Here is a 1,134,861-nt window from a genome sequence, read left to right as displayed (position 1 = left end):
GCGCGCTTGTCTTGCAGTCAGGATGCTGGCAGCGCTGCGCAGGCTGTCCCCTCAGTCTCCGCTGTAATCCTGCGAGGCAGTGCCATTCCCGTCTTACACACCGGAAAGGACTAGAGGAACACTGCAAAGCTGGCCAAGGCAGTTTGCACTGGGAAATCAGCCAGTTGCTTGTTTTTATTGAGACAACTCGCTTTGCTCCTTTCTTATCCGTCCCTTCATTTACTCTTAATGATCTTCAGTCCAAGTAAAGTCCTCAAAATGGATAGTTTTAAACACACTTACACAACACGTACACAATGTCTTTCCTTCTTTCCTTTCTACTCCCAATTGATCCTGTACACCAATATCTTCCTAAAGATGGGATTATGTCACTGTTCTCAAAAACCTTCAACGATGCTCAGTTAACTATCAAATGACTACCAACTTTTAGGAATCCAATATCATAACGTGGGTGCAGCCACTCTTAGTTTTTACCATACCATGAGTTCCAGAGTGCACAGTGGGGAGACGGAAGCTGGAATAAGGTTAGGGTATGCCTAGCCTTACAGGTGCATGAGAGTCAATGATGAGGAACCACTTTGAACTATAGGATGACAAGTAGTAGAGATGTGGGTATAACTGACAAAATCAGTCCTGAAGTCCCTTGGTGGAGGTAGGTGATCCATTTATATCAATGCCCTTTCTTGAGACTGCCTTTTGGGAGGTTGGCAATGGTCATGTGGGGAGTGTTGGAGGCTCTAGGAGCTCTGAGGGCCTCCCTTGATTCCTGCTGTGGGGATACCAGGGCAAGGGGAGGAGCCATTACCTCAGGAGTGTTTTTGTTTTTGTTTTCTTTCATTTAAGTACCCAACAACCTTAAGAAAACAACTATTATTCTTTGTTGCAGACCCTGTGTCCTGTTCATATTCCCTCAGTGCTTACTATTTTCAATATAAATCTGCTTAAATTTCCTCCACCCACATGCATAAAATGTAATGATAAATCAGTGTTTTAGGACTCATATAAACATGTAATTTGTGACAAGATCTACATAAAGGTTGGGGAGGGAAAGGAATAGGGATATAGTTGATGTATACCACTGCAATAAATTGGTATCAAAGCATATGAGATTATTATAGTTATTCGATGTTACATTTAAGGCATGTTGTAACTACAAAGAAAATACCAGAGTATATGCAAGCTCATAGAGACAGAAATTAGGTACGGGTTGCCAGGAGTGGGGGATAAGGGGTGGAAAGAATAAGGAGTTAATGCATAATGCATGTAGGATTTCTCTTTGGAGAGGTGGGAAAATTTTAGGTGATAAAGGTACTGCAGTGTTGTGAATGTGATTAATTCCATTGAATGGTCTGCTTGGAAGTGGTTGAGATGGGAAAGTTAATGTTGTATATATGTTTCCAGAATTTAAAAAAAAAAAATTTTTTAGGAGGTACCGGGGATTGAACCCAGGACGTCATACATGGGAAGCAAATGCTCAACCACTGAGCTACATCTGCTCCCCAATAAGAGTTGGTTTTTTTCATTTTTTTGTTTGTTTGTTTTTAGGAGGTACCGGGGATCAAATCTGGGACCTCGTACATGGGAAGCGTGCCTTCAAACACTTGAACTACATCCACTCCCCTGAATTTTTTTAAAAAAGAGCAGTGAAAAAGACAATGACAAAGGCAATATATGATTCTGGATGAGATCTAGCAAGAAAGGAGAAAAGTCTCAAAGGGATATTATTGGGACATGTAAAAATTTTGAATATAGGCTATGACAGCTTTATATCAATGTTAATTTCCTTGAATTTGGTAACTGCACCTAAAATGGTTACATAAGTGAATATCCTTGTTCTTAGGAAATATACATTCAGTATTACTGTTCAGGGAACATGATGCATACAACCTACATTCAGGTGTTCAGAAAATGGAATAATTGATAGACAGATAGATAGATGGATGATAGAATGATATGGCAAATGTTGCAAAATGTTAAAATGGTGGATCCAGGTATTTGGATAGGAGAGGGGATCAGGGTATGTTAGAGTTCTCTGGATGGAATTTGTATTATTTTTGTAACTATCCTATAAGCTTTAAAATATTTCAAAATAAAAAGTTAAAAAAAAGAAAGAAATGTAGTTCCCTTTACTCATAGAGCATACAATATACTTAGATAACCAACAGTTAAATAATTTTAAGTGTATTAAAGCTCTGGGAACCAGGAAGCACTAAACTTTCTGGGGCATCAAGAAAGGCTGTTCTGGACAGTTAAGTGAATCTGAAGGATAAGTCAGAATAATAAAAATATTACCAAGTGAAGTAGATTATATTAAAAAGGTCCTCAACAATATTTCTGGTCCTACATGCTACTAGAACCTTGCCACAACCCCATCAAGAAATCAAGTCCTGTTAGGTTGTATATATGTTCCTAGAATAAAATTTTTTTTTTAAATCCATGGAACTGCATAGCACAAACAGCTATGGGCTGTCATTACTAGTGCAATTATAAAAATGTGCTTTCATCAATTGTAACAAATGTATCCGACAGTGCAACGTATTAATAATAGGGGAGATAGTGTGTATGTTGGAGAGGTGTATATAAGAACTCTGTATTTTCTGCATGATTTTTCTGTAAAGGTACTTTTCTAATTAAAAAATTAAGAAGAAATTAAGACATTTCCAGATTATAGCTGAGAAAATTCATCACTAACAAACCTGCCTAGTAAGAAATGTTGGAGTCCTTCAGGCAGAAATTAAAGAACACTAAACAGTAACTGGAATCCCTGTAAAGAAACAAGGAGCATTGGTAAAGGAAAACACCTAGGTAAATTAAAAGACAATGTTAATGTAATCTTTTATAACTTCTCTTTTTTCCTATCTTATTTAAAAGACAACTGCATAAAGCATTAATTATGAATCTAAGTTGATGGGCCAAGAGTATATAATATGAAATTTGTGATAGTAACTACATAAGGTGGGGAGGAAGGTGCTATACAGGAGTAAAGATTTTATATACTAGTAAACTTAACTTTGTAGTAATTTTAACCAGATTGTTAGAAATTAAGATTTTTATTGTAATCCCCAGGGCAAATACTACCAAAAAATGCTAAAAAGTATGTAGTAAAAGAAATGAAAAATAATTAAAATAATGCACTAGAAAATAGCTAACACAAAAGAAGGCAATAATGGAGGAATTGATAGAAAATGATATAAGATGCATAGAGCACAAATAGTAAGATGGCAGTAGTAAATCCTTTATCAGAAATTATATTAAATGTAAATAGATTAAACTCTCCAATTAAAAGGTAAAGATTGGCAGAATAGATTTTAAAAGCTCATACAACTGTACGTTTTCTACAAGATACTTTATATTTAAAGACACACATAGATTGAAATTAAAATGATGGAAAAAGATATTCCTTGCAAACCTGAACTTAGGAACTAAGGCATTTAAATTGTAATTAAACACAAAGGTCAATGTGTAAAGAAAAAAGGATCAATTTATCAAGAAGATATAACAATTTAAACATATACACCTACTAACAGAGCCCAAAATACATGAAGAAAAACCTGACAAAACTGAAGAGAGAAATAGATAGTTCTACCATAATAATTGGAGGTTTCAACACCCCACTTTCAATAGTAGGTACAACAATAAGACCGAAGATCAAACGGAATATGAACGGAGTGGATGAAGCTGAAGCAGTTGAGTGCCTGCTTCCTATGTATGAGGTCCTGGGTTCAATCCCCAGTACCTCCTAAAAGCAAACAAATGGGAAAACAGAAACAAAAACTGTCATTGGGGAGCAGATGTAGCTCAGTGGTTGAGTGCTTGCTTCCCATGTACGAGGTCCTGGGTTCAATCCCCAGTACCTCCTAAAAAAAAAAAAAAAAGAATATGAAAGACTTGAGCAACATTATAAACAAATTGGACTTAGCAGATATATATACGAAACATTCACCTGACAACAGTGCACATGGAACATTATCCAGATAGACCATATATTAAGCCACAAAACAAGCCTAATAAATTTTAAAAGATTTAAATCATATAAGGTATGTTCTCTGACCACAATGGAATGAAATTAGGAATCAATAAAAGAAGGAAATTTTGAAAATTCACAAATATGTGTAAGTTAAATAACATACTCTTAAACAATGGGCAAAGTAGAAATCACAAGAAATATTAGAAAACATTTTGAGATTAACAAAAAAGAAATCAGAACACATCAAAAAGTATGAGATGTGGGAAGCGGACTTGGCTCAATGGATAGGTCCGACTGCCTACCACATGGGAGGTCTGCGGTTCAAACCCTGGGCCTCCTTGACCCGTGTGGAGCTGGCCCATGCGCAGTGCTGATGCGCGCAAGGAGTGCCATGCCACGCAGGAGTGTCCCCCATGTAGGGGAGCCCCACGCGCAAGGAGTGCGCCCCATATGGAGAGCTGCCCAGTGCGAAAGAAAGTGCAACCTGCCCAAGAATGGCGCTGCACACATGGAGAGCTGACATAGCAAGATGACTTAACAAAAAGAAACACAGATTCCCGGTGCCACTGATAAGGATAGAAGCAGTCACAGAAGAACACAAAGCGAATGGACACATAGAGCAGACAACTGGGGGAGGGGAAGGGGAGAGAAATAAATAAAAAATAAATCTTAAAAAAAAAGTACGAGATTCATTGAAAGCAGTACTCAGAGGGAAATTTAGCTTTAAACAACTACATTTAACAAGAGGGAAGATCTCAAGTCAATAATCTAACCTTCCACCTTAAGGAACTATACAAAAGAAGAGCTAACTAAACCCAAAACAAAGAGAAGAAAGGAAATAAAGGTTAGAACAAAGATAAATGTAATAGTGTCTTGAAAAACAATAGAGAAAATCAACAAAACCAAAATTGTTTCTTTAAAAAGGTCAACAAATTGACAATCCTTTATCTACACTGAATAGAAAAAAGAGAGAAGACTCAAATTACTAACATCAGGAATGAAAATAGGAATATTATTACCCACCTGTAGCAGTTTGATATGGTTATGAATTCCAAAAGTAGGTATTGGATTACGTTTGTAATCTGGTCTGTACCTGGGCATGATTGAGTTATGATTGGGGCTTTGATTGGGCTACATCATTAGGGAGTTGAATTCCCACCCCTTGGTGGGTGGGGACTCAGAGATAAAAGGCATGGCAAGGTACAGAGTTGGGGGCTGTTGATGTTGGAGTTTTGATGTTGGAGTTCATTGTTGAAGCCTTAAGCTGGAGCCCTGGGAAGTAAGCTCACAGAGGAAAGAGAAGCCAGGTCCAAGAAGAGAGGAACCCTGAACCCAGGAAGAAGCAAGTCCTGGGAAGAAAGGAACCCTGAACCCAGAGAGAAGCAAGACCCTGGAAGGGAGGAACCCAGGAAGCCTGAACCCTTGCAGCCGTCGTCAGCCTTCTTGCTCCAACATGTGAAAATAGACTTTGGTGAGGGAAGTAACTTATGCTTTATGGCCTGGTATCTGTAAGCTCCTACCCCAAAGAAATACCGTGTGTAAAAACCAACCAATTTCTGGTATTTTGTATCAGCATCCCTTTGGCTGACTAATATACCACCCATCTTACAGAAATTAAAAGGATTATAAGAGAATACTATGAATAATTGTCAGTGAATTCTCTATTAATAACATAGATGAAATGAACAAATTCGTAGAAACACATAAACTTCCTACACTGACTCAAGAATAAATAGGTGTAATGACAGATACAGGCCATTATATATCCTGCCATAACCTACAGAATGGAGTAGGAGAGAGCGTAAACTACAATGTAAACTATAATCCATGCTGTGTGGCAATGCTCTAAAATGTGTTCATCAATTGCAATGAATGTATCACACTAATGAAAGAAGTTGTTGGGAAATGGACTTTGGCCCAGTGGTTGGGGCGTCCGTCTGCCATATGGGAGGTCCGCGGTTCAAACCCCGGGCCTCCTTGACCCGTGTGGAGCGGGCCATGCGCAAGGAGTGCCGTGCCACGCAAGCGTGTCCCCCGCGTGGGGGAGCCCCACGCGCAAGGAGTGCGCCTGTGAGGAAAGCCGCCCAGCGTGAAAAGAAAGTGCAGCCTGCCCAGGAATGGCGCCGCCCACACTTCCCATACCGCTGACGACAACAGAGGCGGACAAAGAAACAAGACGCAGCAAATAGACACAGAGAACAGACAACCAGGGGAGGGGGAGAAATTAAATAAATAAATAAATCTTTTTTTTTTTTAAAAAAAAGGAAGTTGTTAATGGGGGGAAAGTGGGAGATGTGGAGAGTGGGACATATGGGAATCCCTTATATTTTTTATGTAACATTTTATGTAATCTAAGTATATTTTAAAAATAAATAAAAAATATATTTCAAAAATAAAACAGAAAGAAGAAATAGAAAATCTGAATATACATATAACAAATTAAAGATTGAGTCAGTAATCAAAAAAACTTCCAATGAAAGAAAGCCCAGGACCAGAGAGATACACTAGTAAATTCTACCAAACATTTAAAGAAGAATTAAGAACAATTATTCAGAGGGAAGCAGATGTGGCTCAATTGATAAGAGTGCCTGCCTACCATAAAGGAGGTCTAGGGTTCAAACCCAGGGCCTTCTGGCCCAGCTGGTGAGCTGGACCACATGAAATGCTGCCACCTTCAAGGAGTGCCATGCCATACCACGCAGGGGTGCCCTCTGTGTAGGGGAGCCCCCCCCCCCCCACGCAAGGAGTGCACCCCGCCCGGAAAGCCACCCAGTGCAAAAGAGCACAGCCCGCCTAGGAGTGACGCAGCACACATGAAGAGCTGATGCAGCAAGATGATGCAACAAAAAAGAGAAACAGATTCCCGGGACCACTGACAAGAATACAAGCGGACACAGAAGAACACACAGCAAATGGACACAGAGAGCAGAAAATGGTTGGCGGGGGGAGGGCAGGAAGGGGAGAGAAATAAATGAAAAATAAATCTTTAAAAAAAAAATCCAATGTCCCCAAAATGCCCCTATATTACACCTATTCTTCCCTCTCCCATCACTCAGAACCTCAGGTGGCCACTACCTTTACATCAAATGATAAGAGTTCTTCCCTTGCTAGAATACTATTAAGTCTATAGTAGAAATAATAATAAGTCTACTTCAGTCCATTGTTCATTCCCCAATCTTGAGGATTTGGGGACAGTGATGCTCACTCTGCTTCTAATTGAGAGAAGACTTATATCCCATGGTGCAGATGGTTGGAGCTTTCCTGCTTGCATTTGCAGACACTCTCCGCTCCTTGGGATGGGTGTTGTCCATCATCGTCTCCATTTTACTTGCCCTGGGTGAGTCCAGTGAACTGAAGAGTAGGTGTTGCAACTCTGCTGAAATTCAGGGCTCAACTGGCACATGGACAGACCAAAGATTTAAGTCTCTGGGACATATATTTATCAAGTAGTTGCTTGTTAGTGCAACATAAGGTAACCTAGTCTATCCTAATATAGCAAAGAGTCTTTAATGTGGCTTTGTTGTGGAGATGTGAATGCAGTTGAACACCCTGAAAAAGTCTTACCTTTTAAACAGTACAAAGGTACCAAGTGATTATTCTGGAAATGAAAGAACAATATGTATAATCGATATCAGTATGTCAACCAATTAAATAATTAACGATTCATGCAATCATAGGTCTTCAGAGCTTGGAGGGATCATAGAGGTCACCAAGGTCAATGCTCTATCCAACACACCACTCTCCAGTCCACCACTATGGATGTGTAGCTTATGTCACAGGAAGCACTGTGTTCCATTTTCCAATAACTCTAATTGTCTTAAAAAGTTATATTTCTATATCAAGCTGGCTCCTTTCTTCCTCTTACTGTAATCCATTAGTTCTGTGAATAAATTAAATTCCTCTTGCGACAAAGCTCCAATGTCCTACCTTCTTCTCCTGGTAAAATATACCCAGTTTTTGGCACTACTCCTCACATGTGCTTTATCCCAATCACTCATCTCTGAATGATTCTCTGTTTTATGAACAAACAGGACTCTATTTGGCATACACTATTCTCTTCCTCCCTTCCAAGCTGGTTGTTGATGGAATGGAAGCCCTACCACAATAAAGCAAATCCATAAAAAATATCTTTAATGTGACAGTCCTCCAGGAGATGGAAACCACATAGAGAAGAATGGCTAATAGTTAGGTCCCTGAATTTTGTCTGCAGGGAGAAGTATTGGAACAATGGGCTTTATTGTATGATTCCAGTTTAGTGATTTTTGGGACCAAGGCAATCTGAAACCAGAGAAGGGAAACCTGCCTCAGGGGATTCCAAGAAACATCAACATGTGTGTAGTTCTTGGAGGGAAATTTCCAGTGATTTCTGGGAACATTAGTAACTTCTGTGCTTACATATGTTTGGTGTGTATAAGGCAAGTGCTTGTTCCAAAGATATTCTTTCAGAAATCGACACAGTGAGTTTTTATTTTTTATCTTTAAAAATGTGTCCTGATTTGTAACAATATTACATGTTATTATAGAAAATTTGGAAGGCAGAAAAACATACATGTATGGAAAGTAAATCCGTTATAACAGGGGCTGCTCTGTAAAATCACAGGTTTAATAGGTAATGTCACACCTATTAAAGGTCATGTTTGATATAATAAAATTATGATTCAAAAGTTATTTTGGCTATGTTCTTAAAATTGTTTAATTGGATTTAGAATTTTGGAGCTTTAACTTTCTACTTTCTACTGGAGTCACAGAATTTTTTTTTAAAGATTTATTTATTTATTTATTCCCGCCCCCTTACCACCACCACCACCCCGCCCCGCCCTGGTTGTCTGTTCTCTGTGTCTGTTTGCTGTGTCTTTTTTAATTTCGTGACTTCACAGATAAGGAAGTCGAGAATAATTAACCCCCTGTCTATTTAGTGGCTAACCAAAATCTCAAAGAAGGTTCCCAGTCCCAGCTGTTTCCAGTGGCCCGTAGGAAATATTTATAGTCATTTCAAGCTCAACATGTCTAAAAATTGAATTTGTCTTCCACCCAAATCTGAGGTTCTTCTTCATCATGCCATTTTTTTAGCAAAAATGTAATGCTATTTTTCCAGTCCACCAGATTTACAATACTGATGCCTCTTTCTCTTCTTCCAAACATTCAAGATGATAACAACTCCTGCTGATTCTTCATTTAAACTCTCTGGGATTCCATCTCTTCCTCTTGTGCCACTTCCTTAAATCCAGTCAACTGGAAGCTGTGTTAATAGAGGAGGCTCCAAATTAACATCCATCCATCTGCCTCCATTATCCACCTCCCCCCAAAAAAACACATCCTCATGCTTTATCAATCCATTCCTTGAAATGTCTGATAGCTCTTCATTGCTTATTGATTCAAATCTAAACTTTTCAGCCTAATGTTATTCTTCTAAAAACTAGTTATTTACTATGTGCCAGGCACCATGTTAGGCAGGAAGAATACAATGATGAATTTAACAATAAAGTAAATAACAATAAGATAAATGTATGGCTCATGACAAGTGCTCTAAAGGATATAAACAGGACCCCATGACCAAAATGACAGAAAGGGTCTACTCTAGTTTCTGAAGGAACTGTAAATTAAAGGGGTCTAAGAGGAAATGGGTGGGAAGCAGACTTGGCCGAATGGATAGGGCGTCCACCTACCACATAGGAGGTCCGCAGTTCAAACCCCGGGCCTCCTTGACCCGTGTGGAGCTGGCCCATGTGCAGTGCTGATGTGCGCAAGGTGTCCCATGCCACGCAGGGGTGTTCCCCACATAGGGGAGGCCCACGCGCAGGGAGTGTGCCCTGTAAGGAGAGCTGCCCAGCATGAAAGAAAGTGCAGCCTGCCCAAGAATGGCACCACACACACGAGAGAAGCCGGCACAGAAGAAAACACAGCGAATGGATGCAGAGCAGACAACTGGGGGAGGGAAGCGGAGAGAAATAAAGAAAAAATAAATCTTTAAAAAAAAGAGAGGAGATGGGGAAAATAACAAAGAGGCTACTGTTGTTGTGTGGTACCAGATGAGGAAGACAATGATTTGGATTATTATGGTGTCAGTGAAGAGAGAGGGAAATGATCATATAGAGACATATTTAAGAAGTAAAAATGATAGGACTTGCTAAAGGAATTGATGTGAGGGAGTGATAAGGGAAAGTACTAAATCAAAGATCATGTCCAATTTTCTGGTTTAAGAAGTTGCATAGATGGTGATGCGAGTTGCTGAGATGAGGAAGGTGAAAGAAGAATGGATTTGGGTTGTTGAAATCAAGAGTTCTACTTGGACTTTACTAACCATATAAGAAAGAGGAGAAACCAGCACTGCTATCTCAGTGATAGTAACAGCAATAAGGAAGCAAGGCTGTTCCTTGTGGCCCCCCTCTTTAAGCCCAGTTCTCTCAGAAGAACCTAACCACTGGCAGCAAATGGTTGATCCTCATCCCAGCTGTCCGAAGAAGCCTTGACTTTGGCCTATCGAACTTACCTTCTGCAGCCTTGGAGAGGTCCTAAGCTTACCTTCTGCAGCCTTGGAGAGGCCCTAAGCTTCTAGGGTGGAAACTGTGGCCCAAGCTTTCTCCCTTCCTAACTCTCCTTGGTTTGAGCTGGAGGGACAGAGAGAATGAGATTTCTCTTGAAGTCTCCATCATCTAGTGGGACTTCCCTCCCCAGAGACTGCCTGTGGGAAGGTAGTCCTGCTTCATGGGAGGGTAGTCCCCTTTCTCCCATAAAGCAGTTCCTTCTGAAAGAAAGGGTTACCCCACAATCCGCTGTTGAACAGAAAGAAGTAGATCTGCCTCTCTCATTTCCTTCACTATGAACACAAAGAGGCAAAATCAGCTTCCCACCTTGTCCACAGCCATCCTGGGACTGAGTCCTGGCATCCAGTCCAGTCCAGGATTGCCAGCCCATAGGAGGTAAGACCTCTGGTTGGATGGCTCCCTAACCCCTGCTTTGTGCTCCCCAAACTCCTGGCCACAGACACCATCCTGAAGTAAGTGTGAGCCAACTTCTAATCATGAGGTAAACCACATATGAGAGACCTGGAGGATGCCCTTGATGGCTACTCTGACTGGGAGTAGACCATGAAGCACCACTCCACTCCTTCGGCCACCACACTGCCAATCTTGCCCTAATGCCATGCTTTACCCTTTGGACACCTTACCCCAACTATCTCAGGACATCTTACCGCTTGGCCTCTGCTGAGTCACACCCAAACTTCTGGCCTAAAACACTTAAAATGATCCCTGGGATCATGCTTAAAATGATGCTTAAAGGATCCCTGGGACGCTTAAAATGATCCCTGGGATCATGTTTAAAATGGTGCTTAAATGATCCCTGGGATGCTTAAAATGATCCCTGGGATGATCCGGGACATGACTGCCCCTGCTGTGGCCAGCCCCTTCCAGAGCAGAGATGCTATGCTGAGGAGGAGAATCTGCCTTCTTCAATCACCATTGTGATCCCTGAGATGACCCACAGCAAGGCTCTGCCCTCTGCTGTAACCAGAGACCTGAAGATACAGGTCAGCTGCCTTCATATGTATTAACTGTGATGTGGAGGTATCAGGGTCCAAGGGGAACAGAGAATAACACAGGGAAAAAATGTTAGGCCCATCCAGACCCTAAGGAGGAATGAGTTGTCCCAGAGCTATGGAGGGATTGGGTGGGGGCAACACTTCACACCCCACCCTCTTCAGAAATGTGCTATCTTTTGGGAGAAAATAAAAAGAGCTCTACTTTGGATATTTAAACTTGAGATGCCTGTAAGTCCTCCAAGTGTAGGCAAATGGATTTTTGAGGCTGGAGGACAGATGAGGGTTAGGCTAGAGATGCATACATTTGGGAGTGAGCAATAGCATAAAACCAAGGGGTAAAGGTTATAGAGACAAAAGAGAAGAGAATCCAGAATGAACTGCTGGGGAATGATACTACTTGAAGTTGAATAGGGAAAGATGGATATGCAGTGAAGAAAACTAGGAAAACTGAGAATTGCTGGTAAGGTGTGAGGAAAACTAAGAGAATATGTCACTAAAGGTCAAGTAAAGCATATCTATCTATTTTTTAAAATTTTAAACTTTATATTTGAAACACTTTCAAACTTACAGGACCATTGCAAAAATGCCACCAAACCCATAAGAGACCTGCAACATAGCCTCCACCCAGATACCCAGATCCAGCAGTTGTAATATTTTGCCACATTTGCCATATCATCTGTATCATTCTGTCTATCTATCTACTTATCAATCTACCCATCTGTCTGTCTATTTATCAATCCATTTCTGAACCCCTGAGTGTAGGTGGTGTACATCATGCTCCTTGAACACTTATTATTGAATTTACATTTCCTAAGAACAAGAATACTCTCTTATGTATTCACCTTAAGTGCAGTATCAAGTTCAAGAAATTTAACATTGATCTAAAGCTTACAGTCTATATTCCAATTTTTTTCACAGGTCCCAATAATATCCTTTTCAGCCTTCTCTCCCCTTTCTTTAGACCTCCTCCAGGAACATATATTTCCTTTAATTGTCATTGTCTCCTCAGTTGATCTTTCTTTTTTTATTGTGGGAACATATATACAACATAAACTTTTCCATCTCAGCCACTCCCAAGCATACCATTTAGTGGGATTAGTCACATTCACTATGTTGCAGATTGATAAATAGACACAGACTGATAGACAAGTCTATGGATAAATAGTAGATAGATAGATAGATAGATAGATAGATAGATAGATAGATAGATAGATAGATAGATAGATAGAATGATATGGTAACTGTGTTAAAATTCATGGATCTGGGTATCTGGGAGCAAGGGGTTATTTTGGAGTTCCCTGTAAAGGAGTTGTATTATTTTTGGAACTGTGCTATAAGTTAGAAAGTATTTCAAAATAAGAAGTTTGAAAATGCTTGTTTAATAAATAAATGCAAATAACAAGCTGAAACAAAAAAGGTTGTACATCACAACTAAGTGGGATACATCGCAGAAATACAAGAATGGTTTCAACATATGAATATATACCAGCAATGAATGATTCAAAGAAGAAATTTACAAAACGTTGTGTATTAGTCAGTCAAAGGGGTGCTGATGCAAAATACCAGAAACTGGTTGGTTTTTATAAAGGGTATTTATTTGGGGTAGGAGCTTACAGATACCAAGCCATAAATTATAAGTTACTTTCCTCACCAAAGTCTATTTTCATGTGTTAGAGCAAGATGGCTGCCGATGGCTGCGAGGGTTCAGGCTTCCTGGGTTCCTCCCTTCCAGGGTCTTGCTTCTCTCTGTGTTCAGGGTTCCTTGCTTCCCAGGGTTCCAGCTTCAAATCAAACTCCAACATCAAAACTCCAACATTAAGAACATTTAACTCTGTCCTTTGTCAGGCCTTTTATCTGTGAGTTCCCACCTACCACGCCCTACTGGCACAAGAGGTTTACATAATTACTTAATCAAGTAAATTTATGAATCCAATAAAATTTAATATGCCCAGAGGAAAAGATCAGTTTACAAACATAATCAAACATTTCTTTTTGGAATTCATCAATAATAATATCAAACTGCTACAGCTTGTAAAATAATAAAATATCTAGTAATAAATTTAACCAAGGATACAAAAGACTCTGTATACTAAAAACTACCAAACATTGCCGAAAGAAGTTTCAAAAGACCTTAATAAACGGCATAACAGCCCATGTTCATGGGTTGAAAGACTTATTATTGTTACTATGTCAGTATTACCCAAAGCAATGTAAAAATTCAGTATAACCTCTATTAAAATTCCAGTGGCCTTTTTTGAAGAAATGGAAAAACCAAAACAAGTTTCTATGGAACTGCAAGGGACCCTGAATAGTCAAAACAATCTTGTAAAAGAACAGGGTTGGAGGACTCACATTACCTGATTTCAAATTCTATTGCTAAATGACAGTAATCAAAACAGGGTGGTACTGGCAAAAAGATAGACAAATAGATTGGAACAGAATTGAAAGTCCGGAAATAGACCTACACATCTACAGTCCATTGATTTTTGACAAGGATGTTAAGTACAAGCAATGGGGAAAAAACAGTCTCTTCAATAAATGGTATTTGGAAAACCGGGTATTCACATGCAGAAGAATGAAGTTAGACCCCCTACCTCAAACCATTTACAAAATTCAACTCAAAATGGATCAAAACCTAAATAGAAGAGCTAAAACTATAAAACTCTTAGAAGATGACATGGGGCAAATCTTCATAGTCCGGGATTTAGCAATGGCTTCTTAGATATGACACCAAAAGCATGAGCAACAACAACAACAAATATAATGGATAACTTTGATTTAATCAAAATTTTAAAACTTATGTATTGATTAGCTTGACTGTAAAAGTGTGGAAATGGATAGAGTTGATGATAACACATTACAGTGAGTATAACTAGTTCAGCTGGCTTATAAATGGAATTGTGGCTGCCAGGGGTATTCTAGGGATGTAAATGTCAATTGAAAGAAAGCTAGAGAATAATCTAGGGACTGAATAACAGTGAACCTGGAGGTGCATAATTGTGGTTAATAGTACAAATACAACAATGTTGTTCTATGAACTACAACAAATATACATCACTAGTACAAGGTGGTAAAAATATAGTGATAAATGGGAAAAAATACAATTAATGTAATTTATGGACTATATTTAACAGCAATATTGTAATATTCTTGCATCAATGTCAAAGAAGGTACTATATCAACACTAAGGGTCAGTAATAGGGGGTATGGGATTTTTTCTTTTGGACTAAGGAAAACGGTACTGGGGTGATGACTGCACAATTCTGTGATGAAAGTGAGAGCCACTAAGTATACACTTTAGATGGAGTGTACAAGGCATGGGACTGTATAACAGTGAATCGTGTAGTGGAAGATGGACTGTGAATAACAGTACCAATATGAGTGTTCTCTCATGAACTATAATAAATGTACAATACTAATAGACAGTGTTAATAATAGGGGGTGTATGGGAAAAACATACCAAGTATATGCTATGGACAGTAGTTAGTGGTAATAGTCTGATTACGTTCTTTTATAATCTATAACAAATGTTCCACAACAATGTAAGGTGTTGGTGGAGGGGTGTTGTATAGGAATCCTGCACATTAATGCGTGATTATTTTATGAGCTTACAAATCTATAATAAAAAAAAGAAAATGTGCATTGAAGGAAATCATCAAGAAAGTTAATAGAGGGAAGCAGACTTGGCCCAAAGGATAGGGCGTCCACCTACCAAGTGGGAGGAGCGGAGTTCAAACCCCGGACCTCCTTGACCCATGTGGAGCAGGCCCATGCACAGTGCTGATGCGCACAAGGAGTGCCCTGCCACTCAGGGGTGTCCCTCAAGTAGGGGAGCCCCACGCACAAGGAGTGCACCCTGTAAGGAGAGCCACCCAGCACAAAAGAAAGTGCAGCCTGCCCAGGAATGGCACCGCAAACATGGAGAGCTGACACAACAAGATGACGCAACAAAAAGAAACACAGATTCCCGGTGCCACTGATAAGGATAGAAGCAGTCACAGAAGAACACACAGCGAATGGACACAGAGAACAGTCAACTGGGGGGGGAGGAGAGAAAAAAAAATTAATAGACAACCTCCAGAATGGGAGAAAATAGTTTTATACCAAGTGTCACACAAGGGTTTAATATCTGTATTAGTCAGTGTTCTCCAGGGAAACAGAACCAACAGAAGGTGTATATATGTGTATATATATATATACACACACACACACATATATACATACATACATATATATGATATTATGAGATTTATTAGATGAATTGGCTCATGCAGCTTTAAGGATGGGTAAGTCTGGGCACCGTGCAAGCTCGGAACTCTGATAAGACTTTTCAATTAATTTCCCAGGAAAAGTTGACTGGCTGAAGTAGAGATGGAAATTCTTCTTTCTGACTACTGAAGTCATCACTTCTCCCTTCAAACGGATTCATTGAGACTACTCTTATTGCTAAAGGCAATCTCCTTTGCTGATTGTGAATGTAATCAGCTATGGATGGTATCACCTTACTGATTATTTAAATCCACAAAATATCCCTGCAGTAACAATCAGGCCAGTGCTTGTTGGACCAAAAAAACTTTACCTGGAGTGTGTTACTTCCCTTGACTCTTAGCTTTTCTGGGATCATAACTGGGACCCAGTGTCTACTCCTGTCATCTTCTCCTTTCAACCTGTAGCCACCATGTGTGAGTGCATCTCCATCAACGTTGGCCAGCCTGGTGTCCAGATTGGCAATGCCTCCTGGGAGCTCTACTGCCTGGAACACGACATTCATCCCAATGGCCAGATGCCAAGTGACAAGACCATAGGGGGAGAAATGACTCCTTCAACACCTTCTTCAGTGAGATCAGTGCTTGCAAGCATGTGTCCCGGGCAGTTTGTAGAACTGGAACCCACGGTCATTGATGAAGTTCACACTGGATTTACCACCAGCTCTTATATCCTGAGCAGCTTATCACAGGGAAGGAAGATGTTGCCAATAACTATGCCTTCAGGCACTACACCTTTGGCAAGGAGGTCATCAACCTGGTTCTTCACATCCAAAAGAATGGCTATTACTAAAAGAAAAATAAATAAATAGAAAATAAGTGTTTAGCAAGAATGGGGAGAAATTGGAACCTTCAGGCATGTATTGTTAGTGGAAATATAAAATGGTGCAGCCACTGTGTAAAGCAATACGGTGGTTCCTCCAAAAGTTAAATATAGAATTACCATTTCATCTGGCAATCACACTTCTAGGTATATACTAAAAGAGAATGAGAACAGGGTCACAATCAGATTCTTGTACACCAGTGGTAATAGTAACATTATTCACAATAGCCAAAAGCTGGAAACAACCCAAGTGTCCATCAACATATGAAGGGATAAACAAGATACTGTGCATACACATAATGGAATATTATTCAGCCATAAGAAAAAATGAAGTTATGAGACACACTGTAACATGGAAGAACCTTGAAAACATTATGCTCAGTTAAATAAGCAAGACACATAAGGACAAAAATTGTATGATGTCACTTATAAGAGATAACAAGAAATTTCAAATTCACAGAGATAGAAAGTAGATTAGAGGTAACCAGAGGAGGAGGGAAGAAAATATGTTTGTTTGTAAAAATAAAAAATAATAATTAAAAAAGACCAATATCCAGAATATACCAAGGAACAGAACAGTGAGCATATAATTTGCTACATTTTGTATGTAAGAAAGGAGTGAAATAAGAATAGAGAGATAGATATTTGTTTGTATTTTCATAAAGAAACCCTGAAAGGATTCATATGCACACACACATAAAAAATACTGGATTGCATTTATTTGTTATACCTCCTTTAGTGTCCTTCAATCTAGAACCGTTGCCCTGTCTTTCCTGACTTTCGTGACCTTTACTTTTTTTTTTTTTTTTTGAGGTACTAGGGCCAGAGATTGAACCCAGGACCTTGTATGCGGGGAGCTGGCACTCAACCCCTGAGCTACATTGGTTCCCCTGAGTTGCTTTTTTGTCCATTTGTTTGTTTGTTTTTAGGAGGCCCTGGGACCAAACCCAGTACCTCCCATGTAGGAAGCAGGTGCTCAGCTGCTTGAGCCACATTCATTCCCATGACCTTCACTTTTAAAAGTATAGGCCAGTTATGTTATAGACTGTCCCTCAATTTGGGCAAAGGACGAGGCAGGTTGTATTCTTTCCAGGGCATCCTAAGAGAAGTCATATGGTTTCAATTTGCTATATAACTGATGATGTTAACTTTGATAATTTTATTAGGGTGACATCTATCAGGATTCCTTATTGTAAAATTACCCTTTTCCCATTTGTAATTAAGAGGCATTTTTTTTAGGGGAGTACATCAAAATAATATAAATTTCCTTTTACTCATCAAAATTCCTATTTCTTTGTTTAATCAGTATGGATTCAATGAATTCCTGTTTATTCAATAGGCATATTGCTATCAATCGGTTATAGCACTATCATTATTTATTTTGGTGCTCAAATGGCCTGAAATTTGGCCTTTTGGGAGTATTTTCAGGCTGGTTTCTATTTCTTTTCTTGAACACTTTCTTACTTTCTGGTGCTACAAGATGTTCCAGGCTCATCTTTTACTTTGCTTGCCCCAACCCTAGAATCAGCTGTTTCTTGAAGGGGTTCTGATTCCTTTGAGTGAAGAAAGTATTTAAAGACCAGGATCTGGGAGCAAGGTATGCTCATTATTATTGGGGCATCAATTATCTCAGACCCTCTCAGTGGTGAGAGCTAGGGAATATAGGGCTGTATGCAAATAAACACACATACACATAACAAAACAGGTCTACACACATTTATATATTTAATCACGAGTTCACACTGATAAATCCAATTTCAGCCCACCATGAGGGTCATTCTAGTTTTCTCACTTTCCGCATTTATTAATATCCTTCTCCAATAGTGAGAGACTTTGCTCTCATTTTCCTTAGTAAGTACATATCTGATCCATTCCCTTGGGAGCACCCTTTTCACTCCACTTGGCCTCTGCTACCTTGTATGGGACACCCCCTGAGTGCATGCCTTCCTCATCTTGGTCAGGCTCAGGACCACCACAGCTTGCCCCCCTTCTTGTTTGGCCTCCCACCTAATAGTTTTTGGATTTAGTTGTTCAAAGAAAGGAAAAGGAAGGGGGGAAAGAATTGTATTTTCACTCTTAATATTTTTAAGCACTTCGATCTAGTCCATACACATCATTCAGAACCTAATAGCTATTCCTATCATGTATTGTCCTTGAATTGTGTGATAACTTTCAAATTGTGCCACCCAAATAAGATTGGGTCTATGCAGACAGCAGGAGTTTTGCATTCTCCTTCTTTGTGTCTGTGAGTGTCTCCAGCCTTTCCCTGAGCTGGGAGACCAGAAGGCTCCTCCCGGGTTCCCTCCTTGGCCTCTGGCTGAAAGTTCCGTGTTGGGAGGAAACAGCCTGGCCACTAGCTCTGGCTGTGCCTGATAGTCTGTGCAGTGTGCCAGCCAGCCCTATCAGTTATTTGCACATGTCCCTGAGGCTCTGGTGGGGAAAAAAGAGAGAAAGCGTTGTCTTTGGGGTCCTCAGCCCAACAGGAGTTTTCCAACACCTCAGGAGAATAAAGTACCCAGCTCAGAAAAAAGATTCAGCCTTCATATTTTGGTTTTTGAGGAAGACAATTTTAAAAGGTTAGTCATATAAGCATTTGACAGCCTATAAAACAGAGTGGATGACTAACAGGAATTACAAAATTGCTCCACCCTTTCGCTGAAATGGCATATTCTTTTGAATGTTTTGGGTAATTTCACAACACTTAGTGCTCACTGGGAACAATCTTCCATCATCAAGAATGGGAATCGGGATAATTATGAATATCCTTCCCATCTCCTTCACTACTTTCCCCTACTTTACTCTGTAACCAGTCTCCTTCTACTTGGTTTTCTCATCTAAGCCTTCATGTCTTAAGAAATTAATTTATTCATATAAATGAGGCAATGTACCCAAACTGAGTAGGAAAAAAATTAAATAAAATTCAATTATACACATTTGAGGCTTGAATTCCAGTAAAACAAAAACATCCTCCTCCCCTTTACCTAAAAGCCTACTAGTATTGACACAATGCCATCTGCTGGCTCTTGGAATCACTGCAGTCACATACTCACCTTATACCCAGGAGTTCCTTTTACCAGTTCTCGTGTCTGTCTGCTCATACCACTCACTTATCAGAACACATTCATTGTGTGCTTACTATGTGACAAACATTATGCTAGATGTTACAAGTGGTACAAGAAAGAATGGCCACTGCCCTGTCATCGCAGGGAAGTTTTAAAATGCAGATTCCTAGACTCTGCCCTTCAAAGATTCTTATTTGTTGGATCTGGAGTGAGTCCCAGGAGTCTGTATTTTAAGCAGACCTCCCAAGTGATTCTGAAGCAGGGAGACTGCAAATCACCCTTTGAGAAAAACTAGAGATGGAGATGCAGACGGTGGAATCTACCTTTGCAGTGAAGTCTGGAAAACACCATAATCAGAGTGTGGTCAGGGGCTGCTAGGGGCACAGAGGAAGTATATCTAATAGACTAGGAAGTTGAATGGAGGAGGCTTCTCAGAAAGTAAGACTTGACAAATTGGAGCTAGCGAGATGAAGAAGGGGAAAAGGGGATCCAGACAGAGGGTATAGCATTGCAAAGGCAAGGGGGCATGAAGCTGCATGGGATCTGCTTCTGATCCAGCAAGCTAGAGCAAAGGGTGAGTGTGGGTAGAGTGTCATTAATGAAGGGCCTGGAATACCAAGCTACTTTATCCTGAAACTCTGGGGAACGTTGAAGCTGTTCAACAGGAGAATGACTTGACCAGATCTGCATGGTAGGGAAAATCCCTCTGTAGCAATGTGGAGGATGCAGGACTAAAGGCAGGGGATCCTTTGTAAAAGAAGTGGTGGGGCTTGAGTGGAGGCAATGGCAAAGAACAAAGAGGAAGGAGCAGATATGAGAGGAGGTAAGGAGGTACAAACTGTCATACCCAATGTCTGAATCATGGGCACGGGCAAGTGCAAGGAGCCTCAAGGATGACTCTAAGTGTTCTGGCTTGGGTGTCAAGATGTTGTCATTTTCCAAGACAGGGCACAAAGAGGGAAGAAGAGGGTGCAAGATGTGATGGGGGAAAGTGTACGAGAGACTCAAAAGGGAAAGAGGAAATGGCATTCTTTTCCAATGTAATTGTCACTGGCCTTCTTTGTCTCTTACTGTGTGATCCTAAGTTTCCCTTAACCCACTGTGTCTTGATTTTCTCATTTGAAAAATATAGATCATAAGAGTATCTACCTCAAAGTGTTGTTGTGGGGATTAAATGAGTTAATACATGCAAGGTACTTGAAAAAGTGCTAGTAAATAATAAGACTCTATACATGTTAACTAATGCTATATTATTTATTGTTTCTATATTATTTATATTGATAGCTATCGCCAGATTGTTAACTGGTTGTGGTACGTTTGGATTATTGTTCCCAGTGCTTCACTCCCTCCATGTTTTAGAATTGACTTTGCAGTAATGCCTAGGCTATTGATAGTATAGACAAAGTTCATCTCCCTGTTTGGCATCCGTGACTTGCTTTGCCAATGCAATGAATGTGACATAAACAGAGGCTTTAACTGTGCTTATGAGGTTTGTCATCCTCTCCTGTGCTTTTGCCCTTTGCCATGGGAAAGCCATGCCCTTGTTAGCTCTGGGGCCAGAATGGTGAGAACCATGGAGCAGACCTGGATTACACCTGCAGGCTGAAACCGAGGGCGCAGCCAAACCTTGTTGCTGTTGTTGCTGTTACACAGCATTATTGCAATGATTTCAAATTAATACACTCATATGAGAAGAAACTCTTCGGCCAAACTTTTACACTAATTCAGAGACCTTTGTGTCTCTGCACTAGGCTCCTTGTAAGCGGCAGAAGCTGCTAGGCATTCTAGATCTCTGAAATTGCACAGGCCTTCTCAGCCTTTGCTAAGAGCAAACATTTCAGAGATTGCCCAACTTGTAGCAACTGAGAAGCTACTTGGGGCGTCTTTATGCCCATGAGAAGAGAGGCACTGAGCCGGAAAGTGGCAGGTGCCCAACCCACATCTTCTTACACCCTTCCTTCCCCTTGACCGAACTCATCTCAGGCCTGTGACCACAGAATGACCCAACAAAGCTAAATTTAATTGAAAGTTTGAAACTTTGGCCAGGGCTGGACTTGAGCGCCAAACCTCCTAAGAGCCGCAGCATTTCCAAGGGAATTTATTGTGTACAATATGCACAGAATTATGTGTTCTTTCCTTTGTTAGGGGGTTCTTAGCTCCCTGTAAAGTTCGCAGTCGTGCTTGACAGCCCGATTTTATTCTGGATGGCAGAGTGGGAAGAGCACTGGGTCAGGAGTCAACAGACTAGCTCTGCTCTTTAGTTGTCTGACATTAAGTCACATAAGCTGGCTGTGCTCAGTTCTCTGTAAAAAAGGTCTCCCCCAAATCATCACCGGGTTGTTGTAAGGATCAAATGAGAAAATGCTCTCAAAACTAAAATGAATATAAGGTCTGTAAACGAAGTGCTTTATTACTGAGAGCATGGAGCAGGAGGGATCCCTCCTCTGCAACTCCGGAACCGAGAGGCAGCCTTTGCGGAGGTGGGGAGCGGGAGCCTCGGGCATTGCCATGTTACACCTTCTATTTCAGGTCCCCTCCTTACCGGTTGCTTTCTGATTTCCCTTCTGGTTTCATATGCACTCCTCTCACTTTCCTCAATTTGGTGGCAGCTGGGTCAGGGATATTCGCAGCAGCTTAGAATTCTCCACCGTGACCTGCAGCCATCTGCGTTCCCACGCAGGGCGCGGATTGCTGCGGGCCTTTCAGGAGGAAGCTGGTGGAGTGTTCAGGGCAGGTTGGATTCTAGCAGCGTTCATCTTTTTCCTTTTTGCTCCATCACTTACTGCTTGCTTAGAAACCATTTCTTGTCTGTTGATGGACGTACTTGGCATTGTTCTCAGGACAAGTGAATTACAAGGCCGAGGCGAAACTGCCCAGAGGGCAGGGCTTGTCTTCGCAGTTCTTCCACCTGCCTTTCTATACAGGGATTTTTCTTCAAAAGCACCAAGAGCCAGGAACCAGATTGTTCTTGATGCTATCCCCACCCCATCCTAATCCCAACCTCTCTGTGTCCCAAGGCATCACTCTTCTGCTACCTGCTAGGACTAATATGATTAATTAACATTTTAAAAGTTATTTTTAGGTAATAGTATCTGATCATGCTAATATACTTGTCTTGTTATCACAATTTTAAAACCTTGAGCCAAAGATGGGAAATGGGGCAATAAAGAGGAGAATTCAATTTTATTTTTTATCTTTTAAAGATTTTATTATTATTATTTTTAATTTATCCTCCCTCTTCTCCCATTGTCTGCTCTCTGTGTCCATTTGCTTCACTGTGTGTTCTTCTGTATCTGCTTGTATTTTTGTCAGTGGCCGCAGGGATCTGTGTCTCTTTTTACTGTGTCATCTTGCTGCATCAACTCCTGGTATGTGCCGTGCCACTCCTGGGCAGGCTGTGCTTCTTTCGTGGGGGGTGGCCCTCCTTGCAGGGTGCACTCCTTGCGCGTGGGGCTCCCCTACGCAGGGGACACCCCTGCGTGGCACAGCACTCCTTGCGCGCATCAGCACGTGGGCCAGCTTACCACACGGGTCAGGAGGCCCTGGGTTTGAACCCTGGACCTTCCATATGGTAGGCAGACAACTCTATCAGTTGAGCCAAATCTGCTTCCTGAGAATTCAGTTTTAAATGGCACAAATTGCCTAAAAAGATTAGTTGTAGGCGGTGTCTTAGATTTACATAAAAGCATGCCCGCGTTTATTAAGAGCCCCGTCTCAGAGACAAGTGAGGCACAGAAAGGCAAAATACTCGCCCAGTCTACACAGCTACTAGTGATTGAGCCAGGCCTAGGACTCAGGTTTTCTCACTTGTACTTTATTACTTTGTCACCTCATTCTGCTGAGAGGGAATATTTATGATATTTATGTTTTTAATTCTCTCTAAAAAGAGATTTGGTATTGAAAAGAATAGTCTGCAGATTAAAATTTTCCATTGCTTTACTTTTTTCCCAAAGTACTCATTACTGCCTTTTGCCCCCACACACTCACTACAGTGAAAACTCCATGAGTGTGGAGACATTGTTTTGTTCACTGCTGTATTCCTAGAATTGTGCTTGACCTCAGTAAATACTTACTGAATCAAAGAATGACTCAATCAACATGGACAATTAAAAGGTGATATTATATTAAATGGAGTTTATTTTATTTTATTTTTTGAGAGATTATATTTTTGGTAAAAATCATATATGCTCATTAAGATTTTTTCAAAAGAAAAGCAAAATACACAAAAAAATCAACTCCAAAACCAGTTATCAGAGATAACCGTTGTGAGCAATTTTACACAAATGGGATTAAACTATTCAAGCTGCTATATATATTCTACTTCTAGTTTTCTGAGTTGTTAATCATAAATTGGTGCTGAATTTTGTATAATGCTTTTTATTCATGTATTGAGATGATCATATGGTTTTTCAGTTTTAGTATGCTAACTTGATGTATTACATTGATTGTTTTTTCTAGGATAAACCCTACTTGCTCATAATATATTATCATTCTTTTATATTGCTGGAGTTGATTTGCTAATATTTTGTTGAGTATTTAAAATGTATTTATTTTTAGAGAAATTTAAGATTACAGAAAAGTTACATCAAAAATACAGGGGGGAGGGGAAACGGACTTTGGCCCAGTGGTTAGGGCGTCCGTCTACCATATGGGAGGTCCGCGGTTCAAACCCCGGGCCTCCTTGACCCATGTGGAGCTGGCCAGGCGCAGTGCTGATGCGCGCAAGGAGTGCCGTGCCACGCAAGGGTGTCCCCCGCGTGGGGGAGCCCACGCGCAAGGAGTGCGCCCGTGAGGAAAGCCGCCCAGCGTGAAAAGAAAGAGCAGCCTGCCCAGGAATGGCGCCGCCCACACTTCCCGTGCCGCTGACGACAACAGAAGCGGACAAAGAAACAAGACGCAGCAAATAGACACCAAGAACAGACAACCAGGGGAGGGGGGGAAATTAAATAAATAAATAAATCTTTAAAAAAAAAAAAAAAATACAGGGGGAAGTGGACTTGGCCCAACGGATAGGGCGTCCATTTACCACATGGGAGGTCCGTGGTTCAAATCCTGGTCCTCCTTGACCTGTGTGGAGCTGGCCCATGTGCAGTGCTGATGCGTGCAAGGAGTGCCATGCCACACAGGGGTGTCCCAGCACAGGGGAGACCCACGCGCAAGGAGTGCGCCCTGTAAGGAGAACCGCCCAGCGCAAAAGAAAGGTCAGCCTGCCCAGGAATGGCATCACACACAGAGAGCTGACACAGCAAGATGATGCAACAAAAAGAAATACAGATTCCCATGCCGCTGACAACAACAGAAGCGGACAAAGAACACGCAGCAAATGGACACAAAGAACAGACAACTGGGGGGGGCGTGGAAGGAGAGAGAAATAAATAAAAATACAGGGGATGGGAGTGAATGTGGCTCAAGCAGTTGAGCACCTGCCTCCCACATGGGAGGTCCGGGATTTGGTTCCTGATGACTCCTGGGGGAAAAAACCCACAAGCAAAACAAATGGGAAAAAAAAAAACAACTCAGGAAGCTGACGTGGCTCAGTGGTTGAACCCTGGCTTCCCACATACTAGGTCCTGAGTTCATTCCCCAGCCCCCAGTACTTAAAAAAAAAGTATAGGGGATTCTCATATAATGCACAATACTCACCCTCCCATATTTTCCCCTATTAATAACATCCTACATTAGTGTGGTACATTTGTTACAATTGATGAACCGATAATGAAGCACTGCTACTAGTCAAGTTCTATAGTTTACATTATTGTTTACATGTTGCACTGTACAGTTTTTAGGTTTTGACAAAATGTATAATAGCCTGTATCTGCCATTGCAATATCATGCAGAGCAATTCCAGTGCACTAAAAATGCTGTATGTTCCATCTATTCTTCTCTCTTCCTCTCCTCAGAACCTCTGGTAACCACTTTCTTAATGTCAATGTTAAAAAAAAAATTGATGTTGCAAGTTCTTCCATTACTACAATACTAATAAGTCTACTTTGGTTCGAGATTGTAGCCCCCCCCCCTTATATTTGTTCATTCCTTAATTTTGAGGCTTTGGGGATGATGTTGTCCACTCTGCTTCAGATCATGAGGGGGCTTAGATTTTATGGGGCAGATGGAAGGAACTGTTTTGCTTGCAGTTGTTGATACGCTTTGTTTTTGGGGTACAGGTGGGTGGGCGTGGGTGGGAATTGTTCATCATCGTGTTTGTTAGTTGTCCTGGGTGAGTCCTACTGGAGAGTGTATTGGCCACAACTCTGCTGGGATTCAGAGCTTAACTGGCATATGAACGGACCAAAGATTTAAGTTTGTTGAGATTTTTTTGTACCTATATTTATGAAGGTCATTGACCTGTGTTTTCTCTGGTTTTGGGAACAGAGTACTGTTGTCCTCATAAAATGAGTTGAAAGTATTCCTTTATCTTCTACTTTCTGGAAGAGATTGAATGGTTTTGATATTGTTTCTTCCTTAAATGTGGAGTAAAATTCACCAGTGACACCATCTGAGCCTGGAGTTTTCCTAGTGGGAAGGATTTTAATTACAAATTAATTTTGTTAATAGATATGGGGGTATTGAAGTTATATATTTCTTCTTGAATGACGTTTGTTTATTTCAAAGAATTTTTCCATTGCATCTGAGTTGTTCAATATACTGACATAAGTTTGTTCATGATATTATCTTGGTATTCTTTTAGTATCTTAGAACTTATAGCTGTATCTCCTTTCGTTCCTAATATAGGTAATTTGTATCTCCTCTTTTTCACCTGATCAGTTTGGCTAGAACTCGATCAATTTGAATTTTATCAATGAACTAGTTTTGTTTTTTCTTTATCCCCCTCCCCTAATGGCTTTTTGTGTGCTGTCTGCTCTCTGTGTCCATTCGCTGTGCATTCTTCTGTGTCTGTATTTATTTTATTTTATTTTCCCTCCCCCCTTGTGGCTTGCTTGCTGTCTGCTCTCTGTGTCCATTTGCTGCATGCTCTTCTGTGTTTTTGCTTGTCTCCCTCTTTTGTTGCATCACCTTGCTGAGTCAGCTCTCTGTGGTGCTTGCGGGCCAGGAGGCTCTCCGAAGCGTGCGGGACAGCTTGCCTTCACAAGGAGGCCTCAGAATGTGAACCCAGGGCCTCCCGTATGGTAGACAGGAGCCCAACTGATTGAGCCACAGCCCCTTCCCAATGAACTGGTTTTTGGTTTCATTGATTTTCTTTATTGTTTTTCTATTTCTTATTTCACTGATTTCCAATTTTATATTTATTATTTCCTTCCTTCTGCTTACAGTAGGTTTCAATTAATTTTCTTTTTTCCAATGTTAAGTTGGAAGCTTAGATCATTCTACTTTTCTAATATAAGTATTTAAAGCTATAAATTGTGGTGTTATGTTTTTGACTGCATTTGCTTGAAAATAGTGCCTAATTTCCTTGTGGTTTCTTCTTTGACTCATGGGTTAGTTAGAAGTGCGCTGCTTATTTTCCAAATACTTTATTATTTTCCAGATACCTTTTTGTTGTTGATTCCTAGTTTAATTCTGTTGGATAAGGGAACAAACTTTGTATGATTTTTTAAAAAATTTGTTGAAGTTTGCTTCATGGCCCTGAATATGATCTATCTTGGTATATGTTCCATATACCCTTAAAAAGAATGTGTATTATGCTATTTTTGTATGGAGTGTTCTGTAATTGTCAATTTATTCAAGTTGGTTAATAATGCTCTTAAAGTTTTCTATTATCTTACTAAATTTTTGTCTTTATGTTCTCTCAATAGCCAAGAGAAAAGTGTTGAAATCTCCAACTATTATTGTGCGTTTGCCTATTTCTCATTTAGTTCTACCAATTTTTACTTCATTTATTTTAAAGTTCTATTATTAGGTGCAAATAAACTTAGAATTTTCATGACTTCTTGATGAATTGACTTTATCATTATATCCCTCTTAATCTCTGGAATATTCTTTTCTCAGAAGTCTACTTTGTCTCATTTTAATACAGTATAGCAATTCCAGCTTTCCTTTGATTGGTGTTTTCGTGATATGTCTTTTCTCATCCTTTTACTTTAGCCTATTTTTGTCTTTATATTTAAAGTATATTACTTGTAGACAGTATGCAGTTGGCTCTTATTTTTAAAATCTAATCTGATAACCTCTGTATTAGTCAGGGTTCTCTAGGGAAACAGAATCAACAATGGATATCTGTCAATAGTAAGAGATTTATCAGAGTCTCTCATGCTGCCATGGGGATGCACAAGTCCGGGTTCTGCAGGCAGGCTGCGACCAGGAGCTCTGATGAAAGTCCAATGAAGATTCTTGATGAGTTCTGGTAGATATTGGCTGTCCAAAGATGAGCTGGGTAATTCTCTCTCAATGCTGGAATTACTTTCCCTTTTAAGGGATTCAACTGATTGAGTTAAGCATCAATCATTGCTGATGGCAATCTCCCTGACTGATGAAACTATAACCAGCTATCTATGATTTACCACTGCAGTGAGGTCAATGGTGACTGAGGTCCATAAATGCCCTTGTATTACAGTTAGCCCAGTGCTTGCTTGACCAAACAACTGGGCACAATTACCTGGCCAAGTTGACACAATAGCCTAACCATCACAATAGCCTAACCTCTGACCTTTAGTTGGTGGGTTTTGGCAATTTACAGTTAATGTGGCAGGTTGGGTTTTAATCTACCATCTTGCTATTTATTTTCTATATTCCTATATTCCATCTGTTCTTTGTCCCCCTCTTTTCCTGCTTTCTTTTGGATTACTTGAGCATTTTATCGCCACTATTAGCTTATTAACTATTTTATTAGATATTTTTGTTTTATTTTTCACACATTTAGCTTATCACTGACTATAGTCAAATGATGTTGTTCCATTCAGGTATGGAGTAAGAATCTTAAAACCATATACTTCCATTTTTCCTCTTCTATTTTTGGAATTATGGTTGTCCTACATTTTACTTTGTATGTTGTAAACTCTACAATACATCACTATTATTTTTGCTTTTAACATTCAGTTATCTTTAAAAGAGATTTTAAAATGAGAAAAAAAACTTTTACCTATATTTTATATTTACCTTTTCTCATTTCCTTTTATAGATCTAAATTTCTGTCTGGTACCATTGCCCTTAATATTTTCTGTAGCACGTATCTTCTGGTGATGAAGTATCTCAAATTTTGTTTGTCTGGAAAGTCTTTTTATCACCTTAGTTTTTGAAAGGTATTTCACTGGGTATAATATTGTAGACTGACAATTCTCTTTCATCTGTACTTTCAGATGTTGCTTTATTGTCTTCTGGATTTCATGCTTTCTGAAGAGAAGTCTATTGTCATTCTTATCTTTTTTTCTCTCATGCAATGTGTCTTCGCTTTTAAGATTTTCTCTTTATCACTAGTTTTCATTTAATAATAATGTGTTTTATGAAAATTTTTTATCCCTTATTTCTTCCTCTTTTTTTTTCTGTCCCCCTACCTCCTCATTTTCTTGGATTCCAAGCCTATGTATTTTGTTATAATTTTTATAGAAAAAGTTTAAATCAGTTTATTATAAATGTATCTAAACCATTACTTTTTACAACTTTCAGGTAAAGTCCAACACTTCATTTATACAAAGTCTATGAAAAGAGGTCAGTAGAGATCATCTGATCTTTTCTTTTTCCATTTTAAAAACAACTAATTGAAGTATATCTTTCATACATGAACACACATAAAAAATAAGAGTGGTGGTTAGGGTAATGTGTCAATTCTGCCAGGCAATGGTGCCTAGTTGTTTGGTTAAGCAAGTACTGGGCTAATTGTAATACAAGGGCATTTCATGGATTTTAGTCATCAGTGAGTTGATTGCATAGAAGGCTGGTTACACCTGTAATCAATCAAGGAAATTGCTATCAGCAATGAGTGATGTCTCATCCAATGAGTTGAAGGCCTTAAAAGGGGAAGTGATTTCAGCATTAAGAGAGGGCATTTTGATCTCTACGTCAGACAGTGAGCATCAACTGGGAACTCATCAGGGACTTCATTGGAGCCCCTGGTTTGCAGCCTTCCCATTGGAATTTGGACTTGTGCATCATCAAGTTGCATGAAAAAATTTTTGTAAAATCTGATACTATTTACAAATATCTTCTGTCAGTTATGTTTCCCCAGAGAACCCTGACTATTACAAGTGTGCAGTAAAAGTTGGCAACTTACAAAACAAGCGTGCATAATATTGTACAGGGCTCCCATATATTACCCCACCACAAATACCTTGCATTGTTGTGAAACAATTGTAACAAATTATGAAAGAGCATTGTCAAAGTATTATTACTAATGATAGTTCCTATATTACATTTGGTATATGTGTTAGTCAGCCAAAGGGGTGCCGAAGCAAAATACCAGAAATCAGATGGTTTTTTTAAAGGGTATTTATTTGGGGTAGAAGCTCACAGTTACCAGGCCATAAAGCATAATTTACTTCCCTCACCAAAGTCAATTTTCACGTGTTGGACCAAAATGGCTGCTGGCATCTGCCAGGAGTTCAGGCTTCCTGGGTTCTTCTCTTCCCAGCGTTCATTTCTCTCCATACTCGAGTCCCACATGGCCAGCTGTAGACTATTGGGTGAATAGCTTGCTTCTCTTCCCAGGGCCTTCTCTCTTTCCTCATGACCAAGCTCCTCTGTGTGCTTACTTCCCGGGGGCTCCAGGTCAAGACTCCAGCATCAAAAATGTCCAACTCTGTCCTTTGCCATGTCTTTTATCTGTGAGTCGCCAAGGGGACTGTCCTGAGAGGCAGGGACTCAACACCGTACTTACATGGCCCATTCAAAGCCCTAATAATAATTTAATCATGCCCAGGTACCAGCAGTTTACAAACATAATCTAATATCTATTTTTGGAATTCATAAACCATATCAAACTCCTACAGTATATTTTTCCCCCAACCTATCCTACTTTTTTTTTGTTCATAAACCATATAATTTATCTAAAGTTTACAATCATTGGTGATCGGTATAATCACAGAGTTGTGCATTCATCACTAATTCAATATTAGAGCATTTTAATTACTAAAAAATAAAAAATAAAACCCACTATCATACCCATATGTTAATGCTACTAATTACAAATCCTGTGGTGTGCTTTCACCATTTCTAATCATTTCCAAACATTTCCAAACAATTTTCACTAATTCCGCCTAGGTGAAACCTCTGTTTTCCATTCTCTAACCACATTCTATTCCCTGATGACTTATATTCTAGCTATTAACTCCATGAGTTTGCTTATTATATTTAGTTTTTAATAGTGAAATCATACAATATTTGTACTTTTGATCCTGGCCTCCAGGTTCACCCATGATGTCTTATGCTTCACGACTTCATTTCTTCTTACAGCTGCATAATATTCCATTGTGTAACTATACACAGTTTGTTCATCTATTCGTCAGTTGATGGACACCTGGATTATTTCTATCTTTTGGCAATTGTGAATAATGTCATTATGAACATCAGTGTGCAGGTGTCTGTTCGTGTCACTGCTCTCAGTGACTCTGGGTACATACCTAGTATTGGTGTTGCCAGGTAACATGGCAGGCCTATATCTAACTTCCTTAGGAACTGCCAATCAGTCCTCCACAGTGGCTGTACCAGTCTACATTCCCACCAACAGTGAATAAGTGTTACTCTTCAATATTTGTAGTTTTCTGCTTTTTTTAAAAAAAATAAAGGCCATACTAGTAGGTGTGAAATGATATCTCACTGTAGCTTTGATTTGCATTTTCTTAATAGCCAGTGATGTTGAACCAGTCTTTTGCCCATTTTTTAATTGGTCAGTTGTGTTTTTATTGTTGAGTTATAGGATCTCTTTATATATAACAGATATTAGACCTTTGTCTGATATGCGATTTTCAAATACTTTCTCCCATTGGGTAAGCTTCCTTTTACCCTCTTCACAAAGTCCTTTGAGGTGCAGAAGTATTTGATTTTGAGGAAGTCCCATTTATCTATTTTTTTCTTTTTTTATTCAAGCTTTGTATATAAGGTTTAAGAGACCCCCACCTACTACAAGTTCTTGTAGATGTTTCCCTATGTTATGTCCTAGGAGTTTTATGGCCCTGGACTTTTTTTTTTTTTTTACCAATAAATTTTATTGATACATATTAATAAAGCATAAATCCATTCAAAGTGTATAATCACTTTGTACACTTTAACTTACACAGGTCAGCTAATATAGCAGCATGAAGATGGTCAATCACCGCACCAGGGAACTGAAAGTGCCTACAACTGCAAGCAGGAGAATTGCATCCATCATCCACATGGAATCTAAGGCTCCTCTCAATATAGAGGTGGAGTGGACATCACTATCCCAAGGCCCATAGAATGGAGGAATAAAATATGGATTAGAGTGGACTTACTGATATTCTATTATAAAACTTTTGTGACTACTAATAGAAGAAATTGTATCATTGATGGGGAGAAAGTGACCACAGTAGTTGCTGAGGGCAGGGAGCGGGAAAAAGAGATGTGATGAGGGGGCATTTTGGGACTTTGGAGTTGTCCTAAATGATATTGCAAGGTCAGATCCTGGACATTATATATCCTGCCATAACCCACTGAATGTACCGGGAGAAAATGTGAACTACAGAGTAAACTATCATCCACCTGGTGCAGCAGTGCTCCAAAATGTGTTTGCTGAGTGCTATAAGTGTGCCACAATGATGGGGGAAGTTGTTGGTGTTGGAGGAGTGGGGTGGGGTGATGGGGGGTATACGGCAATCTTATTTTTTTATAATGTAACCTTTTTTGTGATGTATGTATCTTCAAAAAAATACAATTTACAAAAATGATTTTTGGGTCCCTTTTATACAGAGGATGTAGGAGTGGGGAGTCGAATGGTACTTTTATGCAAAAGGACTTTCTTTGTTAGTTTCTTAGAGTTTTAAGCGTTTGTCTGAATACCAGATAGGCTTTGAATTAACATATCCCCACTTTCCAGGTAAGCTTGAATTAACATATCCCACACATTCTACCTGGATGTAAGTTCGAATATACATTCAGTCTGCATCCTCCCTATAGAGCCTATTATCACTTAATTGGCTTTCTGGGAAGTAGGCATACTTGGATATAGAATAAGATAAGTTTTAATTCATGCACAGGACATATTACTTCCCCCCTTTGATGTCTGCTTAAGGTTGTTAAGCTTTTTAAAAAAGATTTATTTATTTATTTATTTATTTATTTATTTCTGTCCCCTTCTCCCCCCCCACCCCCACCCCAGTTGTCTGTTCTCTGTGTCTAATTGCTGCATCTTTGTCCGCTTCTGTTGTCAGTGGCACAGGAATCTGTGATTTTTTTGTTGCGTCATCTTGTTGTGTCAGCTCTCCATGTATGCAGCGCCATTCCTGGGTAGGCTGCATTTTCTTTCGCTCTGGGTGGCTCTCTTTACAGGGCGCACTCCTTGCACGTGGGGCTCCCCTACGTGGGGGACACCCCTGCGTGGGAAGGCACTTCTTGCATGCATCAGCTCCACATGGGTCAAGGAGGCCTGGGGTAGATGGACGCCCTAACCACTGGGCCAAGTCTGCCGCCCCCTAGGTTGTTAAGCTTTGATATCAGTAGTGTCAGAGTTTTTCTGGACTGACTAGTATGTATATAGAGCCATGAGATGGGTATCTGTCTGTGTCCTTACTATACCATTTATTAGGGTGAGTATCCTGCTTACGAAGAAAGGAAAGAGGCAAGGAAGCATGGTGCATCCTCTTATGAGGAAGGCAATTATTCCCACCAGAAGCTTGAAATTGTCTGCTTTTGACTGACAGTTTCCAAAGGGATTACTTAAATTCCAACCATTCCAGGTTTGTACTGGAACATGAGCAATTTTTACCATTTTGTTTGTAATTTTGATAACTTTTCCAGTGCTGTTTAGTTTAAGGCAGCAATTAGAGAGATTGAACTTTCTGCAACCTCCCCCTATAGCTGCCAGGAGATAGTTTAGGGCAAGACAGTTTTGATAGATAGCATTTCTGAATTTAGTTTGCTGTTGGGTTAGTAAGTTTAGAGCATGGGCAGTTTCATTAGTTATTATTTCTACCACGGCCTGTAAGCAAATGATTTGGTTTAGCATATAGATAGGGGTTTGATGGCCCCACATGCCATCCTCCGCCCAAGTTGCTGGCGCATAGTACTAGATTATATGCTCAGGGGGCCTTTCTTTATTCCCCCAGGTAATGACAGTTCTTTTTCTCTTATGTTTTGATAAACTGGTTGGCTTAGCTTTTCCCCTTCTGCTAAGGGAATGAGGAAGAAGGAGGGTTTTATTGTACTGAGCATAAAGTATCACACCAATTTGGGGGAAGTTCTTGGAGTGCGACTTTCTCACGAATCCAGTACAGACCATTTAGGGCAGTAAAGGAGTCCTTTGCAGTGGAGTTCCATACTGTGATTAATTTGGGAAAAGTACAATTTAGAGAATGAGGTCAGATTCATTCCATGTTCCCCAAGGCTCCGTTGTATTAGCGTGTGATTTTGCAATCTTCTCCCTGCACATGTTAGGTTTCCAACAGATATAGAAGAGTTTAGGCATACCCTTGAAGCACAATGTTTTCCTATGAGAGAAGTTTGCAAAGCTACACACCATCTTGGGGGACAGCTGGGAGGCCAGTTTTGTTATATGGTTGGCTATAATTGTATTTTTTAGTTTCCCAAGGTCATTGGTCTCCTGTATTAGTACCTCCACATATATAGCATGAGGAGACATTTAAGGCTACCCCTACCAACTCAGCTAGGTTTATAAGGAGGTTTTTTTGCTACTTGTGGAATGGAAAAGGGTCTTTCCATTTCTTCATAGAAGGAGTGGAACACAGAGTGGGCTTTACTTGTGAGTGGGTGTTCCTGATACCCAGCCTAGATGTAGGTTCCTGGGTCTTCTCCTTTACCGTCAATGCGGAGGCCCATTTGGACTCCCTGGGTCTGCCAGGATTCAGGGTTAAGGATGGTGAGGTTTAAGGGGTTACACTGACCACATGGATAGTTAGTTGGGGCCATTCCTTTGGTGAAGATGGCTGTTCGTCTAGTTGTGTCTGTGTCCCAGGTGGCTTAGGTGGCTCAGGTGACGCAGGACCAGTAGGGGCAGTAGTAAGCACCTATGTATTTGCATCAGAAGCCCCTCCCTTGGGCTGCACTTTTCATTTGTGGAGCACACAAATACTTATTGTCATGAGTATATTTCTCCTCCCAGTTGAGCCCTCCACAGTCAGTGTTCCATGGTATCCCAGAGTTTATAACCCACATGTGTCAAATAGGAGAGACACTCATTGGTTCTGGCTAGTGACTGGGGTGGAGTTAAGTAGTTCCCCATCTTGATTAAATGCTCTTATTTCCCATTTATGGGAGACTTTTGGGGGCTTGGGGTCAGAGCAGGTTACCTGGCCGGATACTTTACAGACACTGTAGGACAGTCCCTGAAACTGGCAGGTGGTTATATGGCCCTTGCAGGTGTAATGGCTATGATATATTAACTTACTATTGACATGGGCCCCCATTCACACTTCTTGGATACATGGCTTACAGTCTGTGGTGTCAACCTGGTACCAGGGGAGGGTCAGGGCTAGGTGTAGGGAAAATAAGCAAAAGGGGCATTGTAACCGGGATTAAACCGGATTCCTACTCTTCGGCGATGGGTAGGCCAATCAGCTTCTGGGGTGTGATTGGAGCACAGCTTGGTGTTCCATCCTCCACCTTTGGCCATGTGTGTAGAATTTTTCCAAATTAATATGTATTCTATATCTAACCTTTAAGCTCATCGCTACATTCCATTTTACTATTAAGGGAACCTGGCAATATATTGGGCTTCACTTTTCAGGAAGTTTTGGATCACAGAGAGGTTCAAAAAGGGCAGCGGAGGAATACTAGTGTGGGATGTTATTGACAGAGGACACATGGTTGGCAGGGAGTTCTACAGGGCATATATCCAGGGTACATAAAAGTGTTTGGATATTTTCATAGTGGAAACAATTAAAAACAACAACTGAGGGAGTGCTGAGATTCTAGCCAGGGGAGGTCTCTCACAGTCCCTAAAGGAACAGCAACAATCCCCCAAGTGCAATGGCAAAGATGAAAAGAGAATGAAGGTCCAACAATGAGCCCCTGATACTAATGGCTATGTTTGTGAGCCTGTGCACCTGAAATAAGAACAAGGCCTAGAGCAGCAGTGTGCCTAAGAGTTACCTCCTGAGAGCCTCCATGTTGCTCAAATGTGGCCAGTCTTGAAGCCAAACTCAGCATGTAAATTCATTGCCTTCCCCCCAGCATGGGACATGATTCCCGGGGATGAACCTCCCTGGCGCTGAGGGATCACTACCAAGTACCAGCTGATGACGTAACTAGAAAATAACCTTGAATAAAAGGTTCAAATTGGACCAGCAGAATATCTCTGTCTACATATAATAACAGCAGTTAAAAATGCTTTTTGACCTAAATCAAGGGGGAAATGGAAAGGACAAATGAGTTTATATGGCTATGAGTCTCTAAAAAAGAGCTGGGAGGTTATCAGAGTGGTTGCCCTTATGCACACCTGAGCAGAGTCCCAGAGACAGATAAAGTAGATACAACCCCAGGTATTGGTTCTTCTGAGGGCTACAGAGACCCACAGTTTCTATGGTCATGGCAGATGGAGTTCAGTGCCATGTCAGTTGGCCCTTCTTTGGAGTTGGTGTTTCTGTGTGATGGAGCTGGACTCAGATGTGATCTCTTTTCACAAGCCTTTCCTGTTACTTTACCAGAATAGTAGTTGGTGCTGGGGTTTAAGATATACCCATGGGATCTGAATCTCTGGACTGACCATTTAATAGCCAGGTCCTGAGCCTCAACAGACTTCAGCTCCTACACTCTGGTTTATTGGACTTACCCCACTCAGCTAACATGGAGTTGAAGAATGTCAACAACTACACCATGGAGCCAAGAGTGCCTACAACTGAAAGCAGGAGGGTTGCATTCAGCATCCATGCAGAATCTAAGCCCCCTCTTGACATAGATGTGGAATGGACACAACCAATCCAAGGTCCACAGGATGGAGGAACAGAATATGGATTAGAGTGGACTTACTGATATTCTATTCATGAACTATTGTGGTTAGTAATCAAAGAAAATGTGGCATTGGTGTGGAAAAAGTGGCCATGGTGGCTGCTGGGTGTGGGGAATGGGAGGAAGAGATGAGATGTGGAGGCATTTTCAGGACTTGGAGTTGTCCTGGGTGGTGCTGCAGGGACAATTACCGGACATTGTAGGTCCTCCCATGGCCTGCTAGATGGAACGTGGGAGAGTGTGGGCTATGATGTGGACCATTGACCATGAGGTGCAGCGATACTCAGAGATGCATTCAACAAATGCAATGAATGTCTCATGATGATGGAGGAGAATGTTGCTATGGGGGAAGTAGTGAGGTGAGGGGTATGGGGGGGGTTCATGGAGACCTCATATTTTTGAATGTAATATTAAAAAAATGAATTTAAAAAAATCATGAAAGTCAAAAAAAAAAAAAAAAAAGGATCCAGGCATGAAAAGTAGACTGCCAATGAGGGTATCAAGCTGAGGAGAGTGTAAGGTTTGGGAGCTGCTGGGTGTAGTTAGTGTCACTACTGCTGAGTTGACTGTTTGCAAGTCCTGGACCAGGTGGTAGTCCCCATTGACCTTTTTTTTTTTTTTTTTAAAGATTTATTTATTTATTTAATTCCCCCCCTCCCCCAGTTGTCTGTTCTCTGTGTCTATTTGCTGCATCTTGTTTCTTTGTCCGCTTCTGTTGTCGTCAGCGGCACAGGAAGTGTGGGCGGTGCCATTCCTGGGCAGGCTGCACTTTCTTTTGCACTGGGTGGCTCTCCTTATGGGGCGCACTCCTTGCGCGTGGGGCTCCCTTACGCGGGGGACACCCCTGCGTGGCAGGGCACTCCTTGCGTGCATCAGCACTGTGCATGGGCCAGCTCCACATGGGTCAAGGAGGCCCGGGGTTTGAACCGCGGACCTCCCATGTGGTAGACGGACGCCCTAACCACTGGGCCAAGTCTGTTTCCCCCCCATTGACCTTTTTAACTGGGAAGAGTGGGGTATTCCATGGAGACTGGCACGCTTTAGTATGCCTTCATTCAGCAATCTCTGAGTATATAGGCAGACTTTTTCTTGCACTTCATGTGGAACTGAGTATTGCTTTATGCTCACTGGGCTAGCTGTGTGCTTTATTTCAACAATAATTGGAGGAATGTCATGTGCCATCCCGTTGGGTTGCCCTCTGCCCATACTTCAGGTACATGTTCAAAGGAGAGTGGTGTAGCTGTAGATTGGACAGCTTTGCTGAGGCAGAACAGTCTCCATTCCCCCTGCAGAGGAGGGTTAATGCTATTTTCAGAGGGTTTGGTGGTTCCACTGTTAACGTGGGTTGTCCCGTGGTGTCAAAGGTGATCTGAGCTTGTAGTTTAGACAGCAGGTCCTGACCCAGGAGGGGGACTGAGCATTCCAGGAGATACAGGAAGTCATGAGTGACTTCTTTACCCTCAATGTTACAGGTTCTGACTTGGAGGAAGGGCTGCTGGGTGCTTTTACCAGTTGCCCCTACAATGGTGGCTTGTCTTTTTGATAATAGCCTGACTGGCCTGGTCATTACAGAGTATTGAGCCCCAGTGTCGACCATCATATGTATAGTGCAGCCCCCAATTTGGACTCCGACCATAGGCTCCATGGGGCCGAAAGAGTAGGAGACTGGTCTGTCCTAATAATCGTCATCAGCATCCTCTATTCCCGCAAGTCCGATGAGCTGATTTGCAGGTTTTCCTTCTGAGTTTTTGCAAACCCAGGGTTTAGTTTGTGATGCTCCACTTGCTCTCCTGGCTAATGCTTTGGCTGCCTTCTTGGGGGCAACAGGATTGAGTTAGGGCACTACTGCTTCCAGTGCCCCTCCTCCTTGCAGTATGTACACTGATTTCACCCTAGGGGAATGCACCTAGGGGTGCCCACTCCTTGGGGCAGGGGTTTCCCAGTTTACTTTCCTTGACACAGGATTGCTTCTTTCGACTATTGCTGCTGTGAGAAGGTCTGCTTTCTTTTTCATTTTCCAGTTTTCCTCTTTTCTGGTTTCTATATCATGGTTGATGAAATCTTGTTGGCTACCTCCATGAGCTGAGAAATATTCATACCAGCAAAACCGTCTAACTTCTGTACCTTTCTTTGGATGCCAGCCTGTGATTGAACAAAGAATGCTGCATTGACCATTGTTTGGCTTTCAGGAGTGTCTGGGTTAAAGGGTATGTATATATGAAATGCCTCACACAGTCTCTCATAAAATTGAGCCGGACTTTCATTGAGAGTCTGTAGGACTTGGATGGGTCTTTGCCATGTTTACTGCTTTTCAGCTCCCAGCTCTGAACTCTTTGACTAAGGCCCTATGGAAAGTTTCTAGTCAGTTGAGCCCAGTTGTGTCACTGGGATCCCATTGCAGGTCCTCTTCTGGGAACTGTGTGCAAGCATATTGGTCACTGTCCAGGGTTTCCTCAGGTGGGTGCTCTTTGAGCCAGGTTAGATCCCCTTGTGTGATTCACGTTCTATCCTTGAAGTAGAGTAAGATCATGAGGAGTTGATTACAGTCAGGCCAGGTGGGTTCATGGGTCTGTATGATGGACTGGAAGAGGTCTGTCATGGCCTGAGGCTTTTCTGGGTATGGTGGGGTGTGACTTTTCCAGTTAAAGAGGTTGGTGGTAGTTAAGGGTTGGTATACAAATGTTCTTTTCCCCCTTGAATCTGGTCATTGGCGTCATAATAAATTGGAGCTTGGGCTTCATGGAGAGGTAGCTGTAGGGCAGCCCTTCTCCCTGCTGCACCTGTCCCCGGGGCTCCCTATGGTCTGGGTTGTCATCTTTCAGGGACTCTTTCCTGGCTAGTGGTTGGCACTATGCTGCCAGGGGCCAAGATTGGTGGAGATAGTGGTCGGAGAGGTGAAGATGCTGTATTGCTTGGAGAAAGCAGCTGTGATAGTGACTGCGGCAGCAACTGTGGAAATGACTGCAGGGGCAGCTGGGACACACTGCTCAGGGAGGAAGGCAGCGGAGACAGCTGCAGGAGAGCACTGCTTAGGGAGGATAGCAGCAGAGATGGCTGTGAAGGAGTGCTTCTCAGGAAAATTGGCCCATCCCCACTCCTCAGCACTGGTGTGGTAAGAGCAATCGCATAAGGTGGTGGGAGGTCATTTTCATTTGGTCATTTGGTCCTTTTAGAATGGGTGGGCCAGCACTGGATTTGGGGCTTACTTCCTCTAGACCCTTTGCACGGCACTTGTTTGGCCTGGCTCCTGGGACAGCATCTCTGGGCTTTTGTACCAGGCAAATCCTGGCTTCTTGAGTCATACATTTACTTAACCAGGGTGGACTTTGACTCAGCATCTTGCCAGACCTTGATACAGGGGAATTGGTCAGGGTGCCCTGGTTTTCCAGTTACTATGTCGTGGACCTTACGGATGATCCAGGGTCAAAGGTGCCCTCCTGGGTCCAGACCACGCCAAAAGTCGGCCATTCTAATTCACAAAGCATTCTAAGCTTTCCTGGCTGGAACTTTATGCCATATACACCTCTAAGGAACGCTTGGGGAAATTTTTTAGCATACAACCTATCGGGGTCCTACTTTGTGTGTTTCCCATGTTTCTGCCCTGTGTCAACACTGCACAACACTCACTCAGCCTTTCGTTTTGTCTGTCTCAGGCTATGTCCCTCGCAGGAATTTATAGCACCTCTTAGCCTTAGCGGGTCAGTAAAAGCTCCCTATTTGGAAGAGAGTCCCTTTTCAGAGAGGCCCTCCAGACTGCCCTTAACCAGATGAGGTCACCATGGAACCACAGATCGGGACTCCACACTCGCCTCACAGAAGTGTATCTCTACATCTCACTCAGTCTCCACAATCACACGCACACAACCACCCTCCTTCCTTTCCTTTCTCAGACCTAGAGAAGATGGCTTCCTCCCTTCTCCTCAGGAGTACTAGGGTCTTCTTCAAGAGCTGATCAGGCTCCCCTCTTTGCTTTTCAGAATCAGGCTTTTCCTGCACTATGCCCCCAGAGATCTTACCCATCTGGTGTGTGGAGCTCCTTGCTTCATTCTCAGGATTTCTTTTAAACCCTCTGGTGTCTCTGCTTTCTCTGGGAGGGCTCCAGCAGAGTCCACAACCTCTTTCTGGACTAAAAGGAGTCCAGGGGTGCCGAGGGCTGCGGCTCACCCTGGCCCTCCTGGCCTTCTCAGAGTCATTCGAGAGGGGCAATCAACTGTTGCTGCCTCTGGCCTTGTCAGTGAATCCTGGATGAGCCCCCAGAGATACTGTGGCAGAGAGACATCTGGTAATTGCAGTATTGAAGGCCAGGGCATGAGAATCTGAGAAGGAAAATTTATTAACAGCCAACCAGGCTCAGTGGACTTCTGTCCAAAAGAAACCAAGCCTGGAATAGGATTTTTGGGTCCCTTTTATACAAAGGATGTAGGAGTGGGGAGTCAAATGGTGCTTTTATGCAAAAGGACTTTCTTTGTTAGTTTCTTAGAGTTTTAAGTGTTTGTCTGAATACCAGATAGGTTTTAAATTAACATATCCCCCACATTCCAGGTAAGCTTGAGTTAACATATCCCCTGCATTCCATCTGGATGTAAGTTCAAATACACATTCAGTCTGCATCCTCTCTATAGAGCCTATATCACTTAATTGGCTTTCTGGGAAGTAGGCATACTTGGATATAGAATAAGATAAGTTTTAATTCATGCACAGGCCATATTAATGGTGCCTCCTGGGAAGATGCTTTTTTGTCTGCTGTCAAGATGAGCGTGCCAGGTAGATGGCACAGACATAAGACAGAGCAGTCTCCCACTGGTGTGGAAAAGAAGCACAGCTAAGTTCTTACAGTTCATCCGCCTATTTTCCATGACCCCTATTAGGCTTATTACATGTTACCATCTCTTTCATTTCAATATACTTTCATGACAATTCCATTACAAGTTTACAGTCTGATTTAAATAGAATGCTTTTCAGGTAAGCTGCTTCCTAATGATGTTAGGAAGGCAGAATAATCAATGGGTAAGTTCCCTTCAAGTCCAAGATGGAGGAAGTTTGTAAGTAGACTGAAAAGCCATTGATGGAATTTAGACAATTTAGATATTAAAGACCTTTCATTCTAAAGGGTCTGGGTATCCTTGACCTTTTTGCTCCTTTATCACATCTGTATCCATCTTATCAGGGTCTGCAGCATTGTCCATTAAACACAAACTAGACAGGAACATTTTTAGTTCCAAATATATGCCTAACACAGAAGCATATAAGGTAGGTGCTTAAATAATTGCTGAAAGGAAGTGAATTTTCAAATATATATACTTCATCAAAAAAGTTTCATTTTTATAAGAAACAAAAGAAAATGAAAGAGCTAAAGAAATTATATATTAAAAAACTACAGGAGTAGCTTCTATACTGTTGGTTGGTTGCAGGACTCACAATGGCTTCAGTTTATAACATAATGAATGAGTCCCTGCCCTTGGATCTCTGATAGCCTCTGGCAGTGCCATAAAATATTCAGCATTCCGTGTGAAACTTCTTTTCAACTTTCAAAGCTGAGAACTCTTTTATGCCAGCAGCTTCCACTATAAAACAATGACCTTTAGTATTCTTTGTTTCTTCATCAATAAATCTGTGGAAGAGATTTCTGGCCACAGAACTCATAGACTTTTTTGGTTGATGTAGGAGTTTATATTTATTTATTATTGCCTTGTTGATTTCTTTAATAACATCATTAATTTGGCAATAGGTTAAGTGGGTTTTCATGCATGTAGGAGCACCATTGAACTCATCAGAAGTTATAAATGGAATTTCTTTAATATTTCTTTGTTCTTTTGGGAGAATTCTTTGTGGTTGCAGTCTCCTCAACTTTGACTGGTTCCTCACGATTAAGATCTGATTTCTTAATATTGCCCTGGGTTACTGTTACTGGAGAGAAATGGAGAGGAATGTTTCCTTTGAGATGTTGCACATCATAGAGATTCACAGAGTTCCTTGAGTGAATTATTGGTTTGTTCTTGGTACTGAATTTCCAATTCCAATTTATTTAGAATTTCATTTACTCTATGACTTCATCTCCTATTTTAATGTAGTTTTCAAGGTAAGTTCTTGGCCACAGTTTCTTAATGACAGAATTTCTCTAATATTGCTGTTCTTTTCATTAAATGTGAGAGCATAATTTTTCCAGATCTAAAGAGGCCATCCTTTAAGCTGCTTTCTAAAGAATCCCCACCAGCTAAACCAAGCCCTATTCCTCTGCCCTGGGCCAAAGAATGCCTTCTGACTGCTTCCAGCTATCCCCAGCACCACTTTCCAACCTCACACTGTCTGAGAGGAAAGGGCCCACTCGAAGCTGAGGTGTGAGCTGCAGAGACCCCTGTCTCAACCTCAAGTCTGGAATCTCTTCTTTTTTAATATAGGCATTTAGGACTATACATTTCCCTCTAAGCACTGCTTTCACTGTATTCCATAGGTTTTGATAACTTATCTTCTCATATTCATTTGTCTCAAGATTATCTACTAAATCTTTGCAGTTTCTTCTTTGACCGACTGATTGTTTCAGCATGTTGTTTAGACTCCATATATTAGCAAATGTTCCCCTTTCCTGACTATTATTGATTTCCAGTTTCATTCCATTATGGTCAGAGAAAATGCTTTGCCTAATTTCAATCTTCTTAAATTTATTGAGTGCTGTGTTGTGGCCCAACATGTGTTCTATCCTGAAGAAAGGTCCATGAGCACTTGCAAAGAATGTATAATCTACTGATTTGGGCTGCAGTGTTCTGTATGTCTATCAGGTCCAGCTTGTTTATCATATTGTTCAAATTTTCTGTTTCCTTGATCTATTGTCTGTCACATATATTTATTGATGTGAGTGTTGAAGTCTCCAACTATCATTGTAGAGACATCTATTTCTCCTTTCAGTTTTGCCAGAGTGTGCCTCATGTATTTTGGGGCATCCTGTTTAGATGCATTGATATTTATGACTGGTACTCCTTCCTGATGAATTGTCCCTTTTATTAATATATTATGACATTTTGCATCTCTTATGCCTTTTTTGAATTTAAAGTCTGTTTTGTCTGACACCAGTATAGCTACTCCTGCTCTTTTTTGGTTACCATTTGTGTGAAATATCTTTTTCTGGTCTTTACCTTTCGGTCTATTTGACTCCTTGGGACTAAGGTGAGTGTCCTGCATATAGCATGGCTCATGTTTTCTTATCTATTTGGTCAGTCTATGACTTAAAAGATTTTTTTTCTTTTTTTATCCCCCTATTCTCCCAGATGGTTCATTCATCTGTCTGCTCACCTTCTCCAGGAGTCACTGGGAACTGAACCTGGGACTTTCCTCATGAGAGGTGAGTGCCCAATGGACTGAGTCACATCTGCTTCCCAAGTTTATGACTTTAATGGGGGAGTTTAATCCACTAACATTCAATGTTATTACTATAAGGCATTTCTAACTTCAACTGTTTTATCCTTTGGCTTTCATATATCATAACTTATTTTTGCCTCTCTTTTAACCCTTTTGGTTACCCTTTCTGACAGTTTTCACTTCTATACTCTCCTTCAAGCTTCTAACTCTTTTCTTTTCTCCCTTTAGTATTTCTTGCAGGGGTGGATTCTTGTTTATGAACTCTCTTAGTTTCTGTGTATGTGTGAATATTTTAAACTCACCATCATATTTGAAGGACAGTTTCCTGGAAAAAGAATACTTGGATGGCAGTTTTTCTCTTTCACTACCTTAATTATATCATAACACTGCCAGCTTGCCTCCATGCCTTCTGAAGAGAAATCCACACAAAGTCTTATTGGATGTCTCTTGTATGTGATGTTTCACTCGTCCCTTACTCCTTTCAGAATTTTCTCTTTATCTTTGGCATTTGATATTCTGAATTATATATGTCTTGGGGTAGGTCTATTTGGATTTATTCTAATTGGTGTACACTGTGCTTCCTGGACATATATATTTATGTCTTTCATAAGTGTTGGGGAATTTTCAGCCATTATTTCTTCAAACACTCTTTCTGTCCCTTTTCCCTTCTTTTCACCCTCTGGAACTCCCATAATACTTATGTTGGTATGCTTCATTCTAGCATTCAACTTCCTGAGCCCCTGCTCAATTTTTTCCAGTCTTCTCTCTCTTTTCAATTTTAACTGTTCTGTCCTCTATGTCACTGGTTCTTTCTTCCACGATTTCAAATCTGCTTTTGTGTGCCTCTATTGTATTTTTAATCTCATTTATTGTGTCTTTCAAAAATAAGCTCCGTTATTTTTCTATTCAAGGTTTCAATTTTTCTTTGTGCTCACCCAGGATCTTCTTATTGTCTTTCATTTCTTTAACCATGTTGTCTATCAACTCCATGATTTGATTCAGGCGATTTGTATGAACCTCATAGAGTAGTTTTTCCCAGTCCTCTGTCTCATCTAGAGCTTTGATTTGTTCCTTTGCCTGCATCACATTTTTCTTTTTCTTAGTTTGCAATTTTTTGGTGATATCTAGGCATCTGATTTTGACACTGAATTTACTCTGATGTTCGGTTTCTCTTTTCTAGGGATTACTGTTAACTAGCTATGTGCTACTACTCTTCTTTGACTTTTGAGTCACCTTGTTCTATATATTTAGGATTGCCCCTGCTTCACTGCTCAAACCAGGGCTAAGGACAAGTAATGGGGTGCAGGCAAGTTCCCATAGACCTTGGAAAGGAGCGCAGTAATGGCACCTGATTGCCTCTTTTACTTATTTTTTTCTTTTTGTGCACTCTTCTGGTCTGCCAGCAGATGGCGGTCTTTGGCAGACCTCTCAGCTTAGATGCCAAGTGCTAGGGAAGAATGCATTCAGTGTAAGTCCATGGTAGGTGGTGCAGAAGCTATGTCCTCAGGACTAGCCAAGCCACATGTATTAGTCAGCCAAAGGGGTGCTTATGCAAATAAATACCAGGTTTTTATAAAGGGTTTTTATTCAGGGTAGGAGCTTGCAGATACCAGGCCATAAAGCATAAGTTACTTCCCTCACCAAAGTCTATCTTCACATGTTGGAGCAAGATGGCTGCCAATGTCTGCAAGGGTTCAGGCTTCCTGGGATCCTCCTCTCCAGGGTCTTGCTTCTGTCTGGTTTCAAGTTTCCTTTCTTCCCAGAGCTTGCTTCTTCCTGGGCTCAGGGTTCCTCTCTTCCTTGGGCTTATTTCTCTTTCCTCTGTGAGCTTACTTCCTGGGGTTCCAGCTTAAAGCTTCAGCATCGAACTCCAATGTCAAAACTCCAACCTCAAAAACCCTCAACTCTGTCCTTTGCCATGCCTTTTATCTAATGACACGGCCCAATCACGGCCCTAATCATAACTTAATTGCACCCAGGTACAGACTAGATTACAAACATAATCCAATATCTATTTTTTGAATTCATAATAATATCAAACTGCTATACTTCATCCTCTGAATTCTAAAAAGACATTACAGGGAAACGGACTTGGCCCAGTGGTCAGGGCGTCCGTCTACCACATGGGAGGTCCATGGTTCAAACCCCGGGCCTTCTTGACCCATGTGGAGCTGGCCCATGTGCAGCGCTGATGCGCGCAGGGAGTGCCGCGCCACGCAGGGGTGTCCCCCGCGTAGGTGAGCCACACGCGCAAGGAGTGCACCCATAAGGAGAGCTGCCCAACACGAAAGAAAAGTGCAGCCTGCCCAGGAATGGCACCGCCCACACTTCCCATGCCACTGACGACAGCAGAAGCGGACAAAGAAACAAGACGCAACAAACAGACACAGAGAACAGACAACCAGGGGAAGGGGGGGGGGAATTAAAAAATAAATAAATCTTAAAAAAAAAAAAGACATTACAGTATGTAAATATATAAAAAACCTTAAATCAGTAACAATGCAAGTACTAAATCATATCACAATTAATTTAAAGAAGTACAGTTTGTCTTGGGGCAAAGTCCTGTCTGCTATAGACCTCTGAAACTTACAAAACAATTTCTCTGTTTCCAATACACAAATGGACAGGCAAAGGATAAACATTTTCATTGCAATAAGGAGAAACTGGGAGGGAAACATGAGTCATGGGTACTCTACATTTCAGTAAATCTGCAGGGTATCCTCCATTTGATTTCAGTCTAAGAGTCATTCTTAATATAATGGTTTCTTCTCCTTGGGGCCTTATGGGAACCCACCCTTTCAACATGCTTTCCCAAAGGCCATTTTCTTGGTTCTACCCTCATGAAGCATCTGGATGTCAACCAAGCTCCAGACCTCTCCCTCCAAGAGTGTTGGGGTGATTGCCATATCTTACCCAATCTTTGGGTTAGAGTCTTACTCCCCCAGTATAGTGATGTGAAGACAACATTCCCTGTAACCTTTGGCAAACAGGCTCAACCCACTCAGAGCAATGAGTTACCACCTGGCCTTCCCAAACCTTTGGCATACAGGCTCAACCCTGTCAGAGCCAGTTGACCACCCGGTCTTCCCTAACCTTTGGGGGACAGGTCCACCCCTCTCAGACCTGTGGGGTGCTGATCTTAACGACCCTAATCCTTGGGGAATGTGCTCCACCCTCTCTGTACCCTGGGGCAGCAAAACTCTCCCAGAACATCTGACAGGAACATCCACCCTCTTCAACCACTGAGGCAAACTCACTCTCTGTACACATGGGTGGGGTTCCTCTTTTGGCCCAAGGTGATGTCTGAATTCCAGATCTCAGTTTCCATGGTTTCCCTCTTAAAGCTGTTTCTCCTTCAATATTTCCTTTTCATTTACCTTTTAGCCCAAGCTGAAAGTGCTATTGTTCATACAGCTCTCTCAGAAACCTTGTTGGCTTAGCATGCAAGAAGCAGGGGTCAAAGCCATTAGACAATAAGACTTGCCAGCAGTCTTTGTGAGATAACTGCACCTTCAATCCTGATTGACAAATTTCAAGTTTAGTTAAGTCCACCAATGGAGCACTTTCATCTGGGAGTTTGATTTCCAGAGGCTTGGAATTTCCAGAATTAGTTTCTGTTTTCTTTGTGCCTGACTGGTCAGTTCTCAGTATATTTCTCTTGTCTAGCACTTTGCTATAAGCTGCAAGCAGAAGCCAAGCTGCATTCTCCAGGTTGACTCTGGAAATTTCTTCAGCTAAATGCCCAGGTTCACCATTTTCAAATTCTCCCCTCTATGAAACACCAGGAGTTAATCTTTCTAAGTTCTCTGCCACTTTATAACATGGATTGCCTTTCCTCCAGTTTCCAATAATAGTTTCATCATTTATGCCTAAGGCATCATAAAAAGTCTCTTTAGCATCCATATTGCTATTTACAGTCTCTTCAAAGTGCCTTTTCCATCAGGCATTTCTGTATTAGTCAGCCAAAGAGTGCTGATGCAAAATACCAGAAACTGGTTGCTTTTTATAAAGGACATTTATTTGGGGTAGGAGCTTGCAGATAACAAGCCATAAAGCATAAGTTACTTCTCTCATCAAAATCTATTTTCATGTGTTGGAGCAAGATGGCTACCAACGGCTATGAGGGTTCAGGCTTCCTGGGATCCTCCTTTCCAGGGTCTTGCTTCTCTCTGGGTTCAGGGTTCCTTTCTTCTCAGGGCTTGCTTCTTCCTGGCTTCAGGGTTCCTCTCTTCCTTGGGCTGACTTCTCTTTCCTCTGAGCTAACTTCCCGGGGCTCCAGCTTAAGGCTTCAGCATCAAACTCCAGCATGAAAAACCCTCAACTCTGTCCTTTGCCATGCCTTTTATCTGTGAGTCCCCACCCACCAAGGGTTGGGGACACAACACCTTAATGACGTGGCCCAATCAAAGCCCTAATCAAAACTTAATCACACCCAGGTACAGACTAGATTACAAACATAATCTAATATCTATTTTTGGAATTCATAATTATATCAAACTGCTACACCTCACAAACTTTTTTGGAATTTGTTCTTCTTCCTTGACTGGCCACACCTTCCTTTCCTCTGCCTCCTCAGCAACCAACCTGGGGTGCTAGGGAGGATGTTTGAAAAGGAAAATTATCTTTAGCTACCTTGCCTGCTCTCAGTGCAAACAGTATTGTGGTCCCAACTGACCTGGCAGTGTGAAACACCTTCAATGCAGCAGACCAAGTTTGCCAACCAAAATCTGAATTTGCAGTAGACTGTGTCTCTTCCATTCTCTGTTATTGGGGGAGAGGACCCCTGCAACACCCTCAGTCCACAACCACTGCAGTCCTTAGCTGCTATTCCATGGACTGCTTTTGCTTTGAGAGTAGGGGGATGGGTGCAGCTGCCATTTCTCTGCTGCTGCATAGATGTGACAGTTTGAGATTATTCTTGTGATTTTTTTTTTGTGAATCCCAATTAGAGGAAGATTATGTTTGTAAGGTGATCTATTCTTCTGGGTGTGATACCCTTTGATTGTATTAAATTCAATGAGGGGCTCTCACTGATAAAATAAATTTAGGCCTTCTGTTTGGGCTACATCAGTAAGGCATAATGTAGGTTGAGTCCCCAACCCTTTGGTGGAGTGATACAAATGGAAACTCATTCAACAAGACACACAGAACTTTGTCATTTTGCTCTGCCATGTGACAGAAAGGAGAAGTCTCAAACAGCTAAAAGTCTGGGGAGAGATGGACCATTTGCCTGACGGCTTACAACTGACTTTGGGAAGAGAGTAGAGACTGATATCGAAAGTTCTGAGAGACAAGCCCTATTCCAGCCTACAGCTGAGATTCGGGAGAAGCTTGACCTCTGGAGCCTTAAGAGGAAGAAGAGGCCCAGGAAACAGAGACCAGGCAGAGATCAATGACTGTCTTGCTTCAACATATGGCAACTGACTTTGGTGAGAAAGCAACCTTGGGTTGAGCTCTTTAGGGTCTTTTAACTCTAGATTTTTACCCCAAATAAATAACCTGTATAAAAGCCAATAGATTTCTGGTACTTTGCATTGGCACCCATTTGGCAGACTAATACACAGGACTTTTCCAGCCAGTTGAGACTCCTTTACTTTGCCTCTCTCTCTTCTCGGTGGTGTCTCACCATCCCCTCATATCTTGAGTCACAGAGAAGACCTCTAGATAGTTTCCACCTGCCTTCTAGTTATTTTTTTCTGGAAGAGAACTGATTGCTGCCTCTCCAATCATATGTATTTTAGACTTCCTGATATTGTCCCACATTTCAAAGGTCTGTTCCTTTTTTTTTTTTTTCAGTATTTTTTCTCTCTTTGCTTAATTTTTGGACCATTTCTATTATCATGTTTTCATGTTGACTGTTCTTTCCTTCTGCAACATTTACCATTCTGTTAATCACAGCAATGTATCTTCCATTTCTTTCCTCATTGTGCTCATATTTTCCCTTCATCCTTGAACAGATTTATAATAGCTTTAAAGTCTTTGCCTGATAATTCCATCATCTTTATTATTTTTGGACCTGTTTATATTGACTGATTTTTCTCCTGGCTTTGGGTCTTACTTCCTCTTTTTTGCATGCACAGTCATTTTTTATTGGAAGCCAGACATTGCATATTTTCCATGGTTGCATGCTGGATTTTTGTTATATTCCTTAAGAATGTTGGGATTTGTTTTGGCTCTCAGTTAAATGACATGTGGATCAGTATTAATCTAAGTTTTAAGCTTTGTCAGGGCATTTCCAAAGAAGTTTTTATTGTAGGGCTAATTTAGCTCCATCCCTAAGGTAAGATTCCTAAATATTCTAACCTAACATTTCATGTGTTAAAAGGTCTCTCCACTCTGACAGATTGGAAAATATACTGTTTCCTTTCCTGTGGTAGCTCTGTAAATTGTTGTCTACTACTTTCCAATGGTTCTTTCTTTGGACTCAAGGAGTTTCATCTCAGAGTGGTACTCAGCCAAAGGTTCTACCCAGCCCCCTGCAGATCTCTAGAGTTGCTTCTCTATGGCAGCTCCCACATCTCTGTATTCTGTCCCACAAGTCCTAGCTGCCTTTAGGGAGTACAGTTTTCATCTCCTCAACCCAATGGGACTGCAGGACTCTGTTTAGATTACCTCCCTCTGTACTGTGGCCTGGAAAATACCTCCAGGCAGAAAGCTGGGAAATTCTAGAACTTTTCTTCTCCCAGGGTCACATTCCTGCACTACCCATTGTCCAATGTCTGAAAAGAATTGTTTCATTATTTTCTTGGTTTTCTAGTTGTTTATACCAAGAGGGAAATTTCCATAGCTATTAATCCCTTATAGAAGGAATATGATTTTATTTTGTTTTTAAAATATTTATTCAGCTCAAAAGTATTGCTTATTATAAGAAAATTTTAAGAATAGATATTATAATATATGTATAGGATACAAAGATCAAAACATATTGTATTAGTCAGCCAAAGGAGTGCTGATGCAAAATACCAGAAATCTGTTGGCTTTTATAAAGGGTATTTTGAGGTAGAAGCTTACAGGGAAGCAGACTGGGCCCAACAGATAGGGTGTCCACCTACCACATGGGAGGTCCAAGGTTCAAACCCAGGGCATCCTGACCCGTGTGATGAGCAGGCCCATGTGCAGTGCTGATGTGGGCAAGGAGTGCCGTGCCACGCGGGAGTGTCCCCCGCTCAAGGAGTGCGCCCTCAAAGGAGAGCTGCCCAGTGTGAAAAAAGTGCAGCCTGCCCAGGAATGGTGCCACACACGTGGAGAGCTCATGCAGCAAGATGACGCAACAAAAAGAGACACAAATTCTGGGTGCTGCTGATAAGAATACAGGTGGACACAGAAGAACATGCAGCAAACGGACACAGAGAGCAGACAACTTGGGGGGGTGGGGCAGGTGGCAAGGAAGGGGAGAGGAAAAAAAAAGGAAGCTTACAGTTACCAGGCCATGAAGTGTAAGTTACTTCCCTTGCCAAAGTCTGTTGCCAGGTGTTGGACCAAGATGGCTGTGACATCTGCAAGAGTTCAGCCTCCCTCTTCCTCTTGAGGCTCTGTGGTCCCAGCTTCTTCCAATATAAGCTGTAGGCTGGGATATCTCATCTCTCTCCTGGGGCTTGTTCCTCTCTGGACTCAGCTGCTTTGGTCTCTCCACAAGGTCAGTTGTAGACTCTCAAGCTCTCTCTCTTCCTAGGACTTCTGCAGTGTCTATGGAGCCGTCTCTATTCCTCTGTGTTCTCTTGTGTGTTTACTTCCCAGGGTTCCAGCATCCAAAACACTCCAGCTAACTCCTCTGCTGTGTTGCTTTCTCTGTGAGTCTCCGTCCCCTTGGGACATAATGTCCTACTATGTTGCCCAATCAAAGCCTTAATCATTATTTAATTTAAAAAAAAAGTGAAACCTCTGAATCTAATACAATCTAATATGCCCAGGGGAACAAATCAGTTTACAAACATAATCCAATATCTATGTTTGGAATTCATAAAGAATATCAAACTGCTACAGGTATGAAAAGACAGACAGTGAAAAGTATGGCTGCCTGATAACCCTGTTCACCAGCCACCTAGCTCCCTTCCTTCAATGCAGCTATTAACAATTGGTTCACAAAGCGTTCTACATCTTTCTTTTTAAAACTTAATATGTCTTGGAAAAATTTCCATATCAGAATGTGTAGAGATATTTGATCCTTTTTATCGATTGTGTGTAGGGAGCCTAGGCCGTGTTGTGGGCCTGGGTGCCATCACAATGATAAGTCATAGGTGCTGAGTCATGATGAGTCAGGAGTGCTGAGTCATGATGAGTTGGGAGTGCTGAGTCATGATGAGTCATGAGTGCTGAGTCATGGGGCAAGGCCAAGGCACATGTGCCTCCCCTAAATTACCATATCCCTATATATTCCCCCTTCCCCTCCTCTTCCCCAAACTCGTCTGCAGATTGGGCATGAGCCCACACGCTCTGGCTCTCCCAATAAAGTCTCCTGTTTCTTCTGGCTGGTGTTCGTGTGAGTTCGTAGCGCGGTCCTCTTCGCCACAGCTGGTTTGCGGCCCCGCGGCGGTTCCCGGAGCGAGGCAGAGAAGTTGCCCCGACAACCCATATCTCACGCCGGCAGCGTGAGGAAGGCCCTCTCCCCTGGAGGAACCGGTCCCCGAGGTGCAGCCAGCCGGCCGCCTTCAATTGTGTAGTGTTAGTTTAAAAAAAATAAAACAGGGCGGCGGACTTGGCCCAGTGGTTAGGGAGTCCGTCTACCACATGGGAGGTCCGCAGTTCAAACCCCAGGCCTCCTTGACCCGTGTGGAGCTGGCCCATGTGCAGTGCTGATGCGCGCAAGGAGTGCCCTGCCACGCAGGGATGTCCCCTGCGTAGGGGAGCCCCACGCACAAGAAGTGGGCCCCGTAAGGAGAGCCACCCAGCGTGAAAGAAAGTGCAGCCTGCCCAGGAATGATGCCACACACACAGAGAATTGACACAAGATGACGCAACAAAAAGAAACACAGATTCTTGTGCCGCTGACAACAACAGAAGCAGACAAAGAAGAAGATGCAGCAAATAGACACAGAGAACAGACAACCGGGGCTGGGGGGGGGAGGGGAAATAAATAAATAAATAAATCTTTAAAAAAAATAAAACATACGCAGAAAGAGAGAGAGAGAGAAGAGGAGGAAGAAATATAAGACAAGGATGTTCCCATAATCCTATCATCAGAATTTGGTATTTTATTAAATAATACATGTACATGGAAAAAAAAAATGCAAAAATGTATAAAATGAAAAGTGAAAGACTCCCTTTTCACACTGTCAACAGTTTATTGTGTACTTTCTTTTTTTAAAAAATGTTTTAATGCACATAGTACATTAGTTTGGGTTCGCAAGGAAGCAGATACTGACATATATTTGGGTTCAGGGTGTTTATATGAATGGTGTTAGGGGTTGAACTGTGTTCTCCAAAAAGATATGTTGAAGTCCCAATCCCCAGCACCTTAGGATGTGACCTTATTTGGAATTAGGCTTGTTACAGATGGAATTATGCAAGGTAAAATAGGTCATACTAGAGTAGGGTGGGCCCTTGTGTCCGAACAAGAAGAGGAAATGTAGACTCGGACCCAGAGACAGACAGAGAGAGGAGAGAACACAGTGTGATGATCATGGCAAAAAACTCTATGGATTGCCAGAAAGCCACCTCCCAGAAGCCAAGAGAGACTCATGGAACAGATTCTACCTTACAGGCTTCAGAGAAAGGATGGTCTTGCTGATATCTTGATTTTGAACTTGTAGCTTCCAGACCTGTGAGACAACAAATTTCTGTTGTTTTAAGCCATTCAGTTTGTGGTACTATGTTAGCAGCCCTAGGAAACTAAGACAGATGATCCCAGGAAGCAGAGTAAGGGAGAAAGACACCAGGAAAAATCAACAAAGATGAGCTGGTTAACATAGTGGGCAACAGGGATTTCTCCTATTGGCAAACCTCTTGGTAACAATGTAGAATGTCTTGGAATTTTCCCTCCAAATGATAGGAAGTTGAGGCTTTTACCCATTGACTGGCTGGTCCCATTGTTTGAGTTGACCCTTGGGGCTCTAATCTCCCTGCATTTTTGGTTGTGCCGGTGTGTGGACAGCGTGGCATTCCCTGGCTTCTGAGAAAACCCCGAGAGAAAACAGGAGAGATTCCTCAGCATGAGCTCGGGGCTACCCACCATATCCACTAGAGGACCAGAAAATGGCCACAGATGAATTTGTTTCAACACTCCAGTGTTCTATTTTGTTTTTTCAATTTGAATTTGTTGCTAACATTTAAAAATTGGCATATTTTCCTTTAAAGTCCTATTTAAGAGCTTCTCAGAAAACCAGAAGAGCAGGCCGTATTAGGTCTTCATTTCAAGGGAAACAATCAGCTGAAGCTCGGCAGTATCATTCACTCTGTATTCCCCATTGACATAGGAACTAAGTGGGGCCTGCCTCATATCACTGTTGCTGACTGCAGTGCCATTTTCTTACATCTGCCCTACTTTACCCAGTTATGTTACCTGCCTGTCCAACCAAGTCGTTGAGTATTTATTTACTCCTACTTGGTAAGATAAATTGAAGGACCATTTAGGGTACACATAACTACAGACAAACTCAGCATAACTATGACTCATTAGATACAAAATTAAACTCCATAAAAGATCATTTGAAATATTTTATTTATATTAAAACAAACATTGAATACAAACTTTGCTTGAGTTTTGAAGATAAAACATAAAACTTTCAACAAAGTTCTCATTTCATGTATCCCTCAGTTAATTCACTTCAAGGATTGAGGCTACTTCTGTGGAAAGATTGAGAAGCATTGACCTCTTCATAGGATTTTTTTTGCATAGAAATTCCTGGTGGTCAATATAAAGTATTCTTCTACTAAAAACTGGAAATCATGTTTTAAGTAGGGAAAAATCTTTTACATGCTTGGGGAATGTTAATATAAATCACCTCTGCTGTTCGACTTTCTTTTCATCAGTATAAATGACCTTTCTTCCTTTAAGCTTTCTTTTTATTTCTTATTGGTCAACCCTTTAATCACAATTTCTCTTTTGTATCCTCTCCAAAAATCTCCATGTTTCTCTTTGGGTCTGGAAACCAAAACTTGTTAGAAAAGATGGCTTCTCTGTCTCTATTGCCTTTTTCCCCCTTCTTTAATAAAGAAGAACTTGACTGTCCAGCTATAAGGGATTGATAACATACAGGGAAATTCTTTACAGCCAGAAAAGATAAATTAAAATATTTAAAGGCACATGAAATTGCCAGAATAAATCATTGAGTGACAGAAGACTTGTTAAAACACAATAATGTAATATGAGGTTCATTCTGCTAAAATTATTTACTTCCACATTTAAAATATATATACACAAATACATAGGAAAATATAAGCCAAAACATGAAAAATGTTTCATTTAAATCTTTGATCCATTTAGAATTCATCCTAGTGTAGAGAAACAGATATAATTGTATTTTTCTCCACTGCCTACCCATTTATCCCAACAGTATCTATTAAAAAGGTCTTCTTTTCCTTCCTTGATTTGAGATGTCACCTTTATCACATATTAAGTTTCCAGAAGCAACTGGATTTATTTATGGATTTTCTATTCTGTGACATTACTACCTTCTTATTCTATAACCTTTATAAAGCTTTTTAAAATGTATTTTAATGACTGTAGGACTAGTCCCTCCTTGCTGGTCTTCTTTTTTGAGGGTTTTCTCAGATATTCTTCCTTATTTATTCTTCCTAATGAATATTATAATGAAATTGTCTTAGCTCTGAGGCTCTCGTTAAAAAATATGCCCTTGTATTTTCTGAGCTCTCCCTCTGTGGTTCTGTTCCCCATGTTTGCCTAGAGTTTCTTTTTATTTTTTCCCTTAATATTCTTGCTAGGGAATTTGAATTCTACCCCCAGAAAGTTTCTTCTTAGTGTAGGCTTTATCCTGAAAGGTAGCTTCCATTATAGGACCCAGACTGCCCAGCACAATCCTGTGAATTAAAAGTCTGTTTTAATTATCTATTGCTGGGTTATAAATTACCTGCAAAATTGAATGGGTGGAAGAGATGAGATGTGGAGGCGTTTTCGGGATTTGGAGTTGTCCTGGGTGATGCTGCGGGGACAGTTACCGGACATTCTATGTCCTCCCATGGCCCACTGGATGGAACGTGGGAGAGTGTGGGCTATGATGTGGACCATTGCCCATGAGGTGCAGCGGTGCTCAGAGATGTATTCACCAAATGCAATGAATGTCTCATGATGATGGAGATTGTTGCTATGGGGGGAGGAGTGGGGTGAAGGGGGTGGGGGGTATATGGGGACCTAATATTTTTTGAATGTGCCTTCCACAGTGGCTGTATCAATCCAAATTCTATCTCTCTACATCCTTTCCAATACTTGTAGTTTCCTGTTTTTTCAATATTGGCCACTCTATTAGGCATGAAATGGTATCTCATTGTAGCTTTGACTTGTATTTCCCTAATAGCCAGTGATGTTGAACATTTTTTCAAGTTTTTTTTTTGTCATTTGCTTTTGTATTTCTTCTTTAGAAAAATGTCTGTTCGGTCTTTTGCCCACTTTTTAATTGAGTCATTTGTTTGTTGATTTTGTGTATTTCTTGTAGAGTCAGTGTAGGTTGTTTGTGCATTTCTAGGAATTTGTCCATTTCATCTAGGTTGTCTAGTTCATTGACATACAGTTTCTCATAATATTTTCTTATGATCCTTTTTATTTCTGTGGAGTCAGTCATAACTTTCCCTTTTTCACTTCTGATTTTATTTATTCACATCTCCCTTTTTTTCTTTGTAAGGTTTTGTCAATTTTATTGATTTTCTCAAAGAACCAGATTTTGGTTTTGTTGATTTTCTCTATTTTTAAAAGATTCTCAATTTCATTTATTTCTGCTCTTATATTTGTTGTTTCTTTCTGATTGCTTTGGGATTGGTTTGTTATTATTTTTCTAGTTTCTCTAGTTGTTCAATTAGGTCTTTGATTTTAGTTCTTTCTTCTTTTTTAGTATAGGCATTTAGGACAATACAATTTCCCTCTTAGCATTGCCTTCATTGTATCCCGTAAGTTTCAGATGTTGGTGAGCTTTGTGCTGTCATTCAGCTCCCTGCTCAATTTTTTTCCTATTCTTTTTTCTCTCTATTCTCCCTTTTCAATTTCAGCTTTTCTGTCCTCATCGCTGATTCTTTCTTCCATGATTTCAAATATGCTTTTGTGTGCTTCTATTGTATTTTTTTAGTGGTTTCATCTCTCTCTCTCTCTCTCTCTCTCTCTCTCTCTCTCTCTCTCTCTCTCTCTCTAATTCTTCCCCTCCACCTCCCCTGCCCTGCTGTTTTTGCTGTCTGTGTCCATTTGCTGTGTGATCTTCTGTGTCTATTTCTCTTTTGTCTTCTTTTCTCCTCTTTCTCCTCTGGGATTTACTGGGATTCGATCCTGGGGACCTCTGATGTGGACAGAAGTTCCCTGTCAATTGTACCATCTCAATTCCTGGTCTCTGCTACACTTCATCTTGACTCTCCCCTTGGTCTCTTGCTGCATAATTCACTTGTGTGGGCACTCAGCTTGCTGTGTGGGCACTTGGCTCGCCATGGGGGCACTTGGCTCACCATGTGGGCACTCAACTCACTACACAGGCACTGGCTCACTGCACAGGCACGGTTTCTCTTCTTTTTCACCAAGAGGCCCAAGGGATCAAACCTGGGTCCTCCCATATGGTAAGTGGAGGCCTTATCACTTAAGCCACATCTGCTTCCCTCTATTGTGTTTTTAATCTCACTTATTGTGTCTTTCACTCCCATCAGCTCTATCCAAGATTTCAAATTTTTCTTTATGTTCACTCAGTGTCTTCTTAATGTCTTTTATTTCTTTAACCATGTTGTTTTTTAGCTCCATGATTTGATTTAGGGGATTTTTATGAACCTCATTGATTAATTGTTCCCAGTCCTATGTCTCATCAGGAGCTTTGATTTGTTCCTTTTCCTGAGCCATAGCTTCCTTTTACTTAGTATGGCTTGTAATTTTTGGGTGATATCTAGGCATCTGATTCTGATGCTGGGTTTATTCTGATGTTCACTTTCTCTCTATTGCCTAGAGATTTACTCTTAAGTAGCTGTGTGCTACCACTGTTCTTTGACTTTAGTTCAACTTGTTCTAGATATTTAGGATTGTCCTGTTTAACTGTGCAAACTGGGGCTAAGGGTCCAGGAAAAGGTACAGACAAGTTTCCAAGGGACCTTGGAGAGGGGAGCAGTAAAGGCACCTGTTTGCCTCTTTCATTATTATTTTTCTTTCTTTTTTTTTTTTTTTAAGATTTATTTATTTATTTCCCCTTCCCCCGTGGGCCCCAGTTGTCTGTTCTCTGTGTCCATTTGCTGCCTGTTCTTTGTCCGCTTCTGTTGTTGTCAGCTGCATGGGAATCTGTGTTTCTTTTTGTTGCATCATCTTGTTGTATCAGCTCTCTGTGTGTGCAGCGCCATTCCTGGGCAGGCTGCACTCTCTTTTGCGCTAGGCGGCTCTCCTACGGGCGCACTCCTTGCGCGTCGGGCTCCCCTACGCAGGGACACCCCTGCATGGCATAGCACTCCTTGTGCACATCAGCACTGTGCATGGGCCAGCTCCACACGGGTCAAGGAGGCCAGGGGTTTGAACCGCGGACCTCCCATGTGGTAGACGGATGCCCTAACCACTGGGCCAAGTCTGCTTCCCTCATTATTATTTTTCAAGTACTGTTCTGGTCCAGCCAGCAGAAAATGCTCTTTGGCAGACCTCTCAGCTCAGACAATGCAATCAGAGTAACTCCTCAGGTGGGAGGTAGATGTAGAAGAAATATCCAAGGGCTGGCCAAGCCTCACAAACAAACTTTCTTGCAAGCCGTTCTCCTCCCTTGGCTGACCACACCCTCTATCCCTCTGCCTCCTCAGCAAGAGCCTGGAGCAGGAAAAAGGGTAATTTGAGAAGGCAAATTATTTTTAGGTCCCAGCAGACCTACAAACAGTATCAAGGCATCACCAAGCCTCCAAGTGCGTGACCCCTTCCATGCAGCAGACCAAGTTCTCGGTCAAAATCTTAATTTGCTGTAGGCTGTGTCCCTCCCTCCTCGCTTTCTTTGGGAAGAGGACCCCTGCAACTCCCTCAGTCTGCAGCCACCGCAGTCTACAGTGGCTGCAGTCCACACACTGCTTTGCTCCATAGGTGGCAGAATGGGTGCCAGTTGCTGCTTTTGTAGCTCTACTCATGGGATTTTCCAGTCAGCTGAGATGCCTTTCCTTTGCTTCTCTCTCTCCTGGGTTGAGCCCCAGAGCAGCCCTCCAGAAAGTCTCTACTGTCCTCCAGGCATTTTTTCTGGGAGAGAAGTGATCTCTCTGCTTCTCTAATCCTCCATCTTCCCAGAAGTTCCCTCAAAAAGTTTCTTTGAGGTACCAGGTACCGGAGATTGCACTTGGACCTTATTTGTGGGAAGCTGGCACTTAACTGCTGAGCCACATTGACTTCCCTGAGTTGGGTCTTTCACTTCTTTTGTTTTTGTTTTTTCAGGGGGCATCAGAAACTAAACTCAGGACCTCCCACGTGGTAGGTGGGCACTCAACTGCTTGAGCCACATCTGCTCCCACACACCACTTTTTAAACCAGTAATTCAGCTGATGAACAGCTATGTGACCTTGGACAGAACTATTCTCATATTTTTCATATATAAATTATAATGAAAAATAATCTTTTGTAAGATTTTTTTTGGACAATCAGAGATAATCTTCAGTCAGTCCTTAGGCTTACCTATCAGTAGAATTTGACTCATTTAGGCACTCCCTCTTTCTTGAAACATATTCTTCACTTTACTTCTATGATATCACACTCTCCTGGTTTTCTTCCTAACTGAATTTCTTTCTCTGTTTCCTCCTCAAGTCGTCAGCCTCTGAATGTTGGAGAACTCCAGAGCTCAGAATTTAGACCTTTTCTCCTCTCTATCTAAACTCACTCTCTATGTGAGTTTATATTATCTTATGAGTGTAAATGTACTGAAAACTTCTAAATTTATATCTCTAGCTTGGACCTCTCAATGAACCAAGAGCTTGTGCACATAACTGCTATCTTTGCTCTTCCCCTGAATGTTCAACAGACATCTCAAACTTAACTTGTCCAAAAACACAATCTGAATATTCTCTCCAAAACTGTTTCTCCTACAGTCTTCCCAATATCAGTTAATGAAAATTCAGTTTTTCCATTAGCTCAGGGGAAAACTCTCCACTCTCCACATCTAATACATCAGGAGCTCCTAATGGCTCTATATTAAAAATATATTCATGGAAAGGGCCTCTGTGAAGTAAGGCAGCCCAGCACAAAGCGCTAGAGGCCAAATGGGATGAGGAAGACATTCCTATAGGGAGGATCGTATAACCTGGACCAGGAGATTGGCACCTGAGGAGGGTGAGCAGGATATCTACATAGGTAAGTGGCTTGGGTGTGGCGTCAGAGCCAAAAATTGATGAGAAGGTTGTGGGTGCTAGGAGTGGCCCAGCATAAAATGTCAGAGCCAACATTAGGGTGAGAAGGGTGTACACATGTTGAGGGTGGAAGAGGATGGTTCAGCACAGGGTCGTGAACCCAAGTGGAGTGAGAAGAGCACTTGCACAGAGAAGGGGTAGGCAATTGGTGATGGGAGATTGGCTGTATACAGGGTGACTGATCATATAAATAAACACATGGAGGACATCAGTGTCATGTTCTCACCATCAGAGAGAAGATTTACAAATACAAAGAGGGAGAAAATAGAAATCAATCCCATGATGTTATACTGGAATTGGAGATATCAGTGTGAAGTCATGGTTTTCAATAATACTTAGATACAGAAATAAGTGAAAATATGTTTGTGTAAACAAATATATATACATATGTTTACTTTTTACTTAACTCTGTCCTCTGAGAAGTCCTCAAAGTAGTAACACACTAATAGTAATGAGCACACTTAGCTCACAGACCTGGGTTTCTAAATGCCATTTTCTGCTAAAAGGAACCAGGGTGACTTGGAGAAATGGCTGATTGCCAGAAAGCAAAGAAATGCTCAAAAATAATGGAGATATGTCTAGCTTGAAAGAGATAGAGATGCCAGATTGAAAGAGATTCACCTGACCAAATCTGCAATGATTTGAGCATCAAAATGAATAATGATAACATTGGGTTATAATCCATTTAATAAAATAGGAACCCATGAGTTCATACTGATATAAATAATAAATGAATACGTTTAAAGTTTGATGAAGTATGAGATATTTACAAAGTCTCACATTAACCTCTCACAGAATACTTATTAATTACAAGTGAAAAAAGAGTAACTTTAAAGGAGAGAAGCCTGACACACATGACCTTGATCAGATGATCAAATTTAACAACATTAGTAATGCAACACATTGAAATCATATGCCACCTGATAGAACACAAGAAGAACACAGCTCCACTTCTGTGACATTCATTCCAAAGATGTCTAACCTGAATAAAATCATGAGGGAAGAAGAGACACCCCAATCTGATGGATATTTTACAAACTAACTTGCCTGTAATCTTCAAGAGGATAAGGTCATAAAAATCAAGGAAAGGCTAAGTAACTGTCAGATTGAAAGGGAATAAGGAGACATGACAACTCAATGCTTTGTGTGATTTTGAACTGGATCCTTTTACTATAAAGGAAATTATTGGAACATTTATTAATGTATGGATGTTATTTCTCTGATTTTGAAAATTGTATTGTGATTATGCAAAAATGTCACAGTTTGTAACAAATACCTATTAAAGTATTCAGGGGTGATGAGGTTTTGCAAATGATTCAGGTAAAAGGTTCATTGCTCTATACGTGCAAATTTTTTGTATGCTTGAAATTGTTCCGGAAAAAAAATATATGTATATATTCAGAACCCAACTAGTTCTCATTATATGTACTACTTCAAAACAAGCATAAAGCCACCATCATCTCTTGCTTTCATTGTCTAAAACAACAATCATTTTATAGTCTCTTATGGTTTCTGCGGGTCAGGAGTTTGGAAAAGGCTGATTTGGAAGGTTCTGGCTCAAGGGGTTTCATGGAGGTACAACCAGGTGGCTGCAGCTGGAACAGCAAGGGGCAGAAGCACTGCTCTCGTCAAGTGGTCTCCAGACTTCTATGGGTGGTTTCTCCATGTGGATTCATTTGGGCTTTCTCACAGCCTGGCACCCTCAGAGTAGACAGATTCCTTATGTGGCAGCTGAGGGCTTCCAGAATGAGTCTTCCAGTGAACACAGCAAAGCTGCAGTTTTTTATATCCTTGCCTTGCTTGGAAGTCACATGGTATCCCTTCCACTATCTCAGCTGGCCAAAAGAGCTTCAAAAGCTTAACCGGTTTAAAGGGGATGGGATACAGACCTCAAATCATTTTTTCTTTTAACAAATCAATTTTATTGCTACATATTAATTAAGCATAAAATTCATCCAAAGTGTACAATCAATGGTATTCGGTATAATCACATAGCTGTACATTCATCACTTTAATCATTATTAGAGCATTTTCAATATTTGAATAACAATAATAAATAAAAAACACAAAAATTCTTCACCTCTCAATCTCTCTCTGTTTCCCTTGCTGGACATAGCTGCTGTTTCTGGCTATTCTTGTACAATTGTTTATTTATTTATTAAGCAGTTTTATTGAGATATAGTCACATACCATATAATTGAGCCAAAGTATATAATCAATGGCTTATAGTATAATCACAACGTTGTGCATTCATCATCACAAAGAATTTTAGAATTATTTCATTACTCCAAAAAGAAAAACTCCACATCCCTTAGCCTACCTTCCCTAGCTCTATATAACCACTAATCAAATTTCATCTTTATAGATTTATATTTACATTTTATAAAAATATACATTTTATAAAAATATGTTACACAAGAGATTGAGTTCATAGCAACTCAGTCATATGGTATTTATCCTTTTATGTGTGACTTGCTTCACTCAACATAATGTCCTCCAGGTTCATTCATGTTGTCATATGTTTCACGACTTCATTTCTTCTTACAGCTGCATAATATTCCATCATGTAAATATACCACAATTTGTTTACCCATTCATCGGTTGATGGATACTTGGGCTGTTTCCAACTTTTGGCAATCATGAATAATGCCGCTATGAACATCAGTGTGCAGATGTCTATTCATGTTGCTGCTCTCAGTTCTTCTGGATATATACCCAGTAGTGGTATTGCCAGGTCATAAGGCAAATCTATATTCAATTTCTTCAGGAACTGCCAAACAGTCCTCCGCTGTGGCTGTACCCTTCTACATTCCCACCAGCAGTGAATAAGTGTTCCTATCTCTCTACATCCTCTCCAACACTTGCAGTTTTCTGTCTTTTTGATACTGGCCATTCTGATAGGTGTGAAATGATATCTCATTTTAGTTTTGATTTGTATTTCCCTAATCATTAGTGATGTTAAACATTTTTTCATGTGTTTTTTTGCCATTTGTATTTTATTTTGGACAAATTTCTTTTGCCCATTTTTAAATTGGGTCATTTGTCTTTTTATTGTTGAGTTGTAACATCTCTTGATATATCATGGACATTAAACACTTATCGGATATGTGATTTCCAAATTTTTTATCTGATTTAGTCGGCTGCCTTTTCACCCTTTTGACAATGTCCTGTGAGGTTTGTTGCAAAAGTGTTTGTTTTGAGGAGGTCCCATTTCTCAATTTTTTCTTTTGTTGCATGTGCTTTGGGTGTAAGGTCCAAGTAACCACCACCTACCAAAAGGTCTTGAAGATGTTTCCCTACATTTTCTTCTAGTAGTTTTATGGTCCTGACTTTATATTTAGGCCTTTGATCTATTTTGATTCTTGTACAGGGAGTGAGATAGGGGTCCTTTTTCATTCTTTTGTATATGGATATCCAGTTTCCCCAGCACCATTTGTTGAAGAGATTGTTTAGTTCCATTAACATGGCTTTGGTAGGTTTGTTGAAAACCAGTTGACCATAGAGGTGAGGGTTTATTTCTGGATTCTCAATTCTATTCCACTGATCAGTGTGTTTGTCTTTATGACAGTGCCATGCTATTTTGACCACTGTAGTTTTGTAATATGTTTCGGGGTCAGGCATTAAAATTCCTCCCATGTTGCTCTTCTTTTTTTAAATGCTTTTAGCTATTCCCCACCTCTTGATGGGATAAATGTCCAAGCCATATTGTAAAAAGAGCATGTGGCCTTGGAGGTGTTCTTGTGGCTGTCTTAGGAAAATATCTTTGCCACAATGGCTTATAATGTCCTATAAGATCTGGACTCTCAGTGCATTCCTGAGCCCTCCTTCCATTCTCCTCCATGCTCTCTCTGCTCCAGGCACATGGGCTTGCTTACTGTTCTTTGACAACACTTGCACTCTCTTTCCTGAGGGCCTTTGCAGTTGTTGGTCTCTCTCTCTCAAACATTCTACCCCTGATATCTAGATGGGCTCTCCCAGATTTCCTTCAAGTCTCAAATGTCAGCCTATCTAACAATCCTTCCTCTAGCCTATATAAAATAGTAACATCCCTATTCTCACCCTCCTCTCCCCATTTCCCTGATTTATTTTCCTCCATGGTACACATAAACACCTGTCATTTTATATATTTATCTATATGTTTGCTTCTTTATTCTCTTTCCACTGGAATGTAAGTTCTATGGAGCAAGAATCTCATCTGCTTTGCTCAGTATAGGAAATGATGTCTCCAACCAACAGTCAGCAAAGGACCGAGGATCTGCCAATAGCCACATGAGTAAGCTTGGAAGTAGATTCTCCCCAAGTTAAGCCTTGCCAAGACTGGAGCTCTGGCCAACACCTTGACTCCAGTTTCAAGTGAGATCCTGAGCTAGAGGCATCTAGCTAAGCTATGCCTAGATTCCTGATCCACAGAAACTGTGAGATCATAAACATTGATGTTTTAAGCTGCTAAGTTTTGGAGTTGTCATGTGGCAATCTATAACTAATACAGAGCCCTCCTGTGGTAGATTGTTACAATAATGTTCCCCAATGAATTGCACCTCTCAGTATACTGTTGCATAGTCCCCTCACACATTGACGCTGGGCTTGGCCATGTGACTTGCTTTGGACAATGGAACATCGGAAAAGCGTGAGGCAAGAAGATGTTTGAGAAGTGCTTGCACAGTAGGGCTTATTCTCCAGGAATCCTGAGACCACCAGGATATGGAAAAACTCCAGATAAAAGACTATGTGGTGAGAAAGGCCCAGCGGCCTGAGTCCAGCAGTCTAGCTGAGCCTCTAACTAGCCACATGAGTGAGCCTGGGAATGACCAGCAGAACACACACAATCATGTAAAATAATTTAGGCTGTTTTAAGCTACTAAGCTTTGGAGTGTATGTGTGTGTGAGTGTGTGTGTGTTTTATAGCAATAGATAACTGATCCACCTTCTTTCTCTTTATAATCTCCCTTTCCCAGTTCTCATCTTTTAGGATCCCCTTACCTGCTAGTCCTAGTCAAGTCTTCTCATACAAGGCACCCATCGTCTCATTCTCACCTATCTAACTCACGGTGTGAACCAACATATACACTCAGACACATTTCTTGGAAACACACCTATCTTCCTCCATTAGCTGTATATTCTAGAGCTCATCTGCATCCCTTCTTGGTCATTCGTAGCTTGGGCACCCTTTGCTGGATAAAAGTTAACTCAGAATCTATATTAGATTGAAGACTGTGTCTTTACCATTGGAACAAATAAACAGTGGGGAACAGACTCATACAAATGCCTGTGTATGGTGAAATGGCTGGTCAAGGCAGAGTTGTCAGTTTTCCCCCAATTGGGCAGTTATGCTCTCGTAATCAACAAATTTAGCAAAGCTGCAGATAGTTGGCATTTTGCGGGGCCTGTTGATGTGACCGCAACACTTAGCTCCCCTGTGCCACCCCCCCCACCCCCTCCTGTGGCAGGAAGATTCCTCAGCCATTTGTTGTTGGTTTGTTTGAGCATTTTCATCTAAGCCACCCAAGATTTTCCTTCTGAAACCTCAAATGTTTCCAGCTTCAGAGATTAGAAGTACTCTCTCCATACTTTCAGGTTTTCCAGTGTTTCGTAACTTGTATTATTTCAGATTTTTTCATTCTTTCGTCTGTTCTGGTTCTAACTTTTCTAATCCTTTCATTTATGGTTTCTATTTTTACTTAATCCCTTCCTTTGCTTTCCTGGGGGTTGTTTTGGCATTCTTTTTCAAACTACATGAATGTTTAATCCATTTATCTTCATTCTTTGTTCCTTAGTAATTAATATGTATAAGTGATTACTTTTCTATGTACAGCACTGTCTAGTTATTGAAATCTTCCCATCCATTCATCCAGCTCAGATTCACTCCCTGAGCAAGCCTCCTTTACTATTCCTCTCTGAAATAATTTCCATTTCCTCTGAAAATGAAAGTAGTTTTGGACAACTAACTCACTGGCAATCTCTAAATAGGATGGTAGTGTGTTTATTTTCACAGAGCCTTCTTTGTGTCTTAGTATAGCATTCTAGCACCAAAAAAAAAACAGTAATAATGATAAATGGATAGCCTTTCTTGAACACCTAGGGCTGGCATTATACCAAATACTTTACACACATTATTTTAACAACTCCATGCTAATCTTCCATGTCCATTTTACAGAAGAAACTGGTACTCAAATGTTTGCTGAGTGTTTCTTTTCCTAAAACATGCCAAACATTCAGTTTTAGGGCCCTTCCCCTTTGCCTGTGTCATTCTCTTTGCATCTTCTAATTCAGTATTCTGAGTATAATGCCAACTTTTGAAAGCCTTTTTGACCACCCAACCTCAAAATGACCTCCCTCTGCACTTTCACACGTTTTGTTCACAGCATGGTCCACTATCTCAAATTGCTCATTTATATGTTTCCTTGTAAGGATCTGCCTCAGTCACTAGACCTTAAACTCCAAGGAGCAGCAACTGTCTTGTTCACAACGATATCCCTGACTCCCCTTAGAACCGAATTCAGCACAGAGTAGACAACGAAAAACCTATTTATGGTGAATGCATTTCTGAAGGCAAATAATGGAGCCTGAGGAAGAACCAGTAACTTTTGTCAACGTAGAGTAAAACCAACAGCTACTTTTGATTCTGAAGTTGGGCCCTGAGATGGAAGAGCACCCCTCAATAGATGTGTGACTATTGGCCTGAATGGAGTTTCCCTTCCTGTGAAAGGCGGAGAAAGACCCTTTTCAGCTTTTCGTCACCCTTTGTAATTCTTCACATATAAAACTGCATTAAAAACCAGCGTGAAAGCGAGGGAGGGGGAGGAAAGGTCGCTCATTTATTGAGTGCCTGCTGTATACAAAGGAAGGAGCAGTATGGGAGGTTGGGGGTGAGGGATAAAAAGGGTGGTATACGACGACTCAGGGGAGCAGGGAAAATTGGAAAGGCACAGGTGGGCAGGGAAGGGGAACCAAGGGGCGCGCGTGAGCGCCAGGCGAGGGAGGGCGCAGCGGCTTCCGAGGGGACTCCAAGTGAGACGCAGTCTGCCTGCCTGGGACCGGCAGGACAGGTCCTGGCACGAGCGGGAGGCAAGGGGTGCAGAGCGAGTGTTGGGTAGCGCCTGGCGACCGGAGGACGGCTAAGGCTTAGCGAGAGCAGTGGGCGGCCGAGAGCAGGGCGCGGACTGCGCGCAGGTTGCCGAGTGGGCACCGAGGGGGGCGGCGCGGTCTACCCAGCTGGGACTGGGCCGGACGCGGCCGGGCCCGGACGGGAGGGCGAGGAGGCGCGGGGGGAATCTGAGGGGAGGGGGGCACTTGCAGAGGTCGCCGAGGAGCCTAAAGGAGGGGCCTGCGCTGCCGGGCTGGGCTCTGGCGACCAGACGCGCTGCAGTCGCTGGGGGGGAAAGCGGGGGGCACTGCTGCCCCGCCTGAGCGGGCGGGGCGCCCGGGGGGCCGTCGCCTCACTTCCGGGAACGCCTGGGCGCCGCGCCGCCGCCGCCTGCTCCCCGCCCGGGCGCGCCTCCTGGCAGCGCCGCCCGCCGGCGCCCGCCGAGCCCAGAGCCCAGTTGTCCGCGCGGCCGCGGCCTCTGCCTGCGACCATGGGGGCGGCCGCGCGACTGCTGCGCGCGGTTATCTTGGGGGCCCCGGGCTCCGGCAAGGGCACCGTGTCGTCCCGCATCATCACACACTTCGAGCTGAAGCACCTCTCCAGCGGGGACCTGCTCCGAGACAACATGCTGAGGGGCACAGGTGGGAGCCGGGCCCTGCCCAGCCGCCCTGGTCGGGCTTGGCGGGCGGAGGGGCCGCAGTCGGGTGTGCGGGCTGCGCAGGCGGGCGCGGGTGCCTCCCGCCGCCTCCTGGAGCGATCCTGGGCTCTGCTCGCCAAGCCCGGAAACCTCCAGCCGCCGGGGGCAGCTTAGAGGGAGTTATTGGACGAGGGGAAGTTAAGACATGCTCAAAGTTCAGAGAATTAGAGGAAACCACTTGGCTTTGTTGGAGGAGCACAGCCCATTGCAGCCGCTTCTGAGAGTCCATGGAGCTGGGGTTTAGTCTCCACCTGCCCTTGCACCTGGAAAACTGGCGTTAGACCTGCTGGGATTTCCTCTTTTCTCATTTTTGTTGTTGCTAAGGTTTATGGGATCTTTTAATTCCGCCCTTTACCCCATAATCTGAAGTCCGAGTACTAGTTATCGTAATTGACCTTTGGTAGCCCCAGAAATTTATTAGACTGCTAAGTTATTCTTGTGCTAGGTTGTCTCAAAGATTGTTGTTTCTTATGACAAATTCTTACATACCTAAGCGCAAAATTCAGCCAACAAATTTTACGCTTTACAATGGGTGAGCTTTATAGTATGTAAATTATACTTTGAGGGGCTTTTTTTTCTTCGAAAGTATTGATTTATTTTCCAAAATAGAGTCCATTTTGAAATTACTTTAAAAAAATCATAGGAGTAATGCCCGCATAAGGTAAAAGGATTAGAAACAGGACAGAAATATTGTAGAATAAAAAGTAAAATCCTTTTTCTTTCCCTGCCCCAACCTTATTCCTCAAAGGGAAACAGTGCCTTGTGTTTCCTTCTAGAAATGATTATGTACATAGATATATGTAGAGCCTTTATTTTATGCAATATGTAATCATACTTACATATTTTGCACCAGTGTGTTTTCACTTATATCTGGGCTATCTTTTCCACATGAAGATATAGAAATTCCCTTCATTCTTTTTAATATTTGTGTAGGTATCAATTTGCTGAATCCCCTGTGTTTTATTTAACCAGTCCTCTGTTGGTGGGCATTTAGGTAGGTTCTTTTAAAAATATATATTGACATTTAAATGAAAAAAAGAATCCATTATTTTTACTTTGTTTCTTGGAGTTCTTTGGTTCAGCACCCACCATCTCTGGTTTATTATTACTTTTATTTCTTTATCTTCTAACATTGATCTTAAACGATAATAATAAAGTGTTTTGTAGTTAGTTAAACTTTCTCAAAAGGGTAAATTGTTTGACTAACTTGCTTAATGGTCTTGATGTAACAAATTGAAATAGTTAGGTAATACTAAGCAATCTCCTGTACTACAGCAGGCTGGGGCAAGGTTATGCAAAAGCAGGAAAAGATAAAGCAGTCCTTAAGAGATTCTCTGAAAACTAAACTAAGCAATGGGGGCATAAGAAACTTTTTTTTGTTGTTTATTCTTAACAGCTCATGGCATGCCTGCTGTCAACTTGTGCCTGCTTCACAAATTGGAGGTGGGGTGAAAGGAAGTATATGGAAACTGTATTTTCTGTACGGTTTTTCTGTAAATCTACAATGTCTGTAATAAAAAAATTAATTAATTTTAAGAAGGGGAGGGTAGAAGTAGAAAGAGGAATGCAGAGTTCTCCTCTGATGCCCGTCCTATCTGGAATCCTGGGATTTCTGGGCTGTTCTTTAACAAGGAAAACAAAAACCAATGGTGGGGTGTCATGAGATTGCTATTACAGATGTTTTGTATCTCAGGACTAAGAATAAATTCTCAATAAATAGTTGTAATTAGATTGGATCAGATAATCTTTTATTTTAAAAATACTGCTTATAATGTTTTCTGATAATGGAAGTAAGGTATATTTATAAAGAGAAAAATATGTCTTGAGAATGTAGAAACAGAAAATTAAGATTCTACATAAATCTGTCACCCATACTTATAATGAACTCTCTGGCACTTTTCTTAATTTTTTTTTTTCTTTTTTTTTCTCTGTTGCATTCGTTATGTGTATGTAAAATTGTTGTATTCTAAACAATTGTTTATATTCCTTTTTTCTCACTTATTGTGATCACGTTCACAATAAATTTTCATTAAATCTTAAAAATAATCTTTAATTTCATCATGGTGCACAAATATTTAAACGTTTTCCTATTGTTGGACATTGGTATTAACCGTTTTTTTATGACTATCTTTGTATATCATATTTGGTAGCATCTCTAGTTATTTCCTTCAAATAAATCCCCTGGTGTGAAATTTATGCACATATGGAATCATCAAATACTGGTATAGAAAGACTGTGCCAATTTCCTCTCCAACCAACATGTCATAAGCATGCTCTAGTTTCTAACACATGGTTGTATTTTATCACTAAAATTTAAACCACTCTAGCAGCTATGATAAGGACACTGGAAACAAATTGACAATAGCAAATGTAGACATAAGTAACAGTAGACTACTACTGGAGCCCTGCGTCAGGAAACTTGCCTTCTAACATTTAGCCAATCCTCTCATGCAGATGAGGAAACTGAGTTCAAGAGAGGTTAAAGATTAACATTTATTAACAATAATACTTTATACATTTTCTTTTCTTACTCATTTTGCTTTCCCTGGCCCTAATATTTTCCTTCAAAATGAACTTAGCCAGCAACAAGAAAATGGAGTGAGAAGAACAAAGTGACAAAGAAAAGACATAACACGCACAAACAACAACTAATTAATCCCCAAGACTAGACAAAGAAGCTAAGGAACTGATTAAACCTGTCAAGATAAAATGATGACCAGACAGCAACAAAAAACTACAAACCAAACCAATAATCAGGAAAACATGGCTGAATCCAGTGAACAAACTAAAAACCATGAAGGGGAGCAGAACATTGGACAAGTAATTAAAGATCTCAAAACATATATTAGAGACCAACTTAATGAAGTAAAGGAAGAGATTAACAATATGAAGAAAACACTCGGAGAGGAAATTGCAGACATGCACAAAAAGATAACAGATATGATGGTGATGAACACCACAGTTCAAGAAATGAAAAATACACTCTGAGCAAAGAGCAGATTAGAAGAGGCAGAGGAGAAAATTAGCGACATGGAAGACAGTACATCTGAAATCAAACAGATAGTAGAACTGATCGATAAAAAGATAGAAAAAATCCAGCTAGGACTTAGGGACCTGAATAACAATGCAAAATGCACAAACATATGTATTATAGGCATCCCAGAAGGAGAAGAGAAGGGAAAGGGGACAGAAGGGGTGTTGGAGGAAAGAATGGCTGAAAACTTCCCAAATCTACTGAGAGAGATGGATGTACATGTCCAGGAAGCACAGTGCACCCCAAACACCGTAAATCCCAACAGGTCTACCCCAAGACATATACTTGTCAAATTATCCAATGCTCAAGACAAAGAGAAAATTCTGAAAGCAGCAAGAGAAAAGAAAACCATCACATACAAGGGAGGCTCCATAAGATTAAGTGTTGATTTCTCATCTGAAACCATGGAGGCAAGAAGGCAATGGTATGATATAGTCAAGGTACTAAAAGAAAAAAATTTCCAACCAAGAATACTCTACCCAGCTAAACTAGCATTCAAAAATGCCCCCCAAAAAATCAACACAGCATTCTTTAAGGAACTAGAAAAACTAGCTCTGAAATTTATTTGGAAAGGAAAGAGGCCCCGAATTGCCAAAGACATATTGAAAAAGAAAAACGAAATTGGAGGAATCACACTACCTGACTTCAAAACATACTACAAAGCTACAGTAGTGAAAACAGCATGGTATTGGCACAAGGAGAGACACACAGACCAATGGAACCGAATTGAGAGTTTTGATATAGATAGATCCTCATATATATAGTCATATAATATTCGATAAAGCCACCAAACCATCTCAACTGGGAGAGAATGGCCTATTCAGACATGGTGCCTGGAGAACTGGATATCCATATGTAAAAGAATGAAAGAGGATTACCATCTCACACCTTATACAAAAATCAACTCAAGATAGATCAAAGACCTCAATGTAAGAGCCAAGATCATAAAGACTTTGGAAAGCAGTGTAGGGAAGCATGTACAAGATCTTGTAATAGGAAATGGTTTCATGAACTTCACACCAAAAGAACAAATAGATAAGTGGGACTTCCTCAAAATTAAAGGCTTCTGTACCTCAAAGGAGTTTGTCAAGAAAGTGAAAAGAGAGTCTACACAATGGGAGAAAATATTTGGTAACCATATATCGGATAGGAGACTTAAAACCTGCGTATATAAAGAACTCTTATATCTTGAAAATAAAAATATAAACAACCCATTTAAAAAATGGGAAAAAGATTTAAACAGACACTTCTCCAAAGAAGAAATACAAATGGCTAAAAAGCACATGAAAAAATGCTCCAGATCTCTAGCTCTCAGGGAAATTCAAATAAAAACTACAATAAGATACCATCTTACTCCTGTAAGATTGGCAGCTATGAAGAAAACAGAAGACGACAAATGCTGGAGAGGATGTGGAGGAATGGGAACACTCATCCACTGCTGGTGGGAATGCAGAAGGATCCAGCCATTCTGGAGGACAGTTTGGTGGTTTCTCAAAAAACTAGCCATGGATTTGCCATATGACCCAGCAATTCCACTGCTGGGTATATACCCAGTAGAACTGAAAACAAGGACACAAACCTATATATGCACACCAATGCTCATAGCAGCATTGTTCACTATTGCCAAAAGTTGGTATCAACCCAAATGCCCATCAGCAGATGAATGGATAAATAAAATGTTGTATATACATACAATGGAATACTACTCGAACGAATACACTACAAACCCACGTGATAACATGGATGAATCTTGAGAACCTTATATTGAGTGAAGCAACCCAGGCATTGAAGAACAAATACTACATGACCTCAGTGATATGAAATAAGTAAGCCAAAGCTGCCTCAGAGAGCTAGAGACTGGATGATAGGCTTACAGGAAATTGGGGGGCAGAGGAAGGATGTAAGCTGACACCTACATGGGTGAAATCTATGATAAGCTGGAGGTAAGTATTTGTACAAGAAAGGGATAAAATGGGGGCATAGGGTTACCTTTGGGTGGGGCTTTGTGGGTCTGAGGGGGTCTAGGGATGGGAGGATGGGTAATATTGCCCAAGAAATTGGGGGGAGGGTGGGGCAACATATGAACATAGGAGATTGTCAGGTATTTGGTTGAGAGTATAATGCTGAGAAAACTTTTTCAAAAATACAATAAGGAAGGTTACCTGTTTAAGATGCTTAAAGGGGATAATCTGACTCAGGACAGGTTCCTAGGGAATATGTGAATGCTAATTTTGCCAAAGTGGGTTATATCCTTGGATAGAGACCCATATAATGAGAGTGAAGATATACCCACATCCTGGGGAGGACTGATGCCCTCAAATAGAGGGAATTGTATCTCTCAAGAGAAATGGTGGCTCCCAGTGCGTTAGGGCAGTTGAGCATGTCCAGCCCTCAACACTGTTACAATTATCTCTGAATATGGCCCTTCAAGCAATGAAGATTGACTGTCACTGTGGGCCCTAAGGGGAAGGGAAAGAGGTATTGAATAAATGGAACCAATGTAACTGTGTGGGCAATAGAAGTATTCCACAAGAGTATGCAAGGATGGATACAAGACATGTAAAATTACACCAAAAATATATAGGGGCTGATAGGCTAAAATGTAAAACATAAAATAACTAAAAATTTAGAAAATTGTGTAGTCTAAAATATAAACCACAATGTAAACACGAATGTTACCTTGTTTGAAAGCTATTGTCTCAATATCTGTACATCAGTTTCAGTAAATATAGTACAAATATATAAAAAGATTATTGCTGTGGAAGGGAAAAGGCTTTATGTTGGATATGTGGGAGTACTGTATATTGTATATATGAACTACTGTGATCTAAAACTCTTGTGAAGATAAGCTTAATAATTAGAAAAAAGAAAAGAAAAAGATAGGACGTAGACACTGAGGAAAAGACGGAAGTAGTTGCCTTGCCAATTTGCATACAGGGCAACACTTATTGCAGTGATGGAAGGCAAAACATCAGAAACAAAGCTTTTGCATTTTTAAAATTTTTGATACCCCAATTTATTTTTACCTTAATTTTTCCAAATTAATATGTATTCTATATCAAACCTTTAAACTCATCACTATATTCCATTTTACTATTAATGGAACCTGGCAATATATTGGGCTTCACTTTTCAGGAAGTTTTGGATCACAGAGAGGTTCAACAGTGGCATGGGAGGAATACTGGTGTTGGATGTTATTGACAGGGGACACATGGTTGGCAGGGAGTTCTCCAGGGCATATATCCAGGGTACACAAAAATGTTTCGATATTTTCATAGCGGATACAATTAAAAACAACTGAGGGAGTGCTGAGTTCCTAGCCAGGGGATCTCTCTCACAGTCCCTAAAGGAACAACAACAATCCCCCAAGTACAACGGCAAAGACCAAAAAAGAATGAAGGTCCAACAATGAACCCTTGATACTTATGACTGTGCTTGTGAGCCTGTGCACCTGAAATAAGAACAAGGCCTAGAGCTGCAGGGTGCCTAAGAGTTACCTCCTCAGAGCCTCTGTGTTGCTCAAATGTGGCCAGTCTCAAAGCCAAACTCAGCATGTAAATGCGTTACCTTTCCCCCAGCGTGGGACATGACTCCCGGGGATGAGCCTCCCTGGTGCCAAGGGATTACTACCAAGAACCAGCTGATGATGTAACTAGAAAATGACCTTGAATAAAAGGGTCAACTCGGACCAGCAGAATATCTCAATCTACATATAATACCAGGAGTTGAAAATGCTTTTTGACCTGAATCAAGGGGGAAATGGAAAGGACAAATGAGTCTTCAAAAAGAGCCAGGAGGTTATCAGAGGGGTTGCCCTTATGCACACCTCAGCAGAGTCCCAGAGACAGATAAAGTAGATACAACCCTGGGTTACTGGTTCTTCTGAGGGCTACAGAGACCCACAGGTTGTATGGTCATGGCAGATGGAGTTCAGTGCCATGTCAGTTGGCCCTACTTTGGAGTTTGTGTTTCTGTGTGATGGAGCTGGACTCAGATGTGATCTTTGTTCACAAGCTTCTCCTGTTACTTTTACCGGAACTGTAGTTGGTGCTGAGGTTTAATATATACCCAGGGGACCTGAATCTCCAGACTGACCGTGTGATAGCCAGGCCCTGAGCCTCAACAGACTTCAGCTCCTACACTGTGGTTTATTGGACTTACCCCACTCAGCTAACATGGAGTTGAAGAAGGTCAACCACCACACCATGGAGCCAAGAGTGCCTACAACTGAAAGCAGGAGGATTGCATCCAGCATCCCTGTGGAATTTAAGCCCCCTCTTGATATAGATGTGGAGTGGACACAACCATTCCAAGGTCTACAGGATGGAGGAACAGAGTATGGATTAGAGTGGACTTACTGATAATCTATTCATGAACTATTGTGATTAGTAATCAAAGAAAATGTGGCATTGGTGTGGAGAAAGTGGCCATGGTGGCTGCTGGGGGTAGGGAGTGGGAGGAAGAGATGAGATGTGGAGGTGTTTTTGGGACTTGGAGTTGTCCTGGGTGATGCTGCAGGGACAGTTACCGGACATTCTGTGTCCTCCCATGGCCCACTGGGTGGAACGTGGGAGAGTGTGGGCTATGATGTGAACCATTGACCATGAGGTACAGCCGTGCTCAGAGATGTATTCACCAAATGCAATGAATGTCTCATGATGATGGAGGAGATTGTTGTTATGGGGGAAGGAGTGGGGTTAGGGGGGTGGGGGGGGGTATATGGGGACCTCGTATTTTTTGAATGTAATATTAAAAAATAAATAAAGACAAAAAAAAAAAAGAGAGAGAGAGGTTAAAGAATTTCCCCCATAATACCCAGCAGTTAATATAGGACTGGGGTGAAAACCCAAGTCTCCTAGCATCCCAATTTCTCTTTCCAATATGCAGTGTTTCTCAAATTGAGATTCATGAGATAATTTAGGTAGAGAAAAAGTTTTTTAAAATTTATTTCAAATAAAAAAATAGTACACCAAACTGTAATTTTATGGATATTATAGCTAATAATAATAATAATAATAATATAATAAAGCCAAGTAGCTTTAGAGGGAAGTATATAGTAATTAATAGTTAACCTATGGCAGAAGTTGTGAAGTTGACATGTCATTGTACAGAGTTTGAGAAACACTGCTCTGTGGCATAATGTTTCACAAAGACATGACTTTGGATTAGATGGCTGACCTTTTAAACTCATTTGTTCTCATCTGTAATTTCGGGGAGTTGAACTCTATAGGTAATCTTCAAAACATCTGTCAGTTCCCAAGATTCTATACTAACAAAATTTTTATTTTGTACATCCTTTCAGCATAGGAGTGTCTACCTGGAATAATGTTGATGAAAGAGTAAATTACCTTTCTAATTCTAAAAAATGTATTTGGTAATAGGCAATTCATTGACATGGTTTGAAATTCCAAAAAAATATAGAAGGATATTTACTGAAAAGATCCAGAGATATTTCACGCACATAAAACCAAATGTCTACCTATTCTTCCTTCTGTTTTTGTTTTACACAAATTATACAGCATAGGGTATGTACTTTTCTGTACCTTTCTTTTTTAATAAATCAGTTTTACTGATACAAATTAATAAAGCAGACAATTCATCCAAAGTGTACAGTCAGTGGTATTTGTTTAATCACAGTTGTGCATTCATCACATCAATCATTAGAGCATTTTCATTATTTCAGTAATGATAATAACAAACAAAATTCTTCACCTCTCAATCTCTCTGTTCCCCTGCTGTACATAGGTGTTATTTCTGGCTATTCTTGCACAATTATTAATTTGTTTATTAAGAAGTTTTAATGAAATATATTCACATACCATATGATGTACCCAAAGTGTATAATCAGTGGCTTTTAGTATAATCACAATGCTGTACATTCATCACCACAAAAAATTTTAGAACAATTTGATTACTCCAAAAAGAAAAAGAAAAATTCCACACCTCTTAGCAGTCCTTACCCACTCTACATAGTCATTAATCTAATTTCATTTTTATAAAATGAATTATATTTACATTTTATATAAATGGAATCATACAGTATGTAATATGTTGTGTCTGGTTTCTTTCACTTAGCATAATGTTCTTTTTTGTCTGATATTAATATCTTGTAGTAATATACATCTGTTCAGTTTCGAAGAAAGATGGTCTTATATATGCAATTTTATCCTTATTCATGTTTCATATGCGGTTTTACTCTGCTATACAGTCCCATGTTACATTTTTTAGCTTTCTTTTTAGTAACATACATGACAGTCGTTCCCTTTAAACCACTTTCATACCCACATAATGGTACTGCTAGTTTCAAACATTATATGGGGCTTTCACCTTTTCTATTCATTTCCAAAGTTTAACAAACAACCTTTTACCAATTCTGTACAAGTTAACCCTCAGCTTTCCATTGTCTAACCTCATTCTATTTTCTGGTGACCCACATTCAAGTGATTAACTCCATGAGATTGTACAATATAGTTAGTTCATAGTATAATCATACAACATTTGTCCTATTGTGTCTGGCTTGCCTCACTCAGTATAATGTCTTGTAGGTTCATCCGTGTTGTGATATACTTTATGACACATCAATCAGGGGAACAGAATTGAGAGTCCAGAAATAAACCCTAACCTCTATGGCCAACTTATTTTCAAAAAACCTACCAAAGCCATGTTAATGGCCAGCTTGCAGTCTTACTCCACACAGTTAAGGGGAAGAGGAGGGAAGGGCCAACAAGTGTGCCATGAGCTTTTACAGGTTTTAGATTGTGTTTTCTTCTTTTTTTATTTTTAAGTTCAAACTTCTAAAAAAATTTATTTCCCCCCTTCCCCTCCTCCTGCCCTGCTGTTTTGCTGTCTATGTTGTCTTCTCATTTTCTCTCCTCTACGATTTACCAGGATTCGATCCTGGAGATCTCTGATTGAGGGAGAGGTTCCCTGTCAATCGCACCACCTCAGTTCCTGGTTTCTGTAGCACTTCACCTTGACTCTCCCCTTGTCTCTCTTTTGATGCATCATCATCTTGCTGTGTGACTCTCTTGCGCGGGGCACTGGCTCACCATGCAGGGATTCGCGTGGGCACTGGCTCATCATGCAGGCACTCGCATTGACACTGGTTTGGCACACAGGCATGCTTTCTCTTCTTTTTCATCAGGAGGCCCCAGGGATTGGACCCAGGTCCTTCTATATGGTAGGCAGAAGCTCTATCACTTGAGCCGCATCCGCTTTCCAGGTTGTGTTTCTTGATTCAATACTCTTCCAGTTATGACACTCCTTAACTGTTCTCTGGAGTTTTGAGGAAGATGGTTCTGCCTGTTTTTGCTAGTTGTTTAAAGACTCTGTGGGCAAAGAGAACCCTGGAGTGTCTTAAGCTGCCATCTTGGTCGACTGGAAATCTGGTATAGTCCTATATATCAACATGATGGAGTACTCTTCAATTAGTAACATAACTATATTAAATGAAAGAAAAGTATTTACAAAATAATACTTAGTAACAAAAGAACACAAAACTGTATATGTCCAAATTACAATGATTCTGAATATATATAAATAGGTGTGTAAGAGAACATGAGGAAATTAAAATACTATTGCAGAATAGTGATGTAGTTGTGGGTAATATTTTAAAATTGTAATGCATTCTTCAGTGTGTTTTATTAATAAAAATATGATCACAGTGCTAATCTGGTTAAAAATTGAATTGCATTATGACAGCAGCACCTGTTTTAGAGGATTAGACAAATATCTACAATAACATTTAATAGGCTGAGCCAACTTAAAAATAATGCCTATTTAAAATTATTTAAAAATAAAATGGTTTCAATTCTTTATATTCAATTTCTTTATATTTATATATAATTTGGAAAATACAGAAGAATGCAAAGATGTTAAAAGCCGCTCATAATTCTATCACACAGAGACTACTAGTAACATATTGATGTAGAGATTGCCTTTATATACTCTGTTTACACATTTATACTTATATACTTTTACATAATTGAGAATCTAAAATAGGCATTATGGATTGTTACCTCTCTTTTTTTTATAAAAAGTTGGTGATGTACATTTTCATGAGGGGATGTTATATGGAGGGTCCAGTAGGCAACCGGTTCCCAGGGGCTGGAATGATATAAAAGAAATGCATTTGCTGATATTTCTCTCCCCCATCCGCACTGTAGAAATTGGTGTGTTAGCCAAGACTTTTATTGATCAAGGGAAGCTCATCCCAGATGATGTCATGACTCGACTGGCCCTTCATGAGCTGAAAAATCTCACCCATTACAGCTGGCTGTTGGATGGTAAGTAGAGGGGTTGTGAACATTTCAACCAACCAAAATGATGAGTGCTGCTGGCAGGAGAATAAACATTTCATAGGCTAGAATTGGACAGTAAGGGTGGGAAGCCTGAGTTCTAGTACTCATGGCCCTGAGGCCTGAGGCAATTCATCTTCTCTGAGCCCCCCCAAAGAAAACTTATAATGTATGTAGAGACAATGGGGCAGCCTGCTACCCCAGAACAAGGCAGGAGGAAGATGAGTTGAATGTACCCTAATGGCTCCATGTGGGGAGAAGCGTCCTGGAAGCAGTTCTCCCAGCTCTGCTGTTCAGTGCATTCTAAACGCGTGTTTGTGGAGTTGCTCCCAGAAGGTTATCTACATAGCGAGTTCAGTTTGCCTGTCACATCTTTCCTTTTGTTCAGATTTGTCCAACAATAATTCTATTTTATTTTATTTTCTATTTTATTTAATTTTTATGCTATATTAATTGTATTATATTGTATTTTTAAAAAAGGTTTTCCAAGGACGCTTCCACAGGCTGAAGCCCTGGATAGAGCTTATCAGATAGACACAGTGATTAACCTGAATGTGCCCTTTGAGGTCATTAAACAACGCCTCACTGCTCGCTGGATTCATCCAGCCAGTGGCCGAGTCTACAACATTGAATTCAACCCTCCCAAAACTGTGGTGAGTAGTTGTGGTAGAATTGATATGGCCTTCCACATAGTAAACTGTCCCAAGGAGTTCTTGTCTTCGTCTTTCTGAGCTGTTATCACAAGTACCACATAATAGGTTGGCTTGAACAACAGGAATTTATTGTCTCGTGGTTTCAGAAGGTGGGACATTTGGTAATGTTCTGATGCTGACTTGCCACAATCCGTGGAGTTCCTTGGGCTTCCTGTCACATGGTGATGTCCTCTCCTTTCTCTTCTGGGTTCCCACTTTCTCCTCCTTCCTGTGAGCCTCTCCTTAGAGGGCCTGTAGTAATCTGTGTTAAGATCCATCTTGCTTAGTCATTTTTATCATTAAAAAATATCAAGCTTGTTCTGTTGTTTGATGTCAGTCCCTCTGACTCCTGTTTAGGGCCGTGACGATCTGACTGGAGAGCCTCTGGTTCAGCGCGAGGATGACAGACCAGAGACAGTTATCAAGAGACTGGAGGCTTATGAAGCCCAAACGGAGCCAGTCCTGGAATATTACCAGTGAGGTTTTTTGTTTTTTTGTTTTTTTCTTTTCAGAACTTCTCTTGTATGATGAAGCAGTGTATACAGTGGGGTACAGAGTCAGTTTTGTTTTTGATTATCCCTACTTTACAGGTGAAATGCTAAAATAACAGAAGACCCAATTCAGATTGGCCTAAACAATAAAGGAAACATATTAGCTTGTGTAACAGAAAAGTCACCCAGAGGTTTGATCAGAGTCTTGCCATTCTCTTGGCTTTACCTTCCTTTGTTTTTTGGCTTTGTCCTCAGGTTGGCATTCTACATGGTTGCAGATAATTGCCAGGAACAGCCAGGGCTTTACGAAAGTGAGGTTAGGGTTAGGGGTAGGGATCCTTTTCACCAGTGAACAAAGCGCTGAATATCACTACTTGAATAGTCACTGTGGTCAGGGCATGTTTTGCTGCACTGTTTTAGGCCTGGGTTATGCCCATCCCTGAACCAAATTCTGGGTAGGAGAGATTACACTGATTCGTCCACCCCTGCCACTGGGGGTGAGTCACTGTCACTCAGATTCTGCTCTGTGGTGGAGGGAAAGCTGGAATGAATACTTTAACCTCAGCTTAACCTCTGCCTGTTTTCTCCTCTGTAAAATGGGAGTGATAAAATAGGATTGAAAGATTAAATGAGTCAATATGTGTATCTCTTATTATAACTGTGCCTGAGAAATAGTAAACACATATAATTATTAGTATTTTTGTTGTTATTGTTGTAGGCTAAGTATGCAGTGAACTCTGAAGGAATACTCTCCAAACGTTTAGTAGTTATTTCTGGAGTGTAAAATTATAAGGGAGTTGGTGATTCACTTTCTACAGTAGTTGTTCCTCTAATTTTGTGATTTGTATGATGATCCTGGCTCACAGATAACTAGCTGTGTGGCCCCAGGCAAATTATTTAACCTCTGTGCACAAGTTCTTTATCTCTAAGATGAGGGTAATGTTAGTACCTACTTTATAGCGTTGTTAAGGGAATTAAGTGAGATAATCCATGGAAAGACAGCAGTCCTGGCACTGATGAATCACCCAGTGTTAGCTATTATTATTTACTCTGTCAGATACTGGGCTAGGCCTGGGCCCACAGAAATAATTAGATGCAGTCCATGCCAGTCCCCAAGAAACTCACCTTCTGTTTGTGGGTGTTGCAGGGAGCTGGATAAACAACATTCATCATGCAATGTGATAATGCTTATATTTATTAGGAAACTAATTCACACTAGTATACGCAAAAGCAGAATTTATTGGTCATGTAACTTAAAAGTCCAGTGGTTGGTGGTTGAGTCCAGGGGTGTGAACAGTGTCATCATGCCTCAGGCCCTTTCAGCTCCATTTGTTCAGCTCCTGTATTGGCTTCAGTCTATGGTGGGCTCTCCCTGTGTGGCAGCCCCCCAACAGCTCCACCATACATCTCAGTTATCCGGAAGAAAAGAACACCTCTTTTGCCAGGTAATGCCAGCAAAAGCCTTGGGGTTGGCACTCAGCTGTGATCATATCCGTTCTTGGAGCTGGGCAGTGGGGGCAGTTCCACCTGATCCTAATGGACTGAGATTGGTGGAGAGGTGGTTTGTTTGCCAAAGGCAACTAGATGAAGGGAGAACACATTGATGCTGGGCGGATAAAACAACACTGCAAGGCAATTTGTAGAGGTTATAACTAAATGCAGTCGAGTACAGTAGCCCTAGGGCTTTATTTAGTTCTGTCAAAATGCAGGGAGGGAAGTTGGGGAAGCAGCAGAGATGAAGTGTAAGACCCAGGTCACTGTCTTAGGTGATATATTTGTCTTTCTAGGCTTCTCCTGGCTCATGCTGCTGCTTGCCATTAAGTCAAGCTTTTCCTTTTAGCTCCTGCACATAGAACTAGGGCTCAACGTCACCAAAAATTGAAGATGTATTTGCAACAACCTTAGTGATCAGTTGGAAGTTATTTAAGGATGCCGATAGTTATATTGTTTCTAAAACTTCTTAGCTTTGGCACATTATACAGTAATTAGGTCTTTATTTCTAGATGACATGGTGTTATTACTCTTTGGAGGACCAATTGTTGAAGCTGGTTCCATTGTATTATACAGAAATGAAAATGACAAGTCTTTTTCCAAGGTACAGTTTTAGGCTTGAAAAGGTGTCTGCAGTTGTGTCCTCAGTGATTAACCCACTTGTGTGTAAAGTGGCTCTTCAGGGAGCTTACAGGAATTAAGACACTAATTCTCTTGAAAACTTTACAAGACTCCTGTGAATTCAGAAGCTGGAGGGCTTCTTATATGCAAAGAGTACAGTATTTGCATGCTTTTTTCCTTCTTATCAAGAAAACAGTGGGAATTATTTAAGTAAATTTTATGAGATATTTAGAAAGGAATGCTTTTGTCCCCAGTGAAGCTTCTGAAAACCTAGTTAAGAGGATTGGAGAAATATGACTGATCTGTTTTTAGAAAGTAACAAATCAGAGCTTTTCAGTTGCCCTTATGCAGCTTTTGAACCAGTGTGGTGTGTGCCACAAGTGTGTGTGTGCATGCGTGTGCTAAGGGGATTGGAGAGAGCAAGAGGAATGTCAGAATCTCTGGTTTGAAAGGCAGCCCCAGGATTCTGATCCTCCCTCATCCCCAGGCAACTTTAGTAAATAGACTGGCTGCTGTCTGGTGACAAGTCAGACAAAACTCCCAGAGAAGAAATGGAGAAACCCCAGAGGCAAAAGGATAGAAACAGCACATTTTATCCCCCTTTTCCTATAAAATTCAGAAGGGAAGAAGAGAGGAAAAAATAAACCTGGGTGAAAGAAGGATTGACAATTATTAGAAAGCTCTTTTTGCAGATGGGCAAGTGGACAAAGAAAACCCAAGGGAGATTCTGGCATCTGAGAGATACTGGGTTTGGAAAACTTATACTATTATTAGCTGTGATTTAGGCTTTTACTGTATGTGTAAGATGCAGTTTTATCAAAGTAAATAAGGAAAGTTGAGTTTTGGAAAAGATTAATTGAAATGTTATGCATAAAGCACTCAGCACAGGGTTTTACATATATTACATGCTCAATAAATGATAGCAGCTGTTATTTAAGCCAGAGGGCACAAATAAAACTAAAATCTAGGTTTTCTGATGCCTAGCCAAGTGCCTTTCTTTCTTGATCACACAGACCTATATTTATTGAGGCCCCTAAATCCATATTAACATCTATTATAGAATCATTTTGAAAAAGCTCATTAGGAAGACTCAGACTTAAGTTCATTTCTTTTCTTTCTTTTTGTGATCTTTAGGAAAAAAGGGGTATTGGAAACATTCTCCGGAACAGAAACTAACAAGATCTGGCCCTATGTATATGCTTTCCTACAAACAAAAGTTCCACAAACAAATCAGAAAGCAACAGTTTCTCCATAAGGAAAAATCCATGTAATTAGTAAGATGAGTAGAATCCTCTTCCTTTCATTCAGAAGCTCCTTGTCCTAAGACTCTGGCATGTATGAGTTCTTTGAAACTTAGTTTCACTTCTGCTGATTTTATTCTATATACTAAGGATGCACCATATGAGTCACATACAAAGATTTATCTTCTGAAATATTCAAGTATGTTTCACCCAGTTATCTTCTATGGATGTGCAATTCAAAAACATCAGAGATGTCTAAATTTTTTTCAAAATCTTGCAGAGCAAAATTAAAAGAGCAATTTGTAATAATCCAACTTCTGTTCAGTTAAGATGGGTAAGGTTCCCATATTTTTCTTGAAATGTGAAGAAAAATTACATTATACAATTGGGGGAAGGTATCTTATTAGAGGCTTTTACATAGACTGATGCCAAAAAGACATTTCTGGCTCTATGGGATGTGGTATTGACACTATAAAATTCCAGAAAAAGACAATTAGATTTACAGATCAGCTGCACAGAATACAAATTCACTGCTGCCTTTATCTAAGAAACTTACAAGCTGGCCATATATGCTATATTTATTTTGTTGTTAAACATACATTCAGTTTACTGGCAATTTTCAATTTACTGTAAAAATATATCTAGTAGCATTTAGGAAAATTAATATGACTTATTTTCTTTTTAAAATACATATATACTGAGAGATATGATTTATATTGGAAAATGGCTTTTAAGTTACTGGCTAAGCACTGAAGTTGAATGAATTTTCTTGATGAGGAAATGTAACTAAAGTCTTATGTTTTTAGACGTTACTTGGGTTAAGAAACATGTGCTTTAGGATCTACTTGCCAGTTTCTCTTTTTGGTCCAAATGTACAACATACCTTGATGAGTAACAATTTAAAGTACAAGAAAGAAAAAAAAAAAGAGAAAACCCATGTCACAAGTAAAATAAGCACACTTTGCCATTAGGAAGTAGAAATAGGCATACCTGGAGAAAATAACTTTAACATAGCAGTCATAATTAGTAAACAGATGAAGCAATAAAAAGGAGTGATAGGTTAAAAGGGAAAGTAATTTTAGTTTGCTGAAGCAGTTCTTTGTCCCTCATCAAAGAAGTTGAAACCTGCTGGCATTCACTGCCATCTATCTTAAGGGGAAAGAACTGCTTGGTGAGTGTAATCTGAGCAACTATTATTTTTAAATCATTATTTTATGGGCAAAGAGGATGCAGGCTTATGTGTGTGGCTTGGGAGGGGTAGAACTGGTGAGCAGAAACCAACTATCTTAAATGGCATATTTAGCCTTACTTTACTTGGTGCTAAATCAAATGAAACAAGTTCTTGTACAAGTTAACTGCCTTTGAAGATTTGGCCCATTTTACTACAGTCACTTAAAATAGAAATGCCAGGAGGCGGTTCTTACGTATTTGGGGGGAAACACTTATAGTCCTTTTTTCTGATTTTAGTTTTCACTCACTGTTGATCTTTAAAATGGACCAAATGGACCTTTTTAAAAAGGTTGCCGTAAACATTTCACTTTGCAAAACTTTCTGTAATGCCTTGACTCGTTAATCTTTGCTTTCCAAAAATGTTGTGAACTACTCAATTTATGAACTAGCACACTATTTTTATTATTTTACTATAATAAAATAAAATTTTAGAATTGTGGATATTGTCATTGATACTTACAAAGATCTCATTCCATCCCACCTGTTCTGATGTCTCATCACCTTCTGAAATGTTCTAAATTAGTGCTGAAGTTGGTTTGATTTTATGCTATGCTTTTTTTTTTTTAAGACCCCCTCCCCTGGTTGTCTGCTGTGTCCATCCGCTGTGTGTTCTTCTGTGTCTGCTTCTATTCTTGTCAGTGGCACTGGGAATCTGTGTCTCTTTGTTGCGTCTTCTTGCTGCGTCAGGTCTCCATGTGTGCGGCACCACTTCTGAGCAGGCTGCACTTTCTTTCACGCTGGGTGGCTCTCCCTACAGGGTGCACTCCTTGTGTGTGGGGCTCCCTTACACAGGGGACACCCCTCCGTGGCACGGCACTCCTTGCACACATCAGCACTGCGCATGGGCCAGCTCCACATGGGTCAAGGAGGCCCAGGGTTTGAACTGCGGTTCTCCCATGTGGTAGGCGGACACCCTATCCATTGGGCCAAGTCCGCTTCCCTAAGACTTCTATTTTAAAAACAATTGTTTTTATCCTGAATATCATTGCTAAGGAATCCATCCCTCTCAAAAAACGGAGATGTAATGACCATTAAGATTTACGTCATATGGAAATAGTTTGGAGTTTAATGTGCCTTAGTTTCTAGCTAATGAGAAAAGTATCACCTCATTTCCCTGCTTTCTGGAGTGATAGTGATAGCCATAGTTATTTTGGTTTTACTTTTGTTAAGCAGTGTGCTGTGGGAAATGGAAATAGGCAGTTTTTAGCAACAACCAAATTTTACTTCAGATGCTACATACAGTAGCGTTCCAGGAAAATATAAAATAGTTGGATTACTCATAATTTGTGACAAAACTGACCTACATTAGCAACAAATCATTGTTAATTCTAGACCTCAGATTAAATTGCTGTAATACTTCTAAGCAATAGAAAGAATGAATTTTAATTTTGAAACATGCTTAAGTTGTGTCCTCTCAACAAAGTATCTCCAGACACTGGTAAACTGCAGAAATAGCTTTCCCATTTTTGCAGTTCAAGAGTTTAGTTTGGAAGTTATAGTTTAAAATTTTTAAAACACTATCAAGAATAGTTTAACTTTGCTTAACTCTTTTAGTGAAAACAAATATGCTTTGTAGGGACTATACCATTATACCATTTTTGTTGTTGTTGTTAGCTCACTGATGAGCACATATTTTTCCATATTTAGCACTGAGTAAAGTTAAAATTGTCAGGTCAAGTGGCACTTTGATTTTCCCAAAGTATAAATCAATCTGGCACTGTGTCATATTTTTCCAAAGGATTCAAAAGTAAGTGAAGAAAAAAATACCATGCTGAATTATGCTGTTTAAAAAAAACAAGTGAAAGATTGTGGTTATATAATTGGGAATTTTTATAATTTTCATATTCAGAAAAGATCAAATTTCAAACCTTAATTCTTCAAGACATACGATAATGGTTGCAGTTTCATTACTGGATGGTAAGAAATCCAAAAATCAACTTTTATTCATCTTTGTATCATATCTCCACCCCCAGTTAGCTTACATAGTAAGCAAGCAAATATGTATTGGATAAATTAGCTTAGAGTAATCTATGAATTAGTACAGACATGACCATTACAGAGGGGAAATGGATGCACAGAATTTAAGGGCCTTATTAAAATGCCAAAATTTATATATATAGTGCCAAAGTTTAAATAAAAAAACGTGACCTCAACCCAGACAAATGCCATTTCTGTTACACATCAGTTTAAGAAGTGAAACACAGGACTTGTTTTTCAAGTCTAAAATTGAAAACAATAAACTTTTTTTTTTTCCCTCTGAAAATAGCCTAATGGTTAACTTCAGGATCACCTTCCTTAACTTACAATCAATTTTTCCATCCTGTAAGAAAAATCAACATATGAAATACGATTATGTTTTACTTTGGGCAGCTTGTTAATTCACTTTTAAGAGTCTAATCTGAAATAAGAGGAGAACCCAATTTTCCTGAAGAGAAGTGATTATAGGAAATGTGGGGCTTGTTAGGTAAAATTTGAAAGAGCCCACTAATGGTATACTTGGATGAGGATGGTATCCACCTATCCTAGAGTAATAATTTAAAATCAGTATTATTTTCACTATCATTGATAAAAATGAAACTGAAGGAATGGAGTAAAATGTGCCTATTTAATTTAAAAAATTATTAGAGGATATATATCAAATAAAAAAATCTTTACTGGATACTTTGATATCATCAAGATGTTTCATTCATTTGTTTGGACCTTCCATGGTCTGTTTCATTTGTTTAGGAAAAATTGTCCAACCTGAAATATGAATTCTCTCTTTGTTTAGGACATACTTCCTTACTATTTCTTAAGAAACAGAAAACAGAAGATATTTCTCTTGGAAGACTTAGTTCTAAATCAAATAAAGAAAAATAAAAAGATGTCAACCTACTGTTCTTAGTACTAAAGTACTGTAAATAACAAATATGTAAAAGGCACACTCTTTAAGTGAAAATTATGGCAATTGGTTGTTCTCAAAACAAATCTAGTTACTTTCACAGACACTCAAAATATACTTTGAAAGTAAGAAAAAATATATATATAGAGGAAGTAAGATTTGAAAAGATCCCCTCTTAAGGACTAGTGTACTCAGTTGTTGATATTTTCTCTCATGCCAGTCTTCAGTCTCTAACCTAAAGGCAAAATGAAATCCAAAACAATTTGTATGTTTATAGGAAAGTACTGGGAAAAAGTAAAGTTGAAAGATTGGAAAATTATGTTTTAGTAGCATTTTTGAGAAACTGGGGATATATATTCCTGTCTCTATTCTTTAATTAATGTGAAGGGAAAACCAAGTGCTTGCTCCAGAAGAGGAAGAAAAGGAAAAATTTAGGTCACTTCTACAACTAGGTCACTGGTAAAATAAATTACAGGCTGATGAATACTACCACATAAATTAGTCAAACATTTTATTATTAGAGTATATATATCAAAACCACAAAAAGATTTTTATTCTGAAAACCAGGGAGATTGGGATGTTACAGATGAAGTTTTGATTCATAATTCCAGTCCATTTCTATGGGTACTAAGTGCCTGATTAACTTCAATTAGTTAAAATAAGGTGCAAATAAGGCCAAAGTCACAGGTCTGATTTCCAGATGGGGCCCTTAGCATTATTTGGTTTCTCAAATTGAGACATGTATTCCTAATCCTGGTTAGTCATCTTCCAAATAGTTGCTACTAGTCTCAGCGGATACTGAGCCAAAAGATTATGCCCAACACAAATTCAAAGTTCATATTCCTATATGTCAGAAGCTTAATCTTCATATAATAAGGATACCATAATTAGTACTGTCATCTAATTCTAAATGAAACAAGTCATCAAATATCCTGGCATTTTTGAAGTGAATTACATAGGAAATAGTAAAGCTCAGAGGCATACTATGGTGACCAAGCTATAGAGGGGAAAGCCAAATGTAATAAAAGCCTTCATTGCTGATAAGGTCACCAAATTCTTAGAAAAAAGTGGCTGGCCACTTGAGGCATTTAGCTTTATAAGATTTCTCTTGCCTTTTAAGAAAGAGCTACATTAGAGTGAAATAAGTAACAATTATTCTTAAAAACAGATTCTTCTTCCTGTTTGTTCTTATAGGCCATTAGTGTTGTTTTAAAACTTGCTCCTTGAGAGGTACCAGACCATGTCAAGTAAAGACATTGAATGAGCTTGAAGTTTACCTTTTTAAAAAAATCTGTATTTTCCCTTTATTAGCAGATTTGGTTTTGAATCACACAGTTCTATCACTTTTTATATCAGTATTATACTTAATGTTAAAATGCTTACAGAGTAAAATCAACTTCCAGGGAATATGGCCTTGAGAAAACTTTGGGAGTACATTTAATGTCTTTACATCAAATTTATTATAGTTTAGGATTTAACTTATAGTGCCAAAAATACAAATTTAATACTAATATTTTAAGGGAAAAGATTTAAATTTATACCACCCAGCTTAGTAGATTATCAACTAGTGATTTATTGCTTTTAATATGATGAAACACCAGATTTGACAGGTAAATTAGCAGTAGGATACAAGCACATTTTTATCTTTAATTGTTTCTATAGATTAGGACATGTACATATCCATATAAAAAGAGACTGTAGCAGATGCCTCCTAGAATCAACCAGTTCTTGTAAACATTGTATTTGTGCAGATTTTCATACTTTGATTCCAAAATTGAGAGTAAGATTAAAGGCAAATTTAGTAGCCCCCAAAAAAAGTCCAGTTTGACTTCTTGCAACATATGGTACCACTCTTCTCTTCAAAAAAAAAAAAAAAACACAAAAAACAAACAAAAAAACAACCATAAAAACCTAGCAGCACATTACAAAAAAAAATTTTACAAAACGTTTCAGTACTCTTTTTCCCTCCCATCAAACACCAAACAAAAATAAAGTGCAGCACCCATAAAAGTGTCAAGAAAATAGCCAAGTTCTTCCTTTCTTGTAACAAAATAGTACTTGGCCTTAGCAGTCTTAACCAAATTATACAGTGTCCATCATTTTGGGTTCATCATCATCTTTATGTACCACTGAGTTTAAACTGCAGAGAGCTGTATTGATAGAATACTGAAGATAATCTGGATTCTGAAAAAAAATGAAGGGGAAAACAAATATGGTAATCAGTTTTATGCCAGTATGTGCAACTATATATTTAGTTTCACATCCTCTACTTCCCTGCAGTGCAATACAGTGGAAAAGAAGATGAACTTGGGCTAAAACCCAAGAAAACAGAGAAAAAATGGGATATTAACACTTAATCCAAAAATATATAGACAGAATGATATATATGAAAGATAGAAATAAACACTTTTTTTCTAGTTTTAACAAAACTGTGATTTTAATTATTTAATCATACAAAACTATACCATCCATGTGATTATATGTGCTTGGCTACTAATAATTTAATAAATGTGTATTTAAGCCAGCAAAATGTATTTTGAAGATTACTATTTAATTACAACAGTACATACTAAATATTATAACACTTAAATAAAGAAAAAATCCATTTATTTAATAAAATATAGTTATACTCATGGTCTATTTTTGTTATGTAGGGTAACAAACTAGAGTGAGAAACTTGAATCTTTTGAGAGGTGTTTAGACCCACATTAAAAATCAACCAACAATAAAAGAAGAGTTTAAAAAGTGTTATTATTTAAACAAAAGGAGAACTTATAAATGTTCTGTATGTTTCTAAACTAGGAACAGAAAACATAAAAACCATGATTCAATAAATGCAAAATTAAAATTATTCATTGTTAAAGCACCGTGAATACAGACATGAACTCTTAGGACCCAATACTTGAGGGAATTCTTCCAATACAATTTTGTCTACTTGAGTATTCCTGAATATCTGCTAGTGATAGAATTTTTCTACTGTATCACCTAACTTCATGTATGTTTATTTTTTGATAAATGCCAGTGAGGAAAAGAGTCCCATCTCACAGAGAAGCAGCATTTTCAAAACAACTTCTTAGTAAAATACATTTTGTGATTCTTTCATTGTAAACATGAAAAAGCTAGCTAGTTTGGATTTTTCTCAATCAAGTCTTTTTTTTAAAGATTTATTTATTTAATTCCCCTCTCCCCTGGTTGTCTGTTCTCTGTGTCTATTTGCTGCGTCTTGTTTCTTTGTCCACTTCTGTTGTTGTCAGCGGCATGGGAAGTGTGGGTGGCGCCATTCCTGGGCAGGCTGCACTTTCTTTCGCGCTGGGCGGCTCTCCTTATGGGGCGCACTCCTTGCGCGTGGGGCTCCCCTACGCAGGGGACACCCCTGCGTGGCAGGGCACTCCTTGCGCGCATCAGCACTGCGCATGGGCCAGCTCCACACAGGTCAAGGAGACCCGGGGTTTGAACCGCGGACCTCCCATGTGGTAGACAGACGCCCTAACCACTGGGCCAAGTCCGTTTCCCTCAATCAAGTCTTTATGAAGGAAGTGGCACATATAAATGACTGAGGTCTGGGATGCTAAAATAACACTGGATCTCAGCTCTAATCCTGCTTCTACTACTTAGTAGTAATGCCATCCTTAAAGAGAAAATAATTCATCACAATTTAATAAAATTTAAAAAAAAAAGAACAAAAGTAAAAAAATAAAATTAAAAAAAAATTTAAAAAAAAATTGGTTAAACCTAGGGTGACTAGTTTTATACCTCTCTCTCTCTCTATATATATATATATATTTAAAAGCCTTGCTTTAGTCCTCTCAAAAATAAGGATAATGGAATTTGGCTTATTTTACAAATGTCAAAAAAAAAAAAGAAAAGCTAAAGTATTTCCCATATTTAAGCTATTTAAAAATATTAATAACCTTATTATAGTATCTCACTCTCCAAAAATCTTCCAGTCTTTGAAAAGTGTTAAGACCTTTTCTGACCATACAGTCTGCCTTGGCAAATTCCAAAGGTCTTCAGAAGAAAGCTTCTAATTACTCTATTAAGACTAGGCTTCAGTTTTCCATGAGAGAATTTTCAAAGTTAGAGTTGGCCTAGAAGATTGTCCAGAACTCATCTGCCCAGCTCCCTAAAAACTGTCAGGGAAAGAATTAAAAATTCATGGAAAGAATTAAAAACAAAACTAAAAACAACCAAAATACCTAACTTAAATGCACTTAAATTCCACTTACTGCTCCACATTCTCATCTACTAACATTCTCAACTATTGTTCCTCTGACCAATTCTCCCTAAGAGTACATTAAGTGTACCCTGTCCTTTTTGTAGGATATTATTCAACAACAGTCTTGTGGTGTAGGTGAATGAGCAGTAAAGCAGGACAGAAATCCAAGATTAGGGCATTAGCTCTATCACTTACGTTACTTTAGGCAAATTAATCTCTATGAGCTTCAGTTTGTTTATCCATAAAATGGAGCTACCATAATAATAATATCTAGGTGTCACAGAATTTTTTAGAAGACAAAATAATAGAACATATATGTGTTTTGCAACTTGTAAACTGTTATGAAAATGGGATGTTACATGCCAACAAGAAGGACAATTTAGAGGAAACAGACAAATTCCTAGAAACACGTAAGCAGCCTACATTGATGAAAGAAAAAATTGACGATCTCAACAAAACAATCACAAGTAAAGAGAATCAGTCATTAAAAACCTCCCAACTAAGAAGAGCCCTGGGCCAGATGGCTTCATAGGTGAATTCTACCGAACACTCCTGAAAGAACTAATGCCAATGTTGCTTATACTCTTTCAAAAAATTGAAATAGAAGGAACACTGCCTAACTCATTCTATGATGCCAAAATTACCCTAATAACAGAGCCAAACCAAGTTACCACAAGAAAGGAAAATCACAGACCAATCTCTCTAATGATCCTAGATGTAAAAATTCTCAACAAAATACTTGCTAATCATATTCAATAACACATTAAATGAATTATACACCATGACCAAGCAAGTTTCATTCCTAGTATGAAAGGATGGTCAACATAAGAAAATCAATTAAGGTAATACACCATATTAACAGATCGAAGGAAAAAAAATCACATGATCATATCTATAGATGCAGAAAAAGCATTTGACAAAATACAGCACCCTTTCTTGATAAAAACACTACAAAAGATAGGAACAGAAGGAAACTTTCTGAACATGATAAAGGGTATATATGAAAAACCCACAGCTAACATTATTTACAATGGTGAAATACTGAAAGCTTTCCCCCTCAAATCAGGAACAAGACAAGGATACCCACTATCACCCCTCCTATTTAACACTACATTAGAAGTACTTGATTGAGCACTGAAGCAAGAACCAGATATAAAAGGCATCAAATTGGAAAGAAAGAAGTAAAAATTTCACTATTTGCAGATGACATGATCCTATACATAGAAAGCCCTGAGAAATCTACAAAGCTTCTAGAACTTATGAGTTCAGTAAAGTCACAGGTTTTCAATCTGCAAAAATCAGTAGCATTTCTGTACACCAATAATGAGCAATCTGAGGAGGAAATCAAGAAACAAATACCATTTGCAATAGTAAATTAAAAAAATCAAATATCTAGGAATAAATTTAATTAAAGATGAAAAAGACTTATATACAGAAAACTATACAACACTGTTCAAGGAAATCAAAGAAGACTTAAATAAATGGAAGAAAATTCCCAGTTCATGGGTAGGAAGACTAAATATCACTAACATGTCTATCCTACCCAAACTGATCTACAGATTCAATGGAATCCCAATAAAAATCAACACAGCATTTTTTAATTAACTAGAAAAACTATGAAATTTGGAAAAGAGGCCCGGAATAGCCAAAGACATATTGAAAAAGGAAAATGAAAATTTTCTACCTGACTTTATTACCTGCCTTCAAAACATACTACAAAGCTAGAGTGGTGAAAATGGCATGGTACTGGCACAAGGATAGACATACTGACCAATGGAACCGAATTAAGAGTTCAGATACAGATATTCACATATACAGTCATCTGATATTTGATAAGGTCACCATGCCCACTCCACAAATGGTGCCTGGAGAACTGGATAGCCATATGTAAAAGAATGAAAGGATTGCCATCTCACACCTTTTACAAAAATCAACTCAAGATGGATCAGAGACCTAAATATAAGAGCCAATATCATAAAGACTTTGGAAAACAATGTAGGGAAGCATTTACAGGACCTTTTAATAGGAAATGGCTTCATGAACTTCACATCCAAAGCACGAGCAGCAAAAGAACAAATAGATAAATGGGACCGCCTCAAAATTAAAGCCTTTTGCACCTCAAGGAGTTTGTCAAGAAAGTGAAAAGACAGCCTACCCAAATGGAGAAAATATTTGGTAACCATATATCTGATGGGAGACTAATATCCTGCATATATAAAGAAATCCTATATTCAAAATTAAAAAGACTACCCATTTTAAAAATGGAAAAGAGATTTGAACAGATGCTTCTCCAAAGAGGAAATACAAATGGCTAAACAGCACATGAAAAGATGCTCAAAATCACTAGCTATTAGGGAAATGCAAATCAAAACTACAATGACATACCATCTTACTCCCATTAGACTGGTGGCTATTGAAAAAACAGAAGACCACAAGTGTTGGAGAGGATGTGGAGGAATGGGAACACTCATCCATTGCTGGTGGGAATGCAGAAGGATCCAGCCATTCTGGAGGACAGTTTGGCGGTTTCTCAAAAAACTAGCTATAGACTTGCCATTGACCCAGCAATTCCACTGTTAGGTATATACCCAGAAGAACTGAAAATAAGGACACAAACCAAAAATACACACCAGTGTTCACAGTGGCATTATTCACTACTGCCAAAAGCTGGAATCAACCCAAATGCCCATCAACAGATGAATGGATAAAGAAAATGTGGTATATTTATACAATGGGATACTACTCAATTTTAAGAAGGACTACAGTACAAACACATGGGATAACATGGATGAATCTTGAGGACCTTATGTTAAGTAAAGCAAGCTATGCATTAAAGAACAAATACTACATGACCTCTCTGATATGAAATAAGCAAACCAAGCTGTCTCAGAGAGCTAGAGACTGGATGATAGGCTTACAGGAAATTGGGTGGGGGGAGAGGAAGGTTGTGAGCTGATGCCTACATGGGTGAAATCTATGATAAAGTGGAGATAAGTAGTTGTACAGGAAGGGATAAGACGGGCATAAGGATTCTATTGGGTGGGGCGTTGCAGGCTTGAGTAGGGCTAGAGTTGGGAGGATGGGTCAGATGACCCAAGGAATTGGGGGGAGGGCTGGGGAAACAGCTGAATATGGGAGAATGTCAGGTATATGGTTGAAATTATACTGTTGAGAAAATCCTTCAGAAAATACAATAAGGAAGGATCACATGTTTAAGGTGCTTAAGGGAGGGGGCATCTGGTACAGGGGGAAGCTTCTAGGGAGTATGTGAGTGCTCATCTTCTCATAGTGTGTTTTTATCACTGGGTGGAGCCCCATACCATGAGTGCAAAGGTGTACCCCCATCTTGGGGAGGCCTGAAGTTCTCAAACAGGGAATTGTGGCTCACAAGACAACTGGTGGCTCCCAATGGGGGAGGATGATCTAGTGTGTCAAGCCCTCAGCATTGTTGCAAGCATCTGTGAATCTGGTCCTTCAAGCAGTGAAGCTTGGCTGACACTGTGGGCCCTGAGGGGTGGGGGAGAGAGGAATATAATAGATGGAAGTAGGGTAACTGGGGGGCAATGGAAGTGTTCCATAACATCGTGCAATGATGGATATAGGATATATTAAATTTCACCAAAAATGTATAAAAGTCTATAGGCTAAAATATAAACCATAATGTAAGCCATAATTAACTAAAAATTTAGAAATTATACAGTCTAAAATATAAACCATAATGTAAACCAAAATGGAACCATGTTTGGTAACTATGTTTCAGTATCTGTACATTAGCTGCAGCAAATATAGCATGAACATGTAGAAAGATCATTGCTGAGGAAGGGAGAAAAGGGTTTGATATTGGATATATGGGAGTCCCCTGTATTGTATAGGTGACTTTACTGTGATATAAAACTTTTTTGAAGACAAAATTAAAAAAAAAAAAAAAAATGTATGTAGACACCGAGGAAGGAATGAAAGAAACTGCCTTGCCACTGTACATACAGGGGAACACCTATTACAGCGATGAAAGGCAAAACATCAAAAACAAAGTTTTATGATATTTTTCATTTTGTAATACACCAATTTATTTTTTACTTTTAGTTTTTCTAAATTAGTATGTATTCTATTTCTAATCTTTAAACCTATCATTACCATTTCATTTTACTACTAATTGAATTTGGCAATATATTTGGCTCAATTTTTAAAGAAGTTTTGGACCATGGACGGGTTCAACTATGGCAGGGGAGAAACACTGGTGTGGGATGTTATTGATGGGGGACACATGGTTGGGAGGGAGTTCTCCAGGGCATGTATATAGGGTATATAAAATGTTTGGATATTCATTGGGTTTTTTCATAGTAGTTGCACTTACGAATGACACCTGAGGGAATGCTGAGTTCCTAGCCAGGGAAGCTCTGTCACATTCCCCAATGGAACAGCAACAATCCCCCAAGTGCAAGGGCAAAGACCAGTGAAGAAGGATGGTACAATGATGAGCCATTGCTACTGATGACTATGCTTATAAGCCTGTGTGCCTGAAATTTCAACTAGGCCTAGAGCTGCAGGGTTACCTCCTGAAAGCCTCCATGTTGCTCAAATGTGTCCACTCTCTAAACCAAACTCAGCATGTAAACGCATTACCTTTCCCCCAGCGTGGGACATGACTCCCAGGGATGAGCCTCTCTGGTGCTAAGAAATTACTACCAACCACCAGATGGTGATGCAACTAGAAAAAGACCTTGAATAAAAGGGGTATAATGGTAAAGACAAATGAGTTTATATGGCTAAGAGTCTTCAAAAAAGAATCGGGAGGTCATCAGAGGGGTTGCACTTACACACGTCTCGGTAGGACCCCAGAGACAGCCAAAGTAGATACAACCCCAGGTACTGGTGATCCCGAGGGCTACAGAGACACACAGGTTCTACAGTCACAGCAGATGGCTCTGGAGTTCAGTGCCTTGTCAGTGGGCCTTACTCTGTAATTTGTGTTCCTGAGTGTGATGGAGATGGACTCAGATGTGACCTTTCTACACATGCCTCTTGTTACTTTTACTGAACCTGTGGTTGGCACTGGTGTTGGTGTATACCCAGGAGACTTGAATCTCTGGACTGGCCATATGCCAACTGGGCCCTGAGTCTCAGCAGAGTTGCAACTCCTACTCTCCAGTTCATTGGACTTACCCAGGTCAGCTAACAGGGAGGTGAAGATGGTTAACCACCACATCAGGGAACTGAGAGTGCCTACCACTCCAAGCAGGAGAATGGCATCCATCAACCATGTGGGAGCTAAGCCCCCTCTCAATATAGAGGTGGAGTGGACATCACCATTCCACAGTCCACAGGATGGGGAAATAAAAAATGGATTAGAGTGAACTTACTGGTATTCTACTATAAAACTATTGTGACTAGTAATGGAAGAAACTGTAGCATTTATGTGGAGAAAGTGGCCACAGTAGCTGCTGAGGGCAGGGAGAGGGAAGAAGAGATGTGATGTGGGGCATTTTTGGGACTTGGAGTTGTCCTAAATGATATTGCAGGGACAAAGGCTAGACATTATATATCCTCCCATAACCCAATGAATGTATTGGAGGAGAGTGTAAACTACAATGTAAACTATAATCCATGCAGTGCAGCAGTGCTCCAAAATGTATTCACCAAATGCAGTGAATGTGTCACAATGATTAAAGAGGTTGTTGATGTGGGAGGGGTGGGATGGGGTGGGGTATATGGGAACCTCTTATATTTTTTAATGTAACATTTTCTTGTGATCCATGTCTCTTTTTTTAAAAAAAGGCAATTAAAGTTTAAAAATTTAAAAAAAACAAAAAAAAGAAAGAAAATGAGATGTTACTATTATTGCAAGATTTTCTTCCTAACCTCCTCTCAGTTGACAACTTGGTCCCTCAGGTTGCCCCTCAACCTATGCTATATCCCTTAAGCAGTTGATAATCCTTCTGCAGATCTAGCTGAAATTTTATCCAGTCCTTCTCTCTCATAGAAGGAATAGACCAGCATGCTCAAATTCTCCCACCATGAAGAATTGGTCTGTTAGCCCAGATGAATTAGGACTGAACAACCCTGGTAATACCAGTAACTCAAAAAAAGTGTCAGAACTGTATAATTCCAGGTTCCCCCAAAAGTGAGTGCAAGGGATGCCTAGCAGCTGATCTAAGTTGCTATCTGATGTGTATAACAAGAACTTAGTTTTCTCAAACCAGAGACAATTTCTTGATAAGATAGAACTCTTACAATATTTTAATGTGTATCTTTTTCCTCGTGTTTAGAATCAAAGACATCCTTCAAAAGTCTCCTTTGTCCTTTGAATCCATTATGTGACATTCATTAATGTGACATAATGTGATATCTTAAGTTTTTATAGTGGACTTGACAGTGACTTAGACATAAAATTCCCTTGGAAAGGGAATTGAGTTAATTCTCAAGGAACTCAAGAGAAAATCCTCACAAGATTTGAGTATCATTAGTAGCTCATCTGTAAGACAAATACTTACATATCTAACTAGGGTACAGCATTAGTAATTATTTAAAAATCAGACCATTACTGATTATTCTGATTATTTCTTCCTTTGAGAATAATATTTTAGACTGAGTTGAGTACAATCAATTGCCTTACTTAAATTGTTCCTGTGGCCTACAATATATGTAGCTGGAATGTGAAATTATTCAGACATAGGTCAAGGTACTGAAAACCTCTAATTTTTTCTATCACCTTAGGAGGTTTAAAAATACACATAGGGGGAAGCAGATTTGGCCCAATGGATAGGGTGTCCACCTACCACATGGGAGGTCCAAGGTTCAAACCCAAGGCCTCCTGACCTGTGTGATGAGCTGGCCCACGCACAGTGCTGATGTGCGCAAGGAGTGCCATGCCACACAGGTGTGTCCCCCACATAGGGGAGCCCCACACGCAAGGAGTGCGTCCCATAAAGGAGCCACCCAGCGCGAGAAAAGCGCTGCCTGCCCAGGAATGGCACTGCACACACGGAGAGCTGACGCAGCAAGATGATGCAACAAAACGAGACACAGATTCTGGGTGTTGCTGACAAGAACACAAGCGTTCACAGAAGAACACACAGTGAATGGACAGAGAGAGCAGCCAACTGGGGGAGGGGAGAGAAAAAAAAACATATAGGGGAACCAATGTGGCTCAGTGGTTGAGTGCCAACTTTCCACATACAAGGTCCTGGGTTCAATACCCAGCCTTAGTACCTCCCCCCAAAATAATAATACATATAGAGCTCTCCTCACAATGTCTTCTAAGTGAGGCTCCCTCTCTCACTGTGTAGGCAGACTAAAACTGGGTAAAATCTTGGGGCCTGGAAAATGAGAGGTGACTGGGTTTTACTAAAATACTACTACTGGGAAGTGGATGTGGCTCAAGCAGTTGCATACCCATCTACCACAAAAGTGGTCCCAGGTTCATGGTGCCTCCAAAAGAAGACAAGCAAGACAGTGAGCTGACATGATGGGCTGGCACAGCGAGCTGATGCAACAAGATGATGCAATGAAGAGACACAATGAGAAAACACAATGAGAGATACAACAAGCAGGGAGGAGAGGTAGCTCAAGCCACTAGGTACCTCCCTCCTACATGGGAGGTCCTGGGTTCAATTCCTGGTGCCTTCTAAAAAGAAGAGGAGAATACAACAAATGGACACAGAGAGCAGACATTGAGTGCTAACAACAAGGGAGGCAGAAATAAATAAATAAAATAAATCTTAAAAAAAAACAAAAAATGCTACTACAAAGGAATCTAGGAATAGGGACTCTGTAGGTTATTGAAGACAGGGTGGCACCTTTTTGGACTAGTAGGTTATAGACTAAGGTTATTTAATACAAACTCAAGGTAACCACAAAATATTTAAAATTATATAGGGGAGTAGATGTAGCTCAACTGGTTATGTGCCTGTTTCCCACATATGAGGTCCTGGGTTTGATACCTGGTACCTCCTAAAAACAAAACAAATAATGATAAAACCAACTCTCATTGGGGAGTAGATGCAGCTCAGTGGTTCAGTGCCTGCTTCCCATGAACGAGTCCCAGGTTCTATCCCCAGGACCTCCTAAAAAAAAAAAAGTCATAAAATATATACAGAAATGAAAATGAGATAGATATCAGTTAATTACATCATGAAAGATCAACTAAATGCAAAAGAAGACTGCAATTAAAAAAGGGAAAAAAAGACATAAGACATATAAGAAACAAAGGACAAAATGGCTGACATAAGTCCTGTCTTATTAGTAATTACATTCAATGTAAATGGATTAAGGACTCTAATCAAAAGACAGGATAAAAGAGTATGATCCAACTATATGTTATTTACAAGAGACTCACCTTAGACACATAGATGCAAATGTTGAAAGCAAAAGGAAGAAAAAAAATTCCATGTGAATGGTAACCAAAACAGCTAGCATAACAATATGGGACAGAACAGACTCACTCAAAAACTCACATAAGAGGCAAAAAAACCCAAAACCAAACCAAACAATAAAAGGACACATATATTTGTAGAAGGATCATTCCATGAAGAAGAAATAATAAGCAAAAACATTTATGCACAATGCCCCAAAATAAAAGAGGTAAACATTGACAAAACTGATGGGAGAAAACGACACCTGACAATAATAGTTGGAGACTTCAATATACCACTTTCATCAATGGGCAGAACATCTAAACAGGAGATCAGTAAGGAAACTGAGAACTTGAACAACACTATAAATAAATGAGACCAAGGAGACATACACACAATACTGAACCTTAAAACAGCAGAATACACATTCATTCTTCTCAAGCACACATGGTTTTTTTCCAGGACAGACCATATGTGAAATAACAAAACAAGTCGCAATAACTTAAAAAAGACTGAAATTACACAAAGCATCATCTCTAACCAAAATCAAATAAAGCTAGAAATCTAATAATAGACGGAGAGCTATATGGAAGTTTAACAAAATATTCTCAAACAATCAATGGGTCAAAAAATATCACAAGGGAAATCAGGAAAGATCTTGAGACAAATGAAAAAAAAACAAAAACAGAAGATATTAAAATGTTTGGGACATGGGTCAGGCAATGGTCAAAGAGAAATTTATAGCCCTAAAATGTTTATGCTGAAAAGGAAGAGCTCAAATTACAGATTTAACTCACAACTCAAGGAACTAGAAAAAGAAGAGCAACCTAAACCCAAAGTGAGCAGACCAAAGGACATAAAGATTAAAGTAGAGATAAATGAAATAGAGAACTAAAAAAACAAAACAAATGAATAGAATCAGTGAAACCAAAAGCTGGCTCTGTGAAAAGAATAAAATTGATAAAACTTCAGCTAGATTGACAAAAAAGATGCAAAGTACTAAAGTCAGGAACAAAGGGGAGGAAATTACTACAGTCCCCACAGGAATATAAAGGATTTTAAGAGGACATTATGAACAATTTTAAGTCAACAAATTAGATATCCTAGATGAAATGGAAAAATTCCTTGGAGTGCATGCACAACGTACACTGACTCTAGAAGAAACAGATCTTAGACCAATAACAAGAAATTGAACCAGCAATCAAAAATCTCCCAATGAAGAAAAGCCCAGGATTTTACCATTCAAAGAAGAATTAACACCGATACTGCTCAAACTCTTCCAAAAAATTGAAAAGGGAGGAGCACTTCCTAACTCATTCCAAAACCAGATTAAAAAAACCACAAGAAAAGAAAACTAGACCCTCATGAATAGAGATGTAAACATCCTCAAAAAAAATACCAGCAAACTGAACCTAACAGGGCAGTAAAAGAATTATAAGCCATAATGAAGTGGATTTATCCCAGAAATGCAAGGGTGGTTCAGAATAAGAAAATCAATTAATGTAATACACCACATGAATAGAACAAAGAATACAAAACATATGATAATCTCAACTGATACAGAACAGGCATTTGACAAACATCAGGGCCTTCCTGATGAAAACACTCAGAAAATTAGGAATAGAAGGAAACATCCTTGATATGATAAAGGCGATATATGAAAAACCCACAGCTAATATCCTACTCAATGATGAAAGACTGAAAGCTTTCCTCCTAAGACCAGGAGAAAGACATGGATGTCCACTGTCACCACTGTTATTCAAAATTGTACTGAAAGTTCTAGCCAAAGCAATTAACCAAGAAAATGAAATAAAAGACATCCAAACAGAAAAAGAAGTAAAACTCTTCCTATTTGCAGATGACAAGATTTTACAAATAGAAAATCCTGAAAAAAACCTAACAAAGCTACTAGAGCTAGTAAATTAAGTCAGCAGAATGGCGAGATAAAAGATCAACATACAAAAAAATCAGTGGTGTGTCTATATGCCAGTAATGAACAACTGGAAGAAGAAATTTTTTAAAAATCCACTTACAATAGTAACTGAAAGAATCACATGTCTCAGAATAAAGTGAATCAAGGATGTAAAGGCTTGTACACAGAAAACTATGAAATGTTGTGGGAAGATCTAAATAAATTGGAAGAACAGTCCATGTTCATAGTTTGGAAAAATACTGTTAAGATGTCAAATCTACCCAAAGTAATATATAGTAAATATAATGCCAATAAAAATTCTAGCAGACTTCTTTGCAGAAATGGAAAAGCCACTCATCAAATTCATATAGAAAAGTAATCAGCCCAGAATAATTCTAAAACCATTTTGAAAAAGAATAAAGTTGGAAGATTCACAATTTCTGACCTTAAAAAACTTTTACAAAGACTACAGTAATCAAAAGAGCATGGATGGAGTGGGTGTAGCTCAGTGATTGAGCGCCTGCTTTGCACGAACAAGGTCCCAGGTTCAATCCCCAGTACCTCTTAAAAACAATAACAAAAAGAAATTGTGGTGCCTCCTAAAGAAGACAGGCTGGCACAATGGGCAGGCAAGCTGACACAAGAGACATAAGAAGAAAAAATATGAGAGACACAACAAAGCATGGAGTAGAGGTTCCCAGTGCCTACGAAAGAAATAAGGAAGATGAACAGACACAGCAAGTGAAAAACAACAAAGGGGTAGGGAGAAAGAAATAAAATAAATGTTTAAAAAAAGGGGGAGAGGGGAGACTAGAATAGATATTTCTCCAAAGAAGATATTAATATTTAAATGTCCAATAAACACATGAAAAGATGGTCAATGCCATTAGCTAGCAAGGAAATTAAAATCAAAACCACAATGAGATAACCACCTCACATCGACTCGAATGGCTACTATTAAACACCAGAAAATTACAGTATTGGAGAGGATGTGGAGAAATACAAACACTTGTACTTTGTTGGTGGGAATGTAATATGGTACAGCTACTGTGGACAACAGTTTGGCAATTCCCTAGAAAGTTAAGTATTGAGCTACCATATGACCCAGCATCTACTTCTAGGTATACACCAAAAGAAATGAAAGCAGGGACTCAAAAAGTCATTTGTACACTGATATTCATAGTGTCATTATTCACATTTGCCAAAAGATGGAAGCAATCGAACAATCCATTAATAGATGAATGAATAAACATAATGTGGAATATACAAACTATGGAATATTATCCAGGTATAAAAAGGAATGAAGTTCTGATGCATGTTACAGCATGGATGAAACTTGAAGGAATCATGTTGAGTGAAAGAAGTCTGACAAAAAGGATACTGCATGATCTCACTTTTATGAAATAAGCAGAAAATACAAATTCATAAATTCAGAAACTAGAATACAGGTGACCAAAGGCTGGGTGTGGGAGGGGAATGAGGAGTCAATGTTTAACTGGTGTGGAGTTTCTGTTTAGGGTGTAATTAACACCACTGAATTGTATATCTAAAAAGGGATAAAAAGGGAAATTTTAGGTTGTAAGTTACTACACACACACACACACAAAACCCACAGAACTGTACAACATAAAGAGTGAAACTAATGTGAACAGTAGGCTAAACTTATTGTTTTATCTATTCTAACAAAAGTACCATACTAATGCAAAATGTTAATAGTAGGGGGAAATGTGTGAGATTAGGGTATATGGGAAATCTGTACCTACCTTCTGCATGATTTTTCTGTAAACCTGTAGCTATTTTAATTTTTTTTTTTAATGTGAAAGACAAAATAAAGATGAAAAAAAATGCTACTACTAAAATGAGAATGGGCAGGAACTGTTTAATGATTTAAAATAATTATCCTAAGTACTGTAAGACAGACCAGGGTTCTAGCTCCCTCTTCTTTATGACATAAATTCATTCATGCTGGTGACATAGTTTTATCATGATATAATAGCACACTTCGAAGATGCTCAAACGATTTGCCAAATTACAAGAGCAGCTGAGCATCAACTACATTAATATGTGCTAAAAATGTATATCTGGTAGGCAATAATGACATTAGGGGAAAATATTATATAAACTCATGCAGCAGATTACCTTGTTTGCCACTGAGATATATACTTTGGGAAGCTCATTCATCCAAATAAATTCCTGAAGAATTCTACTCAGAATGAGATGTTTCTTCAGGAGTCATCTTGAGGAATTTATAATTAAGATAGCCAACTGGTAACACCTGCCATTAAGAATGCTTAGATCTAACTCATCTCTTCTACATTAAAAGGAGATGGAGGGGAGTGGATGTATCTCAGTGGCTGAGCTCCTCCTTCCCATGTACGAGGTCCCAGATTCAATATCCAGTACCCCACTACCCTCTTAAAAAAAAAAAAAAAAGGAATGGAATTTGGTCTCTAAAATCTAAGAGATGGAGGAGATTCAATGCCAAAAATGGTATGAAATGAAACTCAGGATTATCTTCTGAGGCAAGAATAGTAAAAAAAGGTCACATATATATTACATACAAAAAACAGCAGTCCACTCTCTCTAAGCCAAATTTAGCATATAAAAGCAACAACTTCTGCCCAGCATGGAACATGACTCCCAGGGATAAGCCTCCCTGGCACAGAGGGATTGCTACCAAGTACCAACAAGCAATGCATCTGGGGCGGGGGGAGAAGACCTTAACTGAAAGGGGGAAAAGCTAAAGACAAGTGAGTTTGTATGGCAAAGAGACTTCAAAGTGAGTTGGGAGGCCATCCCAGAGATAATACTTGTGAACATCTCAACAGGATCTCATTGACAGCCAAAGTAGATACTACCCCAAACAGCAAAGCTCCTCACGAATATGGAGACAACCAGACACTATAGTCAGGGCAGATAGCTCAGGAATTTGGCCCCTTGCCAGTGGGCCCTAATCTGGTATTTATGTTCTCCCAGTGTGATAGTTAGAGTCAGCAATAATTTTCTGATGCATGGCTCTTCTGTCCTATTTGAACCTATAATTAATACTAGAGTTGGTAGGTGTACATCCAAGAGACTTAAATCTTTGGGCTGTCCATGTGCCAGCTGATCCCTGAATCTCAACAGAGTTGCAACACCTACTCTCCAGTTCAATGGACTCACTCAGGACAATTAACAGGGAGAGGATGATGGACAAACAAATTACCAAGGAACCAAGAGTGCCTACTACTGCAAGCAAGACAGTCCCATCCATCAGATGTATGGAATCAAAGCCCCCCCTCAATTAATGGTGGAGTGGGCATCACCACCCCAGAGTCCTTGGGATTGGGAAACAAACTATAGACTAAATAAACTTCCTAGTATTCTACTATAGACTGATTATGATTCTAGCAATGGAAGAAATACCATTGTTATGGAGGCAGTGACCCATGGATATTCTGGGGGTTAGGGAGAGGGAAAAACAGGTGTAATAGGGGGTTATTTTCGGGACTTGGGAATCATCCTGAATGACATTACGATGACAGATACAGGCCATTATACATTTGGCTATAACCTACAGAGTCAAATAGGAGAAAGTGTAAACTACATTGTAAACTATAATCCATGGTTGGTGGCAATGTTACAAAATGTGTTTATCAATTGCAATTCATGTACCACAGTGATGAAAGATGTTGTTAATGAGGAAAAATGCAGAGAGGTAGTGAGTGGGGCATATGTGAATCCCATACATATTCTCTGTAACATTTATGTAATTGAAGTATCTTTAAAAAAAAAAAAAGTGGAAAAAAGAAAAAAAAAAAAAAAAAAAGATGCAACTATAACTATGACCCTCAACCAAAAATAGAAATAACTGGGTCCCACACAATAAGCCCCCACCCCCCCAAAAAAAAGAAGAAAAAAAAAAAGGAAACAGCAGTCCAAAAGAACAAGAATTATATGAATACATTTTAAAATATTTACTTTCCAACTTACCTGTGGTAAGGAATCTAATAAACCTATAGATCCAACACCAGAATAGGGAACATGATTCTGATCTGCCATAGGTTGAGAACTTTGTGACTGAGAATAAAGTCTTACTCTTGACTTGAAAGCTTCAAGTTCATTTTTGAATGCTTCAAAATAACCTTCTTCTTCTGCCTAGAAAACACAAACAAAAAAGACAGTTTTTGTCAAGGCTTCTAGACCACACGTTAAGTTCTAAAAAAGCACTTATCAGGTCTGAAGTGGGGAAGTAAAAACAAGGTGAACAGTTTAAATATAGAAATCACAGTGATCTGTCAGATTTGTGAAAATTCTCTGTTTTATAGGTACAACGAATAGTTTGCTCCATTTCCCTCTACTTCAGCAAAAGAAAACAAAGTAGTAAGAACCAAGCCCTTTCTATGCATACATATACAACTAAAACAAAAGAAAGTAAGGCTTTCTCTTGATTCATCTGGATCCTTGTTGGCACCTAAGAAAGTCCTTATTTAACCTTTCAAATTCATTCTACACTCTTCTCATTAGCAATCAACAATCAAGGGATATTCTTAGAACTTTTTAATTTCCCGTCAATTAGTAAGGAAGCACTATTACCTGTTTGTAGTAATTCTTCAAATATATAATCCCTATTGGGAGAAAGTCATGAAAATCAATGAAAACTCAATATTCCATTTCATTATGGAAATATCTCAGTGTTCTAGTTAAGCAAGTAGCTTCTTTTCAACATATGTGAAGAAAAGTGTGTGATGACTTATGCTGAGTGGAATTCTTATGTGTTCAACAGTCACATTAATATAAGCAAAATTCTTGATCCAAAACTCCCTATAAATATTTTCTCTGGAGATACATGATTAACAGCACTTCTACATTAATAGGGTGTAAGATTTAAGTTAAGTGGTGGGCAATATCTTGTCAAATATTTCCTTATTTTCAAAGGGTCCTTTTATCTGAAACACTTTTTCTTTAATGCAGTTTAGGATGTGTAACCAGATTGAAATCTGTAGATTACTTATTAGCTTCAATATCTATCCAAATATTGCAGAAAATGTTGGGTGCTGAAATTTTATCTCTTCATGAATTTAGGAATCATTTCCTTTACTATATTTTTACCATGTCACTTTAATCAATATATGGTACCCACATGGACATACGGAACGTTAGCCATTGTAACCCCAGACAATCCTACTGAAATGGTTATACAACAAACTATTAGAAATATTGAGTGGCAGAGCTGAACTAACTACATGCCTGAGACCTAGGGATCTAGATCTAGAATGATCTGTCTGATTTTCTTTTTTAAATTAAGTAACCTATGGGTGATTTGCTTAATTTCTCTATGCCAATTTCCTCACTTGTAAAATAAGAATAATTTCAAAAAATGTTATGAGGATTTAATAAATTAATCCACATAACATGCTTATTAGAACAGTACTTGTCACAAAGTAAACATACAGTAAAAGTTGTTATTCTTTAATTTTAAAAAAATTAGGAACATCATATTTTGAAGACTATCTACAGTTTTGGCATGTTCCATTGTTCTATTAAGCCCTAGTTCAACTACATCCGTTAATGTAAGATGAAAAAGGAAGTATGGTTTTTACTACCCCTATATGTTAACTAAAAATTTAGAACAGTAAATAGAAACCTGGCTAAAATACTAATCATTTACTCATTAAAATTCTGTTTTGAGAATATTTCCTATTAAAATTGTACTTCAGAAGAATTTAAGGCATTTAAGGTAGGACTACTTGCTGCTCTGTTTTTTTTTAAGTTTAAAAATGTAATTTTTTTCCCCTTGTTTATAAAAGGAAATATCTTCACTGTAGTCATGAAAAATGTGCTTTTATTTCATTTATAATTCTACCATCCAAGTATAACCAATGTTAACCTTTTGGTATATTTCCTTCTAGCCTCTTTTTGTGCACAGCAAAATTTATCATATATGCAAAAGAGCATGTAAAATACATATGTACAGGTTACTGGGGGGGAAAACCTACTATGTATCCACAGAAATTAGGAAATATATTACCAGTACCTTAGAAATCAGTTCCCAATATCATCCCTACTCCTTTCTTCTCTGAGGTTACCACTATCATGACATCTGACTGTATAACTCCTTTGTCTCTTTAACCACTTATGTGTAACAATGTTTAGTTCTGCTTTTTTTTTGAACTTTATAAAAATGGTTAATATTGGATGTATCATTTTATGACTTTTGACTCTCGTTTCTTCATACATGCTATATATTAGTACTTTACCAAATGAATACATCACAATTTATTCATTCCACTGTTATACCCAAATGGGTACTTTTCAGGTTTTTTACTATCAAGAACAATTCTACTATAAACATTGTGGTTTCTAGTATACACATGTAAGTTTCTCTAGGGCAGCAGTTCTCAAACTTTATGGTTTCAGGATTTCTTTACACTCTTAAAAATTACTGAGGAAGTCAATGAGCTTTCGTTTATGTGGGTTATATCTGTCAATATTTACTGTTAGAAATTAAAACTATGGGATTTTAATACAAAATTATTAACTAAAAAAATAAACTCATTACATGCTAACAAATAACATTTTTATAAAAAATTAACTACTTTCCAACACAAAAAATTTAGTTAGAAGGGTAAAACTGTTTTACATTTTTGTCTCTTTAACATCTGATTTAATAGAAGACAGCAGGATTCTCAGACTCTGCTTCTGCATCAATCTCTACTGAATACTCATGAGAGCCTGAGAATAAAAAAGGCATCTTAGTATTATAGTTTTGACTAAGGGCCTCCTGAAAGGTTCTGAAGATCCCCAAGGGTCCCTGGACCACACTCTGAGAACCTATTCTCTAGGGCAGGGATTCTTAACCTTTTTTGTTCCACAGACCCTTTTGCCAGTCATGTGAAAACCACAGACTGTTACTAAGTCCACACTATACTGTGTATTATTTAATAAATATATCAAACTGCACATCCCTACAAGAATTATGTTTTTTTTTAATTTCAGTTCAAGCTCATGGACCCTTTGTTAAGAACCCCTACTCTAGGGTATATACCTAGGAGAATTTCTGGATGTTAGAGGATATACTTGTTGAACTTTACTAGGTAATTTTCCAAAGTGGTTGAACCAATTTGTACTCCCATTAGCAATGAATGAGAATTATTGCTTCACTTCTTACACAATTTAAAAAAATTATTACTGATCTAGTGAGTGTGAAATGTAATTAAACTTTTTCCTAGGCATATCTATTTTTCTTTAACATAGCCAACCGTATCCTGTACGTATAAATATACATTACTTTCTTTTCATTTGACTATAAACATTTTCTCAGATCATTAGAAATTTCTTAAATATAATCTTTAAGGGCTGCATAATATTCTACGAACCACAACTTTTTAAATCATTCCTCTACCTGAATTTTCAGTTTTCCTACTTTTCTTTATGAAAGTCCATTTTTCCCTTTATGAATTCTATACATGAAGGATCCTATTATGTTTTGTTCAACACTATATCCTCAGCATCTGAAATAGGTGTGCTTTGCCATTATTAGGCATTCAATATTTATATTAAAAGAACAAATGATTGAACATTCCAAATTTCCTGAATGCTCATTTGCACAGGTCTCAATTTCACACAGGAGTACAAGCCTCTTATATTGCTACTTTAAATCATGAAATCTGCAATAATCCTCACTTCACTGTAAAACCTACAGAAGTCTTTGGCAGCATGATTGGATGATTTCCTTCCAGGTGTATGGACCAACAAAGCCTCAGCTAAGGCCCTAACCTTCCCATTTAACAATACCAAATAGCTACTTACTTTGGCTTTCTGGAAAAATAAACGAAAACACCCTCTCGGATCCACATTACAGTTTTTGGCCATTTCCATAATAAACTGCATTACAACAGCTTGATGTGCTATTTGTTCCATTAGAGCCCCCTTCTGAAAATAAATAGTTTAAAATTATAAGACATACTTCTGTAAATACATTGAATTGGTAAGCTGATTCAAAATTTGAATTTTTAAAGTACTTTTGGTTTTCGTCCCTTTAGCTTTATCCCAAGTCAAATACTACACAGACATATAAATAGCATATCTTAGTTTTAATTAGCAGAAAGTTGCTATTTGTATTTGGACCAGAGAACTAAAGGGGACCATGCTATTGGCTTATTTAATATTGTGATTAAAGTTTGGATTTTTAAAATATGACTTTCTAATTAGTTAAAAAAAATAAGAAAAAGATTTATAGCATACAGGAACAGGAAAGATGATGGTTGGGGGAAACAAACTAGAAAAAGTTTCTATGTACTAACAGAAGCAACTGAAAAAAAAATCCCTACTTAAACTCAAGTATATCTGAAAACAAAAATATTGTAATTTTACCTAATGTCCTTTACTGTTTTCATTTAAAGTAAAAAATGTAAAAAATAAAAATTAAGCAAAAAATAAATCAGAATTCTACTCAAGGTTTAAACAATACCTGTTCAGCTTCTAGATGAAAACACCATAGAATAAGATATTTAGCAGTTTCTTCACATACAAGGTATGGATGGTCAGACAAAAATCTTTGACTATCATCCCACCGGCTCAACATACCTGTAAAAGGAGAATTAAACCATGAAAGTTGAGTATTTTCTTACTTTCTAAATGGAAGAAATGCTATTTTACAACGATTCTCTTTAAAGCAAATGCATATTACCAGAGCAATATATTAAAGTAAAAGAGTAAATGAAGAGGGATAACATTCTTCAAAATGCCTGGTGCATTGGCAATAGCTTCCAAAATTCACAGAAAGTTTTATTTCAGATAATTAGGCGAAAGTAGGGTGACCAACTCTTCGTTGTCTGCCTGGGATTTTCCCAGTTAAAGCTGAAAATTCTGCAGTTCGGGAATGCCCTCAGTCCTAGGAAAACTGGGTTGGTCATCTTAGGCTAAAGATGATTTCAAGATACACAATATTATTTTTTCAGAGAATAGAATTTTTTTCTATAAGAACGAAGGGAAAACAAGCAAAATCCCAAGAAGCTATACTTAGCAAACTTAAAAGATTCAGAAAAATCACTTAATCTCTAATTTATTAAGAATTGTATAAGATGTTAAAAGCATGGGAAACCAAAGCAATTGGTATTATGACAAATATACTTTTAACCAATTAGTCACAATGTCTGTTTATATATAATAAACACAACAAATACTAATGGATTAACAAACTATAGACATTTAGTGTTAACTATTAAATTTATTTGAAATCTTTTAAAAATTAAGCATATTTGTATGCAGCAGTCATTTTGTTTCAAGATGGCAAATTAATCCAAATGATTTATGTGTTTTCATCTCTATCAGAATAAATAAATTAGGTCAAAAAGTCAATACTGTTCAGGTAATCATGAAAATAGAGTGTTGAGCTTTTAATTTTGTCCTGTCAGCTTTACACTTGAAAAAAAATTCCAACATAATAATGTTAGCTTTAGACTTGTTAGAACTTTGGCTATTACTGAATTGTTCTGGAGATTTTATAAGGTGGTCTTAATAACTTGGCAGTAAACTTTTCCTCTGGACACAAAATGAACTCCTATGAACACAAAATGAACTTCTATGTACTAAAGTTCCACATAAAAAAATGCAAATAAATACAAAACTGTGGGCAAATGTCTTACTGAAAAATATACACATGCAACACATGGGACTTAACAGAAAATAACTGACATATTTTTCCTCTCTTAAAAAATGAGAAAAAAAGCATTTAGCATTTTCTCATAAAGAGTTTTAAATGCTTTATAAAGTTATTTACCCAACACTTTGGATATGGAGATTAGGTGATTTTAAATTCTGAGGAACAGAATGATAATGGAAGTTACTTAAAACTACTCAAAATATAGTTGAAGAGTCTAATGATTTCTGAGGACAAAACTGAAGAAAGTATAACCCTTATTTCTTATACCTAAAGTCATAAATAAATCCTGTGAAGCAATGTTGCCTTAGCTTTCTTACATTTCGGAAGAGGTCAATATTTTCAACTCAATCTACCATCCATAGAGCTTCGCTTCCTCCTATTTACTTCTCCATGGCAGCATCTTGACTCACTGAGGCACCAAAATCCTATCCATTTTGGTTTCTTTTGCAGGAAGGATAACATGAAAGGGTTAGTGACACTTGTAGGGGCCATAAGGAAGGGTGTCATTAAATAGAAAAATTTACCTATTTAATTGAGACAAATTAACACTTGAGGTTGATTATAGCTTTTATTTACCTGAGAAATACTAGTCATTACTGTACTTAAAAAAAATTCATGCTAAATTATTATGAAATTGAGAAGTCTGGTTTATAGGTAGCCCATAGAAAACTCTGGGGAAAGAGTATAGAATTTTATGAATAAAATACTTAAAGATAGTCACATGCCAAATGGAACAGAATATGCTTGAAATTGCTGATGTTATTTTGGAATCTGTGAACAGATTTATAAACAAATGGAGAGTAACAATCTATCATGATGCCTAATAAAACAGACTCTTGAGCTAAATTGCCTAGGTATGAATATTGGCTTTACCACTTATTGGCTATGGGACGTTATAAAAGTTCCTTTAATATCTTTGTGCCTCTGTTTCCTCATCTTTAAAATAGGGCTAAACATTGTACCTTACTCACAGGACTTTATTAGAATTAAATGAGTTAATACACATAAAGCACTTAAGGACAGTGCCTGGCACATTAGTAAATGCTCAATAAATATTGGGTATTATTAGCATAATAATGAACAGTTCATTCAATAAATGTTTATTAAGTTAAATCTTTTGCTTAAGGATAATCCAGTCATTTAAACCAGTCAGCCTTTTTCCCTGAATGCTTTAAAAACCTCCCTCTGACAAATCAAAATATTTTAATAATTATGTGCTATTTCACCTATATATTTCCCTAGTGACTATCTAAATATGAATCCATTCATCAACTCTCACTATTCAAAGGGAAAGCTGTTTATCCATAATTTTATATTCTAAGCAATACTTAAATGATAATATATATTGTACCTTTGGGTACTATTCTTGAATTAAGTAAATGAAATTAAATAGAATATACAGCCTATTTTCTTGATTTTTAATAAAAAGTTTAAAAACAAAGGTTATTTTATGAACAAATGAATTTCATAATAAAGGGGAAAAATCCTTTGTCTTGACATAACTGACGCATGATTGAAATTCTCATATACTGGGGGAAAAAATAATAGAAAAAATATTTCAAGATGCCATTTAAAAAGCTTATTAAGGGAAGCAGATGTGGCTCAAGCGATTGGGCTCCCATCTACCACATAGGAGGTCCAGGGTTCGATTCCTGGGGCCTCCTGGTGAAGGTAAGCTGGCCTGAGTGGCGAGCTGGCCGATGTGGAGTGCTGGCCTGAGCAGAGCACTGGTCTGTGTGGAGTGCTGGCCAGAGCAGAGAGCTGGTGCAGCAAGATGACACAACAAAGAGAGACACAGAGGAGAGACAACAAGAGACACAGCAGACCAGGGAACTGAGGTGGCATAAGAGATTGAATGCTTCTCTCCCACTCCAGAAGGTCCCAGGATCAGTTCCTGGTGCTGCCTAAAGAGAAGACAAGCAGACACAGAAGAACACACAGCAAATGGACACAGAAAGTAGACAGTGAGTGGCAAAAACAACAAGGGGGAGGAGAAATATTTTTTTAAAAAAGCTTATTAACACTGCAAATATAAAAATCATGTTTACCAAATTAACATATTATTTGGGATAAAACAAACCAAACCAAGCAACTTTGAAACTTAACTCCTAACACTTCCCATTAGTGTTTTCACTCCAGCAGTATCAGAATGCTTTTAATTCTCGAAACAAACCATGCTGTTTCATGACTCTGTGTTTTGTTTTGTTTTTTTACATAACTATATTTCAAATTCAAAAAAATAAAATAACAGAAAAATGCAGCTCAGCAAGTTATGGAAACATTACTCCTAAAAAATTATTTCCCAGCACTTTTAACTCCTCTAATTCCAACTAATAACTCATTTGTTCCTCGAGTGTTCAGAAAGATACACAGATGAACACAGATTAGTTGAATGACATAGTCAAGGTCTCCTTATTAATGAAGTGGGGAAAAAAAGCATATTCATATCTCAAAGAACCAAACTCCATAATCTTTTTTTTGGCCTTTGGCAATAATTTAGTACCAACTTTCCTTTTGCTACAAAAACACTACAGAGTTGCTGTTAACCATAGTCCATAAATAACATTATGTTTTTCTCATGTATCACCACACTCATAACACCCTGTAATAGAACATTCCCGTATTAATTCTGTCAACCACAATCCTCATCTACTGCCAAAATCATTGTTATACTCTTGTGCTTTCATATACGCTGTTGCCTTGTCCCCCTATCTGCATGGAGAACTCGCATCTGTTCCTTACAACCTGGTCAGAAGTTACCTCTTCTGTGAAGCATTCACTTTTATTACTTCATTTACTTTACACCTAGCCCACTCCTGATCTCCAAAAGAAAAACTGTTTCATTGTTTGTACACACTTGTTACTGTACTCTTCAAAGATCTACCTGAATTATAGTATATAGTATCATATCCAGAACCTGCCAAAAAAAATTGTTACTCTTATAACCATAAGATAATCACATACTAAGGAAGCAAAGGGGAAAAAGAAAAAAAAAACTAGTTGGGAAATGAGCGTAAGGAAAAAAGATTGTATTTTAGAGTATTGTATAACTATATATTGAATTTTGTTTCACTTCACAGTTTGGTTTGCTCTGTTAATCTTTTATTTATAACTAAAACAAACAAACAAAAAACCCCTAAAAAAAACCAAAACTACAACTATAGCTGTATAATTGTGCCAGAAGTAGCTACACAAGAGAAATTTGTCATCTTTTCTTTTTTTTTTTTTGAGGTATTGGGGCTGGGGGTTGAACCCCAGACCTCACATGTGGGAAGCCAGTCCTCAACCACTGAGCCACATCAGCTTCCCTGAGTTTCCCTGAGTTGGTTTATTCATTTGCTGTTTGTTCTTGTTTTCTCAGGAGGCACTGGGAACTGAACCCAAGACCTTCCATGTGGGAGGCGGGCACTCAACTGGTTGAGCCACATCCACTGCCCATGTCATCTACTTTTTTGATTCCCATTTTATAACTCCATGTTTTGTACATATATATGACACTAAACACTAGAAAAGAAGGAAAAGAAGTAGTAGACTTACCAAAATGTCTGATTTTTTGCTCATATTTCTGCATAAATGATTCTGGTTTATCTTCATCTTCTGTTTCTTTTCTTTTATCTTGATTAATAAAACTCTAAAAAAAAATCACAAATTAAAATCAAATTTTATATTCTAATCTAGTCATCTCTCTCAGATACCAAATACTTAGCAATTCTTTCTAAAAAAACCATAAAATGGGGATATAGTATACTCATACTACATCATTTAATTCATTTGTTAAATTCTTTGCCAAATTTTTAAAAAACTTCCTTGTACTGAGGTTTGGTTTTATTTAAAATTATGTATGTGTGAAAAATTATAGAACTGTCTTATAAATCATTCAGACAAATAAATGAATTAATCTGTTAAATGGAATTTCCCTATCAATGTAGGAATAGAAAGCTTTTATGTGCATAATTCATTTTTGCAATATTCGTTTCGTATAGAATTGTGAAATTCTAATCTTTTGAGTTCTTACTGGAAATTAACTCCAAAATTCAAAGCATATTTACTACAAATTCTCTGTTAAGACATATACCAAAATAGACTTTTGCTACATTTCTAATAAACTTCTTAAGAGACACCAAATGGATAGATCCTTCAACTATTACAAATTTTTACTAAGGAAGTGCTTATTTTAGATTAAATAATTTATGAAACAGACCAAGATGAAGTTTTTATCTAGCCAGAAAAATTGGCAGAATGGTTTCTCAGAACATTCAGTGGTCACATTTATTCACTGAGATCATCACTGCCAAAAATGAAAATCACAAACTAGTTCTCTACCAGTTAATAATCAGAAAGCACTCAAATGTTTATACTTTCCAAATAAAAGCATTTTCCTCTGCCATCTAGACCAGTAATGTCCAACAGAAATGTAATTTGAGCCATAAATGTAATTTAAACATTTCTATTAGCCACATTAAAAATCAAAATCAGATGAAATTAATGTTAATAACATTTCAGTTAACCCAATACATCTAAAATATTATTATTTCAACAGTAAGCAATACAAAATATATATTAGATACTTTACATTTTATGGTACTAAGTCTTCAAAATCTGTTGTATATTTTACATTTATAGCATATCTCAATGTGGACTAGCCACATTTCAAGCTCTCAATATTACATGTGGCTAGTGGCTACTGAGTTGGACAGCTCAGATCTAGACTAGTGCTCCTAATTCTCAAGCTCCCAGATAAACCAATGTTTAATTTTGAGCAAATGACTGAATCATAAATATAGTCCAATTAATTTGTGGTATAAATGTCAGCTATGTTAGAGTCTAAGTTTAAAGACAAAACTAAAAGCAGAGAGGAAATGAAAATACTTGCTTCATGTCTTCTATGTATGTTAAAAGAAGGTCTAAGTTAATGTTATGAAATAAAGAATGGCTTTGGCCATTCCCTCTGGAAGAAAAGATATTTTAAATAGTTTTGGGTTCTAAATGCAAAGCAGAAATAAAATAACACTTAAAAAGACACACTTCTTAGAACAATATACAGTTAAAGCAAATTATTGAGAGAAGACAATTAAGCATGACCAAGAGGGTGGAAAGAAGTGGATGTCAGATAGAGACATATAGTATTACAGGCTGAGAAATCTACACAATAACACTGGTTAAGGATAAGATGAATGTGGATTTAGATGAGAATGAGTTGATTACCCCTGAAACTTGAGGATTCAGTTTAGTTAAAAATAAAAATAAATTAGTAGAAAATGACTGAATTTTATTGTTCCAATTGGTTACAGACTGAAGATTTAAATACTTAAAAAAAAAAGTTCCACATTATATATCTAGATAGGTGTGGATTATGTGGGTTTATCTATTTGTTAAAATTGTACACTTACACGATTTGTATGTAAATTGTACCCTAAAAATAAAACCTATAAAAAAATTAATAATCAAAAAGGATGGTAAGAAGGGAAAGGTATAGATCAAACAAGGATGGTGGAGTGATGGTAGTTGTTGATGTGGAACATGAGATTCAATAAACTGTTGTGTTTTCTTTGCATATGATGGAAATTTTCCATAATTAAAGGCTAAAAGGTCTAAATTTATTTTAGATAATATGTCCATAATTGTTCATTAAGGGAAATGATGATGTCTGAAGGCCGATCCCTATTCTCTGCACAGATGCATTAATATCATCCCTGTTTCTGGTTCAGAGAATAGTAATAATGGATAATATATAAAGTCCATCTATTTTGTAAAGATAGAACCTTTTAGCTTCTATGAATGTTTCCTTAAGCCATTCTGGGAAAATGAAAAAAATTGAATCCTCAAATAAGTGTATCCATCAGCATATTCTTAGACTTAATTATAAATGTTTCTCCATCTCCAAAATAAGCATTATTACAAATTACTGTTCTTTGACATATAATTATATCATTTGATTCTATATTAAAACATTAGTTCATGTAGTTATTAGGCTTTTCCATTTTCCACTTTTCTCAGGAATTTTGAAATCAATTTTTAGAAACCCCAGTTTTCACTGGAAAACAAAGGTATGAGACCCTGACTAGTTTGAGAAGCATGGAATTTTAAAAAGTCCAACCAGGCCACTTTCCTAGACTATTCCCATTAAATGGACATCAATTTCATTCTTAAAGGCATCTTAATAAGGAATATCTCATAACTTTCTTTACCTTTTCTTAGTCTCTCCATCTCATGTAAATTTCTTCCTAATGTTTACTGCACCACTATGTATCAAGTCACTCTACCTACTTTTCAGGTTTTTAAATTAAAGGAACTCTAAAGCAGTAGCCACAAAAGTAAGGGGTACATAAGATAACCCTATGAGATCTGGGGGAAAATATAACTTTAACTGAGATTCTTATCAAATCCTTATAAATTCCCATTTTTGTGAATGTTTTATAATTTACATATTTGTTCAGCAGTACAAATATTTGAGACCTGTCAATTAAAACTGGAGTCTGCCGTGCTAAAGCAGGAATTTTCAAATATTTTGATTACAGTTTAGGTGAAGAAACAGATTTTACATTGTGTCTTACACACACGAGCACATGACCTTAAAACACAAGTTTTATAACATTGATCCTCAGTAGAAATCACTCTGACATTTTCTAATCCATTCTTTTTAAGTTGTTTGGAATGCACTGAATTGTTTTCACAACGTTGGTCATACCCTATAGTGTAAAGAACAATGCTCTAACGTCCACTTCCAGCAATAAATGTTCTATTGACTTTACTACAATTTGAGTCCATTTCTTCTCAGATACAAAAGCCAAAGAATATGGTCTATGTAACCCAGTGAGAAACAGAACACTACTCTTAATAAACTACTAGCTCCTTGGCAAAAGTACTGTACCATTTAATTAAGAGAAGAGTCTAAATTATTTCTGAAGGGTCCTTTGAGTGCTAATGCTAAATCCAGATTACTATCTGGGATTTACTAAACACATACCAGTGAATAAACAGTGTAAAGATTTTATCTGGTAAGTGCATTAGTATTTGATAAATACATTAGTATTACAAACTGATAGCACAGCAAAATCAGAAAGTATTCAATATCTGAGCCTTACCACTTGCCAGGACCCACTCTACATGCTTTTAAGATACTACCTTATTTAATCTTTACATCTTCCCTGTGATATAAAGTATCTATAGTTACTTTTATTTAATAGTTGAAGAAACTGAGGCTTAGAGATGTTAAGTGACTTGCCCAATATCACAAAGTGTTAGATAGCTGAGATTTGAGGCAGGCTGATTCCAGAACCCACTTATATCCAGTGTGCTACACCGCAGCCATATATTTGTATAAGGGGATACTGGTTTTTTTAACAAGCAATTTTCATAAATCTCTATCAAAATTGAGTATTATTTACAGGATTCTGTTGCTTTGCTACTAAATACGCACAACTGGTTTATACAGACATTTTCAACAGTTTATTCTTCTTTCCTTATGGTCCAATAAACGGTCATACCTTATTAAAAACATCCTTGCTAATGGCATCCGTGTTCCACAGACACATTCTCTCTCTTTGTACTAGAGCCTCTTCTTTCTGTCGCCATTCTTCTTCCCGTTGTCTCAGTTCTGATACTGCTGTTTGTGCTTTGGCATGTTCCTGATCCAAGGACTCAGAGTTATGCAATGCTAAGCTACCAAGTTTCTGCTGAGCTTCAGCGAGATTCCATTTGCACGCCACAGAGCTTTTCACAAACTCTTTCTGCTTTTGGCAAGCCAGTTCAATCCCATGGCTATATATCTGGATGGAAAGCAAAAATCTATTTGTAAGAAATAAAGAAGGCAAAGGGTATGTTTGTGCAGTACAGTTCAATTTTCTTTCATTGAAAGGGCTTCTATTCAATGTTTTTAGTACACAGTGTATCCTGCCTCTGTGTAGGCAGTTACATTTTTATATTATAGGCCTTGTTTCATCTACTAGCCTCTAAACTTCTTTGTTAGCCTGCATACCTTCCCCTACAACTAATAAACAATGATAAGCCTAGCAACCAGTAGTGTCTTGCATAGAGCTGGTGCTCCACAAATGTGATTTATGGTTTTCATAATGCTGAAACAGCAGAATAATGAAAACAAAAGCTTAAATCCAACTCTTCGCCTGACCACTCGCCATGAAGAAAACTGGAACTTTAGAATTTCGTTCTGCAAGGTCTTTACTGCAAACCTTTTATTTAGAAGTAATCTCTTCTTGGTTCCTATTTTCTTTCTGAATTATCCCACTCTTTGGTTATCTGAGAAGTTATTGTTGGGAATTTCTATTTATAACTACATCAGACAGAAATGCTTTCATTTAATCCTAATCAAAATTCAAAATAAGCCAAAGTATTAAAATAAAAAGGCACCAACTGGGCCCACCCCAGTGACCGTTTCACACAGAAGTAGTAATCATCTGGTTTAATATTTACTGAACTGTAACACATAAGACCCTGTGATAGGTATTTAAATTCCTTACATTCCTCAGCTCTATAAAACAAAAGCTGCATGGACAATCTTTGATTTCTTAAGCAAGTGTAGATCAGTTTCAAACTACTTGTTCAGAATAATTTCTCTCTAATCTGTTCCCTTACCTGCATCACAACTGACACTGCCTTAGTATAAGCCTTTATAATTTCATACCCGAATTACAGAACTACAGATTGCCTGCCTTCAGTTGTTTCCTCCTAAGCCATTTTCCATTCTACTAGACTTCCTAAAACACAAATCTGATTACTTTACTCATTCTTAGAGTCTTGGGATAAAGTGCAAATTCTGTGCCTGGCATGGTCCTTCACACTCCCACCTGTTAATTAACTTTCTAGACTCAATTCCAGTTACTCTTCTACTTATTTGCTTATTCTTTTGTCCTCACACTGCACTTTCGTTTTGGAATCCCCCTCCCCCTGGATAACTTCTATCATGGTCATCTTTCCAGATTCTGGTGTTAGTCCTCTAAACTCTCTCCTATTTATCTCTTTCCCCACCCAGCTACTTCTGTCATGGTGCTTTTCAAACAGCATTGCATTTATTTATTTACTAAACTATCAACTTCTTGAGGGGCAGGAATTCAATAAATGGAGGATGAATAAATGAATTTCTATTCTATGGAAAAGACTAGGTGGTGGTAAAGAATTTTAAGGCATGATCCTTACTTCCTCACTGAGTCTTCAGGTAAATGTGGATAATGCTGGTATTTAGGTGATTTACTCATTTAGCAGGTTTGGGGCCCAGGCACCACATGGCCATGTCCCCAGCTAATCTAAATATTTAGACCAAGAATAACTAGCTATGCTAGCTATGCTTAAGAAGGGGAAAGAAAAGGAGAAAAATGAAGTAATAAAGTTTGTTTTATAAGAAAAGACAAAGATTCATAAAAATTGCCACCTGGAGAAATGGAAATATCTTTCATTTTCAAATTATAATTTCAAATTACATGGGAGCAAATATTCATTTCTCAAATCAAATACAAAACTGTTATTTTTGAATTCTAAAAATGATTTATGTTTCAATTCTTCTCCACAGACTACCTAGATTACATTGGCCACTTGAGTAAATTATCTAACACCTGATTAAATATTAGATCAATTTTTTTCTCTGACCATAATGGGGTTTTAGAGCGCCATTAAACAAGATTATATTTTAATGAATATAAATTCTAAAAAGGAACTGTTAGCATTATTAAGGCTTACTAATATAATTTTACATGAAAAATTCTCAAGCAAGATCTCTAAGTTACAATGTGCCTTTATTTACATTAATAGGATCTCAGAACTATTAAAATGTCTAGCTTGTTCATATTTGATAAACTAAAGCAAAATTGATTTTTTATTAAATGAGGTATGGGGGCTAAACCCAGACCTTGCCAGTGGGAAGCTGGCATTTAACCATCAAGCCACATCAGCTCCCCCAACACTGATTTTTAAGATTATAAAACGTTTATAAATTGAACTGAACATATTTTTCTTTCCAAATATTCCATTCCCAAAATTTAAGTCTTAAAGCCAACAAGACAAATGAGCCTTTTAAGTAGGTTTGTTATAAACACATGAACTAATGTAGAATTAGTAAGTAATCACTTTGCAAACTTTAACACCACGCAAAGATAGATTTGGCCACATAAAGTCTACAGCACTTTCCAGGCTGGGCAGTGCAGTAAGTCAGAAAAACACTGGACTAGAAATCAGAAGTGCTTTGTAGTTTTAGCTCTGCCACTAACTCAGGAAATCATTTTTAGTGAAAGATAAGGGTATCTATCCACTTCCAAATTCCTTTTAGTTACAGAAGTTTATGATTCCAAGTGCTCAAGTAAAAAAATATTTTTTAAATGACAAGTTTCTCTTAGATTTTGTGATTCAGCCACAATGCACTGAAACTGAGATCTTTTTTCCTCCATATGCCTTTAAAATTGACGACAACAGCTGCTGTGCACCCTTTTCTCTCTGTAACACATTACCGTGCTGTGTTTTGCATATACAGATGACACTACTGATCCATAATTAGTGGGTGACTACTGACCCATCAAATCTTATTCTGTCCTCCTGAAAAATGTCTTGCACTTTCCCAGTGGCAGCCTGGCTGAAGTACAGTCTGTGGTTATGAAACAGCATTTTTCTCTGTGTGAAGCCAACAAAACCCGTTAGCTGGGCATAGGATCGATGGCTTCACACTTACTAGCGAACGATTTAGATCACTCCTCCTATTAACATCTAGCAAAATGAGTTTGGAGAAAAACTACCTAATCAGTTAAGCAACATGGATCCCATTTGCAATACGGCTGGAAGGCAGAAAAACCTATAGTGCGTTTCATTGAACATTTTAGTGTTTACTCTGTAATACTGGAAAACACATTCTGGTTAGGAGAAAAACCAGGACAGGATGATTTGAGTATGTAAGTTCTCCCTTAGATAGGAGGCAAAAAAATCCTAAACGGTCTATCACATTTGGATAGGTTTCAGAGAAAGGCAGGCCTGGGTTGAAACCGCGAGTAGCATCGAGAACCTGAGAGGGCAGTCTGTAGGAAAAGACAAGCGTGTGACTATTGTGTTTTTATTGGCGAAGAGTGACGTGAAGCATAACTAAAGACATAACAACAGTAAAAGGGAAATGGTTATGTCAATAGGAAAGATGTACACCAGCATCAAAAGCAGATTTGAAGAATTTGCTCAGATGTCAAAATCGATGAAGTAGGATCTGAAATCTTCATAAGTCGGAAAGCCAGTGAATGACTGAACTATCAACTATGCACAGGCATGAGAGCCTTTAATTGAATAAAGCGCTCGGATAAAAGCATGCACAAGAGGACAAAAGGTCAATGTTAAAGCGTGAGCCGCCCTAAATCTGGGGCTATCGGGGGAGGGGGTGGGGCGCGTCGTCCAAGAGTGGGGAATCAATCTGTCGAGGTTAAAAAAAAGAGTATGCGTGGAGGTGGAGGTTGGAAACATAGGTCCAATCTCTCTCATCCCCCTCTAGATGATGCTACAATAGCGGGGGAACGGTATCAGGCACCCTGTATCCCAGAGGTGAGGTGAGGACACAGTACAGGGCATAAAAGAAGGCCGGGGAGATAAGGAACTCTGGCGGATTGTCGACGGCAACAGCACCTCCCCATTCTCCCGAAGAACGCTGGTCCCCTCTTACCTGGGCGCCGCCGCCCGGCAGCTGAGTGCAACGGGGGGAACTGGGGGACGCGTCCAAGTCACTCTCTTCCTCAGCCTCACTCTCGGTCCGGGGAAGGTTCCAAGGTCCCGGCGGCGGCCACGGCTGCTCCATGTCCAGCTGCCCCCGGCCCTATAACGACCACTGCCAAGGACCTCGGCGGGTGTGAAACCTGCTGCGCGTGGCCAGCCGCCCCAGCCGGCCGGGGCCGTTACTACCCAGAATCCCTCCTCTCGCCGCGGACGCCGACGCACGTCCACGGCGACTGGGCCTCGGCCCCGGCGGATAGCGGAAGGAGATGGACTCGAGCGAAGCGTCACTTCCGTCTGGGATGGGCGGGGCTTTGTGAGGTGAGCGCGTGGGTTTGTATGTAGGCCCTGGGCTTGGAACTTTTTCTTGTTTAAAACTTTGTTCTCGGAATCCTTTCACCGCTGCCGACTTGAGTCTAATGGCGCGGCAGGTTGGGAATCGTTTGGGAAGTAACTTGTAGTCTAGTTTTCTCTGTGGCGTGAACCGTGGGTCCTGACGCCGGGACGTGCTAGGACCAAGTGTCCACTTTGCATATTGCTTAAAAACTGCAACTCATGCCTATACACTAATACGTAAAACAGTAATTCTGACGCGGGATTGCGGGAGGTAGGAGCATTTGGAAAGGGAGAGCCAAATGTCTTCTCTTCCAATTACAAGCAACGAGAGAGTCCTGCAAAACTTGATTGGGAAGACGAGTACCCCAAAGATGAAGTATTGGTGGAATGAGCACGGGTTTAAAAACTGAAAACGAGAACCGCGAATATCGAATGTGTAAGGGAAGGCTTCATGTATCTCTGCGTATCTCGTTTCATCCTCAAGATTTGTGCTATGATCTTTTTTTTTTGAGAAGAGGAGATAAACCCAACATGTCCGAGGTCACGTTTAAAGGGAAAAGTTAGGATCCTACCCAAAGAGTCTGGTTTCAGAACTTGCACGTTCATCGATTATGCACCCGGCTCCTAATAAGAGACCGAAATAACAAGGAGACGTCCTTTTTTAAATCGCTCAGACTGGCAAAATTTTGTTAATACCGAATGTTGACACGATGTGAGGAAACGCTGTTAGCTAGAATGTCATTTGGGTAAAGTTTTGGGAAGGGAGTTAGGCAGTATCAGAAGCTTCTGTACTCTTTGATTCAGCAATTTCACCACCAGGAAATTATCCGACAGTTAATTTTGCACCAATATCCCAAGATAGATCTAAAAAATGTTTATTGCATATTGGTAGTTTAAAAAAGGGAAACAATCCCATTGCCCGTCAATAGAGGAATTTAAATTATGATGTATTAATGCAATAGGGTATTATCATTCTTTCAAATGAGTAAGGTAGAACTCAGTGTGCTGATAGGGAAATATCTCCAAAATGTATTGAGTTTAAAAAGGTCAAGTTGCAGAATTAAATATATATAGATATTTATAAAATTTTTAAAAATTAAAAAAGATATATATGTGTATTTATGTATGCATGTGTGTATACGTAGAGAGAAGGAGGAGGGGAAGGAAGATAGAAAGATGCTGTTTGTGTAAAAAGTCTGTGTGTTTGTGTGTATGAATATAGAAAATTCATGAAAAGTAAACAGTAAACTTTTTTTTTTTTTTTTTAAAGATTTATTTATTTATTTAATTTCCCCCCCTCCCCTGATTGTCTGTTCTTTGTGTCTATTTGCTGCGTCTTTGTTTCTTTGTCCGCTTCTGTTGTCGTCAGCGGCACGGGAAGTGTGGGCGGCGCCATTCCTGGGCAGGCTGCTCTTTCTTTTCACGCTGGGCGGCTCTCCTCAGGGGCGCACTCCTTGCGCGTGGGGCTCCCCCACGCGGGGGACACCCTTGCGTGGCACGGCACTCCTTGCGCGCATCGGCACTGCGCATGGCCAGCTCCACACGGGTCAAGGAGGCCCGGGGTTTGAACCGCAGACCTCCCATATGGTAGACGGACGCCCTAACCACTGGGCCAAAGTCCGTTTCCCATGTTTTGTTTTGCTTAGGAGGTACAGGGGATTGAACCAGGACCTCGTACATGGGAAGCAGGATCTCAACCACTGAGCTACATCCACTCCCCAATGAGAATTGTTTTTTTTTTTTTTTCTTCATTTGTTTGTTTTTAGGAGGTACTGGGGATGAAACCCAGGATCTCTTACGTGGGAAGCAGGTACTCAACCACTTGAACTATATCCACTCCCCAGTAAACTGTTAATGATTACTTCTGGTGGGTAAGGCTGTGAGTGAAAGTTTCTGGAGATCTTTGCTTTTCACTTTTAGCTTTCCTGTATTGTGCTGTTTGAATATTTTCCAACTATACCTGAATAATTAATTTCAAATAAAAGTTGAGAAGCACTGTGCCTAAACTTGAATTTAGAAGTGAAAGCCACAGGAAAAAATGGAAAGGGAGGGAGAAAAAGGAAAACACTTTTTCCTTTTTGCTTCCATGAAGCCACAGAGTACTTTGAGCAAAGCCTGGTATACAAAGTTCTAAATAAATGTGAAGTGTTGTTGTTGTTGTTACTGGTTTTCCTCCTACCACTGTTACTACTTCTCAGTCTTCTTGGATGTCCCCTCTCCTTCTGGCTCCCCTCTAATATTAAAGTTGCTCAGATTCTGGCCATTGAGGAGGAACTTGCCGATTCCTGTGGTTTTAAATAACATCTGTGTATTGGCAAATCCCAAATTTAAATCTGAGCCCTGATCTTGTCCCAGCGCTTCAGACTCATGTGTCTATCTGCGCACTTGACATCTCTATTTTAATGGCTCATATACATCTTAAATTTAATACATCCAAAAAAGAACTCTTGATTCCACCCCTTCCCCCCACCTCCTCTTCCTGTCTTCTCCATGTCAATAAATGGCATGTACATCAAGTTCAAAACCGAGAGGTCAACCATAAATCCCTCTCTTTCACCTCCTGTATTTAAGCCAACAACAAATCCTATTGTTTTTACCCGTAAAATACATCTTGAACCTGGCTACTTATCTTCAAGTTTACTGCTTCCTCCGTAGTCCAGGAGCTGTGATCCCTCCCCAGGACATCACAGCAGACTTTGATACCTCTTTTCTACTCTTGCTCCTTGTAATTTCTTTTCCACAGAGTTGCCAGGGAGAATTTTAAAGACTCTATAAATCAGATCATGGCACACTGCTGAATCAATTATATGCTTTCAGTGCAATTATATACTTTCAGCTGTGATAGTGAGTCCTGTGGACCCCAGAAAATGTTCTTAAATTGGTCCATTTCTGTGGGTGTGAACCTATTGTGAACCTTTGATTAGATTAGATTCAGGTAAGGGCCTTTTGAATAGAATACTCCAGGTAAGGCACAGCCCAGGGTGGGTCTTAAATCCTCTTACTGGAGTGCTTTATAAAATGGAATTGGAGGAGCAGCAGAAACAGAGAAACCCCCTGAAGCTGAGAGAAAAGGCCTTGGAAATCAGAATCTGAAATCAATGGAACACAAAAGCTGAGAGGAAGCCACTCAAATCAGAAGAAAGCAAGGAGACTAGAGAAGAGATCGGCCTTTTGAATAGAATACTCCAGGTAAGGCACAGCCCAGGGTGGGTCTTAAATCCTCTTACTGGAGTGCTTTATAAAATGGAATTGGAGGAGCAGCAGAAACAGAGAAACCCCCTGAAGCTGAGAGAAAAGGCCTTGGAAATCAGAATCTGAAATCAATGGAACACAAAAGCTGAGAGGAAGCCACTCAAATCAGAAGAAAGCAAGGAGACTAGAGAAGAGATCGCCCACAGCTGCAGCTTGGGGAAAAACCATATTCTCTTGAGGCCTTGATTTGAGCACTTTCACAGCCTCAGAACTGTAAGCATTTAAGTTAATAAATCTCCTTTGTAAAGGCCAACCCATTTATGGTATATTGCCTTGGTAGCCTTTAGCAAACTAAAATAGAGATTTGAACCATTTATTTTCTATTTAACAAAAAGGATGAAGCTAGTTGTTTCTGGGATTAGTTGAGCATTTTCATGATGTCACCAAGGCCCCAGTTTCTTTCAGTCTTTCTTCTTTGCTATTGTAAGTCAGTTGACATTCATTTTTAGGGTTGTTTCCTCATAGTTGCAGAATGGCTGCCATAGCTCTGGCCATTACATCAAAACATGACAGCAACTAAAGCAGGAAGAGAGAAGGGGGCAAGAAGAGCATTATTGTCTTGTGGCTCTTATAGCAAGAAGGAAACCATCTCTCAAAATCTTCTAGTACCTTCACTTTAATACCTTGTTGGCCAGAACTGGCTTAAATTAATTATGATTCATTGTCTGGGGCTGGATGCATTGCTACCCAAACAAACTTGGGGTTCTTACAGCAAGCAAGAAGAGCATAATCGTTGAGTAGGCAGTTTCATTGCCTGCCATACCTATGTAAGATCCCCTGTAGTCTAGTGCCAGCCAAACTCTACAGTGCCATCTCTTAAACCCTCCCTCCCCACCCACCCATCACCCAGTCCCACATCTTTCTTAGTTTGCTCGTTGGCCTCCTTTCAGTTCCTCAAACATACTAATTTCTTTCTTGACTCATTGCCTTTGGATATGCTGTTTTGCCTGAATATTCTTTCTCTCAGTTCTTTGAAAACCTTGCTTGTGATCATTTTTGTCTTATTAGGTCTCAGATCAAATATGTCCTCAAAGAGGCCAACCTTGCCACTGGGTCTAAATTAGGTTCTCACTCCATCTCCAACCTGTAACCTTTTATCTCACCATCCTGGATATTTCCTTCTTAGCAGTCATCACTCTATTATTTATGTTTACTTGTTCATTAACTTTCTTCCACCACTAGAATGTAAGCTCCATGAGGGCAAAGACTCTTCCTTGTTTACTCTTAACTCCTTTTCCCGCAGTGGTACCTGGTGCATAGTAGATACTCGGTAAGTATGTGTTGAATAAATCAATAGGGAACAAATGGGTGGAGATAGGAATAAATAAATGCAGGTTTAAATAAATGCAGGAGAGAGTGAAAAAGGGAAAGGAACGAGGTATATTTGTTAAGAGAACAGGTGGGTATGATTTCATCAGAAATCACCTCATCTTGAGCCATTGCTGACTTCAGGGAATAAATCCTGTCCCCTGGTACAATGGACACTTTTTAACAAGTCTTAGAGCTTAATCATACTCTTTTCTACTTTCTTACATTGGATAATAAATATAATTCCTTGGAAATTGCTCTGGGTCATAAGTTGCCTACTACTCCCATGGACATAGAGCTATCCAGCTGAAACTTGAAGGAGCAAATTGTTTTTTCCAGAATAGAAATTACTTTAAAATGGAAGGATATGGACTATATAATCCAAAATGCCAAGGGCTGTCCTTGTAGAAGGGTTTACTTAAGTATTGCGCCTACAAATGCCAGTAAATCAAAGCACAAGCCAAAGAGTAACATGAGTTTGATTCATGAACTCTAACAATTATGAAACAGATTCCATGTGTGAGGCCAGACTCCAAATGACTTGAAGATTGTTAAAAGCTGTTCAATTGCAATTTGATTCCTTCGTTGGAAGGAATTCTTGATACTTGGGAAAAATTCTCAAGAATTGTGTATACTTAAAGAAATACTAAAGCCTACTTGTTTGGGATATTCATGCAGAGACTGCTCAACTTATAATGCAACGGATTTCCCTCTGAATTAATTGTAAGGTATTGCACTTCAGAATAATTTTCTTAACAGCTTTTGAGGTGAATATTTTCTGGAAGGGAATTTCATAGTGATACCACCAAGAATCCTCTTTGGGCTATTTTAGGACAGAAGGAGGTCCATGTAAGGATATGATTAAAATAAGAAATTTAGTATATGTTAAAGTTTTAAAAAATATTGTGAATGTTTTAAATGCACAAAAGTATAGAATATTACAAAGAGCCCCTATATAGCTGTCACCCAAATTAAACAGTTGTCATTTTCCTACATTTGTTTTATCTATTTCTTTTATCCATTTGCTGGAGGATTTGCAAGCAAAATCTCAAGACACTACATCATTTTCCCATTATATACCTATGTATGCATCTCTAAATAATGTTGATATTTGCCTTACATAACCATGAAGGCATTTTCATATCTATCAAAATTAAATCACTTGGTATTATCTATTTGTCTAAACCATAATCATATTTCCCCCCAATATCCTCAAATTTTCTATTTAAATTGATTTGTTCAAATCTGGGCCTCAACAAAGTCCATATATCATATTTGGTTGTTAAATCTCTAGTATTTTTAAATCTAGTCGTTTTTCCCCCCTTATTTATTTTTTAATACCATTGACTTCTTGTAGACTAACTGGGTTTGTTGTTCTACAGAATGTCTTACATCCCAGATATATGTTTGCTTCCTGGTGGTGTCATTAATATGTTCCTCTATCTTCCATGTTTCCTTTAAATAAAATTAGCTGTACAGCAACACTGTCCAATATAACTCTCTGTGATGTTATCTGCTCTATGTAATTCAATAGCCACTAACCATATGTAGCTATTGAGTCATTTTAAATGTGAGTAGTAAAAGTAAGGAACTGAAGTTTTTGTTTTATTTTAATTAATTTTAAATAGCCACATTTAATGGCTATTTAAACCATGTTGGACAGAATAACACTAGTGGCTTGATTAAATTCAACTTCAATTGGTGTTTTGCAAAAGTACTTTATAGGTGCCCCCAGCTATTACATTGGCAGGCACATAACGTCACCTGTAGTGATGCTAGGATTGACCACTGGATTCATATGATGACAGCCTGATCCCTCTAATGTAAAGTTCCCCCAAAGGATTTGATTTTAGCATTATTATTTTTTAAAAATATCAGCTTAATTCAGAAATTATGCTGTTTGTTCAAACTAGGAAAAGAATCCAACGTGGTTCATTGAATTCTTTTATACATTCATAACAAAAGTCTAACGGGTAAACTATTATTCTCAATTTGTTGGACTGCCAGAAAACTGAACTGTTAAAAGAACATTTTTGAGAAAGACTTTGGAGGAAGCCAAATATAAAAGACAATGTTTCTTGGTCTTGAGGCTGGGTCTGCCTGCGCTTAATAAAAACAATCAGTCATCTGAAAATGTAGTACTACTTAAATAATCCAGATTGTTTCATATGCTTGGGGATTTTTTCTTTTCAGGCATTTATCACAAATGCAAATGATCTCATTTGGAAACTCAATCTGCTGGTGTTATTCACAGTTGCTAATAAATAATTCCCTGGCTCAAAAGATTGTAGGATCTAACATGAGTTTATGGAATCCACACATAAATTATAACTTAGAACAGGACTTTGGAAGTCTTTTTAAAGTCACTGACTACAGCTGCCTTTGGAAAGACAACTGGCTTCATTAAGTGGATATGAATGTGATGGAGGGAAGAGACCAACTTCCCTTACCTGCTGCTGCCTTGTCATATAACCCAGGTATCCCTTTATTTTCCTATAAGAGGCTACAGGGCTCCTTTAGAACAGTGGTTCTAAAACCTGTTTTGACTAACCCTACCCTTTTCAGACAGATGAAAGCTACAGACAGTCTTCCCAGAAAAAATGCTTAAATGCACATGCAGGAAAGGTTGCGTATCATTTCAGGGGGTTTAGGACCTGTGAGACAGCTATGGATCACTGGCTAAGAAATTGCACAGGAAACAAAAGCAGACACATGCATAGATATTTTCATGGCATGTAGCATATAGGATGCAGGCCAAAAAGCTAAAGAAACCAGTTCTTGGTCCTTCCCAGATTTATCATTTTTCAGTTTCTGCTTATTTTAATTTGTTTTCATTCTTGGACTAGATAATGCAAGTACTTTGTTAAAATTTTTTTAAAGTACCTAAAAGTATTCAGTGAAAAGTAAGTTTCTTCTTTACTTCTGAACCCAAGATCCCTTCCCTGGAGGTACCCACTATTACCAGTTTCTTGTGTATCCTAGGGATATTCTAAGTGTCTATGTACTTATCATATTGCCTTCTTTCTCAAATGGCAGCAAATTCTACCTCTTTTGTGCCATGCTTGTTTTTTTCTTAGTCCTATATTTTAGAGATTATTACTATTAATACTTATAGCTCTGTCTCAGTCTTTTTCTATGCAGAATAATATTTCATCATGTGGCTAAATGACTATTTAATCTGATCCCACTTAATGAGCATTTAGTTGGTTAATAGTATTTTTTTAAACTATAGATAATGCTATAGCATATTTCTTTGTATGAAAGTATTCTCATTGGATAAATTCCCAGCAGTGGAATTGCTGAGCCAAATTAAAAATATTTATGGGCATTGTTAAATTGTTCTCCAGAGTAGTTATATATGGTAGACAGAATAATGGGCCCCCAAAGATATCTATGTACTAATTTCTGGAACCTGTGAATATGTTACCTTATATGGCAAAAGGGAATTAAGGTTGCAGGTGGAATTAAGGTTGCTAATCTGCTGATTTAAAAAAAATGGAGATTACCCTGAATTATCCAGATGGGCCCATTGTAATCACAAGGGTCCTTAAAAGTGGAAGATAGAACCAGAAAAATGACAGCATAAGAAGGACTTGGGCCCTATGTGCTGGTTTGAATATGGATGAAGGGAGCCATGAGCCAAGGAATGTGGGCAGCTTCTAGAAGCTGGAGAAGGCAAGGAAACAGATTGTTTCCTGGAGTCTCTGTAAAGGAATGTGGCCCAGCAAGCACCTTAATCTTAGCCCAATCAGATCTGTGTTGGCCTACTGATACACAAAACTGTAAGATAATAAATTTGTCATATATTCAGCCATTAAATTTGTGAAACTTGTTACAATCCAACGACCAATGTATAAGTTCCTGTGTTATGGGTTGAATTGTGTCACCCGAAAAGACACGTCCTAACCCCTAGACCAGTGAATGTGACTTTATTTGGAAATAAGAGTATTTGAATATGTTATTAGTTAAGATGAGGCCAAATTGGATTAGGGTGGACACTAACCCAGTATTACAGGTGTCCTTTAAGAACAGGAACTCTGAATACAGAGAGAGAAGATGGCCATGTGATGACTAAGACAGAGATCCGAAGCCCAAGGATTGCTGGCAAACCACCAAATGCCAGGAGATAGACACTTCAGAGGGACTATGGCCCTGCTGACAACTTGATTTCAGACTTCTAGCCTTCAGAACTGTAAGACTATAATTTTCTGTAGTTTTAAGCCATCAAGTTTGTGGTACTTTGCTATGAGAGCTCTAGCAAACTAAGCTTGTTTTCCCTTACTCCTGCCATTAGTACCTTTTTTTTTTTTTTTAGTTGTTTCCTCCTCTTATAAAAGTATTCCCTTCTACATTATTTGAAAATAAATGTTTGCAAGTTAGTGTCCTATAATTAATTTTTAAAAATGAAAATAAAAATCTTAGCCATAATTATCTGGCTGTCACACTTTTATTCTTTGCTAATTAACTGTGGAAAAGTCCTATTTGGGGCATGTGCCATTTTCTTGGCTGGAGCCAGGATGTGAGCAAGGTGTGCTGAAGTGTCATTTCTACAATGCTGATGTCACTGCTAGCCAAGCTGCACTGCAGAAATCCTCTGGAATTAGAAGTTGTTCAAGAGCTGTTTGTTGCCTCTCATCAGCAACCTATAGGCCTGAGGTTGTGACAGTCCAGTCCTTGAACTGTTTTGCTTGGCTGCCCATGGTGCTTGACTATTTTACATGATGTACAAGATGGCCAGAGTTTTTGTGTATGTAGCAACTTCTACATCTCTATGGCAGCCAGGAGCTTCAGGTTATGTTTAGGGGACATTAACAGAGTATAAATATTCACTCTCAACTCATCTAATATCACCATGGTAGACTTGCAGTATAGCTGTGTTTGAGCCTTTCCCATTCTGAAAATTTTATTTTAGCCCTGATGTGGTGGGACTTCCCCTTTCCAAGGGTTATATTAGCCCCTACAAACTGGCTTGACCATCTCTTTATTTAGCATCTATTCAAAGATACTAATTGAGCATCTGCTCTGCTAGGTATTTACCAGATCTTACAGTTGATGGGGACAAAGAGTAATCAACAATCAAAGGAACAAATGTAAAACTGCTATAGTAATAGTTGCCGCTATAAAGGAAACACATATATTTGTAATAAGGAGATTGGACTTTGTCAGGAAGAACAGAAGAGATGTAAAATGTAAAACTCATACTTTGTACCCTATGTAAAGGGTTCAGAGTCAGGAAAGGAAAAGGCCTAAAACGTGGCTTAGCTAGTGTATTAGTTTGCCGAAGGGCTGCAGATGCAAAGTACCAGAACTTTGTTGGCTTTTATAATGGGGATTTATTTGGGGTAAAAGCTTACATTTCCAAGGTAATGAAATGTCCAAATTGAGGCATCAGGAAAGATGCTTTCTCACCAAAGTCAGCTACTGTTGATCCCGGTTTGTTGCCACATGGTGAAGCAGAATGGCTGCAGATCTCTGCCAGGTTTCAGCATTTCCCTCCTGGCTCACCATCTCCTCTTGATTTGCTTTGTGGGCCTAGCCTCTTGGGGCTTTGTGCTTAAGTAATACTGTAGCCCTCTCTCACCTGGCATAGGGCTTGTCTCTTAGGACTTCTCTCCTTGGGGCTCAGCTGTAGGCAAAACTGGAATCTTTTCTCTTACATGGCTGTTCCTTTTTTTCCTTCTCTCTTCGGCTATGTGAGACCATTTATACCAGACCCAGCAAGGGGGTGGGGACTTAACTTGAGTCATGTCCTCCTGACATAGTCCAATAAAAAGTCCTAAAGCAATCTTAACAGGTAATCTAATCAAAGGCCCCTCAGCTGAATTTAATGCAGTCGAAGGATATCACACTTAGAGGAATAGATAAGTTTACGAACATAATCTTTCTTTTTTGAGATTCATAAAATCTCAAACTGCCATGGTAGAGGTAGGACGATGTCCCTACAAAGGGACAGAGGAAGAATGGCCAGAGTGGGAGGGACACAAGAAGAGGGCACAGCAGTATAGTCCATTATATTAAGATTTAAAACCAGGAAGTGCATAGAATGGGAAATTATGTCTCTAGGGTTCAAGAGGATGTCTATGTTGTAGGAGCTGGTTTGTGATTGGGCACACCTGGCTTCAAACATGGTTGCTCCCCTTGTTAGCTGTGTGGACGGATAAAAGGCTATCTGGCCTCAGATACTGTATCTATAAAACAGGGTTAATAATATTTCCCTCAGAATTAGTGTGCTATATCAATGTTCATAGCAGCATCATTCACTATAGCCAAAAGGTGGAAGCAACCCAAGTGTCCATCAACAGATGAATGCATAAACATAATAAAGAATATATATATACATTGAAATATTATTCAGTCATAAAAATGAATGAAGTTCTGATACATGCCACAGCATGGATGAACCTTGAAGATGCCATGTTGAGTGAGATAAGCCAGACACACAAAGATAAATATTTTATGATTTCACATATATGAGGTACCTAAAATAAGCAAATTCTCAGAGACAAAGTAGATTACAGGTTACCAGGTGCTAGAAGTAGGGGAGGGGAAGTTATTGCTTAATGGGTAGAGTTTCTGTTGGGGGTGATGAAAAGTTTTGGTTATAGATGGTGGTGATGGTAGCACAACATTGTGAATGTAGTATAACTTAATTTTATATTTTAAAGTGGCTAAAATGGGAAATTTTAGGTTGCATATGTTACCAGAAAAAATTTTTTTTAAAAATTCTATACTATACAAAGAATGAACCCTAATGTAAACTATGGCCTATAGTTAATGATGTAATTTTAAAAATATTGTTTCATCAATTGTACAAAGGACAACACTAATGAAAATGTTAATAATAGGGGAACCTGTGTGTATGTCTGGGGGTATGTGAGAACTCTATTTTATGCATGATTTTTCTGTAAACCTACAACTGCTCTCTTTAAAAAAAAGGAAAAAAATCACTGAATTGTATGAATGAAGGTGGTTAAAATGGGAGATTTTGTTGTATATATATACAACGGTAAAAACTTTTTTTAAAAAGAGCTATTCTGGGCATTAAATGATTTACTATAGGGCATTCTTAAGCACATCCTAGCACTTGGCAGGCACCAATAAAGATTGTTTCCTCCCTTCCACAAAGTGTCTGGCCACTTATTTATTTGTCTGTTTTGGATATCACTCCCCTGGATATCTTAGCATTGGTGTTGGTGATGTAACTGAGGGTCAGAGGGTCAAATACCGTTACTAGTGGTACCAGCAAATTGACAAATCCATGCTTTGGATGCTGTAGGTTGCTGGGCACCCATCTGTGTGCCTTAACCTCCTGGTATGTAGTTAAAACACCAGAAATTGGATAAGGACATAATATACCAACCTTTAACGTACTGGTCCAGGAAAAGGGACTCTACTTGCCAAAATGTGTGCCTAATTATTGTCTCAGGGTAACTCTTTGCGCAATTTTCAACTGCATGAATCTCCAAGCAAAATAGTAATAAATGACTCATCACAATTTAGTATTTTATTTTCAAAAACAGCATTTGTTCCTTCCAGATTTTTCAGATTGGCTAGAAGCAGCCACTCCCTCCTCCCCAGTCTTCTTTTTTATCTGTCAAGTGAAGTGAATGCAATTTCCACCAACGGCTAAGAACCATTACTTTGCAGGCCTCCTTTGATGGTTTCATGAGGGTAACTAGCTTTGGCAAATACAGTAACTACCCACTGGAAGCTAACGTAATTCATTGCTTGAGGTTATTAACCCTTAGAAAAGGCTGGGCAATACCATGAAGAGAGAGACAGGCAAGTATTTCTATTGTTGCCAACATGGGACACACAACTTTTAAACCTCATTAGGAATTATCTCTGCATTTCCAGTGAACACATACGTTTAATTCCTTATTACCGAACATGTTTTCCAAACCAAATATAAGGGTATAGGATTTAATAAGTAATGGAGTGAGTGCCTTTAAAGACAGGCCACGTTCTTATTGCAATACAAATTCCAGGTCTTGAGGTAGCATAGGTACTAAAAAGAGATAGTAAGTAAATTATAATGGAGCTATAACTACATTCCACTTTTAGAACGGAAGCTGTGAACTTCAATATAGTGATTGGGGTCATAGAGAGAGTTGGTGGAAGAGTTGGGTGGAAAGAAATCCAGGGATTTTAGCAACTCTCCATCCAGGTGACGCGCCTGTACGAGCCCAGTCCCCTTCTAGAGAACAGCTTGGGAGACCGACACGGGGAATACGCTTTGCAAGCGGAGCCCCGGGGTTGCGCGTGCCCATGCGCCTGCATCCGGGCCTCGCCGGCGTTCCGGGTTAGAAGGTTGAGCGTTTGAGTGTCCATGGCAACGGCGACGCTACCGCCTTCTGGAAGCTTAGATTTCGGCTCCCTTGGTGTGAGACCTGTCTGGGTGGGAGGGACTGGGCTGGGGGTGGGGGTGGGGGGGTTGGCGGGGTTAGGGAAGCTACTAGGAACATTTGCCAAGGGTTTGGGCTAAACTGAGAAATATCGGCGCAAGGCTCAGCACAAAAGGAACTTTTCATTCCATTCCTTTCGCCCACGCAGGAAACGATGCCTCTGGAGGTGGTGGTGGAGCTGCAGATCCGGGCGGTAAGAGAGATCGGGGAACCTCCCCTCCCAGGCCCAGGTCACGCCCCATTTCCCCAGGGTTCCTCTGCCCAGCTAAGCTTAGTGTAGTCTTGGGTCTTTTTCACCATCCCCTTCCCACTTACCACACACACACATAATTGTCTTTGGAACAAACTGTACCTCTGTCCCTAAGATTCTCTGCATAGGGGTCTTCCCGGACTTCCTAACCTGTAATTCAGCTCAGCTTCTTACATTAAAAAAAAAAAAAAAAAAATTAAGTGAAGTTGTTTATTTTATTCTGAATTTTTCTGTTCTTTTAAAATAACCCTGCATTCAGTCCAAGTAGGATATTATTTTCTTCTCCAGGATAAATACTTATGAAAGGATTTTAAAACCCTCTTTTTAAAAGACCAGGCAATAATGTAATTTTTAAAAAGTTCCATCATTTCCTGATAATTTGTCATCTGTATGGACCAACCAAATATCTTCTAACCTTTTTTGGGGTTCTTAACCTTTTTTGTTCCATGGACCCCAGTGCCAGTAAGGTGAAAACCACAGACCCCTTACCAAGTCCACACTTGGAATATTATAATACTGTGTATTATTTAATAAATATATCACACTCGCACCAAAACATCCCCTCAAGAATTTTTTTTTTAATTTCAATTCAAGCTCTTGGATCCCTTGTTAAGAACCCCTGTTAAGCTATTTCCTTAGTGATGCCTTGCTCATTACAAAGGGAAGTTTTTCTGATTATCCAACAAATAGTTCTTAAGTGAGGTGCTGTGGCAGAGTGGCTCCCTTGTTCTTCTTTGGGGTCAGTCATTCCTCTTTCCATTTTCCAGTCCTAACATCTGTAGTTAGTGACAGACTGCTGTACAGCTTTGCTTCCTGTGATAGGCTCCCCTACTGGCAGAGGTTACAAGCACAATGCCAGCAGGATCCTGCTATGGAAAATCTGGTCAGCCTCCTTGATACCAGTCGCAAAATCATCATACATGTGGCTCTGGAACAAAGCTGTTCAGAGTTTCCTGGTTCTGTCCCACTTGCTGACAGCAAATAGGTTCAGACTATATTAAGTCCGAGTTCTCAAAACTAATGAGATGAAGGGATTCTTGAGAAGTTGAATGATAAATTCGTCTCCCTTCCTACCAATGCAAAAATTTATCAAGTTATATCACTTCAACATTATTGGTTAATTTTTTTTTTTTTTTAAAGATTTATTTATTTATTTAATTCTCCCCCCTCCCCTGGTTGTCTGTTCTTGGTGTCTATTTGCTGCGTCTTGTTTCTTTGTCCGCTTCTGTTGTCGTCAGCGGCACGGGCAGTGTGGGCGGCGCCATTCCTGGGCAGGCTGCTCTTTCTTTTCACGCTGGGCGGCTTTCCTCACGGGCGCACTCCTTGCGCGTGGGGCTCCCCCACGCGGGGGACACCCCTGTGTAGCAGGGCACTCCTTGCGCGCATCAGCGCTGCGCATGGCCAGCTCCACACGGGTCAAGGAGGCCCGGGGTTTGAACCTCGGACCTCCCATATGGTAGACGGACGCCCTAACCACTGGGCCAAAGTCCGTTTCCATGGTTAATTTTATTTCACATTTTAAAATGCATTTCTCAGTGTACATTTAATTAACAAATAAATCAGTTTCGTACTCTACAGTACTTGGGATGCTCCAAAAATTGTCAGGTGAATTGGTCTGTGCTTTAAAAGCCCACAAATGCAGGCCCCAGCAACTAAGATGGGGAATTCCAGAGGTATATCCATGAAGCAGAAAGTAAGCCTAATTTTGAGCCCCCCTTTATTCAGACTTGTGGATTCTGGAGAAGGAAATATTGCTTCCACTGGCCTGAATATTGCAGTGTTTAAAAGAAAGCCTCTCCCTCAGGTTAAAACATCACAAACCATTTTGAGCCTCACAGTTTGGCTGATTCAGCAAGTGAAGAGGAAGTCACAGTTCAGGGTATGGTAGGAATGCAAAAGATTTTTTTTTCTTCTGAGTAGTAGGTATACCTCTTTGTGCCTCTAATTCTTCAAAAGTTATGACTTTTAAAAAACCCTTCCACACAATCAGAACCTACTTCTCACAGCCATTTTCTTAGATCCCTATCAGCACCTTTGTATGATAGATCAAAGTCCACAATCCTTTCTATTTATAAAAGCCAAAATAATTGGTCATTAAGATTTTTCTAAGACATCACTTCCACAAGAAATCCAAAGGTTCCTTTTAGGTAGAGCAGCATTTAAAGCACATTCCTTAATGTTCTTATCTGATCAAAGAATAATGAAGAGTAATGAATAATCACTCTTTTGTGATTTGGGGAGGTACCATGGACTAACTGCTTTAAATGTAATGATCAATGGAAACAGAAATTTAGGAGTTATACCTTGTGAATGGTACAGCAGCAGGTTTCTCCTGATGAATTTCAAGTTAAATACTGTAACCTAAAGTGTGCTCTAAACAGGGAAATGGAAATTCCCAATGAAAAACCACAGTATTCAGGGTAATCCTTGTGGTATACGTGAGAGAATTTATACTTACATCAAAGAGAATCACATTTTTCTATTTTATTACCCTCACTGGGGAGCATTATTCCTTATTGAGTAGAGATCCTCGGCAGTGGGTCCCCATTTCCTGTCATACCAGTGGGGAACTCTCAGTTCGCCAGCAATTTAGCTTCTCTGCTTTTTGTAATGTCACATTATTGGTTATCAACAGAATTAAGCATGAGGCCATAGTCTCATCCTTTCCTATGGGTACCTTATATTTGTCCTCTTTTACATGTTTCTTCTCTAAGTTCTTGGCATAGTCTCTGAATGCGAAAGACAGTATTAGAGAGTAGTAGGGGGGGGATAATTATTAAAGATTTTCTTGAGAGTGTAGAGGGATGGGGAGAGAGACAAGTACTATATCTTTCTTCTCTCTACCCAATCAGCAAGGATGGAAAAGACAATTAAAAAAAAAAAAGAAAAAAAGAGAAAACCTTACCAAGAATATCAGGATTAAGAGGAAATCTCCCAGCTGTGTCAACAGACCTTCAGGGAATAAACAGAACTTCTTACTCTTAAAATAGTGTATAAGGGAAGCGGATGTGGCTCAAGTGTGGCTTTCGCCTACCATGTGGGAGGACCTGGGTTCAATCTCTGGGGCCTCCTGGTGAAAAAGAAGAGAAAGCGTGCTTGTGTGGTGAGCTAATGCCCACGCAGTGAGTCAGTACCCATGTGGCAAGCAAGTGCCCGCGTCGCAAGCTGAGTGCCTTTGCTGTGAGCCAGTGCCTGCGCAAAGGAGTCACACAGCAAGATGATGATGTAACAAAATGGGAGATGAAGAGCAGAGTCAAGGTGAAGCACCGCAGAAACCAGGAATTGAGGTGGCACAGCTAACAGGGAACCTCTCTCCACATCATGGTCCCCAGGATTGAATCCCGGTGAATCCTAGAGGAGAAAAATGAGAAGACCAAAAGAGAAATAGATAATGATCACACAGCAAATGGATACAGACAGCAAAAACAGCAGGGCAGGGAGAGGGGGAGTGGAAGAGGAAGGGGGAAATAAATAAATCAATCTTAAAAAAATATTGTATATAACCTACTTCAGGGTAAGGACTGGAATTGTTGGTATGTGACTCATCTGCATATACATTTACAGAATAAAAGATCATGTTTCTTTTTCAATATTTAATTTACAAGTGATTATGTTGGCTTATAGGATTACTACAAACACAAATTCTACTGATGTCAACTTTAAAAAAAACAGTATTATAATCACATCAGCTTGGTTCTTTGCAGTTGTCCTGGAGACAGTTGTTGAATAGAAACTAGAGGGATTTTTTTTTTTTTGCTTTCTGTAATATGGCTGTATTTAGTAATGGCCAGCACACGTTCCAGCCCTCGCAACACATGAAGATGGTGTGACACTGGAAATCCCAAAGGAAGCCTGAAATATCTAAGCAGGATGGCTGCTGGTTTATGGGCATCATCTGGAAGAGAAACCTTCAGATCTCCTGGTGCCATAATCAATGAGATAGTGTCATTGTTGATTCCACAGTACAAAGAGGATGGGAGCATTGTGTGGTGAGAGCCAGAAATAGTCCACTATGCTGTACTGCATGTAGCCCAAGAAAAAGCCAAAAGCCACGTCGGTGACGTTGTGCCGCCCTAGCATGACTCTAGAGAGGCCCAGGATGAAGGCCCACAGTATCACCAGCACCCTCAGAGGAATGGCCAGCACCAGGTGGTTCAGGATGAACCGTGACACTAGCGCGGCCCTTGTGGCATGGCCTGAGGGGAAGGAGTACTTGTCAACGGAGAGGGTGACAAACATGTCCATCTGGTTATGAGCCGGGCGGCGCCTGCGGACCAGCCCTTTGATCAGGGCCACCACCAGCAGGTCCAACAGTAGAGCGAAGAGCAGGTTCATCAGCACCTCGCGCCCGGCCCAGCTGTCGCTCCTGGACAGCGAGTAGAGGGTGCCCAGCAGCCAGAGGATGCCGTGGCCCGAGATCTCCAGCAGCTTCATCAGGGGCCGCACGCTGCCCCAGGACGAGCTCTCCCCGGCGCACACTCCCAGCTTCTTGGACAGCCACAGGTCTATGGCCAGCAGTGAGCGCAGAGCGATGCCCAGGAAGGACGGGTTCAGGTCCATGCGGTCCTCCTCGGGCAGCGGGGATGGGGACGCCTGTGAGGGACCCGACCCGGTCAGGGGGAAGGAGCCGCGGCGGAGCAAAGGGCTCTCGGAGGCGCGGAGCCGCATGCAGGTGGGGTCAGCACCCGGCGCGCGGCTGCTGAGCAGGGACTGGAACTCGAACCTGCCGCCGCCGCCGCCATGGGCAGGGCTGCCGGGGCTGCTGCTGCTGGAGGCGGAGGCGACCAGCGGACGTCCTTCGGCGCTCCTCCGGGGGCTCGGCATTGCGGCGGATAGCCGCGATCCCAGGACCCGGTCTGTCTAGAGAGGCCTCCGGGTCTTGCAGCCTCTTCCGCTTCCGCGCTCGGATGGTGTTGGGGCGGGGATAGGAGTCCGCAAGAGCGCGATTGTGACCTCTGGCGGAGATGTGGCAACAAATGGGAATTTCCAATTCGAGGGAGGAACTGGGAAAGGTGTTGCTGCTGGGGAGGTACAGGTGCGGGATTTCCGGGGGTGGGGGCAATTTGACAGTATCTGTAGAATAATAGGAGAAACAGAGCCCCGATTATTTAAACACACACAAAAACTATTTTCTACTGTCTTTTGTTGATGTCTTTACTTATTTTCTTTTTAAGATTTCTTGCCCAGGGGTGTTCCTGCCTGGCAAACAAGATGTATACCTTGGGGTCTACATCCTGAATCAGTACCTGGAGACAGACTGCTTTCCCCCTGTGTTCCCTATTGTGATTCAGCAGAGCATGAGGTTTCAGAAGGTGATCGAAACATTTTCATTTGGTTTTTTGAAGAAAGTTCTTATATTTTGTAAATTTTCTTTTTAAAAATTACCTGAAGCCACCTCAGCACAGTGTGCAAAACCATAGTCTGCCTGTTGGAGGACTTATTTTTGCATCTCAGGTCTGAGCCAAGTTCTGTCAACCTAATGCTAAAACCCTGGTCAATGTTTTCTATTCTTGGAACTCCCGTGGCACTCTCTTAACTAGAGCAAAGAGCCTTTCTGAGTGTTCTTGGAGGCGTTAGAAGCAGTTGAATTATATTTATAAAAGGGATTATTAGTAATCTAGAGGGTTTTATAAACCTTTTAGACCCAGAAAAATAATGAAAAACTATCAACAAATTAGTTATGGCTCACCTTAAAGCAGAAATCCTGTAGCCAATCCAGAAGGCTTTTCGGATTTACTGTGTTTCCTTAGATCATACCTGGTTTATTTAGATACAATGATAAAGGATAGATTCCATTCTAATGAATTTGATTATGGTATAAATAGCCAAAACGTTTATAAATGGCCAAGTCAGTATTTGATAGAATATTAATTTCATTATGGTGTGGTCATTGACAATGTCTGGAGTGTCTCTTTAGGAATTTGGAGATGGAGTCCATTTTAACCTTAATAAGTCTAATAATTTTTCTTCAAACAATATCACTGAGATGGTTCTTTTGGGGAGGGGGATAAGTATTGGAATGCTCCAGGGCTGAGCATATCACTTTTAAAGGTCTGGAAGTTGGTACCCAGAAATTGGCATCTGTCTGTTTTGACCTGAGGATAGGAGAGGAGATGGGGCTTGATTTTCTGAAGAGTAGGGTTGTACACAGTAGTTTCACAAACCACAGCCTATTGATTTAATAAGGAGTGTACCAAATTGGGTAGATAAGGTAGGCAAGGAATAAATGACTATTACCTTGGAACATATAATCAGAATCTAAAGGAACCTACTTCCCTCCTTTAGATGTTTGTAGTATTGAAATGTGGCTAAAATGCCTTTTTTGTCCCAAGATTTTCCTTTTTTTAGTTTATCAGCTTTGAATTGTCTTCTGTAAAAGACATTTAAAATATTTTTATAAGAAGTCCAAAGATACAAAATCATAGCGGTCCAGAATGATAAATCTGTAAATGACCTTGGGGTCACGGAATTCTACTTCCTTGACTTGTAAAAGAGAGGAGGGAGCATCAGCAGCATACTCCAAATGCTAAAACTCCTCTGTTGCAAGACTGTATACATTTGAGATTACTAGCCAAACATATCAGGGGACCATTTTTCATTTTTAAAAAAATTAAAGTAAATTAAATGCAATTTTGCTTTAGTTTAAATTTTTGGAAAATTGCCCTCTATTGTCTGAACTGTTTGAGGTTCATATTCTAGTTTTCTTCCACTTAGCTCCAGCTTTCTTGTACATATTTCGTTCTCTGGCTGCAAATACTTGTAGAAAATAGCAAATACAGTTTTTATTCCATGGGCCTTTTAGTAATTCAGAATTGAATATTCTAAAACATTTGGAGAAAAATTATTTGTAAAGAATGTATGAGCCTTTGTGTTTGGAATAGTTCCTGTTGATCGCACTTGCAAAAAGCCTTAAACCTGGATAGAGTAAAGGAATGCAGCTACTGAAATGATCTAGGTCCAGAACAAGACAAACCTGTGTTTGCTTGATGAAGTCAAGTCAGTAAGACAAAAGTGGATTACAGGGGAAGCCTCAATTCTTGTCTTTAAAACAGAGTTGGCTTTAGATCAAGAGCAGATTTTAACCATACTTAAATTTTAAAAATTATTTATTTATTTCTCTTCCCTTCCTGCCCCCCCACCACCACCCCAGTTTTCTGTTCTCTGTGTCTGTTTGCTTCGTGTTCTTTCTTTGTCCGCTTCTGTTGTTGTCAGCAGCACAGGAATCTGTGTTTTTTTTAATTGCGTCATCTTGTTGTGTCAGCTCTCCGTGTGTGCAGCACCATTCCTGGGCAGGCTGCACTTTCTTTCATGTTGGGCGGCTCTCCTTACGGGGCACACTCCTTGCGCGTGGGGCTCCCCTACGCGGGGACACCCCTGCGTGGCACGGCACTCTTTGCGCGCATCAGCACTGCGCATGGGCCAGCTCCACTCGAGTCAAGGAGGCCCAGGGTTTGAACCGCGGACCTCCCATGTGGTAGACGGACGCCCTAACCACTGGGCCAAGTCCGTTTCCCCATACTTAAATTTAAGCACCACTGAAATCAGAACTTTAAGACCTGAAAATCTACTGTGAAAACTTTCTGATTCCTAAAGGATTCTGGAGTTTCAGGGAAGAACATGATATGTCAGGCATATCCTAAGCCTTTTTATCTCAAGGACGAAGTAGATTTGGCAATATCTTACAGGTATAACAATCCTTTTCTTGTTCTTCATTGTATATTTGAAACTTATGAATCTCTCTCTTTTTCTCTCTTTCCTGTTTCTGGGATTCTGTTTGGAGTGTGCTGCCAGCAGTTGGATTTTATTTTGTACTACACATTGATAGAATTTTTATTTAAGTTTCTTTGGAGCACAGCCAGTTGCTTGTGAAGTTCTCTCTCTCTATCTCTCGCTCACTCTCTCTCTCCCCCCCCCTTCCCCTACCCCAGTTGTCTGTTCTCTGTGTCTTTTTGCTGCGTCGTCTTTGTCTGCTTCTGTTGTTGTCAGCGGCATGGTAATCTCTTTCTTTTTGCTGCGTCATCTTGTATCATTTCTCTGTGTGTGCAGTGCCATTCTTAGGCAGGCTGCACTTTCTTTGGCGCTGGGTGGCTCTCCTTACAGGGCACACTCCTTGCACGTGGGGCTCCCTTACGCGGGGGACACCCCTATGTGGCAGGGCACTCCTTGCACACATCAGCTCTGCGCATTAGCCAGCTCCACACGAGTCAAGGAAGCCCAGGGTTTGAACTGCAGACCTCCCATGTGGTAGACGTCCCGCCCTAACTGCTGGGCCAAGTCGGCTTCCCTTGTGAAGGCATTTAGTCAGTTAATAATATTTAATGAGTATTCCTTGATGCCCAGCATTTTTCTTTGTCTCAAACTCTTTGAGCTTGATACCAGATGTATTTTACCAACAAACAGTAGGGTTTGGTCAACTAAACGAAGTTTTTTTTTTTAAGCTTTTCATTTTGAAATAATTTTAGACTTAAAGAAATTTGCAAAAGTAGTATGGAGTTCACTATATACTTCATTCAGCCTCCCCTAATGTTAACATCTTGATAACCACAGTACACAAATCAAAACACAGTATTTTGATACAATTCTATTAATTACATGTCTTATTAGAATTTTATCAGTTTTCCCACTAATGTCCTTTTTCTAGTCCAGGATCCAAAAGGATCCCACTCTACATTTAGTGTCGTGCCTTTTTTTTTTACTTTTTATTTTGAAATACTTGCAAATTTACAAGTTACAAAAATAAACAGGGAAGCGGATTTGGCTCAACTGAAAGAGCGTCTGCCTACCACATGGGAGGTCAGGGTTCAAACCCAGAGCCTCCTGACCCGTGTGGTAAGCTGGCCCACACGCAGTGCTGATGCATGCTGTGCAAGCAGTGCCATGCCACGCAGGGGTGTCCCCCGCATAGGGGAGCCCCACGTGTAAGGAGTGTACCCCATAAGGAGAGCCACCCCGCACAAAAAAAGTGCAGCCTGCCTAGGAGTGGCGCAGCACACATGGACAGCTGATGCAGCAAGATGACACAACAAAAAAGAGACACAGATTCCCAGCGCTGCCGACAAGAATACAAGTAGACACAGAAGAACACACAGCAAATGGACACAGAGCAGACGATGGGGAGGGAAGGGGAGAGAAATAAATTAAAAATCTTAAAAACAAACAAACAAACGCTATACAGAGAACTCCAACATACTCCTACTTCCCTAGATACCCAGATCCACCAATTTTAACATTTTGCCACATTTGCTGTATCATTCTATATATCATCCACCTATTTATCCCTATATATCTGTCTGCCTGTCTGCCTGTCTATCTATCCATCCATCCATCCATCCATCTAATCTTCTAAGCATTTGGGTGTGGGTTGTATACCTCATGTTCCTTGAACACTTAATACTGACATGTGCATTTCCTAAGAAAAAGGATATTTACTTATGTAACCAATTTAAGTGCAGTTATCAAGTTCAAGAAGTTTTATGTTGATATAAACCTTACATTTTTTTCACATGTCCCAGTAATGTCCCTTTGAGCTTTGTCTCTTTCCTTGTTAGTTCCCATTCAGGATTGTGTATTCCATTAATTGTTATTGTCATTTTCGTTGCTCTTTTTTTTTTTTTAATCCCCCCCTTGCAGGTTTTTGCATGCTGTGTGCTCTCTGTGTCCATTTGCTATGCGTTCTGTGTCTGTATTTATTTTTTTATTTATACTCCCCCCATGGCTTGTTTTGCTGTCTGCTCTATGTGTCCATTTGCTGTGCTCTTCTCTGTTGTTGCTTGTTTTCCTTTTTGTTGCATCACCTTGCTGAGTTGGCTCTCCCTGGCGCTTGTGGGCTAGTAGCACTCCACGGGCTTGTGGGCTGGGCAGCACTCTGTGGCGCCCAGGCTGTGCAGTGTGCGGCCAAGCCTGCCTTCACAAGGAGCTCCGGGATGTAAACCCAGGGCCTCCCGTATGGTAGACAGGAGTCCAACTGATTAAGCCACAGCTGTTTCCTTTAGTTCCTCTTTTTTTTAAATTGTGGCAGCATGTATACAACATCAACTTTCCTGTCTCAATCGCTTCCAAGCATACCATCCAGTGGGACTAATCATTTGCTCAATATTGTTGTACCCTCACCATCTTCCATTACTAAAAGTTTCTCATTTCCTCAAATACAAACCCTATACCAACTGTGTATTAATTCCATGTTCCTCCTGTTCCCCTGCCCCTGGCAACCTGTACTCTAATTTCTGATTCTATGATCTTGCATATTCTCTGATAGTTCCCTGTAATTACCATGGGACTTAAATGTAATGTTCTAAATCTGTAACAATCTCATTTCTTTGATACCAGCTTAATAAACTTCATTAGCAGTCATAAACTATGTTCCTATACCCTGCCATCATCCACCTTTATGTGGTTTTTGTCACAAATTACATATTTATGTAATATGAGACCCAAACTGTTCATTTATCTTTATATTTTGTGGATTTGCCTCTTAGATCCCATAGAAAATAAAAAGTGGAGTTACAAACCAAAAATACATAGTACTGGAATTTATATTTACCCGTGTTATAACCCTTACTGGATATCTTTATTTCTTTATATGGCTTCAATCTCTTGTCTATGGTCCTTTCCTTGCAACCTGCAGAACTCTCTTTATCATCTCTTGTAGGACTAGTCTAGTGGTGACAAACTCCCTTAGCTTTTGTTTGGGAACGTCTTAATCTCAGTTTTGAAAGACAGGTTTGCTGGATCTAGAATTCTTGATTGGAAGTTTTTTGCCTTCAGCACTTTAAATATGTCATGTCACTGCCTCTTGCCTCCATGGTTTCTGATGAGAAATTGTCACTTCATTTAGTTGAGGCTTCCTTGTACACAATATGTTGCTTCTCTCTTGTGGCTTTTAGAATTCTGTCTTTGGCATTTTACAGTTTTATTATGGTTGTCTTAGATTTGGGGTTTATCCTATTTGAAGTTCAAATGTCTTGATGTGTGTATTCATGTTTTTTGTTACATTTGGGAAGTTTTTGACCATTATTTATATTCTCTCTGCCCTCTTCTCTCTTTTTTTTCTCCTTCTGGGACTCTCACAACACATGAATTTGTACGTTTGACGGTGTCCCATAGGTTCCTCAGGCTGTGTTTACTTCTCTACACTCTTTCTTCTTTGACCTCCTCAGACTAAATGATTTTGTCTTATTTTCAAATTTGCTGATTCTTTCTACTGCCATCTCCAATTTGCAATTGAAATCCTGTAGGGAATTTTAAATTTCTGTAACTGTGCTCTCAGCTCTGTTTGGTTCCTTTATATAATTTCCATCTCTCTTGAATAGTTTCTTTGTGTTCATCTCTTGTTTTGCTGATTTCCTTTAGTTCTTAGTCCATGTTTTCCTTTAGCATTTTGAGAATATCAAGGACCATTTTTAAGACTTTGTCTGAAATGTCCAGTTCTGGGCCTCCTCATTAATGGTTTTGAATGCTTTAATCGTCTCCTTTGCCTGGGCCATCACTTCCTATTTCTTTGTATGCTTGTATTCTTTTCTTGAAACCTGGGCATTTTGATATTTAATGTGTTATTGTTGGGACTTAGATCTGTGGCATCTGTTCCTTAAGCTTGTATCCAGCTAGTTTTTTTTACAGAGCTTTCCTTGAATGACAGGAAATAACAACAATAAAAAGAAAGCACCTTTCCCAGGCTTTGCAGATTGACTTGTGTAAGTACTCTTCTTCAGAGAAGCATGGGAGCCTCCCTGAGTCTTTCTCTTGTCTCGGGCCCATGGTGTGGCCCAAGGACTCTCGTTCCTCCCCCAACTCCCCACGATTTACACTGTTCTAAATGTTCCCTCTTCCCAAGGAAAGTTTCCATGTAGTCCCAAGCACTGCACTGGACATCCTACAGCCAGCAATTCCTTGCCCCAGGCAGCATGACTTGACTGCTCTCCCACAGCGTTCTGTAAGAGAGTTCGGTGTAGAACTGTTTTCTACTTGCAGGGCAAGTTCTGGGACAGCAAGGCCGTCAGCCACCACCAGACAGATTGGGCCAGACATATATGCTCCCAGTATGTGCACGAGGGTTACTTTGCTCCCTGTAGACCTGGGACCAGGGATCCATACTGGGAGTGTGGAGTTGGGGAGGGCCAGCCCGGGTACTATGAGTTCCTGCTGCTTTTAAATAGTCTTTTCCTTGAGTCAGTGTTCATGCTTTTACTGTAGTCGTTTTACTGTTTTCTGGAGCTTTTGGAGAGATGTTTCTGCCAGTTTTTGCTGGTTGTTCAAAACTTCTGTGGGGGGAAAGAGCTCTGAAGTGTCTCACTCTGTCATGTTGATGAAGTTGTAAGCATGTTCTAGATTCAGCTATCTTAGACTTCCTTGCAATTGTTATTGTTATTTGTTGAAATTTTACCAGAGTACCTGTTACATGTGCTGTTGTTGAGTCCTAAATTATTATGTAGTTGGTTTTTATATGTGTTACTTATTTGGAAGAATATGGTATGCAGTTTCTAAAAGTATCATAAATAAAATTTTAAAATTGTATTTTCCCATTTTGCTTTGCAGGTATTTGAAACTGCAATAGATCCTGGAGCTGTAGCAGACATTTTAGAAAGTAGGTATTCTCAAAAAATAAATATGTAAATAAATAAATTAGGAGGCTATTGTGCGTAACTCATAGATATAAAGTATTTATAGAGACTTGAGAGTCTTCAGCACATAAACGGTAATTAAATCTTCAGTGGGTGAGGTGGCCTAGGGAATGAAAAGAAGAAAGACCCAGAGATAACTCTGAAAAGCATGAATATTTAAGAGGTAGATTGAGGAAGACTGAGGAAAAGAAGTATGAGGAGCAACCTCAAAAGATTTCCATCATAATTTTCAAGGCCACATATATTTCTTTGAGCACTAAACTGGTGTATCTCCAGAAGACATCATGGCAATTGGGTATAAAACATCCTCCTTGCCCTATGATGTTTTTTGTGGTTGGCTCTTCTAAAAGTCAATGTAACACCTAAGTTCATCTACTGCATTTATAACATTACTTTCCTGAAAGCAGAAGGTAAAGTGTCTCTCTGGTATGAGTCACATCTGTAAGAACCCAGATTCCCTTAAGCCTCTTTAAATCCAAGAGAAAAATTCAGTATTTCATATTTCATACAAGGATTGGATATTTTCATTTTAGTACCCAATTATTAACCTTAGGTAATGGACTGAAGCATTCAAAGAAGAGGAGAACATCTCTGTAGGCCACTTTTGAGTGATTTACTCTGTCCTTGATATTTAAAGCTAGTATGAAGTATGTTATGCCATTCCAACAGGTAATTAAAAGTTGTAGGTATTTTGTCAAGCATCCTAATTAACTTGTCATGTAGAAAAATGGGATTTTTCAATGAAGTATCTTATAGGTAAGAGCATAGACCCTCGAGATAGACTGCTTGGGTTAAAATCCAGCTATGTCACTGTGAAGTGGTCTGATCTTGCCTATGTTACTGTGCCTTCCTCTTTGAGACTCGGTTTCCTCATTCATAAAAATGGGGCTAATCATTATATTTGACTGTTAGGGCTATGGTGAGAATTAGTTGAATGTAAAGAATTGAGAGTCTGAAACAAATTAATTTTTGCTTCATTTTACCATTGGGGTGATGATTGGTATCTTAGTTTCCTACGGTTTCTGTCACAAAATACCACAAACTTGGTGCCTTAAACAACAGAAATTTGTTGACTTACAGTTCTGGAGGCTAGAAGTCTGAAATCTATAATGGAGAATCCTTCCTTGCATCTTCCTTCCTGGTGGTTCATTGGCAGTCCTTGGGCAGTCCTTTGCTTTCAGCTGCAGCTCTATGATCTCTGCCTCTTTTGTCACATGGCACACTCCCTTATGTCTGTGTGTCCAAATTTCCCTCTTCTTATAAGGACACCAGTCATAGTAGATTAGTTTGGCCTTATTTTAATTAATCACATCTTCAAAGACCCTATTTCCAAATAATATCATATTCATGGGACTGGGGATTAGGACTTGAACATATCTTTTGGGGAGACACAATTCAACTGATAAAAGTTGGCAAGGATATATTTCCCTCTCCCATTTTGGAAACTGAAAATTGCAGGCTGCCGCTGTCTTGGCTTTTAGTTTCTTGGCATTTAAAAATAGTCCTCATACTTTTGGTTGGGTTTTTTTTTTTTTTTTTTGGTTGTTTTTTTTTTCATATGTTTTTGTAAGTCTGCAAAGGGAAAATTTTATTGTATATTTTAAAATGTTTTCATTCTAATATTATTTTGTGGGAACTGCCTTTACTGATTTTTTGATTATGCCATTTATGTTTTAAGTTATCTTTAAATTTTGAAGTTTTTTATTGTCCTTACTGACATTTTTCAAGAGCGTACTGTTTCTAAACATATTTTGAACTTGGGGTATATACATGTTATATTTTTAATCTAATTTGTATAGTTGTATGGCACACTGTTTTAAGCAAGATGAAATTTTATATGTTAATGGAAAACAATTGGATTTTGAATTTTTAAGATGCAAAGTTTGTTATTTTAGTCCTTTATGCATACCTTTTTAAGAGAAAATATTGCCTCAGTTTTGTTAATTCTTTTCTTGTGGGAGGGGATGCTATTTTTCCAACTCAGTTATTATCACTTGTACGCCTTAGTTTTTGGGTTTAGAAATACTCGAGTCTTTGCTCATATGGCGCTTATTTTTATTAATTATTATTAATCATGTAAATGGAACCTTATGACAGTTTCAAACTTAGCAATTAATTAAAAATTGTGACAGTTTTCTCAATTATTAAAGTCTCATTTTTTTCCTTTTCAGGCTTCTTAGCCAGATTTGAGTTAATACAGCTAGTACCTCCAGGTAATGTGCCAGTAAATGAATTTCTAAATAGCTCGATTTAATTTTTAAAAGATTTTGGCATTACAGCATGGGAATGGTATTTAGAAGATGTGCATAATAGGACACACATTTTCTTTTCTTTGTCTTTTTTTTTGGCCAGTCTATAGAATTTGTCCACTTTCACAAGAGTTCAGTAGCAACTATGAGTTTGGTGGCAATGAGCATAACTCAACAGACTCTTGTGACTTTCTATTTTAATAACTTTATCTAGTTATCAAATAAATTTTTTGAGTCCTGGCTCAATTTCTGTTAAGTTTTAGGCCTTTGGCTATGTTCTAATTTGTGGTCTTTGTGTGCGTGCATTATTGTTTGTGTGTATGTGTATGTATGGCCCAAACCAGGGTTGGCAAACTACAGCCCCTGGGCTAAGTCCAGCCTGCAGTCTGTTTCTGTATGTATGACCCATGCGCTAAGGGTGCTTTTAAAATCCACCATTGAAACCTGTGCGATTAGGAGAGTAGATGTAACTTAGTGGTTGAGTGCCTGCTTCCTATGTATGAGGTCCTGGGTTCAATCCCAAGTACCTCCTAAAAGCAAAACAAAACCTGTGCGATTCAGTGGTTTTTAGTGTATTCACAAGGTTTTGCAACCTTCACAGTCTAATCCAGAATTTTACATCATCATAAAAAGAAATAAGAAATTTCTTACCTGCTCCACCGGTTTCAGGCAACCATTCACCTACTTTCAGTCTCTGTGAATTTGTCTATTCTGGACATTTCATATAAATACAATCATATAATATATGTAATTTGTGGCCTTTTGTGTCTGACCTTTTTCACTTAGTATAACGTTTTCAAGGTTCATCTATTGTGTGGCATGTATCAGTACTTCATTCTTTTTATGGATGAATAATATTCCAGTGTGTGTATCTATCACATTTTATCCATTCATCTTTTGGTGGACTTTTGGATTGTTTGCACTTTTTTGAGTTTGATAAATAATGCTGCTTTAATCATTCATGAACAAGTTTTTTTTAATGTGGAAAATATATATATATATATATATGTATATATATACACACACACATACACACACAAAAACACACACACCCAGAAGAGAGATAAACTGAGGGAGATGGAGTGGGGAGAAAAAGGGAGAGACTCGGGCAGGAGAGAGAGACAAGAGACTGAGGGAGAGGGAGAGACTGAGGGAGGGAGAGACTGAAGGAAAGGGAAAGAGAGGAAGAAACTCAGGGAGAGGAAGGAAAAGAGTGAGGGAGAGGAAGAGGGAAGAAGCATCTGAGGAAGAAGGAGGAAGGGACTGAGGAGGAGGAAGAGGGAGGAGGAGAGGGGGAGACTGAGGGAGGTAGGGAGAGACAGATGGAAGGGGAGAGAGAAGGAGAGAATGAGCAAAAAGGAGAGAAAGGGAGAAACTGAAGGAGAGAGAGTGGGGCAGAGAGGCAGAAGGAGAGAGGGAGGAACTGAGGGAGAGGGAGGATGAGACTGAGGGGGAGGGAGAGACTGAGGGAGTGGGGGTGGGAGGGAGAGAGAGAGGGAGAGGGAGGAGGAAACTGAGGGACAGGGAGGGATAGGCTGAGGGAGAGGGAGGGAGAAGGGTGAGAGACGGAGAGGGCTGGCCAGAAGAGCGGGGGAGGTGAGAGAGGTGGAGAGGGGAGGGAGAAGAGAGAGAATCTAAAACTCAAAACATTTCCTTCCTCCTAATTCTCTTTTGTTCTTTGCTATTTCACATTTATGTTTTTCCTTTCCCAAATGAAAATTAGGAAATCCTGCACGTCTAAGGATTTATGTTTTGGTGAACCTATTTCTTGATATTTCTCTGTGGATAGAACACATAGATGAGTAATTTTTATATAAATAGTGTCCCATAGGTTTTCTTCTATTGCTAGCTTTCCATCATTGTATTTTACTATTATATTTCTTTTTTTTTTTTTCTCTCCCCCTTTACCCCCCCCCCAATTGTCTGCTCTCTTTGTCCATTCGCTGTGTGCTCCTCTGTGACTGCTTCTGTCCTTATCAGCCGCACCAGGAATCTGTCTCTTTTTCTTGTGTCATCTTGTTGTGTCAGCTCTCCGTGTGTGCAGCTCCATTCTTGGGCAGGCTGCACTTTCTTTCGTGCTTGGAGGCTGTCCTTATGGGGGGCTCCCCTACGTGGGGGACACCCCTGCGTGGCAGGGCGCTGTGCATGGGCCAGCTCCACATGGGTCAAGGAGGGCCAGAGTTTGAACTGTGCATCTCCCATGTGGTAGGCGGACGCCCTATCCATTGGGCCAAGTCCGCTTCCCTATATTTCATTTCTAAAAGCATAGATCTGCATCATTTAATAGCTATAAGGAATTTCATTAATTTTTATTTATATGTTTTTATAGGCCTATGACTGTTAGGAATATAATATTTTAGGGTTTGCTTGTTCACTCTATGTTGTTACCTGTAATTTTTTTTGTCATCATCAATAGTTATGTATTTTTTCTGTAGTGTTATTATCCTTACAAAGTATCATTAATATTGTTTAGCATTCTTTGTCTTTCATATCATGGTATATTCGGAAAGAATAGATTGCATTGTATCATGTAATTTGGGGTCATCTCTTCCCCAGAAAGGTCCCACTACTTTTCCTTCTTCTAACACTGTGTTAGATTCTCATTCCCCATATCCTAACCAATGCTGGCTGTTATAATTTAGATTTATTATGAATAATGCCACTATGGACATCAGTGTGCAGATGTCTGTTTGTATCACTGCTCTCAGTTCTTCTGGGTATATACCTCGTAATGGTATTGTTGGGTCATGAGCAAGTCTATATTCAACTTCCTTAGGTACTGCCAAACAGTCTTCCACAGTGGCTATGCATTCTACATTCTGACCAACAGTGAATAAGCATTTCTCTCTCTCCACATCATTTCCAACACTTGTAGTTTTCACACTTTTTAATAGTGGCCATTCTAATAGGTGTGAAATGATATCTCATTGTAACTTTGATTTGCATTTCCCTAATTGCTAGTGATGTTGAACATTTTTCATGTGTTTTTTTACCATTTGTATTTCTTCTTTGAACAGATGTCTATTCAAGTCTTCTGCCCATTTTTTAATCAGATTGTTGTCTTCTTTTAAAGATTTATTTTATTTATTTACTTCTCCACACCCTCTCGTTGTTTTGTCTCACTGTGTATTCTTTAGTGTCTGCTTGTTTTCTCTTTAGGCAGCACTGGGAACCAATCCTGGAAAATTCTGGAGTGGGAGAGAGGCACTCAATCTCTTGCACCTCCTCAGCTCCCTGGTCTGTTGCATCTCTTATGTCTCTCTTCTGTGTCTCTTTTTGTTGCATCATCTTGCTGTGCCAAATCTCTGCACAGACCAGCATTCATGCATGGGCCAGCTTTCCTGCACAGACCCACATTCTGCACAGGCCAGGACTCTACTTGGACCAGCTGTGTGGGCCAGCTCTCGGCTCAGGCCAGTTCACTGCACAGGCCAGCTTACCTTTCACCAGGAGGCCCTGGGAATTGAACACTGGACCTCCTATATGGTAGATGGGAGCCCGGTCACTTGAGCCACATCCATTTCCCTGTTTGTCTTTTTATTGTTGAATTGTAACATCTCTTTATATATCATGAATATTAAACTTTTATTGGATATGTAATATCCAAATAGTTGGCTGCCTTTTCACCCTTTGACAAAGTTCTTTGAGATACAAAAGCTTTTAATTTTGAGGAGGTCCAGTTTATCTATTTTTTCTTTTGTTGCTCATGGATTGGGTATAAGATTCATAAAACTACCACCTACCACAAATCTTTAAGATTTTCCCCTACATTTTCTTCTAGTAGTTTTATAGTCCTGACTTTTCTATTTAGGTCTTTGATCCATTTTGAGTTGATTCTTGTATAGCGAGTAAGATAGGGGACCTCTTTCATTCTTTTAGTTATGGATATCCAGTCTTCCCAGCACCATTTATTGAAGAAACTGTTTTGTCCCAGTAATGCAAACTTGGTAGGTTTGTCAAAAAACAGTTGTCTATAGAGGTAAGGGTTTATTTCTGGACTCTCAATTCTATTTCACTGATCAGTGTATCTGTATCTATGCCAGTACCATGGTGTTTTGACCACTGTAGCTTTGTAATATATTTCAAGGTCATGTAGTGAGAGTCCTCTTGTGTTGTTCTTCATTTTTAGAATGCTCTTTGGGTGCACATGCCCTTCCAAATGAATTTGCTGATTGCCTTTTCTGTTTCTGCAAAGTAAAGGCTGTTGGAATTCTGATTGGTATTGCATTCAATCAGTAAATCAGTTTGAGTAGAATTTACATTTCACGATATTTAGTCTTCCAATCCATGAACATGGACTGCTCTCCTACTTGTTTATGTCATCTTTGATTTCTTTTAGCATTCTTACACAGTTTTCTGGATATATGTCCTATACTTCTTTGGTTAAATTGATTCCTAGGTATTTGAGTCTTTTTGTTGCTATTGTAAATGGAATTCTTTCCCTGATTTCCTCCTTAGATTGTTCAGTACTAGTGTACAGAGATATTACTGATTTTTTGCATGCTGATCTTGTATTCTGCCATTTTGCTGAATTCATTTATTAGCTCAAGTAGCTTTGTTGTAGACATTTCAGTTTTCTAAATATAGGATTGTGTCATTTGCAAACAATGAGAGTTTTAACTCCTCTTTTCCTATTTGAATGCCTTTTATTATATTTTTTCTTGCCTGATTGCTTGAGTTAAAACTTCTATCACAGTGTCGAATAGCAGTGATGACAGTGGGTATCCTTGTCCTGTTCCTGATCTTAGATGGAAAGTTTTCAACCTTTCCCCATTGAGTATGATGTTGGCTGTGAATTTTTCATACATTTATCATATTGAGGAATTTTCCCCTTATATTTCTCTTTCAAAGTGTTTTTTTTAAGTCAAGAGAGGATGCTACATTTTGTCAAATGCCTTTCTACATTAATCCAGATGGTCATTTAGTTTTTCTTCCCTTCAATTTGTTAATGTGGTATATAATGTTTACTGTTTTTCTTGTGTTAAACCACCCTTGCATACCAGGAATAAATCCCACTTAGTCGTGGGGTTTAATTCTTTTCATATGCTCTTGGATTCAATATTAAGTATTTTGTTGAGAATTTTTGCATCTATGTTCTTTGGAGAGATTGGACTTTAATTTTATTTTCTTGTATTATCTTTATCTGACTTTGGTATTAGGGTGATGTTGGCCTCACAAAATGTGTTGGGTAAATTTTCCCCCCTCTTCAATTTTTTTTGAAAGAGGATTGGTGTTAATTCTTCTTGAAATATTTGGTATATTTCACCTGTGAAGCCATCTGTGGACTTTGTTGGGAAATTTTTCTAAAAAAGATACTTAGATTACATAAATGTTATATCAAAAATGTAGGGGATTGATTATTTGAGTTCTTGCATTTCTTGTCGAGTCAGTATAGGTTGTTTGTGGGTTTCTAATAATTTGTCCCTTTCATATAGGTTGTCTGATTTGTTGGCATACAGTTCCTCATACTATCTTTTTATGATCCTTTTTATTTCTATAGGGTTAGTCGTAACCACCTCCCCTTCATATCTGATTTTATTTATTTGCATCTTCTTTCTTTTTTCTTGGTTAATCTAGCTAAGGGTTTGTCAATTTTATTGATCTTCTCAAAGAACCAGGTTTGGTTATTTTTAAAAAATAGCTTCTCTATTTTTTTATTCTCAATTTCACTTATTTCTTCTCTTTATTATTTCTTTCCTTCTGGTTGCTTTGGGATTGGTTTGCTGTTCTTTTTCTAGTTCTTCCAGGTGTTCAGTTAGGTCTTTAATTTTAGCTCTTTCTTATTTTTAAATATAGGAATTAGGGCTGTAAATTTCCCTCTCAGTACTGCCTTTGCTGTATCTGATAAGTTTTAATAAGTTGCATTCTCATTTTCATTTGTCTCAATATATTTACTAATTTCTCTTACAATTTCTTCTTTGACCTATTGGTTGTTTAGGAGTGTGCTGTTTAGCTCCACACATTTGCAATTTTCACTTTTCCCATCTGTTACTGATTTCCAGTTTCATTCTGTTATGATCTGAGAAGGTATTTTGTATCATTTCAATCTTTTTGTATTTATTGAGACCTACCCAACATGTGGTCTCTCCTGGAGAATGATACATGAGCACTTGAGAAGAATGTATAATCCACTGATTTGGGATGCAAAGTTCTGTATATGTCTGTTCAGTCTAGCTTATTTATCATATTGTTCAAGTTCTCTCTTTCCTTGTTGATATTCTATCTAGTTGTTCTAGCTAATGGTGTGAGTGGTATGTTGAAGCCTCTAATTATTATTGTAGAGATGTCTGGTTTTCCATTTAATTTTGCTAAAATATGCCTCATGTATTGGTGCCCTGGTTAGGTGAATAGATATTAAAAACTTATTTCTTCCTGGTGGATTGTCCCTTTTATTATTATGGCCTTCCATTATCTTTATAACTTTTTTACATTTAAAGTCTGTTTTGTCCAGTATTAATATAGCCACTCCTGCTCTTTTTTTTTTTGTTACTGTTTGCATGGAATATCTTTTTCCAACCTTTCACTTTCAGCCGGGTTGTATCCCTGGGCCTACGGTGAGTTTCTTGTAGTCATCATATGTATCGCTCTTTTTTTTTAGGAGGTACCAGGGATTGAACCCAGGTCCTCATACATGGAAGCAGGCACTCAACCACTGAGCCATATCCACTCCCCAATGAGAGTTATTTTTTTTGTTTTGTTTTGTTTTTAGGAGGTCCTGGGGATTAAACCTTTAACCTCATGCATGGGATGCAGGCAGTCAACCACTTGAGCTAATCTGCTCCCCTCATGTTTTTTTTAATCCATTCTGTCAGCCTGTGTCTTTAATTGGGGAGTTTAATCTCTTCTCATTCAGTAATATCACTCTAAATAAATGCATTATTTACTTCCACCATTTTATTCTTTGGTTTTCATATGTCACATGCTATTTGCATATGTCTTTTTACTCTTTTGTGTATCCTTTCTGCTAGTCTTGCCTGCTGCACTCTCCTCCAAGCCTCTCTCTCCTGTCTTTTTCTTCTTGGTCTGTACAACTGCCTTTAATACTTCCTGTAAAGGTGGAGTCTTTTTATGAACTCTCTTAGTTTCTGTTTATTTGTGAATGTTTTAAACTCACCTTCATATTTGAAGGACAGTTTTGCCGGATACAGAATTCTCAGCTGGTAATTATTCTCTTTCAGTATCTTAGTCATATCATAACACTGTCTTCTTGCCTCCATGATTTTGATGAGAAATTTGCACTCTCACTGGGTGTCCCTTGTGTGTGATGGTTTGCTTCTCCCTTGCTGCTCTCAGAAATTTCTATTTATCTTTTTTTTTAAAGATTTATTTATTTATTCCTGACCCTTTTTGCTGCCTTTGCTTGCTGTCTGCTCTCTGTATCCATTCGCTGCACATTCTTCTGTCTGCTTGTCTTCTCTTCTCATCTTCTCTTTAGGAGGTACCAGGAATCAATCCTAGGACCTCCAGTGTGGAAGAGAGGCACTCAATTGCTAAAGCCACCTCAGCTCCTGGGTCTGCTGCATCTCTCACTGTCTCTCCTCTGCATCTCCCTTTGTTGTGTCATCTTGCTGTGCCAGTTCTCCGTGGTGTGGGCTGTCAACTCTTTGTGGCATGGGCCAGCTTGCCTTCACCATGAGCCCTGGGAGTCAAACCTGGGGTGTCCCATATGGTAGATGAGAGCCCAATTGTTGAGCCACATCCACTTCCCTCTCTTTATCTTTGACATTTGACTTTATGAATATTGTGAGTCTTAGAGTAGGTCTACTCAGTTTATTCTGATTGGGATATACTATGCTTCTTGGATATTTAAATTCATTTCTTTCATGAGAGTTGGGAAATTTTTGGCCATATTTCCTCAAATACTCTTTCTGCTCCCTTTCCTTTCTCTTTCCTTGTGGAACTCCCATGACACATATGTTGTTGTGCTTCATGCTATCATTCAACTCCCTGAGCCCCTGCTCGATTTTTTCCATTCTTTTCTCTCTCTGTTCTCTCTTCAATTTCAGCTGTTCTGTCTTCTGCATTACTTATTCTTACTTCTGTCATTGTAAGTCTGCTTTTGTATGCCTCCAATGTGTTTTTTTTTAAAGATTAAAAAAAATATATATTTATTTATTTATTTCTCTCCCCTTCCCTCTCCCCCCCCAGTTGTCTGTTCCCTGTGTCCATTTGCTGCATGTTCTTTTTGTCTGCTTCTGTTGTTGTCAGCGGCACGGGAATCTCTGTCTCTTTTAGTTGCGTCATCTTGCTGTGGCAGTTCTCTGTGTGTGCAGCGCCATTCCTGGGCAGGCTGAACTTTGTTTTGCGCTGGGCAGCTCTCCTTATGGGGTGCACTCCTTGTGTGTGGATCTCCCCTATGCGGGGGACACCCCTGCGTGGCACGGCACTCCTTGCACGCATCAGCACTGCTCATGGGCCAGCTCCACACAGATTAAGGAGGCCCAGGGTTTGAACCGCAGACCTCCCATGTGGTAGGTGGACTCCCTAACCACTGGGCCAAGTCTGCTGCCCGCCTCCAATGTGTTTTTGATCTCACCTATTGAATCTTTCATTCCCATAAGCTCTGTTATTTTTCTGTTCATGTTTTCAAACTCTTCTTTGTGCTCACCCAGTGTTTTCTGGATGTCCTTTGTCTCTTTAGCCAAATTGTCTTTCTATTCTTTGATTTGATTTAGGAGATTTGTATGCATCTCATTGATTAGTTGTCTCAAATCCTGTGTCTTACCTGGGGCTTTGATATATTCCTTTGCTTGGGCCATTTCTTCCATTTTCTTAGTATGACTTTAATATTTTTGGTGATGTCTAGGCAGCTGATCATGATGGTGAGTTTACTATGATGGTCAATTTCTCTCTCTTGCATAGGGATTTAGTAGTGGGAGGCTGTGTGTTACTGCTAATCTTTGATTCTTGGTTCAACCTATTCTAGGTCTTTAGGATTACCCCTATTAGGTGTTCAAATCTGGGCCATGGATCCAGTAATGGGTTGCACACCCACTTCCAAGGGTCTTTGGGAGGGCAGCTGTAAAGGCCGGAAAAAGCCTCTGTTAGTTATTTCCTTTTAATTTCTTTGCATGCACTTCCTTGTTCCACCATCAGATGCCCTCTCAGTTCAAAGCCTGGTCAGGGTGTGTTTGTTGCAATACTGACTGCAGCAATGTGACAGAGGTTCCTGTCTCAAGGCTATTCTGAGCCTTACAAATCAAAATTTCTCAGAAACTATTCTTCAGTGTTTGTTAGCAGCCTCTTCCATTTTCTTGGGTATGAAATAATTCTATTCCCCTCTGCATCTTCAATAACCAGTCCATGTTAATAGGGAGGGTGATTGAGAGAGATGGATCTCCTTCATCCTGTGGTGATTCCCAGGGCAACAGTGGTGCAGCCCGACTTGGCCTGGAAGGGCTCATGGGACACAGCAGAACAAGTTTTTGGCCAAAAGCTGAATCAGCCTTAGGCTGTGTCCCTCTATCTCCTGATTCCTGGGGAGGTGGACCCCTGCAGCCCCCTTTGTCTGCAGAGAGAATTCAAAGCTGTCTGCTCTGTGGGTGGGGGAAGGATGCTAGCAGCAGTAGCTGCAGTTTCTACTCACAGCCTTCCTGTCAAGATTGTTTTCCTGTGCCCTTCTCTCTTCTGGGTAGTATCCAACCTTCCTGTAGTGTCCTAAATCCTAGACCATTTTTTCCCCAGGCTATTCCTGCCATCCCTCTAGTTATTTTTCTGGGAGAAAAGCGAGTCCTGTGTCTCTAATCTGCCATCTACCTGGAATTTGAGTCCTTCAGATTTTAACTTCTGGTAAGGTATGAAATTCGTCCACTTCTCTTCATCTCCATCACCAACAAAAATTACCATTAGTGGTCTCACATATGGATTAGGGTGTCACCTTTTCAACTGATCATTCTGCATCCATCCCAGCCTTCTTTAAACCTGTTTTCACTTTGAGGCTAGAGTGGCATTTACAAATTGCAAATCTGTTGATGTCACCTCCTATCTCCATGCGTTCATTGACTGACTCACCACTATTCTTAGGATCAAAACAAAGAAGGCCACAAGGCCTACATGATAGGGTCCCTACCTGCTCCCCTAGCCTTCTTCTATCCCTCATTCCTCCTCTACTTCCTTTGCTCAGTCACATTGGCCTTCTTTCTTCTACATCAGGGCCTTTGCACATGCTATTTATTCTATCTGGTACCTTCCCTTTTCTCTCTACCTAGTTGATTCTTATTATCCTACAGTTCTCAGCTCAAGAGTCACTTCTTCACAGAAGCTTTCCTGTCTTCTTCTATAGATTAAATCCCCATATTACTGGCATTTCTAGCATGATGTACCTCTTCTTTGTCACAGTTGCATCTTTTTATCTCCACAGATGTAGTCAGTTAAATTAAAATAATGGTAATTGATACAGGTGTGATCTTTATTCTTGTCCTGTGTTTAGGCCCCACTGAGTGAGGCTTAGATTACCTGAGTGGAATTAATGGCCCTTGCTGGTAGTTGTAGTGGTTGAGCTGAGTGATGTCTTAGAGGTTTGCCAGGACAGAGCTAATTTAAAGGTTTCCATTTGGAGCATGGGGGACAGAAGGTGAGCCTGGCAGGTTACTGAGCTAAAAGCACAAGAGGCTGTGGAGACTTATTATGAGTATCACAGCCCCTGCCCACCATGGATATCCCAAGGGCAGGTCAGAGGCCTTAAGGGAGTGGAGTTGGCCCAAAAGTCTGTAGTTCTTTCTTCTGACTCTTAGTTCTTATGCAGAGGTAGAGGTAGTCCTCGCACAGAGATAAGAATTCCACTCTCATGGATCTAGGGATGTATCATTACTTTTTTGGATATATAATTATTTTCTTAGGTAGACAGAAAAGAGGGAAAATCAGAGATGCTTCCTTCCAGTTTCTCAGAAAATCTCACTGAACATTTTTCAGCCTAAAAAGGACAGGCTCAAACCAGGGCATTGAGTATTTTTCCATAAGTTATTTTTTTCTTATTTGACCCAGTTTAATGTTCAAACATATATCACTGCTAACAAGCAAGTTATAATTTAGTATGCTAATAAAATAGAAGCCTGCCTATTTTAGTCTTAATTCATTTTACATGAAATTTTTAAAAATTTTAACCTAATACCTAAATATTCTCATTATAAAAAGTTTAACTAATACAAAAGTATACGGTATAAAAATAAAATCAAAGACCTCATTCATTGTCAACTCCTACCAGCTAATTGCTATTAACAATTTCTTTTCTTTGTTTTTAAAGATTTATTTATTTATTTATTTCTCTCCCCTCCCTGCCCCACCCCGGTTGTCAGTTCTCTGTGTCTTTTTGCTGCATCGTCTTCTTTGTCCACTTCTGTTGTTGTCAGCGGCATGGGAATCTGTGTTTCTTTTTGTTGCGTCATCTTGTGTCAGCTCTCCATGCATGTGGCGCCATTCCTGGGTAGGCTGCACTTTCTTTTGTGCTGGGTGTCTCTCCTTACAGGGCGTACTCCTTGAGCATGGGGCTCCCCTACGTGGGGGACACCCCTGCATGGCAGGGCATTCCTTGTGCGCATCAGCGCTGCACATGGGCCAGCTCCACACGGGTCAAGGAGGCCCGGGGTTTGAACCACGGACCTCCCATGTGGTAGATGGACACCCTAACCACTGGGCCAAGTCCGCTTCCCAACAATTTCTTGTGTACCTTTTTATATTGTTCTTAATGTATTTAGTATGTAATGCTATTAGTACAAATATACATAAGTATACATTTTAGGGTTAGTTGAATACTCATGTTCTGCAACTTGCTTTTTTTTTTTAAAGATGTATTTTTTATTTATTTTTCTCCCTTTCTCCCCTTCTCTCCCCCCCCCCCCCCCCTTTTTCTGCTCTCTGTGTCCATTTGCTGTGTGTTCTTCTGAGTCCACTTGCATTATCCGGTGACACTGGGAAACTGCGTCCCTTTTTTTTTTGGCGTCATCTTGCTGTGTCAACTCTCCATGTGTGCAGTGCCGCCATTCTTGGGCAGGCTGTGCTTTTTTCACATTGGGTTCTTCTCCTTGTGGGGTGCATTCCTTGTGTGTGGGGCTCCCCTATGCAGGGGCACCCCTGCATGGCACGGCACTCCTTGTACGCATCAGCACTGCGTGTGGGCCAACTCAGCACATGGGTCTGGAGGCCCAGGGGATCGAACCCTGGACTCTCCATATGGTAGATGGATGCTCTATCAGTTGAGCCACGTCTGCTTCCAACAACTTGCTTTTTAAAATTAATATATCTTGGACTGCTAAATATTTTTCATGTGGCCAAAAATTCCTCTTTGAGAAACTTGTTTGAAAACAGTGATGATGGAGAATATTCAAGCTGGATGCATGAATACTGGTCATAACTCAGAAGTTAATCAGATGCAAATAGGGGCTTTATTAATACTTCTTTTCCTTATGTCTATGATCCTTCAATTTTAGATTATAATTTTAGTGGAAGTTGAATTGCTCAAGATAACAATTTTGTTCAGCTTCAGCTGTATTACTGGTTGACTCATTAACTTATTCAACATATGTTCACTGAGGGTATACTGAGCATGGCCCTACACTGGGCCAATCTTCCTAGAATGACATTGGTGGTACCAGGTGCATGGTGACATCGATGAGCCCCCTTGGTCCACTGGCCCTTGATCTAGCTAATTGGGTAAAAACGATCTGCTTAAACTGTCATGCAGACTGCACTGTTTGGTCAGATGGACCACATTTAGCTTCTCAGGGACCAATTCTTCATTGGCTAGTTAGTTACTTTATCATTTTGCTGTAGATTATTACTTTGTTTGGATATTTTTTTCCTTAGCACTTTCAAACACATTTATTATAGTCAAAAGACTTATTATGGCCATTAAATTAATTATACAAGTACCTCAGATTAGCGTATGGCTTTACTGTTAAAAAATGAGGAAGTCTAATGATTTTGCCCGGAAGTAAAGACCTCCTTTGGGTTCTTTAGTATACAAGAATGGAAAAATGTGAATGAACACAGGGGGGCAGCATAATCCTGTTTGACAGTGAACTTGGTGTTTTCATTAACCTTTTAAATAAATTCTTCCACTTGGGGAGTAAATCATATATTTTCAGTGCAACAGTAAATGTTATTTTAGCATGCAACCATACTTTTTTTTTTCAAATGGACTTTGTTTAAAACTTAAAAAAAATTTTTTAAAAGGTGCTTACATTATATAAACATTACATAAAAAATATAGGGGATTCCCATATGTCCCACTCCCTGCACCTCCCACACTTTCCCACATTAACAACATCCTTCATTTGTTGTATGGTACATTTGTTACAATTGATGAACACATATTGGAGCATTGCCACTAAGTGTGGATTATAATTTACATTATAGTTTACACTCTCTCCCATACAATTTTAAGTTATGACACAATATATAATGGCCTATATCTCTCATTTCAGTATCATCCTGAAAATGCCCCTGTATTACATACACTATTTTTCCCTCTTCCTCCCCTCACTGCCTGCACACCAGTGATAAAAGTTCTTCCATTGCTAGAATAACAATAAGTCTACTCTAGTCCATTGTTCATTCTCCAGTTCTGAGGATTCTGGGATGGTGAGGCCCACTCCGCTTCTAAATGAGAGGGGGCTAACATCCCATAGAGTATATGGATAGGACTATCTTGCTTGCAGTTGCAAAATCTCTCTGTTCCTTGGGATGGTTGTTGTCCATCATCATCTCCTTGTTAGTTATCCTGGGAGAGTCCAATGCACTAGAGAGTAGGTGTTACTCTGTTGAGACTCAGGGCCCAGTTGGCACATGGACAGCCCAAAATTTTGTCTCTTGAACATACAACTGTCAACTCTAGTACTAACTATAGGTTCAAATAGAAGTGGCAGAAGAACCATATGTAGGGAAAACACAACTCGGTCCAACACTTTCATCTTGGGGAACATGAATTCCAAAATAGGATTCACTGGCAGGACACTAAACTACTGAGCTGTCTGCCCTGCCTACAGTGTCTGGATGTCTCCAGAGCCCTCAGGTGGCTTGCTATTTGAAGCATTTATTTACTGTGGCATTCAAGGAGATCCTGCTGAGACGTGTATAAGCCTAACCTCTGGAATGACCTCCTGAAACACTTCGAAATCTCTTAGCCATATAAATTAATTTGTCTTTACCCTTTCTCCCTTTTGGTTAAGGTCTTTTTCCAGTTGGTGTTGCTAGTTGGTGCTTGATAGTAATTCCTCGGTGTCAGGGAGGCTCATCCCTGGGAGTCAGGTTCTATGCCAGGGGGACACATGTATCCTTTCTTAATCAGAGCTTGATTTTATGCTTTGATAGTGATGTTTACTGGGTATCAGCAAGGAAGGAATACTAGCCTCAGATTATCAGGTTTTGAATTCATCTTTTGCCACTCACTAGCATTGTGCCATCAGGCAAGTATCTTAAATTCTCAAAGTCTCAATTTCCTTATCTGTAAAAAGGCAATTAAAGGAGATCTCATATCTGGAAGTACATTTTTAAAACTGATATGTTCTGTGTTAGACATTTTCTAACCAATATAGTTATTAAAATTATCATTTCTCTTGAAATCGCATTTGTTTCCCATTCTAGGGGGGTGGGGTAAGTGGTAAATTGTTCAATGATGCCATTGATGATATCACTGACTGGGCCATTAGCCTATTAAGAACACTGAGCTCTTCCAGACACTTCACTTGGGCTATGAGACTTGTTCAGTGAATATGTTTATTATTTATAGCCTAGGATCTTGCTGTAACACCCCCTTGCTGTGCTGGCATTTTCATACATGGAGCGGCAATTTGCGATCTCCAGAAAATGACATCAACCAGAGAGGTTCTACTGAGGAGCTTCACAATCCTCTCTCTCTCTTTTTTTTAACAGCTCTGGAGATTTTTGGAGATCGAGTCTTAAAGAGGGTAACTAATGTTTACTGAGTGGCTAATGTAAGCAGGTACTTAAGTTATCTCATTTTAATCCTCACAGTTCATTTATTCAGGAAGCATTTATCAATTATCTGCCATATGCCACGGACTTGGGAAGTTACCACTCTTTTGTGAACATCATTGAAATTCAATTTTGAAGTGATATCCCAAGTGGCTTGTGAAAGATGCTGACAATGTGGCCTCTTTTCAGGTGTTATGGTCCTGGCTGGGCCCTGTACTGTTGAACTGCCCTAGGCTCCACACCTTTCTAGAGACACTCCTGCCAGAGATATGTTAATGAACAGGACAAGTCCCTCTTTTCCTGGAACATTCATGGAAGCAAATCATAACATGATTAATATTATGTTGAGGGCAGCGGATGTGGCTCAGCTGATAGAGAGTCCACCTACATATGGGAGGGTTCCGGGTTTGATCCCCAGGCCCTCCTGACCCGTGTGGTGAGCTGGCCCATGCTCAGAGCTGCCATGTACAAGGAGTGCCCTGCCACGCAGGGGCGCCCCCACGTGGGGGTGCCCCACGCGCAAGGAGTGTGCCCTGCAAGGAGAGCCACCCTGTGTGATAAAAGCGCAGCTTGCCCAGGAGTGGTGCTGCACACACAAGAGCTGATGCAGCAAGAAGGTGTAACAAAAAAGAGATGCAGTTTCCCAGTGCCACCGAGGGTGCAAGCAGGCACAGAAGAACACACAGCGAGTTGACACAGAGAGCAGACAAGGGGTGGGGGGGAAGGGGAGAGAAATAAAATAAATCCTTAAAAAAAAAATTATGTTGAAAGTGAAACAGCATCTTGTGATAGGGAGTGGCAGGGAAGGGATGCTCCTATCTCTGAAGAGATACCATTTAAATCAAGACCTTTCATCCCACAGGAGGGAGTAGCCATGCAGGGATCTGGCGAAGGGGGAGAAAGAGTAATAGGGCAGAGCTCTGAGGTCGAGGTGAACTTGATGTGTGAAGGACAGCAAGAAGGGCAAGCCTGATGACATGGAATGGTCAATGGGGAGAATGGTGATAAGTGAAAAGAGGCAATTAGAGGCCTGCTGAGGTAGAGTCTTGAAAGCTAGCATTTTATTCTAATATGGTGGGAAGGCTTTTGAAGGTTGTAGGCAGTTTCTGAAGTCCAAGAGAGAGGTGGTAGCTTGCACCAGGGTGATAGCTGTAAAGATGGACTGAAAGGAACAGATTTTAAATTTATTTTGAAGAAAGGGTCATCAGGGCTTACTAATGTATTGATGTAAGGAGCAAGAGAAAGAGTGGAATCAAAGATGCATCCAGATTTTTGTCTTCAGCAACTGGCTTAATTTCCTCTAATGGGAAGACTAGGAGAACGCTGATTGGGGAAACAATCAAGAGTTCTATTTTGAATGTGTTATGATGAAGATACTGTAAGACATTTGAGTAAAACTTTAAAGCTGAGTAAGATCTCAATAGACTGGGAAGTAAGAAAGGGCATTTTGAAAGGAATAGTATAAGCAAGGAAAGGAAGAGCAAAGGGGAAAATACATCAGTCTATTGTGACTGGAAATGTTTGGGAGGGGAAAAGTGGAAAGAAATGATATTGTGGCCAAAAATACAGAGTACTTACTTTTTACCTTTTGATCCTTTCGTCATTAGAACCCAAACATTAAATGGAATAAGTAGGGGGAAAAATAATCCATTATATCATTCGAGGTAAAGTCAATTTTTTCCTTCAGATGATGTACAGAAATACACCTTTATGAGAATTCTTCTCACAGATATAAAGGCAATCACCAATTAATGTAAAACTACCTCATTGGCTCCACTTACTTTTTTTGATCATTCTTTGTATAGTAGTCACTCTCAGGTGAAACCACTTGTGTGGCACCTCTAGTGTAGACAAGGATGGCTCAAATGGCAGTTTCTCTGTCCTTCAGCTCAATGGTTCTCATTTTGAACCATTGGTTCTCTGTTTGAACCAAGGTGTTGTTTGTGATGAGTATTTTGTAACATCTCTTTTACTGTACTGAAATAATAGTCCTAGTTAATAAATCTACCTTAATTAAATCACTGCAAAAAATCAATACAGTATTCCTCCTGTAATATAAAAGAGAAATAAAAGGAAAGTGATTCATAATAAAATGATATGTATGTAAGTATATAAACCCTGAGCACAATTACCTAGAAGGTGTAATGAAGTATTTAGATGTGACATGATTTTTTAATTGCCAAACAGTTCTCTGGTAAAGATCCAAACAAAATAAAGTACACCCGTTTCTTGATACACATGGTACTTACTTTTCTGGAAAACTCAAGAGTATTTAAAAATCATGCAAAAAAGTTGTTTGTGTTTATATATAAAATTGAGTTAGGTCTAGACTCAGATGATTATAAATATGTTTTTAGCCTGTAAGAATATCTGGTTGGACATCTGGAAGTTGAACAGGATGGGGAAAATTGTTTGATGAGCAGGAATAGCTCGAGCACTGCAGGTCATCTGGCACCCCTGGCTTCTGCCCATGAAATGTCCCCAGAAATCTCCAAAGGGCCCCCTGTGGCACCTCCCCTGCTGAGAATCACAGCTCTAGCTATTCTCTGTGCTATTTGAATGCCACCATCCCTTGATCCGGAACATATTTAACCCCAGTCTATATTAGAAACTTCCTGTGGTCACGTCCTTGTTCCTATTCTATCCCCAGGGGCTGGCCCAGGGTATGTCCTTCATAAACATTTGTTGAAGGAAAGAATGAAATGGCTGGGTGGAAAGATAGATGGGCCTCTTTGTTTTGTTTTGACAAAAAGCCCTTTAGATAGTCTTTTTTTCCCCCCTCTGTTATTACTTAAAAGAACTTTTAAAAATTACCAGGAGGAGAAAGAAGTAAAAGATTCTCCTCTTGAATACCAGATGCTGGGACCAAAAATGCCCATTTTTGTATGAACTCTTCTCTGCCTTCATCTCTCTGAACTTTTATTTTGTTAGACTTGGGAGTATAGAGAAATCATTTTTCAGAACATAATTGTACTTTTCTTGTATTTGTTTCTCCTTTCTTTGTAGTGTGGGAAAAGTTGGCATGCTATGAAGAAAACACACGAGATTTCCTTTTTCCTGAGCCCAAACTGACACCAACGCACCCTGGGACGTGTAGGGAGGTGCTCATGAAGACGGCTGTAGGCTTTCCAGTAAGTGATTTGTACCAGCTGGGCTTTCGGGTGGGAGAGAAATTCTCGGGACCTTAACATTTTATTCCTGAGAGAACGTGATCTTGGGTAGATCTCTTCATTTTGGTTAGTACCCTGTTTTTCTATTTAGTAGCCTTATTTAGAGGTCTACCTCAAGATACCAAATTATACTGGTTCCTACTATCAATCTGAGAGTTGGAGTCTTAGCTTGTCAGGCTAAATCATTGCCGTATGTATAGTTACATAATTATTTAAAAATTGCTTTTTTCTGTTCCTCTTAATGCAGATTAACAGAAAGATTTGATATCATCAGTTTATTTAGTCATAGCTATTGTTTTAGTAGTAATAACAGTAAAATAGAGTAATAATAGTAACAATGCTGCCTCTCATTTATTTTGCCATCCATTTTCCTCCTAACGGTTCTCAAGTTAACCAAGGCAGGTGTTATGGTCTCCATTTAACAGAGAGAAAACTGACAGAGGTTCACAAGTGATATTAATGAAGATTCTTAAAAAGATACAACAGATATTAAGTTGATCTAGCAGTTTTGGTGGCATTATCTGAACTCAAACTCAAAATACTAACATCTGATGTTATCTGCAGCAACTCTGATAATTTTCTCGACTTTTATGTCACTTGGATGACCTCCATTTCAAGGGCAATATGTTTATGCATTATAAAAAGCATATATAATACTGAACTGTTCTTTTCTGTGCCTGCTTTATAAATTGATACTGTTATTATTCAATAAAATTTATAAAATCTATACTTTGTGGGGAGTATTGTGCAGAATGTATCTCCTGCAGGAACCCTGTTTCTATGATGCTTATGATGACAGAGCTTCTAATTCTAGCACTGCAAACAGCAAATATTCCTCAGAGGTTGTCCCAATAAAATTCTAATGACTGTATCTTTAAGGTCTCATTATCTTTGTGGATTTGGTGAATAACACTGAAACCAGTTTTTTTCCCTCAGTTATTTTTTGTGTATCACATATCAGTGGTGCAGAGGAGATGCTCCCTTTTATTAATTTGAGTTATTGGGGTATTGCTCTTCAGATGCTTAATTTGGGTATAAAAACTGGTGAGACCCAGGTGCAGGATACTCCATTATATTAACTTTGGTTTATATTAGTCTTTTTTTTTTTTAAAGATGTATTATTATTATTATTATTATTATTTTATTTCTCTTCCCTTCCTCCCCCTGCTGCCCCAGTTGTCTGTTCTCTGTGTCCATTTGCTGTGTGTTCTTTTGTCCGCTTCTGTTGTTGTCAGCGGCATGGGAATCTGTGTCTCGTTTTGTTGCGTCATCTTGTTGCGTTAGCTCTCCATGTGTGCGGCTCCATTCCTGGGCAGGCCGCACTTTCTTTTGTGCTGGGCGGCTCTCCTTACGGGGTGCACTCCTTGCACATGGGTCTCCCCTATGCGGGGGCACCCCTGCATGGCAGGGCACTCCTTGCGCACATCAGCACTGTGCATGGGCCAGCTCCACGCGGGTCAAGGAGGCCTGGGGTTTGAACCGTGGACCTCCCATGTGGTAGGCGGATGCCCTATACACTGGGACAAATCCGCTTCCCATGTATTAGTCTTCTGTTAAATAAAAGCCACCTACCAACACTAGAATGGTACTCAGCAAAGTATCAAGTCCAAGAGGCACACATTTTTAAAATGCCTTTTCAAGTGTTATCTGTTTAATTTTATGGGCATAAAGAGGAAGAAGAACCTACAGGAATTTGTATTTATAGGATTTATAAATGCAGGTAATCTTCAGAAAAAGGACTTTGAAATACATGGAAAGATCCCATTATTCCCCATGCATTAAAGATGAAGTATTCATTCTTCCAAGACTATATATTTTTTGTTTGTTTTTTCCTTATCTCTTAGATCTTTTTTAAAATTTTAAATAAGCTTTAGATCACATAAATTTTACACAAAAAATGTAGGGACAGAGAGAGTCTGTGACTGCAAGCAAGATAGTCACATCTATCTGCCCCATGGGATCTAAGCCCCCTCTCAATTAGAGACAGAGTGGGCATCACCATCTCAGAATCCTCAGGCTTGGAGAATGAACGATGGACTAGAATAGACTTACTGTTATTCTACTATAGACTTACTTATTCTAGCAATGACAGAACTTTTCTCATTGATATGGAGGCAGTGGCCACTGGAGATTCTGAGGGGAGGGAGAGTGAAAAACAGGTGTAATATGGGAGCATTTTGGGGACATTGGAATTGTCCGGAATGATATTGCAATGATGGATACAGGCCATTATATATTTTGTCATAACTTACAAAATTGTGCGGGACAGAGTATAAACTAAAATGTAAACTGTAATCCACAATTAGTGGCAATGCTCCAGTATGGCAATGCTCCAATATGTGTTCATCAGTTGTAACAAATGTACCACACTAATGAAGAATGTTGTTAATGTGGGAAAGTGTGGGAGGGGTAGGAAATGGGGCATATGGGAATCCCCTATATATTTTTATGTAACATTTATGTAATATAAAGTATTTTTTTAAAGTATATAAAAAATATATAGGGGATTCCCATATGCCCCACCTTCTCCCTCTCCCCCACTTTCCCAAATCAACAACAACCTTCATTAGTGTGGTACATTTGCTAAAATCAGTGAACACATATTGAAGCATTGCTACTAACGATGGACTATAGTTTACATTATGGTTTATCCTGCACAATTTTGTAGTTTAGGACAAAATATATAATTGCTTGTATCTGTCATTGCAATATCATGCAGGACAATTCCAGTGTCCCAAAAATGCTCCCATTAAACTGTAATTTAAACAGTTAATAGATAGAGGATCTCAGTTTCTCAAGTTTTCAATAAAGCAAAATAAAACCAATTGCTGAAGGTTTTTTTTTCATTTTTTATTAGTGAAATTATGAGTTTATCAAACAACCGTGCATAATGTGCGGAATTCTCACATATCCCCCCTCCACCAACACCTGGCCTTGTGGAACATTTGCTACAGATTCTGAAAGAGCATCATCGAACTATTATTGCTAACTTTGGTCCATAGCTTACATTTGGTGTATTTTTTCAATAAACCCCTCTATTAACATCATGCATTAGTATTATATATGTTACCATAAGCACAGCTATTAACATGTCTCTCAGTGAGTAGGTGATTTATTCTAGTGCGCAAGCAAGGAACTGGGAGATTCTTCCCCAAACTAGTTCAAAATGAGAAAGGTGGGGGGAGGCTAGGGTTTTTATAGGGGGAGTAAGTATTGAGGTTCAGATTGTAACTACTTGATGCATTCTGCCATGTGGGTGATGGGAGGGTCTCCTGAGGGGAATGTGAGCAAATTTCTTAATCCTGTGTTACCTTGTGTATGCCAAACTCCTGTTGGATGTCCCGGTTCATAACCTTTTATCCCAGGGAAGCTGCAAATTTCCTGGGCTATAAGGTGCTTCTGTGGTTTTGCTGAGATGTTATCTTATTCCTGACTTTCCTGGGAGTAGAACTGAGAAGGTCTGGTTATTGCCCTAGGAACTAAGAACAAAGAGTAAACTACTAAGATTAGGTTAATAGAAAACCAGTTCAACTAGATCTATTTAAGGTATTTGAGTTTTTCAGAGCTGCTTAAGAAAAATTTTTAATAAGGACATTTTCCAGCTATTATTTAATGCATTATAGTTCATGAGAGAATGCTCCCACAGTTATATTGTTAACCACAGTCCATCATCCACCACATGGTTCACTGTGTTATACAGCCCCATGCCTTGTACAGTCCATTCAAATTGTACACTCAGTGGCTCTCACTTTCATCAGAGCTGTGCAGTCATTGCCTTAGTAAATTTTTGAATGTTTCTCTTACTACAATAGAAAAAAAATCCCATACCTCCCTATTATTACATTTAGCACTGATATAGTACCTTCTTTGACATTGAGGCAAGAATATTACAATATTGCTGTTAACTATTGTTTGTAAGTTATATTAATTGTATTTTTTCTATGTATCACCATATTCTTACCTCCTTGTAATAGTGATGTACTTTTGTTTTAGTTCATAGAAGAACTTTCTCGTAATTTTTCTATTAGACACAATCCTCACCCACTGCTAAATTCACTGTTACACAGTCCCTAGATTATTCTCTAGCTTTCTTTCAATTTACGTTTATGTCCCTGGATTACACCTTTCAGCCACAGTCACAATTATAAATCAGCTGTGTTAGTTATACTCACTACAATGTGTTATCATCAACTCTTTCCATTTCCACACATTTACAATCCACCTAATATAAAAATTCTACATACATTACCAGTTGCTAAAGTTTTTTTTTAAAGGTTTATTTTATTTTATTTCTCTCCCCTTCTCCCCCCGTCCAGTTGTCTGTTCTCTGTGTCTATTTGTTGTGTGTTCTTTGTCCACTTCTGTTGTTGTCAGTGGCACGGGAATCTGTGTCTCTTTTTGTTGCGTCATCTTGTTGTGTCAGCTCTCCGTGTGTGCGGCACTATTCCTGGGCAGGCTGCACTTTCTTTCACGCTGGGTGGCTCTCCTTACGGGGTGTACTCCTTGCGCATGGGGCTCCCCTATGCGGAGGACACTCCTTGCATGCATCAGCACTGTGCATGGGCCAGCTCCACACCGGTCAAGGAGGCCCAGGGTTTGAAGTGCGGGCCTCCCATGTGGTAGACGGACACCCTATCCATTGGGCTGTCTGCTTCCCCAGTTGCTAAAGTTTTAGTAACAGTTGACATTCATGGAATGCTTTCTAAGGAGCCAGGCTCTGAGCTGAGCTCCTTGCATGGATGATCTCCTTCTGTCCTCCCTCACCCAGGGAGGTGACTCCTGTTCTTTCTCCTATTTTATGCATGGGGAAGCCAAGTAATGCTGCCGGATTTTTTCTAGGTTCTTGGCTATGTTACATAAAAGAATTTAAGAACATGCCTGTTGTATTAGTCAGCCAAAGCAGTGCTGATGCAAAATACCAGAAATTGGTTGGTTTTCATAAAGGGTATTTATTTGGGGTAGGAGCTTACAGATACCAGGCCATAAAGCATGTTACTTCCCTCACCAGTCTATTTGGAGCAAGATGACTGCCAACGTCTGTGAGAGTCCAGGCTTCCTGGGTTCCTACATTCCTGGGGCTTGCTTTTCTCTGGGTTCAAGGTTCTTTTCTTCCTCGGGCTGGCTTCTCTTTCCTCTGTGAGCTGACTTCCCAGGGCTCCAGCTAAAGTCTTCAGCATCAAACTCCAACATCAAAACTCCAACATCAGAAACCTTCAATTCTGTTCTTCACCATGCCTTTTATTTGTGAGTCCCCACCTACCAAAGTGCCCTAATCATATTCATGCTCAGGTACAGATGAGATTACAAACATAATCCAGTATCTATTTTTGGAATTCAATAATATCAAACTGCTACACCTGTTAATTAGGCTAGTAGTTTATTAAGGAAATGAGAGAAGAGAATAGAAGTGGGAGAAAATAACAGATTATGGGTCCCAGATACACTTAAGGACTGGTCCAGGTAAAAAAAGGAGAAAAGGGCCAATTTTGCCTCTGCTTTTTAAACCATTAATTATTCCTCGCCTGTCGATGTTCAGAGAAGGGTCCCAGTTGTTTGCTGTTTTGATTGAATACTCCGCCCATCAATTCCCTTGAGGTTGGGGGGCCCAATGATAAAGCCCCTGGAGGATATCCAGGGCTTTTCTTTGATCCAGGAGGAAATCTTGTTCTAAATGAGGGATTCTTGTGGGATTCTTCCAGCAGCCTTTTGGTGGGGGGGAGTCTTTCCCTCAGGCAGGTTCCAGGTGAGTTCATGGCCATATGTTTCACAGCCGTGTTTCTCTGCCAGTTGTCTTCCCTTTCCCTACACTAGCCTGCCTCAGTAGCAAGTTTAAGAAAGGGACTCAGGGTCACAGAACTGGCAAGCAATGGGGAAGGGATTCTCCTGCTGGCTTGTCGGGCTTCAGGATCTGCATTTATTGTCCCTGCACAATGCTCATTCTCTCATATTTATTTCTCTTCATCATCATTTTAGGCAGTGAGAATGAATTATGTGTACAGGTCAGGCAAATCATTTTGTTTATTATCTCTTACTTCATCAATTTGTTAATAATTAGATTTACTTTCCTCCTCTAAAATGTGACTTTTTATTGCATTTCCATATTTTGTTTTATTTTACTTTGATACCTTAACAGCTTTTTTTTCTTTTTCCTTTTCCTGCTTAGGTCAATAATTTTCCCTTTCTGGGATATAATCTGTTCTCTTGTTAGGTGAAGAATGAATATATAAAGTGAAATTTTAAAAGTGATTAACTTTGAGTCAATAATTTAATTTTTTAGCTTTAGTAAAGTGATTCTAGAAAAATCCTGGTGTTAAATTCTTTTTAATGACCTCAGAGTTATACCACCCAATATCCCATTGTTAAGGGAATTGAGCAAGATAGTCTCTAAATTTCAGCTCTGAATTTTTATGCTATGTTAAAATTAGCACTGCAGTGAGAAAGAAGACATGCTCCTTGTTATTATTTGTAGGTCATTGCCAAGAGTGGAGGTGGCCAAGAATATGTTTCAGGATGTGGTTTCCTTCCTGACAGGAGACCCCTTTCTTCCTCTCTAGGCAGTGGATCAGGAGTCTGAATACCCATTTGGCTTCTGTGTGTGTGGTGGTTAAGCATGGAGTTAGACTGCCTTGATTCAGTCCCAGTTTTGTCACTCAATAACAGTGTGACCTTGGGTAAGGTACTTAATTTCTGTGTGCCTCAGTTTCCTTATCTGTATAATGGGACTGATAATTGTTCTTCCTTTACCAGGTTATTGTGAGGGTTAAATGAGATTTTATATATATATATATAGTTTAGTGTAATCCCTGTTGTATAGTTAAGTGCACAATAAATGTGAGCTATTGTTTATTGTGTTGTCACTGAAAGTTAATACTGCCTGTCTATTAGGCAGTGATAAGATGGTACAAGGCTGTGGCTCAAGAGATGACTTGTTCAGGCTCAGGTTGCAGGGCCATGGGTATTCTGGAAGCCAGAAAAATGTTTCTCTCTCACCCAGGCCCAGGGCTTGGCACACATGTGAAGGTCTTGTATTTCTACCAGTAGCGTGGTGAATCATGTCATTTCCCATTCTTTCTTCTTCATATGGCAGTCTTAATAACAGGAGATGAGACTGTGCTGCTGATTTCTTTGTACATTCTTTTCCAAATGCACCCCTGGCTTATCTAACTTTGTGCAGCAACTGGGCCCTTTGTGCTTTTAAACTCAGAAATCTTTTCTGGAGTTACCAGTTTAAGCCTAGAACTCTTGGGGTGTACTGTGCATTCTAGAGGCAAAATAGGAGTTAAGGATGTCGGTTTTGCCTGTGAGGACTTGTATAGACAGTGTGCAGACAAGTACATGGCCAACTGATTAGCTGATGAGAGGTATAGCTCTGGGGTAGTGGAAAGAAGGTGGGCCTTGCAGTCAGGATTTCAAATCCTGGCTCAACCAATGGCCAGCTGTGAGACCTTGGCAACATGTTTATTTAACCTCTCTGGGCCTCTTCTCTTGTGTAAAATAGGGGTAAAACTGTCTACTTTGCAGGCTGTATGAAGACTGAACTACTAGGTCACACATGCCCCTTACCGTACCTGGCACATGTAGAAAGCATGCAGCACACGTCAGCTTCCTTTCTCTCAAGGCTTTAGCTGAATGAAGATCCTTTTTGGAGGTACCTGGAATATAAGTTATATAAGCTATATAAAGGAATGTGAAATATTAGAAACTGGAGGGAGAAATCACTATGGACATGTCTGGAGGAGTTAGGATGAAGCCAGCCTTTAAAGACAGGATTTGAATGGGAAGAGAAGAAAGGGAAGGCATCCCCTAGGGCAAGGAGAGCTTGGCTAAGGGATCTTCTCTGGGGGAGAACAGAGCAGGGGGCTCATGCTCAGAGAGGAACAGGTGAGTCGCTGGGGTCAAATGGAATGTGTTAACTCAATCCAATCCACATTTCTGCCCCTGTTTTGCCATTTACAAGCTGTGTGACCTTAGGAAAATTGCTTAATGTCTGTCCAAGCTTCAGTTTTAGAAAAATTTATTTTAAAAATTACCATACAGTAAGATGGACATTTTTGGTGTACAGGTTTTTAACATATGTACACATTTTTTTTTTCCTGAGGACCCTGGCCTGGGATTGAATCCAGGACTTTGTATATGGGAAGCTGGTGTTCTACTACTGAGCTGCATTGGTTCCCCTGATTTGGTTTTCTTGTTTCCTTGCTTGTTGTATGTTTTTATTTTTAGGAGGCACTGGGAACCAAATCTGGGAAGCAAGTGCTCAACAGCTTGAGCCACACCTGCTCCCCATATGTTCAGATTTTTAAACCACCACCATGTTCAGGAATTTTGGTGATGCCCGCCCAAATCTCCCTCATTCTCTATCTTTATAGGCACTTCCCCCCCACATCCCTAGCCACTGATCTGTTATTGTTTTGTCTCTTTGAGAATGTCCTATAAATGGAATCAGGCAGTATGTGACCTTCGGAGACTGGCTTCTTTAACTCAGCACAATGCCTTTGAGATTCATCCAAGTAATCATGTGTATCAATAGTTCATTCCTTCTTATTGCTGATTAGATTCATTATAGTAGGTATACCACAGTTTATTTGTCCATTTAATTGGAGTACATTTGGGTTGTTTCCAGTTTTTGTCCATTTTTCAGTTTTATTATCTGTAAAATGGGATGATGGAATAATTGTATCTACTTCATAGGATTATGAGAATTAAATGGGATGGTGTTTTTTAGCACATAAGCTTAGCGTCTAGGGTCATGAGCCCTCACTGAATGTTAGTATTTTTATTGTAGGACTTGAGCATTAGGAAACAAATATTTTTATTTTAGCAAATCACTGACTTGATAAAAGATGTACTTCATTATTTGCCAGCAATGTGCAAGACAGATTTTAAGAGCCAGAATGAGCTGAGATGACCAGTAGAAGTTTTTGTAATAGTTAAGGCAAAAAATAAGGATTTTAATCAAGGTAGGAGGCAATATAAACAGTGGATTTGGGATAGATAAAAATGAGATGACGTGTCAGAAGAATCAATAGGACTTGGTGACAGGATCTGGTTGATGATGGAGAAGGTGTAGAAAGCAACTCTGAAGACTTGAACCTGGGTAACTGAAGAATGACAGTGTCACTGGTGGAAACAATGACAACATAAGGAAACCACGCTGAGGTGACAAGTCTGGCTTTAACCTAATGACACTAAATGGATGGATGACAATGTGTAAAAGATCCTTATGAGTTGGAACTATGTGGCTGGAGAATGAGCCTTGGTAGCCATCTGTCTGAGAGAGAGAACTGAAGCCATGATAGTTGAGAGGGTATATAGAGAGCCAAGGAATGAGCCAAGGAAAGTGCCCACAATAGGGGGATCACTGGGGAAGAGGGTCCATTTTTGTTGTCCCAACAACAAAACCAGTAGGAAAGAGAGGGCTGCCAACATGAGGTGGAGAGGAAAAGACAGTGGTTAGGCACAAGGACAGCATAAAGGAAGCTTCTAAGAAGGAAGGATTGATAGATGGTTTGTACAACATATATGCACACTGTACTGTACTTGGCCTTTTTCACTTGATGTACCTTAGAGATTTTGCCCCGTCAACACATAGAACTGCTCATTTTTGTAAGTACCTGTGCAGTATTCCATTGTGTGGAGATCTCATAATTTATTTAATCCTTATTCTATGGGTTTTTACTTTATCTTCATTTTAAAAAATAGGAATAATGCTGCACTTAAGAACTTACTAAATTTGTCATTTAGTATATGTTCATCTGTAGAATAAATTCCTAAAAGTGAAAATTTCTGGGGCCAAGGGTATATACCTTTCAAAATGTGTTAGATTATTCTCCAGAGAAAAAATACCATTTTACTCTCTGCTAGAATATGCAAGTGCCTCCCATTCCCTTTGATATAATGTACTATAAAACATTTTAATGCTTGCCATTGGAGTAGTAAGAATTGCACAGTTTTAATTTATATGGAATCAGTGAAAATTGGAATTGATTTGCATTTCTAATTTTGAGTGAGAGGCATATATTTAAGACTTACTTATATTCCCTTTACTAGTGAAATATTTTTGCTAATGTTCATTGGGTGTTTGTCTTTTCTAATCACTTTGAAGAAGGTTTTTATGTAGTGAGGAAGTTAGCTTTTGTTTTAGGAGTTGCAGATATTTTCCCCACTTTGTCATTTACTTTTTGACTTTGTGGAGTTTTGGGCTATGCAGATTTTTAAATTTTCATGTTTTTGTATTGATCCACATTTTCTATGACTGTTTTATATCATATTTCTTGACTTGAAGGTTATAAAAATGTTTCGGGATTTTTTTCTAGTACTTGTATGATCTTTTAAAAAAAATTTTTGAAGATTTATTTTTTATTTATTTCTTTCCCCTTCCCTGCCCTCCCTTCCCACCCCCAGTTGTCTGCTCTCTCTGTCCATTCACTGTGTGTTCTTTTGTGTCTGCTTATATTCTTGTCAGTGGCACCGGGGATCTGTGTCTCTTTTTGTTGCATCATCTTGCTGAGTCAACTCTCTGTGTGTGTGATGTCACTCCTGGGTAGGCTGCACTTTTTTGTGCTGGGCAGCTCTCCTTATAGGGTGCGCTCCTTGCTCATGGGGCTCCCCTACAAGGGGGACACCCCTGTGTGGCATGGCACCCCTTACGCACATCAGCACTGCGCGTAGGCCAGCTCATCACATGGGTCAGTAGACCCTGGGTTTGAACCCTGGACTTCCCATGTGGAAGGTGGACACTCTATCCATTGAGCCAAATCCACTTCCCTTTTTATTTTTTAATGTTTAAAACTTCAATCCATTTTCAATTTATTTTGGTGCTAAGTAAAAGGCATAGAGTCAACCCTGTTGTTTTCAGATAGCTATTTTGTTGTCCCATCACCAAGTACTGAATTACTCATCTTTTCCTACTAATTTAAAATGTATTGGGAAGCGAAACTGGCCCAGTGGTTAGGGCATCCTACCACATGGGAGGTCCACGGTTCAAACCCCGGGCCTCCTTGACCCGTGTGCAGCTGGCTTGTGTGCAGTGCTGATGCACACAAGGAGTGCCATGCCACACAGGGGTGTCCCCGCGTAGGGAAGCCCCACATGCAAGGAGTGCACCCTGTAAGAACAGCCTCCCAGCGCGAAAGAAAGTGCAGTCTGCCCAAGAATGGTGCCGCACACACGGAGACCTGACACAACAAGGTCAATAAAAAGAAACACAGATTCCTGTGCCGCTGAAAACAACAGAAGCAGACAAAGACGACGACGCAGCAAGTAAACACAGAGAACAGACAATGGGGCGGGCGGGGGAACGGGGAGAGAAATAAATAAATAAATCTTAAAAAATAAATAAAATGTATTGATCATATACTAAATCTCCATGTATATTGGAACAAATGACTTAATCTCTGTTCTATTCCACTAATTCTTGTGCTAGAACCATACTGTTTTAAGTATTGAGCTTTATAAAAAGCTTTATATGTGGTGGGGGTGGCCATCTCCCTCTCCCCAATTTCTTCTTTTTCAAAACTTTCCTGCTCTTTTAGTTTTTTTGTTTTCCCCTTTGAACTTTTTTATCAGCTTGTCTAAACCCCTCTCCCTCTCCTTATCAAACGATCCCATTGTTATTGCATTAAATTTAAACATTAACCTAAGGAGAACTGACCTCTATGATGTTGACGGTTCTTAACCAAAAACATGGTATGCATTTCCATTTGTTCAGGTTTTCCTTTTTATCCCTTAGGAGCAGTTTAAAGCTTTCTTCATATAACTCTTAAGCACTTCTTGTTATATTTAGTCTTGTGTATTTTATTTTTTGTTGCTATTGGAAATAAGGTCTTTTTTTTCCACTGTATCTTCTGCTTGTTTGTTTGTATATTAAATTATTGATTTTTGTGTATGTATTAATTTTCTGATCAACTACTATTCTGAGTTCTCTTGCTGTGTGTAATTTTTTGGATTTTCTTGTTTTCAGTCCTCATGTCACTCTTCTCAATTGTTCTGTTCTAGGAGGTATTCAATTAAATTAGCATGGGTCCCGTGCCAGCCCCTGGCCATTTACAGTAAGGTTCTGTTTGGTGGGAGAGTGGTTTGGGTAGGAGCCATGCAAAGACTACAGGTGTCCACTGCTGAAGCATTTGGGATAGGGTTGATTGGGGTTCTCTAACAGAAAGCAATGAGTGTAGTAAGTAGAACATTCTGAAAGTGGGCTTTGACCAGAGACCATATATAGGGCAATCCCCTGGGCTCAAATAGAAATCAAAATCAGTGTAAAGGGAAGCAATGACAGGAGCTCTTAGAATATATTACTTTATATTTTATATCAGTCAAATGTTAGATGACTGTAGCAGGAGATTGTCAGTGATAGTCTTCTTAATCTACCAGGCCCTTTCCTCATTCTTGGTGGAGGTGAGGGTTCATTGTCACCCACTATATTGAGCATTGCCGAGGCAGAGTGGAAAAATAGGAACCAGGAGGCAGAGGAAAGTCTGAGCACTTATTGCTGCACAATAAACCATTCCCATATTCAGTGACTTATGGGACTGACTGTGGACTGACTGGGAATCTGCTGATCAAGGCTGAGCTTAGCTGGGCAGCTCTGCCTCAAACTGCCAGGGTCATACCTGGGCTTAGCTCCCTGCTGTGGGTTGGGCTCAGGGCTGCTCCACGTGTGTTCATCCTGGGCCCAGGCTGGACAGCAGCAGCTGTCTGGGGAATTCCTTCTCAGAGCAATGACAGGTATTAAAGAGAGCAAACCCCACTTCACAAGCACATTTCTAGCCTTTGTATCATGTCTGCCAAGTCATGGGTTAAAAACATGTCAGCTGTGTCATTACTGGCTGGGCAAGTTACTTAAACTCTCTGTGTCTTAATTTACTCATCTACAAAAATATAATATACTATTAAGACTGATTTCATGAGGTTGTGAGGATTGGATGAGTTAATGTGTGCAAAGCATGTAGGGCAAGGCATGATATGTGGTACACAGTACATAACTGCGAACTCTTCTTAATAGGTACGTATTTTAGACAATACATGTAGATTATGCCAACCACCAAAAGAGCAGTTAGGTTCTTGTATGACTTTAGAGGGTAAAGAAACTGTTTCCAGTAGTTTTACTTGCTTCTTTTTATGTTGTTTTTATTTTATTTTTTAGGGCATTGCTCCCAAAATAGAGTTTTCTACAAGGACAGCCATCAGAGAACGTTTGTTTCTGCATAGAAACAGATTTCATGTAAGTATAATTGAGAAGCCAGTGATAGGAACAATAAGAATTTTACTCACAAATTTAAAGGATTTCAGCTCAAACTTAGTTTACCAAGATTACATGAAATTGCACATAGAAATCTGGAGACTTTTTGCTAGGTTTGACTTTCTATATTCAAACTATTTGTTCAGCCTGATGATCATATTAGAATCAGTATATTTGGCATGTACTCAGTGTGGTGGATGGAGCAGGGTGACCCGGACTAGCTTGACCTAAGTAGGTTGGTCACCTCTTTTGTTGTTCTTGTTCCATGACTTCTACTGTTGATCTTATGAACAATCATGTTTCTGTCTTTGTTTTGCTGATGCTGAAGCTCAGGGGTGAATCTGTGGTCCATCTTTGGTAACTGTGAAGGGCCTTAGCCCATCCATGTGGATTACTGCTATTTTAGTCTTGTTCAACCCTAATTTCTTTCTGTATTTCTTTTACCTTATTATACATAATTTTATAGCCATTTAAAATCCTTTCGAGAACAAGATGGAGGATGAATGAGTGAATGTAATGAATGAAAATACTTTTGAAACAAGGTAGAGTAAAATTAATAATTGAAATAAAATCCTTGTTATCTCAAATCATGCCTGAAGTCCTGGAAAAGAACTTGAAAATAAGGGCTATGGATTAAGGGGTACCAAATGAGAAAATCTGTGTAAAACCATCAGTCCTCTGGGTGTAATAACTTATATAACAGGACACTATTAATTTTAAGAAAGCATCAACTGCATTTTAGTTTCTTCTTATTCTCTTTCTGTTTTTACTAATCTCTCTGATCTGTATGCATGGCTATTTTTTAGGTCTTTCTTTTTCTTCCATTCTGCCACTTTAAGCTTGTAATATTCTTGTTAACACTTAAAAGTCTTTAAGTGTTAATTTCTAAAATATTTTTTTTGTTATAAGAAAAGTATCACCTTCATTTTAGAAAATTAGAAAATACAGATAAGCAAAAAGAACAAAATAAAAATAAAACTTAACAGTAATTCCTACCATCTAGAGATGAGCATGACTAATTATTTTGGTGTATAGCATTCTGTCCATTCACACACACTTATTTTAAAATATTGGGAACATGACCAGAATTGTGGGAAGATGGCATCACACAAATAGGCAGAGCTCAATTCTTTCACAAAAACCATGGAGAAAGAGCCAAAAGTTGTCCAAGGAACCCACTTTGGGGGTCAGCAGACCAGGATGGTGCGAAGGCAGCTGGGGTAATATCCCTGGCTCACTGCCACTGACTGAGAGGGGAGAAGACATCTTCCTTCCTGTCAGCTGTTTCAAGGGAAGGGGGCGTCCCAGGGTTTTTCTTCAGTGAATTTGGCCAGCAGAGCCCACTTTGAATCTCCATACTGCCTCAGTATTAGCACAGTACATCTTTTATAGATGCAAGAATGTTATATTATATCATTACTACTAACCACGTCCATAGGTCACTCCAGCTGTATTTTTCCCATGCTTCTTCACATTCCCATTTTGAGTTAATTTTTGGAAAAGGTGTTTGATAGGGTCCTCTTTCCTTCTTTCAGCTCTAGATGTCCAATTCTTTCAGCACCTTTTGTTGAATGGATTGTTCTGCCTGAGTTGTGTGACTTTGACAGGCTAGTCAAAGCTCACTTGACCATACCTGTGAGGGTCTGTTTCTGAACGATAAATTTGGTTCCATTGGTTTATTTTGTCTGTCTTTAGGCTGGTACCATGTTGTTTTTACCAATATAGGTAGGTATTATGATTTAAAGTACAGAGATGAGGGTTCACTTTTTCTTTTTCTGATATTTCTGGCTATTCAGGACTCCTTACCCTTCCAAATAAATTTAATGATTGTGTTTTCAATTTTTTCTTTAATGCTGGTGGAATTTTTATCGGGATTGCATTAAATCTGTATATCAATTTGAGTAGAATTGACATCTGAGTGATATTTAGTCTTCCAATCCATGAGCATGGAATGTTCTTCCAGTTATTTAAGGCTTTTTTTGTCTCAATTTGACACTGCTACCATTTTTCACCAGACTGAGGCATCCCTCAGGCTGGTGGGCTCGAACTAGTTGGCCCCGGGGGAGTGAGGACGGATATGGAGACTATGCACACTCCGGAGACAGGGTTCTGGACCAAGTCTAACTTTATTACATAGGAACAGCAATTTATAGTTTAAGGCAATAGGGAAGGGGGGCTAGGCGGTATTTGATTGGCAGGGGCGAATATATGCCCAAACAAGGAGAGGGGTAAGCTATGGGGGACGGTTAGGTTGATCACGTAGGCTGAGTTTTTTCACGCCATACTGCTTGATTGGTGGGGATTAAACAAAGGGAGAGGGGCTCGGAGAGGAGGAAGAAGATGTGGTGTAGCTGGACAGGGCTTGGTTGCCATTCTGTCTGACCTCGTGGGCAGCGGCCATTTTGTTTAGCTGTGTGGTTGCCCTAGAGATAGCGTGTCGGCAACTGATAAGCTATGCCTTGTCGGCTGTGCACAGGGTGCTCTTGGACACTTTTATTTCGCCTACATTTTTTAATTTGTTTTAACATTGAGTTACAGTTTTCTGAATACAAGTGCTTTACATCATTGGTTAAATTTATTCCTGACTATTTGAGTTTTATCTGTCTTATTTTCACCACTTTTTGACACTTTTAGTTACTTTCATTGATATAATCTTCATTTCTAGACTCTCTTCCAGGCCCTTCTCTCCTGTCTTTTCTTTTCAGGTTCTAGCACATCCTTTAGTATTTCCTGAAATTCTGGTCTCTTGTTTAGAAATTCTCCCAGTTTCTGTTTATCTGTGAATATTCTAATTTTGCCCTTATTTTTGAAAGACAGTCTTGCTGGATATAAGATTCTTGGCTGGAAGTTTTTCTCTTGTATTATCCTAAATATATCAGACCACTGTCTTCTTGCCTCCATGGTTTCTGGTGAGAAAATCAGCACTTAATCTTATTGGATATCCCTTATATGTTATGCATTGCTTTTCTCAGAATTCTCTCTTTGTCTTTGGCCTTTGACATTCTGGTGAGTATGTGTCGTGGAGTTGGTCTATTTGGATTTTTTTTGGATGGGAGTATGTTGTGCTTCTTGGACAATTTTCTACCATTATTTCTTCAAATATTCCTTCTGCCCCTTTTCCTGTCTCTTCTCCTTTTGGGACACCCATGACACATATGTTTGCATGCCTTTTGCTGTCATTTAGTTCCCTGACATCTTGTTCAATTTTTTCCATTCTTTTCTTCATCTCTTCTTTTGTATATTCACTTTCAGAGGCCATTTCTTCAAGCTCACCAATCCTTTCTTCTACCTCCTCAAATCTGCTATTATATGATTCTAGTTTTTTTAAAATTTCATTGAATGCACCTTTCATTCCCATAAGATCTGATATTTTTCTGTGTATGCTTTCAAATTCTTCTTTGTGCTCATCCAACATCTTCTTAATATCCTTAATCTCTTTAGCCATCTCATTGAATTTAATAAGGAGATTTGTTTGAACATCTATAATTAGTTGTCTCAACTCCTTTATGCCATCTGGGGGCTTATCTTTTTCCTTTAACTGGGCCATAGTTTCCTGTTTCTTGGGGGTGGATTATAATTTTTTGTTGGTGTCTTCACATCTGGCTTACTAGAGTATTTTTCCTGGGTGCAGTTTTTCTCTTTAGTTTAGGGCTTCCTATCATTTCTCCTTTGCTTGTTATGCAGTAGGAGCCAAGCATGTAGTTGGTGCTGTAAGCTGTGGAGGCTCAAGCTGCCCTCATTGCAACAGGGACCAATGAAGCTTCTTTCAACTTTCTCCTTTGCCAGGGATAGGGACAGAGTCACAGCTATGTGGAATAATCCACATGCAGGCCTAGACTGTAGTTGCCTAGAGAGACTGATGAAGCTTTACATCCCTTTCTCTCCTGCCTGGGGTGGGGATGGAGCTGCAGGTGTGGGCAGCAATCTATGCAGTGCAGGTCCAAGATGACCACAGTTGCCCTGGTAGACTTCTTTTTTTTTTTTTTTTTTAAGATTTATTTATTTATTTCTCTCCCCTTCCTTCCCACCCCAGTTGTCTGTTCTCTGTGTCTATTTGCTGCGTGTTCTTCTTTGTCCGCTTCTGTTGTTGTCAGCGGCATGGGAATCTGTGTTTCTTTTTGTTGCATCATCTTGTTGTGTCAGCTCTCCGTGTGTGTGTGGCTCCATTCCTGGGCAGGCTGAACTTTCTTTTGCTCTGGGCAGCTCTCCTTACAGGGCACACTTCTTGCGCGTGGGGCTCCCCTACGCAGGGACACCCCTGAGTGGCAGGGCACTCCTTGCACTCATCAGCACTGTGCGTGAGCCAGTTCCACATGGGTCAAGGAGGCCTAGGGTTTGAACCGCAGACCTCCCATGTGGTAGATGGACGCCCTAACCATTGGGCCAAGTCCACTACCTCCTGGTAGACTTCTGATTTTCAGTCTATGCCAGCCAGAGTTACCTGCAATTACCTATATAGGCTGGTGCAGGGCTCCTCAGCCTCCTCCTTGCCAGAGGGGGTGCTGAAGCCTAGGCTAGGGCTGCAGGCTGACCTGCGTGAGAAGAACGGTTCCTGCTGACACTAAGAGTTTCAGTTCAGCCCGGCTTCCCCTCATACTGGGGGTGGAGTCAGAATGGTGGTTACTGGCCTCTTTCTGACTTGGGCTGGTTCTCGCCCCAGCTGTTTCCAGGGTTATCTCTTAGGCAGCCAAGTCTCCAATTCAGTAGCTGAAATTGGCAACCAACCATCTCCTCCTCCCCTGTTTCTGGGAAATGGAACTTCCAATTCCTGTCACAGAGCAGCTCCTGGGGGAGGCTCATGCCACCCGAGTAGGACAATCACCAGCCTCTGCGGCTTGGCCAGTAATTTCCTGGAGAGGCTGGTGCAGGTCCCCGCAGCTTTCTCCCTGCTGAAGGTAGCACTGGGGCCTAGGCTAGACCTGCAATTTGATCTGGATGGGAAGAAACCAGTCCCCACCAGCACTGGGATCTTCAGTCCACCCCGCTCCCCCTCGTGCCTGGTGTGGAGCCGAGTGTCAGCTCCCAGCCTCCTTCTGACCTGAACAGGCTCAAACCTTAGCTGTTCTCAGGATTATACTGTGCCCCACTGAATTTCCTCATTATAGCTGAAATTGGTGCCCAACATTTTCTTCCTCCCCCGTTTTGGGAAGGTGGAACTTTCAATTCCATCCACGGAACAGCTCCCAAGGCGGCTTGTGCCTCCAGTGGAGGGTGGGCACCGACCTCCGAGGCATGGTGCACTCTACTTACAAGTCTTCTCTGCAGATGGGCAGTCTCCTTCCACTCCCCCAAAGACATTGCAGGATGCTCTTCTGGTCTCCTGGAGCCCCCAAACAGGTGCTTCAGCTAGCTTCAGAGAGGTCTGGGTGTTTGCTAACTGACCTGGAGCAGGAGCTGACTCTAGGAGCTCCTTACTCTGCCGCCATTTTGCTGGTTCTCCCCTGGCCTGATTTTGATAACTTGCCAGGCAATTTTATTATTATTTTTATTTATTTAAGGTATTTGGTTTACATAAATGTTACATAAAAAATATAGGGGATTCCCATATGCCCTACTCCCCGCACTGCCCACATTTACCCACATTAACAACATCCTTTATTAGTGTTGTACATTCATTACAATTGATGAACACATTTTGGAGCCACTAGCATGGATTATAGCTTACATTGTAGTTTACACTCTCTCCCACTCAATTCTGTAAGTCATGGCAAGATACACAGTGGTCTGTATCTGTCATTGCAGTGTCATTCAGGACAATTCCCAAGTCCTGAAAATGCCCCCATATTACACCTGTATTCCCTGACCTCAGAACCTCCAGTGGCCACTGCCTCCACATTAATGATATAATTTCTCCCATTGCTAGAATCACAATAAGTCTATAGTAGAATACCAGTAAGTGCACTCTAGTCCATAGTTGATTCCCCAATCCTGAGGATTCTCAGATGGTGATGCCCACTCTACATCTAATTGAGAGGGGGCTTCAGTCCCATACGGCAAGGCAATTTTTAAAATTTAGAATAAATTTAACCAAATATCAAAGAACTGTGGGAAAAAAATAGGGAAGAGAGAAATTGGCCATCAGAGTCACCAGCATATTTAGATGATTAGACATCTGCAAAAAATTAAAAGCCATTCTAGGAAACAGGAAGAGATGGCCCAGCCAAAAGAGCTAACTGTATATCCTGAAGAGATATAGGATTTAAGACAATTAATCAGTGTTAATCACACAACTCTTCTTAATCACATTGAAGAATTTAAAGAAAGTATGACTAAAGAAATAAAGGATATCAGTAAGACACTGGGTAAGCATAAAAAGCAATTTGAAAGCCTGCAAAGAAAAATAACATACCTTATGGGAATGAAATGATGGATGAGATTCAAAATACATTAGAGGGGAATTGGATATGGCTCAAGTGATAAGGCCTCCGCCTACCATATGGGAGGACCTGGTTCGATCCCTGGGGCCTCCTGGTGTAAAAGAAGAAGAGAAAGCATGCCACATGGTGAGCCAGTGCTTGCGTGGTGAGCTGAGTACATGCACGGTGAGCCAAGTGCCCACGTGGTAAGCCGAGTGCTCATGTGGTGAGCTGAGTGCCAATGTGGGTGCCCACATGGCAAGTTGAGTGCCCATGCAGTGAGCCGAGTGCCCATGTGAGTGCCCACATGGCAAGCCAAGTGCCCACATGGCAAGTCAAGTGCCTGTATGGCAAGCTGAGTATGTGTGCGAGTTCCCGCATGGCGAGCCACTGCCCGTGCAGTGAGCTGAGTGCCCACATGGCAAGCTGAGTGCCTGCATGAGTGCCTGCATAATGAGCCAAGTGCCCGCATGGTAAGCCAGTGCCCACACAAGTTATGCAGCAAGATGACGATGCAACAAAAGAGAGACAAAGGAGTCAAGGTGAAGCACAGCAGAGACCAGGAACTTAGGTGGCACATTTGACAGGGAACCTTTCTCCACATCAGAGGTCCCCAGGATTGGATCCCAGTGAATCCTAGAGGAGAAAGATGAGAAGAGAAGAGAAATAAATACAGAAGATCACACAGCAAATAGACAAAGACAGCAAAAATAGCAGGGTGGGGGTGGGGGAGCGGAGGGGGAAGGCAAAATAAATGTTTAATAAAAAGAAATAAAGTACTTAAAAATACATTAGAGGCACATAAAAGCAGATTTGAAATGCTTGAAGACAGAATTAGTGATTTTGAAGACAGAACATCTGAACTGGAAAAGAGAGGAGGACAGAAAGAAGAGAATGGAAAAAATGGAACAGAGTCTCAGGGAATTGAATGATAATGCAAAACACAATACATTCACATTATCAGTGTCCCAGAAGGAGAAGAAAATGGAAAAGGGGCAGAAAGAATATATTAGGAAATAATGACTTCCCAACCCTTATGAAAGCCATAAATATCAATATCCAAGAAGGACAACACACCCCAAACAAAATAAATCCAAATATACCTACCCCAAGACACATACTACTCAGAATGTTAAATATCAGAGATAGAGGATATTGTAAGCAGCAAGAGCATCATGTGCAGGGGAAACTTGATAAGATTAAGTGCCAACCTCTCATCAGAAACCATGGAGGAGAGAAGAAAGTGGTACGATGTATTTAAGGTACTGAAAGAGAAAAACTGCCAGCCAAGAATTCTGTATCTGGCAAAAAAAAAAAAATGAGGGTGAGGTCAAAGTCTTCAAAGACAAACTCAAACTGATACAATGTGTTAGCAAAAGGCCAGAATTATAAGAGATACCAAAGGGAGTGCTGCAGCCTGAAAGGAAAAAACATGGGTGAGAGATTTGGAGAAGAGTTTAAAAAAGAAGATTATTAGGAAGGGTAAACTAAAGGATAAGAAGACAGACAATAGAATAATATGACAACAGAGAGCCAGAGGATGAAATGGATTAAGTACGTAAGGCCTTTACAGTAATAACATTGAATGTTAATGGCTTCAACTCCCCAATCAAAAGACATAGACTGATAGAATGGATTGAAAAAATATGAACCATCTACATATTGTCTGCAAGAGACCCACCTCAGACATAAGGACCCAGTCATGGTAAAAGTGAAAGGTTGGGAAGCAGATGTGGCTCAAGCAATTGCACTCCCAAAGTACCTCCTAAAGAGGACAGCAAGCTAGTGCAACAGGCAGGTGTGACAAGCTGATGCAACAAGACACACAAGAGGAATAAAATGAGAGATATAGCAAAGTAGGGAATGGAGGTGGCTCAAGCTATTAGACACCTCCCTCCCATATCAAGATCCGGGGTTGGTTCCAGGTGCCTCCTAAAGAAACAAGGAAGATAAACAGACATAGCAAGTGCAAACAACAAGGAGGTGGGGAGAAATAAATAAAATATATCTTTTAAAAGAAGTGAAAGTTTAGAAAGATATTCCATGCAAATAAACAAAACAAAACAAAACAAAAAGAGCTGGTGTAACAATACTAATATTGGACAAAATAGGTTTAAAATGCAAAAGTGTTATAAGGGATGAAACAGGTCATTATATATTAATAAAAGAGACAATTCAAATATTTATGCACCTAACATGAGTCCCCCAAGACACATTAGGCACACACTGGCAAAACTGAAGGGAGAAATAAACGTCTCTATAATAATAGTTGGAGACTTCAATGCACCATTCTAAGTATTGGATAGAACAACTGGACAGAAGATAAAGAAATAAACAGAGAACTTGAGTAATATGGTAAATGAACTATAACTATCATGCATCTGTAGAGTGCTGCACCCCAAAACAGCAGGATATACTTTCAAGTGCTCATGGATCCTTCTCCAAGATAGACCATATGTTGGGTCACAAGACAAATTTAAAAGGATTGAAATTATACAAAAATTTTCTCTGATCATTACAGAATGAAGCTGGATATCAGTAATGGATGGAAAAAGGCAAAATTCATAAATATATTGAGCTCATACAATATATTCAAATGATCAGTGGGTCAAAGAAGAAATTGCGAGAGAATTTAGCAAATATCTTGAGATGAATGAAAATGAGTACACAACATATCAAAACCTATGAGACACTGCAAAGGCAGTGCTGAGAGGGAAATTTATAGCCCTCATTGCTTACGTTAAAAAAGAAGAAAGATGTAAAATTGAAGATCTAGGGAAGCGGATTTGGCTCAACTTATAGAGCATCTGCCTACTGCATGGGAGGTCCAGGGTTCAAACCCATAGGCCTCCTGACCCGTGTGGTGAACTGGCCCATGCACAGTGCTGATGCGCACAAGGTGTGCTGTGTCACGCAGGGGTGTCCCCCCGCGTAGGGGAGCCCCACGCTTAAGGAGCGTGCCCTGAAGGAGAGCCGCCCCCATGCGAAAGAAGTGCAGCCTGCCCAGGAGTGGTGCTGCACACATGGAGAGCTGACGAAGCAAGATGACACCAAAAGAGACACAGATTCCCAGTGCTGCTGACAAGAATATAAACAGACACAGAAGAACGTACAGTGAATGGACACAGAGAGCAGACAACTGAGGGGAGGGGCAGGGGGAAGTGGAGAGAAATAAATCTAAAAAAAAAATTGAAGATCTAACTGCACACTGGAGGAACTAGAAAAAGAACATCAAACCAATCCCAAACCAAGCCAAAGGAAAGAAATAGTAAAGATCAGAGCAGATATAAATGAAATTGAGAACAAAAAATAACAACAGAATCGACAAAACCAAAAGTTGTTTCTTTGAGAAGATCATCAAAATCAACAAACCCTTAACTAGACTGACAAATGAAAAAAGAGAGAAGACACAAATAAAATCAGAAATGAGAGGGGGGATATTACCACTGACACCACAGAAATAAAAGAGATACAAGAGGATATTATGACCAACTGGATGCCAAAAGAACTAGACAATCTAGAGAAGATGGACAAATTTCTAGAAACACACAAACCACCTAAACTGACCCTAGAAGAAGTAGAAGAACTCAACGGAGCAATTACAAATGAAGAGATCAAAACAGTCGTCAAAAACCTCCCAAAGATGAAAAGCCTAGGACCAGATGACTTCACAGGTGAATTTTACCAATCATTCAAAGACAATCTAATACCAATCTTGCTCAAGCTCTTCCAAAAAATTGAATTGGAAAGAACATCACCAGTCTCATTCTATGAAGCCATCACCCTAATATGAAAACCAGATAAAGATACTACAAAAAAAAGAAATTCACAGACCAATGTCTCTAATAACGATAGATGCAAAAATCCTCAACAAAATACTTGCAAACAAAATCCAAAAGCACATTAAAGGAATTATACACCACAATCAAGTGGTTTTTATCCCAGATATGCAAGGGTGGTTCAACACAACAAAATCAGTTAGTGTAATAAACCACACTGATAAATTGGAGAAGAAAAATCACATGATCCTCTCAATCGATGCAGAAAAGGCATTAGTGCTCTTTCTTCATAAAAACACTCCAAAAGTTAGGAATAGAAGGAAGCTTTCTCTAAATGGTGAAGTACATGTATGTAAAACCTACAGCTGTCATTGTACTTAATGGTGAATGACTAAGTTTTCCCACTGAGATAGGAACAAGACAAGGATGCCCACTGTCACCATTGTTATTCAATATTGTGCTAGAGGTTCTAGCAGAGCAGTTAGGCTAGATAAAGAAATAAAAGGCACAAAATAGGAAAGGAAGAAGTAAAACTTTCACTATTTGCTGATGATATGATCCTGTATCTAGAATCCACAACAAAGCCACTAGAACTAATAGATGAGTTCAGCAATGGGGTGGGATCCAAGATTAATGTGCAAAAATCAGTAACATTTCTATACACTACTGATGTGCAATCTGAGGAGGAAATCAGAAAAAAATTTTGATTTATTATAATAGTAACTAAATAAAATATTTAGGAATAATCTTAACCAAGGATGTAAAGGACCTGTATTCAGAAAAGTACAAAGCATTGCTAAAAGAAACTGGAGAAGACCTAAATAAATGGAAGGACATTCCATGTTCATGGATTGGAAGACTAAATATCATTAAGATATCAAGTCTGCTCAAACTGATGTACAGATTCAATGCAATTCCAATAAAAATCTCAATAACCTTTTTTGTAGAAGTGGAAAAACCAATTATCAAATTTATTTGGAAGGGTAAGGGGCCCCAAATAGCCAAAAAGATCTTAAAAAAGAAGAACCAAGTGGGAGGACTCTCACTTCTGGACTTTAAAGCATATTACTTAGCTACAGTGGTGAAAACAGCATGGGGGAAGCAGATGTGGCTCAAGCAGTTGGGTGCCCACCTACCACATGGGAGGTCCCCAGTTCATTTCGTAGTGCCTCCTAAAGATGATGAGCAAGACATGACAGGCAGGCACAGTGAGCTGATGCAAGAAAATGATGCAACAAAGAAATACAATGAGAGACATAACAAGCAGGGAGCAGAGGTGGTTCAAGTCATTGGGTGCCGTCCTCTCACATGGGAGTCCAGAGTTCTGTTCCCAATGCCTCCTAAAAAAAATAGGCAATGAGCAGAGAGCAAGTTCAAACAATGGGGGTGGTAGGGTGGGGTTGGGGAGAAATTAAATAAAAAAAAACTGAAACAGCATGGTACTGGTATAAAGACAGACACATTAAGCAGTGAAACTGAATCCAGAAGACAGAAACAGACTCTCATATCTACAGTCAAGTGAATTTTGACAAGGCAGTCAAGTCCTCCCAGCTGTGCCAGAACAGTCTGTCAATAAATGGTGGTGGGAGAACTGACTACATATATCCAAAGGAAAGAAAGAAGACCCTGTCTCACACCATATACAAAAATTAACTCAAAATGGATCAAGGACTGTATTAGTCAGCCAAAGGGGTGCTGATGCAAAATACCAGAAAGCTGTTGGCTCTTATAAAGGGTATTTATTTGGGGTAGAAGCTTACAGTCAGAAGGCCATAAAGCATAAGTTACTTCCCTCACCAAAGTCTGTTGCCACATGTTAGAGCAAGATGGCTGCAGACACCTGCAAGGGTCTAGCTTTCCTCTTCCTCTTAAGACTCCATGGTCTCAATTTCTTCAAATATCAGCTGTAGGCCGGGATAAGTCTCATCTCTCCCAGGGTTCATTTCTTTCTGGTCTCAGCTGCTCTGCCCTTTCCACAAGGCCAGCTGTAGATCATCAGAGAATGGCTCATCTTTCCTCCTGAGGTCTTTGCCATGTCTATGGAGCCATCTCTATTCCTGTGTCTTCTTCTCCTGCATGTTTACTTCCTGGGGCTCCAGCATCAAAACTCCAACTAACTCATCTGCCTTGTTGTTTTCTCTGTGAGTCCCTGTCCACTTGGTGGGATTCAATGTCCTACTGACATGGCCCAATCAAAGCTTTAATCATTATTTAATCAAGTAAAAGTGAAACCTCCAGTCCAATATTATCTAATATGCCCACAGGAACAAATCAGTTTACAAACATAATCCAATATTTATTTTTGGAATTCATAAATAATGCCAAACTGCTGCAGGGACCTAAATATAAAAGCAACAACCATAAAACTCCTAGAAGAAATGTAGGAAAATATCTTATGGAAGGCATTAGTTTCTTAAACCTTATACCCAAAGCATGAGCAACAAAAGAAAAAATAGAGAAATGGGACCTCTGCACAATTAACACTTTTACATCTCAGAGGACTTTGTCAAAAGGGTGAAATGGCAGCCGACTCAATGGGAGAAAATATTTGGCAATCACATATCTGATAAGGGTATATCCATGATCTATAAAGAGATCATATAACTCAACAATTAAAAGACAAACTACCCAGTTAAAAATTCGGCAAAAGACTTGAAGAGAAAATTGTCCAAAGAAATAATACAAATGGCAAAAAACACATGAAAAAATGTTCAACCTTACTAGCAATTAGGGAAATGCAAATCAAAACTACAATGAGGTATCATTTCACACCTATTAGATTGGCCACTATTAAAAAGTTGGAAAACTGTAAAGTTGGAGAGGATGTGGAAAGATAGGAATGCTTATTCACTATTGGTAAGAATGTAAAATGGCAGAGCCAGTGTGAAGGATTGTTTGGCAGTTCCTAAAGAAGTTGAATATAGACTTGGAATGTGACCTGACAATACCATTACTAGGTATATATCCAGAAGAACTGAGAGCAGAGACACAGATACCTGTATACTGATGTACATAGCGGCAATATTCATGTTTGCCAAAAGTTGGAAACAACCCAGGTGTCCCTCAACTGAAGAAAGGATAAACAAATTATGGTGTATAGACACAATGGAATATTATGTAGCGGTAAGAAGAAATGAAGTTGTGAAGCATATGACAACATGGATGAACCTGAAGGACATTATATTGACTGAAGCAAGCCAGACACAAAAGGATAAATACTGTATGAATGCGCTATTATGAACTAAATATATTGTATAAACTCATGGAATTAATTATTCTAATTAGAATATAGGTCACCACAAAATAGAAGGCACAAACTGAAATGGTATAAAGTTGTTTGTAAATCTTTGGAAATAAATTGAAAGGGTAAAAGCTTATATCATGGTGTTTGTAACTAGCAGTGCTATTATATGGGTATGACAGTGATTTAAAGGGGAAGTCTAAAGTCATGTATATTACTAGAAGGAAAGCTAAAAACTGTAACATGGGATGGTATTTGACAGTAAAGCCTCATGTAAAACACGAATGTGGGTGATATTGCATATATGGCTGTTTTTGCAAAACATAAATGCAAATATACTAGGTAGAAAAAGAGTAACAGCAATGTATGGGAGGGAAAGCAATAGCGAGAATGAGAGGTGATGAGTTTTGTTTTTTATTTATTATAATTATTGGAATGATGAAAATGCTCTAAGAATGATTGAAGTGATGAATTCACAAATATGCACTGAATAGCATTGATTGTACACTTTGGATGGATTTATGCTCTATTAATATGTACCAATAAAATTTGTTAAAAAAAAATTGGGGTCAAACTTCACTTACTATTTTGTACCCTTTTTTCAATCAATAATTTGTGAATATTTTCTTAGTTCCATAAGTGTTCTTATGCGAGGCAGTTTTTCATAGCTTCCTAGAATTCCATTTGGTGAACTACCATAATTTGTTTGGTCAATTGTTTTCCTTATGTTTGGCATTTAAGTGATGTATCAGTTGGGGTCCAGTCAGGAAAACAAGCCACACCAGAAATACTTAGTGTGAAAAAATGGTTAAAAGGGGTTGGAGGACTGAAAGGTAGAAGAACACTGAAGCAGCAACGATGGTAGCTGCAGGAAGGAGCTTCCTCCCCTAGGGCTGGGGGAACAAAGGGAAGGGATTGGGGTGATCAAGAATATAGAAGATTGGAGAGACACTGTAGAAATGGGATCCAAGTCTTTAGGGGAGAAGGTGCTTCCTGGGTGGGGCTGTACTTCAGGTATAGAGACTGCAGAGCTGGGACTCAGACTGGGAAGGAAGGACAGTTTTCATTTTTGATGCTTCAGGAGTCTGTGGAGCTAGACTCAGATCACTGAGGAGGGGGTTCTGGCTGGCTGGTGCTGGTATGTCTGAGGACTAAGTGATGAGGCTAGTTCTGGCATGACGGGAAAAAAACCAACCCTGTAAATTAACTATCTGCTGCCGCCAAGGTGAGGAATGGATATTTTCTTATAACAAGTTCCTTGAAGTAAAATTGCTGGATCTGATTGTTTGCCAAGTCCTCCCTCCCTCCCTTCCTTCCTTCTTTCCTCTCCTTCCTCTCCTTCCTCTCCTTCCTCTCTTTCTTTTCCCTTTTCTCATTTTCTCTCCTTCTCCCTTGGGGGAAGAGGGGAAGAGGTCTGCAACTTTCCCTTAAGCAAACAAATGTCACTGTTGAATTATATTATTCTAACAAGTTATAAATACTAGTGATGATAAGTTGAACTGGAAAAAATTGAGTAGAGAAATGCCCTTTCTTAAGTTCTTTTTTTTTTTTTCGGTCCCCCCCCCCCTTTGGTAGTTTCTGAGACATTCAACTTCTTAAAGTTCAATTCACATAGTTATATCTGGATTGAATTTTGTCCTCTTTTTAAATTTCCTTTAAAAAATTCTTTGTCTCCTCTCTCTCCTCTCTCTCTCTCTCTTTCTTTTCAGGAAGAAATACTTAAGACACAAAGGCCTTTATCTACATCATATGGACCAGTACTCCCTTTAAATAATATAAAGGGGAAGCCAAAGGAGAATAATCTCAACCGGCTGCCCAAAGACCTGCAATTTCAGGCACCCTCTCCACATCCCACCAAGCGTCTCTTCCAGGACCAGCCAACTCACTTGAACTTTGGAAATAATTTCAAAGTATCTGGAGAAATCAAACCTCCATTTGTAGTTAGACATGTGAGCTCAAAATTATTTTTCAGAGTCCCTTGGAATGTTGAGGGTATGGATGAGGAGGAACTGAAGGAAGGTTAAGCCATTGAAAATGGGTAATATTAAATAAAGAGGGAATTCAAATTGAATGACTATGCAAAGCCATGGTACAGACATCTGGATGCTTGACACTATGTTGACTAAACATCTGGATGACTGACTGAAAATTTTACTTCACTCCTAGATATTATAGTTTCTCTGAGACAATCTTAAACCATTAAGTCACGCCAATCCCTAAATACAGAGTTTAGTAAAAAATAACCACTTTTTCATTTAGAATAAATTCCTATAAAGGTAAGATATTGTTATTTCCTTTAATGTAATAATTTCAGAAAAGTTTGACATTAGCATTTTAATGATTGTCACTGAGACTAGAGGGCAATTAATGTTTTCTTCTACTGTGACCACATCCATTGCACCACTAACTGTAATAACCAAAATAAAAAGTCCTTCCACTGGGTAGTGGTTCTCAATCACCCCATTTTTCTCTACAACAAACTAATGAAAAGTCGATCACCAGACTGGATTTAAAAAAAGATCCAATTGTGTGTTTCCTACCAGAGACACAGCTATGTTGAAAGTGAAAAATATATACCATGCAAACTGTAAGCATAGAAGAGGTTGCAAGAGCTGTCTTAACATCAGAGAAAACGGGCATTAAGACAATGTATAAGTTTTTTATGCTATGTAATAAATTGCCACTAACTTAGCGACTTAAGACAACACACATTTATCATCTCATAGTTTCCGTGGGTTGGGTGTCTGGGCATACATTAGCTGGATCTTCTGATTTGGGTTTCATTAGGCTGAAGTCAAGATGTCGGCCCAGGTTGGGTTCTTATCAGAGACTTGAATGAGGAAGTATCCTCTTCATGTTCTGAGGTAAGGGTATATCTTGGCAATCAGAACTAAATCAAGTAAAATTTCAGTGACATAAAAGCCATGATGTATTTTAATGTATGGATCACCAAGACAGTTGTTAGAAGACTTAGATTCCTGGCACTGCCACTAAAATCTTAAGTCTCAGTTTTGTCTTAAAGAGCATGAAAAATTTTGAATGAATGTCCTTTAGGGCTTGTTACAAATGAAAAAAATCAATGATTCTGTGATTTCCAAGGCATGATGGTAGACTCCATAAAACAACAACAACAACAACAATAGCTCATTTATTAATGAGCATCTAATGATGTGCCAGACACAGTGTTTTTACATATCATCTCTAATCCTTAATAAGATGGGCACCATTACTCTACTTTGCATGTGAGGAAACTTAGATTAACTTGAGCATGCTCACACCAGCTGGCAAGTAGCAAAGCTGGGATGAAATCACAATTTCATCTGATCAGTACTACTTCCACCATACCAATCTCCTTCTTGCAACTTATGTATCATCATAGATTAAATTATGTTCATTTCCTAGAGTCATTGCCAGGAAATGCCTATAAAGGAGTCTGGCAGAGAGGACTTGCTCAAAAATGTCAGCAGTGTCAGTCAGCTCTGTTTTTAATTTCTGAGAATTATCGATAGAGTGTGCTATCATAACTCACCATTATTCAGAAGAGCCTGTGAACTGATGGGTTGAAATGCAAAGGCTGGCATATACTCTGTACTAATTTAAAGCTAAAGCTTCAGCAGTTTTAAAGAAAACTGCTTGAGTTTTCTTAATGAGTATATTGCTCAATGGCCATACTTTAAAGAGCAGGAAAAATGTGCCTGCGGGAAGAAGTAATGATATGCTATACTCAAAAGCTCTTAATTAAATTCATTTTAGATATAGCCTCAGGAAGTTGTGGTTTAATTCAATCACATTAGTTCTCTTAGTCTCTAAATTTTTTTTTTTTACTAGAATGGAAGCAATGGAAAATATAGAAAAGTTAAAAAAATTTTGTAAGCTCACTAGCATAAAAAAATCAGTTTTATTTGTTTCAATACATTTTCTTCTACCTTTATATTCATAAGCTTTATTTTTTCCACAAAGTTGCAATTATACTGTATGTACAGATTAGTTTCCCGATATTTTCCAGTTAACATGACATTGAAAGTATTTTCCTATATTATTTCATACTCTTAATGAACACTTCACCATTTAATTCTCCAGAATGTTAGCTATTGATAAGGTTGATATTTTGACTTAAAGTCCCTACTGGTGATGTTTTTGCATTGTCTAGACACAGGATATAAAATAAAGTGTGGTAAGTCTCAAAATCAACGTGATGATCATATGTAAAGAGAACAGAGCTGCTGTTTGCCTAGAGAGTAGAACAGCTGTTTTCTTCATGGTGAACTGGGTGAAAATGTCTGGTAAAGATCTAGCAATTAATTCTTAAACATGGCTCCATAAATGTGCTATTGGTCAGTCTCCATTACTCCATTTGATAGAACTTTACTCCTTGCCATTATGGACTAAACATGAAAATCTTCATAGATTTCTTAGGGAATTAAAACTTGCTTGGTGTTTATTTTTATTTATCTTATTTAACAAATTCTTATATCGTCCTTACTATATGTTAAGCTCTTTTCTAAGTGCTTTATACATAATAACTCTTATTTAGCCAGATTTCCTTATACTATCTTTTTTTGTAAGTAGCAGCACTAAAATCTAGAGAATCTGATGTTGTAAAAGCTGTAAATTCAAAGCAATAAATTTCTTGAAATAGAATGAACCTGCCTTAAAATTAAAAAACAAAAAACAAAAAAACATGAATGAATAAAATAAAACAAAAAACAAAAAACCTCTGACTCTATGCCCTTTATATTCCGGAAGGATTCCTATTTCAAGTATTTTGACCTGTTTACAGATCATGTTGCCAATTTTTCTTTTGGAAAATACAATCAGCTTAGGTAAAATAATACAGTCACCACTTTTCTTCTTGCCTCAAGCATATAGATGCTCAGACTGTAAGGACATGTGGAAGGCTAAAGTGCCCCCTTGTGATAATCTCTTATCTTCAGAGAGGAGCCCACCTAGGCCGGCACCGCCCATTCAGTTTAGGAACATGTAATTCTGTCCTGTTTTAAAAGATTTGAAAATAAAACTGCTTGCCCTTTTTCTGTGCTGGTCGCTTACCAGTTACTAGAATATACTTTATTGTGTCTAACTTTAATTCTGTATGCTCACCTTTAGCCTGTATCCCTGTGTTCTTGCCTCAGTGGAGACACAGTTTCCCATACTGGGCATAACATTTAGCATATTTGGAGACTGTAATTTCAGTTGTTTTCTAACCTTCTCTTTTTTTTTTTTTTTTATATTTTTTTATTGACTTTGTAATAATATTACATTAAAAATATATATGTGAGGTCCCATTCAACCCCACCCCCCCCACCCCCCTCTCCCCCCCCAACAACACTCGTTCCCATCGTCATGACATATCCATCGGATTTTCTAACCTTCTCTTTTATAACCTCATGGCCATGATTGAGGGAAAGAAGAGTATGACAGGTGAGGATAGTACTAGCTATGATGGACTCAAGTCTTATTTCTTTTCTTTCTTCTCAGGTGGACAGTGCAAAGCCCTTTGGTGAGAATATTTCAGAGCATCATTCCCTAAAGACTAAAAGAAAATCCAAGTTTTCAAACTTTCCATTTCCAATGAGAAGAGGTACGTGAGTTTCATGTTATTCATGTACATTTCCTTATGGGAACTACTGCTTCCTATATCCAAATCTTCTTTCATTCTGAGGAATCACTAATTTGAAAACTGTGGGCCTAATTCTCAAGTAGTCTCCAGCGGTGGAGTTTCCAGAGGTGTTCCCACGGAGAACTGAGCAGCTGTCGTTTGTGTTCCCCTGGCAATAGAAGGGGGCTGAGTAGAGCTGCTAACCAAGTGTGCTTTGGCTGGGTTGGAAAAGCAGAGAGCAGCATTGTGTTTGTGGTGTGAAATCCTTGCAAAAGGACCGCTGATAGCCAATAAGTAAGACTTTCTGTTTTTCTGGATGAGAAAGCAGGGTATTGGTGGAGATCAGGAGACATAACATTTGCTTTACCTGATTCCATGTCAGCAATGAGAGGAGCCAACTCTCTTTGAAGCAGTTAGAGTAAGGCAGTGGATCTCAACCTTAGGTCTTAGGACCCTTTTGCATTCCTCAAAATTACTGAGCTTTTGTTTATGTGAGTTTATCTATCAATGTTTAATGTGTTAGAAATTAAAATAATACAAGAATATATAAGCACACATTCTGTTAGCTATCAGAGTAGTGATGTCATTCATATAGCTTCTAGAAAGTCCACTGTACAGTCATGAGAGAGTCAAAGTGAAAAAGACAGATCATTTTTGTGAAAACAGATATGACCTTGCCGATCTCCTGAAAAGTTCTTGAGGACTCCTGGGGAGGTTCCTGGACCATACATTGAGAGTCACTGGGTTAAGGCATGTTTTTGGAGGTTTTTACTTTGTGATTGAAATACATGAACCGTATCAGTAAGTGGTGAAGTTTAGCCACTCCTGAATTTAATAAAATTTCCAGACTAGGAAAGAAATGATGGAAGACTCTTTCTTCCTGATAGGACTAGACCCATACCATCCTTGGCAGCAGGGTTCCCTTCCTTAGCCTTAAAGGTTTATACTTTTAAGGGACTGCCCAGTCTCTTCCTGTAATTTAAGCCACAGTTCTTGGATATTGGAGACTATCTGACTGCAGCCGACCAAGGTCAGAGCACAGGGTTTGAAGCAGAAAGTGCTTCATCACCTCTGACATTTAATTTAAGCCCTCTGAATTGAAAATCACCATGTTGCCCTTAAAAGCAGCACTGTCTTCCCTATTACTTTGAAGTCTTAAGCAACAGCCAAATGTCCTTTCCCAGGGAGGACAAGTCAGACTTCCTGCTGGTTCAGTTATGACACCTTGCTCTCGGCCTTTGTCTTTTCTTTGTCCTGGCAGGTGGAGAACTAAGGCCCCAGAGAGGTGACAGAGTGTGTACGTACAGGTCATGCACCAAGGTTTTTGGCATACCTGCATTTAAAGAAAACATTCAGACCTCTGGGCTTAGATCCTTGAAATGGCTGTAGTTTGTAAGTCAGACCTTTGTTTAGGTCACCTGTCAGCTCATTCATCAAGGCCTGAGGTAAAATAAAGCAGAGCTTTTCAAACTTGAATGTGCATTTGAATCACCTGGGGATCTTGTTAAATTACAGATTCTGATTTGGTAGGTCTAGGTAGTACCAGGTATGCTTCATTTTTAAAATTTTATTTATTTATTTATTTAGAAGTACTGGGCCTGGGGATTGAACCTGGGGCCTCATACATGGGAAGCTGGCACTCAACCAGTGAGCCACATCGGCTCCCTATGCTTCATTTTCAACAAGCTTCAGATGATGCCTGTGTTGTTGGTCCATAGACTGTGCTTTGAGAAGCAAGGGAATAAAGGCAAGCCCCTTCTGAAAGGGAGTGCTTCAAACTAGTAACTAGGGAGGCCACAGGGCAGGGTTTGTGGCTGTAGCTGAAAAGGGCCTTATTGCTGATTCCTGTCCAGCAGGGAGTGCGAGAGAAGAGAGTTTCTGGGACAAGATGGACACAAACATACATGCATGCCCTAAGGATCTGAAAATTACCAGCCTTTAAAATGCCCTTTGACAACTTCCTTCTTACTACCACTGGTATGGGGAAATCAGCCTCCCAGGAAAGGCCCCTTGTCCATGCCTAAGCTCCAGTCACACTGGGAGAAGCTGTGGTGTCTTAGAATAATAGCCTTGCAATACTCATTTCTAAACCTTTTTCAACCTGGAAAAATCCAATTTGGTCTCAGTTTTGTCTATGTGTACTTATTACTTCTGACCATTTTCTGACATCGGATCTATTTACTTATGCTTGCTTAGGATAATAATGATTTACATTTTTGCTGCATTATGTTTCCTTAAGCTCTGGTACATTCATTGTCTCAATTTAACATTTGTGTCTATCTTGGACAAGTATACTTAAGAGTTCCCGCATAAATAGGATCCCATGAAAACCAAATATGTAGTGAATGGCAGAAGAGGCAGAGTATAAGAATTTTATATTAGACCCCATTGCTTTCTTTTAGACTTCAGTACCAGGGCAAATACTAGTTTTCCTGGCTGCTTATATATGCAGTCATTCATAATGTAATGCTCATTGCTGACCCCAAGGGGACAGAAAAATCTATAGATAGAATTGCTGTGACTCAAGAGAGACTTAAAACTGATAGTGTAATTTACAAGGGAGCATTTAAGTTTTTTAATCATTCATTCATTTACTAATATTTTTGTACTGCTGTGGAATAAATGTAACAGCAGTTTTAGGGGTAACTGATAATAATGAATCATTGAAACTCCTGTTCCTCTTTCTTCTAGCTTCTTCTCTTGACAGCCTTGCAGCTAACGTCAAGGTAATTTTAGAAGAATCATTTGTACAGTGATTTATTTCTAGCTTTCTTATGTCAATTATCATGCTTTCTCCAATCAGTGGTGGAAAGGTATATTTCTAGCTAGTGCTGCTTTTGGAATTGGCTAGTTTAACTACAGTTTAAGAGGTGTCCAGACTCCACTGTATACTTTGCTTTGGGGTTAGTTGGCTTGCTCCCCTAGCATAAGCTCTTTTCACTTGAAGGTTGAATCACCAGTGAGGGTGTTTGTAGGCTCAATACTTACTTTATCAGTAGTGATTTTCATTGCTTTTTCTCTAATTGAATATCTTTATACACAGAGGTGATAAGTCATTCACTTGTTCCTGAAGTTTGCTTGGTTTGTCAAGGTGAAGTTTCTAACATGTTATAACATGAGAATACATGTCTGTAAAGAAAAGAGAATACTATGCTTCTTATGCCATATCATATGTGTTGTGTTAAAAATTTTTATATCTTTCCAAATGCAATAATCCCCAAATCCCAAAAATCAAAGTTCAGAGTGTTTGTTTATGCTGACTTGTACATATATGCCAGATGTACAGAATTGTGTCATATATTGTTACTTATTTTTCCCTGATCTTGGCTTCCGAGCATTTTCTCTGCTCCCTTCCCTCTTTTATATGCAGGAGATCCCTGGGGCAGGCTCTATTATCTTGCCCCCAGTTCTCCTCCTTGTCCCATCCCACCCTCAGCTTTAAATTAAGCAAACAAAACAAAACCATAACTAAAGAATAATGCACATTGTCACTCAGGTTATCAAAGAGCCAGATGAGCGGATTGTTTTCAGGAATGAATCACCATCACCTTTAGATTCGAGTAAGTTTGGAAAGCCCTCGCCCAGTAACAGGGATGCCGATTTCTACCCGGAAACTTCATTTGCCACCTCCCAGCAGTCCAGATCTCCCAGCCCTCTTCTGGATCAGCCCCTCCTTGGAGAAAGGTTAGCAGTAAGTGCCCATCTCTTTGCTTGAAGTTTGGATTGGGGACTGGCAAGAGTAAATCCAGGTCACTTTATCAGTTTGCTTTCTTAGGGATATGCAGCTTGCAATACCTTGATATGAAAACATTACTGTCCATTTTAAAATCTATCCAAAAGCCAAATTTGAGCCTTTTCTCTTGCCTCAGGAAGGCATATCTCAGGATCTGTTTGTTGAAAATGGGATAGACAACAAACTTTGGTATAGCTGCTATTTACATTTCATAATTTTAAAAAATAAAGCTTTTGATTTCCCCAGTGTAAAATCACTCACTATAGAAAGTTTGGAAATTAACGAAAAACAAAAAAATCACCCAGAGTCCTACCACCCAAAGACCAACATTATTAACATACAGATGTATTTTCTTTCTCTTTTTCTAGATGTGGTGTCTGGGTTCATTTCCATTGTCACAAATAATAAAAAGAACACCTTTGCATATGTCTTTTTTTTTTTTTTTAAAGAAAAGCCCTGACATGATCATTTTATTTGTGTGTATGCTTCATTTTTAGGAGGTACTAGGGATTGAACCTGGGACCACGCATGTGGGAAGCAGGCGCTCAGCCACTTGAGCCACACCTGCTCCCTTGCTTATGTCTTGAGGGCAGGCCAGAGACTGATGGGATAAAGACCAAACCTTTATTTTCTAAGCTGCCCTCTCCAATAAGGTGACCAGCCAACCTGGTTTCCAGGGACTGTCCCTGGTTTTAGCCCTGAAAGTCCTACATCATAGATTAAATATCTCAACTGTGGGGAAACTGGGACAGCTGATCACCTTGACTCTCAGGAAGTGCCACCAAAGACAATGTTTTTAAGTCAGTTGTTTTGGTTGATAGTACAATTATAAATATGTTCTTTCATGAATTGTAACAAATGTACCACATTGGTGCAAGGTATTCATAATAGGATGGTATATGAGAACTCTGTATTTTATACATGATTTTTCTGTGGACCTACAACTTCTCTAAAAAAAAAAAAAAGACAGCTGTTTTGACAAAAGATGTGCCCACCTGCTTTTCTCTGCATTATTAGTGATGAGAATAAGAAGAGAAATCCTCATATCAAAATAACATGATTGCTCAAAAAGCGACTCATATATATAAATACATCCCCAAACCAAAGTGGTCCTGAAATTTTTTTTTTTTTAAGGAGGTACCAAGGATTGAACCTAGGACCTCATACATGGGAAGCAGGCGCTCAACCATCTGAGCTACATCTGCTCCCCAATGAGAGTTGATTTTTTTGTTTGTTTTTAGGAAGTACTGGGGATCAAACCTGGGACTTCATACATGGGAAGCAGGTGCTCAACCACTTGAGCTACATCTGTTCCCTGGCCCTGAAATTTTTTTTTTTTTAAGATTTATTTTTATTTATTTAATTGCCTCCCCCGGTTGTCTGTTTTCTGTGTCTTTTTGCTGCATCTTGTTTCTTTGTCCGCTTCTGTTGTCGTCAGCGGCACGGGAAGTGTGGGCGGCGCCATTTCTCGGCAGGCTGCTCCCTCCTTCGCGCTGGGCGGCTCTCCTTATGGGTGCACTCCTTGCGCGTGGGGCTCCCCTACGCGGGGGACACCCCGTGTAGCATGGCACTCCTTGCGCGCATCAGCACTGCGCTTGTGGCCCTGAAATTTTAATAGATGTATATATTAAATTTGAGATAGACTGAAAAAAAAAAAAGACAATTTACTCAGTGTTTTTTAGAAATGATAGAGTAAACTTTACATTAAAATGTTTAAATCCTGGATTAATTTGAGGAAATCAAATAGAATGTTTTTTGAAACTATTAAAGCATGGTGAGTTCTTGATTAGTTAATATAACATGGATAAAAATCAGTGAGGAGTCATTAAATCCAGCCTTGACACACAGAGACACCCTTCTCAGCCTGGCCCCCATTCCCAACCTGCTTTTCCTCTTGCTACCAGCCTGGGACCCAGCAGGCTGGCAAACCAGGCAGGGGTATACCCTGGATTTATGGGCTAGAGAATTGGGCTCTCATGCTCCTCTGTCTCTAGGTGCTATGTGATTTCAGACCTCAGTGAGACCTCAGTTTCCTCATTTGTATAATGGGGAAATAGGTCTTGCGTGTGGTGATTGAAGGTCTGTCCTCACACAGCCACAAAATCTTCTTTGCTGTCAAAATGGGGAAAACCCATGGCTTTTGTCCACATGCCTTGCTTATTTATGCACATCTTCCAAACTCCTTATAATTAGTATAGCAAGCTTTTCTGAGGGACTGAAGCAGATGTACACCCACATCACTAAATATGAATGGAATGCACTTAAAAGAAGTACAATCAAAATACAATCAAAGTGAAAGGGAAGACAGAAGAGGAGGATTAATTCCCTTGGGAGGGAGAACTGGGAAAGCCTCAATTCTCCTTCAATAAATGGGTTAGATGGTTTGCACATTCATTCAACCAGTCTTTCTTGAGTATCTGTATGTGGCAGACCAGTGATTCTCAATCCTGAGTGACGTAAGAATTGCCTCCTGTCTACTGAATTAAAATCATTGAGATTGGAACTGGGCATGTGGGAGGGAGTGTAGAATCTCTGTGGTTGAAAGAGAGCTTCATATGGGAACCTGAACTGATAGTCAGTGTGCTAAGCCTGGAATGGAAACACTAACATTTTAGACATTTCTCCTGATCTCTGGGAACAGAACCTGACAGAGAATGTTTTTTAAAAAGTACACAAATACCAGGCAGTGCTTTGTGAATAGCACAGACCAAACCCTATAGGAGTATAAATGAGGCAGGCACAGGCACTTCTAAGATGTTTCATGAAGCAGGTGGGCATTTTCATTGGACCCTGAAAGTTAATGGAGATGAAGAGATGGAGGTGAGAAGGCAGGAAACTGGAATAGTGGGTGCTAAGGCCAAAGGGCCTGAGGAGAACTGAGGAAGCCATGGGAGCTTTTGAAAGGTAGTCATAGGAGCTGACAAATTGACTTTAGAAAGTGACTCTGGCAGCACTGTAGGATGTGTCATCATTTATCTCTGATACGTCAGCAAATTCTATGGGCCTAACATCAACTCCAAACTGATACCTTTGGACCTAATTGGATTCTGCATTTGTAAATAAGGACATGATCTACAAAGACACAGAATAATACGGCCACGTAGAAGCAGATCCCACAAAGATTTTAGAGTGATCACAAAAGCAGGTCCCAGCAACACTAGGTGGCACCAGCAAATTGTCCCTCTTCAAGGTTCTTTTCACATCAGCACCGTTTTAACCAGTCTCCATGTCCCAGGGTCACAGAGGTGCACGCATCCTAGCTAGCTTAAAATGGAAATCAGGGCAGGAAGGAGTTGGGAGCCAAATTTTGGAGTGAGAGTCAGCCCAAGGTTTTAATGGAGGAAGTATTTTAGGTAAAAGATGTCCACTGCCTGCCTCCTTCATTTGCTGTGAATTGTTTTAAAGAGAATGGCAATAGATATATATAGCTCTTGTCTCCCTGGAAACCAGCAGGACATGCTTGTGCCAGAGAAAGCTGGGCTGAATGGGCCTGGCATGGACCCAGAACCACGCCGAGTGGCAATCCCACAGGTGGCCATTAGTGTACTGTACCATACCAACTGGATTATCCAGATGTTCCCATCATTTCCAGTGTTTACAGTACATTACCTGAAGAGAACTATTTCATCCAAATTGCTAATATCCTTCAGGCATCTTTAGAAAACAGTATCCGTGCTTTTCATGATCAAATTGCTATATGCACATATTTGGATATATCTCGGAATTTAGAATTTGGTGCTTTCAGCAAATAATTATTGAATAACCACTGTCGTGGGCAATACCTACTAGGCTAGGCTTTGGGTGTGCTATTGACCAAATAGGTGCAGTCTCTATCTCATGAATATTTCAGTCTGAGAGTAGAGACACACATGAAAACAAATAATGACAAAGTGTCTATTGGGGAAAATGCTGTGAATGAAGAGTAAATGGAACTCCAAGTACATATAACACAGAAGCTGACCTCCTGTATAGGAGGGGATGCAGAAAGGACTTGTCCGTGAAATTGATAATTGAACTGAGACTGGAGGGCTGGGTCGGAGTTAACAAGAATAAGGGTGGGGATTGGGGGCAGCAGCACTCTGGGTAGAGAGGGCAGTATTAGGAATCCCTACAGAAGGGAGAAAATGCTCCCATTTTTGAGGAACTGAAGGGCATGTGGTTAAGTGTGGGTCTGGGTTGCCTAAAGTAAATATAAAATAGACACATAAAATCCTAGTGGTGGAACACTAATGAGGGATGTTGTTGATGTGGGATGGTGTGGGAGAGGGAGGGAGGGGGAAATATGGGAATCCTTTACGTTTTTTTTTTATGTCATTTATGTAATCTACAGCTTCTTTAAAAATAAAAAAAAAAATCTTTTTTTTAAATCCTAGTGGTGGAAAACAATTGGGATTAAGTTTCTTGTTAAAAATTTTTGCATAACATTTTAAAATGTAAATGAAGTATTCATTCATTAGAGAAATATTTGAAAAACACAGTAATGAACAAAGAAAAAAAATTACTCATAGCCATACACTCAAACCAAAACCTAACATCTTGGTTGTTTTTATTATCCCAATGTTTTTTGTATGTGTAGGTTTAATAAAGATTGCAAAGTCACACTATATGTATGTATGTATTATATATATATATACACACACACACCATTTTGCCTCTTGCTGGTTTTTTCTTCTGAAACTATATCATTCCATAGTTGTCATAAATTCTAAGTAAATATCCTTTTTAGTAGCTGTATAATATTCTACCCAGTTTAATCTCTTGAACAGATTCCAGCCTAGTTCTCTGTCCACATGGGAGAAGATCCATGAAAGGGTATGCAGTCTTCTGAGATTCCACAGAGCTCAGCAGCACGAAAGCAAGGTTAGAGCTTATGATAAAACGAGATCTTTTCTGGCAAAAAAAATAATGGGCACTGAGACTTACTGCCTAGTGAAGGAGACAGACATTAATCAAGTAACCATAGAAATCAGTGTAAAATTCGATGGTTACAAAGGAGGGTACACAGTGTACCTGAGTGTGTGATGGGGTATTTGATTTGGTTTGGAGTCAGGGAAGGCTTCCACAAGGAAGAGATCAGAAGGCTAAGGAGCAGCTAACTTGGAGCAGAGCACGCCAGGAGCAGGATCCTGCAGAGGGAGGGAGCTTGGTGCTTTCAAAGGACTGAGAGAAGCCGGTCTAAGTAGCCCAAAGCACATTTCCCTTCTCTTCCACAACACACAGGGATCCCAATCCAGAGAAGAATACAACTGTGCTTGGGATTTGTGTAAAGTCACAATATGGAAGAAAGTTTTTCTAAAATTTAAGTTGTTTTTTACTGACTTTTATGAGGGCCAGGTATACCCAGTACTTAATGTCTACGCCTATGAACAGCATTTAGCCAAGTGTTTTTGTTTGCCAAAGGACTGGTAATGCAAAATACCAGAAATGGGTTGGTTTTTATAAAGGAGATTTATTTGGGGGTAAAAGTTTATAGTTTTAAGACCGTGAAAAGCCCAACTCAAGGCACCGTAAGAGGTGCTTCTCACCAAAGTCAGCTGCCATATGGGGAAGCAAATGGTAGCCAATTTTTGCCGAGGTCTCTGCCTTTCTGCAGCTGTAGGAAACGTGGCACAGGGCTTTCTTCTTCTCTGTCTCAACTGGGCTGCGACTCTGCATTCTTCCTGAGTTCAACTGTAAGCTGTCAGGCATACGGCTCATCTCTCCCTGGGCCTCAGCTCTGAGCCTCTTGGGATTTTCTCTCCTTGCAGCTCAGCTGTGGGTGAAACTGTTGTCCTTTTCCATTGGCCAGATCAAATATGGCAGCTTCCTTTATCTGTGTCTGTGTCTGTCTCTGTGTCTCTGTTTATATCAGACCCAGCAAGTTGAGTCATACCTCACTGACTGTAGTCCAATAAAAAGCCCCAAAGTGATCTTATCAAGAGTATCACATACACAAGAATAGATCAGTTTTAAAACAATCTTTCTTTTAGGGATTCATAAAATAATCTCAAACTGCCATACTAAGTGACCTTTTACCATTTCAAAAGAATTGAAGTGTTAACAGGGCTTCTGGGTGCTGGATTTGATCATACCATGTAGTCTAGTTGATCATGTTGACATAAAACATGCCATGATCATGTTGGCAAATCTTAGAGTTATGAGGTGACACTTATAAATTAATTAACTGGTTGCTCTAACCACTGGAGTGGTGAGTTATTTTACTTCCTCTCTGCAAAATTGTTGGCTTTGTTTTGTTAATATCTATAAGTAAGAAAATCCATTTAAAATATATATATGTATGTGTATGTATATATATATACACACATGTATGTACATACACAAATATTCTTGTATATACATGTATTTTTATATGGCAAACCCCACATATATAGCCTGTATTTGGGATTCTTAGACCTCTTACATGCAAAACTACATGTATCATGGGTTTCTGGGTATCACTGATATAAATTTTAATCTATATTTTTGAGTGTGAAAGATGTTGCCCAAGCAGTTCCTGGATTTGTTTTTGTTGTAGGAAGAGTCTACCTCTGAAGCAAATCATGTCCTTGAAAGATCAAGTTATCCTCTGAAGAAATACTCATTGCATGAACAGAAATATTTTTAAGCTGCTGTCTTACGTAAGTAAATAGCTTAAGTGCTTCTTCTTAGCTTAACTTGCAAAAATAATTTCAGCTTCCTCCGGTTGACATGAAAACAACTAGAAAACATGGGGACAGGAGATGTGACCTAGGAGCTGCGTTCTTAACACAGTATAACAGCGTGTGGGTGGGTCAGCTAGCTCTCCTGCCTCTTCTCTCTCTCTCTCTTTCTATGTGGGTTGATGGTTTAATGTCTATCTCTTTTATTAGAATGAAACCTTCATGAGGGTAAGGATCCTCTGTATACTGTTCACTGCTTATCCAGCATTTAGCATGATACATAGGAATCATATTTAACTTAGGTGAATTCAGTCACACAAAATAGTCTAGTACCCTGACTCCTGACTCAAGAACCTGACTTCCCACCCCCCACCCTGCTGCTGTCCTTGCATAGAAGGTCCTCCACTGTAGTATAGTTACTGTAGTGTGGTGTACTATACAGCATAGCATAGCACAGCACAGCACAGCACAGCACAGCACAGCACAGCACAGCACAGCATAGCATAACAGTTAGTGCTCAGTAATAATAATACAGTTAGTAAATTTTTTTTGTATGAGTGAATGTTGAACAAGGTACCTGGGCAACTCTAGAATTGAGGTATGTGGCAAGTGGTTGGAATCAGGGTGTGACAAGAGAACAGAAATGAAATGCAAGAATGGGCAGTTGTTTCTGAATGTCGTTATTTTCCATCTAATTCCCTTTTCTATCTGTTTAATGTACCGGATGGGCAAATTATTCTAATAGTTCTCTCTCTCTCTCTTTCTCTCTCTCTCTTTCTATACACACACACACACACACACACAATACCAATATACTATATGTTGACATGTATACATCTACAGATGTATATGTATGTAAAATAAATATTGCTTATAATTAGGCCCATGAGTGCTATATGCAGGTTTTTTCCTTCAGTGAGGATATTTCCACTTTAAAAAAATCATTTTTCTTCTTGTTTCTTAATTTTGATTTGTGACTTTTCTTTTGGGTAGAAGCCTGGGAGGTGGGATGTGTTCTCTAGCTCTCTTGTTGCTGCAGGATGTGGCATCTAGCAGCAGCGTGTGGCATCTAGTTCTCCTTGTGGCAGGTGTGGGTGTCTAGCTCTCCTTGCAGCGGGTGCAGGTGTCTCTTTGTCTTCTTTAGGAGGCACTGGGACCCAAACCTGGGCCCTCCCATGTGGTAGGCAGATGCCCAACTGGTTGAGCTACATCCACTTCCCTATGCTATGTATTTTTGTTTATCGATTAATAGAAGGAGAAATGCCCAAATTGGGCAGCCTAGTCAGTCCATCCTTGTTGAGTATTTTTCTTCTCACCTGTGATCATGAGTGCACGTGTTAGTCCAAAAGTGGCATGTGCCTCTTCTGAATGTTAAGCTTCCTAAGAGCAGAGTGATCTCTGAAGATAATGCCATCCGAATCCAGGCAGTTTTCACACTGAGAATTTGTAGCTACATTGTAGGGCATCATCTCTTCTCAGGTAGTCTCCTCTTTTCTCTTCCTAACTCAGTCCCAGAATAATGAAAGCTCTCCCTTATTAAGTGCTTCCTAAGTGCCTGGACCTGGTCAAACCTGTCACATGTATTAAATGAGTTAATATCTAATTCTCACAACAACTTTATGAGGCAAGTACTATCAGTTCCATTTTACAGATAGGGAAACTGAGGCCCAGAAAGGTTAGATACCTTGCTCAAGGTGACTTGCGCAATGAATGGCAGAGCTGTGAATATGAACCTGAGTAGTCTGGCTTCAGAGACCATGCTTTTAACCATTAAACTTTCTATTTCTCCAAACTTAGAGTGTGTGATAGAGAACCCTGGGAAGCCAGAGCAGCTGTGTAGAGGAGAGCCCCTTGGAATTAGAGTAGAGTTGGTAGACACTGTCCTGCCACTAGATTGACACTGTATCCCACTAGTGTCTCCCACTAGGATCCTATGGTGCTGTGTTGTATAGACCCCATTTCCAGCAACATCCAAATAATTATGATCCCTTTTAAATAAGGGAGTGTGGGATGACATGCTAGGTTTTCATTGTCGTCAGGCTCTAGAAAGTACGGTGTGAGCTCATTTGAGCCTTAGGGCACAAGTCGCCCTGCCTAAGCGCTGGCCAGGACTCTACTTTCAGCACAGACTTTGGCCCAGTGGTTAGGGCGTCCGTCTACCATATGGGAGGTCCGCGGTTCAAACCCCGGGCCTCCTTGACCCGTGTGGAGCTGGCCATGCGCAGTGCTGATGCGTGCAAGGAGTGCCGTGCCACGCAAGGGTGTCCCCCGCGTGGGGGAGCCCCACGCACAAGGAGTGCGCCTGTGAGGAAAGCCGCCCAGCGTGAAAAGAAAGTGCAGCCTGCCCAGGAATGGCGCCGCCCACACTTCCCGTGCCGCTGACAACAACAGAAGCGGACAAAGAAACAAGACGCAGCAAACAGACACCAAGAACAGACAACCAGGGGAGGGGGGGAAATTAAATAAATAAATAAATCTTTAAAAAAAAAAAAAAAAAAGAATGTAAAGAATAGCGCACTAATTGCCCATTCTGCAGGCTTCTACTTTAGAACGTTGTGCTTGGTAGATTAAAGGATAAATTCTGGGGCACTTAATTTCTGGTCACCAAAACAGTCACCTAAGCATTTATTAGGTGGTTTTAAAGAACATAGCCCACATAATTACCATTTATGGAACATGGCCAACCTAATTACCAGATGCCACATTTCATTGAATTTCAACATGGGGGATGTGAAGTTACATGAAGTCCTGAACCAGCTGATATGTGGACACTGATGTTAGGGGAAAGAGAAAGTAAGAAAAAAAAATTAGTAAATTCTGTTGTACAAATGGGTTTCCTACATAACAACGATCTCCAACCATTGCTTTGGAATAAGCTCATAGTTCTTCCCTGGACGCTCTCCATACCACCCTCCTCCATCTCCCAGTTCTTGAGTTATGGATTCCTGGTGAGGCAGGAATCCTGGAGGGATGTGTTATTGAAAGTTTTTGTGGTTATATAAAACCCAGGTGACTCTGGCTAGTTGAAGCAGATAGGGCATTTATCAGAAAGATGTAGATTATTTAAGTGAATTGGCGGAAGATCCAAACAATCAGGCTTTGGAGAGAGCAAATTCCAGAGCCATTCTAGAATTTAAGGAGTTCTTAGACCTTCTCTTTACAGCACTGCAAGTAACATAATTCATGTCCCACCATTTTTCAGTCTGTCTTTCCTTTTTTAATTTTAGATTCCCAGTTAAGAGAACCTGATTGTTCTATTTCCTCTTTTTATTTTTCAGTCTGTGGATGCTTTCTTTCTCTAACATTTGTTACATGAAAAATTTTAAACATACAGAAAATTTGAAAGAATTTTACAATGAATTTCCATATTCCTACCAGCTAGATGATACTATTAATACTCTACTTGCTTTAGTACATATCTCTCCATCATTCCGTCCATCCTTCCATCTTATTTTTTTCTTGTATTTCAAAGTGAGGTGCAGCCATCAGTACATTTCCCTCCAAAAATTCAGCATGCATGTCATTAACCAAGAGTTCAATATTTATTTGATGTTCTTTTTTTCTTTTGAGATATAATTTTCAAAAAACAAAATGCATAAATTCATTCATGAGTCCAAACAAATGGATAGATCTATGCAACTCAAACCCCTCTTAAGATACAGAACATTATTATCACCTTCGAAAGTTCCTTAACATTCTTACCAGTAAATTAAAATTCCCATCTCCACCCCCTCAAAGCAACAACCAATACTTTTTTTCCCACCATATAATAGTTTTGCCTATTTCAGAATTTTTTATGTTTTAAAAATCCATTCATTTTTTCTGTATCTATTACTAATTCATTCCTTCTAATTGCTGGATAGTATACTATTTCCTTGTATGCATATACCAGTATTTGTATTTCTCTTCTCCTATTAATACATACCTGGGTTGTTTCCAGTTTTTGAATCTTATGAATAAAACACTTGTGAATATTCTTTTACAAATCTTTTTGTGAGCATATGTTTTCATTTTCCTTGGGCAAATACTTAGGAATGGATTGCTGGTCATAGGTTAGATGTGTTTGGTTTTATAACAAACTGCAACATCTTTTCCCAAAATGGTTCCATTTTACATACCCACGAACAATGTATGGACATTCCAGTTTTTCCACATTGTGCACCTGATTGGTCTTTATAACATTAAGGTAGATTTTTGGGTACAAGTAATAAAATATCAACTAGAAGCTGCTTACAAATAGGCTCTTATTTTACATAACAGGATGTCTAGAGGGTAGGGGTGATTCAGGGTAAATTTATTCAGGATGCAGCAAAAGATGCTTTCCATCTTTCCACCTGCCTTCCTTAGTGTACTGGCTTTCATCTGCAAGTTAGTTCCCTCATGGGACCACTGCAACTCTAGACTTCATGTCCTATACACATGTGTAAAGGCAGGAAGAGGAGTGTTTTCCTTTCCTATTTCAGGAAGGAAACTCTTGCCCAGGCAATACCAACAGACATTTTCTTCAGGTCCCATTAAGGATTATGTCTTATGAATCCTAGTTGCTTGGGAGGCTTGGAAAATGAGTATCTGATATTCTCAGATTCTATGGTGGATGATAGGCTCTGGTGGCAAAGAAGGGTATGAAAATGACTTTTGGGTAGGCAACCAAGATATGTTGTAACCCTTCTTGGGTCAACTAGGCCAGTCAGCTGTGGAGGGCCTCCAGGTGGTTAGCAAGGTCAAGCAGCTGAGACATGACAGCTAGAGTCACTTCCTTAGGTTGAGAAGACAGTTTCTAGAGAAGCATTTGGCAAATGACACATTGGATTTCCCTTATATGTCCCATCCCTGCTTTTCCCAAGAACTCTCTCCTGATTGCAGCACCAATTCCATCCCTTTTGTTACCATTTCACCTATTTTACTGTCAATCAGCTTTCTATACCCTGGCTTCCCTGTCATCTCAAGATTTAGAGGAAGTGATAAAGTACATTCATATCACAAAAAGGTCAGGGATTCTTGAACCAGTGACTCTGAGTCTAATTGTCTTTGACCTGGTAGTTCAGGAAAGAGTGGAAGAAATGGGTGGAAAGGGTTGGAATACACAGACATGTATTTTTCCTTATGCTGGATGGTTTGGGACTTTATACTTTTGTCACAAAACAGATTATCCCTAGTTCTCTTAGAAAATCTGACTGCCTTTATGTCATGATCTTATCTAGTGTTGGAGCTGATTCCCCTGTCTAGAATGCTTTCACTGAAAATCCGCTTCCAAAGATGGGCTTGCAAGGCCCTCCCCTGTGAAACCTCCTAGATCCTTCAAACAGAGTCAAGCCCTCTCCTTCTGCCCCTCACGATTCCACTTAGTGCTTCTTTCCTTGAGGCTTATAGTTAGTTTTCCTTATGAAAACTCACCAAAGAAGGGAATCAAGGGCTGGAAGGGAAGGCTCTGTGAAAGGAGGAGAGGCTGACCAAACTGACCAGTAACAGCCCACTGAGATCTCCATCCCCATGAAGGTCTCACTGCAGTCCCAGCCTCCACCACCATGTCTAGCCTGCAGTAGGAACTATTCCTCTAAACAGAGCAAAAAGCAAACCAACCCTATATATTCTAAGTTCTGACATTCTGGGCCTACTTGGGGCCCTCCTATTCTGATTGGTTACTCACTTTTGAGGAACTTGTAATCTGATTGACTTGTGGGGATTGGCACAGGGATAATGATGTTCCTTCTTTGTCCCAGGAGCTCCTGGTCCCAGCAGAGGCCAACAGACCACAGTGGACAGTCACCCTGCACCCAAGATGCAGGATGACTTCCTGGTTAGCAGTGTTCATGAGCATTAGAACCACCTGGGTATTTGAACACTGCTAATACCTGGACCCCAATTTAATTGCAGTCTCTGGAGTTTTTGCCAGTATTGTTGTTTTGTTTTTTTTTTTAAAGTTCTTAGTGACATTCTGGTGCACAGTTTGAGCTGAATCTCTACAGTAGGCTCTGAGTTCCTCAAGGATGGGGGAACTTGGAATACCCCCCAATGCCATACTGACCCCCTCCATGCTCAAAATTAATTGTTCTGTAAAATGGAATTGCTTGAAATAGATTTAATAGTTTTATCCAGTAACACCTAGCAGTTTTTTGAGCAAGGACTATACTAACTTCTTACAATAAAAGTAGGACATAGATACTGTGATTACCATCATCCTTTTCTACAGAGAAGTCATGCAACTTGCCTAAGGTCACACAGCTGCCAAGATTACGGTAGTGTAAGGTCATTTTTTAATCCCCTGTATACTCAGTCATGTTGATTGTTGCCTTTTTCACAGTACTACATGTAGTATGTGATGTTTCATATTTTGCAGGGAAACAAACAAAAGCTGAAGGAGGATCATGAAGAACTCATTTATTGAATCAACTGACACACCTTTAAAGAAATGAACAGAAATTTTTGTTATCTGTGTTGAGTCACCAGTATCTAACCCCTTTTAAATCAAACCCTGTTTTTAGTCTTTTGTATTCAGGTAAGAGTTGTTGATTAAAGTGCTTGCTGTTTGGGGCTATTTTGTTGTCAAGCTGGGAAATTTGAGTTTTTGTTGGTTTGTGTGTTTAGAGTATGAAATAGAAACTAAAAGTACTTGGGCAACAGATGACTTCTGATCTGCAAAACACTTCTTAGAATTCTAATGAAAATGCCAAGCTGACTTTTCAGGTGTTCACTTTGGGCTGCAGAGGTATTATTCTTAAAAAGTTTTTTTTTCTCCCTTTCATTTTAAAACTCAACTCATATTTTACATGATGTATAAGATGCTACTATTTAAAACAATCTCTTGATAAATATTTCAGAAAAGGACTGTCATCCTGATTTTCTCTTTTTGGTAAATCTGTGTTTTTCACTGTTAGGCTTGATTTGTATGAAGCCCAGTGAAAACCTAGGAAGAGGAAGCATTACATCTGGAGAATTCAGATCTTATTTTTAAAAGTTGAATTTCTATAAACTATTTGTAAGAGGAGACCAGTTTCTTTGGACTATAGTTTGAACTACAAAATGGTTCTCCTGTAAAAAATAACCCCTCCCTTCTTTCCCCCAGCAGTTAACTTTATATGAGGAACAAAACCTTCTTCGCATATTTCTCTAAAGGAACTATTTTAAGTAAATAAACCCTGCAAATATGACTGTCAAAACCAAGTTTTAAATTAGCAGGATGCTTTGAAGGGGAAGGAGATGGGAGATGGGTAACCAGAGGCAGGTTTGTCTTTATGGGCACAGACCCGGAGAAGAGAGGGCCTGAAAACTGCAGCCCTGCCCTTCCTTCTTACTGTAACCTTATCATTTTCCTCTACTGTGTCCCCCAACCCTTTGTTTTTACAAGATTCCGTGAAAAGCAACTTTTCTTATTATGATTACAGGAATCGGTTTAAGTTAGGTAAATTAGGAAAACACAATTGAAAAATTAAAACAGGAAAAATAACCCCGAAAGAAAAACAAAAAACAGCACTGATTTGTCCCCTTCTAAGAATTTCAGCTAATTATATAATACCAAGCTTTCTGAAATCTTTGGAAGACAGATAGTAAGCTTAAATCATGGGTGCTTGTGTTCTGTCTGAAACTATAGTTGTCAGTTTGTTATTTTGAAGTCACCTTTAAGTAGTCATCAAAAAAGACCAAACTTTATATTACATTAAGGCTATGGAACAGTTTTGAGAAGAGGGTCACTTAAAAAGAGGACATAAGTAGTTGAAGGAAATCACTTCAAAGGAATTGGTATCTCCTGTCATTTGTTCATATATATACTGTGACACTCAGTTTTTGTTAATGGTTTGAGTGGAACTCCTTAATTTAATTTAGGGGCAAGACCTTAAATGTCCATACTCACTTAAAAATCATTTTTTTCTCAATCAATCTGCCTGTTTCTCATTTTATAAACTGCTACAACTTATTTAATTTATTCTTATTTCAGCTTTTTATTTCTCGAGGAATTATTGCAGTTTTAAAGTATCATTTTGGGGCCAGTATTGCAGTTGGGATATTTTGCTTTGCAGTATAACTTGAATAATTTCCTGACATATTGGAGTTTGGATTACTTTGGGAAGATCCGTGTCTTTAAATATAATGAAAAAATGTTCCCACTCATCTTGCTCCAGCTTGTTATTCCTTCCTTGACTTTCATTGCCACAGATGTCAAAATTCTGAATCGTATTTTATAAGCATGTTTCCCGGGGTCTGTTTAGCAGAGCTCCCTGGGAAATCCTCTGTGAACAGCTTCCAAGCCATTTCCCTGTGGTCACCAGACTGACCCCAAATTAGCTGAAGAGTGTAGACCCTGCGTTATAAATAAGATGGAAAAAAAAAAGAGAGCAAGCTCAAGCAAATGCAAACTAAAAGGGGGTGACTAGTTTTAAGTGATGTAATTTGAGAGCATCGATGGGTTATGTATGCGAGTTCAGCTTAGCCCCTGAGTGCCTGACCACTCTCAATAATAGCCAGGGCCCCATCAGTTTCATTAAAGAAGCCCTCTGGCCCTGAAGGGCAACCTCAGGAACAGGACGTGCTCTCTGGTCCTTGCTGTGACCAGCATATCTGCTAGGACGGGTTGGGGGGTCTGCTTCCCTCCCCTGACTGGGGGGCCTGTCCCACTACTCTTGGAGACCCAGCTGTCATGGACACAATCCTTTCTTTTCTCTTCCCTGTTCTGAGAGCTCTGCCGACCATAGTAAGAGCTGCAGTCCTCTGACTCCCTTGGGTGGGGACCCTTCCGTCCTCCCCAGTGGCAAAATACAGCAGTGAAGTTACTTTGTGCATCATAGGAAAAGGGCCTATGCTTAGTTTCACCTTCAGAACTAGGGAAATGGGTGAAAGCAGCAGGATTGTGCCAAGGACAAGAGCTTTTCCATCTTTCAGGATGGCTGAGTTGTCAGAGCTTCTTCAACAGAGTGAGGAGCTCTCAGTCTGAAAATTTACCCTTGGGATTCTTTATCTTTAGTGTAATTTGTCGGCATCTTTCTAAGTATATATATATTTTTCTGTTTTCTTATCTTTATTTTTAAAGTTCCCTGTAGCCCACAGTATAGGAACCCTCCTTATCTATCAGTAAGAACCACCTGCTGAGGCTTATTGCTCTCTATGGGTCTCTGGTGTGTCCACACAGCTTGACCTCCTTTCCAAGACCATGTGAGCAAACAGGACAGAGACAGAATACCACGGTGTATTGCTGGTTTTGCTATACACATATATATTTGTATGTAAAAGGATCACATGGATGGGGTGGCTAATTTTCATCCCAATACCCAAGAACCATGGTGGCAGCAGTGAGGGCTACCACGGCCTGCCTCAGAAATGGTCAAGGAAATGCAGGAGTAGCTAAGTCTCTGAGACAACAAAATTAAGACTCAAATGGAGAAGGACAGTGAAGAGAGAGAGAGGAGACCCCTAACCAGGCAGGGATGCTCTAAGATAAGAGAGCCGAAATACACGTGGTGGGTGTCAACCTTCTGTTTATGGCTACTTGGGAATTGTAGCAGTTTGATATGGTTATGAATTCTAAAAATAGATATTGGATTATGTTTGTAATCTTGTCTGTACCTGGGTGTGATTAAGTTATGATTAGGGCTTTGATTGGGCCACATCATTAGGTCATTGAGTCCCATCCCTTGGTGGGTAGGAACTCACAGATAAAGGCATGGCAAAGGACAGAGCTGAGAGTTTTTGATGTTGGAGTTTTGATGTTGGAGTTTGATGCTGAAGCGTTAAGCTGGAGCCCTGGGAAATAAGCACACAGAAGAAAGAGAAGCAAGCCCCAGGAAGAGAGGAACCCTGAACCCAGAGAGAAGCAAGACCCTGGAAGAGAGGAACACAGGATGCCTGAACTCTTGGCAGGCATCAGCAGCCATCTTGCTCCAACATGTGAAAATAGACTTTGGTGAGGGAAGTAACTTATGCTTTATGGCCTGGTATCTGTAAGCTCCTACCCCAAATAAGTACCCTTTATAATAACCAGCAGATTCTTGGTATTTTACATCAGCACCCCTTTGGCTGACTAATACAGGAATGCTTTTGAACCAGCCAATGCATGTCCTCCCATTTAGCTCCAGTATGAGGGGTCATTTGTCTTAAATTCCTCCACAGAGAAGATCAGAATAAGGATAACTTTGGGGGCCTTGGGAGAGCTGTGTTCTTCTAAACACCTTACCATTAACTTTGGGGAACTTGGAATCCCAGAAAAAAACAGGGTAACAGGGTAAAGATTCCCACCTCCCTCCCTCTCTCTCTTCCATTCATCCATTCATCCATTCATTCCTTTCTTTAGTTCCTCAGTTTGCCAGGCACTATATCAAGTGTGTCACATGGGCATTATAATGTATGGGTTAAGATTAAGGATTCTGGGGAAATGGACTTTGGCCCAGTGGTTAGGGCGTCGGTCTACCACATGGGAGGTCCGCGGTTCAAGCCCCGGGCCTCCTTGACCCATGTGGAGCTGGCCCATGCGCAGTGCTGATGCGCGCAAGGAGTGCTGTGCTACACAGGGGTGTCCCCCGCGTAGGGGAGCCCCACATGCAAGGAGTGCACCCGTAAGGAGAGCCGCCCAGCGCGAAGGAGGGAGCAGCCTGCCGAGGAATGGCGCCGCCCACACTTCCCGTGCCGCTGACGACAACAGAAGCGGACAAAGAAACAAGACGCAGCAAAAAGACACAGAAAACAGACAACCGGGGGAGGGGAGGGGAATTAAATAAATGAAAATAAATCTTTAAAAAAAAAAAAAAAGATTAAGGATTCTGGAGCAAGAGTACCTATATTTGAATCCTAGTTCTGCCATTTACTGGCTGAGAGACTTGGGCAAATAATTTGACCTGTGTGCCTCAGTGTCCTTATGTGTCAAATGGAGGTAATACCTTCTACTTCATAGAGTTGTTGTATGCAGTAGATGAGTTAACACATTTAAAATGCATAAATCAGTGCTTGGCATAAAATAGGCACTCAGTAAGTGATAGCTATTATCTCATTTAGCTGAAGAGGTAGAGCTCAGAAAAGCTGAGTGTCAGTTTCCAAACCTTGTCTGTCTTGTCTACAAACCTCATGTTCTTTCTATCACCTCTCAGTCATTACCTAATTATTCCTGAAATCTGGATAATTTGACCTAAAGGTTTTTAAAAAAATGAACTCAGCATTTCATTCTGAACAACAGGGTAACTAAGGTTTCCTGACAAAAGTTCAAACAAGGTCAGCCACTTCTTGTTTGGTCCACAAGGATGACTTCCAGGAACTGTCTGTGTGCAGTTCATTCATTGCTAGAAGTACTGGATTCATGGTGAGAACTCTTCATTAAAGCCCGTTAGGCAGGAGAGGATGTGGCTCAAGCCTTTGAGCTCCTGCCTCCCACATGGGAGGTCCTGGGTTCAGTTGCTGGTGCCTCCTGAAAAAACAAACAAAAAAATGACAACAAGCAAAACAAATGAAAAAAACAATTTGGGAAAACATGTGGCTCAGTGGGTGGGTGCCAGCTTCTCACGTACAAGGTTCCAGGTTCAATCCCCAGTCCTGGTACCTAAAAAGAAAATTAAATTAAAAAAAAATTAAATAAAAACGCATTAGGCATTATGAAAGGGAAATTCAACACAGGTGAATGATGACATCCTTCATTCATAGAGTCATGCGGTGTCCCAGTCCTGACAGTCAGCCAAATTGATTCCACACTCTTACATGATTCTACTTGTATTTATTAAGCTCCCTACTATGTGCTCAGTATTGTGCTGGGTCCTTTGGGTTGGGGAGGGTCTCATGCTAAGGAACATAAGATGCAACCTGTGCTCTCCCAGAGTTTCCAGATTTAACAGGGCAATGGGATGTTTCACTTGTGACTATTAACATGTATTGCTAAAAAAAATGTCTTGCTAAATACCATTGATTGTACAGTCTGGATGAATTATGTGTTTATATGTATTAGTAAAATTGATTTGTTATTTTAAAAAAATGTGCTGCTAGCTCAATGCCTTCAGGACTAGGATTTGTTTCTGTTGAAAGCGGTGGGACTTGAAACAATGGTGAGTGGTGGGGATTGGGGTGAAATGGAGAGTGTAACTCCACCGCCTCCTACCTCCCGCAAGCATGTATATTCTTCAAATCCAACTCCAAAACAAAAGGCTCTGTGGCCATGTACAGCTGGTCTGAAGCTAGACCTTTCTCACAGCCACCAGTTTTTTGACTCCTGTTTAGTAGCATGAAATGATAATACTGATTTGCAGTGAGGTTTTTGGAACTCAGTTTCATTACTTGAAAAATCTCATCTGGATCAATATAAAATAATAATATAAGACAATATTTGATTAAGTACCAAGATGCTGTTACTTCTCTAGGTGCTCTGAAGAGGTAAGCACAATGGGGTCTTGGGGCTAGGGAGTATGTTTTGACGTAAACAGGAGTATGTTTTGACGTAAAGGAATAGAAAAACAAAGTGGAAAAGAGGTTTGGGAAAAGTGAGGTTATTGAAGTATAATGAAGGGTATGTATATGGAGAAGAAGGAAATGCCCTCTGGATATAGCTTCTCAAGTGACTTAAATATTATTCCTAATTAGAATTTTGGGGTGGAAATTTGGGGCTGGGAGAGCAGAGTATTAACCTGGTGGTAGTTGTTTTCAGGATGGTTTGGGAGTGGGTAGAGGTCAGTTTTAGGGAGACTGAGAAAGCCATTGAAGAAGCCTGAAAATTAAGGTATTAGAGCCTGAACTGGGTGGGAGGCTCTTTGTTTTAGCCTGCTAGGCTACCAAAAGCAATATACCAGAAATGGGTTAGCTTTTACAATGGGGATTTATTGCTTACAAGGTTACAGGTCTGAGGCCATGGAAATGTCCAAATCAAGGCATCATCAAGGTGATACCTTCTTCCTGAAGACAAGCTACCAGTGATCCTGGACTCCTCTGTCAATGGCAAGGCACATGGTAGCAACCTCTCCCAGGTTTCGTGGGTTCTAGTTTCTTGCTCCTGTGGTTCTCTCTCTCTCTCTCTCCCACTCTCTCTGTATATCCCATTTATAAAGGACTCCAGTAAAATGATTAAGACCCACCCTTCCACACCTTAAATGGAGTAACCAAACCAAAAGATCCTACTTAACAATAGGTTTACACCCACAGGAATGAATTAGCTTTTTTTTTTTTTCATTGTAAAATAAGTTTATTGGTAATAACCTTTATATATATATATAATTTTTTCTTGATATCTGATGTTCCAAATTTTAGGGTCTTTATATAGGTTATAAGCAGGATCCTTGTATGTAACTGGCATAAAACCCATTATTTGAACCCTCTTGATTGCTTTTGTGGTTTCTTTCTTTTTCTTCCCACAAAGACCTGTTATGTGCCTTCCATAAATGCATCCAGTAAATGGAGAAATAAACTGGGACAAAAGTTATACATTCTTATAATCTACATGCTTTCCATGCAAGATAACATTTTTAAAGAGGTTCCTTAAAAGGATTTCCCATTGGAATGGGCAGATCCTCATGGATGGTCACTTGTTTACTGTGAACACCCTCTTTTCCACAGCACTGTGTAAGTCCTAGAAGCTGTGAGGCAAACAGCAGTTGTTACTAAGTGCATCAACTTTTTCTTCCCTAGGGCTCAGCAATCAGCACCCATAGCTGCCACAGTTCTTTATCCTTTCCTGAATTATCTTTAAGAACATACTTTTCTGGGATCTATACAGCGTCAAATCATTACACTCATAAAGAAGAAAAGGCTGATTAAACATCAGGGGTGGGAAAACGTGGCGATTTTAAGAGTGCTTTAAAATCTACAGGGGTTGGGACGATGGAGTCTGGTTCCTTTAAGAAAGAAACAAGTCAGCTGGCCTGGGCTAAGTTGCAAAGTGAAGGTTAACTAATCATTATGAATGAAGTATTGATTGAGAGAATAATTATCCTGCAGCTCTAAGGACACAGTGGCCTTTTCATTTTCTAGATTCGTATTCTTCATGACACAAAGCAAGATGAGCTCAAAGACTAAAAGAACAAAATAGGAGGCCAAGTAAAACTTTTCTGAGAAGGTGTTTTAAATGGTCTCCTTTTTGGCAAGGGATATAGTGTAGGAAACACTCAGAATGCCTGGTGGGTGAAAGCCATCAGGCAATGGAAGATTTCTCTTTGATTTAGTTTGTTCATTTCCTCTGAATCTTGTTCCTATTGTGATAATATCCTTGTAAATAGGATTTAGAGGATTATCAAAATATACATTGTTCATTCAAGAATTACATGGGAGGGAAGTGGACTTGGCCCAGTGGTTAGGGTGTCCATCTACCACATGGGAGGTTCGCGGTTCAAACCCTAGGCCTCCTTGACCCGTGTGGAGCTTGCCCATGTGCAGTGCTGATGCATGCAAGGAGTGCCTTGCCACGCTGGGGTTTCCCCCCGCAGAGGGGAGCCCCATGCACAAGGAGCCCCATGCACAAGGGGTAGACCCCATAAGGAGAGCCGCCCGGCGCGAAAGAAAGTGCAGCCTGCCCAAGAATGGCGCCGCACACACAGAGCGCTGACACAAGATGATGCATCAAAAAGAAACACAGATTCCTGTGCCACTGACAACAACAGAAGCGGACAAAGAAGAACTTGCAGCCAATAGACACAGAGAACAGACAACTGGGGTGGGGGGTGGGGGTGGGAAGGGGAGAGAAATAAATAAATCTTAAAAAAAAAGAATTACACGGGAAGAGAAAATGCTGAATGCCTAAGGAGAGGCTAAATCTTGGGTCACTCCCCAAGGAGGAAGCACTGTTCATTCAATGGCACCCACCTGATGTTCAGACCAGAGACATTGGAATAAATGAAAACCTCTACAGACCTGCCTTGCAGATGCAAACTTTTTGGAGTCAAAAGAGGGAAGAACTTGTTAGGATCCCAAATTGTAGGGGAAATATGATTTTGAAGATACAATATCCAATTTTGGAAAAAGACTGCAGAAGCAACTTAGGTTGATTCTGGGTAAATTTAGTTTAAAAGGTGGTGGAAAGAACAAAGGCAAACATCCAGTAAGAGATGGAAATAGGGATCTGAAGTTTGGCATGGCAGAAAAAACCAAGGGCAGCTATAGATTTCAAGGATACACATTTTTGGTAATTGTTTGCATGGAAGTGGTAGTCAAAGCTGTAATAATGGATGAGTTTCTACTGGAGAGTGTGAGAAGAGAAAGAACAGAAGAATATGGTGTTCATTCGTTCCACAAATATTTTCAGTGGTCTCTGTGTGTTTGGCATCATCTGAGCCTTGGAAGTTATAAAGGCAAAAGAAAAGTGGTGGAAAAGGAGTGGGGAAGAACCTGGTAATACTTTAGAGGCCAAGGAAAAAGAGAGAGCTTAGCATTAAATATTGCCAACGAATGAAAAATGACAACCAAGAAAACACCTTTAGATTTTGAAAGGACAGTGTTACCTTGGCATTTCAGGAGAGGGTGGGAGTGTAAGTGAGACTGCAGGGGATAAAGGCATTAGCAAATGGGGAGGAAATGGAGGCAGAGCATGTGGACCAATAAGCAGACAAAAATTTTGGCAAAAAAAGGAAAAGAGAAATAGGTTCCAGTTTTTAATTCCCATCCCTGGCTTTGGATCGAAAAATGCTTCTTGAAAGAATTGGGTTTTGAATGAAAGATTTAAATACTGGGCATCCTTTATTTCTTCAGGTGGCTTCAATCTACTGTCTAGTATCCTTTTCTTTCAAACTGCAGAACTCTCTTTAGTATCTCTTGTAGAGCTGGTCTAGTAATGACAAACTCCCTCAGCTTTTGTGTGTTTTTTTAATAATAAACTTTATTTTTAGAGATGTTTTAGACTTACAGAAAAGTTACACCAAAAGTATAGGAAATTCCCATATAACCCTTCCCCTACAGCCACACACATAGTTTATCCTATTATTAACATCTTACATTAGTGTGATACATTTGTTAGAGTTGATGAACCATTATTGAAGCATTGCTACTGACCAAAGTCTATAATCTGCATTATGGTTTGTTGTGTTTTTTTTGTGCTGTATAGTTTTATAGACTTTTACAAATGTATAGTGTCATATGTCTGTCATTGCAGTGTCATATAGAACAATTTCACTGCCCTAAAAATGCCCTGTGTTCCATCTATTCATCCTCCCTCTTCCCTCTGAACCCCTGGCAACCAATATCTTTATGTCAAAGTTCTTCCATTTACACAAGATAATAACTGCAATAACAATAAATATACTTTGGTTCCTGGTTATTACTCTGTCCCTATGTTTGTTCATTCCTTGTTTATCTGGGAAGATCTTAATCTCTCTCTCATTTTTGAAAGACAGTTTTGTTGGATCTAGAACTCTTGTTTGTTTTTTCGCATTCAGCTCTTTAAATATGCCATTCCACTGCCTCTTGCCTCTGATGAGAAATCAGCACTTAGCCTTATTGAGAGTTTCTTCTGCATGAAATGTTGCTTTTCTCTTGTGGCTTTCAGAATTCTCTCTCTCTTTGGCATTTTACAGTTTGATTATAATGTGTCACAATGTGGGTCTATTTGGGTTTATCCTGTTTGGAGTTCATTGAGTATCTTGGATATGCATATTCATGTCTTTTGTTAAATTTGGGAATTTTTGGTCATCATTTCTTTCATTATTTTCTCTGCTTCTTTCTCTCTTCTTTTTTTGGGGGATTCCCACAATGAGTACATTGGTATGCTTGATAGTATCCCGCAGGTTCCTCAGACTCTGTTCTCTTTTCTTCATTCTTTCTGCTCCTCAGAATGGATGACTTCGTTGTCTTCAGGGTCACTGGTTCTTTCCTCTGTCAGCCCCTATCTGCTGTTGAAAACTAGGGAGTTTTAATTTCTGTTACTGTGTTCTTCAGCTCTGTTTTGTTCCTTTTCAAAATTTTCATCTCTCTTTGACATTCTCTTTATATTCATCTATCATTTTCCTGATTTCTTTTAGTTCTTTGCCTGTATTTTTCTTTAGCTCTTTGAGCATATTTAGATAGCTACTTGACTGATTTCCCACAGCATTCTGTAGGAGACCTCAGTGAACTGCCTCAGTGAAAATGCATGCCAAGTTCTCAGACTGGGCAGTCCCTTGGACTACCACCTGACAGATTGGACCAGACCACTATGCTCCTGGTGTGTGCATAACTGTTACCCTGCTCCTTCTGGAACCATAGGCACACAGGCCAGTGTTGAGCCGCTGAAGGTTGGAGGAGGAGCAAGCCAGGTGCTGTGAGATCCTACCCCTTTTTAGTAGCCTTTTCTTGATTTGGGGCTTACACTGTTACTGAAGTCTTTTAACTTTTCTGGAACATTGAAATAGATGTTTCTGGCAGTTTTTGCTGGTTGTTCAAAAGCTGTAGGGGAGCAGAGCCCTGAAGCATCTCCACTATTTTAATTTGAGCCTGTATTAGTCACCCAAGGGGGTGCTGATGCAAAATACTAGATATCTGTCGGCTTTTATAAAGGGTATTTATTTGGAGTAGGAGCTTACAGTTACCAGGCCATAAAGCATAAGTTACTTCCCTCACTAAAGTCTGTTGCCACTTGTTGGGGCAAGATGGCTGCCAATGTTTGCACAGGTCTACCTTCTTCCTCTTAAGGTTCTGTGGCTCCAGCTTCTTTCAGTACCAGCTGTAGGCTGGGATAAGTCTCATCTCTCTCCTGAGGCCTGTTTCTCTCCAGGCTCAGCTGCTCTGGTCTCTTCACAAGTTCAGCTATAGACTATCAAGCTAATGGCTTGTCTCTCTCCCCGGGGCTTCTGCTGTGTCTGATGGAGCCATCTCTCCTTCCTCACATATCTGCTTCTCAGGGCTTCAATATCAGAACTCCAAACTCTGTTCTCTGCTGTGTCTTTTCTCTGTGTATCTCCACCTGGGGATGCAACATCCTACTGGCATGGCCCAATCAAAGCCTTTATTTAATCATTATTTAATCAAGTAAAAGTAAAACTTCTGAATCCAATATAGCCTAATATGCCCAGAGGAACAGACCAGTGTACAAACATAATCCAATATCTATTTCTTGGAATTCATAAACAATACCAAACTGCTATAGGGCCATTTCCTTTTATGAAGGCATTTTGAAGCACCGTATCTTTTTTTTTCCTCTCCCCGTCCCTCCCCGCCCCCCCCCCCCGCCCAGTTGTCTGTGCTCTGTGTCCACTTGCTGTGTGTTCTTTGTGTCCGCCTGTATTCTTGTCAGCGGCACCAGGAATCTGTGTTTCCTTTTTTTGTTGTTGTTGGTTCATCTTGCTGCATCAGCTCTCTGTGTGTGCGGCACCATTCCTGGGCAGCTCTTCCTACGGGCGCACTCCTTGTGCGTGGGGCTTCCCCACGTGTGGGTCACCCCTGCGTGGCACGGCATTCCTTGTGTGCATCAGCACTGAGCATGGGCCAGCCCACCACATGGATCAGGAGGCCCTGGGTTTGAACCCTGGACCTCCCATGTGGTAGGTGGATGTCCTAACCGTTGGGCCAAGTCCGCTTCCCAAAGCACCATATTTTAAGGATTAGGAACACAAACTTTGGAATCAGGTTGAGTTCCAGCTGTGTGAAATTGGGCAATTTACTTAACCTCTCTAAGCTGTGTTTGTCATCTGGAAAACAGGGTAATCCTATCTGTCTAATAGGGCTGTTGAGAGGAATAAATGAGACACATGTGACATATTCAAGGACAAAGTACTTGGTATATGTTAAAGATGATTCTTATTTGTCTTGAAATTTTTTGGCCACTCCAGACTCGAGTTAAAATTTATATTCGGGCACTCCAGGTCCTGGCTCTTTCTACCTTTCAATGCCTCAATGATGCATGATCAAGAACACTGACACTGGAGCCAAATTGCTGTTCTACCAACTAGTTTTTTTATCATGGGCAAGTCACTTAACTATTGTTAAATAAAAATAATAGTGCCTATTTCAAGATGTTCTGAAGAGATTAAATGAGTTCATATTTGTAAAGTGCTAAGAATAGTGCTTGCTACCTAGTAACTTACACAAAGTTTGTCAAATAAATAAAAATGATTTTCCTCCGTGGTGGTGATGCTGTTTTTCCTTCTGGAGTCATAACATCACATCCCTGCCTGCACTCATCCTGGCAGGGGGAAACACCTGACTTGATATCTGAAGCAGTGCCAGGCCAACATTTTAAAAGAAACTTGACATTCATTTGCCTTAGAATCTTATCTTTATGAAAAGTAATTATGACCAACAAAGGGCAGGTGGCAGCTATCTACCTGGAATGAGATTGGAGCAAGCGTTTCCTTAGTGGCAGAAAAACACAAAACTCTACAGACTGAGTCTTCCTTATTTTTGCATCTAATTTTCTCAACAGCTGGAGGTGGCTTGTTATTCTAACTTAACTGGCTTTTCCTGACTGACCAAAGAGTCTTAGGTCCATATGTGATTAATGTGAAGTTGACACATTGTCTGTCTTAACCTCTCTGGCTAAATTAGGAAACATAGGATTTGCTCTGGAGATCTGGGAACTAAAGCCAATTTACCATGCTGGGAAGACAAAAGCAAGTGTTAGGGAAGGCTCAGCCAGCCTACTAGCTGGTATGCTTTTATTCATAACATGATAATGATGAATTAACAAAGCAGCCTTTCACTGAAACCTCCTGAACCTAGCCAGTTTCTTAAAGACCTGGACATTTCTTTATCCTCAGATACACTTTTGGAGAGCCTTTTTTTTTTAAGAGTCCTCAAATCAAACTTTTCTTTTGATCTCTTATTATTCTTGCAAAACTAAACTGATGACCTTAGAAGCACAAGTGTTAGCAGCACGCTCTGGGTTTCTAAGTTCTTGGCTATGTCACATAAAGGATTTTAATGACGCACCATAGGGTAGGCAAAGGAGTAAAGAGTTTATTAAGAAACAAGAAAAGAGACAGTACACACTCCAGACAGAGGTGTGGGCATGCTACAGGGCGAGATGCATGCGTGGGGCCCTGGGGTAGGCCTTTTTAAGGCCTTTCCTCCTCGCTTTTCCCCATATTAAAGAGGGATCCCAGCTGTTTGCCATCCTGACTGGTTGCCTTTCTTTCTACCTTCACCTGTCAGCTTTCAGGAAACCAATAAGGAGGCCTTTTTGTTTGGAGTTATCTGGGTCTTTTTGGAGCCCGGGAGTTTCAAATGGGACCTTTTGACCAGGGTCTTTGGTGGGTTTTCAACTGTAAGGGTTATGGCTTTGTTCTCAAGTACCTGCCTCCCCTCAGGGTTTCCAGGTGGGTCTTGTGTCTATGTTCTGACCAGGGGGTCCCCAGCTGTTACAGCTTTATTTTGACCATCCTCTTTCCCTTTTTCCTATACTAACCTGCCTCAACTCCCCACTCAGTTTCCACCATTATTCTTCAGGGGGAACTGAAGGGCAATAGTTAATTTTCTCTGTAGCTGCTTCCTGCTGGTTAGCGACAGGAGTCCCTACCTGACAGGGTGTGAAACTCTAGCTATTCTATTGAGGATGAGAGAACATGGGTCTGACAGCATGGTTGGAACAAGATGAAATACGTGACTAATGCCTTGTTCTGGAAGGCATTGATTCTGTAAGAAACAAACTTGGTTAGAATTTTGAAGATGCATGGTCCTACTAAAGGGATAAGAAGATGGTGGTAAGTGATACCAAAAAAAGAGAGCCAGGCATGACTACTGGATCACAGGAGAGAAAAGCCAGGTAACTCCAGAGGTTACATCCTCCTGAAGTTGATGGACTTCATCTTGTAGGTTTTGAATGCTGTCAAGGACTATTCCAGAGTAATTTATATAGAAACAGTATTCCTTGAGGAACAGGCAGGTTCCTCCCTGTACCACTGTTAGCATGTTTAAGGCTCTGTGATTTTGCAGCACCACAGTGGCAAGGGAGTCTATTTGTTGTTTAAGGGCTTCTAAGCACAGTTTCTTCTATGCCGTTGGTTAACTCTGGGGAAAGATTGTGGTAGACCTGCTGGGTTTGGTACAAACTGGCAATCCCCATTCCCACTGTGGTGGTTATGCCTAGGACAGCTAGGAGAGGTATGAGAAGAGGCACTGCCCCAGTCATTAAACAATATAGGCAACAACAAGACAAGCATATGGCAAGCAAATTAAAGACAGTACTTTAGAAAGCCATTCTTTTATCTTATAGCCATATTCATTAACTACTTAGAAAATGAATTAAGTTTACCAAGACTTTCAGCATGTTCAGTATCCTTCTGCATATGATCTAGAATAGGTATATAGGTATAGTATTTAATACTAAACAATGCACAAGTTCTTCTTTTTTTTTTTAATTAATTTATTTTTTTATTGACTTTGTAATAATATTACATTAAAAACACAAGTTCTTCTTTGAGCTGCAGTTAATAGATCTAAGCTGCATGTTTGCAATACCATACATCTTGTCTCTTCATGGGATCAGACATTAATGCCAATTGTGTTTGTTTAAGTTCTACTCACATTATTCTGGTACTTATTGCTCCATTGTTTCACTGGTCTGATACATAGCACCCTTTAGTACTATGGAACAGAACCAGTCTGGAGGTAATGTCCATTGTAAATCTGGCCATATTGAACCATCGCTGGCTGCCACAGGAGTCCGAAATAGCAACATACTTTCCATCCACTTCAGTAGCATGTCCAGAGATGTGGAGGCTATTTTAATCGTTTTAGGGATTGTAGTGACTGACCTAGCCAGTAACTCAAATGGAGACGCACCATGCAGGGTACTGGGGGCCTGGGTTGAATGAACAAGAGCATTTGACAACACTGAAGTCTATTATCTCTTTTAATTTTTATTTACTTTCTAAATATTTCCAATATTTACTTTCTAAATATTTCCAATAATTTCTAAATATTTCCAAAGCAATAAATAAACTTAATATAGCACTTTATTTTTTACTTTTACACTTTTACTGTGATGACATTAATTAACAGGTATTTAACTTTAGCAGTACAGGGGGCAAAAACTACTCTTCCATTACTTTGTGAAAACCTAAGACTCCCAAAGGAATCAAGATTATCTCCCCTAAAATGCAGATTGAGGTGGCCTCTGACAGGTTTCTCTGTTATGAAATTACTTTTTATTATCAGTATCAATTTAGGTTCATATTTAATAAAGGCTTCCTGGAATTAGTCATTTAAGTACTTCAGTCTAGATGATGCTTTTACAAACTTCTTGTAATTAACCATAAATTACTTTTTGTTACTTTTTGTTACCAATATCAATTCAGGTTTCTATTTAATAATGGCTTCCTGGAATTAGCCATATAAATATTTCAGTTTAGAAATTGCAAACTTCCTAAAACCAACCATAACCATATAGACTAATTACTTTTACCTTTATATAAGCTTATTAAATTATAGTTAGCAACCAATGAAATTTACCTTTATACATTTAAGTCTTGTTGTACATTCCTCATTCTGTTCTGTGAAAACTAGTCATTTCACTTTAGGACAGATCTATATTTTCTTCCTTAATTTCATTCAACAAAAACTTAAAAATTTTCATCACCTTAATGATTTAATACATATAATGCTAAATTTATATTCTTAATATCCTGTTAATCTAGGGAGAGTATGTCCAAGCTAAATAAAATTGAAATCATTATTGTTTATGTAAGAAATGTTCTTTTTCCTTCCTTCCTTTCTCCACAGGAGGCTAAAACCTCTCTTATTCCTTTACTAAAAATTTAAAATTCTGAATAACCTTAAAAGCATACTGACTCCCAGATTCTGGAATATATTACAATTGTTTAATTTGTATTAATCATAATTTAGAAAAATCTTTCCATAGCTTTCAAGAACTTTTTATTTACTTACTGAAATTTGACAATTGGATTATTAATAACTCTCATTTTAAGGCTGTTAAAAGGTTTAAATTGAAGAATTATAGGACAAACTATGATTCTTAATTCCCTAGACTAGTTGACTTTTTAAAAAAATCTCAATGCTTCCTTTTTTATTGCTTTTTTTTTTTTAAAAAAAATAAAGATAAATAGATCACATAAAATGTTACGTTAAAAAACATAAAAGTTTCCCTTATACCCCACTCCCACCCCCCCCACCTCCCCACCCCCCCTCCTCCCATATCAACATCCCCTTTCATCAGTAAGCCTCATTCATTGCATTTGGTGACTACACCCTGGAGCACTGCCACACCACATGGACCATAGTTTACATTATAGTTCACGTGTTGACACAGTTTTAAGTTAAACTTACATTTTCCTATCTTGTCACACCAAGCCAGTCTCCCATAGCTCTTGCAAAGAGATGGAGGCCCTGGGGGGCTGGTTAGGCCAGTGAATTTAGGAAAAACTTCCTTTCCCAATAGTTTCTATATTCGGATCTCTATATGACTTTTCTATCCTAATGCATAGCTTCTCTAATTTGGGCTCCAATTATATTCACATACATAAATAAATGCTTATTTAGTTTTTAACAGTTTGAAAAGAGCTCTTTTAAGAATTTTCATTTGTTGATTTGATATTATCATCCTGATATATTTTTTAAAAGATTTATTTTTTATTTCTTTCTCCCCCCCCCCCACCCATTGTCTGCTCTGTGTCCATTAGCTGTGTGTTCTTCTGTGACCACCTTTATCCTTATCAGTGGCACCGGGAATCTGTGTTTCTTTTTGTTGCATCATCTTGTTGTGTCAGCTCTCCATGTGTGCGGCGCCATTCCTGAGCTGCATTTTCTTTCATGCTGGGCGGCTGTCCTTATGCGGCATGCTCCTTGCACGTGGGACTCCCATACGTGGGGGACACCCCTTCATGGCACGGCACTCCTTGCGCGCATCAGCACTGCATGTGCGCCAGCTCCACATGGGTCAAGGAGGCCTGGGATTTGAACTGCAGACCTCCCATGTGGTAGGCAGATGCCCTATCCATTGGGCCGAGTCCACTTCCCTCACCCTGATATATTAAAATATACACTAAGCAAATAAGCAGACACAAATAGAGACTTAGACAGAAAAACCCACAACTCACTAATGTTACTTATAATTTTCATTCTCTTACAAGATCGTTTTAACTGTAAAGTAATGTTATATTCAAAAGATCTCTTCGAAGTCTATTTCTGATCATTTTAATCTGCACTGTGGTCATGCAGTTTTTTGCACAAGAATTTCAATTTTTAAATTTAAAAATTTCAATTTTTAACCAAATTGTTTCCAATATTTTAAAGTACAATCTACAATATTTTCCTTTACTTCAGAGCTTTGCTTATTTCCCTTTTCAACTCTGACAGACCTTGGAAGGGCAACACCAATTCCGTTAAGTACTCAAAGAGGTCATCGAAGTCTCAAGGAAAACTGGTTTCTCTCATGACCTGCTGTTTTCAGGATCCCTGTGCTCAAGATGGGAGTCCCCCCCACTCCCCAGTCCTTGGAGATAACAGGACTCCAGCAGCTGCTAGACTGGAAGAGTGGATGTCCAAACCCTAAGGGCCAAGAATTCCACCAGGCAGCAATTTCCTCAAAGGTCACAGGGTCCCACCTGGGTAGTCATGAGCAAAAGCAGGGTTATAAATGCCAGTGGAAAGGCAGAAGACAGGAGTATTTCAAATTTTCCTTTCCCTGATAAGAAGTTGCCATGAATTTAAATGGGAGAATACAGTAGTTACTATCACAATGGTGAGACCAGTCCTGAAACAACAGTAAGCAAAGGGCAAGCTCAGATTAGAATTAGCATCACAATAGCAACCACACAACAAGGGTGAAACTAGTCTTGAAGTAACCATAAACAGAGGTAAATTAGTCCAGGATTACCATCACAATAGCTGAGTTCTAAGGGTAAAGCTCATAATATAGTCACAAAAGAATCATAAGCAAAAGTAAATTCAGTTTAGAATTACCACAATAATAATAGGTATTGCAGAGAAGTTAGTCTCAAAATAACTGTATGCAAAGGTGAGTTCAGTTTAGAATTCACAATAAGTGTAGGCTGAATCCAGCCAGTTTCAGCAATTTCAGATATTACCCTTTTGCTTTTTTATACTATAAAAGCACTTCAGTGATTTTGTCTTAAGTCTTAGTTACAGTTTCTAATAAATTTAGTTACAGTTTCAAAACAAATTGGACACTTGATTATCAACTAAGCTACCACAACTTTTATTACTAACATTAATGTTGCTAAGTTTTCCCATTTTTCCAGCAATTGAACTAATTCCAGTTATGATTTCTTTCATACATCAAATCCAATAGCAAGATAGTATTGAAATCTAAAGACTCATTTTAGGTTACCTTTCACTATTACACAATTTGTAACAGGTGAACCCCAAATCTGATTTACAAGCTGCTAGGCACAAGCAGACTGACAAAAATAAAGTAAGCACAGATTAGAACAGAAGAATTTTGCTTACTTCCTTAGCATAGGGAAAGACCTGACTTTAGAATCACTTTCACACAAAGCACCTAGTGTCCACCCATGGCAGAAACCTCAACCAGAAACCTTCATCTTTGTTACTTCAGGGAAATTACCAGGCAGCTGCTACGCACAGAGCTGAAGTATACAGGGAAGCCAAATGACCAATGACACATGAATTTTGGCTTCTCTAGGGGCTCCATCCCATTAACTACCTCTCACAAGAGGTAAAGTTCTGCAAGCTTTTTGCTGGAAAGATTGGAGTGTTCCAATGGAATTAGCCAGGAACTAGGAGGCCATTCTCCAGGAACTTTATAATCATGAGTTGGAGGCTTACTCCTTGAGGGGATACTGCTTAATTGATGGCTTATTAAGAGGTTTCTTATTCTATGGGAGAGAGATTTATTTAATGGCCTAGATCTTGATTCTCAATATGTTATCAGACTTTGTTTAGGTTCTTGACTGTGCTGCAGAAATGAATTTCAAGAGCACATCGGGTGGTTAAGCTAGTAATTTATTCAGGTAGGGAGGGATGAAAAATGGAAGAAAATAACAGATCATGGGCCCCATATAGAGAGGAAGGGACTGAAAAGTGATAAAGTAGGCTGATTTACAGACTACCACTTCCCATTATAGATTATAAGGCCCAGGCATTACTTGCATGGCCATCATGGCAGAGGAAAAATGACGAGAGCAGAGCATAGAAGTCAGGAACAGGGGTCCAAAGGCAAGAAAGTGTATTCAGGCCTTGTGCCTGCTTTTTGAACTGTTAATTATTACACCCCTTTGCTAATGACAGGGCAGGAGTTCCAACTGTTTGCCGTTTTGATTGATTACCCCACCCATCAAACCCCCTTGAGGGCCCAATGATAAAGTCCTTGGGAAATATTCTGGGCTTCTCCTGGCTTCTGGAGGAAATTTTGTTCTGAATGGCAGAATCTTGGGGAGGGTCTTCCAGCAGCCATCTTGGGGTTATTGATATCCACCTGGACTCTGCCAGGTTCCAGACCCATCTATTGATTCCCTATTTTACTAACTGGCTTCATTCCCCCCTCAGAGAGTTTACACCTTTATTCTTAAAGGGGTGCTGAAGGGAGATGGTCATTCTTCTGTAGCTACTTCTTGCTGATTGAGGTGGTAGGCACTACCTGACAAGGTGTAAAACCCTCCTGCTATTCTATCTCAGTTGCAGAAAGATGGATCTGGCTTCCTGGGCAAAGTTGGATGAAGTCCTCATATGGCTAACAAGATGTTGATTCTGGAAGAAATAAACTTGATTAGAATTTTGAGAGTATATGGTCCCACTAAGAGGATACTGGACCACAAAAGTAGAAAAGCTAGGTGCCTATAAAGGTTGCATTTCCCCAAAATTGATAGGAAACAGTATTCTTTTTCAGTTATTTTATGCTATTTGTTAACTTTATGGAGAGACTGCAATAGATAACGGGTTAGATATAAATTACCAATCAACCCCAGTTTCTATGGTAGAAGAAATGAATCAGAAGAGGCATTGCTCTTTTAGTTAAGCTATAGGAGATAAAAACAGAAGATTTTTTAAAGGGGTGTCCGGTTTGCTCTCCCCCTAGCAATAGCCATTTGGGCTAGAGTTAGAGGGAACAGCTGACTTTGACATAGACACTACTTAGCTTTTTCTCTTGACAAGGTATTTCAGGCAGTCCAATGACTGGCATTCATACATCCCTTCAGATGCTTCTGGAGAGTTGGCACTTTCTTGGGTAGCTGGCTTTATTCAGGGTTAGTGTACAAAGCTGGAAATTCCTTTAACTTTAATACTCTGGGAATGATCAGAACTACAGAGTAAAGTACCTTACATTTTGGCTCAAATTGAGAGTGAGGCTTGTTTTCTTGCCAAGTTTTGATCAGAAACTGGTTTCCAGGTCCTGGGTGAGGAAAGGTTGCCCATGGACCATCTCAAAGGGGCTAAGCTAAAGTGGGTCTTAGCCTCCTCATTTGCTGCTTCCCTTCTGGAGGGAAAATGCTTAGCCCTGGTTGGATGGCATGTGGGTTTGCCAGTCCTCCCCAGATTCTGGAATAAGGGCTAGGAGAGAGACATGGACTACGAATGTTCATTAACTACTTAGAAAATAAAGTTTAGCTGGACATTTAACATGTTCAGTATTTCCCTGCATATGGTCTAGAATAGAAAAGATATCACCATAATCATCAGACACATATCTAGAATAGGATATAGGTACAGAGTGTAATACTAATTAATGCACTACTCAATGCATAAGTTTCTCTTTGAGCAGCTATTAATAGATTTAAGTTCCAGGTTTGCAATACCTTACATGTTATCTCTCCATGGGAGCAGGGCATAATGCCAATTGTGTTTCAATTCTACTCACAATATTCTGGTGATCATTGCTCCACTTGGTATGCTCTTCATGCAGCCAGCAAGCTGCAACACAGTTGACCCTAGAGAGAAACTAGGAAGGTAGTTTCCAGTATTCCACTAGCCTGGTACTTAGCACCCTTTGGCACTATGAAACAGGGCCAGACCAGAGGCAATATCCATTGTACATCTGGCTATCTTGAGCCATCATTGGCTGCTGCAGGAGATTGAAACTGCAATGTAGTCTTCATTGACTTCAGGAGCACAACCAGAGATGTAGTAGACACCTTTATTATTTTAGGGGTCAGTGACCAATCTAGCCAATAACTCAAATGGAAAGACAACCTGCAGTGTATTGAAGGCCTGGTTTGAATGCACAAGATAGTTGGACAATGCTGAAGTCTATCTCTTGATTTCTATACCCTTTTTAATCACTTCCAATGAAAGGTATAACATATCAAATGAATTTTTTAGTTCTTTGCTGCTTCTACACTTTTACCATGATGCTGTTAATTATCAGGTATTTTACTTTAGCAGTAGAGGAAAAACAACTACTTCCATTTTTTAAAAATGAAGATTGAAGATTCCCAATGGAATCAAGGTAACTTTTCATTACCACCACTTGAATATGCACATTGAGATGACTTCCAGACAGGTTTAACTGCTATGAAGTTACTTTTTGCTGTTAATATCAATTTAGGTTTCTAGTTAATAATAGCTTCTTGGAACTAGCCATTTAAATCTTCAGTTTAGAAGATGCTTTTACAAATTCTTTATAATTGACTATAGCCACATAGACTGGTTAATTTACCTTAGATTACAATTAGCAGTCAATGGAATTTACTTTATGCATTTGAAAGAGGACAGATCTACATTTCTTTAACTAAACTCCATGAATTTAGAGTTTTCATTTGTTAATTTAATATCATCTTGATGTATGAAGTTACATATTGAACAAGTAGGCAGACATGAACAGAGTTTGACACTGTTATAGTTTTCATTCTCTTATAAAATAGGTTTAACTGTAAGATAACATTTAAAAAATTTTTTAAAGGCCCCTTTTAATTACTCTAATTTGCACTGTGACCATGCAGTTTTGCACAAAAATTTTGTTCCTTAATTAATGGCTTATAATCAAAATGTCCCCAATGCTTTAATACAATTTTCCTTTGCTTCAGAAGTTTATTTTTTACTTTGACTTTCGCATACCTTTGATGAGCAAGACTGATTCTACATGTATTTACTGAGGCTATTGAAGCCTCAAGGAAACTGGTTTCTCTCATGAATTACTGCTTTTAGGAACCCTGCAGTCAAGGCAGGAGGCCTCCTTCAATCCCATCTTCGGAGATAACAGGACTCTGGTGGCCCCTGGACTGGAAGAGTGGACATTCAATCTTGAGGGTCGAGAATTCCACCAGGCAGCAATTTAGTCCACACTTGAAGCCATGAGAGAAAGCAGGGTCACTAATACCAGTAGGACAGGAGATAGGGATGTCTCAAGTTTGCTTTCCCCTGAGCTATAGGGGTAGAAGCTGTTATGAAATAACCATAAGCAAAGGCAAGGGGTGAGGCCAGGCTGGAAGTGACCATAAATGAAGGCAAGGTAAGTTTAGAATTTACATTTACAATAGTAGGTGTAGGCTAAATCTACCCACTTATATTTTCAGTTATTATCCTTCTGCTGTTTTATAATATAAAGGCATTTATAAATGATTGTAACTCTTAGTTACAGTTTCTAGTAAGTTTTTACCTTAAGGTGAATTGGGCACCTTTATTGACTAAGCTATAAGAATTTGCTAAGTTTATCTGTTTTTCTAGCGGTTGAATTAATTCCACTTGTGATTTCTGCACTAAATCTACTCGCAAGACAGTACTGACATTTAAAGACTCATTTTTAGTTTACCTTTCACCATTATCCAATTTGTAACAGATAAACCCCGAATCTGATTTCCTAGGCACAAGCAAACAGACAAAGTTAAACACAGATTTCAAAGTTGAACTCAAAGTTAAGCACCGATTAAAACAGAAGAGAGAATTTTATATCCTAAGCTTTTCTAGGAATCGATAGCACATGAGGTTTCTTATTTTCCAGGAGAGGTTTAGTAAGTGGTCTGGATCTTGATTTCTATTCATACTTTTTATAGGCACAACTGAGTTCAAGAAGTTTGAGGTATATTTCCTCATTTATTTAAGGAGACAATGTCATGAGGTTTCTGGACCTCAAATTTATTTGTCCTCTTTTCTTTCACTGGTTTAACTGGAATTCAGGGTTTCATATAGAGGTTGCTCTCGGCTATACTGTGGCCAAATGGACCAGTAGTAGGCACATTTTCCTGATTATTGAGAAGATACTCCTATGGGGAGTTCACTGGTATGCTAGAGACCATGCTCATTATTCTAGGAAGAGTGAAGAAGCACTTTTTGGTTGACTGATCTGGTGTCCCAGCATTCTAGTCTGACTAAAGCATTCACCACTCCACATAATTTGGAGTTGATGCTCTGTTGCCAGTGTCCTGAGAATTTTAATTCTCAGAGACTTCCTGGTCTACAGGCATCCCTGTGGGCAACCTAGGTCTTGGGGGATATCTGATGATTCCGGACATCAGAGCAATGCACCCACGCCGAATTGGTGGGAGACATTCTGAGCAGTTAACACAAACCGAGGTGCCTGAGAAGTCTAAGGGGATATTTGGCTGCCCTCTGAATGGAATGGCCCAAAGAATGGGGGCCATTCAGAGTTTACTGCTCTGGTTCTCGGCACCCCCGACATTCCAGAGTCTGAGACTGACGGCATGGTTATCCAAACAAAAGTTCCTGAGTTAAATGTCAGGTAACATTTGTCTGTTCTCTGATTCCTGCCACCTGGGTAATCACAGAGCCCTTGCTGCCAGGCATTCCCAGGGTCATTCTGTACTTGGAGGACAGATCAAATAGATGAGATGCCCTCCAAGCCGAATATTGCTCCCTCCTTGGAGAAGGGGCAGAAAGCTTCTTCCTCCTATCCTTTCAGAAGTCTTAGACGCAGTCCTAGATTTATGACTTTACTATCTAGAAGTTTCCCAGTTATACCAGCCATCAAAAGGCCATTAAGTGGTTAGAGATCAATTGTTGTAGCTAACAGGCCTTGGGGCCCTGAGGCAATAACTTCCTAGCTAACAAAGGCATTTGCAGGTTTAGTTTTTAAGACATTCCAAAGCATTTTAACACAAACCTGTAATGAGAAATTCAGTAGTAGGAAGTAGAAAGGTAAAACATGGGTAAAGATTAATTATGCAAGGGTACCCTGGCCTGTGACCACCCTGGGGAAGGGAGCTCCCACGGCATCCATTTTGGCTCTGCCCGCCACCTTCCGACTTCATCCCCCAGGTAACTGGGTGTGGTCAGCTAGGAAGGCAGCTTGCAAAGGCATGGGCCCACTGGGAGGGGCAAGCCCCCGCTCTTGGCCATTGCCATGCCCCCCCCCAGGGGAAAGGGCTGGAGAAGGCAATGGCAGCCAGACCCGAGGGCAAAGGCACTGGCTTCTAAAAGGGCCTGAAAAAGAAGCTTTGCAGGACCCGGTGCTCTGCTGGGGAACCTCTGTCTTGGCTGGGTCATGATTTGAACCACTGCCCTATGCCTCAGCTGGGGTCAGATCTACCAAGCCTGGGAGTGTGGTGGGACACGGACAATTCCTGTGCCCCAGCCTCTTTCCTCCTGGGATTCCTGTGGGGGCTTGTGGGCATCCCTGTTTAAAATGTATAACCAAAGGAAGGCATTAAACAAGCTGTAGGCCATAGTTTCACTCACCAGCAAGCTCCTGGGCTCGCTCGCCAAATATCTTACCAGATTTTGTCTAGGTTCTTCACTATGCTGCAGAAAGGAATTTCAAGAGCACGCCAGGTGGGTTAGGCCAGTAATTTACTGAGGTAGGGAGGGACGAGAAATGGGAGAAAATAACAGATCAGGGGTCCCAGATAGAGATGAAGGGGCTGAAAATTGATAAAGTGGGCTGATTCACAGACTACAATTTCCCATTGTAGATAATGAATGCCGGGTTTTACTTGCACAGCCATTATGGCAGAGGAAAAATGGCGAGAAGAGGGTGCAGAAGGCAGGAACAGGGGTTCCTAAGGCGAGAGAGTATATTCAGGCCTTGCACCTGCCTTTTGAACTGTTAATTTTTCTACTTCTTTGCTAATGGCAGGGGAGGAGTTCCAGCTGTTTGCTGTTTTGATTGATTATCCACAACACCCCCCATCAATCCCCCGTGAGGGCCCAATGATAAAGTCCTTGGGGAATATCTGGGGCTTCTCCTGCCTTCTTGAGGAAATTTTGTTCTGAATGGCAGAATCTTGGGGAGGGCCTTCCAGCAGCCATCTTGGGGTTATTGATGTCCATGTGGACTCTCTGCCAGGTTCCAGATCCATCTATTGATTCCCTATTTTACTAGCCAGCTTCACATTCACTCCCCTTATTAGGCATGTTGGAGATGAGAGGTCTGGAATGGCAGGTCAGGACCAAGTAAGTGGCTCCCATGTTAAGAAATTAACAACCTTATCTGCCACATCAGGGTCACCTGAAGCTCCTCCTGTTGATGGCTGCAGCGTCATACAGGGAGCCATGCCTGACCTCAGGTCCTTTCTGTCCTCCCCTGGGTGAGGACCTGGTGTCCCTGCAGCAAGGGAGCTTGGGGCTAGGGCCTGCCTCTGCACACTTGTAGCAGTTTCCTGCTGACGTGGAGCCTGGATTCAGGTGGCCCCAATGTGTCAGGGTGCCTTTAATGGCAGCAGCTAAAAGGTGGGCCTATCCCCAGGCCTGCCCCTCCTTACCAACCTTGGTGGTGGGATCTCAATTGTTGAAAACTGCAAAGATTGTTTCTAAATGGGAGTTCATGGAAATTTGGGGACCCAGGGAAAGATTTTGCAGCTCCCTACAGATATCTGAGGCATACTGGCTAATTGAGTTTCTAGGAGAATCTGTTCTTCTCTAGGGTCAGAATCTACCTGAAGGTATTTTTTATTGCCTCTACCAACTTTCCTTGAAATAAGGCTGGGATTTTAGGTTCCCTGAGCTGTTAAATTTCCCTGAGCTGTTACAATTGACCATTTTGATAATGCGCTTCCTCATCTCTTTGCATAGACATGTGACCGCATGGTTTCTGGCCCTCAGATCTGCCTGTCCCCTCCCTCTTACACAGGAGGTTTAACTGGAATTCAGGGTCCCATACAGAGGCCACTCCTGGCTGTCCTCCAATTTGTACTGCGATCACATAGTGTGGCAGGAAAAGATTAATCTCTTCCTTTTTAGACCGTCAGTAGGCAGGTTGTCCCAATTCCTGAGAAGGCACCCCAATGGGGAGTCCGCTGGAATGCTAGAGAAACCACCCATTATCCCATGGGAGGATAAGTGTGTTTGTCAGCCTTAGTGGTATCCCACTCCTAGACCTGACTGAATGGAAACTGTTTGCCACCCCAACATCCCAGAGTCTGGGAACCCTGCTCACGGTCTCAATGTTCTGGGGATCGGGAGCCCAGCTTGCTGCATGTCTCCAGAGGCTTTGAGGTCTTGGGAGATGTCTGGGTCCTGTTCCTGGCCCAAAGGTACCAACCCAGACTTCCTCCCTGGGAGAGGGACTAGCTAGGGATCCTTCTTTCGGCCTGCTTTTGCAGAGGTCTTAGGAAGTGGCCATGAGAGAGAGCTCATTTTATGGCCACTGCCATGGACAGAGGTATGCAGTTAAACCACACTAAGAAGCTAGAGACCACTGCTAAGAAGCTAGAGTCTTGGGGACCTCACTAAAAAACAAAAGAGGGCACTGACAGGCTTTAAAAGCCTAGACTCTGGGAAGTGGTTGTGGCTCAACTGACAGAGCATTCACCTACCATATGGAGGGTCCAGGGTTCAATACCCAGGGCAGTGCTGCCATGCATAAGAGGTGCCGTGCCACCCAGCGGTGTCCCCCACGTAGGGGAGCCCCACACGCAAGGAGTGCACCCCGCAAGGATTGCTGCCCTGTGTGAAAAAAGCACGGCCTGCCCAGGAGTGGTGCCACACACACACACAGAAAGCTGATGCAGCAAGATGACACAACAAAAAAGTGACACAGATTCCCGGTCCTGCATGACAAGAATGCAAGTGGACACAGAAGAACACACAGCAAATGGACACAAAGAGCAGGCAATGGGGCAGGGTGGGGGGAGAAATAAATCTTAACAATAAATAAATAAAATAAAAGCCTGGACTCACCAGTCTTTGTCAGGTGCCAGGGAGTGTTGCTTACCTCCTTGTCTCCTGGCTGGCTTGCCAAATATATTAGCAGAATGCTTGGTTTCTAGGTTCTTGCTTATGTTGCATAAAGGAATTTAAGAGCATGTCTGTCATAGGGTAGGCAAAGGAGAAAAAGGTTTATCAGGAAACAAGAAAAGAGATAGTACACACCCCAGACACACGTGTGGACATGCTACAGGTAAGGCGCGTGTGGGGCCCTGGGTAGGCCATTTTAAGGCCTTTCTTCCTCCCTGTCCCCATATTAAGGAGGGCTCCCAGCTATTTGCCTTCCTGATGGGTTGCCTTCATACCTTCACCTGCCAGCTTTCAGGGAACCAATAGGGAGGTCTTTCTTTTTGGAGTTATCTGGGGCTTCTTTTGAGCCTGGGAGTTTCAGATGGGACCGTGGGCTTTTTGACTGTCAGAGTTATGACTTTGTTCTCAAGTAGCTGCCTCCCCGTGGGGGGTTTCTAGGTGGGGTCTGACCAGGGGGTTCCCAGCTTTATGGCTTTATTCTGATCAGCTGCCTTCCCTGTTTCGTATACTAACCTTCCTCACAAGGACTCTTTAAATGAAAGTTACATTTAGGCACTTGGAGGATGACCAAAGTCATCTTTGAAACTTGCACGCCTTTAGCACTTTGGAGGGGGTGTGTGTGATGATGGAGCTGTGCCTTTCTGCCTGTGGCTACCGCTCAGTCTTTCCCTCACCTTGAAAAACACCTTTCTACAGAGTCCAGACAAGAAAAAGCAAATCCTGCCTACTGCCAGATCCCCACCTCCTCCTTTCTTCCCCTGGTAGCAGACCTTTTTGCCTGAGAAATGCCAGGAGAGGCAACTCTACTTTGCATATCTTCAAATGCCCAGTAGTGAAAAGAAGGGAGGGTGACATCCTGGTAAGCCTAGCTAATAGCTTTCCTGAGTGACAGAGGAATGACAGCTACCCCAATAATACAGTCTGTCAGGAAAAGGCAGCCTCTTGGAGGGAAAAGAGGGGGTTGGGTCTAAATCCTGCCCCTCAGTTCTTTGGTTGACCCTGTATTTTAGTTTCAGTGTACTTTAGCTCATCTTCTGCTGAGCAATGCTTATTGCTGGCAATCTTCTTTCTAGATATCCTGGTTCTGCTCCATAAGGCCAGAGCTTCCCAGCAAGGTCTTCTAGAAACAGTGGGATTTCTCTAGAAGGAGTCACTGGGTTCCTGTCCTCCTTCTCTGCAGCCAGAATAACAAAAGGTATGTTGATACTTATCTGGTCTTTGGGGTCTTCCTAATAGCTCTCCTGAAACTATTATATCTTAGAAGTGGTAGACCAAATGGAGATACGTAAGTAGTGACTCAGTAAATTTGGAGAGACATTTTCCACATCATGCATGGCTCTGGTTATTTCTAGTGAGGAAAGACATGGAGAACCGGTTATGTGGTTAGCTCTTACTGCTTTCTTAGGAGCTTCATGGCATTATTGAGTCTTGACCATTTAGAAATTTTTCCACCCATTTCCATCTACGATCAAGTAACTGCATACTTTTAGGTGCAGTTACCCAACTGACAATAATGTTCCCAAAGAAAATTTAACAAGGCCTATTTCTTGTTTCTATTATGTGGTTTTCACTTGAAAAATCTAGGGGTGTGAGAGAGGGAGGTACATTTCCAACCCTAGAGGGTATTCAAAAGCCCCATGAGGGGACAGAACAAAATCTGCTTCCCGCAGGTGGGGAGGACAGTTTTTGAGATTCACATGAGCTGCATAGGCTAAGATTTGAAAAGCACACTCCATGCCCTATTCTATTTTTCAGGACAGATGCCTGCCGCAGGGACCCAGAGAAGGGGTGTTACCTGAACATCTCCACCACACACAGGCAGCCTAAGCATTTCAAGCCTCTTACTGTATCTCAGGCTCCTAAATAAATGATTGCAAACACTTGTTTTTGTTCGGTCCCCACATGGTACTTTATAAGGAGAAAAGCTTTCAAGTCTTACACTTTTCAGATTAAAATGTCCCATTTTCAGAAAGCGTTTTCCCCTTTATAGAATGGGGTTTGTCTACTAAGTCTCACTAGGCTGGATACGGTTTGCTCTAATAACCCAGCTAGACCCAAGTGATAAGAGCTACATTCTTTAATTACGTCAGAACAAGGGTCCAAAAACACTTGAGCAATTGCAGTTCCATCTCTGGATTACCCATGTGAATAGGGGTGGGGTGGTTTTCTGTGGGGAGAGGGAGACCCTGGCATTTACTAAAAAGATATTATGTGATAGGGTCTCTGCTATGTGCATCATATACATTTTCTCATTTAATGTCTAAAACCATGTTGCAAGGCAAAAATGATCCCCATTTCACAGAAGAGGAAACCAAGGCTTGGATTATTGGCAAGGGTCACAAAGTTGCTAAAAGATCATAGCTATATGCCCTCTCGCTGTGCTCTGCGATCCCTTGCTGGACAGTTAGAATCGTACAGAATAAAAATTCTGTCCCATAAAATCTCCCAGGATTTGGCCAAAGCGCTGTTTTCCTCTTTCCTGTCCCAGCAGGGCAGATTCTTTAACACCTGCAAAAGCCAGCATGGCTGGCAGCCCGCTGCCTGATTATGGGCCAAACACATTTTCACATGGCTATTCTAAGAATGGGGGCTTGTCTTTAACAAAGAACTATTATCCAGTGGGCTCCCAAAGATTTGTTGAAAAATCAAGTCATTTGCCAGGGCTGATAACACTGTTCTTCCGCATGTGAGTAGGATCCTTCGGACAAAACCAAAATCACAATCTTGCTCAGGTGCACAAATCTTCCAAGCAAATGTCTCTAAGAAGTTGTGTTGTTGGATGTTTTCTCCTATGATGCAAGTGTAAGAAACTATTCTCTATTAGTTTGGCTAGATAGTGACAAGCATTTTTATGAGGTGATACTCTCTGGGATTTAGGGAGCTGTCCATTCCTTGTTGTCCGCATGGGATGTCCCAGGCCCGACAGATCCCTGCCAGAGTGTCTGTTTCCTGGACAGAGCTGTGCACTCATCATCCATAGTGACATTTCAGAGGGTAGTATTGGTCTTTTATGAAACCGTCACTGTCATATTGGGATGAGCCTCTCTCCTACTATAGAAATTTTCAGTGAAATTCTACCTTGCCTTTCTATTCATAATGGTTAACAGGATGAATCAGATTACCCTCCCTCAAACCTTGTTTTTTCTTCCTTGAGGTATAAACAGTATTGGAAAGGGTAATCTGTATGTAATCAGAACCAACAGACCAGGGCTCCACCTTCCCACACTCATTCAAATAAGATAAAAGAACAGATAAGATAAAGAAAAGGGCAGGGAAGAAAGAATGAAGGAAATGTTTATTGAGACTGAACTGGAACATTGTTCTCTTAAATGAATTAACAGCACAGTGTGTTAAGAGGCTGGTTACAAACTGACTTCAAAATAAGGATGACCTGCAGGTTAAGAACAGCTCTGCCAACTGCTGTGCCAATAACCAGAGCAACTTGCTGCCGGGGTAAAGCCATTCAGCCCAGGAGAAATTATTTTTCATTTTTACTTTTGGAGGTACCAGGATTGAACCCAGGACCTCATACGTGCAAAGCAGGTGCTCAACCACTGAGCTATACCTGCTCTGCCCAAGATAAATCAATTCAACTTCATTTATCTTTAGATTTATTTCCTATAAACAACACCATTATTACATTTTGAAATTCACATGGAATCAATGTCAATATTTAGGATGTTTATATTCCAATTCAGCATCTTTCTCTGTAGACCTAAGGTGCAGGTGGTTAAGACTGAGCATTTATTGATTTACTTTTCTGATGTCTTTGGCACAATTCCTGATTTCTTAAATATAAAACACAGGTTTAGGTTGGCTATTCAATACTGCAGAAGCATGACTATTCTGCTATCAGTGTGAGTACAAGTTTATGATAGCATTATTTACAAGACAGGAACTGAAGCATAGACTCTAATAAGCTATCTTCATAAATTAGCAGAAGAATGACAAGCAGTGGATTTTAATAAGCAGAGCCAAGAGGACTGGTTAGAACAACCCTTCCTGGAGGAGGAGTCGAGTGTTATACCAAGGAAGAACTTCCCCTGAACCACCAATATCATGTCTTGGGATTTATTCTGAAAGAATCCAAGGCAGGAACATCTCTTTTCTGGTCAGTGTGGCTTGTTTGACCCACAGAATCTAAATTAAAATACAACTTAGCTGGTAGTTCACCACTGTTATTTGGGCCCTGATGGGTACAAAAGCATGAGAACAGTCAAGGACTGGCAGCTTTGGGTATGACTGACTTGGAAGAGTGAAGCCTTCCACGCGGGTCAGAGGTGAGTGACACTTTGTATATAATATTATAGAGATCTTCCAGCAGCTAGAATCTGGAAATTGTACATGAATGGCTAGGCCACCTTGGAGTATCTCTTTCTGCCTGATACACATACGTGAAATGATCAAAACAACACGATTTCTCATTCTGCTGCTCCTAAAAGAGGAGTTCTGATAGTTATTATTCAAGTACAAGCAGAGTTCTTTTATTTCACATTGACAGTTCGATTCTGATCTGTCTGGAAAATTATATGTAAAAAATAAATACACACACACACACACACACCTCACTCTATACTGAACACTGGGTTAACAGTTACCCAATACAGTATCCCAATACAGTACATGGAAAAAGAACCCTTCTCCCTTTCTTCCAAAGCCCATGCCCATCTTAAAGCTGTTATTGCAGAACTGTGTTGTCTGTTTTTTTTCAAAGTAGCTTCTTTGAAATTGGCAGGAGATGAGTTCAAAACAGATAATTTGGCACATTAGCTAGGGGGTTGTTTAGATGCATTATAATCTATAAAAATGTGAGCGGTCAAAGGAAATCCATGCCAATAGAAAGCCTGAGTAAAAATCTGTAACCAATTGACAGTATATATATATGTGTGTGTGTATATATATATAATTTTATATATATATATACCCAAAACTCCGATCTGTGTGAGAAAGCAATTTCTCTTCCACATCTATTGCCTAATTCCAACAGCTGTTACTTTATATACTCCCCAAATTGTCTCTTATAGAATTAAAAAAAAAATTACACCAATTTCCTTTTCACTGATTTTCTTTCATCCTACCCCACCACCCAGACCCAAAAACCCAGAAAACAAAAGCTGAAAATCCAAATATAGAAAATAACCTGGAAGTCTATATATCAAATCAAATATACAATTGGTCAAATATACAATTGGTCATTAGTATTTTCTTTCCTTAGTTAATGTTTTAATTGGCTGAGATGCCTCTGGTGGAGATGTCCTTTGACAGCGGGGTCTCTAGAACTGTGAGGTCTGGGTAAACGAGATGGTGTCGGACTTGTCTACAGCAAAGCCTCCGTTGACGTAGGACTTCTTGGTCTCTGAGTCATCATTATCAAGTATTGTGGATTCCAACGCAAAGGGGTTCACGATGTTGTCCTCAGATGAAACATCCATCTGCTCCAGCTCTTTCTTGGAGAGCTTCTCCACAATGCCTGTACCAAATGCATCTCCAAGGACATTCACCGTGGTCCTGAACCGGTCCCTGGGGAAGAGAGAATGAGTTAGACAGAAAGCCTAGCTTTTGTTTTCCTTCACCACTGGAGACAGGAAATATTAAGAATTAAGCGGATGCAGAAAGTGTTGTGCTCACAACAAACCTGAGCCTCCTTACAGGCGTGGGGCAGTAGGTGGTTCATAACGATTTAGCATAAGTAAACAGAGCACCAGCTCTGCGCTCCTCAGAAATATCAGTGATTCTCCTAAACCCAGCACTTACCTCCCTTAACTTCCTTCCTCTCTTCCCAAAAGAATGTGAACAGAGTCTTCACATATTTTGGGGGGTCAGAGGGAGGGCCAGAATTCAGTGAAGTATTCACTCCTAATCTCTTCCTGTGGGCATTTCCAGATTTTATGGGAACAGCCCTGTGGCTCTCTTATGGCTAAGGTGAGGGCCTTGGATGGTATATGAGCAAGCAGGGAGGTGTGTCTGCTTGTGCCATTGGCTTTGACAGTGCTGAAGATGCCTGGGAAGGGGCACTGATTTTGAACCAGTTGGTTCTGAACCTGTGATGCTAAATCAGGGCTGGGCTGGGTGAAAGCAGCATGTTGGGGCCTTGCCCTGCTCTTCACCTTATTGTTCTGTTGATCTTGTCCCACACCTAACTCCTAACCTTGAGCACTGGAGATCCCTGGCTTTTAAAAATCACTGCTATAAGTTAGGAAGAGTTAATATTTAAGCATGTTATCAGATGGCCTGGTCAAAGGGAAATAAAAGCAGGAACAGATGGCTCATTAGGCAATCTGTGGAGGGAATGGTGACAGACAGCAGATTCCACATGGCAGGAAGCCCGCCTTCCCATCCGTTCATTCCAACTCACAGGAGCCAGTCGACAGCAATGATCAGGGTGACATCCTCGGCGGGCAGGCCCACGGCACTCAGCACAATCACCATGGTCACCAGGCCGGCCTGGGGCACGCCAGCTGCTCCTATGCTGGCGGCTGTGGCTGTGACACTGTAACCAAAACATACCAGCAGGAAAGGAGTCAGACAACGATTTCTCCCTTCCAGGTCCCTGGTCCCAAACTGTTAGTCCTAACAGCTGTCATCCTTTCCCCCACTGGCCAGTAGGAGATTATCTGCTAAGCATCAGTTTTGCCTCATTATAGGATGAAAGCTGAGAGGGATTGAGAGTGTGATGCTACCTCCTTCCTGGGGTAAACAGGGCAAATCACTATAATGTAAGAAAGCAGAGAAGAAACACATGAGAGGCAAAAGAAATGAGCAAAAGAGACATTCAAGAGGAAGGCAAGAGTTTACCAACTGGGGTTTTATGGAAAACTTTATCCACCCATCCATGAATCCCTTCCTCCTAAATAAGTGCCAGGTACCTATCCACATGCTTTCTTCCTCCCTTTCTCTATCTACTCACCCCCAAACCCCCAGTCATTTGTTGAGCACCTAATATGTGCCAGGAATTTCAGTTACTTTGAAGGAAGGGTGGAGGGATAATGGTAGGAGTGGATGGGGAAGAACACTGCAAGAAAGGGCAAAGGAATGAGGCAATGATTAGACAGGCTTTATGCCATTTCTTGACATCACAAGGCTCGGCCTTTCTGGGAGCTACCCTTTCCCGCACTGGATTGAGAAATAGCTATGACTCCTGTTCAAGGTACAAGCGTTTACTCCTGACTGCTCCCTTTTGCCAGTGGATCCACTTTGTGCAAAAGGAAGAGAGATGTGGAATCCAGGAGAAGCCGCCAAATGAACTTTATATCTTTGAGAAGATCCCTCCTGAGCAGGGAAGATATGAGACTTTCTTCTTCCCTTTGGCATGTGCAGCTTTTCATCAGCAAAGTCTTCCTTAGGTCACTCTAAGGGAAACAAAGGCTCTGTAAAGTGCCTCAACTCAGGTGAGCACCGTACTTTTTGGAGACACGTCCTCACCCATGGGCCAATTCACCATGGGTGAAGAAGCGGAGACTGCCAATTTAAACTAGAAGAATCCCTGATTCTATCCACAAATCCAAAAAGTCTCAGCCTTCTTACACAGCTGATTTGTACGAAGCCCATTCATCTGTCCAGTGTGGTATGGCAGACGGCATCTGAGGCACAGTCAAATGCAGCCCAGAGTCCTCTGACGAGTCCGTGTTCCTTCAGTGGCTGTGACATTAATTTAGAGTAAATTTTATTGGCTTTATATCAATTTAGAGACTTCTGGGGCTGTACCAATTTCTCTAAAAGTTTTGGGCGTGAAAAATCCTTCAGATATGTTTTGACCTAAATACTCTGGAAAACCCAAGTTTTCTTTGAACTCTCGTTGACAACATTTACACCTAATACATTGGTGGGTTTTCCTCATCAGAAGTGATCCTTGCCATGCTCCTTTGAGGTCTCTGAGAAGCCTAAATTCTCCATGATTAACCATGTCTCTATAGCATGAGACTGGGATCGAAACTCAAAATCCATTCAGTCAAGGAAAAGTCTGCTCGTGGGCCTTGACCTTGCTTGCTAACTCAGCCATTTGATGGCTTTGGTCTAAAACGCAGTACTATAAATTTTCAGACAGGGAAAACAATCATCATGGGAAGAAAGTTCTTTCCTAGCATTAAGGCCTGGTTTTAGGACAGGCTATTTAACTCAGCTCTCCAAATGTGTAGGGAGCTGGGTTGTGAAACAGTCAACACAGGTTTTAGAGCCAGGCAGATCTGGATTAAAATCCTTGCTCTGCCGTTTTACTAAGAGTGTCTCTATAGGCAAGTTACTTCTCTGAGTTTCTATTCCTTGATTTTAAGATGGGAATAACAATGCTTACTCTGCAGGCCTATTGTGAAGATTAAATGAGGTAAGGCATCCAGCATAGCCCTGGAAATAGTAGATGCTTAAGAACCAATGCCACCTTCAGAAGTTAAGTATAGAATTACTATATGACTTCTAGGTATACACCCAAAAGAATTGGAAGCTGGGACTCAAACAGATATTTGTACACCAATGTTCATAGCAGCATTATTTGCAACTGCCAAAAGACAGAAGGAACCCAAGAGTCCATTAACCATGTGAATTGACTAATTAGCTCTAGGCCCAAAGTTTATTCCTCTACCAGTTAGGGTAAAAAAACTGGTTAGAAAGATCTAGGAAACTGCTGACTAAGGCAGAGGGAGAGAATTCATCATAAAGTGGCAATACCCAAAAGAACTGGCACCTCATACAAATACCTCTTGGAAATGGGGTCAGTGTGGCCTGGGTTCCAAGGGCCAAGGTGAGAAAGGTGGGAAAATGGACTTGGAAGTATAAAAAGAAGCAAAGAAGCAACTGCTGGAAGTGAAATGCTGGGTGTGAAGCTGAAACTTTCTCAAACATAATTCAAGGTTTCGGTTTTAAAATAAAAATACTCTCTGCTGTTCTCCCTACATGATTTGACTCAAGCTCTTTTGGCAAGGGTTTTGTAGCAACTAAGACTTTTTACAGATTGCACAGCATCTGTACAGTTTCCCAGATGATGTGCCAAATGGTCTATTTTGTACTTGTCTTCAGCCAATTTCAAACAAACTGCAATAAATAATTTATGATTTAGGGATGGGGAGGATTTAAAATGTTCTGTATTAGAATATTGTTCATTAGCCTAGCAAACTCTTAATTTTTGTCTAAACTTTTATGCTTGTGCCAAGACTGGGTACACAAGAGTGAATTAACTCTGAAAGGTTCAAATTCAACTTGGAGTAGGTCAAGGGACCCAGTTTAGTCTTAAACTTCTAAGATAAACTGAACTAAGATCTCCAGGTTAACCCTAATCCCAGTCTATCACTCTTAAGCAGTGCAATTGGATAGAACTTCCTGCAGTGATGGATATGTTCTCTTTCTGTGCTGTCCAACTTGGTAGCTACTAGCCACTTATAGCTATTGAGCCCTTGAAATATGGCTGGTATAACCAGGACTGCATACTTTGTGGGATGCCCTGTTTAAAAATTATTAACTGCAGGGCAGTGACAGTAGAACACTGAACCAAGCACAGGGTGTAAGTATGCTATTGCAGAGGCTGCACACCCATGAAGCTGTCTCTTCCAGTCATGAGTGTGACTGAGGGAATGGATTTTTAATTTCATTTAAATAGCCACGAATGACTGGTGGTACCATACTGGACAGTGCTGGTCAAGAGAAACATTTCTGGCAAATGCCATTTGTCAAATTCACTAAGACATGCTCACTACTTGAGCAGGCAACTTTCAGTTCTCATTTTACAAAAATTCTTTGCAGTAACTGACTCCATGGACCACTGCATCTTTGAAAATCTCTGCTTTCTTGGTTTCCATGACACCATGCTTTCCTGGCACTTCTCCCACCTCTGTTCCTTCTCACTCTCCTTGGGCTTCCCCTTCCCAACCTGCCTCTATGATTAGGATTTTCCAGGGCTCAGTCCGTAGTCCTCCCTACTTAGTGTCCCATCCATCCCCAATGTTTACTGAGTGCTAACTATGTACAAGGTGCCTATTCTAAGCATTTCTGCTATTTAATCTTTACTACTTACATACAATGTGGTTATTATTATTATCCTCATTTTTCAGGTGAGAAAAAGGAAGCTTAGAGAATTCAAGTAATGTGGCCAAGGCCACACAGTTTGTAAGTGGTGTAGTTGAGATTCCAACATAGACAAGTGGCCCTTGACCCATGTGTCTCATGACTGCTGTTAAACTGATGACCCTCACACCTGTACCTCTAGTCCAGACCTACTCTTTCCACTGCCAGCTGTAACTCCCCACTGGGGTGTCTTAAAGGCATTTCAAATTCAATGTGTCAATAAGTGTCCAGTCTATCTTCCTACCTAGAGCTGCTTGTCTTACACTAGTCCCTGTTCTGGTAGGCATCATCTGCCAGGCCAGATGCCAGGGAGTCATCCCAGCCTTCCACTGCCCCTCACCCCTCCTGCATTCAACTGAAGTCTTTTGAGTACATCACCTCTCCTTCATCCCCCCCATCAGTGCCTTGATTTAGGCCTTTTAATATCTTACCAGCCTATTGCAATAGTCTCCTAACTGGTCTGCTAGCTTGTGGTCCTAGACCCCATCCAGTCATCTACCATATTGCCAATTTCTAAAATGTAACTCAGTCCAAAATATTCTGTTGTTTACGCTGCTTCCATGTGCTTCTCATACAAAGCCTATCATATTACCTTGCCTGTCCTCATGTTCTCCATGTCGAGGCTTTAAGCTAGCCATAGCAAATGATCCATACTCTGTAAACAGCTTTAGGGTGCATCACATTGCCCAGCCCCTGGACATGCTATTCTGCTATCCAAAATGCTCAGTGCTGCCTTCTTCTCCCACTGAATTCTTCTCTGTCTCTAAGCCTCTGCTAAATTTCCCCCTCTGCGGGGAAAGTTCTCTTCCCTCCTTGGTGCCTCTGTGGCCCTGATACAAACTTCTCTTACAACCCTTATCATCTCACTCAGCCTTAATTTAAATATCTATATCCCTTAGCCACCAGGAGCCCTTTGAAAGCAGGGACTGGCCCTTAGTCAACTTTAAATCCTTGGTCTGTGCCTAGCATTTACTGGGTCCACTCAACTGAGAACAGAGTAATGCCTTTGGTTGACTAGACCCTGAAGAAGAAATTGAGAGGACCCTGATTCCACCATTTTTAATATAGTTGTATTTAATCTTGGAAAAAGCAACCTGCCACTGGGCCATTCTTGATTGCCCTTCACAGACCACTTTTACTTGAGGCAATCCCAGTAATAGTGATGAAAATAAGTGTGACGCCATGCCCCACCTGATGGTGATTATCTGCCCAATGCTCAAATCCAAGTTATTCAACTGTGCAATAAACACAGCTGCCACTGCTTCGTAGAGTGCAGTCCCATCCATGTTGATTGTAGCACCAACAGGTAACACAAATCTTGTGATCCTCTTGTCTACCTGGTTCTTTTCTTCAGCACAGCGGAAGGTGACAGGCAGTGTTGCCGAACTGTGTGATAAAAAGAGAAAGGAACTTAGGATCTAGGAACGTGGTCCTTAACTCCTGCCTGGGAAAACACCTCTCTTCCAAAAACTAAACCAAGAGCCCAAAACCAGTTCAGAAGGTGGCCAAGATTGCCACTGCTCCCAGTTATACCACAGCCCCTTCCTGGGCTGCAAGCCATGCCAAGAAGGCAGGAAATATTCAATAGGACATGCTCAAGGACAGAGGGGCAGAGAATATGGAAGTCATTTCTAGAATTAAAGGCAGCTACAGCTTTTAGAATTAAAGGAAGCACCAGTTGGAGGCAGTGCTTCATCTCATGAGGACAGAGTTGATGAAGGTTGTTCTAAGAGATTTCTTTCAGAAACCCTTCTTCTATTTACCTGGAAGAGATCATGAGAGCCGTCAGGAGAGCCTGGGTCATGCCCATGGCGAATCGGAAAGGGTTCTTCCGTACGACTATGAAATATATCAGCGGGAGAATGACAATGGAGTGGATTGCAAGCCTGCAAAGGACAGAGAGAAGCAACGTCATAAATAATACCACCTCCTCATACTTAATTCTTCCTTCAAATGGCTTTTTCATCTGGGATAGCACTCATCCTTTCTAATCACCCAGTGAGAAGCAGGGCAGGGATAGATATATGTCACCATTCTGCATATAAGGATGTAGAGGCAAAGCAGATGAAGAATCTTGGCATAGCTGAATTTCACTTTCAGAGTTCCCAGGACATGCAACGTCAAGCTGCCAAGACCCTGTGTGTGCTGTTCCTGTATCCAAAATGCTCTTAGCTTCCTTCCTTCTTCTGCTGAATTCTTTCTGCTCCTCTAAGACACAGCTAAACTTCCCTCTCCTTCCCTCCTGGTGCAACTGTGGCCCCCACACAGCCTCATCATGGCCCTTATCACAGCACCCATCCTCCTCCATCCTGTGGACCCGGCCCGCTGGCACCCATGGTCAGGTATCTGTAAGGCAGAAGTCCCTGCTCTTCACAGTCACACTTGGGCTGACCCTCTTCTCTTATTGATTCCTGCCTTTCAAAACTCTTCCCTGTTCCACATGGAAATGCACAGGTTACACAAAACAGCGGGCTTCAGAAATGAGACTGTTTTGGCAGATAGCATGTAGAGGTAAGTAACAAGTTTAAGAGATTACAGAGAAGTTGTGCCAGGCTGATATAATAGGACATGCTCATTCAAAATACAGATCCTGGAGGTCTAGAGAAAGGGTCTTCCAGATAAAGAGCTTGTGACTTAAGAACTATGAGGAACCGACTTAGTCTGCTGTGAGAAACCTAGATAGAGCGAGAGAATAGAAACCAGCAGATTAAGAAGCAAATGCTGTATAATGGACCCTCCCAAATGCAATTAAGTTCCAATAGATGGCCTGATTGCTCAAGTTGGGTGTTTGGGGATATTGACCTGTGGGAGACAAATCAATGCTATTTACTCATTCCCTCTGTCAATATTTCTTAGCACATGTAATGTATCCTGCCCCGAGCTGGGTGTCACGGGACACCATTCATAAATACTCCCACTGTATCTCCCCTCAAGGACTAGGTTGTAACAAACACGCAAATGACCTGTTCTGCTGCTTTCCAGCTTTATGGCTCTTAAAAAACCCACACAATTCCCACTACCCTGAAGATTTCCCAGCACCCTCTTTGACACCCTATGATGCAAGAATGGAAGCGTTACCATCCTCAGCAGTAGGGTTTGAGCCAACCAGCCATCCTACTCTGCTTTCATTTAGGTCCTGCCTAATTTCTTTTAGGCTCGGAGTATGTGGACTCTTCTTACTTGCTGGGTTAGTTTACATCATTCAAGAAGTGAAGGCCAGGAGAGAGGCCAAAAGGGGCTCCAAGTAGGTTTTGTTCATTTTAAAAAATGATTTTTAACACAACCAGTAGAGGCAGTGACAAAGTCTGGTTCAGGTTGTTCTGCCAAGCACTGGCATTAGCACAGTGCAATCCACCTACAGTGCGGCTGTTAAAGGGCAGCCCCTCTCCCCGCTCTCTTATCTCTGAACCCTATCTTTTCTGCACCAGGGAGAGAAGCCAGTTTTCACTAATTGAAACCCAACCTCTCAGAAGCAATCCATTTGATCAAATGAGATTTCTGTTTCTTCTCTCGAGTGTGACATACCCACTCAGGACTGTGGCCATGTAAAGGCCCAGCTTGCGGAATATTTCCCAGTCTTCAACTTCTATGATCTTCCCAGCAATCAGGAACAGAATACCGAGTGGCATGTAACTGGAAAGTAAGCACAACAAAGACACACTTTCATTACTGGGTGCCTCCTTGGGCTGGGATTATTGGGGAAGAAACAAGACAGCACATGCATACTTGGCTTGGCATGGGAGCTTGCCTGGAAGGAGCACAGAGTTCATAATAAAGCTCCTACGTTTCAAGCCTGGGTGGCCGCTGGATCCAGCTTTTAGTACCTGTGTGCACCTGATAACCTACCCACCTGAGCTACCATAATGGGGCAAACTTGGCAAGGACGTGTGGTCATACTGGTGCACATCCCATACCTTTTTCCCACTATACATACATCCTGCCAAAGGGGGCACCTGCCAATGCCACTTCAGTCTGACCCTCACCTCCCAGTATACTCTTACTACACAGACATTTTATTTCCCAGGTAGGAGCATCAGCAGTAGAGGCTGATGTGGTTGCAATAGCTCTATTTATGAAGCTCTTCTTACAGGCTTTGTATTGGGTTAAGTATTTTATGTGCATTTCATGTGGTATACTTCTACAGCCCTGGATGTAGTTTCTATGATCCTTTTATACAGATGACAAAGCTGTGGTTCAGAGGGATTAACTGGCTGGTTTCATGACCCCCTTATGTCACTGTCAATGTCTATACATTGGATTAAATAACACTGAGTGGATTCAATATGAAATAAGTGAGGCACTCGGGTGTCCTTGGAAAGGTGGATTTTCTGGCATCTTCAAAAACAGGGCTGATACTCTGGTGATACCACCTGTATGTTCACCACTGGAGCTTTCATTCACATGGGTTAGTGCCCATATGGTACCAGTTTTAAATATTTTGAAAATCACTTCTATATGTGTTCTAATAAGGAAAGCACTTTGTATTATGATGTGCCAGAAACTCCTTCACACCATTCCTTGTAAAAGTGACTTCTTAGTTGAATGCCTGTTGGGAGCAAGATGATGTCATAGGGCTTTGGTGGAAAAGGTGATGGCTGATATCTAGACTTTTGTTAGCAAACTAACTCTTAAGTACTATGTGGAAATTTTAATAGTCTAGTGTCTTGATATTAAATGTTCTCCCTCTCTAGGATGAGGCTTGGTGAGAAATATAAGCCTCTTCTTTCTAATTTTTAGGGGACAGAGTTGTCAGGGGAAGCAAGAAGGCATTAAATGGCGTCTACTCACCACATAATGATCTGGACAATTTTCATGGTTGCATCATTCAAAGCATTAAAGAAATCCACCAGAATCTGCCCCTTTTCTCCCATTTTTCCAATGACAATTCCAAAGATGAGGCAAAAGACAATCAAGCCCAGAACATTTATGCCATCTGAATACATGCCCACTATTTTGTATTCTTTTGTTTCGTTCTGTGGATCAAAACCAAGAAAATGTATTGGTGCCCGATTATAATTTTGTTAGAGTTCACATGTCCTGAAATGAGAAGACAGGCTAGCCAAACACAATGAAACAGTGATCTACAGTCAGACTCAACAATATTTTAGGAAGTATACTTTTTAAAACTATGCATGTGTGGTGGTTTGTACCACTCTGCACCCCCAAAAACCATGTTCTTAATCTATTCCAGGGGATGTGAACCTATTGTAAGTAGGACCTTTTGATTAGGTTACTTCAGTTAAGGTGTGGCCCACCTCAATCATGATGGATCTTAATCCTATTACTGAAGTCCTTTATAAATAGAATGAAATTCAGATAGAAAGAGAGAGCCACAGGGAGCGGTCAGAAGCTGAAATCAACAGAACCCAGAAGAGAAGGGAGAGGCCAGCAGAGCCACCAAGGACCTTGCCACGTGACAAGCTAAGGGCAAGGATCGCCAGCAGCCAGCCCCATAATGCCATTTGGAAAGAAAGCATTTCCTTGATGATGCCTTGATTTAGACTTTTTCTTCTTCTTTTTTTAAAGATTTATTTCTCTCCTTTCCCCCCCGCCCCATTGTCTGCTCTCTGTGTCCACTTACATCCTCGGTGGCACTGGGAAACTGAGTTTCTTTTTGCATCATCTTGCTGCATCAGCTCTCTGTGTGGGATGCACTTTTTTACGCAGGGCAGCTTTCCTTGCAGGGTATGCTCCTTGCACGTGGAGCACCCCCACACAGGGGCACCCCTGCGTGGCATAGCACTTGTTATGCGCGGCAGCTCTGCACGTGGGCCAGCTCACCACATGGATCAGGAGGCCCTGGGTATTGAACCCTGGACCCTCCCATATGGTAGGCAGACCCACTTCCGCTTCCCTGATTCAAACTTTTCCCAAGCCTCAAACCATCAGTGAATAAATTCCCATTGTTTAACCCAGCCCATTTCATGATATTTGCTTGAGCAGCCCAGGAAACAAAGACAGTATGAAACAATATTACACATCCCTCCCAATTAAAAAGATTATTTTTTACTCCCTCTCTCAGCTGGGAATCTTAGTTTAAAACATTTAACATCCATATTTGAATATTTCTTTTGAAGATTTTCTTATTCTGGAATAACAATTCTGCAGTGTTTTACATTTTTAATAAGAATTTTAGAATTGAGATACTTTTCAGGGTTATTTAACTAATAGCTACATTTGGAATCTGCTTTTAAAAAGATAGGGATTGGCAATGCAGGAAATGCAAAATATTTACCAGTGTGAAAATTCTGGGGATGTTTTACCATCTGTTTTACCCTGATAATTAAGCACAGGAACATTTTTTACTCTCTATGGTCTTATATGATCAACAGGAGTTTAGGACTATAAAATTTAAGACAAAAGTATATCATCTTTGGTCTGAGGATTTTTTCCCAAAGACACAAAGGAAATAATGAGTTATAGAAAGTCTAGCCCATTTCTATATTTTCTGCACTCCTCACCTTGGATGGGAAAACTTTGGAAAAACCTTTTGATTTAAGCGGAATCCTCCAAAAGAAGTAATGCAAATAAAATAACCAGATCCTTACCACTCAGAATAATTTCATCACTTTATCCTGGGTAAAAATAGCATGAGATTTATTGAGAAATTTCGTAGGGAAATGACTTAATCTGAATGGTGCAAACAAGATTTATAAGGAATTGTGTTGACTAGCCACTTGGGTACACCAGTTGTTTTCAAGTAGCATGTGCATACTGCACTGGGTACAGCATAAGATCTTTTTTTTTTTTTAAGATTTTTAAATTTATTTTTCCCCCTTTCCTTCCTGCCCCTCCCCGCCACCCTGCTGTTTTTGCTGTCTGTGTCCATTTGCTGTGTGATCTCCTGTAACTATTTCTCTTTTTTTGTCTTCTCATCTTTCTTCTTTAGGATTCACCTGGATTTGATCCTGGGGACCTCTGATGTGGACAGAGGTTCCCTGTCAGCTGTGCGACCTCAGTTCCTGGTTTACTGCTGCGCTTCACCTTGACTCTCTCCTTTGTGTCTCTTTTGCTGTGTCATCATCTTGCTGCATGACTCGCATGGGCACTGGCTTGTTGTGCGGGCACTGGCTTGCCATGCAGGCACTCACAAGGGCACTTACAAGGGCACTCGGCTTGCCACGCAGGCACTCGGCTTGCCATGTGGGTACTCACGCAGGCACTCGGCTCACTGTGTAGGCACTTGGCTCACCATGTGGGCACTCGGTTTGCCCAGGGGGCAGTTGGATCATCATTTGGGCACTGGCTCACCATGTGGGCATGCTTTCTCTTCTTTTTCACCAGGAGGCCCCAGGGATCAAACCTGGGTTCTCCCATATGGTGGGTGGAAGCCCTATCACTTGAGCCACATCTGCTTGCCAGCATAAGATCTTAAAATTCAGCTGGAGAGAAGACTAACCATAGAAAAGTGTCCGTGATAAGATGATGTGTAATGAACTGCACAGTCAATTGTAATGTGGAAGAAGGACATGAACAAGGACCGGATGGTCAGTGAAGGCTTGAGGACTGGGCAGCCAGGAGATAAAAGCATGTTTCAGAAAAGCGATAAGCAAAGGCAAAAGTTATCTTGCATTCACTGATCTTCTGTACCACTGAGTAATCCTTAACCATCTTTGCTGGTTCCAAAATTAGTTTAAACCCCCTCGTTGAATGCCCAAACACCTTTTTCTTCCCTATTGTAACACTCATCATCCTTCCCATGAAAGCAGATGCCACATCTAATTTTTCACCATTATAACCTCAATGCCAACAGGGCCTGGCACCTGGGGGGTGGTGGTGCTCAGAATACATTTGTGGAACCACACTGCAAGGCAGGGAAAGGGAGTCATTGAGGAGGCAGATCTAGATGGTATAGAGCAGGGTTCTTAACCAGGGGTCCATGGATCCCCAAGCGGTCTGTGGAAAGATTTCAGGGGGTCTGTGAGCTTGAATTGAAAAAAAAGCAACTTATCTTTATTTTCTCTGACCTCTAACTAGAATCTAGCATTTCCTTTGCTTATGAATGTATGTAATAAATTATAGTTGTGTTCATTTTTTATCACATTACCGTTGTTGCATATCTCAAAAAATCGCTTACACTCATCCATACTTTGAAATTACAGTAGTTGCTAGACCCAATGCTAGCTGAATGTCATAAAACTTTCAGCCACTATATTTTGAGAAGGGGTCCAGGTTTTCACCTGCCTAGCACAGGGGTCCGTGGAACAAAAAATGTTAAGAACCCCTGGTATAGAGGGACCCGCCCAAAACTGGGGAACAGTAAGCTGGAAAAAACCAGTGAGAACCCAGGACACTGAGGGCTCAGAACCCAGTCACAGGGGTGAAGGCTTTCTGCAGTAGGAAAGAAGCAGGGAGCCATTTTCATTTGAATTCTTTAGTCTACAAATACTTAAATTTTTTTTTTTAAATTAAGAGCCTCCCTTGCTTTGTGAAGGCAGGAAGAAACATTTGGGGAGAAATGGACTACAGGCCTACAAATACACAACCTACAAATACAATACTTCAGACTCAATCTCCAATTCTGAAACCCTTAAAAGCTCTGAAAGCTTTTTTTAACTTTTATTGATAAATTGAGGGCAAACTCTATCCTGAAGAGCAATAAGGCTATTTATAGTCTTTATTTCTCTGACTTAATAGTTTTCTGCAACTAACTTAATGTCATGAGTTAGTTGCAGAAAAACTGAGGTGCCTGGCTCTGGAGTGTTGCTGCCAGTTCCACTTAAGGGAGTTACATAATATCTAGTACAGAGAATCATGTGGTTCTCCTAGAATCTGAAAAACTCTGCATGATATTTGACCAGAGAGTTTTAGAAAAGGAATTGTGGACGTAAAGCAGTTCTCAGATGTGCCCAGCTCTCTGAGTGGCGCTGTGGAAGGAGGGGCCCCAGGGCTCATCCTCTCCACGTGGTGTTCCCACCTTGCCCTCACGCAGCTCTCAGCCCCTGCTTAAGGCGCAGGGCAACAGGCGTCAAGCAGGAAACAGTACCTTAGAAATTGCAGTTGTCATGACAGCTGTGACAGACTCATCTGTGACGTTCATCGCTGGCTCATTGGGAGGCTTCACTTCTTCGCGCTTGGTTTTGTACTGCACAGTAGAGACAAAATAAAAACAAACAAGCAAACAAGAAAAAAGAGGTTTTTAACTCCGGAGACTAAAGCATAGGAAAATGTCAGTTTGGACAAACAAGTGCCACTGAAGGGTTCCACCTCTGCGCCATTGTTGGCTTATATATCTATTTAATCGTAGTGTGCATACAGCCTTCCAGATGCTTTTTTAAAAACTTTTTATTTTGAAATAGTTTTAAACTTACTGGACAGTTACAAAACTAATACAAACCTATGCAGAGAACTCCAACATATCCCTACCCCGCCATACCCACATCTACCAATTTTATCATTTTGCCACATTAGCAGTTATCATTCTATATACCTATCAACTTATCAATTTTCCGAACACTGGAATGTTCTCTGTAAGTTATGAATACTGCCATGTACATTTCCTAAGAGCAAGGATATTCACGTCTGCAACCACATTAAGTGCAGGTACCAAGTTTAAGAAATTTAACATTTGATAGAAAGCTTACAGTCCAGATTCCCATGTTTTCATATGTCCCAACAATGTCCCTTTGAGCCATTTCTTCTTCCTGATCCATCCAGGATCATGTATTGCATTTAATGGTCATTGTCTCTTTAGGTGCTCTATATTTCTTTCTTTCTGTTTTTAATTGTAGGAACATATATATAACATAAACCTTCCCCTCTCAACCACACCCAAGTATACCAGACAATAGGATTAATCACAGTCACAATATTGTAGCACCCTCATCACCTAATATTACTAAAAATTTCCTATCTTCCCAAACAGAAACCTTACACCCATTTATGCATTGGCCCCCTGCTCCTGGCAACCTGTACTCTTAATTTCTGTCCCTATGAGCTTGCATATTCTTTGATAATTTCTTTGCAGTCACCATGGGGCTTAAATTTAATATTCTAAGTCTATAACTATCTCCTTTGCTTTAATACCAATTAAATTTCAATAGTATATACAAACTGTTTCTATAACCCTCCATCCCTGCACCTTTATGTAGTTCTTGTCACAAATTACATGTTTATACATTATGAGAGAAAAAAAACACTGATTTACCATTACATTTTATGCATTTGCCTTTTAGGTCCCATAGGAAGTAAAATGTGTAGTTACAGACCAAAAAATACAATAGGACTGGCATTTATATTTATCCATGTCATTACCCTCACTGAAGATCTTTATGTCTTTATGCAGCTTCAATCTATTGTCTAGTGTTCTTTCCTTCAACCTGCAGAACTCTCTTTACCATCTCTTGCAAGGCTGGTCTGGTGGTGATGAACTCTCACAGCTTTTGTTTATGTGGGAATGTCTTAATCTAGCTCTCATTTCTGAAGGACAGTTTTGTGGATATAGAATTCTCAGATGGCAAGTGTTTGCTTTCAGCAATTTACATATGTCCTCCCACTACCTTCCTGCCACTGTGGTTTCTGATAAGAAATCAGTACTTAATCTGATTGAGGTTCCCTTTTATGTGACCCATTGTTTCTTTCTTGTGTCTTTCAGAATTCTGTCTTTATCTTTTGCATTTGACAGTTTCATTAAATATGCTGTGGTTTGGGTCTATTTGAATTTTTCCTGTATGGATGTGTATATTTATGTCCATTAAATTTGGGAAGTTTTCACTCATTATTTCTTTGAATATTCTTTCTGCTCCTTTCTTTCTTTTCCTTCAGGGACTCCCACAAGGTGTATAGTGGTATGCTTGATGGTGTCCCACAGGCTCTGTTCACTTTTCTTTCTTCTTCTCTGTTCTTAGACTGAGTGGTTTCAATAGTCTTTTTTTCAAGTTCACTGACTCTTTCTCTCCTAGCTCCCATCTGTTGAATGCTTCTAGGGAGTTTTAAATTGCTGTCACTCATCTTCAGCTCTAATTGGTTCCTTTTCATAATTTTCATCTCTCTGTTGACATGCTCTCTGTATTTATCTATTGTTTTTTTTGATTTCCTTTAGTTCTTTGTCCCTATTTTCCTTTGAATCTTAGGGCATATTTAGGACCCTTTTTAAAAAAGCCTTTTTCCTGGAATATCCTAGAATCCATCTTCTTCATTGATGGTTTCTAATGCTTTAATCTTTGCCTGTGCTATCCCCTTTCTTTGTATGCTTTGTAATTTTTTATTGAAACCTAAATATTTTGATATTTTAAGGTATTATCACTGGAATTAAGATTCTGAGGCATCTGTCCCTTAAGCTATTCAGCTAGTGTTATGACAGGGCCTTCCCTGATTGCCAGAAACTAACAAAAAAAAAAAAAAAGAAGGAAAAATACCCCAGCTTTCCTGGTCTTTTCATATTGACCGGTGGGAGAGCTCTTACAATGAGTTTAGAGGATAGTGCCAGGCCAAAACAAAGGGACCTCCCTGATTCTTTCTGTGCATATGTCTTGGGCGTATGCCAGTGGCCCAAGGAATTCCCCCATTTACATGGATATGAATGTCCCCCCTTCCTAGGAAACAATTTCGTCATGGCTCCGGGCACTGCACTGCATGTCTTACAGCCAGCAATTCCTTGTCTCAGGCAGCATGACTTGACTGCTCTCTCTCAGTGTTCTGTAGGGGGCTTCCGTGAATCACCTTCTATTAATACATGCAGGGCAAGTTCTCGGACGGTGAGGCCCTCATGTTCCCAATAGACATACACACTCCCAGGATGTGCATGTGGTCCCCTGCACCTTCCAGAACTGAGCCAGGACCAAGGATCATACTAGAAGCACAAGTTGGCTTTGTGCGGTACCCATGGGAGGTGAGGAAGGGGCCAGCCAGGGCACCACGAGAAGCTACCTTTTTAAAGTAGCCTTTTTGATTTGGCACTCACCCTGTTACTGCTGCCCTTTACTTATTTTTTTGAGCTTTGAGAAAGATGTTTCTGCCAGTTCTTGCTGGTTGTTCAAAGCTTTTGTGGGGGCACAGGGCCCTGAGGTGTCAAACTTTGGCATCTTGATTGGGGTGGGACCTGTTGGCTCCATTTTTGATGGTTTTTTCCCTGAGGGTTTGGAACCAAAAGTAGTATCAAGAAATCCAAACCGATGACTCCAGCAACAACCACTCAAGAATGTCAAATGACAAACTGATGGAGCAGTAATGTGAAAGTAAGTACAGGCTCACCTGTAGGTGCTTCCACTGAGAGACCACACAGTGAGACCATGGGAGGGAGCCACCTCCGCACTCTGATAAAGGTAGGCACCATAGTTTTAATAAACATCAAGAAATATTTAGCTATTTGGTTGCTCCAAAATTAATCTTTTTAGTACTGTTCACTGAGTAGATTTCTACTGAAGCTCTTTCTTGAGCTCTGGTTCTGTGGGGCTTCAGCATGGAGATTTAAGAAAGAGCTAGTGTATCATTACACCAGGCATTTAAGTGTCATGCCTACCAGGCTTTGCCCACACCAAGAACTTCACAAACAATCACTGTTGCAAAGTCCCCCCACCCCCCAAATAGAGGTGGTTCTGTGCCATGTGGAGGTTGGCAAGGGAGCAATTTAACTGCCATTTTTTGTTGGTATACACAGAGGTCTCTCTGTTCAAGTAATTTATGCAAATGAATACAGCAGTTTGTGATAGACTCAGCTGTATTAAAGCATATAGATAAAAAGGAGAAAGAGGCGTGAAGTAAATGGAGTGAAGAGAGTGTTTTTCTTTCATAGAGAAAAAAATTCATGGCTTTGTTACATTGCTCTGTGAAGTGCCAGCTATGGGGATGTAACGATTGAGGAAAAGACAGGATCCCAGGAATGCTAATCACACCACACGGGTTAGATACTGAATTCCGATCGTTTCAAGGAAAGAGGAGAAGAGACGAGAGCTATGTTCTCACTGCACTGCATCGACAGAATCTAAATTTCTTCAAGAATATAAGGATTGCCACAAAATAGGCACCAGAGTCCACCTTTTAAAATACTTATTGATTGACAGATTCTTGACTTTTCTCCATTTGAGCCTTTTGGGGGAAAATAAGTATAGATTAAAGAGGAGCCGTGTTAACTGAAGGCCTGTACATCATGAAGCACTGGAAAGAAGAGGGAGACAAAACTCCATTCATGGATGCATTTCCTGCTGTCATTTTCGATGGGTTAATTCCATTTCTTAGGTCACAGCAGAAAAACAAAACAAAACAAAACTTATTTGATAATGGGAAGAGGGGGATAGCTCTGGGGCAAAAGAATTAATATTACCTGCTGAAAACAGGCTTGGACAAGGTTCTCAGGGAACATATTCCTGTTGGAGACATGAAAAGGCATGTTAGGGCAAAAAGCGTTTTTGTCATATCCAATGCATTGATGGAAATGAGTGTAATTTCAAGATAGTGACAGCAGAGCATTAAGCCAAGTTTGGGGGCCCTGTGTGACTGCACAAGTCACATGCCCCTGAAGCTGGCCCTGCTGTCAAGACACTTACCTGATCAGGTCTAACATGGCATCCACTGTACTGACTTCAGGGGTACTGCCAGTCCTGTCAATTTCAGCCACTTTCTGGGTGACACCAGGCTTGATGCTCACTACCAGCACGATACCTGTGGCCAAGGACAGCACCCACAGAGGATTAAGAATTTTCCAGGGCACCTAGCACTCTTGGTGCAGCTATCTCAGCACCAGTAGGCATGGTAGTAGCAGGCAATATGGCAATGGGACCCTGAGGACCTGCCAAATGTTGACTCTCAGCTGGGACCTCAGCAGCAGCCTTAATTCCTTTTCCATTTAAATGAATAAGCAAAAGGAACTCTTTCCATTTTTTAAGGAAGGGGTTGCATCTTGGAATTGCTCCCAGAAAACATCTGCTGGCCATACTATCTTTTTTCTCAACTTATGAGCTCAGACTACTTCATAGGTGTTGGGGTAAGAGTGATTCATATTCCTGTCCAGAGAACTTATCGATATCTTTTTGTAACTTCTACCCACAGATCCTGGTTATTCTCCAGAGGGTAGTACAAAACAAGTCTTTTTCCACATGACAGGTCTCAAATATCTGGAAAGCTGTTGTAGGAGAAAAGCATTGCTCTGTATCACTCCAAGGGGGTGGGATTAGGACAAACAGATGGGAGTTACTGGGAAAGAGATTTCATTTGGCTGTAAGAAAGAATTGTCAAAACAGTAGAGTATCTGAAAATGCCATTTTGGCCTTCGGAAGTGGTGGGATCCTGTCACTTGAGGTATGCAAAAAGAGGCAATATGTTGCAGAAGAGACCAAGGCAATGGAGGTTGTTTGACTGCAGAGGAATGAAAGGGAAAAAGTCTGCCTGCCCTTCATTGCCTTCCCCAAGAGGAGAAGGAAATGCTAATCCAAGGAGGCAGGCCTTCAGAATACTGATGGGTCAGTTTTACTAGTGGGAAGGGTCACTAGGCAATAAAGAGACATGACTCCCTCTCTCTCTCAGGGCTGCAGAAAGGATATATATGCCCAGCCAGTGGTGAACTTATAGCTTGCTTTCTCCCTGTCTTTTTTCTTTTTTTCTTCCTTTGCATTTGTCTCCTATGGGAACCTCATGAGGAGATGTGGCTTTGGTTTGAGGCAGGGTAATATCACTACAACTTCACAACTCTGTCCCAAGAACTTCTCATCAATTCATTAAAGTAGGACTGCAAGGGTCAAGCTGGCTGTGCATCCGAGTAATTTCCTTTCTCCCTTCCCAGTCTGGGCATCCATCCTAAAATGACATGCTAGGAAAAGGATGGATCAAGCTTTCGTCGCAAAAGAGGTGCCAAAGTTGTAAGAGCAGCTATATTCTCTTATTAAAACTTTCTACCTCTTTCAAGTTGGATCTATACTTGGCAAAACTCTGTTCAGCTGTTGGTTCTTGGAACTGTGAAATATGACACGTACTGAAATGTTATCTTTCTGGAAACATTTTATAATTATACTCAACTCCACTATTACACACTGATTTCCCAGTTTTAGGATTATATAAACTCTTGGCTTTCCTTTCTTCTACTCAATGATCCTGATAAGACATAGAACTGTCACCCTCTTTCTATTTCTTATTAGAGACATTAATAAGCAGTACCATAGCTGAAATTGAGTCAGTATTATATTTTCTTCACATAAAATGTGGCATGTAGACATCAAGTCAAAAAGCTTCATGGTAATTTGACAGTACTATTTAATGATTAAAAAGCAATGGTGCATTAAAAAAGTCCAATTATTTTTGAATGAAAAGTCACAATTCTATAGAGGAATTAAATAAATTTTACCTAAAATTACAGCAATGACAGTGGTACAGAAATAATATACGACAGCACGCAGTCCTATTTTTCCAGATACATTGGTATCCAGTGCAGCAACACCTGAAAGGGAGAAAAGGCCAATTACATACATTTTTATAAGGTCAGTTTCTAGGACTGATGATTCAATATCCGAGGTGTGAAATAAAAGGCTGAACACTAGTGTCTGCATCTAGCAGGTCTGTCTTATACATTTTGAAAGGATAAGATGCAATGGGAAAAAGAAGCACTTCAAAATTGCAAACAGAGAATTAAGAGATGGAAGCCTCATGAGGCGCAAGCTGCCCTGAAGGCTCACCCTCACTGTCTTGGGTCTGTAGAGTCTTGGCTTTGGTTTTTCTAATGGGCGGACAAGAGTCACAACCAGAAGGAATCTCCCTTTTGCATTTGCTATAAGAACTTTATCAAGATTTTGCACATCACTCAACATTGTTAATGTTAAATCCCTTTTGGAATTTGGTATCAAGGAAAAGTTTATCACTTTATGATAAAAAGCATTTATCACATAACAAGAATTGTGTGGCTCATGATTGTTTCCCTTTCTGCCTTTTCTGCCAGGAAACTCAGAGTCAACTAAAAAAAAGATCTTTTACATGTGATGATAAAAGTAATATGTACTTATTACAAATATCTGGAAAAAATAAAAGCTTACAAAGATAAAAACAAAAGCCACTTCATCTTGTAAGCAACAATTAATACAGTTAATATTCTGGAGAATTGTCTTCTTTTTATCCTTCTTCTTCTCTATTTTACAAACATAGTTAAAATACTTTTATAGTTTTTAATACTCTCTCTTCTTAATCCTGTATTATAAGCATTTTCCCTTCATCATTAAAAATGCACCCTAAGGATAATTTTATTGGTTACACAATCTTCTGTCATGTGGCTGCAACCATAATGTATTTAATCATTCAATCCAAATTTAACAATAAATCAGTAATTTCATTATCCATCCTAACCAGCCTATTTCCTTTTTTTCATGATTTTCAAATTATTTCTACGTTAACCACATTATCATGTATGACTTTTATTGTGAGATGCCTTAAAATTTGTTTGAAAGACCTAATAAATTTTGATTTATATGATAAGGTAATTGAAGACACTTATGGCACATTGTCAGATCTAGTTTCAAATGGTCTTTGGCTGACAGTGACTTAATTGCTGCCTGGACTTGGCAAGGCTGTCTGGACGGCCAAGCACAGCTGTACTAGAGGTGGAAGGTGTATGCTCCTCCTTGGTGGAAACCCTTGCCCTCTAGCAAAGATGATCATATAAATGGAGTTGAAAGATGCTGCTCTCTAACTACCTCTACCTGGAAGGTGGGGCAAATTGAGGAACAACCAAATCAACTTTCAGCAAGCCTTTGTTGGGAGGTTTTAGATTCTACCCTGCCCAATTTCCAAAATGAGAATCTCATTTTGAGTCAAATGGTCTAAGAAAGACAATTTTGAGTCTTCAACACACATAGGTTGTCCCATGACCGTTTGCCAAGCCTACCTAGTAGGAAAAATGAAGAGGCTGTTGCGAGGCAACCCCAATTTAAATGACCAATTTAAATGACTGGGATATTATGCTCCTCATGTTTAACTATACATATTTGATGCCCCGGATAAGTCCTTAAGGAAGCTTTAATCATTATGATGACAGAACAAGTGACTTCTCACTCCAAACACATCATTCCTCCAGCTATTGATTACTCCTTTGGAAGTTAATATTTGGAGAGAAGATGCTGTGGCTTATTTAGCAGCCACCCCAGGATGTTGGTTAAGGGCCCAATTTACCAACGTCTGGGATAAAATTGCATAATTACCATTTGATGGATCTACTGCAACAATTACATCCCAGAATAACCTTGATGATAGCTTCTAGGCTCAGTCTTTGGAAAAAATGCAGGTTGGTGTACTGAAAAGACTTTCTTTTCTTGAGGTAAGACAATTAAAATTAACAACTATGCAAGGAACAACTACAAAAAAATTGAGAGGGACTAAAGGTGACAATTCAGAAACAAACTCTCTCATATTTAGAGCAAATAATATTGCAGATATAAATTTGTTAAGTATATTATATGATTATGAAATGTGCCTTTCCATTTTACACATTGGAACATTATAATAATTATTTATAATAATAATGGTAGGTTAAAAAAAACACAAGAAAATCAACGTTTTAAATTAATTCCAAGGAACCTGTGTAAGTACCTGCCACCCTGACTTAACAGAAGCAGTATGCTCAGATCCACTGGCCTTCTTCAGTAGATGTCCAATTAAAGCAGTTCCCAGCCCTGAAGGTGCTGACAAGTGACAGGTTCCCAGGGCTGCTGCGGAACTGTTCTCTAGTGTTTTGTGCCCTCTCAAGATTTTCTTCCAGCAGTGAAACAAATTAAATCTATGTGGGTAATTGTTTCCAGCATATGTTAATATGTCTTAATTTGTCTTAATGATTTGGCCATGGGCTGGTGCCTCTGCTTCTACTCCAGGACCCAGCTGGCAATAAAATGCTTCATAAAAATGAGATTCTTGGTAGAAATCCCTTAAACAAATAAATGCAGGCAACCGGCTCCTCTCCGCTGGAGTGCAGCAACTAACATGACACTATTTATTTTTCAACTTTCTAATCTACTTCGGTCTTACAATTTCCCTAGATATATCAGAACTTTCCCAAAAGATACAATTATACCTTCCTATGTGTCTAGAGGTACTCCTCTACCTCTCTGGCCCCAAATTCAGGCTCTTGGACAAACATAATGCTTTGCTGGGGGCAGGGATAGTGACCACCAGAGAGGAAGGAACATAATATGCAGGGAAACAGCCTATTAATCTTCAAAAACCTCTATAGTAGGAATGTCGCAGAAATCACAGAAGACTATAAAATGCCTGTCTGAATGGTCTAAACACCACTTTCCAATAATAATAATAAAGATGATAATAAAATAATGACAATAGACACTGCATATTGGGCAACGAGTACATATTAAGTGTGTCTCCTTCAACTTTCCCTATAAGGTAGGCACTTTATCCCCATTTTACAGAGGAGAACGCTATCTAGCTCAGAAAGGCTAAGAAACATACCACCATCATTTATAGAACTGGTTAGTGGTGGAGCTAGGATCCCAACCCAGGTTTGATCCTGAATGCCATATTTTTAACTACTATGTCTAACTCTATCCTGCTGCAAAATTCTAGACCAGCGTTACACACCAGTAAAGAATTTCCTGTGATGAAGGAAATGTTCTATATCTGTGGTATCCACTGCGGTAGCCTCTAGCTACAATTGCTATTGGGCACTTGAAATAATAGCTAGTGGGACTGAGGAAATGAATTTTTAATGGTATTTGATTTTAATTAATTTAAACCTGAATAGCCTCACATAGCTAGTGGCTATCATATGACAGAGCACAAGTCTCTAGATCCTACCAGCCTTTAGTGGGTGCTCAACAATGTTGAAGGAATGAACTCAAGCTTAACTCCATAAAATTCTGTAAAATCTCATTACATTGCCGACGTGGGGCAGGGGAGAGGAAGGTAATAAACCATAACATCTTGGTATGTATCTCTCTCACAGCATTGTCCGTGTTGTTCTAAGGCCTGAGCCTTATTCTTCTCTGGGTCCCTGGTGCATTATAACAAGGTGCTCCATGAATGTTTGTCTGTTGCTTCCCATGTGTCTGAAAGAGCTGCACTTTTTATGGGCAGCCCTCCCCTTACAAACAGCCCATTTCAAAAGTCCACTCTCGTCTCAACTCAGCAGGCAGTCTCCTTAGAAACCACTTTATACATGGTGGTTTGGTTTGATTCCCAGGGAAGCCAATAGAGAAAGCACTTTCACCCATAATAGACCTCCATGTGAGAACATGCTTAACATCTTTGTGTTTCTCAAACTGTTTTTTTGTTGTTGTTATTGTTCCACCTCATCCTGCCTCCCCCAGGGAGCCTTTTAGACATTTTTTTTTCCTAATTGCCACCCCCATGAAATTTTAATATCACCAATAAACTTTATATCTTTTTATGTGCTGTATGTGTTTATGTGTTTTATATAAAAAGAGAAATATGTTTTTGTCACTTGAGAACCCCTTTTCTCCACTTTGGGGGCGTTACTGCCCCTGTTGAGAACACATGGTCTAGGCTCAATGAATGCTGGCCGAGCCAAATGACAAGAAAGGCTGTCATTAGACCCCAACGGCGGTGCCCCTCGAGGCCTCCTGAGGGGAGCGAAACAGCATGACCTCCTAGTTCAAACGTGTGCGGCAGCACAGTGCTTAGTTGAGGCTCTGCTCTACTCAGCCATCTGGGTTGCTTGCTTCCAGCCCACCCTGCCGGCCTGTTGAGCTTAGAAGACCACCTCTCTTTAAAGTCACCTTCCAGAACTCATTTCTCCAGGTGCCACCCGGTGATAGAGGAATGTGTACCACTACCTTACAAAGCTGGAGCGACAAGAGATGCAGAGAAATCAAAGTGTTTAAAAAATATGTGTAGCAGTTTGACAGTAATTGTATTATCTGTCAAATCTAATCATGAGAAACAGGGCTAGCATTTCATTCAGCTTTGTTTTTTATACCATTTTTCTAGTAACTCATTTTTATTGTACTTTATAAATGTTACTGGTCTGTGACAGATTGGAAATGAAAAAACAAAACAAACAAAACTGGATCTTGCCTACAGATCCTCTGCAAAGCCCTGTTGCAGAGATCAGGTACAGTGGCTTCCCAAGGAGCCAGACGTGTCTCCCGGCTGTGGTGAGCAGGAGAGAACTGATGGAGCAGATGGCACCTAAACTGGGTAGAAAAAGACAAGTAGGAATCCAGTTAGCAGTAGGCGCCCTGGGGTGTTCTTAAAGCTAGGGGCAATTTTGAGGCTGGGCTGTGGCCTGGAAACAGATAATAAAGTCCAAGTTTGTCCTTGGAAGTTAGGGGCACCTGCTAGCTTTTTATTTTAGGAAACAGCATTTGCTTTCTTCACCTCAGGAGGAGGCTCTGAGGAGCTGGGGTGCTGGATCCTCGCCCAAGTGGTAAAAATCTAAACTTTTTATAAAAACACTACAAAGGAAGCAGTTGCCAGGGGCTAAACAATAGCAGGTTTTAAAAATAAACACCCAAAGGCAAAAGACTCCTCTGAGAGCTCTCTGATTAAGCTACCACCCACCAGAGAACAAAGTTTTCGTGACAATCTCTCTCCAACTTGCTGTTAAGCTGTCAAAATTAACTCCGCTATTAAGTGGGTTTTTTTGGTCTGGCATTTGACAGGGCTTTGCAGTTGTGAGTGGACACAACATCCAAGAAACTTGCTGTTGCAGAGGAGTTAAAACCCACTTATGAGGATGACACCTACCACTGAACAAGCAGGGAGACCGCGAGCATAGAGGCTCAAATCCCAGCTTTCTCCAGAACTGTTTCTCCATTCATGAAATGGAGGTTCTCAAAATGCCTATACCTCTTTCAGGGTAATGTGAGGAGCAGAATGAGTAATCTTATCTTCCATGGCTATTTTGAGGATTAGAAATAACAGATAGAAAATACCTAATAGAGTGCCTGGAAGTTCATTTAAACTCAGTAAATAGCTTCTTTTACTATTATGGAATGAATTGATATATATGATTTGTGTCACTGAACAAATGGAAGGCACCCAACAAGGTCTGACTCCTTCATTCCCTCACTTAATTCCTTTTGCTGCACAGTCACTAAACAAACCTTTTTAAAAATACAGACCAGGGAGTGGGTATAGCTCAGTGGTTGAGCACCTGCTTCCCATGGGATTGAACCCAGGACCTCCTAAAAACAACATAGACCAGGTCATTTCAGATCCCGTATAATCCTTCAAAGGCACTGAAGTGCCACGGCTAACTAGACCTGCAGGAAGGGCCCCTGCTGCCTCCGAAGGCCCACCTCGGGCACTTCCTGCCTCCTCACCCTTCTCCAGCCCTCCTCTCCTACTTTTTGGAGTGGGCCAAACTCAAGGACTGTCTCTACACATCTCTATCTTGCCCTTCTCTTCATTTGGCTACATTTAAGTCCTTTCTTCTGAGTCCTTCCTTGAGTCCCCAGACTAAACTGGGCCCCTCCTCTTTTCCTCTCTAGGCATCCTGTCCTTATCACATGTCACAATCTTTACCCATGGGTCCATTTATTTAATGCCTGTCTCTCTTGCTAGATAGAAGATAAACTCAATGAGCATAGGCGGCCCAGGCATCTGCTTGTTCACCAGTGTATACCCAATGCCTAGCACCTAGGAAAAGCTCAGTAACTGTGTGCTCACTGAATGAATACCATAGTTATTTATGTGCGGCTGCCTGGGTCCCAGGCCCCGCTCCCGGGCTGTGGCCCCAAGGCAGCAGAATGTTCTAGAATGGAACTCAAGACTCTGTGTCAGTCCCAGGTGCTGCCTTGGGGATCTGTGTGATCTTGGCAATGCAGCTCAATTTCTCTTGAGCCTCCTGATTCTTTACCCCTGAAAATGGAGACAAGGTCCCACCTACTTGCTGCTTCACAGGATTGCTATGAGGATTAAATTTAAAAGCTGATAAATTCTAAACTGCAAAACATGACTTTTATTTCCTAGGGAAAACATGGCTGGATATGCTCTCCGTTTGTTAATCCAGGGCCCAGGGGAATCTCTGCAGTCTGGATTAACACCTCTAGGTGTTAGTTAAAAGGAAGAGAAAAGGCAGAGGGGAGCATGTGAAACAGATTCCTGGTCATTTCACCTATGCTATCTATTTTTCTTAGAAAGGATAATACAAAGATCCTGGGCTATTTGGTCTGTGAAGTTAACAAAACAAGCTGGCCCTGGGTAGAATCAACGAAAGGTCACTTTGTAGCCTGTGTCAGCAGGTCTGCATTTGACATTCAAAACATGGTCTCCCGGCCATTCTGCAGCAGTGCGGGGTGCTGCTTGAACATTTTTAATGCCTCGGAGCTTGGTGGTGTTTGTAGTTGGGACCAATTCTTCAGAAGACCCCAAGAGCTTTTCCTAGGAGGCTTACTGTTGAATAAAACCATCATGCACTCCGTAGGGGATATGACAAACGCAGCCCTTCTCTTCCAAAGTCTATGCGAACGCAATGCTCTGACATCGGCAGCTAGCCAAAGCCTCAGTGAAACTTTTCTGGATTTCTGCCCACATGTAATTATTACTGGGCTCTCTCTTTTGCTTTTCCTTATCCGATAAAGCAGTTAGAAGCTTCTTGAAGGCTGGTGAAGTTTACATTGTTTTCATTTCCAGAATGAATGCATTTATGTGCCCTTGTCTATGTATCACTCAGTTCTAATATTGGCCCTGTAGATGCTCCTTTCTAGAAACTTCTGACAGGTTCAGATAAAAAAGAGAAAATGAACATCACATAGCACTTAAAATGCACTATGACATGATACTATTATTTTCCCAATTTCAGAGTTTTGGAGGAAAAAGTTAACTGACTAGCCCAAGGTTTCAGTTAGGAAATGCCAGAGTCAGGATTTGAACAACTCAAAATCCCAAAAATGCCCCGACACATCAGGATTTGAACCCAGGCAATCTGTCTCCTAAGGCTGTACTCTTAACCACTAGACCAGGGGTTCTTAACCTTTTTTGTTCCATTGACCCCTTTGCCAGTCAGGTGAGAATCACGGACCCCTCACTAAGTCCACACTATACTGTGTATTATTTAATAAATATATTACACCTGCACCAACACGTCCCCACAAGAATGTTTTTTGTTTGAATTTCAATCAAGCTCATAGACCCCTGGTTAAGAACCCCTGCACTGGCCTCTTCTGCTGCTCTATGACTAATACCTGGCCAGCTGAAGCTTGTTCAGGGTGCCCCTTGATAGAGAATGGACAGGACATATGGGTGGAAGTCATTGCTTAACTTGTACTCTCTTGCCAACAGGGTCAAGTCCAGACCCCTTAGCACACAAGGCCATGCAGTGAAGTCACAGGCTCCCTCCACATCCCATCCCTCCTCCCCAAGTCTCCTGCTTTCCAGACCAAGTCTCACTGTTCTCCCAAGAAGCCACAGCTTCTGCTATTTCTTCTGCTTGGAATGCTATCCCCCATTCACCCAATTCCTCTCCCTCCTCAAAGCCCCAGCCCAATGTCCCTTCCAAGTCCTCACTCCCACAAAGCACCGACCAGGCAGCACAGCAATGCAGTCTCTTCTGCTTGCTGAGTAGGGCTTACCTTTGTATTTCATGAGCCTAGCACAGAGCCTGTCACATCAAAGATGAGTGAATGAAATGAGTAAACAGTCTCCTAGGTTCACACATTCAACACACAGGAGTTCCTTAGAATTCCCGCATGGTTTCTCCCTCCTTTCTTTAGAAACAAAATTGGGTTAACATACAGTCCAACAGATCTACGGTCCAGTAACTAGCAGTTTAGACAGAAGGAAGACTCTCATGGCTGATCATCTGGGCTTTGCCAACTTAGGGAGAAACTGAAGCAGGCATTTTATTTATCTCTTGCCACTTTGCATTTTATTTGCATCAGGTGGCACGTTCATTGTGAATACTCCATGTCTTATGAGCTATGGACTCCTTTCTCCTTTGGAGGAAAAGCACTGCAGAAATCAAATTACTATAATAAGTCTTCTGGCTTCAACAGATATGCTCTAACTTGACACACATTTCTTGAAGTTCTTTGGAAATTTGTGTGGGCAAAATTGCTTAGGCCACCTTATTTTCCCAGTTCAAACAAGGCGGGGGGCATCTCATCACATGCTGCAAATGAGGCAAGAGGTTCTTTCATTCCTAGCCTGTATCCTACACTACACTCAATCCCCGGTACCCCCTAAAAACAAACAGACAAAAACAACAAACAAATGAAAAAAAAAACAACAACTCAGGGGAGCCAGTGGAGCTCAGTGGTAGAGCACCGACTTCCTGCATAGGAGGTCCCGGGTTTAATCTCTGGCCCCAGTACCTTAAAAAAATAAAATAAATAAAAATTTAAAAATTAAGTACTGGAAAACCTCTGCCCTGTGGCTGAGATCAAGGTCCACAAATATTGAAATCCTGATGCAGAAGCTGGAGTAACAACCATTTAAAAGTCTGAAGTAAGTTTTTTAAATTCTTCCAGAGTCTTAAATTCATCTTTGGAGAAGTTCCTGACAAATTTCAGTCCAATTCTCAACCAGTCTTGATACCTGGAACGCAAACGTTTCTCACTGAAAGATGGAGTCTTCTGTTTGGTAACGTGACTCGTCACGGAGGTACTAGGACTCCAGGACTCAGTGGCCCCGCGGCAGGGCATGATTTTGGAAAAGGGGGGAGTTTCCTGTGGCTTCGCATAAACGTGAAAGATCATCGAGCTGCCAACTGGTGCTGCCTTAGGAGCGTGTGTGCTGGCTGAGGAGGCATTTGGAGGAAACCAGGGGGGAGATGCGGGAGGGACAGGAACCCGCTTCTCCCTGCTCTGAAGGAGCACGGTGGGCTTGGCGTGCCCACCCGGGCCACTCTCCAAGTCCGAAAAGTCGGGTGGGTAGGCAATAACCCAGCTTCTGCTGTAAGTGTCCTGAAGGCGCCCACGAGGCAAAACACTCCCTTGTGACTGAAGTGGCTGTTCCACGGTGTCGACCATCCCAGGAAGAGGTCGCTCCCGGGTCAGGATACGGAGACCTTCGAGATGGCGCAGGTTTCCTTCTTAGATCCTAGTGCCAGGGTCAGGGAATAGGGTATAGCAAGGCTTGGGACATCTTCCTGTGGAGGGATCAGCTGGCCCCAGCGTCCGGGACGCAGGCTGACAGCTACACAGAGGGGCAGCCCTGATAAGGGACCCGGAGGCTCCAGAAAGAGCTCCATGGGGAGCAACTGAATGTCATCTTTGTGTCTGACCTGCTTCGGTTATCTCCAGACCTTTTAGGAGAGTTTTGTCCCGAGGAGTCTGGTCTCAGTTGTGCTGGGGAGAAATGAGCTCTTGTATCTTAGGATGGAGGGCAAAGTGGGAGGTCTCAGGATAGGGGTGGGGGTGGGGGTGGCAGCGGCCAGACCAGACTCCAGGGGGGGCCCCTGGCCCAGGTGATGGTGACAAAGAGGCAGAGCAGAAGAGGTGGGGACCTCTTCCCAAGCACAACTAAGACAGCACCCTGGAAGGGTGCTCGGGGGACCCTTGGGTAGAGGGTGGTGTTCCATTTCTGTGCTGGTTGTAGGAGGTTCAAGTCATTCTAATGTGGGTATTAAAGAAAATGTGCCATGAATTTAAAAGGACTGGGTGGTGAGAGCTGGACCGCGATGTTCCAGAGCCACAACACTCAGGCATGTCCGCCAGCCATTTTCCCTGCTACTTCCCTGGAGAAGTGACATAAATACAGCTTACGAGCCTAAGTGTTAACGGGGTCCAAGCACAGATATTCCACGCATGGCATGAACCAGTTCCTCAGGATGTGAATTACAGGTATGATTCTGTCCCTTAATGGCTACACAGTCTGTCTTGGAAAATGCCTTGAAGAGATTCTATCTCCTGCGCCCTTTTTTTCCCATCCTTTTAAGCTAATTCCAGATATTGTCATTTCATCCCTAAATAATTCATTATGAATTAAAAAAAAAAAAAGGACATTTTCTTATGTACTCTTTTGCTATTATTACATTTAACAAAATTCTCAATAATTTCTTGAAATGCAGTAGCCAGTCATATTCAAATTTCCTTGGTTAACATGACTTCTTAACCCATCGTCACAGGGATTCTTCCTGATTTAAAAAACAACAACAAAACAGCTATAAAGTATTTCTTTGTCACCAGAAGCTTTGGTGGCAATTTTTCCCCCTACCTGTTAATCTGGCAAGAGAATTTCCTTTTATACAGTTTTACTTGTGACTCTACCTCCAATGTATGTATCCTTAGGGGGCCCATTTAACTCTCCCCAGCTTCCCACAATACACGAATGAAATAAGGCATCAACCTGCCAGATTTATGAAGGTCCTCAAAATGTGGCAACTGATATTCCTGTGTATTTTCCACAACCACCTTCCACTTTACCCTCCTGGCTCTGAGCTGGATGGGGAGGCTGAGAACCATGGCAGGGCTAGGGGAGGGCCTGCACAACAGGGCAAAGGTGGTGCTGGGTGGCAGGGGCAGGGTGCAGAGCTGGGAAGAAGGGACCATAGAGAAGGAGGGGAGCAAGCTCGAGGAGCACAGAGCAGGACCCATCCTGCCTTCTCCTACTTTTATTAAGAAAGGAAGGGGGTGGGGGGTATATGGGCACCTCATATTTTTTTAATGTAACATTAAAGAAATAAAGACAAAAAATAAATAAATAAAAAGAAAGGAAGACAAGAAAATACAAAACAAAACAAAGAAATTAAAAAAACCTTTTCCAGATTTTAACAATAACATGTGTTTGTTCACCTTGAAAATGTAAAGTGGAAAGAGTCATGTTTTCTTATCACCTAGATCTAACCACTAACCTTTTCATTTTGATCCCAACTTTTAAAAATGCATATAAATGTTAATAAAATTGTGTAATCTTTTGTTTAATCTGTTTTATCCTTTCCCTTTATCTGTGTTAGGAACATTTGCACATGTTATTAAATATGTTTCCAGATAAAGTTTGAAATAGCTGCAGAGTATTCTAACTTATGGATATACCATACATTTAGATTGCTTATAGCACAATTACGAAAAATGCTACCAGAAATACCTTTGTACCTGAATCTTTGAACTCAGATTTGATTATTTTTTATGATAAATTCCCAGAAGTGGAAATGCTAGGACAAATGAGCAGAACATGAGCCAAACTGCCCTACAGAACGTCTGTTTCAATTTATACAGTAACCAAAAAAAAAAAAAAGGATGAATATGCCCATCTCCCACAAAATTGCCCACATTGGTATTATTATCTTTTCCTTACAGTCTGATACATGAATAAGGCATTAGTGTCACCATGCTATTTTGTTTGCATCCCTAGAATTTTTGGCCACTTTCTTTGCTCCATGTCAAAAGAATGGGTAGTGGTTCTGCTCTCTCTCTCATTCTCCTACCTGGGGTTTTGGTGAGGGGAAACTACTAGACCTGTGCTATAGCTTAGAAGAGCAGCTGGGCTGTGTGAGTAGAATGCTGAGGGTTGTAAATTATTTTCCTAGATTATTTGCAAGGCTGAGCTAGCACACAAAACACACAGACTGCAAAAATCTCACTAGTTACTGACTGCCAAGAGTTGCACGTATTTTCAAACATCCAACATCACAGAACTAGTATATTCCTACATATATTTTTACCTTTCTAAAAAATTTGACTTACTATACGATTTTAGGATTTGCTGCCTAACTTGGATCAACCTTCTATACTTTCTTCCACAGACATGAAAATTAAATAGTATCACTCATTGGGGGAGTTTATGAACCCTGTGCCAGACTGCATATATGTACAATTGCGAACACTTTTCTTAGAAGAGAGTCCAAAACTTTCATCATGTTTTCAAGAATCCCAAGAAAAGATTAAGAATCTCCAATGTGGACAGAATTCTTAGGGGTCATAAATGCCATACCTACAGGGGCCAGGTAGGCAATATGAATGAGTGAAGTGGGTGAGGTACTAGGCAATAGGGAGTGGTGGGTATTGTGGCATCCTCAAATGCATTTATTCCAACTAAAGGGAGTAGCTGTTTCTCAGTCCCAGACCATTGCTGCATTTGGCAATGTGGGCTTAGTGTCTCTAGATGTTAATTTTTTCAGAAGAAGCTAGAAATCTGGATTTTTCCATAAATCTTCCAAGTTTAAAGCATTGTAATAATTTTTTTCTCTTTATTTTTTTAATGTTACATTAAAAAAATATGAGGTCCCCATATACTCCCCACCCCCCTCACCCCCACTCCTCCACCCATAACAACAACCTCCTCCATCATCATGAGACATTCATTGCACTTGGTGAAGACATCTCTGAGCACTGCTGCACCTCATGGTCAATGGTCCACACCATAGCCCACACTCTCCCACAGTCCACCCAGTGGGCCATGGGAGGACATACAATGTCCGGTAACTGTCCCTGCAGCACCACCTAGGACAACTCCAACCCCCCAAAATGCCCCTACATCACATCTCTTCCTCCCACTTCCTACCCCCAGCAGCCACCATGGCCACCTTCTCCACACCAATGCCACATTTTCTTCCATTACTAATCACAATAGTTCATGAATAGAATATCAGTAAGTCCACTCTAATCCATTCTCTATTCCTCCATCCTGTGGACCCTAGAACGGCCGTGTCCACTTGTAATAATGTAAACAGGCACAAACAGCTGGGCCCTGAGCCTCAGCAGAGTGGTGACTCCTACTCTCTGGTTCGTTGGTCTTACCCAGGTCAGCTAACAGGGAGGTGAAGATGGTCAACCACCACACCAAGGAATCAAGAGTGCCTACAACTTTAAGCAGAGGAATTGCATCCATCATCCATGTGGAATCTAAGCCCCCTCTAGATCTAGAGGTGGAGAGGGCATCACCATACTAGGGTCCACAGTATGAAGGAATAAAATATGGACTAGAGTGGACTTACTGATATTCTACTATGAAACTACTGTGACCAGTAATAGAAGAAATTTTAGCATTGAGGTGGAGAAAGTGGTCACAGTAGTTGCTGAGGGCAGGGAAAGGGAAGTAGAGATGTGTGGGGGCATTTTTGGGATTTTGAGTTGTTCTAAATGATATTTCAGGGTCAGATGCTGGACTTTATATATCCTGCCATAACCCCCTGAATGTACTGGGGGAGAGTGTGAACTACAGGGTAAACTATTATCTATGTAGTGTAGCAGTGCCCCAGAATGTGTTCACTGAGTGCGATGAATGTACCACAATGATGGGGGAGGTTGCTGGTGTGGGAGGAGTGGGGTGGGGGGGTGGGGGGTAAATGGGAACCGCTTATATTTTTAATGTAACTTTTTTTTGTGATGTATATATCTTCAAAAAAATTACAATTTACAAAAATGATGAGGTGGGGGGGTGGGAAGTGTTATATGGGAACCTCCTACGTTTTTTGTTTTTTTTCATGTTTTTTAATGTAACGTTCCTTGAGATCTATTAACTCTAATAAAAAAAAAACAGAAAAAAAATAAACAGGCACACAAGTACTAAATGGGACAAATGGACTGCTGATTTGGCTCTCAGTTTGCTATGCCTAAAAGAAGCCAGGCATTTCAAAACATAATATACAAATAAAACTAAGTAAATGTTCTCTTCTGGTTTCTAATGAGCCAAGGACACCAAGACCATTTACAAAAAGCCCTCCTAAAGCACTCTAGTCTGACTAAAGCTTGGCATCGGGAATGTCAATGGTCAAATGCTACACCTTTCCAAGGAACACAGTTGCTGAATTCAGCAGATACTGGCACCACTTTCCCTCCCCCACTGCCAATTCCAGTGTCTACATAGATCGTCCCAGGGCTCTTCAGTGTCAGTGATGAAAAACGTTCTAGAAGGGGTTGTTTCAAGAGTCCTAATTGCATGGTTACATAAAACCTTGATTTTCAAGCAGGCAATGCTAATGACTGTCCCGCCACATTGTACCTATTAGCAGAATTAGGATAAATACAAGAAACCACAGTATGCACGGATTCTTTGCGATGCCTACCATACCCAGACAAAGGACATTTTGTAAACCATATTAATCTCTATCGACACAAGGGAGCTTCTGGCAATATAATTATCAATAAGGGAAAATCCTTTTCCAATATAATGATCAATAAAGGAAAATCCTTTTCCAAATTCAACTCTATCTTAAGTTCAGATTTTAAAATATAGGCTTTTAAAATATGGTTCAAACTCATAATTAAAACTTTTGCACAGCACCTGATTGCTCGTCATCATGGTGAATTTCCAGGGCAGATATACAGCAAGTTTGGAATTGTGTGGAGTAGAAATGGGTGAGGACTGGAGAACAGAAGGACCCTGCAGGCAGCTGTTGAGAGCTTAAGGGGCGGAACCACGGTGGCTGGGAAACCCAGCAACAACATGATCAAAACCGATGACCGCGTTTTGCCTGTGGTTACTGGCTGACATTTCAGTGATCAAATATGCCTTGTTTTTTCCTGGATAGAGTTTTATTTATAATGTGTTGAAAATGGCATCTTCCTCAGAAAATATCATATGGCTGGAAAATGAAGATTTGGGCTGTGGTGGGCAGGGCTGCAAACATAGCAATGCCACTTTGTGAATGATGAAATATTTCCACTCAAGCAAATAACACACTTTCCAGGTGAGGTGTGTGTGTGTGAGAGAGAGAGACAGAGAGAAAGGGACAGAGGGAGAAATGTAGTGCATTTCATTTTTGCCATAATTAGAAAAAAACAACTTAAGTGAAGGCTCCTTAAATAATCACAGGGAACATCAGTTTTCTCAGGGTACCTGTAATCATGCTGGATATAATTAACGGCAAAATGATGAGTTTCAGCATCCTCATTAGAATTTCTCCAGGAAAAGCAAAGTAGAATTTCTCCAGATTAGAGAACTTGCTGTATTCCCGAACCAAGACTCCTACAGCAATCCCTAAGAAAAACAAGAATTGGGAAAAAGAAAAGAGGAACTTCATGAGTTCTCCTGTATACATTTCTATGGAAAATACAAAAAACATGGACAATTTTTAATGGCAGAAAGAATCAGTTTAGATTATCTCCCAAGAGTATGTAAATTTTAGACTTTTGAAAAAAAATCACATTTTAAAAGGTAACGACTAGGAAAAAAACAACATCATTGTACCAAAACCAATATATTAATTTTGTTTTTACATACCACCTTTATTCTTTGTCGACATGCAGATATTTTACATATTTTATAAGTAACAAATCTATGAGTTTGTATTTTTTTGCTTCACATTATCAAAAATACTCTTTGCTGTTGATGCAACTTTTATCATTTTAATAGCAATGTACTATTCCATTGTCTTTGATATATACCACATTGTCGAACAATTACACTCTTGAATTCTTTCAGATATTTCTAGACAATGACGTGTTTAAGTTTGTCTAATCAAGAGGCTTTTTACGAAGTTTCTGATACTTAGTACTTTTTACACTGAGGATTACAATTATGTGTGTATAGGGAAATGTTCAGTATAAATAATTGTTGTACGTTTTCCAAAAGCTTGCCTTTCCAAGATGCCTAATCCTTCAGTTGTGAGGAGAACAAAATTTAAGGCCAATTTCCTATTATCTGTGGTAATGATGGCTTTGATACCTAAAAATCACAAATTTTTAATATTTCATCTTTAATGCTCTTCCAAATGGCTCTAAAAATGTCTAACTATCCTTCCTGCCTCCCATCCACACATCTTTTTCTCTTAAAAAAAAACAAGAAATAAAATGAGCTGGGATGACTTTCATATCTTTTTTTCCTTTATCGACCCCTGATGGATATGAATAAGACATAAATAATCAAAGAGTGGGAAGATAGGAGGCTATCAGGCATGCTAGTTCAGACTCAGATAATTAGTTTGTGAAAATTCAGTTGTTGGACAAAGATTTCTAGGGCAATTAGGAGATGTTGGTTATAATAAAATATTACAGTTTTCATTTAAACTCAGGAATCCTTCTCATGATGTCTTATAAGATGCATTTTGTGCAGTAACCTTACCATTAGTTTAATTTTATTTTCTTAATCTTATTCTACCTTTGCCTTGATCTCCTTATTCTGCATATTCACCACCAGATTTCTGGGAAGACATTTTAAATCATTTTTGGAACAAAGAGCATATAAACAGATTTGTACACATAAATGTATAAATGTATATATTCTCCAAATTGCAACTAAGACAAAAAACCACACCAAAATTCTAATATGTCTTATTTGGTTCTTATTTTAAAACACAGTATTAGAGGCTCCTGAGTGGGTAAGAACACCAAGGTTTCAAAATGTTTTTAAGTGAATTAAAAGCATGTTGCCCTCACTTCCTACTTCATAAATTGCCCATGTTCAGCTGTTGTATATGAAACATACCTATATGATGCCAAAAGGATACTATGTAAGGCTCAGTGCCTTAAACAGAAAATGAACATTTGCTTTCATACTATTTAGGTGGCTTTACTTTTTGTCAAAGAAACCTCAGTATGTAAAAATAAAGGACATGTGTCTTTGCTAAAAGACGAGCTACAAAAACACTCTGTTGAGGAGCAAAAGAAGCCCATGTGCTCTGATCTTAAGGTTATATTACTAATGAGGAACTGGGCTTTTAATCATATTACCCAAATGAATGCAGGGTAGTTGGAAAGAAAAGTACTTGCTGTTTTTCAACCTTTCAACTGGTATGGCCTTTATGGGACAAATAAAAGTGTTACCACAAGTAGTAATCCAAAAGGAAAGGTGACATGCAGGATGGAAAGGTCACAAATTTAACCATCGACATTTTCTATCCAGCTTGTTCTTGAAGTTGTTTCACTAATTGTATTCCATATTTCTTCTTCTTCTTCTTCTTCTTCTTTTTTTTTTTTTCACTGCAAAGAAGACTATTAAGTCCTGGAAATGTAGGTGGGAGATTCAGAGATCTGAATCCCAGATTCAGAGGGTCCCAGAGATTCACTCTGGAACCCTCCAGTATAAGAAGTGGCTGGTGCTTGCCCTCAGCCAGGAGTTACCCCTGGTAAATCGGGTGTGTTTCTTCTTGGTCTCAAACAATCTTGGAAAAATTAGAGGGAGGATAAGAAAAATCACTGGAAGATTTTCCAGGTTTCAAGATAAGGTCGGAATCTTGCAAGGCACAATTCTTCCCTACCCATTTCCGGAGTCAGAAACTTGGACTGGATGAAGCTACATGGAGAAGACCCCAAAGCCAAGATCAAGAACCTTCCTGAATGTTACAGCTCCATAACCCTTCAACAAGGCCAAAAAAGGAATCCCTAAAGGGAATGTAGCTACCTGCACACCTGCACCCACTCAGCTCCAGCTCGGACCAGGACACCATTCTGGGGCAAGAAGATTCTACACAGCGGTTGCTTCAGAGGAACACTTGTGTTGGATGAGCAGGCTTGAGTTCTAACCTAGTTGTGTGACTTTAGCCATAACTTAAACAGCTTCTAATTACAACTGGTGAGCTCGGAGATATGGGGAAAGGGTGGGGTGACCTTCAAAGGTCCCTTCTTGAAGCCTAAGATGCTGTGATCACTTCTGAACCTTGGTTCTTCAACTTTAAAATGGGATCATACAGTCTCGTTAGCTCAAACAAGGAAGGGAAAAACCCTGAGGGAAGCAATTAAGATCTGTCAGGGATTGCATTTTTAGGGTCAGTTTCAAGTTTAAAAGAGAAGATACACAGAGTATTTGCTAACTTTGTCTCAAAAAACAATTCCAGCACCCTTTGTCTCGGAGTTTCTAGAGTTTTTTTATTTTTTTATTTTAATATCTAAACTTATTTTTTAAAAATATTAAGAAACAATACTGGAAATTCAAAATAAAATTTAAAAGGCACATATAATTACACCAACATATCTCTCTCCCCCATTTTTCCAGGTTCTATCTATTCCTTGTTCTTATGTACATACACAATATACAGTTCTAAAAATTAGCACAAGAATAGTAGTTGAATTGTCTTTGATGCAGATTTATGGAAATAGCAATGTTCCGGTTTTGGGCTATTTGCAGTAAAGAGATTCAAATCTTCTGTGATTTTTAATCAAGGCCCCAGAATAGTTCTCCGGTATAAAGATTAATTTTGGCTTGATTAAATAAGATTTATTCACAAAGGAAAATATTTTTAATTATCACTGAAATAGTTATCTAGTCATGCCATCATGCTTGGTTGGCACTATATTAAGCAAATTAACAATGTGTCTTTTTGCCTTTTGGGAACTAGTCTAAGATGAATACTGATGACCAGAAAATAAAAAGTTAGAATAATTGAACAATTATGAGTAAATGCCTACGTGCATACTGGATAACTGGGAAGGATGGTCCATCTTGTTCTTATGCTGCAATATATCAGTATCTTTCTCTCCCTCTCTGAAGAGCTGAGTAGCTTCACCAATGCAAGCTCGTCACATAAACTTTGACTCAAAAAATGCCTCTGAATCTGTAAAGTTTTTCTTTTTAATTTTAAAACTCTGACAAACGTTTTTACTGTGTGTGGTAAACTGAATTATGTGCCTAAATTTAGACGTGCTCTTAATCTTAATTCACATTACCATGGTGTGAACCCATTGTAATCAGGCTCTCTTGACGAGGTCATTTCTAGTTAAGGTGTGGTCCAACTGAGTGAGGGGTGGTCTTAATCCGGAGTACTGAAGTCCCTTTAAAGAGAACATGGAAGTCACAGAAACTAGAAAAGAGAGGATATCGCTATATGATGGGAGGAAGAGATACAAGCCAAGGAATCCCAAGCACTGCCAGCAGCCAGCACCAGGGCACTACTGACTGAACAAGAGAAAGCAAGCCTTGCCGATATTTTGATTTTGAACAACTTCTTGCCTCAAAACTGTAAGCCAATAAATTCCTGTTGTTTAAGCCAATCCATTTTTGCACGGCATTTGTGGTAACAGCTCTGGTAAATAAGACACTGTGTAAGCAATCTTATCATAGTTCTCCGGAAATAAAAATAGTGCAAAAATTCAACCACAGTTTCACCAATTCAAACACATGTAAAGTGAAACAGTTTTCTTTGCTCCTATAAATAGCACAGTTAACCATCAAAGAATGGCTAACAACTTACTGAGCATATACTATGTGCCAGGCTCTGTGCTAAGTTTGGATTCTCTCATATATTTATATCTAGTTTTAATATAATCATGTTTTTTAAAAGGATGTTTCTTTTAATATTATATCTCTAAGCATTTCTCCCATTTTATACATCTTTATCTTTTAAAATGCTGCATAATGCCACTTTGGATGGACATACTTCTTGAACCGTTAAATATTTAAATCTTTGACAATTTTGCTGATTCTTTAGACAGCCAAAGCAAGGATAAAATATGATGCAAAAGCTTAAGTTATTGTCCCTTTTTGGGTTCAAGGGAAGAAAATTATATTAAAGACATTATTTCTAATATCTAAATTCAAGAAAAAGCAATAACAAAATAACATTTATTAACGTCTAGCTATATACCAAGCACTAAATAAGTGCTAGAGGAGTTGAGGGGGAGGTGTTAAAAAAGGGGGAAACGTTACTACTGCAATAATAATAAATGCTTCCTTTTAGATGAGTCTAAACACTATCAAGAGGAAATGTGGTTTGCCCAGTTTTGTCAATAGTGGTGACTGTTTACATTGAGTCTTCTTTTTTTTTTTATCTACCACCTGCAATATCAATAATTCAGTCTGAGTCAAAAAGAAAGTTGATTGAGTGAGGAGCTGCAGTAGAGATTTAGGCACACAGGGGAACCCCTTTCTCTTTGTCATGTTACAATACTGAAACAGCATCTGTTACCAGATAAAGGAGGGCTTCATCTCTTCCGAGCACTGCTGGATCTTGAAGCAGCTCCTGAATCAAAGGTTACACTTTATTCCGTATCATTATCACATTGAGTCCAAGTTGAGTTTTCAATGCTCTGAAAAATTAGAGGTCTATATCTGAAGTTTTGACAATTCCATTTTGCAGACTTTTGATTATCCACAATATTTTACTCTCCTCCATGCCAGCTATCAGTTTGTTATATTATGGGATGTGGGAGGGAAAAGTTTGACTTTCTTCTCTGAATGCTCTGTCTCCTATTCCCAGCCTCTGCCCCCGACAAAAATCTCCACTTTCTCCTTCTTTCTGTCAGTTCAAACAAAAATACCAGCAAAATAAGGGAAGGTGTCAGGTCACTCAATAGCCATTATTTGTGGTGCATCTGGTAAGATATAAAATAGTCAAGGTAATTTCTCAGCCCATTGGGTCTATATAAATAAGAAAACACATGCACAATATTTTTTAATTTTCTGTTTTATGACCAACTCAACTTAATCATCTGGTAGTGTCCAAAGTCTTCACCTTATGAATTACTCGGAACTCTGAATGGGGCTTGGCCCACAGACCACAAGCAAAATGACTCCATTGTGGTGAAGTATCCAAGGAGATATATACTTTAAAATGAGAGCTGAGAGAGGCGTATGTGGCTCAAGTGATAAGGCCTCTGCCTACTATATGGGAGGACATGGATTCAGACTCTGGGGCCACCTGGTGAAAAAGCAGAAGAGAAACTGTGCCTGCACAGAGAGCCAAGGGCCTGCGTGGTGAGCTGAGTGCCCACGTGGTGAGCCGAGTGACCATGTGGCACACCAAATGCCCACACAGCAAGCCCAGTGCCTGTGCGGTGAGCCAGTGCCCGCACAAGAAGAATCACACAGCAAGATGATATGACAAAAAAGGAGACAAGGGAAGAGTCAAGGTGAAGTGCAGCAGAGACCAGGAACTAGGTGGTGCAATTGACAGGGAACCTCTCTCCACATCAGAGGCCCCCAGGATTGAATCCTGGTGAATCCTAGAGGAGAAAAATGAGAAGACAAAGAGAGAAGTAGATACAGAAGATCACAGTGAATGGACACAGCAAAAACAGCAGGGAGCGGGGTGGGGAGGGGAAGAAAAAAAATGAGAGCTGAATTTTGACTGATGGCAGAGTCTAATTAATGAATTAGACAAAAAAAAAAAAAAAAAAAAAAAATTAAGAATGAGAAGACATTCCAGAAGACAGAATAGTACTGCAAGGCTTGGAGGTAAAAAATCTTGGCACATTTGAGCAACTGCAAGCAATTCAGTATGGGCAATGATTAGGTAGACAGATGGGAGGAGGGACAGGACAAGAAGCTGCAGAAGTAGAAAGAAGCCAGATCATGAAGGACTCCATATACAAGTTAAGAAGTGAACTTGATCCTGAAGGCAGTGGAAAGCCACTGAAGGATTTCCACAGGGAATGATAGAGCTTGGGATCAGAAAGCCATGTGTGAATCCTGGGGCTTGTACAGTGCAGGGCGGCAGGGGAATCTTGGGGGCCATCCTCTACTTTACATCCCCTCCCCAAATCTAACTATGTAGAGTAAAAGCCCAAAGTGACTGGCAAGATCTGTATTTCTTAATAGTAATCTTATTAGAATTCTATTTTATGTATAGAAACTGAATTGTTGATTCTTTGAGAAAGGGATATTATTTGCTTTAAGGAAAAGTTAAAAAAGCATGACACTTGTGCATCTTCCATCCAGACGGAACAAATCTTTTTTAGCGTTTTACCGAATTAACTTCGGATCTTCTTTATCACCAAACAAATCATTACAGTTGAGGGGTCCATTGTGCCTACTCCCAGTTTTAATTTTCCTATGGGTTCCTCTTTCCTCCTTACTTTTAGGCTTACTTGAGGTTCTCCTGAGCCAGTGAGTAGAATTGTCCAGTCTTCATTCCAAGCATAAAGCCAAATTTTAGCCAGAGATCTGATTCTAGCTCCTTGACTCACATGAGCCAAAAGCACATTTATTTCCCATGTGAATATTAAAACTCGAGCCTCTCATCATTAAGGCTTGTAATTGGGTCTAGACCTCAACATCATCTTCTGTCACTCTTCTGGTTTTGAGTTCCCTTCTTATTTCTGGCACACCCGAGGATGTTCCTTTATTTCTTTGGAAGTTGTGTTTGACTGTATATTAATTTGGGAATGATTTATTTTGCATTTCTATGTGTCTGAGATGGTAGGTGAACTGAAACCAACCATATTAGCTCCACCACCAGAAATCTGGTTAGAAGGTTGGTTCAGATTCAGCAGAACCACACTTTGAGTAGCAAAGATATAATTGAGCCTAGCAAGGGCACCAATAAGACCTTGTCTCTAATGGCAACATTCACCTTGACAATGTAGAAAGATCCTGCTGCAAGTCTTAAGCAATAGGACACTGAGGTAGAGGCTCAACTGAACTTGCAAACAAGTTGAACTTGTTCCTTGCTTTAGTCTCTTTGGCTACTAAAGCAAATACAATGCAATGGGTTTGCTTAAACAATGGGAATTAATGAGCTCATGGGTCTGTGGACAATAGAAGTCCAAAGCATAAGGGTGATGTTTTCTTCCTAAAGATTGGCATTCTGGGATTGGCTGCCAGCAATCATTGGTTCTGGGCTCCTCTGTCACATGGCAATGTACATGGGTGGCCTCTTCCAGCCTTTCCCTTCTCTTTCAGGTTCCCTTGATGTTCATCTTCTAGCTGCTCCATCTCTAGCTTTCTATCTGTCTGAATTTCATTCTATTTATAAAGGACTCCAGCAAAAGGATTAAGACCCATCCTGATTGGTCTGAGCCACACCTTAACTGAAGTAACCTTATTAAAAGGTCCTACTGAAAAATGGGTTCACACTCACAGGGATGGATTAAGTTTAAGAATATGTTTTCTGGGAAGCAGACTTGGCCCAATGGATAAGGCATCCACATCCACCTACCACATGGGAGGTCCACGGTTCAAACCCCAGGCCTCCTTGACCCACGTGAAACTGGTCCATGCACAGTGCTTATGTGTACAAGGAGTGCCCTGCCACACAGGGGTGTCCCCCGCGTAGGGGAGCACAAGGAGTGTGCCCCATAAGGAGAGCCACCCAGTGTGAAAGAAAGTGCAGCCTGCCCAGGAATGGCGCCTCACACAGGGACAGCTGACACAGCAAGATGACGCAACAAAAAGAAACACAGATTCCCGGTGCCGCTGTAAAGGATAAAAGCGGTCACAGAAGAACACACAGCAAATGGACACAGAGAGCAGACAACGGGGGGGTTGAGGGGGAAAGGGGAGAGAAATAAATTAAAAAAATAAAATAAGTCTTAAAAAAAAAAAAAAAAGAATGTTTTCTGGCATACATCGCTCCAAACCATCACACTTCCTCTGTAAAGATCCTGAACAAATAACTGTCCTTGATGACTATTTCTCTCCCATTTGTCTACCTTCTTCAACTGTGGTTCCCCCCTTCCTCATTCTGCTTCGGTTTGGGGGTTTCAGACATTCTATAAGGTGAGCAGTGATAAAGTCACAGTTGAGCCTGAATAAGAAAAAACAAGGCTTCAGGCAGACACTACAAAGCTTCCAACCAAGCCACTCGAACAGGCAAACTCATCTTGACAAAAAGAAATGTGTTCCTGGATGATGGGGGAATGAAGATCTGCCCCAGAAGATTTTGTTTTTTTAAAATATATTTTTAATTTATTTTTAAAAGATACACAGATCACATAAAATTTTACATTGAAAAATATAGGAGATTCCCATATTCCCCCTCCCCATACCCCCCATTTTTCCCACATCAACAACTTCTTTCATTAGTGTGGTACATTCATTGCATTTGATTAATACATTTTGCAGCGCTGCTACGTGGCATGGATTATAGTTTACATTGTGATTTACAGTCTCTCCCAGTCCATTCAGTGGGTTATGGCAGGATATATAATGTCCAGCATCTGTCCCTGCAGTATCATTCAGGATAACTCCAAGTTCTGGAAATGCCTCCATATCACACCTCTCCCTGCCTTCAGCAATTCCAGGGGCCACTGTCTCCACATCAATGATATAATTTCTTCATTGCTAGAGTCACAATAATTCTATAGTAGAATACCAGTAAGTCCACTCTAGTCCATATTTTTTCCCAATCCTGAGGATGGTGATGCCCACCCCACCTCTCAACTGAAAGGGGGCTTCGATCCCACATGACTGATGGATGGGACTCTCCTGCCTATAGGTTTAGCCTCTCTTGGTTCCCCCGTGTGGTGGTTGACCGTCCTCAGCTCCCTGTCAGCTGACCTGGGTAAGTCCAATGAACTGGAGAGTAGGTGTTGCAACTCTGCTGAGGCTCAGGGCCCAGCTGGCACATGGACAGCCCAGAGATTCAAGTCTCCCAGAGGTTTTCTTTAAAAGCAATTTTGAAGCATAAGCAATGTTTCCATCCCACCATGGATAAAACTGTGATAAAGTCACCAAACTTCTGCCATGAGGTATCCTCAGCTTCCAGATCAACTTCCATAACAGGTGACGGTGACCATGGCTTGGCTTAAAGTAATGCCATAATTGAGTCTTTAAAAGGCCATTCCACCATTCTATCACTCTAGCTGGCCCAGGATGAAGGGAACATGGTAAGAACAGTGAATTCCATGGGCATGTGCCCATTTCCACACATCATTTGCTGTGAAATGGATTCCTTGATCAGAAGCAATGCTGTGTGGAATGCCATGGCAGTAGATAAGACATTTGGTAAGTCCACGGATGGTAGTTTTGGAAGAAGCACTGAATGCAGGCAATGCAAACCCATTTATGGAGTATGTGTCTATTCCAGTTAAAACAAATTGCTGCCCCTTCCATGGTGGAAGTGGCCCATGTAATCAACCTGCCACCAGGGAACAGGCTGATGACCTTGGGGAATGGTGTCATATTGGCAGCTGAGTATGGATCTCCGCTGCTGGCAGACTGGACACTGAGCAGTGGCTGTAGCCAAGTGAGCCTTGGTGAGGGAAAGTCCATGTTGCTGAGCCCATGCATAACCTCCTTCCTACCTCCATGGTCAATTTGTTCATGAGTCCACTGGGCAATGACAGGAGTTAATGGGGGAAAAGGCTGAGCTTAGCGTTATCCACTTGATTATTAAAGTCTTCCTCTGCTGAAGTCACCCTCTGGTAAGCATTTATGTGGGACACAGATATTTCATATTTTTGCCCACTCAGAAAAGTCTATCCACATACCTCTTCCTCAGATCTCAATGCCACTAATTTTCCAATCATGTTCCTTTCAAGTCCCTGACCATCCAGCCAAACAATTGGGAACAGCCCATGATTCAGTGTACAAATGAACTCTGGCCATTTCTTCTTCCAAGCAAAATGAGCAACCAGGTGTACTGCTCAAAGTTCTGCCCACTGGGAGGATTTGCCCTCACTACCATCCTTCAAGGATGTCCCAGAAAGGGACTGCAGTGCTGCAGCTGTTCAATTTCAGGTGGTACCTGCATATCATGCAAAACCATCTATAAACCAGGCCCAAGTTTCCTCTTCCTCAGTAAACTGATTGTAAGGGACTTCCAAAAGGCCAAAACTGTGGGCTGGGAAAGAGAAGGTAACATGGCAGGGGTGGTGACCATGGGCATCTGGGCTACTTCCTCATGTAGCTTACTTGTGCCTTCAGGACCTGCTTGAGATCCATCTTGTACATACCACTTCCACTTTATTATGGAGTGCTGCTGTGCACGCTCAACATTATGGTTTGGTGGGTGGGACAATAACCAGCTCATGGTAGGCAACTCAGGTCTTATGGTACCTTGATGGCCCATGGTTAAGTGTTCAGTCTTTACTAAGGTCCAGGAGTAGGTCAAAAGCTGTTTCTCAAACGGAGAGTAGTTATCTGCAGAGGATGGCAGGGCTTTGCTCCAAAATCCTAAGGGTCTGCGTTGTGAGTCTCCTATAGGGACCTGCGAAAGGCTCCAGACAGCATTGCTATTTGCCATTGAAACTTCAACCACCATTGGATCTATGGGAGCATATGGCCCAAGTGGTAGTGCAGCTTGCACAGCAGCTTGGACCTGTTGCAAAGCCTCCTCTTGTTCCAGTCCCCAACAAAAACTAGCAGTTTTTCTGGTCACTTGGTAAATGAGCCAGAGTAGCACACCCAAATGAGGAATGTGTTGTCTCCCAAATCTGAAGAGACCAACTAAGCTCTGTATCTCTTTTTTGGTCATAGGAAGGGTCAGATGCAACAGTTTATCCTTCACTTTAGAAGGGATATCTTGACATGCCACACATCACTGGACACCTAGGAATTTCATTGAGGTGGAAGGCCCCTGTATTTTAGTTGGATTTATCTCCCATCATCTCTCACACAAATGCCTTGCCAGTAAGTCTAGAGTCTTTGCTACTTCTTGCTCACTAGGACCTATCAACAAGATATCATCAATATAATGGACCAGTGTGAAGTCTTGTGGGAGGAAGTGACGATCAAGATCTCCGTGGACACTATTATGACATAGGGCTGGAGAGTTGATATACCCCTGAGGCAGGACAGTGAGGGTATACTGCCTTGCCAACTGAAAGCAAACTGTTTCTGGTGGTCCTTACTAAGGGAAATTGGGAAAAAAAGCTTTTGCCATATCAATAGCTGCATACCAGGTTATCAGGGGATTTGTTGATTTGCTCAAGCAATGATACCACATCTGGGACAGCAGCAGTGATTGGAGTCAACACCTGATTAAGTTTATGATAATCTACTGTCATCCTCCAAGACCCGTCTGTTTTCTGCACATGCCAATAGGAGAGTTGAATGGAGATGTGGGAATCACTGTCCCTGCATCCTTCAGATCCTTGATGGTGTCACTAATTTCTGCAATTTCTCCAGAAATCTGATATTGCTCTTGATTTACTATTTTGCTAGGCAGAGGCAGTTCTATTGAATCCCACTTGGCCTTTCCTACCATAATAGCCCTCACTCCACAAGTCAGGGATCCAATGTGGGGATTCCACCAGTTACTGAGTATGTCTATTCCAATGATGCATTCTGGAACTGGGGAAATAACCACAAAGTGGATCTGGGGACCCACTGGACCCATTGTGAGGTGGACCTGAGCTAAAACTCCATCAATCACCTGACCGCTATAAGACCCTACTCTGACTGATTGACTCACAGTGATGTTTTGGGTCTCCTGGAATTAATATCACTTCTGAGCCAGTACCTAATAATCTCTGAAATGTCTGACCATCTCCTTATCCCCAATGCAGTTACTCTGGTAAAAGACTGTAGGTCTCCTTGGGGAAAGGTGGGAGGAAGATTAACAGTATACATTTTCAGCATTTTAACAGGATCCTTCTCCAAGGGACTTGACCTTCTCCTCTTTCAAGGGGCTCTGGGTCTGTAAACTGTCACGAGTCTGGGAATTGATTAAGGGGCTGTGATTCTCTGTGTCTCTATTATTTAAGTTAAAGTTTTGTTCACTTGACCTAGAACTCTTCTGCTTATACAGATCCAGAAATTTAGTAGACTGTCCATTTATTTCACTTCTAGGTATCCCATGATCTATTAGCCAATGCCATAACTCGATGTGACTCAGACCATTTTGAGTGCAGCTTTGAATCTGCCTTTCAATGAGGTAGCCAAGCCCACCTCCTCTTTGGTGATTAATTGCAGATACTTGACTTGTAGTAGCCAGAGATCTGATCATCCCCATAATGTTTAAGGATTCTAATTTCGTTACAGCCCTCCCTACAGTAATATCTGGACTACAGAGAAGGACAACCACAGAGCTCTTCAGCAAAGATGGAATTAGTCTTACAAATTTATTCCTCAGAATCCTGATTAAAGGTATGTCCTCTGGACACTCCTGGGGTGGGTGTCAGGTCTTACATGGTAAATCCATTCTAGCATTCCAATCTATCTAAGCCTTTGAATTCCCTCTTCTACTGTATACCAGGGCAAATCTGACATCTCAACCTAAGACATGCTAGGCCATCTTTTGGTCCATGTTTCAGTCAGCCACCCAAACAAACTGTTAGAGCCCTTTCTAACCTCTTGAGCTACAGTGTTGAATCCAGAATTTTTGCTTAGTGGGCCCATATCAATAAATTCAGCCTGACCCAGCTTTATACTCCTTCTGCCATTATCCCATACCCTTAGTATCCATTCCCACACATATTTCCCTGACTTCTGTCTATATAAACTGGAAAACTCATACAGTTCTTTCAGAGTATAGTATACTTCCTCACACTTTGTATTTCACCTTTGAGGGCTTGTGATTTTAGTCTAGTAATAGGTCTCCAAGAGAAGAGATGTAGTGGGGATGGGTAAGGAGAAGGATTAGAAATGCCTTACAAGCTACTGACCTCAGAGCGTTCCTTTGAATTTTCACCTGGTAAAACAGGATTAATCTTCTCATGCAGGGGTTGGAAGGAAGAGTCCTTGGGCAGTGCATGCTGGAGTTTGGCTGGTACCTGCCTCAGGGCAGGAAGGAGGTCTGGACTCCCTGGGGCAGGCTGGAGACTGGGTGATACAAGGTTGACAGTGTGGTCTCCATAGGGCAGGCCATTACCGGCTTATCTTGTAAATCTCAGCAGAATTTAGGTTTCCAATGCCCCCAACGATATCACCAACCCATATGTCTCCATCCCAGTCCTCAGGTTCTACTCCTTTCTAATCAATGCCTTCTCTATAACCACAGGCACCCTGCGAGGTGAGATTTTAGTTTCCTTTGTAAATCTGCCACTAATAAAATGAGAGTCTGAGTCTGGTTTTCAGATATCTCAAGCCTGTGGCTGCAAGAAACAATATTTTCTTTCAGAACAAACACAGAAACTTTCCCATCATTCATGTGGCATTTAAGTTGCAAATTTGAAGGCATTAGTGCATCTCTTTTTTTGTAACTATATCCAGAGTATCTAGGAGGAGCCAGCCAACATCATTTACCATTGACTCACAAAATTCTGTTAAGGTGTTGAAAACACTCTCACTCAGATCCTTGCTTCTTGTAAGTGTGGAAGTAGGGGAATCCAGTGATGATATTTTGCATATCTTCTTTGCCAACTCATGCCATGGACTGTTAGTGGCCTCTTCCTTGTTGGAAAGGGAGTCATTAGTAACCCTTGAGTTCAATTAGAGTAGAGAGCCAATTGCAAAACTCCCAGAATCACCTCGGACATCCCATGTTTAAGATTCTGTTCCTCAAGAATCACTCCTGGTACCAAGCTGTATTAGTCAGAGTTCTCCAGGGAAATGGAATCAACAGGAGATATCTGTAAATAGTATGAGATTTAAAAGATTCTCTCATCTGACCGTGGGAATGCACAAGTCCAGGTTCCGCAGGGAGGCTGCAAACCAGGGGCTCTGATGAAAGTTCAATGAAGGTCCTTGATGAGTTTTTCCGGGAGACATTGGCTGTCTAAAGAAGAGCTGGGAAATTCTCTCTGAATGTTGAAATCATTTCCCCTTTTAAGGCATTTAACTGATTGAATAATGCATCACTCATTGCTGACGGCAATCTCCCTGGTTGAACGTAGATGTAATCAGCCATCTATGCAGTAAACTCACTGATGACTTAAGTTCATAAATACCCTTGTACTACAATTAGCCCAGTGCTTGCTTGATCAAACAACTGGGCAGAATTACCTGGCTGAGCTGACACATTAACCTAACCTTCACAGGCAGATATGTGATTCATATATTTGACATACACCTTGAACTCACAATATATAAAAAACTCTCACAATTCAAGAATAAGACAAAGTACCTGATTGAAAAATAGGCAAAGGATCTGATTATACAATTTTCCAAAGAAGATCTATTTCAAAAGGCCAATAAGCACATGAAAAGATACTCAACAACATTATCAATAGGGAAATGCAATCAAAGCCATGATGAGATACTACTTCTTACCTGCTAGGATGGCTATGGCAAAAAAAAAAAAAAAAAAGGAAAAACAATATGTGTTGGTGAGATGTGGAGAAATTGGAACCCTAATATATTTCTGGCAGAACGTAAAATGGTATAACCACTGTGGAAAAAATTTTGACAGTTCTTCACAAAGTTAAACACAGGATTACTATGTGATCTTGGTATATATCCAAGAGAATAGAAAACATATGTTAATGTAGAAACTTGTACACAAATATTCATAGCAGCATTATTCATAATAGACAAAAAGTGGAATCTAAATGTCTATCAGCTGGTGAATGGATAAAATGTTACATTTCCACACAATGGAATATTATTGCCATAAAAAGGAGTATAGTACTGATACATGCTATACCATGGATAAACCTTGAAAGCATAAAAAGGAAAAAAGTCAGACACAAAAGGTCACATATTGTATGATCATTTATATAAAATATCCAGAATAGGCAAATCCATAGGTGTAGAAAGTCCATCATTGGTTGCCAAGGGAATAAGGTAGAATTGGGCCCGACTGCTAATTGGAAGGGGATTTCTTTCTGGGGTGATGGAAATGTTCTGGAATTAGATAAAGGTGATGGTTGCATAGCTACAGTAAATATACTAAAATCCAGTGAACTATAAACTTTAAAATGGTGAATTTTATGTTACATGAATTATATCAATTTTAAAATAGCACATGCACACTCAAACTAATTTTGAAAAGGTAGATTATTGAATTAAGTGTGATTTATTCCATTTTAATTGAGTGACAATTTGATAGCTTTTTCATAGGGTAGAAGAGAAGACAACAATGTAGGGAGAATTTTTTTCTTTTTTTAAATTATACTAATAGCACAAAGATGACCAAAGATGTGGCATTTTGTTCAAACTTCCAGTTGGTAGGATATGTATGTATTTATCAAATATGAAGGTCTCACCATTTGAAAATAACTATTTGAAAACCCAAGTGAAACCAGATAGCTCTAAAGAAGATCATCAATTTAAAGAAAAGTTGTGATTACAGATTGTGGTTCATAGCCCACAAAGGAGATGTTTGAAAGCTTAATTTTCAATACAAGGCATAAAAATGAGGCAAAAATAAGCAAGAGAAAACCAGGATTTTTTTGAAGATTGTCTGACTCAAAAATCCCTGGAGGGAAAAAGAAGAAATCAATCTAATAGCTTAGGAAAAAAATCAGCTCAATTCATTGAGTGTATGCCACTTACAACCATTTTGCTAAGCTCTGGAGGGGGGCACATGTTCCTGGTCCTCATGTGATTTTCAGTCTAGACGGGGATCTAAGTTGTATCAGAAATTTCCCTGTGTCAACATGATCGGGAGAGGAGTCTGCTTCCCACTTACTAGGAGTATGGCCCTGGGTAAGCTGCCTAACCTCTCTAAGCCACTCTTTCCTCATCAGACAAAAGGGGATGACAACAAACAACAGTACTTAAGTCACATGGGTATTGGGAGCATGAGGTGAAATAATGAAAGTGGGGGACTTAGCCCCAACCCTGCCTCTCAGGAAGGGCCTCCTGAGTGTTGGCTATGACTGGGTAGCAACAAAAAATGATAACCACAGCAGCAAAAAGTAGAGAGAACAGCTTTCAGAATTATACTCTGGTGTATGTAAAAACTAAATAAGGTTATATAATGGAAAGAGGAGTTGGGAATCTGGATTCTAATTCCATGTCTACCACATAGTTATCTATACAATTTAACCCCTTTGTTTTTGGTTGTTGCATCTCAAAATTTCAATTAAGGTGCCTTAGAAACATCCAGAGCATCAAATGAGAAGATGCATATAAGAAGCACTCTGTGATCTAAACCAATGAATAATTCTTATTTTAGAATGTACTTATTACTTTAAATTGTTTCCATTTCCTTGAAGACCCTTCAAAAATATAGAGATATTTACGGTGTGAAATTTGGAAGCCTGAAGACACACTCCCAGTGGAGGGATGAATAGAAACTTGTACTTAGCCCAGGCAAAAACCCAAGTTTTGTTGATTTCAGCTCAGCTGTTAATTGTTTTCAAACTAATAAACACACAAACACCCGTTTTGGAAATGTGGCAGGAAGGGGATGAGGATCCTAATAGGAGAACGTGATACACGTTAAATAAACATAATGGGCCCAGACTCCACTCCACCATGAACGTCCTAGCTTTGGGACAGAGGGTAAACAGCCACCTCTTTGTGCCTTAGTTTAGTCACCTGTCAAGAAAGAATGCTACCTTACTCAGAGACTTAGGGTGAGGATTAAATGAGATTGAGGGTGAAGTGAGAAGCTCTTCCTCCTTGTCCTCCCTTCAGGGGGGTGGCCCTTCCCTGACACTGCTGCCTTTCCCTTCGGAAGTGCAGGGGCTGGTGCTGAAGGCACCTGCAGAAGCCAAGTGACCTGACATTTTTCATTCTTCCCTGATGGACAGGATGGGACTGGTGGCTCCTTCATCTGAAAGAGGCCTCAGACACCGAAACAACAGGTAGCTGGAGTTGGAACATGGCGTGAGGCCTCCAGCAACATAATTTCCCAGCAAATAAAAGATGCCTTCAAATGGAGCACACAAATACATTTTAAAAACATGTTTAATAAAAGAATGACCATTTCTACCTTCTGTGAAATAACAGCTCCTTGATTACCTGTTCTAAAATAAAAAAAGGAACAAGTCTAATCTAAAGTGTAGAGTTTAACAATGAGATATCATTTCACACCTATTAGAATGGCCACTTATATTAAAAGACAGAAAACTACAAGTGTTGGAGAGGATATGGAGAGATAGGAACATTTATTCACTGTTGGTGGGGATGTAGAATGGTACAGCCATTTCCCTGTGTCAGTTCCTAAAGAAGTTGAATATAGATTTGCCACATGACCCAGCCATACCACTACTGGGTAAATATCCAGAAAAACTGAGAGCCGAGATACAAACAGACATCTGCACACAAATGCTGCATAGCAGCATTACCCATGATTGCCAAAAGATGGAAACAACCTAGGCATCCACCAACAGATGAATGGATATACAAACTGTGGTGTATACACATGATGGCATATTATGCAGCTGTGAGAAGAAATGAAGTCATAAGCATATGACAACATGGATGAACCTGGAGGACATTATGTTGAGTGAAGCAAGCCAGACACAAAAGGACAAATAATGAGTGATTGTGCCATTACAAACTAAATATATTGTGCTATCTCACAGGGTTAATAACTAGAATATGGTTCACCAGAAAATAGAATGAGGTTAGACAATGGAAAGCTGAGGGTTAACTCATGCAGAATTGGTAAAAAGCTGTTTGTTAATCTTTGGAAATGAATAGAAAAGGTGAGAAAGCACAATATAATGCTTGTTAACTAGCAGAGCTATTATATGGGTATGACTGTTTGAATGGTGTATTAGTCAGCCAAAGGGGTGCTGATGCAAAATACCAGAAATTGGTTCATTTTTATAAAGGGTATTTATTTGGGGTAGGAGCTTACAAATACCAGGCCATAAAACATAAGTTACTTCCCTCATCAAAGTCTATTTGGAGCAAGATGGCTGCCGACGTCTGCAAGGGTTCAGGCTTCCTGGGTTCCTAGTTTCTGGGGCTTGCTTTACTCTGGCTTCAAGGTTCCTTCCTTCCTGGGGCTGGCTTCTCTTTCCTCTGCATGCTGACTTCTCAGGGCTCCAGTTTAACTCTTCAGCATCAAACTCCAAAATCAAAACTCCAACATTAAAAGCTCCCAACTCTGTTCTTCACCATGCCTTTCATCTATGAGTTCCCACCCACCAAGGGGTCATAACTCAGTCATGCCCAGGTACAGATCAGATTACAAGCATAATCCAATATTTCTTTTTGGAATTCATTAATTATATCAAACTGCTACAAATGAGAAAGTCCAAGGTCATGTATATGGCTAAAAGGAAAGCTTAAAAATTTAACATGGGACTGTATTGCACAGTAAAACCTCATGTGAAATGAGTACAGGTATTACTGCATATGTAAGACTTTTTCTTTGAAACTGAACAAATGAATGTTAATGTTACAAGACGTTAACATCAGGCAAAAAAACCAAAACAAACCCAACCAACAACAACAACAAAAACCATTATGCTAAGTGAAAGAAACCAGACACAAAGTACTACATATTGCATGATTCCATTTATATAAAATGTAAATATAAACCAATTCATAAAGATGGAATTAGATTAGTGGTTTTGTAGAGCTTGGGAAGGATAGAGGGATTGAGAAGTGACTGCCAAGGGGTGTGGACTTTTTCTTTTTGGAGAAATGAAATTGTTTTTAATTTTTGGGGGGTGATGAATGCACAACATTGTTATTATACTAAAAGCCACTGATTGTACACTTTGGATAGATTGCATGGTATATAACTATATCTCAATAAAAATGGTTTTAAAATGTGCATCTACACAAGGAAAAAAAAACATATGGTTTAAATACATTTCAAGGATTTTTCAATTTACATCGAAGGTGGCAAACGCCTACCAACCCGTGGGTCAGGGCACTAGTGAGAGAAGCAGGCCCGTGGGCTCTGTGTCTGGGAAGTGGCCACTCAGCTCCAGCTAAGTACTGTCAAATGGAAGTGAGGGTCCAGGGTAATTTGTCTTCTGAAAATGTTTCAAGAGAAACTAGGAATCTGGGTCTCTGTGTGGAACCACACAATTAAAAAATGCTAACAAAAGAATACAAACAACTACGAAACTCCATGGAGCCACACCCAATACATTCTGCAAACCAATTAACTCCCTGAACTATCATTTTCATTCTCATTCTCCTTTTCCTACTGAAGATGGTACAGAAACACGTTAAATCAGAGGAGGGGAAGCCAGTCTCCAGTGTTCAGTTGAAAGCAAATATCACAGCAATCAGAAAATGGTTATGATGACCCCATGAAGCCTCCTTGTGATCTTGAGTCCATTCTACAAATGATGTCAGAGGGACTTTTTTGAGCAAAGCACCATGGGGTGAGGACAAAGAGAGGGCGCTGCTCCTGCCACCCGAGACCTTAGCCTCTAGCAGGCAGAACGTGACATGCACCCAATGATAATATTCCAGAGAACATGCCAGCCCCGTAGAAGAGGACACCTCAGAGTTGTAGGAGTTCAAGGGGAGAGAAATTCCCATTAGGTAGAATCTGAGATAGGCCTCTGATGTAAGGATAGGGACTCAACGCAGGGACTGTTGATGGGGAGGAAGGAGAGTGGGAACAACACCCAGAGACAAAGTAGGGAGAGGAGAAATGAACACTTTCAAGTGCCTACTGTCCAAAATTCTTTCAAAATATGTCATTCCATTTAATCATCTTGTTAAAACAAGTCTGTAGTTTACAAATAAAGAAAGTAAAGAAAGAGAATTATGGAAATCTGACCAAGGCACACAGCCAGCCTGGAGACCCAGATCTGTCTGACCCCAAGGCACTGCTCCTTCCATATACAGGTGACATGAGTGTGCTGGTCAGCAGGCTGGCTGGTGCCTGAGGAATGGTTCAGAGACCTAAGACAAGAAAAACTCATTGGGGCATAGCACGAAAGGCTTTGGAAGCCAGGGAGGAGGGATTTCTATTTCTCTGACCCCTGGCTCCCTTCTATCCAACCATGATTAAACTATAAAGCCATATACAAAGATGAGCTGCCAGTAGAGATAATGGGTAGCCACTAAACATGTTTGTGTAGGGGCAGGTGTGTAGGACATATTAGAAAAGGGAGGAAAGCAGAGAGGAGGCCGGGCCTGGGCAAGGAAGGAAACCATAGGGAAGTGAAGAAGGTAAAGGAGGCTCCACAGAAATGGGAGAAATGGGCGGCAGGAGAAGAACGGAGAATGCCACATCTTTGACTTGGGTCACAAAAATCTTTGATTAGATAATAAAGGGGAGGTTTCAGGGCCCGAGTGAGTAGGAGTAGGAAGCAGTTTCCTAATTCTTCTTTCCCCGAGGAGAAAGGAGGTAAGCCCTGTTTGACTTCAATTGCTTGCTCAAATTAAGCGCACCATTCTTGGTTCGGTCTGTCAGGCACAGCTGGTGTGTATTATGTTCAACTGTCAAAATGTTCAGGCTGTTCAGAGTTAAATTTACACTGGTGTCTTCTGGAGGGATGCCGAGTGCCTAGAGCGCACCTGCTTTGGAACCTGGCTCATTCACGGAATTGCAGGTTACTTCCTTTTTCCTTCTGGCAACTCACAAAGGAGGAAGCAGGTCAGCTCTCACCCCAGCATGACTAGCTCTCAAAAAGATCTGAAACTGGAGGTTAATTACAGGGATGTGGCTTGAATTCAGGACATTCTGAAGTGGTTGGAGGGAAGAAACTTTTCTAACCAAGTATTCAAGAGCTCTTTTACTTCAGGGAGAGCACCTGATTGGGGAGGAAGGCAGAGGATCTAATTACTTGACCCGTACTGAAAAAATACAGTAAGAAAGCATCTTTACCCTAGGCTCCCCGCATGGCCAGTCAGGTAGTCTGTGGAGATGGAATGGCCTGGGGGAGGGCAGGGGACTCTGACGGATCAGCAGCTTGCAGGGAGAGGTGAGGGAGAATTCTGGACTGGGCCACCAAGGCTGTCTGGAAAGATGACTCTTCTTTTTCCTAGAGGAGGCTGGAACCCAGAGAAAGAATTTTCAGACAGCAAATTCTGGGGACAGAAACCAGAGGGATGTCTGGAGGAACTCAGCCAGGTTGAGTAAGCTCTCCTTTCCCGCCCCTCCCCCACCCCCCTTCCACGTGGACAGGAGGCTGGTGTCCCCCAGGGTTTTGTCTTCCACCCTCTTGGGCTGCACATTCTCCCAGGGTGATCCTATCTGCTCTCATTGCTTCCATTTCCATCTATATCTCTTGCCTAATTCTGCCTTCCAAGTGCCTGACTCAATATCCAATTAATTGTTTTCTGGCAATCTCTACCTGTATATATACCTCAACATGGGAAAATTAAAGTTACCTTTCTTTTCCCTGAAGACCTGTGATTTTGCCTCCTTGACTTTCCCTTGTGGTATTAAAATATGTCCACACGGTACAACACGAACAGTGAGCCTTAATATACTAATATATTATAATAATATTGTCTCATAATTTATAACAAAGGTACTACACTAAAGCAAAATGTTAAAAATGGGGGTAGGTATATGGGTACTCCATATTTTGTGCATGATCTGTCTGTAAATCTACAACTTCTCTGATAATAATAATAATAAAAGGACAAAAAGAAAGAAAAAAGTGCCCACAAATGCTTTGACACTCTTTCTGTCAGGATATGGAGTCTCTGTCCCTTCCCTAGAACCTGGTGGGCCTTTGTGACTGCCTTGATGAAAAGAGTGTGGCAGGAGTGATGCTGTGTGAAGCCCCAGGTAGGCTAGAATGGGCTGCTCAGTTTCTGGTTTCTCTTGGGATATTTGCCTTGAATCCCTGAGGTGCCATATAAGAAGTCCAGCTACCCTGAAGCTGCCATGTTAGAGAGACCTTATGGAAAAATCAGAGAAAGACAAAGAGAGGGAGAGATGCTGGAGGAGCCCCAGCTGTTTGAGTCTTCTTAGCCCAGGTGGCATTCAAGTGAGTGATTAGATGATTCCAGCTCCAGCCACCATCTCACTGTAACCACAAGAGACCCCAAGAGAGAACCACCTGGCCGAGCCAGTCAACCCTCAGAACCATGAGTGATCAGGATAAGATGATTATTGTGATTTTAAGCCACTAACTGTTGAGAGATTGGTTACACAGCAGTAGACACCAAAAAGTTCTCTATCTCCATAAACTGTGTGGTCACTGCAAACATTTTTGGAGGGTGAAACAGTTTGATAAAGTTATAAATTCTAAAAATAGATATTGGATTATGTTTGTACTCTGGTCTATTACTGGGCATGATTGAGTTAATGATTAGGGCTTTGATTGGGCCATGTCATAAGGGTGTTAAGTCCCCACCAAGGTTTGGGGACTCTCAGATAAAAGGCATGGCAAAGGACAGAGTTGGAAATTTTGATGTGAGCATTTCTGATATGGGAGTTTTGATGTTGGAGTTTGATGTTGAAGTCTTAAGCTGGAGCCCCAGAAGTCAGCATGCAGAAGAAAGAGAAGCAAGCCCCAGGAAGAGAGTACCTAAGCCTGGAGAAGAACACAGAGAAATAGAGATGGCTGCTTAGACATGGCAGAAACCCCAGGGAAAGAGACAGCTATTCACCTGATAGTGACCTTGTAGAGAGAACAGAGGAACTGAGCCCAGAGGAACCCAGGAAGCTTGAACCCTTGCAGATGTCAGCAGCCATCTTGCTCCAACACGTGGAAATAGACTTTGGTAAGGGAAGTGACTTAGGCTTTATGGCCTGGAAACTGTAAGCTCCTACCCCAAATAAATACTCTTTATAAAAACCAACCAATTTCTGGTATTTTGTATCAGCATCCCTTGGGCTGACTAATACAGGGGGCTTACCAGGTAATAGGCTCTGGTCTATGTATTTTACATAATGAATTCTGATTGATCTTCACACCTTACCACAGGAAATGACTCCACTGGGATACCCAGGCAGTCTAGGCTACAAAGTTTTGCCTCTGGAGAAATTCTAGTTGATGTCTCATCCCATATAGGCCCCCAACATTGAAGTCACCAAGTTCTGCAGTTTCTACTTACTAGCCATCTCTCAAATACTGCCTTGGTTCAGGCCCACCTCCCTTCTCACCAAGACTATTTCATCATCCTCCAAAGCCCTTCCTGCCTCCAATCTTGTCTTCTCTAATCCATCCAAAGCCAGAGCAGCCTTTTCAAAGTGCACATCTGGCCAAGCCATTCTCCTATTTAATGGCCTTTCAACAGCTCCCCGACACAGGATGACACCCCAGGTCCTTTGGTCCACACGGCACCAGTCCTGACCCACCTGAGCTCCTGGGTCCAAGTCCGGGGTCCAGCCCCAGCCCAGTCCCAGCACAGCCCCGGCTCCTGGGTTCAGCCCTGGCTCCTGGGTCCAGCCTATGCCAGCCCCAGCCATGTCACAATGCTGCACTGTTTCAGTTCTGCCTTGTCCCATGCCCTCATCTCTGGACCTCTGCACATTGTTCCTTGTTTTCCCACTTTATCTCCTTACCATTTCAGCCCTTTCAAAACTTAGCTCAAGGATGTCTGGAAAGCCTTCCCAACCTTCTCCATGATCCATGTGGCACAGGTATTCCTGGATGAGATAACCAGGCAGGCCCTGGCTGGCGCTGCAGATTTAGAGATAAGAAGTTCTTGCACCTTCATGCCCAACTGTATCCTTGGTGGGAATTATGGCAGCATCAGGCCACAGGAGGCTTTGCTCTTCAGAGATGGGGACACACCAGAGGGTGGGAACTCCCTTATTGTTACACACAGACCACCTCTTACAAACCTGGACTTGTATGCACCAACCTGACTTTGAAGGTGTGTGGGTTTTTTAAAGTATATCTACCATACAGTAAAACTGGCTTTTTTTGGTATACACTTCTATGAATTTCAACATATGTGTTAAAATTCTTATAAACATCACCAAAATTAAGTCCCGTCACTTCCGAAGAATTCCCTCATGTTATATGTTTATAGCCATACCCTCTCCCCTCCCCTCATCTATAACACCTGGCAACCACCAGTCCATTCTCCAACACTATGGTTTTGTCTCCTTGAAAATGTTAAAGAAATGGAATCATATGCTACGTAATCTTTTGAGACTGGCTCATTTCACTCATATATATAATATATATAATGTCTTTGGGATTCATCCAATTTGTTATGTATATAAACAGTCCATTCTTTTTACTTACGGAGTAGATTGCATTTTATGGCTGGGTTGCAGTTTGCTTATTCATTCACTTGTTGAAGAATTTTTGGGTTGTTTTCTGTTTGGGGTAATTATGAGTAGAACAGCTATAAACATTTGTAGACAGTGGTTTTTGTGTAAACATAAGTTTCTTTCTTTAGGGTATGTACCCAGGAATCAGACTGCTGGATCATATGGTAAGCATATGTTTAACATCATGAGAAACCGCCAAACTTTTTCAGAGTGGCTGTCCCATTTCAAAAATTCCCACTGACAATGTGTAAGTACCAGTCACTCCATAGCCTCATCAGCACTTGGTGTTGTGAACTTTTTAAAAATTTAGCCATTCCAATAGGTATGCATGAGCATTTCACCATGGTTTTAATTTGCATTTCCCTAATAGCTAACGATGTGGAACACTTTTACATGTTTATTTGTTATTCATGTAGACTCTTTGGTAAAGTGTCTGTTCAAGTCTTTTCCTCATATTTTAAGTGGGTTGTTTGTTTTCTTACTAATGAGCTTTAAGAATTCTTTATATGTTCTAGATTCAAGTTCAGATATGCTGGATAGGTGATCTGCAGTTATTTTCTCCCAGTCTGTAGCTTGTTTTTTCATTCTCTTAGCAATGTGTTTCATAAAGCAAAAGTTTTACTTTTTATAAAGTCCAATTTATCATATTTTTTCTTTTATGAATTGTGGTTTTGGTGTAATGTCTAAGAACTCTTTTTTAACCATAGGTCACAAAGATTTTTCTCCTATGCTTTTTCTTTTAAAGTTTTATATTTCACTCTTTCATTTTAGATTTATTTTTTGAGTTACATTTTCTATGAAATGTAATACACAGGTTGAGGTTTTTTTTCCCGCAAATGGACATCCAGTTTGTTCTAATACCATTTGTTGAAAAGACTACCCTTTCTTCTTTGAGCAGATTTTGTATCTGTCAAAATCAAATGAGTATTATTTACAAGTCTATTTCTAGGTTCTCTTGTTTCATTGTTCTACATTGTCTATCACTTCTCCAATACTGAAGTCTTTTTAAAAAACACTAAGGTCTTGAATACTGTCTTAAAATAGAATAGTGTGATTCCACCAACTTTTCAAAATTGTTTTAGCTATTCTAGTTTCTTTATCTTTCCATATAAATTTTAGAGTTAGGTTGGCTGTTACATATACAAAAAGTCCTGCTGGGATTTTTGTCAGAACTGCATTAAAATTATAAATCAATTTGAATCTTTACTATCTTGAGTCTTCCAATCCATGAACAGGTAGATCTTCCCATTTATTTAGGACTTTTGTAAATTTCTTTCATCAGTATTTTAGTTTTCAACATACAGATCCTATACATAAACTGTGAAAGTTATACATAATCTTTCACTTTTTGGAGCAGTATTTTTAAATTTCAGTTTCCAACTGTAATTGTCAGAATATAAAATAATGATTTTTGTGTATCAATGTTGTATTCTGCAAACTTGCTAAAATCACTTATTTCTTCTGAAAGTTATTCAATAGATTCTTAAGGATTTCCTATACAGAAAATCATATCATCTGTGAATAGGTACAGTTTTAGGTCTTCCTCTCCAATCTAGGCCTTTTATTCTTTTTCTTACCCTACTATATGGACTAGGGCTCCAGTGAGATGTTGAAAAGAAGTGGTGAAAGCAGAATCTTAGGTGGAAGCAGTCAGTCTTTCACCATTAAATATGACGTTAGCTGTAGATTTTTTGTATTATAGAAGTCTTAAGATTTTAAAGCAAAAATTCAATTGTAGTCCTTGATCAATTTCCTTCCCCTCTCTTTTCCTCTTCAGGTTTTTTTTTTTTAAGATTTATTTATTTATTTATTTCTCTCTCCTTCCCGCCCCCGCCATTGTCTATTCTCTGTGTCTATTTGCTGCGTCTTCTTCTTTGTCCACTTCTGTTGTTGTCAGCGGCACGGGAATCTGTGTTTCTTTTTGTTGTGTCATCTTGTTGTGTCAGCTCTCCGTGTGTGCGGTGCCACTCCTGGGCAGGCTGCACTTTCTTTCGTGCTGGGCAGCTCTCCTTACGGGTTGCACTCCTTGCGCGTGGGGCTCCCTTATGCGGGGGACACCCCTGCGTGGCGCGGCACTCCTTGCGCACATCAGCACTGCGCATGGGCCAGCTCCACATGGTCAAGGAGGCCCGGGGTTTGAACCGTGGACCTCCCATGTGGTAAACGGATGCCCTAACCACTGGGCCAAGTCCGCCGCCACTCTTCAGGTTTTAAAGCAGCTTTTGTCTAAATCAATAAATTTCAAATATGTGTTTAATGTCTAAACAATGCCAAAGGTTTCTCTAATACTAAAACCCACTCAGGAAAGCAGACAAGTACACAATAGAAACAACAGGTAAAAGGCAGGACCTTGTTGTAACTGCCACCACACATTGATTGTGCCTTCCATTGATAGCATGCCACGGGACTCCCAGTCCTCCTTATGCTTCATGTGGCACTGAACCCATAACTAGTTCAGAGGATGGTGGAACAAGGGCGATGAAGATGGCTGAGGTCTGGCCAATCAGACCATCCCATTCCCTCAGCCAAAGAATGTCCTGAGGAAAGGGTTTATGACCCAATCAGGGCTGAGCGAGGCTTATGCTAAAGCCTAGGAGTCTTGTTGGAGCAGATGGGGGTGAGAAATTTTCGCACTTTTGCTGGGCAGGGACCTGGGAAAATAGAACCTTGAATTGTGCTGGCAGCTACCTTGTCATCAGTGGAAACATCTTGCCTGAGAGTAAAAACAACACAGGATTGCTCAGCCTGGATGTTAAGAGGGAACTGGTCCAGATATTGTCTGAACCCCTGAAGCCAGCTGTACCTGAAGCCAGTTGCTATTTCTGAACTCTTAGTTACCCGAACAGTAGATTCTATGTCCGGTATCCTATCTTTCCAGCTTAAGCCTGTTGGAGTTGGATTTTCCATCACTTCCTATAAGAAGAGTGCTAAATTATAGGTGGAAGAGAGAGATGGTGTCACGGATGTTCTGGGTGCCTCTTCCCTCAACCACCCCTGCCCTCATTGCATGGAAGAAAGGCTAGTTGTTTCTGGGAAACAATAACAAACAGTAAAAGGCATTTGCAATTTTATATAGTGCCTCCACGTGTATTAGCTCATTTGATCACAACGATGGATTAGATTTTTTTTCCAAATTCTACTCAATTTATTCATTTTTTAAAAATATGTTACATTAAAAAAAAATGAGGTCCCCATTCGCCCTCACCACCCCCACCCCACCACTCCCCCCACAGTAACACTCTCCCCCATAATCATGTCACATCCATTGCGTCTGGTGAGTACATCTCCGGGCATTGCTGCACCCCATGTCCTGTCTTCTATACCATAGCCCACACTTTCCCACGTTCCATCCAGTGGGCCATGGGAGGACATACAACATCCGGCAATTGTCCTTAGGGCACCACCCAGGACAACTCCAAGTCCCGAGAATGGTCTAGAAATGACTATAAAATGCATCTAAGACAGGGGTTCTTAACCAGGGGTCTGTGAGCTTGAAATTAAATTCAAAAGCATTATTCTTAAAGGGATGTGTTGGTGTAGGTGTGATATATTTATTAAATAATACACAGTAGAGTGTGGACTTAGTAAGAAGTCCGTGGTTTTTCACCTGACTAGAAAACGTGTCCATGGAACAAAAAAGGTTAAGAATCCCTGATCTAAGATGACCACCCAGAAACCAAATTGAATCAAATATGATGAGCATAGTCATTTGCACATTAACACTTGAGGATTTGTTTACTCTTGAAATCTTGGGATATTTCGTGTGTTGGGGGGATTTTCGGCCCCCTTTATTTTATTTTATTTTATTTTATTTATTTATTTTTTTTAAAGATTTATTTTTATTTATTTAATTCCCCTCCCCTCCCCCGGTTGTCTGTTTTCTGTGTCTTTTTGTTGCGTCTTGTTTCTTTGTCCGCTTCTGTTGTCGTCAGCAGCACGGGAAGTGTGGGCAGCACCATTCCTGGGCAGGCTGCACTTTTTCTTTCGCACTGGGCGGCTCTCCTTCCGGGTGCACTCCTTGCGCATAGGGCTCCCTTACGCGGGGGACACCCCTGTGTGGCACGGCACTCCTTTGCGCACATCAGCGCTGCACAAGGGCCAGCTCCACACGGGTCAAGGAGGCCCAGGGTTTGAAACGCGGACCTCCCATGTGGTAGGCGGACGCCCTAACTACTGGGCCAAAGTCCGTTTCCCAGCCCCCTTTATTAATATTGCCTTCATGGACAACAAATGTTCCCTAGAGCATTAGGGTGTGGGTGGGGCACCGTGTGTGTATGTGGGAGGGGAGTGGGGGAGATGATGAGGGAAGGAAGGAGGCAGGGGGAAAGAGAGGTAAGGAAGGACAGATGCAGGGGGTGACAGGAGGAATGAAAGAGAGACAGAGAGAGAATCTAAGCCAAAACTCATAGCTGCTAGTCCTTCCTACTGAGACCCACTACCCCTTTCCCTGGTGCCAAAGCACTGAGAAGGATTTGCAACATGTGTAAGGGCTCATGACTGAGCACTTCAGGCAGTTTCAGGGTTCTGTATCTTAAATTCAACAAGCTCAATCTTCTATTGTTACTGACTTGAGGTTAAATAAGCAACCACACCTTAATCATCTCCATTTAAACAAAGGTAAATATAAACTTTTAATTTTTTTCAAAATAAACAAGCAAGTTAGAGTTTTCATTTTGGCTGGAAAATACCAATATTCAGTGCAGGTGGCAAATGAGTTATGTAAGGCGGCCTGGCTCATTTCGCAGGACCTGTTGCTTCTGAACTGGTAACACAGATCTAGATCGTAATCTCCATTCCTCTGTGGGACTCAGAATCTCTTAGCCTGGCGAAACCTCCAGAAATTCTCTAGGTGTAAGAATGGACCCAGTGATGAGGAAGCCTATTACCTCTTCCAGGTGACAATTAACTTTTGCTAATAGAAAAGTAAAAACCTACCTTCAGACTTTTAATGACCAAGTCTAATATATATCCAAGCAGTTGCTCAAGGTCTACAGGAGCTACCCAGGTAGTCCAGGTAGGCTAACTAAATTCTTGTCATGGAAATAATCTCCAAATAGGGAGAGAAATGGGCAGGATTTGGAAAGGGTATAAAAGGATACCTGGAAAGGAAAACTAGAAATAAATTTCACTAAAACAAATGGAAGTTGCTAAATACCACATCCAAAAAAGGCTAAACCATCCAAGACTGATTCAGCTCCAACCTATGGCCCACCTTTCAGAAACCAGTTCTATTTTCCATTCTCTCTAATGCATCCAAAGCATTCACTGGAGATGAGGCTGGTTCTGCTGCTGGTTCCCGGGGAAGGTCATATCTTCCTCAGTGTAGAAAGATGTTCTCCAGTCTGGGAGCTTCAGGACCACGCTGAGCTCACTCTAAAATGGCTTCAGTGACCTGATCTGCCTTTTTCTGGGACCCCCAAACTAGGAGTAAAGTATGTTTGGGATGATTCAGGTTTAGGTTAGAGTTTAGTTCCTCAGTGTCTTCACTCAAAAGCCCATACAAATGACTGGGTACCTGGGATCAATGAATTGATATAAGAAAGACTTCTTTTCTTCTTCAATGAAGAAGATTTTGTAATCAATCACAAAAATATTTTGGGGCAATGCTAGATGCTAAGAATATGACAGATCCATCTAAGACTACATTCTTAGCCTCTGGAAACATTGGTGAGAGAAAGAAATGTGAAAATAAAGCACTACACATATAGTCATTCCACACAATCCTGAAACAGGATGTAAAATAGGATAAGAACCTCTGTACTCATATTATTATTGTCTCTTCCATCTCCAAGCCCAGGACCATTCTAACTATGGCCTCCTCTGTGAACTCTTTCCCAAATCTACCTCTCTTCTTAAAGATTCATGACAGTTTGTAGCTTTCTTGCAGCATTTACCACATTAGGCTCATACTAGGGTTACCGCTGCCTCTGACAGACTGTGAAGACAAAATACAGACTTCAACTCTACATCTCCTGACAGTAACATGGCTACTTGTTGAATTTAAATTGAGATCCTTCTGGCAATATATTAGGCTTCATTTTTAAAGAAGTTTTGGATAACAGAGAGGTTCAACTATGGCAGGGGAGGAACATGGGTGTGGGGTGTTATTGATAGGGGGCACATGGTCGGAAGGGAGTTCTCCAGGGCATGTATACAGGGTACATAAAAATGTTTGGATATTTTCATAGTGGTTTCAGTTAAAAATGACAACTGAGGGAGTGCTGAGTTCCTAGCCAGGGAGCTCTATCACATTCCCCGATGGAACAGTAACAATCCCCCAAGTGCAATGACAAAGACCAATAAAGACGGATGGTCCAATAATGAGCCCTTGATACTGATGGCTATGATTATGAGCCTGTGCACCTGAAATATGAACTAGGCCTAAAGCAGCAGGGTGCCTAAGAGTTACCTCCTGAGAGCCTCCATGTTGCTCAAATGTGGCCACTCTCTAAGCCAAACTCAGTATGTAAATGCATTACCTTCCCCCCAGCATTGGACATGACTCCCAGGGATAAGCTTCCCTGGTACTGAGGGATTACTACCAAGCACCAGTTGATGATGTAACTAGAAAAAGACCTTGAATAAAAGGGTCAACTCAGGTCAGCAGAATATCTCAGCCTACATGTAGTATCAGGAATTAAAAACTGCTTTATGACTTTGGATAACAGGGGGAAATGGAAAGGACAAATGAGTTTATATGGCTATGAGTCTCCAAAAAAGAGTTGGGAGGTCATCAGAGGGGTAATGCTTATGCACACCTCAGCAGGGTCCCAGAGACAGCCAAAGTGGATACAAGCCCAGGTACTGGTTCTCCTGAGGGCTACAGAGACCCACAGGTCTATGGTCATGGCAGATGGCTCTGGAGTTCAGTGCCATGTCAGTTGGCCCTCTTTGGAGTTTGTGTTCTTGAGTGTGATGGAGTTGGATTCAGATGTGACTTTTCTACACATGTCTCTTCTGTTACTTTTACTGGACCTGTGGTTAGCACTAGGGTTGGTATATACTCAGGAGATCTGAATCTCTGGACAGTCCATGTGACAGCCAGGCCCTGAGCCTCAGCAGACTTGCAACTCCTACCCTCTGGTTCATTGGACTTACCCTGGCCAGCTAACAGGGAGGTGAAGAAGGTCAACCACCATACCAGGGAGCCGAGAGTGCCTACAACTGCAAGCAGTAGAATTGCATTCATCATCCATGTGGAATCAAAGTCCCCTCTTGATAGAGAGGGGGAGTAGACATAACCACCCCAGGGTCCACAGGATGGAGGCATAGAGTATGGATTAGAGTGGACTTACTGATATTCTACTATGGAACTATTGTGATTAGTAATGGAAGAAATTGTAGCATTGATGTGGAAAGAGTGGCCACTGTAGCTGCTGAGGGTAGGTAGAGGGAAGAAGAGATATGATGTGGGGGCATTTTCAGGATTTGGAGTTGTCCTGGGTGGTACTGCAGGGACAGATGCTGGACATTGTATGTCCTGTCATGGCCCACTGGGTGGGCTGAGGAAGAGTGTAAACTACAATGTAAACCACTACCCATGTGGTGCAGCAGTGCTCCAAAATGTATTCACCAAACGCAATGAATGTGACATGATGATGAAAGAGGTTGCTGATGTGGAAGGAGTGGGGTGAGGGGGGTGGGGGTATAGGGGGACCTCATATTTTTTTAATGTAGCATTAAAAAAAAATTAAGGAAAACAAATTGAGTTCCTAATTGATTGCTAAATGAATAGATTTTCCCAGCAACAAGCAATACTTTTCATCTTACATGCCAATTCCATTTGATTAAGAGTGGTTGCCTAGACCATAGTTTTGAGAATTCTGAGGCTGTAACAGAGCTGGCCAGTAAAGTGTGCTATAATCAACTAGTGATCTTGCCATGGGGCAAAATTGGGAGTGGTGCCATAAATACTGTATACCTGTGGATATAAATTAAAGGGTATAGAGTATACAGAAGGGTGATTATTTCAGACTGGGCAATTAGAGAAGGCTATATGATACAGAAAATGGAAATTAGATTCATCTTTAAGGATGGGTAGGATTAAAATTGGTGAAACACATGTGCAAAAACATCAGTTCAGGGAAGTCCAACACTCCCTGGGTGAGCCACAACTAGACAAGTGTGACTACAATAAAAGATCAAATAGACAATTTATATAAGAGAAGAACAGGGAAAAGGACTAAACACTGCAGAATGCCACAAGTTAAGGGAGAGCCAAGAGACAGAAGGGATGGAGCAAGAGGGAGGATAATAAGCTTTACTTGATTACCCTGCAAGAGTGATGTCTGCAAGTTTTGTTGTTGTTGTTGTTGTTTTATCAATTAGGTGTAGTGAAGTTTGCTAGCAAGGAAGTTGCCTTGCTTCATAACCAAAATATCTAAGCTTTAGAGTCAGTCCTAGGTGCAAATCCCTGCTCTGACTGTGACCTCAGCTAAGTTATTTCAGCCTTGTTTCAGTGTTCTCATCTGTAATCTCCCTAACTTATGTGCTGAAGGTCGAATGGAAAACAAGTGTGCATAAAATTCAAGTAGGCTCCCAATAAATATTAGCTATTATGTTTAGACACAAAGAAATAACTTTTTAAAATTTTTTTAGTTTTTGTTTGTATTTTGTTTAGAAATAACTTTTTGAAGGAGAAAATGTGTCTGTTTTATAGACTCATAATCTGAGGAATCTTACATGAAACATGAAGTGGTAAAGTGGTTCTGAAAGCATTTAAGTAAATGAAATACCTACAGAAATTAAGCTAAAACGTTTTATTTTCAAGGAATGGTGAGAGGCTTTCTGTAGTTAGGCATTACTGGGAACGACGCATTGTTTTGTTGACTTAATACTTGACTGAATTATAAGTAACCAGATAACTCTTAAGCAACAGAACAGTGGTAGAAAATAATTTAATTATACAATCTCAACTAAATTCCCTCCTGTAGGAATTTCCCCATTAGTCCAGGAGTAAATGTTACTGTTTTAATCATCTGGGTGTTCTGAATCCAGATAGTTGCCTCAGTGCAGTTATAAGAATAAACACAAGAGTGTGGACACACTTTGAGGTCATTTCTGAAGTGAAGTTCCAGTTCCAAAGGCTACCAACGTTGCTTTAATGTGCAGACCAAGCAGAAAGCCACATGATGCTGGCATCACGACCTGCCTAAAAACATGGAGAATTGCTCTGACGACTGTCTTGGGCACAGTGAGCGACTCTGGGACCAAAGACCCTTTGGCCTGAACACAGTAGAACTGGTGGGAGGGTCCTATCCCCTCAGTGCTGGCTCTGAGGGGCACAGTGCCTCCCCTCTCGGCTGAGGGGGGCCACAGCCTGAGAGCTCACACAGCTGAGAGGTGGAACGGGGAGAGGAACTATCCACGTCTGTGCCTCTGGGACAAGGTCGGTCGCTCACGAGAATGTGCCGGAGTATTTGATGGAGAAGAAATAGTCTACCACTGGTAATGGAACGGGCAGTGAGCAGACATTTTTCAAAGTAGGGTAGTAACATTTCTGGCAAGGAGTGAGTCACTGAAACACTTCCTTTCCATTAACAGAGGTGTTACTGTGACTGTACTAATTACCACAGAGTAGTCTTTGTTGCATTTTAGAGCTGTTTCCTCAGCAAGAATAACAAATTAGTCCCTTCCAAACATATCTACTGAGCTAATCTGTAGCTCTGAACTGAGTTATTGATTTAATACTAGCTGTCTCCAATACTATCCCCTATTGGGAGAGGTAAGTTTAAATTTAAAACAGGAAAGGCCATTTAAAACATTTGCTATGTTAACACTCTGCTCCAGGGTGTTTAAATGGCACACATGATGACATCTAAAATTAGTTCATTTTCTTCGAGAGTGCTTGAGTCCCCCACTGGGTATATGACCCCAGATCGCCAGCGATGCAGGGGATACACAGTTCCCCCTTAGTGGGAGAGCTTCCCTGGCACCAGACAAGTGGAAAACTTCCTTTACAAGCAAGTGAGCACATGTGCATCCCATGCGCTCCCACAGCAAATTGGTAATCCCGTTTATGTACACCTTGCCTGAATTAACCCAGGATTTTTGCCTATTTGAGCTACTACAGCTGCTCCAGATCCTGAATTAGCACACGATAATTTTCTACATAGCACATCCTCATTTGAAGCATCCTTTATTTCTTACGCCTGCTGCTCAAATTTTTGACAGGTGGGTAACTTTGATTCTGTAGTTATATTGTGTTAAATAAAACACTATATCTTAGATCAAGCACCCTCTGACAAGACACGTATCTGTCAACCATCTTCTCTTTTCTGAGTACTGCAACCAGAGACAGACTCTCTTCTTTCCTCCTGTCACTTACATCCAAAGTCCTCCAGATAGATGGCCTTAACTATGTATATACCAACTATGACCTGCAGAACCTAAAACTTAAAATGATTTTAAGATGCATTTTATAATTCTTTTGGGTTATAATTTTGCTTGGAGCTTTTCTTTGATGGGTTTGAGGTATATACTTTGCATAGGACAACCAAAAATCACATCCTTTTCAGTAATTCCCCAAATCTAGTGGGTTTTCATTTGATTTAAAAAACTGAAAGCACCAAGCATAGGCATTCAAAGCCCATTTTTTCCCCCTAATTCTTCAATATATGGAAGAATATATCACTATTTAATGATTCACTTTGAAAGGGACTCCTTCTCTAAGGTATTTAAGCAAGGTGCTTCAGGGCAGATACATGCAATACACACATGCACTCCTGCACACAAACACACACACTTTTAAACCTAAAGTGACTTACACAAATCTAACATTCTAACAACTACCAAATTCCTAGAGAATAGGGAAACCAATTCAAATGATAATTATTTTCCTAATAATACAGTTGTGTCTACAGCATGCTATAAACAAATATATGAATACAAATCTAAATATGATTAAACAAGTAACCATGTATTTTCCATCAGCTTTTCAGAAATATATAAGCACAAAGCTATTTTTTTCTTTGAAAGCAAAAGTCCCCTTTACATATGGACAATTATGCCAGTGTTGTTTTCCTTATATCAAACTGATTATTTATTATGTATTGTGGAAAGAACTGATTTTGAGCATATAGGAACTAGGCTATTTCTACCATTTAAATTAAAGCTTTAAAAGACACTATTATTTTATTTTGTGTTTTTGGAGTATTCTATGCTTCCTGAACATTTTAAATTAGAGACATATGAAGTTCAAATGTATGTTTATTAGACCTCATATTACTGCGGTAATGGAGGATTTATTTAAACAAATCAATTTTATTGGTACATATTAATAAATCATACTATTCAGCCAAAGTGTATAATCAGTGGTATTTGGCATAATCACATGGTTGTCCATTCATCAGTTCAATCATTATTACAGCATTTTCATTATTCCAGTAATAAGAAAAATAAACAAAAAAAAAACTCATCACCTCTCAATCTCTATGCTTCTGCTGCCATTCATAGCCTTTATTCTGTTTCTGTGTCTCTAGTTTATTTGTACCCATATTTTGGATAGATAGGAGCCAAGCAATATGTAGTGCCTTGTGTCTAGTTTCTTTCCCTTAGTATATTTCTTTTTTTTTTAAAAAAAAACCAACAAAACACCCTTAATGATTATTAATATATTACTATATACTACTATCCATAGTTTGTATTAGATGTATTTTTGCTTGATATTAACATCTTGTAAAAATAATGTACATTTGATCAGTTTTAGCAAAAAAGTCTTACATGTGCAATATTACCCATATTCATATTTCACATGAGGTTTCACTATGCCGCACAGTTCCATGTTACATTTTTTAGCTTTCCTTCTAGTAATATACATGACCTTTGACTTTCCCTTGCAAGACCGTCATACCCATACAACAGCACTGCCAGTTACAAACACTATGATGTGCTTTCACCATTTCTATTAATTTCCAAAGATTTACAAACAACCTATTTACCAGTTCTGCACAGATTAACCCTTAGCTTTCCATTCTCTAACCTCATTCTGTTTTCTGGTGTCCTATATTCTAGTTGTAATGGAATATTAATACTGACATAGAACATTACCCTGATAATTGCTCAATCTACAATTTACATCATTATCCCTAAATTACTAATCAGTAGTTCAAATGCATAACATTTGACTCAACTTCAAGATGATTTCATCCTCACGTAATGACCTTTAAACTTCCCTTAGTTCCACATGGAAGAGTTCCTCTGGCTCCTAGCAATGAACTGAGGAATCACTACACAGTTACTGAACTAAAGGATCTTAAAGCTAAAGGAACCTCAGAGATTTTTTTTTTTTGACAAAATCTTCAACAAAATTTATTGTTACAAATTTTTCAAGTATATCAACTCAGGGTCGATAAGCAGGCAGCATATAAACCATTACTTTGTAGTTCTAATCTGAGCAGACATCAATAATCAGAACTTTTGCCTCTGCTACCTACTCAACATAGCACACCAAATAGTTCACTACCTATAAATGGGAGTTTGCCCATGAACAGATCATCCTTGCTCTTCCAAGTAATCCAAACCCCTCCTTTTTCCTGATAAGGAAACAAAAGTCCAGAGAGTTTGAAGTATTAGGTACATCTTTTTTACATAGCTTTTAAGAGTCGGTTTCATTACTTTAAGGTCTCATTTCCAGTGTCTGCTGTTAAGTGTAATTTTCCAGTGCCTGCTAGGTGTAATAGGAATGCTTTTGTCCTTAACAGATTCATAATCTAGCTTTGAGGAGGAGTAACTTGCTAGACATGTATGCTGATTAATATTACTCCATTGTTACTGATAGAGATCAGAGGTGGCTGAATAAGGCTGAGAAAATTTCTGAAGAAAATGGGGCTTGAGGGAAACGGACTTTGGCCCAGTGGTTAGGGCGTCCGTCTACCACATGGGAGGTCCGCGGTTCAAACCCCGGGCCTCCTTGACCCGTGTGGAGCTGGCCATGCGCAGTGCTGATGCGCGCAAGGAGTGCCGTGCCACGCAGGGGTGTCCCCCGCGTGGGGGAGCCCCCACGCGCAAGGAGTGCGCCCGTGAGGAAAGCCGCCCAGCGTGAAAAGAAAGAGCAGCCTGCCCAGGAATGGCGCCGCCCACACTTCCCGTGCCGCTGACAACAGAAGCGGACAAAGAAACAAGACGCAGCAAATAGACACCAAGAACAGACAACCAGGGGAGGGGGGGAAATTAAATAAATAAATAAATCTTTAAAAAAAAAAAAAAAAAAGAAAAAAAAAAAAAAAGAAAATGGGGCTTGAGGTAAGTTTGGGCTCATTTATTCACTCAACAAACAGGACAATTTCTTACTAAGTTTTTGGCTCATAATTGGCTCAAACATTCAACACCAAGTGTATTGAAACTGCACTGGGTCAGGAGCTATAACTTTAGCAAGGAGTAATATAAAACCCATCCCTTGATGGGGGAAGCAGAAAAAATTAGAATATATTATTTTTTTTTAAGATTTATTTATTTATTTATTTCTCTCCACTCCCCCGCCCCGCCCCCCCCGCCCCGGGGTGTCTGCTCTCTGTGTCAATTTGCTGTGAGTTCTTCTGTGACCGCTTCTATCCTTATCAGTGGCACCAGGAATCTGTGTTTCTTTTTGTTGCGTCATCTTGTTGTGTCAGCTCTCCGTGTGTGTGGCGCCATTCTTGGGAAGGCTGCACTTTCTTTCGCGCTGGGTGGCTCTCCTTACGGGGCACACTACTTGCGTCTGGGGCTCCCCTACGCTGGGGACACCCTGCATGGCACAGCACTCCTTGCGCGCATCAACACTCCGCATGGGCCAGCTCCACACAGGTCAAGGAGGCCCGGGGTTTGAACCGCGGACCTCCCATGTGGTAGACGGACGCCCTATCCACTGGGTCAAGTCTGCTTTCCTAGAATATATTCTAAGTTATCCTAGAATATATTCTAAGTTAGAATATATTCCAAATAAAATTAGACTATGACATAATAAATACCAAGTAAATATTGGTTCAACAGAGCAGAGGGAGAGCATAATGGTTAAGAGAGGGACTCTGGACCCAGATTTCCAGGGTTTGAATCCCAGTTCTTCCCTTCACTAATGACACTGGGCAAGTTTAACTCTGTGCCTCCATTTCCAGAGGTAAAGATCAAGTGGGTTAATACATATAAAGCATTTTGAAGAGTACTTGGCACATCATAAGTGATTTAAATGTCTTAGCTATTATTGGATGTGAAACAGGGAGGAGAGGCTGCTTGGGAGATGTAGTCTCCAGAGTGTTACCCAGAAGAGAGGGTAGGTGAGCTGAGTCTTGAAGGATGAGGCAGGCAGACCTTGATGTCATGCTCAAGAGACGTTCTCTCCCGCCCTAAGGGCCATGGGATGCTGCGATGGCTTTATGCCTTGCTGTGATGAGATCAGATCCACATCCTAAAGGTTTACTTCGAGTGCAGTCTCAATTCATAACTCTTAACTCCTCCCCTAATGTCAAGGAACGTGATGTTCCATCCTCTGGTAAGGTCAATCCTCATTTGGCCTCTCTACCCCATCTTTCCTTCTATTCCCCTAGGCCTCCAAAAAAAATCTTGAAAGTTTTCTTGACACTACATTTAGCTGCCATTTTCTCCCATTTAAAGAATGGGGGACCGAAATAGCTTCAAAAGAAAAGTCCTCTATTTCTTCACCCTATTGGGCTTCTTTCCACATCACTCCACTGCAATCTAGGGCACCTTCATCTTCCTTGACTTCCAGGTGACACCCAACACTACTGAACACCCCAATCCTCATGGAGTCACTCGGCCACCTCTCTGTCCAGTTCTTACCTCCTATTACATCATTTCTGATTTCTCCTCTCCGTGCTCCCTTCTCTACCTGGAACACCAATACTGGGGTTGTCCAAAGATGGTTCTTTGCTATCTTCTTCCCTCCATTCATGCTCTCCCAAGACAGGTTCATTCTTTCCCAAAGCTTTAATCACCTCCTAGGTCTGACATGCTCTCTGAATTGATGGTCCACTCCAAACTTCTCTCCTGAGCACTAGGCCTGTCGGCCACCTTTATCGACAACTCCGCACGTCCACGATAAAACACACCATGCTCTTTCCCAAGCTGGTGTCCCTTCCAGTACTCAGAACTCCTTTCTCTCTTGGACCAAACTCAACCAAGCCCTGACAGGTTAACTTGCTGCACACTCCTGTAGCTGTCTTTTCCTTTTTATTCCCACTACTGCTGCCCAGCCCAGGCTCCCACCTCTTCTTGCCTGAACCTGTACAGGAATCCCCCTGGGGGCCTACCTGCTGTGTGAAAACTCTCCTTAGAACCATCTTCATATCCAGCCACAGTAATGAACTTTTCAATAAGGCTCTGATGGGGCCATTGGCCTCCCTGAAGCCCTTCCTGGGGTCTCCATTTTCCGCAGGACAATGTCTGCACTTTTCAGAACAGCATCTGAGGCTCTCCAGAATCTGACCTCCTTTTCAGCCTTGCTTTTATTTTCTAATGTCCTTCAATCATACCCTCTGCTCCAATCGCACTGAGCCACTTAGTGAGAAGGCAGGAAGCGCAGTCTTTGCAGGTGGGAAGAACAGTGAGTCATCCCCATGGACAGAGCCGGGGTGGGACGAGCCCAGAGTGAAGATCACCCTGGCTTACAAGTCTCTGGCAAATCCCACTGCAGCAGTATTCCTCCAACAGCAAACACTGCAATTCAGAGGGTCCTGCGGAGGCAAGAACCAGCGGAGAAGGGGCAACAACAGACCCAAGTGCACCCTATAGAATCCTCACTTCTAACCCCTTAAGTCACTGCATTCAGCCAGACAACCATGATTCTCAGCCAGGTCAACGAGGACCAAATGTCAGCAGTAGAGGAAGATGGAGCAGTCAGGGCCCAATGTAGGGGAAAGAACAGAGGATCAGGGGTAGGAAGAACTGGTGATGCCAATTATCTGAGTGATCCCAAGCAAGCTCCTCATTGCTATGAGTCTCAGTTTCCTCATTCATACAATAGAAAAACAAAACACCTTCTTTATAGTTGCAAAAAAAAAAAAATGGTTTCATTGATTTTTCATAGGCATTCCCTAAGATTTCACACGCCATGATGGAAACAAGACCAGAAAAGTAGAGAATGTAATAAGTAAATATATGGTAGATTAACTACCCTAGCCTCCTAAATACCTCTCTCTGCTTCCACGCTTGCCCCTTCAGGCTGTGGTCAACACAGCAGCCACGTCATGTCCTGGCTCATACAACCACACCATGCCCTGGCTCTGCTCAAAAACAAACGCAATGAATGTCTCATGATGATGGAGGAGGTTGTTGTTATGGGAGGAGGAGTGAGGGGAGGGGGGTGGGGAAAAATGAGGACCTCATATTTTTTGAATGTAACATTAAAAAAATCAAATAAAGACAACAAAATGTAAAAAAAATTATAATAGCAAAAAAACAACAACAACCTTATAAACGTTTCCCATCTCTCAATCCAAGACAAAGTCCTTTCAATGGCTTACAAGATCCTATTGCTCTGCTCTCTTCTGACTCCTCACCTCACCTCCTCCTACTCTATCTCTCCCTCCCTCCCCTGACTGCTGTTTCTCAAACGAGCCAGGATGCTCCCCTCTTTGGGTTTTTTGCTCTTGCCGGTCCCTCTCCCTGCAGCACTCTTTCCCCAGGTATCCATGAGGCTTGTTCCTTCACCTCTTTCCAATCTTGGCTCAACTCTCACCTTCTCAGTAAAGCCCTCTCTGCTACCTTATTTAAAGTTGTACCCCATCCTTTGCTTTATGTTACCCCAAGCACTGATCCTCATGAAATATACTCTATTTTATTTTGCCTTTTTATTCTGTTTACTGTCTACTTTTCTCCACTTAAATATATGTTTCACGAAGACAGGGGTTTTTGTCATTCACTGCTGTGTGCCCTAGACAGTCCCTGGCACACAGTAGGGGCCCACCTCATAACTATTGAATGAATGATCGAATGAATACATGATTTAAGGGTTGGTTACTGCAAGGTATTCCCATGCTGAGCTGATCAGAAACCCAGTGGTACCAGACCTGGGGCCTGCTAGAGTGAATGAGCTTCATCAAGAGCAGAATACATAGCAACACTGCTGGGCCCAAGGCTCTGTGGGGTGAGTTACTGGGCTTGGACCCAGCAGGGGATGTGCCTGCCCTGTCCTCCGGGGCCTCAGACACACACGTCAAAACAGACAGACCCAGAGAGCATCCACCACATCTCAAAATAGCACTGTCAGATCTGCGCTAGAGCTCCAGGGTAGGAGACGTGAGGCTGGGGGAGGGAATCAGTAAGAACGCGAAGGAATTGTTTTAGAGTTTAGACAAAGAAATCTGAATCTGTAAAAATGATGGTTTCTTAGTGGTCCAAAGAAGACGATTTAGAATGAGTAAGCTTGCCAGCAATGTGGTGTAAATAACAACACTCTATTTCATTTCTTCAAAATCCCTAAGCTTGAAATCCCAGGCTTTTCAAATGACTGAAATAAAGCATAACCTGCCTGGAGAAAAATATCAGGCTTATGTCGTGAACGGGCTGAGGTGGCCACGAGTGCTTTATCACCCTTGTGCAATATATGATAATTATTGGGTGACTTTGGGGACCATCGAAGAGATTCAGACACAGGATTTTCACACTTAGTAATTCTGGTTGGACAGAATTCTCATTTGGACAACAAAAATTCCTTCCTCAGAATTTCCGCCTGTGGCATGAGTTGAAAATCAGGCTGTGGGACACAACACAAAATGATTAATTCTTTTCATTTCCTTTTTAGAAAATGAATAACGCTTTGGAGGCTGGTATTTGCCTAGATGCAGTGTGTCACCAAAATACTTGAATCACTCTGGACTATTAAATTATAGGCTGGACGCTAAGCAGAACAGAGAAAGAAACCCAGCAAGGCAGCCTGTATTTCATAAGAAAATATTAATTTTCTCTAACTCAAAGTGTTCAGATTGACCTTAAAATAACATTTACTGAATGCCTATTACATGTCGGGCACATAACTGGGTATTTTCACATTATCTTAATTAACCCCAGTAACAAATAAGGTAATGACTAATATCCTTGTTTTCCAGATGAGGAAACTGAGGATCCCTGAAAATAAGCAATTTGTCTAAATGGTAGAGTCTGAAAGGGCCAAAATTCAAATCCAGGACCCTTGACTCCTGACTCTGTGCTCATTCTTGCTACAGAAGCAGGAAAAAAGCCTACAAGAACTGTAATAAAAACAATGGAAATTGTACTTAATGGTATCCTAGAAAATGCCCAAGTTACTATTTCCAGGGCCTTGGAGTATTTCACAGAAATTTTTAAAACTGCCACCTAATTATTCAATCCCTTCATCTTGTGAATAAGAATTTAAGAAATGTTTAGTTCTAAGCATCTCCTTGTCCATGCAAAGAATTAACATTCACACCTAATAAAGATGACTATTAATTGTATTTCTCCTCCCATGCAATGTGTTGAAAAATCAGGCTTTAAGCTGGCTCAGAAGATTCTGTGTTCCTCATTTCTATAGTCAAAATATTTTAAAGTGTCAGGGCTGCTGAATTATAGCAGGGGCCAAAGATGACAGTGGCTGTAATCAGATGATATTTTGTCAGGATAACTAATAAAATTAAACTGCTACTGCTTCTTTGAGACCCTCATGTTGAAAGGTCCAGGAGGGGGGATGCGTGTGACCTCCTGTGATCTCTCTGGATTAAGGCATTTATAAAAATAAACTTTTATTTTGATGACCTTGTAAGGCTGTATGGATGGACTCAGTCTCTGAGAGAAGTGCTGGAATGGCTCTTCTGATTAAACATGAGCCACGGCTGGCTACACAGATGGAGGTGATTTCTATCTAGGTCCAGCACTCTGGGGGAAGAGGAGAAGAGAGGACTGGGAAGTGCCGGCTGATGGGCACCCTGGAGGTGGTCTTGGCTTGAGACCTCTCACAGTAGAAGGAACACATGCATTGCTGTCTGAAGGAACAAATGACCAGGAGACTTCAGCTGGGCACTTACTGCTCCATGCATTTATGGCTTTTAAATGGTGGTCATCCTTTTGGAGACAGGGGCATTTGTCCAAACACAGGAAAAGTATCCAAATCAAGCTCCTGGGGGCTCACCCACGTTAAACCTGGAGCCAAGAGTCCATCTAATAGCAAAGGCCGTGTCTGCAAAACAGGCACGGGGCATGTAATCCCTTTGGACCCTGAAGATGTATTTGTGCAGATGGTTCCAAAGGCCAGGGAACAAATGTTCAAAATCCTTTCCAAACCAGCTTCTAGTGAATCGGTATGCTGAATACTGATACATAAATCTTGGTAAACAAATGAGTATCTCTGGAAAACCCCATGAAGAAAAAGGCAGGATTATTCCACATCTACAGGCAAAATGCAAGCATAAGGTTACCAATGTGCTCCAAAAAAGACTTAACAATTCATTCTGGACTCAACCCTGAGAAAATAAACAAGACCTTTCCTTCCATTTGGCTAAAGGGAAATAACGCTATGTGGGGTCTATTATTAAAATGTGGTGGGGCAAGATAAACTCTCCCTAAAAATGCCCAAAGCCACTTTACACTTCTTGGGGGAAACAGATTCAAGAAGTGAAGACTTGCCTTCTCTACTTCTCTCTTTTCCTCCCACAAATGATCTCTGCTAAGGCAAATCCAGGTTGTTATTTATTTACTAGAAGCCTGACTTTCCTTTGGACAAGGTTCTTGAGGAGCAAATCTGACAGTGAGGATCTCATTAACTTCTGAGTGTTTTTTGAGGGGTTGGGGGGACCAGGCAACATCAAATATTCTGAGATTCAGAAATAGCAGGTGGAGAGGAGGCTGAAGTGGGGAGGGGGACAGGCCTGTCTCATACCGGTCTTTCCAGCAAACCCAGCTTGTGTTTCCAAAAAGGAAGGTGAGGATTGCCAAAGAGTCCAAATTTCCAAGAAGGTGCACTAGCCTCACCTGCTGGATATGCCCACTTCTGCGAAGGAGACTTGGCTTCAACCCCAAATACGTTTGCCAGCCCAATTTCCAAAGTAGAGAACCTTATCAGAAATCCTGGATCTAAATACGAGTTAATTCGTACAGCCGAGCAATGTCTCAGACATCCACCTAGTCCAATGATCTGACAGGAGTGAATCACTTAAATACACCTTTGTTTAAAAAACAATCAAAGATGAACCAAAATTTATTTTTAAAAGAAAAACCATTGGGAGAGAAAGGAAGCTCAGGAGAAGGGGAACTCTCGGCAGAATATCAGGGTTAGAGAGAAGGGTGTCTGCCTTCTTTTAGTGCCTTTTCCCCGTGACCTCCTGCGGGCAGTAATTGCACACCCCTGAATTCAGGCACGAAGATGGCAGATTTTCAGAGTCTTGGATCGAGCAGTCGCACTAGACTCGTGGGAAGGCACCTTTCCAGGTGCTGCCCAGTGCGAGCGACTGCAACACCCATCACCCAGGCCCGGCCATCCCTGAAGCCAAGGTGCCAATTCCAGTTCGACCGAGAACCCTAAGCCACACACAGTCTCTGCAGGGGCGGCGTGGCTCAGGAAAAGAAGGAAGGCGGAGGGCGGAGGGCGGATAGGATTTTAAAAAATTAAACCATGTTTGCTTCCAGAAAAGAACCGAAGCTACTTGCTTTCTTTTCTCCCCTCCCAAGCCCCCTTGATCATTCTGGGTAAAGCAGGAACCAGCAGCTCGTGGAGCACCCAAACCAGAGTCCCCGAGGAGCTTTGCGCTTCGCAAACAGGAATCGGCGCGCTTGGGGGAGAAACCCCCGCGCGGGGTCAGTGGCCGAGGGGGCGCCGACGGGCCCGGACCCCGTGTGCGCCAGCGCCCTGCCACCCGCGCACCCTCCCACCCCGCACGCGGCCTGGGCGCTGGGTGCGCTTGAGGGTGCACGTGCCGCCCACCCGCCGCGCCGCTCACCTAGCACCACCGCCGCCACGGTGGAGAGCAGCAACCAGTTATTCTTCACGAAGCGCTTGCAGTCGCATCCCTTCCTCGCCGCCTTCCCCATGGCGCGCGCCGGGTCTCCCAGCCGCCGCCGCGGCTGCAGCTATTGTGCGCCGAGCCGGCCGGGCGTGCGGGGGCCGGCGACCCGGGGACCCGAGGCAGAATGCGGGCGCGCCCGGGAGTGGGTGCTCGCCGGCTGCGGCCGCCGCCGCTGTCACCGCCGGGGCCACCTGTGATCGCGCCCCCCGAGCCTGCGCCGCGCTGGCTGCCGGCGAAACCCCGGTTGCTGTGCGTGCCGGGCGCGCCGGGCTCCTCCTGCCACTGCCGCGGCGTTCTGCGAGGAAGAAGAGAAGAAAGAAGGGAGCTAAGAGGAGCGGCGGGCCCAGGGAGACGTGTGGGTGCGTGCGTGGGGCGCCCGCCGCGCGAGTGGAGCCGGAGTGGGAGGGCGCCCAGCGCCGCGGCGGGGGCTGGGACAGTGTCTCCCCGAGCCCTGCGCCCCGCCCAAGCCTGCCCGGGAGTCTCTCGCGCGCTCGCCCTCTCTCTCCCCACCCCTTGCTAGGTCTTCCTTCTCTCCCTAATCCAGAGGGCGGAGCCACTGGCTCCCACGCTTTGGATTTCGTCCTGCCACCCCTCCTACCCACACCAGCGTTCTCAGTGCCGCCACTAGGAGAACGCGGTGCCTTCGAATTGGTAGAGGCTTCGGGTTGGGGAAACTGAGTTCTCTTTCTCCCACGCGCAGCCTCGGATTTGCCAGCAGGCGAAAGCTTGGAGGCTTAAGAGATAAGGAAAGAAAGCGTGCTGGGGCCAGGTCAGGACTGTGTGTGAACGTTCACATGGGGCCTCCGGACCCCTCTGCCCCAAAATTTTATGAGCCCTCCTCGAATCCGGGGAGGCAAGGTTCTATTAAGATTTCTGCCTACAACTGAAAGCAGGAGGATTGCATCCAGTAACCATGTGGAATCTGAGCCTCCTCTTGACATAGAGGAGCAACAGACACAACCAATCCAAGGTCTACAGAGAAAAGGTGGCATTGGAGTGGGAAAAGTAGACATGGTGGCTGATGGGTATGGGGAATGGCAGGAAGAGATGAGATGTGGAGGCGCCTTTGGGACTTGGAGTTGCCCTGGTTGGTGCTTCATGGGCAATCACCGGACATTGTAAATCCTCCCAGGGCCCACTGGATGGAATGGGGGAGAGTGTGGGCCATGATGTGGACCAATGACCATGAGGTGCAGAGATGCCCAGAGATGTACTTACCAAATGCAATGGATGTGTCATGATGATGGGAATGAGTGTTGCTGTGGGGGGAGGGGTGCGGTAGGGGTGGTGGGGTTGAATGGGACCTCATATTTTGTTTAATGTAATATTTTTACAAAATCAATAAAAAAATAAAAATAAATAAATAAATGGAAGGACAGTCTTCACTCATGGAAAAAAAAAAAAAAGATTTCTTTGTGGTCGCACAGAGCTAGGAAGTGTTCCTTGCTAGTGGACCTCTCCGATGGGCCCTCTCAGAATTTCACTGCGCTCCTGGTGGCTTCCTCTGTGGCCGCCACACGCCCGAAGCTCTGAGACGCGGCCTAATGGTTAGGACAGAGAACCTTCTAGGCTGTTCTGGGTTGGTGGCTGGGCCCATACCGAAGGCCCAATGCATTCGCGAGGCAAACACAGGAATTAAACTAGGTTAGCGGAGTCGAATATTTTGCTCTGCTAAACTAATTTTCGAATTCTCCATTTCTAAACTTTTACCCAATTTTTTTTACCCTCGCTTACACAGGCACACCTGAGATATTCCCGGTTGGGTTCCAGACGGCAAAAATAAAGTGAATAACTGCAAAGGGAGTAACACACATTTTTTGTTTCTCCAGTACTTATGAAAGTTACGTTTACACTATTCTGTAGTCTAGTATTTATACAATAATTGCATTATGCCTAAAAAAGTTTATGCCTAAAAATGTGATAGACATGGAGTGAGCACGTGCTGTTGCAAACATGGCTTTCATGACTTGCCCTCCATAGGGTTGCCACCAACCTTCAATTTGTAAAAAAAAACCAACAAAACCACCATACCAGCGAAGCACAATAAAGCATGGTATACCTGTACAAACTCTTCCCTTCCCTTTACCACATCTGGCAGCTCTAGGCTGTCTTCTTTTTTTTTTTTTTAAGATTTATTTATTTATTTATCCTGCCCACCCCCCCCACCCCCACACCCCGGTTGTCTGTTCTCTGTGTCTTTTTGCTGCGTCTTCTTTGTCCTCTTCTGTTGTTGTCAACGGCTCGGGAATCTGTTTCTTTTTGTTGCGTCATCTTGTTGTGTCAGCTCTCTGTGTGGGCGGCGCCATTCCTGGGCAGGCTGCACTTCCTTTCGCGCTGGGCGGCTCTCCTTATGGGGTGCACTCCTTGTGTGTGGGGCTCCCCTACATGGGGGACAGCCCTGCGTGGCAGGGCACTCCTTGCGTGCATCAGCACTGTGAGTGGGCCAGCTGCACACGGGTCAAGAAGGCCTGGGGTTTGAACTGCGGACCTCCCATGTGGTAGAGGGACGCCCTAACCACAGGGCCAAGTCCTCCACCCCTAGGCTGTCTTCTGAACACCTTTCCTAAAGTTAAGTGAGCCCCGCATCCATCTTTTTGCTGTTGTGGAGTCTGCTTTATGGTTGGTTGAAAAATAATCTCCCTGACTACATTTCCTGATGACTAAAATTCCACATTTAGAATTTCATTCCTTTGATTTATGCTGAAATAGGTATGCTTGAAGAGATGATATAGTAAGCTTTATCAATCATGTATACTTTAGTATGAATGGGTTTATCAGCTCCTTTGCAGAAAGTAAATTTTGAGAGAAGAAAGAATAGAGGAATCTCAGTGACACTGGATGCCTGAGGAAAAACTGAAGAAATATCAGTAGTGGGGAAAATATCAAGAAAGAAGAGACAATCATCCTCAGCAAAAAAGCTGGAAAAACCCAAATGTCCAACATGAGGTAATGGTAATTATATTATGGAACTGCTATGCAATGGTACATACATTATGCTGCCAACATAAAGGACGTTTACTAAGTATTTAATGGGATGGCACATTGAGGGAGAAAAGAAATTAAAATGGTATATACGATTGGATTGCAACTATGTAAAACAAACATATTTAGAAAAAAGACTAGAAAGAACTATAGCAAAATTTTAACAATGGCCATATTTGAGTAATTAAATCACATTTGACTCTTTTTTGCTCTCTTTCTGTATTTTTCAGAGTGTCCACCATATTACCATGCTTATTACAGTTGTGTGTGGGGCTGTATTTTAGAAATCAGCAGGCCCTGAAGTGAAAAAAAAAGTGGAAGAACCTAAGACAAAGTTTGTGTACCGCACAACTTTTTGAGGCATAAGACAATGAGTTTGGGTTTTTAGGAGGCGGGGGTTAGGAGTGGAGAAGGGATAGGATACTTAGGTTTCAATCACAGCACCAACACTTACCAGCTGGGTCCCTTAATTTTTGTGTGTGTCTTGGTTCCTCTGTCTATAAAATAGGAATATGAAGAATATTTACTTCCTGGGGTCTGATAAGAACTGAATATGATAATGTGTGTAAAAGGCTTAGGAAATTTCTGGTATACAACAAATATTGTCACTAGTTTTCCTTGAAGTCAACATGGGCAGACATCTTCTAATTCTTTTGTTGCCTGCCTGTCCTGAACATACCCTGAACCCCTTCAGACCCACAAGAACCTTTGCATATTGATCAATATTAATTGCCCTATAGTAGTGCAAGAGACAAGTCACTTATTGCACTTTCACAAAGTCCATATAGTGCACTCTTGCTTTATGCTCATTTAAATTATGCAAGCTTAAAATAATGTAATATAAATAGATGAATGAAGTCTAAAAGTCTAAATATATACACTCATTTTGATGTAGTGAAAATCTCCCAGATTAAAAGCGAAAAGTCAAGAATCACAAAAGTTCAAAGTTGGTGAGCCAAGTGAATTGTAAACTGTTTATGCTATTGCTACATGGCAGTTCTACTTTAGCTGGTAATAAAAAAGAATTAATAAGCAAACACTTATAAAGCATTTATCATGGGCAGGTACCCTTTAATTCATTTGGTCCTCACAACAACTCAGTAAAGTTAGGCATTATTGTTACCTCATAGGGCTTTTTGAAGAATCAAAGGAGATAATGTATGTATCATTATCATCTTTATTTTGTAGCTGAGGTAATTGAGGCAGGGAGAGGTTAAATAACTTACCTAAATTCCCTCCGTTAATAAGAAAAGGATCAAAGATTTGAACCTAGGTAGTCTGCCTCCAGATTTTGTGCATTTAACCTCTAGTATGAGAACAAAGCAGAATTTTTATGGGAAAATTGCTCTTGAGCTATGAGTTTCAAGAACCCATCTCTCCATAGGTAGAAGACATCTTTAGGGTGCCCTGAAGTGCTGTGCTGAAATGGACATTTAATACATTTTGTAGCGAAGTGGTAAACTTCCAAACTCTCTGTCCATTGCTGTTGCTGGCACCTAATTCTATATGAATTCTCTGCCTAAAACAAGAAATTGTGTATGACGCATCCTTGGAGTGGGCGCAGGGACTGGTGGAGACCCTCACACTTAACTTCTATTCTTTTTTACTTTCCTGGCCTATGATGGTCATAGATGCAAATGCTTTTAAATTGGATACGAGTTAAGAGGTGTTTGCTTGTAAGCTCTACGTAAGGGGAACTTACTACTCAGATTCTGAGAGAAAAATTCACTTTCCTGGGATAAGACCTTAAAGGCAAGTGAGCAAGCAATGTAATTCCACTTATCAGTCCCATGGGATCTAACAGAGTGGGCATCACCATCCCAGAATCCTCAAGATTGGGGAATGAACAGTGGACTAAAACAGACTTATTATTATTCTATTATAGACTTATTATTATTCTAGGAATGGAAGAACTTTTATCATTGATATAAAGGCAGTGGCCACCAGAGGTTCTGAGGGGAGACATTGCAATGACGAATACAGGCCATTATACATTTTGTCATAAACTATAAAATTGTGCAGGGCATAGTGTAAATTATAATGTGAACTATAGTCCATGGTTAGTAGCGATGCTTCAATACGTATTCATCAATTGTAATGAATGTATCACAGAAATGAAAGATGTTGCTAATATGGGAAGATGTGGGAGGAGGAGGGAGTGTGACATATGGGAATCCCCTACATTTTTTATGTAACATTTAAGTAATCTAAAGCTTTTTTAAAAATTAAAATTAAAAAAAAAAAGTGAGAAGAATTGTTAGGATTTTTTTTCCCTCCAATAGGTGTTAACATCAGCATTTTTCCAGGTTTCTTAACTTCCTTGATCCTACTGAAATAAACCTTTAGCCAATTCTTATCAGATTACATCCTACCAGTGTGCTTATTCTATTGTTTTGGAACGTTTAAATTACTCTTGAATTTCCTTTATTATTATTTTGTTTCATTTTCTTTTCCTTTTTTATTGTTGACTCATAGACTCTCCTATTAGATACTGAAGATACTTTGACATTGCCACACAAGGTTAAACCAGCAGGTGACAGCTTGGCCTTATATATTATTTGGGATATAAATGAACAAAGCAAAATAAAAGGCATCCAGAAACAAAAAGTAAAACATCAGCTTTTGAACTTCTCTAGCAATAGTTTTCTGTTTATGTTCTACGGTCATAAAACAGACACGGTTGGTGCTTTGTCCTCATTTTGTGGTGATGGAGACAAGTAGTCATAGGGAACCACCATCTCCTTCAGCGTCCCTGGCTGCACAGCCTTTCACGACCAATGGATGGTAAAAAGGATGCTGTCAGCATCTCCATATCCCTTTTTAGCAATTTCATCTTTATCTTTCAATCTTGATCCAGATCCTAAATTGATCTTGGATTTATAAATCAAAGAGTAAAAGAAATGTAATTCATTAAACCTTCACAATAAATCTCCGAGCAGTATTTTATAAAGATGATTTGGCCTGAAGTTTTATCTATAAATTAAATGTCCTTGAACTGTTAGCTCAAAAGAACTTTGTCCTATGGATTTTGTTCCTCACTTCTGACAAACGGAAGAATAATTCCATTTCATTTCAGAATATGAAAAAAAATTCTAGGTTTACTTCTTATACTTCATTTAACTTCTCTGAACCTCAGTTTCCTTCTCTGATGTTACTATTTAAAGTTACAAATACAAAGAGTCAATACATTTTTTAAATATATGAAAAAAATTCCACTTCACTAATACTCAAGAAAACACAAATTTAACCAATATCTATTAGTGTGTCACAGATGTATTTTTTAATTTTTAAATTATTTTTAAATTTTTGTTAGAGAAGCTGTGAATTCACAAAACAATCATGCATACGATGTAGGACTCTCATACACTGCCTCACCACCAACACCCTGCATTGTTGTGAAACACTTGTTACAAATGGTGAAAGAAAATTGTTAAAATCTTACTTAGTCCATATCTTGTGTTTATATTTTCCCCCACAAACCACTCTATTATTAACACCATACATTACTATTGCATATTTGTTATAGTTCATGAGAGAGCGTCCTCATATTTGTACCCTAACCTACAGTCCGTCATCCACCACAGGGTTCACTGTGTTGTATACAGTACCATGCCTTGTACAATCCATCCAAAGTCTGTACTCAGTGGCTTTCAGTTTTATCACAGAGTTGTGCTGTCATCACCTCTTTTAATTTGAGAACGTTTTCCTCAATCCCATACCCTTAACCCTCCTTATTGATATAGAATTTTCTTTGCAAGTGTTGCAAAAATATTACAATATTACTGTTAACTGTAGTCCGTAAGTTACATTAGTTGTATTTTCCCTGTTTATCCCCATATTCTTAACACCTGGTTATAGAAGAATATTCTTGTATCTGTACTATTAACCACAGTACATCCTCATCCACCACTGAAATCTCTATGCTATATAGTCCCTAGATTACCCTCAGGCTTCCTTTCAGTTGACATTTACATCTCTAGACTACCCCTTTCAACCACCATCACATTTATAAATCAAGTGTTAGTTATACTCACTTTACTGTTACCATCAACACTATCCATGTCCACACATTTATAATCAACCTTATTGAAAATTCTACATACACTCAGCATCAGCTCCCCCTTCTCAACCCACATTCTACCTTCTGGTAAACTATACTCTAGAGTTAACCTTCATGAGTTTACTCATCATATTTAGTTCCTATTAGTGAGACCATACAATATTTGTCCTTTGATGTCTGGCTTATTTCACTCAACATAGTATCCTCAAGGTTCATCCATGTTGTCATATGCATCCTGACTTCATTTCTTCTTACAGCTGGATAGTTTTCCATCGATGCATATACTGCATTTTGTTTATCCATTCATCAGTTGACGGACACTTGGGTCGTTTCTGTCTTTTAACAATTGTGAATAATGCCTCTATGAACATCGGTATGCAAATGTCTATTTGCATTCCTGCTTTCAGTTCTTCTGAATATAATCCTAGTAGCGGGATTGCCGGATCATATGGCAGATGTATATTTAGCTTCCTGTGGAACCGCCAAACTGTCTTCCACAGAGGCTGCACCGTTCTCCAGTCTCACCAACAGTGGAGTATTCCTATTACTCCACATCCTTTCCAGCACTTACCGTTTCCTGTTTGGTTTTTTGTTTTTTTTTTTAATAATGGCCATTCTATAAGGTGTGAAATGATTGTGAAAGATATTTTAAAATATTTTAAAGTTCAGTTATAAATGTTTACATTATAAATTGTAAACTTAGAGAATGTGTGGAGGAATGGACAGAGTCACACACTGCTGGTGGAATTAGAAAATCCTATCTTTTCTGAGGACAATTAGGCAATCTGTAATATCTTCCATCAAAAGTGTTCATATTCTTTTTTTTTTTAAAGATTTATTTATTTCTCTCCCTTACCCCCATTGTCTGCTCTCTGTGTACATTCGTTATGTATTCTTCTGCATCTGCTTGCATTATCTGGCAGCACTGGAAAACTGTGTCTCTTTTTTGTTGCGTCATCTTGCTGCATCAGCTGTCTCTGTGTGCAATGCCACTCCTGGGCAGGCCGTGCTTTTTTCCAGACAAATCCACACCTTGCATGCTGTTGTTTTTGTTTTTGTTTTATTCAGGCTCTTTTATTCAATGACAGATCTCCCTCATTTATTTGTTGAAAGGATTGGGTCATATGTCCCATAAAAAATTACACATTCTTAATTTAGCTGATTCCTTCTTGATGGTGGCAGTTAAGTTGTTTCTCTATTCCTACTATTTCCTATAAGCTGGTAGGGGTTTAGAGATTTAATCTTTGGCAAGGCTAAGACAAACAGGGAATTCTGATATGGTCAGCCTGATTCATCTGTAATAAATTTATCATTGACCTTTCACATATAGTGTTAGCATCTGTTGGTGATGGTTGTTTAAGACCATTTTATTTAATTCGTTCTAATCCTTTCATTGCTTCTGAGTACATTTGCTGGAATTCTTCTGTTAAAAGGAATTTTCTCTTATCAACTATTTGGTTACACAAAATTAGAATTTGTACCTAAAAGGGAGGGTAAAAGGAAAATTCTTTCCCTTTATCACTTTTCTTAATAACAAATTGGTGCACTAGCAACTTCCAACAGTAGCTGGTGAGGTTTTTTCTTAGTATTATTATGAACATGTGGATTTATGTTTGATATGTTTCAAGCATGATTCAAACATGTCAAGATTCTTTGACATGCTCAAACTCTTTCATCTTTGGCCAATGAAGTCCCTTCAGTTTGGCTATTGACAACACCATTTGTCTTCAATAGTGTTCTTGTTCTCTGACTCAGCAAGATGTCCTAGGACCATCTCACACATTTCTTGCCCTGGAACTGGAATTAGTTATTTCTCCAGAGAGCCCAGATTCCTTTTAGTGGGAAATGGAGTTTAGAAACTGCAATCTGAGTCATAGGTGACTTATTGCTAGTAGGTTGTCATTATTTTCAGTGGACAGAACTTGGAAATAAATATTTCATAGTAACAGAAAAATAAATCTTGAATTCATACTAGTATCTTCAATTCAAGTTTAAGATTACAGGGCTTTGACAGAATTTCTTTGTTTTATTCTTACTTTTCTTCTCTCTTTGCTTTGAAAATCTTGATTCTTAGAGATATTAATTCAATTACTTATTTTCTACTCCTAAAATATACATATAATAATTTCCTTTTTAAAAAACCCTAATACCAATATTATTTCTAGTAATAGAACCCCTGAATGCAGTTTAAAATGCCTTTGTGCTTCTTTTGTCCCCAGGATATATCCCATTAAGAATGCAAAGTCAAGTTACTGTGTTTAATGTCCCTTGAAATAATTCTATGCCCTGTGTGGTTATGCCAACAATTTGATATACAGTTAGGACCTTATGTCTCCATTTGTTTTTGAATTTTAGAAATTGGTTTAAATATTTTAAAATTTTAAATAATTTACATAGTTCAAAGTCAAAATTGTAAAATATAGCATAGAGAATTCTCACTTTAATCTCCATCTCCTCTATTCTTTTATTTACTTCCTTCTTACTGTAGGTACTGTCAATTAGTGTTTGGTTTATCCTTCTGTTTTTTCCTTTCAGAAAATATAAACAAATATTTTTACTCATATTTTCCTCCTTTTTATTACACAGAAGTGGCATTTCACAAGCCGTGCTCTGTCTTGCTGTTTACATTTAGCATTATATTCTGGCACTTACTCCATATCATGATATGGAGATCTTCCTTGTTCCTTTTCCCGCTGCTTAACACTCCACTGTGTGGATATTGTTATGACAAATTTTTCCTCATTCCATTGAACTGCTGCAGAATACTTTCCTGTGTGAATATACCCATAGTTTATTCAATGAGCTCCTTATTGATTGATGTTTGGTTTGTTTTGGAAATGCTCCTGGGAATAGCCTTGACTTCACTAAGTAGTGTGCTCTTTAAAGACTAGCTTTCTAGGGTGAGGTGGAGTTTAGAGGACTCACTGAGTTGCAGTGTTTGCAGATTTCTGTGGTGAAATACTCCCACCATGGCCACTGTCAAGCTACCAATGTGTATTTACTAAATGTGGAATTGGAAAGAGATGGGCGGTAACATGACGTATAATATTTCTGCCATACAGATATAATAGATGTAAATAATCTCAAGAGCATAGAAAGCAGTAAAATATAGTAAAGGTAGTTAGGAAATAATTAATTTTTATATTTATTACATTTGTTTGTAATATAATTTATTTAATTTTAAGTTTGCATAATTTTATTTTTAAAATGGAACCGTTTAACAACCAGCTCACAAATATTCCTGAAAATTTAACAATAAGCTCTTGAAAGCTGGTATGAGCTGGCACACCAATGAATATACCTGAATAGAGCATTCTTCTGTCATTCCGTGTAAGCTGGTTAGCGCTAGGATCAGCTGCATATTATGGTATGGATAAGGGTCTACTTTTTCCTCAGGGAGAAGTTCAGAGGTAGGCAGTCCAGAGCTCGTGTGGAAGCTCTGCGATCATCAGTGTCCCAGGCTTCTTTGTCCTCTCTGCTCTGCCATCTTAGTGAACAGCGTCATGGTCCCAAGTGGTTGATGGAGTACCAGGCATCAGTCATGTCCATATGCCAGCGGGCAGCAAGGAGGAAGTGAGAAAGGCTAACTGGTGGCACTGCTCAGCTGAGTCTGCTGCCTTTTAGGATATTTCCTGGAGGCTCCACACAGCACTTCTGCAGTTTCCTGGACAGCTCTTAGTGACCTGGTCACACCTAGCTGACAGGGAGTTGGAACGTGCAGCCTTACCAATGTAGATTGCTTCCCCCGAAAAAAGCAGGTGTTTTTGTTTTTTATTTACTAAATGTGATAGTTGAATTATGTACCCCAGAAAAATCCTTGTTCTTAATCTTAATCCCATCCCTCTAGGTGTGAATCCATTGTAATAGGACCTTTTGAAGATGTTATTTTCAGTTAAGGTGTGGCCCAATGAATCCACTTAATCCTGTAAGTGGAGGCCTTGTAAGGAAAAAGCCTCAGATGGAGCTGGCAGCTGGAAGCCAGCAGGAACCTGAAAGAGAAAGGAGAGAAGATCGCCAAGTGACAGAAAAGCCAGGGAAGCCCAGGACTGACGGCCAGCCAGAATGCTAGCTACCCCGGGAGGAAGCAAGCCTTCTAGCCTCCAAAACCATGAGCCAATAGGATTACTGTTGCTAAGCCAACCCATTGTATGGCATTTTGTCTTAGCAACCTGGAAACTAAGGTGCTAAATAAGAAAGAGAAAATGAATTCTGTGTAGGCAACGAGCAGTCTCTACTCCTCCGCCTAATAGAATCTTTCAGGCCCACCCCCTCTGAAAAGCCACCTCTGACCATATCCTCTCCATATTTCATCTCTAAACTCCAGCATTTACTCTCCAGTGATTATTTTGGGTACAATATAACATATTATCTTGTGCCATTATTTTGGTGTTTTGTGTATGAGGCTTCTACTCTAATTTACTTACTTTTACATACAATTCTAAATGCATATAGACAAACTCTGTATTGTACAATTCTTTTTTGTTTCTCTTACAGTTTAAAAAAGATTTTTGAGGTATAAAATGAGATTAGTAAAATGCAGTATACCTGGAAGAAGCAAAGAAAAATAAATGTGAAAGATGAAAAAATATAAAGTGCTACTTACATGTTCCTTCCTTATTTTTTTCTTCCTTTTTCTGGTTAAATGTAAAGGGAAACTTGCACAAGATGAAATGTAAATACTTTATCTTGGCTGGAGGAACGCCGTTTGAAAATTGCCAATAGTTTCAGGAGCTGGAGGTGGAGATGCTGATTTATTTCGGGGTCAGATTACCTCTGTTCTGAATTTATCACCAGGATGGCTCTTTAGCTGTATACATGCAAATTAAGTTATCCTAGCAGAAGTTACATTGGGTTATGGTGACTGCCCTAGCTCTAGTCGTATAGGAAGATAGAGTCATTTCACTCCTCTCCCACACCAGTTGTCATACAGAGTTCAAAGTTTGCAGAGAGGGGATTAGATAGATTTGTATAGGTGCATAAAGGCCTTTTTGGAGGAAAAGGGTCAGGACCCCATCCCTTCTCTTTGAGGTTATAATAATAATGATGGTGATGAAGACTTATTGAGTGAAACACTGTCTTAGTTTGCCAAAGGCTGCTAATGCAAAATACCAGAAATGGGTTGGCTTTTATAACGGGAAATTTATTAGGAGTAAAAGCTTACAGTTCCAAGTCTAAGAAAATGTCCAAATCAAGGCACCATCAGAGATGCTTTCTTACAAAAGTCAGCTACTGTTGATCCTGGCATCCAGCCACATGGTGAGGCAAAATGGTAGCTGATCTCTGCTGAGGGCCCTGCTTTCCCCTCAATGCTCATTGTCTACAGGAACTCAGCTGTGAGCAATCAGGCATCTGGTTTGTTACTTTCTGGGCCTCCTCTCTCCACCTTGGCTGCTCTGCCTTCCCCAAAGCCCAGCTTAGGGTAATCAGTCACATGGCTCATCTCTTCAGCCTTGGGCTTTCTGTGAGCCCAGCCTCTTGAGGGTGTCATGCTTCAATTTCTGTTGCTAGCGATCCTTGAGTCCTCTCTCTGACAAGGCAGGATCAAAATGACAGAGCTCCCTTTTCTGGTGTCTTCTTTCTCTCTGTGTCTCTGTTTATATAAGGCTGCAGTAAGAGGGAGGAGACCCAACCCGAATCATGTCTCACTGGTGTAGTCCAATCAAAAGTGATCTAATCAAGTGACCTAACCAAGGTCCTTTAACCAAATCTAATACTATCAAAGGATCTCACACCCACAGGAATGGATTAGGTACAAAACATAATCTTTTTTGGGAATTCACCAAATTCAAATCCTCACAGATACATTATATGTGTTAAAAATCTGGTGGACTGGAATGGCCCCATTTGAGGTCAGCAGAAAGGATTAAAAAAAAAAAGGCCATTGGGGGAAACTCACAATAAGGGAGGGAGGAATCTACACAATTATTAGGTGGTTGGTTTTTGGAGGACTTGCTTTGAGTCCAGTGTGTAGTGGATACTGGAACCCTTCCAGATTCATCTGCCTTAGCACCATGGATTTGGTGTAGGGAAAATGGTATCATGTGAATGAATTAAAATATGTAATCTTTGGGCATGCAGGCATATTTTGGTATTGAATACCCTGTGGTAAACATGCTCTTGCTTCAGGTGCTGAGTTCCCTATGTTGCCTTGATTTCTGTCATTACTAGGCTTCCTCTTTAGGTACAGTGGCCCTGAGGTTTCTTGGGAACACTAGCGAAAGAAACAAGGGGCAAAGGATACTCTTAGGGCCAACTTGGGCATGTGGGAATGGAGCCATTGTAATTTGAACATTACAAGAAACATGACCTTATTTTTTCCTAAGAAATTAAATATACTGGCTATATTAATAGAAGATACTTTTAATCATATACTAATATTAATATGTTGATAATTCCATTCTTATAGAGAAAAATGTGATACAGAACCAGCTATATGATTTGTAATAGAAATAAAAATAGAAAGTTTACCAAAATTACCATGAGTTAAAATTAATCACAGGGGAATATATTTTGGTAACTTCTTTTTTTAAAGATTTATTTATTTATTTATTTTTCTCTCCCCTCCCCCCCCCACCCCACTTGTCTGCTCTCTGTGTCTATTTGCTGCGTGTTCTTCTTTGTCCGTTTCTGTTGTTGTCAGCAGCACAGGAATCTGTGTTTCTTTTTGTTGCATCATCTTGCTGCATCAGCTCTCCATGTGTGCGGCGCCATTCCTGGGCAGGCTGCACTTTCTTTCGCACTGGGCAGCTCTCCGTATGGGACGCAATCCTTGTGCATGCAGCTCCCTATGCGGGGGACACCCTGTATGGCAGGGCACTCCTTGCGCGCATCAGCACTGCACATGGGCCAGCTCCACACGGGTCAAGGAGGCCCAGGGTTTGAACCACGGACCTCCCATACGGTAGGCGGACGCCCTATCCATTGGGCCAAGTCCGCTTCCCATTTTGGTCACTTTTTAATTGAAATTATATACAGGTACACACATATACATACAGGAAAATGTATAAATCTTAAGTGCATAGCTCAATGAAATATCACGGAGTGAATAGACTTGTATAACTAGTCCCCATATCAAGAAATAGAATGTAATCAGGCACCCCAGCAGGCCTTCGTATTCCCTCTCAGTCACTACTTCTCAAAGGTAATTATTATCCTCTCTATTATCATATATTAATTTTGCCTGTCTTGAATATGATAAGAATTAAATCAAACATTATACTATTTTGGATCTGGCTTCTTTCACTCAACATTATGCTTGTGAAATTCAACCATGCTGTTTTGTAAAGCAATAGTTTCCATTGTATGGATATGCCACAATTAATCCATTACTCTGTTGACAGGCATTTGGGTTGTTTACAGTGTATGATTATTATAAATTGTGCTGCTATGAACACTCTTGAAGGAACCTGTTCTGATTTGAGTCTTTTGTGGACCCAGAAAATTATGTTCTCAGGCTAACCCATTCCTATGCATATAAACCAATTTCTGTGGGACATTTTGGTTAGATTCAATTAAGGCACCTTTGATTAGATCAATTTTTACCAGATCACTTCAGTTAAGGGCCTTTGATTAGTTTGTAGGACCCAGGGTGGGCCCTAATCTTTTTTCTGGAGTCTTATACAAACAGGACAGAAAGCAGAAACACACAGAGAAAAAGAACTGTAAGCTTTTATCATGCCATGTGAGAGAGGACTCTAGGACAGCTGCAGAAAGAAAGACCCAAGAGGCTGAGAGAGAGGCAGGAGGCTGGAATCAGCAGAGCAGCCCAAGCTGAAGAGACAAGGCCTAGGGAGAAAGGAGCCATATGTCTGATGGCACACACATGAGCTCAGGGACAACGTGAGCCTGGAGGAGAAGGCACAGACTGGCCACCATTTTGCCTTGTCACATGGCAGGAGTCCAGGATTAGTGGAGCAGCTGACCTTCAGTGAGACAGCCTCTCTGATGATGCCTTGATTTGGACATTTTCACAGCTTCAGAACTGTGAGTTTATATCCTAATAAATCCCATTTTAAAAGACAACCAATTTCTGGTATTTTTGCTTTGGCAGCCTTTAGCAAACCAAACAGTGCCTTTTGGTGCAATTTGTATGTAATAGGTATACATTAAGCTGTGCTGGGTCATAGAGCATGCATACGTTCAGCTTTATTAGATCCTTCCAGGCAGTTTTCCAAAATGACTGTACCAAACTGCATTTCTTACCAGCAGTGCATGGGAGTTCAGTGGCTACCTAGCCTCACCAATAGTTGATATTTGTAGGGTATTCTACCCTGGGACCCTTCTTGGGAGGGAAGTGCTCCTTCCCCTTAACTGCTGGGAGTGTTGGTGGCTGACAGCTCTCTGCTGAAGCCCTTTCTGGGAATTACCCTCAGGCAAACAGTGATTCCACACCCAAGCTCATTCTCCCTCTACCAGGAGCAGCCACTTGTAATGACTAATCTGTGGTGGTGGTAGTGGTGGTGGTGGTAGTGGTGGTGGTGCTGGTGATGGTGATGATGGTGTTAGGCACTTAGTGGGGGTGCAGAGGTGTGGGGTGGGAATTGGGTTTAAAGGCAATTTCCAAGGGTTTTCCAACTCCAGAGCTCCCATAGGATTGTAAGTTTAACTGAGGCTTCTATTGCGGGATTGATCTCTCTGCCTAGTCCTGCTCCCCTCACACCTCTTAGGTATTATTTCTAAGAGCAGGCCCCAATAAATCTCCTGCATATAATTTTCAAAGTCAGAGATCATGTTTCCTGGAGAACCCAACCTATGATATTGTCAATTTTTTAGAAATTTAATTGTGGCCTGAGTAATTGTATTTCATTGTGGTTTTAATTTCCTTTTCCCTGATGTAATGAGATGGAGCACCTTTTCATATATTTAATAAGCATTTGGATTTCCTTTTTTGTGAAGTCTGTGTCCACATCTTTGCTCATTTTCCTCTTAGGCTGTCCATCTTATTCTTTCCTTGATTGTTATTCTTTGTTGGGTATATGCATTTCAAATAGCTTTTCTCACTATGGCTTGCCTTTTCACTCAATTACCTTTTTCTGATATCCTGAAGTTTTTAATTTTAACATATTCCCATTTATTAAAATTTTCCTTTAAATTGGTACACTCGGGGTTCTGGGTTTTTTTTAAAAATTTATTTCCTGGCTTTTAAGTTGTTCTCAGCAGGAGCATTGGTTTGTTATAAGTTACTCCATTAGAACCAGAAGCAGAAATCCAAGAGGAACGATGATGGGTGCTTGGTATTGCAGCAAGAGCACTGGTTTGGTGGCAGGATTCCTGGGTTCAAGACTTTCTCTGTCGTTTACTATTACAATTGTTAATGACCTTGGGTAAGTAAAGGGACTCTGCTAAGCTTTAGTTTCCTTGACCATGAAATTGAGCTCATTATATCTTAAATCACAATGTTTCTATAGGAATTAAATAAAGTTATTCAGAGTGAAACTGTTTTATGAACTATAACAAATTTTACAAACTTAGCATGGCTCATATTTAATTTCTACAACTATGGATGTTGTGAAGACATGGCAAATGTCTTTTGATCCTAGATTCCTCAACACCTAGCACAGTTCTGAAACATATTGGGATATTAGATATAAGTTTGGTGAACTCAACCAAAGATAATATACACTAATGGTTACAATGTTTACATACCCACTCCAGAGTATATGCATACTATATGCCCAGTAGTTATTGGCACCGCATCTGAATTAATCAGGATCGTGCTGCACAGTTGTTTATCATTTACATGAAAAATGCATACAATATTGTAGTAAATTTCTTCCATTCTTCTTAGAGGATTATTCTCTTTCTGGTCATGAATAGAAATGTGCTGAGGGTGTATAAATGGTGGGAAATCCCCAACCCCCAGGTCTGGTAGGAGGAAGAGGTGGCAAGGATACCTTGACACTAGTAACGCTGTAGGTTGAGAGTGTGATATAAACAGAGAGTCCTAAGAGATGAGTCACTGAAGCATGTCAGCTCACATCTTTTGGCCTTTACAGTTTATGCAAATAAACCTGCTTATAGGAATTAGCTACAATCGTTACAGGTGATAGGTTTTGTATTTTGCCTTAACACCATTTCTGTGTGCTTTCCATCAACCCCGCCAGCACCACCACACATGCATACATATCTCCTCATCAGGTTTTAACCTCAAGTGTGGAGTTCAGATTAGATTAATGTTTCCCTATCTCAGTCTTTTGAATAGAACCCTCACGATTTCTGCAATTTCTACATCTATATACCACCTATATACTATTTACCTAAGATTTTCTTGGAAGACATTTTCTTTTTCTTAAGTGAGCATATTGTAAAAGAAAAGTAATATCATTACCACAAATTGAGGTCAGTATCACTTATCAAGATTATGATAAAAGTAAAAATAGTGAAAACAAAACTATTTTTAAAAATGCTGCATGGAGACCATTGCCTATCCAGGATTCAGAACCCCTGCTCACTTTGTTAAAATAAGCAACAATGAGGGAGGCATTAAAGCCTCCCTAAACTGAGCCGTTACTCTTGATAAACTTGAAAGACTGAAAAAGAAGGGAAAAGGGAGCAACTTCTTTGCTATGTGATTCCATTTTATTTAATGCTTTTTCAGCCTATCACCTAACAGCATGTGGCAGTTGGAAATTATTTTATGAATTCGAAAAGAGAAAGACTGTGTTTGTGCGCTGGTCCACTCCTGTGAGTTTGAGCAACCTTTCCAGTTGGACTATGTCAGTGAGGCGGGACTCAGGTTTAGACCCTGCCCTCTAAAGGGTCTGATAGAAACTGGAGACACACCAGAAAAGAGAGCTCCGCCATTTTTTATGCTGCATGTGACGGAGAGAGGAGGCTCAGGGAGATGAGTCCCTTGGGAGACATGACCCATTTGCCTAAAGGCTTACAGCTGAAATTGGGAAGAAAGCAGAGCAGCTGAGCCTGAGAGAAGAGACAAGTCCTATGCCTGGTTGCCCTCAGGTGAGCTCCAGAGGGGAAGGCAGACACCAGGCAGAGATCGCCTGCCATCTTGCTTCAACAGCTGACTTGGGTGAGAAAGCATGTCTTATGATGCCTTGAGTTGGACTTTTCACTGCCTTGGAACTGTGAGCTTTTACGTCAAATAAATCTCAGTTATAAAAGCCATGGTACTTTGCATTGACACCCCTTTGGCAAACAAAAACTCAGCATCACAGCATCTCGCATATCACCAGTGGAACATGCTTCGTACTGTGGGATACACTGGAGCGGATCTCAGAGGTCTTTTTCAGCTTTCAGCATCAATGGTGTTTCACATATTTCCTCTCCCAAGTATATTTTGTAATTCCTCCCTGAGTACTCACTCCTTCAGTAGCTAATTCAAACTGTCTTTGACTCATACCTCATGTACAAATGACTCCTCTTACTAATGACCTCGCCCACTCTCAGTGAAGAAAGTCACTATGAAAAACACTTGGGAATGTTATGAAGAAATAGAAAAAGGGAAACAAACTGTGAAAAGCAAGAGGTAATTGAGAGATGACTCAGACAAAAGTCATCCTACCTCCTTGACCTATAACATTTTATTCCGTTTCCCAAACATTTTCTTTTCACTTCATTGCATTTCCCATTTGAGATTTATTTAGGTTAAAATAAGCAAATTCTCTTAAAAAGAAGATTCCTCTAAGAGGATTGAGATGGTCAGTCATCCGCACCTTAGTAGAAATTAATAAAAAAATCCAGCTATTTCCTTAACAAATGATATTATCTAAATTGAAGGAAAGGGAATGAAATAATTTTGATAAGTGATATGTTTTATGGGGCTTGAAAGCGTAAGAACTGAGAGGATTGGTTGAGAGGGCGTAGAGAAGTAGAAGAGAAATAGTAAAGGAAGGTGAGATAATCTCAAAGTAAAGTTTAACATAGCTTAACATTTTCTCTCTTCCCCATCCTTACTATCACCATAATTCCTGTTCTAGAGGCCTAGAAGTCCGATTAGCACAGAAAATGATATAGTTCACTTATTTATTAGATTAAGTGAAATTTTATACTCTAGTCTCTCCCTACCATTTGTAAAATTGCTTCTAAGGGAAAATAAATTCTGTGTATGCGACAAACGCACCAAGTTTGCGGCCATATTATTTGGTAACTTTAGGCCTGTTTGTACAGTGCTGTGCACACAATGGGTAATGAAGAAATGCTGTTATTTTTACCTGACTTTATAAATCTCCAGTGAGACAGAAAATGTTCCACAAGAGAAACGTTTAATTTTGAACTTTCCTGTGCCCTTTTGGACCCTTATTAGGTTTCTATGAAGGTAAACGCATGAGTGGTATTGATGGCTTACAAGCAGGTTCTAGGTCGCTGTTCTTCAAACTTTGCAGTGAAGGACAAGGCTTTTTACATTTTTTATTAATTTCTGATCTGTGGCAACCAATCCTAGTATGCAGTTTGTGCCACATGTAACTCAGCATGTAAGCCTGACAACGTCCAAACTGGTCTGTTACCTCACTCAACAAGACAATTTCACTAATCTTGATCTTGCATATTGTGGTAATATCAAATTCCTGTAAGAATTTCTAAAATCTTTGAATTTCTTGGCTTATCTCATCGTAGACTGGTGAAAAGAAGTTTACCAATCAAACTCTTATAAAATGACAAGGTCCCCACAGCCCTGGGAAGTCCTTTTACTGTAATCTAGCAGTGTGGTCACAATAGTCTGAGAATTATTGGTTTGCATCATGAATTTGCCAACTCGCTTGGCATAATCTTGTTGCTATTCTTTTTTTTTTTTTAAAGATTTATTTATTTATTTAATTCCGCACCCCCCCCCCCCCCCCCCGTTGTCTGTTCTCTGTGTCTATTTGCTGCGTCTTGTTTCTTTGTCCGCTTCTGTTGTCAGCAGCACGGGAAGTGTGGGCGGCGCCACTCCTGGGCAGGCTGCACTTTTCTTTCGCGCTGAGCGGCTCTCCTTACAGGTGCATTCCTTGCGCGTGGGGCTCCCCTATGCGGGGGACACCCCTGCGTGGGGCGGCACTCCTTGCGCGCATCAGCACTGCGCATGGGCCAGCTGCACACGGGTCAGGGAGGCCCGGGGTTTGAACCGCAGACCTCCCATGTGGTAGACGGACACCCTAACCTCTGGGCCAAGTCCGTTTCCCTTGTTGCTATTCTTATTCTTTTCAACTGTACCAGACAATTTGGTGGCTAGAGATCTTATTAACTGATTATAATTTTAACCAATTATAATATTTACATTATATAAAAATAATATGTAAAATAATTTATAAAGCACTCTGTCAGGCTAAGTTATAGTGAAGTAACAAAGGACCCTTAATATTGCAGAGCTTTACAACAAACATTTACAACTTATTCATGCTATTTGTTCATTATGGGTCAGTATCAGCTCAGCCCCACTCAATGTCTTCATTCTAGGACCCAGGATGAAGGAGCAGTTCCACCTGGGACACTGATAGTCTTGTGGTAAGGGAAAAGAAATAGTGGTGGCCAAATGATGGCCCTTAAAGCTCTGCTCAAAAGAGCACATATCACTTTCTCTCATTTCATTGGCCAGAGCAAGTCATGTGACCAAGCCTGAAGTCAATGAGGCACAGATGTATAACCTCCCAAAGGGAGGAGTGTGGGGGTGGGGGTGCAGCAAAGTATCCAAACACTTATAACATTTACCCCATTCCTGTTAAAATTAGAGTGAGAGTTGGGAAAGAGTAGAGAGGTATTTCAAGGTATGAGGAATCCATTCTATAACCTAGAAGGATAAAATGACTTTTATTAATTTTAATACCAGCTTGAGGGAAGCTGATGTGGCTCAACTGATAGAGCATCTGCCTATCATATAGGTGGTCTAGGGTTCAGTACCCAGGGCCTCCTGGCCTGTGTGGTGAGCTGGCCCACATGCAGTGCTGCCGCATGCAAGGAGTGCCATGCCATGCAGGAGTGCCCCCCATGTAGGGGTGCCCCATGCACAAGGAATGTGCACCCTGTGCAAAAAAAGCACAGCCTGTGTGGTGCTGCACATATGGAGAGCTGATGCAGCAAGATGATGCAACAAATTCCTGGTACTGCCTGACAAGAATGCAAGTGGACACAGAAAACACACAGCGAATGGACACAGAGAGCAGACAACCGGGGCGGGGGGAATAGAAATAAATAAAAAATAAATCTTAAAAAAAAAAAATTTGAAACATTTTACTCTGTGTTAAAGGCTCTGTAAGGGAAGCAGATATGGCTCAAGCAGTTGGGGACCTGCCTACCACACGGGAGGTCCTGGGTTTGGTTCCCAATGCCTTATAAAGAAGATGAGCAAGACAGCAAGTTGACAAAATGGGCTGGCACAGTGAGCTGATGCAACAAGATGATGCAGCAAGATGATGCAATGAAGAGACATAGTGTAGAAATACAATGAGAGACACAACAAGCAGGGAGCGGAAGTGACTCAATTGATTGGATGCCCCCTCCCACATGGGATGTCCCAGGTTTGGTTCCCAGTGCCTCCTAAAAAGAAGATGAACAGAGAGCAGACAGCAAGTGCAAACAATGGAGGGGGGGGGGGGGAAGGGAGGTGTGTGGAGAAATAAAGAAAATAAATCTTTTAAAAAAAAGCTCTGTAAGATGAATTTGTTCTTGAAATATCATAAGTGGAGGGGGGCAGTGCTTTGGCAGCCTCTCTGGGCAACTTGGTCAATTTCAGCCCACACAACTTAGTTTAATGCCCATACCTGTGGTTCCAACCCCAACCCAGGCAGGGGAGGAAAGTCTGTGAAACTTCATAAGTCTCTCCAGGCAACTACAGGTGGCCTTTGCCTGCACAGATTGGATCACTGCACACAGCTATGATTTTGTCTCAACCCCTGGCAGGGGAGAAAAGTGGGGGGGATTCATCAGTTCCTGGGCAATTTGGGCAGCGTCAGCCTCCACAGCTTACAATACCAGTCACACCCTCAACTGCTTTTCTGTCCCCAGGAAGGGAGAAATGGCAAGAAACAGATGAATACGAGCTGAAAAAAAATTCAGATTGGCTAAAGATGAACTATTATAAGGTTCCAAAATAAGTTGAACCAAGTATCTAAGAAGGACTGTAGTCAAAGCCAATCAAGTATAAAGCCCTAGACTAAAGAAAAACTGAGCCCAGAATAAATACAACAAGAAAGTCAGATAACAGGACATCAACAAAAAACTACAAGCTATACTAAGAAACAGGAAGATATGGCCCACTTGAAGGAACAAACGAAACCTTCAGATGACATAAGGAATTGAAACAAATAATCACAGATGTTTAGACAAATCTTCTTAATGAATTAAGGATATAAAGAAGACATTGGGTGAGCACAAAGAAGAATTTGAAAGCATACATAGAAAAATAGTACATCTTATGGAAATGAAAGACTCAATAAATGAAATATAAAATACACTGGAGGCATATAACAGCAGACTTGAAGAGGCAGAAGAAAGGATGAGTGAGCTTGAAGACAGAGCCTCTGAAAGTGAACTCACAAAAGAATAGAGAAAAGAATGGGAAAAATGAAAAGGGTCTCAGGGAACTAAATGATTGCAAGACCTGTGCAAACATACATGTCATGGATGCTCAGGAGAAGAGAAGGGAAAAGAGACAGAAGGAATATTGTATTTGAGGAAATAATAGGAAATTTTCTAACTCTTTCAAAGAACATAGATATCCATGTCCTAGAAGCACAACATACCCCAATCTGAATAAATCTGAGTAGACCTATACCAAGACACATACAAATCAAAATGCAAAATGCCAAAGATAAAGAGAGAATTCTGAAAGCAGCAAAAGAATAGTGATTCATCACATGCAAGGGATGCCCATTAAGATTAAATCCTGATTTCTCATCAGAAATCATGGAAGCAAGAAGGCAGTGGTATGATATATTTAAGACACTGCAGGAGAAAAACTGCCGGCCAAGAATCTTGTATCTGACAATATTGTCTTTCAAAAATGAGGGTGAGTTTATAACATTCACAGATAAACAGAAACTGAAGGAGTTTGGCACCAAGAGACTAGCTTTGCCAGAAATATTAAAGGGAGTGCTACAACTTGAAAAGAAAAGACAGGAGACAGAGGCTTGGAAGAGAGTCTAGAAATGAAGATTATCAGTAAAAGTAACCAAAAGTATAAAATGATTGCTGAAAATAAGATATTATAGGTAAAATCTAAGGTCAAAATAGGTGAAGTAAGAACTGCTTAACAGTAATAACACTGAATGTTTTGGATTAAACACCCCAATCAAAAGATGAAGACTGACAGGATGGTTAAAAAATATGAACCAACTATATGCTGTCTACAAGAGACTCATCTTAGACTCAGTGATACAAATAGATTGAAAGTGAAAGGCTGGAAAAAGATATTCCATGCATGCAATAACAACAACAGGAACAACAAAGCTGGAGTAGCTATACTCATATCAGATAAAATAGACTTTAAAAGCAAAGCCATTATTAGAGACAAGGAAGGGCCATATATATTAATAAAAGGGGCAATATGTCAGGAAGAGATAACAATCATAAATATATATATACATGTGCAAACCCTGGCAAAACTGAATGGAGAAATAGATGTCTTTACAGTAATAGTTGGAGACTTCAGTGCATCACTCTCATCACTGGATAGAACATCCAGGCAGAGGATCAATAAGGAAACAGAGAACTTGAATAATATGAAAAATGAACCAACCTAATAGATATGTATAGAACATTGCATCCCCAAACAGCAGGATATTTCTCAAGTGCTCATGGATCTCCAGGATAGAACATATGTTGGGTCACAAAACAGATCTCAATAAATTTAAAAAGGTTGAAATTATACAAAGCACTTTCTCTGATCATAATGGAATGAGGCTAGAAACTAATAATGGATAGAAAAAGGGAAAGTTCACAAATAAATGGAGATTAAACAGCACACTTTTAAATAATCAGTGATTAAAAGAAGAAATTGCAAGAGAAATCAGTAAATATCTCAAGATGAATGGAAACAAGAACACAGCATATCAAAACCTGTGGGATGCAGGAAAGGCAGTGGTGAGAGGGAAATTTATAGTCTTCAATGTTTACATTTAAAAAGAATAAAGACTAAAATCAATGACCTAATTACACACCTGGACGAACTAGAAAAAGAACAGCAAACTAACCCTAAAGCAAACAGAAGGAAAGAATAGCAAAGATTAAAGCAGACATAAATAAAATCAAGAAAACAAAAATAGAGAAAATTAACTAAACCAAAAGTTGGTTCTATGAAATGATCAATAAAATTGACAAATCCTCAGCTAGACTGACAAAAAGAGAAAATGCAAATAAAATCAGAAATGGGGGAGGGGGGTGCATTTCTACTGACCCTTCAGAAATAAAGAGTATCTTAAGAAGATACTATGAAAAATTGTATGCCAAAGACAACATAGGTGAAATGGAAAAATTCCTAGAAACAACCTACATTGACCCTAGAAGAAAGAGAAAACTTCAACAAACCAACCACAAGTAAAGAGATTGAAACAGTCACCAAAAGCCTCACCAAAATGAAAAGCTCTGGACCGGATAGCTCCACAGATTAATTCTACCAATTATTCAAAGAAGATTTAATACCAATCTCACACAAACTCTTCCAAAAAATGAACAGGAGGGAATGTTACTAAACTCATTCTATTAAGCAAGCATCCTAATACTGAAGCCAGATAAAGATATTATGAAAAAAAATGCAGACTCATTTCCCTATTGAATATAGATGCAAAAATTCTCAAAAAAACACTCACTAATCAAATTCAATAACGTTAAAATAATTTTTTTTTTTTTTTTTAAGATTTATTTTTATTTATTTAATTCCCCTCCCCTCCCCTGGTTGTCTGTTCTCTGTGTCTATTTGCTGCGTCTTGTTTCTTTGTCCGCTTCTGTTGTCGTCAGCGGCATGGGAAGTGTGGGCAGCACCATTCCTCGGCAGGCTGCTCCCTCCTTCGCGCTGGGCGGCTCTCCTTATGGGTGCACTCCTTGCGCGTGGGTCTCCCCTACGCGGGGGACACCCCTGCGTGGCAGGGCACTCCTTGCGCGCATCAGCACTGCGCATGGGCCAGCTCCACACGGGTCAAGGAGGCCCGGGGCTTGAACCGTGGACCTCCCATGTGGTAGACGGACACCCTAACCACTGGGCCAAAGTCCGTTTCCCTAAAATAATTATTCATCATGATCAAGTGGATTTTATCCCAGGCATGCAAGGGTGTGTCAACCCAAGAAACTCAGTCAGTGTAATACATCACATTTGTTTTAGTTTGCCAAGGGGCTGCTGGTGCAAAGTGCCAGAATTGGGTTGGCCTTTATAATGTGGGTTTTATTTAGGGTAAATCTTACCATTCTGTGGATGTGAAATGTCCAAATCAAGGCATCAGTAGAGATGCTTTCTTAGGGCCTGCCATGTGGTGAAACAAGATGGCCACAGATCTCTACTGAGGTTTTGTCTTCTCCTCCAGAAATCTCCTGTCTCTCAGAGCTCAGCTGTGGGCAACCAGGTATAGGGTTTGTCTCTTACTGGACCTTCTTTCTCATTCTCAGCTGCTCTGCTTTCTCCCCAAGTTCAGCTATGAGCTATGATGCATATGGCTTATCTCTCCCTGGGCCTCAACTCTTTGAGTCCCTTGGGGTTTCTTTCCTTGAACTCAGCTGTAGGTGAACATGGAGTCCTTTCTCTTGCATTGCAGGATCAGATATGGCAGCTCCCTTTCCCTCTGTTTCTCTGTTTATATCAGACCAAGCAAGAGGGCAGGGACTCAACCTGAGTCATGCCTCACTACAGACATAGTTCAGTCAAAAGATTCTCACACCCACAGGAATGGATTAGTTCAAAAACATAATCTTTCTCTTTAGAATCCATAAAAGAATTTCAAACTGCCACAACATCAATAAGTCACAGAAGAAAATTCATGTGATCATCTCAGTTGATGCAGAAAAGGCATTTGACAAAACCCAGAATCCTTTCTTGGTAAAAACAAGCTCTGAAAGATAGGAATTGAAGGAAACTTTCTCAACATGATAAAGGGCATATATGAAAATCTACAGCTAACATTGTACTCAATGGTGAAAGACTGAAAGCTTTCCCATTGAGACTGAGAACAAGACAAGGATGCCTTCTGTCACCACTGGTGTTCAATATAGTGCTAGCAGTTCTAGCTAGAGCAATCAGGAAAGAAAAAGAAATAAAAGTCACCCAAACTGTAAAGGAAGAAGTAAAACTTTCGTTATTTTCAGATTATAGATCCTATGCCTAGCCTCACAAAGCTACTAGAGCTAATAAGCAAGTTCAGCAGAGTGGTGCAATACCAGATTAATGCACAAAAATCAGTAGTGTTTCTAGATACTAGAAAAGAGCAACCTGAGGAGGAAGTCAGGAAAAAATTTCCATTCGCAATAGTGACTAAAAGAATTAAATATTTAGGAATAAACTTAAACGATTTAAATGGAGATTTTTCCACAGAGGAAATACAAATCGCAAAATAGTACATGAAAAAGTGTTCAATATCACTAGCTACTAAAGAAATGCACATCAAAACTCCGAGTTATCATTTCACACCTCATAGAATGGCCACTATTAAAAAACAAAAACAAACAAACAGAACAGAAAACTGTAAGTGCCAGAGAGGATGTGGAGAAATAGGAACATTCCTTCACAATGGTTGGAATGTGGAATTGTGTAACCACTGTGGAGGACAGTTTGGCAGTTCCTCAGGAAGCTAAACATAGAGCTGCTTTCTGATCCACAATCTCTCTACTAGGAATATATCCAGAAGAACTGAAAACTGGGATGTGAACAGACATTTTCACACTGATGTTCAGAGCAGCATTATTCACTTACTAAAAGATGGAAACAACCCAAGTGTCCATCAACTGATGAATAGATAAAACATGGTATATACATGTGATTGAATACTATGCCCCTGTAAGAAGAAAAGATTTATCCATGACAACATGGATAAATCTTGAGGTCGTTATGTTGAGTGAAATAAAGTCAGACACAAAAGGACAAATATTGTATGGTCTCACACTAATATGAACTAAATATGAAGAATAAACACATGTAGTTAAAATCTATAGTATAAGTTACCAGGAGATAGGATAAGGGTTGAGAAGGGTACTGATGCTTAATGTATGTAGAATTCTTAATTAGCTTGATTTTAAAAGTGTGGAAATGGATAGACTTGATGGTAAACACATTATAGTGAGTATTGGTAACACTGCTGATTTATAAATGTGACTATGGCTGAAAGGGGTAATCTAGGGACACATACATGTCATTTGCTAGAAAGCTAGAGAATAATCTAGGGACAGTATAAATAGTGAACTCGGTGGTGTATGAGGACTGTGGTTAATAGTACAAATACAAGAATGCTATATGAACCAGAACAAATGCACATCACTATTATAAGGTGGTAAGAATATGGTAATACATGGGGAAAATACAATTAATGTAGTTTATGGACTATAGTTAGCAGCGATATTGTAATATTCTTGCATCACTGTTAAAGAAGGTACTTTATCAATGCCAAGGGTTAATAATAAGGGGTTTGGGATTTTTTTCTTTTAGACTAAGGAAAACATTCAAACATTTACTGGGGTGATGACTGCACAACTCTGTGATGAATTGAGAGCCACCAAGTGTACACTGTGGATAGATTGTACAAGGCATGGGACCACAGTGGATCATGTGGTGGATGATGGTTAACAGTACCGATAGGAGAGTGGTCTCCCATGGACTATAATAGATGTACAATACTAGTACATGGTGTTAATAACAGAGGGTTTATTGAAAAACTACACCAAATGTAAGTTTTGGGTCATAGTTGCAATAATATTTTGATGTTGTTCCTTCATAATCTGTAACAGTTCCACAAAAATACAAGTTGTTTGTGGAGGAGTGACATAGGAATTTTGCCCTTTATGCATGATAGTTTTGTAAGCTCACACCTTTTTTAATAAAAGAAAAAAATACATCATAAGTGAAAAAAATGTCATGTGGAAAGTGTATCCTTCTCTGTAAGGATTACAGATGATTTATATTAAAAACAGAAACGGCATGAGAATTTATCTATCTCTTTCTAGTATATACAGCTTATTTAAGATTTAAGCATGATTTTAAAGGAAGTACAAAAAGAAAAAAATCCAATCGGATACCAACTCAGCTTATGCCTGAAGTTTCAAAACCTTAGCTTGTAGCATTGTATTGTCTATTTAAAAAAAAAAAATTATCTTGATTTGCAATGGTTCATTTTAAAAGATGAGGATATCACAAAGAGTAACATTAATATTCTGAGACTTTTCAGGTAATTCCTCATTTAAGAAAATAAGATAGGACATCTCCAATGTAGTGAGAGGAATACAGACTGGTCTTAATAGTTTTTAAGAAATTCTTAATTCTCTGTGGATAGAACCAAATTTCCTTTACATCTTTCTTCAAATAGGGCTCATTTTAGCATCAAAGAATTAGTAAGCTTCCTTAAGAACCTATCATACAGCCAAAGAATAATTGGCTCATTTGGGGTTAGAGCTCTTAAAGATTTATTTTTTAATACATTTCAGATTTGGAATGCTTTGTCAGAACTAGAAAGAAAGAAGGACAAATCCCTGCAGACAACTTGCAGACACATAGAGGAAACATCATTTGCCTCTTTCCCTTCCCTTTTTGCCAATGATTTCTTATTTTTCTTTTGAGCTTATATTTCTGTTCCTTTAAGCTCCTCTTGGAATGGCTTTTTCTATTTTCTATTTGTGACATATCAAAAGTATATTTTCCTAAGCACTCCCAATATTTAAGGTCAGGAAAAATAATTATATTGTTCCTATATTGCCAGAATATCCAGCTACACTTGTATTTGTCAGGGTTCAGGAAACAGAACTGATAGGGTATATATATATATATATATATATATATATATATATATATATACACACACACACACATATATAGCAAATATTATGAGATTTTTATTATAGGAATTGCCTCACACAACAAGGGGATGGGCAAGTTCAAATTTCGTAGGGCAGGCCACAAGATGAGAACATCTATGAATTCCCCAGGAGAAGCTGGCTGGCTGAAGTAGAGCTGGAATTTCTTCCTTCTGACTGCCAAAATCATCAGTTTTCTGTTTCAGGCCTTCAAGTGATTGGATGAGACCTCTCTCATTGTTGAAGGCAATCTCCTTAAGTGACTGTAGATATAATCACCTATAGTTGCAGTCAATTGACTAATGATTTAAATCTACAAAATGTCTTCAACCTAATGGTCAGGCCAGGGCTTGCTTGACCAAACAACTGGGCACAATAACCTAGCCAATTTGATACTTACATCACATCTGGTTTTAAATGAATTCAGGGTAACTGGGTATCATAATATAAAAGGCAATTTCTCACAAGCTGTGAGTTAAATATAAATCAGTCTAAACTCAGTAATTAATGGACTCATCCATATGAAACAACAAGTTTAGAATATGTCACAAAGGCATGTTTAAGGCTCATTATGAGTAGACTTTTTATATTTCTATTTTAGAATGAGAAATTAATTATTATCCTGGAGCTAAATTCTGCTTTTCTTGATCTGTTCAGAACTCTGGAAAAAATATGAATTATCTAGTGAAATGAAGAAACACTAAATGCTTCTTAGTTCTTGGTAGTTTTGGGTAGGTGAACAGTGTAAGAATAAGGAATAACTCTTATAAAATTAACAAAAGTAAAATAAGGAAAATCTAGAATTAATAAAGGCACTTATCAGTTTGTGTATGTGTGTGTGTCCACTTATACATGCACAATTCCAGATTTTATGAAATGAAAGTTTCTTTAAATTTGGGAGCTCTTAGGGGCAGCCACATAAGAGTATCAGCAAGAAATGTATCACCTTCAACTATGTGTCCTTTCTTGAGTAACTCCACTCAATATTGAGATTATGGGAGCAAGAAGTTAATTGCTTTCTTGTGTCCTTGGGACACATCACACCACCGACCCCAGGATAGCAGGATATATTCCCTACAGCAGGGGAAAGGTAGATTCTGTAAACAGAAATGAAGATCCATTTCCCAGGATAAGAGGAGATGGATGATGGACAAGAAGAAATAACAGGTGTCATTATTATCCCTTAAATTTGTCCCTTCACCCTTTCTCCCACGGTATCATAATGTGTTGGGAAAATGAGGTGTAAAGAAAAGGGGCTGCGACTTGGATTTAACCACTTGATTTCACCTATAGCTCTCTATAACGTTGAGGAAGTCATACACCCCTTTTTGGGACCTTAGTTTTTTCATCAATAAAACATATAACATAGCAACATACTAAAGTTTCTTTCTGCTTCATATGAGAAGAACCTCTGTGTCAAACTCGGGTGCTGTCCATGGTTCTGCCAATTTAAGAGAATCATTTATTACTACTTAAAAGATTTCCTTCTGATGAATAACCCAAATTAGAGTTTATCATTGTTAAATAGCAAAGTTCTTAAGGCAGAAACTCAAGAAGCCAACTTTATTGGTGTGACAGGGTGCTTTGGAAGGAATCTTTAACCTTGAATTAGGATATAGTGTAATGCACATCTGTGCTTCCGTAGGACTGGCATCTATTGAACCGTCTCCAATTAATAACACCATGGTTTTCCTTTGGTCCATCAATCATTCCCCATCAGTTTATGTGGTTTAGGTAGGGTGGATATAACCTCCCCCTACATGCACACATGCGTGCACACTCAAACACACACACTTTACTGGTCATATTCACAGTTGGGGGTTGTAGTTCTGTTCAGGACTCCAAACTGGGCTGAACAAAGCTGAGAGTCCACCCTGATAATTTGGTGGAACTTTAAAAAAAATACACATATTTCAACTGAGGTTAATAAATGGTAGAATGTTATCTTGGATGTGCTTGAGAAGAAATCTTATGAAAATGATGACAAAATGGGAAAATCAGATCTGAGAAATGGAAAAATATTGAGCTTATGGATTCAGTTTTCTTTAAAATCCATCCTTATATGTATCTGTTTTAATGAATTAATAAATATTTCTTCTTCTCTTCCATCTTCCTCTCTTCTTAAGTCTTCTCTTATTTCCTCACCTGTGATTCATTTTCCTTATTCTCTGCTTAAACTCCACACTTTGAATCTCTCAGCATGTATTTCCTTTCATTTACTGGCCCCCAACTATGTGCAATAGTTGGGGGCCAATAAAGATTTCCTGTGGCTATTGTTTCTAGCTAGACTTTCCTGGGCTATGGTGACAAAGCCTCAGTACCTCTTGCCTGTTGCCCTGTCTAGGCTCTGACCTGTTGCCCAGTCTAGGCTCTGAACAGCACTCAGGAGCAAGCAAGGTGTAATGGAAAGAGAAGAAGCAACACTGACATTATACTTAGGGCTTACACCTCAATTCTACCACCTGTTGTGTGATATTGATAATTCTTTAACTGTGATAAGCTCCCTTTCCCTCTTCTAGATTAGGAATGATCATACTTAGTTTGCAGGGCATTGGGTACAGGACATATGGGATACCAAGGAAAAAATCACATTCCTCCTCTCCATCAACAACTCAGAGATCAGTCAGGGAAATTAACTGAGATTCCAGAACCTACTCTTGAGGTAAGTTATTTGAAGATTAGCCTCTTGGTAAAAGTGGAATTTTAATTAAGCTGCAAACTACTCTGCTTGCTGTGAATTCTGAAATAGCTAAGTTCCTTCTAGCCCTAGAGGCTTTTTCCCCCCAAATCTCCTTTCCTTCCAGAGAGTAGTTGCAACAGAGCACATATCTCATAACCTGTATGAAGGTGTAATACGGCGACATTTTTGGGACTGGGGAATTGTCCTGAATGACACTGAAATGACAAATACAGGCCATTATATACCTTGTCATAACTTTAAAAATTGTGTGGGACAGAGTGTAAACTGTAATCCATGCTTAGTGTCAATGCTTCAAAATGTGTTCATCGATTGCAATGACTGTAGCACACTAATGAGGGATATTGTTAATGTGGGCAAGTGTGGGAGATGTGGGGAGCAGGGCATGTGGGAATACTCGATATTTTTATGTAACATTAATGTAATCTAAGTTTTTTTTAATTAAAATTAAAAAAGAAACTCTTAAAATAAAATAAAATAAAATTTACAACATTTTCCTTTTAAAAAAAAAAAAGACCCTGTATGATCTGATTCTGAACTTTTGTACTTTAGAACAAAGAAAGAAGACACACTCTAAAACTGGAAATGGACCCTGCACTTCTTGAGTGTAGCAGAACTCTGGTGAAGCAGTATTTATAAAGGTTGGTGCTCTAAGTGTAGATGCTACCAATGGGACATGACTTCTATTGTATGAATATTTATAAAAATTGGTCAAGAATTATGTCACAAAGGAAACTTCATTAAAATCGTCAAAGCAGAAACTTTCAGGCTACAATCTCTAAATTAAAAGTTATGAATGAAAGATAAATTTTTAAAAACATTTAACTTGGGGGAAGCAGATGCGGCTCAAGCAATTGGGCTCCCATGTACTATATAGAAGGTCCAGGGTTTGATCCCCAGGGCCTCCTGGTGAAGGCAAGATTGCCCGTGCATCAAGGTCATCTGCAGAGAGAACTGGTGCACACAGAGTGCTGGCCTGCGCAGGTGTGCTGGCCCATGCAGAGAGTTGGTGCAGCAAGATGATGAAACAAAAGGAGACACAGAGGAGAGACAATAAGAGACACAGTAGACCTAGGAGCTGAGGTGGCGCAAGAGATTGAGTGCCTCTCTCCTACTCTGAAAGGTCCCAGGATCTGTTCCTGGTGCTATGTAAAGAGAAGATAAGCAGACACAAAAGAATACACAGAGACTGGACACACAAAGCAAACAGCAAGTGCAAAAAGCAATGGGGCGGGGAGGGGGTGTATAAATAAATAAATCTTTAAAAAGAAAACAGATAACTTGGGAATTGAAAAATATAACAAAACAGCAATCTCCCAACTAATCCTTAAATAAATGAGGAAATATAAACTTTTGTGGTGAGATCTTAGAGGTTATATAACTCCATATACAATTCAACATTTTGTGTGTCTAATCAGATTAAGCTAGACTACAGTAACCAACAGTCCTAAAAGCTTGGGTCTTAGTACAACAAAAGTTTATTTCTACCTCAAGATGTATATCCAGGTAGGCTGGTAGCAAAGTTCATCAGTCACATGGGGTTCTCGGCTATTAGAGACTCCATTTCACCACGGTTCCATGATTGTTGAGGCAGGGACAAAAAGGACATGGTGATTCTCACATAGACTCTTAGACTTCTGTCCGAAAGTGACCTATGTTCCTTCATTCATATTTCATTGTCTAAAGCAGGTGATATGATCACAGCTACTTCAAAGCAGGAGGAGATGTGCACCCTACCTACCCAGGAAGAAAATTGAATTATCTGTGAATTTCCCTAATGGCAACACAAAATAAAGAGCATTAGGTTGACAGTGGGGAGATGGGATTTCTGGCCCTGACTGTAATTCATTATGAGAACTGGCTCAGCTGTGAGAAGTGGCTCAACTTCTATGCTATCTGAAGATGACAGAGCTGATTGGATGCTCTGAGTCTCTGTGCTTGCAAGCGTGGGGCTGGCTTTGCCCATGTGAGTCGCTAGGCTGGACAGCCTCTACTTGTGTGGGTGTTTTGTGAATGGATTTGCTCCTTGGTCCTCAGTCCTAGGCAAACACCAGATGAAAATATCCCTGATTAGAGAATCCAATTAGATCTGCAGCTGGGAAGATACAGGAGAATTTGCCTTCCAAGGCAATCGGCCTTATGTAGGAAGAGGAAACAAGGAATCAGATTAGCACCCTATGGAGTTGGCTTTAGTGATCAGGAACAGTCAGGAAAGCATGACTCAGCTGGAGCACAAAGAACATAGACACAAATAGTGAAAACTAGTGTACATGGAAAAGAAGGACCTAGACATGGAACAGGCTGCTGTCAATGGAGGATAGAGGGCTGGGCTCAGGAGGGAGACTTTCCACAATCTCCCATGCAATGAGAGTCACCTGGGTCCCTGGGAGAGTTCCTCTAGGAAGCCATCTCTGGAGAGAAAATTTCAGCATCTCTTCCTGCAGATCAGCAGTACTTAGAGTTAAAGTCTCTAGAAGTACAGTGAGAGTCCAGATGGGAGAGCAGTAGTCACTTTTGAGTAAGAATGAAGAGTTTAATTTCAATTCAACATCAGCTGGTTGGGGCAAGGGTCATAAACCAAATATTTACAGTACAATGAGGTAAATGGACTAAGGTGTGCAAGGTACTGTTAAGAATATAAAGTGGGAACAGGTGTAACTCAGTCGTTGAGTGCCTTCTTCCTATATATGAGGTCCAGGTTCAATCCCTGGTCATGGTACCTTCTAAAAAAAAAAAAGAATATAGAGAATAATCTAGGGGCTAAATAACACAAAGAACCCAGGATAGAAGAGAATTGTGGTTAATGGTACAAATATAAGAATGTCCTTCCATGAACTAGAACAAATGTATATCACTCTTGCAAAGTGATAAGAATGTGGAGAAGCATGGGACAAAAGAATTAATATAACCTATGGAGTATAGTTAACAGTAATATTGTAATATTTTTGCATCAATCCAAGGATATACTGTATTAATAATAGTGGGTTAGGAAAAATACACCAAATGTACACTTTAGACCTTAGTTAATGATAATAGTCTGATGATATTAGCTCATGATCTATAACAAATGTTCCACAACAATTTAGTGTGTTGGTGGAGGGGTGTTTTATGGGAATTCCACTCGTGTGCATGATTGTTTTGTAAGTTCACAACTTCTCTAATAAAACTATATATTTTTAATAAAGAATATAAAGGATGAATGTATTGGAGGTGGTATGGTGGTGTAAAGACTGTTCAGAGATAATTTCCTAGTGGAAATTAGTTCTGAACCATCTCAAAAGGAAAATAAGAGTTACGCGATGTTCATTGCAGGCATTGGGTACAATATGAGCAAGCAGCAAAGGTAGGAGACTGAGAATTAGTGGCCATGTTTGTGAGAGTTAATGGTCATTTTTGTTGAACCACAAGCTGTTCAGTGCAGCTGGTGCCTAAATACAAGGCAAGAAGTGGGAAGTGAGGTGGAGGAGGAAATGGGGGCTGGGTCATGGGTGGGCTTTTATACCATGAGGAAGAATTTGGACATTTCAGAGGCTACAGATGAGTAGAACATGGGCTTATTTTGACTCCTGGATTTATTTATTTATTTATTTTTTTGTCTGCGTCATATAAAAAATTGAAACATCATTTAATAATTTGGGAGATTTAACATATCAGAAAAATAGAGATTTTTTTGGTCTTTCTAGAAAAAATTTCTAGAAGACCTGGCAACTGTGGGCCTAAACTCTGATATTGCAAAAATTACCTGGAGATGATTATTTAGTCATCCCTTCTAGAGGGGGCCTGTGTATTCCAGTTCCTCACAGCCCCCACTACTCTTTACTGATCCCCTAAGTGGCAGTTTCTGTCCTTCCTTTTACCTGTGTGGCCCTTGTAGTGGAGAGAGCATCTGAGAAGGAGTCAGATACCTGGGTTCAAGGTTTAAGTTGCCCTCAACTTGCTGTATACCATGTGTAGCAGGTCAGTAAGTCTCTCTGATCTTCAATTTCCTCATCTCTGAAATTCAGACAAGTTTATTTCCAAAATCCCTTTCTACTTCATTATTCTGATTCTATTATAATAAAAACAGTAATGAAAATGCTCTAGCACGTTACAGTTTTCAAAGCTTCCATATACATTCCCCATAACCCCTGTAAGAAAAATACTATTTTCCTGGTTGAAGAGAGGAGTAAACTGAGCTCAAAAGAAGCTAAGAAACAAATCCGGTGCCCTTTCTCCCATCACACTATGCCATTATGCTGTGCTTTAATTTCCCTCTTTCTAATGATCCCTTGGGTTAATGCATAATGATTAAAACAATGAAATGTAACCAATTAAGATGTATGAAATGCAACTTCAAGGCAATGGGAAAGATTCCACATGATAAACAGAAATAGCCTTATTTGATTTTAAACCCTCATGTTTTTTTGTAAGATGTCTTGGCATCCTGGGTAAGAAGGAGCTAAACTGAGCCCGTAAGGTTTCGCTTAGTTCTTTTCAGACAATTTACTCAAGCGTAAAACCTTTGAAGCAATTTTGTGATCAAGTCTGAAAACAAGTTTTTAATCTCCAGGTGCAGTAAAGCCTGAAATAGATTGAGGTGGTGTGTATGCAGGGAATGCAAATCTCACTGATTCCATGTAGACCAGGGGGTTGACTTTTCTTACGTGTTCATCACAAAGAGAGAGGCAGCCAGAGTTCTAAAGATGGAATGGCTAGCTTTCTTCATAACTGAGGAAGTAATCAGAATACCAAACTGGGAAGTTAAGTCCAGCAAGCAAATATTTTATTTCAAAAAGAGGTGAATTTGAAGTAGATGGAAAGTAGCAGCAGATACCAAGGGATTATAGGAGTTTGGCTTAATGATTTACATATGAGGAGCTAAGAGCTCATCAGTCCTGTTGATACAGAAAAAGTGTGTGAACTGACAGATAATTATGGTAATGATACTAACCCAGACAGGAAGGCTAGAGGATAAAAACAAGCTAAGCCTTTGATTATATATCACCTCTGATGGGGGGAGAGAAAGGCTTTGCTTAGGTGTCTTTATTACTGTGCATTTGGGAGACAGTAGTTATTAGGATGCTCTTGTGAATTAGGTAAGTGGCATATTTTATTTTACAGAAGAGCCTTTGAACCCCTGAGATGCTGACTGGTGGAAGGGCATCCTGAGCTGAAAGGGAAATGCCAAGATCACATTTCAATTAGCTCCTATCACGTTCTTCTGGTCTTCATTCCAGTGACCCACCATCAGATCAAGAGATTTCTGTTCTTTCCTCCATGGATCTACCTGTTAATCATTTCTAGGACTCATTCTCTGTGGTAAATCACATCACGCAGCTACATGGAGTCAGGTCTCCTTGACTCTATTGTGCAGAAGCTTGGACAAAACCTCTCTACAACCAGGAAATACAAGGGACACAGCAGAACTGTAGAGAATTAACTTGAGGCAGATTAACATAATTTTGGCTTCTTTGAGCCAACCTCTTTGACCCCAGGCTAGCTAAACTATTTCCCTTTGTGCTTGGGGAAAACAAGGACATTTCTGAGTTCCGGTGTGATGGATTTTAGGTCAAAGCTGCTTTCTTTGCGATTACTTGATATCTAAGCTTATGATGCCTTTTTCTCGACCCCACACCCACACCTGGTCTGACCTCTAGAACACATTTCACAAGTGATGTCTCTAACATGGTCCTCCTGATTCCTTTAATTGCATCTTGCCCCCTTTTCCAAGCCTGGTTCTTTTCTTCCCCATCGTTCCTCCCTCCCATTGTAGTCTCCATAAATCGAATAACATTTCTTTCCCTGAATCCTTCTCTCTGAACTTAAAGACTCTGCATCTTTATTGTCTATTTTTCTTCTAGTTAATTTCTAACTCATTATGAATTTTAAGAGAGAGAGACTTCTGGTAAAATTGGAAAAGTAAATTCATACTTTGGCATACTCCCTCTGCTCTAAAATATAGATGTGACAGATAAAATATTAAATCAAACCTCTGTGATTAGTTTTCATAGGTCAAAATTGTCAAATTTTAGAAATTTCATATAGATTATCTTAGAACATAATGGATTAAAAAATAAGATAAATATCCCTGTGTTTCAGAAATGAACAAACAATGTAAGCAATGAGTGGGCTGGAGTTGGAGGCTTGCTGACTGTGAGCGTGGAAGCCTAAGCAATGAGTGGGCTGGAGTTGGAGGCTTGCTGACTGTGAGTGTGGAATTCTGCAGTAGCAGCCCAAAGTTAGGCTTTTTCAGATAAAATGCTCCATGAGAGTTGGAGATTGAAACACTGGGTTATTACACAAAGCCAGGTGCTGGAGTGGGACTCAATGTCTCTTCAAAGAAAGTTAGGACAAAAACAACAAAACTGCTACCAAACAATGCTTGGAGTCTCTGTATCCTTGTAAATGTATGATTAGGAAGGTAGGAGAACACAGACTCAAAAGTTTCACCTGCAACTGAACCAAACTGCTTGCTGACTCCGTGATTTAAGTAACCATAGCTCAATGATCACACCAGGTCAGATTTCTAAAATGTCATTATGAGTCAGTCATGTTCTGGATTGGGATCTGGGGGGCCAGGTGGAGGCAACTTTAAACTCCTGAATGAGGGAAAGCACAGAAGGAAAAAGAGAAAATGAAAATAAAATCCATTCAATTCAAAATAAGCCTGCAAATTAATAACTGCAGATCTATAAAGGAATCTAATAGTGAGAAAGACATGAATTCATTACAGATGATATTAATATTAAAGAATAATAATCTGACAAAGACTTTGAAATATTTATGTGTAAGGTGGCCAAGGAGATAAAAGAAGGCATAAAATCTGTCAAAAAAAATGAGAAATTACAAAACAAAGTTACAGAAATGAAATCTGAAATGAGAAAGAATGAATTAGAAATACTGGAAAACAGAAAAAACCTATAGTTTAGAAATACAAAATTTCATACTTGTAGGAAGAATGAATGAATTGGAAGGTAATACTGAAGAATTTGCTTAGTATGCAGGACAGGGATAAATATTAAAGGGTGCTGAAGAGACAATAGAGATGTGCATATATTAATTATTTTTATAATTTATTTCATTAATAACATTTATTTGGACAATTTTATAACTAATTTACAAAAATTAAAAGTTAAAATTTTAATTTAAAATTTAATTTTTTGTGTTGAAGTATATATATACACCTTCATATATAAATGTATGTATAGAAATTTAATTTAAGGGGGAAATGGAAAGGACAAATGAGTTTATATGGCTATGAGTCTCCAAGAAAGAGTCAAGAGGTCATCGGGGGGGTCGCGCTTATGCACGCCTCAGTAGGGTCCCAGAGACAGCCAAAGTGGATACAAGCCCAGGTATTGGTTCTCCTGAGGGCTACAGAGACCCACAGGTTCCATGGTCATGGCAGATGACTCTGGAGTTCAGTGCCATGTCAGTTGGCCCTCTTTGGAGTTTGTGTTCCTGAGTGTGATGGAGTTGGACTCAGATGTGACCTTTCAACACATGCCTCTTCTGTCAATTTTTTTGGACCTATGGTTGGCACTGAGGTTGGTATAGACTCAGGAGACCTGAATCTCTGGACAGTCCATGTGACAGCCAGGCCCTGAGCCTCAGCAGACTTGCAACTCCTACCCTCTGGTTTATTGGATTTACCCCGGCCAGCCAGCAGGGAGGTGAAGAAGGTCAACCACCATACCAGGGAGCCAAGAGTGCCTACAACTGCAAGCAGGAGAATTGCATCCATCATCCATGTGGAATCAAAGTCCCCTCTCGATAGAGAGGGGGAGTAGACATAACCACCCCAGGGTCCACAGGATGGAGGCATAGAGTATGGATTAGAGTAGACTTACCGATATTCTACTATGGAATGATTGTGATTAGTAATGGGAGAAATCGTGGCATTGATGTGGAGAAAGTGGCCACGGTAGCTGCTGAGGGTAGGGAGAGGGAAGAAGAGATATGATGTGGGGCCATTTTCAGGACTTGGAGTTGTCCTGGGTGGTACTGCAGGGACAGATGGTGGACATTGTACGTCCTGCTATGGCCCACTGGGTGGACTGGGGGACAGTGTAAACTACAATGTAAACCATTATCCATGTGGTGCAGCAGTGCTCCAAAACATATTCACCAAATGCAACGAATGTCCCATGGTGATGAAAGAGGTTGTTGATGTGGGAGGAGTGGGGTGACGGCGGTGGGGGTGATATGGGGACCTCATATTTTTTTAATGTAACATTAGAAAAAAAATAAAGGGAGAGAGAGAAAAAAAAAAGAATCCCCCCAAAAGAAATTAAATTTATATAAAACTAAATTATTTTTACTATTTTTTTAAAAAAGTGCTTAGTGACGCGCTTTGTTTATTTATATATATATTTTTAAAGATTTATTTTTTATTTATCACTGTCCCCTCCCGGCCCCCCCCCAAGTTGTCTGCTCTCTGTGTCCATTTGCTGTGTGTTCTCCTGTGTCCGCTTGTGTTATGGTCAGCAGCACCGGGAATCTGTGTCTCTTTTTGTTGCATCATCTTGTTGCATCAGCTCTCATGTGTGCAGCCCCACTCATGGGCAGGCTACACTTTCTTCGCGTGGGGTGGCCCACCTTACAGGGTGCACTCCTTGCATGTGGGACCTATGCAGGGGCACCTCTGTGTGGCACGGCACTCCTTGCACGCATCAGCACTGCACGTGGCCCAGCTCACCACATGGGTCAGGAGGCCCTGGGCTTGAACCCTGGACCTCCAATGTGGTAGGTGGACACCCTATCCATTGGACCAAATCCGCTTCCCTATTTTTTTTTTTAAAGGTAGCACCCTCTTTTGTTTTATTCCTTTTCTTATTTAACAATATTAATAGCAATCACATTTCTCCATTTCTCTTCAACAGATTTTCTATGGCTAGCAAAACCAGAGGCAGATTTAATGCTAATTCTTAATCCATATTAACACTAACTTTTGGATTATATATTCTACTAACAAACAACTGAGCACCTACTGCATGCAGGACAGCCACTGCTCTAGCACATATGAACAACTTCAGAAACAAAAAGCAGTTTCTCTGATGGGGGTGAATAATTGGGTTAAGAAATTAATAAAACATAACGTAAATGTAAAAAAGCACTTGAAAATATTTCTAGGCATACATTATATGGCAAAAAAATCAGGAAATATATATGTCTTTGGCTAATTCACTTTACCAGCGGTATAACATAGTTCCTTTATTCCCCAGCAGGCCACTGCGGTGGCATCTGGTAATTATACACAGGCAGCTGGTATCCAGTGATGACCTGCACTGGTGAACTTGGATAAGGAGGAGGATATGCCTGAACATATTGAGTTATAGGATTCATCATGGTTGGAGGTTGCATGTAAGTTTCAGTGTTTGGATTCCTCCAAACATTCTGAAATTGTGGTGGAGGAGGAGGATTAAAAACCAAAGGACGTGGCTGCACATGATAAGCACATAAATTTTGTTTCCTGATTGCAGGGCCCAGTTTCAGCTTTTTACCATGGAAATTTATCTGTGATTCTAATATCTTCTGTACATCCACGCCATTATAAAATGAAACAAATCCATAGCCTTTGGAAACACCAGTTCGATCCGTGATTATCTTCACTTCTTTTACTGAACCATATCTAGCAAAGAAACTTCTAATTTCGGTTTTATCCATCCTAACATCAATTCCGCCAACAAAAACAGTGCTTGGCATGATTTTGCCTTCTGGTCAAACATAGCCTTGGCTGGTTGTAGCTGATGAGGATTGAGTGCTGGCCTCTCTGGAGACAGTTGAGTTTGGAGTCTCAGGATTTGCTGCAGACATGATGGCGGGGCCGAGGCGCACGGCCGCGCAGCGGGCCCGCTTCTCTATTTTTAATGTTTAAACAACTCAATCTTTATTGCTACTTCTCCAAAACCATGAAGGGGTTTGAATATATTTCTATAGTAAGTTTGCACAACTCACTTCCCTCTTGCACCCTTCTACCCTGATGCTGTTCCACATCCCTAAGAAAATTCTTCCCCTTCTCCACTTTAAGATACTTTTGTTCTACATTGTGGCACTTTATGATAAAAAGTTAGTTGCCCTTTAGATGGAAGTTGTTCCCCTTTTACTCCTTTTCCAGTTTCTTCTCTACTTTCCCCCATTATTTTGAGTACCCATTTCAGAATTCAAAGAATTTATTTGAGAAAAACAGAACTCTTCTTTTGAGTTAAGATGCCATTGATGGCAGAGGTGATGGTGGCTTGGACGTGATGGTGGCAGCGGTGATGGGAACCTAAGCAGGCAAAGACTGAATTCTCCTTGATGGTAGAGGGAGGAAGAATGTGAATATTATGTTATAATTTTTGTCATATTGTCTACTAACTTGAGATGATATTGTACATATTAATTTGAAACCAACTTTTAAATTTAATGTACTATGAAAATTTCCCTTGTTTTTAATAGTTTGCTGTAACTATTGTTTTCTTTGCATAGTATTCCTTGGTATAGATGTACCATGAATTTTTAATCATTTCTCTATGGTGATTTAAAAATTTTCAGTACTCTACCTAAAGCTTTAATGAACATCCTCATAGCTATATCTGTGTTCATATCTAAATTCCTAGAAGAAAATTATTGGGTCCAAGGGTATATCAAATATAAAAAGTTTTAAAAATAGATTAATAATAATAATAAAGATCTCAGCACTAGTGTTATGCATCACATATGAGCTTTTTCAAGTATTCACATTTATGTCTTATATCCTTAACATAGCTGTGATCCGCAGATAATGTGGGGGCAGGTTTTTATTATAGGTTATTGCCTCAGCTTTTTCTGCAGAGATTTAAATATGAACCTTTTCAGTGGAGTGGTAAATCTGTCTTAATACTAGGCAAATCCAGGATTAGGCAAACATTAGTATCAAAGGACTTTTGTGAGAGGTTGCCTTCAAAAGGTCCTGTGACAAAGATCAGGAGACCCAGAGAAGGCACAGGGACATTCGTCCAGCAGTCTGAGGAGTACTCTCCACCCCCAACAGAGGAAAGTAGGATCTCTTCAGTCCCTGGAAACTCTACCTCTTGATTTGTCATGCTGAGAATTTACCCAGCCTTCCTTGTGTCCGACTCTTGCTACCGAGTTTAATAATCTCATTCAACCCATATTATCATTTGTATTTCTGTGTATGAAATAGACAATGGGGAGAAAGAAGAATGATGGGGGTAAAGAGAGGAGAAGAAGAAAAGACGCAAGCTAAGTAAGTGTGACCTGATATGTGATCATAGAAAGGAGGAAACTTGAAAGGAAGAAACCAAAGTTCTTCAGATTGGCCACAATCAAACCCTTTCAACCAGCTCAAAGGATCTTATCTTTAAACAGTATTTCAGAGAATTGTCTGTGAGAGGCAGAACTCTGAAGTTTGTACTAATGATTACAAACAATCCAAATTCTAGTGTAATTTTGAGTCCAAGTCATACAATTTGGTACTTGTTAGCTTTATTCTGTTTATTTCTTGAATATGAATCTTATTTCTTGAGCGAGATTGTAAACTATCCACGGTCCTGGGTGGTATCTCTTTTGGCTTCTCTCTCTGGTATGCAGCTCAGCAGTTGACCCACAGTGGGTTTTGGGTGGTATCCAATATTGTATTTTCTTAATAAATGCATCAGGATAAAACCCTTTGTTGTCAGGATTTTGAATTTTTAACTTAACTGAATGAGAAAAGTTAGAATGCCATTGGGGGAACTGGCAGGTAAAGTTAGACTCAAACATCAAGCTGCACTGAAGAATTTTAAGAAAGGAGAATTGGCTTGCCTCCAGATCGAGGTGAGTCTTGGATAATATATGGCTTCCGAGGTAGGTTTCTTCACATCCACATATCCATCCATGTGTCCACCCACCCTCCTACTCATTCATCCACCCATCCACCATCCATCCATCCCCCCAGTGAATGTTCATCAAATATACACAACACTGTAATTACAAGTTTTTGGTGTTTGCTGGTTTCCCTGTCTGAGATGACATGCCCCCATTCTCCATGTTTCTTTTTCTCTTTAAATAAAGTCTTAGCTTAGATGTTAGCTCTTCAGAAAAGCTTTTCCTACTTCCATAGAGAGTTTTTAAGTGCTTTTTCCCCACTATGGTACCATTCTGACTTGGACATAACCCCATAAAATAAATTATAATATTGCAGTATAAACACTTGCTTCAAGTCTGACTCTCACTAACTATCCTACTGCCTTTAGCACCAGAACAATATCTGGCACTCAGCAGGTGCTCGCACATATTTGTGGAACAAATGAGTATACACAAGACTATACACATTAAATGTCAGAATAAGGCCCTGGCTTGGGCCCCACCAACTTTGTGATTTCCACTCAACTGCAATTTAAGTAGGGCATCAGAGAATCAAAGCCAATTACTCCAGCAACAGGTGGGGGCAGGAATTCCTGTAGAGAAGACAACCAAAGTCAATGCTTTCAACACAGATGGGTTCTGACAAACAAGCCCAACAGGTTTGCCCCAATTAAGGATCAGTAGCTCTTTGAGGAATGCAGAAATGAAGGCCTGCGAAACACACTTCTGACGTCATGATTTTACCTTTATGCAAATCATTTCTCAATATCCAAATGAGTTGGCAAAAACTGACTCTGACTTTTATCAATGAACACTTCCAGGAATTTTAATAGTTGGCCATAAATCTGCGTGCACGTTAACTGGGAAACTTTTCCCAGGAAATCTCGCTTTGGATTAAGACGAACATTACTAGGGCACCATTTATATGTAGCTCCGTCGTTGAATAATTTTGGGGACATGTGGGTTGAGTAAAAGAATTCTCCTTCGCAGAAATTTACAATCTCCTTAGCAGACACTTACAAGTTAAAAACATCTGAGAAGCAGACTTCTGTGGACTAATCTGAGACTTTCTCTCATTGCTTACACTGTGTTAGAAAATATTCTGTGTTTCAAGCAACAAATTACAGACTTTGGAAATACAAGACTTGTATCTGTACTCCTTGACAGCTTTCAATTGTTCCCTTTTGCCCACTGACCATCCAAATTATAAACCTGGTGTGCAAGGCTTTCCATACTCCAAATCCAACTTATCCTTCTTTTTTTTTTAAAGATTTATTTATTTATTTAATTTCCCCCCCTCCCCTGGTTGTCTGTTCTTGGTTCTATTTGCTGTGTCTTGTTTCTTTGTACGCCAACTTATCCTTCTTGACTTTCTTCCCACAATTCCTCCACACAGTCGTATGTTGGGCCAAACTGAACTGACAAACTTACCAAATCTACAGTGCTTTCCCTGCTGCTATACATTTGCTCATGCTGCTCCCCTAACTTTATTTGCTAAAACCCTATCCTACCTTGAGAATCAACTGTAGCCTTTCCCAATCACCCTCAACTATATATGACTACTTCCTCCTGTAAATACTAAAGGTACTTCCTATATTTTTAAAGCTATGAGAGCTGCCATTGAGCAACTACTATGTGCTGAACTCTGCACTAGGCACTTTACAAAGATGGTTTAGTAAAATCCTTGTGACAGTTATATGGAAATAGGCATTAAATTTTTCATGCGAGGAAACTGAGACTCAAAGAGGTACTGCTAAGGTATAAGGACTCTTGGTTGCAAGTTACACAAACTCAAAGAGGCTTAAGTGAAACAACCACCACCACCAAAAAGAAAGCGAGAGAAAGAATTTATTGACTCACACATATGAAAAATCTAGGGATACTGACTTCAGGCATGGCTGGATCCAGAGCCTCAAAGGATGTCTTCAACCCTGTCTCTATAGCTTTCTCAGTGCTTTCTTGTATTGGGTTCATTCACAGGCTGTCTTTCTCCATGTCATGTTTGGCTCCTGGCATCTCTAGTTTTACATCCTACCTAGCGTAACAGCCCTAGTGAGAACAAGAGAGTCTTCTTCCCAATAGCTCTGGCAAAATCCCCAGGATTTACTTGGACTCAACCAAAATAAATCACATGTCCATCTCTGAAGATAGGGGTTGAAACACTGATTGACACGTGCCCTGAGTCATGGGCCATGAGGATGTGGTCAGCGCCTGGAACTGCATGCATCAAGAGTGAGGAATGGGGAAGCAGATTTGGCTCAACTGATAGAGCATCCGCCTACCACATGGGAGGTCCAGGGTTCAAACCCAGGGCCTCCTGACCCAGGTGGTGAGCTGGCCTACATGCAGTGCTGCTGTGCTCAAGGAGTGCTGTGCCTCGCAGGGGTGTCCGCCGTGTAGGGGAGCCCCATGCACAAGGAGTGCACCCTGTAAGGAGAGCCGCCCTGCATGAAAAAGTACAGCCTGCCCAGGAGTGGCACCACACACAGAGAGCTGATGCAGCAAATGATGCAACAAAAAGAGACACAGATTCCTAGTACCACGGACAAGAATATAAGCGGACACAAAAGAACACACAGCAAGTGGACACAGAGAGCAGACAAGTGGTGGGACAGAGGGGGAAGGGGAGAGAAATAAAATAAAAATAAAAAGACTGAGGGATGGTGGTTTCCAGATATTGTTATAAGTAGAGGTAGAAAGGATGCTTAGCAGGCACAAATGGCGAAGCTCGTGATGATGGGTCCAATATTGCAATTGAGGTATGTCTGACTCCAAAGCTTGCATTGCTTTTAGGATGAAGCACTTGAAAAGGTCTATTTGGAAAACAGCAAAGAAGCAGGAGGGTTTCTGGTTTGTATTATCGTCAGATCCCTAGCATTACCTATGAGACTATAAGTTCTTTGGAAGCAGATAACTCAAGTCCAAACCCCATCATTTATCAGCAGTGTTCCCTTGTATTAGTTAAATAACCTCTCAAAATTTGATTTATCTATAAAATATTAAAAATAATTAGCACTATATAATACTGCAATCAGTTACTATTCTAATTGTGTTACATACCTTAACTGATTTAAGACTCATTACAATCCTAAGAGGTAGGTGCTATTTTTATGCCCATTTTACAAAACAGAACTGAGGCACAGAGAGGTTAAGTACCTTGCTCAGTGTCGCACAACTAGTAAATGGTAGAACAGAGTTTGGATCCATGTTCTTCTATATTTTATGTGTTTTTCCTTGGGTGCTTCTTAGAGTTAAAAATAATTAATATAAAGCACTTCGCATGAGGCCTGGTGCATAATAACTATTCAATAAATATTAGCTATCATTCTTTTTGTCCTTCATCCCAAATGCCCAGTAATAAGTATGTGTCAGATGAATGAATGGAATGGCAATTGCTTTTACATATTAACCATATGTGCTTGCCCGTATTTCCTGAGAGAGATCTTTGAGATGTGACACAGACTGCTAATGCTCACCAATACCTGCGTATCCTTGGAATATTGCTAGACTACATTTCTCACCATCCTCCAATTAGGTAGAGATATGGAAATAATTCCCACCATTGTAATGGGAGCATATGTGAAGTGTTTCACCTCCAGGCAAGGTCATTAGGAGCGGGTGTACCTCTGCCGTGGTGCTTGCTCTTTAGCTGTCAACCAGCTGAACGCAGAGGAAGACAAGGTCCTAGAGCAAGGGTGGGCAAACTACCACCCGTGGGCCGAATCTGGCCTGGTGCTTGTTATCTTAATAGAGTTTCATTGGAACACAGCCATGCTCAGGTGCTTACATACTATGTATGGCTGCTTTCACACTAGAGCCAGCAGAGAACATATGACCCATAAAGCCTAAATTACATAATATATTGCCCTTTATAGAAAAAGTTTGCTGATAGTGACACCCCTTGATAGAAGAGTCCTGAGTCCCTGATTGTGTGAAGAACTACTTGCCACCCCTGAGTCCCCACCACGCCCATCCCACCAACTGCACTAAACTGTGATGGAAGCAAGAGACAAAATTTTAGTGTTCAAACATCAGAACGTTCAGCTTGTTTATTCCAGGAGTTAGCGTAGCCTCACTCATAGAAGTGAGATGTAAACATGTTGAATATTCATGACAACTGTAAGAAATGGAATTAGTTTAGTTTTCACATAAAGGAAAAAAAATATTAATTAATGTAACCTGGCAACCTACTGCCTCACTCTCCTATTCCCAGGTTAAGCATGAATAAAGGAAACCAGGTTAAGCCAGTCCTATAGCTAGTAAAAAGGATGCACAAGAAAGAGCTAAGTCAATACCAATTCAGCACTAAATTCCATTCCTTATTTGGCAAAAGGAGCCAAATGTTTGGAATGTGATGGGGGGAAGTGGTAAATCAATAATTTTTGTGCGGCAAAGTTAGGTTTCTTGGGATAGGCTGTAACATTTGAAGTATCCAATCTATGGAGAAACCGAGGAAGGGCTTACGTGCTAGGCTTAGGGGTATAAAATGTGTCATTTTTCTTTGTTTGGGGCTCCAGCCACATTTTCTGGTTGTGCACCCCTTCTTGCAAGATTGAAAATAAATTCTTTTCTTCTTCACAGTCGGGTGAACCTTATTTTCTTCCAAAAGATTTCTTTCTTAAAACAATCAACAAACGATTGTTCTTTCTGTGATCCATGAATATGTGATGACTCTACTGAGTTCTCCTCTGTTGGTTCCTGATGCTTCTTTTAATTACAGTTGAGTATAAGAGAAATCCCAAGACCTCAAGTCAGGAATATGCTCCACGAAATGAATATCATCAATATCACGGCTACTAAGTTGCTAGTGATTTAACAGGGTGAGTAAGCACCATAGGAAAAATGACCCTAACAATTTCTAAGCACATATTTGGTTGGGAGTGGAGTGGGGATGGACAAATGGAGAGAACTCTATATGGAAGCCCACTCCAAAGTTATAAGAATTGCAACCCAATAGCAGGTATTTATTGATCTTATTCCAGCTTCTCTCTTTGACGAGAAGTTTGTGATATCTTTTGATACCTTCAATGAGGAACCCTAGTAAAAGGAAGCCAGAATGAGATAAAGATGAATTTTCCATGATCCATGGCAAATTGAAAGTGAAAACAGTGATTCAATGAGAGTTTGACTTAAGGGCTATCAGTTTATCCTTGGAGTATATTTTTGGGAGAAGAAAAGCCTAGTCAGTAATCTACATGGTCTCCGGCGGTGGCCTTCCCCTCCCCAGGGGTCAGGAAATGAAGGTAACCACCTGCTAGCTGTTGTTCCTTAGATTTAGCAGAACATAGTGATCTTGGGACAATAAAGCCAGTTATAGATTAACTGATCCTAGCTTACCAGTTTCAGGGAATCATCAAAGTTCAAGTTGGAGACCTGTTGCTCAGATTTTTCTTGAGGGCCCCATCCACGTGTTTTCCGTAGAAGTACAAGCACAGCTGGGTGCTACCAGCAGTGCCGCTTTCCTGCTCATCTCCCATTCTCAACTGGGGTTGCAAATTGGCTGTCCCCAGACCACATTCTTCCTGCAAACATGTTGTTTGACTAGTGTGGTGTTTTAAAATCAGATTTCACACAAAACTCCAGGTTTCCAACTTCTCTTAAAAATCGGAAAATCTAAAAATACGAGGCCTCCGGGCCTGCACTCCCATTTGTCAACAATAAGTTAGAGCTGGAATTAGAACGCATGCGCCCTCCAGCTTGAGGAGGTCCCCAGCACTCTCTCTTCTCCCACCCAGGCCCAGCCTCAGTTTTCACATTTCCTGCCTGACTACTGAAGGGCCCCTCAGCTATCTCCTCTGCTTATCTTGATTTTGTAATGGAAAGAGGACTGAATTTGAAGATAGAAAACCTGCATTGGCATTTTCGATCCATCGTTATGTGACCTGGGGGAAGTCATTTAATATCTCTAGTTTCCTTGTTTATTATAAATGTCTAAAGTCAAAGATGGAATGTTTTGAAGATGCATGAAGTACATGAAAACCCTGCCTTAGTTTCAGGCTCCCTTTCCTGCAGGACCACTTCATCTGTCTCCACACTTGTCCTATTGCACCCAGTCTCTTCATTTCTCTATGCTGTAAATTTTAATGTTCCATTTTATTTAAAAACCCAGGTTGAGTGCTTACTATATACTGGCACGGGGCTGAGGATTCAATGTTTGATGAAAACAGACTCCATCCCTAGCCTCATGAAACTTACAGTTCCTGTGGGGGAGGCAGACACAAATGTGAAACTGCGACAGCGATGGCAAGTGCTATGAAGGAGGTGAGGTTGGCATTGGAGAACATGCGGAGGAGCCCTTGACGATGCCACGGAGGTCTAAGGTCATGTATGTTACTAGAAGAAAAGCAAAAAAAAAAGTATAATGGCACTGTATAGCATAGTAAGACCTCACGTGAAATATGAATATGGTAAAATTGCATATATAAGATCATTTTTCTTTGAACTAATATATTAATACTACAGGATGTTAATATCAAACAAAAAAATTATGGTAAGTGAAAAGAACCCAGACACAAAGTACTACATATTGAAGCAGGCTGGTAAGCTAGGGAATTAATAGATGGATCTGGAACCTGGCAGAGTCCACGTGGACATTAGTAATCCCCAAGATTGATGCTGGAAGACCCCCACTCTCAAGATTCTGCCATTCAGAACAAAGACTTCTTCTGGATGCAAAGAAAAGCCCCGGATGTTCTCTAGGGACTTTATCATTGGGTCCTCACTAGGGGATTGATGGGTGGGGTAATCAGTCAAAACAGCAAACAGCTGGAACCCCTCCCCTGCCATTAGCAAAGGGGTAGAATAATTAATAGTTTATAAAGAAAACCACAAGGCCTGAGCTCGCTCTCACCCCGCTCTCTTGCCTCTGGACCCGTTTTGTCCTCTGTGTGCCACCCTCGCCATTTTTCCTTGGCCATGTGACCACGCAAGTAAACCTGAGGACTTATAATCTATAATGGGGAATTGTAGCTTGTAAATCAGCCCTCTTCATCCCTTTTCACCCCCTTCCTCTCTACCTGGCACCCCTGCTGTTATTTTCTGTATTTTCTCCCATTTCTCTTCCCTCCCTACCTGAATAAATTACTGACCTAACTCACCCGGCGTGCTCTTGAAATTCATTTCTGCAGCATAGCCAAGAACCTAGATAAAATCCGGTAACAATATTGTGTGACTCCATTTATATAAAATATAAATCAATTTATAAAGATGAAATTAGATTAGTGGCTATGTAAAGCGTAGGAAGGATAGAGGGGTTGAGAGGTGACCACTAAGGGGTGTGGGGCCTCTCCTTCTGGAGTAATGAAATTGTTCTAAAATCTTTTGTGATGATAAATATACAACATGTGATTATACTAAAAGCCATTGATTATGCACTTTAAATATATTGTATGGTATGTGAATATATCTCAATAAAAATTCTTAAAAATAAATAAGTATGTAAGAATAGCCAAAAATAGCACCCTTGTATGACTGGGGAAACAGAGAGATTGAGCGGTGAAGAATTTTTTTGTTTGCTTTTTTGTTTGTATGTTTTTTGGTTTATTATTATTATTGAATAATGAAAATGCTCTGATAATGATTGAGTGATGAATGTACAACTATGTGATTATACCAAATACTATTAATTGTGTACTTTGAATGAATTGTATCCTTTATTAATATGTATCAATAAAATTGATTTGTTTATAAAAAAAGAAGAAAGGTCCAGAAAAGTACATACACCATGCTATCTTTTGTGTTAAACAAAAACAGAAGAAAGAATAGGTAGACATTTTGTTTCATGGGCATGAAATATCTCTGGAGCTTTACAGTAAATATCCTTTTCTGCCTTTGTGACAACCAACAGGAAATGGCCTGCGACAGGGCCTTTACTTCTGCTGCCTTTGCTTCATCTGAATTCCTGGGGTTTGAATGATCCCAGAGTTTATGCCAAGCTTGGGTTTCCCACATCATGAACGTCCTGTCACATCATGTGCTATAGGTGTGTGGTGTAGCTTAGAGTCTTGATTGTCATGGGTGACTTTCCTGACCTTCTCCAACCAATGACATGTTTAGGTGGAGTTTAGTTCCACCTCTTCCCCTTCTCCCGGCCCCGGCTGCAGGTGTTAGAGTCCTACTTCCCTTGCCCTCGGAGGAGGCCCATTTCTCTGTCTGAAACTCCATGGCTCCTCCTGGTATCAGCTCCTATTCATTCCTCTGCGTTGACTGGATGCCACTCTCCTGTCAACGCACCTGAGGACTCCCTTCCTTCTTAGCAAACTCGGTTATGTGGAAAATACTTTTGATGCCTTTTATCCAGCATATCTATGTGGCAAGGGGCCTATTTGGGTCAGCTTGGTGGGCTGCGTGGTCAGAAGTGGACTAATAGATTTTTTTATACATATTCTCAAAATTATTTTGTAATGAAGCATGTCATGCTCTTCTGCCATTTTATATAAATCTATACCTTTTGACATAAGGGAGAAAAATCCTGCACCCAGCTCCCATATGGCAATGGACTTCAAGTTTATAGAATATGAAAGTGTGTGTATATGTCTGGGTCCTGAGCTTGAAGTCCAATGCCAGATGGCATCTGGTCTGCAGGAGTCCAGAAAAGACATTTCTTTCTTTTTTTTCATCACACCATCAATATTTTTATATTTTTGTATTCATTATCTTAGAATCATTTTTAATCATTTTGGTTGGCATCTCTTGAGAGATGTCCCTGCAGGTACATACAAATATATGTATATAGTTTTACCTATACTATAAATGTATTCTGTAATATACCTTTTTATATAACAATATTGTGAACATTTTTGTCAAACAATATACATTTAATTTTTTTGTATTTAAAAAACATATTGTGGTAACATCTATACAACACAAACTTCCCATTTAAATCACTTTCATGCCTACAATTCAGTGATATTAATTATATTCACATTATTGTGCTACCGTCATCATCATCCATTACCAAAACTTTTTTATCATCCAGACAGAAACTCTGTACCCATTAAGCAATAATGGCTCTTTTCACCCACCCACACCTCCTGGTCCCTAGTGACCTGTTACCTACTTTTTGTCTCTATGAATTTACTAGTTGTTCTAGGTATTTCATATAGTTAAATCATACAGTATTTGTCTTTTTATGTCTGACTTATTTCACTCAACATGATGTCTTCCAGGTTCATCATATTGCTGCATGTATCAGAATTCCATTCCTTTTAATGAAAATAATATTCCATTGTGTGCATATATCACATTTTGTTTATCCATTCATCTGTTGGTGGACATTAGGTTGTTTCCACATTTGGCAATTGTGAAGAATGCCTCTGTGAGCATCAGGGTGCAAATATCTCTTCAGGAAGGACATTTCTGATCCCCATCCCTTGCTACAGTGTCTCACATTAAGTAGTTGTTCAATAAATATTTGTGAAATGGAACATGGATTGAAAAAATTATCCTTGGAGAAGATAGGGATTCTTGGCTTATCCTTTGTGGTGGATAAAAATTTGGGGATTAGAACAGATCACTCCAGACCCAGAATGATTTATTGTCTCAATATTTTATCCAACTTATAGTACCATGGCATTTCTACTCATTCATAAAACACAGGCAATAACAATGCTGTTTGAAGTTCTTAGGTACATTTTTTATGGGGGATTCTTTTTCATTCAGATATCATATACTGAATATTTACAATGTGCAAAGCAATTTGCCAGATTGATGTGGTTTAAAATGATAATAAGAACCAGGCTCTACCCTCTACTTCTTTATAATCTAATGTCAGGGGAAGAAAAAGTATACAATCGACTGTAATAAAAATAACTACCTTCTACCAAATGTTTTCAACATGTTAGGAACTGTGTTACAAATTGAACATGGGGAAGCAGACTTGGCCCAGTGGTTAGGGCACCCGAGTACCACATGGGAGGCCCATGGTTCAAACCCCGGGCCTCCTTGACCTGTGTGGAGCTGGCCCACGCGCAGTGCTGATGTACGCAAGGAGTGCCGTGCCACGCAGGGGTGTCCCCTGCATAGGGGAGCCCCACGCGCAAGGAGTGCGCCCTGTAAGGAGAGCTGCCCAGCACGAAAGAAAGTGCAGCCTGCCCAGGGGTGGTGCTGCCCACACGGAAAGCTGACACAACAAGATGACGCAAGAAAAAGAAACACAGATTCCTGTGCCGCTGACAACAACAGAAGCGGACAAAGAAGAACATGCAGCAAATAGACACAGAGAACAGACAACCGGGACAGGGAGGGAGGGGAAAGAAATCAGTAAATAAATAAATTTAAAAAAAAAATTGAACATGGATAATCTCATTTAATCCTCACAACAACTCTATGTAGTAGAAACTGTTATTGTCTCCATTTTGCCTTTGAAGAACAGAAGGATTAAGAAACCTACATAAGGTCATACAACAAGAAAGAGACAGAGCCATGCCTGAAATGCAATCATTCTGATTCCAGATCTCAAGGGTTTATTCTGCTAGCACCCAAATAATCTGCAGTGGAAGGTGATGTTCCCCAACCGATTTCAAGCTTGGACTGAGAGCAACAAGAAAGAGTTCAGGAAAGGCTTTATGGACAAGTTTGTTTTTCCAGGGTATTGAAAAGTGAGTGGTATTTTAACAGATAGTGATGGGCAACGAAGGGTGTCCTGGGCTAGTAAACTGCTTGAACAAACAAAGGCAGAGGGACAGAGGAAACATCGTGGCATGTTTGAGAAAGTGCGAATAGTCCAACGTGGCTGAATGTGGGTTGTTTGGACAGTTGGGACTTGAATTTCAGATAAAGGACTTTAGAGTAGGAAATAGGGAGGGGGCTGTGGCATTTCTCTTACTGTCAGTCATTATCACAGTGCAGGCAGTGAACAATTGAAGCCTCTAAAATCGACATAGTCTACTCTGTTCGGAAGCAGCAGAGGAATCTATCTCAAGGAGGGAATTAGATAACTTTAGAAGTTTTAAAATCTGCTCTGATCTTCCAAGGCAGAGCTTCTTAACCTGAGATCTCTGGACCCATGGATGGACTTCGAAGGGTCTGGAACCTCAGGAGATTGTGGGCAAATATTTGTGCTGCATGAACATAAATGCAGCTTGTCTAGGGATATGGTCATTTAATGAGTATGCTGCTTTCTCTAAGGGTTCACAATCAATAAAATATTGCAAACCACTCGTTTAAGGAGAGACTCAGTAACAATACACCTGGGGTCTCCCTTGAGCCAGGAACTGGAACCAGTGTCCTCTTCAGTGTCTTGAAGTTTTGGGACTCTGTGATTCTGCAAAGACAGGACTCAGGGTTTTAAGTTTCAGATTCAAGCAAAACTTTCCACAGAAATCATCTCCCCATGCATTATTAACTTCTGTCCCAGGATTGTAGGTCATGATGGCTAGCAGTGTGAGGTAAAGGCAAATATGGGGGAAATAGGAGGTAAAGGCAGATCTCATCATGGAAGTGTCAATAGCAACTGAATCATTTTTGAATGTCCCAGGAACTTTATAACAGTAATAGGAAGCTGCAATTTCCCGGCAGATCACAGCTCTCTGGAAGTATCCATTGCCCTTTTAGTCCAACCCACAGGAGCCACTCGGCTGCCAAACAGGTTTGACAATGAGTCACTGTGAGGGCAAGGCCTCCAAGAAAAAATCCAGCATTTCCTTCTGTTTTTCATGCCATTTGGAAGCTTTCTGAAGAGGCCCTGTTGTCACTGGGGCAGCTGAGGGAAGGAAGGCTGAAATGTTCAGTGGCAAAAATCAGGTTTCCAGGCAAATCCTTTGATTTGCAGAAATAGTTGTGGTGGAGGCTGGGTTGGTCAGTAGCGGTGTGTTTGTTTGCGTAATAATACCCTTTGATCAGAGAAATTGCCTGTTGTGTATTAGTCAGGGTTGGGGTTGGTTGCATGTGACAGACAACACAGGACAACAGTATCTCTTATGTGAACCAAATTTGGAGATGGGCAGTAGGGGCTGGTTTGACAACTCCATGCGCAGCAGGGACCCAGACTCCCTCCAACTAAGGGTGCTAGTTCACGAGTCCCTTGGGGGAATATGATTCAATCCACAACATGAAGTGCCTGGTAAATAAGAATATGTCTCCAAATCTTTGTTTTTTTGTTGTGGGGGAATGGGAGAGAGGACAAGTAGTCTAATACCATATCAAAGAAAGAGTTTATCTCCTCATTATCTGGGCTCTGGCTCTGGCCTTGAGCAGTAGGGACCCCATGCTCGTGGCCAGTCTTGGATATTTCTGGTGCACTCCCCCCCACTAGGCAGCAACACAACAGGACCACACTGACTTTTTCTTGAAGGGGAAATTCTCATAATGCAAAATGTATCATTTTTAAGCATACAGTTTGGTGGCATTAAGTACAATCACAATGTTGGGCAACCATTCCCTCTGTCTAGTTCTAAAACATTTAATCGAAGCAGACCTCAGACCCTTGCAGTAGTTACTCTGCATTTCCGCCCCCCTCCAGCCCCTGGCAACCACTAATCTGGTTTCTGTCTCCATGGATTGGCCTATTCTGGACATTTCATGTAAATGGAATCCTACAATATGGGACCTTTGTTTTTGGCTTTTTCAGTTAGCATAATGTTTTCAAGGTCTATCTGTGTTGTTGTTGCATGTATTAGAGCCTTATTTTTTTTTATGGTTGAATAATATTCCATTGTATGAATAGAGCACATTTTATTTATTCATTCATTCCTCTGCTGATGGATTTCTACCTTTTGGTTATTATGACTAGTGCTGCTATGGACATTCGTGTATAAGGATTTGTTTGAATTCCTGTTTTCAATTATTTTGGATATATGCCTAGGAGTGGAATTATAATACCTGCTTGTTTTGTTTTCAGGGGTAAATATCTCTACTTCCACTAAATTATTTTTGAAGATAAAGAAAATGATGATCAGAGGCATTAATTGCACCCAGTGACTTGGTGTAGATTGTGAGGGTGGAGGTCCCAGTCATGGGGCGCATCTCAGGCTGTTTCCTGCTGAGCTCTTTCTCACTTGGTCTCTGGTCTACACTCCTGCTTTCCCAAAGTGTATTTCATGTCACACTGGTTCCATGAGATGGTAGCGGAGATTACAAAAATTGGGTTTGCATTCCAAGGTCCACAGGAAGGAGGAATAGAATATGGATTAGAGTGGACTTACTGATATTCTGTTCATGAACTATTGTGATTAGTAATCAAAGAAAATGTGGCATTGGTGTGGAGAAAGTGGCCATCGTGGCTGCTGGATGTGGGGAATGGGAGAAAAAGTTGAGATGTGGGGGCGTTTTCGGGACTTGGAGTTGTCCTGGGTGATACTGCAGGGACAGTTACCGGACATTGTATGTCCTCCCATGTCCCACTGGGTGGAACGTGGGAGAGTGTGGGCTATGATGTGGACCATTGACCATGAGGTGCAACGGTGATCAGAGATGTATTCACCAAATGCAATGAATGTCTCATGATGTTGGATGAGATTGTTGCTATGGGGGGAGGAGTGGGGTGAGGGGGGTGGGGGGGTGTATATGGGAACCTCATATTTTTTTAATGTAATATTAAAAAAATAAAGACAAAAAAAAAAATCGGGTTTATAGGTTAAAGAGTATGGGAAATTCAGTTAAACAAAGCCAGGCAGGAATTTTTACTGTGGGACCGCTCAGATTCTTGGCTGTATTAATAGTAAATCTTCATGAAAGGGAAAAAATACTGGAGCATTTTCCCAATTCCTTTGATCTGGAAATCACTTTCAATTTTTTAATGGAGTCCATGGAGCACCCATGGATGAATGCTGCCTGGATTACACAGGAAACTAGGGAGGTGCCACCCCTCTCTTTCTCTCCCTTTTCTCTGGAGGAGTCTCTGTGCCTCGCTGTTCCCTTAGAAGGGGCACAAATCACCTCAGAAAGGCTAAAGTTAGGTGGCTGAGGAAAGATCACAATATGGTGGCCGAAGTGTTCTTTAATCAGTAAATCTCTAATTAAAAAAATAATAAATCATGAAATGCCTCAATTTCCCATGTGAATGTCCCAGTGACCATGACCCATGACCCATGATAGACAATATTGGAAGTTTGAAGTTACTTGCCAGGGACACGCTCCTGTTTTCACTGAAGCTCTTATTTTCACTGCTTAGACTGGAAATCGGTTGCCTTGTATGCACAGTTCCATTCTAATCAGAGAGGCTAAGATTCTCAGAATTTTAGACTTTTAAGAAGCCTTCGAAGTTATCTGTTCCAAACTCATGCTTTTACAGATAAGGGAACAGAGGCCTGGAGAGACCCAGAGTAAAGCCTGCTTGCAGTCAAGCAGAGAATCGATGGCAGAACTAGTTCTGGAAACTACATCAACTAATTTCAAACCCTACTCTGCATTTTAAAAATATCACTTTAGAAGGAAAAACATTTACATTGATGGTTGACTAGAAATTCAATCATATTGGGAATGTTCTTGTAAGTGGACTTTCTGCCAAAAGTCTTTTGTCTCAACATTTACTAATCCACTTCCCTATCTTCATAAGTGGAATGCAGAAAATGGAATTTATATTTTCTTTAATTATGCACTATCTTGTAGTGGGTCTATCATCTGACCATCAGCTCACATCTCATCTTGGGCTAATTACAGATAGAGACCATGTAAAAAAGAGATTAGTAATGGTTAATGAGAGGTGCCAAACTTTCACTTATTTTCCTGTGGCATTTTAAGTATGTGTGTGTGTGAATGAATAAGGGAACCAAAGGTCTAGAAGTATTTGAATAGTATTAGAGAAGCATCTGATTCCTTTTTAATAAAGATTGGTCTCATGTGCCCTTTATGACTTTTGTGCAGCAATTTAGCTATCATTTGTTATGGGGTATGGGGTTGAACGTTCAGTAAACTTGTGATAGCCTCTAGATAACTCCTGGGTTTTTTGTTTGTTTCTTTGTTTTCAGTTTTTTCAAATTTTAATTTAAGTGCAATGATCCAGGATGGATTTCAGATCTTGTTGAAAGCAGCAACACCCATGGACTGCACATAGTCCTCAAAAGCAGTTATCTGCTCCTCCAGCATATCTGTTCCAACTTTATCATCTTCAACTATACACTCTATCTGAAGTTTTTTATTTCACATCCCACTGGAACTAGTTTAGAAGAGCCCCAGATCAAGCTGTCTGCCTGAATGCTTCTGACACATTCTTCTAACTTTGCCATATCTGTTTCATCATCCCAAGCTTTTCATATCTAGTAAGATGGAAGACTTGGCAACAAGTGCAGGTTTTTTGGTTTTCTTTGACTCATACCATGCAAAGCATTCTTCTCTTAGCTGTTAGTTCTTCACTTTCCTCCTCCTCCTCAGATCCAAAAAGATCAAAGTCATCATCATCTTTACTATCTGTAGCTCTACTTCCTGTGGTATCTTCCACATTCATGGGTCCATATTTGCCCAAAGCTTTCTTTACTCCTGGAAGGCTGGCTTTTTCATTTTCATAAGACTCGATGTGATTATACCAACGTAGGGCATGGTACAAATTAGTGGGTGGCAAGCTGAAGACTGCTTCAAATACTGCCATATCTGCTTGTGATGGCACGTATCACTCAACGTAGCTTTTGACTGCCAAGTAATTGTTGAGCACCTGGAGGCCAGTGGGGCTTTTCAGGTCTCCAAAACCCATGGCAACGGCTGTATCCTGGAACTAGGCAAAAGAGGAAAAATCCAGGCAGCCTACACCGAGTTCTGAGAGGAAAAGCACTATTGGTTTTAAAAAACAAATCCATGGGAAGTAGATGTGGCTCAAGCAATTGGGCTCCCGTCTACCAGGTGGGAGGTCCAGGGTTGATGCCCAGGGCCCCTTGGTGAAGGCACACTGGCTTGTGTGGTGAGCTGGCCCAGGTGGAGTACTGGCCTGTGTGGAGTACTGTCCCATGCAGGAGTGCTGCCCTGTGCAGGAGTGCTGGCCCACACAGAGAGCTGGCACAGCAAGATGAAGGAACAAAAAGAGACACATGAGAGAGAATAAAAGATGCAGCAGATCAGGGAGCTGAGGTGGCGCAAGAGAATGATCACTTCTTTCCCATTCCAGAAGGTCCCAGGATCAGTTCCCAGAGCCGCCTAATGAGAATACAAGCAGACACAGAAGAACACACAGTGAATGGACAGAGAGAGCAGACTATGGAGGGAGGGGGGAGAATTAAATAAATAGATTAATTAACTAATTTTTAAAAAAATCCCTTATATGAGCTTCTTTAATAGCTACTGGGTAGGATTTTTGTGGATTTTAATAAGCTCTAAGAGATGTCTTATAAGCTGCTTCCAGAGAGCTTGGGTGTCATTTTTCATAAAGAAAGAGTAATTTTCATAAAGTTCAAAGAGCCAGGGACAAATGCACAGCTTCCCCTGGATCTGGAGTGGAAAAGGTGGGTGCAGTAGAAGACTCGTGCCCACCAGGAGGCCTTGGAAGGTAAGATTAAGAGGCTGTTTGAAGGCCAAGAGCTGCCTTTACCTATGGGAGAGAGGTAGTTTCACTGCTCCAGGCCATTGAAGGTCAGGGATCTCAGGCTCTGTGACGTCAGGTGATAAGCACTCGTGGATCTCCCTCCAGAACAAGGAGGCACCTGATGATAGTAGGAACTTCCTGTTTGAAAGGCAGCTTTGATGAACCGGCCTAGGAAAGGTTTGGTAGTCAGTAAAAGGGGTGCTGATGCAAAATACTAGAAACCGATTGGTTTTTATAAAGGGTATGCATTTAGGGTAGAAACTTGCAGTTACGAGGCCCTAAAGAGTAAATTACTTCCCTCAGCAAAGTCTGTTGCCACATGTTGGAGCAAGATGGCTGCTGGTATCTGCGAGGATTCAGCCTTCCTCTTCAGGCTCCATGGTCCCAGCTTCTTTTGGTCTCAGCTATAGGCTGGTAGAAGCCTTGTCTCTCTCCTGGGGCTTATTTCTCTCCAGGCTCAGCTGCTCTGGTCTCTTCAGAAGGCCAGCTGTAGAGTCTCAGGCTCTCTATCTTCCTGAGGCTGTGTCTAGGGAACCATCTCTAGTCCTCTGTGTTCTTCTCTTGTGTATTTACTTCCTTGGCTTCAGCATCAAAATGCAAACTCTCCCTCTGCCTTTGTGTTTTCTCTGTGCCCTATTGATGTGACCAACTGAAAACCACAATCTTAATTTAATCAAGTAAAAGTGAACTTCTGAATCTAATATAATTTAGTACACTCAGAGGAACAGACAAGTTTACAATGGATAATCCAATACCTAATTTTAGAATTCATAAACAATATCCAACTGCTACAAAAGGTTGCCCAGAGGTTGGGAGGAGCCCCTGGCCTTCCCTCCAGGGGGCTGCTGCTTCTTCAGGTTGCCCCCCACTGAATGGGTCTGGCATGGCCTACTGCAGGCATTTGATCTCACTGCTGCCTCTGGCCTCTTGTAGCTTTCTGACTTTCTGACTACCTCCAGTTTCCTTTTCTCAGTCCTGTGATTTATTTTTTCTCTAAAAGTAGGGCAAACACAGGGACATGGCCATTAATTAAGAGGTCTGGGTCCTTGGATGCAAGGGGACTGGCCATATACTTGTCCCCATCTCAGGGCCTTTGTCCTATCTGCCTGGTAAATTCTTCCCCTGAATTTCATCCTTTGGACTTCGCCACAAATGTCGCCTTGGTATGAGCTATGTGGGCGGCTGTGTGTTTCTTCATGAATAACCTGGGTTGTGTGTGTAAACTTGCTAAAACTTAAAATTCCAGCAAAAGCCACATGTGCATGCAAACAATAAGAGCTGCAGCTCCGCCTTTCATAACCATGCCAACCACTCCCATCTGCCTAGTTCCCGGAAGCCAATTAAGTGATATAGGGTCTATAGGCTTTGGATATTCAGGGAGGATGCAGACTAAATGTGTTAATTCAAGCTTACCTGGAATGTGGGGGATATGTGTCAATTCAAGCTTATCTGGTATTCAAACAAAGCATCATTTGACTTCCCACTCCTACATCCTCTGTATAAAAGGGACCCAAAAATCCTATTCAGGTCTTGGCTTTTTGAACAAGAGTCTGCCGTGCCCAGCCAGTCATTAATAAATTTTCCTTCTCAGAAATATTCCTGAGTCCTGGCCTTACATACATGATCAATGAATCTCTCTGCTTCCACAACAGCCTCCTGAGAAAGGGCTTCCCAGTACCCCCAGTTTTCCCACAACATCCCCTGGGGTTGACTCTTTATCCCATTACCCCAGTTCTTTGTCTTCAAGTGTTCTGGTCTCTACCTGAAATTCTCTCTGCTATGTTTTTATTTATGAATGGTTTGCTCTGACTTTCCTCACTGGACTAGCAGGCAGATGTGCTATATCCCCGCTGCCTACCCAGGGCCTGCCACAGAAAAGATCCTCAATCAATCAACAATCAATCAATCTATCTATCTATATATAGACACATAGTATCTTATTACTTTTGTGTTTTTTTAATCATCTTTCTTTTTCTTTTTAAAGATACATAGATCACACATAATGTTACATTAAAAAATATAAGAGGTTCCCATATACCCCACTCCCTGCCTGCCCCGACTCTTACCACATTAACAACTTCTTATAGAACAGGATATAGTTTTCCTGGAGAAGCAGAATCCTTGTCTGTCTACTCTAGTCTTGTCTAGTCCACTAGACTAGACATGGAACTCCTTGAGTTGGGGACCATGTCTTCACATTTTCTTTAGAGCACTCAGCACTGTTTGTCATTACAGATTTGTGGATTATTTCTTTAAGGCTTTTTTTCTCTTACTAGGACAATGATTCATAATCATTTTGTGCCATAGTCCTCTTTGGCAGTCTGGTGAAGTCTATAATGTTCTTAAATGTGTAAAATAAAATATATAGGATTATAAAGGGAACCAATTATATTGAAATAAAATCATTGAAATGTTGAAATGCAAATTTGTGATATAGTTATATGTGTGCTTCTTTATTAACACATTAAATAACAAAACCTAGTGGTGAAACTACCTAACATAATTTTTAAGCGATGATGAGGATAATCAGTTTTTTGAGATGTCTGCAAAAGATGTAACATGGTAAGGAAATATCTATGATTTCTATTGGATTCAGAAGCACAGGTACTTCTAATACTGCTGGGGTTTGCTGCATACATTCACAGTAGAATCAAATGCCAAATTTTAATTGGAGGTTAATGAAAATAAAGTTGAAATTTTTTCTCACCCAAGTTTACAGACCCCTTGGAGTTCTAGCCGCAAGATCCCAGGTTAGGAACTCCTGTACTAGACTCTATCATTGAAGTTTGGGTCACCATTTTAACCCTAGTGACTAAGATTTAGTGTATACTCTGGAGGGAGAGAGGAAAGAAGGGAGGGAGGAAAGGAAGGAAGGAAAGAGGAAGGAAGTGGCATTTTTCCTCTGAGCCACAGTTCAGAACAAGCTTGTTGAAGAACTGAGTGACTGAACCCTCCAGGTGGGCACTGAGCTAGTCGTTAATAAATCTGAGAACCTCCTTCCTCCACCAGTTCCATCCAAGATAGGTGAGGTCTTTGTATTCTAGTGCCTCACCCATAGCAGATGCTGAATGCGTACTTGAATTATGAAATGCTTCTTTGGTTGAGAGAGACAAACACCACACATAAACCAATCGGAACAGTCAGTTTTCTCCTTGGGCTGCCTTTGGCTTCCCTTCCTTTCAGTACAATCAGCAGCTTTTGTGAACCACCACCCTTTTCCATGACTCTCCAGCCAACTTTATCATCACCACATGCCCTTGATGAGTTGCCTGGGTAGGATCCCTTTACCTCCCCTGTGGGAAGACAGGAATCTGGCCCTATCATCTGACAGAGATTATTTCAGGCACTCATGATATCAGTATAAAGATCAGCAGTAGGTGGATCCTTGCCTCAAGGTGCCTTATGAGTCAGTATTTACTGAGAGGACTTGCATGAAATAAAAACTCAATGCAAGTGGAGATGATATCTATTCATTATTCAATATTTTTAAAAAATCCCCAAATACCAGCAGGGCAGAAGCTAACATGTATCAAAATTTTGGGAATGCTTTCTAAGATGATTGAAGACAAATGAAAGTTGATGCAAGTGCTATAAATATGAAGGCTCTATTCCTTAATAGGGGAAGATCAACAGCAAATAAATGCAGGTGTAAAAAAACCTAGATGCTATATATGACATTTGGACCTGCTTTGTTGTAATTACACAGTGGAATCCACCTTTCTGTTATCAAATAGCCAAAGTTCTCTGGTGTTCTCCACTCTCTTCCTCCCAAGTTGATTGACTAGCTCAAAGTAATACTACATGTTGACTAGCTATATTGCCCCTAATCACAACACCCCATGAGTAATCGTCTAGGGCTGGAGATAGCTGTCCAACTATATAATCATCTAGTTATCCTCCCTCTTTTAGATTTGTGGGGTGTGTACTTTTTTAGACAAAAGAGTTGAGGTAATGGAATATGGATTAAGGGATGGCAGAAAATGGTATCTCTTCTTTCTGAACTCCATAAAACACATGGCTTATTCAGGAAATATGGCACTCAATGCACTTGTGGATTGAGGATTCTTGAATCACTTCTTCCCCTCCATGTGGGATTAGAGGCCTCCTGAACAAAGGTTCCTCTAAATCTGTTCTTTTCCAACTTGATTGCTCATTGCAGTCATGTGGGAAATAATTTCTTTTTTTAAATCCAAACATGACTTGGCCCTACTCCAGGAGTGTGTAAAAGTTCCCCAGGTGGTTGTATTGAGCAGCCACAGTTCAGGACAGCTGCTCCTTCTTTTCAGTTCCATACAGATGGCTCTCAGCCTGGGGCCCACCCCTTTTGTCTCAAAGAGATTAGCAGCAGCTCAAACCAGATTAGCACCTAAAGGAGGCTTTCTCCCTAATGTAATCAGAAGGACTAAAAGTTTGGAGACTTAAGTGATTTTGTGCAGAAGAGTCATATGATATGAATTTAAGTCTTTAGGCTTTCACTCTGGTATTGTGTTAAGAATAGACTCTGAGGGCAAAGATGAAAGCAGGATACCAATTGTAAGTCTCTTGCATTCATCTGGGTGAGAGATGGTAGTCACCTGAACTAGAGTCATGGCAGTGAAGGTGGTGAGAAGTGGTAAGATTCTGTATATATTTTGATAATAGAGCTCACAGGGTTTCTTGAAGGACTGAATGTGAAGCGAGACAGAAAGGAGTCAGTGATGACTGTAAGGGTTTTTGCGCAAGAAATTGGAGATATTGTTGCCTTCAATTTAGATGGTGAAACAGAATATGTTTGGGAAGAAACATCAGGAGTTCAGTTTTAGACATGTCCAATGTTAACAGGTCAAGGGGATAAGGAGAGACAAGCACAGGATCCAGAACCCAGTTTTGAGCAATCAGCAGGAACAACCCTAAAGACCCAGATTGAACCAAGAATCAAAAATAGCAGTAACACACAGCCTCCTGCCACTAAATCCCAATGAAGGAGAGAGAAATTGAGCAACTAGGTAAACACACCATTCAAATCTGATGCCTAGACATCAGCAAAAAATTATGAGCCATACTAAGAAGATAAGACATGGTCCAAGAAAAGGAATATATCAAAGTCCCAAAAGAGATGCAGGATTAGAGACAACTGATTAATGAAATACACACAAATTTCCAAAATCAAATTAATGAATTAAAAGACAATAGGACTAAAGAGATAAACAACATCAAGAAGACATTGAGAGAGCACAAGTAAGAATTTGAAAACCTAAATAGAAAAGTAGCAGAGCTCATGGGAATGAAAGGTACAAGAGGTGAGATAAATTAGAGATACATTAAAGGCATACAACAGCAGACTCGAAATGAGAGAAGAGAGAATAAATGATACCAAAGAAAAAACAGCTGAAATTGAAGAGAGAAAAGAATGGAAAAAAATTGAGCAGGGACTTAGGGAGCTGAAGAAAAACATGAAACGCAACAACATATGTGTCATAGGAGTTCCAGAAGGAGAAGAGCAGGGAAAAGGGGCAGAAAGAGTATTTGAGAAAATATTAGATGAAAGTTTCCCAACTCTCATGAAAGAAATGAACTTATATATTCAAAAGGCACAATGTAGCCCAATCAGAACAAATCAAAATAGAACTACTCCAAGACACATATTACTCAGAATGTCAAACATCAAAGATAAAGAGAAAATTCTGAGAGCAGCAAAGGAGAAACAAATCATCATATGTAAGTCACACCCAGTAAGACTTAGTGCAGTTCTCTCATTAGAAATCATGGAGGCAAGAAGACAGTTGTATGATACAATTAGGAAACTGAAAGAGAAAAACTGCAGCTGATAATTCTTTATCCAGCAAAACTGTCCTTCAAATATGCAGGTAAGTATAAAATATTCACAAACAAATAGAAACTAAGAGTTCATAGAAAATAATCCACCTTTGTAGGAAAAACAAAGGAAGTCTTAGATCCTGAAAGAAAAAGACAGGAGAGAGAGACTTGGAGGAGAGTTTAGAAGAAAGAATATCAGAAAGAATAACCTAAAGAGAAAAAGACAGACAAAAATAAAATATGACATATGAAAACCAAAGAATAATATGGTGGAAGTAAATAATGCATTTATAGTAATATCACTGAGTGTGAATGGATTAAATTCCCTAATCAAAAGATATAGGCTGATAGAATAGATTTTTTAAAAAATGAGCCATCCATGTTTACAAGAGACTCATCTTAGAGACACAAACCAGCTGAAAGTGAAAGGTTTGAGCCACCTCAGCTACTTGGTTTATCATTTCTTTCATTGTCTTTCCTCTGTGTCTCCTTTTTGTTGCATCACCTTGTTGCGCCAGCTTCTGCATGGGCCAGCTCTCTGTGCAGGCCAGTTTGCCTTCACTAGGAAGTCCCAGGAACTGAACCCAGGATCTCCTATATAGAAGAAGGAAGCCCAATAGCTTGAGTCACATCTGCTTCCCCCATTATGTTTTAATAAAAGAGACAATCCACCAGGAAGGACTAAGTCTAAATATCTATGCCCCTAACCAGGGTGCTCCAAAATACATGAGGGAAACTGGCAAAACTGAAGAGAGATGGAAGCAGATGTGCCTCAAGAGATTAAGCTCCTGCGTACCACATGGGAGGTCCTGGGTTTGTTTCCTGGTGCCTCCTGGAGAAGACAAGCAAGACAGCAAGCTGGCGCAATGGGCTGGTGTGGTGAGCTGATGCAACAAGATGATGCAAGGAGACACAAAAAGGAAACTCAATGAGAGAGACAACAGAGCAGGGAGTGGAGGTGGCTCAAGAGATTGAGCACCTCTCTTCTACATAGGAGGTCCCAGGATCAGTTCCTGGTGCCTCCTAAAGAGAAAACAAGCAGACACAGAGAGCACACAATTAATGGACAAAGAGAGCAGACAGAAAGTGCAAATGAGGGGGGTGGGGATAAATAAATAAAATAAATCTTTAAAAACAAAACAAAACAAAACTGAAGGGAGAAATGGACTTCTCTACAATAATAGTTGGAGACTTCAACACACCACTCACATCATTAGGCAGAACAAATAGACAGAAGATCAACAAGGAAATAGATATCATGAACAGTATGATAAATGGGTTAGACCTAACAGATATATATGGAACATTGTACTTAAATTCAATGGGTTATATATTCTTCTCAAGTGTCCATGGATCTTTCTCTAGGATAGACCACATGTTAGGTCAAAAGGTAATTCTCAGTAAATATAAAAAGATTGAAATTATACAAAGCACCTTCTCAAATCACAATGGAATGAAACTGGAAATCACTAATAGATAGGAAAGAAGTAAATTCGCAAATGTGTGAAGGCTAAACAACACAGTTTTAAATAATCAGTGGGTCAAAGAAGAAATTGCAAGTGAAATCAGTAAATATATTAAGAAAAATGAAAACAAGAACTCAACCTATCAAAACTTATGGGATACGGTGAAGACAGCCTTGAGAGGGAAACTAATAGCCCTAAATGCCTATATTAAAAAAGAAGAAAGAGCTAAAATCAAAACTCTAACTGAAAAATTGGAGAAACTAGAAAAAGAACAGCAAACCAATCCCAAAGCAACAGGAAGAAAGAAATAACAAAGATTAGAGCAGAAATAAATGAAATTGAGAACAATAACAAATATACACACAAAACAAAACAAAATAAAACAAAAAACCAGAAAATCAACAAAACCGAAAGCTGGTTCTTTGAGAAGATCAATAAAATTGACAAACCCCTAGCTAGACTAACAAAGATAAAAAGAGAGAAGAGGCAAATAGATATATTCAGAAGTGAAAGGGGAGGGGTGAAATTTACACTGACCCCATAAAAATAAAAAGGATCACAAGAGGATACTATGAGAAACTGTATGCCAACAAACTAGACAACCTGGATGAAATGAAAAAATTTCTAGAAATGCCCAACCAACTTATACTGATGTTACAAGAAATGCAAGAATGTAATAAGCCAATCACATATAAAGTGATAGAATCCAACATCAAAAATCTCCCAACAAAGAAAAGTCCAAGAACTGATGGCTTCACAGGTGAATTCTACCAAACATTTCAAAAAGAATGAACACAAATCCTGTTTAAACTCTTCCAAAACATTGAAGAGGAGGAAAAGTTACCCAACACATTTTATGAAGCCAACATCACCCTAATATCGAAGTCAGATAAAGGCACTACCAGAAAAGAAAATCACAGACCAATTCTCTAATGAATATAGATGCAAAAATTCTCAGAAAAATACTTGCAAATTGAATCCAACAGCATATCAAAAGAATTATACACCATGGTCAAGTGGATTTTATTCCTGGTATGCAAAGGTGGTTCAACATAAGAAAATCAATTAACATAACAAATTATGTTACACTGCATTAACAAATTGGAGGGGAAAAAACCACATGATCATCTCAACTGATGCAGAAAAGGCATTTGACAAAATCCAGCATCCTTTCTTGATAAAAACACTTAGAAAGATAGGAATAGAAGGAAAATTCCTTAATATGATAAAAGGCATATATGAAAAACCCATAGCCAACATCGTACTCAATGGGGAAAGGTTGAAAGCTTTCCCTCTAAGATTGGGAACAAGAAAAGGATGCCCACTGTTACCATTGTTATTCAACATTGTACTAGAAGTTCTACCTGGAACAATTAGACAGGGAAAAAAATTAAAGGCATCCAAATCAGAAAAGAGGAAGTAAAACACTCACTATTTGCAGATGACTTGATCCTATATTTAGAAAATTCTGAAATGTCTACAGCAAAGCTACTTGAGCTAATAAATGAATTTGGCAAAGTGGCAGAATACAGTATCAACACACAAAAATCAGTAATGTTTTTGTACACTGGTATCGAACCATCTGATTAGGAAATCAGGGGGAAATTTTCATTCACAATATCAACAAAAAGATTCAAATACCTAGGAATCAATTTAACCAAAGAAGTACAGGACCTACATACAGAAAATCACCTATATACAGAAAACCACAAAACAATGCTAAAAAAAAAAAAAATCATTGAAGACGTAAACACATGGAAAGACATTCTGTGTTCACAGATTGGAAGACTAAATATCATGAAGATGTTGATCCTATGCAAACTGATTTATAGATTCAATGCAATACCAATCAAAATCCCAATAGCCTTCTTTACAGGGATAGAAAAGGCAATTACCAAATTCATTTAGATGGGAAAGTGCATCCAAATAGCCAAAAGCATTCTGAAAAAGAAGACCGACATGGGAGGAATTTCACTGCCTGACCTTGAAACATATTACAAAGTCACAGTGGTCAAAACAGCATGGTATTAGCATAAAGTAGACACATTGATCAGTGGAATAGAATTGAGAGACCAGAAATAAACCCTCACCTCCACAGCCAACTGGTTTTTGACAAACCAATCAAATCCATGTTAACAGGACAAAACATACTCGTCAACAAATGGTGCTGGGAGAACTGGATATCTATAGTCAAAAGAATGAAAGAGGACTCTTACCTCACTCCCTGGATAACAATCAATTCAAAATGGATTGAGGACCTAAATATAAAAGCCAGGACCATAAAATTACTAGAAGAAAATTTAGGGAAACATCTTAAAGACCTTGTGGTAGATGGTGGTTTCTTGGATCTTATACCCAAAGCAAGCATGCGCAACACAAGGAAAAACAGATAAATAGGACCTCCTCAAAATTAAACACTTTTGCACCTCACAGGACTTTGTCAAAATTGTGAAAAGGCAGCCAACTCAATGGGAGAAAATATTTGGAAATCACATGTCTGATAAGGGTTTAATATCCATGATATATAAGAGATGCTACAACTCAACACTAAAAAAATTGACCCTATTAAAAAATAGGCAGAAGACTTGAATAGACATTGTAGCAGCTTGATATTATTTTACTTGATTAAGTAACCAGTAGGGCATTGAGTACCTGCCCCTTGGTAGGTGGAGACTCACAGATAAAAGTCATGGCAAAGGACAGAGTTGGGGGTTTTTAATGTTGGCGTTTTGATGTGAAGTTTGATGCTGACACTGGAGCACCAGGGAAAGAGACAGAGCCATTCTCCTGATAGTCTACAGCTGACCTTGGGGAGAGAGGCAAAGCTTAGAGAGCTTCATAGTCTACAGCTGATCTTGTGGAGAAAACAGAGAAGCTGAGCCCAGAGGAAGCCAGGAAGCCAGAACCCTCACAGATGCCACAGTCATCTTGCTTCAACATGTGAAAATAGCCTTTGGTGAGGGAAGTAACTAATGCTTTATGGCCTGGTATCTCTAAGCTCCTACCCCTAATAAATATCCTTTGCAAAAACCAACCAATTTCTGGCATTTTGCACCAGCACCCTTTTAGCTGACTAATACAGAATTTGGTACCAGGAGTGGGGTAGTGCTTTTGCAATTACCAAAATGCTAGAAAAGTTTTATAAATGGGTAAGGGGTATTTCTTGGAGGCATTGTGAGATGCCTGGAAGAAAAGATCTACAGTGCTTTGAAGAGACTGTTGATAGCAATATGGATGTTAAAGAAGCTTTTTGTGATGATTTAGAAGTAAATGATGAAACTTATTGGAATCTGGAGGAAAGGTGATGTGTGTTTTAAAGTTGCAGTGAACTTAGCAAGATTAATTCCTGGTGTTTTATGGAAGGCAAAATTTGAAAATGGCAAGCCTGGACATTTGGCTGAAGAAATTTCCAAAGTAAATCCAGGGAATGTGGCTTGGCTTCTGCTTGCAGCTTCTGGCAAGCTGCTAGATGAGAGAGATATACTGAGGACTGAACTGTTAGGCACAAAGGAAACAGAAACTGATTCTGGAAATTCCAAGCCTTTGGAGAGCAAGCTCCCACAAATGAAAGTGCCCCATTGGAGGACTTAACTAAACTTGGAACTTGTAAATCAGGATTGAAGATGCAGTTATCTCACAAAGACTTGTGGGAAGTCTTACTGTCTGATGGCTTGGACCTTGCTTCTTGCATGCTAAACCAACAAGGTTTGAGAGAACTGTATGAACAAAACCACCGTCAGCCTGGAATAAAAAGGACATGGAAAGGAGAGATTGAAGGAGAAACAGCTTTAAGAGGAAAACCATGGAAGCTGAGATCTGGAATTAGGACATCATCTTGGGCCAAGAGAGGAACCCCACCCATGTGAACAGAGAGGGTGAGTTTGCCCAAGCAGTTGAAGAGGGTGGATGTTCCTGCCAGATGTTCTGGGAGAGTTTTGCTGCCCCAGGGTATGGAGAGGGTGGAGCACATTTCCCAAGGATTAGGGAGGTTAAGGTCAGCACCCCACAGGTCTGAGAGGGGTAGACCTGTCCCCCAAAAGTTAGGGAAGGTAAGGTTGTCAACTCATTGCTCTGAGAGGGTTGAACCTGTATGCCAAAGGTTAGGGGGTATGTTGTCTTCACATCACTATCTTCGGGGGGTTAAAACTCTAACCCAAAGATTGGATAAGGTGTGACAATCACCCCAACACTCTTAGAGGGAGCGGTCTGGAGCTTGGTTGGCACCCAGAAGCTTGATGAGGGTAGAACTAAGAAAATGACCATTGGGCAAGCCTATGGAAAGGGTGGCTTCCCATAAGACCCCAAGGAGAAGAAGCTATCTTCTTAAGAATGACTCCCAGGGAAAGCAGATGTGGCTCAACTGATAGAGCATCCACCTACCATATAGGAGGTTCAGGGTTTGAACCCAGGGCCTCCTGGCCTTAGTGGTGAGCTGGCCCACATGCAGTGCTGTCACATGCAAGGAGTGCATCCTGCAAGGAGAGCTGCCCAGTGCAAAAAAGCACAGCCCATCCAGGAGTGGCACTGCACACACAGAGAGCTGATGCAACAAGATGACGCAACAAAAAGAGACACAGATTCCTGGTGCTGCCGAGAATGCAAGTGGACACAAAAGAACACACAGCCAATGATGCAAGAGAGCAGACAACGGGGCTGGGGGGTGGGGGAAGGGGAGAGAAATAGATAAAATAAATCTTAAAAAAAAAAGGACTCCCAGACTTTGAAATCAAATAGCGGATTCCCTGCAGGTCTACTGAACTGTAGAGAAACCATGACTCATATTTCCCTCCCAGTTTCTCCTTATTGTAATGAAAATGTTTATCCTTTGTCTGTCCATTTGTGTACTGGAAGTAGATGAATTGTTTTGTAAGTTTCAGAGGTCTATAGCAGACAAGGCTTTGCCCCAGGGCAAACTTCTTTAAATTGATTGCAATATGATTTAGTGCTTGCATTGTAACTGATTTAAAAACTAAAAACTGTTTTTTTAAAATATTGTAACATCTTTTTGAAATTCAGAGGGTGGAGTGTAGCTGTTTGATATTATTGATGAACTTCAAAAAGAAATATTGGATTATGTTTGCAAACTGGTCTTTTCCTCTGGGTATATGAGAGTATATTGAATTCAGAGGTTACTTGATTAAGTAATCAGTAGGGTGTTGAGTATCCACCTCTTGGTGGGTGGGGACTCACAGATAAAAGGCATGACAAAGGACAGAGTTGGGGGCTTTCGATATTGGAGTTTTGATGTTGGAGTTTGTACTGAAGCTGGAGTCCCAAAGAGCCGTTCCCCTGATAGTCTACAGCTGACCTTATGGAGACAACAGAGGAGTTGAGCCCAGAGGAACCCAGGAAGCCTGAACCCTCGCAGACATCAGCAGCCATTTTACTTCAACATGTAAAAATAGATTTTAGTGAGGGAAGTAACTCATGCTTTATGGCCTAGTGTCTGTAAACTCCTACCCCAAATAAATACCCTTTATAAAACCCAATCAATTCCTGGTATTTTGTATCAGCACCCCTTTAGCTGACTAATGCAACATTTGTCCAAAGAAGAAATACAAATGGCAAAAAAAAAAAGATGTGAAAAATATTCAACATCAGTAATGATTAGGGAAATGAAAGTCAAATCTATTAATAAATGAGATATCACTTCAAACCTATCAGAATGGCCACTGTTAAAAAGACAGAGAACTACAATGACAGAGGGTGTGGAGAGATAGGAACACTTAATTCCTGTTAGTGGGAATGTAGAATGTACAGCCACTGTGGAAGGCTGTTTGGCAATTCCTATAGAAGTTGAATATAGATTTGCCATGTGACCTGGCAATACCACTACTGGATATATACCTGGAAGAATCGAGAGCAGTGACACAAGTCATCTGCACACTGATGTTCAGAGCGGTGTTATTAATGATTGCCAAAAGTTGGAAACAGCCCAGGTGTCCATCAACCAATGAATAGATAAAAACTCTGTGGTGTATTCATATGATGGAATATTATGTGACTGTAAGAAGAAATGAGTGATAGAGCATATATGAATGGACCTGGAGGACATTATGCTGAGTGAAATAAACCAGACACAAAAGGACAAATACTTTATGATTACACTACTGTGAACTAAATATATTGTATAATATATTGTATGATTCAGTTCATATAAAATGTAAGTAGAAATCAGTTTATAAAGATGAGATTAGATTAGTGATTATGTAGGGCTATGGATGGCATGCTAAAAGTTGTGAAGTTTTTCTTTTTTGGAGTAATGAAACGGATCTAAAATTTTTTGTAGTGATGAATGCATAACATTGTGATTATACTAAAAGCCATTGATCATAGATTTTTTTTTTTAAGATTTTATTTTTATTTATTTCTCTCCCCTTCCCCCCCACCCCGCCCCAGTTGTCTGTTCTCTGTGTCCATTTGCTGTGTGTTGTTCTTTTTGTCCGCTTCTGTTGTTGTCAGCAGCACAGGAATCTGCGTTTCTTGTTGTTGTGTCATGTTGTTGTGTCAGCTCTCTGTGTGTGCAGTGCCATTCCTGGGCATGCTGAACTTTCTTTTGCGCTGGGCGGCTCTCCTTATGGGGCGCACTCCTTGTGCATGGAACTCCCCTATGCGGAGGACACCCCTGCATGGCATGGCACTCCTTGCATGCATCAACACTGTGCGTGGGCCAGCTCCACACGGGTCAAGGAGTCCTAGGGTTTGAACCTTGGACCTCCCATGTAGTAGAGAGACGCCCTATCCACTGGGCCAAGTCCGCTTCCCTGATAATACACTTTGGATAGATTTATGGTATGTGAATATATTGTAATAAAACTGCTTAAAAGTAAATAAATAAGGGAAGTGGACGTGACTCAACTGGTAGAAATGTCCGCCTACCATATAGGAGGTCCAGGGTTCGATCTCCAGGGCCTCCTGGCCCATGTGGTGAGCTGGCTCATGTGCAGTGCTGCCGTGCACAAGGAGTGCTGTGCCATGCAGGGGCACCCTCATGTAGGGGTGCCCCATGCACAAGGAGTGTGCTCCACAAGGAGAGCCACCCCACGTGACAAAAGAGCAGCCTGCCCAGGAGTGGTGCCGCCATATGGAGAACTGACACAGCAAGATGATGCAACAACAAAAAAAGAGACACAGTTTCTCAGTGCTGCCGGATAATGCAAGTGGATGCAGAAGAACACACAGCAAATGGATGCAGAGAGCAGACAATGGGGGGAGGAAAGAGGGGGAAAGCAGAGAGAAATAAAATAAATCTTAAAAATAAACAAACAAACAAAAATGAAATAAATAATTGTGCAATAGCTAGAAATAGCACCTATGTACATCAGGGAAACAAAGAGATTGAGAGGTGAAGAATTTTCTTGTTCATTTGTCTTTTTATTGTTTATTATTATTATTATTGAAATAATGAAAATGCTTTTATAATGATTGAAATGATAAATGCACAACTATGTGATTATACCAAAACATTGATTGTAAACTTTGGATGAATTGTATGCTTTATTAACATGACCAATATAATTGATTTTTAAAAAATTGCCTTGATATTACCTAGCACAGATCGAGGTTCTCAGTGGCTTCTTTTAAGGCCATCTTGGCCAGATCTAGTCATTTGTTCAGGGTGGCTCTTGAGTGACTATTAATAGACGTAGTCATGATTAGAAAATTGAGATGTCTAGTCCAGTGGTTCCCAACTGGGTAGTCTATCCCCTAGAGGCTTTGCAGATAATGTGTTTTTGGTTATAGCAAGAACTGGGGGTGTTACTGCATTTAATAGGCATGCTCCAGGAATACTAGATGTTTTTTCATGTGTTTTGCTTCCTAGGCTGCTCAAAACAATGCCATGAAGTGGTTTCAGCTTAAACAATGGGAATTTATTTGCTTACAGTTAAGAGACCAAGAAATTGTCCAAATTAAGGCATTACCAAACCTATCCTTCTTCCCAAAAACCAGCTGCAATTGATCCTTGGCTCCTTTGCCACGTGGTAAGGCATATGGTGACATCTGCTAGTTTCTTCCTTCTCTCCTGGGTTTCATTGATTTCAGTTTCTTGCTTCCATGGCTTTCTCTCTGTGTGTATTCATTTCATGTACAAAGAACTCCAGTAATAGGATTAAATCTCATTCTGAATGAGATGGGTCACACCTTAAGTGAAGTAGCCTCATCAAAAGATCCTACTTACAATGGGTTTTACCCACAGGAATGGATTCTATTTAAGAACATGTTTTTCTGGAGTACACACAGCTTCATAGCACCACAGGGACCTCATATTTTTTGAATGTAATATTTTTTTAAAAAATGAATAAATTGAGTAGAATTTGAAAAAAAAAGACATAAAAAATAAAATTAATATGGAAATTCAAAAAAAATAAAAAAGAGCACACAATTTGGCTTGGCAACTTCATGTTAAAATTTAATCAACCTGTCTCCCAAGTCTAAAACTGCCCCAGCAATGCAAAGGAATAAAATTTTTCTGTTTAAAAAATAAATAAATAAATAAATAAAATAAAGGTACTTAATGAAAGCAATCTAATAAAAACAGACCTAATCAAAAGATCCCTTAACAGAATCTAATCAAAAGGCTCTACATGCAAAAGGTTTACATGCACAGGAATGGCTTAGCTTAAGAACATAATTTTCTGGGGTCCACAAAAGAATCAACCCATCTCCCACTCCAACAGATTCTAATCAATCCATATCACAAAATACTTTAAAAAAAAAAAAAACAGTGACAACTTAGTTTGGAAAAAAGGAGGAAGCTCATAAAACTCACTCTGAAATCACATGTAAATTGACCTGAGCATGTTATCAGTTATGCAATGATTACCAAGTTTAATGATATCTGGCAAAATAGGAATTCTTACATAATACAGGTGAGAATGTAACATCATGTAACATATTAAGGACAACAATACTTATTAACATTTAAAATGCATATTCCTTATACTTCAATATTTATCTTGTAGATGTATTTATACAATAGCTCAAAGTCGCATATAGAGGAATGTTCATTGCAACTTTGGTTGCCATGAGAAAACAAGAAAACAATGTATATGTCCATCAACAGAAGAATGGCTAGCTAAGTACTGGTACATTCGCACAATAGTTTATGGTCATATGGAAAGAGTGCCATGATATGTTAAGTGTGAAAAGGTGAAGCATGGTATGCATAGTAATTCCGTTTCCCAGCTGCTAAAGTAAATACCATACAATGAGTTGGTTTAAACAATGGGAATTTATTGGTTCACAGTTTTGAGACTAAGAGAAGTCCAAAATCAAGGCATCATAAGGTAATGCTTTCTGCCACAAAACTGTTGTATTTCTGGTGCTGGCAGCTGGCAATCCTTGAGCCCAACTTTTCTGTCACGTGGCATTGTACATGGCAGCCTCTCCTGGCTTCTCAGTTCCATTAACTTCCAGTTTCTGGCTGCTCCCTGTGACGTTCTCTCTATCTGAATTTCACTCTGTTAATGAAGGACCCGTGTATATGATTTTGACCCATCCTGATTCAGTTGGGCCACACCTTAGCTGGAATAACCTCATCAAAAAGTCTTATTTACAAAGTGTTCACACCCACAGGAATGGATTGAGATTAAGAACATGTTTTTTGGAATACATAGCTCCAACTCACCACACATGGTATGAGCTATTTGTTTTAAAAAGTGTATGAATGCATATATCATCTATCTATCTATCTATCTATCTATCTATCTATCTAATTATATATCAGCTATCCAAACACACACATACGCACACACAAACACACAGGCAGGCACTTTACGTGGTTCTAATATGAACAAATTTCAATGACCAAGGTTTAGTTAAATAATATGAATCCCCAATAACATGGTTCAAATTTAAGTTACCATAAATATTAACTATGTGTCATTACACAAAGTACAAACTTCTCTGCTAGCTCTTCAATCCACAGGTCACAGATGCATATCATGATCAGTAATCAATCATGTCACTTCTCTCAAAATCTGTCTGTAATTGGTCACTGAGTGTCTGTCATTCAGCCCATGCACAGACAGCACAGTGTGCAGGTTGTGTTGCCTCTTTGTCTCCCAGTGATAGACCCATGTAACATTTTTAAATTGAAGGAGGTACTTGAATGCAACAAAGAAAAGAACAGTGATAACACAAGATCATAGACAAATCAAGTGGAGTTATAGAAGAAATTGCTGATCTTGGTAATGTTGGTACTGCTGTACTTGAGAGACTCCAGATAAGCAGCCAGAGGAACTGCTTGACATAAATTAGGAAAGTGGTAGGGATAAAAAGGATGAAGATGTCCCAGAGGAAGTGATGCCTTCACATAGGGGAACTCTTGGAGATATTTCATGACACTGAAAGAGTAAAGGATGGAATGTTAGAAGCTATTCCAAATTTAGAAAGGAGCATGACAAATTTTGAGGGCATAGAAAAGATACTCCAGCTCATTAAATTATAAGCTGGAAAGAAGAGTAAGCACAGCTCAAATTCCTCTTGAAAAGTTTTGTTGTTTTTTCTTTTTACAAATAAGACACTTTAATTCTCACTAATGTTTTAATTTATAGTGCAGCAAATAAATAGTTTTCCTAGATTTTTCATTTTCCCCAACAGAGATTTAAATATTTTGACAAAAAATTTTAAAGGTAATAGAACAATTGTTATTTTCCCCCATTGATTATTAAAATTATGTGGCATAGTTTCAGCTTGCACAATCATTTTTACAGTGTAGCACTGCTGTGCAAAGCTAGGACCTATATAAAATACATATATATTAGAAATATGTGCAGATATGAGTATTGTGTGTGTGAAATACATAATGGGAGCATGTACAAGGAATTAAGAGTGGCTACCTCTGAAGAGTATGATGTAGGGAGAAGGACTTAGGAAGAGGGGTAGCAAAGGGAAATTTTTTCATTTTATACCCTTTTGAACTGTCTGACTTTTTCCTTTACCATGTGTTACTTTTCAATATAATATCTAATTAATACCTTTTTCACACAGATGGCTCCAAAAGCAAAGAAGGAAGCCCCTGCCTCTCCTAAAACCGAAGCCAAAGCAAAGGCTTTGAAAACCCAGAAGGCAGTACTGAAAAGCATCCACAGCCACACAAAAAGGAAGATCCACACGTCACTCACCTTCCATAGGCCTAAGATGGTGCTTCTTAGAGGACAGCCCAAATATCCTAAGAAAAGCACCCCCAGGAGAAACAAGCTTGACCACTAGGCCATCACCAAGTTCCCCCCAACCACTGGGTCAGCCAGGTTGAGCCATATTCAGGTAACCAGAACCTGGATAGAAGAGAGGGTCCTTCAGAAAACATAAACTTACACTAAGCAGAGAAGGCTCTTGAAGGAATAGGGAATGAGCAGGTATTCCTGATATTCAGGATAAAATTGACATAAAATCGTCATTTTACACGCATTATCTTATTTAACCCTTAAAGCAATCTATGATGGAGCACCCCAGTATCACTAATGAGACAACAGAAGTTCAGAAGAGTTTCAGCAAAGGGCAGCAACTTGCTCAGTATCACATGGGTGGTAAGTGGTAGAGCTGGGACTTGAAATCTAATTCCTGAAACTGGGCACATATGCACTGAGCCACACTGTCTCCAAGGTGCTGGGCTGTACATATTTGGCTGATTCTTCCTTTTACCAGAAATCTTGCAAACTCAGGATTATCTAATCTAAAATCTGCCCTGCCCTTCTACACTGCCCTGCCCGGTGCTGATCTGGTGCTTGTAATTGTGGACATTCAAGTCTTTTGACCCTTTTGCATTTCTCTCACATGGCTTTGTGACTGGGGTCATCTTGCTTTTTGCCAACTTCACATTCCAATTGGTTCTGAGAAAACCTACATGAGACTTTTAGTGTTTCTCGTTAAAGTACCGCATGTTCTGGGTTTCATTGACTTGACCAAGTCTGCTAAGTCTGCAAATAAGGATCAGCTGGCCACAGGTCTGTAAAGGCAAATGCTGCTAAATTGGGCAGCGTGGAATTCTGTAATCTGGCTGGGTTTAACCCATCTCTGGGTCATCAGAACCTCATTTAGTGAAATCAAGTTTTCTGTTGGATTAAGTTTCATAGGGCCTCAGTTAATTTAAAGAATGAAATAGTATGTTCTTTGGGGGCATTTTAAGTACTGGTTAAAATGGACAGGGGAAGAAGTTACTTACTTGATACAATACTCAGTGAACATGGAGTTCCCTCGCCCACCTACGGTCATGCTAGGTCTGGGTGGTGATGTCAGGATGCTACTGGGGTTCCATCATAATGGGTAGAGAAAAATCTGAGCTCTTTACAGAACTTTCCTTGTTAGAGCATCAAAGAACTTGACAATCTAACAATTGCCCCCATACAGGATAAGTGAAAAAGGATGACACTTTAGGGGTGGAAACTGAAGCTTTCATAGCTTTTGAAATATACATAGCTAAAAAATAACCAGAGTTTAAAATGTGCGGGCTTAGGGAAGTAGATGTGGCTCAAGTGATTGAGCTCTTGCCTACCACATGGGAGGTCCCGGGTTCAACGAGCAAGAGAGCAAGCTGACGTGATGGGCTGGCTTGGTAAGATGATGCAACAAGAGATACAAGGAGGAAAAACATAATGAGAGACACAACAAAGCAGGGAGTGGTGGTGGCTCAAGTGATAAGGTGCCTTCCTCTCACATGGGTTTACCCGGGTTTGGTTCCTGGCACTTCCTAAAAGGAAGATGACCACACAATGAACAGACACAGCAAATGCAAACAATGAGGGGCTGGGGAGAAATAAATAAATGAAATAAATGTTTTTTTAAAATTGCAGGCTTAGAAGGCAACTGTAGGTCTGTTGGAATCTCCTGTGTTGATTAGAGAGGAGATTAAGAGTAAAACCATGAGATTGGAAGAAACTGAGAATGAGCTCATCAAAGAGAGAAGATTGCACCTTCTCCATAACCATAGCAATTACACTAATGGTGTGATTTAATATGGCAGGCACTATATAAGGATATAGCCGAGCACTATCTCAACAATCCTGTCTTGGGATGGGAATGTTAATTTTGTACCCAGGGTCTTTGAGTTAGTGGGTGTCAAATCCAGAACTCAAGCCCATGCCTGATCCTAAATAGTACACTTTTTACTTTATGGTATCTTGACTTTAATACCACAAATAGAGTATCATCTCTCTAATGCATTGTATTAGTTAGGGTGGTGTTAGCTGGTGAAACAGAAAAAGCCTTAACATCATTGGCTTAAATATGTATATATAGAAATTTATTTCTTACTCATGCTAAGTCCAGTTAGCAGGAAGGGGCTAGTGAAGAAGGCTGTGCTCCACACAGATATTCAAGGATTCAAGCTGATGTGGACTGTCACCTTTGACACATGACTTCAAAGTTCACTGTGTGTCAACAAAGGCAGATGGGGGAAGAGATATAGTAGGGTATTATATGGTGAATTTTAATAGGCCAGGCCTGGAAGTGGCATGTTCATTTCTGCCCATAATCTAGTAGCCAAGTTCAGTCAAATGGCTACACTTAACTGCAAGGGAGTCTGGGAAATGTCGAACTAGCGGTGGACACAGGAAGAAAGGGAAACGTGTTTGGTGAATAGCCAGCCAGTCTTTACCACACTCGTGTTTTTATTTTATTATCAGGATTTAAGTATAATAAATAAATGTTATCACCTACTAAGTATCAAATACCATGTAAGTTTTTGAGGCTACAAAAATGACTAAGGCTGAATCTATGTCCCCAAGTCTAGTAGGGGAACAGACGGATGGAGATACACATACATGGGGTGATATGGATGGCATTCTTACATAGACAACTGCTGGAGGCCATTGGTCTCTTGGGTTATATTTGTATACACTGAGATACTTTCTGGTTCAGACTTAGTGATTTAGCTCCTTATGAGAACTGTCTGTTCCAGGATTTGAACACAGGGACCAGTCTAGCATAGCTTTTGCTTGACTAAAATTTTTTAATTCAAGGAACCCATCTGTAGCAGTTTGATATTATTTATGAATTCCAAAAATAGATATTGGATTATGTTTGTAAACTGGTTTGTTTACATATTAGATTATATTGGATTCAGAGGTTTCACTTTTACTTGGTTAAATGATTGAGGCTTTGATTGGGCCACGTCGATAGAATGTTGAGTACCTGCCTGCTTGGTGGGCTGGGACTCACAGAGAAACTGCACAGTAGAGAAGGGAGTTTGGAGTTTTGATCCTGGACCCTGGGAAGTAAACACTTAGAGAAGCAGATACATGAGGAAGGAGAGTAGGCTCAATTGTATACACCAGAGGCCCGGGGAAGAGAGACGAGCCATTTGCCTGATACTCTACAGCTGGCCTTGTGGAGAGAACAGAGGAGCTGAGCCGAGAGAGAAACAAGCCCTGGGAAGAGAGGAATCTAGGAAGCCTGAACCCTTGCAGACATTGGCAGCCATCTTGCTCCAACACATGGCAACAGACTTTGGTGAGGGAAGTAACTTATGCTTTATGGCCTCGTAACTGTGGGCTTCTACCCCAAATATTAATAAATACCCTTTATGAAAGCTAACAGATTTCTGGTGTTTTGTATCAGCATCCCTTTGGCTGACTAATACACCATCTATAGTAGCTATCCCAACACAAAAGTCACATTGTTTATCTCCCATAACTTACTTCCATATTATTAAGCTATCATAGCAAGATAAGCATTCTGCCTTGTTAGGCCTTTCAGTGTGCCTTCTTGGAAGAATGTTCCAAGACCCATAGGTCTGGCTATTGGGGTGGGTGGGTGTGCCCATGGGAGGGTGGAATGAACAAGATATTCTCAGAAAGCCACTGAGGACAGGATAACTCTTTGGAGACTTAGGCAATTTTTAAAGAGAGTTTGACAATCTTTTCTTCTGACACTCATATTAAGATTTTGTGCAGTCTCTTAAAATGTTTTCTGTGTTTAAAGGTCATCTGGAAATGAGCCAACTGATTTTATCTTAATGCAGCCAGGACTATATATCAATTTTCCCAAGAAGTTTAATGACATCTTTTTAGAAAGCATTTTAAAAATTCATTTCATTAGCTTTCTTTTTTTTTTTTCGAATTCTACTCAATTTATTCATTTTTTAAAAAGATATTACATTAAAAAAATATGAGGTCCCCATTCGCCCCCACTGCCCCCACCCCACCACTCCCCCCACAGTAACACTCTCCCCCATCATCATGTCACATCCATTGCATCTGGTGAGTACATCTCCGGGCATCGCTGCACCCCATGACCCGTGTTCCACACCATAGCCCACACTTTCCCACGTTCCATCCAGTGGGCCATGGGAGGACATACAACATTCGGCAGTTGTCCCTGAGGCACCACCCAGGACAACTCCAAGTCCTGAGAATGCCTCCACATCTCTTCTCTTCCTCCCATTCCCCGCACACAGCAGCCACCATGGCCACTTTTTCCACATCAATGCCACATTTTCTTGATTATTAACCACAACAGTTCATGAATAGAATATCATTAAGTCCACTCTGATCCTTCCTCCTCATTAGCTTTCTATGCCTTTCAGAACACACACTGAAAGCTCCTAGGGATGGAGGTTTGTAGAAAACAAGGCAAATTTTTCAACACAAAAGAATGGGTGATGGTGTTTTAAGCCAATTGCTCACAGGTTATTTCTTTGGGAGAATGAGCTGAGAGTTTTTTATTTGTTTGTGTTCTACTAGGTTGCAGAAGAGGAGCTAAGATAGTTTACCATAGGGCATATAGAACCATAAATCAATACGGATTTTCTAAAAATGATGCCAAGTGGAAAATAAAAGTAGAATAGAAAGATGGCACCACTGGGAAAGCTGACATGTCACTAACCCCTACATCTGTGCTTCCCAAACTGGAATGAACTCATTTATTCTCAGGGAATGTTATAGTTTTCTTTGAGAATTTCATACTTTTGTGTTTTGATTTTTATGGCAATCTAGAAAACAATATAAGCACATTTCTCATAACCCAGGGCCGCCAAGAGATTTTCATCTCTAAGATCGTGTTTGTGTTTTCAATCATGTGGTTGCCAAAAAGAGCTTCCAAGTAGAAAGGCATAGGGATGGACCTGGAATCAAAATGGTATATTTGCACCAAAGGCTGAAAGTCATTACAACATACCAAGTGAATGAAGGTTTCACAGTAATTCAAAGGAAAAAAGAGTGTGAGAGAATTGAGTCGTCACACTATAATATTGGGAACATCGAGTGGTGATTCATGCTGACAATATAGCATCATCCCCCATGCATACTAGCACTATGCAAATGGATTGTATCAGTTTTGTCATATTGTTTGCATTTAATTTTGTAAACTTGTTTTCTTACAATTGTATAAGAGCTTAAATGTAAGGAATTAGTAACTTTTAAAAAAAGATTTGTACACAATTTAAGAAAAAACCCCACGCCAGTCTGTTAGAATTTTGTCCCATACAATTACTAAAGCTGGGCCATAGAAGTCTGGGGGCTAAAACTAAAAGAGAAGTATGATCAGCTAAGGAGTTATCTGTAAGATAAAAATATCCCATTTGCTAAGGAGAAGGAGAACTTTTGCTGGCAATTAAACGTAAGTGAAATTTCACCAGGAAGCACCTATGAAAGTCATGCTGAGCAACGGAGGGGTCAGCCTCTTTGACATCCCATAGTCATTAAAACAGAGCTTGACACTATTTCTATATCATCCTTCCATGCAAGACAACAGAGGACACAAGCAAAGGACACAAAGCAAATATACAACTGTTGCTGGCTGTAGGGTTCCAGGGTCTTGGCTACATCACAGGAAAGAATTCAGACTCACCAGGTTAAGCAAGCAAGTAAAAGGGTTAAGGAGAAACAAAAGAAAGTGAGAATATACACCCAAGACTTAGGTGCTGTTGTAGATTTTGATATTAGGTTCAATTATTTGCGTATAGAAAGGCCAGGACTCAGGAATGATTTTGAGAAGGAAAAATGGTTTATTTATGGCTGGCCGGACTCAGGAGCTTTCTGTTTCAATCCCAAGCCCTGAACAAGATTTTTGAGTCCCTTTTATACAGAGGGGAAAGGCCAAATGGTCCTTTTGTTTCAGTTCTCAATAGGCTTGAGTGAGCATATATTTTCCACATCCTAGGTAAGCTTTTAGCATGGACTTCATAATTCTAGATAAGCTTTTAGCACATTTGGTTTGCATTTTCCCTGAATATTTAAAGTTTATAGAGTTTGCATTGTTGAACTGTTTCCTGGGACTGGAGTCGTTGCCATGGTCACCAAGGGCAGGACTGTAGCTTCTTACCATTCCACACCCACAAGTCAGGACAGACGGTTTAGGTTAAGGTTATCTCTGAAGAGACAAAGAGCCTCCCACCCATAGCCCACATCATTTCCCCCCTTATGCCAAAGTTTAACTTGCTAAGCTTTGGCATAATTATTGTTGGAGCTATGAGGTGGATGGCTGTTTGTTGTTTCGATTGATTATTTATCAATTTTCAATGTAGCATCCAGGAGCCTGTTCCTAGAAGTTTAGAAGTTTTCACTCCGGACAGCAGAATCCTGGCGCAGGGGTCCCCCTGCAGTCATCCCGGGGCCACCGGTGCCCATGTAGATCTCCAGCCAGGCTCCAGATCCATCTAGTAATCCTGTTTCACTCTTAAAGAGTTTACACATTTAATTTTAAGGGGCTGCCGAAGGGAGATGATCTCTATTCTGGTAACTGCTTCCTGCCTGCCATGGGCTGTAGTCATTGCCTAACAAGGTGTAAAACTCTATTTTATTTTAACTGGAGGAAGATGGATCTGGCCTTCTGCATGAAGTTGGATGAGGTTTTCATGTGGTTAATAAGATGTTCATTCTGAAAGAAACAAACTTAATTAAAATTTTGGAATACCTGGTTTTAAAAGAGGACATTGGATTACAGAGGTAGGCAAGGTGAGGTGCCTATAAAGATGGCACCCCTTTTTAAAAGCTGGTGGGAACAGTATACATATATATATTTTTAAGATATTTTTAGAGAGAAATTGCAATAGATACTTAGCTTTGTTTTGAAGACGCATTTCAGGTTGTTTAATAATTGGCACTCATGTGCTCTGTTAGATGCTCCTGGTGAACTGGCACCTTTTGGGCAGTTGGTTTCATTCAGGATTAGTGCACCAAGGTGGAAATTTTCTTAGTTTTTAACTGTGGGAGTGGATCAGATCTACAGAATAAAGTTTTTTTTACGTTTTGGTTTTAATAGTACAATTTCTGGTAATATTGACTGTTTAATAGGTGACCCATTATTAGCAAGCAAGCCTCATTTTTGTTACACAGTAGAGTAGTGTAGAATAGTAAGTTGGCTGAGTCTGGCTGAGACTGCCACCTTATTCTATGGACATGTTTAGAAAATGAATTTACTAGGAATTTAACATGTCTAATATACTTCTGCACTTGATCCAAAATAGAAAAGATAGTGTTATAATTATTAGGCATATATTTAGTACAGGACAAAATTACAGCACTTTAATATTAATTAATGTATTACTTAATACATAAGGATTCTGAGTTGCAATTAATAGTTTTAAGTTTCAGGTTTGTAATACTTTACATGTTATCTCTCCATGGGAGCAGGCCATAATGCCAATTGTGTTTAAGTTTTACTTACAGTATCCTGGTATCATGGCTCCACTTAGCATGTTCTTCACACAGTGAGCAAGTCACAGCATCGTTGATTCTAGAGAGAGTTTCCAGTATTCTACTAGCCTGGTGCATAGTGCTCTCTGGCACTATGGAACAGTGCCAGTCTGGAGGCGATATCCATTGTACACTCGGCTGTACCGAGTCATCATTGGCTGTTGCAGGAGCTTGAAATGGCAACGTAGTTTCCATCGACTTCAGGAGCAGAACCAGAGGCTGATATAGCAAATATTTTTAACTGAGGGGTCAATGACCAGCCTAGCCAATAATTCACATGGAGAGGCAACTTGTAATGTATTCAAGGCCTGGTTTGAATGCACAAGAGAGTTTGACAATGTTAAAGTTTATTCCTTGTTTATATATATATTTTAAACAATTTAATGCAACACATCATATATTTAATGACTGTTTACCTATATAATTTTACCATGAAGATAATAGTAGGTATTTTACGTTAGTAATAAAGGGAAAAAACTATTTTTCATTGTTAAAATGAAAATTGAAGATTCCCAATAGAATCAAGATAACTTTTTATTACCATTCACTTAAATATGCACCTTGCAGTGGCTTTCAGACAGGTTTTGTTACCACGAAGTTATTCTTTGCAACCAATACCAATCCAAGTTTTTAGTTAACAATGACTTCTAAACTAGAACTATTTAAACATTTTCAGTTTGGAAGATGTTTTACAAATTCTTTATAATTGACTACAACCACATTGACTAGTTACCTTACATTTAAATAAACTTATTAAATTACAATTACTAACCAAAGAAATTTATCTTTCTTCTTTAGCTTAATTTTATTAACGTGAACTTACAATTTTTATTACTCTAAAGATTTTGTATATATAATGTTAATTTAATTAATGGGTAATTTATAAACTATGGGAGATTATACTCAAGCTAAATAAAATTGAAACCATTATAGTTTGTGCAAGGAATGTTCTTTTTTTTTTTTTTTTGCAGGAAGCTAAAATTTCTTTTTTTTGTTTAAGTTATGAAAATGAATAATTTTTAAAAGCATACTGTCTACCAGGTTTCAAAACACATTACACAATTACCTAATTTGTTTAATCATATTCCAGGAAAGATCTCTCCATAGTTTTTATGGACTTTACTTACTGAAATTTGTCAACAGAGCCACTAATTACCTTTATTTTATGGCTGACAAAAGGTTTAAACTGGGAAATTACAGGGCAAACTGATTATTAATTCCCCAGCCTAGTAGATAGGTTTAATATGCCACACTTAGTCCTGCCCTTAAAACTCTTGCAAAGAGGAGGCCCTTTCCTAATAGTTCCTATAATTAGATTTTTATATGACCTTTCCATCCTGCTTAGTCTAATTTGGGCTCCAGGAATATTTATTCACATATAACTGCATATTTAATTTTTAACAATTTGAATAGAGCTCTTTTAGGAATTTTCACTTGTTAATTTGATATTATTATCCCAATGTATGAAGATAAACACTGAGCAAGTAGGCAGGCACCAATAGAGTTAGACACAGAAACACAACTCATTGATGTTATTTATAATTTGCATTATTTTATATACCATTTAGTTTAATTTGGGTTTTAGAAATATATATTACTTATATAACTGCATATTTAACACCAACAATTTGAGCAAATATGAATAGTTTGACACAAAAATGTAACTTTAATTACTTAAAACTCATTTTTTTACAAAATAAGTGTGACCGCAAAACATTTCAAAGACCCCTGGAACTTTTCTTAATTTGCACTATGACGGTACAGTTTTGCACAAGAATTTTCTTTCTTAACTAATGGCTTGTAACCAAAATGTTCCCAGTGCTTTAGCACCATTTTCTTTTGTTTCAGGACCTTATATTTTACCTTGAATTTAGCAGAATTTTGATAAGCAACAAGATTAATTCTATGTATATTTACCAAGGCTATTTGAAGCCTCAGGGAAACTGGTTTCTCTCATGAATTGCCACTTTTAGGAACCCTGACAGTCAAGGCAGGAGACTTCCTTTTTTTCCCCCAGTCCTTGGGAGATAATAAAACTCCAGTGGTCGTTTAACCCCAAGGGCTAAGAATTCCACCAGGCAACAATTTAGTTTACACTTGGATTCATGAGAGAAAGCAGGGTTACTAATACCAGTAGGACAGGAGCTGTTATGAAATAACCATAGGCAAAGGCAAGGGGTGAGGCTAGGCTTGAAGTAACCATAAATGAAGGTAAGGTTAGTTTAGAATTTACATTTACAATGATAGTTTCAGGCTAAATTCACCCAGTTATAATTTCAGTTATTATCTTTCCTCTGTTTTATAATATAAATGCATCTATAAATGATCTTAACTCTTACAGTTTTCATTGAGTTTTAACCTTAAGATGAATTGGATACTTTTATTAATTAAGACCAAAGAATTTTATGAGTAACAATTTTGTGAAGTTCTGCCTTTTCTTAGAATGGAACAAATTTTCATCTGCAAGTTATGCATTTAATTCAACAGCAAGAGAGTATTGGCATTTAAAGATTCATTTTAAACTAAGTTTTTACCTTTTAACTTGAATTCTTAGGTGCCAGCAACTGACAAAGCCACACATAGATTTCAAAGTGGCACTTCATTCCTTTCTTTTTCTTTTTCCTCTGTAGTCTCACAACCCTGAAGTTCTCAATCAGACCACTGAAAAGGCTATCAAGTGATTAGAGGTTTATTGTTTCAAGCAATAGCCTCCTTTCTTCAGAGGAGTTTACAGTTTTAAAACATTTCAAAGTATTTCTACAGTCTTACAGAGAGAGAGATTCAGAAAAGTAAAGAACCTGGGCAGAATGTAAATGTATTCTGGGCTTTTACACCCTAAGGAGGGAACTTTACTGCATTTATTTTGATTCTGCTTTTCATCCCCTTTACTTCCCCCCCTTCCAGGCAGTTGGGTGCACAACAATCAAATAGGAATGTGGCTTATGAATAGAAGGTGTGGACTCACTGGAAAGGGGCTAGCCACTCCCCCCTTTCCAGTTTTCTGCCAAAATGGGCAGAGAGAACCTACTCAAATTTGGCACCCCTCCCGGGGCCCAGCCACCCTGACAGGGGCAGCCCCAACAAACCTGGGTGCATGGCGCAGGCACAGATGACCTTTAAACCCTGGCAAGGGGGCAGACCAGAGATGAGGCAGCAGAGCATGCGCAAACATCCAGACTCCTCAGTTTTGCCCCATAATTAATTCACCTCCTTGCCAATGGCAAGGGAGGGTTCCAGCTCAATTAAATTCTACCACTTTACATAACCACACAACTCCAACACTAGCATTGAGCTGACACAGACAGAAGCATGAAGGTCACTAATCTGACCCACAAGTTGTATATATACATTTTTCCAGCATGGCTGCCCCCACAGCCATCACAAACCTTAGAGAGAACACTTAACATTTACATCTGGTATAAAGACAATTCATTCGCAATTCAGCACCATAACAAAAGATTCCAGCTAGACCTTTTTCACTGTTTAACTTTATACCCAGACCAAGCTTCACTAGAAAAGCTGATCCATTTTCCTGTAACCAAGTTTTTTAAAATCCTGATCAATTTCCAGGATGTTAGGACTTGAACCTATAAACAACCCTTCCTATTAAAATCAAGCCTCCACTCCTTCAGTGGATATAAGACCAGTACCAGATTCTAACATGTAGTTAGACAAACCCAAAACACCAGACTTTTTCCTGAGTTTTCTCTTTTTTCCAGACCTAGAGAAAATGGCTTCCCCCCAATTTTCTGGGACTACTAGGTGATCAGCCTCCCTCCCTAGCAATTAAAGCTAGGGCTTTCCAGACTGTGCTCACCCGGGGAGTCTTACCTTCTTCCATGTTCGGAGTTCTTTCTCGTTCCCAGAATCTTTCTCTTCAGACCTTCCATTGCCCTTGATTTTCATCAGGAAGATTCCGATGGAGCTCACATCTTTTCTGGATTAAATTTAATCCAGGGGCACCCAGATTTGGGGTTCACCCAAGTCCTCCCGGCTTCCTCGAGGATTTGGAAGGGGCAGCAAAATGCTACCATCTCTGATTTGCAATCCCAGGAGAGCCCCCCCAAAATGTTGTAGAATTTGAGAGAGGTTCAATTATTTGCACATAAAAAGGTCAGGGCTCAGGAATGATTTTGAGAAGGAAAAATGGTTTACTGATGGCTGGCCGGACTCAGGAGCTTTCTGTTTTGAACTCAAGCCCTGAACAAGATTTTTGAGTCCCTTTTATACAGAGAGGAAAGGCCAAACGGTTCTTTTGTTTCAGTTCTCAATAGGCTTGAATTAGCGTGTATTTTTCACATCCTAGGTAAGCTTTTAGCATGGACTTTATACAGTCTAGATAAGCTTTTAGCACATTTGGTTTGCATTTTCCCTGAATATTTAAAGTTTATAGAGTTTGCGTTGTTAAACTGTTTCCTGGGACTGGAGTCGTTGCCATTGTCACCAAGGGCAGGACTGCAGCCTCTTACCATTCCACACCCACAAGTCAGGACAGACAGTTTAGGTTAAGGTTATCTCTGAAGAGACAAAGAGCCTCCCACCCATAGTGCACATCAGTGCCAGCGTGCTCCAGGGTGACCGAGACGCTTGCTGGAGCTGGCCTCCACCTTCCTTCCTCCATGTAAATGGAGACTTGTGAGTTACACATTCTCATTGGTTCTGAGTATGCAGAAGGAGAACTGGAAACCCAACATTTTCATTGGTTCTGAGTGTCTACTGGTCTAAATTGTGGTGGGGGGATGGGTGGATGGATGGGCTTCCCTTTATCTATTATCTTCAGGTATTTGGACTTGGGTGGTTGACTCCTCCCTTGCTGGCCAGCTGCCCTCAGCTGCAGGCTGTTTTGTCTTTATTGTCCTAGTGCTTTCCTACAGGCACTCTTTTCCTCATAGGTCCCTGTTCTAGCCAACCTCACAACTATCTGAACTTTTTAGGTTTTTTGTTTGTTTTTAAATACTTACATCACATAAATGTTACATAAAAGATGTAGGTATTTCCCATATGCCCCACTCCCTACCCCTCCCACACTTTCCCACATTAATAACATCCTTCTTTACTGTGGTACATTTGTTATAATTGATGAACACATATTGGAGCACTGCTACTAAGTGTGGACCACAATGTATACTATAGTTTAAACTCTCCCCCACATATTATGGTAAGTTATGACAAGATACATAATGGCCTGTATCCATCACTGCAACATCATTCAGGAAAATTCCAACGTCCCCAAAAATGTCGCCATATTATTATTTTTTTAAAGATACTTCGGTTACATAAATATTACATAAAAAATATAGGGATTCCCATATGCCCTGCTCCTCACACCTCCCACATTTTCCCACATTAACAACATCCTTCATTGGTGTGGTACATTCACTGCAATTGATGAACACATTTTGGAGCATTGCCACTAAGCATGGATTAAAGTTTACATTGTAGTTTACACTCTCTCCCTCCCAATTCTGCAGGTTATGGCAAGATATATAATGGCCTGTGTCTGTCGTTGCAATGTCATTCAGGACAATTCACAAGTCTCAAAAATGCCCCTGAAATATACCTGTCTTTTCTCTCTCCCTGCCCTCAGAACCTCAGTGGCCACTGGCTCCACATCGATGATATAATTTCTTCCATTGCTAGAATCACAATAAGTCTATAGTAGAATACCAGTAAGTCTACTTTAGTCCATAATTCATTCCCCAATCCTGAGGATTCTGGGATGGTGGTACCCAATTCACCTCTAATTGAGAGGGGGCTTAGATCCAATGGGGCAGATGAATGGAACTATCTTGCTTGAAGTTGTAGACTTTCTTGGTTCCTTGGTTTTCAACAAATTCAATAAAATTATAAATTCCATATGAAATCTTTGTTGGCAGCTTTTTATTTGTCCTTCTGTTCTGCAGACTCTAATAATTTCCTAACTAAAGTACTGTTTGCAGCTAGAAGCATTATTTGGTTGAAATTATCAGAATCTTCAAAGTTTTCCTTATCTAATGAACTTTGTTGGTCTTTTATATGACTACAATCATGACAAAGGCAAACTGAGTCAGCAATATATTATCAGATAAAGTGGTATTCCTGTCTTAATTTGAAGATAGTTTGTAGGGGTATTTTTTTTTAAAACAATGCCCAAATACATGGCACCAATATCAACCTTCCTGTCTAAGTTAAAATTGGAGGACATCGTCATGATGTCCTCATCCCTCTCCCACTCCCACCTCATCAATATGCCCTACTGAGTTTCACCTCTAGAACAGCTCTAGCTTTTGTTTCTCTGTCTTCCCTGCAATGATCCCAGCTCAGGCTACCATGGCCTCTTGTCTTGGGGTGGAGGAGAAAGGAGACTGTGCTCTCCAGGTTCCTGCAATGTCCAGGACCCCAAGGCAACTCCAGTGTGGGAGGTGGGGCTGTGAGGATTGTGGTGGAGGGCAGGGTGTGCACACTTTAATGTGCACACAAATCACCTGGGCAGCTTGTTAAAATGCAGATTCTGATTCCGTAGGCCTGGGGTGGGCTAGAGGGTTGTCACTGCTGACAAACTCTCAGGTGATACTCATGCTGCTGGTGCATGGAGCACACTTAGAGTAGCAAGGGGCTGGGAAATAACCAGTTATGCTACCTCCAGCTGGTATAATGATACAGAAAAAACATTAGCCTCTTGGCAGATGGCATGAGAATTCAAGGACAATACTCCGTGTATTTAATGAGAAGTACTCTGATAAGTCACGTGGGGTTGGGGTGGTAGGTGACTCACCAAGGCACATGTTGAAGTAATGATTATGATCTTTAAACTGCCTTCCCAGAGGGAGGGGTCCCATTAATTTTAAGGCCTTTTTGTCTGTGCATCAGAATGACTGGGGGCATCAGAGTTTGAAGGCAGAGCAGAAATTGCTTGACACAGGAAGAGAGAGGATCCAGGGGGAGATAGAGGCTAAATGGCAGAACTGGAGAAAAGTGGGCCCACATTGGAGAAATGTATAATATAGCTATTTTGAACTTGTTTGCTTGACAACACACTCATGTTCCTTCACTATTTCCATGGAATCTTCTGGATTGCTCATTGATGCTTTGGGCATGTGATTTCTTTTTTCCTCTGCAAGGGGAGAGAGCTTAAAGCGGCAGGTGAGGGGACAGCTCACAGCCAGGCTACAGTAGCCTCAAAGGCCCCTACCAGGCTCTCAGTTCAGCAGCTGGCTGGTGGGTGGTAGGCAGGAGGCTAGGGTGGGACACATCCTATCTTCTTTTGTAGAGTAATATCACTCCCCCGCTAGCAAAATCAGTAATTAAAGCAAAGAGCAATAACAGGTTAGCAAAAACACGGGGGAAAACAAATGACAAGAGAGACAGGAGAATAGGGTGCTTGGGGGAAGGTTTACAGACCCTGGAGCGTTTACCTCGAAAGGAGGAGGCTGCGGTGCAAAGGAAGCCATTGTGATGACCAAACTTCTCAGCTGCGTCCAGGTTTGCTCCAATTGATGGCCTCACACAGCCATAACTCAAGAAACTGAACAAGTGTACAGAATTTTAACTGAAGGTCAATGGAAGGGCTTGAAGAAGCGGTATCCTTGATTCTCCTAAAATTATTATATATGCAAAAATTATATGCATATATATGGATAGTGCTCTAGGGAGAGACTACATAACTTTCACTAAATTCTGGAGGAGTCAGTGACATAAAAATAGTTAAGAATCACTGGCTTCAAAGTAAAAATTAGCTAGAAACCTAAGCCTTTGATCTCACAAAATAATCACAAAGGGGAAAGAAAGAAAACTAGGAATCTGGTCAATAAGAAATTGAAATAATCAGTCCAGGGTTATACTGTCACTCATTAAAATGAATGAAATCTAGTCAGAGGATAGTGAAATTTATATTTCTGTTTAGAAAATTAAAAATGGTCTCCCTTGATAGTACGTAATAGGACTTTATGGTCAATTTTTCTCAATCTCCATAATAAACAACAGTAACAACAACAAAAGTATGAATTCAGACTGTAAAAGAACAAATTGAAATTAGGCCAGGGAGTGGATGTAGCTCAAATGGAGGAGGTCCAGGATTTGATTTCCAGTAACGACTAAACAGAAAAAAAAAATCAAATTAGGCCAGTGGTTCTCAACAGGGGGCGATTTTCCCTGGCAGGGAGCATTTGACAATGTCTGGAGATGCTTTTGGTTGTCACAATTTTGGGAGGAGGTAGAGGCATTACTGGCATTTAGAGGTTAGAGGCCAGGGATGCTGCTGTTAAAAATCCTACAATGCAAAGGACTGTACCTCACAAGAAAGAATTATTTGGCCCTAAATGTCAATAGTGCTGAAGTTAAGAATCCCTAAGTTAGATTAAAAGAGGACTTTTCGGCTACGAGGAATATGAATAACTGAAATAGTTATTTTAGGGGTTGTAAAATATCCTTCTATGAGGTTTTTAATGATTAAGAGTTGTCCCTACCTTGCAAAGCACCAGTCATTTCTGCAGAGGTGAAGGTGAAATCTGTGAAAATGAATCTGACACGAGAAAGGAGACTAGATCTCGTTCATCTTCATGTTCTCATAGTTCTAGCCATGCAGTAGACACTAATAAATACTTGCAGAATGAATACGTATTTTTATGGAACTTCCTATTAAAAAATGACCTGTCATTAATTCAACTGCCTCTAGGGTCAAATGCCTTTCCTGATAGGAAGGATAATCACATTTTATCAAATTGAAATTGTAGGGAAATTTAGATGGGAAGGCAATTGCCTGATCTGGAATTTAGCCAGACTGCCACCAGGAGCCTGCTGGAAAGTAGCAGCAATCCCTAATGAGGGAGTTGCCATAGAAGCCTCTCCAGGAAGCATTTTGGCGTGGGCTTAGCCCCCCTTTGGGAGGACAAAGGTCAACTTCCCAGGCTTCAGTACCAAAGAGGCTTCTGGATTATGTGGGGATCCATTTGCCTTGGCTAGTGGTCAGAGCTGGGCTAGGTTAAGGAGAACCTACCACAAATCTCAGGCTGCACACCAGAGGCATACGAAGGAAGAGGCATTGAAATCTCTCTAACAGTCACATATTTACACTGAAATAGTGTAGCAAGTGAGAAGGGAGAAATAGAAAATCATGTTAGCGCGTCAACAAAATAGTCAGACAACATGTGCAACTCACCTTATTTGGGAGGTCGAATGCGTAATCATGAGTCAATGAATACGTTTCTATTTTACTTGTAAAATAGTGCCTTTTAAGAGAGAAGATGTGATTAGAGCTTAATCTGAATTACTAGAATTTAAATTAATGGGCACAATTTATAAATTTATGAACATGGTCCACATAAAACTCTCAACATTAACCTTTAGTATGTTAGAGATACATTATAGATGCCCATTTTATTCTTAATGAATAATTAGAAAGCACTTTACACTGTAATAAGACATTTTCCAGAGATGTGGTTCTGAATTTTTAAATCAGCCAGTAGTCACCTACTAGATATTCAGTGCAAGAAAAATACTCATGGTGTGTTTTCCCAAGCCAGACTGATTAAGAAGCTAATTACAGTTCTAGCTATTGCATCTGTGGTCTCCAAGCTTAAAGATATTAATAATAGACATAGCTGCATTTGACACTGTTTTGCTATTGCCAAAGTACAGGGAGACCTTTATGAGGTTATAATCTTTTTCATTAGTGGTTAAAGGAATGAAAAGTGTTCTCGCATCTAAGTCTGTTCTCCCTGAAAGCAAATGTAGAGTCAAATGTGCAAAATTGGATTTTCTTAAGGAATGTCAAATAAATGCAATATGCTTCCTTTTCTGAACAACTTTGGCATCAAATATGAAACTCACTTTTTAAAATTGCTATAAATTATTTCTCAGATATAGTTAATCTGAATTAAAGGTAAAACTTCTTCCTTCCACCCACACAACGATACACAGCATCACCAAATTAAAGCTCTAAGGTTTTCCTTTGCTTGTTTTCCAAGATTTGCAACTGTATAGAAATCTTCCATATTTGGAGGACAGCACTTAAAATTGAGAGATTGGAGGCTCAGAACAGCCTCATATTGTTCCTTTAGTCCCTGAGTTAGGGACTTGGAAGTAATTTTTTACAGGTTCACAAAATTGAACTGTGGTCTCCCAATAGAAAGATACAAAAGTCAGAAATCTCATCTCAAACAGTTCTGGGTTATCTGCATTCCCTGAGAAGAATCTAGGTACCCAGGGTTAGCAGCCAAGGTCAATCACAACATGCTCAGTAATAAATTCAGAGTATGGAAAGAGGTTTTCAAAAAATGGCAAGCCATTTTCCTGGGATTCTTTAAAGGAACCAAGTTCAGTGAGTCCAAGTGCTACCCTCTACTGGCTCTCCCCAAAGGACCCTTTTCTGTTCTAGCTCTATGAATAAGATGAAAAATTCACACTCAGGCCCACTGAGCAATAAAGCTCACAGGAAAGACAGTTTTTTAATTAGAAATAAAAAAAGAATCATATTAAAACAGAGTCCTTCTTATATTATTAACAACAACAATAATAAAAAAGGCTGCTGTTTACTGAGATTCTCCTATGTGTGAAAGCATGTTCTAGGTGCTATGTGTACATTACCTCTCGTAAACCTCACTATTATCTTATGAGTTATGATTGTCCCACTTTATTTTTATTTATTTATTTATTTTAAAGATTTATTTATTTATTTCTTCTCCCCCCTACCTTGTCTGCTCTCTTTGTCCACTCGCTGTGTGTTCTTCTGCATCTGCTTGCATTATCAGGCGGCACCAGGAAACTGTGTCTCTTTTTTTGTTGCATCATCTTGCTGCGTCAGCTCTCCGTGTGTACGGTGCCACTCCTGGGTGGGCTGTGTTTTTTTCATACCGAGTGGTTCTCTTTGTGGGGTGCACACCTTGCACATGGGGTACCTCTGCATGGCATGGCACTGCTTGTGCGCAGCAGCACTGTGCATGGGCCAGCTCACCACACGGGTCAGGAGGCCCTGGGTACTGAACCCTGGACCCTCCATATCGTAGGCGGATGCTCTATCAGTTGAGTCATGTCTACTTCCCTGATTGTCCCACTTCATATAGGCAGAAACCGAGGTTCAGGAAAGTTAAGTGATTGGTAAGTGACAGAGCCTGATCTCACACTGGGTTGTCCAATAGCAAACATGAGTTTTTGACCACTGTGCTCTACTGTTTCCCAACACTGTGCATTGTAGTTACTAAGCAGGGCATATACGCAGAAGCAAGCAATAAGAGTAAAATCAAGGCACTCCTTTAAAAGATCAAAAAGATCTTGGCGGCATGAGCTGCCCCAGGAGCTACTCTGTGGCTGGAATTGGAAGCTCCTTTTCCCAGAAACGTGGGAGGAGGAGACGGTTGGCTGCTGATTTTGGCTACTGGTTGGTGGACTTGGCTGGCTGAGATATAACCCTGAGAACACCTGGGGTGTGAACCAGCCCAAGTCAGAAAGAGGCCAGTAGCCACCATTCTGACTCCACCCCAGCCTGAGGGGAAGGCGAGCTGACTGAAACTCTCAGTGTCCGCAGGAACGAGTTTCTTTCAAGCAGATCAGCCTGCAGCCCTAGCCTAGGCTTCAGCCCTGCCTCTGGCAGGGAGGTGGCTGAGGAGCCCTGCACCATCCTATACAGGTACTGCAGGTAATTTTGGCCGGCATGAACTAAAAATCAGAAGTCTACCAGGGCAACTGCAGTCATCTTGGACCCACACTGCATAGATTGCTGCCCACACCTGCACTCCATCCCTTCCCCAGGCAGGGGAGAAAGGGATGTGATGCTTCATCAGTCTCTCTGGGCTACTACAGTCTAGGCCTGCATTTGGATTATTCCACACATCTGTGACTCTGTCCCTACCCCTGGCAAAAAAGAAAGTTGGAAAAAGCCTCAGTGGTCCCTGGCACAATGAGAGCAGCTTGAGCCTCCACAGCTTACAGCACCAACTACATGCTTGGCTCCTATTGCACAACCAGCAAGGGAAAAAGGATAGGAAGCCCTAAACTAAAGAGAAAAACTACACCCAGAAAAAATACTCTAGTAAACCAGATGTGAAGACACCAACAAAAAATTATAATCCACACCAAGAAACAGGTAGCTATGGCCCAGTTAAGGGAATAAGATAAGCCTCCAGATGACATAAAGGGGTTGAGACAACTAATCATAGATGTTAACACAAATCTCCTTAATTAATTCAGTGAGATGGCTAAAGAGATTAAGGATATTAAGAGGACATTGGATGAGCACAAAGAAGAATTTGAAAACATACATAGAAAAATAACAGATCTTATGGGAATGAAAGGTGCAATCAATGAAATTAAAAAAACATTGGAATCATATAATAGCAGATTTGAGTAGGCAGAAGAAAGGATTGGTGAGCCTGAAGAAATGGCCCCTGAAAGTGAACATACAAAAGAAGAAGTGAAGAAAAGAATGGAAAAATTTGAACAAGGTCTCAGGGAACTAAATGACAGCAAAAGGCATGCAAACATACATGTCATGGGTATTCCAGAAGGAGAAGAGAAGGGAAAAGGGGCAGAAGGAATATTTGAAGAAATAGTGGTAGAAAATTTCCCAACCCCACTGAAGGACATAGATATCCATGTCCCAGAAGCACAATGTACTCCCATCCAAAAAAATCCAAATAGAACAACTCCAAGACATATACTCATTACAATATCAAATGCCAAAAACAAAGAGAGAATTCTGAGAGCAGCAAGAGAAAAGCAATGCATAACATATAAGGGATATCCAATAAGATTAAGTGCTGATTTCTTACCAGAAACCATGGAGGCAAGAAGTCGTCTGATATATATAAGATATTACAAGAGAAAACCTTTCAGCCAAGAATCTTATATCCAGCAAGACTGTCTTTCAAAAATGTGGGTGAAATTAGAATATTCACAGATGAACAGAAACTGAGAGAATTTCTAAGCAAGAGACCAGATTTTCAGGAAATACTAAAGGCTGTGCTAGAGCCTGAAAAGAAAAGACAGGAGAGAGGGGCCTGGAAGAGAGTCTAGAAATGAAGATTATATCAGTAAAAGTAACTAAAAGTGTCAGAAGAATGGTGAAAATAAAATATGACAGATAAAACTCAAATAGTCAGGAATAAACTTAACCAATGATGTAAAGCACTTGTATTCAGAAAACTGCAACTCAATGTTAAAACAAATTACAAAAGCCCTAAATACCTGGAAGAACATTCCATGCTCATGGACTGGAAGACTAAATATCATTAAGATGTCAATTCTACTCAAATTGATATACAGATTTAATGCAATCCCGATAAAAATTCCACCAGCATTAAAGAAAAAATTGAAAACATGTTCATTAAATTTAATTGGAAGGGTAAGGACTCCTGAATAGCCAGAAACATCATAAAATGGAAAAGTGAACCCTCATCTCCAGACTTTAAATTATAATACCTACCTATAATGGTAAAAACAGCATGGTACTGGCCTAAAGACAGACACAATAGACCAATGGAACCAAATTTATGGTTCAGAAACAGACCCTCACATGTATGGTCAAGTGATTTTTGACTAGCCTGTCAAACTCTCACAGCTCAGGCAGAACAATCCATTCAACAAATGATGCTGAAAGAATTGGATATCCATAGCTGAAAGAAGGAAAGACAACCCTTATCTCACACCTTACCCAAAAATTAACACAAAATTGATCAAAAAACTAAAAATAAAAGCAAGAGCCAAAAACTTCTGGAAGAAATTATTGGAAAATATCTTCAAGACATGGTGGTAGGTGGTGGATTCTTAAAGGAGATGAGAAGGACTGAGTAGACTACTAATGTTTAATGTATGTAGAAGTTTTAATTAGCTTTACTGTAAAAATGTGGAAATGTATAGAATGGATGGTAACACACAGTGAGTAACAGCTAGTTTACAAATGGGGATGTGATTGAAAATGATAGTCTAGTTACGTAAATGCCAATTGATAAAATGCTAGAGATTAATCTAGGAACTGGATAGCACAGTAAACCAAGAGGTGGATGACAGAATTGTGGCTGATGGTACAAATAAAGAAGTGACCTTTATTAGCTAGAGCAAATGTATATCACTACTGCAGGGTGTTGGGGATGTGGAGAAGCATGAGAAAAACACAGCTGGAGTGACCTATGAACTGTGGTTAGTAGTAATAATATAATATTCTTGCATCTATGTGAGAGATGTACTGTGTTGATACTGAGGCAGTATGGAAAATGTGAGCCAAATGTATACTATGGACATGGTAACAATCAGATGATATTATTTCATCTGTAGCAAATGATACACCACATTGTGGTGTGTTGACGGAGGGGTGTTGTTTGGGAATTCTGCACATGTGCATGATTGTTTTGTAAGTTTACAACTTCTGTCATAAAAAATATATTAAAAAATAATAATTGGTTTTGAGGAAAAACACACCAAATGTAGGATGAAGACTATGATTAGTAGTAAGATTTTGTAATAAACGTCTTACAACAATGCAAGGTATTGGTGGAGGGTTGATGTATGGGACCCCTGTATGATGTTATGCATGTTTGCTTTGTAAGTTCAACTTTTACTATACACTTAATTGTTTATGTATGTTCATATATAAATGATGTAACGATAATAATAATAGGATTGGTTGGGGGGAAATACTTTGTTTAGTAGTAATATTTTGACAATTCTCTTTAATAATTAGTTAAAAAGATTTAAAAACAATATAAGTTATTGGTGGAAGGGTGAGTTATGCGAGGCCTGTATGATGTTATATATATTTGTTTTGTAAGTTCACAACTATTATTGTACACTTATTGTTTATGTAAGTTTATGTATGAGTGATATACTTCAATAAATTTTTTTAAAATGTAAAAAAAAATAGGCAATTCTTGAAAAGGTACCATTTCTGATTTCTTTATTAACTGTAACCTTTGGAAACTAATCACATGAAACTACAAAATTAGCAAATGGGTTGAAATCTGTATATAAAACATAAATTACCTGTAATTCAAACTCTAATTTATTAGTGTCCACTCAATCTTAAAAAAAAAAGTGTGGCTCCAAAGGTAGTCTTATACCATTCTTTTAAAAAGGAAACTGTTCCTTTTAATTTTATACCACCCCCACACCCCAATCTCAAAACACATCATTTAATTGTCTTGGTCATGGACATTTCCAAGATAAGGTTTTTTTTTTAAAGATTTATTTTTATTTATTTCTCTCCCCTTCCCTCCCATTCCCCGTTGTTTGCTCTCTTGTGTCCATTCACTGTGTGTTCTTCTATGCAAACTTGCATTCTCAGCAGCACCGGGAATCTATATCTCCTTTTTGTTGTGCCATCTTATTGTGTCAGCTGTCCATGTGTGCGGTGCCACTCCCAGGTGGGCTAAGCTTTTTTCGTGCAGGATAGCTTTCCTTGAGGGGTGCACTCCTTGCATGTGGGGCTCCCCTATGCGGGGGACTCCCCTGCCGGCATGGCATTCCTTGCGCGTGATAGCACTGCGCATGGACCAGCTCCACATGGATTAGGAGGCTTTGGGTTTCCTATATGGTAGGCATATAGGTTTCCTATATGGTAGGCAGATGCTCTATCAGTTGAGCCACATCCGCTTCCCCAAGATGAGATTTCATATTTCACTCCCATAGCCTCTGGTTGCCAGAAAATCCATGCTTTCCTTTGTTGAAGGAGTTCAGTCCTACTATTGCTGGTATATCCCTTCCAATATTCTTCAACCTCATCTTTGTTTCAGGGGGTATGTTCTCTGGCTCACTAGCTTCATCTTCTTTAAAAACTGCTGCTACTGAAAGGGTTTTGGGAGCAAGAGTTGGAACAGTTTCTTTAGGCTTACTTGATCCAAGTTTGATGGATATGGCTGGTGCTTGCTTTGTCGTCTATCTATGGCAAATCCAAACTTGGAGATCTTTGTAAGTTTTGTTGGGAGGGCTCCAGCTTCTTCTTCAGTTGATCGCTTCTCAGTGCTGCGACTGGAACTTTCCCCTCCATTACTGGAAAAAACAGTTTTTGTTTTCACAGGCTTTTCTGCTGCTTCTTCAGCTCCTCGGATGGTTCCAGCTCGCTGCGGCCTCTCCTCTCCTGCCTTTGGGGCTGCCATTTTCCCGCCTCAGTCTCATTTTCTTTTTGTTCCTATAAATAATGCTGCTTTAAGTAACCTTTACACACACCATTATGCAAAGATGATTTTATTTCTATCAAATTCCCCAGAGAGAGACTGCTGAATCGAGGGATACTTGTTCACTTTAAAAAAACAAATTAAGACCAATATGCAGGGAAGGCAACAGAAGACCTGATTAGGGGAGAACAGTGATTAGTAGTAGATTTTTCCAGTTATTTTACGCTGGCAAATGATGTTTATGTGTAGCCCTGTGTGTTTCCACCTATCACTGTAAGTAGGGATGATTCAAAGAACGGGTTGGCTTTGAGGTGCTATCTTGGGTGATGACAGAAGAAAATGATGGATTCCTGCAGAAACAGAAAGATTTCATGAACAGTGTGTCCCTTCTGTCTTTATTTTAAAAGGCTGTTGTATTTGGAGGTGATCTGGGAGCAATAAGAGAACATATTAAAATCCTGGACCAGATAAAAAATGAGAAAGCTGCAACCCTGTGTCCTCCATTAGAATCTAAGGTTCAGGGCTGTACTGAGAGGTAATTGACACAGTCTCTCAGTCTCCCTTCTCTGGGAGGGGCCACAGACCCCAGCTAAGTCAGGGTGGTAGGTCCTACCCAGACAGGGGCATCTTACAGCCTCCTGAGAAGATGCAGATTTGTGAGAATAATAATAGCCACCAGGTATTGGCAGTGTGTTTTATACCCAAAGCCTCCAAAGGTGCAAACCTCTTTCTGGTTTTCCGATCCTCAGCGAAGATGATTTTTTTTTCAAATTTCAAATGTATCTTTACATATCTGATAGAATAAATGAAACAACTCAACATACACCCACACCCACACTTCTCTTTGCGTGTAAGAAACTTGGTAATGAGGAAGAAACTATTTGAGTATGAAGCTATTGTCTCATGTGACTCAGGCAGAGTGATTTTTCCTTTAACATGGAAAGCTTTAATGAAAATCAGGTCAGGAAAGAGGATTGGTGTTATTAGTTCAAAAGGAGAAGGGTTAAAGCTATATTAAGAGAGCACACTTCTTATGTTGACTAAGCAGGGTAATCTTTGGAAGAAATTCTTTTTCTCACAAAATTTGCTTGCCTTTAAGGACCTTCAGAAGGCAACTGGAGCACGGTCAGTCTGGCACCCTCCTGGTATGGGCCTCCTGGGGACAGAGGGCACCCTGAGGAGGGGGTCTGCCAGTCCCACTGGCATCCAGCTGAAACCCAAGGTTGCAGAACATTCCAGACTCCACAGGAGACTGGGCCCACAGCTCTGTGTCATGACAGGAGAAGAGGTGAGTGAAGGAAAGAGGAACCAGAAGGAAGACAGGGAAGGGCGGGTCCCAAATAGTGGACAAGAAGACAGGAGGATGAATTAGGAAGGGAGGGAGCATTCATGGAGATGCTTCCTAAAAGCCCCCTAACAGGGAGGACTCATTCTCCTTCTGAGGTATAAAGAAGAATCTCAGCTTATTAAAAAAAAAAAAAAGCCCAATTCCTGTTTCTGGCCTTGATGTTCTACTGCTTTGGGACACCTTTGTGAATTTTTTAGAAAAAGAATGATCTTCCCAAGGAAGACGGGGAAGTTAGTGTAAGGGGAGGCAGTCACGCTGTTCTCAGGGGCTCTCGTCCATCCCACATTGGGCACTGGGTGGGGAAGAGCCACCACCCACTGAGGATTCTCCAGCCTCAGGGAGAGCAAGGTGATTCCCCTGACCTCCCGGTAAGGATCTCTGGAGATACCAGGTTCTGGCCAGAAAGGTCAAGAACGCCCATGGAATTAAGCCTAATACCTTTACTGGCAGTGTAAGGCTTTTATGAAGTCATGGATATATACGAACAGTCAGGGGTTTGAACCTTCACATTTACTTACGCTGTTTCCTGCACAGAGTGTGAGTAATTACACCATGTGCATAGTAGGAATTATGGCACACTTCAGCCACATCTCCTGCTTCTTCCCTTCAAATTTTATTCTCCACAGTTAGGAATTTCTTATAATTCCTCAAACACAGCATGCTCTTTCTGGTTTCTATACATATATATGCTTCCCTCTGTATGGAGTGTCTCTTTTCCTTTGTGCAGAATAATCCATACATTTTAAAATAGTTTTTCGCCCAGTTAATAGTGCACTGTACATGTCTAGGTAGTGTTTACGGAATGAATGAATGCCTTCTCATCCTACACTGAGCTAATCACTGTCTTCTCTGTGCTACTTTAGTGCCTTCTATCTGCCCAACCTTTCACTTATCACATTATATTGCCCCAAACAGAGTCTTGATAGCAGGTGCCATTGTTGTTTATCCTGCCAGCATAAGCAGATGAAAGTGAAATGTAGCAGATGTTGATAAAGTTCTTGCTGAATTGATTTGAACCTTTGCTTACTCCACTGCACGAAGGCATCATTGCAATGTCTATCTGCCCTCAAAAGTATGCATATTTATTTTGTGGCGGTTCTGGGCAGAAATCAGCATGCTGCCAGCATCCAGACCAAGATGTACACCTGGCTGGTTATTTGTCAATTTTTAAATTTAGTCTTAATTTATTTTTATGTTTAGAGCAGTTTACAGAAAATAAAACAGAAAGTACCTAAAGACTGGAGTTCCCCTATTACTCCCCCCATGGAGTTTTCCCTACCATTAACATTTTATGTCAGTGTGGTACATTTGTTACAGTTGATGAACCAATATTATTGTAACTATATTATTAACTAAAGTCCATAGTTTACAAGTTTACATTAGGTTTCACTCTTTGTGTTACAGTTCTCTGGGTTTTTAAATTCTTTTATTGTGCTCAAATACATACAACATAAAAGTCCCATTTGGACCACCTTGAAATAACAGTTCAGTAGTATTAATTACATTCACAAGGTCGTGCTATTGTAGAATTTGAGAGAAGTTCAATTATTTGGCGTGTAGAAAGACCAGGGCTCAGGAATGATTTTGAGAAGGAAAAATGGTTTATTGACGGCTGGCTGGACTCGGGAGCTTTCTGTTTCAAACTCAAGCCCCAAACAAGATTTTTGAGTCCCTTTTATACAGAGAGGAAAGGCCAAATGGTCTTTTTGTTTCAGTGCTCAATAGGCTTGAGTTAGCATATATCTTCACATCCTAGGTAAGCTTTTAGCATGGACTTCATATATTCTAGATAAGCTTTCAGCATATTTGGTTTGCATTTTCTCTGAATATTTAAAGTTTATAGACTTTGCATCGTTAAACTGTTTCCTGGGACTGGAGTAGTTGCCACGGTCACCAAGGGCAGGACTGCAGCCTCTCACCATCCCACACCCAGAAGTCAGGACAGACAGCTTAGGGTAAGGTTATCTCTGAAGAGACAAAGAGCCTCCCACCCATAGCTCATATCATTTCCCCCCTTATGCCAAAGTTTAACTTGCTAAATTTTGGCATAATTTTTGTTGGCGCTATGAGGTGGGTGGCTGTTTGTTTTTTGATTGATTATTTTACTTATCAATTTCCAGTGTAGCATCCAAGAGCCTGTTCCCATAAGTTTATAAGTTTTCACTCTGGACAGTAGAATCCTGGGGCAGGGGCCCCCCTGCAGTTATCCCAGGGCCACCAGCACCCACGAAGATTTTCAGTCAGGCTCCAGATCCATCTATTAATTTTGTTTTACCCTTAAAGAGTTTACACCTTTAATCTTAAAGGGGTGCTGAAGGGAGATGATTTCTTTCCTGTAACTGCTTCCTGCTGGCCATGGGCTGTAGTTATTTTCTAACAAGGTGTAAAACTCTATTTTATTTTAACTGGAGGAAGATGGGTCTGGCCTTCTGCACGAAGTTGGATGAAGTTTTCATATGGTTAATAAGATGTTCACTCTGAAAGAAACAAACGTAATTAAAAATTTGGAATACCCATTTTTAAAAGAGGACATTGGATTACAGAGGTAGACAAGGTTAGGTGCTTATAAAGATGGCACTCCTTTTTAAAAGCTGGTGGGAACAGTACATATATATATTTTTCTAAGTTATTTATTTTTAGAGAGAAATTGCAATAGATACTTAGCTTTGTTTGAAGACACATTTCAAATTGTTTAATGATTGGCACTCATGTGCTCTGTCAGATGCTCTTGGTGAACTGGCACCCTTTGGGCAATTGGTTTCATTCAGGATTAGTACACTAAGTTGGAAATTTTCTTAGTTTTTAGCTGTGGGAGTGATCGGAACTACAGAATAAAAGTTTTTTACATTTTGGTTTTAATTGTACAATTTCTAGTAATTTTGACTTGTTCAATGGGTGACTCATTATTAGCAAGCAAGCCTCATTTTTACTACACAGTAGAGTACAGTAGAATATAGTAAATTGACTGAACCTGGCTGAGACTGCCACCTTATTCCATAGACCTGTTTATTAACTGTTTAGAAAACGAATTTACCAGGAATTTAACATGTCTAATATACTTTTGCAGTTGATCCAAAATAGAAAAGATAACGTTATAATTATTAGGCATATATTTAGTACAGGATAAGAGTACAGCACTTAATATTAATTAATGTATTACTTAATGCAAAGGATTCAGAGTTGCTGTTAGTAGTTTTAAGTTTCAGGTTTGTAATACTTTACATGTTATTTCTCCATGGGAGCAGGCCATAATGCCAACTGTGTTTAAGTTTTACTTACAGTATCCTGGTATCATGGCTCCACTTAGCACGTTCTTCACAGTGAGTAAGTCGCAGCATCGTTGATTCTAGAGAGAGTTTCCAGTATTTTACCAGCCTGGTGCATAGTGCTCTCTGGCACTATGGAACAGTGCCAGTCTGGAGGCGATATCCATTGTACACTTGGCTGTATCAAGTCATCATTGGCTGCTGCAGGAGCTTGAAATGGCAACGTAGTTTCCATCGACTTCAGGAGCAGAACCAGAGGCTGATATAGCAAATATTTTTAACTGAGGGGTCAATGACCAGCCTAGCCAATAATTCACATGGAGAGGCAACTTGTAATGTATTCAAGGCCTGGTTTGAATGCACAAGAGAGTTTGACAATGTTAAAGTTTATTCCTTGTTTTTATATATATTTTAAACAATTTAATGCAACACATCATATATCAAATGACTGTTTACTTATACAATTTTGCCATGAAGATAATAGTAGGTATTTTACTTCAGTAATAGAGGAAACAAAACTATTTTTCATTGTTAAAATGAAACAGAAGATTCCCAATAGAATAAAGATAACTTTTTATCACCATTTACTTAAATATGCACCTTGCAGTGGCCCTCAGACAGGTTTTATTACCATGAAGTTATTTTTTGCAACCAACACCAATCCAAGTTTTTGGTTAACAATGACTTCTAGAACTAGAAGTATTTAAACATTTTCAGTTTGGAAGATGTTTTACAAACTTTTTAAAATTGACTACAACCACATTGACTAATTACCTTACATTTAAATAACTTATTAAATTATAATTACTAACCAAAGAAATTTACTTTATTTATTTAAGAGAGCATATCTACAATCTTTTTTTAGCTTAATTTTATTAACGTGAACTTAAATTTATTACTCTAAAGATTTTGTACATATAATGTTAATTTAGTTTATTAGTTAACTCTGGGAGATTACACTTAAGCTAAATAAAATTGAAATCATTATAGTTTATGCAAGGAATGTTCTCTTTCTATCTTTACAGGAAGCTAAAACTTTTTCTTTGTTTAAGTTATGAAAATGAATAATTTTTTTAAAAGCACATCGACTACCAGGTTTCAAAACACATTACACAAACACTTAATTTGTTTAATCATAATCCTGGAAAGATCTCTCCATGGTTTTTATGGACTTTTCTTTACTTACTGAAATTTGTCAACAGAGCCACTAACTACCTTTATTTTTGTTGGAAAGAAATCTTCTTCTGGAAGAAAATAAGGCTCACCCGATTGTGGAGAAGAAAAGAATTTATTCTCAATCTTGCAAGAAGGGGCGCACAACCAGAAAACATGGCTGGTGCCCCGAACAAAGAAAAATGACACAATTTATACCCCTAAGCTTAGCACACACGCTTTTTCTTTTTTTTTTTCCCATAGATTGGATACTTCAGAAGTTACAGCCTATCCAAGAAGATTTAACTTTCCCACGCAAAAGTTTGTGATTTAATCGCTTCTTCCATTACATTCCAACCAATTGAGTGTTTATCTGCTCCCCTTCGTCAAATAAGGAATGGAATTTAGTGCTGATTTGGTATTGACTTAGCTCTTTCTTGGGCATCTTTTATTATTGCCTATAGGACTGGCTTAAGCTGGTTTCCTTTGTTGCTGTTTAACCTGGGAGTGGAAGACTGAGTCAGTAGACTGCCAGGTTACATTAATCAATATTTTCTTCCTTTATGTGAAAACTAAACTAATCTTTGTTTTTTACATTTTATGGCTGACAAAAGGTTTAAACCTGGAAATTACAGGGCAAACTGATTCTTAATTGCTTAGCCTAGTAGATAGGTTTAATCTGCCACACCTAGTTCTGCCCTCAAAGCTCTTGCAAAGAGGAGGCCCTCTCCCAATAGTTCCTATAATTAGAGTTTTATATGACTTTTCCATCTTGCTTAGTTTAATTTGGACTCCAAGAATACTTATTTACATATATAACTGCATATTTAATTTTTAACAATTTGAATAGAACTTTTTTAGGAATTTTCACTTGTTAATTTGATATTATCATCCTGATGTATGAAGACATACACTGAGCAAATGGGCAGACACTAATAGAGTTAGACACAGAAACACAACTCATTGATATTACTTATAATTTGCATTTTTTATATACTGCTTAGCTTAATTTGGCTTCCAGAAATATATATTACTTATATAACTGCATATTTAACCTCAACAATTTGAGCAAATAGGCAGACATGAATAGTTTGACACAAAAACATAACTTTAGTTACTTAAAACTTCCATTTTTTACAAAATAAGTGTGACTGCAAAACATTTCAAAGACTCCTGAAACTTTTCTTAATTTGCACTATGAGTGTGCAGTTTTACACTATGATCATGCAGTTTTACACAAGAATTTTGTTTCTTAACTAATGGCTTGTAACCAAAATGTTCCCAATGTTTTAACACAATTCTCTTTTGTTTCAGAACTTTATATTTTACCTTTAATTTAGTGGAATTTTGATAAGCAACAAGATTAATTTTATGTATATTTGCTGAGGCTATTGGAAACCTCAGGGAGACAAACTGGTTTCTCTCATGAATTGCCACTCTTAGGAACACTGACAGTTAAGGCAAGAGACTCCACCCCCCCTTTTTTTTTCCCAGTCCTTGGAGATAATAAAACTTTAACTCTAAGGGCTAAGAATTCCACCAGGCAGAAATTTAGTTTACACTTGGATTCATGAGAGAAATCAGGGTTACTAATATGGAAACCTCAGGGAGACAAACTGGTTTCTCTCATGAATTGCCACTCTTAGGAACACTGACAGTTTAGGCAAGAGACTCCACCCCCCCCCCCCTTTTTTCCCAGTCCTTGGAGATAATAAAATTTTAACCCTAAGGGCTAAGAATTCCACCAGGCAGAAATTTAGTTTACACTTGGATTCATGAGAGAAATCAGGGTTACTAATACCAGGACAGGAGACAGGGATGTCCTAACTCTTTTCTGGACTATAGGGGCAGAAGCTATTATGAAATAACCATAGACAAAGGCAAGGGGTGAGGTTAGGCTTGAAGTAACTATAAACAAAGGAAAGGTTAGTTTAGAATTTACACTTACAATAATAGTTTCAGGCTAAATTCACCCAGTTATAATTTCAGTTATTATTTTTCCAGTTTTATAATATAAATGCATTTATAAATGATCTTCACTCTTACAGTTTTTATTAATTGTTTTAACCTTAAGGTGAATTGGATACCTTTATTAATTAAGCTACAAGAATTTTATTAGTAACAATTCTTTGAAGTCCTGCCTTTTCTTAGTAATGGAACAAATTCTTATCTGCAAGTTATGCAATGAATTCAATAGCAAGAGAGTATTGGCATTTAAAGATTCATTTTAAACTAAGTTTTTACCTTTTTACTGTAAATTCTTAGGCACCAGCAACTGACAAAAGCCAAACAGATTTCAAAGTGGCATTTCATTCCTTTCTTTTTCTTTTTTCTCTGTAGTCTCACAACCTTGAAGTTCCCAGTCAGACCATTGAAAAGGCTATCAAGTGATTAGAGGTCTATTGTTTCAAGTGATAGCCTCCTTTCTGCAGACAACTTTACTGTTCTAAAACATTTCAAAGTATTTCTATAGTCTTACAGAGAGAGATTCAAAGAACCTGGGCAGAATGCAAATGTATTCAGGGCTTTGATGCCCTAGGGAGGGAACTTTACTGCATTTATTTTGATTCTGCTTTTCATCCCCTTTACCTTCCCCCTTCCAGGCAGTTGGATGCACAACAATCAAATAGGAATGCAGCTTATGAATAGAAGGTGTGAACTCACTGGAAAGGGGCAAGCCGCTCCCCCCTTTCCAGCTTTCTGCCAAAATGGGCAAACAGAACTTACTCAAATTCAGCACCCCTCCCAGGGACCCAGCCACCCTGACTGGGGCAGCCCCAACAAACTCGGGTGCATGGCACAGACACAGATGGCCTCCAAGCCCCGGCAAAGGGGCAGACTGGAGACAAGGCAGCAGAGCATGTGCAAACATCCAGACTCTGCAGTTTTGCCCCATAATCAATTCACCCCCTTGCCAAAGGCAAGGGAGGGTTCCAGCTCAACTAAATTCTACTTTCCATAACCTTACAACTCCAACACTAGCATTGAGCTGACACAGACAGAAGCACAAAGGTCACTAATCTGACCCACAAGTTCTATATATATATTTTTTCCAGCTTGGCTGCCCCCACAGCCATCACAAACCTTAGAGAGAACACTTAACATTAATATCTGGTATAAAGACAATTCATTTGCAATTCAGCACCATAACAAAAGATTCCAGCTATACATTTTTCAGTGTTTAACTTTACACCCAGATGAAGCTTCACTAGAAAAGCTGATCCATTTTCCTGTAACCAAGTTTTTTAAAAAATCCAAACCAATTTCCAGGACATCAGGACTCGAACCTATAAATAGCCTTTCCTATTAAAATCAAGCCTCCATTCCTTCAGTGGCTATAAGACCAGTACCAGATTCTAACATGCAGTTAGACAAACCCAAAACACCAGGCTTTTTCCCGGTTTTTCTCCTTTTTCCAGACCTAGAGAGAATGGCTTCCCCTCAATTTTCTGGGGCTACTAGGGTTCTCTCGGGAGGTGATCAGCCTCCCCCTCCTAGCAATTAAAGCTAAGGCTTTCCAGACTGTGTTCACCCGGGGAGTCTTACCTTCTTCCATGTTCGGAGTTCTTTTTTGTTCCCAGAATCTTTCTCTTCAGACCTTCCATTGCCCTCGATTTTCATCAGGAAGATTCTGGTGGAGCCCACATCTTTTCTGGATTAAACTTAATCCAGGGGCACCCAGATTTGGGGTTCACCCAAGTCCTCCTGGCTTCCTTGGGGATTTGGAAGGGGCAGCAAAATGCTACCGTCTCTGATTTGCAATCCCAGGAGAGCCCCCCCAAAATGTTGTAGAATTTGAGAGAGGTTCAATTATTTGTGTATAGAAAGGCCAGGGCTCAGGAATGATTTTGAGAAGGAAAAATGGTTTATTGACAGCCGGCCGGACTCAGGAGCTTTCTGTTTCAAACTCAAGCCCTGAACAAGATTTTTGAGTCCCTTTTATACAGAGAGGAAAGGCCAAATGGTCCTTTTGTTTCAGTTCTCAATAGGCTTGAATTTGCATATATCTTCACATCCTAGGTAAGCTTTTAGCATGGACTTAATACTTTCTAGATAAGCTTTTAGCACACTTGGTTTGCATTTTCCCTGAATATTTAAAGTTTATAGAGTTTGCATTATTAAACTGTTTCCTGGGACTGGAGTCGTTGCCATGGTCACCAAGGGCAGGACTGCAGCCTCTTACCATTCCACACCCACAAGTCAGGGCAGACAGCTTAGGTTAAGGTTATCTCTGAAGAGGCAAAAAGTCTCCCACCCATAGCTCACATCACTATGACCAACACCGTCCATTTCAAAAACTTTTCTATTCCACTGGTTATTTCTGATTTAGATCTTTCTCTTGAACTGCAAACTTTTGAATAGTTCAGGATCTGAAAGGTTTCTATAAATGCAAACTCTAAAGACTGTGTTTCACAAACATGGGCTTTTTAAGTTTGAGCAGCTGTTGATACCCTGTGGGATCTCCAGCCCAGGTAAGGCCTCTGGGCTATGGGCCATGGGCCGTGACATCCCCAGCATTTGTACAAGAGGGACATTCAGGGCTTCCTTGAAGGGAAAGAGACACCATGAGTGAGCAACCTCAAGGGAGGCAGAGGAGCACAGTGACAAAGAGCATAGAGTTTGGAACAAATCTTAAGTTCAAATCGCAACTCTACCCCTTATTAGATGTGCAACTTGGGCAACTCCTGAACTTCTCCTAGTGCCTGTGATATCATCTAAAAAATGAATAATAAATAATATCTATGACTCAGGGTTGCCATACTGGTTAAATGAGCTCATGCATATAAAACATCCAGTCCATGATTGAGATTCAGCCACTGTTGGATCATTCTATCAAAGTTCAAGCTGAGTCAGGCATTGGTCCTCAGTTGGCTGGAGTACTCTTGCTTTGGTAATGCATATGAGATATTTTTGGGGTTTGGGAAATCTCTGAAATATTTGTTTGCAGCGAGAAGCTGAGGAGAGACTGAAGTACAGGAAATGCAAAAGTTGCAGAAACAGTTTTGCGGTCAAACCGCAGCAAAGGATATCCTAGCTGCTGTCACTTCACTGGCACATTAAACTGGCCCTAAGGTGTGTCAGGAAATTTTTCTTTATTTAGATGTTTGTCATTCTACAAGTAACTTCTCAAAGGCTTAGACATCCATCCTTGGTTTCCGGTTCTCTGCAGGGCAACATGGTGAATTGGGGTGATGCTGACAGGTGAGTTGAAATCATGACAATGACATTTGTGACCCAAAGTGGTATAACAGCATTTCTACTGGGATCAGGTTCCCAACCTGGGTATCAAGGAAGGGAAAGCCTTTTATCTGCTATGCTCTGGACACCAGGGTTCGGGGAGCTGGAGGATGAGTGGGTGAGCATGGGGTGGGTGAGCTGGAGGTGGTGGGGAGGGGAAGACGGATATACAATTCTTGTGGGTAGGAACCAGCTGGTGTCAGGAAGCTCACAAAAGGAAAGGCAGTGTATTTCCTAGTCCTTGGACTTACTGAAAGCTGTGAGACCACAATAAGGTTAGGAGGTGAGGCCGTGTGTGGCAGCTTGTTGTCCAGGGAAGAAATGGCAGTTTCCTTTGTTTTAAAGGAATTAACACCAACAACAAAGAAAGCAGCCGAATGCCTTTGGCAATCCCTTGTTAAAGAATACAAAGTTGATGTTAACAACTTAGACAATGAACTTTACTATCCTTTGGAGTGTCCTCAAAGTTCTTTTCCACTGAAGACAAATCCTGGCTAATTGAAGATAATTGCCTAAAAAGGAGTTTCTGTTTTGACTTTTCTTTTTTCTGGCAGCACCACTATCATTTCCAAAGAGCTCTTGTTGACTGAAACCCAAGGGGCATCAAGGTTCAGCGGCTCACTGCAAGTGTGGGTTCCATAGAGTGAGTGGGAGAAAAATTTACAAATATTATTGACTCGATATTCGAACAGAGTGCTGGGCATTAACCTGTGAACCCACCAAGGCCACAGCTTCCTCAGTACCAAGTGGGGCAACAAATGGGAGTAGTTTGATGGCCTATAGGCAAAATAACTGATCAGCAACCAACGACACACCAACTCCTCCAGCGGATTAATGTGAAGAGTAAGTGAGTAGGGGCTGGCTGCTCACTGGACAATGGGGGTAGTATATGGTTATTTCGGGGAGTAAGTATTATGGAAGAAGAATCTGGAAATTACTGGGAATTCAAGGTCTAACAAAGGTCTTTATTCTAGATAAGGAGGGGAACCCTTTCTACTGGAGATCGATTTATCATTCAGTCCCTCCCCATTAATTGAAATTTAAGTTTCTTAACACAGAATGAGTTTGTTATTAATCAATACTAAAGAATAGACTGATTACCCAGGAAAGCCATTTTTTCCTGGAGGCAGCTACTCAAAAGGAGAGTAAGTTCCTAAGGAGAGTTATAGACCAGATGACCCTTGACAGCCCCTTTGAATCCATAAACTTGGATTTCATTTCCTTTCAACCTATCTTACTGCATTTTTAGTACAACAAGAGATTTGGAATTCAGAAATATTAAATATAGTCAGATCTGAGCTTGTATGCAAATTGCTTTTGGAACACATGCTGCTCTCAACCTGTTAGTGATTCCAAGTACTAAGTAAACAGCTTCTGCCAGAGGGAAGGGTTCTGTCACCTTAGAAATAAAACAATAAATAATTCATGGTAAACCTGAATTTGGTTGCTCATCCAGAAATCAGGAATAATTTAAGTTAATAAAGATAAAGGAGGGGGTGGAGGGTATATGGGGATCTCATATTTTTTGAATGTAATATTAAAAAAATAAAGACAAAAGAGATATAAAAAATAATGATAAAGGGGTAGATGTAAAAGGAAAATTAAAGTTTCAAATAGTTAACTCTAAATGTTATTGAAAAATTAATGGGATTGCAAAAGGTAAATGCAAAAGCAACCTGGGTTTTTCCTTGCAATCCCATTAAGCACTTGTGTCTTAAACTTGCTCTTTGGAATTCCAAAATTAAGAACCTAGTTCAATGAAACCTCATGCTTTCCTCCAAGCCTGAGATTTCAATCTACTGCTTCCTTACACGAAACCTAGTAATCTCAGGACATGCCATCATTTATCCTGAAAGAAGCTGAGTTATTTGCACTGTGTAAGTTTTGCTTTCTAATTTTTTGCAACTCCCTCTTAGGGAGAAAGGCAAATGGGAAGGTGGATTAAAGTACAGCATCCGTGAATCCCGGGAAGGCCAAGTTTGCTTGGTGAGAGGCTTTTCACCAGGCCAGAAATATTAATTAGGTAGTAGTGACACCACCTGGTGTTCCTGGGAATCCTCACTCATTCCATTCCCTGGAAAAACTGACAGATTTTTTAACTGTTTTGTACACAGAGAAAGCTAGAAAAGAAATGGGAAGACCCTAAGTATGAGGGGTTTATCTTCTTTGGAATTTTAAAACCATACATATACCTTCTCTACCTTACCTCACTCTAGAAAGTCTGATTCAGGAAGTTAGAAGGGATGTGAGGTCCTGGCATCTGTATATATTTTGCTGAGGATTTTTGTGTCACTTGGGTTTGGGAGGGATCTGGGGAAAGACTGATTGATAACATACCTGGAGAAGTACTTGAGAAATGAGAGAATCAAAGAACCATAGGAGTTCAGGGTAAGCAAGATCAAGTTTGGCCAAGGGAATTGGAGAGAGGAGGAGATTCTTGCAGGTCTGTGTAAAAAAAGCAGAGGTTTAAAGATAACAATAATAATAAAGACAAATAAGCAGGAAGATATTCCAGGACAGGGGAAAGGCACTTTATCTTCTATATATAGTATTTAGTAATGACCCAATTCACTAATCTAATTTCAGTTTCTATTCTGAATTTTTCTGGCATAAAGGAAATGTTCTCCAACTTGTGCTTTTGCTCTGCAGTGCAATCATTGCATTTCCCCTGATTTTGCCAAGTGTGTCTGTTGGGGTCTGGTCAGAAACACAGAAACCACCCTAGATGTTTCAACTAGAGGGAGTTTGATGCAGGTAATTGGTCTTTCAGGTGTGGAAAGGGATAGAAAAGCTAAAGAGGAAGAAAGCAAGAGAGCTTGAGGAACAAAAAAGGTAGGAAGCACCTACCATCTCTAGGGCTGGAGGAATAAAAGGGAAGAGGAAGCATTTTTGAAGTCCAGGAGCAGGCTCCTGGGGTTCCAGCCAGCCAGTGCCAGAACGGCCAAGGAGGGTGATACCAAACCAAAGCAGGTCCTTGCCTTAAGCACGGAAAACCAGTTCCTGAGACACTGGGGTTTCAAAGTGAGAAAGAGTTTTATCTGTTAGTGCATAGCAAGAAGCTCAGTTGGCCTAAGGACCTAAAAGTCTGTCTTCCCAAGTTTGAGGAGTTTAGGGTTTTTGTGGAATTCACACAGGGAAGGGTGGAACAGTTACCATTTCTATAGAAATAACCATAAACAAAGGTAAGATCAATCTGGAATAATCATCACAATAGCAGGTCCTAGTTTGAAATGACCATAAACAAAGGGTGAGGTTGTCTAGGCTAGTTTCAGTAATTTCAGGTCTTAACTTTTGGCTATTCTATAATATACTGGATAATTTTAAAAGTCTGTATAATGATTCGCTAATCATAATCATTTGCTAATCCTTAACTCTCAGTTACAAGACCACCAAGAGAGGTAGTTACAACAGAAGCTTGCGATGGAGCTACTTCCAGAAATACCACGAACAAGCATGAGAAAGAAATAACTCTCCCTCATTCTACCTTCTGAAACCTCACCATTGCTCCCTCCTGCCAGAGTTTAATGGAAAGAAAGCAAGTAAGGGAGTCTGGGAAATGTAGTTTGTGGATGACCAGCCCAGCAATAAAGAACAGAGAGAAGAGTAGGTGTGGAGCTGAGGGACAACAGGTAGAAAACTGGTACACCAAGTCAAATGAGTCACGATTTACTTCCTTCAGGAAGACAAACACCTCCATCAGAAGTTCATGCATGACTGCTGGCTGGTATTAGTACTAAAATATGCCTTAGTCCTGTGACAGGCACTTAGCAGTTCAGGCCAAGAAAAGTAAAGAATGAAGCCTGTGGCTTTTGGTGATACTATGTGGACATGAAACTCCCCCCTTGGGCTTTTTCCATGTTAACCCAACTTACCTATCCACCCATAAATCTATCTGACCATCTACCCACCAATCCACCCATCCATCCATCCTGTTCCTTTAGTGCATATATTTTTTAAAGATTTATTTTTTATTTCTCTCCCCTTACACTCTCCTCCCTGCCATTGTCTGCTCTCTGTGTCCATTCACTGTGTGTTCTTCTGTGTCCACTTATATTCTTGTCAGCGGCACCAGGAATCTGTGTCTCTTTTTGTTGTGTCATCTTGCTGTGTCAGCTCTCCGTGTGTGCGGTGCCACTCCTGGGCAGGCTGCAGTTTTTTCACATGGGGTGGCTCTCCTTACAGGGCACAGTCCTTGAGCATGGTGCTCCCCTACACGGGGGACACCCCTGTGTGGCACGGCACTCCTTGCATACATCAGCACTGTGCTGGGCCAGCTCATCACATGGGTCAGAAGGCCCTGGGTTTGAACCCTGGACCTCCCATGTGGTAGGCAGATGCTCTATCCATTGAGCCAAATCTGCTTCCCTCCTTTAGTGCATATTATATGCCAGGAACTGTGGTAGGCACTGGGGATCCAAAGAGAATGCTATACAACTCTCCTTAACTAGTTTCCAGGCCAGGCAGACAGTGAATGAATTTGACAGTCACAGGAAATACTACAAGTAAAGACTGCCATTCATTGTTCATACTTTTCAAAGCAACTTCTCATCTCTTATCCTAAAATTCTTGTATTTTATTTTAAAATTTTACTGTGGTAACATATATATAAGATTACCATTTTAACCATTTTTAAGTGTACAATTCAGTAGCATTAATTACATTTACAATTATATTTAGCAGAGTACTCTCTTATCATTTATAATGTTGGGCTACCATCACCATGAGCTGTTACAAAACTTTTTCATAACGCCAAACAGAAATTCTGTACTTTCTTACATATATTTTCATGTTATTGATTTCCCCACCAACAAAATTTTCATGGATTTTTTTATATCAATTCCTTATAAATGTAAGGATGCTCACATTTTTACTGTTTTCTCGCTCAGTGTTCTCTCTTCTTTGAGATGAGTCAGGTTTCTCCTCTGACAAATGCTTTTCCTAAATCTCTCTGACCTTTGTTAACCCCAGAATTTCTACCATCCCGAGAATGCTGTCTGTGGCCTTATCTGTTGTGCTCCCACGAATTTCTTCCATTTTCATAAGGCCTCTTTGGCACTTGGGCTTGTCTGTTTCCTCCATCGTCGTGGCCAATGTCTTTTGTACATTGGCCTTGAAAACATTTTGAGGCTTCAGATGTTGCTGGGTCTCCTTGTCCCCTCACCCTGCTCTTAGGAGGGGCTTGTCTTTCCTTTATCAGAACTTACACTGCATTAAGTTCACATTCTGCCTTCCGCCCATTTCTCTTTTTACTTGGCTTTCTTTTAAAATCTTAATTATCTGCTTGTGTTTGATTGGTGAAGACCAATGTTCCTCAAACTGTGGTCAAGGGTCCACCTACTTCTCTGTCACTGGGGCAACTTGTTAAACATGCAGATTCCTGGGCCAACTCCTGGTTCTACTGACTCATAATCTCTAGTGACAGGCTGGAACTGTGCTTGTTTACCAGGTCCCTCAGGTGCTTCTGATCACATGGAAGATGAGATGCACCAGTAGAAACATGTCTTCAACTCAGATTTTTTGTTCTCCCCTCCTTTGGTGCTTTGAAAAACATTGTGTTTAAGCGTGAACTCTCTTATTCGCAGACTTCCCAGATGGACAGGAAGGTTTTGAAGTTTGCACTTTTTCTTTCTGAACTCATTTTGCTTTGAATCAATCATGATAAAATTTAATACAGGTAAGATGCCATCTAGATTTGAAAAGTTATCCCAGAGTACTCTTATGAAGTAGGGCAGATATTGCTGTCCTGGTGGATAGAGAAGATGATGCTCAGAAAGAGTTAGGGACCTGTGGAAAGTCACACAGCTACAAACTTGCAGGGCTGAGACTGGAAACCAGGCCTCTTCCACAGCCTTCCTGCAATGCAGACCTCTCTTTTGGCTTGGTATCTGTGCTAGAACACACACACACACACACTCTTCATGTGCACATACATACACACACCCTTGCAATGTAACATGATGTATATTAAATATTGGCCTTACTTTCTATCCATATTTTGCAAAACAAAGTGACATCTTTTCTCCAAGAGCAAAAAGAGAATTAAAATTGCCTCTGTCATCACCATAGCCACAGTGAACTAACACAGTTTATTCCCTGAGTGGTGCTGAAATTGCAAACGGGAAGGGATGGTGTACCCTGAAGTGAAGCAAACAGTCACGTTAATTTCAAGGTCTACTGAAGGAGTAGAAAACAAGTCAACTGTCACATCTGGTGAAAATGAAGCAATTGGAGGTTTGGCTCCTGGACCCTGAAATCTCATCAACTCCAAAGGATTTACAAGCATTTGCATATTTACTTTCCCATCTCTAGATAATTTGCACTGAAAGAAGGGACTGATATTGTCAGTCTTCCCAAATGACTGATTCCAAAGTTAATTATATTTGGTTTTACCACATATTTTTATGTTTAGTATTTGAATTTGGGCCTAATTTGTTCTGAGAAATGAATTACTTTTTAAATAATAATAACACGTCAATGAAAACCAGGAAAAATATCTGACTTTCTCATTCTGTCTCTAGATTTAACACTTCCTCCTTTACAGAGCCCATAGAAGGAATGGGTGATCTCTCATTGCACCAACCAAAATTGAATCTCTGTGTATTATAGATATATAAAACTATACACATAATATATAATATATAACACCTATGTATATGTGTATGTGTGTGTAATATGTACATTTGAAATATAATAATTATACTATTTCATAGGATTGATATAAGGTTGTTGGATAAAATACAGAACCCCCAGTTAAATTAGAATTTCAGATAAACAACAAATAATTTTTCAGTATAAGTATGTGCCAAATGCAATTATTCATTGTTTATCTGAAATATTTGGGCAATACCTACACTGAACATTATTTATGGCTTATCTGAAACATTTACTATACTTAGACTAAAAATGTATTTATCTGAAATTCAAATTTAATTGTGTGTCCTGTATTTTAACTTTCTAAATCTGGCAACCCAAGATTGAGGATTAAATGAAATCATATGTGTACTGTATCTGGCACATAGTTAATGCTCAAAAAATGTTCATTAAAATCATTGAAATTATTTTCATAATTGAATTTCTGTGGACCCTTGCAAATGATAATGATTAGCATTTGTATATCACCTCACCATTTCCAAAGCTCTCTTGTATTCATGATCAGTCTGATTTTCTTTTCTTTTTTAAACAAGATTTATTTATTTATTTATTTATTTCTATTTCTCTCCTCCCCCCACCCCCCCCGAGTTGTCTGCTCTCTGTGTCCATTTGCTGTGTGTTCTGTTACTGCTTTCTATCTTATCAGTGGCACTGGGAATCTGTGTTTCTTTTGGTTGCGTCATCTTGTTGTGTCAGCTCTCTGTGTGTGCGGCACCATTCCTGGGTAGGCTGCACTTTCTTTTGCACTGGGCCGCTCTCCTTACAGGGTGCACTCCTTGTGTGTGGGGCTCCCTTATGCAGGGGCACCCCTGCATGGCAGGGCACTCCTTGCTTGCATCAGCACTGCTCATGCGCCAGCTCCACATGGGTCAAGGAAGCCCGGGGTTTGAACCGTGGACCTCCCATGTGGTAGGCGGATGCCCTATCCATTGGGCCAAGTCCACTTCCCAGTCTGATTTTCTTAATGACTGATAACACAAGAAGAAATTGAGCTTCATGAACATAATTTTTACTGACCGCATAGTCTACAGTACGATTAAAATAATTTACTTTATAGAACTATATTTTTGAATGTTAATGTTTTTTCTAATTATTGTTACTATAAATAATATTGAAATGACCAACTAAGCATTTTTTTGCATCTGTATTATACGCAACTTGGATCAGAGATCCTGACTGCTTTGTTCTCCACTGCCCAACCAAAAAGACAGGTCAGCAAATATTTTCTAAACAAATTCCCTTTTCAGATTATTGCTAGACAATTAAAATAATGAAAATAATAAGAATAATATTTATACAATCTTACAATGTGCCTACGAGGCATATTCTAGATGGTTTACATTTACAAATGTAATATGTACATTTGAAATAAAATAATTGTACTGTTTCATAGGATCAATGTAGCGTTGTTGGATAAAATACAGGACACCCAGTTAAATTAGAATTTCAGATAAACAACAAATAATAAGTATGTACCAAATGCAATTATTCATTTTTTATCTGAACTATTTGGGCCATACCTACACTGAACATTATTCATGGCTTATCTGAAACATTTGGACTATACTTACACTAAAAATGTGTTTGTTTATCTGAAATTCAAATTTAATTGTGTGTTCTGTATTTTAATTTTCTAAACCTGGCAACCCAAGATTGAGGATTAAATGAGATCATATGTGTACTGTATCTGGCATATAGTTAAAATGACAGATAATCTCACAGTGTTATGACCCGATTTTATAGATGAGGGACAAAGAAGTTAAGCTATTTCCTCTTCCAATTATTCAACTAGTAAGTGGTGGAGCTGGGAGGCAATCTTGGGTGATCTGACTCCAGAACCTGCAGTGCATTATTTAGCCTCCAGAAGTAAAATCAATGATTCAAAGAACATGCCCATTTATAAGCACCTTGATGCATATTGTCAAATTGCTTTCCATAAAGATCACACCCATTTACGCTTCCATCAGGAATACATGAATGTCTCAACACTCCCTTTCCAGCCCTGAGTACTCTCTGGTAGCTTAAAAATATAATCTAATAGTTTTAAAGTTGTATTTACTTGATTGCAAAAGGTTGAGCTTTCTTTTTCATATAGTTTGGCAAATTGTATTTCTTCTTTTATTAGGTGTCTATTTACATCTGTACCCACTGGTATATTAGGATTTTAAAACATGCTCAGTTGTCATTTATTGTAAATGCTTTGCAAAAGTCAAGTTTGCTTGCCTTTCAGTTTTGTGTTCGAAACTTTGGCTTATGAAGTTTAATGACTGTAGCAGTTTGATATAGTTATGAATTCCAAAAATAGATATTGGATTATGTTTGTAAACTGGTCTGTACCTGAGCATGATTAATTTATGGTTAGGGTTTTGATTGGGCCACGTCAGTAGGATGTTGAGTCCCTGCCCCTTGGTGGGTGGGGACTCACAGATAAAAGGCACAGCAAAGGACAGAGTTGAGCGTTTTTGATGTTGGAGTTTTGATGTTGGAGTTTGATGCTGAAGTCTTAAGCTGGAGCCCCAGGAAATAAGCCCACAGAGGAAAGAGAAGCAAGTCCTGAGAAGAGAGGGCTTGAGTCAGGGGAAGAACAGAGGAATAGAGATGGCTCCTTAGACATGGTGGAAACCCCAGGAAGAGAGACAGCCATTCACCTGATAGTCTACAGCTGAGTTTGTGGAAAGAGGCAAAACCTAGAAAGTGTCATAGTCTACAGCTGACCTTGTGGAGAAAACAGAGGAGCTGAGCCCAGAGGAACCCAGGAAACCTGAATCCTCACAGATGTCAACAGCCATCTTGCTCCAACACGTGAAAACAGACTTTGGTGAGGGAAATAGCTTATGCTTTATGGCCTGGTATCTGTAAGCTCCTACCCTAAATAAATATCCATTAAAAAAACAAACCAATTTCTGGTATTTTGCTTTAGCACCCCTTTGGCTAACTAATACAATGATAAATAAGGGGAAATATATTAGTCTTTCCTTTTGTGATTTCTTCCATTTCCTATGCTTAGAGAGCAGATAGCACCCATATTTCATTTTATTTTATTTTTAAACACTTTTTTTTTAAAAAGATTTTTATTTATTTAACTTATTTCTCTCCCCTTCCCCCCTCCTGCCCCAGTTGTCTATTCTCTTTGTCTATTTGCTGCGTGTTCTACTTTGTCCATTTCTGTTTTTGTCAGTGGCACGAGACTCTGTGTTTCTTTTTATTACATCATCTTGCTGTGTCAGCTCTCCATGTGCGCAGCACCATTCCTGGGCAGGTTGTACTTTCTTTTGTGCTGGGTGGCTCTCCTTACAGGGCGCACTCCTTGCGCGTGGGGCTCTCCTACGCAGGGTCACCCCTGAGTGGCAGGGCACTCCTTGTGCACATCAGCACTGCACGTGGGCCAGCACCACATGGGTCAAGGAGGCCAGGGTTTTGAACCGCGGACCTCCCATGTGATAGATGGACGCCCTAACCACTGGACCAAGTCTGCTTCCCAACACTTTATTTTTTAAATTTATTTTATTTTTTATTTTTTAATTTTTCTCCCCTCCTCCCCACCCCCAGTTGTCTGCTCTCTGTGTCCATTCACTGTGTGTCTTTTCATGTCCACTTGGATTCTTGTCAGTGGCACCAGGAATCTGTGTCTCATCTTGCTGCGTCAGCTCTCCGTGTGTGCGGTGCCACTCTTGGGCAGGCTGCACTTTTTTCACATGGGGTGGCTCTCCTTGCGGGGTGCACTCCTTGCGCGTGGGGCTCCCCTCCGTGGGGGACACTTCTGTGTGGCATAGCATTCCTTGCACACATCAGCACTGTGCGTGGGCCAGCTCACCACACGGGTCAGGAGGCCCTGGGTTTGAACCCTGGTTCTCCTATGTGGTAGGTGGACGCTCTATCCATTGAGCCAAATCTGCTTCCCTGCACCCACATTTTAAACCAGATATTGTCCTCCACTAATTTTTCTAAGGCTCTACCCAGCAAAACCGTTTCGGCCCCTGAAAGCTCTCCCCAGATCCTCCCAATGCGTCAGATGCTTAACACCTAATAAGATGGATTAATTTTGCCTTCTGGGCCTTTCCCTGATGACTTCTTTTCTTCTTAGCATCTTCCCCTGAAAGAAACCCTCTGTTCCTCATTTAGGGAACATTTAATTAGCAAGTTCTAAACCATTTTTTAAAAATTCTAAGAGCCAATCCAACTGTTCTAAAAAGTAAAAGTAAGGTTTGGTATTTTGTCCTGTGTTTTAGCAGATTTCAAAATTTTTTCACTTCTGTGATCTCAGTAACCCTGTAAAGCTCACAGCTCATGTTTTATCTCACTTTCACAGAAGGAGAGTCAGATTGAGAAGTTAAGTATCCCAAGGTCACTAATCTAGCTGTAGGTAGGACTGGAAACTGGTTATTGTAATATCTGCTCCTAAGTTTCTTTTTGGGGCAGAGGGGTGCCAGGGCCTGGTACATGGGAAGCTGGGGCTCAACCACTGAGCTACACCAGCTCCCCATTCCTAAGTTTCTTATAAGTACTGTCACAACAGGAGAGCTAAATCCTGACACTCATTTTTTCGCTCTCAAGTAACATTATTTTCAAAGGTTTTGAAACTGTCCCACTCACAGCAGATTATATATTGTTTGGGTACAGGGAACTCTGTGTGCGTTTGCTTTATAACATGCATCTTTTTTTAATTGTTTTTTTTTTAAGATACGTAGATCACATAAAATGTTACATTAAAAAATATAAGAGGTTCCCATATACCCCACTCCCCATACCCCCCACTCATCTCATATCAGCAACTTCCTTCTTTCATTAGTGTGGTACATTTATTGCATTTGATGAAATCATTTTGGAGCATTGCTACACAGCATGAATTATAATTTACATTGTAGTTTACACTCTCTCCCAGTCCATTTAGTGGGTTATGGCAGGATATATAATTTCCTGTATCTGTCCCTGCAATATCATTCAGGTCAACATACGTTTTTAAAAAGCCAACAAGCTACCATATGCCCTTTCTATTATGTAAAAGCAAACATTCCTTTAAAGACAGGCTTACTGTCCTCCTGAGCTCATTACTTCTCATCCTCACACACTAGAAAGCCAAGTCTTCTGATTATCTTCTTTTGTCAGCCACAAGATGGTACCATTGCACAGCCTAGAGAGAGCATTAGTCAGATACAGGGAATTCAGAGAACTCAACAGAAAGCAGGTTAATTTTTTTTTTTTTGTACACAAATATGTATAGCAGCTTTATCCTTTTTTATATTAAAAGCAGTGTTATTCACACACCAGAAAGCAGATTAATCTTGACTCCAATGTAGCATGAACAGAGAAACAACCTTGCCCTTATATTCTAAAATAGACATAAGTTGTTCTTATTCTTTATTAAAGGTAAAAAGGAAATTTGTATATACTGCAATTTGATCAACCCCTTTTTTCTACACACACTCTCACTCTAAAAAAGATTGTTTGTTCTTCCAGAACATTAAGATCTCCCTCACTTCTTGTAAAGCAGAAATATGTCACTCACTGACATTGGTACTTCATTAGGCTTAATTCAAACTCCTCTTCCCTTCAAACCTGGGATTTGAAATTCAATTCAGTTTTTCTAAATCACAGCTGACTAATAACAGTGTTTTGTGTCAGGAAAGGAAGATAGGGTTTGCATTTCAGATCAAGCAGAGAAGAGTGATCCAAGCATTATTTTAACAGTGAAATGCTGGAAACAACCCAAATGTCCAACAATGGGGGATAGAGTGGCACAATCATTTGAAGCCACACTGTGCAGATAATAAACAGCAAGTTGCACAAGAACATTTCTTCACATGGGAAAATACTCCAGATGAATTGTTAAGAAAAAAAAGTAGACTGAGAAACAGTGTATTCAAGTGTGTGTATGTGTGTGTATGTGTTGATGAGAGTGATGCACAATAAATGAGTTACAGTGGTTCTCTCAGAGGGTAGCTAATTTATTTCTGGGACCTTTGTGTATTATCTACATTTTCTCTAATAAGCCTGCTTTGTGTATGTGAGCACCCATCCAGAAGATGGGAGGGCTCTGCTGCCAATTTAGGATTCATTCTTCTCCCCAAGGTGGGGGAGATGAGAAGCCTTGATTGACAGCCTCATCAGAATTACCCAGAGTAGGGGAGGTGGGGCACTTTCCCAAGAAAGGGATGTCAGGGAGACAGACAGACACCATGCATGAACTCTCCCTGCAGAGGCCTAGCTATCTTAAGAACTTCAAGATGCACTGGAGCGAGATGCTCTTTTAGAGACAGACCAATAATTGACTGCAAGTTCTGTCTGTGCTAGCTCTAGTATTGGCTCTTCAGAAATACGCCCTGAGGTGGAAGTTTCAGGATAGCAAGGAACACAGTGGCCAAAGTCAATCATCAGCCCCTTCCATCTTTTCACTTTGGAAAGGTAGGTAGAGGAGGGCATTGGGGATAGAGGATTTTGCCTATACCAGGACATAGCTTGATAGGAGGGAGGTTGTTCTAAGTCATTTTGTGACTTCCCTTTGAGCGGAAGTACCTGGCAGTGGTGACATCCACACAGAAGGCAATATCACTCAGGCAGTTTCAGAGAAGGCAGGTCCTTCTCTGGACTTTGGTAGCAAAATTAAATAAAAGTGATATGCTTTTGGGCAGAGATTGTTTATATTACCTGTAAGCATCACAATTACCTGTTCAATTTATTACAAGATGTGAAATGTATCAAATGTGTCAAAAAGATGCACACAAGTGGTATAAATCATTCCGTAGTCACAGTTTGAAATGTTCATGTTTTCCCCCAGATAAGGAAAAATCATTAATTCATACTGAGAGTTAGGAAGTCTTTTTAGGCCCCAAAGGATAATTTAGTTGGGGGTCTTGCACCATATTTTATATAATTCAAATTGATTCTTGTGTAAATTTTGCTGTCTCTGTCAGAAATATGACAGTGTGTCATCCAAACAGTGGTTCTCAAATGCAGGTTTATGGATTAACTATATAAGAATGATGTGGAAAAGTTAAAAAAAATCCTCCCTCCACCCCGAGATTCTGACTGGGCAGGTCTTAAGTGGGGGCTGAGATGCCTCAAACTTCCCTGGGTGACTCTGATATGCCTTCAGGTTGTGAGGAGCTGATGCAGAAGCTGCTAAAGCCTCACATTCCACACTGAATGCGGTATGTGATGAGGGGCGTCTGGGAAAGCCATTCTGCACCCCCCAGGCCACAGCATGGTGCTAGGAGAGCCCGGTTTCATGGAAGCAGGCAGTACTTCAAATTGCATAAATCAAAAAACCCCACGTTTTCAAGTGCTTGGAATTTAGGAAAATGGGAGTCACTTCCCTGGGGGGCAGGATCTAACAGCAAGATGAAGTATTGAATAATCCCATTTGTGTTTTTCTTTCTGCTACATTCTTATCTTCTGCAAACGTTTATGGGGCACCTATATGTGCTAGCCCCTGCCTAGGACCCTGAGGTGGATAGAAATATCAGCCACATCCTTGTCCCTCAGGAATTCACTGCTTGAGAGGCTGGGGAAGGAGGGTAGAGTTTCTACCACGACGAGGGGTGGTATCACCCACTGTGGTGGGTGACGGGAAGAATACAGGTGAAATAAGGAAAACAGCACAAGATTCCTTCAAGCATTAGATGAGCTATCATAACGACAGCATCTTCCACAATTCTTGAAGGTATTTTTAGGGCTTCTTGGGAAAATCCTCTAATTTGGCTGATCTGGGTCCCTGCAAACAAATAGAAATTGCAATAAGACTTTTCTTCCTTTTGTCATAAGACTGTCCCCTAAATTGACTGAAGCTAGTAGATTTTAAGATTAAAGCAACTTCCTTAAGCATAGTAGTTGTTATTTAGGTGCAAATGCTGGGTGCTTTTTAAATTGCAGAGTCACTACATGTTCCCTGAGTGCCTCGCTACCCTGTGTTAGCGTCCTGACTTCACCCTGTGGTCCTCTCCCGGCGGTAGTTACCACGACAGGACGGGTCCTCTGGCCCTTGTGGTTGGTGACAGTCCTGGTGGAAGCAGCTGGTGGACTTGCTGTCTCTTTCCTATCAGGGGTAGAGGATCCATCCATGAGTCAATGCCTACCCTCCTGCCTCCAGCAGCGTGCGCCAAGCCCTGAGTGGAAGCGTTGGTTCCATAGAGCTCTTTTCTCCTGGGCTGGGACACTCCCTTCTCTCCTCGCCAGGTTGCCTGACGTTGGTTCATATCCATCAAGGCTGTGTTCCTTGTGTAAGAGGAAAAAGATCCTGTTTTTAATTCCACTTTTTAAAGGACAGTTCAGACTTTAATCCAACCAAAACATGACAAGTGGTAGATACTCATTAAGACTCCCCTTCCTCATGAAGAGCAGAAAACAGGTGCCCTAAAATAGAAAGCTTTTTCCTATTTCCCTTAGTCTCTCATGAGACTTTGTCATGGTGGGTTTGTTGTTGTTTATTTGTTTTTTGTACCAAGTGTGGGGTTGTCATGGTATTTCTAATTTGCTATTTAATGTCATTATAGGTAAAGGAAATATTAAATCTTTCAATTATTAGCATGAATTTTACCGTTCATCTTTACATTGTGCAATACCAGTTTCAAAGGTAAATATAAGAGCATTTAACTTGTAAGCCAAGTCAATGAAATTATCAAATTTGTCTTTTGTAGCCCATACATGACTACATAGTTCATTTTTAACTGAATGGTGGAAAAACTGCACAAAACTAACTCAACAATTTTTTTCATTTTAATTTTTGTTATTAGAGAAGTTGTAGGTTACAGAACAATCATGCATAAAATACAGGATTCCCATAAAACACCTTACCAACAACACTATGCACTGGTGTGGAACATTTGTTACAATTGATGACAGGGCATTTTGATAATTGTACTATGAATAAAAGTCCATGGTTTCTCTTAGGGTTCCCTGTTTGTATAGTATAGGGTATTTCCATGGATTTTTTTTTATCCCCTCCTTGTGACTTTTTGCATGCTCTCTGCTCTCTGTGTCTATTCGCTGTGCATTCTTCTGTGTCTGTATTTATTTCCCCTCCCTCTTGAGGCTTGCTTGCTGTCTGCTCTCAGTGTCCATTTGTTGAGCACTCCTCTGTGTTCTTGTTTGTCTCCCTCTTTTGTTGTGTCACCTTGCTGAGTCAGCTCTCCGCACACTTGTGGGACAGGCAGCGCTTTGCAGCGCTTGCGGGCCGGTGACTTTCCGTGGTGTGCGGGCAAGCCTGCCTTCAGAGCCTGCCTTCACAAGGAGGCCCTGGGATGCGAACCCAGGGCCTCCCATATGGTAGATGGGAGCCCAACTGACTGAGCCACAGCTGCTTCCCTCCATGGATTTTTAAAATCAATTAAAAATTTTTTTAATTGTTTTTTTTTTAAGATAAGTAGATCACATAAAAAATCAATTTTAATGATACATGTGAATAAAGTATACAATCCATTCCAAGTGCATAGTCAGTGGTACTGGGTGTAATCACATACTTGTACATTTGTTACTTCAATCATTATTAGAGCTTTTTCATTATTCTAATAATAGTAATTTTTTAAAAAACAGAAAAAAATCTCTACCCCTTACCTCTCAATCTCTCTATGCTTCCTGTGCCATACATAGCTGTTATTCTGTTTCCACCTCTTTAGTTTATTTGTATAGATGGAGTCAAACAATATGTAGCACCTTTTGTCTCCACCTCTGAGTTCCAAAAAGACATTACAATATTCAAAAAAACCTTAAATCAGTTATAATGCAGGTACTAAATCATATCATGATCAATTTAAAGAAATATAGTTTGTCTTGGGGCAAAGCCCCATCTGCTATAGATGTCTGAAACTTACAAAACAATTCATCTGCTTCCAGTACACAAATGGACAAAGGATAAACATTTTCATTACAATAAGGAGAAACTGGGAGGAAAACATGAGTAACGGTTCCCCCACAGTTCTGTAGTCCTGCAGGGAATCCTCTGTTCGATTTCAAAGTCTGAGAGTCATTCTTAGGAAGATGTTTTTTTCTCCTTGGGGTCCTATGGGAAACCACCCTTTCCACAGGCTTGCCCAAAGGCCATTTTCTTGCCTCCACCCTCATCAAGCATCTGCATGTTGTCCAAGCTCCAGACCTCTCCCTCCAAGAGTGTTGGGGTGATTGCCACATGTTAACCTAATCTTGGTTTAGAATCTTAACTCCCCTAGGACAGTGATGTGAAGACAACATTCCCCCTAACCTTTGGCATACAGGCTCAACCCTCTCAGAACAATGAGTTGACCACCTGGCCTTCCCTAACCTTGGGGGACCCCTCTCAGACCTGTGGGGTGCTGAACTTAACCACCCTAATTCTTGGGAAATGTGCTCTACCCTCTCTGTACCCTGGGGCAGCAAATTGCTCCCAGAACATCTGAGAGGAATATCCACTCTCTTCCACTGCTGGGGCAAACTCACCCTCTCTGAACCCATGGGTAGGGTTCCTCTCTTGGCTCAAGGTGATGTCTGAATTCCAGATCTCAGCTTCCATGGTTTTCCTCTTGAAGTCATTACCCCTTCAATCTCTCCTTTCTATGTCCTTTTATTCCAGGCTGACAGTGGTTTTGTTCATATAGCTCTCTCATAAACCTTGTTGGTTTAGCATGCACGAAGCAGGAGTCCAAGCCATCAGACTGTAAGATTTTTCCAGGTCTTTCCAACATAACTGCAACTTCAATCTTGATTTACCAGTTCCAAGTTTAGTTATGTTCTCCAATGAGGCACTTTCATCTGGGAGCTTGATTTACAGAGGCTTGGAATTTCTAGAATCATTTTCTGTTTTCTTTGTGCCCAACAATTCAGTTCTCATCTTATTTTGCTCATCTAGCATTTAGCTATAATCTGCAAATAGAAGCCAAGCTGCATTCTCTGAGTTTACTTTGGAAAGTTCTTCAGCTAAATGCCCAGGCTCACCATTTTCAAAAATCTGCCTTCCATAAAACACCAGGAGTTAATTTTGATAAGTTCTCTGCAACTTGAAAACATGGATTGCCTTTCCTCCAGTTTCCAATAATAGTTTCATCATTTACTTCTAAGGCAACAAAGAAAGTCTCTTTAGCATCCATATTGCTATCAACAGTCTTTTCAACTCAATCTAGGTCTTTTCCATCAAGCATCTCACAATTCCTCCCCAAAATACCCCTTACCCATTTATAAAACCATTCCAGGATTTTGGTAATTGCAAAAGCACTGCCCCACTCCTGGACCAAATTCTGTATTAGTCAGCTAAAGGAGTGCTCATGCAAAATACCAAAAATTGGTTGGTTTTTACAATGGGTATTTATTTGGGATAGGAGCTTAGAGATACCAGGCCATAAAGCATAAGTTACTTCCCTCACCAAAGTTTATTTTCACATGTTGGAGCAAGATGGCTACCAACATCTGTGAGTATTCAGGCTTCCTGGGTTTCTCTTCCCAGGGCTCGCTTCTTTCCAGTCTCAGAGATCCTCTCCTCCCAGGGCTCCAGCTTAAGGCTTCAGCATCAAACTCCAACATCAAAACTCCAAGATCAAAAACCCTTAACCCTGTCCTTTGCCATGCCTTTTATCTGTGAGTTTCCACCCACAAAAGAGTGGGGACTCAATGGCCTACTGGCACAAGAGGTTTACATAATTACTTAATCAAGTAAAGCTATGAATCTAATATAATCTAATCTGCCTAGAGGAAATGATCAGCTTACAAACATAATCCAATATTTCTTTTTGGAATTCATCAATAATATCAAACTGCTACACTTAGTATATTTCCTTTTTTTTTTTTCTTTTTTATCCTTAATGGGAGATTATTAATATATTACTATACACTATTGTCCCAAGTTTGCTTTGGTGTTTTTGTCTGATATTAACATGTCATAACATTAATGTACATTTGTTCAGTTTCAACAAAAAACAGCCTTATAAATGCAACATTAGCCTATTTGTATTTCACATGAGGCTTCACTATGCTATACAATCTCATGTTACATTTTTTAGCTTTCCTTCTGGTAATATATACGTGACCTTAGACTTTCTCCTTCAATTGTAATTAGGTACACTATGATGTGCTCTCACCATTTCTGTTCATTTCCAAAGATTAACACACAACCTTTTTACCAATTCTTTACAGATTAACCCTTGGCTTTCCATTCTCTAACCTCATTCTTTTTTCTGGTGACTTATATTCTAGGTATTAACCCCATGAATTTATGCAATATATTTAGTTCATAATAGTGCAATCATACAGTATTTGTCCTTTTGTGTCTGGCTTGCTTCACTCAACATAATGTCTCCCAGGTTCATCTGTGTTTTCATATGCTTCACAACTTCATTTCTTCTTACAGCTGCATAATAGTCCATACTGTGTATACACCATGGTTTGTTTATCCATTTATCCATTGATGGACACTTAGGTTGTTTCCATCTTTTGGCAATTGCGAATAACACCACTATGAATGTCAGTGTGCAGATGTCTGTTATTGTCATTGTTCTCAGTTCTTCTGGATGTATACCCAGCAAGGTCACATGGCAAGTCTATGTTCAACTTCTTTAGGAACTGCCAAACCAGTCCTCCACAGTGGCTCTACCATTCCACATTCCCACCAACAGTGAATAAGTGTTCCTAGCTCTCCACATCCTCTCCAACACCTACAGTTTTCTGACTTTTTAATAGTGGCCATTCTAATAGGTGTGAAATGATATCTCATTGTAGTTTTGATGTGCACTTCTCTAATTGCTAGTGATGTTGAATATTTTTTTCATGTGTTTTTTTGCCATTTGTATTTCTTCTTCAGACAAGTGTCTATTCAATCTTTTGCCCATTCTTAAACTGGGTTGTTTGTCTCTTTATTGTTGAATTGTAGCATGCCCATTGAGTTGGCTGCCTTTTCACCCTTTCGATAAAGTACTTTGAGGTGCAAAATTGTTTAATTTTGAGGAGGTTCCACTTATCTGTTTTTTTCTTTTGTTGTGCATTCTTTGGGTGTAAGGTCCAAGAAACTGCTATCTACCACGTGGTCTCTAAGATGTTTCCCTACATTTTCTTCTAGTAGTTGTATTTATTTATTTATTTTTAAATTTATTTCTCAACCCCACCCCTACCATTGTCTGCTCTCTGTGTCTTTTCACTGTGTCTTCTTCTGTGTCCGCTTGTATTCTTGTCAGTGGCACTGGAATCTGTGTCTCTTTTTGTTGCGTCATCTTGCTACGTCAGCTCTCCGTGTGTGCAGCGCCACTCCTGGGCAAGCTGCACTTTTTTCACGCTAGGTGGCTCTCCTTATGGGGCACATTCCTTGCACATGGGGCTCCCCTACGCAGGGGACACCCCTTCGTGCCATGGCACTTCTTGCGTGCATCAGCACTGCGCGTGGGCCACCTCATCACATGGGTCAGGAGGCCCTGGGTTTGAATCTCGGACCTCCCATGTGGTAGGCAGACACCCATCCGTTGGGCCTAATCTGCTTCCCTCTAGTAGTTTTATGATCCTGGCTTTTATATTTAGGTCTTTGATCCACTTTGAGTTGATTCATGTATAGGGAGTGAGATAGGATTCCTCTTTAATTCTTTTGGAAATGGATATCCAGTTCTCCAAGCACCATTTGTTGAAGAGTCTACTTTGTCCCAGTAAAGTCAACTTGGTAGATTTGCCAAAAACCCGTTGGCCCTAAAGGTAAGTGTCTATTTCTGGACTCTAAATTCTATTCCTCTGATCAATATGTCTACCTTTATACCAATACCATGCTATTTTTACTCCTGTGGCTTTGTAGTATGTTTCAAGTTCAGATAGTTAGTGTCCTCTCACATTGCTCCTCTTTTTTAGGATGCTTTTGGCTATTGAAGTGCACTTTCCCTTCCAAATAAATTTGTTAATTGCCTTTCTATTTCAGTAAAGTAGGCTGTTGGAATTTTGATTCGGATTGCATTGAATCTATAAATCAGTTTGGGTAGAATTGACATCTTTACAATGTTTAGTCTTCCAATCCATGAATGTGGAATGCTATTCCATTTAAGTTTTGTTTGATTTATTTTTCTTTTTTCTGTCTTTTTTTGTTTTTGTTTTTTAGTTAGGCCAGTGAAACGAATTTATTGGAAAATGGGGAAAAAGAAAAGAGCTTGTTGAGAAATGGGAGAGGATATAAATATGCACTGAGATTTGGTATGGGCTCCTCTAGGTAGAGAGAGAGTTTTGACTTGTGTAGTCACCTTTTAAACTACTAATTATTCCTCCCCTTGCTAATGGTAAGGGGAGGGGCCCCAGCTGTTATTGGTTACTCCATCAATGGTGGGGGCCAATGGTGAGGCCTTTTTGGAATATCCAGGGCCTCCTCTAAGCCCTGGAAAAAGTCCCAATTGGGATCTCAAGGTTGAGGATAAGGTCTCAGCAGGGTCTTGCAGCCATGCTTTCTGTTGGCTAGCTGCTTTCTCCCTTTCTATACCAACATGCCTCAACTCCCCCCTAGAGAGTCCACACTCTTATTCTTAAGGGGTTGCTGAGGGGCAATGGTCATTCTTCTGTAGTTACTTCCTGCTGATTAAGGCTATAGTCTCTGACTTGACAGGGCATAAACTCTGGCTATTCTATTGAGGTTGAGGGAAGACAGGTCTGACACCCTGATTGGAACTGGATGAAATCCTGCATGACTAATAAGACAATGATTCTTTAAGAAATAAACTTAATTTGAATTTTGAAGCTACATGGCCCCACTAAAAGGATAAAGAAGATGGTGACGAGCAGGCCCAAAAGGGGGCCAGCCATGAAATACTGGACTGTGAGAGTGAGAAAGTCCAGGTGCTTTCAGAGGCTGCATCCTCCCAAAGTTGATGGGAAACAGCATTTTTCCTTGAGTTCTTTTATGCTGTTGGTTAACCCTGCAGAGAGATTGTGGTGACCAACCTCAGTTCCCACAGCAGTGGTTATGCTTAGGATAGCTAGGAGGGGTACAGACAGGCACTGACATAGACATGAACTCACAAAGTCAGTATAGGCAACAACAAACAAGTATATGGCAAACAAAATAAAGACAGTACTGAAGAGAGCCGTTCCTTTATCTTACAGGCACTTTCATTAGATACTAAGAAAATGAATTAAGTTTACCAGGAATTTTAACACATTCAGTATCCCTCTGCATATGATCTAGAATAGAAAAGATATCATCATAATCATCAGGCCTATATCTAGAATAGGAGATATGTATAGCACTTAATATTAATACTAATCAATGCAAAAGTTCTGCTAAAGTAAAATGTATGACCGCATGGTCTCTGGATCTCAGATCTTTCTGTCCTTTCCTTCTTTCTTATATGGGTTTAACTGGAATTCAGGGACTCATACAGAGCCCACTCTCAGCCATACTGTGGCCATGTGGTATGGCAGGAAAAGATTAGCCTCTTTCTTTTTAGATTATCAGTAGGCAGGTTGTCCTAATTTCTGAGAACGTACCCAACAGGGAAGTCACCAGGTATGTTGGAAAAGCCACCATTATCCTAGGGAGGGATAAAACACATTCATCAGTCTCAGGCATCCCACTGCTAGATCTGACTGAATGGATTGCTCGCCAAGCCAGTGCCCAGGAAATTGGGGAGCCCTGCTTGCTGTTCCCACATTCCAGGGATCAGGAGCTTTGTTTCTTGGCATCCCCAGAGCCTTAGAGGACTTGGGTCATCTGGGTCCAGATCCCAGATGGAATGCTCAAGCTGGGCTGACCCCAGGAAAGGGGTTGGCTAGGGACCTTCCTTTTGCCTACTTTGCAGGGGTCGTAGGAGCAAGCTATGTGTGAACATACCTTATAGCCACTGCCAGGGGCTGAGGTCACAGGCCGTAGTTAAACCCAACATTTGATTTCTTTTAACAGTGTTTTTAGGTTTTCTAAATATGGATACTTTACATGCCTGGTTAAATTTATTCCTAAGTACTTGAAACTTTTTCTTGCTATTGTAAATGGATTTTTAAAAAATTTCCTCTTTCAGCTTGCTCATTACTAGTGCATAGAAACAATACTGGTTTTTGCACATTGGTCTTGGTCCATCACTTTGGTGAACTTGTTGATTAGCTCAAGTACCTTTGTTGTAGATTACTTGGGATTTTCTAAATATAAGATCATGTCAACTATGAATAGTGAGAGTTTTACTTCCCTTTTTCCAATTTGGATGCCTTTTATTTCCTTTTCTTACCTAAGTGCTCCTGCTAGAACTTCTAGCACAATGTTGAATATAAATGGTGACAAAGGGCATCTTTTTCTTGTTCTTAATTTTAGAGGGAAAGCTTTTAACCTTTCCCCACTGAGGGAAAGTTTCCGTTGGTTTGTTAATGTGGTGTATTATGATAATTGATTTTCTTATGTTGAACCACCCTTGCATACCAGTAATAAAACCCACTTGGTTGTGATGTTTAAGTCTTTGATGTGTTATTAGATTCAATTTGCAAGTTTTTTGTTGAGAATTTTTGCATACATTTTCATTAGAGAGATTGGTCTGTAATTTTTTTGGTAATATCTTTATCTGGCATTGGTATTAGAGTTATACTGGCTTCATAAAATGTGTTGGATAATTTTCCTTTCTTTTCAATTTTTTGGAAGAGTTTAAACAGTATTGGTATTAATTCTTCTTGAAATGTTTGGTAGACATCACCTGTGAAGCCACCTGGTCCTGGAATTTTCATTGTTGGAAGGTTTTTGATGACTGATTCAATCTCTTTACTTGTGATTGGTTTGTTGAGTTCATGTATTTCTTGTAGAGTCAATGTAGATTGTATGTGCATTTCTAGGATTTTGCCCATTTCATCTAGGTTGTCTAATTTGTTGGCAAAGTTTCTCATAATATCCTTTTTTGATCCTTTTTATTTCTGTGAGAGCAGTCGTAATGTTCCCCTTTCATTTCTGATTTTATTTATTTCCATCTTCTCTCTTTATATTAATATATGAGGCAAGGGTTCTTAACCTTATTTGTTCCATGTGCTCTTTTTAGTCAAGTGAAAACCACAAGGTCAACCACCACACCAGGGAGCCAAGAGTGCCTACAACTGAAAGCAGGAGAATTGCATCCAGCATCCATGTGGAATCTAAGCCCCCTCTTGATATAGATGTGGAGTGGACACAACCATTCTAAGGTCCACAGGATGGAGGAATAGAGTATGGATTAGAGTGAATTTACTGATATTCTACTCATGAACTATCGTGATGAGTAATCGAAGAAAATGTGGCATTGATGTGGAGAAAGTGGCCATGGTGGCTGCTGGGGGTAGGGAGTGGGAGGAAGAGATGTGATGTGGGGGCATTTTTGGGAGTTGGAGTTGTCCTGGGTGGTGCTGCAGGGACAGTTACCGGACATTGTATGTCCTGCCACGGCCCACTGGGTGGACTGTGGGAGAGTGTGGGCTATGGTGTGGACCATTGACCATGAGGTGCAGCAGTGCTCAGAGATGTATTCACCAAATGCAATGAATGTCTCATGATGATGGAGGAGGTTGTTGTTAGAGGGGAAGGAGTGGGATGAGGGAGGTGGGGGTATATGGGGACCTCATATTTTTTGAATGTAACATTAAAAAATCAAATAAAGACAAAAAAAAACAAAAACAAAAAAAAGAAAACCACAAACCCCTTCATAAGTCCACATATATTGTGTATTATTTAATAAATATATCACACCCACACCAACACACTCCACAAGAATAATTTTTTTAAAATTTCAATTCAAGCTCATGGACCCCTTCTTAAGAACCCCTGAATTGTTTGTCAAATTTATTGATCTTCTCAAAAACCAGCTTTTGGTTTTGTTGATTTTCTCCTCTTTTTCTTTTTTTCTTGATTCCATTTATTTCTGTTCTAATCTTTGTAATTTCTTTCTGTTGCCTTGGGATTGGTTTGCTGTTTTTTTTCTAGTTTCTCCAGGTGTTCAGTTAGGTCTTTAATTTTAGCTCTTTCATCCCACCCCCCCTTTTTTTATTTTAAGATTTATTTATTTACTTTATTTTTCTTTATTTATCCCTCCCTCCCCATACGGTTCTCTCATCTTTCTGCTCATTGTTTGCTTGCCTTCTTCAGGAGGCACTGGGAACTGAACCTGGGACCACATGGGAGGCGAGTGCCCAATGACCTGAGCCACATCCACTCCCTGCGGGTTGTAGTGTGTGCTGGCTTGTGGCATCTGCTCATTGTGGCAGGGCTGGCATCTAGCTGGTTGGCAGAGGCAGCAGTGTCTAGTTCATTGTGGTGAGGGTGGCATCTGCTCATCTTCTTTTAGGAGGCACCAGGACCCGAACCAGGGACCTTCCATGTTGTAGGTGGGTGCCCAACTTGTTGAGCCACATCTGCTTCCCATGTTTTTCAGTATAGGAGTTTAGGGCTATAAATTTTCCTCTCAACACTGCCTTTGCTCTATGCCATAAGTTTTGATAAGTTATGTTCTCTTTTTCATTCATCTTGAGACATTTACTAATTTCTCTTATGATTTCTTCTTTGACCCACTGATTTTTTAGGAGTATGTTGTTTAGCTTTCATATATTTGCAAAATTTCCCCTTTCCCACCTATTATTGATTCCAGCTTCATTCCATTATGGTCAGTAAAGATGCTTTGTATAATTTTAATCTTTTTAAATTTATTAACAGCTGTTTTGTGGCCTACTATGTGGTCTATCCTGGAGAAAGATCCATGAACATTTGAGAAGAATGTATAACTGACTGATTTGGGTTGTAATGTTCTATATATGTCTGTCAGCTGTGGCTTGTTTATCATAGTGCTTATGTCCTCTGTTTCTTTGTTGATCTTCTGCCTAGTTGTCCTAGCTAATGATGTAAGTGGTGTGTTGAAGTCTCTCTCCAATTCTTACTGTAGAGATGTCTATTTCTTCTTTCAGTTTTGCCAGAGTTTTTCTCATGTATTTTGGGGCACAGTGGTTTGATGTACAGACACGTATTACTGTTACTTCTTTCTGGTGGATTATCCTTTTTATTAATATGTAATGGCCTTCTGCATCTCATCACTTCTTTGCATTTAAAGTTTGTTTTGTCCAACACCAGTATAGCTATCTCTGCTCTCTTTTGGTTACTGTTTGTGTGGACCCTTTCACTTTAAGTCTATTTGCATCCTTGCGTCTCAGGTGAGTTTCCTACAGACAGCATATGGATGGCTCATGTTTTCTTATTCATGTTAGCCTATTTTTTTATTGTGTTATTTAATCCATTAACATTCAATGTTATTACTCTAAAAGCATTACTTCAACCATTTTGTCCTTTTGCTTTCATATGTCGTGTCTTATTTTTGTCTGTTTACTTTCCCTTTTGGTTACCCTTTCTGATAGTCTTCACTTCAACACTCTCCTTCAAGCCTCTCTCTCTTGTTTTTGCTTTTCTGACTGCAGAACTCCTTTTAGTGCTTCCTGCAGAGCTGAATTACTGTTTACAAACTTCTTGGTTTCTGTTTATCTATGAATATTTGAAACTCACTGTCATATTTGAAAGATAGTTTTGACAGATAAAGAATTCTTGGCTGGCAGTTTTTCTCTTTCAGTATCTTAATCATATTATACCATTGCCTTCTTGCCTCCATGGTTTCTGAAGAGAAATCTGCACTAAGTCTTACTGGGCGTCCCTTATATGTGATGTTCACTACTCCCTTGCTTTTTTTTTTTTTCTTTTTTTTTCTTTTTCAGGATGTTGAACTCAGGACCTTGTACATGGGAAACAGGTGCTCAACCACTTGGGCTACATCTGCTCCCCACCCTTGCTGCTTTAATAATGTTTATCTTTGACATTTGGCATTCTGAATATTATGTGCCTTGGGGTAAGTCTATTTGGATTTACTCTAATTGGAATACATTGTGCATGCTGGTATTCATGTCTTTCATGAGAGTTGGGAAGTTTTTGGCCATTATTTCTTAAAATACCCCTTCTACCCCATTTTCCTTTGTCTTCTCCTTCTAGAACTCCCATGACACATATGTTTTTGTACTTCATACTATCATACAACTCCCTCAGACCCCACTCAACTTTTCCATTCTTTTTTCTCTGTATTCTTCTCTCTTTTCAATTTCAGCTGTTCTGTCCTCTACATCACTGATTCTTTCTTCCATGATTTCATATCTGCTGTTGTATCCTTCTATTGTAATTTTAATCTCACTTATTGCATTTCTCATTACCACAAGCTCTGTTATTTTTCTCTCCAAGGTTTCAAATTTTTCTTTGTGATCCCTTAGTGTCTTCTTCAGGTCTTTTATTTCTTTAGCCATATGTTGCTGTTCAACACCATGATTGAGGAGATTTATATGAACATCATTGATTAGTTGTTCCAAGTCCTGTGTCTCATCTGGAGCTTTGATTTGCTCCTTTGCCTGGGTCATATCTTCTTTTTTCTTAGTATTGCTTGCAATTTTTTGCTAATGTCTAGGCATCTGATAATTACATTTAATTTACTCTGATGTTTAGTTTCTCTCTTGCCTAGGGATGGACTGTTAAGTAGCTATGTGCTACCACTATTCTTTGGTTCTTTGTTCAACTTGTTCTAGATACTTGGGATTTCCCCTGTTTAACTCTCAAACCTGGGCTAAGAAGCCAGTAATGGGGTATAGGCCAGTTTCCAAGGAACTCAGAGAGAGGGCCAGTAAAGACAATAGATTGCCTTTTTTTTTTCTTTCTTATTATTTTCCCCTTCTTTGTGTGTACTTTCCTGGTCTGTGAGCAGATAGCACTCTTCGACAGACCTCTCAGCTCAGGCTTCAAACATTAGGGGAGAATGCATTCATTGTAACCCCATCTGGGTGCGCAGTGCATAGCAATGTCCTCAGGGCAGGGCAAGACTCTCAATCAAACTGTCTCAGAAGTTGCTCTCCTCCCTTGGCCAGCCACACCTTTCCTCCTTCTGTCCTCAGGAACTAGCCCAGGGCAGAGGTGTGGGTGTTTGAGAAGGCAAATTATCTTTAGCTCCCTGCTAGCTCTCAGGGCAAACAATGTGCAGCCTTACTCAGCCTGGAAGTATGCACCCCTCCAATGAAGCAGACCCCAAAATCTGAATTTGCCATAGGTTGTATCCCTCCCTCTTCCCTTTTTTGGGGAAGAGATCCCCTGGAACCCCCTCAGTATGTAGCCATCTGCCAGGGGCCAGAGGAACCAGTGCTGTTTGTGCTGAAGGTGTGGGGGATGGGTGCCAGCAACTGTTGCTGTAGCTTTACTCATGGTACTTTTCCTTCACCCTTCTCTCTTCTAAGTGGTGTCTAGCCTTCCCCTGGTGTCCTAAGACCTAGAAGAGTTTTCCAGATGGTTTTTGCTTGTTCTTTAGCTATTTTTCTGGGATAGAAGTGAGCCCTCAGCCTCTCTATCCTCCATCTTCCTGGAAGTTCCTGCTTGCATAGTTTTAAAATTTCTTTTGTTGTTTCAAGCTGCTTTTGTCTGGAGGACAACTTCTTGGAGGAGGGCACACTGGAGAAGACATTCCCAAGTTAGTTTTTCGCAGCCAAAACAGGGTCAGGGACCCACAAAGATGACACATACCAGCTCCAAAGTGTTTTGGGGAATGGTGCCAAGAGGTTCTCTGATAGGTCCCCAAAGTTGAACTTTCCTGATCTGCCCAGTAAATGCCCTTTAGCTTACTGCCCCCCACAGCCCTGAAAAAGCACAACACCTTTAAGTCTCCTCTGCCACTGCTCCTGGGTGGGGCAGGTGGAAATAATGGCTACCACCACCTTTGTCTGGGGTACATGGAAATAATAGGTGCCCTGAAAATTGGGCCTCCAGCGATTTGAATTTGCTAATCAAAAGCTGTGGTCAGTGATCAGCTGTTTTGGGGGAAGAGGATTTTTAAGTCCCTTTCTGTCATCAGCAGCTAGCCAGTGGCTGGACTCCACATTGGCATGCCATGAGAGTGGGGGGGCTCTGGTAGCCACTGCACAGAGGAGGTAATTTACTGTTCTTACCATAATTTATCAGTCTTTTTCTCACTCTCTTCCCTGGATGCTGTATGGTGTTCTCCTCCCTCCAGAGTTTCAAAATAGTTGCTTCAGACAGATCCTACCTGTTTAATAGTTGCTGTGTCATAGTAGGACTGAGTCCTAGAACTCCTTGCTCTACCATCTTCCCACAATCCTCATCTAACTCAACTTTTCAATTTCATTTCTTCATTTACACACCTTCTGCCAACTCTCTATACCTTTGGCTTACTGATGCATAAAGAAGGACTGAAGTAAAGGAAATTATGGGTGGCTCTATCTTTCTCTTCACTTCTCTCTCACCCTTTTCAGCATAAATGACTGGCTAATAAGGAAGTAACATGAATAAGAAAAGATACAATAGGATTTCTTGGTTGTTCATAATTCTTTCTGTGTTTGAAACAAGTTCTGGTTGTAGTGGTAAGTCTGTAAGTGCCTACTTACTCAGAGCTCAGTGCTGTTATGAACAGAGAAAGCTTATGCAGTTAGGCAGAGGAAAGAATCCAAGAGAGAGGTAGTGGGAACAGAAACATAGTTCAGTTAGTCTCACATTTATTGTGTGAGATGCAGGACTAAGATGTGGCCTGTACCCTTGAAGCAAGGGATCAAATCCTAACAGAAATTTGAGCCAGGCTATAGATTGGAAATTCATTTTGCAGGAAATGGGGAGCCATTGAAAAGCATTAAATTGGGTAGTGTAACGGTAGGGTTGGGAGGGACAAGGCAAAGGGATGTGATCAGTTGGAAGGCTGAAGCAATAGTCTAGTATCTAGCAGATTCTGAGAAGAGATCAGCATGGAGGGGTACATGACAGCATTGGTGGAGTATCCCGGCAGCAAGTTCAGGTAAAGAAAAGTATAGAAACTGCTCTCACTGGGCTGGGATTTGTGGGCAGAACTCCATCCCTAGGGGAGTGTACAGAGCAAAACAGTCCACATACATAAACTTTAGTGAAAGGATTACCACATATGGATTGGAGGAACCTGGAGTTTAGGATTGAGGTGGTGTCTGGTAGAAGAAGTGGGGTGGGGTTGGGGTGTGGTATAGCCCATGAAAATATTAACTTTAAGGATAGCCACAATATACTATTGACATGTATTTAGCTTACAGTCTCCAGTTCTTTTCACTAACTCTTCATTCACAGTCTCCTGCAATTGCATGTCTCTTTTTTGGTTGTTTTTGCTTTCTGGACATAAATATAAGACTATCACTGTTAATTAATTCATTTTAGATAGTTCCAGCTTGTCAAAATCATTTGGGATTCTGATCTGACTGGTAAGCATCTAAGCCAGCTCTTCTGGTCATATGCATATTTGATCAGCATGCCATTATTGTATTATAATCCTAACTTTTAAGATGAGACATGGAACTTGAGGAGGATAATTGCTTGCCCAAGGTGTAACAGTTAGGGCATGGCATAGTCAGGTACCCCTGGGTCTTCTGGCTCTTAGGGAAATGTTCTTTCCACTGCACCTAATTCTCTGAACTTATGGTAAAACTTATGGGAAGAAGTCTTGGGAATACTATAACTCCAACCTGTCATTGTGTAATGCTTTCATAAACATTTCACAATTGATTCTTCTAGTAAGCCTAGAATTGTAATTGTTCTTCTTTTACAGATGAGAATCCCAGAAAGTCAAAGCGTTTTTATTCAAGGTCAGAGAGAACAAACCAATTGCTACGTACTAGTTGTCACGGAGAACAGTTGGTTGGAAAGATGTCTTTCCTTCTTGGGATTCTTAAAACATCTTTCTTTAGGTGTTCTAGAATTATTAAAATGGGAGAAACTCAGCGTCTGATTGGTCAAGATAGTAGAAAATCTTTTTCAATGTGCAAAAATTCCAAGATGAAACCAATTTGGAAAGAAATACAAAACAAGAAAGCATATTAGCACCATTTGGGACTTGATTAGAATCCTGAGTCTAGTTTTCTATCTTTAGAAATACAGAAATTGGAGAGAATTTTCAGGAGAAAAGAAAACATTCTTTTGATATCACGTGCTCAAAATTCTAAATGAAGAGCTTTGAAAATGTCTTTTGACATCAAACAAAATTGCCTTCAGCAAGATTGTTGAGTCCAGATTCACTCTGAATTAGAGCAATGGAATTTTTTTTATTGACTTTGTAATAATATTACATTAAAAATATATATGTGAGGTCCCATTCAACCCCACCCCCCCCACCCCACCTCTCCCCCCCGCCCAGCAACACTCATTCCCATCATCATGACACATCCATTGGATTTGGTAAGTACATCTCTGGGCACCTCCGCACCTCATAGTCAATGGTCCACACCATGGCCCATACTCTCCTCCATTCCATCCAGTGGGCCCTGTGAGGATCCACAACGTCCGGTGATTGCCACTGAAGCACCATCCAGGGCAGCTCCATGTCTCAAAGACGCCTCCACCTCTCATCTCTTCCTGCCCTTCCCCACACCCATCAGCCACCATGTCCACCTTTCCCAATCCAATGCCACCTCCTCTATGTGGACATTGGATTGGTTGTGTCCATTGCACCTCTATGTCAAGAGGAGGCTCAGATTCCACATGGATGCTGGATGCAATCCTCCCACTTTCAGTTGTAATCATTCTAGGCTCCATGGTGTGGTGGTTGTCCTTCTTCAACTCCATCTTAGCTGAGTGTGGTAAGTCCAATAAATCAGATTGTAGGTGCTGGAGTCTGTTGAGGCTCAGGACCTGGCTATCACATTGTCAGTCCAGAGATTCAAATCCTCTAAATATATCTTAAACCCCAACATTAACTGCACCTCCAGCACATTAGCGTGAAAGTCTTATGAAGGAAGATCCCATCTGAGTCCAGATTCATCACACATAAACACCATTTCCAAAGAGGGGCCATCTGACCTGGTAGTTAACCCCATCGGCCATGACCATAACTCCCATGGGTCTCTTTAGCCCTCAAAGGAATCAATATCTGGGGGTTGCATCTGCTTTATCTGTCTCTCTGACTCTGCTCAGTTGTGCATGAGGGCAATCCTTCTGCCAGCCAAGAGCAATGGAATTTGAGAGCTGGAGGAGTCCTTAAAAATCCATTCTAGTCCATGCTTCCATCCTCTTCTTTTTACAAGATTCAGAGAGATGAAGTGGCTTAGTTAAGGTCATACCTCAGATTCTGACCAGTGCTTGGTTTAGATTCTGGGTCTCATGGACTCCTCACTACAGTGTTCTTTCTATTCTCTGTCTTGAGAGGCTCTGCTGCTTTCTGGCTGGGAAAACTCATTAGTAAGGGCTTTCCAGTATGACTTAGTTATTTTCTTTGGTGATATTCAGAATGTCAAAGGAATCCCTTTAACGTGAAAGAAGAAAAACACCAACTAAAACGTGATATAAATGATTATAGGATTACTCATTATTTCAGAATGATCACACCATGTGATGTATTCATTGACAAGATTAAGCAAGAATTGACTGTGGTTAACTTGGGCTACCTATGAGGAAGGATCATGTGCTTTGGAATTGTGCTTGGGTGTAAATTCTGGATTTGACATGCTCTCCATTGTAGCCTTGGCCAACGTATTAACTTCTTTCTGAGCTTCACTTTCCTCATTATAAGTTGAAGACAATAATACTTTCCTTGTTGTATTAAATGAAGATCAAATGAAATAATAGATATGCAAGTACCTAGCCTAACGCTTCGCCCATATTTGGCAATAAATGTCACTTTGCACTTTCTGTTCTAGAATTTGCTACTGATTGAATCTCATTCTCTCAACAAATAAGTCTCTATCAGTGTCTGTGTTGGGTATGGAGGACAAAGAGGGGAACAGCAGGCACAATATCAGCCCTTACAGAGAACATTTTCTAGTGGAGCCGACAGACATTCAGTTAACAATTATGTTTCAGTGTTATAAATTTTTAGGTAAGGAAATTCAGGGAGCTAAGGAAGATCTAGGAGGGAGAGAGAGTCTAGTTTGGGGGAGCAAGGAAAAGTCTTCCTGAGGAGTTAGTGTTTAAGTTAAAACCTAAAGGATGTGTAAGATTTAGCCAGATGAGATGGGGTGAAGTTGGAGAAGGGAAGTTACAATTATTCCAAATGAGGCAGCAGTCAAGTGAGAAAACCTAAAAAGAGTGATTCTTGGGTTCAAAAAATGTAAAGTGATGGGAAACATGGCAGATGATGCTGGACCTGAGGCTTTTTGCTTTCCAGTTGCTTAATATCCTCAAGGCTAGATCAGACCTCAGTTCCCACCAAAGTATTTCCGATGACCTCTCTTTCCCTTCCAGCTTTCCTGCCTATACTTTTGAATGAGACATTTAAATCTTTGAGTTTGTAACAAAGACATTAAATGAAATAGATTTGCTGTAAGATTTTAACAGACTCTATTATATGAATGTAGGAATATCCACTGTACTCTCTCCAATAATATTGGACTAGGAGTCCTGCCATGCTTCCTCATAACTGCAAACACTGCTGGAGCCTAGCCTAAGGAATTGGTACAAGAGGTTATAACCCAGCTTATTAACCTCAAAAGCCATCCAGCTCTTGGGGGTTTATCTTACCTGGTGCTAAGCATTGATCAATGACAGTTTCATGTTTGTATATAAGTATTTTCAGAGCAGAGGAATTAGATGTTATTACTATAAGTAGAGCAAAGATACAAATGGAAAACTAGTGTGTTCAGAAATGTTGCTGAGTGTCTTTTTTTTGAGGATATACTAGAAGTGGGGAGAACCCAATTCTGGATCAAATACATCTGGAAAAGCTGATTACCAAGGTCTCTTTCAATGCTAACTTCTCAGATACTAGGAAACATTTCTTAGGAGTTTTTGCTGCTGCAGCATAAAGAAGTTCTACTCTAAAATTTGTGTTTGATTTCTAAATGGCTTACATGTACTTGAGAAAGTTTAATCAGTTTATTTTAAAAAGCAAATTCATTTTGATCTTTATATCCTAATATCCCCCATTTACTTGGTGCTAAAACAATGAAGTGGTTTAAAACCATCTTTGGTTTATTGATCACCTCTATCCTGGGTAGTTTCCTGGATCAAGGCTATCTCTAAATGATCTTCAATTTAGAGAGTAAATAATGGACCAGTGTCCCCCTCTCCCATCCCTTCCTCTCCTTTTATTTCACCTTCCCCTTCCCCTCTTCTCCTGTCCCTTTGTTCCCCCTTTTCTTTCCTCTGCTCTTCTGTTTTTTCCTTCTGCCTACATCCTCTATTTGCCTTTAGCCTCTTCATCGCCCTCCTTCTAACTCCCTAAATTCTACTTTCTGATGCAGTTTTCTGGAAATTAGGCTCTTTTATGTTTCCCCACCATTCTCCAGCATAATAGCTGGGTTTTCTGGCCAGCTCTCCAGGTCCTGCACAATTGATTATTGTTTGTTTATTGAAGTGATATTCTAAGTGTTGGGTTCCAATCCCTCTGTGTTTTCATGTCCAATTACTTCTTTGCTTGGACATACCTGAGGGCCAACAAATGCTCCTTGAACACAAGAACATTGCCTCTATGAGGTAAGATCCTTTTCTCCCTAGAAGGTAGCAAACACAAGACCATGAGCAACTTTGAGGGAAATTCATCATAAAATCCATTTTTTCAGTGTTGTTTGAAAAATAAGCTTGGTGCTATAGGATTTTAATGAAACTGGTCTTGTGCCAGGATGGAAACTATGTGGTCATCAGCTACAAAGGGAGCTTCAGCTGAGAGGGCTCATTTTGGGATGAAAATTGTCTTCCTGTTTTCTTACTACATCAATGATACAGCAGTTTCTTTTATAATTTCCAGTTGTGTCCAAGCCAGTCAGCAGAAAAATGAGAGTTTCCTTTCCTCTCTAGCTGAGACAATATTCTTTCAAAAGAAAGAAAGATTGAAAGAAGGAAGAAAGGAACAAAGTAAGGAAAAAAAATCCATAGCAAAAGCACATAAAAAATTCCTCCCCAGTCCACTGGTTTCAGGGGAAATAGATTAGTTTGAAAGATACACAATAGCCTGTCATATCTTATCTTAACAGTTGCTTCCTCAGGGTCTTGGGCTAGGGGGAGACTGATGAGCACTCTTTAGTGATTCTATATTGTGTAAGTGAAAGTATCAGCCTTGACCATTTATCTCTTGCTGATTTCTGCTTTACAAGCTAGAAAGAGGATATCAATTGATCATTGGAAGTTCATCTAGATTTTTCTCATTAAATTGTTCACATACTTGATTTCTTTTAGATGGGGAGTAGAGAGAGATAACATTCCAAATTTGCAAAAACAAAACAAAAATCTCCAAAGATTACAAAGTCCTTCCTTTGTCACCAGGAAAGGAATCTCAAATTAAGCTGGAGAATTTCTACTGATGTGCTGTCAAATGTGCGGTTTTAAGATGTAATAAAATAATCACGTTACAGTAAGGTCAGGAAATGTGGTTAAGAGCCTTCACTGACCTCTGGTGCCAAGCCTTTCCATTATGTGTTTGCCAGGTCAGAGCAAGGTCACATCAGGACTGTTTATGGAGTAGTTTGTGTAGGAATGTGGGGATCCGGAAGCCTGGACTTCTACCCAGGATCTATCCCAGAGTTGATGTTGGCACCTTGGGTGAGTCACCCAGGGAGGTACAGGTCACACACCAAAGTGTTGTACATCTAAATCGCCTTGCATGAGGAAACTTGCTGACCCTTGAAAGTGGAAGGGAAGGAGACTAACCATGAAGTCAATTTTCTATGAAGACTGATGTCTTAGTTTGGGTTCCCCAGAAACTCTGAGGAGTGTGCCCTAGGGAACAACTTTAAGGGAATGAGGGGGGCAGATTTGAGCAGAAGAAGAAGTTGAACTGCCATGTAGCCACAGTAAGCGTCAGCTGATCCCACAGGAGCTCTGGAATTGTGTGACCCATCACTTGGGTGCCTTCTTGAGACAAGGGGTCTGGGCCTTTGTATCCTCCATATCTACGAGTCATTGGCTGAAGGCTTCCAACAGGGAGGAGATGTAACCTTGGATGAAGCTACTCCCTTTTGTAGAGGGCAGTGCTTGAAGACGGACAGCTGGGAATGGTCAGGAGCTAATATGCCAGAAGCTGGGGGGAATGTGGGAAGGTACTCCACAGCATCCAATAACAATTGTGTTCATTTTCATGTGTAACTCTTGATTGTTATTGCAATGCAATGTGGAGCCTCCTTTTTTTTTAAATTTTATTTTATTTATTCATTTAAAAAAAAATATTACATTCAAAAAATATGAGGTCCCCATTCACCCCCACCGCCCCCACCCCACCACTCCCCCCACAGTAACACTCTCCCCCATCATCATGACACATCCATTGCATCTGGTGAGTACATCTCTGGGCATTGCTACACCCCATGGCCTGTGGTCCACACCATAGCCCACACTCTCCCACGTTCCATCCAGTGGGCCATGGGAGGACATACAATGTCCGGCAATTGTCCCTACAGCACCACCCAGGACAACTCCAAGTCCCGAAAATGCCTCCACATCTCATCTCTTCCTCCCATTCCCCACACCCAGCAGTCACCATGGCCACTTTTTCCACACCAATGCCACATTTTCTCGATTATTAACCACAATAGTTCATGAATAGAATATCATTAAGTCCACTCTAATCCTCACTGTATTCCTCCTTCCTGTGGACCTTGGCTTGGTTGTGTCCATTCCACATCTATGTCAAGAAGGGGCTTAGATTCCACATGGATACTGGCTGCAATCCTCCTGCTTTCAGTTGTAGGCACTCTAGGCTCCATAGTGTGGTGGTTGACATTCTTCAACTCCATGTTAGCTGAGTGGGGTAAGTCCAGTAAATCAGAGTGTAGGAGCTGAAGTCTGTTGAGGCTCAGGACCTGGCTATCATATTGTCAGTCCAGAGATTCAAATTCCCTAGATTTATCTTAAACCCCAGCACCAACTACAATTCCAGTAAAGTAGCATGAAAGGCTTGTGAAAAGAGATCCCATCTGAGTCCAGCTCCATCACGCAGAAACACCAGCTCCAAAGAAGGGCCAACTGACATGGCGGTGAACTCCATCTGCCATGACCATAGAAACTGTGGGTCTCTTTAGCCCTCAAAAGAACCAATACCTGGGGTTGTATCTACTTTATCTGTCTCTGAGACTCTGCTCAGGTGTGCATAAGGGCAATCCTTCTGACAACCTCCAGACTCTTTTTTAGAGACTCATAGCCATATAAACTCATTTGTCCTTTCCATTTCCCCCTTACTTTAGGTCAAACAGGATTTTTAACTCCTGTTATTATATGTAGACAGGGATATTCTGTTGGTCTGCGTTGAACCTTTAATTCAAAGTCATTTTCTAGTTACGTCATCAGCCGGTACTTGGTAGTGATCCCTCGGTGCCAGGGAGGCTCATCCCCGGGTGTCATGTCTCACGCTGGGGGGAAGGCATTGCATTTACATGCTGAGTTTGGCTTTGAGACTGGCCACATTTGAGTAACATGGAGGCTGTCAGGAGGGAACTCTTAGGCACAGTGCTGCTCTAGACCTTGTTCTTATTTCAGGTGTATAGGCTCACAAGCATAGTCATTAGTATCAGAGGGTCACTGTTGGACCCTCATTCCTTCCTGGTCCTTGCTGTTGCACCTGGGGGACTGCTGCTGCTCCCCTAGGGACCACGACAGAGCCCCCCCCCCCCCAGACAGGAACCCAGTACCCCCCCAGCTGTTGTTTTTAATTGTTTCCACTATGAGTATATCCAAACATTTCCATGCACCCTGGACACATGCCCTGTATAACTCCCTGTCAACCATATGTTCCCTGTCAATAACATCCCATACCAGTATTCCTCCGCTGCCATTGTTGAACCACTCTGTGATCCAAAACTTCCTGAAAAGTGAAGCCCAATATAATGTCAGGTTCCCTTAATAGTAAAATGGAATATAGTGATGAGTTTAAAGGTTAGATATAGAATACATATTGATTTGGAAAAATTCTACATCCTATCTTTTTCTTTTCTTTTTTCTCTAATTATTGAGCTTCTTTTCACAAGAGCCTTAGATCACAGTAATTTATACATACAATATACAGTACTCCCACATATCCGTTATAAAACCTTTTCCCTTCCACAGCGATAATCTTTTAACTTATCATATTTACTGAAACTGATGTACAGATATTGAGACAATAGCTTTCAAACAAGGTAACATTTGTGTTTACATTGTGGTTTATACTTTAGGCTATACAGTTTTCTAAATTTTTTAGTTATCCTACGTTTTACATTATGGTTTACACTATTAGTCTGTCGCCCCCTATATGTTTTTGATGTAATATTACATGTTTTATATCCATCCTTGTGTACTCTTGTGAAACACTTCTTTTGCCCTCACATTTACTTTGGTTCCATCTATTCAACATCTATTTCCCCCTCCTGTTGGGGCCCACAGCGACAGTCAATCTTCATTTCTTGAGGAGCCATGTTCAGAGATACTTGCAACAGTGTTGAGGAGCCTCCTTAAGAAAAAGATATAGAGCCTGGGATGAAGGATATCAATGGAATTAGGTGAAGGCAATTCAAGATTAGCTATTGAGGGAATAAAGCCATCGTTGGTGTCTGTATTTCCTTTTGCCTTGTGCTCCCCTTAATAGTCAGCTCCTTTGCTGCAGGAGCATCCTTCCCAGAAGCACATGTCTAGGAAATGCCTCCTTTTACAGCACCCTCAGAGGCATCTTTGCTTCAACAGGGCTCTTTCTGTGCCAGGTAAAGGCAGCATAACACAATTTTAAGAACATAGGTTTTGGAACCAACCAGGCATTGTTTCAAATCCCAACTCTGACATTGAATAACTGCATAGCCATGAGAAGTACTCAACATCTCTCATCCTCAGTTTTTGTTTCTTTTTCACTTATAAAATAGGGCTAATACTATATACCTCATGGGGTTATGGTATATAGTATTATATTAATATTTGTAAAGGGCTGAGGCTGGCATGTTAAATACCAAGGGCTTGATGAATGTTAGAGTTATTATTTAAATGGAAGTGACAATATTACTAATCATATTTATATTAGTGTTACTAGTCATCAGCACATCTGTCTGAGTCAGTGGGTATGTATTTTCTGGGTGCAAAATTCTTGTGGCTGGGAGCGTGACAGTTTCTCCGAGACAAGAGCATGTTTTTCTCTTACCAAGCAAATGTAGTCGGTCATGCGTTCTTTTGTTGCTGCGCTCAGTCATACATGGATGACGTGTTGAGACACAGAGCTATTTGATGTCAGACTGTCTAAAAGCCAGGGGTTGGTCAGATGCTGAGGTGATGCCGCCAATCTCTCAGTCCACTGCCTCCTTGGGAGCATCTTTCAAAGAGCAACTGTCTATATAAGGTAAGTCCCAACATCAGGCAAGGCACAGATGGCAGAGGGAAATGATAGGGAATGTCATGGCTGGGCTTCACATTTTGTCATTTAAGCTTTTTTTGTGTGCAAATGCTGGTATTCTGTTAAAATGTTTTAAAACTATATATATAAATTCAATATTCATCTCAGCAGGGAAGAAACTAAGAAAACATATATTGGTGCCACTTTTACTTACCATCAAGATTAATTATTTTTCAAGGTAAATATTGACTAAGGTGGAGACCAGGTCAGCATGTACTTCTCTCTCAGTTCGATAATTCTTGATGTTAACTTCAGCACAAATCAATGTCTGCTGATTGTACTCTCAAGAGCCGAAACAGGCAACTCTACCACTGGGAAGAAATTTCAGTTCTAAAATTAAATTAAAATCCCAGTCTTGACATATCGTGGGTACTGTGTACTCCCAAGTTCCTTCTGAGAAATGTTAAATAAAACATTTATTGGGACTGTTGCCCTAGTCACCAATCAAAAGCTCTTATTTCTCCATAGACAGGAGGGAATCATTATAAGGTGGCAAAAGGTGAGCAGCAGCTACTCAGAGGAGTCAGCTGGAAAGATTGTAGGGCTTAGTCTCATTACACGATAAATAACTATCAGAAATCGGTCCTGATCTTTGTCATGAAGGAGGACAAGCAGGTGTATCTGACTGGCTGAGGTCAGTGATTCCAGAAGCAGTTTAGATGAATCCACAAGGTCAGAGCAGGAAAGAGAAAAGGTCTCATGAGCCACATGCCATCTCCAGCCATTCAAGCAGTGGACCCAGTAAGGGGTTGTGAAGAAGAAGGCCTAAGCCTCAATTTACATGTGTGCAGTTCGTGTATGCCTATCTTTGGGCTTTCCTGTACTCTTGGGGTTTGGTGCACACCAGAACAACTGTGGACAACTGACTTTGTTGAAAGGAGTCACTCTCAGCCCTGGAGTATGGTGACTAGGCCCACATACAAAACACAGTGGGTCCTGTCTGGTTGTGGAAGCCAAGATTGACTGGGGGAAGACAGGAAATTCTAAAAATGCGGGGAAGGGGAAATAATCTATACAGCTCAGAAATAAACTTATAAACAGAAACAAAACCAAACAAAACCCAGTGGGGTCCATGGAACCTCCCTTTGGTGAAATTTGCAAGCCTCTGTCTCTACAAACTGTCACCATCTTACTCGATGGGAACATTAGGGGTGGGATTAGTGACCAGTGGGAAGGAATTTAGAGACTCTGCCATCTCATGAACTGCAACCAGCCTGGAAGGTTTTGGATTGAGGAAGTGGAGGCATCAGCAGCAGAAGGGGCCCACCCCGAGTTCTATAGGATGCTCTGGTTATCAAGATTTTGCATGTGTCAGGGACCTTTTACATACATACCTCATCTGCTCAGAATGAAAACCTCAATAAAAAGGGTTGTCTGTGTGGATGTCAGTGACCTGGATGCACGTGTACACACACACACACATGCCCGTCCCTCCAGAAGCATTTGTAAAATGACTACTGTATGGGGTATAGCGGGGCCACACAAACGTAATGAATAGACTGTACACATTTTAAATTTAAATGCGTGAAGTATAAGAGTTATGATGTCAACAGTTTTTCTTTGCTTTGGTCACTGAGGCATCCCCAGCACCTAGAAGTGTGCCTGGCATGTAGTGGGTGCACAATAAATATTTATCGAATGAAGTAGATAGTATTTAACCACCAATAACATCCACATCTACTACATTGCCAATACAAATTAGAGAATTTCACCGGCTGATGAGGGCTTCAAACTTGTGAAGGTATTTGACACATTGTCTGGTATCTGATACTTGTTTACCGAATGAATTTATGTAGTCTAGTTTCTTCTTTTTTTTAATTACGAAAGCAATACTTGCATATGGTAAAAAAATCTGATATTTTAAAAAGACATACAACAAAAAGTAAAACTTCTTCTCTTTCTGGTGTCCAGTCTCACTTTCCACGTATTTGTACTTCATGTGCCTTTCCAGAATATTCTTTGTTTTATATATATATATATATATATAAAAGTATATATATATATACTTTTTTTTACCAAATGGGAACATATCTACACACTGTTCTGCCCTTGCTTTTTTCACTAATAAAATATCTTGGACATCTTTCCATATCAGCACACATAGATATAGATATATGTCATTCTTTTTTTAAAAAAAAGAAAACAAAGGCATAATACCCTTAGTATCTTATTATGTAACATACCTTATTTAATCATCCTACAGTGGTGGAAATTGGGTTGTTTGCAGTCATTTGCTATTCCAAACAATGTCACAGTGAATTGCTTTGTCATGTTTCCAGGACGCCATTAGCACAGAGTCATTGGAATGGTGCCTCCCGGTATTGTGCAAGGCAGCCCTGACCCTATCCTTAGTCATTTGCACACATGTTCAAGCATTTTTCTGTGGGATAAATCCATTGGAGGACAATTGCTGGGTCAAAGGCTATGACCATTATAAATGTTGATAACTATTCCTGACTCTCCCTCAAATCCTTGAATGATGCTAACATAGATCAATTGATGACTTTTGAGGCAGGTATTCCCAAGGATATAAAAGTGAGACCAATTCTACTCACTTTTAAAATAAAACTTGAGAATAAAATATAATTTTTATTTTTGTCTTGCTTGCACAAGTAAATTCACATATACTTAATGATTTGTGCAAGTTAGATAACAAGTTTAGAGTCTTAGTCTTTGGAAACTATAAGATTTAGTGCCAGTGACTATATATCATCTTTTTAAAACTCATTAACATATTTCAACAAGTTCCTGGCATAATGCTTGTGTGTGTAAGTCCAATTTAACCTTTTTTTCACATATGTAATCTTGCAAATGTCGGCAGACATTTCAAACCCCTTAGAAGTTCTGTTTTGATGTTTCTCAGCCTTTGGTACCTCAGCAAATTCCAATTCATCCCTGATGATTTTTATTGCTGTAATAGTCATCCAGTTTCATTTATAAATGAAACAAGTGGCCTTTGATCATGTACTCTTTGCAAAGTCTGATGCACTCTGTTGAATCTGCCATGTTCCCCTTTTGTATGTTAAAAGCAGTAGCTGCACTAGAGACGGCTTGACCTTACCGTGAGAAACAGCATTTTATCATGAAACTTGGCAGAGCCTTCAATTTCCTCCCGTTTAATATCTGTCAGTCATTCCCATTGTCCAGGAAACGTTCTCTCTACTCTCCATGTGAAAGTTGTTATCTCTGGTGGCAGATACAACTTCTCTGGGGCAGATCATCCTTATCCTGTGGCTCACTCATTTGCATTGCTGGATCCCTGTGGAAAACCAATCATGTTCTATAAAGTGTGGCCGGAAAGTTAATGATGCAATAGAAATATGCTGAGTTCCCTCCACCTACCATTAAGTTACAGTTCATTCCCTCTGAATGGTGTGTCAAGCTTTCTGACTCTGCTGCAGGACCCAGTGAGCATAAAAGAGAAGCTGAAATGAAGGAACAAAGTCCTGTTTACAGACTCATAGTGTTGGGCTGGAAGGGACTTTGGGTTGTTTCTACTCATAACCCTTCATTGTAAGGACAAGAAAGCTGGGGGTCAGAGAGTGGAACGGACATGGCCAAGACCACTCAGGCCTTCACTGGTGTCAGAGCTGGAGCTGGACAGCAGATGTGTTAAATTAGCTAATTTAATAAGGTATAATTTACATACCATAAATGCACAGAACCTAAGTATCCAGTTTGATAAGTTTTGATAAATGCATACACCCAGTGTACATATAACCAACACACCAGTGAGGATATAGAACAATTCCTCACCCCAGAAATGTCCCACATGCCCATTTCCAGTTCGAAAGCAGTTTTTTGATTCCTGGTCTAGTATTATTACCTTACTGATCCTTCCATCAATGTATAAGTACACTCATCATTAATTGAGAAGAGCCCAGGGCTAAAAACAGGGGATAGGGGCTCTCATCCCAGTTCTTGTTCAATTAACTGTATGACAATAAATAACTAAATTCCTTGAGTCAGTGTCTGAAGCTATTACAGGATGGAGTATAGGTGGGAAGCCAAATTGTAAAGGCAAAGAGGTTTGTCTTTGGCTCCTCCTACCACTACTTCTGCCCTCTCACACCTCTGGGCTGCTTAGCCCTCCTTCACTCTGTTCCTGTTTTTTCAGCTAGTTACAAACCATTACAAAAGAACTGAAAAGTCCATTTTGAGTCAAGGTATTAGTACCTTTATTCCAGCAAGTGTTTGTATTTAATAGTCATAGTGACATCTACAGTTTATGGGGTACCTACTGTGTATCGGGCATGTGTTCAGTAGTCTTCGTTCACTGCCTAAAGGAACGCCCCTTACAGGGACCCTGCAAGATTGTTCCCATTTTGCATAAGGTTAAGTCACTTGGCCCAGGTCACGCAGCTAATAAGTGGCACAGTTTGTGTTGGAAAACTGATCTGTGCAACTCCAAAGCCAGGACAGTTTTCACTCTGCTACTCTGCCTCAGGGACTCTTGAACAGGACAATTTCTTAACGCAAAGGGATGCTTTGGAATTTGGGAAGCATATGTCTCCTGGAGGGAGAGTGACACTTGACCAGGAAGCTCACGGATGACCCGCATAATCCCAGTGCTGCCAAGAGTTGTTCCAGGACCGCAGTGAGAGAGGCCTGGGAAAGCAGTGTGGGCCGCGCTCCGTAAGGCGCAGCAGATGGATCCTGGAGGGCAAGCAGCTACCACGGGCATTATTGGCTATAGAAAGTGAGCTCCTGATCTGGGTGTATAACTGTTGGCTATCTATTGCAAAAGGAAAGGGATCATCACCCACTAACTCAAGGAGATTGGCAGGTGAGTCCCTTGCCTGCCAAAGCAGTGCCACGTCCTCATCCCTACAGCCTGGAGAAAGGGGTCGTGGTTTAGGGGTGTGAGCTGAAGCTCATTCACAAAGAGAATGTTCGGGAAGTTTTGCCTGAGGAGGACTCAGAGCCTGAGTTTTGGGGCATCTAATTTCATTTACCTTTGCTTGCCATTGTCTGACTTGCAAGTTTAGCACAGCACTCTTTTTTGGGAGGGAAAAAAGCATTTTGCCTATTAAGTGGTTTTCTTAAACCATACAGGAGACTGTGCAGAACAAATCACCTCTACAGCTACACTAAGTACAGGATCATGTAATTCTGAGCATATGCCTCTGAGCAGGGTCAACAGGCCCCAGGCAAACAGCTGAGGTATGTGCCACAGTGTGACTCGAGGGAGGGCTCTGAGTCTGTCTCAAGAGCGTTCTTAGGTCAAGCGCATTCTGGATTAAGTCCCCTTCTTGGTACTTTCTTGACCTCGCACCTGCTGAGAAACACTCGCAGACTAGGAATTCGAGTTCAGTCCGGAGTTTGGTTGGTGACGCATAGGTACACCTGCCTTCCTTTGGCCAATGCCCAGAGGCCCTTCTGGACCTGTCTTAGTCATTTCTGAGCTGAGCTGGGTCCACAAACTGTGGCCCCTGAATTTTTGAAATCCTGGGGCTCAGGGGACTTGATTAGTTTTGATGCTGGTGAGTTCCCACACCTTCTCATCTTTTAAAGAAAGCCGCTGCCTGAGGTCAGAGGCCTGAGAGGTTCACTAACGCTCACCGCATTGCAAGCCGTTTCCTGCGCATCAGGACAATGGCGGCTCTGAGGGGTTGCTTGGCTACCGAGGAACCTGCCTGTGGTTTTGCCCGGGTGGTGGGGTAGAGAGATCTGGTCACCTTTGCCTCAGGAGTTTTAGTTTTTAAAGGTGCAAATTTGTCACAACAGTACACCGCTCAGAGTTTAGCAGAAACAGAGATTGAGTCAAATTATGTTTGTTCACTCAGGAATCAAGACAGAAAGCTGAGTCTTGGGAGGTGGTTGCCATACCCTGGAATGACATAATTTTGTTAACTGGCCTCATGACCAAAGGACTCTCAATTAGCTACCAAAACAATGCGTTGACCATCCAGAAGGGAGCAGACCTCTGACGGAGTGAGAGTATGCTGTAGCCCAGTCTGAAGGTGGCTTCCTACACCTGCTGATGTGCAGAAAACAGGACTTGGTTCGTGCACCATAGGATATGCTTTTCTTTTTAAAGTTCACTAAATCTTATGGTTCACCATCTGAGAGTATTTTTTTTTTTTAAATGCCTTAGTTTCCTAGGGATACAGTAACAAAGTACCACAAACTGGGTGGCTCGAAACAAGAGAAATTTATATTTCACCGTTCTGGAGGTTGGAAGTCTGAAATCAAGCCCCTGAGTTTGCAAGGAAGAATCTGTTCCATGCCTATCTCCTAGCTTTTGGTGGTATTCCTTGGCTTACAGCTTCATTACTCCAATTTCTGCCTCCACATGGCCATTTTCCCTCTGTATATTAATGTGTGTCTGTATTCAAATTTCCCTCTTATAAGGACAATAGATATTGGATGAGGGCTCACCCTAATCCAGTAGGACTTCATCTTAAGTAATTACATGTGCAAAGACCCTGTAGCAGTTTGATATTATTGTATTGGAATCAGAGGTTTTACTTTTACTTGACTAAATAATGTTTAAGGTTTTGATTGAGCCGTGTGAGCAGGACTTTGATTTCATCCAAGGGGACTCACAGAAAAACTGCACCACAGAGAAGGGAGGTTGGAGTTTTGAGCTGGAGCCTGGAAAGTGAACACAAAGGAGAAGAATACAGGAATAGAGATGGTTCCTTAGACATTGCAGAAGCTCCAGGGACAGAGACAGTGCCGTTTGCTTGACAGTCTACTGCTGGCATCATGGAGAGAGCACAGCAACTGAGCCTGGAGAAAATGGAGCCCTGGGAAGAGAGGAACCCAAGAAGCCTGAACTCTTGGCAGATGTTGGCAGCCATCTTGCCCCAACATGTGGCAATAGACTTTGGTGAGGGAAGTAACTTATGCTTTATGACCTGGTAACCATAAGCTTCTACCCCACATAAATACTCTTTATAAAAGCCAACAGATTTCTGATATTTTGCATCAGCACCCCTTTGGCTGACTAATATAGACCCTATTTCCAAATAAGGCCACATCCACAGGTTCTGGGTGGACATGAATTTCTGGGGACACAATTCAACCCAGTACATTGACCAATTCATTATTTTGACCAAGTTACCCTCTCCATCAGAGGGTTGCTTCCCAAAGCCTGTGGCACAAAGGCAAACAAAGGCACAAACACAAGGTGAACTGCCTAACACCATATCTAACCTTTTTTTTTCTTTTTATCACCTCCTCCTCCCCCTCCCCTTCCCCTTCTCCACTCTGCTTTTTTTTTTTTTGCTGTCTGTGTTCATTCACTGTGTGATCTTCTGTATCTATTTCTCTTTTTGTCTTCTCTTCTCATCTTTCTCCTCTAGGGTTCACTGGGATTCGATCCTGGGGAACTCTGATGTGAAGAGAGGTTCCTTGTCACTTGTGCCACCTCAGTTCCTGATCTCTGCTGCACTTCACCTTGACCCTCCCCTTCGTCTCTCTTCCGCTGTCATCATCTTGCTGTGTGACTCATTTGCACAGGCACTGGCTCACTGTGTGGGCACTCAGCTTGCTGCACGGGCACTCGGCTCACCATGTGGGCACTGGCTCACCGTGTGGGCATGCTTTTTTTTTTTCCCTACCAGGAGGCCCTAGGGATTGAACCCAGGTCCTCCCATAGAGTAGGTGGAAGCCAAGTCACTTGAGTCACGTCTGCTTCCCCGTACCTACCCTTTACGGTCTCTTCTGGTCCTGGTCATCTCCCCTCCAGCCAGGTCTATGCCCAGGAAAGCCCAAGGATGGCTGTAGGAAGGAACCACCTTCCACAGAGGCAGCCTACCCCTAGGCAAGTTCATCGGCATGCCCTCCTTGTTACCCTTCTGTGCTCTCTAACACTGGGGATTGGGAAAGTTTTGTGGCTTTACCAGAAGGTGCCTCCCCACGTGTCCAGGTGAACTGTAAGATTTTTAAAAAAATTTTTTAAAGGTACTGGGGCTTGAGCCTGGAACCTTGTACATGGGAAGCAGGCACTTAACTACTGGGCTACACCTGCTCCCCAAGATATTTTAATTGGGAGATCCATGACCAAAGGATCCTTCACAAAGAGCCTAGTGTAATTTTAGCAGTCAGAGACCTATCTCAGGTTTCACCCTCATTCCTGAGCCATATCCCTGCATGACCTTGAGAAAATAGCTACTCACTTTCCTTCCCCTCTCCACCGTCAAGAGGGCATTCCTGGATATTGCCTGAGCTTTTATTGATGTTAGCAAAGTTCAATAAAATGTCTGCATTTTAAAAATTTATTTAAAGGAGGAATAGGGTGGACCGAGAAAAGCTTCCTCTATAATGACAAAAATCTTTCCATCCCGGTTGTGAGTCTAACTTCATGAACACCACAGGTCAAGCTTAAGCTTGAACACTTGCTTTGTGAAAAGGAAGAGATTTTAGAAAATGATCTTGCTTGTTTAACTTTTAATCAAGAACAGCCAATAACTCTCTAGGCCAGGGGTTCTTAACCAGGGGTCCATGAGCTTGAATTGAAATTTTTAAAAAACAATAGTATTCTTGTGGGAACGTGTTGGTACGGTGTGATATATTTATTAAATAATACATGGTACAGTGTGGACTTAGTGAGGGGTCTGTGGTTTTCACCTGGATGGCAAAGGGATCCACGGGAAAAAAGAAGATTAAGAACCCCTGCTATAGGGGTTAAATCAAACTCTTTAGCTCCAAAACAAAACTTAAAGAGAGGCACAACTAGTTTTATTTTTTTTTTCTCCTAATTCAGAATCTTGAATGCTTTTTTAAAAGAAAACTATGCATTCATTTTCTCTGAAAATTACTTCTTTGTGCTCCAGTTTTCTAGCTCAGAGATAAAACTGGATTCTTTGCAGAGGTTCAGAAACTAATTTTTTAAAATCTAGGGCCCATCAGTAAGTGACAGAGAGCCCTTTAGGTACCATTTTATGCTCCTTAGTTCAAGCGACCACAGGATTTAATTCAAAATGAAATCATTTGTTGTCAATAGGCAATCCAAATTACATACTCTTTGCTCTTTTTGCCATGAAAACATCACTAATTCTGACCAATTAAATGGAAAATCATTTTCAATTACTGAAAAGCCTAAATATGAAGGACTTGTAGAGAAAAGATATTATGTTTTTAAGTATATACTCTAATGTTTTATAATACACTTTAGTACTGACCATTTTATAAGATATGTAAAAGATTTCCTTTGCCTCCCAAATCTTGTTTTTTGTTTAAATTTTAGAAATCTAAACAATACAGGACAGTACAAAGAATGATAAACAAACTACTACCCATCATCGTTGTATTATATTTGCTTTTAGTCTTTTTTAAGTTAATGAAGTAAAACATTCAGATCAAGTTGAAATCCTCTTTATTCCCCATTTTCTGTACTATCCCTGCCTCAGAGACAATATTATATTTAATATGTGTCCTTGTAATAGCTTTTAAATACTTTTTATGTATATTTTAAATATGAAGGGAATAATATCTACTATTATGTATGTGTGTGTTTAAAATTACTTTTCTACACATGCCTCTTCTGTCACTTTTACTGAACCTAGGGATGGCGCTAGGGTGGTGCATACTCAGGAGACTTGAATCTCTGGACTGCCCATGTGCCAGCTGGGCACTGAGCCTCAGCAGAGTGGCAACTCCTACTCTCTGTTGGTCTTACCCAGGTCAGCTAAAAAGCTGGGGGGTGAAGATGGTCAACCACCACACCAGGGAATCAAGAATGACAACTGCAAGCAGAGGAACTGCATCCATCATCTATGTGGAATCTAAGCTCCCTCTTGATCTAGAGGTGGAGAGGACATCACCATCCCAGGGTCCACAGAATGGAGGAATAAAATACGGACTTGAGTGGACTTACTGATATTCTACTATAAAACTATTGCGACAAGTAATAGAAGAAATTTTAGCATCAAGGTGGAAAAAGTGGCCACAGTAGTTGCTGAGGGCAGGGAGAGGGTAGAAGAGATGTGATGTGGGGCATTTTTGGGATTTTGAGTTGTCCTTAATGATATTGCAGGGTCAGATGCTGGACTTTATATCCTGCCATAACCCACTGAATGTTCTGGGGGAGAGTGTGAACTACAGGGTAAACTATTATCTGTGTAGTGTAGCAGTGCCCCAAAATGTGTTCACCGAGTGTGATGAGTATGCCACAATGAGGGAGGTTGTTGGTGTGGGAGGAGTGGGTTGGGGGGTGGGAGTATACAGGAACCTCTTATATTTTTTAGTGTAACATTTTTTTGTGTGATGTATATATCTTCAAAAAAATACAATTCACAAAAATGATGTGGTGGGGGTGGGGAGTGGGTTATATGGGAAGCTCTTATGTTTTTGTTTTTAATATTTTTTAATGTAACAGTCCTTGTGATCTATTAACTATAATTAAAAATAAATAAATAAAATTTTAAAAATGTATATAAAGGCCAGTTTACCGTACATATCATTTTTGGTACCCATTTTATAATACTTTTTTTTTCATTCAACATTAACTTATCCATGAATATCTAGTAGTGAATGAGTTTTTGTTTGTTTATTTGCATTATTTATTGCTCCTGAATGATTTGGACTTCCTTGTATCATTTTATTTTATTTTTCTTTGCTTTTTTCCCTCTTCTTGACTTCTATTGAATTGGTGAATTTTTCCTTATTTCCCCTTCTTTCCTCTACTAGCTTGAAAGTTGCACATTCTCTCTCTAGTCCTTTAGCAGGTACCTTAAAATTTTCTTACAAATAACTATTTTTTAAACAACCTCTAAAGTTAACCAATTTCCCTTCCAAACTACACAAAGAATTTAGCACATTTTAATTTTTTTTTTTTAAGATTTATTTTTATTTATTTAATTCCCCTCCCTTCCCCCGGTTGTCTGTTTTCTGTGTCTTTTTGCTGAGTCTTGTTTCTTTGTCCGCTTCTGTTGTCGTCAGCGGCACGGGAAGTGTGGGCGGCGCCATTCCTGGGCAGGCTGCACTTTCTTTCGCGCTGGGCGGCTCTCCTTATGGGGTGCACTCCTTGCGCATGGGGCTCCCCTACGCGGGGGACACCCCTGCGTGGCAGGGCACTCCTTGCGCGCATCAGCACTGCACATGGGCCAGCTCCACACGGGTCAAGGAGGCCCGGGGTTTGAACCGCGAACCTCCCATATGGTAGACGGACGCCCTAACCACTGGGCCAAAGTCTGTTTCCCACATTTTAATTTTATTCCAAACGTCTTTCAGTCTCCCATGTTACTCTTGTTTAGTGTTTTAGTTCTACCTTTTTTTAAACACAAAAGATTGGTTATTATTTAATTAGTTAGTAAGGTAACATATTTTTACCAGGTTTTTGGTTTTTGTTTTCCTCACCATTTCTCTTGAATTCCATCTTTCTTCCTGGCTTCATATTCATTCTTGTTGCTGTTGCTCAGTAGTTTTTTTTTTTCCTTTGTTTTTTTGTTCGTTTGTTTTTTTTTCAGTAATTCTTTTGTTGAGGGACGGTTAACTCTCTTAAGCTTTGAAATGTATAAAAATGTAGGGAAGCGGACTTGGTCCAGTGGTTAGGGCATCCGTCTACCGTAGGGGAGGTCTGTGGTTCAAACCCTGGGCCTCCTTGACCCGTGTGGAGCTGGCCAATGCGCAGTGCTGTTGAGCGCAAGGAGTGCCATGCCACGCAGTAGTGTCCCTGCGTAGGAGAGCCCCACGTGCAAGGAGTGCGCCTAGTAAGGAGAGCCACCCAGCGCGAAAGAAAGTGCAGCCTGCCAAGGAATGGCACCGCACACACGGAGAGCTGACCCAACAAGATGACGCAACAAAAAGAAACACAGATTCCCATGCCTCTGACAACAACAGAAGTGAACAAAGAATAAGACTCAGCAAATAGACACAGAGAGCAGACAACTGGGGCAAGGGTGTGGGGGGAAGAGGAGAGAAATAAATAAGTAAATAAATAAATCTTAAAAGAAAAAAAAATGTATAAAAATGTAATTAAATTACTTTCATTCTTTTTAAAAAAAGAACTTTTATGGTAGTCACGATATACAACTCAAAATTTGTCATTGTATCCACTTTCAAGTGTACGTTTCAATGGTATTAATTACATTCACAATATTGTGCTGTTATCAAAAACACCCATTACCCAAACTTTTTCATCATCTCAAACAGATTCTCTGTACCCATTAAACCATAACTCCATACCCCCCAACCCAACCCTAACTACCTGTAATCTATTCTCTGTCTCTATGTATTCACTTATTGTAAGTATTTCATGTACATGAGATCATACAATATTTGTTCTTTTGTGTCTGGCTTATTTCATTCAACAAGATGTCTTCTAGGTTCATCCATATTATAGTGGTATCAGAACTTCATTTCTTCTTATGGCTGAAAAATATTCCAGTGTGTGTATATACACATTTTGTTTATCCATTCATCTTTTAATGGACACATGGGCTGCTACTATCTTTCAGTTATTGTAAATAATGCAGTTATGAACACTGGAGTACCATCACTCTTGAATGGTCATTTGTGTTGGAATTGAGTTCTGTCATGTCAATTTCTACCCTGAGGGAAGTAGACTTGGCCCAATGGATAAGGCGTCTGCCTACCACATGGGAGGTCCGCGGTTCAAACCCTGGGCCTCCTTGACCCGTGTGGAGCTGGCCCATGCGCAGTGCTGATGTGCGCAAGGAGTGCGGTGCCACGAAAGGGTGTCCCCCGTGTAGAGGAGCCCCACGTGTAAGGAGTGCACCCCGTAAGGAGAAACGCCCTACGCGAAAGAAAGTGCAGCCTGCTCGGGAATGGCGCCGCACACACGGAGAGCTGACACAACAAGATGACGCAACAGAAGGAAACACTGATTCCCGGTGCCGGTGATAAGGATAGAAGTGGTCACAGAAGAACATACAGCAAATGGACACAGAGTGGACAACTGGGCGGGCAATGGGGGGTGATAAATAAATAGAAAATAATCTTAAAAAAAAATTTCAGGGGGTGGAGGGTATATGGGGACCTCATATTTTTTTAATGTAACATTAAAAAAATAAAGACAAAAAAAAAATTTCTACCCTGAACAATTTTCAGATAGAATTAATTCTATTCTGTTACCTGGTGCTTCAGAGGACAAATTTGCTGTTAGTCTGAATTTGTTAATGTTCGTTTGGAGATAATCTGTCTTCTCTTTCTGGTTATTTACATTTTTTTCTCTTAGTATTCTATAATTTCACTACAATGTATCCAAATTTGGAATCATTTTTATTTATTCTGTCCGTTACTCAGTGTGATTTTTATTTATTTATCTTTAAATCTAAAGACACAAGTATTCAGTTCTGGAAAATTTTCATCCATTATCTCTTCATTGCTTCTTTCCTAATTTATTTATTCTATTCTTCTGGAAATATATTGAACTATCTTCTTTATAGCTACTGTGCCTCCTAATGTCTTGCTCATATTTTTAATTCCTTTATTTTCTGTGCTATGTTTGGTGTTATTTTTTCAGCTCTCTTTCAGTTCAACAATTCTCTTTTAAGTTGTTTCTTTTTTATTATTTCAATGAGTGTGTTTTCATTTTTTGGATTTCTACTTGGTTTATTTTCACATTCACTTGTTCTTGTTTCTCGATCAGGGATTTGTATTTTTTGCCTTTGTAATAAGTCTAAAATTTAAAAAATATTATCAGATGTATTATTTCTTTAGCCTGAAAATCTTTCCATCCCACCTTTCAGTGTCTTCTAGGGAAGGGGCTGGGGACACCGATTATTTTTAAAATGACAAAAATCACTTTTATAATCAAGTCAGATTTTGTATAAATCCACAACAAGAAAATAAACTTGAAATGCAGACCTCTCTAAGTGTAGAAAAGCTATCCCAATAAGCCCTAAGTTGTAAACTAGAAGCCAGAATCAGAAAGAAGGAGGCTTTGTTATTTTTGCACTGGGCCTCACAATTTATGTAGCTGGTTTTGGTACTAGGGGACATCCAGAGGAAACAGGAAGAGGAAGTAAAAGAAAACCTGAACTTTTTGGCCTCAGAGCATTATGGGTAGAAGAAGAAACACAGAGGCAGGAGAGGAAGTGAGTGAGAATCAAGAATTCCAATTCCTTATTCTAGGCTTTGGCCCTGGAAGAAGGAGGGTATTATATGATTTTAGAGGAACACCAAAAAAGCAAGGTCTGTAAGTTTCATTTAATTTGGATTTTGGAAGGAAAACTCAAATACCACCCCTACCAATTCATGCCCAAAGAGAGACTGTAAAACAATCTCAAAGAAATTTTAAAATGAAAGTGTTTAAATTTTTTTCAAAGAGATAAAGCATGAGAGGATTGGAAATTTACTTGCATTGTGCTCAAATGAACTGAGAAATTATAGTTTAAGAAAATCCTCGTAATTTATCCAATTTTCATCCATAGTTGCCATCCATATGGAGGTGAGGGGTAAATTCTAAATTTTCCAGTAAACCTCGTCCAGTGAAATAATTTACACAGTTCTTTTAGCTTATTTTCAAGTCTCTTTGTTTAAACATGCCTAGTTCCTCAGATTTCCACCTACTTTCCCCCTTTGCTCTCCAGGGTATTGTGTGGGTACCTGGGAAGGTGCAGCAAATGTGGCTGTATGGTGGTGAAGCAGCACATCTTCACTGGGCCCTTGAAGTGCTCTGAGTCCTTTTTTGACTTCTGCAGCAATGCAACTCTGTGTTTGCCTGGTTCCTGCTCACTCTGGTGGCGCCACTTGCCAATCTCTGAGGCTGGTTAACCTGCAATCTGTATCTCTCACTCTGTTCAGGGTTGGAATTGCCCAACTGCTCTGGACCTCTCTAAGTCTTTCCCACTATATCTAAGCAGTCTAGTCTGGGCTGTCTACCCACAGCCTCAGTGGAAGATCATCTAGCTCTTACGAAGACATACCCTCACCAAAGGCACGATGACTGTCAGCTCAATTGCCTTCCAGATAACTGAAGGCAAACCTGAGGGCCTCATGGTTTCATCTTCTCTCTTCACTGTGAGCTTAGGGTCCTTCTTCATTTTTGGCACCTGAAGATTTCTCTCCTTTCTCTCTCTCTCTCTCTCTCTCTCTTGCTTTCAACTACTGCTTTGTTTAATTTTTTCGTCTATTTTATTCAGCATTTCTATGTGTTTAGAGTGGTGGTTGTGGTAGGGTTTCCACATGTGCTCCCTCTGCCATCTTGCCTGGAAGTCCTGGAATCTTACTTATGCTATTAATTTGCTTTAATGCCCTCTTTTCCAGAGATAAAGGTAAGTACTTCAACTTATTCTCTAAGTAAGTATCATCTGAAATAGCAAAATTTTTGTATGTATTTTTCTTTTTGTCATCTAGGATACAGGAGCATTTTTGTTTTCTTTACAATGACCTTTTCCATTCTTCCTCTCTATTCACCAATATAAATTCTCAGTGGCAATTAGACTGTGTGAAAGGGTGTTATATAGAATGTTCATGCCAGGTCACAAATAAAATTATTCCAATAAATTATTAGGTAAGGAACTATAGTTGCATTTACTATTTTATAAGACCTACATTGGAGAGGCAAATACCAAGTCTTTCTGGATAGTATAACCTAATTCAAGAAATCAGTTTGCATAAAATATTTAAATAACATTACAAGTCAGTGGTTTAGCAAGTGTACATATTGTGCCGTAAAAAACATCTATCATAAACTTCTTGGAAAAGGAGAGCTTACTATTGACTGGAGTGTTCGGTCATGCCCTTTTCAGAAAGGCTTGTCTTCACAGTTGAGGAGTAGACTGGTGGTTATTAGAAGGGTGGTGTTGCATTCTCATGTTATTATTATTTTTATTTTTAAGGAAGTAGCAGGGATTGAACCCAGGACTTTGTACATGGGAAGCAAGTGCCCAACCACTGAACTACATCCACTCTCCAATAAGGGTTGGTCTTTTCATTTGTTTGTTTTTAGTAGGTACTGGGGTTCAAACCCAGGACCTCATATATGGGAAGCAGGGGTTCAACCAATTGAGCTACATCTGCTCCCCGCTCATATTATTTTAATACTGAGTATCGTGGATGTTTTCCTCCTTCAGGTCCTTTTCCATTTAAGAAAAATATTTCTTAGATATTTTCTGATTTTAAAAGTAATACATACATACATGCTTACTGAGGAAAACAGGAGAAATTATAAAGAAGAAAATAAAATGCCATTTAAAATTTTACTCTGCAGAGCCCACTGATAACATTTTTAAAATAAAATTTTATTGACATTTACCACTCATATATGAACAAACATAAACAAGAAGAGTATAGTAAAATTTGTATACTTATAAAATAAACATATCATCATACAGCCCACTGATAACATTTTTTTCTAAGTTGTATTTGCAGATACCCCAGTTTATTTTGATGTATATCCAAATGAATGAAATTACAGTTATCTCAAAGTACACAGAAATTACTTAGATTTTCCTATAAACGAAACACTTACAAAATACCTAATATTATTAATGACCTCAACACTATAAACTATTTTTTTCCATCTAAGCCATATAAAACATATAAAGCATATAAAAACAAATCTGTTTGTCAAAGTGAACAAAAGATAAAAGCAGCAGCATTCAGTATCCTCTCTGGATATAATTAAATTTTCAGAGGCAAAGTGGTACAAATGGGAGCAAAAGAGCTTACTTCCTTATGAATAGACTAAACACAAAAATCAAGAATAATCAAAGATGCTAAAAATTAATTCCATAAATCATTCTCTTTTTCCTATCCTTTCAACATTCAAATATGTGCTGTAGGTGTGTGTGAATTAGAATACTTCCAATCAAGATTGTGAACTCCTATGACTAGGGATATGTAGTCAATAGAATGCCCTGGGGTAAAGAAAGGTAGTATAGTTGAGTGGAGGATATTTGTCCATCAAAGTTATCCATATCAATTTACTGAAGAGATAAATTATTTAGAAGTTTCAGTGTGCTCAGATATTGACTTGATCTTATAGTGATGATGTATTTCATTATTTATTAAGATCATAATTAAGCATATTAGAATGCTAGCTATCACTGGATTGGTACCTTAAGGCTAAACAATGGAAAGAAATTACTGTTATAAAATACACATAAAACCTTATATTTTGTGGTTCTTCTATTTATTTCTTCCATTATTTTTGTAATTGTGGCAAGATAAGAGGTCCAGTTGGTTTAAAAACATTTAATGTACCCCATACTGTATGAATCAAAGATTTTTATTAATTCTTCTGCTAAACACAACACTGATTTCCATCACAATTACTTAAGATGAGAAATAGTAAGTCAACTGAGAAAAAAAATACAGCTGTGGCCTTGAGCTATGAAACATTACTTTAATACACTGATTGAAAAATGTAGAACATCACTGTAAAGTTGTTAATCATTGTTGACCTTGATCAATGAGTGGATGCATCTTTACTGTGACTTCTCCAAAAATGCCTTGCAGCACCTAACACACTGCTGGTACACAGTCTCAAAGTCAGAGCCATTCCCATAATAGGGGTCTTAAATAATAAGCTGTTTTTGTGGATCTTAGCTTCCAAGTAGTTCAACTTTAGCTTCACAGTTTTTAACTTGATTACCTTTGTTATGCAAATCTCTCAGATTGTTTTCATCCATACATAGTATACAATCAAATGTGGCAAAGTCTTCTGTGGTAAACTGCTGGGCAACCTGACGCATAGGAATATTATACTTCTTCATGCAATTTTGCCCTCAGTAATCAGGAGGGTTTTCTGTTATATGTGAATGTTGCAGCACTGTCTATCCTCCAATTATCAGAAATATTTTGATCAGTAACAATTTTTCTGAAAACTCCTTCTTCGATGGGTGATTAACAAATGTTACTCAGACATACAGACAGCAACAACTTAGACACCTTCTCTGCCAACTTCTCAGGTTCAAAGAATGGCACAGAGTCTGATAACATTTTTTTTAATTTTTAAAAAGATATTTGGATTACATAAATGTTACATAAAAAATATAGGGGATTCCCATATGCCCTGCTCCCCATACCACCTACATTTGTTCCCATTAATAACATCCTTCATTAGTGTGGTACATTCATTGCAATTGATGAGCACATTTTGGAACATTGCCACTAAGCATGGATTATAGTTTACATTGTATTTTACACGCTCTCCCACACAATTCTGTAGGTTATGGCAAGATATATAATGGCTTGTATCTGTCATTGCAATGTCATTCAGGACAATTCCCAAGTCCCCAAAATGCCCCCTATTAAACCTGTTTTCCCTCTCCCTGCCCTCAGAACCTCCAGTGGCCACTGCCTCCACATCAATGATAAAAGCTCTTCCATTGCTAGAGTCACAATAAGTCTGTAGTAAAATACCTGTAAGTCTACTCTAGTCCATAGTTCATTCCCCAGTCCTGAGGATTCTGGGGTGGTGATACCCATTCCACCTCTAATTGAGAGAGAGCTTCAGTCCCATATGGCTGATGGATGGGACTCTCTTGCTTGCAGTTACAGGCTCTCTTGGTTCCTTGGTGTGGTGGTTGTCCATCATCACCTCCTTGTTAGTTGTCCTGTGTGAGTCTAATGAACTGGAGAGTAGGTGTTGCAACTCCATTGAGGCTCAGGGCCCAGCTGGCACATGGACAGTCCAAAGATTCAAGTCTCTTAGACATACACCTACCAACTCCAGCAGCAACTATAGCTTCAAATAGAAGGGACTGAAGAGCCTTGTTTAGGGAAACCACAAATGAGTCCAATTCTGCACACTGGGGAGCACAAACTTCAAATTAGGGCCCACTGATAAGGCACCAAACTCCTAGCTATCTGCCCTGACCATAATATGTTGGTGTCTCTAGAGCCCTCAGGAACTCTGCTATTTAGGGTAGCATTTAATTTGGCAGTCAATGAGATCCTGCTGAGACATGCATCAGTGTAACTTCTGGAATGACCTCTTGACATACTTTGAAGTCTCTTAGTCACATAAACTCACTTGTCTTTACCTTTCCCCCTTTTTGGTCAAGGTCTTTTTCCAGTTGCATTGCTAGTTGATGCTTGGTATTAATCCCTTGGTGACAGGGAGGCTCATCCCTGGGAGTCATGTCCCATGCTGGGGGGAAGTTATTGCATTTATATGCTGACTTAGGCTTAGAGAGAGGCCACATAAAACTATGCTAAATTTCAATTTCAAAAGTAAAGCTTCATAAGCACAGTCATCAATATCAAGGGCCCATCAATGGACCATCCTCCTTCACTAGCCATTGCCTCTTTACTTGGGGGATTCTTCCTATTTCAACAGAGAATGTGGCAGAGCTCCCCAGGATGAGAATTCAATATTCTTTTGGTCATTGTGTGACTCTCCACCCACGTGACAGTGCCCCATGAACATTTGAACACCTTTATATGTCTTATATGTATGCCTAGGTGAACCTCCTCCCATGTAATAACGTTTTGATTTTAATAATTTCTTGTCTTTTTCTATGCACATTTGTGTTTTTAAAAAGTAAAAACTGGCATCATATTGAACTTAAATATATTTTAAAATAAATTTTTATTGAAGGATATCAACTAGTAAAATTTGTGAACTTACAAAATAAACATGCATATCATCATACAGGGTTCACATACACCACCCCACCACCAACACCTTGCATTGTTATGAAACATTTGTTATAAACTATGAAAGAGCATTATCATATTATTTCTTTGAACGAGAGCCTATATCATACATGTGGTGTATTTTCCCCCCAACCCACCTGATTATTAACATCCTGTATTAGTATTATACATTGGTTATAATTCATGGCAGAATATTCTCATATTCTGTTAATTTTCCACAACAGGATTCCCTGTGTTATACAGTCCCATGCCTTGTACAATCTGTTCAAATGTATACGCAGTGGCTCTCAGTTTCATCACAGAGTTGTGCTGTCATCACCTCAGTCAATTTTAGAATGTTTTCGTTACTCTGAAAGGAAAAATTCCATACCTCCATATATCCCCCTATAGCTATCTCTTAGAATCGATATATCTTCTTTACCATTGCTGCAAAAATATTACAACATTACTATTAATTTGTCCATAAGTTACATTAGTTGTAATTTTTCCATGTATCACCATATTCTTAACACTTCATAAGAGAACATTTTTATATTTATAGTATTAATCACAATCTTTATCTATCATCGAAATAACATACATACCCTAGATTATTCTCTAGTTTCAATTGACATTTACATCCTCAGACTATCCCTTTCAGCCACAATAACATGTATAAATCAACAGTGTTAGTTATACTCATTATAATGTATTTCCTTCAACTCTATTCATTTCCACTTTTACAATAAACATTAAAAATTCTACATACTTTGAGCATCAGCTCCCATTCTCAATTCACAGAGCTTATATATTTTTAATCTGTTTTTTCACTTATTATCCTAAGTATTTTCCTTTCTAATAAAGGTTCTTCTAAAACACAACTTTTAATGACTGCATAGTGTTCATCATATTTGATTAACCAATATCATATTCTAGGTCATTGTGGCAAAGATAGATACTTAAGTGCATAGGACTCATTCTCACCTTCTTCCTTAATAAGAGAATCCTGATTTTATTTGGCATTATATTATGTCCAGTTAAAGGTTACACTTTCCAGCCTCTATTGCAATAGATATGACCATTTGAATAAATTGTGACCAATGAGATGTAAGTAGAACAGTTTCAGAAAGACTTCTTTGTTTGTTCTTTTTTAATTTAAATTTTTTTTCTTTCATTTTTTAAAGAAGCTTTAGATTACATAAATATTACACTGAAAATACAGGTGATTCCCGTGTATCCCACCCAACTTCCCACATTTTCCCCCATTAACAACATCTTTCATTTCTATGGTACATTTATTATAATTGATGAGCACATATTGAAGCATTGCTACTAAGGTCTATAGTTTACATTATGGTTTACACTTTGCACCACACAATTTTATAGGTTTTTGCAAAATGTATGAAGGACTGTATCTGTCATTGCAATATCATGCAGAACAATTCCAATTTCCCCAAAATGCCCCATGTTATACCTATTCTTCCTTCACCCTCCCCTTAGAACCTCTGGTGACCACTGTCTTTATATCAATGTTACAACTTCTTCCATTACTAGAATAACAATGTTTACTTTAGTCCATAGTTGCTTTCCCCCTTTGTTCATTCCTCAGTCTTGAGTCTTCTGATTGAGAGAAGGCTTAGATCCCATGGGGGCAGATGGATGGAACTGTCTTGCTTGCAGTTGTAGCTATTCTCTGCTTTTTGGGGATGGGTGTTGTCCATCATCACCATTTTGTTAATTGTCTTGGTGAGTCCAAAGAACTGGAGAGTAGGTGTTAGTTGTAACTGTACTGTGATTCAGCACTCAACCAGCATGTGAACAGTCAGTAGATTTAAGTCTCTGGGACATATTTTTAATGCATATAGTGCTAATTATAGGTTCAAATAAAAGGGACAGAAGTACCATGTGTAGGAAAATTATAAATAAGACTAGTTCTGATATATTGGGAAGATAGGTTATCATATATTCCAAGGAAAGATCCACTGACAGGGTGCCAATTTCCTGGGGTTGTTGCCATGTCTATAGTGTCTGTCTAGAGTCCTCAGGGGTACCCCTGCTTGAGGCATCATTCACTATGGCAATCAGTGAGATCCTCCTGAGACATGCATAAGTGTAACCTCTGGAATGAACTCTCAACTCACTTTGAACTCTCTTAGCCATAAAAACTCATTTGTATTTAATATTTCCCTCTTTTGGTCAAGGTCTTTTTCCAAATGCATCACTAGGTGGCTCTTGGTAATAATCCCTTAGTGCCAGGGAGCTCATCCCCAGGAGTCATGTCCCATGCTGCAGTGGAGGGAGGTAGTTGATATGCTGAGTTTGGCTTAAGAGAATCCACATTTAAGCAACAAGGAGGTTTTCAGAAGGCAATTCTTAGGCAATACATATTATTAGGTTAAGTTTCCGTTTCAAAAGAACAAAGTTTGTAAGTATAAGCATCAATAATCAAGGGCCTGGCATATTAGTTTGTTGTCCTTTGCTAGGCACCAGCCCATGTGCTCTAGAGATTCTTGCAACTGTATTAGAGAATGTAGCAGAACTCGCCAGGATGGGAATTCAGTATTCTGTCTGTTATAGTGTGGGTCTCCGCCCACTGAAACAACACCCCATGACCACATGAACACATTCATATTTCATGGAGGCACGCCCCAGGTGCACCCCTCCCCACACATCCTCCACCACCTATACCCCATACCAGTGGATCCTCCCTTGCCACAGTTGTAATCCTTCTGTAATTCAAAACTTCCCTAAAAACAAAGCAAAAAAAATAAAAAATAAAAAAAATTTTTTTTGTATTGTGCCTTTCATCACCATAAGATCTGTTATGTTTTATGTTTTATGTATATCAACAATTTCTTTTGTATGTTTCCCCAGGGTCTTTTTTCCCTTTATTTTCAAAGAAGATTGAATTACAGAAAAGTCACATAGAAGTTATAGGAGGTTCCTGTATACCCCGCCCCCCCACATTTTCCCCTTACATGAATAAGGGGAAACATCTTGCATGAGTATCTATTATTTGTTAAAATTGATGAACAAATATTGAAGCATTGCCATTAGCCATGGTCAGCGGTTTACATTATGGTTTACATTTTGCACTGTACACTTTTATAGGTTTTGACAAAATGTATAATGGACTGTATCTGTCACTACAAGATCATGTAGTACAATTCCAGTGCCCTAAAAATGCCCTGTGTTCCACCTTTTCTTCCCTCCCCTCCCCTGGGAACCTATGGTAACCTCTAAGTTTTGAATTTTGAAGAATAAAGTTCATAGTTACCTGCATTAATATTGAAGGCTTGACATATTAATCTGTTTTCTTTTAATACACACTGCCTATGGTCTCGAGAGACACTTCCCCTCTATTTGAGAAGATAGGAGTACTCTCCAGGATGAGAGTTTAATATTTTCTTGTTCTAATGGTCTGGTGTGGCACCCAGGAACATGCATTTTAATGGGTACACCACTTGAGAAGCACTGATCCAGATACTTTAGAGATTTTATCAGTTGTTGCCTGAAATCCCATCCATCAGCAAATTTCATTGCCTTCCTGCTTAGAAGCCCTTCCAGGGGAGGTGAGCATAGAGGTACAACTGTGCTTGGCAATTCTGCTCTTTCTATCAGTTGATTGACATTTTGTGGCAGTGGATTTAAAGTAATTGCCAAACTTATGAATAATGGATATGATACTTTAGGAATTATTTAATGTATTTTTTATTCCCCTTAAATCAAGGTGCCATATGGCTTCCCTTCCTTTTAATCAATGAGTTTCAGAGCTTCAGGGGCAGGGCAGACTCTGGCTAGAACACCAAAGTCATTGCTTAGCTTTGACTGTCAAATGAAGCTTTTTATGTGTTTTGTCCCCAGAGAGAAAGTTCTGTTGAAAACCAGTCTGCACTGAGAGAGAAAAGGAATTTCTAAATTTCCAAAGCTCCCTTTATATATCATTTATTTCTAATCTTATTGGATTCTTATTAGAGAATGAGGCCTGTAAAACCTCTGCTTTTCAAATTCTCTTGAAGTTTTCTTTGCAGTCAAGTACATGATTGATTTTTGTAATAGGTCTTTCCTTCAATGAATATCAAGTTCTTTAGCTATTAAAACAAAGTGAGTTGATTGTAATATTCAGTTCCTCTATGTCTGTATTTATTTTTTGACTCCTAGCTCTCACTGATGTGAAAGTGTATTAAAATCTTCAACTCTGTATTTTATCAGTTCTTTTTGAATACTGAATATTCTTTTTGATTTTAAATTTCATTTTTATCACAGTAATATTCTTTCTCACTCAAACCATACTCTAATGCTTTAAACAAAACAAGACAACAGAATTCCTTGCCTTGTTCCTCCCATGCCACGATTCCTACTCTCTGAAAGTGGTCACTTGCAACCCTTTTCACACTATCTTCTGGTGGTTATCTCCATATTTTGAAATTACACGTAACTTTGTCTTTATAATTTTAAACATGATATATTGATTTCCTACTTTGAAAAATGGGTTTGGGGAGTGTAGCAGTTTGATATGGTTATAAATTCCAAAAACAGGTTTTGGATTATATTTATAAACTGGTCTGTACTTGGGCATGATTGAGTTATGATTAGGGCTTTGATTGGACCATGTCATTAAGGCGGTGAGTCCCCATGGGGACTCACAGATAAAAGGCATGGCAAAGGACAGAGTTGAGGGTTTTATTGTTGGAGTTTTGATGTTGGAGTTTGATGCTGAAGCCTCAAGCTAGAGCCCCGGGAAATAATCTCACAAAGGAAAGAGAAGCCAGCCCCAGGAAGAGAGGAACCCTGAGCCCAGGAAGAAGCAAGCCCTGGGAAGAAAGGAACCTTGAACCCAGAGGGAAGCAAGACCCCTGAAAGGAAGGAACCCAGGAAGCTTGAACCCTCACAGAAATTGGCAACCATCTTGCTCCAATAAGTGAAAATAGATTTTGATGAGGGAAATAACTTATGCTTTATGACCTGGTATCTGTAAGCTCCAAATAAATTCTCTTCATAAAACCAACCAATTTCTGGTATTTTGCATCAGCACCACTTTGGCTGACTAATACAGGGAGGAATGAGAAAAATGCCTGTTTGCAATCTGTCACACTTAATGTCTAGAAGATGGAAGGAAGGGAAAAACAAGAAGGAAGGGCAATTGGTGAAATACTTGGACCTGGTTCCTCTTCTCCAGGTAGAAAACCACAGTTGTTAGGACAGGTATTGGAAATAATAAGATACATTCAAAAAATATTTACTGAGTACCTGCAAGCTTTCCAGTACCTGCTTGGTGGGTATAACGTGTTTGTAAATTTTGGAAATTTAAAAAAAGTTGGTCATGTCAGAACATATTAAAGGTATGATAAAAGGAATAGATCAAGACATTCCAGAGGAATATCACCCTCATGGATATCCATGGACATCCTTGTGAATTTCACTGATGAGCAAGTTTGTCACTAGTTAGGGGTGGGTCTTGACTTCTCACCAATCTTTGCATCTTGTTTAATACCAATGAGAATGTTTTCTCATTGAAGTCCACTCAAGAAAAGAAGCCACTAACAACATGTCCTTTTCTTTTTTAAAGCAAAAATTGCCATGGATCTTTCAGCAACACACATTAGAGCAGGGGTTCTTAATCTTTTTTGTTCCACGGACCCCTTTGCTAGGTAGGTGAAAACCATGGATTCCATCTGAGAATGTAGCAGCAGATAGTTTCATGACACTCAACATCAGCATGTCTTTAAATTAAATTTTAGGATTATTCAAAATCATGTTTTACAACTTTCCCATAATTTCAACACTTGAAAACCTAACACAGTTCAACATCTGTTCAAATGGTCATTTTTGGCAAACATTTAGAAATTCAAGTTTTCCCACAGCATCATAAAATCATCCCCACCATCCTTACCGACCTTTTTACAGGCAGTTATCCATTGCACTCAGAACACACTGCATCAAAATAAAAATCACACTAAGTCCACACTTTACTGTGTATTATTTAATAAATATATCACACCTGCACCAACACATCCCCACAAGAACAATGTTTCCTTGAATTTTCAATTCAAGCTCACAGACCCCCTGAAATCTTTCTATGGATCACTGGTTAAGAACTCCTGCATTAGAGAGATTTTGAGTGTTGCACTTTGACCCTGGAGTGCATTAGTGAGTCCCTGTTGCAAGGCCAAATTCCATGTGCTGCCTTGACATCTTTGAGCCTCACCTTAGGACTGTAAAAGCGTAGCTATGAGCTCACCTGCTCTCACCAGGTATGTCCCCCAACCAGTGAGAAAGGCTCCCCTCTCAGCTGGACCAGCTGTGCTCCACCTGGTCCTCAACTCGACGGGCTTCGCCTCCCTGCCAGCTTGCAGGATTATTTAAACGCACCAGTCACATCCTTCGTGGAAACACGGGTGGCCCCATGCTCTAGTGACTACAAAGCCTGCCTCCCACAGGCCCTGGTGGTTCCCTCTGCTCCCGAGGGCGACCCCCGGGCGGCTCTACATGGTGTCAGTGTCTTCCTCCCTGGGCTGCCAGTACGTGACTAATAAGCTGCTGCCAGGCCATCTGTCGAGTGCTGTGTTTGGCCATCTCATCCTCTTTAGGGTGGGGGTCCCCTCTTCAATAAAAGGGGAATATGGGGTGCTCAGAACACTCCCCACCACCATCTCTTAGATCTTGGGTTGCATACTAGACATCACCAGGGGCCCAAAGCCTCCGTGTCCTCTGATTTGACTGTGTTGCCACTGTTTGAGGATTTTGCATTTATTTAATCCCAGCCAAAGTCCACTGCAGCTTAGAAAAATCATAGTGGAAGAAAAAGGAGGGAAAAAGTGATTTTTCCAAGGGCTTTGTGTGTGCGTGCATCCAGTGATGCAGTGGGCAGACAAGGGCAAAATGGAAGCTTCCCCTTAGAAGCTTTGGGTCATATCTCCATACTTAAGAATCCAGCGAGGCAGAATGTTTTACCTTAAAAGTGGAGCTGCTTCATGTTGGGGGCATCTGGATTAGGACAAATTTACTGTTATCCCTGCCTTTCTCTCCAAATTCAATTCTGCCAAGTTGCTGTAAGGATGAGAAAATGTATTTAAAGCAGCAGTCATATACTAGGTGCTCAAGAAACCGTTGCTACTGTTAACAGAAATGGGACTAGCAATAGTCTAAGTCAGTAGTTTTCGAAGATATTCTCAGAAGTCCATGGTAAAAAAAAGTAAAGGTAATCATAACTGAGACCAGTCTTTTTACTTCTGACTATACAACAAAATATCCCAAGGCTTGTCCAGGGTAGGCGGTTTATCTGTATAGTTTACCAAGTTCCCAAGGTGACAATGAGGCACAGATGAATGGTTCTCAAGCATGGCTGCATAAATATTCAAATAGCTGGGGAGCATACAGGAATTACAGCTGCCAGGACTACACTGTGTTGTCCACAGTGTTTAAAGAGCTCCTGCTGGGATTCTAATGTGCCACCAGGGTCGCTAAGCTTTGGTTTGTTTCATCACCACCTGAGGTATTGTCAAAAAGCCAAGTTCCCAGGCCCCACTGATGACATTCTGGATCCTAGAGGTGCAGGAATCTGTATTTTACCAAACTCCACAGGTTCAAACTTGGCTGCACATTAGAATCAGCTGGGATAGTTTTAAAAGCACGGATGGCCTGGTCCTATCCCCAGAGATTCTCAGTGAGCTGGGATGGGGTGTGGTCTGCTCATCAAGACTTTTTTTTTATATAGTATATTTTTAAACCCCTCCCTTGCATCTTGCTTGCTGTCTGCTCTCTGTGTATTCTTCTGTGTGTCTGTATTTTTATTTTTATTTATTTCCCCCTTGTGGCTTGTTTGTTCTCTGTGTCCTTTTGCTGTGCGCTCTTCTGTGTTTTTTACTTGTCTCCCTTCTTGTGGTGTTACCTTGCTGAGTTGGCTCTCCACAGCGCATGTGGGCTGGGCGGCACTCCGCTGCGTTTGCCGGCAGGCAGCTCTCTGCAGCATGCAGGCGAGCCTGCCATCACATGGAGGCCTTGGGACACAAACCCAGGGCCTCCCATATGGTAGATGGGAGCCCAACTGATTGCCACTTCCCTCATCAAGACTTTTTTCAAGCTCTCTTGGTGATTTTAATATCCCACAAAGCTCAAGAACCAGTGGGCCTGGGACCAGTAGCATCAACTTCACCTGGAACTTGTTAGAAATGCAAACCTCAGGACCCATGTGAAACCTACTGAATCAGAAACTCTGAAGGTGGGGTCCAGCAATCTTTTTTTTTTTAGGAGGTACGAGGGATCAAACCTGGGACCTCATACATAGGAAGCAGGTGCCCAACCACTTGAGCAACATCTGCTCCCCTAGCAATTTGTTTTAACTAGGCTTGCAGGTGACTGTTTGCTAAACCAGAGGACTAGCCCTTGCCAATTAGCACAAATTAATTAACAAGGATTAATTAAACAGATCAACTGGTTGACAGGTTGGGTTGAGGAGCTAAGTCCAGTCAATTTCAACTGAGACAGTGGGGAAAGGATGGCAAGATGCAGCCTTTGACAAGGGGTGCCCAGTACAAGCCTACTTATCCAGAGACGTCAGCATCAGGGTATGCATGGGAACTGAGTTCTGGGTTTGACCTTGCACATGCTGATTTTTCCTCATTTGAAAGCCTGACCTTACAAAGAGCTCAGCCCACCCTATATTAAGGGCAACTCAACAGATCTTCCCAAGCATGAGTGAGAACCAAACACTAAACACCACTAAACATGTTCAAATTCCGTTTCCTGAGCCCCATGCTAAGAGATCCTGGCTTGCTGGGTGTGGGGTGGACACCAGGAAATAGCATTCTAAACCATCACCCATGGTGATTCTGACTCAAGTGGCATATGAACCATACTCTGAAATATTGGTTTTACGTGCCATTGTCTCAAGGCTTTGTAAGAGAAATGCGTGAGCTTTCAGAACCCTGGTTCGTCTTCAGAAGATCCAGGCTCCTCTGTCAGTATATGGGAAGCCAACCCAGGTCACTGAGTGCCAAGTCCCTGACCCGGCTCTTCCTTCCAATGTCTGCTTCCAAAGCATGACTTTTTAGGGGAGGGAAGCTTTTTTTGGTCATAGGCTTCCCCAGCCCTGTCCTTGCATTGCTGTCTAGCTTTGAAATTCCGCTCTGACATCTTCGTCCTTGCTAAGGAAATTTTCCTATATGAAAACTTCAATTTTATTCCCCTGACACTAACTGCTCATGACTGAGGTAAATCACAGGTGTCAGGAAGCAGCCAGTAGAAGAGGCCCTTTCCAGACAGAAATCCGAAACACTGCACACATTTAGCCTCTAGGCGGCGCCAACCTCTCGGAAAACAAGACAGTTTACGTAAGAGATTGGCAGTCGGAGCGACTGGGTAAATGCCGTTCTTTAAAAATAAAGATGAAACTCTTGGGTAACTTAAACAGGAGCAAATTAAAAAGTAGAGTCAAACATCTATTTCATGAACACAATTCATCCGCTGTCTTTGGTGCTTCAAAATGATACCTTTTCTTCAAATGATAACTGGCATCCTCCCACCGGCTTTAGCTGTGCAGTGACAAAACAGCAGATCAAATTCACTCACTCCAGTGAAGAAGAAAATCCAGTCAGGACGGGCTACATGTGACTCACACACCTGGAGACAGAATTCTTTCTATGTAACCAAATATATAATAAGTCAAGCCTCTAAAGCATGACTCAGGTGTTGAGTTTATCCCCCCATATGTACTGAGGAAGTTCTGTATTGAGGGTCTCAGTTGTATTAAAGATGATGGTTTGGTCCTAGTGAATTCACCAGGAAGTTCTTTGAAATATCCGTTTTCAACAGAGTTTTAAGGGTATGTCTGTACCACGTAAAACGGTCTCCTTTCAAGGGCTTTATGTTCCTGAGTGCTACTACAGAGTCTCAACCTTGCCTTCAAAATGGAGTCTCTTAAGGAGCTTTTAAAAATTCCGAAGGCTGAGGCACACCCTCCAGATCAATTAAGTAAGGATCTCTGAAAGTGGGACCCAGGGAGCAATATTTTTTTTAAGCTCCTGTATTAGTTTCCGAGGGGTGTTTAACAAATTACCACACACTTGGTGGCTTAAATTTATCAAAGTTTATTTCCTCACGGTTCTGGAGGCTGGAAGTCTGAATCAAGGTGTCTACGGGTCTGTGTTCTCTCCGATGCCTCTAGGAAAGAATCCTTCCTTGCCTCTTCCTAGTTCCTGGTGGTGGCCAGCAATCCTTGGTCTCCCGTGGCTTGTAACTGCATCTCCGCAGTCTCTGTTTATCTTCCCAAGGCCTTCTCCCTATGCCTTTGTGTCTCTTCTTGTAAGGACACCATTCATATTGGATTTTGGGTCCACCATAATCCTGTGTGACCTCACCTTTACTACATCTGCAATGACCCTATTTCCAAATAAGGTCACATTCTGAGGTACTGGGGGTTGGGACTTAAACACATCTTTTGAGGGGAAACAACTCAATCCCTAAGTGATATAATGTGTAGCACCATTTTAGTTCCTTTGCTTTCTGTTTGTAGCTCTTTTCTCTCTAGGGTTCAGACCCTAGACTCTGGGGGCTGAACTAATCTCTGAAAAACACACTGTCTACCCCTAATTCTTCTTTCTCCTTGGGACCATGCTTGCTATGCCCCAAATGTTATGTAGATGGATCCCTAATGGGTCATCCCTGGTTTCATGTGCCCGACATGCCTGGACCTATCTGAAATCCAATGGTCCAAGGCCATACCTTGACCTCAAGCTCAGGACCTCACTCCACAGGCCATGACTGGTAGGTCTGAAGGGTACCTCATAGATAGCCTAGTATGATGGTCCCAAACACCAGACTAGAGACTAATTCTTTTCCTGAATGAGATTAATCCAGGGAGTTTGTTAAAATATATATTTCTGTACTCAACTCCAAAAAATTCCATTCAGAAGGTCTAGAAATCTCCGTTTAAATTAAGCTAATTTTGGGAAAACTGATGTAGTCTAACACCTCCAGATCATAGAGAGAATAAACTTTCAGGGGGATGTGACAATTTCAAGGTCATTTGGCCCGTCAGGAGAAGAATTAGGATTAGAATCCAGGTGTCCTGACTCTGACGAAAAGAAGTCATGCTGTGGACAAATACAGTTTTTGTATTCCAAAAATTAGAAGAAAAAACAGACCTAATGATTTCCAACCTTACCAGTTAGACATCAGGGAAAGAGCCAAGCATCCTGGAAAATCAGATGTGGGTTCTAGTCCCTTCTTGGCCACACATTAGCTGTGTGATTTTCAAATATTTTCATCTCTCTGAGCCCTGATTTCCTTATATTTCAAATGGGTCCTTATATTTCATAGGGGTTTGTGAGGATTAAATGATGCACATAGGGACTGGTGTGGATCCTCCATAGAGTACAAACTCAAAATTGGTTGCTACCATTTCTATTATTATTATTATTTTTAAGTTAAATTAGCATTTGTCTGTGGTGGTGATGTAGAAGAAAGATAGCAGAATGATGGCCTGAGAGGCATTCACCATATTCTTTTAGCTTTGTGATGCTGGAGGCCCTTATCCAACTCAGCACGTCTGAGCAAAAGACCTGCAGGAGCCTGAAATTTCTTGATAGATATATTTTTCTGATTATAAATGAAATACATATTCATTGTAGATAATAGAAATGTTCAGAATCATTATAAAACTCAGTCTTTTAATCAAAAGTAGGATCGTACTGTAATATAATTTTGTGTCTAAAAAATTAATATTATATTAAGAGCATTTTCCCAGGTCATTATTTTTTTTATGCTATCATTTTAATAGCTGCACTCTATCCAATCATATGGCTATTTTTATAATTAACAATTTTCTGATTGTTAGACATTTATATTGTTTCCATTTTTGTTACAATTATTAATAGTTTGATGGATGTCTTTGTAGATAAATCTTTTTCTGAGTTTCTGATTATTCGCTAAGAGTTGAGTAATACATTGAGAATTGCTGGGTTAAAGCAAGTGAGCTTTTAAAGATAGGCTGTGTATTGCCGACTTACTTTCTGGAAAGGTGTACCAATTTGTTTTGTTTCATTTTAGGAGGTACCAGGGATTGAACCCACGTTAAGTACCTGCTTCCCATGTATGAGGTCCTGGGTTCAATCTCCAAAACCTCCTAAAACAAAACAATTTACTAATAATGTTGGGTTTTATTACTAATTAGCCACTTGTATTTTGTCCCCTGGCAATTGTCTGTTAATTTTTCTCTTGGAATTTAGTGTTTTCCTTATCAGTTCACATTAATGTTTAAATAAAATTGGAAGATAATTTTGTAAACCTCTCTTTACTGATTGTTTTAATAAGTCTTCAGTACAATTACCAAGTGCATCTATCTAATATCATAAAGCCTTGACCACTAAAGGAAATAATATATACATTGTTGTGGGATTTGGGACATTAGCTTCTGGGCTGCCCCACATTTCCATAAGTGGTGGTGTGAGCTAATGACAGGGTTTGGCATTAGATCAGGGGTTCTTAACCAGGGGACCCCTTGTGGGTCCATGGAAGGATATCAGGGGGTCCGTAAGCATGAATTGAAAAAAATCAACTTATTATCTTTATTTTCTCTGACAGCTAACTGAAATCTAGTATTTCCTTCGCTTATGAATATATGCAATAAATAAATTGTAGTAGTATTTGTTTTATCTGACTGGCAAAGGGGTCCATGGAACAAAAAAGGTTAAGAACCCCTGCATTAGACGGACCTGGGCCCAAATGCTGGTTTTGACACTTACAGGTTTTGTGGTCTTGGTTACGTTATTTAAGTTCCTTGAGTCTTATTTTCCTTTTCCGTAAAATGGAAATTATTATATCTAATTTTTAGGGCTCTTGTAAGGATTCTATGAGATGGTGTTTATATAAACACCCTAAAATATTGGCCACAGCCCTCAGGGTCACGCACTAAAAGCAGTAACAATGATGTCAAGGTACTGAGCACCCTAACCCAGAATTGGTACTGCAGGTGGAGGTGGCCTGGCTGATGAAAGCTTGGCCCTGTGGAGCAACCTCAGTGCCGGGTTACGTCAGCACCAGAGTTTAGGGGCCGTCAGAGGCTTTGGCCAAGGACATCCATTTAGGATGAGAGCCATGGATGCTACATGGCGATGGACAGGTCTTATTTTGAACCCACATGAGATACGCTTTAGAGACTTCCCAAATTAGGGCAGGGAGAAGATTTTGCAGTAGGCTAGAGCCAGAGAGTTTTTATTGCTATGGTGACTCCACTTTAGCACCATATTATATGGCCTATGGATAACAAACAGATGGGGAAATGGAGGCCACAGGGGCACAAGGACTTGCCCAAGATCACACAGCCCACCTTACTTTTTGCTCTTTCTGGTTCATCACTTTATCACCAAGTAGATTTCTCCAAGTTAGCAAATTTTTACCTCAGCTTGGGCATAGAACTGTATTAACTGCTTGCTTCTCTTGGAACTGGATACAGACCTCAAGGATGTGAGGAGGAAAAGATCATTCAGCCCTCTCGCCTTGTCCTCTTAAATCTGGTTCAATGAGGAAGGGAAGGCCACATATCCTAGGGCATTTCAGAGAAGGGCAGGGCAAGTGAGTTCTGCGGCCTTTTGCAAGAGATGGTTCTCCCCATCCCCAGGACAGGACTAAAAAGATCCTGATGTTTTGGGTTTGAACCAAACCCTGAAGCAATGTTGAAGGTGCCCCCAATTTAATCTATGGTGTCTATGGTCCTGCAGGTGAGAGGTCAGAGAGAAGCTGGCTCAGTACCACCCCAGGGCCGGGGGTGAGGGTGGACCCTCACTTTCTGCCTCTGTTTTTCCACTCTTGAAGGTTTTATCTACAAAGGAAAGCACACAGAGCTGAGGTGACACTTCAGATGATTTCAGCAGAAACCCTTCGGTGAGTGGAGTTGTCAGATATTTTTATTTACCAAATCTGGCAATGCTATGAACAACTGATTTACTTTAACGGAACAATTTGGTTTAGCTGTCTACAACTAATCGATCAGTTCCACAGATTAATTGGCTTAGGGCTTCATTTCACTTTGTGGTGTAGACTTTGATCATCACTGGAGCTATTTCTAATTTGTTTCAATTATGAGACTGAGACTCTCAATAAAAACCGTTGGAAAGAGTCTCTGTTCTGTGAACTGTTCACGTGGTCGGTGCGGGTGGCAGAGTGGGCTTGGCTGCCGTGGCCAGCCACGCCATTGAAGCTCGGAAGCAGCAACGGGGCCCTGATGCCTTCCACCCCAGTGCAGACGGCCTTCTGGAGTATCGTGCATAAGAATGAAGGCGGCGGCGTGGAAGAGGGCGTGAGAACATGATGGCAGGGGCAGGCAATCCAGTGACAGCAGCAGCTGACTGCCCACAGACCACCTAGGTAACCTGTCGCCAGATGACAACAGTAACTTGCCCATGACCACACTGGAACAAGGCCCCAGGCAGAGCAAACAGGGCCAGAAAACTGTTCCTAGAGACGAGGCCTGCTGCCGGATGAGCATGCATTTGTACTGCCATCGTCTCCTGACGGGTGGAGGGGGAGAGGGCCCATCCTCTCCTTCCGACTCTCTTTTACAATAACCCACCTTTTCTGCCCATCCGCACTACCTGGAGCTGCCTGTTTCTGCTGTTGCTTGTTCTGAGCTATGCTTCCTTTTTAAATTTGTAGACAGACGGAATGTTGTAACCAGAAAGTTCCTTTTGAGAATCAGGTGGTTTGGGACCTGCCAGGTCCTCACCCTATCCATACGATCTTTTATTGTCCCCTTGACTCAGTTTCTTCACCTGTAAAATAATCAATTTCCACTTCCCAAATGTGAGTGTACTTATAGGAGATCACACGCCCAGTCACACTTGCTGTAACTGTTCATCCTGAGATTCGAATTCCAAGCCCCTGAATTGTGAGACTAGCACGTTGTCTGCCTCGTGAGATGTCACTTGTGTTTCCAAGTGCTCCAGTCACAACAGGAGCCCTAGTCCTCCCCTCCCTGAGGAGGTCCTCAGAGCAGACATGGTGGCAGCATTCCAGGTATTTGAGGATGCCAAGAGGATTCCCAAAGCAAAAGGGCTTTCCCGGTGTTACCTGAAATTCCAGCTTTCGACAAAGCATTACCTGGACATTTGTAGTAGCAAAATTCTCTTGGGAGGATATTACTAATTTGGTGTAGCACCTGGAAGTGATGGGGAATCAAAACAGATGAAATAGGAATGTCCCTCATCTCACTGATACGCAGTTATGCCTAGAGTAGCCCTTCTCAAAGTTCTAAGGGAAATTAATAGACATTACTTGAAAAAGGGTTTCATGGCTGAAAACGTTTGGGAAACATTGGGTTAAATCAAGGTGAACAGGTCTCTTTTCTGAAGACCTTGTCAGAACCTTTAATATTTAAATGTACAACGCGAACTCCTTTGTATATAATATCTCTCAAGCTTATTTGACCAAGAAACCCCCTTCCCTCCCACAGAGCAGGGGCATCACTGTTCAATGGATCAAGCTGGGAAACTAGCCCAGAGCAATATTGAAGGACATGGAACAACATCTTGTTCTGTGACTCTGAACTGCTCAGACGACTAGAAATCTCTTCTTGACTCTTAAGATTATATAATTGGCTGATTCTTAAGCAAATAAAAGTCGATTTTATAAAAGACTTAGTTTCTTTATTTGTAAAACAGGGATAATAATACCTGCTTCATAAGGTTGTTCTGAGGATTGAAGGAGATAGCTTAGAAGCCTAGGCACTCAATGTAAAAATGAACAAGGAGTTGAAAACACTAACAATGAACCAGAATTCTCCTGATCATCACAGCAATAAAGATTTTAAGCAATGAACAGTATATTGCCAATGCCAGAAATATTGATACCTCCATGTCCGGAATACGTAGTGTCTAACGCCTAGTTTGACATATTTACTGAATGGATGAATGGGTGGATGAATGTGTAAATCTACATCTGTATCAAATGCAGTCCACAGCAATAGAGACCTCATGAGGCCAACTCCTGCGTTCATTCCAGTGGCTCAAATGTTACAGCAGTTTCTTTCTATCTCGCTGAACAATCCAGAAGTAGGTAGGCAATCTAGGGCAGGCAGACAGGTCTCTGTCCTGAGAAGTCATCCCGAGACCCAGGTGGGCTGGTCTGTTCTGCCATCCTTCCATCTCTGGGTTTGAGGCTGCCACAGTTGTCCCTGATCTTCAGCTGGCTATTTCCTGCTTATCCTTCAGATCTCATCTTTAATGCTCCAAACTTTGGGAGACCTTCCCTAAGCCCCAAGTGAGTGTTCAGTGTCTGTCTTCTGTGTTTCCATGGCACCCCACATTTCCTCCAGCATAACCTTATCGTACTCTATCGTAACTGTGTAATGGGGGTGGCACTTATTGCTGACCACTCCCACCCAAGTACAGGCTTAGGGATATTTCCTGCCACTCCATCACTCTTCTGGATATCAAGATCCCAGCTTCTGTTTCAAGGGACTAAAGAGTGTTCGGTGCTGTTGAAAAGGGGAGGAAGAGAAATTCAGTAATGGTAATCTGGATTGTCCAGGGCCAGCTGGGCATTCTCCTTTTCTACAGACTTTGGGTGACATGTATATGGCAGTCAGTGAAGGGTCCAATGGGAAGAACAGCTAGCGTGAGCCTTCAGCATAAGTGACCTGCGGTGCTTGCTTGAACGGCAATAAGGGATCTGCAGGCATTGGCTTAGCTCCCTTGTGGTTCCCTGGTGCTTGTGGTGGATGATTCTGAAAAGTCTCTTGGCACTGACTCTACTTTTTCTTAAGTTATCCCATCAGGTCCAGGCCCTCTTCTCAGAAAACCCTCACCTTTTCTCAGGTAACTCCCACCTCTTCTCAGGTATTGCTTCCTCCTTCACCGCCACTTCGCCTTCCAGCGCAGGTGGAGGTTGCTTAGTTTCTCCTGGCTCTTAGACTGGGTCTTTCTCTTTCCAGTCAACTATTGACTTCTAAATTCTGCACTAGTGGTTTTCACTTGCAGTCCTTGGAACAACAGCATTGGCATCACCTGGGAGAATGTTAAAAATTGCAAATCCATAAGGCCCACTCCAGACCTAGCAAATCAGAAACTCTGGTGGGTCCCAGCAATTTGTGTTTTGACAGGCCCTCCAGGCAATTCTGATGTGCACCAAAGCTTCAGAACTACTGCTCTACACTCTGCTGACTTTAGGACCCAGCCTTTTGGTTTTTAAGAGCCACTTCTGCCGGCAAAATCCAGGCATCACATAACAAAGGGTTTGGTCTTATTTGTGATACCAGCTTTAGGAGCCTATGTTGCATGGCAAAAAGTGAATTTTGACCATTACTTTCTACTATCATGTCTGCTAGAATAATTCTGACTCCACTAAGGATATGTGAAAATATCCAGCTGACTTGGGGAACTGTCCTGTTCAAGGAAGTATGAAAAATAAAAACGTGAAAATTAATATTTTAATATACTGTCTCATGACTTTTGTTTAATCATCTGTATGTCCATCTGTACTATAAGTTCTCTGAGAGCAAGGACTCTTGGTCTGGTTCACCACTGTATTACCAACACCTAGCTGTGGTCCTCACATACTTATTGAACAGATGAAAGACTTAATAAATTGTAAGTAGTGAGTTCCCCGTCACTTGCGGTGTTTAAGCACAGGCTGGATGCCTACTGGTGGGGATATAATGGAGGAGGTGGGTCATGTATTGGATGGATGGTTGGACTAGATGGATTTTACAGTTTCCTCCCACACTGGAATGTTATAATTCTTTGATATGGGATGCTACAGAGCCAGCGCATGGGATCGTGCAGTACTTGGCACAGCATCTAGAACATTCTTATTGGTAAATGTTTTATAGCATTTTGACTTTTGCAATCAGGGTTGGGCCCCCAGAAGTCACCTAATTCCAGAAAAGGAAATGATGAAATGCTTGGGAAACATTTTATCATTCAGAGGTACCTTTCTATAGCTGTCCATAAATTTGGAGACTTGCCCTGACTTCAGTATTGGAACACTGATATCAGCAATAAGCTGAAAAGGAAAAGACTAAGAGCCTCAGAGGGAAGAAAAAGGAAACGGCACACCCAAGTGCAAAAGTACCCCTGGCTGGTTTTAAGCATGTCTGGGGCCATGGACTTATAGAACATAACTGCTGAAGTGGACCTCAGAGAGCCTTTGGTTTACCTTCAAGGAAATTGAGGCCCACAGAAGTGCAAACCCGCTTGACATTGCAGAGCTGTTCAAATAGGCAATATATTGAAGAAATGAAAAAGGTTCAGGCCATTTCGTTAAACACTGATACTACTGCCTGGCAATAAGGCAACAACTGGGAGAATCTTATTTATCATCATAAGCCTTTTGTAAAAAATGTTGTTTTAAATAAGTGCCTATACTCCCTTGGCACTGCCTTCACAGGCTGTGGTCCCTGGAGCTTATGAGAAGCAGGTAGGGAACTGCAACCTGCTCTGCCCTGGGAACTGTAAGTGGCAGATTTCTGGTCTAATACAGCAATACTAGTGAACATTTGTGGGATGCTGACCATGTGTCAGGTACTGTTCTAAGTGCTGTATGTGTCTTAACACTCTCAGTCCTCACAAAAGCTTTGTGTGATAGAGACAATCATTATTACCCCCATTTTATAGCTGAGAAAACTGAGGCCCAGAAAGCTTAAGAACCTCGTCCGAAGTCACATAGCCTGACAGAGCAGGATTCCAACTCAGGTTGTAGTGCTCACCTATACATGATCGTGGTTGGTTTCAGGAGTCTGCAGGGTTCCTCTTTCTTGAGACTCAGGACTTGGCCTTTCTAGGTTCCCCACTTCTTGGGGCCCCCGCTGTCAGTGGGCCAGGGTTTAGGCCAGAGCCTCAGTTTACCTGTCCACATACGTGAGGAGATGGGAGGCAAATGGGCAGGTTTGAGACTCCCTGGATTCCACCCAGTACCCCTGCTTTGCTGTGTCTCTTTGAGGCCTAAACACATCTACCTGCTGCTAGTTAGTGGGTACAACAGGTTCTTGTCTGGCTCTGTTCAGCTGGAATCCCAGGTGGAGCTGTGATCAAGTCATTCCTGAGGAGTTGTGATGTAACCCAGACTGCCTGCAGGCCTCAGGGGAGGCCTGCAGAGATCTTTGTTCTCTTGCTTCTGACCTCTTAAGCTGCCAGGTGTGAGTCAGCCTTCGGTCTCTGGGGAGACTCTAGTGGGACGTGACTTAGTGGCCCTGGAGTCTGGGACTAGCTGTATCCAAGGCCCATCAGTGGACTACATGACCAGGAAATCCATATGTGTGCTGGGCCACATGAGCATTGCACTGATAACAGTGATGAGTGGAGGGTGAGAGAACAACCTCAGACATGCTTCCAACATGAGTCATGTGCACAAGGAGGTTTTCACCTTCGTATTTTCCTTTTGTCCAGAATCTTTCTGAATGGCCCAGTTGGTGATGCAATTTCAGTGGAATTGAACTTGAACATCTCAACATGAAACACTTGATTCCATTGGGCTTCAGGCATGTGGGCCATCGATCACAGCCATCTGGTATGCCAGAAGGGAAGTGATAAGGAGGAAGAGGTTAGGCCCAGGTCAGGGGGGGTCTATCTTTCCTGAAAGTTACATACGACATGGAGTGGCTTCTTGTGCACAACCTTTCCCATTAATTATAAAGTGAATGGTGACCCCTGGAGTTGTGCAGAATGGTGACAATGATCGGGCCCCATCTACCCAGCTTCACAAAACCTTTTCACCCCCCTAAGTCCCTCTTCAATATGCCTCTTCTCTCTCTCATCCCAGCTTCCTGCATCTCTCACTTAGACTACTACAGTAACCTCCTATTTGGTTTCCCCTCATCTATCCTGGTTCTTCTTTTCAAAATAGAAATCTGATCCTATCATCCTAGCCTCCTTCCATACTTCCTTCACTCTTTATTCCCCAAACACAACTCTAATGATTCCCCTACCTCTTAGGCTAAAGACCAGAGGTTGAAACTGGTTGCATGCCCAGATAATCTGTCCCCTGCCCACCTCTCCAGAATCAGCTGGCTTCTTTTGCTTTCTTAGCCTATCCATCCTGGCTTTTTGTTCAGGTTCTTGAAACATGCTGTTCCCACTGCCTCAGACAATCCCTTCTCATGCGAATCCTCATCACATCATTAACTCTCACTCATTCTTTGATCTCGGCTCACATGCCACTTTCTCATATGATCTCCTCGATACAATCACGTTGTAACCTCTATATTTATTTAGTGGCTGTCCCTTCCATATGACTCTAAGTTATATACCTTTTTCAGTGCTGTACCACCAGTGTCAGCACTGGGGACTCAATAAATATTGTGGTTGCTCAGGAATGGCTTTGCCCTTTGGCGGGGAGAAGTGAAAACCTTGCAGTCATAGAGGATGGCCATGGATATTCTACACCAACTCCAGCCCCGACCTCCTACCAAACGGCTCCCCAGGTCTTCCTCCTTTGCAGGCATCTCCAGGCTGGACACAATTCCAAGTCTCTCTTGTTCTTTACCCACATTGCAGTTAAGCCTCCATTTATAATGATGTGCTGTAATTGTGAGATCAACGGATGGTATCGCTGTTATCTTGGTATAACGGAGTCTTGAACTGAGCATTGACGTCCAACAATTATCTGCCAAGTCTTTCAAGCAGCTGGGCCCAAGTTAGACATTGCTTTTCTGAGAAACTGAAAAAGTATAGAGAAAGTGCATGCCCTGAAGGAGCACACATTTGAATGGGACTCTGCAGATGATCAAATGCTATGCTGTATATTCAAACTTCATCAAATTCAGAGAAGGGGAGATCAATGTGGATCCAAGTGTCAGAGAAGGTGCATTAGTTTCCTATTGCAGTAACAATAGGATGTATTGTATTAAATGTAGTGTATTAAGACAATACAACTGTACATGTAATATGTTAAAACAACAAACATTTATTCTCTTACAGTTCTGGAGGTCAGAGGATTGAAATGAGACTCATTGGGCTAAAGTCACTTTTGGAAGTGTTGGAAGAATTGGTTCCTTTTGGAGGCTCTCATGGGAGAGGCAATTTCCTTGCCTTTTCAGCTTCTAATGACCACCAGGATCACTCCAATCTCTGCTTCTGCCATCACATCACCTCCGCCGAATCTGCCTCATCCTGTGCCCCTCTTATAAGGATCCCTTTGATTACATTGGACCCACCATCTGGATATCCAGGATAATTCCTCATTTTATGATCCTTAACTAAATCTTATCTGCAAAGTCTCTTTTCCCATATAAGGCAACATGCACAGATTTAGGGGGTTGGGACATAGACATATTTGGGAGGTTTCCTGGAGAAGCATGTCAGCTGGCTGCAATAGTTTTTGGTATTGGTGTGTGGGAATGACATTCTAGATGTGTGCCGCATACTCTGCCCCCAACTTAATGGTAGGCTTTGCAAGATTCTCTTTCTCTTATGTACGATTCAAAAAGCATTTATCTAAGACCAACTCTGAGCCAGGACTCTCCCCAAGGTACCTGTTGAGTATTTTGTCTTCTGCAAGTGCCCAGTAAGTGCTTCTGACCATTGTGCAAGCTCTGGTTCCTGGAAGTGTAGCTGCAGTGTAGAATATTGGCAGTGCTCAGGTCTTTAAAAACTTCACTCACTCGTCAGCATTAACCGGGCATTTCAAATGTAAGGTATTACATTAGAGTTTGTGAATACAGATAACCAAGATAGAGCCCTTGTACTCAGGGCATCTTTTTCTTCTTTATTTCTCAAGCTTCATACCATAAACAGGATTACTTTTATAGTTCATAAAAATAAAAATGAAGCATGGTATTCACTTAAATATTACCACAAAGGAGTTGATTCTGGCAAGTTAAAAGTGTGTCTTGTTTGATTATAGTACTGAAGAGGGTTAAAGAGGGTATATGGAGGTGTCCTTTTTGCTGAAGGTGGATATTTTACAGGTTTGGGATGGACTTCAGGATAATGGAGGGAGACAAGAAGGTTAGGTGGGGGATGAGTTTTGAGGGAAATGGGCCTAGTAGAAATTCCCAGCTGGCTCGAAAGTCAGTCATAATGCTGACTTTAATATGAATTATTAAAAAAAAAGGAAACTAAAGCCCCTCACAGCTTATACAAAAACAACTCAAAATGGATCAAAGACCTAACGGAAAGAGTTAGAACTATCAAATTCATACAGGAAGGCACAGGGAAGTAACTTCACGACCTTGTGTTAGGCAATAGTTTCTTAGACTTTATACCCAAAGCACAAGCAATGAAGAAACAATGGATAAATAGGACCTGATGAACATAAAAACAAAAACTTTGGGCTTTATTATGGAAGTGGGAGGACAATCTACACAATGGGAGAAAATACTTGGAAACCACATATCTGATAAAGGATTAATATCCAGCATATACTAAGAAATCCTTCAACAACAACAGAAGGACAAAAACCCAATAAAAAAAAATGGGCAAAAGACTTGAAAAGACGTCTCTCCAAAGAAGACTTAAAAAGACGTCTCTCCAAAGAAGACATACAAATGGCTAGAAAACACATAAAAAAATGTTCAACACCATTAGGCAACAGGGAAATGCAAATCAGAACCCAGTGAGGTACAAGTTCATACCCATTAAAATGGCTGCTATTTGAAAAAGTGGACGATAAGTGTTGGAGACGATGTGGAGAAATAGGAACACTCATTCATTGTTGGTGGCAATGTAAAATGGTGCAGTCACTTTGGAAGACTGGTAGTTCCTCAGAAAACTGGTATAGAATTACCATATGACCTGGTAATCCCACTACTATGTATATACCCAAAAGATTTTAAAGCAGGGGCTAGAACAGATATTTGCATATTGTCCATAGTTGCCAGGAGATGGAGGCCACGCAAGTGTCCAAAAACTGACTAATGGATAAATAAAATGTGGTACATACATATAATGGAATGCTATTCAGCTGTAAAAAGGAATGAAGTCCTGATACTTGCAACAACATGGATGAGCCTCGGGGATATCCTGTTGAGTGAGATAAGCCAAACACAAAGGAAAAAATATTGCATGATCTCACCGATTTGAAAAAATTGGAATAAGCAAACTCATAGAGTCAGAAACTAGAATATAGGTTGCCAGGGTATCAGATGGGGAAGGGGAATGGGAAGTTGGGCATAGAACATACAGCGTTCTTATTTATAATGATGGCAATGTTTTGATAATGGATGGTGCTGATAGTGGCACACATTGTAAACACAATTAACAACACTGAAATACATAGCTGAATGTGATTAAAGAGGGAAATGTTAGATTGTATATATGGTAAAGAGAATAAATTTTTTAAAAAATCCATGAAACTCTAGTACACAAATAGTGATACCTAAGTTAAAGTATGGTCTTTCAGTGGCCACAGGAGTTGCTGAAAGCAGGGAAAGGGAAGAAGAGGTGTGATATGGGTATATTTTCAGGACTTGGAGTTGTTCTGAATGAGTTTGCAGGGACAGATGCAGGAAATCATATATCCTGCCATAACCCACTGAATGGACTAGGAGAGAGTGTAAACTACAATGTAAACTATAATCCATGCTGTGTAGCAGTGCTCCAAAATGTATTCATCAAATGCAATGAATGTGCCACACTGATGAAAGAATTGGTGATATGGGAGGAGTAGGGGTGGGGGTAGGGAGTGCGGGTCTATGGGATCCTCTTATATTTTTTAATGTAACATTTTATATGATCTATGTACCTTAAAATAAATTTTTAAAATCTATTAAAAAAAGCATGGTCTTTAATTAATAGCACAATTATAAAAATGTGCTATCATCAATTGTAACAGAAGTTCCACACCAATGCAGGATGGTGGTGGTGGGGTGGTATATGCGAGTCCTGTGTTTTGTGCATGATTGTTCTGTAAATCCACAACGTCTCTAATAAAGGAAAACAAAATAAATACGAACTATATGTTGTTTCTCAAATTTTAATTTTTTTCATGTTTGCCCAAATGTTATACTCCAGCACATTTCTCAGAGTTCTAGTCACCACATTAGGGGGTCCTCTAATTTTTAAAGTGGTTTCAGGGGGAACTTGTCACTCATCAAGAACATGCAAACAGCCCTAGAATAGGTTCTGTGCTAGCCTCAAAAGTAAAACATAGATGAGAAAAAATGTGATTTGGTTTGCAGTTTAGAAAGACCAGATTTATGCATTTAAAGGTAGAGTACATTTTGAAGAGTTGGGGCTTTGCAGTCACACTTACTGGGTTCACATCCAAGATGGATTACTTACCAGCTGTGACACCTGGGCAAGTTATTTTATTTCTCATTGACTCCATTGTCTCATCAATAAAATGGGGATAAATTAGTACCTACAAAATCAGGCTGTCGTTGAGGATTAAATTAAAGTATCTATAACATACCTAACCCATAGTAGTTCTTGATAAATATTAACTACCATTCATGCTACCTAATGTTATAGAGATATTTATTAATAGTCTTTAAAGCAAGGTAAGAGAAAAAATGATGACCAAAATAAATTCTTTTTCAGCAATTTGAAACAAATTACCCAAAGCCAAAACAAATCAAGTGACTCACAGAAAATGGTGCAAAACAAATCAAGTGACTTACAGAAAATGGTGCTCACTGAGTCATTGGCAGGCTTCCTGCTTCCTTGCATTTTCCTTAGCAATTTACTTGAATCCTGGAATATGTGTTCAGCTTGACCTCAGTCTCTTTATGAGAAGAGATTTCAGAATCCAAATTGGCTGCCAAACTTCATGTGAAAGGAGGGAAAAGAAGTTGGAAACCTTCAGGAAGAACATTAATCATAATACTTAGGGTGATTACAACTACCATTTGTATTATCCCTTGTAATTGACAAAGAGCTGTTTTACCTGTTTTGTCTTACATTTGCGGTAGGAAGTGTGGGTGCTATTACTATGTCCATTTTGCCGAAGAAAATACTGAGGCTGAAAAAAGTCAAATAACAATATAAGATCACACAGCCAATAAGTGGCAAGGCTCATAACTATATGTTTGTGCCTTCAGAAAAATGCAGTGTCCTATGCTACCAGCATCACTATGAAGGAATTAAAAAAAGACACCCACACTCATAGTTTATCTCAGATAAGCTAAGGGGAGAACCAGCTTAAGAGCTGTGTCCAAAAGGGTTGCTATCAATCCAGCCTTAAGTTAGGGACCCACCAGTCACAGGCAGCTCTGGACCACCACAGCCCTCACCCCTTTCCCAGGGCAGGCCTGTGTCAGAAAGCACAGGACAGGGAGAGGGCAGAGTGGAATGCCTGAAGCCTGTGAACAGGCTGATGACTGACGGTGAGGGATAGAGATAACGAGAGAGAGAAGGTGGTTGTACTACCATGTTCACTTCCTTCCCCAAACTCACTAATCTGAGAAGTCACTCCTCCTCCCCAGTGAAAAAATGAGTAGGGGTGTGGGTGGCGCAAAGGTGCTAAACCAGAGAACCCTGGGGTAAGTGGAAAGGGGAGTCCCCCTTGCATGTTATCAGGTGTATTTCTGACGTGAGCATTTCCAAGAGTTAGATCGTATCATTTCAATATAATAGATAAAGGAACTGGAGCAGAGATAACTCCCTAAGTTCACATACATGGTAAAATGGATTTGAACTCAGGTCTGACTACCAAGCCCATGTTTGTTGCAATACAATAAGAAGAATTTTTGGTTGTGCACTAATAGGCACTATGTAAGGTAGTGTGGGATGACTTAGAGATTGAAGAGATTGTTCCACCTGGAAATCAAGGAAGGCTTCTGGGGGGAGGTAGCATTTGAAGTGGATTTTGGGTAGGATTAAAATACTCAGTGATGAACAAAGGACTCTCTGAGAAGAGGGAACAGTATAAGCCAAAGGTAAGTTGATGGGAAATTATTAGAGTTTGGGGAAGAAGTTTTTCTAAACATGAGTTATGTAAGTGGGAGTCATTGAAAATAAGGTTGAGATGGTATATTGAGGTAGGTACTGTATCAAAGTAGAATGAACATGTCTGAGCAAATGATAAATGTGAGAGGTCAAGAAAAGACCAGAATCAGAACTTATGTCAAGATTTTGAGCCTAGGTGACTATGAAAGAATGATGAGGCATGAAAAAATATGAAAGTCAGAAAGAGGGACTGGTTTTGCAGTCATTTACATGTTTAGTTGGATGTACTGTTTAATAGAGATAAATGCTTGTTTTTATGATTTACTTATTCATTCATTCATCCAGGCAACAACTTTTAATGAACCCTTATGACATGGCATGTTAGGGGTGAGGATTTAATAGCAATCACACACAGACACGTACCTGAGGAGTTCTCAGTCGAGCAGCGGAGGCAAACCCCAGGCAAACAATCACACAAATGTATGACTACTACGTGGAAATGGAGACAAAGGAGACATGCACACTGCTTTGAGGGCCTGTAAGAAATAAGGGGCTCTAACCCAGTTAGGAAGGTCAGAAAACATCTCCTGAAGAAGTGAGATCTGGAGAGTAAGGACGAGGTAACTAGGGTAAGGAGATAAAGGATATTCCAGGCAGAAGGACAGTCACAAAATGAAATGTTATATAGCAATGAAAGTGAATGAATCTCTGCTACCTACAGCTTCATGGATGAATATTGGCAATATAATATTAGGTGAAAAAAGCAAGTTCTAGGAGACTATGTACAGCATAATACCATTTCTATAAAAATTTAAAACAACTAAAACTACTCAATACAATTTTTAGATATACAAATACATAAGATAAAACAAGAAAGGGCAATGAGAGAAGCAGACTTGGTCCAATGGATAGGGTGTCTACCTACCACATGGGAGGTCCAGAGTTCAAACCCAGGGCCTCCTTGACCCATGTGGAGCTGGGCCATGCGCAGTGCTGATGCACGCAAGGAGTGCCGTGCCACGCAGGGGTGTTCCCTGCATAGGGGAGCCCCACACACAAGGAGCTGACACAACAAGATGACACAACAAAAAGAAACACAGATCCCTGTTGCCGCTGATAAGGATAGAAACGGTCACAGAACACATAGAGAGCAGACAACTGGGGGGATGGGGGGGAAGGGGAGAGAATAAATAAAATAAAAAAATAAAGCTTAAAAAAAAAAAGGGCAATGAAAAAAACCCCATAGAATTTGGGTGGTGATTACCTTCAGAAGAAGGGAGGCAGGGGGAAGGAATAGGGAGGTTCACAAAGGAATGTGTAAATTTTTGGTGATGTTCTAGGTAGTGGGGTGGATGGGGCTTCTAAAAATTTCATTGTATTATTTTAAATACATACATAAATAAAGAGGGCCAGGCATAGGCCAATTTTAAAGATGTGAGGTAAACTGAGGATTATAAGTAATCCAATTCTGGGCACCTGATGCTAAAAGAAGGGGGGCAGTGCAGATTATAGGAAACAAAGAATATCAGGATGACTGGAATGGAAAAGTGGAGGTGGAGAAAGATGGGAAATGAGGCTGGAGAGAAGGTGGGCACCAAGGTCATGCAGAACTTGCAGGCCCAGTCAGGCAGTTTGCCTTTTAACCCAAGAGCTATGGGAGCTATTGAAGGGTTTCTAGTAGGAGGCAGACTTCACCTTAAAATTTGCATTTTGAAACAATTCACTCTGACTTCAGTGTAGAGACAAGATTGTAGAGAGGCCAGAATGAACGTGGATAAAGGGTTTAGGAAGCTTTGTCTAGAAGAAAGATGGCGGGAGCAGTGACTAGGGTGGAGGAGGCAGTGGCAGGGACAGAAGTGATCTGTGGTGCTGGCGCTGGTGGGAACGGTGGTGCTAGTGGAGGTGGTAGTCGGGGTGATGGTGACGACAGGGTGGTGTGGTGGTAACAGGGTGGCATTTGTGGTGGTGGTTCTGACGCTACTTGTGGTAGCAGTGATGACAGCAGAGGCGGTAATAGTAGGTGATGACAATGACGGAGGGGGTGGTGCTGCTGATTGTGCCAGTGATGGTGGTGGCTCGGGTGGTAAAAACAGAGATAAATGGACAGATTTGAAGATATTTATGAAGTAAGATCAGTAGGGTTTAAGTACAGATTTGATGTATGTGTTGAAGGAGAGGAAGACATCAAGGATAAACCTTAGGTGTCTGACTTGTCAGTACAGCGAGAATAGTGGTGGGAAGGGAATCAGTTGTTCAGGTTGAGGGGTGCTCAAGATGCCTCTCCTCCTTTCTTCTCACGTACAAATATTCAAGTCCTCACTCAGCTCCCACCTCTTTCTCAACTCCTTTGCAAAGACGCTGATCTCGCTCTCCTCTTTCTCTTCTCTTGGCTAAATGAGAGCTCACGAACTCAAGGTCTTTGTGGGGCCACGCGGTAACTGGAGTGAGTGAAGTCAGCTGGAGGGAGACGTTCAGAATGGTGGGGACTTCAGGGACCTGGAAAGAACACAGGCCATTTAAGGGCTTTGGGCGTGCGGGGTGCAGCTGGGACCCAGTTCAGCTCACCGGGAGGCCCAATGTTGCCAGGTTTTGATTCTTCAAGAGGAGCTAAAAATCATGATTTTTGGGTTTATTAGTTAGCAGCTAATTTAACATTTTAAAAACTCCAATAAGGGCCATTCCTGAAGGCTAAACAAATCTCTATCCCCTTTGGTAGCGAGATTGGAATTTTTATTCCAAGTCATTTGGTAGTGTTAGTTTACTCGTCATATTAATGGTTAAGTACATTTAGATAAACTTATTGTGATAGAAATTTTCTGGTAACATGGCCCTAGTAAGAGGAACCAGCATTTGGATTTTACCAAGATTGGCTATATAGTCTATTTTCAAAGTACCATTTTAAAATTTTTATTTTAAAAAAATTCAAATCCTTAGAAAAGTTGCAATAGAATAAGGAACCCCTATTTATTTTCACCCAGATTCACCAATTGTTAACATTTTGCCATAATTGAGTTTTTTCTCTATTCTACACATGTGTGCATGCGCACACACACACACACCTGAACCATTTGAGAGTAAGTTGCAGACATCATGACCCCTAATATTTCAGCATGCATTTCCTAAGGATGATGACATCCTCTTACATCACCATGATATAGTGGTCAAAATCAGTATTGATTTAATACTCTTATCTATTATACAGTTTATGTTAAATTTTGCATATTTTTTTCTGATCCAGTATCCAGTCCAAATCACCCAATGCATTGGTTGTCATGCACAGTCTGCAACAGTTCCTCTGTCTTCTTTCTTTCGTGATGTTGACATTTTTGAAAAGCCAGCTGTTTTATAGAACGTCCCTCAATTTGATTTCGCCTGATTGCTTCCTCATGATTAGATTCAGGTTATACATTTTTGGCAGGAATGCTAGGGAAGTGTGGCTTTTTCCTTGGTGCATCACATCAGGAGGCACATGATGTCTCCTTGCTCATTTAGGAGAGCTATACCTGCCACATTGCCACACTGTACAGGTTCTTCTCCCTTTTGAAATCAGTAAGTAATCCACAGGGAGATGTTTTGAGACTCTGTAAATATCCTGTTCCCCAACAAATTTTCACTCAATAGTTTTAGCATCCATCGAAGATTCTTGTCTGAATCTATTATTACTACCGATTGCACATTTGTGCTTTTTTACAAGAACATTTCTTCTACATTTATTACTGTAAAGAAGAGCTCCTTCTTCCCCATTTGTTTATTTATTTATTCATATTTTTTGTTTCTGTGTATATGCCTGGATTTTAAAAAATCCAATGTTTTATAATCCATTGCTGTAATTTTGATGCAAAAAATTGCTCACAATTGGCCAGTGGGAGCTCCTTCAAGCTGGCTAAGTTCTTTTGACATATCTTCATCATTTTTTGGAACTTACTTTCTGGCACAAGAATCTTCTGGCTTACTATGTACTTCCCCTGTCCTAGCCCTGGAATCAGTAATTTATCCAAAGATCCCTGCTTCCTTGTACTGGGCAATGTATTTTAAATCTATAATCTTGGCAATAGGTGTGCTCATTGCTACTATGATGTTGTTGACTCTATGTACTTTCAGTGAACAGTACTGGGAGATAAAGATTTTTAAAATTTGTGGGTTCATACTGATACCTCTGATTTCAGTAAAACACCAGAGAGTTCTTCCTCCCCTCCCCACATTCCATAGTTTATCTCCCCTCTCCCATAGCAACTACTCAGGTTCCCTAGAACATCAATATATTAATATTTACTCATCTAAAGCAGGACATTCTTTCTTGCTTGCTCCTTTCCTGATTGCCGAGATGATTTATTTTGATGATTCTCATTTTTAGGTATTCTCCTAGTTAATTTTCTCACATTATAAGAATGTTCAGATTTTTCCAAGCATGTCTTTGCAGAGATTTCACCAGGTAGAAGTACTGTATTAGTATTATTTACCATCAATCATATGAGGAACAATTCCCTTGCTTTGAGGGAGGCTGAAATGGGGATTGTTGGTAATAACTTCCATCTATTTGGCAGTTCACAGTTTACAAAGTACTTCTTTATGCTTACTTCTTTGTTTACTCTTAATGGTTTGAATTCTTTAGGTCCCAGACAAAATAAACAAGAGATAAACCTAGAGCTTTAAGGAATGTTTCACAAAGTAGGCACTCAAATAACACCTGCTGCTTTTTAAAAAGATACATTTAGTATCTATCATTTTAGAAAAACAGATATATAAAAGCTTGAGTAATCCTAAACAATTGATAATATAACATTTTTTATACTCCTATCAGCATTTTTTTGTTGCCATTTTTGTGCCTTCCTTAGATTGATATTGAAAAAAAAAAAAAAGATGCCTGCTTCCTAAACACACTCCAGATTATGGAATGAGTTTAAAGCAGAGGTTCTCAAATATGGATTACTTTGCGAGCTGTGATTGAGGGCTGCTCCCCACACCGATGAACTCAGAGTTTCTAGGGGTAGACATCAGTCCATTTTAAAGCTGCCCAGGAGATTCCAATGAGCAGCACAGTGAGAAAGGCTGTGCTAAAGTTCAGTGAGCGAGGGTTGGGTCACAGGCAAGGCACAGGGCAGCTTGCTCCACGCCTGATTTCTGATTTAAAGACTGGTGCTTAAAGTGTGCAAGAATGTATTTTGATCTTAAACAAGCAGTTAAAAGATATTAAACACATTCTTTTTTTCTTTCCTCAGCCAATATGTTATTAAGCACGATATTTTCTTTGTTTTAAGAATTATGCGATTTTTCACATTTTAATGCTTCTGAATAATGTCATGACCTAAAATTAAGGTGGACTTTTAATTTCGTTTTATAAAGCATTCTTAGGCTATCCCAGAGGAGGTGCTTATACCTCAGTGTGCATCAGATATACCCAGATAATTTGTCACGAATGGGAATCCTGGGCCTGTTGCAGGCCTTTTCACAGGGGCCAGGTAACAAGCACCCCAGCTGATTCTGATTCACTGGGTCATATCACTTGGGAACTTGCTAGAAATGCAAATTATTGGGCCCCACCCCATACCTACTGAGTTAGATGCCCTGGAAGCAGGGACCAGCAATCATGTTTCCATAAACCCCCAGGAATTCTGATGCAAGATAAAGTTTGGGAACCACTGGTTTTGGGGAATACTGCCACAGGCTCCTCGACTTCATTGACGAGAAGAATACCTGGCATAATAAATTTTTAAATCATAGATTTCTGGGTCCTGTCTTAGACCTACTGAATTAAAATTCCCAAGGGGAGAGGTGGTGATCTGACTACTAAGAAGCATCCCAGGTGATTCTTACCTTCAGGCAAATTTGGGAAACACTGAGATGGAAAAGCCAAGGAGTTGCCTCTTTGCAGTTTTACATTCCCTATTTATGGTTTGTCTTTATATTTTAAGCCAGTCTATTAGGTATTTACTGTGAGTGAGAGGTTTTGCATTGTATTGCATTTAAATTTTATAACAGTCCTTTGAAGTGGATACTATTATAAAGCCCATTTTAAAGATGAGAAAAACAAGGTTTAGAGAATTTAAGAAACACACTTAGAGTCAAACAAATAGTAAATGAGAGCTCTGGTACTCAAACCTGGGACTTTGTGACTTCAAAACCTTTGGTCTTAATCTGTTTTAAGGTAACTGCATGCAAACCTTTGTTGAATAGGTTAGTGCAGCCTTGCAGATAAGGACTTGCCTAGAAGTGTTCCATGGTTCAAGATTTAAGAACTGCCATCTGTAATTGCAACCTAGCTTTTCAGCCTTTCTTTCCCCATTTTTTCAACATGAAGTGTTCCCTCCAACAAAGCTGCTTTACTCCTCGTCCTTGACTTCCCCTTACTCACTCCTACCAGGTAACATTTATGATGAAATTCCTCCGTACTGTCCCAGGCCTTTCACTGTTCTCTTGATTGAGGACCGTCTCTTTCCCAGTCTCTACCAGCCTAAAACCTGGCCATGCTTCAAGGCTTTATTTCAGCCTCACCTCCTCCCTGAAGCCTCCCTGACCACACCAAGCCTCAGTGAGTTTTCCCTTCTTAGAACTTCTGTGGATGCTTGGCCTGAGCCTTCTGTTTGGCACCCAACATAAATTAACCCATTTAAGCATCTTAATCTTTCATCTAGACTAAGTTCCTGGAAGGTGCTACTCTGTACCTGGCAAGCAGTGGGAGCTGCTAAAATATCTGTTGGTCTGCAGTGAAGTCAATCCCGACAAAGACCCACAGAGAATGAAGATGGATTTTTAAAGTGAGGAAGACAAATGGTGGGACATTACAGAAACATCTGTAAAAGGATTACACTGACTATCATGTGAGCAGTCATCGAATTTGTTAGATAAATGTAATGATCTTTAGAATTTAGTTTGTAGGAATCCTATCCTCTCTTCCAAACCCAGAATAGGGTGGGGAAATATTTCTCAGTGGGGATAGAAAGAGTGATGTCTGGAGAGGCTGTGGTGGTGTGGTGTAAACTTTAGAAAGTGGATGAGGTCCTTGTTAAAGAGACACAGTCTAAATATTAGAGGGCTATCAAATTTTAAAAATATCCATTGTGGTCACCATTCCAGATGAGATTGTATTTTCTTTTAAAAATGTAATGAGCTTATTTTGGTTCCCTTCCAGACGTTAGGGTAGCAAAGTTTTGTGATCAAATGACTAGAGTTTCTAGCAACAGCATCCTAAGGTAGCATGAGACTTCTGGTTCGGGAGGTCTGCATTCCCCAATAGGGACCCTGAGCGTATCCAGAACGTGGCTGGGGATCTCTGAGCCAGGACCTCTGAGTTGCCACCTACTGATCATCCATAGTACACCTTTTCCTGCCAGGGACTTCCTGTCGTGTGGTTCAGGGCAGTTATCCCAGGGAGGCTAGCCATGGAGGTCCAGGGATGTTCTTTGGCCAGTGGAGAACTCCAGACCCAGCACATTTCACTGAGAAGTTCAATAGGAAGAAGCCACACAAGATGAGCTGTTACGAATGTATGTCCTTTTTGGGGATTGAATCATGTCTCCCACAAAAGGCATCTTATCTTCAAGTCCCAACCCTTGGTCCTGTACTGTGAACCCATTTATAAAATGAATCTTTGAAGATGTTATTAGTTAGGCTGTGCCCAAACTGAATGAGGGGGGCCTTAATCCAATATGACTGAAGTCTTTATAAGCAAAGGAAATTGGACATGGTAAGGAAGTCACAGGAGAAGCAAAAGAACTGAACGTCAATGGAATCCAAATGAGAAAGAAGATGCGACATGTGCATCATTATGTGACGAAAAGCCAAGGAACCCCAAAGATTCCTAGCCAGCCAAAGATACCAACTCCAGGAGGAAACAGCCTTCTAGCTTCTGAAACCATGAGCCAATAAGTCCTTCTTGTTAAGCCAACTCATTATATGGTATTTGTTTTAGCAGCTGGGAAACTAAAAACAGTTTTCTGTAAGAATTTCTCTGAGGAAGAGCGTTCTCCCTTGAGGAAAAATATCAGCAGCCCTGGTGCAGAAAATAATAGAACTAATTTTTGATTGAATGCTGTTAAGGTGAGAGCACTGGTGTTTCTTTGACCTCCAGCTCTTCATCTAGGGAATAGTCATTTCATTCATCCTCTTTACACACTCTTGTTGTAATTTGAAAAATGCACTAGAAGTTGTGATGATAGATGGCTGGGCCTTGTTTTCCCCACCAGGAAAATCCATTCAGGACACAGGGTTTAAGTGTGAGAAACGTCCCTTCTTAAATCCACTGAGATTCACAAGTAGACATTTCCTCCCATGAGGGAGGGGAATGGGATGTTTTCCAGTAGCCAGAAGGGCTACACAGCTCTGTCTTGGCAAATTGGCTTGTAGGAGCTCCCTACTTTTGTCCTAAGAAGTCTTTAATCCCATGGAATTCCATCCCTCTGGATCTTGAAAGGTGAATTTACATTAAAGTGTCTGGGACTCTACTGAGCTGCATTCTCAGGAAGATTTCAGCTAAACTTGAATGAGAGGAAGAGGCTACTGTTCAGTCCAAAGGAATAGTACCAATAGCCAGTGTCACAGTAGAGGCTCTGTGCTAAATGTCGTGCCCAGATCAGCTCATTGAGTCTCCCCACAGCACTCCAAAGTAGGAATATCACATGCTGGTGAAATGAAGGTTGAGGAATTTGCCCAGTGTCCCATAGCTAATGAGTGAGAGCTGAGATCTGAACCTCATGCTGCCTGGCTCCATGATCAGTGCTCCTATCTGCGTGATATTCTGAACCTCTAATGGTGGCATTTCAGGAATTGCTAGTGGAATTATCTTGGAGCTAGAGAAGCTATGAAAGACCCTTCCCCATTCTGCTTCTTAAATCATGACCCTCTGGGATCTAGCTTGCCTTGGTGTCAGGCCAGTTTCCTTTGCTGCCCATGGCTCCCCTCTTTCTTAGACATAGGGGCTATGCCGGGCTGTGGTGGTTAGAGGGTTACTTACTTTCTCTGTGTGTTTGCTAAAGAGCAGCCTAAAGGAGCATGCAGAAAAATTCTAGACTACACTAAATAGCAAAGCAGTATTTACCTGTTGACTTGAACTTGCCATGTGTGCATGTGCACACACAATATTTTTGCATGGAATGGGGAGGCAGAATCAAGAGTAGGGATATGGAAGGAACAAAAAGCTGGGAGTGGCAGGCTGCAACATAAACCAAGACAGGAAGTCTGATATAAAGAGCACTAGATTAGGATTCAAGGGTCCTAAATTCTAATTCTGGTCCCGCCATAAATAATAAAACATTACCAATGATAATAGCAAACATTTAAGAGCTTACAATGTGCCAAGTATCACTGTAAACATTAGATGCGTACTAATTCATTTCATCCTCATGACAATCCGAAGAGATAAGAATTATTCCTATTCCCATTTTACTGATGAGACAACTGAGGCACAAAAAGTTTAAACTACTTGCCCCAGGTCGCACCATCTAATAAATGGTAGAAAGTTGACTTAAACACTGGAAATTTGGCTCATCAATTTAACCATATATATACTATCTCTCAGCTGGCTAATTGGGTCAGTTAACCTTTCTGGGCTTTAGTTTTCCCCATGTACAAATTCATATTTTAAATAAATATTGACTTCCAAGCCTATGTAACACCTTACAGATCAGGTACAAGTGGAAAAGACCCTGTACACAGATAGCCCACACCTCCCATTAACAAAATGTCCACCTGTATTTGACAGCACTGGGGAAGGCTGTGTGAGGAGCTGGCATTGGAACTTCATCTCAGGTTGGCGATTAGTCTGGAAAGGGCATCCCAGGCAGAGATAGAAGCTCAAGAGAATTTGAGGACTCTAATAACTAGCCAATTTTGACTCAAGAACAGGGTATTGGGTAGGGAGTACCTGTGGGAGATAAAGTCAAAGGGGTCAAGATTGGGGTCAGAGCCCAGAGGGCCTTGAATGCCAGGCTTAAGGCATCTGGGCTTATTTGGTGGCAACACAAAATCCAAGTTTTCTCAAGAGGGAGTGAGTCACATCTAGGACCATTAACCTGTCAGCAGCACATAAGTCAAATTCATGTGAGGAGAGACTGGAGGCAGGGAAACCAGCAAGGAGGCCAGAGAAACTGACTGAGAGAAGGGAAGGTCTTGAGTTGGGTAGAGGTACTGAGCAATAGGGACAGATGCCAGATATATTACGAAGGCGGGATGGTGAGGGGGACATGGGGTGGAGGCGGGAGAACAGTGAGCAGGAATGGCTACGTCAGAGGGTGGCGACGGCTTGCAGAGGAAGACAGTTCAGCTGCTGACTGTTTAAGACTACCATGGGGTATCTCAGCAGACACGATTGACTGGAGTTACTGGGTTTCCATGCCTGAAGCTCATGCTAAGGATCACTAGGGAAGTATGATAATGGCAGCTAACTAGTATGTGCCAGGCATTCTGCATGCTCCACCCTACCCCTTATCTCTAATCAACAGAAGAGGACTACCACACGGGTATGTGGCTTCCCCGCACAAAGAGGCAGCACAGCAGAGTGCTAATAGGGCTGCTGGCTCTGAATAAGTGGAGGAGCTACTGACTAGTTGTGTATCCTGGGCAAAAAATGTAACCTTCCACTGCTTCAGTGTCTGCATCTGTAAAATGCAGATGAGGTCACCCATCTCATAGGGTTGTTGTGAGGATTAAATGAGTTAATATATGTAAAATGCCTGGCATGGAGTTAAGTACAGAGGAAGGTTAGCTATTCCTACTGAGGATGAAACTGAGGAGCCGAAAGGTGTAATGATCGGTCCAAGGTCACACAGCTGGGACAGCCAGGATTCAGACCGAGGCCCGCCCAGCTCCAAAGCCCCCTTTATACCATTGTGGCTCATTGACTTGAGAATGGAGCCATGAAACTAAGACCAGAGAAGTGAGAGGATTGTGGGAACAGAACATTCAGGTGACAGGAGAAGGAAGGGGAATATGGGAAGGAATAAGGAGAAAAGAGGCAGTAAAACAAGAACAGAGAACTTTAAAAAAATCTTTTCTATTTTTCTGATCATTAAAGTAAAACAGGCTCATTCTAAAAATCAAAACATCATAGAATTAAATTTCTGCCATCTTACCACCTCTTCTGCTCCCCGATTGGACAACCAGTGCTAAGAGATTTAAGGAAAAACCCCACATAAAATAGGACATTTTAGTGCCATAGAAAGCAGGGTAAGCAATTAAAAAAGGCAGGGGGGATTGATAAGACTGGATACAGGAAAATCAGGCCATGAGGCTCGGGGACTGGGAGGACAGACGAGGAAGTCAGGGCAGGCGTAGGAGTGGGTGATGCAGTCCTGGTGGTTGGGATTGGAGGATATGGGGGTGGGGGCAGTGGGCGTGGAGGGGCTGGACTTGAGAGCTGCGGTGGTCAGAGCCCTTTTTTGTGCTATAGAACTCCTTGGCTTAGTGAAGTTTACCGATCCCTTCTCAGAACAACATTGTAGTTCCTAAAAATGCATGAGGTTACAAAAGGTAACCAACTACATTGAAATTCATTTCTACCATAGACCCCTTGGAATTAAGTATTGTAAGGTTTCAAATCCTCGAAACCTGTCTGCAAAGAAACCAGAAGGTATAGCCAGAAGGTAGAATGGGACCAAATCTCACCCCAGACTAGATTTTTAGATCTTCACGTGAGTTGGGCTCCATAAACATAAAGAAGTTGGGTAAAACAACATGACAACCCCCACTTATTTCAGAAGGAGGCCGGCAGAGTGGAAAGGGCTTTGGTGATTTTAGGTTGATCCAGTCTTCACAGAGTTAAAAAAAAAAGTTTCTCATGACAGAAGGTTCTTGGTATGCTTCACATGCTCGCAAGCTGCTGAGGCGCTTCCTCAGGGGCTGGGTTCCCACCCCTTGTGTGTGCTTCTCCACACTCACAGCCTGGCCGCAGAGGCAGGAGGGGCAGCACAAGTGAGAGTTGTCGCTGAGACACTGGACGTGTTTGGGGTTTAAGTTTGCAAATGATATTCAGAAAATCACCAGTGACTCCCTTTGGACCAGGTAGAGAACAGGAGGCAGGCAGGCAGCAGGCACGGCCCCAGGAGGATTTGAGAGACACCTTGGGACTCATGCATTAGACAAATGAGTTGACTTTTTCCTTATCAACCATTCAATTGGAAACTGGCTGAGTCTGTCTAAAAAGTCATTATTTATATAGTATAGATGGGGGTTTACATCAAATAATTCCATTTACTGTTTTTACATTTTTTTTCCAGGCCTCATGAATATGTCCACGGACAAAGATCTCGCCCGACCCCTCGCCCTTTTCTAGATGTGAAATTATCATACCACAACACCCATTGTTGGAAGTATGACTCTGGGTTAGCTCTCTGTAATGTGAAATGAGAAAGAGTGTGTAGCAGAATCCCGATACGGAAATCCAGACTTAAAAACATTCTCTGATGGTTTGGCATCCTCAGGATAAATTGGTCATCGTTTTCAACAACTCAGATCAAAGCCAAATGCGGTTTGTATTCAGACAGTGATTCAGGGACCATGTCTTATTTGGTTTCTTTGAAAATAGAGCACAGGCATTTTTCCATACCTTCGAGAAAAATGTTTTGGCCGCCAAATTTGTGTATTGTAAATTTTAATGAACCCTAATGCAAAGGTCTACATCTTGTCTCAGATATCTCTCTCGGAGTTATCCCAGCATTCCCAAGCTGAGTTGCTTGTTACAATGATCGTCTCCTGATGTACTGTGAGGGAAAAAAACCCAGGCCAACTGGTAAAGATAAAAAATAAATGAGAATAGTTAAAACGTTTTCAGAAGATTATAAAGCACACATATGGAATATCTACTTTCAGAGTTAAAATGTACATGAATGTGTATGTAAATCAGTCATCCAAATAAAGCTCTGAAATGCACAAAGACGAACTAGAAAGTTTGCCGGCTGTGGTCTTTCTTTCCCCTCGCTTGGATAATTTTCCATAACCTCTAGCCCTCTTCTTTTTTAGCCCACTTTCCACCCTTCCCTAACATTAGAGAGTCAGAATTGCTGTAATTTCAGTAGCCACTTCAGGACTCGTCCTTACTTCACACTTTCAGTGTTACTTCTACCCGCATTAAAATTTAAGTGTTCTGTGTTTCATTTCTACGAGGACTTGCTGGTCAGGGAGGAGCTCCAGGTATAAGTGGGTAATTACTTAAATAACTATTCTTAAAAAAAAAATTAACTCAGAGCCAATTCTGGATTATGATAAACAGATTATGGTTTTTTTTTGGTATTATTTCCTGATTTTGCTTTGTTCACTTAGACTTTGAGTACCCAGTACGTAGAGAACAGGAGCACTGGTGTAGTGGAAATTATAGGATTGTGCAGTTGTAAGTCTAGGGGGGAGGGCATGCACACAAAAGCCAATGTTAAACAGCATGGTGCCACAGAGCAACAATTTGGAGATGATGTAAGCTGATTATTTTAGCTAACGAATGCTTACATTGTACTTTTTGTGTGGTGGACGCTGTTCTAAGTGCCTAACAAATATTAACTAATTTAATCTTCAAAACAAGACTATAAGGCAAATACCATTATTATAATCATTCCTGTTTTGCAGATGAAGAGACAACCACAGAGAGGTTAACTGACTTACCCAGGATTGCTCAGCTGTTAGGTGTGGACCTGGGACTGAATCCCAGCAGTTTGGCTCATGAGTCTGGGCCCTTAAATCCTCTCTGTGTGGCTTCTCCAGTTTTAGGAGACAAGTGCCAAGTGTGGGGCAGAGACAGGATTCTGAGTTTGATGGCAGGGGCCATGCAAGCTGAGCTGAAGAGGCCAGGGGTAGCTTTGTGGCAGTGCTTCTCCACCCTGGCTTCCCATTGGAATCACCTGAGAAGCTGATAAAAAAAAAACCAGACCCACACACACCCCGCCCCTGGGCCAATGAACTCAGAACCTCTGGGGTAAGACCTGGCCAATTGCATGAAAAGCTTCCCTAAGTGATTCTAAAGAGCTGACCCACTGCCAGGAAGGAGGAACTCGAACTGGATCCTGCAGGGTGGGGTAGAGCTCAAGACGCAGGGGAGGGGAGGGTATTTCAGATGGGAGGTGGGGGGTGGGCAGAGGATAAGGGCCCTCCTCTTTATTCTCTCTTTCCCTCTTCTTTCTCCAGCTCACTTCCCCTCCTAGGTCTCTAGTTTCATCCAGCCTCTCCCAGCTCCCATTCCTTCAGTCCTCCCCTCCTTCTTCCTTTCCTCTGTTTTTTCCTATCAAACCATTTACCCTCCTCCTTCCTACATCCTCCTTCTCCTTCCCACCCCTTCTTCCCAGTTCATGGCCTTTTGGTCATTTCCCTCAACCGTGTCCTTCCTTCCTCAAGAGAAGGTGAGCAGTGGCACCATCGGGGCTCTCAGACCAATCCCGTGCCCACTAATAGTGCTCCTGAAGGATTAAGGCCAGGTCTGGGATGTACAGACCCAGTTTCTAAATAATATAATTAGGATTCAGTTCAGTCAAGGACTATGTTCATGTGGAGCCTGGTATAATAATATAATTAGGATTCAGTTCAGTCAAGGACTATGTTCATGTGGAGCCTGGCGCTGTGGGTGAAGGGAGAGAGGAGAGCTAAGAAGGGGCTTTGTTTTCTAATACTGCTATAACAAAGTACCACAGATTTACTGGCTTAAACAACAAATTTATTTTCTTAACAGTTCTGTAGTTCATCATGGTCTCAATGGGCTAAGATCTGTGTGTCAACAGGTTGTTGTTTTTTTCTGGAGGCTCTAAGAGAAAGCCTGTTTGTTCACCTTTTCCAGCTTCTAGAGGCCACCCACATTCCTTGGCTCATGGCCCCTTCCTTCGTCTTCAAAGCCAGCAACATAGCATGTCTCTGACCTTGTCCTTTCTCTGACCCATTCTTCTGACTCTCTTCCACTTTTAAAGACATTTGTGATCACATTGGGTCCACCTGAATAATCTGGATAATCTTCATTGGTCATTTGAAGGTCATTCCATGAAATTGAATAACAGGGGAAAAGCCTTAGGGGCTTGGGAGAGCAGGCAAGGCAGGCTTTGAGGAACTACCAGTAGTTTGGTGTCATCTGGGGGTGTCATTTAACAGGCCATTGTATATACTATTTTTACAACATTCTTTGTTTTTACATTTTGCATATGTTTACCACAAAGCTCATCAAAATATGTTACATAAGCAGTGCCATACGCAGCAGGACAGTGTCACAGCTAACAGCACATGCCCTGGAGCCACAGGGAACTGGGTTCTAGTCCCAGCTCTATCACTTTGCGCATGGGGCCAGTGGGGATTAAATGAGGTCATGAATTCCAAGTACTTTGCTCAGCCCCTGGCTCCTGACAAATGTGAGTTGTTATTATTACCATAACTGAACTGTGCCTTAAGCTGATGGTCTATCACATTCTCCTTAATGTCCACTTCTTGCTGGAAGAAAAACAGAAAGAAAAACGCAACCTTCTAGATAACATCATTATTATCGAGTTCAAATTATCTAACTACTGGGCCCTAGATTCAGTCCAGAATCTAAGAACTCTCTGCCCCTGCCACTTATGCCAACAGCCCCAAATGGTATCTATAAGTAGAGTTTTAAATGACATTTAGTTATGAAACAGAACACAGAAAGGAATGAGGGTGGGGTAAGTGTTCGAGGCTGAACTGAAACTTTCTAAGGTAGGATTAAAGACAAAAGCACCACCAGCAAAAATGAGTGGGTTTCAGAGATGCCCGGGCAGGCACTTCTATACAATTCCTTTCTACTTCTGAATGGCAGCTTAGGAAAATCTTGGAGGCTCTGGTTTATCTGGAAATGAGAAGAAGTCCAATTTCAAAAGGAATTTGAGAATGCATATATTTCTTAATAGGTGCTGAGTTCTGGGGCTACATTTGTTAACCAGTAACTGAGAACATGCAGAAATGGCCTGGCTTTTCAAGGCAGTTGTTTGACAATCATATGCATAAGCTACTCTAGCTGACCCCCAAAGGTTGACCAGCTGGTCTGAAAGGGGGCATTGTGTAATTACTGGGGAAGTGGCATGTCTCTTGCTTAATATTACACTGACCAAAGGGTAGGAAGATCCTGAACAGAGAGCATGAGCCATAACGATGTCACAAAACTTGAAAATATATACCATAAATTCGATTATATAACAGGTGATGAACTCCTTTAAGGGTGTCTTGTTTATTCTTGTACCCTCCAGGGTGCTTTGGATACCTTGGGTACATTTGGAAGTTGTGCATTATTCAGCTTTAAGTAACAGAAAACTCAGAATGGCTTTAAAATTAAAAGGGATTTATTGGCTCCTACAAACGGAAGAGTCCAGAGGTCAGGTGAAGATCAGGTGTGGTTCATTTAGGGTCCTGGCTCCTGTTTTCTGCAAACTTCTTCACTAGGCCCTCTTCAGAATGTCTGCTTTCTGTACAAGCTAGAGGGGAAAACAGTTTTGTTTCCATCTCCACAATACACAGAGAAGGACAGGACACCTCCTCCTGGCTCCCCAGAATGTGTGAGTAAACTCCTTTTTTGAAGCAATCAAAGAATTTTCCTTTGCATCTCATTGGCAAATTGGGCAAAAGCCCGTTCTTGAAGCAATCCCTGTGGCCAGGGGAATTCTGTGCATGGATCGGCTTAGGCCTGGATTTCAGAGTCATTCACTTTGACAAGCAGTGTGAGATTTCTCTCAGAGCCATCAAACTCTTCCCTGGAGCTGGCGCTGGGGCCACTTTCTTCTGAAGCTCCTGGCTGTGTCACTTACCAATGGGGAAGCCCTGGTTGCACATGCAAGCTGGCAGTGTCATAATTCCCATCCAGTCTTTGCAATAGCTCAGGTAGTGGAACCGAGCTCTACGTGGTTCAGTTATAAGTCCATGGTTTCCCAGTAAGTGGCGGACTTGTGATTCCCAGGTTTTTTCATTCTGAAGTCCATATTCCCTTCAATACATCCCCTGCTTGAGTGAATGAACAAATAAATGACTTGCAGAATAAGGGCTTCCTGCCCTGAAAGAGTAAGAGAGTACTGGTTAGTATGGGAGACTGTTTGGCGTGAAGCCTGGCCACATGCACCAAGAGTTATGTGATTCTCTGGGCCTCTATTCTCTCATCTGTAAAATGGAAGTTGTGCTGTGTCCTACCTCATTGGGATGTTGAAAGAATTAAGTGAAGTAATACAGATAATGAACTTGGAACAGTGCCCCAGCTTGAAGGAAGTCACAACTCTTACTCAGAGCTGGTCTCCTTTGAGGGGTAATTGGTCATTTGTCCAGTGGACAATACAATTACACTCTTCCCTGATCTACAGCAGCGAAAAGGGAAAAGAAGTGTTCATGTGTGTGAAAGTCTCCTGAATGCTCTAGCATCATAGGGATTTAGGATTTTTAGAAAATTTCCAAGTTCATTTAAAACCACTTCCAGGTGTATTGGAACTTGAAGTGAGTCGGGGAGGAGGTTACATGCCATGGAATCACTTTTTTCTAAAGGTAATCCCACCCAAAACGTCTTTGTTGTTCTCAGTTATCCCCGGTGGTGCCCTAATGTTGTCCTGCCTCCTTCATTTCCTCTCCTCCCCCCACTTTTTTCACTTTTAACTCACCTTCCTCTCTGCACCCTTATTTCATCTTTTCCTTCTCCTTTCTTCCCTTTTCTCCCCGTCATTTACTATGTTTTTTCTTCTTTTGGTAGATTTAAGAGTGAGATGCAAATGGTCTGGTTCGGGGTGGTATGAAGGAGGTGGCAGGGTCTCAGACAGGGACAGGAGAGGGGGAGGCTTGCACTCCTAACTCTAAGTATTGCCTGGAGACTTTGAATTTTCTTCCCCAAGAAAGAGAAAACACTATTTTAATCTTCAGTTTACAATGAAGGGCCTGGGGACGGGGTGGACATAGAAAGAGGATCTTTCTTTAGAATCTTTCCAAGTATTGAAATGATTACATACATGTCCCAAAATAAATTGTCAATGTTATTCACCATCTCTGAAAGTAGGGGAACAATTCTTTTCTGCTCTCATTAATTAACCCATCAATCCATTAACTAATTAATTAGCACTAATTACTTACTTGTGCCCAGCACTATTGCCAGGCCTTGGAAGGCTTATGAAGAAATGTAAATGATAATCATTGAAAGGCATTTCTGGAACACAGTCATGAATCATCATGACCATACAATTAATATTATAAAACCATATATAAGTGGTTGGTATGGATGTAAAGTGGTAAAGGAGTGGGAAACTAGCTGGCTCTGGAATCTTGTGTATATTTATGGATTTTTTTTTGGTAAGCTCTTTGTAGATGTACCTTAGTAAGTATGTCAAGAAATATACCACCGACTTTTGTAGAATACTAGATGTATCTCAATTGGGTTTGTATAAAACAGGAAGAAAACATTTACCAATCAAAGAAGACTGAGTGATATTGTATGGAGTAAGATATTTGACATTTTGGTTGCTTATACTTGGAGTGAGACTTTTTAGACTGTGACTGACAGTTTTGACCTTAGAAGGGAAAAGAGGTATGATGCTATGAATATAATAGATGCCCAAAATAATTTTTAGAATTTCATCACTGATGTGTAAGCTGGAGAGCTTGGGTTGACTGCATTTGTGGCAAAATTAGTGGAAAGACCAGCCCAAAGGTTTTATTAGGGTCTCAAGCACTGATAACATAATGTGAAATTTGCTGCATTCCTCTGTTTATACTTCTCTCTTAGGAAAGTAAAATGGAAAATTTTTATCCTTAAGTTGGCAAACACTCATCTTTTCCACTGCATTTCTATATAACTGGACTCTTGCCAAATCCCTGGTGTTTTTTTTTTTTTCGTGTGTGTGTATTTTAATAGGCATAATATCACCGGTGCTTTTAACTCAATCTATCTGCATTTTGGGGTTAAATTTTTTTTCTCTCTAAGGACACCTTACTGGGGGTAGGAATCTTTGCAAGTTTGTAAATGATTTGCTGTCAGATCATTCAGATCAACACAAACAACAGTTCTCCTGAAGTTTTGCTGTTAGGATGTTCCCTCTGGGCGTCCACTGTGTTCCATTGCTACAGTTACAAAATTGCAAACATTCTTATTTTATACTCTAGCTTTATGTGGGCAGACATGCAGGTCTATGCCATTATTTCATGCCCTTCTTCTGGTGCTGATTCTTTCACTTGGAATGGTTTCCTTTGCTTATCAATTCTCTCTCCAGTCTTTGAAGTCCAGTTCGGACAGGCAAGGTACTCCACGTCATGTTGTGGGAAATTATTCCTGCCTCCTCCACACTCCCTGCACAGTTAATTATGCTGGCCCAGTATTGATCAGAGATGCCTTGCACTTTATACACCTGCAGTGTGCTCTGCACACATTCAAAGAGCATACACAGTAAAGGTGAGAGAACCCCGGGCTTCTGGACAGGCAAACCTGGCTCTGCTTCCAACTTTCTCTGACTGTTCTCTGAGCTTCAGCTTCCTTGCCTCTAAGTCAGGCATTCATAATGGCCATTTCATACGAATGCTTTGAGGATTAGATGAGATAATGCATGCAACCATTTCTTCAGGGCTTGCTATATTCCAGGCACTTGTCAAAATGATTTATGTAACATTTTCCCATGTACAATGCCTATGACTGTTGATTCCTTTAATCCTTGGACAGAGTAGGTACTCACTGAATATTTCTCAAATGAGTGAGAACTGGACTTGAGCTGGCGACAGAGTCCAGTCTGCTGAGTCAGCTGCCCTGAGTCAGTGGTTGAGGCACATACAACACAAGTCTCCAGAGAGGGAAGATACTGACTGAGCTGCAGTTCCCACCTAGTTGGTTGAAAGGCTGCCAAGGGTGTGATTCCTAAGCAAGATGGGGAGCTCATGGGGAGGGGAGAGTGTTATTTCTGAAAGACACTACTTCCTTTCCCACCGTCTCTCATTACTCTTCCCCTGCCCCCACCCCTGCTGACCAGTTCAGTCCAGGAGAGAAGGAGATCTCATTCTGAGTCACTCTAGGGTTGTATTTGTGTCACTGCATTTTTACTACATCTTATGGAATATAAGGATGTTGAAGATCTACATTCCTGGCCAAGGAAAATTCAACCAATGCACTGTATCTATTTAGAAGTAAAGGTCTTAGGAACACTAGAGGCTCGTGAAGATCCATGGAAATAAAAATGGCATTCCCGCCTTGGGCTCTTAAAAGTGAAAAGAATTTTGGGGATCTCCAGGTTGATGTTTCATGACTTTCTTTCTCAGTGTTTTATTTTCATGAGCTATTGATTCAAGAAGGGTATAGCACTGTACTTTTCCTTTCAGCTAAGCTTTTCCCATCAAGTGGGAAGTTTTGGAAGCTTCAGCAAGCTCCCAAGATACTATTTCATGCATCAAACCATTGTATTTGAAAGGACACATGGGGGACGTTAGAAAGGGTTTCTTTTTTCCAGCTTCTAATAGCCTTGTCTTGTTCCTGGGGAGCAGCCCATACAGCACAAGAGTCTGGATGAACGTAATTTCCCATGATGCATTTGAAGGGTCAGCGTTCCCATCTTGCTTTGCTCCTGATGGCTGGAGTTAATAAGGAGGAGTTTTTATGTGAATGCCAGGCATGTTGCAATAACTAGCCACAATGGAATAGTCATGGCAATTTCCACCACTTGGTTTCTTTTATTTTGTGTGTGTGTGATGTTGCTGTATGCTTTGTTTTCTGAGTATTTTCTTTTTGTGTGTTGGTTGAACCCATTTATTGCCATCTTGAGCTTGGATACTTTTATTTAAAAGGAGTTGAAGAACAGGGGAAAAACTGGAAAACTGACAAAATTATATTTCCTGAGCACATAGCAATTTATTTCTTTCTGTTCACTTCTGCTGATACATAGTCTCATGATTAACATTCTGATAAATTTATGTCCTAAGGAAAAGGGGGCAAAATGCTTTCCCTATAGGGAGTCTTGAAAAGAAGATTCCAGACTTAAGAAAAAGTACTGTGAAAACCTGACTTTTGTGATGTTAGTATCATGGATACAGACCAACTCTAGTAATATTCCTTCTGAAAAAAAGATAAATGAAAATTGCAAAAAAAAATTTTGGTTTCATTTTCCAGGGTAAGTCATTTGCATAGTTGAGGGCTTCAATCTTGACCATGGAATCTATTTCTTGAAAGCTAATTTATATTTGCATGCACAGCCCTAGAATAGAATGTAAGGATTGGTGAAATGCTAAGTATTTTGTGGCATCCTAATGCATTTCACTAATGAGGGTGAATAATCCTCTTACTGCAGAAAAGTCTACCCGGACAGGATATTATGCACATTACATTCATGGATTCCTGAGATGGAAGTCCTAATTCTACTAATTCTACTGCAATACTTATAGGGAACCACTAATAATAAACCTTCTTGGTGACACTCTCTTGGGGGCTCTGATCGAATGAAGCTGAAGGTCACAGTTTACGAGGGATATGAAGCTGAGGATGATGAATTCTTAGCCAGAAAGCTCCACTATTCACTACATAGATGCAAAGGATGCAGGGAATGTGCCTCTACTCCTAGCAGCCTGTGTTCAGAATTTTACACCCTTGAAATGCTTCTATCACCTTCTTCTCTTCTTTCCCTAAACTCTACTTTAAAAAGATGCCAAAGGTATTCTTCCGATCTCATAGATCCAGTTTCGAAGTTGTCCTGTGCACCCAATTTTGTATATCAGAAAGACCCTTTTGCCATACTTCACTTTTTTAGTTTCTTCTCTCTCAGTTTTACTTCTGGGTATATTCTTCTCTTGTACTTCATGATTTGACACCAAACCCTGCCGAATCCTGACACCTTTTCGAGTTAAGGAAAAGGAAACAAGACCAACAAATCAGGCCCAGGACGAAAGTGAAGCGTCTCCCGGCCGTTACGCACCTCTGGAGTTCCTCGACTCCCTGGCGCAGGGGAGCGTGTGCAAGCGCGTGAGAGGGTGACCCGAGCTCGGCCTTCGAATTGGCCAGCCCGGTGACCTGCGAGCCCGCCCCCCCTCCGCCTCCCCCTCCCCCTCCTGCGCTCACACTCAGGAAGCAGCTGGCTGCAGGCCGGCCCTCGCGGCCGCACACACATCCACGGTCCTCGCCCCGCCGTCTCCCTCCCTCCCTCTCTCCCGCCTTCCCTTCCTTGCTCCCCGCAGCCCCGTCCACACAGCGCTGCCCGGGCAGCCCAGAGTGCGGCGCGCACGGGCACCGGAGCCCGGGGCCGCCCCCGCCGCCCCTCCCCGCCCCACCGCGCCGGTGCGCCGCCCGCAGCCGTCCAGGCTCGCACCCGAGTCCCCCGACGGAACCCGCCCCGCAGCAATTAGCCAGCGTCGCCGGGCCAGCCCCCAGCCGCACCCCCCCCCCCCGGGCCCGGGATGAGGATGGGCCGGACAGGCGAGGCACAAAGTCGAAACTCAACTTTTTAAAAACATTATTTGAGTGAGGGAGAGAGTGAGTGCGTGTGTGTAGGGGAGAATGAGCTGATGCCGAGGGTCCAGCCACCCCCCTCCCTCTGCCGCCTCCTCCCCCTGCCGCCGCTGCCCTCGCACACGCGCGCGCACACACGGCACTTGGGCCGGGTTTCCTCGCTTCGTCCCTCGGCTCGGATGGGAGTTTTCGTTTCCGAAGGAGGCAGAGCCCGTGGAGCGCGCGGAAGGATTGGAGCCCCAAGTTACTCCTCGCAAGCGCTGGCCGCCCGCTGTCACTCGCCAGCGCTGGCCGGGGAAAGGACCCGCACGCCGGGCTTTGTTGTGGAAATCCCGGTTACCTGGTAAGTGGATGCCATAGGAACTTTGCTCGCAGGAGAGAAAGGGGAAGAAACCGGGCGCTGGAGGGTGTGGGGGAGTTAGAGCTCTGAGACGCAAACTAGGAATTAGAAATAGTTTGTCCACGCCGAGCCTGTGGCGTTCGCGCGGGTTTAAGCCTACGCGCACCTCCACCCCTCCTTATTTTCTAAAGGATCTCTGTTTATTGAGATGATAAGCAGCCTTCAATCAAGAGTCAGGCAGTGTGCTTGTCAGCCGATAAAGGGCGCAGTCTTTAGATGATGGAAAGGAAACCAAAAGGTTTTAGTTTCTCTAGTTCGGAAGTTTTTGTCTTTGGTTTTTCTTTTAGACTAAAGGGGTCGGAGGGTTTCAGAATCACGCACTGGCATGATGCACGCCACGCACGAGTCCCCTTCGAAGGGAAATTTTGGACAAGTGGGAATCGCTGGGGTGACCTGAGGTCTCTCGCCCATACACTGGTCTGTTGCCTTTTCTAGTTCCACGTGTTTGTGGAACTCCACGAACGCAGTGGTAGTCAATGTGCCTCGTCCAAGCCTGCGTCCCTACTGCCCCGGGAGGTCCTCGGGTTGGGGGTACAGAAGTCTGTCGCGGGAACTGGTCCAGTGACCCGAAAGCGCGCGTCTGTAAATGTAACACTCCTCATTTCAGCAACTGCGCAGGCACAGTCAGAGGCGCACGCACTCCCCACCAGGGTCGTCACCTCGCGTTTACATTTTAATAGGGCCCGACAAAATGTCAGCACTGTTTGGAAAGTGTCTGTCTCGGGGACGTTGTCCCGCGCACGGCTCCAGTCCCTATAAATGATCCTGTGTGTATTTTGAAGACTGCCAGGGCCACTTTCTGGAAAGCGTGAGTGAGCAGTCGCTCTCTCCTAGACACACACCTTGCCCCGAGCGACACTTCCAAGTTACTCACTGGAGCTGACAAGTCACCTCGGGGATGAGAAAGTTACCCAAGTGTCTGGAAAACTTGGCCCTGGCGGATTTGTCATCCTGTGGATGATTCAATTAGGTACCTGGAGGGAGAAAGTTTGGGAAAGGTCGTTTCTGGTTTCACCGGCCCCCACCTCCGAATTCTTTGTGGTATTTAGGAGGTGATTAGTGAAAGAAGACCCGAGGGTTAGGACGCTTGCTCGGTGGGGGCTCCAGGCGATGGGACCGTGAGCTCCGGGGCGCATCGAGGCGAGCCACGGCTTCCCCAGGATCCGGGCCCGGCGGGGCAGCGCGCGCGGCTCCCCGCTGCCCGGGCTTCCCAGCAGCGGGCCAGCGGCGGCGCCCTTTCGGCCCCGACTTACTCAGGACTGGGTTGCACAACAGGAAGCCGGCACGAGTTTGTTTTGTTTTGCTGCGCTCGCTAGCTCGCGGACCAGGCGGAGGATTAGGGGCAGCGGCGGCTGGGGAGTGACCGGATCGCAGCAGCGCGACCCCCACAGGGCCTTGTCGTCTCCGCCCCCGCGACCCGCCTTTCGCTCCACACCAGGGAGCCCAGTGGCCCCAGCCGCCGACTCCAGCCGGCCGAGCTGGCGGGGGAGCGAACAGATAAGGTCTGCGCCCTCCCCCGTGTCGGGCAGGCCCCCTGCGCATCCCTCTGGCTGGAGAGACCTCCGACTCACTGCCCGGTAGTCCTCACCGCCAGCTAGGCTTCTCCGGTGTCAACTTCGCCCTGTTCCCCAGAGCGTTTAAACCCAGGAGGCGGTGGGAGGTTACTTCCGGAATCGTGGGGAGCAGCGTCCGTGGGGACTGGACTCTTAGATTACAAACCTTTTTACAGATAGGAGGGCTCTGCATCCTCTCCTCCGCCGGCAGACGCAGGCGGCCCCCATTTTGCTAGGACCTCCTCCTCTCCCCAGGGTTGGGGCCCGGGGCCCTGGGGTTTTGAGGAGAGGGAAGTTCTCCAGCTCCCCCCAGTGGACCAATTCCCTTAGGTTGTGAGAACGGGGAATCCTAAGTATAGACTATTGGGATCTTGGCGACCCTGTACAGACGAGGAAACCGAGATCCAGAGGTTTTAGAGATTTTACCCAGTGTCTCAGGGCCAGCTGTAGCAGATCCAGAACAAAAGCCTCGTTTCCCAACTCCCTGTCCAGAGGACTTTTCTTGGCCAGAAGGTTGACTCAAGACAAATGCAAAGTCTCATTTCTGTCCCCCCAGAAAGCTTTGATGAGTCATGATTTCTGCCTTGGGAGTTAGCCAAGACGTCCGTTTCCCCTCTGTCTTGTACTCCACTATACCTCCCTTTTTCAAACTCAGCTAGGGAAATTTTTGGTACAAAATTGCTTTGTGCTGGTTTGAATGTTGCTGTATCTCTTCTCTCTCAAAGTTTGCTTCCTGTGGTGATAGGTGAAGTCGGTGGAACCTGCAGAGGTTTGCAGAAAAAGGATCTGCCACATGTTGATTGTTCATGAAAAAAGTCTGGAGTGATTTAGAGACAATAGTGTGTAATGTTAGATGCTATTTTTGCAACTGGAAACATGCTGAAGTCTAAGGATCACCTTTAAATGCACTACATTTTTCCTATGTTTTCATGAGTTGTCTTTGCAACCAGACTAGCCCTAAACTGTCTTTGAAAGGACAGAAGGGGCATATTTTTTCCCCAGTCATTTTCAAAATACCTTTCCTTATTGGTAGTTTGTTAGTTCCTTTCTCTTTTTGCTCAGAGGACTCGGCAAGCCTTGATATTGAGAAGTTAAATCCAATTGCTGTTGTAATTCTGTTTCCTTAGTTCTCACTTCAGGTGAGTTTGGAGACAGAATCTTCTCTGATGCCCTGATTCCACTCAGATTCTTAATAGCAGTTGAGTTTTCCCGGGTTGAATACTTGGGATTGAATTGTTTCCATACAGGAAAGGCAGCTTTTTAAAACTGATAGAATCCACAGTCTACCCAGTGGGTGAAAATCCTAGCAGGCCAGAATAGACAGGGTGGAGAGGTTAATTAATATCAAATTAATGTTTTATACCAGCGCTGCCTTCATTTATATGGCAGAGAGTAGTCTTTCCAGTGTTTAAGAGAGCTTAGTGTTCTTAGTCTGTTTTACTGTTGAGTGTTCTTTCCTGCTGTTGTGTAATTTCCCCAGTATATAGGAGTACTTCTTGAAGGAGATAATTCAGGAAGCAGCATCCTGTACACATCCTTATCACTGGAGAAATCAGTTTCTGTATTTCTGTAATTATTTTCTGTACAGGATATAATTTCCTGTAAAGGAAATACAGGACTTAACTTTTCCCTAATTTTGTTTGGCTCATAGACTCAATTGGGGCTGAAAATAAAATAAAAAACAAATAAATGGCACAAATGAAATCTGGGCATCTAAAAACGTTGCCCTTCTCATTCAAGAAGGATGATATATACATATATAACAAAATCTTTAAAATTACATTGATATGTAATTTGATTAAAAGATGTGTAAGTGCCAAAGTTTCCTAGTTTCTTATTTACTTTCAAGCAGAACACAGAGTTTACTTTCAAGCAGAGTTTACACAAAAGCTACACTTTTCATTAAGATAAAATACCCATGTAGAAAAGCATACGTATCTTAAGCTTGATGATTTTTCAGAGACTGAACATACCAGTGTAACCAGTATTTGGGTCAAAAAAGAGAACATTACAAGCACCCTAGAAACATCTTTACATTCCATTCCAGTCACAGGTTCCTCCAAGGATAACCTCTGTCCTGACTTCTAACCAAATATTTTTGTCTTTTGAAAATACCTTATGTAAATGGAATCATTCAGTATATGCTCTTGGGGCTGGCTTTTTTTCTCTTGACACACCCTTTTAGTGGGCCAAATCATTTGGACTCCTCTTAAAGATGATTGGAGAAGTTTGGCTTGCAGAAATTATTTGGTTTGGTATTATTGAATGTGATAGGATTAAGGAAAAATACCAACAAGCAGAAGGCATATTTTCTACCCTAATGATAGTCTAATTACGGAAACTGACTTAAGTGAAATGTGTAGTGTTCAAACCAGCACAGAGAGAACAGAGGGAGCTCTGAGGAGCTCCTTCCACCATGACAACACAGAGTGAAATTGGCAGCCCCTCTGCTAGTGGCTAACAACTCCTATAACAAAAGAAGGAGTGCCTGGTCTAAGTACTGAACTGAATGTATTCGTTCTTCTGCTTTAGGAGTTTTCATTGTTCACGAGGGTGCCAAGATAAAGGCAAGAATAATGTGTCTGCCCCAAAGAGTGGAACACAGTTTCTTTGCTACTTTTTCCTATTAGAAAAAGGAATAGAGTATGGCATACAACTGTAATTAAGCTTGTTGCGCAAGCCACAAAGCATAGGATTCATGATTGTATGATCATCCTTTACTTATATTGTAATTTATTCAGACAATAAATGATGCATATACTATATAAATATATAATTCTGTATTTCTCTTATACCATATTTTTCAGTATTAAATCTATGTAATATGAAAATGTAAATATAGTTTATGTATTTGAATATATAAACATAATATGAAAAAAAATCTCTCTCTCTATATGTATATCTTAGCTCCCTTAGGCTGCTATCACAAAGTACCACAAACTGGGTATCTTGAAACAACAGTTCTGGAGCTTAGAACTATGGAATCAAGGTGACAGCAGGGTCATCCTACCTCTGAAGCCTTTAGGGTTCTAACAGTGCCTTGTTGGCAATCCATGGTGTTCCTTGGCTTGTGGCATAACTCAGTTTCTGCCTCTGTCACATGGCAGTCTTCTCTCTGTTTATGTTTAGTTTCCTCTTATAAGGACACTTGTCTTATTGGATTAGGGCCCACCCTAATCCAGTTTGGCTTCACTTAACTAGTCATATCTTCAAAGATCCTATTTCTAAGTATGATCACACTTACAAGGCCAGGGGTTAGAATTTGAATGTATTTTTTGGGGGGAAGAGAATACAATTTAATCCATGAGAAGGTATGAAAAATGTAGTGTGAAAAATACAGATATATAGGTTACTACAAAACAACTATGTACGTGTTAAAGTACGTAGCCCAAAATGCAATGAAATTAGAATTTAAATGGAGAAATAAAACATAGTCAAATAACTATAATGTGGAAAGTGATGAGGTATGTAGAACAATGATATTTAACATGTATTGGGTCCTTTATGTACCAGGCACTGTGCTAAACATGTAACATGCATTATCTCATTTGACCTCTACTGCTATGAAATAGGTCCAATACTATAATTATCCCCATCTTACAGATCAGAGACATAGAGACTAAGAGAATAAGCCAAGTCTAAAGTGGGTATTTGCGGTGGTCTTGGAGGGTGAATAGGATCTGGATATGAGGAAAAAGGGGGAAAAAAGAAGGGTGGAGGAGAAGAATCATCCAAATGGACTTGAAGGCAATGAATAGGACAAACAGAAACAAGGATCCAATCTGTTCCACTTTGGGAGCAGAGTCAGGGCACTTGTCTGTAAAATTGGCATTAGGAGGCTCTAGAGAAGTCTGGAGAAGGCTCTAGGCAGTCTAGAGAAGAAGCACGATGGTGGGGCTGTTCTTACCTAATGTGATCTGTTCAAGGCCAAGAACATGAATGACTGCACATTCCCTCAGGTGCAGCAAGCCCTGCTGAACTGCAGATGGGTAGATAGGGTCATGGCGCAAGAGCAGGCGCTGTCCCGGCCTCCTTGATAAGGTGGTCAGACTTTGTGAATATCAGTTATTTCTGAAGTTTCGAGCCAAATCTATGAAGTTTGATTTGTAGGCCTGCTGCATATTGTACACAGAAAAACCAACCAGATGCTGGGGCTATGTAGGAATTCTTGTTATTCTTGTGTGTGAAGAAATGGATTAATGTTTTCCCAACCTTTACAGCATGACCAGTAGATTCCATTTCTGTCTGTAACTTAACTGAGTCATTCATTTAAGGCTTTTTTTTTTTTTTTTAATAAATAGGTTGTCATGTTGGTTTAGGGCCTAGTCATTGTTGTGGATGTTCATACTTCTGCAGTGATGTCAGTGAACACAGTTTAACTTGTATAAAACTTCTGTCTACTGCCAGCTAAAAATAGTTACATTGGTCACTTTTGAGCAATAACTACATTGAAGAAAAGAAATCAGTTACAGGAATGATAATGATTCTTTAATACACTTGACTATTTGATCTTGATGAATGATACATTCTATTTCATTTCTAGACTCTTCCATAGGTGGATGTTTATTACCATTTTGAAAGGACCATGGTTTTCAGCTTTACAAATAGGTATTCATATGGGCTGAGAAGTTATTTATGCATACTGAATGTTAAAGAACACTTCTTATTTGTCACATTTTACCATCTATGTATCTTCTGTGTGAGCTTGGATTTTTTTCTGTTCTTTTTTAAAGAAAAATCTCCCGCCAGTTACTTTTCTTTCATATTTTTTAAGAAGCAGCTTTTGTGTCTCCAACCATGGCCATGTGGTGCTCCCTCTTTGCAATTCAGGTAATTAATTCAGTGGTGACATCATAGGGAATGTGTTCATTTTTCCGTTTCAAATTCCCTTTCTCAGGATTTGATGGCTAACTCATATTAGGAACACATTTTAGAAAACTTAGTTCTCAAAGACAGTTATGCATTAATTTTTCCTTTTCCTCCCTTTAGTCTTCCCTTTGTAAGAGTGGGATTTTATGTCCAGGCAAGGTTCCCTCCTTCCAGTGAGGAAGATCTATAATTGTCAGTCATTTTGACCCTGATTCAATTAGTTGGTTGATCAGTTGTATTGACTGAGGACTTGCACAATTGGTCAACTGGTATCTACTGAGTAAGAAGTACAGAGAAGGAGAGCAATGGTGGTAGGATAGCTTTTATTATTTAATCCTTATTTTCTTATGAAGTTAAAAATGTTGACCTTTTAGATTTATTTTTCTTCATCGCAGCTATTTTTCTGGTACTATTTTTTACATTGGCTATTTAGCTCTTTCTATAGCTACAGCTATTCTTTTTAGGTACCTCAACAGACAATAGTCCAAATACTTTTAAAACACTGGCTTTTGCACTTTTATTTTACTGTAACCCACCATGAATATGTTTTTCATTTTACTCAGGGCACACTGTATGGATATGTATATACAAACATATACACCCATAAATAACTTAAATAAAACAATACTTGGCCGTTAATACATTTGGTATACTCTTTTAGCTTCTATTCTATTGTAATCGGTTCTATTTCATTAAAAATGCTTTTTCCATTGAATAATTGATCGCGTGGATTGCAACCCACAGTTTGAAAAATGTTATTTTAGGAAGATTATTTCATTAACGTTGGATTTAGGAACTTGCATCACATTCATACCTGCATTGGACCAGTGCATGGGATGGCTGCCTTTCTGAACTTGTGTTTGCCTTAAAAATCTTTTGATTCCAAGTTCATTCCTTTTTTTTTGTGATTTCTTGTGACTGACCATGGGAATCCTTAATTATCCCCCCTCTACCTTGCCATTTTTGGTAGACCTACAATTTTCTAGACCTTTCTGTACTCATTGATGAGTTAATGAGTGGGACAAAGTAAATGAAAACATTTGTAAGTAATTACAACTAAAACAGTGACAATTAGTTAGCCAGGAGGATAAGAAAGTTATATAGATGCATTGAAGTGTGGATAGTTGATTTTAAGAGGGATTACTGAACTTTAATATTGCCCTTCAGGAGTGTTTTTCTGAAGATTCTGAATTTCTTCCAGCAATCTCTAATCACTAGCATTGTGTGGAAGGCTCTCAATGCTGCTTGTGATTTTTAAGTTAGAATTGTCTAACTATAGAATAAACTTTTTAAGTGGATTTGGTCATTTCTTCTTTTCCACTCCCTCTTTCCCTTCCCTTCTCTCCTCTTCTACCTCCTGTTTCCTTCCTTTTTCCTTTGTCCTTTCATATTTACTACCCGTGTTTCAAATATCATAGCCATTAATTTAGATTTTAAAAGACAGTGCCAAATATTCTATTCCATAAACTTAGGGAGGATTATTTTCATTTTTGAGAAATTTCATGAAATATAAAAGTGAAAAAAAGTTAAAATTTTGATATCTAATTAGATAGCCAAGGATTTGAGTCCACAGTTAAAACAAAGCTGTGGTTTCTACAGCTGGGATCTATCATGTTCATTATATTATTTTTACTGAGTGGTATTTGGAAAAATGGTCTCGAATCTCTGGAGGGAACACGAGTTTGCCTTCTTATTTTAAATTTATATAATTCAGACCTAACCCCCTTTGATTGCATCTTACTAGTGATTGCTCGAATAACCTCTGTAGATCTTAGTTATCAGAATAAATACATTAACATTCCTAGAATTATCAACATTAGACCTTGGGAGTACCCAAATGAACATAGGGTCTATACACACAAGTAACTGGCTTAACTCTAGGTTTCTGCACCATGTCCCAATAATTAGGAATTATCTTAGCCATGTTTCTCTGTATCTTCTGTTGTATATTCTGTGGGTCTTTCAGTTTCACTGAGAAAGTTATGGACCATAGACATGATCAACTATACCTTGTTGTGGGTTACTTTATTGTAATATAGTATCCTCCACTTTCAATTTAGAAACATGATATTGTACACATCGAATACATTTCCTCTATAATATCCTCCAGCTACAGGCACATGTTTGCACTTTCCTCCTGTTAAAATTGCAGACAAGGATAATTTTGATTTATTGGTGACATCTAATATAGCTGTGTTTATATTGTTGCCAATAAAATGACTTACATGATTGGTTTTTGTTTATACAATCTTTTCTGAGGAATCAGTCACCTGTGTTAGGACAAGGTACATTCTGCTTATTAAAATGAACTCCTGGGATCTAAGAACATTCAGCTCTATCTGTCCTTGATTGAATTGCAAAATATGCTTCACACTGCAGCCGTGCATGAGAATAACTTATATTATGTATCAGTAGGCTTTTCATTTCTATATTCTTCCATTTACAAAAGCTTTAACAAGAGAAGCCTTTGGGAATGGCACGGGCCTATTAACAATCAACGCAGTGATGTTGAAAAGACAGTGTTAATGAAATTATACAATCATTAACCCAAAAGGAAAAAATAAGAAGAATCAATAAAGACTCTATTTTCAATGGCTTAGACATATATATAAGAAGCCAACTCAGTAGCAGTTTGTTTGCCGACCAGTATTTTATGCCTCATTATCAGGTTTTCTATGCAGGGTAAGAAGTGCTTGTGGCATGAGGAATGGAAAATGTAACAAAGGCTAAATGTAGCCTAAGGAAATGAAATGATGTATAAAAATTAATAATTAACTGCCTCATCAGATGAATTATGACTCTAGATGAGTCTATTAATGATATTTACTAAGAAAGGGCTTTTGGATGTAAACAGGCTTTATGGAACTCGTGTTTTTGTTATTTTCTTGAATGAATGAGTTAATGTTGCTTTTTGTTTGTGTAATCTTTTAATCAGGAGAAACAGTGCCTGGAGCCTTGGGTAGAAGGTAGAATCATGATTTTATGTTTTGATTAAAGTTCTGGATTTTCCAGAAAACTGGTCAAATTATTAAATGATTTTGAGCCTTAGTTTCCCTAGGGATTAGTTCCCTCTCTAACCTGACTTATAGGAGTGTGTTTTAAGAGTTTGAAAGTGGTCAAAATGAGAGAATTTATTAACTCTCATGTCAACTCATATAGCAGTATGGACATTTTCATTGTTTCAACTGATGGAGTACTGGAAATCTAAATATGTCAATATGTCAAAAAAATTCAAATATGTATTTTTGGATTCTCCTTTCCTTTCTTCCCTTCCTCCTTTCCTTCCCTCCTTCTTTCCTCTTAGTGGCCTGGGTTAGAGTTGTTGGAAGATGGAGGAGAAAATAATACTAGAGAACTCGAACAAGTTTTTAAATAGAAAAATGCTCTTTCAAAAGAATCCTACCACTTAGATTTTTAACTTACAAGCTTCTGATAGTGATTAGTCATGGTTTTACTTTTTGGCCAAGTAGGAGAATTTAATCCTAAAATTAATTTTTCATCCTAAGTGTTTTCTTCCAGCACTTGCTGGCATGAGAGCCTTCCTATCTTCTCTAGCTTTCATAGAATTAGCTGCTATTTTTGCTTCCAAGTCTACCCAGCTCCTATAGGTTTAAATGTCAGAGATATAAAATCTACATATTATTCTTGACCATAACAAATGAGTACTTTTTTGTTTTATCATATTCCCTGTCTAAATATCTGGAATAAGAGAATTGCAAAAGACCTTAGTGCTTATTGCCAACTTCCATATTTCATGGTTGAAAAAGCTGTAAGTCTAGGGAAGTTATAAATGCTTTGTCAGAAATGGAACTCAGGTATCCTGACTCCTAATTCAGTGCTCTTTTTACGACTCTATGAGGATGTGTCTGCCTTTAAACTTTACAGTTTATTCCTTTTCTGTTTCCAAATATACTTAAAATTGTATCTTGATAGATGGCCTAGATAAAAGTGCTTAAAAACATAATTCAGATAGACAAAACTGAGTTTTAATTTCTGGCATCAAATGCTTAAAATATCTCTTGGCAAAATTAATGTGGAAACTGGCATATTAGGCATCTTTTCACCTATAGTTCTTTTATTTTTGTCTTGAGGCTGTTTTTTCTCACCTCACATACCTTCGACGTATTGGATTTTCTTTCTGGTATTAATCTCTTTACTTTCTGGCTGTTGCTTTTTTAATAGTAAAATTTAAGTACTTTCTGTTGTTGTTGTTTTTACTCTCAACCTAAAGTTATTTAAAAGAGAAGCTCAGTTCATAAAAAAATAAAATAAATATCCAGGCAGGCAGGTGTGAGTGTCTGATGCCTAATTAAGTTCTCAGTGCTTTAATTATTTTTCCTTCTTGCAAAGTCAGTTTCTTAATGATCTAGCCTAATGCTAAGGTACCTACTTATGTTTTTAACCAGATTTTTGATGAGAATTCCTGCTTGGATATAATCTTGCTGCCAAAAATGACTCCCTTGTTTTAAAAACCTGGAAATGGGCACAGTCTGCAAATCTGCAGACACTTGTCACTTGGGCCATGATCTTAGTGACTCATATTTCCAGTCAAGTTGGACAATTACTTATTTTCAATAAATTGTCAGTGTCATGTTTCTTTTGCCATTTTTCGTTTTGTACTGAGTAAGAGCTTTCTTCATAAGAGTTCAAAGTGGTCAGAAAACACTATTTTGTCAATAAGTGAGGCATAGTAGGCCAGTATTTTCTAGCAAAGCACAGAAACATTAAATGATTCTTGCTCACAATCATCTAATGAATCAACAGCCTGACTGTGTAATGTACTCAAGTTCTCCTAAATGGAAAAGGCAGAAAAGACATAGAAATTTTTCCATTGCAGAAATGTTACAACCAGCCTGACACCAAGATCTATTTACTATTGTTTCATAAACAAACTTAAATGATGCAAGTTTGGGTAACCTGGATTTATTTGTTCATTCATAGGGACTATAGTGGAGGGGAGAGCAGGAACAAGACCAGACTTAGTGTTTCCTAGGACTTGATGGCATTCCAAGATTAAGTGACAGATTTTGGAATCCTTAGAAAAACAGAATTGGTAAAAATGAAAGAAACTTGCAATTTTTATATTGTGAATTATTTTTGAAGTTCCTTAACATAGACATACACAGCAAATCTAGTAGGAAGTATAGTGAGTACTTGACTTTTGAAAATTAAGGTATTTTTGCTTTTCTAAAATAATAAAAGAAAAAATACTTATCACAAAGTTAATGCTTTTTTGTATCCTTTCCTCAGTGATTTATGGTTTTAATCATTTGGGAGTTGAGCTGAAAATATCTGTCCAAGGCATTGAGAGATCTTACAGAGGAAGTAGGAATCATCCAATTCAGGATATCTAGTCACTGCTGCTTTACTCTCTGTCCTTATTTCCTGTGTTTGTTCAGCTTCTGCTTCTTTGCATGACTCTAATGTCTTATGAAAGATTACAGATTGTGACCATAGACAGATTATGTCTGTCATTCCTTTGGAGTAGTGGCATCCTCATAGCACTTTGTCACCTCATCGGATACATTTTGGTGAGCTATTGGTCAAGGCAGGGAGGGGGTTTCTGTGATGACTTGGAGGAGTACTGATGTCATCACACGTGGGTGGATGATGATATACTGTGGCCACGTCAGCACTTCTTGGCTCCTGCTCTAGAGGAGATGGAGTGGAAGGCTTGATGGGACTATGGCCACTTTACCATGTGATGCATGGTAAGGGTACAGCTTTAGAAGAGCTGTTCTTTCCTCAACAGTTCTTTCCTTTCTCTGGGATCTTACTGGAAGGTCACTCACTGTATTGCGGTGTTGATTCTGTTTCCATCCCCACAGCTCAGGATTAATATAGCACTAAGACCCTAGTACTGCTGTGAATGCGAGCCAGCCTTTTCATAGATGATTTTTATCTTTTATAAACTGGGGACTGTGCAAAAGATTGCTTTTAGAATAAAAATCAGAGGTGGCTTAATGTCCCTGTAATCTCATTCAGAGGCATGTCTGGTCTTTGCTTGTTTATGGTCGCCTTCGAAGCACTGGTGTCATGGCTCATGAAGGTTGTGCCTTTGGGTCTCCCAAGGCCCACTGTAGAAAATGAACTAGTATGACCAGATCCTTTAGGGAGCAAAACAAGTTTCGTTTAGCAAGCTGGCACCAGTAGATTGGTTATAGTTCCTGATAGCACTATATTGAGACAGTCTCTTGGCAAACAAAACAATACAGTAATCTATAATCCATGTCTACCATGAATACAGGAGGGGAGAATGCCTGCTAATGAGCCATGGATTTGAAGATCCTGCTCTCCATAAAAGACTGTCTTACCCAGAATACGTCCTTTCTTCCTGGTATGAATGGTAATACAGGTTGAAAGTTCACTATAATGTATTTTCATTTTTACTTTAAAAAATGCCTGCATTTATTTTTTTTTAAAACAGGCTTATACCCACACCATGGATAACTTATTGGACTTTGCCTGAAAGGAGTCATTAGTGTCCTTGGATTTCTGCCCGGCCTGGCTAGAGGTTTTTCAGAATGAATGGAAGGTCATGCAGCATGAATCTCCACCGGCCAGCAGGAACCCTACAGGGGCCAGGGATGGTCAGTGGCCAACACATTCCTCCCATCCGAGCCCTCTCAGGGACTCCTGGTCCCTTGTCCTCTGGCAGCACACCAAGCCCTACTATCGGAAGCCTCGCTAACAGCCTCCATCTCAAGATGCCCTCTGTGGGAGGGATGGCTCCTCAGAGCAACATGGCCGAGAGCCCCATCCACCTGCCCGCCTTGAGCCCCAGGAGACAAGTGCTCACCAATGGAAAGCCTCGATTCCAGGTCACGCAGCCTGGGGGCATGTCGGGGCCACACACTTTAAAGCCAAAGCAGCAGGAGTTTGGGAGCCCCTTTCCTCCAAATCTTGGGAAAGGTAGGATTGTCTTTCTGGGATCTTTTGAAAGTGGAAAAATTATTTCTTCTCCCTCTAGTCCCTTGCCTGCCAGAAAATCCTATGGGGGGAAATTTGATGACCTCATAGTAATAGCTGGCTTGCTCTGTAAGGGAGCACGTGTATGTGCGTGAGGGCGAAGGGCTGCTGTGGTAAATGCTGTGACACCTCATGGGACTGTGACACAGAGGGGAAAAGAGAGAAAGACGAGAAATGGGGAGGTATGCTGGGTGCTGATGGTGGGAGGGTAAGAGCGAGTTTAAGTGAGCTCTGTCCCGGCTCACAGGGCACTGGATACTGTAGGGCAGGGAGGAAAAGGGTGACTGGAATGGTTATGCTAACTGGGTGCTGGGAGAAAGGTGGTGTTTGGATGGAGAAGGGCCAAAAAGGGAGCTCTTTTAATAACTGATAAAATGAGGAATTAGGACATGAAAATGATAAGAAAAATTTTAAGAGCAGAACCTATTCTTTTTTGTAGGATAGCTAGTTAGGAGAGGAACCCAGGAGAGAAGATAATAATGAAAAGATATATTTTATGCATGTGTTAAACTAGAAAACCTAGTTAAGTTGAAATGCAGGGAGAATATACTTTTAATTCCTAGAATTTGAATTACTATATATTTAAATTAAAGAACAGTTGTTGGAGAATAGCAAATTATTTGAATGACGTACTGTCTCTAGAAACTGAATGTTGACTTAATGAGGTTATCCTGCAAATGAGATGGGTACTTAGGGTTAACAGTAAAAGGACGTGGATCTCATGTAAAATATAGCTTTGTTTTGAAAAACAGCACAATTATGTATTCCTTAAAGTTTTCTTAGCATTTGGACTTAAATGTTTATATTAAAAGTGCTCGCACTACCGAATAGAATTACTAGCAGCCTTATGGACAGCCATTCACCTAGTTAATAATTACATCAGGCAAGGTACCAAGAAATTGTTTGTTGTAGTGTCAGTGCATTTCTGTGTTTTGAGAAATTGAGATAATGGGCAGATTAAAAATAAAAACCCAAACATATGTGTGACTGTTTGATTTTCTTTGATTTTTCTTTTCTTCCAGAGCTCTTCTCCCGCAGTGGTCCCCCTGTCCCACCCCATATCTTTTTGTCCAGGCTTGATTTTGAAGTATTTTATAGTTTAGGGATGCTGATATTTAGTATAAGTATAGATAAAGTGTCCCTGGGGGCTGCATCTAAACTAGGTCTGTCATTTTTGGATTATTATGTTGGTGGTGTGGTAGGCCAAGTTCTTTAATGTCAAGTTCATGTGTTTGAATTTTCAGGGGTTGAGGCCCAGTAATATCTTTCAACTCATGCCTGACTAGTGAACTGTGCTTACTTTATATATATTGGTGTTTGAAATTCTGATTAACAGTAATAGTGATAATATTAACAATGTGCATTTATTATATCATAACATAGCATGTGTCAGGCACTGTGTTAAGTGTTTTCCACACCAAGTCTCAGTGAAACCTCAAAATAGCTCTATGAGTTATTTATAATTGTTGATTTAACCGATAAGAAACTAAACTCTAGAAAGGATAACTAACTTGTTCAGGGTCGCCAGCCAGTGAGGCGTTTGGAATGTTACTTTGAGTAGTAACTGGAAGTGACTCTAATTATAATTATGGTAAGAAATGCTTTATATACTTAAGGGATAGTGAACTCTCAGGGTCAATACACTTTGGAATTCACATTAAAAAATAGTGCTGTTTACCCCTCCACTTTTTTACTTTCTGCCTCCCTGCTCAGCTTCCTGCCTCACAGTGCCTCTTCTGAACCTACATGGTTGGAACATGCGTGGGCATGGATAAGGTGTCAAGGACAAATGTTTAATTTTCCTGTCTGGCATTGCAGCTTGGTCTGGATGGTGCCAGAAGTGGCTGCAGATGTCCCTTTCAGATCTTGGTTGACAATTACTAAACTAAGCTAATAACCTGTTTGAGAATGGTGATCTGGGACTGTTTTAACTTCATCTAATCATTTACCCAACAAATAATTATTGAGCTTATATTATGAGTGAGCCACTGTTCTGGGGACACAATAGCCAGTAAAACAGTCTTTGCTCTCAAGGAGTTGGAGGATTCAGACGGATAAATGGACAGTTAAAATAAAGCAGAGTAAAGGCTATGAGAGGATATACTCAGAGAGATACAGCAGTGTGTGAGAGGGGTTCCTGTCAGTGCTTGTTGAGTGGATCTGGGAGGAGAGAAGGATATCTAGGTAGTCAGGTGTAAAATGACTTTGCAGTCATGTGAAATGCATATTGTGTGTGTTTGTGTGTGTGTGCACATGGGAGGGAGGGTACTGTCTGTAACTTATTCTGGGTAGGGAGAAAAGCATGTACAAAAATGGAGGGGAGAGATCATGGTGTGTTTCATAGACTTCCACGTGGTTGCACTTGGTTAGATCATAGAGAGCAAGGGCTGTAGTAAGCGATGAGGGTTGAGAAGAGTGGACGCCAGACGCAGGCTCGTGAATGACATGCTGGGAGTTTGTATTTATCTTGCAGACACTGGCACCTGTTGAAGCGTTTTAACCTTCTTGATTAGTCAAGGCTGACATTCTCCTTGACTTTTGCCATTACTTTCCCATGCATTATCGGCAATGCTGTGACCCAGAGGGAGAGGTATGGAAGGACCTGTGTCTCTCTAGGCATCATCGTGTTGGTTTCCATGGTGACTGAAAAAATGTTTTCTAAGCCTTGAGAATGATTATACCAACTCTCAGGAACCCAACACTGATGTGTACAGGGGATCTATGTTACCTTTGAATTGTTACACAAATGAGCATCTGACTTGATGGCTGGGAATCTCTGATGAGAGCCTCATGAGAAGTATAAATTTGATAGTAGTGTTTATATTACTTCCAGATTGAATTTTGCTCTATTGAAAACTCAAATAACAATGACTTTAACATCACAGTTCTCCCAAAGAGTATGCGAAGGTCACTGGGTACCACATGAATTCTTGGGGAGCCAGGGAGTAGTTTAAATTTTTAAGGGAAACATAGTGATGTGGAACATTTATTGATCACCAGGTGAACTGTTTGTTACCTTGAGGAAGTTCACAGTTTCAACATTAGATAGCACTGTGCTCCTTTGGATGAGGTCGTATCTTTATGAAGCTGCGTTTTCTGTGTTGTGATAAAAAAAAACAAACACAAGTTAAAGTCAGCATACAACATGAAATGAAGGAGGTGGTGTCCAATCTTTAAAGTTAGAGGAGTCTTGCAGTGTGCAATTGGAACACACATCTCACTAGTAATTGTTGTTAAGAATGAAATAAAACATTATTTTTCTTTAAATTCATTTGTATTGTTTAACAGCTAATAAATTGTTGGTACATAAATATCTTTTAAGTTGTTTATACATGACCACTTAATATTTGGAACTGTTAGGTGTTTTGTTTGGCCTGAGGATACCTTGAGATACTAAGAATGCCATGAACTGAGTTCATTTGGGATCCCCTGACATGAGATATCTGGAGTGGTTCATTGTTGCTAATGGTTGGCAGCTCAAAAGTATTAGAACCAAGGTCATGAAGAGTCTCTTAATCTTTCCCATTTGGTTGAGAATGGCTGCCTCAGCCTCAGCCCTCCAATTTGGCTTTGGAAAGGAAGGAGAAATGAAGAGAGACAAAAGAAAAAGACAGAAGGGACAGCTCCCCTTAATCTCTGCCTTTTAAATGGCTTTCCCAGGAGCCACACCAGCTATTTCCACTTAAATTTAATTAGCCATCTGTTATGTAATTTATTTCTTTAATGAAAAGTCATCTTTTGTCTAGAATTTATCTTTTCCTTTTTTTTAAAAGATTTTTACCTTACACTGTGTTACATTACCTATCATTACATTATATTATATTGTATTTCAGTTTTTAGCATTTTACCACCTTTATTTTGTCTCTCTCTCAAGTAATTTGAACCACTTGAAAGTGAGTTGCAGACCTTGTGAAACTACCTCCAAATTCCTAATCAAGTGTCCTCTAAGAACAAGGATGTTCTGGCTATATAATTAAAATATATTAATCATAACCAAGAAATTTATCTTTGATACAGGTATTAATTAGATATAGTTACGTCTTAAAATAAAATCCACATTTAAATCAATTTTGTTAGTATTTGCTGTGTAGTACATATATTAATATTTCTCCACTTATATCCCAAATACCTTTATAGCAGTCTCTTTTATTTTCGACACGGAATCTAATCAAATTCATTCATTATATTTGGTTGTCATGTCTGTTTAGTCTCCTTAAATCTGGAATGACCTCTCCCTATGCCTTTTCTTTGTGTTTTTTAATGTGGATATTTTTAGAGTTCAGGCCAGTTCTTTTGTTACACAAACTGATTTTTCTGATCTTACTTCATGACTGGATTAATGTTAAACATTTTTGGAAAGAGTGTTATGTAGATGATGTTGTTCACTACTGTGGTGGATTGAATTGTATACCCCAGTTTGGTCTTGGGTTGCCTTCTGGTGGGTGTGGATCCATTAGAAACAGCATGTCTTCAAGATGTAGCCCAACTGAATCAGGTTGGGTTTTTAATACCAATTGCTGGAGTTTTTAAATAGTAGAATGAAAGAGAGAGAAGCCAGGGGGAGCAGCCAGATGCTAGAAGTTAGTAGAACCCTGAAGAGAAAGGAGAGGATGCATCATGTGCACTGACAAGTGGCAGAAAAGGCAAGGACCAAGGATTGCCAGCAGCCAGCTCCAGAACACCACAATCTTCTGGGAGAAAGCATTGCCTTGCTGATGCCTTCATTTTGGACTTCTCATAGCCTCAAAACTGTGAGCCAAAAATTCCCACTGTTTGAGCCAACCCATTGTATGGCATTTATTTTAGTAGCTGGGAAACTAAAATAATTACCTACTGCATGACGTCAGGAAGCAGACTCCTAGTTTGTCCTAGCATTATAAATGTCCTTTTCAAAATCAGTAGGTTTTTGAAACTATCCAGTTCTCCAACAGACTTCTACTCCTTTTCTTTTTTTTAACAAGTTAATTTATTGATACGTATTAATAATACAGCATAAATCCTTCCAAAGTGTTATCTGGTATAATCACATAGTTGTGCATTCATCACTTCAATAATTTTTACAGCATTTTCATTATTCCAATGATAATAATAAAAAGCAAAAAAAAAAAACCAGACAAAGAACAAAAAACTTACTACCTCTCAAACCTGTTTTCCCTGCCATGCATAACTCGTATTCTGTTTCCATCTCCCTAGTTTATTTGTATTTATATTTTGTAAAAACAGTCTTATAAAGGCAATATTACCTATATTCACATTTCTTTATATATATATATATATATATATATATATTTAAGATTTATTTATTTCTCTCCCCTTCCCCCCCCACACCAGTTGTCTGTTCTCTGTGTTTATTTGCTGCGTCGTCTTCTTTGTCTGCTTCTGTTGTTGTCAGCGGCACGGGAATCTGTTTCTTTTTGTTGTGTCATCTTGTTGTGTCAGCTCTCCGTGTGCGGCACCATTCCTGGGCAGGCTGCACTTTCTTTCACGCTGGGCGGCTCTCCTTACGGGGCACACTCCTTGCATGTGGGGCTCCCCTACGTGGGGGACACCCCTGCGTGGCATGGCACTCCTTGCGCGCATCAGCACTGCGCATGGGCCAGCCCCACACAGGTTAAGGAGGCCCGGGGTTTGAACCACGGACCTCCCATGTGGCAGACGGATGCCCTAACCACCGGGCCAAGTCCGCTGCCCATATTCACATTTCATATGATGTTTCACTGTGTTATAGAGTCCCATGTTACATTTTTTGTTCTCTTTTTAGTAATATTCATGTCCTTAGACTTTCCTTTTCAACCATTGTCATAGCACTGCTAGTTACAAACACTATGATGTACTTTCACCATTCTTTTCATTTCCAAAGATTTACAAACAACCTTTTTACCAATTCTGCACAGATTAACCCTCAGCTTTCCATTCTCTACCCTCATTCTGTTCTCTGGTGACCTATATTCTAATTATTAATGCCACTGGTTTACACAGTAGTTTATAATAACACAGTCATACAGTATTTGTCCTTTTGAGCCTGGCTTGCTTCATTCAATATGATGCCCTCCATATTCATCCATGTTGTCATATGCTTCACAACTTCATTTCTTTTTATAACTGTATAATATTTCATCGTGTGTATACATCTCAATTGGTTTTTCCACTCATTGCAACAACATTTCTTGTAATGGTTTTAGCATCCATTGATGATACTTGTCTGAATCAGTGATTATGCTGTTTACTCAACAGCGATTTCCTGGTTCTATCATTCCCATGTTTATTTGCTGATATTATGCTAGAAAGAAGAGCTTCTCTCTCTTTTTATTATAATAATCACTGTAGACTCATGGATTCGTGGATTCTTTAAAAAAATTTCAGTGTGCTATAATTCATCAGTACTATTATTCTTTGTGATGCTTATATTGTCCTAAATTTAGCCAGTGGAAGCAACTTCAAGACAGTTCCTATGTCCTTCTGGCATGTCCCCATTAAGTACTTCCTTGCTTTCTGGCATGACAGGAAGTTTCCAGCTTACCTTGTACCTTCCCTGCCTGGACAGATCTGGAATCTGTCATTTTTCCAAGGAACTCAGGCTCCTGTCAGGGGGGAATAATATTAGGAAATATAAGTTGGAAGGGTGTCCTTTTTACCACTGGGGCATCATTATTTCTAGGCCTTTTCCCTATTAGGAAATATATTAGAAAAAGACGATGATGAGTTTCTGTTAAAATCAACATTACAGGGTTCTTTCTCACATTTTTTCACTGCACGTTTGTCAGTGGGAATGATGGTTTGTTTATTTGCTCTGTCCTAACAATACAGAAAAAAAGTTTAGTTTTAGATGTAAGTTTCTAAGGTAGTAGAAATTAGTTTTATAATTGATTGTGTACTAAATGTACATTTTTAATGTGCTGAGATAAGAGTGTAAAATTTATCTGAGACACTGAGTGTGCATGGAGGGTGTTCTGTAATGGGCAGTATATTGACCTTGGTAGGATTTGTGAGCAAAAGGTTCTGGTTCTATTGTACCAATAATGGCGTTTCCCCCTGCCTTCTACTCCAGCAGTTACACATTGTAATTAGGCTGGTTGAAATGTATTTTTCAGAGCATCTGGGAAATCAGTTTTATGATCCCCACTTTAAGCACATTTGACACAACTATTTAAATATTTAAGACAATTACACATTTGAAGTGCCCTGAGGACCATGTAATTGGGAAGATTTTTATTATAAAGGCTTTTATATTCCTTCAGGGCCTCTAACATTTCTTGTTGGGCTCTACTGTCCTTAGAGACAAAGGAGTTAGTTATTCATTAGCATTTGTGGGTTATTCATTATTGTCGGTCAGTAAAAGCAGAATAGCATCAACAAAAGACACGAAATTAATTTTGATTAAAAAACTCTTTTATGTCTCTTAAGACTAGTGTTTCTTGTAAAGAACTGATGTAAAAAGAATAATCTAGTGTGTGAACTTGGGAGGTCTAAATATTCATGTACTTATAATACATTGAGTTTTATTTTTTTATTTGTTGCTCCTTACGATTGTTTAATTCAATTGATTATAACCTGGAGCTTAAGTTAAAGCTTGATCCCTCACTAGGCCAGCTAGCTTTATGTTTTCATCCACTGCCACATCATAAATTAAAAAATTCTGCCACTGATTTAAAATATTGCTTTCCTATATTATTCCTTGACTTAAGCTTGTCCCTGGAAAAACAACAGGCAATGAAAAAAACCTGCTGACACCAGCCAGAGCACCATGCTGAATGCAGTCATGTTAGAAACTGGAGCAAAAATAGTACTTGAAGTCCCATATTTTGGAAGAGATGCAGTTAATATATTAGCTAAAGAAAGTTGGAACAAAATACTTGATTACTTTTAATTTTTTTGCTTCTGTTTTTTAATCATTTATTTTTCCTTACACTTGCGATGTGGCTTCCTGCAGAATTAGAGCAAATAGAGTTAATATTCCATAAAGGTTCCAAAAATAACAAACCAACCAGGGACCAAAGGCATTATTCCACTTGAGGTAGCCAGAGTTTTTGTTTAGTCTCCCCAACAAGGCAGGTGAAACACAGTGTTTACTTTTGTTTACTCTCTGGGCTACACAAGGTCCAATTTGTGTGATTTATTGATGTTGGGTGTAAATTAAATTGATGATGGGTTTCCTAGTATTACTAAATGCAGACATGATTTGCTCCAGTTATAAAAGCTGTTTGTCAGTCTCATAACATTCCTACTTTAAAAGAGCATATTTTGAGACTTCCAGGAAGATGACATCAGAGTAGGTAGGTAGGGCTCAATTGTCTTATTAAAACAAAGAAGGAAGGGCAAAAATTTGTCTGAGGGAGCTGTTTTGGGGATCTGCAGACCACAGTAGAGTGCTGCACATCAAGCAAGAGGGCAAGGGTCAGAGAGACAAATCAAAATGAAAACCACTTGTTACTATCCCCCATGGCCAGGAATGACACCCATCCCCCACACTCAAGGTGTACAGCCTGGGTAAGACCCGTGGCTTACTGCAACCAAGAGGGGAAAAAGGTGGAGAATGGTTTCTCTTCAGTGAGTTTGGCCAGTAGAGCCCACTTTGAATCTTGGCTCTGGTCAGACCAGATTCAAGGGAAAGTGGAGGCTGATAGAGACATCTTCATGGAAAGATGTAGAGAAGACCACTATCTGCTGGCAGGTTCAGAAACTGCAGGAAGTAAAACTGCTCTTTGGAGTCTCATACCTCAAACTCCTTAGAACTGCTCTGTATCTTATTAGTGAGTGCTTTGCCCTATTTTCGTAACTGAAACTGGACAATTTTAAAGACTTGGAATAAATTGAACCAAAAATCAAAGAAGAGCCGTGAAACAAAAACACTAGGCAAAAGAGAGAAATTAACTGTCAGAGTAAATTCACCAACATAATCAGATTCCTAGACATAGGCAAAAAACTACAAGCTATACTAAGAAACAGGAAGAGATGGCCCAGGCAAAGGAACAAATCAAAAATTCTGAGAAGACACAGGATTTAAGATGACTAAACAATGATAGTCACATAAATCTCATAAATCAATTCAAGGAGTTGAAGGAAAATATTGCTAAAGAGATAAAGAATATTAAGAAGACATGGAGTGAGCATAAAGAACAATTTGAAAGCCTGCAAAGAAAAGTAACAGAGTTCATGGGAATGAGAAATACAATGGATGAGATTAAAATACCTTAGAGGTGAGTGGATGTAGCTCGTGTGGTTGAACACCTGCTTCCCATGTATGAGGTCCTGGATTCAATCCCTGATATCTCCTAAAAAAAAAATACATTAGAGGCACATAAGAGCAGGTTTGAAATGGCAGAAGAACAAATAAATGAAATTGAGGACAAAATATCTGAACTTGAAAAGACAGGAGAACAGACAGAAAAAAGAATGGAAGAAAATGGAACAGGGTCTCAGGAAATTGAATGACAACATGAAACACACAAACATATGCGTTACTGGTGTCCCAGAAGGAGAAGAGAGTGGAAATGGGGCAGAAAGAATACTTGAGGAAATAATGACCAAAATTTCCCAACCTTTATGAAAGACATAAATATCAATATCAAAGAAGGACTGCACACTCCAAACAGAATAAATCTCACTAGACCTACTTCAAGACACCTACTATTCAGAATGACAAATATCAGAGATAAAAAGAGGATTCTGAAATACTGAGAAAACAAGAGAAAACAAAGCATCACATACAAGGGAAGCTCAGTAAGACTAAGTGCTGATCTCTTATCAGAAACCATGGTGGCAAGAAGGGAGTGGTATGATGTGGTTAAGGTACTGAAAGAGAAAAACTGCCTGCCAAGAATTCCGTGTCTGGCAAAACTGTCCTTCAAACATGAGGGTGAGTTTAAAGTCATCACAGATAAAAAAAAAAACCTAAGAGAGTATGTTGCCAAAGACCAGGTTTACAAGAGATACTAAAAGGAGTGCTGTAGTTTGAAAGGAAAAGACATGGGGTAGAGACTTGGAAGAAATGAAGATCATGAGTAATGGCAAATCAAAGAGTAAAAAGATGTACAGTAGTAACATATGACAACATAAAGCCAAAGGATAAAATGGACAAAGTAATTCATGCTATTACAATAATAATATTGAATGTTAGTGGCTTGAACTCCTCAATCAAAAGACATAGACTGACAGAATGAATATAAAAGAATATGTGCCATCTATATGCTGTCTATAAGAAACTCACCTTAGATGTAAGGACACAATCAGGTTGAAGCTGAAAGGTTGGAAAAAGATATTCCATGCAGATAGTAACCAAAAAAGATCTGGAGTAGTGATACTAATATCAGACAAAATAGATTTTAAATGCAAAACTGTTATAAGAGGTGATAAAGGTCATTATATAGTAATAAAAGGGGCAATTCATCAAGAAGAAATAACTATAGTAAATATTTATGCACTTAACCTGGGTGCCCCAACATATATGAGGGCACTTGCAAAACTGAAGGGAGAAATAGATGTCTCTACAATAATAATTGGAGACTTCAATACTCCATTCTCAGCATTGGATAGAACATCTGGACAGAGAGTAAATAAAGAAACAGAGAGCTTGAATAATATGATAAATGAACCAAATCTAGCAGATATTTATAGAGCATTGTACCCAAAACAGCAAGATATACATTCTTCTCAAGTGCTTATGGATCCTTCTCCAGGATAGAGCATATATTAGATCACAAGACAGGTCTCAATAAATTTGAAAAGATTGAAGTTATACAAGCACTTTCTATGATCATGAAGGAATGAAGTTGGAAGTAATAATGGTTGGAAAAGGGAAAATTCACAAATATAGAGATTAAACAGTACACTCTTAAATAATCAGTGGGTCAAAAAACAAGTTGCAAAAACATCAGTTAATATCTCAAGACAAATGAAAGTGAGAAAACAATGTATCAAAACTTATGGAATTCACTGAAGGCAGTACAAGAGGGAAATTTATAGCCCTCAACACTTACATTAAAAAAGAAGAAAGAACTAAATTTGAAGACCTAATCACACATCTGGAGGAACTAGAAAAAGAATAGCAAACCCATCCCAAATTGGGTCAAAAGAAGAAATAACAATGATCAGAGAGAAATAAATGAAATTTAGAACAAAAAACCAATATAGAGAATCAACAAAACCAAAAGTTGGTCTTCAAGAAGATCAATAAAATCAATAAACCCTTAGCTAGACTGACAAAGAAAAAAGATGGGGAACATCACCACTGACCCCACAGAAATAAGAGAGATCATAAGAGGATACTATGAAAACTGTATGCTAACAAACTAGACAACATAGATGAAGTAGATACATTCCTGTAAACATTGAGCAAGCTGTACTGACCCTGGAAGAAATAGAAGTCCTCAACGAACCAATGACAAGTAAAGAGACTGAAGCAGTCATCAAAAACCTCCCCCAAATGAAAAGCCCAGGACTAGATGGCTTCACAGTTGAGTTCTACTAAGCATTCGAAGAAGATTTAATACCAATCTTATTGAATTCCTCCAAAATATTGAACAGGAAGGAACACTACCAAACTCTTAATTTAAGCCAACATTGCCCTAATATCAAAGCCAGATAAAGATACTACAAAAAAGAAGAAAATTACAGACCAATATCTTTAATGAATATAGATGCAAAAATCCTTAACAAAATACTTGCAAACCAAGTCCAAAAGCACATTAAAAGAACTATACACCACATTTAGGTGGGTTTTATCCCAGGTATGTGAGGATGGTTCAACACAAAAAAACATCAATTAGTATAATAAACCACATTAATAAAGTAAAGAAGGAAAATCATATGATCTTCTCGATTGACACAGAAAAGACATTTGACGAAATACAGCATCCTTTCTTGATAAAAACACCCACAAAGAAGGAAGGAATAGAAGGAAGCTTTCTCAAAATGGTAAGTGTATATTTGAAAAGCATGTAGCTAACATTTTACTCAATGGTGAAAGAATGAAAGCTTTCCTGCTGAGATCAGGAAAAAGATATGGGTGCCCACTGTCATTACTGTTATCAATATTGTGCTAGAAGTTCTAGCTACAGTAAGTAGACAAGAAAAAGAAGTAAAATCACCCAGAGGAAGAAAGGAAGAAGAAAATCTTTCGCTATTTGCTGATGATTGGATCCTATACTTAGAAAATTCTGAAATATCTATAACAAAGCTCCTAGAACTACTAGACAAGTTTAACAAAGTGTAAGGATACAAGATTAATATGCAAAAATCTGTAGTATTTCTGTACACTATTAATGAACAATCTGAGGAGGAAGTAAGAAAAAAATTCCATTTACAATAGCAACTAAAAGAATCAAATATTTAGGAGTAAAATTAACCAAGGACATAAAAGAATTGTATTCAGACAACTACAAAACATTGCTAAAAGAAACCAAAGACCTGAATAAATGGAAGGACATTCCATGTTCATGAATTAGAAGACTAAATATTGTTCAGATGTTGTTTCTACCTAAACTGATTTACAGAGTCAGCACAATCCCAATAAAAATTCCAAAAGCCCTTTTTGAAAAGAAATGGAAAAATCAATTATCAAGCTTATTTGGAATGATAAGGGGCCCCAAACAACCTAAAATGCCTTAAAAAAAAAGAACAAAGTTGGAGTACTCTCACTTCCTAATTTTAAAGCATACGCTTAGCTACAGTGGTAAAAAACAAACAACAAGACAGCATGGTACTGGCATAAAGATAGGCATATTGAACAATGGAACTGAATTGAGAATTCAGAAATAGACCCCCATATCTGTGATTTTTGATAAGGCTGGGAAGCCTATCCACCTGGGCCAGAACAATCTGTTCAACAAATGGTCCTGGGAGAACTGGATATCCATATCCAAAAAAAAGAGGACCTCTATCTCATACCTTATCCAAAAGTTAACTCAAAATGCATCAAGGACCTAAATATAAAAGCAACGACCATGAAATTCCTAGACGAAAATGTAGGGAAACATCTTCAAGATCATGTGGTAGGTGGTAGTTCCTTACACCTTATGCCCAAAGCACAAGCAATGAAAGAAAAATGTAAATAAATGGGACCCGGTTAAAATTAAATACTTTTGTTCTCCAAAAGACTGTCTAAAAGTAAAATGTCAGCCTACTCAATGGGAGAAAATATTTGGAAACCACATATCCAATAAGGGTTTGATTTCCATGTTATACAATGAGATCATACAACTCAACAATAAAAAGACAAGCAACCCAATTTAAAAAATTGACAAAAGACTTTAATAGACATTTTTTTCCAAAGAGGAAATACAAATTGTAATAAAGCACATGAAAAAATGTTCAACATCACAAACTACTAGGGAAATGCAGATGAAACCTATAATGAACTATCATTTCACACCTCATAGAGTGCCCATTATTAAAAAAAAAAAAGAAAACCAACAGAAAATGACAAGTTCTAGAGAGGATGTGGAGAAATAGGAAGACACCTTCACTGTTGGTGGCAATATAGAATAGTGTAATCTCTGTAGAAGACAGTTTGGTGGTACCTCAAGATGCTGAATGTGGAACTCCCATATGATCCAGCAATCCCGTTACTAGGGATATATTCAGAAGAATTGAAAGCAAGCACTCAAACTGACATTTGCATACCGATGTTAGTAGCAGCATTATTCACAATTGCTAAAATATTATAACAACCCAAGCGTCCATTAACTGATGAATGTAAACTATAATCCATGCTGCATAGCAGTGCTCCAAAATGTATTCATCAAATGCAATGAATGTGCCACACTGATGAAAGAGGTTGCTGATGTGGGAGGAGTGGGAATGGGGTAGGGAATGGGGTATATGGGAACCTCTTAAATTTTCCAGTGTAACATATTGTGTGATCAATGTATCTTAAAAAAAAGATAATGAAAGATTAAAAAAAAAGAAAACAGGACGTGACCACACAACTCACAGAAAATGAAATATAAGTAACCAGTAAACAGGAAAAAAAAGTGATAAATACATACAATGGAATACTATTCAGCTGTAAGAACAAATGAAATTGGGATGCATCTAACAGGATGGATGAACCTTGAGGACACTATGTTAAGTGAAATAAACCAGACACAAAAGGACAACTATTTTATGATCTTGCAGATATGAATTAAATACAATGAGTAAATGTATGGAGGTAAACTCTAGAGTATAGATTACTAGGAGATAGAATGTATGTTGAGAATGGGAGCTGATGTTTAATGTATGTAGAATTTTTAATAAGTCTTATTATAAAAGTGTGGAAGTGAATAGAGTGGATGTTAACACATTATAGTGAGTATAACTAACACTACTAATTTATAAATGTGATTGTGGCTGAAAGGGATAGTTTAGGGATGTAAATGTCAATTGTAAGGAAGCTAGAGGATAATACAGGGATTGAATAACATAGTTATTTCAATGGTCGATGAAGATTGTGGCTAATAGTAAAAATATAAGAATGTTCTCTTACAAAGTGTTAAGAATATGGTGATACTTGGGAAAATCATAACTGATATAACTTATGGATGATAGTTAACAGTAATGTACTATGTTTGTGGCAATGGAAAAGAAGAAATTATATCGATTGTAAGGGACAACAGTAGGGGGATGTTTGAGGATTTGGGGTTTTTCCCTTTGGAGTATTGAAAACATTCTAAAATTGACTGAGGTGATGACAGCCCAACTCTGTGATGAAAATGAGAGCTACTGAGCATACACTTTGAATGGATTGCACAAGGCATGGGACTGTATAACAGTGAATCCTGTTGTGGGGATGGACTGTGGTTAACAGAACAAATATGAGAATGTTCTCTCATGAACTGTAACCGATGTATAATACTACAGTGTGTTAATGATCAGGTTGGTTGGGGGAAAATGCACCGAATGTAAGATATGGGCTGTAGTTAGTAGTAATATATTGATGATATTCTTTCATAGTTTGTAACAAATGTTTCACGACAATGCGAGGTGTTGGTGGTGGGGTGCTGTATGGAAGCCCTGTATAATGATATGCATATTTTTTTTGGTTAGTTCACAACTTTTACTATATGCTTGTTTATGTATGTACATGTATGAATAATTTTTTTTAAGTGAAAAGAAGAGCATATTTCATTCCCCCCTCTCAAATACTAGTACGTGAAGCTGTAATGTAACATCCATTAATCACCAATAGCCTTCTCTAAGAAACAGGAACAGGGACAGCCTTAGGCTTCTACAGGGCTTTGTAGTTCACATACTTTTATATTGATTATTTCAGGTTATTTGAACAAAGGAATAGCTCCGTTAGGCAGAGCAAGTGTAATTGGCCCCATTTTAGGGAAGGAGAGACTGAAGCTCAGTTTGCTAGAGAACTCATTCTTCATGACCTGTGTGGGTTTACATTGACCAGGACTCCACAATCTGAGAGCACCTGTTACAGGAACTCTGAGAAATCTTGGCCCTGCTTTTCATTAGAGGTCAAGGTTGCTGCCATGCCTGGAAGAGTATACATTTAAAAACTTAAAACCATTCAGGTATCATTCTCACTGATGAGATGAGGAAGTGGCCTTTTGCTCCTCTTTTGGAAAATTGGACTTGACAGTTTTTCAGCGATTGGTCCTCCTGAGCATGGAGGGTGTAGTCTGCTTGGGCAGAAACGAGGCAGCCTTTGAGTTTATGACCACCTGAGTGACATCAGTACACGCACAGTTCCATGCTTCTGTCTGTATGAAGTCTCTAACACCAGCCAGGTAGATATCATGAATATAAATAGATTTGCTACTTTAGAACTATCAGATTTTTAAATACACAGTGGATCTTGACATGTATTTAATACATATTTTCATGCCTGCCTTATTTGACTAATGAATGAAATAGAAGGTCATCATTGCCTGTGACATAATAAACAAATTAAAAATGAGGAGACTTGTGGTATAACACCTTGCTACTCAAGTATTGTGTGGGACCAGCAGCCTTTGCGTTCTCTGGATACTGGTTAGAAATGCGCAGTCTGAGGGCCACTTCATTCCTACTAAACCAGAATCTGCATTTTAATGAGATGTTCAGGGGATTCATGTTTACAGACGGTATGGCATAGTTCCAAAAGGTACTGTTTAAAAGTTTGGAGTTTAATGCTCTATCATTATTCTCTCAACACTCCTAATTTTATATTTGTGTATTGTAAGTGAAGTCTGGTGAGTCATTGGCGCACGTGCTGGGGGCCTGGAGTCATGGTTAATGCTTGGTCCCACTTCCTGCCAGGATGGGTTCTCAGCAGCTGGCGCCCCTCCCCTCCCTTCGCCCAGTGACCACTGTTGCCCTTATTCCCCTAGTGTGGTTCTTGATACTGGCATGAGAGGGCTGGGTTAGGTGCATTTCTCCACATGCCAAGTCATAAGGTGGGACCTGCACTTGCCCTGTGAGTATCCCTGTGTCCAAGGGATCAGAAATTTAAATAGCAAATAACAATTACCATGACAAGTCAAGAGAGAGACCAGAAAAGAGAGGAAAAAGCTTTTTCCTGATTTTTAAACAAAAGGTCCAGTGTTTTCATTTTATACAAATTATGTAGTTAACCTTGCAAATGAAAAGTAAAATTTGAGAAGCACTGGGGAAAGAGCATGGACTCAAAAGACGCACAATCCAGTTTTGGATTTGCTGGCATGCAACCTTGAGCAAGCCACTTTACCTCCCTGCCTCAGTTTCCTCATCTGTAAAATGGGCAGAGTCTAGGCAAAGGGCATACCCAGCCGACTCTCCTTGAGCAAGAGCATATGTAGGGCACCTCTCATCTTTGGTTTTGTTTCATCAAGCAGATAAACAGACAAAGCTGGATGTTACAGACTAAGGATGGGATGGAGGAAGAAACAGGTTAAAATGGGACAAGAAGGCCAAAATCTAGGTTTTCAATTCCATGGGAATGGATGGAAAGCAAGAACCAAGAAGCTGGAGAAGGCAGGGATTGGGGTTTTTGATAGAGGGAGGAGGTAAACCTCAGAGAGTTACACGGATTGTACTTACCCACTTGGTGAGAATACCAGGCGTGTTTGAGATGGTGGAATAGAAAATGGCATTTGCTTTAGAGGGTTCAATTAGATGATAAACGTGAAAATGTATTTTAAATTGTAAACTGCCATAGGCATGAAAAGTATTGCTGTTCCCAGACTACAAATCTGTGTGAGGCAGAGGAAACCACAGCATCTGCTGCTGGATGAGATGTCCTTGCTCTGCCACCCTTTTTGTTCATGAGATTTATCCTTTGAAATAAAGGTTGACAGCTTAGCCATAACTCCCAATCTGGGCAGTATGGAAAGCTGCGCAGTGTGTGTACATAGAACCTTAAGTGTTCTGTTTTCCCAATTTTTGGGCCCTGCTAATAATTATCACTGGGATTATCCTGGATGATCTCAAATGCAGCCAACCTACATTTAGAGAAAATTTGAATGAATTTAGATTCAGAACCTTACCCAACCCACCTTAAGGTAAAGTAGTTTAACCTACTTGATAGGATTAGCTTCGTAAGTTAATAGCAAAATTACTTCCTTGGGCCACTGAGTGATTATTAGTATATCATTATATAGAACACATAAGTTTCTGATTTTTCTAGGGTTGAAAAATAAGGTAGCTGGCAATTATTTAGCACTTTCTCTATTTTAGCACTGTGTTTAGCTTTATATATCTTATTTTAATCTTCAGCAGACCTTGAAATATCTTGATTGAAAACATGAGGAAAGAAGGGCTTTAGAAAGATTAAGAAACTTATTGAAGAACATACAGTGGAAGATCTGGGGATCTGGGGATTCCAATGTCTGTTTGACTCCAGAGCCCTGAATATCCTTATAGGAAGTTGTTTTGGTTTTTGGCATAGGATTTGCCTCCAAAGACTAGGTTCTTGGCAATTGGGAATAATTTCCTGAAAAATACATTATGTTTAACATAAATTATCTTTCATTTGGTGGTTTCGTGTCTGGTGTGTATTTATTTTGAAAAGAACAATGAGCTGAAGCAGAATAACCACCACCAAGTAAATTGTTGCAGGTATTTGTGCTGATATGTGTTAAAAGTGCTCCTCATTATTTGCTCAGGATGGTGATATTGGTAGTAGTCAGGTAGGCAATGAGAAGAAGAAAAAGAAGATAGGCTAATGTGTTTTGAGTAATTATTTTGGTTCAGCTTCTGCACTGCGCAGGCCTGCTGAGCAGCCAACTAGGACACAATTTGCAAGGCCTTGTGCAGTGTCCCCAGAGCTCACTTTTTCCTATCTCTCTCATAACAACTCAGTGTATCATTGGGTAAGAAAATTCAGGCTTGGAGAGGTGAAGTGACTGAGCAGTGGTCATGACTGTTATGTGGCAAAGCTGGGAATCACAGCCAGCGTCTGTGTGAGACCAGAACCTTGTGTCTTAACCATCCTGCTATATATATGTAGCATTATGGGGAGCAAGGTAGGAGACCAGTTCTTCCTACCGCCAGCTTTCTGATTCACCAGGTATCTTTATCCTGACTCTTTGGCTTGTGGGTAACTGTAGCCTGTTTTTGCTAGCTTGTGTAAAAGGGGGTTTATTAAAAGGAACCAGGAGTTTTTCATGGTACCCAGGGAGAATATAAAACCAGGTCTTTTGAGGGACATGACCTTTTATCTCTGCTTCTTTTCATTCTTACATTCTTTCCTTCTTTTCCTTGAAGACTGTTTTATTCTTCTTTTTAGTATCTGTGGCCTTCACATGGCTTTCTTTCCCAGCCCCAAACATGTAATGTTCTTGGAACTTCTGTGCCACAAGCCAACTGTGTGTGGCCTCCCAATCCCAATTTCAGTTTCCTTGGAGACAGAGTCTAGTTGGTCCAGCTTGGTTCATCCAATTAAGGTGGGGGCAGAACGTCACAGAAGAAATGTGAGTACCACCTGTTCTGAAAAGGGGAGTGTGGGTTGAACAACATGACACCTAGCACTCAGTCCCTAAATAAAGGTTATTTTGGGGTATGCCCCAAATACAGGGATATTTCCACAGTTATCACAGGAATTGTATTCTTCAGCTCAGGTGCTTTCAAGGTAAGGGGAATGATTTTAAAAGTACGAACACTAGCAAAAGTTAATGCTTGGAAAGGTTGTGGGAATTTTTCCCTTTAAAGGATAAAATATCAGAAAGACTAAATGTTGATTGTGATGCCTTGCATCAGTTTTTCAGTGGTGAGCACTATATTTTATAAGGTAGCCTCCCCTTTTTTTCCACAAGGAATACCATTTTATCACTGTAATCACAAAATCATAATTTCTGTATAGGGATGCATTGATTATTCACTTCATAAAGATCAGGTAAACATACTACAGAACATATGGTAAAGAAAAATTATTTTAAAATTTTCTGGCCTTGTAGCACCTTCTTAGAGCAAATATTGAAGACACAATAGTGTTCAATTCAGTAAAGTACTGCAGAATTTTATGCCATAATTCACTTAATTCAAAGAGAGGACAGGACATGCAGCTTATAATAAAATGTCAGAACATAAATATAAACCACATGTAATTCGTAAAATGGAGAGTGGTTTATTTAGGCGGTTATTAAATGATTTCACTGTGGAATTCAGCATAATTGGAACAATAATCCAAGGTCTTCTTAACAGGAATAATCTTTCTATACAATGGCTTTGTCTTCAGGTAGGAATGTCTCCTAGTATTTTATCAACTGTTTCTGTGTTTGTATTACTGATTCTAAGTACTTGATAATAATAGTTTTAAAATCTTTCACTCATTCTTTCTCAAATCTCCCTTTTTTTCAAATAGTTGTAGAGATTTTTTTAAAAACCTCTTTCTTCTTGTTGTACTTTGGCCTCCCACTCTTTTATTTTATTTTTAGCTTGCCGTATTTTATCTGATTTGTTAGCAACCATCATTTCTTCCTCAGTTTCATGGATTTTTTTGAGGAGAGTAATTTGAACAGTTTTCCTCTTTCTGCCAGCACATCATTCAGTGGTCAAACATACCTTTCACTGCAGCAGTAGGACTAATGTGGTCACTAAGTAGTTTTGAAAACACTCAAAAGTCAGCACAAGCTTGTTCTTGATGTAACCGTTCTATCTTCCCCTCAACCTCAGCAAGCCAGGACAAAGCTTTAGATAAAGCAATATGATCCTCAGAATTGCCTGACATGGCAGCCCTTTTAGCAAAGGCAGCTGTATTGGCTGAATGATCTTTGCTATGAGAGACCAAGGCTTCAGCACTGGCATGGAGTTTCCTAGTTGCTGATTCAGAGTCTCAGATTTCTGCTGCTTTTTTTCCAACCATGTATCTGATTCATTCATTCATTTTGTTGACAGCATCAGCAACCTTGTTCACCATGCTCAATATTCCTGCTCCACTCAGAGCCTGTATGTTAACCGCTCTAGGCAGCTCAGACTTGCCTTAAATCAGGATTCTGCAGTAAAGTCGGATGTTTTACAATCCATTGAAGATATCTTTCAAGAGCTGCTCTCAGTTTTCCTACGAATTCATTGGATGATGAAACTTCTTTACCCACTTTGGCCTTGGTCATGCCTACTATACTTTTTTCTGGAGCTGGTGGCACAATATAACCAGCATGTAAATACTTGCTTGCTAATTTGTTATGCAAGCCAAGAAAGTCATGGAATCATCTACTCTCATTGAACATGGTAAGGGAAATCTTTGTAAGCATTCATGCCATCACCAAATTTCTCTGGATATGATACAACAATTTCTATATCAAAAATATGTCCATTTGCTTCTTCAGTCTCCTCACTGGAGCTATCAAAGATCACAGGAGTAGATATATTCTTTGATTCAACTCTGGGAGCAATAAGTATAGTAGGGGTGACAGAGGTAACTGTGGGAGAAGGATCTGAAGAAATTATAGGTTCTCTTTCTGGACTCTTCAAAGAAACTTCTTCTGTGGCTTCAGCCACATCTTCTCTGTCATCATCTAGCACAACTGCTGAGGGTTTTGGACAACTGGAGTTTGTACTAATATCTTCTGCAGGAAGCCTAGCTGGTTCAGGAGATGGAAGTGACTTTAGGGTGGAGACAGTGCTGGTGAACAGGTCCTCTCCATCCTCCGTCCTCAAAATTGGTGGGCTTCCCATCCCTAAGAAGAGGGGGCTCCCTCTCAGCCACATCTTGCTCACATGACTGCTTGAGCTGGGCTTAGACTGCTTGTCATATGAGCTCGTGTGGCTGACTTGCATGCAGGCCAAAGAGCTTCCCTGCTACCCTGACCTTTCTCTCATGGCCTTGCATATCTTTTTTTAAAGTTAACGCACATTTTCATTACTTGATGCTGGAGATTAAGAAAGAGCTTGTAATGGATGATCCATTATGTCTTTAGTTTTATTTTGTGTTTAGAGTTTAGTGAAGGGTAGGCTTGTCATAGTTAGGTACACAGACCTTGATTTCTATTTGAAATCACCTTGAGCAACACAGCAACCTAAAGTAGTCTGGCTGTCAGATTTGAAAATTTTCCGCATAGCTGTTTGTTGTTGCCTTGGGTTATCTAATCAAAGAGCATCCATTCATGATTTGAATACTCCTGGCTTTTATGTCAGATTTTAGTAGGAAACTGCCAGACATAAAATACATACAATTAATCAGTGAGTTAAATTTTCAAAACTTTGGGTACATGGATTGGGTGTTGAAAGCATATTCTCTCTACATATTTGGCCCAGCTATTTTTCCATTTATATAAAAGCAAATTCTGTACAATCACTTATTTACTGTTGTGGTGGTCATTCCTGCCACCTTGTATTCATGCCGTGGTGTGGGCTGGATATAGCGCTTGATTTTAACCAATGCAACACATGGCAAAGGTTATCGGGTGCCAATTCCGTAAGTATGTTACAAAAGATATGACTTTTGCCTTGTTAGCAGACCCTCTCTTGTTTTCTTGGTTTTCATGCTTTGATGAAGCAAGCTGCCATACTGGAGAGTGCCATGTAGCAAGGAACTGAGGGTGGTCTCTGGTCAAAGCTGGTGAGGAACTGAGACCCTCCGTCCAAACTGCCTTGAGGTACTGAACTCTGCCAACAGCCACATGATCTTGGAAGAGCATCCTTCCCCAGCTATGCCTTCAGATGAAACTGCAGCCCTGACTGACTCTTTGAGTGCAGCCTGGTGAGAACACCCAGCTAAGCGAGGCTGAGATTCCTGACCCACAGTAAAGAATGCCTATTTCCTTTAAGCCACTAAGTCTGTGGTGATTTGTTGTATAGTAATAAATAACAAATACAAGTATGGCCTGAACTTTTCTCTATTTTAAGAGGCACTGGAAAATCAGGAAATATCTAGGAGTAGGAGGGGGGATTGATATCTTTGGAGGACCTGTGATATTCCAGGCATGACTATAGGATTCAACAGAGCCAACTTGTAACCCCCTTTTTTTGGTCTTCATTTTATATATGTGGAAATGAGTGTTCAGAGAAGTGAAATGACTGAAGGGAAATTGTTTTCCCAAGTTTATGATTGATAAGAGGCAGAACCAGGGTTTGAAATAGGTCTGTCTTCCTCCAGTGCCCCTGCTCCTTATTTGGCCTGTAAACTGATGTTGCATTATTTGCCGAAAAAAAAAAGATTAAATAAAGCTAATATATATTCAAACGTTCATCACTTACCTTCTGTGGGCCTTTTCCTAGGCCTTGCTTTTCTCCCCTCTTTCCTCTCAGTGGTGTGTTCCCACCAGATATTCTTTGGCTCCTTCCTTTCTGCCCTCCATCTAAACCATTGTTTCACAGCCCTGTTTTCTTTATTGCCCTCTTAATTATCTCACATGAAATTCATAGACACACACAATTTTAAAACCCATTATCATTTCCTAACTGAAGTATAATATCAGCAACATGATTTATAATGAAATATTCTTTTAAATATGAAAATGTGCCAGCACAACTGTACTAAAAATATAAAAAGTGTTAGATAAGCTTGCACCTAAATGTTGACTTAGCTAAAATTCAGATGATTTGGGTAGGTTGTATTGGTAACTCAAATGTCATTAGTGGCATTGCTTTTTTCAGTGGTACAATTTTAAGGAATGGTGGACAATACTTGGTAGTATTTCTCTTAGAACCATGATCAATCTTCTGTTGATTCGAACTGTAACTTCTTTTCCAGATAATTTGGGTAAATATGAATCATGAAAAGAATGGATTTAGGTACTAAATGCAGATAATCATAATAAACAGTTTTTTTTTTAACCTGTACAAATGTCTGGCAAACGACTTGAAAATCCCATGGGAAGGGGGATAGCTCTTTGTTGTGAGATTGTCTAGCATCCTGCCTTCACCTACTAAATACTAGTACTGCCTTCCACAAATCGTGACAACCCAGAATTTCCTTCCACATGTCTCTTAGAGGGCAGTGCCCTTAATTCCCAATGATCTAAATCTCACTCTGCCTTTAGCATAAGATCTGATCAACTGATTAAAGCATTATAATTTTCAGAGGTGTTTGTGTTTTAACTGAGTCAAAAACCTTAAGGCAAAGAAAGGGATCTTTCATAGTGGAGTTTGACTGCGCAGGGAAGGTGGTGGTAAGATGAGGAATGAAGAGAGTCCTTTTTGTAACCGTTAAGCTACATGGCATACATGTACTCCTTATGTTTTTTATTCTGGCCTTTCTTTTTATATTTTTTTAAAGATTTATTTATTTATTTCTCTCCTGTCCCCTCCACCCCAGTTGTCTGTTCTCTGTGTCTATTTACTTTGTCCGCTTCTGTTGTTGTCAGTGGCACAGGAATCTGTGTTTTCTTTTTGTTGTGTCATCTTGCTATGTCAGCTCTCCGTGTGTGCGGCGCCATTCTTGGGCAGGCTGCACTTTCTTTCCCGCTGGGCGGCTCTCCTTACTGGGCGCACTCCTTGAGCGTGGGGCTCCCCTATGCGGGGGACACTCCTGCGTGGCACGGCACTCCTTGCGCGCATCAGCACTGCGCATGGGCCAGCTCTACACAGGTCAAGGAGGCCCGGGGTTTGAACCATGGACCTCCCGTGTGGTAGATGGACGCCCTAATCACTGGGCCAAGTCCGCTTCCCTGTTAGGTATCTTTCTAAGTTAAATTCTTTTCTTCTTTCTTGGTTGTGTTTTAATGTATGTATTTAGTGTTGTCACACAATCAAGTGGTATTTTCTGACCATTGATTTTAACCAGGATATCTCCTGGTTACTGGGTGATCAAAGGTGACTAAGATGTGGCTGGAAATCCCCTAAGGGTTGCAATCATAACTCAGTACAACACATGTTTCAGAGTGAGGCACAGTGCTAGGCATATTAGGTTGCATATATAACTATTTGCCTCAGGGAGCTCATGAGCAAATGTGAAGAGAGAAGGGAGGAAAGTGGGAAGATTGAAAAAGCAATAAATCTTATAAACAATGATTCCTTAGCAACAACAAATGAATTTCACAGGATTTAAGTTCTTATAGGTGAGGATAACGTGACATATAAGTATATAGAGTTTGAAAAATATGTATCATGTAAAGTATATATTATATACTATATGCAGTTATATTATATGTACATACTACATACTATAATTTATAGATAAGATTTTATTAAATAAGTAAAGGTCCCTAGAGGCAACTTTTACCTCCACTTTTTAAAAAATTTTAGAAATGTATCTTCATAACAGATACCTTTAAGTATGATATGTTTTATAGTTGGAAGCTTGTTTTACATTCCCAAAGGAATGAGAGAAAGAAGGAAGGGAAGTAGTGTAATAAAGGGGGCGGGGGGGGGGGGGGGGGGGGGGGAAACTGCAGCTATTCATATACTAAGACCGGTGGGACTGGTCTTGTAACATGATGCATGTAGATGACATAGAATATGTACGGGTAGTGTGGAAGAGGTTTTTGGGTTACACTGATGACAGGCTAAGAGGAGAGGATCTCATATCTCAATCAGGATGATTAGAAATTAGACATTAAGAAGAGTTTGCTGTAAGTGATAGAGGAGATTTTAACATGCTTCAGGTGAAGGATTAGAGTTGCTTTCTCTGGTGATTTTAAAGAAATTTAGCATAGAGTGAGAAAGCTTGAACTAAATTCCCATCCAGTGGTATTATCAGCGAGGGTCCAGCCAGGAAAGGAGAAGCCATACCAGTCGTTTTAGCAGAGAGACTTTGATATCAGGAATTAGCCAAATGTTATTGAAGGACCGAAAAGGCAAACAAACGAACAAAAAAAAAAAGAAGAGAACTCTAAGGTAGCATAGAAATAGTAAGTGCAGGAAGGAGCTACCGCCATAGGGCTGAAGGATCAGAGGGAAAAGGTGGGGGTTACCACAACCCAGAAGCTTGGAGAAGGAGCCAGCTGGGCTGGTCTCATATCTTGGAGGAGGGGCTGCCCAGCTGTTGCTGGTGACTTCAAGAGCTGGGACTACCTTCCCTTTCAGGGGCTTTTCCAGAACCAAACCAACAAGTACGTGCAGTCCCTGGGGTAAAATGAAGATGTCAAATCAATAAAGATTTTTAAGACAAGTTGTAACATTAGTAGGACCCTTTCTTCTTTTTCTTAAATTTCCTAGATTGGTTAGAACTAGGCAAAGTATACTAAACATGCTATGATTTCCTTTAAAAACGCTTTGTATCAAATGCAGCTTGTGTTTTTGAAAAATTTCAGAACAAGCCCAGAGAAATAAAGCAGAGTAAGACCATAACCTCCATTTCATGATTTCTTTACAGTCTTAATATTATTTGAAAGAAAAATGATATCTAATACATAGCACTTAAAATGTGGCAGATATTATTCTATGTTTTGTATTATCTTAATTTTTAATGTATTAATGGCACAATATTATCTCCTTTAAGCTCAAAAAACCCCAATGGGGTAAGTACTGTTATGATAGTCATTATTATTATTATTCCTTTCATTTTACAAATGAGGAAACTGAGGTATGGTTGAATAATTTGCCCAAAGTTACACAGCTAGTGAGACAGAACTTGGATATGAACTAGCCACTTTGGCTGTAAGGTACATACTTTTAGCCACTAAGCCATACCAATTATATTTGCTTCTTTAAAAACCTGTGTTTTTAATCATATCTGGATGGATGGATGGATAGCAAATCCATTCATTATTTAGCAATGGTGTGGTGTAGTAGAAATGCTGGTTTGGGGATCAGGAGTATGAGGCTCAAAACATAAGTTTTCCACTAACTTTCTTGGAAACTTTAAGAGTTGCCTTAGCAATGTTGGTTGTTTATAAGATGAGGAAGTTGAATGAGATGACTTTAGAGACTCTTTTTTTGATGACTATTGTTTTATGATTGGAATGAGCCTGATCACCTTTTAGGAACTGGGAGCTAGATCTGAGTAGCATGATGAATTAACAGTCAGTTTCCTTACATGGGTCAGACACGGACCTGGTAGTGGTAGTGCCATTGATAGCTACGTAACTAGGGATTGTTAAGGACAAAAAACTTAAGGACTTGATTGATCCAGACATATGGGTACTATGGGACTAGCTGTTGCTTAATTTCCATTTTTTTGCTGAATTTCCTTTTTTTTTTTTGCATCCACAAGTTAATCTTGTCAGGAACTGGCACAAGTATTTGTCAGAAGTCATTTCATCTCTGGGGATTTAGCCAAGAGAGGTTGGTCCCTTCTGCTAACTTTGCTTACTTTACTCCTTAGGGGTTGTCAACTCTCCCAATTTATAGATGGCCTGTCTCTAGAATCAACTCTGATTTAAAGACTGGAGATCTGAAACCCAGAGAATAGAAGATGCCCAGGAATTTGAGAAGTGTAGCAAAAATGCTCCCAGTTTAGAAGATGGGAGAAGAGTTGTGTTGGCTAAAAAAAATGTTTTCCTTAAGGTTAAGGAGGGAGGGAGCCTGGGTGTGTGTGGGATTGGTGTATGTTTGGGGGGGACAGCGTTTCTCTTATTCTTAAAGCAAGCAGTAACACTCCACTTTACCCTCGGGCATTTTCATTTTTTCTACTCCTCCTTTGCCACCCACATTTTTCCAAAGCTTTGATTTTTATGAAAGAGTTCAGAGTCCTTGAAGCCTTTATATAAGTGGGATGTATTGCAGCATGCGGCACTTATTAGCAATTCTATAAAATTTATGTGTTTGTTTAGAATCAAGAATGATTTCAAGTTTGGTTCTAAGAGTTGCCAAACGTCACAGTTTATATTTTTGGTAATTTTAGAACAAAATAATAATTTTGGCTCGTGTTCAGTATCAAAGTTGAATAGAGATATATAGTTTGTTTTCTACATAATTCTTTATAATACTTTAATTGTACCAGGATTTTAAAAATCATTTATGATAATTTGTGACAAAATAATTAGGCATTGTTGGCATATATCATGATATCCATTCTTCCATCCCATTATACACAATCAAGAACCACAAGATGGATAGGGAGGATCTTGTGTGTGTGTGTTTGTGTGTAAAATGTAGGCCTACATTTGTATATGCTCAGTAGCATGGATATAAGAACCAGCGGTGCCTCAATAGATAGATACACAGGTGGGCTCTACCTGCAAGATGACTTCACTGCATCCTTGAATTTACAGTACCTGATCTTAGGTCTTCTGCTGGTCCAGGATTAACCTAAAGGGCCCCAGACATTTTAGAGCTATGCCAGGCTTTGAGAGAGGTCTTTCTGAGCCACACCATTCTGCATAAATCAGAATTATTGAATGTGTGACATAAGAATAGGTTTGGTTCTTTCTGCATAAGCCAGCCAGCTGATTTTCTTGGTGACTGATGAAGTTCAGAGCCAGGGTAAACTGCTAAAATGATTCTGCTTTGTTTGACTCCAGGTTGTGAACTTGTCACCTCCAGTGCTCCTTGTTTAAATTTAAAATTTTTAGAGGGGAAAATTTCATAATGTGGATAATACTGGTGATGAAGTGGTATGACACATGTCGCGTTTGATGCCTTGCCACCCTAACAAGGCATGTGGTCGCTGTATGTGCATGTTCCTGTGTTGGTCTGTGGCTGGTTTTGTTTACTTAGCTTTATTTTGATGAAAAACCTCTTTATTATTTACTATAGACATTAAATTCCAAGAAATACCAGTGAAAACATTTTTATCTCTGTTAGGAGGTGGAAATGAGATTTTAGAGATCATTCTAGCTCAATCCCTCCACTTTCCTGGGAATGACATACAAAGGCAGCACTTTGCATAGCATTGAATCTCACCTCTGTCGCTTGTCACCTCTGGGACCTCAAGTAAGTGATTTACCCTTTTTCAAGGGATACTATTTGTATCTACCTCATAGAAGCTTTTAAAAATTACATAAGACGATGTATGTCTAGAATCTTAGCTTTGTGCCCAGTACATAAGGAATGCTGATATGTTAAATAGCATGTTGCAAGATTAGCACAGTAAACAAAAGATTCAAAACCTGATCATCAGGTCTTTAGAGCCCAAGGTCTTTTCCTTGTCATCTTTCACCAGATTGCAAACTCTGTGAAGCCAGAAGATTGCTATTTCACTAAGTATTTGCGAGCCCACTGTAACTTATGTGACCAAGGCAATTACTGAGCTCGCCTTACATTCTAATAGGAGCAACAGTCTACAAGTAATTACCTAAGAAGTAATTTCATGGGAGTGGTAAGTGCTATGGAGAGAAACAAAGCAGAATAAAGGTGTTCAGAGGGACAGGGGAGGATACTTTGTAAAAGTGTGTCCAGGGAAGGCTTTTGCGATTCAAATGAGGGATAAGCCAGCTGAAAAGCAGAGGAAGAGAGTTCCTAAAGGAGAAAAAAGCAAGTGCTTAAGCCCTTATTTGACTGAGAAACAGCTGGATAATTTATATCCTATGGAGTGTGGTAGGGAGTTCAGAGATTTTTAAGTGCGGTGGGAATGCTTTGAAGGGTTTTAAGTAAAGGAATGACATGATCTGCTTTACCTCTTTGAAAAGGCATTCTGGTTCCTGAGTTGAGAACAGACTAGGTGCGAGGGTAAGAGTGGAAAGAAGAAAGCCACTTAGGCTTTTGTGGCATCAGTGATGAACTAGGCGGTGGCTTTGACTACGGTGGTAGTGGTGGGTAACAGGACCGGCTGAAGGACTGGATGTGGGACAATAGAAAGAGAAGAATCAAAGAAGACTTCCAAGAGTTTGATCTGAGCCTGTAGCGAATGGAAATACCATTTCCTATAATGGAGAAATCTGGGCCTGGAGTGTGAGAATAAGGATTCTGTTTGGAGCGTATTATATTGGAGATACTTATTAGTCCTCCAAGTGGAGGTCTAATCATATTGTCTAATCTGGGCTAATTTGGAGGTATGAAGTGAAGTGGGAACTAGAGATGGAAAATGGTAGTTAGCAGCATATAGATGGCATTTGATTCCATGGGACTCCAGGGACTATCCAGGGAGGGAGTGAGGAAGGAGACGGCCAAGAACTGAGCTCTGGAGCACAAACACTGGAGGCTAGGAAGAAGAGGAAACTGGAAAAAGCAACCAATGAGGTGGGAGGAAAACCAGGATAGAGGGTGTCTTGGAAGTCTTTTAAAAAGAAAGGAATGATTAGCTAGGTCAGCTATTGAGATGTCAGATAAAATGAGGCCTGAAGATTCTTCATTGGATTGGGAAGGATGGAGGCCCTTGTTTCCTTTGACAGAAGGACCAAGACGTGCTTTATCTGCCTCTTCTACTGCTGTGTCCCATGGCCCATACAATGTCTGGAACATAAGAGGGGCACTTTAAAAACATTGTAGGGTGAATAAGTTGACAAGCCTGACTTTCTTCTTTTTATTGGTCTCAAGAAATCTTGCTTGTCTTAGACTTTATTCTTTGGTATTATTAGGGACAAAATTATATAATTGTCAATAAAATAAATGCATGGCACTTATTTCTCTCACTTAGTTGTTTATAATGTTGATTAAATATTCAACTCACATTTCAGTTCCTGAAAACTATATAAACCATAATAGTTCTAAACATTACACCATGGGGTGAAGTAGAAAAAATATGTGATCCAATCTACTAACATAGCCTTGCTTGGCTCCAATTTCCCCATCATGGAGGCCGTGGGGCCCCTGTGTGAGTTTGTTACCCAAAGGCTGCTGTAGCTTGAATATAGAATTTTTTTATTAGGACTTGGTAGAGGCTACTTCAGGGGACAAGCCAAGGCCCAGTTCAGTCTGGGTCACCTGGATCTTTCCCCCTTATATTCAGATGTAAACCAGCAAAGATACTTTCAACTAGTCACAGTGGGAAGAATCCAGCTTTACAGTTTCCCCAACTGTTTGCTGATGCACCCTGGGTGCCACAGTGAATTCTAAAGGGGAGGGGGCTGTGGGATATTTAAAAATTTTTATTTTGAGGGAAACATGTGAATTCCATGTTCACCATGTGAACTCTGGGCTCAAGGTAGACCATAGTTTCAACATTAGGTCACTGCATTCCTTTCAATGATGTCATAGCTTTGCAAAGTTGGGCTTTTGGGGGTTGCTGTGATAAAAAGCCAGTACTGTGTGAAATTCAAAGTGGAACAGGAAGTAAGGGTGTCAGTGTCCAATCTGATTCCAAACTTTGAGAAGTTTTGCAGTGCCCCAAAGCATACACATCCCATTAATAAATGTGGCTATTCAGGAAAGAAATAAAAATATCATTTTTATTTGCTATTTATGTCAATTAATTTTTCAAATGGCTTCTAAGTATTTGGGACATAAAAAATGACTGAGTTTGAACATACCAATTTAATAAATGGAATTTTTTGGTATTTAAGTTGGCCATAAAAAAAATTACTGAGATACGAGGGTACCATGAACCAAGAAAGTTTGGGAATCTCTGGTCTAGCCTTTCAGGAATCCAGTAAGAAGAAAAGGGGAAGGGTGACCTGTCCTGCTGCCATCTTTAGCTTAGCCTATTTACTGCCTGCATTTTTCACAAATCTTTCCCACTCAGTGTTCTTTAAAGTGTTTCTGTGGGTGACTGGGTGACTTTGAAAAATTTAACAGACATCAATGAGCAATGTGCTTTCTCCTGAATGAGTAATCTTATATTGTGACTGTGTCAGTAGCCCCCTTTTAATGACTGGTCCTTACTTGCAAATGGCTAGTGTTATTTCCTACCCAGGAGAGAGTCGGAGCATTTTCTATCCCCTTTTCCTCTTTCTTCCCCTTGGACACTGCACCATTACTTCCAGAACAAGGACTGCTCTTAGTACTATGGCTAGTATATGGCCTAAGGACTTTGTGGTCTAGCCTGGGTCTGTCTCTAACCACTGAATTCTCTTTTTTATTTTCCTCTCCAGTAAAGTGTATTCTGAGCACTAAACAACCATTCTACACGTGCGCTTTCAGAACATGACCCTTGGTAACACGGGGAGCCCTGCATCCATGGAGAGCCTTATTAGAGGCCACCCTATTTATAATGTACTCTATTTGGCCATTAAAAAACTCAAAGAAATCCATATCTGTTCACAGCAGGAATATGCTTTTTTTTTGAGATTCAAGATAAGAGAGTAAAAAGGACCCATTTTCATGGGCTCATGAAGCAGGTGCTTCTACAACTCTCTGAAATGGGAATTGCACTTAGTGAAATTGCAGGTTTATGGCCATTGACAAAGATGAAAGGCAGAGAAAAAATGAGTGGTTACATAATGTGGCTTAGCCCATTCTCTCAGGAGTATTCTAAGGGTTCAGAGTGGCTGAAGGTGTCTCCTTTACTGTTATTTTTGTGCTTTCTTTGCTGAGTGAAGTGACCCTCTTGAGTTATCTCCCTGGGCAGTTGTCATTTCATTCTTGATAGAGGCCTTCTTGGTCTTGGTCTTCAGATTTACTCTGAGCAATGGGAAGTGTGTGTGTGTGTTTTCCCACTGTAGAGATTTAATTCCTGTCTGTTTCTTCCTAATCTCCCACTTTGACACTCTCCTCTGTTCTCTTTCCATCGCAGCCTCCCCCCTTCTGCCTCCTTCTTTCTGTTTCTCTTCCTCATCTCCTCCTCCATTCCCATATCTCCTTGCAATTGCTCCCATCATAGAAGTGTCCTTAAGTCCCATGTCTCACCCTAAGTATTACTGAAGGAAAGAGGTGCTCATATTGAGTTGTGGGGATTCACCCTAGACTTGAATTGAGCATCAGAGCTTTGTGACATTTTCTCTTTTGTACTTGTGGGTGAGATTCAGAGGATGAGTTAATCAAGACTCAGTCTCCTCCATCCCAATTTTCTAGAATTCCATAAAACTCAGAAAGATTAGCTTGTACTTACTGCCTGGGTTTAAACATCTCAAATTTTAGTACCATATTATCTCCAGAGCAATGCTGTCCTGTGGGAATATAATGGCAGTCACAACTGTGAGCCACAGATGTAGTTTTAAAATTTTTACTAGGCACATAAAAAAAAAGTAAAAAACAAATAGGTGAAATTAATTTGAGTACGTTTCATTCACCTGCCTGATAGAGCCAAATTATTATCATTTAAACATATAATCAATATTTTAAGAGAAGATTAATGAGATACTTTACATTCTTTTTCATACAAAGTCTTTACAGGACATCTCAGTTTGGACTAGCCACATTTCAGTGGCTCAAGAGCCTTATGTGGTAATGGCTGCTGTATTGAACATTGAAGTTCTAGGTGGTTAAAACATGTTAAGAAAAATAAATTTTAGGCAACTACTGAACAAGTTTTCCTTGAGCTTTATGCATTCTAGACTGCTGAGTGAATGGGACAGGTGGTTAGTAAGTAAGATGGGTTTGGAAAACACCTTCAAGTTCAAGTCAGTCGTTAATAACCTCACTCAGAGGGCTGGCCTGCTGGGTGGTAAGGGGCTTGGCCTGAAGAGGGTAGAAGGTCAGGGGTCTCTAACTGGCTTTCCACACAACCACCCAATTCCTTCCCCCTTCTCCCTCTCCATTTCTACCTCCCACACTTAAAATTCCCCCACTTCTTAGAAGCCTAAGGCTTACATAAGTAAAGACTGATCTTGCTGGTGAAAATAGCTCAGCAGTTAAGAGCTCGAGAGGTCCTTTGAGTCCTGGAAACACATTCTCCCTCTTTTAATACCTTGGTGCACAGGGTGGAGAAGAATACTTTCTTATTTCCTTGATATTATCAAAAGGTATCTTATTCCAGAAAGATTCTAGAGCCAGCAACTCAGTATTATATTTTTCATAGTTTGCATGTCACAGTAACAGGAAGGTGCCGTCTACCGCAACCCCCATTTGTTAATAGAGACAAGTTTGAACAGGCCCTGCTTCCTTTGCCTAGTTAAGCATTATCTTGTGTTCTTTGGGTTACTCTTGCATAACATCATCACAAGCATAAACTGAAAGCGCCCCCATTTAACTTTGGTCTGAGGATGAAGGGATAGAGTTGTGGGGGTGGGGAGTTGGTCAGTTGGCAACAGCTAAGTAAATAAAATGGAAATATGGTCAACTGGAACTTACCCCACCTTCGTCCCCATTCCTTTCCCCAACTTGCAGGTTTTCTTGACTGTGAATGAGGAAATCTCTAGTCTCTGTCATGAAGAAGGTCTATTTTTAATTCCCCATGTGAAAAGGGGAAGGAGGAACAGTGTGTATTGCCTTAGTGGTGGATTGGGGGCGCTTGGTTCTGCAGTTGATTACCTAGGTTCTAGATCTCCTGACATCTAAGGTCTGTTGTTAGTTGCAGTTTCTAGGTTTCTGAGTCTTGCAGAAGGCATGAAGTGTTGCTCCTCTGTGCTCAGGGGTAGCATCTGAGTGGAGTCTCCACTAATGTGAGCTGAGGTGGAAATGCGTTGTGTGATTGTAGGTATGCAGGCAAGAGGGGAGCAGGCAGGAGATGGCAGGTCTACAAGCATCTGTTGGTTTTTGTTAAGAGCAAAATTGGCTGCCAGATGATATCTGGGGCTTTGTGATAGTAAGTCCGAAGAACTATGTTTAGAAATAGGATTGGAAAAGTACAGAGGTTGAATTATTACCACGTGCTAGGAATGTGGAAGGTTTCTTGGATAAAAGAGAAAAGAAAGAAAAGAATGCAAGTAATGTCATGCTGGGTAGCTCAGTGTTTTGTTTCCAACCCGCTTCAAAAATTTAAGTATATGTTTCATTTACTATTGTAGCAATAAAAAAAAACAACAAGTGAAAACAAAATTGCCCCCAATTCTGCTACTCAAAATAGAACCTTCTAGTTTTCTGATGTTTTTGCGAGAGTTCCAAGGGGATGATTTACCAGTGAGCATGTTCTTGATGGCATCTTAAAAGCAAGAAGCCATCTCTCCAACATACCAATTCTTTACCTATTATGGATATTCTGTTTTAAAGTAACGTTTTAAGTTATTTTTTGAATTTTTAGATTGTTTATGATTCCTCTATTTTTAAAAATCGTATTTTCCCTCTGGGGGGAAAACATTTTTATTGTAGAATTTAGGAAAATACTTAAAAATATAAAGAATAAAATATAACTGACTGGATCCCCATCTCTGTTCTCATTTTGTGTTGAACGTACATATGCATTAGTAACTTAAATTCATATTCATATATTCAGTATAGTTTTGAATTCTGTCATTTTCATATAATATTACCTTGGGAGAAATTTATTTAATTAAAAATCTTTAAATCAAATGTATAATGTTTTAAAAATACATTGGAAAATTTAAAAATACATTGGAAAAAAAAAAGGAATATACATATTCCATTGTATAATTACTCATTCCTCTGTTGATAAAATGCTTAGGCTCTTTCTACTTTCGGCTACTGCAAATTGCATTTGATGTGAATTGAGTTAGGAAGATCTTTTAGTACCTCTCTGATGATATTTTCAGGGTACATTCCCAGGAGTGGAGTTACTGGATCAGTGGGCCTGTGCCTTGATGTATGTTGCCAATTACTGTCCAGAAAGATGGTGCCAGTTTAAATTCTCAAAGTATCCTCTGAGGTATTCCCCTTACTTACTAGCCTTGAACACCATCCTTCTTAATCTTTCAGAATTTGATGGGTGAAAAATTGTATTTATTGTTTTAATTTGTAGTATCTTTGTTGTTTAATTTATTTGATTGCTAGTATAGTTGGCCAGATAAATATTCACCTATGTTTTCTTAGTTTATATAAGTGAACATTTTACACTAAGGCTTTAAACAGTCACTAAGGAAATTTGTTGAATGTTGTGATGTAAAGATCTAAAATGACTTTTTATAGTCAATGTTCCCCCAAACAATGCTTGAATGTTGCCTATCCTGTACTCACTGAATTGTGATATTCTTTTTTATACAAAGTTCTGTTTCTTGGATCACTCATCTGTCCCAGTGACTTTGACATCTCTGTATATTCTGCCAGTACCATTGTTTTTGAACTTTGGGACTTTTTAAAATAAGGACTTGGGCAAGTTCCTTATCTTTTTATTCCAAAAATGTCTTAGCTCTTCTAACCCTTCCAGATGAACTTTGGAGCATTTTTTCAGTTTCCAAAAAGGAGTATAAATGGTCAGGATTTTCATTTGAATTGCTTTATAATAGTCAGTCTTCTCATCTAGTAACATAAGTTTCTCTATTTAATCTTTTTAAAAATTCTATATTTCTCAAAGTTATTTGCAATTTTCTTTAGACAGAACCAACACTTTCTTGTTAAAGTTAATTTATGTTTTGTTGTTGTTGCTGTTGTGAATGAAATCTACATTTTCCCATATTTCAGTGATTTTTACTGGTAGAGGTTATTACACAGGGCTTGGACCTTATTTTATTTATTTTAACTTTTAATTTTTCTATTTTTCGTTAAACTTTATTCAACTTTGTACTGCTTGGGCCTAGTATATTTCCTGATATGTGGTATTAAATCAATGTTTGTTGAAACAGAGGGCTGATTTTTGGATATTTACTTTGTTACCCAGTCATCATTAGATTCTTACTTAATTAACTTTGCAATTGGTAGCCTTGGATTTCCTCAGCATACTCTTGTATCCTACAAGTAATGGTAGTGTTGTTAATTCTTTTTAATACTTAAATTGCTTTGTTTCATATGCTATTTGTCTATTTCTCCTCCAAATAATGCTAAATTATAATGATGGTGTTAAGAATTCTTGACCACAAGAAAGGAAAATTACAGACCAATTTCTCTAATGAACCTAGACGCAAAAATACTTAACAAAATACTTGCTAATCGTATTCAACAACACATTAAACAAATTATACAACATGACCAAGTGGGATTTATTCCAGGTATGCAAGGATGGTTCAACATAAGAAAATCAATCAATGTAATACACCATATAAACAGATTGAGAGAAAAAAAACCACATGATTATATCTATAGATGCAGAAAAGGCATTTGACAAAATACAGCACCCCTTCCTGATAAAAACACTCCAAAAGATCGGAATACAAGGAAACTTTTTGAACATGATAAAGAGTATATATGAAAAACCAAAAGCCAACATTGTTTACAATGGCGAAATCCTGAAATCCTTCCCTCTAAACTCAGGAACAAGACAAGGATGCCCATTGTCTCCGCTCCTATTTAACATTGTCTTGGAAGTACTGGCTCGTGCACTGAGACAAGAACCAGATATAAAAGGCATTCAAATTGGAAGGGAAGAAGTCAAAATTTCATTATTTGCAGATGACATGATCCTATATATAGAAAACCCTGAGAGATCTACAACAAAGCTCCTAGAACTCATAAATGAGTTTAGCAAAGTCGCAGGTTATAAGATCAATGCGCAAAAATCAGTAGCATTTCTGTACACCAATAATGAGCAAGATCAGGAGGAAATCAAGAAACAAATACCATTCACAATAGTAAATAAAAAAATCAAATACTTAGGAATAAATTTAACTAAAGAGGTAAAAAACTTATACATCGAGAACTATACAAGATTGTTCAAGGAAATCAAAGAAGACCTAAATAAATGGAAGAATATTCCCTGTTCATGGATAGGAAGACTGAATATTATTAAGATGTCTATCCTACCAAAACTGATCTACACGTTCAATGCAATCCCAATAAAAATCAACACAGCCTTCTTTAAGGAACTAGAAAAACTAACTATGAAATTTATTTGGAATAGAAAGAGGCCCCGAATAGCCAAAGACATATTGAAAAAGAAAAACGAAATAGGAGGAATCACACTTCCTGACTTCAAAACATACTACAAAGCTACAGTAGTGAAAACAGCATGGTACTGGCATAAGGAGAGACACACAGACCAATGGAATAGAATTGAAAGTTCAGATATAGAACCTCATGTATATAGCCATATAATATTCGATAAAGCCACCAAACCCTCTCAACTGGGAGAGAATGGCCTATTCAACAAATGGTGCCTGGAGAACTGGATAGCCATATGTAGAAAATGAAAGAGGATTACCATCTCACACCTTATACAAAGATCAACTCAAGATGGATCAAAGACCTAAATATAAGAGCCAAGACCATAAAGACCTTAGAAAGCAGTGTAGGGAAACATCTACAGGACCTTGTAATAGGAAATGGCTTCATGAATATCACACCAAAAGCACGAGCAGCAAAAGAACAAATAGATAAATGGGACTACCTCAAAATTAAAGCCTTCTGCACCTCAAAGGAGTTTGTCAAGAAAGTAAAAAGGGAACCCACACAATGGGAGAAAATATTTGGCAACCATATATCTGATAAGAGACTTATAACTTGCATATATAAAGAACTCATATATCTTGAAAACAAAAAGATAAACAACCCATTTAAAAAATGGGAAAAAGATTTAAACAGACACTTCTCCAAAGAAGAAATACAAATGGCTAAAAAGCACATGAAAAAATGCTCCAAATCTCTAGCTATCAGGGAAATGCAAATCAAAACTACAATGAGATACCATCTTACTCCCATAAGATTGGCAGTCATGAAAAAAACAGTAGAATACAAATGCTGGAGAGGATGTGAAGAAAGGGGAACACTCATCCATTGCTGGTGGGAATGCAGAAGGATCCAACCATTCTGGAGGACAGTTTGGTGGTTTCTCAAAAAATTATCCATAGATTTGCCATATGACCCAGCAATACCACTGCTGGGTATATACCCATCAGATCTGAAAACAAGGACACAAACCGATATATGTACACCAATGTTCATAGCAGCATTGTTCACTATCGCCAAAAGTTGGAATCAATCCAAATGTCCATCAACAGATGAGTGGATCAATAAAATGTGGTATATACACACAATGGAATACTACTCGGCTGTAAGAACCAATACACTACAATCGCACGTGATAACATGGATGAACCTTGAGAATCTTATGTTGAGTGAAGCAACCCAGGCATTGAAGGACAAATACTATATGACCTCAATGATATGAAATAAGTTAACTGCCTCAGAGAGCTAGAGTCTGGAAAAGTGGCTTACAGGAAATCGGGGGGTGGAGGAAGGATGTGAGTTAATGTCTGCAGGGGTGGAATCTGTGATGAGCTGGCGGTAAGTATGAGCACAAAGAAGGGACAAAATGGGGGCAAGGGGTTACCTTCGGGTGGGGTTTTCTGGGTTTGAGGGGGGCTGGGGATGGGAAGAGGGGTAATATTGTCCAAGAAATAGGTCGGAGGGAGGGGTGGCATGTGAATATGGGAGAGTGTCAGAAGTTCGTTGAGAACTAAATGTTGAGTAAAATGTATCAAAGTATAAGTAGGAGGGTTACCTGGTTAGGACGCTCAGGGGGTATGGTGTGATGCGTGACGGACTCCGGAGGGAATAGCTGAAGGCTCAGTTTGCCAAGGTGGGTTCTACCAGTGGGTGGGGTGGACCCATATCCTGGGGAAGACTAATGCCGTCGAATAGAGAGAACTGTATCTCTCGTGAGAAAGGACGGCTCCCAGGGCATTAGATTGGCAGGCGTTGCGGGCCCTAAGGGGAGGGGAAAATGGATGTGGAATGGATGGAACAAAGGTAAATAAGGGGGCAAAAGAGGAGTTATGTGAGAGTACACGAGGATGAATATAAAACAGCTAATATTACACCAAAAACATATAGGGGACGACAGACTAATAATGAAAACCATAACACAAAACATAGGATAACTAAAAAATTTAGAAAACTGTACAGCCTAAAGTATGGACCACATAGTAAGCACAAATGTCACCTTGTTTGAAAACTATAGTTTCGGAATCTGTACATCAGTTTCAGGAAATATGATATGAATAAGTTAAAAGATTATTGCTGTGCAAGGGAAAAGGTTTTATGGTGGATCTGGGGAAATACTGTATATTGTATATATGAATTTCGGTGATCTAAGACTCTTCTGAAGCTGACATTATGTTGGGATTCACTTTACGGGAAGTTTTGGATCACAGAGTGGTTCAACAATGGCAGTGGAGGAATACTGATATGGGATGTTATTGACAGGATATATATGGTTGACAGGGAGTTATACAGGGCATATGCCCAGGGTATATGGTAATGTCTATATATACTCATAGTGGAAACAAAAACAACAGCTGGGGGGGTACTGGGCTCCTGGCCGGGGGGTCACTGTTGTGGGCCCTGGGAGAGCAGCGGCAATCCTCCAGGTGCAACGGCAAGAACCAGGAAGGAAGGAGGGCCCAACAGTGGGCTCGTGATACTAATGGTTACACTTTTGAGCCTATACACCTGCAATAAGAACAAGGCCTAGGGTAGCATTGTGCCTGGGGGTTTCCTCCTGACAGCCTTCATGTTATTCAAATGTGGCCACTCTCACAGCCAAACTCAGCGTGTAGATGCGATGCAGTCCCCCCAGCGTGGGACACGACACCTGGGGATGAGCCTCCCTGGCACCGAGGGATCACTACCACATACCAGCTGAAGAAGCAACTAGAAAATGACCTTGAATTAAAGATTCAATGCGGAACAGCAGAATATACCTGTCTACATATAATAACATGACTTCGGGAAGCTGTTTGACCTAATGTAAGGGGGAAATGGAAAGGAGAAATGAGATTATAAGGCTGTGAGTCTCTAAAAAAGAGTCTGGAGGTTGTCAGAAGGAATACCCCTATGTACAACTGAACAGAGTCTAAGAGACAGATAAGGTAGATACAACCCCAGGTATTGGCTCTTTTGAGGGATAAAGAGACCCACGGGTTCTATGGTCATGGCAGAAGGGGTTCACTGCCATGACAGATAGCCCTTCTTTGGAGCTGGTGTTTCTGCGTGATGGAATTGGACTCAGGGGATCTCTTTTCACAAGACTTGCATGCTACTTTATTGGAATTGTAGTTGGTGCTGGGTTTAAGATATATGTAGGGGATTTGAATCTCTGGACTGATAATATGACACCCAGGCCCAGAGCCTCAACAGACTTCAGCTCCTACACTTTGATTTATTGAACTTACTCCACTCAGCTAACATGGAGTTGAAGAAGGTCAACCACCACAACATGGAGCCTAGAGTGTCTACAACTGGAAGCGGGAGGAGTGCATCCAGTACCCATGTGGCATCTAAGCCCTCACTTGACATAGATGTGCAATGGACACAACCAATCCAGTGTCCACAGAGAAAATGTGGAATGGGTGTGGGAATGGTAGCCATGGTGGCTGCTGGGTGTGGGGAACGGGAGGAAGAGATGAGATGTGGAGGCGTTTTCGGGACGTGGAGATGTCCTGGATAGTGCTTTACGGACAATTATGGGACATTGTAGATCCCCCCAGGGCCCACTGGATGGAACGTGAGAGAGTCTGGGCTATGATGTGGACCATTGACTATGGGGTGCAGTGGTGCTCAGAGATGAACTTACCAGGTGCAATGGATGTGTCATGATGATGGGAGAGAGTGTTGCTGTAGGGGGAGTGGGGGGCGGGGGCAGTGGGGTTGAATGGGACCTCATATTTTTCATAATGTAATTTAAAAAAAAATAAATAATAATCAAATCTGAAAGAAAAAAAAAAAAAGAATTCTTGACCTTGACTTTAATAGGGATGCTTCTGGTGCAGCAGTTAACATCCTTAGGAAGTTATGGAGGGTCTGTTAACTCCCAGAACTACATGCAAATTTGATGAACCTGTGGTGTCTGTGCATATATATATATATATATATTTATATATGTCTATATTTATACTTAGATTTATAATTTTAGTCATTTATAGACCTCTTTATTCCTCCACTTCCTTTTTGCTTTGAGATTATTATCCTTTGTTTGAGCTCATCATTCCTTTTTGTTTTAAAACAATTGTCCTTTGAGCTTTAAGGATATGGCCCTTTGAAATAGCTGCTTTTGACTGATGGTACTGTTAGCAGAAGAAAAACAACTATTGAGAGAATCTAGGCAGTTGTAAGATTTAAACTTTGTGAGAAGCTTGAGATACTTACAAAATGGCAGAGCGAGGCTGTTTCCATGGTGTTTTGGTGCATATTGAACACATGAAGACCAGGGCAAGGAGAGCTGACAAAGTTCAGTAAGATAGGAAACAAAGCAATTTAAAGATTAAAAAGAATTAACAAAACTGTCATTCCTCGTAGAATGCAGTATTATGCTGAGAAAAATCCAAGGTTATCAATTGAAAAGTTAACTGTATTCAGTAAGAGAATTCAATGATGACTGGGTAACAAGGTAGATTAGAATGACAAATAAAATGTATTGAACAGACAGTTTAACCACTGCTCACAAATATTTTATATTATGCTTAGACCAAACTAAATGTGAGCTGATTTATTTAGGGTAAAGCTGGTTTTAACTACATTAGTACCAGTGTTTGGGCAAAGGATGTGAAAAAGCCTGAGGAAAATGACAGACTATCTCATTGGACAATATTCATTAAAACAATGAAACATAATTTACAGTTTATGTCAGGGGTTAAAAGGAACAGAACTTGAAAAGCCTTTTTAAGGATTCCAAATAGATTCAGCAATGATGCAATTTTGTTTTAGGAAATGACAAGAGGAAAAGGATGAGGCCAGCTTTTACCTTTAACCTTTGTGAGTTTAGTATCAGGAAGATATATTTAGTCAGCAGCAATCACTGGAGATTGTGAAGTCCAGGCCCTACTTGGAAAATGCATTATTACCTGGTGGCTGCAGCTTCATCAGTGATTACTCACAGCTTATGGTTCAGTGGGAGCCATCAGAAAGCCTGAAACAACCAAAAAGTGTCACTTAAAGAAAAATGCATGTAAATTTAAAGAAACGGCATGTAAACTGTAGTCTTCCAAGATCCCTAATGGATCTGTGAAAACATTTTACCTTAAACAAGGTGCCTGAGAAGCCCACTTCTTATCTGCATCCTTGGAAACTTGACTGTGGTCTGTTTCTTTCTCTAGGCAGCGACTGACTTCATTTACATTGGTGTGTATATGCGAAAGTACTTCACGTGGTGGCCAGCAGATATGTTATTAACCATTTAAATGAAAGACCTCATTTAAGAGGGTTTATTGATTCTTAACCTCCTAAGTAATATGGGCTCTACTCACAGAGGGGTGTTTCCTTTTCCAGCAGATAGGGAAGATAGAAACACAGCCAAGAATTACTATTCCCTGATTATTCTTTATGTAGTTTGCTAAGTCAAACTAGAAAAGGAAAAATAAATGCCAGAGCAAGGAAGAGAAGATATGAAAGTGAACAAAATCTGTGAGCTTGAACCACTTTGATAGTTGGAATTCTGGCTCCAGGCCTACCCTGCTAAGCATAAGGTACTTTGACATACTCTGTGGTGTCATAGAGATGAAAAGGATGGCCTCTGTCCTGGAGGCATTTGACAGAGGGTTAGTGACAGGCAGGGAGATTCTTAACTATCATAAAAGGCATAATTAAGGGTATAATAAAATATAAAATAAAGTATTTTGGGAGCCCAGAGGAACTGGTGGAATGGAGACAGTGAACTTTTGAGTTCTTGAATGCAGAGATGGATTTATGGGAAAAAATCCAGTAAAGGCTGGAGCAATAGTAGGAGCAGAGTCTGGGGATGTGGAAATGGCTCCTGGTGAGATACCTCGAGCCACAAGTTTGTGGAGCTAGGGTGGAGCCACCCGAGGAAACTGCCCAATGCCAGGTCCCTGTGTTAGCAGTGGTAGGTTATCAAAGGATGCTGAAGAAAGAAATGACATGATTGAGCTATAATTTTAGAAGGCCACCTTAGTGGTAAATGACCATGCATTTGGAGGGAAAGAATCACAGTGCATCCGGGTTGTATTTAAAGATTACGTTGAATTCCAAAACAACCTTTTCTCCATGTCATCAGGGCCTTAGCGAGTTACTAAATGCTTCTGCCTCTATGTTTTCATTTCTGTTACTGCATCCTTACATATATATAGCTGCTTGCGCTTTTCAAAGTGCCTTTATAACATTGTCTGCCTTGCTTCCTGCAAATATACTATGAGTGAGGAGGGCTGGTGTTCTCATTCCTGTTCATAGGTGTAGAACTTGTAAATTACCTGAGGTACAAAAGTGGCAAGTGGTGAGTGAGGACCAGCATTTGGGTTTCCTGGTTCTTTAGGAATGTGTGACATCTATCTTTTGTAAAACAGTTGATCCCGTGTGGAATGCTAAGGGCTGTAAGCTGCAATGATCTCTTCTCTGGAGGAGACAACAATCTTAGTGGGATCTGAGTCACATGCCTAAAATCCCTCTTAACCAAAGTGGTCCAAAGTGGTAGTTGGTCAAATAATTTAAAAATTGCTTCCTGTCGGAAGTCAGAAAGCAGTGAAACATACATACTGAAAGCATCTAAATGCAGTGAAACATACATACTGAAACATATATACTGAAAGCATCTAAATGCATATTTATTTACCAGTCTTGATGTAGGACCAAGGTTTTAATGAATGTCCTCTTCTTAGAGTCCATGGCAATCATTTTTCTTGCGTACATTTTCTATAATTCAGAGTATTGGTTTCTTTATTGTGGAGTGAGAACTTATAAACACTTGTGAAACAAATGTTGAGCATAGAATTGTCTTAGATTTAAAAATCCTCCCTAAGATCTTTTGCCAATATCTATCCCACACCTAATTTAGCAACAGTTTTTAAAGCAGTCCACCTTTTGGGGGAAACTTTCCAATGTAGTTTTCATAGAAAACAAATTGATTTCTTTTTCTAATAAAGTAAATGCAGCATACAACTGTCGTATGCATATCTGTCACAAACTGGTTTGAGAACAAACACATGACTCTTGGTAAATATCCAGCTCAATTGCTGGAAGTACATTGGCAATGTTGGGAAGTAGCTTCCTAGTCAAGAGCCTTCTCTGTGCCATGGGCAGCTTTCAGTATATTTTACAGAAGGAATGGAGGCCATCAGCTATTCTGGTGAGTTGACTAAGAGAGCTTACCTGTAACTTAATCTACAGCAGCATATAACATCGAAGAGGTTCAGAATGTGGATAGGTTGAGGTGGTCCAGAAGGATTTATGGAAGGCTTGGTACTTTAGTTGGGACTGGAAAGAGTTGAGGGGTTCAGGAGGGGGGCTTCTATGTGTGTGTATGTGTGTTTGTGTATGAGAGAGAGAGAAGCGAGAAGAAAGGAAGGGATGGTGGGGAGGGGGGGGGGAGAGAGAGAGAGAGAGAGAGAGAGAGAGAGAATGAGAATGGTTAGATGTTCTGAACAAGGGAAAGTGAATTTCCTTGGAATACAAAAAAGTGGAACAGTCAGACCCACCTCCTCTGGTTCAAAATTCTCTTCTAAGTTCTACCTCAGGAAGGAATTCTTCCCATATCAGCTTGGTTAGGTGAGGCTTTGTATTTACTTCATAATATGAAATCCTTGTGGTGTTTAGAAATCTGAACAGTCATTATGAGCTCCCACTTTGGACTGTACCTATTCCATGTCAGACATATAAGCACCTATGCTATTTTAAGAAACCTGCCAGGGAGGTCTGTGTGATTTCTTTTAGTGATCCATCCTGATGCCCTGGCCCTCTGTGCAAGGATCCTTGGTATGTTTGAAGACGATTATTAAATATTTCTTCCATTTTCTAAGCAGGTTTATCCCAAAGTGATTATCTTTCATGTATTCTTTATTCTAAACCTAGTAAGTAGAACGATTGAGAAATTAAAAGATACAGAGCTATTTCTTACTCTCAATGACAAATTAGCCATGAAGGGTACTAGTGCTATATGTGTGTATCTGTGTTAGCATTGTATGTGTGTGTCTCCATGTGTATACGTGTGTGTGTTTATGCATGTATAAACAAATAGGTGTGCAAAACAGTATGTACATAAACATAATATGTACATTCAGATGCACACACAAACACACAAACCATACTTTTTGGAAACTAAACTGGAGACATCTGATCAGATAAAGATACAAACAGCAGTATGGTATCACAGGTGTAACTTAAATATCAAATTGTAGAGGTTCTGCCTGCTGGGATCCCCTGATAACAAGTCACGTTGATTGTTCGATAACCTTTCACCTCAGTCACTTCTGGCTGATCTTTTCTGGCCACTTTTTCCTCTTCCTTCCTGTATTCTGCTGCAGGTTGAACAAGATCTAACCCTCATGTCAGTTAGCTAAGCTGCCCCTAATTATTAAATGGGTTTGCAACTAAACACAGATTTAGGCATCAGTTTTCCTAGGGTTATTTGCTTCTTAAAAGAGAGTGCTTGGAGATGAAAAACTTTGATGAGTTTAAGGCCTGGAGTATCTAATATGGGGCCAAATGGTGGCAGGGTGTTAATTGGTAGTTTCAGGGTCTCCGGAGTACACTGAAATTTCACTGAAGTATTTGATAGGCTGGGCTTTTTTGTGGACTTGGTGTTGCTTGTCTAGAGCAGTGCTGCCCAGTAGAAATTTAATGTAAACCACAAAGATAAGTCACATATGCAATTTCTATTTTTTATTGGTCATATAAAAAAAGTAAAAGAAAGTGAACTTAATTTTTATAATAAATTAAATTTTATAATAAATTAATTTAACCCATTATATTTAAAATATCTCAACATGTAATCATGATAAAAATTTATTAATGAGATATTTTACTTTATTTTTTTTGATACTAAGTCTTCCAAATCTGGTGTGTATTTTGTATGTGGGGCACAAGTCTAGTAAGACTGGCCACATTTCAAGTGCTCAGTAGCCCCAAATGGATAGTGGCTTCTGTATTGGGCAGTGCAGGTCTAAAGTGCCCCATGGTGAGGATAGGAGCTGTCATCTCAAAGTCTCTGAACCCACTAGGTGTGGGGAATCTGTTGTTAGACAGCCTCCATCAGCCAGAGTGGTTTCATGGTATGCGTTGGTCATGCCCAATAACTAGCTGGAATCAGAGTGTTATGTCGCGCATGGGACTTTGGAATGGCACTGTGTGTTTTATTTCACCTCAGAGAGAGGAGATTGATTCCTATAGAGCTCTGAATAAAAAGAATTGTTCCTCAGAAAGAGAGTTGTTGAGCAACAAGTATAGGATTTCCTGGACAAAAGCCAAGGCTGAGCCGGTTTTCTATAGATTGGTTGGCATGCATTTCTCTACTTCCTGGAGATGCCCTAGAATTAGAAGGTGAAAAAGAGCTGTGTGCTCCAGTGGGTGAATATAAAATACATCAAACTTCTGACACTGATCAGTTTGGAATTTGTTTCATGGGGCTCAGGATGGATCAGGATGTGTCCACAGCAGCAAACTGGCTTCCCCCACCTTACAGACAGCTGGGGCATCTCTTTCAGCTCCTATTCATTGCTGAGAGGCCCCAAGTCACAGAGTGATTTTATTCCATGATTTAGGAAAAGAACAATAATATTATTTTTGTATCAAAACAAATGTGGCTATTTTATGAATATGATACAAAATTCACTCTGATTTAAAAACAAGAGTCTTCAAAAGTTTTTAAACTGGCTTCAGGATACATAGACTATTCCCTGGGGCTTGGAGTTCATTTTGCTTTGCTTCTTAGGAATACTTGTAGAAGCACTGCCTTTCCTGATTACCCACCACCCCTCACCCAGTCCTCAAGTCTAATGCACCATCAGACTCCAGAATGTTCACAACAAGGCAAGGAAACTCTGGTAAGTTCACAATTATAAAGGGAGATTGTCCAGTGGTAGGGGAGAAGTTAATTTGAAATCAGTGTTTTAAAAGAAAAGGGCAACAATTGACTGGTAAGTTAATTTTAGTAGACATTTACTTTAAACACACACACACACACACACACTTTTTCAGAGAAGCCAAAGTTCTTTTTATTACCCTTTGTATTAGTCAGCCAAAGGAGTACAGATGCAAAACACCAGAAATCTTTTGGCTTTTATAAAGGGTATTTATTTGGGGTAGAAGCTTACAGTTACCAGGCCATAAAGCATAAGTTATTTAGCTTATCAAAGTATTGCCATGTGTTGGGGCAAGGTGGCTGCCAACTTCTGCCAAGAGTTCAGGCTTCTTGGGTTCCTCTCTTCCTGGGGCTCCATTTCTCTCTATGGGCCCAGCTGCTGATTCTCTGGTCTCTGCAGCTGAAAACTATCAGGCAAATGGCTTGTCTGTCTTCCTGGGGCCTTCTCTCTTTCTTTATGACCAAGCTCCTCTGGTGCTTACTTCCTGGGGCTCCAGCTCAAAACTCCAGCATCAAAACTCCAACAACAAAACTCCAACTAATTCTTTTGCTCTGCCATGTAGTTTTATCTGTGAGCCCCCACCCACTAAGAGGGTGGGAGCTCAATGTCCTACTGACGTAGCCCAATCAAAGCCCTAACCATAATTTAATTAATTAAAAGTGATACCTCTGACAGACTGGTTTACAAACATAATCCAATATCTATTTTTGGAATTCATAAACCATGTCAAACTGCTATACCCTTCATCATTTATTTTTCATTGAGTGTTTCTTTTAGTGAAATTTGATGAAAAGAGCAATAGTGTCTGCATAGTTGTCTTCTTCCTTTTATGATTCCAATTTGTATTTTAAAACTTTTATAACTTTTCTGCTTTACTCTGATTATAAGGCTAATAAATATTGATTATATGAAAAAGTTTTCTATCAATATTGTGATATTAGTACCATCTTATACTCTTGTTTGAGATCATACTTGTTTTCTAGAGGCAAAATCCTAGGAATAGAAGGTTGAAGTAATGCTTTAGATGGTAAATTAATTGTGCAAAAGACAAAATACATGTCCACTACTTAAATTTTATAAGGAGGGAAGCGGACTTGGCCCAGTGGTTAGGGTGTCTGTCTACCACATGGGAGGTCCATGGTTCAAACCCCGGGCCTCCTTGACCCATGTGGAACTGGCCCATGTGCAGTGCTGATGTACCTGAGGAGTGCCCTGCAATGCAGGGGTGTCCCCTGTGTAGGGGAGCCCCACGTACAAGGAGTGCACCCTGTAAGGAGAGCCAACCAGAGCGAAAGAAAGTACAGCTTGCCCAAGAATGGCGCTGCACACATGGAGAGCTGACACAACAAGATGATGCAACAAAGAGAAACACAGATTCCTGGTGCCACTGATAAGGATAGAAGTGGTCACAGAAGAACACACAGCGAATGGACACAGAGAGCAGACAGCTGGGGGCAGGGGAAGGGGAGAGAAATAAATAAAAAATAAATCTAAAAAAAAATATTTTATAATGAATTTGTCTATCTCTCAATTGCAATTGCAGTTGATAAAAGGTCAAATGGTAGAAATAATTCAGGAAAAATTCTAAAAGAATTTATTTAATAATGAATAATACAGATAGGTGATAAAGGGGTTATCATATTTTTTTCTGATAGAGACTCATGGTTTAGAGTTAAATGCTATGTACTAACACTTCTGAAATCTAGTGACCATGGCAGAGAGTTCTCATTGACCATCATCTTCTGCTACTGTTCCTCGGCAATGCCGCACAATACTTTCTATTCAGTGGTGGCATGGTCAAGTGGAAACATATTTAATGTCCATTCTATAATTTAATAAAGGAAGTGAGTATATGATGGAAAGCCATGAAAACAAATCTGTAGACTTTTTTAGTAATGCTTCTCTGAAAACAAAGGGATCAGAAAAAAAAGAAAGATTATTCATATCTCCTACAGCTTCCAAAATCCAGGACTTCTACTATGTTGAATTTCTGGGAAGATGAAGAGCATTAATATAGTTGTTCTTAACCTTGATACCCAGATCTCATTGACTACTATTTGTTTGGATGAGTGTCACAATTATCTTATTATTAATTATGAAGGTCTAGAATTTGCTCCCAGGACTCTATGAAAGGCGCAGAGCTGCAGTCCATAACCTATGTCAGCCCATGGGAATACACTGAGTATTTGAACTTCATCTCTCTCAGCCACAGAGGAGAAAAAGCTGAGAACTGCAGTGGTTAAAGAGAACAACTGGCTGATACTATACTTTGAATTGGCTTACCTCCTGGTAAACAACTCACGATATCAAGAGCAGTTGCTGTATTAGTTATAGTAGTTACAGTCAGTATCTCTGATGGTCATTTCAAAAGACCCTAGGGGAAGCCTGACTCACAAGGCTTTGAGACATAATTGCTAAGGGTTTAATTAAAGAAAGTCAGCTCTGGAAGAAAGATAACAAGTGGGCACACCATACAGTGGATAGATGTCTGACTAATGAAGAATGATGCACAGGGAGAAGAATGTTTGCAGAAAAGTGTTCGTTTTCTTGTTATCAAGAACTGAGAGAACTTTGGTGGAACCTCTGTTGGGGGATGATAACATCTTCTTTTATGTGGCTAGCTTCTCTCATTTTCAAACCAAAAGGAATATATTCACATTCATATTCCTCTGCAAAACCAAAGTAGCAACCTCCTCTCCTTTGTCAGTTTTATTCTAGGCAGAGCTTAGGAGTGAGGGATGGATATATACTGAGTTTCTCTGAAGACATCCCGTCCCTCCCTTGTTGTCTTCTTTTTTAACCACACAGTTTCACTCTCTCAGGAAGCTCTTTGGGGAGAGGCTTCATGTGAGGCAGGCATGCGAAATCCCCGTTCCTTTCTCAGGGAGTGGCCATGAAGTTTCAACTCTGAAATTGTGTTCACTGGCATGGAAACAGACAGGGTGGCAACAGGAAATTTCTGGGGAAAATTTTTGTTCTACAGCATTTTTATGTCAAAATTCTGAAGAAGGAGTTCTGGACAATAACTGGTCAAATATGGAATAAATGGAACATGAAAGAGACTCAGTCTGTCCATGTGAAACCTGGGCTGGTGAATTAATTAAGGAAGGGAAAGGTGTTTAAAACCACATCAAACTGAAAAACTGCTTGAAATGGCAGAGGACTGGAAAAGAGAAAAATGTTTCCAGTGTTTTCCAAAAACAGGAAGAGAGAAATGAACCTGTCAGAAGTTATTCTATGATTTTAAAGTTACTTTCAAGTGATACAGTGGAAAAAAGACTGCAGAATAATAAAGGTATATCTTATAAGAGGGTTGATCAACAGTTTAATGAACCATGCTTTTTTTTTTTTTAATTTACACTTATGGAATTGGGAGTTAAAATAACTTGTAGAATTTGATAATGAAAGTGCTTCCTTAAAACAACTGGACTTGTGGTTTAAATAATTAATTAATCTCAAATGCTAAAGATCCCATTTACTGGTTTTTGGCCCTACTTCAGGGCTCAGTAGACAGAACCTGAAGAAAAGATTTCTTCTGACTCTCACTTAATATGATAATTTTTGCTTTTTTTGCCTTTTTGTTCTAAAATATTTGTAGGCATATTACAGACTTAATTCTATATTCTGATTTTTTTAAGTTAATGTAAAATTTCCATGAATGGTATTCTTCATGATGTCATAATTTTTTATGGCTACATAATAGTCCACTTAGTGAATATACGTAACTCTGTCTCTGTTTTGGTTTCCTTGGATGCTCAAGCTAATAACATGCTATAGATTGGCTTCAACAGAGGGAATTTATTAGCTCATGATTTTGAGGCTAAAAGAAAGTCCAAATCAAGGCATGATCAAGGCAATGCTTTCTGTCTGAAGATTGGTGTTCCAGACTGGCTGCTGGTGATCCTTGGTCCTTGGCTTTTCTGTCATATGGCAATGCACATGGTGGCCTCTTCTGGCCACTCTGCTTTCTTCTGGATTGCCTTGAATTCTGGCTTCTGGCTGCTCCCTGTGGCTTTCTCTCTTTCTCTGTCTGAGTTTCATTCTGCTTGTAAAAGACTCCATTAATAGGATTAAGACCTATCATGGGCCATACCTTAACTGAAATAACCTTGTCAGAAGGTCCTACTTAGTTTGATACCCAAAGGAATGCATTAAATTTAAGAACATGTTCTTCTGGGGTACATGCAGCTCCAACCACCCCAGTCTTGTATTAGGTATTTAGTTTATTTCAAAAAGTATTTCTGCCTTTACAAATAAGCTGTTATGAACATCTTTGTATAATACACTCTCCCCCTTATTTTGGATTCTTTCCTTAAAATTAGTTTGAAAAACAATTATAGGGCAGGTAAAGGAAAGGAACATCTTTAAGCCTCTTGATTTTTATTGTCAAATTGCTTTGTAAAACAGTTCTACTATTTTCATATGGTTGGTGTCTTAGTTTCCTGGGGCTGTCATAGCAAAATACCACAAACTGAATGAATTAAAATAGAAATTTATTGTCTCACAGATCTGGAGGCTAGAAGTCCAAAATCAGGGTTTTGTCAGGGCTGTGTTCTCTGAAACCTGCAGGGAAGAATCCTTCCTTGCCAGTTCTTGGCTTCTAGTGGCTTGCTGGCAATCCCTGACATTCCTTGGCTTGTGGCTGCAGCACGTCATTGCCTGCATCATCACCTGGCTGTCTTCTCTCCTCTCACGTCTGTCTCTGTGTCTGAATTTTCTCTTCTTATAAGGACACCTGTCATATTGGATTAGAATCTACCCTAATATAGTTTGGTCTCATCTTAACAAACCACATCTTCAAAAACTCTATTTCCATATAAGGTCCCATTCATAGAACAGGGAGTTAAGACTTGAACATATCTTTCTGAGGGAACAATTCAACCCATAATATTGGGATAGGAGGCCAGTTGGTTTCTAATGAGGTTACAGTGAATGAAGGATTCACTAGATTTTATGAAACTGGGAGTGATTCTAACCTGGGATAATGTGAAGTAATTTCCCAAGGGAAGTTTTGGAAACCTGGTCTTGAGAAATAAATGTATTTCGTGAACTGCTGTGGAAAAGAAAATAAAAACATTCCCCAATCAGAAGACAAGCTTAGAGAGCCTCCATTGCAGGGCTTTATTTTTTCAGGTTTACTTGGCCTCTTGTAATAGTTTTGGGGCCTAAAAACTAGGAAGTAAATAAAATACTTACAAACCAAATCTTTTGTATAGGATGTTTTGTATAGGATAGCACCTAAAAATGCCTTCCACATAGGGGATCAATAATATTTGTGAGCAAATGAAAAGTTGTGGGAAACTTGTCATTGAAAGTAACACTTAAGAGTTTTCGGTTTTTTTTGCGGGTTTTTTTGGTCATGTGGTGGAAGTTAGACTGCTCTGTTTAAATTTTCAGATATTTTTTGACTCAGGTTTTCTTAAAATGAGGTATGCTTCTACAGTTCACTGTTACAGCCAATATTTGCAAATACTGTAACTAAAAACTTTGAAAACCTAAAAACAAATATTCAACCAGTCACATCCCAACTCTTGTAGAAAAGGGAAATACTTTTTAAAAGTGGGTATTCTTAATCTTATAAATTGCCTGTGTGGAGCAAGAGAGCTTTTTTAAAAGTCACAGCTTTAGTAAGTGGAGACATACTGATGTAAACCACGAACATGTTTAGTGCATGAGCTCATCCAGACTCCTCACCTTAAAAACAAAAGGTTTCCCCTTTTCTCTAGCTTTTTTCCTTTCTTTCTTTTTTTTTTGACAGCCATGTCAAGTTTTCCTGGCCGTGGCCAGGGAGCAGTGCTCCAACTATTAAGCTGTGTGAGAACAGTGAACTTGGTCGGTGAGGATCATTTGTCTCCAGTTGTCAACAAAGGCTTGTTTTACTAGGAACAATGACTACGCAGGTTTGTGGAGAGTGTTGTGTGCAAAAGTGTTAATCAGTAAGCAGCTTGAGCCGAACTCACAATCTTTTTTACATAGTTATTTTGCTCTTTAGGGGTTATTGTTGTTTCTGTCAATTGGCACCATCTGAAAAAGAAGTTCATCAGTATGCCGCGATGCTGTCTGCGTAGAGAGCTTGACTCAGTCCTCTGTTTTCTTTCTTTTGGTTCTCTTTAATCAGTTTTCACAGTGCACAGCCCCATTATTACTGATGTTTAAGTACAGTGGAGTGATTAAATGATAATCATCTTGGTTTCCATCCAAGATGACAGACTTTTCTAGCTTTGGGACTACTCCAGTGCCCCAATGGAGTGCATTCACACACCCACTCACACTTCACACTCACAGCAGAATTTGATTCCAAGAAGTTCAGAGACGAGAACTTCCCAATGTTGGGCATTGGGAAGGGTGCAATCTAGAGCCAGTAGGAGAATCAGTGGGGGGAATGATTTCTTCTGCTCTGTTTGACAGTCATAGAACTGAATTACTCATCACAAGAAACATTCTGAGCTTAATTCCAGCATAGCTGAATGATTGAGACCAAGTTGTTAGAAACATGCAGCTGATAAAAGTTTCACTTTCACCCCCAAGTGAAGGCACACATGTGCACCTTCTCCCTAGACGCATTGCTAGAGATGCTCCCCAACTTTTCCCAGTAAATGACATCCCTCCTATTCCCAACACATTTTTATTAAGTCTTTCCAAGCCTATCTGAGGTAGGCGAGACTGACACCATGGGAGTGTATGCAGTTGTAGCTTTTTGAGTCTTCTGACTTTAGAGAGTCTTCCTGAGGGGGCAGAGAGGGTAACACGTAATAGCTTGGACTGTGAGGTTAGTGAGGTCGAAGTCACATAGACCTACATTCTTGTCTTGCCATTGTTTCTTACTAGCTGTGTGATCTTGAACAAGTCATTTAACCTCTTAATATTAAGAATAAAAATACAAATAATGGATAAACACAATAACAGCTTATTAGAAATTGAGCTCTCCCTGTATACTGAGCACTGTGCTGAGCATGATTCATATGCTGTCTCATTTCCTACTCGCAAATATGCCTGAGGCAAGTCCTGCTGTATCTTGATTTTACAGGTGAGGAAATCAAGGCCCAGAAAGCCTAAAAATCTTACTGAAGGTGAGATAGCTAATATGTGGTAGTCAAGTGACTGAATCCTTTGACTGATTTTTACTCCACTGTACCATCCTGCCTTTCCCTAAACGCCCTCCTTTGATTTCTTGTATACTAAGATTTCTCCTTCTGAAATATTGATGAGGTAGGGAGAAAAGGTTAATCAAGGATTTCCCCAGATTCTATACCTGTGCTTGGCTTCTAAACTTAATGGTTGAGGAGTTGGGGAAAGGGGTACAAATCTCTGAACTTTATATTGTAACTTATTACTGGTCAAGGTGGTTTGTAAGTATTTAATTTTAGGTAGGATGAGAAGATATAATGGAATGGAAAACCAAATATTGAGGCATCTCATTGAAGAATTTCTCTCAGAGAGGGATCATGAAGTCATAAGACCAGTGATAAGGCAAGAAAACCCATATGAGGTTATGATGAGTCACTTAGTCAAAGGTCATCCAGCCCTAAGGCTGAGGGTACAACGATTTGTGTACCTGGGCTGTAACAGTTATTTCACCTCTTGGAGTGGAGGTTTTTGGAAATGCTTCTCAGAGCATCCCATACTCTGTGCAGATTTCATTGTCCTTGAACAGTTTCTCTTGGGAGAAGCTGGAGGGGGCTGGAGGAAGTTCTGATCTCAAAATTGGCAAGACTGGGATTCTACCTGAGCTGAGCAGGAGGGGGTGCATCCTGGTATCATGTACAGGCCATTTTGGAAGAATCCCTAGTTAGTGCCGAGATCAGGGGCTTCTGCAGGGATGGAGCCAGCTGTAACTTCTGAGTTTCAGAATGGAGAATGTATTGGAATTACCTCATCTGTCAGGTTTGAAGATTGAAGAGAATGTGAGAATACTTCCTTTTGGAAGAAGGAATTGCCGGTGGATTTATATCATCAGTACCAATTGGTAACTGGAATGCTTCCTCTTTATATGGAAATTACTGACATTTGGTGGTAGTGATGGGGTGGTCTTGGGAGTGGTGGTGTTGATATTTTAGAGTAGAAAAGAAGCTGATCCAAATGCGAAAACATTTTTCCCACACACTGATTCTATTGGAGATATATTAGGATTAACAATCGACTCTTTGGGATGGCCAGAGTTCCCTGGCAATTTTAACCTATCACTTATTTACATCTTAGTGCTAAAAGCTTAGCTGTAACTCAGTAAATGGAAATGTTAAGAGAGAAAGGATAGAAGGAGAAATAACACAGTGGTTCTCTTAATTTTAGATAACTCTTCTGTTGCTTTCAGCTTCTCCTTCTTCATCTTTATTATGGGTATTTACAGAAACACCTACTGATGGTGATTTTGGTGATGGTGATGATGATAATTATAGTTTTGTAATGTCTATACTTTCTTAGTCCTTGTATAATGTTTAGATTCCTTTTATATTAACTCCCAAACAACCCAATAAGTTAGAGATTATTAACTATATTTTCAATAATGAATCGATACCCAGAGAAGTTGTTTAATTTGCTCGGTCACCTAACTAGTAAATGGCATAGTGAGGATAGGGACATAAGAGAGTGTTGTGCCAAAATGACTTTAGCTTCATTTTTTAAATACTTTTTTTGAGTCATAAAGCAGGGAGCACTAATGAATACAAATCTTACTTTTTAGAAGCTAAAGATTTAAAGAAATTGTTTTTATTGATTCTGGTAACTAAAAAAAAAAGGTCGTTTGGACAACATTTCTATTGTAGAACAGTGGGGAGGGTTTAACAGGAACTTGATGACCATCATAGGGCCTTAATCAGCTTTGTATATGCCACTGTGTTTTAAATCCCATGCCTTCTATTTGAGTTCACTTTTTTCTTCTTAAAGTACATCCTTTAATAGTATTTCCCATGAGGTCCTGTGACTAGTAAAACCCTTTAATAGTATTTCTCATGAGAGTCTTTGTGAGTGGTAAAATCTTCATCTTTGAATGTCTGAAAATGTCTTTATTTTGCCTTAATTATTGGATGATAGCTTAATTGGGCATACAATTCTAGACTGACAGCTATTTTCCTCAGAATTTTGAAGATTTTGCCAATGTTGATCTCTATTTTTGTTTTTGGGAGGTTTGCTAACCATCTGACTGTAGTTCTTTTAAGGGTTTTGATTTATTCTGATGTTGTTTTTTTAAATTTTTTCTGTTTCATCATGATATACCTTTATCTTTATCCTATTCAAGCTTTCAGTCTAAAGACTTGTTTCTTCAACTCTGGGACATCTCTCCAAATGTTCCACCTTTTTAATTACCCCATTCTCTTTTTCTGTAATTATTATTACACATATGTTGGAGCCACTCAGTCTATTTTCTACATCTCTTAATTGAGCAATAGTATTTTAAAGAAAAACAATTTTTCCCTCTATTCCTTCTGGATGAAGTAAGATACCTCTTCAGTATTATCTTTCTGTTCATTATTCTTTTTCTTTGAAGGTGTTCTCTAGATTTTATCTCATCCATTGAGTTTTTCTAGTTCAACGAAAGTGTGCTTTTCTTTTCTGAAATTTTTGTTTCTTTTTTGTATCTGTTTTTATTCTTATTTTCATAAATTCATGTTTATTTTTAATACATGTTATGTCTTTATTCATCTCAAACCTCCTAAATATATCTATTTTTGAGTTTTTGTTCTATAAAATTAATTTCACTTGGGCTAAATTCATACCTTGAGGGTTCATTTGACTTTCTTAATTCCTTTACGTGTTTTGGAATTTTGGTTTGTGGGCTTATTTTGAATGGGAGAGTTTTTTTTTTTCTTTTGTATTGTTTCTGTTTTTCTTGCCCTTGTCCTCCTTGACTAATGCTTTTGTAGTTTTGCAGTTGCTTTCACCTTGTGCCCCAGGCCTAGTCCTTATTTAAGTATTATAGTAGTGGTTAATGTATTTCTGCTCGGAATGATTTTGGAAATATCACAGATCCTTGGAGCCAGCAGGCAACCTGCCTCAATTCCTATCTTTAGACTTCTTTGCTCCTTCCTTAGGCTTATGGCTACTTTGATAAAGCTGGAGGCCCAGGATACAGGTCTTCTGCTCTTTTATACAGCTTGGATGTTTGGATTTACGGAGAGTAGCGAGAGACCCCCCCAGCATTCTCTCGCTGTAAGCAGTAACTAGGCGCTATCCCCAGCTACCGTGTGGCATTCAGGGTTCTCATTCCCACCAGAAGTCAAACCCTTGGCTGATGCTTCCTGCCTCTGCCTTGAGAGTCCTGTATTCCTTTGATAGCAGCCCCATGTTCTGCATTTCTTTTCTGGTTGATGCAGATTTATAGCTTGCTTTTGATTATGGCAATATCTTCCTGGTTTTCTCCTTTTAAAATTAAAATGTAAAATATATCTTTGGAACAGAGGAACTTCTTCGAAGCTTGAATTTACAGGATTTAGTTGATATGATCTGATGCAGGCCATTTTCACTTTGCCAGTCTGATTTCCTTTAAGTTCTTACCCAGGAATGCCGAGGTACTATTCATTTTTACCTTCTCTTGCAGAAATGCTTCAGAAATTCAGGGATTTACTTTCTTCCTGGGGTTACCTTGATTGGGCAATGTTCAGGATATATTTTAGACTCCACCTTCAGTGTAAATGTCAGTGTTATCTTGAGCTAGGGAGAATAATATTAAGAAATAAGTACGTTTACAGAAATTACTCTCAAGAACCGATTTTCAGAAGATGTGACATTTGATATGATGTGTACTCAAGTATAAACTTCCACTTAGCTTTCATGTGTGTTGTTATGAAATAGCAGTAAAAGCTTTGTAAGTTGTTAGGGTTTCCTTTCCTTTTTATTTTGAATAAGAAATAATATTGTAGTAAAAACTTTATATCAAAGCTTTTCATAAAAGTGAATTTTAATGAAACTGCAAACGCTTCATTTATTTTTTAGTATTCTGGAATATATCCATGTTTCCAGGCACATATGTACCTTAAGAACTTTAGGTTTAAAAGGAACATTACACTGTAGCTATCTCCTCTAGTCTCCCTTTTATGTCTGTTAGACATCTGGTAACTCACTTGTCTTTTGAGCAGGCTATGCTCTTATGCTCAGATCCCAAACTCTGTCTGGTAACTGTCATGATAACCAACATAAATTAGATATCCTGGAATTCTTTCTTTACCTACAGTAATTTAATGTATAAAATGACTATTTTGAAAAATTATTTTTGTTTTAGATTATTCTTTAAAAAGATAGCATATGTGCACAGTAAAATTTTACCCAAATTGTGTCCAGTAAATTCCTGATTCTACCCAATTCCTTCAGATCTCCTCCTCAGAGATAGCCAGTATTACCATTTTTCTTGTGGATTCTTCCTGACTTCTAGGCATATACAAATCTGTATGTGTATATTCCCCCTTTTTAAAAAAATGGCATTGTGTCATTTGCACTGTTTTGAAACTTGCTTTTTTACACCTACCCAGTTATTTTGGAGGTTATTCTCTAATAGTATATATAAGTTTCCTTGTGATTTTTTTTTTTTAACATTAAAACTGTTAACTGTTGCTAGAATCTTAGTGTATTCCACAAAGTATTATGTAGGAGCTGTTAATGCTCATGGCATGTTTAGTTATATTTTAAATTTGAATGAACTCTCTTTATTTGGCTCTCCTAGTGGGTAGATTTGAAACTTTATAGTAAAAAAGATAACAGGAACAGTTTCACTGTATGGAAGTCAGCTCTTTAGATAGCCTTTCAGTTCTGTGTTTTCAACAATAGGTGGCACCAGCAATTTCTGTATTTTGACTTTATGTAGATGTGAAACATAATCATCTTGATCATTTTTTATTTCATATTGCTGTGTTCACAGATTAGGAAGAGCAAAGATGTGTTTAACTGGAGACCTAGAGGCTTGCACATGCATATATATATACACAGGGATTAAGAAGCACTTTGTAGAAAAATACCTGTGATGTTCTCCTGCATCTTTTTCTTCGTCCCATATTTGTAGCAGTCATTTAGTGAGACCAGACATTTAGCTAACATATTAGTAATAACTAATTATGAATTTGTGATTTTATATATACAAAATAGGTATTTGCAGGTGAACCTTTTGAGATTTATTTTGCTGGGAATTTGGTCCTTGGCCACACAAATGAGAATTTATCCTTGCCCTGAGGAATTATGTATCTGCATAGCTTAACCTATCACCTCTGCATTGACTATCTCAGCCCCTCCCCTTTCCATGCTACCTGTTGGTTGTGCCTAGATGTCCTAGGCTTTGAAAGCATATCATACTTAAAACGAAACTCATTTTTCCCAAGAGAGCTATTCCTTTCTTTCATTTTTATTGCCACCTTAGACTTCTCATTGCCAATTAATAATTCATCCTTTCATCTCCAAAAAGTTTCCTTTATTTCTGTTCCTGATCTGACAATATTGTTTTCAGTTAAAACTTTTATTGAAGTATATTGTTCGTATATGAACATACATAAACAATAAGTGTATAGTAAAAGTTGTGAACTTACAAAACACACATGCATATCATCATACAGGGTTCCCATACATCACCCCACCAACACCACCTTGCATTGTTGTTATACATTTGTGACAAACCCTGAAAGAGCATCCTCAAAATATTACTGATTAATTATAGCCTGTTGGTGTATTTTCCCCCAACCCACCTGATAAGTAATGCCTTGTATTGGTATTATATTTTGTTTTAGTTCATGAGAGAACATTCTCATGTTTGTTCTGTTAATCACAGTCCATCTTCCCCCACAGGATTCATTGTATTATACAGTCCCATGCTTTATCCAACCACTCTGACAGTATTTTTTTTTTTGAAAGTCCGTATCTATCCTGTTCCCAGAACAAAAACCTGGTTGGGAAGAAGGACCAATGTCCTTTAATAGGAGAAAGGATGAAATCAAGTATGGTACATCACAGTATGGAATATTAATCTGACAATATTTTGATTGCTTTCTAACTATATGATTCCCCCAGGCACTCCTCTTTGCACTTATTCAGTGTGGGAAAATAATCCTCCTGGCTTAAGAATGAAACATTGATGGAGTGGTCCTCAACTAGGTCTTCTCAGTTAAACAGGTTCTGATTCCAGCAAACTGTGTGATCCCATAAAGTTGTAATGCCAGCACATTCTGACTTTACCATTTCTTTACTTGCATCCCTTGGGTCCAGAGACCTTGGGAATAAGGAAATAAAATGAGGTTCTATGACCCTTAAAGGTATTTTTTGTTGTTGTTTTTTTTTTAAATTAGCATGGCTTCCCCGTTTCTTTTTCCTCCAGAAGGATTCAGAATTCCTTGGTTTTCACCTTGTATCAACTTTGGTTTCATTCCATGATGGTACCTGTGGGTTTCTGTCTTCACAGAATTGGATATTATAAAAGTTTACATAGGCTCATGTGTGTCTTTATGCCAAGACCTTGTAAATACCAGGGGTTCTCAAGTTTTCCTTTGTCTTTGTAAATGAGCACTTGACTCTTAGAAATACTGGCTTTTTCAGTCTTCAAGTCACTGTTTTAATCCATAGTAAAATACTCACAAGGAACAGCAGAGCATGTATCCAGAAATAGGAGTATTCGTTGTGTCCCAACCTTCTGACTGATCAGTCCCTTGTTTTGCCCTTGTGTTAGTGCAGGGAGCCACACCAAGACCACAAGACCCAGGTCGCTGCCGCCTCCATGAATCCTGTTTTGAAACCTTCAGTAGTTATTTCCAACTTTCCATTCAAGACTAGAGTTATATAGGCCTGGCTAGTTTTTCTATGTAACCTTACATGATCCAGAACCATCTCTTGGAAGCCTAGCAAATTCAGCCCTGTTTTTCTGGAAACTCACTTGTCATTCAGAGAGGAACACACAGAGAGGGAGAGAAAAGTGGAGGTGCTTGGTGAAGTTACTGGCTGCTGACAAGAAATACCTGAGGCTCCCATACCACCAGTTTCCATCAGCAAAACAAAGGGAACAGAACTGCTGTTTCTTCCTTCTGTAGATCTCTCTCCACACCAGGTTTCCTATTTGTGTGCTAGGATTTTGCTTTTCTTCCAAGAATGTGCTTAATGCTTATTCTAACCAGATTTCGTCTGTGTATGGCTGGGGTTGGCTGCACATCTCTTAGGGATGAATTACTCTGATTTTCTTAAAAATAGGTGGGTTCCTATTCTAGGAATTTACCTCAAAGTATATTATAACATCCACTGTTTATTGAGGTCATACCATATGCCAGATACTTTGCACCCATTGTCTTCTTATTCCTCATCAATTGTATGAGGTAAATACTCTTACTGCCTGCCCCATTTAACAGTGAGGGAAACCAAAGTTCAGGAGAAGTTAAATAACTTATCTGAGGGCATGTCTGATGAGCAGCCAGACTACCGAGACTTCATACTTTCATTCTTCTGTACCTTGATGCGTCCATATTTTGAAGCAGTGTTCTAAAGCTGAAGTTCAGAAAGAAGCAAGAAACCATACAGTTTTCTTATCCTGACCTCAGTTGAACTCTTTCTTACCATTTGCTCCCCCTTGGCATAGACAGGTTGTTTCTGTGATGCAATTAGAGTCCAGGCATATTGTATCCTTTAACCTTATCTAGGGAAGAACTAATATTTCCATAATTGAGTTTCATAAGTTGTCCCTGGCAATAATTCATTAATTTATTCAACATATATTATTTTAATGACTTCATGCCAAGCACTGAGTATACAGCAGGAGAGATAGGAACACTGATTCATTGTTGGTGGGAATGTAAAATGGTACAGCTGCTGAATGTGGAAAACAGAAAGTTACTTATTCAATTACCATATGACCTGGCAATGCCATTCCTCTTTATATACCCAAAACAGTTGAAAGCAGGCACTCAAGCAGATTTGCACACTAAAATTCACTGCAGCATTATTCACAATTGCCAAAAGATGAAAGCAACCCAAATGTCCATCAATAGATGAAAGGCTAAACAAAATGTGGAATATACCTAAAATGGAATATTATTCAGCTGTAAAGAGGAATGAAGTTCTGATGCATGCTACAATGTGGATGAACCCCGAAAACATCATATTGAGTGAAATACGCCAGACATAAAAGGACAAGTATTACAGATCTTACTTAAATGAAATAATTAAAATATGAAAATTCATAGAGTCAGAAACTAGAAAACTGGTTTCCAGGGACTGGGATGGAGGTAGGGAATGGGGGTGAGGAACGTTAAAGCTTAATTGGCAGAGTTTCTGTTTGGGGTGATGAAAAAGTTTTGCTGATGGATGGTGATGATGGTGGCACAACAGAGTGAGTATAATTAACACAATTGAATTGTGTATTTGAAAGTAGTTAAAATGGGACATTTTAGGTTGTATATATGTTATCAGAATAAAAAATCTTTTAATGAAACACAAGAATAACAAAAAAGTTTTAAAAATGGAAAGAAAAGACATAAATGATCCTATCTTCCTGTAGTTTATAGATTAGTTGGGGAGAATGCAGATTCTATGTAAATAAGAAAAGATAGTTAACCAAATAAGAGCCAAATTTCTATTCATTCTTATTGTCAATATATTGGAAAGAAGAATTAGCTTGAGTATCCACTGCATAATCTGTTGAAAAAAGTCTCATGGGTAGGAATTAGTAACTCAAACCAGTATGTTTGAAGTTGATTAAAGGAAAATAGTTAAATTCCTGAATAATGATTTAAATGTGCTGGAACATTACCCACACGTTATATAAATATATGTAAAAATTCTGGCCAATGTTAACATGGTAATATTTTAGGTAGGTGGCACTGATAAGAATTCATATAATCATAGAACATTGAGTTAGAAAATGTGGGTTGCTTTGACCTTCTCCTCCTTCATTTTCCCTGAAGAAATTAAAACTCAGAGAAATTGCATATGCAGTTTCCTCTCTGCTTCCCCAATTCATGACTCGTAGGGTGAATAGACTCTGGCTTATTCAAGGTCTCAAGAGTTCGAGTTGTCAGCATTTCACCCTCTCATGTATTAGCAATGTCAATGACTTGGAAATTAATATGACTTGAGCTTCATGATTCTTTTCATTAGATGTGGTTGAAGTAGTGTGAGGTCATCATCAAGAAACAGTTAGTTAGATCTTCTCTTCAGCCTGCCTTGTCTAAACTTCATGTTCTACTATTGAATGGTTTTAGTAGTTTTGGTGACTCAAGAGGCAGTTTTACTCTGTGTGACTACGTTTTTACCAGACCACATTAAAGAATTTATTTTCCTTGTTAGGTTGCAGGAATGAGTTTTCTTAATGCCATCACTGAATTCCAATGGAGGAAATAAATTACTCATGCATTTTCTAATGGTTAAAAAATTTTCCAGAGTCTTGGCTGTCTAGTTCTCATCATGCAGAGGTTCCATTACTAAATAGTAATTGATATAATTTTGACTAGCAGGCTGATACTACTTAGAAAACCAACTAAATGAAACATCTGAGTTAGGATTCTAGGAGAAAATTTCAAAGCGTAAACTACACAAAAGATTTAACATTTAGTAGATATGAGAAAAATGCTAGACTTGGAGGAAAAAATTGTAGTTTTGTCCTGGTCTACCACTTATTAATTTTATGAATGTGGATGAGCTCTTTTACTTTTCTGAGCCTTATTTTCCTCATCTATAAGAATGAAGATAATTATATAAAACCTGTTCTAACTATGTCATATGAATTTTGAGAATATTGAATGAAATATATGTGAAGGCACACTAGAAAATGCTATGAAGATCTAGTTAAAGGTAAGGATTTAAAATTATTGTAGTAATGATAATGATACTCAAAGTGACAACTATGACCCAAATCTTGGCCTAAATGATCTAAATGTATAAGAGAACATTACATGGGTGCTTGGATGTTTTTATGTGTTGGTAGAGTGACAGTGTTTGAAAAATGCTAGCTGCTAAATGCACTATTTTGATGTTCAGCATTGACATCAACAAATGAAAATAGTCTGAAATATCTCCTTTGTGTCAAAAAGAATTAAAAGCACCTTTCACAGTTAAGCAACAGAAAAGCATGAAAAACAGACAAGTGAGGAATTGGAGAGAAGGGAAAGTGGGATGAAACAAAGAGTAATGTTAGAACCTAAAATGCATCTTGTAAGGCCCAGTACAATTTGCTAGAGGTGGGTCAGTGATTTCGTTATGCAGTCAGTACAAAGAGTGAAACAAAATCAGCTATGTGAATCATAGTGCACGTAGGTTATATTTTTAACGATTTATTTTTTAAATTTTATTTATTCACCCCCCCCTTGCTGCTTGCTTGCTGACTGCTCTGTGTCCATTTGCTGCACATTCTTCTGTGTCTACTTGTCTCCCTTTTGTTGCATTATCTTATTGCGCCAGATCTCCATGGGCATGGGCTGTCAGCTCTCCGTGGGTGCAGGACATTAGCTCTCCGTGGGTGTGGGCCAGCTTGCCTTCGCAAGGAGGCCCTGGGACGCGAACCCAGAGCCTCCCATGTGGTAGATGGGAGCCCAGTCAGTTGATTATTTTGAAGCAAGGCTAGACTTAATATTGAGTCACAAGACAATGTTTTTTTCAAGGAGTTTTTATAAGGAGGACACAGTATGATGAACTGAATGACATCCTACAAAACTATCTTGATAACAGTCATAAATTTTTTGATATTGTTATTGGTGTGATGCCAGATGAAAAATTATGGACAAATTCATTCTTAGCAAACGTTTATATACTTGGTTATACCCATGATTGAATGCATATTAAAACTAGAGATAATCTCTCCGATCACCTCATGCTGTCCCTTTGTTTTATAGATGAGAGAACTGAAATGTAGAAGTTGGATGAAAGCTCAAAGCTATGTGGTGCATTTGTATCAGTGTGCAAGGGACTCCAAGTGAAAATAGTTTTGTCTGAGCCCATTCTGTGTGATCATCGGAGCCTTCCTTTTTCAATATAAATACCATTTGGCACTTTCAACATGTTTCTAATTGTGAGTTTCGCAGTTTACTGTCGTGGATTTTGCTGGGTGTTTGTTGTAGAAGTATAGAAACTATTGAATTAGATGAGATTTTCCTGAATTGTTTTTTTTTAACAAGTCAATTTTATTGATACATAATAAAGCATAAATCCATCTAAAGTGTACTATCAGTGGTATTTGATATAAACATATAATTTTGCATTCATCACTTCAATAATTATTAGATCAATTCCATTATTCCAATAATAATAATAATAAACAAAAACAAACACAGGAAAGTTGCTATTCTGTTTCCATCTCTATTTTATTTGTATTTATATTTTGCAAAAACAGTGTTATGTATGCAATATTACCCATATTTGTATTTCACATGTATTTCACATCATATAGTCCCATGATACATTTTTAAGTTTTCCTTCTAGTAATATACATGTGTGTACACCACAGTTTGTTTATTCATTTATCAGTTGATGGACAGCTGAGTTGTTTCCTTCTTTCGGCAGTAGTGAATAATGCTGCTCTGATCATGGGTGTGCAGATGTATGTTCATGTCGCTGCTCTCAGTTCATCTATGTATATACCTAGTAGCGATTTTTCTGGGTCCCATGGCAAGTCTATATTCAACTTCCTTAGGAACTGTTAAACACTCCTCCACAGTGGCTTTACTATTCTACATTCCCACTCTCCACATCTCCAAGCTGGGTAGGCTTGACAGCCTTGTCAAAAATCACTTGACCATAGGACCATAGATATGAGGGTCTATTTTTGAGTTCTCAGTATGTCTCCATTGGTCAATCTGTCAGTCTGTTTGTCTTTATACTAGTACCATGCTGGTGGTTTTTTTTTCCCCATTACTCTTGCTTGTCATATGCTTTAAAGTCAGGAATTGAGAATACTCCAACCTTGTTCTTCTTATTTAAGATGTTTTTGGCTATTCAGGGCCCTTTACCATTCCAAATAAATTTGATAATTGGTTTTTCTATTTCTGTAGAAAAATGCTTTTGGGATTTTTATTGAGATTCAATTGAATCTGTAAATCAGTTTGGTTAGATTTGACATCTTGATTATATTTAGTCTTCCAATCCATGAACATGGAATGTCCTTCCACTTATTTAAGTTTTCTTCACTTTCTTTTAACAATGTTTTATAGTTTTCTAAATACAGGTCCTTTATGTTCTAGGTTATGTTTGTTTCTAAGTATTGATTCTTTTAGTCACCATTATAAATGGAATTTTTTTTTTCTGATTTTCTCAAATTGCTCATCAGTGGTGTATAGAAACATTGTTGACGTTTGCCTATCAACCTTGTATTCTCTGACTTTGCTGAACTTGTCTATTTGTAGCTTTGTTGCAGAATTTTCAGGATTTTCTAGTTATAGGATCATATCAGCAAATAGTGAAAGTTTTACTTCTTCCAATTTGGGTGCCTTTTATTCCTTTAACTACCCTAATTGCTCTAGCTAGAACTTCTAGCACAATATTTAATACAATAGTGACAGTGGGCATCCTTATCTTGTTCCTGATCTCAGCAGGAAAGCTTTCAGTCTTTCACCATTGAGTACAATACAGTTGTAGGTTTTTCATATATGCACTTTACCATATTGAGAAAACTTCTTCTCTTCCTACCTTTTGGAGTGTTTTTTTTTTAAAGCAATAAAGCATGCTGTATTTTGTCAAACGCCTTTTCTGCATCAATTGAGAGGATCATGTGTTTTTTTTTCCTTCTTCAATTTATTATTGTGGTTTATTACACTAAATGGTTTTCTTGTGTTGAACTACCCCTGCATACCTGGCATAAAACCCACTTGACTGTTGTGTATAACTCTTTGAATGTGCTTTTGGAATCAGTTTGTAAGTATTTTGTTGTTAAGAGTTTTGCAAATCTATGTTGATTTGAGATACTGGTCTGTAATTTTCTTTTCATATATGTTTATCTGGTTTTGGTACTAGGTTGATGTTTCCTTCTTAAAATGAGTACAGTAGCATTTTTTCTTGTTCAATTTTTTGGAAGAGCTTGAGCAAGGTTGTTGCTAGATTGTCTTTGAATGCTTGGTAAAACTCACCTGTGAAGCCATCTGGTCCTGGACTTTTCTTCTTTGGGAGGTTTTTGATGACTCTTTCAATCTCTTTATTTTTTATTGGTTTGTTGAGGTCTTTTATTTCTTCTAGGATCAGTGTAGGTTGTTTGTGTGTTTCTAGGAATTTGTTCATCTTGTCTACACTGTCTAGTTTTTTTTGGAGTGTAGTTGTTCATAGTATCCTCTTATTATCTCTCTTAGATCTGTGGGGTCAGTGGTAATGTCCCACCTCTCATTTTTCATTTTATTTGTTTGCATCTTCTCTTTTATTCTTTGTCAGTCTAGCTAAGGGTTGGTCAATTGTGTTAATCTTCTCAAAGAACCAACTTTTGATTTTGTTGATTCTTTCTATAGTTTTTTTTTTTTTGTTGTTCTCTGTTTCTTTTATTTCTGCTCTGACCTTTACTATTTCTTTTCTTCTGCTTAGGGATTAGTTTGCTGTTCTTTTTCTAGTTCCTCCAGGTGTGCAGTTAGATCTTCAATTTTAGCTCTTTATTCTTTTTATTTCCTAGTCTGCTCAGCTGCTCAGAGCAGAGACCCTGAAATGGCTTTTACAATGGGAATTTATTAGCTCATAAGCTTACAGTTCTGAGCCCATGAAAATGTCCAAATGTGAAGGCATCATCAAATCATCAAGATGATGCTTTCTTCCTTTTTTTTTTAAATTCATTTTTTAATTTATTTCTTTCCCCTTTCCCCATTCCCCATTGTCTGCTCTCTGTATCCATTCTTTGTGTATTCTTCTGTGTCTGCTTGCATTCTCAGCAGCACTGGGAATCTGTGTCTCTTTTTGTTGCATCATCTTGCTGTGTCAACTCTCCGTGTGTGTAGTGCCACTCCTAGGTGAGCTGTGATTTTTTCATGCAGGGTGGCTCTCCTTGTGGGGTGCACTCCTTGCACATGGGGCTCCCCTATGCAGGGGACACCCCTACATGGCATGGCACTCCTTGTGCGTGGCAGCACTGAGCATGGGCCAGCTCACCACGTGGGCCAGGAGGCCCTGGGTATAGAACCCCAGACCTCCTATATGGTAGGTGGATGCTCTATCTATTGAGCCACATCTGCTTCCCTCTTTATTCTTTTTTAAGCATTGAGGACTATAATTTTCCCTCTCAGCACTGCCTTTGCGGTATCCCATAATTCTGATATGTTGTCTTCTCATTTTTCTTTGTATCAAGATATTTATTGAATTCTCTTGCAGTTTCTTCTTTGAGCTACTGATTATTTGAGTGTGTTGTTTAATCTCCATGTATTTATGAATTTTCCCATTTTCTGTCCTTTATTGATTTCCTTCTTCATTCTGTTATGATTGAAGTGTTTTGTGTAATTTCAAACTTTTAAAATTTATTGAGACCAGTATTGTGATCCAAAATATGGTCTATTCTGGAATAAGATCCATGAGCACTTGAAAAGTGCTGTTTTGGGGTGTAATGCTCTATAAATATCTGTTAGAGTGAGTTAACATATCATATTATTCAAGCTCTCTGTTTCTTTTTTTACTCTCTGTCCAGATGTGCTATCCAATGCTGAGAGTGGTGTATTGAAATCTCCAACTATTATTGTAGAGGCATCTATTTCTCCCCTCAGTTTTGCCAGTGTGTGCCTCTCTCTCTGTGTTTATTTTATCCATTTTATCAGTCTATGGCTTTTGATTGGTGAGTCAAGTCATTAAAATTCAATGTTATTACTATAAAGCTATTTTGTTCTTTGGCTTTCCATTGTCATTCTTACTATTGTCTGTCTTTTTACCCTTTAATTTACCTCTCCTAATAATCTTCATTTCTACTCTCTTCTCCAAGTCTCTTGCCCTTGTTTTTTCCTTTCAGTCTGCAGCCCTCACTTTAGTATCTCTTCTACTTCTGGTCTTTTGGTAACATACTTTCTCAGTTTTTGTCTGTGAAGACTTAACCACCCTCATTTTAAAAAAAGATATATTTTATTTTATTTTTTAAATTAATTTCTCTCCCCTCCCCCCCCAGTTGTCTATTCTCTGTGTCCATTTGCTGCATGTTCTTGTTTTTGTCTGTTTCTGTTGTTGTCAGTGGCACAGGAATCTGTGTTCCTTTTTGTTGTGTCATCTTGTTGTGTCAGTTCTCTGTGTGTGTGGTGCCATTCCTGGGCAGGCTGCACTTTCTTTTGTGCTGGGCGGCTCTCCTTATGGGGCGCACTTCTTGCGCTTGGGGCTCCCCTATGCAGGGATACCCCTGCGTGGCACAGCACTCCTTGCGTGCATCAGCACTGTGCATGGGCCAGCTCCACACGGGTCAAGGAGGCCCAGGGTTTGAATCGCAGACCTCCCATGTGGTAGACGGATGCCCTAACCACTGGCCAAGTCTGCTTCCCATCCACCCTCATTTTTGAAGGACAGTTTTGCTGGATACAGAATTCTTGGCTGGCATTTTTTCTCTTTCAGAAACTTAAATACATCATGCCACTTTCTTCTCACTTCCATGGTTTCTGATGAGAGGTCAGCGCTTCATCTTACTGAGGTTCACTTGTCTGTGATGCTTTGCTTTGCTCTTGTTGCTTCCTGATTCCTCTCATTATCTCTGATATTTGTCATTCTGAATAGTAGGGGTCTTGGAGTAGGTCTATTTGAATTTATTCTGTTTAGGGTGCATTGTCCTTGGATATTGGTATTTATGACTTTCATAAGGTTTGGGAAATTTTTGGTCATTATTTTCTCAAATATTTCTTATGCCCTTTTTCCATTTTCCTTTAGGACAGTTATAATGCTTATGTTTGTGTGTTTCATATTTTCATTCAGTTCCCCTTGACCTGGTTCCATTTTATTCCATTCTTTTCTCTTGTCTTTTCCAGTTCAGATATTCTGTCCTTGAAATCACTAATTCTGTCTTTGTGCTTTTAATGTATTTTTAATCCATCATTTCTGTCATTCCCACATGCTCTGCTTCCTTTGAAGGCCTTCAAATTGTTCTTTATATTCACCCAGTGGCTTCCTAATAATCTTTATCTCCTCAGTCATATTTTCCTTCAATTCTTTGAATTGATTTTGGAGATGTGTGTGATTATCATTGATTAGTTGGTTTAAATCCTATATCTCATCAAGATATTTAGTTTGTTCCTTTGGCTGGGCCATCTTTTCCTGTTTCCAAGTATGGCCTGTAGTTTTTTGCTGATGTCTAGGTATCTGAATATGCTGTTAAATTTACTCTGACAGTTAATTTCTCACTCTTGCCTAGTGTTTTTTTTTTCTTCACAGTTCTTCTTTGATATTAATGGTTCAGCTTATTCTAGGTCTTTAAAATTGGCCATGTTAAGTTATCAAAATCGGACTCACTAATGGGGTGCAAATTTTCTCCCAGGAGTGGGCATAAAGGGAGACCTAAAAGCAGTTTTCCTCCTTGTAATTACCTGGTTAGCCATCAGATGGCACTTGCTAGAGAACCTTTCCTTGGAGTTGTTTCAACCTCTATTTTCTGTGTTTCTGGTCTGGCCAGAGCTGAGATTCAGAGAAGGCTTCGCTGGCCAAATTCACTGAAGAGAAGCCCTCCAACTCACCAACTCTCTTCCCTTGTAACAAGTGCAGGGAGGAAGATTCCTGTTCTCCTCTCAGTCAGCTGCATTGAGCCAGGGGTTTCATCCAGCCTTAATGTCTTTAGGGTGGGTGATGGGAGCCATTCCCATCTGCCACAGAAGTTTAGTAACTCACATTTGTTGTTTTGGATTCTTCCTCTCTCTGTCCCTTGCCCTTCTGGAAGTTGTGCAGGGACTGTCTTGCTCTACTGACCCCTAAAGCTGGTCCCCCAGACAGCTTTTGGCACTTTCTCTGTTGTTTTTGTGAGAGAGTTGAACCCTGCCTACCTACTCTTATGCTATGTGCCTGGAACTCTGTTCTGCTTGTAGAAGTTATTGTAGAAGTTACTGGTAAACCTGAAAAATTATATCTGAAATTTATTGAGAACATTCTTAATATGAAAAATTTCTAACATCTTTCATTCTGCTGTCTGGGATACCCCTCCTCATAAATTGTCCTTAATGCTATTCTCAAAGACATAACCTGAATATGTGTAAAAAGTTAGTATTTTCGGCAAATAAAAAAAACCCAAATCTTAATTTTGAAACATAGAAGGAGTTCAAAATATTGGCTAGATACCTAAGGAAATTTTAGGTCTGCTTCTATAACAAACTTGTTTGCTCATATTCATGGGAAGTGACTTCTAATGTGAGTAGCAGCTATTCAGGAGGTTTGTGTGTTGTTTTAGAGATTGCCTAAAACACACATCTTTCATCAAGGAATTTATATCAGCTCTGAGATTCTACAGGGAACCCAGGTTCAATAGAAAATAAGGGGGTCTCCAGAAGGATTAGGCAGTTGGTTTAAGAGAAATGGAGAAACTTAGCTCTTTATGGTTAGTTTGTAAGGCAATTTGATTGTGTCTTTGAGACAGGCACCCATATGGACTTTTAACCTCGGGGTGGTGATCATGGATTGTAAATCCTAGAAGTGATGATAGTGAGAAGTTGTTATATATAGCTCACCCACAAGGTTAAATGATTCGACCAAAGTCATAATGGAAGACCAAGACTTGAGTCTTCTCACTCTGACTTTGAAATATGTGGGGAGATGCTACGATGGAGAGGAAAATAGGCATTGCGTATCATATCTGGATTTTTGTTTCCTAAGCTGTAAAATTAAAAGGTTGGAGCAGATTAACTCGAAGCATCTTCATGAATACAGAAATGATTCCATTCATGAAGCATGGGTGTGGAGGAGGTGTATGTATTTAAAGAGTGAGCATTCTCTTTTCTAGAAATACCCCACCAGCCTACCAAAGTAGGGATATTTTTTTCCCCAATTTCCTAAGGAATAGAAGTTAAAAGAGGAAACCTGAAGGCTGCTGAGGTAAACAGAGCAGAGACACAATCCATTATTTCCTTTCTGCTCAGTATAGCTTTGTGAACGAACACATTGGCCTGAGAAGTGGAATGCCACAACTTTTTCGCCTTACTGACAGCAACATGAATTTGTTATGTTTTATTTCAGACATATGCATTTGCTAATTCAGTTTGTTAAGATACAAAACACAGACGACATTTTTAAGTCAAATTGCTAGCCTCTAGTCTGCCCTGGACTTAGTACTGCCCAGTCTCGGTCCTGGTGGTGCTTTTCTTCTCTCTTTTAAAACAGCACTATTTTTTGACCCTCATATCCAAAGACTTGCCTACTGAATTAGTGATCTCTGCACATGCTTGACATTAGATAGTGACACACAGACTTGAAATATTTGGCAAACTCTAGTGCTAGGGGGTTAAGCAAAGTCTCGGCTAGGTTTTTATGTTTATTGTAGGTGATGAGTGTTAAGTGATTCACAAAAGAAAACGACAGGTAAACACAAGGGGGAAGGGTGGGCCCCTTTTAAGCATCTCATTTCTTCCTATCCACTTTCCAGGTCCTAAGATGAGTCAGTGTAATTCCTGAAGAACTGAATCATGAGGCATCTGATGCAGAGAGAGATTGTCTTTTAGATAAGCGGGTAGTAGGAGGAAGCTTGGTGGGTAGGATACTATCTTGTTTGGGGCTTACAAAAGAAGAGAAAGAGGAAGTCATATACTTTGCTGTACTGTCTAGAGAAGGGGTTGCAGTTAGCAATAGCTTTTGTTTCTCCAGAACTTAGAGCTTGCAAAGTGATATCACACAGATCATCTTATTGACCCTGAGTGGAGAAAGTGGGGGAGAGGGAGGAGTCCCGAGGAGGCACCAGCAGCAGAAATGGTCAAAAACAGAGACATCTGGAGGCTTTTTTGGGACCTGTGGAAAAACTCTGATTTCATCCTCCCAAGAACAAAAGTGGCTGCTGCTTCCTTTTTGGTTCCGTCTGTGAGCAAATGACCCATTTTCAACATTCTTTGCAGAGCTGTATATCTGATGGAGCCTGGACTCTTGACTTGATGGCATAAAGTCCTCTTTGGTATGGCATAAAGTCCATTCGATGGGTGATTTTGTCCCTAAAGAACTCTTTTGCATGGAAGATGGGAATTTGGTGGCCTGAGAGGTAGGAGACCTGGCTTTTTGTCTCAGATTAAAGACAAGCCAGGGCCCAGCTCCAGTTATTAGTTCCCCGCTCTCTAAGATGGGAACTTTGCCTCGGTGACCTCAGGGTTCCTTTAAAGAGCTCTTAGAAATGGTTCTCAGCAGTGGGACTTCCTCTTGTTAAGGACAGATGATGCTGCCTTTCCAGATTGACTGATTCGTATCATCACATTTGCCTTGGCCTCTTCTTTCTTTCATTGTAGGTACACATAGTACTTTTCTCAACCATTTCTGCTTCCTGGTATTTCCATGTTTTCTTTGTCCCTTTCTCTTGCAGTATAATCATGTGTTGGCCAAAGGCAAGTATTAGATTTTCCATTCCATGTGCTGGTAGTTCTTTCTTCAGACATTCTTTGAAATCAAAGGAGGGCTTGAAAAGAAATCAGGGTCAGGAGTCTGAATTAAATCTAGACAAATTTCAAAGCCTATCTACTCACTAATTGTTCTTTGTATTCCCATTTGTATTAGAAATAGGAGAAAAAAATTTTTCTCTCTGATTCATGGAAACTGTATTGTACACGTATTTTTCACATGCTTGAACGTTCCAAGAAAATGCCACATAAAGAAATAATTTCTTTCTTTTGTTTTTTATTTGTTACTTGTATATTTTTGGGTAACTTTAAATTTTGAAATAATTTTTAACTTACAACAGAAAACTTGAAAGAATAGTACATAGAATTCCTGTTATGCTATTTTGCCCAGATTCTCCAGATTTTAACTTTTTTTTCTCAGTTGCCTTATCATTCTTTCTCTAATTTTTTGAGCCATTTGAGAACAAGTTGTAGACATGTTGTCTCATTACATCAAAATATTTCAGCATGTATTTCCTAAGAATGAATAATGTAAAATAAAATAAGAAAGAAATCCTTCTTCATTTCCCCCTTTCTTTTCTGCTTCAATATTCAACAACAATACATATTGTTATCATGTCTCTTTAGTCTCCTTTAAGCAGAAATAGTTGGTCTTCCCTTGACTTTCATGACTTAACTTATATTTATTGTGGCAAAATACAAATAACATAAAATATGACCATTTCAAGCAAACAGTTCAGTGACATTAAGTACATTCACAATATTTTGCACCCCTCTTCACTATTTAGTTCTAGAACTTTTTCATAACCCCAAAAGGAAACCCCATACCCATTAAACAGTAATTCCCTATTCCCTCTTCCCCCCAACTCCTGATAGCCACTGATCTGCTTCCTGTCTCTGTGGATTTGCCTATTCTTGATATTTCATATAAATGGAATCCTCCAGTCCATGGCCTTTTGTGTCCAGCTTCATTTACGGAGCATAATGTTCTCAAGGGTCATTCATGTTGTAGCATGTGCCAGAACTTCATTCCTTTTAATGGCTAAATAATATTCCATTGTAGGAATATACCACATTTCCTTTATCTTTTCATCAGTTGATGGACAAATTGGGTTGTTTTTACCATTTGGCTATTGTGAATAGTGCTGCTGTGAACATTCGTGTACAAGTTTTTGTTTGAACACCTATTTTCAATTCTTTTGGGCATATACTTTGGAGTTGAATTGCTGGGTCATATTGTAATTCTATATTTAACTTACTGAGAAACTGCCAAGCTATTTTCCAACCAGCAATGTATGAGGATTACAATACATCCTTGATAACACTTGCTATTTTCTGCAGACTAGTGGGTCTGCAGTGGGATCTCACTGTGGTTTTGAGTTTCATTTCCCTAGTGACTAATGACATTGAACATATTTTTATGTGTTTGTTGACCATTAGTATATCTTATTTGGAGAAATGTCTGTTCAAGTCCTTTGACCATTTTTAAATTGAGTTTTTTTTTTAAAAATATTTATTTTATTTATTTCTCCCCCTCCCTCCATTGTCTTCTCTCTGTGTCCATTTGTTGTGTGTTCTTCTGTGTCTGCTTGTATTCTCATTAGGCAGCTCAGGGAACTGATCCTGGGACCTTCTGGAGTAGGAGAGAGACAATCATTCTCTTGTGCCACCTCAGCTCCCTAGTCTGCTGCGTCTCTTATTGTCTCTCCTCTGTGTCTCTTTTTGTTGCATCATTTTGCTGCATCAGCTCTCTGCATGGGGCAGCACTCCTGCACAGGGCAGTACTCCTGTGCAGGGAAGCACTCCGTGTGGGCCAGCTTGCCACACAGGCGAGCTTGCGTTCACCAGGAAGCCCTGGGTATCAAATCCTGGACCTTCTATATAGTAGAAAGGGGTCCAATTGCTTGAGCCACATCTGCTTCCCAAATTGAGTTCCTTATCAGTTTGTTTTTGAGTTGCAAGAGTTAAAGTTCATATGTTCTGAATTCTAGACTCTTAACAGATACATGGTTTGCAAACATTTTCCCCCATTCTGTAGGTTGTCTTTTCACTCACTTGATAGTGCCTTTTCATGTGCAAATGTTTAAAATTTTGATGAAGTCCATTTTATCACTTTTTTCTTTTGTTGTTTCTGCTTTTGTTGTCATATCTGAGAAACCAATGCCTAATCTAATATCAAGAAGATTTAACCCTATGTTTTCTTATGAGTTTTATAACTTTAGCTCTTATATTTAGGTCTCTGATCCATTTGGAGGTTTTGTTTTTTTTTTTTTTTGTATATAACGTAAGGTAAGGCTCTAACTTCATTCTTTTGCATGTGACTATCTAGTTGTTCTAGTACCATTTATTGAAGATACTGTTCCTTTCCTCACAGAATGTCCTTAGCCTTGTTGAAAATCAATTGATCATAGGTATATGGGTTTATTTATGTACTCTCAATTCTATTCCACTGGTGTATATGTCTGTCCCTATGCCAGTACCACATTGATTACTGTAGCTTTTTAGTAAGCTTTGAAATTAGGAAGTGTGAGCCCTTTACACTTGTTCTTCTTTTTCAAGTTTTTTTTTTTTGTGTGGCTATTTTGGGTCCCTTATAATTCCATAAGAATTTTTGGAACAGCTGACTTGATGGTTTTGAAGAACTTTGCCAGTTTCTTCATGACTAGGGTCAGGTTGTGTTCTCTGGGCAGGCATACCACAGAAGTTATTTTGTGTTCCTTTCAGTGTATCAAATCAGAAGGCATACAATGTCAATTTGTCCTATTACTGATGATGTTAACTTTTATTACTTGGTTAAGATAGTATGTGCCAAGTTTCTCCATTTAAAATTATTTAATAAATATTTTGTTCTCATGAATTTATAAGTGATTAATAAGTTTTTGATGGGAGATACTTTGAAACTATTTAAACATCCTATTTCTCATCAAACTCTTACCTCTGATTTTAGTTAAACTATTTTCTAACTCTATTATTCCTTTTAAAGTTATTAGTTATTATTCCATAGTAAAAAAGAGCTTTCCTATCCCTCTCTATCTTATCTGTCTTACCTATCATTTATTTTTTAATTTTTTAATTTTAATTTTTTATTAACACATTTTAAAAATTAAAGTTAATAGATCACATAGAATGTTACATTAAAAAAACATGAGGTTCCCATATACTCACTCCCTACCTCCCCACCCCATCATTTTTGTAAATTGTATTTTTTTGAAGATACATACATCACAAAAAAGGTTACAGTATAAAAAACCCTATCATTTATTTATGTCAGTATGGACTCATGGACTTTTATATTTTTCAATGGGTTATAATCCACTAAAAATGTTTATTTCAGTTGTCAGACTGCTCCATATTTGTCTAGGGGGAGACCTTTCAAGTTGATTTCTGAGACATTTTGAAGTGGCTTTATCAATCTTTGGGAAATGCCTTGCTTTCTGGTACAGTAAGATATTTTGGGCTCATCTAGTACTTATTTGCCCTAGCCCTGGAGTCAGCCATTTCTCCAAGGAGCCCTGGTTCCTTTTATTGGAGAATGGTATTTAGACACCAAGATCTGGGTACTAGATGTGCTTATTGCTATTGAGATATCATTGTTCTTAGGTTCTCTCAGCAGTAAGAGGTAGGAAATATATACATGCACACACATTATACACATGGAAACATCCATATATCTTACTCTATTATCTATCATAAATCTATGTATATTATAAACACCATCCATTCACACCTCCAATTCCAGTCCCACATCACAGGATATATTCTGATTTTCTCCTTCCATATTTATAGTTCCTTTCTCTGACAGTGAGAAACCATCTCCTTTTTTGTCGTATTTTCTGACCATGTGGGCTGCCTCCCAGCCTTTTCACCATAGCAGTTGTGCCAGACTGTTCTCACCTTTGCCCTTGCCCCTCTTGGGCCTTCTGCATATGTCAGCAATGCCAGCCAAGACCTCTCCCTCCCTCCAGCTCAGTAGCACAATTTGTGAGTTTTTAAACAGAATTATTAACCTTCTTTTATTGAAAGATATTTGGAAAATGTATCACTTTAAGGTCTGATTAGTAACTGGTGTTGTCTCATCTTTCTCTGTGTGTGTATGAGAGAAGTGGCTTATTTCTAAGTATGTGACTGACATTTTAAGATTTGATCATATTTATTGAGGGATGGGCTCAGCAGGTTAGCAGTGCTTCTCAACCTCCCTCCCCCTTTTTAAATATCTTGAGATGCATAGAAAATGGAGCTATTTGTACAATACACAGAGTTAAATGGATATTATTGCTAGGGGATACGGCCCTGGGGCCATGGGTGTCCAGGTTACCCTTGTCTTTTAATGTCTCTCACCCAGTAGGGGATATTATTTGGGAAGCTCTGGTTTAGAATATGGCTCCTAACTTTTAAAATAGGTCGAGGGGCTAATTCTTGTCTCTAGGTTTTTAAAAAAATTCCTTAGGTACACAGTCTGTGTACCTAAAGTTGGTCAACTTTCTGTCAGATTTGTGTCATTGATAACAAGGAAGACCATGTACGAGAGTGTGGATGTCTCCTGGCAGCCCAATGGTTAAATCCCTATTAAATCCAGAAGCTCAAAGCACTTGGCTATTGTAGCAGTTTGGTATTATTTATGAGTTCCAAAAAGAGGTACTAGATTATGTTTCTAAATTGGCCTGTTTCTCTGGGTACATTAGATTGTATTGGATTTAGAGGTTTTACTCTTACTTGATTAAATTATGATTAAGGCTTTGATTGGGCCATGTCAAGCAGATGTTGAGTCCCTGCCCACCAAGGGGACTCTAAGAGAAAGCAACAAGGCAGAGTAGTTAGTTGGAGTTTTTTGGATGCTGGAACCCCAGGAAATAAACACACAGGAGAAGAACGCAGAAGAATAGAGACAGCTTCAAAGACATGGCAGAAGCCCCGGGAAGAGAGAGAGCCATATAGGCTAGAGCTGATCCTGTGGAAAGAAGAGAGCAGCTGAGCCAGGAGAGAAATGAGCCCTGGGAGAGAGATGAAACTTATCGCAGCCTATAGCTGATATTTGAAGAAGCTGGGACCATGGAGCCTGAGGAGGAAGAGGAAGGCTGAACCCTTGCATACGCTGGCAGCCATCTTGCTCCAACATGTGACAATAGACTTTGGTGAGGGAAGTAACTTAGGCTTTATGGTCTTGTGACTGTAAGCTTCTACCCCAAATAAATACCCTTTATTAAAACCAAGAGATTGGTATTTTGCATCAGCACTCCTTTGGCTGACTAATACAGCTATATTAGTAGAGAATTCAATATTGCTATAAGGAGAACCTTTCTATTTAAATGGATATTTTGTTCATTTATTCATTCAGCAATTATTTATTGAGTATCTACTATGTACCAGGCATTGTTTGAGGTAATAGGGATACAGTGATGACCAATCTTGGCTCTCATGGGGCTCACATTCTAGAGGATGAGACAGATAACAAACAAGGAAACAAATAAGGGATCATTTCAGATAGTTATTAGTGCAGATGAAAAAAATAAAGCCTTGAGAGTGGTTGTAGTAGGGAGTATAAGATGCTGTGATTGATATTTTAAAATGATCTGGTTGGTTGGTATGGATTTTAGTGGGTGAAGAGTGGATGTGGAGAGTAGGGGAAAATAATGGTGACTTAGACCTGGCTGTCCAATATGGTAACCACTAGCCACATGTGGCAGTTGAAATTTAATTATGATGATAAATGAAATAATAATTAAAATTAATTATGATAAAAATTCAGTTTCTCAGTTGTGCTGTCACCTTTCAAATGCAGAATAGGGAATAGAGCTATGTGGCTAGTGGGTACCATATTGGACGGCACATATATAGAACATTTCCATCATCACAGAAAGTTCTGTTGGACGGTTGTGGTTTAAACCATGATGGTTGTAATAGAGATGGGGAGAAGTAGATGGATTTGGGATAAGTTTGGGAAGTAAACTTACTGATTGATAGAATGTGGTGATGGAAGTGAAGTGGCAGATTAAGGCTTATGTGGGACTTTCCAGCTTGAGCAGCTGGGGAGATGGAGCTAAAACTGGGGAGGACCAGGATTGGGCATATGAATCAAGAATTCTACTTTAGAGGTGGTATGCCATCTCTTCCAAGAGCAGAATCCAAATAAATATTAATGAAAGTAGAGGAAGAAGGAGAAGTCCATTTTGATGAGCTTGTTAGTCTCATAGCAGTTGCTAAATCAGTCCATATGTGTGTAAATACTCATCTTGCTTTCATTTAAAGAGGCCATTATTGTCTGTTGGTTGTTTTATTCATGCTGCTGCAGACTCCAGTTCCACAGAAATCCATTTGTTTATTTTAATTTTGTTTGAATTGTGATTTGGGATGCCAACAGAATGTGACCAGGAAATGGGGTGTTATCTTTACGGAAGAATTACTTATTTAGGTACCACAGGTACAGGACCCTGGCCGGGCCTCTGACGGGAAGAAACCATATTAGCATTACCTTTTTGGAACTTAACAATCTAAAATATAAAGACAAGTCGTGTCTTCTAAAGGAATAATTATGGGGGGGATGAAAGTATTGCAGATGTCTTAGAACCAAGTGACATTTCTTGACCTCTTTACTGACCGATGATACTTTCAGACAGACAGTAGGTACGGGACCCTGCATGTAAGTGCATGCATTTGAAGGTTTTCTTTTCTAGAAATCTCTGCCAGTGTCGCCCATGTTTGAAAGGAGTCACTTGCCTTCTCATTGTCAGGCAGAGAGGCCTCTGTTAACAGTAGTTGTGGGGGGAAGACTGGGCAAGTTTTATTTTTATGTTTTTTTTAATGCCACAATGCTTTTATTGCTAATGATCTACCATCAGGTATGGGGTCTGCACCAAGTGAATGAGGCCATGTCCATGCTATGTGTTCTTCCTTGCACACATTCTTCTGAACTATGAAAGTCTTCTCTGGCTGCTAGAGCTTGGATTCATCACTTTGGATTCATCCAAGAACCCGTCACTGTTTCACCATTCCAGACCCTATTTAATTGTTCTGGGGGAGTGGAAGAGATCACAGAGGGGCTGACAAGAGCACACTAGAGATGACTTTGCAATTGTTACCTTCTCCTTTGTTTGCTTCACTGGCACATTTTACAGCTCCGGGCAGACTGGTTTCCTTCGGATGGCTCTGTGCCCCTTTTCAATGTTCACTTGTGGATGTGTTGAGGTTCCCATTCTCTCATGCTGTTGTGTGAATCAGATCAATTCCAATTTGCTATTTGTGGAAGGAGGGGTTTTGATTTTTAATATAACACATGTGACATTCCTTGTCTGCTTCATCTCCTTTTGTCATGACACCCCCACCCTGTTTTGCTTGTCAGATAGAGAGTGAATATTTACAGAGCCATGGCTATAATCAGAATAATTTTATAAGGAACATGTGGAGACATTTGAAACTCAAGTCCTCCTGGCCACATTGGACTTTGGCTGTATTGGAAAGCATAGGAATATGGGGATAGCCCTGAAAATAATGAACAGCAAGGTATGCAATGCGGTCATCTTAGATATGGCAGCCGGACATTGGCTCTCTCCAGCCTTCAGAACCTGGCTGGGTTCTCTAAGTCGAATGAATTTGCCTATTCAACCCACATTTTTCTTCTTGCATGGAATTAATTTAGAACTAAGGGAGAAAAACTGCCCTGGCATCTGTCTATTTTAATAGAAGAATAAGTCAGAGACTTTTTTTTAACAATCTTTATTGAGCATATGTAATGAATTTATGTGGACATGATTTTCTCAAACATTAGGAGGGCTCCAATGGGACCATCACATCACACCAAGCAACATGGAGTCCCACATCAAAATAAGAGTTATATTTGAATTTAGAATTGCATTAGAACCAGCTTTTTGATTTTTAAATTCTCCCATGTCTATCCCTGTATTGCAGAACCATTTTAAAAAGGATTTTGAAAACAACTGAGTTTGCTCTTCTTTTAAAGGCAGGCAAATACCAATCAAATAGTGGTGTCCTATTGAAGAAGACAAATATTGAAAGCTGGAACATGACTTTGTAGTAACACAATGTTAGGAGGAAACTTTGAAGTGGTTAAATTATACAGACATGTTTTCAGAGTCTATAGCTTTCAGTAGGTATTGGAAATGGAAGCTGATGATGGGAACGCTCACTGCACTAAAATTGAAGCATAGAAAGATGAGTCCATGGCATAGACCCAAGCAATGACATTATAGTGAAGCTTCAGGGTTTTTGACACTTGGGAGATGAAAGCACAACACTGCAAAATCCAGCAATCTTTTCTTAAGAGAGCAGTAATAAGACTAAATAGATTATTTCTTCATAGTAAATGATAGTCTATGTGTCATCCTCCACAAAAGCTTGCAATCATAATTAACAAAAGAGGTGAACTCCCTTCTACCTGAAAGAGTGTGTATATATAACATAGGCATATGTATTTTTATGCTCCTACATGTGCACACACATCCATGCACCTCTTTCCTGCCTCCTCAGGCAGGCATATGGTCAATGACTGGGCATGGGGAATTATAGACCATTTCTAATTGGAGACTTTCAGAGGCGAGGTGGGAGAGTTTGCATGTCGATTTATTTGCTTGTATAGTAATCCTCTTCTCCAGGGAGGAGGTTGCAATTGATCTCAGAGAAGATTTTACTCTATCTTCATGAGACTGCATTTTTCAATCTCTCTTCTCTACTCTTGAATATCATCTTATGTATGCACCAATCAACTAGTGCTATGGGGGTAGAGTCATCATTTTTATTCTTCTGACCATCAGTAAAGGGCTTCCCAAAGTACAGAGTGATGTCCCACCCAGTCTCAGTTAACTCTCACAACGAGGTAAGGTGGGAAAATAAGTTTAAAATCCAGATAGCATGTCAGTTAATCTCTTGGGTAAAAGATTAGCATAAATTATATGCAGTAGACCAGACTTACAAGGCTAATTTTTTCCCAGTGTGTAAACTGCACTTTATATTCCAACATGTTTCTCAGCTACATTATTTATGATCTCAGTGGTGGTAGAAGCCACGGCAGCGAAGGAAAATTTCATTTTATGCAAGATGCTAAATTATGAAATAATCTTGGTCTTAGGAAAGAATATAGCATCCTTGGAGATTTTTATGATGAGAGATAAAGACCATGTAGGAAAGTAAATGAAAACAGAAAGGAAGAAAACTGTGTGACATATGTGGCTCTCCCCACATCGTCTTTTCTTTCTAATGTGTCCTTTCTCTTGTTCTTGCTGGTGTGGGATGACCTGGAGGGCATCCATCATTGGGTTTCTATCTTGGGAGATTCTCAGTAAATATGGGGTAGATTTAATTGCAAAACAAGAGACACATGCTGCAGATGGAGATTTTGATTGGCTACTGGTAGTGACACATGTTGTGATACTAAGTAATTCAGAAGATGTTTTTCCCCAAAGTTTGCAGAAATTCTGGACCTGCAGGGGCTAACCATTTGACACATTAATAGCTTTGAAATGGAATATGGGTCAATTTTGCCACTGCCTCCTTTCCAAAATGCATACTTGAAAGCTTTTATGACAAGATGATCAGAGAGCAGGATTTATTTCTGAGCAATTATCCTACTTTCTGTTAAAGTTTGTTCCGTTAACTTTCGTCATGAGTTTTATTTGATATGCACTAGAATGCAATCTATGCTGGTGACAGCAAAGGCTATTGTGTATACTGTTAGTGAGTGAAGATGAACTAAAACCAATACCTGCTCCCTATATCATTCTCTTACCTTGTTTTATTATTATTATTCTTTTTTAAGATTTATTATTTATTTCTCTCCCCTTCCCCGCCCCGACCCCCCTGCCCCAGTTGTCTGCTCTCTATGTCCATTTGCTGTGTGTTCTTCTGTGTCCACTTGTATTCTTGTCAGCAGCACTGGGAATCTGTGTCTCTTTTTGTCTCTTCCTGCATCAGCTCTCCATGTGTGTGGCACCACTCCTGGGCAGGCTGCCCTTTTTTCACACTGGGTGGCTCTCTACAGGGCATACTCCTTGTGCGTGGGACTCTCCTACGTGAGGGACACCCCGTGTGGTATGGTACTCCTTGTGCGCATCAGCACTGCGCGTAGGCCAGCTCATCACACGGGTCAGGAGGCCCTGGGTTTGAACCCTGGACCTCCCATGTGGTAGGCAGGCACTCCCATCAGTTGAGCCAAATCTGCTTCCCATTTTATTATTTTTTATAGCACCTCTTTTGATCTGAAATTATGGCATTTTTTTGGGCATTGTTTATATGTTTATTTTCTGCCTTCTCCATTAAAGTGTAAATTCCATAAAAGCAGGGAGCTATTTCTGTAGCCCTGGTATCTTATCACAAAACTGGGCTTATTGTAGGTGCTTAATAAATGTTTGTTGAATGAGTGAGTGAATGGATAAAAATACTGGCACTCAGAGCCTGTGTATATTATTAAATCATTCACAAATATTTATTGAGTTCCTTTTATGTCCCTAGTACTGATTTAGCAGTGAAAAAGATAGACACAGTACCTGTGTTTATAGAACATAATGTCTAGTGCTACATTGTCCAATAAGGTAGCTACTAGCCTCTTGAGGCTAGATAAATTTAAATTAAATTAAAAATGCAGTTCTCAGTCGCACTAGCCACATTTCAAGTGCTCACATGTAGCTAGTGGAGAAAACATATGTAGAACATTTCCATCATTGTAGAAAGTTCTGTTGGGCATCAGTAGTTTAGTGATGAAACAGATTAACATATGGGTGCTTTTAGTGCAGAGGGATATGACATATGCTAGGTAAAGAGCAGGCGCATGTTTTAAAGGGGAGCATATAGGAAAGGTTTCTCATCCAGGTTAGGGGTGGGGCTGGCTTATCAGGGATGGCTTTCTGGAGGAACGACCAGGCTGACATTGAAAGAATGCGTAAGGATTAGACAGGCTAAGGGGGACAAGGAGGGAGGGTACCTGAAATAGCTGAGGGAGAAGGGCTTCCCTGGCCAGCTAAGGGAGGACCTGGTCTTTTAATTTTCGACCTGGACGTGAATGGACCTTAGGAGAGGACTGCCTGTGAGAACTTGAGATGTCAGAGAAAGCTTCTGGGATGAGAGAAGGGAGAGCTTATCTTGGAACAGGAAAGAAGAGAAGACATTCCAGGTTGGGGGGCGACACAAGAAAAGGCCCAGAGGTGAGAAGGACTCGACCAGCAGGAGAAGCATGAACTCTCTTTCCATAGTTTAAGTCCCCAACATTTCCAAGAGAGCCTTGCTAATTTTAAAACTGAAAACTTAAGTTTTCCAGATCGTAGCATCCCCACATAAGAAGAGAGTTCCCAGGGCAGCTCACTAAAGTTTGCTTTTTAAAAAAAATCCCTACTTAGTGGTCATAAATAGCTTACTGGATACGAATTTAAGAAGGCCAAATTTGAAATTCTATTCTAATTCAAAGCATGTTTCACAGGACTGTTTTCAGATTGGCAATTCAAATGCTTTCCCAGATAATACAGAGGGATGTTAAGATAAACTAGGGCCACCGCAAAATAGGAAAGGCAATTGGATGCCGGACTTCTCTGATAACAAGAGGCACTGTAATCTGATGGTTACTTTCTGGTTGGGTTGTTCAAAGATGGAATGATTAACCACACCACAAATCCTTTATATATTGCAAAGCAATCATAATAGGTTCTTTCTGATGTTTCCTAAAGGTCTTTGGAGCTTCTGTTACAGAAATTAGGCTTATTTATGAAGGCTTGAGTTAACTAAGGTATGTATTGTTCGGCAAAAGACTTCTTTCATTCAGTAAATGCATATGGAGTACCTGCCATACTAGCACTGGAAATGCACTCCATGAACTACAAACTGTGCGCTCTGTCTTGACGTCAAGACATAGAAACTTAATTGACAGAAAAATTAGGGATAAAGTGATTGGAAGCCTTGTCTCCTTTATGCCTGTATAGACTTTTTATGTTAAAACCTTGGCCTCGAGCAGTTGTTCTCAACAGGGGGTAATTTTGGCAATGCCCAGAAACATTTTTATTGTCACGATTGGGGGGATGCTACTGGATTGTGGTGGGAAAGGCTAAGGATGCTGCTTACCATTTTCCATGCCACCAACAAAAAATTATCCAGTTCAAGTCATCAAGAGTGCTGAGGCTAAGAAACCCTGGCAGAGAAGAATGTCGAATGATTGGAATGCCACAAAGTCTTTAGCAATAAGCCTGTCTTTGGCAAATATTGTGATTAATGTTGGGGAGAAAAGTGAAGTGGAATTAATGTAATTTATAAGAATCCAAGAGGATGACTAGTACAATAAGTATTAACATGACTTGTCACTAATGAAGTCTCTCTTGGGGAAAGGAAACTCACCTTGAGAGGATTTCTCTACACAGTGGCTCTCTAGCCACTTGGGGTAGGAGGATTCTTTGTTATGTGGGACTTTTCTGTGAATTGCAGCATGTTTAGCATCCCAGTCCACATCCCTAATATGCTCAGGTATAAGATAAACCCAGACACGGTCCTTCAGGTACGTGTTATGAATCTGGTTGAGAACCTCAGGGAAGGAGAGCCCATCCACGGTATGTGGATTCTAAGTGAACCTATTGACTGCCGCTGGAAGTAACTTGACCTCTTTCGAGTATCTTCATCTCTAAAATGAATGGACTGGGGGTTCAGATCAGTGGTCTCCAAAGTGGAACTTGCGTGTCCGTTTTAGTGCAGGAAGAAAATCTTAGCACACTTCTTTTTATTTTTCATGTCATCTTTTAAAATGGCTATTTTTGTGCATGTTTTATAATGTACTTACAAATTAACATGGGAAGTAGCAAGGGTATGTACTTTATATATAAATAAGTGTACATTACATTTACGCAGGGGTGCTCAGGGAATGTTTTACTGGAGGGGTACACCATCAGAGGAGCTAGGGACCTAGACTTCTTCTCATTCTGACAGACTAAGTTATGTTACATCAAGGAATGTCCCAGAAGCCAAAGGCATTCTAGCCATGGATTCACCTCTGCTGAAGGACACAGATAATGATGGACATCGATGTCACCAAGAAGCAGCCCCTCAGAGCTCCATCTCAGGCTTTTGGAGATTTGCAAGGGCCTTTGGACAGCAAATGACACATTCCCATGTCATAAAGAGTCAGTATTTTTAAAAACTGGCAAGTCACTGGGGTTTTTCATATTATTCTCTGCATGGGTGTGGAAAACACTATTCCCTGACAGAAAATTTGATTCACACTTTACAAAGAGCCTGGCGACATGGTTAAGTTGCATAATTGCCTCTCACAAAAGGGTCCAAGTAGAAATGGTCTCTTCCAATCCTGTCCACTTCAGCGTGAGTAGAATAGCACCCTTGTTTTCAAACACTCGTGCTACACCATGTTGAGCAACTTAGTATGACATTCTATTCTTAAGTTCACTCTCTGGAAGTTGTTTCGAGGCAAGGTGCTCTCTCAGTCCCCCTTCCATTGACGTCAGGCTCAGCGAGCTGCAGGCAGACGTGCGTATTGAAGCCGGAACTTGTCCACGGCTGCTGCCGTTTCAAGATTTAAAAAAAAAATCCTATTTGCCCCCCCATTCCCAAGCCCCTTAATTATCTCTCTCCTTTTGTCACTTAACTTGGGGGAATGTGTGCTTTTTTTCATGTAAAGAATCAATATTTCAGAAATCAGCTAGTTTCTTAGATTACTTACGTGTGGCAAGAATTTGCTTTGACAAGTAGAAGCTTTTCACCCAGGGGACTGAACCAAAATGAAAACTGCAGTCCTGGTTAGGCCTGCTCTTGGCAGGCAAGGAGGCTAAAGTGACGTTAGTGGAATAGAAGTCTCTTTATTGTTGGTGTAGAGAATATAATCACACACACTAACTTGTGTTTTAAGCACTCTCTTGTTGCCCCCAGCTTTGCTCAGAGAACATATAGTATTTCTGTGGAGGTTAAGGTGGAAGTACTTACTTCAGTCAGATAAAGCAAAGTTAGAATCATAGAACCAGTGACCTAGAAGTGATCTTAAAAAATCTTTCTGTTTGCTTGCTTGTCCCATACTGTGTACAGCAGCCATGGGATGCAATGGCCGTAGGGACTCTGGGCCAGGCTGTGAGCTCTGAACCCCACCTCTGCCTCCTCAGAGCTGTGAGACCTTGGGCAGCCTGTTTATTCTCTCTGTGCTTCTGTTTCCTCATCTGCTGTGCAGGAGCAATGAGAAAAAGCCTACTTCTGTCACAGCTTACTGTGCAGATTAAATGAAATAATACTGTAACGATCTTACTATCTGTAGAGCACACAGTAGGTATATAATAACTATTATTACTGACTTTAAACAGGAATAATAATGAATACTCCCAGATTTATATTCTGTCCCTAAATTACCCAGTAAGCATTGTTTTGGGGGTAAAGATATACTTTTAAAATGCACATCTTAATCCTATAAATATTTCTTTTTGCCTTCAAAGGAGGAACACAAATGACTGATCGAATGGAAATTCCTAAGTTGAGGATGCCCCTCTGTTGTCAATACTCTTTGTGCCTGTTGAGTTCAGGTCAGGCTAGCAGAGGCCCCCTCCCCTTCTCACAGCAGGGGATCCGCGGGGGCAGCTGCAGCGTGGGACTGCTCTGAGTGTGGAGGGGTGTGGGGTTAAATCATACATTTGAACTTAGTTACAGAAAGAGCTTGAGGATTATTCTCTACCGATCATTACGAATTGGGAAGCATGACCCTGAGTCAGAGAATGGATGTGATGACTTTTTAGGTGGCCTCCTGCCTCGCGATTCTGTAAGATTAAAAAGGAGCGGGTTTTCTTCATTGGGCTTCTAGCCTCTCTGGCTTTGCAAAAAATGTGTTTGGTGCTAGCAGACACGAGTGTCCAAATAAGGGTGCTAAGCAGTTGTTGTTTGTCAGTATCATGGATTTAGTCCTCCCCCTTTCCCCACCAGTGCAATATGCCAAGTATCTACAATAAAATGTGCAAGCTATGTTAATCTCTCAATTGTACCCAGATTTGATAGGTCACATTTCAGTAGACAGTTAAACAGTTCAGCTCTGGTGTAAATTGACCCAGAGTTCGTATTTATCAAAGATCTTCATCCAGGTGATTACCACAATTCTGCGTTGTTCAGGTGTATATCACTTCATTTATGGATGGTTCACACTCCTCATTTAGACCTGAGAATTGCTGGTGGGAGGCTCATGGTTCTTCCCAGCTGTAGGAGATATTATAAAGCATTTTATCATTCTGTTGACTTCAAAGGTCAGGGAATATGGTGGTTCTTAAATGTCTGCTCTGCTTGTTCTCTCCAGGGTTTTCTGAAGCAGTCCATAAAGCTATGCCTGCATTTTTGACTAGTAGGAATTCACACGGTTCATGTTATCCTAACTTCCTGTTGGACACAGTCATTTTATTTATAGAAAATGTACCTCTTTCAAGGTTGGGGGATGCCAGCTAGAATTTACATACTGAAATTTGGTGAACGTGATCCTGTTTAAGTCAGTCTTTTATAATTTTTTGTAAGACCCTTATAGTCACCTTGAACTTTCTTCTTTCCCAAGTGATCTTTTCTTTATGTTTTCAGGAAAAGTACTGATGATAAAACTCATTTGTAAATCTCCTTAATCACTTTTAAGATCCCCTTTCTGGACAGTTTTGTTATAGATTCCCTTCCCTTCAGTTCTGTGACTTTCCCTCCATAATTTAAAGGAAGAAGGATCTTGTATGTGTTATTCACTTTCTCTCCCATACTTGCAACTCTCCTATCTTTTAGATCCTTTCTGTCTGTTTCTAAATCAGGTTCAGCTGTCTTACATTTTGAAACAGACAAGCAAGAAAGCAAGCAATGAACAAAATACGAGTAAACTAAAAACTGTCCTCTTTTGACCATGCTTGGATCCTTCTCTGGGTACTGCCTAAGGCCTTTTCTTTTCATTCAAATTCCTTAGAGGAGAGATGAGGTGCTTTTGAATCTCTCAGTCCACTGAAGCGGCTTTCCTCAAGGCTAAAGAACCCCTGTATCTGGTGAGATTCTTTGTCTTGTCTTGTCGAACCAGTTCCAAGTGGGCTTAAATAATAATGAAGCATTCTTGGTGAGGCAGGATCCAGTACCGGGAATGATTCAGCAAAGATCTGGATTCCTTCTGTAGCCTTGCTTTGCCTTCCATGATTTGGTTTCCTCCTTAGACTCCTCAGTGCCACTTACTCACCTTCTGACTTTCCTGTTGTAGCCTTTCCCCTCTTATATCAACATGTCTGCAAGCGGTTTCAGAATCACATCAAATCTTCCAGGGAAGACAGAAAATTTCTTTCTTTAGAAGCCCTTGCAAATATTTCCTTGCATCCTGTTATCTCTGTTTGAGTTCCAGCCTTGAACCAATCAGTCACTCTGAAAATGGAGGTTAACTGAAGCCAGTTGTGGCCCACTTTTGGAGCTATGGGTGGGATCAGTAAATCCATATTACATTCTGAGGGGGAAAGAAATGGGTGCTTAAGGCAAAGTTGGGGTACTATTAACTAAAAGAGAGTAGAGGGTCTTGGGCAGCAACAGAAGTGTCCGATAGCTTTGCCACCATCATAACTTATTCCTTCCTTGGAACTCACTCCCTTGGTATCAACTCCTGTCTCTCTTTTTTTTTAAAGATTTATTTTATTTATTTCTCTCCCCTTCCTCCACCCCCCCAATTGTCTGATCTGTGTCCATTTGCTGTGTGTTCTTCTGTGTCCACTTGCATTATCCGGTGGCACTGGGAAACTGTGTCTCTTTTTTGTTGCATCATCTTGCTGTGTCAGCTCTCTGTGCGTGCAGCACCACTCCTGAGCGGGCTGCACTTCTTTTTTCACATGGGGTGGCTCTCCTTGTGGGGTGAACCCCTTGCGCATGGGGCACCCCGCTGTGGGGGTGCCCCTGCATGGCACGGTACTTCTTGTGCATGGCAGCACTGCGTGTGGGCCAGCTCACCACATGGCTCAGGAGGCCCTGGGGATCGATCCCTGGACCCTCCATATGGTAGATGGACACTCTATCAGTTGAGCCACATCCGCTTCCCATCCTGTCTCTTTTAGTATCTCTGACCTGCCTGGCTCTCTGCACACTTCTCAGGCTGTCAAACTTTAGTTTTCTTTGTGGGCTCCTCCTGGTCTCTTGTCAGTAAGCATTGGTTTCCCTAGGATGCAGCCCTTTCTTCTTGCATCTTCTGCTCTTAATGTTTACTTTCAACTGCTGTATCATCTCAGCTCCTGCTGGCAGATTAATGCAGGGCATCTTCTGTTCTCAGGCATGGTAAGTTCCTGAAAATGTGTCACATGGGTTATAAGTGCTAAAGTAGAACATACTCTCTAAAAGGCATTGGGATGTGTATGTAAGAAAATTTATACAATCCCTAATTATTATTCTCCTTTTAGATGTTCTCTTTGACTAGAAGATATTTCCAAAATTGTGACCTGTTTTTTTTAATTTAGAGCTTCTCCTTCATAATGAATCATGCTTTCAACAGCTGAAATCTAGTGACTGGGCATTCTTTATAATTTCTGACTTTTATGAATGTTAGTGTCAGCACTTTAATTTTCTTTTTCTCTTTTTTTGTTAATAAATCAGTAATACTGAAATGTAATAAATTCCTGTAGTCAAACAATTGAACAAACATTGTCGGGTGAAGATGTTGCTGCTATCAGTACCAAACATCTCTTATCACATGATTATTCAAAATGTTCATTCATCAGCTGTGGTGGTTTGAAGCTATATGTGCCCCAAGAAAACATGTTCTTAAATGTATTCCAATGAAACTTTATTTGTGGACACAGAAATTTGAATTTCATATAATTTTCACATTATACAATATTATTCTTCTTTTGATTTCCTCCCACCATTAGTAAATATGAAAATCCTTCTTAGCTTAAAGGCCATACAGAAGTTTTGTGGGCTATAGTTTGCTGTATGGTTATCAGGATGAGCAAATAAAAATATAAATCTGAACAAATCATTTGTATGCTTAAACCCATCAAAGGCTTGCTACCAGGGGCCAAAGGGATCAAGTCCATCTTCCTTAAAATGACCTGTTCGTTTCTTTGTGATCAGCACTTCAGCCTCATATTCTTCTAATTCAAGTATGACTGCCCTCTCCAGAGTACTGTGCTCCTTGCAATTCCCTGCCCATACAGGACTTTCCTTCTGGGCCCTTGACCTCTCTTCCTAGAATGTTTTACACTTTACATTTATTTATTTATGTATTTGTTTGGCTTGTTTCCTCCACTAAGAGATTTCTTGCTGGCAGGGCCATGTATTACTCAATTCTGGATCCCCCATCATCTCACTTCTAGCCCAGTGCTATGCTAAAGCAGGCACTCAATAAATATTTGATGAATGCATGCATGCATGAATGAATAGACAAATGAAGAAAAAGTGGAGCCAATTTTGCTAACAACCCTGACCAAAATGTTGGTGAGTTCATGGGTTGAAATGAGTACAGGCAGTTCTTAACTTAGGAATGGACTGTGTTCCAAAAGTTTCTTTGTAAATTGGTTGTTCAGAATTTGGAAGATGTGTTTCCATGTAAATGATGTTATAAATATATGCTTAACTGTTTAGCCTAGTCTACATAAGATTGATGCATAATTTTGCTGAAATGCTGCAGAGTTGGAATTTCAAAAATAAGAAAATAATAACATGGATGTCACCTTTGAAATTTTATTAAAATATTATAAGACCACAGATCATCTCAAGAAATTTAAAGAGCATTTCCTGGCAATTTCTAAGATTACAAATTAAACCAAACTGAATACTGGTAAAGGCTTAGAGAATGGAAAAAGACAGTAGATGGAGAGATTTTGAAAAGTGTGTTATGGGAAACAATAAGTTGTTTTATTAAAAGTACATACTGGATAATTGGATATATATTTTTAAAAATATTTATTTTATTTATTTCTTCTGCTCCCGCCCCTCCCCGCCCCCTTCTGCCCTGTTGTCTGCTCTCTGTGTCCATTCGCTGTGTGTTTGGATATCTTTTTATATCAATAATTCTATCTCTAACTGTAACCCTTGTGTTTAAGGCTCTTGTGTATAATTCTCTGTTTTTCTGTCTTGTGACATTGTTGCAGAACCTCAGTCCTTTTCCACATTCCTCCCAAATAATCTACTTGCATAAAAGCACTGAAAGTGCTATGACCGTACCAACGATTCTGCAGGGGAGAGTTTGTTTCCACAACACAGAGGTCTGGTGTTGCAGTTCTCTCCAGGCCTTTCCAATATACAGGTCTCTTTCTCCCTATGCATTGTCTAACCTGGGTTGCTCTTCCTTCTTTCTGTCTCTCTCTTAGGCTAACACCTTTCTGATTATGCTTATAGCAAAAAAAATTTTATCAGCATCTCTCAGTCCTAGATTCTAGTGGCCCCTCTACCTCAGAAGTCCACCAGGAAGGCTTATCTGTGCATTTGCCCAGCAAAAGCAAGCCTCTTTCTTTGGGGTGTTGGTATGCTAATACAACTTCTAAGAAAAGGATTTTCTTTGTATTACCACATTCCTTACTCTGTTAAATAGCTGGATGGTAATTCACTTTATGATGAAATAAACTTTTTGTCCCAAATTTTCTACTGAACAACACCTTCACGCATGGATGTAAAGGACTCCCTATTTTTGAATTTACATTTAGTGTTTATCCACAAATGTGATTAATCTATGTCCTTCCACAATGCCAAGGATAATTAAGAGTTGGTTGTAATAACTTATTTCTTTGATTTGGAATTTGTGATTAATTATGCATAAATATTATTTCTTATTAATTTGTGTTTTTGGTGTAAATGGTATGACTCTTTTTTTTTTTTCAGGGCTTGTTTCTTTTATAAATAGAAGGTCAGTTTTTCTTGTTCCCCATTGATTTCGCAAGTCAATAAAGATAAAAGGCATTGACACTTGTCACATCAATTTAAATAGCAAACTGCAGTTAAAGTGTTTAATTTAAAGTGCCTAGTATACTGGGCAGCTGCAGTACATTTATGCTCTATGCAGAATCATTTATGCTTTATGCTTCTCTGCCCCCAAGGACCTAAAGGGCTAATAGGATGCCCTATAGCCTATAAGAGATCCAAAATTGAACCTTCAGGATTCTGATAAAGTAGAAAGAAACAGAAGGAACTCCCCAATCAGTGGCATGAAAAGATAGTCTAATCTAAGATGATTTGCAAGTATTATTATTTTTGAAAATGTTTATAAGATTCAATTTCAGAAGTAAAGGTTCATAACTACAGTTGTCACAATCAAGGGCCCGTCAGTGGTACATCCTCATTCAGTAGTCTCTGCCTCTGTACTCAGGGGTTTCTTGCTGTGCCATTAGAGAATGTGGCAGGGCTCCCCAGAATGGGAATTCAATATTTCTTGGGTTATTGTGTGGATCTCCACCCACTGTGACAATGCCCCATGAACAGAATAGAGCTGAACGGGAGCTTTGAAATAAATCCAATCAGTCCCCTATGTTACAAGTGAAGGAACTGAGGTCCAGAGTGATAGAGTGTCTTTATAATGTCACACAGCTTGGAGAGAAGGAGCCAGGACACAGATTAAGATTCACAGACCTCAAGACTGCTACTTCCTGCAATAATAATTAATAATTAAGTTTATTTAAGTCAATGAAAAAAGCATGGAGACTTTGTTCAGGGAATCTATCCAACCAAAAATGATGGTATGGAAACATCTGGGTGTTGGAAACTAGACTTTTTGCAGGACCTTTGAGCTGTCTATTTGGTGTTGCTTTCATAGAAACATAGATTCTCACGGTCAAAGTGATCCCCAAATTTCTCTTTGGAGTTCTATGTTGAACTTAAAGTTTTGTGCCTATGACATACCTTGGCCAACTGATTTCGGCTTATTTATGAAGAGTAACATGGAAGTCATGTACTCTTCTTTCATTATGGTGATGCCTTAACAACCTCCAAATTATCAAGATTGTCTCAAGCTTTACTTGACCAATGAGCATCACAGGAAATGACCTCTAGGCAGCAAACCGGCCTGAGTGCTGTCTGTGTCAACCACACATACTCACCCTTCATGGGATTGAGAAAGAGCACAAGAGTGGAAGATACTACGTGCCAGTTGAAACTCTGCATTTACTAGCTTTTGTGTAGTCTTTGGCAAATTACATTCATCTTTGCTCCTCATTTCCTCCATTTGTAAACTGGGAGTTGTTGGGAGAATCAGAGGAGATGATATGTACAAATCACTTAAAATGATACTTTTATTCATGGTAGGTGTTCAATAACTGGTAGCTATTTTTTGTCTTTGAGTGGTCCTGATCATCATTGCTGTTGTTCTTTAAAGAAGTGAGTGGAAGCTAGTTTCCTAGATAGCGCCTGATCTTTCCCTCCTGGTAATTATACTCTTGTGTTGTTGTCCCCTCCAATATTGAGTCAGGGCTAGCCTGTGTGACCAATAGAGCACTGCAGATGGTGAGTGACTTTTGAGGCCAGGTCATAAAAGACTTCTGCCTTGGCCTTTGGAACACTCACTTTGGGTGAAGCCATCCTGCCATGAGTATCATGAGTGTACTCTAGCAGTTCTGTGGAGAAACCCATGTAGCCTCCTGCTAACAGCCAGCACAACTTGCCAGCCATATAAGTGAGTCACCTTAGATGCAGAGCCTCCAGCCTATCTAGTCTTCCATTGTATACAGTCTTCCATTGACTGCAGCCTCAAGCCAGAACTCCTAGCCAATCTGTTCACAAATTCCTGACCCACAGAAACCATGACAAGTAACGAATATTTATTGTTGCTTTAAGCCACCAAATTTTGGAGTAATTTGTTATGCAGGAATAGATAACTAATCTGATATTTTATCTTGTGTTTTATTTCTTCATTGGGGGAACCGTAATTTATGGAGACCTTGCCCATAAAGAAGAGGAAGATAATGAGACGTGCTTGTAGATTGAATCCCTTCTCCTGTGAATATTCTCTGAGATGTCATTGGTGGTACCCCCAAATCCCTATGCCTTCTCTTCCCTGCTCCCAGATTTTCAGTTAAGATCTCTGTCCTCTTCCATCCATAATGATGACATACCCCTAACAGTATGGAGGAGATTCAGGGTGTTTTAGGTATCCAGTGACCAGTAATTTATCTCCCTAAATGATCATAATTAGGGCAAAATCAAATATCTCTAAAAGTCAGGCAGGTACTTCAATGTGTTGAAGGGACTGTGAACTATAATGCTATAGAGAGTGATAAAGGCTGGCACAACTGAAAAGTACATGCCCCACTTGAAGGAATTCAAATTCAAACAATTTTTAAACACTCTACTGCCCAATTAAATTACTTGCCTGCAGAATTCAACCAGATGGCAACAATTTGATAACTGTGGTCAAAAATCAACAACATTAACAGCCCCAAAGGAAAAAGGAGTTCTTAAAGGAACATTTTTATTCCTTACTTGTCTTTGCATTAGCACATAATAGCTCACCTTTTCTCTTTAAAGTATGGAAACATTTGCATCTTCAGAAAGCGCCCCTTGCTTTATCAGTCACCTGTCACTGCAGGACAAACTACTCTAAAACTCAGTGGCTTTTAAATCACTACATGCTTATTATTTCTCAAAATTCTTTGGTTTGGATGGGCAGTTCATCTGGTCTCAGCTGGCTTGGTTGGGCCTGGATGGTCTAGGATAGCCTCAAGGACATGCCTGGTTGCTTAGCTGGGGCAATTTGGGGCAGGCTCTCTCTCCATGTGGCCTCTCAAGTCTTAAGGAGGAGAGCCCAGGCTTCTTCACAAGGTGCTTATAGTATTCTCAGCAGCCATAAATCCCAATACCAAGCATTTTTCAAACCTCTGCTTGCATCACATTTGTGAATGTCCTGTTGACCAAAGCAAGACACATGGCCAAATGCAGCTTCAAGAAGTAGATAGATTCCTATATACTTGATGGGAGGATTGGCAAAAGACCTTGTGTATAGGGACAGGAGGAATTTATGGCTTTTTTTAAAAAAAACAAAAACAAAAACAATCTATTATACTTGCCTTAGGGAAGAGAGAGTAGAAGAAAGTTATGTTAAGTATGATCTGCTCCCTGGTGGGGAAGGAAGGATGGAATCTCTTGATTAAGATTGGAATGAAAAGATTTCCACAAAAAGGAGATTTTTAATGATAGGCCTGACATTCGTTGAGTGCCTCTTGTGTGCTATAGTTGTACTTTATAAAGAGTGCTCCGTTTGATTACAAAATAACTCTAAAAATTTATGCCAGGGTATCATCGGTGTTGCTGGGCAAACTGAGACCCACAGCAGCTAAAGAGCCTGAGTGTGCTTACTGAACCAGGAAGCAGAACCTTGTGTTCTTTCTGTGGTTTCATCTGCTTCTTGTGAATATATGGGTGAGCAGAGTAGAGGGAGGGATCTCAATGCAGTGGGCATATCACTGACCTAGGATTTGGGGGTCATGCCAGTAGGAACCTCTGCCCCATAACTCTTTATCCTGAGTCTCTTTTTTTTTTTTTTTTTAAATTAATTTTTTTTTATTGACTTTGTAATAATGTTACATTAAAAATATATATGTGAGGTCCCATTCATCCCCACCCCCCCCCACCCCCCCTCTCCCCCCCCAACAACACTCGTTTCCATCATCATGACACATCCATTGGATTTGGTAAGTACATCTTTGGGCACCTCTGCACCTTATAGACAATGGTCCACATCATGGCCCCCACTCTCCTCCATTCCATCCAGTGGGCCCTGTGAGGATTTACAATGTCCGGTGATTACCTCTGAGGCACCATCCAGGGCAGCTCCATGTCCCAAAGACGCCTCCATCTCTCATCTCCTCCTGCCCTTCCCCATACCCATCGTCCACCATGTCCACTTTTCCCAATTCCATGCCACCTCTTCTATGTGGACATTGGATTGGTTGTGTCCATTGCACCTCTATGTCAAGAGGAGGCTCAGATTCCACATGGATGCTGGATGCAGTCCTCCCATTTTCAGTTGTAATCACTCTAGGCTCCACGGTGTGGTGATTGTCCTTCTTCAACTCCATCTTAGCTGAGTGTGGTAAGTCCAATAAATCAGATTGTAGGTGCTGGAGTCTGTTGAGGCTCAGGACCTGGCTATCACATTGTCGGTCCAGAGATTCAAATCCCCTAAATATATCTTAAACCCCAACGTTAACTGCACCTCCGGCACATTAGCATGAAAGACTTATGAAGGGAGATCCCATCTGAGTCCAGATTCATCACACATACACACCATTTCCAAAGAGGGGCCATCTGCCCTGATAGTTAACCCCATCGGCCATGACCATAACTCTCATGGGTCTCTTTAGCCTTCAAAGGAACCATTATCTGGGGGTTGTATCTGCTTTATCTGTCTCTCTGACTCTGCTCAGTTGTGCATGAGGGCAATCCTTCTGCCAGCCTCCAGACTCTTTTTTAGAAACTCGTAGCCATATAAACTCATTTCTCCTTTCCATTTCCCCCTTACTTTAGGTCAAACAGCATTTTAAAGTCATGGTATTTTATGTAGACATGGATATTCTATCCTGAGTCTCTTCAGTCCCATCCTGTCCTCCTGTGTGGCCCCCAGCAGGCTGATCCTGTTCCCTGTCCCAGACTTTTGTCTCTGCCTCCCTGACGCCCTCTAGCCTGCCATGCTTAGGTTTACCAGTGGGTAAATTAGAGCCAGGTATTTGTCAAATGGCAGAGAGGAAGGGTATTCTTGGTCCAAGGAAATGAGGTGGACTGATGGAAAAATGTCAAGTTTGAATCTGCAGCCTACTTTTTCATAGAAATGCTATTGTACTGGTGGTTCATTTTCTGTAGCTAGAAATTAATTTTAAGCAATTTTTTTTTAAAGGCTTAGATTTCTTTTCTCCCTATGGGAGATTACATCTTGGGTGAAAAACTACAGAGACTTACAAACAGGGTTTCTGAATAATTTACCATGCAAATTGAGCACTTTTGAGAGGGAAAGGGGGCGCTATTAAAAATTACCCCAGGATTTTCCCTGGTGTACCAGTTTGATGTGGTTATGAATTCCAGAAATAAATATTGGATTATGTTTGTAAACTGGTCTGTACCTGGGCATGATAAATTTATTATTAGGGCTCTGATTGGGCAATGTCATTAGGGTGTTGAACTTCCACCCGTTGGTGGGTGGGGATTCACAGATAAAAGGCATGGCAAAGGATAGAATTGAGGGGTTTTGATGTTGGAGTTTTGATGTTGGAGTTTGATGCTGAAGCCTTAAGCTGGAGCCCTGGGAAGTAAGCTCACAGAGGACAGGAAAGCCAGCTCCAGGACAAGAGGATCCCTGAGTCCAGGAAGAAGCAAGTCCTGGGTAGAAAGGAACCTTGAATCCAGAGAGAAGCAAGGCTGTGGAAGAGAGGAACCCTGGAAGCCTGAACCCTTGTAACTGTCAGCAACCATCTTGCTCCAACACATGAAAATAGACTTTGGTGAGGGAAGTAACTTATGCTTTATGGCCTGGAAACTGTAACCTCCTACCCCAAATAAATACCCTTTATAAAAACCAACCAATTTCTGGTATTTTGAATCAGAACCCCTGTGGCTGACTAATACACCTGGTAAATAGGGATGTGCTACAGAAGGGGATTTTAGAATAGAGCACCTTTGAAAGATGGGGACTGCTTGCACATATTTTGTAATTTGATGACAAGCTGTTTTAGGTAGTGTCTTATTAATTTAAAGGAAAATACATGAATGTCTCTGGGGCAAACTTCTAAACAGTGAAAAGAAGAGTAACTTTTTGGCTGACTCGTTATTAATAGCCTGTGCTCTCAAATTGCCAGTAAGTTCCTCTTGTCTGGTTCGCACATTTGGATTCTGTCTTTCATACTGAACATTTGCAAACTATCCAAATATAAACATCTTTAATGAAGCAGTAAGATACTGAGGCGAAACAATGTCCTAGGTGTGAATTATTGCACCATCCATAATTCAGCCTGAAGTGTGACTTTTTGTGATTGCATAATGGCTCTTTGCCAAGTTGCATAACAAAAACCGTGGTAATTACAGCACTAAATAACTCATATAATCTTTAGACATTTATTTCTTAAGTTAGTAGAAATTGTAAAATTAAAACCCAAATAGTAAAATCACATCTTCAAATTATTAAATTTATTTAAATAGCTAGTGCTTATGGTAGATACCCTCAAAGATCTTTGTTTCTTTTCTTAATGATTTTTATGAAATATTATTAATGGATAATGGGTTGGGGAAGTAGGTAATAGAAAAATGTCTTTAGGTGAAAGACTTCTGATAAACCTACATACATCAGAAATAATTCTATACTTTGGAAAATGACTTGGTCATACCTTCATTAGGAAGTTTGGATTTATATTTTCCTGAAATTTTCATAGCTAAGCTGTTTTTTGTTTGTACTTCCATGCTTGGAATACCTAAGTTATATGTAGGACAAGCCCTAGACCCAAAATGATGAAACCAGAAAAATCCAACACTCAGGCATTTATTTGTATGCCACAGTCTAGGCACTGGACACTCCTGGCCCCAAGTTTTTTGATATATCTTGCCTGACCCCAGCTTTTTCTTGTCCTGCCTCATTGTTTGAAGATTCTGATTTCTATTCAACCTAAGCTGTTAGTAAGTGATAATGGTTCACATAGTTTCCCATCCCATTTTTTCCCCTCCTTTTTTCTGTAGGATATCTTTTCTCCCCCTCTTTTAGTCTGTAGGATATCTTAGACCTAGAAGAGTGAATAGGTATTTCAGTCACTATTGCAGAGTCGATTGTGGGGGCAGGGATTTTAGGGGCAGAGGTGTCTTTTCCAGGACCGCTCAGATCTCCTTGCTTAAATGTCTGATCCACCCACCCATCCTGAATTATGCCACTGACCAGAGTCATTATGGTTCACTTGGAAATAAAAGCACATCTTGAAGAGTAAGGAACAGTCCCATGAAAAGAAGTACTGAAGCATGGGGCTTTTGAGAAAGGATGTAAAAACTGCCAATTCGACTCCACAAATCCCTATATTTCCCTGAAGAACAGATAGTCAATGTGCTTTGACTCTCAGCTTTAGCTGGAAAAATCAAGGAAGAAATATTTCATGTTGGTTTGTCTCATCCAGGACCCAAGCTGTGATGGGAGTTAGTGATTTCTGAAGGCAGTTTGATGCATCTGCTGGAAACATTCAGCATTTGGAATACTCCTGTCTTCTATCCGATAGCTTTTTCAGCATTGCTTTTTTTTCTCTGTACCTACTGCACTTTCAGAGAGAAAAAATGCCTTCAGACTCACCAGGAATACTTTCCAAATGAAGGCTCTTACTATGCCTCTTGAATGCTTGCTTCCAGAACTCACCCAATCTTGTGTGGTTTGTAAAGCCTCCTTTTGTAACCTGGGAAAAGTTAGTTTCATAGAAGCTGAAAGAGAGCTTAGAAATTGAAAGCTTAGGAGTGTTTTATTTTAGTCTTCAGAACCCTAGGATTCTGTGAGGTGTCTCAAAGCTCTGGGGGGTTGGGTGCATGAGGAGGTGGGCTCTCGTCTCAACTTTAGCCTCAGCACCTTTCCTTTTATCTGCTTTGTACAGTGGGCTGCTGTGTGAAATTTCTCTTGAACCCATCAACCAAATTTGGCCAGCCTAGGTCTAGGTCTGGAATACGCCTCTTGATCCTGTGGGTCTTCTGTCTTGTTATATTGATGTACCTTATGACAAGGTTGCCGAGGTCATGTGCTGCCAACCCACAGACAAATGGGCAGGGTCATGAAGAGACCATTCTTAAAGAAAATAAACCTTTGGGAAAAATGCTCAACTTCATTGAGTTTGGGATAGCAAATTAAAGCCATGGTGGTGTTTTTTGTTTTTCTTTTTTGCCTACTAAATTGGTAAAGATGATAATACTCAGTGGATAGACAGCACGTGTAGAGACTGGAGTTCCCATATTGGTAATGGTGTAAATTTTGGGGGTCGTATTTATATAGAGAACTTGAAAATATTTAGGATATGTTCCACCCTATCAGCCCCTTCTTTCTGCTCAGTATTTTTGTGCATTCTGATTGAGTGATACCTGTGCTTTGTAGGGTTTAAATAAATGTCTTGATGGCCCCTCCTACCTATAACTCCAAAACCCCATTTCTAGAAACTAGTCGTAAGAAAATAATTTGAAATATAGTAAAAGATATGTGCCTAGAGATATTCTTTGTAAGATATTCACTATTTTTTTAATAGTGAAAAGTCAGCTTTAGCTGAAATGCCCTGCAGTTAAGGAATGACTAAGTAAACTATTAATGGTGAAATATTAAAATTATGTTTACAAATTTTTTTTGCGATGTTAAAATGATTTTAATATATGATTAAACGAATAGAGCTTTATGCAAAATTGCATATAGATATAAACAGAATGATTGAAAATTGTGGGTATATATACATAGAAAAGATGAGGGAGAAAAATGCTGTGATTATCTCTGGGCAGTGTGGATATGAGTGATTATTAATGTCTTTGACTTCTACCATTTTTTTTATATTTTCCACATTGTCTATGTGTTACTTTTATAATAAGGGGGAAAATCTAGTTTTTCTCTTCCTGATAAGTCTGCTGAAAGTTCCACACTATAATTCCTGATATAATCCACAATATAGTTCCTGATATAATCCAGGAATGAGGAAAGGGCCAAAGCCCACCTTCCTCTTGTGAACCCAAGTGATTTCCGTATGTCATTTGGCACACTCAATGTCCTCAGCTAGCAGCAATTGCTCCCCCAGTCTTTCAGATTAGCACCAAGAGACTCTAGGGTATGTTTGGGAGAATGTAACAGCAGTGTTAGGACTCAGGATTCACCCATATAATGACCCTTCTTTTTCCTGGCTCACAAAAAGAAGACCTTTCCGAACTTGGCCAAATTAGGAAACCTCTCTAAGCCTCAACTTCTCGTCATTCAAATGAGAATGTCAAGTGGGGGCTTAGATTCCACATGGATACTGGATGCACTCCTCCTGCTTCCAGTTGTAGACACTCTAGGCTCCATGGTGTGGTGGTTGACCTTCTTCAACTCCATGTTAGCTGAGTGGGGTAAGTCCAATAAATCAAAGTGTAGGAGCTGAAGTCTGTTGAGGCTCTGGGCCTGGGTGTCATATTATCAGTCCAGAGATTCAAATCCCCTAAATATATCTTAAACCCCAGCACCAACTACAATTCCAATAAAGTAGCATGCAAGTCTTGTGAGAAGAGATCCCCTCTGAGTCCAATTCCATCATGCAGAAACACCAGCTCCAAAGAAGGGCCATCTGCCATGGCAGTGAACCCCATCTTCCATGACCATAGAACCCGTGGGTCTCTTTATCCCTCAAAAGAACCAATACCTGGGGTTGTATCTACCCTATCTGTCTCTTAGACTCTGCTCAGTTGTGCATAAGGGCATTCCTTCTGACAACCTCCAGACTCTTTTTTAGAGACTCATAGCCTTATAATCTCATTTCTCCTTTCCATTTCCCCCTTACATTAGGTCAAACAGCATTTTGAAGTCATGTTATTATATGTAGACAGGGATATTCTGCTGATCCGTATTGAACCTTTAATTCATGGTCATTTTCTAGTTGCATCTTCAGCTGGTATGTGGTAGTGATCTCTCGGTGCCAGGGAGGCTCATCCCTGGGTGTCATGTCCCACTCTGGGGGGAATGCACTGCATCTACATGCTGAGTTTGGCTGTGAGAGTGGCCACATTTGAGTAACATGAAGGCTGTCAGGAGGAAGCTCCCAGGCACAGTGCTACTCTAGGCCTTGTTCTTATTGCAGGTGTATAGGCTCATAAGCATAGCCATTAGTATCAGGAGCCCACTGTTGGGCCCTCCTTCCTTCCTGGTTTTTGCCGTTGCACCTGGAGGACTGCCGCTGCTCCCCCAGGGTCTATGGACACAACCAATCCAATGTCCACAGAGAAAATGTGGAATGGGTGTGGGAAGGGTAGCCATGGTGGCTGCTGGGTTTGGGGAATGGGAGGAAGAGATGAGATGTGGAGGCGTTTTCGGGACGTGGAGTTGTCCTGGGTGGTGCTTCATGGACAATTACGGGACATTGTAGATCCCCCCAGGGCCCACTGGATGGAACGTGGGAGAGTGTGGGCTATGATGTGGACCATTGACTGCGGGGTGCAGTGATGTTCAGAGATGTACTTACCGGGTGCAATGGATGTGTCATGATGATGGGAGAGAGTGTTATTGTGGGGGAGTGGGGGGTGGGGGTGGTGGGGTTCATTGGGACCTCATATTTTTTTAATGTAATTTTTAAAAATAAATAAATAATTTTAATAAAAAATAAAAAAATAAAAAAATAAAAGAAACAAATGAGAATGATGATTCCTACTTTATAGTGTTAAAACAAGAAGAGAGAGAAATATGCCTACAAGAGTGCTTGATGTAAAAGAAAAATATTCACACCATGTTTGTTACATTGCTCCATTTCCTCTGGGCCTCCTACCCCATGTTATAGGAGTTATATAAAGGGGGAAAGTACTTGGGCTTTGAAAATTTATTCCTTATCCAATACAATAGGGACTTGGCTACATATGAAAATCAGAAGAATTGTTCCAGATGGCTAGATCATTCTGACAAACTCAGTGGCAATTCCTATTTTCAGGGACTGTGGGCTGCCATGGTAAGAACTTTATGTGTTTGTAGTAAGTTGACTTCAGTAGCTGGAGGTCCACCTTTTTATTATGTATTTGTGTCTGGGAGAAGGTACCTTGCACGGGATGAGTTCCAGAACTATAGAGGAGAAGAAATTTTTTTCCAGTCTCCTTCACTCTCCATCCACCCAGTGCCCAGTGCCCTAATTCTCTCTCTCCCTTTTTTACCCTTTCAGAAAACTGTTGTCAGATCCTTCATTCTGGTGAAAATGACATTATTAGTAGATTTTAATATTACCTTTCTTAGGTGCATTCGCTTTTAATCAGGAAGCTTGGTGGTAAGACTATGGAGTTCAAATGGAGCAATTCTAAGGTCCACATAGCAAGAGAGAATTTTGGGTGTAGGGAAACCATCCTGAAAGGCCTTTGAAATAACTTCTGAGGAAAACTGCTGGTCCATTTGCCCTTTAAAAGAAGGAAGGAATGTTGCACTCAAGGGACCGTGGGCTTTGGGAGGGCCCTCTGCTGTCACTTCATTACCCTCTTGACCTATTTCCAGTCATCTCACTACTGCAAATGTCACCAGCCATATTTGCATTGCAGATGGTCAGAACTCTAAATTCTTGCAGGGTTGGTAGCTCCTATTATAAGAACCTAAAATTAAACCAGGTCAGATACCGATGTATAAATAAAATGCAAATGAATCAATAAAGAATTAAAAACAGCATCAGTGTTTATCGCCTCTGAAACATACCCTGGGAAACGGGATGCGAGATTGGCATACGTCTTTATGATGATGAAGCAACTACAGTGCAGCATTTAAAAGCCAGTATTTCCAAAGGAATAATTAATTAAAAAGGGAGGTTAATTCACAGTTTATAGACTTAGCATCTGCTTGTTTAGCATATGCAGTAAAAAGCAAAGTAGTGGTAGATTTATTAAAATGTCAGTTGGATAATTTATGGTATATATACTAATCGTTTTTGCATAACCCAGTTCTCTTTTCCCTTTCATGATCCTTGCCAAGATGTTTTAGAACAGAATGTGGTACTTATATCCTACGTCTTGTATGATTTAAATATTCTAAGTTGAATGAATTTTTATCGTATTTGTATGCCATATTAGTCATTGGAATTTCTGGAACTTTTTTTTTAATCAGTGAATTGAAAAATACCTGTGTATTTTGGTTGGCATGTCCAAGCATATTTTTGAGCTGAAGTTCACAGGTTATGATGTTTTTCTAAGAACACGTAATACAGGAGCTTTGTTTAATTTGCTGATAACAAGGACTTAAATGCATACTATTGTAAATTTAAGAAGTTCACACGTTATAGCTTTATCCTTTGCATGTTTGTATTTACCTGTATTCTGTGGACCAAACTATTGTTTGTCTTGGCTTTTTTTTCTAGAGAGCTGACCCTGCTGCAAAAGATTTTCATGGTCTTACCTATTTATGAGTCTAAATACACTGAACCTTGAGGGTTAAAACTGTGATAGAGATATGGAAAACTTTTTTTTTTTTCCATTTATGAATGTTTAGGCTGTTTTTCAATTTGAAAATGCTTGTTGTTGTTAAATTTGGTGCTCAGACTAGGATTTGTGTCTACTTTTGTAAAGGCTCACAAACATAAATCCTTTGAAATAAGGGTATTTAAGTATTTTCTAATGTGAAAATTTGGATATAAAGTTTTTCGATAACCTTTTTTGATGGGGAAAAATCTCATCCCTCAGGGATTACTTCTTGTGTTAAAGTCTATAGCTGCTAAATATAGTAATACACTTGCCTGTAATTAGAATATCATCGGCATCTGAAAGACTATTTATTGAAATTACTTATGCCCCACCTTTTCCCCAAAATAATTTGAAGCTATTTACAAAATGAAAAGATGACATATAAGGCATGATGAATAAATAGGAAGAGTTAGGGGCAAATTAGGGGTTGAGAACAGGGGTGATAAAATAGGAGGAAGCAAATTGCCAACCAAAGTTTGAGCTTAATTACTGCGATCGAGAGCATTAATCAGGATTTAGTTTTATATGAGCCCTAACTGGAATTTAGCCATGCAGAAGCTGAGCTTGTTTTTTCCCATTTGTATTCCTCTTTTTGGGGATTTTATTCTTCCATGATATTCTTTCACTACTGCCTTTCATTTTTTGCCAGACTTGAAGATAAGATAAAATAAGCCATGCATTCTTATTGATAAGTAGAAAAGATTTAGGTGTGAGGTAACGAGTGGGTAGCCTATGGGTGGAATGTGGCTTACAGCTGTGTTTTGTTAAGTTCACTAGTGTTAAAAAAAAATCCTACACTTTAGATATAAGATTTCACATACAATTTCAGACTTTTGGCTTTTTTTTGAAAATCGAAAGCGCAACCAGTGCTACCTTGCCTGCTTCCTTTCCTGCAGGACAGAAGCAACTGCTTCTCAACCTTCAGGTGGAGTGTGTGCTTTCCCATCTGCTTGGACTCTGAGGGCATTTGTGAGGGTGGACCCCATTAAGACAGCTTCTGCTTGTGAAGAGCTGGCGTTCTTTCTTACAGTAGTAGGGGAAAGGTACTGCATAGGCACAACTTCTTTCCTGGTGATTTTCTTGTGATTTCTACCCAATGATAGACATCTCACCCTCTCACCTGTGTAGAGAATGAGAACACGTACAAAGCCCTCTGTACCTCAATTCATCTCAGATGATACATCCTCATTCCATATTAATTTATTCCAAAAACATTTAATCATATTTACTATCAAAGCTCAAGTCCATACTCTGCTTATAGCTGATATTTTAGAAAGTGCTAAATCCTCTATATAAAAGGGGACTTAAAAAAAAATACTGTACAGTAGAATTTAGGATGATCTCAGATGTTTAGAATCAACTTGAGATTCCCACTGCCTGTGTTGTACAAAATGAGGAGAAGCTGCTTGTGGTGAGTCAGTTATTTACTTGGTATGGGCAGCAAATTACCTTAGTGGACTGGAAGATTTTCACCTCTGTCTATGCCCTGATTGCCCTCTCAGCTAAGGAGCTGCAGATGTTGGAAGGTTGGTGCTGAGTCACTACCCTGGAAAAGAAAGCTCACTGATAGTAAGAAAGACAAATGCTAATCAGGACTTTCCATGTAAATAAGGGAATAGATATTCACATGGATTTATTCCCAGCCTGAATATGATTCAGTTTTTGGACACTTGTTTTTTTTCCTTAGGTCCAGGCATTTGTAGGCAGAGCTAAACTTCAGTTTTCACATACTCTTAAGGAAAAGGTCCTGGGTATGAAAGAGGCATTTTACAAAAAGGAAATGTTCAGCAGCTCTCTTAATTGTTAGAACTAAAAACACACACAAATTCTTTTGGTCAGTATTACCTCAAGTACAAACAAAATATAGAGATGTTTTACCATTTCCAAATATTTGGTTGTTGGTTTCTCTTTAAATGACTTTAAAAATTTTATTCCTTAGGAGCTAAACCTCATTTAGTCATTAAATTATTTAGCCAATTGACATTTGAGCATTTGTTCTGTGTTTGGTACTGTAGTTCCAAATTATAGTCATTGTAACCCTGCATAGTCTAAACACTGTAGACCCAATTATATACTTAATCTGAATTTGAAGAAAAAGATATCAAACCATCAGATTCCTTCCTTATGACTGCTTTTTTAATCATGTGATTACTTATCAATCGAAAGGTCACACTGAATGATGTAAGCATTTCTCCCCTCAGATAGCTAAAGAGAATTTCTTTAAAAGAAAACCAGCAAGAATCTTTCTTTAGTCTAAATTTTGAAGTCTGCATCTGATTTTCAAATTAAGTGAATGAAGTTTACTCCATCTGTGTGGTTTTTTTTCACCCTGAAAATGGAAGCTCAAAGACAGAGCTTAACATTTCTTTTAAATAGGAGAACAGAATACAATAGGTTAAATTTTAATCTTAATCACCCTTAAGCAGCCTCTAGTGGACTCTTTCTTGTTACTAGGCTAGGGTACAACAACCTCATTTTCGAAGGCTTAACTCTAAGCTATTCCCCATATGTTATTTTAGTTTATAGAAAGAACTCTTTTATCTTTACACCTACTGTGGTGAATACTGTACTTGTGTATAGTGCCTTGTCCATCCCTGCAGAACTGAATTGTAGTAAATATCCCTTTAATGAGGGAAACTGATGGTATTTCAGGAGTTAATTCTGGTGTCCTAAATATGACTTACAGGTGGTACTTATAAAAGTGCATTCACCACTTTTATTGGTGAGTAGTGATAAATCTCATCCTTAGAAGTCTGAATGCTCTCATGTGGTTCCCTTCAAGTGTTCTGATGTGCTAAGGCTGGGGAGCACATTTCTAAGCACAAGTTTCTTAATTAAATAATTGACCAATTAATTTATTTACCTCACTTTGCACCTGCCCGACTGTGTTGGTGATCCCCAATTGTGAGAACTGTGTGAAATTTTTTACTTAGTATTTACGGTGGAAGGCTTTTGCATCCTGCTTTTATGAATTTAGATCATTTCTAATAAAATGCACTAGAACATGGATTGCCTTCCGAAGACTTTGCAAGATGGGAAAAGGCGTTCCACTCTATGTTTAGTCCCAGTCGAGGCTTACTTATTTTGGAGTCAGAGAAATGTGCTGACAGAATGCAGTACTTGATCTTAGAAATGTCGTGTTGGGTATGTACTTTGAGAACAAGGTTGATGACATGCTCCCAGCTGGCTGTTTCAAGGCTTTAGTATTGTCCATGGCGTTTTTAATTGGACGTTTCCATAGGACTGGAAGGGTGTTCTGACACCAGCTACCATGCTGTGGTGGCATCCTCCCACAGGGTTTTGGAAAATTGATTGAAACAGTGCAGGTGTGTTGTCTAACCCAGCTTGGCTCATCCTCGCCAAACAAATTTATGTGGCCTGCTGGCAGAAAACTCCCTCAGGCCTACTTCCATGCCTCTGTTCAAAGGAGTGGTCCTTTGGTAAAGTCCCTGCTAACTTTATTGCTAATTCATGCCTTTACCACCATTAAGAACCCACCTGAAACTATCTCTTCTAGGATAGTTTCTCTGTTAGTCTTAACTCAGCCTGAATGCCTATCTCTATTTTATCTCCTGAGCCTTCTGAAGGCAGGAATGATGTCTACTACTCCTGGTGTTTTTTCCACGTGTTATAGGACAATTACTATATAAATGGCTCATTATTTCTCACAAAATCAGAGACAGTTGGGACTTATGTGTTAAAAAATCCTCAGATTCACCCCTCTCCTATCGTGCAGATGTGGGTACTATGTGAGAGGTAAAGTGAATAACTTCTTATTTTGGTATAATTTCAGGCTTAATAGAAAAGTCTTAAGAATAGTTTCCTTATACTCTTTATCCAGATTCCCCAACAGTTAACTTTAAAAAATATATATATTTTATTTATTTTTAAAAGATACATAGATCACACAAAATGTTACATTAAAAAATATAGGAGGTTCCTGTATGCCCCACTCCCCACACCGCCCACTTTTCCTACATCAACAGCTTCTTTCATGAGTGTGGTACATTCATTGCAATTGATGAATACATTTTGGAGCAGTGCTACACAGCATGGATTATAGATTCCATTGTAGTTTACACTCTCTCCCAGTCCATTCAGTGGGTTATGGCAGGATATATAATGTCCTACATCTGTCCCTGCAGTATCCTTCAGGACAACTCCAAGTCCCGAGAATGCTTCTGTATCACACCTCTTCTTCCCTCTCCCTGCCCTCAGCAACTCCCATGGCCACTGTCTCTACATCAATGATACAGTTTCTTCCATTGCTAGAGTCACAATAATTCTGTAGTAGAATACCAGTAAGTCCACTCCAGTCCATATTTTATTCCCCCATCCCGAGGACCCTGGGATGGCAATGTTCACTCCACCTCTAAATTGAGACAGGGCTTCGATCCCACATGGCTGATGGATGGGACTCTCCTGCCCACAGCTGTAGACTCTCTTGGTTCTCTGGTGTGGTGGTTGAGCATCTTCACCTTCCTATTAGCTGACCTGGGTGAGTCCAACAATTGGAGAGTAGGTGCTACGACACCACTGAGGCTCAGGGCACAGCTAGCACATGGGCAGTCCAGAGATTCAAGTCTCCTGGACATACACCAACCCCAGCACCAACCACAGGTTCAATAAAAGGGACAGAAGAGGCATGTGTTGAGAAGTCACTTCTGAGTCCAACTCATCACATTCAGGAGCACAAATTCCCAAATAGGGCCCACCCAACAATTAACTTTTTACCACATGTGTTTGTCATTCCCTCTCTATTTCTGCCTAAACCATTTAGAGTAAGTTGCAGACATGATGCCCTTTTGCCTCTAAATAAATTAGTGTGTAGTTCCTAAAAACAAGAATACTCTGTTATAGAACCATAGTACCATTATCAGAATCAGAAAATTAGTGTTGATTAATACTATTATCTGATCAGACCATAGGGATTTCACCAACTGTCCACTGTCCTTTATAGCAAGAAAAAATCCTGCATCACCTGTACCAATACTTGTACTGACAAGTGTTTGAAGACACAGAGCTTGTACATGGAAGCTCTGAGACTAGCACCCATTCTCTAATTCACTCTCTCATGTTCTTTTGGGCTCTACACTAAAAGAACCTAGGACAACTCCAAGTCCTGAAAATGCCCCTGTATTATACCTCTTCTTCCTTCTTCCTGCCCTCAGCAATTCTTGTGGCCTCTGTTTCCCCACATCAATGATACAGTTTCTTCCATTGCTAGAATCACAATAATTCTATAGTAGAATACTAGTAAGTCCACTCTAATCCACATTTTATTCCTCCATCCTGGGGCCCCTGGGATGGTGATGTCCACTCCACCTCTAAACCTAGATAGGGCTTAGATCCCACATGGCTGATGGATGGGATTCTCCTGCTTGCAGTTGTAGACTCTCTCGATTTCCTGGTGTGGTGGTTGATGATCCTCCTCCCTGTTAGCTTAGCTAGGTAAGTCCAACAAACCAGAGAGTAGGTGTTGCAACTCTGCTGATGCTCAGGGCCCAGCTGGCACATAGACAGTTCAGAGATTCAAGTCTCCTGAGCATACACCAACCCCAGTGCCAACCACAGGTTCAGTAAAAGTGACAGAAGAGGCATGTGCAGGGACAGATGGAGGACATTATATATCTTGCCATAGCCCACTGAATGGATTGGGAGAGAGTGTAAACTATAATCCATGCTGTGTAGCAGTGCTCCAAAATGTATCCATCAAACAAAATGAAAATGTGCCACACTAATGAAAGAGGTTGTTGATGTGGGAGGAGTGGGGTGGGGTGGGGAGTGGAGTATATGGGAACCTCTTATATATATATATATATATATTTTTTTAAAGATTTATTTATTTATTTATTTCTCTCCCCTGCCCTCCTGCCCCAGTTGTCTGTTCTCTGTGTCTATTGGCTGCGTGTTCTTCTTTGTCTGCTTCTGTTGTTGTCAGCGGCATGGGAATCTGTGTTTCTTTTTGTTGCATCATCTTGTTGTGTCAGCTCTCTGTGTGTGCAGCGCCATCCTTGGGCAGGCTGAACTTTCTTTCATGCTGGGCGGCTCTCCTTACGGGGTGCACTCTTTGTGCGTGGGGCTCCCCTATGTGGGGGACACCCCTGCGTGGCAGGGCGCTCCTTACGCACATCAGCACTGCGCGTAGGCCAGTTCCACACGGGTCAAGGAGGCCCAGGGTTTGAACCGCAGACCTCCCATGTGGTAGATGGACGCCCTAACTGCTGGGCCAAGTCTGCTTCCCTCTTATATTTTTCAATGTCACATTTTGTGTGATCTATGTATCTGTAAAAAAAAAAAAAAAAGAACCTAGGACAATCCCATGGAGTTACTAATGAGTACCTTGGGAAACTTCATAGGGTTTTCAAAGCTGTTTAGTCACTTCTAGGATCTGGGACTAGTAATGATAATACTTTATTATCTTCTTCAATTCCCCCTCCCCCACCCTGCTGTTTTTGCTGTCTGTGTCCATTCATTGTGTGATCTTCTTTATCTATTTCTCCCTTTTTTTTTGGTCTTCTCTTCCTGTCTTTCTCCTCTAGGATTCGATCCTGGGGACCCCTGATGTGGAGAGAAGTTCCCTGTAAATTTTGCCACCTCAGTTCCTGGTCTCTGCTGTGCTTCACCTTGACTCTCCCCTTCGTCTCTCTTTTGTTGCGTCATCATCTTGCTGCGTGACTCACTTGCGCAGGCACTGGCTCACCATGCGGGTGCTTGGCTTGCTGTGTGGGCACTCTGCTCACCATGCGAGTACTCATGTGGGCACTATGCTCACCGCATGGCACTCAGCTCGCCACGCAGGCACCTACATGGGCACTTGGCTCGCCGTGGAGGCACTTGACTCGCCACGCAGGCACTCGACTCTCCAGGCAGGCACCCACATGGGCACTTGGCTCAACATGCGGGCACTCGACTTGCCACACAGGCACTTGACACGCCACGCAGGCACCCACATGGGCACTTGGCTTGCCACACAGGTACTCGACTCGCCAGGCAGGCACCCACATGGGCACTTGTCTTGCTGTGCAGGCACTCAGCTTGCCACACAGGCACTGGCTGGCAGCACAGGCACTCTTTCTTTTCTTTTTCACCAGGAGGTCCCAGGAATTCAACCCAGGTCCTCCCATATGGTAGATGGAGGCCTTATCACTTGCGCCACATCCGCTTCCTTGATATTACTTTTTGAAAGATCAGGGAATGCAAGTAGCAATGTTGATGTCATTCCTTATGCTTTCCTTGTGTCTGTCAAGCAATAGAAGTCTCCCTGATGAGATTAAAATTCAGAAAACTGCCGGTTGACAGTGTTGGCCAGCAGCAGGCTGGTCAAGAATTACTAAGGTTGGAGATTCCTGAAGCGTAGAGACAGGACAATCAGCTCTCCCACCTTTCCCACTGAAGATGGTGGTGGTTTTGACAGGAAAAACTAATAAAATGCTATTGAGATTTAAGTTAAATTTTTCATCAGTTATTAAATCATGCCACCATGATTTTCATAACTAAATTTTCTGGTTTCTAGCAGATCATCTGGATAAAACGATTGCTGTTTCAACAGTTATGTCTAACCAGGGACCAAGTCTATTTCCATGGAATTCCTTGTTTAATTTACTATGAGCCATCCCAACTTGGCCTCTAGCAATAAAGAGAACATAGTACAGCAGAATGTTCAACTGGGAAAGAATTTGGCATTGCTCAAAAGTTTGGGGGACAATTATAGTATGCATAAGCCAGAAAATGATACATAAATCTTTTTTAAAGTAAAAATGTTGGCTTACTTCTTAAAATGTTTCTATTACATAATAATATGAATATCAGAGCCTTTGTTCATCACATAATGTTCAGGATAATTTGGCAGACATGAACTAAAGATCCTTTAAGCAACTTGCTTTTATTACAATTCAATTTTATTTCTCTATTCAGGCAAAGTGACATTCATTTAGTGACTTTGTTGTGGGAATAATTATTTGCATATAATATACCGACCATTCAAATATTGTCTGGTTTGGATCATTACCCATTACTTTGGGCTTTCTTGGATGGAAAAAAGAGAGTCCAGTTAACAGCCTTAAGTGAAACATATCTTAAAGACATGACTTTCTCATACATATAATTAGAAAAACACCTTTATTTTTTGATATACTTTAGATAGCCATTGGATAAGCAAGATCTTTGTGAGAGAGAAGAAAGGCAACTATTGGTTTGACTTGCTTGCTGAGTTTTAAGTTGCAAACAATTGCTCTCAAGGAGGGAAGAAAAGATTGCATTCAGCTAGGCCAGTTATGTTATATCTGCTTGGTAGAATCAGACCTGCACCAGGAGCCCAAGCCCAGCATGGTCATCCTGTGGCTCTGTGTCTTCTCGTTGCTGACCGTTTAAAGTGCATTCACATTGGTGCCCTTTGAGATAGCCTGATGAGCTTGGCAAGGGAGTACTATCTGGACCAAAATTGATACCTTGAAAAAATACTTTGAGTCCAACCTAGAATTTTAAGAACAGGATGCAGTAGCCACAGGTGTGATATAAACCATCAGTAATTTTGTTGGGGTTGGGGGAAAAGTCCATGGAAAGGAGCATATGCAATGAAAGGAACCTGACTGTGGTTTGGAGTTAGACAATCCGAAATTCAAATCCCAATGCTATCTCTTTTATTAGTGACACTACTAGTTGAAAAAGTTGATTAAACTCTGTGATCCTCAAGAAAATCTTACCCTCATTCATCAGTCCTGTAGTGGGCACTACTGTGTACTAGTGCTCCATCAGACTTGATCTGTTGATGAATAAGATGCTGCCCTCTCCTCAGGGAGCTCAGAAGCTGCTACACTCACAAAGAGTAGTGAGGCTTAGGTGAGAACATGTGAAATAACTCAGCAGGATGTCTCGCCCATAGTAGGGGCTTAATGTATTTTATTTTTCTCCCCTCTTCTTCATTTCAGCCATCCCTGAAAATGAGGAAATCTAAAGATTTCTTAAGAACATAACAGTTTTACCCACTTTTTCCCATCACCTCCCACACAAAATCTTTTACCAGGAATTGCCATAATTTCAACAGTGGACCAGTTAGATGAAGAATTCTATGGAATCAGTAACTGGACTGAGTCAGGGGACATGAGTTCCTATCCAATAATGACCTTTGCTCTTGGGTGAGTCACTTTACCTCTCCAGATGCCATTTCACTCAGTGGTAAGACGAGGGTTTGGAATAAGGCCCTCCTGATCCAGCCTTACCTGATTTCACTTTTGATTCTCTACTTGAACCAAGGTTATGTGCTTGTTTGGCCTTTCCATATCCACTTCTGCCTGCCCCTACCCTCACAGTTTTGTTGGAATTGCTGGTACCTAGGAACACTGCTTTGGTTTTCAACCTTGATTTAGCAGTTTTTATCCTGCCTCTCATCCCTGGTTTTGGGACCAGTGACAGAGGAAAGGGAAGAGGAGAGAAGACATGGCTGCCTCTACAGCTTCCCTTCTTCCATCTTCATTAACGGGTTCTATGTTTCATGCTAGGCACACATGAGGCTGATGTACTCTCTGTTAACCAATGCCTTTACCAGTGTTATCGTTTTCTTTTGCAGCCACTGCCGTCTTAAGCTAAATTATAGACTATCAAAAAAATCACAGAATGGTGAGAATTGGAAAGGACTTTAGTAGCCACTTTGCATCAACAAAGCTCAAGTCCTGGAAGCAGCAGTAACCTCTTCACAGATGGTCATTTGGTTAGCAGTCAGGCCAGAACTGAAGTTCAAGTTCTTATGCAGCTTTCTTTTACCCTGCTGTTGCATTGATGTGAGAATTGTTATTTTTATGATTTATTCGCTCATTCACCTTTAGGCAACCAAATACCATGTACCTCTTTTATGGTAAAGATTATCTTGCCCCCTCCCCCACCCATCTTTCTCATCGTGTGGGCTCTCCTTCCCTCATGGGTTCTCTCCAACTTCTCCTGGACTGAGTCTTTGCTTCACTCTTCAGCAGTTCTAGGATAGGATCTGAGAACCTCCTGCCCTCTTTAATCCTATATATCTCTTCTATTCTCACTTATTTCTTAATACATGTATTAATCATCACTAACAGTTTTTGAATGCTTAATATGAGCGAGGCACTGTGCCAGGTACTTTACCTAAGAGCACCAATGTGATGTACTTTTGTTTTCTGCATTTTCCAGAGGTGGAAATTGAGGCTTAGAGATGTTTTTTGCCCGAGAGTCCAAGACCAGTAAGCAGTGGCTCCAGGATTTGAAACTGAAGCAGTCTCTGTTCCAGAGTCTTTGCCTTTAAATATTGTGGTGTATTCCCCTCTCACCCCACTTCCTCCTTTGCTGATTGTTCTTTGGCCTTCCACTCTAAACATTGCAGGTTCTCAGAGTTCTGTCCATGTCTCTCTTCCCCATCCTCCATATATGTGAAACCTGAGCAATCTTGTACATCTTTAAGCTTGTACACTTATTGGTGTCTCCAGGACCTGGTAATAGCCTCATTTCCAGACTCTCCTCCAACTGTCTATATGCATTTCTGCCTGAATATTGGTACAGGTACCTCATACTCGAACTTGTTCAAAACTATGTGTCGGGAAGTGGACTTGGCCCAATGGATAGGGCATCCGATTACCACATGTGAGGTCTGCGGTTCAAACCCTGGGCCTTCTTGACTCGTGTGGAGCTGGCCCATGCGTGCAAGGAGTGCCGTGTCACGCAGGGGTTTCCCCCGCATAGGGGAGCCCTATGCACAAGGAGTGCACCCCATAAGGAGAGTTGCCCAGCTTGAAAGAAAGTGCAGCCTTCCCAAGAATGGCGCCACACACACGGAGAGCTGACACAACAAGATGGCACAACAAAAAAAGAAACACAGATTCCCGGTGCCACTAATTAAGGATAGAAGCGGTCACAGAAGAACACACAGCAAATGGACACAGAGAGCAAACAACTGGGGGTGGGGGGGTGGGGAAGGGGAAAGAAAAAAATCATTAAAAATAAAAAAAATAAAATAAAACTGTGTCACTTTAGGTAAATGGTGTGGTTGCGTTTCGGCATCAACCTGGAGAGGGAGATATTTTGGAGGCCTTCTCACTTGTGCTTCAATGAAACTATAGGTGTAGCTGTGTGTCAGAATGAATGGTCTGGATATCAGAAACTATTTTTATAAGTGTTTACCCCCAAACATAAAAATTTAAACCATTTTCTATGGGAAAGAACATAGTTTTAAGAATTTTTTTGCCTTGGACATGTAAGTAGTTGTTTATGTCTGCAGAGTTGATATTGAAAATGGCCTAGTCCCCAAGTTTCAGGGGCCCCACCCATCTTCTGTTCTCCCACACCATGGAACTAGAACCTCTCCCAGTGTGGGTGAAACACAATCCCCGTGGGTCTGCACAAGTTGCAATTACCAATTGCACCAAACCATAGCATAATGCCATGAAAGGGAAACCAGGAACAAAATTTGGGATTAATCTCTCTTCCCTTCCCTACCACCTCCCCCAGCTGCTATACCGTCTTTGTTTTAAACAGCGCTGCTTTTGCCAAGATTAAGCATCTTTGTGTTTCATTTAAGCCTGGTCTGTGCTTTGGTTGGGGATGTGAGTCTGGGTTTTACTCCCTTCCTCTCTGATGCATACATTTTTATTCTAAAGTAACCCTCTTGTCTTATACAGTATCTTTTGCTTTCCACTATTGTTCCATGCTTATAGGATGTTCTTTGCCATCTAATTTTAGAGCCTAAACAATATCCTCTAAAGCAGCATCTCTTTTGGAGGAATAAAAGCCATGGTTAAGATGTCATTTCCCATAAATCAGTTTTGGTGAAGATGAAGGCTGCTGTAGGCAGGGGAGGGGGAGCAGGAACTCAGTAAGCCTTTCCAGGGTCTGAGCCTTTCAGAGTCAACCTAATCCTCCCTCTTATCCCCGCCGTCTCTGGGCTGCTCTTTGGAGGATGGATGGACGCTCTTTAACATGAAGAAATGAGCTTTTGCATTGTTCCCTCTTGTCACAACAACAAAAGCCCTGGAAAATTCCAATTAATTAGCAAGCCTTGGGCTAATGAAAGAATAAAACTGAAAGAGAACTGCTCTAAGCTCCTAGAGAGGCATAAGCATGTGAGGACAATGCTGATTTCAAATATTGGGGCTGTTTGTATAATTTTCCCAGGGTTTGCCTTCCTGAGACTCGAGGAGATAAGACAAGGGAGACAAGAGCAAGGATTTGTTAGAGTCAGGATGTAATAACATTGTCAGCTTTTAAGGACATCAAGTGACCCACTGTCATTTGAAAAAGGCAGTTAAATGTGGACTCACAATCAAGGGAATTAAAAGCAGAATTTAGATACTTTGTACATTTTGTGTTGAGAGGAAAACATGGCAGTTGGGCTGATATAAAGTAGGTTTTTAAATAAGGTTAAAGCTAATTATCTGAAGGGCTAGGAAATCACTGTATAATTGCATCCTTGAGTAAGGACTTGAAACCATTGTGGCTACTAGAAATAGATGGTTATGAAAAACGCAGGTCACTTATTTGTAGCTTTTTGTTGTTGTTGGGGGTCAGTAATCATAATCATAACAAAACCAATGACATCAACTAACATACTGATCATTTACTGTGCCCTCGGTGCTGTCTGAGTGCTTCTAATACTCTCAGCAATACTAAGAGATACTGGACACTGTGTGACCGATGTGTTTATTACTCCATTTTGTAGTTCAGAACATTGAGGCTAAGATAATAAGTGGCTAGCCCAAGACCAAATGTATAAGTGGCAGAGCCAAGATTTGAATCTGTGCATTCTAATTTCAGTGTCCATACCCCAAACCAATACACTGTCCTGCCTGTGAAATATGGTCTCATTACATAGGTAGAAATGCTGCTAGAGAAGCTAGATGCTCCTGGACTGGAGTAGGAGCCAGAGAGTTTGATGCCCTCTGATTGGTTTGGTCATTGGTTATTTCTGTGACCTGAGGTAAGTCACCAACATGACCTTCAGTTTGTTCATCTGTAAAATGTTGTTGTATTAGATGAGGTATCTTCCAATTCTAATATTCTGTGGATGGAGAAAATGAAGTGTTTTGGATACAGGGTAAATGAAATGGTCATCATCGTGATGGATGTGTGTATGTATGTGTATGTATGTATGTGCACACGTATGTGTGCATGTGCATTGGACAGACATGAAAAGTGAAGCAGTAGCTTTAGACCCAGGCAGATCTATGTTCAAACCCTAAATTTCCTGTTGGACTTCGAGCTAATTGCTTTATTTCTCTGAACCTTAGTTTCTTATCCTCTCTGGTGGAGAGGATGATTTTATGTGTGTAGAGTACCTAGTATGGGGCCCAGGTACTGTCGGTACTTGCCCTGTCTGTCCTCATGTAGATAGGTGTGAGGGTTGGGTAGCACATGCTCCATTAAGGAGCTGGGTCCAGAGGAGAGGTTGGTTGAGCGAAAAGAAGTGTTTTATTGAAGAAATGGCTGGTTAGATATTTTTGAATGGTTGGATCTGCTGGTGATTGACCTCGTGGTTAGAATAATCCACTCATGAAACCATGAAGCTGCTGGCAGTCATCCCATTAGATTTCTTCATTGAATGATATAGCCTTCCTGTTATGGTTCCTCCTTGACCAATTTTGTCGGCAAATGTTCTTCAAACAGTGATGTTTTTAGACTCCTTGGAACATGTGGCAACTGAAAGATTGCTGGTTTTTCTATTTTTTTTTCTAAGCCATAGTAGTTAGAGCTGGGAGAGGGAGAAAGACAAATAGACATTGACTTAGGGGGAAGAGAAGATACAGTGCATCCACAAATGGGTGTTTTGGAAGCAATTTATTGTCATCATGGCACCTCTGCCCAGTATAAATAAAAGCTGCTTCTACTCTTATGATCCAGTGTCAGAATTGGTGCTGTAGAAATGATACAACAGAGAACTTGATGAAAACTGGATCTTTTAGTAGGTTGACATTTAAAAATTTGACATTCATAAAACCAATTACTAAGATTGTAGTTATTGCCAATGAAGATACTGAAGGGTTGTTCACACAATGAATATTGGGAGAGGGGCCACCAGTTGATTTACCGGTTGATTTGAATATTCTTTGGAAGTCATTTACATGCTCCTTGAAGTTAAAAAGAGTTAGCATATCTGAAACATTAACTTGGCTACAAAATAGATTGGAAAGTGCTGAGTTCCTTAGATTTAGATTATCATTTGCAATTTGGGAATAAATCTTGAAGTTGTAATAAGATCTTAGTTACCTAAACGGCAGGGCTCTGCAGAAAACAGCATGATAATAAGACAAAATTGTCAAACAGGTTTAGGTTATATGGACTCAGTTTGTTCCAGAAAAGCTCAGAGTGAAGACAGCTCGTGAATTCTGTCATCAGGCATTGAGGCCCATATCACATGTCACTTTGCTTTGTTTTTAACATGTGGCTCAAGCTATGCCAGACCTGCTGCTGTGTGGGAGATGTACTTTCTGACAAAATAAGGCATTTTCCTGGCATTGGGCCCCTTTGGAATTTTTACTGGTGTGCATAAGCCCAGTGAGTTTGTGTTTCCCACACATATCCAATGCAGTCGCACTTGGCTTTGTGGATTTGTGGTGGTCTTGAAGCGTGTGAGTGCCAACATGGTCTGTTCCTGCATATCCACCAGAGGTTATTCTGAAGAAATGAAGCTGGGCATTCATTCATCCATCATTCAAAACTTATCTCCCATTACTGTGCCTGTTGTGAGGAAGAAACAGAGGAGGTAAAATACATAAGCCAATTTTGGAAGGATGGAAAATATTTTATATAGTGGAAATGAAAGTATTTCTAGCAGGCTGTCTACTTTTCCTTCTTCTCTTCATCCATCATGATAATAAAGTTCATTGGGAAATTTCATTTATATTATTTCATGTTCAAAGATGATGATGATGATGACATTAATATTACTGTTAGTACTTGGCCATCCATTACTGTCAGAGTTGAAGTACTAAAAATTAAACATATCCTAGGACATGAATCTGAGCTCTTCTGAGCTACTTTTTGAAGCCCTACTGGGTGTTCCCCTCAACTCTTGTTTCTCCTCCCTGAGTGCATTTCACTGTTGGTCACCAGAAGGATCAATGAAACCACATGGATCCCTGAGCACAAATTCATTATCTCTGATGGAACTTACCCCATCTTTAAGGGTCCATGGTATGTTATCTTTGTATAGAAAGGAATGGTGTTATCATCCATATATGTAAAGGAGGCTGAGAGAAGGCAGAGATTATGTAAAATGATAAATTCCCAGTGTTTTATATATTGCTCTGAGAGATGATTTATTCAATTCATTCATTCAACACATATTTGGTGGCTGTGTTTCAGATACAGTGCTGGGTGCTAGAAGTGTAAACCTAAATATGACACAGGTCCTATTCTGTAGGAATTCATAGTGTACGTCAAGAGACTACCAGGTCATCTCCAAATTTGTCTGGTACCACGCTTCCCACTTGCTGGTTACATTCAGGCCATCCTTGCTTCTTTGCCATCCTCCGGTGCACCAAGCTTGTTCAGACTTCAGGTCATTGAACTTGCTGTTTGCACTGCCTGGACCATGCTGCCCCATATTGTTGCATGTCTGGTTTCATCTCATCCCTTGGATCTCAGTTTATGGGCCACCTCTTCCATAGGCCTCTCCTGACATACAGGCCAAAGAAGACCTTCATGCTCCTAGCACCCCCATCCCAGCTCCCTGTTTTATTTCTTTAATGGCACTTATCCTCATTTGAAATTATCTTGTTCATTTATTCATTCACTTGTTTACTGTATCTCTCCTTTCCACTAGAATGTATACTCCATGAAAATGGGGATCTTACTTGTTTCGTTCACCGATGTATCCTTAGGGATACCTTTTTGTTGACTGACTGAATGAATGAATAAATGAATAACCAACTACATCATAATACATTTTATAATGGGAAGGTTAACAGAGTGCTATAGAAAAGAGTGATAGCTTCCGTTTCTGAGCAGGTAGGGGATGTCTTCACAGCAAAGGCTCGTGAGCTGGATCTGGAAGACAGGAGAGAGGGTTCTTTTGTCTTGTCCCACCTGCTCCTGACAATCAGTGAACAACCAAGATACTTGACGTAGAGAGTTAACTATAACACACAAGGATAAAACTAGTACCTGTAACGCTTGCTGACTTTGGAGACATGTATCAGGGAAGTGGAAAATTCATGTTTCCTGAAAACCTCTTTTTCATTTTACAGAAAGTTGCTAAAAGCTTGTCTTTCCAGTAAAGAGAAACTGAGAATTGATAATGGAAAAAAGGAGCTTATGAAACATAAGTAGGCAATCTTGGCTAAATAAAAATAGAAGTTTAAAAGAGGCTTCATTTTGGAAAAGAAAAAAAAAGAATTTGTTTCTTCCCTACTGTAAGAAAATATGTGTGGATAAGGCGTGTGCTTTAAACTATAGAATAAAATTTGCATATTACTTCAGGGTACTGCAACCATGGCAATTCAGAGTTTCGTTGTTCCTGATAGACATGCTTGCAATATATACATCCATTAACAAGATTATCACTTGAAGAGACAATCGTATTCTTCCTGAAAAGGTTTTTTGGGGATAAAATTTATTGATATTTAATGAAGCATGAAGCTTCTAAATGAACCATGAAAGCAATAGCTAAACTAATTAACTGCACATAAAGGCTCCCAGAATACATATGTGATGTGGGCTGTGTGCTTATCAATCGTGCCTGGTTACACCGACATCCTGGATAACATGCTCCTCATATAGGCACTGTGGAAACAACAGTAAATCTCCTGTAACACATGCAATAAAGGAGGAAATAAGCATTTAGATTTCCTGCGAACGCGGATGGGATGTTTAAGTCAAGCACTGTAGGGTTTATAGGTTATAATTTAGCAGAGTTAAGACTGGTAATAACAACATATTATTTCCACACACTTGATTTAAGCTTCTATCTATGCTGTTTCATTTAATGATAAATCGTTCTCTTGTTCTAAAAATATGCATCTTCCTCCCTCTCCCTGTTTCCCCAAAGAGAGACCAAGGATGCTAAATAACATGGGCTGAACATTTCATTGTGCAACAGGGATTCATGCAGGCCTCTTTCAACTGCATGTGGAAACACGCCCTGTTGAGAGCTCTGAGGATTTTTAAAAGCAGGCAAAACCACTCCTACTATGGTGGTTTTTACAAGTCGACCCAGTTTGGAGGCAGATGCTGTACCCTAGCAGAAAGGTTAGTATTGACCTTTATCATTCTCTAAGGCATCCAGAGTGTCTTCAGCAGATAAAGGGATGAAACTTATTTACACTGACCCTTGCCAACTCAAAGGACATTCATATTATAATGGAGTGAAACCTAAGGAATAAAGTTCTGAAGAAGGTGTTTCAGACATCTCCTCACTGGCAAAGGGCTTTAGGGAACATAAAGTTTGGATCTGAACTAAGATTATGGCCAAATGCTCTGTCTGCTCATGAGGCATCTCTTGTGCCAGTAACCTCTTAGGTGATGCTACTTTTTTCCCCCAAGTTCTTTCTTTAACACCTAGCTCAGTGCCTGTTATATAGTAGATACTTAGTAAATGTGTATTAAATTTATGGATGGATGGATGTGTAATAGGGACAGAAGTGATTAATGATGTGTATTTAGTGTGTATTCAATCCTTTGTCCATTAAGGAAGTATAGTATTGCCTAGAGAAAGAATTCTCATAGTTCCCAGGGTATCTCCCACCCCACCAAAATAAATATTGCCTAAAATAGCAGGGCTCCTGAGGGCTCTGGAGATATCCAGACACTATAGGCAGGGAAAGACAGCTCAGGAGTTTGGTGCCCAACTAGTGGGCCCTACTTTGGAATTTATGCTCCCCATTGTGACAGAGTTGGACTCAGTTGTGGATTCCCTACATATGGCTTTTCTGCCTCTTCTATTTGAACCTATAGTTAGTACTAGAGTTGATAGGCATGTGTCCAAGAGACTTAAATCTTTGGGCCGTCCATGTACCAATTGGACCCTGAATCTCAACAGAGGTACAACACCTACTCTCCAGTTCATTGGTCCTACCCAGGACTACTAACAAGGAGATGATGATGATGGACAACAACCATCCCAGGGAATAGAGAGAGTCTACAACTGCAAGCAAGACAGTCCCATCCATCTGCCCCATGGAATCTAAGCCCTGTTTCAATTAGAGGAAGAGTGGGCATCACCATCCCAGAATCCTAAGGATTGGGGAATGAACGATGGACTAGAGTAGACTTACTCTTATTCTACTATAGACTTATTGTGCTTCTAGCAATGGAAGAGCTTTTATTATTGATGTGGGGGCAGTGGCCACTGGAGGATCTGAGGGGAGGGAGGGAAAAACAGGTGTAATATGGGGGCATTTTTGAGACTTGGGAATTGTTCTAAATGACATTGCAGTGACAGATACAGGGCATTATATATCTTGTCATAACTTACAAAATTGTGTGGGAGAGAGTGTAAACTATAATATAAACTATAATCCATGCTTAGTGGCAATGCTCCAAAATGTGTTCATCAATTATAACAAACGTACCACACTAATGAGAGATGTTGTTAATGTGGGAAAGTGAGGGAGGAGAAGGGAGTGGGCATATGGGAATCCCCTATATTTTTTATGTAAAATTTATGCAATCTAAGTATCTTTTAAAAAAATAAAAAAGTATATTAAAAAATAATGAGTAAGGGAAGACTAACAGAGGAGGAGTGGGAGTAAAGGAATTTGTTTCGGAAGGACTGGGTTAAAGGATGAAGCACATCGCAGAAGGAAGAGAAGGTAGGGAAGAACCCCAGTTCTGTGGAATGTTGGGGAGAGTTTGCTTTGTTACATGGGAGAGTGAAGGAGGACATCAGGGATGCTGAAGAACATGGCAGAGTTGTCAATCAAGAAGAAGAACAGGTGGTGAGGGTGGAAGAGGTGATTTTTAAAAAAGTATTGCTGTAGATTGTGAATTATATCCTCTTTACTATTTTGAGAGAGGAATTGAAGATTGGACTTATTTTTTATTTTTTTTACCATGGTAATATGTATAACATAAATTTTGGCTTTTTAACCATTTTTAAGTATATCATTTACATCGATTACATTTTCAATATTGTGTTTCCATTACCATCATCAATTACCAAAATGTTTTCATCACTCCAAACAAAAACTCTGTGCCCATGAACAATAAATTCCCATTCCCCCCTCCAGCCTGCCCCCGTTGCCTGATAGTCTGTAATCTACTTTCTGTATCTATGACATTGCATATTCTATATATGTCATATAAATGGAATCATACTGTGTTTTTCCTTTTGTGTGGGGTTTATTTCACTGTACATGATGTCTTCCTGGTTCAGCCATGTTATAGAATGTATCAGAACTTCATCCCTTTTTAGGGCTGAATAATATTCCATTATAGGTTCTTATCACATTTTGTTTATCCATTCTTCAGTGGATGGACACTTGGGTTGTTCTGCCTTTTAACTATTGTGAACAATGCTCCTATGAACATTGGTGTATAAGCGCATCTGCTTGAGTCCCTGCTCTCAGTTCTTTTGGGTATATACCTAGGAGTGGAATTGCTGGGTCATATGATAATTCTATGTTTAACTTTTTGAGGAAGCACCAAACTGTTTTCCACAGGGGCTGCACCATTTTACATTCCTAACAGCTATGCACAGGAGTTCCAGTTTCTCCATATCCTCTCCAAAACTCATTTGTTTGTTTTTAAATAAGAGCCATGGTACTGGGTATGACTTATCTCATTGTGGTTTTGATTTACAGTTCCCTAATGGCTACTGATGTTGAACATCTTTTTATGTGCTTATTGGCCTTTCATATATCTTCTTTGGAGAAATGTATATTCAAAACCTTTGCCCATTTTTAAATTGGGTCATTTGTCCTTTTGTTGTTGATGGGCTGGCTTTTACCGTTTGTTGCTGGATTTAGTTTCTTTGAACATAATAATCTATGTGAAACTGGAATAAGGGGTCTTGGGATTTATTTGGGTTATGGATAGTACATCAATGAATAACAAATAATATATTCTTAATGTGAATAATAGTGGATAAATGAATAGCAGCAGTATACAGTGGGAAGGGGCTTAGTTGTTGATTTGAGCTTCTTTATCAGTGGTTCTCAAAATGGGGTCCTTGGACCAGCAGCATCAGCATCAGCATCAGCATCACATGGAAACTTGTTAGAAATGCAAATTTCTGACTCCAACCCAGAAGTACTGAATAAGAAACTTGGGGGATGGAGCCCAACAATCTGTGTTTTTATATCCCGTGTCAGCAAATTCTGATGCATGCTGAAGCCTGAGAACCTTTCTACAGCCTTGTTATACTCACAGTTTCTCCATTCAGAATAGTAGAGACTCTGCTTGACCAGGACCCTCTGAAATCTTGGAGGGCTTTTGGTTAATGGAAGATGGAGCAAATGTCTTCTTATGTGTGAAGACAATTTTTAAAAAAATATTTCATCACCTGAAAGGCCTCTGAAGCTAGAAACATTGTCAGGTCAACAATGAAAACAGATGTGATGAATATTGAAAGGGGAAGAAGAAAAGTTTATCAATCAGTCACACTGAACACCTTAGAATTTATGCGACAACCAGGTCATGAGCCTGGGAAAGTGACTTGGTAGGAACTAAATGGGCTGTGTAATGGGTCAGTGGTTCCAGGTGTAGTCCACCTCTGATGTCACTGGCTGCACAATCATGCTTATTTTCCTGCCTTTCAACATGCTCTTTTATCTTTTGGCAATAACAGTAAGGTGTGTGACCTTTTTAGTTTTTCATTCATCGGTACCAGCATTTTTTTCATTAAACAACATTTTTTTCCTTGAGTATAAAAATACTACATACCTATTTTGGAAGAAAGTTTTAAATAATGAAAAAAATCCCAAAGAATGAAATAAAATCACTTAAGAGTGCTCCCACAATGCAGAGATATCCATTGTTAATATTTTAGGAAATAAATATATGTATATCTTGTATAAAGTTTTGTTTCCTCATTCTCCACATTATATTATGAGCTTTTACCCATGTCTTTCAATATTCTTTGAAAATACAATTTTTAATTACAGCAGAAATTTTTTTATGAGTGCAGAAAATGTGCTATACTTTACTTAACCATTTCTCCACTAATGTTTGCTTGCTTTCTATGAAAATTCTATTATCACAAGTATCTTTATAAACGATAGTCTAAACATCCAGTTATTTCCTTAGGTTAGAAGCACTGAATGGAGATTTTTGAGTAAAAGGATATAAACATTTTAAAGACCCTTGACTCTATTAGCCAAGTTGCTTTGCAAGAGTTGTATCAACTTTATACTTTGAATTCAGTCCAGTAGCCGAAAATGAGAGTGTCTGTTTTATGTCTTGTAAACACTGGATTCTTCTTTTGTTGGTGACCTGTTTGTGTCTTTTGCTTCCCCACTTCTCCATGTAGGAATGTTTGTCTTTATTATTGATTTGTAAGCCCTCTTTATATATTATCTTTAACCCTTTATTATGTAGATTGTTTTATAATAAATATAAAAATATTATTTTCAATATCTAGCTCTTTATTTCACCTAGAATTGATTTTCATTTATGACAAACTGTACTTTCCAATGATGATGGAAACCATATCTCCTATTTCTCCTGCTCTTTTGTAGTATGACTTTGCCATTCTCCTATTAAGAGAGAGAATCTACTTCTCCATCCTTTTTTGAGGCCCTGAGGCTGCTTTGACCAGTCATATATGACAGAAGTGACGCTGTGCCTGGTGCAGGCAAGTGGTCCTTTTTGGCTTGGAGGCTTTCTCTTTCTGCCTCCTGGAAGCCAGCCACCATGTTGTGAGAAGTCCAAGCCACATGAAGAGTCCATGGGTAGGTGTTCTGGTTGACAGTCCAACTGGAGCTCCCCGCTGACAGTCTGTGTCACCATCAGCATGTGAGTGAGCCGTCTCAGATATCCATCCAGTCTACCCTTCAGATGACTGCAGCTTTAGCTGGCATTTGACTGCAATGCATGAGAAGACTCTAAGTGAGAAGTGTCCAGCTGGGTCCAGTCAACCCCAGAACCACAAGAGATAATAAATTGTTATTTTGCGGCTCCTGAGTTTTGGGGTGGTTTGTTACATAGCAGTAGATAATTAGAACACACTGAATGTGAGATAGAGTTTAAATTTGATTCCTCCCCAACAATAAACAGTTATCTCACTACATTTATTAAACTATCCCCTTTGCCCCATTCATTTGTAATGCTACCATCATTTTATGTTTTTGTTTCTTTGTTCAGTTTTTCTTCTCTGATACACTGTTTTTATATTCATAGCTTTATAGTATATTTATTCTCCTTTTCATAGCCTTTCTTGACTGTTAATACTAGTTTATTCTTCCTGGTGAATTTTAGAATCCCACTATCAAGGTAGTCAATGTAGGTCATTAGGACTTTGAATTAAATCAGTGGTTTTCTACCTGGGGTGGTGGTGGTGGTGGTGTCATTATTTGTTAATGTCTGAAGACAGTTTTGGTTGTTACTAGATGCTACTGGCTTCTAGTGGGTACAGGGCAGGGATGCTGCTAACCGTCTTACAATGCATAAGACCCTACTCCCATCTCCACCCCTGCAGCAATGAATTACTGTGCAAAATGTCAGTAATGCCAAGGTTGCGAAACCTTGCATTAAACCTATAAAGTAGTTTTGAAGGAATTTTACTGTATTTATTCCTCTCATTCAGGGACATGTATATCTCTGTATTTATTCAAATTTTACTTAATGTAGCTCAGAAAAAAGATTGTTTTTTCCCTCATATCATGTGCTATTCTTAGGTATTTTTTATTTTCCATTACATTTTCTTTTTAAAGATTTATTTATTTATTTAATTCCCCCACCCCCCCGGTTGTCTGTTCTCTGTCTGTTTGCTGCGTCTTGTTTCTTTGTCCGTTTCTGTTGTCGTCAGCGGCACGGGAAGTGTGGACGGCACCATTCCTGGGCAGGCTGCACTTTCTTTTGCGCTGGGCGGCTCTCCTTACGGGCGCACTCCTTGCGCGTGGGGCTCCCCTACACGGGGGACACCCCGCCTGGCAGGGCACTCCTTGCGCGCATCAGCACTGCGCATGGGCCAGCTCCACACGGGTCAAGGAGGCCCGGGGTTTGAACCGCGGACCTCCCATGTGGTAGACAGATGCCCTAACCACTGGGCCAAGTCCGTTTCCCTCCATTACATTTTCAAACTTCTAGTTTATAGTATATAAGAAACAATACTTTCGCCATTTTTATATTGTCTTATCACTTTATTGAATTTCCCTTTCATGTATAATACCTTTTAGTGGATTTTGTTGAGTTTATATGTAGAAAAATTTCCTGAAATTTAATTTGGTAAAGAGGGAAGAGAGTAAACTTGATATTTACTCAGAAAATGTTTGAGTTGAAAGGGACTTTAGAGATTATTTAATCCTTGCCTTCATTTTAGTGATGATATCTCTGAGACCCAGAGAAGTTAATTTACTCGTGTCAATGTAATGTAGTTAATTAGTGTAGGAGCCTACAATGAAAAGAAGCACAAAAAATAACCTTTGAAGGACGACAGTGAAAATTTACATAAAAATTTAAAAAGACACAGCACTTGGCCTTTTAGGATTTTATAATGACTTGGGAACGAACCTAGAAATTTTCTCTACCAGTTTCCTCCTACATTCACTGGAATATCCTGACAACCCCTCCAACTATTCTTCTGGGGACAAGAACTTTCTGCCTTACAGTGTTATCAGACACTTCAGACTGTTAAAAAGTTCTTCCTTTAGCTGAGCTATATTTTGCCTCCTTGAGGGTCCTATGTCCTTTATGATTGAATGGTATTGGAGGAAGCAAAGATTTCATCAGCTGCTGACGTGGCAACTTGTAGAGATTTGAACGCAGCGGGAAAAATTTGTGTTACTCATTGGTTGAATTAGGTGAGCTATGAAGTTGGGAGGTTTGAGGTTCTGGTTTACAAGTGCACAAGACCTGTGTGAACTGGACCTCCTATAAATACTTGTTGAATAGAACTGAATTTTATCTTATTTTTAAAGAACTGAATTTTATATGAGGTTTTTGCATTGGTTAGTTTTTTTTTAGAGGTCTATAGATAAGAGTTCTGTCCAAGGAGCACTGAAGGTCTTAACCTCAAATGCCTCTCTTTCCAGCTCCTTCTGAAGGTTCTCCTTTCTTTGGGGCCTTCAGCAGGGGTCTCACACCATCCCCTGCCATGGAGGGTTTGAGCAGGTTTAAGTAGTAACAGATGATCCTTATGCTTCATTACCAGGCCAGGCCCCAGTACCATGGGGCTCCGTCCAAACTCACTGACATAATGAAGAACGCTTTCATTATTTCAGACTCCTGAAGGCAGAATTTTTCTTTAGAACAAAGACAAAGAAAGGCCACAGTGCAAAGGAATTCCCTCAGTGCATAACTGCTAATTGAGCAATTGTTCTGCGATTATTATTATGCCAGGAAATAAGTATCCTTATAGCCTTACTCACTGCTTCTAAACTTTGAGATGGAAATCTTTCTAAAAATTATGCCGTCAAATTTGATATGCTTAAATTGGATTTTTTCCGCTTTTCTTAATGAGGTGCTCACTGTTCCTTAGGAGCCTGAATGTTGGTTCTATGGCAAATTTAAATTTGGCACATAAATAAGCAGGCACCAGTTCTACTAAAAGCTATGGCTGCCTAAGGTTTAAGGAGATTTGAGCAAACTCAAGCTGCAGCTCTTCTTTACAATATTGTAGGAAAAGTATCACATTTCATACATTTTGTCTGATCTGGAAGATTGAAGGCTTTGTATTTCTTGGTTTATAGAGAGTAAGGAGAGAAGAATCTGTCTGGGGACATTTTCAGATTTAATCTGTGGGCTGGGATGGAAATGATCTTCAGGCCCTGCTCTGACATAGGGAGTCCTGACCCCTCCCCTGTGCTGCTCCCTTTTCTCCTCCACCTCCTCCTTTTTTGTGAGCACTCCTGTTCCAAATCTAGTCCTTCTGTGTGCAGAGTCTACCATCTGCCGCAATCTTTGCTTTATTTTGAGTGTGAAAGACATTTTTAACTGTCTTGGGTATTTGCACCATTAAACATCATTTATAGCTGATAGCCATATACAAACCATGGGATATGGTTGAAAATGGGATCCATCGGGTACCTTGATTACTTGGATTTTTGGTCCCAACTCTGCCATTAACTAGCTCTGCAACCTTAAGAAAATCACTTTACCTCTCTGGACCTCAGTTTTATCATCTGTAAAATAAAGAGATTGGAAAAATGACTTCTAATATTCTTTCTTAGTTTAGAAGACTATGAATTTTACAGTGTGGGTAGGAGCAGGGATACATCATTTCTCTTAAAGGAAGCCTCTCAAATTATCCTACCATCCATTCTGGTTTAAAGATAATATTTTATATTATGAGAGATTAAAGGTTTTTAGATGTAATCTGGCTCTGGTTTAGGGATAGGTGATGAAGTGATACTATGAGATGATCTCATTCCGTCTTCAGGAAGCCCCAAGATAGACCTGACAGGAATTTGGTCAAGGTTGCACTGCTCCATAGCCACAGACCAAACTTGACCTTCTAGCCTTGTGACTTGGCTCTGGCATAGCGGCCTCTCTCACCTCCCTACTGCCCACCCACCCAGCTACATCTCTCTCCTTCTTATGTTAATATTTTTATTGGACAGTGAAAGCAGAGAATAGCTAGTAGCTGCTTGCCTGGGAGGAAGTGCACTGATTGAACTCTGCTTTTAGGTCAGTGCAGTCCTGTAAGATGCAATCTTGGGCTCTTGGGGCAGAATTTTGAAAAATACCTTCTTTAAACTCTATTTTTATTGTTTATAAAGTAGGTTGATTTCTAATAGAAAGGGGCCCTCTAAAATGTAGGGTCTGTGTGGGAAATAGGTTGGCCCTCAGGATACCTGATTGCACCTGATACATACCTGTCCATGTGCTCACTGTGTGTGTTTGTTGTATGAATGAAAGAATGAATGACTAAATGAATGAAAAATTACATAAATCCCTTTTATAAGATTTAAGTATTTTCAGATCTTGTTCTTAAATATCATCATTATCATTTTCCTCACTGAAATTATGTCACCCCCACCTCTGTTCCAACAACTTTTTGTTCTTACTATATTACTATATTAGGTATCGATTTGTGCCATGATTCTCTTGGTCTCTTTACCACCTGCTCTTACCATGCAATTTAACCAATAAATGAGTGAATGAACAAATGAATTGTATGTTAAGTGCCAAAAATTCCTGAAAGGGAGAGGGATTAGATAGCAGACATTTACCCATTACCATAAAGATTAGATATGCCATCTAGCCATACTTGCATGCGTGATACCATTTATGGATACTGACTTTATTGCTTATGAAAACCAGGATGCTGGAAGCTGTGGGGAAGTGTTTGTTCCAGCTCTGGGAGAAGAATCCATTTCTAATTGTCCTGTCCTCTCCCCATTTGTAGTATTTTGTCTTGTCATGTGTGGAGGGTGGTGGTTAAGAATGTATGAGCTCATTGTCAGCTGAGCACATGTCTGGAGCAGAATACCTGGATTTGAATCCTCTCTCTTTGCAAGTTACCATCTTTTCTGAACCCCAGTTTTCCTCCACTGTAAAATGGGACGGTAATGATTGCACTCACTTCATGGAGCTGTTCTCCAGGCTAAGTAAGTTAATCCATGTATAGAGCCAGGCATACTCCCTGGAACCAAGCTTTCTATTAATGTTAGTTCTCATTTTATTTTTAATGTACACCTTAGTAGTAGTAGTAAGTGTTAAGCTCTTAGTGAGGAAATATGATCACCATGTTGAGAGCTAGGTAACGTCTATGCCTCCTTTGTGGCGGTAGTGCATAGCTAAGGAAGGAGAGTGGACAGTGATGTTTGTTATGACCATGTTTCCATGGAGGGCTTCACGGAAAAGGTGACAAGTCAAAGCCTTGGGAAGGACTGTGGCCGTAGGGAGGAGCTGTGTGTGCAATGAGGCACGGAGTCCGCCTGGTGGGAAGGGAGCAAAAAGTACAGGTTAGGGATGGCCTGGGCAAAGAAAAGGGGGAGCCCTCCCCACCTACTCTGGGCCTCCCAGAAATCTCCCTGTTTTAAATAATCAAATAATTTTTTCTTAGTCCTTTCCCTAGCTACCTGTGGAAAGAGGCCCTATAGTTTAAAATGCTGCAGGTGTGGTGTGGGCATTATCTTTCTGAGACCTCTCTAAGTGTCTGCCCTGTGCAGGACCATGGCCTGGAGACTCTGGGAGTTTGGGGTGGGGGATGGGGGTGAAGCAAGATAGACTCCCTGTCCTCACAGACCTGCCAGTTAAGGGTGGGGGCAGAGTCAGCTAATTAAAGGTAGGAAGTGATTGATAACACAAGAGATGCAGAAATATTATCTGGGCGTTCAGAGGAGAGAGAAGGCACCTTAACTTGGGCGAGGAGGCAGGAATCTAGAAGGCTTTTGGCATTTGAGCTGCTCTTTGATGGGGAGAGGGGTTGTGGGGGCACGGGAGAGGATGTGGTCAGGTTTTCCAGGCTGCCTTGAGCCCAGTGTAAAGGGACTGCAGTGGGGAGTCGAGGCTGCAGTCAAACCTTGTGTGAATGAGGCAAGGAAATTGATGTATCCAGATCTCTTCCAGGATCATTGATAATTAGGAAGAGTTTTCTTGAAGCTATTTTTGCTATAAGAAAAAAAAGGGTGGGGGGGATAGGACTGAGACCTAATACATTTCCAGTGTTCAAGTTAAATGTTAACTCCTTTGTGTAGTTAACGACTAACTTATTCTTTCCTATGCAAAAAGAAAGGGGGGGGGGTGGAGCAGAGACAAACTATAATGCAGCAGTAACCACCCAACTCAAAATAAATCCTGGCTTGCTTCTGTTGTTCCCTATTTTCAATGTAATACATATGTAGCTTTTGGAAAGATACTGTGCAAACTTGAACAACAGACTATAGATGTACATTCCGTAGAATTCCCAGAGTTAGCTGCTTTCGAACACATTCCTAGTTTAGCCATTAGAGAATTACGGGTTTTATTTGTATAAACTCAGCAACTAAAATAGTGCTTCCAGAAAGGTGGGTGAGCTCATCGCCGTCTGCTCCGAACCAGGCAAGTTAATGACCTGCCCGGCATTGTTTGCGCTGGCCAGGGCCGGCTGACTTCAGCAGCAGTTCCACTTGAAGGGAGACATTGTTTCCTATGCCGCGGTTGTCAGATGCTTCCCTCTGTGCACACCAGCAGGTCCTAGCAGTCCCTGAACGTTGCTGCATGTACTTTATGAAACCAGAGAGCAAGTTGCTCTGGAAATGTCTGCAAAGTGCTCTGCACAGCTGTCTGAGGCCCCCAGCAAAGAGCAAGCTGTAAACACCTCTGTGCCCACACTGTACACAAACAGACCCTGCCTGTGGAGGTTCCACACTGGAGGACTTCTTCCTTCTAACCTTTTTGAATGTCAATGACCAAACATCCTGTGAACATGAATAATTTAAACATGGAGTGCTTTTGCTGATGATTGTGTTCACTTCAGGAGGGATAATGGTAATGTATGGAATGGAGGTATGTGGGAAGAGGGAATTAGGAGTTGTAGAAACTTTCGTTTGCTGTAAGAAGTTAAAATATAGGATGATGTTGAGGTTTATGAATTTCTTATGATATTAGCTGCATAATGTTCATTTTGATGATGGAATTAATGTCAGAACAAGAGTGATTTCAATGGATTTAAAATGTTAAATTTCAGGAACTAGGGCAGAGTGGCTGAAAAAGGTAAGAAGGAGGTGGTAAAGGCTTTAATCTGGTATAAGGTCTAATGCATTTGACTCTGAAGATGCCATTCAATAGACAGTCAAAATGGAGAAAGAATAACAATGTAGTTTTAAAAAGCCAAATGATGCTCTTCAGAATAAAATAAAGTAAAATAAAATCCTGTCACATTGCTTGTGACCTGTTTAAATGAGCATCTTTTGTATTATCTGTTCCTTTCATTGCACATGTCTAGAAGTCTGTTTATTTTACTAGGCCAATCCTTGGATTGAAGACATAAAAAATCCATTTTTAGGTAGACGAATAGGGGTTTGGGGTGAACTTTCTTTAGGGTTCTGTCCTTATTGGAAAAAAAAAACCCAGTTCACTGTTAAGTGGGTTGTAACTGCAGATGCTAATTTACAAAGCAGTGTTCCAGATTCAGGTGACTTTGATAAGACTTTTATTCTTTTCAATCTTACGTATTTGCGAATGCATTCTTGGGAAGATTGCTGCTGGGTAGTGTTGCATGTCAGAGATGAGGGAAGTTTAGTTATTAACCCAAAATAGAGGGTAAAGAGGGGCAATAGACAGGCTGTGGAATGAGGAAAGGGCCAGGTTGAAACATTTCCAGAAGGTATTTTTGTTGTTTATACTTGTTAATTATTAATATTAATTATTGATGAAAAACGGTTTTGAGCTACATGCCACACATTGTTTAGGAAGAAATTATCACATTTCTTATCTGGAACTATAGCAGATATTAAACTGTTCAAAATAATCAATATATATTAATTTAGTGGATTTTCCCCAGTCCTGTAATATTAAGGGCAAAAATCCATGAATTTCCTGAACAGAAAGAGTTTGTTTTATGAAAGTATACTTTCTCCTCAGCTTTTGGTAGCTTTTAATACTCAAAGAATTCTTAAAAACTGCATTCGATTAAATAAGGTCAATAATTGAAAAGTATCTTTAGAACAAAGTACTGAATACAAATAATTTATGAGTACTATGCTTTGTCTCAAAGTTTCATTCCTTTTCGGATATGCACTCTAGGATACTCTTAGTTTCTTGGAAATGAGCTTTTTAGGAGTTTCTGCAGTTTGTAGTTTATCAGTAGGCTTAGATGTAGAATATTCTGCTTAAGTTCCAAAGGACAGGTATGCCCATAATTGAAGATTGCTGTGGGAGTCAGAAATTGTTGATGTTCACATTAATAGAGAAAGGAATTGAAAGAGAGAGAGAGGTATTGAGAGAGAGAGAGGGATTGAGAAGAGATGGGCTGAGAAGAGAGGAACTGATAGAGCAAGTAAGATGGATTGAGAGTGAGAGAGTGAGAGAAAGATTGAGATGGGGCTGTTCCTCTGACACACTGGAACTTGATATGGTTTAGAGACCTTGGCCTCAGAGTCAGCTGTAAAAGTCAGTGTTGTTTAAGCTTCTTGACATTGAGCATTTCGAACATTTTTAGATCCATTTTAGCCTGAGCCATAATGTGTGTTAGAATTCTTATGAGCTGTACTCCTTTTCTGCTCTTAGATGGTGCCTTTCTGAGCAATCAGATAAAATGTACAATAATATCCCACAATTTTATCCTACGGTACTAGTCACATCATTGATTAACTAAATAATTGTTTGGTTGTAGAAAATAACACACACAGTTGAACCACTTCTGGGATTCATTTTGTATTTGCCTGGGTAGCCTCTAGAGGTAACCTGGATTGTTGTGTTTTCCCAATATGGGGAGGTTGCAGTAGTGGCTTGCAGACCTTCCCTAAGGCAGGTAAGCAGGTGATCCTGGGTCAGTTCAATCTCTGTCTTTTGGAAGACTTGCCCACTGACCTCATCCATAGCTTGGTGTTTGATCTCTATGAGCTGTTGATGGACCACTCTACAGAGTCCCAGTCTCTGGGGTATCTGTGAGGGTTGCCTTACTTTTATGAAGGTTATGGTCATTAAACCTTGCTTTCAATGGGCTCACTTCCCTTTGGGAAGAAAAATTTCTTCAATTGTGAAGAATGAAAGGACACTTGCTTTTTTGAAGCAAGCTGACAGCTATTGGCTTCTCTGGAGAGGATTATTGGTGAAGACAGTTATGAAGAACAAATAACTCTTTTAAGTGAACAACATGTTCTTGCCTAAGTATTTTCCAGAGCAATTCTAAAGAAATATAATACAGGTAAGTTTTATTATGTTCTCATTGTGAGTTAAGTTTACGAGAAACAAAAATAGGATTAAAATCATAAAGGAGGAAAAGCTTTTTCGTACCAGTGGCTTACTTTTTTTTTTTTTTAATATCTCATGAGTTCTAACCATTTATAAAATTATCTGGTTTCTTGCCCCTACTCATGGTTGATTTTTCCTCTTTTTCCATCTAGAAACCTCAGAATTATTTTTATTCATAAGTGAAAAATGTATTACAGCTTTATTTCCTTTTATTAATAGTTCCTTCTTGCCTTTAACCACATCTCTGACTTTTTGGCATGTAAAGTCCAATGAGCTCATGCTTAATCATGTATAAACAACCATCTAATTATATGGTTTTGGATTTTCATTTGACCAACTAAACAAAACTGACACGGAAAAGAGAGACCTGACAACCTCCCCGTCTTCGGATACCTGGCTTTTCTCTCCCCCATTCCTTCATGCATTTAGTAAAATGCATGTTATAACTTATCAAAAAATCAGTTTGCATTTGCCAAGTTGCTGAGGTAAAATTGTTCTTTTCAAGGCTACGTGTCAAAAAACCAGTCAGTCGAGCTGAATTATTCGTCGTCTTTTCAGATTCCTTTCGGACTCTATTCTTTCCTGCTTGGGATGGAGGTGCTCTAGCATTCCTCAGGCTGCTGGTGTCAGATGACGGGGGAACATTTATGGGGCAAGGTTTCTCAATTCCTGTCCCCTTGCCTTCTCCCCTGAGGTATATCAACAACCATTCCAGTTGCCATATCTTCTTACTCTCCTCCAAACCACTCTGAGTGACACATTTTTGAAAGAAAGTAGTGGGAAAATCTTTCCAAACAAAGGTGCTTACTGTGTTTAAACAGGAAGGAGGAGGTCGTCGGTTCCCTTTTCTTTCTCACTGACTTGGTCCTAGAATTCCAAATACCAAGCAAAATCTCTTCTGAGTGCTTTAGATGGTTTCACCATAGATAGCTAAGTGTGCTTGATTGAAGGAGGAGGAAGAGGGAGGTGGAGAGGGTGGGGGAAGACGAAGAGGAGTGGAGGAGGAGGGGAGAAAAGATGCTTTAGATGGTTTCACTACAGATAGCTCAGTGTGCCTGATAGGAGGAGGGGGGGGGGAGGGGGGAAGAAGCTTTTATTTTTTTTCGGGATATTTCACAAGATCAGGATTTCAGAGAGTAGCCTTGGCTAACCAGTATTTAATAGCTGTAAGAGAGAAGAGAGAGAAGAGGATATGTGTGAAATTTGGCCAAAGTGATTTATTTTCTCACTAATCCTTCAGCCTTAAAACATAATTTAATTTCTCAAAGTACTGTGAATCTGAAACATGCATATCCCTAAAGGCTAAAATTTCATAGACTTAGATGTTTTCAGTTTGGAAGCAAGTTGTATTGACTCCACTTTGAAAATTTAGAGTTAGAACCATCTCGCTAAGATTAACGTTTAAACAATCTCCCTTCTTGAAAATATTTTAGAGATATCTTCATAATTTTTTTTTTTTTTGCCCACAGTAAGGAGATAATACCACCAAGGGATTTGTAGGAATTTGTTGTAATATTTTATTCCAAATTATAGATTGGTTTTTTCAAGGTTCATGTTCCTCTCATCCTGCAAAAAGAACGTTAAAGTAAGTCCTCTGCTTTAGTAGTTGTTTTTTGTTTTAAGGACTGTTTAGAGCAAAGAGGAAAGAAAAATCCTGGCAGAGTTTATAGTTTGTTTCACCTAGAGCAGTCGAAAGGGTTGTTACTAACCACCAAGCTAGAGGACTCTACTTAATTGACCCTTTGATAATTGGGGAGTAATTTTATTACTCTTGTTCCCATTTACTTTATTAAAGCCATGGCATCTTACGTTGGCTATGGTGGCTTATTTATACTTGTCTAAGAATTTGCATATTATTCAGGAAATGAGTGTTCAACTTGTTTAGCTTTCAATGTTTTAGTCACATTTATTCTTAGCTGTAATAGTCAAATTCAGGCAAATAATTACTACTCCTTCAAAAAGTAGTGCTTCAGGGAGAATATAAACACGACTCTCAATTTTCATTTGTCATAGTGACATCAGTCTGTATTATGATTACTTTTTTGTTTTGATGGGAATAGTTTTGGGTTGAAAGCAGTGCTCTTCCTTGTTGTTTGGTCTAACTTAGAAATACTAGTTATTGCTGGTACTGTGCCTGAGTTAGCATCAGTACGGGGTATAGAGATGAAACAGTCACATTTAGTTTAATACCAACTTATATTCCAGTTATGTTTATAGAGATCCTGAGATTGCTCTAGCTCTCTTACAAGCTCAAAAAATAACATTAAATGAAACAGAGGTGCCCAGGTTACCTGTATGTTGAGATTTGTGATGTAAGAATTTTGTTTTTATGCTTTAGTAGTTTGGTTACAGTTATGTAATTTTATACAGTGACAAGTTGTTTGAACCAAAAGGTAGATATTTCAGCCTCCCTATCTTTCTAATTTTTAATGAACCTGTAGTGGGTATGACTTACTCACATATACAATAAATGATTCTTTAAATTATTATTTCCTTTAAATAAAAACAAATCAAACTCCAGCACCTCACCTTTCTGATTAGTAGGAAATGTCATATTAGCGATTTTTGGTGGGCCTACCAGATATCCTGCCCAGGTATGCTAAGGTCCCAGTGTGTTTCTACAGAGAAGAAAGTTCCAGGAGTCTTTTCTGGTTCTTGGTCTATCAGTTTTACTGCTGAGATGCCTGTTGAGCAAGCGCTCATGGTCTCTCAAGTCTTCTGCATGGTGCTTGGGCATAGCTACCTTTGCTGGAGGTGGAAGGTAGCCTGTCTTGGTGTGCCAGACTATTGTGACAAATGCCAGGCAATGTTTCCTGGTTTCCAAAGCTTGAAGTCCAAATCAAGGCGTCAGCAAGGCTGTGATTTCTACTCTTAAGTATGTAGCATTCTGGTGGGCGCTTGCCGTAATCCTTCGGCTTCCATGGTTTGCGTCTACCTCCCGTCACATGGTGATCTCGCTTTCCTTGTGTCTGTTCTTCCCATTTTTGCTGACTTCTGGCTTCTGGCTGTGTGCCCTTCTCTGACTTCTGGCTTCCAGTTTCTTTTTCTAAGGTTTCCGGTAATATGGAGTAAGATGCAGGCTGATTAAGTGCGCTACATCTTATATAAAAAGAAAATCTTCTAAAGGTCCTATTTACAAATGGTTTATACCTACAGGAGCATGGATTAAGATTAAGAATATGTCTTTTCTTGGTGAACATAATTTAACCCACCACAGAGCCCGAGGCCTCAGGGTCTGGGCTTTGAAGGTTTGCCTGGCAGCCACATCCTCTATCCCCACTGCCTTCCCTGGAAGCTGCCAAAGGAGAGATCACTGGCCCACTACTCAAGGACCCAAAGACTGCTGTTCCCTCTCATCCTTCAGGCCTCTCACCTCTATCTCCCCTTCTCCTGTCTCCCTCCTCAAGGCACTCCCTCTTTCCTTATGGCCTCCAGAGCACCTGCATAATCTCAGTGAATTTAGGCTTCTACACAGGACTAACAAGGAGGGTGAATTCAGGCAGCATCTACTGTTAGCCCTCTTATAATAACCTCCTCTGAGATAAAGGAGTACAAAACACAAATAATATCTCAACAAATTTTCTTGCTCTATTCCTGGGCTGCTGAATGGGCTTTGAAGGGTAGAGTGAAAATTCTCCAGTCTAGAGGGGTAGAGGATATGTGGTTGATGGGACATTTGAGTAGCCCTGGGAGGCCTTGGGGAAACACTTTCTGTTTTTTAGAAATATGGGTGACTTTATTTATTTATTTTTAAAGATTTATTTTTATTTATTCCACCCCCTTCCCTTGCCACTTGCTTGCTCTCTGCTCTCTGTGTCCATTTCCTGCGCATTCTTCTGTGCCTGCTTGTCTCCCATTGTTGCCTCATCTTGCTGTGCCAGCTCTCCATGGGCACGGTCTGTTGGCTCTCTGTGGTGCTGCACAGGCCAGCTTGCCTTCACAAGGAGGCCCTGGGAAGCGAATCCAGGACCTCCCATATGGTAGATGAGAGCCCAATTGGTTGAGCCATATCTGCTTCCCTGGGTGACTTTATTTTTAATGTAAAAGAATGTGATCTCCATAATTATTTACCTTTTCCCTGGGATTGATGCTTCTAAACATCCCATCTGGATTTACAAGTCTATAAAGAATGTACAACAGAAAATAACTTTTGATGTGCTATGTGTCTCTTTGGACAATTCTGAGGAATTATTATTTGGGGAAAAACTAAGGCAGTTTAGCAACTTTTAATGATAATGTATATAAGCCATGCCTTTTAGATATGAAGACATTATATCTAATATAAAGGATTAACTAGAATCTTGTCTCTGTACCAGCTCTTAGAACCTGAAAAAAAAAAGTTCTATTGATTTATATTGAGTGACATAGGCTACAATCCTTGACAATTGAATGTGTGTGTATATGCGTGTGTGTGGAAGGGGGGTTTTGGAGAGAAGGTGGCAACTAGTAATAATAGTATTTGATGACTTTTGGTTGTTCAGAGACAAGGAGGTATTAACAATCTGTTCACTGGGGACTTCTTGTCTTTCTTCTATGTTGTGACCCGCACACATTTAAGAGGGAACTTCTAAACTTCCTGTAGGCTTGAATTATACTTGCCTTATGAATTGCCCTAAAAGTCATATTCTTTGTTCACTGGTTCAGAAATACTTCTTGAGACCTAACATCTTACAGAGTGGTTCCAGCTTTCGTTCTCTACAGTGAAGGGTCTTACCAGTAGGCAGCTTTACCGCTTCTCATTCAGTCTCTGCTTTGATTGAGTTGGAGAAAAAAAGGCTGCTTAGAGGAAACACGATCTGATCTTCATATATGGGGAAAGGTTGGAATCTAGGACTTTTTTTTTTTTTGCAGGGAGTTGGGTGTGGGGAGTGGATCTGGAACTTCTAAAAGGTGCTTCAACGTCTCTCTTATTTGTTTCCTCTATAAGGTCATTTGGGGTTACTCTCCTTGCTCAGTTCCTGTTGTCCCTGCCTGAACTGGTTGAGCCCTCATCACTTTAGCCTTAAATCATGGCAACCCCTTCCTAGCCAGGCTTCCTGCCCTTAGTCTTTACTCTGCTTCCCTATATGCTGAAGAGAGTTAGACTGTCCTCTTCATAGTCCCTCAACATATCACACCCATGCTGGGAGTAGGGGGTGGGGGGCTGGCCTCGGATGCCCTCTGCGATCTGATAGCACTTTATTAAGAACATGAAAGCCTTGCTGCTTCCACAACAGTTTACCAACACACTCCCTCACTTTTCTTTAGTCAGTCCCCTTTCTATATGGTCCCCTCACCCCAGCCATTAAAAGGCTTGGATCAAGCCTCACCTCCTCCGCTGTGGATATAGATCTTGTTTGAGCTTTTGCTGTGCCCAGCATTAAGGTAACCTACCTTAAGGTTACTGTTTCCTGATTGTTTTGTGTACATCAGTTATGACTCTTTCCGACAAAGTCGCAGCTCTTTGAGGGCTAGTCCAAGGGCCAGGACATCAACCCTGCAGCAAGCACCAAGCCAGCAGGTAGTGCTCAATTAATACAATCTGTTGATGAGCATTTGGGAAACTGATGCAGTTTTCTCCTTCTAAATTGTGCTACCTTCCTTAACTATCATCCTTTCTTATTAGGTGTAAGTCTGCTTTTTATAAGGTAACTGTAATAAGTTCATTAAATTCATATATTTTCACAGATTAATTCAATGGGTAAACCTTGGTTAAAGCCTGTTAAATAACATTGTAAGCAAGAACTGTCTGATTCATCTGTAAATTTTCAGTCCCTTAGAGTGCCAGCACTGAGCAGGTAGCCAATAAGTGAATATAAGATTGGTGAGCAAAAAAATGACTGAATTGTGGTTGTATTTTGTATTTCTGTTTTTCAGAATCATGATTTGCTTACAAATATATCTCCTCTCTTCCCGTGGGATTATTGGAAAATTTGTCAAGGGAAAGGCAATTAAAATGTGCTTACATTTCTTCTTTGGTTTTCTTTGCTAATTGTTGGTGAATATTATTTAATACTCTTGCTATACTACGAGTCTCTGTGGAGCATAGCAGCTCTTGGTTAACTTGGCAAATCATTACAAGAGAGAACAGGAGGGTCAGCATAAGCACTCTCTACTAATTAGTTGATAATTGATGTACAATAGCTGACTGATGGGACTTTAGAGTATAAAACTTTGGGTGTATTGTTTTATTTATCTTTACATCTTTATGAGGTCCTCAGAGCTGTGGGCTCTTAATGACATCTTATCGTGAGTGCTGCAGTGGTAGAGAGCAAGACTGAGGCTCCGTGTACAGGAATCAAGGGCACTGCTAGGTATAGAAAGGAATATGATATTTTTAATCTCTCAGGATATAAATGTAATTCCATTTAATACATGGCTAAACTGCAATGAGTAATGCTGGTGATTCCATACTTTGTGGCCAACATTCCTGAATGCTGACTAAAGTTTGAAGAGTATTGGTATGAAAGTTATACTCTTCTTTATGGAATTAACGTGGTAGATTCAACCAGCAGAACTCCTGAGGGCAAAGTGGTGGGAGATTGCATGATTCATGGGAATCTCCATCAGTCTGGGTTTGGATTTGGCCTATTTATTGGATGGAATAAAGTAACTTACTTTGGAATGGGATCACAGAATAGTCTTTATATGAACCCTCCTTTTCTAAGAAACACTGTTCTCCTAAATCATTATCAACCAATTATAATACCCTAAATTGTACTCTAGCTTGTTTCCATAGCCATTGCCTTCTTGTTCTGTCATCTGCTGCTCTGTGGCCTCCTCAATGTTCTTCCAGGTTTGGGTTCATGTATTCCTCCACTCTTTCACCCCATCTCCATCAGATTAATCTTAGGTGACCTTTGCTTCCATTGGGATGCACCACTGCCTACAGCACATTTGGGAAATGCATGTCTGCAGACCAGCATCATTTGGTTTAGTCCATTTAGGGTGGAGCGGACAAATGTAAATTTCTGAAATGTTTTGCTGGTGATGCTAATGTGCAGCCAGGTTTAGAACTGTTAGTGAATATGATAATGCCCAGTTTTAAAGTCACGTTCTAGCCTCCAAGCTCTGTCTCCTTCCTTCCTCTGGTGAGAGCTCCCTCTTGCAGGCAGCCCTGATTCCTCCTCACTCCTGCCAACACACACTGTGCCTCCTCCTGTTTCTATTCACACACTGCATTATTTTCTTCTCGTTCATGTGATATCACATTCTTCCTTCATGTTCTAGTCCATTTTTTCCCAAAGTGGGTCTTTAGAATACCAGTCTCAGGTGATTTTCTAGGGGGTAAAAAGGCTCCCTAAACAAATACACTTTGCATATTATTTGCTCTTCTGGGAGATTTAGTATATGAATTTGCATTTTGAAGGCCCTGAGAAGTCCTGCAACAGAGACATGTTTAATTTCTAACATTGTCTTATTAGGGTCATTTGCCCATGGACTTCTCCATGACCCTGCCTTATTTGTTATCACTTAACACCTTTGACCATCCTAAAGAATTTAGGGAAAGGCCTTTATGGTTAAAATTCTTCTTCAATGAAATATCTGGTATATAGAAATCACCCCCTTCTCTTAACTCTTGTCTCTTATGATTCAGTTTCATGCTTAATCTATGTAGTCCAGTAATCATCACCTGATTGTTCTTAGGGGCATATGTCTTATCTCTAGGGATTCTAAGCTGAAAGGAGGCAGGATGCTATTTCTAGCAGTCCTTATTTCCCATAAATTTTCTGCAGATTTGAACATTTGTAACATTTGACAAATTGAGATGCTTTGCCTCTGACTATAGAAGCCTGCTATTTCATTCTGATCCTCATCCTTTGGTGTTCTTAGCCATTTACTCATGCCTTACTGTATTTCAAAGTAACACACTACACATTCACATATACTCATTAAGTTGTTACTACTGTAGCTCAGCAGTGAAACATTACAAATTTGATAAAACACTACATAACAAGGTTAGTGTGTTTGGTATGCAAGTATTTCTTTTTCTAGTTCTAGGGAGGAGAATGAGTGAAAGATGGGGGGACAGGGAACCTGATGATCTGTGTTTGCATTGTAGCCTCTTTGGTCTGCTTTTACACAGGAAAAAAATAGAAGGGTGCCTGTCCCTTGTATGGTGAAAAGCATGTACTTTCAAAAGTTGTCTTGCATACTTGACTCTTGTCCCATTTTAAAAAGAAGGACTCAGATTGATAAAGTGTCTTGCCCTACCTCATGTACCTAATTATTGGTGGGCTCATATCTTAACATAAAAATGAGTATGTTTATTAGGATGTTAAATAAGTTAACACTTGCAGTGTTAGTTTAGGTACTTTATTCTCAGTCAACGCAGGCATAGTCTGATGATCTCAGAAGTATGCCGAACTCATATGGCTTTCAGAATTACAACATACATGTTCATCTTTGTATGAACTTAGAGAAAAATGTGGAAAGGGACACACTCAGCTGTTAGAACTGAGTATCTTAAGAGATTGGATTTGGAGAGGGGTGGGAACGTGGTCATTTTCTTTACACACATCTGCATTGTGTGACTCTTTTGAATTTAAAATGTCAATAGAGTTCTTTCCTGGTATGAGAGTACTGGTGCATTCTACATGATGCTTGATATCTGCTAAGCTGATAAACCTTAGAGATGAAATTTATTATGCCATAATTCCTAGCAATAATGTTGGGGACTGTCAGGGGGTCCATGATAAGTCATCTATTTTCTTCCCCACCAGAATATCCCTCTTTTTCCTGATCAAGGATTTGTTTGAAGGTATAGCTTTGTGTGAGAGCTCTACGGGCCTGCTGGCTGAGCCCCAGAATTAGGCCTTCGTACCCACCTGCCCAGGGCAACCCTGTGGGACAACCTGCCGCCTGCTGTTAGGTACGGCTTACCTCATGAGGAGCAGAGATCTGTCCCTCTGTGTGGGCAACCTTGTTCTTAAGATGAGAATAAAAGGGCCTTACTGAGCTCCTTACTTCCCGTTTGTCTTAATTTGGCAGGGAAAGGCCAGGTGTGTAGTGAGAGACACTTTCTGCTTCTCTCCTTCCAAACTAGCGACTCGGGAAGAGGGGTTCTACCAACTGGAGCAAGTACAGTTAGGTAGGATAGTTATTCCCCCTTATGGCTCAATTTATATTATGTTTACATTCCTTTATTTAGAAGCCTTTACAGTAACAAAAATGATGGCTACCTTCAATTAAGCAGATATGTAAGATATGTTAGCTCTAGTTTTTGGAGCAATGATACAGGCAAAGTAGTATTATCTCTCTTCTAGAGACCAATAAACCAAGGCTGAGATGTAAAAATCACCTGCCAAATGACCCGAGTCACATCCATAACTGGCTGTGGAGGCCACCCCCCGTTTTCCGTGCAAAAAATATATATTTTCCAAAGCCATTTGAGATTTGTTTAGTTTTGAAGGGGATACAGAACTCATATTTTCAGTTAGGCATTGATTTGAATTTATTAAAGGAAGTCTGCTGGTTAGGGGTCAATAGGTACTTAGAGCTAGAAATATTTGAAAGATTTGAGCCTCAAAGTTATAACAACTTCATTCGCAAATGATCTAAATTGGCTTTCAGTCCTGCCTTAATTGTGTGTGTAATAGACTCACCAGCAATAAAGGGCCAGGCTTATATAAAACAGGTTTGCTTATATAAAACAGTATTGTTGGGAGGTTTACAAAATACTCCATCCTGTCTTCCTTGCTAAAACTTTAAATTCTATGTGTGTGTGTATATATATGTATTTTAATTTTTTTTAACCTATTATAGTAGTATTTCATAGTAAAATGTTCCTCACGTATTTGGCAAGTCACTGATACCATAGTCTGAAATAACAATAAGGTTCTTTTCTAAAACAGTCCACTGAGAGTAAGACATCATGGGGATGAAGGAAGAGAGGGGCCCAAAGCTTGGAGACCATCCAGAGAAGGACAGGCTTAGCATGTTTGTGTGTGTGTGGTGGCAGGTCTTGGGCAGGGAGGTATCAGCATGGGGCCCTGGTCACTCAGAAGAAAGGAGGTGCTGGGAACAATATCAGAAAGGTACCAAACACAGTCTTCAGTAAAACATAATTAACACAAAGCAGTATGCTTATTAAATGTGAGGCCCTAATACATAACATATATTAGCTTTTTTAATCCTCACAACTCTCTGAGGTAAGTGCTAGCATTAGCCCCATTTTAGAGATCAGGACGCAAGAGAACTTAATGAACTCTTCAAGGTCACACAGTGGAAGCGGTGGAGTTAGGGTTCAAACCCATGCTCGTAACTTCTGTGCTCTTACTCTCATGTTTAGTCCTCTGGCTTTTCTGCTTTTCCATCTGCCTGCAGTGAGTAGTGATTTACTAACCTATTCCTGGAGACCCACCTCAGCATGAGTCTCAGAACCTTTTCTTGTAATCTGTGAGTCTGGATTGGAAAACAGTTGCTGTAAAAGACATTATTGGGATCATTGGTAAAATCTGAATATAGGCAGTAATTGCATAATACTACTATATCACTGTTAATGTTCTGAATTTGGGGATTGTTTTATGGTTTTGTGTCTAGGGAACAAGGACATGAAGCCTGTAGCTTGCTCTTAAATGGTTCGACAAATTGATGATAATACTACTACTAGCAGTAATAAGCTTTTGTATAGAGAGATGGGTAGATAGATAGATAAAGCTGGAGTTCATTGCACTATTCTCGCAACTTTTCTGTAGGTTTAGAATTTTTAAAGGTAAAAGCCTTAGTAAAAAACCCTAACCTTTAGAGATGGTAAGGCGTATACTAATATAAAGTAATTTGTTTACTCCTTAAAGCAACGCTATGAGTTAGATACTATTATTGTCCCTTTTAAGGAACAGAACACTGAGGTACAGAGACCTTGAGGACCGTGCCGAGAGTCACAAAGCCAGTGAATGATGGAGGCTGGATTCCAGCCCTCACATGTATTATTCCCATCTCCATAAGACCTGCCTGTGTGTTAAGTTGAATCATGTAAACATTACTCTTATTAAATCATTTGACCTAATCACAAAGCTGTGGTGTATGGACTATGCCCATCTTGTTCATTGCTGTCTTCATGGAGGCCCTGACTGGTGGATTTTATTTTTCATTTTGTTATTTTTTATTAGAGATGTTGTGGGTTTACAGAAAAGTCATGCATCAAATCCAGGGTTCTCAATGACCACCCAAATATTAAAAACTTGCATTGGTGTAGCAATTTGTTATAATTGATGAAAGCACATTTTTTAAAAAAATCATTTTTTTAAATTAGAGAAGACATAGGTTTATAGAAAAATCATGCATAAATTAGAGAGAGTCCATATAACACTCTATTATTAACACCTTGCATTAGTGTGGTACATTTATTTCAATTCATGAAAGAACATTTTTATAATTGTGCTCTTCACTATAGTTCATGGTTTAACTTAGGGGTCAATGTTGGTGTTGTGCAGTATCATGGATTTAAAAAAAAATTGTATTCTAATAACATATTTGGCTCATAGTTTGATAAATACTGGTCCAATGAACAATAACAACAAAAACTACTTTGCACTCTCTACCCACATATATGCATTCTTCACTGCCCCACCCACCCCGTAGTCATTTTTAGAGGAACCAGTGGATAAACATTCTGAAGGATGCAGCCTGTACCAGGGATAATTGTGACACAGTCAACTCTTAGACTTAAAGAGAACCCTTTTAACTAATGAAGACATTACTTTAAAACTTTGCCCTGCTAAAATATGACCTTTCAGTTCAGAAACCTGAAAATGCAAAACGTTTGCTTTCCCCACAGCATGCAGTGATTTTGGCTAGAACGCATGTGGTGCTCAAATGCCATCCACTTGAGTCCTTACTTGAGCAGTAAACACATTTTTAAAAAACATTGTGCAGTCTCTAAAAATAAGCGGTATTTCAAAACGAAAACCAGTGCACAAGGAGTTGGCACATCTGGTAGTTAGAGAAGTTGTACAGTTTGTTTTTAGGGAACGACAAGCCAAGGAACATTCAAACTTGGCCAATTGAAAACTTCGTCTTCTATCTTTGATGACACCTGGTTTTAAACAAATTGGCATGGGGCTTAAAGCAAAAAGAACATTGGAAATGGGTAGAGAATTAAACAGCATCATTTAAAATCTTGTTTTATGCATGGAATTATAAAGAACCTTTTTCTTCTTGAGGAAAGGGAATGGAGCAAAAAGCAATGGCAGGCATGCAGTATTATTTATTTATTTATTATTTTGTTGTTTTACAGGCATGCAATATTAGTAATAACAATAACAACAGTAATAGCAGCCAATATTCATTGAGTTCATCCTTTGTGATAGGCAATGTGCTGAGACCTTTATGTATGTTATGAAGTGGTGTTACTTTTATTCCTATTTTACAGTGGAAAAGCCATAGTCAAAGAGATGGGGCACACAGATGTCACCTAATTTGTCCAGGTTGCACACCTAGTAGAGCTGGGTCACAACCAGAGCCCACACTTCAAAGCACAACACAATTCTGAACAGTCGGGAGGTGTTCATTATACCTGACAGTGTGACGACATTAAAGAGTTAGATGGTTGCATTGAACACAGTGCAAACCGTTATTTGCCCCCATCTGTGAAAAATACTATACCATTTTCCAGCACATTCTCATAGCTGTGCCACAGCCATGGCATGTTCCCAAGAAATTTACCATTCATTCTCAAGCAGTAAAGATGCCAAATGTGGAAATGTATCAGAAGCTGTTACTCCACTGTTGGTAGATGAGGTCTGAGTTGACCAGTGAATTTGGAAGTAGGGGGTGATATTGTAAAAAATAATGGAGACATCAAGGAGGGAAGGATTAGTGTTTCTTTATTATAGAGAAACACATGTGAATGTACAAATCCAGGCTAGAGGATTTAGAGGCAGCCTTTGCCAGTGTAAAAATCTGACCCAGAAAGATGGATTTACAATTACTGTTCCTCCTAGCTTCATCTTCCATTCAGACTAGATAGCAGTATTGTGGAGAAGCATCAAAGGATTAACTTGGAATGCTTTGAAAAATGGCACCATATTACAAAAAAGAAAACTGTGAGAGTTTCAATGGAAATACCTTGTCAGTAGTTATACTCACTTACAAAATCTTTTATCCTCCCTCAGTCACTCATTCTTAACTTCAGGAGAGACTTTATCGTGTCCTGTGTACCGGGGCCTGGGCTAGGTGCTGAGCAAAGAGAAGACTCAGACAAGGATTTTGTTTTCAAGAAGTTCTAAGTATAGGGGAGTAGGTGTAGCTCAGTGGATGAGTGTCTGCTCCTATATATGAGGTCCTGGGTTCAGTTCTTAGGACCTCCTAAAAAATGTTCTAAGTTTAAAAGGGGAGAGGATGATGGGCATGTAAACAGCTCAGGTCCTGGGAAGCCTGATAGGTGCAGTGGCAGATGGTCATGGGGAAAAGGGGGAAACAAAAGGAGGAATTGGCCAGACCAAGAAGCAGTTGCATGGTGGTTACAGAGGAGGGGACTTTTGAGTTGAGATCTAAATAATGCGCAGGTGCTTGCTTAGGTAGCTTGTAGGTAAGGGCATTCCAGGCAGGGAGAAGAGCGTGAACACGATAAGAATTTAAAGACCTTTTTATTGAGCTGTCTTATTGGTATTTTATACATTTTAAGGGGCACATATGTTCACATCTCATCATCTCTGAAGCCTGGATGCCATGCACTAGTTTAATTGGAAGTGCCTGTTCTTACTGGTACATAAAATTAATGGTACGTCTCACAATTGATGGCATCTTAGATTTGATAAAATAAGGTATTAATATGCTTTGCCATCAAGTAATATTTCTTAGGTGTGCAGTTCGAGCTGCTAATATGTCTTTGTTTTAGAGGTAGACATTGTGGAAGAGACAGGTATGAAATGCATGAGTTCCTTAGGTGAATATATGGCACTGAATTTGACAGAATGCTTGACACTTGATGATGAGCTTAATAGCATGTCTGATAGCCATGGAACTTGGGGAGAGCATTCAGGTGTCTTACATACTGAACCATCACATTGCCTTTTACCAAGGTAAAAAGGGGATTTGAAAAACAAATGGTGTATAGTTTGTTGGGATTTGTAAAGAAACTAAGCTTTTGATGCAGTATGTAAAAATATCCCTGCCACTCTTGGTATCAGGATGAAGCCTTGATGGTGCAACACTTTATGAGATAATGAAAACAGAAAGAACATCTATAACTGATCTTTCAAGTTACCATAAGATGGTGGGTCATATATAAGCTACAGTAGGTGGGGTGGGCTGGGTAGAAGAAAAGTTATAGTTTATAAATCTGGAAAAAAAAATCGGAGCTAATGATCAAGAAAATTATCTACCCAAGGAAGAAACCAAACATCCCAATGCCTAACCTTAAGTACACAGTTGCCATGAAACACACCCTGGTGGAATCAGTTTCTGAAATAAAATCTCTGTGACCTTGGACAAATCAATTATCACTTGGATTTTAGTTTCCCGAAGGACTGGGCTAAAGCAGGGTTCCTGCTAGGTGAAGATGCTGTGACTCCATTAGCATTTTTGAGATGTGGTTTTGTTGATGTGAGCATGGTGATTGCTCTGGGGTCTTATTTGCCCCTTGGTTTTGTGGGCTTTAGAAGAAAATGGGTTACAAAAGATGACAGGTAGAGGCACTTTTGGCTGTTTATTTAATTTTTGGAAAAACGGAGTAGGAAATTATGCCCACTGGGGCTAAGGAAAATTGCAGTGACACTTTTCTACCTACTCTGATCTCAAATACATCATTGAAAAAGATGGAGTTTGGTGTATTTTAGAACCTAATTTGTTAAAAAGTGAGATCATAGGTATTTTCATTTATGAGACATGGGAATAGTATACAGTCACTGAAATTAGCCAGGTAGTTTACCAGAAATATTTGAAAAAGTACATCTGTGTAAAAAGAATGTCTAGAATGACTTGTATGTTATTATTTTTTAAATAAATAAGTCATGGCAGTGTTTGCCTTTCTCCTCTTTACTTTTCACTTCCCATAGCAGTGCAGATTCTTGTGGGTTTCTTTTTTTTTTTTTTCCTCCTTTGGGTATGTCCCAAATTTTACCTCATTGGGAGATTGTTACTAATGAAAATGAAGTCTATGTCAAATTGGTTACCATGTTGCTTTTAGAATGAGTGTTTTGTTTATGGCAGTCTCATCCTGATTTTTCTTTTTTTCTTTTTGTAATTGGGTATACGTCCAATGACAATGTTTTGGGATGTAGAGGTGAAATCAGTAGTGGAGCAATATAGCCAGACTATATCCTTTTAAAGAGGCTTTTTGGAAGGCTAGATTTAGAATGAGGCAAACCAGCTAAACAGGATTTTCCAGCATTATGAACGTTTCTTGATTCAAGATATTAGCTATTCTAGGAACAACTTGGTTTGATATAGGTAATCCCATCTACTTACCACTTTAACCCTTTATATAAGGTTATTAGATATGATATAACTGGACACATATATAGAAGGAGCAAAATATAAGCACATTTTGTATGATGGTGATCATGGAAGGTTTCTATTGTAGCAATTAAGCTTTTTCTTTGGAATTAGAGAAGCTTTTTGGTTCATCAATACTGAAAAAAATGTTCCAAGGACTGTCTCTAATGATGTGTCCCAAAATAAGTGTGCACCTTTGTGTATTTACTGATTTCTGATGTGAGGGACATGGAAGCTAACCTGATTCATTTGTTTTTAGGGGCTCTTGGCTTTGGGCCTCAGTGCAAGTCCATTGGAAAAGGCAGCTGCAACAATCTAGTGGTCACCAGCAGTCCCATGATGGTTCAGCGACTGGGACCCATTTCACCTCCAGCAAGCCAGGTCTCTACAGCATGCAACCAGATCAGTCCTAGCTTACAGAGGGCAATGAATGCAGCCAACCTGAATATACCTCCTTCAGATACCAGGTCTCGAGTTACTTTTTTTATTCCCTTTCTTTATGGTATAATCACAACACATGAGTGTTTTCCGTCTCTTCCTGAATACATGCAGACACATGCACACACTCAAACAACTCTTTCAATTTCAGCCTTGTAGGAAAATGCATATGAAAACTAAATATGTACCATAACAGCTTAATTGGGAGAAATGATTTCAGAACTGCTGTCTTGTGGTGTGAGTAAAATGAATGTCCAGTTTGAGAGTTTGGGGCCTCAGTGACTAAAGCCCACTATGTAAATTTGTCATTTCCTGGTAAAGCAAGTCATATCATGGTCTAGAGAATTGCGATGCTCCATGTGCCTATCTTTCCTGCTGTGGTTTTCAGGGTATATGTTGCCGAATCCCTAGACTGCTTTACAGTCTGTTCCTTCCATCCTCCATTCCCCCATACATATATTTATCACATACCTATTTTCTGCATGACAGAATAGTCAAAGTTTAGGGAGACAGTAAAGAAAATCAAAGTAGAAATCATGAATTTATAATGATTTATAATGTGTCTGGAAAGACACACTTTCTTGTGTGCATTACATAACAATTCAAGAGAATGTATGACTAGGTGCCGAACAAGTAGGTGCAATAAATGCCACGGATATACCTCCATGGAAGAGAATTGAATAGAAGGGAAAACCACCCTCTTAGACAAATTTTTTATTTCTGTTTCTAAAAGGTTGATATTAGAAGGAGCATAAAACTAAAATACTGGGCTATATATGATGTCTATTTCTATATTTGAAATGAATGATTTAATTTTCCAGAATTTGTCTTCTTGGGAAAATACAAACCAAAGTTTTTGCCTTTTAGTACTTGTTGTGCCTTAGTTGCAATCTAAGGATTTCACTGCTCTGCTTCCTCTTTTTGGGGGGGTTGGAATCTGCCTTGCAGTTCTGGGATCCTGTTTCTTCTTCCTCTCCCCTCCCCATTGTTTTCCTCCTGCTCCTCTTTTCTGCTCTTCTATCTCTGCACTGTCCTCTTAGCTGCCATTTGAGACTCAGAAGTAATAGTTCCTGGATCATTTTTTATGCCAATTTTTTATAAGGTAGAAGCTTACTTTTCACTTGAGACTTTCTGTGATGGGAAGCTGCTGTCATTTTCCCATTGATGATTTTGCCTTGAGGGACTTCTCAGACTTGCTGAGTGTTGCATGTAAAATTAGCTGTGCTCATGGGGTAGGTGTCATTGGGAAGCCTTCAGCTTCCTGTCTGTGGCAAGTCCAGCCCATGCCTTGAAGGCAGAGAATCATAATTAATAGGAACACTGACGGTCGGCATGGCGCAGGCTGCTCAAGCCATGTACCTTATGTAGTCCCTTTCATGGGGTTGGCCAGGGAAGGGTCATTAGCTCAGTCTTTACTGGCATATTTGATTCCTTAGCATAATTTGAATTCCTTGAAAGACAACTCCTTCAAGATGCAGTGACAAGTGTTTTTGACTATGTATTCTGTGAGTCCTTCTATGGAAATAATTTTTTGCAGTATGAGCAAAGAAACAGTAGTTGGAAAGTAGCTTGACAAACTATAGAACTGACTTTCAGCAATTTGGAGAGGTCGCATTTGTTCATCATCTTTGTGTGTTCCATCAGAGGAGAGGAAGGAAAGAATTCAGCAGTTCAGCTCTTGAAGGCATTCTGCTGCCTAGAGATAAAGAGAAGATAGAGAGAGAATAGTTTTGTGTTTTATCCACTGAGTGCTTACCAGCGGTGGGGCAGGGGTGGGAGAGGCGGCATGCACTGTTCAGTTTGGCACATGACCGTACTACGGAAAGCCTTGCTTTGCTGGCTAGGGGTATAAGTATTTTTTTTTAAATGTAAACTATATAATTTATTGTTTTTTTCCCTTGATTATTTTTGTAATTCTTATTCATTATAGAAAATGTGGAAAATATGGAAAAGTAAAAGGTAGTAAATGAAAGTCATCCTGAATCCTGTCATCCAGAAACAACCATGGGTGGAATTTGGATGTACATCCTTCTAGTCATATACATACACGTACATCATATAAGCATATATTTTCCTTTCCACCACATCGATATAATAATGTACATAGTTTTATAATAAACTTCTTTTCAGTTTTAATATAAACACTTTCCTGTGTAATAACAATCTTCTTCAGCATCAAATACTGGCTTTTTCTACTTTTATAAGTAAAAATACATAAATAATACTGTAATTTTTTTATCAGTCTTTGATTATTAGACAATTGTTTCCATTTATTTCAAAATTATAATAATGCTTTGTTGCATCAATCTTGTAAGTCTTTTTTTTTTTGAACATCTCAGTTTATTAGTAGAAATTCTAAGAAGTAAAATTTACTGGGTCAAAGTATATGTGCACTTTTGAGGCTTTTGCTATGTATTCCCAAACTGCACTGAGAAAAGGATATTCATGAACTCATGCATAAACTCACAACAATCTAAGAAAGTGCCTGTTTTCTGGTAGCTTCTCAAATACTGAGTATACTTAATTTTATAACTTTGTCCAATTTTGTAATAAAATACTTTATTTTGCATTTTTAAATTATTGGTAATATTGAATGATTTTTTAATGTATTAATTGACTGTTTTTATTTCTTTTGATCACCTTTGGTATTTTTCTTCTGGTGTATTCCTCTTGGAAAAGCACGTCTTTCTTACTTTTGTTGGTTTCTCTTAAATCCAATGATGAGAATCATGCCCTGATGCTGTGTATTTGCCTTTGTCACTTTCCTAGTCATTCTGACTTGTCTCACACATAAATGCAAACTATACCTTCCAGCTTGAAGATCTCACGAACCATTCTTGATTTAACCATTGACAAAACACAGAGGCTATTGCATATGCTTCCCCTAAAATGACAAGACTGAGGTGCTGCTGTGGTAACCTCATATAGTGACTTAACATGCCAGCCCAACAAAAGTTGGGTGGTAGAAGAGATCGGATGCTATTGGCATGGATTTTGTATATGTTTAGTTCTTCCAGTGCTTTCATACACATTGTGGTTCTACATTTTGTGACTGAATACCCATCAACCAACTCCAAGTATTATCTGTTTTACAGATGATGGTGCCCACACAGAAAGTCTTACCCAATGTCATTTAGCTTGTCAGTCACAAAGTTCAGACATCAGTCTAATGATGTTGTTCCAACTCCAAAAGGATACCACATTTAGCTTTTTGTCTCTTAAACCAGAAATTCTTGGAGGTGGTTTTTTGGGATGGAATTTCCTAGAGTTTCTTTTTGGGTGTAGAGCTTGTTCACAAAACTCAGAGGAGGCCATGGAGGCTGAGGCTATAGACTCTTGACTCTCTGTAAATTCTAACATTTTATAAAGCCATCCTGTCTTCAGATGCTGTTTTCATTCTTTTGGGTGATTTCCCCAGGCACATGGACAAGAACTTCTGGATATGTAGGACTGGTTTTCTTTTCTGTTATAAATACCTATGTACGTGTGATATATACACATGCACGCACACACACCTATAAGCATATATGTATATGCACATACATACATAGTTCTCTTGAGCATTGATTTGGGGACTTCCATGTGCTCCTCCTTTAGTGCTTGGCACTGAACCAAGTAATTCATGGTCGTCATGCCTCTTAAGGCCCAAAGGGAGTTACTAAGATCTAGCTTCACCAGCCATAACTATTTCCCCATGGTACCTGCGTTTTTCATATTGGTTTTATTTTGGTTGAGACATATCCCCTTCCCTTTCACACATCAAGCAGTCAACCGAAATAACACATTTAGGATCAGGTGCACATACGGAAATAGAGATTGTTCTCAGTATGCTGATAGAACCAAAACTCTTTGTCACTTTCTTTCCCATAGGCCTTGTGTGTCTAGTAGTAAAGATTATAGATGAGAATTCTTTGAAATCCTTCATAATCATTCAGTATATTGTTGTGGAAAGAGAACAGAAAATTTGGATTCCAGTTTTAGCTTATGTGACTTTAAGCCTGTTATACTAGGTCTCTTAACCAAGCAGAGCATTTTGTGGGGTTGATGTAGGGAAAACAACAGAGAAAGTATATGATCCAGATAGGTAGCTGCCTATCAAAGCTGCTTCATTTGTACTTCCATAAGGACTTCGGTCTTTTTTGTTGTTGTTATCTTTGGGATGAATATCTTAGACCCTTGGCTTATTCTTTGTAAAATGGAGGTAAAAAAAAAGGTTTTTCTTGCTTCCTGGCTCTATCAGATTAAATAATTGTAGGGAAAGAGCTTTGTAAATTGTAGAGGACTTTTATTTACAACTTTCTATTAACTTTAAACTTAATATACTTTATATTGATTGATTATTATAACTTTATATTGATTGATTATTCACCTTCTTAATGAACAATTTCTTTAGTACATATTATGTCTTTAACACTGTTGGGGAGATAAAAATGATGTCTTCTCTTGAAGGGCTTTGAATTTTACTGAGAAGATAATACACATAGATGCCTAAAGTTAGCTACATTTACCATCATGGTATCGATGGCATATAATTTCTTTGGAAAGTGGAGTCTTACTGAGAGCTAGTGTTTTGGAGGTGATGCTTCATGGATTAAAACTTTGAAAGAGTAAAAGATCTGGGTGATTATACCATAAGGAAGAAGAAAGGCTGTTAGGTAAAGGCTATTTTTTGAAAAGTTTTGTTCTTATTAGATGTTGGAGATAGAAGGGAGAGCATTCCCTATATATATTGTTAAAATGAATACAATAGAATTGGTTTTTTGAAAAATAGATGGTAATTGTCCTCGAAAACTGAGATGTCTAAGGAGTCAAGGAACATGCCTGCACAAGGTTATGCTCATATTTAAATTGAACCATGGTTAGGTGTAATCTGAGAAAAATGAGAAGCATCTCTCAACAAGGGAGCAAACATACTTGCCTTATGATAGGCTGCCCTCAAAGCAAATAATATAATTTTAATAAGCAAAGTATAGAAGGGTGGATAAAATACATTCTGTCTGTTTTTCATTGCTTAAAAATTTAAAGTGCTCCACATGAGAGTCACTAGGCAGATGTACCATTTGAGAATAAGGTATCCACTCAGCTGTCCAGGTCTGGTAAAGCTCTGGTCCTTTATGTTTTAAAACCTTCTCAACCTCAGGGTGGAAAACAAAGTCAGTTGTCTCTGTCTTGTATATGACATGACTTCTGGTTTAGTTTGGATCAGAAAGCAATTCCTAAATCTGACTGGGAACAGGACCAAAAGGCCCCTGACATCCAACACCAGCAGGGAGAGCCACGTGCTGCAGGCGTGGTGGGGAGATAATTGAAAGGTCCATGAGGAGTTCAAAAAAAAGGCAGTTCAGGAACCACTATGGGGCTTGCCGAAGGACGGCAGGCTGAATATGAGGATGATGTGCACCAAGAAAAAAATCTCGTGTCAAGGGCAACAACGGGATGTAAATTCCTGCCGTGTTTGTCACTGGTAAATATTACTACACTTGATGGAAACATCACGTCGATCACACTGTTATCATCTTATATTGTGCAATTCGGAGCAGAGATGTTTTCTTACTAATATCTCATGCTTGTAGGAAATGATGTTCTTTGTTTCCATTTTGTGAAACAGAGTAAAAGGAACAAGTGGGATGAGGATGTTTCTCTCTCCCTTGAGTTCTTTTGCCACAGGTTGCTGTTTAACAGCTGGAGCTAGTAACAGTGTTCATTTTGGGAAGACACACATTTTATGTAACATTTTGTTTTGATTAACTTTTTGTTAGAAAATGGAACTCTGTAGAAAGCCAAGGCAGGGACATACAAGTTAACCAGGCTTTTCTGATATATACCATGTCTGAATCAGGAAATACAGTGAGTTATGTCTAGCCTCTTTAGGACAAATTTCCCATCCTAGGGATGTGACTTTTCTCTTCTATTATTTGTAGTAAAGCAAAATGAGTTTTAAAGTGGCCAGAGGGACATTCAAACTATTTTGATATGCAGATAACATGCCATGATATGTAAAATATGTTTTTTTTAAAGCAGAAGAAGGAAAGGAAAGAAAATGTTGCAAAAGTGAACTACCTGAAACAATTTGCTGGCCAAAGGCTGCTCTAATTTAGGGATAAGAGCACATCCAAAACCTGACTAGTGAGTGTTATTAAACCCTCCAAGGCCCAAATACATCATTCCAAATATGGTTTGATTTCAGTTTGTTACTCCATTATATATTAGAACTTAAAAAAAAAATTTTTTTTCATTTCCTAAGTGATTTGAGGTTGTGACTGCCTGAGTATTGACAGTGCAGTTTGCTTTTTAAAAAAGTCTTAATAATTCCTTAATATCAGTGAAACTAAGCTGCGAAATTATTAGGCCCCTAGATTACCCTTTGACTGTGAGGATTTTTTTTTTAATCAAGCATGAATTTTTATTTTACCTTCTAAGTAGGTTTTACTTGGAAGCTATAACTTTGTTTGGACTTGTATTCCTGCAAAGCCAATCATAGCATGTTGCACACAGTAGGTCCTTAATAGGTACTTGCTTATTTGGTTTGCTGTGAGAGGCAGCAGTAATAATTGCCAGGCATTTATTGTTTTTTTCTACCTTTAAAAGATATTTAAAAATACAGCAAGAACTATTTATTATCATTAAAGTATTAAGATTATTTATAACAATAGATCTTTTGTTTTATTATTCCACTGAGCATTAGCCTTTATTGTTCTTCTTGGTAAAATGTTATTTACCTGGAACAAAAAGCCTTGGGTTTTATCTCAGCCAAAGAATGTGTGTTTAGTGGAGAATGTAATTAGGGGAAATACTTAAGGGATTGTCAGTGCAGTGTTCTTTAGCTCTTAAGCAATCCATATCCTGCTAAAATGTTTGTCTTTTTTTTTTCCTTCTTTTTTTCCCCCTTCTGGCTGCTGCTCCAGGTCCCTTATTTCGCGTGAGTCTTTGGCGTCCACAACTTTGAGTTTGACAGAAAGTCAGTTGGCCTTGAGCGTGAAACAAGAGTGGTCTCATGGCTACAGGACTCTCCCTTCACTGTCTTCCAACCACAGCCCTCAGAATGGCAGTGATCTAGGGGACCTCCTTAGCTTTCCTCCTGGGACATCCACGTCCAGCAACAGTGTCTCCAACTCGTTGCCATCCTACCTTTTTGGTATGGAAAACAGCCACTCCCCTTACCCTAGCCCCAGGCACTCTTCCACCAGGTCACACTCAGCCCGCTCCAAGAAGAGAGCTCTGTCCTTGTCCCCGCTCTCTGATGGCATTGGGATAGACTTCAACACAATTATCCGCACCTCACCCACGTCCTTGGTCGCCTACATCAACGGTTCCAGGGCGTCACCTGCCAACATGTCCCCACAGCCAGAGGTCTATGGCCATTTCCTGGGGGTGCGCGGCAGCTGCATTCCCCAGCCGTGCTCCGTCCCAAGCAGCCAGAAGGGTCTGCTCGTGGCCAGTGGCGGCCTGGCCCTGCCAGCGTACAGTGAGGACCGTGTGGCTGAGTATGAGCGCATGCAGCAGCTGGAGCACGGCGGCCTCCAGCCCGGCCCGGTCAACAGCATGGTGGTGCAGCATGGTCCACCAGGCCCTGATGGCCAGCTGCCGGGCATGCTGAAGACCGAGCGCCTGGACGATTTCCCAAGGAGCACCATGGACCTGCCCCGCACTCCGGCTCTTGCTCCGTTGCCACCAGCTCCCCAAGGCCCCCCACCCCCCTACCATGCCCACCCCCACCTTCATCATCAAGAGCTGGTGCCCCATGCTCAGCCGCTGCCACTAGCCCCGGCAGCCCTGGAGGAGGATGGGGAGATGGATGACCTCGGGGGGAAGCACTGCTGTCGGTGGATAGATTGCAGCGCCTTGTATGACCAGCAGGAGGAACTTGTGCGGCACATCGAGAAGATTCACATAGACCAGCGGAAAGGAGAAGACTTCACTTGCTTCTGGGCTGGTTGTCCTCGAAGGTACAAACCATTCAATGCCCGCTACAAACTGCTGATCCATATGAGAGTCCATTCTGGGGAGAAGCCCAATAAGTGTACGGTAAGTTTCTAAAGCTTGTTGAAGGTCCAGCTTGCTCTTCATGCATGCATTTTCCCCAACTCAGACCTCAGCTCTGGGGACATTTTCTTCCCTTGGAGTTTTGATGCCTGGTGGTCTAGGTATCCATGAGATTTTACTCCTCTTTAGCCTGAGGAGGATCAAGTTTTCTTTAATTAGTAGAGGCTGCCATTTCTCTCCACTTCTAGATTTCTTCTGCAAATCTACCTGATCCAGCACAGCAGGGGAGATTGATCTGCCAGACTGTCCCTAAATCTTGGAAAATAGATGCCACACAAGCACAAACTTTGAATTTCTGAAATATGCAGGGATGTGCAAGAGAGGAGACATACACACTGCCAACACCAGCAGGCTTCAGCTCTTTTGCATAGCCATTATTCAGTGATTTTTCCTTCTCTCCAACAACTGGATGAGTACTGGAGTTGGGTGAGGGGGTGGTTCTGATATCTGGAAAGGAACTCACTACTTAGCAGCTTGGCTAGGGAAAACATTGCCAGGTTTGGGAAGCCAGTTAAAGGTTTTATAGCCAGCATAAAAACACCCAGGGGATGCCATTGAATCTCACCTAATTTCAAGGAGAGGGAATTTTGTAGAACGATACAAGGATAAGGAGCCTAGAAGGGAATGTACCTTTGGTGTTGAAGGAAGTGGACATGGTGTCTCTTTCTTTTCACCTTCAATCCTGGAAATATCTCTGTTTCTTGGCAAAGTTTACTATTTTTGTATAATATAATATTTAAATGATTTCCTAGTAATTTCATACCTTACAGAAACCCTCACGGTTTAACAAGCAGACCATCACCCTTGTGATCGCAGGATGGTTTTTCACGATCTCCAGACAGCTTAACTCTTGGAAAAAGAAGAGCATGTGTTTATATTAGTTTAGATGGACAGGGCTACTGCTTTCAGAGTTAAAATCTGAGAATTCTAGACAGCCCATTGATACTGAATATGATATATGTCTCTAAATGTGTGAAATATATAAATATTCCCTTTTAAAAAGGAATTTTTCCAAAAAATGTGGTGCCCCAACTGGAGTCCCTTCCTTCATATAGTATATCTTTTTTTTTTTTTTTTTTTAAAGATTTATTTATTTATTTAATTCCCCCCCTCCCCTGGTTGTCTGTTCTTGGTGTCTATTCGCTGCGTCTTGTTTCTTTGTCCGCTTCTGTTGTCGTCAGCGGCACGGGAAGTGTGGGCGGCGCCATTCCTGGGCAGGCTGCTCTTTCTTTTCACGCTGGGCGGCTTTCCTCACGGGCGCACTCCTTGCGCGTGGGGCTCCCCCACGCGGGGGACACCCTTGCGTGGCACGGCACTCCTTGCGCGCATCAGCACTGCGCACGGCCAGCTCCACACGGGTCAAGGAGGCCCGGGGTTTGAACCGCGGACCTCCCATATGGTAGACGGACGCCCTAACCACTGGGCCAAAGTCCGTTTCCCAGTATATCTTGATGATAAAGAATTTGGACCATGTTTATGTTTGATTGTAGGTTGGCCAAGTTGTCTGATTCATATAAAAGCAAACCAAGCAGGTGATAACTGTAATGTAGGCATTAGAAACACTCTTTCACTATCCAGTGGGTATTTTTGAAAGAGTTTTAAAAATTTCTGGGAAAATGAAATTGCATTTCTTGTTGTTACATTATGCCCCATGTTGTGATTTTTCTTAAGGAAAACCTAAAGCTTATACATTGTGAAAATGCCAGGTTATAAAAGAATAATTACATTCCAAGCAGCAAAAATCTTACTCTGTCAGTAGGGTTCTGCTTTAAAAATGCCGGAAAGAGACAAGCAATTGAAGGCAATTCCATTTACTCTGTTTGGAGTACACTGGCCTATTGCAGGCAGGAAAGACATTAAGTCTCTGAAGGAAAACAGTCCAGACTTTTAGTTCTGACTAATCCTGGCTGAAAATAGTTTACTGGATTTGGCTTTACTGAAATAAACATAAAGGCTTGAATTATCCAAAAAATATTTTTTTGCATTGCAAAATTAATTTTTGTGAAATAGGATTTTCCCATTTTCCCACTGTTTCCAGACTTTGCAGAGGCATATAACTTTATAAAGTTGACTTTTGCTAAAATGCATGATGTCTATTAAAAACAGAAATACTTCAATGAAAGAGTAAGCTGAGAGGTGAATTTTGCAGGCCCATGCATAATCTTTTATTGTCTCAGGATGGCTATGGGAGGTAATTTCTCTCTTCCTTTTAGTCTGCCCACTCCCCACTCTAGATCAAATCTTTGTAAAATTCAGATTGCTAAATTTAATAACATATCAAATCTGGAACCACGAAGTATTGACTTACATATGTTATAGTGCAGTATTTATACAAAGTAGGGTTTCTTAGGAGCTGACTAATGCTGAAATTCTATTCTTGAGACTATATTGTTTTAAAAGGAAGACATCTATTTTCATGATAAAACATACATATCATGTCTTCTGGAAAGTGTTATGTTGCTACATGTCCTCTGCTTGATTTGAAGGGCTATAGCCAACTGGCAGTGAATAATTTTTCTGTCAGTTTAGCAGTCCTCTCAAGTTGTAATCCATATACAGCATACATTGTGCCTAATATGGACGCATACTAGAAAAAATGTATTTTTCTGCCTCTTACAAAACAGAAATTTTTCATATCCCACTGCTTTAAAATCTGATGGTATTTGAGTCAAAGCTCAAGATCATTGCCAAGTAAAATGATTACATTCCTCTTCTGGAGATGCGAAGTGATCTTTCGGTTTCTGTGGCATGTGTCTGTAAAGTCTGGGAGTGGTTTAAATTAGAAGATGCAGACCATTTTTATTTTACGTATGTTTAGTTCTTATTAATTTACTATGTAGAGTATTTAGAATTAGTCATCATTTTCACTTACTTAGCTTATTGTCCCTAGAAAGATATGATGCCCCAGTTGGGTTTGGTGATCACAACTACAAACAGCACCAGGAGCGTCTGAAGGTCACGGTACAAGAGTGTGTGAAAGGGCTACTTGGTGACCATGGCTAATGCTAAGAGGCCGAAGCTGGTATTCTCCCTCAGCACCAGATTTCCTTTCACGCATGGGAGATCACATTTTCTGAACCTCAGACTGAGCGCTGCAGCCTTCCCCAGAACTCTGGAAGCAGTTGGGAAAGGGTTGTTAATTTCTTATTGGTTCATTGTCTGGAAGAAGAGAATGACTTCACCCTTCTCGGGATCTCATTCTTAATTCTGTGGAAGGCCAGGCCAGATGCTCCCTTTTCAGGCCTGCCTTCCATTGCAGAGAGAGTCCTAGCCAGTGGCAAAGGCTTTGAGTAGTACAGCCCCAACTGGCAGATAAGCAGGCCTCAGTTACATTAGAGACCGGGATATGGTAATATTATGTTAAAAATACCTGAATCCATTCACTGCTGTTTATTAAACAAGTGCCAAATCATTCCACTGAGAATTTCCTCAGCTTAGACCAACCTCAATATTGATGAATCTTAGTATTATCAAAACTCTCAAGCGTTCCCAGGTATAGCTATGCTGAATTATATTTTTCTGAGATGATAAAAGTTTCACCTTCTCAAGTCAGAATGAGTCATGGATATGTGATTATGTCTCTTTCCGCTCCCCTTTCACATTCCGAAAAGCACAGCATGAAGGGTAACCCCAAACCATGGATGTACACTGAGCATCCCTAACTGATTCCATAGCATTTGTTCCAAAAGAGTGCATCCTGAGAATGTTTTCACTGTATGTCTTTTTGCTGTTAAGTTGAAGACAGTGCAACATCTGGGCAGTGTTCCCAGTAAGGTGTGTGCTGAGTGGGCTCAGGCACGCTCTGCCTTTAGTGCTGCTCTTGATCGGGGCAGAGCAAGCAGGATCTGCTGCCAGGATCAGAAATGCGGATGGCTTGCTTTGTGCACAAAGGAAAGCAGTTGTGCTGGGAGGTTAGGGAGTGTTAATAAGGGAATTAGGGGCAATGTGGGTTGCCACTTAAACTTCACTTATTTTTCATGGGTGAATTTTATCTAATAACAAAAAGGAATTTTGCAAAACTTCTACCCGCCCATGGTTTTTCATGAAAATGTCACTGACCAAAGACAGCTTTGAATTTTGTATGAATTGACTCATTTCTCCACAGGCATTTTGCCTGGCAAAATCCACAGTATTTGCTTTGGCTTCAGTATTGGGCAGTTTGCTTTTTAAGTAACATTGGATTATGAATACAAGAAAATAAATACAGAGCTGGGGCTCTGTCCCCATTCCTCCCTTATGGCCTGCTCTGTGGCCTGCTTTATGGGTTCATGGGCCAGCTTTAGGCATGTAAGACATTTCTTGAGAAAAGTAAATTCTTTGTAATCTGTGCAAGAGGCATTTTTTTCCATAGCATTTATTTTGTTATTTTGACAAGACTTGGTATTGTTGTGGTAACCACAATTAGAAGACCAGAAAGAAAATATTATCTAAGCATAGCAATTAGTTACCACTTCAGACCTTCATATTGGCAAAAATTGGTACATCCTCATAATATCAGTATTGATGAAGGTGTGGAGAGTGGGAATGTTTTTGCATTTCTAATGAGAGTCATAGGTAGTGGACTTGAATGGGGACAATGACTAATGAAGAATTTTTAAGAAATGGTTAATTTGAAAATTTGTTGAGGTATTGGAAAATGAAATGACCAAGTTCTGGGCAGGCAGGGGCAATATGCATAAACAATTATATTGTTCTCCAAACTTAGGGTGACCATATAACTACCTTGGAGAACAATTTGGCATTACCTAGTAAATTTGGAGATGAGCATATCTAATAAAACCGTGTCTAGGTATTTACTATACAGAAACTCTTGCATATGGTGGCCGGGAGACACATAAAAAGGTGTTTATTACACTTCCATTTTTCAAAAGTACAAATAACCTAATGTCCATAATAAGGAAATTGATAAACTGTAGTTTATTTCTAATGAAATAATATAAAGGGGTTGAAAATTAGTGAACTGGACCTGCCTATATCAACATGGATAAATCTCAAAAACAATGTAAAAAATTAGCTGCAGAAAGATATATATGGTATAATACAATTTATGTACATTAAAAAATTCTGTAAGCAATATTATATATTTGCTATAGATATATAATTAATTGATTAACCATTAAGATCACCAGGGAAGAATAAAAGTAACCTTAAGATAGTAAACCTTAAGATGTTTAGGAAGGAGAGAAGAGGATGAAATGGAGTGTGGGGAGTTTGCTATCTTTTTTCCAAAGAGAGAACAGAAACAAATATGGTAAAATATTGATTTCTCTTTGACTTGGTGGTGGGAATATAGGTGTCATAAATATCTTTTATAATATTTTCTATACTTTGCTTCCTGTTTGAAATATTTCATAATTATAAGTAAATTTTAAATTAAAAAAATACAAGAAATCAACTGGTATGCCACTTCTACTCTCCTGTACATAATTACCTTGTTTCAGATGAGGACAAAGCCTAGAGAAATTAAGTGATTATCCTAAGAGTATTGATTGGTTTAGCTATTTCCCACCCACTTAGAACCTCTAAGGCAGTATTTCTCAACCTTGGCTGACACTGGAATCACCTGAAGAGCTTTACAAAGTGCTCGTGTCCCTCTCTCAGACATTGCGATGTAATTAGTCTGGGATATAGCTCCTTAGGTGATTCTGATGTGTGGCCAAGGTAGAGAAGCAGTGCTCTAAAAGCTTCTAAGTTCTGCCATTGAGCTCCAGATAAATAAAAGCCTGCCCTGTCATTTAGTTTAAGGTGTCAGGAGAAGGTGTTTAATAGAGTACATCTTCATTATCACTGAACAATTATTAGGGTAATTTAGGCAATCCCTTGCAGTAAACAAGAGATAAGAAGATATAGAGCAACTCCAGTAGTGGGAGAATGCTTTCAGCCAAGTATCCATTTCCTATTCAGAGTTCTCCTTTCCCACAATTAATAGTCAAAATTGGTTTGAGTATTGTACTGAACAATATATATCATTACCACCTCCTTGCCTGCCTGAGTTAATGTGGAACTGACAATGCCGCCACATCATTCCCATTTTTAAAGGTAAGATAGAGTGTTTTTCCTTCCAAATACAATGCACGCTTTCTGCTTTTAATATACTATAATCTTCAAAACATTTTTGCTACTATGGATATTTCTGAAGAGTTTGTAAATTACCAAAATATTGAATTTTCCCTTTTATCAAATCTGCCTGATGTGATTAAATAAATAAAATTAACATTAATATCCTCTTTGTCTCTCGAGGCTGAAACCCACCAGTGAAACATCTGGTAAATATCAGAAAGAGTGTAGCTTCCAAATCATATCCCACAAGGCATCAGTCTGTCAAACATATAATGCAAACTCAATGATTTTTAAAACACACACACAGAAAATCTCAAGTTTTTTTTCCAGTGATTTTACATGAGAGAGGTACAGGAATATTTTTCTGTATATATACATGTTGAACATACTGTAGACATATATAAGTCATCATAAATTACAAATCTCTTAGTACAGGTAAAAGCAAAACCACAGAAAATCTTCATCAGATGGGACATTGAACACAGTCTATAAGGCATCTGTCAAATCGGATTTCACATCCCAAAATACAGTTGAGAAATCTGCCATTTGTTAGTGGTTTAATTTTATTTCCCTTTAGAAGGCATTTAATCCAGTTTACCTGGGGAACTGTCCTTTCATGAACCTTGTGCTGAAAATAAATTCATAGCACATTTGGGGACATGATTCAAAGCAAGTTGTGCTTTATGTTTCCTTGCTGTACTATTCTAGGATTAATGAAACACAATAGATAATGATAGCCACCCTGTCTAAAAGGTTAAATATTTGAGATTTTATCCTCATTAAACAAAATCATTAACTACCTGATGGTTAATATTCTTTTTAGATCATATTTATTCTGTGGTTCTTCTCTAATTTCATTCCCTGAAATAATGTTTTTAAAATTAGAAAGAATTATGTAAATCCTTTCACAATTGATCTAATTAAGGGGATGTAGTTGTAACCTTGAGGTTTGTCCGGGTATAGATTTTAAAGCATCTTTTTCTTAGTTCATTCAGATTGTAATAATATGGGGAATCAGTTTTGTAGTTTATTAGGAATGTTGTGTGTGTGTGTGTGTGTAAGCTTTGGAATATTTCTTTATTTTATTTTATTTTTAACTTTTTATTTTGAAATACTTTCAAATTTGCAGACCAGTTAAAGTAGTATTATAAACCCCATTCCAAAACCCCAGCGTACCCCTACCCCACGCCGGAATTACCCAGATCCACCAGTTTTAACTTTTCGCAGTATTTGCCATTTCCCTCTCCCTTTCCCTCTCTTCTCTCCTCTCTCTTCTCCATCTTCTCCTCTCTTCTCTATCCCCTTTCCCCCTCCCCTCTCCCCAGTACCCGCTCCCCTCTCCCCTCTGCCATCTGCTCTTTCCCCTCTCCAGTTATCTAGTTCAAGAAATTTAACATTGATAGAAAGCCTACAGCTTATATTAAAATTCCCCCATATGTCTCAATGATGTCCTTTTGAATTTTTTCTCCTCCCTTGCTAGATCCCAACTGGGATCATGTACTACCTTAAATTGTCTTTGTCCCTTTAGTTGAACACATATTCCTTTTAATTGTGGGAACATATATATAGCATAAGCTTTCCCATCTCAGCCACACCCTGGTATACCATTCAATGGGATTAATCACATTTACAATATTGCAGTATGCTCTCCACCTCCCATTACTAAAACTTTCCCATGTCCCCAAATAGAAAACCTACACCCATTATATATTAACTCCCCATTTCCCCTGTCTCCTGTACCTGGCAACCTGTACTCTAATTTTTGTCTCTAAGAGTTTGCATATTTCTGGATATTTTCTTTGTAATTATCATGGGGCTTAAATTTAACATTCTAAATTTGTAGCAGTCTTGTTTGCTTTGATAGTAACTTAACTTCAGTAGTATACACAAACCATGTTCTTACCCCACTGACCATGCACCTTTATGTAGTTCTTTTCAGAAGTGACATGTTTATACATTATGAATCTCAAGCCACTGATTTATCATTACATTTTATTTGTTTGTCTCTTAGATTCTATAAATGTAAAAAGTGAAGTTACAAATAAAAAATACAATAGTACTAGCATTTTATTTACCCATATCCATTACCCTCACTGGGGATCTTTATTTCTTCATGTGGCTTTGTTTTCTATTGTCCTTTCCTGTCAATCTACAGAATTCTCTTTAGCATCTCTTATCAGGTTGATTTTGTGGTGATGAAGTCCCTCAACTGTTATTTGAGACTCTCTTAATCTCTCCCTCATTTCTGAAAGACAGTTTGCCAGATATAGAATTCTTGGTTGGTAAGTTTTTGCTTTCAGCACTTTAAATAAGTCATCTGCTACCTTTTTGCCTCCATAGTTTGATTTGCCTTAATCTTATTGAGGCTCCCTTGTATATGACATCTTGCTTCTCTCCTGTGGCTTTCAGAATTCTCTCTTGATCTCTGGCATTCAACCATTTGATTATAACATACCACAGTATGGGTCTATGTGGGTTTATCCTGTTTGGAGTTAGTTGAGCATCTTGGATATGTATATTCATGTCTTTTGTTAATTTTGGGAGGTTTTTAGCCATTATTTCTTTGAATATGCTCTCTTCTCCTTTCTCTCTTTGTTCTCCTTCTGGGACTCCCACAGTGCATATATTGCCATGCTTGATGGTGTCCCAGAGGTTCCTCAGGCTCTGTTTACTTTTCTTCATTCTTTCTTCTTTCTGCTCTTCAGTCTAGATGAATTTACTTGCTTTATCTTCAAATTCACCAAGTTTTTCTTTTGCCAGTTCTAATCTGCTATTGAACCTGTCTGGGGAATGTTATATTTTATGTTCCTGTAATCTTCAGCTCTGTTTGGTTCCTTTTCATAATTTCCATCTCTTGATTAATATTCTCTTTGTGTTCATCTGTTATTTTCCTGATTTCCTTTAGTTCTTTGCCCATGTTTTCATTTAGCTCTTTTAGCATGTTTAGGATCATTAGAAGAGAAAATCTATGTTTGGTTTATCCCAGGTCTGGTCCTCCTCATTGATAGTTCCTAATGCTTTAATATTTTCCTTTGGGCTTGGGCCACTGCCTCCTGTTTCTTTGTATGTTTTGTGACTTTTGTTAAAACCTGGACACTTTGATATTTTAATGTGTTAAGGACTCAGGGCATCTGTTACTTAAGCTTGAATCCAGCAAATGTTTGACAGAACTTTCCTTGAATGCCAGGAGGTGACAAAGTGAAGACGGGAAAACACCTTTCTCAGTTTTTGTAGATTGACTTATGTATGTGCTCTTCTTTAGGACTTAGCCATAGTATGAGTTTGGAGACTAGTTTGGAGAATAGCTCCAGGGCAAAGCACAGGGGCCTCCTAGATCCTTTCTGTGCATGCTTCTTGTCTTGGCCATTGTGTCAGTTTGATATTATTTATGAATTCCAAAAAGAGATACTGATTATGTTTGTAAACTGGTCTGTTCCTCTGGGCATGATACCCTTTGATTGATTTAAATTAAAAGGCTTTACATTTACTTGATTAAATCAAGATTAGGGCTTTGATTTGACCATGTCATTAGGGTGTGCAGGGTGGGCTAGTAAAACAGATTCTCACACAGTAGATACACAGAGAAGAATAATACAGAGGAAGAGAGACAGCTCCATAGACTTGGCAGAGGTTCCAGAAAGAGAGATAAGCCTGATAGTTTGCAGCTGAAGAGAACGGAACAGCTGAGAAGGCCTGAGAGATGAGCCTATGCCAGCCTACAGCTGAGATCGGAAGAAGGTGGACCTACAGAGCCTTAAGAGGGAAGAGGAAGGCTGAGCCCTTGCAGACATCTCCCACCATCTTGCTTCAACATGTGGCAACAGAGTTTGGTAAGGAAGTAATCTTGAGTTGGACTCATTAGGGCTTTGTGACCACAAGCTTTTACCCCAAATAAATACCCTTTATAAAATCCAATGGATTTCTTGTACTTTGCATCAGTACCCCTTTGGCTGACTAATATAGCCATGCATATGAGGCCCTAGGAATTTCCCCATTTACATGGACACAAATACCCTCTCTTCCTAGGAAAGAGTTTCTCATCGTCCAGGAACTGCAAACTGCATTATGTCAAACAGCCAACAACTCTTTGCTCCAGGCAGCGTGACTTGACTGCTCTCCCATATTTGTAGGAGAGTTCCCTGAGCTGTCTTTTACACCCAGGGCAGGGAGATGGAATCCCTCTGGCCACCACCAGACAGTATGTGCGTGAGAGTTACTCTGCTCGCTCCAGAAGGGCAACCAGGGAGCCACACTGGGAGAGTGGATTGACTTCATGCCGAGCCAGTGAAAGGTGACAGGTATGTAAGAATTATTTAAACAGCAATGAAGCAAGGGCTATGATTAACTAGCTTAATGGAAAGGCATAGCAACTATGTCTGCAGAGTCTGGCAGGCTTCTTAGAGGAGGTGACTATATCCTGCAATAAGGGAGTAACCAATCCTTACAGAGAAAGGGAAAAGGGGACCATTCAGGCTGAGACATCACAGTGAAAGAGTCCAGTGGAAGAAACAATTTCCAGGTAGTTTGTTCCTGTGAGCCTAGGTAGGAATGGGAAGTGAGGCTGGAAATTTACCTTTGGCCAAACATGGAGGATTTTTACTGTCTAAATAGGGATAATGTTTTTAAAATTAGGAAGAATGACAAATCTAGATCATACAAGTACAAATCTAGTGAATATGAAAACTCTTAGGCTGTAGCAGCAGCGAGGTAGCAATCACTGTGCTTTAGTGCATGTGAAATGAAAATTTGGCTCCCTCAAACCATCTCTATTTTCTCTTATTAAAGTTTATAGTTTACTTCCTCATTAAAATGTATTGCTTGGCAGCTATCATATGAAACATGATTTTTCTTATGCCAAATGATCAGCCAGGGAAACACACAAATGGAGACCAGCATAAAAGCATTTTTCTGCTGTGGACTTTTAAGGGGAAAAAAAAACCCGGGGAAGACTGGAGACCAGAGCTATTTGATCAATTATGTAGAATGATTAAGATGTGGACAGAGGCTGCATACATTATCCCATGTATGAGTAGTTTTCCATTAGTTAAATATTTCCTTTTATAATCTGTAAAGAGAGTGAAGTACTGTTAAACAAAGGTTTGGACTGCCGCTCATTATGCTGAGCTTGTCAGCCCTTTCGAGATATTTTTCCCCCACTGCTGAGATTTACTTTGGAAATTTTTTTTTTCGGCTCAGAATGAATTAATACAGAACAGAGCTAAATGCTTGATATGTTTAGAGGAGAGCAAATTAAATCAGTTCTCATCAAAATGGTGTCCATTCCCAGTGATTCAGTCTGGAACATCAGGAGGCCTCGTGCCTCTCTAGACTCAGACGAGTAAAAGGAGAGACTCGCCCTTTATTACTTGAGCTTCCTGATCTAGCGGCTGGAGCCTCACCCATGACTGAGCTTTGCAGGTGCTGTGGGTCACTTGCCTTCCTGACCAGAGAGCCCAGCAGAGAGCCAACGTGAGTGGACCTAGAAATTCAGTGTTCTAGAGGGGCATCTGATTGGTCTAGGGTTCTTATTCCTAAAATTTGTGAGACAGCTTCTCAGGCTTGTGTCTCTTGAACAACTTTTTACTGTGTTTTAGAATGTATATTAGAAAGAACATTAATTTTTTAAGTTGGTCCATGGGTACTGGACTTGTTGAAAAATGTGGCTACTGCTGAATTCATTTTCTTCTGCAGTTCCCTTCTCCCCCAGTCATAATTTCTGGTGTAAAAAATTCCCAGCTTTGTTAGAATGAAGAATGGAGGGAAGTTGTAATGAAGGGAAAATGAGGGATACAGCCTTGGACAAAATTCTGAAGTAGAAATCCACCTTCATCTTATCTTTGGTGCTCCCCAGAGCTTCGATAATGTCTCAAGGGCCCCTCGCCTGCCTCTTTCCTTCCTGCCTCTCTCCTCTTCAAGGCTTACTTTCAGGAGAAGTTTGGGAAAGAAAATTTCAAATATACAAATGGTGAATGGCTGAGACAAGATTCAGTGCCCTGATCCTCCCAAGAAGTATTGAACATCTCCCTTAGACCAAAAATGGCTTCAGGGAAATGAGAGGAGAAAGAAAACAGCTGTCACAAATTCTGAGCTACTCTAGATTACCTTATTTAATCCTCACTATAGCTTTCAGAGCTAACTAATTTGTAAAGTTTGAGATTCAGACTCTGTTCTTTCTATTACATACTCAAAGATCATTTATTAATTTGTTTTTGAGTCCTACCCATAGCTCTGATTGATATGTAATAGGCCTTAAACACACACACACGTATGCGTGCACACACACACACATACATATGTTTTCTCAAACCTAGGCAATAGCATGGGGGTTCATTATTTTGTTATTTGTACTTGTGTGAAGATTAAAAAATTTCCATAATAAAAAGTTAAAATTAAATAAGTAAAATATTTTTTAATTTGATCTGTCAGAAAGAAAAGGACAGTTGGTCCAACTTTTCAGAAAAGTGATGCATTTTTCTTTTTAAATAACCTGTATTCTGCTTATCTGAAGGCAAATTAAGTTTTTCCATTGCTCTTGTAAGTCTCTGGAATCACTCTGCTTAAGAATGAGTTGAGAAATATTCTTAGGAAATAAAATAATATTTGAGAAGACAAATGATAAGAAGGAAGCATTTTTGTAATATATTAGAATAATCTACTTCTATAACAGACAACCCACAAATCTCAGGGGCTTGACATGATAATGGTTTATTTCCTGTTGATGTTGTAATCCAGCTTTCTGCTTGTGATTGTATAGTGATCCAGGATCCTTCACTGTAATGGCTCCACACTTTGAGTCGAGGGCCTTAGAGTCATCCGCTGGATTCTCTGCATCTGGCTGGCAGGGAAGGAGGAAAACATACGTTGATGGTTGTGCAAAAAGTTTTAGGAGCCAGGCCTGGAAGTGGTGCATTTCACTTCTCATATCTGTCATGCAGAACTCAATCACATGACCCAACTAACTTTAAGGGAGCCTGGGAAATGTGGCCTTTCTGTGTGCCCAGGAGCAAAATCAAAGAGTTTTGGTGAGCACAGTATTATTTCTACCACAGAGAACTCGACGTGTCTCCCTACTTCACACCTGATGTGTCCTACTTTTCTATATCTCCTTGAAAAGAAAAACATTTCAATCTTGATCTTTCAGTTTTCCATGAGTGGTGAACCATCTCCTGAAAGCTTTTGGTTTTTTTTGGGGAAGGGGAGGGGCTTTTAAAGAAACTTATCAGTGCAGGTTCCTAGAACTTACTTTTCAACTTACCAGATCTTTCTCATCCTAACTGTTCTTTTTTTCATATTAACTCTCCAAGGATTCCATTGCCATACTGTCAAGCACTGCTGGGAAAACTCTTGCTATCTCAAGTGAATTACTCAGGGTTTCCCACCTTGTCCAAATTATATGTTCATGGTGCATAATTCCCCACTGCTCATCATCTTTTCTAAGTCATGAGGATGGGTGATGTCTTCATGTCCCACAGGCACTTACCCTTGAAGGAGATCTGCTCATTATCAAGGGCAAAGTCATAAATGAATCACCAAGAGATCCACCATTGTACAAAGAAATTTGGTGTGAAGGGCTATTTTACTAAGATCCTGAAACACAATATTCCTTTATGAACCCCTTGCGGTGTCAGTGTTCATAAAGCAGCTTATTTGATACACACTATGGTCATAAATGCTCTTCTATTCTCTGAATGCTTGCTTTTGGTCATGAACTGGCACACACTCAAGGAAAAAATGACAATGTGCCTCTATGGACACTTTTGGTACATTTCCATGAATATATTCAAACAAAATGAAATTGCCTCGCTCTTTATAATATGTCCTTTAGTGTGTTTAAGCTTGCAAAATTACCCCCAAGGATGACAAATTGTAAACATGCAATACCACAGCCCTGGTTCAAGGCCTGTCTAGTGTTTTGCCGACATTCACCCTTCCTAGAAACGTTTAAAGTGTTTTAGGAAAATGAAGCTAGGCAAACAAGCTTATCAGGAACGACAATAAAAAAAATCATTGATTCTAATTAGGAGGCGTCACATTTACAGAAACAAAGCTGCTTTTGTGTGGTGGTAAGTCTACCCATTCTCTACGGCACATGGAGTGCTTTCCAGTGGCTTTAGATAATCAGGCTGACAAAGTTTCAGGACCCTGACCTTTTGGCCCATCTCAAGTGATTCAGCTGCACTTGTCGAAACTTGTCTAAGGTGTTGGTGGGAAGTGTGCTGGGATATAAATTGCTATAAAGGTGTGACAATGAGATAGGTACTGTTTGTTTCTGAAGGTCCAAAAATGCATCATAAATTGAGGTGGGGCATATTCAGGTTCTTGAGGCAAGGACTGAGTTTATTGTAGTTATCTCTCTTGTCCCTGTAGCAGGTATATTTTCCCCAGCAACCTAGTGCCCTGACCCCCTCTCCCGATTCCACCCAGTCAGGACTCCAGCCCCTAGTCGTCTAGGTCAGCCTGATCCTCCTCCTCCTTTGTGTGCCCAGGGAAGGCCAACTTCAGATTGTGACCCTGGCATGGCATGGTGCTTTTTATTTATTTATTTATTTTTAAAATTTTTATTTATTTCTCTCCCCTTCCCCACCCTCCCCCCCACTCCCAGTTGTCTACTCTCTGTGCCCATTCACTGCATGCTCTTCTGGGTCTGCTTGTATTCTTGTCAGCGGCACCCAGAATCTGTGTCTCATTTTGTTGAGTCATCCTGCTGCGTCAGCTCTCCGTGTGTGCGGCATCACTCCTGGGCAGGCTGCACTTTCTTTTGCCCTGGGTGGCTCTTCTTCCAGGGCACACTCCTAGCACGCGGGGCTCCCCTACGTGGGGGGCACCCCTGCGTGGCACAGCACTCCATGCATGCATCAGCACTGCGCATGGGCCAACTCATCACACAGGTCGGGAGGTCCGGGGTTTGAACCTTGGATCTCCCGTGTGGTAGGCGGATGCCCCATCCGTTGGGTGCTTTTATGATGGACCAGTCGGTGAAGGAGATGCATGATTTGAGCTCATAATGGAGAAATCACTCTAATCGCTTTCTCCCTTGGGGCAGTAAATCAAAATCAACAATTGTGTCACCATCACTTTTCTTGAATTTAGAACTTAAAATGAATTTCACAAGACCACAGGGTCAGGAACGTAGATCTTGGTAAATCAACAGGCATTTTATTTCAAAATTAAGAGTACATATTGACCATTTGCAGTGTCAATAATTTATTTTCAAGGAGGAGTTCCATAAAAGGCATTTTTGATTACCTGATTGTACATTTCCTCCAAAGACTGTCTTGTTAATTACCACCGGTGAGTAATGGGGGTTGGCCAAAAAAAAAAAAAAAAAGCCCATTGTGTTCAGAAGGAATGAGGAATGATGCTGCCAAGTGTCTTGACAGGCTCCTGCTGCACTTGTCAAACAGCTGTGCCTGGGAGTGAAATTTTGAAGTTGGATTCTCACTTAGCTGAGATTAGAATAGGCTTAATTGAAGGTGTCAGGAAAGGAGGACAATTTTGCATTTTCAAGTACAGAAATCATGCATTTGTAAAACATTATATTGACCAACTCTAAATCATTTTGTTTTGTCTCCATTTTTACTCAGATAAGTATTACATAAAATTCAAAAAAGAAAATTGTCTTAATATGAAAAAATTTCTTAAGGCTATTGGTGTAATTATTTCACTTAAAGATATTTTAGATATTTAAATATTTGGTTTATATTTACATTATAAGGTAGACTCATCTAATTAAGGTAAGAAAGATTTCTTTTTCAGCTTCAGTTGGCAGCTTCTCTTGAGGGAATGCTTTCTGTGGTCTCTATAAGTGATCCTCAGGTGCAATCAGAAAGAAAGTTCTCTGAAAGAATAAGTCAGATGAGTATATTTCAGTCATTCACATGTATTTATTGAGCAAGTGTTTCATGCCAGTCACCCTTCTAGGCTTCTAGACAGTGACAAGACCAGACCCAAGATTTCCTGTCTTTCTGGAGTTTATATTTTAGAAAATAATACAGATAACTGGGAGAAGAAAGTTCCAGGCAGAGAGAATAGCATGTACAAAGGCCTTGAGGCAGAGTGGTCTAGAAATATCAAGAATTGTGGCATTAGCCTTGTCTGGTTTATGCTCAGTGATGGAAACTGGAATGAACAGTTGGATTCTGGTTTGTGTTTAAGGTAGACTTGAGAGGGTTTCCCAGTGGATTGGATATGGGGTATGGGAGACAGAGATGTCAGGGGTGACTCCAAGGTTTGGCTTCCATAACTGGAAGGAATGAAATTAATTTAACTGAGTTGGGGCAATCATGGGAGATATGGGGAGTGTGGTATGTTCTTAATCCCATCCCTGTGTGTGTGACCCCATTGTAAATGGGATCTTTTGAAGATACTATTTTTAGTTAAGGCATGGCCAACTGAGTAAGGATGGGTCTTAATCCTATTCCTGGGGGCCTTATAAAGAGAAAGCCACAGGGAGGAACTGGAAGCAGGAAGCCAGGAGTCAGCTGGACCTGGAAGAGAAAGGAGAGGTCATGACCATGTGACATGAGGCAGGAACACAAGCCAAGAAACCCCAAAGATCACTAGCAGCTAGCATAAGAATGTTACAGACTTTGGGGAGAAAGCATCACTTGCAATGTCTTGATTTTGTATTTTTTTCTGGCTTAAAAACCATGCTCCAATGAATTCCCATCCTTTAAGCCAACCCATTGTGTGGTGTTTGTCATAGAAGCATGGAAACTAAGACAAGGATGAAGCAGAGGTTTGTTTTTGAACTTGTTACCTTTGAGGGCCTGGTAGACATTCAAGTCATGAATCTGGAGATTAGGAGATGTCTGGGATGAACATACAATTTTGGGGGTCATTGGTTTGTAGATAGTATCTTCAAGCTAAGAGACCAGCTGAACAAATTTAAAGTGAAAAGAGAAGTCAAGTTCTGAGGGAATTGGTGTCTGTACTCCTGGAATCCATGGGGGCTGGGGTGAAAGTAGAGTGAGTAGTAGGAGTAGTGAGGTGTTGGAGATACCCAACACCTGGTATCTCCTCTGTCCTGCTTTGCCCTGTGTTCCTGACCTACCTCCCCTTATCCATGAGGATGTCAGGGGGCCATTGAGTAGAAAAAGGGTTAAAGAAGTTCTTCCAAATTGCCCTGACATTGAAATATCTGTACTTATGTCTCCAAACCAGAAGATAGAGAGACAGAAAACAATAAGGATATGCCCCAAGAGAATAAATAGGTTTCTACCACTATGGTCTTGTGCTCTTGGGGAGCGTTAACAATGGGATCCGTGTGTCTTAGGTCCTACTGCACTTAACAGCATGTAAGCAGACACTATGAGAAAGAGGATTATTAGTTCTACCACTGGGTGACAGAGACTCCAGGAACAGACAGATATACAAAAGCTAGACGTAAAACAACTTCACTGGACCACTGCCAGGTGAGAGCCTTTTCCCCTTCCCAGCCTACCAAGGACCCCTGCAAATTCCGATGACCAATTGAAAGGGAAATAATCCTTATGCTTCCAGAATTATAACTGTTCCAAGTATCTATTTCGCACTTGGCTTTGTTTTCTTATAGAAATCTTAATGTAAATGGAGAGTTGGTTCCTTTTCATGGTTATATCTAGAATTTATCATCTTTTCAATGGGGAAGCACCTAGGACAGAAATAATGCATTATCCTAAGCCAGAATTCTAGCTTTAGATAAGAATGATCCTGTCTCTGACAGACTTCTTACTAATTTCAATATCCATGGTGAGAACATAATGCACTGAAAATATACAGAAAATAATGCATTGAAATATATGGCTATTAGAGGTCCAAATTTGCATTTTCACTGTGTCTGAGTCCTTGGATGCTCTGCCTCTTGGTTCCAGAAGTGAAGCTTATTTCACTTCTTCCCTTTAGAATAAGTCATTAAGAGGGTAGACTTTCAGTGCCCAAGATGGAATACTTATAGTGATTCATTAACAGGAAAGGGCAATCTCACGACCCAACTTTGATTAAAAAAAAAAAAAAAAGCCAAAAGTAGTTTGAGTAGTTGACACTGGTGTCAAGCCAGCAGTGCTTATAAGATTAAACTCTTTTTTTGCAATCAGTTAATTGGAAGCAGTTTAAAAACAAGCAGCTTTCTGGATCTTAATCAGGAAAATCATAGGTATAATTATCGGTAGTTACATATAATATCCTAGAAGAATAATTTCCAGAATATAAGACACTGATTGTTTAGCTAACCTGTTCCACCCAGAAGACTTTATGAGTCAAGACTGGGCTTGGGGATATTTTGAACAGGATGACTAGTGGCAGTAATAATAGACATTGACAAATGAAAGTGACCTTAGATGGCTTATACAGAATAATAAAAAGCCCACTGTGCTCGTGATTGAAGAAAATTAAGTAGGAACAGCTGTTTTTGGACATTTCCTTTTGGACCCCAGAGAGAAAATGAGTTTTCATAGTCTGAAATAGACTTTAGGGAAGCCAACCTCTACCCCAAATAATAACATCTTCTATTTGTTAAATCAAGTTTAAATCCCATGCATAATTTGATTGGATTCTCACAGTAACCTCTTGAGGTAGGAAAGGTGGTTTCAGTTTTCATTTCCATTTTAAAATGAGGGAACAGGTCATGTGATTTATCTAACATGATACAGCCAAGTGTTGGATTGTCGACCAGGTCTGTTGGACTCTTAGACCAGTGCTTTTTCTCATTCTGCCATAGTTTCCCATGAAACTATCGTGAGTTATATCTATTTCATTTTGTACTCTGCTGTTTTCCAGGGTCTGCAGTCTTAAGTTCCTTTTCCCATCCTTATCAGGGATGCACAACTCTGGGGGCACCATTCATTTTCCAACTCCTTGGCATTGTACAACTAGAGGGATCACAGAGGGGCACCATGAACATAGACCACAGGGTGAATGGTGCTCCTGGAGGTGTGCAGCACAGTAGCCTTGAGCAAAGTTCATCCCTCAGAGCAGTTTCTTCCCCAGTGTTAGTTAAAATTGCAGAGTGATACAGTGGGTGAGTAAAATGACACTCTATGCATGAAACGTTATAAGATTCATTCTTTCTTTCTCAATGTTATCACTTAAAACACTGTACAATTCCTTAATACTACTTGTAAAAATAGCCACTCAAATTTTTGTCCTGCTAAGTTAAAAATAAAAAGGCATATAAACTTTCGTTAAAGAAAGACAGTGATATTTGACATATAATTATTTCATCTTTTTAAAATTCATTTAATTTTATCCTTTTGAATTTGAAAGCACGTGATTTATTTAATACAAAAGCTGCATGTCTTTGAGCCATATTATCAGGAAGTATTGGAAGAGACCCTTTTTGTCATTTGTTCTTCCTAATTGGTCAGATATCTTTTATGCTATTTTGTTTTGTACTTGCATTTTTAAAAATGTCCTAGTATACTTTCTGATCTTTTCCAGGAAATTATTTAGCCTCTTTTCTTGGGTGATTGATTTTGAGGGACCAAAATGTGTACACAGAAGATAAGTTTACTGTCTAGCATTGTGTCTGATTCAACAGTTTAGGCTCTGCAGGAAGTCAGGCTAATTAAGATGGAAAGAAAATTGCTTGATAGTGTAAACTTTGTGCTCTCATACCTCATACCTTCTGCTTTCTGTTGTCAGAACTCTGATTTCTATTATCAATATATATTAAAAAAAAGACTAAAGATACCATTGTTCACTTTTAAACTATTTTTACCTTTTTAAGAACATTTTTCTATTGTATGTGCTATTTTATTGTTGCAAAAACCAGCATGGAAGGCAGAGCAGGCATTCTCATTGTTCCCATTGTGTTGACTAGGAAACTGAGGCTCAGAGAAGTTATGTGAGAGATTTGTCAAATTAATACATTACAGAGTTTGCTTTATATTATGCTGTAAATCTTATCATTTCCCCCCAAAGTAATAAGAATTTGAAAGGATAAATACACTGTAAGTAATTTGAAAATCTTTGTGGAAAGAGGTGAGATAGAATACAATATAAATAACATTTAAAACATGGAGGCAGGGAAGTGGCTGTGGCTCAATCAGTTGGGCTCCTGTCTGCCATATGGGAGGCCCTGGGTTCGTGTTCCGGGGCCTGCTTGTGAAGGCAGGCACGCCCGCATGCTGCGGAAAGCTGCCTGGCTTGCAAAGGGCCATGGAGAGCTGACTCAGCAAGGCGATGCAACAAGAAAAAAAAAAAAAAAAAAAGGGAGACAAGCGAAAAAACATAGAAGAGTGTACAGCAAATGGACACACAGAGCGGATAGCAAGCAAGCCGCAAAGTGGGGAGGGGAAATAAAATAAATAAATACAGATACAGAAGAATGCACAGTGAATGGACAGAGAGAGCAGATAGCACGCAAAAAGCCATAAGGGTGGAGGATAAAGCAGAAAACTAACAAAAAAAAACCATGGAGGCACATGTTTCTGTTCCTACTTAATATGTCATACAGGGAAGCGGATCTGGCTCAACTGATAGAGTGTCCACCTACCATATAGGAGGTCCAGGGTTCAAACCCAGGGCCTCCTGGTCCATGTGGTGAGCTGGCCCATGCACAGTGCTGCTGTGTGCAAGTTGTGCTGTGCCACGCAGGGGTATCCCCTGCGTAGGCGAGCCCCACACGCAATGAGTGTGCCCCTCAAGGAGAGCCGCCCTGTGCAAAAAATGCACAGCCCACCCAGGAGTGGTGCCGCACACATGGAGAGCTGATGCAGCAAGACGATGCAACAAAAAGAGACACAGATTCTCAGTGCCGCTGACAAGAATGCAAGTGTACACAGAAGAACACACAGTGAGTGGACAGAGAGAGCAGACAATGGCGGGGGGGGGAGGGTGTGGCACGGGAATGGGAGAGAAATAAATCTTTAAAAAAAAAGTCGTACAAAACAGACACCAACAGAAATTAGGTTTGGAAGAGACTTGTACAGTCAAACCCCATGCTGGAATAGAAATTTCCCTCTATTCTGGCTTCCAAAAAGCTGCCACTGCTGCCAATGCCCCTTCTCCTTCGTGCTGTCAAAATGGAAATAAGTCGTCCTGATTGACGCTGGACTTGATCCTAAAGGGAGCGCAGAGCAACTGAAACGTTTAAGAGGAAAGGAAATGACCAAACCATGTTAGTAGAGAAGGGATTTGGGAAGACCGGTGGGGTCAGGACCAGGGACGAGTCAGTTGTGTTGGTCCAGATGAGAGAAGATGAGAGCATCCACTCCTTATGCCTCCAAGACGGCAATCAGTCCAGGTCATCTCCTCACACCCAGACGTGCTCTTAGCCTGTGGGCCAGAGGGAGGGTAAACTAGGTATCTCTCAAAGACATTCTGGTCTGCCCTGCATGGCGGTTTCAAACATAACTTTAGTATATGTTTTCTGAGGCCTGGCTCGTGGATTAGAAGCCATAAAGGAGAACTTGGGATAGCACACTCTGATCTGTAGATGGGTAGGCCCACTTTGTTCTCTGTGTGTGGGTTTGTTTGGTGTCTTTGTCAGTATATGGGAACTACTTTGGAGTAACAGATAAGTAAATTTTAGAGGAACTTAATTTATAGATATATCTATATTTGAATCATGACCCCTGGAATTTTCTTTCCCAACTTTGATCAGGGCTTTTTACTAAAAGAGGTAGGACAGACTATTTCAGTACATCAGAAATTAGAATAAGTTAGAGCCATACCAATAGTTTGAAGGCATACTTGGCGGATATATGGCTGGAAGTAAAAAAAAAATGCTGCCGAGGTCTTAGTTCACATCCAATTAATCTCTTAGGGTAATTTGTTTACTGCATTTTGTTGCCAAGCTTGTGGTTGCTTTCTTCAGGGGTGAGTATTAGGTGATAAAGCGATTTATTATGTTTCTGTTACAAAGCATATCGATCTTGCTCTTGGAAAATGTTAGTGTTGTCCCTTCAATATCATTCATCTTCTACACCCCCCCATTCATTATTCCCATCCCCCCATTAGTAATTCTTTTGTCACAGAGGGACATCTCATTAGGTATATATCAAGGTCAGTGAATGACAAGGCTCTGTGTTGCTACAGGAGTTTTTAAAGGCAGTCATTACTCAGAATTGCAAAAGGGAATTAGCATTTAAGTGAAAAAGTATTAGAAAGTCTTGAAGGTGGATTCTTCCTTGGCTTCAGTGAGAAATCTAATTCTGAGAGACTGGAATTGTGTTTTTATTTTCAGATCTCTCAACTGCACCAGCTCTTCTTTCTTTAATCATCCAATCTTCTTACTTCTTTAATCTCTAATCATCAGGTGTCCTGCTGTGTAGAACAATCCCTGTGCCCCATGGCGCAGTGCTGAGACCCTGATATTTAAAAGATATGAACTATTTCTGACATATATAAAAGTGTAAAAATAATACAGGAAACACCCACATAGACCAGTGGAAGAGACAGAGCCCAGAAATGGACCCACACGTAAATAGAAACTGAGTATTTAAAAAGTCTGGGTTTTGCCTTTACTGGGTAGTGGGCCTTTCCACTTTTGGGGATGATGCAAAGCCAGCATTATTGGGTTCCTGGGATGATCCCAGTGAATTCATCATGTTGATCACAGCCAGAATATAATGAGATGTTACTGACATCAAGCAAAATACTTTACATTCAACAATAGCACAGCACGCAACAATGGTTGTTTTTATTCTGAAATATTTTATCCTGGCAAAGCATTTTGATCAGTGTATGCTGGTAGAAGCTCTGATATCTTGTTTTGAATTACCCACTAACTCCTAAGGTCTTTAGTCAAAAGTCCCAGAAGAGGGAGGAAGCTAGCTGAGGTGGCTAGAAGAGATGCTGTCTCCCTCTTATCTGCATTCTCACCTCCAGTAGGAAGTGACTGGAGAATCAAGGGGTTCCTTATTGCTCCCAGGTGAGTCCTGACTCCCACAATTTCATCTAGGCTCTTATTTCTCCCTATTTCTTCTTACAGGGTAGATGCCCTGTTAGCCTTATAGGTCTTTATTCAAGCAAAGGCTTACTCATATTTTGCACTTTCAAATAATGGGAAAATCTTTTCTTTTTGTCTCTTAATTTACAGTGGCTGCATCCTTGGAGCCACGAGGCTTTGGGTACCAGGGAATTCTAAGAGAGGCTGTTCTTGACCTTAGAGATTGGAGACATTCCTTTCTCCAAACCTGTAGTTCCCTTTCAGATGAATGTGTTTTGCATAAAGAAATCCTTCCTGTGGGGTGAGGAGTGACTTTTTTCCTAGCTGAACTCCACCCTTTGTTTCTTTTCCTTCTTTAGTTTATAAACTCACGGAGGCCACCAATATCTATCTGTCTTTCCCCAGGCCATCACTGCCTCTCCTTCAGCCACACTTGATTAGAAGATATCACAGATAAATCTTCCAATGAAATGGAGGGAATGGTCCACAGTATACATAATCTTAGATTAAAGATACTCCACGTTAAGAAATGGGGTGTTGGTGGCAGTGTAAAATGGTGCAGCCACTGTGGAAACCAGTTTGGTGATTCCTTAGAAAGGTAACAGAATTTTCATATTGACCCAGCAATTCTACTGCCAGGTATATTCCCCAAAGAATTGAAAGGGGCACTCGAACAGATACTTGTACACAGTGTTCATAATGGCATTATTCACAACAGCCAAAAAGTGGAAACAGCCAAAATGTCTATCAAAAGATGAATGGAGAAACAAAATGTAGTTTACATTCCATGTATACTTTGGGATATTACTCAGCTCTATAAAGAAATACATTTCTGATACATGCTACAACCTTGAAGACATCATATTGAGAGAAAAGTCACACACGAAAGGACAAATATTGTGGGATTTCACTTATATGAAATGTCTAGAACAAGCAAATTCATAGAAACAGTAAGTAGATTAGAGGCTGCCAGAGGCCGAGGTTAGTAGAAAGAATAGAGTATCTGTTTTGGATGATGAAATTTTTGGGTAATGGAAGGTGGTGATGGTAGTACAAATATTGTAATTAATACCACTGATTTGTACACATAAAATTGTTTAAGTGCCAGATTTTATGGTGTGTATGTGTGTGTTTTTTATTACCGCAATAAAAAACTTAAAAAGATAAAAAGAGTTTCTGCACTTCAATTTTAATATAGTCCTTTAACCACTAGACATATTTAAGTAAGGTAAGGAAGGATTTCACCCCTCCTACCCCACACTCAACTTTAAAAAAAAATTATAAATGGTCACTGAATTAAAAAAAGAGCCATTGAAAACATAGAGTTCTAGAGTTATTCCTATGATGACTGTGCTACTTTTGTTTTTGGTGTGAGTTAACAATACAAGTGACCTTTCAGGTGAAACTATTCCTGGACTAGGTATAGGAGTGATTCAGTCCGGTCTTTATAGTACACTATAGGAAAAAAAAGAACCAAATACCTATATTTACCTTTGTTTAAATAGTCAATTAATAGCAAAGTGGTTATTTTAACACTATGAAGAAATACAAATTTTAAGTCTTGTGGGGTTTCAGAGAAATTTTTAAAGTACGTGTGTTTAATTCTTTGGTTAAAAAACTCGTCTTTGTTCTTTTCCCTCAAAAATGTATTTCTCTCTTTGCTTTGTATTCAGTTGTATTCCTGTTATGACAAAGTTCATGATGAAGTCTTTAATATAACAAGTTTTTAAAAGTAAACTTTATTTCAAATTTAAAAAAACAAAATAGACAAAAGGCAGCTTAACAAGTTACCAAAACATTTTTTTTTTTTTTGTAAATTCTGGGTTTCTGGGTATAGAGTAAAGAGCATAAAACCCAGATTTGGATTTAGATGCAGCTGGGTTTCATTCCTCGCCTGACACCTGCTGGCTTTAGAACCCAGAAAGTTATTAACTCTTCTGAATGTCAGTTCCTTAAACTATAAAGAGAGATAATGTGGAGTACTTTGTCAGGGTTAAGAGAAGTAATGGAGAAACTACAATGCCAAACAGTAGAAACTCACTTCTTCCTGCTAGTTCTTTTTTCCTTTTGTGTGGGCAGATTGAGGTTCAGCTGAATTTAGCTGTAGTATAGATGAATCATTAAAAGTTAAACAAATTAATTAAAGCAAATAATTCTTGTCATTCTTGATGAGAGAAATATGAGCAGTGAAGTTTCTAATTCAAGAGGACAAAATTGTTGGCAGAGGAGAGATTAGAATCCATATGGCCCATTCTCAGACCAAGGTTTTCCCCCTTACAGTATAGCTTGATCATGATCTAATAGTCCTTACCCTTGAATTGCATAAGACACAGCAGTCATTTAAACAAACTTCTCAATCTAGTCATCAAAAGATATGGGGATAAGAGAAAATATGCGTTCCATCTACTCTTATTCTTTAAGACAAATTATACTATACTATAATGTTTAGGTCTTGTGGTTATTGTGAAATCCTTTCATTCTCCTGAATTCTTTCAGATATTCAAATTTCATAATTTGGATGTCTTTTGGTATAACATGAGATGGCACCCAGTTATATGGTTTATATCCAGAAATATAATAGCTTATTTCAAGGGCGTTTACATTTAAGATTTGAAAGCTGTTGGTAGATTTCACCAGCATAGATGATTGTGCCAGTTTGCACTCCCACCAGCCATGTATGAGAGCCTGTACTTCACCAACAGTGTATTATCAAATACTTGAAATTTTGATAATTTGGTAGATGAAAAATGTTAGTCTTTTTAAGAATTTGGTGACACATTTTTGTTACCATTCGTTATCCCTCAGCACCTTCCTTCCCCCAACCTCTTTCCTTTCCCATCTTTTTCTCTTCATCTTTTAGTATTTTCGGTTGAGATTTTAGAAAATTTAAAGTGTTTTATTAATGGGGAACATTCACTGACGTATGACCTAGAGGAACCCAAAGTTGGACACTTGCAGGAAATTTATTTCAAAACAATGAAAAAAAGCAACAAATTACTCCCAAGAAATAGTAAATAGAAAAATGTCAATTCAATATATAGTTGTTATGAAATTTCTCGGTTTTTGGGGTGGGATTTTATGACCTGAGGCCTCAGAAAAATTGAAGAATTGTTAAGGCCTTCTGGTCTCGTTGTCCTGTCATGATCAGGGAATACCTCTTTGATTACAAATGTCCTAAAATTCAAATGAAAGGTATTTAGCAGTTCCAGCTCCAGTTCAGTCACCTGCAGCCTAGGGAAGTTATAGATGTACAAATTAACCTTGACCTCTGAATTAGGAGAGAAACTGAAGATGCCTTGGGCTCCTTAAGCTTCCTCAAGACCAAAATACAGTCTTCTCATTATTTACAGTTCCTTATGGTATTGTAAAGCCAAGCCCTGTTAGTTTAAAAGGTGCTAAACACAGTGTAACTTTGGATTCAGGACGTAAACCCTGAGTACGTCTTTGAGTCTTCAGGCCACTTTCCTGTTGAGACTTTTTCTGGAAAGTCCCTGCCAGCCCTGGATTGGGAGTACTGAGTCTGTCCTCCTCTCCTCTCCACATGTCTCTTTGCTCTCTTTGTGGCATTTTGCAACAGGTGTCCACTCATTGAAAACATTAGGGTCAAGGTGATTGTCTCTTCAGCATTTTTCTAGTAGGAACATTCATTATTGTCTTAATATTTTCTCTAGGCAGCATAGCATAGTGATGAAGAGCACGGACTCTGAAGCCAGACTTCCTGGGTTTAAATTGTGACTCTGCTGTGACACCAGGCTCTGAGATCAGCAACTTACTTACCTACTCTTTGCCTCAGTTTCCTCATCTCTATATGAGAATAAATGAGTGTGTGTGTAGCTTAAACTGTCTGATTTATAGTAAGTGATCCTACACATATATACATACATACATTCTATTCCTTCTGTTATTCTGGAGAAACCTGACTGATACATTATGTAAGAGATTCTGTGTGTCTATCTATCTATCTATGTATCTATCTATCTATCTATCATCTATCATCTATCATGTATTATTGCATACCGTTTAACTTAACATAACATAACTCCATGTATAATAGCATTCTCATTTTATATATAGACACTGAGGCAAAGAGAGTTAAAATGAATTGTTCAAGTACCCTAAGTTAGAAAATAGCAGAGCTGGGATTTGAAGACAGACTCTAGAGACTGCACTCACAACCACTGTATTATACACAAACTCTCTCCTCACAGAACATACAATCCAGTGACACTAGCATATTGGTATACCAGCTGACTTGTGAGAGAGCGTGCTGGTGCCATGTTCACTTATCATGGAATCCACCACTCCTTCTAGGGCCTTCTGAGGGAGGTAATATCAGTATTGTCATGGATGAAGAAACTGAGGAATACAAATTGCTGTGGCTATCATGTGGCTGAGCAATAATTTGAACCTAAAGCTGTCTAGTTCCAGCATCCGTGTCCTCAAACACCACAATGCATGCCTACAGTCACGATTCTGTGACCTGGAGGGGGGCTCTGAGTGCATTGGGAAGGACAGCCTTGTGGGCTCAGTGGATTTTGAGAACTTGGGAGCTTTCTTTCCACCCTCAACTCTCTCTCATTTGATTCTGCTGTGGAAGACTATTTTTTTTTTTAACTTTAAGCCTAAAAAAAGTTAAAATCCAAGTGTGCCTGTTACACACTACAGGAGTTATAACCAACTTTCTCTCTTTTTTTTTCCTGGTGAGTCAGTTTCAGATCCTTCATTTGAATGAATTCAAGAGGTTTTCTTAAACTTGAATCAAATATTAATTAAGCAGTGTCCAGTGTTTTCTAGAAGATGATGAAGGCACTGGACCTTGGAGAAAGGAAGAGGTGATGAAGGTCAACTATTTCCCACCTTTGCCTGAAATGGGGATTTAAGGGATTGAATATGTATTTCTGGGATAAGCAGTTTGGCCTAGATGGGATGGAAATGAGCAGTCTATACCCTGAAGTCCCTCTGAGCTCGAGTGGACATGTCTTGCTGATAAAAAACAGAAGGGACAGAGAAAGGAGCCAAGTTGGAGGTAATGCCTTGTGTGCTACGTACATGGTATAGGGTGGGGGTGGGTACTGCTTAATCTGAATAAAATAAATACACTTCTTTTTGATCCTCTGAAAGTGGCAATTCCCCCCCTACTAATGAAGACACATGAGAGTTTAATTTTTTTATGTTTTGAATATTTTTAATATTTTGGCAATGTTCTTCCTCAATAATTTGAAATAGTAACAGATTTCAATTCTCTTCAGATTCGTATGTTTGAATTTATAAGTTCATTCATATAAGATACTGAACACACAATTTTGAATTACCTTGAAAAAAATATATGTTTCTTTTAAAACTTTCACTCAATGAAAAATAAATATCTATCATTCAAGATTAGGCTTTTAAGGCATTTTCGTTTTTGAGTTAAACCAGCATTGAACCAAGCTTTTCATTGGTGGTAATTGTCTTCCCAGTTTAGTATTCTCTGTAAAATGAGTGACACATTCCCATAGAACCTGAGCTTAAACCATCACATTGCAATTGAGGTTATTAAGAGGCATGGAAAACTAGCCCAAATCAAAATATTTGAGACTATTAAGAAGAGAAGTAAAGCATTTACATTTTTGTTTAAAGCAAGTTGTGATGGAGAACTTTTCCAAAAGCTTTGTTTTAACATTGACGCATGGATATAGATGTTTCTGTCAAAATTAAGTTCTTGGTAACTTCATCTGAAAAGCTGTCTATTCCATTAGCTTTCTGAGGAATGAAGACAGGACTTTTGAGTGAGGTTCTTTTGACTGGAAGGCTGCCATGTAAAATTTTGGCTGTGAAGTACTTGGACTGTTTTGAAAAAGAGTATAAGTGTACCCATTTGACCATGGTTTAAAACTGAGAACTTCATAAATCATGAAATTTTATCATTTTTAACAGTCTTAATAAAAAGCACTGTAATTTACAAGAAACACAATACTAGATTGTAAGACCCTTGAGCTAAGGGAAGGTTTATCTCTATCCTCTCAGGTCTTAAAACCATCGCTCTTTATGTAGTTGGTCCTCAATAAATATTTATTGAGGTAAATTCAATCTAAGATGTTAGTGGACAATTTTAAGAATAAGAAGATAGTTGCTCTGTGAACTTTAAAATTTGGCTTAAAGGACAGATACCCTATGGAATCACTTTAGTACAAAATTTAGGATAAGGAAAATAAAAGAGGCTTGTACTTCTCTTTTGATCTTCATTCATTTCATACTAATTAGTGAAATTTCTTTTTCTTACCATCCTCTCTCCTTTTCCTAATTCACGAAATAATTATTTATTAAGCATAGATTTTATGCCAAGGCCTAGACAAGGCTTTGGGATTGCAAAGGTAAATAAGATCCGATGCTTGCTGGGAGACAGATTAATTAAATGGTTACATGTACCCTGATAAGTATTTATCTACATGGTACTAATCTCTGTTCTTCTCTCCGTTCCTTCCCTTCCTTTTTATTCTTTCTTCCTTTGAGAATTCAAATTCTTTGTAGGGTATCTGGAGTAGAAGGCAAATCCGTGTGTACTGTGGGCATGCTCCAACATTGCCTAGCCAGTCAGCTGAGTTCCACTATGGTAGCTGCTCTGGGAGTTTATTAGTGAATGAGATGAGGATTCCATCAGCAAGCAGTCTAAAGTTCAATGGGGCCACTACGTATAAGTAACTAACCATGATACAAAATAGGATAAACAAGAGACAGATAAATCCCTGAGTATGTTCAGGGGTCAGATAGAGAAAATTCTGTATGTGTGTGTATATGTAGAGAGAAAATTCTGTGTGTGTATGTGTGTGTGAGAGACAGAGAGAGAGAAAGAGAAGGAGGAGGAAGAGGTGGAGGAAGGGGAGGAGGAGGAGGGGGAGGGCAGAGGGGGAGAAGGAGGGAAAGTTTAAACAGAGGAAATGGTCAGGCTTGGACTGTATAATAGAATCAGGTGCTTTAGGACGGTAGTGCATATAGGACTATAGACAATGCGTATTTCTCTGTTAGGTTCTTAGTGAATATTTCTCTCATAGAAATGAATTCCTCATTTGACTTTTTCCTTAAATCCCCTATTGTTTTCTAACCTTTAATGTGGATGTCAATACAATTGGATTTTAAGCTCTATGAAAATAGATCCCACATCCTGTACTTTTTGCTCTTCTCCATAGCAGTGAATTTTCAAGCTTTTTCCTGGCACTGAAGGGTTTATTTAGTCGGGATATTTTCACCAGAGGAGTTGGACTTTACATCTTTCTGGAAATTGCTGATTATTTTCCTATTTTGTTTGTAAGGATATGATTTTAGAATTGGTTTTCCTTTTCTTCTTTCTTCTCAAAACTTCTTTCATCTCTATTGTCTAGTTCTGTACATTTTGGATATGCGTATATATAAAACTCTTACTTGAAAGAAAAATACATGTTTTGCCACTATAAGTTAGAAAGGGATAATGTATGTTTCTCAATGACCTAAATAAGGATAAAACACAGATGATGCATTTTTACAGTTATACTTCCTCTACACCCAGTCTTACTATAATAACCCTAATATTTATTGCTATTATGTATTTGTAATATTTTAAAGTTTTCTATTTCATGCCTCCATTTAACACGGGTTATTGGCTAAAAATAAATATATTTATTTTTTTTTTCCATTTGCCAGTTTTTCAGAGCCAGTCCAATTCAATTAAACACTTAAAAGTTTACTGTAGAGCACTCTACAGAGCTTGTAGAAACCATGGAGTGAGGAATGGAGAGACCTGCTTTCTAGGGGCTCACAGGTGTGGAGGGCACCCCTATAAATCATTCTATTATCAGACTGTGAGGAATGCCACAACTGAGGAACAGACAAGGCTCTGTCTGAGTTGAGGGGAAAAAAAGAGACTAATCTATACATGAGTTATCCAAGTCATGAATATTTTTGGTTAATGAAGATTGTCCATGATGCCTAAAATCCCCACGATGCAGTGCCAGGCACATATTGTAAGTCTTCTCAGTAGTATGTTTAAAATTATACACATATGTGGTAAAAACTCTAGAACTCTACAAAAGGATATGCAACAGAAAGTAAGTATATTTCTTAACACATTCTGTCATCCTTCCTTTCCAGAGACAACTGCTTTTCACATTATCCTGTCTGATTGATTGTTAAAGATTTGTTTCTGAAAGATCCCTGTTTAATGTCATTGATGTCAAACTAACAAAATAAACATTCTATGTATATGCCAGGTGCTGAGTTAGGTACTGGGAATACCAAATATAGGATTCTGATTTCTCATAGTTAATAGTATGAAGCACAAAAAGAGATAACTTGGAACTGAACATGTTCAATGATATAAGAGAGAGATGGGATAAGTGTGATAACTCAAAGGATGAAATGACTCTCTAACATAGGGTGGGACTGGGGAAGTTTCCCCAGCTGGGGGGAGCCTCCTTCAGCTGAGTCTTGGGTAATGAGTTTCCCTAAATTGAGGAATAAGGAGGCAAATCCTAGGCCAAATGACCCATATGTAGAAAGAAATAGAAGACGGAAAATACATGTTTGAGTTTGTCAGTAAAATTAGGGTATAGCATATGTGTGTCCAGAGGTAGATATATAAGGAGGTTGAGGCCAGATCGTTAGGAACATTGAATGCCCATAAGTTTGGACATCATCCTGTGTCAAGATGAAGGGAAGTGGTTGAATAGTGTAAGAATAGTAGGGATATGAGCCTTGTTTGTGTTTAGTAGGATAACTTTCATGATTATCTGAAAGACAGAATGGGCAGAGGGAAGAGTGTAAGTATGGAGATCAGTTAGGTTTATAAAACTTGGTATACAGGTTAAACGAGAAGGTGGCAATGGAACTGAAGAGAAAAGAGGTTTGAGCAGGAATATAAAAAGGGAAATGACAGGATCCAATGATAGCTTGAATGTAGTAGGCACGCTCCTATCCTAGGATTTTTGTTCCTTCTAAGAGTACACAGACCCAGAATGAGGAACAGAATGTTCTCAGAAAATGTGGAGTAAGAAAAGAAAAGTGACCCCTCAGAAAACATCAACATTGAAAGTGAGAAGATAAAATGCCATTAGTGATTAGAGGCAGAGAGATTGGTTATAAAGTCAGAATGTGACTTGGTAATAGCACAGTGGTGGGAGCTTGAGAAAACAGAGGAGCTTCTTTGGGGTCTGTCCATTGATACAGATAACTCAAGTAGAATAAAGGGGCAGAGAGAGCTCTGGCAGTTAGAAGATCAGTGTTGACTGCTGTTCAGGATTGAATCATGTCTGTCCAAAAAGACATGCTCAAGTCAATCTGCATTCTTGTGGGTGAGAACCCATTTGTAAGCAGGATCTTTGAAGATGTTATTTTTAGTTAAGATGTAGATTCATTTGTGAATAAGATCTTCGAAGATGCTGTTTAGATGAGGCCAAAGTGAGTCAGGGTGGGCCTTAATTCATATGACTGAGTCCTTATAAGGAGAGGAAATCTGGATATATACAACTGAACAGGAGAAAAATAGAAGGCAAAAAGAGAAACCATATGACAGAGGCAGAGATGCAAGCCAAGGAACCCCCAGGAATGTGGAAAGCTAGCACCAGAATGCTACAGACTCCAGGAGAAAGCATGGTCTGCAGAGATCTCAATTTTGGACTTCTAGTCTTGAAATCTGTGAGACAATAAATTCTCATTATTTGAGCCAACCCATTGTGTAGTGTTTGTCATAGCAACCCGAGCAAACCAGGATAACTTCTGAAGGAGAATATTACTTACTTTGGTATAGAAAGAAAGGTCATGACAGAGAGTCTTGAAGAGGGAAGTGAAGATTTGGCTGACACATTGGCTGTAAGGCAGGTATCAGGAAAAGATTTGGGGCTGGAGGTAACCTTTCTCTTCATTTTATCTACTCAGTAAATTTTGCCCAGAGGGGTTGGTAAATGTGAGGCTTAAGAGGGAGCTGAGGGAGAGAAAGTTGGTTGTCTAGAGTGTGAAAGATGGTAGCCAAGCCAGGAAAAGAGGGAGATGGTTTAGCACAGCCACTGTGAGGCATCCTTTCCTGGCACTGAGCTTGTGTCCATCCACTGCCTTCATTTGCAACCTGTCTTTTTGTTCCTGTTGAGTATCTAATTTTATATATAAACCCAAATGAGATAATTTTCTTTATATACCCAGCCCCCCCCCCAATTTTTCATCCTTTTCTTGTAAAATTTGATAGTCACTTTTCGTTCACAGATGGGATCAACCCTGCCTGCCTATTGCTGACTTGCATCAATGTGAAAGCCAAAGGCTTCTTTGAAGGACTCATTGCCAAGTATTATAGAAGTTTCCTGTGCATAGATTGAATGTACAGATTAATGGCCACAGTCCTAATGTGGTGTTCTAGAAACAGCATCAGTTGATGGGAGGAGGAAGACAGGGAGTTTGTTAGGTCACCAGAGCCCTGAGCTTGAAGCACAGCTTTACTGTACGGCATGCTTCTGTTGTTTATAACTTTCTGTAATGTGTGATAACAAAGAGCAGTGTGTGGTAACAAAGAACACTCTGTTACCACGAGTTATTTTAACCGCCATCCTTCGGCTGCTCAGCCTTTTCTCCCCCTTCTTCCTCACAGCTCTGTTTCTGGCTCCATGTCTCTGTCACCCACTTCCACCTCCTCCCCAGCTGCTCCTCTTCATCTCCTTCCCTGGAGCTGTTCTTCTCCACCACCGCAAACCTGCTGGTGGCTTTTGGCTTTGTAGCATTAGCAGTTTGCCATTATTTTTCCCTCTCCTTGTGCATACAGTTCCGCCAGGGGCTCTTCAAATTTAGAGACTCCCAAGAAAAAAGATACTCCACGAGCCCCTCTCAATTTAAGGGAAGTCTAAGAATAGAAAGTGTGTGTGTGTGTGAGAGAGAGAGAGAGGGAGTGCAAGAGAGAGAGAGAGAGAGAAGGGAATGGGGGAACAGGGAACAGGAGAGAGTACGTATTCATTTCTGGCATTACATCACTCAGCTGTCCATGCTGGGATGGAGGGGAGATTAGAGGTTTTGAAGTCTTCATTGTCATTTTCTCTCTGCCTAGAGGACGTCTTGCTATCTTTTTAATGCTACTAAGCTACAAACAGAGACTAAGCTTTATTAAACCAAACCTTAAAAACACGACCCCAGACTCTAATGGTAACTGAGCCCTGAATGTCTCCATCTGACCCCTGGAGAGAGGTGGTAAATCGTATGTGGTATATACAGTGATGGTATATACAGTGGTATATACAGTGATGAACCCGGAATAGTCAAGCAGAGATGGCTTCTTTCTCAAGAGGCAGTTTGCTCTGTGTGTTGATTCTCTTCCAGCTTGAAGTAGCGAGATCAGATGCTGATGTAAGCAAATGGTACCTGGGGAAAAGAGACGGTGAACTGTGCTGATAGTCTTGCACAGATTTTAAGATAGAGAGTGATTTTTATTGTATCTTTCTGCAGTGGATTTTTCTTGGGGGGAAAGGGGGTGGGGGCGGGGACTTGGCTTGACTGATAGAACATACCTAAAAGGCTTTTCTTGCCCCCCTTACTTGTAAACCTTGTTGTTCATTGTACATATCCTCAGTGTTATAAATCATGCCAAAAAAGAATATTAAAAAGTAATCCAAAGATTTCAATTTAAAAATCCTTACTGGTTGGCTGTGTGACCTTGGAAAATTCAGTGTCTCCGTTTCTCAGTTTCTCTACTTGTGAATGTGGGAGCTGAACATTTTAATGACCATTTTATACAGTCATTAATAATATGAATAAATATAGGACTGGTGACTAGTTTCATCAAGTACTTCAATTTCATGTGTCTGGTAGAGGCTACCGAGAGTGGTGGTGTGGATTATAGACTGCCAGACTCAATAGGAAAGAGTGGTGTTATTGCCTACTGATGCCTGGCATCAGTGCAGTAATGAGAAGTGGTGGCTAATGTTTTGTGTTTTTGCCACTGCTGCTCTAACCATACGTAGGTGAACCACAGAGCAATTGTGTTTTCATTTACACACACACACTTTTTTTATCAAGTTGAACCAAAGTGTTGATGAAACCACAGTTATGGATTCTATTCCCTTTTCAGATTATTTAACTTCAATCAAATAAAATTTTTGTTCTTTGATTTGTATGTCTTAAAACAAAGGGAAATAGGGGGAAAGGTGCATGGATGACTCAGTATACATGCAATACCATTGATACTGTTAATATCACATTAGAGAGAAGCAGATGTGGCTCAACTGATAGTCTGCCTACCATATGGAGAGTCCAAGGTTCGATACCCAGGGCCTGCTGACCGTGTGGTAAGCTGGCCCACACGCATGCTGCCACGCACGAGGAGTGCCGTGCCAAACAGGGGCTCCACCATGTAGGGAAGCCCCATGTGCAAGGAGTGCACCTACAAGGAGAGCCGCCTTGTGTGAAAAAAAAAGTGCAGCCCACCCAGGAGTGGCGCTGCATACATGGAGAGCTGACGCAGCAGGATGACGCAACAAAAAGAGACACAGATTCCTGGTGCCACGTGGCAAGAATACAAGCAGATGCAGAAGAACACAGCAAATGGATATAGAGAACAGACAACAGGGGAAAGAGGAGGAAACAAAACAAAACAACTGCATTAGAGCCAGGCTTCTAAACCCTGGTCATTTGCGGAGGACAGAGTACTAAATTACAACCAGTAATTTAGAGCCTTAAAATTTCTCTTTTTATGATGATGGGCCTGGAAACAGAGAGGTGTAGAAAAAAAAAATGCATGGAAAATGATATAAACTCCTGCTTAAGTCCATTTCAAGTGAATTCTATTTTCTTATAATTGCTTTAGGATGTCTGACAAAATTATGTTTTCACAATATCCAGGCGAAGAGTGGAGAGCTACAAAATAGTATTTTTAGAAAGCTAGATGGGGATGCGTGATGTTAATCAGATTTCAAGGTTCATCTTGACCTGTTGCCTCTCGGGACACTGATCAAAGTTTTGCGAATCCTTCTGATGCAGTTATTCATTAGAGTTCTCAGCACATAATTATGGATTGTCAGAAGATTTTGGTTTTGTGTAATAAATGAGTAGCATGCCTACTCATGCTTCCTGAGGTGTTAACGTAATAACCTCATAGGATAGGTTGTTTTTCTTCTCCCTTAAGACCTGAGCAAACTGACTTGTATATTGCCCACCCCTTCTCAAATGGAGAAGAAAAGTTCAAGACATAGGTTTCCTTAAAAGTATTTATAAAGGAAATAAACTCAGCTTCTCATTTCATTTCTTTTTCATTTGTTCTATCTTCTTTTGAATTGGATGTATAACAGATTTTGTTTCTATGCCTGAATCTTGGTAAGGATGTATAAACTTTTCTCTTACTACACATGGTTATGTACAGTAAGATGTTAGTAAATCGGTGCTGATAAGCAGTGCCACATTTAAATTGCTGCCCGCATGGTACTTTTACTTGGCGATGTAATTATTTCCCTTGGTTTTGACAAGATGTTAATTGCGATATGCACAGGGCATAAACATATCCTACGATACCATAGTGTATTAGAAAGCATTCCAGAGGAAACCTCGAGTATGTGTCTGGGACTGCCATTCTGACTCCATCCTCTGGATTTGAATGTTTGTTTATATTCAGGCTATTAGCTGATTATGCAGATGAAGTGACATTTAAGAAGTGTGAAATCATTTTTGTTAGTGATCATAATTAACTGGTTTCTAGGAATATATTGCCTTCATTTTCAAATAGGAGAATGTGAAGAGATGGAGAGCAAGTCATTATTAGTTATTTTATTGATGGTGGTGATGGAGGTGCCTGCTTATAATAACTTCTAGAGGGAAATAGCAGTGGCTCATTTTTATAGATTTGTGTTGAGTATTTTCTGTGTGCAGCCCACTGTTGTGGACAGAAAGATGTAGCCGATACAGAGCCTTCCATTTATAGTGTATTCTGTACATCAGGATGGGCTAGTTGCTATGACAAACTCCAAAATCTCAGTGGCTTAACACAATTTTAAGTTTCTTTCCCATGAGTTGGGTGGCTTTCCATGTGTTGTCCAGGGATCCAGGCTCCATCCACTGTGTAGCTCCATTATCTGCGAGGTCTGTGGTACTCTCTCCATTTAGCCAGAGGAGGGATAAAGCAAAAGAAGATTACGTGTGGGCGGTCTGAAAATGGTTGTCTCTTCTGCTCACGTGACTGGCAGTCATGTGCCCACCTAGTGCTGTAATACTCAATGATAAGTCACTGAATATGCTCTGAATATGTAGCTCACTGTGTGCCCAAGAACAGCTATGGGATCCAAGGTGGCTTGTCCGTTTTGGAGCAGACTCTGCTGTTGTGACCAAGGGCCAGCCATGCAAGCGTTGAGAAATAGCCTATGGAGTAGAAACTCTGCCAGTGGAAATCGAGCTTCTCTGTGGAGCTGAGTGTGCGAAAGGACAGTGGATGGCACTGACAGCAGAGTCACCCCAAATGCTGCTTTCCTGGTAAGTGAGAAGGGTGTGGAGGTTGTGCAGTGTAGCATAAAGAAGATTCCATGGAAGGCCTAGTTCAAAGTTTTGCTGCTGATTGGCCTCATGGTATTTGTCTCCTCACTTTTTTTCTCTTAGCCTTGACTTCTTCATCTGTAATATATCTGTAATGCCCTTGGAAGTCTCCCTTTTGGTACTCTAATTATGGGATTTCAGGTTTCAGCCACCTACAAGATATGTCTTATTCAGGGCCAGGATGAGGGTTAGATGAATGAGGTGCTTATGCTAGGTGCAAAATTTAAATGGTGTGTTAAAAACTCACTAATCAAGAAAAATACTACTTTAATGTAATATTTAAAGTAATCAACATTAATGCAAGGAACAAAATATCAGCATTTTAAATATAGACAGGGTCAGTATCAGGGTGGTGCTGTGAGCTGTACTGGATCTTGAGGCACAATGAAAAATTATAATACTGATCCTGTCCTTGTTTAAAATTTTATTATTTTCATCATTAAGGATTTTTAATATTAATTTCGATAGTTAAGAAATTGCAGTAAAATAGTATTTCTCCTGATTACTGAGTTTTTGGTGCCCCTTAAATTGTGCTCCTGAGGCAAATGCCTCATGCCTTACCTCAGGCCCAGCCCTGGTTTACTTACTTCAGTATCCCCAGTGCCAAGTATGATGCCTGATGTGTGGTAAGTGTTCAGGAATTGGTTGGAAAAATTAATGGATAAACTGACAGGTGGGGTGTCTTGAAATGAGCAGAAAAGGATGCTTTTGGAATCCTGTCAAGCAGGGTCTAGCTGAATTCTGAGGCCAGGTTTCATGGTACTCTTAGTCATTGGTTCTTACAAGCAGGCAGAGTCCTGCACAAATACTTCTACAATAGCATTTTCCAGATGGATCCTCCTTTGTCACCTTCTTAAATTTGTGTGCATCTTTCCATCTTGTAGGAAGAGACTATAATGTCTTCCATTTTTCCAGCAAATATATGTCAAATACCTATCATATGCCAATTTTTCTTCTTTTAAAAAAAATTTTTTTGAGGGTGATGTTTATGTTTATCGCCAGCTATGCTTCATTGATTTTCTCTGGTGTGTTGAGTACTTTCAAAGATCACAACATTTTTATTATAATTTTTCATTTACGAAGTTGTGGATTTATAGAAAAATTATGTAGAAAATAAAGAGTTCTCATATACTACTTCTCACACACACAGTTTTTCCTTTTATTAACACTTTGCATTAGTGTGGTACTTTTGTTACAGTTGATGAAAAAATGTTATTATTGTGTTGTGAACTTTGTGTCTACCATGTTGTACAGTCCTATGGTTTTTTAAAAAAAATTATTTTAGTAACATATATACAACCTAAAATTCCCCCTTTTAACCACGTTAAAATATGTAATTCAGTGCTGTTAATTATGTTCACAATGTTATGCTACCATCACTGCCATTTGTTACCAGCATATATAAATTTGATGATTGAGTTTTCCATCTCTGCAAAGAAGGCTTTTGGAATTTTGATTGGGGTTGTGTTGAATCTGTAAATTGCTTTGGGTGGAATTCACATCTTAATATTTATTTAGTCTTCCATCCATGAACACGGAATGTCCTTCCATTTATTTAGGCCTTTGTGGTTTCTTTTTGCAGTTTTTTATAGTTTTCCTTGTATAAGTCCTTTAAATCCTATTTGATTCTTTAATTGCTATTGTAATAGAACTTTCAAAAATTTCATCTTCAGATTTTTCATTATTGTTGATTTTATATACTGCCACTTTGCTGAATTCATTAATTAGAGCTAGTAACATTGTTGTGGAATTTTCATTATATAGGATTATATCATTTGCAAATAGGGAAGGGTTTTACTTCTTCCTCTCCAATTTGGATGCTGTTAACTTCTTTTTTTTTTTTTTAATCTAATTGCTCTGACTAGAATTTCCAGTACAACCATGTTGAATAACAGTGGTGACAGTGGGCATCCTTGTTTTGTTTCTGATCTTAGAGGGAAAGTTTTTAGTCTTTCACCATTGAGTATGATTTTAGCTGTGGGTTTTTCATATATACTCTTTATCATTTTGAGGAAGTTTCCTTCGATTCCTAGCTTGTGTTTTTATCAAGAAGCGGTGCTAGATTTTGTCATATTGAGATGATCATATGTTTTTTGTTCTATTAATGTGGTATGATACATTAATTGATTTTCTTATGTTGAACACCCTTGCATACCTGGGATAAATCCAACTTGATTATGGTTTATAATTCTTTTAACGTGCTGTTGAATTTGGTTTGGTAGTATTTTGTTGAGGATTTTTGTATCATATTAAGGGAAATTGGTCTGTAATTTTCTTTCCCTGGTAACTTTATCTGGCTTTAGTATTAAGGTAATGTTGGCCTCATACAATGAGTTTGGAAATGTTCTCTCATTTTCAATTTTTGGAAGAATTTGAGCAGGATTGTTGTTAATTCTTCTTTGCATATTTAGTAAAATTCACCAGTGAAGCCATCTGGTCCTGGGCTTTTCTTTGTGGTGAGGTTTTTGATTACTGATCAATCTCTTTACTTAATTGACCTGTTGAGATCTTCTGTTTCTTCTTGAGTCAGTACAGAAAAAGTTTGTATATTTCTAGGAATTTGTCCATTTCATTTAGGTTATCTAATTTGTTGGCATACAGTTGTTCATAGTATACTTTTATAAACCTTTTTCTTTTTATTTGATCCCCCCCCCTTTTTTTTCTTTCTTTTTTTGAGGTACTGGGGATTGAACCTGGGACCTCATATGTGTGGAAAGGCAGTGCTTAACCACTACCAAGCCATATCAGCTTCCCTGAGTTGGTTCCTTCATTTGTTCTGCTTTTTTTCCCCCAGGAGGCACTGGGAACTGAACCAGGGACCTCTCATATGGGAGGTGGGAGCTCAGCTGCTTGAGCCACATCAGCTCCCATCATTTCTTAATTTAATTTTTTGTATCCTCTTTGTTTTTTGTTTTTGTTTTTTGTTAGTCTAGCTAAAGGTTTGTTAATTTTATTGATCTTTTCAAAGAAGCAAGTTTTGATTTTCTTGATTCTCTATTTTTTAAAAATTCTTCTTTTCATTTATCTCTGCTTTGATCTTTTTTATTTCCTTACTTCTAATTACTTTAGGTTTAATTTGCTCTTCTTTTTGCCTGTCCTCTAATTGTGAGGTTAGTTCTCTGATTGGAGATTTTTTCCTATTTTGAATGTAAGCATTTCGAGCTATAAATTTCCCTCTCAGCAGTGCCTTTGCTGCATCTCAGAAGTTTTGGTATAATATGTTTTAGGTTTCATTCTCCCAGTTTCCCTTGTGATTTCTGCTTTGACCCATTTGTTGTTTTAAGAGTATGTTTTTTAATTTCCACATGTTTGTGAATTTTCTAGTTCTTCCTCTGTTATTGAATTCTAGCTTCATTACATTGAGGTTGGAGGAGATACTTTGTATGATTTCAATATGTTCAAATTTCTTGAGACTGTTTTGTGAGCTAACTTATGATCTATCCTGGAAAATAACCCATATGCAATAGAGAAGAATGTGTTTTCTGCTGCTGTTAGGTGAAGTACTCTATATAATGTCTGTTAGGTATTACTGTTGGTTTAGAGTATCATAAAAGTCTTCTATTTCTGTATTGATCTTCTGTCTAGATATTCTACCCATTATTGCAAGTGGTGTATTGCAGTGTTTTATTAATATAGAACCATCTCTGTTTCCCTTCAAATTTGTCAATATTTGGCCCATATATTTTGGGACTCTGTCATTAGGTGCATATATATTAATAATTGTTATGTCTTCTTGATGAATTGATCCCTATTTCAGTGTATAGGGACCATCTTTTTTCCTTTTAACAGATTTAGACTTAAAATCTGTTTTTCTTGATAATTGTATATAGCTATTCCCAGTTCTCTTTTGGTTTCTTGTTTGCATGATGTATGTTTTTTTCCATCCTTTTGCTCTTAACCTACTTGTGTTTGAACTTAAAATGAGTCTCTTGCTGACAGCATGTAGTTGAGTCATGCTTTTTCAATCCATTCTGCCATCTCTGTCTTTTGACTGGATAGTTTAATCCATTTACATTTAAAGTCACTACTAGTAATGTAGGACTATCTTCTGCCATTTTACTATTTGATCTTTGTACTTCTTATATGTTTTTTGTTATTGTAGTGTTCTGTAATGCTTCTTTTCATATTTATTTGAATTTTTGTGTGGTGTATCTTTTTGTATATATATATTATAAATATTCTTTGTGGTTACTGTATGGCTCATTCATGTTTGATTTGATACCAACTTAACTTCAAATGCATACATAAACCTTATTCCCTACCCTTCAATTCCCCCATGTTTTTTGTACTTGTTACAAATTTTGTATGTGTTCATTTTATGTCCCCAAACCATAGACTTATCATTACTTCTTATGCATTTGTACTTTAGAACTTGTAAGAAGTACAAAGTGGGGTTGCACACCAAAAAACACAACATAATAGTGCTCACATTTATAATTATCCATATGGTTACCTTTATCAGGGGTCTTTATTTCTATGCCTTTTTTTCTCCTGTCTAGTGTCCTTTCCTTTCCATCTGAAAAAGTTCCTTTAGCATTGCTTATAGGGTAGGTCTAGTGATGATGAATTCCCTCAGCTTTTATCTGGGAACTTTTTCATCTGTCCTTCATTTTTGAAAAACAGTCTCACCAGATATTAAATTCTTGGTTGGCAGTTGTTTTCTCTCAGCATTTTAAACATTTTGTTTTGTTAACTTTTTGCCTCCATGGTTTCTAATGAGAAATTGGCATATAATATTATTGGGAACTTTATTGTGCATAACATTTTGCTTTTCTCTTGCAGCTTTCACAACTCTTTCCTTGTCCTTGACATTCAGCAGTTTGACTATTGTGTCTGGGCTTAGTTCTCTTTAAGTTTATCCTGTTTGGGGTTCACTGGGCTTTTTGAATGTGCATATTCATGTCTTTTATTAAATTAGGTAAAGCTGAGTAAAGTTTTCTGCCATTATTTCTTTGAATATCCCTTCTCCCTTTTCTCTCATTCTTCTCCTTCTGGGACTCCCAAAATACATATATTGGTTTGCCTATTGGTGTCCCACAGGTCTCCTAGGCTCAGTTCACTTTTTAAAATTTCCTTTTGTTCCTCAGCCTGAATTATTTAAATTGTCTAGTCTTCGAAGTCACTGATTCTTTCTTCTGGCCATTCCAATGTGCAATTGAAACCCTGAGGGAATTTTTCATTTCAGTTATTGCGGCCTTCAACTTCATTATTTCTGTATTGCACCTCTTTAAATTTTCTCTCTTTATCGATATTCTCATATTGTTCATTCATTGTTTTCCTGGTGTCTTTTAGTTCTTTCTCTATGTTTTCCTTTATCTTCTTCAGCATTTTTTTTTTAAGATTTATTTATTTATTTCTCTCCCCTTCCCCCCAACCCCGGTTGTCTGTTCTCTGTGTCTATTTGCTGCGTCTTCATTTGTCCGCTTCTGTTGTTGTCAGCGGCACGGGAATCTGTGTTTCTTTTTGTTGTGTCATCTTGTGTCAGCTCTGTGTGTGTGCGGCGCCATTCTTGGGCAGGCTGCACTTTCTTTTGTGCTGGGCGGCTCTCCTTACAGGGTGCACTCCTTGTGCATGGGGCTCCCCAACGCGGGGACACCCCTGCGTGGCACGGCACTCCTTGTGCACATCAGCACTGCACATGGGCCAGCTGCACACGGGTCAAGGAGGCCCGGGGTTTGAACGGCGGACCTCCCATGTGGTAGACGGACTCCCTAACCACTGGGCCAAGTCCGCTGCCTTTCTTCAGCATTTTGAGACTCATTTTTTAAAAGTCTTTTTCTAATATATCCAAAGTCTATTGTTCTTCATTGATGCTTTCTGAATTTTTAACTTGTTCCTTTGTATTGACCACCATTTCCTGTTTCTTTGTTTGTCTTTTAATCTTTTGTTGCCACTATACATTTTAATATTTTCAAGTGTTAACTGTGGGATTTCATCTCTGAGCTCTCTGTTCCTTACATTTATATTCAGCTAGCTGATATGAGAGATTTCCTTGAGTGCCAGGAGCTAACAATTATAACTGAACCAATACAAACAAAAAACAAAAAACGAAACAACTTTCACAGCCTTTGCAAATTGTCTCTACTTTGGTGATGCTCTCCTTCAGAATTTAGCCCTACTATCAAGCAGATCAGCTTGAGGTGAAAGTGAAGTGCAGGGTCCTCTGTCTTTTTGAACTTTGTCTTGTTCTGGGCTTGTGCTTACTCATGTCCTTAGACATTCCCCCTTTTGCAGGATTTCAGGTGTCCCTTCTACTCCCTTTGAAATAGCTTTCTCCCTTTCCTGGGCACTCTGTGTGACATAAATCAGTAATCCTTTGCCTCAGATCACTTTGACTTTTCTGTTTCTTACCCTGCTTTAGCTCCTTCTGCTTACAGGGCAAGTTCTGGGAGGGTGAGTCCTAGAAGAGTTGCCTGGTTCAGTCTTTCAGGCTACTATCTGATAGACTGGCAGTGACATATGGGCACCCCAAAATGCACATAGGGATTACTCCATTCCCCTCCAAAAAGACCAGGGACCCACAATGGGATAACATGCCAGTTTTACATTGTGCCATGGAAGGGATGGGGAAGGAGTCAGCAAGGGTGCTACAAGCATCTCCTACCATTTTAAAAGTTGTGTTTTCTTGATTTGGTACTCTTCCAGTTCCTACGACCCTTTAAATGTTCTCTGGAGTTTTGAGGAGGATGCTCTGCTAGTTTTTGCTAGTTGTTCAAAGGTTCTGTGAGGGAATAGCACCCTGGAGCATCTTATGCTGCTATCTTGGTTGACTGGAAGCCTACAACAACCTTTTGAGGTACTTATTATTTTTTTTAAATATTTGTTTTTCAAAGGCAGAAATGAAGGCCCTTCCAGGGTTTTATTGATAGGAACTAGATACTAATCTAGTTTTCAGGCTCCATAGTTCAAGCTCTTTCTAGTACTGAGGATATGCTGGGGTATAAAGGCATTTTCCTTGATGTGATTTTAAGTGTGCCCCAAAGGCATAGGCACAGGTCAATGACTTTGAAACTGCCCTGATGGCTGCTGATAGGAGGAACTTTCCTGGAGAGGCAGATGAGAAAATCCCATCAGTGAAACAAGTTGCTCCAGACTTGGGGAAGTTTCCAGATTGTATAATATTCTCCCTCCCCCCGTAATTTTGCTTTCTTCACCACGGTTTTCAGACACTGCAGGAGTTTAGGAAAGTAGCGTACCTTTCAGTGCAAGCACTGGGCAGACATCCTGGAAATCTTTTTTCTAGTCTAACTTTGGCCAGTAGCTAGTTGTGGCATTTTAAACAAATTAAACTCTCTGGACTTTAGCTCTTTCTTCTGTAAACAGGGAATAAGTCTAATACCCACTACTTAGTAGCTTTGTAGGTTGTTGAGAAGATATAAACAGAAAAAATATGTGCAAGTTATAAATGTCTTTTACGAAAAATTGAAATGTTTGGAATTAGCTTCAGAAGCAATGTGACCCTATTTCGAAGGATCAGAGAAGGAATAAACATAAACTGAAACCAAACCACAGTGGAACACGGGTATAGGAAAACCACTTTAATATGAAATATCTTGTTTGCATTAACCTGTTTTACATCTGAGGAGTCTGAGTATCACAGAAGCTTGGTCCTATTCAACAATTTCCCAAAGAATCAAGGTTACATTTTCAGTCAATGACCTGGAAAAAAAATTTTTTTCAGAAAAGAAAGCTTAGATAGTTTTTCTGGGGAAAAAGGGGACATTTCAAAGCATAGATTTTTCTTATTCAAGATTTTCAATGCCCTCTCTGAGCTTTAAAGTAGCTAAACACAGTTTTAGTAGCTTCACTGAAAGAAAGTACAGCCTGGAGCCAAGAACTTTCATGCCAAACTTTAAGCTAGAGCAGATTTTTACAGCCCCCTCTGAGAGGGGGATTATAGTGAAAAGCGCTGACCTGTCCTTAATGTAACAGCAGGAATGGCAGTGCCACAATAATAATAATAATAATTTTTCTGCTGTTTTACCCTAGCCTGGCTGAAAAGGATCTCTTGTAGCCAGAACTGCTGATCGGACAGTTAGATGCACGTCAGGCACCAGGGGCAGGGGCCCTCTGTCCTGCTTAAGCTATTATTGGAGCCACATAGATTTCTAGAGGGCCCTGGGCTGTGCAGAAGAATTACATGGTTCTAGACTCAGCAGATTTGGAAGGGAACTTGAGTTTTCTAGATGGATCGTTTTCAGATTGGGTTCTACCAAACAAAGGGTTTCACAAAAGGAGGGTGGGAGTTAGGGGCATGTAGGGTGAGAAAGTCACATAGTGGGAACAGTATTCTCCATGCCCCATTTTAGCTAAAGCAGCTCTGTTTTTATATGTTGTGCCTATTGGGTGAGGTAATATTTGCAGAAAGACTTGCATTATTGAGAAAAATATTTTTAAAACCACAGATCTGGTACAATTTTCTCTCTGTCGAGGAGTGTCCTTTACAATATCTAAGAGCACAGGTAATTCATTCTCAATTTACCCACCTCCAATGATGGGAAACTGTATCAGTCTGCATCCAGTTGAGAAACTGCAATCACACCAGTGAGTTTTGCAGAGAGAATTTAACATAAATTAACTAGGTATCAGAAAACTGAAAAGGCCAAAAAACAAAACTAAAAATAAAAAAAAGGAAGTAACAGCAGGAAGCAGTGTTTTCATCCCTGGAGCTGTGAACAAAGGGAAGAGTTTGGGATAATTAAGATTTCGAAGCTCCTAGAAGGGTCCCTTGGAGATTGGTACCACATTTCTGAGGAGGGGACTGTACCCATGAGGCTGGTCTGGGAGTGCTGGAAATACTGTAAGATCAAATCAACTGCTGCTGCCAAGGGAAGACTGTTCCGGGGTGAAGCTGACAAGAAGGCCCCTTCTCCTGCCTTCAGCCTTCCAGTTTCCCTCTAGCACCCCCTATTGGTAGAGGCTAACGGGGAACCCCCCTGAAAAAGGGGAAATGTGATTGCAGTTTCCCAGCCTGAGCATCCCAGTGCAGAGCTTAGAATGTGTGTTTGAAACTGAAAGGCAATAGCTTAACCAATACAGGAAATAACCCCTTTCCAAGGTATCCTGCTATGTTGTTGAATAGCTTTAAATCAGAAACAAAGAAGCAGACAAGGAAACCAGAACCCATTCTCTTTTTTGAGGGAATGCATTGTATCTTTCCTTTCTAAATTTTCTTTTTCCAGGCCAAATATGCCCACTTTCTTCAACCAGTCCCGAGGACATGCTGCATACTGCCATCCTTTGGATGCTTTCCCGTTTGTCAGTAAATCTCAGATGTTTCTCAATTTATCTTTACATACAAAAGCTTTAAGAATGTACATACTTTGTGACTAAGTAATTCCACTTCCAAGAATTTATCCTTATGAATTTTTCGTGGGCTGCATAAGAATTTAGGTATAAAGACACTTGTTTTAAAGTTGCTGATAAAATAAACATGGGAAAAACCATGTATGTTCAAAAATAGGGATTGGTTATACCCATGGACTACTCAGTGGGTATTGTAAATGGCATTGATGAAAAAAATTAACAATATGAAAAGAAAATAATAATTTTAGGCTGAAAAGAAAGGTTGAAAAATAGTATACACAGCACACTTCCATTTTTGTAATTCAAATATACATCAACATTTAAAAAAAGATTGGAAGTTAGGTATTACATATCTATTTCAGGGTAGAGATACAGTGGAGAGTTTTAATTTTCTTCTTTTTGCATATTTGTATTTTAGACATATTTTACAATTAAAATACATTTTTGTGTTTAATGAGGAAAAATTAATTTGGTGGTCACAATGAAATATATATGTTGTTTTGATCAATGAATAGTATAATGGAATTAATATTTCCCTTGATTTGAAAAATATAGATTAAGAAATGTATAGATTGCATTTTTTTCTTTTCTTTTAGAAATTGTCACTTTGTTGCTTCATCTTAAGCTTATAATTATATAAAACTCAATATATTTTCTCACATTAAGATCATGGTTTTTATGAGATAAGAGATGGTATTTGTGAATCCTAGCTCTCCCCCACACTCTACAGATTTAAAATGTATTTCTTGAATCAATTTTATTGGGGTATAATTTACATTCAATAGAACGTAACCATTTTAAGTGTAAAGTTCCATGAAATTTGACAAACTTGTACACCCATGATCTCACCACCCTGGTAAGATATAGAACATTTCCATCACCCCAAAATTCCCTTGTACTCCTTTGCAGTCATTCCCTCCTGCCATCTGTGGGCCTAGGCAACCACTTCTGTGTTTTATTACTATAGGTTAAATTTGTAAATGAAATCATGCAGTATGTACTTATTTGTATCCAGCTTCTTTTGCTCAGATTAGTGTTCTTGAGATTTTTCTGTTGTTGCGTGTCTAAGTAGTTTATTCCTTTTTATTCATGAGTAGAATTCTATTGTATCAATTGTATGAATATACCACAGTTTGCCTATCTACACTTGTTGTTGGGCATTTGGATTGTTTCCACTTTTCAACTATTCTAAATAAGGCTTCTGTAGACATCTTAAAATCTATTTTTAAAAAATATATTCAGGACTATATATTGATCCTTATTAAATATCTTTTAGTGAGTCTATTTCCACCATGTCAACTCATCTCAATCTTTGGAAAGCTTGATTCTATCATCTAACATCCTTTCATCCTGAGCCATATACTTACCTGATGAGCATGACTTTTATATTTTTGTTGTAAAATATGCCTCTGTGGAAAGATTGCTGGAGCAGGAGTCAGGAAAGAATATGTTGCCCCCTAGCTATGTGACCTTGAGTAAGTCTCTTAAATGGGAACTTATGTTTCCTTATCTGGAGAATCAAGAAGATTGCAGTAGATCTTAGGTTGGCTTCAGCTCTGTGGTTCAGTGAAACTGCCTTATGACCAGATGAGGACAAAAATCACATTTATCAAGTTCCTGGTAATTTTATGTGACAGAGATGGCTGAGACCAGGAGACTAAAGAAAAACCAACTCCCATGTTGTTGATTTAAGCTCGTTTTATCTAAAGAGAGGCCCTGGTCCAGAGAGAGGACCCCAAAACACAGCTTATTGTGGTGTTGGAATTTCCATATAATTGGACTATGGAAATGCCAAATCTCCTATTACAAAGGATCAAATTGTAGAATACAGAGCCGTAAGAGAATATAATCCAATTGGGTAGAATCTCTGTAGCTACAAAGGAGGAATTCAGTTTGAAGTATTTACAACAGGAGAAAGGAAGGGATGGAAATCTGGTTGAATCTCTCAATATTGTGGCGTTTGGAGTCATCAGCTCTCTAGAAAGCATTAACAGGGGAAGTAGGTGAGGTGGTTAGAGATGTATGAGCTAAGCAAGAAGGCTTAGACAAGCAAGATAGTCCCATCTGTCTGCCCCATGGGATCTAAGCCCATCTCAATGAGAGGCGGAGTGGGCATCACCATTCCAGAACTCTCAGGATTGGGGAATGAACAATGGACTAGAGTAGACTTACTGTTATTCTATTCTAGACTTATTGTTATTCTAGCAATGGAAGAACTTTTATCATTGATGATAAATGATCAGTGGCCACTGGAGGTTCTGATGTGAGGGAGAGGGGAAAAATAAGTGTAATATGGGGGCATTTTGGGGACATTGGAATTGTCCTAAATGACGTTACAGTGAGAGATACAGGCCATTATATATCTTGCCATAACTTATAAAATTGTGCAGGAAGGAGTTTAAACTATAATGTGAACTATAATCCATACTTGGTGGCAATGCTCCAATACATGTTCATCAATTGTAACAAATGTACCACACTAATGAGGGATGTTGTTAATGTGGGACAGTGTGGGAGGGGAAGGGATTGGGGCATGTGGGAATCCCCTATATATATATATATTTTTTTTAATTTTTAATTTTTAAAATTTATTTCTCTTCCCTTCCCCCTGCCATTGTCTTCTCTCTGTGTCCATTTGCTGTGTGTTCTTCTGTGCTTCTATCCTTATCAGCAGCACCAGAAATCTGTGTTTCTTTTTGTTGCGTCATCTTGTTGTGTCAGCTCTCCGTGTGTGCAGCACCATTCTTGGGCAGGCTGCACTTTCTTTCGAGCTGGGCGGCTCTCCTTACGGGGCACACTCCTTGCGTGTGGGGCTCCCCTACGCAGGGACACCCCTGCGTGGCAGGGCACTCCTTGCATGCATCAGCACTGTGCATGGGCCAGCTCCACATGGGTCAAGGAGGCCCGGGGTTTGAACCGCAGACCTTCCATGTGGTAGGCGGACGCCCTATCCATTGGGCCAAGTCCGCTTCCCCTCTATATTTTTTTATGGAACATTTATATAATCTAAAATTTCTTTTAATAAATAAATTTGTTTTAAAAAGAAGGCTTAGAAAATACGTGTTCAGAAAAGAGAAGTAAATTCTAGGAATTTCTGTGGCAAAACCCAGGTGATAGGAATGACAAGATGTAGCTTAGGTGGGGTGCTGTTTCAACCTGAGACCAAAGTGTGGTTTGGACACCCATGCTGAAAAGACCCTGCTCCTCTGGAGACTGCTGACTCATGAAGTTGACCATCCCAGGTTGGGCCTGGCTGGACAGTCAATTAACAAGAAGATTCCAGATGCATGGGTTGGGAGGAAGATGAACCAGCCAGCTGGAAAGGAGATGGAGAATAGAGGGAAATTGGAGCACATCCTTTGGGCAAATTAAAGTGAATAAAACTGAAAACCTGTATCTTGGCTTTCAGTTTGTATAATGGGATTCTGTTACTTTTTTTTTTTTTTTGGACACTTTGTGTACTTATACACTCTGGATGGTAGAACAACTACTGAGCGCCTCTTATGTTCCAGATGCTGTTCTATACATTTTGCATGTATTAATTCACTTAATGCATCTAATAATTCTGTAAGGTAAGTGCTTATTATTATTCTTAATCTGTCTAGATTAAGAAACTGAGACCAAGAGAAGTTAAATCTTTGGCAGAGCAAAGCTTTGAACCTAGGCAGCCTGACTCCAGAATTTATGCTCTTAGCCCCCATGTTATATTGCCCCAGTACCTGGGACTGTAACCTGAACTGCAGTTCTGTGCTCTGGCCAGCATTAGAGAAGAGTATAGTGAGAGGGCTAAATATGGGAGGACAGCAGCATCCTCCTTCCTACAAAGTGCATCTCAGTAGGGGCCATCCTGAGTTTCTGCTTTGTGGCTTGACGTTTTGAGTTAGTTTTGTACTAACTTAGTTTTGTACACCAACCCCGTGGGTGTCTGTCTGTCAGTATTTTGGGTCTGGGAGAGGAGAAGATGGCCCTGCTTATGAATGAGTCCCAAAGTGTGCTTGCTCACGAGTGCTTTAGAATGACCTGGGATGCTTATTTAAAATTCCAAACCCCATCTAAGATCTTCCGAATCTTCTGCTGAACCTGCAATTTGCAAGGTGAGCCTGGCAATGGGAAGGTTTAATAAATCCCCCAAGCTGACTCGTGTGTGCACTGAAGTTTGAGAATCACTGCTTTCAGCCTCCCGTGTTTGGATGCATGTCCCCCATCAGTGCTCTTCTGTAAGCCTGGCTGTGGTGATCATTCCAGGAAATAGTTGCAGACCGTGTACTCTCTGCCTCCACTGTGCTTTCCAACTTAGTTACTATGTGTTAGAGTAACAGGTGTGCAACACAAATGAAGTAGTTGTGAGGTTATAAAGCTGTTTTCCAATTTGAGACTAGCAGCCAGTTTTACAAGAGGGGTATTTGTATTTAAGGGGCCAATATTTGAAAAAACAAAACAATAAATTTGAGCAAGAAAGGATCATAAATATACACATCATGCTCTATGGCAAAAACATATGCTTTTTTAAGGAGTTATTTTTACCACTAATTTGGGCTTTCAGTTCTATTTTGAGTTGTATACGAACTATGAAATGGTTGTGGCTTTGTTAGGCTGCTCACGTGTATTATATGTTTCCTTTTTTTTTTTTTTTTTTAACTCATTCTACTTATATATAAGAAAGAAATTGAACAGCCAAAACAGTAGCACAATAATATAACAACAAAAAGGCACACTCCTCTCTACAAAGCCAATTCTGTCATGTGCAGAAATCTCTGTAATAAGCGGGCTGTGATAAAATAAAGTTCATGCTTGGCTAGATTTTTCAGTAAATTATAAAGAAGAAAAAATGTCATGTTTTATTTACAGTGGATATATTTTATACATGGGAACCAAATTCTGATAGTCCAATAATAGCTATTTAAAATGTCCTTGGAGTTTTATAGAAACCATCCCACCCCACCCCCTCAAAATTAACCCATTGTTGCCTAGGTGCTGATGATGAGGATGTTTTGATTCTGTTGTCATGGAAGAGTGGACCTGCCCAACTGCACCTACCAACCACATGGGAACACTGTTGAATAAATCCTTGTTTGCTTGATGGCTAAGGGCATCACAGCTTCATCTTTTCACAGTAGACCAAACCTTGCAGTAGTTGTGAACAGAATGGAGTGCTGATCTTTAGAGTTTTTTGAGTGGTGTGTGTGTCCATCTTCATAAAATGGTCAAGCCTAAATGTTATCATAATGAACTCTGAGAAGATGAGTAGCTTGAAAGTGGTCCTTGTGAAAGGCACCACTGAGATAGAGCACAGAGCTGGAAATAAAGGATGAGGGGAGTATTTCATTTCCACAATTAAGGGAAGCCTCCCTGCACAGCTTTGCCTGGCCTTTTCTAGTGGTTGAGACAATGGAATGACCAGGCAGGCGGGTATATATTGAGCTCCCATCCTTTATGTTACACAAAGCTGTCTGCCTTATTCTTTGACCAAAAGAAATGTTACCTATTGCTTTTCCTTGCTGGTGTGCTTCTTGATGTTGTATTATTTTGTTTGGATGAATTCTTGTGGCTTTTAAAAAACACTCAGGACCATATTTTAAAAGATATATTAAGAAATACTTAAACTTAAAAAAACACTTTAGTAATTTTTCTCCCCCAAAGAAAAATGCCAAATTGGGAATTGTGGGTTCCAAGAAGTATGTCAAATGCAAATCATTTTCCCTCTGGTTGTAGCAATCCTGTGAGCAGGTATGTAATGCTACCTCCTAAAAGGTAACCATCATGGCAACCATCATTTAAGTTTTGCATATGGCTCTCTGTTCCTAAACCCTTTGAAAATTTACATGCAGTTGTTTGGAAAAAAAAACCAAAACAACTAAACTAGAATCTGAGATCCAGGATAGAAAAAGAAACATTGGTGGGGATTTCAAGGTTATAGATGAATTAGTAATAGCTCATTTTAAACCCTTTTTCTAATCCAATTGTCCCCAGCATACTCTAATGATAAAGCTGACATCAAGTTTGGCTTAGGGACACATAGTTAATATTGCTCTCTGTTTCCTTAGGATCATTTCTGGATTGTTTAAGGGGTTCCTCTATACCTGGGAGAATCAAAAGGCGGGGGAAAACACGGAAAGAGAAAAAACGGCAAGGCTTTGATTAAGGACATCTATTTGTGACATATAATTCATATTTGCCCAGTACATAGCTAACAGGTATCTGCTGTGACTATTTCCCATCACATTGTATCTTTGAAACATATCTATAGGTATTTGAAGCCCATGCCTCCCAATGATGCATTGTCTCCTTATTTAAATTCAAGGAGTACTTTGTGACAATTGCTAATTCCTGAGTGGGAGCTTTTGGTGTATTAGTGTACTTTGAAATTGAAAAGCCTTACAGATCTCTTTGCATACTATTGGTCAAAGCATCATAAAGCGAGTTTTAAAGGAAATAAAAAGATCCCAGTGGTGGAAGTTAAAAATAATGACAAGATAGCTGTTTCCTGTGAGTGTACATGTGCATATTTCTGAGTGCTAAAGTACAGATACAGAAAGCAGGCTGTTTAACCTTGCCACCATGTTGTGTAGCAGATAAGCTCTGTTCTATCCCAGCTGGGCTTCTTTGGCTGGTGCAGAAAAGATCTGTAAACAGCTTCTTTGTAAATAATTGGAGACTCACCGGCATCAGATGACATATTTTATTTATTCATTGAGTACTTCATTATTTAAATATTTGAGCCTGAATTACTTGCTTTGGGGTATAAGGATTTGAATATTTGTGGCAGAGTGACGACTCCAGCCGTGCTCTTTTTCCTGGGTGTGTGTGAGAGAATTATGTAGTGCTTACATACATGTGCATGCGCACACAAACACACTCACTTGTGGACACACACCCCTCCGACCCACACGTTTAAACACTTGCACACGTGTGTGACACACTCTTCTGTCTCACATGCACACACACACACTGACCACCTCTTCCTCCTTCGGGGTGTTTTGGTTGCAGCAGGTGTAGAGAGATGGTACTTGTCAAGGGGGACATCATCTCAGATACCTGAGAGATCCAGTTGAACGAACCAAATTCCCCCAGAAAATGGTCCTCCTTTATCAGTTTGCTCATTATTCTTCCTTGATGCACACCTGAACTTATACTTAGTCATTACTCATAAAGTCATTATACCCAAGAGAAGAATTCCAGCACGAATGGATCTGTGTGGAACCTTCTTACCAAGGGGATTAGTTTGCTATTAATGAACCTGAAGCTCTTTTCTATCAAGCTGCCTGAACAATAACATCTCATCTTCAGCAGAGGTAGTGAGGGCAGAGTTAGAATAAGTTCCAGCATGTAATCATATATATATTTTTCACATTTTGAGTCAACAAAAATCACTTGATTATCTTGATTACAGGTAAATGCAAGTTGGACCAGATAGAATATGGATGAAATGACTGCCACTGGCACCTGGGGGCAATGTTCCCTGTGCCACGGCGGGAGCGGGAGTGTGGTCCAGCAGCGTCTCTTCCAGAACTCACAGACTTTTACCCACCCAGATGGGAGTTTTCAGAGTTACCCTTCAAGCTAGAGAAGGCCGAGTATCCTCGTGGTTGCTTTTATTTTAAAATCCACTGTAGTATTTTAGAATGATTCCCAAATCTTTCATAAAAGAGCTTTGGCAAAATAGCAAAACAGCTGTAAAAGGCTCTTGACTAAATTTAATGGCTTAATTTCCCCAGAAGTATGCACTGTAGGCCTTAAAGCACCTCTCTGCACACCCTTGCATTTCAGGGCACTTTCCATCTCAATCTGAAAGTAGGCATGCAGCTGAAAAAAATTTTTGATCACTAAAAAAAAAGTATCCTTGTGTCTGAGAGGTAGGTTTAAAAGAAACCTTAGCACTAAGGGGCAAACATTGTATGAGCCCACTTACTTGAAATGCTAGAATATGTACATTCATAGAGACAGAAATTAGATTAGAGGTTACCAGGGGCTGGGGGGGTTGGCGAGAAATGGGGAGTCACTGCTTTTGTACAGAGTTTCTGATTGGCGTGATGGAAAAGTTTTGGTAATGGAGGGTGGCACAACATTATGAAGGCAATTGATACCACTGAACTGTACACTTAAAAATGGTCGAGATGAGAAACTTTGTCTTATATATATGTGTTACCACCAGAAAGAAATTTTTAAAAAGGGAAAAGAAACCTTGGTATATTTTTCAGTTTGTACCTGTGAAAACCACTATGGACTGTTACAGACCCAGGGACTGGGCTTTTAGGGAGTGTGTCGGCCCATATGCATTTAAATCTTCTGATGATTTTTATATGTAAATACCATGTCCCTGATCCTGGTTTCTCCTGGAAGACAGCGACTGCAAGGCTCATGATCATGGTGTTTGGAATGGCCAAAGAGCTTATCCTAAAGCTCAGCTACCAGCGGGGTAGCTTCTCCAAAGTTGTTTGTATCAGAAGCTGAAGGAGACCCAAAGGATCAACCTGTAAGTCTCAAACTCTGGGAGACCAGGTAGCCAATTAATTCCTCAGCCACACTGTTTTCGAGCTGGCCGGTATCTTAGAAATCTGTACTGCTCGGCAGGTTCCTACATAGTCAGCAGGGCGTTTTTAGTGAGCCTTATCCAAGTCCCTCAAGGCTTCATAAATAATGAAATATGAGTTTTATAGTATTTCTGTTAATCCCATACATTTATTGTAACTAATTCTGTTGGCTGGACGTGAACAAGCTACTTACTTTTCTGGACCTTATTCTCTAAGACTGAGACAAAGGGGTTGGATTATAGATGATTTTTAAGACCCTTATTTTTCTGATATTCTTTAATCAATGATGAGGCCTGGATTTATTATTCAAGTCTGCATTGGGGGTGGAAGTTAAATAGACATATTAAAAAAACAAAACAACAGAAAACCCCAAAACCTAGAGCAAAGAAAGAAGGAAGGGAGAGAGGGAGGGAGCGAAAAAAAGACATCCCTTGATAACTTTCTTTGATAGCACTGCTTTCTTTTGTGTTTCTGCTCTTGGGAATAGAATCTCCAATGTCTCCTCTCCTGGTTTTATGGGGACAGTTGTAGGTACATGCAGACTTACTCTACTTAGCAACAAATGAGAATGTCTCCTCTGAAATTCTCCTCTTTGAGCCCCAGGATTTCCCCCAATATTAATTGTTTTGTTTCTGGTTGTAAAAGTATACTTTGTCATTGTAATCAGAAAAATATAAAAGAGGAAAATTAGTTAATTCACCACTTAGGCAAATGCTTAACATTTTTTGCCTGTCACAATAGCCTTTTTTCTTTGCATATGTATAACGTTTCTTTGTACTTTTCCCCTTTTGTGACATGGAAGTTATAATTCTTGTTTTTATGCTACTTAAGGTTAATTTTACAGTTAAATTTTTTACAAGTAATTTTTTTCTTTGGATATCAAAATCATGAATGACATACTCTCTTGATTCTTCCCTGAGTAAGATAAGAAATACAACATCTTTCTACAATTTCCCTGCCCTGGAAATTTAGACTTATATTATCATGGTTTAAACGTTATTGGTTTCATTACATTTTGCATTTTCTAATTCAAAAACAATTTTTAAAATTTTCCTTAAGTTTTTACCATCTTATAAATGGCATTTAATTTAAGTAGGCCATTTTAGTTTTAGGACTTAAGTTTACTATCAGTCCTGTCATCATAATGTTTCCTCCATTTTTGAGGTCTAAGTTTTGAGTCCTTTCTATGGCATTAGAGGTTTTTCTGGCTTTTATTTTATTTCTGATTCTTAATGTTGTGGAGGAAAAGGCTGAGATCAATCTATTTTTTGCTGATAACCTATTTTTCATGCTTTGAATTTTATGGAAAGTTTTTTCTTAAGATGAGGCATTTATTAAACTGGTTTCTCCCCTGGAATCCAATGTTCTGTTCCCTGTCTTTATTTTGGTTTTAAATTTGGCATGCCTGTTTTTCATCTCTATTCTATCTTAGGAGTTTCCCCTTTATGATTGTTTGCTCCAGTTCCACGTATATAGTGCTCACTTGAATTTTGCTAAAGAAACAAATTGGAAATTCTTAAAAATAGTCTCCTTCTCTTGCTGTAAACCTTTCATTGGAATATTTTTACTCTGATCTTTCATGTCTTTTTGCTTCTTCTGACCTATAGCATTTTTTCTTGTGTTCTCTGCTTTTTCTTTCTTTGATCACTCTTACAGAAGACCTTCTCTGTTTATGCAAAACTAAGTATTGAGGTAGTGTATCAGTCAGGGTCCAGTCAGGGGACAAACCATTCCAGTAATTTGAGGAGGAAAAGTTTAATGTAAAATATTACAAACTAGCAAGAGGAGTTAAGTACTCAAAAGGGTAAAAGGTGATACTTCCTCTAGGACTGAGGGCGACTACCCAGGGAGGGAATTAAGAATTTGGAAGAGGGATCCCCTCTCCCTCAACCAAAGGACCTCACTGGAGGGAGTGTGGCTGCAGCTCTCACTGTGTGGTGGAGGAGTCCAGGGGGTGCTGGCAGGCTGGAACTGCTTCACAGGAAGCCCCTGCTGGATTGCCAGCAGGCCACAGCTGTTGAACAGGAAGCCACTCTCTGAGGTGGTAGCAGACTGAGCAGATCTGCCGGTAGCCCACTGGGTGCTGGAGAAACTCCATGGAGAATAGGCACCTGTGGACCTCCCACCCATTGCTGAAGCAGTGCCATTGGAACAAAAAGAAAAACTTACCAGAACCAGAGAGAAAGCCCCTTCCTCCACTATGCCTTGTAGTGTCCCTCCAGCTACCTCTATTGGCAAAGGTAGCTGGCAAAGGAGAGATGTTTACGGGGTCCAGCTCTGGCATCATAAAGGATTGCAAAAACGAGTGGATTTGGAGTTGACAGTCAATAAATTGATAACTGGCACAGATGGGTTCTCAGAGGAAAAAGAAAAGAAACGGAAGGAAAAAAGAAAGAAGGAAGGAAGCTTTTGATTCTGGTATAGGTTTCTGTTGCCTGGTCAGAAATCCAGCAGCCTGGAATAGTAGGGAGGAACTTGAACCACCGCACAGCCAGCAAGGAGCATCACCTCTGTGCTGAGGACTTAACTTTTTCAATCTTGTTGACAAGCAAAAGGGGGCTGGGACATTGCCCTTGCTCTGCAAATGCATGGACATGTGTGAATTCCAGAGAGTTTTCCACCTGTAGTCTCCCTGCATGGATGCTCCTTGAAACCCTGATGGGGTTCAGAATAACTGCCCCCAAGATGATGGGTGTTAATGAGCTACTGCCCCAGCCTCTTCATTTACTTCCGTGCCAGAAGTTGAAGATAGGTTCCGTCTTCCCTACAGTCAAGTACCATTTGCTCTCCTTTGGAGTAGAACTGCCTTGAAATTTCTGGTGTGCAAATGTTACCCTAAATTCCTTAAAGGATTTAAGTTTTCCCTGTTTTTTATATTCTTTGGGTTATTTAAATGAGAGTCTGGAAGGATAGGAAGTTATACAAAGATACTTAAATCACTTTGTTTTACCAGGAAGTCTCATATTTTTAAATGTGGCATAAATCGCTTTTCCTGTAATTGTTTTAACCTCATATTAAAAAGTCCCATCTTCTTAACCTGTATTTCCTATGTTCCTTCTAATTCAAGTTAAAACTATTCGACACCATTTCAGAGCTAAAATATACCACATGCTTTACCACGTAATTTTTATGAGTAACATTTATACGTGCCACATAGCCAAAGTCTAGCATTTTAAATAAACCTTTTCACCTGGGATACTCTCTGCTTTTCATTTGAGGTTAACTACTTTATTGTTTTGGAAACATTTGAGGTGTACTACTTTATTGTTTTGGAAACATTTGTGGTGTACTGCTTTATTGTTTTCTGGCATGAAGGAAACTCGTGAGGTTAATACAGAGAGTTCTGGGAAGAAACAGAAGTCCAGACCTATAGAAATAAAAAGAGCAAGTTCTAAACATTTGAGAGGGCATGGGATTAAATTCATTGCCCTTTGGTAGTTTCCAAAGTCATTTTTTTCCTTTCCTAAAAATTTGAAATCAGTGCCATTCTTAATCTTCAGGTCTCTGTCCTCTCCTCCCAGTGGCACTTAATGGTTCTTCAAACACATTTATAAATGCTTACAGCTCCCTCGGAGATTGGGATCCATCTGCAACATAACATGAATAGCTGCTCTCCTGCTATTTTTTCCTTCCTATATGTATCTTTGACTTGACAGTTTTTAGGCCACTTCCCTATGTGAGAAAATGAAAATGAAAATGAAATAGGATTTAAGTAGTTTTCCCTCTGGCACTGGTTAATTTAATGTCTCTTTCCTGAGCAGAGAGTCCACATACTGTAGGAAGAGAATGAGCCAAATCAGGATGTGGATCTTGCTTAACCCATATTATAATACCAATAAATATATTTTCTGAAATAAAAATTAGTAGCACAGAAAATGTGACAGTAAGGAAAACCTTGAACTAATATGTAATTTATTATAGAGGTCATAGCTCTGTGCTTTGTTGTGTAAAAGTTCTAAATTTGGGAAAGTCATATCCATCAATCATTTATTTCTATTGTGGATTTTTGTCTTATTCAAGATGGCATTCTTCTAATCTCTAACAAAAAAATTCTCTTGTGTTCTAATATTTTTTTTTTTAAAGATTTATTTTTATTTATTTAATTCCCCTCCCCTGGTTGTCTGTTTTCTGTGTCTTTTTGCTGCGTCTTGTTTCTTTGTCCGCTTCTGTTGTCATCAGTGGCACAGGAAGTGTGGGCGGCACCATTCCTGGGCAGGCTGCTCCTTCCTTCGCACTGGGCGGCTCTCCTTATGGGTGCACTCCTTGCGCGTGGGGCTCCCCTACGCGGGGGACACCCCTGTGTGGCACGGCACTCCTTGCGCGCATCAGCACTGCACATGGGCCAGCTCCACACAGGTCAAGGAGGCCCGGGGCTTGAACCGCGGACCTCCCATGTGGTAGACGGACGCCCTAACCACTGGGCCAAAGTCCGTTTCCCTGTTCTAATATTTTTATCTCCTTATTCCTTCTAGAGTTTATTTTTATATGTGATATGAGGTACATATCTACATTTTTCCTCAATAAATGGTGAAAGGTCCATGCCTTTCCTGTTGAAATAATGTGCTACCTTTAGCATAAATATATTTTGATTTTTGCTTTATTCTCCTACATGATGTTCTCTTCTGTTTCAGAGATCTCTTTCTCAGTTATTGAGTTTCTACATTTCATAGTTTACCAAATTTTTTTTTATAGCTTTAACATGTTTTGACATTTGGATAAGATAATTCCTCTCTTTGTTGGTCTTTTTCAAAATTTTGTTGAGCTTACAGATTTCCTTTTTAATTTTAATGTACCTCAGAATCAGCTTAATATAGTCCATAAAAATCTCATGATTTTTGTTAGAATTGCATTCAACTGACAGATTAATATTGAGTGTTAACATTCATATTCTTGATATTTTCTACATTTGTTCAGATATTTATTCCTTTATGTCCTGCAGTGGAAGTTTTTCTTCATGTGTGTATTTCACTTTCATTAGTAAGTTTATTGGTTGGGTATTGAAAGTAAACTGATGTAGATATATAGACCTCAAGTATGTGTGTGTATGTGTGTGTGAGTGCACATTTGCATGTGTGTGTGTACACTGTGAATGGGATGAGACTCCATTCTACCTTCACTTTTTAATTGGTTGGTTGTATGCAGAAAAATTATTTATTATTTTATGATACTGTGTTTGATCATACTTATTTGCACTAATATTTTTTCAATTGATTTTCTGTGTATTCCTTGTTTGTTTTCTTATCTAATTGCCTTGTGTTGGATCTTTGATATATTGTTGACTTATAATGGTGAGGTCATAGCAAACATGCTTGTCTTGCTTCTCATTTTAGTGAACATGTTTCTAATATACCATTGCTAGAATTTTTTTTTTAATCACAAATTAGAGTTGAATCATATCAAGAGCCATTTTACCCTTTATTGAGATAGTCATTGGTTGTCTTTCTTATTCTGTTCATGTATTGGATTACATGAATAGATTTCCAGATGTTAAATCATCCTTCATTCCTGGGGTAAACCCTTCTTGGTGGCAGGGTTTGGTTTTTAATAATATTATGCTTCCCTGCACCAACAGGCCAAGTATATCACTTCTCCTTCCAGGATAATTTGTTATATAGTCCTAAAAGTCTCTTCCATGCTGTCTGAATTAGACCATTATATTCATGTTTTGTGAAAATTTCACCATGAGGGGAATAAAAAATATATAAGTAAGAAAAGACATGTCTCATACATTTTGCTCTTGGGAATATTGTAAAATGTACAAATTGCCTTCCTAGATGGGCTTAAGGTATTGGCTCATGAATAAATTTTTCCTTTGTGCATTGTTCTTTGCAGAAATGGAACTCATTTTGCCATCTGTATATTAATCTGGTGAGAATTAAGGATTCAAGTGATGTAAATGAGTTAATGCTAAGTGCAGAATAAGGGCAAGAAGTATTTGTATCATTTGTATCCCATATTGTATGCCGAGCATTCTTACATACTTTATCTAAATCAGTCTTCACAACAATGATGGAGATAGGCAGTGCTAGGGAAATCTCAGATGCCTTTAAAGTGGCCAGGCCATCATCTAGCCCTCATCTACTCCCACCTGCTTCTCTGGGGAAGCCACAAACACATGCTAAGCAGCCATCCTTGGCCTTCTGCTACCCCTACCCTTTTCTGTGTGTACCATTCCACAACCTGGGGAAGATGTGAAGTCTAATGAAAAGGCCCTGCACAGACCTGGAACTAGCAACTCCAGTGCTTATCAGAACAAGAATTCAGTGGCAGGGTCTCCACCCCAGGTAGAAAAAAACCACACTCATGCAGTATAGATTGGTCTCTCCTGTGTGAAGTGGGGTGTGCAGAGCTGCCATCTATCAACTCCAACCTGGAGCAGCTCTGTCTGGCTGAGATGAGACTTCTTCTCCTGCTCCTCTGACTTTCTGTGCTGTGTAAGTGACAAGGAGATTTGTCCTTTCTGGCCTTTTTATTCTGCACAGTAAAAGGATCATTTGCTAGAAGTTTCTGTTGTGCCATGAACCTGTGTTCTCACGACCCATAGGCAGAAGAGTCATTACTTCTTGTTTTAGGTATGAAAACTGAGGCTCAGAGAAGGTCAGTGGCTCAACCTCAGTTACATAGGAAATCCTGATATCTTCAGACTAGACTCAATTCTTAATCCTAAACCAAGTATTCATTCCATCTTGGATTTTTTTTGGATGATGAAAACTGGGCCTTAGTATATGGCAGAATTTGGCACAGAAACAAAGTAATTCTAGAACCCATTCCTTCCCTTCCACCTCTCTCCCACTCCCACTGGTTCGTTCAATGTAAAGACATTAGCAAGGAATCCTCAAGGGACACTTTACAGAGTATCATGAAGATTTTAATTTTGAAACCCCTTGTCTTTCTCTCCTAAATTAAGGCAGTCACTAAACCTTGGCGGTGTGGGGTGGGGTGTAATGTATCATTTTAATATGACTCTGTGTTTGTTGAGCTCTTTTATGTCCGAGGGCATTAACTTTAACAACCTGGCTCTTTAGTGTGAGGAGGCAAGGAAGTAATTCGACCTCCATGTCGTGGTAGTGAAATTGTATTAGAGAGAGGTGCTGAGACAGGCCAGAACCACGTGGTAAACGAGGGAGGACTAGGAGAACTAGGCCTCCCGCAGCTTCTCCACCTGCTTACCCTTCTTTTTGCCACCAGACTTAAAGAAGCTCAGCTGTCCCAGGTGGAGGAAGCTGTCTGCAGATACTCTGAGCACTGGTAATATAGGAGAAGCAGAGTAGAACATATGGCAACAAGCCCTATTTCTCACTTGTGGCATTCTAGCATAATTCTTCATGGAATAAGCACAGGAAGAATAGCATATTGTTTTTTTCTTCCCCTCTGGAAAAGTTTTAGGATATCATGATACTTGCCTTCATGATGCTTTTGCTTCTTCAGATGTTTTAGTGGAATGCGACATAAACATGAGACTTTAAAAAGAATGTTGGCATCTCATTTTTAGAGTCAACTGTGCAAATATATACTTTGCGTTGCTCATTCTTTATAAGTGTCCAGCTAAACAATTCTCTGGCTATTTACATGAGGCTCCAAGTCTAGATGGAGAGGCCACCTTTTTTTCTTTTCTTACGTTGGGATGTAGTGTCAACATTTGAGCATTAAAAGGAGGCAAAAAGAGGGTGATGTACACATCTCACTGAACCAGAAGAATGAGGTAGAAACTGTATCTGAAGCAATTAAGGCATGAGTCAGAAAGTAGGGAGAAATTAGTGGCTCAAGAAGTTAGGCTCGTAGATAAAGCCTGGATTCACTTTTCCTTTTTCTGAGGAATATGGCTTGAGCTCCAGGTACATGTATGATCCATCCATACATCAGGTCAGGTGATGTTTTCTGTCTTTTTCCCTTCACTTGTTTGGAGAAATCACTCATTCAAAAGGTCATATGTGACAAAACGAAATGTCTTAGCTCCAAAGCATAGAATAGTGTCAAACACCTATAGATATTTTTAGAGCATATTTTCTTTATAAATATATATATGTTTTTTTTTCCATGCAAAGAGATCCAGGTTCATAGCAAGGATCATGTGTTTTTTTGCATAAGCCCATCATCAAGATCTCTTTTCTGATTTTTCTCAGTAAAGACCATTTTGTCTTACAGCATTAGAAGTATTGTCATGCCTGTGCCCACAAGTATCAAAGGGTCTGTTTGGTATCATTGAAAAAGTTGAGTAAACTATTTTTTTTCAAGCTGCATTCTTCTGTTCCCTAGGAAGTTGATTTGACCTTTATTTCTTTTTCCATTTTCTTTCATTTGAAGAAGAGTGAACTGGTTCACTCAAAGTGTGACTTTACATTGTGCCTTTCAGTCAAGGACAAATAATGAGTCTGAAACACACCCCAAATGCCTGCTGAACTCGAGCCTTTTCCAGGAAATGAAAAAAGTGCTTTACTTAAAAAATTTCTGTGATTATTCATTTAAATTTTTTCCCTTCTCATCTGTTTCTGTGCTGTCCTGTATAGCTCATCAGAATTAAAATGCTATAATTTATTCAATATTTTTCTTGGGATGGGCCCACTGAGAGGAGTCAAGTTGCAACAAGGCAGAACCATCTACTAATTTTCAGGGCCCTAAGCAAAATGAAATGTGTGGCTCCTTGTTCAAAAATTATTGATAATTTTAAGATGGTGACAGCAGAGCATTAACCAAGTGTGGAACATTTCTACGGGTGGGGTCCTCTGTTACTATGCAGGTTGCATGCCTAGGGAGCCAGCCGTGGAATCAGAATTTTTTAATTTTCTTGTTTCTTAGGGCATTGTTGCTCTTTCATGCAGCTGCTTATCCACATATTCTTGGATGATGGTCTTGAATGAGATGAGATCTACTTAGAAGCCCAGTTGTTATGGGGGATGAATGACCAGAATACAAGGTTGTGTAGGTAGTACACTGCACAATCCTAGGAGACACCATTCACATTCTCAGTCTTCATAGGTTTAGAGGATTACGTGGCATTCTTTTGTGTGTGTGGCAGATGGCAGCAAAGCATCTAGACCAGGGGTTCTTAACCTTTTTTGTTGCATAGACCCCTCTGCCAGTCATGTGAAAACCATGGACCCCTTCTCAGAATGTAGCAACTGATAGTTTTATGACACTCAACATCAGCATGTCTTTAAGTTAAGTTTTAGAATTATTCAAAAGTATGTTTTACAACTTTCCCATAATTTCAATACCTGATAACCTAACATCTGTTCAGATGGTCATTTTTGGCAAACATTTAAAAATTCAAGTTTTCCCACAGTATCATAAAACCATCTGTGCTATCCTTACCAACCTTTTTACAAGTAGTTATCCACTGCACTCAGAACACGTTACATCAAAATAAAAATCATACTAAGTCCACACTATACGGAATATTATTTAATAAATATATCACACCTGCACCAACACATCCCAACAAGAATAATGTTTTTTGAATTTTCAGTTCAGGCTCACGGATCCCCTGAAATCTTCCCATGGACTCCTTGGGGGTCTGTAGACTCCAAATCCCTGATCTAGACTATTCTAATTCACATAAAGATGCCATTTGGGCAGGTAGTCTGCTGCATTTATATATTCCCTATTCTCCATCCTCTAACATTTTCTCTCTTTCCCTGAGAGTTCGAATTCCTCCTTCTTACTGTAAGTGCCCATTTGGTTTCACAGTGTGTTTTTGTATGTGTGTGTCTGTACGCACACCTGTCTCTTTTTTTTTCTTTCTTCTCTCCTTTTTGTCTTCTCCCCTTATCTCTCTTCTCTCCCCAACCTTTACTTTGCTCCCAAGCCTACCTCTCTAGAAAGACTCTTAAGAAGATGTCACTTGAATCGTAAGTGAGATTTCATTGTTTGTCACCTTATCCAGGTCTGTTTCCATTTTAAATCCTCAACTTTAAATGAGTAAAAAGAGATGTTAGTAACTTAAAACCCTGACAGCGTGCCTATCTTAGCCACCTTTAAAACTAACTGCTTAAAATGGAATCCTCTATTTGCAGCTACATCCATTGGGGAAACTTACAAGAGTGAAATAGGAATAAAATTCCACAGAGGACAGTATGATTTCCAAACCATCAAGTTAGTCCTCAAATATAGGTTCTCCAAGCTGGAGCGGATCTGAACCATAACTTGGAGCTTCTACTTTGCAGGATCCCCTGCTATCTGATTCCTCTTGTGGACTGCATTGGTCACCATTCTGATGCTCTAGATTGCCCTACTGAACCCAATCTAGGGTCCATAGAATCAGGGTCAAACTTGGGGCTGGATGGCAACTGTGACAGAAAAGGAAGTAGCTGAGGTATAGAACTAAAAAGGACCTGGTTTTAATTGCACAGTCTTCCCATCACCTCTTTGCCATTCTCCCCACCACCCTGACAAAGAGGGAAGGATAGATTCATTTTTCCTGTCTATCCTTTACAGAATCTTCTTTCCTTCCTGGGCATTGCCTTCATTTTAGCTGGATTTTACCTGCAAAAGAAATGTTATAAGGACAGAAGTGGACGTGATAGACTAGAGTCCTATTATAAAAGCCGGACCATTTTTAGGACTGCTTTATACCCCTCAATAAAACTGCAAGCAGGGAGCTTACCATTGTCCATCCATAGGAAATGAAAGCTTCTCTAAGAAGGTCCTGCGAGCCTTCCTGTAAAGGTTAATATAGCATATTCTGTACCTTGTAATTACATATTTTAAACTTTCATGTGTGTCAAGATTGTGAGATCCAGAGAAGCTGCTACCCTGACTTGATCAATGCCTGTCCTGCTCTGGACATATTTGGTGCTCAGTAAGGGGCTTGTCAGTGATGCTGAGAGATGTGCAACATCTCTCAGGAAGAGGGATGCACTAAAGCACTCTTGCTCTCATTGCATCTGGAATTTAGAGTAATCTGAGGCCAGATTCTACTAGTCAAACTCAGCATCTGTAGCTACATTCCTTAGAATAGCCAGACAAGTGAAACAGAGGCGCTTGCCAAATCTGTTGATGTCAAGGATGACAACTCCATATGCTAAGAAGCAGGAAGACCCAGTTGTACTGTTCATACTTGGTCCAGGATGCAGAAGCAGTGGAAGGAAGAAAGATGAAGTATGTCTGGCATTGCCTATTTTATTCTCTTACCCACCCAGATCAGGAAGAAAGAAAAATAGAACTTTAAAATCAAGGTAGCATAATAATAATATTTCGGAACCTCCAGATATCAATGCTAGATCCTGGTTAAGTCCCAGAAAGGTTAATTTGTAGTTCTTGTGGGAAGAGTCTTAAGAGCCTGTTACTGGGAAGCGGATTTGATTTAGGCTCAAGGGATAGAACGTCCGCCTTCCACATGGGAGGTCCCCGGCTCAAACCCTGGGCCTCCTTGACCCATGTGGAGCTGGCCCATGCGCAGTGCTGTTGTGTGCAAGGAGTGCCCTGCCACACAGGGGTATTCCGGTGTAGGGGAGTCCCATGTGCAAGGAGTGCACCCCATAAGGAGAGCCACCCAGTGCGAAAGAAAGTGCAGCCTGCCTAGGAGTGGCACTGCACACACAGACAGCTGACGCAGCAAGATGATGCAACAAAAAGAGAAACAGATTCCTGGGCCACTGACAAGAATAGAAGTAGACACAGAAGAACACACAGTGAATGGACACAGAGAGCAGACAACTGGGGGGGTGGGGGGGAGGGAAGGGGAGAGAAATAAATAAATAAATCTTAAAAAAAAAAAAAAAAAGAGCCTGTTACTTGGGTTTGTAGCTTTATTTTCTTAATTGACTTTTTTGAGTACCAAAAGCCCACAGCGGTCAAGCATGCCAAGCAGCAAGATGTGGAAAACTGCTTGTTTTTTCAGATGATATGGTCAAAACACACACACACTCACACACAAACACACATACCACAAAATGAAATAAAACAAACTTTTAAAAATCCTCTCTGGTTTCCAAATGTCCTAGTTTGGTTACCCGTGATGTGTTATTCTTTTCTGTGGCTGAGAAACAGTGCAGATCAGTAGTGGAAATGACTAAATAAGCCGAGGTCCAGGAAGACTGATAATTAAGTCTTCAAACTCAGAATTGCCGTGGAGGCAGCTTTCTCAGGGGCGTGACCTGAGACCCAGCGCAGGCCTGTGTGGGCCTTCTTCGTGAATGCCATTTCTGCACCGTGCAGAATCCGCGGGCACTGACACTTGGGTTCACTGTAGCTCACATCCTCACATGATGCTAACTGAAGTGTTTATTGTCAATCCTTAAATTTAGGTGACTCCTCAGAGCTGAAGAAAAGATGTTTATTTTGTCCTGTGCCTCTGAGAGCTTGAAATTATGAAGGTCATGTGGAACGTGGAAACATCTATTAAGTTACATTATGTGCAGGCACCGGTCTGTCTGGGAATACAGCAGTGACCACAAAGAAGAGGCCTCTGCCCTCACGGGGTTGATATTTTACTAGTGAGCATAGAGTGGGGTGTCTGCTCTGCTCCCAGGGAATTCCACGATTTGGGGTCAGCAGTTTAACCTCTCTGAACCATAGTATCTTCGCCTCCTAAAAGAAAGATTTAGACCTTTTGAGGGCTTAGTGCGCAGCACAAAATGTTTCTTTCTTTCCCATCCCATTCCAATAGCAAGGATCTGATCATTGTGAAAAAGACCCGCGGAGGTGGTAAAGTTGAACATGTACATGTTGACGGATCATGTAGAATAACTGGACTCTGCTTTAACCTTAAAATAACTTGTTTTGAAAAATGAAACAGAACAAAACAAAATCAAAGCCTGAAGTAAACGTACTTTAAGGACTTTAGTAACTTTGCTTTATCTTTCCCTCAGGAATGAAAGCAAAACCTGAAAATGCAGTATTTGATGATCTGTGTGGCATAAAAAAGGCAGACCCTTAAATGTACGTTTGAAATCTGAGCAGTCTGCAGTTGGTCAATGTGGTGTCATTGATCAGGGGGACTAGGGGCTATATTTCCCTCCTCTTAAGAGGCAAATGCTAGCCAGAATGTGGTTTTTTTCTTTATAAGGAAAGAAAATGAGCAGACATTGAGTCTAGCTCTTCCTCTGTCTTGTAGTAATTCTTGTTAGCCTTGTGAACTCTTCAGTCATTCGCCCATTAAAGAAATGGCTGCTACTGTTTCAGGCACTGGGGAGAGCATGGAAAACAAGACAGGCAAAGTCCTGTTCTCACGGAGCTTCTATTCCAGAACGGAGCGAGAGAGGCAATTAACAAGTAAACAAACAATTTCAGAGAATCTGAAGGTCTTGAGAAGACAGGAAACAGGGTGATACAGAAGTGCATGAGGGTGGGCTGGGGAGGAGCTATTTTAGGTGTGCCGTGTACTGAGCCCTGGGTGATACGGAGAAGCAGCTGTAAGTACTTGAGCTGCAGTGGCTACTCATGTTATTTAATAATAGTTGTGAACCTGAATGTAAAATGGTATAGCCATTGTGGAAAATAGTTTGGCAGTTCCTAAATAAATTAAATTTAGGATTACCTTATGACCCAGCAATTCTCCTCCTAGGTATATACCCCAAATAGTTGAAAACTGGTGTTCAAACAAAAACTTGTACAGGAATGTTCATAGCAAAACTATTCATGCCCCACGGGGAAATAATAAAAATGCCTGTCATACTGACGAATGGACAAACAAAAGGTGGTATATCCATACAATGGAATATTTTTCGACCTTGGATCCCATAGCCAGCTACAACAGGGATGGACCTTGAAAACGTTGTGCTAAGTGAAGGAAGCTAGACACAAAAGGCCACATATTATATGCTCCCATTTATTTGAAATATCCAGATTAAATAAATCCATAGAGATAGAAGGTAAGTTAGTCTTTGCCAGGATGGGGGATGGGGAGTTACTGCTTAATGGATACTAGACTTCTTTTTGGGTGATAAAATGTTCTGGAACTAGATAGTGGTGATGGATGTGCAACATTATGAATGTACTTAATTCCACTGAACTGTATACTTTAAATGATTAAAATGGTAAATTGTTATGTATATTTTGCGACAGTTAAAAAAATTAAACCCAACTGAAATATGTGACACCAGTTAATACCAAGAAGCATTTATAGACCCTTGAAAAATATCCTGAAAACTAATTGTAGACTGCCTGGCTTAGTTTTTTATTTCAGGGAGGATGGGAGAAATTTGTATTTGGTATTTATTTAGGCCCACATCCTCTGAAAAGGGGCATTCAGAGACGTATCAAAATAGAATGAACCCAAAATCCAGGAGTGCTAATATGCAGGTGTGTATATCTCTCCTGTGAATCCATTCTTTAGAATCTTAAATTATTTAGAGGTGAACAAGATGTTGTTTAGAGATGCCATACTCTACGCTAATTGTTTTTCATGTGTGAGTCATGAGATAGAGCCATCCTCTCTTGCGAGGTGACTTTACACTGATAACAAGGAACATTTTTTTGCTGAGCTTATTGCCTGTGCCTTTGGGTCTTAAGAAAATGGAAATCTCTGTGGATGGAGAATGGGTGGGCTGATACTCTTCATTAAGAGCACCAGCCTGGAATGGAAACAGGTAGATGGAGTTTGGCCAGGTCTCCCAATACTAAGCTGAAAATGTGGTTGTAGATAAAGGTAGCATGGAGGTAGGGAAAGCATACTACAGAAGGACTCCTTTCAGGCCTGCCACTAACTTGCTTCTGCCCCTAGGATGCCACATCAATCCACGTATATATATATATATATATATATATATGTATTACATATATATATATGTATTATCCATAAAAATTAGTATTATCCACAGGTCTAGCATCTAAAATTAATACAAATAGAGAAAAAGTAACCTTTGCTCACTTAAAAATATTAACCACAGCAGTAGTGCCATATTTCTTAACTGAGTTGGTATGTTATCCACCTGACGTTTCTTAGAATGGCAGCATTTGGTAGGAATTCTATAGTGCTGAAAAGTTATTGATGATAACTATAGAATCTTCAAACCTCTGATAAATATGATTGCTATGCCTTTTTAAAAATTAGCCATCAATTAATATTCAATTAGTCATCAATTAATATTCAAACCTGTATGACTCTATTCTTTCTTTGAGTGACATGAAAATATGGTCCCTTGGCCTCTTTTTTCTGCAAATTTCTCTGCTCTCCATTATTATTAAAAGCTGGAAATCTTTTTCAATATACTTTTGGAAGGGTGGAATTTTATTAATTTATGCTAGTTGTGTAGCACTCCACCAGATTGGCTTAGAAAATGTTGGGGCCACAATAATTTCCCCAAATTCAGAATGTTTCCTACCTAACCACTTGTCAGTGGCAACCCCTCCTCTCCAACATATACACCTTTCCTTTTTATTTTTTAATTTTTGTTTACCTTCCTTACCACACTCAGCGCTTGAAATAAGGAATTCTATGTCTAGCTTAAGCAATGTTTGAATTCCCTCATAGACACACACGTGAGAAAAGAGAAGCTGTCTGTTCTGTTTGTTTGAGGCCCATTGTCTGCTTTTGTTTTGACCCAGTTTCTCTTGGGGCTGTGAGTAGAGGAGGAATTTTAGGCCTCACAGGAGATTATCAATGGATGCTTTCAGGCAGTCCTCTGAAACATGTGCCTCAGTAGTAATTACTCACTGAGAATCCTGCATTCACCAGGAGTTTATTGTTCTTAAACAGGAGGAAAAATAAACCTTTGTAGTTTATTGTGAAACTTTCAGCTTCCCCCAACTACAAGGACCCCCAGGTTTAGGGTTTCACCTGCAGGTGTGAAGGCTTTCTCTTTTTATCTGCTCTCTCTTGGAGGCCCATCTCTGATGGGTGTGGGGAGGCTGTAGTGTCTAACCAGGCTTGTAAAAGTCACGCAAGAGACTTTCAGTGGACCCTGGTGTTTGAAGATTGAAAAAATCATCACTGAAATTCTAATCCTGCAAGAAAGGTATGAAAACAATAAAGACTTCTAACACAGTGTATCTAGTTCTGTACAGAGACATATACTTTGCGTTTGTAGGACATTTCTAGGAAGATTCTTATGCAAAGAGCTTATTCCTATGCATGCATGTGTGAGGAGGTACCTGCTGAGCACAGAATATTCCTGCTAGCATTGCTGGGCTGTGGATCTTGGTGACAGTCATTCTTTGATACCTGGCCTGGCGTGGGCGCTGACCAGATGGAGTGGATGCCTCCCACTGTGATCGGAGCAGGCTCCTGGATGCCCCATTTTGTGCCAGGCTTTCATCCCTTAGCAGCCACGTTGCAGGAGGTGCTGGAAGGGGTCCCGCAGGTGGAGCCCAGGTGGTCAGGGCAGTGGTTACTTACTGGCCAGTGTGGATGGATTTGAATATTCCAGCAGCCAGTGTGCCAGCTGTGATTCTGGGAATTACTCTGTGGCCTAGACTTCTGAAGGGTTCTGTTAAGAGGTGGCCGGCCTGGTATCCCAGGCCGCTGGTGGTTGTTTCCATTGTTTTTAGACAATTGTTTATTTCTTGGCTAATGTACTTGTGTGATAATTAGCACATAAATCGTGGTGCTCATCTGATCTGCTGTATAGTTAGAATCCAAATGGACCCATCAAGTCATTTGTGCTCAGTGCGTCTTGGTGCCTGGGAAATTCGGTGCTAATGGAGTCTGCTAACAATGTCCAGAACCCAAAACCATTTTGAATCCTGGCCTCCTCTGAACTCTTCGTACCACATGTCAATGACAATTTCAAAACAGAAAGTGCAGTGAAGTCACTGTCCCTCCAGAGATGGTTTTTAGGAGACTCAATTGCCTGTTTCCAAAAAGGGCTAAATTGTTGGAAGAAACAAAGAAATTGTTGATAAGATGTTTGTGCAGGTAGCCTGATAGGGGTACAGGTTAGGTCTCGTTGCCTGTTGGGCAGGCGGGGAGGATGGCATTTTATGGGATGAAATGATTGAAAAGGTTTGAAGCTGGAACATCTCATAGCCACAGAGAAGACTTCAGGGCTGGAAGAGATGCTGCCATCTATTGATCATAGTCTTAAAAGATGCTTTCTTGTACTCCAGGAAGAGACACTTTGCTCTTCATTAGGTCATTGCCTTCAGAACAATTTAATGCAATTTAAAAACAAGTACACAGTTGAATACCATAATGTGGTTAAGCAAGCTGTTTCTGTCTGTGCAAGCTAACAATTTTTTTCTATTTATGAGAGTGGTTTATATTATGCACGTACTCAGCCATGGCGTGACTAGATGAAAGCCCCATATAATAACAGCATTTAAGGTGGACTCTTTAAATAGATCCACAGGGAAGTAAGTTTTCAGCAGGATCCTTTATAGTACATGAACCATCTCACGGCTTAATTTGTACCCTTATATCTTCTCTTAAATGTTTTCTTCTCCTGATCCTCACGAATGCAATTCTGAATAAAAATTACTACTTGCTTTCCATGGTTCTGTTTAAATGTTACAGTATGTTTAACTCTAGACTGACCTTCATAATGGAATTTGCTAGTGGGTCAGAGTGGGGTTCGATGCCCAAGTGTTACCACTCACCTCTTGTCAGGGTTTGGTCCAATTCAGTATGAATGCATAGAGCTGCAGTAAATGGAGCAAATAGTTTGATTTAGGGCTCCCTCATGTTGGACTAGATTGAAGAACACGGCGGGGCCCCTTAGCCTGCTGCCTGAATCTTGAGTACTTACCCAGACTTCCCACACAGAGACTGATGGAAAAGTTGGAACCAGAGAGCAAAGACCTCCCTAGGCCTGCCAGAGAGCAGCTGTCTGTGGAGGGTTTAACTACCCCAAGGATAACCGGGTCCAGTAGGTGTCAGAGTCTCCTTAGTATTAGTTCCCTTCCTTCCTAGGCAATGGCCAGAAGGACCAGGAACCTTACACTACAATAGCTCTCTCCTCGGGAGGGGATTGGGGATCGTTCTTGGCTACATGAGGATGTTAAAATAGGGCTCTGCTTGCATCCCTCCTCCCCCAACAGAATTCTTTTCACAAAACTTTCATTGGCCATACCAGAATATTTGCAGTTACTTTTCTATGCAACAGAAAGAGTATACAGAGAGGTCAGGATTGCTGGCTCTGGAGCCATAATACCCAGGATCAGCCCTCCACCAAGCTTTCCCTGGCTCAGCTGAGGGTCTGCATTTCTTTGCTAGCGTGGAGTAACACACTGCGACCACGAGGTCTCTATTAACACTGACAGCAGTATAGTAAAATTTTTTCTCCCCCTAAATTGTGAGCTCCTTGAGGTCAGGGACCATAGGCTCATCATTTTAATTTGCTAGCTCCTAGCATAGTTCCTGGATTATAGTAAGTACTTAATAAATAGCTGTGAAACTAAAATGAAAGGCAAATGAAGCCAGCTGGTAGAGGTCTTTAAATGGTAGTTCAAAGGGTGTAGATTTAAATCTATTTATAATTGGGAGTGATTGCAGGTTTTTGAGACTAGTGTAATAAAGTGTTCTGGACTGTTAGTATAAGAAGGGAAAATTTTTTTTTAAAAATCATGTGCTCTTCAGATTTAAAGGGACCTTAAAAGATTACCCAGTCCAACTAACTTTCCCATCAGTGGTGGTCCAGCTTACTTAGAACACCTACCAAGGAAGCCCATTGTGTTTTCACAGTGAGCTAAAATATCCTCTTTGGCTTTCACCCCTAATTTTGTTCCTTGGAAATACCTAGAAGAAATATTCTCTTTATCCGATAGGACTAACTTTCATTTATTTGAAGGATAATTGCTATGTCCCCCTACCCACACATGCCAAGTGAACATACCCAGTCATTCAGTCCTTCCTTATATGATACAATTTAGAGTTCCTGCACTATCCTAATAGCTATATTCTAAGTACTTTCCAGTGGATGAATATCCCTCAAAAATGCCGCACTAGAACTAAAGGTGACATTTCAGGTATCATCCAGAGTAGAGAGGGTCTGTCAACCCCCTAGTCCCAGAAACCATATACATGTTAAATGCAGCATCTGTCATTAGCTTTACTGATGGCCTTGTCCTACTTTAAATCACGTTTAGCTTCTTATTGATGAAAACACAATCTTTTGCTAAGTTGCTGCTTAAGCCATGTTTCTCCCACTCTCTACTTAAGCGGTTGCTCGTGAAACAAATTACAGAGAAAATTACTTCCTTCTAGATCTGACCCATCTCTCATGCCTGCCGAACCTCTCTTTGGAACCACATGGGGCCATTTGATGAATCTGTTATCTCCCTCAGCTTTGTGGCGTCTACAGACTGATGAGGATTCTTTCAGTGTCTTCAAGAAAATGATGAAAATGTTGAGCTGGAAAGGGCCAAGGATAGTGTCCTGTGGCAAACTACTGGAAGCCTTTCTTGAGTTGAACATCAACTTGGAGAATGGTTAATAACAAGTTTGTACCCTTTCTGCATTATTTATAATAATATCGTAAATTATTATGTTGAAGCCCATGGAGATGGCCTGCAATATTTCCTTATAGGGATACAATCAAAGGCAAAGAATGAACTTAGGCTGATTTGACCAGTTCTTAGGGAATTTTTGCTGCCTCTTGGTGATTGCAGTTTCTTTTTCTAGCTTCTTCTAAACAGTGCCTTTAATAAACCACCTGTGATCTTCTGCAAGATTTCTAAGGTGACCTCAGTACAATCTTTTTAGAATCTCTCTTCAGTTTGCAAACATGAATGACATTTGCCAGTCCCCTGGCTTTTGGCACATCTTCCATTTTCCACGATTACTCAAAGATTTCTGACAAGAATAGAGCATTAGTGACTCTATTGCAATGGCTCCTAACATCTAGGGCTGTGATTCTGAAGTTATGTTTAATTTCACTTTAAGCTTCTTGTCTGATTTTTCCAGGGCTTGGATGTTGAGACCTGGACATTTTTTCCAAGTTATGGTACATGTGCAAAAAAAAAAAAAATTTTTTTTAAAGAAATGTTTATTTCTTCATCTTGATGCAGCTTTCTAGTGTTGCTAAACGCACACAGCCCATTAATTTGTGTTAGGTTCTTTCATTTGCAAGTGGGCTTCCTCAGGTTAAAAGGATGCAGGGGGAAATACTGGCAACAACACAAAATGGAATGAAGAAATGGCCAGCACCTGGAATCAGAAAATCTAAAGCAATTCTGGGGACTGGGTTATCTCACCACTGCCATTGGTTTTCTCACTAATTTCCTTTCTCTGTGCTTTGAATGTCATTCCTCTACTGCAGAGTTTACTGTTACCCATAGTTTTAGTTTAATCAAACGTTTGCTTCAACCAAGGCATTTTTTGGCTTCTTATCCATTCTCTTGCCCAGGGGGTCTTTGAAAATGGTGTCTGGGATAATTTAGGTATGGATGTGCCCAAAGATTATAGAGAAATTAAATAATCCTCCAAAGCCCATAAGAAATTTACATGTATTATTTTATTTCTCTGAGCAACCCGTTCCCTCAGGAGAACATTTCTCCTCAGCATGGTCTCTTGCAATCTCTTTCAGCTCTTTTTATCTCTGCATCTGCTACCACATGCCTGATTCAATTCCTGTTCTCTATTTCTGCTAAGATTCTTCAGAAAGAATTAATATGACTGGCCCATCTCTTCCTTGTATTGAAAGTGTGTTTTGGGCCAGCCTGTGGATTGGGTCAGGTGCACATCTTTAACCACCCATCTATGTTTGAGCCAGGGTCTGGTGGAGCAGAACGTGGCCATGGCCATCCAGACAGTGAGCAGTTACCTCGAAAAGAGGCAGGGGCATGGCTGACACAGTGATTGCCCACAGAGTGAACTCACTTCAGTGTCACAGAATTAGGGACATTCACAGGTTTGAAAAGAAAAGATGAGAAGAGAAAAAAGAAACCTGAAGAATATTCAGCTCTACTAGGATAAATATTTTAAAGTAGCAACAGAGAAGATTTGGGAATCTTTTTCAGTGCCATGAAATGAACTTTACAAATGAGCTTTTTCTAAGAGTTTTTTTTTTTAAGCCTTACAAATTTTAGAAGACAATGTTTGGTGACTTTATAACATGTTATAAATTGTTTTCAACTGAGTTTGGTGATATTTGAAGAACTGAGCTGCTGTTCCACTGGATCACTTTTTATCTCATCTCTCTTCCATCTTGCTAATGTGATGGACACCAGTGGAAGTTGCTAGCTCACTAGCAGCTATCAATGAAGACTGATAAAACTCTTGCTCTTCTCTTTTGAGGCTGGTAAGAAATCTTGTATTTATTTGAACATAGGTCACCATCTTCCAGTCTGTGCTTTTAAATTGTGTTATTTTCCTAATGGACAGGGTTACTCAGAGAAATAAAACAATAAATTTAAGATTTTAAGGGGTTTGGGGAAATTATTTAATTTCTGCCATAATCTTTGAGCAGATCCGTACCCAAATTATATCGGACATCATCTTAAAAGTCTCCCTGGATAAGAGAAGAGATAAGATATATAGCCTCCCTTTTACTTTCTCTTTCTCTCTTCACCTGTGAATCCAACAGTCTTGGTTGCGTTGAAATTTCACACTTTACCAAAAGCAGGGAGAAGGAATAGGCTTTTTGTTGTTGTTGTTAAATTTTGATAACCTATTTCTGTATAATAGATCATATGTTTCCATTTACATAACCAGAGTAAGGAAGTGAGACCTTCACCTTCCTCCCTCCCTTGCACACAGGGCCCTCAGGCTGTCCTTTGTCCGCTTCTCTTAACTTCTCTTAAGCTCAATGTTCTGTTTATGTTCTTTAGGTAAGGGGTAAGGTTGCCAGAGAAAATACAGAATACCCAGTTCAATTTGAATTTCATACATACAGCCCATAGTTGTTTAGTGTAAGTATGTCCCACGCAATATTTATTTGCTTAACCTAAAAATGAATTCATCATTTATCTGAAATCCAAATTTAACTAGGCATCCAAAACTTGAGTGACCTACTGTGAGAAATGGAGTGATTCTGAATGTCTTTGGTAATCAAAGAAAATTTTATCAAGTGCAAGATTTAGTTTTCTCTTAATAGTTCCCTTTTACTTCTTTAAACCATATGGACCATATAATAATCTCCAAGCTTCCCCTCTCTCAATTCTAAGACAAGCAGAGTTAATTGCTAAATGCTTAAATGATGCTTATGATAGGTAGCATAGTAGACCAAGATAACATTTGTGATTCAGTAGAATTGTTTATATTTGGACCCCTTGTATAATCATATGCATGTATACTTTATGCCTATTTTATAGAACTTGGCACTAGGAGATGGAGAGTGGGTGCTTTTGGAGATAGAGTTAAGAGCCACACACCGTTTCTTTTTGACTCTGTTCTTTATACTCTGTTATAGGAGCTCCATGCCCTTCCCCAGTAGCATGGCGCTATATGACCTCCTTTCTCCCGAGCATTCCCGGGAGGCCTTATATACTGTATACCCAAAACAGATGCTCCAGGGTATTGAAAGGGTGTGTGCCCATTTCCACTTCAGTGCTGGCTGCTATTGGTGATGTTTGTCTGCTCAGCCATTGCCTATGCTCTTGGCAGTGCTCAGTGTGCTGCCTTCATTGTTGGTAACACTGGCCAGCTGCTGGGGCTGGCTGGAACTCTAGATCAGGGGTTCTTAACCTTTTTTTGTTCCACAGACCCCTTTGCCAGTTAGGTGAAAAACCACAGACCTCTACACCATACTGTGTATTACTTAATAAGTATATCACATACCTGCACCAATACATCCTCACAAGACTAATGTTTTTTGAATTTCAATTCAAGTTCATGGACCCCATGTTAAGAACCCCTGCTTTAGATGCAGATTCTGCTGCTTCTGCATCTGTTACATATACCTGGGAGCCCCCAACCTACCAAATTTGTATTGTGTTCTCCAGAGCAACAGATGAGTTGAGGCTGCACCTTGTTCTTGTCTTAAAATGAGATTCTCTTCTCCCTTTTGTGTTACTTGGTTACACTGGTCCTAAAGAAGTAGTCAGTTTCCAGTCGCTCAAAGATAATGTGAAAACAGGTTTTGCTGTTTATTTAGGCTTCATTCAAAGTCCATGGCTGCTGGGATTCGGGAGAGAGGGCTGTTCTGGGGCAGTCTGAGTCTGACAAGATATTGTACTAAAGAATATACTTTCCCACTCCTCCAAGAACTGAGGCACTGTTTGGGACCAAGCTTGTGGGCCTGACCATCTCTTACCTAAGAATATGTATTTCCATTTAGAGCAAAGTTTTAATAGAATGTGTAAGTTTGAACTCTTACACTTTAATCAAACAAAACCTTGAAATTACTGATTGGTTCAAAATGGTCCAATGGAAAAACTAATCTGTAACAAAACTTGGCACCCAGTGAGGAAGCTCCAGTGTTTCTGAGCAAAGCGTAAACAAAGGTTCCAAGTGGGTCGGAGTAAGGAACAGGGGGCTCTGACATTTACGGCAGCAGGCATTTTCTCTTCCTCTTCTTGATGGGGTGGGCAGAGGACTGCTCTATAGCTTCATCAACACTGTCTGGACGCCCCACTGTGTGCACGGAGCGCACCAGGTATTTACAGCACTGATCTCCTTCACCATGGCTAGATCCTGGGGAAAGGTGATGGGGGTCAGCTTCTTCAGTTTCTCAATTGTGTGTTCATCATCACCAAGATCAAATTTAGTTCCCATGAGGATGACAGGAGTGTTGGGACAATGGTGTTGCACCTCAGGACCACTTTGCAGGGACATTTTCAAATGCTGCAAGACTCATGAGGGAAAAGCAAATTAGACTATGTCTGTGTGCAGATAGGCTATATTGGTCATAATCTTCCTGTCCAGCTGTATCCTGGTTTTCCATCTACCATGACATTGGCAGAATAGTAGTCAAAGACAGTGGGAATAAGTCTCCAGGAAAGTCATTGGTTGTGTAACCAATCAGTAGGCAAATTTTATCCACGACAGCCCCATCCCCCACCACCACACACTTTCACCTGCATCTGGGCTGTTCGCTGGGCAGTGGGCCTCTGGCGACCTGGCATGGAGTTTAGGAGCTGCAGGTGCTGAGGCTGCTGCCCGTGCCACTTGGCCCTCAGAGCACTGGCAGCAGAAGGCAGCAACCACCATCCAAAGCTGGGTGAAGCTGCCTCTTTAGGATGTTATTTAATGTTCCTTAACCCAGACTAAGATTGGCCCTTCAGACTGCCATGTTCAGACCAGGCACACCTGAGCCACACCTGAACCTCACCTGTGAATGCAGCCAAGACTCAAGCTTAGAACTGCCCCCACCCGCCACACCACCCTCCTAGTCTGCATAAAAGGAGACAGTACACCAGAAGTGGAATGTTCCTCTCCTTGACCCCTGCCTTGGAACTAAGAAAACTTGATTTCTGTCTGAAGACTCTACATTCACACTTTAAAAATTTTTAATTCTGACAGAACCACCTCAGGAAGCTGTACTGAAAGTGATGTGAAAGAAAGGCACAAATGGGCGTTTAAAAGGATTAAAATGCAGTAGTTAAATTGGGGCCTCCAGTGAGGCTGTGGGGAAGGTGGGGGGGGGTGGCTGGAAGGCTGCGAGAGCAAAGAGAACTGCAGCTGAGAGCATTGTGGCTCCGAAACTCAGGGAGAAAAACCATTTGAGTTTCTCAATAGAAGAAGGGCTATTTCTTTTGATATTTCCAAAATTGCCTCTCTCAGGGTTTGTACTGCTTTTTTACCGCACCTTTTTCCCTTTTCAAACAAGTGCTAATGATTTGGCATCCCGGCACATAGCTGCATTCTACTTACAAATACGTGTACTTTCAAGTCTTTACTCAAACTCACTATAATTTCTTTTAGAAAATGTCTTTAAGGAGCACTGTATTAATTCAGCAAGCCCTTGCTGCTTTTATTATCACTGAAATCATATATTGTTTTTCACAGAATGATGCCATTTGTTTGTATTTTCCCACAGTTTTTGTTTTGGGGAGTTTTGTTTTGTTCTAGTGGCAGCTGAAGTGATTTTGAGTGTTTGCAGCATGATGTTAATTAACCAAATGTTTCAACCTGGAACTTGAACACCTGGGACGACATAAATTGCTCCGATTAGTGCTGAAATCTCTAGATTGTGGATGTTGAGGATTTAAGAGACAGTTTTGTGCTCTTTTCATTATTTAGGCAAAATAAAAACCACTAAGTATGAGTCAGCCTCCTTGGCAGAGTTGCATCTTAGCAGCAACATGGCACGTCTTATGTACTTGCAGGTTAACCAGCAGCCTGGCGCCCCCAGAGTCTATTTGAATACAGATGGCTTAGGTTGAATCTATGTGTGCTTGACACTTGACCCTGCCCCCATTTTACATCTCGATTATGCCTACCCTTGGGCTCAATTGTTTTTAAAACTGCCAAATGAATAATCAGTGTTGATCCTGGGAATTGTTAGGGCAGCAGGGTGAGATGCCAAATATCTTCCATTCACCCCTTCTTCCCTCTGGGTTTCCTGACCAATAGAGCATATGCAAAAAGAATATATTTGACCAGCAAAGTACCACTGTATTAATAATGGAGCAGGTGCTTGATGAGCTATCACGGACTCCCAAGCATGTGCACAAGAAAAAGGCCTCTGGTAAGGCTGAGCTGAGTCAGAGTGACTGTGCCTGTGGGGATGGAGAAGCATAGTTGATTTGCCTTTAGCAGAAGTTCTCAAAATCGGCGCTGACGTTTTGGGTCGGGCAATTCCCTTTTGCGGAGGCTGTCCTGTGCACTGTAGGATGTTTAGCAGTATCCCTGGCCCCTACCCACTAGATGCCGGTAGCAAATCCCACGCCCCTGTTTTGACATTGTCAAATCTCCTCATTGGTCAGGAAGGGTGGGGGTGGGGGCAGGGGCCGGCAAAACCTTCTCTCGGTAACAGTTGACAACTACTGGCCTATAGGAAGCAGTCCCTAACTGGCCTGGATTTCCAAGTGATCCTTATGAACTATGGGCTTCATCAGGGATCTATAGGGGGAGGATCTAGAATAAGCTTTTAAAACCTGAGTGCAAAATATGATTAACACTCTTTAAAACATTGGTTTCCAAATGTTGCCACGTATTAGAATCATCCTGGGGAGCTTTTAAAACTCCTGCAGCTCAAGCTGCACCCCCCTTTCAATTAAATCAGATCCTCTGAGTTTGGGACTAGGCTATCAGGAGGGTGTAAAAGCTTTCCAGGTGTTTCCAATGTGCAGCCCAATTTGGGAACCAGCCAGTCACTAGTAAGCCGTAGCCTTTAAGTAGGGATTCTTAAACTTTTTTTTTGTTCCACAGACCCCTTACTAAGTCCAGACTATACTGTGCATTATTTAATAAATATATCACACCCACACCAACATGCCCCCACAAGAATAATGTGTTTCTGAACTTCAGTTCAAGCTCAGGGACCCCTTGTTGAGATCCCTGCCTTAAAGCCTGACTTGTAAATATCCTCTCTAATGAAGAGCTCCTTGCTGTTTTCCATTCCACACACCTGACAACCAGTAGTTTTCTTGCTTTAACATGCATCAGAATCCCCTGGATATTGCTGGTGGGGTGATGTATGGGAGGGACCCTTTATGATGTTATACAGGTTTGTTTTGTAAGGTCACAGCTTTTACTATACACTTATTGTCTATGTACGTTCATGTATGAATGAATAATCAATAAAATAAAGAATCCCTTGAAGGGTGGTGGTAAAGCGCAGACTGCTAGGCCCACCCCCAGAGTTTCAGTAGGTCTGGGTATTGGGGCCTGATGTTTTGCATCTGTCACAAGTTCCCTGTTGCTGCTGACGCTGCTGGACCAGGGACTACCTTTGAGAGCCACTGCCGGCTACAATCACCCCAACACTCTTGCCTGTGGATCCACTGCCTAGTTGTCCCGAGTTGACAGCACTACCCGTGGACTGACAAAGAACTATCTACTAAACATTCCCATTCCCTCACCTCCTTTCATCTCTCTCTTTCATAGCTCACAGCCCCGTTCTTTCTACTGAAGGCACTGTTATTGGTATCAATCTTAATAGGCATGGAAGTGCTCAGAATTTCCATTCTGAATTTTCACATTCCTTCCACGTCCTTATTACTGAAGCTGCTTTACTTCATTTGCTAGCAGTAAGTATTTTAAGAAAAGATCTATTAACTAATTTAATTGTTTTCAGTTTGACTTAATTGCTGATATTTCATCAGTGGTGATTTATTCCATTTTCATCGCAAATGTAACATGTTGTAATACTTTGTGTTTTAAATAGACTTTGGGGACTAACTTGGAAATCTAACAACTATTTCCAAACAAATGGATTAATAGTTTTTGACAAAAAATCTTTGGGATTTGGGGACTGCGTATCCAATTTAGCAGTTTTTTTTTTTTTTTAACCTTGCAAGGTGCTCTGCTAATAACTTAAAACATGATCATCTATCTTTAGAAGTTTGCAAGGCCTTTAATGACCAAAAACTATAACCAACATGTCCCCAATTATATTTCCCTCTACTGAGGAATAAAGAAGGTGTTAACCAGTAAATAGTTGGCCAGTTAAGTACTAGGGCTATGCATGGGTCTTCCCTGTGGGTTGACCAGAGAATATAATTTCATGGAGGAGATCCCAGTTACTCAGTGATTGGAGCCCTTGGAAGCAGGGCTGCCCTTGACTTCCCTCTTAGGATTCAGATCTTCCCAAACAGTTTTGGATTTCTCATTGGAGCTGTTCTGGCCCTTTGTTTGGCATTTGCGTATGGACTTTGTGGAGACTTCCCTTCACACTGTGAACCTGAATCTTAAAATGATGCTTCTACGCCATCTGCTTCTAAATTCTATGTAATTGATGATCTTGGCATTACATCATTGTAATGATTGAAAAACTCTGAATATCTCACAGACATTTCTATGACCAAAAGCAGAATATGTTTGGACATATCTCCCTCTGGAAGAAAGCAAATACTCCTTAGGAAATAAGTGGAAAAAGCACTGGACTGGGAAAAAAGAACTAGGCCCTACTCCAGGTTCTGGCACTAACTATGGCGTGATCTGGGACAAGCCACTTCTCTTCTCCTGCATTCATCTTTCTGGTCTAGAAAATTTAGGGAGTTAGACCAGGCAGGCTGTAAGCTTCTTTCTGTGAAGTTCTAAATGCTCTACAATAATATTTTAAATACTGTATAAATGTGAAGTTATAAGGGCTGCTTCGGTGAAGTGTGGGCTACTTTCTGTGGTCATTAACCCGTGGGAGAATAATTTAGAAGAGGGAAAGATAAATGCTCGAACACTGATGAAAAATGTCTGGCGACTTCTCTTTTTGTCCTTCAGTGGCTTAATCAATACTGCCTCGGGCAGCTAGGTAAAATTTTTTTCAATCAGGCCCTCAAATTTTGTTACTCAGAACCAATTTTAACATATGTAAAAAATGACTGAGTGAATATGCTGGGCTCTCTCCAAAGGATAATTATGTGGCCTATTAAATTGCATTTTAAGCAGGTAGTATGTGGACCCTTTTCACCCTTGGAGTGAAAAATGTCCTTAAAATGCTCCTTCTTAAAAACTCCTAAAGGAAGAATATTAGAGCAAGATCTGTCGCCCGCACTTGTTACCTTTTTTTTTTTAATTTCTCTTCCCCTCCTGTCCAGAGTTACTTTTTAAGAGAGAGCACGTTGATAATGTGACCAGCTGTCTAGCTTTACTCATGCGAGAGAAGACATGGGGTTATCAGGCAGTTCTTCAACTGTCTAAATTAGGCTGCCCTGGAGATCAGTGGGGAAGAAACACAGGTGATCTGAGGTCTGAGGAAGCCCCGTGTGTCAAAAACCTGATGTTAAGGACAAGAATGCTTGTATTTATAGTGTGCAGTGAATATGGAGCTTGGAACCACACACTTAAGAAATCAGGATTAAGGAAGCTGTACAAATGTAAACTTTGAAGGACTAGAATTAACAGAAGAGAACTACAGAGTTGAATACGTAGTCTCCAAATTACATCACAGGCCGAAGGGCGGTCATTTTTATAACAGGCCAGCACAGTGGTTTATAGAATGGATTCTCATGTCCACTCTGAGGGTAGAAACATTAAAGGGACATGCCCAGGAAATTCCTTTTCCTTTTAATCAGGGTAAAGCTAAAGCGCCTATTGAGACCTGGGAAAGGGTATTATATTTCACCTTTAATCTCCTAGACATCAATCTCTTTACAAGCGGTCATTTCATTGAAAGGCACATGTTGGAAGTACTTTAGCATTGAGTTCCAGAATGGCCTTTATCATCTTAGTGACAATTTTTTCCAAGTTAGTTAACAGTTTATTCACTTGTAAAACTATAGTGACTCATGTAATTAGAGGCTTCCCTCTGTGTCAACAGAGAGGATTTTTGGAGCTTGGTAACAAGTTGGACAACTTTTATGCTGCACTTCAAAAGAAGCAGTCAATCATGGGGTAATATTTTTAGAATGTCAAAACTGAAATATGGGCGGCTGCTGATCATTCTAAAATAAAACTCTTGATTAATTATAAAATGAATTATCCAAGAGTAAGGAAATTTACTTAGACCTCGTTGAAGTTTTACCAGGTTACTTCCTCTAACCCAAGTGAACAGGAAGAGAGAAAAGATGTTTTTTTCTCCTTCTTTAATGTTCCACTTACAACCAGCAAACAAATAAAAACAAACTTCTGAGCTCATAAAAACAGATGGAGTATCTTGTAAACGTCCTATCCAATGAAGTGATTTTTTTTGCCCTTCCTGGATTTTGTGTCTTTTCTGTACGTGGTGTGTAAAAATGTTCCTTTAGGAAAACACCAAAGTGAAATCTCTCCACAGCTGTCATAATAATCGTTCATTAAATAGATGTTTTTAAAAAAATATCACTTGAACATTTCACAAGCAGAAATGAATCACAGCTAGTCTTTGAGAGATACTACAGATTAAGTGACCACAAAGATACGATGAAAATATGAAACTGGGAATTCAGAGGAATTTCAGTCTATTGGCAAGGTAGACAACTGGTCTACCTTGAAGAAGTTTATCTCCTAATGGTTGTGTCATAGGTTAAAATAATGGCAGGGCCTATGAAAGTTCTACCAGGATTCTGTCTTATGAGGTGTGTATGTGTGTGTGCCTAGCAGCATCCATCCAGTATAGTACCTGGTTTGCTGGATAGTCTCCATGTTTACTTATGTTGTATAACATTTATTATATGCCAGGTACTCTTTCAGGTACTTAAAAAAATTAACTCATTTAATCTTCTCGATAATCCTGTGAGATAGGCACACTTATTTTTCCATTTTACAAGTGAGAAAACTGAGACACAGAGATTAGCCACTTGGCCAAGGTCACAAAGATAAGAAGTGACAGAACCAGAACTCAAATCCTGGACCATCAGGTTTTGGAGTCCATGCTCCACTCTACTGTGCTATGTTGTCGTTCTCAATAAATATATATTGATATGGAAATAACAGTTTTTGTCTATGAAGAGTTTTTCAAAACATGCTCACATGTGTGATTTCGTTTGATCCTCAAAGGTATAGCTATTTCCCGTTTTAGGACAGAAAACTGAGGCTGGGAGAGGTGGGTGATTTTTCCAGAAGTCACCTGCCTGCTAAGTGATGGGACAACAGGCTGGAGTATGGATCTCTGGACTCAGCTCTGGTTTTCTTTCTGCACCTACTGCAGGGGAGTAATAGTTTTGGTAGGAACAAGAATCTACTACAGTGTTCCCCTTTTATTTTTAACCAGGTTCCTCCACTGGTTTTCATTTATCCTTGAGGTCAGTAATTGTATTTAACATAAGGAGTGAGAAGGGATTTTTGCATCAAGGCTCGTTCCTCTAAATACCAGCTTTTCTGCAATCCCTCTTGATATATCATTCACAGTTTTTCTCCAACCACTGCCCCATGAACAACCATAGTAATATTTATTATGGAGAGAATGAATATGGGAAGTCCAAGTTTAAGTTTAAAAAAAATCAGGTAATGCTCCGTTGAGTCAGTACCTGTTTAGTATCTGGGCCCCAATCCATGAGGCTGCAGGTCTTCAGAATAGGCACCTCTTTTCCATGCTGGCAGCCCTTGGTCTCATAGGGAAAACTACTTTCTTGTTAGAGTCTCATATCCTCCCGTTTTAGATAGAAATGGTAGCCGATTTGGGCTGAATTCTTTACTGCTTTCCCAATATGACTCTTGCTTTCAATTCAAATTGTCAAACTTTTCTTGGAAACCTACCACTGTTTATATATATATATTTATTTATGTGCCATCTTATCCCACCAACCTTTGGACAAATGAAAGGAAACATAAAACAGTAAAATGTAAGTATAAACTAGGACCTGAAGGAGGAAAAAGGGGTTTTGCTTCTAGCTTCTTAGACAGGAAAAAAAGAGAAATGCAGTCAATTTCAGAATTCTTGCTGATGAGGAGGAAAAAATTTTTAACTCTAAAGGAACATTCTCACTTGGGGCTCCTTTCAGGTGGTAACTACCTGTGAAAAGCATTTGTAGACATGTGATTATAAAGATGACCTTGAATCTTTACTGGGGGAAGTGGAGTCAGGCAAATTAAAGCCTATAGAATAAAATAAATGGAACTTGAGGGCACATGACATTTAATAGGAAAGTACCTAAAAAAGGAGGATTCATTCTGATAGAGAGATCTAAGAAAGCAGCAGGAGGTGGCAGCTGGTTGTGCCTTGAAGGAAGGGGTAGATTTTTATTTATATCTTTTGGTTTAAAGCAAGAGAAATTTCTTCTCTTACAATTGAGGAGCCTAAAAATCTGACATCAAGTGCTAGCAGGGCTACCCTCCCTCCGAAGGCTTGAGGAGAGAATCCTTCCTTGCCTCCTCCAGCTTCCGGTAGCCCTGGAGTTCCTTGGCTTGTGGGAGCATCACTCTAATGTGTACCTCGGTCTTCACAAGGTCTCCCTCTGTCCCTCCCTCCTCTGTGTCTGTGTGCTCCAGACCTCCCTCTTCTTTCTCTCATAAGGACAGGAAGGGATAGATTTTGACAGAGAAGAAGGAAAGGAAGGGTATTCTAGCTCCAGGGAATGAAGTGACAGTGATCAAAGTTATGAGTGGGCCTCTTGTGTTTGGGGTGGTTCAGGGTCAAGAATGGGAAGGCTGATGTCCTGGCAATCCCTTTTCCTTTTAATCAGCATAAAGCTAATGTGGCCTATTGAGACCTGGGATGCTGTGAGTCAGGAAGGGCAGGTGGTGTGCACTATGCTTTTTAGGAAGTCAGATGGCTTGTGAGGAAGTGCTGTGACCTGACTTGTGCTTTGGGATGCTCATGCTGGCACCAGGGTGAAGGTTGGATCACAGAAGCGAGGGGCTGGAAGGAGGAAGATCAGCAAGGGCACTGCTAATAGAGAAGAGAAGTGACCAGAGCCTTAGCTAGACCAGTGACATTGGAAAGGAAAATTTAAAAAAAAATGAGGGGGGGGGGACCTATAGGAACTAAAATTAATAAGATCTTTCCAGATATAAAGTTTTAACCAGGAAATAGATGAGAGTGTTATAAGTTTGCATTAGAAGACAATGAGTTAGTTTGGGATATCAAACATGGGGTTTATTAAACATGGCTGGGTTGGGGGGAGTGGGATCTGCTTAGACCTTCTGGAGTCCTTTCTATTTTTACTAAAATATAATATAGTGGCCAAGATTTTGGACTTTAGTTGAGTACACTTGGTTTGAATTATGGCTTATTGGTTACATGACTTCCCATAAGCAATCCAAGCCTTGTTATTCCCATTTCACAGGTGAGAAAAACTATCTCCCGTAAAGGGTGGTGATAAGATTAAATGAGAACGTGCATGCTTAGAAAGTGCTCAGCACACTGTGGCCATTGTAAGTGGCCATGTCCTTTTAGGCTGGTCTTACAAACCCTGCCTTCAGTGTTTCTGCTTTGTTGTCCTATCTGCCATTCTTCTATCAGAAACATATTTCTTCTCTCAAAACATATTCTGAACCTCCCTGCCCAGGCTTAGCCAGCAGTGATAGTATATAAAAACAACATGGGAAGTCAGACACACCTTGCTGCTCCTAGAATATCCAGAGGAACAAAGACTCCACATTCATGCTTTACCCCTCTTACCACTAGGTCTTGGAAGGGTCTGTCTTCAATCTTTAACTGTTTTTTTTTTAAAGATTTATTTTATTTATTTCTCTCCCCTTCCCTCCCCCCCTCCCCCATTGTCTGCTCTCTGTGTCCATTCACTCTGTGTTCTTCTGTGTCCGCTTGCATTATCCGGTGGCACTGGGAATCTGCATCTTTTTTTGTTGTTGTTGTGTCATCTTGCTGCATCAGCTCTCTGTGTGTGTGGTGCCACCACTGGGTGGGCTGCGCTTTTTTCACATGGGGCAGCTCTCCTTGTGGGGCAAACTTCTTGCGCATCGGGCACCCCTATGCCAGGGCGCTTCTGCACAGCATGGCACTCCTTGTGTGCGGCAGCCCTGCGCATGGGCCAGCTTACCACACGGGTCAGGAGGCCCTGGGGATTGAACCCTGGACCCTCTATATGGTAGATGGATGCTCCATCAGTTGAGCCACATCAGCTTCCCTTAAACTGTTCTCTTTAAAGAGGAGGTGTCTTCTGGGATACCAAGTGATGTTCAAGTTCTGAATCCAAGATTTGGGACCAGGGTGCAAGGGACCATGCCGCTGAACTCCTCAATCAAGAGATGCTCCATTTGAGGATAAAGGACCCCTATGGACAGGAAGGCAGGATATTGAAAAAGTGTTAGTGATTTCAATATCAGGTAGTACCCCAAAACTGTTTCTTGAAGACTAGTAAATGTAACAGTCTGCAAAAGTTGCAGCAAAAGTAACAACTGGAAAAATTGTGATGTGGCTTTCTGTGAATCTCTGAGGGCAAGCTAGCCTGACAAAAAGGGGCTTTAAAGCATCAGTGAGTTGTTACCATTCCCAGTTAACAGCTGGTGTAGGCTGGGCTTCTTATTGGGGAATTCTTTCCCTAATTAACATATCACTGCTCTGAACATGCTTATAGGTCTCTGCTAATTCAAGAAACAGTAGAAAAACATACTGAGAGCTCAGCTTTAATTGAAAATACAATAATTAGATTTTGGAATTGTACTCTTAATTACAGAGCAGATTTTCTCTCTTTTAAACTAATTTTCTGGTGATATTATGCCCTGGCAGAATTAATAAAGTTTCTGGGGGATCTGTTATATTTTTAAAATATAACACACTGAAACCAGAAATGCAGGTAGAACCCAATACCCTTCCAGTTTCTTGGAACTTTTGCTCAAATTTTGAGGGAATTAAACAGGTCCTTGTCTTGGCATATGCACGAATAGATTGTTATTTCATCTGAAATCACTGTCATTCATTTTTGAAGTTGGTCCAAGAATTGACAGTCACTGGATACAGCATCATTGTTCAATGTGGACAAAATGGACATCTGTTTTGACCCCCATGCTTGAAATTGACCATGCATAGGAATTACTTGGAGATATTGTTAAAATGCAGCTTTTATTTTAGTAATTCCTGTTAGAGTCTGATGTTCTGCATCTCTTGAAAAGCAACCAGGTGGTGTCCATACTGCCTTTGGAGCATAACTTGAGGAGCTCAGCTTCTTCTCCATTGGAACACTCAACCTGAAATTTCCTTCCCAGATGGTCTAGAACCTTTTGCTCAGTCTTCCCTGGCCTCTCCTCAGGTCTTTTTGAACTGTGTACACTATAGGGCCAAAGGATGGCCAAAGGACAGCTGCTACGGGGTATTGTGCAAAGCCTTTGCAGTGTGGGAGAGAGCCAGGGGTGGGAAGAGAATGGGCACAGCCCACTCTCCTAGCATGCTCCATTCTGGCACAGAACTCTGAGTTCAAGAATTCTAAATTCAACTTGGCATTCCATTCTTAAGCTCTCTGAGGAACTTAAGAGGAGAATACCATTGGGCATAGGGGCTGGGGGCATCTTGTGGGCAGAACTTACCCATCTTGAATTGGGTGGGGTGATCAGAAATCTCATGGCATATGATATATGAGCCTCCATTTGTGCTCTTGTCCCAATCCTACAAATGTTAGGGTAGGTCTGACTGGGAGATGTCTTATGACCCAAACCAAGTAAGATCTTTTATCCCTTCATCATTTGACATTTTACATATTTTTCCCCCTGGTACACATTAGAAAGATTCAAATTTAGCAGGCTACTACATGGTATATAGTTTGCACCATTAGTTTGTTTTGTGGACTATTGTGCCATCTTTAAATATTTTTGTCAACTTCCAAGGTCCTTGAGAAATAAACCTTTTTTAAATTATAAAAGTTAATACAAAATTTTGAAAGAGTTCTTTGAAAAAGAAAATAAGATGATATGCATTCACATTTTGGGATTTTGGTAAATTTCCGTAAAAGTTGGTTCTTGCACTGAAGGATCTTCTGCTGAACCCAGCACTGTTTGTTCTGCCTCAGGTGTTCCTCTGCCCTGTGAAACCTCCCTCTGTGTGGTGTGAGCGTCTGTGGTTTTAGGGTCTCCCACACCCAGCCCTGCAGGCCATCTTAACAGGATGGCAGGGACTTAGGGTCTGCCTGAGTCTGGGGTCTCACCAGGTATCCTTTGCACCTCAGAGCTGTCTGTGCTGCCTCGGTCTCACCCCCCAGACACTGTACCCTTCCTGCCAAGTTTTGTAAGACCTGCTGGGTTCTTCTGATTTTGCTGAACTTGATCTCATATCAGTCTAGATTGTAGGTGTCTGCCAGGCCTTTCCTGGCTGGCCAAAGTCTCAGCCTCTTGTCATCCATATTAGATACGTTCTAACCTGCTTTTCTCATTGTCTTTATGCTGAGGAGTATTTCTTTCTTTGGAACCTGTAAGCATTTACCTGATCGCATCAACACATGATGCGACAATGACAGTGACTAAAGTGCATTGAATAGTAGACTATTTAAAAAACTGGCAATGCAGAATGACTGCCCCTTCCTGGCTTCCTGGATGCTTGCTCACCTCTGGGCGAGTTGTGTTACTTGAACTCTCACTGTCGTGACATCATCTGTGGTGGGGAATACACATTTTGGTCTGGCGGAAAGGAAAGATCTGTTGGAACTTCTAATCCTGAGACGCAAACATCATTAGTCATTAGATGAGAGTTTTTAAAAGGTGTTTTCCAAGGATTTCAAAGAAAGTTTTTTAGGTACTGAGGAGGGTATCGGTGGGATTCACATGGGTGAGTTTAGTTTATGAAAATTCAGTGTGCTGTGTATCCTTATGATTTATGCTCTTTCCTGTATATATGTTACCTTCAGTAAACATTTTACTAAAAAATTGTAAGAATATATGCTGTATATGTTCTTGGCTTTAATTTAAAGACTGCTTTATTTGGGAAATGAGAAAACCCTTAGTCTCAGATTGGGGAGAAAGAAGGAAGGCAATTGATATTTATTATCTACCTTGGGGTCAAGCATTATGCTAGATGCCCTATGTAATACACAGTCTCATTTGATCTTCACAGCAGTTCTGTGAAATAGTATGTCTCTCTGCTTGCAAATGAAGAAACTCAAGCCCAGAAGATTTAAGACACGTAGCCAGGTTCTTAGAACTATGTGTAATGGACTTAGAAACTGGCCTTAGAGTCTATCTGGCTTCAAAGTTCCCTATGGCACATGGCATCTTTGTTACCTAATTTGTGGTCGGTTAATGAATGAATGAGTTAACTAGAGGAAGAAACAGTGCCATGCGGCTGCTCTAGTGGATCTAGGTTTGTGCTGGTTTGGTCTGGCATGCAAGTGTGCAGATGGGTCGCTTGAAATGGAGTTGACACGACCCCCTCCCTCTGGGCACTTCCTCTCAGCACTGAGCTGGCCTTCAGCTGGACAAGACTGAGGACTCCTAAGAGCTCCTGACAGATTGACGGCCTGTTAACTGGTGTGGACCTCTCCCTTCTCATTTAGAGCTGGTGTCTGACTGTCTCATCTGCCTGGAAACTGGCAGGAATAATGGGCTGGGTTGGGAGGCTGGATTGAACAGGATCCTAGTGAGCTGTCAACTGTGATTGCTGAAACGATTTCAGTAGGCGCTTATCAGACTGTTTAGGAACAGGGAACAAGCACAATGCATGTTATTTGTGGCATTCACACTCTTGTAGCTAGAAACAAAATATAGCAGGTCCCAGGCTCAGATTTAAATTAGAATTATTCTAGCATGCCTAGATTAACTGAACAATGGATTCAAAAGATAAGAGCCCCAAACCTAGACAGGAGAGAAGGGCAAGGGGGATAGGAGAGAAGGGCAAGGGGGATGGGAGAGGGAGAGAAATAGAGTTAGAGGGATATAGAAAATATGGCTAATTTTACAGTACATTTTCAAAGTGTTTTAATCCTCACATGAACTGATGATCCTTCACCAACTGTGGGACTGTTAAAGGCATTCTAGTATATCCAGTTATCAACTATTTTAGCAAAGCTCAAGCTGTGAACAGCTACTAAATTATATATTTTTTGTTTGTGTGATTTAAAGACCTAGCTGGATGGATCTTTCAGAAACGTCTGGAATCATTTTAGGGTCTCTGATAGGGTTAAGGGTTTTCAATTAAATAGTTTTCTGTAAGCAGGTTACTAAAATTGTTTATTGGTAGACTGTTAACTACCATACTGGTAGAGCTGATTACAGTGCAGCAGATCAAGTACATGTGTATGTCCAAAGGTTTGACTTGCATTTATTATTTAGAGAAGGATGGAGGCAGTTAAAGGACCCTCTGTGCTGACCCTTTCCACTCTAAAGACTCCAGGCCAGTGTGGACAACCAGATATGTGCTCTCAAAGCCTGAGAACACATCAAATTCAGAGTAAGATAGACTTGAGTTTGAATCCAAACACTGCCACCTGCCATCTGTGTAACTTTGAGCAAGTTGTTTTATCTGTTTCTCTGTTCTCATCTGTAAAAGAAGGGCAAAGGAGATTTTGTGAGAATTTTCAAATAAGATAATATTTATAGTACCTGGTTATGGTAGTTTGAGTTATGTACCTCCCCCCCCCCCCAAAAAAAAGCTCTTACTCTTAATCCCTTTCCTGTGAATATGAACCCATTGTAAATGGGACCTGTTTTAGTTTCCCAAAGGCTGCCAATGCAAAAATTACCTGAAAATGTGTTGGCTTTTATAATAGGGATTTATTTGGGTAAAAATTTACAGTTCCAAAGCTGTGAAAATGTCTAGTCAAGGCATCATCAGAGATGCTGTTTCACCAAAGTATCCAGATCCTAGAGTCTTGGCAAAATGACAGCTCTCTGTCTGGGTCTCTGCCTTCTCCTCCAGGCTGCTTTCTCCTCAAACTTTGAGATACTCCATGGGCCTAGCCTTTCAAGAACCACTTTCTATACTTCTGTGCCCCACTGATCCAGCCTCCGGCTTCCTTCTCAGCCTCTCAGGGTTTCTCCTGGCCTCTTTCTTAGTTGTAGCTGATCCTGGAATCCTCTTTCACATGGCAGGGTGAAAACGGTGGCTGTTTTTGTTGGTTTCTGCATTCAGTTCTCAGTTTATATAAGACCCCGGCAAGAGGGTGGAGACCCAACCTGGGTCACATCTCACTGATGCAGTCCAGTCCAGGGGCCCCACATGCACAGGAATGGATTAGTTCTAATAACACTATCTTCTGGGATTCACAAAAGAAACTCAAACTGTCACAGAACTTTTGAGGATGTTATTTTTATTTAACATCTTCAAAACAAAACTGAATCAGGATGGATCTTTAATCTGATTACTAGAGTCCTTTAAAAGCAGAAGACACTCAGACATCGAGAAAGAATGCACAACAAAGGGCCAGAAGTCAGCGGAACACGGAAGAGAAAGGAGAGGACGTGGCTATGTGATGGGAAAGTCAAGGAATCTAAGGATTTCTGGTCAGTTGGAATGCTGCTGACCCTGGGAGGAAACCAGCTTTTCGGTTTCTAAACTGTGAGCCAATAAAGTTGTGTTTTTAAACCAACCAATGTGTGGTATTTGTCTTAGCAGCCTGGAAGCTAGACACTGGACAATAAATGTTAAATCTATCACTCACCACCTTTTCCCCCTGTTAATTTGAATCAATAAAATAATATTGGTAAAAAAAAATTTTAAGAATCGAACAACTTTTCTTAAAATAGACATTGTTAAAATATCTTCTGGTTGGGGGCTTCTTAAATTTGAAGTATATTTATTATAAAACAGTTTCTATTTTATTGTATTATTTTAGTCAAATTATGTTTTATTATATGGATGACTTTTTCATATATATCCTTTTTTGGAGGTCCACCTCCAAACTTTTTTTGAAAATGGAGACCTCTAAAGAAATTTAACGTACATGGATTTTATGTTGCTGTGCCCTTTCATACTTAAATGCATAGTATCAATAAAATTGGTTATAATCATTATGGCTTCATGATAACAGAAAAGCATTATTATGATGTACAATATAAAAGTAATTCTGTATTTGCTTGGGAAAAATGCTTTATGTTCATGTAACTTGATAATTAAGACTGCTCTGTACTGTATCTAATGATATTATTTCTCAGTAAATACTAAATGGATAAACTCACTCTCTCTGACCAAAATGGAGATATCCTAGCTCTGGAAAGTTAAAGGCCTGTTTGGTAAAGTGCATGTATATTTATGATCTTAAGAATGGAAAAAGGGCCACCTTTATGGATAACCATATTCTCTCAGTTTTTTACTATCTGTAATTAATATGTGCTTGGGATCATGATTTGACTAAGAGCAAAAATAAGGGTATATTATAAAATTTGTTCTTCTTTACCATGGTTTTTGTTTTTAAAAATTATTTGCAACATTTCTTCCTAATTGCAAGACAGAATAACTCAAGTCTCTTTGAGTATGCCATAAAAGAGAGCTGTTGTATTTACAAAACTCACCATGAGCAAGAATCATTATTTATATACTCTTGGTATATTTTGTACCCCTTAAATCTTAAGGATATCTCCTATTGAGTTGGTAATAAGGCCTCTATGTGCTACCTTACTCCTTAAAAATTTTAATGATTATGTGAGATTAATGATTCTAACTTTTTATCTGAAGACATCACCAAAGCATTTTATGTAAAGTCTGATACCTAGAGACTTCATTTGTTCATCCATCCATTCATTTGTGCATTCATCTCCACTTTCAGCAGACATTTGTTGAAGTGTTAATTGCTCCTCACTAAGGGATCCAGTGCTGAACAGGAAAGGCAGGATCACTGCCCTTTGGAGCTTTTGCGGGCAAAGCTTCATGGGACTAAATTTATCATATTTGTGATCAATAGAGGAAGCAATCTACCCAGGGAAGTTGGGGAGTAGCAACTGGGCAGAGATATGACAGAAGAACACTAGTTACGAAGATTTCATCTATAAACTCAAAGTCCTGGCCTCCATTTTTGCCCATTTGAATCTGTACAGTGTCATCAGTGATAAGCAACCTGCCTTGTCCCACATTCCCTGTATAGTGCAAGCCGCCCATCTACCGTTCACTTGGAATTCCCCCACCAACTCTTCTTGGTGGAACACATAAGAAATGAAGAGACAGAGATTCCTGAGCATTACTGAGTTCTGCCTTAATTAGGTTTAAGCAGCAGTCACATAAAGCAGCCCAATCTGTGTGTCTGCTAGCATTTCTGCTCCAAAAACTAATGGAATTGATTCAAGAGTAAGTGTGTTCTTTCAGGGATGCAACAAACGAACAAACAACAGAAAAAAATAAAAGAAATGAAAATTAATTCTATTCACACAGTCATTATCATTACCTTCATTTTTGATTCTTGATGTGATGACAGCCATATTTGCAGCTTGTACAGCCGTGATACAAATTAGAATGGAAACAGCACATTTGATAAACTTCCTCTCTGAGAAGGTTTATTTAACTTCATTTTACAATCTTTGAACACCTGCAGGCAGGTTGGGGGTTACATGGAGTTGACTAGATGATGGGACATGGCCTCTCTAGTTCTACCCTTTATCACTTTGGGAAAAATTAACTTGTACTTCGTAAGCAGTGCTATAAAACTATACCTCTCAAACCATCTGTGGAGGAGGATCAGTTTTTTGTGTTTTTTTTAATTTTCACCCACTATAAATGAAACAACGTCCTAATGTGTTTGACTAGACTTATCACACATGTTTGACCATGTTGTACCTGGTGCATACCCTGTTTAATGAGAACTGAGAGTACCAATCACAGCAACGTCAAATTGTTAGATGAATTTCTAAACACTCACAATTTCTGCACTTATTGAGGGTTAGTAAAAATTGTTTGTGAACCTGTACTTGTAGTTTCAGTGTTTTAGGTACTAGTCTGAAGAAGACAGGGAGGAGGTGGTTGCTAACCCAAAGCTGAGAATGCTTTCTAGCACCTAACATTTAATGGGATTAATTCTGTATCATTTTCTTTCCCCTTATCTCTTGTCTTGTAGAAACCCTAAATGTTAAGCTCAGGATTCCATGTGACAAGCTCAGGATTGCATGTGACCTACTGCCTGTATGGCCCTTACAGTTTAGCATGTCTCCTAATATAAAGGGGGTTTTAGAGAAACTATGAAAAGTTCTACAGGTGGTACTTCACCCCACATCCTGAGATTTTGGCAGTCTTTGTATATTTAGGAACAAAAGCCAACATTTCCTAGGTGACAAATTTTTAGGTCCTTATGGCAGGAATAGTAGGCTCCATTCTAGATTCTGTTCCTAGAGCTTTTTGGAGAGCAATGAAAAATAACGAAACAGAGTTATGCTTAGATACAATTTTCTAAATAGTTGTCCTATTTCCTGCTGTTTTGGGCACTGCATAAATCATAAGCTAAAAAGGATACTTGTTCTTGACTACCAGAAGTTTAGAATCTAAAATAAATGATGTAGAACAATAACACCAAAAAGAATCAAATGTCTAGGAATAAATTTAACCAAGGATACAAAGGACTTGTACACAGAAAACTACAAAATATTGCTAGAAGATATAAAAGAAGACCTAAATAAATGGGGGGGACATTCTGTGTTCACGAATTGGAAGACTAAATATCATCAAGATGTCAGTTCTACCCAAATTGATTAATAGAGTCAAAGCAATTCCAGTCAAAATTCCAACAGCCATCTTTGCAGAAATGGAAAAGCCACCAACTTTATTTGGAAGGGTAAGGGCCCCTGAATTGCCACAGACATCTTGAAAAAGACGAGCAAAGTTGGAGTACTTGCACTTCCTGATCTTTTTTTTAAAGATTTATCTATTTATTTATTTCTCTCCCCTCCCCCCTGCCCCAGTTGTCTGTTCTCTCTGTCTATTTGTTGCGTGTTCTTCTTTGTCTGCTTCTGTTGTTGTCAGCAGCATGGGAATCTGTGTTTCTTTTTATTGTGTCATCTTGTTGTGTCAGCTCTCCGTGTGTGCGGCGCCATTCTTGGGCAGGCTGCACTTTCTTTCATGCTGGGCGGCTCTCCTTACGGGGCGCACTCCTTGTGCTTGGGGCTTCCCTATGTGGGGGACACCCCAGCATGGCACAGCACTCCTTGCACCCATCAGCACTGCATGTGGGCCAGCTCCACACGGGTCAAGGAGGCCCAGGGTTTCAACCCCGGACCTCCCATGTGGTAGATGGACGCCCTAACCACTGGGCCAAGTCCGCTTCCCTACACTTCCTGACTTTTAAGCATATTACAAAGCTACACTGGTCAAAACAGCATGGTATTGGCGCAAGAATAGACATATTGCCCAATGAAATTGAATTGAGAGTTCAGAAATAGACCTTCAAATCTATGGCCAATTGATTTTTTACAAGGTTGCCAAGTCCATTCAATTGGGGAAGAAGAGTCTCTTCAACAAATGGTACTAGGAGAATTGTTTATATATATGTGAAACAATAAGCTGTCCCCTCTCACATCATATACAAAAATTAACTCAAAATGGATCAAAGACCCTAATATAAGAACCAGGACTATGAAACTCCTAGAAGAAAATATAGGGAAGCATTTTTAGGATCTTGAGTTTTAGGCAATGGTTTCTTAGACTTTACACCCAAAGCACAAGCAACAAATGAAAAAATGGATAAATGGATCCTTCCCAAAATTAAGTGATTTCAGTGGTGGATGAAGATTGTAGTTAATAGTGCAAACAAAAGAATGTTTCCCTATTACAAGGAATTAAGAATATGGAGATAGATAGAAAAGTACAACTAATGTTATGTATAGACTATAGTCAATGGTAATATTGTAATATTTTTACAGCAACAACAAAGAAGGTCAATGACAAGGGTCAGTAATAGGGGTGTATAAGGAAGTATTGGATTTTTTCTTTTGGAGTAATGACAGCATTCTGAAATGGACTGAGCTGATGACAGCACATCCCTGTGATGAAACAGAGCCACTGGAAGATACATATTGGATGGATTGTACAAGGCAGTGAATGATGGACTGTGGTTAATGGTACAAATATGAGAATGTTCTCTTGTGAACTACAACAAATATATAATACTAATACATGTAAGAGGATGGTTTGTGGGAATAATACATCAAATATAACCTATGGACGATAGCTAGCCGCAATATCAAGACAATGTTCTTTCAACAAATTTTTTTTTTTAAAAGATTTATTTATTTATTTAATTCCCCCCCTTCCCCAGTTGCCTGTTCTCTGTGTCTATTTGCTCCATCTTGTTTCTTTGTCCGCTTCTGTTGCTGTCAGTGGCATGGGAAGTGTGGGCGGCGCCATTCCTGGGCAGGCTGCACTTTTCTTTCACGCTGGGCAGCTCTCCTTACGGGTGCACTCCTTGCACGTGGGGCTCCCCTATGTGGGGGACACCCCTGCGTGGCATGGCACTCCTTGCGCGCATCAACGCTGCGCATGGGCCAGCTCCACACGGGTCAAGGAGGCCCGGGGTTTGAACCGCGGACCCCCCATGTAGTAGACGGACACCCTAACCACTGGGCCAAGTCCGTTTCCCTTTTAACAATTTTAACAAATGTGTCACAATAATATAAGGTGATGGTGGTGGGGAATCCTGTATGGTATGCATGATTATTTCATAAATTCACAACTTCTAAAAAAAAAAAAAACTTCTGTGCCTCAAAAGACTTTGTCAGAAGGTGAAAAGACAATCTGTGCAGTGGAGGAAAATATTTAGAAAGCACATATCCAATAAGTGTTTAATATCCAGATATTTTAAAAAGTCCTACAACTCAACGATAGAAAGACAAACCAATTAAAAATTGGGCAAGACAATTGAATAGACATTTGTCCAAAGACAATGTATAAATGGTTAGAAAGTACAGGAAAAGATGCTCAGCATTTCTAGCTATTAGGGAAATGCAAATCAAAACCAGGAGACATCATTTCATACTGCACTAGAATAGCTAGTATTATAAAAATATTTAAAAATATTATAAATTTTTTGTGGTAATGAATGCACAATATTGTGGTTATACTAAAAGCCATGATTATACACTTTGGATAGATCTTATGGTATGTGAATATATCTCAATAAAACTGCTTAATAAGTAAATAAAAATGAAAAAATAGCCAGAAATAGCAGTATGTACAGCAGGGGAAGTAGAGAGACTGAGAGGTGAAGAATATTCTTGTTTGTCTGTTTATTATTATTATTGAAATAATGAAAATGCTCTAATAATGATTGAAGTGATGAATGCACAACTATGTGATTATACCAAATATAATTGATTGTATACTTTGGATGAATTGCATGCTTTATTAGTATAAACCAATAAAATCGATTTTTTTTTAAAAAAAAAACAACAGAAAGCTACAAATGTTGGAGAGGATGTGGAGAAATGGAAACACTCGTTCATTTCTCGTAATAATATAAAATGGTGCAACTACTGTGGAAGACAGTTTAGCAGTTCCTCAGTAAGCTTAGTATAGAATTACCATATGACCTGGCAATCCCACTACAAGATATATGCCCAGAGGAATTGAAAGCTGGGACTCAAACAGATATTTGCACACCCATATTCATAAGGTTATTATTCACAATTGCCAAAAAATGGAAGCAGCCCAAGGGTTCATCAACCAATGAATGGATAAACAAAATATGGTATATACATGCAATGGAATATTATTTGGCTATAAAAATATAGATGGACTTTGAGGACATTATGCTAAGTGAAATAATCCAGACACAAAAGGAAAAATTGTTATCATCTCACAGATATGAGCTAACTATAATAAGCAAACTCATAGAGTTATAATCTAGAATATAGGTTACCAGGGGATAGATTGGGGTTAGCCAATGGGGAGTTGATGCTTAATTTGTACAGAATTTCTTGTCAGTTGATTGTAAAGGTTTAGAAATGGCTGGTGGGGATGGTAGCACATTATTATGAGTGTAATTAAAATCACTGAATTATATAGGTGAATATGGTCAAAAGGAAACTCTTTAGGTCAGGTGTGTTACTAGAATAAAAATCAAAAGAGAAAGCATATGACTGTATAACACAGTGAACCCTATTGTAGATGATGGACTATAATTTATAGTACAAGTATAAGAATATGCTTGTATGAATGATAATGAACATATGATACTAATTCAAAGTATTAATAATAGAGTGGTATATGGAGCAAATACACTTAATGTAAACGGTGGGCAATAGTTAATAGTACTACTTTAATTTTCATCAATTGTAGCAAAGGTAACTAATGTTAAAGAAATTAGTACAATTACAAAAATGCACTATCATCAGTTGTAACAAATGTTCCACACCAATGCAAGATATTGATGGTAGGGTAGGATATGGAAATTCTGTATTTTAGGCATGATTAGTCTGTAAATCTACAACTGCTTTAACAATTTAAAAAATGGGTTAAAGATAGAACCTGTTGCTCTAATTTGAATCAATAATTAGAACATTTTTGCATATGCTGGTCATCAGTTGCATTTCCTCTTTTGTGAATTATTCCTTCATGTCCTTTGCCTTCTTATTCATTGGGCAGATTCAATTGTTTTTACATGAGTTCTTCATGTAACATAGACATCAACCCTTTTTATTTGGAGTAAGCGAGTTCTTTTATTATTTTGAATACTCTTCTAAGCTTTGAAAGTTCTTCCATCTCCAAAGTCTTAAGAAATAGTCTATTCTAAAAGATAAAAATAAAAATTTAAATAATGTAGATAGTTCAAGCTATATGTTGTACTAGGTAAAGACTGGGCAATTTCAAAAACTATATGATTTAAGTGCATTATTATAAATATTTGAAAACTGGATTGCAATATAAGTGGTTTCCTTTATAATCCTATTTTTTCAAATTTAATTAGGCTTAAATCTTTGTATAATAAATTGCATCCTTTTAAAGAGATAATGAGTTTCACCGGAGTATACACCCATGAAATTATTGTCATAAATAAAATTCAGAGCATTTTCATGACCTCCAAAGTTTTCTCCTGTCTCTGGCCCCAGATAGTCACTGATCTGCATTTTGTCATTATAGATTAGTTTGATTACCTAGAATTGTATGTATCATATAGTATATTGTTTGTGTCTGGCTTCTTTCACTACTGAAATTATTTTGAGATTTATCCATGTTTTTACGTGTGTCAGTAGTCATTTGTTTACGCTGATTATGAATATTCCATTCTATGGATGTACTGTATTTTGTTTATCCATTTACGTGTTAGATTACTTCCAATTTTTGACTAATGTAAATAAAACTGCCATGAACATTTGTATACACATCTCTCTGTGGACATATGTTTGCATTTCTCTTGGGTTAATACCTAGGAGTGAAATTACTTTTTAAGAAATCAGGACAGGGCATTTTTGTTAAGCCCAGCCACCAAGCAATGCAGATACATTTGTATTTTGGAAAGTTTAATTTTTCTACATAAATGGATATAACTTGGGGGGTGGAAGGATGAGATGGCAGATAAGTACTCTCCATAAAATGCATGCTGAAAATGTGCTCTTATAAAGTACTCTCAAAATAGGTATGAATGGAGTGAATTCTATCATACAAATACTACAACAGGCACAGGAGCTAGGACTTGATCGCCACCGTTTCCTGACTGTAGGGCTCCATTTCCTTATTTGTGAAACAAGCATAAAAGTAGTGGGATGACATTTTAGAAGGGTGCTATAAGAATAAAATGAGAAATTCTCTATAGCAATCTTCGCACAATGCCTAGATAGCAAATCTGAAGATAAGTTGTTGTCATCATTGTAAATATTTTGGGAGGTATTTTAATCGTATCATCGCAGTAAGTGCCTAAGCATTGGAGATAAAATAATTAAAAAACAAAAAACTGCTGTGTTGTTATTCAGCATGTTTTGTTGATCACTGTGTGCATCTGGTCCCTACTTTTTGGTTAAGTGTGCCCAAATTACTGCTGTGGAGCTTCAAGTTGTAGAGACATGTTGCCCCAGATAACTTTTAAGACTCAGAGTTGCTTTGTGAATTAGCCAAGTGACTCCAAGCGGGTTACACGCTTAATTCAGGAAAAAGTTCAGAAAGACTGGTAAGTGCCTCAGTATCTTGTTTCCTCCCCAAAAGAAGACTTTTTTCTTAGAAAAAGCTCAGAGAAAGTCTCTAGGCCAGGCTTATTAACCATGGGTTCATGAGCTTGAACTGAAGTTCAAAAAGACATTATTCTTGTGGGAATGTGTTGGTGCAGGTATGATATAGTTATTAAATAATACACAGTGTAGTGTGGACTTAGTAAGGAGTTTGTGGTTTTCACCTGACTGGCAAAGGGGTCCGTGGAACAAAAAAGGTTAAGAATCCCTGCTCTAGGCCTTTCGGTATACTGTTAGGAACATAGAAACAGCCTCTTTAGGTTAAAAGCTATGTTAAAATTGTATTAACCAAAAATGAGATTATACCTATGTTCACTTGTTGACTAGGGCACAATAGAAGCTTGCATTTTTAAAGTGCAATATAAAGCATGGAAAGTTACATAAGGCTTGAAGTTATCATGTATCAGACAGATTTGAAGCTACAGATTGCCATCGCCATATTATGTGAGGGTTTGTTGTATAGAGGATACAATGTTTTCTCTACCTACTGGTGACATTAACTAAGCATTAGTCAGATAAGTTTGGCTAGGATAGATTTTTCAAAGAAAATTCTTATTTAGTTGCATCAAAACCACACCCTAAAAATGTTATAATGTTATAAATCATTTAAAATGATTTCAGTTAGTAATTCAGGTTTGTTCTTCGATAATCTTTACTATTTAGATTGAACCAACCTGTGTACTTGATCTTTATTCCACACCCACAATACACACACGATAATAAAATGCTTAGGTGACAGTGTCAGAGGCTTTCCAAGTCCTCAGGGACTTGTCCAAGAATTGCAGATGTTCGGCTCCTCTCACTCCTCTTACTCTTGAATAGAGCCTGCATCAGATCTGTCATTTTCAATCCCTAAGACTCACTACTTTCTCTAATACACAGAAATCTCAGCTGCTCTATTTTTGGAACTGTGAGCAGGTGGAAATTGATTTGTGGCACGTGTTACTGTGGCTGTGATCAGAAGATGCATGGCCAGTATCGTTTGCTTATATCAGGGTGACAGCAAAAGAGAATTTGAAACAGAATCCACCATGTGTACTGCTGTTAATTATTTGATTTGTTCATTGCAGCTCAGCACTAATTCTCACAATGTCAGACATTTGTAATCTGGTGATATGTAAATGACTGGGGAGAAGTAGGAAAATGCCTCATAGCAGGAAGCTTGAGCTTATTGGAAAAGTTATTAAGTCTTAATAGTAATACCAAGATGAAAAACCTAGTGGCAGACTCCAGGTTACTAAATAGATATTTGTTTTTTAACTCTTTTTAAAGATCTTAGAATACACATAAAATCAACATAATTGGTTTAAAGGACAAAAGATAGAGTCCCAAAGACTTTTTAAAAATTGTTACAAAAAGATTTGTGAAATTTCCCTCCAAATGGACCAGGTGATTGCCTATGATATTGATGTAAACAGACAATGGCATGCTTGTTTTGAAAGGGACTTGAGAATTCATATCTTTGCAGGGAAGAACTGCTGTCTGCATACACCACCTTTACACCAGTCTGAAAAAAACAGATAACCCAATAGGTAAGGTCACCAGACAGTGATGCTGTGTGGTGTAGCTAGGAGCCTGCACCTGGGGTCTGTTCCTACCTCTGTATTTCTTTGCTGGCTGTGTGGTGGTCGGCAGATAATGGAACGACTGTGGGCCCCCATTTCCTCCTAATAATCCATGAGGATTGTTGGGCGGGATAAAGACATCATGGATATAAAAGCACTGTTGAAACTTTAGAACCCTGTCCCATAAAAACCTCGACCCTTTGCTGTTCAATTGTAATGTTTCAAAGAGCCAGGATTATTTCGATTTTCACCCATTTCCTAACCTTCATGCTTCATTTTACATGAAATGAACTGAGCCAGCAGCATTTATCAGCTGCCTACTCAGTGACACTGTGCTAGTTGCTTTACTCATTTTTTCCCATTTCTCCACACTACCACTGTGTTGAAGTAACTGCTCTTACCTCATTCTCTGATAGGAATCTGAGATGTGGTGGGGGCACACAGAAAGCAGGAGAGCTGGAGTTTGAACCTTAACCTGTCTCAGTTCAAAGATTATTCTACTTGTTCCTCTAAGGGAGAATTCATGATCTTTCTTTTTCTAGTCAGGGAAAATTGGCCTCATTAGCTCACCACTATGTATATTGTATCCCTCTATAAAAGGAGCATCTATCAGAATCACTAGGAGGACTTTCCTTTTCCAAGTGTGCATATCTGCCTCCCAGGGAATTGGGCCTCACTGCCCAGCTGTTGTCAAGGGGACTGTCAGATAACCAGGGTTTGAGTAAAGAAAGTTTGAGAGCCATTGCACTTGTGATTTGAAAACTACTCTAAATTGCCCTCACCTTTTCCTTTCTCTCAACCCACTAATCCCGGCCAGGAACCCAATTATAGTTAAGAATATGTGAAGCCCCTTATATTTTAGTCTGTTTTACAGTCTTCATTTAATTCCGCAATGATAAACTATGACTTGTAAAGTGCATTCCAAGTGTTCCTCTAGTTCATGAAAAAAACCAGCAAGAGAATTGCTTCACCTTGTTTCCTTCCTCAACGATTTCTCTTTCAACTGTGGATTCTGGAGACAGGTCTGTGTATTCCTCTGGGCTGCCAGAGCCAGCTCTTATTTACGTAGAGAGGGAGGATGAATGAGCAAAGCCTAGTATTTATCCCTAGATCTCATCCTAATTTGCCCATTTTATATTCAACTTCCCCCCTTTGGAGACTTGACCAAGGTCACTAGCAAATAGCCAAATTTATTTCCCCTCCCTCCCTCCTTTCTTCCCTTCTTTCCTTCCAGAATCTCTTGAAAATTGTTATTACTGTTGGGAAGAGTTTTGTCTCTTCTTCACATTTCAAAATCCATGCACTGAGATGTAGGCAAAATATGAGAATTAAGTTCCCTGGGGCAGAGGGGTGGGGGGCTGGGCAGGGGGTAGGTGCAAGGCCTGATCCACTGGCTAGTGGGGGAGCAGGTATGTTATAAAGATGCTGCTTCCGGTCTTCCTGATCAGTACCTCCCTCAATCTTTTTTTTTTTTTAAGATTTATTTATTTCTCTCCCCTTCCGCCCACCCCAGTTGTCTGTTCTCTGTGTCTATTTGCTGTGTTGTCTTCTATGTTCGCTTCTGTTGTTGTCAGTGGCATGGGAATCTGTGTTTCTTTTTGTTGTGTCATCTTGCTATGTCAGCTCTGTGTGTGCAGCACCATTCCTGGGCAGGCTGCACTTTCTTTCATGGTGGGCGGCTCTCCTTATGGGGTGCACTCCTTGTGTATGGGGCTCCCCTACGTGGGGGACACCCCTGCGTGGCACGGCACTCCTTGTGCGCATCAGCACTGCGCATGGGCTAGCTGCACACGGGTCAAGGAGGCCCGGGGTTTGAACCACAGATCTCCCATGTGGTAGACGGACGCCCTAACCACTGGGCCAAGTCCGCTTCCCTCCTCCCTCAATCTTAATGTTGATATTGCATATTGAATGACCAGCCCTTGCAGTCACGCAGCTTTTGCTCTTTTACCATAGTACCCATGGTTAAATGTTGTTACCACGATGCCTCTTTGGGAGCATGTGTTTTGGAAAGGGGAGATTCTGCCTGTATCCTCTCAGACTTCTCTAGTGGTGACTGCCTCTATCACCAGACTCTTCATTCTAAGAGTTCTCACTGTGCCACTTCCCATAGTACAAATCCTCTCACACTTGAGGTCTGTGTATCTAAGTCTTACTAACCACCTTTCACAGCTCCCTTATCTCAGCTATGGAAAGAATCCTGGGAGCACCCCACCCAAAGAGAACTCTCTCTTCTCCAGATGCTTGTCTTCACCCTGTCTCTACCCTTCAGGTGACATTTCTGTACTGCTTTGTATTACTAGGTGAGTGTGTGCACACACTTGCACCCACAAACAGATGGCTAAGTTCTTGAAAGTGGGGTCAGTGTATCTTCCTTTTCTTTCCTGGAGTCTGGCGCCCAACTTTGCATCTTTTGTTGGTTGATGAATGGTATTCTGCCTGCTTCCCCCTGCTGCACAGTGAAGATTGGTCAAGAAATAGTTAAACACCTCTCTGAACTAGTTACAGTTACCTCCCTAGAACCAAACCAGGCCCTCTCCCCATCTTTTTTAGCACATACCTAGCCACTATACAGAGCCACGCACAAGAGCTGGCATTTGCAGGTATCTGGATGGTCATATGGTGGGAATAAGACTGGAATAACTTAGTGGTTTCTGAAAGAGAAAAGGTTTTCAAAGAAGAATAAAGGCCAAGCTGCCTTTCTCAGATGCACTCAGGACCAGATGACAGGCACATGATGGGCGACTGAATGGTTGTTCCTCGACATTGAAAGCATTTTGCAATGTGATTGTTCGGCCTGTGGATCGAGTGTCAGGAAATCTCTTGGGCTGCGTTGCCCAAGAGTGAGACCTCAGCAGTTCCTGGTGCTGTTTAAGTGTTTGTGTTCACTTTAGTTATCATCTGATCATCTGCCAACTGGTAATGGGATTGTCGTGGCTTCGCACAACAATGGAGTCCTCAAAGGACTGGGGAAACATGACAGAAATGGTGAGTGGCAGGATCCTTAGATGTCTCATTTAATGCTGGGATTGAGTGCATCCATGTGGAGGAGGTTTTCAAGTCGGCATCAGAGCAGAGCAATTGTGGTAAAACATCAGAGCCTTGCCTGAACGAGATGGGATGGGTCGGCAGAGGCAGTTTTTCCAACAAGCTCAGAAATTTCGAGGCAGAGTAGTTGTATTGTTTTTCATGATTGGGGAACCTCACTGTCACTTCACAGGAAATCTTCTAAAATGCTCCTGTGGCATTCCTGGCCTGGCCTGCTATGCAGATCTCATCAAATCTCTTTGTTCTGTTTGTGTATATATATAATTTTTATTTATTCATTGTGAGGTGGGAATGAGAAAGTAAAGGGATCATAAAAGCTAAGGTCCCACTGAAAGAAAATGAGGGTTTGACGAGGAGCTCTTTTTCAGAAACTATAGGAACTTCAGTAGCTCCCATTTCTTATTTCAGGCACTATACGAAATAGCTTTAGATGTGCGAGGCTTTTTATCGGATGACAGTATTACGTAGCCATTGACTTTCTGGGTAAGAGATGTTTGGGGCCAGTTAATCATTCACTTCATTCAATTTACTTTGAATGTAATGAATTTGAATTGGAAAATATGACCTATCTTTGAATAAGCAGTTGGTACTCTAACCAGAGAAGAAATACTATGTGCAGGAAAGTTGTAATTGAACCATACATTTAATAGCCTTCCACAAAATAACCTATGAATTTGATGGGCATGCATAATTGGGACAGAATTTACCAGGTATACAGTGTTTACTGATTTCCTGTTTATTAGGGCCAGGTTGGTTATGCCAATTATTGTGGAGAAAAATCTTTGTTGTTGTTGTTGAACTTCTTTCTAGACAGGAAAAATATAACGTCATATGAGATGAGGGAGATTGCAGCTTCACAAAAGGTGAAATATTTCAGATAGAATGTCATAATATTTCTAAGGTAGAAATGGATAATTCAGAGCCTACTGCAAATGAGTTTCTTTTGTCTTTTTAAGTCGTAAGTATTTTATGATTAACATCTCATTAACATAGCACGCAAAGACAATGACATTACTCGCCTTGGTAAGAGTTTCCAGGAGACAGTATGGTAGAAAAAAGACTGGTGAGAACATCAGAATCTTTTTCTGGGACATTCCCTTCTAATTGCACCTCCTTCACCTCTCAAAACCCTTTCTTCGCACGCCTGCACAGACACCCTTCCATTTGAATGGTTAACTAACCCTAGTTTATCCTTCAGATTCCCCCTCAAATGTCTCTTCCTCAGGGAACCTGCCCAGCCCCCAAGTTGGGTCAGAACCCACATCATGTGCTCTCATGGCACCCTGTGATTCTCTTTGCAGCTTTTATCCCTTTTGTAAATTAAATGATTGATTGTGCACATGGTGGTTTAATAACTCTCAACCCTATCAAACCCAACCTTGTTTGCTTCTGTAATCATTCCGAAAGTCTAACCCAGTGGCTTGCTCAGAGTAACAGAGTAAGAGAGAACCCAGTGCTTGTTTGTTGAAGGATAGGTGGGTGAGTGAATGGATGGTAAGATTGTCCCTGCTGTGCCAGGATCCAGTCCTGTCACCCTGGGTAAGTAGTCTAAGACTCTCTAGGCCTCAGTATCTCATTTGTACTTTGAAGGCTGTGGACTAGATGATTTCTACGGCCCCATCGCAGTTTCCTGATTCTGCTACTCAGACGTTTGTGATTCTCTTTTTCTTTGTTCACAGCCCCACTCTCTCCATGCTGGTCTTAAAAACCCTACAGGTTCAGTTTGGGCCACATCCAGGAGATGGTTTTGGCCTCCAGCAGGGTTTACATGAAAGCTTTCTGTCTGAGGAAGAATGTTGAGTCCCAATGGAGGTCTGCTTGTTCCTGGGCCACATGTCAGTTCTCTCCTCCAATTTATTTGCCTTTCATTGTCCATAGCTCTCTCAAAACCATATTAGCCCACATGGTACTTTTTGTTGTTTTGTTTTGTTTTATTCTTCAAAACAGTCTGAAAGCGGAAAAAAGGAACCGCTGTCATAATAAAATATTAAAAATACAAAGGAATGCTAGTTCCTAAATTGCCATTTAATAATTTGTTAAGGGATTTTCTTAAGCAATGATATTTTTACACAGAAACTTTCTTAAGTCATGATATTTTTGATCACAAGCAATTCATTTTAGTCACTCTCATAAAACTCCACCAAACATATTGAATTTCCCCCTATTTTGGGATTTCAGTCCCCAGTGCCCCTTCACTGGGCTTCCTTGTGCTGAGCTCAATCTGCCTAACTGTACACTGAGACTCCGGCCTCTCCTAATTCTTGGCAAATGTCTCTCTCGATTTCTCTCCATCTGTCCTTCACACTTGAGTCATCCTACCTTGTACCTGCCTACCTGGCCTGCCTGTGCCTAGAGTAATCCTTGGTGTATTTTTGGTCCCCAGACTCTTATCCTAACTCAAGTCTTCACTATTACCACCAAGAGATCAAAACTAGAAAAATAAAGGAAACCATGGCCTAATACTTCATACCCAGAAAATAATGTATACCAGTCATAGTACATGTGGACCCTGCCTGTGCTCTGTGTGTTTGTCTGCATTTCATAGGGAGCCAAATCAACATTGAGGACCAACTATGTGCCATATCCTATGTACAGGTTATAAATGTGTAAATGTATGCATGTGTTAGGCATTTTACTCATGTTAACATATTTAAATGCAGAATAATCTAGAAAGAAACAATGAGTCTCTGAAGACAGAAAATTGATATGTCATGAGAAAGTTACTTCAAATCTTGATCTACTTATTACTTCTATCTTGGACATTAGGAACAAAAGTTACAACCATCTTCAAAAGAGAATATGTACAGAGAAGAGAGAGCCTGCTATGGAAGTGGTTTCTAAACCTGTAGACTGTCTTAAAGTCTGTCATGTAAAGTCTCAGCTCTTCTGTTGAGGAGTACCTTTGCTGGTGTCTGGAGTGGGGGGTGGTATGGGACCTCATGGGCCACCAGGGACCCAATCAGTTCACAGCACTGCATGCAGGCTGTCACAGAGAGTTGAAGACTCACAGAGAACAGCCACATTTTAATTCATGTTACAAACCCGGAACAGGTGAGGATCCAGCATGAGAACAAGTATTAGAAGAAGACAAATGTGATGGTTACACTCATATGTCACCTTGGCCAGGTAATGGTGCCCAGGTGTTTGGTGAAGCAAGCACTAGCCTGATGGTTACTGTGAGCACACGTCATGGACTTCAATCATCAGTCAGTTAGGTGCATCTATGACTGATTACATCTCCAGGCAACTGAGGTGATCACCTTCAACAATGATAGACATCTCATCTAAGCAGCTGGAGGCTTTAAGAGGAGAAGTGATGATTTCAGCAGTCAGAAGGTAGAATTTCCATCTCTACTTCAGCCTCCCAGCTTCTCCTGGGAATTCATCAAAATCTCAGTTAGAGTTCCCAGCTTGCTGCCTGCCCTATGGAATTTGGACTTACCCATCCCCACAGTCACATGAGCCAATTCCTATAATAAATCTCATAATATTTACATTATATATATACATATATGTATATATGTATTATAATACAAACACAATATATGTAAATTTGTATATATTGTAAACGTTATAATATGTGTAAATATGTATGTGTGTATTCATCCTGTTATTTCTGTTTCCCTGGGGAACCCTGGCTTATAAAACAAAGTTCAAGAGAGTTGGTGCCTGAGCCCAATTTAAATTCACATTTCCTGAAAGCCTAAGGGAATGTAGTAGTTTTCACACAAATTTCAGGAAGAATGTTTTTGCACAGTAGTTTAAAAAAACCAAATGTGAATCTCCATGTCCTTAAGAAATTGCATAAATATCCAAGTAAAAGCATCAAGAAAAGTTAATATGTTCAGTATCCTTTAGAGAATTATTGGAAGGGAGTTAGGAATGCTCATTAACCAGTTATTTAATGTTTTGCCCCTGAGACAGGTAAAGGAATAAATCCAATAATTATCAAAGAGATTTCTAGGCCCTACAATCGGTGTCCAAAGTGTATGTTGGCTACTTTTAACACATTCTTCTAATAATTATTAGTAATTAATTGATTTTTTTATTTCTGGGGCATTTATCAGCACTCCTACATGCCAGGCATTGTGGTGCACTGAAAACACTGACCCATGCTTAAGGGGTTTACAGCCTGATGAGTAGGTAGGAAGAAGTAATAGGGGCAGTGGTTTAGCTCCTATGCTTACAGAATTGCTTTGAATGACACTCATAAAGGTTAGAAAGCCTTTTGTTGTAACTTTTTTTTCTTATTCTCCTTATGATGTTTATTTTACAATCAGGTTTTCTGCAAAGGGAAAGAAAAAAATCTCAGTGCCTCTAATACTTCCCTCTCTCCTGTCACCTTTCTGACTTCTGCTGCCAAAAGTAATCATTTTTAATGAGAATTCTCAACCATAAAAATCTAACTTTTGAAAGCAGTGCTGGAAAGAGAGACCAGTCTCTTGGCAGGTGTGTCAAAACAATTAAAAAAAAAAAAGAACAGATATGGCCAGTTTCTCATGAATATCTATAGTGTGAGGAAAACCATGACAAATGAAAATGAAAGGGCACCAGAGTATGGGGACAAGGTATCCAGCCCATCCAGACCAAACTGACCAGATGAAAGCCACTTACAAAAAATCAATTAGAAATTAAAGAGCCTAAATATCAGCTCCCTCCTAATCAGTGAGGTCAGTGGGAGCATAGAAGGGACTCTAGGGCCTGGCTTGGCTCCCTACTTGGGCTTGAGCTGCATTATATTCTAGACCCAGTGGGCTGCCTTGTCCTGTTTCCTGAAGCCTTGCTCACAGGGCCAAAGACACTCAGACCACTGAACCCACAAGCCACATAAAAACTGCATTTTCTTGATGTTCTGGGCCTAGCTTCTGCTTTCATCTGCCTTTTGATCATGCACTACTTAAAGGCAGAGACTCTGACTCATCCCCTTCTCCCTCCTGTGCCTGGCCCAGGCCCTTGCAAACTAGATTCTCTATAGTAATGGATTGGCAGATGCTCTCTCTCTTCTCTGGGCTCTGGGAACACTTGATGCAAACTTCTGCTGGAGCATTTTGTATGTATGATACCGGTGTATACCTTAGGACTTCTTTCTTACTGCATGAATTTGAGACATGGATTTTCAGAGCCTTAGGGGTCTATAGTTGTGAGAAAGGAAGTGTGAGCAAGTGGGAAGCCAGCTTAGGCACTCCCTCCTCCTCTCCATCTAGAGTAGCTCCACTGTCATCTGTTCATGTTTTGGGATTTTCTTTGAAAGTAAAGGTTCTACAGCACATACAAACATATGTACAAACATATATACATAAATAAATATGTATGTATATACATACATACTGTTACCTTGGTGTATTATTACTCCCAGGAGCATTTTCCTAACAGGAGAATTTTATAATTTCTGTCAACTTAATGAGTTCATTGTTCAGACGTTGGTCTAGAACCGAGGATCCAATTTAGGAATTTCAAGCAGGAAGGTAGCTCATACAGGAAATTATGCCTTATAAAACCCTTGGAAGGGTTGGTGGAGGAAAGGTCAGGGAAAACTGTACTGGCTTTCAGAAGATCAGAAGGCTGCAGAAATCAAGGGAGACAGCCACAGGTTATCTCAGCCACATACAGCAGCGATGCAGATTTCATTTCTGCCCTCCATGCCCAGTTCTGTCTGCCATTCCTGGAGAGGAATGATGGCTTCTTCTCCTCCTCTTTCTAGATTGTACACAGATGCCTCTCAATGGTAGATTCTAATCTGGACCCTTGCTGGTAAAAGGTTTCAGGGCTTGGAGTATTTCTTGGGCTTCTCTGGGAAGAAGACACCATTCTGGGTGTTCTACATGTTACTTTAATGAATATTTGCAACTGTCCTAAAGGGTGGGGTTCTGTTATTCTCCTTCTCATTTTGCTGTTGAGGACACTAAGGCATAAAGGTTAATAACTTCACCCAGGTTAAACTTCTAGTAAGTGGTAGATTTGAAATTCTGAGTCCAGGCAATCTGCAGCCCAAGTCTCTGCTCTTCATTTCTAGACCAGAGGTTCTCAACCAGAGCTATGTCAGGAGATGTATTTAATTGCCATGACTGGGAGGGTGTGGGATGCTATCTAGAGCAGGGATTCTTAACTTTTTGGCTCCATGGACCCCTTTGCCAGTCAGGTGAAAACCATGGACCCCTTACTAAGTCCACATTATACTGTGTATTATTTAATAAATATATCACACCAGCACCAACATGTCCTCACAATAATTATGTTTCTTTGAATTTCAATTCAAGCTCATGGACCTCTTGTTAGAAACCCCTGATCTAGAGGGTAGATGCCAGGGGTGCTGCTGAACATCTTACAATAAACATGACAGTGTGCCCCACTCCACCCCCATGTACGAAGGAATTCTCCAGCCCCTAATGTAGCAGTGCCCAGGTAGAGAGCCTCAGGCCTACACCAGGCTGAGCAGGTTGGCAAAGGAAAGCACGAGGGTCTTCCTGTGTTCTTTGGCATCTACCACCTGAGAGCCTCCTTTGTGTCCTCTGACTTGGGCCAGGGCTGCCAGACCCTTCCCCTTCCCTGGCCCTAGCTCGGCAAGGTGCTGCTTCTCTTTTGTGGTGAACCCACTGGACCTGGCTGAGGTTGGGAGACAGGAGATTCCTCTTGTTCCTGAGACCTCCAGATACTTTAGTATTCAGCCCACCCCACTGGCGGTGTCGCAGCATTCTGCCGCTTCCTTTTCCTCCTTTTTGTCCTAACTGCCGTTCCTCAGCCAAACGTCACTCAGGCCCACAGCGAGCATTAGAACAACCTTTGGCTCCAACCATGGCCTCAACAAGCTGGCCTGCACAAGTGTGCTGCCACCCCGTTCGCACAGATGCCCAGCACAAACGAGTGCCCTTCTCCTGTCTGCCATGAAGCTCCATGGAGGCCTGCAGCTTTCAGGGCCATGGGCTGCCCCTTGCTGGCCATCCTGGATACCCCCTGAACTCCTGAGTGGCATCTGGCTCCTGTCAGACGTGTCTTGGTGGTGTCCCTGATGGAAGTGGGGAGTGGTCTGTGCCAGCTGGCTTGTCAGCTGCCACAATAAACAATTAGCATGAGCCACCTTCTGTCTGTGGCACAGCTGAGGGGCTGGCTTTGTATGCGGGCTGTGCGAGGGAGATGGGCAGCGCCTCATGCTCTGTAGGAGCAATTTCCATTCTGTTGTTTTTTCTCACACATGGTTTTCTGGAACAACTCTGGAAATGGCATGAGAGGAGGAGGAGGAGGGGAGAGAGTGCTTCAGTGTTTTAATTTAGACTCATGTGAATAACTATCCATTTTCTTCTGAGTAAGGGAAGAGAGGAAATATCAGAGGCCCAATAACTTGGACAAGTGGGAGCTTAGATGAAGAGGGAGCATCTGCTATGCATAGAGAGAAACACATTGGTTCAAAGACTGGCCTTTGGTCACAAAGGCCTAAGCTGTCTCCCACTGGGCTGGGGTGAAACCCAAAGGGGCATTTGGAGGTGGGTTCTAACCCTAAGAATGTCCGTGCTTGCTCCCCATTGTGAGAGCTTTGCAAAGTCCTGATCCCACCAAGCAAAAAAATACCCATATATACTTTTTAATTTATATGTTGTGTATATGCTTTCTTTTGTATGTGTGTGTTTATCTTTCTTTTGTGATGTGTGTGTGCAGCATGCCCAAGCATGCATGCAAATGTTTGCATGTCTTATTAGTTTTTGTGGTATTTGAAATTCTACCACCAGATATTCATTTCTCTTAATTTCTTTAGGCTATTTTTTAAAAATTGAAATGCCAGCTATCCCTGGGAGTGTTACCATAATCCTTTTTAAACTGGCATCTTAGCAGGGATTGATACATCCACGTCATTTTTCTAATCTGTGGCAGAGAACAGAGAGGAAGCCATTCATCGAGAGGGATGCAGCTGGGTGAGAAAAGAGGCCTTGAGCCAGGGAAGGGTGAGGGGCACAGAGGGCTTTCGGCTTTACTTCTCAAGTTATACGGGGGTCACACCATCTAAAACTCAGACCTTTGCCTCTTTTGTTGTCCAGTCAGAAGGAAAGCAGGGTTTTCTGCTACTGCTCATCCATATCCTGATCTCCCTCTTTGTAGGCACCTCTGACTCAGGGTAGTACATGGCAGGCTCAGGCCAATCTGAGGCCAGCCCTGCCGGACCCGATTGGCTTTCTTGGGTGTTTTTTCCAGGATCCTGTTCCTCCTCTCTGAAGAAGAGTTGGAGTCTTGGTCTCAAGGCTTCTTTCTCATATATAAGAACCTCTGAATCAGTCCCAGGAATGCTTAGGGTCACCAGTGTACAAACCTTTCATTTTGGCCAACACCAAAGTACCCTGAAGACGTTGGGCCTTGACTCTAATCTTTGCCTTTTCCCTGGACAGCTTGATCCAGAATGAAATAATGAAACAACTGTCACCTTGCAGAGTTTCTCTAAGTCAGGAAGTTCCATTAGGAGTGTTTGATGGACCTTCTATTTAGTCCCTCCTTCTCCTCTTTAGCCACCATTGAACTCTAATCACAAATGTTTAGCCACAAATATTGGTCTTTTGAAGAAAAACCATGAGTTTGGAACTAGCCAAATTGTTTTAAATCTCAGCTCTGTCACTCTCCTGTTTATTAAACTTGGACAGATCTGTTAAGCCCTTTAAGCCTTGGTGTTTTCAAGTATTACATGGAGATGATAATAAGTCTTAGCATTGGTTTGAGTACTTAATGCATAGTGCCAGGCATCTGGTAGTAAAGGAACATACCTCAGTTCCCTGTTCTTTCTCCCACCTCTCACCAAGAGTCTATCCTAGATCATCAGAAGTTCCCCATTTTAGTAATGGGATCAAGTCATGATGAACTAAGTGATCTTTATTTTTTTTTTAATAATCTGTCCTACAGCTAAGTTATATTCCTGTTGTCTGGTTTAACCCTTTGTACTATTTTTAAAAATTGCATAAGGATGGCTAAATGTGATTTAGAAATACTCCCATTTTCTCGAGACATATGATTAACTTAAGTTAAAACCAGTGCTCAGGATAATCCATAAACAGAGCTTTCACACTGTTTATCTGTCAGGCAAGGAGTGTGAAAGGGAGAATTTACAGCAAAGGGCCTAGAACTGTAGATCTAGGCAAGAGAACATGAATTCCCCCAAATTATTTTGGCAGCTTTTGTGGAAAGTCCATTGAAAGCAGAGAAGAGAAGAAAGGTGGCTCACTTGCTTTCTTCCCATAATAGCTGTGAATTGAGAAGTGAGGTAGCAGGTAGGAAAGTTCCACGTGGAGCTGTAAAGATGTTATGTCCACGTGCAAATACATATAAGTTTAATCATCATATTGTCTCGCATTTCCACTCATCCTGAAGCACATCACGCCCGGTAGTGCTACACTTATTCAACAAATGGCTGGCAGACAACTGAAGAGAAGAAGAACCCTACGAAACCACCAGTTGAAATATTTTGCCTAGGACATGTTCTTTCTTTGTCTTCTGGATAAGCAGCTCATATAGAAATATACCACTGAAGATAAGGAAATATCATTTTCTTTAATATGAGTTTAGCCATTCTATTATTGACATATCCTTAGGTATTTCCAAGTTTTTTGTTAGTACAGTTTGACTGATGATCATAATAGTAACTGCTAACATTTGCGTAGTACTTAATATGTGCCAGGGGCTACCCCAGAGACTTCACGTGTACTACCTAATTCAATCCTTTCAAAAGCCTTTGAGTTATGTACTGTATTATATGGATGAACAAACTGAGGGGTAAAGCCCAAGAAACCCAAGGGCACAATTAGAAAGTGGTAGGATTTGAACTCAGGAATTTAGCGCCTTAGGCCCTGCTACTAGCCATTAAATTATTCTGCCTTTTCTTATCCTTCTGTGTGTGTATGTCTGTGTAAGTATATATGACATATTTATATATGTATATGAATGAATACTTGAATGATAGGATATGTGTTTATGGATCTAACAATTGGTTAATTTCTTAGGAGTGGGATTGGTAGGTAAAGCATATGTGCATTTGAATTTTGATTTATGTTGCCAAATTGCCTGCCCACACTGTCCCTCCTGAAGATACACTAATTTACTCTCTTACAACAGTTATTTTAACACATATTTTGCAGAGCTAAGTGCCACAGAGAATATCAAATGCAGAAATGATGCAAAAATGTTTGAAGGTAAGAGCTGAAGTTTAGTTGGTTCTGATGACAGTTAAGAACAGACTGGAAAATTCACCATTGTGGACAACATGACTCAAAGGGTAGACCACTGCCTGCAGGTTTAGGAGCTGTGAATTTTAATCCTAGCTTGGCTTTGCTGTGCTACTTTGGGAGGGTTACTTCATTTCTTCATTCAATCACATTTAAAATTTATGACATCATAGAGATAATATATGATAGAGCCAGGACTCAAGTCAAAGTACATCTAAAAGTCCCCCTTTCCCCTTCTTTTAAGTCTAGTAAGATGGAGCTACTAATAGTTACCTCTCAGGGTCACTGCAAGGATTAAATGAGTTAGCATATTTATCCATCACACAGAATCTGCTTGGTATATGTTAGTGCTCATCCATCTCAGTGTTCTCTGTAACTATACGGCTAATAAGTAGTGTCCCCCTTATCAACATGTTCCCTAAGCCAAGTGACCTGCACAATGGGTACTGTTCCTGAATATGCCAAAGACGTGTTCAGCAACATTGTACTTTCCCAAACTGTACTTTTCCTCTAGATCAACCTTTCCAGTCTCTTCCCAGCTATTTTGTGTTCACCCAAAAGAATCTGACTGGTTCTTCCTTCATTCTTTTTATTTTTGCATGACTTTGTTACTAGCAGTTAACTCATTCTCTAACCTTGTCACCAAAGATATTTTTATATTTGTGATGGGATTTGAATAATTTGTCTAGTCTATTATTTTCTTTATTTGTAACAGTCTTTCTTTGTTGATCTATGAAATGTCAAGGCTTCTATTTCTTGTTTGCCAACCTTGTTCTACTAATCAATCAAGCAAACAATCAATATAAAGGGATTATTTTGCTCATATTTTTTAACTCATTCCCTTACTTGCCCAGAGGAACTTTTAATCTTTTACAACCCTTAGAATATTATATATTTTTGTTAATGTTTCTATATTGAACAAGAAACTGAACTTCACAAGAATAAGAACTGTGATTTCCATTTGTCCCATTTTCTACAACCATGCCTGTCGTAGAGTAGCTAGTCAACACATTCTGTTGATTTCAGTCCCTGAATGTTTTGGTGCACTGAGATGCCATAGAAAAAGTCATTAAAATGGAATTTTCTAATGGTAAAGCTCATTTTAATCCTCTGCCTTAGTCACATAACAGCATAATATGAGCAACAAAGATAGAATTTTAAAAGTTGCTAGAGTATTTTCATTCCAGAATAAAATTCTATCTCTGTTGACACTAATTTCCTTAAGGCAGCTCACTGTGATCTAGATAGTTGTTTTAGAAATGTAATAGGTATTCTCCAGTGTTTGGGAGCACTTTATTTTTTTATTCCAATTGGTTAATTGGAATTGGAAACACAGCCCCTGCCGGCCAGTGATACCCTCTTTTAATAATCCTTTGAGTTAGTTGTGTACTCAGGTTTGCAGAATAGTGATGGAGAGATTTAGAGAGATTCAGTACTTTGAGTTAGAAGGAGTATCTGGGGTTCAAGACCCTCAAGAGTTTTCATTGAAAGTTCTTCATTGTGTATTTATAGAATATAATTCTGTAGAGATGGAGGCAATGAGGATGGATACCAGTCTGTTCTTTAGCATTTCTTTTTGAATTTGTAGTTTGGTAACAGTGACTCAAGCTTAATTTCTTCCTTCCTTCCTTCTTTCTCATTTCTGTCTTCCTCCTCTATCTCCCTCTTTTTCGTCTTCTTTCTTTCTCTAATAGATAACAGTGATTCTGCTCTCCTTTTCTAAGTTTCCATGGTCTGGTTGCTTGTGGTATAATGGGGGCTAACATCAACCCAAAATGAGTTTTACTGGGCTAAATTTAGGATGTTATCAGAACTGGTTTCTTCTAAAGGCTCTTGGGGAGAATAAGTTTCCTTCTCCTTTTCAGCTTCTAGAGGCTGCTTACATTCCTTGGCTTATGACCCCTCCCTTACAAGTCTCCAACATCTTGCTTCCTCACATCTCCTCTGATCTTCCTGCCTTCCTCTTCTAAGACCCTTGTGATTACATTGGGCCCACCCAGATAATCCAGGAAAATCCCCAATCTCAAGATCCATAGTTTAATCACATCTGTCACATCCCTTTTACCATGTAAGGTAACATATTCATGGCTTCCAGGGATTGGGACATGGACATCTTGGGAGAGGGGGCATTGTTCAGCCTACCACAATGGGACTAGTGAGAACCACCCAGTGGAGACAGAATAAGATATCTTTGGGAGAATGGTAGTACACTGTAGCAGTTTGATATTATTTTATGAATTCCAAAAATAGATATTGGATTATGTTTATAAACTGTTCCTTTGGGCATATTAGATTATATTGGATTCAGAGGTTTTGCTTTTACTTGATTAAATAATGATTAAGGCTTTGATTAGGCCATATCAGTAGGCCGTTGAGAAACCACATGGCAGGGAAGGGAGGTTGGAGTTTTGAATGCTGGAGCCCTGGGAAGTAAATAACAGAGAAGCAAGTAATTAAGGAACGAGAGAAGACTCCATTAGACACACTAAAGGCCCCAGGAAGAGAGATGAACCTTTAGCCTGATGGTCTACACCTGGCCTTGTGGAGAGAGCAGAGTTGCTGAGTCTAGAGAGGAATGAGCCGTAGGAGAAGACTAGATTTATCCCAGCCTACAGCTGATATTGGAAGAAGTTGGGACAGACCACAGAGCCTTAAGAGGAAGCCTAAATCCTTGCAGAAAACTGCACCAAAAAGAGGGGAGGTTGGAGTTCTGATATTAGATATTGGAGCTCAGGAAGTAGACACACAGGAGAACACAGAAGAATAGAGATGGTTCCTTAGACACAGTGGAAGCCCCAGAGAGAGAGAGACAGAGTCATTCACCTGAGAGTCTACAGCTGGCCTTGTGGAGAGAGCACAGAAGCTGAGCCCAGAGAGAAAGGAGCCCCAAGAAGAGAGGAACCCAGGAAGCCTGAACCCTTGCAGAACGTCCACAGCCATCTTGCTCCAATGCATGGCAACAGACTTCGGTGAGGTCAGTAATTTATGCTTTATGGACTGGTAACTGTAAGCTTCCACCCCAAATAAATACCCTTTATAAAAGTCAACAGATTTCTTATATTTTGCATCAGCACCCCTTGGCTAACTAATATTAATACCTATACTTATTCCACCAAAGAAAAGAGGTTGGTATGGGTACAGTGAACTTGGATGCAGATGGCATAGCTGCATTTTACAGATGTTCTTTACTTGCTTTTCTGTGCTTGGTTTGTTGAAAACTGGTATCTGAGAAATACATCATTTTAAATATTTCTTGGCATGTAATATTCATAAACAGAAGATCTGAAGACTGACTGCTTACTTGGATGCCTGAAGCTGTTTAGAAATTGAAAATTTTAAAAGAAGGCTTGATTTGAAATCTTTCTTGGGAATTTTTCCCTTTTAAAGAAATTGAACAGCAAGTAAACATGTTTACAAACACAACCTCACATGGGAGAGACCAAAAAGGAATACTTTCATTAACATTTTCCATTTTTACATGCTTGTCTTGTTTAATGCTTGTTATCATGTTGTATAATGTCTGAGTTTTAGCTTTGTGGCTGAATTTATTCTTTCCTGGAAATTCCATTAGAATAATTAAAATAACCCCATTAAAATACACAATTAGTGTTTTCCCCTTAGGTAAACTTCAGTGTTTGACAGACTTATACACTTTATATACTCAAAATTCATGAATAAAAAGGCACTGAAAGCATAATTCATTGCTAAAATATTTTTTTAAAATAGGGAAAGAATAGTCCTTATTTGTTCCTTTTACTTTCTTCATTTATTGGTGTATTCATCAGACATAATACAGCTCTACCCTCTACCAGACACTACAATCAGCTTTAAGGAATCCAGGCACAAGTGTAACTGGATAGCAGTCTCTTTGAGGGCAGGAAGTAGGGCCTACTCCTGAAACATTCAGTGTTTAGCACAGTGTATGACAAAATTAATACACAGGAAATGTTGGTTGAATTGAATTGAAAACGCAGCCCCTGCTGCTGAAGAGCTCACAGACAGAGGAGGGGAGACATATAAACAGATAAATTAAAATATGACTTCATAGAGGCACAGAGGAGAGAGCGGCCATCAGAACTGTCAGGGAAGACTCTACCAAAGAGCTGGTATTTGTTATGTCTGAAAGAAAATACAGGAATTGGCCAGTGAGAAAGGAGGAGTATAGGTAGGCAAAGGGACAGCAAGTGCACAGCTCACGTATGCATTTAGAAACTGGATAATACAGGTGTCACTAGACTACAGGTGAGTTAGCGGAGGTGGTGGGAGATGAACCTGCAAAAGTAGTTGGAGGCCTAATGGGGAAAGGTCTAATTTACCTTGCTAGGAAGCTGGATTTTCTGTAGGCAACAGAAAGCCATGGGAAGCTTTTAAGTAGAGAACTAAAAAGCATCTCTTTTTTTGTAAAACTTTTTTGAAAATCTGAAATTTATCCTATCTACAGAGAGTGATTAAAAACATATTCATGTTTTAAAGAAAAATGCAGTAAATAAAATGACAAATCTTATACCCCATTTAAGAAAAGATGATTATCAATCTCTTCCCCTTTACCAACCATATCCAATCTTTCCCTCTCAGAGGAAACTACCATTTTAATTTTGAATTAATCATTTTCTTACTTCAAAGTTTTACCATGCAGGTATGTATCCCTAAGAATACATTGTTTAATTTTGCCTTCTTTTGAAGTGTATGTAATAAAAATCATACAAATGTATTTTTCATCATGCAACATTTTTTTAAAGATTTATTTATTTATCCCACCCCCCTACCCCCCAGTTGTCTGCTCTCTGTGTCCATTTGCTGTGTTCTTCTGTGACCGCTTCTATCCTTATCTGCAGCACCAGGAATCTGTGTTTCTTTTTGTTGCATCATCTTGTTGTGTCAGCTCTCTGTGTGTGTGATGCCATTTTTGGGCAGGCTGCACTTTGTTTTGCGCTGGGCAGCTCTCCTTACAGGGCGCATTCCTTGCGCGTGGAGCTCCCCTATGTGGGGGCCACCCCTGCATGGCAGGGCACTCCTTGCGCACATCAGCACTGTGCATGGGCCAGCTCCACACGGGTTAAGGAGGCCGGGGGTTTGAGCTGCGGACCTCCCATGTGGTAGGTGGACGCCCTATTAATTGGGCCAAGTCCGCTTCCCATGCAACATTATTTTCAAATTTAACCATGTTGATTTGTGGACATATTAATCATCCGTTTTCATGGTTACATAATTTTTATCCATTGGTTATACAAAATTTACTTATCTGTTTTACCATCATGGATAGTTGGGTTATATTTTTCTAGGAGAAAAATCACTAGGTATAGTGTGTGCATATGTTCAATTTTCCTAATTTTGACAACTTTTTTCACAGTGGGTGTATCAATTTATACTGCCATTAATATATAAGCATTCCTGCTTATTCACATACTTACCGCTTGGTACTGTCAGACTTTTTAATCTTTCTCGCTTTTTTTGTGTGAAATATTTTCTCACTAGAATTTTAATTTGTATTTTTCTACATATTGGTGGTGCTGAGCCTCTTATCATATGTTCATTGGCCATTTTTTGGTTCCCGTTCTGTGAAATAGAAGATCTTTCTGCCCATTTTAGGTGAGGTTGTTTGTCTTTTACTTACTGATTTGTAGAAGATCTTCATTTATTCTGGTTACAGTCCTTTTGTAGTTATCTTTTTCCAGTTTGTCACTTGTATTTTTATTCACAGTAGCATCTTCTGATGAATGTTCTTAATTTTGAGTTGAATTTAGAACTTTTTCATCGTGGTCTGTGTTTTTTATGTTTTATTTGAGGCATCTCTCCCACCTTAGGGTCTTAAATACTATCCTATACATTTTTGTATACACGTGCTGTCTTTCACTTTTAAGTTTTTGATTGGTCTGAAATATTTTTTTAAACAGTGGGAATTGGGATCTATTTTCATTTTTGTCTATGGATGGTCATTGTTCCAGTAGCACTTCTTAATAATCCTTTCCCTATAGATCTGCAATTCCCTGTATATATAGGTATGTTATGGGATCTCTCTTCCTTTCCATTGGTCAATTTTTCTATTGCCATGCTTAATTTTTATATTACGTAATTTGTTATTGATAGGACAAGTCTCTGAACCTGGTTCTTCTTTAAGCCTGAATAGGCCTCTCTTGGCTTCTTGTTCTTCCATGTGCATTTTGGAATATGTTCATCAAGTTCCTTTAAAATTCTTTTGAGAGATATAGCTAAGTTATAAGGTCGTTGATATATTTACAATAATGAGTCTTCCTATCCATGAATATGCTTTGTCTCTCAATTTATTTTTATCTTTTTTAATAACATTCAATAAAGTTAAAAAAATTTTTCTTAATGGCCTCATAAAATTTTGTTAATTTTTTCCCTCTGGTATATTATTTATTTTTGTTGTTGCTTGTCTGTATGGTAGTTATTCAAAATTTACTTTTTTAAACTGTTGGGTGCTAATGTAACTTTGTTTTTAAAAAAAACAAAAACTCTATTGAAGGGTCAAGGACAACAAGCATTCTCAGTCATTGCCAGGGAGAATGCAAAGTGATTACAACTTCCATAGAGGGGATTTTCACAATATCTAACAATTCAACCCAACAATTTTACTTGTAGAAATTTACCTTAATGAAATACCTCTGACAGATAAGAAACTACGTTTATATCCTGTTATTTGCTGTATTATTTATAATAGCAAAATATTGGAAACCCAAGTGTGCAACTGTAGAGCTATATATTATATCTGTATGTAGTGATAGTATATCACTATAATTGAATACTATTCAGCTGTAAGAAACTGAAGAATATTTCTGTGAACTGATATGGCATGGTATCCAGGATAATTGTTAAGTGAAAAGAAAGCAAGGTACCAGGGAGTGGATGTGGCTCAAGCAGTTGAGCACCAGCTTCCCACATGGGACATCCAGGGTTTGGTCCCTGGTGCTTCCTAAAAAAAAACAAAAACAAACAATAAGCAAATGAAAAAACCAGCTCAGGGGAGCTGCTGTGGCTCAGTGGTTGAGTGCTGGCTTCCCAGCTATGAGGCCTGGGTTCAATCCCTTGCCCCAGTACCTCAAAAATAAAAAAAAATAAAAATTTTAAAAAGCAAGGTACCAAAGAGTGTTGATGGTATGCCACTTTTTGTCTAAGAAAGATAGAGAAATGTCTATGCATGTATGTATGTGTAGGTGTATTTGTTTAATTTTGTAAAAAGAAATCCAAGAATGATGAACCAAAAAGTAATGAAAATGGTTGCCTATATGGGATGGGTAGCAACTGTTGAAGTCAATAGGGATTGGAGTATACCTATTTATATAGTTTTGACTTGTAAACTATATACATTTTTACATAGTAAAAATAAAATTAAAACTGTAAAGGATGAAAAAACATACCTTAAAAGTGAATGCAAACAGAAACAGAAGAACCCTAAACTGTATAAAAGAACCCTCAACTATATAATATAATTAATTAGTAGAGCAAATAATTAATTCAAATTACTTTTGAACATAGTACTATGAATATGTGTCCTTATGGAATATATTCTAAGGCCAAAAACTGCAAAGAATTCCTAAACTATTTTATTCTATTTTATTGTTATTTTTTTAAAGGAACCAATTTGGGCTTCCCTCATTCTGTATGTTATATTTTCTATTTTATTATTTCTTTTCTTCATATTTTATCCTTCCTACTACTTCAGATTAATTGTGCTGTTTTTCCCCTAAGGCTTAGTTTAATGATTTTCAGCCTTTCTTCTTTGCTAACATAAGCATTTCAGGGTATGAATTCTCTCAAAGAACTGCTTTACCTGTATCACATACATTTTGATGTTTTAACATGCAAGTTTAATTTAACAAACAATATCTTTAACTTTTTCCCAAATAGGATGTTAACTTCATTCACTCTCTACCGAATTATATGCCATCATCCAGAATTTCTTTTTTTTATTTAAAGATTTATTTATTTCTCTCCCCTTCCCCCCAACTCCAGTTGTCTGTTCTCTGTGTCTATTTGCTGCGTCTTCCTCTTTGTCCACTTCTGTTGTTATCAGCGGCATGGGAATCTGGTTTTTTTGTTGCGTCATCTTGTTGTGTCAGCTCTCCATGTGTGCGGCACCATTCCTGGGCAGGCTGCACTTTCTTTCGCGCTGGGCGGCTTTCCTTATGGGGAGCACTCCTTGCGCATGGGGCTCCCCTACATGGGGGACACCCCTGTGTGGCACAGCACTCCTTGAGTGCATCAGCACTGCACATGGGCCATCTGCACATGGGTCAAGGAGGCCCGGGGTTTGAACCGCTGACCTCCCATGATGTAGACGGATGCCCTAACCACTAGGCCAAGTCCACTGCCCCAGAATTTCTTTTTAATCTCACTAATTAACATTTGTGTCATTATTTTAATGGCCAATTTTTCTATTTTTCACATATTTTTCCTATTTTTTTGGTCCCCATTCTTTCTTGTTTATCAGACATCACTTCTTCTAACATAATTTTTCTTTTTCCTGAAAGACATTCTTTAGAAGTTCTTTTAGAGAGGATCTCTTAATTTCTGTTTTTCAGAAATCCTCTTTATTGCTACCTTGTTCTTGAAACATATTTGTACTTAGTATGCAAGTTTAGATAATTATTTCCTCAAAGCTTTTTGCGGACATCTTTCCTTATCTCCTGACTTCTGATGCTGCTGTTGAAGCCACTGCTATTCCTTTTAAAATATCTTTTCTTTTTGATTGATTTTAAGGGATTTTCCTTATCTTTGGTTCATGGCTACAATGTCCCAAGTGTTAATTTGTTTTTGTCTTGCTTAGAATTTGTTTGAGAGTCCTAAATTCTAGGTTTGCATCTTTTGCAATTCAGAAAAGTTCTCATTCATTCTTTCTCAAAATGCTTAATTTCCTCCATCATCGTATTATTACCTTCTGGAACTTTAGTTAGAAGTCTATTGTATGTTAGGAATTATAGCAGCCTTTTCTTTGCCTCTTTTTTTGCTCTGTAGGCTGGGTTTTTGTTTTTGTTTTTTCCTGGTTTATTTGCTATGTTGCCATTCATATATCCCTGCTTTTTGAGTGGGTCTCTATATGAACTCAATACAAATCTGAACCTAGGCTTTATTTCTTTTTAGTCACCTGGCCTCCTTAGTAGCCAAGCTCTAGGGTACCTGGATTTAGTAGAATATCTCTAATTCTCACTCTCCTTTTGTTTGCTGTTTTTGTCAGAAGCATTCCCTTACTCTCTTGCCAGGTCAGCCATGAGTTTAAAAAGATATTCTGTGAAAAAAATTTAAGCAGCATTTTTAGATGTGCTGCGACACACAGCTGAACATTCAGTTTGCCATATTACTGGAGACACAAGTAAATAAGGAATCAGTTTTGATTTTTAGGACATACCTGGTGGCTACCACTGTTTCATTTTTGATGATTTATTCTCACAATAATATACAAATCCCATATAAATATTCAAATCTCTTTCTAAGTATATGAAACAACTCGAAATGAGGATATTTAATAATAATTAATTATAGAAATAGTAGAATACCTCTTATGGTGTTTTAAACTATGTTTTTGAGTCATGGTGTACATTTTCACGGTCTGGTAGGGAGATACATCTTTGCCAAATCTTGAGTGAGAAAAATGGATCCCAAATCTAGGTATAGGTGTCAACACTGTAGTCTTTCTTGCCAGCATTACTTATTCACCAAACATTTTTTACATGAAGAGGGCACCTGAACACATTCCAGGCCATGGATTGTGCCGTGCAATAGTGATTGACACAGCTTTTTATTCCTCAATGGGATAATAAAAAGGAATAAGACTAGAATGAGAAACTACCTGCTGCATCAGTTTCGTAAATCCAGTGGTGCTTCTCTGACACAGTAGTTCTCCAAATGGAGCCCAGACCATGGAACTTGTTAGAAACTCTGGTAGGGCTCAAAAATCTGTATTTTAACAAGCCCTCTGGATGATTCTGATGCATGCTTACATTTAAAAATGACTTCTAGGTTGAAACAGAAGAAAAGTGGTTGTTTAGAAAAGATAAACCAGTATTTCTAAGGGTCAAAATATTTTTAAATGTATCCAATCAGATTGTTTATAATGGACAAAAAAAATTAGAAGTGACATAAATGTCCAGTAGTGGGGGAATGGTTAAATGAATTATGGTATAAACATTCGATGAAATTTTGCTCCCATTAAAATTAATTAAGACTCTTTAATAATGAGGAGAACACTTCTGGTAAGTACATGTTTGTATACATGCTTATAATGATGTATATATAGGTATTTTCAGGATCTCAGGGAATTCCATACTTGCCCTTGAACATATACATAGATAGATGTTGGTTCTCCATGGATAATGGTATTATGAGGAATTTTTTGTGTACATATAATATACATATCCATTCATATTTTTATGTCTTTCTAAATTATCTACCATGAACACAAATACTAATTTCATAAGATACTAAAGACAAGAAAATATTTTTTTAAAGTTACAGTAGATTTGCATCGAATTGCAGGTTTCAGAAAATTAAAGTTTATCCCTGCCTCACTGACTTTCTGGAAAAAAAAAAAATGGAAAAAAGCAGTACAGAGCCCCTGATCTGATAAATGGTATGAGGCCACAGCAAGATGAGGTGCATAGTGAATGGGCTTTACCACAGGGATATTTGCAGGCTAGTTCATGACACTGTTGACTGACCATAAATCTTGAATATTTGAGAGCTGGAGTGAGAACACAGAAAATGCAAAAACCTTCTTTGCCACAATCCTGCTGCTCAGAAAATCCCCGACATCTGGCTCACCTGTGAAGCCAGGAAAGATGCGATTTACACTGGCAGCCAGCCTTCCTGAGAGCCCAAGCCGGTTGACTCCGTGTCACACAAGGAAAACACTTGGCAAGGATTTGCTGAGGATTTTATTCCCAAGTGGAAAATCTCCATACACATCAAACTAAACCAAAGAAAACTTTGTAGGGTGCCTCATACGAGATAAAAGTGTTTGGATTTAGCAGAATTGGTCAAAGTAGAGATTATTGGATGTCACAATGCCTGGTGTTCTGCTTTTCAGCAGTTACATTGAAACTGGCATCATATTTAGAGAGCAGGGATACCTTTATCAAGTCGGTGTTAACTTTTTAAAAACTTTTTTATGGAAATTTCACAAAAATTCTCAAAAGCAGGAAGAATAGTTATAATGACTATGCCCATCACCAACTTCAACACTGCTTTACCCCTTAGTAATGGAAAAAATATATTTATTCCTGTCGAGTTTTTGGGTTCATAATCTTACCAGCTCTATCCCATAAATGAGAATATCTTGCTTTACTTTGAGTGAGGTTGGTTTTAGAAATTCTGTATTCATAATTAAACTGTGGAGAAGGAAGGCAGCTCAGTTTCTTTCAACACTTCTCAGCAATACCTTTAATAAGGAAAAGTGTGTCTTTATCACCCCATTTCCTAAAAGAAGCAACTATCATTGAAAGACATAGAACAACTCTTTTCACTAATTCCTTTTATTTGTTTTTTAATGTCCACATTTTGAATAGCTGAGATACAGAATCACTTTTTCCCTCCAAAATTACTTTTGGAAAACATTTTGCTTTAAATATTAAGCGTTATTCTTGGCACCATGTAACATTAAAGTGACTGCCGTTATTCTTGTCCTTTGAATATCCACATTCTAACATCATCATTTGTAACTGCGACATTATTTGTAACTGTGACATTACAGACATAGCTGCCCTAAAACAGCATTTTCAGTGAGGAACCCTGTTTTCTAAGTGATTGTACACTATAAAATCTGGCTTTGGTTCCTCTAAAATTAATTGGCCTTAAGATACAATAAAGTCTCACTTAAAAATTCATCCCACTTAAAATAATGTGACCCATATGAAAATATATTAGTAATCCTGAAATTAAATTACAATACAAAAAAACCCAATACAATACAATAATTAAAATACAAAAATCCCTTAAAGTATGGCAAATGAAGATACAGTGAGTGGAGTTAAAAGGCCTCAGGACTTGTATAATTTTCCTGAGTGTTATCAGCAAATTAAACCTACAAATGAACTTATAACTTCAGCTGTTCAAACCAGGTTTTTAAATTGCTTGATTCACTTAATTTTACTTGTGCCATTCCTTGTACTTACTAATCTCTCTTAGGACTTGGGCCCAGTGACATCTGCTGAAACTCCTTTTTGCATCTTCATTAAAGAGGCTTTGTGGGGAAGGTAAAAGTAACAATCAAAAGGGACATTTGTTGTAATGATGGCTGTTGGTGTACCAGTCTGTACTTTGATCTCCAAGGTATCTCAGTAAAATGCCTTCCAATCTGAAAAGAAAACCCAGCTTCCTCATTAACTTCTCTGATGTCTTGCTCCTCCTCTTTGTCAATAACATCTTCTCCATACAGGTGGTTGCACCAGCTGGGGACTGCTGATATCCTAGAAGCTACTTTCTGCTAGTTGAGATAAAGATAATGTGAGCTTCAAGTTCTATGGCCCTCATTTTCAATCTGGTTCCTTGCTAAACAAAATTGTTTCACTTTGACATTCTATACTTCAAAGAACCCCTTCGTTCCTTAGGCTTGTTTTTCAAATTTGGGGGCATTCTTACTGCCAGGGATGACTTTTTTAAGTGGGGGGGAGTGCTTGGTTCTGTCATTTAATTTGTATGAAATTTAGTGCATTTTTAAATATTAAAATAAGGGTGGATATGTTTGAATATTTGAAAATTAATTTGGCTTTGTGGCAGGACTGCTTCAGTGTGCCTTCTGGGTTCCCTGCAGACCCAGTTTTCCTTCACCTCTTCTGCATAGTGGAAGGCAAAGGCTGTTTGGGAGGCAAACCTTTGAGAAGCACAGACTTAGGTAATCATCAAGTGCTAGTTAATTCCTACTTGCCCTCTCCAGAACATTGTAAATTACTAGTTGGAGGAACTTCTTTCTCGTGCCACACTGTGTTATATACGAGTTTGTTGCCCTGCCACCAGTCACCTTTACTGAGGACCTGTCATGAGGCAGGGATGATGCCAGGTGTGAATCAAGCTCCAGTGACTAAAACAGATGAGCCACTGCCCTCTGGAACTTGAAGCCTGTTGGTGTCAGTAACTGCTAATTGACTGATAGGATGTTTACGAGCATCTGTCTTCCTCCTGATTCTAACACTGTGTGAATTTAACATCCCCCCTGCTTATAAAGCAGTGGCTTTTCAGTGATGATTAACAGAATGATGAAATCTCCAAGCAAAAGCAGTTTGCCCAAGGCCCTTTCATACCATAAACCTAGCTTTGGTTGCCCCATGCCATGTTTGAAAAGTGCCCTGTTTTGTTACTCATGTTGTGACAGTATTCATTTTTTTAATTGAAAATTTTATTGGGATGGTTGTAGATTCGCATGTAGTTGTAAAGAAATAATGCAGAGTGTTCCCTTGTACATTTTGCCTACTTTCCTCCAATGATAGCATTTTGGAAAACTTTAGAATAATATCACAACCTGGATAATGACCTTGATACAACCCATCAATCTTATTTAGATTTCCTCAGCTTTACCTGTCCACATTTGTGGGCAGGCGTATGTTTATGTATTAAGTTCTGTACAATCTTATCACTTGTGTTGATTCATATATTCACCATGATAGTTAAAATGCTGAAAATGTCCAACACCAGAAGGATCTTACGCATTTCCCTTTCATACCCACACCCACTTATTTCCCATCTCCCAACCCTAACCTCTGGTAACCACTAAACTGTCCTCTGTTTCTAAAATTTTGCCATTGCAAAATTTTACATGAAGTATGTAACTCTTTGAATTGGCTTTTTTCACTCAGCATAATTCCCTCCAGAGTCATCCAAGTTGTTGTGTGTATCAGCGTTTCAGTTCTTTATTGCTGAGTAGTAGTACTCTGGTATGTCTACACCACCGTTTATTTATCTGGTGAAGAACATCTGGTCTGATTCCAGTTTTCTATTTTACAAATAAAGCTGCTGTGAACATTTGTATACAGACTTTTGCTTGGATGTACATTTTCATTTCTCTAGATAAATGGCGAAGAGTGAAATTGCTATATAATATAGTAATTTCATGTTTAGTTTTATAAGGAACTATACCAAACTGTTTTCCAGAGTGGTGGTACAGTTCTACTTTTCTGCCAGCAATGTATAAATGATCTAGTTTCTCCACGTCTTTGCTAGCACTTGGTATTGTCACTATTTTTCAATTTAGCCATGTGGTAGGTGCTTAGTTATATCTCATTGTGGTTTTAATTTGTGTCTTCCTGATGGCTAATCATGGTAAATATCTCTTCCTGTGCTTATTTGTCTCCTGTATAACCTCTTTGGTGAAAGTCTTTTGCCCACTTTCTAATTGGATTGTTTGCTTTGCTACTGTTGAGTTTTTGAGAGTTCTTTATATTGTGTATACTAGTCCTTTGTTCCATATGGAGTTTGCAAATATTTTCTTACAGTCTGTAGCTTGCCTTTTCATATTGTTCCTGTGTGCTTTCACAGAGCAAAATCTTAAACTTTAATGAGGACCAGTTTACCAATTTTTCTTTTCATGGTTCAAGTCTAAGAACTCTTTGCCTAATTTTAGATGTCAAAGATTTTTCCTATAGCTTTTTCTAAAAGTTTTATAGATTTATGTTTTATATTGCTTAGTTTTAGGTTTATTATTCATTTTGAGTTAAATTTTTATAAGGTATAAGATTTAGGTCAAGGTTCATTGTTTTGTCTGTAGCTGCTTAGTTACCCCACCTCCATTTGTTGAAAAGTCTATCCTTCCTCCATTGAATTGCTTTTTGCACCTTTGTCAAAAATCAGTTCAGCGTATTTGTGTAAGAATATTTTTGGGTTCTCTACTCTGCTCACTTGAGCTACATGTCTATCCCTCTACCAATACCATATTGTCTTCATTACTCTAGCTCTATAGTAAGCCTTACTATCAGGTAGTATGATTCCTCCCACTTTATTCTTCTTTGTGAAGACTGCTTTATCTGCTCAAGGACCTGTACCTTATCATATAAATTTCTAGTGTGGTATGGAAACCTCACTTCCATTTAGGTTCCTTTACCTTCTCCACGTTTACATATCATCGTGTTGAGTATCAGGTGGTGTTGTAAATTTTGTTTTAATTATCACAAGTGATTTATAAAACCTGTGAGGAAAAAGATAATCCATTGTATATATCCATATTCCTGCCTTTACTGTTTTTTCTTCCTTCCTGAAGTTCCAGGATACCTTCTTCTAGCATTTCCTTTCTGTTTGAAAAACTTCCTTTAGACATTCTTTAAGGGAATGTCTGCTAGTGCCAAATTCTTCCAGTTTTTCTACAAATGAGAATGCTTTTATTTTCACTTCATTACTGAGGGGTAGTTTCTCTGGATATAGAATTCATTGTTGACAGTTCTTGAAACCATACTTTTAGATGAGCAATCAACTATTATTTGAATTGGTATTCCTAGGTAGTGCTGTATCCTTTATCTCTGGCTGCTGTCAAGGTTTTTTTCTTTATCTATAGTTTTTGAACTTTTAATTATGATGTGTCTTGGTATAGATGTTTTGGTGTTTATCCTGTTGGTGTTCATGCAGGTTCTTGGATCTGTAGTTCTGTGTCTTTTGCCAAATTTGAGGAGTTTTCAGCTATTATTTCTTCAAATACTCTTTCATCACCACTCTCTTTCTTCTCATCTTTTGAAACTCCAATTATAAGAATGTTGGCTCTTTTAATATTTCATAGGTCCCTGAGTTCTCTTAATGGATGTTTTTGTTTTGTTTTGTTTTTTTGATGTTTACCCTCTTTTTTATTCAAATGGGATAAATTCTGTTGTTTTGTTCTTGAGTTCACTTATTCTGTCCTCTTTCATTTCCCTTCTACTATTAAGCCAGAAAGGTTTTTATTTCAGTTCTATAATTTCTGTCTGGTTCTTTTTTATGTAAATTCTATTTCTTTTCTGATATTTTTTATTCTTTCATTTGTTTCAGAACTTATAAGTGATTATAGAAACATTTTTGTTGTGTGTGACAGGTGCTTTGAAATACTTTTCAGAGAATTCCAACATTTGATTTATCTGATTTATCTTGGTAGTGACATAACTGATTTTTTTTCATTCAAGTTAGGATTTTTTTGGTTCTTAGTTAATGGATGGCTTTTTAAAAAATCTTACATTTGGTGTATCCCCCCCTCCACCTCACCCTATTATTTTTTTAATTACTATATCATTTATACATAAACAGTAAGTGTATAGTAAAAGTTGTGAACTTATAAAGCAAATATGCATAACATCATGCAGGGCTCCCATATATCAATCTACAACCAACCCCTTGCATTGTTGTGAGGCATTCATTACAGATGATGAAAGAATACTATCAAAATCTTACTAGTTGATGATTTTTAATTTTATTCTGTACATTTTGTTTATTATGTTTGGAAACTCTGGGTTCTATTTTGATCTTTCATTTTAGGAGGTAGTTGGTTTGTTTAGGTTTAACACATGGGTCTTTGCCTACTTTTGTGTTGTGGTTCCAATGGCAGCTTAATTTTCAGAACCTTTATGATGTTATTTTTGTCTGCTTGGTTTATTACTGGTACTCCCCCTGGTTCCTGCTGGTGCTGCCTGAGAGGGCAGAAGGAGTTTCACCAAGCCAGGCCTCTGGTATCTCTCAATGGAGGAGGGGTGTGGTAGGTTTACCATACCAGCTCTTAGCAAGGGTAGTGAGTCTCAGGACTGAGGGACAAAGAGGCTTCCCAGTCTGGGCCACCTGCTGTAGCTGGATCTCTCCTGCCGGTGCCACTCACTTGCCCCAAGTATTCAATTTTAAATGTGAAAATAGTTGCTTACTTTAAAAATATTTCCTTTTGCCCCTTTATCATAAGTTTTAGCATCACAATTCATTATGCACTCAAGGGCCGTATTCCATTCTCCCTTATTGGGGCAAAAGTTCCAAAGTGGTCAATTGAATTCTGGATTGTGTAAGTGGCATTAGGTCTGCAGGGCTTTGCCAGGTTGATTTGTAATATTATTATGCCTTTGAATGTAAGCAGTTATTGGATTTGGTCCCTGTTTGCTCTCCCCGACAACTTTCCTCTCTTCTATCCCTTACTCTCCCAGGCTCTTGTGTAGCTGGAATGAGGTGCATGGTCTTTCCACTTGCATGGCATCATGTGAGCAAGTAACCCACCAATGAAACTCCTTTATGGTTTATGCAAGTAGCATCACCCACTTGGCCAGTTATCATACTTTGACACTGGGCCTGATCTCACAGCATTTATTTTTGAGACCAGTCCTGTGCCTCAAAAGAGCTTTTTTTAATTGGGAACTCAGTGGTACACCTGACACTGGGGAAAGTCAGATAATTGGAATAATGGTGATTTTAAAACTATTCCTAATAGTACATCTGCTATTCTAGTAAATCTGCTTGGAAAAAAGAATGGGGGAGGATTGGACATGGTGTAGAGTTCTGTGACTTGCTTATTATCACACTAGAAAGTTCAGTCCATATTTGAAGTTTGATTCATAGTAGTCAACAATGCCCCAGAGCCAGTTAGCTACAGCAGCATCTATAGACACTATTTCCCAGTCAGTCCTGGGCTCCTAAACTGCTGAATAAGCACATTTAACTCTGCTCCACTCACAGTTTATGGTTTAGTAATATTCTAAAATTTTAATTTGAATGAGGAATGATAAGAATTAGAGGGAAACGGACTTTGGCCCAGTGGTTAGGGCATCCGTCTACCACATGGGAGGTCCGCAGTTCAAGCCCCGGGCCTCCTTGACCCGTGTGGAGTTGGCCCATGCGCAGTGCTGATACGCACAAGGAGTGCCGTGCCACACAGGGGTGTCCCCCGCGTAGGGGAGCCCCACGCGCAAGGAGTGCACCCATAAGGAGAGCCGCCCAGCGCGAAGGAGGGAGCAGCCTGCCGAGGAATGGCGCCGCCCACACTTCCCGTGCGGCTGAGTACAACAGAAGCGGACAAAGAAACAAGACGCAGCAAAAAGACTCAGAAAAAACAGACAGCCGGGGGAGGGGAGGGGAATTAAATTTAAAAAAAAAAAAAAGCTTAAAAAAAAAAAAGAATTAGAGAAGGGTATTAAGAAATAGTTTTTACCAAACTACATTGTTGCATCAATAGAAGGTTTGGATTCGTAAGTATCCTGGTTTGAATCTTTTGTGGATCCCCAAAAATTGTGTTCTTAAGTTAATCCATTCCTGGGGGTGTGGGACCCTTTGACTGGGTAAATTAAATTGGGGGGCTTTGATTATACTATTTTGTGAGGCATGACTCAGGGTGGGTCTCATTCATCTTGCTGGAATCTTATATAAACAGAGGACTGAAAGCAAAGACACACAGAGAAAGAGAGCTGCCATTTTCACTCTGCCATGCGAGAGAGGACTCCAGGATGGCCTACGACTACAGAAAGAGAAACCTTGAGAGGTTGAGAGAGAGAGGCCAGAGGCTAGAATCAGCAGAACAGCCTGAAGCTGAAGAGACCAGGTCCAGGGAGAGATGAGCCATATTCGCCATTGCCCACAGCTGACCTCGGGAAGGAAGTGAGCCTGGAGAAGGCAGAGACGAGCTGCCATTTTGCCTTGTCATGTGGCAGGAGTCCAGGATCATCAGCAGCCGACCTTTAGTGAGACAGCTTCTCTGTGAAGACCTTGATTTCCTTGCTAAATTTTACACTATTTGAAAAATCCCTTGCTATTATTAGTTGACCCTGTTTTTAAAAAAAAGCAATGAATCTAGTTTTAGTTGTTCTCTATCCACACAATCTGTGGAGAAGATGATATTCCAGAGAGAAATATATGTTTGCCTTCCAGCCTCTAGTATTCATATAGCAGAAAATCAGTGCCTGTTAATTAATGATCTCTCAAATTACAGAATATTCTCTCTGATAGAAGAATTATACCTAATTTTGACTGAAATGGTGAGGAAGAATGTGAATTTTCTTTGGACTCGGTGTGTGGGCAAAGTACCAAGTAGAAGAGAATGTTGTTTATTGGCCAAGATAGCCTCACCTTGATTTTTAGTCTAATTTCTTCCAATTTGGTAAAGTTTGGGATTCTGTATCATTCCTGCTTATGTTTAAGAGTCAGTGGCTCTAAGGCACATGACGCCTTGATTCTCTTACCTTCTTTCTAGTTAACTGCTGGAAACCAAGATAAAGGATGAGGAAAGTAAGAGAAATTGAAATGCAAAGTAATTTCCTTTCTATTTCTGAGAAAAATTATGGGGTAGAAAGAGTTTGAAACTACACATTGGCTGAGAATAAGTCAGTGTATTTTTTTTTTTTTGTCCAAGTCTTGGCCCTTATAACTGATCTGAAACGAAAAGAATCTTGTATATTTATTAGTTTGCACTTATTTAGATATTAAATTTATAAAGCATCTTTTTCTGGTTCACAAACGGTACTGGCTTCTATCAGCAAGAGCAAAAAAAAAAACTTCTTTGTTTTCTGTCATGGACCACTTGTTAAAGAGGAATGCAGTCATACATATAAACATTGTAGTATGTAGCAAAACATTTGATCTTTACAAGTCGAATTACTAGAGCTGTAATAAGTTGTGCAGAGCCTGGCACGAGTCAGCATGACTTTACTGGGGTACAGGGACGTGGGAGAGAGATGGAGTTTCTATGCCAAGATCGCCTTGGATAGGGGCCGCATTTAATAAAAAGGAGGAAAGAAAGAGACAAAAAGAGGCAATAGTAGTCAGATGATTTCTTTTTTAATTTATGCAGCTGCGTAGGAAAAAAAGAAAAAAAAACTGAAGTAAAGGTACCTCATGCTGGTAGAGGAAGGGCAAAGCATGGGAAAGAGTACATTTTGGAATGTCATGTTCTTTTCTGTTCTCTGCATTAGCAAGTAAATATAATAGCACTATGTAGAAACAACAAAGGAATTAAAATGTGCCATTCTGTAAAGGCATAATAAAATCAGACAGGCCAATCCAGGATTTTTTTTTTAATGTAAGCAATTACTTTGCAGGTGGAATAAAATTAAAGCTGTTATGTGACTCCCTTCCTCCCTCTGTGGCAAACATGCAGAGCTCAGAGCCTGCCAAAGCTCTCCAGAAAATTTTTGCCATCTCTCACAGGGCTTTCGATGTCCTTCCCTGAAAGGAAACTCACCAGCAAGTAGCTGGCTGTCCGCCTGGGAAGGGGCTACTCATCCAAAGCTGCTTGGTAAGGTTCCGTGAGAGAAGAAGTCTCCTGACAAGTATTGCCCACATGAAATGACTCCCACAACCTCAGAAAACCTAGGTTTTAGGCAGCATTGGATGGTAAGATTCTCTTATAGAGTCTTTTGTTAGAAAACTCTTAAAAAGTATGAATGTGCTAGCATCCATTCATCCATCCAGTAGATGTTGAATTCGGTATTTATTCAGGATACTGAGGAGCTGCACTAACTTTTAAGTCATGAAGAGGTCACAGACAGCCCTGAACTTTAGTGGTTTTTTTTTTTTTTGTCATCTCTGTGTCAGTGCTGGGTTGGTGACCCAAAAAAGAGTTAAAGCCCCCCCCCCCAAAGGCAGCATATAACTATTATTAGTATGTAACTATTACTAAGACGTATTTTCAAGAGATCATGGAATAGTTTCTAAGTATTTATTGATTTCCCGAATAATAGATATTAAAGTGACAAAAAAAAAAATAGGTATGATTCTGCACCAGCTCTAAAACTAATGAACAACTTTTTCACACTCTGGGGGAGCAGAGCTGCACCCAGGAGACAAAGTCCCTCTGACTTCGCTCTACTTGGTCCCAGTCCCTTGAAGGTGAACCCAATCAGAATATCAGGTCTTTAGAGCTTGACCTGTTGGTTCCTTGCCTCTCCTTTTCATTACATTTTATCTCTGGGATTGGATTTTGATGCCTGCTGCTGTTCCTCCTCTCAGTTATCAGGTGCCATTTGGTTTTATTTGCCCTTTTCCAGTTTCTTAACAGAAGCGACTCCAACAATGGCTATTTTCCCTCCTTGATGGATGAACATGTGAATTTCAATGGGTCACCTACTACTTACATTTTAATCTTTTTTTTTTAAAGTGTCAACAGAGGTCTTATTCAGATGCAAAGGAGGTCTGGGGAGGGGACATTGGGAAAGATCTTGCTTCTAGAAATAATTCCACCAAGAGTTTATTTTCCCTGTTGGAGCCCCCAAAATTTCGTGGGATCTGTAAACTCAAAGCCCTATCTGATATAATCAGCTTGTGCCTCACTATTTCTCCTCTGCAGTTAAGCCAGTTTTTACCCTTCCCTCTTCCCTCTCCCCCCTTTTCTGAATTTAATCCTTATTCCCTGCAAACTTTAAGGCTTAATCTCTCTCTGTTGAATATGCTCTAATTTTGTCTCCCTAACACCTCTGTAAGCTGTTTGAAGATAGGGAAGAGGCTTTTCTTCTCTCTCCCATATGGTGGTAGCACAGCTGAGCCTGGTGGTGGACACTCGCTGGTACGAGTGGCTTGGAGTGCTGTGGAGTCCCAACTTTCACAGGAGGGAACAAACACTCTTTTAAATGGGCACCATGTCTGGAAGCCCTGGAGAGAAGTAAGGAAAGTTGGTTTCAGATAGTAATTAAGAGGTAAATTCTTGAACCTCATTTGAAATTCAAGAGATTTCAGATTAGTAATGGAATTATACCTTACTTATCAGAGTCTATTTTGATCCCTTTCAAGCATGAAAATTTCTAGTGTAAGATAGCCTTAAGTTGTCAAATTTTAATAAGATTCAAGTGGACTACTAATTTTCATATCTCTTGTATCTCCATTTCCTTGAGATATCCATCCTTCAGAATCATTTAAGCACTAACTATGAGGTGCCATGCCTATTGGCTATAATTTTTCAAATTCACTTTTCCTATTAAATTGGAAATTCGGTGGAGTAATGACCATGCCTCCTTGACAAGACATTATCCCTAATACTACTTAGTGCTCTTCCCATGAAAACAGAAATATTTAGGGTATAGCATCTGTGTATCACTACTCTGCTGATTTTGTACACAAAAATTCCAGTAAGGTAAGTGCTCTAATCACATGTTTCAACTTTGAGAACAGCAATAGGTACTTGGATCTCATTATGTTTCACCCAGGGAGCAGGATGAAGACAGAAGTAGTGGAGAAAGTCTGGGGTAAGGAAAGGAAAGGCAGAATTAGTCATTCCACAATTAGTTACTGAGTGCCTACTGTGTGTCAGAAACTGCAATAATTGGAAGTAAAACTACAAATAACATGGACAAAATCACTGCCCTTGTAGAGCTAATAGTCCAGTGAGAGAAACTGATAATACAGATTATTTAATTAAATTGGACTACGAGCCACAAAAGAAAAAATAATGGTGCTTTGAGGGCATTTGAGGGGAGGGTGCTTCTACCAAAGAGTTTCACTGAGAGATTCATCAAGATTCAGCTGGCCTGAAACTAATCTGAAATGCTTTTTCTCAGCATCGGTAAGAAACACCATTCTAATGTCAAGAAGAATTTTCCAGCATCAGGAACCAATGTCATATTTATAGCCTCTTTTACGTCAACTTGTCAGGCAGCATCTTTAACACAGCCTGCTCTCTAGAAGTAACTCACGCTTGTTGCAGGCTGTGGCAACGCTGAAGCCAGACGTTCTGTGGTCTCCATTTCAGCCTAACAGGGGATACTAGGAGTTAATCTGCCCATAATGTTAGCACAAGTGTCTTGAGTGAGCCAAAAGAGGATGGCAGTTCTGATTCCCTGGAGACCAGGGGTACTTCTCTGGCCAACTGGTGTCACATGCAAACCTCTAGACCTTGGAATTGGATGTTGGTAACTGATCAAGAGGCTTAATTCTATGGTCTCATTAGTGTTTTTGAATGGTGATGATGACATGCAATATTTTAGACTCTTAATACACTTCCAAGGGTAAATTGTCAGAATTTTTGTTGAATAATAGCATGTCATGTCTAATTCACAGGAGGGCAATGATGCTTAGTTATTGAGGTACCATGTTATAGAAATGCATGCATAAAAAGAGTTATTATGCTGTGGAAGAGTGATATTATTCACAAATGAAACCTCAAATAGAATATTAAAATGAAGACCATGAAGAAAGGATAAAAACACTGCCCACCTGGGTTATACAGCTAACTGGACTAAGGAGTCCAGCCAAACAAGGTTCAACCATTGACTAAGTTGAATAAGCTCCCATTAGCAATCAAGGCAATTCGATCTTGTGCATGATGCCATACACGAAAGCTCAGGATAGAAATGATACAGTGCTCTATAAAGAAATCACAAGTAGCCCATAACCCACCTGTAAGTCTGATCCCAATTTTCCATTTTCAGAGGAAACTGTATTCATGCAACAGTACTTTATGCCATCACAGATCCACTGTTTAGAGGAATGGGTCTTTCCTTGGACTTTCTTTGAGCAGTATCTGAAACAATTGTCCAGCATAATTGCCTTCAAATGGGGTAGAACTCTAAATCATTACCCATGTAATATCTGGAATTGGGAGGGTGTGACTGCTTCAATGAGTCAGGGGAGGCTTCTCTGAGGAGGTGACATTCGAATTGCATGTTAGAATATAGGCAGGTTATGCCTAAGGCATAGAGGTGGACAGATGATTGTGCTTTGCAGAGTCAACAGTATATGCTAAAAGAAAGAGGTGTAACATATACAGGCTATTGCTTATAGGAGTACCTATAGATAAGATCATGGCAGGGAGGGGTGAGAAAGTGGGATGTGATAGACTGTGTGCAGCCTGAAGACACTCCTTAGAAAGCAATGGAGATGCCTACAGTCTTTTGAAGTAGTAAAATGATGGAATCATGTTTGTTTTTTGTTTGTTTTTATCTGGTTGCATCATCAGCTTTTTGGTGTGTCATTTTGCCGCACGGGGCCTGCACCTCTCCACACCGCACAGGTCTGAGATGTCTTTTTCTTTTTTTTTTTCTTTTTTACCAGGAGAGCACGGGAATGAACCCAGGTCCTTTATATGGTAAACAGGAGCTCAATTGCTTGAGCCATAGCCATTTCCCCCACATTTGTTTTTAAGAGAATTCTGGAGGTAAATCAAGAAAACAAAAACAGTAAGAGCTATGGAGAAGCCAATGCAGCAGGTACAGAAAACCTAAGGCCTTATGTGCCAGTGGGAGAGGAGGGTGGGAAGAGGGTGACAGGTGCTTAGGAGGGGTCTCCATCAGCAGAGGGAACAAATTCTTTGGGGGGGAGGGGGGCAAAGCATGTCCATGGCAGGAGGTCAGATATTGAGAATTACTGCAGGAGATGGCGTCCTCTATAACTTGCATGCACTTTTTGACCTTAAGACCTAGAAGCTGGAGCTCTTAAACTCCAGGGCTGACAGTAGGAGAATTTATTTATGGTTTACTGTGTAACTAGCATTAGGTTAAGCATGCTACTGGCGTTAATCGAATCTTTGCAACAGAGCAACCCTGTGATGTAAGGTTTATTATTTTCTCCATTTTACAAATGAAGAAACTGAGGCCTACGAGGCTAGGTAATTAATCCAGGGCTTCAGGCACAGACGTCCGACTCCAGGACCCATGGTCTTAACCAACCACACACTGCTCAATAAAAACATTTATTGGTTTCCTCATAGGAATATTAAAAAGAGACAGTCCCAAGCAGAGCCTGCTGTGTTCCTGTTTCATCTCTCCCTTCTCCTTTATTCCCTTACCTCATTAATGGCATCAACCTTTACCAAGTCACCAAAACTAGAAAAATTAAATGTCCCTGAGTCTTCCTCCCTCCTCCTCTTCCTCCTTGCCCATCACCAGTTAGTTACCAAACCCAAACGATTTTTCCTCCTAAATACTTCACTACTGAGATGTGAACCAGTTTCTCCTCTCAGCCTCTCTAACCCTATGGATGCTTTGCACAGTCTGTGAAGTGCTTGGATATCGTACCTTCTCTGATTGTAAACTCTTTAAAGGCAGGGATAGCCTTTGATATGTTTCTGTATGCCAATGGCAGGCATTCACCGTGCCTTAGCAACAATAGAAGTTTACAGTTATTTACTGATTGATGTGGTCAAGGGATTGAGCACATAATGAAACTTTAATTTTGTTTCATTCTTCCTTTATTTTTGAATTAACCTGAACTAGGAGTGTTATCTTATTGGGGAATGGCTAGCTGGCTTTCTATGAGCTCTAACTAGAGAATAGCATGATGAAATCAGTGGATTAGACACAGATCTCAGCCTTTGCTTCCAAGCCTTCTCAAAAAAGTAGACTTCTGCAGGAAGATCTTAGAAAAAAATATTTGGGTACATACACGATTGAAATCTTAGGCAGCTTCAGGGCGCTGTGTGTGGTATGATGGCTGCAAATCCCCATAGCCAAAAGCTGCCCTCTCCAGACAACAATGCTGAGAACCATGTCTCAACGACCATCAGGGTGTGTAAGTTGGATTACTAAACATTACCCCAAAAGAGGTTCTGTTCTCTTTTTTTCCTGTGACATTCACCATTAGCGTTTAAAATTACATTTGACATTGTCTAAGTTTTTAGTTAAGAAAGGGAATGCGTTTTACATTAAATTACTCTGAAATTTGCAGATATTATTTTCATTATAAAATAGGCCCATTTTATTTACAAGAGAAATATAAATTTTCTTGGCTTTTCTCTTCTGTATTTAGTGATCATTTTAAGTCTGTCATCACATGAGCTCCAATTCTGCCTTCCCTGTCATGTTTTTAAACTTTTACTTTATTTTCCGTTGGTGAGGACTAATGTTATGCTCAATGATTGTGACTGTGGTCACGGCTTGGACCTACCCTGAAGATTTTTCATGCTGTATAAACTCATTAATTTGGATTCCAGTGCTTTGGATTTGGGATGATTTAAGCCTGGCAAGTGTAAAATGTTTGGTCTTTTATATAAAAAATTGCCTTTTTCCCATTATTTCCAAGGCATAGAATGGTAGAGTATAAGAGCTCTTGACAGACAAGGAAATCAAGGTATGGAGGGTGGAAGAAGGCTCAAGAGTGCAGAGCCCTGTCCTCTCTCTGCAGATCCTGAGACACCATGTGATAAGGGAAACATTTAAAAATTCCTAAATAGTCCTCACTTAGAAGGGGGTACTGATGCAGTCAAGGCTTTCTTATCCTCTATCTCCTTACCCCCACCCCACCTCATTTTATTCTAACTAGAAGTTATCCTTATATACAAGTGGAAGATTAATCAAATAAGAAATGGTTTTGAAAACTTCACTGACCTAGAAATGCAGCATCCCGCATTCCTTTCCTCAGAGACAACATAGAAGTGACCTCTTGCTGTACAGTGGGAAGAAAGGAGAAGTCTGTGCTGTCCTCTCTCCTTCACAGCTGATGATGTAGCCTGTACCGAGAGCTGGCTGCCTCCATCTGCCAGCAGGCCCTTAGTTGGGCCACCAGCCACCAGTTTGGCCCCCAGATTGGCTCTGAAATGTAGGCAAGCTCAAGAAATTTGCTGCAAGCAAGAGCTGCCCTGTGGGCTACTCCATTGCCAGCTCTCTCCCAGAATTTCAGAACACTAGGTAAGGTTAAAAGTGACCTCACATCTTTTTCTCAGAAGCCTTGGAGCAAATGTGTCCATGCATTTGGGGGTGTGGACCACATTGGGAATGGGCCTCTTCTTTGGGCTCCAGCCCCAAATAAAGAGATGCACATGTACACATGCACTCAAATGGCTTTGTGTGATATTTCAGGGGGTTCATGGTGTCTCTGAATCCCTCCTAGGGAATGCAAGAATCAATCCTTCAAAGCTAAGCTTCCAATGAGTACCACCTACGTTTCTATAGCACTGTATGGTTAATGACACCTTTGACATATTATTCATTTGATCCTGAATAATCTCATGTGGTCAGTATATTTCTCCCATTTTACAAATATAGAAACACATTTTGAAAATAATGATAGCAATAATATTATTATTAATAATTTCAGCTAACATTTATTGAGCACTTCTGGGCCATTCACTGTTCAAAGCATTTTACACATATTAATTCCTCCTTATAATGTTCGTTTGAGGTAGGAACTATTATTAACCAATCTCAAAGATGAGGAAGCTTTGAAGATGAGGGGATCACAGACCTGATGGGAAGCTTCAGGACTACCCATGGGATTGAATGGAACCCAAAAATATCTTTCAGAGTTTGTGAATGAGTCTAATGTCTGGCCAGCACACATTTCCTATGATGGAAATTCTCTAGTCAATTCTATATTACTGAATCACTCTAAATGCAATGTTCAAGAGAGACCATCAACTATAGGCCAAAATTTTAATAGCTAGCATGCCCAACCTCTGGCTGAACTTGTCCATTTGGCTCCCATAATGATTGGCTCCTGGATTTACCCTGAACTCATACGTATATATACTTGAAGGAGAAGAGTTAATTTCTCAAAAAGAAACCAGGGTGAAATAATCAGGGAAGGAAGAATGAATGTTGGGTATTGTAAATGGACCAATGATCTGACACTGACTTTTCCAGCCTTCCGGTGATTCTGTGCTACCCATTGGTTAATGATTGAATGAATTAATGGTGATTGAGTTCATGCCAAATGCCTGGCAACAGCAGCTGTTGCTGTTGTTGGGTCCGTACCCTGGGCCCCAGGAACCTACCACAACCTCTTGCAAAGGAGACAGGAAGCAAAGCCTCAAATCCACAAAGCCTGCTTTCCTTAAAAACAAAAGCCAAAAACCAAGTTGCAATAACTGCCATATTAATGTAAGCTATTTTCATGGGAAAAGAATTTTATGTGTGCTATAGTGGGCTATAGTGAAAGCTTTATTTTATTTTTAATTAGATGCTGGTTTTTCAGATGCCTTTGGGCCATACTAATGTGTGAAGAGTTAATTCAGAACTTGGGTTTTTAATAGGCTTTATTGTGGTTAAAAAAAAAAAAAAAAAAAAAAAAAAGCTTTTTGCTTCACTGTAGTTTTCCCCAGTGCCAAATCCCTTTAGTCATTACCAACACATGTGGGACTGAGTTTTTTACTCAAGATATATCCTCACATATATTCATGTGTTTTAGTTCAGACCTGATACTTCTACTGGGAAGTCATGAAGATAGACTCCCCCCATCCAACACACACATTGACACTTACACACACTTTTTTCTTTTGTAAATCTCCACAGTAAACATCATCCTGAATAGCCTCCACAGCACAGGCCATGAGATTGGAGCAATTGGTGTGCCATGTAACATGTGGAACTGTAGGTAGCATGACAGAGGCGAAGGAACACAGGCTCTGAAGCCAGACATAGCTGCAATGGCACCTTGTGCAGCCACTTGGTGATGGCGTGACTTTGGGCAAGTACCTTAATTTATTGGGACAGCTTCTTCTTATGATTGTAAAATATCTAACAGTCAGAGTTGTTTTTTATAAATTTGAAGAGACAAACTTGGAAAAAGATCCGGGGGATGGGGGTGCACCGGGAAGTGGCTTTGGTTCACTTTGAAAAAAGAGAATAAAAACTTATTATTATTCTGGCAGGTTTATTTGACTTCATACTTGCCATATCAACTTGGCAGTTTCACAGGAGTCGCAAACTCTTTGTGTCCCAAAATGATCTGTAAGCTCCACAAGGACAGAGAACATGAAAACTCTTAATATCCAATACCTGACGCAGTCCCCAAGAAAGAATTGTATGAATGAAAATACTTCTTCCCCATCCCCAGCCCTGGCCCAGCTGACTGAGAGAGGCTTAGGATCAAGAATGCTGTTGATGGTGACTCTTTCCACTGAGTATCTGGGATGGTAAACTGGAGGTTACTGGTACTCAATAGTCCACAGGGCAGGATCTGATGAAAGCTGAACTGAGGCTGGATTGGAGGGAGGCTGGGCAGACTTCAGCACGGTAGCTGGGACATGATGTCTTGTAGTCCTGGCTGTATGAAGATGATCAGAGTCCTGCTTTTCAGACTCAGTAGTCAGTCATGATTCTGGACCAGGGCCACGAGTCCATGACTTCACAAAGTTGAGGACCTTGACGGTAAGGAGAGTAGCATAGCTTTGTAATTGATTTCATTAGTAATATAAGATCTGAAAATGGAAATCTGTAACCAGCATTATCCAAGAACTTTCTGCAATGAAAGAAACGCTCTGTACTCTCTGCAACCCCTTACAGTAGTCATGACCCACCCCTGACTGTTGTGCACTGGAACTGTGATAAATGTGACCGAGGAAATGAATTTTTAACTTCATTCCATTTCATTCCTTGTGGTTCCTGGTCACCATGCTGGACAGTGCAATTTTAGTTTGCATCTTTTTTTAACAACTATATCAAGGTGTAATTCACATGAAATAACTGCATATAGTTTTAAGTATACCATTGGATAAATTTTGACATGCATATGCACCCATGAAACTATTACCATAATCAAGATAAGGAATATATCCATCACCCCAAAAGTTTCCTTATGCACCGTTGTAATCCACTCTTTCCTGTGGTATGCTCTCCACCATTCCAGGTGACCCCTGATCTGCTTTACACCACTATGTATTACTTTACATGCCTAGAGTTTTAAACAAATGAAATCATACAGTTTTTAACCTTGTTTGGTCTGACTTCTTTTACCCAGCATAAGTGCTTTGAGATTCATCCAAACTATTGCATCTATCAATTGTTAATTATTCCCTGCTTTTGCTGAATAGTACTTCATTATATGAATATATTACTGTCCATATATTTGGAATTTTCTGGGTTATGTCTCTGTTGCTAATAAAGCTGTAATAACTGTGTATAAATATTTGTTAGATACATGTTTCTCTAGTTTCTGAATACCTAGTAGTATTTTACTAGGTATTTTCTATTTCCTTTTCTATTTTCTAAATAGTTTAGAGTGGAATGATGGAATCATATGTATGTTTAGCTTTTCCTGACTTCTTTTGGATTGTTTTCTTATGATTCAGTTTTCCTTTGTTGACCTATGGGATGGATAATTGTTTTCCTATTTTAGTCATTACTTTAGAGCAGGGGTTCTTAACCTTTTTTGTCCCATGGACCCCTTTGCCAGTCAGAAGAAAACCATGGAGCCCTTACTAAGTGTACACTATACTGTGTATTATTTAATAAGTATATCACACCTGCACCAATAAAATAATGTTTTTTTTGAATTTCAGTTCAAGATCATAGACCCCTGGTTAAGAAACCCTGCTTTAGAGTCTGTAATATATGTATTTAACTTATCACAGTTGTATTAGTTCTTGCTGTATAATAAATTACCACATGCTTAGTAGCTCAACAAACACACATTATCTCACAGTTTCCTTGAATCAGGAGTCTAGGCACAGCTTAGCTTGGTCCTCTTCTCAGGGTCTCACAAGACTGTAATCGAGGTGTGGCTAGGCTGTGTTTTCACTTGAAAGAATACACCTCCAGACTCATTCAGGTTGTTGGGAGAACTCATTTTCTTCCTGCTGTATGACTGAGTTCCTGTTTTGTTGTTGACTGTTGGCCAGGGCCCACTGTCAGCTCCTATAGGCTGCCTGCAGTTCCATGCCATGTGGTCATCTCACAGGCAGCTTATGTCTTCAAGGCCCGCAGGAGAATCTCCCTCTCTTATCTGCTAAAAAGGAGTCTTTTACAGCACAATGGAATCATGGGAACCAAGTCCCATCACCATTGCTGTATAACATAACCTAATAAGGGAGTGACAGCTCTCAAATATATAATATTATATATATAATATATCTTTGCCAGGTAATATAAACTAATATAATATAACCTTTGACATATTCTATTGGCTAAAAGCAAGTCACAGGTCATCTAAAGTGCCAAGGACTTGAGATCATGGGGGCCTTCTTAGAATTCTGCTGCCCACACAGTCTACCTTCAAGCAATACGGTACTACTTCCTGTCAAGTGTAAGAAGCACATAGTAGTATACAACACCATAAAGTAGTATACTTTATGGTGGTGTTACGCATTTTTCTTATACATGTGTTATAGGCCCTATATAGCATTGTGATAACATAGTTATCATATATAACATAGTCTACACAGTTATCTTTTAAACACAATGAAATGCAAAGAAAAAAATCTTGTAAATTTACCCATGTAGTTACCATTTCTGGCACTCCTCATTCATTTGTGTAGATCCATATTTCCATCTGGTATCATTTCCCTTCTGCCTGAACATTAACATTTCTCATAGTACAAGTCTGCTGGTGATGAATTCTTTCAGCTTTTGTATGCCTGGAAATGTCTTTATTTCACCTTCAATTTGAAAGATATTTTCTCTAGGCATAGAATTATAGGTTGACATTTTTTCTTTCAGTTCTTTAAATAAGCTTCTGTTGTCTTTTCCCTTGCTTTGTTTCTTGTTAGAAATATGCTGTCATTCTTGTTTTTGTTCCTGTTCCTGTGTATGTAATGTCTTTTCTTTTTAGCTACTTAAAAACTTTTCCTTAATCACTTGTTTTCAGCAATTTGATTATGACGTGTCTTGATGTAGTTTATTCTTATGTTTGGCACTCATTAAATTTCTTATTATCTGTGGGTTTCTAGTTTTCATCAAATTTGGGAAATTTTCAACCAGTTTTTCCTCAGAAATATTTTCTGTTCCTTCACATTCTTTCAGGGTCTCCAATCATTTATATATTAGGTGGTATGAAGTTGTCCCACAGATCTGTGATGTTTGTTCATTTTTGTAATTCACTTTTCTCTCTGTGCTTCATTTTGGATATTTTCTATTATTATGTCTTCATTTTGGATATTTTCCATTGTTTCATCTTCATTTTTTATATTTTCTATTATTTTGTCTTCAGTTTCACTAATATTTGCTTCTGTAATGTCAGATCTGCTATTAATAACATCTAGTGTATTTTTCATATTAGATGTAGTTGCTCATCTATAGAAGTTTAATTTTGTTTTTATAAATATCTTGTATCTTGCAAAACGAATACAGTTCTAATAACTTTCAATGGCTTTATCTGCTAAATTAACTGTATAAATTCTCTTTTGGTTTTTATTAATTAATTATTCTCTGTATTGTGGGTCAAGTTTCCCTGCTTCTTTTTTTCCCCCCCCTTTGGTCATTTTTTTTTTTAAAGATTTATTTATTTATTTAATTTCCCCCCTCCCCCTGTTGTCTGTTCTCTGTGTCTGTTTGCTACGTCTTGTTTCTTTGTCTGCTTCTGTTGTCGTCAGCGGCACGGGAAGTGTGGGCAGCGCCATTCCTGGGCAGGCTGCACTTTCTTTCGCACTGGGCGGCTCTCCTTATGGGGCACACTCCTTGTGCGTGGGGCTCCCCTATGCGGGGGACACCCCTGTGTGTCAGGGCACTCCTTGCGCGGATCAGCACTGCGCATGGGCCAGCTGCACACGGGTCAAGGAGGCCCGGGGTTTGAACCGCGGACCTCCCATGTGGTAGACGGATGCCCTAACCACTGGGTCAAGTCCGTGTCCCCCTTTGTCATTTTTGACTGAGGTGCCAGTCATTGTGAATTTTACCTTGTTGGGTGCTTGATATTTTTATATTACTATAAATATATTCTTGAGCTTTGCTTCTGAGATGCAATTTACTTACTTGGAAACAGTTTGATTCTTCTGGGTCATGCTTTAATTATTTGTTAGGTGGGTCTGGAGCAGGGCTCAGTCTAGGGCTAATTATTCCCTACTATTGAGGCAAGACCTTCCTGTGAACTCTGCCAAATGCCCTGTGAATTATGAGTTTTTCTAGCCCAGCTGGTAGGAGTAACAGGAACCCTGTATAAGTGCCCAGTCCTGTTGCCTCTACTCCTTTTGGATGGTTCTTCCCTCACACTCGAGTGGTTTCCTCACATGCACTTTTGCCCCGCTGAAAAGTTGAGGAAAACCCTCTGCATGTTTTCTCCCTGGGCGTTTAGCTGCTCTGCCCTGTAAATTCTAGCTGCCTTAGTATCCCAGGATTCTCAGCTTTGTTTCTTCAATTTAGGGAATCTTTTGCCCTCAACCTGGGTCCTTCCTCTCTATGCTGCTGCCTGGAAACTTTCTCAAGGCATTAAGCTGGGGCAATAGTAGGACTTACCTCAGTTGCTCTTTTCTCTCAAAGATCACTATCTTTCATTGCCTTATGTCCAGTGTCTTGAAAAGCATTATTATTTTTTTCCTGAGGGGTATTTGTTTGCTTGCTTTCAATTGTTTTAGGCAGCAGAATAAATCTGGTCCCTGTTAGTACATCTTGGCTGGAAGCATAAGTGTATTAATCTTCAATGTGTCTTTTAGAGTCTTGAAAATGGAATGATGTGAGGCATATTGAAAGGGTGGGGGAACTACTCAAGGATTTTGTAGTTTCTTTAGTTATTGATTTCACCCAAAAATTGAAAAATTCCATGAGTGAAGTTAGCGTTCTTTCCTTTTCTTTTATGCAGTAGTGTGTAGCATGCTTGGGGATGCTCATTTATTCAATTACAAATACTCATTGAGGACCTACCAGAAGTCATGTATTTTGTGAAGTGCTGGCAATAAAGAATGCTATGTTGGTCCTGCCTTAGACAAAGCATGATATGGTCATTGATTGAAAATTTCCCCAAAAGCATTCACGAGCCAGTTTATTGCATGTATCCTGTTGTATTGAGTTGCTTTCTTGACTGGAGAAAATAAAGGCCTCTACAGGAGGAAGACAGAGAACATTTGAATAGCACATTCTTTGGGCAATGCCAGGAAAAGAGCAGGTGCTCAATAAACATGTATTGTTTAAATAAATGAGTGAGTGAATGAATGAATGAATAAAAATTATTTGTGAATTTAGTAGTCATACTGGTTTTAAAATATTTAGCTCACTGTGGTTTGAAAGGATTTGGAAACACTTTGACATCTTATACATAAGGCATTTTAAATGGAAATATGTACTGTACCCCTGATATGCTCCAGGCACTGTGCTTGGCACAGTGGCTGTGGCAGTGAGTGAGCCATGCTTCTTGTCCTCTAAGATAACAGGAGTACGTGAAGTAGTGCTGCTGTCTGAGCACCTGGGAGGTCACTTAACCCGGACTCAAGGTCTCAGGAAAGGCTTCCAGGAGGAAGTGATGGCTAACCTGCAGCTTCAACCCATGAGACCTTTGGTGAAGAGGCATATTTTAAATGAATCCAATTCTCCAAAGGTCTAAACTATAGTCTTAAAAACCAGAGTCAGACTTTTGGGTCCAAAGTGTGTCTCTGTTCTGACAAGGACCTTGCATATAAACTTCAGTGAGCTGTAGAGGTGAAATCACATTCCAATCATGTACAGTGCGATATCCTGGGAGTCCCTGGTTAAATGAAAAGACCGAAAGTTCTTTTCCCTTTAATCCAGAATCCAGTTAAAACGTATCCCAGCAGATGGCTGAGCCCAGAGGGCTAAGGTCTTAACAAATGCTTGTTTAATTGAATTGAAGACATAAACTCTGAGAGGTGGCAAGGAGAGAAGTTGAGGAATCTGTTTACTCCCTCCTGTCAGTTCTGGGCTGCTGCCCGAGTTCATCTTTCTTGAGTTCGTCCAGCTCTGCAACAAAAGAGTGCTTCAGTTCAGCAGAGCAGCATAGAGCTTGCACGCATGCTGAGCAGGAGGGCTGTCGACAGAGACCGTGTAGTAAATACAGTGCACTCATTGAAATGCCAAGTGTCACTGCTTTGGCATTTAATTATCTGACTTGCTGGCAGCTGGAAGTAGGGAAGCAAGCAGAAAAAAAGGAGAAAAGGCAGCGAGGAGCAGAAGGCATCAGTGGACGGTGATCTGATGAGACATTTGGGTCAGGAGCACATCTTTAAGAAACACTCACCTTGCATTCACTCTTCTCATAAGCTACACAGTTTCTGCGAAGAAATCTCAATCAAAAGTATTTCTGGTTTTCTCACTTTAAATCATCACTTTGAACCTACAGAGGTATAATCAATGAATGTGTAAAGATCATTTTAGGTTATATTCAAGGTGGGCTGTCAAACGTGTCCAGACCCACAGTGAGGCCATATAGGAGAGAAATTCCAATGAAGCATTACTGATGCTGTGTCCGCTTGGTCAAATTTGAATTTAAAAGACTTGGCAGCCTGCTGGAATAGCATACATGTTGGGATAGAGTAGAGAGATGTGGGCTGGAATTGGATGGTAGCAGACAAGGGTTTTAATCCCAGCTTTGCCACTTACATACTCTGTGAACTTGGGCTTCTCTGTATATCAGTGTCCTCAAGACTCACACACTTCCTACCAGAAGCTTTCATAATTTGAGGGATTATGTTAGCCTAAAAGTCACATTACTTAGTGCCTACCAGAGAGCCATTAAAACTAAGGAGCAGGTTTGAAAAGAAAAAATTTTTGAGCAACAAGATCCCTTTTATGAAACAAAATATTAGGAAGGGCAGTCATGTCTGAAACCCACAAGAAGGAGCTTGCAGCTCACAGAAAGAGTGAATTGGCCTTTCCCAACTTGAGACACCTGCAGGTCGTCCTTCAAATGTCACTTTTTCAGGATGTCTCCTTTGACCCCACCCTACCTATGCAGCAAGCTACTTCCACCTGGGTCCCAGCTTCTGTTGTTTCTATTCCCTAAGCCTGCTATGTTTCTCTCTGGATAGTAGTTACCATTATCTGCCATATTGTAAATTGACTTTTTGTTTTTGTTTGCCTTTCCCCCACATGAGAGCAGGGACTTTTATCTGCTGTGTTTTCTTCTGTATTCCTAGTTCTAACTCCTTCAGCAGTACCTGGAACATGATAAGCACCCAATAATTATGTTTTTCAATGAATGGCCTGTAAGGAGTGACCAAGATTGACACAAATGACCCCTACTCTTATAGACTAGTGTGGGGCAAGACAGGTAACCAGGCAACCATCAGACTCCGTGGTGGTGTGCTAAGTGAAGTGGGAACACAAAGGACAGTCCCTAACCCAGATGTTGGAAGTCCAGGAAAGCTCTCTGAAGAAAGTACCCTGAGCACTTAGGGAAAGTGAGACACAGAGAGGATTGGTCACTGACCCAAGTGCACATAGCTTGAAAAATGTCAGAGCCTGGTACAGCTCAATGAAATGGTACTGGCATGAGGCTTGGGTTTTGTGATAGATACTGAGGAAGTCAGAATTATGTCTTAACAAGAAGGACTGTAGTCATGTCTATGGGAATTGATACAACTTCAGCTACATCTTTGAGCGCTGACTAGACCAGGACAACTTACAGGGATCAGGTCTTGAGAATGTTCAAATGACTATGGAGAAAGATGTAATGAAGTGGAGGTGATTTTATGGATTTGCATGATGCTGTGAAAGGGAAATTGGCAGATTTGAGGTTTGGTCAGGAACTGATCCAGGAGAAGGCGCTTCTAAAAAACCATTAATGTAGTGACTATCATGTGTACAACATCTTTTAAAAGTAGTGACTATTTGACTTTGGAGTCCCAGTTCTAAGAAAATTTATTCTCTTATAACCAGGCAAGTTATATATGTGTGTATATGTATAGTTCATGTTCATATATGTACTGTATTAGCATGTATATACATATATATACAATTGCAAAGTAATTTGAGACTATCTAAATGGCTAATGAAGAAACTTATTAAATAATGATTTATTCATACAATGCAATATTATGCAGTTGTTCAAAATGACAATTTCAAGATATATTTATTGATGTGGAAAGATAATAACCATACATTATTAGGCAAAATCACCTTACAGTATGTACAGCATGATTTAATTTTTAAAGAAAAGTATACATATTTACATTTATATATTTCCTTTGGAAACAAGGTCAGAAGATATGTCAATATATTAATAGTGTTTATTTATGTAATAAGAGTTTATGAGGTAAGTAAGATTTTATTCATGTAATAAGAATCGATGGAAAGAAGTACAGTGACAACTCTTTGCAAAGCACCATTCTCCTTAAAAAAAAAAAAAAAAAAAGGCTAGGCCTTTGGCAACAGTTTGTACCACTGAGGTTGTGATCCACTTTCCCCCATCTGGGCTGAGGCGTGTTCACAGCTGCATGTGAGCTTCTCAGGAGGGTTTCAGCCTTCTTCCCAGGTTGAATCTTTCCTTTACTCTCCTGTGAGCTTTTCCTGAGAAAGGCCCGTTTGTCCAGCCTCAGTCCAGAGCACGCCATTTGTCTCCGAGGTCCACACCAGCGGAGGGTGCACCCAACAGCATCAACTGGCCTTTTGCTGTCTTGAAATATTACATTTTACACTCACAAATAAAAGTTAGCAGCATTTCATTGCTGCATGGTGTGAAATTAGACCTCCTAACCAGCTGGATGCAACAGCCTGGTGTAGAAATGGCGTTGACTGCTGGTGTTCGTAGTTCAATTCAATTAGGGTTTTTTTCCTCTCCTCTTTGGTGAAAGGGGTAGTCAAGATGAATGCTTCACAAACTTCTGAAATATGTACTTGTATAAAAGAACTATTAAAATAGAGTAACATCTCTATGATCTTTGAACTAAGCCGTCATCCTGCCATTATTGATGTAGCTGCTTTAAGCCGTCTAATTAAAATCGGAGTGACAGATTTGTTATTGAAAATCTGAAACCCAGCTCACATCCCGCACAGCACATCTGAGCAGGGTATATATCTGCTGTTTTGATGGGCTCTCAGAAATTGCTAAGCTGTGCCGGGTGCCAAAAGAATTCAATAAATCTTTTATTTTCTTACCGAGCAGCTCTCATTAGTCTTTTTAATAATAGCACTAGTGGATATCAACCTCAGTTCTCCAAAATAAATTAAGTGTGTCCATTAGGGTTGTAATTATAGCATCAGATAGGAGTTTATTCTGCTACAAAGAGATGGCAAAGCTGATAGAGCTAGAGCTCTCCTTGGCGGCCCTTATATTTTAAACATTGCTTTGTGTGTAAAATGTGGATGCAATATCTAGGTTGGGGAGGTGGCCTATCAAGGGCTTTTGTCATCTGAACTGACAATATTTCTCTACCCCCACTCCCTGTTGCAGTTCTGAGCATACGGTATCAAGTGGTGTGAATTCTGCAGATAGTAAGTGAAAGCTGGTCACCAACTAGCAGCCTGCAGTTCAGAGCCTGCTAAACAAACCACATAAACCTCAGAGTAGGAGAACATGACAGAAGGCTGTGTTATCTGAAAATTTAGCTGATTTTTTTTTTTTTTTTTAACTAGCAGGAGCCATCTGTCATGGTTATTCTGATTTGAGGGCTAAATTGAACGGAAGGCATTGCTGGGCGATTAAACAAGTTCTCTCAAAATATTTTCATACCTTTCCCTCTTGTCAGAAGCTCCCCCTCTCTCCCCACCAAACATGTCATCCGGATTTTGTGGGTTTTTTTTTTTTTTTTAAGTTTCTGTCTTCTATACCATAGAGAAACCTTGTTATTCTATTGGTGCTAATGACTGGAGTAAAGTGCAAGTAAATGGGTGTGTGGTAGATGAAGTTTATTCTGGACCTAACAACAAAGATCTCACAGCCTTATAATGTAATTCTCAGGCCTGACTGAGGTGTCTGGATAGGCTAAATTAATCCATAAGTGGTTTCTGCAGAGGTTAGCTGAGAGCCATTTTCCTCTCCTTGTCCCCAAAAGTAGTGCATACTTCTGAGCAGCAAGAGTGAATAAGGGAGTAGAAGACTGCACTTTATGGCCAGAATCTGCCATCACTTCCCTATACTTCCAGTTATTTTTCTATTCCCTCTTCTAATTTGAAAGAAAATTCTCTGCTGTTTCTTACGTCATGAGCAGTAACAGATTCTGAAAGCTGGTTTCCTCCTGGGCAAGTATGGATACAAGTTTGAAAAGATAGTTATATCTTTTAAATCTCTGTGAAGGTTACCTCTCCCCCTCCCATTTTCTTACTTCATTATTAGAAGAAAAAAAATTTCACGTGTTGATGTGAAGGCAACTGGGTGTCATTTCCCTTTAAATAGTACAAAACATATGGGGGCAGGATTGCATTTGTCACAAATTGTCAAAATATTTTTTTTAAGAAACCAAAATCTTCTAGGGATGGTTCCAAATGTGCCTGATTTCCCTGAGCAGTGAGCAGCGCGACCTTTACATTAGCAGATATATTTATAAATACACATATGGTCTGCCAGGACCTGATTGGCTACTGATCTGATGAGCCAGCGATGGTATTATGGTATTTCACCTCCAGGGGGTTTTAAGTTTTTAAAAATTGCCTATTTACCTGAGCAGTTTTTACTTACAGCCACCTATTAATAATTTAGGTATGCTTTTTTGACAGGTGCAATTTTTTTTTTAAGTAGGCTGTGGAAACATATTTTGAATAACGAGCTGTTTCTTGTGGGGTCCATATGATGATAGTTTTTTTCTGGTGAATCAGTGAGGTTTGTCAAGATGGACGATAACCAGTGACATAAAAAAAAGGCCAAATATGTTGATTCAGAAGCACTCAGGTAAAACCTTAAGCATGCTATTGGTTTCCAGTTTCTAGTTTAGGCACAGAGGTTTAAAAAATAAGTACCTGCAAGGTACTTCCAGCTTTTCAAGAAGAGAAGCAATGCAAATGCCAGAATACAATTAAATTCCCTATTCAGAAGTCTGCTGGGTTTGAGAAAGTACCCCGGACTAACAATATTCCAGAAAGTTCCTGAAGTTACCTTTACACAGCAGTAAAGGCTTTGACCTAAGAGGGTTCTGAAAGCGTTTTTCAGATGACTCTCAAGATAGTGTTTTTCCGTAACTTAAAACCGATGATGCCCTTTTTGAGAAACATCAAAATCTCATCCCTCCCCCTCCCATTTCTGATCTGGGGGTGTGTTTGTTTTGCAAATCCCTCCTCTAATTGCCCTGTCCCTCTCCTGTTGAGAATCCTTTTAGCTGTGAGGATAGAATGGGCTTATCTCCACCAGCCAAGAAGATTTTGTAGAGCTGGATTTGCTGAGGTTTGTATTACAAAAAAAGAAAGGTATTTTTCTGTATTCAAAATATAAGAATATAGTATTTATTGCATTTTGCAAACTACACTGTGACCTCAGGAAATTCTAATCTTCTCCAGCTGAGAATCCCTGATTTAGGAGGCTGTTCTCCCTTCTCAAGCATCTTCCTCTAGCTTCTCCTTTTCTCCGTATGCATTACCATAATTTTAAATCCCATCACCTTTTCCTTTCTTTCTTTTCCTTCCTTCCTCCCTCTCTCCCTCCCTCCCTCTTCATTTTTCCCCCTAATGTTAACATTTCTGGGTGCTATTTGATTCTTGAATATTTACCTCTCTCTAACTGAACACATTAAAGAATATTTTCCACTACACTAAGACAAGGAGATTGCCTCAGCGAACCACGTACTTTTGCAACTAAGTTCATTTTTCAGCTTCACAGGCGGAGTGAAATGTGTAAATAGGGACCTTAATTCTCCCTCAGCTGCAATCGTAGTCTTTAACACTTCCTAGGTGGAAAGAAACATACAAATGCTGTTCTTTTAAACTCAGTAGTTTCACTGTAAATTCTCCATGTACTCTATGCCCTTGGCTTTCGTGAGCAATTGTTTTATGTGAGTGCAGGAGTGGCCTTGATTGGCTTTTAGAGAATAGTATAGTGGCCATGTGTGTCTGTCTCTAGAATAGTTTATTTCTCTTTAAAACCTCGACTGCATTAAAAGCAGTAAGACACGAACATTTCAAGTGGAGCAGAGACTCACTACTTCTCTATATGGGTGGACGACTTAAGCCAGCAGCTTCTGTTGAATAGAAACACAACCCACAGTTGGCTGTGTATCAGAGGGAGGTTCCATATCCAGAATCTAATTAGTAAAGAAGAAAAAAGGTGAAATTAAACCATGGTCCTTTCATATTCATCCATTTGTTGTTGCAGTAGGAACCATTCATTAATTTATTCAAACCCAGTTCTTGACCTGCCACTGTATGTAATTCATAAAATTTCATGTTGGGAAAGAAAAAAAAAGGTGTAAATCTAGAACTCTCTACTCTGTTTTCTTGTACAGTAGGGAAGGTCTTGAAGAGCTTTACACATCTCACTTGTAAAATAAAGTAGAAATGAGTGAGAATTTGTACCATATGTCCACTTATTTTTTGCATTTACAGGAATTGCAAGTGATCTGAGCTCATAAAGTGTTCATTTTATAATAATTTCCTTTTCTTTTATGAAATCTAACATAGATAAATGAGGATTAAAATGAGTTGCAATAAAAAATCTGGTTAGCTTTTGACAGCAAAGTTAGGTAGGCATCTAAAAGTTTACAAACATAAAATATTGAAAACTTTCATTATCTGCCCCCCTTTACTTATGCAATCTGAAATGGTCTCTATTTTTCAGGCTATTCCTCCCTGATACTCATTTTATATTATTTGGAGGTTGCCTTGTTGTTTTGGTAGTCTTAATTTTATGTTTGCATGGATATTAATTTCTTCTCTATTTTAAAATTTCCCAAGAGTTTTATGTGAAAATTACTCCCATACTATAAAGTATTGTAGTAAAAGGAATAGATTAGGATTATCATAATTAGCAAGAAAATAGATAGATTATTACAATATAAGTGAAGCCTATCAAATCATTTTTGAAACAAGTTGAGGAATAAAGACATAAATACATGCACACTTATCTTTGCATGAAATAAAGATATAAACTGAACCCGCAGGTAAGAAGAGTTTTCTAATATATTGTAGCCTCGAGTCCTGAGGGCTCCTTCCCTGCCACATTCCATATTATTTGACAAGTAGAGTGCTGAAAAACAGCTCATCTGAGAAATGACCCCATGATAAAACATCAGAAATCATTCTTCCAGGAAAACTCATCTGAAACTTCAGTTAAGCTGGGAATACGGTGGAAATTTGCCAGCCTCAACTAAGGAGGAAGAAGCTCATACTCTTTCAGGAGGCCCCTGCCTGGGACATCATTATGTGGAATTTGGGACTTAGTAACCCAAACAAATTAACATGTCCTCTTTTTTTAAAATTTTTTTATCTCATTCATAGACTCCAGAGGTAGCCGATAATCAGGGTGTAGAATGAGGGTAGTTTATATTACAGCAGTAAAGATTTGGGGTTGGTTTGTCATATGCGCACATTTCCTACTAAAACAGAGAACAATCTCAAGCCTTATTAAGGAAAAAAGGGAGTGTATCGTTTCAGCCATCCCAAATCAGTTACTACTCCTTTCAGCAGAATTTTCCATCGAACAGCATTCCTTTGTCTATGGTATTCCAATCTAGACATGAAACTAGAGATGAACTGCTAACACACTGCAGTGTGATGCATGAAAGAAAAGCATTCTAGCCGCTTTTTGAGCAGAAGCCTCTACTGTACCATGGGCAGCGGAATCATTCCTTCTTCCCAAGTGTTTTCTCACTAGCAAGCAGGTACCTCTCAAAACAGAGGCATCCATAGCAAAATCAGTACAACCACCATTGCTGTCCCAAAACGGAAGGATAAGATGTAGTCAGTGGGCAGGTAGCAAAACAGCCCAGCTGGGAAGTGGACTTGGCCCAATGGATAGGGCGTCCGCCTACCACATGGGAGGTCCAGGGTTCAAACCCTGGGCCTCCTTGACCTATGTGGAGCTGGCCCATGTGCAGTGCTGATGCACGTAAGGAGTGCTGTGCCATGCAGGGGTGTCCCCCGCCTAGGGGAGCCCCATGTGGAAGGAGTGCGCCCCGTAAGGAGAGCCGCCCAGTGCGAAAGAAAGTGCAGCCTGCCCAGGAATGGCGTCGCACACACGGAGAGCTGACACAACAAGATGACGCAACAAAAAGAAATACAGATTCCCGTGCCGCTGATAAGGATAAAAGCAGTCACAGAAGAACACACAGCGAATGGATACAGAGAGCAGACAACTGAGGAGGGGGGCATGGTTAGGGAAGAGAAATGAAAAAAAAAAAAAAAAAAAAACCAGCCCAGCCATGTTAAGTGTAGTGCATTTAATTGCTGGAGTAGAACTGTCAGTTAAATACAAGACAGTCCCTGTTGAAGAAGTGTTATTACAGGCTGCAGGGTAACTACTTCAAACAGAGCAGCTACAATGTGCCCGTGAGATAACCATGAGCCTGTCCCGCTGTGTGTGTACTGCAGAGAGCTGATGGTGGCTGGTCTCCCCCTTTGTACCCTGTGCCTTCCAGTGCCAGAGGAGTCTGAGCTTGGTGGTGGTGTCTACATCATAGTGGTGCAATAGATCTCTCTTCATTTCCCTTTCTCTCATCTTCTCTCAAGCCTGTTATTAGTTCCCCCAAATTGGCTATTTAGAAGTCCGTCATTTCTGAGGAATTCCATTTATAGAAACAAGTGATGACTGCATAGAAATCAGATAATGATCCCATTTTTGTGCTGGGACAGTTTTATACTTACCCAGTCTGGGCTGCTTTTTGTCAGGGAACCATAAAAGCTCAAAATAGACTTCTGCTCCACGCTCCTAATTAGTGACCTCAGAGAGAAAGTGTTTAGTGTTTCCTGAGGTCAGAAGGGCCAGAAATGAGCCCCCAGTTTTCCCAAATGTTAAGAGGGGTAACATGGCTACCTTGCCATGACTCCATTCTTCAGTGGTAGTGGCAACTGGGAGGCTCCTTCTTTGCTCTATTTCTTCCTTCCTCCTTTCCTCCCTTCCCCAGAATACCGAGACCAGATAGGGTAAATACAACCATCTTTGAACCTCTGAATCTACTTTGAGCTCATAATCTGATTTAGGGAATACTGACCTTCTCAACCTTCTCTCTTCACTGGCCAACTTCTCACTAGGGCTATTACTTGGTAAATGATCTCAGCAGTTTAGAAGTTGAACTCTATTGACTTGAGTAAGGGTTTTGTGTGTATTCCAATTACTAAAGCAATACCAGCTTCTGCTCTCACAGGTAATCTGCATCACCATGCTCTAAAATCTGGCTTTCTTACCTTGGCACTATCGCCATTTTTAGCCAGATCATTCTTGTGGGAGACTAGTCTGTGCACTGTAGATGTTCAGTAGCATCCCCAGCCTCTACCCCACTTGATGCCAGAGTACTACTGCCTCTATGCTCATACTCAGTTATGACAACTAAAAATGTCTTTAGACATTGCCAAATGTTCCCAGGGAGGCAAAATTACCCTGGCTTGAGAACCACTGCTCCAGGTTCTAACACTGGTGGTCTTTTATTTCTGAAAATTTTTAGGAGATGACTGGCAAACTTTCAGGTTGATAAAATAGTAATTTCTCCTTCACCAAATAGTGCATTTGTTTGCCCAAGTTGACTGGGAAAAAGAAAAAAATGCTTTTTGGACTCCCATCTCCCATAAATTACCAGAATTTTCTGTCAAAGAAGAATCAAAAGTATTTCACTTCTCATAATATAAGGTCTGTAAGATCCAATTACTTCTGAGTGTCTTCCCCATTAAAATGTCTTATCTATGACAATTTTAATCTGTTCTTCGCCAGCATCAGTGAAACAGTGAAGTCTTGTTTACTCTCCACTTTAGGAAATCTCTGAACCTAAGCAGAAAGATTTGTGCCAGATATTTGGTGGTTATATCTGTGTACCAGCTCTGAAAACTACCCTTAATAATTGTTTTCAAATTACTTTATGAGCCAGCATTTTGTACTTTAGCTAACACTAAATTACTGACTTCCTGGTTGAGGGTGAGGGTGTGCATGGAGGTAGGGATAAAGAAAATTGAGTTTGTAAATGCAGCGCATGCAAGTCATTTGGGATACAAAAATCACTGTGCAATTCTAAATAAAGTATTTTATCATAGGTACTATTTATACACCAAGTTTCAAGACATGTCCCCAACCAGGAAATAATGGAATCATTTTAAAGCCCCTCACCTTGCCTCCTTCCCTGAAAGTGTTCTCGGAAAATGCCTCTGTTTTTAAAATATTGCTCAATTTCTGGAAAGAAGTGCTATACTGCCTAACTTTCCAGTTACTAGGAGTGATTCTGAAAGCAGCTATTTGGAGCTTCTAATAAGGCAGGCATGGAACTTAAAAATAAAGACCCCAAGTTGTTTTGGTCAATTCATACCCAGCAAGCTGAGTCCTTCACAATCATTCTATTTGGTTAGGAACAAAAGATCTCCAGAGGTGACCAAAAGAATCAAAGAGCTATCTGGGCTTTTGGAAGCTTCAGCAAAGCTAAGAGTGCCATTTGCTATAACCAACAATCACATAATTGTCCACAGCTCTAGATCTCTCTTTTCAGGGAATTGATCCTGACTAACTTGTACCAATTCTGATCAAGCCAACAAATAGCTGTGCTTCTGGTATGTGCAAGGCCAAAAGAGGGTCTTTTCTAAGGAGAAACATTGGGCTTTCCTAAATCCTTTCCCTAGACCTATTTTTTGGGGATATTTCCCATCAGGCCCAGGGTCATACAGTTCAGGGTCCTTTATCTGTTATTTGCTCACTTTTGAACTTACACATTTCTAACCAGAATGTGAATTCTAAGCAGCCTTTTATTCAAAGAAAGGATAATAGACTAAAAAGAGATTGATATTTCAGCCTTCTGAGTCTTCACTTTGTGCTGACAAATTAATCATCTGTTTTACCTTCACTGAACAGTAAGGCTCATTGTTCAGTTTGCCAGGTCATATGCATTTCATTACACTATACCTTGGTGACAAAGGAAGCTTAAGGGTAAAAATGAACCCAGAGATGAGTCAAGAAGGTTTGGCTTTAGTTCTTTTACTCAAACATGGACAAGTCATTGGTCCTGACAATCTCTCCTGTGACACAATGGAAAAAACTTGTGACAGCCGTGTTGATAGAGCCTAACACATTTTCCCAAGGGGATGTTTTGTCTCTAGACTATGTAGAGTCATATTTAAATTTGCTCGCTCACTCACATTTAAATTTTACCCAGATAGCCCAGTCTAATACCCAATGGATAGAATAACTGCCTAAACATACCAAATATATTTGGTAATTCAGACTTGCTTCCCTGGAATTAAGGCTTGAATTTCTTTTAAGAATAATGATGAGATATTCTATTTCTTGAGCTGGTGGTGGTCACACACAAGTGTGTTCAATTTGCAATAATTAATTGCATGTATGAATTGTGCAGTTTTCTGGAGGTAATACTTAAAAGATTTATTTTAAAAAGAATACTGTGAAATAAAAAAAGAATAACAAAAGTTTATAAAGGTCGGGGGGAGCTTACCCATGGGAAAAATTGAACCACCATCAATTGGTGTGCTTTCAAATATAATTTGTAAAGCTATTTAAGCAAACATCATTGCAAATGGATCTCTGTCAAGCATTTTCTCTTAGCAGGTTTACCACACAAATATATTTTTTAATGTATGTGTATATACACCATTTCCTTTGGTGATGCCAAGAATGCTATCTCCTTTTTTAAAAAAAATCATTCTTTGGTGCTTTATTAATAAGTTTCTGTCTTATTTAATTAGACTATAGTGGACATTGAAACCTGTGTCTTTGGACCACATGTCATTATATCAGAGCCATAATGAATCTAAGCATTTATCATATCTCTACTTCCCCATTCAGTTACAATAACTTTGAAAGCCATATGAAAGTAAGGCTTCATTCCTGAATATGATACTAGCCTGCTATGTGAGAAAATCATATTTTTGAGGTCTTCGTCCTCCTCCATTAGCTGCTATGAATTTGAAATCCAGTTTGGAAACCTCTGAAGTCAAAACCCAGAGATCTCAACAATCCACATAATACTTAAGCCCACACATTCCATAAAACCATATGAATTTAGACTTATGGTTAGGGAGAGAGGGATAAAATAAGAAAATTTTAGAAAGTTTTAAAGAAATGTAATTTATGGGATTTTTCTTTTTAAATAGCAAAGCAATGTTTGCTCACGACAATGTACAAAGTGTTTGCTTCATTTCCTGCTCCAACACCTCTCTGCCTCAAAATAATACACGTTAATAGTTTGGTGTGCTCTTCTGTACATTTTTAAAATCATTATAGAAGCATACATACATATAGGCATATATGATTTTTTCCTACAAAAATGTGATCATACTAACATATTTCCCAGCATGTTGCTTTTTTTTCACTTAGCAGGATACTTTGGACTTGACTCCAGGTCAAATCATGTAGCTCCAGTACATTTTTAAAATAGCTGTATAAGAATCTATGGTATTGATGTAGTATAACCAAGGATTCAGGCTGCATCCAGTTTTTCCACCCCTATAATAAATGAAGCAATAAATTTTATAGGCTAATACATAAACTCTTATGTACTAATATTTGTATTTCAGCAGGGTGGAGAATTTTAAGAAAAGTGGATTTTAAAAAAACTATTTTCAAGTATAGACAGGGATTGAAAATGAGATAACTAACCCTGACAGATAGAGATCCTTAATGAGCTTCTTTACTGAATGCCCAAGAAGATTTGCATGTATTTTATCAGTTGTATACTGACTGAGGAGTCCTAAAAATGTCAGTTTTTACAGAAAGTAGATTAGAGATTGACTGGGGGTGGGAACAAGGACTAAATATAAATGGGCACAAGAAACCTTGTTGGGGTGATAAAAAGGTTCTAAAACTGGATTATGGTGATGGTCATACAATCCAGTAAAATTTCTTTAAAATATCATTGAATTGCACATTTAAACAGGTAAAATCTAAATTATATCACAATAAATTTAAGGAAATACATTTTTAAGCCAGTTTATGTGAGGTCATTTTTTATATAATCAAATTAGCATTATCTCCTTCAATGAATCCATTTCAGTCCACCAATAATCTCCTTCAATGAATCCATTTCAGTCCACCAATACATGTTTGATTTAGTAGTCTCAGAATTCTTGGAATTTGGTCAATAAATATTTTCTGAATTTAAGTGAATAAATTTTTTTGCTCCTGCCCATTGCAATAGTCATTTCCTAGAGTGGCAACCAATGAAGCCACAACCTTATTTGGACCCTGATGAATGTTATCAAGCCTATCCAATCATTCATTCAACAGTTAGGTCTTGAGCATCTGATATCTCCCAGGTGTCATTCTAGGTACTTGAGTACATCAGTGCTCAAGAGTGGTAAATATCTCTGCCCCTTTAGAGCTTATACTCTAGTTTGAAGTCTAAAAGAGGAGAGAAGACCACTTTTTCATGTTTAAAGCAGGGCTTCCTAAACTAATCACCTGGGTTTTTGTAAAATGCTGATTCTGGTTCAATACATCCAGCATGGAGTCTGGGCTTCTCTAGCTCTACCAAGCACCCAGGTGGTGCTGATTCTGCTGGTCTGAAGACCAAGCTTTGAGGAGCAAGGTTTCAATGCACAATGACACCTGTGTGTACAGTGGTTGTCGTTATATGAGATTGCAGTGTATTCCATACCCTTTGTTCTCCCCATTCCCTCCATTTCCTCGGATGTAGTAAGAAGCACAGGAACATTTTCTGCATGTCTTTGTTGGATGAGAGCAATGTGGTTCCTGCTGCAAAGACCAGGAGTATGGCTGGTCTTGGAAGCAGCATCATCCTCTGGGTGCTTCTTCCCACCTCAGTGGGCTTCCCATCTACATATTTGGTTGGGAAGTTGGGAAGCTTGAGTTTTTCTTCAGATCTTTTACACTATACATTTTTGATGATTGAAGTATAGAAACCAATGACTTACAGCAATAGAAAAGGGTGCCTACTATGTACATTTCAGCATCATAGCAACCTTAGGAAGGATGTAGTATTATTTTCACTTTCAAGTTAAGGTAACTGAGGGCCTCAGCATATTTCATTTTATTTTGATTTGCTGGTTTTGTCTTTTAATTTATCTGAGACCAAATAATTGCTAGCAGAACTAGGATTAGAATAGAATTATTTGTATTTAACTTCAAATATACAACAGGCCTTTAGTACCATACCCTGCTGGAACATTCTTAGTTAAAGAAAATTGCTTGTCTCATCTCCCTTCTTGCTATTTTTGAAGCAACAGATTTTCCTCATTTTCTTAAAAAGTATCACCTCACCAGCATGCCCCACTACCACCCAGAAACTCTGAAAATACAAGAACTTTGACATTTTCTATTATTAATCATTCCACCTGATACCTTTTGTGAAGATAAAATATGAAAATTTTCTGTTCCTGTCTCTTGTTCTTTTCAAATATTTCAGCATGACAGGAAAGGTATGTTCTAGACACAGGCGACTTTAGAAATATGGAAACATCATCTGTTGGAGAATAATTGATCCTTGTTATATGCCTGATAATATTTTTGGCTAGTCATCTTCAGAATATCAGATTTAATTAAGTGTAGTAGCTAAAGTATAGCGTATGTGATTGAAATCCTGGGGAATTAGAAGGAGAAAATTTCAGTTAATAAGTAGAATTCTCTTCGTATGTTCTCCTTTTTTTAAAATTTCTTGACCTTTTGTCAAATGCAGTGCAAAGAAAATGTAATTAATGCAAGTGTGTTTTGTACGCCCCGTAATAGATTTTTTCATTGAAACATAACCTTTATAAGATGCTTCCGTTATTACTGGCTGTCAGGCGAAAATTAAATGAGCTTGCCTCTGAGCTTCAAATTTATCTTTCTGTCTACAAAAGGCTATGTGAGAGTCTGAGGAGATACATAGCATTTACTGATGATTCCGTAAATTAGTCCCATCAATCTGTGGTAAACATAATACATTCTCTCCTTGAAGCTAATGGTTCCGGCCAGCAGTGATTCTTTGCAGCCCAGCACTCTCTCCGAATCTGCTTTGAAAATACTTCCAGCCACCAGGACCTTGTACAAGTTAGTGCGCTGAATGCAGTGGTTTACTGAAAACATGAATGGCTGCCTGAAGCAGTAACTGCGCCCTTACAGACTGGCTCAAGTGCTCAGTTTGCCAGTGGGATATAGTATTCGGTTCATTGCAGCTTCACGGCAATCAGATTCAGAAATGAAACTCAAAACTGACTTAAAGGCTAAGGAAGGCCTTTCCATCCCTGTCTCGGAAACCCTTGACCTTTTATACTTTCTGAACATGCTAGTCTTAGTAACTCCTCCCCACCCCAGCCCCACAATAATATTATCAGTCTGTGTTGGCAAAGACACCCACCTTCTTCTTTACCTGCATTCCTAAACGTGAGTAACAAGGCAGAAGTAGTTCTTAAATGGCCCCTGTGCTTTCTGAGTATTAAACTTAGGATCAGGATTCTTCAGCGATTCATATTTCTCCTATTTGATCTCTGAGCACAGAGCCGACTGTGGCTCTGGCTGGGTTGTCGGAGGCTTGGAGATGGGACTTGCCCTGGCTAAGCACCAAAAAGTTTTCAGTTTCCTGAGATAGCTCAGCCTTTGCAGGGGTGTGGCCTTTGACCTAAGATCCTTTGAGAGGCTTCTCCAGCCAGGCGGGGAGTCCTAAGGAGCAGTCTCCTCTTCAGTGCTCCAGCCCTCTTGCTGCCAGTTTTGTTCATAGCTCCAGAAGTGCAGGGGATGTGTGAACAAGTCACATTAATGAAAAAACAAAGTTAAACATTTCAAAACCTGCAAAAGGGTTCAATTCCAGAAATGAGCAAAGGTTTGGGAAGAGCCATATTTCTTCAGCTAGGTTTATTCATCCTCCGTAGACACAAAAATAAGTCTTTCAAAGAAAATGAATATTTGAGGCACTTGGCAACATGCAGTCTCTGGCAACCTCTTTCTTATTTGTACCATGTAATTATACTTGCCTTTATATGTGTGTCCTTTTCATTATTGGCCTAGCATGGTCTTTTGTCACATTCCAGTTATTGATTAGCACTGGCAATGCTGAAATGCGTCTTTTTATACGTCAATAAATTCCTCTTTTCCCTCTTCTTAAAGAACAGCAGATCTTGTTGGACATTTGGGGAGAAAACAACTTAAAATTCACATCCAGATCTTGGCTGCCAATTCAGGACTTTGTTACCATGAGATTTGCCAAGATTTTAGCTTACTTCTCGCTGAAAGTGCAGCGGTTGGGGGTGGGGGATCCCTGTTGCCAGAGTTAAGATTGAGTGACATCATTAGAATTCAACTAAATCTGTGACTCCCAAAAAATCCTAGCCTTCACATCCCCCCACCCTTTTCTCATTTCTCCCCTCCTCACTGTTCCTCAACCCATTCTATAGTCACTCCTCAAACTAAAAGCAAACATAAAACTGCTCAAAGGCATGACATCAGTGACAAACTATGAGCTTCTCAGATTTGTTTGAATAAATATATGTAAACAACCAAAGGCCTGGCACTTTTTCAAGAGATTTAATCTTTTTGCCAGTTGTATACTTACAGTGTTAATTTTCATCAGGAAGCTAGTACCCTCTTTTAAAAGGAGAAAATTAATCATGCTGGGGAAGAAACTAGTGAGGCATGAGTGGGGGCACCAGGTATTTCCACTTTCCCTTTATTGTTTAAAAAGTTATCATTGTGTCTAATCTGTAAGGCAACCAAGAACATTTAATAGTAGCCAGTTATTCTAAACTCAGTTGTGTTTATGGCTGAATCTCTTTAAGAGGAAAAAGTAAAAAGTTATTTGATAATGCTATTTTCAGATTAAATGTTTATTTCAAGATCCACTGAAATCATCATTAATTTTTCTTTTGAAACATTTGTATTAGTTTATGTATTAAATGGTACCTTGAACCCGAAAGAGTCAGTGTAACTTTTCATGCTGCCTGGTTTGTGGTCACTATAGAGTCCCTCTTTCTTTTGAAATTAATAGACTTGTTCTAATCTTTGTCTGATTGTGGAGAGATTTGCATGTAGACCCACTAAACCTGCCAGCTCTAGCAAATGGTTTGTAACTATTTTCAATATGGGTGAGCCCACAAAGTGCATTTTCAGAACTGAATGCTACTTCCTCACAGCAACTTTTCTCCTTCCTGTTGAATGTTGGCAGCCTAGATGGAATATTTTTGCATTTACAATCAAGAAATTTTCAAAGAATGTTATTCTGACTGGCGTATGAGGGGCCTGTGATTTATGGCATATTTAATTCCACCTGACTTCCACTGGGTGGTTGCATGGAGAGAACATGTACTATATTTGAGTTTTGTCAAAGCAGGAGAAAAGCATATTTTTGTCACATATCAGATTCTCGCCTGTATTCCAAGAATGTATTTGTTTTACTAGTTTATATATTTTTTAGGACCAGAATGATTAGTACATGGGCTTTGTGACCTGTGTCACTTAAGGGATACCCTTTCCACATCTTCTGGGGTCAGAAGGCCATTCCAAGCCATACAGCAAGAGCACTGTGGGTTCTGATCAGTCGTTTACTTTCTTGTAAAGCAAGAGTCTATTTAGGGTGATCCTTGTGCTGCTGTCAGAGCAATGAGGGTCAGCAGTTGTGGTGACAAATTAGTTTTGACAAGCTTAATGACCCCAGAGAAGAAAAGTCTGTGGCTCTGATAGCAACTGGGGAATAATTGGTGAGCTCAGCCAAATGGGGAATGTGTTAAAATTCTCCAATTCTCTATGGCAGGCCAATTACACCATTCAGCAAAGGGGTGGAAGGTTGCCATCCGCTTCTTCAGGCTTACAAAAGCATCAGCAGGCTATATTTCAATCAATTGAATTTGGTTTGGCGGGACATCAGAACATAGAAACAACTGGATCTTTCAACCTATGTTCATATGAAAAACTTGGGCAAAGAGCAAAATGAGAAGTTTTGTAAAGCACCAGTAGACTGTGCTGACCTCACTCAGGCTGGTTCTGCTGGTACTCATTGGTCAGGCTTTCCTTCAACAGCCCGGGCTGGGTAGGCCCTGGGACAAAGTGTAGGTTAATTAGAGTGCATGATAAATAATGATTATCAATTATCAGTACGCCCAAGCATAATCATTTTATTAATTTTTTCAATGAAAAAATACTGTGGACTCCATACACAAAAGGACAAATATTATTTGATTCCACTTATATGAAATATCTAGAATATGCAAATTTATAGCAACAGAAAGTAGATTATAGATTACCAAGGGCCGGGGGAAGAGGGGATGTGGAGTCATTGCTTAACAGGTACAGTATCTGGGATGATGAAAAAGTTTTGTTAACGGATGGTGGTCATGGTAGCACAACATTGTAAATGTAATCAACGTCACTGAATTGTACACTTTAAGTAGCTAAAAGAGCAAATTTTATGATATACATATATATGTTACCACGATTAGAAAAATAAATTTAAAAAAATACTGTGGTCCTACTATATGCCAGAGCCATTCTGGATGTCAGGGAACAAAACGAACAAAGCAGGAGAAGGCACCTGCCTACATGGAGCCTGTATCTTCATGCGTAGATACAGTTAGTAGACAAGGAATAAACCAGGTCATTGGAGATGGTGGCAATTGCTGTGGGAGAAATAAATGTGCCAAGTAAGTTACCCAAGAGAACGTGATCAGAGAACACATCTTGGTGCAAGTGAGAGTGGAATTGGAACCTGAGTAGAAACCAATCCTGAAGAGAGCAGGAGGGAAGGTGTTGGGTAGAGGGAATGGCACACACAAGACCCTAAGGCGGGAAGGGCTTTCTCTGTTCTTAGGAAGAGCAACCTGAGTGCTTGTGAGTACAATAGGAAGCCAAAGGAATGACCTCTTAGATTTCACTTTAAAGCCCACATCCACAGAATACCTACTGAAAGCAAAACAGCATGTCGGCTGTGGAGTTGGGACTTGAGGCTTTCCAACGGTCTATACCCCAACCTACCAAGACTCCTTACCTTGTACTTAACCATTACAGCAGACTTCTTGCTGCTTCCCAGCTCCAGGCTTTTACCAGTGACATTTCTTCTTGATTTCTCTAACCCCCTACTCCACCTATTGAACTCCTTTTTCTATTTTGACACCCATCTCAAAAGTGTGTGGTATCTTCCCAGATTCACGCAGCCCATCTCTCTCATTGCTCCTGTCTTTTACTATAGGCAATTATCACATCAGATTACATCTCTTCATTTACATGCCCACCTCCCCAAATACTGGGTGGGTAAGGACCCTCTTCTATTCATCTTTGTGTACCTAGAGCTCACCACAGTACCCACCCCAGAACAGGAACCCAGCACATGTTTATTAAATGAATAACTACACCAAGTCATTAAGGATCATGCACTTAAGAGGGGAAGTTTTAAGAATTTGGGGGATAGTAGAGTAGAGTGGGGAGAACAATCTGGACTCCAGTCCCAACTTCTGTTCCTTCGTGGCATTATTGCTTAATATTTTTGAGCCTCCATTTCTTCACTCGTAAAATGAGCCTAATAATTCATGTTTTGTTTTGTGTTATTTTGAGGGTTAATTTAGGCAACTTTCATGAATGCCCCTGGGCTGTGGCCTGACCCATATTAAATGCTCCATAAATAGTGGTGGCTTTCAATTCCCCTCATCTTCAGCAAACTTTATTGTTATTACACGTGGGGAGAAGCATATGAAGATGCATGGAAACTCAGAATTGAGTGGCTGTCCTCTTAAGGGCATGGTGGTTGTATATGGCAGACATTTATCTCTGAAATATGTTTCCATGGAATTGAGAGAATGGAAATCCATGTTGTGTCATTCAGGTGGAAAATGAGGGGTTTGCGTGAGTAGTGGAGTGGCAGCTTTCTATTACCAGTCAACTTGTTATAAGGAACTTTTAAAGGAGTGTAACATTTGCTACTGCGCATTCTGGCACTGAAGGGCTGAGTCATTAACCATGATAACCCCTTTGTTTCTCATTCTCCAGAGGCTGCCTGATTTGCAACATGGGCATTTTCAGGCAGAACATTGTGCACAGTCTTGCAACGTCTATGGTGTGAGCATTTGTGTGGCCCTGAGCAGATGATGTAAAAGCTTAATTTTTAAGACAAAAGGAAGAAACATTAAGAAGCTCTTTTCTTTGCGCATTGGAGCCTGACTGGGACTGAGAATTAGAAGTCTGTCCATGCTAAGATTTCTTTGTCTGTTTCCCAGATCTGTGGTATGTGAACATGCCAAATAGCAAGGTTTTAAATATGGCTTCTATTTAAAAATCACTGTTCTCTGGTGTTGCCTCTGGGGTGCAGATCTAATTTTCTCTGTCAGTCCTGCCCTGGTGGTATGTCCTTAGGGCTGCTTGATAAATCCCTTGGTTGACAGGTCTGCGATATGCAAATTCCACATCGTGGTTCATCCTTATACCTCCGTGGAGTTTGAGTCTTTGTTCCTCATGCATACAGTTTCAGTGCATTCTCCTCACTGCCACCTCAATAGCAACTTTTTAAATCTTCTTTTAAATGTGCTAATTATAAAGGTGAAAGCAAAGACATTAATTGGCTAGGCAGCCAAACTGGGGAAGTGTTATTCAATTCAAATACGTTGATTCCTGCATAAACAAGAACAGGTTTAATGTGTAGGCAGTGTAAAACACTCCCAGGAAAGGGCTCCAAACCCACTGCTTGATGATTATTTTATCCTGCTTTTCATTTGAGACCCCTAGGCCACACCTTCAAAGAAGGAACAGATGTATAGATATGGAGACACTTTGAGATTTTCTTTCCATTCCACTGCACTGTGGGAGTGAGGTGGCGTGGGGGCCTAGGGAAGATTTTTCAGGTCTTAGCTCCAACTGCTGGGGCAAGTTCGCCAGGACAGAGTTCTTAACTGATTTGCCAGGGAAGCAGTGGGGGCTTAAATCAGCTTGTGACTGCAAGTGTAGGTTGTTCCTCTCGGTATTGACATGCCTGAAAATTGAGGCAGATCCCAGCTGCTTTGGGGGAGCTCTCATCATTTTAACGAAGCTACAGAAGAAAAAATCCAGATAAAGATGAAGCATCCAAAGTCATTAAAACCTGGTCAGCCCTCTTAGGTACAAAGCTGTTTCTGTTAATGGAATTACTGTTGGGGGATTATTCAAAGTCGGCTTGAGGAAGAATCTGCTTTGGTTATGAAAGTGGGAGAAACACGACTGGTCCATGGGATCAAAGAAAAAAACCTCCATGTAATGTCTTTTGGTGTATCCTAAAGCTAGAGGTTCTATCCAGTGTGTCAAGTTACTTAAGAATGGGCTGAGAATCAGAATGATGTCTCCAAGCCCTTTGGCTTTCTGGGAAAGGCCTTTATTTGATGGGCCAAAAATATTCCGCTTGAGGGTTGGGTCTCCACAGAATTAGACAAAGGGCATCAAAGACTGTTCCATGGTGATCTGAAGGCTTCTGTCCAGCCATTTCTGTTGATTTGGATACCAACTGTGGCTTCAGACCCATGGAGCTCGGCTGTAACATTTTAATAGCCAGCCTGGATTTTTGGCAGGTTTTTGTTAGTTTATTTTTCTCTAAGCTTGAGACTTACGGAATTGAAATTTGAGAGCATGGCTGTGTCTTAGAACTTAAATTTTAAAAAGCTATTGGAGGTGATTTTTTTCTTTCAACTGCCACATCGAGGGTTTGAATTGAGCTCTTATAAATAACTATTGGGCAACGTAACCACAACAGTTCTTTCATGGACAATATAAACAGGTAGTTTAACAGAGTGGGAGAAGTCTTTTCTTTTTTCCTTCTTTTTTGCTTCATCCAGCAAGGATGGACTATAGTAGCAATCTTTCTAGAGGGGAGAAAAAGCAGACTAGGGTATGGTTTGGAGACACAAGCACATACACACACGCTACTTCATTCAGGTTCCTCTGTCTTTCCCATTGCCATTAAAGGGAAACTTCTCTGTATAAAAGTTTATGTTAAAGCCCTTCTTTCCCAAGATTTTTGCTATCTCCCTTAGGCCATGGAAACCAAACTCATTGCAGGGATATCTGAAGAGCTTGATACATTATTCAATTACCAAGTGAACAAACAGTCTGTTCTTAAATATATTTTATCAATTATTTTTCCCTATGGCTTTTGAATCTCTAAATTTTAGGAGAGAAAATTCATCTGACATTTTGGAACTTTTTATGCCTAACTCTTCACAACCCTATTTGGTAAGAATCTGTTCCAGTATCCTGGAAACATCTTGGGTATTTCCTGGTCTTTAATCCAGTGCCAAAAATAACCACTGCTGATGGCCCCTCTTTCGTTGGTATAATGCTTTTAACTTTGTAAAATATTGTCATATATATTATGTCTTTTGAGCTTGACTCTACAGCCTCTTGAAGCAATCCATTCAGTGGCACAGATTATTTTTTGGGTAACACATCCGCCCTATACCTACCTCTGCCCTATACCTTCCATGGAATTCAAGTTCGGTGTTTTAAAATTTTCTCTTTCTTGCTCTCTATTCTTTCCTTCTAAATAAATAGAAAAGGTAGGTGACTATGTTAAGAAACTTTGGCTGAACTGGCCTCCTTTTTTCTTCATACACCAAATGACCTCCAACTTTCCATTTAAAACCTGAAAAGGATAGGCAGAATACCACATGTTGCATGGGAGCAGTGTCCAAAGATGCAAAGCCCTGACTTGCAGCACTTCTGTCTTCCCTTGTGTATACATTACTCTGCAAGCACATGCTTTTGAAACATCCTTCCAGTTTATAACTGTTTCCTGGGTCATCTTCCTTTGACACAACTTCTGCTAATTAGGCTCTGTCCCCAACCTGTCCCCTTGTCGTCCCCCCCCCCCCCTTTGTGAATTCTCCTGCTTTTGCAGAACTCTTGCTCCCCAGATAGGTCCTCTGGAGCTTTCACATCTCTATTTATTTATTTATTTTCACCCACCGCTTATTATGTGTGCACCGTTGTCTGAATTGCCATGAATTTTTGGATTTAATTCCAGATTGTCAAAGACATGTTTTCAGCTGAACTAACCAAATGAAGTAAAAAGCTTCATCCCCCTTTACTTTATTCTCATTACCCATCCCAGCAGGAAGGATGGGTAAAGAATGTATCCTCTGGATCCTAAAAGAATTTCTAATATTCATTCTTTCTCCATAAGATACAGAGCTTAATCCTTTCTTTAGACATTTTCTTTTTTCTAAATAAACAGGGTCTAATTGGAAAAAGCTGAGCAGGCTAAGCAGAAAAGAATAGAAAACATTTACTGAGCTTGGAAGTGCATATTGAATACTGCGGGAAATTTGCATATGGATTACTTGGTAAGAAAATAGAAACATTCTCAGCCCATTAGTTCCTGTGATGGACTCCCACTGACTAAAATCCAAGTACTTTGGGCTTGTTTTCTCCAACTGTTCTTTTTTGTAATCATTTCTCTTTAACCACAGGGTAGCTATTCTGTTAGTGTACTTTGTACCAAGACAAAGACAAAATAAGGAATGTAGCTGTGCCTAGAATATGAGCAGGCTACCTTTCATTTAATATCCGAACATTGAGCCATTATTTCTAATCTGTGCCAGAGGGTTGATGTTTTATCCAAGGAACTTCTTTCTCACATTACTCGTTGGTGCCTCAGTTTCTCCAAATGCAGAATGAAGGATGACGTTTAGCAGCACTAAAGGAGATGGGAGGAAAATCAATGAATATTTATAAAAGTAAATTGAGTCTCTGGAATATAAGATCCCACAGAAATTTAAAGCATAATTAAGGTACAGAGAATAGATTAGTGCTAAATGTATGTGTGAAACACATTTTACTTTTCCTTCCAACAAAGGCTGAATTTAATTTACTCCATGTGAAAGGGAGAAAAAAGGGAAAAAATGTGGTATTGTGAATCAGGATCCTAAATTTGGATTTTGATATGTTGATTGGTATACTACAGGCTTAAAGCCACATGTTGACATTTTCAGCAAATGTGTGTGTGCGGGTATGCATGTGTAGATATATAATGAGAAAATCTAATTACCGTTGGCAGTATTCTCCAGGAGAGCTGACACCGAGTAATAGCAAAAGAATTACTATTAAAAAGATATTTAAAACTATTTACCTTTAATCTGTAGAAAAAATTGTTAAACATGGACAAGGTCATTGCCTTGTGGTGTGAAGGAGGTTCGTACTGTACAAAGAAAGATTCAGATATTGCCTGCAGAAAACATCTACGTCGTTGTGTCACTGTTTGAGGAAACAACCCAAAACTCTGTCACTCTAGAAAGGGATCATTGAATATTAAGAGATACAGAAGTCAGTGTAAAAGATCAAAATGTCAATATCCACCAGCCCATTTGGGGATTTTCACAATGGCTTGAAACTGTTGGAAAGAAAGACCTGTGCAATATCCATCATATAATGGAAAGAAATCTGACCAAAGAGGACACTATTCCAAACACCTCAGTGCTTCATACACACTAATTGCCCCAAAGAACTAAAAATAAGACAAATATTCTCAAGAGAATTTACCATTAAAAGGGTATCTTATAGAAGAACCATGTTCACAATTTTCTGGCAAAAGGCAGAATTCACAAAAGAATTTATGTAGTACATATCCCAAGATCCCAGAGAAAATGAAGAAATGGTGACCCTTTGTCCTGCAAGCAGACATCTGTTTGAATATCTGAACCAGGTACCAGTTAGATCACAATCACAATGTGATATGGTATTTTAAAGCAAAATAAACAAGACTTACAGGGAGAAAAGCCTCCTTTGGGTTGTCAGTTAGATCCCCTAGGGCCTTGCTATATACAGAGCGCGGCTTGAGTTCTAGCAGCATCAATGCCACTCGGGGGGAAATGGACTTGGCCCAGTGGTTAGGGCATCTGTCTACCACATGGGAGTTCCGTGGTTCAAACCCCGGGCCTCCTTGACCCAGTGTGGAGCTGGCCAATGCGCAGTGCTAATGTGTGCAATGAGTGCCATACCACACAGGGGAGCCCCACGCGCAAGGAGTGCACCCCATAAGGAGAGCCGCCCAGCGTGAAAGAAAGTGCAGCCTGCCCAGGAATGGCATCACACACACGGAGAGCTGACACAGCAAGATGACGCAACAAAAAGACACATAGCTTCCTGTGCCGCTAACAACAACAGAAGTGGACAAAGAAGAACAAGCAGCAAATAGACACAGAGAACAGACAACTGGGGGGGAAGGGTAGAGAAAAATAAATTAATTAATTTTTTAAAAAAGTTACTCTGGAGTTTTTTTAGAAATGTGGAATCTCAGGCCCCACCCCAGGCCTGCTGAATCAAAATCTGCTTATAATGTGCTCCCTAGGAGATCCGAATGCACCTTAAAGTTTAGGAAACACTGACCTAGGATTCTATTTGATATATTATCCTTTCAAGTCTTACATATTGTCTCCAAACAACAATTGCTTGATAAATCTTTCATAATTTATTTATTTATTTCCCCCCCTCCCCCGGTTGTCTGTTCTCTGTGTCTATTTGCTGCGTCTTGTTTCTTTGTCCGCTTCTGTTGTCTTCAGCGGCCCAGGAAGTGTGGGCGGCGCCATTCCTGGGCAGGCTGCACTTTCTTTCGCGCTGGGCAGCTCTCCTTACGGGTGCACTCCTTGCGCATGGGGCTCCCCTACACAGGGGACACCCCTGCATGGTGTGGCACTCTTTGCGCGCATCAGCACTGCGCATGGGCCAGCTCCACACGGGTCAAGGAGGCCCGGGGTTTGAACCGCGGACCTCCCATGTGGTAGACGGACGCCCTAACCACTGGGCCAAGTCCGTTTCCCTCATAATTTATTTTTGATCATTGAATACATGATAATCCAGAAAGTAGCTTTGACTACCCATATCATGCAACAATCCCGGATTTTATCATTTTCATTCATTGATTCCAGGTTCTGTGCTAGGTTCTGGAAATAGAGCAGTGAGATAACCATTAAGCAGATGATTATCAAAAATTTTATTTCATGACAGATGAGTAAAGGAATATGAAGGGAAAATACATTGTACAAAGTAAAAGCAAATTGGGCAAATCTGATCAGGTCAGTGACGCTTCCCTTTGAAGGCTTCTGGTTCAAGTTGGTGTGTCCTAGACAGGCAGAAGAACAGCAAGATAAAGGTTTCCTGGTAGTAAGGAGACTTAAGTAAAGAAAGAAGCCAGTACAACACATTTAAATTTTTTTCCCTAAATAAACATTTTATTTGTCATATGATTTTATTTTTAAGTTACCAAAAACTTAAATGGTTTGCTTAAATTGGAAAAAAAATAAACACTACAAGTCCAAAGAGCATGCAACCCAGACCTCTAATAGGGCAGTATAACAGTTGTCATTCTCCAGTGCTCTTGGCCTGGATGGACCTGTAGCAAGGTCGCTTCCGGTTTTCCCTCTCACCTTCACCATGGCTGTCTCAAAGTCCATTTGGAGCACTGGTGATCAGCAGTGTCCACATCAGTCTTTACTCTATCTTCAGCTAACCTCAGGTCATCCTGAAAGGCCAGGGTTTTTCTTCTGCATCTCCCTCCCCTTCTCTCCTTTTCTTTTTTCTGTTGAGGCTGCTTTTCCATCTCAATCATTTCAAGTTAGAATTTGATTTGCATATTTAAACTCCTAATTATACCAATTACTTACAGTGCTTCTGCTTTCTAAAAAGAGGTCTGAAACTGACCCCTTTCATTACAGTCAGTGTCAATTTGCCCTGAATTTAGAGCTTTGGTGATGCGTCCAGTCTTAGGTTTTATTGTTTGTTTGTTTGTATGTTTTTTAAATGTATTTTTAAAAGGTTAGCTGCCAATGACCACATTTTTCAGGTCCCAAATGCGCATGTTTTCTGTCAGGTTTTTCTACAATCCAGCATACATTCTTTAACTAAATACTACTCTTGAAAGATCAAAAGGAGTACTCTCTGCTTTCATTTTGTTCTTGGCTGTAGCTCATGGATGGCTATTTTTTTTTTATTTAAGAAAAGCTTTCTTTCCTTCAGAAGAAAAGAAGTGGGTCTGTGGATCATAAAGAGATCATTAGCATTTACTAATACAGTATGTTCTTAAGTTGCTTTACTACCACGTCTTTTCAGTATTATTTACTGAGCAGCTGAAATAATTGGGCTTTGAATTTTTAGATTACTATAAAGCAAGACCTATTGTCACTTATTGCTGGGTATAATTGCACCATATGTATTTAGTGAAGCTATTTATTCATCTCCCTGGTGGATAACTTTGTCAAAATGAGTTGAGATATTTCTGTGTATGCTGTTGGAATCTAAAAAACATTTGCAATTCATGTAGCATTTAGAAATTATAGAGGGCTTCACAAACATTTTTCTCCAGACCTGAGGGTCTATTCTTTAAGCCCTACTCATCTTTTATTATTTCCATTGTTTGTTAGAACAAGCACTATTTGTATGAGGATACGGTTATTCTGAGTGAATTTTAAGCCTAAGCATAGAGGAAAGAAGGGAGGGAGGGAAGGAAGCCTGGAAGTCATCCTTGATAGAAAGAAAAAAGAAAGGAAGGAAAAGAAAAGAAAGTACTTTAATATAAATAACTTACATTTTAATATATAATAACTCATCAGTTCATTTATTTAAGAAATATCTATTGAGAGCTTCCTATTCATGGTACTGGGCCCTGAAAAGGACAAGCCTGTTGTTCCCCATCCTTGTGGAGTCATGTTCCGTCAGTGGAGAGATAAATGTAAAATGCTTGTATACAAGGGCATGTAAGTGGGAGACTAGACCTAAGTTTTGAGGAGAGAGAATGCTTTCCTGAGAAGGGGTAATTCAGCCAAGCTATAAAAGTACAATTTCACCAGGCAAAAAAATAGGAGGAAAACATTTTTCTAGGCAAAGGAAAGAGCTTGTGCAGAAGCCCCAAGGTATGAAAGCACATGGTGTCTTTGAGTACCGGAAACACTAGTGTGGCTGAAGCTGAGAGAGCAAGCGGAAGGTGAAATGGGAGAAGAGTCTGGAGAATTAGCCAGCAACAAGGTCAAGCAAGACCTTGTAAGCAGTGGGGACACTTGAACCTTTATCCTAAAACAAATAGGAAATCTTTGAATTTTTTGACACAGGGAAGTGGCACGATGGGATTTCTATTCTTCAAAAGATGACAATGGCAGTAGTGTGGGGACTAGACAGTGCTGGATTGGGGGGGAGGGCAGGGTGAGCCTGTGTGTCAGTTCATGGAGGAGACCTCTGAGGAGATAATTGAAGTAGACCTGGAAGGAGGTGAGGATGGCTTGGGCTAGCTCATGTCAAATGGTGATGGAGAGAAGTAGACATATTTGGGCTACATAGAAGGACTTGGAAATTAGAGATGGAAGTGGAGGAGAATGGAGGAGAGGAAGATATCAAGGATGACTTCCAGCCTTCAAAGCCTGTACGACCAGGTGAATATACAGCAAGAATGAAAAGTTTGGGAGAACAAGGTCATTGCTAAGTATTGTAATATTTAATTTGAGGTGCTGTTGAGGCTTTAGCATAGATATATTTAATAGGCAGTAGGACCTGGAGCTCAGAGGAGGGGTCAAGGCCAAGTTTAACAATTGATAAGCACATGATGCAATGTGATGTGATGCAGTGTGAAGTACCAGCCTTAGCTATTATGTCACCTGGATAAAAAACACTTAACTTGTATCCATAAAGCCTTTATGGCTTAACTTGTAGATTGCAAGAATTATGGAAGAAAAAGTACCAAGCTAACCAACATTACACGAAATCAACCATAGAACTCCAGAATGTGAACAGGACCTTTTGCATTTTGCTACATCTCTTCAACAAGTCAGCATCATAAAAGGGGATAGAACTATGTTAAAAGAGACTTAAAGAACATAATAACCAAGCAATTCATGGCCCTGGATTGGGTATTTATTTGGATAAACAGGCTCTAAAAATATTTTGGGGTCAATTGGGGAAATTTAAATATGGCAGCTGAAATTTTATTTTTTTAAACACTGAAGTAGAAAGATGGAGATTTACTAAAATAAGTTGCAGAAGAGTCTGCTGGTTAAAAAAAATAGGTTACAGGACAAACAGTTTGTTTTAAAAATGCACAGGGAAAATCTGGAAGAATACTTACTAAGGATATTCACTGTACAGTAAGAATATATAAAGGTTTTTTTTTGGCTTGTGTGTGTATATTTTCAAGTTTTCTACAATGCACATGCACTACTTCTTTAATGATAAGAGGGTTGTTTTAATTATTTATAAAGAAACAAAGAAAGAAAATCGTGATTGATTGGCTTAAGTGTTTGGATGATAGTTAAAACCAGCAATGTATGAAATCACCTAGGGGAAGATGATGGAGTAAAAAGAAAAGATACTCTGGAGAGACCCTTAGGGTGCAAAGATCAAATGGTTACAGAGAGGAGGAGCAGACAGGATACTGGGAAGTGGTCATCCTAGAAGCAGAGACAATGTCACGAATACTGTGGAAGTGGTGGCCCAAGGATGGAGAGGCAAGCTTTGTCCCATAGTGCCAGGTCAAGTAAGATCAGGACAAAAATGCCCATTGAATTTGGTGATATTAGTAAAAGATTTTGTTCCTTGAATGTGAATGTGGCTGCATTTGTACCCACACATATATGGGATCACATTTCTCTCATCTTTGGTTAAGCAGTACATAAGCCCTAAATTTGGTTAGATAAGGGGAACCTAATTTTCAAAGTAAAAGTAGAAGGAGGAGGAGGAGGGGAAAGGGAGAAAGGAGAGAGAAGAAACAAGACAGAGAAGGGAAGGGAAAAAAGGAAATAATATCAGAAAAGGAAAAAAAATAGGTGGCCAAGAGCAAGAGGACAGGACAGAAACAATTGCTTAGATTGGCTCTGAAAATTTTATGGGTAAATTTGTAAAATTAACCAGTGATAAAACTGGAAAGAATCAAAGAGATTACCTAAATCCTTAGTTTTATCCAGAAAAAAACTAAAACTCAGAGAGGCAAAACAACTGAGAGAGAACTTAGAGGTTTGGTGGTGTGTCCTGGCCTGTATTCAATTCAGTTCAGGTACTATAGAATGGTTTTACCCCTAAAATACATCACTAAATGGGTACTATTTGGATTAACCCATAACCAAACGGAAATCTATCATGCAGAAATCCATATGCATCATAAATATGGAGGTGAAAATGGGGTGGGAAAGAAAAAAAGTCCTAAAACCTCCTGACTCAACCATGCCTTAATAAAATAGTATCAGTGTCACCACAAAAAGGGTTATGAACATGAATTCTACTAAACTTTGATCAGAAGTTTGCAGACCAGAGTAGGCAAAAAATAAGTTGGTGGGGGCAGGGTACAGTGTTAAATTTCCTCGCTATGGGATTCTCAAGGAATCTCTTGCTAAGGAGATTCCTGTGATTGACACTGATTAAAGCCCAGTACCTAGGAACAAATTTTCTGACAAAAGGTCTTATGTGAGTAATATCAAGCAGAATAATAAATGCAGAATGTTAGAAAATACTGGAAATGGAACAAAATAAGGAAAAGAAAAGGTTAAGTTCTTAACTGCAACACAGGAAAATAGTAAAGAGAACTGTTTTTCTTTTTTTTTCAAGTTTTGCTTCTAATGGAGTTAGAAGTGCTACAACAAATATTCAGGCAAATATTCAATAAAGCAATTATTTTTCCAATAAACATTTATTGGGTACCTAATATGTATTAGGCACCTATTACTTTATGGGAACTTTTAAAACTTTCTTTTTTTTCCATAAGTAATTGCTTTAAAGAGAAGCTTAGCCAAGAATACATCCAAGAAGGACCACGTTTTGTCACAGTTGGTATATTGGTAGTAAATTCAGGGACACGTCCTTTTGATTATGAGTTAGGGTTCTTGCTGTAAGGTAATTAATTGTTTGACTAAATATGCAACCTTGAGGTCCTTCTAGAAATGTCAGGTTGAGTCTTTCATGCCAAGTCTCATTTTGCATTTGTTTCTCAGCACCCCAAACATCTGAGTTACACACAGATGCCTACCACATTTTTTAACCTTTAATTTGAGAACTACATTAATAAAAAGGAAGATTATGACAAGAACATAAGACTCACGATAATTTTTAGACATTGCTAATGGCTTAACTCCATGCTCAGACTTAGTGAAAGATTGGTATAATTTAGGATAGTTGGCCCTTGTGGCAAATTTAAACTACTAATATGTTTCACTTGTAAAGAAACACAAGAACGAATGCCATTGGATTGCTTCAAAGACATGTTTCTTTCTTTATCTCCTTGAACTAGTAAGAAATAACATTCCGTTGGAGTTGCATAGATGAAATACTTGGGTTAAAGCAGGTTAAATAATAGAACCAGAAGATGTAATTTTAGTTGAGGTCCTGTTACTTGCAAGCTGTGTGACCTAGGCAAGTCATATAACCTCTCAAGGCCTTGATTCCCTTCACTTCTAAAATAAGAAATAATAATTCTAGAAAATTAGAATAATAAAGAGTGATAATTCTAGTAAACACTTGTTGAGAATTTACTCTTCTAAGCACTTTCATGCATGACTTATTAAAGAGATAGCAAAGGAACAAATAAGGGAAGAGACATCTTGGAAACAACCCATTTTACTTTATTTATTGGAAACAACCCTTCTCTATCTATCCATCTATCTATAATCTATCTATCTCTTTTGTTTCTAGTAGTAGTTTAAATTAAATGTAAAGGTCAACTACCCTAAGAAATTAGAACAGTATTTTCATTAAATTGAAATGTCCAAGTTAACAAAATATCAACATCCATCCCAAATTTTGCAAGTAGAATTTTAGGTAGACCTGTCATTTTTGTGATAAAGTAAGTTCCACAGAGAAAGGGTGAAGTCGTGTTAAGTAGAACAGTCAAGGGGATTGAGGTTACAATTGCTAGCCAGCATATTTTCATAAGAATGATAGGCATCAAGGCTCAGTGCATGCATGACACTGAATATTTTGTAGTTCTCAAAACCTAAAATGTGAAAAGGGTTAATGGGTTTAATGACAGTTTCTTGTCCATGAGCAAACCACCAGCGATAGGGAGAAAGGGCAAAGTGCGAGAGTGATTTCCTTTACAATTAAGAAGGAAAAGGGTTCAGAGATCACACTTAATAGTTTAAAACCAGAGCAAGAAAAAAGGAGGAATAGAAGAACAAGAAAGGACAGGAATATTTTTTCAGAGCACCTGCTGTGTGCCGGTAAGGTTTGGATGGTAAAGCCCTACAGAAAAGTTCAGCTGAGAAAGAAAGCGAGCAGGAGGTGATGCATGTTGGAAGTGAGCAAGGGAATAGTTTTGATGAACCAGTGTGGGTTGTCACAAAAAATTGTCATCTTTAAGACTGTAGTACCTCTGGCAGGTGGCCTCACACCTTGGCCACAGCTGCCCCCACTAATGTAGGTTTCAAATTCCATTATTTTCTTATTTGCTTCTTTTTTAAGCAGCCAGTCACAGATAACTTTTAGGAAGAAGAACAGAATTCATATTTAAGCAGCACATAATGAAAATGGATGGCTTTTTGTTGAGAAAAGCACAGTGTCAGGAAAATATTCCTGCCACTCTCTTTCCCCTTGTCACTGTGGCGGAAATTTTACATTGAAAGTGAAAAGGCTTAAGATATAATTTTTTAATCCCATCTTTCCTGCCCACTTGCATGTCTTCCAAAAGCTTGTCAGGTCCAGATCAGGAATAGCAAGAGCCATTAAAAATTTGGCATCTTGCATTCTGTTTTTGGAATAAGCTCAGTGTGGGCCAATTTATGTTAAATTATTCTCTTTGTGTGTGAATTTCCTTTCTCTCTTGGCAAATTCATGCTTGCCTCTACACCACTGCACACAGATTTTAAACACACACACTTATTACAGAATCTGTGTGGGATATGTGTGCAAGTGTTAAAGTATGTGCTCATGGCTGTAGCCATAAATGCATATGCACATATTTGCACCTATGTGCCTATATGATAAGCAAATTGACTAAAACAGTTTGTCTTGGAGGTTTGTGTTGCTGTATGTATGTTAGCATACATTCTGTTGCAACCTGCAAACAGTTTCTCAGTCAAGAGATGACAGAATTCAGAAATCATTTTGGGAAACACCATAGTAAATAAATATATTGCTTAGCTCTGTTAAACCATGCATGCCAATTCATCATAAAACTGAAGGCAGGCAGTAACGTTTCTCATCTTTGCAGTCAAAGACAATTACAGGGCAGTCAAGTCCAGTGTAGATGGGAAAGGCAATACTAGAGCCTTTGAACACAGAAAGCTCTGTGGCTAGATGTAGTTATAACCTAGGATATGGATTATAGTCTCTGCTCCCTTTTCAGAAAAGATGGCTGTAGGATGGTTGACAGAGGCATGGCATCATGGGAAATTGCTCAACCTGCTCTTTGGAGATACTTTACTTTGAGGCAATGCAGGGCAAGGTCCCAAAGATCTTTTTCTTTGCATAAGAAATTCTGATGAGAGGCTCTTTCCTGGCATATTTGAGAGCCTATTAGCTTAACTTTTAAAGGGCAATTTAAAAGTTTCTTTTCCTTATGTATTAAGAAAGCACACATTTATGTGCCTTGAATTATTGCTAATAACATATTCCCAATGGATCTGTGTATGTTTAGTTCAAGTTCAAAAGGGTGTGGTAGGAAAACAGCTCATTCACTTTACCAGCATTACTCCAGATTTCTCAGAACATCAATAAAGAAGTTAATGCATCACATCCACAAAAAATACAACCATATGTTGTTATTAGTATTGTTTTCCCACATGGCTAGATATAAAAACAATTATATATTTATACTAGTTCTATAGGCATTAAAATCCAGCATCAAAAAACCCATAAAATGCCTCTTAGAGCTTTTGAGATGTTGACCATTTAATACCACTTTGAGTAATGGACCCTACCTCATTAAAAGGCCTTAATGAGATTATTGCACAAGAAGGTTGAGGAAATCAGTATACTTGTTTTTCCCCAAAAGTTCAGTTTCTCCATTTCATTTAGCATTTATTTAGCAAACATTGCATTCTACTGTCACTCAAGTGTGTGCCAAGTATTGTACCAGTACTGGCAATAAAAATATTACTAAGCATGTCCTATGGAGGAATGTAGGAAGAGGGTGGAGTAGGGAGCTCCAGGAAACAGTCCCTTCCCCAGAACAACTATTAAACAGGCAGGAATTGTCTGAATCAACTCTTTTGAAACTCTAGAGTCCAGCAGAACACTCTACAGCACCCAGGGAAGAGCAGGAGGAAGAGGCTGATAAATTATGGAAAATATAGGCAAATTGCTCTCTCCACAGGCAGTTACCAGTGCCCAGCCCCCGTAATCACACCAGGCAGCAATGGAGTCTGACCCCTGCCGAACCTCCTGGTTCCAGAAAGGGACATGAAAATCTACTTCCCCAAGATCCAGGGCAGGCACAGGCCAATTACTGATCACAGCTTTTGATTAGCAACTTCAGATTGCTGGGGGCCCACAGCTCTTAGGGCAGCCACTGTTCTACTCAGCCTCCACAAAGGCAGCAGAGGACAGTTAAACACAGTAGTCTTTGTCACAGCTCAGAGGACAGTTGAAGAGATGCATCTGCTGAGCAGGTCAAGAAAATATAACTTTGGGGAACCATGGAAGAAGTTCCTGGCACCTTCTGGTCCCGCCCTCATCACCTCCCCAGGGCAGTTTAGAGCCAGCCAGTGCTCCCTTTACCGGTCCCTGTCCTGCTCCTGCTGGGAAAGACTGGCTTGAGAAACTTATCCAAACGTGCAGCCCCTCCCAGAATTGCCCTCCAGGCAAAAGCAGCTTGAGACAAAGAAAACAGGGTAAGAAATAATTGAGACAGAAAGCCTTGGACAAAGTTTACCTGCTTTAAGTCATGCAGGACTCAGGAGAGGGAGAAGATCTATCTCCTGGGAAGCAGAGGGAGCATTCAAACTCTAGCAAGCACACATCCACCACAAAACACAATATCAGAAAAGATAGGGAGGATCCTGCATTTTGTATTTGACTTAGTGGGGATCCTTCCTGATAGGAGGGTTGACAATCAAGAAAATCTCTGTCATATCACCATCTGTATACATACTCAAGAAACAGGCAACTCAGGGAATAAATCCCAGATATAAATTCTAAAATATTAAAATGCACAATGTGCAATGAAAGATTACACACATACACACAAAAGAAACAGGAAATGAGGACACATTCAAAGGAAGAAGATAAAAATTCAGAAAACATTAACAATGACCAGAATGTGAACATACTGGACAAAGACTTAAAAAAAAAAAATTCTTTAGTAAGCTCAAGTGGATAAAGGAAAATACTACTGAGAAAGAACTAAAGGATATGAGGAAAACAATGAAAGAACAATATGAGAATATCAATACGGAGGTAGGAAATTTTAAAAGGAAGATAACAAAACTACTGGAGTTGACAACCACTGTAACTGAAATGAAAAATTCCCAGGAAGGCTTCCACAGCAGATTGGGGCTGGCTGAAGAAAGAATCAGACAAATTGAGATGAGTCAGGCTGAAGAACAGAAAGGAAAAGAATTTTAAAAAGTGAAAATAGCCTAAGAGACCTCTGGGAAAACATCAAATGTACCAAAATAAAAATTTTTTTATTTAATTAAAAAAAATTTTTTTTGAGGTACTTGGGCTGGGGATTGAACCTGGGATCTCATATGTGGAAAGGTGATGCTCAATCACTGTGCTATGGCAATTCACAGTGAACCCTGAATTGGTTTTTTTTGTTTGTTTGTTATCTTTTTTCTTTTTTTTTTTTTTTAAGGAGGCACCAGGAACCAAACTTGGACCTCTCATGTGGGAAGCAGGTGCCCAACCACTTGAGCCACATCCACTCCCCCCAAAATATACATTATGGAAGGCCTAGAAGAAGAAAGAGAGAAAGGGGCAAAAGAAATATTCAAAGAAACAATGAAAAAAAAATCTTCCCAAACTTAGCAGAAAGAAAACCTAACATACATCCAAGAAGTCAAGAGAACACTAAATAAGATAAACTTGAAGGAAACTATACCCTTTCACATATTGATCAAGCTCTAATGTGATGGACAAGGAGAGAGTACTGAAAGCCACCAGAGAAAAGCAACATGTTATGTAGAAAAGCGTCCCAATATGATAAGGTTTCTCATCAGAAACCATGTAGGTAAGAAGGCAGTGACTTAAAATACTTAAAATGCTTAAAGAAAATAATTGCCAGCCAATAATAATTTTATATTCAGTGAGATTTTCTTTCAAAATTGAAGGAGAGGGATGTGGCTGTGGCTCAGTTGGTTAGGTTCCCATCTACTATATGGGAGGCCCAGAGTTCACATCCCGGGGCCTCCTTGTGAAGGCAGGCTTGCCCACAGGCCGCAGAGTGCCGCCTGGCCCACAAGCGCCATGGAGTGCCACCCAGCCCGCAAGCACCACAGAGTGCTGACTTAGCAAAGTGACGCAACCAAAATAAAAGGGGGGGGGGGGGGGGAGACAAGCAAAAACCCAGAAGAACATGCAGTGAATGGATTCAGAGAGCAGACAGCAAGCAAGCCACAAGGGGAAGGGAGAAAGAAGGAAGGAAGGGAGGAAGGGAGGGAAGGAAGGGAAGGAAGGAAGGAAGAGAGGGAAGAAAGGAAAGGAGGGAGGGAGGGAGGGAGGAAGGAAGGAAGATATTCCCAGAGAAACAAAAGCCGAGGGAGTTCATCACCAATAGACCTACCATAAAAGCAGTACTAAAGGGAGTTCTTCCTACTGAAAGGGAAAGACATAGACAGTGGTTCAGAGTAGCAATAAGAAATAGAGACCTCTGGTAAAGGTAGCCACTTGGGTAATTATAAATGCCAGTACTATTATATTGTATTTTTGGTATGCAATTCCACTTCTTCCTACAGTTGCTAAAATGCAAATGTGTATAAAGTAATGATAAATCTATGGTTTTAGGCATAAATGTACAAATATATAATTGGTAACGAGTACTAAAAAAGGTGGGAGAAAATTGTATTTAATGCTATTGAAGTCAAGTTGGTAACAAACCAAATATGATTGTTTTATTTTGGATGTTAAATTTTACCCCATGGTAACCACTAGGAAAATATATGAAAAGTGTATCTCGGTAGAAATGAGAAGGCACTCAATATGATAAAACACACAAAAGTAAAATAAATGTAAAAATAGGAATTAATGAAAGAATTGAGGGACAATAAAGGTGTAAGCCTTACAATGAAGCAAGTCTTGCATTATCAATAGTGACTTTACATGTAAATGGATTAAATTCTCTAGTCAAGAGACAGAGATTAGCAGAATGGATTAAAAAAGTGTGACCCAACTACATGCTGTATGCAGGAAACTCACCTTAATTCAAAGACATGGGTAGGTTGAAAATGAAAAGAAGGAAAAATACATACCTGCAAGTAGTAACCAAAAGAGAGCTGGGATAGCTAAACAAATATCAGATAAAATAGACTTTATGTCAAAAACAGTTATAAGGGACAGAGGACAGTCATTACATACTGATAAAGGGGTAAATTAAACAAGATGTAACAATTATAAATATATATGCACCTAATGTCAGAGCCCCAAAATATATGGGGCAAATATTGACAAATTTGAAGGGAGACATAGATGATTCTATATTAATAGTAGAAGATTCAATATACCACTTGCAATAATGGGTACAACATCTTATGTAGAAGATCAATAAGGAAACTGAAGACTTGAGCAATACTATAAAACAATTATATCTACAAGACTTATATAGAACACTTCACACAAAGGCAGAAGAATACATGCTCTTCTCTATAGCATATGTGTCATTTTTTCAGGATAGGCCATATGTTAGCTCACAAAACAAGTCTCAATAAATTTAAACTTATTGAAATTATACAATGCATCTTCTCCTCCTACAATGGAATGAAACTAGAAATTAAATAACAGAGGAAGATACTGAAAATTCACAAATAAGTGAAAATTAAATGACATACTAAGAAACAACCAGTGGGCTAAAGAGGAAATCGCAAGGGAAATTAGGATATATCTTGAGGAAAATGAAATGAAAATATAACTAATTAAATTTCTGGGATACATCAGTGGCAATGCTGAGAGGAAAATTTATAGCACTAAGCACTTATATTAAAAAAAAGAAAGATTACAAATGAGAGACCTATCCTCAAAACTGAAAAACTAGAAAAGAAGAGCAAACTAAATCCAAAGCAGCCAGAAGGAAGGGAATAACAAAAATTAGAGTATAGATAAATAGAGAATAAAAAAAAAACAATAGAACGAATCAAAGAAAGAAAAAAATTGGTTCTATGAAAAGAGCAACAAAATTAACAAACCTTTATTTAGACTGTCAAAGGTAAAAAGAGGAAAGACAGCAGTGATTAATATCAGAGGTGAAAAGGGGAACATTACTACCAACCCTATGGTAGTAAAATGGCCTTCAACAGAATTCTCTGAACACCTCCATGCCAACAAATTAGATAACCTAGATGAAATAGACAAATACCTAGAGACCTAGAAACTACTTACAGTAATTCAAAAAGAAATGAAAGATCAAAGCATAACAATAACTGGTAAAGGCATTGAATAAGCAAACAAAAACCTCCCAACAAAGAAAAACCCAGGACCATATGACTTCAGAGCGGAATTTTACCAAACATTCTAAAAAGAATTAACACCAACCCTACTCAACCTCTTCCAAAAAATTGAAGAGGAGAGAACACCCCCTAATTCATTCTGTAAGGTCAACATTGCCCTCATGCCAAAACCAGATAAAGATGCCACAATAAAATAAATTTACAGACCAATATCTCTTTGGAATATAAACAGAAAAATCCTCAACAAAATACTAGCAAACTGAATCCAAGGGCACGTTAAAAGAATTATACACCATGATCAAGTGGTATTTATCCTTAGTATGCAAGGTTGGTTCAACATTAAAAAAATTAATGTAATATACCACATTAACAGTATGAAGGGAAAAATCCACATGATCATCTCAATTGATGCAGAAGGATATTTTGTAAAATCCAGATCCCTTATTGATAAAATCAATAACTTAAAACACTAGGAATAGAAGAAATTGTAAATTGTCCTTAACATAATAAAGGGGATATTAGCTAACATAATACTTAATGATGAAAGACTGAAAGCTTTCCTTCTAAGATCAGGAACAAGAAAAATATGTCCACCAACACCACTGTTATTTGGCACTGTACTGAAAGTTCTAGCCAGAGCAATTAGGCAAGAAAGAGAAATAAAATGCATCCAAATTGAAAAGGAAGAATTAAAACTTTCCCTTTTTCATATTATATCATCCTATGTAGAGAAACCCCTGAAAAATCCATGATAAATGTCCTAGAGTTAGTAAATGAATTCAGCGAAGTGGTGAGTTACAAGAACAATATCCCAAAATCAGTAGTTTTTGTATATATTAGTAATGAACAATCAGATGAAGAAATTAAGAAAAAAATTCAATTCATGAAAGAAACTAAAAGAATCAAATATCTAGGAATAATTATTACCAAGGATATAAAGATCTTGTACACAGAAAACTATAAAACATTGCTAAAAGAAATCAAAGACCTACATAAATGGAAGGACATTCCATGTTTATGAACTGGAAGACTAAATATTAAGATATCTATTCTACCCAAAGCATTTTACATATTCAACACAATCCCAATCAAAATTCCAAGAACTTTCTTTGCAGAAATGGAAAAGCCAATGATCAAATAACGTGGAAGGCTAAGGGCCTGAATAGCCAAAGCTGTCTTGAAAAGTAATAACAAATTTGGAGGACTCACATTCCCAATCTTAAAACTTATTACAAAACCACAGTAGTGAAAACAGCATGGTACTGGTGTAAGGACAGATATATGGACCAATGGAATCAAATTGAGACCTCAGAAGTCAACTCTCACATTTATGTAAGGCCACTCAGGAAAGAATAGTCTTCAACAAGTTGTGCAGGGAAAATTGGATCTCCATTTGCAAAAGAATGTAGGTGGACCTCTATCACTCATCATATACAAAAATCAACTTAATGGCTCAAGGACCTAAATACAAGAGCCAGAACTATGAAGCTCCTAGAAGAAAATGTAGGGAAGCATCTTCCACACCTTTCATTAAGCAATAGTTTCGTAGACTTCATGCCCAAAGCACAAGGAATAAAAGAAAAAAATAGATAAATAGGACCTCATCAAAATTTAAAAACTTTTGTGCTTCAAAGGATGCCAACACTATGGAAGAAAATATTTGGAAACCACATATCCGATAAGGGTTTAATATCCAGAATATATAAAGAAATCCTTTAACTCAACAGCAAAAAGACAAACAACCAAATTAAAAATGGGTAAAAGACTTGAATAGATGTTTCTCCAAAAATGATATACAAATGGGCAACAAACACATGAAAAGATGCTAGAAAATCATTAGCCACTAGGGAAACGCAAATCAAAACCACAATGAGATACCATCTCACACCCATTACAATGGCTACTATTAAAAAAAAAGAAAAGAAAAGAAGTGTTAGAGAGGAAGTTGAGAAATAGGAACACTCTTTCATGATTGGTGGGAAGGTAAAATGATGGAGCCTCTGGGGAAGACCATTTCTCAGGAAGTTAAGTGTAGAATTACCATAGACCTAGAAATCCCACATCCACATATATACCCAAAAGATTTGAAAGCAGGGACTCAGACAGATATTTCTACACTGATGTTCATAGAAGCATTATTCACAGTTTCCAAAAGATGGAACAAACCCAAATGTTCATCAACTGATGAATGGATAAACAAATTCACAAAATGGAATATTTTTCAGCCATAAAACCAAGTGAGGTTCTGATACATTCAAAAACATGGATGAAACATGAAGACATCGTTTTGAGTGAAATAAGCCAGACACAACAGGATAAATATTGTGTAATCTCACTGATATGAAATAATTAGAATAAGCAAACTCATAGATTCAGAATCTAGAATACAGTTACCAGGAGACAGGGTGTGAGTAGGAAATAAGGAATTAAGGCATAAAATGTACAGAGTTTCTGTTTGGAACAATGGAAAAGTTTTGGTAATAGATGATGATGATGGTAGCACAACATAATGTAATTAGCAGCATTGTATTATATATTCAATGTGGTTCAAAGGGGAAATTTTAGGTTATTTATTTTATATAGGTTATATATATGTTACTAGAATTATATTTTTAAATCCATGGAATTGCATAACACAGTGAACCCTAAGTTAAGCCATTGACTATTCTTAATAGTATAATTATGAAAATTTGCTTTTATCAGTTGTTCCGTATGTACCACACCAATGCAAGGTATTAATACAAGGGTGGTATATGGGAATCCTGTATTTTATGCATGCTTGTTCTGTAAACCCACAACTTCTCTAATAAAAAAAGATTAATAAGACTCATTCCCTTGTCCTCATAAAGCTCACAACCTAGTGAGGGAGACAATTCAATTAATGTCCTGTGATGTGAAGAGGGGCACAGTAGGTGACGTGCGGTGAACGTGTGTGAGGAGTGATCCATTGTGCCTTATTGAAAGAGTTAAGGGGAGGCTGATTCACTGAGGAGGGAACATTGATCTATAGGTTGAGAGAACATCACCAGGGGCACATGCAGAAGAACAGAAAGAAAAAGGACCTCACAGTTTAATTGAGTAACTATGGCTTAGCTGGATTAAAAGATAGAAAGGAAAGGTAGAAGGATGGAGACCAGAGGACAGGCCTGATACATGGAGAGTGAGTGGTTGTCTCTAGAACTGTCTTTTCTTCCCATTCTTGGTTTGATTTGTGGTCTCTCTCTTCCCTTTGCTTCACTTTTTTCCACTTCTTTCTTTTACTCCTTTCATTCTCTTTTACTTCATCTTTCTTGTCAAACTCAAAAATATATTCTGAGCCAGAGATTTTGGAAAAACTAGTTTTAGAGAATGTTTCTGATATATGTATTTTTAATGTGAACATATCCCCTAAATGTGAAGAATAGTTCCTCCAACTTCACTGTTTCCTCACTGCTCTAATGTTCACCTCACCTGTAATATGAAGAAAGGAATTTGGGGGAGTTGGTGCAGTCTGGGTCAGATACCAAATTTATTTTAAGTACTTTTCTAGCTTCTGAAATGTGTTGTGAATCCAACACCAGTAGGACTGAGTTTGATGTTTCTTTCATGTCATCCACAGAACTTGATGAAGTGCAGAATGTGGAAGAAACTCAGTATGCACATGGTCCATTTGTGGAGTAGAGAATTGGTTACATAGGATATACAGTTTGTTTTATTGTAGAGTAGTAAATTTACTCTAATTTAGAGTAGTAAAACACCTAAAGATTGCTTTTATTTTTATGCTTTATGGAGCTGTAAGAATTCTCATAGATAGAGTGTACTTATGTGGTTATATGCATATCGAATTATATCTGGTTACATGGTAGTCAAAAACAGAGGTATGCAAAAAATTAAATAATTTGACTTCTTTTAAGTATATTTATGGAAGACTACTTATGTGTCCATAGATTTGCTTTCTTGGTGTGTAATCAAATTTATTGAGGTATGAACATGATTGCATGTAATAATGCTAATAAAACAACAAAAAAGTCAGACACCTAATTTATTATTGTTTACACAACCCCAGACAACCAGTTTGATTATTTATTGCCCTCACAGAAATAGCTATTTACTTTTTTTTTTTTTAGATTTATTTATTTCTCTCCCCTTCCTTCTCCTCCATTGTCTGTTTTCTATGTCCATTTGCTGTGTCCACTTGCATTCTTGTCAGGCAGTACCAGGAATCTGTGTCTTTTTGTTGTATCTTCTTGCTGTATCAGCTCTCCATGTGTGCGGCGCCACTCCTGGGTGGTCTGCATTTTTTGCATGGGGCAGCCCTCCTTGTGGGGTGCACTCTTTGCACGTGGCACCCCTGTGTGGCACTGCACTCATTGCGCACGGCAGCACTGCGTGGGGCCAGCTCACCACATGGGACAGGAGACCCTGGGTATCAAATGCTGGATGCTCTATCAGTTGAGCCATGTGCACTTCCCACTATTTACTTTTAAAACAGTTTTCTGGCATTGTATTGACACAGCATGAACAATACATGATACCTTATATTCGTTGAATAGCTGGAGAAGGCCATATGATACGTCTTAATTACCAGTGTTCCACTGTGGTATATTCTCTTTCCCAGTTGTGAATATAATGCTCATGGTGATGTTCCCTTTGTCCCCAGCTCCTTTCCATTGTTATAAACCACACACTTGATAATTTCCAAATAAATTTAATACAGTTCAATTGTTGGCACAGAAATAACATACCTCATCATGATGTAACTCTACATCATCACATGGATTCTCAAAAATAGTTTTCCATTTTCTTTTTTAAAGTTGAACCTTCCTCTGTTTTGCAGCCTCACTTAGAGTACCCTTTAGAGGACTAGCACCTAATGCTTCCTATGACCCACTCCTTTAAAGAGCAATGCCTTAAACCAAACAAGTACATTCCTACTGCCATTTCAGTAACCTTCGTTTTATACAGATTTTCTAATCAAAACCAAGAAGCACAACAAGCCAGGAAGTTGTATTTATGAGCTATTTAATGGTTTCATTCTGTACACAGAATTATAAGGAAAACACAGTAACTGGTATTCCTTCATTACAGCTTAGGAAAACATTACAGAAAGGGTTTTATATTAATTCTACAAAACTTTTAATGCTTTCAAAAAATCAGAATCACTGAGGACTGTGTTCCACTTCAGAACTCCAGATGTGCATGGCTCTCACTGAAGTGGCTGTCTAACGGAGGCCAAGGTGTCAGGGCCTTCTCCCTCTTCCAACCACCACAACCTCACTGAGGCTTGGAAACTTTGAAGGTTGCTGTAAGAAATGCAAGTGCACATTTATTTAGATACTTGGACTCTTTGGGAACTAGTTTGGGATTCACCCATTTCCTTGAACCTAAGAAGACTCAGATTAATTGGGGAAAACCCTGCCTGGACTTTAAGCATTTTTCAATGAAGCCACTATTGCTCTGGGTTGAACTCTGAATGTTTTAAGATCGCATGTTACTTTTTAGCAACCCAAAGGAAACACAGAGACTAATAGGCATATATATCGTTCTGTTATAGACAAGAGGGTCCTTGGACTGAAAACATGAACAAAGTCACAAATCAAAAAACGTGGAGACATGTTATGTGTCCTTATTGTGGGATTCTTAGTCTGAATGAATTCTGGAGCTGGAGGAATTCTGTATCACTCAGTGTAATGAATTCATGAGCTAGATACTTTTTTTAAAGCCTCAAAATATTTTAATTATTTTCTTTTTCTCCCTTACATAACACTTTCTACAAACTGATGTGGTAAATATTAAGATTTGGTGGAGCATCCAGTACTAATAAGGATGCACTGGGAACAGAACCACAGAGAGACACGAGGCGCGCCATATGTCCAAATGTGAATTAAACTGAATGAGAAATGAAATCAGATGGCCCCAGTGTGCTTTTGCAATCTTTCTGTTTTGATTTTTTGTCTTTTTTTTCTGCCTTTTTTCCCCTAGACAACACTTTCTGTTAACTTTCCAACCTAAATATTAAAATTAGGTTCAACTGTTCTACTCTGAAAGGACCAAGCTGCCACAGTTTGTCTCATCAAAGGCAAACCCTTTCTTATTCTTTTTTGCTTCTTTATTTTATTTTTCCTTATCCTTCTTCTCCTTCTCCTTCTCCTTCTCCTTCTCCTTCTCCTTCTCCTTGTCCTGTCCTTGTCCTTGTCCTTCCTCTCCTTCTCCTTCTCCTTCTCCTTCTCCTTCTTCCTTCTTCCTTTTTCCTTCTTCCTTCTTCCTTCTCCTTCTCCTTGACTCTCTTTCTCTTCCTCCTCATTTTCCTTCTCCTTATTCTCGTTTATCCCAACAAACTGTGCATTTTCATCATCAGGGTTGTTTTATGATCCATAGAACCTTGCTTCTTAAAGTATAGACTCCAAACATTCAACTTTTAAAAGTATAACCTGGGAGATTGTTAGAAGTGCAGAATCTAAGGCACCACCCCAGACTTATTATATCAGAATCTGCCTTTTACCAAGTTCCTAAGGTGATTTATATGGACATAAAAATGGGAAGCACTGCCCTAGAAAAAAACTTCTACAACTAAATCTCTGCTGAATATTTATGCCAGGTTTTTCACTTCTACTCAGTGTGTGAGGGGGCCCTCAGCTTTTGGCCCTCTCTTTCTGAGTCATGGGAGAAGCAGTCTTTCATTTATACCTTTTGAAGGTATGCCCTTGATGCAAATAAACTTGAAATCTTGGACTTACTCTGGAAGTCCCTTCAACTATATCCACAGCGTTAGACATATTTGCTGACCTTTCCACAAATACTGCTCATCTCTGCTGTCTTAGGGCTGTGTGTAGAGATGTAAACTAGCATATAATTCATCAATCAATCCCCAGCACTGCACAGCATATCAAGGCATCAGCCATCACTAATGGGATTAATTGGTCTTGATTGATTAAATCATAAAAGCATATACCTCCAAGGGTCATAAACACTGAGCTTAATTGAAATCAAATGTATATATTTTTAAAAATACATCCAGCATTATAGACTCCTTTCTGTTTGGGTTTTATTGACATTAGTGATGATATAGAAACCCAATCAGGAAAGCTTTACTGTTATTATTACTTTGAATATGAACTTATGCTTCTGAGCATTCTAAGTAGCTGAATAGGGGAGGGAGTAATATTCCACTTGATTATTGGTTATACATATGGAATAAATTCTTTTTAATGGTGTCTAATGAGTCTTTCATTTCCAGAACCTTACACAAAAGCCTCTAATAGAAAGGGAAAGTAATATTTCAGAGGTCATCTCAATGCCACTTAATGTCAACAATCCACAATCAGCCAATATATAGAGATGATGATTACAGTCCAGTTGTGATTCTTTAAATGTGGAATAATCTCCTAAATTAGCAAAGTGGAACAAGCTAACATTCTTTTGGTTTGAAGCAACTTGGACTTTTAATTAAAGTTTGTTATTGGAAAACAGCTTCAGAGTTAAAGAGATTTTTTTTTAATCTCAGTGAAGCTTCACGCAATGCAGTATTTTCAAAACCCATGAGATTTAAGGTTCTTTCACTTACAGTTTCATGCATTGTTCTTGTAATTTCTGTAAAGCCACTACATGTACAAAGGGAGAGTGACAGCTCCCCTTTAGTGCTTTTTTTTCTCAGTGGGGAAACATATCGGGCATTGGAAATTCATGATGCTTTCTTGGCCAAGAGGCCACTATAGGAACTTGTGGACATACCTCTTTCAGAACCAGGTATCTGCCTAACATACGATTAAAAAGTTGTGAGGTTACCTAATATAGGCCACTATATATCTTGTCATAACTTATGAAATTGTGGGGGAGAGAGTTTAAACTGTAATGTAAAATATAATCCACACATTATGGCAGTGCTCCAAAATGTGTTCATCAATTATAAGAAATGTACTACAATAGTGAAGGATGTTGTTAATGTGGAAAAGTGTGGGAGGAGTAGGGAGTGGGGCATATGGGAATCCTCTACATTTTTTATGTAACATTTATGTAACTAAGTATCTTTTTAAAAATTAAGTTAAAAAGAAAAAATGTTGTGAGATTAAAGAATCTGTAGTACTTCTGAAAGAGAAAGGCACTCTGGGGTTTTGTCCCTTTGCTGAGTGAATGCAAATAGCTAAGTCCTACCTTGAACTGGAATTATACTTTCTTTACTCCGAGGCTGCCGTTAGTCCATGTGACTCTTGTCATGAATGAATTGGGTGTATTCTGCAAGACACTTTACTTCTATAAGATAACTTTTGTAAGACATATACAAACATATAGTGATTACAGTGTGAACGGCATTCCCTAACTCACTAGCTGCCATATTATGACCTCCTGGAGGGCTCATGGACCTCAGAATCCTCAGGGTTCTTATTCAGTAGGTCTGGGAAAGAGCAGATAATTTGTATTTCTGATGAGTTCCTAGGTGCTGTTGCTGCTGGTCTGGGAATCAGAGGTTTGAAAACCATTGCTCAGAGTTTTATCAGTAAAAACCTTGTCAGCCATACACATTGATCCAGCTTCCACTGTCATCAGAATAGCCTTGGACTTTTTTTGTTTTTTTTTAAAGATTTATTTATTTATTTATTTATTTCTCTCCCTTCCCCCCCCCCCCCCAGGTGTCTGTTCTCTGTGTTTGTTTGCTGCATCTTCTTTGTCCACTTCCTGTTGTTGTCAGTGGCACGGGAATCTGTGTTTCTTTTTGTTGCGTCATCTTGTTGTGCCAGTTCTCCATGTGTGCGACACCATTCTTGGGCAGGCTGCGCTTTCTTTTGCTCTGGGCAGCTCTCCTTAGGGGGTGCACTCCTTCAGCGTGGGACTCCCCAACACAGGGGACACCCCTGCGTGGCAGGGCACTCCTTGCGCACATCAGCACTGCACATGGCCAGCTCCACACGGGTCAAGGAGGCCTGGGGTTTGAACCCTGGACCTCCCATGTGGTAGACAGACGCCCTAACCACTTGGCCATGTTATTCTTCTAGTTCCTCCCAATTACTAACACATCATGGTGTGCTCTTAGGGCTTACTCAGTATTTGTTAGATAAAATTACTTACACAGGTGAATATACTTCTACACTTCACCCTCGGATACTGGGAATTTGTTGGTTTGCTTGTGGGTTATCTCCTGCCTTCCCATGTACAGCCTGTTTCTAAACCACAGACAACCCCAGGTTTGGTGATACAGTTGTGTGTCACCATGTCCTTGGGTTCATAGTTCCATAGCCAGTCCAGGAAGGAGAGGACCCGAGACTCAGACATTGGTTAATTTTTGTGTGAGGGATGGTTAGTGGCAATGACATAAGTCACGTGACAATTCGGTCCTTTGATCCCAGGATGAACCTTACACTTTAGGAACTTCGATGAGAAAGCATCTGGCCAAACCCAGGAAATCTCTCCTCCTGATAGTCCTTGCTTCCCTAAGCTGAGATGTTTGTTTACAAAATGAGACATACTTATTAAAGATTTGGAAAACCTGAAAAAACTATAAAAAGGAAAAAAGTCATCTATTTGTCCAAACACCCAAAGAATCCAATTTTGATCTATTTTGTAACAACCTTTTGTAGGTCTACCTAAATGTTAGTTTATTTGTAATGTGTTTGCATTTCATTGAACATAAGAGTGCCGGAAATTCTTGTGTGGAATTACCGGGTTATTTCCATAATGCGTGATAATGATAGATTATAAAATTGTGTGCTTTCAAGTTTCATCTAGATGCCACTGGAGAAGTGAATAGCACCTCCTTCCTAGGTTTGCAGGATCATTTACTGGGATGAGTTGGGTGTTAGACACCCTACAGAGCCATTTGCCAGCTCTTTAGTGCCTGATCTCTATTGTCTTGGCTTCAAGATTTCTTTAAGTGTATTTCTTCAACAAGAGGGTAGTATATATTTTCTAAGCCACTACACACATGAAATTGCTTTTCTCCTGTCTTTATTCATATACTTTGGAGGGGTCAAGACCCTTCACTCTTAATCTTTTCCCCTGAAAATGCTATAATGTTGCTCTGTTGTCTTTTGGCATTCTGTTGGTGGTGGTGAAGAGGAAGCATCTGATATCAGCTGGGTTTCCATTATTTTATAAATTTTTCTGCTGTCATTTTCATTCTGAGTGCTCATAAGTTTCTCTATAAAAAGGTCAGGATGTTCCAAGATGTGATTGGCTTTTCACAGATTTGCTTGTAATGCGGCAAGCCCTTTTGTCTTTGAGTATTATTTCTCTTCAAAGTAATAATAGCAATTAGCTGCCTTTTAACTGGACATTTTGCTGAACATTTAACTGAAAAGATCTTAGAAATGCTAGTTTACACCCAGTTTATTTCTGACCAAATGGACAGTTTGAATGAGTTCTAGGACAAGCTTAGAATCTCTCTCTGGTAGATCCAGTAGTCTGCAGTTTGGTACTCACAGAAACTTCATTTATCTCCCAGTTTATTTCTGACCAAATGGACGGTTTGAATGAGTTCTAGGACAAACTTAGAATCTCTCTCTGGTAGATCCAGTAGTCTGCAGTTTAGTACTCACAGAAACTTCATTTATCTCTCATAATGTGGTTCTACATGTCCATGTTGGTGTCGAAACAATGCGGCCTTCTCTCTGACCAAGGTCTGGGTGGCTGTGGAAGGAAGTAGTCTGTGGCCTGCCTAGGTCTGGGTAGATACGTCTGGAGTGGGCCCCAGAATGGAATCCACCCTACAAAAAAGCCTTGCTAGGAACTAGGCTACAGGCTTGGCATGTCCAAAACCACAAGCTCATTTCAGACCTAAGTGTGGTCCACCAGGTGATTCCAAGTTAAATAAACTGAGCTCCAGGAGTTTGCTCTGAGTCATCATTCAGAGAGAACCTTAAAAATAGAGCCTTGGTTGGCAGGGGTCTCTTAGCTATGAATTGGGGGTTAACTTTGAGCCCTTTTTTCTTCAAATTTGAGACCCATTTGAAAACCTGAGGAAATGAACTGCTTAACTCTTCTCTCTCTCTAGCCCTTCTGCCAAAAGCGACACAGCATTATGTGCCTTTCACTCTGTTGAAAAAGTAGTTGGCTTCGTCAGCAATCATCTTCTGTTCAGGCTAAATTTATTTTATGTGAAATAGAAAATCAGGAAAACACCAAAATTATTTTAAGCAAAATATCAAAATTGAAATAAACCAACATATGTCTGTGAAACATGTATAACTCTCAATCAAAAATAAGTGCAACTTTCATAAATTTCTTAAAATACTCCAGCATGTAAAATCTGGACAACTTAAATAGATGGAGTTATGGCATATTTGATTATTCTTTCTACTTAGTTCATTCTTTATTTAAAGATGAAAATTAGATAACCAGTACCTGGTCAGCTCTGGATCAGTTGTTTGTGAAAAAAGTTCTCCCCCACCTATTTTAATAAATAAAAGAACCAAGGAGTTTTATGAAATTTCTTTCAGCGAGGTCAAGTTATTCCCATTAATTCTGAATGGAATCCATCTTGAAATTACCTTCTTCCCCTGCATTCTGTGCTACCCACACATGCACCTACACTCCTTTCTAAGAAAGGAGCTTTCTTAATTGCTTTAACCATATTATGCTTTGCTTCTGATAGTATTTTCCATATTTCTAAATTTCCCTTCTAGTGGAAACTCAATTGGGATGAAAACTGTCTGAGTAACATCAATATATTGGGGCTTAGCACCACAGGGAAAGTTAAAAGATAAATCCCATCCTCAACTTTGTTTCATTTATATACTTTCTCTAACACATTTTCTCTATTAGATTGTCACTTTAGGGATAAGAATCATTGACCCTATAATAGTAATTAATATTTTAGCCATGAGTAAATATCACCATCAGTAAATATTACGGAGAAACCACTGAAATATCTACTGAAATCATCACACTTTCATTGCCAATTCTTTTATTCATGAATTTGATAACAGAATTTCTAAAAAACAAAAAACACTTTATCTCATTAGGCTTGGCATCCCCTTATATGTTAACAAGGTCTCTTTTCCTGGAGTTGAAAACACTCTAAAAATATAGTTAAGGAAGTTTATGATCATATAGGTATAAACAGGGGTTCTTAACCTTTTTTATTCTACGGACCCCTTTGCCAGTCAGGTAAAAACCATGGACCCCTTACTAAATTCACACTGTACTGTGTATTATTTAATAAATATACCACACCCACACCAACATGTCCCCACAAGAATAATGTTTATTTGAAATTTCAATTCAAGCTCACGGAACCCTTATAAAGAACCCTGAAACAGATGCCTTTTTTTCATCCTGGGCCCTTGGATCTTTAATTTACCTTTTTTCATCATACGTTCCTCTGATTTTCTTGTTAGTTTATTAGTTGCCAGAAAGTTTCTTCCTTCTTGGTTCCTTCAGTTTAGACCAATTTGGAAATGGAAAAGTGCATTAATTTTTAAATAAATCTTTAAGACACGCATTACTGTATTTTTATTAACGGAGCCAGATGGCTCACAGCAAATTTTCTCTGACATAAGTAATCACAGAAATCAGTTTGGAACCCAAATCTGGTACAGAAAGTGGCATGTATATTCAGTGGAGAAATGCAGTTCACATAAACATATGGATATTTTTAGATGTAATATTTGTTACTGTTTAGATTTCATTTTATTTTATTGTTTTTAAGCTAAGTACCAACTAAAGACATTTTTCCTTTCCCCCGTACTCAAGCATCCAAGATCCTTCTCAACAACCAAAAATTGTTTTCTTTTTGCAGTTTGAAGGTTGCAAGAAGGCTTTTTCAAGGCTCGAGAATCTCAAGATTCACCTGCGGAGCCACACGGGTGAGAAACCATATTTGTGCCAGCACCCAGGCTGTCAGAAGGCGTTCAGTAACTCCAGCGACCGTGCCAAACACCAGCGGACGCATCTGGACACTGTAAGAATGGCAGGAGCTTTCCATCTTCCAGGCTGAAACCATGGTGTAAAGAAATGGCCATGTGATGGTGGGATGACGAAGGCATTTGCTTTCTGGTCTGCAGTATATGGGGCCACTGCCAAGGGCAGCAGTGGAGCCTGGTAAAGGGCTAGGAGGGGCCCTGACTCACTCTTTCCCCATTTTTCTATAATCTCAGGTCAATCCTAAATATTGCAACTGCCTGGGGCAGAGGGATTGGTTGGTCACTTCTGTGTCTATAGCAAAGGCAGATTAGGAAAGTATAACCATTAGAGATTGGGTACTAATATAAGTGTTCAATATCATATATACTGTTGCTAGAAAAATGAAGCATTTTCCCCCCTGGTTCTTTTCTTTTTGTCATAACAACTATACAGCTGACATGGTTTCCAAGAGTGAATTTGGCCTTTTGCTTTAGCAGCTACCTGGTATTTTCATGTTCAAGCACTCTAAAAAGAATCAGTCAGTGATTCCCTAGAGTTCAATTTCATAATGCTTCCTATGTGTTAACAGCCACATATTCTTTGACATAAACCCTATGCAACCCCCTGCTTTACATTATTACTCTTGACCCTTTTAATGCTGCATCATTTTGCTTTTTTGCAAATGCCTTTTCTATGCTTCTTTTATTTTCTCAATTATACTGATAGTTTTCTTTTGCAGTTCTCAGGTTTTGATGCTATTTTCCTTACATAAGACCAGGTAGACTACATGTAATTTCACTTCACTTAACAAAGCCACCAGGATAAATGTATTATACACACCATGGATCTCTTATCCGACATTCTTGCAAATAATGTATTCATGACAGTACTTTTTTCAGTGTTAACATTCTGATATCTATTATTAAACTGCACCAGAGTTTGAATTTTGAAAAGATACTGTTATTTCTACACACCTTCTCATACATATTTAAGATTCTTCTGATATTATAGTTGACATATTTATTAAATTTTATATTAATCTCTATTAGTACTACTGATAGAAGTCATTTTAGCTATATGTCACATAACCTTTCTAAATAGAATTATCTCATAATATACATAAATGTGATGGTTTATAGAAATTTGCCTAGTAAATATCAGAAATACAATTAAAGCAATGTATGTCTAGCATGGACGATTTCTCTTCCAACTGAATTGAGTTTAGTGGTTTTTATGACCAACATAATATAAAATGAATAAACTTGGTGAATAAAAAGGATTTTGAAAAGGGAAAAAATAAAATTATGCTATAATGCTCTGTTTCATTATGTCCAGAATGATGTGGGCTTGGTAGAATCCAAATGTTTTCCAGTTTGTCATTAAACTTTCTCATGGAAGAGTGAACATTCAGGAGACAAGATTGTCTTGAGAAATTGCTTCTACTCTAGCTAGTTATCTGTAGTTTAAAAGAACTATTGTGAAGCTAAAAGTTATGGATCTATAATACCCTTCTTTGCTTGGAGCTAATTTTAGCTAATCAAACTAAGAGCATTTTGGAATTTTAAAAAATTTTCTCTTTTTAAAACTTGAGGAAGGCTACCCAATAATTTCAAGATTTAACTTGATGGCAACAGCTTTTTTAACTCACTTATTTTATTTTTTGGAAAAAAAAAGTTATTTCTATATTAAATCTTTGAAAAACCATCATTTCTCTTTTAAGGTCCGAAGAACCGCCTGTTTAATTTTTTAATGCATTTAACAAACTGGTAAGCTCTTTTAAAATCATGTGGAGGGGAGCTGGTGTAGCTCAAGTTGTTGAATGCCTGTTTCCCATGTATAAGGTCCCTTGTTCTATCCCAGCACCTCCTAAAAACAAAATAAGCCAATGACAAAATCAACTCTCATTGGGGAGCAGAGTGGTTGAGTGCCTGCTTCCCATGTATGAGGTTCTGGATTCAATCCCCAGTACCTCCTAAAAAAATTACATAGAAATTAAACACTTATTATAAGCAAATTGTAGTTACTAGAAGAATCTACAGTTTAAATTTATATCTGTGTTCCTTTTCTGTAATATTCTTTTTGATGATGCTACCAGTATTTTGGATAAAGCATATTCCTTCATCTAAATGGAAAAGTTTAAATTTCTCATAGGAGAATGGTTTTCCCATAAAGTTTACTGAATTCAGAATCTGTACCCTGGGAAGTTTTTATTAATTAATGTCTCTATTATCATCTTAAAAGGGAAAATAATTTTATAGTATAGATAGAAAATATTGGAAAATATAATTTGATAAAGCATAGCATACCATTGAAAGCTTGGGTAATCAGAGATAATATGACCAGAATATCAATGCCACTCAGGCCAGCCCCTAACACTACTATTTTGGCACGCTGGTACCAGGTGACTGACAGCTCCAGGGGAGAGTGAAGCACAAGCCAGGAGAATGGTTGAGTGTTCAAGTTTTCTCCAAGAACATCTCAAAATCAAATACGAATAACATTTCCCATTTCTTCTATTTCCAACCTAAATAATAAAAGTAAAGACAATACTGGTAATAATAATGACACTGATTTATGTAATACTTTGATATTGACAAAGCCCTTTTATATGCAACCCATGAGCACACAGGGTCACAGTAGGACAGCCAGTAGAGCTGTTGGCAAGGTGCTCTCGTAAAACCAGGCCAGGGTGGGGCAAGGCTAGTGCAGGAATGCCAGGTGAACTCAGAAAGGCCTCCCAGGTTGAAGCAGATCTTTGCTTATCTAAAGGAAACTTATTGGCAAGTGACTTTAGCCCATAATTGGCCCACCATTTTGTAAAGACTGCTAGGCATTGACAGCCTGGCTCGTCTTTTGTTCATTGTTAGATCTCTAATCTGTAACATAGTGCCCTGTATGTCATGGAAACATAAGAGCTGTTCGGTGATTCAGTGAGTCAATCAGTGAACAAACACATCAAATGATTGGTTTAAAATTCAAATTGGGTGTGTCAGATTACATTTTATGTTCATGACAACTCTGCCAGTTCTTAGAATCAAAAATGGCAAAAGAGAGAGTAAATTGTAAATATGACTTTCAACAGGCCAAATAATATAATACAAGTGCATTTTAGCCCACAGTGTACATGAAAACAGGAACAAAATATAAACAGTAAAAAAGAAACCTGGATTTTAAAAATTTTTTATTTTTGTTAATAGGATAGGAGGCTTCTAGAGCAAAAAGAACTATTTTAGAGAAACGCTTTCGGTTTTCTTCCTTATATTTCACATCATGTAGACACAGTTCCAGTATCTCAGTGGATGAGACACTAACTGATGAGTGACTATTTTAATACATCTTACAACCAGTTAATCCTGAGTTTGTTTGTTTTTTTCATTCATTGGAATAAGCAGAGTCTCAAACTCTTGCTCTGAATTTTGTCGTTACGGTAGGTGCTGAAGTTTGAATGGATGTGTGGTGCTCTCATTCATTCATTCCTACTGTGAGTCAACCAGAGGCAGAAAAATAAACAAGACTCTAGACCCAGCCTGAGGCTTCATACCTTGCATCTCTCTGGCCTGGGGGAATAGGAATAGCCAAGAGTCGTTGTCTCACCCCGAAGCTTAACACCAGGACTCCTCTGCATCTAATAATATTACTATTTCTCTAGCTGATTTTTTCATGTGTCTATTGTTTGAAACTTACTGTCTCTTACTCGCTTTACACTAATTTCCGCTTCTTTATTCTCTTTCTTTCTTTCTGAATCAGGTTTCTTCTGAAACACTCCCAGTCTTTTCTGGACTTTTCTACAGCTTCTTTACCTGAACCCTTAAAGAATATGTGTTCACTAGTTTCTGACAGTACCAAAGATTGTTCTCAGGGGAACATAACTGTAAGTATGACTAGAGATGCTTTACTAATAATTTTCACATTAAAAAATGCCACAAGATGTTCATGGTCAGAGCGCACTCTAAGGCAATCTCTTAAAAATCATGTAAGATAAGCCATCTCTTTGTTTCTCTCCTATTTGCTGTGATGGAAAGATTGGGCTTTGCATTGGGCTTTCTAGTTAAAATCCATGAGTACTACCCAGCACTTTACATCAGTCAGTCGGTAACAGTTCATGCTCAAAAGACAAGTCTTGGAGAAAACTTCCCCAGTTACCTGTATGATTTAACCACAGCTCGTTCTTTCTTTCTTTCTCTCTTATTTAGAAACCTTATGCTTGTCAAATTCCAGGATGCACCAAACGCTACACAGACCCAAGTTCCCTAAGAAAGCATGTGAAGGCACATTCTTCCAAAGATCAACAAGCAAGGAAAAAGGTAATTTTAAAAGAGACTTTTCTAGCCATGAAAAGCACATTTAAATTACTCCTGCAGTATTGAGAGCTTCTGCAAGGCACTGGAAACTCTAGTATATTTTCAAGGTATAACATGCTTTATAGACTGTTTGAGGAGGGATATATGACATGAAGTAATAGCAAGGCTATAGTTTGCATAGCAAACACAAACCAATATGAATGTCATCTCTGGGGATGGCTTATATAATAGGTGTGTCAGAGAAAATGAATGAAAAGTCACCTAAACCAAAAAGTAACAAAAGGTTTCTGTGCACATCAAGTCCAGATAGCCAAAGAAAGTTCAACTGGAGAAAACAACACAAGAAGTCTGTCTGGAAATAAGTCTTTTTTATAAAATATCAACTGGTTAAAATCACTTGAACTCAGATGAAGAAGGTAGGTGAATCCCTATTATGAATAAATACATCGCAACCCTCACTTTAAGCTTCAAAAACCCGTATTTCTTAGTAAGTACTGTGAATGAAAATCAGAAAAAGGAATTCAACTTAAAATCACTTTGATGTCTATAAGAGGTAGTGCCTCTAAAAGTTCATAAAAATCCTTGTATCTCAGATTGGGAAGAAATGTTATGATAAAGATAAACCAGCCAAGCCACTTGACTTTTGCTCTCCTGCTCTCATAAGATCTCCAGCAAGTGGCTGGAGATGGGGAGCTCACTGCCTTTCAAGGCATTTCCGAATAACCATGCTTTTGAATTTTGGGGCCAGTAACTGTCTTCTGGCCATGGCTAATGTGAGCTGATATTTGCTTTCTGAGTGTTGCATTTGTGTTGAGATGGGTATCTGATTCATAAGGGCCCTTCATAGCACTTTAAGGCCGATTTGAGGCTCCACTTGTTTCAAGTGATTGAACCCTATGGCCAGGGTTTTCAGTCACTGTGGCTTCTTTTAAAATATGGTGTTCTTTCATGGTTTATAGGGATTTAACACTTTTAAGTTGTGAAATAATCTATAGTCTTTTTGCTACTTGAAGTTTGTTTTTGTTTTTTTTCCCCGAGAGGTGTTAACACAATGCCCTTCAGGGAAAAAATTTGACCTCTTCACTGTGATGTAAAAAAACGTCCAGTTAGAAGGATTTGACAGATATTTTTAATTGTAAACAAACCCGTTCTTGTAAGTCAGTTTTTTAAAAGACTTGTTTTTTTCTCTAGAAATATAGTAAAATATCTAGTTAAAATCCCAGTAAATTAAGGTCTGTGATCATTAGGCATGCAATGAATATACTTTTGTATTTTAGAAGAGTAAAGGAACTGCTAAGTGAAAAAATAATGTAAACGAAGTTGTAAGAGGGATGCTGAAGCTTCTTGAAATGATACACCATTGTTGCATATAGTTAAGCATGTTCAGCTGGACTACCTTTTAATGGTTTTTGTCATCATATGTGTATCTCTTAGAAACTTGAACTAATAAATTGTATTAGTTAGAGGAAAAACCCTCCTAAATGAGAGCTTTCCCCCTGAATCTGAATATCCATCCCTAAACTGTTCCAAATATGTGGGGTTTTACTGTAACAGCAAATCTATTGTAAGAGTAGAAAGTACTTCCATGGGGAATAATTTCTTACGGACATGAAAGAACATAAATTCCATATCTAAATAAATAAACAATAGTATATTCAGTGTAAGGAGGTAATCTAGATTGACAGTAGGTATGGATGCTTAAGAGGATAGTTTCAGGAGCTGGTAATAGTCTATTGTTGAACCATGGTATGTGTCAGCCTCTATTATGGAAAAGCGTTTTTGATGGTATGTAAGATTCTTGAAGGACAAATTGAAAAAAGAAAAACATACCTTGGGACTATAAAATATAACTTTACGGAAAATTTCCACGCAGCCTATGAAAAGCAATCTAGAAAATTAAGAATATACGTTCAGAGAAGCTGTATTATAATCTAATATCAAATAATGCAGTATGCTCTTAATTTTCTATTATGTAAAATGAGGTGTTGTCACTCAAATGATTTAACTTTGCATATTCATTCCCTTTTCTGAAAATGGTTGAAATGGATTTGGTTGATTTTCACTGTCCAGCATTCAGTGACAAGTTTATGATGTTTACTTTCTGAATTCTAACCTACCTTTTTATCCAAAGAGTTTAAAAGTGCTTTATAAGTTCTGGTGGATTAATTTGTGGATATTAAAATGATGGAAATTGTTCCATCGAACAACAACAAAAAAGGGAAACGTCACTCCCAGGAGAAGCAGTGCTAATAAACCCGAAATCAGGCAGTCCACGTTTTCAAATCTTGCACTGGTATACCAGCGTGTAATATTTACATGGCACAGTGTTGTTACTAGACCTTGGAGAAATTCTAATTGCTCACTCACACTAGGGCTTGGTATTTGAAATATTTCCTGGCAGCAATAATAAAAAAAAGTAAGAAACAATAAACCTTTTAAGGCAGAATTAAGATTATTTACGACTTTAATTAAAAATTGAAAACTGGCATCATTTCAAAAAAGCCCTTACAAAAATGTGAATTCATCAAAAATAACCATAAAAATTCCAAGGTGATAAAGGCACAGTGGAGTAATGGTCCCAGCCCTAGGGAATTGTTTTGCTGAAAAGAATAAAATCCTTTTCTGTCACACCCTATTAGTCATGGACTCGTTTTAATATACCCTGCCTCCCTGCCTGCCTCTAATCCTCTTTTTTAACCTCCCCCTAGACACTAAATGACATTATTTTGGTCTTAACGTTGCCGGCTTTATGAGGCACTACTCTGAAATTGGGACCAGTGACAGGGTACCCTCAACCATAAGAAAAATGGAGGTCATGACGGACAGATATCTCAAGGGGTGCCCTGGCCATGAGTGTGTTCCCTTTCCCAAAACCTGTTGGTTCTTACTGAAAACCAAGAAGTATCTGAAATCTCAGCTAAATTTGTGCAAACTGTGAAAAGAAAGAAAGGGAGAAATCTCTTCTGTAGATGAATTGGGATAATTTGGCTCTTCCCATGCAGAGAGTAACTTTTCTCTTTGCGTAATGCGTGCACACCTACACATCCCATCTGCTGATAGACAAATTTCTTCCATGGAACATGCTTTGCAGTTCTTGAGTCCACAAAACAGAGGGCTACACAGATAAATGGGAGGCATATGCTCAAGTCACTGTCAATAGTCTCCACTGAGAATAGAATTCAACCTGTAGAGTAAAAGGATAGAATCTGTCCTTCAATTCTGCCTGACAATCTGTGGGTGAAAAAGAGAAAACTAAGGCTATAAACCACTTGAAATTTTCTTCAAGGCTGTGAGCTTTATCAAAATTTTTCATTTTCACCTTGGAAGTGCCATAAGCAGGGTGTTTTCCTTCAACTCTAGCCTGATATTCACTTTAAAAAAGTGAATGCAAAGAATGCTAGGCCAAAAGTTAAAAATGACGTGATTTTTCACACATCCACAAAGATCCTCAGCTACTGGGTGTCAAACGTTTGTTAAACGTTGACCTTTGATCCATGGTGGATGATGGCTTTTACTTTTGCAATCTCAACACAGACTGTTACAAACCAACCATCTCATTTGAAATGTGTGTTAATGCTATGCATCTTTATATCTCCTTCTTGGGAAAACCACTCCATATAGCTTTCCAGCTAAGTTAGAGCAACTTATTTAATGCCACTCTCTTCATATAGAACTGGCAATTCTTTGTTCAGAGCCACCTCCCACCATATATACACAAAACTATAAACAGTTTCATTAAGTAACATGTAAGTCCACCTTGTTTGTGTAATTGTTAGAATCTTGAAAAGCTACATGAAAATATATTTCCCCTAAATTGAAGCATGTGTTAAAAGGGTTACTGAAACTCACACTTTCTGCCAGTTGTTTCCTGATATGGTCTGTGTGGGGCACACAGCACGGGCCTTTCCAGATTTTGGCATTATCTGCTCATGTTATCCTTTTTTTCCCCCTTCCTCATGAATAAGTTAAAAATCACCCTATTAATGGAATATCAGCAATAAGCACATATCACAGTAATTTCATTTCAAGATGATCTAGCTCTGCCCTTCTTTTCTCATTTAAGAAGCCCTATTGGAATGCCAATGTCGTGAGTATAGAGATGGCATTAAAAAGCACGAATTTGTTGTGTTTTTATCAAACAAACTTCTGTACTTGAACAATTGTTAACGACAAATTACTTCCATCACACCTCAAAAAGATGAAGAGACATACTGTACTGCCTGCATATCCTGATGCAGTTGAGAGCAACTGATTTCAGGAAAAGCTCTGGGGTCTGGAACATAGGTTTACAGGTGACAGAAAGGGAGAAGATGGTTGTGAGTCAATGCCCATATGAGCAAAATCTATATTAAGGTGGAAGGGTGTAGTTGTGCAGTGAATGGGCAAAACCAGGATACAGTGATGCTATTGGGCTGGCCAGTATTGGTCTGTGAAGAACGTAGAGTGAGCAGGGTAGGTTACATTGTCCATGGAACTGGGGTGAGGGTTGTGGGTGCAAGCAGGTGAACTCTGGGGATCTGTGGATATGTAGTTGAAACTCCAATGCTGCCAATGTTGGCAAATATGGCAGGGGAGGGTTACTGGTTTAAGGTGTTAAATGTGGGGGGCACGTGGGACAGGTCATACCTTGGGCAGGTTTCTAGGGAGTGTGTAGCGTTCATCTTGTCATAGTGTGTTGTGTTGGGATGGAGACTAACATAATGAGCAGGATGATGTTGGACTCCATTCCTGGGGAATCCTGCTATGATCTCAAATAAAGGTGCGGAAGTCTCTTGAGAGCATAGGCAGTGCCTAATAGGAGAGGACAGGCCAGTATTTTAAGCTGTCAATGTTGTTGCTAGTAACTATAAATCTGGTCCTTCAATGAGTTAATCTTGGTTATCGTGAGCTCCAAGGGGAGAGGGAGGAATAGAATAGATGGAACATGAGACATTTTAGGGGCGATGGAATTGTTCTACAAAATCCTGCAAGGATGGATATAGACCATGTCAAACTTCATCAAAATCTATAGAAGTGGGAAGCAGATGTGCCTTCAACAGATAGAGCATCCACCTACCATATAGGAGGTCCAAGGGTTCTGTGCCCAGGGCCTCCTCCTGGGTCATGTGGTGAGCTGGCCCACACACAGTGCTGCTGCGCACAAGGAGTGCCAGCCCATGCAGGGATGCCCCCACGTAAGGGTACCCCATGCAAGGAGTGCCTCCTGTGCAAGGAGAACTGCCCCACGTGAAACCACAGCCCTCCCAGGAATAGTGCCACACACATGGAGAACTAACACAGCAAGATGATGAAACAAAAAGAGACATAGATTCCCAGTGCCACCTGATGAGAATACAAGCAGACACAGAAGAACACACAGTGAATGGACATAGAGAGCAGATGGGGGGAGAAATAGATAAACCTTAAAAAAAAAATCTATAAAAGTGTATGATCCAAAATGTAAACCACAGTATAAACCAAAATGTAAACAAAGAGGAAAATGGAGAGGATGTTGGGTATATGGGAATCACCTATATTCTGTTTATGACTTTTCTGAAACCTAAAGCTACTTTAAAGAAAAAATGAAAAAAATAAGACATTGGGCAAATAAACATAAGTAAATCTCACTGTATACACAAGACAAAAGATCTCATAATGAGGAAATATGTTAAATTTTTTTTAAATTTCATAGTTTTTATTTTTATATTCAAGCTTTTAAAAATTTTTCATATTTTAGTTATTTTTTAAAACCATCATTATATCATTTTCCTATTAATTCTATTTCATTATTTCGTTTACTTCAATTTTGAAGAAGTTTTGGATCACAGAAATGTTACAACTGTGGCAGGGGAGGATCATTGGTGCAGGGTATCAGATGGGGGATGCATGGGAGGATGTTCACCTGGGGCATAGCTGTAAGGCATATGAATATGTTCAAGTGTTCATGGATCATTATCACAGTGGGTGGAGATCCACACAATAATCAAAGAAATACCAAATTCCCATCCTGGAGGGCTCTGCCACATTCTCTAAAGGGACAACAAGAATCCTGAGTACAGGGGCAGTGGTTACTGAAGGAGGATGTACCACTGACAGTGATGACTGTACTTATAAACCTTTACTTTTGAAATTTAAACTTAATCTAGTATTATAGTGTGCCTAAGTGTTACTGCCTGAGAGCCTCCTTGTTACTCAAGTGTGGCCTCTCTCTAAGCCAAAACTTAGCATTTAAATGCATTACCTTCCCCCCAGCGTGGAGCATGATTCCCAGGGATGAGCCTCCCTGGCACTGAGGGAGTACTACCAAGAACCAACTAACAATACAACTGGAAAAAGTGCTTGACCAAAAGGGGGAAAGGGTAAAGACAAATGAGTTTATATGGCTAAGAGACTTCAAAGTGAGTTGGGAGGTCATTTCAGAGGTTATGCTTATGTACATCTCAGCAGGAACTCATTGACTGCCAAAGTAAATATTACCTCAAATAGCAGGGTTCCTGAGGGCTCTGGAGACATCCAGACACTATAGACAGAGCAGACAGCTCAGGAGTTTGGTGCCCAGCCAGTGGTCCCTACTTTGGAATTTACATTCCCCAGTGTGACAGAGTTGGACTCAGTTGTGTTTCCCCTACACATGCCTCTGCTGCTCCTCTATTTGAACCTATAGTTAGTACTAGAATTGATAGTTGTATGTCTAAGAGACTTAAATCTTTGTGCTGTCCATGTGTCAGTTGGGCCCTGAATCTCAACAGTCCTGCAGTTCCTACTCTCCAGTTTGTTGGATCCACACAAAACAACAAACAAGGAGATGATGACTGACAATAATCTCAAGGAACAGAGAGAGTCCACAACTGCAGGCAAGAAAGTCCCATCCATCTGCCCCATGAGAGCTAAGACCCCTCTCAATTAGAGATGGAGTGGACATTGCCAACACAGAATCCTCAGGATTGAGGAATGGATGATGGACTAGAGTAGACTTACAGTTGTTCTACTGCAGACCTGTTGTGATCCTAGCAATGGAAGAACTTAAATCATGGATGTGAAGGCAGTGGCCACCAGAGGTTCTGAGGGGAGGGAGAAGGAAAAATAGGTTTAATTTGGGGGCATTTTTGGAACTTATTCTGAATGACATTGCAGTGACAGATACAGTCCATTGTATATCTTATAGTAACATAGAAATATGTGCGGAAGAGAAGGTAAACTACAATGTAAAGTATAATCATTTAGTGACAATGCTCCAAGATGTGTTCATCAGTTGTGGCAAATGTACCACACTAATGATGAATGTTGCTGATGTGGGAAAATGTGGGAGGGCAAGGGAGCAGAGCATATAGGAATCCCCTATATGTTTTGTGTGAAATTTATGCAATCTAAGTTTCTTTTAAAAATTAAAAAGTGTATTAAAAGAAAAGAAAAGCTCTGGGGAGATGCTTTTGTAAAACAGAATTAGTATTTTGAGTCACAATTATTTAATTAACAATTGAATTTCACTGAAAAATAAATCATCTTAAATTTAACCTTATGCCAGTAACTCAGATTTGGAGTTGAAACCACTTGCCTGAAGGCTTCTATTTTAAGTAGGCCTATGATAATGCCAGCTATATTTTCCAGTGCATTTTGATGCTACAGTGATAGGAGCTATTAAAAAGGAGTTGAACTTTCATGGAGAAGATTGAGGAGTAGGGAGCTCCAGGACTCAGTTCTTCTGCCAAAACAACTATTAAACAGGGAGGAGCCATCTGAAACAACTACTTTGTAGCTCCAGAGGCCAAGAGAACACTGTACAGATCTAGGGAAGCTCAGGAGGAAGAGACTGATAAATTACAGTTAAGAACAGGAAATTGCTCTCTCCACACAGTAGCTACTGGCACCCAGCCCCCACTCCCGAGGCAGGCTGCCGTGGAGTCCATTCCCTGACTGGCTGCTGTTGACAGAAAAGGACACAAAAGTCCTCATCCCCAGGAAAAGGGGTATGCATGGCCAATCACTGACCATGGGTTTTGATGAGTGAATTGGGATCTCTGGGTCCAGCTCTGAAAGCAGCTATTGTTTCAGCCCACCCCAGGCAAAGGCAGTAGTATCCATCATTTCAACCCTCCCTAGACAGAGTAGAGGTGGTAGAGATGTAAAGGCTCAGTGTTTCCTCAGGGCTGCAGGTGACAGGTAGCTGAAGGGCTGCATTTGGTGGACAGGTCCGGAAAGCTCAGCTTTGGGGAGCTTGGAAGAATTTGGCACCCTTCCTGATCCCTTCCCAGGGCCACTTTGGAGCTACTGTGCACCCCCTGATTTGTGTCCCTGGCCCTGATTTGGCTAAAAGACTGGACTTGGGAATGTCTCCTCCAGGGTTACTCTCCTCCCAGAATATGCCCTCCAGGCAAAAGCATCATGAGACAAGAAAAGGAGTATAGAAACCCAGAGAGGTGGACAATCTGGGACAATGACCTACCAGCTTCAAATACGGGGAAACAGAGGGAACACCAAACTCCTGTAAACAGGAGAAGTATAAAACACCTAACAAGTAAAAGCCCAGGACAAGAAGAGGTCCAGAAAGACAGGGAAAACCCTGCACACTGTATTAGCTTCGGGTACACTTTCCTAACATGAGGGCAGACACTCAAGGAAATCTCTTTTTATCACCAGTTAGTTACAAAACCAAGAAACAGACGTCTCAGGGAATAAATCCCAGTGTTAACATTTTAAAATATTAAAATATATACTGTGCAACAAAATGCAACCAAATAGTAAAAGACACACAAAGAAACAGGAAATGATGGCCCATCCAAAGGAAAAGGATAAAAATCCAGAAAACAACAACAAAGAAGATGAGAATATGAACATACCCAAGAAAACCTTCTAAGAAAAAAAGATTTAAAAATGCTCAAGAAGATGAAGGAAAATACAATGAAAGAACTAAAGGATATCAGGAAAACAATGAATATGAGAACCTTAGTAAAGAGATAGAAATTTCAGTAAGAAACCAAACCGAACTACTGGAGTTGAAGACCACAATAACTGAAATGAAAAATAACCAGGAGGGTTTCAAGTGCAGATTAGAGCTGTCAAAAGAAAGAAATCAATGAACTTGAAGACAAGATGTTTGAAATGGGTCAGGCTGAGGAACAGAAAGAAAGCAGAAGTATTAAAAGTGAAAATAGCCTAAGATAGCTATGGCCACCATCCAACACACCAATATACACAATATACACATTATGGGAGTCCTAAAAGGAGGAAAAAAAAAAGAGAGAGAAAGGGGCAGAAGAGATAGTCCAAAGAAATAATGACAGAAAACTTCCAAAACTTAGCAAAAGATGTGAATGTGCACATCCAAGAAACTCCGAGAACACCAAACAGGTTAAACATGAAGAAAAATACACTCTGTCATACATTGATTTCACAATCAAATTGATAGGACAAGGGGAAAGTTCTGAAAGCTGCGAGAGAAAAGCAACATGTTACATACAAGGGAGGCCCCATTAGATTGAGTGCTGATTTCTCCTCAGAAACCACAGAGGCAAGAAGGCAGTGGTAGAAATACTTAAAGTGATGAAGGATAACACCTGCCAGCCAAGAATTTTTTATCTGGTGAGACTCTCTTTCAAAAATGAGGAAATGATTAAGACATTCTCAGATTTAAAAAAAAAATGCTGAGGGAGTTCGTCACCGCTAGACCTACCCTACAAGCAGTGCTAAAGGAAGTTCTTAAGACCAAAATGAAAGGACATTAAACAGTGGTTCAAAGCAGCATTACACATTTGGGTAATTAAGAATGCAAGTTTTATTGTATTTTATTGTTTGTTATGTAACTCCACTTCTTCCTGCAAGTGCTAAAATGCAAATGATAAAAAGTAATGATAAATCTAGGTTTTGGGATATACAATATAGAAAAATGTAAGTGGTAACAAGTACAAAAAAGTGGTGCAGGGACAGTGGGGTATAGGAAAAAGTGCATCTGCATGCAATTGAAATTAAGTTGGTATCAAGCCACATATGATTGTTATATACTTAGGATGTTAAAATTTAACCCCACAGTAACCACAAGGAAAATAGATGAAAAATGTTTCTAGTTAGAAATGAGAAGGCACTCAGTATGCTACAACACAAAAAACAATAAACATAAAAGTAGGCTTTAGCGGAAGTAAGGGACAAAAAGGGATTAAGATTTAGAAAGGCTAAATAGCAAAATGGCAGAAAAAAGTCCATATTATCAGTACTGACTTTAAATTCAAATGGTTTAAACATTCTAGTCAAAAGGCAGAGATTGGCAGGATGGATAAGAAAACATGGTCCAAATATGCTCCCTATAAGAAACTTATCCTAAAACCAAATATACAGGTAGGTAGAAGGTGAAAAGATAGAAAATATATACTATGCATGTTGTAACCAAAAGAGAGCTGAGGTGGTCTTACTAATATTGGATAATATAGACTTTTAAGTCAAAAACAACTATGAGGGACAAAGATAGTCATTATATAATAATTAAGGGGACTAGTCAAAAGAAAGATGTAGCAATTATAAATATATATGCACCTAACCTCAAAGCTCAAATATATGAGCAAGAAGTGACATTTAAAGAAATTGATGGTTCTACCTCATTAGTAGGAGACTTTAATGAAGTACGCTCAACCACAGATGCAACATCTAGTCAGAAGATCATTAAGGATGTATAGGATTTGAAAGATACACTAAACCAACTAGATGCAAAACAGACATAAAGAACACTGCACCTAACAAAAACAGAAAACACATTCTTCTTTAGTGCCCATAAATCATTCTCCAGGATAGACCATATGTTGAATAACAAAACAAGTCTCAATAAATTCAAAAATATTGAAATCATACAATGCATATTTTCAAATCACTCAATGTAACTAGAAATCAATAATAGGGAGAGAGGGAAAATTCACAAATATGTGGAAATTAAATAACATAACCTTAAATAACAAATGTGTTAAAGAAGAAATCAGAAGCAAAATTAGGAAACATCTTGAGACAAAGGAAAATGAAAATACAACATATGAAAATTTATGGGATGCAGAGAAGGCAGTGCTGAGAGAGAAATTTATAGCTCTAAATACTTATATTTAAAAAGGAGAAAGATTTCAAATCAGAGACCTAACCTCAAAACTGGAAGAACTAGAAAAATAAGAACAAACTAAACCCAAAGTGAGCAGAAGGGAGGAAATAGCAGATGAGAGCAGAAATAAAAGTAATAGGGAAAAAAAAAACAATACAGAGAAACAACAATACAAAAGTTGGGTTTTTGAAATGATCAGTAAAATTGACGAATCTTTAGCTAAACTGAGAAAAAGAAAAGATACAAATAATGAAAATCAGAAATGAAATGAGAGACATTATTACTGATCCCACTGAAATAGAAAGGACTATAAAAGAATATTATGAGCAATAGTGTCATTAAATTAGATGACATAGATGAAATGGACAAATTCTTACACAAACTACCTGCATTGACTCAAGAAGAAAATGAAGATCTTAATGAACCAACTTCTAGTAAGGAGATTGAATCAGTAATAAAAAAAAATCTCCCAATAAAGAAAAGCCTAGGACCAGATGGTTTCACAAGGGAATTCTATCAAACATTCCAAGAAGACTTAACTCCAGTTCTGCCTAAACTCTTCCAAAAAATTGAAGAGCAGGGAATGCTCTCTAACTCATCCTACAAGGTAACCATCACCCTCATACCAAAGCTGGATAAAGATATTACAAGAAAAGAAAACTAAAGACCAATATCTTTTGTGAATATGGATGCAAAAATCCTCAACAAAATACTAGCAAACCGAATCCAACAACACAATAAAATAATTACTCACCCAGATCAAGTGGATCAAGTGGGATTTATCCCTGTATGCAAGGTTGGTTCAATATAAGAAAATCAATTAATGTCATACATCACATTAACAGAATTAAGGAGAGATGCCACATAATCATCTCAGTCCATGCGGAAAAGGCATTTAACAAAATACAGCAACCTTTCTTGATAAAAACACTTCGAACATGAATACCAAGAATAGAAGGAAACTTCCTTGACATGATAAAGGGCAAAATGAAAAGCCCAAAGCTATGATCTTGCTTAATGGTGAAAGACTGAAAGCTTTTCCTCTAAGATCAGGAAGAAGACAAGAATGCCCACTGTCATCTCTGTTACTCAATATCGTATTAGAAGTTCTTGCCAAGACAGTTAGGCAAGAAAAAGAAATAAAAGGCCTCCAAATGGGAAAAGAAGAGATAAAACTTTCTTTATTTTCAGATGATACAATCCCATATACAGAAAAACCAATCCACAACAATGCTCCTAGAGCTAATAAATGAATTCAGCAAAATGGTACAAGATCAACGTCCGAAAATCAGTAGTGTTTGTATACTTTGAAAAAATAGGAAGGCGAAATCAAGAAAAAAATTCCATTCACAATAGCAACTAAAAAAATCAAATATCTGGAAATAAATCTAAACAAGGATGTAAAGGTATTTTGCACAGAAAACTCCAAAACATTGCTAAAAGAAATGTTAAAACTTATTGAGAGCTTAGAAATCAGCCCTCACATATATGGCCAACTGACTTTTAACAAATGGCAAAGACCACTCCATTGGAAAAGCATATTCTTTTCAACAAATGGTGCTGGCAAAACAGGATCACCATTTATGGAGAAAAAAAAGAATACCCCTACCTCACACCATATACAAAAATCATCTCAAAATCAATTAAACACCTTAATATAAGAGCTACAACTATCAAACTTCTATAAGAAAATGTAGGAAAGTATCTTCAGGACCTTGCATTAGGCCTGAAGCACAACACTCAAAACACAAGCAATAAAAGGAAAAATAGATAAATGGGACCTCATTAAAATGAAAAACTTTAATTCCTCAAAGGACTTTACATAAAAATAAAATGACATGGGGTGGGTTTAGCTCAGCAGTTGAGCACCTGCTTCAATAGTACAAGGTCCTGGGTACAATCCCCAGTACCTCCTGGAAAGAAAAAAAAAAAAGAAAATGACAACCCACGCAATAGAGAAAATATTTGGAAATCACATATCTGATAAGTGATTAATAGCCAGAATATAGAAAGAAATCCTTCAACTGAACTACAAACAGACAACACAATTGAAAAATGGGCAACAGACTTGAACATACATGTCTCCAAAGAAGATATATCTAGATGGCCAGAAGCACATGAAAAGATGCTTAACATCATTAGTTATCAGGGAAATGAAAATAAAAACCACAACAAGGTACCATTTCATATCCATTAAAATAACTGCTATTAAAAAAATTAAAAAAATAAGTGTTAAAGAGGATGCAGAGTGCAGAGAAATAGGAATACACATTCATAGTCATGAGTATATAAACTGGGGCAGCTGCTGTGGAAAACAGTTTTGGCTGTTCCTCAGAAAGCTAAGTATAGAATTACCATATGACCTGACAATCCCACTACTAGGTATATCCCCAAAAGTATTGAAAGCAGGGACTTGAACAACTATTTGCATACCAATGTTCTTAGAAGCATAGCATTATTCATAAATTGCCAAAAGATGGAAGCAACCCCAAGTGTCCATTAACCAATGAATGGATAAATAAATGGTATAAATATACAATGGAATATTATTCAGCCATAAAAAGAATGAAATCCTGATACATGTGAAAACATGGATGAACCTTGAAGACATGTTGAATGAAAGGAAAAATATTATATGATCTCACAGTTTTGAAATAATTAGAATAAGCAAACTCACAGAGTCAGAATCTAAAATGTAGGTTACCAGGGAATGAGGTGGGGATAGAGATGGGAAGATGAGGCTTAAAATATACAAGATTCTTATTCTGAATGAAGGAAAAGTTTTGGTAATGGATGGTGGTGATGGTAGCACAACATTGTGAATGCAATTAACAGCACTAAAAAATATATCTGAATATATTTAAAGTGTTACTGTTAGAGTGTGTATGTGGTAACAATAAAAAAATTTTTTTTTAATCCATGGGAAGAAAAAGGACTTGGGAATTCACATTTGGAGGGGGTGTTTGCTTTGTCAATGCGATTGAGCCATTAGTGAGAATGAACTTCTGTTCCTTTTTGTCTTCTGCCTCATAAATATAGGAAACTGTACACTAGTGTCTCTGCTGGTGACTTAGTGTCTTTTTTAGCTCCCAAAGCAATGTTTCCCAAAGCAATATTTCCTGTGAGAGTTCTCAGAGCCTTGAATATACCAGTATCCTAGAAAAAAGACATTAAACATTATTCAAAATTACTTGGCTACCAGAACAATTTTCTTTTTCCTAAAGGATCTCATCCAACTAGATTTGGAATAATTCTTTGAGAAATCTCAAAGAATTTTTCATTCATTCTATTCAACAAATGTCTATGAAGCAACTACAGTATACCAGGCACAGGTTAAACCCAAGATGTAAGCATGTACAAGACAAGACATGACCTCTGTCCTCAAAGAGCCACATTCTCTTGATGGAATCCAACAACAATAAAAATAAACAGAAAGTAAGTAACGTAAGTGCAAGCAAGAAGGCATAGAGGGAGTTGATATGGAGATGAACAGAGAGGGTCCTGTTGGGGTGAGAGGGTCAGGAAAGCTGAACATTTATTTAACAGGAACACATTCAGATGACCATGTTAGAAACAAAAAAAAAAAATGTTTTGGCTGGAAAATTTTAAAAGCTTTGCTTAAGTCAAAATATTGTACCTTACTGTTTGAGCTTCTTTTAAAGGAACCTGATGTGAATAAGATCATAGCAATGGACTTAAGGACCCATTTAGTGTGTTATTATTGCACTTTTCTGCAGCCTGATTTCCTTAATTGAGGTGGCATTACAAGCATAGTATGATGGGCTGTTAAAAGCATAGCTTACCTCTCCTACCTAAGAAAATAACTCAGATGGAACAGCATTCCTGATTTTCTGAGTGCTCAGTACAGGTGAGGCCCTGCACCAGTGGTGGCCTGGCCCTATCCTCTTAAAGATTACATTCTAACAAGAGACACAAAGGCACAGTTGGTTTCAGTACCATAGAGAGGTGCTGTGAAAAGTCATACAAAGATGCCTCTGAAGCATGGTGTCTGGGAGTTACTTAGCTGATGGTAGAATCCTTAAGAAGTGAAGCCTTATGTTTTATTGCTGTTTTGAAAGCATGGGGAAATCAAGGTGTTTCTATATTGTTTTATTGCTGTATTATACTTTGTCATATGTAGCAAAGTAGTTTTATTTTTATTCTCCGCTAAAATTCTCAATCACAACAGAAAAATAAGGGTTTGAGCCAGCTCTGGCCAGCTGTGTAAGGAGTGCGGACACGTGACAGGTATTTAATGAGCAATTCAGGCTGTATGGTGCCTAGCACAGTAACCTTAGGGAAATAGTTCCTGGATAATTGCTTTTTTGATTGATTGACTGACAGAAGCCTTCTAAGCTTCTCATTACCTTTCTCTATTAGATTTTGTGGATTCTTGATAAGAATGATTTGGGAATAAAAGCATTTAGTGCAGACTCTCTGCTGCCTAAATACAGTGTTCTAAAATATCATGACACAGCTCACCAGTACCCTTCCCAGGCTTTCGCTCTTTATTTCCACTTCCAAGGTGCCAGCGTCCCTTGTGCAATTATTGCTGTCTCTGCTAGTTCTCTCTTGTTCTCCCTTTTCAGCTCCAGTTGAGCTTTATTTTTTATATCCCATTTGTTTGTATCTTGGCTCTCTGAGCTGTGAAGATTTATTTTCAGGGTGACTTCACACAAGGGCTTAGGTAAACCTGATGTAAAAACTTTTCCTGGTGGATACTGGGCAGGTGACTGTGTCTTGGAGTAGTGTTTGGATTGGATGTAAGGAGGCATGGACTTCTTTTAAGCAAGGCCATGAATTGCTTCGTGACTTAGCTTAAGTTGCATTCCCTTGGTTTTTCCATTTCCCCATCTTTACAGCTAGCTTGAAAGGCAAACACACAGGACCTCAGAGGTGAAAGGTTAGCTGTTTCAGGAGAAAGCATTGTTATATCACATACCTGCAATCTGCTGCAGTCTATTGTGGCTGACAACAGAACAACAGTGTCCTTGGAAATGTTTTCCTTCCTGAGAACTGTATATTCTTATAGGTGGAATCATCTTTCAGCAATTACTGTACCCAGACTTTCTGGGTGTTATGGACTCTCAGATGACAGTGAAAAAAAAAAAGAGAAAGAGAGGAAGCTGGAACACAAACTGGAGGAAATTAAAATCAAACTTGAACTTGTACTTTGGTTTTATTGAAGGATTGATCATGGATGGAAAACTCATGAACGCCCAGAAATTATATATAAAACATTGCACATTTTCTTTCTGGGGAGAGGCCCCATACTTTTTACTGACTTCCTGAAATTAAGACTCTCTGAACCAAAAGAAATGTAGCATTCCCAGTCATTGAATGACCTGGCTTTAGTTACAGTGCCCAAAAACACTTCGCCTAAAGAAAAATCATCTAGGCCTTTCATGCCCTGGAGCATTGAATTTCAAGTTATTCAATGAACACTTTACTGTATGTGTGATATTTTGCTAAGTGCTTGGGTGTGCAAAGAGGGATGAGATGGATTCCTTTCCCTTGGGGCAACCGGATCAGTTAAAGTGGTAGGCCGGTGGTATAGATAGTGGGTTGAAGTGTGGAGTGGAGATAGACTGGAAGTGATTGCAACAGTTAGGACTGCGGACATTTTTTTAAAAAGATTTATTTATTTATTTATTTATTTCTCTCCCCTTCCCCCCACCCTGGTTGTCTGTTCTCTGTGTCTATTTGCTGCGTCTTCTTTGTCGGCTTCTGTTGTTTTCAGTGACACAGGAATCTGTGTTTCTTTTTGTTGCGTCATCTTGTTGTGTCAGCTCCCCATGTGGGAGGCACCATTCCTGGGCAGGCTGCACTTTCTTTCGCGCTGGGCGGCTCTCCTTACGTGGCACACTCCTTGCGCGTGGGGCTCCCCTTCGCAGGTGACACCCCTGCGTGGCAGGGCACTCCTTGTGCACATCAGCACTGTGCATGAGCCAGCTCCACATGGGTCAAGGAGGCCCAGGGTTTGAACCGTGGACCTCCCATGTGATAGACAGATGCCCTAACCACTGGGCCAAGTCTGCTTCCCAGGACTGCGGGTATTTTGAACAAGATTTTATGAGGTTTGATAAAGGTCTGGATGAGAGGAATGGCAGTAGGGAAGAAAATGAGTGGACAGGAAGCAGTAATGCATTAAATACCAGGATAAGGGAAAGGAAAAGGAGTCAAGATGGCCCAAAATTCCAAACTTCTGGGGTTCAATGGGAAGGAAAGAAGAAGGGACCTGTCTGGAAAGATTGTGATGGATTTTCTTTGGATATAGTTTTTACTCACAAACTAAAATCTGTTATGTTACATTTTAACTGTAGTTTCTTTATTTAAAGGTAACACTGGCCACATGAAAATGGAGCACAGTGAAACTCAAAGGGTCATTCATGTTACTGTTGTTGAATGTTCACTAGAAATGCACAAAGAAACAAGTATTTGGATATACCCGGTTCCCTTCTCTTTCGTTATGACTTTGATATTGACCGTTCAAAACGAAAGTGTTCAAGCCAGTTAATTTAAAGACACCTGCTGGAGGAGTGGAAGAGGATTTTACTTTATGCAAAGAGGTAGACAGTCTGGGGGCTTGGGGGTTTATATTTTGCATTATATATCAGAGAATTTACAGTGTCATGCAAATTCATCATAATGTGGTTACTTTTAAGTTAATTTTATGTTTATACCATATTAAATTTATTAATACAGTATGTTCATATTATATTAAGTGAAACAGTGATAGTAAAACACTTAGCATGGTGCCTGACTTGATATCCATACCCAATAAAGATTAGTTCTTACTACTACAATTACATCACATTGTCTGTTAAGAGTTTTTAAGAGAGAAGAAAAGTGGTTGGTGAAGTTTTAGTAAGTTGGGTTTCTCCATTCACTTATTTTCCCCCTTTTCAAAGAGATTTGAACTGGTTGAAATTAACTAATGATAACTGAGATCATAATATGATTGTGAATTGACTATATATCCAATTCTTTCCCTCACACAAGAAACACATTTGAGGTTATGTTTATGTGTTTTAAAATCTCAGCTAGATAATCTGAGCATCTCAATGCCTATTTTCATACTGAGAATCCATATGTCTTTGCTTTGGAAACCCCTCCCATTTGTCAGTCCTTCCATAAATATTGTTACATGAATGGGAGGTAATGTGGATGTAGATTTCATGCAGAAGTTTTACTTTCTTCCCCATTTTAGACCTTTTTTGTCTCCTAATTTGCCTTTTCTAAATTGACAGCAGACTTAACATTATTTACTTATATTTATAATTATTTGCTATTTTATTCCATCTTGTGTGAGTTGTCCGGTCATTTATTTTGCATGTGGACTTCTGAGTCATGTAGAGTTCAAATCCCTACACATCAACAGTTTTTGTGATATAACCTTAAATGAGTTACTTGACATCTCTGAACTCAGGTCCTCATTTGTAAAATTAGGATAGTGACACCAAATTTCCCAGGTGTGTTTAGCAATTAATGAGAATATATATGCTCTGTGTCCATACAGTCCTGCACATGGACGGGGTGCTCAATAATTGGTGGAGGTGCCGGTGGCCTCTGTGGTGGAGGTGGTGATGGTGGTTATTGTTAGGAGGTGTTACAATTCAGGGGAAAATGGCTCGCAGTTCTCCATTTCTGCTGAGGAAAGTGGTTTTAATTAGTGGTGTAAGAAGTGGAAGTCAGATAATTGCAAGAACTATCCACAGGGAAAAGAGTTTTTCCCATCTTAACTGGGTTAGTTGGATTCTTGTTCAAGAATGCAGGAGAACCTGACTAATAGATCTTTGAGCCTTCTGCAATGCTCCATTTGAGTTGTTCATCAAATGGAATCCATTCTCTGTGATTTTTGTACTTTAATAGTGATCATGGTTATAATGATAAAGAAAGGGTCTTATTTTGCCTTCATTTCATGCTTTAACATTTCCTATTTTTTATTTCCACATCTACTTTCTTTTGTTTATTTTTGAGAAGTGAGCAAGTTTAGAAGTGGGAAGAAAGCCAAGTACGATGCCAAAAGGTGGTATGCTGTTTTCCTACAAGCCAAAAGGCCTACAGAATGTGCTCCAAAATTAGTTATTACAGCCTAATGCAAAGCCGTTCATTAAGTCTTGACATGGTGTTTGCAATCCTGGCATTCCACAAAACATTTTGGCAAAAGATTATTCTCCCACTTGGCAATTCACAGCCCTCTTTATAAACTCTAGCATAGTGTCATGTGACATCGTAAGTGCTCATTGTTTATGCTGATTGGAGAGTTAACTGTTAAAGACCTCGAGATAGTAGCTGTCTCCGTAGGGTTGGTTTTTTTACTAGAATGGAGAGACATTGTTTGTCTGAGGGGCTTTTGGGTTTGAGTGCTTGCTGCACAGCTGCCACACGGAGCCAGCTATGTGTGGACACAGAAGGCATGGAATTATAGCCCATCTGAATTAAAAGGTTCCTTAAGTATGCCGCATCTACCCTTCATCCTAGTACAGAAGCCACATTTTGAAAGTCCCAAAAGACATTGCTAAAACTGTTCCATGAAATCTTAAGGTTTCTGACTTTTAAGAAATTTGTTTTTATTGTTTAGCAATTCTAATATGTCCACCCATTATCTATGCTATTGAGTAAAAAATCCACCTTTTTGAAGTTCCCACGCACTGTCTGTCATTCTCTTCCAAGGATGCTTCGTCTTTTCCGCTTTGTCCTTGCTAATATATGTAGAAACTCTGCATTAATACCCCTAGTTCTCTAAAGCATTTTCTTACTACCCAGCTTCCAGAATTTTTAGCATAAGGGTTGCATTCCTCTCTATGTGTACCACTTCATTAATGCTGTAGAATATAGTTTTCAGCAAGGGACACATGAGACCTGCAGTGTCACTTATTGAATTCTAGGGGCAAGCATTGAGGTTGAAAAGGTTGACAAGGGAATAAATGCTAAAAGACCATATGTACTGTGCTGAGATGTTTAAACACAGACGTGGTCTAATCTATGATTTAGAAAGATAAATCTGGTGACAATGTGGGGGATGAATTAGGGATTCAGGATGAAAGAAGACAAGACAATCAGTTTGGTTGACATTTTTCCATTAATCAACATTCTTTAGATACAGTGGCTCTCATCCAACTATGACTACACCCAGCTGTGCTATCATCAATTCCAGGTTTCTCAGTCCTGTCCAAAATGCTATCATGAGGGACTTGGTTAAATAGCTTGTTGAATTGCAAGCTCATTATGTAGCTTTTCCCTAATGGTATCTAAAAAGGAAATGAGGATTCTTTGGTTTGTTCTCAAGCACCCCAGCATAGCCCCTATCCACTCCCTTCCTTCTCAACTGCTCACCAACCTGTGATTCATTCTAGAATCTTCCCAAGGATGAAACTAATGTTCTCTGGTTGTCAGATGCATTTCTAGGATTTAAGGTTTTCTTCTTGTCAAAATTTGGAATATGGATTTCTTATTCTCCATTTTCTGAGTCATATCTCTTTGTACTTTCTCAAGGTGTACTTTTACAGTCATGTTGCAACTTGGTTTGGGGGTTGTTTTTTTTGTTTTTTGTTTTATATTTGTTTTTGGTAGCAGAGGATGGGTTTTGTGTGGTCTTAGAAACTTGAATTCCCTGACTGTCTAGGTGGACTATCTTGCTGTCTTCTTGCTTATCTTATCCCAGACTTTACTCTCCTCTCTACCCCATCCCCACTACAACCCCAGTGATTATTTTTCATATATCTCTAGTTTGGCACTCTCATATATGGACTAGAAACTAAGTAGCAGAGTTGTTATATGTTTTATCATTCAGCCATCTCCTAAGAGTCCATTCTCTTTTTAAACTCATATAAGTGATTTATGTCTTTATAGAAAATAAGAACATATGCAACCTTTCATTGACACTAAGACTTCATTGATTGTAAGATACATCTTAATTTCAGACATGTTAAAATATGTCTTAGAATCAATGGATCACAATGACTTAACATTAGTGCTTATCTTCCCATATATTTTCCTAACATAAATAAACATATCATGGGGGTACTCTGTTTTGATTCTTTTTAGTTAATAGTATATAGTGACTATATTTCCATGTCACTGTATTTTTAATGACTGCATTTTATGGATATAATGCATTTCACTTAACTAATCTATTTTTAGGTCTCTAGATTGTTTTAAAGGTTTTTGCTATTATAAACAATTCTATAGTGTATATGCCGGTACAAAGATCTTGGTGCATGTCCTAAATTGCTTAGAATAAATTCCTGAAAACATGTTGCTAAATTGACTGCCCCAAATTTTGTAACAATTTATTCCAATTCCCATCAGGAATATATGAAGTCCCATTTTTCTTATACTTTGCCAATGCAAGATGAGTGTATGTGTATGTTTAATATGATAGAATAATAGTATCTTCTTATTGATGTAATAAGTTTCCTAGGTAGCTGGTGAATTTGATTATTTTTTTAAAACTTCATTAGTCATCAATACTTTATGAGTTATCTGTTTGTGATCTTTTCCAAGTTTTCTACAGAGGATTTTTACATTGATTTGAAATTACACTTTGTATAGAAAGGACAGGAATGGCTCATTGTTATGCATATTCCAAATATTTTTAGTAAGCTTGTCTTTTTTGTAACTTGATTTATATTATGGAGGTTTTAGCCATATAAAATTTACCTTAGATATATTTTTATGAATTCAGATTTTTAAATTTTTTTTCCTTCTAATTTCTGTTTTGATGTCATTCTTACAAGAGCCAAATCAGTGTTCCATCATTTTAAATAAGCACCAGATATTCTAATTTAATTAAACTGCCTCTCTGATAGTGGCAATCCTGGCTTGTTTCTTGTTAGTAGCACAAATAAGACTTTGGAATTATGCCTGAGTTTGAATCTTAGTTCTGACTCTGGGGAAAATTATTTACCTTCTTCTCTGAACTTTGAGTTAAAACAACCTATCTTCAGAGGGTTATTGTGTGATTTAACTAATACCGTGCGTGTGAACATGCTTAGACTCCAGAACATAGGGCTCAGCAAATAGTTTTTTCCTTTCTCCTTGCTATTATTTTGTTGAATGAGAGGGGTGCTTCATTGTGAACAATCTGTATAAAAATTTAACTTACCCCACTTTGAGATAGACATCACAGGCAGCTATTGATCTCCACACCTTACCTGGAAGGATTAATAATCCTTTACACCACTGTACACACTCAACACTTCAGCTTTGATTTGCTTTCAATTCACTAGTCATAATCATGCTGCAAAGTCCCACCGAGTTGTGACCCCAAACCAGTGAGTTTTGATGGCAGAAAGTAAAAAGTCAGTGCCATTGAGGACTTTTCTTCATTCAGTTTCTCAAAGGCTGTCACTGGACTCAGAAAATGGAGACTCAAAAGAGAAAAGGAGACACACAGAGAGGGCTGGCAAGGCATGACAGACAAGAAGCTCTGCTTCGCACTACTGCTTTGGGTTAGCCTGGCATGCAGGCATCAGCTATAAGAGTTTGGATAATATTTACCCCCTGTGGACTATGAATAGAAGTGATATTTTGAAATGATAGTTCAAGGGCATCCTTGCACTTTTTCTTTTTGTACAAAAGAAAATATGGAAATCAGATATCATTGCTTTGTAATCAAAACAATATCAAGAGAGATCCATTGACCATCCCTCCATTTTTAAAATTAATCATATCCTTTTATGTGCATGTTAATACTGTGTTTCCAAAATTCCAAGTCTTAAAGATTCAGACTTACTGGGTACCACAAACCATGGTATCAATGAGCAGAAGAATCTAATGCTTCATAATGTTTTCCCTACTTCCCACCCCTTTCCCTAATTATGACTGCCCCCATTCCTTCCACCCCCACCTCAAGAAATTGAGCTCAAAATCTATCAGAGATCCCTGACTCTGTCCTGCTTTTTGGGTCCTCTTCAACACTTTCCATGGTCATTTGTCAGGCCACCCCTAGCAGCCAAAATAGTGAAGCAGATTGAGAGCAGGGAAGATTTTCAGGCAGCCTTGAACAGTGCTGGAGATAAACTTGTATAGTTGATTTCTCAGCCACATGGTATGAGCCTTGTAAGATGATCAAGCCTTTCTCTTATCCCTCTCTGAAAAGTATAACAAGGTGGTGTTCCTTGAAGTAGACGTGGATGAATATCGGATATTCTTGCAGACTATGAAGTCAAATGCATGCCAACATTTCAGTTTTATAAAAAGGGACAAAAGGTGGTTAATTTTCTGATGCTAATCAGGGAAAGCTTGAGGCCATCATTAATGAATTAAGCTAACCATGTTTTCTGAACACATAACCAGTTGTCAGCTGTTTAAAACTTGTAATTTATTTACAAAAAAGAAATATCATGTATGAAGACTATATAGCCAACTGCCACTTGATTAGAAATGACAATAAAATATTAATTCTAGCCTTTTTTGAAAAAAAAATTAAGAGACTTCTACAAGGTTAATATTACAATGATTATTGTCATCCCATTTTAGAGATGAAAGACCTAGGTTCAGAAAAGCTAAATGAGAGCATACTCCATAAGCAGTTGAACCAGTATTTGAACTGAGTTTTTATGATTCCACATCCAGTGGTCTTTTCATTTATTTATTTGTTTGTTTGTTTATTTTCATTTTGTTTTTTTTTCTCAGTGCTCTTTTGATTCTACCATTCTTAATGTTGCCTGTCCTTGGTTTTCCAATATGAGGAATTTTGTAACTAGTCAAGTATTCTTGGTGTGAGGCTGACTCCCAGAAGCTCTATAGAGGCACTTGTTGGAGTTTCAGGGACCCTGAGCATTGGGGAGCCTTCTTCAAAATTCTTTAAAACCTCCTCTTGGTGGTTGGGCTTGAACCAGACTTGGACCTTCATTGACTCTGGTCCCTGTTTCTCTACTTCAGAGTACTCTCCCACCTTCTACCTCATGTGTAGGATCAATTAGGTTCCCCAAGGAACTATGGGACTCAGCGCCTGTGGGGTCATCCCAGTAAACCCTAATTTCAAGAGTTGTGGTCCAGTGATCTGATCGGTCTTGCTGGCCAAAACAGCATTTCTTTCACTAAATCACCTGAAATTGAATGTCCTGAATGGTGCTGACATACTGATTTAGGGTGACTTAAATTCCTATATAGACAGGAACCCCACAAGCGTTTTTGTAGAAGATCGTGTGCATTCTAGGGATGACCTGATAGGTGGCAAGAACTGTGAAGGGTCTGAGATTTTACCCCATGTGCAAGTTAACAAGTTAGCCTGCCACAGTCTCATGGCAGGAGGCATAAGCCTCATGAATCAGAGACACAGGACAGTATTATTCACAGCAATTGCAGTATTCAGAGTATCATCATTTTCTTGGGCCTGTTTCCTAAGTCCCATTTTCCACAGGCAACATGGAAAGAGCCAGGTGACACTTGCACACTCAGTGGGTTGTGTTACAGGAGAGGAACCCTGAACTTAGGAAACACAAATCTTTTATAATGGACAGTAAACATGCCTGCCCTTTGCTCAGGAGGGAAACCCTATCCCAGTCTTCCAAGGCTGTTTGGTATATAAACATCCTTGAAAAGATAGTTCAAAATAAAGACAGTTAGTGCCTGTACTCACAGGACTTATAGAACACAAGAGAATCATGGAGAATTGTCCTTCGACAGTAGGTCCCTCTTAATTGCATGTGTACAAGAACAGTCAAGCACTGACCTCACCCTGCTCTGGAATGACCTTAAATTTTCAAGATAGTCCTGAAATAAAAGTGGTCTTCAAAAGAGAAGACCAAGACTAGGACACAAAGAAGAGGAGCATTTGAAAGACATGCTTCTGTACTTCGTCAGTCTGTATGTAATTCTGACTATTTCCTCCCATGTTCATTTCAGATTCTGCCCAAGAATAGCATCAATTTTACCATAGTTTGATTGGGGAGCTGCTCACCTCTACCTAAAATTGCCCACACCAGTGACCTGGTCCATTGCCTAGAATTGCCAGCCTCACAATCATTCTTTCCAGTTATGTCATTATCTCCAGAAGATCCCTATAAAATTTTGTTTGGTTATTTGGTAAAGGCAATAAACAATGTCTCCAATTCCTATTAATAGACCAATATGATTTCAATGACCAGTTTTCAAGTAGCAACTATGTCTGCCCTGTGTGGATATTATGCAGGGAAGCCAGTTTTAATTGGAGTATAGGATTGAAAGAAGTGAGAAATAATGAGAATACTGGGGCTTGAATGAGGTGCTTTCACTGGGGTCTCCAGGAGATAAAGAAATAGCTTGAAGCCACTAGATGACAAGGCAGACAAAAACCAAGCATCAGGGAACATTGAAAAAAAATGGTTGAGGTGATGGATAAGAAGTCACTCCACAATTTCTACCAAAGCATTTTGCCATGTCCCATCTCCTTAGCTTGTAAAGGGATGTAAGCAGTATATTTTAAAATGGATGTCAGTGGAGTGTTTGTAAAGGAACAGCTCAAATGTGGTTATATTTGCTCACTAGTTAATGTCACCCTTCCTTCTTGAAGACTGAGTCAGCACCAGCCGTTTGCATTGTACATGCCGACATCTTCAGCCTGAAGGCACATCAGAGCTGCGCATGGGTGTCACACCCCGGCCACACACCTATGCAGATTCTGCCTGCACGTCCCTCAGCGACTTGTGCACAAAGTAGTTATATTTACATTGATACGTTTAAGTTAACTTTGTGGTGGCGAAAACCTCAGTTTTTCATTTCCTGACTGGTATTTTCAGTTTGGAATTGCAACACTGCATTTACGTGCATTTTTGTCTTGAGAATGTCCTGTGGTGTTGCAACATTTGGGAAATTCCCCAGAACCCTTAATCTTTCTACAAACACTCGTTTGTACGCTAAGGATAAACTATCTCAGAGTAACCTCCTAGGATTGCTGCTCAATAATTGTGATTTTGCCTTGTACATCCTTAGATTGTCCCTGCATTTTCTTTTAGTTCAAGTTTTGTAGTAAATGAAAGAATGAAGAAAATATGTTTTGTAAAAATCTAGCATCTTCTTTCAAGAGCAGTTAATTTAAGGCTACTCTCCCTATTGTTTTTCACAAAGTCTCATTTAAAATATTTTATTAATGCAAAGAGACATGCATTCAGGGCTAAGGACCAGTGAACAGTAGCCATGGCAACCAGGAAGCCATTCGGGAGGAGAAAAAATGCAGTAAAGAGTAAGTGTTTTAATCCTTAACTTTAATCCTTTTACTTCCTGTTTTCAAAATGAAATATAAATCAGGCACCATGGAGCGCTGCAATTTTTCTCTGAAAAGGATGTTGGCAAAAGAGGATTAGTAATGGACAGACGTGTTTAAGGAATTTAATCACACAATTTGTTGTAAAACTTTTGAGACCACGAATGACCAGTTCCTTTGAGTGGCGTCAATGAAAACCAACAAAACATACTTTGAAACTGATTAGAGAGTTGGCGCAGGGGGACACCCCTGCTTGCTGTTATTGTTACATCATTTCAGCCTGTGGTAATGACATGAGAAACCAAGGAATTTGCCTAGTTCCCCCAGTGGGTAGGTAGAAGGCTAGAGAGTGTCCCGTTGGTAGAATAGAGATATTCTTTTGATCTTCAAAATACTAGGGAAAAATTAAGTCGCTGGAATTTCGCATACCACATTTTCTTGATGTTTTGAGTCCTTTGGGAGTTTTACAAAGGCATGTGCTTTCCATTGTCAACAGATCCTTGAGTTTTTGCTCAAAAGTATAGGCTTTAGTTTCTGTAGATAGTAAATCAGGGCCCTCTAAAGGATAAATTCTTATTTCTTGGTGTCTCTACCCTCTGTTTCTAATATTTTTCTTTTACGTGGAGTACTACTCACTTGTTAATTTCTCATCTTAAAAAAAACTCATTTTCTTTCTTTAAAGTGAGAACAAAATTATCATACCTACACTGGCTTGAAATGTTTGACTCTACAGCACATCTACCTTTCTTAGTTCTAATTTGGAGGATTATTAGGGGTGAAAGGGAGACATGTCTTTTTATAGCACTTTTCCCTTCCCTCCACATATATAAGGGTATTTCTTTGATAAATGTATTTTTAGTGGACTAAAAGTTATCAGAGCATAGGGTTCTTTGCAGTGGTCTGATGTAGTTACAACCTGTACTAGCTTCCCCCGGTGTCAGAATGTGAAATTACTTTGACTAATAGCATCTTCCCAAGGGGATGCCAACCATTACGACAGATAAGCAACACGAGGCCTGGAGTGTTTGAGAGTGGAGTTAGACAAAGCAGACCACTGAGGCTGGAGTTGCTTGTAGACCCTGAGAACAAAAGCATACATGCTTAGACCTGCATATGGTGGGACATCTGGAGAAGAAAAATAGCATCACGTTTTCAAGCTTAGAGGAGAACAGGCAATGTTGCTAACACCTTTTTCTTTTTCCTTACCTTGACCTGGTCTTGTTTCTCCCCGTTTTGTCAGAACCAGCAGGACTAACGTAGTCTAGGACATTCCTGAGATGCAGTCACTGCACCACGGGCAACCACTGGCTGCCCTCTCATCCTTCCCACACTTCCTTTGGGTTTTTGTTCTCCAGTCTGGATTTTGGACTGGGGTTAATTTTATGTCTGCTGGCAGAGGAGTGGGGAGGTTGGGGTAAATTCCAGGAGGTGAACGATAAGAAGAAAGACAAAGTGTCCAAAAGAGGAATCATCGATTCTAGACATGACTTGGCGGAAGCTGCACCGCTGGTAGGGGAGCTCCAGAGGAGTCTGCCCCTTCTCTTAGTTTCCACCATTGGGAACTCCTCTGAACCAGGCCTCCTTTCTGAAGACCAAGGAGTAGAGCAGCATTTCACCCGACAGTCATGTGATTTATGCATCACTCCAATTAAAAGATACAATCCTCAATAAAAGGGTAAAATTACCTTCAGCAACATACACTGAAGAAGATAACACCACTGGCAAGCTATTATTTTGGTGGCATTGCCTCAGGGAAAAAAGGCTCTAGAACAGTATTAGTGATTGTATATGGAGTGGTGACCAGGGAGACCAAAGCCTTGGGCTGGTTTATTCAACCAGGAGTAAGAAGATGGAGAGTCTCAGCTTTGCTGTATAGGATGTCAAAGAAGGGACTGGCGTGTGTGATGTCATGCCCACCTAACTTGAAATTTCTGTGTTCAGCTTATCATATGCTAGACATTGAGTCTTTAAAAGCAAGGTAGAAAATTGGATTTGTTCCCAGGCCTTCCAGATGAATGAGAGATATGAAGTATAAATGTAATGAATTAGCATTTCCTATTGGAAGGATTGCTCATTCACACCTTCCAAGTGGCAATTTATAAATGGGAATAGTATTATCTAGTGAAATTTGGCATGAATGGGGACTGAAAATTATAAGGCAATAAACTTCCCAAGTGTCTTTTAAAAATAAGAAACTGTTAAGATTTCACTTGGCCATTTTCTGTTTTATTCTTAATTGATCATTTAGGTATCCTTAAATGCCTCCCTCTTTGTTCTCATTTTATTGCTCAGAGGCATTATTTCATTTGTCCTTGGGGACTGTCCTAAAGAATAAGCATGGACTAGTGAATCCTTAGCAGCTATTTATTCATTTGTTATTCATTAATTTATTTGTTCACGTATTCCCCAAACATTTATTGGTTGCCTTCATGCAAAAAGAGTACTGTTTTAGGTTGCATAATGAAACAGTCATGGGTTCTGTTTTCAAGGAGCTTTGTTATCTTCTGTGACACACACACATACACCCAGAATTTATAAATAAATTTATACAGCGTAGAAAATCACAGTGCTTTCAGAGAGATGGAGAGAGTTTGATATTAGAATGTAAAACAGGAAGAAATTACTTTGACATGGAATGGTCTGGGAAAGCTTCAGGACAGAGGTGTCATTTGAATTGGACCTTGGAGACTATATGGATTTTGTTGTAGATATACAGAGTCTGGAGGAAAGGGCGCCCCAGGTGAGGAAAGCTAGTGGCTAGAAGTACAACGTAAAACAAGAATGAGACCTTAAGAAGGGGAACTGGGGAGAGCATCCTGCCTGTGTGTGAAAGGGAATTGCAGGACAGGAAGCTAAAAGTTCCATGAGAGCCAGCTTGTTCAAGCCCTTGGGTTTGAACTGTAGGTAATATTTGACTTTGACAAAGAGTCATTCAAAGGCTTCGAAGGAGGAATGACATTGTCAGGGATGTACTTGAGGACAATTAAACTGACTGCTGAGTGTAGGATGGCTTGGAGAGCAGAAAGTGAGTGCACTCCATTGAAATGACAACTTACAATTTTTAGGGGTAGATATTTAAAAAGCAGTTCAAACACCCATGCACATTAAAATCAGCCTTAAATCTTTTTTCAGTCAGTCTGTTTTTAATTAAATGAAAAGAAGGAAAAAATGAGATCCACTGGCTTGTGCAGTTAGTTTCTCCCCACATTTCCTAAACTACAGCACAGACAGGAGCTGTAGTCAAAAATCAATTCAGATGATGACAATATGATGCTGGTAAGAAGGACAGGAGAAGTAATTACTAGGTAGCTGGCTGCTTTAATTAAACCTTGAGAATATTTGAATAGAAAGAAAAATGATACACTTGAATAGATGGGATGGAATGTGCCTGATCACATTAGTGCAATGAGCTGGTGGCAGGAAGAATTTATGAAGCTTTGATAGAAGTAAACCCTTCATCTTGCTTTGTATGTTCACAACTCCAAAACAGTCCTCAAAGGGTGAAGGGTGATATTTTTAATGGCAATGCGAAATTACATATTAATAGTTTTTTGCTTGTGTAAAAAACAAAACAAAACAAAACAAAAACATTCTTCAATTTAGTGTTCTCCTTTTGAGCTGTTCTCTGGATAAAGCCTGAATCCACCTCTAACGATGTCCATTTGCGTATTATTTTCTTGTCTGAAAAAATGTAATAATCTCGGTGTCAGATTTAGAATAATATTGATTTAGGAAGAAAATGGTGTTGTTACAAATGTAACAATAAAAGAAAAAATCCAAGCTGCATGCCTTTCTGATTTCAACATCCTTTCAAATCTCAACTTCTCAACTCTGCCCAGGATAGCTAGACAGGGGTGCAGATTTTGTTAAATAGGACATCTAGATGAAGTATTAACATCCCCAAAGTGTTCTGAAAACGTTTTGTTGTTGGTTTTGGTTTCTAATATGTTCTAGACTCTTCCAGGGGAATAAAAGCTAGCCACTTTGTCCTGAGATAATTCCAGGGTGATAGTCATCCACATAAACTGTGCTCATGTCTTGATTAGGACGCTGTTTGGCCCTCTGCTCTGGTTCTGAGGCTAAGCAAGACCCCAGAGTGTTACTAAAAGATACCACACTAGTGATCATAATAACTTCTAATTTTGAGCAACAAAAATTAACTATATATTTCCCTAGCCTCTTTCCTTAGGTCACTTCATGGAATCCTATGATACCTCTACAGCAGGGGTTCTTAACCTTTTTTGTTCCACAGACCCCTTTGTCAGTCAGGTGAAAACCATGGACGCCTTACTAAGTCCAACTATATTGTGTATTTTTTAATAAATATATCACACCCACACCAACATGTCCCCACAAGAATAATGTCTTTTTGAATTTTCAATTCAAGCTCATGGACCCCCTGAAATCTTTCCAGGGACCTCTTGGGGATCCATGGACCCCTAGTTAAGAACCCATGGTCTACAGAGTTAGTGTTATCACTCTCCTTGTACCCCAAGGTACTGAAGCCTTGACAAGTGAAATATCTTGCCAAAGGCCTCTTAGTCATAGGTGGCAGAGCTGGGATTTGAACTTGTATCCGGTTGATCCCAAAAGACTCCATTCTTTTTTATTTGTCATGTTGCCACAATATAGTATATCAAAGGAAAAAACTGATAGCGAGGGAGGAAAAAAACAAAACAAAACACCCCAGATGGATGCTGTTTATTGTAGAGAAAAAAAGAAAATAGAAATACATGTGCTGGAGTGTTACCATGCTTCTACACTACATATTAATGAAAAATGATAATAGAAAAGTGGTTAACGTGTTGAACATTGACTGTATACCTCATATCAGCAAAGTGTTGATTATCTCATATTATGCCTAACAACCACCTTATAAATAAGGTACTATTATTATTCACATTTTACAGTGGAAGCTGAGCTAAAGGGATGTTAAACAAATTATTCACAGTTATCTAAGATTTCATAGGTAATAATATGGAAGTTCAAACCCAGCTAGTCTGGATCCAGAGTCCATACTCTTATCTTTTACAGTTTATTTCTTAGATAAGCTATTATTTAAGAGGTTATCGACAGCTCAATGCCAATAGGGTATGGGCCATTTTCAAAGTTAAATCTTCTTTGGCCGAGATTTAATATCAGCTTTAAGGCTAGAGAATGTTTCCATCAAGTTTGCAGAAAACACCAAAGTGATAGCCAGTTGAGTGACTGGGTTGGATGAAATGCAGCCAAAAGAGGTCCTTTACCACCAAATGACAATGGAGCTTTAAAAAGTTAGCTTCCAAATGTAAAGAGCCATGGGAAATAAGGACAGCACATGTGAAAAAAAGATTTAGGGATTTTACTCAATGGCAAGTTGTGTGTGCTTTTGTTTGTGTGTGTGTGTTTCGGTATGAGGATGTTCACAATGGCTTTATTTGTTATAGCCCCAAACTGGAAGTGATCTACGTGTCCATCAACATACAAGTGGATAACAAAATAAGTTATCCATACAACGGAATAAAATCAAATCAATTAAGAAATAAAATACTGCCAAATGCCACAACAAAAATCATCATGCAGAAAGATGAAAGAAACCAGACACAATGGAGAAAATACCACATGACTCTATTTCTATAAAAGTCTAGAAAAGGATAAGTAATGTGTATGTTAGAAAGTAGGTCATTTTCTTGCCTGGGCCTAGAAATAGAGGGAGATATGGATTGGAAAGGGGCATAAGAAACCTTTTAAGAATGATAGAAATATTCTGTACCTTGTTTGTGGTAGTGCCTTCACAGATGTGCCAAAATGCTTTGAAATGTACACTGTAAGCAGGTGCAGTTTATTGTAGAGAAATTATACCTCAGGAAAGTTATTTTTAAAAAGTAAAAGGAATAAAGGAGGGAATTAAAGGAATTAAATGTTGGGGACGTCTGCACATGTGTGCGTGCACGCACACACACGCAATCTGCTAACCTTCAAGAATTGTTGGACATTAATCCCTGAAAATCGTTTAGCATATTGCCTAACTTATAGTGAGTGTGCCTTAAAGGTGGGTTCTTAGTTATACATTTATAGAATGCCTTACAATATTTTTAGAATATACATGTAACTGTTTTGTTGTTGCTATTTTTGTTATAACAATACAAGAAAAAAAAGAAGAAGTGATGAAGGCCTGAACCAAGCAGCTGTGGTGGTGATGGAGATGTCAGGGGAGAAAATAACTTTTAGGGAACACTTGTATTAGCAGGCACTGACAACCATTTTACATGTTAACTCAGAAGAATCAGTGTGTTGAGTCATGTGGACAAACAAGAATGGATTTAAGGAAGTAAAAAGTATGGCTTTCCAGAGGAGGAGATTGTGCTGAAGGTCATTCTGCCTGGGTTTGCCTCCCACACTTGCTGTGAGATCTTGTGTAATTCACTGCATCTCTAAGTCTCAGTTTCCCCACTTGTAAAATGGGGAGAGTAGTATTTGTCACATGGGGTTGTTATAAGACTTAAATGCCGTATGGCAGGTTTTATTCAAGCCACAGTGTGAACTCCCCACAGGTAGGGAACCCGAGGATCTTGGGCACCACTTTATCTCCTAGGTCCAGCACACAGGCATGTGGTAAGGGCTCAGTAAATACATGCAGAATGAATGAATGAATGAACAAGTGAGTAAAGAGTATATTAAAAAGCTACTGAGAATTTTAAGCTGTACCAATAGCAGTTGAAAGTCTAGAATGAGGGAATTAGTTATACTGTACTCTGTGCTGGTCAGACACCTGCTTCACTTTATTATGATTTGGATACTATTTGCACAAAGACCATGGAGGTCCAGTGTAGAGAATAACTGGAAAGGTAAGGGGATTAATATGCTAGATGGGAAAACAAAGACTTTACTCTTTTTTTTTTAAAGTGAATTCTGTATTGTAAGCATGGTGTTAAGTATTTTCTGTATCTTATCTCATTTAAGTTCTCAAAACAACCAAAATAGCTAAATTACATTATCCCCATTTTACAGATGGGAAACTATACTCAAGCAAATAAATAAATTTGCTTAGGTTCACACAGTAGATGAATCACAGTTTGGCAAACTAAAAAAACCCAAGCTCTTAAATATCTTCTTCTCTTTAGAAGAAAGTAAAGATGTTCAGCCTGGAGAAAAGAGCTGTTAAAGGAGGGCTCATGAAGCTAATCCCCAGCTGCTTTCAGGGCTGTAATTCTATGATACTACAGAATTTTGAGGATTCTCACATATTAAAAGAACTATAAGTCATCTTGTGAGCCAAGTTACTCTGTGGGTTTGGGGGATAGGTAGGAAGGAATAAACTCTAGTCGGTGTAAATTATGGGGAGATAGATTACAGTTCAGTTTCAGGCAAAACTTTAATGATTAGACCTATTTAACAGTGGAGGGTGCTAAATTGTAAGGCATTGAATTCCCTGTCACCAACCAGGTTTAGACAAAGGCTAAGCTGCTACCACTTATCAAGGATTCACTGGTGCTATGCAGTTAAATACTGTAAATTAAAATTAAATTAAAAGTTTAGTTACCCTAGCCACATTTCAAATGCTCATTAATCACACGTGCCTACCAATTTGGACAGTGCAGAACTTTTCCATCATCATAGAAAGTTCTATGACACTGCTATTGGCGCATAGAATTATTGAACACTAGTTCCTTTTTTATCCTGAAAATCTGCTTCTGTGAACAGTTCACATTACTCACTATTTTTTACCTAATAACCAATTTTATAATGTCAATACTGGGATTTATTTTTCATTTCTTTTATGAAATAATACCTTGGCATGTGTGCCCATGCATTGGTTAATTAGCTTTGGATTTTTTTTTTCCTGCCTTTAGAATCACTATTAGCCAAATAGATATCACCTATATCGAAGCTTGAGGTATCCAATTGAACAGTACCTCATGTTCCCAAAGGAATTTCTTCCAGTTCTATTTTTCTAAATCTACTCTCATTTATTTCCTTCTTTTAAACTGGTCATTCCCAAAGGAAATGGATTTGATAGCAGATATTTGGAGATTAATTACCTATGATATGCCAAAGCCACTTCATAAATGTCAGTGCTGAGGAATCCCCTAGAGAAAGAATTCTTAGGTTCAATTGGAAATTATTATAATTAATATAATAGGTTAATTCATTGTAATTATTTTTAAGCCTTGTGGCAATGAGTTAATTCCCTGAGATCCACTTTGCTTGAAGTGTCATAGTGAACCCCTGATAAGAATGTTCTGGCAAAAAACCTTAGCACGCTGGGAAAAAATACCCTACTTGTCTTTCCTTCTGACTGAGTTCCTTCAGAAACATATTTTAGTAGCATTTGGTTTCTGGAGAACAAAGAAATCCCTATAAGGTGATGCATAAACATGCACATCCCAGCTAGACTACGTTCATTGGAGAAAGAGAAAACAAAAGGCTTTTGATTTTGCCTCATTTTCTTTGGACGTATGTCTCACTTCAGACTGATAGAATGCCTTTGCTCCTGGAATAAAATGCAATGGAATGAAAATTGAAGAATCTGGGCCCTTTTCCCTTTCCTAATTATTTCCACTTGACTCACTTAATCTTGGGCGATTATTCAGTCATATCTGAAATGAGAAAATGATGATGGGAGTAGAATTTCCGTCTCTTGTTTCGAGAAGTTATAAACATTAACAGAGTAGTCTGGAACAAAAAAAACAAATACAAATCACAATTGACGGTGTCTTGATTTTGTATATTAGGAAAAACCCCACATTGTTAGGGGGACAGCTCAAATTTCTGAATGCAGGAATCTTGTCAAGTCTTGAAGGGTGATCTCATTATTAAGGTTGAAAAACTATCATTTGGAACAAATATTTCATAACAGGAGCTAAGGAGCCAATCTGTTTACTTGTACCTGGACAGGTGGAGAAATTAAGCCCTGACTTTGTTCATTAAAGTTCAGAACCATTAACACCCAAAGACTCACAGATTGCTTTCTGAGCCTCAGAGCAGTCTCATGTCTTTCTACTGTGTACATGAATCTTACTGCAAATTTATGAATAGAAGGATACATACAGTCCTAATAGTTGCAGAGAGCTAGGTCAGGATTCAATATACAAACAATAAACAAACAAACAAACAAAAAACCACCTTTCTGACCATTGGAACCATCTAAATTGAAGCTAATTGCCAAGGTGACTTAAGATGCCTGTTATTGGATCAAGCAGAGTCTGAACAACTACATGCAGAGGTTGCTGTAAGGTAAGGGAAGTCAGGCATAAGATAGAGGTTTGACCAGTGACATCTGAGGCCCTTTTTAATGCTGATTGCACATGTAAATTAGGATTTTGTTTTTAATTTAGTGTCCACAATTATGCTCTTAGTATTCTCTATAATGGCCCAGACCACCTCACTTCCCTTGCACACCGTTAGCACACCCCTGGTGTGTGGACAGAGTGTGTACTGAAGAGGAGTGGACAAATGTGGATTGGAGCTGCGTCACCAGCGCTGATTATTGGCATTCTCCAGTCCAGAGCCAAGTCAGATAACTCTGGAATGGAAACTGAGTTGGGTGCTCCTGGAAGCAGACTATGAGCAAGGATTCAGGGGCACACATTTTATTTTTTTGTCTTTATTTTTTTAATGTTACATTAAAAAAATATGAGGTCCTCATATACCCCCCACCCCCCTCACCCCTCTCCTCCCCCTATAACAACAACCTCCTCCATCATCATGAGACATTCATTGCACTTGGTGAATACATATCTGAGCACCGCCACACGTTTTATTAAGGCGGGGGCAAGCAGGAGAAGGATAGGGAAGGGGAAGCTGAGCTCGCGTGCTGTCGCAGGTGAAGTGCCCTCAGCCCGGTCCCGTGGGAAGCTCTGGAGCATAGCTAAGGAACAGAGGAGCACTGATGAGTCCCCCCCTCCCAGGGGCTTTGGGACTGTCAGTGAGCAGTGAGGTACATCCTCGTGGACTTTACAACACAAATGTAGAGACTAAGTTAATAAAAAGAAACGAAGTCCCAATGCACCTGTCCAGTCACCGTGTCTTTAAGAGCACTTGGCAGGTCTCTCTTGTGCCACAGGGGAGTCTGCAGCAGGGAGGCAGTGCTCTTGAGAGGAGCAGAGGCTGTTGGCCAGGCCTAGGGTGCGTGGAGGAATTGCCTTACAGGGGCCCTAACACTAGCCATTTGGAATTGGTGGGCTGAACAACAGGAGGGCCTGTTCCTTGGATGTGGCACGGTAATCGCTCTGCGGGAGAGTGCGGCTGAAATCACAGGACGGACTCGAGGAAGAGAACCTGGAAGCTGGAAGCGTAGCCAGGGGTTGCTCTGGTGCACAGCCTCAGTCTTGCCGCGTGGACTCCCCCCCTTGCTGCCCGGCTGCTGTGGGTGCTCCGTAGGGCGTCCAGACCTCATATACCCAAAACCCAGCCACTGATTTTCCTCTAACCTGCTCCCCTCGGATCTCCTTTCTCTGTTCCTCCGGCCAATATTTGAGGCCAACCTTCTTTCTCTCCTATTCCACACCTAATTTATCAGCAAATCCTGCCAGCAAATCAAAACCAAAATGGACCACCCCTTGACAGCTGGGATCCCAAGCCATCGCCACCCCTCACCTGGCTTAAGCAGTCACCCCTAATGAGACACTTTTGTCCTCCCACTCTGTTTTCCCCACACCAGTCCGAGTGATCCTTTTACAATGTAAGACAAAGCACGTCCCTTTCCTGCTTCCATTCTCCCACGGTTTTGCCCTTAGGGTGAAATCAAATCCTAAATCTCATGTGCAGGAGGTGCTATAGGGCCTGACCTCTGGCTCCCTCTGCACGCCCGGGGCCTACAGCCTCCTCCTTCCTCACTCATCCTCACTCCTCTCCGGGAACTGCTTTTAGAACACATCCCATTCGCTGCCTCCTTCCTCCTTCGATGTCTTTGATGTCTTTCCTTTTTGTTCCCTCTGTATGAAGTGCTCCTGCTGCAGGGCTGGCTCCCTCACTTCCTCAGGTGCTCGGTGCCCTGTCCCCACAGACCTTCCCTGGCCTCCACGTCTGAAACAGCACGTGGGAAGCAGGGAGACGTGAGCTGCATCCCCTCCGAGTCTGGCTGAAGCCGTGGGTGTGGCCGAATTCTCCAGAGACTGGAGTGAGGACAGGGAAGGCCAAGGGAGGGCTGGGAAGAGGACGAGGAGCGAAGGAAGGAGCAGGGAGTCAGGGAATTAGGAGAAAGAGAAAAGTGGGCAGGGCCACTGAGGTCCAGGATGCCCATGGGGCAAGACCCTCTCATTTCAGGATCTCAGAGCTACCCCGATAATGCCTCCGCCCCAAGAACCCTGGGGGATTGCTGAGGGAGCACAGGTAGTGCCGAGGCCACTCTTCGGGGCCTTTGGATGCAGCTGGATAGGAAAGAGGCATGCCAGGCTTTTCTCTTATTTTTTTCTCAATTGCAGATGCGCATATTACTGGCCCAGGACCAAGCCAGGTGACAAACTGTGAGAGGATAATGAAAACCAGCAGAGCAGGGGTCTATTTTGCCCTATTTATTGCTTTCATCTCTGCTCCAACAAAGTCTCCTTTCCCTGCAGGGCAAGGTAGCAGACTGTGTGCAGGGGTCATGAATAGGCTGGGAGCTAGTGTTAGAGGACCTGGGGCCCTGCGCTCCTTTCCCTCCCAGACCAAGGTCTGAATGATAGGCTTCTGCCTAGAAGATGAAACCGTCATCAGAGGAGAGGCAAAGTCAGGGAGCGGGTGTGCGGGGGTGGGGGAAGGGGAAGGTTGGAGGTGGGTTGTTTCTTGAGTATATATAGTGTAAGGTTTAGGGGGCTGACTTTGGATTTTGACACACCCCGGTTCAAGCCTGATGTTTACTAGCCATGTAATTTCAGCGTTCCCATCTCTAAAATGGAAATCCTAATAGTGTATACCTCATAGGGTTATTGTAAGGGCAAGTGCACACAGGCTATTGAGTACACCATAGGGATTCAGTATGTATTTCTTATCTTTAAAAATATGCCATGTTGATGGCGCACATCCCAGTCCTCGGCAGGTTATGGTATTCCACACGGTGCTGTTTCCCTCCTGGCCTGCACTGAATCATCATAGGCCACATACATTATAATACTATGCACACCTTCCAGCTCATTTGGCTCCCAAAGGAAGGGGAGACAAAGTACTATGAGGCTGTGGATAATACTAGAGGGTGAGATGAGTTTCCGGGGTAACAAATTGTGGAAATATTATAAAGGTTCCTCATTGTCCTAAGACTAAAAGCTGAAGTCCTTATTATTGAGGGGGCAAGGCCCTGCCTGGTCTGCCCCTGCTTCACCCACCTCTCGACATCCTCTCCGACTTCTCTCCTCCCCTCACCTCCCCACATCACCCCCCACCCCAGCCTGGTCTTGTTGTAGTTCTTCCTCCTGGAATGCCCCTTCCCTTGGGACACACTTACCTAAGTCCCGCAACTCCAGGTCTTTGCCCCAATCTCTTCTCAATGAGGCCACTGTTCCTCCCAGCACTCCCAATGCCACTTACTCTTGTCTTCCTTTCCTTAGTGTTTATCATCTCCCTCCTTGGAATGTAAACTCTTCAGCAGGGATCGTTGTCTCTTTTGATTGCTGATGCATTTCAGTCTCCCAGAACTGGCATATCTTTGAGACCCAAGAAATAATTGTTCAGTGAATAAATGAATGAATGAGAGAGATAAAGAGGAATGCTACTCTGGAACTAATGGGATATGGTTAGAGCAGCTGAGTTGAACAGCACACAACTTACAATATGAATAAAGGTCCTTGGACTTGTGCAACATAGTAGTCCTTTAAAAAATTCGGATGATCAGGAGACTCTGAAGAGGGTTCAGCTTCTGTTTCTTTCTCTCAAGAGCATTAAGACTTGTGCAATTCCTTTGCATTCTGTAGCTGTTTTTATCTCCCCAAGAAGAGCAGGTATTAAACTAGATGGGGGATTTTCAAACTTTTTTTATTCTTGTGATAGAAATTTTGCATCCAAGTTGTTTTTAACACATGAACCTCATATAACCATTTATTATCATGAGGCCTAAAGGAAGAATGTCAGAAGGATCTATAGGGAATTTAAGCTCCTTTTCCATGATAACTAGTATGAGTGTATATAGCCTCAAGATTAATGGTGACTTTCCTCAGGATGTTACACTAAACTTTTAAGATCCAGATGTTTCAAGACTTCATACAAAAAGGCCAAGATGTTTTGTATCTTGTCATCATAAAAGCATAACACAAAGGAGCTTTCACCCTACATGAGTTAGAACTTACTTTCCTACTATCTCTAAGTTGAATGACTTGTAAATGTTCCCAGATTCATGTTATCAGCTAATGTCTTCCCCAAAGCTTGAGTTAACATCTTTTTTTTTTCCTCCCAGTGGTCTTTGCTAACACCTGCTAATTAGGGGCCTGCAGCCTGGCTTCAAACACGATTTTTTTTTTTAGCCACAACTAACCAGAATACAATATTTAATGTAGCTCCTACATTAAAGAATATGAAATTTATAACTCTCTGCTTCTGCAATTCATTTCCTCTAACGATAACCATAAATACATCGGCTCCCTCTTCATCAGAATTCTTATAAACCAGTGGTTCTAAAAGTGTGGTCCCCAGACCAACAGCCTCACAGTCACCTGGGAAGTTGTGAGAAATGCACCCTTGACCTGCTAAAGCAGCAGCTCTGGGACTAGGATCCTGCAGGTGTTTTCTGCACATGCCCAGATTTGAGAGCCACTATGAGACCATTCCCTATTGAAAAATTTCCCTCTGTCTTCTTTGTATACCTAACAGCTAAGATGTTGAAATATATATTATGTAATGTGTTTTACAGAGATAGCTGAGTGTTTTTTACTCCTAATATGAAGCTGTATTATATTGAAAGACACCCTTCCCAGGAGATTCTGCTATGTGCCTCCCGCTTCATCCTTTAGATAATTCCTGAACCAGAGAATGTCTGAGGACCTTAACTGACCTGGAAAATGGCCCTTTGCAGGTTTTATGATCTGGGGGGAGGGAAGTAGTATCAGTGATGCATTTCTATGCATATGACCCTCTTTTGAAATTTTTGCATGAGATCCTGGAGGCTTGTTCAAATTAAGAAGCAGTGTCTAGAACCATGTCTAATCCCAGAAAAAAACAAATTAACTCTCACCATTAAGTCTCTTGGAAAACATGAATACTACTTGAGTCTAAGGAAGACTTGCCTGCCTTTGACTCCAGGAATAACTATGGCCGTGAAATTCCTTGGAAAGACTTCATTGGTACTGATAACTGTAAAACTCTAGAGCGGTTGGTAATAGAAAGCAGAGGGGTTCATGTCTGCCCTGAGTAGAGCATGTGGGCCCCAGATCACATTGTAACTATGGAAGAAAAATTAAAAATGATCTCCAGAACTCATTCTCAGCCTTGATTTGTCTCCAGTCTTTCTTACGCAGCATGTGTTAGGTTAGTACCAAAATAACAAACATACCTTCCAAAAATCCTGAGAGGATTAGGCATTAGCTGCAGACATTCTTGGTCAGAGATTCCAATGTGCCAAAGATAGGAATTTATAAAATAATTATGTCTCATTTGCTTCATGTGTTCCATGCTCCTTCCCTATACTTAGGGTCGCTGTGACAATTTTGTGTTCTTGGACTAAGACCTGGGCATGTGTTTGTCTCTTTTAAAAATTTTTGTGATCCAAGAAACACTGCTTTCTAAATAGTAATTTACTGATGCTGTATGTGTTTTCTGATTTCAGTGGTTCTTAGTCATTGTCAGCAGTGTGCTAGGAATGTTTAACAGCTAGCTCTCCAGATTAGATGATGTAAATCCTTGTAATGGTTGTATAATATTTCATGAAACTGATGTAAGATAATTAGCCCTTATTGTGGACATTTAGGTAAACTTTCCTAAGTTTTGGTACTGCTCCAAATAATACTGTACATTATTAGAGAGAGCGGGATTGAGATAAATATATATTGCTTTGGTATAAATCTTTGTTTGTATTTCTGACTACTTTCTTAAAATAATTTCTAGGATAAAATTATTTCAATTATGAGTCTTGAAAAATATTGCCAGTTTACATCTAAAGATTGGGTACCAATGTACGTTCCCACCAGCAGTATTTAATTGCCTCTTTCACTTTGTAGTGTCACTACCACTACATATTATTCTTTTCAAATTTTTTTGATAATTTAAGAAGTAAAAAAGTTTTGACACTCATTTTCATTGAGAGTGTGCTGAACATTGTTCATGTTTATTATCATTTCCAATTTTCCTTTTTAAACTTTTCTGTTCACGTGAAAGCCCTCCTTCTAAGACCCTCTCCCTTTTGCATCTGTGGTTTCATCTTCTATTTCTCTTCCCCAGACTCTCTCTCACTTCAGTGCTACTTTTCCCCAAATAATCCACGAGGCAATGCCCAAGGTAGCCACTTTCTTCCCTCCACATAGCTGTAGGGCCCACTCCCTCACATCTTGCAAGACTTTTTATAGTGCCATCTCCAAGAATCTTTCTCCATCCCCGTTTAAACTTGCCACCCATATCCCTACATGCTCTTTCTCTCCTAGGACTCACTCTTCTCCCTAACATTAATCATCATCTAATATCATATATTTTTGTTGTTCATCATCTGTCCCCCCCCACCCCCAAGAGTACAAATTCCATAAGGCAATCTCGCTGGGGTCTAGAGAAGTGAATTATGCTGCAGTATTTGTGGAATGAGTAAGTGTTCTCCCAGCTTTAGTGTTGTCTTTATAAAAACCTTTGATATGTTCCCTCTCAGTACTGAAAATAACCAATTGCAATATTTGTAACAAATATATTTCTAGATTGATTTTGAGATATTTTTGTACAAGTTCAGGGGTTAATATTTTTATGTAATTAATCCTCCCATTGTTGATTTTTTTTCTATTGGTTGGCTTACAAAATCCTTTATTTCATAATCAGATCAGATTTTTTTGGCCTATACTTCATTCTCTTATTTTTATGATTTTTTGACATGTAACTCTTTAATATGTAAAGAATTTAAACTGATATTTATGATAAAAATGAAGGTCTGAGTTGTTTTGTTTTTTCTTTAATAGTTATTCATGTAATTTACTTTTGAGTTCTGTTGCTATTAATTGCATTACTTTTTTTTCCTTTAATCATACTCCCTATATTTTATTCTTTAATTTAATGCATGCAGTTTTCCTCTCATGTAAAATCTATAGGAGTCAAATCTCATTGGTCATTTCTCAATTACCTCTGGGATATTTTTCATAGCAGGTCCGCTGTATTTTCAGAGCACTTTCCAATATGTACTAAATCTACTTGAGTTTGTTTTTGTTATCACCACAACGTCTGATAAGATACATAGCAAATAAAAGAAAATGTAATAGGAAGTTGGACCCCCAGAAGTGGAAATATGGAGGACTAACGTGAAACATGACTCTAGCCACATTATCCTGATTCCTTTTTCCTGAAGCAGCTGCCAGGTGTTAGGATTGGAGCACTGGTCCTTTTGTTGACTCTGGGCCTAGCCCATAGTTTCTGCTTTGATAAATATTTGTGGATTGAGTTGCATTGAGCCTTAGGACATGGTGCCTTTCTGGGAAAGTATCCCAAGGACCAGCTTTCGTTCTCCAGCTCTGTTCTGTTTTCTCTTCCTGTAGTTGCGGTCGAGCACGGAGCTCCACCCGGACCTGCTCACAGACTGCCTCACCGTGCAGCCTCTGCAGCCAGCTGCGTCCCCCTGTGACGCTGCTTCTGAGGGGGCTGTGGGACACTCCCCGGGGCCCGGGCCTGACCTCTATTCAGGTAAGGACGCAGACGCCGACCCAGTCCCATAACTGCCCTTCTCTAGGTCCTTTACCCTGGTTCTTAAATTTATCTGTATTTTGCTTTATCAATGGGCCACAAATTGCCTCCTTCCCCATCTGATTTTTGAACAAGGTTTGGCAAGAGATTTTTTTTCTCATAAAGAAACAGTAAAATAATATTAGCTCTGTTCTGGTCTTCTGCCAAAAGTTCAGTATACTCAACCCTCCCAGTTATCTTAAGTGTATTAATTTGATTTGAAACTCAAAGGAAATGTTTCTTCCTCAGCAGTTAACTGGGCTGCATGTGGATTTCTTAATGGAACAGTCATTGTCACCTTTGTATATGTAAAGGAAGCCCCAGGTCTCTAGGAATATTTTCACATCAGTAAGGTAACTTGTAAAAATGTTCATTAATGTTTGCCAGCCATCCTGGAGAGAGTGGGCTGTCACTCCCAGACAAGTTTCCTTTTGCTTGAGATTGAGTGATAGGTGACTTGGTATTTGGAAAATTTCATTATGTAGTGAAAAATAAAGAATTATATGCAGTAGGGGAGGGTTAGGTTTGTTTGTTTGTGTGCACGCATGTGCGCGTTTATTTCTTAAGCTGGAATTTTGTGTATTTTTCCACTCTCTGTAATGGTGCTGTACTTGTTTAACATGATTGGTTAAAGCTCTTACTATCATACTAGGAATATGAAAGCAAAAGTACCACCAGCTCCATGTTCTGGAGAATGGGAATTTTCCATTTTCTGTTTTTTTCTTTTTAAGAGTACTAAGAAGCCAGAAAGAATTAAGAATGTATTGATATATTACTGTGGAAAAGGAAAAAGACATACATGTATACTTTTTCGAACATGACAGTTCTCGGTTGATCCAAATGCAGGGAAAGGGCATTAAACATATATTTCAAAAGGATCAGTGATCAGGGCTTCACTAATGATGGCCCAGTGTCCATGGCCCTTTATCAGTTACTTCAGGAACTAAATCATGGAGAACTTAGAGCCTCTGCTTTCTGAGACCCAAACAAATGAGATTAAAACATATTTGAAGGGTTTGACCTTAAACAGAGGTTTAAGGGACGGATACATTGGCACTCATGAGCTATGTCAATATATAATGCCATTAACGCATACATATAAATATTTTATATTAGGTATTTACATGAAAAAATGGGACTAGCTTTTGTTGGTGCATGTGACTGCTTCATTTGGCATTTTTTTACATGTGAACATTTTTTTCTAGCACATTAAACAACCAACTACAGGTGGCATAAGGTGATCCAGGGTACGGTTCCCCCACAGAATCTTTGAACAGTTAGCAAAAACTAGCAAAGCCATCTTCCTCAAAACTCAAAAAAAAACAGTTAAAGGGTGGCAGTAACTGGCCAGGACTGAATCAAGAAAACACTGCTTTAAAAATGCTGGGAGAGTCTCCTGGTGCCCTGGCTGGCCCCTCTGTACCCTGCCCTAGCACGGTGCGGAGCCAGTCTGCACTCCACTGAGCCCTGGCCCTGTTCCAGAAGGAGCAGAGTGCCCCCTATGTGCAACCCAAAAGACTAACAAGGTCACTTGTCTCTGGCCCACCCTCCCAGAACTGACCCAGCAGGTAGAAGCAACTTGCAGACAGTTAAGGCAGTAGAAAAAACAATTGAAAGGGAGGGAGGGAATGAGGGAGAGAGAGAAAGAAAGGAACAATTAAGTAAAAGCAGTTTGGGGCATTGGATTACCAGTTTTCAGTCATACAATAGAGCACCTGGCAGGGGAAGAAAGTCAGTTTCTTAGGGTGTAGAGGGGGCATTCAGATTCCAGCAAATGGGGAATTCCTGAGGCCACAAATGGGCAAAAACCCAGGATAAGACTCAAGCTCAGAAAAGACAGAGAGAACTTTGCATCTGATTTGCCTCAGGCTCTTCTTGATAGAAGGGCTAAACACTGAAGGAGAGCACCAACCAATGCAGATCCAGTTTGCAAACACTGTGGAAGCTGTTTTCTGCATTGGTTTGTTTGTTTTTAACAACTCCTGGCACTGAAGGAAATCTCCGTCATATTACTATCTGGATACAAACTTAAGTAACAGACAAATCAGGGACTAAATCCCAGAATTAAGACTTTAAAATATTAAAGTGCACATTGTGTTACAAAAGGTTACTAGCCAAACAAAGACAGAGGAAGTGATGATATAGCCAAAGGAATGATATAAAAATCCAGAAACCAGCAAACCGGAAGACCAGACTTTGGACAAGACTTTAAAAAATAATTATCCTCAATACACTCAAGTAGATAGAGGAAAAAACAGAGAAAAAACTAAAGTATATCAGGAAAACAATGAATAAATGATATGAGTATCTTAATAAAATATTAGATATTGCAAAAAGGAACCAAAAAGAAATACTGGGATGGAAGACCACAATAACTGAATTAACCACCACCCCCCCCCCCCGCAGAGGGTTTCAACAACAGATTGGAGGAGGCAAAGGAAAGAATCAGTAAAATTGAAGACTAGACAATTGAAATGATTAGTCTGAGAATCAAAAAAAAAAAAAAAAAAGATTAAAAAAAGTAAACAGAGTCTAAGAGACCTGTGGGACACCATCAAAGTACCAATATATGCATTATGGGAGTCACAGAAGGGGAAAAAGCAAAGAAAGGGGCAGATGAAACAGTCAAAGAAATAAGGGCAGAAAACTTCCCAAATTTAATGAAAGACATAAATACACAGATCCATGAAGCCCAATGAACCCCAACAGGATAAACTCGAAAAGAATCATGCAGACACATAGTAGTCAAACTATTGAATGTCAAGGACATCGAGTAAATTCTGAAAACTACAAGAGAAAAGCAGCATACTATGTACAAGAGACACCCAATAAGATTAAGTGCTTCCATTAAAAATCACGGAGGCAAGAAGGCTTAGACCTACCCTATAAGCAGTGTTTAAGAGACTTCTTCAGACTGAAAGGAAAGGACACCCTTAGGTGGCTCAAAAAGGTGTAAAGAAATAAAGACCTCTGTTAAACGTAACCATATGGGTACTTATAAATGCCAGAACTATTGTAATTTTTGGTATGCTGCTTCACCTTTTGCTTCTTACAAGTTCTAAAATGCAAATCATAAAATGTAATGATAACTCTCTGGTTTAGGACATAAAGATACCCAGATATATTTGAAACAAGTTACAGCAAAAAGGTGGAGGGTTAGAAGAGGTAAGAATACATCCTCACTCATACTATGAATCCAACATTACCCTTATACCAAAGCAAGATAAATTTACCACAAGACCAATATCCCTAATGAATATAGATGCAAAAATCTTCAATAAAATGCTAGCAAACTGAATCCAACAGAACATTAAAAAATTAGACACCATTGTGAAATGTGATTTATCCTAGAAATGTAAGGATGGTTCAACATAAGAAAATCAATTAATGTAATACACCACATTAGCAGAATGAGGGAAAAATACCACATGATTGTCTCAACAGATGCAGAAAGGACATATGAAAAAATCCAGCACCCCTCTTGATAAATGCATGTAGAAACCCAGGAATAGAAGGAAACTTCCACAGCATGATAAAGAGCATATATGAAAAGTTCACAGCTAACATCATACTCAGTGGTGAAAAACTGAGAGCTTTCTTCCCTTCTATGATCAGGAACAAGACAAGGATGTCTACTCTTATCACTCTTATTCAACATTGTACTGGAAGTTCTAGGCAGAGTAATTAGGAAAGACAAGAAAATAAAGGCATCCAAAGTGGAAAGGAAGAAGTAAAACTTTCCCTATTTACAGATAAATGATCCTGTATATAGAAAATCCTGAAAAATAGCTAGGAATTAATTTAACCAAGGATGTGAAGGACTTATATATGCGATAAACTACAAGACACTATTTCTAAAAGAAACCAAAGAAGCCCTAAATCAACAGAAGGATATTCCAGGGTCATGGATTGAAATACTAAATACTGTTAAGATATCAGTTCTACCCAAAGTGATTTATAGATTCAACACAATTTCAATTGAAATTCTGACAGCCTACTCTGTAGAAATGGAAAAGCCAATCCTCAAATTTTAAGGAAGGATAAGGAACCCCAAATAACCAAAATTATCCTAAAAAAGAACAAAGTGACAGATCTCACACTTCCTAGTATTAAAACTTAATACAAAGCCACAGTATTCAAAACAGCATACTACTAGCCCAAGGACAGACTTGTAAAGCAGTGGAATCAAATTGAGAGTTTAGAAATAAACCTTCATTCACATCTATGGTCAAATGATTTTGACAAGAGTATCAGTACCACTCAAAGGAGAAAGAATAGTTTCTTCCACAAATGGTGCTGGAAAGAGTTAATATCAATATGCAAAAAAAAATGAAGATGGACCCCTATCTCACTCCACATACAAACATTAACTCAAAATGGTTCAAAGACCTAAATATAAGAACCAAAACTATAAAACTCCTAGAAGAAAACATAGGGAAGCATCTTCAGGACCTTGTTTTAGTCAATGGTTTCTTGGACTTTATACCGAAAGAATGAGCAAAAGAAGAAATAGATAAATGGGACTCCATCAAAATTAATAACTTTTGTGCATCAAAGAACTTCGTCATGAAAGTAAAAACAATCTACAAAATGGGAGAAAATATTTGGGAACCACATATCTGATAAGAGTTTAATATCAAGGATGTATAAAGAAATCCTTCAACTTATCAACAAAAAGTAAAGCAATGCAGTTGAAAAATGGGCAAAAGACATGAATGGACATTTTTCCAAAGAACACATACAAATGGCCAAACCAAACACATGAAAAATCCTCAACATCATTAGCCATTAGAGAAATGCAAATCAAAACTGTAACGAGATACCACCTCACACCCACTAGAATGGCTGCAACTAAAAATTGGAAAATAGTAAGTATTGGGGAGGATGTTGAGAAATAGGAACACTCATTCATTTGTCAGTAGGCATGTAAAATGTGCAGCCTCTGTGGAAGACAGTTTGGCAGTTCCTCAGAAAGTTAAATACAGAATTACCATGTGACCTGTCAACCCTACTTCCAGGTGTATTCCCTCAAGAATTGAAAGCAGATATTTATACACCAGTAGTGGAAATAGTCACAATTGCCAAAAGATGGAAAAATCTGAGAGTCCATGAAATGATGAAAGGGGAAACAAAAAATGGCATACATAAACAATGGAATATTATTTATCCATAAAAAAGAATGAGGTTCTGATACATGTTACTATTAGGTATGGACCTTGAAGAAATAAGTGAGACACAAAAGGTCAAATATTGTATGAGCTCACTGATGTGAAATAATTAGATTAAGCAAATTCATAAAATTCAGAATTTAGAATATCAGTTACCAGGGCTGGGGAGGGGGTATCATATGAGGAGTATAGTTTAATTGGTACTGAATTTCTGTTTGGGGTGATGGAAAAGTTTTTATCAAGGATGGTAGTGATGGTAGCACAATATTGTGAGTGTAATTAGTACCACTGAATTATGTATCTGAATACAGTTAAGAGAGGAAATTTTAGACTGTATATTTGTTACTAGAATAACAGTTTAAAAAATATATAGCACTGTACAAAACAAACATTGATTCCTAATGTAAACTATGGGCTATAGTTAATAGTACAATTATTGTAATATTCCTTCATCAACTGTAACAACAGTACTACCCTACTGCAAAATATTAATAATAAAAGGAGTACAGGGGAACACTGTATTTTCTGCATGATTTTTCTGTAAACCTATAGCTTCTACTATTTAAAAATACAGAGAACATACCCCTACTTCTTGAGTCCACAGTCTATGCTCTTACTAAAGAACTGAGACCCAATAATGAAGGGCCAAAGCTAACCAGAATAGATTGAAAAATGGCCCAGCATCAAATACAAATATAATAATTTGTGATGCAGGATGCAGGGCTGATCTTGTTGCATTAAAACCTCTTAGAAATAGCTTTGGAAAGTCATAGCTCTATCTACGTAAAACTTCAGCACCTTTACTATATGCAGTTATATAGCATATAGTTCATTTTCAAAACTCAGAAGTCACATTTGTCTTGATGTGTTTTGTGTATCTGATAGGGTGTTTATGATTGTTTGAAATTACCTTATCTTTATAAATAGTTTTCCTCTTTTCTGCATTTGGTCTTCAAAAAGTCCTTGAGCTCTTGGCTTTGAACCTCCATCTATGGCAGGTGGTTTGTCATAACAGGAGAGGAAGTCTAAGTTGTCTCAGAATCAACAGAGGATCGTCAAGTTGGCCTACATTTCCTAGGATTCTAAGAACACTTGAAACAGGCAGGTGGCTATCTTGATCAACTTTGTGCCTGGAATTTTACATCTATCTCTTTTCTTTATTTCTGCTTCCTTCAAGTTCTACTTTTACTTTCTTTGTTCCTGAATTTTTTTTAAAAAATTGATTATTCCTTTGTTCTGATGAATAGGCAAAAAATCCAGAGGCAGAACCAGGAAGGAGGAAAAACTAAAAAACAAAAATTGTAAGCCTTCCCCTTAAAGTAGTAACCATGACTTGCCAGGGCAAGTGCATGTTCACACCAGCTTCAATCCCTGTGCTAAAGATCTATGGAAGGAAGCCAAACGGTGAAAAATGCTAAAGATGTAAAAGGAAACCACTGATCAAGTAGTGTAATGTAAAATTTGAAGTGTTAAGGCAATTTGATGAAGATTAAAACTTGGCTAAATGGCACAAGTACTTGGAGTTATTCCCTTTATGTTCTATTTTACAAAATACAAAATAATTTCATGATTGTCAAGCACTTAAACCTTTAAGTGCTAGTGAATTGATTTATTATAAAATTATTTGATGGAAACCTGTTGAGTATGTATGGACATAGGATCAGAAGCAGAGTAATATAATGTTTAATACCATAATCTTTCAGAAGGCACAACAATTGAGGACTCAAGCATGGTCTGAAGAAGTCATGGTTTTGAAATGGAAACTTTTAGTGGATGAAGAGTTGTAAAATTCCATAAGAGTGATAGTTGGCTTAGCATTAAGATGAACTGGGAAGTTGGCAGTTCTGACAAATACAAATCTTTTAAGTTTCTTAAAGCATTGGCTTCCCTTATTGAAACAAACTTTTTAGTTTGAGAAGACAGAGCTTGATTTGGAAAGGATTGCCAGAAAATGTTTTTATCTATGTGGAAGAAACTAGTGCTGTAGGTTAAAACAGCCAAATGTCACTTGAGACCAGGCTAAGGTTGATTTTAAATTGAGGTGTTTACTTGTCTACTCCTCCGAAAATCCTGGGCCTCCCGAGACCTGCTCCTGACTATCCTGAGAGCGAATGAGTGATCTAACAGGAAGGCCAGGGGAGCGATAAGCAGTTCTCAAGGATGGCTCACTTATATATTCTGCACTTTTGTTCAGAGATTCTGTACTCCAGAAGAATAAAGCCCCAGGTCAGCCTGTAAATTTAGATGATTTATCTGATTATCAGAGGATGAAGTACTTCATAGCTGTGGGTCAGGGTGTGAATGCCACTTTCAAGGCTTAACACCTGTGTAGATCTTCTTGTCAGCTTCTACAATGAACTAATGAAGCAGATAAGCCTACAATTAGTAAGTCTGTGATATCATGGATGCCTGGTCCTGCCAGGGAGCCCTTTCACAAACAAAGAAGGTTCAGAAGGTCTGTCCCACAGTGCTCACAGAATTATGGCCCCCTCCAAACTGAAACTAAGAATTCAATGAAACACAACTTTGCAAATGGCCTGTGGCCTAAGCCATGAAAATGGCACAGATACCATCATGGTTGAGCCCTGTAGGAGCCACCCATCAAGAGAGGAGGAATAAGAGAGATACGTAAGAATGACAAAATTGTATCTGTACCACTTCTATTGGGTTATAAAATAATTATATTTTAGAACATACAAATTCTGTTGAAGTATCCCAATTTTAAATGTAGCCTTAGATTTTTCAGAAAAAAAATAATTGTTTTATTCAGATAACATATAGGAAAATGAAGAGAGCAGGAATTTTTGAAGCCATACATAGCCATTCCCTTCCCTCCACCCTCATTTCTGGGAAATAAGGACTTCTCTCTTAGCAAAGTCATCACTTTTCTAATACATAGCACTGTGTTAAGTCCATATAGGATTTGTCATATTTTTCCAATAGCCAACGTTTCATTTTTTTTTTAATAAATTTTTAAATTGTATTTTTCTAATGTTTCATTTTGATACACTTTTATGGACTAGTTTATTTTAATACATTTGCAACATTCTTAGGTTGAGTATTTTTGCTGTCTTGGGACAGCTTGCCAAGTTGTAAGGTCTAGAAATATTTCTCTATGGACGTGCCTCATATCATCTGTTTTCCAAAAGGGGTCATTAATTTAGGTGGTTCTAGGATGGTTCTCATTTGGCACACCATTTTCCCAGTAGCTTGAACTTTATAGGAGAATTGTGAAGATCAAATAGCACGATCTATATAAAACTCCTTCAAAAGGCATAGAGCATTATAAAAATGCCATAGTTATTACTTTCATTCAGAAGTATTGTTTTGCTTGGAATTCACCAGAGGTGAAGAGGAGACAGAACAGCTTGGAATTGGTGATGAGGGCAAGGACAGAGGAGGTGGAGATTTGGTACAAAAGAAGATTTAAAGGGAAACATTTAGCAATGATATCTTTGTGAAGTTTCTTCCAATGTGGCATGGAACTGCTGTCAAAATTTTACACTGTTCCCATGACACCTCTTGTATCTATGGCTTGTCTACTCAATTGGATTGGAAAGTCAGTGAGGGTAGGAGCAAGCCTCTTACTCTCTGTTGTAGACACTATTGGCTTTAATCTATAGATTTACCCCTGCCTAGCCCTGAACGTTTATCTAACCATCCTGAAGGCTTATGAAAATAGAGGTTGCTGGGCCCCACTCCCAGAGTTTCTGATTCAGTAGGTCTGACTGAATGCCAGAATTTGAATTTCTTCTAGGACTTTCTAAGTTCCCAGATGATGCCAGACATTCCTGATCCAGGGACCACACTTTGAGAACGATTGCTCTGGGCACTAAAATGCTAGAAATGTGACTTCTAGCAAAGCACAATCTGAATTTTGACTAATAGAGTTTCAATAACAAGTGGCCTGTGATAAATATTTGTGTTTCTCACTACAAAAAATACTGTCAATGGATATTATGCTTGCCCTCCTAAATAAGTGTTATAATGCACTGTTCATTTGTTGATTAAGAGTGAGATCTTAAAACCACCCAAGTGAAGAAAATTAAAATTCTGTATGTATGTATGCAGCTAATGTTAATGCCTTTTTATTTTTATGAGCTGCTTAATTTGGTGATTAAATTTTCCACATTTTCTTATTCCCTTGTATTCATGTTAGTTTTTCATGCAAGATTAACCTGGAATTATTCAGTTTTACAATATATACAAGATTTTGCTGTAAAAATACTTTTGTGGGTGAGCAAAAATAATTCCACCCCTCATTGAGGAGGAAAGGAAAGTAGTGAGGCTGGGCGATTGCAGTTTTATTCCCATTGGGCAAAACTCTTGGCTGTCTTTATACTATTATTTTCCTTTTTCCTTTATTATATATCCTTTTCCGGTGGCCAAATGGGGTGTGAGAAGGGAAGGTTGTTTCTGCTTTGAGTTGTACCCCAAGCATGTCTTAAGGAACAGATGGACGACAGGACAAAGAATTCAGTATAGAATCTTCTGGAATGAGGTATTAATAACTTTTGTGATTAGAAAGCCACAGGTCAAATTTCTAGATCCAAAATCCTGACTTTCTTCTGCAACTGAATTTACCTTCCAAGGAAAGAAAGAAATAGGTAGTTTCCCATTCTTTTGAAGAATAAATAAAAAAGAAACCTGATGTTTTCAAGGTATTTGTGGTCATTGTGAAACTTCACTTTTTTTTTTAATACTGTGTAAGCACTAAAAATAAATGTTAAAAATAACATAAACCTCTAAATTGAAGGACATTGCTGAATTAATTTGGATATATTAGCAGTAATAATAGAGCATACTGAAGGCATGGAATAAAGAGGGCATTGTGGAATTTACTTATTCAGGCGACCACAACTCTGTCTCAGAAGACTGACTCTTGTAGTGTCTTTTTCAGTATGCCAGAGACTGTTCTTCACCATCCCCCTGCCCTGGCCGTGACTCAAACCATTAATGCTTCCTTAGCAGCAGGGATGGATCATCAGAAATTACAGCTGTCTGCTTGGTGTCTTCGTTTTCTTACCTAAGTTTCAAGGCTGTTCTCACCTTGCTTTACCAGCACCCTATTTTCCGCTGCTGCCTGGCCATTGTTCTTTGGACTTCTCTTGCAATGAACTTAGCTGCTTATGTGTGACTTCTCTTCTGACTACCCATGGACTCTGAATTTCAGAGTTAGTTTTACTCTAGAGTTTCTGTTAACACCTAACCACACTCTAGGAAGTCAAGATTTTATATAATCTTCACTGGAACCTTTTCCCTGGGAGTTTAGGGAAAGTCTTTTTCTACCATCTAGAAGAGGTTGCAAGAGGTGAACTATTCACTCTTCATCTCTAGAGAAGGGGAATCAGTTCCCATCAGTGTATGTAGGGATTTGTTTATCCAGCTGTTTCACAGGGGTCTATGTCACATGTACCATTTATGGTCAATGTTGCTTCTTCCTCTAACTCAAATTTCCCTATTACTGCAACCAGTTGCTAGATTAAGTGACATGCAGAGAGCTTAGAACAGTGCCTAGTACATAATAAGGGTATAAATTCATAATAGCATATAAATGGCTTATCAGAGTCCATCTTGAAAGTCAGCTGCACTAGATACTGCACTAGTATCCAAAGGTGATTTGGGAAGAGCATCCACTGGGCAGGAAAAGGGTACTGCACTCAATTTTACAGTGCTAAGAAAGAGAGCGTTTCCCTGAGAAAGTCCAAACAGAGTTGACAGACCAGCTCTTGACTTTGCTACAGGAATATTGCCTTAAAAATTGCATCAACTGTCTATACTAAGATCTGTCTCCAAGAAGCCTTCATTGTGAGATGCTTTCATATGTCATATAGAATGGATGGCATTGTCCTGGCATTCTCTGAAAAAAAGGGAATATCCTTTGCCATCAACATGGTACAGGTAGGAGATAAATAAAGGATGAACAATGAGGAGTTAAGGAGCCCAGTATTTTTTTACTAAAACTTTGAATTTTTTGGCAATCTCAGCATTTATTTCCAAAGAGATGAGAAGCATTCCTATAAGAACTTCCACAAATGACTGGGCATGCCTGCTCCATCTTTCTTCTTTCTTTCTGCTTTCCCATTCTATTCAATAAGGAGGCAAAACAGGGTTGTCTGAATCTTTCGCTTAATCAAATTGCTTTACTGATTTTCTGTGTAACTAATTCTCTGTGGATAAGAATGTAGGTTGGGAGGCAGAGGGAAGAAAGATAAGGTGTAAGAGTTGAGGTTAGATATGTCATGCATTGTCTAGAAAGACCCAAGAGGATCGCATGAAATATTGGTCCCAGAAAAGTTAAGAGAGCTGCCAGAATGATGCCATTCTACTTATAACAAAATGTCTTTGTTCTGAAGTAAAGATGTTTCAGGAGCTTTCCTAACATGAAGGTAATTATTCCTGCTATTTCAGGTTGTTTGACGGTAACCTTTGACATGTAAGTGCATGACATGAGCCACTGTCTTCTGGTTGTATCCCAGTGTATTCCAGAGAAGGAGTGAATATGTGCTGAGAAATAAAAAATAAAAATAAAAAAAGATGAGAGAGCATGTGTCCTTTTCCAAACACAATAACTTTTTCCTGTGCCATAAATATGGCTGTGTTTTGTGAAAATGTAATTGGCTAGCCTACTTAGGAGTTTGAAGTTCATGGGGGAATATCTATTTGTAAGAGAACCTGAATATTCATGTAACTGTCCAGACATCAATAAATTCTCTTTTCACATTGTTTTTGTCCCAAGTGAACAGCAGTGCTCTTAAGATCAAATTTAAGAAGCATTTCTTCAGAGTTGCACCCTCTCTTATCTTAATAGAATGTCTCTCTAACGTATTTGTTTGTTCGTTGTCAGGTGCCTCTCCCATCAGGTGACACGAGTATGTTCTCTTTGTCTTAGTGCATGGAAGACACTTAACATTGTTTGCCGTCAGTTAGCTTGGGATAGCATGTCAAGGATGTACAAGTGATGTCATTTCAGTCTGACAGCCACTGGATCTGGTAGGGATGGAGTTGTTTCATTATCCCATTAGGGCAGCTTGGATAATGATATACTACACTGCTATGTGGGGGAGAGGGGGAGCAGTGTGTGGGGAAACCAGGCAGAAAGAATAGATATTTAAGGATTGGCAATATTGAAATTATTCTTGCTGCAAGAAGAAGGGAAAGAGTAAACTCTTAAGAAGATACTTTTACTTTTTCCTAATACAAGGAGGGGAAGGGGGAAAGTGCTCTGACATTAGGAAAAAGGGAAACTAGCCCCTTCTGCTCTTAGATGAGCTGAGGCATCTTTCCTGTTTCCTAGTTAACCTCAATATCAAATGCAACCTTCCAAGTGACCCTGACCAGGCATTCTCCTTGCATGAAAATTCTCTCTGGCTAGTTTATTTAAATCATTGAAAATTTCCATGGAACTACAGTGCAATTAAATTGCTTCAAGGTGAAATGCAAAGAGCTGCAGTAGGTATTGTGGTCTACCTTTTCACTATTATGAACCAGAATTCTGTCATCCCCAATATTGGTCATTTCATCAGAATTACTGAACGGTCATCTTTTTTTGAATTCTGAAAATTAACCAAAGCTGGCTCTTTATGCTGTCTGAGAAACAAATGAAAAGAAGTGCTGAAAATGTAAAAATACTTTAAGATAAACTACCTTCAAGAAGGACAATTGTGTTGACATTTTAGTAACAGCCCATTTTCACTCTTTAACGAAGTGCAGTCATGCATGAAAATGACTTGTTATCTTTTAAATGGAAACAAATGCATTAATGGGTTGTAACGCAAAGGTGTACATTGCTCCTGCAAAATAAAGCACAACACCTTAACCCTATGAGGATCCTTTCCCAGGTCTGGAATAATTTATAGCAACTTGAATAAAAATCTTGAACAAAAATTGAACTTATTATTAGAGAATATGTTATATAGACTCTCCTGCATTTTAAAATGACTATTTACTAGCAGCAGATACTACTGTCTTCCCCTAATTCTATTTAATAATAGTAATAATTACAATACCATAAATGACAAAATAATAGCAACAAAAGTTTACTGAGGGCTTAGCCATAGCCAAAGCGCTGTGCTCAGCGTTTTCTATACTTTATCTAATCCTCCTCCCAATCCTGTATGGTATTATCCTTATATTAGGGAGGAAATTGATGCTTACGTTAAATAACTTGCCCAAGGCACATTGCTAATAATTGGAAAAGCTGAGATTCAAACCCAGATCCATCGGGCTCATAGTGTATGCCCTTTATTCTCATAATAACATCCCCTGACACTATTCTCAAGTGCCCAATTCCTGGTGGAGTCAAAGGACCAAAATTTCCATTGCAGTTCAACTGTTTCATGAATCCTTCCCGGGTCCAGATTCCTCCTGGAGAGACAGAGACAGACAGACAGACAAGATTGCCCTCACCAACTACATGGGGTCATCTAATTTTTTTTTAATATTTCTCTGAAAACAGACTGACTCTGGTTTCATTGATTAGCTTACCTCTCTGTGCCTTCCCCCTACCTGAGAATGAATGGTGAAGCCCCATCTCTTCCAGGGACCCAGTCACCAAGCAATAACGTCCTTTCTCAGGGTCCCAACATTACTCTTTATTAGTGAAGTCACAGGCCATGCATAAGACTGGGTCCCCTTTGCTGTGAAAGCACGCCCCTACGAAAAGCCACGTCACGGCTTCTTGGGCAAGCATAAATGATTCCAGCTCTGCGGCTGCACAATCTCTTCCCAGGGCATTACTGATGCAGGCGGAGGCCATTCAGCCCAGGACCTCGTGCTGCCTCGTACCTTGTGGTAAAGTGAACGTTTATCTGATTGCTCTTGAGTAACTCCTCCCCACCCCCCTTCTTTTCCCACCATTGGATCAGCATGCTTCTGACAAGCATCCGAAATCTTTATTCGAGAAAAAAGTCTATTTCCTATGAGCTGTTTATTTTCCAAACCCAATAATGCAGGTAATTTCTTGCTTGAATTAATTTTCAGAGCAGGAAAATTTCCTCTCATCAATGCTGTGATCATTTTGGTGCTTTCAAGATGGGCAGAAGCAGAAATGGGAATATACGTTTTGCATTCTAACCAGTATGTTGATGATGAGAGCGACTTGTTTATGCTGAGTGTGGAGTGGGGAGGCTGTGTATTGATTCCAAGCAGACTTTGCAAATGTAACCTGCAGTTGTTCTGACACAGTGTCAACACTCGTGTGCCTCTTCTTGAGTCTGCCTTACATTTGAGAGGCTACATCATGTGGTGTTAGGAGCATGTGATCTGGAATCAGGCTTCCCTGGGCTCTAGGTCTAGCTCTCCTACTTATCACAGCATGACCTAGCACGAGGAGCTTAACCAGAAACCTGATTAGGCCTCAGGTTCTTTGTCAGGAAACTGCATAAACGTTTGTCAAGTACTTGGCACGTAATAAGTATTCCATAAATGTAAACTAGTGATTCTGGTAAATGGGACAGGTAGAAGAAGAAATGCAGCCCAGCGCACTTCTACTCAAAGTGTGGGCCCTGGACCAGCTGTCTCAGCACCATCAGGGAGTTTGGGGGCTTGTTAGAAGTTCAGAGTCCCAGCGCACATGTGTGCAAACACACAAACATACACACTCACACTCAATGCTCCCACCAAAACCTGCTGAATCAAAATCCATTTTACCTTGGTGACTTATTTGCACATTAAAGCTTGAGAAGTAGGAGGCTAGCTGGCCATCCAGGTGGTAAACAAGACTGTGCCCTCCATTTGGCTGTTTTTACTGTTCCTCAGCCTTGCAAGGGAAGTCTTCTCTGCCCCCAAATTATGAAAAGTCACCAGGACAATGCCTGGGTAGCCCACTCTGGCTTTGGAGATGGGCCCAAGACAAATAGGCATCATCTCAGGAAGCTACTAACAACACTCCTTGCCTCCCTCCATTCACACAGTGAATAGTACATCATGGCTGAAATGTCCCCAAGGGTGCCCTGCCAGTACCCATTAGAAGTATAGAGTAATTGTTCCCATTTGGATAGAGAAAGAGCTGCCTCTTAACCCAAATTCACCTGAGCTGGTTATAAAGGCATCAGCCCCGAATTCCCTGGCCCCGATAGCCAGTGCATCTGATAACTACTTTGACCACCACTTTGACTAACAGATGCTTCTTTGTCAAATTATAAAGCCCAACGAGTCACCCCCGCCTGCCTGTACAGGAGATTGGATGGGCGGGCTGCAGCAAGCCAGGCACCAAATAGAGAGAGCCCAAAGCAGCAGAGAGACAGCTCCGGGTACTCTGCTGGAGGCAGGACTCTCGTATTCATCTCAAGACCAGCTTTTTATTTCCTTGGGGAGTCCACCATCTCTTAATCACAAAAGCAATAAGAATTTCCAATATGTTCCTCGGCCGTGCCTAATCAGTTGTTCCAGCTGCCAGTCATCAGCCACAACTGAAGGTTGACTTAAAAGTCTTCTTCCAGCTTTGCAAGCTGCAGTGACCCCTGAGGGGACACCAGACAATGAAGGCCTCCTCCCGTGGGCATTCTGTGTGTGCTGGGTGATTTTATCACAACAGTTTGTTAATATTGCCCTGTGTTCCAGAGGGATTGGTTCTCCTCCTTATTCTTTAATCAGAAGACTGTGTTGTATTCCCCCAATGGCAGAGTTTGGAAAATAATTTTGTTTTTGTTTTTTTATTTTTTTATTTTTTGGCTTCCTTTTTTTAAATTTTATTTTTAATTCATTTTTTAAAAATATTACATTCAAAAAGTATGAGGTCCCCATTCACCCCCACCACCCCACCATCCCCCCACAGTAACACTCTCCCCCATCATCATGACATCTGTGATGCATCTGGTGAGTACATCTCTGGGCATCGCTGCACCTTGTGGTCAATGGTCCACATCATAGCCCATACTCTCCCACGTTCCATCCAGTGGACCATGGGAGGATCTACAGTGTCCGGTAATTGTCCCTGCAGCACCACCCAGGACAACTCCAAGTCCCGAAAATGCCTCCACATCTCATCTCTTCCTCCCATTCCCCGCACCCAGCAGCCACCATGGCCACTTTTTCCACACCAATGCCACATTTTCTCGATTACTAACCACAGTAGTTCATGAATAGAATATCAGTAAGTCCACTCTAATCCTTACTGTATTCCTCCATCCTGTGGACCTTGGATTGGTTGTGTCCATTCCACATCTATGTCAAGAGGGGGCTTAGATTCCACATGGATACTGGATGCAATCCTCCTGCTTTCAGTTGTAGGCACTCTAGGCTCCATGGTGTGGTGGTTGACATTCTTCAATTCCATGTTAACTGAGTGGGGTAAGTCCAATAAACCAGAGTGTAGGAGCCGAAGTCTGTTGAAGCTCAGGGCCTGGCTATCATATTGTCAGTCCAGAGATTCAGATCCCCTAGCTATATCTTAAACCCCAGCACCAACTACAATTCCAGTAAAGTAACAGGAAAGGCTTGTGAGAAGAGATCGCATCTGAGTCCAGCTCCGTCACGCAGAAACACCAACTCCAAAGAAGGGCCAACTGACATGGCAGTGAACTCCATCTGCCATGACCATAAAACCTGTGGGTCTCTTTAGCCCTTAGAAGAACCAATACCTGGGGTTGTATCTACTTTATCTGTCTCTGAGACTCTGCTCAGGTGTGCATAAGGGCAATCCTTCTGACAACATCCAGACTCTTTTTTAGAGTCATATAAACTCATTTGTCCTTGGAAAATAATTTTGATTGTGTATGAAAGAAATTTTCCCTTTTGTGAATGACCTTACAATTTCACTCTAACACAAAGGCTTTCTTCCTGAGGTTAAAATTGTTTTGGCAAAGCCTGCACATGTGTCTGGAAGAGTGGATTGCAGTAGGCAGGTCTGTGTGAAGTCAGATATTCAGATATAACATTAATTGGTACTAGCACCTGGCTGGTACAGAGTGGGTGCTAGGAAATTATACTTGATTGAATAAAAGAATATTCTTACGCTATATTCATTGAGCTTGTACCCTCCATGTATGACTGTAATATAGTTCAGACATTCCTAGAAGACAGTGCAAGTAAGAGAGGCATTTCATGGGTCCTAGTGGCAATTTTTCAGGCAATGCGAATCTTCAGTAAAGGCCGAGGACACAATTCTCTGACTCCAGGGGCTGTCCATATTATTAGAACGGCATGTGAGAAGGTGATTGGAAAAATCTTGGAAAGCCACATTTGTGATCAATGTCGCTGCTTCCAAATCTCTGTCATCGTCTCAGGCACAGGCAATATTACCAATCAGCAATCTTGTTCTCAGTTCTGCAAACAAAGTGCTCTTTGTGGTCACTGACTTATAAGCTTCAACTAGGTTGTAATCCCCTCACCAGAAGAGATGTTATCCTATACTTCTCATCCTTTTAGAAAATAGAGGCAAGTCAAAGGCTTCATCTTGTTGAGAGGTGGTTTTGTATACCCTACCTAAGAAATCGTTCAATACAGTTTCCCAATTCAGACCTGATTGCAACCTAAAGCTCTCTCTTTCTTGTTTTTATGGGGACTCCAGCTAAGGGGCCACTTCCTGACTCAGTGGAGAGAAGGGCTATAGACCTGTGTTTGACTGTTGGTCAGCCAGCACTTGACCTCAGCACAGCTGGAGGGCAATGTTCCTGATCCTTCATCCCTGTACCAGACGCCTCTTATGCCCCACCAGTTCCTGCCAGCCATTGCTGTTGTAGCCACTGCACCAGGCACAACCCAGCAACAAGTTCCCTCACCCACTTCAAGCACCTCTCACTTTCTGCCATACAGCTCCTCTGATGCCCTGGTGTTAGGCATCTGCAAGAACCATCAGCCCATGACTACATGCCAAGGTGGAAGTGTGAGGGAGTTAACACGGAGTCAGCCCTTGGCAGCGGAGACTAGGAGTTGCTCATGAATGTTCGTTTCTTCCCCGGTCCCCTTCACTGTGCCCCATGATGGATTCTATCAGCATTCAGATTGTGTTCATCTTTGTTCATTCAACAAATAAACATGATTTGGTGCTGTTGAAGATGCCAGGTACCAAGAATGTCTTTTTCCCTGTTCTATCCCAGGACCTAGTTTAGTGTCTGCCACGTGGTAGATACACCATAAATATTTGGGGAATGATTGGCTATTCAGGGAAGAAAGAGAAGAGCACAATTAATTCTGCATACAGTGCTAGGAATATGAAAACATGTAGAGAAAGGTCAGAGGATAGTACAGGTTTTAAAAGCACAGTAGCATAAATTGTCATGATATATTTTAGGTATGGTCAGTTGTCTCGTATTGACCAGAGCCTAAGGTGCAATGTAGGGCCACAGATGACATAGTGTATTAAAGCAATTGAAACACTGTTCAGTCATCTGTAGTAGCAGTTTTAATTGGTAGAATTGATATATAAAGACCTGTTACCTTCACTAAACTGCAACTTCCTCAGGATAGAGACCTCTATATGGTAGAGTGACTAGTATATAGCGGGCACTTAATAAGTATTGAATTTTAATAAACATTGGTTGGATGATGGATGGATGGATAAACAGATGGATGGATGATCATTCAATCAGTTGGTCCTGGCTGTTAAATGGGATGGAGAGACCCTCAACCAGGCCTAACTTTTACTATGTGGCAGTCTACAAATCATATCAAATTTGTTAGCCTTTTTTTATTGCAGCCAATACCCAAAGAGAACATGGTAGCTCTTTGGTGGACCCTGGGAGACACCACATTTTCTGTTGAGCCATGCAGTAGAGTATAGAGTACACAAACCAAGTCTCCCTATTGCTCAGTGGGTTGTAAACAGCAGGAGTAGTGCTTCTCCTGTGATACATACACTCATACCTATATACATATGAAAATACCTCCAAGAGCTAATAAGTAACGGGTGCATTCAGCAGCTACAACAAAATAAACAGGAGAGCTCACTTTTCTACACTAAGGCAGAAAAAAAAAATTAGCTGTGTTTTTACAGTGTCTCTGTGACCTCTTATTATTCCATTAGTTTTTGGAGTAGTATATAAAGCACCAAGCTCCATGCTGACAAACACCAGTACTGAGACTATTGCCACACTCAATCCAAACTGCTTCTCCCCTGGGTAAAATTATTATTTGGAATACAAGCAGAATTGTGGTTCCCTGAGCTAGCTGAGCATAAATGAGGGTAGTGATTCATAAGGTGACTCTAGCAAGTTTGCAAAAGTGCAACTTTTATTGATGACGCACACAACAGAAGCTCTGCACTGTCTTTTGGAGCTGGCAAGCATTTTCTAGCCCCGTGACCTCCTCAGGACTTGGAAGGGCTGTGGAGGATGCAGGTTTCTGAGGACAAGAGTTAACCTGACAGAATGCTGATTTGCCAGGAATAAACCCTTCAAATCAGATCACACCCTTGTCAGCAGCTTTTTGAGCGGGAAGATGGTAATTCTGCCTCTTCATATGTTCCCTTGAAGTACTTGAACTCTTGTTCCATTGGATTAAGCTTTTGGGGGCTGGGTCATCTGGAGTGTTAATTCTATCCTGGAGAAGTTGAAGAAAAGTGGTACGGGTCTAAAAATAAAACTCCCTGAACTTTTAAACCCTCAAATCTTTTTGATAATGTGGCTTCGCTTTCTTAATCCTGATCCTGATTTCTTTCTGCAAAAAAACAATCCATTTATTCTTTTGATATCAATAGAGTAAATTCAGAGAGAAAAGAGATGGGTATAAGGCTCAGGATTTATACAGAGAAAGAGGCAAAAGAGAGTCAGCATAATGAGGTTGTGTGATTGCAGCAGAGTGAGATATCTGCTGAGTAAGTTCTAGACACCGGCAAAGCCTCTTCGATAGACTGAAAATGACAAGCTCGGGTTTCTTCCATGACCTTATGCCAGTTAGCTGATGTAAATGGGCACGTAGTTAAGACTGAGGTCACATACAGTTTTCAAAGGCAAGGCTGCCCCTATGAATGAGACTGTAGCTCATGCTCTGTGTTGCTAAGAGGCAACTGTGGAGGACGATGTCCAAGCTGTGTTTGAGGCCTCTTTCACGTACTCTGTGGGCTTGGGAGAGGACTCATTTTTTTGATGAAGATGACGTCTATTCATTACAATATAAGAAATACCCAGGATCAGTTATCCCCTTGAGTTAAAAAGGTGTAGGACCCTCCGTGCGTGCTAGGATCAAGGGACGTTCCATTCTCATGACAGTGGCTTAGCTGTGGTGGCAGGGAAACGGCGCCTGGCGCACAGCGGCTCTCCCCGCACGGCGAGCCGAGCATGAAGGCTGTGCTGTGCCCTTCTCGGGCAGCAGCCCGTGTATTCTCTTGCCTGATTCTCATCCCCCATGATGGCAAAGCGCCAATAGAGAGACCTTAGCACAGATGCAGACATTAAAGGATTGACTAATTATACACTGTCCAGGCAGGGAACTGGCGGGCAGGGCAGCGCTTGGAGACAAACCGTGGACGTCAGCCCCGAGCAAGCAGAGCACGGCCTCCCGAGGCAGCAGTAAAAGCACACTAGCCGAGGAACCTGTTCCACCGTGAAAACAAAAGCTGTGTCGATCCAAATAGGAGAGAACTGTTCCCTTAAAATACCAAGAGTAAACAAACAAGTCCCTAAAATATGTTTTCTGTTGGCCTGTGGTATTAAAAACTGGGGGCTTCCTTTGGGGCACAGTCTGATGCTTGTTCTCCGTTGATTTCAGCTCCCATTTTCTCCAGCAATCCTTCAAGCCGAAGTGGAACAGCTGCTGGGGCCAGGCCACCCCCACATCCCGTCAGTCACCCTTCTCCGGGACATAATGTACAGGGGAGCCCCCACAACCCCTCCTCCCAGTTACCTCCACTCACAGCTGTGGACGCGGGAGCTGAGAGGTAAGGCCATCTGTCTCTCCCTAATAGGTGTTGCCGCCAAACCTCCCTACACAGAGAAGTGATTTGACAGTTGCTGAATTTTATTAATAATCCGTTGGTGGGTTGAATTACCCAAAGGTGACATTTTAAAAGTACACACACAAAGCACATGGATCAAATATCTTATTATCTGTTTTACTTTACCATAGGAAAAAAATTAAAAGGTACTGGCAATAACTAAAGTGTCTGCTGGAAATTTCATCAGAATTTCCCCATGTTTCTCACCTTTCCTCAGTTTTTCTCAGGGACTCAATTTTAGGGTAAGGTGCGTGCGGGTGCAATGCTTTCCTGATGTCAGGCATGCCCCATCACGTAGGCCGGTACTGTTAGCTTAGGAGCACAGGATTTTGCATGGCCGACTAGAAAGCAGCTGCTCATGGAATCTTCTATGTTGTTATCACTCTCATGAAGAGTTTCTGGTGGAAATTTTTAAAATAAGTCTCTGATCTTAATGGTGTTTTTACTTGTGAATTCTCTATTGGCCCCGGAGGCCTTTTGGAGCCTTTCTCGTACTTTCTTCTGCTCCGCAGTCTGTCTTACATATATTTCTGTGGACCGCAAAACCAAGACAGTCCCGTCTCCTGCCCCTTTCCAAAGCAGGCTCCAGTGAACTCTGCTTGCCCAGTGGCAAGTGACTGGCGTCATCACAAAGGCCACTTTTACAAGGAACTGGGGTCCTCAGTCCCTCTCCTGGACCCCTAACCCCCAGGAACCTGGACAGCACGCCCATACCCCCGTCACCCCCTCTCCACTGGTCATCTGGCCTGAGCCGACCTCCCTAGAGGCTTCTCCAGACACACACAGAGAAAAAAGCCCTACTGGGGACCTGAGCAGTAGGCATTTCATGGACAAAATAATGGGTTGACTAGGCAGCAGGAATGGAAGTTTTGAATCTTGGATTTCATCAGCCTTCTGTGTGTTTCATCATTGGTCTAGCCTGTGAGGTGTTTTTGTTTTGTTTTGTTTTGTTGTTTTTAATACATGTTTTTACATCTGATAAACCAAATATTTTAAACTTGTTTTTCCCTACCCCTTCCCCTATTTATTCAAACATTTGCTCATTTGATAAACATCTATTGAGTACCTGTCAGACACTGTTCTGTGTGACAGGGATACAGCATTTATTAAAACATGGCTCTGTCCTTACAGGATTTAAGGGTGAGGATGGACACATACCCAAAGTATAGTAATGCTGTTTAAATAAATGATACGATAGAGATGCCACAGGACCTCAGAGAGGACATCCCAACTCTGCCTCAGGTAGACTGGGAAAGAAAGACACAGTGCCATAGGCATTTGCCCTTTATCCTACTGGAAGCAGAGAAGCAGTCTAGGCTCCTTATTAGTAGAAAGACCCCACCAGATGCACAATATAGAGAAAGAACTCGGTGACCAGATGGCAGATTAACCGAAGCTGGAAGCAGGGACTAGAGGTAGGGAGAAGAAGGAGAAGGCTCCTGCAGAAGCCCTGGTGAGCAGGAAGAGGGCTGGAGCGCTAGGAGTAGGGATGGATGATCCATTCAAGAGCCCCACTGAGGAGGCAGAATCACTGGTTATTGGAATATATGTGGAGTACATAGGAGGAGCAAAATAATTTTTTTAGTTAAAAAATAAACAAACCTGACCTTTGAATCTCTGCTCCAGGAGTTGCTAACTGTTTGACTGTGGCAAATTCCTTAGCTGTTCCTGCTGCTTGGGTTTTATTGCATTTCATTTCTATTTTTTGTTTGTTTGTTTTCAGTTCCCTCTTTTGAAAGTTTCAAAATCTATATTAAAGTTTCAAGAATAGTATAATGAGCACCCATACACCTATACCCACATTCACCCATTGTTAATATTTTAGCACTTTTTCTTTATCTTTGGAGAGAGAAGAGTGTGGGGGAGTGAGAAAAAGATCCCCTATTTGTTTGTTTCCTTATTAGCTTGTTGTTGTTTTAACCATTTGAGAGAGAATTTCAGGCATCCTGGAGTTTCACCCTATTTACTTCAGAAGGGCATGCTCCTACATAATCACAATATAATTATCCTAATTATCACAGCCAGGAGACTTAACACTGATACAGTACTATTGTCTAATATATATTCAATATTCAAATTCCACAACTGTGTGAATAATGTCTCTTTTAACTGTTTTTTCCCTTTTTCATGACCCATGATTTAATAAAGATCACACAATGCTTTTAATTCTCATTGCGTTTTAGACTCCTTGAATCTAATGAAGTTCCCCAGCTTTATTATTAGTAGTAGTACTATTGTTATTATTATCTATAATGACTTTCACGGTTTTTGAAGAACTTGAGATGTTTATTTTGCAGAATGTTCCTCCGCTTGGGTTTGTCTGATTGTTTCCTCATAAAAGGATTCAGTGTCAACATTTTTGTCAGGAACACCACTAGGTGATGTGGTCTTCCTTAGCTTTTTGAACCGCAGTTTACATCTCACGGGGTATTGGGGAGGATTAGGAGAAATAAAACAGAGAAAACACCTAGTATGGTGAATGGCATGAAGTCAACATTTGGTAGCTGTTAATACCAGTATAAAAGCAGGCAACTTTGGCGTGCCTGAGAGATCCAGATTTGGAAGCCAGAGGAAGTTGTTAAATGATTGCAGAGGTTGATAATGTAACTTTTCATGAAAGGGAAGACAGAAAAGCAGGGGGAGGAGGAGGTTCTTTATAAGGATGGATGGATGAGAAGTGGATGTTTTCGCTTTTGCGGCCCCGTCTCGCTGCTGTGCTCTTCCCCCGGGGTGTTCCTCTGTCCTGTGCCAGCCCAGCTGGAGCGGGCAGGTGTGTGGTAGGTTATCTCTTCTAGTCAGGTTTGGAGAGGAAGATGACATGAAACAGCCCTGAATGAGTCACCGCGCTTGCATTAGTGTCCAGTATGAAAACACCAAAAGGAAGTGTGCTGACCTTCCGCTTTGCGTTTATGTATCTTTGCCTCTGTTTGGCTGGGAAATCCCCCAGTAAAAACTCCAGCAGTTTTCTTAAAGGAAATGGGTTTATCACACTTTGTGACTTTTAGTGGGAAACTGGCATTTTTTCCTGCTTTGCAGGCATTGATTCAGCCTTTATTTAGCTTTTGCTTATTAATAAAGTAGGCTGAGTCACTGTCAGAAGTCAGGAAATCCCACCCCATCTCTCCAGTTAGCATCAGGTTCTTTGATCTTTCCCATCATAAAATAAAATAAATGCATTTTCTCTCAATTTGATGAGGTTCCATTTTTATTTTGAAATATTATCTGAATGACACATCGTTTCAGTGATTTAAACCGTACCATGCCACATCACCTAATGTTGATTTAAACTTATTATGGGAAGTGGTGTTTGACTATGTCATGTTGAACGAGCCAGTGATACTTTATGTTTATAGCAGTGGCTTTCATGAGAGGAACCTAGCGTCTTTGCCAATGTTAATTCATTGGGTTTCATAGTATGTCTAGTATGTCTGTCAGACCAGAGAAAACACAAATATTGATGGGAGTCCCTTTTTGAGATGGGAAGTCTTGCTCTCCCAAGAACAAGCCAGCTGGGTTTGTGCCACTCATCTTGTCCAAGCATCAACTGCCTCTCTCTCTCCTGAAGAAGGCCACAAGCACTGCACACCCTGTAGTGCAAGTAATAGACACTTAAAGGAACTTTGGGATGGACCACAGTGGAACAGCTTATAAAAGCCTTCCTATAACATCCCCTAACCCTAGCCAGAGAAGACAGAAATAAAGAAAGGATGTGGTCTCCTTGAGGAGTATATAGTCTAGTACATAAATCAACAGCAGAGGACATTAAGGATAATTGTTTTTGAGGAAGTAGCGAAGGCCCCAGAACCAAATAAGGAATGCCGATTTCTTGAGTCCCTACTGAGTACTGGGAAGCTTTATTGCTTTTCATTCGTAACGTGTTATTTAAGATGCAGCATTAAGTATTCTAGGCACCTTGATACGTGTGTGGTCTTACTATGCCTCTCAGTAACCAGGGCTGACCTTCACAGGTATCATTTTTAAATTTGTCATTGGAATAGAGCACTGCTTACTTGGATGCTGGGGGTTAAAGACAGCAGTCATGTTCTATTTAACATCTTGCAATTCTGGGAGATTCTTTAGCTCTAGTCAAATCAGCATATTCACTGACCTCTGCTAGTTTGCTTGTTTCTGCATCTTAACTTGTACCCTTTCCCCACCTAAATTCTTCTTGCTCTATCCTTAACTAAATGTTACTCAGCCTTTGGGGTTCAGCTTAGTTTTCAACCTGCAGCTCACAGAGGCTAATCTACCTGTTAAATCCCTTCATTCTTATATCTGTTTCATTTATTTGATGTTTACCAGATGCCACCTTTCTAACTAAATTATTAAGCTCTTTGAGGGCAGGAACCTTATGTTTCTTCATAGATTCCAGAATACGTTGAGGTGGGTTTTAACAATGGTGGGTACTGAGGAAGATTTGACAAAGGAAATGGACCAGTGAGCAGAATACTTGGGAAACATGAGATCATTGTCAACTCCTCCCTTAGGATTACAAACAAAGAAACAATAAGGTATACACATGGTTGTGCTTGGTATTATAATCAACAAAACTTAAAACAATCTAGTTCAGTTAATACTAACTTACTTTCAATATTGAACAAAAGATTTGATCCATATAGCTGTTTCCTGTCCCCTCCTTAGTGGGGCACTGTCAGGTAGGAGGGTCCTAGAGATGACTTATTATTCCCTCAATTTATTGTTCAGGAGGGCAGTGGCCTCAATTCTCAAAGTTCCCACCATGTTATATAAAATGCATACTTTAATACCCTACATTGTTGCTCTAATACATATACTCATGCACACCCACCCATTGTTAGGAGTCCCATACCTTCTTCCATTCCTGGGCACCCTACATTGCTCTCTTGTAGTCTTGAATACTAAGGGCCTGTATCACTTTATTTAGACATGTTGCTTGCCTACAACTGGGCCTAATGCTTTGCTGTCCTAGGACTGTCTGAATGAAGAAGGACATAATCTCTCCTTTCTCTTCTTAACCTACTAGTATATGTGCAATAATGGTCAAAATCATAAGTATCATATAAAACATCAGCTTCTCAAATTCCATTAGAGAATTGGAATAGAACCTAATGCTTCTATTTGAGCATTAGGTGTTTGTGTCCTGGGCAGCATGCCTGACTCTGAGAATGTAGTGGTAAACACGACTGGCAGGAGCCCTGTCACAGCATCCAGTCTAATGGGAGGCAGCCAGGTCAGTAAGCAATCGTAAGTCAAGGTGTTATGATGGGGTGATGGGGTGCTACAGGAGACTATAGAGCTACACCAAAAAAGTACCTGGCATTGAGAGGGCAGAATGCAAGGAGAATGTCTCCATTGAAGCTGAATGACTGTAGGACCCAGCCAGGCAAGGGCATTGTGCAAAGGCTAAGGGATGGGCAGGCGGGAGAACAAGAGGGCGAGTGCAGATGAGCCTGGCTGGAGCTTAGCATGTAACAGAGCCTCATCAACCACACCAAGGAGTGTGGGCTTTATCTTTAGAACAAGAATTTGAATGCTTGGCCAATAAGCATTCACTGGTGGCTCACCATGCATTCCAAATGCCTCCCTACCCCACTGTTGACCCAGCAAGGAGCTCAGAAAACATTCTGTGCCCATCAAGACATGACAAGGAATGGAAAAGGGTTCACCCAGTCCTCAAACAGACAAAGCCTCTCCTTTGCAAATCCTAGAACGATGAGGCAGCACAGTGGACTGGGTTATGATATTTTCTTTCTTAATACAATTTGAGATGACAATTTTGTTCTTTTTAATTCCAAGCTTGTATCTTAGTCATGACCTGTCAGGGTTTTGAAGAATCACTGAGTGTCAAACAAAAAAGATCTTACGTGAGAAACGAAGTGACAAACATCTGGAAATTCCATCTCTAATATCAGCAATAAGCTGTCCTCATTTTTCTGTGTTATATCAGGGAAGCCTTGGGTATTTTTAGGAGTTGTCCAAATGGCATGTGTCCTAACATGGTTGCAGTACAGTATGCCTTGTAGGCACTTCTCTGAGAGGCTCCCAGACAGTGTAACATGTATGCAAAGGTACCTAACTAATAGGAGCAAACATTAGATGCTGGTAAATAATAAAGTTGGTCAGTTTTGATCATGGAAAGAGGAGAAAAACCATAGTTAAGAAACAAATCCAGTCTGCACGTAGGCATCTTTGCCATCCTCTGTGTAGAGCCCATCACGCTGATATTTCTAATGTTCCCTCCTGTCTGTCATCATGAGCATCCCTGGCTCTCTTTGGGCTGCAGCATTATCTATTCAGAAATCAAACTGCTTTCCTCATTTAGCATCCTGTGAGGGGCTCAGTTACTTCTTACAATGGTGACTTTCACAGGTATTCAAAGTTAAGAGGGGTGGGATCCAAATTCCAACTCCCTCCCAATACACACACACACATACATCCCACTTGAGAATCACTGAATGTAATGAGAGCTCTTCCTGATGCCAATGTTTGTGAGCAGTGAAAAATAGAGGCAGAAATATCCAACATCCTAGCCTCGAAAATGAAGATGAACTTTAGATATTATATTGGGAAAAGTTGGGTTCCTTTTCCTAGTTTGTCCAAGATGTTTTTTGGCAGTGGAGGAAAATCTAGAGTTAATTATCTTTGTTGAAACTTCAACTCATGGTTAAAAACCTAAAAAGCCTAAGAGTGAACTTTGATTCGTCCCTTTTCCCAAATCCTCTCACATCTAATTAATTGGGAAGTCCTGTTATTTCTGCCTTTAAAATATATTTCAAACTTAACCAACTCCATTCCTCCAGTCACTACAGTCTCCTAGCTGGTCTCCCACATCCATTCGTGCCTTCCGTCCATATCCTACAGTACATTCATGGCGTTTGCACCCTGCTGCACCAAGAGCTGCCTTTTAAAATGCAAATCAGATTACTTGGCTCTCCTTTTCAAACTCTCCCCATCACATATGAAGTAAATTTCAAGCTTATTTTTGTAGTCTACATGGCCTCTATTGTCTGACCCCAGCCAAGTTCATCTGTCATTGCTTCCCTTAATCTGCTCCAGCAGCACTAGCCTTATTGTTCCTGGAAAACTCCATCTCATCTTGCCTCAGGGTCTTTGCACTTGCTGTTCCTGAAACCTGAAAGGCATCTCCACCAGAACTTTGCCTGCCTTGTGCCTTCACTTCATTTTTGGTGTCTGCTCAAATGTTACCATTTCAGAGAGATCTTAACCACTAGGCCTAAAACTCCCCCGGTCCAATCTCACTCTTTTCCTTAACACTACTCTATTTTTCTTTATAGCCTTATCTCTCCTGAAAATTACACTATTTGTTTACTGATTTGCTTATATTCTACCATAATCCTAGTTGTATAGGGGCACTAAAATAGTCAGGCTTCTCCAGGGAAACAGAGCCAACAGGAGATACCTATAAATATTATGAAATTTTTATAAAAATTGTCTCACGTGACTGTGGGGTTGCACAAGTCCAAATTCCACAGGGAGAGCAGGCTACCAGCTGCGAACTCCAAAGAAGGTTTTTGATGAATTCCCCTGAAGAAGCTGGCTAGCTGATGTAGAAATGGAAATTCTCTCTTCTAACTGCTGAAATCACTTCTCCTTTTAAAGCCTTCAACTGACTGGACAAGATGTCTCTCATTGTTATATGCAATCTCCTCAGTTAATTGCAGATGTAATCAGCCATGGATGCAGTCAAGTTATTGATGATTTAAATCCAAAAAAATACCTTCACATTATCAATCAGGTCAGTGCCTGCTTGGCCCAACAACTGGGCACCCTAAACTGGCCAAGTGGACACATGATCTTAACCATCACTAATAAGTTTTGTGGAATGAATGAATGTGGATGAAAGGGAAGCATATGACTATGATTCCTTTATTATTTCTGGGAGAGAAAGCAGTATCCTTGAGCACGTGATTGCTGATCTTCCACCTCTACATTCGCCTTTGGGTTACTTCCTGGAAAAGCAGGAAATGCTGATGTGAGCATATGTGTGGAACTCTTCCAAATGAATAGCTTGACTTGTGGTTCAAATAGTGGTTTGCCTCAGATTATTTTCCACATATTTTTTAAATTTTGAAATGCACTAGTTCTTCAATTTAGGTCAATTACAAGCACACATTAAAACTATTAAAATGTCCATAAAAGGAACTCTTTTTTTAAGAAGTGCCAAAGAAACCTTTGCACCTTTGACTGCCATTTCACCCGTCTTTATTTTGTACACACATCCCAAACAAATCGACTTCACAGTAAGCCCCAAATGATGTTTTTTTAGTCCCCTTGGATTTTCAGTCAGGAAAGTGAGTCATGACAGTAACAAGGAAGGTTTGAGGTAAAAATGTGTTAGCATGGAACAGCATGGAGTTCAAACTTAGCCATTGTGTTATTCACATGTGTCAGTGTGTTCTCTTCATAAGCTTTCTCTGAAACAGCAAGTCATAGGGAGCCAGAATTCCCAAACTGAAAGCCCACAAACTATTCGAGCCTGAGTCAAGACATCCACATATTACAAAGTGCCTCATCTCTGACAAAGAACAGACTATTCAAAGAAAGGTTTCTGTTTAATGTTTTAACAATGTGATCTGGTGATCAGCAACATGGTCTCTTTGGTGGGGACAGTTGGAAATGTTGGCTGCAAAGAGACTTTTTTTTTGCAAGTAAGGGAATGTCTTCCTGCTAGTGATGAGGAGACTCTTGGAAATTATTGAGGTGGGGAGAGGAAACCAAGAGGCAAAGTTCTTTGGGATGAGTATTGTTTCTTCCTTTTCTGAGAAACACTTTTTGGTTGCTTTTCTATTTCATTGTAAGGAAAAAACTTTTCTGTGTCTGAATCATCCTTCTCATTAGAGTAAATGATTAAGATTATTCTCTTGACAAGACATTCTCCCCTCAGAAACTGTGATCCTGGGCAAATATAGTATCCAACTGGACATTTGCACCAATTGGCAGCCAAGTCTTAAGAACACAATGGTATGTTCAACATAGTGTTTCTTCAGTAACAACAACCAATGTTTATTAAATACTTTTATAGCATAGTACTTATGAGGTGTTGGAAGTATCAGATGGTAGCAAACCTCCAAGGATTTTATGCTGTTTCTAACTAGAAAGACCAAGAACACTTCTCTTATTGTGAATTTTAAAAATATATGTTGTTTCCTTCAATTAATATCTTTAGCCAGTTGTTGAGCCTTAGCTTTAAGAGACGGTGCAGAAACCCTCTGTGGTTACTACAACAATAACCTGACATCCTGCAGGTGACAAAAAAAATGCATAAATAAGCAGCACGTGTTAATACTGTCCAAACCACCATTTAGCCCATTTCTTTTAAATTTATGGATTATATTTACTTTTGAGGTCTCATTTGGCAGTGGCTTCTAAAGTCACTTGACCATATTTGGCAGGAGGACTGCATTTGAAGTTCATTCTGAAAGTTCTTAGCACTACTGTCTTCAAAAAACCTGTTTGCTATTTGTGACCATAAGCAAAATATGGGATAGTCCATTTTCAGCCTACCCATACCTCCTCTCTCATGTCTAGATAAACTGACACTTTTTCCCCTCACTTCTCTTATGACATTCTCATTATATTCTCATTATCTTCTGAATGTTTTCTCTCATCTAATACTTTCTATTACAAAGCAGGTTGAACATGATGCCTAGAACTGTGCTGAACAAGAGAAAGATTCTTCCCTTTGCCACAGGATCATGAGTTAATCTCCTGGCTTTGGCCTACTCAGAGCAGCGCAAGGGATGATATCATAGCAGAATTTTTTACATCAAATGTTTAGGACCATTCTGCATGAATTTTCATCTGGCAGGTGTCTTTTAAAAAGATGTAGACAGAGTCAGGCTTTTCTTCCCTTTCTTCCCATCACATCTGAAATAGACAACTCAGTCACCACCAATTCTGCAGTAAAGAAATCGCAGAAAACTCCAGCTCTTGGTGGAAACGTGTGCTGCATAATTCATTTCTCTGACATACCCTAGAACTCCTTTCCTGCTGTCTTTTCATTTCCAAGGGAGGAGAGGGGACTATTGTGATGCCCTGGGCTCTATTTCAGCATTTACCAGGAAAAATTATACTTCTATTCTTTGAGCATTAATTACATTCTTTTCTTGACATACTACTTGCTCCCTGTGCCCAAGTAGAGAAAGTTCCCTCCAGAACACTTTGTCCTTTCTATTTCCCACAAACACTCATTATAATGTATATTTGAGTGTTCTTTAAAAACCCCTGGTGATCATTTCATATGCAGCCAGCTTCACAGCTCTCATTTTATAGTGCTTTAAGGAGGCATAGGCAATCATTTTTTGAGTCTTGGTCTTGTCTTCCCAAATGAATTATTTGTAGTTAACACTGACCTACCCTCTGATCCTCTAAACCATTCCAGGGCATGGATTCAGCTGTTTGGCTAGTTTGGGACAGAGTTCTCAGACAGAGACACAGCTTTTGGCCTGCTTTGGTCTGCCTGTGTGGACAGTGTCGCAATTACCCACACTTCCCAGAGGCCGTTTCTTCATTACTAAAAGCTGGTCTTGATTGTTTCAGGAGCAGAATTCAATTTGCAGTTCCCCCAGTAACGTGCTGTGATTCATTCGGGGACAAATCTGGATTGGACTGAGTCCAAGTATCTCTTTTGTGAGACAGAAGGGACGTATAAGTAGATACTATAGTCACCCAGATGCGTCAGCCAGGAATTCATGAAGTGATTCATAAATCGTTATAAAGACCACTAAAGTCTACTGAAATGGAGCGCTGTCTGGCTATACAAAGTGGGGTATTATCATTGGGGGCGTATTTTAGATGTTAAATCAGATGTGAAATCCTTAAAACTGTGCTTTTTCTTTTTAGCTTTTGAAAAGGATTCCTTTATTCTCCCTCTGCAGTTGGCCGAGTGCTAAAGCCATTTTTCATTGATTAGTTTTCACAGATGAATTTTCAAACCACCACAGATGATACCACACAATTCTTTTGGGGAATAAAAAACACCTTCCCCAATCCACCATAGACCAGTTTGTATCCATTATTTCTACTCTCTGGCAGCAAATCAATAATATTTTTTGTGTGTGAATACAATGAAACAAGCTGTTATAATGCATTCTTCCTACTTTGAGAGGTCTATAGCCCATGTGGAAGAAAGAGGTGACGGGGGAAACTACTGAAAGCTGATATCAACCAACATTGAACCTAGTTGATCTTGTAAACACGTTTCCTCTTTTCAAAGTGATAACCCTCAAAGCAGGGTTCAAACACACTATCCAACACTGTTTGATAGATCTGCTTCAAATAGGCACAAATGAAGAAAGATAAGAAATAATATGACATGAGCTATTCATCTCATATCTAGTAGTCGATTAATAAGTTTTCTCTGAAGAAATAAAATTGCAAGGTGACATAGAAATGCTTTGAGCTTATAGGCAGGAAAAGAGCGCCACCTGATTGGAGTTAACACCCAAAGGTGTTGAGCCTAGCTTGGCTGTGAAGGACCCTGGTTCAGGCTTGAGCAAGTTCACCATACCAACTGGACAATATCTCCTGTTACCAGATTTCTTATATGTGGTAGATTGCTGGTAGCCGCATCGCCACCAGCTCATGATGAGGGTCAAAATCTCAGATGCCCTTAAGAGTCTTTTCCTGTTTCTCCCTCCCCTTACCCCTGTGCCATGCTTCGCATCTCTACCAGAGCATGTTTTACCTTTTTGGGATAAAGGGTGTCTGGGAAACCAGCTGTATGACTTTGGCTCAATCATTTCACTTCTCTGGGCCTCCCTTTTTTCTTCCAAATAAGGTGATGCTCCAGTGCCCCTCCAAGAGAGATCATTCTGTGATGGTATAAATGTGTGAACTACAGGAAACTCCTTTGGAAAACCCAGTACCAAGAAATGAGACCCTTACACGAGACCAAAACTAACTGCTCTTACAACCAAAGAAATTAGCCAGACGAGTAGTAAATCCCTCACTTTCTTTGAGCCTTAGTTTCTGTAAAAGAATGGTCATAGGAAAAAATAGAGTCCTAACTAAGATCTTTTATTTTAAAATCTTCATAGGTGTTTCAGAGCTGACATCACAATCTTGTATGATTCTCATGCCCTTGCTGCATGGGAATGTCAGAATGCCTTATATGTACATTGTATTGGTTACCCAAGAGGTGCCAGACATTCATTGTCTTAAGTACTTTGATATCCTTGACCACTCTTTAAAATCAGCCACATTCCACACCCGCCCTCCATTTTTTTTTCTCCTTAGCATTCATAACCTCTAGCCCAGTACATAGTCTACTTACTTATATTCGTTGCCTGCCTCCCCTCTGTAAAATGACTGCCACAAAGACAGGGTATGTGTCATTTGCTGCTCTATACCTAGTGTGTAGAACAGTGCCTACACCTGGTCAATGCTTAATAAATATCTCTTGACTTAATAAATGAATATATCTCAGTCTCCACAGCCACTGTGAGAGTTGAGATTATCTTTATTTTGTAGCTGAAGAAGTTGAGACTGAGATAAATTAGGGAACTTACTCAAGATTACCCAGCTAGCAAGGGACAGAGTCAGGATCGCCTCCCAGGTGGGTCTGACGTCTCTATTGCCCATCTAACTGCCCATCTCAGTTTCCTCCTATTCTCAGTTTTCCTGCATGCAGTTCTCACCAGTTTTGAGTGTCTTGACTGGGACCCTCTGTTCTGTGAATCAATGAAAGTACAAGTACTACATTTGATAGAAATTTGGCACCTGTGATTCTGAGACACCTCCCTGCAAGGTTGGGAAGCTCAGTGATAACAGAGGGTGGGAACGGAGGAGGAGGGCACAAAAGGCCAGAGCATGGCCAAGGAAATGCCCCCAAATAATTGCACATTTTCTAAGGTGTTTATAGATAAATATTTGCAGAAACCTTTGTAATTTTTCTCTTTTTTTTTTTTTTGCAGAGCAACTTTTACCAGTCCTTGAAACCTGTTCCCCACTTTTCTTTTCTTTTGGCAAATCATGTGCTCATTCTAAGGTTATACAAACTCCACTAAATGAGTGGAAAAGGTTGGCTCAATTCTCTGGTTTGCTTTAGTGCGATCTGTTTCTGGTAAGCTTTGGATTTTTTTTTCCTGGTCTGTCCTGTGCGTATTTACATAACAATCATCTTTGTTTCAAAGAAATATAAAAGACCAAAGAAGAGATTGGTAAACTTTGTTGCCTGAAATCTGTGAAATGTCAGTTCGGGGACAGGGTTTGACCTGGAAAAGATCTCAGGAGTGTTCTCTTCTGGCTCTCAGATACTGCTCTCACTAAGAATGAATTTGAATGTCATCTTGACCTGATATGATTGGAGAAGACGGTATTCTATAGGAGAGACATTTTTAAATAACTGCCAATATGCTCAGCACCAAAAGTTTTTAAGTAGCCTTCTTTTGATTTAAAAAAAATTCTCAACTTTTTTTGGCTGAGTGTTCAGACTGTTTTCATTTTAGGGGATATATTAGTCAGCCAAAGGGGTGCTGATGCAAACAAAATGACAGAAATCAGTTGGTTCTTATAAAGGGTATTTATGTGGGGTAGAAGCTTACAGTTACCAGGCCATAAAACATAAGTTACTTCCCTCACCAAAGTCTGTTGCCATGTGTTGGAGCAAGATGGCTGCCAACATCTGCCAGGGCTCAGCCTTCATGAGTTCTTCTCTTCCTGGGACTTGCTTCTTTCCAGGCTCAGGGTTCCTACCTTTCTGGGGCTTGTTTTTCTTTCCTCACAACAAAGCTCCTCTCTGTGCTTATTTCCCGGGGCTCCAGCTCAAGACTCCAGCATCAAAAGTCCAACCTCCCTTCTCTGCAGTGCAGTTCCTCTGTGAGTCCCCACCAACCAAGCAGGCAGGATGCAACATTCTACAGACATGCCCCAATCAAAGCCTTAATCTTTATTTAATCAAGTACAAGTAAAACCTCTGAATCGAATACACTTTAATACGCCCAGAGGAAAAAGCCAGTTTACAAACATAACCCAATATTTCTTTTTGGACTTCATCAGTAATATCAAATTACTATGGGGGGTGGTATGTGTGTGCATCTGTGTGTCTGTGTGTTTTGTGTATGTTTTGTGTTTTAAAGAAACAGGGCTGTGGAGTAGGTGGGGATACTTAAGAAATGGGATTCTGACGACCCCAACCCAACTTCAGTAGTAATCAGAATGGTTTATGGTTTGCACAATAAGCTTTGGTATAATTAGGCATGTTTTTATTGTCGTTTCTGCACAAAATGGCCCAGGTACTTAGTTTCTTGAGTTCTTCTGTTTTTTTAAGCAGCTCTTCTGGCATCTCTCTAACTATGAGTCATTAGTGATTGTTTGTGGATGTTCCCACAAGCCTTGCCTCTAAGAGGAGGATTCTCTTCCACTTTCTCCACTCCTTCCTTACTCCTTTACCCCATATTTCAGTTTGTTATTTCTACTCTGGTTAACAAATAAGCAAGTTTATAAAAATGAAAGTTCAATTAATAGCAAGTTTTGAGGGTCTATTCCAATAAAATACTATATAGTGATTTCAGGCAATAACAAAATTGATTTTATGTATTGTACTTGAAAATCCATCACATTTATACTCATTTCTTTGCTGGAATTTTTAGTTCTGAATTCTTATTTATTTCCTTGTTTCTAGTAATGAAATAACTTGTTGTCATTTTTTGCTTTTCTTTTCTACATGTTAAAGTTAAAATTTTTATACCAATTCTTTCCTTCCCAAAACAAAGCTACATTAAGATGTCCCTTTATTTCACTTAGAATAATTTACATTTAAATCTTTATTAATACTTCAGATGGGTGACACTATGTTTTGAAATTATACTAACTTTATGCCATATAGTCCCACTTATTTGAATAAAACGGAGAAAAATCCAGTTTGAATTTGCAAAAACCAAAGTGTAAAGTCAGTTGAAGGCTTAATAGGTATTATTTTATCCCTCCTAGTTCCTTGAGATAAGGAGTGCTAAAACCTACCACATTTGTCTCTTTACTCAACTGCGTTACCATATTAAGTAATATTTGGTAACCAAGAGAATGTAGCCAGGGTTTGGAACTGGCTTGAGTGAACAGATAAGAATGATTGTAATTAGCATATAATTATGTAGACTCTTTATAGATATAGACTCTACATTACAGACAACTCTTAGCTGGTTTAGTACTCTCCCTTTTTTATAGCTAGAAAGCACAATTCACCTTATAGCCATATAACCCAAAATCCTAAAAACATAAGGTTTTATATAAGAGTCTGCTTCCTGTCCCTTCCCAGCCACCTTTTCTTCTCTTTGTTAATCAAATTCTTATTGAGGAGCTGGTCGATTGAGCAGGGGTAGAAGAGAGGGTGGGGGTGGGAATGGGGTATGAAATCAAACTGTTCTTCATCAAACCAATTATATCAGGGTGACGCTTCCTAACTACTACCCGCTAGCCCCACCCACACACCTCTAAACCCCACTCAGGCCTCAACAGAAAGAAAAGATGGTAGAAGTACCAGAAGAAAAGACTGGCAAACCATCTAGAGCATTTTTAATCTTTTAATACCAAAGGGGGAAATAGAATAGGGTGCCAGTTCAGGACCTTGCCCTTGTCCAAAAAGCACAATGGAGAAACCAGCAGTGGCTGTTGAGCAGTCACGTACGTCACCTCATGGTTCACATCCTCCCTCCCTCCATCCCTGGGGATCTTTAAGGGCTAGCCATCCCGCCCAGGATTCCAGTTCTGGGCAGTGTGCGCACTCCTTCGAGCCCCGCAGTCTGCGGTTCCATGACTGCTTGTCCCTCACACATAACCTCAGAGCAGCTTATGAGACATATTAAGGACATGTTCCCCAAGAAAATAGCCTCCATATGAGGAATCCTGGCATGCAGGTTTTACTAGATGTTCTCAGGGCAGTGCCAGATTTGTTTGCTGTGTTTTCTCTTAAGGCCATTCAGCACATCTTTTCAGGATAATTCTAATTATTAAGATGATATGTTTGGAAAAAATATTTTTCCTGGTGCAGGACCTTCAGTGGCTATTCTCTGTCAGAAGAGAGGAGATGTACACTCTTGATTAGGCAGGCATCCTAACTCAGCTGGTTTGATTAAGCCTCCCCTAACATCTTTTCTCTAGAGGTTAACTAGTCCAAATTCCCCTTCTGTGTTCTTGTATCACCTTCGTACATAGCCTCATCATATTAGCAGGGGAAAAGCAGAAAGAATATGGGATTTTGACCCATGGTTTCTTACTGCTGCAATACAAATTTTAGAGTCTCATCTTTATTAAATATTCTGGTTCAGAATGTTTCAAATTACTTTACAAACTTGATTGGTTCATCCTCCCTTTTTAGCATGTATGGCCCGACACAAATCCAAGCAAAGTGAAGTAACTTGTTCCCATGAAACAAATGATGTAACCAGATGGTGACCTATATGTACTAGTGCAAAACAAAGACTGTCTTTCTACAAAGTGAGAGGAACAGCCAGTTGAAAGTTTTTAATTTATTAGACCTTTTCTAGAGGAGACGAAACAATTCATCACTAATGTTTTCCCCAAATGTATTTGGCTGATCCATTTTCCTGCATCAGTGGATTCTTTCCTCCCTTCTCCACTACACTTTCCCAAGCCTTCCACCTAGGTGGAAAATTGAGCATCATTTTGATATCCTGTGGACATTGTCAAACTTAAAATTGTTCTCACAAGTATACCTTCTCTTCAATGTTCAAAGTATAAACTCTCATTATAAACTTGGTCAGATCCTGTGCATTCTCCTCTATAATTCTAAGATCAGTGTGTAGTCATCCCTGCTATATCCCAGGTCACTTGATGTCACCCTATTTAAACACCAATACCACCACCACCCCTGCCCAGAAACAACCAAGTCTTATTGTAACTGCACATGTGACTGCAAAGATGATTTTGCATTGTGACCTGTTTCTGTTACACCCTTGGGAATGTTCTTTGCCAAGCACAGAACCCATTCAGATCTCTTGGGTTCTGGGTTTCAAACCACACTTGACCTTTGAGGCTTAAGTAAATTTATTCTTGGCTAGAGAAAATGCATTGTTTATGGAGAATCAGATTAGAAAGGCTTATAATAAAGACTTGTAGCACTTCTTGGACATCAGATATGTCTTACAAAACAAAATGTTTATGAACTAAGTGTAAATGAATCAGAAACATACGGATAAAATTCCCCTAAAATGCAAACGGATTTAAAACTTAGCAGAAATAGTGCCTGGCAAAATGTGCTTTGAATTTCACCAAACCCAGAGTATTTGAAATGCAGCATAACAAGTTTTGACAAACTCAGACTGCGACTAGCTTTTCCCTTTTCTGGTCTCTTCCCCCCACATACAACCCCACACACAACCCGTCCTCAATATCTCAGTTGAGAATTGAGTGGTTAAAAAAGTCCTAAAGGTTTTTAAAGGACTTATGGTCAGGCCATTTTATAGCCAGAATGGGAAGTTAGCATCTGGCTTTGCAGGGTTTGTCTTTGCTCCTGCTATTTTATGTCCCTTATGTTTCCTTTTATAATTATTTTCTCAGGTTTGTGCCTTCTGCTCCCTCTCCTCACCACATCAGCCCCCGGAGAGTTCCAGCCCCTTCTTCAATAATGCAGAGAACACAGCCTTCTCATACCCAGCAGCCGTCAGGATCACACCTGAAGTCCTATCAGCCAGAAACGAACTGTTTTCAGCCAAATGGTATCCATGTCCATGGTGAGAAAATGACAGTCCCTTGAGTTTTAAACAGTGATGTTTTGCTATTGTTTTAATCAAGTGCCTTAGTTACCAACTGTGGATTTCAGATGTTCTCATACCAGACTTAGAATTTTATGCCTTTCTTCTAAAGTTTCACACTTGCTAGGCATGAACTCTGTAGTATTTTCCTGGCTTTGGCCTAAGATGGAATGATTTCTGGTGCCCCAAACCGTCAGCCCAAGACAATGATCCATTAGTTGACCCAGTGCCCTAATTCCTTATGGACAGGCCCTAGCAACAGCATCTTACTTCCTAAACAATAAACTGCTATGACAAAGAGAATACCAGGAGTCCTCTTGCTCACGCATGCCTCTCCTCCATATGCCTTGGCTCCCATTGCTGTATGTCCCAATCTTCTCCATCCTTCAAGGCCCAAGTGAAATGTCACCTCCTCTCTGAAGGCTTCCTTGATTCCCCAGGCTAGACATAAACTCACCTGGCTCTAAATTCTGATTGTATATCACCTTTATCTCTCTGCTATGGTCACTCTAACTTATAATGTATTTATCTGTGGGTAAAGTTTATCTTCATTATTATTCTGTAAACCCCTTTCTGAGGTCAGAATGTTCTTATCCATCATTGTCTCTCTCAGAAAATTTAGCACCATCATTCACATGTAGTAAAGACTCAGTAGATATGTGTTAGGTAAATGGAGGAAGGGAGGGAAGAGAAATTAAGAGTTTTCAAAATGTGCAGACGTCCTTGTGTTTAACTCAAAACATGCATGGAGAACCAAAGCCTGGTTTGATTTCCTTTTCTTTCTGAAGAATTTCTTAAACCAAGTTTTTCTGATTCAGGCAAATATCTTAGTGAATATCCTTAAAAAGCTGAATTGCCAAATTATATAGACTGAAACTACACACAGCCATTTAATTCTTGAGAGCAGACAGACCTTGTATATGAGAAGAGATATTGTCCATTAAGACTGAGTGTTTTTAGCTTTGAGAAATATGACTCTTCTTCATCAGCCTCTTGCTAAGTCCTGAATTTGTTCTATCTGACTTATTACTTGAAATTAATGGAAGGCAAATCCCAAACACGTATCAGTCAATATCCAAACAAAATGAGAATCAACTGAATAAATTCCCGAGATGTCAGAATCAGGCAGTACCGTGGAGCTAGGCTCGGAAAGTGACATCAAAGTAGGAGCCTGGACAGCCCAAGAGGTGGCGCCATAAAGACCTGGAGGAATGTGGGAAGGGGAAGGCCTTCTCCCGTTCTCTGGGTCTGGGGTAAGTTTCACCTTCTTTAGTCTGGTGAATAATTCCTTCTCAAGCTTGAGTTATTTATTTACTCTACCAACACCTATTTCTTGAGTGCCTATTATGTGCAAGATACTACATGTGTAAAGAAGACAAACAGAGCACTCTGCCTTGTGGGGGTCTCCCAGCCCAGTGGAGGAACTCATCTCACGTGGGGGCCATCCAGGTAAGAGCATAGGCTGCGTGGAATTTGGAGGTCATCAATTCTAAGATGCACACTTTTTGCCCTCACACACATTTTAACATTTCTGAAATCCAGACATGCCTCACAGTCAGTGGCATCTTATAATTGGTAGTAAATTGACTTTCTGGTATTACATAAAATAAAGGAGCATCTCATAATCAAGGTGGTCACAGTTTCATGGAAATGTGATATAACACTTAGTTACAGCTTTGAAAATTTTTTTTAATTTAAAAATTAACATAGGTGTAGAAAAAAATTGGAAGGAAATCACTCAAATTAAGTTTTTTTTAAAAAAATCAAGGTGATAGGGAAATGGATTATTTCTTCTTTATTTTGCCTTCTGAAGAAATGAAAAAACATCTTTGGAATTAAACCAATTTGAAAGCAAATAGCATTCTACTATGAACTGAATGACTCTGGGAAGATTACGGAGCCTCAGTTTACGTTTGTTAGGTGGAGAAGATTCTTACCTACCTTCTCTTGTGGTTCATTAGGAGAAGTCAACATTAAAAGCACCTGGCATAGAGTAAGAACTTTATTAACTTAATGTTCTTCCTTCTACTCTCTTTCTTTACTTTGTTAGACTCTTTTAGAATAGTGAGAATATTTGGATCCCTAGGGCAAGCATAATACTTGTTGTAAAATAGACATTTAGTAAATATTTACTAAGTGATTGACACTCACTCTTTCAGCAATTGAATAAGGAGACAAGAGGACACTGAAAATAGGATCTACCTTATCATTTTGCCCTGCCTCTTATCAAAAGACTTCCACATTTCTCTTTTTTAGTTGAATTATGAATACCTAGTCTACTTGAAGTTGGGATTTTTTTATTTTCACTATTTAATTGTGTAAAAATTCCCAAAGCCATTGAGAAACCTATTAATAGCAGGGTTAAAAATAAATCAGTGTTAGTAAGCGGCTGTGGCTCAATCAGTTGGGCTCCTGTCTACCATATGGGAGGCCCTGGGTTCATGTCCTGGGGCCTCCTTGTGAAGGCAGGCTCACCTGCACGCTGCGGAAAGCCACTGGCCCGGGCACCACTGAGTGCCGCAGGCCCGCAAGTGCCACACAGAGCCGACTCAGCAGGGAGACGCAACAAAAAAGGGAGACAAGTGAAAACACAAAAGAGCATGCAGCAAATGGACACAGAGAGCAGACAAGCAAGCCCTAAGGGGGGGTGTGGAAATAAATTAAAATAAATACAAACACAGAAGAATGCACAGTGAATAAACACAGAGAGCAGACAGCAAGCAAGCCACAAGGTGGGGGGTGGCGAATAAAAAAAAAGATCCTATTAAAAAAATAATAAAACAACGTATTTACGTAACAGGTCTTATGAAAGACCAGGCTAGTCTCACAGGTTGGAAAATCATGACTTTCCCTGGCAGATAAGGAAGTGGCTAGTGGACTGAGCGTACAGAGGGAATGCTCCATCCACCGTTCATTAGCTACTAGGCCACTGCTGGGAATTAAGAGGTAGGAATCCGGACGCAGCCTTACTCACTCCTGCAAGCATTTTTCTAAAAATGTTCTTCTGAAACTTTCTGGGCATGACACTTCTCTTCTACTATTCTTTAGGTTACAGACTTAATTTCTCTAATATATAACAAGTGGGTAATACAGTGCTTGGAGGGAGTAGTGCAGAGACCTTGTTAATGGGTTGCCTTGGCTGGCCGTGCCTTTCAGCTTTCCAGTCCTCCAGATGGCTCCCTCTTCTTTCTGTTCACTGTCTACTTGCTGTATCTGCTCGTTGTGTCTGCTCATTGTGTCTTCTCATCGTGTCCACTCATTGCATCAGCTTGTTTCATCAGCTCATCTTCTTTAGGAGGCAGCAGGTCTCAAATCTAGGACTTCCTTGTAGGAGGCAGGCACTCAACTGCTTGAGGCACATCCTCTCCCCTTTCCAGCTTTTGTTGGATTAGTTTGCTGGATGGAGATATACAGCATCCTGGTAACAGGTAGCTACATCCTCTAATAAAATTAGATTTTTAAAGCCCCAAGCAGTGTCAAGGTTTCTCATGTGATTACTACAGTGAGTGTTTGTTCTCTCTTTCAAGAAATTCATGGCTTTAATGAGCATCATCACCTTCATTCTTTTTACACTCCGCAGTAGATAGAGGTCAGGAAGAAATGTCATAGCTGTATTTATAGAAATGGGAACTGAGACATATAGGAATATAAAATATCTAGGCATTACTGCCTTGGCAAATACACAGGCACCTTTAAGAAGAGGTCAAGATTTCCAAGCCACATTCTTAACATGTTTTCTAAATCAAAAACTTACCAGATAAATGGGTATATATATTTTTCAGAGAGGAAATGTAAGCATACGTAGATGTTTTTGCATTATATAGAGTCATGAAAGGTTAGAACTCAGAGGGGCTTTGATATTGCAGATAAAGAAAAAATGGGGTCCATTGAGTTTATTAACCATGCTATATTACAGGGTTCTCCAGGGTAACAGAAGTGACAGGATATATGTTACTATTACTATAGGAATTGTCTCATGTGACCAGGGGAATGGACACGTCTGAATTCCATGGTGTAGGCCATATGTTGGGAACTCCATTGAAAGTTTCGATGAATTCCCCAAGAGAAGCTGGCTGGCTGAACTAGAGATAGAAATTCTTCTGTCTGACTGCTGAAATCATCAGTTCTCTCTTTAAACTGATTGCGTGAGACTTCTCTCATTGCTGAAGGCAGTTTCTTTTGTTGATTATAGTTGTAATCAACCACAGATATAATCAACTAAGGTTTAAATCCACAAAATAGCCTCCAAATAACTGGACACCATAATCTAGCCAAGATGGCACATGAACATAACCATTACATTCCAGCCATTGTCAGCTAGGCATTCATACCCAACTTAATCTCTAAATGAAAACAGTAGCAGTCATACTTTCACCTAACATAATTCAACTGTCCTGTGTACAACCAGAAACATACTAACTCTTCAGAAGAAGATGCAAGTCCTTGGGTAATATTCACTCTTAAATTTGATATACTATAACTTAAATACCATGGCATACAGTTAATGCAACTTATGTTGTATGATAAAAGGGATAAGATAGGGAAGAAAAGAAAGATATTTGTTATATGTATATATACAAATTTTCATAACAAAACAAGAAATACTCATAACCATTATCGTCCTCATTTCTGCAAGTGGTCACATGAACATAGCTCATATTTAAAAGTACCTCTTTACCCTACCCATCCCATATTCCCTTTACCCTCTGCAAGCACCTCAGCTGGTCTTGGTTCTTTGTCTGGTGGGGTGATCCAAACCTTCAGTCCTGAGGGTCTTGGCCACCAGTAGTCCTGCCTGGATTGGAGTGTTGCTTTTTTCCCACAGACTTTATTCACAGGGCCTGATAATACTAGGAGATGTCTGAAAGGATCTCCTGTGTTCCATGCAAACTCTTTTTCACTTCCATTGTGTAGTAGCAATTCTATTTCCACTTGATAATCAGGATCAATTACTCCAGCCAATAGAGTGAGTCTCTTCTTTACTTGTTGATTCAGAGACATGAGGCCAGAGGGCAGACTTAACTTCCAATTCAGTTATGTCTCCTGGTGAAAGTACTTCTCCTTTTGGAAATAAGACCTGTAGCTAGCAGAATTTAAGATTATGGGGACAGGAAGCAACCGTTTTTCTGGTGGACCACCAGGGATACTAGAAAGTGGTGCACTCCTGTTTCCACTCTTGATTCCTGGACTTGTGTATCCTGACTCTGGGAGATTGAGCACACAAGGATGGATGCTGAGTTAGAGCATATACAACCACTTAGAGAACATTGCCCCAGTCCTGCAAGGTATTGCACCCAGTTGGCACTGTGATTGAGTCTTCAAAAGGCCATTCCACTCTTCTTTCAATCCATGGTGGAAGTGGTCCAGTGTAATCAACCTGCACCAGGTAGCAGGCTAATCACCTCAGGGAATGGTGTCAGGTCAGGGACAGAGTGTTGGTCTCTGCTGCTGGCAGATAAGACACTTAGCCGTTGGTTGCTGAAGCCAGGTCATCCTTGATGATTAGAAGTCCATGTGCTGAGCCCATTCATGACCTCAATCCCTACTACTATGGCCACTTTTGTTCATGAACCTGTTGGGTAATAGCAGGGGTGACTGGGTAAAGAGACCAACTGATATCCACAGAACAGGTTATCCTATCCACTTAATTATTAATCCTCTGCTGAAGTTACCCTCTAGTGAGATTTCATGGGACACAAATATCTTCATGTTTTGCATGAAGTTCTATCAGTAAGTTCTATCCACATTTCTCTTGCTTCAGACTTGTTAATCACCAATCATATTCCTTTCACGTCTCTCACTGGCCACCAAATCAATGGTCATAGGCTATGAATCAGTACCCAGTATACCTCGACCCATTTCTCCTTCCAAGCAAAATGAGCGGCCAGGTGCACTGCTCAAAGTTCTGCCCACTGAGAGGATTTCCCTTCAACACTATTTCAGGTATGTCCCAGAAAGGGGCAGTAGTACTGCAGCTGTCCACTTTAAGTAGTAACTGTATATTTTGCAGAACCATCTGTAAACCAAGTCCAAGTTTTCTCTTCCTCAGTCAGCTGATCATTGGGAACTCCCCACAAGATCTAGGTTACAGGCTGGAAAGTAAATGTAATGTGGCTAGAGGGGGGCCATGGGCATTTGGACTACTTCCTTGTGCAACTTATTTGTGCCTTCAAGGCCTATTCAAGTCTGATCTCATACATGTCACTTCTGTTTGATGATGGAGTACTGGCCAACATTTTGGCTTGGTGGGTCAGACAACACCCAATTTAAGATAGGAAACTCAGGTCTCATGGTAATTTGGTGACCAATGATTAAGCATTCAATCTCTACTAAGGCCAAGTAGCAGGTAAAAAAGCTGTTTCTCAAAAGGAGATTAGTTATCTACAAAGAATGGCAGGTTTGCTCCAAAATCCTCAGGGTCTCCCACTATAATTTAATTATAGAGACCTGCCAGAGGCTTCAGGCAACATCTCTATTTGCCTTTGAAACTTCCAGCACCTTTGGATCTGCTCGATCTTAATAGTCTAAATGGCAGAGCAGCTTGCACGGCAGAGTCCTCTTGTTCTGGTTCCCACTCACAACTAGCATTTTGGGTTACTCAGTAAATGGGCAGAGAACCTCACCAGATGGGGAATATATTGCCTCCAAAATCCAAAGAGGCCAAGTTCTACCTCTTCTTGGGTTGCAGCAGGGTCCAGAAGCAACAACTTTTCCTTTACTTTAGAAGGGATATCTTTTTTTTTTTTTTTTTTTTTTTTTTTTTTTTTTTCACTGTAACTCTCCTATTAGGTTTTTTTTTTTTTTTTTTTTTATTGACTTTGTAATAATATTACATTAAAAATATATATGTGAGGTCCCATTCAACCCCACCCCCCCACCCCCCCTCTCCCCCCCCCCAACAACACTCGTTCCCATCATCATGACACATCCATTGGATTTGGTAAGTACATCTTTGGGCACCTCTGCACCTCATATACATTGGTTCACATCATGGCCCATACTCTCCTCTATTCCATCATGTAGGCCCTGTGAGGATTTACAATGTCCGGTGATTACCTCTGAAGCACCATCCAGGGCAGCTCCATGTCCCGAAGATGCCTCCACCTCTCATCTCTTCCTGCCTTTCCCCATACCCTTTGTCCATTATGTCCACTTTTCCCAATCCAATGCCACCTCTTCTATGTGGACACTGGATTGGTTGTGTCCATTGCACCTTTATGTCAAGAGGAGGCTCAGATTCCACCTGGATGCTGGATGCAATCCTCCCATTTTCAGTTGTAATCACTCTAGGCTCCATGGTGTGGTGGTTGTCCTTCTTCACCTCCATCTTAGCTGAGTGTGGTAAGTCCAATAAATCAGATTGTAGGTGCTGGAGTCTGTTGAGGCTCAGGATCTGGCTATCACATTGTCAGTCCAGAGATTCAAATCCCCTAAATATATCTTAAACCCCAACATTAACTGCACCTCCAGCACATTAGCATGAAAGTCTTATGAAGGGAGATCCCATCTGAGTCCGGATTCATCACACATAAACACCATTTCCAAAGAGGGGCCATCTGCCCTGGTAGTTAACCATGACCATCAGCCATGACCATAACTCCCATGGGTCTCTTTAGCCCTCAAAGGAACCAATATCTGGGGGTTGTATCTGCTTTATCTGTCTCTCTGACTCTGCTCAGTTGTGCATGAGGGCAAACCTTCTGCCAGCCTCCAGACTCTTTTTTAGAAACTCGTAGCCATATAAACTCATTTCTCCTTTCCATTTCCCCCTTACTTTAGGTCAAACAGCATTTTAAAGTCATGGTATTTTATGTAGACATGGATATTCTGCTGATCCGCATTGAACCTTCCGTATAAGGTCATTTTCCAGTTGCATCATCAGTTGGTAGTTGATAGTGGTCCCTCGTTGCCAGGGAGGCTCATCCCCGGGTGTCATGTCTAGAAGGGATATCTTGATAAACCTCTCACCACTGGAAGCCTAGAAATTTCACTGAGGTGGAAGGACCCTGAATTTTTTGTTGGATGTATCTCCCACCCTTGGACATACAAATGTCTTACCAACAAGTCTGGAGTAGTGCTACTTTATGACACCATAATGCCATCAATATAATGGACCAGTGTTATGTCTTGAGGAAGGGAAATCCAATCAAGGTCTCTGCAGACTAGATTATGATGTAGGGCTGGAAAGTCGATATACCCCTGAGGTAGAACAGTGAAGGTGAATTACTGGCCTTGCCAGCTGAAAGCAAACTGCTTTTGGTGGTCTTCACTAATAGGTATCAGGAAAAAAAGCATTTGCCTTACCAGGTACCAGGGCATGTGTTTATCTGCTCAAGCAATGATAATACATCTGGAATAGCAGCTGTAATTGAAGACATCATCTGGTTAAGTTTACGGTAATCCACTTTCATCCTCCAAATTTCATCTTTTTTCTGTACAGGACAAATAGGAGAGTTGAATGAGGTTTTGGTGGGAATCATCATCACTGTGTTTTCAAGTCCTTGATGCTGACACCAGTTTCTGCAACCCCTACAGAAATGTGGTATTGCTTTTGCTTTACTAGTTTGCTAGGGAGAGGCAGTTCTAGTGGCTTCCTCTTGGCCTTTACTACCATAATGGCCTTCACTCCCCAAGTCAGGGAACCAGTGTAGGAATTCTGAAAATTGTTGAGTATATCTATTGCAATTATGCCTTCTAGAACTGAGGAAGTAATTAGAGAATAGGTTCAGCAACTCACTGGACCCACCACTGTGAGACTTACCTGAGCTGAAATCCCATGGGTTATTTGGTCTCCATAAGCCCCTACTCTGTCTGGTGGACCACAGTGATATTTTAGGTCTCCTGGAATTAATGTCAGCTCTGAAGCAATGTCTCACAATCCCCTAATTGTCTAATCATTTCCTTATCCCTAGTGTATAGACACCCAGGTAAAAAGCTATAGGTCCCTTTAGGGAAGACTGGGAAGAAGATTAACAGTATAAATATTTGACAGTGTGGCAGGCTCCTTCCCCAAGGGGACCCAGCCCTCCCTTCATTCAAGGGGTTCTGTGTAAACTGTCTCAAGTTTGGGAATTGATTGAGCAAATGTGACTGGTTTTGTGATTCAAGTTTAGATGTTTGTTCACTTGACCTATACCTCTTCTGCATATACAAATCAAGTATGAATTTGGTAGACTGCCCATCTATTTCACTTCTAGGGACCCCTTGATCAAGTAGCCAACATTATAAGTCTCTGCAAGTGAGACTATTCTGATTACTCCTTTGATTCTGCTGTCCATTACAGTAGTCACACCTACCCTGTCTTTGGTGATTAAGTGCTACCACTTAGCTCCTATCAACTCAGGATTTGATCATCCCCATTGTGTTTAAGGATCCAAGTTCAGTAATAACTTTTCCCATAGTAAGATCTGACCTACAGAGAAGAGCAACCATAATATCTTTAGGGATATGGAGCTGCTCTGACAAATTTATTCCTACACTTTGTGGAAAGGTGTGTCCTCTGGACATTTTTAGGGCAGGTGAGTAGATCTTGCATATTAAATCCACTCTAACATTCCAATCTCTCTAAGCTTTTGGATCCTTTCATCTATATTATACCAGAGTAGTTTTGCATTTCAACTTCAGGTAATGTAGACTATCTTTTGGTTCATGTATCAGCCAACCACTTGAACATACTATTAGTGCCCTTTCTCACTGAGTCCAGAATCTGCTCAGTGGATCCATATCTATAAATTCAGCCTGATCCAACTTTTTTATTCCTTCCACCATTATCCCACACACTTAATATCCATTCCCACACATATTCCCCTGATTTCTTTGCATATGAATTAGAAAAATCGTACAATTCTTTTGTAGTATATCACACCTTCTTGTGGGCACACTTTGTACCTAATCTTTCAAGGCCTGTTGGAGACTTCAGTCTAGTTTTAGATAAGGAAGAAATGAGGGGTAGTGTTGGTGGGTCATGAGAGGAATTAGTAGTGTCTTGCAAGCAACCTGCCTCAGGGTATTTCAGTACAGTTTCATCTGGTGAAATAGGGTTAATATCTTTAGATGGAAGTGAGATAGCTGAATCCTCAGGGCAGACTAATACAGGTTTATCTCAGCAAATCTAGGATCCCCACGGTCATCATTACCAACTTATGTGTCCCCATTCCAATTTCCAGGATCCCATTCCTTCCCAATCAATGCACTCACTGTAACAGCAGACACCCTGTAAGGAATTTAATTTACATTGTAACTCAGCCACTTATACAATAAGACTCCAGGTTTGGTTTTTCTAAATTTCAAGCCTGCAGCTACAAAAAATAGTAGTTTCTTTCAGGGCATACACATAAACTTCATGTGTTTTATCTGGTACTTGAGCTGGAAATTTGAAACATTGAGCTCATCTCTTTCTTTAACAACTATATCCAGCATATTTAGGAACAACCAGCCAACATCATTATACTTTTTAGCACCACAAAACTTTGCTAAGGTATCAAATACACTGTCACCAAGAGCCTTGCCTCTTAAAAACCCTTGAGTAGCAGTATGCAATGGTGATACTGTGTATATCTCTATTGCCATTTCACCCCATGGACTATCAGTGCCATCTTGATCATTGGAAATAGTCATTAGTGGCTTTTAATTCTAATTAGAGAATTAATTAGAGATTAGATTAGAGAATTAAAAAAAAAAAAAAACCCAGGACAAACTCAGAAATCTCATCCTTAAAATTTACTATAGGAATTGGCTCACATGACCAGGGGGATTGGCAAGTCTAAATTCCACAGAGCCTGCCACAGGTTGGGAACTCCAATGAAGGTTCCAATGAACTACCCAGGAGAAACTGGCTGACTGAACTAGAGATAGAAATTCTTCTTTCTGACTGCTGAAATCATCAGTTCTCCCTCTAAGACCTTCATCATATTGGGAGATGTCTCTCATTCCTCAAGGCAGTGTCCTTTTTTGATTGTGGGTGTAATCAGTCATAGATGCAATCAACTTACTAATGATTTAAATCCATGAAATATGTTCACAGCAACATTAAGGCTAGTGTTTGCATGACCAGAGAACTGGACACCATAACCTAACCAAGTAGACATGTGAACTGAACCATCACACCTGTCATGCTAATTCATACAGACCCAAGACATTGTGTGCTCTACATATATTTGTATTAAAAGGTGTTTTATAAAAGGCATACTTTATAACACCGCTTTTTCAAGTTTCCTCATCTAGTGAATGACCCTGAAACCAAAGGTCAGTTTTGTTGACTCAGTACCCACTTCATCCATTCATATTGCCTTCATTAGTGAGATGGATAAGGTATTGTTTCTTCAATGTTTGAATGCTGGTAGCACTTAGGAATCTCTGTTTAGGTGGCATCTCCAAGGCAACTTCTTAGTACCTCTTTGTCTTTTATTTCAGATGTAAACATAAGCACAATTCTTTCCAGTCATATAAGCTTGTTCTTTCCATCTTTTCTTTCTGTTTAGGACGATTCTCTTGCCCAGACAAGCTGCAGAATTTTGCCTGGATTAGTTGTCCAAAAGTTCGTATTTGCACATTTTGTTTGGTACTAATGGATAATTTTTTAAAATGCTCCATTCATTCCTAATTGTTAGAATGCCATGGGAATTCCTAGAACAGCATTTTCACAACCTTTCTGTTTCCAGGCCCACCAAGGAGAAATGGAGTTCAGTTCAGCAAATGTTTATGGGACATCCACTTTGTGCCAGGCAAGCATGAATGTCATTTTATCAAAGCACTGTAATACATGCAATAATAGAAGAGGTGCAAGGCACCCAGATCACTCAGAGGAAGGTGTCAGAAAAGGGTTCAGAGAGGTGATGCTTGAATAGGGTTTTGAAGAAAAACTGTTCATTGGGCAGCACAGTGGGAAAGGCACTCTGGGCAGAGTGAAAGCAAAGAGCATGGGCAAGAACACAAATGACAGCATGGCGTGTGCTTACAGAGAGCCAAAGGAGTTTGTGTGTGGCTGGGCTAGGAGAGGAGGCAGGGGGACGAAGCATGGCCATCTGACCAAGGGACTTTCGTGCCACACTAAGTGTCATGCTATGGAGTGAAGAAGGAAATTCACCTGGGGCACTGTATAGAGAATGGAATGGAAGAGGTGGAAACATTGAGCTGTAACTGTTGGGATTATATTGGGCTGTCTGTTTAGAACACTGGAACAACACTGACTTAAAAAAAAACAAAAACCGACCGATTCACTCATGTACTGGAACATAGGAGAATGATGACAGCATACTGTGGACTCGCGCTTGTTCACACAGTCTTTCCAAGGCAAGGGGAGCTTGAATAGCAAGAGAGGAAGAAAATGAAAAATGCTCAGGCTAGCTGTTACATAAGCAGGAGCCTTTTCAGCTTTATTTTAATAAAATTTAAAATGAGGACTACCTGGGGGCTCCCTCCCCAGAGAGGTGCACGCCCTCCTGGCACTGCCCTCAGCTAGTGGCAGAGGGCCCTTTACCCATATGCTGGACTCTGCTGTCATCTGTTTTCTTAGTACCTGCAAGCCAACATTTCTACTGGATTCTTTGTGCATTTTTTATATCCTCCAAGGAACCTGTAGCCACACCGAACTGCCTGCCTGACTGTCCAAATGCCTTCACGAGGATTTTGTTGCTGCTCTGGGTAGAAGGTTTCATAGGTTTTTTTGGTTTGGGGTTTGTATGTTTGTTTTTATCCACAATTAGATTTAATAGATGTTCACATTTTGCCATGTTTGTTTCAGAACTTTTTTTCCAAATAAGCTAGTGTTTGTCATTCCCATGCAAATTTTTGTAATTTATCTATGTAACTATATAATATCAGGACTCTTGAGAAAAATATAACTCTTTTTGTTAAACATAGAATAAACCAATCCTTTAAAAAATTTATTGTATTAGCATATATGCATATATGGCACACATATGTAACAAAGTTTGTCATTTTAACCATTTTAAAGTATACAATCCATTGGCATTAAATATATTTTAAATGTCGTGCTACCATCACCTACCATCAGAGGTTTTGAATAGTCCCTCCCAATCCTGTATTTTCCCAAAGACCCTGTTATTTTCAATACATTTTTTTGCAGAGTGCAAGATTTTGAGGATTTATTATCATGTTCTAGCAATAGTGCAATGCATGGGTTTACTCTTGTCCCAGGACAAGATGTCTAACAGTAAACAGTGTGGGCTGGAGGAGCAGCCCCACTCAGTCAGCAGTTGCCCAGCCTACTCCCATCTTTCTGCTTTGCCATCTTTAATGGGTGGCTTCCAACCTCCTGGTTATGGTATGAATGCTGATTTTCTGCCTGTCTTGGCCAAGTGTCAGAGAGGAAGGATAAGGCTGAAGGACAAGTGAACCCCTTTCAGTCAGAACTTGGTCACATGGCTCTCCTCATTGGGAAGGGAATGTGGGAAGATGGGTATGTTAGTGTATTGCCCTGCCTAGCAAAAGTGAACTTCTGCTTATGATTATTGTATAGGCACACTGCAGGGTCTGCCAGATGCTGTCTGAGATGATTTCCTAAACTGTAAAATGGAACTCATACTACCTGTCTTCCAGACAGTTTCACTCACAAGGCGTCTTGGAAATCAGTGGTAAAGCCTGGTGGCCTCTGTCTCTGCATTCTGCCCCATTTTATGGCCCCCATCCTCTTAGATTTCTAGGCTTTCCAGTGCCTGCTCTTATTTTTACCCCTCTGGAGTTGCCATTTACCAACACAGAGATTTCCATCATCCACGGTACAGTCATTAGATTTCATTAGGAAAACACCGTGGAGCTGCTGCCTCAGTCTGGGCTGTGTGATACCAACACAGCAGTGGTGGGAAGTGGGAGCCTTCTCTGTTGGTCTCTCTCTTGTGGCTCATAACCTGTCGTTCTCATGATTTAAAGCATGCCCTGACTGTTGGCCCCAAAGAAGCAAGTCTAGTCAGCTCCCAGACAATGGTGGCATTTTCCTACCTCAGTATGGAGCTGTACGCTTGTCAGCCCAGATCAAATTGACTGCACCAGGGAACAAAGAGTTTCCATCCACCAACAGGCTCCAGAACAAAACGCAATGTAAATGGCTTGTCCTACCAAATGCCAGAGCATCTTTCAAGCTATAGAAATCTCAGAGCATTGATAACTAACTCCTTCCTCTTTCAACTGTTTTCTTACAGTTATTGTGAGAGGGTGATTTCCAGAAAGAGTCCTATTGGTTATGGTGTGTCTGATCTCATTTCTGGAAATTTATTTGTGTGAAATGTGTGAAAGTTATTTTTTTTTTAAGGGCAATCTTAAAGACAATAAACATATTCCCCTCCCAAAGGAAATTTAGTCTCATCTGCATATATGAGGTTGTGGAATATTAAAGTAGTAAGTCTAGAAGTTGTAATGCTATGAAATTAAACATGCCTCACTACTTCTCCCTAAAATCTCAGGAAGAAAAATAAGATTGATTGTAAATCAACAGTGTAACGGTCTTCGTGTAGAACATTGTGAACTATTCGCAAAACAAGTGAGCCAACAAGCCTACCAAGTGTTATTCTGAATTCACATCAGCAGTAATAATCAGGAATAATTTTTGGTGTTAGCCCTGATGTTATTAATGCTTATATAGTACTAGGGATTGATGATTACATTCCGAGAAATTCTTAATTACTCTTATATACCTAATTACCATAAAATTACTGCAAGAACAATTTTACATAATTAGGACTTGATAAATTCTGACATTGTGCTAATTCTATAAATCAAAGTTAAATTTAGGTTTGCATATGGAGCACAGTCAGTGTTCCATCATGTTTACTTTTGTGGGAGGGGTGTGAGATGGCCATCTTAACCAGAAGAGCTGTTTAAATGATGGTCATGAAAATGACTGAACTGTGAATAATCTACTTATGTAATTAAGCATCTGCACACACAATGCGCACACACACAGATTAAACCCACACATCAATAAGCATACTGAGATGACTGAATCAGTTAACCAGCAATAAGGTTTACGTTTCCTCAAGACAAGGATTGTATTCTTCCACAATGGTTTGCACATAGTAAGTGCTCACTGAGTGTTTACTGAGTAAATATGAATGAATAGAAAGGAAGGAAGAAGGAAGCTAGGGATTTTTGCTCACAATTTCTTAAACTGATTGGTGGAACTGTTTATTTCCCTGCCCTGCTCTTTAGATACCCAGTACTTATCAAGTGCCCAAGGCCTCTCCCTAGAGGAAACAAGATAATCTAATGAGTCACTATAGCATCAAAGCAAATTAATGTAATAGAGTTTCCTTCTCTGAGTGTTTGCATTTTTAAAAGAGGATACCTGAGATGCATCTGTTACTCAGTGTCTAGTAGTGAAATGTGGGGCAGTGGCAGCTCTATAGCAGTGGTATTTTGAGGCATTCCCAGTGCCTACAGATGCAAGTTCCTTGCTTTCAAAAACAATTTGCAGCTTTCAAAGCATTTATACCCATTAGCTTACCTCCTCCCAAGATTGGTAATATTATCTCAGAAAAGGAGATTACCAAAAGAGGGAATTGTGACTTGCCCAAGGTGATACAGGAAGGGAAACAGTGATTTGTAGAAAAAAGTAGTGAAAAAGGGTTTAGATTCGGGAAGGTCTGGATTGGAATCCTGGTTTCTGGATTGCAATTCTGGCCGCCATACTCAACTATTAGAAGTCATGCTATGTCCTGAATCTGAACTTCCTGTCTATAATAGAGGGAGAGCGATACCTCTCTTCCAGAGTTGAAATAAGAATGAGAAATACTGCCTAGCACACAGTAGGGGCTCAGTTAATTAGAGCTATTATTTTTGTTGTTTTTATTTTTCTACCATGTACCAGGTAATGTATACTCTGGATATATCCATTTATGATAGGTTATTCAATCTTTAAAATAGCATTAAGAAATACAATATTCATATACTCTAGTCTCCCAGGTGAAGCTAAGTAAGAGGTTAAGTACCTTGCCCCAAGTCACATACTAGTGAGTATCAGGACTGGTTTTATAACCCCAGTCTGACCCAAAGCCCACACTCGTTCTACTCTATGATGATGCTTGTAGATACAGTCTATGGAAGTCATTAGATACTTGAGAATTTATTTTACACAAGTATAAGAGTAGAACTATTAAATATGGAGTTCTTTACAGGGATAAAATTCTACTGGCGGACAAGTACTGTGGTTTGTAAGACAATGAGCCACTTGTTTTCAAGTGTCTTTAGACACTGATTCCTGAAAAATTCAGGGCATATTTCATGTACCTGGCAGTGTGGTGAATGCTTTCCATGCCCTTTTCATTTCCTCATAACAACACTGTGAAGAAGGCATTGTTTACTCCCATTTTAGAGATGAGAAATCTGACTCACTAAGATGGTAAGTAACATGTCCAAGATTTCTTAATCCCATAATGGTGGAGCAGGAAACTGTGGCCAAAACCATGTGACTCCAGAGTCTATGCTGTTAGCCCCTGAATATGCTGCCACAAAGCCTTGTTTGGGGCTCTCCATGTAAGGAAGGGAGAGCGCATGCTCTGAAATGTCTCTGATGGGATTACCCCACAGGGTGTGTGCATTTACATGTGTGTGTCCTGTGTGTGGGTGTTCTCACATGTGTGCGTGTACATGCTGTCATGTAACCATCCTTGGTAGGGTGGGGAAAACTGTTTGGAAGCCTGATTACTGTATCAACAAGCCACGGTTACTAGATTCATAGCACAGTTGAATTTTTTAATTGTAAAAGGAAAAGTTTACCTGTTCACTGTAGGAAATGCTAATAGTACTTAAACTTATAAAGCGTGGCCTTTCAGCCTTCTGCTCTCCCAATTCCATTGCCCAAAGGTAACCGCTATTAAGAGTTCGGTAAAAAAAAAAAAAAAGAGTTTGGTGAGTATCTTTAGACCTTTTAAAATGCCTATAGAAATGTGTACGTATATATGTGCTTACATAGGCAAGTGTATATATATATGTGCATATCTACATGCCCTCATAAAAATGACCTCATGTTCTACATTTTCTTTTGTGACTTGCTTTTTTTTAAGGTAACAAAATATATGTTTTTGCTTTCCAGATCAATATATATAAATCAACTCCTTTTTAAATGTATATAGTACTGAAATGGGAATATGTGATAATTTAAATTACTCCCTCTATTGATGAACATTTACTGCTTCATTTTTTGCTTTTACTAACAGTGTTGTATTAACTCTCCTTCTGTACGTATGTATGTGATTTCACACAGACACTCTTACACACACATATGTACCTTTGCTTGCCTTCTCTTAGGAAGTTTTCTAGAAGAGAAACTGTTGGCTTAAAGGCTATGCACATTTTAAAGTTGGATAGCTATGACCATATATCCCACAAAGTCTATACCAATTTAGACTCTCCAGCAGTGTGTTAGAATACCCAATTCCTCACAATGTATATTATCAATCATTTTAATTGTAGCCAATTTGTAAGACAAAGATTGGTATTTTATTATACTTTTTCCTTGGTTAGTAATGTCATTGACCCTTACTACTTTCATTGAAGACTGAAGGCAGTTTTAATAATAACAGAATGAAGTCACAAGTTCTGCTATGTGGGTTTTTATAGTATTTCTTAAGTAGTTTGCCTGCTCTTTAACCCTGCCAGTCAAGTTGTTTCATTTGCAGCATGACAGTCTTTTTTCATAATTAGAACTCAAAAACTAACTGAAGCAGAAGGAAAATATCCCAAAAAAAGCTTCCATTTCATTGATTATTGGAACTGCTCTGTCATTTAACTTAAAACATATACAGAAAAGTGTTTAGTGAATATTATTACAGATTTAATGCTTTTTTATTTTTTTGAGGAAATAAGAATGAAATTTTTCCAGAAGCAATTATTCTTTTATCTGAACTCATGATGTTTACCCTCTAATGAACGGAGTTCTTAAAATCAAGTAAATACTTTTCTTATAATTCTATCTTAGGAGCTGCTCGGTTGGATGCTCAGGGGCCCACCGTTTTAATGGTAATCTTGTGCCTTGTAATTGTTTTTTAGCTGGAATTTTTCTTGTAAATATGATAAGCAATTGGTGATTTAGAGAAAAATATTGAATAGCTATGGGTGGAGTGTCCTTAAAATTAACAAGAAAGCCCACTCCCATCCCAGGAACATCTAGATTACTGATAGTGAGACCACTGTGTCAATGAAACAGAACAACAAAAACAGAACGCCACAGCTGGGTTGGTCTGTCCCCATTCTGATCATCTGGGCTCAACACCATGTTGCAAAACAATCTCGATTTTTTTAGAATTTCTTGTTGATTTACTTACAATTGCGAGTACTCCTTCTGATCACAAGAATTCGCTTCCTCTAGCCAGATTGTTGTGACTAAACTCTTTGTTTCGTTTTTTACAAGGTCTTTGAGAACTAGACCTTAAAATGCAAGTCTTTTGAAGTAAAAACATTCAGGCATTTTTCTAGATCATTTAAGCAAAACCACTAACCCTGTCCTTCCTCACATTTCCTTTACCAAACCCAACCTCATATCACATTCAAAAACAAAACCTTTAACTCAAGTTCTTAAATTTCCTCATTATTATGACAAAATGATTCAGGGGATCTGAGTTAGAGAAGTAATTACCCAGAGTCCTTTGCATTTGTGCCTGTTGGCTGATTCGGTGTTTAGCAATACCAATAAAGTCAATGTTACTAACTTACATTTATATTATGTATTTTATAAATTACTCTAACATATTTATCAGTGCTTGGCAACTATATAGAAACTGCTCAATAAACTATTAGTTTGCAAAAATATCTGAATCCTCATTATAACCTTGTGAGGAGAGTAGGAAAATATTTTACCTTTATTTAGGGATGATACAGTAGTTAGACCTTGGAATGGTTTCCTAAGAAAAGCCAGGATATTCTGTGATTGAGTTTAGGTCCCTAATTCTCCTGTCTACTCTTTTTTTCTCTCCTCAGATTTGGAGGCCTGTCTGATATCCAGTACCAGAGGGTGCCTCAGAGCAACAGAACCCTCCAGGGTCACTGGAGAAGGCCAAACATATTTTTATTACCTTTGTTTCTTCTTCCATCAAAAAAAAAATCAGTGACAGGAAGGGAAATCACTTTATTTTCTGAAACTCTGATAGGCTATTGTGTGTAAGATTCATAGATCAGTATTTTTTTTTTTGGATCCCATGGGTAGATACATGGAACTATCTTTTTTTTTTTAAAGAGTTATTTATTTATTTATTTCTCTCCCCTCTCCCCCCCCCCCCCCCCACCTTGGTTGTCTGTTCTCTGTGTCTATTTGCTGCATGTTCTTCTTTGTCTGCTTCTGTTGTTGTCAGCGGCACGGGAATATGTGTTTCTTTTTGTTGCGTCATCTTGCTGTGTCAGCTCTCCATGTGGGTGGCGCCATTCCTGGGCAGGCTGCACTTTCTTTCACACTGGGCAGCTCTCCTTATGGGGGCACTCCTTGCGCGTGGGGCTCCCCTACACGGGGGACACCCCTGCGTGGCAGGGCACTCCTTGTGCATTGGCACTGCGCATGGGCCAGCTCCACACGGGTCAAGGAGGCCCAGGGTTTGAACTGCGGACCTCCCGTGTGGTAGACAGACGCCCTAACCACTGGGCCAAGTCCGTTTCCCCATAGATCAGTATTTTTGAGCTCAGTTTTTATCTTTTTCAGTATTAGCATTTTCACCAAAGGCTCCAGCTGTTGATATCATCCACTCATTCATTTACTCATTCTCAGATATTCAGCTCCTACTATCCTCCATGTCTTGTTCTGGGTGCTAGGGCTTCATCAATAGGAAAAAATCTGATAAAAGTCCCTGCCTGTCCTGAGCTTCCATCCAAGAGTTATCAGTGGTATGCTCTATTAGTAGGGCATGATCTTGGCAAGCAAATCCTTTGTGCTCTGCAGTCAGAGAATGTTCCCAGTGGTCTATGTGTAGTTAGGGAATCATGTCACCTATTTGTTCCCTATAACAGCACATTTTGAGATGAGTAATACGTACTTTGAAATCAGTTGAGTGTGCAGTGGAATGAGATGAAGCAGGAAACCTCACATGCCCATCAGAGTGTGGACCCAGTGGCAGTAGGAGGAAGTCTGTCTAGCTAGAGAGGTAGAGAGTGACAGGTGGTCATAGGTTGGGTTGTCCAGATGAGTAGTCACTGTCTACAGAGTCTGACAGGTAGAAAGGCAAGTTTCTTGGCAGCCAGAGGCACTGAGGTGACAAAGATGCTGAGAGCCAATGATGTTCAAGCATCATACATGCCATATCCATGCTCCTATCTCAAACCCACTTACAGAGATGTCAGTATTCTTCACTTCAAACCCAGATTCACCCTTAACATGACATTGCAGTAGGTTTTTAGGAGGCCTAGAAGCACCTAACAGGGACTTAGCTGTAAGGAAGAAGCTCAGGAAGGAAAATAAGCAAGCCGTTGGAGCACAGGCAAGAGTGAGGTGGAGCCCACCTTCAGAGGCAAACTGTATAATCACAGACCTGGATTGAGAGAAGCAAGAAGTCACCTAGAGTGGAACACACCTAACGGGGGAGGTTGTTACAGCTGAACGACAGAATTCTAGGGCACAAGATGAGTATGGACCAACTGTGAGGGATAGACTTCTGAGTCACTGAAATGAAGTCCATGGTTTCACCTTGACCAAGAACGTACATGTGACAGAAAGGCACTGGTAGTGGGAGCCAGGCAGATCATTTCAGCCCATATCTGCTGAGAATGTCATCTCTCATTTGTCATTCAATGACCTTTGGTCCTTCAAAAGGTCACCTCAGTTCATCCCCAAGAACTCCAGGGTCCAGCAGAAAGAGCTGGGGGTCAGCCAGCCCAGGGTGGAGTGAGGGAACGAGATGCCCACAGGAAGGGTTCTCCTCCCCCATTTCAAATGAATCAGAACCACTCGGTTTTTTCCTATCTGGATTTCATTTGGAAAATAGTCAAATGCTTGAAAATCTCTGTTTCAAAGTAAAGATGTTCATTAGAACCTCTCAAACTTTAGTGTAAGAAACACTTACTCGGTACACAGACTCCCCAGAGCTCCTGATACAGAAGGGCTGTGGTAGAGTCCAGAAATGTGCAGTGGATGCTGGTGGCACCCACTTTAAGAATCATTGACCTAGACACAATGTGTAGGACTCAGGCCCCTCCCCAGAGTTCCCCAGTCTGGGATAATCAGAAGAAAGCATTTTGCCAATGACTGAGGAGGTAAACCTGTTAGCTTCCTTCTCCTTTTACCTCCTGGAGAAATCCTGTAAATGCTTCACAACTTAAAGTCTCTAGGAAACCAGTGTAGATCTCAAGGACCTCAGGGAGTGCTGGAGCAAACTGAGAAGCAGCAGCCGTTCCTTGTGGTAACACTCCTTTAAGTCCCTGTCAGGATTCTTTTCCACGAGACCTTTTTTAAAGCAAAGCTTGCTTGGAAGGAAAATGGAAAATAGGATTAAACCTTCCTTTTTTGCCGTGTTTCCTTTGTTCTGCTTTAGGCCCAAGTACTTATGAGTCAAAGGGTTGCCTTTGAGCATGTCTGGTTGAAGAGCCTGGCATGACTATGGTATAGATTCACTTCTGTAGACGGAGATGTTAGGGTAATACATAACACCAGGTGTATCACGAGACAACAGGAACTAGTGTTTTCAGTGTGTTTTACAGTTTACAAGTTACTTTCAAACTTATTTCATTTGATTGTTGCAGCCACCCAGTGGGGATACCATGGGCACTTAGAAAAACTGCAAACTGGTTCATAGCCACCTTGAACAGTGCTCCCTTCACATTGCCATCCAGAGATTGACTCTTCAAATCCCCCATCCTCCATTCAGTCCTTGTCTCCAGGCCTTTGGCGTCATAGGGAGTTGGCAGGTAATGGGTTGTGTGTGGCAGCTTATGGGCAACTGGACACTTTATCCCCTTCCTTTCCACTCCCTACCCTTCTTCCCTTTCTACCTTAAGGATTCTGCTGCCACTTAAGTATTTTCCCTCCTTTATAGATAGGGAATCATAGACTCAAGGAACCTATGATTTCCTCAAGGCCACACAGCTAAGAAATGGCAGAGCTGGCTTCTAAATCCAACAGACTCTTCCGGTCTTCTGGATTTTGAGTCTCTCTTTTATGTGATTTCCAAATGTGCCTTATCAACATCAGGATTCACTGAACCATTTTGTTATATCTATACATACCCCCACATGGCAATTACTGAGACACATTGCAATTAGTTCACTTTGGCAGCTTATCATTTTCAGAATTTGGAAGCCATAGGCCAACACATGTTAGGGTTTTGGGTGGGTTGGAGGTATTTCAATGACAATTGATTGCATATTTTAACCAAGATTTTTTTACACATACATTCCTTACTCTACTTTTTCCCATTTCTCTGTTGTCCATTTCAGTATCACCTTCTCCCCACCCTCATCCCCTTATTTGAACCCTTTACAGATATCAGAAGCAGGTCCTTCCCTTATCTGCTTCCTTCACCTCTGGAAATGCATATACAAGGTTGTAGCTCCCAAGGATAGGTGCTGTTACCAGCTTGCTGCAAACCAGGTGAGGTGCTGTGAGAGGCACAAGTGGAGGAGAGCACCCAGAGTGCATATTCAGATTGCATCTTGTTGGGACCTGCAAGCTGGGGGCAGAAGCTGTAGATGAAAATATCCCCTCTTCTTAGAATCTGGCAGACTCTTCTGACCAGAAGCCCTCACGCTTCAGCCCATCTGTTCAAAGGCACAGGGACTGAGCAGTTGCCCTGGTGTCACAGAGTTCCTTCAATAGCAGTTTGCCCAAATGGAATTTTAAGAGTTATTATTTCTATTATCTTCCTTTTTCTTAGTACAGTAGTTGCTTAAATGTCAGTTGTAAATAGCTCGTTCAGTTCTCGGCCCCCCCAAAAATCTGTCTTCCTTGCACAGTCTGTGGGCTGTTTCTTCAGCTTCCCCATTTATAGACTGTATTAAAATGGAGAGTGAGTTTCTCTACCTCTTCCACGAAGGAAGCTTTGTAGAGTTCTGACTCAAATGAAGACCCAGATGACGTTGATGGCCAAGACGAGGCGCCAAGTTGAGAAATGACAAGCAATTTGTAGAGATTTCACTTTTAGAGCAGCATCATAATATACTCAGGAGTAGTGGGTTATGTGTGAAATTTTGCTTAAGAATTTCTTGTGTGTTACACAAAACCTATAAATAGTTCTAAGCTTATTCAATGATAATAATAATTGCTACTATTTACATGCCAGGGAATGAACTAAATGCCTTTGTAAACATTGTCATATGGAATCTTCTCCACAACCCTAGAAAACAAATATTATTTTAAAAGAAAGTAAAGTCAAGAAGAAAAGTAAAGCATCCAAAGGCACAGAGTTGGTTAGTGGGTCATCTAGAATTCAAACCCAGATTCAAATTTTTTATCAGTGGGCAGAAATAAAATCATGATTGAGCCACAAAATTGACCATAAGAAATTTCTAAAATGCCTGTTTCTATTCTTGACTGATATATAATTTTTCAATGATATTTTTGTGAATTTTACTAATTAATTGAATACTTTTTCCTATATCGAACATGTTTATAGTTTCTGAAATGTTGACCCAGTCTGAGTAACTTTGCTTGTAATCTGGGAACAAGGGAACTCAACCAAAATGGCAAGATTTTGTTTTGGCCTATGAACTTAAGCCCTTGTTAGCCATGTCATCAAACAACCCGGTGTTTGAGTTCTGATTCTAAACTTGATAGCTATGAGAATTTGCATACATTATTTTAACTTCTCTGTTCATGTGTCTATAAACGGGAAACTAGACTACTTAACTCAGAAGTTGTTGTCAGGTAAAATGCCTGTCTCGGAGCAAGCACTCACTGTATGTTCATTCCTCTTCTTCCTTTTGACAAAGTTCCCTAAGTGACTGTGTACCACCACATAGGCTAAGAAAATGCCAAAAAAAAGATTATATGATTGATATTTTAGCTCTGCCCTCCATTTGTTTTAATATGAATGCTAGATCCATGAATAATTCCAAATTTCTAGATATCTGGAAATATTAAAATCGTTGGATGGATTTTCCAGTTTTTTCTTATTTGTGTCATGTCATATAGACAAGGGGTTTGTTAAAAAGTCAAGGCATTTAATAATTCTTCAGCTTCCATCTCTTTGTCTTTAAAATGGAAACACTTTCAAATCCACTCTGCAGGCGTGTCTGCCTAGGTGTCCCCAAGGCTGAGCTGGGAGCAGTCATGCTTGAGGCTCAGTGGCTGCTGTCCCACTCTCCTGTGGTTACTGTCACGTCTGTGCAACTGGTCGGCACGAGACCTTTGCTCAATGTGGATTTTGTGTGGATTAATGTATGAAGCCCCAATACATGCATTTTGAGTATTTAGATGAGAATGATCCATGAATGGGGTTTCTTTAATCAATAAGGTAGTATTTATAATGCATCATCATTTATATGTAGTAGATTGTTTAAAATTTTAACATTTGTTTAAATTTTTTTATGCAGTAGCACTTATGCAACTGACGGTTTACAGAATTCATGGACTTATTTTTATCACTATCAGAATTAATTAAAGTCTTGAATCTTTAAAAAAAATAAATAAAAATAAAATGGAGAACACTTGTTTGAATTATCTGCCTATAAGACAGGAATGCCAGATAACTGCCGGGGAAGGATCTTTAAAGTTTCCTAATCCTGTCTTTGCATGAGTGGCCTCTCCCTGAGTAAGGCAGAAGTATAGAATCAGGCTAAGAAGATACAACCTCAAAAAACCACATTCAGATGGCTTTTAGGAGCTTTACCACTTGTTTACCATTTGCTCTTTTCTTCTTGCCAGCTTGGGTCATGGATTACAGAAGGTATTCAGAGAGGGCAGGTGAAGGGTTCTCAGAGAATAGGGGAGTCCACAAATAGCAGTAAGAGGGCTGGAGAAGAAGAAATTGGGGACCCCCAGGGAATAAGGGAATTTAGCTTCTTTTTTCCTTCTCTGTCCCTTTTCCTTTTCTTTTCCATCAAAATTTGTGTTTTCAGAGACTGCCTCAGTGTCATTTTGATGGGGTAATTCATATCTGCTATTGATGATTGAGTGCTTTAATCCTGGCAGGGAGTATTTGAAACACTGGGAAGGAGCTAGTTTACCCAAATGAATCTCCCAATGCTGGTGTGTGCAGAAGGAGATTTTTTAGCACAGATACTTCATTTATACTTGTTGTCTTTGCCATCTGCCTCCTTATCCCCATTGCTGTTTAATTCACCACAAAGCAGAATATCTGAATTGATCAACTCCTCCTCTACTCTACCCTCTTACTTTGCATCCCAAGAGGCTAAGTGAAACCAAAGAATCTTCACAGTAGGAACAAAGCAGAGGTTGGCCCATGAGTTCCCAGAATCTTATACAGAGAAGTGAGGGCTGCAGGTCTCTTTTTTTTTTTTTTTTTAAATATTTATTTATTTATTTTATTTAATCCCCCCCCCCCCCCCCCCCGCCTACCCCGGTTGTCTGTTCTCTGTGTCTATTTGCTGCGTCTTGTCTTGTTTCTTTGTCCGCTTCTGTTGTCGTCAGCAGCACGGGAAGTGTGGGTGGCACCATTCCTGGGCAGGCTGCACTTTCTTTCACGCTGGGTGGCTCTCCTTACGGGTGCACTCCTTGCATGTGGGGCTCCCCTACGCGGGGGACACCCTTGCGTGGTGCTCCTTGCACGCATCAGCGCTGCACATGGGCCAGCTCCACACGGGGGTCAAGGAGGCCCCGGGTTTGAACCGCGGACCTCCCATGTGGTAAACAGACGCCCTAACCACTGGCCCAAGTCCGTTTCCCGAGGTCTTTTTTAACTACTATGGTTTATGATAAGAAGGAAGACATCACATCATATCTGGCTTTTATTTAAACTCTTGGTGGGTCATGTGTTTTATTTTCAGGAATTTTATCAGATACTTTCCTGAAATAAAGTCTGCTAAACCTGGGAATTCAGATTGTCTTGGAGCTGCACTGTCCAATGTGGTAACCACCAGCCATGTGTGGTATTTAAATTTGAATGAATTAAAGTTAAATAAAATTAAAAGTCAGTTCCTCACTGGCCACATCTCAGGTGCTCAATAACCACAGGTGGCTACTTTATTGGATAGTGTAGATAAAGAACATTTCCATTACCACAGAGAGTTCCATTGGACAGAGCTGCCCTGGAAAATGCCCTCCTATTATCATATATAGTCATGCAATTCCCTTTCTCCTGTAACCTTCTGCCACCCCCCCTTCCACTTTGGGTGGCCTACATTATTAACAGAGAGAGTGACTCTAAACTCTTGATGGGAACGGTCACCACAGAGGCATCAGTACCCCTGTGAGAAAGTATAAAGGAAAAATTTCTTAAGAATAAACCTTAGTGATATGTGGAGAAACTCACAGATAAAGTTAAAAGGAGAAAGCAGAATACAAAACTATGTAAAGAACATTCCAGTTTTGTGTGCACATATCTGGCGGTGTCTGAATTGTGGAAATAGGTAATTTTTCCCTTTCTTCGTTAATGCTATCTACATTTTCTGGTTGGTATAGTTAACATCAAAGATTTTTATAACCATAACAATAAGTGTTTTTAGAAGAAAAAAAATAACTTCCCAAAATGGGCAAGAGGAGGAATGATTCTTCTTGACCTACAGGAGCTGTAATTTAGGTGAAATCAGGTTATCCACAAACTCCCCTCCTCTTCATTCTTAGAGGCAAAATAATTTCTAAAGTAGAGGAGAGAGGAGGAATTTGTAACTAAATGTGACAACTAACATTTATTGCCAACACATTTATGTGTTTGTTCTTATGTTATTTTATATATTAGTGTTCTTGCTACATCTAAATCATCAGCCCTCAAGGTTAAGGTATTGTCTTCTATTTTCTTTGGTCTCTCCAACAGCATCCTGCCTAGCACTTGATAACTATTATTGACTCACTGACTGACAGGTTGGCTGACCTTGTCATTGCTTTTATGTTTTATGTCCACAGAATGTGTTAACATCTTGCCTCATTTTGCTTTGGGTCGACGCAGTAGTGTTCCTTCCAAACTTGCCACATGAAATCCAGCACCAGGAATACAGGAGCCATTCATCAGAAAATGAGTTAACTTTCTCTGGGCAAGACTGTAATATATTTTTTAAAATTTGGTTAGTTTTATGGAAATAGTATTAAGAAGAGAATATGTTAAAGGTCCTTGATTTAGTGATCACAACCATCCACCCAATGCACTTGGCATCCCTCTTAACTGGCTCTTTGGAGGGAGGGATTTAATATAGAGGGTTTTCTTTCCTTGCATTTGCTGTTAGAGTGATAAAACATGCTTGCAGGGCCATTCTAGTTTTAACTGTTGCTCTTGTCAGCCGAGACACACACAGGCAGGAATTACAGTCCACTCTGCCCTCCTTATTCAGATCCAGACGGACAGGGGAGACAGGTGGATGGAGCCCAGAATGCTGGGTTGAATGTTCAACTTCACCAGGTGTATTTCACCACGGCACAGATCTTTTGTACTGTTGGACATATCACACTTGAATGTAGAGTGAAGCCATGTGACCTTTCTGCTCTTTCATAGGCATGAAAGAAAGTAGGAAAGGGAGAATGAGTTGATTCTCAGAAAAGGCCAATAAAAGTCTCTATCCTTGTATCTGGCATCCTGGAATGATTAATGCCACCATTTGGGGAGTGGTGGTATTTGGTGAAAAATGCCTTTTCTTCTTGGAAGTGTACTGTTATACTAAGGAGTGCTATCAGGGAGCTCAGGCTGACAAGTATGAGCAGAGCCAGGCTAGGGGGTCATGTTTTTCAGTGGATACATTACATGCTAATAGGCCAATCATGGTAGCTTGCGCCTGGGTTCTTGGTACCCAAAGTCAAGACCAGGCCAAGGGTCTTCCCACCAAGCAGTTCCACATCCCAGAGTCTTTTTTTTTTTTTAAAGATTTATTTATTTGTTTGTTTCTCTCCTTCCCCCCACCCCAGTTGTCTGTTCTCTGTGTCTATTTGCGTCGTCTTCTTTGTCTGCTTCTGTTGTTGTCAGCGGCATGGGAATCTCTGTTTCTTTTTGTTGCGTCATCTTGTTGTGTCAGCTCTCCATGTGTGCAGTGCCATTCCTGGGCAGGCTGCACTTTCTTTTGCACTGGGCGGCTCTCCTTATGGGGCACACTCCTTGCGCGTGGGGCTCCCTTACGCGGGGGACACCCCTGCATGGCACGGTACTCCTTGCGCGCATCAGCACTGCACAGGTGCCAGCTCCACACAGGTCAAGGAGGCCCGGGGTTTGAACCGCGGACCTCCCATGTGGTAGACAGACACCCTAACCACTGGGCCAAGTCCGCCACTAGCATCCCAGATTCTTATGGGTACTTTGAACCCTCACGGGGGTAAGTGAAAAAATCAGGAAGTATGTCAATTTGTGTAGGATCTAGGAACCAACATGGGGATGAGGCACAGAGTTCAGGGTCCACAGAGGACCAAGAATGTTCCAGAGAGAGTATGCTACCTGCCTGCTGCTGTATCATTATTGCATTTGGTTATTGCTAAAGGACTGACTTGTCGCAGTTTTGAAACCTTTATTTCCTTTTTTAAAAACTGTATTTTATTTTTAAGAACTGTGTTATCATTGTAAAATAGTTTGTTTTTATTTATATAAAGTATATTAAAATATATGTTATATAAATATAAACTATTATATAATTGTTATTAAAATCATTATATATTACATACAAATTAATTTGTCTTCATAATAACACAGTAAAGTGTAAGTACTACTCTTAATCCATTTTACAAATGAGAAAATGGAGATTCTTCAGCTTAGTAATTTACCCAGGCCACACATTTTGATAAAGTGCTGGGCTAGGATTTGAACCCAGGCAGTCTGACTCCAGAATACTTGCTCTATTAAAATGAAGAAAAATATAAAGGCAGAAAATACCCAAAGACAACTATATATAATCTTTCTTGTGTATGTGATCTTCTACATAGCTGAGCCCACCTCTGTATTCAACTTGTGTTGTGCTTTTTTTTTAACTTAACCTTATAATGATCTTTCCATGTTGATAAAAACTCCTTATAAATGCCGTTTTAATGACTACATAATATTCCCACCAAGTAAATGTACCACCGTTTGTTTAACCATTCTCTTACAGTTGGCCATTTTGGCTCTTCAATTAGAGCCAAATAGAAATTAAGATAACTCACATGTGTTGACTGTCTCTGCAGAATTTCTTCTGTTATCCAGAATATACTTTCAGGACAGTGTCTCAGAAGTAAAATTCCCAAATCCAAGATGTCTTAGTCAGCCAAAGGAGCACTAATGCAAAGTACCAGAAATCTGTTGGCATTTATAAAGGGTATTTATTTAGGGTGAATCTTACAGTCACAAGGCCCTAAAGTGTAAGTTACTTTTCTCACCAAAGTCTGATACCATGTGTTGGAGCAAGATGGCTGCCACTCTCTGTGAGGATTCAGGCTTCTTTCTCCTAAGGCTCCATGGTCCCTGTTCCTTCCATTCTCAGCTGTAGTCTGGGTTAAGGCTCGTCTTCCTCCCTGGGGCTCATTTCTCTCTGGGCTCAACTGCAGCTGTAGACTATCAGACTCCTCTCTCTTCCCTGGGCCTTTGCTGTGTCTATGGAGAAGTCTCTATTCCTCTGTGTTCTTCTCTTGTGGGTCTACTTCCATGTGTTCTTTGAGCATCCGTTTATATAACCTACCAAGGGAGCAAGGACTCAACCCTGTACACCCTAATCGTAACAATTTTTTTTTAATTTTCCCCCTCCCCCCCCCAACCCCAGTTGTCTGTTCTCTGTGTCTATTTGTTGTGTCTTCTTTGTCCGCTTCTGTTGTTGACAGCAGCACGGGAATCTGTATTTCTTTTTGTTGCGTCATCTTGTTGTGTCAGCTCTCCGTGTGTGCGACACCATCCCTGGGCAGGCTGCACTTTCTTTCGCGCTGGGCGGCTCTCCTTATGGGGCGCACTCCTTGCACGTGGGGCTCCCCTATGTGGGGGACACCCCTGCGTGGCAGGGCACTCCTTGCGCGCATCAGCACTGCGCATGGGCCAGCTTCACATGGGTCAAGGAGGCCCAGGGTTTGAACCACAGACCTCCCATGTGGTAGACGGATGCCCTAAACACTGGGCCAAGTCCGCTGCCTTAACATAATTTAATCAAAGACATCTCTGCTGAATCTAATACAGTCAAAGGGTATCACGCCCAAAGGAACAGACCAGTTTACAAACATAATCAATATCTATTTTTGGAATTCATAAACAATACCAAACTGCTACAAATAGTATGAACACTTTTAGGATTCTGATAAATGTAAAACTGCCAAAAGGCCTGTACTCTTTTGTGATTTCTATAATACCATGTAGAAGTGACTTCTTCACCATTCTCACTTCAGTGCTGAGAATGACCTTTAGAAATCTTTACTACTGTGATAGGTAGAAAATGGTACTTTATTTTTGTCTTGATTTTTATTTCTTTGAAGGCCAGAGGATAGACAGTCTTTCCATATCAGTTTATCAGTGAAATTAGTCTTTATTTGTGAGTGGTCTGTTGGTGTCCTTTGCCCACCTGTCTGTTCGGATCATGAAGAAGCTTTTGGGAATCAAAATGAGAAAAACTAATGGTTCTCCATTCTATCCTCTTCTGCCTTGATGTGGAATTTCCTTAGGTATTTTTTTAGTCTCTACTGCTAATATGCATTTAATCATCCTTGTCAGCCTTATTGGATTTCTCCCTTAACTTATGCAAAGTGTACCACCCTCTGCTTATAAAGGATATTATTTTATTTTCTGTTGTGTGTGAATCCTGTGCAAAAGTCTGCATTGCTAGTTCTATCTTGGATCATAAGCTGCTAGAAGGCTGGTTGATGTCTTTATGAGCACTTAGGCCACATTCTTTGATGACAGTTAATAGCAACTGTAACTAGGCCTTCCCAGCCAGGGGTAATCTGACCTGTTACTCAGGCTATCTTGAGGCCACTTAGGGAAAAGGAAAGGGCTGGGAGGCTAAGTGAGCTAGATGTGTCAGGAACCCCAGATTTTACTTAAAGAGAACTGAAAAGAACCCAAATAGCACTTCCCTACCTGTTGACAGGTGTCTCCATTTTCTTTAACCAAGAGGAAAGCCTTCCAAACCTAAGAAGAGGCAGTTCTAGTAGAGAAAGGCACACAAGACTGGAAAAAAGGAGTCTATGCAATACTTCTGTGTTCTCCATCATTTATGGCTATGGAAGAAACCCTGGGGCACTTCCTCTACTAATCTCTTGTTTTTTCTAAACCACAATAGTGACATCAGTGATAACTAACCTTGATAAAATAGTCTAAAATGCTGTATATGGACCTTCTTATCCAGTGACTCACTTAATCTTCACAACAGCCCTGTGAAGTAGACAATGGCATTCACATTTTACAGTAGAGAGAACAGACACAGCAAATGATGAGAGTCAGACAGCAGCAGAGCCCCAGTCCTCTCTCTGTCAGTGAAATATGGAATTAAGATTTCATTGTTATATGAAATTTCTCCAATATGCTCTAATGAAAGAAGCCACTGATGAAATTTATCCCCAGGAGAGGAGGGAGAAAGAAAAATAAAGTACCATAGAAGGTATGAAAGATCCCAGAAAAGCACCACATAAAATCCCAACCAAAACTCCATTGGATGAGAAAAAAAATTGAAAGGGGTAGATGGAACAAGATTAACAAAATGATGATTGTTTTCAAAGATTAAGAAATATATCTTCATGTTTATTATATAATTTATTCATTTTTCCCATTTACTACAAAGATCAACAGTAATAATAGTTAAATTGTAGTATATCCAACTGTAGAATACTATGCCCTTATTCAAAACAATGAAGATATAAATTGGGTATAATGTATTTGTTGGAAAGTTGATGTATGTATCTATGCAGAATTTTTTTCAGATGGGCCTTGTTAAGAGTATTCCTCAGGTTTAATCATATGTAAAGACAGACTAGAATGTAGGCTATAGGAAGTTATGCTAGTGGGAGGGGCTGGGATAAGACTGTCGCCAAAGGTCAGGCATTCAGTGATAAGAACTTTTTAGCGTATAAAATTAGAAGTCCTGGGAAGCAGATGTGGCTCAAGTGATTGGGCTTCCATCTACCGTATGGAAGGTCCCAGGTTCAGTTCCTGGGGCCTCCTGGTGAAAGCGAGCAGGCCCACACAGTGAGCTGGCCCAGGTTGCAAGCTGATACAACAAAAAAGAGACACACAGGAAAGACAGTGAGAGATGCAACAAACCAGGGAGCTGAGGTGGCTCAAGTGATAGAGTGCCTCTCTCCCACATTGGAAAGTCCCAGGATCGGTTCCCAGTGCCTCCTAAAGAGAAGACGAGAAGAAAAGCAGACACAGAAGAACATGCAGTGAGTGGACACAGAGAGCGGACAGAGCGCGCAAGAGGCGGGGGGCAGGGAGAGGGGGCATTAAAAACAGATTAGAAGTCCTTCAGCTTCAGGTACTAGAGAGGGAAATAAAAATAAGCCAGCAAGCCCCAAAACACAAAAGTAGAAGAGCTTCAGTCCCAATAGCAGTGCATTCCGAATAGAAGACGTGCTCAGGTTTTCCAGCAGGCCTGAAAAACTGAAGGCATTTTGTCATATAAAGATAGGCAGAGTGAAGGGCTAACTGGGTTGGAATGATCCTTGGAACTTGTGCCCTGAGGTAGTTCAATGCCATTGCTTTTATTTCAGGATTCTATGGGCAACTGCAGACCTTCTGCCCCCCGCATTACCCCGACTCCCAGAGAGCCGCACCGCCCGGCAGCTCCTGCAGTGTGGTGCCTTCCTTTGAGGACTGCCTGGTCCCCACATCCATGGGACAGACTGGTTTTGATGTTTTCCACAGAGCTTTCTCAAGCCACTCGGGCATTGCAGGTGTGTTTGGTGTACAAGACTTAGAAACTTGGGAAGACTGGTGGGAGAAACTGGGTGGGTTTCCTTTGACCACTTGGACTGGACTTGACCCAGCACATGAATGCACCAAGTCCTGTTGAATCTACCCCTGATTGAATCTACCCTTTCACCTGTACCCTCTCTTCTTTCCTAGCCCTTCACCAGCCCCACTCCTGCCACCCTAATTCTGGTGGTATCAGCATTCAAGCAGCCTTCCAGCAAGCCTAAGTCAACCATCCTGCCCTCCATACTACCATAGCATTGTTTCCAAAAATGAAGGGTCAAGATGCCAGTAGCATCTACCCCAGTTGTGACAATCAAAAATGTCTCCAGACATTGCTAAATATCCCCTGGAGGGCAAAATAGGACCTGATTGAGAACCACAATTTAGACCAAATGGATAGATTTAGTAAAATCTACATAATTTTTTAAAAATGAAGTATCAGATGTGCTGTTTTCATGTTCAAATACCTTAAATAATTTCTAGTCATCTAGAGAATGAAATCTAATCTCCTCAGCATGGCGTCCAAAGCCCCCAAGAGTTAGGCCTGACCGAACGCTGTAGACCTGTATACACATCGCCAGCACACGTGGTCCACATGCCCCTCGCTCTCTGTCTGCTCCCTGTTTCCTTCTTCTGGAATGCTCTTTTCCTACCTCTCCCTCTGTGTGAATACCATCCTTTTTATGACTCAACTTTAATATCACCTCCTTTTTGAGACCTCCGTCACCCTTCCCAAGAACACTTTACTTTTGTGTCACACCATTTTTTTGCCAGCTGCCTCTAGGTCAGGGTCCTCCCCCATAAGGTCACTGAGGACCCCACCCCCCCAAAGGCCTAGCCCACGTTTAGCTGCCTCAGTGGCCCCCAGTCAGCATTTGGTACACTGTATTGCTGCCACCATAGACCCAGTGAGGATAGCATGGCAGAAGTCATTGACGTCTTGTGTTCTTTCTCTTCCAGTGTATGATTTGCCTTCAGGCTCCTCAAGCCTCTTTGGCGAGTCTCTTCGCAGTGGGCCCGAAGACCCCACATTCTTGCAGATCAGTGCTGTGGACCGCTGTCCTAGCCAGCTCTCCTCCGTCTATACAGAAGGCTAAAATTTCCCCTGGCCTCGACGGCACATCCAGAACTTTTTTGATGCGTGCCACCTTTAGTTTTCATTCCTCAGTCTGCATGAAAAAGGATGTCGACCAAATCAGCAGAAGGACCGGCAAAGTCACAGCCATGTCTTTGGAAGGCAGGACTGGATGCTCGGAGCTGGGCTACGCATGGATGTCTGCAGTTGCTCCTTTTTCTCTCGGGGGTTTGCTGGACCAGGTGACCAGCAGAACCTTCTTTTAAAGGGAATTTAGATTCTCCTACCAGATTCCTGGTAGTGCCTGGTGGTCAACCCTCAGAAGACACCGAGGAAATCATGTGGAAATGTGGTTTGGGGATCACCCTTACAGAAAACTCCATCTAGGGAAGACAACCCAAATTGCCGGAGGCCTCGTGAGTGCCTACCCTCACTGCTGGCCCCACGCAAAGCCAGGGACGAGGGGAATCGAACCCATGTCCAAAGCACAGTGTGGCCTCAAGTCTTGGCACTTCCCCACCCCCTGGCTCTCCCAGCACTGGCCTGGCATTGTAGCGAGCCAGCCGCCCCTCTCATTAGCTAGCCCCGTGCTAACCAATTGCTTTTCAGTGTTCCCCCGACAGCCAAACTAAAAGATTCTGCCAAGCACAGTCCCTTGAAATACACTACAGTTTTACAGTTTGTTCTATATTCCAGCAACCTAAGTTCTTTCGTTTTCAAGACATTATTTACATCTACTTTAAAAAGAAAAAAAAACTAATTAGAGGTCTGTTCTTAATCACCCCACCTACATACATTTGCCACAGCCATAGCTCTGCTTGGCCCCACCTTGCAACCTGTGAGCACTCCCAGGCTGTTAGTTTTGCAGTTAGCAAAAGCTACCTGAGGAAACGGGAGGGCACCCAACCCCACTCCCCAGTGCCCTAGCTGGAGCCCTTGTGGGTTGACTGTGCAAAGTCCTTGTTAAAAGGAAAAGATCTTCTGACCAGTTCACCCACGGCCGCACTCTGGTGCTCTGTCCACAGGAGCACCAGACGATGTGAGAATAAGGACACACTGACTTGTGGGAAATCCAGACTAGGGAGGGCAGGTGTCTGTCCAGTGATTTCACAGTCTTTGCTGGCCTCCTAGGGATATACACTGGTCTGTCTGTTTCTTCTCTCCCTCTTTTCCCATCTCTCTCACTCCCTACCTCCCTGGGGTTTAGACATGCCTACCGCCCACCAATGTCTGACCATCAGCTCTGGGAAGGTCCAGCCTAAGGCAGGCAGAGGGGACAGTTTCAGAAAGGTGGGCAGAAGGAGGCAGCCCTTGTTCTCAAAAGGGTTTGAGGGCTTGGGATTTTCACAGATTTTCACAGTGCCATTTGATAGCAAGCCTAAACGGACAGCCACTCTCTGTGGCACCTTTATAAAGCTCTTAAAGAGATCCTGAGCCCTATGGCATAGGCTATAAAAGTTAGCCAAACCACAAAGACCTGGCGAATTCTGACATTCTGGTTTTATCACATCTCAATGTTTCTTTCTCTCTCTTAAAAAATCTTTCATGAACAAAAATGAAACATTGCTACTAGTCAAACAGAGATAAGTACAGTCTTCAGGAAGACAGTTAAGCAACTTGGTTTCAGACTTGGAATCCTGTGTCAGTTTGTATCATGACAGATTGCTCCTTCCAGTCTGATCCCACAATCAGTAACGCTCTCCCTGATTCTGAAGTGCATTCCAACACACAGTAGAATGAGATGAATAAAGAATCAAGTGTGGCTCCAAGTGCACTTGGTCCATCTAGTTTCACTGGTGGGCTCTGCTTAGAGAACAGCAGTCATGCAGACGTCCACGTCTGCAAAAGAGATGGGTTATGCACTTTAGGAAACCCTGCTCTGCTTTCCAGAAGGATGCACATCGGCCTTCCTCTACAGATGCGCTCTCAGGCTGCATGTAAGGTACCACCCTTGCAGACACCGTGGGCCCTGTGGCTGGGGTGAAGCAAGGACACACACACGGTTACACTGGCCTGGTTGATAGCATCCCTCCTGTGTCCCTTTGTCACACTCTGGAAAGAAAGGAATACCGGTAGATTTAGAGACACAATCAATTCCTTCTTAAATTGTGAAGCTTTTATGAGAAACACTAAATATATTCCATTTGTGGGATGAGCAGGAACAGAATTAAAAGGCAAGATGGTTATTGCAGTTGTCGTTTTCAGCCGTGCCTTGAGGTTTTACATGATTTAAAGAGGAAAGGGAAAGGAGGACAAGCAAGAAGTGGGACCCCCGAGCCCCGGCTGCCATCTCCCGCTCAGCTGAGACCGAGATTGTGAAGTCTCTGGTCTTAGAAGGGTCTCACAGCGATGCCACCCCCACGGAGGAGCCTGGCAGCCACGGCCCTTGCAGGCCCTCCCGCCCGGGAGTTAGCCGGGTCCCTGGGGGCATTCGTGTTATGGGGAGAACCAGGAAGCAGGGCCCAGGGCAGCCGGGACCCCTCACCCACCTCCGCACGCTTGTGGCTGCAGGTTTGCCCTTAGGGCCTCAGGGCACAGGACACATTCAGGTTCCCTCCAAACCCCTCGCTGCCCTTCAATTCCAGACTCTCCTGATCTTACAAATCCTTCTTTGTTTACCTTCACATTGTGGAAGAGCTATATATGTTTCCATCATGACTTGGGTAGAAGTAGGAGTGGAAACTTGAAAAAAATCATTCCCTTCCACTTCTTGACCTTTTATAGTCTTGATATGTAACCATTTTCATACATATATGAACAGATATTGTCATTCCCCTTTTTAAAAAAAACAAAAACAAAACCAGGTGCTTGTAAAACATGTACAACCCAAAGCCAATTATCCTATTATGATAAAAAAGAAAATCAGTATTCCTAGATATATTTCATTTTCTGTGTTATCTTAATCTCTCAAGGGATTGCATCAAAACAGTTGTAATTTAGCCTCTGATCAGCTGTTAAATAATATTTAAATATTTCTAGTGCTTTGGGTTATCTCCCTTTAGTTGTGTCTCACTCAAATGACGTAGGTGACTAAAATTGGGGGGGAAAGGTGTTCAGTGGGTCGCAAGATCATTTCCATTGATAATGGAGTATTGGTTGTATTCTGTTGTTTTTAAATTACCAGCTGTCAAGCACACTAGTTTACTAAAACCAGTTTTGAACAAGGGTAAATGTTAAACTCCCTCCATTCCAGGACTTTAACTTTCTGATTGCCTTGAAGTATTGGGAATAGTGACTGTAAATGTTCAATTTAATTATCTGGTATTTTATTTGACTGTTTTGACCATGTCATTTTATAGCAGCATTTTTTTTACATGGCACTTTTAGTTGGTGGTGTGGAATTTCTGCGGTTACTTTTTTTTTTTTTGCAACGGATAAAGCAAAAAAAAAAGCACTCATTGGAGAAATGGCGAGTGTAAAAAAGAAGAGATTTATTTTGTACAGACAGCAGAGCATCCTGTGTAATGTTGCTGACATAAAGCACTTTGGGAGGGGGAAGTGGAAATCTGTTTTCTATAAATCACACAGACTCTTGTACATAGTTATATACACTCATGTAGAGAAATGAACTGCATATATCATGCTGGATACGGGACCGATTTTACTCTAGGGGCACATCTGGTGCGTATTGTCATAAATCTTTTAAAGAATTAGGTACACTTTTTTCTATTAATATGTATAGTTTTGTGATTTGTCACAGTTATGTTTCATATAATCATAAGTTATTTTGTCTTGTTTCATGAAGTCCTTTTTTTATGTCAAAAGTAAAATGAAGGGATTGTGCACTTGGTACAGAATAAAACTGGAAAGAGAGGATACACCAGCCTGCCTGAAATTCTCCTTCAGCATGTGGCTTTAAAACACAATGGCAACAGCCATTGTTTGTTTGTTTTATTATTTTGTTTTGTTTTGCCATCAGCTCCCTTCATATTGGGGATGGTAATTATAATTAAAAGCAGATGGGGGGGGGTTGCGGTGTCCAAGGCCTGCTTTAAAATGCCGCATTGCTTTGGGCCAGAGCTGCAGCCTGGATTTAATTATAGATATGAGGACGAAATGGCAGTAAAAATGAATGTCTCCCTGAATCCTTTACATGTTGGGAGTGTCCATAAATAAAACATGAAGTTTTATTTCATCAGATTTAATTAAAGCTTTTATACATGTTTTATTGGTTATTCTATTAATCCGCTCCACAAACTGGATAAATGTGTGCTAGTGCTTGGGGTTTATTGGTGCCTTTTCAGTGTAGTGCTACATCATACTTCAAAAATGCCTCTCAAGCTGGTGCTCCAGGTGACGGGGTTTCAGCATGCTGGCAGCCCGAGGACGGTCCCTTTTCTGCCCCGTTTTCTTAGAACACTGCAGAGTACACCAGCATGAGCTCCCGGGTGCTGCTCCCCTGACTTTTGAAGCCCTCTGATTTCCCAATTTTAAAAGGGGCAGCCCCCATGTCCCAAAGCTCCTCTCCTGTCCACCCTAACTCTTTGGCCATGATGACTTCTCTTCTCTTCTCTTTCTCTTCCTGCTGGGAGAACACGTCCTTCTCACCCCTGGCTGGCCTACTAGTCAGACATGTGAATCTAACAGGATATCTAGCATATAAACTCAAGAATCAATCTTAGAGGGGAGTGACTGTGGCTCAGTGGTTGAGCGCCAGCTTCCCACAAACAAGGTCCCTGGTTCAATATCCAGCTCCAGTATCTTTAAAAAAAAAAAAAAAAAAATCAAAGTTGACTCTTCTCTGGCTACATTTTTAAGACTTGAGAATTATTTTAAGGGAAATACAAAGCAGAAGGGATGATGGCTGCCACATCCCCTGGGGTACTGGGGCGGAGGAGGTAGTGGCAGACACCAGATGCCTCTTGGTTCAGGGTTGTGGAGATGGAAATAGTGCTGTGACCAACAAGACACAAAGGGCTTCTTAGCTCCCTAAAAGGAGGCAGCTGATGGGAATGACTTGTCCAACCACTTTGGAGAACAGTTTGACATTAACTGGTAATTCAAAGTCACACATCCCGTATGACCCAATAAATCCGCTCTTCTTGAGAAACTTTTGCATAAGTAAATGACAGTTCACATACAGAATGTTCACTTACAGAACATTCATAGCAATGTTATTTGTAGTAGCCACAAACTGGAAATGACCCAACTGTCCATCAGCACCAAAATGAATAAATGAACTGTGGTAAAGCAATATAGTAAAATACCACACTAAAAAGAAAATGACAGAAGTGCAGTGACACACAATAACTCAGAGCAGTCTCACAAACTATATTGAGAGAATAAGGCAAGTCACAAAAGCAAATATAGTGTTAATTTATTTATATACAGAGAAAAAAACAAGCAATATATTAAGCTATACAGTTTAAATGGTAAAAGTATAATGAACAGGAAGGAAAAATATTATCACAAAGGTCCAGACACTGGTTATCTCTGGTAGACCAGATGCTTTGGAGCTGTGTGTACCCTAGAAAAGCATGTTCTTAAATTTTAATCCATTCCTGTGAGTGTGAACCCATTGTAAGTAGGACCTTTTGATGAGGTAACTTCAGTTAAGGTGTGGCCACCTCAATCAGGATGGGTCTTAATCCTATTACTGGAGTCCTTTACAAGGGAACAAAATTCAGACACAGAGAATGTCAGAGGGAGCAGCCAGAAGCTGACATCAAGGGAGAGAGCAGGAAACACAGCTACATGCCTTGCCATGTGACAAACTAAGAACCAAGGATCACCAGCAGCCAGCCCTGGATTGCCAGTCTTTGGGAAGAAAGCATCGCCTTGATGATGCCTTGATTTAGATTTTCTTTAAGCCTCAAAACCATAAAATAATAAATTCCCAATGCATGGTATTTGCTTAAGCAGCCTAGGAAACCAGAACAGGGTCCAGGAAGGACTTCTGGAGTAGTGAGGGACATTGTGTTAGTTCTTGACTCAAATGCCGAGCTATACAAGTATTTGCTTTAAAATTATTTATCTCTATATTGATACCATATTTATCAATATGGTAAGATGAGTCCTTAGTTAATATTAGCTTGGATTAAATCCTCTTCAATAGGTGTCCCTAGTGGGTTTACGTATTGTATGAGGTTCTGATAGTTCAAATACCAGGAAGCCCAAGTCTGCATCTCCTGCTCCAAGGTCCTGCAAATTTTCTCCTCAAAGGGCTGGATAGTAAATATTTTAGCCATTATGGGCCAGACAACCTCTGTCTCAAATACTCAACTCTGCCACTGTAGCACAAAATCAGCCATAACCAATATACAAACAAGCGGATGTATTCCAATAAAACTTATTTAGAGACCCTGAAATTTGAATTTCAGATATCATGAAATATTCACTTTTATTTTGTTCACCCATTTAAAGACGTAAAAAAAAAAATTCTTAATTTACAGACTGTACAAAAGCAAGCAATAGGCCAGATCTGGCCCATGAACTGAAGGTAGTTTGCTGACCCCTGCCCCATCAACTGCAAGAGCTTTCTCCATCCCTTCCCGTAAATATCCACCTTAAGAAAGCGGCAGAGAGGAGCCCCTCTGCTTATTTTTCTGGTACGTTAGGCCCTGCTCCTAGAGGAAATTCATGAGTTCTATTGATTAAGCTTTTCTTTGTTTAGATCCTGGGCTCTGCTCCCTGGGTTACAGATGAATGCCTAGAGCCTGCAGTGCCATTCGACTTTATCTCTGGATTTGAAGTTTTTAATAAAAGGAACTGGGCACAGAGAAATCTGTGAGGGTTGGAAAATGAGCATCCATTCTTCCCAAGCTAACCAAATATTTGCTGGGACTTGGCAGCCACCGCCAACCTTTTCCTCTGAAACGCTGAGGGGTTATAAGTAATGGGAGGCTTCATCTTTCTGGAGCCACAGCTCTTGTGAGAAGCTGAGCTGCCTTTCAAAGCCAGCAGAGTTCGCAGGGAGAGGAGAGTCTGGGCTTGGTGTTCAAAGAAGCTGTTGAGAAGCAGTGGTGGCCAGAAAGGGGCCCTGCCGGGCTAAGGGCCTGCACGCCCGCGGGGAGAGCTGCAGAGCGTCCTGAGAGCCTTCGCTGGTCCCTGGTTCCCCATAAGGCCTGGCTCCCTTAGTCCCCAAGCCTGGGGACGTGGCAACCCTGCCCTGCTGCCTGAGGGCTACTCACCTGAGGAGAGAGAAGGAGACAATCCCCGTGGGCACATGCACATGCCTCTCTTTGTTATCTGTAGCTTGTAATAAAATTAGTAGTTTCAAATAGATGGTAATTCACGAGTCCTGGCACATTTAGTAAATATTAACTTGGATTAAATCCTCTTCAGTAGGTGTCCGTGGTGGGTTTCATATATTAGGTTTATGTATTGTGTGTGGTTCTGATATTAAAGCTGCCAGGGACATGATATTTTGGGTAAAATAACCTGAATTTTATAAGAAGTCTAACCAGGAGAAAGTTGAAAGGCCATCCAGTCCAACATCACCATTTTACAGAGGAGAAAACGGAGGTTGTTTCATTTATTCATTCATTCATTCATTAACTCACTCATGTATGGTATGCCTACTATATGTAACAAATGTAGGTAGAAGTGGCTCCTCGCTTCAGAGTTTATAGGCAGATTCCAAGACTTATCTGCATGAGAATATTGCCTGGGGTACTTGTTAAAAATGCACACTCTAGAGCTACTGAATTGGAATATTGAGGGATGAGATGGACGAATCTGCACTTTTAACACATCTCCAGGTGATTCTTTATGCACACTAAAGTTGGCTGTCCCGGATATAGTGGAGGAGGCAGACCACTTCGCAGGGCAATGCTGTGGAACGAGCAAATCAGAAGAGGCCTTCCCAGTTCCTGCCTGGGGAGGAGAGCAGGGTCAGAATTTCCTGAGGGAAGGGGTGGGCCCCTGAGCAGAGATGAAAGGATAAGTAGGACTTCAAGAAGCAAAGAAGGAGGGTAAGGGTATGCCAGCAGAGAACAGAGCATACGCAGAGCCACCAAGAGAAGGAAAGTAACTTGCCCCTGGTCACCCAACAGACTAGTGGGAGGGTTGGAAGTGGTCGGGTGGCTGGGTTGTGAGTGATTCTTCTTTGACCCACTGACCCTGAGCCACAGCCCTTCCTGTTAGGACTGCTGAGCTCAGAGTTGTTTCCCAATTCACCAGGGGATGGAATGTTTCCAGTTATGCTGCAAAAAAAGGGTTCTGTCTTCTAATTCACTTGGGGAATGATGGTCAAAGTGACTCAGGTCTGTTCTCCAGGACCTCTCAAAGCCTGCACTGTGCTGATGTGCCTTGTGACTCTCCAAAAGAGAGCGTATGCAGCCTGTTGACCATGGAATTCTCTCCCAAAAGTCCCTTTGTTAGGCCAGAGTTCCTTAGGACACTCTTTGGGAATGCCTGCTCTGGAGAGGGACGGAGTAGAGCCCAGTGTGGCTCAGGTGGATATGGCCGCTGTGAATGGCCCCTGGCTTGCCAAGAAAGAAGAGCGAGAAGAGGTGAAGAAGAGAGGGTAGGTGGTTTGGAGCAAGTGTGGGAGGTGGGTCTGAGCATGGAGCGCCATATCTGACATGAATTCTCAGCAAGTGAGGAAAGGAAGGAAGAAAAGAAGGAAGGGGAGAGGATATTGTTGGTAGTTGCAGGAGCAGGTAGTGACTCAGGAGAAAATACGAGCAGCACTATGGTTTAGCCCCAGCAGATTCCAATGTGGGCACATGCCGAGACTTGGATCTCATTCATTCCCTTGACAAGTATCCATATCCAGGCCAGGTGCTGCCTACTCTTCTAAGTGCTGCGGAGACTGCAGAAAAGAAAACAAATGCTCATCCCCACCCTGTGGCATTACATGCTAGTGGATTGGGGTTTGGAATTGTTTGGTTTGGTTGTCTGTCAAGCAAGAGGCTCTGGGAGGGGGTCGCCGGTTGGGATTCCCAGGAAGCTGATGCTGAGTCAGAGGTGTCAGGGCAAAAGGTTTTTCGGTGTGGATCGCTCAGGTTTCTCCAGAGAAACAGAACAAATAGGGTAAGCATCTATACATACATACATACCTATATTTACTTATGTATATATAAACACTGCATATACATATGTAAATACATACATAAACGAGATTTATTTTAAGGAATTGGCTCATGCTCACGTGATTGTGGGGGCTGGAAAGTCTGAAATCTGCAGGGCAGGCTGGCCAGCTGGAAACTCAGACAGGAGGCGATGGTGTAGTCTAGAGGCAGAATTTCTTTTTTTTCTGGGAAACCTCAGTTTTCGCTCTTCAAACTTTCAACTGATGTGATGAGGCCCGCCCACATTTTTGAGGGTTATCTCCTTTATTTAAAGTTAACAGATCTTAGGTTTTAACCACATCGGCAAGATACTTTCACAGCAACACCTGAATTAGTGTGCAATTAAATAACTGGGTGAGGTGGCCTAGACAGGCACACACGTAAATCTGACCATCACAGAGAGTAACCCCTGTGAAAAGAAAAGGGTGGAGACAGGGTTGGGCAGGAGCGCCCTTGGTGCCAACTACACTGAGCCTCTGCCACCCCTTGCAACAGTCCAGAGCAGTAAGAGTTGTGTTGGAAAGAAAAGGCTGAACTGAATACCAACCCCTTGCCGAGGCCCACTCTGGCTGGGGTCCTTCCGGAGAGCTGCAAAGCTGAGTGGATGGACCCTGAAGGAGTTGATGCCATCAGCTAACCCATCAGCCACACTCCCTGACACAAGCAGGATGTCTGTGTGTCTACCACAGAGGGGGCTCCCACTGTCATCAGGTTTCCACATTTGCAATAGTGAGTGCAATGGGCACACACACTTACACATGCTTTTGAAAATGGATTTCTGCCTCACTCCCTCCCCTGCCAGTTTTTTGGGGTTGAAAGAGGGTGAGAGAGAGAAAGAGAGAGAGAGAGAGAGAGAGAGAGAAACAGTCACTGGGATTTCAGAATCTCAAAACTATTTTCTCTCCAGGCGAGCATACTCCTTTCTCAGGAACAGTGGTGAGACTTTTGTGGGATGGATGACCTCCTGCTCTTTTTCTCATACCAGGAGGCATCAAGGAAGGGGTCAGGTTTTGGAGTCAAGCAGACTCTGCCACTTAGAAGCTCAGAAGTAAGCTCCTAACCCAAACCACTCTGAGCCCATTTCTTCTGCTTCCCATGGGCATAGCAATGCCCATCTCATGGGCAATGGGATAAGGACAGACTATCTGGCACAGTCCCCAGTGGGTGTTAAGTACTCACTGATGGATGGCCGCCATCTTTCAAAAATTACTGAGCCTGTACCCTTAGTAGAATAATCATTTGTGGGGAAACCACAGCAGACACATAGTTCTGGGGTCAGCACATGAAAGCAGAAAGAAAATGAGCAAGCCTGATATGCACCCTAGTCAGATAATCCTCAGGATGGTGTCGCCTACAAACACCTACCTTTATCATAAGCTTGTGACTATTGTACACACACAGGTTTTCAAAGGTGTCTACCAGGTCACCAAAAATGCCCTCTTTGGGATTTCCTGGGGCTTCCAGAAAGATAGTGTGGCCTCTTGTAGCAAACAACAGGACCTCCTGTGCTGGACTGTGGGTTCCAAAGGCCTCCACCATGACCATCCTCTGCCCTTCAGAATGAGGGGTTCTTGTGACCAAAGGGATGTCCCCACCCAAAGCCCACCCCCTCTTCCCTTCTAGATCTACTCCAGATCTAGAATTACCTGTCCAAATGGCTCCATGCCTGCAACCATGTTCAAGTGCGTCTTCCGAGACTGGCTCATACCTCCAGTGTGTGCTTCCCAAGGCCAGAGAAGTGGCCAAGGAGTGGCTGTTGGTAGGACGTGGGAAAGAACCTGGCCTTCCAGGTTGTTATGAAGGCATATTTATCAGGATAAGAGGTGAGAACATTTTTTATTTAACAGTTGTTTTTAGCTTGCTTTATAATTTTAAAAAATATTTAGATATATGGGTTTGTGGGACTCCCCTTGCCATCGTGCCCAAGTTCCAATAAAATAGTAATAATTGTGGTGGGCTTGGGAGGATTCTTAGAACCTAGAAACAATAGACTCCAAAGTCCAGGTGAGAAGGTGTGCAGTGGCGATTCTAAAGTCCACAAAAAATCTTTAAGGAGTGTCAGAATTTCGGGACTCAACTGATACCTTGATACTTGCCAGATAGCAAATGGTACACAACACTAACATTTGTTGCTATCTGATACTCCTTAAAAGCAAAATAATTCATTGTTACTTATAATCCAAGGGCTTCCTGAGTTAGCTGTGCTCAGCATTCAACAGTGAACATCTGTAAACCGTCGCACATGTTCAGTGCATGGAACATCTGCCCAGCTCAGTCCTTTGCCTTGCCCATGCATATAGCATGACCCATTATACTGAAGAGCTGCTTAATGGAATGCCCCTTACCTCCCACTGCACATTTGCATGACTTCTCAGGCTAACGGGTTCTCCAGGGTACTGTGGGGCACATCTGTGCAGGCTCACCGCATAGCTGGGTCTTCTATCATCAACTCCAATCATATTCTCTCTTTCCCATGGCATGTACCCTGTTCTCACTACTGCTCAGACTTCCAAAAGGCCAGATTCCTGTCCCCAGAGGGTTTTATGTCTTGAGGCCCAGGACCCTTCATGAAAGAGGCCTGTTTGTGCTCTAGCCCCACACACCTGTTTGAAGACTTCAGCGCTAAGTCACTGAATGCTATCTGATCTATATGGCTCCTTGATACTACAGAGGAACTGAGATGCAATCAGTGACTTGCCCAAAGTAACAGCTAGTAAGTGACACGACCAGGACAAGAAGCCAGGGCTCTTGCTTTTTCTCTGAGATCAATTACTTTCCTCTGCCTGCACCCCTTCTAAAATCTTGGCCCTGTCACAACCTGACTTGGTTGTGCTGAGCTCTTATTGAGCAGGCTTGCTCAGAGTCTGCGGTGGAGGCAAAGCGACTCTGGACACCCTGAGCTCTTGCTCTCTTCTCCCCTTTGCAGATCTCAGGCCTCCTGACAGGGCTTGGACTTTCTGACTTTGAGATCAGTGCTGCTCTTCCCATCATGCCAACTGTACCACAGCAGAGGTGGCATGGCCAAGTGTGGCAAGTTCTGTTCTGGGAGTTCTGAAGACCCACCCTAGCTGGGTGACTATGACCAGGTCCTGGTTTGTCATTTGCGAATCCTAGAAAATTATGTTCTTAAGCTAACCCATTCCGTTGCCTATAAACGCAATGTAAATGGGCCTTTTGATTAGATTCAGTTAAGGGATCTTGATTCATTTGCTTGATTAGATCGCTTTTGATTGTACTATGTCAGTGAGGCATAACGCAGGTTGGGCCTCAGACTTCTTGCTCAGTCTTAAATAAACTGAGAAAACACAGAGAGAAAAGCAGCTGCTGTTTTGACCCGCCATATGAGAGAGAAGATGGCAGGAAGGCAGAGAAGCCTGAGAGGCTGAGAGAGGGCCTGGAGTCTGGAATCAGCAGAGCACAGAGGCACGGAAAGAGGCCCCTGAGGGGCTGGGTGCACAGAGCAGCTCAAGGCTGAAGAGACAAGTCATGTGCCTGATTGCCCACAGCTGAGCTCCAGGAGACAGCAGATTCTGGAGGGGAAGGCAGGGACTTTGGTAGAGATCAGCCACCATCTTGCCTTCCATGTGGTAGCTCAGGATGTCAGGATCACCAGTATCTGACTTTGGTGAGAAAGCATCTCTGATGGTGTCTTGATCTGGACATTTTTGCAGCTTCAGACCTGTAAGCTTTTGCCCTAATAAATTACCCACTATAAAAGCTAACCCATTTCTGGTAGTTTGCATTGGCAGCCCTCTGGCAAACCATCACTGCTGTTTAGAGATTGAGCTCCAAAATGAGATGGATTGAGAATCCATTCTGTCTCTACCAAGTAAAATATTTGACCAATATGGTCCTCAATCTCTTCATCTATTAAATGGGGATTACACTTGAGTGACAGGATTCTTGTGGGATTCCCACATGGCTGGCCTTTAATAAATATTGGTTCCCCTTCTCCAACTGTAAAATTCAAGGTGCTGAAGTAGATGATCTGTACGGTTCTGGAATTCACTTGAGCTGTCACTTGGCTTCCTAACCTAGCATTTTCTTCAGGATCCATGATTGATTTCCCTTTTGCATCATTCCCTGCTCTATCAAGCTGTGTTCATTGAAAAGTTTGCCATGAAGTTTGTTGTCCCTCATCTTCCCAGGCCACAAAGGGCTTTGCGGCCAGAGTCAGTCCACCTGGAAATCAGTGTCATTAATGATTCACCAAGAAGATGGATCTAGGAAGTGACCTGTGACAAGGTGACCTTCTCTGCTGCCTCAGACACATTCCAAGAGAACTCTGAAATCAATGGAACATGCCATCCTGAGGCGTAGAAACCACAGCAATCATGCAGGCAAGAAACGCTCCACCCAAACAGGCTGCAACTACATAGAATGAGCCAAGCCTTCCTCTCTTAGCCTTACTTCCCCTGGCCTGCAATCTCAGGATGGTGCAGAGAACAGAGCACTGTGGTGTAAAGCCAAACTGTCAGAAGGCAAGAGAAAAATTTGGCAGAATCAGATGGAGAGCAGTAATTCTTGTTTTCAAGTGACAAAAACCAACCCGAGTTTGCGTAAGTAGAGAAGGGAAAGTCATTGAAGACTCAGAGTTGTCTTACCTAGCCCTTGGGTTCAAATGCAACCAGGTTTCAGGAATGGAGCTGAAAAACTAACCCCACTCCTTCATTCTCCAACTTTCATCTCTTGCTCTATTCTATCTGCAGATCTGCCTTTTCTGCTTCTCTGATCCATGTAACCTGCAAGTGATGCCCATCCCACAGCCCCACATTTATGCCTTACCTGCCTGAAAAGAGTAAATCAGCCAGTTGAGAGAGAGAGACAGAGACAGAGAGAGATGATAGATATAGATGGACAAACAGACAAAGACATGGATAATATATCCTACCAATCTGGATTTCAAATTCTCTAAAAAGGGTTTCTGAGGCACCCATCTTGGCTCAGGTATGCCTCCTGACCTGACCAAGCACCCCTGGCACTTGGCATATTATTTAACATGGGTATTAGATATCAGGAGTCCCCACAATGAGTGCAATGAGTGAAGGGACAAAAAAGGGGAGGGATCTCTGTGAGCCTGGCATATGCTTTCAAGGTATCACAGCAGCCTGACAAGCTGGGCCACTCTGAAAGCCAGAATCTTAGTACAGTAGTCAGAGGAAGCCCACCAGGTCCTGGATCCTCTATTCAGGAAACCTGGCTTGACTGAGCTGCTACTGTGCAGACCCGCTTAGGACCCATATCACCATGAGATTTGACTTCAGAATTTCCTGAGATCATTCAGTCACTCATGCCCAGGTCAGGTTGTCCTCTGTGCATTTCCACTGAAATCTGTGTGCAATGCCACAGCTTGCTCTCTCCCCCCTAACCTGAGCACACTGTTGACTTATATTGTCTCTGAGGGATCATCATTTTGGGTGACTTAAGTGAGGGGTTTAAAATACATTGGTTATGGGGAAGCAGGTGTAGTTCAGTGGTTTGAGCACCTGCTTCTCATGTACAAGGTCCTGGGTTCAACCTTTGGTGCCTACAAAAAAATACATACTTTGGGTATGAAGGGTGGGAGCTAAAAGCAGATGTGCCATTTGTATGCATTTTGCTCTGCGCAAAATGTCCTAACAAAAAATAGAGTTACTAAACTTTTCAGATTATCCAGTCAGCAGAGTACCACCTTTTATTTTTTAAGGGTTACTTATTAACCTCTTGGGAATTTCACAGACTGTCTTCAACGAGCCTTTTGATTCTCGTCCCTTCTGCCCACCTTGCCCAACAGTGTGGTGGATTGAATTGTGTACCCCAATTTGGACACATTCTTGGTCTTGGTCCACATTTTAGTAAATAAGACCTCTTCAAGATGTTACTTCGATAAGGTGTGACACAACCGAATCAGGTTGGGCTTTTCTCTGGATTGCTGGATTCCTTTATAAACAGCATGAAGGTCGGGAGTGGCTGCACGTACAGTGCCACATGACAGACAAGTCAAGGACAAAGGATCGCCGGCAGCCAGCTCCAGAATGCCGCAGTCTTGGGGGGAAAAGTATCACCTTGCTGACACCTTGATTTTGGCTCTAGCCTCAAAACTGTGAGCCAATAAATAAGCCAACCCATTGTAGGGTTAGTTTTATTTTTAGCAGCCGGGAGGCTAAAACCATATTTTATGAACTTCTGAACTTGATTTCTGGGACAATATGGTGTCATTCTGAATTTTACTCCTGTTATCGCCACAAATCCTTGGATTAGGTCAGAGTCGATGTTGTCCCCTCAATCAGTACTAATCCATTTTGGGAATGCAAAATAGCAGTGTGTTAGTGTTCCCTGTTGGGAACAATAAGTATCCGCTGTAATACTTCTATTTGCTGTTGTGCTGGAGCTCCTGTTCAGCACAGTAAGGCCAGTAAAAAGAAAGGAAGGCTTCCGTTTCTACTATGATGTGAACTACTGCAGGCAGCTGCTTCTCTCCCTCAAAATCAAACTTGCAGGAACTATAAATGCAAAAAGAAAACATGGGTTACAGAAACTAGCAACAAAACCTGAAACTTTGAGGAACTCCTGGAGAGGTTGAGAACAGTGCTGAGCGGGTGTGACAGGTGGGGTGTGGGGTAGTGTGAGAGGGAGGAAATGAAAGCCTCGAGTAAAGATGGCCAGAAATTTTAGGTTCTGCTCCTGCCTCTTCCTTAAGTTGCCTCAGGACCAACACTGGCTGCCAGTTCACTCAGAAATCAGCTGCAACAACCCCGCCAACCAACACCGGACTGGAGAGCATGAGAGTAAAAGTTTTATTGGGAGGAGGTTAAGGAAAACTGGTAGGGAATGACAAGCTACCCTAAAACCACTTCTTTACTCCACTGCCACGCAACACCTCTAGGGTTATGGAAAATTTACAACCTAGGAAGATTACCTCCTCCCCAGTGCTGTTTTGGCCTAAAGGCATAAAATTAAAACCCTATCACAGAGTTTCATGGTGGAGTGGCAAAAAAAAAAAAAAAATCCAGTAATGGTCAGCAGTGGTTCTGTGCTTTTCAGGCATTACACCTTAAGGCCCATGTTTGACAAATACCCACTCTCCGACCACCCTTGCTTGATATTTAAATGTTGGTAACAAGTATGAGTGTGTGTGAGTGTGTGTGTGTGTGTGTTGGGGGAGAGACAGGGAGAAGTTTTAATGAAGAAAACATTTTTTATTGATCTACTTCTCAAAATGTGTGTGGTGCGCATATGTGGTGGGGGAGGAAATGCCAGTAAATACAATCTGGGGCAGCTCTCTTCACTATTAAGCTTTACACACATGAATGCACGTGTTCCCAGGGAGGTGATGGGGCTCTTTCTGTGTATTTGTGGCCTGAGGCTGAGAGCCGAGAGCCCGTAGGGATGCTGGACGTTTTGAAAGAGGCGATGCTGTGATTGTCAGACTTTAATGTGCGCTCGAGTTATGTGAGGATCTTGGTAAGAGGCACATTCTGATCCCATAGGTCTGGGGAAGGGCCTGAGATTCTGCATCTCTAACAAGTTCCCAGGTGCCGCTGCTGCTGCTGGATGCAGGACCACGCCTGAGAAGCAGGAAGCTAATAGATGGAAAGTGTTAGCCAACTGTTGTTAGCTAATACTGATGGCTTGTTACAGCTTTAACAAAAGTCAACTTAGAAGCCCCTTCACCTATGGTCTTGTCACATTATTAGAGATCAGCTTCAGGACAAAAAAAGAGTGATTAATGTCTATTCTCTATTTCCACTTTACCTAGAAGGCCATACTTTGGGATTTTTGGTTAAAAATTCAATCTCTTTCAGCAGTAAGTTGCTAACCCCTATATTTTTGCTTACATGCACACAGGCTACACATAGCAATTTTCTATAGATATTGATATTTGCATGTATGAAAAGATAAACATTCCCCCCTCATAAAGGAAGACAAGTGTTACTTAAAGGGAAGTTGGTAGAGTCACAGTAATTCTATAGTAGAATACCATTAAGTCCACTCTAATCCACATTTTATTCCTCCATCCTGAGGACCCTGGGATGGCAATGTCCACTCTACTTCTAAACTGAGAGGGGGCTTAGATCCCACATGGCTGATGGATGGGATTCTCCTGCTTGCAGTTGTAGACTCTCTCAGTTTCCTGGTGTGGTGGTTGACCATCCACACCTCCCTGTTAGTTGACCTGGGTAAGTCCGACGAATAAGAGAGTAGGTGTTGCAACTCTGTTGAGGTTCAGGGCCCAGTTGGCACATGGACAGTCCAGAGATTCAAGTCTCCTGAGTATACACCAACCCCAGCACTAACCATAGGTTCAGTAAAAGTAACAGAAGAGGCATGTGTAGAGAGGACACATCTGAATCCAACTCGGTCACACTCAGGAGCACAAATTCCAAAGTAGGGCCCACTGGCAAGGCACTGAACTCCAGAGCCATCTATCATGACCATAGGATCTGGGTGTCTCCGTAGCCTTCAGGAGCACCTCTACCTGGGGTTGTATCTACTTTGGCCATCTCTGGGATGTATCATTGATGTGGAGGCAGTGGCCACAGAAGTTGCTGAGGGCCAGGAGAGGGAAGAAGAGGAGTGATATGGGGGCATTTTCAGGACTTGGAGATGTCCTGAATGATATTGCAGGGACAGATGCAGAACATTATATATCCTGCCATAACCCACTGAATGGACTGGGGGAGAGTATAAATTGCAATGTAAACTATAATCCATGCTGTGTAGCAATGCTCCAAAATGTATTCATTTAATGCAATGAATGTGCCACACTGTTGAAAGAGGTTGTTGATGTGTGAAGAGTGGGCGTGAGGTGGGGAGTGGGAAATTTGGGAACCTCATATTTTTTTATGTAACTTTTTGTGTGATCTAAGCATCTTTTTTTAAAAAAGACAATAAAAAAAGAAAGTAATGCAAAGAACAATAAATAAAAAATAAATAAATAAATAAAGGGAAGCTGGCCAGTTTCTGACATTATAGAGATTGTTTCTTCACATCTTCTCATATCCATGATACTTAGTATCCCTAGCCCTGTGTGCCCATTCCATGTGATGTGGTTTCTTGGTCTCTGTGTTATTTTCTTACTATGAATACTATCTACACAGACATCAGGAAGCAAAGAGATACAAAAGCTACAATAGACCCATTCAAAGGTTCAACTCCTCTCTGAAGCCTTCCACTAACACACTTGCCCTCCCAAAGCCCAGCCACCATTCTTAAAGAATATATTCTTCTCTTCTCTGGGCTCCCACAAGATTTGGGGAATGCCCTCCAGAAGGCCCCAACAAAGTTTATTACTGTTATTTGCCGATGTCTTGTCTACTCCACTAGCCTGTGAACTCCTGTGACAGAGCTTGCCACTTATTTATCTGGTTATCCCCTGAGCACAGCAGAGTGCTTGGCACAGAAGAGGCACTGCAGACTATTTTGAATTAAATTGAATGAAATTGAATTGAGTTGATTTGAGGGTCAGTGAAGAAAGTATTTCTAAGCTCTCTGGAGAAAGTGGGAAGTAGAGCTTCTGGGTAAGAATGGGATAGGGACGATCTAGAATGCAGAGGTGAGAGAGAAGGTCACCTGTGCAGGGAACTTCAGGTAGCTCAGTCAGGCTCATCTGCACAATGTGAAAAGGTATTAGGAGGGAAGGATAAACAGGAGACAAATCCTTAGGTGTTATGGACCCCCACTAGCCTGTGAGCACCTGCATGGGAGCTGGAAAAACATAAAACAACTTTAAGCTTAGGAGTGACATGAACCTATTTGGCTAATCAACAGAAAGAACACTGGCAGCAAATAAAGGATAGATTTGTGTAGATTGAGACTGGAAGCAGGGATTTAATGATCATGACCCTGGTTCTTAGAGGCTTCTTTAATACCATCCTAGGGCTGTCCAAAGATATTCAATTGTTTTTCTGGGATTTTTAGAACCCATTGGCTTATGTCTGAAATACAACAAAAATGAGCCTCTCTTCCAAATACACCAGAAATTTTGTTGTTGTTGTATCATAAGCCCATAAATTTATTTAAGAAACTAGGGGTGGCCATTTTGGCAAAATGAATTTCCCATCAGCCTACTTGATTTCACTTCCTTTCTTTCATGAAGTATATATATAAAGAAAGCATGAGACTCCCCACTGAGTTCTGCATTTATGCGCATCTGCTGTCCAATTTACAGCTTGCAAAGGAGGTGTTAATTAGTTGGCAGAAGCACCTGAACAGGGAGTACTGGGTTGGCTGAGAGGGTAGGAAGGTCTCTGGCATTTCCTTATTCACATACACAGCAAAAAAGAAGAAAGGGAACTTACATTGCTGTCCAAAATGGCAACCTCCAAGCCAAGCAAGTGGTGCAATTCTAGCAGGTACCTCTTTTCTCTTAAAAAAGTCTATTTCTGTATTCATGTGATTGATGTCAAATTAATATCAAATGCTCATAAAAATTTATTTTGCTTTACTTTCATATATTACCCTCTGAATTGTAAAGATCTTTCGGAGAACCTGGGTGACTTTTTTGGTTTTGAATAGAGTTGAATTACCATTGAGGAAGGAAAAATCTAATTCCACTGGAGAAAAAGCAGAGAGCATGTCTTACAAGAGGAAAGGCAGTGAGCCAGAACCAGGAGAGTCTAGGAGGTAGAGAGTGGAGAGGGGAAGTCACAAGTCCAGGTGGAGCTCAAAGAACTTTTCATTCATGGTCAATAAAAAAAGTTGGCTGAGCTGACATAGGTGGTTCCAGACAACTATTTGTTGGAGGAAAGAAAGGCTAAATAAGGATTAACTCTAATTTTCTCCAATCTGTATGAAAAACAAAACAAAACAACAACTACAACAAAAATTCATCCAATCTCCATAATTCAACATTAACAAATAGTTGAAACAAAATGTAGCCAGGGTTACAGGATGTGAGCCTCTTCATTTTATTTTTTTAATTTTTTTATTTTTTTAAAGATTTATTTATTTATTTATTTAATCCCCCCCCCCCCACCGGTTGTCTGTTCTTGGTGTCTGTTTGCTGCGTCTTGTTTCTTTGTCCGCTTCTGTTGTCGTCAGCGGCACGGGAAGTGTGGGCGGCGCCATTCCTGGGCAGGCTGCTCTTTCTTTTCACGCTGGGCGGCTCTCCTCACGGGTGCACTCCTTGCGCGTGGGGCTCCCCCACGCGGGGGACACCCTTGCGTGGCACGGCACTCCTTGCGCGCATCAGCGCTGCACATGGCCAGCTCCACACGTCAGGGAGGCCCAGGGTTTGAACCGCGGACCTCCCATATGGTAGACGGACGCCCTAACCACTGGGCCAAAGTCCGTTTCCCGAGCCTCTTCATTTTAGAGATGATACAACAGAGATGCAGAAAAGGAAAGTAACTTTCCTAAGGAAATTGATGGTGGAAGGAATTGTTGCTTGAACCTTGGGTTCCTGACTCTCTGCTCACTTTACTCTTTCCAGCACGCTGTGTTAATTTCCAAAGGTCTTCAGAACATATTTGGGACAGAAGCCGCCCCCATCCCCCATCTGATTCAGCACAGCAACTCTTAACAACAGTGAGACGTACAGCATCATGGCAGGAATGGTAGCAGGACCAAACAAAAAAGGTATGACAAGGAAAAAGGATAACAATACAACCCAGCAATAATGCTCCTTTGTATTTACCCAAATGAGTTGAAAACTAGCACATGAATGTTTATAGCAGTTTTATTATTCATTATTGCCAAAAATGGGAAGCAACCGAGGTATCCTTCAGTAAAGGAATAAACTGTGGCACATCCATACAGTGGAATATTATCCTGCCACAAAAAGACACGGAGGAACTTTAAACACATGTTGTTAAGTGGAAGAACCCAGTCTGAAAAGGCTGAAGACTGTATATTCTAACTATCCAGGAAAGGCAAAACTATAGACAGAATAAAAATAACAGCTTGCCAGTCGTTGGCATAGGGGTGACTAGGTGGAACACAGGGCAATGTTAGGGCAGTGAAACTAGTCTGTATGGTGCTGTAATGGTGGATACCTGGCATTATGAACTTGATAGAACTCATCGAACTGTACAATACAAAGAGTAAACCCTTTGTAAACTAGGAAATTAGTTAATAATGCATCAATATTGATTCATCAATTGTAACAAAAGTACCACACTAATGCAAGATGTTAATAATAGGGGAAACTGTGTGTGTGTGTAGGGGGAGGGGTGGCTATAGGAATTCTCTGTACTTTCTGCTCAATATCTGTAAACTTAAAACTGCTCTAAAAATTGTATATTAATTTTAAAAAGACACAGACACACAAAGTATGCATCATCACCTGATTATCCATGCCTCTATGACAAACAAGAGAAAATCAATTAAAAAGTTAGTGCAATACAAACTCACAGTTAGTTAATAAATACAACATGCACCAAGAGGGCAGAAGACATGGTGTAAAAAGTTCAGCTTCTCAGATTACATAAATAATGAATATATGAAGGCAACGCATTTTCTACTTTGAAAAATGCCATTGAACCTTCATACAATGCAAAGAAATGTTAAAAGGAGAAAGGACAATAAATGGAGCTTTCAGCAGCCTCAGCAAGTACTCTTTTCCATTTCCAAGGTACAAGGTAAGTGAACAAAGAGAAGAGGCCCCTTTCATTTCATCCGGGGTATGGCTGCACCTGGCTCCTCATGGGTTCAGGTGTCCAAACAGAGAAAGACAAACAGAGTGGAAGAAATTCAGTGAGGAAGACAAATGAGGGCTGAACCTCTCTGGGAAGATCAGAGGGCTCCAGGCTCGGCTGCTTCCTTCAGCAAATCCTAATTAGCCCATGAGAAGACAGGACCCAACCACAACCTGTTTTCAAGAGAGAAATTCTGAAGATACATAATTAGGAGCAATTAGCAAGGGCTAGAGGGGAGCTGGATAGAATGTAGACTGGATAGTGGTTAGTTGATAGGGTGATGACTTTCCCAGAGAATCATGGGTAGGTGGCCTGCTGAAGGCTTTTCTTAGCTGAGTTAGCCTTGAGACTCTGTGCTCAAAAGCTTGAAGCCAGAGACTGGAAAGTCAAACAGGATTTTCATACTCAAGTTTATGAGTATTTTCTCTGTGAATTGTTTTAAATCTCCAGTTCCCAGGACTAATCTGGCACATACTAGATCTTTACTAAATGTTGACTAATGAGAAAATGAAATGAAATGGCATAGGCAATTCATGCATTTCCTGCCCAGCCCTTATCCCCTATCTATAAGCTATGAGGGTATTGGCAGAGGTAGGGCAGGCTTCCTTTCTTTGAAAACAAGGGCTTTGATTGTCTTTTGCTACCCTTAAATAGCCTGTAAAACGCAGGAAAAGAAAACTAAGGTGACATTTCCATTGCTTGAAAATTCTCATTAGTTGTAATATAAGATAATGGAGCTGGGGGCTCTTATGAATTGGAGAGATTTGAGTTAAATCCAAGATCCACTACTTACTAGCTATGTGATCTTGAGAAAGCTATTTAATCTTTTTGAGTCTTGATTTGCTCGTCTGTAAAACGGACCTGAGTTACACAGGGTTTTTGGGGGTATTAAGAAGATAATGTCCCCAATTGGCTATAGTGAGGCAGCAGGCCAATAAATTCATTTACCTAAAAGTTTATTTTGGAATCCGTTTAACTTGGAGGGCTCACCAGGAAACTTCATTGCTCAAAATTAGACATTCTAAGCCTGGGAGATTTATTGGGATTTTTATGGCCAAGGTGGGCGTTTGGCAATGGCTACTTTCAAACTTTTTCAAGTTAAAATGATTGTGGCTGGGCACCATGGTATCAGCCTTTGGGCCCATTCATTCATTTTGGGAGTGTTCCTAACTGATTTTTTAAGAAAAAGATTTGAAACTTTTCATACTTTCTTGATCCACCTCCCCCCCTCCCGCCCCGCCCCAACCCTGCAGCTTTCTTATTGTCTGCTCTCTGTCCATTCACTGGGCACTCTTCTGTGTTTTCACTTGTTTCCCTATTTGTTGTGTCATCTTGCTGCGTCGGCTCTCCAGGGCACTTGCAGGCTGGAGGCTCTCTGCGGGGTGTGGGCGAGCCTGCCTTCACAAGGAGGCCCCGGGACGCAAACCCAGGGCCTCCCTATGGTAGACGGGAGCCCAACTGATTGAGCCACAGCCGCGTCCCCCTCCTCAGGTTCTTAACATCTCACAGAAAGATGTTAGCCCTAATCCCAGCTCAGTCAGTTGCTGAAGCATAGGAAAACACTGAAGAGCTGCATATAAGTTATTGTCAGAGTATAATTTGAAATGTAATGTAGCTCAGTACTTTTCAAAATATCATTTCAGAAACATATCTTGTTAATCAAGGTTAATTGAAGGTTTACGCTTTCAAATCTTTCCCAAATGAAGCCAGACCACCAGAGAGTTTAGTAACTGGGTATATGGCTTTAGCCCCCATTGAAATGATCTTACCAAACTATGCTTTGGTAAAAGGCTATCCTTGGCTTTGGTTTAATTCATTTGTGGTTTAATGAAACTATATTGAATTTACTGATTGGATATTGTTCACGATTTAAGTCTGTTTTTCATACTTATCTCTCTTTGGGAGGACCCATGGCAGAAATTTTTCTTTGGTGAAGGTATCAGCTACTGGTTTATTACTTTTTTATTATGGGTACATAATTGTGTAACAAATTGTATTTCCATCATTGCTTTGGTTACTAGGAAGCTTAGATTCAAATTTGTTACCCACCTGTAACAAAAGGCATAGGAATTAGTAACATGAATTTTGTGTGTTAAACTTACTTCTGGCTTTGTCCTGTACTTCTTATCATAATTTTCTCTTTGCCATGATTTTCTCACTTTTTTGTTCAAGTTGTGTGTTTGTGTGGTTCAGAAATGTGTAGATTCTCTCTCTAGAAAAAGAGAAAGGAGAGAAAAAAGGAGAAAGGGAAGGAACTTTTTGCAAAGAAGGAGAGAATGAGAATGTACCTTTCAGGGTTCTTGGTTGGAAACAATACAAAGAGTGTGGGCTATGGTGTGGAACATGGGACATGGGGTGCAGCGATGCCTGGAGATGTACTCACCAGACGCAGTGGATGTGTCATGATGATGGGGGAGAGTGTTGCTGTGGGGGGAGTGGTGGGGTGGGGGCGGTGGGGGTGAATGGGGACCTCATATTTTTTGAATGTAATATCTTAAAAAATAAATAAATTGAGTACAATTTGGAGAAAGGAAAAAAAGAAACCAATTCTTGTTAATTTCACCATCACTGAAAGGAACTTATGGGAAGGATATCAGCTTGGCTCACAAAATTATTGGAAGGATAGAAAATGAGAATGGGGCTTAAAAAATAGGCAGCATCTGAGAGAAGCTGGGAAATCCACCCTACAGGCAAACCCACCTACAGGAAGAGTTGGGGAAAGCATCCCTGGCTCTGCAGCTGGGTGGTGCCTCCCTGCTGTTTACATAACTGCTCCTGGCTGGGGACCCTAGCAGGAGCTCCACCTGCAGAGTCCACCTGCAAGAGAAGGGTGGGGTGGAAGAGGTGGAGTCTTGCCTCTCTCTTCTATTGGGATTCTTCTGAGATAGGATGTCTTTTTTGATTATACATAGTCCTAAACAGTAAATAACCATTTATCTACTGTAGATATTAGGTTGGTGCAAAAGTAATTGCGGTTTTACTTTGTTGAAATTTGCCATTTGATATTGGAATACATTTTTAAATGCAGTTATGATATACATCATTTTAACCTGCTTTTCTTGTTTCATGTTTTTTTGCTAATGACTACTACTTGCTTATTTTATATTTATTTTAGGCTATGGAAATAATGTTAGACAAAAAGCAAATTTGAGTGATTTTCTTATTTGAGTTCAAAATGGGTCATAAAGCAGCAGAGACTCACAGCATCAACAATGCATTTGGCCCAGGAACTGCTAATGAATGTACGGTGCACCGGTGGTTCAAGAAGTTTTGCAGGGAAGCGGATGTGGCTCAACTGATAGAGCATCTGTCTACCATATGGAGGATCCAGGGTTTGATCCCCAGGGCCTCCTGACCCGTGTGGAGCTGGCCTATGCGCAGGGCTGCCGCGCACAAGGAGTGCCATGCCACACAGGGGCGCCCCTGCACAAGTGTGCCCCACGCGCAAGGTGTGCACCCTGCAAGGAGAGCAACCCGTGTGAGAAAAGCACAGTCCACCCAGGAGTGGCGCCACACACACAGAGAGCTGACATAACAAGATGATGCAATAAAAAAAGATGCAGATCCCCAGTGCCGCCTGATAATGCAAGCGGACACGGAAGAACACACAGCAAATGGACGCAGAGAACAGACGATGGGGGGGAAGGGGAGAGAAATAAATAAATAAATCTTTAAAAAAATAAAAAAATTTTGCAAAGCAGATGAGAATCTTGAAGCTGAGGATTGTAGCTGAACCTCAGAAATGACCAGTTAGCCATTGACAACAACCAACTGAGAGCAATCATGGAAGCTGATCCTCTTACAATTATGTGAGAAATTGCTGAAGAACTCCACATCAACCATTCTACAATTGTTCAGCATTTGAAGCTAATTGGGAAGGTGAAAAAACTTGATAAGTTGACCAAAAAAAAAAAATTGTTGTTTTGAAGTGTCATCTTCTCTTATTCTATACAACAACAAACCATTTCTCGATCGGATTGTGACATGCAACGAAAAGTGGATTTTATACGACAACTGGTGCCAACCAGCTCAGTGGCTGGACCTAGAAGAAGATCCAAGCACTTCCCAAAGCCAAACTGGTACCAAAATTATGTCATGGTCATTGTTTGGTGGTCTGCTGCCAGTCTGATCCACCACAGCTTTCTGAATCCTGGTGAAACCATTTCATCTGAGAAGTATGCTCAGCAAATCCATGAGATGCACTGAAAACTGCCACACCTACAGCCCACATTGGTCAACAGAAAGGGCCCAATTCTCCATGACAATGCCCGACCACATGTCGCACAACCAATATTTCAAAAGTTGAATGAATTGGGCTATGAAATTTTGCCTCATCCTCCATATTCACCTGACCTCTCACCAACCAACTACCACTTCTTCAAGCATATCGACAACTTTTTGCAGGGAAAACACTTCCACAACCAGCAGGATGCAGAAAATGCTTTCCAAGAGTTTGTCGAATCCCAAAGCACAGATTTTTACGCTATAGGAATAAAAAAACTTTTTTCTCATTGGCAAAAATGTGTTGATTGTAATGGTTCCTATTTTGATTAATAAAGATGTGTTTGAGCTCAGTTATAATGATTTAAAATTCACAGTCCTAAACCACAATTCCTTTTGCACCAACCTAAATACAAAGTGTGTAAGTGTGTGTCAGAGAGAGGAAGATGGGAAGAGGGAGATTGAGATTCTAGAAAATAAAAGATAACTGAGGTAGCATGATAACCATATTTCAAAGTGTGGAAGAAGGCTGGTGTAGGAATTAAATCCATACATAACTACCCTATTTAACTGCCTCTTCAAAAGGGCCATTTATGGGGAAAGGGTAGTTCCTGAAATGATTATGTTTGCAGAGCAAATCATGGTAAAAAGGAGAATATACGCTAAGACTCCAAAGCACTGAATGTGTTTTTTTTTCTTCTTCTTTTTTCATAACTATCACCCAGCAACCAGGGGAAATGCATGACACTGAAAACCTGCCAGTTAAATGAGTACTTATATAGTTTTATTTTTTTCTCTCTCTCTCTCTCGGAAAGCAAAGATGACCCACCCAGGAGCCTCCAGGACCCCTTCTGCTTTTCTAGTTGAAATGTTCCACTGGGAGCACAAGAAGTCTCCTCCAGAGTTCGTTTCTCTGAGAATCCTCTTTGGTTTCATCTTGTTCTCCAAAAGAAAGATAAAGGAGACACCTCCATGCATGTTGGAGGGGGCATTGAGTACCCCTTGCACCACCCAAGTGGGAAAGGAATTGGGGGGACACAAAAGAGCCAATACAAAAGAGAGCAAGACGAAGCTACGAGGAAAAGGGCGCTTTTAATCCCAATGCTTCTCCCACGTGAAACCCTGATCCAGAGCAGTCTTATCTGTGAAGGCTCAGCACAGCCTGGCAGATCTAAAGCCATTTGTCTCTTTCATGGTCACACTACATATTTTATGATTTGGAGGTCAGGATTCACTGAAGATTGCAAGAGAAATAGATGGAAATATTTTCATTTCACACCCCCACTCTTCACCATGGCAAACAGCCTCAAACATCTGCAGCAGACAGGTCTGTCATGCTGGGCTACGTCTCTAGAATGTGGCCCTGCTCTTTCTGTCCTTAGCACCATGATTTCTTGGCCTGAACGCAGCATGTAAAACTAAAGCCCTATATTTAATAATTTAATAGAACCATACTCCTCATACTTCTTAGAACACAATTTACTGTCTATTGCCGTCTGAACATACCCTTTTGGGGGGATTCCCCCTCCCCCAGTTTCCCTCCCCACACTGACATCAAGTGGCTTATAAAATATTCTTCAACCCTATAAAGGGTTGTCTTTTAGAAAAGTAAACATAAATTTCTCCATCCTTTTATACATAGAAAGTGTTACCTCCTCATTTGGTGGCCTGAAAATTCCATTATGCTTAGGTTGCTTTGAAAGACACTCATCCAAACCCCGGGTGTCTAGAAAGTTCCAGGGCTATTCAAAGTCTGACTCCAACATATTCCAGAAGTAAGAGACTGCATAAGCATATCTACAGCTTTGTCCCTGCCCCCTTTATATTCTTCACAATTCCAAAGGAAGCATATTATCACAATGGGGTGATCTCAGTGGAGCCAGGGAAAAGGAACTAAATCAGGGAGATCCTTGACAGAAGAGTAGAAGATTCATTCCCTCTCGTAGGTAAATACTTCATATTTCACACAGTAGGGATGACTGCATTAAACTTCCACAGTCTGAGGTTACCAATTCTACCTCCCTGTCACCAAGTAAGCTATATATTAAAACTTGATTTCCCACATCAATTGTCCTACTAGAGAAGGACGCGTTGACATGCTGATATGAGCATATGGGGATGGGGGTGGGGCAGGAGGTCCTAGCCTTTCTAAATCTTGCAGTAAACTTATTGAGGCAGGGATAATAAACCCAAGTCTTTTGTGAGTTTGGTCTTTCTCTAAACGTTCTTTCTGAAAATTTCTTGGGCCTATTTCTCTCTAATTGCATTTCTAGATCTACAAAGCTGGGCATCCCTGCTTGATACCTAAGGGCCAAGATGGCTTTATCCACTTACTACACCCTGTGATGTCCTATAGAAGTGGCCAACACGATTCTTGGATAATAACAGTGTTTAGCATTTATTGAACACTTACTATGTGCTGGACACTGTTCTACATAACTTTTTGTAAGAAATAAAGAAGAAAATTAACTAATTTAATCTTACAACATCCTTATGAGGCAGGTACTAAAATTATCACCATTTTACAGATGAGAACTATGAGGCACAGAGATAAATAATGTGCCCGAGTATAGAGTTAGGATTCAAATCCAAGCAGTCTGCCTCCCAAGCTTGCACTCTAAAGCGCTATTGGTGACATTTATATCTCTTTGCTCTACAACTGAATATTTTGGACTACAAATTGCACATCTGGAAGTGGTTAATCTGAAGTCATTGGATAGAAACTATGTCTAGTGGCTTAGAATGGCCTTGATATTGGAAAACAAAGCAAAACAAAATGAAGGGGGAAAAAAGCAAACAATGTATGTATTGTGTGCAAGGCTGTTTGGCAGATGGCACCAAAGTTTTTTCTTTTGCATGGGAAATGACCTAGGAGATAGCCAAAAGTCCTCATGGATGTTGAAAGGTCATTCCAGGGGAAACATCCCTCCTTAGTTGGCTCTTATAGTCTTTCTCCACACTCTGCCACTGCAATCACAGTTAGAGCCTGATGGATTCCCATTACCATAACCAAAGCTGAGGGCAAACATAAATCAGAGGGAAGGTTGGGTTGGGATGTCTGCACCAATATTGTAGTCATTTCTCTCAAGGATATCTGACAGAAGCCAAATTGTTAGATAAGAGATTCTCCTCCAGAGTCTTCCAGAGACTTTCAGTTTCAATCATTGGGCTATATCAACTGAGAAATCACCAAGTCCAAAAAGCCCATATTCTTCTCCACTAAGTAACACTGACTCACTTTCCATGTGTATTTATTTCTTTTTTAAAGATTTTATTTATTTATTTTTCTCCCCTTCCCCCCCACCCCAGTTGTCTGTTCTCTGTGTCTATTTGGTGCGTCTTCTTTGTCCACTTCTGTTGCTGTCAGCGGCATGGGAATCTGTATTTCTTTTTGTTGCATCATCTTGTTGTGTCAGCTCTCCATGTGTGCGGCACCATTCTTGGGCAGGCTGCATTTTTCTTTCACGCTGGGCAGCTCTCCTTACAGGGTGCACTCCTTGTGTATGGGGCTCCCCTATGTGGGGGACACCCCTGCGTGGCACGGCACCCCTTGCACACATCAGCACTACACATGGACCAGCTCCACACAGGTCAAGGAGGCCCGGGGTTTGAAACTCGGACCTCCCGTGTGGTAGGTGGACGCCCTAACCACTGGGCCAAGTCCGCCGCCATCCATGTATATTTAGTTGTATCCTTTGTGGCTTTTGAATTCAGAATTCCCATAGCTACAAACCATTTTGCACCAATAAAAAAATTGTTAGAAAGTTTACTATAAAGAGGGAGAAAATATTCCACAATATAACTTGTAGCCTCCTTTCAGAGCAGCTATACCTGAGTGTAAAGCAGCCTCCACCTCACAGGTTTCTCTGACCCCAACCTCTGACCAGGGTCCAATCTCTCTAACTCATTGCATTGGCCTTAAACTCTCCACCTGACCATAACTTAGCCTGCCTGATCTTCTCATTTGTAACCAAGTCTTTGTTTCTAATTCCCCTGGTACCTTGAACCCATCTCATTATTCCATGACCTCGCTCAACTTCAGCCAAATGTGACTCTTCTACCCTCCATCTCTACTGGCTGAGCCTCTCATGGAGAGTCAAGCTCCCTGCCATTTTCCTTTCCCATTGACCAAACTTTTTTGAATGAATCATTAATTTTCATTTCAGTGGCTCAGTTCTAGAGGCACAATACTCTTTGGTCATATGGACAAGCCTGCCCCATTTCTATTCTTCAAACAGCTAGGACCTTTCTTACCTTCATGTCCCATTTAGCAACTAAAACTGTTCAGTTCAATTAAAATGTACTTATTTTTTAATGTTTGCTGCTACAAAATAAATACTCTAAATTTGTTTTAAAATGCAAAAAATATATAAAAGAAAGAAGCAAAGGATAGTTTCACTTACATCCCCATGAGATAGCCACCATTAACAGTTTGGTATACATGGATGCAAATATAAATAATTGGAGTTATTAAAACTTGGGACTATAGTAGAATCATATTATATAGGTTGTTTTGGAACTTGCTTATTTTCATTTAATAATATACCCTGAACATCTTTTCCTGTCAGCACATGTAAATCTACCTAATTTTAAAAAGATTACATGATGTTTCACTGTATAAACATACCACAATTTATTTTTAAAATCTCTAATGATGAACATCTGGCTTGTTTTGGATTTGTGTTAACAATGTGCAATGAACATCCTTGAGCATCTATCTTTGTTGACTTACTTGAGTATTTTTGTAGTGGTTGGATTTTTTTAATATCTAAGGCATCTCTGGGTCTCAGCTTCCCTTTCAATAAAATGCCAACTTGCATATTATTGTGATAATTAAATGACCAAATAAACATTGTAGAAGACATTTGCCATTCACTCTGGCTCTCTAGTATCTAAACCCCTATCTAGGATGAGAATTCTCTTCTTTTTAAGTCTTGATTGGGAACAAAAACTTCCTTTCATTAGAAGTACCAAAAATGCCAGATACTTTCCTGAACCCTTGCAGCCAGATCAAATCATCTGACCTAGACTCCACCAGTCGGGTACATCTATGACACACTTTAACTTGGGAGCTTTAACCCAATGGCCAAAGGCCAGGGAACACACTCACTCTTTCTCTTTGTGCCATGGCAGTAATGGTGGCAGAAAGGTCAAGTTCTCCTTGGAGAAAGAGCAATGGACTGTACGTCTAGTGCTTGGTGACGTACAGCAACAGGGCTCTTCATCCACTTGAACACCTCTCAAGCATGGTATTGGGCATGGTTTCTGGCAGCTCAGTCTCAAGCCTCATTCTTCAGATATCCTCACAACTATGAGTTACTAAAAAATGTTGTGAATAAAGTCATTTTCTGGTTAAATTAGCCCGGGACGTTGTCTGTTGCTTGTAATTAAGAACACTGTCTACTACATATAAATAGTTATAAAATCCCATTCGAAGATAAGTTATGTGGCAGATGGTCTTGGTTGTTTCTCCAAAACCATTTCTCCTTCTTCCTTGCTAACAGTCATAGAGTGAACATTTGAACCAATTTCAGCTGAAGTGATATACAGGATGACTTGTTGGGATTTCTGAGAAAGGACTTTCATTCCTTCCTAATAAGAGAAAGGCATGGAAGGGGAAAACCTTTTTGCCACTGCTCACTCCCCCTCCAGGATTTCTGCTTGGGATGCCATCATGTGAGAATGAGCTGCCTGGAGATCTGGTAGCCATTTACTCACTGTGAGAAGAGAAAGTGACTGTTGATGCACTGGGGCTGACAAAGCTCAAAAATGGAAAGAGCCTTGATCCTGATGACACAACGGAGTTTCGAAAACAAACTGGAATTGCCTATTTCCAGACTATCTGTTCAAATTAAAAACATAAAGTCAGGATTTAAGCCATTTAAAATCAGGTATTCAGTTTCTTGTGGCTGCATACACACTAAGTGGTGTAAGACATTTTTTTACTATCTTTTTAGTAGCTGAGAGAGGCTGGGCAGAGGGTTTTGAGGCTTCAGGATCTCAACTATCTGACCCTATCTCCAATGGCATATCAACTCCAAATTAGTTATGCCATGCAGATCTTTTTAATGCAAATATAATACTTTTTTTTCGCATTAAGAAAAAAAAATTTAGGAGGTCAGAGGATTGAAACCAGGACCTCGTATAAGAGAAGCAGGCACTCAACGGCTCAGCTTTACCCACTCCCCAATGAGAGTTGCGTTTTTCATTTGTTTGTTTCTGGGAGGTACCAGGGATCAAACCTGGGACCTCATATTTGGGAAGCAGGTGCTCTACCATTGAGCTTCACCTGTTCAATGTGATAGATTTGGAGGGAAGCTAGGAACTGGAAATTTTTAAACAGCTTTACTGAGGTCTAATTTATATAGCACAAAATTTACCCACTGTAATTTTACAATTCAACTATTTTCTAATAAACTTGTAGAATTGTGCAACCATCACCACAATCTAGTTTTGGAATATTTCCATCACCCCCAAAAGTCCACTCAAGCTGGTTTATAGTCTATTCTTACTCCCACCAGATCACTTGGACCTGCTTTCTAGCTCAATAAATTTGTCTTTTTTGGGCATTTCATATAATTTGAATCATACGATATGTAGTATTTTCATCTGGATTCTTTCACTTAGCATAATATTTTTTGGTTCTTTCATATTATAGCTTGTATCAATAGTTTGTTCTTTATTGATGTATTGGGCAGTATTCCACTTGTATGGATACACCACATTTTGTTTATCTGTTTAGTAGTTGCTGAACATTTGAGTTGTTTCCAGTTTGGGGCTATTGTGAATAATGCTGCTATAAAGGTTTGCATATGTGATTTTTTGTGGAAATATGTTTACATTGCTTTTGGAAATATTTTTAGGTCTAGAATTGCTGGGTTATATTACCATAAAAAAGTTTATGTTTAACTTTTTAAACTTTTCTTCTACCCATTTTTAATCTGATTCTTATTATTGAATTGTAAGAGCTCTTTATATACTCTAGAAACATGTCTTTTATCAGATATGTAATTCACAAATATTTTCTTCCACTCTATGATGGATCTTTTTATTTATTTATTTATTTATGGTGTCTTTTTAAACAAAAGTTTTTAACTTTCATGAAGTACAAAATATCATTTTTTAATTTCATGGATCATGCTTTTGTGTCGTATCGAAGAATGTTTGCCAAACCCAAGGTCATGAAAGATTTCTATTTTCTTATAGAAGTGTTATAGTTTTAACTCTTACATTTGTCTATGATCCATTTTGAGATATGTTGTGAAGTTTTGCATATGGATATCCAATTGTTTTGGCACCATTGGTTGAAAAGGCTACCCTTTCTCCCACTGAATTGTCTTAACATCTTTGTTGAATTGACATTGCAATTTTAACAGTTGCCCAGGTGCAACCAAAGTTAAGATTGATTCAAGGTACATGAAGGTGCTAGAATTTCTAAGTCTCTTCCTGGCTTGCCATGTTTGACAAAGATCGTAATATGTTCTAGATTCCAGAACACTTTTTCTAACCTGGTCAATGTCTCTGATTTTTACCCCTGGAGTTGACCTCCAGAGGGAGCAGACTATACAAAAGCTATATTAAACTAGAAATAACCACTATCAACACTTCTAGCACTATTTTATTATACCCTTTATGAGTCTCACCCATGTCTGTTGTTCCCATTGGACTGTGGACTTGTTAAAGACAAGGACTGTGTTTTAATTAAAAAACAATATTAATAGCTACCATTTTGAACTTCTGCTATATTCTAGTGCCTTGTTCAGCACCTTATGGCTATTATTTCACACAGTTGCCGTTTTCCAGGACTCCAAGTTTTGTTTCACAATGGTGAAGGTCACACCTCCAGAAGTGGCAGAGCCAGGATTCCAACCATGGAGAGAATGTCTATAAAACTACCCCCCCACCGTGCCACCCCCCACACACATCCCAAGCAAGGATTTCTAGATAGCCCATTTCCTCCAGCAAACAGCTCTGAGTTCTCCTCTGATGCAGACTCGTAACATGAGAACAGCCTGAAAAAATGTGTATGTAGTCAAGGGGTGAATGCAGGGGCTTGCAGAAACTGAAGCCTTGGCCTTGGATAAGTTAGAGCTCTCCATGAGGTGGCACTCATAGGCTTTGTTTTTATTTTCTATCATGATGACAACTTGGAATTTTTATCCCGCTGTGGAAAGTGGTGATTGGTTTCACATTTTACATGGCTGGCTTACTGTGCTTTTAAACGTGTTTCTCCCATTCTTGACAATCGTCATTATTGATCTTTTCCCTGGAGTGATAAGATAGTACAATGGGACTTTGCAGAAGCATGTGCTCCCCCTCCCCAGCCATCGCTGATTCGTGGTGCTTTGTCCATCTCTCTGTGTTGCCACCCTCACGGCCTCTTCCCTTGGAACAGTGACGCCTGGGCAATTCCTGACACCCCCGGCCGGAACACCCTCCCCCTGGTGAGAACTGACACCTGTGCCATTCAGAAACAAGGCTCAGTTCTGTCCCTTTCTGGTTACGAACTCTATTTGTGGATCCACGGCTGCCTATACCAAGCAGACGGATCAAAAAAAAAAAAAAAAGAGCGGCAGATCCCACACTGGTTCTGCCGAGCTCGGCCTGTGCCGCTGCCGCCCTCCCTGGCTGTCGCCTTTCAGACAGCGCCTCCTGCTCATCTTGCCCCGGGCCCCCAGCTCGGCCCTGCCCATGCTGCTTGTGCACAGGGGTCCTGTGCCTCAGCCCCGGAAGGCAGCAGTGCCTTCAGCACAGGCTTCCATAGGAAAAAAGCTCCAGCCTGATGGCGACTGACTCAGCCCAGTGACTTTCAAGTTGTCCGTCTTTCTAGCTCTCACTGCCTGTGACCTGTGCCTGTCAGCCCCACCAGCCACGTGGAAGTGAAGCAGAAAGGCCCTCCGCTTAGCTTTTCTGTTTTCTTAAATGGAAACCGGGGGCCCTACCCTCACCATAAGTCAAAGCTCCAATAATGAAGTAACCTGTCTTAAATCTCACCCTACATCAATTTAATCAATTAGTAATGGATGGAAAACTACCTTTACATGGGCAGTGACAGCACTAGGGCACTAACATTCAAGAGAGCCCTGCAATGTGCATTTTTACCCTTCCACAAACTATGGGCACAGATAAATTTGACGTGAATTCTTGTCACCTTGTCAGAAAAGCTTTTGCCCTGTTCTACCTGACTGCTCAGTGGCGTTTTCTTTTTTTCCCCATTGCCTGCTGGAGGAGTTCTCTCTGCTGGGTCCTCTTCTACTCCCTGGTAATTCCTTTTTCATCTTCGTGAACTCATCTTTTTCTTTCTCTAGGGTTTGTGCCCAAGTGGAGAGAAAAAGAGTGTCTTGCCCTTTTGGGTCCTAGAACTTGGAGGACGTGACTCCAGAGCTGCTGGTGGCCATGTTTCACCTATCCGTGGGTGAAGTCACGCCGGGCCAAGCGGGGTGGAGCAAGAGGGATGGGGAGAGGGAGAGGGCAAAAGGCGAGGCTCCGCTGCAGCAAATCCATGAGGTCCAGAAGTTGCTCTTGTCCCTGAAACTCCCCCTTTCATTGTTACCCTCTCATTGTCTTTCTACCATACCCTCTTATTACTTGAGTTTGTGTTTCTGTGCATTGCAATTTAAGGAGAATACAAACCAATCCCTCCTTCAGCTCATATCATTCTAGGAACGTGAGTGCTGAGGGTTTTAGCACAATGCAATAAAGACACAGTCCATGGTCTCAAACAGGGAGGCAAGATTCCAGGGCCCAGAAACGGCTTTGCCAGATTACAGCTCAGACAACGAACATGTTTTGCAACAATCCTTTGTTCCTGGTTGGACTTTTAAAAATCAGTCTACTCCTCGCCTCCAGCATAGTCCTCTATGAAACCGACAGTCCTTTAGAAGGATTCCTATATTTAGATGCTGACTCAGCCAAAAAAAAAAAAAAATTCTCCCAACTAATTTAATTCTGCAAGCCTTACCGGCGACTGACAGTGTTCCCGATTGGGAGCACTGTAACTGAAGGCAGCAAGTTGCCTGCTGTTATTTTCTGCTTTGTTCTAGTTTAATTGCTTTTGTACATGTGCCTATTACATGAAGAACTCTAAGTGAAAACTCTACAGGACTGAAAATGGCACTTAAAATAGCATTATATCCTTTCAAAGAATCCTGTTCAACTCTGTCACTAGGCAGTTGTTTTTCAGAAGAAGCAAAGATTAAAATTTATAGGAGGTCTGGGGTGAATGAGGGCTACATTTTCCCTTGCCTATGCCACCCTCTCTGGCAAAATTTTCCCATTTAAAAGATAGGTGTCCACCTAGGAAGTCTACCAGTCAAACTCCATGCTTCACATGTGATGGCGGCAAGACAGATAAAAGTGATGAGAGAATTCCCAAGGTCAAAGTTGTCATCTTATTAAGCAAATGGAGTTGGGTTTGGGTAATGAGAAACTTTGATAAAAATAATACTGTGCTGTTTTTATTTTGTGACAAACTGCCCTCCATGTTCAAGTAGTTATGGTTAATATACTGGGGATTGGTCCACTCCTTGCCTTTCTCCTCTATTCTGGATCACATGGGGTGATTCCCCACAAGCTGTACTTTGCAACATGTGTGAAGACAGGCTGCCTAAAGAGTTTGGCCGCTCAGAGGGACTGGGTCCTACTCATCTCACCACCAGGATCAGAGGTCTTGTAGAAGAGTGGAGCCAACCGGGGGGAAGCAGAGGTCAGAGGTTAGAGAGAAACTGGGTCCTACTGGTGGCATTGTCTGAGCTTCTGGATTAAGCTGTGAGCCCATCTCTGGGCTTTTCATTTGTATGATCCCATAAATGTCCTCTTGGCTTAAGCCTGTTTGGGTTGATTCTTTATTTGCTTGTTTGTTTCACTTGCCACTGATATTGATCCCTTCTGTGTTTGGCTGCTTTCTCCCTGAAGATAGATCTTTTAAGGAAACAGGAGAAGCCTGCATTATACCCACACTCAGCTCCATGCCCAGGTCACATTTAGCTCCTAGCCCATTTTCCTGCAGCTGCTTTGCCTCACAGCTGTAGACTTTGCTAACTCCACCTCAGTTCAAAGCACAGAGCAGAGGTTCTCCGGGTGTGATCCCAGAACCAGCAGCAGCATCAGCCCCTGGGAACTAGTCAGAAACACAAATTCTCACGCCTCATCTCACACCTCCTGAATCAGAAGCCCTGGGAGTGGGACCTAGCAATTTGTGTTTCAGCCAGCCCTGCAAGAAGTTCAGATGCTTGCCGAAGCTCGAGAACTTCTGGCATGGAGGATGTCCAGAACCATTGTAGACTATAGAACAGACACAATTAGCATTTAAATGAAGAAGAAAAAAATTACTGGATACTTTGAAAAAGTAATAGACCAAGATGGTATTTTCTTAGGCATATTATGTGACATTGGATGCAAATTTCAAGTGGTATAGTAAGTCAAATATGGCATTTGACAAGTATACAGACCAAAACAGAGTTAAGACTTAATGGACCCCTGTCCATTAAGGGAACTGGAAAAAAAAAAAAGGAGGAGGAAGATATGGCTGTTTCTTCTGTGGAAAAAAATCACTTGTGAAGCAGTTTTAAATAGGAAAATAAATTTCCCAGACAATCATATTTGGAAATCATCTTTGGTGGTTTACGATCTAGTCATTTCAAGGGCGGAGGTGGTAATCATTTGATTTTTGTGCAAAATTATATTCCATTTCCGGTGTAACAACAGCATCCTACCTTATAACAATGCCTGTGTTTTGGAAGCCACTGGAAGGAAACTCCATTTCTGTCCTGTTCATTGCGTGTGCTTGGGGGCCCTGCATTGCTCCCTGGAAGGTGAGGTTCCTTTCTGAATAAGGACTCTTGATAGAGCCCCTGGGTTTTAACAAAATACCCCTCCCTAGCATATGTCTGGACCTCAGCATTCACAGTGAGCATCAAGTTAAAGAAAGAATGTGGCTAACTTGGTCAGGGTGAGGAATGGCCGTGGCTTTTCTGTGCTTCTTCCCGCCTCCTCCCACCCAGCCTTCTCCCTAGGAAGGGGCACTCTGGTAGTGACATCCTTTCAGTACTTGAGGACAGGGCTCAGGATTAAGTGGTGAAAGCCCTGGAGCTAGGCTGGCCCCAGCTCCAGTCCCCAGGGCGGGTGGCGGCAGCAGGACCAGGTCCTGGTTCTCACTCTCAGGAAGCTTCCAGGCAGCCACATCGCCTAATTCTGAGGATTTTCCCCTCAATGTCAGCCTCTGCTCTTGGGTCCAGAAATCTTATAGGAAATAAAGGGTGTCTACTGGGAGCTCCTAAAACAGCCCTTGTTGGCTTCTCCTTCTCAAAGACATCTGTGAATTACTAACATTTCATCCTGTCAGGTGTGCTCTGTCCCCATCCATCTCCATCTCTCTCTCTGGTGCCAGGTAATTAGTTGGTATTCAATAATGCTGCCTTTGTTAAATGCCTGCCGAGGGAGGTAAGGCTCTAGGATGAAGGCCAATGCTTACACACACACACACACACACACAGGCCCTCTTCTCAGCCATGAAGTTTATTAAAAAAACAACAAAAAACCACGGTGACAATATCGAGCAAGGGAAGCTGGCAGCTTGCTTTCTCCTTTGCTGCCGCGCCTGCCATGTTGTCTGCCTTCAGAGTGAAGAGTGTAAGATCCCACTGCCAGCACGATTGCCCAGCAAGACTTCAGCTGGTTTTCCTTTCCTGCTCAGGTGTGGCAGCAAGAGCCCAGTGCTTGTTGTGAGGAAGAGATGAGTCCACATGCTGGCTCTGCCACTTCCTCGGTAAACTAAATCCCTACCCTCTGTCAGACAGTAAGTATTGAGCACCTACTATATTCCTGGCACTGATCTGAGCACTTGGAGTTCATTGGTTAATGGAACAGACAAGGATATCTGCCCTCCTGGAGCTTATAATCCAGGAATAAAAGACAAACAATAAACACAATGAATAAGAAAATATTAGAAAGTGGTAATTGCTATGAGAAAAAATGTAGATCAGGCCAAGGGGTGGAGATTCACAGTGTAAGGGGGATCAGGTTGCACAATTAAATGAAGTGCCAGCACAGCCTTTAAGAACTAGATCTGACCATGAGCGCGTTGCGGAAGCATCTGGAGGAAGGGTGTTCTGGACACAGGGAATAGCTAGAGCAAAGGTCCAGAGGCATGGAGCTTGCCTCCAAGTCATGGAAGAACACAGCTGCCACCACCTGAGGTGCAGACTCTTCTGTGACGAGTGAAGGTAAAGCACCTCCCGTGGAGACGGGCACGCAGGAGACACACCCTAAAGTTTTCTTTTCCCCACGCCAGGGTCCCAGTCACTCTGCTTCTTCCTCAGTGCTCCCCGGTGGGCCAAGGCCTTGGCCTCTTGAAGCCTCAGCCTCCTCATCTTTAAGCTGGGGAGAGTATTAGCGCCCACCTGCCAGGACCGAGCCGAGGATTACAAGAGAGAAGACGTTTTTCAAGGGTGTGGCTCAGTCAGTGCTCCAGAAATGTCAGCTTTTGTTAAAAAGCTTATCTAGTTGTGTACTTCGCCTAAGTGATTTGGGCTGGTTTTCCCATTTCTCTGCCTGCGGCTTCTTCAGAGGCCTGATGAATTTTCCCTAACTGCTCTGATCACATCACTCAGCTGCTCGCATTCGATGGCTCCCAGTGGCACCCAGGATCAAAGCCAGGCTTGAGGTGACAAGGCCGGGAATGGCCACTCCACCAGCCACTTAGGCTCAGTTCACACCAACCACATGTTTGTCTTCCCAAACTCTGCATGCAGATTCAGGTCACCGAGCCTGTCTTCGATAATGCCTCCTTCCCTTCCCCTCTCTCACCTCCCCACTCAGTGACTGCCTATTCACCCTTTAGGACACGGACCAAATGCCACCACCTCTGTAAATCAGAAGTGTTTTCTGTGCAGTGTATAAATATATCTGGTTGTGCTCAGGCACATTGCAGAGCAGGGGTGTGGCAGTTTGAGATTATTTTATGAAGCCCAGAAAGGGAAAGATTACATTTGTAAACTAATCTTTTGCTCTGGGTGTGATACCCTTTGATTGCATTGAATTCAGTTGAGGGAATGTTGATTAGATTATTTGATGCGATTGCTGTAGGGCTTTCGACTGGACTATATCAGTGAGGCATGATTCAGGATGAGTCTCTGTCTCTTCTGCTGGGTCTGCTATAAATGGACGCTCAGTCAGACACAGGAGAAAGAGAACTCTGCCATTTTTGATCCTGCCATGTGACAGAAAGGAGAGGCCCTGGGAGAGATGAGCCATTTTGCCTGATAGCTTACAGTTGAACTTGGGAATGGAGCAGAATAAGCAGAATAGGTGTGACTGATACAGGAGGCATGGAAAGAGATAAGCCCTATGCCATCTTGCAGCTGAAATCGGGAAGAAAGCAGAGCAGCTGAGGCTGAAGAGGAAGACCAGATTGGGGTGAGGGTGGGGGGGGTTGGAAGGCAAAGATCGCCTGCCATCTTGCTTCAGTACGTGGCAGCTGACTTGGGTGAGAAAGCATCTCTTATGGTGCCTTGAGTTGGACTTTTCATGGCCTTGGAACTGTGAGCTTTTCCGCCCCCCTGCCCTCCCCCCAAAATACCCTTTATAAAAGTCAATACATTTCTGAACATTGCATCAGCAGCTCTTTGGCAAACTAAAACAAAGGGTGACCTCAAAATATTTAAAAGCTGGTATAGTCTGGACATCAACCAATCAGAATATACAACAGCTACAAGCAGCCTGAACTGAACAACTGGTTCTCAGCCTTCCCATTCAGTATTATGCTTTAGCTTGCCTGTCCCCTCTATTTGATTCCAAGGCCCCATATGCTAGAGAACATCACTTATTTATCTCCAAACCCCAAAAGAATGCCTAATACTAACTAGTTTCTCTTTAGATATTTCCTGAATAAACTATCAAATGAAAAAGGGAAGTAAAGGATCTGGCCTCCTGTGCTACCAGCTTAGCACTAATTTCTCACTCCTGGTGCTGACTGGGTCAAAGGACTCCTTGCCTCTCTTTGCCTTCTGCTGGTGGAAGGCCAAGTCCCTCACCTCTCTCCCTAGTCCTCCTTAATGCTCTGTTTGAATCAAAGGCACTCATATTGGAGCTGAAGGTGTCTCCCCAAGAGAGTTTTCACAAGTGGTGAAGCCAAAACCCACAACATCCTCCTCTGCCATCCGTTCCAGCAAACACACTTGGGCCCTGAATGCCACAGAGTGCACATGTTTGGGGCACATGGAGATGGTTTGACTGCTTCCAGGCTCAGCTCAGCTTTGGCAACTTCTATTGACTACTTTTACTCACTCGTACACTCACCTTTTCTAGCCTGAACTTAAAAGTGGGTTTTGGAAATTGTTTAAGTATTTGCTCTCCTTCAGGAAAAACAAGTTCCAAATAGGCCAAAGTAAATTGGCTGGGAATTTGAAAAAATGGTTATTTTTCCTAAGTGGCCCCTCGCACATAGTCAAAAACCTTAATTTTAGCCAAAAAATAAATTAGAGGACAAGTGAGAAAAATTAGATTAAAGATGGTCAAACAGTCAACATAGATCTCCAAGTTCAGGCTGTGTTCAAGGTTTCACAAACTCTTAGGAGCCCTAGGAGTTTCAAGTAGCTCATGGGGGTTGGGGGTTGGAAGGAGCAAAGGCGGGGGTAGGGGGCCTCTGGGCTCTCATCATCATGCCAAGTAGAGTGGCTCAGGTTTTGTCTGTTTTACATATTGGGCTCCCACCTAAGAGGTTCCTGGAACAGAGTTTTGTGGTTAAAAATGCTTATAAATTACTTACCCAAGCCCAACCAACACATTTTACCAGTGAGGAAAACAAGAGAAGTGAAGTGCTTTGCCTGAGCTCTCACAGCCAATTGAGGATGGAGGTAGAACTCAATTTTGAGTTGTCTAATTCTAGAGCTGAATAGGGCCCTCAGTCCCCGGCTTTCTTGCTGTATTCTACATCTGTTGTTGCCACTAGCCCGACATTCTTCTTTCCTTTTTTTCTTCAGTCAAGGGGCTCTGCTTCCTCTGCTACACCTGGCTGAGGAGTCGAGTACCTGTCTCGGGCTGTCCTCCCAGAGTCTGCAGTGCCCACGGACACAGTGATGGGTCTTGGGGTGGTACAGTAGGCAGGGTCATCGGAGTCCTCCTTTAAGGAATGAGTGACAGCGAGAGAGAGAGAGAGAAAGAGAGAGAGAGAGAATGCCTGTCCTCCTGATACTGAAGGCATTAAACCCCACGAAAGCTGGAGCTGCTGTGGGAAAGGGTTTGCCTGAGAATAAAACCATCAAGAAGGAAAGCAGATTGAAGTGATGGAGAGAGAAGAGCAGAATCCCGAGGTCATTTCTTGAACCCTGGGGCCCAGTCATGTCCATAGCATGTGCTGTCTCTGGACCCAGCTGTGTGAGCTATTTTATCTTTTTTTTTTCCTTAAATGAACTTGATTGTGTTTCTATCATTTGCAATAAAGTGTTCTGTCTAATATATGTACCAAAGCAACCTTTATTTACAGAGTGTTTTATAGTCCACCCAGCTCTTTCCATTTTCCCAGATCTCAGAGGTAGGTGAAGCCATTCTTACTCCTCCCAGGACACCTTCACCTGCCTCCTGGCCCCAAACTGCTCAAGGACACATGAAGCCCAGGGCGTCATAGTGGAGCAGTTTGATATTATTTGTGAATTCCAAAAAAAAGATATTATGTTTGTAAACTGGTCTGTTCCTCTGGGTGTGATACACTTTGATTGTATTAAATTAAAAGGTTTAATTAAGATTTATTTTTTAATTTATTTCTCTCCCCTTCCCCTCCGTTGTCTGTTCTCTGTGTCCATTCACTTTGCTCTTCTGTGTCCACTTGCATTTTTGTCATGTGGCACTGGGAAGCTGTGTCACTTTTTTTGTTGTTACATCATCTTGCTGTGTCAGCTCTCTGTGTGGGTGGCGACACTCCTGGGTGGGCTGTGCTTTTTTCGAGTGGGATGGCTCTCCTTGCAGGGCATACTCGTGGCATGTGGGGCATCACTTAGCGGGGGTCACCCCTGCATGGCACGGCACTCCTTGCACACAGCAGCACTGAGCGTGGGCCAGCTCATCACACAGGTCAGGAGGCCCTGGGTATTGAACCCTGGACCCTCCATATGGTAGGCAGATGCTCTATCAGTTGAGCCACAACTGCTTCCCTAAATTAAAAGGTTTTAAGTTTACTTAATCAAATCAATTTCGGGTCACAGTATGTCATGGCTCAGGGTTGAGTCCCTACCCCCTTGGTGGGCTATATAAACTGACACTTAGTCAAGAAGACATACAGAAGAAGACACATGAGAAAAGAGAAAGAGTTCCATAGACGCCAGAGGAGAGAACTTGATCATTTCTGTCCTGCCAGGTGACAGAAAGGAGAAGGCTCACACAGCTAAAGCCCCAGAGAGAGGTGAGCCATTCACCTGATAGTCTGTAGCTGAAGAGACCAGAGACCTGAGCAGCTGAGAAGGCCTGGAAAGAAATGAGCCCTCTAGCCTCCAGCTTAGATTGGAAGAAGCTGGGCCACGGAGCCTTACAGAGAAGATGAAGGCTGAACCCTTGCAGACATCAGCAGCCATCTTGCTTCAAAATGTGGCAGTAGACTGGTGAGAAAATACCTCTTAGGTACCTTTGAGTTGCACTCTTTAGGGCCTTGTAACTGTAAGCTTTTACCCCAAATAAATACCCTTATAAAAGCCAACAGATTTCTGGTATTTTGCATCAGCACCTCTTTGGCTGACTAATACACATAGCATGCCGGAGAGGCTCATTTGTTCAACAGATGCTCTTGGAGAGCTCAATAAGTGCAACTCCAATTTCTGACACTCGACGTGTACCCACAGTCTAGCTGGTTGCCATTTAGAGTAGGGAAAAGAAGGGGCTTTGGGCTAAACAACTTGAAATTGTGTTTGATGACTTCCTTCCTGAGTAGCACCAGCACAGCAAAGGGAAAAATACAAATGCATCAGGAAAATAGGAACTACTTCCAAGGATGACAGAGTAGATTTACTCACGGATTGGTTATACAGGTGATGAGAAGTCCAAACACCCAAGAAGCCAAACAGGATGGTGAGGTAACCCAGAGATTAGCAACAGCAGGAAGCTACCGCTTATAGGGCTGAAGGACAACAGGAGAAGGTGGTGAGAGTGCAACCCAGCATCCAGGGTTTCCTGATAGAAGCTGGAACCATAGGATCCTGTCCCATGGGAGCTAAAGACATGGGGGAGCATCAGCCACTGTGGGAGACCGTGGAGATGCAGTCGAAAGGTAAGGAAAGGTGAGTGGCTTAAGTGGGAATACGCTGGCTACTTCCTTTTTCCCATCTACAGTTAATTAAGAACCAAAATTTGTTCAGCTTGATGCACCACAGGGAGAACTACTAAGGTGGGTGATAGCCCCAGACCTGTTGTCAGCTTTTCATAGGATTAAAGCAGAGGGAATGTTCAGCCACGTACAAGTGTCTTCTCTATGATCTGGAGGCTTCTTCAGGCTCTGCTAGTTTTTGTTTAGGAAAACTCTGTTCTCTTCCTTTCTATCACATTCACATTGAGCAGATGCTTGCTACTGAGTTGCCTCAGCCATGCCCTGGAAACAAACAGTGGGTGTTGGCAGCAGCCTCATCTCCAGAAGCAGCTGACCGGAGCCTTTTATTCCCTCTCCCGTTGTGACCTGAGTATGGTCCTGGTGATTTTCATTAAGCCAGCAGGAGACAAGCACTGGGCTGTAGCCCCCCCACCACGCCTGCCCCCATCCTGCGGGACTTCATGGTTCCAAGCCTGCCAATGACTAATTAAAAGAAAGGCAGGCCATCCGTGGGAACCAACCCAGTTTACAAATTCCAAGAAAGTGGCCAGAACTTCCTGAAATTCTTTGGTCATCTTCTCTGCCTGGTCCGATTTCCCTATGGAAAGTGCCAAGTCAAGACAGTCAGAAGGTCGTTGAGCAAAGTTACTGATTTATTGGTCTTTTATTGGGCCCAGCCCCAAATTGTTACTGTTTGCATCTCAACAGCATCGGCCGGCAGGGAAATACTGCCTCATCATTGTCGAGTTTGGGAGGGTCTGCTGTTCATCAAGGGGAAGATTGGGGTTTAATGGGAAGTGACACTTAAGAAGGAATTGAGACATCTTCTTGTTTTACGTATTATAACATGTTGCATGACTTCTAACTGCTTAATTATAGTGCTGTTCATTCACCAAACAGTTGTTGCATAATCTGTTCATGTGCTGTCTTAGCTTTTACTCAGAAAACAAAACATGAGGGTAGAAGCATGACAAGCCCTTAGAAGAGATGTGAGATCCTCTGAGTTGAACTGTGTCCCCCCCAAAAGATATGTTGATATTCTAACTCCCAGTTGGAATTAACTAAGTTAAAATAAGTACATACTGGAGTAGTGTGCACCCTTTAGCCATTATGACTGGTGTCCTTAAAAGCTGAGAAAAGGCAGAGACAGGGCCACATGGGGGAGAAGGCCATGGATGATGGGGGCAGAGATTGGAGTGGTGCTACCACACGCCATGAGACGCCAAGGAGTGCAGTCACCCTGGCAGCTGGGAAGAGGTGAGGAAGGATCCTTTCGAGAGCCATCAGAGAGAACATGGTCCTGCTGACACCTTGATTTGAGACTCCTAGCCTCCAGAACTGTAGGAGGATAAAGTTCTATCATTTTAAGCCTCCCAGTTTATGGTACTTTGTTACGGCAGCCTTAGGAAACTAATGTAATCTCTTTGGTATTAATGTTTGTTCCTTTCAAGAGACCACTATAATCTAAGCAATTTCTCAAATAGCTAAATTTTAGATAGAGGGGACAGCTTAATAATTCAAACCTGCAAGAGGATGATGTTGCAGCGTGAAAGGAGTACAGACTCTGAGTTCTGATTCTCCCATGTCTCAGCTGTTTGGACTTGAGCGAATTACTTATCCTTTCTGAACCTCAATTTTCCCATCAAAAAAATGGGCGTCACAATACCCACCATGCAAGGGAAGAATTAGAGGTGAAAAAGTTTCTAACAAGGGAAATGAATGTGGCTCATTTTGGGTTCCCACCTACCATATAGGAGGTCCAGGGTTCGATGGCCCAGGGCCTCCTGGTTAAGGCAAGCTGGCCCATGTGGAGTGCTGGCCCACGTGGGAATGTGGCCCCACTCAGGAGAGCCGCTCTGCATGGGGCTACCGCTTCACTTGGGAGAAGCCACCCTGCACATGAGTGCCAGCCAACGCGCAGAGCTGGAAGGGCAAGGTGACATGACAGCAGACAGAGTAGAGAAAATAAGAAGACATAGCACAACAGGGGAGCTGAGGTGGTGCAAGAGAGTAATCGCCTCTCTCCCACTCTGGGAGTTCCCAGGATTGGTTCCTGGAGCTGCCTAATGAGAATACAAGCAGACACAGAAGAACACACAGCGAATGGACACAGAGAGCAGACAAGGGGGCTGGGGGTAGGGGTGAGGGAGAAATAAATAAAATAAATCTTAAAAAAACCTCTAACATATTAACACTCTATTGGACACACAATAAGTGCTCAGTAAATTGAAGTTAACATTATTTACTCCAAATGCTTGGGCATGTCTCTTTACCAAATTGAAGCAAGCTCACATTATTTACCTCTGCCCCAATCCCATAACTTTCTCCTTTCACTCCTTAATTAGGCTAACCAGACACATACTGTTGTGTCCTCTCTCACAAGGCTCCAGACATTCTGTGATCTCTTTTCTATCCTTCTCCTAATCCCAAATAGCCTATGCTATTATGCTATTCTTGATTTGCACAATGGACCTAATAAAGCTTAGCACAGAGAGAACTCTGAGTAAATATTTGTGGAATGAGTGAATGGTCAAGAGATCTACCTGAACTGACCATTGAAACCATAAGGTTGTATCCAAATACATTACCAGTCTTAAGTGTCTTGTGTATATTTTAGGATGGGATTTCTGAAGCTATTGAAATAACTCAAAGGAGGATCTTTAATGTGAGAATTGAAGGGATTCTTACATTAAAATTGCCAGGACAATGGGTAGGGTAAACCCTTTTGGGAGGAGTGCCTTGGCGTATTCCTTGAATCATATCCTGGAACCTCACTCTGACATCCTTAGTGAAGCACTGTTCTTTGCATTTATTATAGGGAGTATATTATTTGGTGGTTGGATGATTTGGGGGTAATTATTAGGTGTGGCATATAAGCTTTTTTAAAAATTGCATGAAGATTGTTTCTAAAGTCTGACTTCTAATGTGTACCTCCACTAGTACCCACACTGTTGCAAAGCTTTTGAGGACCAGTGGTGCTGGACTGCTCCAGCCTCTTTGTAGTAAGAGCAGGACACCAAGCAAAAGTCTGGTCTGTAGCCTGTGCCCACGTAACACTGGTGCCCACTCAACAATCTCTCACTTTGACCTCATCAACTTGAGACTCAAAGCAGGAGAGCTACCCAACCACGGACCAGACACTTGAACAAATGGAAAGCCATCTTCTATTCTTAAATAGGATGACATTAAAAAGATGTCAGCTCTTTATAAGTTAATGTATAAATTCAACATAATTCCAATAAAAACAAAAAGAAGCAATTGTGTAGTTAGACAATTTGATAGTAAAATTCATATGGAAAAGAAACATGGAAGAATCACTAGGAAAACATTGGAAAAGAGTATCGACAATGGGGCACTAGCACTACCAGTTATTAAAATACAATGTAAAGCTTCTATAATTAAACCATTGTCATATTGGTACATTAATAGACAAATAGAATGGAGGAAAAGAATAGAAAGTTCAGAATCTGATCCAAATATATATACAGAATCTCTCTGTACTCTTTTTGCAACTTTTCTGTAAGTCTAAAGGTAATTCACGATATGAAGTTTAAAACATAAAAATAAACATCAGTAGTCATTAGGGAAATGCAAAGCAAAATCACAGTAAGATAACCCTCACACCCACTAGGATGGCTGTAATCAAAAAGATGGAAAATAAGTATTTGTGAGAATATGGAGAAATTATAACCCTCATATATTGCTGGTGATAATGTAAAATTGTGCAGTGCTGTGGAAAACAGTCTGGTGATTTCTCAAAATCTATAGCATAGAATTAGCATATGATCCAGCAATAAACTCCAAGGTATATACTCAAGATAACTGAAAGGATAGTCTCACAGAAAAACTTGCACACCAATGTTCATAATACCCAAAAAGTGAAAACAATCTACAATCTAAATCTCCATGTATTGATGAATGGATAAACAAAATATGGTTCATCCACACAATGGAATATTATTCAGCCATAAAAAGGAATGAAGTACATGCTACAACATGGATGAACCTTGGAAACATTATATTGAGTGAAATAAACCAGACACAAAAGGCCACATTTGTATGACTCCATTTATATGAAATGTTCAGAGTGGGCAAAGCCATAGAGACGAACTAGTGGTTGCCAGGCAATGAGGGGAGGGCAGAATTGGGAGCCACAGCTAATAGGAACAGGGATTCTTTTTGGGGTGATGGAAATGTTCTGGAATTAGATAGTGGTAATGGTTGCACAACATTGTGAATAAAAAAACAACACTGGGTGGTGGACTTGGCCCAGTGGTTAGGGTGCCCTTCTACCACAGGGGAGGTCCGCGGTTCAAACCCCGGGCCTCCTTGACCCGTGTGGAGCTGGCCCATGCGCAGTGCTGATGTGCACAAGGAGTGCCATGCCACGCAGGGGTGTCCCCCACATAGGGGAACCCCACGCTCAAGGAGTGCGCCCCATAGGGAGAGCCGCCCAGCACAAAAGAAAGTGTAGCCTGCCCATGAATGGTGCTGCACACACGGAGAACTGACACAACAAGATGATGCAACAAAAAGAAACACAGATTCCCGTGACAACAACAGAAGCCAACAAAGAAGACACAGCAAATAGACACAGAGAGCGGGGGGGGGGGGGGGAGGGGAGGAGATTGAAATAAATAAAATAAATAAATCTTTAAAAAAAAACACTGAATTGTTCATAGTAAAACGGTGACTTGTTTTTTTTTTTTAAGATTTATTTTTTATTTATTTCTCTTGCCTCCCCCCCGCCCAGTTGTCTGCTCTCTGTGTCCTTTCGCTGTGTGTTCTTCTGTGACCATTTCTATCCTTATCAGTGGCACTGGGAATCTGTGTCTCTTTTTGTTGCATCATCTTGCTGTGTCAGCTCTCTGTGTGCGGTGCCATTCTTGGGCAGGCTGCACTTTCTTTCGCGCTGGGTGGCTCTCCTTACGGGGGACACTCCTTGTGCATGGGGCTCCCCTACGCGGGGGACACCCCTGCGTGGCAGGGCACTCCTTGCGCACATCAGCACTGCCCATAGGCCAGCTCCGCATGGGTCAAGGAGGCCCGGGGTTTGAACCGTGGACCTCCCCTGTGGTAGGCGGATGCCCTACCCATTGGGCCAGATCCGCTTCCCAACTTGTTATTTAAATGTTCTTATTGAGATCAAATTTTTTATTTAAAAATCATTGCCAAAAAAAAAAAATCCAACATACAAGCAGGAAACATTGTGCCAGCTAGTGATGGCTAATACAAGCTCCATTTTCAAAGAGCAGGCAATGAAGATGGCATTTGGTGAAATGGTCAGTTGATTATTGACACAGCCCCCCCCTTTAACTACTCAGCTTCTATATTCTTCTACACACATTTAAACTCTCAGGCACTTTGAAAACAAAGGTATGGGTAAATGTGAGTGACTTCACAAGATATGCTTACATTCTTATATCTTTTTCTCTGTATTTTCTATTTGAAAACAACTCCATTTGAATTCTAAATTCTTTCAGATCTCAACGGATGCTTCTACATTTCTGCTGCTACAAAAAAGGAAGGGAATGAAGGCTATGTGAGGCTTTTCTACCATTAGTGGAGCTACAACAAAACACAGAAGAAAAGCAAATGAGGTAGGTAGTATAGGTGGAATAGTCCTAGAAAGCCTAGAATTTTTTTCTATACTCAAGATAAGAGGGATCTTTGAATTCAATTCTCTGGGGATGAAATAAGAGGGCTGCTTATTTCCCTCTCTCTTTCTCTCTTTTGGATCTGCATTATATTTGGATATTCTTCAGGTGGAGCAGACTCAGCCTGAGCCTTCGTGGAAAGGTCAGACTTTGGAGGAATGACGGGGAACCCAGAAGCAGTAGCTTTAGGTGGAGATTTCTAGAACTGAGTGTTATATATTTTTTTTCCTACAGACTGACTGGCTTGAAGTTAATTAGTTTAGAAATATTGATCTTTAAATCTCCCTCTATATGTTTGGTGCTGCCATTTCCCTGAGAAGCTCATCTGTGTTGTGAATTCACTCTGTGAGTAGCGTGTGGTAGTCACCATCAGGTCTATTGTTTAACTCCACATGAAGCTCCTTGAAAGATTTGTGTTCTTAGGGTATGTCAAGTGTACCTCAAGGGTTCCTCATAAGGAGTGTCCCTTCTTGTGGTGCGGTAACAAGCAGATGGCTTTGGCACATGGTTCTCTCACCTAAACCGTCGGTGAGCCAACTACCAAGTCTCAACTCCAGAAACAAGCATTCCAGGCCTTGCAAAATGCTCTTCATTTGGCATTTGTTTCAGCTGTGAAAAAAATGAAACCATTTAGCCCTTTCACACAATAGCAATTATCGAGGAGAAGCTATATTTTCCTTTAAAGATAAAGCTGGGTGGTTTAGTTTTCAGTTGATTCTTTCATGGTTAAGGCAATGCCGTTGATTTGAATATCCTGAAGTAAATTTTTCAACTATAGTTTCATGTAGATAAGAACTGGGTAAGTGGAAGAGTGTGGAATTAAGAGCATGCAACTTCAGTTTTAACCAGAACCACCAACTGACTGGGATTTCCCATTTTAAGAGAGGAGGAACAACTTTAATAGCTCATATGAAGGATTTTAAAACAATTTCCGGGACATTCCTTGGGGTCAATTTTCCTTCCAGAACTCTATGTAAAAATAGAACTGATGTCAAAAAGATGATACTAAGTAACTAGAAGACTCCCCAATTATCAAAAGAAAGAATTCAAATGTGGTCAGGTCTATTCTACTGAATAATACATGAAAGAATTGATGCATTTACAAAAACTTTTAAATGATAGAGGATTAAATGAGAAAACTTTTGGTTAATGCGTAATTAATTACTCAGTCCAGTTGATCTGGACCATGAGCTTTCTGGGTAATTGAGATTTTTATGAGGATTCACATACAAAGTTGTGTCCATACATGCCCTCCTTAAGAATCCTTAGAGTTGTTTATGTGGCTGTAAAGCCCCTGCCTTAAAAATGACACTTTTTCTTCCGTGAAAACACTCATTCAGAGACAGTACTCTGTTTCAGTCTGGAAGCATTGTTTGGCCCTTGCTTTGTTTGAGGGAATCCTGCCCTGGCATTCCTCAATAACCCTTCATTTGATTTTCACTGGCCCAAATCCATCAATTAAAAGGAGTTAATGCGGCAAGTATGGGACACCAGGAAACTAAAAGATGTAATATCCAATTCCCTCCACCAAGCTACTGGTCCAGGCTTGTCTCCCCAGCTTTGTGATTAATCAGGCTCCTTCACCTAGTCTTTGTTTACATTTGACAGCGTCCCACTGAACAGAAAATAGCAAAAGTAGCAAGGAGAAACAAATTTGGCAGAGCCTGTCGATTAATCGCTTAGTAGCTAATGATTAAATTAATTCGGTATTCTTTGTACCGTAACGCCACTATTTATAGGGAATTCTTTTGGTGGGAGTGCTGCTGCCTTTTACAGTTTCAACAACATTTCTCATCCATTATCACTAAATAATCTTTAGTTCTTATAAGTCCCTTAGCAAAGGCTTCTTATAAAAGAACTTAAAAAGGAATAAATCCTCTGAGATATTGCAGGATTCTAGCTGTGTGCCTCCCACCGACTTGCATGAGAACTGCTCAGCTTAAACCCTGTAAGTTGCTTTGAAGCTGCAGTCCATGTGCCTATAATTCAGACACCAAAAGGCAGCCATAAATATTTTTAACCAAGCTAACATCTGCATTGGTTTTCAAAATTTTTGTTCTGGTAAAGGAGAAGAGAGTAAAACTCTGTTTATTTGCCACCCTTTTTTGTCAGGGAACTTTGGCCAATCTCTTGGGTGCAAGGAATTAGAATTCACTTTGTCTAGAGCACAGATAGGGCAAACCTGGAGGACAGGGAGGGGATGACTATAAGGAGAGAAATAAAAAATTTTTTGATAACTATCATTTATTATTAAGAAGCCATTTATATATGTGCCCATATAAGCCTATGCACTGTAGGCCAAGGTCACGTACAAGCACCTGCCACACCCAATTTTCTGTGATCCGGAGTGGCAGCTGCCAGCCAGCTCAGCCTCCCAAGGAATGGCTGTGCAGCTGCCAGATGAGCGACTTTCATGATTGCAGAGTTCCTATTTTTAATCAGACTTGCAGGAAATTATGGGTATCTCTGTTTTATTTACTTGGTTTTAAAATGTTTCCTGCATGAGTTTCTTTTTTCAGCACAGAAAATAAATTGTAGAAGATGTTATCTGTGTATTTCAAAGATATTCTTGGTTGGGTGGTAGGTTCCTCTTTTTATAGACTGTAATGTGGGCCTTGAATGTTTAATAAAAGTCCTCAGTCTTTTATCACCAGTTTCTACATGCAAATGTTATTCTTCATTTCAGAAGTCACATAAATAGCCTATTAAATGGAATTTTACTGAGTGCATGTCAAATAGTATCCAAGAGCTTTCTCCTACAACATTGAGGTGGCCAGAGGGAGCAAGGTCACCTACTTTTCATTCCACCATGCTGAGTAAATTCTCATAGTACCCAGCCATCAAATGAAGGGTCAAGGTCAAGATTTTTAATTACTATACTTTTTCAAATCTATGAAGCCTGTAAGAAAGAAAAAAAAATACTGCCAATTAACTCTAACACACCATCAATTGTATGACTGATTTCAGAGATATTAAAATGCAACAAAAGTGTGCGTCTTTAAAGTGAGGAAAAGTGGTCATTAGTCCACAATTATTTCCTGAGCACTTTGTGGGCCAGCCCCTGTGGAGGCTACAGCATGTGTGTGGGACATGGCCCTGGTGTCAGGGAACTTACGGTCCTCTTGGGAAGATAAGACTATCACATGGAACAAAAGGAAAAATAGGGCACTTGACATAATGGACATGACTAAAAGCAATGGGACTTCAGGGAAAGAGAAGGTGGGAGTTGCAAGAAAATCTTAAGGGAGCAATTTAGGGGAACAACATAAGCTAAGTTAAGGAAAGCCTCAAGGGTGGAGGAGAGAATTCCTAGGAAAACCAAAGGCTCTGACATCTGTGGAAAGGATAGGCAATGATAAAGCATGGTCAGGCTCTGGGACCAAACTGCCTTGATTTAAATCCCAGCTTAACCACTTGTTGGCTGCATGACTTTGGTCAACTTGCTTAACCAATTTGTGCTTCAGTTCTCCCATTTGTGGAAGGGTATTACTTTTTTTTACTGTGGTTAGAACGTTACTTAACACACAATAGACAATCAGTAGGAATTAACTCAGAAAACAATAATAATGGCAAGTAAAGCGAGGGGAAAGGTCAAAAACCTGGACCAGGCAGTAGTTGTGGGGCATTAGGGAGAGTGAAGCTACCCTGGCCTCACTGCTATTCCTTAAACAAAGGAACACATTGCAGCTCCAGGGTCTTTGCATGAACTAGTTCATTGGCCTAACACATTCTTCCCCAAGCTAGCCATCTGACTGGCTCCTTTACACTTCCTTTGGTTCTTTGCTGAATGGTAACTTAGGGGAGCTTAGAAAACCACCCTATATAAAATATACCATCAGCCTTGCCCTGTAATTTTCTATCTCCCTTACCATAATTTTAAAGAAACAGCTCTTATTACTCCCTTTTATAGCATATGAAATTTAATTTCGTTAAAGGTGTGTTTATGTGCGTATTATCATTCCCTAGCAACCAGAGTGGAAGTTCTAGGAGAACAGTGATTAGCTAGTTAAGAAGTATAGGGAGGGAAGCGGATTTGGCCCAATGGATAGGGCATCTGCCTACCACATGGGAGGTCCAAGGTTCAAACCCAGGGCCTCCTGACCCGTGTGGAGCTGGCCCATGCGCAGTGCTGATGTGCGCCAGGAGTACCCTGCCACGCAGGGGTGTCCCCCGCATAGGGAACCCCGACGCGCAAGGAGTGCGCCCTGTAAGGAGAGCCGCCCAGCGCGAAAATGCAGCCTGCCCAGGAATGGCACTGCACACATGGAGAGCTGATGGGGTGCTACTGACAGGAACACAAGTGGACACAAAAGAACACACAGTGAATGGACACAGAGAGCAGACAACTGAGGGTGGGGTGGGGAAGGGGAGAGGGAAAAAAAAGTATAGAGAAGGGTAAGTACTCAGGGTTAGAAAACTTGGGGGACATTTGCATAAATAACACATCAATGGACCCCACTGCTCAGGGTATATAGTCCATGTTTTTAAAAACATACTCTGGAATTCTGGAAGGGTGGGGGGACTGAAATTTTTTTGTAATCCCAGGGCCTGGCACACTGTAAATGCTCATCTCTTATTTCATGAGTGGATGAATAAGAAGCACCCCCCTGGACAGAGACACCTCCTCAGGAGACTGATACATACTCCTGGCCCCTTAGTTGAAACCCACGGCTCAGAGGGCTTGGGACCTCAGGCCGTCACTCCCTGGCAGGCTGACTAATGGCTCCCAAAGGCAACCAGGTCCTAACCTCTAGAACCTGTGAATGTTACCTTCTATGGCAAAAGGGATTTTGCAGGTGTGAATAAGTCAAAGATTTGAAATGGGGAGATTATCCTGGATTATCGGATGGGTCCTTAATGCAATCACAAATGTCCTCATCAAGAGGGAGGCAAAGGAAGATTTGTCCGACAGAAGAAGAAGGAATATGATAGTTGAAGGAAGATGCTGCACTGCTGGCTTTGATCATGTGGGAAGAGGCCAGGAATCTCCAGGAGTGCATCTAGAGGGAGCGTGGCCCTGCTAACACCCTGATTTCAGCCCAGTGAAACTGATTTCAGACTTTCGACCTCCAGAATTAGGAGAAGAATCTTGTGTTGTTTTAAGCCACTAAATTTATGGTAATCTGTGGCAATCGCCAAAGGAAACCAATACACTCATTGCCTGGGTTCTGCCGGCAGAGCCGGGTCTTTCTGTCTCCTTGTAGACATCCCATGCGCAATGCTGTAGTTCAGGACTATGGATCTCGTAGAGCGTCTTGGTCAGTGGCATTCAAATTTTGTTCAGGCTCAAGACAGAACTTTAAAAAAAAAACCTTCACTCCATCAAAACATTATGCCACTGGCTGGAAATAGTAGTTCCCCTATTTCAGGCTGGTCCTACTCAGGTACAAAAGACAAAGAGAATTTTCTGAGTACCTACTATGTGCCTGTATTGGAGCCATAAAGGAGCTTTTGACCATTTAGTCTAACTTTTATTACACTGGTAATGGAAGTGGGATATGAAATCTTGTAAGAAAAGTATATTAAAAAGTTTTGAAAACCAAAATTCTGTACATACGAAAGGTATTTTTATTGCCTAACATTGTGTTGTGCCCAAGTACAGGCTCAATAAGTATGGAATTTAAATGACATTGTCCCTGCTGCTAAGAAACTTACAACCTAGGGAGAAAATATTTATATGGGGAAATAGTTTTTCCAGATATTAAAAGGTTTTGTGAATTTATGATAATTAAAACAATATGACCCTAGTATAGAGATATATAGATTATCAGAAGGATAGAAGATTATCAGAAAACTCTAAGAACAGGCTAATAACTTAATTCCTAATTTAATGGGAATTTCAAATAATGGAAAAGGAACAGATTATTAAATAAATGATCATGATAAAACCAGCTAACCTTTCAGTGATGAAAGTTTAATTCCCTGATGCACAACTCATATCAAAAGAAATCTCAGCTGAGTTAAGACTTTAAATGGGGGGGTGGGGGGAACATGATATAGCAAAGTAAGAAAAAAGTACAGATTAATACTAAACTTTGTAATGGAACGGCATTTTTGAAAACATTATATAAGGAGAAATATCATAAATTTAAAATTCTATATGTTTGACTACAAAATACATTTAAATTTAAAATTCTCTATGCAAAAAGAGTAAACAAATTCAAAAGATAAAGTAAAACCTGAGAAATAAGTGTGAAAATATTCAGCTAGAGGAGGTTCATTGCAATGGATATGTTTCTATGTATAAAAGTCTGGAAGGAAAACACCAGCATATCAACAGTGGTTATATTCTGTTAGTAGGATTACAATGGAGTCTGTATGGAATGAATGTCAAAGGCAAGTATAAACACTAGAATTCTCTACCCATTTCCCAATTTATTGCAAGGGATTTTATTGTTAATTTAAAGACAGAATAGTTTAAATGACTAGGCATCTGCATATAGATTATCCTTTAACTCCTGTTATTCTACAAAAAGAATCTCAAACTTCAGTATGTTTAATATAAGTAAATTCTACTTGGGAGATTTAAAGGATTTTCAGTGTTGAATTTAGAAACAAAACTGTACAAATGCAGCTCTACCATATATGTGAGTTTTTCTTTTAAAACTTTTGCCTTATTTTAATATGGAAATAAAGTTACTTAGTTTTCTTCTCCTCTTCCTCCTCCTCCTCCTTCTTCTTAACATTAGAAGACTAACCCATTTTAATTTAGGTAGAGGGTAGTGCTCCCTGTAGATTCGCCTACAAATTCTTTCCCTGAAAGGAATATAAATATAAAGTCCTCAAGGAAAGGGGAGCCAGTTTTCCTATTGTTAGTGATTCTGTTTCAAGATTGATTTAATGATCTTTGCTCAGCATGTAGGGTGGAAAATGGAAAGTGGAGGACTTGGGGGAGAAGGAGCAAGCAAGCAAGAGACCTGAAGAATTCCCATAATTCTGGGGATTAATCCTAGGGAAGATGGCCAAAAAAATCCTGAAAGAATGAGATGAGAAGGGTCCCTTTAAAGGACATTACACAAATGCCTGGGAGAACCCAGGGATCACCAGCCAACTGCCCAGCCTTTAAACAGTGAGAACTTTTTACTGCCCTGCACTGGATTCTCTAGTAGCTGCAAGTGGGAGGTTGGCCCCTGCTGGGCCTCACCAGTTGACTATTAGTTATGTCCATCTGTGTCATGAGTCTTGGCTTGGTCCCTGTCACACTACTTGGTATGGACATCCTGCCTGTGACAGTATGAATTTGGATGGACCCCAGTAGATCATATCCTTAGAGCTAATCCATTCCTGTGGGTGTGACCCTATTGTAGATGGGGCCTTCTGATTAAGTTACTTCAGTTGAGAACCTTTGATTAGATTCCTTCAGTAAGTTATGACCCAGGGTAGGTCCTAATCCTCTTACTGGAGTTCTTTATTAATGGGATAGATATGTAGAGTCAGAGCTGACAGACAAGACGCAGGAGCTCAGAGAAAAACCCCCAGAAGCTGAGAAAGTCCCTAAAGCCAGAAGATGAAATCAATGAAACCCAAGAGAGAAGAAACCACAGGAACAGAGAGAAAGCTGAAGGAAGCCAGAAGCTAAAAGCAACCAAAGCCAGAGGAGAAGGGAAAAACAGCTGCCACTGTGTCCTGCCATGTGACAGGAGTCCACAGTCACCAGCTGCTGTGTCTTCAGGGAGAAAGCGTGGCCTGATTTAGACTCTTTTATGGCCTCAGAACTGTAAGCTTATACATTAATAAATCCCCATTGTAAAAGCCAATCCATTTCTGGTATATTGCCTTGACAGCCCTTAGCAAACCAAACCTCCCTACAAGACATTTTTAAGCCCAAAGGAAAGGTGTGATGGGGGTTAGGGTGGGAGGGGAAATTGGAGCCCTCCATGGTGACAGTGAGCCTGCTCTACTGTGTGCTTTAGGCACATGGGCTGGGACATGGTTAGCGCCACCCCTGACATTAGCATTTCCTAATTTATGTAGGAGTTAAATCAAAGGAAAACCTTAGGCAAGGGGATAAATCACAAAGGAAAATATAGATTTAATTCTATATAACTTAAAAAAATTCTGCTTCCCCAAACTACAAAAACCAGATTAAAACAGCAGACAATATAATAGGAGCAATAGTTTCAACAATTGGATCTTACTTTTCCCAGATTAATTGGCATTAAGTGGCTGCCATAATCCAGACTCACAACAGAGAGGCCAGGGTGGGAGGCCATTTTGTTTGGGTTAATTGTTGGAGTGATAGAGAATGGCTTGAGTTTTCTGAACCCATGAATCCAGGGCTGGGAGAATGAGGGGGTGCTGGCAGAGCTTTGCTCAGTTCAGGGAAAGACAGGCCATGATACAGTCTGATGAAGTTTTTACCCTGTATAGCCTAAACTGGGAACAAACTCGCTAAGACTAAGCAGAATGAGAAATTGAGGAGGGGCAATATTGCAGTTGCTTGCTTTATTCTTAACATAAATTTGATCAAGGACTTCATTTTTGGACTCTAATTCCTCCGTGGATTTTATAATGGAAGGAATTAAAGTATTCAATTTGGACCTTTTTTAGTGTTTTATGTAGATATATTTTAAAACCAATGGTGAAATATATTGGACAAAGTAATGGACATAGTCTGAAATTAAAAAAGAGTAAATATTATGGAGCCAAAATATATCACAATATTAAATGCTTATCTCTGGACATCAGAATTATAAGTGATTTTTATTCTCATATGTGCTGATTTCTTTTTCTGTATCTTTCAAAATCTTCAATGTGCGTACATTGCTTTTTACAATACAAGCAAGGAAATAAAATACATTTTAAAAGCTAACTAACCCACAGCTCTGAAACGCATCTATATTCTTCCTATAATAATACACTTGTCATCAGTTAAAGATTGTTCCGCTATTCTGTGCTTAAACTGCACCTATTTGTTCAATGAGGGGTATTATTTGTTGGAAAATTATTGTATCTATGCTGTGATACAATCTGCAAAGTGTAAGCCTCATAAACTCCCAACCTTTACTTACATTCTCCCTCACTCATTCCTTCTAAATGGTGTAATGACCTTGCCTCAGTGTTAATTCCTTAATATTGCCAGATTGCTGGATTTACCCAAGATAGGAGAACAAAAGGTGTGAAGAGGAAATGAAGAAAACATGAAACAATTAAAAAAAAAACCTTTTTAAAAGTCACAAACAAGTCTTGTTCTCCTTTGAGAGTCATTGAATTATCGTTTTCCTTTTTATAAAATGCACAGACGGAGAAGCTTCCAATTTCCCACTACCCAGAGGACTATGCCTATACTAAGGCTGTGACTATATAAATTCAATTTCTTTCTGTTTTGCTTCAAAGAAGTGCATTTGTACCAGATGACTCAGGCATAACAAAGGTTACCCTAAAAGCTGGTCAATAATTGATATGAAAGAATTTGTGGAATTTTGTTGTTCCCTGGTTTTCTTGGGGAAAGGGAGAACAAAACAAGCAAAAGGCCTAAAAGCTTTTTGAAATAAATGTTACAACAGGTTCCAACTTTTAAAACAACCACCACCATAATGGTTTGTGTTATAGGACAATGTGCTCCCGTGGTTTGGTCTGTGGCAAAGTTGCCAAAACTCGCCAGCCTGTGGCTTCTTTGTTCTCTGCTTAAGAGCAACAGAAAGAATGAAAAGAGCTTTTAAAATTCTCTTACTTGGTTTCACAGTTGTTTTCCAGTCAGTGTGTTATTTCATCTTGGCCACAACCCATTCTTGTTTCTAGAAATGGGGTTCGTCCCTTCACGGGCTTACCATAAAACATAACACAGCAGTTTGGCTAGGCCTCTCCGGGTTGTGATTACGAATAAAGCCCTGCCTACCTTATGCAGAGCTGCCAGGTATTCTGAGTAATTTCATGTCTTCTATCTCATTTAGATGACCTACTGAGGACATGTATTATTATGCTCATTTAACCAGTGAGAAAAACTCTGGAGTCTATAGACTATTGTAGGTGCTCAGTCTTCTGGCGTTCAAACCCCCTTTCCTGTTAGGAGCCTGGGATGGCGGCTGAGGGGCTCACATGGTAGCCTGGACCCCCTCTCCTGCCCAGGCACAGTTATATTCACATGACGAAGGTCATCCAAGAGGATGCCTTCTCCTAGGATTTTGTCTCTTGAGTGTAACCCTAAGACAAGGGGACAAATGATATTTAATGTCATCCCCATTTCCTCTCCTCTCTCTCTCTCTCTGGGCCTCTCATTTATCTTTTAAAAAATCTATTTATAGTGAAATTTAACTGACATGCAAAAAAACCCCACTCAGTTTAGAGTTAATTTTGAAGTGAACACATGTATAACTACCACCCAAATCAAGAAATAGTCTTTTCTATGCTTGTGAGCCTATACACCTGAAATAAGAACAAGGCCTAGAGCAGCACTGTGCCTAAGAGTTCCCTCCTGACAGCCTCCGTGTTACTCAAATGTGGCCAGTCTAAAAGCCAAACTCAGCATGTTAATTCAATTCCTTCCCCTCAGCGTGGGACATGACACCCGGGGATGAGCCTCCCTGGCACTGAGGGATCACTATCAAGTACCAGCTGATGACATAACTAGAAAATGACCTTAAATTAAAGGTTCAATGCGGACCAGCAGAATATCCCTGTCTACATATAATAACAGGAGTTAAAAATGCTTTTTGACCTAAAGTAAGGGGGAAATGGAAAAGACAAATGAGTTCATATGGCTATGAGTCTCTAAAAAAGAGTCTGAGGTTGTCAGAAGGATTGCCCTTATGCACACCTGAGCAGAGTCTCAGAGACAGATAAAGTAGATACAACCCCAGATATTGGTCCTTTTGAGGGCTTAAGAGACCCACAGATTCTATGGTCATGGCAGATGGGGTTCACTGCCATGCCAATTGGCCTTTCTTTGGAGCTGGTGTTTCTGCGTGATGGAGCTGGACTCAGATGTGATCTCTTTTCACAAGCCTTTCATGCTACTTTACTGGAATTGTAGTTGGTGCTGGGGCTTAAGATATATCTAGGGGATTTGAATCTCTGGACTGACAATATGATAGCCAGGCCCTGAGCCTCAACAGACTTCAACTTCTACACTCTGATTTATTGGACTTACCCCACTCAGCTAACATGGAGTTGAAGAATGTCAACCACCACACCTTGGAGCCTAGAGTGCCTACAACTGAAAGCAGGAGGATTGCATCCAGTATCCATGTGGAATCTAAACCCCCTCTTGACATAGATGTGGAATGGACACAACCAAGCCAAGGTCCACAGGAAGGAGGAATACAGTAAGGATCAGAGTGGACTTAATGATATCCTATTCATGAACTATTGTGGTTAATAATCGAGAAAATGTGGCATTGGTGTGGAAAAAGTGGCCGTGGTGGCTGCTGGGTGAGGGGAATGGGAGGAAGAGATGAGATGTGGAGGCATTCTTGGGACTTGGAGTTGTCCGGGGTGGTGCTCCAGGGACAATTGCTGGATGTTGTATGTCCTCCCATGGCCCACTGGATGGAACGTGGGAGAGTGTGGGCTATGGTGTAGAACACGGGACATGGGGTGCAGCGATGCCCGGAGATGTACTCACCAGATGCAATGGATGTGTCATGATGATGGGGGAGAGTGTTACTGTGGGGGGAGTGGTGGGGTGGGGGCGGTGGGGGCGAATGGGGACCTAATATTTTTTTAATGTAATATCTTTTAAAAAATGAATAAATTGAGTAGAATTTGGGGAAAAAAAAGAAATAGTCCTTTGCTGGCCCTGCCCCCAGAAGTCCATTATGCCCCTTTTTAACCTCAATTCCTTCCTTTACCCAGGGTAACCAGTAGCCTGACTTTGTTGAAATCACCTTCTTGCTAAGTTTTAATTTTGCCATCCAAATATGAATCCTTGAACTGTGTAGTTTAGTTTTACCATTTTTTGAATTTTATATAAATGAAATCAGACAGTGTCTATTTATATCTGGCTTCCTTCATGAGTGTTTCATTTGTGAATTTTATCTGTGTTGTTGAGTAGAACTGTAGTTCATTTATTTTTGTTGCTTTGTAGCATTCTATTGTATGAATATGACACAATTTATTCATCCATTTTACTATTGAAAGCTATCTGAAATTTGGAGACTGTTACAAACAATGCTGGTAAGAATGTACATATTTTATCCTGAGGCACATAAGCACAGATTTATCTAGGATATATATGGGTGAAAGCCAGATTGATGGATAATAATTTTCACATATCTTCAACCTTATTACATAATGCCAAAGAATTTTCTAAAGTGATTGTCCAATGTACACTCCCACCAATAGCAAACGAGCTTTCCATCAACAAATATCCTCACCAACACAGAATCGTCACATTTTTTAAAATGACATGATCAAATGATTTGCCCATTTATAGCTCTCTGTTTGGCTTTGAGTAAAAGTGAGCCAGACTAGTTTCCTCAAAGTCTCATGAGTTATATAGGATAGAAGTGCTGATTTAGGATTTTGTCTGTTTGGGTACAAGTCCCAGGTCTACAGTTTAGCTGTATGATCACGGGCGAGTTTCTCAATCTTTTGGTGCTTCATTTCTCGTATCTGTAAAATTAGATAATGTAATAGGTTAAATTATGGACCCCTGTGCCCCAAAATATGTTCTTGGTCTTAATACATTACTGTGGGTGTGAATAGGACCTTTAAAAAATGTTATTTGTAGTTAAGGTGTGGCCAACTGAGGATGGCTCTTAATTCTATTACCAGAATTCTTATAAAGAGAAAGCTATAAAGTGGGAGGGGGAGAGAAGGTAGTGGCAGGAAGTCAATGGAACAAGAGGAGAAAGGAGAGGACACCGCTGTTTGCATTGCCATGAGGCGGGGAAAGCCAAGGAGTCCCGGGATGCCTGGTAGCCAACACCAGAGCACCACAGACCTCCTGGAGAAAGCATCACCTTGCAGACTTTGACTTTGGACTTCTCCAAGCATCAAAACCCTAAGTCAATAAATTCTCAGTGGTTAAGCCAACCCACTGTATGGTCACTGTCTTAGCCAGGAAAACTAAGACATAATAATAACACCATACTTCATAGAGTTATCGTAGTAAAGACTAAATGACTTAGTAAACATAAACATTTATAACAGTGCTTGGCACATAATGAAAGCAATATAAGTGTTCACCTCTGTTATTATTATGGTAAAAGAAAAAAATGTCTAGGTGCTGCTAAAGCTTAGAATGCTTATGTATTAGAAGGAAATAAGGATTATTTATTTATTCATTCGATTTATTACTTCCACAAACATTTGAAGACTAATGGGTGTGAAAGGGTAAAAGACCTTGTCCCTCCCTTATAGAGACTCATAATTTAGGGAGGAAAGGTAGTATACAAACAAGTAACACTAAACACAACATGGTAAGTGCTATAATGGTGTACGTGTTGTCGAACACAGAAGAGGGAGCAATTAATTAGGCCTGAAAGAGAGAAGTTGGAGCAAAGAAAACCTCCTATCGGTGGTAGCAGGTGCGATGAGCTTCACAGTTTGAACAGGAGTTCAGCAAGCAGAAATATGAGAGAAAGGTCATTCCAAATAGAGGTAAAAGTCTGAGGGGAAAAAATACAGAAGCATAAGAGCAAACAGCCTATTTAAGGAACTTAAGTTAGTAAGAGATGGTTAAAATATATTTCTTAAACATTTATGAAAGTGGCAGAAAATAAGATTAAGTCAGCTTGTAAAGGGTTTTTATATAATGTTAGAGAGTTTGGCATTTTTTCTTTACTTGTAAGGGAAGTCACTAAAGGTTTTAACCAGAGGAGTGACTTACACTCTATGACAGGGTGGAAAAAAACTGTGATAGTTGTATCAGCTTGGAGGAGTTAAAGAAAAAGTAGGTATATAACTCCATTTGAGTTCATGTCAGGAATTAGCACTGAGGGCATTTTCTCTGTGCTCACTCCATTTTCAGACAAGACTTTCCTCTTGTGGTTGTAAGACCACTGTAGCAGCTGTAAACCTTGCGTCCTCTTATTTCAAATCTGTGAGAACAGAGAGAATTTCTCTCACTCCAACAGTTAAATGCCCACTGGTTTCCCAGAAGGGTAAAAAACAAGAGTTGCCTATTTGTAACAGGGAGACCATTTGGGAAATCATTGGATGGATCAGACAGGAAGTTTCCAGAAAAGTTAAATGGCAAGAAAGGGATGAGTAGGAAATATGTGTGAAGGGAGACTTAATCGGGATTTGACGACTGATTTGATAGGAGGGGAGCAGTGAGGGACAAGAAGGCTAAGCTGATTCCAAGGGTGGGGGCCTGAACATTTGGGAGGATGGGGATGTCACCCACAGAGATAAGAAACACAGGTGGAGGAACAGGTTTGAGGGCCAGATGAGTTGCGTTTTGGACTTGCTGAGCTTTCGGTACTGGCAATCTATCTCTGAGGAAAGGTTGACCAGGCAGATGGAAGAGCAGGTCTGTAGGAGGCACAATACCCTGCACACAGCTTCCCCATAAATGTTTATTAAATACGAAATAAACAAAGATGAAACCAGTTTTCCTATTAGTGTTCCCACAGCGATACTGACTGTTTGGGTCCTTGCCGAAGTGAAGCTTGAACATATCCAACTTAAAAATAATTGCTTACCACTTTTGTGCCCTCCCATATGTTTCTCCTTCCAGTTCCTAGCACAATTTTTAAAATAATAATTAAGATTTGAAAAAAAAAAAAAACATTCAAACACATGGTCATTTTTGAAAATAATATGATTAATTACTGGAGAGGGAGGGCTTATCAAAAGTGTTTTCAACTATGTGCAGTGACACAGAACTGGCAAGGGTCCTGAACTCAGCCTTTAAGTGAACACATTTCCAGCCTCATTGCACCATCGCCAGGGCAACCCTCAATCACATATTTCAAAGGCTGCGTCTTGTCAGAATGTGTTAAACAATGGGTTCCCACTTTTGGTTCAGGAAATATGCTTAGTGTAGAGGAGGTTGTCTGCCTGTAGAAGGTAGCTTGTATTCCTTCCCTCTGCCCTCAAGTCACACTCCTAGGGCTTCAAGATGTCTCCAAAAACCCCCTCTCATTTCAGTATGGAAGTAGTTTGACACAGAGAAGTCCATTCTCAGACTGTGTTCCACAAAATCATGCCCCTCTCCCACTTTCCCACTACCGTAGTTTTTGTGTGTTTATCTCCTCCACCGGTCTGTCAGCCCCTCCCTCAGAAGGCAGGCTGAGTTTTGCTCATTTTGGGCTCTGGCAGAAAGCTCAGTGCTTTGCCTACAGCAGTTCCTCAAATGAAGCACGTGTGGAAATACTGGTAAGAAGGCTTATTTATCTGGTCAGGTCTGTATGAGGTCATCATGCTGAATGCTTATCTTGTTTCTGTTTACCTTGGTCAGAGATAGTGATTTTGCCAGGGACCAATTAGAAGCTGAGATGATTTACTAGACTGGGCAAAACAATGTCCCATATTTTTCCTGTAGTAATAGAACCAAAGTCTAGCCACAGTTTGTTTTCCTCAATTGTTTTCTGTTTGAAAGATTCTCTGCTTAGTTTCCAGTGAAGCCTTCGAGAATTTTTCTTTTACCCCCAATCCTACTCATCCCTACCAGGTGCCCATAATACGGCAACACGGGAATCTCTGAGTCACCCTTGCAAAAGTGAGGCTGTATAATAGGATACATTCTTCTCTGACTAATTCGTTCTTCTCAACACATGTTGACTCATTAGAAATTGTGAGAAAAATTTTAGCATAAGTCATTGACTTTTATTGCTTCCTTTGCAAAAAAAAAAAATCTTTATAACCAATTAATTGCACACTTGGTACCAAATAATAACACACCCCTTTCAAGAGCACTTACTAGGAAAAAAGCACTGGAAAGTGCTTCCTTTGGAAGTCATAAAAATTAAAATACTAACTAGGGAAAAATCTTCTTAGCATATTTTTACAGCTACAAATAAAAGAACTTGGTAAGACTGAGGGGGCCCTTTGAAGAGAAATAGGGAAAAGACCTCAATGTAGAAGAAAGTTTAAAAGTGAACACTGAATTGGGGAGGGCAGAGTGGCAGGAGTTTCTTGTACACATAGGTGGGATCTGCCTGTTTACTCTTCTCTAGACTCTCAGATTGCTGCAGAAGGAAGGCATTCTCCCTCACCCAAAGGCAAAAAGTCAGGCTGTTTGAACCTTTTGCTTATATTTTTGATAAATTGTGGTTTTGTTGTGAATTGTTTCTAAGTTAGGGCCTGTGGGCCACAGAAAACTTTCCCTGAAGATTTACTTGTTCTTTTAAGGTTCAGCTCAGATTTTACTTCTACGAATCCCTTTCAGAAAACTCCAAATAGTCTTTTTGTTTCCCAGGCATTCACATGGTTTTCTGTCTCCGATCTCTATTGCCATGTAACAAAGCAAACCACAGCTAATGGCTTAAAACAAAAACGATTTTTCATTGCTCAGTATTTTGTGGGTCAGGAACTCAGGGCTCAGCAGGGATGGTTCATCTCTGCTTTGCATGGTATAGGATGGGGTCGTTCCACTGGAAGTGGAGGATCCAAGAAAGCTTTGTGTGTCTGGAGCCTCAGCTGGAGTGGTTGGAATGTCTGGGGGATGGCCAAGTCTCACGCTCCAGAAGGGTAGCTGAACTACTTTTCAGGGAAGCTCAGGGCTCTGACAGAGTGGAAATGGAGGTGTTCTGGACTCTTAAAGCAGAGGTGCTGAACTGGCAAAGTGTTAATTCCGCTGCATTCTATGGGCCACAACAAGTCACGGGGCAGCCTAGATTCAAGGACAGGGAGATGGACTCACCTTTTGTCAGAGAGGGTGGCATGCCCAAATAAGGAAGGAAAGAAGAGATGGCAGACATCTTTGTAGACAATCTGTTACAACCTCTTTTGTAGCTTTGTAAAACCCTTGATTCCAATATTCTCTTATTATTTTTCTGTCTGTCCTATAATAACATAAACTCCTCCAAAGGCAGAGCCCAGGTCATATCCATTGCTGTGTCCTTCCCATAATTAGGACTCAAAGACTGGTTGGATATATCAACAGGTGAGTGTTGGCTGGGGATAAGGTAAGGGGAGAGACATTGCCTTAGAATCATATGATAAGGGTTTGATTCCCAAAACTGGTATTTTTCTGTAAGTTCTAACTGTGCCACTTACTCCTTCTTTCTATTTTCTCAAGTGTAAATTGAGCTGCTAATTCACAGTTCATAGAGTAATTGTTAAGAGTAAATAAGTTATTGCTCATGCCAGGAAGTGCTTAGCACATGGGGCGAGGGTGTTGGTTGGGGAAATGCATCTCAATCTTCACTTTGGGTTTAAGTACTCTTGGCGCTCCTGAAATGTTCTCATGTTTTATCCACACATTTGAGGAGAAAAGGTTTCTTAGAAAGTGGCGAAAAAGTAGAATAGCTTAAATACAGCCCAGGATATAACTGCACTAGAAAAATTACTGTAATTTGCACTTAGCAGAGTTGCTGACAAAAGACACTCATCAGCCCCCAGGCATAAAGTCACATGTGGGTCTCAAATTAAGGGTCCAGTTACGCCAGTGGCCACTGGAGTCTTCTTGGGCCAATCATTTCCATCGTTCCTTAGGATCCCCTCTCACACCCCTAGCTGGCTTAGTTTCAGGAAACTGTCTGTGATTACTCCATAGATTTCCCTGACAAACCATAACTAACGGGCACTCACCAAAAAACAAAGGGAGCAGGTAGGGAGGTGCTTCATCCTAAGGACCTCGACAGCACAAAGAGCAGAGGGCCAAGAGCCCTAGCTAATTTTAATTCAGCCAGTCTCCTGGGCCAAACCATGGACAAATAGCAATCCTTCCTGTTTCTTTAGTGTAGAAGTTCTCCACCTGAGCAGTCCCGACTCTCCTTTATAGAGCATGTTTTGTGTTACCCCTTTTACTATTCTGAAACTAAATTCATAGGTAAAATAACTTATCTGCAAGTACAATTTGAAAAACTTCAGCATACTGTTCTAACTGTACTGTAAAGGAGAAAGAAAAGTAATTTATAATCAAAGATATTATTTTGATAGGTAAATACTTAGGTACAATTCTAAAGAGACTAATCAAGTAGTCAAATGCTTGGACATACTTAAGATTTGTAAGTTTGAAATTAAGATAATATCCAACTAGTATCATCCTTTCAAAATTTCCCCCCCCACATTTTAAAAATAAGTACCATGTAAAATACATATATGTGGGTATTTACATATGTATGCCTAGAAATGCACATATACATACATATGTAAATATATAAACACATAAATACTTGGAAATTACAGTTACAAATGCAAACCAAACAGGTGTGTTATATTTGTGATTCAGCTGCCATAAACAACACTAATGATTCAAATTTCAAAATCGTGAGCAACCCTTGGAAAAGCTCTGAATAAAACTAAATTCTGTATTTACAGGACAATTTTCTTCTGAAAAGGTCAGTGCATATTATAAAACTATTTTGTGTTCATATATTAAACCAAGTAAGGATCTACACTTGGATATTATAAAGGTTCCACCTTCTCAAATTGAAAAGTCTGTGAATTTTGAAAATTCACTTGCGGCAGAACAATTCTTTATTTTAGGGCTACTTGCACATATAGCATCTGATACCCACCAAGTGAATGCCATCAAAATCATTGGCTACAAAATTATCATGGCAAAACAAAGCCCTTGCAAACTTCCCAAAGTGGTCCTAGCACTGCTGTGACTGTTAAAATTCATCAATTTTGCTCAGTAAGTACACAAAATGGCTCTTTCTGTCATATTATCTCATTGGATTATTGCCACGAGAGATACTATTATTTCTATTTTTTACAGTTGAGGGAAAAGGCTCAAGAGGTTAAATGAACACATAGATAGCAAGTAGTGAGATTGACCCATATTTTCTTGTATGTGGTATTGGATTTTGTCCCCATGCTCACATGTTATGCAAAAATGAAAGCTTCTTTGCATCATTGTTATAATCTTTTCAAAATGTACGAGGGCTGTATTAGAGACTGGTGAGTCAGAAAGGCGGAAGTTAGGGTCCTAGGGTTTGCTGACTCATGCAGTAGGGATGGAGTATCTCTGTGCAGCTATGACTTCTGGCTTTTATTCATATCTTTAATCTAGTCCCTTCATTTTATTTATTTATTTACTTATTAAAAAGTATTTTTTTTACTTTTTGTCTCTCCCCCGCCCCCAATTGTCTGCTCTCTGTGTCCATTCGCTGCGTGTTCTTCTGTGTCTGCCTGCATTCTTGTCAGTGGCACTGGGAATCTGTCTCTTTTTGTTGCATCATCTTGCTGCGTCAGTTCTGCGTGTGTGTGGCGCCCTTCCTGGGCAGGCTGCGCTTTTTACACATGGGGCAGCTTCCTTGCAGTGTGCACTCCTTGTGCGAGGGGCTTCCCGACATGGGGACACCCCTGCATGGCACAGCACTCCTTGCATGCATCAGCACCGCACATGGGCCAGCTCATCACATGGGCCTGGAGGCCCAGGGTTTGAACCCTGGACCTCCTATATGGTAGGTGGACAATCTATCAGTTGCGCCAAATCCACTTTCCTCGTCTCTTCATTTTTGTTTACCTGTCAGAGAGGGTTGTGGCTGTCCTGAATTTCCAGGGCTGGTTTGAGGGGAAAAAAGGCTTGATGATTGTAAGATACCCTGAGCTAATTCAATGAATTACATGAGTTGAAACAGGCTAAGTGCTTGGAACAGTGCCTCATACTCAGAAAGAATATAGAGTTAATTTAACAAGCATTGGCTATGGGGGAAAATTTACATTTATGGAGATGGTGGTAGAGGTGGTGGTGACTAGCTTTCTTGTATGACCCAATTCATTTCAGTATCCTTGATTATCTTATCAATAAGGCTTTCCACAAGGTCCTGAAGGGTATTCTTTGAGTAGGATCTCAACTCATACTGGGGAGAAGAGTTGGAATGAGGAAGAATGAGCACAAATAAAAGACATAGAAAGAAAGATAAATGCCTAGAGAGGAATAAACACAGCATTATGAGGCACTAGGATTGCCAGTTTCTGGGATCAAAAAGAGGAGAGATCAGCTTAATCTGGAAATTTAAAAAAGGGAGAATGACTTTGAAGGACGGCAATTTAACAGTGAAATTGGAGGCGAGGCCAAGAAGGGAGAGGATCCCCAAAGGAACACGTTGCATCAATAAATCCACAGGCGGCTTTGGGGAACAGGTTCATGGGCCCATTTGGCTAGAACAGCTATCCCAAACCTGATAAACAGAAGAATCACCTGAAGAACTTTTAAAAATCCATATTCCTGGACACCAGCCCAGTTCCTGAGTCAGAATCTCCAAGTGTGAGGCTAGAGATTTTTATTCTTTTGTATATTTCTCCAAGAAATTCTCATGATCTGCCTGGTGTGGACACGAAGTGTGGTTGGTCCTCAGGCCCAAAGCAGCCACAGTACCTGGGAACTTGTTGGAAATGCAGGTTCTCAGGCCCCACCCCAGCCCTCCTAATTCAGGAGCTCTGGGGATGGGATTCAGCCATCTGTATTTTAACAAGCTCTGTAGGTAATTCTGAAACCCACCGAAGGTTGAGAAACACTGGATTATACTCAGCTGTCAATTTCAATTTCTTGACAGAAAAGGGTTAATGAATAAGTGGCAAGAAAGTAGAGACAGGAGCTCTCAATACTACCTTTTACCTTTCACCTTTCTTTCTCTCCCCACCCTTACCCCAAGAATTTTAGTAGTGAAGAGTAGGAAGAAAATAAGATGGAATTCTTCCTCTCTATTTAAATTATAATAGTGACAGTGACAGCATCAACAATGCCAGCCACTTTCAGTACATTTTCTCAAACTCATATAACAACCCAAGAAGTAGATTGATATTATCTCCATTCTACCCATGAGAAAACACTCTGGGAGATTTTAAATAATTTGCCCAAAGTTACACAGGTAATAAGTAGCCAAACTGGGATTTGAACCTCGGCATTTCTCACACTGTGCCAAGCTTTGTCTTCTGTGATCTTTTTCAGATTAGGACAGTGGAGCTGGCAGGGGATTTAGAGACAATGAATGCCAATCTCTTAATTGTACAGCTGAAATATAAGGCACAGAAGTATAAACTGAATCACTCTGAGTCCCTGAGCAGGTTGGTGGCAGAGTTGGGTTTGGGAGCCAGACAGTGTGTCTGTCTTCCAGCCCAGGCTTCTTTCCAACATGCCACGTCTTAGTCTTGGTTTGTTCTCAAACTGCTGGGACACTTGTTACATAATGTTTAAATTTATGTAGGAATGTGACTAATCCACATTTTTGGGGTATTTGATCAGATGTAGAATATAAATGAGGAAAGTGCTTAATTGAAAAGCTCAAGAAATGGGAAGATTGGGAAGGGCTGTAGAACAGAACAAAACAGTAAAATGCAAACTGTTGTGAATAGTTTTTAGACTGTTATGGGTATGAACCATAGTTTACTACATCTGCTGAGATCAATTCCATATTACAGCTAAACAATCACAGAGCTCTGTGACATTCATGTCTGATCGAGTGGAGGATTTGATAATTACTGATCTTCCCGACGGATAGCTACATGTGTGCATCACGCAAAAGAATTAAATGTTTGTTGTAGTCCTACCTGTCTCCAAACAACTGTCTGCATTGTTCAGCAAGGCAGTGAACAAAGCAATCTGTTCATCATTTCAGATTTTCTCTCTTTTAAAAAAAATCATTATTTAAAATTCATTTTTGCTATAGAAAAGTTAGCTAAGATAGTAATGAATAGGACTTCCTTTCTTAAGAAACACCTGTCATTTGAAGAAGCACAAAGAATGAAGGTGGAAGGAAAATACATATTTTAGTCATAGTTTTGTGTCCTTTTAATTATAATTATCTCAGTGCTCTGATATAAAAATATAGAACATTTAGCTAAAATAGATGAAACAGATCTCTAAATGATGCTGCCAAGGACTCTTTAATCTAATGTATCAGTATGCTTGCTGATTCTAAATGTTGGACCATAATCACAAAAACCTAAAAGTGTTGTGATCTCTAGGTTGTGATTTTTGACCTGAAATTTTAAAAAGGCTGGCAAATTAGAATGATCAGATTACTGAAACAAATTTACAGCTTCCAAGCTGAAGTCATCTCATAGCTATGAATTTCCTGCAGTGTGGATGAACCACATTGATGACTGTAGCTGACACTCTTGGTAGCCTGTAATTATCTATTCCCAGTTTCCACCCCTGGCTCTGCTGTCTTCTTCAGTGAGAACCTCATTTTTATTTAGGTAGGCATCCTCCTCAGGATGGCCAGGGGACGGAGAGTGGGTCCTAATTGATCCCAACCTGTTGTCTTGGTTCCATTGAGCTTGCCAGTCATTGGTTGAAGGCATGGGCAGATGACAGAATTATTGCCTTTGAAACTTAAGGGCAAGGCTGTGGGAGGACTTCTGGGAAGAAGAGGTGATGGAAGAGATGGCTCATTTTTTGCTTCTGGTTGTCACGGGCATGAGGGGAGTGAGCCCAAGGATAGCCAAAGGTGGAGGAGGACAGAGATGAGAGGACCAGAAACTGGACGTGACCCTGCTGCACCCACCAGTACCCTATCTTTGTACTTCTTGCTTAGTGAGAAACAAGTGATTCTCAAGTTTGAGAGTCCATCACAATAACCTGGAGGGCTTGCTAAAACACAGATTGCTGGGCCCCATCTCCACAGTTTTTGACTCATGCATCTGGAGTGGAGGCTGAGAATGTGCTTTTCCAACAGGTTCTCAGGTGATGCTGATGTGATGGTCCAGGGATGAAACTTTGTGAAACATGGATCTAAAAGCCAGCTGAGTCATGGCATTCTAATTGCCATGCATAGGTGGGAAGCACATAAAGATGGAAAGGCTTCCTGCTTTCCATGAACTTACAAGGCTGATTTGTGTTAACCAGAAAGAAACTTTCTATCCTGCCTGTCCTTCCAATTCAAGATGTCAATGCTTAAAAACACACTGATGAAAACTGTGAAGCATAACATATTTCTAGGGTAAAAAGAGGGACCTTGGAGTCAGGTAATCCTGGACTCTAATTAGAGCTCTCAGTAGTAGCTGTCTGCCCTTATAAATTACTTGGGTTCTCTAAGTTTTCTGATTTATAAATGGAAAGTAAGACTCTATCCAGTGGGATTATTGTGAGGATTAAGTGAAGTAGCCTGCAGAATACTTCTATCATAGCACCTGATATATGGTAGATATTCCAATTCTCTTTCTTTTCCTAACTTCCTAATAGAAGTTAAAACATAAAAGGAAAAAAAAATAGAACGTCTTCGCTATCCAAAACTTTGTTATCTAAAATTGTGTATTTATAAGATTGTCTATGGAAACAAGAGTCTTCATAATATAAAAATATTTACTAATGAACCATGATAATAGTAATACTCATTCAAATATCCCACCCTGTTAAAGAGTTGTGTCTATGTCTACCCATCTGTATTGTAATGCCTAAAATTTCACGTGCTGCCTTGACATCTTTTAGACTCCCAGGATTCCAAAGGCCTAACCTTGAGTTCCCTTTGTTCTTGCTAGCTATGCCCCTTACCCAGGGGCAAAGGTTTGCCACCCAGGTAGCTCTCCTTTCAGCTGAACCAGCTGCACCTCACCCAGACCTTAACATAATGGGTTTCATTCCCTGCCAGCCTGCAAAATTATTCAAACAAGTCTATCACACTGTCCCTTGGGAACCAGGGACCACCCCATCCCCTTGTTATGTTAAGCCCTACTTGTTCATTCTTCTGAGCACAATCCCTGTGTGGCTTTTCATGGCACATGGTGAGGACATGTGAGTAATAAACTGCTGCCAGGCTCATCTGCCCAGGGTCAGGTGTCGTATTCAGTGAGCCCCAGAACCCTAGAGTTCACCAATGGGGTGAAGAGGAGGCAGACAAAACACCATCCCATCCAAATACTTGTAGATCAGTCTCTACCAGATGGTTGGAAATTATAAACACCTGGTAATACAAATCACTTGCAAATTGAGATTGTAACTGTTGCAAATGGTAAAAGATTTTATGAAGTCAATTAAAGTGATGTTGGAAAACTGTTCAAATCACATGAAAGGCTCCTAACAATGAGGGTCTGGCAGAAGTAGATATGAAAATTTTGAAGTGAAAAATCTGAAATTTTGATGCTGGGACAGGCTCTTTAAGTGAATGATTTGAATATCAAAGGCTTAAGAGAGGCCCTAGGTAAAAGTGATACATATTTTTGAAAATTATTTAATATTCTTTCCATGGTCATGCAACAAAAGACAAATGGAGACAAAGGGTATTTGATCATCTTGTTTTTTTTCATCAAAATGAGTTCAAATTAAATAATCAATGTATTTTATTCTTGCAAAACTAATGAATACTCGATATTACTTCCTGAGTCTTGATAAATGTAAGATAAAATAAATATGTTTGTATAATTTTAGTACTATTTCAAAATAAACATCTAACTTTTCTGAGACTATTTACATGGCAAACTGGGCCTCTGCTTTAAACAGATTCGCTTTAAGATGTTGAGGGAAACAGAAATCAAGATTTCTTAAAATTGTGATGTTTTGTACAAGATCCTGAACCTCTGTTAAGAGAAACTGCCAATTGTGCCCCAACATTCATTCTTTTTCTCTAGTAACAGGAATCTGCTTTTTAGCTGGACCAGTACTGTCCAGGTAAACAACATTTTCTAATCCTATTTAAATCTACACCTGGCTAATGAATGTAGCGGAAGTGTTCTGAGAAACTTCCAGTAAGATTGCAGTGGGGAGACATGATTTCCCTCTCCTTCCTTATTCCTGCTGTTTGGAATGTGGACAGAAATTTCAGAACAGCCATCTTGGATTGTGGGGTGAAGACCATATAATGAGGGTGGTGAAAAAGAAAAACTTCATGTCTGGGTTCCCAACATGAAAATGGACCTCCCATCCCAGTCTCATAATGCCTATTTTGGGATTTCTTTACATGACAGACAAATAAAAAATATCCCATTAAAAGTGTTATTTTGGGTTTTACTGATACATACAGCATACTTCCACCTAATATACCCTTTAAAATTTGCTGAAAACCTCTCACTGATTTTTTTTTTTTTAAGGAAGTACCGGGGATTGAAGCAGGCACTCAACCACTGAGCTATACTTGCTCCCCGTTACTGATTTTTGAAACGCATTTTTACTCATTGCTTTAGACTATGAGAACAGGAAATAGGGATTTACAGTGTGCATGGAGGGGAGGAGAGGAAGACAAAAGTCTCAGCTTGAGTATTAAGTAGGAATGGAAAAAAGCAAAGCAGTCATATTTAATTGTTTCACACCTGATTTAGCACTAGTATAAATGTACTCTGTAGGTTACTTCTGTAGATTATTTACATCACATTGTTATCTTGTTTTTTATTTAAAATTTTAAGGATTTTTTTCTTTTTTTTGTATTTTTTTAATGCTACATTCAAAAAATATGAGGTCCTCATATACCCCCCACCCCCCTCACCCCACTCCTTCCCCCATAACAACAACCTTCTCCATCATCATGAGACATTCATTGCACTTGGCAAATACATCTCTGAGTACCGCTGCACCTCATGGTCAGTGGTCCATACCATAGCCCACACTCTCCCACAGTCCACCCAATGAGCCATGGGAGGACATACAATGTCCAGTAATTGTCCTTGCGGCACCACCCAGGACAACTCCAACCCCCGAAAATGCCACCACACCACATCTCTTCCTCCCACTCCTACCTCCAGACTCTATAGTGTTTAAGTAGGAAGGCCTACTTTGTGTGATTGCATGATCTATCCATTCCAGGAATCCTCTTTACAAGATTCCTGTAAATGGTCATACAACCTCTGCTGAAACAGCTGGTAAAGAAGTCAAGGTACAAGGTGGCCCAGTCAATTGGTAGGAGGACTTCCTTCTGTTGATTCAGAATCTACCTATTCAAAACTCCTACCAGCTAGGTCATAATTCTGCACAGCTGAACTTCAACTTAGTAGTCCTTTTTTTTTTTAAAGATTTATTTATTTATCACCCCTGTCCCCCTATTGTCTGCTCTCTGTGTCCATTTGCTGTCCATTCTTCTGTGTCTGCTTGTCTTCTCTTTAGGTGGCACTGGGAACTGATCCTGGGACCTTCCAGAGTGGGAGAGAGGTGCTCAATCTCTTGTGCTACCTCAGCTCCCTGTTCTGCTGCATCTCTTATTGTCTCTCATTGTCTCTCCTATGTCTCTTTTTGTTGCATCATCTTGCTGCACCAGCTCTCCACTTGGGCTAGCTCACTGCGTGGGCCAGCATGTAGTGTGGGCCAGCTTTCCTTTGCCAGGAGGCCCCAAGAATCAAACCCTGGACCTCCCATGTTGTAGACGGGAGCCCAATCACTTGAGCCACTTCCCTTGGTAGTCCTTTTGATTATTATAGGAAGCTAACATGTTACCTCAACACCTTCTCAGCTTTAGGCTGAACAACCCACCTTGTTTAATTATTCTCCTTTTGAGGAAGTCCCGAGACCTCTTACCCTCCTAAATACTTATTGACACATTCTAGTTTGTCAGCAGCCTTTTCTGCAAAAACTCATTTCATCATGCTGTGTCTTACAGGAAAGAGAGGATCATCATCTGCTGTAATTACATTTTTTAGAGTTGATGTCCACAGTTAGTACCCTCTGCAGCCTTCTCTCCTTTTTACCCAAGAGAAACATACCAATTTTCCTCCTTTTTCTTTAAAACCTCCTTAAAATGTTCTCATTCTTACTAAATAGGAGGCACGAAAACACCCTCCAAAATTAAAACAAGCAAATGAACCATAATTTGGATAGAGAGAGCAGAATTTTGGAATATATTCCAAAGTGTTTAAGCCCCAAAACTAAATGAGATAGGGTATGTAAGTTTAAAATATAGATCATATTCTGTATGACGCTCCATGACCTATTGGGAAAATATTAGTTGACTGACTGATACTGTTCAAGGCATAGAGAGAGTGGGGCAAAAATGGATGCATCTGAGCATCTGAGGATAAGAAAATCTACCATCACCAGAGGAAATAACAGAGAAACAAATAAAAATATTAGACCAGGCCAATTGTTTCTTATTATTTGTGAACACACACACATACACACACACACAAAGCTAATAAAGTCTTTTGCAACTTGCAGTGTTTCCCCATTTTTTAAATATAAGAAGCAAAAGCAGCTCCATGCCCTCTTATCTCTTTCAAAGATATCTGCCTCCTCTTGGTCTTGGGATTAAACCTTTTGTGATCACTATCTTACCCTTCAGCCATTCAGTTCCCCGTTGACAGTGTAAATGGCACTTTGAAATAACCGCCTCTGCCATTTAGTTTGAGGATGCTTGAAAGAGTAGCACATTTGTAGGGGCTGATGTTGGGTTATACGATTTCACATAAAATGCAGAGGATCATTGGACAAATCTTGTGTCTTAAGGGTTTTCTAGTTTATCTTCTAAGAAAGAGTTTACGCCAAGAGTAAAAAAAGTGAACTGACCTTGACATGGACCACACTGTTTTCTTGATAGTAAATCCATGTTCTGACAAGAGTTTAATAGGCAATGGGTAGTGGTTATTAACTTAAAAATCTGGTCCTGCACTGTTTTACGTTTTGCTGAAATGTTTGTTTGGGAGTGGTGGAGAGTAGAGATTTCCAAAGGCTGCTGGACTGTGCCTCTCCATGCCTAACTAGGTTCCTCTATCTTGCATCAGCACTCACAATCAACACTTTCCTTTTGTTGACACAACCATGATTCCACGTGGACCCCCATAGTATTGTTATAGCATCACTGATAATCCATAAGAAAATGACCAGCAGTCTCGGGCATCAGGAGCCCTGAGCGCTGCCCTATGCCCTGGGTTCTCTCAGAGTGATTAGAACTGAAGTTATCAACGGTACCAGCCAGCTGTCTAGTGAAATCTCCTATTCATTCTGTGGTCTTGACAGACCATTTCTACGGTAGCACCTTATATAGTCTGTGGTGTAGGAGTTCTCTACCTTTTATTTGGAAAGGAGAAGAGTATATTAGAACAAAGGAAATAGGTCCATTATTCTGTCACCAAATGGCTTGAGGCATTTTGTTTTGGTCACCAAATGGCTTGCAGCAGTTTTGTTTTTTGTGGGTTTTTTGTTGTTGTTGTTGTTGTTGTTACCAAATGGTTTGAAGCAGTTATTTACCCTCTCTGGGGATGTTTCCAAACCTGTGAGAAAAAAGGATTGAATTAGATTTTGAGGCCACTTCCAGCTTTTATATTCTATGTCCAGGTGACTTCTGGTTCTAATATTGCATTTTTAAGTGGAGCCTAAAAGAAATACATATAAAGTGCTTTTACCTGAATAACAAGGCCACGTTTTTTTGTTTCTGTTTTTTGTCTACTTTAAGGTAGGAAGAAGGTTATGAAGACCCGCCATTGATTCTTAAATTGGAGCTTCCCACTGTGGGGAAGACTCCTGTAAGCTGGTCCACTCCTCATCATGGCGGAAGCATGGCTCACTTCAGAAGCTTTCAAAGGATACAGTTTGGTTTATTCAGGAGGCACAAGTAGGAAAAGAATCAAACTGCTTACAGTTGCTTCATACTAAGACATTTAAGGGTGTCATCACAGAAAAACCAAGGTAAGTACCTTGAGCTGCTCAAATGTGGGTATTCAACACAGATATTATCATCAGGATCAGCTAGGTCTATGTGATCCTTACCCTTCATGCCAGAGCCAAAGTCTTCATTGAAAAGTTTCATTAATTTGTTCAACTGGGCTGAAAAAGTCTCATGGAATAATGTGCTTCCAAGGACCTACTTGGACCCTCCAGGAATCCAGGTAGTGAGTAAAATCTGACAAGAGCGGGTTGTGTTCCACTTGCTTTTCCAATCATACAATTCAGTTCATGAATCTAGAAGTCAGTAGCTTAATACGCCTTCCATTTTCTACTGTTGAAAAAGGGAAGCGGTGCTTATTTTAAAAGCAGAAAACAAATTGGAGACCATGCTTCCTCTTTTTCCTTTTTAATGAGTCGGTTTAGGTAGAAACGGCGTTTCCCTTCCACATCTACAGACCTGGCTCGCTGCGTGCGCTGCGCTGGTAGAGGTCTGTAAAGAGTGAGAGTTCCGAGCTCAGCGGTGGGGGTGGGCCTGGCGTGGTGGGGAGAAAGAATAGCAAGCCACGTTTCCTAACGCACACGTCTAAGGAATTTCATGGTTTCTGAGTGTACAGCGTACATACATGAGTCAACAAGTAGACAAAGAAAATTCAGACCTTTGATGACCCCTGGTGAATAAACTAAGCACTGCATTGAAATGCAGCTAGAGCTGCAGCCTTCCCTTACAGGAAGGCCCCTGGCTCGCTCCTCTCTCTGAGTAAAGCGCAGGTTCCTCGCCCTCCCTCCCCTCCCAGGATGCCTCTTTCATCTCCCGTGCCTTACGGATTTGAGACATCTGTATCCCTCTAAACAAATCTCATTTTGGTGATCTTTGTTGGTAGAAATTAAGAAATATGTGTGCAGACACTATTTTATATCTGTGCTTAGTCCCCTTAGACACTAGCAGTGTTATTTATGGAACACGAAGGAATACAATGTCTTCAGTAAAGCAAGGTCTGTAACTTTCTTTCAGATTAGGTATATATTTAGTATTGTTTCAATGGAGGAGTTGTGAAGAATAAATCTACCTTCTTATGTAACCCAAATATAAAATCAGAGTTTAAAGGTAATTCCTTGTCTCTAACTCCCAAGGACCAGCTAAAATATTCTATGCAGCAAAAGTCTGCATTTTTGTAAACAGCTGCGTGTGACCAGCATGTGGTACTTGTGAGCCAGAAAGCAAGCTGTACTTTGTCAGCTTGCAGGGGAGGAAAGGAATTTGTTACTGTAAAAGAAGGATAGGGGGAAAATTGTAGCCATTTTTGGTGTACACCCCAGGCATCCAATTATAAAAGTGGTAATACCACTGCCTACTCATAATCACCCAGAATTGAACCTGCCTGATAGAATTATAATGGGGTGGAATTCTAAACAGTTTATACCATTAATACAATTTAGTTTATCAGTCATTTGTGTACTATAACTACCGGCGTCAAAAGTCTTTGTTGCCTGGACTGGAGGTACTTTTTACATCTCTAAGACTGATGTATGCAACATGTTGAATGTTGACTTTTATTCTCTTCCCACTCCCCCTTTTTATTATCACAAACTAAGGCATGCCTTTATATTCTAGAAACTCAACTAAATTAAATTTCTAAAAGTGAGAAACATATCTCTCAAACGTGTGTTTCAGCTTCGAGGGTAGCCATCTTGGCTTCTTAGCTGGGAGTTGATGCAAGCAGTCGTTTTCTCATGGGACCATCAGCACAGCTCTGTGAGATTATCCTTACCTTCTGGATGGGGAGGCTGGCATGCAGAGAATTTAATTAATTTTCCAGAGGTGTAGGATTTCAAAGGTGGAAAGAATTGTAGATGCTGCCTAATTTAGTTCCTCCATTGCCTCCTCCATTCTGCAAATGAGAAAACTGAAACCCAGAATCGAGTGCTATTTCAAATGCCGCACAGCCAGGCATGGGGTCTGCGGCCCCCTGGTCCTGGCCTCTGTCTTTTGAGTCTTTCTGCCTTCCTCGGGGCATGTTGCATGTGTCCTGCCTTTGTAGAGGGGGACATATCTCCCTTGCGAGTGGCAGGAAAATTGTTGAATAAAAAGTGAGGTAGGGGTGGGAAGCAGACTTGTCCCAATGGATAGGACATCCGTCTACTGTGGTTCAAACCCCAGGCCTCCTTGACCCATGTGGAGCTGGGTTACATTTATATCTTTCTTTAAGTTTCCTTTTTTAAATAACCATATTAGAGAAGGTGTTTTGTTTTTAACTATAGAATTCATCTATTTTTAAAGCTTCATTACATGTTTTAATGACTATTCAGGTCATAACATTATATATAGAACATTATAATTTGCAGAGTTTGCCAATAAAATATTATTGGTGTGATTGGTATACATATGTTCTACTGGACAAATAAATTGATAAGGACTTATATACTATATGTTTCAAATTTACCCAGATGATAAACTCCAAGGGAGTCATAGTAGGTTTTGAAAGAATAACTTTTTAATTAAAACACACACACACAAACATGAATTCTAAGCTGTATGTCAATGGGATAGCAGATTGAGCTATAAAAATGAAGACACGGCCTTTATCCTCAAGGAGATTGTGATCATGGGGGAGGAAATAGACATGTTGCTCCTTACCTTTACTATGAGACAGAGCTCCAGGGATTGTACTAGAGACAAAGCACTATGGGGAAATGTGTGCCCAGCAGTAAATATTTCATTGAAAGAATAATGAAGGAAATAAATATTTGTTGAATGAAAAACAAAGAGAGAACAATGATGAGAGAGTTGTTTTAATGAAAGAATGAAAAAGCTTGGTTGAAGAGATAATATTTAAGCCAGAGTTTAAAAGGCAAACAACGGTAAAGATCGAAAGAACAGGAAGGCTGAGTGGCAGCTTTGGTAACGCAGAGTCATGAATACATGTTATTTTAGGGAAATCAAGAGTGGTCCAGTTCAGTTGTAACATGACAACTATATGTAAATATGGGAAGGGATGGCAGAGATTTGTCTGAAGACCTGTATCATGAACACAATGAAACCTTGGATTTTATGAAGAAGTAATAGGGAGCTGTTGAAGGCTTTTGAGCAGAGGAGTAAAATGATCTGTTAATATCTGTCTCATAAGGTTATGTGAGAATTAAATGAGATAATACATGAAATATGTTTGAAATGGTGGCTAGTTCATAGTAAGTGCTCAATAAATGTTAGGTATTAAATATCTGACAATAAATGCCAGGTCTTTTCCTGAAGAATAATTATGGTGGGAAGACATTAAAGTCAAAGGGGGAAAAGCTACCATAATAGTCAAGGTAAAAGGTAATAATGTCCTAGATTTAGACAGAGGCAGTAGGCACAGAATGGAAGGGATTGCATTCAAATGACATTTTAAAGGTAGAATTAAAAAAAAAAAAAAAAAGACACAACAAACCACCTGATCACCAATCAGTGGCCCAAGGGGAGCCAGACCTTTCTGGCCTTGCTGTCTGGGAGAAGATTGATATAAAAATAAGGAAATCAGGGGGAGAGAGTTCTGAAAGGCAGGTGATGGGCATGTGTTGGCTTTGTTGAGTGCTTGGGTCATTTTTAAGGCCAAAAACTATGAAGTATTTACAGATTAATGGAATAATATCAAAAGAACAGAGGACCCAGCCTTAAGGAGCTCCCACAACCCAAATGTGGGACAATTTGAACATCAAAATTATAATGACTGTAACCAATTGAAGCACATTGAAAATATAAAAATGTATTATTCTATTTGATACTCAAAGAGAGAACACAAAAAGCCAAGCCAGAGCAAAAACTTCATCTTGCACCCTTGGGATGATGATTACACAATTCCTTATTTTGAAAATTAGTAATTAGAGGAAGAGAATTAAACATTTATTCTGCTCTTGATGAGACTAATCTCTTCTTTACAGAAACAAAACAAAACAAAACAAAAAATACTAGCTAATAAATGCGGAAAGAATGATAGAATTAGGAAAACATCATATTGTAATCCCTGATGAAATCGCTGATTTAGACAAAAACCATCAACAAATGCTGAAACTATTAGGCAAAAGACGGATAGAGAAGTAGAGAGTTGCTTGCTATTTGCAAAGGGAGAACCATGTTTTCAAATGGAGAGAGCTGACTGTTGTCACCTTCATCCATTGATCAAACATAGTATCACTGAAAACAGGACACCCTGGCAGTATATTCTTCCCAGTGTGATGTATTATAATGTAACATTAGGAAATTCCCTTGCCAAAATGTTCAACACAAATCTAATCAGGCCTTTAGATCCAAACTCCAGTTTTACAGAAAACACAGCAGTTAGAGGAAAAAGTTAAACAACACTGCGTGGAAACAATCAGAATAATTCACAAGGCAGCTGATCTGAATTCTTCAGTTAATGTCATAGAGGAAAAAAAGTGGTGGTAACTTTTCTGTTCTGTAGGAGACCTAAGACATATAACTGAATGAATGTATAGTCCATGACTAGATCTTGGTTTGATAAATTCTGGGAGCAACTGGTAAAATTTAAATATGGATTAGATATTAAGGATTTATTATTTTTAGGAATTGTAATGGTACTGTGGTTATGTAGGAGAATGGTCTGAATTTTTGGAGATGAATGCTAAAATATTTATGGGTGATATATCATTATACCTATAAGTCATGATACCTATAATTCAGTAAAACATTAGATTAAAAAAATGGCAATTTTCTAAAAATTACTGAGTATGGGTAGTGATTATATGGGTGTTCATTTTACTAGTTTTCTACTTTTCTTTAAATTTGAGATTTTTCATAATGAAAATAAAATTCAATTAAAATATTTTAATCTATATTACATGTATAACACATATGTTTTCCATATATATATGTACACAGAACACCTATCACAATTGTAGATGTTTAAAGATGTTAGTTCCCTTCCTTAGACTAAAAAGGAAAACCTGTATCCTATCCTTGGCTTGGCTCAGTTAAATTCTTTTTTAGAATGAAGTGAGGTTTAAGCAAACATTCATATAAATAAACAAAAAAGCTAACAATCTTTTCACCCCACACTCCCCTCCACCCTATTCCTCTAATTGATTTACTTGGCTTCCCTTTGTTGTATCAACAGAGAGAGACTTCAGCTTTTAATTCATTCTGGATAGTGCCAGAGACATTTTGCACTTATTCAAATCATAAGGTCAAAGAAAGAGAAAGTGGGAAAGAGTATGCGATGAGAAGACAGATGGAGTGGGGAAGAGATAGGAGACAGATGGGCTCTCTCAGAACAAGCAATGCAGCCATAATAATACAACTATAAAAACAATCCAAAAAGAATGCTGAAAATGCTAAGAGCTTGCCTGCCCAACTTGCTGGAAATAGGACCAGAGGGGACCTAGCATCACCCTCATCTGCCTAAAATCAGCTTTTGGGTTCTTTCGTTCCCGCGGAAGGTCATCTTGGCCTATTTACATATGGACAGGCCAAGGTCATTCGCACATTAATGCATGACTAGGTCAGGGAATACTTAGTCACTCATTCAATGGATAATATTTATCAAGGTCCTACTATGTGCCAGACACTTTTTTCTAACAGTTTGCGATTCAAGACTGAACAATATAGACTAAATATTCCTGCCTTTATGTAGTCAATAAACAGCAAACACGTAAATTAAGTGGGAGTGGGTTGCAATTTAAAATCAGGGTGGCAGGATGGGGCTCAAAGACTGTCATTGGAGCAAAGGCTTGAAGAAGGTGAAGGAGTCGGCTGTGCTCATGACTTTGGGAAGAAACTTGCAGGCTGAGAGGAATTAGTGAGAGGAAAGTAGTAGATGAAGTCAGAGGTAATGGTATTTAGATCACAAAGGGCTTTGATCACACTATGAAGAATTCAACTTTTACTCCAAGGGAAATAGGAGCCACAGGAAGGCTTTGAGCAGAGACCTTATGCTTTTAAAGGAAGGCTCTGGCAGCTGCACTGCCACAAGATTGAAGGGGAGGGATGGCAGTAGGGAAACAAGTTAAGAATCCCCTGCTCAGGTGAGTGGTGATGGTTGTTCAGATGAAGGTGACAGCAGTGGGGTGTAAACATAAATGTAATTGGATCAGATGTTACAGTGTCGAGATGCAAGAAAGGAAACATATTTAGTTTCCTATCTCTCAGTGTTAACTTTTTCATCTACAGAGATACGTTTTTTTCCAAGATTTAACGTCTATGAGTGGGAAGCAGATTTGGCTCAACTGATAGAGCATCCACCTACCACATGCGAGGTCCGGGAATCAAACCCAGGACCTCCTGACTCGTGTGGAGCTGGCCCACGCACAATGCTAATGCGTGCAAGGAGTGCCATGCCAGGCAGGGGTGTCCCCCGCATAGGGGAGCCCCAGGCGCAAGGAATGTACCCCTGCAAGGAGAGCTGCCCCGTGAGAAAAAAGCGCAGCCTGCCCAGGAGTGGCTCCACACACACGGAGAGCTGACACAGCAAGATGATGCAACAAAAAAGAGACACAGATTCCCGGTGGGTGCTGCTGACAAGAATGCAAACAGACACAAAGAACACACAGTGAATGGATACAGAAAGCAGACAACGGGGGATAGGGGGGTTGGGAGGGAAGAGAAATAAATAAAAAATAAATCTTAAAAATAAATAAATAAATAAATAAATAAGTTTATGAGTAATGGGAAATGGATGTGA

At 40.1% G+C, this 1,134,861-nt stretch overlaps 6 protein-coding genes, 1 long non-coding RNA gene and 6 pseudogenes across 17 annotated transcripts; 3 read left to right on the top strand and 10 right to left on the bottom strand.

The window, feature by feature from the left end:
• Nucleotides 1–42,110: 42,110 nt before the first annotated feature.
• Nucleotides 42,111–42,866, bottom strand: LOC101417687 (SKA complex subunit 1-like; annotated as a pseudogene).
• Nucleotides 42,867–67,949: 25,083 nt separating this feature from the next.
• Nucleotides 67,950–85,846, top strand: AK3 (adenylate kinase 3). Its single transcript, XM_004457400.5, has 5 exons — nucleotides 67,950–68,254; nucleotides 79,510–79,629; nucleotides 80,122–80,294; nucleotides 80,691–80,809; nucleotides 84,071–85,846. The coding sequence occupies exons 1-5, from the start codon at nucleotides 68,104–68,106 to the stop codon at nucleotides 84,189–84,191; spliced, it is 684 nt and encodes a 227-aa protein (XP_004457457.1). The 5' UTR covers nucleotides 67,950–68,103; the 3' UTR covers nucleotides 84,192–85,846.
• A 2,936-nt stretch (nucleotides 85,847–88,782) lies between these two features.
• Nucleotides 88,783–124,387, bottom strand: CDC37L1 (cell division cycle 37 like 1, HSP90 cochaperone). 2 transcript variants are annotated; one of them, XM_004457402.4, is made up of 7 exons: nucleotides 124,052–124,387; nucleotides 119,901–120,182; nucleotides 115,951–116,044; nucleotides 111,220–111,335; nucleotides 110,559–110,681; nucleotides 106,740–106,904; nucleotides 88,783–90,472 (listed from the first exon to the last, which is right to left on the bottom strand). In XM_004457402.4, the coding sequence occupies exons 1-7, from the start codon at nucleotides 124,181–124,183 to the stop codon at nucleotides 90,371–90,373; spliced, it is 1,014 nt and encodes a 337-aa protein (XP_004457459.1). In that variant the 5' UTR covers nucleotides 124,184–124,387; the 3' UTR covers nucleotides 88,783–90,370. The 2 variants fall into 2 exon arrangements, with proteins under 2 accessions (XP_004457459.1, XP_071072811.1); XM_071216710.1 differs by lacking the exon at nucleotides 88,783–90,472 and having other exon boundaries at nucleotides 106,497–106,904; nucleotides 124,052–124,359.
• A 12,949-nt stretch (nucleotides 124,388–137,336) lies between these two features.
• Nucleotides 137,337–219,749, top strand: SPATA6L (spermatogenesis associated 6 like). 7 transcript variants are annotated; one of them, XM_058301798.1, is made up of 14 exons: nucleotides 137,337–137,375; nucleotides 137,548–137,592; nucleotides 142,824–142,961; nucleotides 150,181–150,229; nucleotides 152,438–152,479; nucleotides 170,453–170,577; nucleotides 183,761–183,838; nucleotides 198,942–199,181; nucleotides 202,711–202,813; nucleotides 205,523–205,557; nucleotides 206,328–206,515; nucleotides 211,331–211,424; nucleotides 213,079–213,181; nucleotides 219,540–219,749. In XM_058301798.1, exons 2-13 carry the CDS (start codon nucleotides 137,554–137,556, stop codon nucleotides 213,166–213,168), a joined length of 1,221 nt encoding a protein of 406 aa, XP_058157781.1. In that variant the 5' UTR covers nucleotides 137,337–137,375; nucleotides 137,548–137,553; the 3' UTR covers nucleotides 213,169–213,181; nucleotides 219,540–219,749. The 7 variants fall into 7 exon arrangements, 6 of the variants coding, with proteins under 6 accessions (XP_058157781.1, XP_058157783.1, XP_058157782.1 ...); XR_011649396.1 differs by lacking the exon at nucleotides 137,337–137,375 and having other exon boundaries at nucleotides 137,461–137,592; nucleotides 206,328–206,522; XM_058301801.2 differs by lacking the exons at nucleotides 137,337–137,375; nucleotides 137,548–137,592 and adding an exon at nucleotides 142,571–142,678.
• On the bottom strand, nucleotides 141,228–142,557 carry PLPP6 (phospholipid phosphatase 6). The gene has a single exon (XM_004457405.5). It carries the CDS (start codon nucleotides 142,471–142,473, stop codon nucleotides 141,595–141,597), a length of 879 nt encoding a protein of 292 aa, XP_004457462.1. The 5' UTR covers nucleotides 142,474–142,557; the 3' UTR covers nucleotides 141,228–141,594.
• Nucleotides 219,750–250,393: 30,644 nt separating the features above from the next.
• On the bottom strand, nucleotides 250,394–334,016 carry SLC1A1 (solute carrier family 1 member 1). Of its 2 annotated transcripts, none has more exons than XM_058301794.1 (12): nucleotides 333,344–334,016; nucleotides 287,771–287,911; nucleotides 272,442–272,534; nucleotides 270,652–270,766; nucleotides 270,429–270,471; nucleotides 266,154–266,252; nucleotides 261,956–262,140; nucleotides 260,693–260,800; nucleotides 258,931–259,053; nucleotides 258,359–258,553; nucleotides 253,473–253,607; nucleotides 250,394–252,637 (listed from the first exon to the last, which is right to left on the bottom strand). In XM_058301794.1, the coding sequence occupies exons 1-12, from the start codon at nucleotides 333,432–333,434 to the stop codon at nucleotides 252,391–252,393; spliced, it is 1,575 nt and encodes a 524-aa protein (XP_058157777.1). In that variant the 5' UTR covers nucleotides 333,435–334,016; the 3' UTR covers nucleotides 250,394–252,390. The 2 variants fall into 2 exon arrangements, with proteins under 2 accessions (XP_058157777.1, XP_058157778.1); XM_058301795.2 differs by lacking the exon at nucleotides 333,344–334,016 and adding an exon at nucleotides 309,108–309,274.
• Nucleotides 334,017–374,223: 40,207 nt separating this feature from the next.
• On the bottom strand, nucleotides 374,224–374,856 carry LOC101419461 (deleted in azoospermia-like; annotated as a pseudogene).
• A 16,926-nt stretch (nucleotides 374,857–391,782) lies between these two features.
• On the bottom strand, nucleotides 391,783–392,494 carry LOC101439973 (elongation factor 1-beta pseudogene; annotated as a pseudogene).
• Nucleotides 392,495–434,311: 41,817 nt separating this feature from the next.
• On the bottom strand, nucleotides 434,312–435,274 carry LOC101440408 (PEST proteolytic signal-containing nuclear protein-like; annotated as a pseudogene).
• A 67,234-nt stretch (nucleotides 435,275–502,508) lies between these two features.
• LOC105746011 (low molecular weight phosphotyrosine protein phosphatase pseudogene) lies at nucleotides 502,509–503,022 on the bottom strand (annotated as a pseudogene).
• A 42,062-nt stretch (nucleotides 503,023–545,084) lies between these two features.
• LOC111763885 (uncharacterized) lies at nucleotides 545,085–555,076 on the bottom strand. The gene is made up of 2 exons (XR_002796624.2): nucleotides 554,948–555,076; nucleotides 545,085–547,434 (listed from the first exon to the last, which is right to left on the bottom strand). It is a non-coding gene; the product is annotated as an uncharacterized lncRNA (long non-coding RNA).
• On the top strand, nucleotides 552,567–1,054,030 carry GLIS3 (GLIS family zinc finger 3). 3 transcript variants are annotated; one of them, XM_004457407.5, is made up of 11 exons: nucleotides 552,567–553,171; nucleotides 566,078–566,562; nucleotides 718,476–718,683; nucleotides 725,560–726,679; nucleotides 929,719–929,880; nucleotides 934,016–934,126; nucleotides 976,977–977,121; nucleotides 997,977–998,145; nucleotides 1,015,717–1,015,889; nucleotides 1,048,585–1,048,767; nucleotides 1,049,750–1,054,030. In XM_004457407.5, exons 2-11 carry the CDS (start codon nucleotides 566,175–566,177, stop codon nucleotides 1,049,884–1,049,886), a joined length of 2,796 nt encoding a protein of 931 aa, XP_004457464.2. In that variant the 5' UTR covers nucleotides 552,567–553,171; nucleotides 566,078–566,174; the 3' UTR covers nucleotides 1,049,887–1,054,030. The 3 variants fall into 3 exon arrangements, with proteins under 3 accessions (XP_004457464.2, XP_058157775.1, XP_004457465.2); XM_004457408.5 differs by lacking the exon at nucleotides 566,078–566,562 and having other exon boundaries at nucleotides 552,573–553,171; XM_058301792.2 differs by lacking the exons at nucleotides 566,078–566,562; nucleotides 718,476–718,683 and having other exon boundaries at nucleotides 552,570–553,171.
• LOC139439438 (sorting nexin-2 pseudogene) lies at nucleotides 586,224–600,015 on the bottom strand (annotated as a pseudogene).
• Nucleotides 1,054,031–1,134,861: the final 80,831 nt, after the last annotated feature.

Source organism: Dasypus novemcinctus, chromosome 8 (genome assembly GCF_030445035.2).
Source record: "Dasypus novemcinctus isolate mDasNov1 chromosome 8, mDasNov1.1.hap2, whole genome shotgun sequence".
In the NCBI taxonomy this organism is placed as follows: Eukaryota; Metazoa; Chordata; class Mammalia; order Cingulata; family Dasypodidae; genus Dasypus; species Dasypus novemcinctus.
This window is presented reverse-complemented; position numbering and strand designations above follow the sequence as displayed.

What these genes read in the sequence shown, in the direction of transcription:
- AK3 (XM_004457400.5), top strand. Translation starts at nt 68,104, where the DNA reads ATGGGGGCGGCCGCGCGACTGCTGCGCGCGGTTATCTTGGGGGCCCCG. An exon ending in CAACATGCTGAGGGGCACAG is followed by an intron (nt 68,255 to 79,509) that starts GTGGGAGCCGGG and finishes TCCGCACTGTAG; the next exon opens with AAATTGGTGTGTTAGCCAAG. An exon ending in CCAGTCCTGGAATATTACCA is followed by an intron (nt 80,810 to 84,070) that starts GTGAGGTTTTTT and finishes TGTGATCTTTAG; the next exon opens with GAAAAAAGGGGTATTGGAAA.
- CDC37L1 (XM_071216710.1), bottom strand. Translation starts at nt 124,183, where the DNA reads ATGGAGCAGCCGTGGCCGCCGCCGGGACCTTGGAACCTTCCCCGGACC. An exon ending in GCAAGGATGTTTTTAATAAG is followed by an intron (nt 116,045 to 119,900) that starts GTATGACCGTTT and finishes ATTTTTTTTTAG; the next exon opens with AGTTTTATTAATCAAGATAA. An exon ending in TTCATCTAGAAGCTGAACAG is followed by an intron (nt 110,682 to 111,219) that starts GTATTGTTTAAA and finishes ATTTATTTTCAG; the next exon opens with AAGGGGGCTCTAATGGAACA.
- SPATA6L (XM_058301798.1), top strand. Translation starts at nt 137,554, where the DNA reads ATGCCTCTGGAGGTGGTGGTGGAGCTGCAGATCCGGGCG. An exon ending in AATACAGCTAGTACCTCCAG is followed by an intron (nt 152,480 to 170,452) that starts GTAATGTGCCAG and finishes CTTTCTTTGTAG; the next exon opens with TGTGGGAAAAGTTGGCATGC. An exon ending in TGCATAGAAACAGATTTCAT is followed by an intron (nt 183,839 to 198,941) that starts GTAAGTATAATT and finishes CTTTCTTTTCAG; the next exon opens with GAAGAAATACTTAAGACACA.
- PLPP6 (XM_004457405.5), bottom strand. Translation starts at nt 142,473, where the DNA reads ATGCCGAGCCCCCGGAGGAGCGCCGAAGGACGTCCGCTGGTCGCCTCC.
- SLC1A1 (XM_058301794.1), bottom strand. Translation starts at nt 333,434, where the DNA reads ATGGGGAAGGCGGCGAGGAAGGGATGCGACTGCAAGCGCTTCGTGAAG. An exon ending in TATATCCAGCATGATTACAG is followed by an intron (nt 272,535 to 287,770) that starts GTACCCTGAGAA and finishes TCTCCCTTTCAG; the next exon opens with GTGTTGCTGCACTGGATACC. An exon ending in TGTCATTGCTGTAATTTTAG is followed by an intron (nt 270,767 to 272,441) that starts GTAAAATTTATT and finishes CCTTGGCCACAG; the next exon opens with GTATCGTGCTGGTAGTGAGC.
- GLIS3 (XM_004457407.5), top strand. Translation starts at nt 566,175, where the DNA reads ATGAATGGAAGGTCATGCAGCATGAATCTCCACCGGCCAGCAGGAACC. An exon ending in AGCGGACGCATCTGGACACT is followed by an intron (nt 929,881 to 934,015) that starts GTAAGAATGGCA and finishes TCTCTTATTTAG; the next exon opens with AAACCTTATGCTTGTCAAAT. An exon ending in ATCAACAAGCAAGGAAAAAG is followed by an intron (nt 934,127 to 976,976) that starts GTAATTTTAAAA and finishes CTCTTCCTGTAG; the next exon opens with TTGCGGTCGAGCACGGAGCT.